We start from the raw sequence: 1,153,433 nt of genomic DNA, 5'->3' as shown, positions 1-1,153,433 counted from the left end.
TAATATTCTGAAGATACCTTACAGATTTATGCAGACAGCATTTGTTTCTCTCTTCCTTCTCATTAGGTTGTAACAGTTAAGACCCTGAGGTTTGTTGCTTTGTTCTTGTCTCCTTCTATCAGTTAAATCCTTCAGCAAGGTTATCAAGGTATTCGAAAGGGAAAATGTTGTTTAGCTCTCTGCAGTTGAGAGTGCCCGAGTTTAATGCTTGCATCAATAAATAATCACTGCAAGGTTATATTATTCACCTGGATAAATTGAATAAACTGGATACTCGTTTTAATTAAGCTCCAGAGCTCTTCCAGTTAAGACAGCTGTGGAAAGATGTGAAAGGAGAGAAAAATGGAAGTAGGGCATTTGAGTGTCTGAGCAAGGAAAAAAAAAAAAAACTAATGGGGGAACTGAACAATCAATTCTATAGTATATAACAAACTCATTTTGAGATGTGGAATTGCAGGAACTGGTTTTCTCGATTTTCTGTATGGCATCTAGCGCAGTCTATACTTTAATGATCTGAGTCTTCTTGTGCCCAGAAACTGAGATAGGAAGGAATAAGAGCTGCTCAGTAAGCTTGCTGTGCAGATCCATGAAAATGTTAGGGATAGAAATTCAAATGATGGGCAGAATGCAGTGGTGAGTCAGTGAGGGATTTAAAAGTGATGAATAATGTGTGATCATTTCATTTGAGGTTTAAACTGATTGAAGTCGGGGTAATTAATAATACCTCAAGAAAAGATTTAGAAATATCATGATTTTGTCTCCCACAGATATAAGAAATTATAATATTAAATATTCAGATCAACCACATATCAAGTTCCTGCTATAATATGTCTGTTGTTCAACAATAACCTTTCTATATTTTGTCTCTGAGCTTCCCATAACTCTATGAGATTCACTGTGGTATTTTATTACCATTTCAAAATTAGGAAATTAGTAACTGCCCTCATGTTATATGCACATTAGATGTCCGAGCTAGAATTTGAACCTAGGACAACTGCACACCCCCAGGCAATTTCCTACTCACTTAGCACATATTATTTGTTTATTCTTAGCAAAAATCTTGTTGAGGCAGAGTCATTACCCTCGTTTTGCAGATAAATTTGAAACCTCTGTGTGTGTATGTGTGTGTGTGTGTGTGTGTGTGTGTGTGTGTGTGTGTGTGTGACTCAGTTGTGTCCGACTCTTTGCAACCCCATGAACTATTTAGTCCGTCAGCCTCCTCTATCCATGGGATTCTCCAGGCAAGAATACTGGAATGGGTTTTCCTGCCCTTCTCCAGGGAATCTTCTGACCAGGGATTGAACCCGAGTTTCCTGCATTGCAGGCAAATTCTTTACTGTCTGAGCCATGAGGGAAGACCTCAATTTGAAACACAGAAGAGTTCAGTAACTCACATACAGCTGTATCCCCTGTCCAGGGTGGAGCTCAGGTATGAACCCAGCCGGTTCTGTTTGTTTGTTTTTTAATCCTGTGTGCAATCTTTTTTCTACTAGATTAGCTTCAGTATGATAATCCTGTGCCATACCCTAGTGACTCTGTGGTGAGAAAGCAAAGGATCATTCTATCTTTACATCAGTTCAGTTCAGTTCAGTCGCTCAGTTGTGTCCAACTCTTTGCGACCCCATGAATCTCAGCACGCCAGGCCTCCCTGTCCATCACCAGCTCCCAGAGTTGACTCAGACTCGTGCCCATCAAGTTGGTGATGCCATCCAGCCATCTCATCCTCTGTCGTCCCCTCCTCCTTCTGCCCTCAATCCCTCCCAGCATCAGGGTCTTTTCCAATGAGTCAACTCTTCACATCAGGTGGCCAAAGTACCAGAGTTTCAGCTTCAGCATCAGTCCTTCCAATGAACACCCAGGACTGATCTCCTTCAGGATGGACTGGTTGGATCTCCTTGCAGTCCAAGGGACTCTCAAGAGTCTTCTCCAATACCACAGTTCAAAAGCATCAATTTTTTGGTGCTCAGCTTTCTTCACAGTCCAAATCTCACATCCATACAAGACCACTGGAAAAACCAGAGCCTTGACTAGACAGACCTTTGTTGGCAAAGTATTGTCTCTTCTTTTTAATATGCTGTCTAGGTTGGTCATAACTTTCCTTCCAAGGAGTAAGTGTCTTTTAATTTCATGGCTGCAATCACCGTCTGCAGTGATTTTGGAGCCCAAAAAAATAAAGTCTGACACTGTTTCCACTGTCTCCCCATCTATTTCCCATGAGGTGATGGGACCAGATGCCATGATCTTAGTTTTCTGAATGTTAAGCTTTAAGCCACCTTTTTCACTCTCTATTTTTACATAGGAGAGTTAATTTCAAAGGGTAACTAAACAGATCCTTGGGAATTGTGGCTCCATATAATAAGTGTTTCTTAAAATCAAGGTCAATCACACAGACTTAAATTTCAATATGATTTGCTCTTTCCAAATTATTTCAATTTATGAAATAATGTTTTTAATAAATAAATTTGAAATAAATATTTCAAATTACTTTAGTCTATGCATAGGGGATAAGTTGGTGCCAAGAACTATTGAATCAAGTTGCTGAAATTCAGAATTGATTTATTGAATGATTAATTTACTGTAGCAAAATCTAGCCTATCCTGACTTAAAAAACAAACAAACAAAAAAACTGCCTTCTTCACAATTCTGCCTCTCTCTTGCCAGGTAACAATGGGAAAGTCCTTTCATTTTTCTATATTTCAGTATCCTTATCTGCAGAAAGGAGATAATGCTAATGCCAATCTTACAGAATTGTGGGGTTAAACTAACTAATACATTTACAATGTCAGTACAAAGTACAAAGTAAAATCTCTTCTTTGGCTTCAGTCACCCATTATTTCAGATGCTTAGAGATAAAAAAAAGATGAACCATTTTGTAAGTCTTAAGAAGTTAACCAGGCTCTTCAGAGCAGTCATTTCAAAGCCTCTACTGAATTTTTGGACATGTAAAGGGGAGCCCTGACCTGCGTTGACAGCAGGGGCAATGGAGAGCTCAATTGCTGTGCATTAGGAAATGGAACTTGGTGTCATTATTTATGGGTTTATGACTGTATGTTTTTGCTCTTGTCCTGAAAGAGATAAGAGGAATGGGTTACATGGAATCACTAAATCTCATAGTGACCCAAGGACAAGCAATAATAATAAATTTAAAGATGTTTTTGTCCTTCTGATGTAAAAACCTTAGTCATCTCCTCCAGACTTACAGTTCTATAGACACCTTAGTAAATATCCTTTCATTGTTGTAGTGTTTGCCTTTGATTTTTATTTTATGGTTGCAGTTGTTTTTTAAAGTCAAAGAATGGAGTGGAGGACAGTGCTGTAGCAAAGATAAAGGAACATAAATGGTAGTCAGAGATAAAAATGCTGTAGAATATCGTCTGTAGCCTAACTCTGACGTAGTCACAGTTGACTCTAATGTCATCCACTAACAGCCTGTGGTATCCTTATCAGAAACTGTTAAAGTTTTTTTATTGGATGAGAGATGAGTGGCGTTATATACCCAGACTCCCTATTCTTCCGTCTTTCATCTAAGGGTAGAAGACTCTCGTGAATCTGTATGCTTCTCCCATCAATGGATGACGCTTCTAGACCATGGCTCAGTCTTGGATGTTTGTGGTCTTTATCCTCAGGAGGCAGTAGACCCTCTGTGGATCATAAGAGTGGAATGAGTATACGGTCAGCCCAAGCAACTCCTGTCTGATTGTTCACAGAATTTTCATTGATTCCCCTTCCCACCTTCAACCCAAAACCTCCTCTCCCTCCTTCCTTCAGAAGGTAATGAATTTCTCTTAGGCTGTTTCTTGAAAAGAAAAGATGAATGTCTCCCATTGGTTTATGTTCTTGGTTCGCACAGAGGAGAGGGGGCCTGATAGCTATTAATTCAACATTTTTTACTTTTTACATAAGGGAGTACATTTATTGAAGTAAAATATGTCCAGTTTAAATATATGGTACACAGTAAAATATGTATCTGATCATAAGTATAATTTTTTAATTTATAAAATATTTGCTACAAATAATAGAGCATATTAACATGCCATTTACTTATTCCAAAGGGGGAAAAGTCACCTGCAGAAGAAATTTTACATGCTTTGGGTTAAACTTGCTTCACTCTTTTTAGGGGAATATTAGATAATAAAAAGCATGACTTCAATAACTGTCTTCTCTAGTGACATGAACTATTACTCTCATATCCCTTTTCCTTCTTCCTGTCCGCCAAATTTGCTACATGTATTGATGAAGGTCTTGTATTGTTCACAGTACATAGCCTGGGGACTCTAGAAAATTTTATCTAACTTTCAATGGGCAATTGATAAGTTTATAAATAATGCATTGTTTCATTTAATCTTTTTAAGGCCTTGTAGAGATAATGAAAGCGAGGCTTGTATAGGTAATGAAAGTGAGGTTTGGATATTTCTCTGAAATCACAAGTCAGTGAGGGCAGAACTAGGATCTCAATCCAGGTCTATATCCATATGAATGTTATAATGATGCCTACAATAATAGCTTCTCATGAACTTAGCACCGATTATATAGTTGTTAGGGGCTTCCCTGGTGGCTCACCAGTAAAGAATCTGCCTGGGTCAACTGACTCCAGTATTCTTGCCTGGGAGAAATCCCATGGACAGAAGAGCCGGGCGAGCCACAGCCCATGGGGTCGCAAAAGAGTTGAACATGACTGAGCAAGTAAACAATACAGTATAATTACTATAATTATCTAATTTGACCTTCAGAATGACCTTTGGAATAGGAATCATTCCTCCCATTTTAGTACAATAGGTACTTATCTTATTTGGTTTCGGCCAAAGCCAGTAAGTGGTAAAGCTATGAATTTAATCTGTATTCTTTAGTTTTCAAAGTTTTTCTTCAACTGCAATTTGCATCTTTGTGCCTACCTCCAATTCTTATTCTTTAACTCCTAAAATCCTCCTCGGGAGCTATCGGTACCCTCTTCTGTTCCTGCTTCTCCCTTCTTCTCTGTTCTTGACACCATCTTCAATGTCCTTGTTTCACTAGTGCTGCTCAAGTATTAGAAAAATGATTCCATTCATTAATTTCAGTTTATCAAACTATTATAAAGCCTTTATTTGTTTGTCTCTGTTTTGAGCCTCTGCAAATCAGTATTTATTATCTCTTGTAGAAGAAACTAGATCATTTCATTGTAGGTAAAGTGGAAAGAATTTAAAGTCAAACAACTCACAGGGGAACACAGATTATTCCTGGCCTACCAGTGTTTTCCAAGACTCATTCTCTGAGATTATGAGGTGTTATTTCATTTCTCAAGAATCTCTCTCCTCAAAAGTGAAATGTCGATTATACTTTTTTTTTTTTTCATAAATCTTGATGCTGCTAAGATCCTAAAAGAGCTAATGTGGACATCTTCTTGCTTCATGACTATACTTTTGCTGCTTGAGGTGATGTAAAGTTCCAATTTAAATAGGAAGGAGGGGAAGAAAAGTAATTTTACCCACACATAAAATTTATATTTAATCAGGAAATACTAAGAATCCACTGTGTAAGGATGAAACGATTCCCCTCTCATAAAGGAGTTTTCATTACTGTAGGTGAGATAGGTGCACAAAATAATGATAAAATTTATTTTTGTATGTTGATAAGATAATGCTGATGAGTATAATTTAGAAGTTTTAAAAAGTGTTATTGGAATACAGAGAAGGATTGCTGACTTCTAAAAGGGAGCAATGTGATGGAGAGTAGGAAAACCTTCTCGGAAGGAGATAGTGTTTCAGCTGGTTCCATAGGTTTTGAATTAATAATGGTAGATCTTCAGGAAGGCCATTACTAGCACAAGACAGAAGCAGATCATAGAAGCAATAAATCAAAGGATCCAGAGCAATATTTTGCTGTAACTGAGAACTGAGGTGCATAAAAGGAAGTAATGGGAATAAAATTGGAAAAACATAGTCTGGGAAATGTTGAGTACCAAACAAAGGCATTTAGGTTTGTTTAGTATTCAACAGAGAGCTGTTGGAAATTTTGACTGAAAGACATATGGTCAGAATTGAGCTTCAGTAATATTACTTTGCCAATAAAATCTAGCATAGATTGGAATGGGGAGATTCCAAATGAAGCAAGTTGGGAAACCAGGAGAGCATTTGGGGGAATGGTAAAGAGAATCTAAATAAGTGCAAGGTATGAGAAGTAAAAGAGCCTCAGAATCAGATCAAGTAGGACTTGGTCACTAATTAGAAATTGAAGGCAAAGAGAGAAAGGAGTCAAAGATGGCTGAATTCTAGAATCAATACTAGAATTAAGGAAGTCAGATAAACAGAACTGGGGAAAGGGAATTGAGCTTGGTGTATGCTGAATCTGAGGCTTAAGTAGGATATCCAAGTGTAGAAAAAAAAAATCTAAGAAAAATTGGAAATATAGTCTGGACTATGAATTTCTTTGAGGAAGAAAGACGAATATCCTCCTTTTAGTTTTAAAACTTATTTTTAGATAAGCCTGCAGTTGCAGTTCAACATAAGCCAATGTTTAGGAAAGGGAAGGAACAGAATAGTTTTGAAATTATTAGCTAGCTGATAGGTTCCATTTGAAAATACTTTAGAGATGTTTACAGTGTGTGTTTTCTATTTCTATGTCAGAGACATCTACTCTCTTAAATATCTCTTGGGAAAGAATTTCAATTCATGTTTAAAATTGGAATGGTCAAGAAATGACCATTATAACTCTTATAATCTAAATCTCATCTGTTGTAATTTAAGACTGTTTACACTCATTTTTAGAGAAATTTTCTATTGTTAAATTCCACCTTTTATTCAAATCTTTTCATTATTTTCTATAATTCTATACCCATTTTTTGCATTAATCAGCTTCATATTTATATTTTACTCTTGATTTCGAATTTACTGAAAAGTATTGCCAGAAATTTCCCATTATTCCTTGACATGTTTAAAAGATTTAAATATTTCTCTGTTTCATTGTATTATAGTATACTTTAACTTGGCATTACCTTGATGTCTGGTTGAAATAAACTGATGTTTCAGAAATTTAATGAAGATATTAATGACAGAACAGAGAACATTTAACTTTTTTGTAATCTCAATCATTTGAAGGCAGAAATTAAGGATTACTTAGGAAAAACTGAAGTATTATTTTGGGAATGTTCTTTTTGTTTACATCTGACCTTAGGCATAAGTAAATCTTAAATCTTTAGTATACCAGGTTCCTCCTACTCTGCATGTAGTTTTATGGTATAAGTATTTTTCTGCATTAGGAAAGAAATGTGGAAATTTTATCTGGAAATTAACCATAAAATATATCTATGTATAAAGGAAATCTAATCCCTTCAAAGTATGTTAATAATTCACTTTCCTTTGGTCATAATATAGATGCCTATCTGTAGCATGTGTGCAAATGTAAAATTTATCATAGATCATACTGTTTTGACATCATTTGTAATAATGCTGTTGTTTATCCTTTCCCTTTTTTTATAGACTTTTTTTTCCACTTAGCTTCAGTGACATTGAATACTGATAATTTTGTGCATGGCATGCCGAAGAAGCTGGTGAACATCTAGTTGACCTCTTTTCACTTTGCATAGCACTCAAAGCAAGTAGATCAATTCTCATGGCTTCATCCACTCTTTGATAGTGACTCCCTAATTTTCTGTTTTATAGAAAGTACTTAGCCATCTCTGACTCTTTTATATTGACATATTCTGTCCATCCTATATCACGGATACTCTCTGTGCACGCCTCACTGACCCCATTGCTGCTACTCTTACAGGCTGCGCTGTTAGCATCACTCTATGGATTGTTGAAGTCAGCTCCTAACTGATCCTGTGACTCTGTCTCTCATTATCTACCTTGCTCTGCAAGAATTGAAGACATAATGCCTTTAGCATGTAGCCTCTGAACACCTTGTCACAAACTTTTTCCAGAGCAGACTAAAATCCTCTCCCTGCCTATCAGTGTTACTCTTGATGAAGAGAGTGTAACTTGGGTCTCTTGTCTCTATTCCTTTTCTGATGATCTTCCACATCCCTAAGGCATGCCCTCACTCCCTTCTCTGCTTTGTAATTCCTTACCCATTTAGCACAAATATCACCTCCTCTAGTTTTCTTTGGTTCTTCTGTCAGAATAACCTTTTCTCTTCATCTGAGTTTCCATAGACCTATGTGTCAATCTCCTGTTATGGAATCCAGCATGTTGTGCTGCAGGGGGTTAGTTTTCATACCTGGCTGATTACAGAATACCAAGAGTGTCATGCAGATGAGTGAAAAAGTGAAGGTTTAATCTCGCAGTTGTGTCCAGCTCTTTGAAACCTATGGACTGTAGCCCACCAGGCTCCTCTGTCCATGGAATTCTCCAAGCAAGAATACTGGAGTGAGTAGCCAATCCCCTCTTCAGGGATCTTCCTGACTCAAGGATTGAACCCAGGTCTCCTGCGTCACAGGCACATTCTTTACCATCTGAGCCACCAGGGAAGCTGCTTCATGCAAGGTAGAGGTGCCTTATTTCCCTAGTCCTCAGTGCAAAGTACAGCTTCAGAAATTAGTAGGTTCTCAATCATTGTTTGAATCCCTATCTCATTATATTGAGAGGTGTAGAGGAAACAGCTGTCTCAAAGGAAGAGTGGAGAAACAGACCCAAGAGGGTTAAAAGCTGTAGAAGTTGAATTTTTTCACAGAAATATTACTATGATTAAGACAGGTGTCATTAATGGGTATGGAGAGGGAAGCGACAGCCCTTTGGAGTGCAAGCTGAACTTGGGGAGGTGGTCCAGGAGCTGTGTGGTGGAGGAAACGGGTTTGGTGAACAGCTAGTCAGACTGGACCAGTGAGAGGAGGAGGGAGAGGGCACACGAGTGTGCCAGGCTTCTCTGACCACGGGACTTCCCAGGCAGGAACACTGGAGTGGGTTGCCATCTCCTTCTCCAGGGGATCGTCCCATCCTGTGGAGAGAATCTGCATCTCCTGTATTGCAGGTGAAGTCTTTACCGTGAGTCACTGGGGCAGCCCCATTGCTAATTAATTTCCTCATAACTGCTAAACCTCAGCCCAGGGCAGTTAACAGACTGTGGTTGGATGAATCAGTGTCCCAGTTGGCAGATGATGAAACACAGGCCCAAAATTATTTTTCTTCAGATTAAATAGTGACAAATAGCACTGTAGATTTAAAAACAAATTGTTTTTTTAGCATGACCTCAGCGTTAATTTCATTGTAAGGTACTTCTCCACACATCATGTATACTTACACGTGGTATTATAGAATTCCATCTTTGTTGCATCTTCACAGTAGATCAGCAGTATGATTGAGGGTTCACATGTGGAGCAGGGTCCTGTGAAATCAAGAAATGAAATGAAAGATGCTGTCCCTCTAAGTGGACTTCTTTATACCTTTACTGTTTGTGCTTCTCTGCCTGCAGTATGTCAACTTCAAGTTAAATTGTACAACCAAGTATCACAGTAATTGCATTTGATGCCTGGAGGGGTGAACATCAATTAGTTACAAGTGTTCAAAAGGTATCTGACTGGCGGGTTACATTATTCTTGTATGAGGATTTCAGATTGCTTTGAAGGCATTTTCAATAATGTCAACAGGTGGCAAAACTTTTAAAGGATTTTGCCACTTATCTTTGCCACCATTCCGTTAGAGCCATAGGTTGATCTATAGTGTCTAATAAAGCCTGCTATTGGCCTCTGTGGAGTCAAAACTTTATTCCTTTCTTTTCCCACTATTTCAGTTTTTGTTGAAATTAATAATATAACCAAGTGGAGGAAAGAACTTTAATCACTTACAAGGAAGGGCTCAAAAAGTCAAAGTGATTTACGGCAGCTTCTCAAATTTTCATGTACAAACAAATCACCTTGGGATTTTGTAAAAATATACATTATGGTTCAGTAGGTCTGGGAATCACCTAATATATTCCCAGGTAATGTTCATGTTGCAGATCTATGGATCAGAGTAGGAGTGACAAGAAATTGTATCAGTGGTCTGCAAGACTAAAGGTTAGCCACAGGCTAAGACAGATCCACAAATTTAGGTCTCTCACTTTCTGATCAGTAGAATGATGTCTGATGTATTGTTTAAAATATAAATGTTGTTAGATATCTCTGGGTTCGCTAGTAGCTACTCCTAATTGCTTAACCTTAAGCCTTGACAATGAACAAATTCTATTGGGAAGAGCCAGCAGTCCTGGGAATCTGGCCTGAGGAGCCTTGCTCTTAAGGAGCAAGTAAGAAATCTGGCATAATAATTTATTTCATAGTTGTCTTATTGCAGAGCTTCAGAGAAATGTGGCTCTAAGAACATTCCTGGCATATAACAGAATGTCTGCCACTTATTTATCAGCAAATATTGAATGAATAAAAGAATGAAATCATCTCTAATTGTTAACAGATATTGGTAACCGGTGTCCTACATAGGTTTCAATAGGTTCATCTTCCTGGTAGATGTAGTTTCCTCTGTATGTTTGTTGAAAGACTCTTACTAAACAAGTATATTAGAAATGTCAAGAAGAATTCATCAAACTGAAGATAGAATAGCTCAACTAGTAATAAGAAGTAATCAAATGGGAAAAGGTAACATACAGAATGAGGCAATAAGAAGAAATTCCAGCTAATTAGAAAAATAGATAAAAAGCATTGTATCTAGCACCAGTCATACATGGAATGTATTAAAGAGTGAATGAATGAAAAAACAGTTAAAATTTTTCCCTCTATCTCTAAATTGAATGCATGTTTTTAGGGAAGAAATGCTTTTTTTCTACAATAGAGAAAGCAAAAAATTTTGACTCTGGAAATAATGTATGTGGTGTCGTGTCTGTTCTCTTTGCTGATAATTAGAAATTATACAGCCACAGGTAGCTTAAAAGGGAAACTTCCACTTATAGTAGCATTTTTCTACGGCTGTCCAAACTGAGTATTGTGTTTGATCATTACAGGTTCAGATCACCTGGATCTGATAAAGGGCAGTGAATTTTGAGAGACTCTGAGATACCAGATTTTTACTTTAATCAAATGAAGACTTTCCTGAGCAATGAACAATGGAAACTTTTTTTTTTAATTGATTTTTTTTAGCACCAACAGTATTTTGTATTGGGGTGTAGCCAGTTAACAACGTTGTGAGAGTCTCAGGTGAACAGTGAAGTGGTTCAGTCATGCATACACATTCATCCATTCTCCCCCAAATTAATCGTGTTCAGACCTATGAGCTCATTTGGGTCATGACTGAAGTACAGTTCTTAGTTAGCATGACCACCATGAACTCACTCTTTCTCACACTTAACTCCCCCTGAAATGTTAACAACCTATTGCAACAGATGTGTTTACTCTCCCGAAATTCACATGCTTAAATCCTAATCACTTATGTGATATGGTCAAAGGAAATGAGACCTTGGATAGGTACTTAGGTCACGAGGGCAGAGCTTTCATGAACGGAATTAGTGCTCTTACAAGAGAGACCACTGGTGAATCCCTGACCCCTTCCACCATGTGAGAGGCTGGGGATCTGCAACCAGAAGCAGGCTCTCCCCAGAGCTTGGCCATGCTGGCAATTCTGCTCTTGGACTTCCTAGCCTCTAAAACTGTGAGGAGCCAATGTCTTGTGTGTATAAAGTCACGGAGTCGATGGTGTTCTAACAGGCCAAACAAAGACACTAGTTAGTTTTAAAGCTCTGATGGCCTTTGAGTTATTCTTTACCAGTCACTCAATTGACCTATTTCCAGGAGGTTGTATATTCATTAAGGAGGAAAACATGTTTCAAGTATCAATTAAGTTGACAGTAGTCAGATAGTCCGCTTCTATCCCTGACACAAGATGAATGATACCATTAGGACAAACTAGGAGATATTTTAGGGGTTTTAAAAATGTAAACTCAACTTGAATGGCAAGAATGCACAAAGATTGTTTCCTCATTTGCTTCCAGTTAAACTATGAACTCTGGTAGGAAGAGGGCATGGGAAATAAAGAGCAAACAGCATGCATGGTGCAGATAGCATGATTACATATTCTGGGTATGATGGGTTTTGTTTTATCTATGCCATACATATGAAACTGTTTCCAGATAAAACTGAAATGTCATGTATCATGGGAGATGTTAGATTAGATATATCCATCTATCCATGCATCCATCTATTCATTCAACAAATGCTTATGACTACCTACTGGTTGTCAAGCAGAATTCTATGTCCTGAGGAAATAGCAGTAAACAAAAGTGAAAATCCTTGCCTTCTGTGTTTGTGTGTATAACTAGATATTTATAAAAATAAGTAAACTGTAGTATATTATAGTGAATATGTATACAGTGGATATATATATATGGTGAATATATATATATACACACACACACACATATATAGTGATTATGTACAGTGAATATAGTTTATTAAGAAAATATAATCAGAAAAGGAGGATGAGGCGTGCTGGGAATGTGGGTTGGGGAGAGTTGTACTGATGAATGGAGGGGTCAGAGAAGGTCTGGCTGAGAAGGTATCACTGAGGAAGGTGAGGCAGTGAGACATAGGTAAATCCAAGATCAGATGTCCGGGGGGGAGCTGCAAAGGTGTATGCCGTGTGAACGCGCCTGCGGAGTTGAGGACAGGGCAGCGTGGCTGTAGCACAGTGAACTGAAGAAGGGGAGGTGAGGTCAGAGAGGGGAGGTTAGAGGGTGAGGAGCAGATCCTGAGGAAAAACAAGCAGAGAAGGCGTATGGGAGTGCTTTAGGTATGTGGGTGTATGACGGTGCAGTTATAAATCAGGTGGTGACAATCTGGAATTTAAAATGTTTTGGCTTTAATTTGAGTAAAGTGGGGATATTTGGAAGGGTTTTGAGCAGAGGAAAGACATGACCTCATGTTATCACAGAATAAATTTGATCATTGTGTTATGAATAAATTGAAGTGGAATGATTGTAGAAATAGAGACCAGACTATTTTTAAAACTTTAGGTAAGAGAATACTGTGAGTTAACTAAGGGGATAGCAGAGGAGATAGTGAGAAGCAGTTGGATTTTGGCTATATTTTGAAGAAAGAAATGGAAATATTTTGATGGATCTGATGTGGGACATGAAAAAATAAAAGAAATTAATTATAACTCTTAATCTTTGGAGACTTACAAAGTGGAAGGCCAGGACAGAGGTATAAAGTCAGAGGTCATCAGCTTACAGAGACAGGGTTTAAAGCCAGGAGACTAGATAAAAATAATCATGATATAAACAGGAAGAACTCAAATTCTGAGTTCTTTGGGGCTTCAGGGTCAACAGGTTGGGGAAATGAGCAGGAACCAGCAAAGAAACCTAGGAGAGGAGCTGTTAGTAAGACAAAAGAACAAGGAATCACCGTAATAGTCTCGGTGATAAATTACTCCCAGTCACATACAGAAGAAACCTCCAGTAATTTAAAAGTGAAAATAATGATTTCAGAATTCTATGTGTCAATATATAAGTGGAAAATAAAGATAGAAAGAAATCTTTTCACAGCTCTCTGTATCAATATTCACAATATAAAGAGGAATAATTAGAAACGTGATGAGATACCAACATCATCATTATTATTGACAGTGAAAATGACAAAACAAATGCCATTTAAGTTATATACTTTATTTAGTCTTCACAAAAATAGTACTTTAATCATTGACCCCTTTTAATGGAAAATGAAGATGAGAAAGGCAAGTTACATTGTCAAGGTTTTTCAGGTGCAAAGGACTCAAAAAGAGATAGGAGTTATAACTGAAATTCAGAGAAGTAGAAGGGTTATAACTTTAAACTTAGAACATGCATTTTAATTTACAACTGTTAGAATAGCATACATTCAGCAGAGTGTTGAATATAAGTACAATTTAAAGAATGGTTATAAAATGGATATTAGTATAGCCACTACAAAAGGCATAAAATTGAATGTTGTCAAAATTCTAGGAAGTTTTCAAATGCTCATTCCAGGTCAACACCTTGCTACTCATCTCAGAGGTAACCATCACCCTGGTTCTTGACTGTTCTAACTAATTCTTTGTTGTTCTAAGTAATTCTGTGACCTATGCATGAACCCTTAAACTGTATAGTTATCTTGCTTACTTCTGAACATTATATAAACAGTGTCATACTCTTTCTAGTATTTTGGGTTGGGAATTGCAACCAACTGCATCAAACATAACCATTAGGGCTAAAAACTAAGTGTTGTCAACCTGACTCAGTTATTTGTTCCAAGAAATCTTTGCTCAGGTAAGATAAACTATGAACCAGTGAATACCACTACTGCTTGCTTAAGAAAATGTGTATAAGAATATGAGACAACTGCTTCAGGACAATTCAAGATGATCACTTGGCTAGGTTTACTACGAAGTCTGGAAGTTTGATGTCAGAGACTTTGCAAAATCCAGTCAGTTTCCTGCGGGGAGTGTCTCACTTTAAACCACTTGTGCCACGACCCCAGATCCTACAAATACCCCTTTTCTGACTCCCACCTTCTGAATCGCTGCCAAAGCATTGCTGAGATAATGTTTTCCCTTACTTCAGTGGCTGTGGTAACTTTAGCTTTTCTTTATGAACAGGTTGTCTGATGCTGTTAGGGAGGTCAGCAAATTTGGGGAACTTTAGGGGAGTCCTGTTGAGGTCAATTCAAGATTTCTTCCTTGCCTTGGTCTAAGAGGCTTGACTCTGAAATAGTGTGCTCCTCCGAGGACCTTTGAGCCTCCCACCCAGAAATCTGTGGAGTTAATCTCACAGAGGATCTCAGCATTCACTTCTTTTCTTTGAGCTTCAAGTGTTAGGTTTATTTTGCATCTCAGAAAGGAGGATCTTTTAGGGGAGGCTTTTGGTTTCCTGATCAGATATGAAATCTCTTTCTTTTGGTGGAAACTTTATCTTGTGACTGTAAACACTACGGTTCATTTTGTCTGTCCTTCCCAGTTTAGATTGTAAATCTGTAAGACACATACCATAGGGAAAACATAAGTGAAAGTCGCTCAGTTGTGTCCAGTGCTTTGCTACTCCATAGACTATAGCCTGCCAGCCTCCTCTGCCCATGGAATTCTCCAAGCAAGAATATTGGAGTGGGTAGTTGTTCCTTTCTTCAGGGGATCTTCCCAACCCAGGGACTGAACCCAGTTCTCGCTCATTGCAGGTGGATTCTTTACCATCTGAGCCACTAGCGAAGCCCATAGGGAGAATATGGGTATAAGCTAAATAAGTCTGTCCTCAAATTCTGAACAGCTCTTCAGGATTCCCTTGGGCACACTTTGCCTTGGGTCAGGTTTTCAACACCTTATAAGGACAATGCTCAATTGTTCTTATAACTAACCTGTTTAGTTCTATCTCTTTGGATCTGAAAAGTTTATAGAGCTCATGATGGGTGATAGACAGTCTGTTGACTGATTTCTTTCTTTATGGGCACCACTCAAAGACTGTTGCAATTCTCATGGGTTATTCTTATTTAGGTCTTAATTCACAAGGAACTGGTTTTTCTGTAATGTGTGAAATAAATATTTAATTTCATTCCTCCATATGTATGCATAATTTCCTGGGACATTTATAGAAAAGTCTGCCTTTTTGCACTGATCTGCAATGACATTTCTGTCTTATATTGTGTCTCTGTATGTGTGGGTCAGTTTCTTGACTTCCCATCACATTCCTTTTGTCTATTTGTCTAGCGTGGAGGTATCAACACACTATTCTAAATATTATATATTTAGAATAAGTCTTGATATATGTTAGTGCAGTTCATCTCAATTGGTTCTCTTTTGTGAATGCCTTGGCTATTTAAATCTATTTCACTATTTTATATAAAAAAAGAATAATCCTTACAAATTGTAGGAGACAGGAAGAATAAATGAAAAGCAGGCCCTGGCAAGGGCTGCAAAAGAAATTTATAATTATTGATAAACTGGATGCTATAAGGCATGAGACTCTTGGAACAAGTCCAGAGGGAACAGTTCATAATCTTGAAAACAAGATATGATCCTGGGGTCAGAAAACCGACCCCAGACTGTTTCTCAACTGGCGTCTCAGAGTCACATGTTTTACGTTATCTGGTGGAAAGTCTATAGATAAGAATATTAGTCTTAGTTACTGATTTGTTATTGATTACTGTTTCCTAATTACTCAATGGTTAATGACCATTGTGTTCTTTGGCCCTGAAGGCCACATGAGTTATAGGTTAATGCCCCGCATATTCTTTCCTTCATGGCTGAGAGTATAATAAAGCTGGTTTGGATTCAGTTTTGGCACCTTCACCTGGGAGCGGTGTTGGTCCCCTGATCCTCGCCTTTCACTGAATTCTTGTGTCTCCTTTCTCATTCTTTCGCCGTATCATGCTTTCAGAAACCCTGTTTGTCGAGCTGGTCTCGACAACAAATCACAAGTTGAGAAAAATCCTTACAAAAATGTAATTTGTTTGAGAAGACATTTAATCCATAAAATAACATGAGAGAAGTGACATTTTTTTTAGTATTGGGTATTCCTGTCATGAATATGGTATTTAGGTCTTTTGTTAATATTTCTCAATTAAATTTTATAATTTTATTTACCAATGTCTTATATACATCTCTATGTATATATATAGTCACAGGTATTTTCATTTCTGATTACAAGTGGTATCTTGAAAAATTTCATATTTTAACTACTTGATAGTTTATAGAAAAGCAATAGGTATTTATATTGCTATTTTTTTCCTGTCAACCTAATTTTTATTAATTCTAACAATTTATTTATAAATTGTTTTGGTAATATAGATTACAATCACAAAATACAGATACCGTCACTAAACAATGAGAATTTTGTCTTTTCCTTTCCAACCTTGAGTTTATTTGTTTATCCTTTCTGCCCAAAAGTAGTGAGGACCTCTTAGGTAAATGCTAAATAAAAATGTTGCTGATAGAATTAATTTCTAGTCCACATATGAAGGGAAAGCTCTCAATATTTCACTGTTAAGTATAATATTTCCTCTAATTATAACGGAAATGCTGTTTAACAGGTTAAGGGATGCTCTTTTCCTTCAAGTTTGCTAAGAGCATCATTTTAAAAGTCATGATGATAAACATTTGTTAACAGATTTTCGATTCGTAATTATACACACACACACACACACGCACATACCTTTGTACCATCCTCCCTGCTTTTTTTCTGATTTCTACGATCTATTGGTCTCTACCTTCAAAATGTCCAGAATTTGACTACTTATCATTTCCAGGGCCACTACCTTTATTGAAGCCGTTATCATCTATCACCTGGTTATTTTATTTATTTATTTATCTTTTCACCTGGTTATTTTAAAAGTCTCCATGCTAACTAGACTCTTTGCCTCTATCCTTGTGCAGTCAGGGTAAAACTTTTAATATATGTATGAATCAGACCACATGACTTTGACTCAAAACCTTCCAATTGCTGTTCTGCTCACTCAGGGTAAGAGCCAGAGTCCTAACTAGGACTATCAGTGCTCTTCAGATCTCGTTCAACCCCTGGCCCAGGTATAATCTCTCATATTCATTCTCTATCCTCTTCCCTAGTTCTCTAGCCTCGAGCACAATGGATTCCATGGGTATCCCAGGGTTTCTGTTATGTCAGCACTTCGCACTCATTGGTCTACTACTCAGGGTGCTCTTTAATCTATCTTCATGGCTGATGTCCCCATTTCACTAGAAGTCTTAATTTATGCTGCATTTTTATTGATGACTTTTCTAATCACTGTAACTTAAAATTATACATGTGGTCCATTTATACCCTCTCCCATTATTTTTTCCCTTAGCACTTATCAACACGTATCATATCAGTTCAGTTCAGTTCAGTTCAGTTCAGTTCAGTTCAGTCACTCAGTCATGTCCGACTCTGCGACCCCATGAATCACAGCACGCCAGGCCACCCTGTCCATCACCAACTCCCAGAGTTTACTCAAACTCATTTCCATCGAGTCAGTGATGCCATCCAGCCATCTCATCCTCCGTCATCCCCTTCTCCTCCTGCCCCCAATCCCTCCCAGCATCAGGGTCTTTTCCAATGAGCCAACTCTTCACATCAGGTGGCCAAAGTGTTGGAGTTTCAGCCTCAGCATCAGTCCTTCCAATGAACACCCAGGACTGATCTGCTTTAGGATGGACTGGTTGGATCTCCTTGCAGTCCAAGGGACTCTCAAGAGTCTTCTCCAACACCACAGTTCAAAAGCATCAATTCTTTGGCGCTCAGCTTTCTTCACAGTCCAACTCTCACATCCATACAAGACCACTGGAAAAACCAGAGCCTTGACTAGATGGACCTTTGTTGGCAAAGTAATGTCTCTGCTTTTTAATATGCTGTCTAGGTTGGTCATAACTTCCCTTCCAAGGAGTAAGCATCCTTTAATTTCAGGGCTGCAGTCACCAACTGAAGTGATTTTGGAGCCTCAAAAAATAAAGTCTGACACTTTTTCCACTGTCTCCCCATCTATTTCCCATGAGGTGGTGGGACCAGATGCCATGATGTTAGTTTTCTGAATGTTGAGCTTTAAGCCAACTTTTTCACTCTCCTCTTTTACTTTCGAAGAGGCTTTTTAGTTCCTCTTCACTTCCTGCCATAAGGGTGGTGTCATATGCATATCTGATGTTATTGATATTTCTCCCAGAAATCTTGATTCCAGCTTATGCTTCTTCCAGCCCAGCATTTCTCATGATGTACTCCGCATAGAAGATAAATAAGCAGGGTGACAGTATACAGCCTTGACATACTCCTTTCCCAATTTGGAACCAGTCTGTTGTTCCACGTCCAGTTCTAACTGTTGCTTCCTGACCTGCATACAGGTTTCGCAGGAGGCAGGTCAGGTGGTCTGGTATCCCCATCCCTTGAAGAATTTTCCACAGTTTGTTGTGATCCACACAGTCAAAGGCTTTGGCACAGTCAATAAAGCAAAAGTAGATGTTTTTCTGGAACTCTGTTGCTTTTTTGATGATCCAACGATGTTGGCCACTTGATCTCTGCTTCCCCTGCCTTTTCTAAATCCAGCTTGAACATCTGGAAGTACATGGTTCACGTATTGCTGAAGCCTGGCTTGGAGAATTTTGAGCATTACTTTACTAGCGTGTGAGGTGAGTGCAATTGTGTGGTAGTTTGAGCATTCTTTGGGATTGCCTTTCTTAGGGATTGGAATGAAAGCTGACCTTTTCCAGACCTGTGGCCACTGCTGAGTTTTCCAAATTTGCTGGCATATTGAGTGCAACACTTTCACAGCATCATCTTTCAGGATTTGAAATAGCTCAACTGGAATTCCATCACCTCCACTAGCTTTGTTCAGTCATGCTTCCTAAGGCCCACTTGTCTTTGCATTCCAGGGTGTCTGGCTCTGGATGAGTGATCACATCATCGTGATTATCTGAGTTGTGAAGATCTGTTTTTGTATAGTTCTTCTGTGTATTCTTGCCATCTCTTCCTAATATCCTCTGCTTCTGTTAGGTGCATACCATTTCTGTCCTTTATTGAGTCCATCTTTGCATGAAATGTTCCCTTGATATCTCTAAATTCCTTGGAGAGAAGCCTAGTCTTTCCCATTCTATTGTTTTCCTCTATTTCTTTGCACTGATCAGTGAGAAAGGCTTTCTTATCTCTCCTAACTATTCTTTGAAACTCTGCATTCAAATGAGTATGTCTTTCCTTTTCTCCTTTGCTTTTCTTTTTACATCTATTTGTAAGGCCTCCTCAGACAGCCATTTTGCTTTTTTGCATTTCTTTTTCTTGGGGATGGTCTTGATTCCTGTCTCCTGTACATGTCACAAACCTCCATCCATAGTTCTTCAGGCACTATGTCTATCAGATCTAGTCCCTTAAGTCTATTTCTCACTTCCACTGTATAATCATAAGGTATTTGATTTATTTAGGTCACACCTGAATTGTCTAGTGGTTTTCCCTACTTTCTCAGTTTAAATCTGAACTTGGCAATAAGGAGATCATGATCTGAGCCATGGTCAAATCCCGGTCTTGTTTTTGCTGACTGTATAGAACTTCTCCATCTTTGGCTGCAAAGAATATAATCAATCTGATTTCAGTAATGACCATCTGCTGATGTCAAAGTGTAGAGTGTTCTCTTATGTTTGGAAGAGGGTGTTTGCTGTGACCAGTACATTCTCTTGGCAAAACTCTATTAGCCTTTGCCCTGCTTCATTCTGTACTCCAAGGCCAAATTTGCCTCTTACTCCATGTGTTTCTTGAATTCCTACTTTTGCATTCCATTCCCTATAATGAAAAGGGCATCTTTCTTGGGTGTTAGTTCTAGAAGGCCTTTTAGGTCTTCATAGAACCATTCAACTCCAGCTTTCTCAGCATTACTGGTTGGAGCATAGCCTTGGATTACTGTGATACTGAATGGTTTGCCTTGGAAACAAACAGAGATCATTCTGTCATTTTTGAGATTGCATCCAAGTACTGCATTTCAGACTCTTTTGTTGACTTTGATGAGATCCCATCTCTTCTAAGGGATTCTTTTCCCCCAGGAGTAGATATAATCGTCATGTGATTTAAATTCACCCATTCCAGGCCATTTTAGTTTGTTGATTCCTAAAATGTCAATGTTAACTCTGACCATCTCTTGTTTGACCGCTTCCAATTTGCCTTGATTCATGGAGCTAACATTCCAGGTTCCTATGCAATATTGCTCCTTACAGCATCAGACTTTACTTCCATCGCCAGTCACATCCACAACTGGGTGTTATTTCTGCTTTAGTTCCTTCTCTTCATTCTTTCTGGAGTTATTTCTCCACTGATCTCCTGTAGCATATCGAGCACCTACCAATCTGGGGAATTCATCTTACAGTGTCCTATTTTTTGCCTTTTCATACTGTTCATGGGGTTCTCAAGGCAAGAACACTGAAGTGGTTTACCATTCTCTTCTCCAGTGGACCATGGTTTGTCAGAAATCTCCACCATGACCCGTCTGTCTTGGGTGGCCCTACAAGGCATGGCTCATAGTTGCTATGAGTTAGACAAGGCTGTGGTCCATGTGATCAGATTGCTTAGTTTTCTCTGATTGTGGTTTTCATTGCCTGCCCTCTGATGGAGAAGGATAACAGGCTTATGGAAGCTTCCTGATGGGAGAGACTGACTGAGGGGGAAACTGGGGCTTGTTCTGATGGAAGGGGCCATGCTCAGTAAATCCTTAATCCAGTTTTCTGTTGATGGGTGGAGGTATGTTCCCTCCCTGTTATTTACCTGGGGCCAAACTATGGTGGAGGTAATAAGATAATGGTGACCTCCTTCAGAAGGTTCCATGCATGCACTGCTAGACTCAGTGCCCACAAGCCTTCAGCAGGCCACCATCGACCCACACCTTCACTGGAGACTCCTGAGTACTCACGGGAATTCTGGGTCAGTCTCTTGTGCGGTCACTGCTCCTTTCTCCTGGGTCCTGGTGTATACGAGGTGCTGTTTGTGCCTCCAAGAGTCTATTTCCCAGTCCTGTGTAAGGCATGTCTACTAAGGTTATAGACATGTAAAGTTCCAGTCTTCTCTTCTGTTGAACCTCCAGGCTTGGCCAGTGATTGTGTTTGGTTTTGGTCCTTATTCTCCAGCTGGCCATCATAAGGAAAACTCAGTTTTGCTAGTTCAGTGAATGCTCTCAAAGCAAGTGCAGTTTCACTGATATTCTTACCTTCTTTTTGATTTACTATCTTGTCACATATTTGAAAGTTTAAAAACGATTTTTAAAACAATGTTAAAAGCTCTAATTGTTTTCAGCAGAAGGGATAGTCCAGATAACTTAGTTCATCATGTTATTGCAAATAGGATTTACATATTTGTTTTTAATCATTTTATAAAAATAGCATAAAAATATTATGAAAGATTTAGAAATTTAAGGAAACAAATCACCTAACAATGTACCATGGTAAATTGTATTGGCATTTTGATTCATATTATGTAATTTTATTTCATAGTATAAAATATGGTTGTTGACCTTTATGCATGATTTTGCATTATTTTAATCATTTAACATCTTATCAGAAGTAGCAAATCTTGTGGCAGCCTGAATAACTAGTTTTTGTTTTATAGTATCAATTAAATACTCAAAGCTTGGAGTCAGATTACTTGTTTTTACTTTTCCACTTTTACTGTGATCTAGAGGAAACCATTTTACTGTTTCTGTTTTCTTATCTCAAATTTAGTTATCCTTCCAGAATTTCTATGAGGGAATTAAGTGGAATGAGTGATACTTTAAATACACAGAACAATATTTTTGTCACACAGTAGCACCTTAGTAATGTTTACTTTTGTAATCAATTCTTATATTTTAATAGCTATATTTAATCTAATTATCTTTTTAATTTTTTGAGGTTTTGTTGATTTACAGTGTTGTGTTAATTTCTGCTGTTCTGCAGAGTGATTTAGTTAGACCAAAATATACATTCTTTGCCATATTCTTTTCCATTATGGTTTATCACAAGATGTTGAATATAGTTCCCTTTGGTGTACAGTAGGACCTTGTTGTTTATCCATTCTGTATATAATAGGTTGCATCTACTAGTCCCAGACTCCCAGTCCATCCCTTCCTCTCCCCACCTTGGCAACCAAAGTCTGTCTCTGTCTATGAGTCTGTTTCTGTTTCATAGATGGGTTCATTTATGTCATATTTTAGATTCTACTTATAAGGGATATCATGTGGTGTTTGTCTATTTTTTGACTTATTTCACCTAGTGTGATAATTACTAGGGCCATCCATCTTGCTGAAAATGGCATTATTTCACTCTTTCTGTGGCTGAGTAGTCGTCCACTGTGTATATTTACCACTTCTTCTTACTCATTCATCTGTTGATGCACATTTAGGTTGTTGCCACGTCTGGCCCATTGTAAATAGTGCTGTGATGAATATAGGGGTGCATGGGATTTTTTGAGTTATAGTTTTGTCTGACTATATGCCCAGGAGTGGGATTGCTGGATCATATGGCAACTCTTCTTTTTAATTTTTTGAGGAGTCTCTATACTGTTTTCCATAGTGGGTGCACCAGTTTATATTCCTGCCAATAGTGTAAAAGGTTCCCATTTCTCCACACCCACTCCACCAGTTGTTATTTGTAGATCTTTAAATGATTGCCATTCTGACCGGTATAGGGCAATGCTCATTGCAGTTTTGATTTGCATTTCTCTAATAATTAGTGATGTTGAGCATCTTTTCCTGTATCTGTTGGTCACCTGTGTGCCTTCTTGGGAGAAATGTCTATTTTGATACTTTGCCCATTTTTTGATTGGGTTGTTTATTGTTATTTTTTTAATGGGCTGTATGAGATACTTGTACATTTTGGAAATTAAACCCTTGTTGGTTGCATCATTTGCAAACATTTTCTCCCAGTCTGTGAGTTATCTTTTTGTTTATGCTTTCTTTGCTGTAAAAAGCTTACATGTTTGATTAGGTCCCATTTATTTTTGTTTTTATTTCTATTGCCTTGGAATACTGACCTAAGAAAACATTAATATGGTTTATTTCAAAGAACGTCTTGCCTATATTCCTCTCTAGGGGTTTTATATAGAAGCATGTCTTATATATAAGTCTTTAGGCCATTTTGAATTTATTTTTGTGCATTCTAAGGGTGTGCTGTAACCTCATTGATTTACATACAGGTGTTGTACTTTCCCAGTACCACTTGCTGAAGAGATTATCTTTTCTCCACTGGATATTTTTGCCTCCTTTCTTGAAAATTGACAGTGGGTGTGTGGATTTATTCTTAGGCTCTCTATTCTCTTCCACTGAACCATATGTCTGTGCCAATATCATGCCATCTTGATTCCTGTAGCTTTGTAGTATTATCTGAAGTCTTTGTTCTTTTTCCTCAGGATTGTTTTCACGATTCTAGGTCTTTCATACTGTGTTTTGTTGTTCTGTTGCTAAGTCATGTCCAACTTTTTACAACCCCATCCTCAGTCCTCACTGACTCCTGGATTTGCTCAAATTTATATCCATTGAGTCGGTGATGCCATCCAACCATCTCATCCTCTGCTGCCCCTTCCCCCTCCTGCCCTCAGTCTTTCCCAACATCAGGGTCTTTTCCAATGAGTCAGCTCTTCCCATCAGGTGACCAAAGTATTGCAGCTTCAGCTTCAGCATCAGTCCTTCCAATGAATATCCAGGTTTGATTTCCTTTAGGATTGACTTGTTTGATCTCCTTGCTGTCCAAGGGACTCTCAAGAGTCTTCTCCAACACCACAGTTCAAAAGCATCAATTCTTTGGCTCTCAGCCTTCTTTATGGCCCATCTCTCACATCTGTACATGACTACTAGAAAAGTGATAACTTTGACTATACAGATCTTTGTTGGCAAAGTGATGTCTCTGTTTTTTAATATGATGTCTAGGTTTGTCATAGTTTTCCTTCCAAGGAGCAAGTGTCTTTTAATTGCATAGATACAGTCACAATCCACAGAGATTGTGGCGCCCAAGAAAAGAAAATCTGTCACTGCTTCCACTTTTTCCCCTTTTATTTGCCATAAAGTAATGGAACCAGATGCCAGGATCTCAGCTTTATTAATGTCTTTTATGGTTCCATATAAATTTTAGAATTACTTGTACTAGTTCTTTGAAAAATGTCATGGATAAGTTGATAAGGATCATATTAAATCTGTAGATTGCTCTGGGTATTATGGCCATTTTAACAATATTAATTATCTCAATCTATGAGCATAGTTGTCTTTCCATTTCTATGAATCATCTTCAGTTTCCCTTATTAAAGTTTTATGCTTTTCACATATAAATTTTTCACCTCCTTGGTCAGGTTTATTCCTAAGTATTTTATTTTTTTGATTCAATTTTAAAATGGATTGTTTTTAAAATCCCTTTCCTCATATTTTATTGTCAGTGTAAATAAATGTAACAACTTTCTGTAAGTTAGTGTTGTATCCTGCTATCTTGCTAAATTTGTCAGTTCTAACAGTTTTCATGTGGCATCTTTAGGGGTTTCTATATGTAGTATCATATCATATAATTGTATTTTGCTTATTTATTCAGGATTACTTTAAACTGGTTTAATATCAGTAATAGTCTGATGTGCATCATTGGATATCACTTTTATTCATATTTAAATTATTTTCTTGGGAAAATCTCACAAGAGAGTTATTTTGCTGCTGCATGCATCTATTTATTGTACATAATACCAAATACAAATTCAAAAAGATTGCACTAAGGTGCAATAAGAGCTTTGCCAAGTTTAAGTTTTATATTGTTCAATTATTGCTAACAAATTTTTTATTATTATTTTAATTTGTATTTGATTACTTATATGAATGAAAATTTCCCCAAATATTTGTTAATTAATTATTCTACTTTTGGAAAGTATCTATTGGTTTATCTCTTTGTCTTTAAGTTTTTCTTCCTATTTATTTTATAAGCTTTTTTAGATAATGAAGAGATTAACCTTTGGTCTGTTATATTTGTTGCCACTCTGTTTCCTATGTTGTTTTGGCTTTTAATTCTAGTTTTTCTTTTTCATGCTTTAATCTACAACTATACTTTGAATATATTTGAATTCATACACACTTTCTTTTGGAATTTCTCCTCTTGCTTCCAGATCAGAAATGTTTTACTTTTAAGATGTTTAATTGTTGTTGTATGATTGTTAAGTTGTGTCCAACCATTTTTTGACCCCAGGATTATAGCCCATCAGGCTTCTCTGTCCATGGATTTCCCAGGCAAGAACACTGGAGTGGGTTGCCATGCCCTCCTCCAGGAGATCTTCCCGACCCAGGGATGATATCCATGTCTCCCGCCCTGGCAGGGGGATCCCTTACCACTGAACAGTCAGGAAACCCCAAAGATATCTAATGGACAATGTATTTTCTAGTCTGGGTGAAGTTTGTAGTTTACATTTAGCTATTTGGTTAAAAGTAATTTTTTTTTTTGGTATCTGATACTGTATAGAGAACTGTTAGGTAGTTAGAATAGGGAAAAGGAGTCCAAGATGGCGGTGACTAAAAGACAAGGAAGGGAAAAGCCCGCGAAAATAGAACAGAGGAAGGTCAGAGGAAGATCCGAGGACCGGAGTGAGGACTTCAGGTAGAACAGTACTCCTGCCTAAGCCCAATTTGCATAGGACAGGCCCAGGGGGAAGAAAAAAATATATAAAAAGAGGAGCCAAAGGGCTCGCGCTCTCTCTCTCTCTCTCCCGCACGATGGGGCCCTCTTCTCTTCACGTCTTTGGATCAACTTGCTCTCATGCCTCGAAGATGGATTTTCCTGCTATCTTCTAAATAAAATAGAGCTGTAACACTGATTTCTCTAAGAGCTATAACACGGTCCGTTCCAGACCTGAGAGCTATAACATGGTCTGTCCAAGACCCGAGAGCTGTGACCCGCTGAGGGGGCTTTAGTGTCCGTCACTCCAAATCTTTGTTGTGACGAGACAAAGAACCAAGGAGCATACACTCGCCTGACAGAACCAAACTAAAACTTTTTTAGAATGCTAATTTTTCATACATTTATTAAATAATTCTATCTCCATTGATTTGGGATGCCCCTTTTATATTTATTCAGTTATTAGCTGTAATAAAATTTTAAATGTGATTTCTTTTTCTTCAGTGCAAACTAACATGTTTATAACCTCTGGATTACCCTTATAATAGGTACACTGTAGTTTGAGATAGAGAGGGAGTCTTAATTAAATTACAAATTCACAATAGACAGATTTCTAGATTATCAACTATGTGCATTTGTGCTGAAGGACAGGTTTTCTCATTCATTAACAGCTGCTGAATGAAAAAGGGATCCGTTCAGTTCAGTTCAGTTACTCACTTCTGTCCAACTCTTTGCGACCCATGGACTGCAGCATGCCAGTCCTCCCTGTCCATCACCAACTCCTGGAGTTGACTCAAACTCATGTCCACTGAGTTGGTGAAGCCATCCAACCGTCTCATCCTCTGTTGACCCCTTCAAATAGCTTAACTTACTAAGTTTCTTGGATTCAGGGATATAGGAATTTCATGGCTGAGCCATGAAAGGGACAAAATAACTTAACTTTAAAATTACAGTTAAGTTGGATTAGCTGTAATTTAAAGAAAATCTCTTTCACAACTAGAACTTTTCAAATGTAATTGACCACTTCAGGAAACAATGAGATCCCATTGCTGACTGTGGTTAAAGAAGATAATTAAATAAGAGCTCTAGCTTTTAACAAACGAAAGATTTTCATAAAGACTCTTTGTTATCTTATAATGGAGAACTCCAAGTTCCATTTTAGCTTTAACATTCCATGTGTCTTTAATCTACTCATGAATATATATATTTCACAGTGTATGATTTAGAGGATAGGATTATTTCAGTTGACTTTTGAGTAGCTTCAGTACCACAAAAAAAATCAGTTGTTTCAATTAATTCTATTTGAATGATCAAATTTGCATACATTCTCATCAAGTTTAATGTCTATCCTTACTCTTTTTTTTCTCAGTAGTAGACAACAAACTCCCAGGGGATAGATCCATGTCTATTTAGAAGTTTCCATAGGTAGTTTTAGAAGTTAAATAAAATAATTAACTGGATTTACACAACAGATAGTCCCAACAGGGACTTCGTGTCAGTACTGAAACAGGAGATAGCTGTTACCTGACTTAAAGAAGAATAATGATGAAAATCCATAAAACCATACATAAGTTTCATTAAAAGCAGAGTTATGTTTCATCTACTTAGCTAATTGAGGAAAAAACTTTAATTCTGAATTATAGTATAGTTTAAATAAAAATTTGAGGCAATAAATGAAAAATTTAATAATATATAGTCTTAATAGGAGAAAAAGTATATTCTATAAAATAAGTTGATTCAACAAATAGATGAGTGTAAATTATAGTTATTATAGGTATTATATTTAATATAGATACTGCAGTTAAGATTAAAAGTTTTGATTTCGCTCATAGTTTGAGAAATATTGATGGAATTGTAACATATTAATATGCTCATTAATCTTTTTTGTCTTTTTCAGACAAAACATTATAATATAATGAACCATATATAATAAAAAATTTGAGCAGGCGGTTCGCATTGATGAAATTGTAGTACACTGACATGTGTCTTTTAAAGCACAGAGAACGCCTTAGAAATGTGCCTCACAGAAGAGGCAAGAGCTGGTGGCTTTTAAAGTGATTCTCAGGAGAGGCTCAGTCATGAAATTCCTATATCCCTGACTACAGGAATCTTTGTAAGAGGATCACAACGAATGACATGTTTTGATACCTTCTTTTTGGCTGTATGTCTGCAGATGCAACTTAAACTACTTACAAGGTTTACAGGTCCTAAGAAACACAGAGGAATTTGTAATGTATGATCATCATTTCAAAAATTTTGCATCTCTCATTTGGAGGAATCGTTTTGTATAATGTGACTACCAAAGATAATTTTTATTGTAAAAGGTAACACCCATTCACAAATGCAAAGTGGTTTTATATTTTTCAGAAAGAGCATCCTTATTTTCAAATAAGTTGGCATAGAAATGTAGGTTAAAAATGACAGAAATAGTGTTTTGAGATGATTATTTTCTAAGGAACAAGAGGGAGATTTTTTTGTTTCTCAGTTGACTAAACTCTTCAAATGAGAATGATGGCATTACCCACTTCACTGGGTATTGAACAGATTAATAAGTATAAAGCACAAGGTCTTTGTGAAATGCAAAGCATATATTTATTATTCTTCCTTGGAGTTTAATTAAGTGAGATACATATGTCTTGAATCTGATGTACATTTATGAACTTGTACTAGGCTCAGTAGAGAGGACAGGGGGGAAGAGATTGTGCCCATGGAAGAGACAGGCATGAGGTGAACCAGTAATAATGTAAGATGGGTCTTGATGATAATGCTCCATCCTAGACCTGGGGGCATGGTTGAAGAAGATGAACTAAGGGGACAGGTTTAAGCAGTTATCCCTGTTGTCGATTTCCCTAGGCCAAAAACATCCATATACGCATAATCCAAACTTCCCCTTTGTACTTTCTTAAGTAGCCCAATACTCTACCAGCAGAAACGTCCTTGGTCAGATTCAGAATCATTTAAAATTTTCCAGCTCTTTCTCAAATATGTTGTGTCCTTTCATGTCTCTAGGCCTTTGAATAGGCAGTTCTCCTTGCCTAGAATGCATATTTTCTCTGCCGTCTTGCCCACTACAGATTTTATCTGAAAAATTTGCACTCCCCCCCAAAAAATACTTAGCTTCAAGTCACTTCCTCTATGTAAAATTCTTAGAAGAGAACATAGGCATAATATTCTGATATAAATTATACCAATATTTTTTGGACATGTCTCTTAAGGCAAAAGAAGCGATAACAAAAAGAAACATACAGTGACCTAACTACAACTTTTGCTTAGTGAAAGAAACCGTTAAGAATACGAAAACACAACCTACTGAATGGAAGAAAATATTTGCAAGTGACATGATCAATAAGGAGTTAATACCCAACATATATAAACAGTTCATACAACTCAGTATCAAAAAGCAATTTTTCAATTCAAAAATGGGTGGGAGACCTGAATAAATATTTTTCCAAAGACAATATACAGATGGCTAACAGGCACATAAAAGACGCTCAACATTGTAAATAATCAAAGAAATGCAAATCAAAACCACAATGAGATATTACCTCATACCTGTCAAAATCAGTTCAGTTCAGTTTAGTTGTTCAGTTGTGTCTGACTTTGTGACCCCAATGACTGCAGCACACCAGGCTTCCCTATCCATCACCAACTCCCAGAGTTTACCCAAACTCATCTCCATTGAGTCACTGATGCCATTCAACCATCTCATCCTCTGTCGTCCCCTCTCCTCCTGCCGTCAATCTTTCTCAGCATCAGGATCTTTTCAAATCAGTCAGTTCTTCACATCAGGTGACCAAAGTATTGGAGTTTCAGCTTCAACATCCTCTCCTTCCAGTGAATATTCAAGATTGATTTCCTATAGGGTGGACTGGTTGGATCTCCTTGCTATCCAAGGGACACTCAAGAATCTTCTCCAACAAAACAGTTCAAAAGCATCAATTACTTGGCGCTCAGCTTTCTTTATAGTCCAACTCTCACATCCATACATGACCACTGGAAAAATTATAGCTTTGATGAGATGGTAGGCACTGGAGCGGTGGCTGTGCAGTGCTGAAGCATCCTACTTTGAGGAGACACCCCATTTCCAAGGTCAAAGAAGCCCCAGAAAGATGGTAGGATGGGTGAAATTGCATTTAGAATCAAACTCCATACCACCAGAGACACTCAGAGGGCTCAAATAAACCTTGTGCACAACAGGACCCAGAGACCCACCCCGAGACTGAGCCAGAACTGTGTTTGAGTGTGTCCTGTGGAGGTACACGTCAGCAGTGGACTGCTGCAGGACCAGGGGCTTTGGGTGCAGTAGACCTGGGTATGGCATAAGCCCTCTTGGAGGAGGTCACCGTTAACCCCTCCATAGAGCTCCCAGGACTTACACAGGACTGGGAAACAGAGGGCACAAACATTGTGCACAGCAGGACCCAGAAGAAGGAGCAGTGACCCCACAAGAGACTGACCCAGACTTGCCCATGAGTGTCTAGGGGTCTCCGGTGGAGGTGTGGGTCAGCGGTGGCCTGCTGCAGGTTTGGGAGCACTGAGCGTAGCAGTGCATGCATAGGACCTTCTGAGGGAGGTCGCCATTATCTTCACTACCTCCACCATAGTTTGGCCCCAGGTAAATAACAGAGAGGGAAGACAGCCCTGCCCATCAACAGAAAAATAAACTCAAAATGGATTAAAGATCTAAATGTAAGACCAGAAACTATAAAACTCCTAGAGGAGAACGTAGGCAAAACACTCTCCGACATAAATCACAGCAAGATCCTCTATGACCCACCTCCCAGAATATTGGAAATAAAAGCAAAACTAAACAAATGGGACCTAATGAAACTTAAAAGCTTTTGCACTACAAAGGAAACTATAAGCAAGGTGAAAAGACAGCCCTCAGATTGGGAGAAAATAATAGCAAATGAAGAAACAGACAAAGGATTAATCTCAAAAATATACAAGCAACTCCTGCAGCTCAATTCCAGAAAAATAAATGACCCAATCAAAAAATGGGCCAAAGAACTAAACAGACATTTCTCCAAAGAAGACATACAGATGGCTAACAAACACATGAAAAGATGCTCAACATCACTCATTATCAGAGAAATGCAAATCAAAACCACAATGAGGTACCATTACACGCCAGTCAGGATGGCTGCTATCCAAAAGTCTACAAGCAATAAATGCTGGAGAGGGTGTGGAGAAAAGGGAACCCTCTTACACTGTTGGTGGGAATGCAAACTAGTACAGCCACTATGGAAAACAGTGTGGAGATTTCCTAAAAAACTGGAAATAGAACTGCCATATGACCCAGCAATCCCACTTCTGGGCATACACACTGAGGAAACCAGATCTGAAAGAGACACGTGCACCCCAATGTTCATCGCAGCACTGTTTATAATAGCCAGGACATGGAAGCAACCTAGATGCCCATCAGCAGATGAATGGATAAGGAAGCTGTGGTACATATACACCATGGAATATTACTCAGCCCTTAAAAAGAATTCATTTGAATCAGTTCTAATGAGATGGATGAAACTGGAGCCCATTATACAGAGTGAAGTAAGCCAGAAAGATAAAGAACATTACAGCATACTAACACATATATATGGAATTTAGAAAGATGGTAATGATAACCCTATATGCAAAACAGAAAAAGAGACACAGAAATACAGAACAGACTTTTGAACTCTGTGGGAGAAGGTGAGGGTGGGATGTTTCAAAAGAACAGCATGTATACTATCTATGGTGAAACAGATCACCAGCCCAGGTGGGATGCATGAGACAAGTGCTCGGGCCTGGTGCACTGGGAAGACCAGAGGAATCGGGTGGAGAGGGAGGTGGGAGGGGGATCGGGATGGGAATACATGTAAATCCATGGCTGATTCATATCAATGTATGACAAAACCCACTGAAATTTGTGAAGTAATTAGCCTCCAACTAATAAAAAAAAAAAAAAACAAAAACAAGATGTGGTACAAAAAAAAACCCAGAAAATTGGATTAAAGATTTACTGAGCATGGCCCCGCCCATCAGAGCAAGACCAGTTTCCCCTTCAGTCTCTCCCATCAGGAAGCTTCCATAAGCCTCTTATCCTTCTCCATCAGAGGGAAGACAGACTGAAAACCACAATCACAGAAAACTAACCAATATAATCACATGGACCACAGGCTTGTCTAACTCATAGAAACTATGAGCCATGCTGTGTAGGGCCACCCGAGACAGATGAGTCCTGGTGGAGAATTCTGACAAAACGTGGTCTCTGGAGAAGGGAATGGTAAACCACTTCAGTATTCTTGCCTTGAGAACCCCATGAACAGTATTAAAGGCAAAAAAATAGGACACTGAAAGATGAACTCCCCAGATCGGTAGGTGCCCAATATGCTACCGGAGATCAGTGGAGAAATAACTCCAGAAAGAATGAAGAGGCGGAACCAAAGCAGAAACAACACCCAGTTGTGGATGTGACTGGTGATGGAAGTAAAGTCTGATGCTGTAAGGAGCAATATTGCATAGGAACCTGGAATGTTAGCTCCATGAATCAAGGCAAATTGGAAGCGGTCAAACAAGAGATGGTCAGAGTGAAAATCGACATTTTAGGAATCAACAAACTAAAATGGCCTGGAATGGGTGAATTTAACTCACATGACCATTATATCTACTCCTTTGGGAAAGAATCCCTTAGAAGAGATGGAGTAGCCACCATAGTCAACAAGTGAGTCCAAAATGCAATCTCAAAAAAAAAAAAAAAAAAACTAAAATGATCTCTATTCATTCCAAGGCAAACCATTCAATATCGTGGTAATCCAAGTCTATGCTCCAACCAGTAATGCCTAGGAAGCTGACATTGAATGGTTCTGTGAAGACCTACAAGACCTTCTGGAACTAACACCCAAGAAAGATGCCCTTTTCATTATAGGGGCCTAGAATGCAAAAGTAGGAAGTCAAGAAACACCTAGAGCAAGAGGCAAATTTGGCCTTGGAGTACAGAATGAAGCAGGGCAAAGGCTAATTGAGTTTTGCCAAGAGAACGCACCGATCATAGCAAACACCCTCTTCCAACAACACAAGAGAATAATCTACACATCGACATCAGCAGATGGTCAATACTGAAATCAGATTGATTATGTTCTTTGCAGCCAAAGATGGAGAAGTTCTATACAGTCAGCAAAAACAAGACTAGGAGTTGACTGTGGCTCAGATCATGATCTCCTTATTGCCAAGTTCAGACTTAAATTGAGAAAGTAGGGAAAACCACTAGACAATTCAGGTGTGACCTAAATAAATCAAATACCTTACGATTATACAGTGGAAGTGAGAAATAGATTTAATGGATTAGATCTGATGACAGAGTGCCTGAAGAATTATGGATGGCGGTTTGTGACATTGTACAGGAGGCAGTGATCAAGACCATCCCGAAGAAAAAGAAATGCAAAAACGGCAAAATGGCTGGATGAAGAGGCTTTACAAATAGCTGTGAAAAGAAGAGAAGAGGAAGGCAGATGCGTAAAGGAAAGATATACCCATTTGAATGCAGAGTTCCAAAGGACAGCAAGGAGAGATAAGAAAGCCTTTCTCACTGATCAGTGCAAAGAAATAGAGGAAAACAATAGAATGGGAAAGACTAGGCTTCTCTCCAAGGAATTTAGAGATATCAAGGGAACATTTCATGCAAAGATGGACTCAATAAAGGACAGAAATGGTATGCACCTAACAGAAGCAGAGGATATTAGGAAGAGATGGCAAGAATACACAGAAGAACTATACAAAAACAGATCTTCACAACTCAGATAATCACGATGATGTGATCACTCATCCAGAGCCAGACACCCTGGAATGCAAAGACAAGTGGGCCTTAGGAAGCATGACTGAACAAAGCTAGTGGAGGTGATGGAATTCCAGTTGAGCTATTTCAAATGCTGAAAGATGATGCTGTGAAAGTGTTGCACTCAATATGCCAGCAAATTTGGAAAACTCAGCAGTGGCCACAGGTCTGGAAAAGGTCAGCTTTCATTCCAATCCCTAAGAAAGGCAATCCCAAAGAATGCTCAAACTACCACACAATTGCACTCACCTCACACGCTAGTAAAGTAATGCTCAAAATTCTCCAAGCCAGGCTTCAGCAATACGTGAACCATGTACTTCCAGATGTTCAAGCTGGATTTAGAAAAGGCAGGGGAAGCAGAGATCAAGTGGCCAACATCGTTGGATCATCAAAAAAGCAACAGAGTTCCAGAAAAACATCTACTTTTGCTTTATTGACTGTGCCAAAGCCTTTGACTGTGTGGATCACAACAAACTGTGGAAAATTCTTCAAGGGATGGGGATACCAGACCACCTGACCTGCCTCCTGCGAAATCTGTATGCAGGTCAGGAAGCAACAGTTAGAACTGGACGTGGAACAACAGACTGGTTCCAAATTGGGAAAGGAGTATGTCAAGGCTGTATACTGTCACCCTGCTTATTTATCTTCTATGCAGAGTACATCATGAGAAACACTGGTCTGATGAAGCACAAGGTGGAATCAAGATTTCTGGGAGAAATATCAATAACATCAGATATGCATATGACACCACCCTTATGGCAGAAAGTGAAGAACTAAAGAGCCTCTTGATGAAAGTGAAATAGGAGATGAAAAAATTGGCTTAAAAGTCAACATTTAGAAAACGAAGATCATGGCATCTGGCCCCATAATTCATGGCAAATAGATGGGAAGCAATGGAAACAACAAGAGACACTCTTTTGGGGGGCTCCAAAATCACTTCAGTTGGTGACTGCAGCCCTGAAATTAAAGGATGCTTACTCCTTGGAAGAAAAGTTATGACCAGCCTTGACAGCATATTAAAAAGAAGAGACATTACTTTGCCAACAAAGGTCCATCTAGTCAAGACTATGGTTTTTCCAGTAGTCATGTATATATGTGAGTGTTGGACTATAAAGAAAGCTAAGCGCCAAAGAATTGATGCCTTTGAACTGTGGTGTTGGAGAAGACTGTTGAGAATCCCTTGGATTGCAAGGAGATCTAACCAGTCCATCCTAAAGGAAATCAGTGCTGAATATCCATTGCAAGGACTGATGCTGAAGTTGAAACTCCAATACTTTGGCCACCTGATGCAAAGAACTTATTCATTTAAAAAGACCCTGATGCTGGGAAAGATTGAAGGTAGGAGAAGAAGGGGACAACAGAGGATCAGATGGTTGGATGGCATCACCAACTTAATGGATATGAGTTTGAGTAAGCTCTGGGTGTTGGTGATGGACAGGGAGGCCTGGCATAGTGCAGTCCATGGAGTACCAAAGAGTTAGACACAACTGAGAGACTGAAATGAACTGAACTGAGCTGACTAGATGGAACTTTGTTGGGAAAGGACTATCTCTGCTTTTTAATATGCTGTCTAATTTGGTCATAACTTTTCATCTGATGAATAAGTTTCTTTTAATTTCATGGCTGCAATCACCATCTGCAGTGATTTTGGAGTCCAAAAAAATAAAGTCTGCCACTATTTCCACTGTTTCCCCATCTATTTTCCATGAATTACAGGACCAGATACCATGTTCTTAGTTTGCTGAATGTTGAGTTTCAAGCCAACTTTTTCACTCTCCTCTTTGACTTTCATCAAGAGATTCTTTAATTCTTCTTTGTTCTGCCATAAGTGTGGTGTCATCTGCATATCAGAGATTATTGATATTTCTCCCGGCAATCTTGATTCCAGCTTGTGCTTCATCCAGACCAGTGTTTCTCATGATATACTCTGCATATAAGTTAAACAATCAGGGTGACAGTATACAGCCTTGATGTACTACTCCTTTCCCTATTTGGAACCAGTCTGTTGTTACATGCCCAGTTCTAGCTGTTTCTTCTTGGCCTGCATACAGGTTTCTCAGGAGGCAGGACAGGTGGTTTGGCATTCCCATCTCTTTAAGAATTTTCCACAGTTGGTTGTGATCCACAGAGTCAATAAAGCAGAAATAGATGTTTTTCTGGAACTCTCTCACTTTTTCAGTGTTCCAGCAGATGTTGGGATTTGATCTCTGGTTCTTCTGCCTTTTCGATAACCATTTTGAACATCTCGAAGTTCATGGTTCATGTACTGTTGAAACCTGGCTTGGAGAATTTTGTGCATTACTTTGCTGGCGTGTGAGATGAGTGCAGTCGTGCGTTCGTTTGAGCATTCTTTGGCATTGCATTTCTTTGCGATTGGAATGAAACCTGACCTTTTCCAGTCCTGTGGCCATAGTTGTGTGTTCCAAATTTACTGTCATGTTGAGCGGAGCACTTTCATAGTATCATCTTTTAGGTTGTGAAATAGCCCAACTGGAATTCCATCACCTGCACTAGCTTTGTACAAAGTGATGCTTCTTAAGGCCCGCTTGACTTCACATTCCTGTCAAAATGGGTTTGATCAAAAATTCTACAAATGACAGGTTTTGGTGAGGATGTAGAGAAAAGGGAACCCTCTTAAACTGTTGGAAAAAAGTGAAAGTGAAGTTGCTCAGTTGTGTCCAACTCTTTGCCACCCCATGCACTGTAGTCTATCAGGGTCCTCTGTCCATGAATTTTCCCAGCAAGAGTATTGGAGTGGGTTTCCATTTCCTTTTCCAGGGTATCTTCCCAACCCAGGGATTGAACCCAGGTCTCCCACATTTGAAGCAGATGCTTTACTCTCTGAGCCACCAGGGAAGTCCTGGTGGTTTATTTCCAAGCTGTTGGTAGAAAATGTAGCCACTGTGGAAAATAGTATGGAGGTTTCTGAAAAAACTAAAACTGGGACTTCCATATGACTGAACATTTCCACTCCTAAATATATATCCCAAGGAAACAACACAAATTCAAATGAAACACGTGCCCTGATATTTATGGTAGCTTTATTTGCAGTAGACAAGATATAGAAGCAACTTAAGCGTCCATCAGCAGTTAAATGGGTAAATACGAAGTTGTATATACATACAGTGGAATATTGCTCAACCATAAAAGATGAAATTCTGCCATTTGGAGCAATGTAGGTGGACCTAGGTGGTATTCTTGCTTAGTGACATAAGTCAGGTAGAGAAATCCAAATACTGTATGTTATCATTTAAACTTATACGTGGAATCCAAAAAATTGAACAAATAATTATAACAAAGCAGAAACAGACATATAGATGTAGAGAACAAACTAGTGGTTACCAGTGGGGAGAGGGAAGGGGGGAAGGGACATGATAGGGGTAGGAAATTAAGAGATACCAACTAGTATGTGTAAAATGAATAAACAACAAGGATATATTTACACAGCAGAGGAAAATATAGCCATTATTTTGTAGCAACTTAAAATGGAGTATAAGCTATAAAATATTAGATCACTGTGTTGTATATCTTAAGGTAATTGTAATATTGCAAGTCAGTTATACTTCAGTTAAGAAAATTTAATTCCTCTATGGTGCCTTCCTTAAACTCCCCAGTATTGTGAACTTCCCTTTCTGTGCAATTCTCACAACACTTTGCTGTGTGTCCTGTAAGGTATTTATCAGTCCATATATCATAATTTGTCTAAAACAATCTAAAACAGTGTTGAACTATACCCCCAAATAAGGACAGTATCTTACCTATATTGGATTTCCCCTAAAGTCTATCATGTACTGTGTTTCTAACAGATGTTTTTGCTTGAGTTGATGGTTATAGTAGTTTCTGTATCATAACTTGCCAAAAATATCATAGAAACAGAATCATAACTGAGGAGGTAAGAGGGGCAGTCAGAGATAATGACAAATCTCTAGGAATGCCAACTCTAGGAAGACATCTGGAAGCAAGACTCCAGTAACCTCTACGTGAGAGGAAGGGTTTCCAGGTGTTGGAAATAGCTGCAAAGTTTTAGACAAAATTACAAAACAAAATGTATGCTTCTCAACTGTCCAGGGAAAGCTCTGAGAAGAAGGTTCTCAAATTTAAATTGCTATTCCTTGAATTATACTCTCTCCAAAAAAGTCAAGAACACATTGTAGTAGATGTTATTGAATTTTATTATTTCCGTCTCTTTTATTCTTTTTACTCTCCAGGAGTCTAATTAATGTGCTAAGTTCAAGTTTTACGTATTCATGCTTCTTACAGTGCTTTTTCCCTTTTGGGTGAAATTTTGCAAGAAAAAGTCTTTACAAATTTTAAAGTAAAAAGCTTACTTTTCTCACTACTAGTTAAAAAGCAATATATTTTTATGAAACCCGAATTTTTTATCAGATCAGTACTAAGCTAAGCCTGACTGTGAAGGGAGAAGAATCATACAGAGATGTCAAAACATGGTCTCTGCTTCCAAGGAGCTCTCAAGGTCATAGGATAGTAATATGTTTTCATATTTTATAGATAAAAAATACTTTCATTTATTAAGTCTCATTTCACTTTTTTCCTTCAACTGATTTCTTATCATGATCATTTACTTTATAACAGGTGAGGAAATGAAACATAAAAGATTAAATGGTGATTGAGGTCACAACTATTAAGGGGAAGAACATGGACTTGAAAATAGGTGTTCTGACTTCAGATGACATCCTCCTTTGAAGAGCATCCTACTTTGTTCTTTTGCAAGACTCATAATCAAATTGATTAAACTGGATCTCAGGAAATAGTTTAACACTGGAGACAGATACATTTCCACTGTTATTATAGAACTCTTTATACATATAAAAGACCCAGAAGGGATGATACACAATAATATTTGGAATTGAGATGAAAAGGAAATTTCCTGGAGTTGATGTTTAAGCTGAATTTTGAAAAACAACCAGTGCTAATTTGAAAAAGTTCGAGCAGATTGCCTCCATACATCGAGGGCTGAGTGTATGTGTGTACAGAGGTAGGAAGAGATAGAATACATGTGGGGAATGAAGGTACTGCAGAGAGGTTGAAATAAAGAAGAAGTGGTAGGTAATGAGCGAGGAGGCAGGCAGGTGTTAGCTTTTAAAGAGGTTGACAGACTGAAAAATAATCAGGATTTTGTTTATGAAGTGGGAACCCCACAAAAGCGTGACATACCAGATCAATATTTTGCGAAGGTTGTTCAGCACAGTAGATGATTGTTTGGAGACACGACAAGGATTATTCGGAGGCCCAGACCCAAGGAAGGCATCACAATCATTCAGCGGAGGAAGAAAGAAAGTTTAAAACACAAGAAAGGCCATATGAATGGAAAGGAAAGGGCATGGACATTCAAACAGCCAAATATGTGGAGAATTGATAAGTGATTTTATGGTTGAGGTGGGAAAGAAAACAGGACAGCTTTTGTTATTGTTGTTGTTCAGTCCCTAAGTCATCTCTGACTCTTTGTGAACCCATGGACTGTAGCACGCCAGGCTCCTCTACCCTCCACTATCTCCCAAAGTTTGCTCAGATTCATGCCCATTGAGTTGGTGATCCTACCTAACCATCTCATCCTCTGCCATCCCCGTTTGCTTTTGCCTTCAGTCTTCCCCAGCAGCAGGGTCTTTTCCAGTGAGTTGGCTCTTCACATCATGTGGCCAGAGTATTGGAGCTTCAACTTCAGCATCAGCTCTTCCAATGAATATTCAGGGTTGATTTCCTTTAGGATGACTGATACAATCTCCTTATAGTCCAAAGGACTCACAGGAGTCTTCTCCAGCACCACAGTTGGAAGCATCAATTCTTTGGTGCTCAACCTTCTTTTTGGTGCAACTCCTACATGGATATTGGAAAAACCATAGCTCTGACTATATGCATCTCTGTTGGCAAAGTGGCATCTCTGCTTTTTAATATGATTCTAGGTTTGTCATAGCTTTCCTTCTAAGGAGCATATGTCTTTTAATTTCATGGCTGTAGTCACTGTCCATAGTGATTTTGGAATCCAAGAAAATAAAATCTGTCACTGCTTCTACTTTTTCCCCCTTCTAATTGCATGAAGCAATGGGACTGGATGCCATGATCATAGTATTTTGAATGCTGAATTTCAAGCCAGCTTTTTCACTCTCCTCTTTCACCCCCATCAAGAACCTTTTTAACTCCTCTTCACTTTCTACATTAGGGTGGTATCATCTGTATATCTGAGGTTGTTGATATTTCTCCTGGCAATCTTGATTCTAGCTTGTCATTCATCCAGTCCAGCATTTTGCGTGATGTACTCTGCACAGAAGATAAATAAATAGAGTGACAATATGCAGTTTTGTTGTACTCCTTTCCCAATCTTGAACCAGTCTGTTGTTCCATGGCTGGTTCTCACTGTTATTCCTTGACCCACATACAAATTTTTCAGGAGACAGGTTAGGTGATCTGGCACTCCCATCTCTTTAAGAATTTTCCAGTTTGTTGTGATCCACACGGTCAGTAACTTTAGCATAGTCAATAAAGGAGAAATAGATGTTTCTCTGGAACTCCCTTGCTTTCTCTATCATTCAGCAAGTGTTGGCAATTTGATATCTAGTTCCTCTGTCTTTTCTAAACCCAGCTTGTACATCTCTAAGTTCTCAGTTCACATACTGTTGAAGCCTAACTTGAAGGATTTTTGAGCATTACCTTACCAGCATCTGAAATGAGCACAGTTGTTTGGTAGTTTGGGCATGCTTTGGCATTGCCCTTCTTTAGGACTGGAATGAAAACTGACCTTTTCCAGTCCTGTGGCCACTGCTGGGTTTTCCAAATTTGCTGAGATAATGAGTGCAGCACTTTCACAGTATCATCTTTTAGGAATTGAAATAGCTCAGTTGGAATTCCATCACCTCCACTCGCTTTGCTTGTAGTAGTGCTTAGTATTTCTGATCATTAATATTCTTAATATCAGAGCTGCTTCCTTGAGACACCGCTTCATCTTTCAACATCAGGTTCAGCATGGTGAATTCTCTCGTGGTGTGCATTAAACAGTCAAGGGTAAGTCCCACATGCAAAGTGGTGATCCTCCTTAAGGCGGCCTACTGCCTACCTGACTTTTGAGTTTCTGGGTACCACCAGCAACATTCAAGAGTGACCTTGGCTTTAATGGAAGCATTTTGAGCACAGACCGGAGAAGCTGCTCCTTCCATGCATTGCTCTTTATAGCAAGCTGTAGATGTTCCCTCTATCTGGATCCATCTCACAATGAACCTCTATGCTGCTGTTATTAAAACACAAGACAACTGTGACATCGTTAGATGGGAAAGTCTAATTTGTTTCATACTATTCTGGATTTAAGTTTCTAATTAAACTCAGAGAGGTGACAACACTGTGGGTGTGTGAAGTTGTCTTCCTGCCAGCTGAGTGTTTTTTCCTTTTTGCTTGTGCAGCCGAGAAGGTTGTACTGTGATTTGTGAACATGCATGACAGTTGCTTTCCCAAGCTTTCTGTCAACAGCTGGCCATTTGGGGTACACGCAACTGTTCTTCAGTCAGATGACAGAAATGTCTCGGGGTAGTTCTTCAATCACAATCAAATAGTTTATTTCTGTATGTCTAAATGATAATAATCATTTCCCAAGCTTCTATTACATTGAAGAACATAAAGAAGACAAAGAGGGTAAGAATGCATATCTGTTAAGGAGTTGCTTGTTGTAATCTAAGTTAAAAATGATAGTAGTGGCCAGGATTAAGATGAGGACAGTGGGATGAGAGGGAAATAAAGGGATTTAAATTTAGAAGAAGCTGTGAATTTTATGACTTGGTGCTAGATTGGGGGATAATAAGCTAAAGGGAGAATCAGTGATGACCCACTGGTACCCTCAATTGTTTTAAGCACCCCATGTACATGCTGTGTATACTTTTCTTTTTTATGAGAGTCCTAAAACACTGTTATTTCTTGTTAAGTTTTATTCTTCACTGTTGGATTGAACCTGAAGGAGGGTTGGGGCCATGTTCAAAACAAACTCATCACCAAATGTTCTGTGCCTGCAGCTGGAGAAACTGATTCAGAGACTAATGAAGTCCATATCAAAGGGCTAACAAAGCATGAAACGAGACTCCAAGCAGTGAGTTGTTAACAAAAATCTCTGAAGAGCAATAATCTTTGCCTTGATATCTATCAGGTATGCCCATTGGATGAGAATTAAGTCATCTTTTGATGCCAGCAAAGGGCTTTGTTCCCACATTGCTGTCAGGGAGCATCAACCCCTCTTAGCTTCCTGGAATATTACTAATTTGGGTCCTGGCTGCCATCATGGCAGATAGAGCCTGAATTATTTACAGGACTTCAGTTATTGTGGGCATACATGAGTAAGAAGTTATCTGGTTGCTAATGTTGTAAATTTAATTTTCTTTCCAAACACCTGCCAGAGGACTAACTAAATCATTTGCCTGTGTGAAATAGATCACACTCAGAGTTGGTGGTGGCTGTATTTATGCTCTTTGAAGCCATATTTCCCAAGAAGTCTGCCTCAGTCTGTACAGCCAGAGTGAATTTCTTGAAGAAGGTTTTTTAACAGTTGAATCTTTCCAAGCTAAAGAGAACTGTTGAGTTTTTACAGGTTACACATACTAGTCAGAGTATTGATTAAAATGTAGAAAGACTTTAGATTGCTTTTTCATGGTACATTTGTCTCACATTTTAAGTTTCTCAGTTGTAAAACCATCATATGCAATCATTCCACTTTTACTCAAAGATGTCCTGATTGCATTCTCACTAACAGCCTCTACAAATAAGTCTAATAATTAATAGGTAGGAAGACCAAACTGTCCTCCTACTGTAAAAGGTAGGACATAATTAGGGCAGGCATAATTTGGGGAAGAATTTAGAAGCTTTACCTTGCTTTTTGAAGGGAAAATGAAGTTTCTATAATACTTTGCATTTTCTTGATAGTTTCTTAAAATAAAACTTAGCTATTGAGGTTAAAGTTAGAGAAATAAATTATTAGTATGTATATTAATTAATACTTGCATTAGTTCTGCAAATCTCCTTGAGCTTCAGAAGAGAATAAAGTTAGTTTTGTATCTCTGGTATCCTTATACTATTAAGGATGAACTTCCTAAATGAATTTAGGAAAAAATGCTTTAAATATGGCTTGGAACACCCTATGATCCATAAACATTTAAAAAAAAAAAAGTGATGATAATGGATATAAATCTAAGATGGTATTGTCAATGTAGTTTAGCATACTTATTTACTTTGGGGTATATATGCCAATAAAATTATATGCTTTGGGAAGAGAAGAAAATATATTTCTAAATTGAAAATGATCTTTAAAGTAATCATTTTGGGAATTACAGACATTTGGTGAATTCCTTTTTGAGAATGCCTTCAGAATCAGACCCACGCATGGATTGCAGGTTTTATTTTATAGCAATATATTTGGGACCCTAAACGGTATTACCAAAATGTCACATATGTTATTTGTAAAATATGTCCAAATACTTTTTATTGATTTAACCAAATCTGTCATACTCCTGAAGTACCATATCTTATATGGTCTAAATGTATAATACAAAAGATCCTTGTGTCCCGGCCCTGCAACTCCTTGCTATAACAGAAACAGACTCACACACTTAGACAATGAGTTTATGGTTGCCAGAGCTGGGAAGGATGGGGGGAAGAGATAGTTAGGGAGTTTGACATTGACAAGTACACTCTACTGTATTTAAAAATGGATAACCATCAAGGACCTACTGTATAGCACAGGGAATGCTGCTCAATATTGTGTGATAACCTAGATAGAAGGAGTCTGGGGGAGAACGGATACATGTATATGTATGACTGAATCCCTTTGCCATCCACCTGAAACTATCACAACGTTGTTAATTGGCTATACCCAAAAAAAAAAAAAAACCCAACTAAACTCCAAAGTATGAAAGCCAGATAAGTCAAACCTAACTCAGACAGATCAGAGTCATTGTCAGTTTTCAAGCAGTCTAATGTAAGTCAGTGGGGCATGCAAGAACAGGACTTCTGTATGGCAGACTGTCTCAAATTCCATCTGCAGAACTGGAACCCCTCTGGAGGTCTACCTGCCGTGATGCTAGAGGAGCTGGAAGCAGTGAAAGTGTTGGCAAGAACATTGTTCTGGTCCTTAGAGGGGAATGCGATGGAGCTCTTACGCTATTAGTTTGGATCCTCGATATTCACAAACTAAGAACAGATTCCATTATTATCACCTGTAGGTAGACAAAGCTGGTGCAGACAGGGACGCACAGAGGGGATGAAATGGGCCTTGTAATAGTTTAAAATAATGTGCTTTAGAAGGTAAGGATAACTTTGAAAGATAGCTATGATGACTGAATTCAAACAGAATTATTTGAATTGAAATCAGTCTTCAGACTTGTAAGTTTGCTACTTTGAGGTGCCTTGTTAACTATCTGGGTGTGTTAACTTCCAGTATGTTGTTTAAATAGTACTAAATAATACCGCCCCTTTTTAAAGGTCATACTGCACATATTTTTCTGTTTCTCCTGTTTGGATTCTAAATTCTCTGCGGATTCAAGTTTGAAATTTGCTCACAGGGTGATAGGTGTCCTGTGACCCCCAGATGCATATCGGCTTTTTAGGGTTTCTTCTGCTATTGGGATAAACTGTAAGAGCATCCCCTCCATCTCCTCTGCTTCCTTCACAGTAACGATTTCTAATGTTTGAGACAACAAGGTTTTATGTATTACGTTAAAAATATTCTTCCCCCTATAATCTTTCAATAGGCCAACTGCGATTAATTTAACCTTCCATAATTTCTCCTTTACGACCTTTATTCACTCCTATTCAGTTCAGTTCAGTCACCCAGTCATATCTGACTCTGAAGCCTCATGGACTGCCCCACGCCAGGCTTCTCTGTCCATCACCAACTCCTGGAACTTACTCAAACTTAGGTCCATTGAGTCAGCGATGCCATCCACCCGTCTCATCCTCTGTCATCCCCTTCTTCTCCCACCTTCAGTCTTTCCCAGCATCAGGGTCTTTTCAGATGAGTCAGTTCTTCGCATCAGTTGGCCAAAGTATTGGAGTTTCAACTTCAGCATCAGTCTTTCTAATGAATATTCCTTTCCTTTACTCCTATTAATTATGTGCATATCTGCCTTCACAACTGATTTTAAGCTCCTTTAAGGGTATGGACCATATCTCATGGAAACTTATATCCTCCATATAGTCTAGGGGAGTATTTGTCATTTTATGATTTTTATTTTTAAAATCTTTAGGGCATATAAGAATTCATATGAATCTAAGGGAAAAGTACAAAAAAAGAGAGAGAGAGAAACGTGGGCAGTTTGGGTCATCCATTATAGTTCCACACAGGCTGCTTTCCTAGGCAACCCACATAAGCAACAGTTATTTTCCCGAGAGAGCTATGCTACTTATAGCTGCTACTTTGAGTTTATCAGGGAGAGGGAGCTCTTAGAGGATGCTCTAAAATTATTGCAGTGAAAAAGCAGAAAGCTACCTTATAAGGTCTGTTTGCTATAGCTGAGGCAGGTAAGACCTGTAGTAAACTGGGCAACAACCAAATTGAATTATTGTTAAATTGAAGATCAGTAGAAGTTGCTGAGCTGAGAACGTATGTGCCAGATGAACAGGACAGAGGGGCTGCTGATGTACACACCACTGGAGAAAGTTAGGAGTAGTACTACATTAGGTTAGAGCTTTTCATACCATGAAGGTTGTAGCAAGATGGAGGTGACAGCACAAATTCCACTCACATGAAAAAAAAAATCACATTTTAAATGAAAATTGTGCTAAGATGGAGGTGAGGACAGGTATTACTTATGTTTTAAGTATCTTCAAGTAGAAAGCTGAGAATATTTTAAATGTTGATGCAGAGTAAGAAATAGAAAGACTAGAAATGACCAAGTGGCATTGATACTGGAATATGACCAGGTCTTCGGTTTCAGAGGGAGAAAAAGAGGGAACTGCTTGAGGAAAATACTTGAAGTAAAGGAAAAATGGAAACACAGCTCTCTTTTAGAAATATTTGCTAGTGAAGTTCTTCAACTTTTGTCTTTACAGTTAGCCACCTAATTCCTTAATGGAATTAGAGTACTTTGTGGGTTTCACTCTTTACATTTTAATTGTACTTACTTGCCAGGCCTGCCGGCAAAACGAACAGGTCGAGGACGCAATCACCAGAGCACCTGAGAAATGAAAGACTAGGAAAGATGGGATTGAGAGGGACGGAGTCAGCTTGTGACTGATTCCGACGACTTTATTGAGGGGTAACATACATATGTATACTAACAGGATTCACCAAATTTTAGATCAAAGACTTGCATACGTGCAGAACTGCAGACACTAGTTTTAGCTCAGGAGTTTTATCTTAACTCCAGCAGAGCATGGCACCAGCGTCTTACAATCAGGTAAAGACTACCTAGACATAAGCCATTCACAGGAGCCCGATAATCTTATCAGAGTCAGGAAAATGGGCAAATGGTGGCTGCAGCGATTTCCTTGAGGGAGGTGAGAAAGGCCAATTTGCACTTTAACAAATCAGGGGTGGCGGGACAGAGAGGGACCTCTTGATCTCTCTCAGGGCCGAGAAGGGGCCTGAGCAGTCAGGCCGGCTCCCCGCACTTACTTCTAATTTTCCTTAATTTTAATTTCAATCTCTCTTTTATTTTCAAAGCCACTAAACTTATCTTTTTAAAGAAAACAGAAATAGTTGGGCTTGTATTAATTTTCTTAACTCTGTTAAAAGAAGATTGAAAATGGATTATGAAGTTGTTTACTCATGAACAACCAAAAATTGCTTTCTTTGCTGAAATTACATCTTTGGTTAATTAGTTGTGTTACAGGCATTTACTCTACTTCTGTGGGCAGGGCACCATAACACAAATTGCTCATACGAGAAGCTTCAAGAATGTTCTACTGAATACTTGCATATTATAAGGATTTAAGCTAGTATAAAAATGTGGGGTTTTTTTTTTTTGTTTGCTTTGTTTTGTTTTTAATTAACTATCCATCCCCTCCTCTTCCTTTTGCTTGCTTCTCTGGAATCTTTGCTTATGTAAACCTAAATGTCCACTTGTTCTCACCAAAAATATTGAATAAATAGTTCTCTCTTAAAATGTCATTGCTTCCGAAGCCTTCAAATTCCAGTGTATCCCTGCATTCTTCACCCTCTACCCTTGAAACGTTCTCTCACTTTCGGTTTGTGTCAACAGCTCACCCTGCCTAATCAGTCTCTCTTGTCTCTTTCACTGCAGAAACTGCCATGGTTGAAGTGGTAGATATAAGATTTGAGCTTTAATTTCCGATTTCGTATGCTCTTTGACCGTGTTCTAAAGAAGCTGTGAGATTTCAGTCTCCCATTTTTTTAGCAAGCATTTGTTGTAAATAAGTCTGGCAGATGGCCACAACACCTGGGACAATTAAGCCCCAGGGATGGATGAGTAGTTTCCTAAGGTGAGTAGAATTTTCCATCTGTTCAAATGGAACTTTAGGGGTTTAAGCCAGCCCATATTGGCTGCCTGGGGTGTGTGCCTTACACAAGCCTACATTTTGGTCTCCCATATACTTCCTGGCTGTCCTGCTAAAAAGTGGAAAAAGCAGGAAAATAAGTATTCACTCTTTTTACAACTGTGTGGCTGTTGTGAATGGATGACTTAGGCTCCTTTGGGGTTTGAGAAGTGAGATCAAACAGTTTTCATGAAATTCCACTCACATTTTCAGTGCCTGACTTATTTTGGTTTATTCTGATGTGGAATAGTCCAAGGCTAGAATTAAATGCTAAAGAATAAATTATCCCATTTAAAAGATATGGATGTACTGTGTAACAGATTGTGGCTACCAACATTCTGAGTCAGGCCTTCCCCTCCAAATGCCCCGTCATCCCTACACCCATGCAGCCTGTTGATTAATGTGTGATGGAGTCATGCCAAATCAGTATTAAGGATATGTTGTTTGGAGCCTAGGCTATTATTTTGAAGGTCTGTTGCTTGGGATAAAGCAACAGAAAATCGTTAGTGATTTAGGCGGAATTTCTGTTTGTTTGTTTTCTGTTTGAGAATGTACAATAAGTTGGCTAGTACAAGGAAGCACTTACATCCTTGCAAACTTCAGTCATATTGCCATGTAAAGTCATTGCCAAGTTTTCAAAAATGAGTCTGGACTGCTATTCCGATTCACCACTGTTCCGCCTCCGTGGCAGATGGTGTTCGCTTATGCAGGGGGCATAGCTGAAACTGCGGTGGAGGTGTCATTCCACTGCTAAGATTTTGGATTTTGTTGCTCTGAAAAATCTGTATGTCAAAGAGTAGCAGCTTCTTAGTCTTCGTCTTTCCCCATCAGCAGCTAGTGTCCACCTTTCTCCCTAATTCCTCCAGACCATCTACTCCCCGGCATCATTTTGGACTACAACTCTGCCTTTCTTTTTTGAACTTCATTTTTTTCTGTTTGTTAAGCATTTTGACTTATATGATTTGTTGATAATTCCTGAATATGCATTTGCAGCCCTGAATCTCAGTGCTTTTCTGGCTTAAATATTTGGGCAATCTTATAACACTAGTTGGAGAACCCTCTAAATGCTGAGAACCGGCCTGTCAAACCGTGGAAGTAGCATGAAGAGTGAGAAGAGGACGGCTCTTGGATTTAGACAGACTAGATTTGAACTTGGCTGTGCCATTTGCTATCACTGTAGCTTTAGAGCACATATTTGACCTATGCTATTTATAAAACAGAAATAATCATTCTTTAGAAACCTCACAGGGTTAGGAGGATTACATGAAATTTAATCTTTGTGTTTGATATAGTAAATGATAACCAATTGTATTCTTCTCATTGATAATTGCTAATCATTGTAAAATTACAACATTGAAATTATACATAATTTTCACTCTTGTATCTTCTAGATCAAATTCATCACTGTGTTCTATTAGTTAGGCTTCCCCCCTTTCTCTGTGTCCATGGCTATATTTCTTATTGGTTCAGACCATCATTGCAAACCAGATATACTGCTGTATTTTATATCAAAGTTTCTTTACCTTTTCTTTTTTTGTATCCCATTTAATAAAATTGAATTTTCTTTCAATTTAACAAAATGACTTTGAACCTACTATGGGCCATAAAGGTTGCTAGCCCTCATCATAAATTGCATTAATAGATACCCTTGGAAGGCATTACTAGTTAAACTTGGGCTTTGGAGCCAGATTGTTTGGGTTAAAGTACGTGCTCAACAATTTATTAGCTATGTAACTTCAGACAAGTTAGTTAATATTTCTTCTTTTCGGCTTCCTTGTCTCTAACAAGGATATAGGTAATAATAATACCACATGTCATAATGGTTATCATAAGAAATAGAGGAGATGGTGCATATAAACAGGCCTACTATGCAGAAAGCACTCACAATTGTTAACTTTTCTTTTGTTGTTGTTCAGTTGCTAAGTTGTGTCGGCTCTTTGCAGCCACATGAACTGCGCCATGCCGAGCTTCCCTGTCCTTCACTAAGTCCCAGAGTTTGCTCAGATTTCATGTTCATTGGGTCAGTGACGCCAACCAACCATCTCATCCTCTGCTGCCCCCTCTTCCTCCTGCCCTCAATCTTTCCCAGCATCAGGGTCTTTTCCAGTGAGTTGGCTTTGCGCATCAGGTGGCCAAAGTATCAGAGCTTCAGCTTCAGCATCAGTCTTTCCAAAGAATATTTAGGATTGATTTCCTTTAGAATTAACTGGCTTGGTGCTCCTTGCAGTCGAAGAGATACTCAAGAGTCTTTTACAACACCACAATTTGAAAGCATCAATTCTTCGGCACTCAGCCTTCTTTATGGTCGTGCTCTCACATCTGTACCCAACTACTGGAAAAACCTCAGCTTTGACTATGTGCACCTTTATTGGCAGAGTGATGTCTCTACTTTTTAATATGCTAAGTTTGTCACAGCTTTCCTTCCAAGGAGCAAGCATTTTTTAATTTTGTGGCTGCAGTCACCATCAGCAGTTATCTTGGAAACCAAGAAAATAAAATGTGTCATTATTTCCACTTTTTCCCCATCTATTTGCCATGAAGTGATGGAACCAGATGCCATGATGTTAGTTTTTTGAATGCTGAGTTTTAAGCAGCTTTTTCATCCTCCTCTTTTCACCCTCATCAAGAGGCTCTTTAGTCCTCTTCACTTTCTGCTGTTGGGATTCGCTGATGGCTCAGATGGTAGAGTCTGCCTGTATTGTCGGAGACCTGAGTTTGATCCCTGGGTCAGGAAGCTCCACCAGAGAAGGAAATGGCAACCCACTCCAGTATTCTTGCCTGAAAAATCCCATGGATGGAGGAGCCTAGGGGGCTGCAGTACACAGGTTTGCAGAGTTGAACACAACTGAGTGACTTCACTTTCGCTCTTGTTTCTGCCATTAGGGTGGTATCATCTTCATATCTGAGGTTGCTGATATTTCTCCCACCAATCTTTTCTTAATTATCTTCAAATATTTCTTGTAGCATCGACCACCCATTTTAAATATTAATGATGATCACTTCTTCAATATAAGTAAAACTGTAGCCTCTGTTTTTGTTTTTCATTAACTTCCTTTTAACCAACTCTCAACAAACTCTTTGACAGCTGCCTAGGCACAGACCAGCTTGCGTACACACCCACTGATTCCTCTTGTCCGTCATCCCTAGACTTTCGGTCACCAGCAGGATTTCTCTACAGTATGGGTTCTCTGTCTTAGTCAAGCCAATGTACTTACTCAGGTTTCTTCATTTTCATCTGTTCTACTTCCAGATTCAATGCATTTATCCAAGACGTTCCTGCTTTTCTCTTGTTTATTCTTTGCTAATTTCAAGCATTCTACTTAGAACTGTTGCTTATAACACAGGGAGCTCAAACCAGTGCTCTGTAACAACCTAGAGGGACAGGATGGGGTGTATGGTGGGAGGGAGGTTCAAGAGGGAGGGAATGTTTGTATACTTACAGCTGATTCATGTTGTTGTATGGCTGAAACCTGCACAACATTGTAAAGCAATTACCACCCAATTAAAAAGTCGTTTAAAGTACTTTAAAAATGTAGAAGAAAGACTATTTCCCTTGCTGAGTGCTCCTGAACATAACACTTCTTGTTTTCCCTCAGTCTTTAGAACTATTTTGTTCTTTTTTTACTGTGTTGAATCTCTTACTCCATAAGCCCTTTTAAATCTTTCTGCTCCCGTCCTATTAGTCTCTTGCTATCCCTGAAACATATCAAGTGTTCATCTCATCTTATGGCCATTGCACTTGCTTTTCTCTTTAACTGAAGATACTGTTTCTGTCCCAACATGTATTGTTTATTGTCTTACTTCATTCAGGAATCTCCTCAAATATCACCACCACTGAGAGTCACCCCATCATCCCTACTTGGTTTCATTTTTCTTTGCAGCATTTGATACAGGGAGATCTGATACTTATCCATTGTCATTTTTCCTCAGGGCAGGAAGAGCCATTGTCTTGTTTGGTTCTCTGTTCCATCCGCAGCTTCTGGCACAGTACCCTTTATATAGGAGACTCAATTAACACGCCCTGGTCGCATGAATGAATGAATTGTAACCTGGCATCCCTCACCATGGCTTCCCAGGTGGCTCAGTGGTAAAGATCCACCTGCCAGTTCTCCACCAAAAGTAATTCCAAGTGCTTAAAATACAAGGGCAATATATCTGGTTTTATAACATACCACTCGCACTGTTTATTGTGATATTGACAAAAACATGCTGGTTTTAGGCCAAAACTGACTCAGTTTTCCAGTCTCTCAATTATTATCTGAGTGAATCCTGGTACATATTTCTCTGAACCTCAGCACCTCATGTATAAAATGTAATAATATCACTGTTATGATTAATTTTATGTCAGCTTGCCTGGGGTATAGTGTCTAGTTATTTGATCAAATACTAGTCAAGATGCTGCTGTGAACACATGTTTTAGATGTGATTAATATTTAAACAAGTAGACTTTGAGTAAAACAGATTACTTTCCATGATGTGGGTGGGCCTCATTCAATCAGTCAAAGGTCTTAAGAGGAATATATGAGGTTTCCAAAAGGAGAAACACTTTTCCCTCAAGACTGTAGCATAAAAACCCTGCCAGGATTTCCAGCCTGATGGCCTGCTCTAAAGATTTTGGACTTACCAGTTCCTTAAAATCTCATATATTCTCATTCTCTCTCTCTAATTCATATATATCCTCTCTCCATATGTCTGTGCTTATATACATACATGCACACCTATATTGGTTCTTTTCTTGGAAGAACCCTGACTGATAAATGTACCTTGCTTGATTGAAGTTGGGATTGAATGAGGCAGATTATTTAAAACTTTCAGTAAATAGTAGTGATTATTATTTCATAGTTAGTAGACTTGTTAGGCAAGTCATTGTGCCTGCTAGGTGCTCAAAAAGAATATGAGGAAAGAATAAATAAATAAATGCCAGAAATAAATATTTTCTGGAACAAATATCATCCTGGAAGACTGTAAAAGCTCATTTGATTTGGTCACCATTAATCATTTCTGAATAGTCTGTTTGGCTGAGTGTACAGCACATTGCATTCCGTGTAAAGGGCTAAGGAAGCCTATTCATATGCAGCATGATCATTTACTGAAAATAAGTCAGTATTTCTTTTATGATGACAAAAGTACTATTTGAGAATGAAAGGAAGTCAGGTGCCAAATCACTCCATGAATCTGCTAGCAGTTTTTAGATAAATCTCATTTTTTACATCTGAAAACACTTTGAGATAAACTCATTTTCTACATTTGAAATCACTAAGGGTATTTTGAACACTAGTTAGTTAATTGGGTCAATGCTCTTTAAAAAAACATATATACATATACATACATATTATACAACGTTAAGAGTTTTAGTTCAGGTGGAAATAGGAAGTGATAAGGTGTCTTTTATATGTTTCAGCATCTGGAAATTAAGCACAGACATTTTAAGAACATGCAAATTCAGAGGGGGTCCTAGTGAGAATGTATTGTTTCAAAGAGCCGAGAAGACTGAAATAGTCTCTGTTGAAACTGAACAGGCTTCAGGTAAAGGCACGTTGCAGTGTAGACTTGGAACTTACCAGATGCCATCTTATTTGGGATTTTCCTCAAGGTATCAACTAGAAGGTTTAAGAGGTATACGCAGGTGGCAGGAATGGCAGAACAAATCCCAGGGTGACGAGGAGAGCCTTTAGTGCCGACCAAGCACACTCACCAAAGCGTGGGCTTTTAGAGAGACAGTTTGGGAGAAGATGAGAGGAGGAGGGAATGAGCAAAAGATCCCACGTGAGATGCTGGAATCAAATTGTCTGCTGTCGGTTTTGCCCAGCTGCCTAAGCCAGAGTCTTCTAAAAGGAAGTGGTTGTTTTTAACTCCATTCACTTCTTGTGCTTCGTTGCTCAGTCGTGTCTGACTCTTTGCAACCCCGTGGACTGTAGCCCGCCAGGCTCCTCTTGTCCATGGGGATTCTCCAGGCAAGAATACTGGAGTGGGTTGCCATGCCCTCCTCCAGGGGATCTTCCCAACCCAGGGATTGAACCCAGGTCTCCTGCATTGCTGGCGGATTCTATTGACATTTGTACTGTGGTGAAAATATCCTGAAATTCAGAAGAAATTTTAATTTCTACATTGTTAGGCCTTAATGTAGGACAAGTTTCTAATCCTGCTGCCTCTTGTCTTCTAATGCCCCCTGATTTGAGAGTTCTAGATAAATGTAAATGAGAATGTTTTTGTTAACTAGGATAGGAAAATTTCCTAAAAATATAAAAATATCTCTGCCACTTTTAAATATGTTTGCATTACAAACCTACTCAGCTGGAATAACCAGCTCCACAGCATCATTAACTACTTATTTAAAAATTCATTTTTGACATTTTTCTATTATATTAAGTTTTATTTCAACAGATGCTGAAATAAGCCTATCAGTTCCATGGGAATTTTAGTGACAAGATGGGGAAATGTCTAGATTTCAGTTCTTTTCTCAGTACTTGAATTCAGGCCAGCTACAGGGTATCAGCCTCTAGATGTATTTAAGCTGTCAAATTTTTTTTTAAATGAAAGTTATATAGATTGGAACATCAATGCATTGGAGATATACGAGGGAAAGAAAGAGGACAATAAAGGAATCAAAGTGAGTTCATGGACATCCCCCTAGAATCCTTGATTCCCTAAATGACATAAAATGTCATTAGGCTATGTGTGGCTAGGTGGTGAGATTTTGGACATAAATTGAATTCCTGGCTTGAAAGAAGATTTGCTCTAGAGCAATAAAATTTGCAAAAATGAAATTCTGTACTTGCAAAAATGAAATAGTATAAGCTGAACTTAAAATTCACACAATACATATATATGTGTGTGTGTGTGTTCTCCAGGTGGCTCAGTGGTAAAGAATCCACCTCCAATGCTGGAGGCACAGGAGATGCAGTTATGATCCCTGGGTTGGGGAGATCCCCTGGAGAATTCCTATGGACAGAGGAGCCTCACAGGCTACAGTCTATAGGGTCGCAAAGAGTTGGACACAACTAAGCAATTGAGCATGCACGCATGAATTCATATACACAGACACACACTCATATATATGTATGTATATATGTATTGTGTGAATTCCTATACACTTGAAACTAATACAGCATTATGAATTAACTTCAATAAAAAGTAAAAGGGATGAAAGAGAAAAAAAATTCACACTACACATTTGTGCTGTAACCATTCAGGGCTTGCCACCATATTGTCTCATAGTCAGTGCTCATCTGACTTGTAGTGGGCACGTGGCTGGGAGGCATCAGAGACGTCCCCGGAGCACGTACCACCTGGAAAGCCAGCAGAGGTGGCAGCAGCAGGGGAACAACCAAGGTGCCCTTGACGGGGAGGAGCCTCAGTGGGGGCTGAGTTTGTTTTTCATAGCGAGTCCCTGAGATTTAGTGCAGCCTGAGAAGGAAGTGAGGGACTGGCAGAGTAACTTAGGAAGGACTACCCAGGGATCTTTCCTAACTCAAGTGATCTGCAACCAGCGGATCCAGTCTCTGAATCCTCACCCAGCCCTTAGCGTCCTTTTCCACGAAATGACATGGACTTTCCTATGAATGACTTCTGTTGATGCACACAGGTCTAAAGTGTTTTCAGTCTGATAACACTGTTCAGTAAGCTGTGAGACACCACTCAGCATGTATAATTTTTAATAGAAATTAAAATAGTTGTCACTAAAGATTTCAACAGAGGGAAAGAAATTTCCCTGCACCCCTCTCTCTTTAGTTTATACGTCCAAGTTCCATTGTTCTCTGCATAACTCTCTTGGGACTTTTCAGAAAGCCTTATCACCAAAGTTAAAAATACCTGCCAAATTGGATTTTAAGAACAACGCACATCTTTACTGACTTTTTACTCGTTTGTTTTCAATTTTTCTAAATTGCAGATATGTCTTTCTCTGTACAGCTGAGCTCTTTCAAATATTTTTTCCTTCTCAGAAATTAAAAAAATACATACATATTTGCCAAAGTATCTTTCACCAAAACACAGCCCCTAAAATAATTTAATTAATTCTTTTTATGTGTCATGGAGACAGATCTACCTTCAGAAACCAGTCACTAAATGGCTAGATATCCTAGTATTACTTCAGACAGGCAGCCAACATGTTGGCTACAGATTTATTGTCCAGATCTTTTCAGTGAAACCCCACAGCAACAGTGGTCAATACACAATAAGGCTACAGATATTGTCAGAGTAGCTAGAGACCATAAAATCTGCATGCTGATATATAAATTTGCATATAAATTAAATAAGTTCTCCCTTCGTGAATTTAATAAGCCTTTATGTTTGATCTCAGTGGTCATGTTGGACATCTGAAATTTACAATTGGTTGTGTCATGATGCTTGGGAAGAGTCAGGTAGAAGTGAGCATATCTTAATAATTAGCAGGAGACCAAGCTTCAAACAATACACAGAAGCACAAATGGGCAGAAAAGGCCTCTGCTATTCTGTTTGCAGAAAAGGCCTCTGCTATTCTGTTTGTCTCCTTTTCCGCAAGTACATGAAGCTAGCAATTTATTTTATATTTTAATTAATCCGGTAGACACAGTTCAACACTAACTAATGGTAGAGATATAATTGGACAGATCTTTCTGAGTTTTACTATTTTGATACTTCTATTCTCTGGTGGCTCTGATGGTTTAAAGAAAAAAAAAAAACCACCTGCAGTGCAGGAGAACCGGGTCTGATCTCTGGCTCAGAAAGATCCCCTGGAGAAGGGACTGGCTACCCACTCCAGTATTCTTGCCTGGAGAATTCCATGGACAGAAGAGCCTGGTGGACTACAGTCCATGGGGTCACAAAGAGTTGTACACAACTGAGTGACTGACACTTTTCTATCATGGTGTCTTAATATGGTAAACCATAAATACAACAAAGCAAAGAATTTGGAAACAATCCATATTCATTTTACAAGTACTTAGGAAACTTCTACTTCTCTGACTCCACAAGAACTACCTGAGAGATGTTCACGGATACTGAAAATAGCCAATAATTTGTTAATCATAGAATTCCGTTTCTGAGAAAAATACATTAGGAAAAGATGTGCTCTGGATTTTCCAACGTGCAAACTCCATCAAACCAGTCCAACATGTGAAAACAATATAATAAAACACCAAAAGACTTATTTTCCCTGGCATCAAGGTCATATTTATGTGGAATTGAGGAACTGAAGGTTTTTCAACACTGCTATTGGTTTTCAGTTGTTTTTAACTTAGACCAAGTAATATTGAAATACACCAGTTACAACTCTTAATCATTGGGATGATTAGAAATAACATAACTTTTCTAAGTAGTGCTTTTCTTCCCTTTTAATTTTACAATCATGAAGTTTTCATTTATTAATTTAACACATACTTATTAAAAATAAACTATGCTCCAGGCATTGTGAAAAGTTTTGAGAATATAAATAGCACAATCCCTTCCCCAAGTTGTTAAAAATTCTTAGTGTTTTAAAATGAATTTCATAGAGCTTTTAATCCATTCTTTCACAATATCCTTCATAGATGCTGTCACATATTTCATGGGAAGGCTGGTAGCAAGAGCCTTGATGGGGAGAATCAGAGGTCCTGAATTTGAACCCTGGCATTGTCTTTTGCTTGCTGAGTAACCTTGGGAAAGTCAGTGAAGAGTGAAACAAATAAGTTTGTTTCCTCATTTATAAAACAGGGACCAGGGATGTAATAATACCTACCACTTAGGGTTACTATAAGAATTAAATGGACTGATACCACATCAAGTACCTAACAGTGGCTTGTATGAAGTCAGCATCATGAATAGTAGTTATTTTCAAGAAGTTAACAGCCAAATTAGACAGTTCATTCTGTTTTTCAACAGTTCTAATTGTCACAAAGTTCTGAAATCTGCCTCCCTGCAAATTCCGACCACTGGAACTCATTATGCTCACTGGAGCAGATAACTTTAATTCTTTCTTCCACATGAACACCCTTAAGATATTGGAACAGTTTCCACCCTTCTTCATTTTTTCGCTGTTGTGCATCTGTAGTGAATTTTATTGTTACTTAACTATTTTTTTCTTAAGTGTAATGAATATATTAAAACCTTCAAAACCATTTACGCTAGAGTGAGAATTGGTATAGGATAGAACATTTTGTACCGGATTTAAATCTGTTTAGTAATTGAAATCAGAAAATAACCTCTCTTCCAAATATTACTTAGAAGATAAACCTCACAAACTTTCACCAAGGCAGTAGTCTCCTAGTTTATTTCCAGCCTGCTTACTGAGTCATACTCTAAATACAAATCTATTTTTCTACTCATTGCCTTAAATAAAACTGCACAGCTTACTTAGTACACTGATTCCAAACTTTTTGATCTCCTGACCTCTTTATGCCCTTAAAATTTATTGATGATATCCAAAAGCTTTTGTCTATGTAGGTCAAACCTTTGTGTATTTACTGTGATAAAAACTGAAACTGAGGCAATTATTTAGTAATTCATTTTAAATACTATATATCTATTATATATTAACACAAATAATGTATTTTTATGAAAAAGTGATATATTTTCCCAGACAAAAAAGAAATGGTGAGCAGAGTGGCATTGTGTATTTTTGTAAATCAGTGTTTAATGCTTAGCTTAGTAAAAGTCAACTGTCTGCTTCTGCATTCAGCCTATTGTGATGTGTTGTTCTGGCTGAAGTATGTGACAAAAATCATACCTCACAGAAATATGTAGCTGGAAATGAAGGAATATTTCAATAGTCTTTTTCAGAAAATTGTGAATATTCTTCTTTGATTTTATACCAGATCTCAAAAAATGGTAGTTTCTTACAAGTATTTGAAATGTATGATCTTAAATGGTATCCATGACTTTTTTTTTGACTCTTAAATTAAAGTCTGTTGGTCTAACTTGCACTTTAAAAGGGCTTCCCTGGTTTCTCAGCACTTTAAAAGGAACTTTTACTCAAGTGTGATCTTATAATACCATGTTTTGGTTATATGAAAAATATTGATTCACTAAGTAGTTATTCCAAAGGCTGATGCATTTCCCTGTAGAATATCAAGAAATCACATTCATTGATACTATCCGAAATCTCATTAAAAAATGTTATATACTAGGAAGCTGGCAGATACAAGTTTCCTAAAATCCTAATTTTCTCTAAAATTTGAATTTTGTCATTGACAACAAATACTGGTAGTTGTTACCTCACAATGGCAGATTCACTTTGTTCATTTGCAAGAAAATATCTTCCAAACAAAACTTGTTTTGACATTATGAAACACCCTGAAAGAGTCTTGGGGACCCCAGAGGTCCATAGACCATACTTTGAGAACTGCTGTCTTGACTTTTAATAAAACCCCTGATGAGTTGCAGCCTACCTTCCTACCCTACCATGCCTCCAATCTGCTCCTAATCTAACCTACCATACCTCGCATCAGCTCTGTTCATTTTTTGGCCAAGATCTGTGAAATGTTCCCTGATTTTATTTTATATTTTTAATTTTTTTTATTATTAAAATTTTATTAAGATAATGCCTTCCTCCTTGAGTTTTTACCATGTGTGCTTTGTACTTTTAGCACTGACCTAACATGATTTCATTTATTTAGATACCAGTCTCTTCCTTTTAGAAAGTTAGTTACTCAAACACTCGGACTCAGGCTTGTTAGTATCTACATCAGAAAAGAATTGCTATATATACCAATTATTAGCTTGAACAAGTTTTTTTTTTTTTTTAAACCACTCTGTGTCTGATTTATCATCTGTAAAAAGGAGTACCATTACTCACTCCAGAGAAATATTGTGAGGATTGAAAGAAAATGCAGATGCCATCTCAAAATGCTATTAAATATGATCATTATTACTAAACAGTCTTGTGAGGTTACCCCATTGATATTTTCTACTTTAATATCAAAAGAATTAGTTAAAATTGAGTCTATCACATTGTCTGAGTTTACAAGAATTTCTTGTATTTTTTATTTAGAGCCTAAATTCTAAATGGTAATATATTTGGGTAATTTTTTATCTATTGTGAATTCTTTTAGGTAAGCAGACGTTTTCAGGTAAGATGCTTTGATCACTGTGTTTATTCTGTGAAGCCCCATGTTTTAAGCACATATTTGTGGTTCAGGCTCACACGGATGCAGTCACTGTAGACCTTGTCCTGTCCCTGATCAAGAAATCTCTCACATTATTCCTCAACTCTCACCCTTTCTGTTACCATTTCAGGGTCAATCCTTATCCTTTCTCCTCTGGGCTTTTCCAAATAGTCTCTGGTCTCTCTCACCTACAGGGTAACCTCCATTCTGACTCAGGAGGGTGCAAATTCTTCATTAAATGCTAATATGACTTGCTGTGTGTGACATGCAAGATGGAGTCCTAACTCTTTGGAGTGGATCTTAAGGCTCTTTATACTCTCACCTCTTTATTTCTTGCTAAATTGACTTCTCATTTATTCTCTCAGCCTCACTCCAGCCCTTATGCACCTGCTGTGTTGAGCAACTTGCAGTTAGTTCCTAGACTATGATATATCTATATTTAATGGCTCCATTTTTCCTGTTTCCGGGCTATCTTTCTGAAAATTACCAATAATCCTTCCAGACTCACCTCTCTTCTCTGTGATGTTATTCTGCTATGACTTGCTCTTCTCCTAAGTTTATTTAGGCTCTTTTCCTGTGTCATAGCCCACATAGAACTTTGATACCTCTATTTGTGGTTATATGTGTCTTTTTCTCATAAGGTAAGACATATTCACAGAACCTGCCAGTCATATATTCTTCCAAGAGAAACTATTCCCCCTGAATCCCTGCTGTGTAAAAATCTGTGACTTGGACCACTAATTCTGTTCTCCTGGTGAGGTCTTCAGACCAAGAATGTTCAGCTGACAGGAAGGCAGCTAATCCAAAAGATGCTCTGTGATCTATGGCTTAGGACGAGCGGCATAACCAAGTAGGAACATTCGAGCTAGGCTGATGAGATTCTCTGGCCAAATTGAATTAGAAAGAACTGAATCATACCCTGAAGTTGAAAGGATTTCTAGGAGTATTTTACAAAAAGTCCCTATCTCCATGTCTACTCATCTGCTTCCATCTGTGCCCATAGACCCTGCCTCCCTACCTTTACCACAGGTGTACTAACTGACCATGCTTACTGAAGGGCCACCTCTTCACCGGTGCCCTCAATCCCAGCCTCTCATTCATTCAAGAGCACTAGTCTAGCAGTTTGCTCCTTTTTCTCCTACAGTATCTTTTTGCCCTTCTGATAAATCATTGTCTTAAACATACAAATATATGTCTGAATCTACATCTCCCTTTAGCTATTGTCTTATTTCTCATCTTCCATTTATGGAAAAAATTTCCAGAATAAAATAGTCTCTAACAGATAGAGACTCTACTTTCATAGAGTTCTCTACTTTCCTTAACTGCTGTAATCAAGCTTTTACTCCACCACTGCAGACGTGAAATTTTTGTCACCATTTTCCTTGACTATTCAGAGGTGTTATACCTCTGAGTATAAAGGTGGTCAAGTATTCTACCTTCAAATACTTTCTTCCCCTGCCCTTAGAAAATCACAGTCACCAGGTTGCCTTCTACCTCTCTCATCCTCCTTTGGAGCTTCTGTTTTCTCCTCATTATCATCCATCAAGGTAATTCTTTCTTTTGTTTATACTGGCTCTGTTAGTATACTCATCCACTCAGGTGATCCTATAATACATTAATACACTGATGAGGCACACATTTTCATCTCCCATTCATACCACTGCCCTCAAATCCAGATTCCAAATGTCTCCTCGAAAAAGTTAACAGAATGTCTCCTCTGCATTTCTCTGTCACAACAAAACTTGTGTTAATGCAGCAGCCAGAGTAGTCATTTTATAAAGTTAGTCAAAGGCTATTATTACCCTTCCTTTGTAGTCCTCTCATGCAAAATGAAAATTAAAGTCCCTGCTGGGATCTCAAGGTCTGTTGTGTTTCCTCTCCGTTATCTCCCAGATTTCATCTCTTCTACCTTCCTCCTGAGTCTCAGGACTCCCATCAAGTATGCTTCTGACTCAGGGATTTTTATGCTTGTTCTCACCTCTGCCTGGAATTCTCTCCCTTAAATATTTCCTAGGTTAATCATATTCCCTTCAGAACTTTGCTCAAAATGAAGGTTTCTTTATTAGTGACAAAGTCTGTGAATCCCTACTTCAGATGGAACTACCCCTTACCCAGTGTGATCCATGCTTTTCTCCCTGCTTTAGAACCATAGAACATAATCAGACATACACTTTTATTGATTTACTTAAACTTTATTTATCTGTTATTATTATAGGCTCCTAAAATATAAGCTTCATGAGGGCTGGAATTTTGCCTAAGGTTTTTGCCTGCTGTATCTCTGACTAATGCATTCGTAAATGTTTCTCTCAGTGAGACTAAATTTTAGGCAAGCTTATTCCTGACTAGAGGACGCAGACCTCCCTTTTCTTAGAGCTTTGACTTTAGAAAACTTGAAACTGTAAATTCTTTGAGATGTAAATTTTCTCTCAGGCTATTAGCAGTTTTACAACCAGGGATAACTTCCTCAAGGACCTGGGAGCCACCCCTTTGAAATATAGTCACCAAGAAAACTCGGACTACTATCTCCTCGTCTTCTGTGGGAGGGTAGGAGCATGACTTCTTTCAACAAGCAAACACAGACAGCCTAATCATGTTGACCAACTTCCCCTTAGCTTCATCTAGTATTTTCAACTAGCTCTCCCCAGTGCTTAAAAACTGTCCTGCCTTTTGGTAATGGAGTTGAGTTCGGTTCTGTACTGAAGTCCTTCCCCTACGTCAGCAGCTCAAATAATACTTGTTATCATTTTTTTAATGAATCCAATGCAATTTCTGTTTTATAGGCCTATAATTTATTTTCAATGTTTCATGCACTGTGCCTGCACATATTATGTATTTAGGAAATGTCTATTGTGTGAGTTAATGGATTCAAAGCTTCATAGAAGCTAAAAATTTGATAGGATATGGAAGAAGCATGGAAGATAAAGACTTTAGTAGACAGAGGAAGAATGGAAGAATATATGCTTAGAGAGTAGACGGAGAGAAGGAAGTGGAGAAGGAGAGAGCAAAGCAGAGATGAGCTGTAGGCTGCCTCTTCAATTCCTATTTTCACATATTAATATATAGCTTTATGTACATGTGTATAAAGGAAATGGTAACCCACTCCAGTACTCTTGCCTGGGGAATCCCATGGACAGAGGAGCCTGGTGGGCTAGAGTCCATGGGGTCGCTAAGAGTCGGACTCGACTGAGCGACTTCACTTTCACTTTCATGCACTGGAGAAGGAAATGGCAACCCACTCCAGTATTCTTGCCTGGAGAATCCCAGGGATAGGGGAGCCTGGTGGGCTGCCGTCTATGGGGTCGCACAGAGTCAGACATGACTGACGTAACTTAGCAGCAGCAGCAGCAGCAGTGCATATATATATAGAGAGAGAATGTATAATAAAGATATATATTATATATAATTAGCATATAGCAATAAATATATCCTTACAGTACACGTGTTTCTTCTTAAATTTAGTTGAGTGAATTTTCTGCATCACTAATCCTAGCTACTAAATGAGACCAATTAGAATTCTCCATTACTGTGATCTCTTACACAAGACCCCATCTTTGAATCTGAGGTGCCTGGCATTGTACCTATTTTGTATCAAGCATTCACTGACCAATTTTCAAATAAAACTATAAATGTCAGGCGAGTGTATGCTCCTCAGTTCTGTCTCGTCACAACAAACATTTGGAGCGACGGACATTAAAGTGCCCCTCGGCGGGTCACAACTCTTCAGGTCTTGGACAGACCGTGTTATAGCTCTCAGGTCTCCAACGGACTGTGTTATAGCTCTCAAGAGAAATCAGTGTTACAGCTCTATTTTATTTAGATAATAGCAGGAAAATCCATCTTGAAGGCGTGAGGGCATGTCACGTGAAGAGAAGAGCGCCCCAGCACGCGGGAGAGAGAGAGAGAGAGAGAGAGAGAAAGCATGCATGCACATGTTGGGGAGAGAGAGGAGAGCCCTTTGGCTCCTTTTTTGTATGTTTTTTCTTCCCCCTGGGCCTGCCCTATGCAGTTGGGCTTAGGCAGGAGTGCTGTTCTACCTGAAGGCCTCACTCCGGCCTTCCGGCCTTCCTCTGACCTTCCTCTGTTCTATTTCGTGGGCTTTTCCCTTTTCTGTCTTTTAGCCACCACCATTTTGGACTCCTGTTTTCTATTCTAACTACCTAACAATAAATATATCAATATCTTCTTCTTCTACTATCCTCATAAGTAGGTCTTGTGTTTATGAGGAGATTATGAACAAAATATATTCTATATAGTTAAGATTGGAAGGAGAGTTATTTAATTGTCCTGCCTTGGGATAGTAATAGTAGCTTCAAATACCAACAAAAACAAATCAAGTTCTCATGGAGTTACAGCTGTTAACTGAGGCCCCCACCAATTTCTGGTTGCTAGAAATCAGACTTAAGGCAACTCAATAAACCTCTAGACTTAATAACAAAGAAAAATACATTTAGATTTCAATTTACAATTTATTTGTTACTTCTTGACATTTTGCCAACATACAGTGCCTGTTTTGTGGGAAAATCCAGTCAAATCTCTCACAGGAAATAGCCAATCAATATGTAATATAGAGATGCAGTTCCCTTTTGCTTGAATGACCCCTCTACCTCTGGCTTTTTCCAATTCCAATCTCCCAACCAAATACTTTCATACAGCTGGTGAACTGTCCTATTGAAATTACCATTGAACTTGTTGAATTTACCATTGTCCTTATTTATTCCCTTCTCTTATATATTTTCAATCTAGGGGGCAGAAAGTTGTTCTGCAGAGCTTTACATGCAACCTTTTGCTAGCTAACTTTGATGAATTATGTGTCAATTGACCACAAAATAAGACTGCCTCCGCCCCTGGAATAGCAAATCTTTCACATACTTCTCTTTTGACCTCTAAAACAAAACTGTATGCATCTAAAGTATTCTTATGTCCCCCATGTTAATTATTGTTAGCTGTTTGGTTGAACAGAAAGATAGATTTTATGCTCCTATTTTATCGATCTCTTTCAACTGAACAACTTCTTGTGTGAAATAATTCTTTTTTTAAGCAGTCAAGTGAGATGTGAGGGAAGCATCTGTCTTTGACTTTGATTCAAGGCTTCTTTAGGACCAGCTCCAAAGGGATACATATCGAATGATAAGACTAAAGATGTGGAATTTACTTCTTTTTCTAAGGTCTGAATGTCAAAGCCAAATCGAGATTCTTAAGGCAGTCTTCAGCCAAAGAGCTCTAAAAAGCAATGTTCTCAGCCAGCTTGACCTAGCTAAATGCTAAATGCAAGCCAACTACAGGTTACGTGAAGAGAAGACCAAGGGGATGTGTTCTGCAAAGGGGTCAAATACAGCAGTTCAAATCAGTCTCAAAGTGTCCTGATTTCTTAGAAAAGTGTAGTATAGTGGGTGTTATGGATGGTCCGGTGGGACTACAATGTGTTTTGTTCTGCCTCTATTATGTAAAAGGATTCAGGGAAGGTTGGAAACAAAATACAAATAAACCACCCACTTGGGTGCATGCATACGCATGCATTTAATCATCTAATGATCTGTTTTCATTTGACAAAAGCCAAACTATTCAGTGTTAAAGATTGAATGACCTCTCCAGGGACAAGGTTTGGAGCATCATTTATTAATGTTACAGTGAGATGCTTAAGAATTTCATGTTTTCATGCTCTATGGGAAATGTGACCACATAGCAGCAATTGAAAATGGGATTCCTGATCCTCACTCCAAGGTCTTATTTTTCTTGTCTCACTTTAGCTTTTAATTATATTTAGCACTTATTATTACATATTCAAAATTAGGTACAGCCTATAACCTGCTGATACATGTTCCATCTGTCCTTTCCTAGGAGAATTTCTTCTGACATTTCAAGTAAACTATTTAGATGTCTTTTCTACTTTTCAGTCTGGGGAAAAATTATGGGAAATTTGTGGTTTGATTGAAGATTTGGATAAACACAAAATCTCCCAGAAAATATGGCTTGCTTAAAAGTTTAAAATGTCTCTTTCATTGCAATTACTGTTAGGAGAAGTTGAATTGAACAGTGATAACTGTGATAACTGCTATTTAATAAGTATTACTCTAATTTGTGCTACTCAGGAAAATGTGGTAATCAGGCCTAGAATATAATCTGTGGCCCTGGTTAGCATTTCAGAAATTACTAAGGTGCCTTGAGCAAGGAGTGGGGTTATAGAGAGAGGCTAATATGTATATGTATCTAAGGACCACATATCTGGTAGATAAAAATATGGTCAATACTTTAAATACTTCCACAGCACACATCATATGTAAGTATATTGATATCTCTGTTTTATACATTGAAAGAGTATAATATTGGTGCAGAAAATGAAAAGTCTGCTAAATTCTCTACTGAAGACAAGTTTATCTCCACAATAGACCAGTGAATGGTAGAGATAACAGTACTTTTTCTTCTGGTTCATTCAATCTCTGTTAGTCATTTATGACAGCTTAAAGAAGCTCATCCCACTTAAGGAAAGTGGGATGGATATGTTCTGGAAGTTATACAACTGTGTTATTTGTACTAAAGTAAGCAAACAATATGGCCAGAGATATTAGAACTCTCTCAGAAATGTTGAAGGGCTTTCTGTTGCATTTAAAATAGCTGAACTCCCTTAACATGGTCTTTATCTCGCAAATCACTTCCAATACTTTTCTTATTGATTACTTTGCTCCAACTGCATGGGTTTTTAAGGTTTTTGATCATTTCAAGACTTTCCTTAACTTCGGACTCTTGTCTGGGCTCCTCTCTCTGCCTGGGCTGCTCTTGTCATGCTGTCTGCACGGCTCTCTCCTCTCATCCTCAGCCTTGGTATAAATGTTGTAGCCACGTTGTGGTTTACCCTGACCTCTTATCTAAGCAGGCTCCCTTCTCAGTTTCTACTTTGTTTATTTATTAGCTTCCTTAGCACAATTTATAATCATGTACTTATTTACTTATATGTAAGTATGTTCTTTTTCCCATTCTAAATAGTAAGCTTGTTGAGAACCACTATATTAAAAGTTCTAGCATGTAGTAGGGGTTCAATAAATAGTTTAAGGCTAAACTGTGAAAAAAGGAAGTGATAAGAGGGTTACAGGCCAATATCACTGATAAACATAGAGGCAAAAATCCTCAACAAAATATTAGCAAACTGAATTCAATAATGCATTAAAAGGAATCACATGCCATGATCAAATGGGATTTATCTCAGGGGTGTCAGGATGGTTTATTATCCAAAAATCAAACAATGTGATACACCACATTAACAAATTGAAGAATAAAATCACATGATCATCTCAATAGATGCAGAAAAAGCTTTTGACAAAATTCAGCATCCATCTATGATTAAAAAAAAGTTAATAAGCAACTCTCAACAAGTCAGTATAGAAAGAACATATCTCTACTGAATAAAGGCTATATATGGAAAGCCCATAACTTACATTGTATTCAGTAGAGAAAAGCTAAAAGCATTTCTTCTAGTGAGAGAGTCAATTCCTTGCCAGGTTGATAAGTCCGGGGTCTCAGAGGAGGAGAAAGGGGTCTGGGACTCTCAAGGAGGAGATAGGGGTCTGAAGGAAGAGGAAAGGACAAAGGTTTTTTTTTCCTACGTTCCTTAGTAAAGATTATATAACAACAGTGTATTCTGCTTGAGGACAGTTTCTCCTTCTTGGAAACCTTCTGACTAATCCTGTTAACTTAAAATGTAAATTATGGGAGTGGGTCTGGTAGATCTTTCTATTGTTAAATTGTAATCTTGTTATCTTAAAATGTAAATTGTGGGATTGGGTCTAGTAAGATCTTTACAACCTTGAGACATTCTTTTGATTTATTGTCCAGGCCAGAATACTGGAGTGGGTAGCCTTTCCCTTCTCCAGGGGATCTTCCCAACCCAGGGATCTAACCCAGGTTTCCCACATTGCAGGTGAATTCTTTACCAGCTGAGCCACAAGGAAAGCCCAAGAATACTGGAGTGGGTAGCCTATCCCTTCTCCAGCAGATCTTCCTGACCCAGAAATTGAACCCGTGTCTCCTGCATTGCAGGCAGATTCTTTACCAACTGAGCTATCAGGGAAGCCCTGATTTATTGTAATAACCAATTAAAAAGTATATAGCTCCCTTGCTTAGACTAGTGAGAGGGGTACTCTGTGTCCCCCTTCTGATGTCTGTGTCAGAAGCTTTCTCGGTCCCTTTTTATACTTTAGTAAAACTCTGCTACACAAAAGTTCTTGAGTGATCAAGCATGGTCCCTAGTCCCAAAGTTAAGTCTTCTTCTTCTTCCAAGATCAGGAATCTGACATCGTTCACCTTAAGCGATCACTGAGATAAGCAAAATGACAAGGATAACCAGTCTTACCACTTTTATTCAACAAGGTTTTGAAAGTTGTAGCTACAGCAATTAGACCAAAAAGTTAAATAAAAGGAAATCTAAAATGGAATGGAGAAAGTAGAACTATCATTGTTTGTCAATGATGTTTGCCTAAAGACGCCACCCCCAAACCACTAGAACTCATCAATAAATTCAGAAAAGTTACAGGATACGAGATGCATAAATCTATTGTATTTCTATACATTAATAATAAACTATCAGAAAGAAAAAAGAAACAGTCCCAATTACAATTGCCTGAAAGGGAATTAAATGCCTAGTAATAAATCTAACTAAAGAGGTTAAAAGGTCTGTACTTGGAAAACTGTAAGACATTGATTAAACAAATTGAAGATGACACAAATAGATGGAAAAATGTATCTTGCTCATCATTTGGGAGGATTGCTATTATTAAAATGGCTACACTACCCAAGACAATCTACAGATTCATTGCAATCCCTGTCAAAGTGTCAGTGGCATTTTTCACAGAACTAGAACAAATAATTCTACCATCTGTTGTTGTTGTTCAGTCACTCATTCATGTCTGACTCTTTGCAAATCCATGGACTGCAGGCTTCCCTGTCCTTAACTATCTCCTGGAGCTTGCTCAAACCTCTGTCCATTGAGTCAGTGATGCCATCCAACCATCTCATCCTCTGTCGTCCCTTTCTCCTCTTGCCTTCAATCTTTCCCAGTATCAGGGTGTTTTCTAATGAGTTGGCTCTTCTCAGCAGGTAGCCAAAGCATTGGAGCTTCAACTTCAGCATCACTCCTGCCAATGAATATTCAGGACTGAATTCCTTTACAATGGACTGGTTTGATCTCCTTGCAGTCCAAGGGACTCTCAAGAATCTTCTCCAACATCACAGTTCAAAAGCATCAGTTCTTTGGCGCTCAGCCTTCTTTATCGTCCAACTCTCACATCCATACACAATTACTGGAAAAACCATAGCTTTAACTATACAGACCTTTGTTGGCAAAGTAATGTCTCTGCTTTTAAATATGCTATCTAGGTTGGTCATAGCTTCAAGTGTCTTTTAATTTCATGGTTTCAGTCACCACCTGCAGTGATTTTGGAGCCCAAGAAAATAAGTCTGTCACTGTTTCCATTGTTTTCCCATCTATTTGCCATGAAGTGATGGGACCAGACGCCATGACCTTAGTGTTTTGAATGCTGAGTTTTAAATCAGCTTTTTCCTTAATGAAGCTTTCACCTTCATTAAGATGCTCTTTAGTTCCTGTTTGCTTTCTGCCAGAAGGGTGGTGTCATATGTGTATCTGAGGTTATTGTTATTTCTCCCTCCATCTTGATTCCAACTTGTGCTTCATCCAGCCTGGCATTTCACATGATGTCCTCTGAATATAAGTTAAATAAGCAGAGTGACAGCATACAGTCTTGATGTACTCCTTTCCCAATTTTGAACCAGTCTGTCGTTCCATATCTGGTTCTAACTGTTGCTTCCTGACCTGAATACAGATTTCTCAGGAGGCAGGCAAGGTGGTCAGGTATTCCCATCTCTTTAAGAATTTCCCACAGTTGGTTGTGATCCATACCATCATAGGCTTTAGCATAGTCAATGAAGCAGAAATAGTTGTTTTTCTGGAATTCTCTTGTTTTTTCTATGATCCAACGGATGTTGGTAATTTGATCTCTGGTTCCTTTGCCTTTCCTAAATCCATCTTGATCATCTGGAAGTTCTCAGTTCAGGAAAACACAAAAATCCACAAATAGCTAAAATAATCTTGAGACAGAAGAACAAAATGGAGGTATCATGCTCCCTGATTTCAGACTATACAGCAAAGATACAATAATCAAACAACATGGTACTGGCTCAATAAAAACACACAGATCAATGGAGCAGAATAGAGAGACCAGAAATGAGTCCATGATCATTTAGGCAATTAATCTGTTACATAGGAGGCAATAATATACAACAGGGAAAGACAGCTTTTTCAATAAATGGTACTGGGAAAACTAGACTGCAACATGCAAAAGCTGAACTACTTTCTCATATCACGAGCAAAAATAATTCAAAATGCATTAAATACTTAGTGTAAGATCTGAGACCATAAAAGTTCTGGAAGAAAAGATGGGCAGTATGCTCTTTGGCATCAGTCTTAGTTACATATATTTTTTGAATATGTCTTCTCAGGCAAAGGAAACATAAGCAAAAATAAACAAGTGGGACTACAACAAACTAAATAACTTCTCCACAGTGAGGCAAAATATCCACAAAGGAGAAGATATTTGCAAGCAATATTATCTGATAAAGAATTAATATACAAAAGAACTCATATTAACATAAAAAATATTTTAAAATCGGTGGAGGGTCAGAATAGACATTTTTCCAATGAAGGCATACAGATGGCCAATAGGGACATAAAAGATGTTCGGTATCATTACTCACGAGGGAAATGCAAATCAAAGCCATGGTGAGATATCATCTCTCACCTATCATAATGGTTACTATCCAGAAGACAAATACTGAGTGTTGGTGAGGATATGGAGAAAGGGAAATCCTCATGCAACATTGGTGGGTTGTACATTGGTGCAGCCACTGTGGAAAACAATATGGAGATTCCTCAAAAAATTAAAAACCGAAATACCATTTAATCCAGCAGTTTTACACCCAAGTATACATCCAAAGAAAACAAAAACAGTAATTAGAAAAGATATATGCACCCCCATGTTTACTGCAGCAGTATTCACAGTAGCCAAGACATGGAAGCAGTCTAAATGCCCACCTACAGACAAACGGAAAAAGAAGAGGTGATGTGGCTCAGTTGATAAAGAATCCTCTGGTAATGAAGGAGACCTCCTACAATGCAGGATACCCAGGTTTGATTCCTGGGTTAGGAAGAGCCCCTGGAGATGAAAATGACAACCTACTGCAGTGATTTTGCCAGGGAAATCCCATGGACAGAAGAGCCTGGCACACTGCAGTCCATGGGGCGGCTCTGACATGACTGAAGCCACTGAGCAGTCATGCATGCAACATACATACATGCAGTGAAATGTTATTTGCCCAGAAACCAGTACCGTTGAGCCATTTGTGACAACATGGACGAAACTAGAGGGTATTATGCTAAGGGAAACAAGCTAAGAGAAAGACACTGTATGGTTTTACTTGTATGTAGAATGTGAAAAACAACAAATGAACAAACATAACAAACCAGAAACAAAATTGTAGATGCAGAGAACTGGTGATTGTCAGAGGAGATGGGTGTGGGGGAGGAAATAAGTAGGTGAGGATAATAAGAAGTAAAAACCTTCAGTTGCAAAATAAATGAATAACAGGTGTGAAATGTACACTGTGGAAAATATAGTCCCTAAGTATATCATATCTTAGTACAGTTAGATTGTAACTGGATTTAAATCCAGTTAGATTGTAACTGGATTTAAATCCAGTTAGATTGTAACTGGATTTAAATCCAGTTAGATTGTAACTGGATTTAAATATGGTGATCATTTTGAAATGTATAGAAATATCAAATCACATAGTGCTTTAGGTCAATTATACTTCAAAAACAAACAAATGAAAATAACAGACTCATAGAAAAACATCAGAATTGTGGTTACTGGAGGTGGAGAGTGCGGGGTGGGGGGGGGGTGGCAGTATAAAGGTAGTCCAAAAGTACAAACTTCCAGCTATAAGGATAAGTAAATACTAAGGGTTAATATACAACATGATAAATATAACTTACACTGCTAAATTTTATATATGATACTTGTTAAGAGTAAATTCTAAGAGTTCTCATCACAAGGGAAAATACCTTTTTTCTAGTTCTTTAATTTTTTATCAATCAGTTCAGTTCAGTTCAGTCACTCAGTCGTGTCCGATTCTGCGACCCCATGAACCACAGCACGCCAGGCCTCCCTGTCCATCACCAACTCCCAGCGTCCACCCAAACCCACGTCCATTGAGTCGGTGAGGCCATCCAACCATCTTGTCCTCTGTTGTCCCCTTCTCCTCCCACCTTCAATCTTTCCCAGCATCAGGGTCTTTTCAAATGAGTCAGCTCTCTGCATCAGGTGGCCAAAGTATTGGAGTTTCAGCTTCAACATCAGTCCTTACAATGAACACCCAGGACTGATCTCCTTTAGGATAGACTGGTTGGATCTCCTTGCAGTCCAAGGGACTCTCAAGAGTCTTCCCCAACACCACAGTTCAAAAGCATCAATTCTTCCACACTCAGCTTTCTTTATAGTTCTAACTCTCATATCCATACATGACCACTGGAAAAACCATAGCCTTGTAGATGGATCTTTATTGGCAATGTAATGTCTCTGCTTTTTAATATGCTGTCTAGGTTGGTCATAACTTTCTTTCCAAGAAGCAAGCATCTTTTAATTTCATGGCTGCAGCCACCATCTGCAGTGACTTTGGAGCCCAGAAAAATAAAGTCTGACACTGCTTCCACTGTTTGCCCATCTATTTCCCATGAGGTGATGGGACCAGATGCCATGATCTTAGATTTCTGAATGTTGAGCTTTAAGCCAACTTTTTCACTCTCCTCTTTCACTTTCATCTAGAGAATCTTTAGTTCTTCTTCACTTTCTGCCATAAGGGTGGTGTCATCTGCATATCTGAGGTTATTGATATTTCTCCTGGCAATCTTGATTCCAGCCTGTGCTTCCTCCAGCCCAGCATTTCTCATGATGTACTTTGCATATAGGTTAAATAAGCAGGGTGACAATACACAGCCTTGACGTACCCTTTTCCTATTTGGAACCCATCTGTTGTTCCATGTCCAGTTCTAACTGACCCGTATACAGGTTTCTCATCAATATAAGATGATAAATGTTTACGGAACTTGTGATAAACATTTCATGATGTTTGTAAGTCAAATCATCATGCTGTACACCTTAAATTTTACAGTCCTATATGTCAATTATATTTCAGCAATACTGGAAGAAAAAAAAGGCAGTGATCACAGGAATTTTCACAGATACAATAACATTTTTCTCTTTTATTAATCTCAACCCTGTGATTTTTGATAGGTTATTTTTTACTTTATGAAGAAAACTCTTTAGTCAAAATGAAGGGCGCTAGTATCAGGGTTAGCACTAAAACACTAGGAAAGCTCTCGATACAATAGACTGATCTTTCTTAATTCATGTCTCTCCCTACTCCCCCACACAATCCCCCACCCCCTGCCCTGCTTATCTCCATTAGCAGTACACTTGTAAGGATATTGAATTATAATCATGTCTTTCTAATCATTATTGAACCACAAGTATTTGTGAAATGATTCCCTGCCACAGGGAAGGGAAGAAAGAAAAATGATTAGAATTTGCCAGTTCAGTCCCTTTGAGATAATGGGAAAGAAGAAAGGGACCACTTCTACCTGATTATTATTTACGTTGTAATCCTTTTCCTTTTGAAACTTTCACTCCCAGCAACTCTACTGTGTCCCAGTATAGGAAATGTGATCCATTAAATTTGAGTTTCTTTTAGCGTGAAGCAAGGAAAGGAAGAAGTGATGAGAAACCATATTCTTTCTAGAGCATGTTCAACTACACTTTTGCACTTGATATGCAAATGGAAAGTGAGTTGTGCTAAACCATGTCTGTCTTCAAACCCACTTTCCTTCTACCAGCACAACCATGTCTGGTATTGCTATAGAAAATCTTGGTTTGACATAAGTATATACAAAAATTTCCAAAGTAAAAATAACCTATAATTGAAATGAAAATTTCATTAGGAAGAGGGTAAGTTAGTTATTGAAAGGATTTTTCATTATACAGTAGAATAGAAGTAGAAGGTATACAGTAGAAGGTATAAAATGCATTGATTTCTCCAAGGTCCTTGCTGATTAATATTTGAGGATTTGACAGGTAAGGAAGGTCATGTCTTAGACTAGACAAAAATAAACACTGTGTGCCAAACTACACTGATTTCTGTTGTGACCCCTGACCTTATAAGGCAGGAAATTTCCACACACAGATCCTCCATACCTGAAGATAATTGGAAACTTCAGATTCCTTGGCATTGTGCATAAAAACATCAAGAATATTGATTTGAATAAAATCTAGATATTTAGATAGCATGCAGTATAAATATCTACTCAAAGTTGACCGAAATTGTGTCTTTCTGATGAAATAGATACTTATAAATTCACAATACATCTCTCTCTTTTAAAAGTTGTTTGAAAGTTTAGAAAACATTCAAACTGTAAAGCTACACATTCTAGTTATACTAGGCATACTCTTGGCATTGTTTTGTATATAAGTTTAGTTTATTACTTCACTGTCCTTTATATAAGCCTAAATTACAGTTTCCTTGTGCTCCTATTTTTTTTCTCTTTTATGGTAAATGGCTTCATAGTTCTCTGTGAAAATCCAATCATCTCTCTTGTCCATATAAACTATTTTCTCAGAAGAGGCTATTTGCTCTGAGAGGTCACATCATTCTTGAAGAATTCTGCTTGTCTCTCCTTTGTGGGTAAAGATAAACTGTTGTACTTTTTGGAAAACAAAACTACTGAAATCCTAGCTCGTAAGTCAAATAGTAGGACACAAAGACTCTGCAATGCGAAAGGTCATTTCGTCACAGCTGACTAGATAGGATATGTATTATCTGGATAAATGAAATAAAATCCTAAAAAATAAGCTGGTTGAATTCCAGTGAAATTTTGGAGAAAGTTGTATAAGTTGTCTGATATGAAACAAATTAAATTCTATCTCTAAGTGGCCTGTGCTTATGTCACCATAGCAGATTGCATAAGGTTATTTATCAGACTAAAACCCCAAAATATGTCACAGTGCTCGTTTTAAAAGTCCTCATGTTATTGTAATATGAAGACAGTTGTATAATTTCCAGAACTCACAAGTTATTTGTTTCTAGTAATCAAAGGGACCCCTGCACTGCCTTTCCTGGAAGCAAAAAGTGAAAGTGTTTAGGAGTATCTTTTCCCCTTTTGTTTAAAAACTTGATGCTATTTTATAAATACATTTATTGTTGCTCAAAAAAGGTTAAAAAAAAAAAGGAGAAAGAGATTATGTTAGAGAAGTATAGGTTGGATTATACTGAGATTTTCAGGCCTAAAATGGGGAGGGAGATAAAGCGCACAGTGCAGATTATCTGTTGAAAATGAGAAACCTGGTATCTAGGATTTTACTTTAAGTGGTTGGTTGCCATGGCAGCAAGAAGTATAATAACTGTAGATATTAGTGGAAAGCAAAATACCATGTAGTGGTATCAGATAGGATCAGAGTAGCAAGAGAGAGTTTTATTTTCCTTCTAATATGGAAGGAAAAAGAAAGGGGGAGAGAAGAGTGAGGTTGGTTGGGACAGATCATAACGCAACTGAAACAAGTCCAGAGTAGTCGGTTGAGAGTCAGAGCCAGGCCTGGGTGAGAGACTCATGCATCAGTCTACTAGGAATGGACCACTGCAGAGCCACCGCATAGAGGTGAGGGAGAGACAGGGCTGAACTGCTGGGTCCCAGGCTTGCTGTGCCTTTGGATTTAATACAGGTGAAGTGATTTCATCTGTGAGTTTTGTATACATACGTTTCTGTAGTTTTAATTTTTTTCCAAAGTAGTTATGCTCTGAAATTTTAGGACACCAGTGGATGAAAGATACATCAAAGTAATACCTTTTTTGAGAAAAAATATTTTACTTTTAGTAAATATTAGTTGTGCATTCAACTTTAAGAAACAACAAAATGTGAAAAATCTAGGATTGATTTTATGTTATGACACTACTATACATATGCGCCCAATACCATCTAATGTAAAATATAAATTGCAATCTGGATTAGCATCAACAAATGTCACATAGTATGTTTTTCTTTTGCTCTTCAGATTCCACAAATTGTCATCCAGCTGGAAATCTTACCACTCTGCTCCCTCTCAGAATCCTGCCCCCACGGCTATTCCCTCTTGTCCTTCACTTTCTTCCTCACCTCCCTCACCCAGCCCTGCTCTTCTTCAAGAAACCCTGGTCCCTCCCACCTTCTGACATTAGAAAGTGTAGTATTTTCTGGGGCAGTTTGCACTTCCTAAAACACCTTCCCCCATGAGCAACCTGTCCGCCTTTGGCCCAAAGTCCTGGGCTCAAATGACAAAGAATAACAATGCTTTTGTTTGCACATGGGCATATAAGTGGAGAGGCAATGACTAATGCAAAGGTTTTGCTTTGGCCCATTTTGTCTCACAGTGCCATGAAGGACACAGGACACCTTTCAAATATCTCTGTGTTTCTGAAATTCTTGCCTTGTTCAGAGACACTTGGTCATTAGGTGAGCATATAAAGAATTCTGGTGTGTGATTTGCTTGGTAAACATGAATGCTCTCTTAGGGATTTGTCATCCAAGAGGCAGTCCCTTTTTGAAATTTGTGCAAAAATACCACCAGATCTTGTTAGGGTTTACTTGGTGAGCACTGGTCATAGCAGGGTGCTTCTCCTCATAGTTGGAGGTAAGAATAGAATAGACAGGGGCTTCCAAGGTGGCCCTAGTGATAAAGAACCTGCTTGCCAATGCAGTAGATATAAGAGATGAGTTCGATCCCTGAGTCAGGAAGATCCCCTGGAGGAGGGCATGGCAACCCACTCCTGTATTTCTTGCCTGGAGAATCCCATGGACAGAGGAGCTCGGCAGGCTACAGTCCATAGAGTTGCAAAGAGTTGGGTATGACTGAAGTGACTTAGCATGCATGCACAAGAATAGACAAACCTGGATGTGGATGTCATTGTATCTTGACAGCCTCTTGGAATTTGGGTATTTTCTCTTGTTGTTGTGCTTCGTGCTCAGTCGTGTCTGACTCTTTGCGACCCCGTGGATTGTAGCCCACCAGGCTCCTCTATCCATGGTAGTTACCAGGTAAGCATACTGGAGTGGGTTGCCATTTCCTACTTTAGTAGCAGTAAAAACAATAAAGTGATAATCATATATTGATATAATTCATTTAGCATTTACTACATACCTTCCTCTGTGCTTTATCTGAATGATCTCAAGATCGCGTTTAATTCTCAGAATAAACCTGGGAGACCTGGGGTTTGATGACTCCGTGGTTTGCTCTTCTGTCCTTTCCACCTTAGTTGTCAAAGTTACTGGTATAGAGTTGATGAAAATATTTTCCTTTTATAACCTTTTAATGACTGTAAGATTTGTAAGGATAGCCCCCCTTTCATTTCTAGTGTTATAGTTTATAACTTTTCCTTTTTAAAAATTAGTGTGGCTAGAGGTATATTAATTTTATGGCTCTTTCAAAGAAACATGTTCTGGATTATTTTTTAATCTTTTGTTTTATTACTTCTTCTTGCTTTAAGTTTAATTTGCTTTTCTTTTTCTAGATTGTAAATATGAGAAGTTAGACTAGAAATCTTAGACCTTTCCTATTTTCTGATACAAATGCTTATATAAGTTTTTCTGTAGGTGCTATCTTAGCTGAATTAAATATATATTGATATTTGTGTTCTAATTCACTCAATCTAAAATATTTTTTGAAGCCCAGGTTCAAAGCTAGGAATTCTCTTTTTTCTCTTCTTTTATCTAATAGCCAAGTAGTTTTCAAATCTTATCAGTACTGCCTTTGAAATACTTACTAGTCATAGTGTCTTCCCGTTGCCAACATCACTGCACTAGTCAAGGCCCGTTTATGTTCACCATCAGTCTCTTGCAACCCCTTTAAATAATTTTTATGGTTACCTGTTTTTTTCCCCATTCACTTCATCTTGTCCATTGATAAAAGATGTCTAAAAATGAAAACAGTAGGCAACTGGTTTTGCAGGACTATACTTAGATACTGCAGAATTAAGGCAAATGGACCACAGACCCTATCTTTTCAGAAATCTGATCATGTTCATCCCCTTTCCCACAAATATTAAAGACTTAGTGACTTCTCCCTCTGTATCTCCACAATTCTTTCCACTTACATTTAAGATCCCTTCATGCAGCTGTGGAGCCTTTTTTATCCCTCTTAAATGAACTTGAGGGACAGTGGTTCAACATAGACACCAAAGCTTTCAACAAAATCTAAGCTTGTAAAATATTTCCATTGATATATATCTACCTAGCATTTGAAGATTAAAATGAAATATAGTGTTTTTTTTTTTTTTTTCTGTAACATAAAAGAGAAGTATTTATATAGGACGTGATTAAGTCACTTAGAAAACCTAAGCTGAAATGACTACTGTGACCTTGGTAGCTTACACGGAAAAGAATCTGCCTACGAGGCAGGAGACCTGAGTTCGATTCTTGGGTCAGGAAAAAGCCTTTGGAAAAAGGCATGGCAACCCACTCCAGTATTCTCGCCTGGAAAATCCCATGGACAGAGGAGCCTGGCAGGCTAACGGTCCATGGGGTCGGTCACAAAGAGTTGGACACGACTGAGCAACTAACAGTTTCATTGTGCTCAGTGCTACCAAATCATGAAAATGTGCACCAGACCAGGAACAAAAATAGAGGGAAATATGGTAGAAGCCTTGTAACATAGGACATTGCAACGTACTTAAAGTGTGATCACATACTATGGGAGGCCCCACAAGCCGCTGCTAACATCTTAAGAGTCATAAATACACAGACAAATAAGTGAGTAAAATATAAAATTTGATATGGCAACTAAACACATGCTGAAAATAAAGTGGAAGTAACATTGACTTTGAGGTTGCAGTGGGTTCCTTTGAGAGACAGCCGTGTTAAAATATAATTGTGCACTGAATGATTTGTGTGTGTGTGTGTGTCCAATTGTTCCACTTGTTGGCAATGATATCCCTTTATTTTTGTTAATTGATTCCCTCCCATAGAACCCAGCAAAGTTATCAATAAAGGTTTGTGAACAAATGAAAATAAAAGAAAATATGTGTAGGGAAATCCAATTAAGGTCTTTTTCATCTCCATGCACAAGAAAGAATTTTGACACTTTTTTGAAATAATCACATTTGAGAAATGCTAATCTAAGAATTAAAAAATATATATAGAAAGGAAGAATGATCCGTTTATTTTCCAGTATATGGCATGGATAGATGGATGAATAGATAAGTAGATAGATGCATGGATGGGTAGATATTATCTTTTAATTTTTGTTATTAAAGTAATACTGTAAGAAAGGTGTTATTTTCCCTATTTTTACATTTGAAGAAAGGCTCAAAAGAGCTTAAGTAAATTATCCTTGTCAGTGTTTCAAGCTTTGATTTTATTCCATCTGCCTGAATGAAACTTTGCTTCTCTATTTTACATAAGCACACACCTCTTTGGGTGTAGCTCCTTATAATCCCTTAAAAGGGATTTAAATTGTTATAACATTGCATATACACATGTGACACAGAAGTTCTTCTTGAAGGGAGACACTTTTCTTTATTCATTATTGTTTGGCCCACTCTCTTTTTTAGTTCTAGTTCCACTTATGGTATCTAGAAATATTCAGAATATATTTGTTAAATGAATGATTGGAAGTTTAGCAGTATTCTTATGTCTGTTCTGCAATAACTACTTCATGAAAGTATTATTCTCTATTTACTATTTGTAGATATATGAAGCAGACTCATATACCTTACTTCATTTTACTCTCACAACTGGTAGAGTTGATTCATCTTATAGATGGAGGACAGATACTCTGCTTAAATTTATTCAAATAGTCAGTGGCAGAGACAGAATTGTAGAATCAGATAACTCCTTTGTAATGCCTGACATGCATACTTTTAATTCTGTATACCATGAACAATTCCCTTTGAAATTTTAATAAATCGTGAATATATAATTTTATATCAAACTTGTGACTTTAGCAATTAATAAAACAATTAAAATCCTATTAACTCAATTTCCTCCATTAATGTGATGGCAGTAGTTTAAAGTTAAATGCAAATGAGCCAAGAATCTAACATGAAGAGAAGAGGAATTTCAGAAAGGACTTCCTGGCACCTTGAGATGCCAGACTTCAAACATTTAAATTGCTCCTGGAACTTTCTGAAATGTATGCTAAGAACATAACTTTTTTTTTTTTTTCCATTTCACATCAATGTTATTTTGAATTGAGTCACAAAATTTTTGAGATGAAATTTGATTGCAGTCAACTCAAACTTATCTGCATGTTTTATTTACTTTTAAAATTGCATACTTTCCCTTTACACTCACTCCCAGGCTGAGTCCAGGCCTGGCAACAGAAGGTTCTTCTTAGAGATCAGTACAAAGGAAAGAAGTGTTCAAACATGAGAACCTGAGCAAACGCTTTACTAAATCAGTATCTCAAAATCTTTTAAAAATTAAAATGCTATTATAATTTCATAAAGTTAGAATCATGCAATTTGGGTGAAACATATAATGGTACATTTACAACATAGAATGTGATGGAGCCATTTAACTCAGATAACCTGGAGTGATTTGCAATTTTCACGTTATCGACGAGTGAAAAAGCACACAGAGAGGCGTGAGTTATTTTGAATATACCCTTATAAATAACGTAAAATATCCCATGCAAGTTTACCTATGAGTATATGTCGCTTATACCATGGAAAATAGAGATTTTTTTATACCCGGATGATTTCAACACATTACCTAGGACTTGGGTTAGGACCGTGGTGAAGGTGCGATATAGAGGGAGGAAACAGAAGCAATAAAGAAGATGAGGCAACTATGTAAAAGAAAATAGCATAAACATTGTGTAAAAGATCACAATTTATATAAAATTTTATGTGTGTTTCATTTAGTAGTGTCTGACTCTTTACAACCCCATGTTGCCTGCCAGGCTTCTCCGTCCATGGGTATCCCCAGGCAAAAACACTGGAGTGGGTTGCCTTTTTTTCTCCAGGAGAAGCCCAGCTCTATGTGTACTGACTAGTAAAAAAAAGAGGTGTGAGAATCTTAGTGTATGAGAATATTTAACAATGACAGTCTCATAGTTCTATGGGAATGGAAATAAGGGCTGTGTATGTGGAATGATATTTATCTTTGCCCTTATATAATTTCGAATGTATTGCTAAATCAAGAAATTTAAATATATTCTTATATTCATACCTACCTCATTCATAGAGTCCAAAGAGCAGCTGGAAATAATTATTTTTTCTAAGCATTTTTTTCATACATAGGGAATATAAATTTGAGATGGGTGACATCTTGGTATAATAAGATTTTTGAAACCAAGAGACATTTTACTTGTTCCTTATGACTAAGGAACACCTCTTATACATGAAAATATTATATATCACCTACAATTTTTTCAGTTGTTTGACAGTTTCTTTTTCAGTTGAATGTAATTTAGAAAGCAACTAATTGGTGACATATCCTTTACTAAGCTTTGAAACAATCATCAAATGGAAGAACATGAATACAAGTCATAAAATATTAGTTTTATATTATTGAATGCTCTCTAATTATCTCTGTGTTCGCTTCTTTGCTGGAAGCATGTTTTTCTCCTTACACAGTCATTGATTTTCACAAGTATGAATTTAAACCATCTCAAAATTATTTTCTTATGGTGTGTTACACTCCCCATCAGCAGGATTGCCTAATTCAATGATGGTGGTGGAAAAAAGCTGAATTAATTAGTTTTGGATAAATACAGTAACAATATACTTAATTTAGAGAGGAATAAATAAACCTCAAATATCTATAGTGAGAATGAAAAAATATAAAATATATACTATATATATTTTCTCCAATATTTGCACTTAGTTACTGACGGTCTGCCCTGCTATTAGATTATAAGCATTTAGAGAGCAAAGACAAAAATAAAATAGGTGAAGTCAGTCTTATGTGATAATGTGTCATTGCTATTTTTTAGTCAGTCATGTCCGACTCTGCGACCCCATGGACTGCAGCATGCCAGGCTTCCTTTTCCTTCACTATCTCCTGGAATTTGCTCAAACTCATGCCCATGAGTCAGTAATACCATCCAACCATCTCATCCTCTGTCATCCCCTTCTCCTCCTGCTCTCAAATTTTCCCAGCATCAGGGTGTTTTCCAATGAACCTCCTCACAACAGGTGTCCAAAGTATTGGAACTTCAACTTCAGCATCAGTCCTTCCAATAAATATTCAAGGTTGATTTCCTAAAGGATTGACTAGTTTGATCTCGTTGCTGTCCAAGGTTTTCCTAAGAATCCTTTCCAGCACCACAGTTTGAAAACATCAATTTTTTAGCTCTCAGTGTTCTCATTCGTCCAACTCTCACATCCATAACATGACTACTGGAAAAACCAAAGCTTTGACTCTAAGGACCGTTGGTGGCAAAGTGATGTTTCTTCTTAATAATATGCTATCTAGGTTTGTAATAGCTTTTCTTCCAAGGAACAAATGTTTACTGCTTTTAGCAACTGTACACATTGATTAGAAATATCAGTCAGTCAGTTCAGTCATTCAGTCGTGTCCAACTCTTTTCAACCCCATGGACTGTGGCACACCAGACCTCCCTATCTATCACTAACTCCCCCAGTTTACTCTGACTCATGTCCATTGAGTCGGTGATGCCATCCAACCATCTCATCCTCTGTGGTCCCCTTCGCCTCCTGCCCTCAATCTTTCCCAGCATCAGAGTCTGTTCATATGAGTTAGTTCTTCACATCAGGTGGACAAAGTATTGAAGTTTCAGACTCAACATCAGTCCTTCCAATGAATATTCAGGACTTATCTCCTTTAGGATGGACTGGTTGGATCTCCTTGCAGTCAAAGGGATTCTTAAGAGTCTTCTCCAACACCACAGATCAAAAGCATCAATTCTTCAGTGCTCAGCTTTCTTTATAGTCCAACTCTCACATCCATACATGACAACTGGAAAAAGCATAGCCTGACTAGATGGACGTTTGTTGGCAAAGTAATGTCTCTGTTTTTTAATATGCTGTCTAGGTTGGTCATAACTTTCCTTCCAAGGAGTAAACATCTTTTAATTTCATGGCTGCAATCAAAATCTGCAACAATTTTGGAGCCCAGAAAAATACAGTCTGTCACTGTTTCCACTGTTTCCCCATCTATCTGCCATGAATTACGGGACCAGATGCCATGATCTTAGTTTTCTGAATGTTGAGTTTTAAGCCAATTTTTTCACTCTCCTCTGTCACTTGGATCAAGAGGCACTTTGTTCGTGTTCACTTTCTGCCATAAGGGTGGTGTCATCTGCATATCTGAGGTTATTGATATTTCTCCTCACAATCTTGATTCAAGCTTATGCTTTGTCCAGCCCCGCATTTCTCATGGTGTACTCTGCATATAAGTTAAATAAGCAGGGTGACAATATACAGCCTTGATATACTCCTTTCCCTATTTGGAACCAGTCTGTTGTTCCATGTCCAGTTCTAACTGTTGCTACCTGACCTGCGTAGATTTCCTAAGGGGCAGGCCAGGTGGTCTGGTATTCCCATCTCTTTCAGAATTTCCCACAGTATGTTGTGATCCACATAGTCAAAGGCTTTGGCATAATCAATAAAGCAGAAATAGATATTTTTCTGGAATTCTCTTGCTTTTCTGATGATCCAGCCGCTGTTGGCAATTTGATCTCTGGTTCCTCTGCCTTTTCTAAATCCAGCTTCAACATCTGGAAGTTTATGGTTCACGTACTGTTGAAGCCTGGCTTGGAGATTTTCTGAGCATTTCTTTACTAGCGTGTGAGATGAGTGCAATTGTGCAGTAGTTTGACAATCTTTGGGATTGCCTTTCTTTAGGATAGGAATGAAAGCTGAGCTTTTCCAGTCCTGTGGCCCCTGCTGAGTTTTCCAAATTTGCTGGCATATTGAGTGCAACACTTTCACAGCATCATCTTGTAGGATTTGAAATAGCTCAACTGGAATTCCATCACTTCCACTAGCTTTGTTCATAGTGACACTTCCTAAGGCCCACTTGACTTCACATTCCAGTATGTCTGGCTCTAGATGAGTGATCACACCATCGTGATTATTTTTGTCATGAAGATCTTTTTTATACAGTTCTTCTGTGTATTCTTGCCACCTCTTCTTAATATCTTCTGCTTCTATTAGGTCCCTACCATTTCTGTCCTTTATTGAGCCCATCTTTGCATGAAATGTTCCCTTGGTATCTCTAATTTCTTGAAGCGATCTCTAATCTTTCCCATTCTATTGTCTTCCTCTATTTCTTTGAATTGATCACTGAGGAAGGCTTTTTTTAATCTCTCCTTGCTGTTCTTTGGAACTCTGCATTCATTGGGTATATCTTTCCTTTTCTCCTTTGCTTTTCACTTTTCTTTTCACAGCTATTTGTAAGGCCTCCTCAGACAGCCATTTTATTTTTTGTCTTTTTTTTTTTCCCTTGGGGATGGTCTTGATCCCTGTCTTCTGTACAATGTCACGAACCTCTGTCCATAGTTCTTCAGGCACTCTGTCTATCAGATCAAATCCCTTGAACTTATTTCTCACTTCCACTGTATGAGTGGAAGTGAGAAATAGATTCAAGTTTTCATTCCAATCCCAAAGAATGCTCAAACTACCGCACAGTTGCACTCATCTCACATGCTAGTAAAGTAATGCTCAAAATTCTCCAAACCAGGCTTCAGCAATACGTGAACTGTGAACTTCCAGATGTTCAAGCTGGATTTAGAAAAGGCAGAGGAACCAGAGATCAAATTGCCAACATTCGCTGGATCATCAAAAAAGCAAGAGAGTTCCAGAAAAAGGTATATTTCTGCTTTATTGACTAGGCCAAAGCCTTTGACTGTGTGGATCACAATAAACTGTGGAAAATTCTGAAAGAGATGGGCATACCAGACCATCTGACCTGCCTCTTGAGAAACCTATATGCAGGTCAGGAAGCAACAGTTAGAACTGGACATGGAACAACAGACTGGTTCCAAATAGGGAAAGGAGTATATCAAGGCTGTGTATTGTCACCCTGCTTATTTAACTTCTATGAAAAGTACATCAGGAGAAATGCTGGGCTAGATTAAGCACAAGCTGGAATCAAGATTGCTGGAAGAAATATCAATAACCTCAGATATGCAGATGACACCACCTTTATGGCAGAAAGTGAAGAGGAACTAAAAAGCCTATTCATGAAAGTGAAAGAGGAGAGTGAAAAAATTGGCTTAAAGCTCAACATTCAGAAAACTAAGATCATGGTATCTGGTCCCATAATTCATGGCAAATAGATGGGGAAACAGTAGAAACAGTGTCAGACTTTATTTTTTGAGGCTCCAAAATCACTGCAGATGGTGATTGCAGCCGTGAAATTAAAAAACGCTTACTCCTTGGAAGGAAAGTTATGACCAACCTAGACAGCATATTAAAAAGCAGAGACGTTACTTTGCCAACAAAGGTCCGTCTACTCAAGGCTATGATTTTTTCAGTTGTCATGTATGGATGTGAGAGTTGGACTGTGAAGAAAGCTGAGCACTGAAGAATTGATGCTTTTGAACTGTGGTGTTGGAGAAGCCTCTTGAGAGTCCCTTGGACTGTAAGTAGATCCAACCAGTCCATCCTAAAGCAGATCAGTCCTGGGTGTTCATTGGAAGGACTGATGCTGAAGCTAAAACTCCAACACTTTTGCCGCCTCCTGCAAAGAGCTGACTCATTGGAAAAGACCCTGATGCTGGGAGGGATTGGGGGCAGGAGGGGAAGGGGACAACAGAGGATGAGATGGCTGGATGGCATCACTGCTTCGATGAACGTGTGTTTGAGTAAACTCCGGGAGTTTGTGATGGACAGGGAGGCCTGGCGTGCTGCAATTCATGGGGTCACAAAGAGTCAGACATGACTGAGCGACTGAACTGAACTGAACTGAACTGAATGGTCTAGTGGTTTTCTGCACTTTCTTCAACTTAAGTCTGAATTTGGAATAAGGAATTCATAATATGAGCCACAGTCAGCTACTAGTCTTGTTTTTGCTGAATGTATAAAGCTTCTCCCTCTTTGGCTGCAAAGAATATAATCAATCTGATTTCAGCATTGACTATCTGGTCATGTCCTTGCGTAGAGTTTTCTCTTGTGTTGTTGGAAGAGGGTGTTTGCTATGACCAGTGCATTCTCTTGGCAAAACTCTATTAGCCTTTGCCCAGCTTCATTCAGTATTCCAAGGCCAAATTTGCCTCTTACTCTAGTTGTTTCTTAACTTTCTACTTTTGCATTCCATTCTTCTATAATGAAAAGGACATCTTTTTTGGATGTTAATTCTAAAAGGTCTTGTAGGTCTTCATAGAACCGTTCAACTTTAGCTTCTTCAGCATTACTGATTGGAGCATAGACTTGGATTACTGTGATATTGAATGGTTTGCCTTGGAAATGAACAGGTATCATTCTGTCATTTTTGACATTGCCTCCAAGTACTGGGTTTCAGACTCTTCTGTTGACTATGTGGGCTATTCCATTTCTTCTAAGGGATTTTTACCCACAATAGTAGGTAAAATGGTCATCTGTGTTAAATCCACCTGTTCCAGTCTATTTTAGGTCGCTGATTCCTAAAATGTCAGTGGTCACTCTGTCATCTCCTGTTGTCTCATCAAGGCTATGGTTTTTCCAGTGGTCATGTATGGATGCGAGAGTTGGACTATAAAGAAAGCTGAGTGCAGAAGAATTGATGGTTTTGAACTGCGGTGTTGAAGACTCTTGAGAGTCCCGTGGACTGCAAGGAGATCCAACCAGTCCATCCTAAAGGAGATCAGTCCTAGGTGTTCATTGGAAAGACTGATGTTGAAACTGAAACTCCAATACTTTGGCCACTTGATGCAAAAAGCTGACTCATTTGAAAAGACCATGATGCTGGGAAAGATTGAAGGCAGGAGGAGAAGGGGACGACAGAAGACGAGATGGTTGGATGGCATCACCAACTCAATGGAGATGAGTTTGGGTAAATTCTGGGCGTTGGTGATGGGCAGGGAGGCCTGGTGTGCTGTGGTCCATGCGGTAATGACGAGTTGGACACGACTCAGCAGTTGAACTGAACTGTTGGACCTAACATTCCAGGTTCCTATGCAACATTGCTCTTTAAGGCATCGGACTTTGCTTCTTTCAGCAGTCACATCAACAACTGGGTGTTGTTTTTGCTTTGGTTCCATCTCTTCATTCTTTCTGAGGTTATTTCTCCACTGATCTCCCGTAGTATATTGGGCACCTACCGACCTGGGGACTTCATGCACAATTGTGCAGCGCTGGAGCAGCTGTGAGAAGATACCCCACGTCCAAGGGCAGAGAAGCCCCAGCAAGACGTAGGCACTGGAATGGCTGCTGCGAGGTGCTGGAGCGATTTTGCAGAGATACCCCACATCCAAGGGCAAAGGAGAAGCCCCAACGAGACGAGGGGTGAATTCACGTTTAGAATCCAGCCCCACCCCTGCCAGAGATGCTCAGCTTGCTCAGACAAACCTTGTGTGCCCCAGGACCCAGAGACCCCACAGAGACTGAGATAGAACTGTATCTTAGTATCTCCCGTGGAGGTACAGGTCAGCAGTGGACTGACACAGGGGATGGGGCTCTGGGTGCCACAGACCTGGGTGTGGCATAAGCCCTCTTGGAGGAGGTCACCATTAACCCCATCATAGAGCCACCAGAACATACACAGGACTGGGAAACAGACTCTTGGAGGCACAAACAGAATCTTGTGCACAGGAGGACCCAAGAGAAAGGAGCAGTGACCCCACAGGAGACTGACCTGGACTTGCCTGGGAGTGTCCAGGAGTCTTAGGCAGAAGTGTGGGTCAGCGGTGGCCTGCTGCAGTGTTGGGGCCACTGAGTGTAGCAGTGCATGCCTGGGACCTATTGAAGGAGGTCGCCATTATCTTCATCACCTCCACCAAAGTTTCACCCCAGGTAAATAGCAGGCAGGGAACACAGCCCCACCCATCAACAGAAAATTGGATTAAAGATTTACTGAGCATGGCCCCACCCATCAGAACAAGACCCAGTTTCCCCCTCAGTCAGTCTCTCCCATCAGGAAGCTTCCATAAGCCTCTTATTCTTCTCCATCAGAGGGCAGACAGAATGAAAACCACAACCACAGACAACTAACCCATCTAATCACATGGACCACAGGCTTGTCTAACTCATAGAAACTATGAGCCATGCCATGTAGGGCCACCCAAGACAGACGGGTCATGGTGGAGAGTTCTGACAAAACGTGGTCCGCTGGAGAAGGGAATGGCAAACCACTTTAGCATTCTTGTCTTGAGAACCCCAGGAACCATATGAACAGTATGAGTGAAATATAGTAACTAAGAAATGCTATGAATTTAAACAAAGTATAATCAAATAAAACTTAAAGCAGGCTTAGAGGAAGAAATGTGTGAACTTCCTTCAAAGTCTGTGTTATATTGCTGCTTTCTGAAAACTAAACCTTTTTGACAAGGAAACAGTGCTGGTTACGACAGAATTTTTACAGTTATATTGCTCTGAGTGACAATGGCAGTGCCTGACAAACATATTCATATATTTGTCGACTGTTTCTTGTTCACTGTTGCATCACTTGAAGCTCTTTATCACACAATATGTACTGACTTCAATATCTTGGATGAATGCAAGAGGTAAAGTCTGAGTTACAGGCTTCCTGTTATTCCTTATATTTTCTTGGAAAGCCAGAACAGAAAACTTACCTGGCAGAAGATTAGCTATAACACAACATTCTGGAATATAGAGTGATAAAATTGCTGTTTTCAGAATGGGACAGGAAGAAAAGATCCACCGTATTTTCTTCCTTCTCACTGTAACCACAGCAACTTCAGTGGTGACTTTGTGTCAGAAGCCTTTCATAAATCACTAAAGCTTTGCAAGGGGGAAGAGAGAAGGGAAAAAGTAAACACGGCAACACCTTCTCTCCTCATCTCAACACCTAGCCTCTCAGTTCTGTATTTACTGCCTCAGTTTTGTACTCATATTTACAGGGTTACTGCCACTGTCTTCTCACTGTTTTTCCTGATTCCAGACTTAGTCCTTCCCATTTTCTTGGATGCTGTCAGAGTGATTTTCGTAAAACAATCACATGTTTGTTTTTCTCTATTTTAAGTCTTTAAATGTGTCCTACACATATAATCAGTGTAGAACACAGGCCTTCCCAGAGCCTACTTCCCCAGTCTGAAGGTGATGACACTGGTGAAGATGATAGTAACATCATAAATGGAACATCTTATTTACCTCCTGTGAAAATAGTTTAGATGGCTCTTTTGTTTCATCTTCCCCAGAAGATCACACAGAAATTACTATTCCTTTCTTCTAACAAATAAAACTCAGCTAAGTTCTTTAATATGTTCTGAAACAACCAGGTACTGTGTGGTGGGTCAGTGTTGTGAGCTTGTCTTACATCAAAGTTCATGTTCTCTCCTCTATTGTCTCACTTTACAGCTTAGCCCATGGAGCTACTTGGAATTCAGCAGGTGCTTCTCGAGGTATATATACCCTTCTGCCTTTGTGCAGTTTGCTTTTACTGTCTAAAATAGTTTTTCCCCTTATCACTTGAAAAGTCATTATTCATCCATCAAACAACTAACACCTCCTTCTTCTCTGAAGCCCTCCCTACTGTCTTTCCTGCTTAGAAGCATTTAGGCAATCAACTCACTCCACAGCCTTCAGTAAATCCTGTATGTAACTCTGTTACAAAACCTAAATTATCACATTAATGATTAAGGTCTGCATATCTGACTCAGTTTTTGGACTATGATTTCCCTTAAGGGAAGTATCATGAATTATTCTTTATACATTTTCTGCATTCTTTAAAAGTGATCTTAAGAAATTCCAAAACATTATCATCAGGGTATAAGAAATATACTTTGGAAGCAATTTTATTTTGCATGTTTTGTGCATTGCACCACCTACTGTTGAGAGATATTTATCTCTGTTTAGTCATGGAAAACCCTGCTTATTATTATTATTTTTTTAATCTGCTTGCTTGGCATCTCTGAATTGAATTCTTTGAGGATCCATTCCCCTGCTGTTCTGCACTAATCAAGGTGTTTCCCTTGTGCTGTTATGTGGACCTACTTTGGCTTGTGTGACTGTTGACAGGCCTGAGATGTTGCTGGTCTTTCTTTGGGAGCCGAGGCTCACATGTAAGTCTGGATTTACGGGGGAAACAAAAATGATGGTACCATTTTAGTTAGCATAGAAATTTGCATACAAACTAAGAGATGAACAGCCGTTACTGAAGATAGCACATTGTTCATGTGAATGCTGTGTTTCACATAGTTAAGGTAGAAATGAAATGTCGAATACCTCTGCTCAGCTATATTCAGTTGTCTACTCTTGGCATAAGGGATAGTGATGACCTCCTTGGCTTTCTTTAGTCTAGCTTGTGTATTTCAATTGTACCTTTCTGATCAAAAGGCATCTTCAGGTCCCTAATATCTGAGAAGAGAACAGATTTTTCTGCATCTGTAATTTGAACCAGGAATGAACGGATGGTGTTAAAAGGAAGACCATCCTCTATGATTAGCAAACTTAGACTATGATTTCTCTCTTTTGTACCCCAAATTTAAAATTTACTTTGCAGATACTGAATAAAAGATGAAATATTTAAAGAAGGAAATGAGAAGTACATTCTAGCTGTTACTATAAAAAAGGATCAAAGAAAAAAAAACTGGAATTTTAGGCTAAACAGTTTATGAAACTATTTGAGATTTACATAAGTATTTATAGTTTTGGATGCACCTGAATCCAAGAAATAATTTATAATAGCTTGTGAGTACTTACTATGAGTCTGACATCATGGTAGGTGTTTTAATTACTGGAAAAAATAAGAATAATTTCTTCTCTTAACATTCTTTGGATTCTAGTTGATAAAACTGATATATACAAAGATAATTATAACATAATGTAGAGACAGTTGAAGTATACTATCTTATTATAAAACAGATCAATGGTCCCAGAATAATCTTATAAAGATAAAACATGTTACAATCTAGTTTCAAACTCTTAAGTATTTTTCTATTGTCCAATGAGTAAAAATGGAATGTATTTTGAGGTTTACTGTGATCTAAACCTTGAATACTTTTTAAATTTTTTTAATTTGAATTATTTATTTATTTAACTTTACAACATTGTATTGATTTGGCCATACATTGACTTGAATCTGCCATGGGTGTACATGTGTTCCCCATCCTGAACCCCCCTCCCAACTCCCTCCCCATCCCACCCCTCTGGGTCATCCCAGTGCACCAGTGCCGAGCAGCCTGTCTCATGCATCGATCCTGGACTGGCGATTCGTTTCACATATGATAATTTACATGTTTCAATGCCATTCTCCCAAATCATCCCACTCTCGCCCTCTCGCACAGAGTCCAAGAGACTGTTAAATACATTCGTGTCTCTCTTGCTGTCTTGCATACAGGGTTATCATTACCATCTTTCTAAATTACATATATATGTGTTAGTATACTGTATTGGTGTTTTTCTTTCTGGCTTACTTCACTCTGTATAATAGGCTCCAGTTTCATCCATCTCATTAGAACTGATTCAAAGGTATTCTTTTTAATGGCTGAGTAATATTCCATTGTGTATATGTACCACAGCTTCCTTATCCATTCATCTGCTGATGGACATCTAGGTTGCTTCCATGTCCTGGCTATTATAAACAGTGCTGCGATGAACACTGGGGTACACATGTCTCTTTCAGATCTGGTTTCCTCAGTGTGTATGCCCAGAAGTGGGATTGCTGGGTCATATGACAGTTCTATTTCCAGTTTTTTAAGGAATCTCCACACTGTTTTCCATAGTGGCTGTACTAGTTTGCATTCCCACCAACAGTGTAAGAGGGTTCCCTTTTCTCCACACCCTCTCCAGCATTTATTGCTTGTAGACTTTTGGATAGTAGCCATTCTGACTGGTGTGTAATGGTATCTTGTTGTGGTTTTGATTTGCATGTCTCTAATAATGAGTGATGTTGAGCATCTTTTCATGTATTTGTTAGCCATCTGTATGTCTTCTTTCAAGAAATGTCTACTTAGATCTTTGGCCCATTTTTTGATTGAGCCGTTTAATTTTCTGGAACTGAGCTGCAGGAGTTGCTTGTATATTTTTGAGATGAATTCTTTGTCTGTTGCTTCATTTGCTACTATTTTCTCCCATTCTGAAAGTTGTCTTTTCACATTGCTTATAGTTTCCTTTGTTGTGCACAAGCTTTTAATTTTAAATAGGTCCCATTTGTTTAGTTTTGCTTTTATTTCCAATATTGTGAGAGGTGGCTCATAGAGGATCCTGCTGTGGTTTATGTCAGAGAGTGTCTTGCCTATGTTCTCCTCTAGGAGTTTTATAGTTTCTGGTCTTATGTTTAGATCTTTAATCCACTTTGAGTTTATTTTTGTATATGGTGTTAGAAAGTGTTCTATTTTCATTCTTTTACAAATGGTTGACCAGTTTTCCCAGCACCACTTGTTAAAGAGATTGTCTTTTCTCCATTGTATATTCTTGCCTCCTTTGTCAAAGATAAGGTGTCCATAGGTGCATGGATTTATCTCTGGGCTTTCTATTTTGTTCCATTGATCTATATTTCTGTCTTTGTGCCAGTACCACACTGTCTTGATGACTGTGGCTTTATAGTAGAGACTGAAGTCGGGCAGGTTGATTCCTCCAGTTCCATTCTTTGTTCTCAAGATTGCTTTGGCTATTGGAAGTTTTTTTGTATTTCCACACAAATTGTGAAATTATTTGTTCTAGTTCTGTGAATAATACCATTGGTAACTTGATAGGGATTGCGTTGAATCTATAGATTGCTTTGGGTAGTATAGTCATTTTCAGTATATTGATGCTTCCAATCCATGAGCATGGTATGTTTCTCCATCTATTTATGTCCTCTTTGGTTTCTTTCATCAGTGTTTTATAGTTTTCTATATATAGGTCTTTTGTTTCTTTAGGTAGATTTATTCCTAAGTATTTTATTCTTTTCGTTGCAATGGTGAATGGTATTGTTTCCTTAATTTGTCTTTCTGTTTTCTGATTGTTAGTGTATAGGAATGCAAGGGATTTCTGTGTGTTAATTTTATATCCTACAACTTTACTATATTCATTGATTAGCTCTATTAATTTTCTGGTGGAGTCTTTAGGGTTTTCTATGTAGAGGATCATGTCATCTGCAAACAGTGAGAGTTTTACTTCTTCTTTTCCAATCTTGATTCCTTTTATTTCTTTTTGTGCTCTGATTGCTGTGGCCAAAACGTCCAAAACTATGTTGAATAGTAGTGGTGAGAGTAGGCACCCTTGTCTTGTTCCTGACTTTAGGGAAAATGCTTTCAATTTTTCACCATTGAGGATAATATTTTCTGAGGGTTTGTCTTATATAGCTTTTATTGTGTTGAGGTATGGTCCTTCTATTCCTGCTTTCTGGAGGGTTTTTATCATAAATGGATGTTAAATTTTGTCAAAGGCTTTTCTGCATCTGTTGAGATAATCATATGGTTTTATTTTTCAATTTGTTAATGTGGTGTATTACACTGATTGATTTGTTGATATTGAAGAATCCTTGCATTCCTGGGATAGTCCACTTGGTCATGATGTATGATCTTTTTAATGTTGTTGGATTCTGTTTGATAGAATTTTGATAAGGATTTGTGCATCTATGTTCATCAGTGATATTGGCCTATAGTTTTCTTTTTTTGTGGCATCTTTGTCAGGTTTTGGTATTAAGGTGATGGTGGCCTCATGTAATGAGTTTGGAAGTTTACCTTCCTCTGCAATTTTCTGGAAGAGTTTGAGTAGGATAGGTGTTAGTTCTTTAAATTTTTGGTAGAATTCAGCTGTGAAGTCATCTGGTCCTGGGCTTTTGTTTATTGGAAGATTTCTGGTTACAGTTTCAATTTCCCTGCTTGTGATGGGCCTGTTGAGATTTTCTATTGCTTCCTGGTTCAATTTTGGAAAGTTGTACTTTTGTAAGAATTTGTCCATTTCTTCCAAGTTGTCCATTTTATTTGCATATAGATACTGATAATAGTCTCTTATGATCCTTTGTATTTCTGTGTTGTCTGTTGTGATCTCTCTATTTTATTTCTAATTTTGTTGATTTGATTTTTCTCCCTTTGTTTTTTGATGAGTCTGGCTAATGGTTTGTCATTTTTATTTACCTCTCAAAGAACCAGCTTTTGGTTTTGTTAACTTTTGCTATGGTCTCCTTTGTTTAGTTTGCATTTATTTCTGCCCTAATTTTTAAGATTTCTTTCCTTCTACTAACCCTGGGGTTCATAATTTCTTCCTTCTCTAGTTGCTTTAGGTGTAGAGTTAGGTTATTTATTTGGCTTTTTTCTTGTTTCTTGAGGTAAGCCTGTATTGCTATGAACCTTCCCCTTAGCACTGCTTTTACAGTGTTCCATAGGTTTTGGGTTGTTGTGTTTTCATTTTCATTCGTTTCTATGCATATTTTAATTTCTTTTTTGATTTCTTCTGTGATTTGTTGGTTGTTCAACCTCCATATGTTGGAATTTTTAATAGTTTTTCTCCTGTAATTGACATCTAATCTTAGTGGATTGTGGTCAGAAAAGATGAATGGAATGATTTCAATTTTTTTTGATTTACCAAGGCTAGATTCATGGCCCAGGATGTGATCTATCCTGGAGAAGGTTCTGTGTGCACTTGAGAAAAAGGTGAAATTCATTGTTTTGGGGTGAAATGTCCTAATAGATATCAATTAGGTCTAACTGGTCATTTGTATCATTTAAAGTTTGTGTTTCCTTGTTAATTTTCTGTTTAGTTGATCTATCCATAGGTGTGAGTGGAATACTAAAGTCTCTTACTATTATTGTGTTATTGTTAATTTCCCCTTTCATACTTGTTAGCATTTGTCTTACATATTGTGGTGCTCCTATGTTGGGTGCATATATATTTATGACTGTTATATCTTCGTGTTGGATTGATCCTTTGATCAATATGTAGTGCCCATCTTTATCTCTTTTCACAGCCTTTGTTTTAAAGTCTATTTTATCTGATATGAGTATTGCTACTCCTGCTTTCTTTTGGTCTCTATTTGCATGGAATATCTTTTTCCAGCCCTTCACTTTCAGTCTGTATGTGTCCCTTGTTTTGAGGTGGGTTTCTTGTAGACAACATATATAGGGGTCTTGTTTTTGTATCCATTCAGCCAGTCTTTGTCTTTTGGTTGGGGGCATTCAACCCATTTACATTTAAGGTAATTATTGATAAGTATGATCCCGTTGCCATCTACTTTATTGTTTTGGGTTCGAGTTTATATATCCTTTCTGTTTCCTGTCTAGAGAAGACCCTTTAGCATTTGTTGGAGAGTTGGTTTAGTGGTGCTGAATTCTCTCAGCTTTTGCTTGTCTGTAAAACTTTTGATTTCTCCTTCATATCTGAATGAGATCCTTGCTGGGTATAGTAATCTGGGCTGTAGGTTTTTTTCTTTCATCACTTTAAGTATGTCCTGCCATTCCCTTCTGGCCTGAAGGGTTTCTATTGAAAGATCAGCTGTTATCCTTATGGGAATCCCCTTGTGTATTGTTTGTTGTTTTTCCCTTGCTGCTTTTAATATTTGTTCTTTGTGTTTGATCTTTCTTAATTTGATTAATATGTTTCTTGGGGTGTTTCACCTTGGGTTTATCCTGTTTGGGACTCTCTGGGTTTCTTGGACTTGGGTGATTATTTCTTTCCCCATTTTAGGGAAGTTTTCAACTATTATCTCCTCAAGTATTTTCTCATGGTCTTTCTTTTTGTCCTCTTCTTCTAGGACTCCTATGATTCAGATGTTGGGGTGTTTAACATTGTCCCAGATGTCTCTGAGATTATCCTCATTTCTTTTAATTCTTTTTTCTTTTTTCCTCTCTGTTTTATTTATTTCTACCATTCTATCTTCTACCTCACTTATCCTATCTTCTGCCTCCATTATTCTATGTTGGTTCCCTGCAGTGTTTTTGATCTCATTTATTGCATTATTTATATGTATTCACTCTTTCTGGTTTTATCTAGGTCTTTGTTAAACCTTTCTTGCATCTTCTCGATCCTTGTCTCCAGGCTCTTTATCTGTAACTCCATTTTGTTTTCAAAATTTTGGATCATTTTCACTATCATTATTCTGAATTCTTTCTCAGGTAGACTCCCTATGTCCTCCTCTTCTGTTTGGTTTGGTGGGCATTTATCCTGTTCTCTACCTGCTGGGTATTTCTCTGCCTTTTCATCTTGTTTAGATTGCTGTATTTGGAGTGGCCTTTCTCTATTTTGGCAATTGGTGTTTCCTCTTTATTGTTGAGGTTCTTCGCTGTGGGTGGGGTTGGACAGGTGGCTTGTCAAGGTTTCCTAGTTAGGGAAGCTTGTGTCAGTGTTCTCGTGGGTGGAGCTGGATCTCTTCTCTCTGAAGTGCAGTTAAGTGTCCAGTAATGAGTTTTGAGATGTCAGTGGGTTTCGTGTAAGTTTGGGCAGCATGTATATTCAGGCTCAGGGCTATGTTCCTGTGTTGCTGGAGAATTTGCGTGGTATGTCTTGCTCTGGAACTTGTTGGCCCTTAGGTGGTGCTTGTTTTCAGTGTACATATGGAGACATTTGATGAGCTCCTATCGTTTAATGTTCCCTGGAGTCAGGAGTTCTCTGGTGTTCTCAGGATTTGGACTTAAGCCTCCTGCCTCTGGTTTTCAGTCTTATTCTTACAGTAGCTTCAAGACTTCTCCATCTATACAGCACCGATGATCAAACATCTAGGTTAATATGAAAAGCTTCTCCACAGTGAGGGACACCCGGAGAGGTACACACAGTTACATGGAGAAGAGAAGAGGGAGGAGGGAGATAGAGGTGACCAGGAGGAGAAAAGGGGGAATTAAAAGGGGAGAGAGCAAGCTAGCCAGTAATCACTTCCCTATGTGCTCTCCACAGTCTGGATCCCTCAGAGATGTTCATGGAGTTACACAGAGAAGAGAAGAGGGAGGAAGGAGACAGAGGTGGCCAGGAGGATAAAAGGGGAAATCAAAAGGAGAGAGACAGATCCAGCAAGTAATCAGTTCCCTAAGTGTTGTCCACAGCCCGGAAGACACAAAGAGATTCACAGAGTTGGCTAGAGAAGAAAAGGGGGGGAGGGGAGATAGAGGCGACCTGGTGGAGAAAAAGGAGAGTCAAAAGGGGGAGAGAGCAATCAGGCCAATGATCCTGCTCCCAAGTAGAAGTGAGTACTGAAGACTGGGTTCTTAAAGGTACAAAGTTGATAACAAATACCAAAAAGCAAAGATTAAAAATCTTGAGTAGAGGTTAAATTCCCCAAAATACAATATTTAAAAAAATAGAAAAAGTAACAAAAAAAAGAAAAAAAAAACACGAAAAAATCAAACCGACAAAACAACAACAAAAAAAACAAAGTCACAGAAATTATAAAATTTGTATATATGAAGTTTGTTTTAAAAATAGCATCTTTTTTTTTTTTGCAGGGTAATAGTAGGTTATAAAAATGAAAATTAAAGGAGTAATGGGGACTTAAGAAATAAAAAATAAAATAGAAAAATAAAAAATAAAACAAAGTAAAAATAATTTTTTTTTTTAAATTTAAAAAATAATAGTAGTAAAAATATATCTGAGATTTTCTCTGGAGCTGTTGCGGACAGTGTGGGGTCAGTTAATCTTCAGATAGTTCCTTGGTCCGGCTTGTACTTCTCAAGGTCTATAGGCCCCTTCCTATGTAGTCCGTGCTAACTCCAGGGTTTTAATCTATTGCACCTGCCACTTCCAAAATGGTTCCCTCTGTTTATTTTAGCTTCTGTTTGCTGGTCTCTTCAGTGTCTAATTTCCACCCTGCCGCAAGGGGCGTGGTGGTGTTCGCTTTTTTTTTTAAGGCTCACTTGTTCAGTTGTGCTGTGGAGAGGGAGGAGCACGCGAACAAATATCACTGGCGTGTGCTCACAGTGTCTCGGCCACACTGGGTTTGCCCCGGCTCAGGCGTGTGTGTTTTCCCAGTCTGCACTGCTCAGACTCTAGGTTGCTCTGCCGGGAACTGTCTGAGGCGGGCCCTGGGTTGTGTGCACTTCCCAGGCCTGAGTCGCTCAGGTTCAGGTTCTCGGGTACTCCACAAAGGCGCAGACTTGGTTGGGCCTGCGTTTTGTGCCCGTCCCAGGCCCGAGCAGCTCTGGTGACCAGGTGCTTGGCGCGCGGATTCGCCCCCAGTTGGAGGCTGCGGCTTACCCCCTCCCCCGTCCCAGCCGCTCGGTTTTCTGGGTGTGCAAGGAGCATGCCTTCTCAAATGTGCCGTGTGTCTATTCTGGGGAGCTGGTCTCTGGCTGCGACCCTCCCGGCGGATGTCAATCCTCCAGAATCCCAAGAAGTCGTGGGTAGCAGAGAAGCCAGCTTGCAGTTTGGTATGGGATGCCTCTCTGGGGCCGAATGCCTGCTTCCGGCTCTGGCTGCCCTCGCCTGCCTGTCTCTGGTGGGGGATGGGCTGGTCCACAGCCAGCTAGCTCTGCTCAGTCCTTTGTTCTGTGAGCAGGCCTGGCGGGGTCTTAGGTTAGGGCTTTTCACGTGATCACAGGATAGCTATCCCACAGTCTGGGCTGCTATCTCAGGCTAGTTCCCTCAGATTGCCCTCAGGGCATTCAGGCCTGGCCCTTACCCTAGGCAATGCAGCCCGCGCCTCCCTGTCCTTCCCCTGCTTGCTAGTGGGGGATGCCAGCGTCTGGGCTGCTGCTCCGCTGGGGGTTGCTGTTAGGCAGGTAATCTGTGGGGTTTATTTATTTATTTATTTTTCCTCCTAGTTATTTTGCCCTCTGAGATGCCAAGGCTTGTCACAGATCGCCCCCCCCCCCCTCCCGGAGAGAGTTTCCTGGTGTTTGGAAACTTCTCTTTTCTCTCTTTTTCAAGACTCCCTTCCATCCAGACTGTCTTTGTCTCTTTGTCTCTTTGACCGTCTCTTTTGTCTCTCTTTTTATCTTTTATATTTTGTCCTACCTCCTTTCGAAGACAATGGACTGCCTTTCTGGGTGCCTGATGTCCTCTGCCAGCAATCAGAAGTTGTTCTGTGCAATTTGCTCTGCGTTCAAATGTTCTTTTGATGAATTTGTGGGGGAGAAAGTGGTCTCCCCGTCCTATTCTTCTGCCATCTTAGGACCCCACCTTGAATACTTTTTAAAATTTATTCTGAAAGAGCCATTTTAACAACTCCCTGCTTCAGCCATATCAAGATACTCTGATTACAGTAATCTTCTCTTCCTCTGACATTTTATGTACAAAATTATTTGATGTAATCAAGATATATATATATATTTTTTTTTTACATACCTATGTGTATGTGTGTAAATATATATGATGTTTGCACACATATACACAACTCCCCAACTCAATTTTATTTTATTTTATTTTTTAAACATTTATTTATTTATTTGGCTGAATCAGGTCTTTGGCGGCATGCGAACTCTTAGTTGCGGCATATGGGATCTAGTTCCCTGACCAGGGATCAAACCCAGGCCCCCTGCATTGGGAACACACAGTCTTATCCACTGGACCACCAGGGAAGTCCCCCCAACTCAATTTTAAATGCTCAGAAAAATAAAACCTATGACTTAGATTTATTCTAGATTTACTCTTTTTCCTGATTCAACAGATAACACATATAAAGTTGTGCTGTACAATATTTAGAGTGAAGAACAGAAAGGGAACAAAGAGAAAAGAAGGGGAAGTTAATGTAGAACAAAGATAAGAGGGAGAGAGAAAATAGTGTTTGGCTCCAAAGACTGAGATTCTCATTAACTACATCTGCTTCCCACTGCAGATGTCACTTAGTCATGTGACTACTTAAATATAAATTAATTAAATAAAATTCAACTACTCAGCCACACTAGCCACATTCTATGTCCTAGCTCTCTAGAAAATGCAAAGCATTTCCATCACTGGAAAAAGTTCTGTTGGATACCACTGATACACAGCATATGATCAGTGCTGTTTTTATATGCTGATATCTTCCTAGACTTTCAGAAACCTTCAGATATTTTAAAAGTAAATGACATTTGTGTTTCAAGTAGTGTTCTAAAGGAACTGCGTACAGAAGAGAAGCTTGGTGTGTTAAATTAACCCTATTTTGATAAGAATTACTGAAAACTTGAATCTTAGTAAATGTTCAAATATCCCCAAGGGTTTCTCATCTTACTGGAGAAAATAAGGTTTGAATATATGTTTATACAGTTCATAATCAGGTCATTAGATGTTAGAAGCACTTCTTTGCAGGAAGTTATTGTAGATCAAGTTAAAGCAATATGTGTCCCATGTTATTTAGATGAATATCATTTCAAGAATCACAAGTAGAGAAGTGATAACATAGTTGAGTATCCTTTTCTTGTAATAAAAAGAAGATAAATTAAAATAATGTACTTTGATGGTTTGAAACTGGATTTTAAGAATATAGTCCTATTTACTCTGAGAATTTTGAAATCTGAAGTAGCTGATAATCCCATTATCCTAAGTCAAGTACAGTTTTTAATGCTGAATACAGCTTTTGTAATTTGTATGCATTATATTTCACTTCAGAAAAACATGAAGTGTAAATTTGTATGTATTTTAAGCATCCAGGTTGACTATCTAGAATATTTTAGGTGACTTTTATTTTGTATTAAAATTTTATGAGCTTTTTGTTTTTATTCAAAGAAAATGTATTCCAAAGTAATGTTTAAGAAAATCATGATGGGTATTCTTTATGCTTTTGTATAGGTTTTATCCTGATTTTATTGTTTTTTTCATTTATTTTTATTAGTTGGAGGCTAATTACTTTACAATATTGTAGTGGTTTTTGCCATACATTGACATGAATCAGCCATGGATTTACATGTGTTCCCCTTCCTGGTCCCCCTTCCCGCCTCCCTCCCCATTTTATCCTGATTTTAAAGCATTCACAATAATCTAGCTTTCTGTAGTTATTCCCTAGCTCTGAAAAGTGGTGGACCTACTTTTTTTCCCTTCCTCCCCCCTCTCTTCCTTATTCTATTCTTTTTGTGAAGATTCAATCAACATCTATTCTGTGTCTCAAACTGTATTAGTTTAGCATCATTGGCAGTACACCAAAGAGAAATGTTTTTTACCTTTGTGGAACTTACAGTATGGAACAGAGGAATTTAAAATTTATGCTGAGGTGCCAACATAATTTTCACATCATATTATATTGTAGAGGCAAATTAATATCACAGTTAATAAAAGTTTCAGCTGCCAGAGGAATCCACCAACACTCTCTAAATTGGATTCTTCACTATATCACTTAGTCTGATATATGTGCAGCCAAGACAAAATTCAAGTCACTTCACTTAAAAAAAAAAAAAAAGAGAGAGAGTGAGAGACTTAAATTATATCCAAAAAAGGCCAAAGAGAGGGCGTGGTTCCATCAAGACTTTCACTTCTGCTTCATCATCTGCTGGCATCTGCTCTTGGCCTCAGAATAGTACACCATACAACCAAAGAAGAGAGAGAATTTTTCAGGATCTCTTATAATATATTATATTATAATTCTCAGCAATATAGATTAGGTCAAATACTCACGAATTATTCTGTCAATCCCAATAAAATGCAGGGCACAAATTCAAAGAGGGGAAGTCCTTAAATGTTCAGAGGGCTACTCTTGGCAAAAAAAGGAGAAAATGAAATTTGGGGATGCAATCAATATTCGTTCTTTCCAGTGTAACTTGCATTATACTGAACATCCAATAAGAAAAGATGCTTGTACTCTGAAAGTGGGGAAGTAAAGGGCAGTCCTTTTTTAAAAGGCTTAGTTTTGTGGTCTTTCTTTTATAAGAAAAGGAGACGTATAAAATGTTATAGTACATGCTATTCAAAATATTGTTTATCACTTATTTTTGCTTTCTAATTCCTGGGTGGCTTTGCTTATAGAAAAACTCTGGCATTAAATATTAGATGATTTATCAAATTCAAAACCAGCTGGTCCTACTACCTTTAATGATTGTGTGTGCTGCAGTATGTGGTTCAAAATCTCATTGCCACATCTTGATCCAGATCTGGAATGGGGATTTACCGCCAGTGCTTTACATATGGTAAGCAAACATTATATATTGGTCGCTAATGACGTTACTGTTACTGTCCTTGTTTTGTCATTCTGTAAATTGCTTGGCTTTCACTACTTTACTTCATGACTATGTAGCACACTTTCTTGAGCTCAGAAAAATTATGCTATTGAGACTCTATTGTGTAACTAAAAACATTTCCTCAGGCACAAATCAAGATGATGTATATAAAGTCACATGGACAAACAATACACAAATATAAACTAGTCATATTGTCTTCTGATTAATAATACAGAGCTCTAAATCTTGGTTAGCAAACATTTGAAAATACATTTTGCATATATCTGTCTACCAAGATGCACAACATGAGAGCTGCAAACTAAGTTTTGTTTGGGGCAAAATGAGGATTGCAGATCGGGAGGCAGCGCCTCAGCTTGCTCTGTGAAACTGCTCCAAAGAGGCAGTGGAGGGGAGTTCAGTATATTTGTGATTTTGGTGAAGGGAGAATACGTGTAATCCAGCACAATTTTTCCAGAAGGTTTCTGCTAGTCATGAGGAACAGTCATCACCATGAAGAATTTTAGTGCTTTTGTGAATATGAGGCAATATAAGAATTCGGGCTCATAAAAGTGGCTCTTGAAAAGTACCTGTCTGTAAGCCTGTCCTGCCAGTCTCCCTCACCCCCTGCCCCGGCACAGAGTGCCTCATTTCTGCTCTTCAGCCCCATCTCTTTCCAGGCGATATTAAAAACCAGCAGCTGCAGCGACGCATGATGTAATCCTTGCACAGGTGGAAGGCGAGTGCCAGTTTGTAGTTGAATTGTCAAAGATTATATATTATAAGAGAAGAGGTGGTCAAAGTGTTAACAAATCATTGCCTCAAATATCCCCTTTGTCTGGGAGCTGTCCATTCCCCTCATTCTGACTCTACAAGTATTCTCTTGGTACCTCTAGATGATTAAGGTTGAGTGAAATTGAGTATAATTTCAGTGCCAAATATTCTACTCGAGGTGCACAGAACCACCCCTTACCTATACACTAACCAGAGTCACAGGGGATCTGAGCTCAGTGATGGAGAGGGTTGGGGAGATTTATTTCCCTCCAGACCTTCTTCCTAGGTTAGATGACTGTGGGCCTAACAATTGAAAAATTTTTTTCCACTCAGCTTTTTCTTTTCTAGCACTAAAGTGCTATATTCATTTCCCTAAAGATGCAGCAGAGAAATGAACTGCAACAAATAACTGTTTATTTCTGGAATGAACACCCTCAAGTCCTAGAGAATGACCTGGGATTAGAGAAATCACTGATATTCTTAAAAGAACACATCTCTCCGCTGAACAAAGGAGCAGCAATCACGATAGCTATTGTAAACAACAGTTATGATTTTAATATAAAATTGCCCTATTGAAGTGCTTTGAGTTCTTTGCAGAGATAACACAGAAGTTTTAACTAAATAAATCCATAGAAATAGAGGTAGTTCTACAAAATATTAAATGAAGAACCTAAGAAAAGGCTAATTTCATGTTCCTTAGATGATAGTTTAGATCAGATGATTAATGTTTTTAATTGATCTTTGATGAGAACCCTGAGGCATAAATCCAATTAAGATATACATGGATGTGTGTATAAAAATGAAATAAATTTACTTGACATTTCATTAAAATGAGAAGTCCTTCTGGAATTTAAAAATGTGGATGTACAGAAATGAACCTCTTTAGATAACCCAATTATGAATTGCTTGAAATAATTTTGTAATAATACCATTGCTTGTCACATATATAGAATGCTAGTGCATCTGTGAGTAGCTCAGTTATAATTAAAAGTATTCTAGTAAAAATTTATCATGAAGATTTATCCAAATGAGTACCCCTTCCCTTGCTTTTTTTCCTTGGCAGTTGAATTCTTTTCTTTCTCTCAGGTATGAATATAATACCATTAATTTATTTTTAGGGAAATTGCTTCTTTAATAGAAAGATGAAGGAATTTAAGACTTGAAGTACCTGGCCTAATTCAATCAGCTAGTAAATATCACAACCAGGACCAGATATTCAAACCCCTAGTTTTCCATTCTCTTCTCTGCCATATGTTACCATGGATAGAATGAGCCTAGAAATAATTTAAGCCAAACTTCCACTCAGCGTATGAATGCAGATCACTAAAGTGTGAAAAATAAAAAAAGAGTCCATTCTTTCTCTGATTAAACAGAGATTGTCATACTATCATCTATTTGATTTTTAGATATTTCTAACTTGTTAAGTTCTTTCTTAGTATTAAATTGACAGTTGCCATTGGACAGCTTTCATTCATTGCTTCTGCATTTAGGATCTAGTACAAAAGAGAACACATACTTCTTTCAGAAAGTGAAAGTCAGTTCATAGAACACTTCCACCACCCCCACCTCACCCCCACAATTAGGTATCTCATTTTTCAAGTCAAAACAGTTCCGTCAGCCATACTTTATGCCTTGAATGCAGTGAGCCCGCAAGGATAACCTGTTGAAACTAATTTGAACAAATTGGGTTACTTACGGAGTTTTCACTTAAGTATGAATCTTTAATTGCCCACCTGAAATTTTGCACTTGCAACAACAGCAGTCCAAAAAATAAATAAAGAAACTTACCCAAAAAATCAAGCAGACAAACATAATTCTAATACAGTCTCACTGGATTTTAAATGAACATTTAAAATAACATTTCTTGGTTTTGTAGCAAGGTGTGTAACTGCTGTTCTTACTGGATACTTTTGTGACTTGTTAATGTACATTCATCAGATGGCTTGTGTTCACAGGAATAATGAACACAGGTCTTTTGGCATAGAGCAAAGGGGTTCCAGCTATGAAATGACCATAGGAATAAGACTTCCTTAGACAAATTAGCTATATTACATTCAATACCCCTTAATGTGTACTGTATCAAACCCTACAGTTAAAGAGTGCATGTCCCAAAGAGGTTTGCCTGTCTTTTTGTAAACCCCATTTATTTTGTCTCACTTGAACTAATATTAGAATCTAGCCAGCTTGCTTGCCTCCAGTTTTCCCCCAATTCATTCTCCATATTGATAATAAGGTTATTTTTAGAAAATATAAGACATCTTATATCTTATATCTTTGCTATTATTTAGTTCAACTTAAAAAATATAAATAAAATTGAGGGATTATGTAGGGCATTGAATGTCAAAGACTGGGAGAAATCATACAGGTAATGGAAAGTCATTTAAAGTTTTAAAACAGGATAAAAAATGTGACCTCCAGAAGGTATTCTGCCAGTGCCTGACAGAAAAAAAATCTACAAAAGGTAAACTGGAAGTGAGTCAAATGGACAGTTTTCCCTTTGTTCTCTGCTCTATTACTGACAAACTGGGGCAAATAATATATTTTAAAAGTTATCGTCTATTTCCTAGCCCATAAAACAATGGTGATACCACTATTTTACAAAAAGCAAATATGTACATTTATTTAATGTTTCAAAATAAATCTGTTATCACTTCAAAGAAAAGGTAACAAAAATTTTGGTGAAAGTATAGTAAGCTACTCTAATTCTCAATATCTTTATATAAATATAAACATTTCAACTCTATAGCTTCTCAAGTATTTTTTAGAATTAAAAATAATGAAAACATAAAAATGATGTCTACATTAGTACGTTAATTAAGATATGTGAGGATTAACAGGCATAACCTATTGCTTTGTTGATGATAATAGGCAGATGGGAAGTTATAGAGTCTGTATGTGAGCATAATAGATAGAAAATAACCAAGATAATGAAATATCAGCTGTACAGCTTTTATAATTGCCATTCAGTTATTAATCCCATCAGTTTAATTTAAAGCAATATATAACACAGTGACAAAACCAATTCCTGGTTACCATGGTAAATTCAAATACATAGAGAAAGTCAACTGTGAGTCATCATTTCAAATATTCAATTATTAACTCAATCAGCTTCGGTTAAAGGACCAACTACTGTATTACACAGGCAATTAATAACTACCGCAGAATAACCAAGTGTTTTGCACACGTTCTCATTATTATGTGTCAGGAAATACTTGGACAGTATTATCCACATAACATCATCAACCACAGGGTCACCAGAACTGAAAGCTCTTATTCTAGGCTAATGAAATATTTGAATTTATAATGTAAATAAAAGATACAAGTATTAACCTATTAGGTTTTAAATGTATGAGGATTATAGCAATTGACAAAAAATGACTGTTCGCTTACCTTTCTTAGTCACAGTGAATACTCTTATGCATAAAGAAACCCATTACTAAAGTTGAACAGCAACAGTACTTCAAATTTCATGGCTAGTTAAAAAAATCATAAACTTTTATCAACCAATATAAATTTATTGATTTCCTTAATTTCAGGGTGCCAATATCGGTATCATCCACAGCTCTGTCAACACCCCACCCAGTATGTATGTGTACATGTATGTGTCTGTATGTTTAATGAGGACTCAGGGAGCAGAAGAGATGAGGCAGATATTAAGCATTGTTAGCAGATAATCATCCAGAAACCAAGAATTTCTGTCCCTTTTGATCACTATTTTAACCCCACTGAGACACACAGTACATTAATACTGGATATCTGTTCCATGAATTGGGTTTCCCAGGTGGTGCTAGTGATAAAGAACCCACTTGCCAGTGCCGGAGATATAAGAGACATGAGTTCAGTTCCTGGGTCAGGAAGATCCCCTGTAGAAGGGCATGGCAACCTGCTCCAGTTCCATGAATGAAAAGAAAATGGTGTTTAGTTAAATAAATGTATTCCTGGAATACATAATAATGCTAGTTCCTTTTGGGTTGGGATCTGACCAGGAGAGTTTTAAAAGGGCAATTCCATAGTTGTTTTAAGCAAATTAATCTGGTTACATATTTTGCCAGATTAATATCACTTGAATATGTACACTCTCTAAAGTGCATTCTGTAAAAACTCACTTCACGTTTGCATTCACATAGTTCATCTTTAGAGTCCATAGTTTTAAAATAATTTTTCAAATCCCCTATAGAAGGAAAGGGCTCCCCTGGTTGCTCAGAGAGTAAAGAATCCGCCTATGATGTGGGAGACCTGGGCTGGGGAGATCCCCTAGAGGAAGGCATGTCAACCCACTCCAGTATTCTTGCCTGAGAATTCCCATGGACAGAGGAGCCTGGCGGGCTCCAGTCCATGGGGTTGCAAAGAGTCAGACATGTTTGTGTGACTAAGCACAGCACAGAAAGAAACAGAAGTGATCTGGCAGCAAACAATAAGCTAATCAATAGTCTAAGTGTCCATATCTGATCCTTCTGGTTCCTTTGGTTCCTTTGTACATAAATCATTGAGAAAAAGAATGTATTCCTAAAATCAGACTTCTGTGTCGAGGTCAAGGTTTTGTTTAGGAAAGGCCGATTCTCTTTCAGAATACTTTTAGAGTAAAAACTTTTGGGTTAATTTATCAATTTTCTTTTATTAATGTATGAGCAAATGAACACTACTCAAATTTTTCTCATTTTTGGTTGATTCACTATGGGTTTTTCTATCTTTTCTAACAATTTTGGAAGTCCTCCATTCATTTTTAATTTAAGAAGAAAGTATAGACCACCTCACTATAGCTAGATGTCATTACTCAGCTAAATGATATATATTCAGGACAAATAAGATTTCACGATCCAGTCAGAGTAGGTAAGCAATTAAATGGTACAGAGGTCAATTTAGAGATAGTTGTGGCCTAAGAAAGAACAGTGTGAAAAGTGTTTGGTGAGGGCCTGTAAGAGTTGAAGTTGTGAAGTTAGCCAGGCATAGGTCATTTTAAAACCTACCTTATTTAGACATTCTCATGAGGCAATGGGGTGCAGAAAACGGCATGATGACTGGTTTGGTGAATGAAAGGTTGGCAACGCTGTAGGTGATAAGTGCAAGAAAAAAGACACTAGAGACAATCTGACAAGTTAGAAGCATAATTTGATAGATAAGCCCCAAATGATGAAAACCTTATTTCAGCAGAAGCGGTAGAAAAACTGGAAAGAAGATAACCACAGGAGATGATAAGCTGATATAATTGACAGTACTTGGTCATTCTTGGAGGTTGGTGACAAGGAAGCGTCTGGAAAGACTATAGAATAACTTGAGATATTGAATGAATAACAGTAGCACTAACTGAGAAAGGGATAACAGAAGAGAGATTAAGTTTTGGAGAAAAAAAATGAGAATCAACTTTGGGCACTAGATTTAAATTGTCAAATTGTAAGTAAAAATTTTCAGGAGGCAGATAAATGTATAGTGTTGGAATTCAAAAGAAGTCTGGAGAGGGATAACATTTGAAAATGATCAGTGTAAATAATAACTAAGTCTGTGGGAGAGATGAGGTTATACTGGAAGAGTGATGAAATGCTATTCATTTGTTTTTGTTTTTTTTGTGAAAAAAGTCAGGAAAAAAGTTATGTAGAAATGCCATTCATTTATTTATTTTTATGGGGAAAGTCATGTAGAAAACTTAAGAAAGTTATGAAGAAAGTTATGTGCCTCACATTTTAGGACTCCTCAAGCAAATGACTTTTAAGATATCTGTATGAACAGTAAATAATTATGGGATACAGAGAAATTCTTAGGATATTTTTTCACAAATTGCACACAATTGACTCATCCCTCTCTTCAGATTTCCTCCTCACTACAGTATAACTGTCAAGAGAAACAGGATATCTTTCACTTATTCTCTGACTGCAAATTGGAAATGGACTTAAAATTGAAATTCTTTAAAATGATTATTGAACCCATTGCTTAAAAATGAGATTCTCCATTCTGTACCCTGCTGCAACAAATTAAAAAACAAATCAAAGTAGTTTAAACAATGAAGAAATTTATTAACTTATATGCAGAGTACATTATACAAAATGACAGGCTGGATGAAGCTCAAGCTGGAATCAAGATTGCTGAGAGAAATATCAATAACCTTAAATATGCAGATGACACCACCCTAATGGCAGAAAGCACAGAGGCTCTAAAGAGCCTCTTGATGAAGGCAAAAGAGGAGAGTGAAAAGCTGGCTTAAAACAACATTAAAAAAATGAAGATCATAGCATCCAGTCCCATCACTTCATGGCAGATAGATGGGGAAATAAATGGAAATAGTGACAGACTATTTTCTTGGACTCCAAAAACACTGTGGATGGTGACTGTAGCCATGAAATTAAAAGGCACTTGCTCCTTGGAAGAAAAGTTATGACAAACCTAAACAGTGTATTAAAAAGCAGAGACATTACTTTGCTGACAAAGGTTCGTCTAGTCAAGACTATGGTTTTTCCAGTGGTCCTGTATGGATGTGAGAGTTGGACCATAAAGAAAGCCAAGCACTGATGAAATGATGCTTTCAAATTGTGGTTCTGGAGAAGACTCTTGAGAGTCCCCTAGACTGCAAGGAGATCAAAACAGTCCATCCTAAAGAAAATCACCTGAGTAGTCATTGGAAGGACTGATGCTGAAGCTGAAACTTCAATACTTTGGCCACCTGATATGAAGAGCTGACTCATTGGAAAAGACCCTGATGCTTGAAAAACTGAGGGCAGAAGGAAAAAGGGCAACAGAGGATGAGGTGGTTGGATGGCATCATCGATTCAATGGACATGAGTTTGAGCAAATTTCATGAGATAGTGAAAGAGAGGGAAGCCTGGCATGCTGCAGCCCATGGAGTCACCAAGAGTCATACATGACTGAGCAACTGAGCAACATTACCAGAAGACTAGTGGTGTGTGTGGGGGTGGGTGCTTACTGATCCAGTGATGTAATGATGTCATCAAGAACAACATGTTGCCCTGTCTGTGTGCTTTGACCTTGGCTTCATCCTGAGGTTGGCTCCCTGGATGATCCTCATGGTGGTAGTATGACTACCAGTACAGCACACAAGCTTACATGCTTCTATGCTCATATCACAGGTATAGAAAGAGAGGCTTTCTGCAGCTCTCTCTTATGAGCATGAACAGTCAGCCTCTAGAGCTTCTGATTAACCTCTGAGGAGAATTAGTATCATTAGCCAGCATTTGACTGCTTGATGGGAATTATTCTTACACAAATCAGACCCACTGCTAGAGTTGAGGGGTGAAGTTAGGTTTACTCAGCCATATGGATATAGTGGGAGAGGGTAGAAATATATACAAATTCAGGATCTAAGACAACATAAAGTGGAGTGATTTTTTAGGTGGTCAACATCTGCTGCAAGAATCTTCTATTTTAAATGATAAATATTCACAATGCTAATGTTGTGTACAAGAGACTCCTGGAATCTACACTGCTTTCTGAGCATGTGACTTCATGCGCCTGGACCTCTAGGATGGAAAGTCACAATAAGAAAAAAGAGATTTCTAATATGAGTGATGTTTCTCAAACACCTGACAACAATTTAGAGAAAGTACCAAGACAAGTGCTAGGCACATTGTATCAATTATCACATTTAATTGTCCTAACTGTATTTAGGTAACATGATTATATCCATTTTGCAATTGAAGAAATGGAAGTTTGTAGAGATTATGTCATTGTAGTCCAACAAATGCAGGTCTCGATTCCAGTTTTGTTTATCTCCCAAGCTATTTGCTATGACATTTCATTCAAGTGCAAGAAAAACTCTTTTTATCTTCTGCTTCATTTCCCTTTTGTTAATAAAGATATTGTTTCTTTCCAAACAATTGCCCAAGGCCTACTATATGACCTTAAATCTTCAGGTGTTTGAGAAACATCACTCATATTAGAAATCTCTTTTTTCTTATTGTGACTTTCCATCCTAGAGGTCCAGGCGCATGAAGTCACATGCTCAGAAAGCAGTGTAGATTCCAGGAGTCTCTTGTACACAACAGGATATATGCAGCAGTTGTACTGAGAAGCAGGCACAAAAATAATTCTCTCACAGCTCCTGCTTTATTAGAGGTGCTCACAAAGAGGGAGAAGCCTGAAGCTTCCTGCTGGAAATATATTTGTTTCACAAGATAGAACCAGGAAGGTGGATCAGAATTTAAACACAGGCTGCTGCATGACAGCTAGTCTTCTAGTTTAGCAATCCTGCTTAGGGAGCCCAGCCTTTTAAAGGCATTAAATAGAAAGAGAATGTTCTTTTTCTTCACTGGCTATACATTAGGCAAAGTGAAGAAGATATCTTTTATATTTGACTTGGAAAATGAGGGTGGAGAGTTTCTTTTGTGAAACATTTCTTTATTAAAAACTTCTCATACTAGATGAGAGAGATCTGAAAAGTGAGCAAAAATACTATCAAAACCTTCAATTTCAAGATGCTTGCTGTGTTCTCATCTAATGAATGGTTAATTTAATTCCTTATATTACTTGATCAAAAGTTCATATATCAAGCATTTGCATTAAGAAAGCCTTGGTTTTGATCATTTTAATGGAGTTTTTTGGATAATTTAGGAAGTGGTTGAAAATTTCCATCACTAAGCACAATTCCTAGCTGGAAAGGAGGTAAAATGCAAGAAAGTCAGTGTTAGAGAGGAAGAGGATTATTTTCTTTTTCAATAAACTATTTAAATATAATTTATTTTCTAATGGAAACTATGTTTATTTATGTTAAAAGCAAATTTAGTACATCCAAGGAGTTATATCCATAGAATGAAATGTGAATCTTCCCATGAAGTAGATGGTAGTTGAATAGGGAAATACGATTTGTATTTAAATAACTAAAATACACTTTAAAATTATAATTGCCAGATAAAAAGTGCCATCAAAAGTGTGGTATTGCCAAGTATTATATTCAATTGAGTAATCAGAGAAGATTTAGTGGGCAAGTAGACCTTGAGCTCAATTTGAGGATTTGGACTTGCAGATAAGAAAGGAAGCTTCTCTGCAGGGAGTGACGATATCACCAGGCAAAATAGGACAGCAGGGAGTATGAATAGCTGCAAGCTGGTAGACCAGTCTGACTGGAGGAGGATTCTGTAGGACAGTGTCTGGATCCTTGTTTCTTCTTGAGTGAAGAGCTTGACCTTATCTAAAATTAAAAAATTTCTCATTTGAACTTTAAGAGGTGGTGAATATGTTCCCAGTCTTTAAGTTTTTCTCTCCGTCAGACACATGAACAAAACCAAACCAGACTTTTGTTCTGGGGTGTTGAGAGAGGCAGTGAAGCTGAGCTGGGCTGAGCTGACTCTGGTCAAGAGAGGTAGAAGGGAGAGAGTTTGGTGGGAGGGGTGAGGAATTCTGGCAGTAGTGCCTCTGAAAGCCTGTTTATCTTTGTAGTGGACATGATTTGCTCTGTCTACCTAGTACTTTCAAATGTTAAATTTGAAAATAAAGGTTATTTTAGAGAAAAAAACCTCCATAGCTGCATGGTGAGGACTTCAATATTTAAGAATTGGAGCACTTAGGGAGAAATCAATAAGTCTTAATATTTGGGGAAAATGGAATGAACATGATCAGATTTCTGAAAAGGTAGGGTCTGTGATTCATTTGCCTTTAATTCCTCAGTATCTAAATATAATCTTGCAAAAACCAGGTGCTTACTGAGTGTTTTCGCTTTTACTTGTTAGACACTTAAGATCAATGAAGTGAATAGCAATAAATGGGTGACTGGAAAACTGATTCAGATGGGTTTCAAGAGACTGGTGGTGAATGTAGTTGGAACTTGGCTAAGGCAGTGACGTTAGCAATGGGGAGAGGCTATGACTAATAAATATTTCAAAGGTGGAACTGGTAGGATTTGAAAGCTGTTCAGCTATTAGAGTCAAGGAAGAGATCAAAGAGAATTCCTAGTCTTGAACCTGGTATGTTTGAGGACTTGATGGTGTAAAGACCATACCTGTATAAGGAAAGCAACAGGAATATTGTGAAGAAAGGTGAAAAGTTCAGTTTTGAATATGTTTTAAGGTGACAGAGATACATTTCAGATGTGTACTAATAAATAGTTGGACAGGCAAGCCTGATTTTCACAGGAAATAAGGGCTAGAGATGAGTCCTATGGAGGTGTTTAAATCATGGTGATTGAGAAAGGAGAAACTAAATATAATTGAGAGCCAAGGGTATATTTTGAGGAAATCTTTATTTGGGGCATCTGAAGAAAATATAAAAAAGTTTTTATAGACGTGATGTCAGTAAGCGATTTTGTTTTTGACAGTATTAGGAAACCGATAAGACAGTAGAAAGTAGAAGTTAGGGCTCTACTTGAACTCTTTTCAGAAAAGAGAAATACAAATTCAAGCATAAGCATGAGGATGCAAATCCACAGAGGAGCCATTTTCAACATTTTTTTTTATCATTCTCTATTCATTTTCTTATACTCAGAAGTTCCTGAATAAGTATATACATATAAAGATATTTTAATTAAATGAACCAAATGAATCAAGATTGCTAGGAGGAATATCAATAACCTCAGATATGCAGATGTCACCACCCTTATGGCAGAAAGTGAATAAGAACTAAAGAGCCTCTTGAAAGTAAAAGAGGAGAAAGAAAAAGTTGGTTTAAAAATCAACATTCAGAAAACTAAGATCATGGCATCTGGTCCCATAATTCATGGCAAATAGATGGGGAAGTAATGGAAACAGTGACAGACTTAATTTTTTTAGGTTCCAAAATCACTGCAGATGGTGATTGCAGCCATGAAATTAAAAGATGCTTGCTCCTTGGAAGAAAAGTTATGACCAAACTAGATAGCATATTAAAAAGCAGACATTACTTTGCTAACAAAGGTCTGTCTAGTCAAAGCTATGGTTTTTTCCAGTAGTCAAGTATGGATGTGAGAGTTGAACTATAAAGAAAGCTGAACACCAAAGAGTTGATGCTTCTGAACTGTGGTGTTGGAGAAGACTCTTGAGAGTCCCTTGGACTGCAAGGAGATCCAACCAGTCCATCCTTAAGGAAATCAGTCCTGAATATTCATTGGAAGGACTGATGTTAACGCTGAAACTCCAATACTTTGGCCACCTGATGTGAAGAACTGACTCATTTGAAGACTCTGATGCTGGGAAAGGTTGAAGGCAGGAGGAAAAGGGGACGACAGGGGATGAGATGGTTGGATGGCATCACCAACTCAATGGTCATGAGTTTGAGTAAGCTCCAGGAGTTGGTGATGGACAGGGAGGCCTGGTGTGCTGCAGTCCATGGGGTCACGAAGAGTTGGACATGACTGAGCGACTGAAGTGAACTGAACTGAATCAAATAGGTTTGACAGAGGAGTGTGTAATTTCCTCAGTTCTGTCCTGCCACAGCAAAAATTTGAAGCGGTGGACCAGTGTTACAGCTCTGTTACAGCTCAGTTTTATTTGGCAAGCAAAGGAAAATACATCGTTGAGTTGTGAGGGTGGGCTGACCCAAAAGATGCAAAGAGAAGAGGCTCAATTTTGGCTCCTCTTTTTACATGTTTTTCTCCTTCCCTGAGCCTGCCCTGTGTAAACTGGGCTAGCCAGGAGGGCTGTTTGTTTTGCCTGAGGTTCTCACTCTGGCCTTTGGACCTTCCTTTCTTCTATTTTCAGGGGCTTTTTCCTTTCTTTGTCTTTTAGCCACTGCTATGTCAGACTCCTTTTTTCCTATACCAACTGCCTAACAGATTGAAAGTCAATAATTTATTGTGAAGTAATTATTTCTGTTTTTTTGTGTTTCATGTTTTTTATTTTATTGAAGTGTATTGACTTACCTTGTTTTTTATTTTATTGAAGTGTATTGACTTACCTTGTTGTATTTAATTTCTGCTGTACAACAAAGTGACTAAGTTATACATACATATTCTTTTCCATTATTGTTTATCACAGGATGTTAAATATAGTTCCCTGTGACCTTGTTGCTTATCCATCCCATAAATAATACTTTGCATCTGCTAATCCCAAACTCCTGATCCTTCCCTCCCCATCTTCTCTTCCCTTAGGGAACCATAAATCTGTTTTCTATGTCTGAGAATCCATTTCTCCTTCATTGATAGGTATGATCATCTTAGTTGCATCCATGATGCTGCAAATGACATATTTCATGCTTTTTTTGATGGTTAGTGTTCTATTCTGTGTGTTCCACATCTTATTTATTGATGAACATAGAGGTCATTTCTATGTCTCGCCTATTGTAGATAGTGCTGCTAAGAACACAGCAGTGCATGTATCTTTTCCAATCATAGTTTTAATCTGGGTATATGTGTGGGAGTGGGATTTCTGGATCCTGTGGCAATTCTATTTTTTTTTTTTTCAGGAAACTGTGTAATTTTCCGTAGTGCCTCACCAATTTGCATTCCCACTAACAGTGTAAGAGGGTTCCCCTTTCTACACACCCTCTCTAGCATTTATTACTTATAGACTTTTTAATGATGGCCATTATAACTGGGGGCTTCCCTGGTGGCTCAGATGGTAAAGAATCCACCTGCAATGTGGGAGACCTGGGTTCATCCCCTGGGTTGGAAAGATCCCCTGGAAGAGGGCATGGCAACCCACTCCAGTATTCTTGCCTGGAGAATCCTAGTGAAGCCTGGGAGGCTGCAGTCCATGGGGTTGCAAAGAGTTGGACACAACTGAGTGACTAACCGTGCATGCATTATAACTGGTGTGAGGTTGTACCTCATTGTAGTCTTGATTTGCATTTCTCTAATAATTAGTAATGATGAGTTTCTTTTCATGTCCCTATTGGCTATCTGTATGTCTTCTTTGGAGAAATGTCTAAGTATTCCTTTTTGACTGGGTTGTTTGGTTTTTTTGATATTGAATTGTAGGAGTTGTTTGTATATATTTGACATTAAGCCCCTGTTGTTCACATCATTTGCAAATATTTTCTCCCAGTTCATAGTTTTTGTTTGTTTGTTTTGTTTTCTTTGTGATTTCTTTTGCTCTGTAAAAACCTTATGAATTTAATTAGGTCTCATTTATTTATTTTTGCTTTTAATTATATTGCCTTGTGAGACTGACCTAAGAAAACATTGATACTATTTATGTCAGAGAATATTTTGCCTATGTTCTCTTCTAGGAGTAAGAGTTTTATGGTGCCATGTCTCATGCCTTAGTATTCAAGCCATTTTGAGAGGGTTTTTTTTGTTGTTGTATATTTTGTAAGAGTGTGTTCTAACTTCATTGATTTACATGTAGCTGTCCAAATTTCCCAACACCACCTGCTGAGGAGACTGTCTTTTTCCCATTGTATGTTCTCGTTTCCGTTGTCAAAGGTTAATTGTCCATAGATACATGTGTTTATTTCTGGCTCTCTTTTCTGTTCCACTGAATTGTGTGTATGTTTTTGTGCAATGCCATGCTGTTTGGGGGCTTCCCAGGTGGTACTATTGGTAAAGAAGCTGCCTATCAATGCGGGAACTGAAAGAGATGTGAATTTGATCCCTGGGTCAGGAGGATCCCCCGGAGGTAGAAATGGCAACCCACTTCAGTATTCTTGCCTGGAGAATCCCATGGACAGAGGAGCCTGGTGGGCTATGGTCCATAGGGTTGTATGCAACTGTACTTTTTAGTATTTAGTGCTGCTGATACATTGCTCATTATTATACGAATATCTTTGTGTACAAGTGTGAATAATTTTGTGAGATAGATTCCTGTTAATCAAAGAATAGCCAGGAGAGATAAGAAAGCCTTCCTCAGCGATCAGTGCAAAGAAATAGAAGAAAACAACAAAATGGGAAAGAGTAGAGATCTCTTCAAGAAAATTAGAGATATCAAGGGAACATTTCAGGCAAAGATGGGTTCGATAAAGGACAGAAATGGTATGGACCTAACAGAAGCAGAAGATATTAAGAAGAGGTGGCAAGAATACACAGAAGAACTGTACAAAAAAGATCTTCATGACCCAGATAATCACAATGTGTGATCACTGACCTAGAGCCAGACATCCTGGAATGTGAAGTCAAGTGGGCCTTAGAAAGCATCACTACGAACAAAGCTAGTGGAGGTGATGGAATTCCAGTTGAGCTATTTCAAATCCTGAAAGATGATGCTGTGAAAGTGCTGCACTCCATATGCCAGCAAATTTGGAAAACTCAGCAGGAAAACTCCAGGAAGGAGATCATAGACGATGACATTAGAAAATGTATGTGCCTACACCTGAATATGGTATACATCACTTTTATTTGTAACAATCCACTGACCTCAGAAGTTCATCATGTAGCCTCACCTAAAAGTTCAAGAACATTTAGAAATATAGTTTTAATGTATCCCAAGCAAGAAGCTAGAACATAGTTCAGAATTTGTCCTCACAGTCTCTGCCACACATAACTAACAAATGTTTCTCAAATATCTGTTTCAGTATGCTTTAATTTCAACCACCACTAACAAAGATTTAAAAAATTATATTGAGAAAGAAGAAAGGGCTCTACCCCAAAATATACAGCTATTTTTCTATATCCATTGTGAAATAACTGCTAGATTCTCTAAATATGAAAAGCAACTTCCGTTGTATATTTTGTTCATTAAACTAAAATGTATAAGATAAAATATTAAGTAAAATATTTTTAAATAACTAGGAATATATAAATTATAATTTATATGTGTGGTAATATATTATGCAAGATGTTTAGAAAAATAATTAATGAGATGGGTAAATTCACCTGATATATTTTTAACAGCTTTATTGAGATATAACTGATATACAGCATACCACATATACTAAAGTGTATAGATTGATAAATTTTTATATTGGTGTGGATCCATAAAACTACCATTACAATTAACACACAGACAAATCAGTCACTCAAAAAATTTTCTCTTGATCAGTTGTAATTCTTGCCCGCTAGTGCCCAACTCAGAGTAACCACTTATCTGCCTTCTGTTGGGGTCCTTTAATGGACCAGAACCTGGTGGTCCAGAGTCAATGATGAGAAAGTGAAAGAAGGAAAGAGGCTAATAGTCCCTGGGTTACACCTCCGGCCTTCATGCTCCAGGGAATCAGCCAGAAATAGAGAGATAGAAAGAGAGGAAGAAAGACATGGGGACCCAAGCTCTGATGGAACAAGGGTACTTTATTGAATTCTGTAAGAGTATATATACCAGGGATTGGGGGCAGGAGGAGAAGGAGACGACAGAGGATGAGATGGCTGGATGGCATCACCGACTTGATGGACATGAGTTTGAGTAAACTCCGGGAGTTGGTGATGGACAGGGAGGCCTGGCGTGCTGCGATCCATGGGGTCGCCGAGTCAGACACAACTGAGCGACTGAACTGAACTGAACTGATATATACCAGTAGCTTCTTCAGATAAAGATCAAAAGACCAGGCTTTACAAGTTACCAAGGAAGCAAGGAGCAATAAAGACCATAAGGCCAAAAGGTGATCCATATCAAAAGAAGGTCGTAAATAACCCCTTTCACCAAACAGAAAAGCTAATGAAGGAAATCCTATGCAAGCATCCCATCTCTTTGATCTCCGTCCTGGGAGAGGCTTGCCTGCTCCTCTCGCAGCTGACAGGAACTGATAAAGAACAGAGGGCTCAAGAGAGATAGGAAACAGCACACAGGAAACCTTCTGTTAAACATTCCCTGACAATTCCCCCTATTTTATTATGTTTGTAAAAAAGGTCCTGACCAAATGAGTTTGTTTAGTTTTAACAATTTTTGCAGAAAGGCAATGGTAAACAACAAATATAATTGCCAAGACAATTGCCAGAGTTACAGTTCCAAACCCAATGTTGTGGGTGATGTTTTGAAACCCTCTTTGTGGGTCTGGCCCAAATAATTGATCAGCGAGTTGTTCAACTAAAGTTTCCAAATTAATGGAAGAGGGCAGATGTTTAGAAAAAGTTTCAAAGATTTCCTTTTGCAGTAATTGTACATTCATAGAGGCATTATCATGTAAATGAAATTTGATTTGTTCCCAGTTGTAGGCACTATGATTGAAATGAACAGGAGTAACACAAAATTGGCAATTAATACAAGTTACAGAATGTAAAGTCTTATTAAATTGTAAATTTCCTATGCTATAACAAGAGGAAGTGGGACACAGGCCTGTATAAAATATGACTGATTATAGCGAAAGAAATAGTTACTATGACCACGACTGGTCCCTGTGAAATGTTCGGTCCAAGTCCCAAGTTCTTCAGTGCTGGCAGCAAGTTTCCAGACGTCCCATTGTTTAGGCCCACTCTGTTTATCGAGGATGATTCTAGGACAAGGGGATGTCATTCCACCGTCAAGCCAGCCAAGAAGTCCTTTGTCATGGTAATGTTTTATCTTAGTGTTAGCAACATTTTAAGCCACTTAAATAGCATAATGCATAGTGTTTTTTGTTCTTTCCCTAACTCTTTCCCCAAAATTTCAGTAGTGTAAACATGGTTCACAGTAAATAACCCAAGCAATGTGTGAAAGCCTTCTTTTGGAGGCAGGATGAAAACCCAAGTTTGTCGGCTGACGTTTATGCATAATTTCCCTGAGCCCAGGCACAATGGAAGGACATTATAGCCTAAAGAAACGTTGATTAGTTTTCCCTCCTCCCCAGGGCGTGAGGATCCCAGGGAGGGGGCATATGGGTGGAGTCATTAGTTGATACAATCGGTCTTTTCTCCATCCATTTCATGACCTGTAGTAAAGGGGGGTCGGGTAAGTAAGCCCAGGTAAATCTGATTTGTTAATCCGGGGGTCGACAGAGAGGTCAACAGAGCGAGCATAGTGATAAGATTTTCAGGACTCTGAGGCATTTCCTATTGAGAAATCAGATTTTTAGCTTGATTAGTAAGGGTTTTTATTTGTCCCCAAGTGGGGAGATCATAAGGCTGATGCCACCGAGGGCAGTGCTTCCTGGAGATCTTTAGAGCCGCCAGGGCCCGCACTGGAATTTCTTCCTCCTGTGGTTCTTGTTGTTTCATCTTCATTTTATATGCTGGGGGGCCCTCTTGGGTTGAATTTTCCTAGGAGAAAGCCATGTGAGTTTGTTGGATCCACCTGGGGAAATACAAGCATATCTCTTTGCTGTAAGATTAATTTTCCAGATTTCCATTGTTTATTGAACCCGTCTTGGTACCAAATGGGCAGAGGAAGAGAAGTGTCCTTCAATTCCTCGAAATGCCTTTCTGCCCTTGTTAAAATATTTCCCTGTGGTAAGTTTAAAAAATTTAAAACAAATAAAGCTCTATTAACAACCGTTATGGGTTTAGAAAATATCTTATGTTGGAATCTAGTAAAGTCTGCTTTAGATAAGGAAGACAGTAATATTCCTGTGTATTCCCCCTTCTTTAATTTTTTTAATTGCAACTTTAGTGTGTGATGTGCTTGTATATGTGTAATATAAATGGGAGAAGTGTGGTTTTTAATAACAGATTGTAGTTTAAAAAGAGTTGTTGAGTAATAGGTTGAATGGCACTTATGGTGGGGGGTTTTATATTTTTTTAATACAAAAACTGAATATATAGAGTCAGAGACTATTTTAATGGGGTAAGGATGTAGGAAAATAACTTGAATAAGAGCATATAATTCATTTTGTTGAGCAGAATGAAATTTAGTATTAAAGACTTTATATTCTTTAAGAGACCAGAATGAAGTTTTGGCATTTTTAATCCCATCTATATAAAAAACCTCAGCTTGTGATATAGACTGTGAACTGATAATGTGGGGAATAATAAATTCAGTATTTTTGAAGAAATTTCACAGCTTACCAGAAGGATAATGAAATGAAATTTCTCCAAAATATTTTAGAAAAGCTATTTGGAAATCGGTAGATGTTTGTAATGTGTTCTCAAATTGAGATTCATTTGTAATGAAGTTTTATTAAAGTATAAAGGAGATAGAGAAAGCTTCTGACATAGGCATCAGAAGGAGGCAGAAAGAGTACCGCCCTGCTAGTCTTCAGCTGGATGTTATATAGTCACTAGCAGTCTGTTAATAAAAGAAAGGAATGTCTTAAAACTCAGAATGGCACCAGGCCCCCCATCCGTAATGCAATTTGGGATAATCTTGGCACCAGATGATTCATCTCACGCCATAAAACGATTGACTTGAATCTTGTAGAAGGGCAGATTACCATACAAGTAGTTTCATTTACATAGATTAGGGGAACAATATCTGAGTATAACATACTGGTTTGTCAAGTAAGTTCTGAGCCATTAGGCGGAATCGACTTGAAGACAGAGTCTGGGGTAAATGTATAGCACATTAACATAGCTTAAGACAAACATTTCCATAAGAAAGATGCATTGGTTAACTCAGAGTTTGAGAATAGTTAACTTAAAGTGAAACCAGGTGTTATTATGGCAACACAGTATTTTAAGAGAAACCTCCTTTTAAGTTTGTATAGAGAAAGAAAAAAATATCGCTAGTTTGTTTTTTCCTGCCGCTTGAGAGAGATAAAAATGTCTGACACATGCAGCCTATTTTCTCCATTTGGATACCCCTGGCCTTCCTGCCTGTTAAGTCAGACTAGATCGGCCAAATAAAAGACTGAAGGTTTGAGGGGGCAGGGGCCCAAAAAGTCCAGTAGGTATTCTAGAGGGGACTGCTTCAGGGTAAAGAAGAAAGTCATTTAGGACTGGTATATTGATGGCAGCACTGCCGGATGTTGAGGGTTTGAGGGAAAAGATGGAATTCACTCCAGGTTTTTGTTGAAGGGGACCTGGGGGCTCCCCTGCTTGGAGTTTCCTGGAGTAGGTTTCCCTTCAATGTTAAATTTAGATTTACAATCTTTGGCCCAATGCATTTCTCTATGGCAGCGGGGGCAGACTTTCGGAGGCACTTATCTCCACATGTAAAGCATCCTTTATTTTGCTTTCTTAAGGCAGCAACCATTGTTTCAGCTAGCATTTGCATCTTTTGAGTTTCTGATCTTAGATTGCGACAAGCCTTTAAATAATCAATGATAGTCTCTGTCTCATGAATTGGGGCTACAGCCTTTTGACATTCCTGATTTGCATTTTCATTAGCAAGTAATTTTTTTAGTTGCCTTTTAGCTTTTTCTCCAATTACAGTACGGGAAATAGCAGTTTTTAATCTAGTTAAAAAATCAGCATAATTTTCACTAGGTCCTTGCAATATTTTGGTGTAGCTACCTGTAGGTTTGTTTTTTGGTTTTTGTTTTTTTTCCTGAGGAGTAATTTTATCTCAAGCTTTAAGGGCCACTGTTTTTAATTGTCCATGCAACAAAGGAGGGCATTGTGTTTGAGCTTTTATAGTGTCAAATTGTCCAGTGTCATTTAACGTTTCAAAAGTAATTTAGTTTTGGGGAGCGCCAGCTCAAGCGTTTTTGTTAGTATGATCTCTGGCTCTTTATCTTGAAACCACATTGTCCGTTGAAGATACTTTCCTGGTTTAAGGAGAACTTTTATTAAAATTCTATTCGCTGGTGTGAAACTGAAAGTCCCTGAGCTTTAAATAAGCAATGAAGTAAAGTAGAAAAGTGAGGGGGCTTTCCAGCCAATTGACCCATGTCTTAGTACTTACCAGCCTCAATAGGCCCTGAGGTCACTCCATCTGAATCTGCCACGTGTACCAGGCCCTGTTGTGGGCGCCACCTGTTGGGGTCCTTTAATGGACTGGAACTGGTGGTCCAGAGTCCACGATGAGAAAGTGAAAGAAGGAAAGAGGCTAATAGTCCCTAGGTTATGCAGCTGGCCTTCATGCTCCAGGGAATCAGCCAGAAATAGAGAGAGAGAGAGAGAGAGAAAGACATGGGGACCCAAGCTCTGATGGAACAAGGGTGCTTTATTGAATTCTGTCAGATAAAGATCAAGAGACAGGACTTTCCAAATTACTAAGGAAGCAAGGAGCAATAAAGACCATAAGGCCAAAAGGCGATCCATATCATAAGAAGGTCATAAATAACTCCTTTTACCAAATGAAAAAGCTAATGAAGGAAATCCTAGGCAAGCATCCCATCTGTTTGATCTCCGTCCTGGGAGAGGCTTGCCTGCTCCTCTTGCCCCTGGCAGGGACTGATAAGGAACAGAGGGCTTAAGAGAGATAGGAAACAGCACACAGGAATCCTACTGTTAAACATTCCCTGACAGCCTTCTGGCAGTGTAGTTCCCATTTTATATGGTTGGTATAAATGGAATTCTGGAGAGATGTATTCTTTGCTTGCTTTCACTTAGCTTAGCTATTTTAAGATTAGGGCATGTCTGAGTGTGTATCATATGTAGTTCATTCTTTTTTACTGCTGAGAGACATTCCATTATATGGACATACCCGTTTATCTATTATTCATCTATTGATGACATCAGAATTGTTTCCAGTTGGAGACTATGAATATTCATGTACAAATCCTTGTATGGACTTAGGCTTTTTTTTCCTCTCTTGGATAAACACCTAGGAATGGAAGGGCTGGACCTTATGGTAGGTGTTATGTGTAACTTTTTAAATGAAATTTGCCAAATGACTTTTCAAAATGATTGTAGCATTTGATATTCCCATGAGCAGTTTATGAATTTCCAGTTCATTCATGTCCTCATTAACTTTGGGTTTAATCAACCTTTGTAGTTTTAGCCACACTATTAAGTTTGGCTTGGTAAATCCCAGTGTGATTTTGGGGTCACAAAAGTGCCAGGCATGACTTAGCAACTAAACAACAAAAGACTAATAATGTTGAGTATCTTCCGTGTTTACACACGCTATCCACATGTCTTCTTAGGTAGTATCCCTATTCAAATATCATGGCTACTTTTCAGTTGAGATTTGAGAGGTGGCCCCTTCCTCTGATCCCTCAGTAGCAGCTCTGTTCTCTCAGCACCCAGGGCCTGTGCTCTCTGGTGCCGTGTTGGCGGCAGCAGCCCTGCATACCTCTGAGCTCTGTTTAGCATTGTCCTTTTGTTTTCTTGAAGGTTAGCAGGTGTTCACAGCTGAGTGGCTCTCTTGGCCCATATCCTGCCTGTAAAGTTCTAGAATCCCAAAACCCCTTTTCATATCATCTCATCTGTGCCCCTCTTTAATCCAGGCCAACAGTGTTTCTGCTTCAGTGGTTGATTGGTTGCATGAGTTGCATGTCTAATCTCTCCAGCAAACTTTGTGTAGTCAGACTTTGGCCCTGTTTCAGAACTTAAAACAGGAATTTAGCAGTTCCTTTTAAACTTTTTCTATTCTTTCCCATATTAGCTAAATGCAGCAAGGAGAAACCTGCTGTGTCTTCAACAGTTTGCTTCAACACTTAGCTGATTATCCAAGGTCATCATTTAAAGTTTCACTTTCTGCTCAACAGCAGAAAATAATGCAGCTCAGATTTTTGATACTTTACAAAGTAATAAATATCTTGATGTGTGGACAAAATGATGAAGTAGAAAAACTCTGAGCTTACCTCCTCCCATGACTTCACAATGGAATATTACTCAGCTGTTAAAAAAAAACCCAAAGTATGTGACAATAGATGGATCTAGAGGGTTTTTATGCTAAGTGGATTAAGTCAGACAGAGAAAGAAATACCACATGGTCCCACTTATATGTAGAATCTAAAAAACAGAACAAACAAAACAAAACAAAAGTGAACTCAAAGATACAGAGAACAAATGGATGGTTATTGAAAGGGAGGGAGATAAGTTTGTATCAGGGGATTACGAGGTGCAAACCTTCAGTATGTGATAATTAAGTCACAGAGGTATAATGTATAGCATAAGTAATATGGTCAGTTGTATTGTAATATTGTGGAGAAGGAAATGGAAACCCACTCCAGTATTCTTGCCTAGAGAATCCCATGGACAGAGGAGCCTGGTGGGCTACAGTCTTGGCGTCACACAGTGTCAGACACGACTGAGCGACTAAACAACCACAGCTGTAATAATGACACATGGTTTACTAGACTTGTGACCATTTCATGATGTTTGTCAGTTTCACATCATTATGTAGTACACCTGAAACTAACATAATGTTATACATCAACTGTATTTTACTTTTTAAATTAATATTCTATTATATATATATATATATTTATCATAAAATTAATGTTTCAATTAATATATCTTTCTATATATTTAGGCTTTCCTGGTAGTTCAGCTACTAAAGAATCTGCCTGCAATGTAGGAGACTCTGGTTCGATTCCTGGGTTGGGAAGATGTCCTGAATAATGGATAGGCTACCTACGCCAGTATTTTGGCCTGGAGAATCCCATGGACAGAGGAGCCTGGCAGGCTGGCAGGCTACAGTCCATGGTGTTGCAGAATCAGACATGACTGAGTGGCTTTCATTTCATTTCACTTCTATATATTTAAATATACATATTTAATACATAGACATCATCATACTGTATATAAATTTCTTTTTTGTTGTTAATACATTTCAGACAGCCTATTTTAATACACATATACATGCACATAATTCTTTTTAATATCAAATTTTATTTTTTAACATACTGTAAGTATATTATATTTTATAATATTTAGTTTCTCATTCTTCTCCATCCTCTAATAGTTGTATAATCTTAGGGCCAGTTACTTAATTTTTCTGTACCCCAGTTTCCCTATTCATAAAACAAAAAAAAACAAAAAACTGACAGTGATAAAATATCTCCCTCATAGGTTGTTTATAAGAATTGAGTTATAACCCATATGAAGCCATTGGAGCAATATATGGCATAGAGTAAGCATTAAATAGTTATTGCCTATTAGTATTACTTCCAAGATTCCATGCCAGTTCTTATGCCTGTGATCAGAACTCCTGGTCAGGAACCATTCTTTTGGCATTGTTAGGAGTGAGGTATTCCTTCTATATAGAGTCTTTCTGCTCTTGTTAAGTCCTCATTTATCCAGCACTTTAGCCCATCACTCAGGTAATCATAAAATTTGCCACTGACAATGTGGAGGAGCAATTTTGGATTATATGGCTGTCAGTTTTCACTGTCCTAGCATTTTTCTCTTCAACTGCTGACTGCCAGACCCTACTCTCCATGGCACCCTCTGAAATTGACAGTCTGACGCATTGCCCAGAAATATCCTGTTGTAAAGTAGCTATGCCACTTTGCAGTGGCCCTGATAGTCAACCCTGAAATATGCCATCCTAAAAGGTCTCCATCTTCAAAGTAGCAAAAATAAATTTTAGTTTAAAAAAAAGTTTTTAATTCATGTTCTTTTTTTTTTTAAGAGAAGGAGTAAATGATTGACATGAGATCAAAGAGTGTCAGATCAGTAAATTCCCAGAAGGTAGTAAACCATTGCTTTGAAGTACAGGATAGGATAAAATGTATTCTCATTTAAAATGTATTAATGAAAAATTGATTAATCATTAAATTCATCAATTTGATTCATCAATTTTCAACCAAATAAGCTGTTGGTGAAATAGAACTCTATACTTTTAAGCATAATGTGATAACTTCATCAGTAATCTAGATGTGAATTTCTTAAATCATCTCCAGTTCAAATTCTCTAGTAAGATCCATTTGGACAGGCATAGAAAATAATTCGATATTTGTTATTTTTTAGTCTCCATTTATAAAATGGTGTTTAAGTCTGTGACAACATAAATTTTGAGAAAACTGAATTCAAGGAATCCTCTCTCCATTGTATTTGGTGTGCTTATGCAACTGGCATCTGATTTTAAGAATTAAAATTAGAATTTATTTTTAAAACTGGATAGAGGTCGATTCAAGGTTAAAGATACAGCACACTCCTTGGCTTTTTGGACTATTTTTTTTTAGAGAGAAGTTTGTTTTTGAGAAGGTGGATGCATGAATATGTCTCCCTTCGCCCCACAGCAGCAGTTAAAAATCCATTCAGAGGTTTTAAGCAAAGTTCACTTGATTGTAGGTCAGTACCCAGTGGATAAATCACAAAATTGCTTCAAATAATGTACGTGATTTGCTTTCTCCCTGCTGAGGAGAAGCTCTGAGCTGAGAAAGCATGAAGTAAGAATTGTTTCCTCACCCCTAAGGTTAATGCCCCTGTCACAGCTGAAGTCACCACCAAGGAAACACACAGAAGTAGCTTAAAATGCAACTGCTTTCATCAATCTGCCACAGGCAGCAGAAAACAAACGATTGTGGATCCTATCTTTGTCAGCGGCAGGGCATTTGTTAAAGTAAAAAGATAAGAGCAAAGAAAGAGACAAGAAGTCCCTTGGCAAAGAACATAAGCGAAATATGCCACCAAACGTGCAGGGCCTTCGAAAACAGTCTCTTATAATCACTGAGGTCCGTGAGGCTGGCAGAGCGTAATGTTTTGGTGAATGTGGTAGGTGTAAATGTTCCCCTTTAGAGTTTTAGGCTATTGACCCCCTGCTGCAGGAATAATCTTTCTCAAGCACCATTTTCATCATGTCATTCCTACTCAAGGACCCTTAGGGCAGAGCACCCTGGTGCCTACCATATTAAATCCAAACTCTTCAGCCTGGTAACCTCAGTGGTCCTCTCCAACTGATCTTTGCGTCTGTTGCACCAGCAAACAGACACTCTTCAGTCCATTCAAGCAGATTGGCTTGCTTTCCTCTGTGTAACTTTTTTTGTTTTTAATGAAACCAGCTTTAAGTATCTGCTCCTCCTTCTCCTCCAGTCTTGGATATTCTCCTTATTTCCAAAAGTACACACTCCCACATAGAATTCTTTTCCATGCCTGCCAAAGTCTCTGCAGTTAGCTTTGAAACTGGTTTCCCTCAGGAAGTCTTCCCTGAGTAACCATAGTCCTATTCTGTTCATTTTGATTCTCTCTCCCTCTGCTCAGTTCATACTATTGTTTCCATATATGTTATTTTGTACTATGAATTTCACTTTTATAAGCTTGATGCTCCAAGCTAGAGTCAAAATATAACAATGGTAGCATGTTTTATGTTTGTTTTCTGAATGACTTAATTATCATTCATTCATTTTATTTACTCAATAAATATGCCTTATTTAACTGCTGTTAGAAATATTGCTGAAGTTTGAGTCCAGGGAATTCCCTGGTGGCCCAGTGGTTAGGACTCTGAGCTTTTACTGACGAGGGCCTGGGTTTCATTCCTGGTTGGAGAGTTGAGATTCTGCAAGGAATGATAAAGGGAAAAAAGACATTATATTGTCATGTAGGTAAGGAATGAAGGAAGAGTATTGTACTTTGGAGCAAGAGAGAGTTTAATGAAGAAGAAATGATTAATAGTCAGGAATGTTGCTGAAAGGTTGAAGATAAAAAGAAAAGGTCACTGAGTTGGTGATTATATGTCTAAATTTTATGACCCATGAAGGGTTATAACATTAATTTTTGAGACCACCAGGTCAATTCTAAATAATTGAAGCCATGTGGTAAGGCCAAAACAAACAAACAAACAAAATACCCACTACTTCTCATTGTCAATATTAAAAAACAAATGTGAGTTCAAAAATAGACAAGAAACTGTTCCAGTTTGGGGGAATAATTAAATTCTAGTTGATTCAAGACCAAAGTGTTCTGTGGGTGCAGAAGTTCAGATAAAGTTTTCTGAAAGAAGCAGCATCATCTTTATATTTATTACATTCAAGATAAATCAGGAATTTCTTGGAAAGAAGAAACAAGATGGAGAATCTCTTTAATATGAAGTAATAAATGCATTTGTAGAAATGTGGAATATAAATGTGGTTCTTAAAAACCTCAATCTTAGCTTGATGTTAGCACAAATATTTTTCTGTCATGGGAAGGCTTGGCTTGCTGAATGCACAAATATTTTTCTGTCATGGGAAGGCTTGCTGAATGCAAGTTTATTTCAGAAATTTGATTTCTGTAAATAAAGGCCATGCTAGGTATTGCATATTCTAGAATTATTTAGAATTGACCTGGTGGTCTCAAAAATTAATGTTATAACCCTTCATGGGTCATAAAATTTGGACATATAATCACCAACTCAGTGACCCTTTTTTATTATCTTCAATATCTTTCAGCAATATTCCTGACTATTAATCATTTCTTCTTCATTAAACTCTCTCTTGCTCCAAGGTATGGTACTCTTCCTTCATTCCTTACCTCCATGACAACATAATGTCTTTTTTCCCCTTATCATTCCTTGTGAATATAAGGGATTTTCATGTTTTAATAATTGCTTCCTGCTTTCTTCTCTATATTCTAACTCATGTACGTTCTGTAGAAGAGAGGAGTACTTTTTCCTTTTCTGGCTCATCCTCAAGAGAGGAAAAATTTTATAGTATAACTGATGAGGATTTGAGATATTGCTCAAGTCACATTTACTGTAGGGTGAGGCTACCCCAGGCAGCTTCCCCTTTTGTGCTTCCCACTAGCAGCCTTCTGGGGGTGAGGGGCACTGAGAAAATCCTAGACCTTTAGAACAGATTTCACTGTTGCACATTTTTACTTCTACCTCTTCTGAAAATGGAAAGGAATTGATATGATTATGAACATCCAATCTTCAATCCAGTCATCTTGCTTCCCAATGTATCTATGACTCTGTCTTCATTAGCTGAACTCCTGCTGATGCTGTGGTTGGAGGGCTATGGCTGTTCTGTCTTCTCTTCTCGTCTCTCTTTTTAATTCTTCTGCATGGCAGACCCTTTGGGCCATCTGAACACTAGATTCTTAATCCAGGTAATAATGTGTAATATGATATAGAACTGAAGCTAATACTATTATTATGTCATTGAGAAATAAATTATTTTATTGAGAAATAAATTATTTTAGGACAAGATAAAGATGGCATTAAAACCAGAGTTTCAGCATAGAGACCTTTAATCTGTGTGGTTGAATAGATTTATCTTCATTATTAACATGGTTTGATTCTTTTACTTTCCCCCTTAATTTATTTTGTCATTTGCAGGTCATTCAAAAGTACTTAAGTCTCATGTGAGCCACAGAGCATAAATATATGAAATTTTTGTGTTAAATGTTAATTCTAGATACTTAAGCTGTTTTCATTTTGGAAGCTATATTGCTCATTTTATATATGTCTTTTATATATGTATACACACATACATTTTATATATACACATATTTATTTTTACACACAGAGAGAAATTGATTTTAAGTTATTGGCTCATGTGATTATGGCAGCTGTTGTGTGTGTGTTGTGTGTTAGTTACTCAGTCGTGTCTGACTCTTTGCAACCTCATGGGCTGTAAGCTGTCAGACTCCTCTGTCCATGGAATTCTCTAGGCAAGAATACTGGAGTGGGTAGATGGGGATCTTCCCAACCCAGGTATTGAACCCAGGTCTCCTGCATTGCACTCAGCTTCTTTACCCTCTGAGCTACCAGGGAAGCACCTGGCAAGCCCCAAATCTACCGAGTGGTCCAGCAGGCTGGAGACCCAGTGCAGAATCATTGTGAAGTTCAAGTCCAAAGGCAGTCTGCTGGTAAAACTCCCTCTTGGTGGGAGAGATGTCTTTATTGTATTACAGTCTTTAACTGATTGGCTGAATCATACCCACATGATGGAGGGTAGTCTGCTGTACTCAAAAATCCATGAGTTTAAATGTTAATCTCATCTAAAAAAAATTCTCACATAAACATCCAGAATAATGTTGAATAAATATCTGGGCACTGTGACCTAGCTAAGTTGACACATAAAATTAGGCATCACAGAAGTCAGAAGTTTTCTTCTCTTTCTTATTTTAGGCCTTATTAAAAGTTATAGAAGGAACTGTGTTCAAGGCTTATCTTTGGAATCCATATGACTTGACATAAACTCATGTATCACAGTCTCCATCACTGTCACATCATCACAACTATGACATACTGTTAACATTGTCTCTGTATTATCCACAGAAGTATTTTTAATTAACTGGCTAATTAACCAATAAAACAACCTAAGCATCCATCAGTGGAGGGATGGATAAGGAAAATGTGCACATATAAGATGGAAAATTAGTCAACCACTAAAAAGAAAGTTACCTTATCATTTTTTACAAAATGGATGGATGGTGAGGCTAAGTAAAATAAATCTCAAGTGAAATAAGTCAGACAAAGACAATTACAATAGGATCTCATTTATATGTGGAATCGAAAAACAAACCCCCAGGACTGAACTCCTAGATACAAAGAACAGATTTGTGGTTGCCAGAGGGAGGGGTGGGAGGTGGGTAAAGTGAGTTGAAGGTGATCAGAAGGTACAAATTTCCAATAATAAAAATAAATAAGCCCTATGGATGTAATTTACTTCATGAGGACTATGGTTAATAATACCGCATTGTATATTCAAGCATTGCTAAACGAGTTAATCTTAAAAGTTTTTATCACAAGAAAAAGAATTTTAACTGAGTAGTGATAGTTGTTAATGAAACTATGGTAATCACTTGGCAATATATACATGTATCAAACCATTATGTTGTGTACCTAAAACTAATATAATGTCATATGTTAGTCATATCTCAGTAAAAAACACCAATGACACATACATATTGAGCACTTGTTAAATTCTATGCTCTAGTCCAGGTCCTGTCCCTAGCAGCCTGTTCTTGTGAAGCTTACATTCTATTGAGAACCTCAGGCAACATTAAATAAGTATGCATAAGATAAAATAGTAATAACTACTCTGTGGAAAAACCAAACAGAGTGTCAGAATAGTAGGGGGAACTATTTTAGACAGCATGGTCAGGGAAGTCTCTCTGTGAAGGTGATGCTTCCATTTTGACAGGAACCTAGAAGTGTTGGGAGAAACTAGGCTAACATCTGGGAGAAATATGGTCTATTCAGAGTCACTAGCAACTGAGACATCCTGAGATGGTTCTGACTTGCTGTGTTCGGGAATAGCAGAGACCAGGTTGGCCATTACAGTGAAAGATACAGAAGAGGTATGAAATGAGGGCAAAGGTAGCCAGGAGCAGGTTGTAGATGGGGACTTCAGGCACACTTTTAAGCTGTATCAGTTCAGTTCAGTCACTCAGTCATGTCTGATTCTTTGCAACCCCATGGACTGCAGCACACCAGGCCTCCCTGTCCATCACTAACTCCTGGAGTTTACTCAAACTCATCTCCATTGAGTCGGTGATGCCAGCCAACCATCTCATCCTTGGTTGTCCCCTTCTCCTCCCTCCGTCAATCTTTCCCAGCATCAGGATCTTTTCCAATGAGTCAGCTCGTTGCATCAGGTGGCCAAAGTATTGGAGTCACAGCTTCAACATCAGTCCTTCCAATGAACACTCAGGATTGATCTCCTTTAGGATGGACTGGTTGGATCTCCTTGCAGTCCAAGGGACTCTCAAGAGTCTTCTCCAACACCACAGTTCAAAAGCATCAATTCTTCGCTGCTCAGCTTTCTTTATAGTCCAACTCTCACATCCATACATGACTCCTGGAAAAACCATAGCCTTGACTAGACAGACCTTTGTTGGCTAAGTGATGTGTCTGCTTTTTAATATGCTGTCTAGGTTGGTCATAGCTTTTCTTCCAAGGAGCAAACATCTTTTAACTTCACAGCTGCAATCACCATCTACAGTGATTTTGGAGGCCAGAAAAATAGTCTGCCACTGTTTCCCCTGTTTCCCCATCTATTTCCCATGAAGTGATGGGACCAGATGCTATGATCTTAGTTTTCTGAATGTTGAGTTTTAAGCCAAATTTTCACTCTTCTCTTTCACTTTCATCAAGAGGCTCTTTAGTTCTTTTCTTTCTGCCATAAGGGTGGTGTCATCTGCATATCTGAGGTTATTGATATTTCTCCTGGCAATCTTGATTCCAGCTTGGGCTTCATCCAGCCCAGCATTTCTCATGATGTACTCTGCATATAAGTTAAATAAGCAGGGTGACAATATACAGCCTTGACGTACTCCTTTTCCTATTTGGAAGCAGCCTGTTGTTCCATGTCCAATTCTAACTGTTGCTTCCTGACCTGCATACACATTTCTCAAGAGACAGGTCTGGTGGTCTGGTATTCCCATCTCTTTAAGAATTTTCCATAGTTTGTTGTGATCCACACAGTCAAAGGCTTTGGCATAGTCAATAAAGCGGAAATAGATGTTTTTCTGGTACTCTCTGGCTTTTTTGATGATCCAGCGGATGTTGGCTATTTGATCTCCAGTTCCTCTGCCTTTTTAAAAACCCGATTGAGCCTCTGGAAGTTCATGGTTCATGTATTGTTGAAGCCTGGCTTTGAGAATTTTGTGCATTACTTTACTAGCGTGTGAGATGAGTGCAATTGTGCAGTAGTTTGAGCATTCTTTAGCATTACCTTTCTTAGGGATTGGAATGAAAACTGACCTTTTCCAGTCCTGTGGCCACTGCTGAGTTTTTCAAATTTGCTGGCATATTGAGTGCAGCACTTTCACAGCATCATCTTTAAGGATTTGAAACAGCTCAACTGGAATTTAAGCTGTATAATCAAGTACAATGCTATGGTGATTTTATTAGTGAACAGACAGAAAGGGAATTTTGGATCTTGTTGGAAAATGTAATAAAGACAGTTTTCAAGTGTAAATATATATCTAAGCTGGCTAGATAAGACCATGTGTGAGGCTTGTTGGTGAAAACTAATGACCTAGAGAGTAAAGGTCTTGTCAAAGGGAGTTTCTTATGCCAAGTTCTAGTGAGTTATCATCATGTGGGTAGTTCAGCAGATAAACTTTAAATTTGAGACTTCTGATACAGTAGTTTGGCATATTAATTATGTGCATTAAGGGAAAGAAAAGTAAAAGTGAAATCACTCAGTTGTGTCTGACTCTTTCCAACCCCATGGATTGCAGCCCAAGAGGCTCCTCTGTCCATGGGATTTTTCCAGGCAAGAATCCTGGAGTGGCTTGCCATTTCCTTCTCCAGGAGATCTTCCCGACCCAGGGATCGAAGCCGGGTCTCCTGCATTGTAGGCTTTACCGTCTGAGCCAACAGGGAAGTCAGGGGAAAGAAACATGCATTCATTTTATCTCCTCTCTGTGCCAGGCATTGTAAAAGTAACTATCATACATGTTGTCTCATTCAATCTTCACAATTGTATCAGAGATACTTTTCAAAGAACAGAGCTATGCCAGAAGGCAGTTTCTAATTTGAAAAATCATCAACTGTGGCAATAAGTTGGAGATCTGGACTGACACATGCCCTGTTGCACAGTTAGGTCAGTCAGTAAAATGGTCTGTGTAAATGAGATTCATCCAATTTTGTCTGAGCCACCATGAGTTGATGGCTGTCAGGTACCAGAGACTTGTATGTAAATTTCAAAATTGTTTTCTGAGAATTACTGAAATACTCTTAACTTGTCACATGTATCAAAGTTATAAAATAATTGAGAGTGAGAGTTATTTTTGGAAGAATTTCTGTCTCATAAGCTATGCTAGGAACCCCACTCTCAGAAAGAGAAGGGATAGGACTATTGATCCATCACCAAAGCCCAGGAAAAAAGAATGGCTTCCATAGGATTAATTTAGAAAACATTTATCTCCCAAATCCCCTTTGGAAAATCTCAAGAACAAGAAATGACTAAGTAATATTCTATTGTTTGCTGGTACCATGTCTTAAACACATTATTTGTCGGTGGGCATTTGGGTTGTTTGTCTTAGCTAATGTTACCGTGAATATTGGGGTGCATGTGTCTCTCCAAATTAGAATTTTCATCTTTTCCAGATATATACCCAGGGGTGGGATTATTGGATTGTATGTTAGCTCTATTTTTAGATTTTTAAGCACCTTCATACTGTTCTGTATAGTAGCTGTGCCAATTTACATTCTCACCAACATTGTAGAAGGGTTCCTTTTTTCTCCACACCCTTTCTGGTATTTGATATTTATAGACTTTTTGAGAATAGCCAATCTGGCAGGTGTGAGATGGTCCCCTATAGGGTTTTGATTTCCATTTCTCTAATAATTAGCATTGCTAAGCACTTTTTCATATGCCTGTTAGCCATCTGTATGTCTTCTTTGGTGAAATTAATCTATTTAGGTCTTCTGCCCTTTTTTTGGTTGTTTGCTTTCTGATATTGAGGTGTACAAGCTATCTGTATATTTTGGATATTAACCCCTTGCCAGTCGCATCATTTGCAAATATTTTTCTCCCATTCCATAGATTGTCTTTTCATTTCGTTGGTTTCCTTTTCTATCTAAAGCTTTTAAGTTTAATTAGGTCCCATTTGTTTAATTTTGATTTTGTTTTGCATTGGGAGACTGATCTAAGACAGTATTGCTGCAACTTATATCTGAGAATGTTTGTCTATATTCTCTTCTAGGAGATTTATGGTGCCATGTTTTATACTTAGGTCTTTGAACCATTTTGAGTTTATTCTTGTATATGGTGTGAGGGAGCATCCCAAGTTCATTGATTTACATGAGAATGTCCAGCTTTTCAGACTCGATTTGCTGAAGAGACTGTTTTTTTCTCCATTGTATATTTTTGCCTCCTTTGTTATAGATTAATTGACTGTAGGTGGGTGAGTTTACTTGTGAGCTGTCTATTCTGTCCCATTTTTGTGCCAATACCATGCTTTTTTGATTACTGTAATCGATACTGTAGTATTGACTGAAGTCTGGGAGAATTATGCTTGCAGCTTTGTTCTTTTTCCTCATGATTGCTTTAAAAAAGAATGAAATATTACATTTTCAGAAACATGGATGGACCTAGAGAATACCATATTAAGTGTGGTAAGTCAGACAGAGACAGATAAGCATTATATGATATCAGGTGTACCTGGCATCTAAAAAATAAAACAAATGGATTTATGTACAAAACATAAAACAGATTCACATAGAAAACAAACTTAATGGGGAAAGAGAGGATGGAAGGGGTAAATTAGGAGTATGGTATTAACAGATACAAACTAGTATATCTAAAATAGATAATCAACAAGGATTTACTATATAACAGGCAACAATATTTAATATCTTGTGATAACTTATAATAGAAAATAACCTTGAATATGCACATATGAATCACTTTGCTATACAGCTGAAATTAACAAAGTATTATAAATAAACTATACTTCAATTAAAAACAAAATGGAGAAATGATACTTTAAAAAAGCCAGGGATGGCTTATTTGATGGAAGAAGCTAAAGAGAACTACTGCTGCATTATTACCAGGTTGTGGAAAATAATATATAGACCAACTGTGTTAATAGTTGTAAGTGAGCACAACAGCATGGGTTTATATCTGATACTGTACAAAGAGGAAGAAATCTAACTGGCATTGCTAGATATCTACCAATTATAGAAACACTAAAAAAAATGAGCTGATAGTACATCACTTGAAAATCAAGGGAAATGCAGATAATAGCCCCAGCAATGGGGGATTTCTGAAGAATGTACAAAAATGTTTCAAATGAGAGAGTAGTTTTAAATATTGGACAAGCTCATAGAATCTGAAACCAGCTCATGAAATCAGCAGTCAAGTAAGAACTTCACCACTTACAATTCTATCCTTTCTATTTGCCCAACCTGGGAAAGCACAAACTTCCCTCATGACAATGATGCTAATATGTAAAACAAATATTGATACTGTTATTGATAATAATTTCAGTAAATGTTAATTGGCATCTTACCATCTCTGGATGAACTTTTCCTGCAAAGGGCTAAATAGTAAGGCTAAAGAATAACTATACTTTGTAAGTTAAGTGGTCTGTCCTAACTTTTCAGCTTGGCTATTTTTAGCATGAATGCCTCAAAGACAATATGTACGTGAGTGGCTCTGTTTCAACAAACCTTTATTTATGAAGATAGGCAACAGGTTGGATTTTTTCCCTTCAGCCGTAGTTTACCAGTTTACCAGAACTACAAAAGGAGTTCTGGATATGTTTTTGATCAATAAGGAAATTTAGTCAGGTTAGTCAGTAGCTATAAAGTTACCCATCAGATACTATGCATGTTAAACTACTAAGCCTGTATTATTTAACAAATGAATTCAAACCAATGTCCATAGTACAGAGATCTAATAGTATAGATTAGATAAAGAGAAGTAATATTCACAAATTCTTCTGATGAGATCAATATGATCTTGATGACAAGACAGAAGGTAAGAGAGAAGGTTATAATATAATTTGTAAAAGCATACAAAAATTTGAAATAATTATTATTCAATTGATTTTGACTATGTGTAAAAGAGATTAATGTATCACACACAGGTGGGTTTATCCCCCAAATGCAAAAATGTTAGAAAGTCTATCAGTGTAATTCTGCACATTGATGTTGAAACAGATAACAATATGACCATCTCAACAGACTGATGAAAAACATTTGATACAATTTAGCACTCACTAGTATTAAACATTAATGATAAAATAATATTCCATTAAACTTGGAAGAGATTTACAATTTATTACTCTGATAAAGGAAAACTACTTAAAATTAAAGAGTATCACCAACAAAATTTATTAAGTATTTCCTTTAAAGTTAAGAGCAGGGCAATGAGGTCTGTTTTCTCCATATTAATTCTATCTGTGATGGAAACTACTGGTGAGCACATAAATGAAGGTGAAGTAGAGAAGGAGAATAAAAATTACAAATGAAGAAAAATTACAATCATCCACAGATAGTTGTTATCACATAAAAGTCTCAAAACTATCTAAACAGTATTGAATATAGAAATAAAGCAGTTTGGCTATTTATAAAGTTGACATAGATGAATCAATGGCTTTTCTATATAACTTTTAGAAATTATAATTTGTAAAGGTCACTTACTCTAGGAACAAAAATATGAAATACTTAGATATAAATGCAAGTGATGGTTGTGATCTGTATGAAAAAAATAAAGTCATTAAAAATAACTTTTAAAATAATAGAGATATAAAGCACATTAGTGGGTAGCAGAACTCAATCCTAAACATAACGATTATTTTTTCAGTGCAGTATAAGACAAGAGTACTGGAGAGAGTTGCCATTTTCTACTCCAGGAGATCTTCCAGACCCAGGGATCAAACACATGTCCCTTGCATCTCCTTCATTGGCAAGCAGCTTCTTTACCATCTGCGCCACCTGGGAAGCCACACATATATATAATGGTGCAGACGGTAAAGACTGTTTCTGCCAATGCAGGAGATGCAAGATTTATGGGTTCGATCTCTGGGTCTGGAAGATCTCTTGGAGAAGGGAATGGCCACCCACTGCAGTATTTTTGGAGAATTCCATGGACAGAAGAACCTGGCAGGCAACAGTCCATGGGGTCCCAAAAAGTTGGAGAGAACTGAGCAAGTAACACTTTCACTTATATATTCTCCAGGCTTTTTTCCCACATAGATTATTACAGAATACTGAATGTATTTCCCTGTGCTATACTGTGGGTCCTTGTTGATTATCATTTTATATGTAGTGGTATGTATATGTTAATTCCAAGCTCCTAGTTAATCCCTGTTTTATCCTAAACCATCCCTAATGCTTACCTTTCCCACTTGGTAACCGTAAGTTTGTTTTGAAGTCTGAGTCTGTTTCTTTTTTGTAAATGATTTCATTTGTATCATTTTTTAAAAAATTCACATCTAAGTGATAATATATGATATTTGTCTTTCTCTGTGTGAATTACTTTGCTTAGTATGACAATTTCTATGTCCATTCATGCTGCAGTAAGTAGCATTATTTTGTTCTTTTTGTGGCTAATATTCCGTTGTTTGTATGTACCACTCTTTATTCATAGGTTGCTTCCATGTCTTATGTTTTGTTGTAAATACTGCTGCTATGAACATTGGGACACACTTATCTTTTTGAATTATGGTTTTCTCTGAATACATACTTAGGAGCGGGATTACTCGATCATAGGGTTGTTCTACTTTTAGTTTTTAAAGGACTCTCTGTACTGTTCTCCATAGTGGTTGTACCAATTTACATTTCTACCAGTCGTGTAAAGAGGGTTCCCTTTTCTCCACACCCTCTCCAACGTTTATTGTTTGCATATTTTTTTCATGATTCTCATTCTGAACAAGTGTGAGGTGATACCCATTGATTTGCATTTCTCTAATGATTTATGATGTTCATTGCCTTTTAATGGGCTTTTTGGCCATCTGTAGACCTTCTTTGGAAAAATGTTTACTTAGATCTTCTGCCCATTTTTTAATTCGGTTGTTTCTTTTTTTGACATTGAGGTGCATGATTCATTTGTATATTTTGAAGATTAATCCCTTGTTGGTCACTCTGTTTGCAAATATTTTCTCCCATTTTGTAGGTTGTCTTTTCATTTTGTTTATGGCTTCCTTTCATATGCAAAATTTATTAAATTTTAATTAGGTCCCATTTGTTTATTTTTATTTTCATTACAACAGCAACTCTAGAGGTGGACCCAAAAAGATATTGTTGCGACTTATGTCATCAAGTGTCCTGCTTATGTTTTCCTCTAAAAGTTTTATAGTATCTGATCTTACATTTAGTTCTTTAATATGTTTTGACTTTGTGGAAGAAGCACAAGCTGGAATCAAGATTGCCAGGAGAAGTATCAATAACCTCAGATACGCAGATGACACCACCCTTATGGCAGGAAGTGAAGAGGAACTAAAAAGCCTCTTGATGAAAGTGAAGGAGGAGAGTCAAAAAGTTGGCTTAAAGCTCAAAATTCAGAAAACTAAGATCATGGCATCTGGTCCCATCACTTCATGGCAAATAGATGGGGAAATAGTGGAAACAGTGGCAGACTTTAGTTTCTTGGGCTCCAAAATCACTGCAGATGGTGACTGCAGCCATGAAATTAAAAGACGCTTACTCCTTGGAAAGACAGTTATGACCAACCTAGACAGCATATTAAAAAGCAGAGACATTACTTTGCCAACAAAGGTCCATCTAGTCAAGGCTATGGTTTTTCCAGTGGTCATGTATGGCTATGAGAGTTGAACTGTGAAGAAAGCTGAGCGCCAAAGAATTGATGCTTTTGAACTGTGGTGTTGGAGAAGACTCTTGAGAGTCCCTTGGACTGCAGGGAAGTCCAATCAGTCCATCCTAAAGCAGATCAGTCCTGGGTGTTCATTGGCAGGACTGATGCTGAAACTGAAACTCCAGTACTTTGGTCACCTGATGTGAAGAGCTGACTCATTGGAAAAACCCCTAATGCTGGGAAGGATTGGCTGCAGGAGGAGAAGGGGATGACAGAGGATGAAATGGCTGGATGGCATCACTGACTCGATGGACATGGGTTTGTGTAGACTCTGGGAGTTGGTGATGGACAGGGAGGCCTGGTGTGCTGAGATTTATGGGGTCGCAAAGAGTCAGACACGACTGAGCGACTGAACTGACTGACTGAACTGATGGTGTTAGAGAATATTCTAGTTTGTTCTATATGTAGCTAGTGTTTTGTTGAGAATGTTGGCATCTATGTTTATCAGTGATATTGGCCTATAATTTTATTTTTTTATGATATCTTTGGTTTTGGTATCAGGGTGATGGTGGCCTCACATTAATAGAATGAGTTTGGGAATATCAATCTTGTAAAAGAATAAAAGGTAATGAGAGTATTCAGTTACTAGATTTATTCTAATATACCTATTATAAGATATCATCCCCAGAAACCCTATAGATTAAGAAGAAAGAACAGACTGTTTAGTAAAAATTGTCTGTTAGTCAATTGGTTAATCATATGGAAAAGAAAACCTAGTTAGAACCCCACATTCAAGACACACACAAATTGCAGATTGATTAAAAATAAAGGCATGGCACCAAAAATTTGTAGAAAATTACTACAGTAGCTTTGTTAGGAAAGGATATGTAAGATACAAAAAGCAGTAACCATGAAAGAAAAGATAGTTCAATTTTCTGCATTAACATTAAAAACTTCTTCATGAAATGTGACATGTAGATACAGGAAAAAATGTTGCAATGCATGTAACTTACAAAGGATTAGTGCATAGATTATATGAAATGCATGTCCAAATTTATAACAAAAAATGTCTTCTGGAAATGTGGGCAAAAGATACATTTTGTTGGAAGAGAGAGCCCCAAACCCACAAATATTATGAAAAGAGTATCAGTTGCATTAATACAATGGGAATCTGAATTGAAACTACATTCATATCTAGTTTTACACCAAACTGGCCAAAATAAATACTCTAGTGATTCAAAAAGGTGGATGAAGGAAAACTGCACTATGACCCACATCTGTGTGGTATAGCTTCCTTTGAGAGAAAGTTGACTATACACTATCTAGTAAATAAAAACTGAGTTTAGCCTATGAAATTCCATTTCTAATTATATACTTTAGGAAGCTGTTTGCACAAGGAGACAGATATACATGTATAATATTACATGTACCAATATTACAGTAGCAATGTTATAATAGTCACAAATAAATGTAGTATAATATATAGTGTAATACTATGTAGCAGTACAAATAAATATCTTAGAGCCACATATTAACATTGATGTATTTCACAAACTATATTGAATAAAGACTTTTTTAGGAATAGTAAAAGAATAAAATGTGTCTGAGAATTACAGATAAAGAATTTAGTTAGATGTTTTTTCTTTGAAGGGAATTACATGCAGTACTTAAATTAGCTGGTATGTTCATGATATTGTTTATATATTTTCTCTTGCCTGAAAAATTTCAGAATAGAATGTATAATAGAAGGAGGAAAAAGCTGCTTAAAATGTTTTATCTTTTTCCTTTATTATCTTATGGTCTTCCACTCTATGCCACCACTTTGAAATTTTCATCCACAGAAAAATCTTGGTGGAATTCCTTTTGGATTACTCACTCTGCTACATGGATGTTTATTTTATATTTGGGGCTTCCTTGGTGGCTCAGTGGTAAAGAATCTGCCTGCAATGCAGGACACCTGGGTTTGATCCGTGGGTTGGGAAGATCCCCTGGAGAAGGGAATGACTACCCACTCCAGTATTCCTGCTTGGAGAATTTCATGGACAGAGGAGACTGGTGGGCTACAGTCCATGGGGCTGCAAAGAGTCAGACACGACTGAGCGACTAACCTACTACTACTACTACTTAGCTTATATATCTCTATTCTTACTTCCTAATTCTTGTATCTAGATTCACTGTGCTTCTTGAGAAGATAGTTTAAAAGAGAAAGCGTAATATTTGCTTTACAATAAAAGTAAAGAACCCTATTAAAATCTTTCAGTTATATCCATGAGTTTTATAGGCTCTTATCAAGAATAGGTCTGAGTTCTGGAAGCAGTTTGGCTTTTTAGAGAAATACTCTAATGCCTAAAAACTCTTCCAAGAAAACAGAATTCATAATATTAAGTGAATTAGAGTGTGTGTGTACAGCCCATCTTGTCCTATTTAATTAAGGGTAATATATATATTCAGTGATGGAAGCAAGAAACAAAAGTTGATTTGTTCAGGGATGTGATATGATATTTTAAAAAATATATATGTAAAAAATTCAAGTAACCTCAAAGCATGAAATTAAAGATGAAACATACATAGGCTGAAGAGAATAATTTGGCATTTATATTCTTAGTAGTAATCTTAAAAGTCACCAAGTGTTGCTATGTAGGGTAATTGATTAATTGTTACAAAAAACTGGAAAGAATAAAACATACACAAGCATCATTGACAGAGCAGGGACGCCAAACTACAGATGTAATGAGGAAGAGATTATCCATAATCTCTTAGATTATCCATGACTCTTAGAAGATGTTGAGAAAGCTTTTCCTTTGAAGTATGACATCCAAAGAAATTATAAGTCTTGTGTATGATACAATGGTAGTATAGGACCCAACATGGCTTTAAAAATACAGTCAGTGTGTTACCACTGAACTTGTGTAATCACAAGTACTTGTGCAATTCAACTGTGTAGCATGTGTTCAGGGGTTAGATTGTAAAAAGAAAAGAATTGTCAAACAGCTGTGATATGTCAGGAAATGATACAGCTTGCTACTTGGGAAGCAGAAGCAAAAGAGAATAAAGCCTGCTCTGGCACCAGGTAGCATGGTGTGACACAGCTGTAGAGCAACTAGTAGGAGCAAATTAAACCAGTTTGCTTCTAGCAATACAAAATGAAGGAGATCACCCTGTGGGCAAAGAGGCAAAGAATCAAGTAGTGGTAAGTGCCATACACCAGATCCAACTGTGTCCCAAAAGGCACTCTCAGTGATAGAACTTGGAGAAGGAATAATCCTTACATATGTTAAATTGTGGTACAGAGATAATTTTTCATTTCTGAGGTGTGCATATAAATACGTGTGTATTTTTTAAAAACCCAGATTCAAAACTGTAAGCAAAAATTTTAAATAATTATAATTGAATTTAAGAAGTAGTTATAAGTAAGCATTATTCATGGTGGTAGATACCTTACAGAGTAGAAGAGAAATATTTTCCTTGTAATTCTCAAAAATTGATTCATCTGTGATGTTTAAAAATACAGTGTGAAGGCAAAACATTTGTAGAGTCACCCTAAAACATTGCTAGAGAAAACATTTAAAGAAGTGTCTCATTAAAGAATGAAGGCAAAGCATATAACAGATCAGAGAAGATTTCATGGAGTTTAAGTTACTTGAGATTGTCTGTGAATGTTTGGCAGGGTTTGGATGAGTGAATTTGAATGGAAAATGTCTTTTGTGCGTTTGTAATGTTCCATGTAAAAGAATACTGTGACAGCGTCGAGGGGTGGGATGGGGTGGGAGGTGGGAGGGCAGTTTAAGAGGGAGGAGACATATGTAAGCCTATGGCTGATTCATGTTGATGTATGGCAGAAACTAACACAGTATTGTAAGGCAGTTATAATCCAATTAAAAATTAAAAAGAAAAAAATAATGTCCCTAGAGTTAGCAGGCAACCCTCAAGAAAGAAGCTTGACTGAGAAAAGTAGATTGAAATCTTAGGAAATGACGTTAGATAGCTGTAGAGGAACAACACTTCTGAGAGCTTTATAATTTATAGTTTAAGCTTTAATAATTAATGGATGAGTAATTTCAGTTTTATTTCACATGAGGGGAGACCTTCAATTCTATAAACTGTCTTGATCTCAGTGAGGGTTTCATAAGATATATTTCTCTTCAGTGTGTAGAGACTATTTGAAACGGGAGGTTAGAATCTCAAGAGAAATAGGAGATATTTACATTAACCCACTTTTGTGATTGGGACTTAGGCTACTGATGGGGCCAGTGGTAACAGGAAATGATCAAGTCTGTTTATGTGCACAGTTATTCTTAAATTTAATCACTCTTTTTCCTTTGGTTCATATGTATTGAGTGCTTTCTATGGGCCAAGTTCTGTTCTAGGTACCAGAGACACAGGAATAGCAAAGTAAGGCAATGTCCCCAGTGTCAAAAAATACATACCCAAAGACCATGGAAAAGCAAAGCACAAATAGCTTTAATAGTTTGGTAAAATTGTGCAAAAAATAAAGTGGAACAGTGGAAAGTAGTGGGAGAGTTACTGGTTGAGACTGGGTGTGTGGTCAGGAGCTGGGTCCTGAATGAAGGGAAGGATGGATGCTGAGTGATTTGAACATCCCAGGTGCAGAAGAGATAGAACAGACACCCTGAGCAGGAAGCATCCCTGGTAGGGAGACTCATTACGCACAGTATGGTCCTCTCAACAAGTCCGGCTTTAAAGACTCTTAAAAAAGTTGTTAGCATTTCTTCAATTTGTTTGATTCCAAACTGTCTTTGAAATTGTTGAGGCTATTTTTCCTTAAACAGCTATTGGTTTATTATTGTGCTAGACATTTCATGTCAAAGTCCCAGTCATTTAGCAAGTTCTATCATTTGTGTAAGATAAAACATATGAATGTGAGTATAAGTGTCACTGCTTAGCATATTCTATGGCTCATAGTATTGTATTTGCATTAAGCCAATGGGAATGCCAAATGTTTCTATGATGCTTGCCCTAGTCTAGCTCAGTGACACACCTCTTCAGTTTCACTGGCATTGCCAACACACTGTTTCTCTCTCTCTCCACCCACTGTGGAACCACCACCCCTGTCAGCTTCAGTGTTATTCTCCAGGCCAGAATACTGGAGTGGGTAGCCTTTCCCTTCTCCAGGGGATTGTCCCAACCCAGGGATCAAATCCAGGTCTCCTGTATTGCAGGCAGTTCATTTACCAGCTGAACCACAAGGGAAGCCCCTATATAAGTCATCAATTTTCTCATACAGTTGTTCTTATTATATCATTAGTCAAGATTCAACTTCTTCCATAATTTTCTATTCTCCTCTATTATTTCACACATACTTTATAAAATGTGTCCTGTATGTATAATTTTCTCTGTCTCTAACTATACATATGCATTTGCACATATATATACACATAACCACATTATCACCTACTATGTATACAGATTCCCTCTCTATATAACATATATCAGATATGAATTAGATATAACTCAGTGTTGGTTTGACAACATGATATCACATTTACTAATGCTGCTTAGGTTATCATTGACTTTTATTTTTGAGAATTAAATAGACCAAGATTGGCAATTCTGACCCATTACCTGTTTTTGTAAATAAAGTTTTATTGGAACATAGCCATGCCCATTTATTTGCGTATTGTCTATATTTGCTTTCCCCGCAAAAGGAAACATTGAATAGTTGCACCATAAAGCCCATGGCACACAAAGTCTGAGATATTTGCTATAGCCCTTTACAGAAAAGGTTTGCTGACACCTGGAACAAAACAAGAAGAAATGTACTGCTTTTCATTTGCATAGTTCTTAAGATGCAGGTGTCATAGATAGATTGATGTTCTCCTGTTCAACTTCCCTATTTATTCAATTGTAATAAAAGTCTGACACCAGATGCATTTACCCAAAGGGGCATTATTTGCAAATCATCCTCTTGTTGAAGGCATTCAGTCTGAGTTATACTGGTTTTGGAAAATGTGGAAAATGTTATAAGGAGATCTCAGAAGGTGTAGAAGTTGAGCTTAATCCAGAATTATTTTCTTCTAAAGTTCTTCTGATTATGGAAGGCCTAATTAGCAAGCTAAATCATAGCACGAAGAATGTGTTTGCTTTGCAAAATCAAATCAGTTACACAATTTATGTTCCCTGCAGCTGCTACTTCCCATTTTTATAGAAGCAGCTCCATTCCAGCTGTGGATGTGAGCAGTTCTGTCTCCTGCTCATTCAGAGTGGAGATGTTTCATACCCAACTATACGGATACCAACAACCAAAGCTTGTAAGCAAATTTCTTTAAAAAAAGATGCCAGTAAATTGGAACTGAAGAAAATGAAAATGTAGTATAGTGTGGGTTTTTTAAAGCCTAAGAAAATATAGTAATACACATTAATAAGTATAAACATATCAATTTCAAGGTTTATTCTATTAACTTGGGATTTGAATTATTTTTATATTTTTCTGCATCTTAATGTGATACATTAAATTACTAATTTATAACAAATTTCAAAAATATAAACATTGAAGAATAATATTTTTCTTCTTTATAGCATAATCTTAGGCAATTAAAGAGAAGATACATCTCATTTTATTTATTTTTTTAAATTAATTTATTTTAATTAAAGGCTAATTACTTTGCAATATTGTAGTGGCTTTTGCCATACATTGACATGAATCAGCCATGGGTGTACATGTGTTCCCCATCCTGGACCCCCTTCCCACAGCCCTCCCCATCCCATCGTTCAGGATCATCCCAGTGCACCAGCCCTGAGCACCCTGTCTCATGCATCGAACCTGGACTGGCGATCTGTTTCACATATTGTAATATACATTTTTCAATGCTATTCTCTCAAATCGTCCCACCCTGACCTCCCACAGAGTCCAAAAGACTGTTCTAACATGTGTGTCTCTTTTGCTGTCTTGCATATAGGGTCGTCGTTACCATCTTTCTAAATTCCATATATATGCATTAGTATACTGTATTGGTGTTTCTCTTTCTGACTTACTTCACTCTGTATAATAGTCTCCAGTTTCATCCTCCTCATTAGAACTGATGCAAATGCATTATTTTTAATGGCTGAGTAATATTCCATTGTGTATATGCACCACTGCTTGCTTATCCATTTGTCTGCTGATGGACATCTAGGTTGCTTCCATGTCCTGACTATTGTAAACTGTGCTGCAGTGAACACTGGGGTACATGTGTCTCTTTCAATTCAGGTTTCCTGGTGTGTATGGCCACCAGTGGGATTGCTGGGTCAGATGGCAGTTCTATTTCCAGGTTTTTAAGGAATCTCCACACTGTTTTCCATACTGGCTGTACTAGTTTGCATTCCCACCAACAGTGTAAGAGTGTTCCCTTTTCTCCACACCCTCTCCAGCATTTATTGCTTGTAGACTTTTTGGATATCAGCCATTCTGACTGGCATGAGATGATACCTCATTGTGATTTTGATTTGCATTTCTCTGATAATGAGTGATGTGGAGCATCTTTTCATGTATTAGTTAGCCATCTGTATGTCTTCTTTGGAGAAATGTCTGTTTACTTCTTTGGCCCATTTTTTGATTGGGTCATTTAATTTTCTGGAACTGAGCTGAAGGAGTTGCTTGTATATTTTTGAGATTAATTCTTTGTCAGTTACTTCGTTTGCTATTATTTTCTCCCATTCTGAAGGCTATCATTTCACCTTGCTTATAGGTTCCTTCGTTGTGTAAAAGTTTTTAAATTTAATTAGGTCCCATTTGTTTATTTTTGCTTTTATTTCCATTTAGCTCAGAGGTGGGTCATAGAGAATCCTGCTGTGATTTATGTCAGAGAGTGTTTTGCCTATGTTCTCCTCCAGGAGTTTTATAGTTTCTGGTCTTACATTTAGATCTTTAATCCATTTTGAGTTTATTTTTATGTATGGTGTTAGAAAGTGTTCTAGTTTTGTTCTTTTACAAGTGGTTGACCAGTTTTCCCAGCACCACTTGTTAAAGAGATTGTCTTTTCTCCATTGTATATTCTTGCCTCCCTTGTCAAAGATAAGGTGTCCGTAGGGCTATGGATTTGTCTCTGGGCTTTCTATTCTGTTCCATTGGTCTATATTTCTGTCTTTATGCCAGTACCATACTGTCTTGATGAATGTAGCTTTGTAGAATAGTCTGAAGTCAAGCAGGTTGATTCCTCCAGTTACATTCTCCTTTTTCAAGATTGTTTTGGCTATTTGAAGTTTTTTGTATTTCCATACAAATTGTGAAATTATTTGTTCTAGTTCTCTGAAAAATACCATTGGTAGCTTGATAGGGATTGCATTGAATCTATAGGTTCCTTTGGGTAGTATACTCATTTTCACTATATTGATTCTTCCGATCTGTGAACATGGTATATTTCTCATCTATTTGTGTCATCTCTGATTTCTTTCATCAGTGTTTTATAGTTTTCTATGTATAGGTCTTTTGTTTCTTTAGGTAGATATACTCCTTAGTATTTTATTCTTTTTGTTGCAATGGTGAATGGTATTGTTTCCTTAATTTGTCTTTCTGTTTTCTGATTGTTAGTGTATAGGAATGCAAGGGATTTCTGTGTGTTAACTTTATATCCTGCAACTTTACTATATTCATTGATTAGCTCTAGTAATTTCCTGGTGGAGTCTTCAGGGTTTTCTATGTAGAGGATCATGTCATCTGCAAACAGTGAGAGTTTTACTTCTTCTTTTCCAATCTGGATTCCTTTGATTTCTTTTTCTTCTCTGATTGCTGTGGCTAAAACTTCCAAAACTGTGTTGAATAGTAGTGGTGAGAGTGGGCACCCTTGTCTTGTTCCTGACTTTAAGGGAAATGCTTACAATTTTTCACCATTGAGGATAATGATTGCTGTGGGTTTATCATATATGGCTTTTTATCACGTTGAGATATGTTCCTTTTATGCCTTCTTTCTGGAGAGTTTTTATCATAAATGGATGTTGGATTTTGTTGTTGGTTTTCTCTGCAGCTTCCCTGGTGGCTCAGAGAATAGAGAATCTGCCTGCAATGCAGGAGACCCAGGTTCTATCCCTGGGTCGGGAAGATCCCCTGGAAAAGGAAATGACAATGCACTCCAGTACTCTTGCCTGGAAAAATCCATGGACAGAGGAGCCTGGTAGGCTGCAGTCCATTGGGTTGCAGAGAGTCAGACACGACTGAGCGACTTCATACACTGAGATAATCATATGGTTTTTATCCTTCAATTTGTTAATGTGGTGTATTACATTGATAGATTTGTGGATATTGAAGAAACCTTGGGTCCCTGGAATAAAGTCCACTTGGTCATGATGTGTGATCTTTTTAATATGTTGTTGGATCCTGTTTGCTAGAATTTGGTTAAGGATTTTTTGCATCATGTTCATCAGTGATATTGGCCTGTAGTTTTCTTTTTTTTTCCCTTGGTAGTTTTCTTTTGTATTGTGGCATCTTTGTCGGGTTTTGGTAATAGGGTGATGGTGGCCTCATAGAATGAGTTTGGGAAGTTTTCCTTTCTCTGCGAGTTTCTGGAAGAGTTTGAGTAGGATAGGTGTTAGCTCTTCTCTAAATTTTTGGTAGAATTCAGCTGTGAAGCCATTTGGTCCTGCGCTTTTGTTTGCTGGAAGATTTCTGATTACAGTTTCAATTTCCGTGCTTGGCACTGGTCTGTTAAGATTTTCTATCTCTTTCTGGTTCAGTTTTGGAAAGTTATACTTATTCTAAGAATTTGTCCATTTCTTCCAAGTTGCTCACTTTATTGGCATATAGTTGCTGATAGTAGTCTCTTATGATCCTTTGTATTTCTGTGTTGTCTGTTGTGATCTCTCCATTTTCATTTCTAATTTTGTTGATTTGATTCTTCTCCCTTTTTTTCTTGATGAGTCTGTCTAGTGGTTTGTCAGTTTTATTTATCTTCTCAAAGAACCAGCTTTTAGTGTTGTTGATTTTTGCTATGGTCTTATTTGTTTATTTTTCATTTATTTCTGCCCTAATCTTTGATTTCTTTCCTTCTACTAACCCTGGGGTTCTTCATTTCTTCTTTTTCTAGTTGCTTTAGATGTAGAGTTAGGTTATTTATTTGAGTTTTCTCCTGCTTCTTGAGGTAAGCTTGCATTGCTATGAACCTTCCCCTTATCACTGCTTTTCCTGAGTCCCATAAGGTTTTGGGTTGTTCTGTTTTCATTTTCATTCATTTCTATGCATATTTTTATTTCTTTTTTTATTTCTTCTGTGATTTGTTGGTTATTCAGAAGTGTGTTGTTCAGCCTCCATATGTTTGTATTTTTAATAGTTTTTTACCCTGTAGTTGACATCTAATCTTACCACATTGTGATCAGAAAAGATGCTTGGAATGATTTCAGTTTTTTAAAATTTACCAAGGCTAAGATTTATGGCCCAGGAGAAGGTCTGTCCTGGAGAAGGTTCCATGTGCACTTGAGAAAAAGGTGAAATTCATTGTTTTGGGATGAAATGTCCTATAGATATCAATTAGGTCTAACTGGTCCATTGTATCATTTAAAGTTTATGTTTCCTTGCTAATAATCTGTTTAGTTGATGTATCCATAGGTGTGAGTGGGGTATTAAAGTCTCCCACTCTTTTTGTGTTACTGTTAATTTCCCATTTCTTACCTGTTCTCATTTGCCTTACATATTGTGGTGCTCCCATGTTGGGTGCACATATATTTATAATTGTTTTATCTTCTTCTTGGATTGATCCTTTGATCATTATGTAGTGTCCTTCTTGTCTCTTTTCACAGCCTTTATTTCAAAGTCTATTTTATCTGATATAAGTATTGCTACTCCTGATTTCTTTTGGTCTCCATTTGCATGAGATATCTTTTTTTCCAGCCCTTCACTTTCAGTCTGAATGTGTCCCTTGTTTTGAGGTGGGTCTCTTGTAGACAGGATATATAGGGGTCCTGTTTTTGTATTCATTCAGCCAGGCTTTGTTGTTTGGTTGGGGCATTCAATCCATTTACATTTAAGGTAATTATTGGTAAGTATGACCCCATTGCCATTTACTTTGTTGTTCTGGGTTCGTGTTTATACACCCTTTCTGTGTTTCCTGTCTAGAGAAGTTCCTTTAGCATTTGTTGCAGAGCTGGTTTGGTGGTTCTGAATTCTCTCAGCTTTTGCTTGTCTGTAAAGCTTTTGATTTCTCCTTCATATTTGAATGAGATTCTTGCTGGGTACAGTAATCTGGGTTGTAGGTTTTTCTCTTTCATCACTCTAAGTATGTTCTGCCATTCCTTTCTGGCCTGAAGAGTTTCTATTGAAAGATCAGCTCTTATCCATATGGGAATCCCCTTGTATGTTATTTGTTGTTTTTCCCTTGCTGCTTTTAATATTTGTTCTTTGTGTTTGATCTTCGTTAGTTTGATTAATATGTGTCTTGGGGTATTTCACCTTGGGTTTATCCTGTTTGGGACTCTGAGTTTCTTGGACTTGGGTGGCTATTTCCTTCCCCATTTTAGGAAACTTTTCAACTATTATCTCCTCAAGTATTTTCTCCTGGCCCTTTTTTTTTTTTGTCTTCTTCTGGGACTCCTATGATTTGAATGTTGGGACGTTTGACATTGTCCCAGAAGTCTCTGAGGTTGTCCTCATTTCTTTTAATTCTTTTTTTTTTTCTCTGCTTCATTTATTTCCACCATTCTATCTTCCACCTCACTTATCCTATCTTCTGTCTCAGTTATTCTACTGTTGGTTCTCTCCAGAGTGTTTTTTATCTGTTATTGTATTATTCATTATTGATTAACTCTTTTTTATTTCCTCTAGGTCCTTGTTAAACATTTCTTGCATCTTCTCAATCCTTGTCTCCAGATTATTTATCTGTAACTCCACTTTGTTTTCAAGATTTTGGATCATTTTCACTATCATTATTTGGAATTCTTTATCAGGTAGATTCCCTATCTCTTCCTCTTTTGTTTGGTTTGGTGGACATTTATCCTGTTCCTTTGCCTGCTGGGTATTTCTCTCCCTTTCATCTTGTTTATGTTGCTGTGTTTGGGGTGGCCTTTCTGTATGCTGGAAGTTTGTGGTTTCTCTTTATTGTGGAGGTTCCTCCCTGTGGGTGGGGTTGGATGAGTGGCTTGTCAATGTTTCCTGGTTAGGGAAGCTTGCGTCAGTGTTCTGGTGGGTGGAGCTGGATCTCTTCTCTCTGAAGTGCAATGAAGTGTCCAGTAGTGAGTTTTGTGGTCTCAGTGGGTTTGGTGTGACATGGGCAGCCTGTATATTAATGCTCAGGGCTATTTTCCTGTGTTGGTGGAGGATTAGCGTGGTATGTCTTGCTCTGAAGTTTGTTGGCTCTTGGGTGGAGTTTGGTTTCAGTGGAGGTATGGAGGCTTTTGGATAAGCTCTTGTCAATTAATGTTTCCTGGAGTGAGGAGTTTTCTGGTGTTCCTAGGTTTTGGATTTAAGCCTCCTGCCTCTGGTTTTCAGTCTGATTCTTACAGTAACCTCAAGACTTCTCCATCCATACAGCACCAATGATAAAACATCTAGGTTAATGGAGAAACGATTCTCTACAGTGAGGGACACCCAGAGAGGTTTGCAGAGTTCCATGGAGAAGAGAAGAGGAAGGAGGGAGATAGAGGTGAGCAGGAGGAGAAGAGGGGGAATCAAAAGTGGAAAGAGCAGTCTAGCCAGTAATCAAATCCCTATGTGCTCTCCACAGTCTGGAACACCCAGAGAGGTTCATGGAGTTACACAGAGAAGAGAAGAGGGAGGAAGGAGATAGAGGTGACCAGAAGGAGAGGAGGGGGAGTCAAAAGGAGAGAGACAGATCTAGCCAGTAATCTGTTCCCTAAGTGTTCTCCACAGCCCGGAATACCCTAAGAGATTCAAAGTTGGGTAGAGAAGAGAAGAGGGAGGGAGGAGATAGAGGTGACCTGGGGCAAAAAAAGGAGTCAAAAGGGGGAGAGGACAAAGCCGGTAATCACACTCCTAAGTAAAAATGGATACTGAAGGTTGGATTCTTAAAGGTACAAAATTGATAACACATACCAAAAAGCAAAGATTAAAAATCTAGAGTAGAGGTTAGACTCTCAAAAATACAAATTAAAAAAATAAAACAAAATCACAAAAAATTATTTAAAAAAATATATGAAATTTGTTTTAAAAATAGGGTCTTTTTTTTGCAACGTGACAGTAATTATAAAAATGAAAACTAAAGGAGTAATAAAGGATTTAAAAATTTTTTAAATGATAATATTAAGATAGATCTAGGAGTTTCTCTGGAGCTGTTGAGGGCAGTGTGGGGTCAGTTCAGTTTCAGATAGTTCCATGTTCCAGCTTATACTTCTCTCAAGGTCTATGGGCCCCTTCCAATGCTTAGTCAATGCTAACTCCAGGGTTTTAATCTCTTGCACCTGTCACTTCCAAAGCAGTTCCCTCTCCTTTATTTTGGCTTCCTATGTTTACTGGTCTCTTCAGTGTCTAATTTCCGCCCTGACACAAGGGGCAAAGGTGGTCACTTGTCTAGGCTCACTTGTTCAGTCGTGCCGTGGGGAGGGAGGAGCTCTGCAAACAAACATCACTGGCGTGTGTGGGGAGTGCACGCGGTGTCTGGGCCGCACTGGGTTTGCCCCGCTCACAGCGTGTGTGCTTTCCCCGTCTACACTGCTCAGGCCCCAGGTTGCTCTGCAGGGAAACTGTCTAAAGCAGGCCCTGGGTTGTCTGCACTTCCCCAGGTCTAAGCCACTCAGGCTCAGGTTCTCGGGGACTCCGCAAAGGCACAGACTGGGCTGGGCATGCGTTTTGTGCCCTTCCCAGGTCTGCGCAGCTCAGGCGACCAGGTGCTTGGCGTGCGCACTGTCCCAGGTGGGCAGTGCGTCTTATCTCCTCCCCTGTCCCAGCCGCTCGGTTCCTTGGATGCACAGCGGGAGCGCCATCTCTGGTGTGCCGTGTGTCTCCTCTGGGGATCTCATCTCTGGTTGTGACCCTCCTGGCGGGTGTCAACTGTCCAGGATCCCAGGAAGACATGGTTAGCAACTGGGAGCCTACTTGCAGTTTGGTAGCGGTTGCTGTCTCTGGGGCTGAGATTGCCCCTCTCCCTCCAGCTCTGGCTGTCGCCTGTCTTCCTGTCTGCCTCTAGCAGGGGGATGGGCTGGTCCGCAGCTGGCTAGCTCTCCTCTGGTATTCACTCACTCCTTTGTTCTTTGAGCGGGCTGCAGTGCCTTAGAGTTTTTCGTGGGAAAGTTCTCTCTCTTTCTTTTTCCCCTCTCTCTCTGGCTATCCTACAGTTTGGGTTGCTATCTCTTGTTAGTTCCCCCAGATTGTCCTCAGGGCATTCAGGCTCAATCCTTACCCTAAGCAATGCAGCCCGCGCCTCCCTGTTCAGCCCCCACTTGCTGGTGGCGGACACGAGCGTCTGGGCTACTTCTCTGCTGGGAGTTGTGGTTAGGCACGTCATCTGTGGGTTTTATTTATTTATTTATTTTCCTCCCAGTTATGTTGCCCTCTGAGATTCCCAAACTCCCCTAAGACCCGCCAGTGAGAGGGTTTCCTGGTGTTTGGAAACTTCTCCTCTTTCTTGACTCCCTCCCCTGGATGGGTCTCCGTCTTTAACTCTTTTGTCTCTGTTTTTATCTTTTATGTTTTGTCCTATCTCCTTTCAAAGACAATGGGCTGCATTTCTGGGTTCCTGGTGTCCTCCACCAGTTTTCAGAAGTTCTTTTGTGGAATATGCTCAGTGTTCAAAAGATCTTTCAATGAATTTGTGGGGGAGAAAGTGCTCTTCTTGTCCTATTCCTCTTCAACCTTAGGACCGCCCCTCATTTTAAAGAGACAACCAGCATCTTGTTAATAAGTTAGCTAATAACCTCAGTTGACATTTTTTCAATAAATTTCATTGATTATCACACTGAAGCATGTATCTATACAATATCTAAGGAATGAATTTTGGTTCAATCTTTTTTACTTAGTGAAATATTAATGTTTTGCTAAAAATAGCTGGCTTAATAAATCTCTAGCAATTGGTCATGTTTCTATTTTCTAGTTTATCAACCATTTTATTGTATTAGCATGCCATTTATTCTGATATATAGCACAGTGATATTAAACAGTCCCAGAATTGTAAGAATATAAATTCTTGCTGTGTAAAAGTAAGACAAAAGAACTGCACATAGTGAAAAGTAAGTACAATTACATAGTAGCTTGGATAATAAAGGTAAATATTTATTGTTTACATTTATTGTTCATAGAGCAAAACTCTGAAATCACTTTCATTAACTTTTTCTATGTGTTGAGAAGTTTGATGAGAGCTTTTAGCCAAAATTATTTTTCATGCATTAGCACAAGTACATTTCACATTTTTTGTTGTTATACATTTATTAATCTGCATCTCATATTTCTAAATTTCTACTTTTACTGTGGTAAGAATATATATTTTAGGATATCACAGATTGATTCTGAAAAGGACAAAGATATAAAAGGGGAACCTATAATCACATAATATTATTTGAAAATCTAATGAATTTGGAATTTGGACATTAGCATAAAAATTTTTGCATGTGACAATTACCTTTGAACTGATATGTTCATTTAAAACTTAATTACAGAAAGTACTCATGTGGCCTGTCTTAGAACGCCATCAGCACCAGTTCCTGGTCTTCCCTCCATATCTGAGTTACACAGGAAGTGGTACATATACAAATAGGAAAAATATTTGAGAAGAATACCTAGCAGTAGAAAAATTTTAGTGGTATTGATTCATATTTCATAAATGTGTATTCTGACAATTATATCACAAAAGTTAAAAATATTACATTTCCTTGGTTCAATGATTGTTTAAAAACATTCCATATTATTTCCCCTGAAAATTCAGGGTTTATTTGGGTATTAGAGGCTGTGGAAAATCCTAATTTAAGATTCTATGTTTGTTTTTGTTTTGTTTTGCTTTGTTTTAATTTACCCTTCATTCTCCAAATTCACTTAATCATGAAGTCTTTTTGTAAATGACAGCTCTTGACATACTCTGAAACAAATGTTCCAAAAACACATTGGGAAACATGGAAATATGTCTTTGAAAAAACAGTTGAAAACACACATGGAAGTTTGCAAAGATTGTGGGGTGCTGGCCAGTCTTTCCCAAATTCATTTATCATTTCAGTTCAGTTCAGTTCAGTCGCTCAGTCCTGTGCGACTCTTTGCGACCCCATGAATCTCAGCACGCCAGGCCTCCCTGTCCATCACCAGCTCCTGGAGTTTACTCAGACTCATGCCCATCGAGTCAGTGATGCCATCCAGCCATCTCATCCTCTGTCGTCCCCTTCTCCTCCTGCTCTCAATCCCTCCCATCATCAGGGTCTTTTCCAACAAGTCAACTCTTCGCATGAGGTGGCCAAAATATTGGAGTTTCAGCTTCAGCATCAGTCCTTCCAATGAACACCCAGGACTGATCTCCTTTAGGATGGACTGGTTGGATCTCCTTGCAGTCCAAGGAACTCTCAAGAGTCTTCTCCAACACCACAGTTCAAAAAGCATCAATTTTTTGGCGCTCAGCTTTCTTCACAGTCCAACTCTCACATCCATACATGACCATGGGAAAAACCATAGCCTTGACCAGATGGACCTTTGTTGGCAAAGTAATGTCTCTGCTTTTTAATATGCTATCTAGGTTGGTCATAACTTTCCTTCCAAGGAGTAAGCGTCTTTTAATTTCATGGCTGCAGTCACCATCCACAGTGATTCTGGAGCCCAAAAAAATAAAGTCTGACACTGTTTCCACTGTCTCCCCAACTATTTCCCATGAGGTGATGGGACCAGATGCCATGATCTTAACATGATCTGAATGTTAAGCTTTAAGCAAACTTTTTCACTCTCCTCTTTCACTTTCATCAAGAGGCTTTTTAGTTCCTCTTCACTTTCTGCCATAAGGGTGGTGTCATCTGCGTATCTGAGGTTATTGATATTTCTTCCAGCAATCTTGATTCCACCTTGTGCTTCTTCCAGCCCAGCGTTTCTCATGATGTACTCTGCATATAAGTTAAATAAGCAGGGTGACAATATACAGCCTTGACATACTCCTTTTCCTATTTGGAACCAGTCTGTTGTTCCATGCCCAGTTCTAACTGTTGCTTCCTGACCTGCATACAGGTTTCTCAAGAGGCAGGTCAGGTGGTCTGGTATTCCCATCTCTTTCAGAATTTTCCACAGTTCATTGTGATCCACACAGTCGAAGGCTTTGGAGTAGTCACTAAAGCAGAAATAGATGTTTTTCTGGAACTCTCTTCCTTTTTCGATGATCCAGCAGTGTCAATTCTTTTTTTGACTCAGGTGCCCTCTGGTTAAGAGGTAACCATGCAGAAGAAAATGTTCAGAGGTAGCTGGGAGCATAACAGTGACTCTCAACTTCTTAGACAGTTACTTTACAACTGGCAGATACATTTCAAGGAATGCCCTATTGTCCTGTATGAGGAATTTCTAACTGCTAAGAACCATGTGCCTCTTAAAGACTATATCTCTTGTTACACCTAAAGCCAGGGCTCTCCATTACACTATTTAACAGTAAAAAGATAAAACACACTTCTTCCCAAACCTGGAGGCTTTAGCTCATTAGTAATTAAATTAAAAAAATAAAAACAATATGGAGATGATTAACACATGCGTCCAACCCTGTTTTAAAGCTGGAGATTGAAAAAAAAAATGATAAAAACCTCAAAAGAGTAACAGATTAATGTAAGATGTGGTCATAGGAACAAGCAACCACAATACAATCTGATAAATGCTGTACTACTGAAATAATTAAAGTGTCCTAGGAAAACAGGCATGAGGGAGAGAATACATTCCATGTACGGAAAACAGAGGGAGAAGGTGGCTAAGATTTCACAAAGTAGGAGACATTTCAAATGAAGTAACGTGAAGAATAAAATAATTTAATGGAAATTATTTAATAATAAAATAAACTCACTCTATGAAACAGAAAAATGGACTCAGAAAGCCAGATCTTTAAGATGTGTCACAGACTACCAGGAAAAATTCTCTGAGATCATGGTGCCATCTATGTCTATCTGTGACCTTGAGCACTAATTGCTACTGATGTATTCACTCAGCAAATGTTTTTAAGAATTTATAACGTGAAGGGCATACTTATTAAGTATAAGGCATGTATTTGTAAACACACAAACCTCAAGCTTAAGATTCTAAAAGTATAATGCAAAAAATACAAATAGGCAATTAAACTAAGTATTTTTTAAATGTTTGCAAAATGCTGCCTGACTTGTTAAGTCAGATCATTGTGTTTATGAAAAGTTTGCCATGTGGAGCTAGTTCAGTTCAGTTCAGTTCAGTTCAGTCGCTCAGTCGTGTCCAACTCTTTTCGCAACCCCATGAACCGCAGCATGCCAGGCCTCCCTGTCCATCACCAACTCCCGGAGTCCACCCAAACCCATGTCCATCCTCAGTGATGCCATCCAACCATCTCACCCTCTGTTGTTCCCTTCTCCTCCTGCCCTCAATCTTTCCCGGCATCAGGGTCTTTTCCAATGAGCCAACTCTTCACATTAGGTATTGGAGTTTCAGCTTCAACATCAGTCCTTCCAATGAAAACCCAGTACTGATCTCCTTTAGAATGGACTGGTTGGATCTCCCTATAGTCCAAGGGACTCTCAAGAGTCTTCTCCAACACCACAGTTCAAAAGCATCAATTCTTCAGCACTCAGCTTGCTTTATAGTTCAACTCTCACATCCATACATGACCATAGAGTGGAGATAGAGTGGGGAACAAAACATCAAAACATTCAGATCATTGTCCCTGGTAGTTTACAGTCGTAGATAGACTTTGTCAAGGTTCTAATTCCAGCTGAGGATGTATGTGTATATATGTATGTGTAAGTGTGCATTATATAGTATGTTATGCACGGAGTCCATACACTTATGCATCACAGATTAATACCTCTAGTTTCTTCACTGTTGGAGAGTGTTTCTCAATGTGCCATTTATGTTTTGGGTATTTTCTAACATTACTAGATGTCTTTAGGAAGAGGTAGGGATAAAATGGTTTGGCAAAGAGAGTTTTTGTATTCTGTTGTCTTTTTTCTTCAATTTTTGCACATAGGTTTTGGGATGTCACCTTTAATAATACATTTCATTCTCTATTTCTTTCATAAGTATATTATGGATACATGTCATGGAGTAAATGCAGCCTAGGCTGGTAAGCTGTATAGGTAAGATAACATTTTAAATTGAGTATATATATAAATTCTGGAAAAATTAAATACACACACACACACATAAACACACAACTTTTCTTCAGATGAATACTTTCTTTTCCCAGGAAGCAAAACAGTTCAAAATAAGTTTGCTAAGTTTGAGTTAATCTTTTTGCAAATTCAATTTACAAAAGATGGCTCACTCCTTAATTTCTAATGTGATAAAACTTCTCTGAAAGTTTTATTTCTGCTGTGTAATTAAGACATTGTATCTATGATGTTGAGATCTTACTCTTAGAGGTTACAGGGACATTTTGCAGTGGGTCACACTGTCTGCTGTCAGGTAGCAGAAGAGCCCATGTAGATGTTAATAATACAAAAAATGCAAATAGGCAATTAAACCAAGTATTTTTTAAATGTATGCAAAATGCTGCCTGACTTGGTAAGTCAGGTCATTGTGTTTATGAAGAGTTTGCCATGTGGAGATAGAGTGGGGAACAAAACATCAGAACATTCAGATCATTGCCCCGGGTAGTCTACAGTCGTAGATAGACTCTGATGAGGCTCAAAGGCTCAACTGTGGGAGATCATATGTCATCCTACCCCAGGTTTTTAGCATAGCTTTGTCTACCTTCCAGGATGGTTAGTCTGCCCTCCTCCACACACATGCACACACTTCTTTTCATCCAGACATCAGAGATGATTTTTGAACTTTTCTTACTTTCTTGTATTTCTTTAAAAAGTCCTCAATTTCTTAATAAACATCTACTAATAAATAAAGAAGGCAGATGTACCAGTGACGTTAAAAAATGACTGATTCCACTAAAATGAGAGTGTCTGATACATCATGATTTATTTTGATTATAAATTTGCAAAAGACAATGGAAACAATGAAGGCAGCTTCTACATTGAATTCAAGTTGGAAAACAGATGAAATGATAATTTATCACCAGATGGAATTGTTAAAAATACAGACTGGAAAGTTGTTAAAAATCTGCCTTGCATTACATATTGACAAGCATTTCTAGGTCTCAATACTCTGTATTTTCCACATTGTACACGTTTGCTCCAATGTTACTGTTAATTACTGAAATGTTAAAGTGATCATATCTGAGGAGTTCAAAGCAGCATTGACAGCATTGGAAAATTTATCTTTTCAAAAAGTCTCCTTCCTTATAAGTTATCCTTCTTACCTCCTTCCTGTGATTTTTTTCTACATTGATTTACTCTTGATTTACAAAGGTGTGACTACCTTCTCCAGCACCTTTCATCACATTCTTTCAGACAGTATTCTTATAAGATGCAGGGATTCATTCTGAACACCTGAGACATAGTTCCAGAGCAGCTGTTGCTAGTTAACTGTCATTTTGTTTTCTGATTATTAAATTTCAAAGTTAAAGGTAGGCTGTTGCATCTCTAAACAATCTTCTACTAATGCATTCAGGAACACATACACAGGATTATAGATTTCTATTCCCATCAGGCTTCTAATGCTCTATTTTTGTACTCACTGTGGTCTTAGCCAGGGTCACTATGGAATGGTCCATACTTACTTACCGATATAGTATTGGGTCCTTTAGCAGGAAAGGACTATATCATTGTGAAATTCATAACAGCAAAGAAAGGTAGTTAGAAATATGCCTTGGACTTCAGCAATAAAATATTTTAATAAAAAGTATCATAATCCTTCTGCCTCAGTAATCTTAAAATAAATACAGTTCAAGAATATCAGATGATCAAATATGAAATTTTGACTCTACAAGTACAAACAGTTCCAATTAGTAAGACCTGAAGTGTTATACAAGTAAACTAAGATGAAATTTACAAGTAAATTATGATTTTCAAATAAATAAATACAGATATACCTCAGGAATATTGCAGGTTCAGTTCCAGGCTGCCATAATAAAGTGAGTCACAAGAATATTTTTTTGTTTCCCAATGCATATAGAAATTGTGTTTACCTTACGCTATTATCTATCAAGTGTGCAATAGCTTTATGCCTTAAAAGAATTTATGCCTTTTTAGGCTTTATGCCTGAAAGAAAAAATACATGCCCTAATTAAAAATATTTTGATTCCCAAAATTCTAACCCTCATCTGAGCCTTCAGCAAGTCATAATCCTTTTGCTGCTAGCAGATCTTGCCTCCATGTTGGTGGCTGCTAATTGTTTAGGCCAGTGGTTGCTGAGGTAGGGGTAGCAATTTCTTAAAAGAAGACAATAATGTTTGCCACTTTGATTTGACTCCATTGTAGCATGAAATGCTGTTTGATAGCATTTTACCCACAGTAGAACATCTTTCCAAATTGAAGTCAATCCTCTCAAACCCTACTGCTGTTTTATCAACTCAGTTTATGTAATATTCTAAATCCTCTGTTGTCATTTCAGTAATCTTCACAGCCTCTTCACCAGGTAGATTTCATTTCAAGAAACCACTTCCTTTGTTCAGCCATAAGGAAGCAGCTCAGTTCTTTACTGTGAGATTACATAACTCAGTCACATCCTCAGGTTCCACTTCTAACTCTAGTTCTCTTGCTAGTTCTGCCACATCTTTAGTTATTTCCTCCACTGAAATCTTGAACTTCCTGAAGTCATCCACGGGGATTGGAATCAACTACTTCTAAACTCTTGTTAATGTTGGTATTTTGATGACCCATGAATGTGTTGATTGGCATCTAGAATGGTGAATCCTTCCCAAAAAGGCTCAGTGGACTTTGCCCAGATCCATCAGAGGAATCCCAAGCTATGGCAGCCTCACAAAATGTGTTTCTTAAATAATAAGACTTGAAAGCCAAAATTACTCCTTGATCCATGGGCTGCAGAATAGATGTTATCTTCACAGCATGAAAACAATATTAATCTTACTTACATTGCCACCAGAGCTCTTAAGTGACCATGCACATTGTCAATGAGCAGTTATAGTTTTAAAAGAGTCTTCTGTTTTTTCTGACCAGTGGGTCTCAATAGTGGGCTTAAAATATTCAGTTAACAATGTTGTCAACAGATATACATCATCTGAGCTTTGTTGTTCCATTTGTAGAAAACAGGCAGAGTAGATTTAGCTTAATTCTGATGGGCCCTAGGATTTTTGGAATGGTAAACAAGCATTGGCTTCAACTTCAAGTCATCAGGTGCATTAGTCCCTAACAAGAGAGGCAACCTGTCTTTTGATGCTTTGAAATTAGCCATTGACTTTTCCTCTCTACTTTTGCGAGTCGAGATGGCATCGTCTTTCAACATAAGGATATTTCTTCTACATGGAAATCTGTTGTCCAGAGTAACCACCTTCATTCATGATGTTAGCTAGACCTGGATAACTTGCTGCAGCTTCTACATTGGCACTTGCTGCTTCACCTTGCACTTTGATGTTATGGAGATGGCTTCTTTCCTTAAACCTCATGAACCCTCCTCTGCTGGCTTCAAGCTTTTCTTTCACAGCTTCCTCACCTCTCAGCCTTCGTAGAATTGAAGAAAGTTAAGACCTTTCTCTGAATTTGGCTTTGGCCTAAGGGAATGTTGTGGCTGGTTTGATCTCTCCAGATGACTGAAACTTTCTCCATGTCAGCAAGAAGGATGTTTCCTTTTCTTATCATTTGTGCGTTCACTGAAATAGTAATTTCTTTGAAGAACATTACCTTTGCATTCACAGTTTGGCTAACTTGACACAAGAGGCCTAGCTTTCAGCCTATCTCAGCTTTCAACATGCCTTCCTCACTAAGACTAATCATTTCTAACTTTTGATTCAAAGTGAGAGATATGCAAGTCTTCACTCACTTGAACACTAAGAGGCCATTGTAGGATTGTTAATTGACCTAATTTCAATATTTTTGTGACCCAGAGAGTAGGGAGTTCCAAGGAGAGGGAGAGAGATTGGGTCAGTGGAGCAGTCAGAACACACACACTTAAAGATTGTTTGTCTTTTTATATTGGTGCCATTCATGGTACCCCAAAACAATTGCAACAGTGACTTCTAAGATCACTGATCACAGATTACCATAATCATAATAAGGAGAAAGTTTGAAATATTGTAAGAATTACTAAAATGTTACACACAGATGTGAACTAGTGTTAGAAAATTGACACTGATGGGCTTGCTCAATGCAAGGTTGTCATCAACCTTGAATTTGTAAAAATCACAATGTCTATGAAGCACAATAAAATTGATGTATACCTATGCAAACAAGTTAATATATATAGAATAATGGCTAAGACATGCAATGGTTAAATCTTTGTAGTTAGAGATGAAATTCTTCTCTCACACTATCTCTGTGAGTTCAAGCATATTATGTAAGCATCTAAGCAACTGTTTTTTCATCTTTAAATGGGAATAACAAAATTATAATTCCAAAGGTTTTGGTGATTAAATAATATAATATTTATAAGGCAATTTATTTCAATGCTTGGTTAATAATATATACTTTATATATTCAATATATATATGTTGTTGTTCAGTCACGAAGTTGTGTCCAACTCTTCGCAACCTGTGGACTGCAGCAAACCAGGCTTCCCTGTCCTTCACTATCTCCTGGAGCTTGCTCAAACTCATGTCCATAGAGTCATTGATGCCATCCAACCACCTCATCCTCTGCTGCCCTCTTCTCCTTTTGCCATCAATCTTTCCCAGCATCAGGGCCTTTTCTAATAGTCAGTTCTTATATATGTACTCGATACTTTTGGTCAAATAGAAGGAGAAGGGTCACCTAAAAAGAGAACAATAAAAATTAACATGAATAAAATCAGGAAAATTGAAGTATCAAAAATGGTGGAACTTAGAAAATATTATGAAATATAAGACCCACTGCCTGACATCATACAGGTTATTATTCAAGTCTCACTTTCCTCAGGAGGCCTCTCTCCCCATCGAATTTAAGATTTTGACTTCCCACACCCATCCTAACCTTCCCTATTCCACTTCCCTTTGTAATTTTTTCCATCAGTCAGCTAAACCAATACCTGCGCTATAGCAGGGGCTAATATTTGTTGAATTAATGAATGAAGGAATAAATGAATTACAGATCAAGTAGAACAAATATGGAATAAACTTGTTGCTTGGGGAAAGTGATATAATGTTAAATGGCGACAGAAAGCTATTCATCTTTACATTCATCTTCTTGCATAATAAAATTGGAAATATGGGAGTTGTCCTCCATTCACTCCTCTGTTTCACCTTCTGGATTTAATCAGTCACTCTGTCATGTCCTTTTGCTATATTTCCTGTCTCCTGCTCTCCATGCTTTATTTTCTTTTTTATTATTAAAAAATCTCTTAAGTAGGTTTGTTCCTTCCAATGCCAACTCTCTCCAATTTAACATCCACACTATTGGGGATGATATTTTTAAACCACATTATGTGATTAGATTAGTCCCTTGTTTTAAGTCCTTCATTTGCTCTCTCTCTTTTTGTAGAGTAAATTCTAAATTCCTTAGAAGGGGTGCAAATTAGGGCAAAGTGCAGTATTATTCACATAGTAGATCAAATGGTTCCAAAATAAATTTGTCCTTTTGCTTTGACCAACAGTTCTAAAATAATAAAGTAGGTTATACTAGAATAGAAATATCTACATAAATCACACTTAGTAAGAATAATTATAATTTTGTGAAATTGAAATTCACACACATACAGTAATTTATGACATGAAACACATTTCATGCTGCGGATTGAGGTTAACAAAATTACTTTAAGAGGCACTAGAATAGTGGTTAGAAGCATGGGCTCTGGAACAAGGTGACCGGAGCAGTGAATTCAGTTGTGCAATTTACTAATTGTGTAACTTTGAGTCAATTACTTAATATCTTTGTGCGCCAATTCCCTCATTTGTAATGAGGCAAAGTATAGCATCTACCTTTGTGATTATTTTGAAAATAAATTAGTTTATGTATATAAACTGTACAGAGAAGTACCTGACTCAGAGTGTATATTCAATCAGCTATTTTACTTTGAGGATTTTTTCCAGTATATATTCCTCTCACTTACCCTTCCCTATCTCCCATGCTTTACTGCAGCCTGTTTGAATTACTTGACATTCTTTGAATGTGCCATCAAGTTTAGCACCTCATAACTCAAGAAACTGGGGCAGGGAGAAGTAACTGATTTTGCCCAGGTTCACAGAGCCAGTTACTCTGATGTGCTGAAGGCCAAAGTTCATGCTCGAAGCACCACACCAGAGTGCTTTTATTTATTGTCTTTGCTATATCCACCATCACAAACATCTAAACTTCTACCATTCTCGCTTGTCTCTGAAATTTCCAAGTACTTCATTATATATCTGTCTTTCATATTAGATTGTCTTTCCTGTACTTGAAGTGCTCTTTTCTCAAAAGTTTCCCTGGAAAATTCCTATGCCTCATTCTAGATTCTGCTCACAAGAATCCCTCTCTAAATGCAACTCTTGGCAGACACAATTAGTCACTACTTCCTTGTACTCCAAAAGTGCTTTGTGATTTCCTCTAATAGTATCTCTCAGTTTGTATTATCAGGCATAAATCACATCACATATGAAATGCCAAAAAACCAGATCATTGGTCAAACTTAGGGACTGCTACGAATATGCCTTCTGTTACTTAGGAAAGTCACAAAAAGGTTGTGTGTGTGTGTTTATGAAAATATATATATTTTAAAGGCTCAGCGAAAACCTGAAGGGAAGATGGCAATTTTTCTTTTGTATTCCAGATTTTAAAAATAAACATTGAGCTATTGTTTTGGTGTAATACTTACTATTAACGAACATCTTTTGAAAATGCTGCACTGTTAGTATTTATTTTCCTAAATTGGGATTCTTTTGCATGTCTGTATCTTTTTCTTGGGTAATTGTAGTGTATATTTGTTGGCTTGGCTATCCAGTATTGGAATACCCTTCCTGTTTTGGCATAACACTTATATATTTTGGAAATGACCTCGACCTCACTTGTTTCCATGAAAGCAGAAGGAGCTATATTACCTTTTGATATAGAATTACCCAATTTTGTCTGGAAAGTTAATACTTAAGGGGAAAATCAGAAAAGTAGAGGGATATTTATTGCTATTTTAACAGCATCTGTGGCCATCAGTGACCAGTAGTATTGGGGCTATTGTTTTCCTGTATTGTTCAGCTTATACTGCACAATAAACTATGACAGAAATCTCAATGGCATACAACAAAAGCATTTGCTTCTCACTCATGCATTGCATGTTAACTGGGGCTCAGCTGATCTTGACTGCGCGTGGCTGAACTTGGCTCCAGGCCATGCCTAGCATCTAGGATTTCTCCATATGGCTCATGTTTTCTGTGATAGCAGCATACCTGGTGCATGCACATTCCAAGCACATTGCAAGCCTTGGCTCTCTCATGCCCACTAATATCTGATTGGACACAGCAAGTCACATGGCCAAGCCTGAAGTCAGGAGGCTAGGAAATACACTTTTTCTACCAAGAGACCATGGCAAGGGTGTGAATGTATAATGTTATTATAAGGGAATGGAGAATTGAGAGCATAATATGATCTGCCACACATCCTAAGCGTATGTGTCCATGGTTGAATCTTCATTGAACCTTAATTCTCTCTGTTTCTTTGGGGAGTTTTTCTAGTTTTCCTGCTGATTCAGTGAGCTACTTTCAGTGAGCTGATTCAGCAAACAGTGACATTTCAAAAACTAAGACATCATGTGGGCATGTGGGAAGAGTCTTTGGGTTCAAAGGTAGATCCTCCAAAGGCATCAGGAGACCATGGCCTACCCTGTATCTTAGTAAATCCAAACTCTGGTTCCTGAGTCTTCTCTATGATACATAGACTTTTCTATCAGATATTTTGTTAGAGATAATATTGATCATTATATAGGGTTGATCATATATATATGTGTGTGTGTGTGTGTGTATATATATATATATATATATATATGATTTTTAGGAATGTAATTTAAAAACAATAAATATCTTTATTAGGATATAACTATTCTTTTTTATTCCAAATTTCCAGTTTGCAGTGTCTTGTAAACCAAGATTTTCACTAAAACACTCACTTTCATAAATATGAATTGGAAGTGATGGTGTGTATGATTTTTAGTTGCTTCTTTTTCTGTTAAAAACCAAATTTGATGGGGGTCAGGTGGGATGGTCTCCAAATTCTTACACTGGTAAGTATGAAGTAATTGAGTTGAGTTTCAAACAGTCAGCAGTAACTGGGTTTTGTAAATTAATATTAGTTAATATCAATAGGCTTAATATTTAAAAGAGCACTTCTTCACTTGAGGGCAGAAACATAGAAAGAAAGTTAGTTAACCAGAAAATATGAAACCAAGATATGTGATGAAGAAAATTTCATATATATATATATATATATGTATATATACATATATATATATATATGGGAAAAACACATAAGCCTGATGATCAATCCACGTGAATTATTCTCAGTGCTCTGCCTTATGGTTGGAAATTTGAGCATGCAGCGTAATGCACCTGCACATCTGTGACTGCTAGAGGGAATTGAGTGAAAGCACTACCGTCTATCCAAAAAGAAAATAGCATTTTAAAATACCTTGTAATGCACGATAATGAGTTGATATGATTACAAGCTAATAGGCTCCATTAGAGTATACAGTGCCCCTCGGGGGTCCGTCTGATCGTCCTCTTCTTTCCCTCCAGATTCACTCTGCTACTATTGTGTCCCTCTCTTTTTACTGTCAGTGTGTAGATCTACAGCTCCTTTGTGTGTTTAATTTTGTCTTTAAAAAAACACAAAAAACAAAACAAAACAAAAACACCTGGTGAATTCTGATCTAGGTTGATGTTAGGTATTTGAGAAGTAAGTGTAAAATCAATGCTTTGTAAGCTCTGAGAAGGAATATTGACTAACTGTTGAGGAACTGCATCACTGAGAGTCCTATTCAGTGGCCCAAGCTCATGTCACCATCTGCCACAAAACAGTACTGTTTCTTCAAAAGGCAATTCTTTTTCCTTAAATCAGTAATTCTTTGTGGCAGGTTAGATGATGGAAGCTTTGTTACTGAAGGTTTAAGCTTAGCTGAATATAACAGAAAACTTAAATACAGTCAATTAAACAAGGTGCCTCAGCCATAAGATTAAAAGACACTTGCACCTAAGAAGAAAAGCCATGACAAACTTAGCATGTTAAAAAGCAGAAATATAATTTTGCCAACAAAGATTCATATAGTCAAAGCCATGGTTTTTCCAGTAGTCATGTATGGATTCTTTATGGACCATAAAGAATTAATATTTTTGAATTGTGATTCTGGAGAAGACTCTTGAGAGTCCCTTGGACAGCAAAGAGCTCAAACCAGTCAATCGTAAAGGAAATAAACCCTGAATATTCACTGGAAGGACTGATGCTGAAGTTTCAATACTTTGGTCATCTGATGCAAAGAAATGACTCATTGGAAAAGACCCTGAAGTTGGGAAAGACTGAGGGCAGAAAGAGAAGGGGGTGACAGAGGATGAGGTGGTTGGATGGCATCACCGACTGGATGGACATGAGTTTGAGCAAACTGCGGGATCCTTCTCCAGGGGATCTTCCTGACCCAGGGATTGAACCTTCAATTCCTGTGCCTCCTGCATTGGCAGGCAGGTTCTTTACACTAGCACCACCTGGGAATCTCATATGTAACTATATATGTTACTATATAACTACACACACATATATAAGGAGTGGGCTTCCCTCTTGGCTCAGATGATAAAGAATCTGCCTGCAGTGTGGGAGATCTGAGTTCAGTCCCTGGATTGGGAAGATCACCCGGAGAAGGGAATGGCTACTCACTCCAGTATAATTGCCTGGAGAACTCCATGGACAGAGAGCCTTGCAGGCTGCAGTTCATGATGTCCCAAAGAGTCAGACACGACTGAGCAACTCACACACACACACACACCCACACACACATACACACACATTTAGGAGTAGACCCTCCTAACTTCTACTTACATCACATTGTCTGAAATTTAGTCCTCTGGCCAATGCTGCCTGCGAGGCACTATCTTTAAATTGGATATACTGACACTCAACTAAATAGTAAGAAATAAAAGACCAATGGAGATAGTAGGTAATTAGCACATTAGTCTCACATCAGTCCAACAACAGTAGTCCTGGAAACTAATGGTAAGAGAATACCTTGCATGAAGAAATACAAATGCAGCCAGCGATTGGAATGTAATCTCATTTAATAAGAATCATAGATTACTCCAGGTGACTGTGGATCAGAGTACTTTGAACTGTCAAAGAATAATTATACCATACAGAGTTAAGCAGACAAGGAAGACTTTATTCATGGTAATTACAGTAAAGGAGGGAGCTTGAGCTAAACCCCACTGAAACAAAAGATGGGAGATGTTTAAACACTGTGTGAGCTAATGGAAAAATACTGAAAGGGATTGAATTAAGGGGAGCTTGGGCAATGTGATTAGTCTATTTGTGTGTGCTAATTGGTTCCTATCAAAGTTAGATTCCTACCATCCCACAGAGACTAGGAGATAGGAGTGCTATCTTTCTTGATGATTACATTTCAAAGAGATGAGTCCCAGGTTCTTGAGACATTTCTAGGTTGTAAAAATGGCAAGAGGCTGGGAGAAAATTTTCATCAAAGGGGAGGTACGTGCAGCTCAGGAGCTTAATATGGTCAGAAAGAAACTTGTCTAAGGTTTAATCAAGCCGAGGGAAATGTTAAGGACCTCTTGGTCATTCTCATTGATATTGTTTGGAAATGCTAGACGATGGCAATGACAAAAAATGCAGAATAAACTGAAGTCATTAAAAATTTTTTTTTTTAATTTTCCCATCCAAGTACTAACCAGGCCCGACCCTGCTTAGCTTCCGAGATCAGACGAGATCGGGCGCGTTCAGGGTGGTATGGCCATAGACTTTTTTTAATTTTCAAGAGTCAGTATACCCCCTTGTTGCCTGTAACATAGATACTGCCACTGCCCCTTCCCAACACTCCCTCTTTGGTATGTCACTGCAGGTGAGATTAATGTTGTGGACTAGTCAATGAAAATTTTAAGCATGTATGTTTAATATTCTGAAAGACACATATGAAGTCATGGTACTTGAACCATCATTAAAATGAATAAGAAATTACAAAACAAAAGTAGGCAGAAAGGAAATGAGATTAAGTGTATATGAAGGAAAAGCAGTTAGACGTAAGGAAAATTATATTCACTGAAATAAATATCCCATCTGGCTTAATCCTGGAGAATTAGCCTATGGTACCAGATATTCAGCACAGAGAGACAGAAGACTTAGATGATTTGAAAGATAACTTGAAAAGCTCCACCAAAAATCTAACAGGAATTCCTGAATAAAAGAGTAGAAGAAATAGTAAAAAAGCAATATTTAAGTAGCTAAATATTGCAAAATTCCCCAAATTAAAGACTCAGATTCCCAGATTAAAAATTCACCTATGTAAGGACCAGGAAGGATAAAGTCATGCCTAAACATGTGGTATTGGTAGCTGAGAACATCAAAGATACAGAGACAAATCTTGGAAAGGTAACAGAGTAAAGTCAAGTTACCAACAAATGAAATATTAGAAAACCAACAGATATAAGAAGAAAAGGCAAGAAGTATTCTCTCAAAAGGATGAGAGACAATAATTGTGAAACTAAATTATTATAACTTGATAAACTACAAATTATGAGCACAGGCAAATATATTTTCAGTCTTAACAAGCTTAAGTTCACTCAGAAAAAAGTATTAAAGGATTTTTTAAATAAAAAAAGTCAAACCAGCAAATAGAAAAAAATGTTGAACATATGACAAATTATTTCATAAATGAATTATAAAATAGTGATAATTTTGTATTTTAAAAAGTATAGCTAAAATTTTCAACTATGTTTAATAATTTTGTTTCTTACATTGTAAAAATGTAATAGAACTTTAAATGCATTAACATTTATAATTTATAATTAAGTAGGAATGTTTTAAAGAATAACAAAAATTAGAAATAGAATCTGTAGCTCTCCGAGCAGCAGGTGAAAGCAGAATGGTGGGAGGGAGGTGACAAAATTTTATCAAGCAACCAGAAGGCATAAGAAGTAAACATGTAATTAATCATAATGTAAGTAAGCATTAAACTCATCATTTAAAATATTGGTACAAATGATTATGTTAAGAATTCAACTGCATTTTAGTTGTGTTCATAGAAAATCCAGGGGAACTTATATGAACTATTATAATTATAGAAAAAAATTCAGCAAGAACTTTTTATAGATCAAAACATTATATCAAAATGTAAAAATTAATAATTTTTCTATACAGGAATAAGAATCAAACTAGAAAAAATAATTGAAAGACTATTATTCACAGATATTTTTGTGCTTTCTTTTTTTAATCTTTTTAAGTTATGAAAGTATTTACACATTTACAGGAGACTTGGTAGATAGAGATGAAAGTGTATTCCACTATATATTACCACTATTTTTTTAAGTAGATAAATTAAGATTTCTAGCTGAAGTATCAAACTCTCAAAAATTAGTAAAGTGAATGTAGAGAAAAGTAAAAGGATACAGTCGACCTGGAAAACACCATAAACCAATTCAACATAATGAAGATTTATACAATTTTCACACAACAGTAGGATACAAATTCTATTCAAGTTCCCATAAACTAGGAGACACTGGAACATACCCAGGGACATAAAACAAGGCATAAAAATTTCATGGTATTGAAATCATATAGAGTCTAATCTCTTACCACTGTGAAATTATGTTAGAAATCAATATCAAAAGATATTTGAAAATAGCCCACATATTTTCAAGTGCAATGTGACCTTTACCAAGAGAGATATTTGACTTAGCCATTGGAAGCCTCAATAAAGTTCAGTTCAGTTCAGTCGCTCAGTCGTGTCTGACTCTGCAACTCCATAGACTGCAGCATGCCAGGCCTCCCTGTCCATCACCAACTCCCAGAGTTTACTCAAACTCATATCCATTGAGTTGGTAATGCCATCCAACCATCTCATCCTCTGTCATCCCCTTCTCCTCCCGCGTTCAATCTTTCCCAGCATCAGGGTCTTTTCAAATGAGTCAGTTCTTTGCATCAGACACAGAGGGTGATTGCAGAGAGGAAAGCTTTTAAATGAGAAATTAATATCAAAATGAGAAATTAATAATAAAGATACTTTAAAAACCCCATGTATTTTGAGATTAGATATCCACTTTTAAGTGTATGTATCTAAGAAGCCATAACAAGGAAAATAAGAAAATATTTGTAACAGAATAAAAATGAAAAGAGAATATATCAGAATTTGTTGTATGCAGCTGAAGTTTCTCAATGCAACTAAATGTGGAATCTTGAATAAGATATGAAAACAAATAATGGACACTAGCATAAAATTTTGTGAAATTTGAACAAAATATGTATTTTAGTTAGTAATATTGTATCACATGTTAATTTCCTATTTTGTTTTGTGTTTTTTACAATATAGTATTTCTTCATATACTCAGAATTGGATTAGAAGTTTCAAGCCTCATTCAGTTCTTTTGTCTTTGAATCATTAAGATAATAAACTTTTTAGACTTTAAGCAATTTACTGCATGCCAAAATATGTGGAACTATATCAAAGTTTTTAGTGAATATAAATTAGAAATCTAGCATTCTCTCATACTAAATCAAACAGGTGGAATCAAAATATAAATTTTTTAGCTAGGCAAAAATTCATGTTTCCTAAAATATATGTATATATTATATATACTATTTATATACATGTATGCAAAAGCTTTTCTACTGTGCATGATAAAGGCTTGAGAAAGAACAAGCACACACAAAAAAAGATGGAGAAATTGGAAAACAAACTAAATGAAATGGGAGCACTGAATATGAAATAGCAAAGGTGAAACAAACTAAAAGTAAAACATTATCATATAGTCTTGTTGTTTTTAAACATGGCTGGTCATTAGAAACATATCTGAAGCTTTGGAGAATATCAACACCTAAGCATTTGTATTTTTCAAAAAATTCCAAGATAATTCTGATATATGTTTGAATTTTAAAGAGTGATTGTAAGATTTTTCTATTAAATGGTAGTTTTAGTGAACAGTTCAGTTCAGTCGCTCAGTCTTATCAGACTCTTTGCAACCCCTTATACTGCAGCACGCCAGGCTTCGCTGCGAATTCTGTTATTTTCTGTTGACCAGTCATGGTACAATGGTATTAAGCAGATAATAGTTACATAATCACAATAGTAAAAAATGTTTATCAGTTTTCATAATCAATAGCCAGACAAAAAATAAAAGATCATTACAGTTGCAAGCCTTAATGGAAACATGATTAACCTAACAGTATAAAATAATTACATACAATTTTGGGAGTTAAACAGAGTGATGTGGTAAGTGGAAGTACATACATGTACATACTTTGATCTTCCCAACAAGTCTATGTCTTTTTGCTAGTGCATTTAATCCATTTATATTTAAGGTGATTATCAATATATTACCATTTTCTTAATTGTTTTGGGTTTGTTTACTTCTCTTGTGTTTCCTGCCTGGAGAAGGAAGAGCCTTAAGCAAGACTCTCCTTCAGATTTGACATGAAAGTCAAAAGCTTTCCAGATAAGGAAAAGTTAAGAGAATTCATCACCACCAAACCAGCTTTACAACAAGTGCTAAAGGAACTTCTCTAGGCAGGAAACACAAGAGAAAGAAAAGACCTACCCAAAATATTCACAGAATCTTGTTGCATAGAAATTAATCTGACAATATACTCAAGAATATGTGGGGAAAGTTTTAAAACATTGAGGAGTGTAAAATAACACCCAAGTAAATGGAAATTATAAAATGTAATGGTTAGAAAATCTCAGTAACTTGGTTAGGTCAAGTCATCCTCAAATAATCAAAAAGCCAATACTTTCCAATCAACATTCCAGCAAGTTTTCAGGAGGAGCAAGCTGACTCGAGAAAGCATATACACTTACAAAAGACCAGGGGCAGCTCAGGTAATTTTGAAAAACAACAAAATATGATTTTTTTCCTGCAAATAGCAAAATTTACTGTTAAAATGCCCTAGTGTTTAAAACAAGTTGTCTTAAACATTAAGACAACAAATACAGCAAAGAACCAGAATAGTGAGCCTGGAGATGGATCCTCATTCATTTAGAAAGTTCAAGTATGAATAAGATAACATTACCAATCAGTGTGGAAAGAATGGACCACTCAAAAAATACTGTCAAGATCGTTGCTTATCCAAATGTGAAATTCATTAAAATGGATTCTGACCTGTAGCAAATATTTGTGTGCACTCATGTTGTGTTTACACATGCACGCGCACATATACACACAAAACTTCTAATTGGATTTAAAACCTTGAAAAAACTTGAAACTCAGTATTAAAAAGGACACAGTTTCTACAGAAGGTTTTTTCTTTTAGAAAATGCCCCAAATAATACAAATTATTTTAAAGTTTTATATTGTCTAATTAAAATGAAAGGTTTTTGTACCACATACCCACAGGGAAAAGAAAAAAAAAAGCAAAACAACAACCCCCATGAATGGTTAAGAAAAGGCATTAATGGAGAGAAGATTTGTTAAATATGCAATGATCCAGAATGAATATGGAACACTCTCAAATTATAAACACATGCATCCCAAATAATAACATTGGGAAAATGTTAATAAAATGTTAATCAGAACTGTGAAATGATAAATTTCTATTCTTTAATCAGCTGGTTTGGGGTACCTTGGTAGGCAGTTGTAGCAAACTAATAAGTCATTTTTTATTTCTTAAAAATTATCTTCAGCAAGTATTGCCAAGATAAAATAATTGACATAACTAAATACTAATTATGTGTAGGCATGCCATGTTATTCTCTATGCTTTTTTCCCCTGAACTTGAAAATGTCATGATTTAAAAAATAGATGTAAATTGCAATCTTCAAATACATAATTAATAAAATGGAAAAGCTATTCAGCTAAGGAAGCTAGAATGTGAATATTAGAAACTCAGTTTCATGTGGTAAAATGAAAGTCCGAAACAGTAGTATCAATAAACCCTAAATTAGTACACTGAAAATGAGTACAATTAAGAAAATTATCAAGCAAAACTCTGAAAAATCCAATTAATAAAAAAGATTTATAATATAAGCAGAAAATATGTGGAGACAGATTATGTAAAGATATACTGATATAATTTTTAAATGAATAATGATGCAATTAGCTAAGTTTTATATTAACACATTTAAATATGTTGAGAAGGAGAATAATTTTTCAAAAAGTATGAATCACCTGATGTAAATCCAAGAGAAAAGTCCCACTCTTGTACATTTATGATTTGAAAAGTATATGTCATATAATTTATAAAAGTGGAATACACAATTTAAAAATGATCAAAATTGTATGTCACATTAGTACAAATTAAAATAATGTAATATATTATCACCTACCACTCTTTGCTTCAAATGAATCCAAACATATTCAGGCATATAAAGTTTCAGTGCTACAGTTAGATAGACCACTACAAGGAAATGGGAAATGATGGAGAATTTGGACATATCAAAAGTAGAAGCATCACTCTGTAAAAGTCCACAGTGCCTTTTTTTTTTTTTATGTCCCTTAACCTGTCTCTCACAATAGACTGAGAGCATAATGAAAGCAAGCAAGGATTTTGGGGTTTTTTGCTTTTATAGTCCTTAGCACTTAGTGAAAAAATATGAAAATACATAATTCTGGCAAGGTTGTAGGTAAAAATTAAATCAATTACTTGGTTGGGAGGAATGGACATTGGAAAAGCTCCAAGGAAACCAATTTTGCAATATTTATCAAAACCCTTCAAAACATTCTTTCTCTTTTCTGTAGTAAATCCATTTCTTAATATCCAATCTAAAGAAATAATCAGAAATTCAAGCAAAAGTTTTGTCAAATATGGTCATCTCCTACAATAGTAAAAAACTAAAGCCATCTAAATGTCAACAACTGAGAAAATACTGGTAAATTATAGTATGTCATATTATGTGATCTTCTAAATAAGCATGATCAAGAGCTTTTAACGATGTAGAAAAATTGCTTATGATACAGCATGATTTAGTTTTTCCAGTTAAATAGAAAATAATATCGACTATGTGACTAGTAATCAGAGAAGAGGAACTAACCAAAATGCATGTCTTAAAGAGGCAGACCAAAGATTCATTTTTATTTTCTTATTGGTACTAGTAGGCCTTTTTCATGGTTTTTGGGAGAGCATGCATTATGTTATGTGTTATGGTAATGAAAGACACTTAATTTTTTTAAGATTTTTTTTTTACATGAACCATTTTTAAAATCTTTATTGAATTTGTTAAAACATTACTTCTGTTTTATGTTTTGGCTGCAAGGCATGTGGGAGCTTAGCTCCCTGACCGGGGATCAGACCCACAACCCTTGCACTGGAAGGTGAAACCTTAACCACTGGACTGACAAGGAAGTTCCATGAAATACACTTTTCAAAAGATAATTTTTATTCTATTTTTTCATCAGTGTCAACCTTTGTTTTGTTACAAAATGCTTTGAGTCATCAAATATTACTATGTTATCTACACTGCACTAGTCAAAAAGTCACTGGGGAAAGCAGTGTGACAGGAAACCATGAAATCACATGTTTGCAGTCTCTTTAACATAAAGACCAAAAAGCATGGAAAGTCATGTTAAGGGCTGATCATCTCTTGTGTGGACTGTTAAAACAAACTCTTACTGCATCTGTTATCTCCTACTATACACCCTTCAGTTTATTTTTTGCACTGTCGTCAGAATGCTTTGCCTAAGCACAAATTTGGTCATGCCTTCTGTTTCCTAGACTTACCTGTTTGCCCTTTGCCTGCAGCACTGATTCTCAACCATGAATGCGCGTCAGAATCACTCTGGTGAATTTTTTTTTAAAATCCAATGCCCTGTCTTTTCTCCTCACTGAGCCCCTCTCCCCTGGCCCCGCCAAGCTCCTGATGTACGCGTTCGTGACTGGGGCGAAGATACCAATTTCTTAAAGCTACCCAGAACAATGATGTGATTATGCTTCCAGTGCCATTTCTTACCACTTCCCCTAAGCAGATTCTGGATTTCATGTCTTTTTATCTCATAGCTGTGTTTACCTATGATTCTGTTTCTCCCTGAAATGCACTTTCATCCCTTGTTATCTTGAGTTCTTCTAGTCATCTTTTTAAATTTTGTTTAAATAATCCCCCACAAAGTAAACCCTCTCTGATACCTTAAGGCAGAGTTGGGTACCCCTACCTAATTTTCTCCAAAGAATCCCCAACATAACCATGCCTAGAAGGTTAAGTTCTGTAGAGGGTGAACCAGTAAGGAGATAGGAGGTGACAGAGGCTTTTGACATTTCAAGGTAGGACCATCACTCTAATGGAATCCTCAATATGCTGGTAAATGCCGCTTTAGCTGTCTTCCTCTCACACTAGACTGGGAGCATCTTGAAGGCAAGGGTTTTGTCATGTTGTATTTCTTAGCACTTGGTCCAATGTCAAGAAGTTTGCAGGTATTCAAGCAATTATTTTCTGAATAAACATAAGAAATAATCATTAATCCAGTGCATGATAAATGCCAAATATATGGCACAGAAGAAAATGGCACAAGAAGAAATGAAAGAGAGCAAGTTTGCTAGGTGACGTTTTCATCTCATCACGGTATAATGGGAAACTTTGGGTTCACACAGACTATTGGGGATGAGTTGCTAGCTGTGTGATCAAGTTATCTAGTCTTTCTAAACTTCCACTTCTCCTAGTGTAAGGGTAAAAAACTTGATTTCACAGGGTTGTCTAGAACCCAGAATGTGCCTAGCAGATACAGGTGGTCCCTGAATGTTGGTTGCTGTCTCTCTTCTTTTTTTTTTTTTTTAATTTTTTTTTTTTTATTAGTTGGAGGCTAATTACCTCACAACATTTCAGTGGGTTTTGTCATACATTGACATGAATCAGCCATAGATTTACACGTGTTCCCCATCCCGATCCCCCCTCCCACCTCCCTCTCCACCTGACTCCTCTGGGTCTTCCCAGTGCACCAGGCCCGAGCACTTGTCTCATGCATCCAACCTGGGCTGATGATCTGTTTCACCCTTGATAATATACATGTTTGATGCTGTTCTCTCGAAACATCCCACTCTCGCCTTCTCCCACAGAGTCCAAAAGTCTGTTCTGTATATCTGTGTCTCTTTTTCTGTTTTGCATATAGGGTTATCGTTACCATCTTTCTAAATTCCATATATATTTGTTAGTATGCTGTAATGTTCTTTATCTTTCTGGCTTACTTCACTCTGTATAAGGGGCTCCAGTTTCATCCATCTCATTAGGACTGATTCAAATGAATTCTTTTTAATGGCTGAGTAATATTCCATGGTGTATATGTACCACAGCTTCCTTATCCATTCATCTGCTGATGGGCATCTAGGTTGCTTCCATGTCCTGGCGATTATAAACAGTGCTGCGATGAACATTGGGGTGCACGTGTCTCTTTCAGATCTGGTTTCCTCAGTGTGTATGCCCAGACGTGGGATTGCTGGGTCATATGGCAGTTCTATTTCCAGTTTTTTAAGAAATCTCCACACTGTTTTCCATAGTGGCTGTACTAGTTTGCATTCCCACCAACAGTGTAAGAGGGTTCCCTTTTCTCCACACCCTCTCCAGCATTTCTCTCTTCTTCACTGTTTACACTACCACAGTTAATTCTTTCTTGACAAGCTACATGCTTCTTAGAGGCAGAGACAGTATCTTACTCTTTGGTACTATTTCCTAGTGTAGAACAATGAATTACACAAACCATGTGATCAATAAATAGTTTTGATTAAAGAAAAAACTGCATAAGGTAGAAGGTTGGTTTGCATTTGAATATATATGAGGATGTAGCATGATGTTAAGAGGAAGTAATGTTGAGAATGAAAAAAGGTGAAGAATAAACAAAATGTGGAAACTATAACAATCTAGGCACAGGCCCTAGGAGAGAAGTCAACTCAGTAAACTAGATGATTCAAAAAAGAGATTCAACAGAAGATCTTGTGTAGTTGATGTCATACCAATGAAATCACTATCTGATTATGAAGTTCTGAAGTTTTGCACTTCATAAAAAGTTATGAAGATTTACTGCCACATGTTGAAGTTATGAAGATTTATACCCAAGTTTTCATCTAAGAGTTTCCAGTTTTGGTTCTCACATGTAGACAGTTGATGGGAACTCAGTATTCTGTGTGTAAATATTCATTTAATTCACTTGTTGTTAGTATAGTATGTCTACCTTTAACTGTGCCTAACTTTCCCTGGTCTGAAGAGTGTCTGTTTAACTGTTTTCAGAGAACGAATTTTCTCTTTTAGAGGAGGGAAGCAGTAAAAACATCCCCCTGCACCAAGTGGAGAACGGGATAAGGGCAGAAAAACTGCTATGTCAGAGCGCCAGGTGCCGCCAATATTTAAGATTATCTGTAGGATAAATTGGCCTGTTTCTCAGCCTTCCCTGCAGTTGCTTTGAGAGTCAGCATGCTGGAGCCTAATGAGTAAGCTGACTCTTTTCTCTTGACATTATATTTTTAAAAATTGTGTTGTGGTTTGTCTTCTCCTCTTCCTTTTGGTTTTAAGTCTTAAAGTCCATCCTGTAGTTTCAGTAAGAATTCATGAGGGAGCAAAAGTAAATATCTGTTTTTATTATGCCATTTTTATCTAGCAATCAGAATAAATATATTTTATTAAATTATCTATTGTCAGAGAAAAATCCGGAGATAGCAAAATTTAAACTACCACATCAATAAATAGTATGAAATAAGAATTTATGGTACATATAAGAATAGTTAGTAAACTGGGAGCCTCCACAAACATGAAAACTATGTAAACCTTGGGGGCATGAAGTTACAGGATGGATTATAAAGTGAAAATGTGGTAGTTGTTGGATATTTATAATGACTGGTTGTTACAATTGGGGCTTTCTAGACAGTAAGGGATTAGTTCACAGTGATTATCTCATATCATTTTGTGGGAAGATGACTTCAATTTCTTTTATGATTTTCAGGGGCATTTATAAGAAATAACCTAAATTAAGTTTTTCTTATGTTCATGATGGAGAAGACAATGGCACCCCACACCAGTACTCTTGCCTGGAAAATCTCATGGATGGAGGAGCCTGGTAGGCTGCAGTCCCTGGGGTCGCTAAGAGTCAGACACGACTAAGAGATTTAACTTTCACTTTTCACTTTCATGCGTTGGAGAAGGAAATGGCAATCCACTCCAGTGTTCTTGCCTGGAGAATCCCAGGGGATTCTCAAGAATCCCCAAGGGGAGCCTGGTGGGCTGACGTCTATGGGGTCACACAGAGTCAGACACGACTGAAGTGACTTAGCAGTAGTATGTTCATGAAATAAGCTAGATTTTCATTTTTCTTATGTGACTTACATGGTTCTCTCTGTTCATGGCATTCACAAGTTTGATCTCCATTTTATCTTTAATTTTAACTCTTGGAGTAAAGTTGAGCTGTGCTCTGTGAGTTTTCCCTGCTGTGGTTCAATTTAATTAATAATTTGTGTTAATTCCTCTTACATTCTGCTGTTTTCTGACAGTCTGGGTTTACAAAGTTGTGAATTTTTTTTTTTTTTTTTAAACTGACTTTATGGATAGCTTAGTGATCGACAGAGAGTTTTAGAATTTTCTTCTCAGAGATCATTCTGAACTGGAAACTGTTAATTTTGTTTAGAAAACTCTGTAATGTAATTGGATGAAAAACTAGAGCTGGGGATGCTGGCCTTGGATATTATATTCCTTAAGAGAAAAAGCTTTTTGCCACATTTCAAATAATGGCTTTTCCCATCACCTGATACCTATATGAGTTGGTACAGGTCATCACACATCACAGGTGTTCTATGAATGTGCGTAGGCAGCTACTTTTCTGAAAGCTTTTCTTATAGCAAAAGTCCTTAAAAGCGATGTCTGTACATACTTTATCATGCTCACTCCCTGGGTGATAACATTTACTCCATGACTCTAAAATGTTATCAAAAAGAAAATGGGTCCAAAACTTATAACTTTGTCTCTGACCTGTTCTTTAAGCTTGGACTCATTTACCTACCACTTTTGATGTCTAGCAGGCATCTCAAAAAAGAAGTCTTAGTCACATCCTACCTGTTCCTTTCCAGGTTGCTCCTGTCTCAGTAAATGACTCTACATTTACTCTGCGTTGCTCAGGCCCAGCTTTTTTATGTTGAGTTATAATTGACATAATGCTGTATTAGTCTCTTGTGTGCAACTATAATGATTATATATTGTGAAGTGATTGTGAAGCAGTCACCACAAGTCTAGTAAACGTCCATCACCATGCATAACAAATGAGCCTCTTTCTCATAAAATCTGGGCCCTCTTCAAACAGCATCATCTGTCCTGGGCCCTAGGGCCAGTGAGGTCCCTGTGCACGCCCTTTACAAATTGTTTCTCGTTCACCACAGCCCTGTTGGGGCATGAGCCCCGTTGGTTTACAAGCTAGATATTTTGGGGGTTCATCTCTCAGGGAAAGTTCATAAAAGTCAAGGTGCTTAATGTGTGGGATGAACTCTTTTGTCCTCAGGTAGAAGCTTCAGGTTCAAGTTCCTTCCTGACTGTGCCTGGCAATGCTGGGGGATGGGGCTTTTGGTGAGATTAAGGTCTCAGCATTTTCTAACTACTTCCACGTATTTGAGCTTTTTTCTCTTTGGCCAGATATGGATTTGCTTTGTGAATTCCTTAGATTTTCTCCCTGTCCCATAGGATAATTTTCCATATGTAACTGTAGGTTTTATGACCATGGGAAGAGGTCAGTTTGAGATCTCTTTACCTCATCATCTTGAGCCAGAACCTAAGGTAATCATTATAGAAAGATAGTTTGATAATGGTTTTCTGTCATATGTGTTTGCTGCTTGAGTGTGGGACTCTGCCATGATTATAAAACCATATACTGATTTTTGTGTATTCATATTGTTAGGGGAAGCACAGTGATTGAAACCGCCCACCCTGGCCAGGCACCGTAGTAACCATTTGCATGAGTTGTTTTATGACAGGAGATTCTGGTAAGGAATACTGAACTAATAAGCCACCACCAACCAGGAGAGTTTGGGAAAGGTTGAAAGGAGACACCGCGTGTCCGTCCACTTCCCAGAATCCCTCTCGCTAGCATCCATCTTGGCTGAGTGATGCGTGCGCCACCAGGAAAGACTCTGAACTAGAATGATTGGCCAGAAACCACCTGGAAACTAATCCCGTCACCATAAAACCCAAGACTGTGAGCCACGCGGCAGAGCAGTTCTCCTGGGTTCCCTTACCTACTGCTCTCCACCCGGGTGCCCTTTCCCAATAAAATCTCTTGCTTTGTCAGCATGTGTCTCCTTGGACAATTCATTTCCAAGTGTTAGACAAGAGCCCAATTTCGGGCCCTGGAAAGGATCCCCCTTCCTACCACAGTATGGTAAAAGTTAAAATGATGTTTCTTAATTTCTTCTCTTGTAAAAGATTATAATTTTATATAAATTTTACCAAATAATTTATAGATATGTTAAATTTGTGTATAGGTGAAATTAAATGGCAATATTTTAATCTGAATAATTCTGATTATTTAAAAGTATTACTCTGCATTCATCCATCTGTGCCTTCGATCTGGATGAAACATTGAGTGTCCTACCTTTTGCAAATTAATCTCCAATTAAAGCTGCTCCTGGGAAGGTAGGTGGATGCTGATAATTTTAACCAGGAACCATGAAATAGCTGATTTCATTTAGTACTTGAATGTGGTTGAATGCCATAGACTTTCCAGTATAAGGTTTTTTGCAGTAAAATTCAAAAAGTAACCAAGAACTGGATATATTACTTTTAAGGTAACTCAAACAGAAGTATATTTTTTGTGTACTTTTTAATGCCAGCCCTGAAAATTAAATGCCCAGAACTTTCCTAGTGAAATAGATGCTAGTCTATTGTTTCTCTTGTTTTGTTCGAGTACTGTATCCTTTTAAAAAACACTATAATATTGGAGTGTTAAAAAAACAAAAAACAGAAAGGCAGTGGAAAATTTCAAGCCTGCAAACATAGACCACACAACTCAGAATCAAAGTCGCTTGAATAAGAAAATGAAAAGCGAAGTTTCTTTCCGAATTGTACAGTGTGTGCATCCCAGCCACATGGCAAGTTGTCCCAGACTAGAAGCTACTTTTGACAGATATCAAGACTTCTGCTTAAATGCCAAAAGTTTCTTCCAGTCTCCCCCCATTAGTGTGGTTGGCTGAAAGACAAATAATAAAATTCTCTCATTTTGTGACTTCCCATTGATATGCTTCATAAACACCTTTCTTCCTAAAACAAAAGAGTAAGAAGAACCTGAAAGATGACTTTACAATTCATCTGGGATGATGCTGTCAGTCCTAATCCAAGATCCTTGATTCAGCTTGATTCAGCTCCTGTCCTTCAGCTTTCAAACTATACAATGCATAGTTTAATCAAAGGACTTGCTTCTGCAGATGCAAGTCACTGGTGAATCAGTGAACTAGATCATTGTCTATATTTTGAAAGAAATTATAGAAACATGAACCCAGGATTTCTGTAGACAGATCTCGTTTCAGAAAATGTTTGAGAAGTAAGGCAAAATAATTTTCTTTAATGATTTTAATTAAATCTTTAACCATTTTTACCCATTGTTATTAGTTGAACACATAGCTGCCTGGAGGCCAAAATTGTTCCGTATGTTTCTTTTAAATTGAGGCATAATGGACATAGAATATTATAGTAGTTTCAGGTGTGTAGTATAATAATTTAGTGTTTATATGATTGCAAAATGATCACAAGTCTGGTTAACACCTGTCACCCTACAAAGTTACAAAATTTATTTTTCTTAAAACTTTTAAGATTTACTCTTCAGTCAGTCAGTTCAATCGCTCAGTCATGTCCGACTCTTTGCGACCCCATGAATCGCAGCACGCCAGGCCTCCCTGTCCATCACAAACTCCCGGAGTTTACTCAAACTCATTTCCATCGAGTCAGTGATGCCATCTAGCCATCTCATCCTCCGTCGTCCCCTCCTCCTCCTGCCCCCAATCCCTCCCAGCATCAGGGTCTTTTCCAGTCAACTCTTCACATCAGGTGGCCAAAGTACTGGAGTTTCAGCTTCAACGTCAGTCCTTCCAATGAACACCCAGGACTGATCTCCTTTCAGATGGACTGCTTGGATCTCCTTGCAGTCCAAGGAACTCTCAAGAGTCTTCTCCAACACCACAGTTCAAAAGCATCAATATTTCGGCACTCAGCTTTCTTCACAGTCCAACTCTCACATCCATACATGACCACTGGGAAAACCATAGCCTTGACCAGACGGACCTTTGTTGGCAAAGTAATGTCTCTGCTTTTTAATATGCTATCTAGGTTGGTCATAACTTTCCTTCCAAGGAGTAAGCGTCTTTTAATTTCATGGCTGCAGTCACCATCTGCAGTGATTTTGGAGCCCAAAAAAATTAAGTCTGACACTGTTTCCACTGTCTCCCCATCTATTTCCCATGAGGTGATGGGACCAGAGGCCATGATCTTAGTTTTCTGAATGTTGAGCTTTAAGCCAACTTTTTCACTCTCCTCTTTCACTTTCATCAAGAGGCTTTTTAGTTCCTCTTCACTTTCTGCCATAAGGGTGGTGTCATCTGCGTATCTGAGGTTATTGATATTTCTCCCGGCAGTCTTGATTCCTGCTTGTGCTTCCTCCAGCCCAGCGTTTCTCATGATGTACTCTGCATACAAGTTAAATAAGCAGGGTGACAATATACAGCCTTGACGTACTCCTTTTCCTATTTGGAACCAGTCTGTTGTTCCATGTCCAGTTCTAACTGTTACTTCCTGACCTGCATACAGGTTTCTCAAGAGGCATATCAGGTGGTCTGGTATTCCCATCTCCTTCAGAATTTTCCACAGTTTATGTGATCCACACAGTCAAAGGCTTTGGCGTAGTCTTATCAACTTCCAAATATACAATATAATAATTTTAATCACATCCTGTACATTATATTCCCATTACTGATGCATTTTATAACTGGACTCCTATCTTCTAATCCCCTTACTCATTTTGTCTACTCACCTCCCACCTTCTACTGCTGGCAACCACTAATCTGTACTTTGTATCCATGAATTTATTTTATTTTATTTTTTTAAAGAATCTATATATAAGTGGGATGATATAGTACTTGTCTTTCTCTGACTTATTTCACTTAGCATAATTCCTTCAGGATTCATCCAGATTGTTGAAAATGGGAAGATTTCATTTTTTTTTTCTGAATAAGGTATACAATGTCTTTATCCATTTATTTATTGACAGACATTAAGATTGTTTTCATATCTTGGCTACTGTAAATAATAGTGCAGTAAACATAGGGGTGCAAATATCTTTTCAAATCACTGTTTGCATTTTCTTCAGATAAATACACCAAAGTGAAATTGCTGGATCACCTGGTAATTCTTTTATTTTTCTGAGGAACCTCCTCTGTTCTGTAGTAGTTGGACAAATTTACATTCCCACAAATGGTGTACAAGGGTTGCATTTTCTTTGTTGTTGTTGTTCAGTCACTAAGTTGTATCCAACTCTGCGACCCCGAGGACTGCAGCACACCAAGCCTCCCTACCCCTCACCATCTCCCAGAGTTTGCCCAAGTTCATGTCCATTGAGTCAGTGATGCCATCCAACCATCTCATCCTCTGTCACCCTACATTCTCACAAACACTTGTTATTTCTTGATTCTTTAGAATCTACCTGCCAATGCAGGAGACAAGGGAGATGCAGGTTCAATTCCTGGGTTGGGAAGATCCCCTGGAGAAGGAAATGGCAACACACTCCAGTATTATTGCCTGGAAAATTCCAGGGACTGAGGAGCCTGGTGGGCTATAGTTCATGGGGTTGCAAAGAGTCAGACATGACTGAGCACACACACAGTTATCCTGACAGGTGTCAGATTATCATGTTATGGTTTTAAATTTGTATTTCCTTGATTAGTGATATTGAGCATCTTTTCATGTACCTCTCAGCCATCTGTTTGACTTCTTTGGAAAAATGTCTGTTCAGATCTTGTCATTTTTTAAATTGACTTGTATTTTTTCTATTGAGCTGTATGCATTCTTTATATATCAGAAACACTTCTTGTAAGTACTGTGACTATGAGATTTCTCAGGAAGGCCCGTGAGCCACACTTGTTCCTGGTACTTTCCAGTTCCCATCACAGATGGTTCTCAACACGCCCAGCTTACCCAGTGTTCTGTGGGCCTCTGCTTTGAATGGGGTGTCCCAGGAGAGCCTGTCGCAGGCACTCTCTTCTTCCCACCTTACCTGGAGCAGGTAATGTGTTACGATGAATTCTACTGTTAGCCAGTTGTAAAGCAAAAATGATTTTCTCATCCTTAAGAAGGAAGCCATCTGGATGGAGAATGAAGGGAAGGGCTCCCTTGCTCATGGAGTTTGGAACCCACCGCACTGAGGCCTGTAAGAAAAGCCCTGACGTGTCACTCACCTCCCACACATCCCCAAATGGTTTTCTTAAATTTGCAAAGCAGACATCTTTCATTTTCTTTTCCAAGAAATGAAGTTTTAAAGGTCAACAATATTGGAGAGAATTTAAGGGTTCTTGAGTAGCTGCTTCTTGAAAGAAGAAAAGCAGTCTTATATTTTTGTCTTTGGAAATACATTTCTTCTCTTATGTCTTCTGTATCTCAGATGCTTGACTTCTGAGCAAACCTAAGGCTAATGGGGGCCAAGTTAGTTCAACATTAGAGTGTGTGGAAATACTTCTATATTTCTTATAGTACTGATATTTCTCAGCAAGTGCTGTAAATTTCTAATAGAGAAGAAAAAAGCAACAGGAGAAAGACTACCTAGTAAAACTTCAATTAACTGTATAAAATTCCTTTTTGGTAAAAGACTTGCTGGTATAATTACTGTTTGACAAAGTCAGGAAGAGGATCAGAATCGAAAACAAAAATAAACAAAATATGTCAGTAGAGTCAGAGGTAACTAATCTGTATTCCTTAGCTCTGTGAAGCCAGATTAAAGCAAAGCCTGGAGTTGACATAATTGATCCGTATCTTTGAGACACCACTGTCGAATATTGATCACATTTTTCCAGAAAAATTCAGATTGTCTCATCACCAAGAATACTAGAATGACAAGCTAGCAGTAATGCAAAGTCCAGACTACTTTCTCCCCTTACCTCCTCAAATCTTAAATAAATGCTGCTCTCACTGCAGTCACTCTCTGCTTAGCCTCACACTCGCCTTGGAACTTTGTGACTTGAACTCTGACTCAGTCACTGTGAAGGACACAGATTTAGACACATGGCTAATGCCTTCCTAAATTGCCCATCAAGAGTCTACCCTAGAAAAACCAGAACTTCGAGGATGAGAGAACTGAAGCCTCGCCTCCCCCCGCCCCCGCCCGGTAAAGGAAGGGGGAAGCAGAGAATCTAAGTTCAATGAGGCAAGTTGAGAGGAGCAGCCCTTCCTATCATATCCCTTGCCCACAACCCCAAGAAAGGCAGTCAGTGCTGTGAACCAAACTCTTGAAATTTTATTGGCCACTGTGGTAGTTGGTTGAACTTTGCAAATAAAGGGGTAAAAAATTCAGTGTATGTGAGGGCGGTCTCTCTTCTCTCTTTTTTTAATGCAATTGCTAGAAGAATAATGAGAAAAAAAAAAGGATAGAGGGAGTTGTTTTTCCCTTGAGTAGCCGAGCTATTCTGTTGTGTATCTTTCTTTCCCCCCTTTTCTCTCCTCCCCACCCTCCCCTACACTCTGACTCCCATACTGCCTCCAGAATAGAATGGCTCTCGGAGGTTTACTCTTGACTTGGGGCAGGAATGCTCTGTCTCGTTTGCGTTCCCTCCCTGTTTGTCTGTTTTTATTTCAAGAAGGCTAACAAGTTAACCTGGGCCAATCTGTTTCACTAGGGAATTGCTTTGAGATTTTAAGATGGAGTGCCAGCTTGGAATAAAAACATTCTGTGGATACTTCTCCCCATGGTTACTTTTCTCTTGAGAACCTCATGTAGAAGAGTTAGTTGATCTAGAACAAGTCTAAATAGTATAACAGTTTTAATTTTAGCTTTCACATAATTATATTTATATATGACTCTTGTTTGAACTATCTTCAATTTGCTATTGTTCATAAATATTATTCCAGTGTACCAATATCATTTGACTCTCTCATATGAACAAAACACTGAATTAGGTTTGAGAGACTATGAAATAATCCTGTGTCTAATGAAATGATAACCTAGTTTGGAAGATTAAACACATAGATCAGTAAATAAGACAAAATAGTAATCATCACCACCACGAGGGTAGAAAACAAAATCTGAAAATATTAGTCATCTGAGGAAGAGATTTTCTTCCATGTAGGATTATAAAGGAAGTTTTCATAAACAGAGTGGCCTTTGAGCAGAATCTTGATGATCTAATGAAATGCCAGTAGCAAAGTTTATACCAATGGATAGTCCTGATGATGAGAATGACAGAAACGGCAGGAGAAATTGGAAAACAATACATACGTTCAAACTTAAATCTGTCAATACTACCTCTGGAGTATTCTCAGCATAACATATAATGGACTGTGCCCTGTCCAAACCCTTCAGTGGCTCCTTGATGCTTATGGGATAAAGGGAACGTGATTTCATGTGACTCCCCAGACCCCTCATGCCTGGGAGTCGGCCTCTGCCCAGAGTAGTGTTTTGTCATCAATGGCAACCCACTCCAGTACTGTTGCCTGGAGAAGTCCATGGACAGAGGAGCCTGGCAGGCTACAGTCCTTGGGGGTTGCAAGAGTTGGACACGACTTAGTAACTAAAGAGAGAGAGACTTGAAGAGTAAGTGATGTTATTGGATGAGAAGCTGAAGAAAATTTTAAAATGTGAAAACTGATGTAAGTAACTGTAATACACAGAAGGGGAATTGCACTTGACTCTACCCTGAGTGACACCCAGAAAATGGTGGTAGTCATTTAAAAAGCAAACTAGAAGAAAGACAGCTGAATCAGGAAAAAGAATAATTTTGCATTTCTATTTGAGGAACTTACAAAATTACCAGGTAAAAACTTCCCTCATGTGGTTGATAGTTGGGGCCCAGAACTCTACAGAGTAAAAGTAGATTTTAAAATTGAATTTTGATAACGTTAAGCATAATGGTGAAAGAGGAAGCCACACAAATTATTAAAATTGACAAAATTATGGAGAAAGTGGTGCCAGAGATCCTTTGGACATTTTATAATGTACAGAGTTGGTAGGTGGGTGTAAGAGGCAGCCAGAAAGAGGCTCCTTACCAGAGATTATGGCTCTAACAAGCCTCCTTAAACTAGAATTGTGTATACACACACATGCTGCTACATGCGTTCTTATTATACACCACACCTATTCCACTTTCCATTTCCCTATCCTGCTTGATTCTTCATAGCACTTTCCACCATCAGTTATTTATTCTTAATGTTTATGATAAATATCCCCCCCTCATGAGAACAGAGACTTTATTTCAATTCTGCTGTATTTCTGCTCCACATGGAAGGATTTAAATAGGGCTTGTTAAAATAGCTGAATATAAAATAAAGGTATAAACTCACACGGTGTTTAGACATTTTATTACAATAGTGAGCATTTAATATTTGGAAATGGAGAAAAATGATGCACTTTGGATTCTGGAAGGAGGAATTCTTAGGAGTTTTCAGACCCATTGCTAAAAGGATGGGTCTAAAAAACCCAATTAAGCTAAGAGGCAATAGTCTCGATTACAGTCTCAGAGAAAAAGGAGAGTGAGAGATCTGAGGATGCAGGGAAAGGAGACAACTGGTGTTTTGCAAGCATGAAATGGGAAAGGAATCATGATGGAGATTGCAGTTAGGGACAAGGAATTTTAAATTCTAGGTCCTGTCTTAGTTCCTTTTTCCTCTTTCCTTCAGTGATTTATTTTCTATCTACCCCTGTGACTTCAGTTGTCATCCAAATGAAATATATTGAGTGCCTAGCTCTAAAGAATTCAATGAAATTTAGCTATCACCTTTTCAGTATTATGATTTGTTTTATATGCAAAGGCCTCCCACGCAAGTTTTCTGACGTCCTTAGATAGCTCTGGATTTATCATTCCAGTGCTGACCTCAGGCATCTCAGACTTAACTTGTTCAAAACAGAATTTATCAGTCCTTTTTCAAGGAAAAACTTTTGTCCTTTTCCTTTGCTGCAGTAAAGTGTATTGTAAATGCAGTCTTACATGTTAAAACAGAGTCATCAATTACCATTTCCTTTTGGTCACGGTCCCATCCAGTCACCATGCCCTGCTAATTCCCATTCAGAAATATCTTTAAAAGCTGATGTCCATTCATCCATTCTGCTCCCTCTTTATCTTTAGCAGAGGTAAAGAGGTAGCAGTTATTCTCTTAACCTATTAGAGCACCCCTCTGTTCTACTCCTCAGCTGTTTATGCATCTAGACTGTTGTCTACACTGTTGCCATTACTGTTTTTTCTAAAACTACAATCACGTCACCAACATTGGACATATCTGTTGGTTCCTAATTCACCTCAGGATCAAACCGTCCATTCTTTGACTATGTACTATACATCGTGCTGGAGCCTGAGTTACCGTGCTGGGTCAGGCAGTTGAAATCGACCGTTCTCTCCTGGCTCCCATCGCTTCGTGACCATCTGTAAGCACTTCATACCATGTTCCTTTTCCTTCCATATTGGGTTGTTACCATCTAGGAGTATTCCAGGCTTTTTCACAGTTTCCTGTTTCTGTCCATACTGATCCCATAATCTAGGAAATAATACCTACCAACCCGCAAATGAGAAACCTCCCAAATGCCTTTCCTTCTCTGAAACATGTGTATGTCCATGGTCAAGATATTCCCTCTTACCTGTCCCAGGACTCTGCTTACATTTCCATCATGGTATTTATGCTTATTTTCCCCTTTTCCCTTTCTTGTGACTTCCTATAAAAATCTGAAGCATAATACAATGCTTGGCGCTTTGTATACATGGAATGAGTGTGAAGCAGTTGTGCCAGGCATTTGAGTATTATGGAGACGGGATGAAGTACAAGCACAGATTTTGGAGGGAAACAAACTTAACTAGAATTCTTAAGTCAAAAATTTTTGTTGTAGAATGTGAGCAGTCATTTAATATCCTTTATAAAAGAAACTTACTATAATGGAAAACTTCAAGCAATACCCGGAATCAAAGAGAATAGTGAACCTCCCATTCCCATATGTCTAATCTTGTCATCTATACCCTGTCTGTTTTCCTCCTCTCCTTATGAACTATTCTGATGCAAATCGTAAACTTCATCAAGTTTAATCCATTAATAACTTATCATGTATCACTGAAAGATAAATGTTTATTTTTATAAGATCTTACAATGTCTCAGATTTCTTATTGTCATCATTCAGTTCAAATTTTCCCAATTATTTCTAAATGAGCAAGAGCTTTTTAAACAGCTAGCTTGTATGAACTATATTCATAAGAGCAGATATTAATGTGCCTATGAATAACATGAGAATCATGTTAAAATGCAGATTCTGAGTCAGTAGGTCTGGGTCGAGGCCTGAGAGTCTATCTTTCTAACAAGCTTCCTCCTCCCTAGTGCCAGAGCTGTGCAGGCCACACTTAGAAACGTGATTGTTGAGCATCTTACATTTAGGATTTTTCTAATTTCATCTCATGATGTCATTTGCCATGTTCCTCTGTACTTCGTGATATCATGTAAACTCACAGTTAAATCTAGAATTATAGTTCTCAACCTTGGTTACACAACAGCATCGCCAAGGAACTTAACAAAATCTTCATGTCCAAGTCATCTCCAGACAAGATACTCGGAATAAAAGTCTTCGATTCTTTTATTGACCAGTTTTTAGAATAGTGAGTTATCTCCCTATCATCTTCCAAAAGATTTTATTTGAATATACTTTAAATATATTAATATAGCTGTATCTATACATTTAGATGTGCATATAAAACCCGAATTCTTAAAAGAGGAAGTATATATTCTGTAATATATATTGTGTATTGATGTATTGATGAATCATTTACATGTAAAATAGGTTGCTTGTGGTGGTGGTTTTTCCTTTTTTTTTTTGTTCTGTGTCCTTTTAGGAACTGTAATAGCATGGGAGTCTTGGTGAAAATGCACCATCAGTAGCAGAAAGTACGTTTTGACACCTGGCCCTGACCTCCCTGCCAAGGTCTGACTTCCCGAGCCTGGGCTCCGGCCTCTCCAGCTGCGAGCGCCTGCGCACTGCGGCGCAGGCGTCCTCTCCACTGTGGCCGGCAGGGTAAGGAAGTTATTTTCCGTGTGCCCGAAGCGCTCCTCGCCCCTCTCCCCTGTTAGGCTAAGTACACGCTTCTATCAGAGACGGAAAATTTTTCTTCTAAAACGATGCTGCCCTCAGTTCTGTAAAATTCTCTGAGGCAAGAAAATAGAGGGACTTGATCGCTGGCAGGAAATAGAGGAATTGGAAAATGTGGAGAACAAAATTAACTACGTTTTCTTCTGTTATTTATTGCCGTTGATGAGTCTTGTTTACTTTCTCGCTTTCTTAATAAAGCTATAAAAAAGTATTTACATTAAAACCCAGCATTAAGCTTGACCTTGTAGAAAAACAACTAGAAATTTTCTGGTTGTGGATGGCTAAACATATGTGTAAACCACTGAAGATTTACAATTAATCTGAAAACTTAGAGATATTTTCTTATGTGCATTTGTCCTTAGAATGGTTAAAAATTTTAATCTACAATCTGTCTAGTAGTCAGAGGTAGTATTTAAGCAACATGCTTCAAATGAAAATCATCCTCTTGAATATAACAACTGACTTCAAGTGGGTTTTTTGTAACTGTTATTCTACAGATTGGAATTTTAAGGATAAAACCTATTCAAGATCAGGGTACTTTAGAAATTTCATGTAAACTAGCTCTGATTTTTCAAACTCAGAAGCTTAAAATACAATGAAAACTAAAAATATCGCCAGAGAATGAAATACAGTATATGGTTGTCTGGAGGCTAAATTTTATTTTCAACTGCTCTGGTTGATTTATATCTATTATACTCTCACCATGATGTCATGAAATACATTGTAAGGAGTGGGTACTTTAATAGAAGTTTAAGTGGTTTTATAATTATGATGATTAAACTAACACTTCATAAATTACAAAATATATTGAAAGTATATATGCTTATACACCAACTCAAAAACTCATTCATTCCTTATAATACCCCTGGGAGACAAGTGCTATTATTATGATGCTTTTTTGAGATAGAAACTGAGGCTCAGAAGAATAAAGGCTCATGGCTGGAAGTAAATCTTTTGGAAACTAGAGCTCAGGTTTTCTGATTGCAGCTTTTGTATGCTTTTTTTCATGCATAGACTAGATCCAGATGAGATCTGACTGAGAGGCATAACTAGATTTAGGACTAGTCATGTACTGACTGAATAATCAAAAGTGATTTGCTAATGATGTATAATATACATAATGTACATTTAAGATCATGACATTTAACAAATTAAAGTATCTTTACTTCTTTGATCTTATTTTAGCCTTCCAAGAAATCTGAGTTAATAACTTTAACACCCAACTGACTGATGAATAAACAGAGGTCTAATGAAGTTATGGAACTCATTCAAAACTATTAATTTACATCGTGACAAAGCCAGAAAAAGACTCATTCTTTCTGAGGTTTCAAAGGAACTCTTTCCACTGGAACCTCTTCATTTGCAAATACTTATCTAGCCTAAAATTTACCAACAAGTTCTGAGCTAGTGACCTGCAATTATCTTTGGACTACAGAGCTGTTTAAACTTCTATGGGGGAAAAATGCGTTTAAAAAAAAGTAAAATTTTCTTCTAAAAAGGAAAAAACCCAAAATCTTACATATATTTGTAATTTGTAATAATACAAATTTGCCACACTGTTTTATGTGTACTGCTACCCTATTCGTTGATTTAATACTAGGCCCAATATTTAGCCATAAAGCAAATGATGAAATAAACATTTGGTGCAAATGAGAATTGACATCATTTGTTTCCAAAGGTAAGGATGTTGACCTGCTTACAAATTACCCTCTGAGAAACATCTTACGTCATTAAGACTTGTTATACTTCCAGAATTTTCTCTCAGATGGATTTTGCACAGAGAAATTGAGCATACTGTGCAGTTGAGTCCCCAGGGCCTCATGAGCCACACAGCTGTGAAAAGCTCTTCTCTTGAAGTGAATTGGGCTGAAGTAGAAAGGTTTATTTAGGCTCTTCTATGAGATGATTCAGGAGGGAAGTAGTTTTCAGCCCAATTATTACCAGCTGAGTTCAGAAATCTGTCTTGATACCTCCATGCAAGGGGAGACTATTTGGATATCTGATGCTTAATGGAAATTGGGGAGGAGCGCTTTGGTATTTAAAAAGAAAAATATTCAGCTAGGTCTCACACTAAGCTTTTACACACTTTTGTTCTGATAAAAGGAAGTAACTCCATTGCTCAGAGTGACACCGAAGATTTAGTGTGAATCAAATGTGTTTTGATGATTCTGAAAGTCTGCTGGAAGCTTTAGACAGTCCATCAGCAAGCTAGCCATGTGACCAACCAGAGGTGACTTCAGAACTGCCAGTTTCCCAAACAGGGAAACCTTCCAAAGAGCCATATGCCAGTAGAAACGTCTGTCACAATTTAGCATTTGAATGTAATGCTTGCTTTCCAGCTTAAGGAAATGGCAAAATGCTTTTGCTTCCTACTGGAATTCTCTCTGCATTCAATTAAATTATGTTATTTAGTGGCCAGTGGGTACAATGACTAGTTATATATATATATAATGATAAGTCACTAGGAAACAAGGTCCTAAACTTCAGCACATAACTTTGTTGAAACATAGCAGTGTTATGGTATTTAACTGCTCTAAACCTTCCCAGTCCCCTCAAGGTCTTAATTCTTAAACAATGAAACCTAGGCATAAAAAGATAGTAAAATATCATGCATATAGGTACAAAATAAATATCTCTGTGCTTCCAGGGCTGTTTGCATGTTAACAGAGACCAAGAAACGGTAAGTGAAAATAATGACACTCTAGGGAATTACCTTCAGGCACCAGTGAGCAGGAGGGAGAAGTGTATTTCAGGGCCCCTGGGCCCCGTCCATCCCAGAAATCGTACCACCAACAGATGACTTAATCCAGCTCTCTGTAAGTCCGGTTCCTAGATTGGAACTACTAGGTCTGAATGTCTATAAAGAAATAATAATAATAATATGATAGAAAAAGAGTCAGGAGATATAGATTACTTTCTGATAAATGACAAGCCATATGAATTAAAATGAACTTCTTGGCTGACAAAGCTGAGCACTCGTTGGTTACAGTAGTCTATCCCAGAAATATGTGTGTCTGTCACAAAAGGAATTTTTTTTTTTCTGAATAGAAAGTGAAAATATTAACTATTGCTACAGTGCTATGAGCATGAAATGTAGGGTAAAAGTACAAAGAACAAAAAATAATAAAATGTAATGAATTAATATAACTAAAAGAAATAATGAAAGGAAAAATTAAAGGAAGTAATTTTTAAAAGTTCCCAGCTATTCTAATGCATGTTTGTATTGTTAGGAAAGTGGAGAAAGTTGTTTGTGATCTTCATATTTAAAGATGTTTCCTGACCCAGTCTCAGTGAGATATAGATGTTACATAGTGAAAATTATCCCCCCCCCCCAAAAAAAACTGAACAAACCTCACATTATTAACCAAAATATCTTATCATCTGCTGCCAAATAGTGACAGAGATAGACAGAGACACCCACAAAGCAATTTCTCCATGCATAAGTAAAGTTTTTGCTTAAGGATCAAGCCTGTTGATTGAATTCCATTTCATAATACACTCAATTGACTACCATTGAGATATATTCACCATGCAAATAAAACTGGGGGAAAAGAGGAATTTTCAGGCTAGCTAGAAAAAGTACTTGGGAGCAAGGATTAGGAATAGAATTTCACTGGACAGAGTAAATAAAGAGTTGGAGTACTCAGAGGTTTTTCGATACTATGTGATATTTTTCTTCCTAACTAGTTCTCTACCATATACCTATGTGCATAGGGTAAATAGTTAACCATATTTGTAAATGTAAAAGGTTACTAAATTAAGTCATATATTAAGCCTTGATAGTACAGTATTAATGTTGTGGAGGAGAGATTCCACTCCATTTTTCCAATGTGCTTTTAGGAAAGCTCAAATGTATAGCATTATTAGGAATCATGGCAATTTACTTCATGCAGATTGAACAAAATGTATCTGAACATGAGGAAAAAGATACATTGGGAAGCTGCATCACATTAGCTAAGATGAAATGCTCCAATTTTTACCTCCATACGTATCTAAAATTTGGGGTAAACTTTAGGCCTGCATTAAATAACCTAATTGGTTAACAGAATTACAGACATAGCTCATGTTCTGTTGCTCATGCCAGACTCTTAAGGGAGTAATAAAATTAGTTTAAGACAGAGGGATAAAAGGCATTCTGAAGGTTAATGAAGCTAAGGGTAGCAAAAAAGGAAGATGTCAGTTCTGGCACACCAGCTGTGTATTTCAAGTACATGAGCAGCTGCCTCCTGTCTGTGGGCCTATGACTATTAAATTTGTCAAAGCAACAGCACCTAATGGAGCTTTAGTTTTTTTTCTCCAATAGAAGGACCATTTCTTTGAAAAAGTTGAAAGAGGATTCTTAAGTTCATGGAAAACTCATGCTTTAAAAACCTAGTTTCCTTTATACATCCTACATTTAGACCCTCTGTTTATTGCCATCATCAAGTCTGATTATAAAGTCCTGAACAGATCTGAGTATAGATGTTTAGGGAAAACCCATTTACAGTAGCAACTATAAGGGACTACTCAAGTACAGAAGATGTAAAAGCCCAGCATGAAAGCGTATGAGATCCCTGAGGGCTGAGAGAGACAGCATAGCCAGGAGACTCTCAACCCAAGTCAGTGAGTAAACCAGATACAGCCACAGAGGAAGAGCTGGGGGTTGGGAGCCAGGTGCCTGAGCTCCCCTCACCAAACAGGAACAAGCCCCACTGACACTGGCTCGTGATCCTCTTCCCTTCAACACTGGTAATAGTGTGCTAGGACAGACTGGCTGTCTTTGCGATTACTACCCTCTATTGCTGACTTGCTGATAAAAATTCCAATATGGATTTTATACAGTTGGATATAAACTCCAGCTTCCCTGGTGGCTCAGTCAGTAAAGAGTGCCTGAAGTGTAGGAGGCCTGAGTTCAATCCCTGGGTTGGGAAGGTCCCCTGGAGAAGGAAACGGTGACCCACTCCAGTATTCTTGCCTGGGAAATCCCATGGACAGAGGAACCTGGTGGGCTACAGTCCATGGGGTCACACAGGTCAGGCATGACTGAGCAACTATACCCAAACCTACTGTTTAAAGTAAGCAGTATCTTTGTAATAGAGAAATTCTGAGATACTAGCAGCTTAGGCTAATGGCAACAGTGGGATTAGCTATCTGTCCAGCAAAAATGTTGATTCTCTTTTGCTGGAGTAGAGTTTTTGCTGAAAGCAACTGTCCAGGTGAGAGCTTGACTTTACAGCTGCACAGAATTGAGGGAAGAGGCGTCTGACTGGGTGCAGACCAAGGCTGCTGGAAGGGTCTCATCCCACTTCTGGACGCATCCCCTAGATAGGGGACCACCTCCCATATGCAGTGTACTTCCTCTCTTCCCTTCTCAGCAACTTGTCAAGATCCAGGGAAAATGGGAACTATGTATAGAAGATGGCAAACTTTTTTCAGCTGAATTTCTAATTTGAGTAGCCACCTGCAACATTCAAGATGTCCTGAATTTGCAAACTGACCAGTGCTTGATCTCTTTCAGTCTAATGCTTGCTAAAGTGTCTCTCCTATTTTCATCGTTTCTCCTGAGAGCTATGGCAAGGGGTTGGTTGTATCGTTTCCAAATTATTACGTGTGACCGTTTAATATAACATTTTGTCCCTGTAACATGGAGTGTTACAGCTTTCCCACTATGCAACTACTATGCCAGTGCCACTTTAGTTTTGTGCCTTTTGTCTTTTAAATGATAGTACATCATTTCTTTTTGGGGGGTGCTAGTTCTAGAAGGTCTTCTAGATTTTCATAGAACTGTTCAACTTCAGCTTCTTCAGCATTGGTGGTTGAGGCATAGACTTGGATTACTGTGATAATGAGTATTTTGCCTTGGAAATGTATAGAGATCATTCTGTTGTTTTTGGATTGCATCCAAGTACTGCATTTCAGACTCTTTTGTTGACTATGAGGGCTACTCCATTTCTCCTAAGGGATTCTTGCCCACAGGGGTAGGTATAATGGTCATATGAGTTAAATTCACCCATTCCAGTTCATTTTAGTCCACTAATTCCTAAAATGTCGATGTTCACTCTTGCCATCTCCTGTTTGACCACTTCCAATTTACCTCAATTCATGGACCTAACATTCCAGGTTCCTAGGCAGTATTGCTCTTTACAGCATCGGACTTTACTTCCATCACCAGACACATCCACAACTGGGTGTTGTTTTTGCTTTGGCTTCGTCTCTTCATTCTTTCTGGACTTATTTCTCCACACTTTTCCAGTAGCATATTGGGCACCTACTGACCTGGGGAGTTCATCTTTCAGTGTCCTATCTTTTTGCCTTTTCATACTGTTCATGGGGTTCTCAAGTCAAGAATACTAAAGTGGTTTGCCATTCGCTTCTCCAGTGGACCATGTTTTCTCAGAACTCTCCACCATGATCTGTCCATCTTGGGTGGCCATACACAGCATGGCTCATAGTTTCACTGAGCAGTTTGATTAGTTTTCTGTGATTGTGTTTTTCATTCTGTCTGACCTCTGATGGATAAAAATAAGAGGCTTATGGAAGCTCCCTGATGGGAGAGATTGACTGTGGGGGAAACTTTATTTTGGTGGGCTCCAAAATCACTGCAGATGGTGACTGCAGCCATGAAATTAAAAGACACTTGCTCCTTGGAAGAAAACTATGACAGATCTAGACAGTGTATTAAAAAGCAGAGACATCACTTTGCCAAGAAAGTCTATCTAGTCAAAGCTATGGTTTCTCCAGTGGTCATGTATGGATGTGAGAGTTGGACTGTAAACAAAGCTGAGAGCCAAAGAATTGATGCTTTTGAACTGTGGTGTTGGAGAAGATTCTTGAGAGTCCCTTGGACTGCAAAGAGATCCAACCAGTCCATCCTAAAGGAAATCAGTCCTGAATATTCATTGGAAGGACTGATGCTGAAGCTGAAACTCAATACTTCAGCCTTGATGTGAAGCACTGACTCCTTAGAAAAAACCCTGATGCTGAGAAAGACTGAAGGCAGGAGGAGGAAGGGACAACAGAGGATGAGATGGATGGATGGCATCACTGATGAGATGACCATGACTTTGAGCAAGCTCTGGCAGTTGGTCTAGGGCAGGGAAGCCTGGTGTCCTGCAGTCCATGGACGTGCAAAGAGTCGGACATGGCTGAGTGGCTGAATGGAACACCATTTCTAATACCAATTTCTTCATAGGTATGAATAAACCTTAAAAGTGTAACAGATAAATCCTGCAGTTTAGGGTTATCACAGTGTCTCACTCAAATAAATGGCAACTGAAATCAGAGAAAGAAAGAGTTCTACTTGATGTAGTCATTCAGGGACCCAGGCTGACAAAGGTTTTGCTATATCCTTGTGGGGTTTCCAGTTTACTTTGTGAATCAACATTAAAGCCCAGACATAGCAAGTGGTAAGAGAGTGCACAGGGACCATTTTTAAGGTCTTTATTGAATTTGTTACAATATTGCTTCTGTTATGTTCTGGGGTTTTTTGGCCTTGGGGGATGTGGGGTCTTACCTTTCCCACCAGAGTTGGAGCCCTCACCCCCTTCATTGGAAGCTGAAGTCTTAATGACTGGACCACCAGAGAAGTCACTAGTAACCACTTGCTGAAATTCTACCGCCCAGTCTCTTATGCAGGTCTATTTTAATCCTCACATTTATCTTTTAACATAGCTAATGTTAGCCCTATTTTGTCAACAGATGAACAAACCATGTAACTCAAGGTGTTTTGCACTTTGGCCAAGCTTCTATTTGATATGATCACACTCACATTTTCAACTCAGGTTTTCTTGAGCCAGAATGTGATCTTTGGGCACAGTTTGTGCCAAAAGCCCATTTGTACCTCTAGCAATAATTTGGAAGCTCTGGTCAATAGCATGGTCAGAACTGAAAATAGAAACAATAAGTATAATTCTTAGAAATGGCGAGAGTGTTTTATTTTTTCATGTAATGTATATAAGCCTAAAGCATTTTATAGAAAATGGAATAAAAATTCAATAGTTTTCCTACATATTATTAGAAAAAAATGCTTTCTAGTATTTTACTGATTAGAATTTAAATATAAATATTATGGAAGGCAGTTCTTTTGACCTATTTTTACAGAGTTCTTCTAAGCCAAAAAAAATAAGTATAGAAAGGAATTAAGTACATGTGTTCCAGTGTTATTTATACAAATGAAAGATTGGAGGCAACATAAAAATATTTAGTAATACCAAGTGGATAAACATCCTCTTAATGTAATCTCATACAACTCTAAAAATTGATGTTCATATTCATTTAAAATACTGTAATATATAAAATGCTTATGACAATTTTTAAAAGTATACTGAATTCTTCATATAGTAGGAATATAGCTCATTAATCAAAAACAAAGCACGACATAGAGAAAACCAGAATGCACAACAGACATTGTGGCTGTTTTTATGTGAAGCAAGATTCATTGCTTTTGTCTTTATTTCTTTAATTGGGTATATTTTTCTTCACCAATTTCTTGCATGGGTGAATTTTATAGTAGAAAATATCTGACCTTTTATTTCAATGAGTGTGGCAGGGAATTATATTTGTAAAAGTAAGAGTGATTAATGTAATTATCATCTGCAATCAGCACTCTGGGTATAACACCTTCTATGACCTACTCAATAGATGCATAATCACAAATGTCTGATACACTAAGTAGCTCCTTAAACCCTATCAAAGTATCTAGCTTTAAACATTTCACTTTAAACTAGTTCTGTCACTTTCTTCTAATGTTGAAAATTAAACTTTTGAACGCTTAAAATATTATAGCTGTACATCAGTAAAATCATTATTATCACTGTCAACATTGCAATATGGATATTTAGCATAAGTACTCAAAAGATCTATGTATGTTGTTTCAGACTAGCCTCCTAGCAAATCCAAAGACTTCTAATATACATTTATGTTTAAACTACTGTAAATTATTGTGCTTAGCAGCCTCATCTAAATCTTCTTTGGCCAGTTTATTCTAAAAGGAAGGCAAAATAGTGTGTTTTTATAGCAAAATATACCTAATTGAAGTACTCAGTTCAGTTCAGTCGCTCAGTCGTGTCTGACTCCTTGAGATCCGATGGACTGCAGCACACCAGGCCTCCCTGTAAATCGCCAGATCCTGGAATCTACTCAGACTCATGTCCATTGAGTCGGCAATGCCATCCAACCATTTCATCCTCTGTCGTCCTTCTCCTCCCGCCTTCAATGTTTCTCAGCATCAGGGTCTTTTCAAATGAGTCAGGTCTTCACATCAGATGGCCAAAGAATTGGAGTTTCAGCTTCAGCATCAGTCCTTCCAATGAATATTCAGGTCTGATTTCCTTTAGGATGGACTGGTTGAATCTCCTTGAAATCCAACGGACTCTCAAGTCTTCTCTAACACCACAGTTCAAAAGCACCAATTCTTCGGTGCTCAGTTTTTACAGTCCAACTCCCCCATCCATCCATGACCACTGGAAAAACCAAAGCTCTGACTAGATGGACTTTTGTTGGCAAAGTAATGTCTCTGCTTTTTAATATGCTGTATAGGTTGGTCATAACTTTTCTTCCAAGTAGCAAGTGTCTTTAATTTCATGGCTGCAATCAACATCTGCAGTGATTTTGAAGCCCCAGAAAATAAAGTCTGTCACTGTTTCCAGTGTTTCCCCATCTATTTCCCATGAAGTGATGGGACCAGATGATAGGATCTTAGTTTTCTGAATGTTGAGTTTTAAGCAAACTCTTTCCTTCTCCTCTCTCACTTTCTTCAAGAGGCTCATTAGCTCTTCTTCACTTTCTGCCATAAGGGTGGTGTCATCTGCATATCTGAGGTTATTGATATTTCTCCTGGCAATCTTGATTCCAGCTTGTGCTTCATCCAGCCAAGCATTTCTCATAATGTACTCTGCATATAAGTTAAATAAGCAGGGTGACAATATACAGCCTTGACGTACTCCTTTTCCTATTTGGAACCAGTCTGTTGTTCCATGTCCAGTTCTAACTGTTGCTTCCCGACTAGCATACAGATTTGTCAAGAAGCAGGTCAGGTAGTCTGGTATTCCCATCACTTTAAGAGTTTTCCAGTGTTTGTTGTGATCCACACAGTCAAAGACTTTAACATAGTCAATAAAGTAGAAGTAGGTGTTTTTCTGAAACTCTCTTGCTTTTTTGATGATCCAACAGATGTTGGCAATTTGATCTCTTGTTCCTCTGCCTTTTCTAAATCCAGCTGGAATATCTGGAAGTTCATGGATCACATACTGTTGAAACCTGGCTTGGAGAACTTTGAGCATTAGTTTACTAGCCTGTGAGATGGGTGCAAATGTGCAGTAGTTTCCGCATTCTTTGGCATTGCCTTTCTTTGGAACTGGAATGAAAACTGACCTTTTCCAGTCCTGTGGCCACTGCTGAATTTTCCAAATTTGCTGGCATATTATGTGCAGCACTTTCACAGCATCATCTTTTAGGATTTGAAATAGCTCTACAGGAATTCCATCACCTCCACTAGCTTTGTTTGTAGTGATGCTTCCTAAGGCCCACTTGACTTCTCATCCCAGGATGTCTGGCTCTAGGTGAGTGATTACACCATTGTGGTTATCTGGGTTTTGAAGATCTTTTTTGTACAGTTCTTCTGTATATGCTTGCTGCCTCTTCTTAATATCTTCTGTTTCTGTTAGGGTCATACCATTTCTGTTCTTTATTGTGCCCATCTTTGCATGGAATGTTCCCTTGGTATCTCTCATTTTCTTGAGAGCTCTAGTCTTTCCCATTCTATTGTTTTCCTCTATTTCTTTGCACTGATCACTGAGGAAGGCTTTCTTATCTCTCCTTGCTGTTCTCTGGGTCTTTCCATTCAAATGGGTATATCTTTCCTTTTCTCCCTTGCCTTTCACTTCTCTTCACAGCTATTTGTGAGGCCTCCTCAGACAGCCATTTTGCCTTTTTGCATTTCTTTTCCTTGGGGATGGTCTTCCCTGCCTCCTGTACAATGTCATGAAGCTCCATCCATAGTTCTTCAGGCACTCTGTCAGATCTAATCCCTGAATCTATTTGTCACTTCCACTGTATAGTCATAAGGGATTTGGTTTAGGTCATACCTGAATGGTCTAGTGGTTTGCCCTACTTTCTTCAGTTTAAGTCTGAATTTGGCAATAAGGAGTTCATGGTCTGAGGCACAGTCAGCTCCCAGTCTTGCTTTTGCTGACTGTATAGAGCTTCTCCATCTTTTGCTGCAAAGAATGTAATCCATCTGATTTTGGTATTGACCATCTGGTGATGTCCATGTGTAGAGTCTTCTTGAAGACTGCAACACGATTACTCATTTTAAGTATCCTTATCCCATAACCACTATGCATTTATATCTGATTTTGAAACTTTATAACTACTAACTACCCCCTCCATACTGGAGAAGAAGAACTAATTTCAAAGCACTATGGAATTATGACAATTTCCCCCCAGTATTTTCCATTTCTACCATCTCTTTAAATAATTATAGATCAAGTTCCTAATTAACACCAAGTTTTAGTCAAACTTTTAAAATCCTGATATCATCATCAAAAGAATGTCAGATCCTCTTTAGCAAAGGAATTATATTGTTATTTGGCATGTTAAAAATTGAACCATGAGCCTCCCTATTTCCAGTGTACAATGGTTCAGTTCACTCCTCTATTAAAAAATTCATATTTATTTGTGTTTTTTTCTCAAACCAAAAACATCTCACGTGCCACCCTCTTTTGGAAGTCTTCCCTGACCTTGCACGCTGGATCAGCTGCCCCTCTCAGGGTCCTAGTGACCTCCATGCTTCTGACAATAGTGGGGAAGTTCCACTACTTTAAATAAATGGTAAATTAACATATGACTAAAATTCAGGCAACTCAACATGGAGTCTACCTAAACCATTATTGACTTAGCTGTAAGTCACACATTAAGGAAAATGAACATTACACTGGACTCATGAAAAATCTCAGCATCTAAGATCATATCTATGTATATGATCCTCTGAAAAGTATTACTGTGACTAAGACCACATAGTCAATTTGTTGTGACTGTTCTTATTGAAAAAGCAATCAATCTCGAGGCCTCTAAGCTTGAAAATCTGGTACCCAATAGCACACTCCCATTATTTCCTCATCAAGCTTGTCCAACATGACTAATCACCTCTATGCACAAAGTTGTATTGTCCTAACCTCAGGCCATCTGAATTATACTTGTAAAACAGACAAACTTTAGAGTTGTGAAACATGAGACCACTGCCACATCTGGAATGAGGGTGGTTAAGACTGAAAGGCAAACTTGATTGGTCCTTTTGTTCTCTGTTGACTTGAATCATCTTGAGGTCTCTAGTTTCCTTTCCTTTTTGAGGAGAGGAGATGGAGAGGAACAGGGGGAAGGGCCCTCAAATTAGGCTAAATGCTGGCTTCAGGTCCATGAATGACAGACACTCCACAAGAGCAATGGCCAGTGAGAAGAGGTTGGATAAGATTCATCTAACTAGATCCTTGGGTTCTTTGAAAAGGGTTAACAATGTAATGTCGACAGTCAAAGGGTGTATTCTCTTGCCTTGTTTACCAAAATTATCAATGAACAAACCCTGGAAATATACTATTTGGGCACAAAAAAGGGTGCAGTTCCTTTAACATGAAGTAGATTGGAGAAGTCAGGACCCACTGAGTCATCCAGACATTCTGAGGAGCCTTTCAATGCACCCGAATGCTTCTTCCTCTGGCAGCCAGCCAGAGCACTGCATTTTCTGTCAGAATCTCTAACCCACTTAGCACTCTGTTTCTGGGCCTGGCCTTTTGTTTGTTTGTCTTAAGCCTGGACTTGATTTAGTTAGACAACCAGCCCCAGCCAGATTCTTGTCATTCAGTATCACTTCCTGACTCTTTTTATTTTATTAATGTCATTAATCTGTTCCTGACACCCTGGAGTTTGTCAATTATCATCTTCTGCATACATAAACAGTTAAAGTCTCAAGATAAATTTAAATAAACCCCTTCAGGTTGGATTTCACAATATTTAAATGTATTAAAAGCTCACATGACAAGCTTGCAATTTCAAAGAAATGTATGGAGAATTATTTTCTAAGGTAAAGAAGCCTGAAAGAAAACTAGGAGGCTTGTGTATTTGACTAAGGTTTGCACTGAAAGTTAGAGTCAGATCTGGGTCCCGGCTCTCACAAAAGCCTGTTGTGTCATTTCAAGCAAATTAAATCCTCTAACCTTTCAACTTGGATTTCTTGTCTTTCCAACTGTAATGTTGAACCTAATCATCTCCATGTTCTGATCAGCTTTAAAATTTTACCAAGTTAGGTTATACCACCACCAGCATTATGAACACCCTACCTCTACATAACTTAAAAACACAAATGACCTGTAACTACAGAAGATTCCAGTTCTACCCATGAACTACACCTCTCACCACACATGCCATCCACACAAAAGTTGTAGGCTCTTGCTCTGAACAGAGACAATTGTAACTCACATGAAATGAGACACTGGTTAATTTTCCAATCTGCTTTACAAACACTAATTCTGCACTTTTAAAGGTTGAATACGCATTCCTTTTTTTTTTTTTTGGTAACAGAGTTGTTACAAAGATTCAATAAGACAATGCCTATTTGGTGCTGGTATATCTGGAGACAGAAGAGAATGAGTTTGATTTTCAATGTCTAAATGGAATTACAATAGCCTGTAGGCCATTGGCTATTCTGCTCCAAAATCATGTGAGACATTGAATTAGATGTGAAGTTGCTATTCATCAAATAATCTGTATATCTTCTTCATCCCCACCACCACCACCATTCCCCACCATCCCTAGCAAGGCTATAAATTGATATGTAGCAGATCTCATGCTCATAATTGAATTCACAGTAGTACATTGTAGAGCTCCATGCTTGATGGCAGTCACGGAGTTTGGTAATACCCAAGAAGGAATGGGTTAAGAAGAGAAATTCTGGAGGCCGGTTAAAAGGATATTATTACAGTAATATAATAGAAATGCTTATGACTTAGAAAATATTATTAGCAGTGAGGCTAGAATGAGGTGGATGCACTTGAGAGACATTTATATGGGAGAATCATCAATAGTAAGTGATTAAGTGGATGTGAGTGGAAGAGAGGGAGAACAGTCTGCCAGGTTTTTAGCTTGAATTGGGTAGAAAATAGTGTCATTTACAGGGTGAGTAGAGGTTTTGTACATATTAAATCTGAGATGACTGTGAGCTATCCAAATGTCAAACAGATGGCTGGATATGAGAATCTTGAAATCAGAAGCAATGTGAGAGCTCTAGAAATACAGCTCTCAGATTATAAGTGAAGTCACGGAGGTGCATGTCATTCCATAGATGAAAAGGGATAGAATAAGAAGAGAATCTAGAAGAGGCTCTTGATATTTTCAAGCATTTGATAGTAGAGTTCAATAGGAAGCACTGAGAGGGAGACGAAGGAATAGATGACAGGGGCATTGGAACAGAATCTGGAGAGGTGGGATCACGAAAGCAAGGGCAGAAAGTATGACTAATAAACAGGAGTCATCAGCTGTTTCAAGTGCAACTGAGTGTTGAAATCAGAACTTTGGAGACATCCAAACTGAGTAACATGGAGCCCATTGGTGAACTCGGTCAGAGCAGTTCCAGTGGACCGGAAAGAGGGGAGGCTGAACTGAAAGCTACTAAGAAGTAAACAAGAGATGAAGATGCTGAGATATTGAGCATTAGCAACTTTTTGGTCATTGTTAAGTTTGACTGTTAATGGAAAAAAAATGAGAGCAGTGAGGAGAGAAGACCATGGTGTGATAAATGAGGCAAGGGTTTTTGTCTGTTTTTTAATATAGATAAAATATAATCATGTTAAAATGCTAATTGGAAGGAGCTGATAGAAAGGTCATATTTGAAAAAGAGTAAGTAGTAAGTGAAACAGCAAGTATTTGAGAGGACAAACAGATGGGATTATAAACACAGGTAGAGAAGTTATTTATTCCATTATAACAAGAAAGAGAGAAAAAGTTAAAGATAAAAAAGGCTGGGTTAGTAACTACAAATCATAGTGGTACCCAATCAGTGGCATCAGCTGAGCAAGAGAAGGAGAATTCAGGGATCTGAGGAGAGTAGAGAAGAACAGAATGAGAATATTACAAAAGAAGAAGAAAATTCAAAGGCATTCCACAAAGTAAAAGGAAAAATAGAAAAAGCTGGAGTGGAAAGGAGGGAGAGGAATCATTAAATATAATAGACACCGTCTGGGGTCAAAGTCACTGCGTCTCTCTCCATTTCCCCATGTGTGGCCTCATTAACAGCTCATTCATCCCAGTATGTTTCTCAAACTTCCCACCACCCCATCTCTTCTAACTTCTCCAGTTAGCTCCGAAAGATACTTTACTGTTTCTTTTCAGCTTAGATGGTTTCTCCTTTCTTTGTTCCATTCATAAGCTTAAGTTTTATTATAGTTTGTAAACTGTAGTGTCAGGCTAGTAAAAAATAGCTGCTTCAGGGAATGGGGCAATCATAATGTGAAATGAAATAGGAATAATAATTCATGGCTGGCCACAATTCCAAGAAAATTATAGACTCAATTCCCTCATCCAGTTCATTAGCTTCTTTAACTTGATTGTATTGATAATTTAGTTCTCCAATGAGTCAAAATTTAAAAACATCTCCAATGCTTGGATCATTTTCTTATGTGTTTGAAGATTAACTCTCTCGTCAGATTTATAGTTCATAAATATTTTCTCTCATTCTGTACATATTAGCATTCTCAGGTTCATTGTAACAATATTCACAATAGTCAAGATCTAACAACATCCTAAATGGTCATTGAGAGAAGAATGAATAAAGGAAATGTGGTATATACATATAGTGGAATACTATCCAGTCTTGAAAAAGAGTGAAATTTTGCAATATGCAACAACATGAGTGCATCTTGAGGACATTAGGCTAAGGAAAATAAGCCAGTCACAGTAAGACAAATACTAAATGAGGTATATAAAATAGTCCAATTAATAGAAAAAAAGACAAGAATGGTGATTGCCAGAAACTAGAGGTAGGGTGAAATGAAGAGTTAACAATTAAAGGGCACATGGTTTCAGTTAAGCAAAATGAGTAAGCTCTAGAGATCTGCTGTACAATATTGTACCTGTAATCAATAATAACACATCCTACACTTAAGACTTTGTTGAGGTTAGATCTCATGTTAAATATTCTTATCAGGAATAACTTCTAACAATACAATACAACTCTAAAATATTTATACTATCTTCATACTAACAGTGTCATATGATATTTGATAATATAGAAAAACAAAAAGAAAAAATAAAAATCATAATGCCACCACTCTGTGCTTGTGCTCAGTCATGTTCGACTCATTGCAACCCCGTGGTCTGTGCCCACCAGGCTCCTCTGTCCATGGGGATTCTCCAGGCAAGGATTCTGGAGTGGATTGCCATGCCCTCCTCCAGGGGATCTTCCCAACCCAGGGATCGAACCCAGGTCTCTCTCATTGTGGGCAGATTCTTCACCATCTGAGCCACCAGGGAAGCTGAAATCACTCTGAGATAATCCCAAATAACTTGATAATTAACCTAGTAGTTCTTTTTGGCACATACATCCCTGGTAATTTAATATCACAATCCTGGCAATATGCTTTTATTTTTCATAAAAATAACACGATACCATAGCTATATTTGGCATAAAATTAATCATTGTAAGTATGTTACAATGCTTTAGGTACTGTTTAGGCACTGTTTTAGCTACTTTTGTTGCAAAGGTTATCAAGACACAAACACCAATAATGTCTAAATTGACATGGTATGAGTAAAATTAATAAAAAGATATAAATAAAATAATTTAAAAGCAAATGATTAGCTAAAAAATATCACAGTGGAAGAAGTACCCTTCTAAGATCTTCATGAGAATTAACACTCCCATGAGAGAAGCCTAACGATTTCCTTAATTTTGTAGATAAGAAAATTGAGATGCATGCTTTAAATAAAATCACACAGCTAATATGTGATGTGGCCAGCATTTGTACCCTGGTGGTGTAATAGCACAGCCCATGTTCTTTCAGTTATCAGGTGATGCTTTTCTTTTCACCAGCAGGACTTTATTTAGCAGAAGCTATGTACAAAGGAATTGAGGAAAACATGGCAACCCACTCCAGTATTCTTCCCTGGAGAATCCCCATGCACAGAGGCGCCTGGCAGGCAGCAGTCCATGGAGTTGAAAGAGTCGGACAAGACTGAGCGACTAGGGATAGCACAGCATACATAAAGCTGGGACAATAAAGGTACATGATCTGCTCCAGGAGGGGCAACATGCTTTCTCTAGTTGTAGTAGATGGCCAGAGTACGTTCAGTTCAGTTCAGTCACACAGTCGTGTCCGACTCTCTGCGACCTCATGGACTGCAGCTCGCCAGGCCTTTCTGTCCATCACCAACTCTCGGAGTTTACTCAAATTCATGTCCGTTGAGTTGGTGATGCCATCTACCATCTCATCCTCTGTCATCCCCGTCTCCTCCCACCTTCAATCTTTCCCAGCATCACAGTCTTTTCAAATGAGTCAGTTCTTTGCATCAGGTGGCCAAAGTATTGGAGTTTCAGGATCAGTCTTTCCAATGAATATTCAGTACTGGTTTCCTTTAGGATGGGTGGGTTGGATCTCCTTTCAGTCCAAGGTACTCTAAAATGTATCCTCCAACACCACAGTTCAAAACCATCAATTCTTCAAAGTTCAGCCTTCTTTATAGTCCACCTCTCACATCCATACATGACCACTGGAAAAACCACAGCTTTGACTAGACAGACCTTTGTTGGCAAAGTAATATCTCTGCTTTTTAATATGCTGTCTAGGTTGGTCATAACTTTTCTTCCAAGCAGCAAGCATCTTTTATTTCATGGCCACAGTTACCATCTGCAGTGATTTTGGAGACCAAAAAAAGAGTCTGTCACTGTTTCCACTGTTTCCCCATCTATTTGCCATGAAGTGATGGGACCAAATGCCATGATCTTAGTTTCTGAATGTTGAAATTTAATCCACCTTTTCCCCCTCTCCTCTTTCACTTTCACAAGAGGCTCTTTAGTCTTCTTCACTTTCTGCCATAAGGGTTGGTGTCATCTGCATATCTGAGGTTATTGATATTTCTCTGAACAATCTTGATTCCAGATTGTGCTTTATCCAGCCCAGCATTTCTCATGATGTACTCTGCATATAAGTAGATAAGCAGGGTGATAATATACAGGCCTTGACATACTTCTTTCCCAATTTGGAACCAGTCTGTTGTTCCAAGTCCAGTTTTAACTGTTGCTTCCTGACCTGCTTACAGATTTCTCAGGAGGCAGGTCAGGTGGCCTGATATCCACATCTCTTGAAGAATTTTTCTGAGTTTGTTGTGATCCACACAGTCAAAGCCTTTAGCATAGTCAATAAATCAGAAGTAGGTGTTTTTCTGGAACTCTCTTGCTTTTTTGATGATCCAATGGATGTTGGCAATTTGATCTCTGGTTCCTCTGCCTTTTCTAAATCCAGCTTGAATATCTGGAAGTTCACGGATCATGTACTGTCGAAGCCTGGCTTGGAGAATTTTGAGCATTATGTTGCTAGCATGTGAGATGAGTGCAATTGTGTGGTAGTCTGAGCATTCTTTGGCATTGCCTTTCTTTGGGACTGGAATGAATATTGACCTTTTCCAGTCCTGTGGCCACTGCTGAGTTTTCCAAATCTGCTGGCATATTGAGCGCAGCACTTTCATAGCATCATTTTTCAGGATTTGAAATAGCTCAGCTGGAATTCCATCACCCCCACTAGCTTTGCTTGTAGTGATGCTTCTTAAGGCCCACTTGACTTCACATTCCAGGATGTCTGGCTCTAGGTAAGTGATCATACCATCGTGATTATCTGGATTGTGAAGAACTTTTTTTATATAGTTCTTCTGTGTATTCCTGCCACCTCTTCTTAATATCTTCAGCTTCTGTTAGTTCCATACCATTTCTGTTCTTTATTGAGCCCATCTTTGCATGAAATGTTCCCTTTGTATCTCTCATTTTCTTGAAGAGAGCTCTAGTCTTTCCCATTCTATTGTTTTCCTCTATTTCTTTGCACTGATCACTGAGGAAGACTTTCTTGTCTCTCCTTGCTATTTTTTGGAACTCAGCATTCAAGTGGGTATATCTTTCCTTTTCTCCTTTGCCTTATGCTTTTCTTCTTTTCACAGCTATTTGTAAGGCCTCCTCAGACAGCCATTTTGCCTTTTTGCTTTTCTTTTTCTTGGGGATGGTCTTGATCCCTGCCTTCTGTACAATATCACGAACCTCTGTCCATAGTTCTTCAGGCACTCTGTCTATCAGATCTAATCCCTTGAATCTATTTGTCACTTCCACTGTATAGTCATAAGGGATTTGGTTTAGGTCTTACCTGATGGTCTAGTGGTTTTCCCTACTTTCTTCAACTTAAGTCTGAATTTGGCAATAAGGAGTTCATAATCTGAGCCACAGTCAGCTCCCGGTCTTGTTTTTGCTGACTGTATAGAGCTTCTCCATCTTTGGCTGCAAAGAATATAATCCATCTGATTTTGGTATTGACCATCTGGTGATGTCCATGTGTAGAGTCTTCTCTTGTGTTGTTGGAAGAGGGTGTTTGCTATGGCCAGTGTGTTCTTTTGGCAAAACTCTATTAGCCTTTGCCCTACTTCATTCTGTAATCCAAGGCCAAATTTGCCTGTTACTCCAGGTATTTCTTGACTTCCTACTTTTGCATTCCAGTCCCATATAATGAAATGGACATCTTTTTTGGTGTTAGTTCTAGAAGGTCTTGTAGGTCTTCACAGAACCATTCAGCTTCAGCTTCTTCAGCCCTCACTGGTCAGGGCATAGTCTTGGATTATTGTGATATTGAATGGTTTGCCTTGAAAACGACCAGAGATCATTCTGTCGTTTTTGAGATTGCATCCAAGTACTGCATTTTGGACTCTTTTGTTGACTATGAGGGCTACTTCATTTCTTCTAAGGGATTCTTGCCCTTCGAATCCCTTGTAAGGGATTCTAGATATAATGATCATCTGAGTTAAATTCACCCATTCCAGTCCATTTTAGTTCCTGATTCCTAGAATGTCGACGTTCACTCTTGCCATCTCCTGTTTGACCACTTCCAATTTGCCTTGATTCATGGACCTAACATTCCAGGTTCCTATGCAATATTGCTGTTTACAGCACTTCCGTCACCAGTCACATCCATAACTGGGTGTTGTTTTTGCTTTGGCTCCTTCTCTTCATTCTTTCTGGAGTTATTTCTCCGCTGATCTCCCATAGCATATTGGGCACCTACCGACCTGGGGCATTCACCTTTCAGTGTCCTATCTTTTTGACTTTTCATACTGTTTTGGGGGTTCTCAGGGCAAGAATACTAAAGTGATTTGCCATTCCCTTCTCCAATGGACCACATTTTGTCAGAACTCTCCACCATGACCCGTCCATCTTGGGTGGCCCTACACAGCATGGCTCATACTTTAATTGAGTTAGACAAGGCTGTGGTCCATGTGATCAGATTGCTTAGTTTTCTGTGACTGTGGTTTTCTTTCTGTCTGCTTTCTGATGGAGAAGGATAAGAGGCTTATGGAAGCTTCCTGATGGGAGAGACTGACTGAGGGGGAAACTGGGTCTTGTTCTATTGGGTGGGGCCATGCTCAGTAAATGTTTAATCCAATTTTCTGTTTGATGGGTGGGGCTGTGTTCCCTCCCAGTTATTTGACCTGAGACCAAACTTTGGTGGAGGTGATGGAGACAATGGGGAGCTCCTTCAGAAGGTCCCGCGCAGGCACTGCTACACTCAGTGCCCCCAGCCCTGCAGCAGGCCACCGCCGACCCACGCCTCTGCGGGAGACTCCTGGACACTCATGGGCACGTCTGGGTCAGTCTCTTGTGGGGCCACTGCTCCTTCTCCTGTGCCCTGGTGTGCACAAGGTTTTGTTTGTGCCCTCCAAGCATCTGTTTCCTCAGTCCTGTGTAAGTTCTGGCCACTCTGTGATGGGGTTAATGGGGACCTGCTCCGAGAGGGCTTATGCCAGGTCTACTACACCCAAAGCCTCTGCCCCTGCGGCAGTCCACTGCTGACCCGTACCTCCTCGGGAGACACTCAAACGCAGTTCTGGCTCAGTCTCTGCGGGGTCTCTGGGTCCTGCTGCGCACAAGGTATGTTTGAGCCCTCTGAGCATGTCTGGCGGGTGTGGGGTTTGATTCCAAATGCAATTTCACCCCTCCTACCATGTTGCTGGGGCTTCCCTGGTGGCTCAGAGGGTAAAGCATCTGTCTGCAATGCAGGAGACCTGGGTTCGATCCCTGGGTTGGGAAGATCCCCTGGAGAAGGAAAAGGCAGCCCACTCCAGTATTCTTGCCTGGAAAATCCCATGGATGGCGCAGCCTGGTAGGCTACCGTCCTTGGGGTCGCAAAGAGTCAGACATGACTGAGTGACTTCACCATCTTGCTGGGGCTTCTCCTTTGCCCTTGGACATGGGGTATCTCGTCAACTTTGCTCCAGTTCCACGCAGCCACCACTCCAGGAAGAGCCAAATGCTTTCTCTAGTAGTAGCTGATGGTCAGAGTAAGGTGATGGAAGGGATGAGACTAGGAAAGGTGGTTGCAGATAGATTATAAAAAGCGTTAAATAGCATGCTAAGGAATTTGGACTTTATCCTATAAGCAATATGGGAGCCACTGGAGGATTTTAAGCAGAGAAAGACATGTTTCTGTTTGGACTTCTAATTCATAATGGTGGTATTGTTAAAGTTAGACATCACTTTTTAATTGTTTTCTTTGTATCATTATATTTTAACTTTGTTCATCTGAGTTACTGACAAGAACATTAACAGTAATAATAGCTTAGCTAGAGCAAGAAAATCAGAACATAGCTCCGTAGGGAAGTTGGGAAAATGTTAAGATAGGTACGGCACATTTTTGTCCAGATGTAAATGGCTTCAGAGCTTTTGCCACCAATGGAAGGGCCATCTTCTTCCTGTTTCTTGTGTTGCCCATGCAGCCTTGGTCTTACTGTAGAAGCTGAAGAAGGTACAGGCCAATGAGCCATTAGCTTTAAAGATTAAGTGGATACAGCCAATTAAGTAAACGAGTGTGCCTTTACTTTTGGAGAAAATAGCTCTGATGAAGGAATATCTTCTGCTTACTTTGCCATAGTCAGTTTTGCTGCTTAATGAAATGCATTCTTTAACTTCATCCTCACTCCTTGAAGAATAACAATGATTTTCCTAGAAAACACAATAAAATTTTGAATCAAGGATATAATTTAAGATGTCATTTCCCAAACTTGAAAAACTTTCTTACCCACTTGGAAATCTGTCTTTTGGATTTTTATGATATTAGATACACAGCAGAAACATTTTGAAGATTTAACAGTCTTATTTTAAATCAACATTTGCAGTTTGTACCTAGCAAAACATAACAAACAAAAGGAAAAAAAAAAAACACTTTTCCTAGAGCTGTTAATTTTTAAGAAGATTTGGTTGAATTTTCTGATCTTGATTCTTTTTTTCCTTTCCTCTTTCCAAGTAGGAGTGGCAGAGAAAACCAAAATGACAAAAAGATGTTAAAAAAGGCATAAAGGATACAGCTGAATCATTTTCAGAACACTGATAATAGGATTTGTTCATGCTCTATTTTGGCAGATACACATTTGAAGGCACAGATCATGTTTTCTTATTTGGCAAATTGGACCATTTCCTTTCTTAGTTAACTATAAACAACCAGTCAGACTTTATGGGCTTCCTTTGATTTTGCAGCTGAAGTCTATAGATCTATGGACACTGTTATTCTGCTTCCTAGAGACCGAAGGTAATTGGTCATGGTTTGCCAAAAATCCAATCTCAGAAGCGGAATATTAAATTAAGGTGAATATGTTTGCCCCCACACTTAGGAAACTTAAGTAGTATAGCAAATAAAAAGGGACAGAAGTTTTGCTCTTTTGGCTAGATTAACAGCTAAAATGGAAACTTGCATTTTGGGGCTGAGTTTTGCCACCCTCTTCTTATCTGTTTATGAGAAACTGTTTAAGCAGGAAAGCTCTAGGCAAACATCTCACCTTCATCTCTTCATTTTTGTCCCTCTGTTCTACACATCACTGGCTAGCTTCAATACCAGCTGCCTCTTTTTTTTTTTTTTTAATCTAATTCACACAAAGTTAAAAGTGAGTTGATATTGGTGGATGAAGTTTGGAACAAGCAAAACTTATCCCAAAGGAACAAAGCTCTGATGAACTTCAGGCAAAGCAACGTCTGGATACTGTTCTGAGGCAGATGAGTCCAGGCGGTTCTCCCGGGTCTCCCTGAGTGCTCATTCCACAGCATGACTTCACTCTTTTGAGTACAGTCACATTCTAGACTGCCTGGATTGGAATCCCAGGTTTGCCGCCTACGTGCACTCAATCGCAGCGATGGAAACGTGCTTGGGCACAGCACTTCCGGTTTTGGTGCCTCCTCTCTATGGCTGAAAAAGTAATAATACGCATCTTGTAGCACTGTTGGAGGATTAAAGGAGTTCACAGCATATAAAGTGATTAAAACTATTTTGGCCACAGCTCAAGTACTTGGTAATTGTGAGCTGTGTTTACTTATACATTTTCTCAGATTTTCTAAAGGAAAGACAAAGATGATTGGCATCAATTTTGGTATCCGCGCCCAAGGTTCATTATTATTATGAAGAAATAATACATGATAATGTTTTGACTTGCAATTTGTAGGTTCCAGTATTTGCAATTCCCTCTGCCAAACTTACTGTTTTTTACCGAGCTCCTCTTCTTTAAAAAAAGAAAAAGAAAACAGTGGTGGTAGAGGTAATAGAGATGCTGTGTCATAATATAGCAGAAAAAGGCTTGGACTTAGACTTATTTAAAATCTGTACTGTCATTTAAAACTAGGTAGTTTATTAAATTTCTCTAAGTTCATTGTAAAATGGAGGTAGCAGTTGCCCTGTGTGTTGGGTCACAGTGGCACATTGAAGATAACTTATCCATATAACCAAATGGGATATTAAAGAAAGAGCCTTGTGGATTTAGGTTCAACCATGGTAAGAATTCCATATCTCTGTTTCTCCTTTATACTAGATAACATTTCCTACCAAGTGATCTGTTAAGTGTGATCTGGGCTGAATGGATCTGCCTTCGTAATGTCCCTTGGAAAGACGAATCAGCCAATGTGCAGCACTGGGTAACTTTCTCTGTGTGTTTCTCCTTTGAGTTTTGTAGCAATATTTCTGATCTTCCTCCTACTTTTGTTGGTTGCTCTTTCTAGGATGTTTATTGTGGGCTTATCTCTTTTTAATCATTTAAAAGTCCAAGTTATTTAGTATGGTTTCCTTGTCCCACTGCTGTTCATTCAGTATCCCTCTGAGATGGCCTGAGCAGCTTCAACTGCCATTTACAAGCAGGTTATTCCAACAGACCAATATCCAGGTCAGCTTCCTCTGCTATACTTTGAACCAACCAGCTACTTGATATAAACCTCCATGGGATATCCCACAGTCATTGGAAACTCAATAGTCCAGCACTGAACTGAACGCCTACCCTAGATAGATAATGTTTTTCTTTTTTTATATTCTGTCATAGGAAAGGATACTATGCTCCACTCAATCATTCAAGCCAGAAGCCTAAGAAACATCCTAGAAAATTGCTTTGTCTGTAACTTCAATTATCACTTCTTACATGTTTTTCTTCCTTAATAACATTTTTCATAGCACCAGTTAATAGGAGAATGCATTCATTATCTTGGGGTAGCAAAGATTTCTTAGAACTAAAGAGGCAATAAACATGAAATGATAAATTGGACAAAATTGTAAATGTCTACTCTTTAAAAGACAATATTAAAATAATAAAAGACAATATTAAAAATAAGCCACAGGTTCAAATTTACATATTTACATGTTTATTATACATAATTATGTATACTTTTATAGAATTGTTTCACATCTCAATAAATTTGCAAACAACACAAAAAGTAGACAAAAGGTTTGAATGGACACTTCATAAAAGAAGTTGTGTAATACAATAAGCATATAAAGAGATGCTTATCATCACTAGTAATCAGTGGAATCAAATTAAAACCAAAAATTAAGACTCACTAGGATGGCTAAAATTATAAACAATTCCAAGTGTTATTGAGATGTACAATTGGAACTCTCCTATTAATTTTGAAATTTTGTGTATATATATATAAGATAGGAGCTAGGGGTCATTATTTTTCATGTGGATATAAGTTGTTGCAGATAATTTTTTGAAAAATTTCCTTTTCCCATTGAATTGCTTGGCCACTTTGTGAAAAATCCTTTGATCATATCTGTTTGTCTATTTCTGGATTCTCTATTATGTTCTACTGATCTATTTATCAATCTTTATACTGTACCATACCATTTTGACTGTCACTATTCAAGACTAAGTTGTAAAGTTAAGTAGTGTAACTCTGTCCTTTCATAACTGTTTCAGGTATTTGATGTCCTTTGCATTTAATAATTTCATACATATTTTAGAATTAGCTTGTTTTTATTTCTACCTAAGGTAGGCAGGGAGAGATGAGGAAAGGAGGGAGGGTACTTACTGGGGTTTTGATTGACATATTAATGCTGTTGAGTCATCCAATTAGTTATTAGTTCTCAATTTATTTTTTCCTTAGTTTCCTTCATCAGTGTTTCATAGTTTTTCAGTGTAGAGATATAAAATATTCTTACTAAATTTATCTACTCTTTCTGATATTAAGGATGATCATTTATTTCTGTTTCATTATCCAACTGTCCATAGTTTATAGCAATGCAATTAATTTTTGTATATTGTCTTGATGGTGGTAGTGGTTTAGTGGCTAAGTCTCGTCCAACTCTTGTGACCCCATGGACTGTAGCCTGCCATGCTCCTCTGTCTTATGAACTGCTGAGTTGCTTAGTAGCTATAGCATTGAATAGAGTTTTAAAAATTTACTATGAAGTTATGTTGTCTTTGAAAGCTACATTTCAATTTTCCTTTTTAATCTTAACTATACACACACACACACATGTGTGTGTGTGTGTGTGTATATATATGTATATGTACACACATATTTTTTTTTTTTTTAGCTTGTCTTATTACACTGAATGGGAACTCCATCACAGTATCTGTAGAACTATTGAGAACAAACAAACTTGCCTGGTTCCCTTAGAAAGAAAAGCACTTAATCATTAACTATGATGTTGACTATAGATTTTTTTTCTCAAGGTGCTGTTTATCAGATTGAAGAATTTCCCTTAGAGTCTCACTTTGCTGAGGATTTTAATCATGAATGGTTATGGAATATGATTAAATGCACCTATTGAAATGACTATATAATTTCTTAAATGTGTTATAGAATTCACAGTAAAGTCATTTGGATCTAAGGTTTTACTCGTGGGACAATTTTAAATTATGAATTCAAGTCATGAAATAGGTGTAAGTCTGTTGGAATAGTTTTGATAATGTATTTATCAAGGAGTCTATCAATTGCGTGTGAATTGTCAACTTTATTGACATAAGATTGTTCATAGTATTTCTTTATTTTTTTTTTAGTGTCTGTAGAATCTATAATAATTCTTTCCTCTATTCCTGATATTGGCAATTTTTTTCTCTTATGAGAACTGATAGATTTATCAATTTTGTTTTTCTCTTCTAAAAATTGGTTTTTAGTGTGACTGATTTTTTTTTCTATTCTATAGTTTTCTGTTTTTTTATTATTTTCTCCCATCTGCTTATTTCGGGTTTCAGTTTCAGTTCAGTTTAGTTGCTCAGTCGTGTCCGACTCTTTGCGACCCCACGGACTGCAGCACGCCAGGACTCCTTGTCCTTCACCAGCTCCCGGAGTCTACCCAAACTCATGTCCATTGAGTCGGTGATGCCATGCAACCAGTTTAGTTTGCTCTTTTTTGTTGTTGTCTAGCTTTTTAAAGTAGAAATTGGATCACAGATTTTAGAGTTCTATTCTCAATGTATACATATTTTCTAGGAACTCTAGAAGATACATCATACTCTGTTCAACTGTGAAGGCTGATTATTCCCTGGAATTCAGTTTATTGAGGTTTCTTTGCAAATGCTTTTTCCTAATTCCACAAAGAACTATGGTTTTTATTTTACCTCGTTTTTTTTTCCTTATTTTTATTGTGGGAGAGAAAAAAGTCTTTCAAATTCTTTGCCACTTACCTTGTAGTAGAAGTCTCCTTACTGGTTCTCTAGAATGGATGTCCTGAATATACTGAGGTTCTGCTCTCTGGTTTAAAAATATTCTTATATTCTTAGTATCTTTACTCATTTTCCTAAATTACTGATAAGTGAAAATCCTGGTATATTCAGTCTGAAAGTCTCAGAAAAAAATTAACCTTAAAAACAAAATGGAAATATGAGAGTTAGCCTTTGCCGTTGATCATTTTATTTCTATCCTCTAAATGAGTTTCTAGTTTGTTAAATTTCAAGAGAAAGTTGTACAGAATCTCTTTCAAATCATTTTATTTCTTTTTAAAAAATTGTTTTAAGTGGTACAGTGTACTATAAAGTGATGAATGTAAACTATTTTTAAAAAGTTGAAGACTGAACTTTATTCTATCATATAATTCATGTATCAGATACTACATCTTTTTAGGTAATCTTGAGAAAGCCTTTTCATAAATGACAGCTGTTACTTCCATTTTAGAACATGTGTGCTTTAGTACTCAGAGGAATTTCCATGGACCTCCAGAGGGAGGTGTATTATTGAAGATTAATCATCTCAGAGTTTCTTGGTGGCACAGATGGTTAAGAATCTGCCTGCAATGCAGGAGACCTGGGTTCAGTCCCTTGGTTGGGAAGATCCCTTGGAAAATGGAATGGCTACCCACTCCTGTATCCTTGCCTGGAGAATTCCATGGGCAGATGAGCCTGGTGGGCTACAGTCCATGGGATCACAAATAGTCAGGCATTACTGAGAGACTTAACACTTTTACTTGACTTTCAGGATTCACGTTTCAGATATTACAGCTTTCTGTTAATCGCTCAGCCCTGTCCAACTCTTTGTGACTCCATAGACTATAGCCGGCCAGGCTCCTCTGTTCATGGAATTCTCCAGACAAGAATCCTAGAGTGGGTAGCCACAGCATTTAGAAAATCTTCTGATGAATGACAGCTATTACTTCCATTTTAGAACATGTGTACTTTAATACTCAGAGGAATTTCCATGGACCCCCCAGAGGAGGTCTGTCATTGAAGATTAATCATGTCAGATCACCCTATTGTGAGAAGCTAAATCCAGACTCGTGTGATTTCATTTCAATAGATTTCATTTTCTTGTTCCGATCGCCACTTTACTCTAGTTTCATTAGAACAAGGCATGGTTAAAGGAATCCTGTTTAGAAGAGAAATCAGGAAAGAGCTTTGCTACAGGGCAAGAGTTAATTCTCTATTCTGTAGGGACTGATAACGCCTCTGCTGCTGCTGCTGCTGCTGCAAGTCACGTCAGTCGTGTCCATCTCTGTGCGACCCCATAGACGGCAGCCCACGAGGCTCCCGTCCCTGGGATTCTCCAGGCAAGAATACTGGAGTGGGCTGCCATTTCCTTCTCCAGTGCATGAAAATGAAAAGTGAAAGTGAAGTCGCTCAGTCGTGTCCGACTCTTAGCGACCCCATGGACTGTAGCCTTCCTATACACTTCAGTAAGAGCTAGTGGCTCAATAGACCTAGTACACCCAGTTAATCTAGGAAGAAGTTGATGCTTGGGAAGTGGGATTCAATTGAGGGTTATGCATAAGTGTTATTACTGCATATAAAAATATACTTACACCTACTTGATATAAAATAAACAGATTTCCAGTCCAGGTTGGATGCACTGGGATGACCCAGAGGGATGGGATGGGGAGGGAGGTGGGAGGGGTCAGGATGGGGAACACATGTAAATCCATGGCTGATTCATGTCAATGTATGGCAAAAACCACTACAATATTGTAAAGTAATTAGCCTCCAACTAATAAAAATAAATGAAAAATAAAAAAATTAAAAAATGAAATATGACTGCTCCTTAAAAAAACCAACCTACTGGTTTTAGCCTCATCAATATTATATAGATATTTGCAAATGTGATACTGTTTGGATGAGGAGCTACTGAATATTAATTTGGGTTTTATAGCAAATGATGGTGACTCAGTGGTAAAGAATCCACCTACAATTCAGGAGACCCTGGTTTGATCCCCGGGTACGGAAGATCCTCTGGAGGAGGAAATGGAAACCCATTCCAGTATTCTTGCTGGAAAAATACCATGGACAGAGGATCTTGGCCGTCTACAGTGCATGGGGTCACAAAAGAGTTAGGCATGACTGAACATGCACATACCAGCAAATGATACCTGCTAATTAGAAAATAAATACATAAATCACTGGCCTGAAAAATCAGCCTAATAGTATTCCCAAGGTCTTCTAAAGAATTAGAAATGTTTAGGTGATGCTATTTTAAAAATAATTCAGTGACTGCTGTTTACTGCTTAGAATTCAGGCATCCCAATAAAAGGAAATAAGCTTTCCTAGCAGGTATTTTTGCCAAACATTCATAAGTATAAGAGCAATTTCCTTTTGATATGAGTAGTGTGTTGGCTAAAGGCACTGTCAAGCTATGCATACCAATTTCTACAAGGGGAAAGAATCGTGAGTAGAGAAAGAAAGCAAGTGAGAGAAATAAGCAGCCTAAAATTTGGAGCAAAGTTATTGAATAGGTAAAGAGCAGAATAGTTTTTGTGAGATTCAGTTATGTCAGTTGTGGATAGTAGGTCCCAGTGTGATTACCGAGTGATCAGTGCCAAAAAAGATACCCAAAATAACTTCTCTTCAGTTAATTAATTACATGCGTTTTCTTTAGATGGTTCATTTTAGTTAGGTAAAACTGAAATCATAGAGATCATAATGGTAAATTGCTTACATGCATGGAGATATAGAAGTTTAAAAATTATTTTTATTTATCAAATACTCTTAATATAAAAGTCATAGGCTACCCTTTTATTTGGGATGATGATCTTCATGTAAAGGCAGAAAGTTAATTTGTGAAAGTGATGTACTGTTCTTGTGATGTTAAATGCAGCTGTGTTTATGCATAGACACATCAGGTTTTATGTAAAACACATGTGTTCGAGATATATTTATTCAGTTATCCTATTCACAAATGTTTGAGTATCCTCTAGTGTTTGAGTACTATTGTATATGTCGAATTTTTAAGCCTACTCATGCTTAAACCATTTTAGTTTTGGTCTAAGCAAGTAGAAAGTTTGCTTCTCTGAGTTATTTCTTCTTAATGAAATAGGATTTAGATTAAACCCTCAAAGTTACTTATTAAGCATGCATTATGAAACATCTACTGAAACTTCAATTTGCTCATCAGAGAAATGAGTGTGACCTATATGAACTCTCTTCCTCTGATAGTTTTAATATTCTGATTGTGTGATTGTACTAGTTGCTCATCACAAAGGGAAGAAAAAGGAATAATTTTATTATAAGGAAGTCCTATTCAAGTCTCAGATTTCATCTGGTTTTATATCCAGGCAGTTGTGACCTTTGAGAGACTTGAGAGTATCAGGAAGAAGCAATGGCCTTTAATTTTTGAAGGTTAAAATGCAATGCTCCCTTCCTTTTAAAGAATGAGTTTTGGTCATCAGAAAAGGGGATATAAAACTAGGGGGCTTTGAAAATGGTAGCCGTTTTGCTTAGAGACAGGTCTTAGTTGTGAATTCTAGAATAAAACTGAGCAGCTTCACAACAGTAAACATGATCCAATGTCTACTGAACAGTAAATATGTGACCCACATTCTAAATGCTCCCATATATGAAGTTTTGTAATCTTCGCAACAGTTCTCTGAGGCAGGTATTATTATTTTTTTATTTTTATTGAAGTATAGTTGATTTGCAGTGTTCTGTTAATTTCTGCTATGCAGCAAAGTGATTTAATTATAAATATATATTATGCATATTTTTTTCATATTCTTTCCCATTAGCTCTATTATGGGAATGAAATAGTAGTACCTTGTTGTTTATCCATCCTATACATGATAATTTGTGTCTACTAATCCCAAATTCTCAGTCCTTCCCTTCCGCATACTCTCCCCTCTGGCAACAGTAAATCTGTCGTCTAGGTCTGCGAGTCTTTTCCTGTCTTGTAGATGTGTTTTCGTTTATGCCATATTTTAGACTCCCCATGTAAATGGTACCCTGTAGTATTTGCCTTTCTCTTTCTGACTAACCTCACTTAGGATGATACTTTCTAGGTTCGTGCATGTTGCTGTGTGTATATGTATATATAGGCCACATCATTTCTATCCATTCATCTGTTGATGGACATTTAGCTTGTTTCCATGTTTTGGCTATTGTAAGTAGTGCTGCTATGAACACAAGGGTGCACGTATCTTTTTGAATTAAAGTTCTGTCTGGGTATGTACCCAGGAGTGGGATTGCTAGATTCTATGGCCACTCTAGTTTTAGTTTCTGGAGAAACCTCCATACCGTTTTCATAGCAGCTGCACCATTGTGCATACCTATAGGGGTGTTCCCTTTTCTCCATATCCTTTCCAGCATTTATTATTTACAGAATTTTTAATGATGGCCATTCTGACTGGTGTAAGGTGATGCCTCATTGTAGTTTTGACTTGCATTTCTCTAATAATTAGTGATGATGAGCATCCTTTCGTATGCCTATTGGCCATCTGTAAGTCTTCTTTGAAGAATTGTCTATTCAGGTCTTCTATACATTTTTTATTGGATTTTTTGTTGTTATTGAATTATTTGAGCTGTTTGTATATTTGGGAGATTAAGCCCTTGTTGCTGTATCATTTGCCAACATTTTCTTCCAGCCCAGAAGTTGTCTTTTTATTTATGGTTTCATTTGCTGGGCAGCAGCTTTGCAAGTTTGATTAGGTCCCATTTGTTTGTTGTTGTCTTTATTTACATTGTCTTTGGAGACTGACCTGAGAATACATTGGTACAACTTATGTCAGAGGATGTTTTGTGAGGCAGATATTACTTCTCTATCCATTTTGCAAATTACTTACAAGATATTAGGTAACTTGCACAAGTTATTAGTAAGTGGCAAAGCTGAGGATTCAACCCAGGCATTCCAGCTCTGCAACCTGCACTTAAAATCAGTACACTGGAGTATTTCTATGAGATATATGCTACATTGAACACTGTCAATAATATATCTAGATCACTGATTTTATTTTTACCACCAATTTGGATAGCATGGATCATCTTGGTCTGTGGCAGCTGAGTTTTCCTGCCTGGAGAGAAGGTCCCCAGACCTAAGCCATCAGGGTCTTTTCTTTCTAGATCCTGATCTATTCATATACTCATTCAACTCTTAATTATTAGTTATGGGCCACTAATTTAGTGAGCTTGGGCTCCCATAACTAAATACCATAGTCTGTGTGGCTTAAATTACAGATACTTATTTTCTCACAGTTCTGGAAGCTAGAAGTCTGAGATCAGGATAGCAGCATGTTTGTGTCTGACAAGAGCCCTTTTTTCTGATTTTCAGATGACTGCCTTCTTGCTCACATAGCAGAAGAAGCTCCGGGGTGTCTCTTCCCTTCTTATAAGAATACTGATCCTCATCTTGGGTTCCTCTCTCTTGACCTAGTCGAAACCTACTTATATCCTAAAGGTTCCACTTCTGAAAACCACAATATGGATTAGAGATACAACATATGAATTTGGGGGAACATAAACATTCCACTCACAGCAGCCACACTCTGCTCTGAGCCCTGGGGATGTGACATGAACAAGTCAGACAAAGAGCCTTGCCCATGTGGTACTTAGAGTTTCATGGGGAACGTACAAGATGAGCAAGATAAATCAGTAGACTGCAAGTGCCAAGGGAGATGAAAGACAGGAAAGGAGGTCAGACTGTTTAGGGGACTCCTGTGATAGTCTAGTGGTTAAGACTCTGCACTTGCACTCCGGGGGTCTCAGGGTCAGTCTCTGGTCGGGAACTAAGGTCCCACATGCCACGTGGCCAAAAAGTTTAAAAAAAAAAATAAATTGGGCTAAGATATAAAATACATACTGTTAACAAAAAGTCTTCTGAGAAGCTGGCTCTTAGTCTAAAGGGACTAAACTGGGGAAGAGGCAAAGCAAATGGCTTGAGGGGGAAGTACTGGAGGCCTCTATAAGACAGTGATAAAGCAGGCTGTGTCAACTCAAGTGAACTAGGGAGAAAGTGTAGGAAATGAGGTTAGAGACATAAAGGGAACTTGGACCATGAAGGTGCTTATATTTCATAATAGGAACCTTGAGACTTTATCATGAAATAGAAACTACTGGAGGATTTTGAGTGGAGGAGCGACATAATGTGACTTTCATTTTAGCAGAAGAATTTTGGCTGCTCTGCTGAAAATAAGCTGAAGAGGGGAATAAGAGCTGAAGCAGAGAGACTTGTTAGAGGGGTATCACCTGTCAAATTATTAAGAGATTAGGCAAATGGGTGCTAATCATGTCTCATGAATTGATCAAATGTTTTGTTTGCTGCACAGAGCAAATTTGAATGTTATTTTAATGCTAATCTGGGAAGACTTGCAAGAAAGTTGGCAAAGTCTACAATGCATTAATCTCTTTCAAAGAAAAAAAACAGCCTCAAATTGAATGTAAACTGCATATGTATACTGAAACTAAACAGTGGCAGTAAAGTTATACGTCAAATTGCTTAGGTTATCTGCTGTTTACATGCAGTTTAGATGACGTACTCTACACTGCAAGAAGTATTACCTGTAATCCTAAGTATGATAAGGGATTTAGATGGTGGATGGGAACATTCTGAATAATGCCACTAAATGTTCTTGCTTGGAGGTTAATAGAGACTTCCCGGGTGGCTCAGCTGGTGAAGAATCTGCCTGCAGTGCAGGAGACCTGGGTTTGATCCGTGGGTGGGGAAGATCCCCTGGAGAAGGGAAAGGCTACCCTTTCCAGTGTTCAGGCCTGGAGAATTCCATGGACTGTAGAGTTCATGCGGTCACAAAGAGTCAGACATGACTGAGTGACTTTCACTTTTGGAGGTTAATAGTGGGATATATTTGTGGATTCAATCTCATTCTGTAGAATGAGAAGCAGAGTAAGCAAGACATCTTGTGACCACAAAAGTTAACCAGCAATCTCATTTAAAGGAAAAGGAGAGGTTGTAATTATAGTTGAGTCAAAGGAGAAACAAGGGAATGACATTGTGAAGACATTTTGGGTCAACAAAGACATTCTGTTTTAAAGATTCAATAGGAAATTCCATGAGCCATAGAAAATCACATTAGATAGAACTCTTTCCAAGATTGTATTCACTCCTAAAAGCCTAGAAATGAAGATCTCATCCTGACCTACACTTAAATGACCATGATGCCAATGGGAAGTGAAATTCAATAAAACTGAAGGAAAAGTTGAAAGAAGTTAGCTGCCTGGTGCCCTGTCTCCTTCAGTATCCACCCCTCCCAAAAGCTGAATAAGCCTATTATTTGGAGGAAGGAAATAATGCAATGACATTGAAGCCTTTAATTTAAAATATTGAAGTGATACCATGATAAGAGGTAGGAAAGAAAAAAGGGAATCTCTGTACAACATTTAGGGACAATTATGAACCTCAATGGGAATATTTCTAGTAGCAAAATTAAAAGTAAATGCCATGTTAAGTTAATGCAGAAGTTCTTCACCAAAATGAAAGGAGATACCGATGTTTTATGTAAATACATACTGCAATTGTAGGTAAATGCATTTACTTAAACACATTTTAGAATTTTAGGAAAAGAATTGCTTTACCCTTTCAGGTTAAAGACATCAAAGGATAAGATGCAAAATACCAAATTATCAATTGTAAAAGGAGCTAGCAGAATGAATATTTAAATTAAAATCGATAACTTCAAAATCATACTGAAAAGAACAAATGTTTTTTAGTGTTCACTCTAACTTGCCATGCAGACTTGAGGAATATATGTATACACTGAGGGAAAGGGAAAAGAGATAGATATTGGCAATGCAAAAAATGTGTGATACAAAGTTAAATAGGTTAAGAGGACTTTATTCAGTGTGATTGTAATAGGGGGAAAAGACGGAAATGCAGTCTAAGCTGAACTCAGCTGATAGAAGGGGTGAGAGAGTGAGTTTGGAGGACAGACCGTCTTATCATACCATCATCATGAGATAGTCTTATAAGGAGTGAGGCAAGTTAAGCTCCTCCTCTCCCACAGAAACTGAGGCAGAGGGAGGCTGTCTCCCTTGTTTTTTACATTTTGAAGAGATGACTCCCAGGTCTTTGAGAAAGTAGAGTTGTAAAATCAGCAAGAAACTTCTGAAAAGAGTTAAATCACAAAGGAATAGGGAAAAAATTTATAATAAGTTTTCTAAAGGAAATGCTCTCAGTAATTGGAGGAGAGAGGCCTCCGTGGCTAGGCCATCTGGATTTTGTAAGGCAGGTGAGGCAGAGGTCAGAGGCAGGAAGAAGCCAGTCTAAAGTTTAGTCAACCTGGCACAGAGGTTCAGGTTGTCTTGGTCAATATAGATGATGATGTAGTTGATATTTGGGGGACAGGCACATAATGAAGATTACAATCCCCAGATAAGTACAGAAAATACTTTCAAAGAAATGCTTAAAGACTTTCAAAGACATAATAAAAGAATAATTCCTGGAATCAATTAATACCTAGATCAGTACATATTTAGATCGTGTTCTAGGAAGATTTAACACCAAGATTTATCTTGATGAAATAACTAAACTTTGAAGACTTTTTTTTTTTAAATTCCACAGTTCTGGGAGGCAAAAACATAATAAAATTTTAAAGGAGGAGAAATACTTAGCCAGGGCATGTTCAGACCTCAGATCGGCAAGTATTGGCCATTGGCATTAAAATATTTTCAGACTGGTAAGATTGTAGAGAGCAATGAATTCCAAGTTGAGAAATACTATCTTTATTCCCTTCTGTAGTTTAAAAATAGCTTTATTGTGGTGTAATTGATATTTAACAACATGTTCATATTGAAATATGATAAATTTCAACATATTTGAGTGTGTGTGTGTTTGTATAGTGCTTCCCTGGTGGCTCAGATGGTGAAGAATCTGCCTGCAATGTGGGAGACCTGGGCTCCCACTCCAGTATTCTTGCCTGGAGAATTCCATGGACAAAGGAGCCTGGCAACGGGTTGCAGTCATGGGGGTCACAAAGAGTTGGACATGACTGAGGAAATAACACTTTCACTTTTCACACTTTTCACTTTTCACACTTTGCACTCGTGTGTGTGTGTGTGTGTGCATATAAATCATTACCACAGGTAAAATAACAAACACGTCCATAAACTCTTTATGTTCCCTTAGTGCTCTTCTGTAGTCCAACTTTTCCACCACCCTATCCCCAAATAACTGCTGCTCTTCCTTCTGTAATTATATGTTAATTTGTATTTTCTAGAATTTTACTTAAAATAATAAATTATAGACATGATGGTAATTAGTCCCACCACACAATGCCATTATGCAATCATATGATTGTATAATGTATATGGGGGAAAGAAAATGGGGAATTTCTTCCCTGAGCATTTTTGAGAATCTCTCATGTTATGATATGCCATAAAGTAGTTTTATGTTCAATTTTGTAAGACTGTTACCACCAGCAGTCTGAGTGCCAATCGTTCTACATTCTCACAAACACTTGTTTTTGGCCAGTTTTCCTAATTTTAGTGTTTCAAGTGGGAGTTCTGTGGTATCACTTTGTGTTTTTAAATTTGTACTTTACTGATGACTAAGGATCTTGAACATTTCTTCTTGTGTTTACTTGGTATTAGTAAATCTTCTTTCAGGTGGCCATTCAAATATTTGATCTATTTTTATCACTGAGTTGTGGAATATTTTTAGGTACTCTGTATTCAGATTCTTTTCCAGTTGTTTGTAGCTATTGTCTCCTTTGTGGCTTGACTTTTCATTGCCTTAACAACTGGTTTTAAAGAGAAGTTTGTAATTTTGATGAAGTTTCATTTATTAATTGTTATATAGTTCCTTTTTTCCTAGAAAATCTTTATGTCCTAGCTCTTACAAATAGAGATATGATTCATTTCAAGTAAAGTGTCGCATATGATATGAGGTAAGGGTCTAGAGTCATTATTTTGTATTGTTCTGTATGTAGAAAAGCGATTGCTCCAGCATTATTTCTTGAAAAAACTTTTCCCGCCCCATTGAAAATTGCCTTTGTCAAAAAGCAATTGGCAGTACATAGATGACAGTTTTTCTAGACTTTCAATTTTGCCCCAGTGCTACACTGTCTAGATTACTCTAGTTTAGTATTGGGTTGGCCAAGAACTTCATTTGGGTTTTTCACAATATTGTTGTTAAAAACTTGAATGAACTTTATGGCCAACCCAATAGTAAGTCTTGAAATCTGCTAGTATAATTCCTCCAACTTTGTTTTTCTTTTGCAGAATAATTTGTTCTAGGATTTGCATTTACATATAAATTTTAGAATTATCCTGTCAATCTCTACCCAATAAAGTCTGAGATTTTGATTGGGATTGTGTTGAATTGTAAGTCAAATTGTGGAGAATTGACTTTAAGCAATAATGTGTCTTTCAATCTATGATTATGGTATATCTCTGATTTAAAAAAAAGTCCTATTATATTTCTCTCAGCAATGTGTTTTGATTATAAAAATTTTAAATATTTTTCAAATTTTATGACCTAATTCTATTAGTTACAGTTTAACTGTGTTTTGAAATTTAAATAATCACTTCTGAGTAGTACATAGCAGTAAAATGGATATTTTAACAGTAACCTTAAACCTTCCAACTTTGATTTTGTGTGTGTGGATTCTTCACGCATTTCTTTTTTCCCCCAATTTTGAGATACAGTGGCAATTCAAAATTTTTTTAATTTAAGGTTTACAGCTTGATGATTTGGTAACATGTATGCATTGTGAAATCACCACCACACTGTCTTTATTTTATGTCAGCTTTTCCCAGCTGGATGTTCCAAAATCAATGCATCCTACATCCTTTCTCATTCCCACTTTGAAGATTCATTTCATGTATTAGCCTATTAAAATCTCAAGTTCCACACAAACATAGTTTATTAAAACCTTATTTTCCAAATGTATTTGTCAAATTTTTTGAGGAACAACTTTTAATATTGCCCAAACTGTAGTAACATTTTCTAAAATTGCTGCCTTAGGTCATTTGATCAAAAGATTGGCATCAGAAATTGGATGTTTGGGGGAAATTAACACAGTGGCTGTGAACAGAATGGATTGAAGGCAGGAGATTTCACCCAGTAGAAGGCCATTGAGATGGCTATTGCAATAAGCCAGACAGGAGGAAATGAGAGCCCAGAGAGGTATAAAGAAGGAACTGATGAAATGCCTTGCTGATTTCCTTTTGCCTGAAATGCCCTGTTCTGTACTTTCCAACATGGAATTTAAAGAACTTTTTTTGTTTGAATAACTTTAACAGCAAGAACATGGTGGTAGCATCTACTGCTTAACAAAATTATAATTGCCATTTTCCGCCTTGTTTCTGCAGTCCTCTAGCCTTCTTTATTTAAATTGACATGTAGCTTATTACCAACATAATAGTCAATTTAAATGCATGTAATAATTTGTTAATATTAAAAATCAGTGTTGGTAAACTCGGTCTTCACTTACCATTCCTGAAAACTGTCATTTGTTTTTGAGTTCAGTTTGCATCTCTGACAATAATGTCCAGATATGTGTGGGGCTATCTCTGACTTTCCATTTTGTTCCGCTAATCTTTTCTTCTTTCTTTATACCAGTGTCACACGGTCTTGTATGTTGTAGTTTTATAAGTTAGGTAGCATTAGTCCTCCAATTATTTCAAGCTTATTTGCTATTCTAGGTTCTTTGAATTTCTCTATAAGTCCTAGGATTAATTTGCCAATCTCTACAAAATTGCCTCTTCAGTTTTGATTACAATTATGTGAAATTGATAGATCAGTTTGGTAAGAAGTGGCATTTTAAATTACTGAATCTTCCTTCTTCCATAGAATGTATTTCTCTCTATTAGGTCTGTTGCTTCTCAGCAACCTTCAAAAGTTTTCAGATCTTTCATACCTTGTGAGATTTATCCTTAAGTATTCATATTTTGAGGCTATCATAAATGGTATCTCTATTTAAATTTCAGCCATTTTGGAAATTGGTTTGGCAGTTGCTTAAAAATTAAACATTCTCTGACATCTTGTAGGTATTTACCCAAGAGAAATAAAAACATATATCCATAGGAAGACTGCACAGCTTTATTTGTTATAGCCAAAAGCAACTCAAGTATTGATCAAAAGGTGAGTGGATAAACTGAGATATATACATGTAATAAAAAGGAACAAACTATTGATCCAAGGCTAGAACATGAATGAATTTGAAAATAATTATATTGAGTTAAAGAAGTCAAACAGAAAATAAATAATCTGTATGATTTCATTTATATAAAGTTCTGTAACATGCACACAAACTATAGTGACATACCAAAATCAATGGTTGACAGAGAATGGAGTGAGAGGCTGGGATGGGATTACAAAGATGCAAAAGTATGATTTGTGGGGGAGGTACATTATTTCAGTAGGTCTGCCATAATATTAATAAAAAAGCATAGACTGGATGGCTCAAACAACAGAAAATTACTGACTCACAGTTCTGAAGTCAAGGAGTCAAGACGAGGTCTGCCCCAAGGTCTCTCACCTTGGCTTACAGCTGGGTGCCTTCTTGCTGTCCTTGTGTGACCTCTACTCTGGGCCTGTGAGCATCTCTGTTACCTGTCTTCTCATGAGGACACCAGTCTGATTAGGTCCCCACACTTAGGACATCTTTTAATCTTAATTAGCTCCTTAAAGGCCCTATTTCCAAATAAAGTTATGTTGGTAATTAGTTCTTCAACATAACGAATTTTGGGGGGACACAATTAAGTCCATAACATTCTACCCCTTCCCCCTCCCCTATATTTATGGCTTATAGCTATGAGTCTATTTTAGTTAGATTTGTGTGTACATTTACTGCATTAACCTAAACCCTTAAAAACTGTATTTCATGTCTATGGCTAGCTGAATTATTTCTATTTTGTTAGCACAACTGATGGTTTTACACTGTTGTTCAGTCTGTAAGCCATGGCCAACTCTCTGCAGTCTCATGGACTGTTGGTTGCATGACAGGCTCTTCTGTCTTCCACTATCTCCTGGAGTTTGTTCAAATTCATGTCCACTGAGTCAGTCATGGTATCTAACCATTTCATCCTCTGCCACCCACTTCTCCTTTTGCCTTCAATCTTTTCCACCATCAGGGTCTTTTCCAATGAGTTGGCTTTTTGCATCAGGTGGCCAAAGTATTGGAGCTTCAGCAACATACCTTCCAATGTATATTCAGAGTTGATTTTCTTTAAGACTGACTGGTTTGATGATTTTTACAAGCTCTTTAGTAAGATGTAGCAAGATCAATATAGATAGAAACTAGCAACAAAGCACAGATCAAAATGAAGTGCTAAGTAGAATTGTTGAATATCTTTGAGATTTAAGTTGTTAGATTCTGTGCTATTTTAAAATTCACAACTAGCTGTTTTTCCCAAGTTGTTTTACATAGGAGCTCTGCCTGCTGTTTTGTTTATCACTCAGTTTAGCAATACATCTCCCAATTGTTAGTAAGTCTTTGATTTGGTCTGAAGTGGCTGCTTACCTAAATGGCAGGCCTGAATTATATAGTGTAGTAATTACTGAATATACACTAATGTAACCTCAAGGATTCAATTAGTAAATAGAATAAATTTAGGAAAAAAATCATAATTTGGAGAGCTCTCTGCATCTGACACCAAACAATAAACAGGATTTCTTATATAGCTTACTTCTAGCTCTGAGGTATTACTTAAAAATTTGTTAGTGTTTAACAAGGGGAAATGGGGGTAACAGCATTCATAATAAATAGAAGATATCTTTCATATGGAAGAGCAAATAAGCATGTGAATGAGATATGAGGTATTTTAATAATAAATGCAGCACAAAAACCTTTTCTTTTGTAGACACTACATACTTTTCTTCTTAAATATCACCCTTATTTATCAATTGGCATGGTTCTTGACATTTAGGATTATTTTTTCAAATTGTAACTGAACCTTTCACAATAGGAGCTAATTATCAAGGGACTAAATAGTAACCTCATTTTTTTGAAGCAGGAGGTCTCTTAAAGGTGTGAACTATCAGTCATTTGTGATACTCTGTAGCCGAGAACGTTCATCATAATGTAGTTAAACCTCTTAAAGCACTTAGATCTTAGAAGTTTGCATGGAAAGTTCAACTTATTGGACAACTTTTTTGTTTTTCTGTCTTAAGTCATCTATGTACATCATATGGAAAAATTGTTTTGAAAGTTTTCCGCAAAACAGAAAGTCTTACTTGAAGTATTTTATGGAGATAATGATTTCCCTATGAAAAGTACGTTATAACAAATGTTCCATTGTCTATCTTTGATCATTCAAATTAATCTTTTAAAAGCCACATTTCAAAGTATATTAACATCCCTTCCTCCTAGACCTCCCTCCCACCCCACCCCCATCCCGCCCTTCTAGGCCATCATGGAGCACTCAGCTGAGCTTTCTGTGCCTTGGAGCGAGTTCCCACTGGCTGTCTGTTTTACACGTGGTGGTGTACACGTGTCAGTCCTAATGTGCCAGTTAGTCTCCCTCCTCCTTCCCCGCTGTATCCACAGCGTGTCTGTTCTCTGCACCTGCGTCTCTGTTCCTTCTCTGGAAGTAGGATGGAGGTTCTTGTCTCTAGGTCTGAAGCTATTCAAGATACAATTTTAATTAAAGAAGCTTTATAGAATGAATTTGTTTAACTAGGTAATTATATTTTTAATTGTGTTTTTTTTAGATTTTTAAAAATTGAGGTATAGTTGATTTACAGTGTTTTAGGTAGATATACAGCAAATCGATTGTTAGTATATTTATCTATTTCAAATTTCTTTCCATTATAGATTATTATAAGGTATTGAATACAGTTCTCTGTGCCATACAGTAGGTCCTTGTTTATCTTATCTATAGTAATATGTATCTATTAATCTCAAATTCCCAATTTCTTTTTCCCCTGCTTCTGTAACCAGAAGTCTGTTCTCTAGGTCTGTGAGTCTGTTTTTGTTTTGTAAAATAAGTTTATATGTATCATATTTTAGATTTTACATGTAAGTGGTATTATGTGGTATTTGTCTTTATCTTACTTCAATTAGTATGATCTATTGGTCTAGCCATGTTACTGCAAACGGCATTATTTCATTCTTTCTTATGGCTCAATAACATTCCCTTGTATTTAATTGTGTTCTTAATTGCCTGAAGGTTAGGATGGGCTTTCCCCCTTAGTTTTCAAAATGCCAGAGTCAATTTGCCCCTCACAATAAAGTTTGTTGGACTTTCCACAGCACACTATATAGCTATTTTTATTTCTCTAGAAGTATAGTAATTTGTCTATATTTGCAAAATCACTGTAGCAGATCTCTTTCATTCTAAAATTATGATCTTACTTACCTTGCTGAAATTCACAGGGTTGAGGAGTGAGTTGGAGGGTGGGTTTTTCTTCTCTTCTGTGGGTATTTTTAAGAAAGGGAGAGAACCTCATGGAGGCCCAACATAAATTCTCAGCATGTGCACAAAAGTTCAGTTTCATGTGCATCACTGTATTTTATATTTCTTCTAGTTTAGCAATGTCTCTTCATCTTCAGAGCACAGTTTTATTGTTTATTTCAAAATCTCTGGCATATAGGCAATAATTTCTAACTTAGTACTTTACAATAAAGTTTTAGCTGAGAAATAGCTCTGTATGTAGATGGGGGGAGGGGAATAAGTAAATCTACCAATGATAGAAATTACTTTTCCATATAAAATGAAATTGAAGGTGTGATCTTAACATTAGCACACTATGCACTTAATCCTTTTCAGTGTAGTATCACCTAAAGCAAATTCCTTATGTGCTTTTATCCTGGGTCTAAATTTGGTACTTTTTAAATGTTTTTTGAATTATCTCTCTTAAAATTAGGAGAAAATTAAGACATTTTAATGGAAAAGTATGGGCTTAGGAATTAGACAAATAGAACTCAAAACTTGGCTTTTCCATCATTACGTGTACAAACTTAAGAAGTTGATCATGTCCTCCAAGGCTCAGTTGAATCATCAATAAATTAGGACTGATAATACATAGTTTGCAGAAGTATTTGAGATTTATGTCATTGTGTGTGAAAAATACTAGGTGAATTGTTCGCTCTCTTAAATATTTTTTAAAAAACAAGTTTGATAAAAGAATTAAAATTTTTGGCAATCCTTTACATACCCTACATTTTTTCTTGACCCTTGCTGATCAGTCTCTTCATAACCCAAGTTATCTTTAATATAAATAAAGGGATGATATTATTTCACTCAAGTTTTTTAATTCCCTTTGAAATGCTAATATTATCCTTTCTTTCTTTAAGTTTCCATCATAATTTGCTCTTTTCTGATTGAATCTTCCTTTCTGGTGTGTGTGTGTGTGTGTGTGTGTGTGCGTGCATGTGCACATACAAATATTTAGGTAAAAGGCACAGCAAATGAGTTGCTTTCTCAAGAAAATAGCTTAGCAACTGGGTGAAGGGCTGCAGTTACTTTCAGTCAATTCAGTTTAGTCGATCAGTTATGTCTGACTCTTTGCGACCTCATGGACTGCAGCACTCCAGGCCTCCCTGTCCATCACCAGCTCCCGTAATCTACTCAAACTCATGTCCATTGAGTCTGTGATGCCATCCAACTATCTCATCCTCTGTCGTCCCCTTCTCCTCTCACCTTCAATCTTTCCCAGCATCAGGGTCTTCTCAAATGAGTCAGCTCTTCACATCAGGTGGCCAAAATATTGGAGCTTCAGCTTCAGCATCAGTCCTTCCAGTGAACATTCAGGACTGATTTTCTTTAGGAGGGACTGGTTGGATCTCCTTGCAGTCCAAGGGACTCTCAAGAGTCTTCTCCAATACCACAATTCAAAAGCATCAATTCTTCAGCGCTCAGCTTTCTTTATAGTCCAACTCTCACATCCATACATGACCACTGGAAAAACCATAGCTTTGACTAGACGGACCTTAGTTGGCAAAGTAATGTCTCTGCTTTTTAATATGCTGTCTAGGTTGTAGTTATTTTAATTGTACACAATTCTGTGCAGTATGTATCTATATACTAAAATAAAATAATCATGTTTTACTATTAAAATATTTAAGCTAACACAATGCTAGTTTTATTTTTCATTTACTCTTTGACATTGAAAACATTCAATTTTAAATTTCTTTACAATCCCAACTATCTTTAAGTTCATGCAGTGATCTTTTCTCCAAGACCTCACACTATCTATCTGTCTCTTTAATCAGAGGCAAAATCATATTCCTTTATTATTTTATGTTATGATGCCTCTTTATGTCTCGATTGGAATATTAATTTTTAAGCCTCTCACCAGGAAGATTGTTCTTTGAGTATCATGTTTTTTCCTACTCTACAGTACATACTGATGTTTATCATAGTAGTAAGTATTGTACAGCAATGATTGTGTTCATTTAGATTGCATGTGGTCATAAAGAATTGATCCCACACATGCCTACTTATAGTTCCCACGAGGCCAGAGAGGCATTGTAAAGTAGCTGCTGTAGTAAAAAAGATTTCAGATGTAGTGTGTCTCTTATACCATACTGCAGTTTTGTCATCTCCAAGGAGTCTTTAAAAACTAGATTTTCTTTACGACAGGCTTACTTACACAATTCTTTTCTGATTACAGAGGTTTGCTTCTTTCTCTTTTTCAAATCATTCAAAGCACCAATATCTGAGCTTAACAAAAATGTCATTACTTACTCTTTGTTGTGCAATTTTATAAGCAGTAAGCTTTTTATTCTCATAATTTGACTAAACAATACATGTACAAAGCAGATCTGTCAGTTAGCCCATATGCACAATTTTCAGTCAAACCAGATGTTTGAGATACATGAGTATTTCTGAACTGGAAGAAAAACAGCCAAAAACCTGACCCATTTTAGTATCTCCCCCCAACACGTTTGTCCATCCTGTCAAGACTGCAGCAAGATTGAGGGTTCATGAGGAAAACAGTAGGTCCTTAAGGACTCACCTGGTGATTGCTGTCATAATCCTTGTTAAATATTCTAAATATCAAGGGATGTTGATTGGAAGTTAAATATATACTACATATTTTTGTTAGATTTGAATGAAGTATACACAACTTTATGTGAGAAAACCATTGCATCTGAGTCCAAGAAGGTGGGCAATGTCCTTACCACTTTGACCTTTTTAGTTCAGTCTAGTTTGGAGACGTTCTCTGGCAGCTGGAGGTCTTGTTGTCCGTCCGATGATTCCTAGGACACCAAGGCAGGATCTGGAGTCGAGGCTCCCTGGATTCAGGCCTTGATTGTGTTACCCCACTAGCTGTAGGACCCTAGGTCTCTCACTAACCTCTCTGCTGTAAAACAGTAATACTAATCATCGCTGCCTCACAGGACTGTTGTGTAAATCATATGAGATAATAATGTAAAGCACTTATAAAAGTGCACAGCACATCTCATGTTCAGTAAGTATTAATAATCACCGCTGTGATGGTGGTCAGCGTTGTTACTCCTGGGTCATGCCGCCATCACTCGGGCCAGCTTCTCATGATTCATAAAGTTCCACTTAGCAGCTTTAAGAATGTGTAAGTAACTGTTAGACAATCTATTTTGACAGATGGACATCTGAAATAAATGTTATTTTCAGTATACTAAAAAAATCTTTCTGCCAAACATTGCTAATTATCAAATCACCTTTACTTTAATAAAATGTACTAATAGTATAGCTTTGTAATAGTTTAATTACAATCTGGTCTCCATACTTATCTCTTTTCTCTCCTGCTCCTTGAAAAAAAAAAGGAATATATTTGATGAATAGCAATAATTAGAAGAAATACTGTATACTTAATATTTAATAACTTGTTTCTCACAACACTTATAAAAGGATAGCTATCACTAACTCCATTCTATAGATAAGGAAACAGATTATCAGAAGGGCTGATACTTTTCAAGATTGCAGAATTAATAAATTAAATAATTGTATTCCAAAATCTATGCTCAGAGCGCCAAGCATTTGTAAAAATGTTTAATGAATAGCAAACCACTATGATCTTTCCCCAGTAGCCCAGCAGGTAAAGAATCTGCCTGCAATGCGGGAGACAGAGGGGACGTGGGTTTGATTCTTGGGTTGGGAAGAGCTCCTAGAAGAGGAAATAGCAACGTACTCTTGCTTAAAAAATCCCATGAACAGAAGAGCCTGGTGGTCTACAGTCTAAAGGGTTGCAAAGAGTTGAACACAACTGAACTCAAGCCCAAGACAAGACAAGCTGACATTTGAATAGAAAGATCTGAGGCAGCAGTGATTCAGTATATCTTCAAATGAAAGGCTGTGGTTAGGAACAGCGTTCATTAGCCTTGGCATCAAAATTACTTTTCTATTTTTTTGTGATTTGCAGGAAAAATCCTTGCTTCATCTCTGTAAGTTTTGCCTATGGAAACAGTTTTAAAGTAGATTTTTAAAATCACAAGATATTTCTTTTTTATTAAAAGGACCAAAAGTTTTGAGTAGGAACAAAAGGATATTTTAGTTTCAAAATGAAAAAAGTAACCATATCTAGCATAGATAATTTCCTTTTTTTAAATGCATTTAAAGTTGGAGAATACCCACAAATTGAAATAGCTATTTTATATTCCTACTACCTAATAGGATATTTATTTGATATTGAATAACTCATTTATGATTGAGTAAAGATTCACCTTATTCTTACCTGGCATGTAGCTGTCTTAATATCTATAATTTATCTACTTGGTTTTGTTTCATTTCCCATATTCTTTCTTTCCTTACTCATTTCTAGAATTCTCCTTTACCTTTACATTTTTGAGCACCTAATGGTGCTCTGTTTTAGCTAATGCACTATTCTATCTTTGCAGTAATCTTGACAACTCAGGAATTTCTGATGCTGAAAATAATTAATCTCTCTGTGATAAATATATGATTTCATTAGAAGCTAGAGAATAAGTCTAGAGGGAAAAGATTTCAATGTCATGGTGAGAATATTTTTTTTCCTGATTCTAAGACTGTTTGGATTTTTCTTTTGAATAGCAAAGACCACGCAATAAGAGATTCATTGTATTATACAAATGATTCTACCACTTAATTTGATTTTTATTTTGCTTCTTTCACAGTGTTTAAATCAAACCTAAATAATTAAATCAAACCTAAATGCAAAATTTGAGCTGATCCCCTAATGCATATTTTCTACAGTAACTCTCTTCCTTTTATCATGGATGTAAAATTAGATGATTTTTTTCTCTAGCTTAATGTGAATATTTAGTACATCATTTATGAATGATCAGTATTCATGAAAAAAGTCCACCTTGTAAAACTGAGCAGCTTCCCAAGTTGGTACTATTAATTGTTGCTTTAGAACAACTCTTCTCAGGAAAAAAAAAAAAAAAGTTAATCAGTGTGTAGCTGTATAATTTTATCAATGAAATTAGTTGGGACAGCTGCTTAAATTTCTAGAATCTTTGCTTTTTGAAGATAAAACATTTCTCAATTGCCAAAGTTCAGCTTTATGTCAAGACAAGAAAGTGCTAAAATTAAATGCCATTCTCATTTTAAACCATTGAAAGGAAAGGCCAGCTCTTATTGAGTAAATTAAACAAAAGACTTTGACATCAAAAGATCACTTAAGAAAAATGCCCAAACAAAAGCCCCTGCAATGTGAGTCAGTAAATCCTTGCAGTGGTTTAATGTTTTGTGGGATTTGTTGTACCTTACATAAAATGTGTTAAAGAGGGCTCAAGGTATAGATATCTTTATTCAAAAGTATATCTATGAAAACAACCACATCTTTGCAAAACATGCTTTCAAGACTTTCAAGGTTGCACAAATCTGGGATAGTCGAACAGGCTATAACTCACAGAGACCTATGATTTGGCTTGCCTCTGCAGTGTGTGGGCTCAGTCACTCAGTTGTGTCCGACTCTTTGCTACCCCATGGACTATAGCCTGCCAGGCTCCTCTGTCCATGGGATTTCCCAGGCAAGAATACAGAGTGAGTTGCCATTTCCTTCTCCAGGGGACCTTCCTGACCCAAGGCTTGAACCCAGGTTTTCTGCATTGTAGTCAGTCAGTTCAGTCACGCAGTTGTGTCCGACTCTTTGTGACCCCATGGACTGCAGCACACCAGGCCTCCCTGTCCATCACCAACTCCCAGAGTTTACTCAAACCCATGTCCATTGAGTCGGTGATGCCATCAAACCGTCTCATCCTCTGTCATTCCCTTCTCCTCCTGCCTTCAATCTTTCCCAGCGTCAGGGACTTCTCAGATGAGTCAGTTCTTCGCATCAGTTGGCCAAAGTATTAGAGTTTCAACATCAGTCCTTCCAATGAATATTCAGGACTGATTTCCTTTAGGAAGAACTGGTTTGATCTTGCAGTTCAAGGGACTCTCAAGAGTCTTCAACGCCACAGTTCAAAAGTATCAATTCTCCTCCATTGCAGGTGGATTCTTTATTGTCCAAGTGGTTCTGCAGAAAGGAGGAGATACTGCTGGAACATGGTTGCTCATCAACCAGCTTTCTATGCCCAGATTAACAACGCTGTGTCCATGGCAATGCAGTCAGCACAGTGTCCTCTGAGATTAAGGAATGAAGAAGCAGGCTGTGACACTTTAACATTCCTTGCCCTGTGCACTCCCTCTTGGTGAGACTCTCATCACTAAAATTATCAAGTAGTCTAAACTAAGAACTGAATTATCAAGTAGTCTCAAAAAATGTACAATTACACCAAAATCATTAAAAAAAATCCCGATTGTTTAATCTCTGAGTGATACTTAACTCCAAACCAGAAGAATGGAATTTAAGAAACATAGAAAAAGATACACTATCATCTGTTCCATAAATTCTAAAAGTTTGCTCTCATATTAAAATAACTAGGCAATAATTTATTTTTATATTGGTAAGATATAAGAATTGTCCATTATATCAATTATTCATCAGTTGCATCCTTTAACGATTGTCTTGTTCACCTTTGGAGAACATTGGCCATCAATTTGTTCATTGTCCTTAGAGACAGTGGTGCATAGCAGAAATTTCAGGGAAATGCAAAATAAGAAAATCTAGATTCTTATCCTGACTCTCATGCTTACAAGTGGTATAACTATTTACAAGACAATCAATTCCCTTGGACCTCACTTTTCTCATTTGAAGAAGCACGCTGGACTGTGTAGTTTCTACCACCTGCCTGGACCCAAATGTTCATAAATTTCTGATGACATTCCCTCTGATATGGGGCATGCCTGTCATTTCCCTATCATCTCTCAGCTCCACACCTACCACTGTATACCTTTGCTCTATGATACTCCGGCCTGGGACTCTGCAAACCACATTTCTCTTATGCCACCTGGTTTCTAGTTAGATTCTCTCGATAGGAAGCACTGAAGGGAGACAGCAAGGCTCTTTGTTTTTGGGTCCTTGAACAATGTCAAACTGTTGTACATTGCCTAGCAGTTGGTTCTGATCTCTGGCTTCTTTAAAAACTCTCACTTCTTTTACAGCCCTCTAAGTTTACATGTTGTCCTATATTAAATTATTCACTATAGTTTCCGGTTTTTTGTCTGGACCTATACTAATACTTGGAGAAGGCAATGGCACCCCACTCCAGTCCTCTTGCCTGGAAAATCCCATGGACAGAGGAGCCTGGTAGGCTGCAGTCCATGGGGTCGCTAAGAGTTGGACACGACTGAGCGACTTCACTTTCACTTTTCACTTTAACACATTGGAGAAGGAAATGGCAACCCACGTGGGTGTTCTTGCCTAGAGAATCCCAGGGACGGGGGAGCCTGGGGGCTGACGTCTATGGGATCACACGGAGTCGGACACGACTGAAGTGACTTAGCAGCAGCAGCATACTAATACTTGGGCTTCCCCGGTGGCTCAGCAGTACAGAATCCACCTGCAATATAAGAGATGTGGGTTCGATCCCTGGTTCAGGAAGATCCCCCAGAGGAGGAAATGGCAACCCATTTCAGTATTCTTGCCTGGAGAATTCCATGGACAGAGGAGCCTGGCAGGCTACAGTCCATGGGGTCTCAAAAGAGTCGGACACGACTCAGCAACTGAACAACAACAGATGCTAATACTTAGGTTAAGGGGCACTGGATAGAACTATATTTTTCAAAAGGATATGACCCATGTTTATCTTTTTTACCTTGTCCACTGCTGTACTCATGATCTGAAACACACTAAGCTCTCAATACATACTGCCTGAGTCAGCTGGACTTTCATAGATGAGTGACCTTGATTCAAGTCCTAGCCTTATCAGTTAAAAGTTCTGTGATGTTGGGAAATTCTAACATATCTGATCATCAATTATATAATCTAAAAAACAGAAAAATTACAAACTGTTCTTTGTAATTCTTAGTTGTTTGCAAGAAACCTGACTTAACTTAGTTCTTCCTATATACTTTTGTTTCCCCAACATCCAGCAGATTATCTGGCTCATGGTTGGTGTTCAGCAAATTTGTGTTAAATAAATGATGAGTGAAGGCTACAGGTAATAAAAATAATTTTTTATGATTGATCAGAACATGGGGAGTGTTCAAAGTTTTGACTATATCATCTTATTACTTCTGTAAGTTTGAGAATTCCCCAATGCATAGATAGTACGTAAGGACCATGTTTTCTATAGCTCTGTGTTCTCAATATGTAGCATAGCACCCAGGCCTATGGATACTCTTGGATAGTTGAATAAATGATGTTACTAACTATTCTCAACTACAGTAAATACTGTTTCATCTTACTCCTGGTTGCAGTAATATCCTTTATTACTGTAGCTGCATTCTGTGTGGACATGGTAAATTTTACCTTTAAGAACTTAGGGTTCAAAGCATCTCCACATTAATTACTAGCTGTTAACTTCTCTTCTCCACAACTTTCTCATATATAAATGAAGACTATAATAGTACTGTTCTCATAGGGTTCTGCGGATTAAATAAATGACTACATCAAGAGCTCTGGGGGCAATGCTAAATATAGTATTCACTCAATAATACTAGCGACTGTTCTAGAATCATTCATTCAAATCTGCCACAGTCTTATTTCTGAGCTCTTTATTATTGATAAAGCAATACTTACAAATATTTTTGAGCATCCACTTGGTGCCGTTAATTTTTCTGGCAAATGTAAAAATTTGTGTCACAATCTAGTAGAAATCCAAACCAGAAACTTGGCAGCTTTTCTGCCTCTCACTTTATACATCTGCCTGGGCACTAAGGGTCACACCAATGAACCAAAAGATGACCTCTGTGCCTTGAGCCCCACGCTGTTAATTTCTTCACTGCAGGCTGAGACATGTTAGCTCAAAAGCCTGCCACAACCAAACTCATTTTCATAACTCCAGTTATTAAAAAAAAAAAATAGCCCAGCCAAGCAGTCAGTCCCCAAATCTCTTTATTTCTTTTCTTTTATAACCTCTCTAGAAAGAAAGTGAAAGTGAAGTCACTCAGTCATGTCCCACTCTTTGCGACCCCTTGTAGGCGCCTCCGTCCATAGGATTTTCCAGGCAAGAATACTGGAGTGTGGGTTGCCATTTCCTTCTCCAGATCTTCCCGACCCTGGGCTTGAACCCGGTCTCCCACATTGTAGGCAGATGCTTTACCATCTGAGAAACCAGGGAAGTCCTAACCTCTCTAGAATCCACCTTTTATTTTTCACCCTGGCCACAACAGCTGTGGTTCAAGACGCATCATCTTTAACCTTAACTTTTATGCACACTGTGTGTGTATGTTAGTCTCTCAGTGGTGTCCGACTCTTTATGACCCCATGTACTGCAGCCCGCCAGGCTCCTCTGTCCACGGAATTCTCCAGGCAAGGATACTGGAGTGGGTAGCCTTTCCCTTTTCCAGGGGGTCTTCCTGACCCAGGGAATGAACTTAGGTCTCCTGCACTGCAGGAATATTCTCTACCATCTGAGCCACCAGGGGGGCTATTTATGCATGCTAATGTTTATATAAAACAGATAACAAAGAAGGACCTACTATATAGCACAGGGAACTCATCTCAATACTCTGTAATGTCCTATCTGGGAAAATAATCTAGAGCAAGAGTGGATATATGTGCACGTGTAACCAGCTCACTTTGCTGTATAGTGGAGATTAACACAGTGTTTTAAATCAACTCTAGTGTTGGTTGTTCAGTCGTGTCCAACTCTGTGACCCCATGGACTGTAGCCTGCAAGGTCAGAAAATACATAAATACATAAAATAAGCTTGTAATTGGCCTCTCGTCCCCTCCCGTTTTATCATCCATAAAACTCTCAGGCTGATCTTCTCAAGTATAAACTCAATTGTATTACATGCTGCTTAATAGCTTTCATTAGCTGATTATAACACTGCAACTTTGTTGAATTGAAGTAGGTAATATGACTGTCTAGTTCTAAACTTTTAAAGTAATATCTGTATAAAAATATGAAATATAAGTAAAAAATAAAATATAATATTATGAGTTGTAAATGATGTGAAAAAAAGATAGGGCTACCATAAACATAAGGCAAATTCATAATTGCTAGTCTATGGCACATAGAAAGACCACCAAAGAAACCTTCAAAGATACTTTTGAAGCAATATATTGAATTTAAAGTTGTAAGTACATTACAGAGATGCTCAAATAAGTCTGTGTTATTTCCTATTCATAAGAGGTATCATCACTTGTATAAAAGTGTTCAAAAGGCACAGGATTTATAAAGGCAGTAGGAAAGAATAAAAATAGCAGTGCTTTCCAAATGTGCAAATTTACAGGCTTGTTCTAGCAAAACTTGTTTGAATAAGATTGGATTCATTTGTCATTTAAGAATTCATAAATCAGTCTAAAAAAAATAATACAGAAAAGTTCTCATGTGAAATTATCAACCCTTTTTTATCACACAATTTTCAAGTAGCTAGAATGCTTTGTCTTGTAAAGGTTGAATTCCAAAGCTCTCCTCCAATATTTGTTGATTTATTTGACATCTAATTGTTGAGTACATTGCTTGGTTCTGATACTAAGACAAATAGAAAAGACCCTGAGTTATATCAGTTTATATTTACGGGAAAAGTAAAAAAAAAAAACAAAAAAAAAACCACATATAACCAAATAGTCTTCTGACTATGTCTAACAGAGTTTTGTTTATACAAGTATGACTTAAATGGGTCATAATCAACCTCCTTTCGGTGAGTGGAGAGACAGATTACAAAGAGGAAATCTTTGACCTATATCTCCAAGCAAAGCAAAGTTTTTAAAAAAGAGGTTGAGAGGAAGGCCACTGCAAGGTCAGCAGAGCTTAGCCCACTCTAGGGCTCTAATTCCTGGATGACATTTGTATACTATTTGTATATATATACCAGGTTATTTTTAAGCAATAAATTCTATGTAATATTTTTCTGGCATGAACTTCCAAGTATAGGTAAGTCTAACCTTCAAAGTTGAGTGAAGTTTAAAAAAGAAGTGAAATATATCTAGTCATTTTACCTGTACTTTTGTCTTTGAAAAGTGATCTTGAATTATCTCAAGTAGATTTTTACCATTTTACTCTATATAGAATGGTATGTAAAATTCCTATAATTCATTTAAAAGAGAAAAATAGCATGCACTGTAGAGATTAAATATGATAAAAATTCCCAGGTCTCAACTTCTTCATCTGTAAAGTCGGAATGCAGAACCACTTACCACATAGGGTAATAGAAAGGATTGCTACTTATATAAAGTGCTTAGAAGAGTGCCTGTCACACAGTAAACTCTAAGTGTTAATTATTAGAACATTCTGAACATTCATACATATTTTTTCCATGACTCTTGAAAAAAGACAGACTGACAGTATTTTTCATTTTGTTATTTTGATTGTATTTCTTATTATCTTATAGACTTATTCACTTATAGACTTATTCACCATAGAATAGTTTAAAAAATGATTTTATTTGTAACACTGTGCTCAGTCATGTCCAAGTCTTTGTGGCCCCATAGGCTGTAGCTCACAAGGCTCCTCTGCCCATGGAATATTCCAGGCAAGAATGCTGGAGTGGGTTGCCATTTCCTACTCCAGGGAATCTTCCTGACCCAGGGATCCAACCTGCACCTCTTGGGTCTCCTGCACTGGCAGATGGATTCTTTATCACTAGCGCTACCTGGGAAGCCCTTGTAGCGTATTAATTATGAATTAATTAGGGTGATCTGAGATGCTCCATGCTCAACCTATAAGATCCTAAATGAAAGATAGCGTTAGGGTATAAGTGGCTTCTATGACTTCCAGCCCCAGAAGTGTGTGGAGAGTGAGGGAGTAACAGGGTTGGAAAAATACAGAGCCAGTCTGTGAACAATCCTTTGTATCTTATAGCATATACGTGGAAGAGACTTCCATGTATGACACGATATGTTTTCCCAAACATGGCAAATGTTCTCCCAAATTAGACGGTGATTCTTAAAAATCTATGTGATATTGCCAGTGAAAGAAGTGAAAGTGAAGTCGCTCAGTCGTGTCTGACTCTGCGACCTCATGGACTGTAATCTGCCAGGCTTCACCGTCCATGGCAAGGAAGCTGGAGTGGGTTGCCATTTCCTTCTCCAATAGTGCCAGTAATAGGTTATAAATCTAAAACAATCATTTCTAAACTATTAATAAAATTTTCAGTCTACTCTGGTAGGAATACTAAAGTCTTTTTTCAACTCTCTCTATAGAAAATTATTTACAAAGTTGCCTTCATAGAAAGATGGCATCATCAAATCAGTAAGTTTGCAGCCAAATTTTGCAGGCAAAAAGTCTTATAAAGTAGTATTAGTTAACGAATACAGATATTGCTTTATTTCCTCATTTTTCATGATATTTATGGTTTGAATCAGCTTTTAACAAGCTGTACTTTAATTTGGTTTCTTCTCATATTCTCAATTAGTAACAACCTTGCGCCAATTTTTACTCTCAATTTTGTGTGTATCATTTTTTAAGCAGTGTGCCTTAAATTGTGTTAGTTCAGAGCCCCTGTTTCTGAATACCATTATAATGTCTGATTTCTACTAGAGGAAACTACTATAAAATCAGAGAGGCGCAGAACCCACAGTCACATAGCCAGTAAGTGAGAGAGCAGGACTAAATCTGTACATGGCACCTGTGATAAGAAGCGCGAGGTCGACAACTATGGGTAAGGACCCCAGGGAAAACAGATCAAGTGTGCAATGTGATTGAGAAAAATGACGGGAAGAATAAGTTATATGCATTTGCAGCTAAGCGAGACATGTCTGTGTGTACCGAGCAGGTCGGAAGGAGAGTAGACTGGCAAAAGTGTAGAGATGGAGTGAGGAGATGCTCTGAGAACAGGTTGGGAGGAGGTGGGGAAGCAAAGCCAAAAGGGGGGAAGAGAAGAGGGAATGAGAGAAATGAGGATGATGGGAGAGGAATGAGAGAAAAGAAAGCTTCTGGTTTGACTCAACAATCTGTTAGGGTGCTGCCTCCAAAGAATAGACGCCTACTTGCAAGTTTGTTTTTGAGTAATATTGTGTGAGGAGCATATGTGAAGTATCTAGTGGAAATTTATTATTTGGCTCCCTTAATGTGAGCTTACAGTTGAAAAAATAAGAAAAATAAAGAAACTTGAGTATAAGAAGGCTGAAAGAAAAGCAGTAAGTCTAAATAAAACTTGTATATGATTATTTAACACTTCATAATATACAGCATAATTGCATCCTTATAGCCTAAAGGGAGTTTTAAACTAAAGCTCACAACTTCTGAGGAAATTCGGCCTACATTAGGATGAAAAGAAATAAATTTAAATAATGAAAAGTACCCCAATCACTTAATTAACATTGACACATGGAAGCACCAAAACAAAAATAATCTGATGACATGGAATATTTTATACAGGTTATTTAGATGTGTCCAATTGTTTCTCCTGTTTTTCCCCCTAAATTAGTTAGTAAAAGGTATATCTTAGTCAGAAGCTGAGTCATGAACCAGAAAGCTGTTTATAACATTGGCAATCATTCCTTCATTTATCCATTTATTCATTCAAAATATATTCAGTACCAATTGTGCTCCAAGCAGTGTGCTTTGGACAGATGATGGCTGGACAAATAAAAAAGGCTTGTGACAGCAGGCACAAATGGGGGCTCTCAGGGAATTTGCATAGTAACAGAGAGATAGACATTAATGAAATATCTACATAAATGAATATATGAATACACTGTGAGATAAATACTATACAGGGAAGCAACCAAATGGGAAGACACTCCTGAGGATGTGAAGCAAAAATGATGGAGAGACAATACTCCATTTGAAGCAATCAGTCTTGTGGAGGTTATTGTGCCTTAGCCTATGAACAAAATCATTCAATAGTGGACACTGGATTAGGAAAAGTGTGAGTGAAGAGACGGTAGTTAGAGATGACCAGTAGGACAGAAGACAAACAGTGACAGGTTGGGTTAGGTGGGCGTGTTAGAGACACGGAAATAGAAGTATTCAAGAAATATTTAAGATAAAATATAAATGATTTAATGCTAGACTGAATGTAGGAGAGGTGGTGAAAAGGAGGGCAGTGTCAAGAATGACTCAGATTTTCAGTTTGTGCTTAGATAGGTGTTTCCGTTTGCTAAGATGGAAAATACCAGAAAGGTGGGATGCAAGGATGGTGGACACAAAGAAGCCTATATTGCCAAGATCCACTGCTAACACAGAATTACACTAGGACTTCAGGCTCTACACCATGCCACAATCACCTCTAATGATAAATGGCTGTATAGACATAAATCATTTAGTAGTAAGCAGTATTTCATCATCTTCCCAGATAATTCTATAATAGGAGCAAGGGAAGTGTAACAGTGCAGATTAGATGGGTTCTTCTGGCTCATATAATTGTTAATTTGGTGGCAGAATGGAAACAGCATATGTAAACATATGCAAGAACAAAGTTGGCCTTTTAAAAATCTATGCTAAATGTGTTTTTCTTTACATTAGTCCTAAGTAGGCTTCCTGGAAAATGTAGCTGGTTTACTATAATCAGTTTATTGATTTCATCCCTCAATATAATTTAAATCAGAGTAAGACATCTCTCCTTAACAACAAAACAAAAATCTACTTAGTCTTCGTATGAAGACTTTATATAAACTTGAACATTGTTTATATCTAAAAATAACCATGCTAAGAAAATTATCATTATATATCTCAACTACATTTATATATATGTGTGTGTGTATATATGTAAATGTATATACATATGTGTGTGTGTACATATATATATAAGTATTTTTTATGATTACTAGCCTAGAAACCAATTAGGATCGATCTATATTCAATCCCCTGGAGGAGGGAATGGCAATCCACTCCAGTATTCTTGCCTGGAGAATGGACAGAGGAGCCTGATGGGCTACAGTCCTTGAGGTTGCAAAGAGTTGGGCACCGCTGAGCGAAGAAGCAAGCACAGCAACCTGTAATAGATTTCAGCCTCTGCCAGAAGATACATGTGTTAATATGTTCTTCTGAATATAATCTTGACCATTAGAGCCCCATGACTTTCCACAATTATTTCAGTTCTTTAACTGTGGGTTCTAAGAACAGATGTTGAATGTACGTCAGATTTTGATTCAATCAGCTTATTCCCCTAGTGTTAAAAAATCAATAGCTCATGGAATTTTAAAATTCAGAGCTAATTCCAGACGGGAAAATTAGGTCCCAGAGAAATGAAGGCAGCCTTGCACCATCACATGGGAAGCTCCTGGCCAGATCAGAACTTGGGCTGTGGCTGCCTGGGTCCAGGCCTGTGTTTCCTCTGCTGCAACCCACACTGCTTCTCCACTGCCATTGACTTCCGAAGCCATTGTATTTAGCGCTTACTTGATGCTGTATCAACTCCTTGATAGTATCTCTGGTGTTTGCTCTCTTCTTATCCATTTGTACAGATGAGTCTCGGAGGCATAAGTTGATTCATGTTTTATCCTAGTAAAGGGTGGAGCTATTTTTCAACCCGTAAAGCCTGACTTGTGCATAAGTGCAGTTAACCAGTAAACCATGCTGCTAAGTTAAAGTTGCTCAGTTCTGTCTGACTCTTTGCGACCTGTTGGACTGTAGCCTGCCAGGCTCCTCTGTCCATGAAATTCTCCAGGCCAGCATGCTGGAGTGGGTAGCCTATCCCTTCTCCAGGGATCTTCCCAATCCTGGGATCAAACCCAGGTCTTCCACATTGCAGGATTCTTTACTCTCTGAGCCACCAGGGAAGCCCTGCTTTTTAAGAAAAGATCTCAAAAAGCTGAGCCTGGAAACACTGCTCTTCATCTAATAATTTTCTGTTAACTTTATATGAAATATATTTTATGTCATCCATGTGAATAAACATTTTCAAGGATATTTTTCATAGTTAAAATATGGGAAATTCTCATGAAAAATTAGTCGGTGACAGCTCCTAAACTTAACATATTTATCTTCTCATAGATTGAGAGTCTTTATATTCTTCAGAGGAATTCTCATTACTGTGACCATTGAGCCAAGTGTGAAGTCAGCATAAAACTTCCTGATAGCCTTTAGAAATAGAATAATTTAATTCAATAAAGGTTCTAGTCTGGTTAGTTTCCTTCTCTTTCACAGTGAGAAAGTAGTAAACAAAAGTCCGAAACAGTCTCATTGCAAGCTTATCATAATATACTTATTTGAACCACATTCAGTCCTGCTTTTTTCTAAAGTCTTCCATTTAAATCTCATTTTTTATTGCTGCAGAAGTATGCAGAAAAAATATTGCCTGAACTGAACTAAAACCAGCTGATGTTTCACGAGACTTGTGTACCATGATATTCTCTCTCGACATTGAAAATCTGTTAGAACAATGGAGGAATATGAGCAAAGAGGATGAAAATGTTGAACTAGGTGCTAGATATTTTCCTATAAATGATCTCATGTTTATCACAACTCTAGGATATGTGCATGTGCTTCCTTTTTGCATATAATGCAACTAAGGTACAAAGAGGAAAAATACAACCCACAGCCAGTTAGAAACACATTCAGGACCAGGTATAGGAATACCTGTTTGAGAGTTGAAGCTTTCTCCAGTTTTGCGCCAGATAGTCTACAAGCATATGGGTAACTACTAAAATCTTCAAGGAAAAGAGAAATAAGGGGGGGGGGGGGAAATGACTTAAAAAGTCAGGAGCATTAAAGTTATTTTCAAAGCCGAAAGAGGGACACAGATGGAGAGAACAGACGTGTGGAGACCCAGGGGGGAAAGGGTTGGTGGTGGGATGGGTTGGGAGGTTGGGGTTGGCACACATACACTGGAAATGAAAAGTGAAAGCGTTCATCTCTCAGCTGAGTCTGACCGTGACCACCGTGAACTGTAGTCATTGCAGGTGGGTTCCTTACCATCTGAGTCACCAGGGAAGCCCAGATATTCACTACTATGAACGATCCACCTGCCAATGGGTTTGATTCCTGGGTCGGGAAGATCCCCTGGAGAAGAAAATGGCAACTCACTCCAGTATTATTGCTGGGAAATTCTATGGACAGAGGAGCCTGGCAGGCTACAGTCCATGGGGTCACAAAAGAGACACGATTTAGCAACTCAAAAACAATCTTGTATTAATCAGCAGAGTAAATACAATTGCAATGGATCTTAGAATTCCTTCCCTCTCCTAATGTGGGACTACCTACTATATCATTATAAAAAGATGGTCAAACAATCTCAGCCCAGGAAAAATGTGTTCAATTTTTAAGCAGATAATAGCTGTTAGGAACTTACCCCTTTTCAAATGACATAGCCTCCTTCCACTATGACAAAAGTGGCTTAGAAATTTAAAGAGAACTTTGCTGTTTAAAAGAAAAATGTAGAAGGTAAAAACCCTTCTCAAATTGTGGATTGTACATATGGTTGGAAATACTGGGGTCATGAGTCCTCTAAATGCCCATAGTTTACTACTGAATACTTATTTAGTGTCCCAGGAGTAGAGTACACACGGTCTCTCCACCCTCCTTGGAGGATGCCTCAGGGGACTGAGTCAGTTCTTAAAAAAGAAAGTATGTTTTTCGCAAGTGGCTATAGAGAATTGTAGGCGCCCAAGGGGGGCGGGGGAGAAATAATAGTAGAGCCTTTAAATGAGATAGTCAGGAAGTTTATTATATTACTACAATTTAAAAAAATATATCTGTAAAATATTTAACATTTTACTCTATGAACAGAGATTACATGCTCATAGAGCATTGTTTTAAATGTTGATGCACCAATTATAAAACAAAAATCTCATTCCAAGCTAGAGAGAACCGTTTAGAAAATTTCCCAAAGTTGCTAACTAACCACATTCTCTGACCATAGTAACATAACACTAGAACATAAATTTAAATTTAATTAAAAGGAATTACCTAAACTTGAAAATACAATTTTCTTGATTGCAGAAAAAAATAATTTTCAAATTACACAAACCAACTACTCATTTTGTTTTAGAACATTGCATGTGAAAATTTATGAGATGCCATTGAGAGTATTTGGGCAGCAATGGACATCAAGTTTAATAGTAAATTGTTAGTAATACTGTCTAATTTGGGCTTTCCACAATGATGAAAATGTTCTCTTCACTGTTCGATGTGGTAGCCACTGGCTACACATTATTACTGAGCATTTGAAATATGTAACTGAAGAACTGAATTTTATGAGGAAAACACACAGTGAAAATGCTTATTTTATTCAACATGAAATAATAAGCACTCAGCTCCAAAAGTTTTTTTTTTAAGTCATCAACATTTTAAATTAAAAATTACTTAAACTTAGAACTACATTAGAATTTGCAAATAAATCCAAATTCAGGCAGGATATTTAGAAAAAAGACACAGCTGAAATCACACATCAAGAATGAGAATAACTTTAAAATTCAGTGAAGCTTTTTAAAGGATAAAAGGAAAACTTCTTCTAATACACTGGGAATTTTTCAATAAATGTGGCAATTGTCTTTTAGTGCTGTGCCGTGCTAAGATATCTCAGCCGTGTCTGACTCTGTGTGACCCTGTGGACTGTAGCCCGCCAGGCTCCTCTGTCCATGGGATTCTCCAGGCAAGGATGCTGGAGTGGATTGCCATTCCCTTCTCCAGGGGATCTTCCCGACCCAGGGATCAAACCAGCAAGTCTTACGTCTAACCCACATTGGCTGGTAGGTTCTTTACCATTAGCACCACCTGGGAAGCCCAGATGAAGGCAATTGTCTAGGAAAGTATAAATTATGAAAGTTGACTTGAAAATATATTTGTATCAAGTAACCATTTAAAAATGCTAAAATAGGTACCAGACCAAATTTTTTGAATAGGTAGTTTAGGTATGTAGCATGTCCCATAGAATTAACAAAGATTAAATCTTCCTAGAAATAACTTTGAAAGCTAAAAATGGTTTGATATGCACTCTTAACATGCTATACAAAAAATAAACTACTATATTTAATGAAAGGCATAGGGTGGACATTCCTGAAAAAAATCTCAGGATTTCATACAGCAGAATGAAATACCACCAACAATTTGTACTTGTGCTCGGAATGCAAGAATGACTAACATTTTAGAAAAAGTATCTTTATTAAATACATGATACACTGAAGTTTAAGAGAATTTATTTTTTAAAAAGCTGTAATAATCTTAATTGATTTGATGAAATTTAACATCTGTTCCCTGTTCTCAAAGGATTTATTAACGAGTGTTGCCTAAATTATATTTCTTCTAACATGAGTGAAAATTACCAGTTTGGACCAATAGACGTCAATTTTAGTTGTAGAATTCTATGGTGGTGCTTTCCAATGGCTATAACAATGGTAATGATGTTCTCTGCATTGTCAAATAGAGTAAACCCTAGAAAGATGTGGCTATTGACTAGCTGAAATGTAGTTGCAGAAATACATTTTACATTTTATTAATTATTAAACAATTTAAATATAAATTTGAATATAGCACATAGATAGTGGATACTGTACCAAAAAGCTCAACCCCGGGCACAAACTCCCTAAGTTCATGGATATAGTTAGGGAACGCCAGTGAAGTTAAACATGAACTGTGCTGTGTCTTATGGAAATAGGGGTGGTGGGATAGATTGCACTCCTTCAGTCATGACACTAGCATTCAATTTATCTCAATATAAGCAACAGTATTATTAAGAATACACATAGATATCATTTTGCATGTTGACCTTCTGAGAAAATATGTAAAATTTAAAAGTAAAGATAGAAACAGAAATTTATTTCTAATTTTAAATAAGTAAAATTCCACTAGAATGAAAGTTCCTTGAAGTCTGGGTCTTTCTGTTGTTCACTACTCCAGGTTCTTGCTGGTTGCAGTTTAGTCACTCAGTCACGTCCAAATCTTTGAGACCCCATGAACTGTAGCTCAGTTTACTGTAAAGTCAGACTTGCTCTGCTGCTCAATATGAAGCTTTTCCTCAAGCATAAAACTCAAAAAACTTTATTTACATATTTGTTTTTATTGATGAATTTACAGTGTTGTGTTAGTTTCTGGTGGACAGCACAATGATTCAATTTGATATTTTTCTTCATATTTTTTTCTCTTATGTGTTATTTTAAAATGTTGAGTAGAATTCCCTGTGCTATATAGTAGATTCTTGTTATCTATTTTATATGTGTGGGTGTGTAGTCACTAAGTCGTGTCTGACTCTTTCGTGACTCCGTGGACGATAGCCTGCCAGGCTCCTCTGTCCATGGCATTTCCCAGGCAAGAATACTGAAGTGGGTTGCCATTTCATTCTCCAGGAAATCTTTCCCACCCAGGGACTGAACCCATGTCTCCTGCGTTGCAGGCAGATTCTTTACTGCTGCACCATAGGACTTCCCTGAGGACGCGCTGCATCACCAGCTCAATGGAGATGAATTTGAGGAGACTCTGGAGGATATCGCAGGACGGAGGAGCCTGCCAGGATACAGTTCATGGGGTCACAAAGAGTTGGACATGAGTTAGCAACTTAACAACAACAGTAGGTCCTTGCTTAAAATGGGGTATGGAACACAGAGGACATTCATTAACTCTTTGAGAAAGAGAGAGCAAAAAGGAAAGAAAGAAAAAGGAAAGAAAAAAAGGGAGGGACAGAGGCAGAAGGAAGAAAGAGTATTCTTTTTCTATGTTTTTATACTGTTGGATTATGACATTGGTATTAAATTATATAATTATACTGATAAGATAAATAATGAAAGAAAAGATGAAATGAGATTTCCTTACCCTTAAGCTGTGTATAAGGTTATGTCTGTTAGGCCAACACAAGATCGCTCCAAACATTTAATAATAAGGTGTTCTGGAGGTGTTAAATGATCTTTTAACATTTTTACAAAAGCAAATATATTTCAGGACTCCCATTGCTACTAATTACCAATTTTAAGTTTTTCTAGTTGAAGTGATTTGCAAATCAAAGGGAACTATAATGTATTTAATATTATTGCTGTTTTTGAGTCTTACAGTTCAACAGAATTGCCAAATACTGAATTGGGAAAGAAAGAGAATGGAAGGCATAATTAACAAGTCAGTTGGAGAGATTGGTGTTTGTTGGAGACAAGAAAGTAGACACCATGAAGGTCAAAGTGACTGCAAATCCATGATCTGTAAACTATGGTGTAGGGAAAAAGGGTGTGCTTCAGAGTTAGGTTCACTTGGATTCTGATTCTTTCTGTGCCAGGTACTGATTTTGTGATGCCTAGATTCACCATCTGTAAATTTTCATGATGATGATACATACCAGAATGGTATAGCTGTTAAATTAAGTACTGGTTTAAAGCACTGACATTGTCTGATACATAGCACTTAAGAAATACAAATTCCAACATAGATACCATTTTTCCATGTCTGTTACCTCCCTACTCTTTTAGCAAAATGATTTATCCCTTGTTCAGATAACATTTTGAGTGATTGCACCAAGACAGTTTCCTTTCCAAATAAACCCCAAACCAATAGTGCATTGAAACAGCAGTGTTAATTATCTTAGGAATATCGTATGTGCTAACATATTTGACTTTTCATTAGGATGTAATCATTGTTGTAGAAATGTCTTCCTTTTTATTGAAATTCTAGCCAATTACAGTGGGAATCTTTCTTGCCTTTCAAAAGTCACGTGTGGATAAATTACAAACAAGATCATACCAATTTGGTACAGCTTTCCCATGCGACCCACATCCTCTGACTTTCCATTAAATAAGTGAACTATATCAATTCATAAATGTTACTTTTCAGCAAAGTTCTATCTATCCTGAATTCTTTTGAAGAATTTGTATTTTGACCTTGACAGACTCTTGCATTATTCCTCCACAGTTCTTGATTGATCATAGGGAAAAGTAGGTTGGGCTGCAAAAATGAAAGATCGCGTTAGACTAAGGAAACATTCTAACCCAATTTCTATTTACACTCATTTTCTAAAAATGGAATGAAAAATGTAGAATGCCAAGGTTTTATTTTTAAAATAGGTTTTAGTAGAAATAAGGAGAATGTTGTGTGATAACATCTCATTAAAATGTAAAGAGTAAACTTAAATATTAAAAATGATACTGAGTGATCCCATATAAGCTCTTGTATCTCCTTTTCTGGGGATTACAGGAGGAGAAAAATAGAATACATTTCTGTGTTTGATTTTGAGATGCTCTGTTTCATTTCAGTCTAGACCCAGTTTTGTTTTAAATGGACAGTGTAGCCTAGCTGCATAGTGCATTTCTTCCAGAAGCTGCGTACTGAAACAGCATTTGCAGGATTGATTCATTTTACATCGTTGATGGTGTGATTGTATAATTAGAAGAACTGTGAAGAAATCTTTCACACTTCTGCCCCGGTTGAAGAAATAAACAGCTCCATGGGATAAATCTTTAAAACATTAAAAGGTTTTAAAAATAAGTGTTGTGTTGGTGATTCATGCAGCCCATAATAATTTGAGTTACATTTATCATTTAGTTATGCAGATTGATACCTGAGTAAACAATAACTTCCTCAGAGAAAGGCTTAGAAATTTCTTTACTTACTGTTCTCAAAATATAATGTATACTTAAATCACCTGGACAGCTAATAAAAGTCACTTTACAGGCCCCACACCCTGATGTTCAGTTTTAATAGATAAAATATGGGCCTATGCATCGGCATTCTGAATAAACCCATAGGCTTATTGTATCTCCTACTTAGGAGTTAGAAATATCCATTCATTCCCTCATTCAACATTTATTGAGGGTCAACCGTGAGACTATTTCTAGACATTTTCAAGATGAATTAGACATATTTCCTATCCATCAATAGGTCATTGTGATGGGAAAGGAATAAAATTTTTTAAAAAGTGAAATCCATTCTGGCAGAATGTACACAAAGTATTATGGAACTATAGCTCATATCATGTAACCTAGCCTGAAACCCAAGGATGATTCTTATATGCCTTTTCTGAGCTGTAAGATTAAAAGTTTCAGAAGGAAGTTAGGCTTCAGAACCTGAGGACATATACTACAGAGAGAGCATTAGCAGTGAGAAAGGAAGAAAAATGGAATGTTCACGAAGCTGTAGACAGGTTACTGTGGCCCTGACTTTTCAGGGGGAAGACAAAAACCATAGGAGATAAGACTGGAGAAAGAGGAAGAAACAAGCTTGTAGATAAGGCTTAAGCCATATTGTGGAGCTTTGATTTTATGCTAAGGAGATAGCAGATGGATTTTAAGGTGGAAAATGATATGGTTGGATTTAGAGGTAAAGGATATATTTCTCTCCTTGAGAATCGTGTGGCCTCAGAAATCAGCTTTATCTCTATAGGGTGCGTTGCCTTTATCCTTGAGGAAATCCAGAGTTTAGGAATAGAGAAATATATTCTTGGCGTTATACCAATGCCAAGGAGGGATACCAAGGACTCAGGAAAAAAATAAATACAGTGAGAGTTATCTTAGTAATTTTTTTATAAGGAAGTTGGGACTGTGAATTCTGAGTTCCAAGGCTGATCTTTAGAAATATCTATTTTAAGGACTGGAACATTTAAAGAGCAGGTTATCTCTCTCACGGGTTGGCATGTGTAGGAGGAGTGTGTTTTGTATATTCTAGATGATCTGAGCATGATCACTCAAGTCATCACAAGCATAGGATGATCATAATTGAAATTAACCTTTTGGTTTCTTCCTATTAAGGATGTGCCTTTTGGTTGGCATTATAAAATGCTTACCACATGAAAGCACCTTCTTTTGATGTTGCTACAGTGATCACAGAAAAATATAACTTTTCTCTTAGTGAACTAAATCAAGCAAATTACAGTGAGGGCTACAAAGAAGAAAATTACATGTTGTCATCAATTTAGGCAATAGAGTAATAATTTTAATAAAAACTTTCCCTGTTAATTTTGTCAGTCATTCTCTGTGTGTCACCATCAGATGACTAGCCATCCCAATGGACTAGATAGGCTCACATTTAAAAGCTTTATTCTTGGGCAAAAGTTTTCCAAGAGCTATCATAGAATTTATTGTTCTCACTCATTTGCCAAGAACATAATTAAAGTGACACATAATAAACTCAAAGCTGTTGAGAGAGAATTTGAAAAAAATCTGACAGTGCACTGGACCTCAAATTTCACATGCCACGGAATCTCCTGTGAAGGTTGTTTAACATATAAATGCTCAAGTCTCCATCTCTTGCAGTCTCAAGAGGCATCTAAATTTTTAGTGCATTTCTGGTGCACTCCCAAGTTTGAGAATCAGATTCACAAATGACCAAAGCCTTCTAGTATCAATTCAGAGAACTGTTTTAAAATGTTATAGCAAGAATGCCTTTCTGCTGCATGCTTTAATGTGTCAATGTATAAAATGTTAAATTCTCTTTAAACTTTGCAAATCATCTAGAAGATCAGAATTTACAAAGATGAAAAGATAGTAACTAATCTGTTTAAACTCAATATAGTAAAGGATAAGTTAATTTTTAAAAAGTAACTGTGGTCTCTCATATTCATGAGAATATGAAATGCAAATCAAGTTATGCTTGTTGTGTAAGAAATGAGATTATGCCTAGGCAAACTTTGAAAATAGTAGGTTTAGATGGAAAAAAATTAAGCAGATATGTATGTATGTATATTCATCAAGTATGTAAAAGACAAAAAGGTGCTAAAAATTATGCTATGGGGGGTAAAAAAGACAGAAAAGCAGTTGCCTCTAAAACAATTTTGATTCTCTGGACCCATTGGTTTGTTGCTGTTGTTTTAGTTAAACTTGTATTACCTGGAAAAAAAAAAAAAAATTCCGCAAGAACATGGTTAAGTTTTTGAATGTTGGCCCAAAGAAAACTCAGTGTCTGTGTGCAGGGCACACATTTCACATTTTTAAAATATAATTCAGTTTTTGTGGAAAGGGTTCTTTCCCAATACATAAACTTTTCTCAGTATTACGGTGGAATTTCCACCTGTCTCCTCAGAAATAGTTCATTAAACTAAATAAAATAATTCATTTTAAAGAAAGTATGCATTAACCTGTGACAGCTGGTTTATCTAGTGATCCTGTTGTCAGCAATCTGTGTTGTCATCAGCTTAGTCATTGGCCATGGACCAATTACTTGAACCAGATGCGGTTTACATGATCTGAATCGAATCATCAGGGCACTGAAAACAGAAAAGACAAGAGGGGCTAGAAGGTGAAGATTCCACAGTTCTTAATTTTCGCTCAGCTCAGAAAGTCAGTCTCCTGTCAGAATTTCAGAGATTTGTGCCTCCTCAGGGCTACTGCAGACTTTGAGCCTCTGCTCTTTCGATTTCATCCTGCAGCTCTCAAACAAATGCAGAGGATAACTTTCCAAGTGCATTGAAACATGTGGAGTCTGAAACTTTGCTAAAACTTGAAAATGTCAGAATGATTTCCCCCAGGCCTGCAAATGCTCTCTTTCGCTCTGCTGCAGAGAAATGCAGCCAGCTCTACATTTGCCCTGGAGTGACCAGCACGAAAATACACCTGATAGTGCGTTTGAGACTGCTTAGACAAGAGGCATGGTGGACCAAAGCACCAATTTAATGTTAGAATGAGTTCAACTCTGAACGCTGATACTCATATTCTGTGTGACCTGAGCTATGGTCTCTAATCCCTTCTCCTCATCTGAAAATAGTGATGATATATATCTTGATAGATTCTCATGATGACTAAGTCTTGAAATTCATATAAAGCATTTGAAAAAATGTCTAAAAATAGTTATCTATGAGTAAGAAAATACATAGCCAGAATCATTCCAGGTAAGTTTACTGATCACCTTGTTTATGTAATAGAGGTGACAGGTTATATCAAAATTCTCTGTGAGCATCTGTAACATTTTGAGGAACATTTTAGAAGGCCATAGAGAATCTCTAGCTTATATGGAGGTATAATTAAGCCCTGAGGAATAGCAAAGAGAGCCAACTCTGTCATATGCAGAGATTTCCAAGAAGTTTGGGAGGACTATAAATTTACAGTGACAAAAGATGACACAATTAAGTCACTTTCTCTCAACTGTATTGAGAATTGCAGAGAAGATGGAAAAGATAGAATGTTAGAAATATTCAGGATTCGAGCACTGACATTGCTTGTTTTTCCAAATAATTATACAAGATCAAACAAAAGCAACATCATTGATACTGTTGCAAGAGTGTAGCTGAAGCCCCCAAAAAAGGTATTAAGAAAATGGATTATTGAAACTTGCAATTTGGAGGCAGAGCTTTTGAGAAAAATCAGCAGTAACTAATATTTGACCTTGCATGTGGGTGACTTCTGTAAAGAAGAGCTTCAGGCTCTTGAGTTAAGGAGATAAGAAATTCCAAGTCTAGAGTCTGAAGGCAAAGACACACCTGGGTCAGCCCACCACAGCCCTCAACAGCTATAGATTTTATCAGGATGGCAAATAATGATACTAAGGAAAGATAACAAGATTGTGCAGATATATATGAATGGATATCACAAATCTCAAAAGAGAGGGTTCTTAATATCAAGTTATAATTTGACAACAATCACTATCATCATTACTGCCAATACAATTTTTATCAGTGATGGGAGAAACTAAGCTGAATGGAGTTAGCAATATGGGAGTAACTAACAGTCAAGGAAAAATACTGGAGTAAGCAAGCTGTGAGGGAGTTGAGTATGGAGGAAAGTTTGTTGACCATGAAAGGGTCATTCCAGAGGCCAAAGGGAAGAATTAGAAGGAAACATTGAGAAAAATGGAGTAGGGAGAGAATGCACAGAAAAATATGGCAATAAGCTTACAAGAAAAGAAAGGTATCAAGAATAGAGGAATTTAAGGTAGTATCTGAGGATGGGGTATTGACTACTGTAGGATGGCTTGATCTTCAAGATCCTAGAATAAGTCTTTTGTTGTTTTTCAGTCTGTCAGTCATGTCTGACTCTTTGCCATCCCATGGACTGCAGTACACGAGGCTTCCCTGTCCTTCACCATCTCCTGGAGCTTGCTAAAACTCATGTCCATTGAATTAGTGGTGCCAACCATCTCATCCTCTGTCGTCCCCTTCTCCTCCTGTCTTCAATCTTTCCCAGTGTCAGGATCTTTTCTAATGAGTCAACTCTTTGCATCAGGTGATCAAAATACTGGAGTTTCAGTATCAGTCTTTCCAATGAATATTCCGGGTTGATTTCCTTTAGGATGGACTGGTTGGATCTCCTTGCAGTCCAAGGGGCTCTCAAGAGTCTTCCCTAACACCACAGTTCAAAAGCATCAGTTCTTCAGTGCTCAGCCTTCTTTATGGTCCAACTCTCACATCCATACATGACTACTGGTAAAAACCATAGCTTTGACTATATGGACCTTTGTCAACAAAGTAATGGCTCTGCTTTGTTTTTTAATATGCTATCTAGGTTGGTCATAACTTTCCTTCCATGGAGCAAGCGTCTTTTAATTTCATGACTGCAGTCCCCACCTGCAATGATTTGGGAGATGAATAAGAAAGTATGTCACTGGTTCCATTGTTTCCCCGTCTCTTTGCCATGAAGTGATAATTCTGGTTTGATTTTTTTTCAGTGTTTATGCAGTCCAGGTGGTGCAGATGCTTGTTTATTAGTTGGAAGTGTGTTGTGTTATTACTGCATGGATTGTGGAGTCAGATCACCTGGTTACAGGTCTTCCTGCAGTGTTTACTAGCTGTGCAGCTTTGATAAGTTACCTAATTTCCCGGAGTCTTGGTTTCATCATCTATAAGGTGATCAGTATAGTAGGTTCATCATGGAGCTATAGGTTTGAATGTCATTATGTATATTTTATATATATGTGTGCTGTGTATATATATATATATATATATATCATGGCATAAAATTCAGTTCAGTTCAGTCGCTCAGTCATGTCCAACTCTGCGACCCCATGAATCACAGCACACCAGGCCTCCCTGTCCATCACCAACTCCTGGAGTTTACTCAAACTCATTTCCATCGAGTCGGTGATGCCATCCAGCCATCTCATCCTCTGTCGTCCCCTTCTCCTGCCCGCAATCCCTCCCAGCATCAGGGTCTTTTCCAGTGAGTCAACTCTTCACATTAGGTGGCCAAAGTATTGGAGTTTCAGCTTCAGCATCAGTCCTTCCAATGAACACCCAAGACTGATCTCCTTTAGGATGGACTGGTTGGATCTCCTTGCAGTCCAAGGGACTCTTAAGAAAGTCTTCTCCAACACCACAGTTCAAAAACATCAATTTTTCGGCGCTCAGCTTTCTTCACAGTCCAACTCTCACATCCATACATGACCACTGGAAAAACCATAGCCTTGAGTAGACAGACCTTTGCTGGCAAAGTAATGTCTCTGCTTTTTAATATGCTATCTAGGTTGGTCATAGCTTTCCTTCCAAGGAGTAAGAGTCTTTTAATTTCATGGCTTAAATTAGCACTCACTAAAAAATGGGTTTGGCTTTTACTATTGCTATTTTTGTATGTATAAGAAGATGATGGCTTTTATTTAAGATTCAAAACAGAACAGTTAGTAAAAACTATACTGTCTTGCTCATAATCAGCAGAATTGATTTTAGTTTATAGAACACTCACCTCAAAATAGAAAAATGAGGAGACTGTGCAGAGTGACATGATTCAGGTCTATTTTAAAGAGCCCATCTCTGTGAAGCCCAGCCACCTTTGCAGAGGAGACCTCAGTGAGGGTCGGGGAAAGGGGTGCGAAGGACATTTCTTAGTTTCCGAGATTGTTCCCTTTATCTTTTTCTGCAAAACAAACCACGTTGAATCTGATGGTGTTGAAAACAACACTTAAAAAAAAATAGTGTCTCTCATAGTTCTGGGGTTGGTTTTAGTCAAGTTTCTCTCCCTTAGGATCACTCATGTCACAGAAGTCAGACAGCGTCTGGAATTCGAGTCATCTCAAAGGCTTCTTTTTAAAAATCAACTTTTTGTTAAATAACAATTTTATATTTACAAATTTTTTGCAAAGATAGTAAACAGTTCCTGAATACCCCACACCCAGTTTCCATTCCTATTACATCTTACATTAATATAGTACTTTTGTCAAAAGTAATGAATCTATATTGATGTATTAGTATCGACTAAAGTGCATCATGTGTTCAGATCTTCTGTTTTATTCTAATGTCCTTTTTTTCTCTTTCAGCATTTCATTCTAGATAACACATTATATTGCATACATGGCCATGTCTCCTTAAACTCCTCTTGGCCTCAAGAGTTTCTCAGACTTCCTTTACTTTTGATGACTTTGTAATTTTCAAGAATTGTTGCTCAGGTATTTTTGTATAATATGCTTAAGCTGGGATTTGTTTGATGTGTTTCTAATTATTAGACTGGGGTAATATGTTTTGAGGGCAACACCACAGAGATAATGCGCTGTTCTCATTACAAAATGTGAAAGGTGTATATAACCAGTGTGACTTCCCATTGTTGATGTTACCTTTGTTCATTTTCTGGTTTTGCTGTAATGAATTGCCACAAACTTTAGAAGCTTAAGAAACAAGAAAATATTATCTTATGTTTCTATAGTTTACAAATCCAACATTGGTCTTGCTGGGCTAAAATCAAGATGTCACAGGAACTGTATTCTTTTTCATAGGCTCTGGAGTAGCATCTGTTTCCTTGCCATTCCAGCTTCTAGAGGCTTTCCTGATTTCTTGACTCCTAGCTCCTTTCCCCCGCCTTCAAACTCAGGAGTGCTATCCTTCTCAGCGCCTTGCTTTCAGTCACATCTCCTTCTGACTTTCCCTTTCTGTCTCCCTCTTCCATTTTTAAGGACACTTGTGATGAGGTCCATCTGAATAAAACAAGAATACCTCCCTTATCTTAAGGTCAGCTGATTAGAAAACCTAATTCCAACTGCAACCTTAATTTGCCTTTGCAGGTAACATAACATATCCATGTGTTCCAGGGCCTACAACGTATACATCACAGAGGCCAGTATTCTTCCTACCAGTTTAATCTTGATCATCTGCTTGAGGTATGTTTTCCCCTCCATTTCATTATATACCCTCTGAAAGAAAGTCAGTGTGTGGAGTTCACACACTTAAGGACTGGGAAATTATGATTTTATGCCTCCTTAAGGGCAGAGTATCTATATAAGTCACTTGAAAGTTTTCATCTATTTTTCTCTTTCATTTATTACTCAATCCCTAGTTATTTTTACGGACTCATGCATATTTATTTTACACTTTGGATTATAGTATAGTACTGCTTGAATTACTTTGTTTCTCAAGTTTTTCCATTTTGGATATTGAGAACTCTTTGAAATGACTCCTGATTCCCTTGACTTATCCTCATAATTGTGGGATTTTTTTTCTTTTTTTTAGGGCTGTCTTACTTTCTGGAATTATAAGATGCTCTAGTCTTGTTTATATAGTTCCTGTGCCATTGTAAGAACCATCCTTTTCTCTTGTCTCTTTTGTTGAGGTCCAAAGTCTAGGTGCCGGGTATTCCTGTTGCTAGTAGGGCATTATTATTTCTAGGGTCTTTCAGCTGACGCAGCATGGAGGTACATATTTGTGTACTAACCTAGGAATATGCACGTGTTTTTATTTTTAGCTATCTATATCAATACTAAGCTAACTATGAATTGATACTGATGTCTCAAGTCTAATCTAGCTTTCTCTCCCTAATCTATCACTTCCCATTCCAACACTGAGAAAGCTTACACCTGCCATCCCCTAACATTTCCTTAATTGCTTAGCTCCTGCATACAAATAAAGTGGCTTCAGAATTACTAATACATATGCCCATGGGAAACAATTTTATCAGCGAGACTACAGTACTTATGTACAGCTCTTTTTTCCTTTAGTGGAATATACTCCGCTCATTGCCAGCGTTACTTAGCTCAGCAAATGTTTCTTCCATACCATTCAGTGACATGGTTTCATATAGCTGTAATGTAGTTAAATGTTCTGGTCACGTTTAGCATTTCATCCCATGACTCCCCTAAACCCCTGAATAATTTCACAAATATTTGCATACTTTGAAGTTCACCGTCTGTGCTGCAAAGTTCTATGAGTTTTGACCAACGCTTGATGTCCTATACTTACCATTAGAGAGTCTCACAGAACAGTTTAATCACCCCCAGATTTCCTGTACTTAATCTATTGCAACCCCTATTTCTTGAGCTCCTGACAACCCATGATGTATTTTTGCCTTTCCAGAATGTTACATAGTTGGTCTCACAGTTTATGTAGCTTTCTCAGGCTGTTTTTTTTTTAATTAATTAATTTTTTTGATGGATAATTGCTTTAGAGAATTCTGCTGTTTTCTGTCTGCTGCATGGCTCAGACTGGTTTATTTTGCTGTCAATGTGCATTTAAGATTCATTTATGTTCTGTATGGCTTGATAACCCATTCTTTATTGCTAAGTGATATTATATAGATATAGTTTATCTATTCACCTCTTGTAGGACATCTTGGTTGCTTCCAGCTTGGGAAATTATGAAGAAATTTGCCGTAAACATCTGCAGGTTTTTGTATAGGCATAGGTTTTCAAATCCGTTGGATAAATACATCGAAGCACAGCAGTAGGATTATATGGTAAGACTATATTTACTTCTGTAAGAAACTGCCAACCCATCTTCTAAGTCATTATACCATTTTATATCCCCCTCAGTAGTAAATGAGAATTCTTGTTCTCCATTTTAAAAATATTGGTATTGTCATTGTTTTCAGATTTTCGCCATTGTAATAGATGTAGAGAATTATCTCACTGCTGTTTCAATTTGCAGTTCCCTAAAGGCAGGTGATGTGGAACCTTTTTAAGATGCTTACATTACCATTTTTGTATCATCTTTGATGGGATGTCTGTTTATACGTCTTCAGTTCAGTTCATTCGCTCAGTCGTGTTCAATTCTTTGCAGCCTCATGGACTGCAGCACACCAGGTTTCCCTGTCCATCGCCAACTCCCAGAGTTTACTCAGACTCATGCCCATTGAGTCAGTGATGCCATCCAGCCATCTCATCCTCTGTCGTCCCCTTCTACTCCCACCTTCAATCTTTCCCAGCATCAGGGTCTTTTCAAATGAGTCAGTTCTTTGCCTCAGGTGACCAAGGTACTGGAGTTTCAGCTTCAGCATCAGTCCTTCCAATGAATATTCAGGACTGATTTCCTTTAAGATGGACTGGTTGGATCTCCTTGCAGTCCAAGGAACTCTCGAGAGTCTTCTCTAACACCACAGTTCAAAAACATCAATTCTTTGGCACTCAGCTTTCTTTATAGTCCAACTCTCACATCCATACATGACCACTGGAAAAACCATAGCCTTGACTAGATGGGCCTTTGTTGGCAAAGTAATCTCTCTGCTTTTTAATATGCTGTCTAGGTTGGTCATACATAACCTTTCTTCCAAGAAGTAAGCATCTTTTAATTTCATGGCTGCAGTCACCATCTGCAGTGATTTTGGAGCCCAAAAAAATAAAAGCCTGACACTGTTTCCACTGTTTGACATTCTATTTGCCATGAAGTGATAGGACCAGATGCCATGATCTTAGTTTTCTGAATGTTAATTTTTACACCAGCTTTTCACTCTCCTCTTTCACTTGCATCAAGAGGGTCTTTAGTTCTTCGCTTTCTACCATAAGGGTGGTGTCATCCGCATATCTGAGGTTATTGATATTTCTCCCGGCAATCTTGATTCCAGCTTGTGCTTCTTCCAGCCCAGCGTTTCTCATGATGTACTCTGCATATAAGTTAAATAAGCAGGGTGACAATATACAGCCTTGACGTACTCCTTTTCCTATTTGGAACCACTCTGTTGTTCCAAGTCCAGTTCTAACTGTTGCTTCCTGACCTACATACAGATTTCTCAAGAGGCAGGTCAGGTGGTCTGGTATTTCCATCTCTTTAAGAATTTCCCAGAGTTTGTTGTGGTTCACTCATTTTTAAAATTGAGTCATCTGTTTTATAATTACTGAGTGTTCATAGTTCTTGGTATATTTTGAATATAAGGCTTTTATCAAATATGTGTTTTTTAAATATTTTCTCTTAGTGACTTATTTTTTCATTCTCTTAACAATGCCATTTTCAGAAAAGAAATTTTTAATGAAGTACATCTTTATTTCTTTTTAATTTCATGGATCATACTATGGGTATCATAATGGAAAGCTAATTGTTAGTCCAAGGTCATGTAGATACTATTTTACGTTTCCATCAGAAATTTCATTACTTTGAATTTCACATTTAGGCATGTGACCCATTTTGAGTTAATTTTGTGTGAAATGTAAGGTCTGTGTTTAAGCAATTTTTTGCATATTTACTTGGAGTTGCTTTTGTTGAAAAGATGATTATTTCTCTATTGAATGTTATCTGCATCATTATCAAAGATTAGTTAGCTATGTTTATGTGTTTCTGTTTCATTGATTTATGTCTTATTTTTCTTCCAGTGCTTCTATCCTGATTAATATAGCTTTATAATTGGTCTTGAAATCAAGTAGCATGAGATCTTTAACCTTGTTCTTTGGTATTGTTATCTATTCTAGGTCCTTTTTCTTTCCATATAAACTTTAGAATAAGTCTGCTGTTATCTAAGAAATAGCTTGCTGGGAGTTTAACTGGAATGGCATTGAATCTACAGATCAAGTTGTGAATAAGTGATGTTTCAGCAACCTATATTACATAGTAATTCTAGAAATCCAATAGTGAGAGAAAACATTCTTGCATAGTTTCTGATCTAGGGAGGAAAATGTCCAGTTTCTGATCATTAGATATAATGCAATCTGTATGATTTTTGTATAAATTCTTTATGCAAACACATGAAAAGATGTTCAACATCACTCATTATCAGAGAAATGCAAATCAAAACCACAATGAGGTACCATTACACGCCAGTCAGGATGGCTGCTATCCAAAAGTCTACAAGCAATAAATGCTGGAGAGGGTGTGGAGAAAAGGTAACCCTCTTACACTGTTGGTGGGAATGCAAACTAGTACAGCCGCTATGGAGAACAGTGTGGAGATTTCTTAAAAAACTGGAAATAGAACTGCCATATGACCCAGCAATCCCCACTTCTGGGCATACACACTGAGGAAACCAGATCTGAAAGAGACACATGCACCCCAATGTTCATCGCAGCACTGTTTATAATAGCCAGGACATGGAAGCAACCTAGATGCCCATCAGCAGATGAATGGATAAGGAAGCTGTGGTACATATACACCATGGAATATTACTCAGCCGTTAAAAAGAATTCATTTGAATCAGTCCTAATGAGATGGATGAAACTGGAGCCCATTATACAGAGTGAAGTAAGCCAGAAAGATAAAGAACATTACAGCATACTAACACATATATATGGAATTTAGAAAGATGGTAACGATAACCCTATATGCAAAACAGAAAAAGAGACACAGAAATACAGAACAGACTTTTGAACTCTGTGGGAGAATGTGAGGGTGGGATATTTCAAAAGAACAGCATGTATACTATCTATGGTGAAACAGATCACCAGCCTGGGTGGGATGCATGAGACAAGTGCTCGGGCCTGGTGCACTGGGAAGACCCAGAGGAATCGGGTGGAGAGGGAGGTGGGAGGGGGGATCGGGATGGGGAATACGTGTAAATCCATTGCTGATTCATGTCAATGTATGACAAAAGAAATAAATTAATTAATTAAAAAAAAAAGAATATAAAAGAGGCAGTATACTTTTATTCATAGTTTTTTGAAGGATTTTTTTAAATTAAATATCTGCTTCTTGATAATTGTTGATTGGAATCTCAGCCAGTTGCTGTCATAGGGGGACATACATGTAACTTCTCTATGTGGGCCTCTTCATTTCTTGGTAGCTGGTTTTTAAGGATAACCTCTCTAAATGAGAGAACTGGTGTAAGCTGTCTCAGTTTAAATGGTCCTGCTTCAGTAGGCATATGATATTAAGTCCACTTTATTCCATTTATTAGAAACAAGTCACTAAAGTTGACTGACTATAGTCAAAAAAGGGAGGGGATTAGATTTCATTTGTTGATATAACAGTGTCAAAGAATTTGTAAAAGCATTTGAAAAATATTCATTATCACTCACATCTCAAAGGTGGAAGTATTTGCATCAATACTTTCTGTATAATGAAAATACTGACTGCTCTAGAATAGACTAGTTGTGGTCTAATTTTAATTGTGTTTGGAGGCCTCTTAGCACAGGTACCTAGGCTAGTCTCTGTCTATACTTTTCAAATCAGATGAGCTCTGGGCAACAGAGAAAACATAGCCATTAAGCGTTAAGATGCTGGAGAAGAAAGGTCGAGAAAGATAATGGAAGGAAAAGCCAAAGATTAAAGAAGGCTCCTTGGGAGTTTTGAATTCTGGTACTTTCTGTATATTCTGGAGTCTCTTCACCTAAAGAGAAAACTAAGCTATAATGCATAGTAATTCCTTTAATTGGAACTAAATTAGTCTTTCAACTGTGTGACTATTAGACAATGTTGTTTAATTTATATATCTGATTTTATCAGACTGATAATGGATATCTAAAATAACTAAACATTTCACTTCAACTGTATTTTTGTATACTTGGGAGTTCAGTAAAGAGAAGAGAGAGAGATACTGCACAGAAAAAAATAATTCAGGGTGAGGTGAAGAATAAGAAATGACTACTGGGATTGGGGTTTCCTTTTGGAGTGATGAAAATATTCTGGAATTGTAGTGGTGATGGTTTTGCCAACACTGTTGACTAAATGTCACTATGCTAACCATTTATCAAGATGGTGGATAAAAATTATTTTCATTCATAAAATAGAGCACTACTTAATCATAAAAAAATCTGAGCCACATGTACATGCAACAATATACATGCATCTCAAAAACAGTATTTGAGTGAAAGAAACCAGACAAAAATATATGTGCTATATGGTATCCTTTATATGAATTTCAAAGAAGTATTATCAATGGTGGCAAAAATATGAGGAGAGAAATTTACTTGAAGGGTAGTACAAGTAAACCTATTGGGATGATGGAAATATTCTATACTTTCATTGGGATATTTCTTACATGGTTCTATGTACATTCATGAAAATGCATAGGATTAAACTTTGAAGACTTCTATTTTGCAGAGACACAAATTTTGCCACAGAGAAAACAAATGTTTATCTAGAATATGACCCCAGTTTTTTTTTAAAAAAATGGTTTATTTTTATAATTTTCTCTAACAGTAGATATATGTAAGAATTTCATTTTCTGTGTTTCAAATTTCATGATGTTTCTGTTTTGAAGAATACTATTTTAAGTAGAAAATAAGTTACCAATTAAAGCATATCAATTTTAAATCTAGTTGTATCAAACAAGGCTAAGTGGCTATGAAACAGGTATAAATGGATTAAAAAATTAGGAAAAAAATGTTTTTAAATTTTATTATGGTATTGTGGTGATGCTATAGGCAATTTGAATGTTTTCTTCTTTGAAGGGTATCCGATTTTGCTTAGTAAGACCAATTACTATCAGATAATTACTTTTAACTTGTCAGACTGGTGTGTGTGTGTGTGTGTGTGTGTGTGTGTGTATGAATTGTGTTAGTTTTACTCATCTGAACATAGATTCTCCAGCTCTCAGCCAAGGACTTGTGGGTACCTCTATGTAGACTCTGTGCCCATCTCTCTGAGCAGCTTTCTCCTTTTGGTCTCTGCTCAAAATTTTTTTTCAGTAAGTTCTGGCTACTTCAGTGACATCTCTGATATCTGCCCTCTCAACATAGCAAGACTTCTGTGCTTGCTTAAACCCATCTTCTTGTAGCATTATCTAGAAATGAGTACAGACATAAAACGAGCAAATCTGGTGTGGCTCCCTTCTCATGAGAAGGATATATGTAAGCAGTTTTCTCTAGTATTTTGTGCAGTTTTATAGTTGTTTGCAGAAGCAGCAAGTCTAGTATTTGTTATTACATAATGGGTAAGAGAAGTCTTCATTAGGGGCCTCTTATCATTTAGCATTTATACTATATTTGTAAAATGATAATAATTTGTATTTATAAAATATTTTTCTCCATTCTTAAAATATTTTGTTCCAAGGTAATGCATATATGTCCCAGTTTCTAGCTTTGGTGTATGTGTGTGTGTGTGTTTTTTTCGGGCTTCCCTGATAACTGAGCTGTAAAGAATCTGTCTGCAATGCAGGAGAACCCTGGTTTGATTCCTGGGTCAGGAAGGTCCACTGGAGAAGGGATAGTCTACCCACTCCAGTATTCTTGGGCTTCCCTGGTGGCTCAGCTGGTAAAGAATACATCTGCAATGAGGGACCTGGATTCAATCCCTGGGTTGGGAAGATCCCCTCGAGAAGGGAATGGCTACCCACTCCAGTATTCTGGCCTAGAGAATTCCATGGACTGTGTAGTCCATGGGGTTTCAAAGAGTCGAATGTGACTGAGTGACTTTCACTTTTCATAGTATTTTTCATGAAGCATACTGTTGTTGGTTAAAAATGAGTTTACAATTTGGAAACTCCTTGAAGGATAGCAATTATATTCTATAGCAATAAAACAGTAAAGGGAGGTATTAAATATTGGAATGGTAAGTTAAGAGAATGAGGATGATGAAAGAGAAGTAGTGTTACAGGGGGTGATATAAAGAACACCCGTGAAGAGGATATTATGTTTTGGAGGCTACATACCTGTGTGCATACTCCATTGCTCAGTCGTGTTTGACCCTTTGCAGCCCCATGGACTGTAGCTCACCAGGCTCCTCTGCCTGTGATTTTTTAGGCAAGAATACTGGAGCTGGTCGCTATTTCCTCCTCCAGGGGATCTTCCCAACCCAGGGAAGGAACCCAAGTCTCCTGTGTCCCCTGCATCGGCAAGCAGATTCTTTACACTCCACCACTTGCAAAGCCTACATAGGCTACTGCAATTTCTAAATAACATAATGATGTGGAAATAGAGAAAAGTAGAGGGTAAAAGGGATAGGAAGGCTCTGCTGGTTTTATTTATTTATTTGCCACACTTCATTTCAAAACCCTCTTTTTTATAAAGATTGTAGAAATGTGAACATTGGCATAGAGTAAAAATAGATTTTTTCATCAAGGACAAGGAGAAATAAAATTTAGATCAAAGAATTAAAATCTAAAATCATGTTAAAGGAGTCACAAATACATGGCTATGAGATTCCTAGGAAATAAAGAAAAGTGAACACAGTATCTGTAATGCTAAAAAAGATCCTAGATGGAGAACAAACGAGTGAGCAAGTTTTTTCATCCCAACATCAGAGAAAGATTTCTCAACTGGGTTCTTACAGAGGTACCACATTTAGTCATATGCTCTGATAGCACCTCTGTATTAAAGACAGGCACACAGTTTGCTCAAGTAATGTAATTATATCTTACACTCAGGGGTAGTGTTCTTTCCTTTACAATTTATGACGCTCATCCATTCCAACAGAAATATATTGATAAATACTATGTTTTATTAGATAAAGATGGGATGGAATGGTGTCTTTCATCTGCAATATTTTGTCCTTATTATTGTAAATACTCTTTGGCTTTCATTTTTTGCATATTTAGCCATATTCATTCTTCTATGTGTACGCCATGTTGATATGTGACTGGCTGGCTGACGAAATGAGTGACTAGATGGATGAGTTGGGAGGACAAAAAAAATACTAAAATCCTAGTCACTTCCTATGTAGGAAACAAAAATCTCTTCCTTATAATGACAAAAATTCATGTACCAGTATGCCAGTTGGCCAAATGGGAGATTTAGGAGCAGTAATCTTCCAGAAAAATACTGGATCAAGGCTTATAATTGACCTTTTTGATATTTATTGTAGTTCGGTCTTCTCACTTCCTAGCTTTCTCTAAAGTCTGAAATGTTGGGACTATGCTAATCTCAACAGGAACTTTATAGCTTCAGCCTTCCCAGATAGAAGAGCATATTTGCATAGCATGAACTTTATATTGACTGTTATGTTTCCTCAGATAAATGTCTCTGATATATTTGAAAATGAATAAAATCCATCTCACAAAAGTGAGGTGGAAAATTAAAGACAAATTTTTATTTTCATTACTTCTAAATTCCAAATGTACCATCTTGGTAGGGCATGAAAGTTTTAAAGCTTCTGACTCACATTTTTTATTGTAATCCCTCAGTGGGTAATCTTACATTGGGAAGGTAACAATGAATATAGATTTTAATTATTTTATTCATCAGTTCAGTTCAGTCGCTCAGTCGTGTCCAACTCTTTGCAACTCCATAGACTGCAGCACGCCAGGCTTTCCTGTCCATCACTAACTCCCAGAGTTTACTCAAACTTGTGTCCATTAAGTCAGTGATGCCATCCAATCATCTCATCCTCTGTCATCCCCTTCTCCTCCTGCCTTCAATCTTTCAACATGTTCTTTCTGTTACTGTTTATCACACATGAGTGTGTTAGTTTTGTTCATTTAAAAGGAAAAATTTAAATGACCACCCAAGGTAGAAATACCATAAAGAGATCAGGTAAAGGAGAAAGATTTTAAAATGAAAGATTTCAGTAACTAAAAGATTTTTACCAACATTTTCATGTGCAACTCTATTAAAAAATGTACTTCAGATAATCTCATGCTCATAATTATAAAAGCTAGATGAAATGCTTATCAAAGCAAACTACAAAGCCATTTAAGTCATGACAAAGTGACTAGACAAGACTCATGGGAGAGTGTCAGGAATTATAATCTAACATTAGAGTTGATGTTGTTCATGGCTGGATTAAATAAATATGATTACTAAGCCATTTTTTCTCTGAATCATTGATAGAATAATTTATGTGTATGCATTTCATAAAGCGCAAGCAATCTTTAAATGTGTGATAAGTAATCCTACTTTGTCAAGTTTTTTTTTTTTTTTACAATACTGCTGGATATTTTATTTGGTGTTGGATATCTCTAAAGAGATAGATTTTGACATCTTTGATACATTTGTGTATCAGTGGTAAGTAAGATTTATAAAATTAGCCGAGAAACAACCAATATTTTCTATTTCCTGGCATATTTAACGGACTTTTTATCTACAGTGATTGAAAAGGTCATTTATGAAATGGTCTGTGGTCAATGCCTGCTCTGATTGCAATTCTTTAACAAACTTTTTATTTATTCCATTATTATTCATACATTTTGTTCTGTATTCAATTTTGGTCCTTGTATATTTTCCTAGAAAATCACCAATTTAATAAAATCTTAAAATGTATAATAGCATAAAATGGGCTTTTGGAGATACTGGATTCAGGAATTGATAACAGATGTGCCAAGAAACAGGCTTCCCAAGTGGCTCAGTGGTAAAGAATCCACCTGCCAACGCAGGAGCGGTGCGTTGGGTCTCTGGGCCGGGAAGATCCCCTGGAGAAGAAAACGGAAACCCATGCCGGTATTCTCGGGCTTCCCTGGCGGCTCAGACGGTGAAGAGTCTGCCTGCAGTGCAGGAGACCTGGGTTCGACCCCTGGGTTGGGAAGATCCCCTGGAGGAGGACATGGAAACCTACTCCAGTATTCTTGGTGGGAGAATCCCCATGGACAGAGGAGCCTGGCGGGCTACAGTCCATAGGGTCTCAAAGAGTTAGACATGACTGAACATGCATGCACGCAGTGATGAAATGTGCCAAGAAAGAAATATTCCTTAATAAGATAAATGTGTACAGAGTAACAGGGTAATTGGAAATCAGCAGTATGCCATAACTTGTCTGATCTTCTGAAAATTCCTAGTCAAAATATCTCTTTATTTTTGTTTAGTTTGAAAGTTCCTGAACATACTTGAACATGGGTACTTCTACCATCACACAAAAGCATAACTATAAATATACTATAAATCAAGGCTTTGTGGGACAGTGGTTTAGAAGCACTAGCATACAGCAGATATAAAAGCTGATCTCCCATACTCATGTATCTATTTACTGTATTGCTTTTGTAACTGTATGACTACATAATGAATAGGCATCACAAAATATATACCAATATAAATGTGAATAAAGCTAGGGAAAGTTTTTATTTCTCTACTTCCATTTGTGGTTCCTTTTCTAGAATGCTGAATTGAATGATTATTAACATATTTTTCCTTAATTATTAAGTAATATAATACTTTCAGCATTTATGATTAGCTTGTAAGTGTAGATTTTGCTACGTAATTTGTGCTTTTTATTAACAATTTGTTTTTCAAATTCTGTGTTTTTGCTTCTCCTTTGAAACAATAATTGTTTGAGACTTTCTTTTCTTAATTTATAGTGAATGAATGTTTTTTTTTTTGAATTTTTTTTTTATTTAAACTTTTTTCATTGACACCTAGTTTGTTACAGTAATTTGATATTACTAAATCTGACATTTAAGAGCTGATTAAAATAGTCATTAAGTGTGTTCTGTGCTCATTTGCTCAGTCACGTCCAACCCTGTGACCCCGTGGAGTCCACCAGACTCCTCTGACAATGAAATTCTCCAAGCAAGAGTGCTGGAGTGGGTTGTCATTTCCTTCTCCAGGGGATCTTCCAAACCTAGGGATTGAACCTGCATCTCCTGTGTCTCCTACATTGATAGTGGATTCTTTACCACTGAGCAATCTGAGAAGCACCCTTATTAAGCGTAGCCTGGTTTATAGTAAAATATGTAAATATTTGCAAAACTATATATTCTTCCTTTGCAAGGTTAAATTTTTAATTTGAATCAGTCTATATTAATAATTTATTCATTATACAAAGATGACTAAATTCATTCAAAAAATACATGAAAATGTCACAATTGTGATTGTTCCAGGTAAATACATGAAAAAAGGGAACTGTGAAAGAATCAAAGGTATTTGCAAAGTAATATTAATCTTAATTATGATCACATTATTTTAAACTCCCATCAGTGTATCTCTTTTGCCTAGTTGGTCTGCCCATGCTTTGAATGATACTTTCAACAGTGCAACTACCATCACTTTTTTTCAATTTTTATTGAGTTTATAATAAGTGTTTGCTTTTAAGTTGAGTCATTCATTCATTTACCAAATACTTACTAATATCCATCATATCCCAGGCATTTTTCTTTGTGCTGTGGATTGTTGTTGTTGTTGTTTAGTTGCTAAGCCATATTCAACTCTTTTGCAACTCCCTGGACTGTAGCCCACCAGGTTCCTCTGTCCATAGGATTTCCCAGGCAAGAACACTGGAGTGGGTGGCCTTTTCCACTGTGGATATCATAGTTAATTAAAAAGACAAATCCAAAAATTCCTGCTCTTATTGAACTCATTTTCTTATCTCATGGTACCATCTCTGTTGCTTTGATGTTTGACGCTAAAAGATAATGAAAGGTCTGTATTAATTTTGGCTTGCCCTTTTTATTAGTGTACTACTCAGTGTAAGTTGTTGACTTTTAATATTTGTATCCTGTTTCTTCAAGTTTATACTTGCCTAGTAAATTTTTATCTATACTTTGACTTTTTTTTTTACTTCTTTCTTCCAGTTCTTTGTTGATTGTCTCTTTTATACAGAATATACCATTCTTTTATATCCTAGACATTGTTCTATTTTAACTTTTTATTCTGTAAAGTCACTATCTATTGGTACACAGCCTCAAGTAGGCAGCTTTCTAGTCTCTGGGGAGAGAGTGGTGTGAAATATATCCAAGGTTCTTACTTCTCTGGAATTTACCTTCATATGGGAAGAGGCAGATCATATTTTAGATGTTATTAAGCTCTATGAAGATAGTAAAGCAATCAATGAGATAAAGGGAATATGAGATATTCTAAATAAGCGAGCAGGGAAGGTTTCTCTGAGCAATTGATTCTTTCTGAATGAATATCCCGTCACTCCAAGATTTAAGAGAACAGTGTTGTAGGAAGAGGAAAGAGCAGGTACATAAGATTTACTGAAAGAAAGCCACTGTGGCCAAATTGCATGGAGCAGGCGGGAATGAGGTTAGAAGACTCGTGCCAAATACTAGAGGCCTTTGGGTTTGCAGAGTAAGTTAAGTATGTAGGAGAATGTCCAAGGCTGTTTTGTTTTGAAATGTGACCTCCAATCTGAGAACATTCAGCGCAAGGCAACCTGTCATTGTAGGTATAGAACTGTCAGGAAGAACATGCAAGAGAGGTGTCCAAATTGGTTCTGCCACTGTTAATAAATCTCCCACCTCAAATTATGTGAGCAAGAGCTAAGCATTCTTTAGAGAAGATAGTTACTCCGAGGAGGATAAGGAATTCTATGGAGTCTTCCTTTCTTCTGTAGCCACAGATGGTCATTCCCTCCCACTAAGAATGAAAGCTTCCAAGAGCACGTTCAGAAAGACTGACACGTGTCCTGGAGTTGGAAAGGCACTGCAACTGATGCCTTGAGTCACGCCTGGAAAAACGTCACAGAGGGGGGGTGGAGGAGCCTGGAGTGACTAGAGGTAATGGAGACATGCTGGGAACAGACTGAGGTTCAGTTTGGCTGTGAGTTTTCCTGCGGAAACTTCCGAGAAAGGAAGTTAGGTGAGAGTCCTCCTGGACAGGGAACGACCCCAGTGATCAGACACCTGTAGGGAGGTCCTCCTGAGGGCAGGACAGTGGGAAAGCCAAAACCGGTCCCTGGAGGCAGCCCTGCACAGATCAGGATGCTGTGGGGGGACCGTGCAGTGATAGGATCTCCAAGAGCCTACAAAAGCACCCCAGAGGCAGAAAATGCAAATAAAGCCAGATTTACATATCTGACGACAGCATGGTTCTAGGTTGCTGGACTAAAGTAGCAGCTGCCACACAAAGTTGTGGGTCCTGGGAACTTCCCGCTCCTGCTGAGGGCTGGCTTAGCTGGAGGAGGAGGGAGCCACACTGGGCAAGTCATCCCCTTTCCACCTGGTGGGTTGAGAAGGAAAGAAGTGAGGGGAGAAGAAAAGAAGCTTTCGAAGGAGAGAGGAAATCAGCTTTTGCTTTATGTCAAAGCAGACTCTCTAAATTAGAAAATGAGGCTTTTAGTCAATATTGGAGAATGACTGAAAAATCTATGAACTCTAGGTGGTATGTGGGAGCAGGACTATGAAAAAGTCTGTTTCAATCATTGCATTCCTACAGATTTATTTTTTTCAATAAACTGGCAGGACTTTAATAGACTTACCTATATTTTAAAATCTAGATCTATTTATTTTCATAAGTGACAGGACTAGTCTTTCTGCTTATATTTAATTTCTATTTTTGTTGATGTTATCTGGAAAGTACATTATATTCATATTTTTTAATTTATTTACTTTCCTACAAAGAACAATGTTTAATGTTTGCATTAATTTTAGCCACAGGAATTAATTTTTAAACTGAATTTGTTGCTTCTGTGTCTCAACTGAAATCCTTTTAAAATCACAATCTCTTTGTTCTTCCATCCCTCATGTCGTTTATCTCTCAGTCAATTGACGTATCTCTTTGATTAATTTTTTACAGGAAGTATATTGGCCTCCTAATGTCTGAGAATGGCTTGGCTTTATCTTTGAAAAAGAATGACAGTTTGGTTGAATAAATATTTTCTGAAACTGCAATCTTTTTACTTTAAAACTTTTCTTTTTTTTAGGTATTTAGTATTGCACAGATGCCTGCTGAAAATCTGATTTGGGTTGTAAGTGTATTGGTATAGTTTTGTTTTGTTTTGCCTGCATCCTTTTTATTACCAGACTTTGTCTAGGATTTGTGTCTCGTTACTTTAGTTAAAATTGCTTTAGAGAAGCTGAAGGACTTTTTTCAGGTTAGCAGTGTTTTCATTTTACATTTATCTGATCACTGCTTGAAATCCATCTATTGCTTCTCATTCTGAGAGCTGTATTATATGCAAATTTAAACTCCTGTCTTGCATGAGCTGGTCTGAAGAACAAGCGTCCCCTGCTTCAAATCTGCAGTGGTCGGTAATGAAGTTATGAGTGTCTTCCTCATTGCTTCTTCTGCATTTGTGCTTTCATATAAAAAGCTCATTCTGCCTGCATAACTAATATAGATTCACTAAAGCTGCACGAGACTGGCCTTTTTGCTACTATAAAATTTTCCTCCATATTTTTTTTCCTTCTTTTAGGCCATTTCTGTGGAAATCTGGTAGGGAGTTACATCCATCTGTATTCTAATAAAAATATCTTATACAGATCAAAAGCACTTATTTTATGCAATGTTTTAGTTACACCTTTATTGAAATAGCTATATCCGTGTACTGAATGTAATGCCTAAGAAATATATGAATAGAATTATAGGCTCAAAATGATGAACATGAATTTTTTTCATTTTGAGAGTCTAAAAATTGCATCTTAATGTGTGAGTAAATTTGATTTCTCTCCCAGTGAGGTTGAACATTATTTAACTTGGTGTTTATAAATGATCTTTTCAGGTCCTTGATCTTTTTATAAAGTAGGTTCTAATAGGTCACTTATAAATCTGAAAGAGATCTCTGTACAGTAAGAATGCTAATGTCACATTTTATTAGTCACAGTAGGCTTGCCACTGTAACAAAGAGACTCTTAAAATAATTGTCTTCTCTTTTGTAGAAACTTTTACTTTACATACTTCAGACTATTTCATATATGATTTTAACAATGAGCAACAAAGGAATATTTACAGGTTTTCTTGGTCAAGGATTGTCTTTTTAGAGACAGTAATATTTTTTTGTTTCTTTAGTTTATCTTTTTAACTTTAGTACAGTAATTTTTAAAAAGACAGGAAATTTCATGTGACTTGTAAGACTAAGGATGTGGCTCAAAAATCACATTTTCCCTTAGGAAAAATAGAAAGTCAGAACAAATTTCTATCCAACCCACATGAGAAAAACTTGACAAATTGAATGAATTCCCAAAGTCAAGAACCAAACTGTATTAAAACTTTTAAAAAGTTCTTTTATAATACAAGCCTCTTTTTTTTATTGTTATAATTTTTCATGTATATTTCTCTGTAATGCTCCATGAAGACAGGGTCGACTTCCGTTTTGATCATCAGCTAATCCCAATTCTTGGCAAAATATCTGATGCATAGTATCATGTTAAAATATTTGTTAAAAATAACAAGAACAGCTTGAATTTTTAATGTGTGTATGCTGTGTGTTGTTAATAGTATATTAAAAAAAAAAAGGTGGTATGTTTTCTGAACCCTCGTATATCACTGAGAATTTCACTTTCTTCTGGCATGAAAGACTTGGTTGTTTATAAAATTCTTGAATTTTAAACTTATTTGCTCAATATCTTTAATAGTAATTCCAGGGCCTTTTTGACATCTTAAAATTCAAAACTACTTCATTTTTTGTCCATGGTTTATAGGCTTTGAAACGGGCCCATCTTTTTGGAATTTAAAACTTTTGCAGGACATATTTTGTTATGGATCTTACGTAATTTTGATGGGAGCATAGTGGTTCCCATTTATCTGTATACTTAATTCCTATTTTAACTAAAACAATTTTCCTCATTTCTGTTAATATTATTCCTGTTATTTATTCTTCATGCATGTTTATAATTTTTTATTTACTCTCCAATGAGGCATCTCAAACATATGAAGAAATACAAACCTTCTGCTAAAGATGGTTGTAACTAGTAGTCATTTGTAAAGAGATGAAACTGGATTAATATCACACCATACTGCACAAAAAATTTCAAATAGATTAGAGGTGAGAATGTGGAAACTTAAAACTATTGTGTGCTCGAAGAAAGCATGGGCAAATTGTTTTAGAACCAGAGAAAGGGAAACACTTTTAATTATAACTTAAACCATTACTAGATTTGAGTACATTAAAACTTGCTTTCTAGAAAACACTAATAAATAAAACTTATAATTACATACTGAGAAATGTTATTTGAGGCCTACTTGTTGTTCAGTCAGACAACTCACTGCAAAGAGTTGTCCAACTCTTTGCAGCCCCATGGACTGCAGCATGCCAGGCTCCCCCGTCTTTCACTATCTAAACACAGAATGTTAATTGTTCTAATATAAATTATTCAGAGAGGACGAAATGAAAATAACTCTTAAACATGTGAAGAGACAGAAAATCTTATTCATGATAATGCAAATAATCATTAAAATCTTATTTCTAAGCTCTTCAATAAAAACCTACAAATTTGATAATAAACCCTGTTGTGTGGAAACAGGAAGGTCTAGTCATTGCTGATGGGAATGCAAAATGGTTCAACAGTTATGAAGAAGAATGTGGCAAGACATAGAAAAGTTGGTGGGCATTTACCAATTCACTGATAAGTACTTTTCTAGGCATCTATTCCTAAGATGTACCAGTAAAAGCATAAAATTATTTGGGCAAATAGCTATTCACTGTAGTATTATTTATAGTGGAAAAGTATTGGAAATGGCTCATATCCTTCAGTTGGGAACTGATTGGATAGTTATTTTCTGTCTATACTATCAAATATTAATACATTGCAGTTCCAAAATGGAATGAAGAATATCTGGATAAATTGATATGTAGTAATTTCCAGGATATACTGCAGAGTAAAAAAAGGAAGATGCCAAACAATTTACATAGTATGCTATCTTTTGTGCAAGAAATATACTAGTAATGTATTCATATTTTCTTACATTTATTTACAAAACTAATCACTTGATGATTAAATTTTTAAAAACAGATACCTGTAGAACTGTGGCAATTAAATGGTTTGATGAAAAAGTCATAGAATATAATTACTATTCCAATATTTTTGTTAAAAATCTTATCTTTTTGGACTGAACATTAGATCACTTTGGAAAATAAGGGAAAGGCATATCTGCTTTCTTTGAGGTGAAATGTTCACATCTTTTTTAGATCACAGTACCAATTTATTCTTAATTAAAATTTATTGTTTATTCAGTTACTGGAAATTCTTCACCAAATCTGCCAGCAGGTTGACTTTGAGTCTCTTTTACAACATGACAATTTTCTTTTCCTATCTTTTCATGACATCTTAAAGAAAAAAAAAATTGGAGAAGCTATGCATTATACTACTTAAAAATTTACACAATAATTAAATTATAAATTTTTAATTATTTTGTCTTTATATATTTCTGAGATCTGACAAGATAAGTGCTATTCAGTCTCCTTTTTAAAATGGTCTTCTTAATGGCTGAGTAATATTCCATGGTGTATATGTACCACAGCTTCCTTATCCATTCGTCTGCTGATGGGCATCTAGGTTGCTTCCATGTCCTGGCAAAAAAAAAAAAAAAACAGTGCTGCGATGAACATTGGGGTGCACGTGTCTCTTTCGGATCTGGTTTCCTCGGTGTGTATGCCCAGAAGTGGGATTGCTGGGTCATGTGGCAGTTCTACTTCCAGTTTTTTAAGAAATCTCCACACTGTTCTCCATAGCGGCTGTACTAGCTTGCATTCCCACCAACAGTGTAAGAGGGTTCCCTTTTCTCCACACCCTCTCCAGCATTTATTGCTTATAGACTTTTGGATAGCAGCCATCCTGACTGGCGTGTAATGGTACCTCATTGTGGTTTTGATTTGCATTTCTCTGATAATGAGTGATGTTGAGCATCTTTTCATGTGTTTGTTAGCCATCTGTATGTCTTCTTTGGAGAAATGTCTGTTTAGTTCTTTGGCAAGGCGAGGGTGGGATGTTTAGAAAGAACAGCATCGAAACATGTATATTATCTAGGGTGAAACAGATCACCAGCCCAGGTTGGATGCATGAGACAAGTGCTCGGGCCTGGTGCACTGGGAAGACCCAGAGGAATCCGGTGGAGAGGGAGGTGGGAGGGGGGATCGGGATGGGGAATACATGTAAATCCATGTATAGTGTAGACGAAAACCACTAAAATATTGTAAAGTAATTAGCCTCCAACTAATAAAAATAAATGAAAAAAAATAAATAAAATGATCTTCTTAACCAAAATATTGTGAGAATGCTTTTAGAGTTGAGTTTAAATATGATCCTGACTGTCCATCATTGTAAGAGAGAACCAGTCTCTCCTGATGTTTACCACTGGGTACTTTTTGTGATGTCCAATTATGCACACCCACTCTAAAAGTGGGGATTCCAACAGAATTCTTAGAAACACATTTCGGTAACTGATAATCCTTATCATCAGGGAAGATTTTTATATGTCAGTTCAATCCTATTGTTTCAATACAAATGAACTACTTGTGAGACTATCCCTCGTTAATTGAGGTAGTTCAATATTTTGTTGTATCTCTCAAGATTTATTTTTCCGCTTATAAAACTTATTGCTTCTTTTTCAACTATTTCTCTTATATGCTTCAAAAATAATGAAGAGTATGTTCATCTGAACATACATCATTATATATATATATATATTCATGAAATATTTCATGAGATAAATTTAACAGTAAGTTTTTATGGATCTTAGATAACTAATGTTAAGTGATTTAGTCAAAGGAATGTATGAGTACTGGAAAGTATATATGAATTAATATGTTTCTGTTCAGTCACTAAGTAGCATCACCTCTTTGTGACTCCATGGACTGCAGCATGCCAGGCTTCCCTGTCTCAGAATTGCTCAAACTCAGTGTCCATTGAGTCAGTGATACCATCCAACCACCTCATCCTCTGCTGCCGCTTTCTCCTCCTGCCCTGAGTCTTTCCCAGCATCAGGGTCTTTTTCCAGAGTAGGCTCTTTGCATCAGGTAGCCAACGTATTGGAGCTTCAGCTTCAGCATCAGTTCTTCCAATGACTGTTCATGCTTGATATCCTTTAGGATGGACTGGTTTGATCTCCTTGCTCTCCAAGGGACTCTCAAGAGTCTTCTCTTGCACCACGATTGGAAAGCATGAATTCTTCAGCACTCAGCCTTCTTTATGGTCCAACTCTCACATCCATACATCACTACTGGAAAACCTGTAGCTTTGACTATATGGTCCTTTGTTGGCAAAGTGATGTCTCTGCTTTTTAATATGCTATCTAGGTCTGTCATAGCTTTTCTTCCAAGGAGCAAGCATTTTTTTAATGTCATGGTTGCAGTCACCATCAGCAGTAATTTTGGAGCCCAAGAAAATAAAGTCTGTCACTGTTTCCATTGTTTCCTCATGGATTTGCCATCTATTTAATGGGACTGGATGCCATGATCTTAGTTTTTTGAATGTTGATTTTTAAGCCAGCTTTTTCACCCTCTTCTTTCACCTTCACTAAAAGGCTCTTTAGTTTCTCTTCACTTTCTGCCGTTAGAGTGTTATCATCTGCATATCTTAGGTTGTTGATATTTCTCCCAGCAATCTTGACTCCAGCTTTTGATTTATCCAGTCTAGCATTTCACATGATGTACTCTGCATATAAGTTAAATATGCAGGGTGACAATATATAGCCTTGACATACTCCCTTCCCAGTTGAATTAGAATGAATTTTGTTAAATATATAATGTCAGTAGTTAAATGCATAAAAGGCATTACTGATAATGTGAACGTTTTTCTAATGCATATCAAGGTATATGTGGTTTGAAGTTTTGACCTTATATTGCCATAATAAGAGGAAAAGTGTTTTTAAAAATTTTATTTTAAAAGAACATTATTTTGTTTCTAGGCAAAAATTTGATAGCCCAAGAGAAATTAAAAATGAAGTTTCACTGATATCATATATACATACTTGAAACATTGCTTTCAGAATCAGTTATCAAGATTTGAAACAGATACATGCTTTTGCTTGCTTTAATTTATCACTAGTTTTAATGCCATGTAATAGATTCTGAGTTAAAGTGTATTGGATTTAAAAAATGAATTTATTCATTTATTAAAATCAGCAAAATATTTTTGTTATGAAAAGATTCTGAAGCAAGCTGCATCAGTGAAAGATTTAGTTTCATATTAATCTTTCATTTGTTTTAAACTTAATCAATTTGTTCCTTGAACTAGAAATTGCTAATGTCTGGATCACATCTTCTGCCTATAATTTTCAATTCAGTTCAGTGAATATAAAAATGACTTTTTCTCTTGATAATCCTCCATATTGGACTGTAAAGGATTATTTTGCTTCAAGGACTGTTTATCAGTAGAAGTATAAGCAGAATATAAACTTATGTTTTCTACCAGTACAGCTCTTCCTGGGTCTAAATCTGTGAAGGATAACTATTCCTTCTTCACAGATTGCCAGTGACCAAAGGCGGGGAGGGGAAAGGAACACCAGCAATGAAGTAGAAGAATTAGATTTTGAACTAATAAGCATTGAGTCTACTGTGATCACCCATCATGATTAAAATCAGAAATCTCTCAAGTGTCACTAGTTTAAATAGGTCTTTTTGTTTTATAAAATCCAGTGGACCATTCAGAATGACTAGATCAGCTCTTTCACCTTACCACTGCAACAGTGCTCTAATTCAGACATTGTAAATCAGTTCTTCCCATGATCCTACAGCCTAAGCAAAACTTAGTTTAAATATGGGAAAAGTGGATATTGTTAGTAGAAACCAGAAAGAGATATTTTATGCATTACTTTTACTTTTCCTCCTTCTAATTAACTTGGACTTTTCATTGAAAACAGATTGTAGAGATGTTCTTTGTGTGATATGGGGGAATGAAATACAACGGATGGTTGACTCTGAGATTTAAAAGCTTCTTTACAAATATTGTGCCATTTCATTTTTGGAACAAGGTACTGAGAGAGTAAATGTATTTATAGATAATGAAATCTGATTGTCAGAGAAGATAAATTTAACATGGTTCTTCTGATTCCCAAAATTGAGAGCTTTAGTTTCTAAGCCTTCCTTACCTACTTTTCTCAATAAAAGGAAAGAAAGGAGTAGATGGATTTTATCTGGGACATACATACTTTATGTGGGCGCTGTATATTCATTCGTTCAATACAAATTTGTTGAGTTCTTATTACGATATGGTTACAGAAGATAGGCATTTGGAATACAGTGATGAACAATGCAGATAAACTCCTTGCTCCAGAAAATTAAACAAACCTATATGCTAGAAAGAGTGCTATGTAAATATTCTAATTTTTGCTAAGACAGGGTATCTTATAACACACAAATGTTCCACAAGAGAACAAAAAGAGAAGTCTGATTTTTAAAAAATATATTTAAACATTGTAGACACTGAAGAACAACTGAGAATTTTGTTGACATAATCATTAGAAATAAACAATTATGGAGGTTAAACCAACCAACATTTTATAGCTCTTTAATTTTCTCACGATTTTAAATGTGAGGCAGAAGGACAAACACAGAGTAAAGGCCTCTACTATTAGGTAGAGAAGTAGCACAGCTTCAGGCAGCCTTCTGGGAACACAAAGACAAAAATAAAGAAAGCATAAGGGGCCGTATCTCAGTCAGATGGCTGGTACAGAGAACTGATGCCAATACTCATCAGTTTTTATTCCAGATACTTGCCAAATTTCAAAGCTAAATGGGACGAAGGATGAGAAACCAAGAACAAGCTATGAAATTAAAAAAAAAAATAGTCTCTACCTGTTAAGAAAACTAGGATTAGAATTCAGAACTCAGCACTAAACATTCCACATATAACTGGAGGGCTACATGTCAAGGAGTTTTCCACCTATGCTTTGTTCTAGAAGTGTATGGTTTTAAATGTTACATTCAAATCTTTAACCCATTTTAAGTTTGTGTGTATGTGTGTGTATGATGTGAAACAGTGGTTGAGTTTCATTCTCTTGTATGTAGCTGTCCAGTTTCCCCAATATTGTCTCTGAAAAGGTAATTTTTCCTCCATTGTGCTTTCTTTGTTTTCATTTTAATATAAATTGACTGTTTATGCATAGGTTTATTTCTGGGCCCTCTATTCTGTTCCATTGATCTGTGAGTCTTTTTTTATGCCAAGGCCATATTATTTTGATTACTATAGTTTTGTAATATATTTTAAATCAGAGAGCACAGAGTCTCCAGCTTTGTTCTTCTTTCCCAAGTTCCTTAGGCTACTCTTAGTATATTCTAGGTCTTTTGTGGTTCCGTACACATTTCAGGATGGTTTGTTCTAAATCTGTGAAAAACAACACTGGAATTTTGACAGGGATTGCATTGAATCTGTACACTATTTGGGTAGTACAAACATTTTAACAGTATTAATATTTATAACTCATGAACACAGAATATCTTTTATTTGCATTTCCTTCAATTTCTTTTATCAGTGTCTTATAGTTTTAGTGTACAAATCTTTCACCTCCTTGGTTAAATGATTCCTAGGTATTTTATTCTTTTTGAAGCAATTGTAAATGGGGTTGTTTGCTTGATTTCTTTTTCTAGTTTCTTATTCATGTATAGAAACATGACAGATTTCTTTATACTGATGTAAGATCCTGAAATTTTTCTGAATAAATTGATTAGTCTTATGTTCTTTGGTGGACTGTTAGGGTTTTCTATATGTAGTATTATACCCTCTGCAAATAGTGACAGTTTTAATTCTTCCTTTCTGATTTGGATGCCTTTCCTTACCTTTTCTTGCCTAAATGCTCTGGCTGGGACATCCAATACTGTGTGAATAAAAGTGGAAAGAGTGGGCATCCTTGGATTGCCCCTGGTAATAGGGGAAACGTATTCAACTTTTCACCATTGAGTATGGTATTAGTTGTTGGTTTCTTATACATGGCCTTTATCACGTTGTATTTCCCTCTATACCCACTTTGTTGAGAGTTTTTATCATAAATGGATGTTGAATATTTTCACATGCTTTTTCTGCATCTATGGAGATGATTGTATTATTTTTTCTCTTTTGCTAATGTGGTATACCACGTTGACTGATTTTGATCAATCTTTAATTGAACCATCCTTGCATCCATGGAATAAATCTCACTTGATCATGGTACATAATCCTTTTAGTATATTGTTGAAGTCAATTTGCTAATACTTTGAGAATTTTGCACCTGTATTCAACAGTGATATTGCCCTGTAATTTTCTTGTCTTGTGGCATTCTTGTCTGGTTTTGGTATCAGGGTAATTCTGGCTATATGATATGAGTTTGAAAGCATTCCTTCCTCTTCTGTTTTTGGAAGAGTTTGAGAATGGTTGGTATAAATTCTTCTTTGAATGTGTGGTAGAGTTTACCAGAGAAGAAATCCAGTCCTGGGCTTTTGTTTGTTGAAAGGTTTTTGATTACTAATTTAATTTCCTTATTAGTTATTTGTCTGTTCAGACTTTCTATTTCTTCAGGATTCAGTCTTAGTAGGTTGTATGTTTCTTGGAATTCGTCTGTTTCTTCTGTTTTGTCCATTTTGTTGGTATATAATTGTTTGTAGTAGTTTCTTATAATGTTTTGTATACCTGCAGTATCAGTTATAGCATCTCTTTCATTTCTGATTTTATTTATTTAGGTTTCTCTCTATTTCTTGGTGAATCTAGTAAATGGTTTGTCTGTTTTGTTTATCTTTCAAAGAACCAGCACTTACTTCCGATGATTTTTTTTTTTTTTTTGGTGAAGGGGTGAAAATTTAATTATTGCATGAGAATTAGATACTTGAAAGAGGGAAATAAAGGACAGTGAAAACTAATATGGCCAGATAACCAAGGAATTAAATAACTGGTTCAAAGGCATTCATATCCAATACATGCTAAAGACCAGCTGCTACCCTCATTTAATAGAAAACATGTATACCTTTGAGAACCTCATCAAACTCCGGTCAATGACTTAGATCTTTAGAACCAGATTCTACTGGTTTTACACAAACAAAACAATATCGTATTCATTTCATTCAATTGGTTTAGAGCAAATTCATATTCATTTGAACTGAATTGTTGAAATCTTATTCTATCTCAGAAAAACTGCTAAATATTTTATTTTTAATTATTTCATTTAATCTTCATTAAAAATCTTCCTAGAGGTAGCATCAGTTTTGAAATCCAGCTCTGCTTGACTATGGGGCAGACTTTTGTCATATAAAATATTCTGAGGAATAAATGTTATTGGCAGATATGCTGCTAGGAGATTAGGTGAATGCCAATAGGACATGAAGGAATGTTTTGGTTACCTAGGGGAATAGTGGAGAAAACCTTGTTAAATGCCAAACTGTATGCATAAAAAGACCTATAGGCATATTATTCTCATCCTATGTATAAGGAATATGATCCTTAGTTGATCAGTCACAAAGGTAGAACCAAAATTCATACCACAGTTTTCTGTCTCTTAGTTCAGTGTATCACAAAAATTAAATTGCATAGTTAAGTTGGCTATATTGTTAAAAGGCAGGGTTTAATCGAATAGGTCTAAAGTGTGTCTGGGATTTTTCGTTTCTAACAAAGTCCCAAATGATGAAGGTGTTACTGATTGTTTCACACTTTGAGTAGAAAGATCCTAAAGAGAGTTGAACACTGAGATACTGAAAAGATGATAAATGCAAGATTAACTGTTTTGAGTATTTGGAAGCATTACAAAAGGAATAATTGAGTTCTCATCCTTTATCTCTACTAAAAGATGGCAAAGCTCAGTACACAGCAAGTACCTTTATTCTACTTTTATGAATAGAAACAATCAGAAGGTGAACATTAAGTGATAATTAAAACAATAAACTATACCATATCATATTCCACTAAGGCAGTAGGGGTGTTGTGGGAAAATCCTTGAGTCTCAGTAGGTTTCTGCATATGATTTCCATGTCAGTTCAAGTAGGGGTTAGTGATGCTTTTTCTACCATAAAATAAGAAGTAATTTTGGGTACTGAGGAGGAAGAATGGTGTTTGTATTGTTTTTAAATTAAGAGCCTATTAGTTGTTATGATTGAGTTATTCATATGCAACTGAAGAATCCAGATTTATTTTTCTTTACTGTGATTATTATAGTCAAAACCAAGAAACCATTATTTTATTTTTGATTATAGTTTTTCAGTTTTGTGCATTTCATTTTTGGGGGGTGTGGGAGATGGGGGGGAAGCTGATAGAGTTAACTATGAGTTTTCACCCCAGGGTAAGTGTCTCATTTTGTAGAACTTCTGAAAACTGAAGAAACATACGTTTTTCATGAGTGTTTAAAACATTATTTTATTCTGATCTACCATGTGAAAATACTGGAAGTTACTAATAATAATAAGCCCATTTCTATGGAAATGGTCTAGATATTATTTAATCAATCTTGCTAGATGCTGAACAATTCATGAACTTCTTGTTGAAATTCAATAAGCAGTTCATGAATACTTGAAAAGAGAGATTCTGTTTTAAAAAAAATCAGAAACTGGTAAGTTCTCTTGGTAACAAATGCTCTCCCATCAAATTCAAAACTGTTATGAAACATCTCAGTTTTAAAACCCATCCTGAGTGCATTCACAGCAGCAAGAATAGACAAGGTGTGACCACAAGGTAATGAAATTCATTTTCTTAGGTGATTTGTAAAACAGGCTCTCTGAACACAATTCCAGAAGAGAATTCTGGAAAAGATTTCAAGCCAGGGTAGCTTCATTATAATTAACATAGTCTCCCAGAGTGTTTTCATAGAAGGTCAGTACTCATTGTGGTATTTATTAGTAATTGTCTTTGTTATTTTACTGGCACACCTTTTATGTTCAGTATGACACTTTGCAACTAAAAGAATATCTTTCAAAGATCCTTGGAGAGGAGGATGCAAGGAGCCTGGTACACATATGGAATGTAGGAAAAGAAAATAAAATTAAATTCCTTGTACTATCAGTGTACATTCTTATTCTGTCATGGATACATTTTTAATTGCTCTCCTTAAAAGCTAGTTCCAGAAGTCTTAGAAATAAATAGCTGTCTTTCATTATCTTATTACAGGTGAATAGCCTCTGAATCCTGTCCTGTTTTTCAGAAAAGGAAAAAAAAAAAGAGACATTTAGAAATCATGCTAAAATATAGTTTCTACAGATATTTCCTACAGGTAATCTTACAAGCCCGTTAAACATTTGTAATCACACAGAGCCTCAAATATGGAATTGCAAGCATGTTAGCACAGTGTGAAATCTCAGTGCTCAGAAGGTATTCAGCACTCACAGTGAGCTCATTTCCAGAACTGGCGCTGCACCAGCTCTCCAGAGAGCTGAAGCTGCCAGTCCACCCTCCTGTCTCCCTTGGAGGAGAATAGGTGGTAGCAACAATTCATGTGGGTGGAAACTGAAAAATAGAAGGATAAGTCAGAGGAGGAAGGGAAGGTGGCTCATGCCAGGCAGTGATGGAATAAATGACACAGCTTGAATTCAATGGGTTTCTGTTCCTGGTTTTAGACTGATGTGCACAGCTTTCCCCTCCACCCCTCTCCTTTTTAAATTAGCAAAGATAATCCTTACTAAGCACCTGGCTGCCTAGCTCCTATACTGCATCGGTATCTGTCTCCTTTCATCTGTCATTTTAATGCAAAATCCGAATGCAGTTTCACTGCTTTAAGAGATTTGCTGGGAGCCTACTGATATTTTTCCAAGAACAAGAACACTTAAAAATACATCTTTGTATCAGAATTTCAAGCACTGGAATAATAAAAGAATGATGACAAGAATAAGCAAATGGTGTGGGGAAAAATCATACTCTACTTTCTGAAAGTAATGGTTAAGAATCCTATTGCTATAATGAAAGAAAAGTGAATTGGCTCAGTCGTGTCTGACTCTTTGCGATCCCATGGACTATAGCCTACCAGACTCCTCCGTCCATGGGATTTTCCAGGCAAGAATACTGGAATGGGTTTCCTTCTCCAGGAGATCTTCCAGACCCAGGGATTGAACCCAGGTCTCCTGCATTGTAGGCAGACGCTTTACCGTCTGAGCCAATAGGGAAGTCCATGAGTCATGCTTGCTATTATGAGTCATGATTAAATTGGTACATAATTAAAATAAAGACTAGATTAGGATAACTGCCATGTTTTCCGTTTCTCTATTCCCCCAAAGGCATGAAAGTGGTGAAAATACAGGAAGTAGACTGATTTGTTTGGGATGGGATGGATAGTCCAATTACACAAATAAAATTTGGGTTGGTGTGGGGAGAGCGCAAATTAACCAAGATGTCGTGTTCAAGGTCTCTCACCCCACGTTTTGTAAATTGTGTAACAGCCGAGGTGGTTGATAGCACTGCGAATGCGCGTCCCAGAATCCTCACTTGGTCACGGGCTGCTTTGTGGTAAGCCGGTGTGAGCTCCGCCTAAAAACGCAGTGGCATTGCGGTGTCCCGTCGGGTCACCCAAGAGACTGGAGAATATAGCATGTCTGCTGCCAGAAGAGAAGAACCGCATCTGCAGTTCCTCGGGCTCCTTGAGTTTCTCCACTCACACCTTGTCTACCGTGGGTTCAACAAACAGCGCGCACGGTGAGAATCAGCAAGACAGCTGGCGCCGTGAACAGGATCAGCCTTACATTTGGTTTGGGTAAATATTGAACATTGTGTTGTATCGATATAACAACATGCTCTATTCTTCAACAACACAACTTTTAAACCACCTTAGACTGTGCATGTGAATTCAGCTCCCAAGGTAGACTATTTAAAAGACTGCATGGAAAGATGTAGTATTTCTTAGACACAGTCACATATGTTAAGGCATAAATAAGGCCTATGATCTGAATGTGTACAACAGAAATAGTTTCTGTGGCTACAAATTCATAGCATAGTCCACTATTATCAGTCATTATTTTAGTTGGAGCTATACATAAAATATCTATCTGCTTTATTGACTTTGCCAAAGCTTTTGACTTTGTGTCACAACAAACTGTGAAAAATTCTTAAAGAGATGGAAATACCAGACCACCTGACCTGTCTCCTGAGAAGTCTGTGTGCAGGTCAAGAAGCAACAGTTAAAATTGAACATGGAATAACAGACTGGTTCCAAATTGGGAAAGGAGTACATCAAGTATGTCATTGTCACCCTACTTATTTAACTTTTACATGCAGAGTACATCATGAGAAATGCCAGGCTGGATGAAGCACAAGCTGAATCAAGATTGCCAGGAGAAATATTAGATATGCAGATGACACCACTCTTATGCCAGAAAGCAAAGAACTAAAGAGCCTCTTGATGAAATTGAAAGAGGAGACTGAAAAGCTGGCTCAAAACTCAACATTCAAAAAACTAAGATCATGGCATCTAGGCCCATCACTTCATGGCAAATAAATGGGGAAACAATGGAAGCAACGAGAGACTTTATTTTCTTGGGCTCCAAAATCACTGCAGAAGGTGACTGCAGCCATGGAATTAAAAGATGCTTGCTCCTTGGAAGAAAAGCTATGACCAACCTAGACAGCATATTAAAAAATTTGCCAACAAAGGTCCATCTAGCCAAAGCTGTGGTTTTTCCAATAGTCATGCATGGATGTGAGAGCTGGACTATGAAGAAAGCTGAGTGCTGAAGAATTGATGCTTTTGAACTGTGGTGTTGGAGAAGACTCTTGAGAGTCCCTTGGACTGCAAGGGGATCTAACCAGTCCATCCTAAAGGAAATAAGCCCTGAATATTCACTGGAAGGACTGATGCTGAAGCTGAAACTCCGATACTTTGGCTACCTGATGCAAAAAACTCACTCAGTGGAAAAGCCCCTAATGCTGGGAAAGATTGAGGGCAAGAGGAGAAGGGGACGACAGAGGATGAGATGGTTGGATGGCATCACCAATTCGATGGACATGAGTTTGAATAAGCCCCAGGAGTTGATGATGGACAGGGAAGCCTGGTGTGCTGCGGTCCATGGGGTCACAAAGAGTCAGACACGACTGAGCAACTGAACTGATACACAAAACAAGATGGGAAGATGTGCAACCTTAAAGACTCCAGGTCTTTGGAGTTCTGAAGGTGATCACACGCAAGTGGTTGCTCAGTCAGGTCTGTGTCAAAGGCCTACACCATGAATCAGAGCCTCCAGTTATTTGACATGTTCACTTTATTATACATGAAATCTTACATACAAAAAGAGGGGCCGGAACTGTCCAGGAATGGACAGTTAAATATAAACATAGAAAAATAGTTATCAAGTTGAATATACACCTAATTCTTCCAGGAATTTTGGTCAAATCATAGTGTGAAATTTTTGGAATTAAAAAATAATTACGCATGGTAGAAATGTCCAACTAGGCGGACAATTCAGGATGCTTTGAGAATTCTCCATTACAAGTGAAAGTATAGACACCAGCTTATTTCATTTTGATAAGATGGGAAGATTAAAGTGTTTTTACAAGTTCCACATTTCGTGTGTTCTAAAATCTGTGCTACAGAACTGATGTGAAAATAGCCTAATTCTAAAATTATATTCCTTTTGCTCTTACTGCACATATCTACTTTTGAAAATAATTAGGCTGCTTAATATCTTAAAAACTTACATTGAGAAATCCCATGAATAAAATATTCAACAGGATTTCCATTTGACAATGTGTGAAGTAATGGATCTCAGTACTGTATTTTTGTCACAAGATTGTAGTCTCATATTTGATAAAGATTTTTCAAAATACAGACTAAATATCCTTGGTATGTGTTATTAGTTTAGCTGTGTTGAACACTGTCAAATCATCATAGAGTCTGATAAAAATTGATTCAGCTAAAGATCTGGCTCTTATATAAAAGATTATAGTTAAATGTAAACTCTTAAAAACTCTCAATGGATTGCCTCAGATTAGACACAGAAAATATATTTCAGTTTTAGAAAATTTAACTATTTTAAGACAGCCTATCTAAATACTTTCATAGCTTTCAGCATGTACCTGTTTGTGTGTGTGAGGTAGTATGTACTATTGATTAAGATCATGGGACACGGATTCACTCTGTGATCCACCACTTACTTGCTTTTTGGGTCTGGCTTTTTGAATCTCATAAAATCAAAGTCTTTCTTTTCAAATTTATTAAACGGAGATGACAAAAAATTATCTCATAGAAATTTTTGTGGAGATTGAAATAATTTAGGATAGTTTAGGATAAATAATTTAGGATAGTGAACATCAGATTAGATTCAAACTCACTGTAGAAAATCATTGTACTATGTTGGGAAATCTATGTATGCCTCTTAATAGCTGTCCAGACTTTCAGGATTGCAAGGTACCAATAGTAAACCTTGAAAGAACACATTTAGCTGGCAGTTATATGACTTGAACTAAGTGATCTCTAGTATCAACAGATATACATCTGACCTAAAATCAGGAAATTTAATGAGTTCATACTCAAAAAGAAATTGAGGCAATCTAAGATGTAAAGAAAATCAAGCAAGAGAGAAACATAATCTCATTTCCATAAACTTTAAATAAAAGGTGTCAGAAATATGTAAGATGAAATCTTACCCACCATTAACAAGAATAGGAAGCGATGGAGAGAAAAGGAGAGACTCGCTATTTCATGAGTTGGCTATTCATATTGGAAGTTTTTCATCTTCAGGTCAGTAAATCAAATATGATCTCAGACAGTGCAGAGGACTCTAAATATACTGGTTGCTCCTGCTGTGAAAAAGACAAGAGTATAATTAAGCTCTCATCCATCCAGGTCTATACCAGACTCGGCTCACTCTTGGATGAGTCACAGCTCTGATGCATTGATTGCCCTCGGCACAGCCAAAGCAGTGATTAAATGCTCAGAGCTTAGGAGCTGGAGGGAACCTCTGCATTAATTCTCCTTCATGCTTAAACTGAGGCTGGTGGCTGATTCTGGAGGATATCCAGTGATTGCTAGGGATTTGGGATGGTCTTCTGCAAACCATCCACAATAACTGATGCCAACAGGCTCTCCATTGAGCAGATGAAGTGCAGGCTGAGGAGCTCTTGGACAAATTTGTTTTTCACATATAATGAATGTTTTCAAATATAAATTATTAATTGTACTTTAAAAGTTGACTGTTTAAAATGAATTTTCAGTTAACCTATGCCCCAAATGGTCTGCAACATATAAACAACTAAAGATACAAAATACTCAACATATGACAAAAGTTTATTCCTTTGTATAAAGCATTGCTTTTTTCTTTTTTCCTGGATTCTGTATCATAATACTCAAGTCTTATTTTGTAACATGGGAAGACTTTATTGTATGACAAAAATCCTTTTGAAACTGCACAAAATAATTTATTTTAAAGCAACTGGCCCAAAAGAATATAGTGGATACTGATTATTTTTCACTGATGGGGCATGATGATGCCGCTTGGGTCACCAGCTTAAGTTTTGAATATCAAGATTATCTATATATTACCCATGCATTTTTGTGTATCTAGGTTATTTATAAATAGTCATGCATGATGAATACAGCTGTGCATACAGAAAAATTCAATTACAAATTTGTGCACAAATTTTGAGTTGTTATAGCGTTATATAGAGTACCTACAATATTACATATGTGATTGTACTTAACCCATAGCCATTGTTCATTGCTCAAAGTGAATATAGTTCTGGGAGTTTTAAGAACAAAATGCATTTATGTTCAAAATGATACATAGATTTGATCCTGGAGCTGTATATACTTCTGTAATTTTATTTTTTTAAGTTTTTGGCCATGCTGGGTCTTCGTTGTGGCACTGGCTTTTCTCTAGTTGCAGCAAGTGGTGGCTACTCTCTAGTTGCAGCGTGCAGGCTTCTCATTGCGGTGGCTTCTCTTGTTGCAGAGCAGGGACTCTCCAGTGGCTTGTTGCAGAATAGGGAGTCTAGGGCACGCAAGCTTCAGTAATTGTGGCTCATGGGCTCAGTAGCTGTGGCTCCCAGGCTCTAGAGCATAGACTCCATAGTTGAGGCACACAGGAGTTTGTCGTTCCACAGCATGTGGGACCTTCTTGGATCAGGGATCAATCCCATGTCTCCTGCATTGTCAGGTAGAGTCCTTACCACTGAGCCACCAGGGTAGCCCCAGGTTCTATATGCTTTTAACCAAAGGTAGATTGAATGACAGATTGAACGACAGACTTTTTATGCAGTTGTTCTTGTTCGGTCACTAAGTCATGTATAATTCTTTGTGACCCCAAGGACACGCCAGGTTTCTCCATCTTTCACTATCTCCAAGAGTTTGCTCAAATTAATGTCCGTTAAATCCATGATGCTACTTAAACATCTCATCTTCTGCTGCCCCCTTCTCCTTTTGCTTTCAATCTTTCCCAGCATCATGGTCTTTTCCAATGAGTCAGCTCTTTGCATTAGCTAACCAAATTAGCTTCAGCAACAGTCCTCTCAATGAATATTCAGAGTTGATTTTCTTTAGGATTGACTGGTTTGATGTCCTTGCTATCCATAGGAATTTCAAGAGTCTGCTCCAGCACTACAATTTGAAAGCATCAGTTCTTTGGTGCTCAGCCGTCTTTATGATCCAACTCTCACATCTGTACATGACTACTGGAAAAACCATAGCTTTGACTATACAGACCTTTGTTGGCAAAGTGATGTCTCTGTTTTTTAATATGCTGTCTAGGTTTACCATAGCTTTCCTTTCAAAGAGCAAGCATCTTTTAATTTCATAGCCACAGCCACTGTCTGCAGTGATTTTGGAGCCCAAGAAAATAAAAGTTGCCACTGCTTCCAATTTTTCCCTGTCTGTTAGCCAGGAAGTGATGGGGCTGAATGCCATGATCTTAGCTTTCTGACTGCTGAGGTTTAAGTCAGCTTTTTCATTTTCCTCCTTCACTGTTATCAAAAGACTTTTGAGTTCCTCTTCATTTTCTGCCATTAGAGTGGTATCATCTGCATGTCTTAGGTTGTTGATATTTCTCCTGACGATCTTGATTCCAGCTTGTGATTCATCTAGCTCATCATTTTTACATGATGTACTCTGCATGTAAGTTAAATAAGCAGGGTGACAATATAAAGCCTTGACATACTCCTTTCCAAATTTTGAACCAGTCTGTCGTTCCATGTCTGGTTCTAACTGTTGCTTCTTTTTCCAAATAGGGATAATTTTACTTTTTCCTTTCTGATTTGGAAGCCTTTTATTACTTTTTCTTGTGTAATTGCTCTGACTAGGGCTTCCCATACTGTGACAATGAAAACAGCACATGTGGACTTTTTTGTCTTGTTCCTGATCTTAGAGGAAAAGCTTTCAGGTTTTAGCCTTGAGTATGATGTTAGCTGTGGCTTTGTCATATATAACCTGTACTATGTTGAGGTACATTTGCTTCATATCCCCATTTATTGAGAGTATTTATCATAAATGAATGTTGAATTTTGTTAGATGCTTTTTATGCATTTATTGAGATGGTCATGTCATTTTTATTTTTCATTTTGTTAATGTGATGTATCACATTAATTGATCTGTAGATATTGAACTATCTTTGATCCTTAGAATAAACCCTACTTGATCATAGTGTATGATCCTTTTAACGTATTGTTGAATTTAGTTTGCTAAAATTTTGTTGGGGATTTTTGAGTTTGTATTCAACAAAGATACTATCCTATAATTTTTTTTTTCCTGTGGTATCCTCATCTGGTTTTGGTATTGTATTAGAATAATGCTGCCCTTGTAATGTGCATTTGAAAGTATTCCCTTCTATTTTTGGAGGAGTTGAGAAGAATTAATTCTTTTTTGGTATTCTTGCTTGGTATTAATTCTTATTTGAATGTTTGATAGAATACATGAGTGAAACTGTCTGGTTCTGGACTTGTTTTGTTGGGAGTTAGTCTTTTTTTTTTAACTACTAATTCAATCTTCTTGCTAGTAAGCAGTCTGTTCAGATTTTCTTTCTTCATGTTTTAGTTTAAAAGGTTGTAGGTTTCTGGGAGTGTATGCATTTATTTTACAAAGCTCAATTTTGTTATATAAATGTTTATAGTAGTCTCTTATGATCCTTGGTCTGTGATATCTATTGTAATGTCTTCTCTTTTATTTCTGATTTTATTTATTTAGCCCTCTCTCTTTATATTGGTGAATCTAGCTGATAGTTTGTCAATTTTGTTTAATTTTCCAAATACCCAACTCTTGGTTTCATTGATTTTTTTCTATTGACTTTAGTCTCTATTTATTTATTTCTGTTCTGGTGTTTATTTTTTCTTTCCTTTTCCTTTGGGGTTTCATTTCTTTTTCTAGTTTCTTGAAGAGTAAACTTCAGATATTTATTTGAGATTTTTCTTGTTTCCTGAGCTGAACATGTATTGCTAGAAATTTTCCTCTTAGAACTACTTTTGCTGCATTCCCATCAATTTTGTTATATTGTATTTTCATTTTCTTTTTTCTCAAAATTATTTTTATTTCTCTTTTGTTTTCCTCTTTGATTCTTGGTTGGATGAATAACTCAGTTGGATGTTATTTAACCTGTATATATTTGAGAAATTTTCAATTTTCTTCTTGTAATTTATTTTTAGTTTCACACTCCTAAGGTAAGAAAAAATCCTTGATACCATTTCAGCCTTCTTAAAATTATTAAGATTTGTTTTGTGGCCTAGTGTGTGATCCTTCCTGAAGCGGTTCCCTATGTGCTTGAAAATATAAGTATTCTGCTGTTTGGGGAGGAAACATTGTGTGTGTGTGTGTGTGTGTGTGTGTGTGTTTATATATCTATTGAGTCTGTCTGGTCTAATGTGACACTTAAATTGATGTTTCCTTGTTGATTTTATGTGCAGATGATCTGACCATTGGTGTAAGTAGAGTTATATATCCTTTAAAACTACACATTTAAATTTTGAACTTAGTTCTTACATTTGTACTTACCTTAAAAAAGGAGGTATATAGAATTGTCTAAGGTTAAGAGTACAGGATATAATAATAGTAGTAAGAAAGCTGAAAGGAAATGTACTTCAGTGATTAATGGAAATTATGGGTATATTTAATTCATCTGCTTTACATATATATGTGTGTGTGTATATGTATATATATATTTTTTAATACCTTATGATTAGTCTTTGACTTTCTGTGGTCCAATGTATTAACAACCCCCAAAATCTAAAAAATCAAAGCAAACATCTGATGAAATTTCCAGTAAAATATATGAAAAGATTTTATTCTCTCCTCCTTCTCTCATAAGTACCAGATTAATTTCTTCTCTCATATTCTGCTGTATTTCAGTTTGCTTTTAGGTATAAACTTGCATGCTTTACTCAAGGATTGTTTCTGTCCCCTTATGTTATTTAACTGAAAAGGCAATCTTAATTAGCAGAAACTTATTTATTAAAAGCTTATTAATTTTTTCCTTAAAATTTTTACCTTTCAATGAGAGCTACAAAATGAGAAATAACATAGAGTTTTTTTCTATTAATGTCTAATTAGATAGCATAATGTGAAAGTAATTTAATTTGCATGTCACATCTGGAACACAATAAAAATTGCATAACCATATGGAAAATTATCATTTGAATTAAAATGTGCACATAAATCAAAATAGTTAAACTATGCATATATGGCTTAAACTTAACTAAGTTAGCTTGGGACACTAAAAGGATATTTAAAAACTCAATTTTAACTCAATTTAGTAAAATAATGCAACAGGGGTACATTAATTTCTTTAATTTGGGACTTAAATGTATCTCTTTGTAGACATCATTAATTTCTAACTCTTGTTTTCATATCATGTCTTTCTTCTTCATTTTTTCTCTTATTTATCCAGATTTCTAACTCTCAAGTAAAAGTCATATCATCATCAACTGATATTCATGTATAGCTCACTGCATTGTATCTAGTGCAAAAGAGTCATGTTTATTTTAATAAACAGTTAAATAATGCTACATACATAATATGTATGTCACAAACTACTATGTTAATCTTAAAATTCTGTGGAAGAATATTGGATGATAAGGGAAAATATTTTTTAAATCTTCTAAAATAACCAAAAGCAAGACACAGTACTTCCATTATCATAAGTAATTCCAATTTCAAATGTAAATACATACATGAAAATATAAAATGCTGGAAATTAATATACCAAAGTAATATTATATATGCTAAGGGTTTGGGGAGCTAGAAAGTGAGATTAGATATAATATTGCTTTTATTCCTTGTATCTTTCTCTATTTCACAGAATTTCTATAGTGAATGTATATTAAACTTTTATAAATTATATTCATTTAGTCATGTTTTTAAATATATTTTGATTAATGGATTTATTTTTGAAACTAGCAGTATTTAAATTTTTAAAAGTCATTGCCTTACTTCATTCATGTGTTATCTGATACTGTGCCCAGTCTGATATTGCGCCCTCAGACAACTATGTACCTCTTATTACTCTATAGAAATGTGAAGTATAGCAAAATACCTTGTTTACTATTGCAAACTGAGGAAAGTTAATTACTCCATCATCTCTCAGTTATATTCCCAATTGAAAATTGCATATACTGAATACAAAAAGCAATGGTGGAAAAAAACTCTAGCCAGTCACCTTCAGAGTATTTCAATATGAAGACCATGCCAACAAAATTTTAATCTCTGAAGAAGTGCTGGTTTCTAATTTTATAGCCAAAAATAGAAATTTTTAAAACAAGGTTGACAGAGCACAAGATAGAATAATATTTTGATTTTACCTTTTAAACCTTAATGTGGGCTTCAAATCGGTACACAGAATTTTTTTCAATTTATATGTATTTTTTTCCTTTGTGAAAGTAATAAATTTTGAAAGATTCTATAAAGTGTAAGTGTCTTTTGATACACTGATAAAGCAAAGCTACAAAGAGCATACCACATGGACAAGACCCAATTGAGCATGAGTTTTAAGTGTAATCTTAGCTGACATTTATCTCAGATTGTCTCCTACTTTGTCATTACACTATTACAGGTACAAGTCTGAGTGGGCCATAAATCAGAGGTTCTCTAATTCTGTCTGAAAACTCAAGGATGATTTATTTAAATTTATCTGAAATCCCAAGGCCCTTAGAGAATGGATTATAAAATAGAGATGTATAGTTCTCTGAAAGGTAGCCGACATTGCACTATGGTCTATAAAACTTTATACTTGCTCCAGTCTTTTAACTTATTCTCTATTTCAGAATAGAAAGCTATTTAAAAAACAAAATCTCCATTTTATTGAAAAGCTTCAACCCCTCCCGATTTACTCGTACAAAATTTCACTTAAGCTGACTTGAGGAGCCTTCTAAGATAATGCCAACTATTTGCTCAATGAAATAGTCTATTCAAGAATTCTACCTGGGAGGTTTAGAGATGGTTTTATCTTTGCTACATATAATGAGATTCTAGATGGTTAGGTAAATACTCTAGTGTGTTATATGGCTCATGGCCAGATTCCTATTGCCTAGTTTGCCATGCTGGTATTTTCTCATTCACTATTCATGGATTTAGCAGGAAAATGACATGTGTGCACATAGACTGAATTACTGCCATCCTTTGTTATATTTATATCTTTAAGTATTTAATTCTCAAAACAAAGGATTTTGGTCCTTTAAATAGCATCCAAAAGAAACCAAGGATGAAAAATCTCATAAGAAACTATGAACAAATCTGAGATTGTCTATTATATATTTATGCCTGAAATACTCCTATTTGAATCTTTGATCCAAATTTAAAATCTTTTGTTAAATAAATATTTATATAAAAAGTAATACCAATTGTTTTGCAATTCATTCTATGCCTCAGTAAAACAAAATTTATTAACTTCTAAGTCTCCAAAAAAACATTTTTTCTTACCTCTACCTATACTTTTAAAACTTGAGTTAATAATTTACTCTAATAAAGGCAAATATAATTTAAAACTTAATTGCCAAGATTACCTACTAAGGCAAATATGTTAGCCAAATAAGCATCTTTTCCATCTAAAATTATCTGAAAGATGAAAATTTCAGAATTTATAAGGCTTACCTCCATTAAGACTTTCTCTTATTAAAAGAAATCCAAATAAACTGTTCTCATAGAAGTTTCAGAATTATGCTAGTTGCAGGAGCTCTTCACACATGTTACAGGGATTCAGTGTTTTCATCTTGTAAGAGTTTTGTTTTAGTGCTCATATAATACTTCGGCTGATTTCCTCCCATGAGGTCAATGTCGGGTGATAAATAGAAAACACTTATTAATGGAAAACAAAACAAACAAACAAACAAAAACACAGAAAGCTTCTAGTGTTCTGTTTTGAAGTAGTGTGTCTTATCAAGGTTTGGAGGACAAAGCAGGGAGTAGAATTTTGGACTTGGGGCATTGCAATGCTGCAAAAACATAAAGCTGAAAAAAAAAAAAAAGAACAAATGGGGTTATGTTGTTGCTTCTCCTTGCCAATGACTTTGGGCAAATGGTGCCTACCTGACATTGGCAATGACCTAGGGTACTCACGGGGATTTGTCTGGAGTAAAATGGGAAGTCCTGTGTATTTAAGAATGTGACAAAAATAGATTAAAATAACCAAATTTATGCAGTTCTTCCCCACCCATCCCTTTCTTAACTTACTGGACTGATTAAAGCTAAATAAGATTGCCTCCTAAAGTTGTCTTATTGGGAGAAAGGATAAGTGCAAAGTCTTTTCTGATTCTAGTTAGTAAAAAGTGAGTTGCCACTGGTTCTCTGATGACTCTGAGTCTTCAACCTCAAGGTTCATTTGCTCTTTTTCCCTCAGCTGTTTGGAGCTGTCATGGCCTTCCCACATCACTGACAAATAGCTAATATTCTGAAGGCAAATGAGCTCACTGGGTAATATAAAATAAAAAATCAGCCTCTCCCAACACACCATTTGTTAAATGTCCTTTACTCTGGAGGTAATCTCAAACTAATAGATGAAATCACACAAACTCTTTTATCCTCCTTCCATAGAATAATTCATTATTAGTGGTCCAGAAAAATATTACAAGGCTTATCAAGAACAGTTAAAGGAACCAATTATTCATAAATAGCCAATGTGAAAAGAAAAAATAAAGTAAAAATCCAATTTTTTTCAGTTGGAGAAATACCCCAAACCACAAAGCAAATAAAAACTGGTACATAACATCAGTATGAATTAAACCTAATTAAATAATTGTCACAGATAAGGTTTACCACGATAAATCAGAAATTCAAAGCAAAATGGAAAACAAAATATTCATGAAATTAATTGAAGAAAAACAGAAAATCAACTCAAAAATAAATATTGAGATGAAAAAGTATTCACAGGAGAGAAAATATGACTGAATGCACACTAATAGAGAAAAGATTAAATTATGAAAAAAAAAGATACAGGAGTTAGGCACAGGAGATCCAACATACTTACAAACAGAAACAGAAGATCTAGAAATAAAACTGAATAATAGAACTAAATATTAAAAATTCTGACATAAGAGCAGACCTGCTCTTTTTATTAAAAGTGTCTATCTTTGTTCCTAGAAAAATTAATTTGAAAGGGTCAAGTCCAAAATGTATCAAGGTGAAATTAAGTTACTTAGAAAATGAAGAAATTGATATGAATAAAACTTCCGTATGAAGTGTCTGTTCAAAACTTTTCCTGTTGTTTAAGTTGGTTCACTTTTTATTGAGTTATGATTTTATGAGTTCTATATTAAAATATTTTATCAGATTTTTAAAAATTTGTTTATTTTTAATTGAAGGATAATTGATTTACAGTATGGTGTTGGTTTCTACCAAACATCGACATGAATCAGCCGTAGGTTTACCCACATCTCTCCCACCTCCCTCCCCGTCACACCCATCCATGTTGTTACGGAGCCCCAGTTTGATTTCCCTGAGGCATACAGCAATTTCCCTTTGGCTGTCTATTTTCCATATGGTGATGTATGTTCCCATGTTACACTGTCCATACCTCTCCTTCCTCCCCCTGCAGCCATGTCTGTAACTATGTTCACAATGTCTGTGTTTCCATTCCTGTTCTGCAGGTAGGTTCATCAATACCATCTTTCTATATTCCATATATGAGACTTACATGTTAGTATATGACATTTGCTTTTCTCTTTATGACTTACTTCACTCTGTATAATAGGCTCTAGGTTCATCCACCTCATTAGAACTGACTCAAATGCATTCCTTTTTATGGCTGAGTAATAATCCATTGTGTATACATACCACAGTTTCTTTGTCCATTCATCTATTGACGGACATCTAGGTTGCTTCCATGTACTAGCTATTGTAAATAGAGCTGTAGTGAACACTGGAGCACATGTGTCTTTTTCAATTTGGTTACCTCAGGGTATATGCCTAGTAGTGGGATTGTTGGGTCATATGGTGGTTTTATTCCTAGCTTTTTAAGGAATCTCCGTGTTGGTCTCCATCAGTTCACTTCCGTTCAATTCAGTCACTCAGTCGTGTCTGACTCCTTGCAACCCCGTGAACCAAAGCACGCCAGGCCTCCCTGTCCATCACCAACTCCCGGAGTGCACCCAAACTCATGTCCATTGAGTCAGTGATGCTATCCAACCATCTCATCCTCTGTCATCCCCTTCTCCTCCTGCCCTCAATCTTTCCCAGCATCGGGGTCTTTTCAAATGAGTGAGCTCTTTGCATGAGGTGGCCAAAGTATTGGAGTTTCAGCTTCAGCATCAGTCCTTCCAATGAACACCCAGTACTGATCTTTAGGATGGATTGGTTGCATCTCCTTGCAGTCCAAGGACTCTCAAGAGTCTTCTCCAATACCATAGTTCAAAAGCATCAATTCTTCTGCGCTCAACTTTCTTTATAGTCCAGCTCTGACATACATGACTATTGGAAAATCTCCATAGCAGCTGTATCAATGTACATTCCCACCAACAGCGCAAGGGCTTTCCCTCTTCTCCACACTCTCTCCAGCGTTTAGTGTCTATAGATTGTTTTGATGATGGCCATTCTGACTAGAGGTGCTATCTCATTGTAATTTTGATTTTCATTTCTCTAATAATGAGCTATGTCATGCATCTTTTCATGCGTTTGTTAGCCATCTATATGTCTTCTTTGGAGAAATGTCTGTTCAGGTATTTTCTCCACTTTTTGAATCCGTTGTTTGTTTTTCTGGTGTTGAGTTGTATGAACTGCTTGTATATTTTTTAAATTAATCCTTTGTCAGTTGTTACATTTGCTATTATTTTCTCCATTTCTGAGGTTTATCTTTTCACCTTGTTTATAGTTTCCTTTGCTGTGTAAAAGCTTTTAGCTTTAATCAGGTCCCACTTGTTTATTCTTATTTTTATTCCCATTACTCTAGGAGGTGGGTCATAGAGGATCCTGCTGTGACTTATGTCGGAGAGTGTTTTGCTTATGTTTTCCTCTAAGAGTTTTACAGTTTCTGATCTTACATTTAGATCTTTGATCCATTTTGAGTTTATCTTTGTGTATCGTGTTAGGAGTGTTCTAATTTCATTTTTTTACACATAGCTGTCCAGTTTTCCCAGCAGCATTTATTGAAGAGAATGTCTTTGCCCCATTGTGTATTCTTGCCTGCTCTGTCAATAGTAAGGCACCCATAGATGCATGGGTTTATCTCTGGACTTTCCATCCTGTTCCATTGGTCTATGTTTCTATTTTTGTGCCATTACCATTACTGTCTTGATGACTATAGCTTTGTAGTATAGTCTGAAGTCAGGAAGGATGATTTCTCCAGCTCCAGTCTTCTCTCTCAAGATTGCTTTGGCTATTCAGATTCTTTGTGTTTCCATATGAATTGGGAGGTTTTTTGCTCTAGTTCTGTGAAAAAATGCCATTGGTAATTTGATAGGCATTGCATTGAATCTATAGATTACATTTGTTAGTATAGTCATTTTCATAATACTGATTCTTCCGACCTAGGAACATGGAATATTTCTCCATCTGTTTATGTTGTCTTTAATTTCTTTCATCAGTGTCACAGTTTTCTGCATACAGCTCTTTTGTCTCCTTAGGTAGATTTATTCCCAGGTATTTTATTCTTTCTGTTTCAGTGATAAATGGATTGATTCCTTAATTTCTTTCTGAAATTGTTAGTGTGTAGGAATTCTAGGTACTGATTTTGTATCCTGCCACTTTGCTAAATTCACTGATTAGCTCTCATGGTTTTCTGATGATATTTTTAGGGTTTTCTATGTATAGTATCATTCCATCTGTGAACAGCAAGAGTTTTACTTCTTTTCCAATCTAGATTCCTTTTATTTCTTTTTATTCCCTGACTGCCATAACTAGGACTTCCAAATTTATGTTGAATAAATATTTTATCAGATTTTTGTTTTCAAATCTTTTCTCCCAGTTTATAGTTTGCATTTTAGCATGTCACACTTGAAATGTGACAAGTTTGACTAGAAAACTGAATATTTTGATATTTTATTTTTAATATTTCTTTGTTTACTTGAAGTATAGTTCATTTACAATGTTGTGTTAGATTCAGGTGTACATTAAAGTGATTAAGTTATACATGCATATATTCTTTTTCGGATTGTTTACCCTTATATGTATTATAAAATATTGAGTAGAATCACCTGTGTTATACAGTAAGTCCTTGTTAGTTATCTATTCTATATATAGTAGTATGTATATGTTAATCCCAAACTCCTTATTTATCCCTCCTCTCTTTCATCATAACCATGTTTGTGTTCTATGTTTGTTGGTCTATTTCTGAGGAAACGGAATTTAAAAAAATTTTAGTAATATTTTGTTTAAATAAAATAGACAAAAGAAGTTATATGAATGTCCAATCAGTGCATTAAAAGATACTCAACACCATTACTTATTTGGGAAGTACAAATTTAACTGTGTAATGCTATTATAACTACACTACTATCGCTTAAATGAAAGAAATTGGTAACAAGTACCTGTGAGAATGTAGAACTGGAATGCTCAAATATTACTTGTATGGTTTCCACATTAGTATATACTTTGCCAGCTCATTTATATAAAGGTAAACACACACTGAAAACATGTGTGTTTACCAGTAATCCTAGGGTATTCATCTGGGAGAAAGGAGAATGTATGTCCACTCAAAAACTTGTACATGATAGATTGATTAATGGTTGTCTGTGCCGTGTGGCTTGAAATATCTTAGTTCCCCAATCAGGGATCAAACTTGTGCCCACTGCTTTGGGAGCATGGAGTCTTAACCATGGGACCAGCAGGACTGCTATATTTAAAATAAATAGCTATCAAGATTTTCCTTGGTGAGTTTTCTGGTGCTTATTAATTATTAAATTTATTAACATTATTAAAATATACAAAAATAACCAAACAAAAGTGCAGTGAGTACTGACAACAATAAATGTGCTTAATGAACTAGAATTTATTACTCATCTCATTCTTGCTCTTAAGTACAGTGGAGAAAAAGACAGCTCTGGAAAACCTTGATATTTTTATTACAAACTGAAATAACAATAACCGGATATTACTTTATAGATACGTATTTATTTCAAGATGATATCGCCCATTTGAATTTTCTATTTTAATCTTTCCAGATTTTTGAGAATATCTTTTAAAGAAAATGATAAAATTAGTAACTGTGTTACATTTAATTGTTTTATTACTATTTCATTGAATTTTTGAAATTTGAAGTAGAAACAACACGATGTCTGTGTGTGATTACAAATGACTACTGTGAAATATTCTGCCCAGAGAAATTCCCTTGTAGCATGTGTATGTGTGTGTATATATATACACACAAACACATATACATGCATGTGTTTTATTTTGTAAGGTATATTACTACAGTATTTGTGTTAGTTGCTCAGTCATGTCCAACTCTTTGCAACCCCTTGGACTACAGTCCACCAGGCTCCTCTGTCCATGGAATTCTCCAGGCAAGAATACTGGAGTGGATACTCCTTCTCTTCTCCAGGGCATCTTCACAATTCAGGGGCTGAACCCAGGTCTTCTGCATTGCAGGCAGATTCTTTACTGTCTGAGCCAATGTAACACATAAGTGTACATATATATTTTTTACACTTTAATTGCTCATTAAAATAATGGTATATAATTCTTTAAATCTTTCTGATATAAGTACTTACTTATCTCTACCATGGCAGAAAAATGTAGCGTATAAGGAATGAGTACAGTTTATGGAGAAAAATAGACTAAAATATTTTTGAAGTAAAACCACTGGAGAATAAAACCATTGTTTTTTTAGTACATGTGATTATAAAATGAGAAACATAATCTTATTGCATCCTTTATTCGTTGAGAAAGTAATTAAAGCTCCTCTTTATTTCTTGGCAGACACTCACTGACAGTTTCATAACAGTTGACAAGGGACAAATTTAAAAAATAACTTAATAGATTTATACTGACACTTCTTATATGCCTTTAAAACTTCCTTTCTCTCAAATCAGTCATAAAATAGTTACTATGTCTAAATAGAGCTATTTCTATACTTAAAATAACACTTGTATGTTCATTTTATATCAAAATCAGTTTCCCTTTTTCACCTGGACTCTCTGTGCAAACACAGCTGCATGAATTTTCATTATATAGAATTTTTATTCTATACAATGCTTAATATTCAGATTCTTAAATATTCAGATTCCAAGAAGTCGGTAAGAATCCTAAATGACGCGTGACAAAACAACTGCAGAAATAAATCAATTGATCAACAAAATTTTAGTGACAAAGGCTCAAAAGAAATTTATTTCTCGGAGGAAACGGCAACCCACTCCAGTATTCTTGCCTGGAAAAGTCCATAGACAGAGGGGCCTGGCAGGCTGCAGTCCATGGGATTACATGACTGAGCAAGCATGCATGAAGGTGGAGGGAGATGGGTTGGTAGCAATAAACTGGTAGAACTAAAAAAAAAAGAAAAGAAGTGTATTTTGTACTCATTTAGCAGTTCAAGAGGGGTGAGTCCTGAATTCCAGGCAGTTCTTTAAGCACTAATTAGGAGACCCAGAGTTCTTGCATCTGTTCCTTCTATACTGCACTCTCTCATTATCATTTGCAACCAGCCACTGGAGAAAGAAAGTGTGTAAACCTAGCCACCCATCTTCTAAATCCTAGTTCCTGAAATGGCACAGAATATTTCCATTTTAGCCCATTGCTAGAATTCAGAGACATGTTCACACCTAACTGTAAGGAAGGATGAGGCATGTAGTCAATTTACGTGCCTAGGAAGAAGTGCAAGTAGATTTCAGGGAACAGCAGCCTGTGACGTAGAAATTAGTTCTGTGCTGTATTTTAACATCTGAATGATGTTAAGTGAAAAAAACTGAGTTCCTATGGTGGAAAATACCTACATTATGGTGTCATAAGAATAGGATGAATTAAGATCCGTTATATCTGGGCCTTATGTTGTCTCCACCTTTAACATCTGAATAAATAGGCAAATCATTAAATTTTGAAATTCCATTTTGAGTTTTCTGACTGAATTGTCTCTAAGATTAGCGACCCCTCTAAAATGCTATAATTATACTTTTGACAGTTTATGAGGTGCTGAATGAGACATAACTGTACCAACTTCCAGAAAATTAAAAACTGATGAGTATTTTCTGAAATGAATATTAAAGTTCATATGGATAACTTTTACTACATACCAGAGATAAGCTACTCTTTTTCTAGGAATCATAGTTCAAGTAAGTGAGTAAGTATATCACATACCAATTGATTTTGTCACAGTTTTCTTAAAATTCCATTCACCATTGCGTGCTGATACCATTATTTCTGGCACGTTGTAAGTACTCAGTAAATTTGTGCTGAGTGAATAAATGCATGAATAACTATAGATAATGTGAATTAAAATTAAATTCACCTCTTATAGCCTGAATTTGTATCAAAAGTATCACTTATGCTATAGATCATCTCCATGATTAATAAAAAAAAAAAAACAATAAAATACAAACCAGGGAAGAAAATGCTCCAATAAAGCTTTAGAACAGTACTCTCTGACTTTTCTTTAGAGCATCTTGTAAATGAATTCAGATTGGTCTGATAATTAAGCTAACTCTAGCAAAAATCTAAAAAATGTAATTCCACAACTGGGACTGGTAAGTGCACAGATATTATGTAGTTCAAATGAAAAAGACTGCATTTTCCATAACATATTACCTCCCAGAATTGATATTTTTGGAGGAATTTCCTAAGGGAACGACCTAGAGGAGAAATGTAATATGTAAATGTGAAAAGATTTAAATTCTGAAGCTGGCAGAAAGCTTCAAGACACTATGTGATAATTGACACATTTTGTCCTTGCACAATCTTTAATATAGCTATCATCCCACTCCCCCACCAACTTAGAGGAAAGTTTCCCTTCCTCGAATGTTTATGGGAGAGAAAATGTTGCTTATATTGAAGTAGATGCAGGCAAATTTCCCCCACATATTTCTCTAATTCTTACATTTGATCACTTAAAATTTTTTTTATTTTTTTATTTGAGATACAATTGATATGTAACTCTATGTTGGTTTCGTTATATACAGCATATTTATTCAATATTTGTGTATATTGTGAAATGACCACACTAAGTCTACTTAACATCCATCACCATTCATTGTTATAAATATTTTTTCATGTGATGAAAGCTCTTACAGTCTACTCTCTTAGAAACTTTCAAATATAAAATAGAATATTATTAACTATAATCCTCATGTTACATATTACATCCCGTAACATTTATAACTAGAAGTTTGTATCTTTTGACACCTTACTTCACTCATTTCACTTACCCCACCAACATCCCCTTACCTCTGATAGCCACCAATTAATTCTTTGTATCTGTGAGCTAAATTTCTGTTTCCTTTTTTAGATTCCAAATATAAGTGTGGTAATATGGTATTTATCTTTCTCTCTCTGGTTTATTTCAGTCCCCCTTGAAGCCCATCCATGTTGACACAGATGGCAATGTTTCATTCTTTTTTAGGCTGAATAATATTCCATTGTCTGTATAAACCACATCTTTAGTCCATCAACGGACACAGGTTTTATCTTGGTTATTATAAATGATGTTACAGTGGTCATGTGGGTGTCTATATCTTTGAGTTATTTTTAAAGGTGGAATTGCTGAGTTATATGATATTTCTATTTTTAATTTTTTTAGTAACCTCCATGCTGTTTTCTATAGTGGTTGTACCAATCTACATTCCCACCAACAGTGCAGAAGGGTTCCTGTTTCTCCATATCCTCACTCACGCTTGTTACTTCTAATTTTGAGAAGGGCCATTCTAACAGGTGTGAAGTAATATCTTATTGTGGTTTTGATTTGCATTTCCTTCATGACTAGTGATATTGAACATTTTTTCATGTACCCATTGGCCAGCTGTATGTCTTTGGAACAATTTCTGTTCAACCTCTGCCCTTTTTTTTTTTTTTTTAGATATTTGAAATACAACTTTATTCTGATTCTAAACGAAAAGGAATGGGAATGACAGTAACAAACAAGATTCCACCTCTCAATATTGTCATGTGACTATAGCAGTCTTATATTTGAAACTCAAGGAGGAAACAACTGTGTTCCAAAACACCTAAATATGCAGGTCCAAAAAATGAAGGTATTTTTTTTTTTAAACTGCCACATTCACTCCAAAGCCCATCCATCTCCTTCAGCATCCAAAGATTAAGCACATGTTCTGCTTAGCTATATAATAAAGTGGCAAACACGCTGCACCACTGACATCACAGGACAGTTGCCTATAAAACTAGACTTCTGACGCTGGGCCCCAGCTTCACTTTCTCACAGGTCATCATCTTCATCCAGGAGAGCAGTTGTCTGAGCAACCTCTAAATCGTGCTCGTACTGTGCTGCCAAGGCTGGGTCCATGACCACCTCTGGCGGGGCAAGAGCAGGCATGGCGACAAACTCCAAGTTAGGGTCTCCAATCAATTTTCTAGCAAGCCAGAGGAAGGGCTTTTCAAAGTTGTAGTTACTTTTGGCAGAAATGTCATAGTACTGAAGATTCTTCTTTCGGTGGAAGACAATTGACTTTGCCTTAACCTTTCTGTCCTTAATATCCACTTTGTTGCCACACAACACAATTGGGATGTTCTCACACACTCGTACCAGATCTCTATGCCAGTTAGGCACATTCTTGTAAGTAACTCTTGATGTTACGTCAAACATTATAATGGCACACTGAGCTTGTATATAATAGCCATCTCTCAGTCCACCAACTTTCTCCTGACCAGCTGTATCCCATACATTGAACTTAATAGGTCCTCTGTTGGTATGGAACACAAGAGGATGGACCTCAACACCCAAGGTAGCTACATACTTCTTCTCAAATTCACCAGTCAGATGACGCTTCACGAATGTAGTTTTTCCAGTACCACCATCACCAACCAAAACAAGTTTGAACTGAACTTGGGGTTCTCCTTGGGCAGCCATCGCGATGTTACTTCCAGAAGCGTCTCCGCGCCCGTCTGACTGAGGGGTCTGCCCATTTTTAAGGCAGATTATTTGAGTTATTTTTGCTACTGAGTTGTATGAGTTCTTATATAGTTTGAATATTAATCCTTTATCAGATATATTGTTATCCAAATATTTTCTATCATTCAGTAGGTTGCCTTTTTATGTTGGTGATGCTTTCCTTTGCTACACAGAAGCTCTTCAGTCTAAGGTAGTACCACTTGTTTATTTTTGCTTATGTTGCCTTTGCTTTTGGTGTCAAATTAAAAAAATTTTTTTTCATTAAGAGCAATGTCAAAAAGCTTGTTGCCTATGTTTTCTTCTAAGTGTTTTATGGTCTCTCAAATATATTTGTCTTAATTCATTTTAAGTTAATTTTGTGTTTTGAGTAAGATAGTGTTTCAGTTTCATTCTTTTGCATGTGGCTGTTCAGTTTTCCCAGCATTATTTACTGAAGACACTGTCCTTCTGCAATTAAATATGCTTAGATCCTTCCTCAGAAATCAATTGAGCATATATGTGTGAATTTATTTCTGGGTTTTCTGTTGTTTCATTGTGTGAAATCTGTGTGTCTGTTTCTATGACGATATTATATGGTTTTGATCACTGTAGCTTTGTAACATCATGTGAAGTCAAGGACTGTGATGCCTTCAGCTTTCTTCCTCTTTCTCAAGACTGATCTGGCTATTCAGGGCCTTTTATGATTCCAACTCCATATATATACCAAGCATTTTCATGGTGGTAGGTCTGAATACATACTAGTGACATAAAAACACAAAGATCCTGCATGTGTTGTCACCAATAAAAATCCTACATTACAGTATTGCTTTGAGTAAAAAGAGTAAATAACTAAGCATTCACTGATTATAGAAAAGCAAAATATTTAGAAAATTTAAATTAATATAAAGAAGAGATACATTTCATGTAGAAGATTTAAATGAAGCAAGGTAGTGGGAAGTTTAAATCCTCTTTTCTTGCTAGTATCCAAAAGTATGTGTAAATGCTAGAAAAAATTATCATAGATCAAAAAATAGAATCTAAGTTGGAGGGTGGATATTGTGAATTCCATTAATTCATTTAATCATTAGGTGAGTATTGAGAACTTACTATGGACCAAACATACAAAGATTAATAAGATATTATTTAGGAAAATATGATTACAATACAATGTAATAGACTTATAAAAGAAGTACAATACTATAGAGAATTTAGAGTGATCACTTAATATAGGTGAGAGTGCCATAATTTGAGAGAACTTGGATATGTAAGAGACCATTTCCAGGAGAATCGTTTTCTAAAACATACATGGTCCAGAAAAGGGATTACCTTTGGGCTAGAGTCAAATCTGGCAGCTCAGTATGAACTTGAGATACATGACATCAACTCTCTGAGCTTCAATTTCCTCATACATTTCATGGAATTATAACTACTAGAAAGATTGTTGCAAGTATTTGATATATTAATATATAGTCTAATGGCCTAGTATGTAGTAGATTTTCTTTAAATGTGATTAGTGTTAGAGTTATAGCTCAGTTGGTGAAGAATCTGCCTGAAATCAGGAGACCCTGGTTCAATTCCTGGGTCAGGAAGATCTGCTGAAGAAGGGATAGGCTACCCACTCCAGTATTCTTGGGCCTCCCTTGTGGCTCAGCTGGTAAAGAATCCACCTGCAATGCAGGAGACCTGGGTTAGATCCCTGGATTGGGAAGATTCCCTGGAGAAGGGAAAGGCTACCCACTCCAGTATACAGTCCATGGGATCACAAAGAGTTGGACACAACTGAGCAACTTTCACTTTCAAATTCAAGTAAGAGTAGTCAAGGATGTTCCAGATAAAGAAAAGCACAAATGGCATAAACTTGGATAATAGAAAGAGTTTATGTTAGGTCCCTAGGGAACAGTTGACAAGCTGGCAGAAGGTGGACTGAAGAGAGAGGAGAATAACAGAATGAATTCAAAGAGGTAGAGCTCTGGAGTTAGATAGTTAAGGACACCTGTAATATTCTAAGGAGTGATGAAGAATATAATTTCTGTTATAGGAAATTACTCTGGTGGCAGCTGGAAGGTGAATTGAAGATTGAGCAGTGTGGCAGTTAGAGAGATCGTTTGCATCCATTTTTCCTGGGTACTAGGCACAATGATAGGTGATCAGTTCAGTTCAGTCAGTCACGTCCAACTCTGCGACCCCATGGACTGCAGCAGGCCAGGCTTCATTGTCCTTCACCAACTCCCTGAGCTTGCCCAGACTCATGTCCATCGAGTCGGTGGTGCCATCCAACCATCTCATCCTCTGTTGTTCCCTTCTCCTCCTGCCCTCAGTCTTCCCCAGGATCAGGGTCTTTTCCAGTGTCTCAGTTCTTCGCATCAGGTGGCCAAAGTATTGGAGCTTCAGCTTCAGTGTCAGTCCTTTTAATGAATATTCAGTGTTGATTTCCTTTAGAATTGACTGGTTTGATCTCCTTGCAGTCCAAGGGACTCAGTAACACCTACCACCCCTGAGACCCCAACTCAATAACATACCACAAAGGGTGCAGCCAACTAGATATCTGCTATTCAGCTTATGACACTGAACACCTTCCAATTGGAGGACGTGTGGAAGAGACATGTTTTCTCAGAGGTCCCCGGCATTTTGGTGCCAGGCACCCATTTCATGGGAGACAATTTTCCCATGAACCTGGGAGGGGAGGGGAGGGTTTGGGGATGATTCAAGCACATTCCATTTATTGTGTGCTTTATTTCTATTATTATTACAATAGGGCCATCTCAAATTATCAAGCATTAGAGCCCAGAGGTTGGGGACCCCTGCTCTAGATTGAGGTTTGTTTTCTCTGCTCATCATGTTATGCCAGCACAAACATTCATGGGATTGGTAAACGCCTTATCCACTCTCCTGGTATGATATGATTGTTGTAAAGGAATCATGTTGTGGAAAAAGTAAATTTCAAAACTATGTTTTATAAGCCTTTTCTGTTAACTGATCATTGAGAAGTATCATAAAATTTCTATTAAAAATGCATTTCTTCAGCACAAGATGTCAAATCATTTTCAGGCTTGGACAGTATCTCATACTAGAGGACATGCTAAATGGTTTGTATTTTTGTTGTCTTTCTCTAATAACCTGGAGAAGGAAATGGCAACCCACTCCAGTATTCTTGCCTGGAGAATTTCATGGACAGAGGAGCCTGGCAGGCTATCGTCCATAGGTTCACAAAGAGCTGGACCCTGTTGAGCGACTTTCACTTTCTCTAATAACCAGAACTCAAGTGTCAGGCCTCTTGGCATTTAGTTTGACATGGAGCCTGCCCTTAAAAAACTCAATGATCCACTTGTGAGTTTATTGTTTTTCCTTGTGTAACTGAACCAATATCTCCACCAATCAAAAACTGATACTACTACCTGGGCTTTAGGGGTTTCTCATGCCACTTATTGAACAATCCCAAAGAGAAGTTCATATGGTCACCAAGGGCAGCAGATCTGTTTTAAGGAAAATTGGGTTATACTTTCTCCAGTGCAGAAAATCCAACCCTCTTTCTGCTTCTTTACATATTCTCTTTCCTACTTATTACATTCTAATGCTATATAAAATTTACTTAATATTCAGTGTTAATCATATATCACTTTTGTGCTTAAATGTAAATGACTCAAGGACAGAGATCATTGTCTTGTTTTGTCTACTAAAAATTTCCACAGAGTAGAGCTGTGCCTAGAATATATCCGTTATCTATCTATCTACCTATATAAAGAGAGAGAGAGGGTAAATTGAAGCATGAATGGGACCAGAGACTCCCCTAATTTCAACTGTTCTGTGAAGAAGGGAATGGAAGACTATTGTAGTCCATTCCCGTTACCATAAAGCTCACATTCCACAAGAATGTCCTGGGTCATCCTCCCAAGTTGGAGTAAACAAACATGGTCAAAGTTCTGGCTAAAGGCAAAAGTAATAATGAATTGGCAAAAGAGTTAAAAACCATAGATATCAACTGTAGCCCCATTGCAGAACCACGCCTGCAGAAAGAGAGGAGATTGTTTATGCCTGTATTTTTGCTTGTATTTTTCATTCTTTTTCCCTTTCTTTTAGTAGCATTTATAGATCATTTTTTTATTGAGATGGGATATAAATAGACCTGAGGAAATAAAAGGTGCCACCTAAAAATCTCGGGCTTATACACCGAAACTCTTGCAGCTCTCTGAAAAAACTGATGAGATTTTGGATTGTTTGCCTTCCTGGAGGGAACTGGGTTATGTATGTTTGCAGTTTTAAGGCTGGTTATGTTATAGGGGGAATATTGTTTTTTGAAATGTGGTATAAGTAGAGAGATGAATGAGGAAATCGGAGAACCAAGGGAGTAATTTTCTGAACATCTCATGGCATGGGGTACCATCGGCTTTAACCTTTCCTTCTACTGGTAAAAGAGGAGCCAACGTGTATAATACCTGTTTAATTTCTCACTGTGGAGACTGACGGAAATGGCACCTAATGGCAGCAAAGGATACAAAAGTATCTAAAGCTCAGGCTTGGGTATTATATCTGAAATGAATGATGTAAAGGCAATAAAGTGATTAGTATTTGTTAAAAGTTAGCTGTGGCTGTGTCCAGACACAAAAATACCTGGCTATTTATTTTATTTAGCAAATATACATATAGATCTTCCTGTGCATCCAGTTCAGTTTTAAGTATTTTACAAATGTTAACAAGTATTTTACAAATATTAACTCATTTTGCAACTTGTATTCGAAACTCTGCCAAATACGGGCAGTGGCTGAGGGCTGAAGAATCCACCTGTGGTACAGGAGACACAGGAGTTACAGTTTCCATCCCTGGGTCCAGAAGGTCCCCCGGAGGAAGAAAGGGCGACCCACTCCAGTGGGATTCCTGGAGAATCCCACGGACAGAGGAGCTCGGCAGGCTACAGACCGTGGGGCTGCAGAGTCAGACACGACAGAGCATGTGGTACTAGCCTTCCCTTATACCTGTGTGTCTTCCAAGTCTCTCCATTAGCTATCCATTATTAGCATGGGCACGCCAACAGAAAAATCTTTTCTTTCTTAAAATAGAGTGGTTTTGGTACTTATAACTGAGAACCCTAAAAGAAATATGTGTATGCACACATGGTTTTTTACCCTTAAAGCCATAAGTATTCATTGAAGGACTTTAAATTGATGAATTATATGATCCAATTGTGCTATAATAAGCCCAAATAACCTTTAAAAATATACAATTAGAAGTGTATTTTACAAATTAGAAGTCTGTTGAAACAAAGTCATTAAAAATAAAGATATTGATAGAATTTTCTCATTAATTGAGTCATAAATCTGAGAATTGTAAATATTAGAAAATACAATGTAGTGATATTGTGTTCTCATTACAATGCTAACCTTAAATAAATCCCAACTCAGGTCTAATATAGTCTTTCCAATCCTGAGAAACAGTTTCTATAATGGTATGGCTAAGGAAATGTATTCTGAAAGTTCCACAGACCCAATTTTCTATTCCCCATTTGTTTTAAAGTGTTTTCACAGATTCTGGTTATGTTTTGAACTCTATTTTAAAGGTAACAAAAGAAGTTCTGATAAAGTAAGACTGGATTTAACATTTATTAAAACTGCCACTTGCTTTTCAATTTGTTATTTGAAAAATAGATAGTAAATTGAAAGGTTTTATACCTATCATTGAAAAGTGGTATTTGTCTCCAGACTAAGATAGAAATACATGATCACGCAGAAGCCTAAGAAAATTTTGTTTACAGTGACTCAAATCAGTACCTATCTCTTAGAAGTGAGCCGGTGCATCAATACATACTGCCAATTCTGTCTTTGTTTTCACAATTGCAAAGTCTTCTTGTCAGATTTTACATATCTGAAAATAATCAAGCAAAATAATAATACCAATAATTTTACCCATTACACTTGAACATTTCAGCAAGAGTTCCCTGTTATTTGAATATATTGTGCCCTTGCTAGAGAATATAGGTCTAGATGTTATCACATAAAACTGGCAATAATTTTTAGTTTTTAGGCTTCCCAAGATAATAAAAGAAAAAACATAAAATAGAGTACAAGGAGCTAATTCTCTGTTAGGCCATAGAGAAGACAGAAGCTATGCTTATAAAGTTTTTTTCTTCTTTTCTATACAAGAATTAACTATATCCATTTTTATGTATGTATATTTATTGAGTTTTGCTATTATGTTTTTTTTCCCAATCATCCCAATTGCAATAATTTCTCCTTTCTGTGTGCATAGAGAATATTAATAAATCTAGGGCCATTGTTCCTAAGTTTCCCGGAAGGTCAGTGCATTTTTTTCTGTAAAGATACATTTGCATGTTTGCATTAAGGAAGGATGTATTAACATATGCAAATCCTATGACTTTTTTTTTTTTAAGATCTTGCTGCATGACCCAGTTGTCTTAATCTACTTACGAGTGAGATTTGTCCCTTTGTTTAAGGTCTCGTAAGATTGCTAAACAAGGACCTTTATCTAGCAAGTACTGTTGGGAATAAAATTCAGGGATCCTGTGAATAAATTTTGGTCATTAGCATAACCTAGTCATGCTGTAAATTTTTATCGTAACCTCTCTTCAGTGACGGGTGTAATGGTCTGAGATCTGCCTGCTGAGGGAAAACTGGAAGCGAGAGGGTCCCTTGGTTTGCCCCTGCATGCTCAGGCCTGACAGCTCAGATGCCTAGGACCGCTCAGACTCTGAAGGTGTCAACTATCAGAAAGAGGCCTGACGACAGTCATGGAATAACTAAGTATGTGTCTGGATATTACTTTGAGCAGAAAGAAATAGTTTGTAGGCCCCAAAACAAAGAATTTAAAATGTCTTTCTAGAATCCAGTAATAAGCACTTGAAACATGAGCAATTAATGTGAGTTTAGAACTTTTATACTTTATTTCTCCAATAGTGAAGTGAATATGAAAGGACTAAGCTTTTATTGTTTATGTTGGGAATTTTATTGCTCTCTTATTAATCTCATCATCTCTCCACATTTTTTGCTGTGTGATTATTGTATGGATAGGAATGAAACAGTGAAAAGAACAAGCCTTAATGCAAAAAAGATTATCTTTGAAGTCTGTCCACTGTACATTTTCTTAGTCCTCTAATAAGGAGAGAACACAATTCATAATTGTATTGTTTACTTATCTGAAAGAACAGGAAGATCTAAACATATGGTTCAAAATCACAATTAGATGACTTCTTGCAGTGAGCTCAGTAATCCTTGATAATTTGATACAAAATGACATTTGACTAAACCTGTGACAAGGAAAAAAGGAAAGTTTTCTTTGGACATAAGTGAATAATCTCCTTAGATCTAGAAACTGGGGAAAGCAGGAAGTACAGGCTAAAAATTAAGGTTTTCTCTCTGCATATAAACTCATAAATTTCACAGCATGATCCTTCCTCCAGACTTCCAGCAAGGCTACAATCTACAATAGGCCTTAGATCCCATTCACTTTGCCTTAGCACTTGTTTATTTTTCTTGAAAATTCCCCAGTGACTGCAGATATTTTTCTTAACAGGTGATTTTTCAATGAAATGTCATTTTGGCTTTTTGTGAGTATCCTTAGTGGCATGTACCAAATGACTCATTTCATTTGTGACCAGAGCCAAATTCAAATTTAATTTTCCAGAGGGGACAAGTTAATGTATAACCTATTGTGCCACCTGGCATCCTAAATTAAATTTCCTGAACTGTTTTCACTGAGAACAGAATTGGGTATATTGTTTTGTAAAGGCATTTTCAGCTGTCAGCTGTGACTTCAATCACTTTTATAGTTATATAATTAACCCATTTATTATAATTAATAAGTCATAAATACCTGGAATTCTAAATTTTGAAAATGACAATTGGGTTACTTAGCTCTATGGAACCACAGTGGCCTATATTCTGAACATTAGAGAAATATTAAATCCTCTTACCTAAGCTTCCATCATACATCTCTTCTGTGTGTAGTGCCTCATGAATACTATCCTAGAGAAAAATGTTCATTTGAGATTCAAACCCAAGCCATTTAATTCCAAAGGGCTTATATTTTTAAAATATAGATTTAAATATATAAATATATGTATATTTATATTAAATATATATACATTTAAATATATTAAATATACATTTAAATAGAAATTAAAAATAGAAGAGTTTTCAGACCACTTCCAAATGCCATCTACACCCAAGTCCATAAAAGTATTGTACATGTTAAAACAAAAAATTTAAAAAGATGAGACTCAATAAGATTTCTTTACATACAGATTTCTGACTTATTAAGGCCACTTGCTGTTCACAGTAGCCTGGTATGTTATCGGAAGACTATAATTATAACATATGTGTCTTGTAGCTCACCAATTTACATTGTAGCAGCAGCTTGCACATTTATGTCCAAATACTCAAGATTGCTTTGTATGTTTGACTAAATCCCAAATGAGCCATTTCAAGTAGTAAACAACACATTTTACACTGCTTTATTTTGGAAAAAAAAAAAAAAACTAAATAAGAATTTAAGACCTAAATGATATTTTGTTCTTTATTCTTATTTTTAAATCAACTATTTCCTTTCTTACTTTTAAGATCCTGAATTAGACAAGGCTTTAAATTTATAAGCTTCCCTGGTGGCTCACGTGGTAAAGAATCTGCCTGCAATGCGGGAGACCCAGGTTCAATCCTTGGGTCAGGAAGATCTCCTGGAGAAGGAAATGGCAACCCACTCCAGGATTCTTGGCTGGGAAATCCCATGTATGGGGGAGCCTGGTGGGGCTACAGTCTATGGGTTTGCAAAGAGTCAGACATGACTGAAAGACTAACACTTTGACTTTAAATTCCAAGCCCACCATCTCTTAGCTGGATAACTTTGGGAAGTAGTGTAACCTCTCTGGGTTGTATTTATACAATAGGAATAATAGTAGTAGTATTAATAACAATAATAATAATAATTCTGACCTCATTTGGTAATTAGGAGAACTAGGCAATTTTTTGTTTATATAAAGACTTCAAATGATACCTGCACATAATGAGTACTCAAAAGACATCATGGACTATTATTAGTTGTTAAAGTCTTCATATTACAGTGTTTTGGTGTGTTAGCTAATCTGTCAGTCTCTAATAGTCAATTCTCAATCTCTACACTATTTTTTCTTTTTGCTTCCTTTTTGGCTTATTTCTTCTGACTACAGGTGATAAATAATTGCTAAATATTTAGAAATAAAATCCATTATGTCTTCATCCAGAAACATGTTCTAGGAATATTTTGGAGTGTTTCTTCTGTCTTTTTCCCCTCCTGTATAATTTACACTGTGTTGATTATATTGGATATAAAATTCTAGGTCCTGATTTATTCATGTAATGTTATTCCCCCCCCCCCCAAAAAAAACCCAAAAAACCTTCACTACAAAGTAGACATCATATTAATCATTTAAGTTATATATAGAGACTAGGTTATTCAACAATCATTCTTTTGTGACTCATTTAGTTTACTTTTATCTCTTTTTACTTTACTTTCATCTTTTTTTTTCATTATAGCTAGTTCTATGATTTGTTCATTCACCAAGAATCTTTTCTGGCAAGGGGACACAGTTGGGACTAAAGAAGGCAGAATCCCTTCCTTTGTGAAGCCAATGTTATAGCTGGGAAAGGAACAGTAAACAGATAATCATATACACTTTTAAAGGGATCATATGTCTATAAAAACACTAAGGCAAGATATGGGTATAAATGGTAATAGGGAAGTTCTTATTTAGACAAGCTGAATTTGGACTCTGAGGAGGAGATTGAACAGACACCTGAATGAAATAATGATTAAATTATAAAATTCAATGCATAAAGCTTTTTATTGCAAGTCTTTTTGAATATTGTATGCATGCATGAAAATCAGTAAACTAAAACCTAAATAATTTCATGTCACATCCTAGTCACTTCCCAGCAACAATTAGCATAAAGAATTTATAACCTTATACCTTATTAGCAGTAGCAAAACAAGCATATTTGACTTATGGTTGACATATAGAAGCTCAGAGAATTATATGATTACTCAGGCCAGTTTTCTTATATGGTATGTTAGAGATCATGAATCTGAAACCCAACTTTTGTTTTCTATTGGCCAGCAAAATTTTCATAATCTATTGATAAAAGAAAATGAACATCCAAGGGAATGATTCAAACAGGTTCATCTCTTTGAGTTCAAATTGTTGGCAACAGCATACCTATATATTTTTATACTTACAAAACAATTCAATTTTTCCTATGGAATTCCAGTAGACAGAAACCAGTTATATTCAACAATATGTAAACTGCAAAGGATTTCTGACAGTCGGGGTGCATAATGGAGATTGCCTTTGCTTAGATGTTTGCATAATCACTTACAGTCTGTATTCCTGGGAAAGTTCCCATATTTAGCACTACAGCATTTTTATAATAATGCAATAAGACAAATGTCAGGAAATACATTCCTATAAAGTGAAATAAATCTTGTTCTTTAACCCAGAAATGACTATAAACATTACCTTCATGGAAATTTCACTCATCTGCATATTTTCAGCTTGTGTAAGGAGAACAATGAAGGACAATTAGATGGTGGGGTTTTTAACTGAGGACAAGATTAAACCTTACTTATCAGATTGTCACATAGTACAAGCTGATAATTTTGGTCTGCATGCTTTAGTAAAATCATGACATATTGACCTTGAAGTACTTGAGGTCTGTTTAATTTTCTTTCATTGAAAAGAAAAATGAAATAGAATTTGGTAAGTTGTCTTGATGAAAAAAATTCATACAATATTTATGTATGTTTTTGTGTGTAGCGTGTTTTTATATTTTGAGATGAAACAGCTTTTTCCTTTAGTTTTGTTTTTTAATAATACAGAATTATAGGTTTCTATCTCACATAGATGGGAAGTTTCAGAGCTTAAAAAGCCTAAAGAAAGATTTGGGTACAGGTACAAGCCTCAAATTGGAGACACATTAGATTCAAGAATGGACAATGGTGAGTGAGAAAGAAAAAGAAAGCAATGAAATGAGAACAGACCTAGAAATGATAGAGGAGAATTATGTTAAGAATGGGCAGAAACGGGTCAGAAGTACCATTAAGAGGAAAACATAGACTCCTTCATCCATGGGATTTTCCAGGCAAGAGTACTGCAGTGGGTTGTCTTTTCCTTCTCCAGAGGATCTTCCCGACGCTGGGATTGAACCCAGGTCTCCCACATTGTAGGCAGACGCTTTACCATCTGAGTCACCAGGGAAGTCACCAGGGAAGCTGAAACTCCAATAATTTGGGCACCTGTTGCAAAGAACTGACTCTGATCAGCCCCTAATGAAAAGCCCCTGATGTGCAAGATTGAAGGTGGGAGAAGAAGGGGATGACCGAGGATGAGGTGGTTGGATGGCATCATCGACTCGATGGACATGAGTTTGAGTAAGCACCGGGAGTTGTTGATGGACAGGGAGGCCTGGCATGGTGCAGTCCATCAGGTTGCCAAGAGTCAGACACAACTGAGGGACTAAACTGTACTGAACTGAAGGCCCACTTGACTTCGCACACCAGGATATCTGGCCCTAGGTGAGTGTCCACACCATCGTGGTTTTCCGAGTCTTTAAGATCATTGTTGTACAGTTCTTTATATTCTTGCCCCCTCTTCTTAATGTCTCCTGCTTCTGTTAGGTCTGTACTGTTTCTTTTTTGTGTGTATGTGTGCATCTTTCATGAAATGTTCCCTTGGTATCTTAATTTTCTTGAAGAGATCTCTAGTCTTTCCCATTGTATTGTTTTCCTTTATTTCTTTGGAATGGTCACATAGGAAGGCTTTCTTATCTCTCCTTGCTATTTTCTGGAACTCTGCATTCAGATGGGCATATCTTTCCTTTTCTCCTCTGCCATTCACGTCTCTTCTTTCCTCAGTTTTATGTAAGGCATCCTAAGACAACCATTTTGCCTTGTTCCATCTTTTTCTTGGAGATGATTTTGGTCACCACCTCCTATACAATATTACAAACCTTCATCCGTTGCTTTTCATGCACTCTGTCTATCAGATCTAATCCTTTGAATCTATTTGTCACTTCCACTGTATAGTCATAAGGGATTTGATTTAGATCGTACCTGAATGGCCTAGTGCTTTTCTCTACATTTTTTAAGTCTGAATTTTGCAGTAATGCGTTCATGATCTGAGCCACAGCCAGCTCCTTGTCTTGTGTTTGTTGACTGTATAGAGCTTCTCCATCTTCACCTGCAAAGAATATAATCAGCCTAATCTCTTGTGTTGTTGGAAGAGGGTGTTTGCTGTGACCAGTGCATTCTCTGGGCAAAAGTCTGTTAGCTTTTTCCCTGCTTCATTTTGTACCCCGGGCCTAACTTGTATGTTACTGATTTAGTCTATAGTGTTGTTTGTTCTTTCTGTATTGATACTTTGTTCAGTTGTTTTATCCATTATTGAAAGTGTGGTATTCTCCTATTCTAACTGTGTTGCTGCCTATTTGCTACTTTAGTTTAGAAATATTTTCTGTATTTAATGATGTGGACATGTATATAGTTATAACTGTTATATGTTCCTGTTGAATTGACCGTTTTATTGTCATTTAATATACTTATCTCTTGTACAGTTTTTACTTAAAATTATTTTTATGTGATATAAGTGTAGATACTCTTGCTTTCTTTTGGTTTTTATTTGCATGGACTATATTTTTCCATTCTTTTTTCCCCCCAGCCTATGCATGTCCATAAATGTAAAGTGAGTCTCTTGTAGTCAGTGCATGGTTGGATCTTGCTTTTTTCTGTTTTATTTTTGTTTCCTTAATCCACTCAGCCACTTTATGCCTTTTGACTGAAGAGTTTAGTTTATTTACATTTAAAGAAATTAATAATAGGGAAGTAAGTCTATTTAATATTGCTGTTTTGTTAATTGTTTTCTGGTTGCTGTCTATATTCTTCTTCTGGGACTTGCATAATATAGTGTATATTGATCATCTTTTTGGAATCCCATAAAAGCATTCTTCACTCTCTTTGTTTTCTGCTCCTCTGACTGGATAATTTGAAATGACCTGTCTTCAAGTTGCTAATTCTTTCTTCTGCTTGCTCTAGTTTGTTGTTGAACTCCTCTGTTGAGATTTTCAGTTCCATTATTGTATTGTTAAACTCCATATGTAATATTTGGTAATTTTTATAAATTTATGTCTTTATTGAAATCCTCCATTTACCCATGCATTATTGTACTATCAGATAATTCATTTATCTTCACATCATTAAGGCTGGTTTGGGAAATGTTACCTTGCACTGTTTTTCAACTTAGCTCCATATTTCTTCATTTCCTTTAACTTATTGTGATGTTAGCCATACAGGAAAAAAAAAAAAATCCAGCCCTCTGTCTTTAACATTGGCCTTCTGCAAAAGATGATATTGACTAGTCAAGCCAGCTAGAGCTTCCGTTGTCCTTTAAAACATTCTTAGTCCAAACAACCATTTTTGTTCCTGGGTGCCCTTAAACAGAAGAGATGGAAGTCAGTTCCTTTGGTAGTAACTGGAGAGATTGTAAAGCTGAAGGTATGATCCACATCTTTCTTTCCTAGGGAGAATCTAGGAGGTGGGGTGGCAGCTCCCGCCCCCCACATGTTTTGTGTTAAGCTTGAGTAGCTGTGCTGAGTGCATGAATTTTAGTTTAAATCCCTGCCTTTGTTTTCCATGGTCCCAGGGGTCTAGCATATGTTGATCCTCTCAGCGTTCAGAGATAGGTGAGGTAAAATCCAGTCCCTTGGGAAGCACCCAAAAAAGTTGGGATACTATATGTGTTGTCTAATTCTTTCTCTCCTTATGAGTAAGCTGAAAGTTGGGGGTTTCCCCTCAATTTTATGGCACTGTTTCAGAGAAAGGATGATGGCAAGAGGATTTCTCCAACTTTACTGCCAGTTTTGATGTAACTGGCTTTGTACTTGTCCAGACTGCAGGAGCCCCTGAACCAGTTTCTGGATTTCTCACAAAGGGAATTTCCTATTCTGTCTTCTTGTTGATGTCACTTAAGTCTTATTTGTTTTTATGCTAGTCCTCCATAGAATACCAGGCACTTAATAAATGCTATGGATTGATGATAGGCAATTATATACAATATATTGCCTTTATGCTATTGGTTAATTCATTGAATCGTATACTCACTAAAAAAAATAATTGAGTTTCTCCTGATTTGTAATCATCTTTTTCCCAAATATGAAATGGTCACCATAGGAAAGAGGAAGACACACTCAATACATAAAATGTTCTAGTTTAGGTTCCTTGATGAAGCCAAATAGAGTGTCTTCCTTCACTGCCTTGATCCTAGATGAATTGGGAAGCGAGATAAAAGGCCAGTAGAAGAAGAATCAAAGTATCTCCTTTAATGCTGACAAAAGTTAAAAGGAAAGACATAATGGAAGAATCAAAATTGTTTTGCTCACTGAACTCACAGAAATAGACTAATTTACCAACTAGGAAGTTTTGCATTAGGCCAGCCACCCCTACAAAAGAGTCTGCCACCAGAGGAATAAGGAGGAAATGTGATATCTTATGAACACATTCAGAAGGAAGGAAACAGGAATGACTTACCCCTATAGCACTTCAAATTAGTGTATACAGGTCCAAATTACAATATAATGAGTAAAATGCATTAACTAACACTGAGAACAAAATAGCCATGAATTATAAGGAAAAAATGAGAACCGAAAGTTTTACTAAATTTTGTCTTACAGGTTTAATCTCACTCATTAATAGTGTCATTGATTTCTGCTTGTAATTAATGTCATTACAGTTTTTATTTCATATTTTTATTTATTTTATTTTACAGTTTTACTTAATGGCAACAGCTAAGGCTATAATTACTGTCTCCTACATTAATTTAGTGGAAGTTATCCAGTGGCAACCTATTAGATTTTCCCTGTTAAATTAGCATGATGGACTTTTAATGGGTGCTTTAATAAACATGATGATAAGGAATATCGTGAAATCACACTCACTCTCAATGACATTTTTGACTTTGTGTAGTAATAGCTCTCAGTCATTGATTCTGGTCCTCTAAGAAATAACTCAAAATGAATTATTAATATATTTCTTAGTGTTAGTAAGAAAAGTGAAAAAGGGAACATGGACTAAACCAGATTTAACAAGATTTTTTAAAGATAAACTAATTATCTAGCTAATCTAGCTAGATTAAAGTTAGCTAAAGTTTTCATTTTGTGTCATTATGATTATCCAGCTCTATAATATTTCCCAATAAAATACAGTTAGAAGATGTGAGATTTGATTTGGGATTAAAAGAATAATATACATACCATCTATCCATGTTTATAAAATTCATTTCTTAGGGTCATGTATTCAGATTACTCACAAAGACAAATTTTGAGCTTAGTTTAGCATGAAACGGTGTTTCTTCCCTTAAATGGATTCTTAAAAGTTTCCAGTCCCATGAGTGACTATTTCTCTTTGCTTTATGAAGACACATTTAAAGAGAAAGCTGCTAAGTTGCATGCTGAGATTCTCCTAGGACGCACTTTAAAGAAAGTTTGCAGGTGGTTGAGAGTTGTCCTTTAGGCAGCTGTGGTAAGCGAATGAAAATTGCTTACTCTGAGAACACTAACTATATCATCCTTAAATCTTCTGTGTACTACTTAAGTAGTTTACATTGCTGTAAGGATGGAAAGACTCATAGTTGTGTTTCCAACCTGCCAGTGTCATAATCTATAAACACTGGGTACTCAGTACAAGCAAAATAAATTGTGTCATATTTTTATTTTAAATTTTCTTTGTACTTTTATCACTTATGTTAACATTGTCACTAAAGAGAAAATAAAATATACATAGAAGATAAGAAATTTGTCCTGTAACCTAGCATTTAAATATAAAACCTATTAATATTTTAGTTAATAACTGTTCAGATATATTTATATGAATCAGTGTGTTTTTCTTTGTTTTATTTTTCCTCATACACTCATTATTTACCAATACATGAAGAGTATTTTATGTGCATGAATCTTATATTTTCTACTTAAATACAAATATTATAGAAAATTAGAAATGGATGAAAGAAAAAATATAATAAATTGGAATTACTATAAATCCTTGCTCTCAGGTATAGCTACTGGAAATATTTTAAGATGTAGCTATATATTTCATTTTTCCAATTTTTATCCTGAATAATTGGTACAATTAAGCACTATATTAAGGATATATTTCCTGTCAATAAACGTTGGGAGAATTCAGTAGCCTAGTGATCAAGTCATTGTCCCTAGACTCAAATGTCCTAGTTTTCAGATCTATAGCTGCCACTAAGTTATTATAGAACACAAGACAAATTGCACAACTCTCTTGAAATTCATGTCTGTGTTGGAAAATAATAGTAACCACCTTCCTCACATAGCTTTGGTAAGCAGTAATACATACTATTTTAGGTAACATCGTATACCATAAAGTCTTATAATTGTATTTTAAATATTACTGTGCAGTTTGTCATGTGCAATATACCACAGTCTACTTAACCAACTCTATTTTGATAGGTTTTCATAGCACTTCACATTTTTCACTATTAAAAAGAATGTCTGTGATGAAAATTCTTTTACGTGTATCCTTACACATATGTGAAATTATTTTTTTAGACTGCATTGCATGTAAAGTCAAAGATTACTCATTTGAAAGAATTTTTAGTAATTCAGAAATTTTCTACTTAAAAACTTTTTATTATATCTATTTTGAATAAAAGGAAAACTATGAACAAACACAAAAAGTGCTGGGATTCTTATTTTAAACAACAGATGACATTCCTTACACTTGCACAGGAAAGCCAAAGTACTTCAGATTTTTAGCATTTTATTGTTTATAGTAGTCTTCTAACATCCTTGGTATTTCTGTGGCATCAGTTGTAACAGCTCCTCTTTTATTTCTGAATTCTATTTAAGTCTTTTCTCTCTTTTCCTTCTTGGTGAGTCTAGCCAAAGGTTTGTTCATGTTTATTCCTTTTTAAAAAAAAACCAGCTCTTAGTTTCATTGCCTTTTTAGTCTCTATTTCCACTATCATTTCTATTATTTTCTTCCTTCTACTAACTTTGAGCTTAGTCTGTTCTTTTTCTAGTTCCTTGAAGTGTAAAGTTAGGTCATTTTTATGAGATCTTTCTTGTTTCTTCAAGTATGCATTTTTTTTTGTTTGTTTGTTTGCTATGAACTTTCCTCTAAGAACTGCTTTTGTTGTATCCCATAAGTTTTGGTTGTTGTCTTTCGATTTTCATTTGTATCAAGATTTTTTATTAATTTCCTATTTGATTTTTTCTTTGACTCATTGGTCCTTCAGGAGTATGTTGTTTAATCTCACATTTTTTTTTAAAATTTTTCCAGTTTTCTTCTTGTAATTGATTTCTAGTTTTATCCTCTTCTGGTTGAAAAGACACTTGATATGACCTCAGATCTCTTATAGAATTAACATTTCATTTAATGCCTCACTTATTTTTAATTCTAGATAATTTTAGAAAATTATTACTTCTCCACTGTGAATTTTTTTCTAACTTACTTCTTAAAAGAATTATTAAACTCAATAACAAAACTGACAGTAGTCGAGTTCAGAATTATAACCATGAAATTTATTCTCTCATCTTTGTTGATGTTGCTTAAAAACTTTGTTGACATTCTTAATTTTAGTTCCTTGGAGGTCTATCCCAGAGGAATATTCTCCATTATCTACAAGTGAATTCCTTCTCTGACACATGGGGGTGGAGGGAGGGGTCTCCTGATTTCATGAGGCATCATTCTGTTTGATTATTTATATAATTTCTAAATAATAAAAGCTGTCTAAACAACATTGATTAAGCTATTTTAGAGAAAATCACAATGCTGTTAATATATGAGACAAGTTAGTTATTCTTCCAGTTGCTGTATAGAATTATTATTTTCCTGTAAACACCCATTTAATCTTTTATTGAAATGTCTAGAGTGTCATATCACTTTAAAACCTAAAATTACATTATTTATATTTGACTAAAATATTTCTGCCTATTGCTACTCTTCCTGAAAATGTTTTTTTTTAATTTTTACCTTTTAACCTTGCTTCTTTCCTCGTGTTGTGTTGCAACTTAATGTGTATGTCGTTTTTAAAAATTTATAAATAGACTAACATGTGTTTCAAGGGGTTTTTATTGGAATACTTTAGATTTTACCAATATATAAATTACATAAATTTTGTATTATAAGTGAAGTTTTCCAAATTCAAATAAAAGTACCTATTCAAGGATCATGGCTTTGTTATTCTATTTTTAAGTCTTAACTAATTTATAGTATCAATATCTTCCACTTTAGGTTATACCGACATTTTATTAAGTGAAATAAAGTATTAAATGTGCATAGTATCATCACTTAATGATGCTCACTAAATTGTAATTTCTCTATTGCTCTTAGATGATTAAATACTGAATCTGTTTATTTGAGAGGCTAAATATAAAGTACATAGTTTCATAATCACAGGGAATTTTATATTTTATGAAATGAGGTGGAAATGGAAGTTAACCAAATCATTTACATCATTTTAGAATTCTGAAACATATAGGAAATGCATTTATGTGAAATGTGTAGTGGAGAAATGAGAAAGGTTATCAATATTTTTAACAGTAGAAGTTTTTATCTGTACACAAAAAGGGAGAACTTGTTAAAGAATATGCCTGAAAATCTTACCCTAGCAAATGCTTTAATAGTAGTTTTGAATTGGAAAACTTTGTACAACCCATTGGAATGAAAGCAAGAGATGTAAACTCCTGCATTGGTATGTATTTGAGAGCATGAAATCTCTTCAGTACAAACACTCATATGCATTTTAAAAGACTAGAAAAGACATAACTGTCATGCTTTAAAAATGAACCTATAGTTACACAGATACATTGGCATATGTATGTTGCTCCATCTTTACCTGAATCTCATCAAATACAAAATACCACGTCTATATAGTCCTGTAAAGCTAGACCCTACAAATCCAGAAGATGTGTAGTTAAGTTAAAATAACTTTAAAATAGCCCAGAAGTAAATGTGCTAAAGTGACTTGGATTTAGGAGCTATTTAACTGCAGTCAGAGCTTGCACGCTGCTGGACACCACAATTCTGAAAGAAAATTAGAAAATTTAGAGGACTCTGTGAGTAAAGAATTATATGGGGAAGCTAAAGAAATAAAGTTGTAATGTAAAACAAAAAACAGAATAAAAAGACCTCAGCATTCCTCCTCAGACTTAATTTGTTTAATATTGTGGAGAGAGAGGGCATACACTGATATTTTATCGAAGAGGAGCATCTCTACTGAGATTCCCAAAAATGTGTCACATTTAACTTCGGGGTCAAAAAAGTTAGATTCAGTATAAAAATGGATTAGTAAACTTCCTGTATAGATGCGAAACAGCAAAGCAGCTACCTTAAAGAAAAAACTTCAGGCCAGCACCCCATAGATATTCAATTAGAATGCACCCAAAACTATTTCCTTGATCCCTCTTAGCCATACTGCACACATAAATCAAAACTGATATTCTTAACTCGTAAATCATAGTGTCATTCTCTTGTCTCCTTCTCTTCCTCTGGGCACATGGGATCATCAGTATTTTTTTCACTGATTTTAAAAATGTGGCAAAACATAACATATAACATAACATAAACATATAAAATTCACTATCTTAACCGTTTTAAAGTGTACAATTCAGTGGCATTCAGCACTTTCACAATGTTATTCAATTATTTCCACTATCTAGTTCCAGAAAGTTATCATCAATCCAAAAGAAAACCCTAAGAAAATTAACACATCACTGTAATTCAGCTATCTTCAATAACAAAAAAATTAATTAAAACTCAAACAAAAGGAAACCCTATACTTATTAAGCCGTGACTCTCTACCCATCCCTCTCCTCAGACTCTGGGAGTGACTAATGTCCTTTGTGTCTGTACGGATTTAACTCTTCTGGATATGTCATGTAAATGGAATCATAAAATATGTGGTCTTTTCCGTCTGATTCCTTTCATTTAGCATAATGTCTTCAAGTTTTCTTCGTGTTGTAGCATGTATCAGTACTTCAGTAGTTTTCACGGGTGAACAATATTCCATTTTATACACACACCACAATATCCATTCATCTGTTGATGGAAATGTGAGTTGTGTTTTTGCTGTTGTGAATAGTGCTGCTATGAATACTTTGCGCAGGCATTTGTCTGAATATCTGTGTTCCATTCTTTTGGGTCTTTATCTAGGTGTAGAGTTACCGGGTCGTGTGGCAACTCTGACAGACTGGATTCAGAGCAGCTGCACTGTGTGATATTCCCACCAGCCATGTACCGGCTTCCCAGGTGGCGCTTAGTGGTAGAGAACCCACCTGCCAATGCAGAGAGATAAGAAACACGGGCTCCATCCCTGGGTGAACATCCCCTGGAGGAGGAAATGGAAACCCACTTCGGTATTCTTGCCTGGAGAATCCCGTGGACAGAGGAGCCTTGTGGACTGCAGTCCATAGGGGCTCAGAGAGTCAGACACCACTGAGCTGACTCAGCACACATGCACGAGCAGTGTATGAAGGTTAAAATTTCTCCACACTCTTGCCAACATATATTTTCACCTTTTTCCTTTTCTGATGGATATGAGTTGTTGTATCATTGTGGTCCTAAGTTCCTACATGACTGATGATATTCAGCACTTTTGGTAAGTTTTTCAGCAATTTGTGTATCTCCTTTGGAAAAATATGCATTTAATTTTTTGCCCATTTTTAATTGGGTTGCTTGTCTTTTTGTTGGTAAGTTGTAAATATTATTTATATATTTTGGATACTAAAGACCCTGATAAGATATATGAATTGAAAATGTTTTCTACCAATTTCTGGGTTGTCTGAAATCTCCTGATAGTGTCTTTTAATGAACAAAATAAATTTTGATGAAATCTGATTTATCTGTTATCTTTTGTTGCTTATGCTCTTTATGTATATCTAAGAAATCATTGCCAAGTCCAAGATCATGAAGATTTACCTGTTTTCTTCTAAGAGTTTTAGCTCTTAGTTTTAGGACTATGAAGTGTTTTGAGTTTATTTTTATATATGGCATGAGGTAAACATACAACTTCATTCTTCTGCAAATGAACATACAGTAGTCCCAGAACCAATCACTGAAAATACTCTCCCTTTCCTTATTGAATGTTCTTGGCACCCTTGTTGAAATTTAGTTGGCCATAGATATTGGACTTATTTCTGTACTCTCAAGTCTGTCTCATTGGTTTACAAGTTACCCTTATGCCAGTGCCACTTTTTAAAGTTAATTTTTATTGGAGTATACTTGCTTCACACTGTTGTGCTAGCTTCTGCTGTAAGCAGACTGAAACAGCCATATATATCAGTATCTCTCCTCTTTTTTGAATTTCCTTCTCATTTAGGTCACCAGAGGACCTTAATTAAGTAAAGTTCTCTGTGCTAGACAGTAGGTTCTCATTAGTTATCTATTTTATATATATATATATATATATATATATATATATATATATATTATAGCTGTGTATATGTGTCAGCCTCAGGCTCCTAATTCAGCCCGCCCTCCTCCCACTGGTGTCCATGTTTGTTCTCTGTTTCTGCTTTGCAAATAAGTTCATCTGTATCATTTTTCTAGATTGCATATATAAGCAACATTATTTGATATTTGTTTTTCTTTTTCTGTCTTACTTCACTCTATATGACAGTTTCTAGGCCTGTCCACATCTCTGCAAATGGTACAATTTCACCCCTCCGTATAGTTGAGTAATATGTGTATTCAATGGAATATTACTCAGCTGTTAAAAGGAACAAAATTCGAGTGACTGAGCACACACACACATGCCACATCTTCTTTATCCCATCCCTCTTTTGATGGACATTTAGGTTGCTTTTGTAACCTAAATGGCTATTGTAAATATTGCTGCAATGAACGTTGGGGTACATGTATCTTTTTGAATTATCTTTTTCTCTAGGAAAATGCCCAGGACTGGTATTGCTGGGTCATATGGTAGTTCTATTTTTTTTAGTTTTTCAAGGAATCCCCATAGTGTTCTCCATAGTGGCTGGACCAATTTATATTACCATCAACAGTGTAAGTGGATTCTCTTTTCTCCATACCCTCTCCAGCATTTGTTTGCAGATTTTTTGATGATGGCCATTCTGACTGGTGTGAGGCTACAAAACTACAAAGTTCATTGTAGTTTTGATTTGCATTTCTTTGATAATTAGTTATGATAAGCATCATTTCATGTGTTTGTTGGCCATCTGTATGTCTCCTTTGGAGAAATGTCTATTTAGGCCTTCTGTCCATTTTTTGATTAGGTTATTTGTTTGTTTTTTGTGTTTTTGAGCTTCCCTGATGGCTCAGAGGGTAAAACGTCTGCCTGCAATGCAGGAGACTGGGGTTCCATCCCTGGGTCAGGATCAATCCAGAAATGGAAATGGAAATGGAAACCCACTCCAGTATTCTTGCCTGGAAAATTCCATGGACAGAGGAGCCTGGTGGGCTACAGTCCATGGGATCATAAAGAGTTGGACATGACTGAGTGACTTTACTATCACTATATTGAACATGAGCTATTTGTATATTTTGGAGATTAACCCCTTGTTGTTCATTTGCAAATATTTTATCCCATTCTGAGGTTGTCTTTTTGTCTTATTTATGGCTTCCTTTGCTGTGCTTTTAAATTAAATTAGGTCCCATTTGTTGTTTTTTTTTTAGTTTGTTTGTTTTTATTTTCATTACTATAGGAGATGGGTCAAAATATCTTGCTGTGATTTATGCCACAGAGTGTTCTGCCTATGCTTTCCTCTAAGAGTTTTATAGAACTCTTACATTTAGGAGTAGAACAGCCTTACATTTAGCTATTTAATCCATTTTGAGTTTATTTTTGTGTATAGTGTTAGGGAGTGTTCTAATTTCATTCTTTTACATGTACCTGTCCAGTTTTCCCAGCACCACTTATTGAAGAGACTGTCTTTTCTCCATTGTATATTCTTGTCTCCTTTATCAAAGATAAGGTGCCCATAGGCATGTGGGTTTATCTCTTGGCTTGCTATCTTGTTCCATTGATTTATATCTTTGCTTTTGTTTCACTACCATATTGTCTTGGTTACTGTAGCTTTGTAGTATATTCCGAAGTCAGGGAGCTGATTCCTCCAGCTCCATTTTTCTTTCTCAAGATTGCTTTGGCTATTCAGTGTCTTTAGTGTTTCCATACAAACTGTAAAACTTCTTGTTCTAATTCTGTGAAAGATGCCATTGGTAATTTGATAGGGATTGTATTGAATCTGTAGATTGCTTTGGGTAGTATAGTCATTTTTACAATAGTGATTTTTTTCTATCCAGGAACATGGTATATCTTTCCATCTGTTTGTGTCATTTTTTTTTTTTTTAAATTTCTTTCATCAGTATCTTATAGCTTTCTAAACCTGTTAGTAAGTGCAAGCTCAGTCAGCTCACTGCATGGCAGGCAACTTAAGTGAGAGGTGAGATGTTGAGGCAAGGAATACAATGTTATGCAGAGAGCTGGCTGGCTGAGAAGATGGCAGACTAATGTCTCAAAACAAACATATCATAGGGATCTGGATGCCAGATTCTTTCATAAAACAGAGAGGGGGAGGAGTTGAAGGGGTAAAGACCATTATTTTGCAAACATCTTCTGGAATGGCCAACCTCAGGAACAGGATGTGTTACCCCTTCAAGCAGAGAGCCAGCATTCCCTGAGGCAGGCCATTATGTATAATTAAAATAACAAAAGCAATGAGAAACCAAAGTTAAAGTCAATGAAACAGACCCATTATGGAGTCAGAATTGGCTCTTCCCTGCAAGTACAGCTGTCTTACCTCCTTAGGTAGGTTTATTCCTAGGAATAAACTGTCTAGGAATAAATGAAAACTGCCATGGTAAATGGGATTGGTTCCTAATTTCTCTTTCTGATCTTTCATTGTTAGTCTATAGGAATGCAAGATATTTCTGTGCATTAGTTTTGTGTCCTGCGATCTCTAGTGGAAGAGGAAATTGGAGCAGACTGGGATGCACATGCACTCTCCAGGGAAGTTGGCCCTGGACCTACACTTGCTCATAGGGCCCTTAGTGGAAGCAGCAACAACAGTCTACACTGGCCTCTGGGATCCAAGATGATAGTCACAGATCATGACACTGTAGGCAGTGTCCTGCAGCCCATGACCACAACAGAGAAAGAAACTCCTATGGCAAGTCCACCTCTCTCCTCCTACCTTCCTGAACAACGGTCCCTTGCCTCTCTGATAGGCCCAGGCTTCTTCCCAGACTCCCTCATTTGCAGTACACTACACCTAGCACCCGTGGGCTATCTTCACGCAGCCAACCCCAGTCCTCTCCCTGGGTCTGGCCTCCGAAACCAAGCCTAGCCGCCAGCCCCCACCACCCCTCTGGACAAGCGTCGCAGGCACAGGGCCTCCGTGTGAGTCTCTCTCCACGTTGCCTTCTGTTGCGGTGCTCTTCTTCCAGCTCTCCCCTTTTCCAAAGCCCCCTCTCTGACCCCACCAGTGAGGGGGCTTCCCAGCGTATGGAAACCTTTCCTCCGTCACAGCTCCCTCCCAGAGCCACAGGTCCTGTCCTGATTCCTCTCATTGTTCCCCTTCCTTTTTCTTTTGACCTACTCAGTTACTCAGAGATTGTCCTGCCCTTTTGGAAGTCTGAGGTCTTGTGCCGGCATTCAGTAAACGTTTGGTGAGAGTCATTTCATATGTGGATGTATTTTTGATACATATGTGGGAAGAAGGTGAGCTCTATATCCTGCTACTCCACCATCTTGATCCCCTCCTCCAATGCCGTTGTTTTGATTACTATGGCTTTGTAGTTAGTTTTGCAGTCAGGAAGTATGATTGCCTTGACTTTTCAGAGTCCCTTGCAGTCCCATGGTAACTTTATAATCAGGTTTCCCTTTCTGCAATATGGTCATTGGATTTTGATAGAGATTTCATTGATTTTATACATCACTTTGGGGAGTACTGCCATCTTAACAAAATTAAATCTTACAATTCATGAACATGAGAAATCTTTACATTCATTTAAGCTTTTTCTATTTTTACAGCAAGTTTAATTGTTTTTGAAGTGCAAGTTTTCTTTGTTAAAATTATTTCTAAGTATTTTATTCTTTTTGATGCTATTATAAATGGAATTATTTGCTAAATTTTGTTATTGTTCATTGATAATGTATAGGTATACAAATAATATTTGTGTGTTGATATATCCTCTAACTTTCCTGAATTTGCTTATTCCTTTATCAGTTATATTGTGCATTCTTTAAGATTTTACATAAAAAAGATCCTGTTATCTGAGAATATATTTAGTTATTTATTCTATTACCATGTGGATGCCTTTTAGTATTTTTCTGGCCTAATTACTCTAGCTATAACTTCCAGTACAGTGTTCAATAGAAGTGTAAAAGTGAAATCATTTTCTTTTTTCTCATTAAGGGAAAAGCTTTCAATATTTCACCATTGACAGTTATGCTAGATGTGGGTTATTCATAAGTGCCCTTTATCTTGTTGAGTAAGATCCTTCTATTTCTAGACTGCTGAATGGTATCATCATGAAATGGGATTCCTGGGTGGCGCTAGTGGTCAAGAATCCACCTGCCAATGCAGGAGATGCAAGGACGTGGGTTTGATATCTGGGACAGGAGATCCCCTGGAGTAGGAAATAGCACCCTAAGCAAGCATTGGTGACTGGAAAATCAGATGGCTGAGGAACCTGGTGGGCTATAGTCCAAGGGGTTATGAATAGTTGGATGCAGATGAGCACATCATCATCAAATGGACTAGATTTAGTGACGTGTTTTCGTGCTTCAATTGAGATGACCATAGTTTTTTTTTAACTTTCCTTCATAAGGATTATATTATATCGATTTTTCATGTTATGTCCCCTTTACATTCATGGAGTAAATCCCTCTTTGTTATGGTATTTAATCCTTTAATAGATATTAGATTCAGTTTGCTAGTATATTATCCAGGACTTTTGCATCTGTGTTCATTAGAGATATTGGTCAGCACATCAGTTCTTCCAGTCAGGTAGCCAAAGTATTGGAGCTTCAGCATCAGTCCTACCAAAGAATATTCAGGACTGATCTCCTTTAGAATTGACTGGTTGGATTGCCTTACAGTCCTGGGGACTCTCAAGAGTCTTCTCCAACACCACAGTTCAAAGGCATCAATACTTCAGCACTCAGCTTTCTTTATGGTTCAACTCTCACATCCATACATGACTCCTGGAAAAAAACATAGCTTTGACTAGACAGACATTAGTTGGCAATATAATGTCTCTGCTTTTTAATATGCTGTCTAGGTTGGTCATAGCTTTTCTTCCAAGGAGCAAGCATCTTTTAATTTCATGGCTGCAGTCACCATCTGCAGTGATTTTGAAGCCCCCCAAAATAAAGTCTCTAATTGTTTCCCCATCTATTTGCCATGAAGTGATGGGACCAGATGCCATGATCTTCATTTTTTGAATGTTGAGTTTTAAGGCAGCTTTTTCACTCTCTTTCACCTTCATCAAGAGGCTCTTTAGTTTCTCTTTACTTTCTGCCATAAGGGTGGTATCATCTACATATCTGAGGTTATTGATATTTCTCCTGGCAGTCTTGATTCCAGCTCATGCTTTATCCAACCCAGCATTTCGCATGATGTACTCTGCATAGAAGTTAAATAAGCATGGTGACAATATACAACCTTGACGTACTCCTTTCTCCAATTTGGAATCAGTCCACTGTTCCATGTCCAGTTCTAACTGTTGCTTCTTGACCTGCATACAGATTTCTCAAGAGGCAGGTCAGGTGGTCTGGTATTCCCATCTCTTGAAGAATTTTCCACAGTTTGTTGTGATCCACACTGTCAAAGGCTTTGGCATAGTCAATAAAGCAGAAGTAGATGTTTTTCTGGAACTCTCTTACTTTTTTGATGATCCAACAGATGTTGGCAATTTGATCTCTGGTTCCTCTGCCTTTGCTAAATCCAACTTGAATATCTGGAAGTTCACTAGGCTTCTATTAAAAAAAAAAAACAAAAACATACTGTTGAAGCCTGGCTTGGAGAACTTTGAGCATTACTTTGCTAGCATGTGAGATGAGTGCAATTGTGTGGTAGTTTGAACATTCTTTGGCATTGCCTTTCTTTGGGATTGGAATGAAAACTGACATTTTCCAGTCCTGAGACCGCAGCTGAATTTTCCAAATTTGCTGGCATATTGAGTGCAGCACTTTCACAGCATCATCTTTTAGGACTTGAAATAGCTCAACTGGAATTCTGTCACCTCCACTAGCTTTGTTCGTAGTGATGCTTCCTAAGGCCCATTTGACTTCGCATTCCAGGATGTCTGGCTCTAGGTGAGTAATTACACCATCGTGGTTATCTGGGTCATTAAGAATGTATATATATATATATTTACATATATATATGTATACATTTATATATATATATATATATTTTATAGTTCAGTGTATTTTTTCCACCTCTTCTTAATGTCTTCTACTTCTGTTAGATCCATACCATTTCTGTCTTTTATTGTGCCAATCTTTGCATGAAATGTTCCCTTGGTATCTCTAATTTTCTTGAAGAGATCTCTAGTCTTTCCCATTCTATTGTTTTCCTCTATTTCTTTGCATTGATCACTGAGGAAGTCTTTCTTATCTCTCCTTGCTATTCTATGGAACTCTGCATTCAAATGAGTATATCTTTACTTTTCTCCTTTGCCTTTCACTTCTCTTCTTTTCTCAGCTATTTGTAAGCCCTCCTCAGACAGCCATTTTGCCTCTTTGCATTTCTTTTTCTTGGGGATAGTCTTGATCAACACCTCCTGTACAATGTCACAAACCTCCATCCATAGTTCTTCAGGGACTCTGTCTATCAGATCTAATCCCTTAAATCTGTAACTTTCACTGTATAACCTTAGGAGATTTGATTTAGGTCATACCTGAATGGTCTAGTGGTTTTCCCTACTTTGTTCAATTTAAGTCTGAATTTGGCAATAAGGAGTTCATGATCTATCTGAGCCACAGTCAGCTCCTGGTCTTGTTTTTGCTGACTGTGTAGAACTCCTCCATCTTTGGCTGCAGAGAATATAATCAATCTGATTTCAGTATTGACCATCTGGTGATGTCCGTGTGTAGAGTCATCTCTTGTGTTATTGGAAGAGGATGTTTACTATGTATGATCAGTGTGTTCTCTTGGCAAAACTCTGTTAGCCTTTGCCCTGCTTCATTTTGTACTCCCATGCCATCTTGCCTGTTACTCTATGTATCTCTTGACTTCTTACTTTTGTATTCTAGTCCCTTATGTATGGATGTGAGAGTTGGACTGTAAAGAAAGCTGAGTGCCGAAAAATTGATGCTTTTAAACTGTGGTGTTAGAGAAGACTTGAGAGTCCCTTGGACTGCAAGGAGATCCAGCCAGTCCTTCCTAAAGGAGATCAGTTCTGGGTGTTCATTGGAAGGACTGATGTTGAAGCTGAAACTCCAATACTTTGGCCACCTGCTGTGAAGAGCCGACTCATTGGAAAAGACCCTGATGCTGGGAAAGATTGAGGGCAGGAGGAGAAAGGGATGGCAGAGGATGAGATGGTTGGATGGCATCACCAATTCAGTGGACATGAGTTTGAGCAAGCTCCAGGAGATGGTGAAGGAGAGGGAAGCCAGATGTGCTGTAGTCCATGGGGTCACAAAGAGTCAGACCGACTAAGAGACTGAACAACAACAGCAATGCCAAAACACTCAACCTCATTTTGATAAAAAAAAAAAAAAAAACCTAAGAAAGCTGCATCTTGCAGACACATTATTTAAAGTCAAATCATAGAAACATCAATTGTACACACTTCAATTTTTTACTACAGCCCCTCTCTTTGAAAAAATATCTAACTTACTACTTTAGGAATAGACAGGATAAAGTAATTTCCCAAAGTTTAGGTCAATTCAAGCTTGGTTAAATTATCATTATTTACTGGTTCTTTGCTACCTGTTCTCAAAGCAGCCCACAGTCTTTCTCTAGTCAATTTCTAAGTCCTCTGACCTATTTGACATGTACAGAATCTGCTTCCCATCTGTTCATCTTAATACCCCTAATGTTGAATTCTTATTCTTTAACCTAACGCCACCTCAGTTCTTTCATCTCTTGGAAAAAACTTTTTTGATCATTGAATCAAAGTGGCTATTTTCACCTGGTTGCTCCAAGTTTTGTTCATGCTTACTGCCATACCCTGAACCTAACCCTAGATACTCCGTTCTAGATTTGCCTGGCATCAGGATGTCTTCCACTGCTACCAAAGCAGAAAGTAAAGAGGGAGAATGGGTAAAACAAGACACTGCATCGGTAGAACCAGATTACACTCCCTATTACCGTTAATTTCAAGACTCTTAAACAATGTGACCCTCTTTCATCCTCTGTTAAGTGGGAACAATGGGAATGACATCAGAGGACTATGACATTAAGAGGATATGAGCAAAAATACTCTATAAAACCCAACATACTGCCATTATAAAATATGCTAATTTTGAAAATATCTTTTTAATATTCTGAAATATAGCACTGATATCTTTCTCCTTTAGATTTAAAGTGATGGTTAAGAATACTCAGCATGGGGCTATTATCACTAAACTTTGAGTGTGTAATCGATTTTATAGGTTTTGTGAATTCTATAGAGTAGCAGTCCTCAACCTTTGTGGCACCTGGGACTGGTTTCATGGTAGACAATTTTTCCGTGAACTGGAGTCAGGGAGATGGTCTTGATTGGGTCTGCCACTCACCTCCTGCTGTGCATCCTGGTTCCTACCAGGCCACAGACCAGTGTCAGCCCACAGCCCTGGTGTTTGGGACCCCTGTTCTAGGTGTATACCCAAGAGAAACTCATGCACATGTAGAACAAAAGACATGGCTGAAACTGGTCATAGAAATACTGTATGTAATAGCATACAATGCAAATATCTATAGACCAAAGAATGGGTAAAAAAACAATGACATATTCATATAACTGAATACAATATATGAGTTATAGTGAATAAACTTCAGCTACATGGACAAATCTCAACTCAGGCTAAGTGTGTTGAAGGAATATATATTATTGAACAATTGTATTTGTAAAAAATTCAAAAACAGTAAAAACTAAAAATGACAATTTTAACATATATATGTGTGGTAAAACTATAGAGTATCAAGATAATGGTAAACACAAAATATAGGATAGTGGTTACTTTGGTGGTGCAGGTAGGAAAGAGTATCAGATGAGGAAGAGCAAATGAATGGTGGCAAAGGTAAGTTTTAGTTCTTAATTTCTGAAGCTGGATGGTGAATATAATGGTGTCTATTAATAAACTTTCAACTATGCATACTATTTTATAATGAACATTTCTAAGAGTCCTAAAGCCAACAGCTAAAATTCAGTAACCTTATTCATTAAGGAGAGTGGCTGGCAAAATATTCCTGTTCTGGTTTCATGCATTTCTCTTGGTGATGATAAGACAGCTTTATCAATGTTATCTGAGCTATTCCTTAATCCATAAATCTTCCCATTTACTCTATTTTTGGAGCCTATTAAAGAAGGATTGGAGTCCTTGAAATAGTTATTTTGAATACATATTAAATTTCTCTTAATATTGTCATGTCCTGGGGATTGAAATACACTAGGTGATGGACAAATGAACATTTATGTTTCAGTTTTCTCAAATATCTTTTTGATAGTTATATCCCATTGACTTCCTGATGTGCTGTGCTTAGTCGCTCAGTCGTGTCCGACTCTTTGTGACCCCGTGGACTGTCACCCACCAGACTCCTCTGTCCATGGGGATTCTCCCGGGGAGAATACTGGAGTGGGTTGCCATGCCCTCCTCCAGGGGACCTTCCCGACCCAGGGATCAAGCCCAAGTCTCCTGCATTGCAGGCATATTCTTTACTGTCTGAACCACCAGGGAAGCCCAACTTTCTGATAGCCAAGTCTATTCCTCTATTTTTTCTTAAGATAGAAAACATGGGGACACACATACTAGATAACCGTGGTCCAGGAGATGTCATCATCATGGCATCCATAGAATGTTCCTTCCTTGGGGTGGAAGCACACTCACAGACAAGGAAGTCAATCACCATGCCACCTCTGTCAGAAATCGTCAGTATCCAAAAGGGAAGCATGCCCAGCTCCATAGTGAAAATGAAAGTGAGAGTCACTCAGTGGTGTCCAGCCCTTTGCGACCCTACGGACTATACAGTCCATGGGATTCTCCAGGCCAGAATACTGGAGCGGCTAGCCTTTCCCTTCTCCAGGGGATCTTCCCAATCCATGAGAGACTTTTATTCTGGGGCTGGAGGTAGAGAACCTTGTGTTCTTTTTGTCTTTCCTTTTTGTTCAATATCCAGTAAATGGGCTCCTCTGGTTGCTCAGACAGTAAAGAATCCGCCTGCAATATGGGAGACCTGGGTTTGATCCACGGGTCCGGAAGATCCCCTGAAGAAGGGAATGGCTACCCACTCCAGTATTCCTGCCTGGAGAATCCCGTGGACAGAGGAGCCTGGCGGGCTGCAGTCCATGGGGTCACAAAGGGTCAGACATGACTGAGCAACTAGCCCTTTTGTTCAATATCCAATAAATGAACTTTTTCCTTCAAGAGCCTAGTAGTTTCTGATGCTTAATTTAGTATTAGGTGAATTAGAGACAACTTAGAGACAAATGGACCAGGTTGCCTATAAATTATTGAAGCAAACTCATATAATCCGTTCTACCAAAACCCTTCTAGGAGTGTCTTAGAATAAATCAGATGTATTTGTGTTCTCCTGCCCACTCTCAGAACACTAGGCACCATTCCAGAATCAAATTTTGAAGTCCTGGGTGGATGTCCTACTTCTTTCCTAAACATTATTAAAACATTTTAGCTTGTTGAAAACAAAGAATATTACTCTTCCTCCACAGCTTTACCCTACCTTAACTCTCTCTGTAGATTTTAATAAGTAATTAATCTCTGGACACTTTTTTTTTTTTTTTACAAAAATTAAAGACAGTAGTTGAACTATGATACTCTTATGTTTTCAGTTAAATAGAATTCTCCACTTGATTTTAAAAGGACTAATGTCAGATTTAATGTTGCTTTCTTTATTATCAAATTTGTTTTTTGCTATAGTATATTTCTTCTATGATAGGGTATTTGAAAAACATGCTGCTGGTTTTCTTTCTAAAACCTTTGGCTAACATTAGCTCAAACTACTTTTATTTTGCCCTTGAGATAGACTCGCTTAAATATTACTTTTCTTACTAACCTCAACTGCCTGACACAGTATATTACTTTTTGAGTCACTGTCCTCCTTTTCATTTTCAATATTTTCTTAGCCATAACTTTAAGAAAAGGCTTTTGTAAAGCCATATTGAATACTGCTAGCTCTTTATTTTCTTTTCTGTGAAAATTGTAACATATTGTAGTTCAATTATAGGGCTCTTACTCTCTACCCTAGAGACTAAGATTTGACTTGATTCCCATCTGTATTCATTTTCTTTTTTTCCTCTTTCAATTCTAGGTTCTCTTTGTTTAAAACTGTGGGTGCCCAGTTAAAAAAAAAATCCATTGTGGTTAATTTCTTTTTGTCTAATTCCAATACAGCTCTGATATTTTTTCCTTACCTATTGCCTATAACATCATTAGCAATACTGTCAGACCAGAACATCTTGAGAAAAAGGAAACCAAAATGAATGACTCCACTGTCTTTAAGTGTTTTGAAAACATGTGGATGGTTCCACTTGCTTCCTAAAAACCAAAAACATCAGTGATCATATTTTTTGCACAAAAATAGATTTTTCTTAATTTTAAAAAGTGAAAAAAGTGAAAGTGTAGTCGCTCAGTTGTGCTCACTCTTTGTGACCCCATGGACTATATAACCCACCAGGCTCCTCTGTCCATGGAATTCTCTAGGTGAGAATACTGGAGTGGGTTGCCATTCCATTCTCCAGGGGATCTTCCCAACCCAGGGATCAAACCCAGGTCTCCTGCATTGCAGGCAGATTCTTTACCATCTGAGCCACCAAGTAAGCCAGTTTTGAAGAGTAATACAAGTTAAGTGTTAACAACAAAATACATAAGAACACATTCTCTAAAAATTGTTCATCTCCTAGAAACTTATAGTCTAAGATCAACATATGCCAGATAGAAGGCTATTCACATTTCATGTATAAACAAGTTTTTACCACATGTATTAATTTTCTTCTAACTTCAATGCTCACATGTAAAGAGTGTCCATCTCACTGTTGTCTTAAATGGACTTGATCTCCCAATCTCTAGGAGATAGGAAGTCCCATCTCCTAGAAATCTGAGAAATGAAAATGATAGTAAAAGAAATGATAATAATATAATAATAATAGTGGTTAATGTCATTAAGTCCTTGCTATGTGGCTGAAACTAGCACTCTGTGTACATTGCATTACTTTATCCTCACAAAAAGTTCTAAAGATATGTATGTGTCCTTTGTGTTACAGATAAGAAAACTGAGGCTTGGAGGGGTATTTTTGATGATCACTTAAACAATGTTAAAGGTGAAATTCTATCCAGATTTTTGTTCCAGAAAACAAACAATGAATCCTCTCACCTGGAAGGAGGGAGGAAAAAGACTGTATCTTAAAAAAAGGCAATGGCAGAAAATATATAGATATAAAATTAAAAGAATAATAAAATATGAATCTATATAAACAAAATAAATCTATACAGGCAAAATATGGAAAAGTTGGTTATTTTTTCATTTTTCACAACTTAGAAATGATACTTTAGGTATCATTAATTAGTGTGGTTATTAAAGATATAAACTTTAACAGTACATGAGAGTGTTGATTAAATGGAACTCTTCAGTGTAATTGGTACGAGCATATACAAGCTTTTGTAACAACACAGAGAATTTTCTTGGTACCTTTTTCATTTATTCTTTCTATGGTCTACAGAAGACAGCCATGTTCGCACTTAATGAATTTCTAGTTTCTAAAGTCTCTAATTCCCACTCTTGCCATAAGACACACTTTGCTCCTCAGTGCCCCAATCCAATTTAATTTCTATTCTGATCCCATAGCCTAAAATAGATGGCAAAGGGAACATTAAAGTAGTAAATAGATGAGTCCATTGAAAAAGGAATAAAGAAAACGATGACAAGATCTCAGAGCAAAAATGTGAAGCAGAAAAATGATCAAGGATGTTTTTTAAGCAAAGAAAGATGAAGGAGAACATTGAACAAACTAAACACAGTTTTAAAATAGCAAATATACATATGTATATATTTAAATACTGTATGACCAGGGAATGAGTTCAGTCTTAGTAGCATAAGACATAGGCATTCTAGATTTTAAAAGTACCTGAGAAACTGGTTAGAGACAAAAGACAATTGACCTGATCTTTCTTTTAATGGAGGTGAGTCTGCTATAAAGTCAAAGATGATATATACCCTGTGCAACAGAATAGCATGGTATGTGAACCCAGGTGGAGGTCTTTAGCTCCTTCCCAGAGTCTGGGAAAACATAAGAATAAGGGAAAGGATAAAAATCTTAGTTCTGTTTCTGTAAAAATTACAGTGTATTGATATCCAGTATGGAAGTGGAGTCTTCCTAATATTCATGATCAGAAATGCTATTTATTCTGAAGTGAATCACAGTGTACCTGTAAAATCCATGTTTTATGTTAGCCAGCTAACCAGGAAGGTTAGTCCCTTTCTTCTGTAAGGAACTTTGGGATGCAAACATGTAACACCATTCACGTTGTCTAGGATTCTGACCACTGAGAGAGAGTTGATTATTGGATAGGATGTGAAGTAGACAGGAAGAGAAATTGGCTAATATATTAATGATAGAATCAGAGTCTACAACAGATAACTAATATGGAATCATGTTCTACTTACTAATTTCTTCTAAAATAAATTTACTTGTTTCCACATGAAGCTATTGGACATGACATTTAAAAACATGCAACTTTTAATTATTGGAATCTAGAGAGTGTGCCAAGAGTATTTTTTAAAATAGAGATCTTTATTAGGTGGGTAATATGATTATTTTGTATGAGGACATTTATTGGAAAGCAGTGTTAGACTGGTAATTGATTCTTCTTTTTCTCCTTCTCTTCCATCCTCCTCCTCCTCATTCTTTTTCTGCTTCATCAAATTCTTGAGTTGATTTTAAACTAACATCTATTATCTTTCTCTAGCTATGAAATTACTCTTAAGATTTGAGGAATTTTTTAAAAAAACATGAGGTAAATATTTACGTATAGTTACAATTTGGGGGAATACACAAGTATTTGTTATTAAAACGATTAATTTGTATCAAGTTGTCTTCTTTTCCCCTAAACTTAGGATAAGGATCCTAAACATTACATAAATTGCAGAGATTTAATTAAAAACTTGAAGAAATGTGTTACTGTTAATTGAATTCTTGTTACAGTTACCTTTGCAAACCAGTGTTAATGAAACTCCAGTTCAAAGTGGATGGGTTTGGGGAATTAAAATAGCTATTTATTTCCTTAACTGAGATGCCTTGCTAATCTTCTCAGTAAAATAAAGCACCCAATTAGGAGAGTTCTCAATTGGAGCCATTGACAAAGTTTACACAAATTGCAAGCATTTCTAAGCAAAACAAGTCAGGGGCTCAAAGGCCAGTAAACAAGGTCAGTGGGTGAGAGGGAGACGCTTCTCTGCGTTCCAGAAGCCTTGCACCTGTGGAGCAGAGACAGGACCCGGTCCTACCGGAGCCAGGTTCCGCTCCGCCCCTCGCCTCGCTGGCTGTCCCTGCCCCCCGTCGCTGAATCTCCCAGTTTGGCTTCTCCGTATTACCAAGCTATAAATTGCCCTAGAGCTTAGAGGCAATCAGGTCAGCACTGCTCTCACAGGGGAAAAGCTTCTTACTTCCGAGCAGAATCGTTCAGGGGAGAGAGAGGAAGGAGGGGGAGTACCCACGCTTCAGTCGTCACGGCGCTGGCAGGGGGGTGGAGGGATGGGGGTGGGGGGCTGGCAGAAACTGCATCCCCAACATTGTCGCACTTGACCTAAGTCTGCAAACTTACTGGGCGCCGCAGTGGAAACTCCCAGTGCGCTCTCTGCCCGGCAGCCCCTGCTGCAGGGTGGAGTCGCTTCCCGGCCCCACCTATGGGAAGGAGCTTCCCTTGCCGGCATCCCAGCATCTCCCAAGCACCGCACCCTGGATTCAAGAAAAGTCTCCAGGCGTCTAGCAAGGCTCCGATTATTCCTACCGCGCTTCCACCCATGAACCCACACAATGGTATTAACAGCCTCCAGGGGCCCAGAGGGCCAGCTTCCTCTGGCTCAGGGTGAGGACTCTCCGGCGGACTCCTTCCTTATCCCCGCCCTGCCTCGCTTTCACCACTCCTCCGGGTCAAATAGCCAAAGACAAACTTCTGTCTCTTCTTCCCGGCTCCCACATTTTAAGACACCCACAGCCTGCAAACCCACACACATCGGAACTCCTAGGGCGCTGTTGCGGTCTGGGCATGCTCAGTATCAGGGCAGGTTTTGATTGAAAGTTAAAAAAAAAAAAGAAAGAAAGAAAGAAAGAAAAGAGAGAGAGAGAGAGAAAAAAGCTTTTTATTATGCTGTCTCCCTCTCCTGTGCTTACGGCTTGCTGAACAGGTTGCGGGGCATTCCTGTGACTACCCAGAGGGTTTATCGGATGTCCTTGGTTACGTCTCCTTGGGATCGGCCCCCCTCTCAGCTGACCCCCTCCTCAAGCCCCTGTCCGCTGTGGGGATGGAGAGAACAGAGCTGGGATGGGCGCTGTGGGCTGCGCGGGTCCACCTATTATTAGTGCGCCCGGATTGGCTCCCCGGCTCCGCGTACCGGCGGCGGAGCCAATCAGGCGGCCGGGGCTGGGAGCTGACGGGCGGCCGCCTCCTCACTGGAGGGATTCCTGGAGAAGCTGCAGTGTGGGGATGCTCTAGACCGAGTGCTGCCCCCACTGTCCGTCCACCTCCTCCTCCTGCAGCGGCGGCGGCAGCACTTGGCAGCGGCAACTTGAGACTGCACCCGGGCAAGCCCCCAGGGTGGTGCTCCCCGGAGAGCGGGGCTGGGAGCCCCGGAGGGGTGTGTGTAGGGTGGGGGCGGCCAGCTGGGACCAGCTGGTGGCCCTGGAAAACCTCCCACACACCCACACCCACACCCCCCTTTTGTGTTGCAGGCTGCCCCTCCAAGAGCAGAGGCAGCGAAAGGAGTCGTGTGCACCGGTCAGCCCCGGGAAGCTGTAGGGACCGGCGAGCAGGCATCACCTCCTGTTCCCCGCTCCAGGTAAGGCAGCGGGAGTGGCGGCACGGCCACCTCGGCGGTGCCTATTTGCTTGAATCCGTCCAGAAGGTTTTCTTCTCGGCACACTTGGGGTTTGGTGGGGGGAGACAGACCTGGGAAGGGAGCCCCGGGTGGCCTATTGTGAGCAGTGTAATGAGACCACATGTGCATCTCTTGGAGAAGCACTTAGCGCAGCGCCTGTGATTCAGAGCCTGGAGTTGATGTTGGGCATCCCCCATCTTCTTCTTTCCTTCTCTCCTGCCCTCTCCTCCGCCCCCCACCCTCAATTTCTATCCCTCACCACCCCCACCCCCCGAACTCCCTTCTCAATCTCTCCTCTTCTCCCTCCTCCCATCCGAAGCACGCACAGGGCTTTTTTCTCCTCCTGGAGAGGATTGCCTTTTCTTAGAGGAAAGAGGAAGGTAGTGATGAAAGGAGAAAGATTTTTTTTTTTTTTTTCCTGCCCAGGGCAGGGGAGAAGGAGCAGAGATAGAATACAACCTCTGCAAAAAATTAGAGTAGGGAAAGCAATTAAACTGAATAAAGGAAGTAGAGAAGCTGTGCAGAGAGGGGAAGTGTCAAGTTTGACTTGATCTGCTCCTTGCAAGAGGCTGTGTCTCTCACTTGATTCCTTCAAATGGAACAAAAATAAACCACCGTTTCAACCCACTTTCAACAGCTTAATTGCTGTTGCTTTTAAGTGCCCACCATTTGACTCTTCCTGTTTCCATCTGTCCTGTGAGGCTATTTGGTATTGTCCATCAGCGGTAATGTCTGAACTTGGAGAAGCTTTTCCAATAGAGAAAAAAAAAAATTAAAAACAGATTAATTTCCTGAGATTCTTTGGTATGGCCTTTATGTTGAGGAGCAAAATATATGTATATATATACCTATATATGTATATGTATAAAGTTTCAAGACATTTTTAAGTGACACTAGTCCTATCAGGAGGCTTGGGCTTCTGCTTTGAGAAGGCTAATCTAGTTAGCTTTGTGTGTGTGTTGATTTTGACTTTCTTGAAGATTAACCCTTTAAAACAAAGCAAACATTTAACTTTTGTGTTAAAGCTGCATTTGTGTATGAATTGTGATTTCCTTCTATCTTTCTGCTGTTTGCATTTTGTTTCCCAGATATTGAATTCGTGCTTTGCCTTATTTTCTTTCAATAAGTATATTTAATAGATGTAAACTTGATGCTTATACAATTTTAGTACTCCATTTAAAAGGCACATGGAAGCTCAGCTGGCCAAGAATTCTCTTGTACTGGAACAAAGTTTAGAAAGTAATGGTAGGAAGATAGCCTCAAATTTCAAAAATCTTAATGGGGAAAATGTTTTTGTTCTCATCTCTTATTATAATACAGAGAAAGATATCAAAACAACTCTGTGCCCTGGTTGCCTGCCTGATAGGTTAGGTGAACAGGACTTGTTGGACAGAACCTTGATGGTAGCCTCAGAAATTTCTAATTCCATCGTCAGTGGTATAAGCTTTCCTTTCTTGTTATTCATCAGAGACAGATAAGTGATGGCTGTCAGATGGGAGGAGGTAGAAAGAAGTGCTTAGTTGAATGCAATGGGAAAGCATTCCAAGTGGATCCTACATGAGTGCAGAGAAATCAGCAGATGTTGGTGTCCAGATAAATCTTCCCCTTTGATTTATCAGAGGAAATGCCAAGTTTACTTTTTTTTTTTTTTTATGTGTCCACTTGGGATAAGAAAAGGGAGCCGCCTTTCTCAACTCTACTTGACCTTCCACACTAACCTATGTATCCCAGAAAGTATTATTTTCACTACATATCTTAGTGGACAAGTTTATACACTGATCTAGAGAAGAGCTGCGTTTATTTACTATCAATTTAATAGGTGTTATTTTCTGAACTATTTTCCATTTGAGACACTTATCTTTCCTATTTCAGTAGAATTAACCTCAAGTCACAGAAACAAGATCTTTCTAAGGCTTTGACATTTAAATGCCTGTTTTGTTTTGTTTTTTTTTTTCCTTTTTAATGTAGTACCTCTGTTGAAAGCTAACTCTAATTTTTAGAGGTGCCACCTTTCGGTTACAAGGACAAAAGGACAGTCGTTTAATTGCCTCACATGTGTACATCTGAATTAACAAGTTTAGACATGAAGAGAGAAGGAACTTGGAAAGAGAATTGCTTTCCATGTGAGCAAATTAAGATTTTACTTGGTTATTGCTCACTGTGTCTTAGGAAAGTTGCAAGTTTGGGCTTGGTTTGTGACATTTATGTTCGAAACTCTTAACAAATGTTAATTATAGCAGTGACATGTAAAAGACATGCACATGAGTACTGAGGTTTTCACGTGCTTACAAAAAAAATTACGCCTTTATATACCGGAAGTCAGAACTAATTCCAATATGTAGTGAGTGGATTGAAGTAAGACTTTAAATGATACATTGTAGGAAATTATTGCCCTGTCATCTCATAAAATGTTCTAACATAACAGTTTCATACAACCTTCATCTTTTGTCCTTTTAAAAGAATATCTTAGTAAATCTTATTAATGTTTCAGAGAAAATATGGTAATTAGGCTTTAATGTATTTTTATCAGAACTAAAGGTTGCTGCTCTACAGGGGAAATCCTAAAATACTAATTTTATAAAATACCACACAATAGAGAATTGTTGCAGAGTAGTTTTGAACTTCATTTCATAATGAAGAGTATTAGTTATTCTGTCTGGTCAAATCATCAGATAGTTCTAGTCCAGAAATATGAAAATGGTTATGGTATTTATAAGATTTGCATATTAGACTTGGTGCTAACTGCAAATAAAGCTAGAATATAGTAATGTCTCTTAATTGTATTTGCAAAATGAACTAGATGATTAATAAATAAAATGCAGAATATGTTAGATCGGAAAGCTAATTTGAGCTTGCCTAATGATACCATAGATATAACATCAGTTCATCTCCTTTAAGTTCAATATACTAAATCAATTTATATTGAGTTCCCAAATTAGGTTTTTACAGCCATCTAATCTTAAAAATCTCACACTTAACATAGACAATTATGCAAGCCTGAAATACTTTGAGCTCTTAAAAGAGTTCCGGTTTGTGTAATAGCTAGGAAGAGATACCATTAATTCCAAATTGGAACATAATATTTTTTTTCCTAATGGTAGTGATTAAATGATTTGGGGAAGGGAAAGCAAAAGTAAGCAGTGTGATTACATAACAGAGCAAATTTCATCTAATATTACAGACTACCAAGACCAAAGTTAGATTTTCTGGCATAGAATAATGTAGGTGTGGGTTTTACAAGTATTTTGCTAAAAAATAATGCTTACTAAAATTAAATACCTAAAACACTTGTGATTCTAAAAATTTTTCAATGATTTGCTTGTCATAAATACATCTGTATCAAAAGTTTAACGTGTGAGATGCTTTCTAGTTGAAATTATTTGCCATTGAAATTGTTCAAAGCTATTTAAATAGGAATAAAGTATATGGCAGTCCAAATAAATAATTTCAACTAGTATGTAAGAATATATGTATGTACACTTGTGTATATATATATGTATGTGCGTGTGTGTATATATGTATATATTATGTAATATTTTCTGAAAGGATTCAAGACTAATGGGCAATAGCATATAATCTGCTGAAACTAGGGAGTACTTCTGTAAAAAGTACCATTTAATGAAAGATGACAGTGTCTTAGGGATGCTTTTAATATTTATTTGGTTGAAAAGACTAGAAATACCCAGAGGCAAAATTAATGGGGGTATAGATCTTTCCCTTTATACAGCTCTTCTATGGCTTAGGGAAGAAGTGATTTTTATATGAATCATGGATTTGAAAAAAAATAAAATAAAACCTCTCAGTACAAGATACACTTTTATATGCAAGTAACAAACTGAAATCATATTTTCATATGATGTAGACATAACAGGGCATTAAAGTTTCTTCTAAGATTTTGTTTCTTTCAACATTTGCATAAAGGTAAATTTGTTCTTAATCTTTTATATAATCAACATGATTACCATTGCTTTTTCAGGTAAGGGGGTTTAGATCAGTATCTTTAGTAATTTCTTTAAGAATGAGCATTATTTTTTCATAATGTTTTTATAAACTTGATTCAAACCTCTCCATTAAGTGTGGCCATTTTTTAAAAGCATGATTTAATCTTTCTAGTCTGAAGGAAATAGTGTTTTTCTTTTATCTTCTCTGTCATTTTAGGAGTGTTCTTTCTTGAAGAGCCATTTTTATATTGACTATAAGATGAACTGTGATAGTTGGGCGTGTATGAGCATCATTCTACTCATATGTGTTAGTATAAGAAAATAAATGTATATTAAATAATATTGTAAATATAGTCATGTAATCTACTGGAAGTAAGAGAGCACACAGTATTTTCTTTTTGTATATGAATAAAACTTTAACCTTAGATTATTTAAAAAAGGAAAACTTTTAAAGTGTGCAATGAGAAACACTGCTATGTTGTAGGAAGAGTAAGCACTGGGGCTGTTATTTCTATAGTTTTAAATATAATTGCAGAAGTCCTATGTCAAGGAAACCTCTTTTTAAAATATTTGCCTTCCAAATTTAAAAACATTATTTAAGAGAGTTCTAAAACAAATTGGAACCTATGTCAGAATAACAATAGCACATTTAAGATGTGTTAGAAAGAAATTTTGTGACATGTCTTTGGAAAATCCAAAGCAGTTTAAAAAAATTTCTGTAATTCCTATAATTTCTTCTACACTTAGTTAAACCACAACTTCTAATTGTTTAGAACTATTTCTGATTCTTTACAAATACATTCAATGCTTGGAAGGAATGTAGCACATTGGTTTCCGTAACTTACCAGTAATGTAATTGAGAGGAGGTCAGAGTTCATCATTTTGGGTTATGCCGTTGCATAGATAGAAAGAAATCAATCATTCCTGTATTGGTCTCACTAGTAGTATGTTGAGCATATTAGTTATCCACATATGGAGTCATTTTGCTGAAGAGGAGCCCTGGAAGACTGTAAAGCTTATAAAGATAATAAATGCCTTCTATATTTTAACTGTTTGTACAAAATGGGAACTGGAAAATTCCCATGTAGGATGAGAATGGCCTTTCTCAGCAAGTATAAGAATCTGGTGAAATAATTTCGTTTCTGAAATAGTTTGGTTAAAATGCAATCTCCTAGCAGCCCTATCACACAACATTTCATTGCACAGGCTAGATAACAGTCCTGCTGCAGCAACCCCCAGACTATGCCTAAGACATTTAACTAAGTGACTCACTCAGGAATGAATTTTGGTCAAAATATCCAATTAATTCAATCCAGGTATGATACTGAAATTTGGTCTCGCCTCATCCCAATAAACCTGTTGTTTCTCTATTTGTTCGGTATAGCTTTGCTTATAGTTCTAAAGTGCCTAGAGTTCATATAGTGCAGTATTATTTTTGCCAAAGGGTATTATACAACTAAAGAGGGTTATATGTTGTTTCCTGCAATAGGTGTTTTCTTTTTCTTTCTAAATCATTCACCTAGCTAATCAAGGATAAAATGCCCATAGGTATTTAAGCACTAGTAGAATCAGAGAATTATTTAAATACAAAGCCTTCTGATACTCCAGTTTCTTAAATGAGACACGACATCTCCAGTTGGCCTCCCACACCCTCCCAGACTACAACCAACTTCTACGGCATAAGCGAATAAAGAAGAAAGCAGACAAACCCCTCTGGGGACAGTTCCGTGGGTGTGGCCTCCAGGGGACAGCCTTCTGTTTTTATCTGAGGCTCATTTCGCTTCCGGGCCAGTCTCCTTGCATGCCAGCCCAAGCCTCACTCTAGCTGGAGGCAGATAATTGGATTTAGTAATTGCTACTTTCAGATTTATTGGCATATTTTCATCAACGTGAAGGCAAAAACACATGGAAATACTCACACAAAACATGCTCAGCTATAACAAACTTCATGTCGACACTTGCAAAATGCGATGTATAGAAGCTTTACATAATTGACAAAGTAGCTTTTCTTTCATGGAATTTCTTTTGATTACTCACAAGTGACCCAAGCAAAAGGTGAGACTGTTAAAACCATGAATCAGTCTAACTTTTCAACTTATTAGCACTAGTGGATAAAGCTGAAATAATTATTTAAAATATTTTCACATCCTTAGATTGGCTTTAATACTTCCAGAATCCACCTGTGTCTTGCTACAGAGACTCTTAAGCATTCATGTACCTCATCCTGGTCATCACAGATATCTGAGAACTGGTTTGTACTCCTGTAGAATCTCTATTACTGAAACGTCACATAGGGTTGCTTTTAGGATAGATTGTTGTTAGTTTTTTTTTCAGACATAATTTTATGTGAAAGTAACTGTAAGTATAAACAGCAGTACAGCAGCATAGCAGCAGGCTACATGAAAACATCAATTTGGAACTGTTTGCTTTTTCCTTGAGAAGGAGAAAAAGTCAGTTAAGTATATCTTTTTCCAGATGATGTTCTGCGCACACACCCACACCCTGGTATTCTGTGTATTATAAACAGTGGGTTGGTCCTTGTTCGCCACCCTTGAAATATGGAAGCTACTTATTTTTGAGGGAAAAGTCATTAACAAATTTTTTTTTAGACAGATGACTTGATGGCCTTTGAAACAAGGATAAATGATACAACACAGGTTACCAAGGCCTAGCTAAGCTCCTCTAACAGGCAGGCTCTGAATTAGCATGATTATTAAGAGGAAAAGTTGTCACGATTTCTCAGGAGAAAGACAAGGTAGCAAAGCATGGAATCTGTTTCTGGCTTGGAGTGTCTGCCAGATCCTGGTTTACAGGGCTGGCTTTCTGCCTAATCTGTAGCATTTTTATCAGATTTGAGGAATGAATAAAGTGAACTGTTGGGCACTAGAGCATATTTCTAGAGCACTAGTATCTCTTTAGAAATAGAATAACATCACTATCTTATTTTAACCAATGTCCAGAATCCAAGGCCACAAGTTGTATTTTTAAATATCTATAAACCAGACCATTATATGCCTAAAAATGCTTGAATTTTTTGTCTTTGTACAGAATTTCCTGTCCATGAAAGTTTAGTTAACAATGTGACATTGCAGGAAATGTACCTATTTTTGTATTTTTATTCAGTTATATATTAAGTATAAAATGCCAAACAATCATCTTGAGAGTTTGACTTTAATAATTCTAGAAAAGCCACAAAAAACCAACCTATTCCTAAATGGTTTAAAATTGCCTGCTTTAAAATTGTGGGGGGGGGAAATGTACTTAAAATGCAAGGTTCCTGTTTGGTTTTGGATTTTTTTTTTTTCCTGGAGAATCATAGATACTTTCAGAACCATTCCTAGATAACACAGAATGAATATTAATGATAGGAGAGAGTCGACTTCTTCAGGGAAGAGTAGCATAGATGAGTTCTGTTATGCCTTTGAGGATCTGCTTCATCATTTATATATTGAACACATAGCAACAGTTTGATTTCTCTGACTGCTGGACTTTCAGACCCGTATGCATTAAAGCATGTTACTACTCACTGCCGGAGTAGAAAAGATTTGTTCAACTCTCCAGCTAAGAGCGTGATACAGTAATTCTCTTACATTCTCTTCCCTCCCTGCCATTTTTTTCCCCTTATTTATCTCCTGCCTTCCTGCCCTCTTTTTCTTCCTTCCTTCTTTCCTACTCTTTTCTTTATATCTTAATGAATCATCTTACTTTAGAAACTACTGGGAACTTGGTACTCTAGACCCCATACTCATCTCTACCTGCTGAATTTATTTTTTGTCAGTAACCAAGAGATTTCCCTCTCAGTTTGTATACAACTCAGATTAGTTTCATAAAAGGTATGTATAGATAAATAAGGGGGAGTAATTTGTCCATGTATTTGGCACACTTAAATGGAATGTACCATGATTTGAAAGTTTTTGAGAACGTCTGTGTAAAAATTATCCCAGTGGTAATTTTTAGAACAAAATTGATTGACTAGAGGTAAGACAGTAATATTTAAAAGTCCAAACAAATGGCATGTATTTTCAGGCATCTTTTTAAATTTTATTCTTCCAATGATAACATTTGCATCTCTGTTTTCATGACAGTTGTATCTCACTGAATTTAAAAAAAAAATATATGCTTTGCTTTATATGCCTTTGATAGTGAAGAGATTCTCCATTTTACAGATACAATAAAGGACACTCAGAAGTTAGGTTATCTGCCTATAATTACAAACTTAGGAAGCTTTTATTAATTTTCACCTACTGACTCATACAGCTTCAGTGGTTAATAAAGAAAAACTCAAGTAAATTTTTAAATTCTCTCTAGTTTGCTCTTATCAAAAATAAAAACAAAAATTAACATCCTCACTGTGTATTGAATAGTCTTTATTCTTTCCATGGAAAAGACAAGGACAATTTAATATACTGTCATTACTTTTGTGACTCTAACTTTGGAATAAATTTATTTTAAAAATTATTCAAGGGATGATTCTCTAAGAGAAGTCACTGATCCTGAGTCACTTATTCAGTTAGCCTTTAGTCATTGATGTATCATTATGATATTAAATGTTATCTTTATATACATATTTCCTTATTTGTAAAGTACAGAGTCATGAGGCCCCTCCTAGAGGCTACAAAGAGGTGATGGGAAAACGTGTGTTGTAGTTTGCTAGAAGATTTCCAACCTCATCTCACATTATTTTTCTCGTTGGCACTTACACAGCTTCTCACTGTTTTCTGAACATTGATGGAAGTTTTTGAATCTATTGGTTCTTTATTTCAAGATAGAAATGGCTGAGCAGGGAATATACTCAAGCCCTAATTATTATGTCCTCCTAGTGTGAAGTCCATCAATTGACAATTCTTTATGTTAAGAATCAAGCACATTTGGAAATGATTACCAATAGCTATATACATTGCAAAGTGGATTATCATAATTGACTTTCTAGCTGATGTGATAGAAGGAAACAGTAGTTTTAATTGGGAAAGGCTTATAGAAAGAATGCAAGGTTAATTGGACTGTAAGATTGGTCTGAATGGGGGATTTTCGGACAAACACAAAATTTGTCCAAAATTTAATTTGTGATTAAAGGTTAATCATATTCTTGTACTCTTACTATGTCAAGCACTTTTTAATGTACTTTCCACACATCATTCCATTTAACATTCCTAAGAATTTTTTGAGATTGGCACAAATTTATATTTTTTAGATGAGAAAAATGTGGAAAAGAAGTAACTTGCTAAGGTCTCACAGCTGTTATGTAGAAGGAATTGGATTCAAACCCAGAAGTTTATTTCTAGAATGAATACTCAACCATAAGAAATCATAATCATCAGACTCCTCAGTGGTAGAAGATGCAGAACAGATGGAAGCAAGGAGGTAGAAGTGATCAAAAGAAGTTGAAGAGTCATAAGAAACTGTACTTCATGGTTTGAGTCCAGATGACCATCATGGCAACGTGCTAAAAGCATGAAATTTGGAGTCTCATAGATCTGGGTGTGAAGACCTCCTCTGACATGGTGAGCCTCAGTAAGACATTTCATTACTAAAAGCTTCACTCCACCGGAAATGGAAATGTAACGATTTTGCAAATTGTCTGCTGTTGGCAGATCTGATCACTCTTCACCCTTGTTTATTAGTCAAGAACTCTTTCACTTTTTTTAAAGTTAATTTATTTACATACAATATTGTGGTTTTTGCCTTAAATCAGCATGAATCAGCCATGGGTATATACGTGTCTCCCCATCCAGAACCCCCTTCCCACGCCCATCCCTCTGGGTTGTCCCAGAGCACCCGCTTTGAGTGGCTTCATGCATCGACTTGCACTGGTCTTCTATTTCACATATGGTCATATACATGTTTCAATGCTTTTCTCTCAAATCATCCCACCCTTGCCTTCTCCCACAGAGTCCAAAAGTCTGTTTTTTACATCCATGTCTCTTTTGCTGTCTTGCATATAGGGTCATCATTACCGTCCTTCTAAATTCTGTATATATGCGTTAATATACTGTATTGGTGTTTCTCTTTCTGACTTACCTCACTCTGTATAATTGGCTCCAGTTTCATCCATCTCCTTAGAACTGACTCAAATGTGGAGAACTCTTTAACTTTCAAAAAGGCCATCTAACTCAAAATGGTTTAGAGAGAAAGGGATTTTAAAGCTCAAGTTACCATAATATCCAGGAATATTCTGGATTTTGTCAAGCTGAAAATGGGAAATCAAGCTATATGATCAAGATCAGACCTATTGTCCCCCAACCCCAATCCCTCCCTATCTCCTTAGTTCTATGTTTCTCTGCCATTGCTTTATTTATAATCAGGATCTTCCTTTAAAGTGGCAGGAATGTTCTCGGGGGCTACAGACATAAAAGAAATCCCTTTATAAAGGTAACACTTTTTTTTCCCAAAAATGTCTAGGATCATCTCGACTAGAACAACTTGGGTCACTTTCCCCAAGTTCATCACGATGATGAAGGCTATAAAATACGATTTTTTACCTGCGCTGATCCTTGTGTCATCCCTGGATTTGAGAGGTGTACAAAGCATCACTCAACCACATAGAAAGAGAGCTCTGCTGTTAAAAGAAGGGAAATGACTAAATTTAGAGCAGGCAAAACAACAAATGCCTAGCTCATAAGGTTCGGGTGCTGACCTGTCAGAGAGGATGCCTGCTGGCGTTAATGCTGGAGCAGACTGCTGCAGGGCCCTTGGTTTTTCCAGCACTAAACCTTTAGTTGGCCCACTCAGGATAAGATCCAGGGAATTCTAGTGAAAGGTCCATAGTGTTAATAGTTGAGGATGTAGAAAGGAGTGGCACTGGAAAGACTTGATGGTCACTTCTAAACAGGTATGTATGTAGTCAATAATTAAACAACTGGTATGACCATAACAGTGTGAAAGGAATGCATTTCAGAGGCTGAGGGCTAAGTTAAGTGTCATTTAACTCTAGTTGGGTCCTTGCCTTTTGCCTTGCCTTGCTCCTTTTTAATGCAGTGGGGAAAAAACTAATTTGAGGACTCTTCGATTCAGAGCTCAGAGGGCTTATATAATGGCTAAGTCATGTCCAACTCTTTGAGACCCCATGGACTGCAGCACACCAGATTTGCCTGTCCTTTACCGTCTCCCGGAGTTTGCTCAAACTCATGTCCATTGAGTCGGTGATGCCACCCAACAGGCCACCTGTGTGTATGTGTCAGTACCTCAAATTTTTATTTGTTTTGCTTGAGTCCTTGTTTTCAGGAGTTTATATAGAGTTTTACTTTATAATTACTGTAACTACTTTTGTATTGATACAGATGCAATAGAATAAATTTGTATAAAAACACTATTACCTTTTCAAACTGAAAGGAAAGGGAATTATTAGGGAATAATGACCTTCCTTCATAAGCACCAGGACATGCCTGTTCTGTTCATGCCAGGCACTATTCTGGGTGCTGGGAATATACAAGCAAACAGAGTAGGCACGTTCCTTGCATTTAGGGAGCTAGGGGAAAGATACAAACAGCTAAAAACAACAACAAAAGTTCACTAAGGTAGTCTTAAAATAATGAGAGATGCTACTACATAATAAAACAAGCTAATAAAACAAAGTAAAATTTGGGACTCTGGTCAACCAAAAATATATAAGTTGAGGCATGAAAGACCATGTAAACATCAGGAGAAAGAGTATAGTAGATAGAGGAAACTCTAAGTACTGAAGGTATGCAGTGGGGTGGGTTTGTTCTACATACAAAAGAGATAAAAGGCAAATATAGCTGAAATTGTAAAGATACTGGCTTCATGAGTGCAACCCTGCTTTAGTATTTTAACTAAAAACAATCTACACACATCATAAGGAGATTTTCAGAACAAGATGATCATACTTCACCTCAATGTTACTTAAATATATGTAGTATCTTACTTCTGTGTAATACGTTTCCAGTCTATGTAATCTTGTGTACATTTTTGGGGATTATAGTCATGGAATACATACCATTTCCACCCTGACTTTCAAAATGCACTCTCCAGTGACTAACAGGCAAATGTTTTTATCTTCCATTTTCTCTTTAGAAGAGTTACTTCTTTTCTTTTATGACATAGATTCCTTAGACAGTTTCTGTATATCTTTTGTTACATCTTAATAGCCTTTCTCCTTTTGCCCTCATTTCTAAGGGAATTGAACACCAAGCCCACCCTCGATTTTTATGGGTTCTCTAGATTTAAATGAATTCCTTGACTTTTTAATCACACTGTTCTTTTTTCCTCCATGTAGTTCCCTTCTGAGTATATATTTGATTATATCCAACAAAACTCAAATTTTGATTTTGACACGAAAGTAAATAAACAGTGAAAGCAGAAAGAAACAAATCGTTTTGTGTCAATTATCATTTAGACAACACGGGTCTCAGAGCATTACACAGAAATTATTTTTCCTCTATCTGGTCTCATATCTTGGTCTCAAGAACTCACTAACCCAAGTCTGCCCAGGTCACTCTGCAGTAGAAATCTCGGTGTTTACAGAGGCGTGTAAACACAGTCAGTGGAAGTGCAGTGGCATGCCATAGGCTGCAGGAGTCGTGAATTAGTAATTGCAGCGTCAGTCTTAAATGGCCCTCTTTTCCCCCTTAAGACTCCTGTAGACATTATATGCTGATAATAACATATTTCTCAAGAAGTATTCTGTGCTGAATTCACACAAGAGCACCTATATGAGCGGTGGTTTATAGTAAAGTATTATAATGGACCATTCTTGTCAAGTGATATACTCTGTTTTCCTTACCTGTGGGCACGAGGCTCTTTTATATCCTAAATATCTTGTTTTTCCACATCTGTACATTTATACTTGCACGTATAGTATATTTAGATTTTTAATGTATGTGGTCACGTGAAAAAATGCAAGTTTTTCAAGATATATTTTTATCATCTTTTGACTCTGACAAACAGTAGGAAAAGAGCATTCCATAAAATACTTATTGAATAAGTGAATTAGTCCACTAAATCTATATTTTCTAATGTTTTTGAATGATATCCAAACACGGTTTGCTGCCAAACACACAACACATTATATGAACAAAAGTTCTATGAAATATTTCTTACTGGTGTTGTATTGATACCCCCTTTACAATTCTTTTCCTTTTGTCCTTAATTCATTAAAAGAAATACTGGTTGTGACCGGAAGTTAATGTGACAGCATACTAAGCATACCAATCTGCAGTTTTAAATAAAAACAGTTCCCTAAAAAAGGATTATCAATTTCAAAGAAATGTAGTATATTTCAGAGCTCATTAAGCATCTGTAAGTAAAATGTAATGGATATACAGGAACTTGCAGTGGCTTATTTGAAACGTAAAAGTATCATACTGTAAATGAATGAAATTCAGTAGCTTTCCCAGATCAAAATTATAGTGTTCTTAACTGTAGTCACATGTAGTTGATTTCGGGTGAACTTATGTTGTAGTTTTTTAAGCTCACAATGAATCTGGCACCACTTGCTCTTACTGGTCACTCTCAACCAAGTAGATTAATGTTCGTCTGCTATCTTCTGAGGAGTTCAGTTCATTGCTTTTAACTAAATGCTATTAATCTTTTTGTTTGTTGTAATGGTGTGAACACATTTTACTTCTCTTTTGGCTATGGATAAACACTTTTATAGAGTAGAAGAGAATTCAGAAATGTAACGGGAGATTATTTCTTTCTTTAAAGTGGTGAATAGAGAACCAGTCTATGGAGCCAACAGACAGTTAAGACTGAGCATAAATATTTAGAGTTTCGTGTTCAAAAATAAAAACAAGCAAATAATATAAAGTCCTCAATATGTCATTAAGTTTGTGATGGTGGTGATTTTATAATATGATCTTCCCAATAGCTTTCTGTGCTACCAGGAGATGATCTATAGTTGATCATGACATTTCTCTGCAAGGGAATTATATATGCAAGTGACTCAGCACAGAGATGCTTCTTTGGCATCCCTACCGCCCATGTGAGTTTTCTCATGATAGTGGATAAGGTTGGAGATTATGTCCTCAATCTTTTAGTCATTCATCAAGCTGCCCAAAAATATCTGAGAGCACAAACTCTCAGACACTGCCAACCACTTACAGAAGCAAGTAGTCATAATTTATTCATATGCGTGCTGTGAAGTAGTCAGGATTGGTTAGGATATGCTATGGTAACAAACAGTAGGCAAGCCTCAGTGACTTAAACACATACACCTGACTTCTTGTTTGTACAGTGTAAGCGCGGTGGAAAAGTCGGTGTGTATTTGGAGGGGGTGGCAGAAGATCCTCTGATTTGTGTCTTTCAGGAACCCAGAATGTGGAGAGCTTCAATGACTTATAACACTGTCTCTCCAAATAATGACATTAATGATACAATGATATTAAGAATTCATTGCAGTCAGGAGGAAAGCTCTGGATGGTTTCTCACAAGCAGTTAACTACTTTGACCCTGTAAGAGGCATATAGAATTTCTACTTACAGACCATTTGCCAGATCCAGTCAACGCAGCCTACAAATACAAGGGTTCTCTAAGTTTTTTAAGCTCACAATGAATCTGGCACCAGAGCCGTTACTGGTCATTCTCAACCAAGCAGATTCATGTCAGTCTGTTTCCTTCTGTTAATAGCTTTTAGTTAAAAAGCTATTAAGCTTTATGTTGAAATGATGTCAATATATTGTACTTCTTTTTTGGTTATGGCTAAACAGTTTTATAGAATAGAAGAAAATACAGAGATGTGATGGGATAACATTAATAACTATTAATACTAGGGGCTTGAAGGGACAGGATATTGCCAAGTTCTTGAAGCCTCTTTTATTAGCTGCAACAGGAAAGTGAAAACTTTCTGACATCACGTGAGAGTGAGTGATCAATTAGTCAGACAGCTATGGCTTCACAGAGGAGGCGATGCACGCATGAGCTGCACTCTAAGGGACCTTTCTATTATCATAAAAGACACTTAGTTCGTGATTTAATTAAGGCTTCTCTCTTTTTTACCTGAATCTCAAACACCGAATATGTATTTAAGCATGCCAGCACTCCTGTAGGTTTGGTGAGTGAACTAAATCATTTCTGTCTTACTAGAAGTGCTGACATGAAATACAACTGTCAATTTAACAAATTTATTTGGATATCTTCCCTGATAGCTCAGTTAGTAAAGAATCTGCCTGCAATGCAGGAGACCCTGGTTTGATTCCTGGGTCGGGAAGATCCACTGGAGAAGGGATAGGCCACCCACTCTAATATTCTTGGGCTTCCCTTGTGGCTCAGCTGGTAAAGACTCTGCCTGCAATGCAGGAGACCTGGGTTCGATCCCTGGGTTGGGAAGATCCCCTGAAGAAGGCAAAGACTACCCACTCCAGTACTCTGGCCTGGTCGCAAAGAGTCGGACAGGACTGAGCGACTTTCACTTTCACTTTCATTTGGATATCTCGAAGACACCTCAGATTCACCTTGGAAAAACTAAACTTTCAGTTCTCTGATCCTAATAAATGATCCCATTGTCCGTCTAGTTGTGTTATCTAGAAACCTGGAAGTCATCTTTGTTTTCTTGTCTCTCTTGACCTCAGGTCTAAAATATTTGATATCTTTATTATTTTTAGTTTGTAAATATCTTTTAAATCTGTTTACTTTTCTTTATGTCCATTGCCACACCATAATCAAGCCAACCTTGACTTCTCAATTCTCCTATTCTTACTCAGACTTTCAAGTCCATTTATTATCTGGCTCCTCCTGTTCAGTAGAATAATTTCTAGTATTGTTTCTCTCATTCTTGTGTGCAGGCCCCTTTGGCCTTCTGTCAAGTTTTAATGCTCCGGACCTCTTCCTGCTTCAGGGCCCCGGCACATGCTTCTCCCTATGCTTGGGTTACCATGGAACATGTCTACTGTGGACAGATACCAACATTGTAAACTCAGCCATGGAATGTGGCCAGCTTTTTAAAACTAATTTTTATTCTTTAGATCTGAGAGTAAAGGTTCAGTTTTTCCATATTATGAGTTTAAATATATCAGTTTTCAAAATGCTGCAGAGTTGTCAAGATCTGACAATCACTGTGTGGTAGAAAGGGATTTGAACAGTAATTGAAACATTTTTATAGTTTGGAAAACCCTAAGTCGAGTATAAGTTTGAAGATGTTGAATAATTCGTTAGCTGCCGTTAAAGAAGAAATGTATTTATAAATTCATCTCATACAGGTAAGGGTACAGAAGAAACTAAATTCAACTGAAGGAAATCTTTAGTGGGATATAGAACAGTGCTTTAAATATATATTGCTAAAATTTTAACCTTAGGATTTTTTCCAGTTTAGAACATGTTTTCTCAAAGTCATGCCATCATTTTTCCCCCCTTGTTTGTTTCTTTTCTTTGTAAAGGGAACACTCTGATCTTCACATCCTCTGGGTGTGAAAACACATTTTCAGAAAATACTTGAAAAAATGCAGTGAAAAATAAATCTTCTAACTAAAGATAAAATAGCAAGGCTGTAACAGAAATACAAATTGATATGATTTTTTAAAATCTCTGAATACTGAGATTACTGATTACTGAGACTGAAAAATCTGAGACTGTGTTAAAAAATCTCTTAGATTTATGTGTATATTTCTATACTTTTCTTCAAACAATAATTCACTAAATTATAAAATTATAACAATGAAGAATAAATGCTTATATTGTTTCCAATTATATCATCAGTGTCAACTGGTCTACCTTAATTGTTCACCAAGGAGGAACTTAAAACACTTTGTGGAAATTGCTGAATGAATCATCCTGTTGATGTCTTTTTTTATTTGTTTCTCATCTCTACTTTTCTTCAAACTCAATGTTTGGCCTTGGTAATGAATCTTTATGAACTGAAATTAGTTATAGTTGACTTATTTCATCCAAGGTGAGACATGACTTATTTTCTTTAATCAGTCTGTACTTCTCTAGAATAAATCATCCCCCTAGCTCACTACTAAGTTCCAAATGAATGTGTGCTAATTCAAATGTGATAGAAAATTAAGAGTAAAAGCACGTTATCTATTAATTTATTCCAATTCCACTTTAATGGGGACACTACCTTGGATTATTTGGGTCAGTGCTAACTATCTTTGAAACAGATAATCATTCTTTTGCTTTACTTTTCCCCTTTTATCTCCTTTCCACCTTTTCTTCCTTCTCTGTTTTTAATGATTTCTCAATTTTACCAAAAATATCTATTGCACTCAAAGCACAGAAAAAGTTCTATTACTAAGAAAAAAAATTCTTTCTGTCTAGATCTTCAATATATGTTTAATATTCTACATTGGAAACTGGCATTTTTATAGAAAAGTATGGTTTATTGCTACTAAAGAGTAATGTTTTTAAAGAAATATTTTAGCTTGATTTTCTAAAAATGAAATACAGTTGATTTACAAACCTGTGTTAGTACTGGTGTACAGCAAAGTGATTCAGTTACATGTGTATATACACATATTTTTTCATATTCTTTTCCATTATGGTTTATTATAGGATATTGAATATACTTATTTGCCTGTGCTAGACAAGGACCTTATTGTTTATAGTGTTAACTTGATTTTTAAATGAAAAAATATTCCATTAGAATATTTATAATATTAAAATAATCCAAAACTATGTGAATAGAAAGTAATTTCTTTTCTTCCCAAAGTCAACCATTGTTAATAGCCTCTTATATCCCACAGCAAAAATATGTCCATATGCAAACATACATCACATTTAAAATTAATGTTCCATTATATATACAATGCTCTATACATTTTAATTTATTAAATACTGTTATTTATCTTGTATGATATTTCATTTTGTACAAACTATAATTATTTCATAATAAACATCATATATTTTGTATGTTAGAGTCATAGCTAACACTTTTGGTTAATGTAACATGAACTAAATATGTTTTTGTTGTTGTTCAGTAGCTCAGTTGTGTCCAACTTTTTGTGACCCCATAAACTGCAACATGCCAGGCTTCCCTGTCCTTCACTATCTCCAGAAGTTTACTCCAACTCATGTCCATTGAGTCAATGATACCATCCAAACATCTCATCCTCTATTGTCCCCTTCTCCTGCTCTCAATCTTTCCCAACATCAGGGTCTTTTCCAGTGAGTCAGCTCTTCTCATCAGGTGGCCAAAGTATTGGAGCTTTACCTCCAGCATCAGTTCTTCCACTGAATATTCAGGGTTGATTTCCTTTAGGATTGACTGGTTTGATCTCCTTGCAATCCAAGGGATTCTCAAGAGTCTTCTCCAGCACCACAGTTCGAAAGCATCAATTCTTGGGCACTCAGCCTTCTTTACAGTCCAACTGTCACATCTGTACATAACTACTGGAAAAGCCATAGCTTTGACTATACATACCTCTGTTGGCAAAATGATGTCTCTACTATTTAATATGCTGTCTAGGTTTGTCATAACTTTTCTTCCAAAGAGGAAGTATCTTTTAATTTCACCATCTGCAGTGATTTTGGAGACCAAGAAAATAAAGTCTGTCACTGTTTCCATTGTTTCCCCATCTATTTGCCATGAAGTGATAGGACTGGATGCCATGATCTTAGTTTTTTTGAATGTTGAGTTTTAAGCCAGTTTTTTCACTCTCCTCTTTCAATTTCATCAAGAGGCTCTTTAGTTCCTCTTTGCTTTCTGCTGTTAGGGTGGTGTCATCTGCATATCTGAGGGTATTGATATTTCTCCCAGCAATCTTGATTCCAGTTTGTGCTTCATCCAACCCGGCATTTCTCATGATGTACTCTGTATAGAAGTTAAATAAGCAGGGTAACAATATACAGCCTGACGTACTCCTTTCCCAGTTTTGAACTAGTCCATTGTTCTATGTCTGGGTCTGTTGCTTCTTGACCTGCATACAGGTTTCTCAGGAGGCAGGTAAGGTAGTCTCATAGTCCCATCTCTTTCAGAAATTTCCAGTTTGTTGTGATCCACACAATCAAAGGCATAGTCGGTGTTTTTCTGGAATTCCCTTGCTTTTTCCATGATCCAGTGGATGTTGCCAATATGATCTCTGGTTCCGCTGTCTTTTGTAAATCCAGCTTATACATCTGGAAGTTCTCGGTTCATGTAGTGTTGGAGCCTAGCTTGAAGGGTTTTGAGCATTACCTTGCTAGCATGTGAAATGATTCGATTGTGCAGTAGTTTGAACATTCTTTGGCATTGGAATGAAAACTGATGTTTTGCAGTCCTGTGACCACTGCTGAATTTTCCAAATTTGTTTGCATGTTACATTAACATATTTTAATTCTATAAAATATGTTAATTGCAAGTGATTGAGTTTAACTTTAAGCTAAATCAGGTTTATAATTTTAAGTATTTTCTTGTATAATTCATGATGATAGTGATAATTCACATAAGATATATTAAATTATTTTATAGATTTGATCATATTTAAGGATTTTTATAAAGTTTTACTTTTCTCATATTGCAAAGTATCTTTCTATCAGCAGATATAATATCTTGTTTACAATGAATATTTTCACATGTAACTATTATTAGAATTATATTCCTCTATGGTAGTTTTAATGATCAGACACTATTATAAATAAGGTATTATAGTCACATTTACTATGTCTTTGTTTAAGGGTGCAATATGTTAATCTTAAGGATTATAAAGTGTTTCAAGGTGTAAAATAATTAAGAATAATCTTGCCTATTTTGGCTATTACAAGTATTTTACAATAGAAAGAAAGAATGTGGAAAATATTTGAAAGAATATGAAGTTTTTAGGGGTCTTTGCAAACTTTGTTTACGTGTAGAGAGCTTTCATTGCATGCCAATTGCTATACCAAGTATTTTAGTGCATTACTGATTTAATACTATTTCAAACTCTGTATGTGGTGTGTACCATTGTTATGACCATTTAGGAAATGAGAAAGTTTTTTTTCCCCCCGTTTGGGCTTTCCTGGTGGCTCAGACTGTAAAGAATCTGCCTGCAATTCAGGAGACCTGGATTTCACCCCTGGGTTGGGAAGATCCCCTGGAGAAAAATCCTCTCCAGGGAAGATCCCCTGGAGAATACCCACTCCAATATTCTTGCCTGGATAATCTAATGGACAGAGGAGCCTGGCAGGCTACAGTCCATGGGGTCACAGAGTTGGACATGACTAAGGGACTAATTCTTTCACTTTTTTCTTCTCGCTCTTTTTTTTTTCCTTTTAGCATTTTATACATGTCTTCTTTGTCTTGGGGCAAGCAGATATAAGTTGGTCCAACTTCAAGGCATCTGGGAAAGTGGCAGAGAAAATCTTTTTTTTTTTAACTTGAAAGATCAAACATTTAGAAGAAGAGAAGCATTAAGGTTCATGAATATAGAGTAAGTGCAATTGGTTCTAAAAGCCATCTCCCATAAAATACCTGGATTGACACTGCTTTTCAAGTTTAATTTTTTTAGACGAAATGCCTTGCAATATTTTACATTTAATTTCATTTTAAACAAAAATATATCAATATCAACATTTCAAATGATACCCACTCTACTGAAGGTCTATTTTGAGAGCTTTAAGACTTTTTATGTAATTCTCTAAAATTAACCATCATCCAAGTAGTGTTTATCATAGTCAAATTTGCAGCAACATATTCAGAATTGAAAAGTATTTATAACCCTTATAGCTGTGATGATCTGTTTCAGTCAGTATATACTGATGTTTCAGTAAACCATCAAGGAATATTATTTCTTTACTTGCTTACTATGAGATGAACATTCAGCCAGAAATTCTAGAGTTTTTAAAGGCAGCATTTTAAGGAGAAATGATAATTGTATCTATAATTGCTATTATTATTCTTACTAATCTTGTTAGAGTTGTTCACTTTTTGAAATGCTTCAGAGATCACTTTTTCCATTTACCTTTTTTGAACTCTTCTTCACTGAACATTGCTCAGTATACACTCCCTGGTAATGGTTAATATCTTTGGGAGCTTCTGAGTCATGCTTTATCAGGAAACCAAGGGTGTGATTTGCATCCCAGCATATCCTCCTCCTTCCTCCTACTCACTGTCACTTCTATTTTTACTTTGGAGCATAAGGTTCTTTAAGGCATTTTGTATTCTGAGGTTTCCCACATCCACAGATTTTACTACCTGCTCCTCTTTAAGAAATGTGTACTTGGTAACAAATCCTTACTAGGGAAAGACTGCGGTAGCTAGATTAATACCTAAGCTCAACACTTTTCCTTTCTCCTACATCTCCCACTCTTTCCCCTCTTTGGGCTGACTGGTATCAGTTTTCTGCCCCAGTTCTCCCCAAGTGCCTGGCCCAGTTAATTTTGTTAAACCAATAAAAAATGACTTGGTTACCTATAGTTAAATCTGTTAAAAAGCATTTATTGAATTTCTGTTCTATCCAGGGATGTTTGTTAAACACTAATTCGGGATATATTATCCTTGAATCCATATTGCCTCAAGGATTTCAGAATAGTTTCCTTGAAATTGGAGAAGGGAATGGCAACCCAATCCAGTATTCTTGCCTGGAAAATTCCGTGGATGGAGGAGCCTGGTGGGCTACAGTCCACGGGGTCACAAAGAGTCAGACACGACTGAGTGACTTCACTTTTTACTTTTTTTCACTTCCTTGAAATTATGTGGAAAACATGGTGTGTACGTTTGCGGATGCCTTTTTTTGTGTGGAATAAGCTCATATTTTTCATCAGATTGTCAAGGGGTAAAGATGCCAAAAAGATCAAAATGCACCCACAACAGAGGCAAAAATGCATAAAACCCATTCCTCTGGAAGAGGAGCTTACAATACAGGTTAAATTAACAGGTAAATGACATTATAAAAATAAGGGTGAAGTGATATATAGTACAATATGTAAGAAGAGAAAAATCAGTAACAAATTGGTAGGAAGAACTGGAACTTCATCTGGGTTTAGAAATATTATTTATTAAAGTTTTCCGGGACTTCCAACCTGTAGGGAAAAGAGTATGAACAAGTCCTTAGAATTTGTAGTATTGATTAGAGTGTCTGGGAAGATAATGAAGAGCCTACTTGAATTATATTTGTTTATAAATAAAAATGTTGAGTACATGATATATTAATAATTGCCATGGTTTAAAATGTTGAATAGTAAAAATATTCATGGCAGGTATCTTTTAGCTAATCTTTCTTAGATTTAAAAACATTTAGATTCTGAGGACCTTAAGTATTCCTCAAGAATTCTTTTTGGCAAAATAACAATAATCAGCATGATTTGTCATGAAGAAAGACACTATGGTCCATTTCAAAAAGACATGAGGTACGTATCTTCAATAGTAAATTATATTATAGCAGCTTACACTGACCTAGGCTGATTATTTTAGTGTTCTTATATAGATTCAGTGTGTTTTGTTTCTAGGCTTCTGTCTATCCAATTAGAAGAAAAATAAAAGTTCAGATTTCGTAGCTTTTGAGTACAGACATCTATCTGTACTTGAATATCACACTGCTATATTAAACTGGACTGCTCATGACCTTCTTCCTTCAAATCACATTATCTTCATCCTCCTTTTCTTTCCCTTCCCTTCCAAATGTTGCATTGTCTCAATTGTGATCAGTCCTTCATCTTCCAACTCACACATTCTTCCCCGAATTGACCCCTTCCTCCCAGAAAACTTCCTTCACCTTCTCCTTATACCATATTTTACATCTTCATTCTCCATCACTGACATTTCTGTTACCACGGATCTCCAACACAGAGTTAGACTCTCTTTCCATTCCATTGGTGTAAATGTCACCCTATCTTCAAGGCTTAACTGAGAAGCCGTCAGCTAGAATATTTCTAAATAAGAACTATAAACCAGTAATCATGATCCTAACATGAAGACTTCTAGATTTTAAGTATGTAGATAGTGCACTGTTTTATACTATATTTTGCATTTGCATTTATGTGGAATTAATCTTGCTGATTCTTCACATATGTAGATGTTACTTAGCTTTCCACCTTAACCAAAGTCTTTTTGCTAGCTGGATCAAGGGTCCTATTCCTGGTCTTTTTGTTTGTTTGCTTTGTTGTGTTTTTCATCCATCACATCATTAGGCACAAAATGGGCTCGTGATGTGTAGTTATTTTTAAAACTACACATCAAGGCAAGACTTTAGGAGAGAAAGATACATAATCAATACTGACATACTTTGTAATTTACACTGTACATACAAAGCATTTTCACATGCTTTTCTCCATTTACTAACACCATCGTGTATCATCATCTTCCTTTTGAAGATAAGGAAACAGACTTGGTGAGGAATAAAAAATTAGGCAATGCCTGACCTAAGCATTAAACTCAATACTTCTGCTCTGTATCCAGTTTTCCATGTTAAAATAGCTGTCTTCTAGAGCTGCATTTTATAAAAGAAAGTTAAAAGACTGAAGAGTTTCTAATACTCAAAGGGCAATGGGTCTGGACCAAATTTATCAAGATAGCTAAAAAAGTTTTAGATATTACTGAATTGTAAAGTATCCACCATGAAATGACAGTTAATTGGTAATTACTTATATTGGGAAGGAGGCATTTTTGACAGCCTTTTAAGGTATAAAACTTAAAGATGTCTCAGAATATGTAGGATAAAAGGGAACTGATGGTAACGTCCCCAGAAACCTGTGACAATTTGAATTGTGCTCAGGAGGAAGGTTACAGGTCACTTCTTAGTGATATTCATTAAGCAGTCTTTCTCTTTAAAAGCATGGTAGTGGGTACCAAAATAAACCAACCTCAAACTTAGATGCATGTTATCTCATGTGTGTCTTCTTAGATCCATAAAGTCAGTGTTGTTAAGCTCAAGTGGTGAAAATTATTAAGATAAATCTTTCTAGGTATGACAAAGGATCAAAAGATAAAAGATGCAAGAAAACTATGACTAGGTTAATATCTGTATCATAATTTTACAAATTAGCAATTTCCCATTCCATGTAAAGAGCAGTATTGCATAGGAACCTGGATAATAGGTCCATATATCAAGGCAAATTGGAAATGGTCAAACAGGAGATGGCAAGAGTGAACGTCGACATTTTAGGAATCAGTGAAATAAAATGGACTGGAATGGGTGAATTTAACTCAGATGACCATTATATCTACTACTGTGGGCAAGAATCCCTTAGAAGAAATGAAGTAGCCATCATAGTCAACAAAAGAGTCTGAAATGCAGTACTTGGATGCAATCTCAAGAACGACAGAATGATCTCTGTTCGTTTCCAAGACAAACCATTCAATATCACGGTAAACAAAGTCTATGCCCCAACCAGTAGTGCTGAAGAAGCTGAAGTTGAATGGTTCTATGAAGACCTACAATACCTTTTAGAACTAACACCCAAAAAAAGATGTCCTTTTCATTATAGGGGACTGGAATGCAAAAGTAGGAAGTCAAGAAACACCTGGAGTAACAGGCAAATTTGGCCTTGGAGTACAGAATGAAGCAGGGCAAAGGCTAATAGAGTTTTGCCAAGAGAATGCACGGGTCAGAGCAAACACCCTCTTCTGAAAACACAAGAGAAGACTCTACTCATGGACATCACCAGGTGGTCAACACCAAAATCAGATTGATTATATTCTTTGCAGCGAAAGATGGAGAAGCTCTTTACAGTCAGCAAAAACAAGACCGGGAGCTGACTGTGGCTCAGATCATGAACTCCTTCTTGCTAAATTCAGACTTAAATTGAAGAAAGTAGTGAAAAACAGTAGACCATTCAGGTATGAACCTATATCAAATCCCTTATGATTATACAGTGGAAGTCAGAAATAGATTTAAGGGACTAGATCTGATAGACAGAGAGCCTGATGAACTATGGATGAATGTTCAAGACATTGTACAGGAGACAGGGATCAAGACCATCCCCAAGAATAAAAAATGCAAAAAAGCAAAATGGCTGTCTGAGGAGCCCTTACAAATAGCTGTTGTGAATAGAAGTGAAAAGCAAACGGTAAAGGAAAGATGTACCCAATTGAATTCAGAGTTCCAAAGAATAGCAAGGAGAGATAAGAAAGCATTCCTCAGTGATCAGTGCAAAGAAACAGAGGAAAACAATAGAATGGGAAAGACTAGAGATGTCATCAAGGAAATAAAGATACCAAGGGAACATTTCATGCAAAGATGGCTCAATAAAGGACAGAAATGGTATGGACCTAACAGAAGCAGAAGATATTAAGAAGAGGTGGCAAGAATACACAGAACTGTACAAAAAAGATCTTCACGACCCAGATAGTCACTATGGTGTGATCACTCACCTAGAGCCGGACATCCTGGAATGTGAAGTCAAGTTGGCCTTAGGAAGCTTCACTACAAACAAAGCTAGTGGAGGTGGTGGAATTCCAGCTGAGCTATTTCAAATCCTACAAGATGATGCTGTGAAAGTGTTGCACTCAATATGCCAACATATTTGGAAAACTCAGCAGTGGCCACAGGACTGGAAAAGGTCAGTTGTCATTCCAATCCCAGAGAAAGTCAATGCCAAAGAGTGCTCAAACTACCACACAATTGCACTCATCTCACACGCTAGTAAAGTAATGCTCAAAATTCTCCAAGCCAGGCTTCAGCAGTGTGTGAACCATGAACTTCCAGATGTTCAAGCTGGTTTTAGAAAAGGCAGAGGAACCAGAGATCAAATTGCCAACATCCGCTGAATCATCAGAAAAGCAAGAGAGTTCCAGAAAGACATCTATTTATGCTTTATTGACTATGCCAAAGCCTTTGACTGTGTGGTCATAATAAACTGTGGAAAATTCTGAAAGAGAGGGGAATACCAGACCACCTGACCTGCCTCCTGAGAAATCTGTATGCAGGTCAGGAAGCAACAGTTAGTACTGGACATGGAAATATAGACTGGTTCCAAATAGGGAAAGGAGTATATCAAGGCTGTATATTGTTACCCTGCTTATTTAACTTATAATTATGCAGAGTACATCATGAGAAACACTGGGCTGGATGGAGTACAGGCTGGAATCAAGATTGCCAGGAGAAATATCAGTAACCTCAGTTATGCAGATGACAGCACCCTTATGTCAGAAAGTGAAGAAGAACTAAAGAGCCTCTTGATGAAAGTGAAAGAGGAGAGTGAAAAAGTTGGCTTAAAGCTCAACATTTGGAAAACTAAGATCATGGCATCTGGTCCCATCACTACATGGCAAATAGAATGGGAAACAGTGGAAATAGTGGCTGACTTTATTTTGGGGGGCTCCAAAACCACTGCAGATGGTGACTGCAACCATGAAATTAAAAGATGCTTACTCCTTGGAAGGAATTTTATGATCAACCTAGACTGCATATTAAAAAGCAGAGACATTACTTTGCCAACAGAGGTCTGTCTAGTCAAGGCTATGGTTTTTCCAGTAGCCATGTATGGATAGGAGAGTTGGAGTATAAAGAAAACTGAGCACCAAAGAATTTATGCTTTTGAACTGTGGTGTTGGAGAAGACTCTTGAGAGTCCTTTGGACAGCAAGGAGATCCAACCAGTCCATGCTAAAAGAGATCAGTCCTGAGTATTCATTGGAAGGACTGATATTGAAGCTGAAGCTCCAATACTTTGGCCACCTGATGCGAAGAGCTGACTTATGAAAAGATCCTGATGTTGGGAAAGATTGAAGGTAGGAGGAGTAAGGGACGACAGAAGATAGATGGTTGGATGGCATCACCGACTCCATGGACATGAGTTTGGGTAAACTCTAGGAGTTGGTGATGGACAGGGAGGCCTGGTGTGCTGCAGTCCATGGGGTCGCAAAGAGTCGGACACGACTGAGCAACTGAACTGTATTATGACTTTTTGTCTCAGTGCTTATGAATCAAAGATGTTTGGTATTTGTAGGATACAAATACACATTGGATTTAGTAATATATTTTCTTTCCCAAAATCATCTGAAGTTAAAAAGAAATTACAATTAACAATGACAGGGTGGTACTTTTGAAAATCTCAGAATACTTTAAAGATAGCTACGTATAAGTACTATTATGAGAAAAGTCTCTTTCATAGAGAAAAAAGAGACAAACGTAAGTCAAATTGAAAATTGAAAAATAGCCCATATAATGTATTATTGATGTTCCCATTATGATTTGTTTTCTCCAGTAACTAAGTCACCTAACATGGTTAATCTGCTGATGACCTTTGTCACCAAAAGTGGTTACTAAGCTCTGTTAGGACTGTGCAGATAAATGGATGCCCATCATGATTGTAGCCAGTATAACGTGAGCATACAAAGGAATCCATTCCAGATTATTGGGCAGTTGCAACATCAAAAGTCAAATTAATTAATAGTTAACGACAGTTTACTTCTTCCAGTCTACTCGTAATGATTCTTGCCTTAATTTTTTTTTTTTTTACTTTTCTTTTGCTAAATTGTCAAAACAAACAGATTAACACTGATGGTAAAGTTGTTAGCATTGACCAATAACATTATTTCTGAATAGAATACATAAAATTTATTATAGTTTGCAAAATTTGATTTCAATACTAAGTATAATTTTTAAAGCCAGATGATCCGGGTACATACCTTTCTCTTCATTTGTATTGAAGAGAAAATCTAAGTACCAACATTATCAGAACACCTGAATAATAAGCCTAAAAACTTGGATACTCATGAAACCCATGCTAATTGGGGATATTACGTAAAACTTGTGTCAAAAATATTTAGCCTCCTTCCAGAATGCAATTTAATATACTCTAATTTCTGCTAAAACCTGAGCAGTGGATGATAATATGTTACAGAAAAGAAATTTCTCTTAAGTGAAATTAAACCTAATTTTAAAGATACATTAAAGACTGGATTTATCTCCTGTTACATAGATAACCAAAACAGACATTTGGTTTTGGTGCATTAAGTTAATAAATTTGAAATGAGTTTAAATGCATACTGTGTAGATACCCGCGCATGTCATCACCAAGGTAATGATACAAAACATAATAAGATGTCCTCTATGTTTCTCCTTAAGAGTTTAATATTCAGGGCCTCTGATGCACACAGACCCTTCCAAGGTCCTGGGGGAACAGAGAGGCTGGACGTGGATATTTTTTAAGTAAAATATGCAAAAATATGATACGTTAATCATAATTAGTGAGATGACTCTGTCCTTTGCACCTAACTTTGTATTCCTAGAGCTTTTATGGGTTTTTTTTCCTGCAAAGTGCCCTCAGAATTGTACAAGTGTCATAAAACTCAATGCCTGAAACTGCTTCTGTTTGCTTCCCCTCTGCCTAAATCTCTCTCCCCCACATCCCTACTTGTTAAAAGCCTACCTGTCATTCAAAGCCTATTCCAACTGCCTCTTCTATGTAAGTGCTCTGATTTGTTTATTGAACTTTGAGCATATTTATTTTCAGTGTTAGTCTTAATGTATGACTTGAATATGTTTTTTTGTTGCTTTTCACTGCTTGCCTAGTCTAGTAACAATTGGCTCCTGCCTAATAGTTAATCTGATGGAGACTTGCTCCCAAGCCTTATGTCTTCCTAGTTGTGTGACACCAGGCAAGTTCCTCATTCTGTTGCTCCCTCTGGGACCCATTCCCTCACTATCAGATGGATATCAAAATAATAGTATTCTCCTCATAGACTTGTTGTCAGGAGTAAATGAGTTGATTAATTTTAGGTGCTTATTAGAAAGCTTGGACAACAGTAAAAAATCATGAGTTAGTTCTTACAATTATGACTTTTTGAGTCAGAATTTTAGGTTTCCATAGCATCCCATAAAATACTGCAAAAATAAATTTGTACCGACATGTGTGTGCGTGTGTGTGTGTGCGCGCGCGCGTTTGTTAGTTGTTCAGTCATGTCCGACACTCTGTGACCCCATGGACTGTAGCCCACCAGGCTCCTCTGTCCATGGAATTCTCCAGGCAAGGATACTGGAGTGGGTTTCCAGTCCCTTCTCCCAGCAATCTTCCCGACCCAGGGATTGACCGCAGGTCTCCTGCATTAAAGGTAGATTCCTTATCATCAGAGCTTGAATTGAAGACTGACATGAATTATTCATAAAAGATTTGATTATTTCAAGTTACAAGATCATTTTGAAATACAAAATGAGAAAAGGCAAAAAATGTTTCTTCGTAAAACTACTTTATGACATTTAGGATTAGAGGATTAAGTAATCAACATGGTAAATAAAACAATCAAAATTATTTGGTATAATATTTATTCTGCTAAGAACTTAATGTAAAATAATATTTACATTAGCAACTACTAAATAATTGGCATTTGTATTCTTCCCACATAATAAAAAGACTCTAAAAAAGACACAGTTGATGGCTTGAATGATGGCATTTTCATTTGAAAACTAAAATATGTTATCACAGAAGCATTTTCATTTTTCTGTGATTGATTTATTTTAAAAATATTTTTGAAGGTATTCTATAAAAACACTTCTTTTGTTGTTAATCCATGTTTTTGATAAATCCAAAATATTTTAAACGAGGCATGCATTTGAAGTCCAACAATGAATGATTGTGATGTTTGAAAACTATTTGAATAATGAAAGCTAATTCTGGTCTACTGAAGACAAAAAGAAAAAAAAATGCAAGAGTAACAGTACCTGTGTCAAATATTGTCTTAACTTTATATTTGAATCTATGGGCACTACTGCAGTTTATGGCCTTTTTGACTACAGTTCCAAGGTAGAGAAATCAGGCCTCCTGCTATGCTGAGGAACTTGTGAAAAATGTGATGGTATGGGAGAAAGAAAATGGCCAAAAGAAACCTAAGGACAGAAGGCAAGCTCAGCTGTTTAGTTGCCATGCCATGGGCAATTTCCCTACCATGAAGGTTTTTCCCCAAATGTGAAATGGAAACTGTTATACTGACTTCAAAGGTAGATGAACAGGAAGCACCTAGGTCAATTTCTGGAGTATAGTCTGAGACTTTGCAGTATATATAAGTGAAGGAAGGAATCTGTTTTAGAAATTCAACTCTTGAGTATCACAGAAATCCTTTCAGTTCTTTTTTCTTTAGTATTTAGTGTAAAGTTAGAATTGAGTTTATTCTTTTCTAACTTTGCTACGTGTATGCCCTGTTTGCCTAAAGAACTGGCTATTTCAACAGTCTTGCTAACTAGTGAATGTGTAGTGTCGTCTCAGGACTTACAAGATAAATACATTGGAAAGATGTGCTTGAGAGAAAAGAGATGTGAAAACACATGGTAAGCAACTAGGGAAATGCCTCAGGGTAAAGAACAGCATGGTAGTTTCATTTTTTGTTGAACAAATAAGAAAATGTGGTCAATGGAACAAGTATAAATCTCCTGGGAAAAGAGATTTTTCTGAGACAACCTCAGATTTTATCTAAAGTGTATGCTTAATATAGGACATAACACACAGTCTGAAACACAGATGAGGTGAACTTAATTTGAAGTGAAAAGCAACCACTCTCCCCTAGGGACAAATGTCCCCAAACTGTATATACTCATGTAAATGGAGCCTTTACAGTATTTAGGACTCAAGATATTTCTACTAATAATTTATAGTATAGATACTAAAGTCATTAATTCTTTTTTGATTTAAAATAGTGTAAAGTATGAAATAAATACTAAAAATGATTTGAAAAGAGGGTATCAGTTCTCCTTCATTTCTCCTTGATGAATACAAAAAGAAAAAGTAATTTTATATATTTTACAAGGGGTAATAGGAATTTTAAAGTTCAATATAAAACATTTTCTACAAAAAAATTAGCTTAGTTTCAAATATCAGAAACCTATAATTAGAATATTTATCTTCCTTAAATTTTAGAACCTCAGAGTAATGTACTTTAGTCCTTCTGACCTAAATATAATACCTAAATAGATTTGTGACAATACCTATATGTAGTATCTAAGTAGATTTATGATAATATCACCAGTCAATTAAATAACAAGATGTTTACTTTTTTAAAGATTTTTCTTAAATTTGTTACATATAGACTATAAAGTAGCAGACCATGCATTTAAATATGTAGCACCTTCACACTGATCAAGCTAAAATGTATTATAAAATAGCTTTTGTACTTTGTTTCCTTGAAATATCATTTGAAAAATCAGGTTAATTTATTTTCTATCAAATGTCAAATATCAGGGTATTAGTAATGATTTTGGAGCTTAAGAGAAAAGTGACTTTCCTTTTTCTGTAGTTCAATGGTATCAACATAGAAATAGTACCTAATAAACTATCCTTAGAGTACTTTGGGCAAGATGAAATGTTTAATGAGTAGAAGTTAAACTTTTTTTATTAGACAAGGTCCTGGATGCTGTTCAGTCTCAGAGGTGAATCTTTATCACTGCAAAAATTTCATAAGCCTGAAAAAAATGACAGTTCGACTGTTGTGTTGAGGCATATGAAGCAGTTTGTTTTGATCATTTAAAAGAGTAGACAATTGATACTCTAGTACTGATTTAATTAGATCCTATCTACTGATTTGCTTTCTATAACTAATAAGGATCCATATATTTATTGTGCCACAGAGTACACCCTATACTGAAGTTTTTCATCTACCATCACACAAAGATCATACTTACCTATTAATAAGTGTGTACCTCAAAATAAAAATATGGTAGGGGAAGGTTTTTCTCAGATATGGAATAGTGTGTTGACCTGGGTCAGTGTTGATCAGTGATGAGGCTCTGGTATTATTTGTTTATTTTTTTATTGACGTATAGCTGATTTCAGGTGTGCGGCTTACCAGCTCAGTATTTTTATAGGTTACATCCATTTACAGGTAATTGTAAGATGGGTCTAGTTCCCTGTCTTATACGGTAAATCCTTGCCCATCTGTTTCTCACAGTTTGCACCTGTTAACCCCATAGCCCTCATCTGCCCCTCCCTTCTTTCGCCTCCTGTTTCGTAACCCCAAGTTTGTTTCCTATACCTGTGAGTCTGGTTCTGTTTTGTATATATGCTCATTTGGATTATATTTTAAATTCCACATAAAAATGATGATATTTTATCTTATCGAGTTAGTCCACACAACACTTCTGCATGGGCAAAGCTGAAATTCAGTTAGGAAATGAACTAAATATCATATAAAAGCTCATTTGGAACTTGTGCTTAGGTAGCCTTCCTCCTCATCTTTAACTCCCACAGGGGTGGGACATCTCAGACTGAAAAAGCCTACCAGCCGAATTCCTATCTTTAATGACCAAGAATTTACTAAGGCATTCACGAATGCTTGAATGTCAGTGACTGTAGTTTATAAATCTTTACCCTGTCTGTACAGTTGAAAAAGTGTCATATGGACTCAAATTAACCCCGAGTAAATTACTTAGTCTTCCTTCTCATATTTCTTATCTGTAAAATGTGAATAAGAACACAACTACCTGTAGACTTGTTTGGAGTATTTCAGTAACTTAATAAACACCAATATTCTTGGAGAAATGCCTGGCAAAAGATAACAATAACTGCTAATTATCATGATCATATTGTTTTGTTGTTATTTCTTCATATACAGGTGGATCCCATACCATGTCAAGACAGTTCAGTCAACTTGAGGGGGAAATGGTGTTTGTCAAATAATGAGTTGGGGCTGGAACTCATTTTCCTTTCTGTTTGATTGTTTCATCACTGTGTTGAAGAATAGCAAACAACATAATCTCTATTCTCAAACTGCCTCGGCCCTCTGATCTTCCCAGAGTCACAGACAGTAGGATTTGAATGGCTTTCATCTAGTTGGTCTTAGTAATAGACCCGCAGCCCATCAAGAAACAACTGTCATTCTATGGCCCTAGTTAAACAGAATTCATGATTGTTTTTTCCCCTAGGATTGCATTGCAACCATAGATGACGATGGCAGCCTGCCAGTGGGCCCTGCCAGCTGGCTTTCCACTGTATTCTGGGTTTTGGAGAATAGGAGAACAGATTTTTTTTGATTCTGCAGGCCAATTTGAGCACAGTTTACAATAAAGAAGAAAACCTTTAACAACAATTTCACATGCAGTGAAATTATATCTTTAACATTGAAAAAATGCAATTTTTAAATATGTATCTTTTCCAAATGGATACTGGCAAATTATCAGCTAAAACTGGGTATTTATAATATAGGATGTTTTCCAACAGTTAATTGCAGATTCACTAAGAAACAAAATGGTAAAAATTGTTGATACTAAAACGTTTCATTCATTCCTTTCATTCATCTCTTCAATGGGTAGTGCTTACTGTGTGTCCAGCACTTAACATGAGATGAATTCACTTCATTTTTGGTGTCTTTGAATTGGCAACTTCTGATATGTTATTGTCTCTTATACGGGGCTAATTCTAGACAATAATGCTCACTAAATATCTCTATTTTAAAATAAAATTTATTCCATTTCTCATTTACCTCTCTTAAATTTAAGGCTATCAATGAATTCCTCATGAGTGTCTCTAGGGAAGGACTTTGTGTATCCTCCAATGTATTCCTGGAACTAGAACAGTGCCTGGCACAAGTTAAAAAGTGCAATGCAATAAATAATTGAGTGAGTAAATATGAAAATCTAAGTAATCCAGGATGCCAATTAGGGGAACTGAAGTAACGATGAAAAGCTACAAACCCTGGGAAAAGATGTTATAATTTCAAAATATATGTGAAATTCTCCAAATACAATTTTTCTTTATATTTATTGCATACTAAACCACTCTAGTACTCTTGCCTGGAAAATCCCATGGACGGAGGAGCCTGGTAGGTTGCAGTCCATGGGGTCGCAAAGAGTCGGACACAACTGAGTGACTTCACTTTCACACATTGGAGAAGGAAATGGCAACCCACTCCAGTGTTCTTGCCTGGAGAATCCCAGGGATGGGGGAGCCTGGTGGGCTGCTGTCTATGGGGTCGCACAGAGTCGGACACGACTGAAGTGACTTAGCAGCAGCAGCAAACATATATTAATATAGGTAAAATGTATATGTAAGTATAGATGGATACAACTTATATCATTTTATAGTTTCAAAACTATACTTATAAAATATTAACATTTTTCCCCAAAGAAGACTTTTCCTTTTAGGTTTTTTTCTTATCCAAGATGATTTTTCTATTTGCAATTTAATGCAGCTCTTAAAAATGTTCTATTCTCTCTATTCAATCTGCAAACTTAACATGATTGGGTTTTTTTTTTAATCTGGTTTTTAAAACACTACGTGAAAACTTTCTTTTTAATATACTTAGTTCAATATGCTTTATATTTTTTATCAATTCATTTCAATGTAATTAAAAAGTCCAAAATAGTTTTAGACTTAATATTTTTTTATAAGTAAAACAGAATATTCTTTCTATAGGAAGACTTTTTGAAGGAAGTCATTAATTTTGTTACATAATTGAATTTAGCTCCTAGTTTTTATCTCATGCCTTTCAAAACACAGATTATGAAAATTATATGAATAGATAGATTCCTTATCTAAATGAAAAATATCGTTACCTTGTAATTATAGTGTGGTATAACCAAACACAAATGTGAAAAAAACAAGTTAATTGAATAACTGGTCATTGAAAATTGCTAACAGATCCTTTGGTAGTGATTAAGAGAGGCAGTAGATAAGGATAGCTGTATTTTGGTAGTTTTCTGGTAAAATGTTTTGATAGGGAAAATAACTGGAAGGATGTTTATTTACTGAGTTTAATTATTTCATTCAGCAAATGTTAATTGGACATTGTGCCCAGCACCCTTCTATTACCAGGGCTCAACTGGTGAATAAAGTAGACAACATATTGTTCTCTTGAAACTTATGCTCAGGAGGACAAGACAGACACTAATAAGCTCAGTTGTGTCTGACTTTGCGATCCCGTGGCCTGCAGCCCGCCAGGCTCCTCTGTCCATGGGATTCTCCAGGCAAGAGTACTGGAGTGGGTTGCCATTTCCTTCTCCAGGGGCTCTTCCTGACCCAGGGATCAAACCCGGGTCTCCTACTGCAGGCAGATTCTTTACCACTGAGCCACCCGGGAAGCCCATTAATAAGTACATGAGTAAATCAATATGGTGAAGTGTGTTAGATTTCAGTGCAGAGGAAAATAAAACAGTCTAGAGAGAAACTGTGGAGAGATAACAGCTAATTTTGAGTGAATAGTCAAGAAAGTCTTATTTGAACTGAAATGAGAAGATGCCAGCCGTGTGTCAGATGCTCTAGACGGAGGAGCTCAATGCCCCCAAGGGAGTGTTTGAGAGATGGAAAGAAGGCATATTTGACCCAATCATGTTATATTAGGGAAAGGAGAGGAGAGAACGCTACATATTTCTAAGTAACACCTTGTGAAAACCATGACAAGAGTTGGGATGTACTCCAAGCACAGTGGAAAATTGTAAACAGCATAGTGTCAGGCTCTTCTGTATAATTTTAGAAAAAAAAAATTCTTATGTGAAAGAATATTTGTTCTGATCTTTAAAGTTACACACATTTAGATCTCTGTTAGTGATGCATTCTTGTTACTTAAACACTCAACACTGTCAAAGTGCACATAATTTTTAACTTAATGTGGTTAGCCAGAACACTAGAAGGCAATTAAAATCATTTGGCAATGTTATTTTCCTTTTAATACATTTGCACAACTGCATTTTAAGTTCTTTTATAATAAGATATTTCAGTTAAATAAGATCCAGTCCATTTATTTAACTGTACTTTTCTTATACAGAAACTTCACACATTATTTTTAAGGGTATATGCATAAGTATGTCACTCTGACTGACATATTCATTCATTACTTCTCTAACTAGGAAGAATAGTCATGACAGTTTTTTCTGTTCAGTCATTTAGCCATCAATATTTTTTTATGATGATAAAATTATGTGTTTTCTAGCAAAAGAAACTCTGAATTGAATTTGGACTTCTTAAAAGAATTTTTGCCCAATGGCAACTGTCGTCTTCTTTGATTGATAAAGATTAGAGTTGGCTACTGAGTTTTTGAGATTTTATTTTGGTATAGTATTTTTCCTTTTCTTTATTTTCCAGCTATGAATAACTGCCAAGCAAACATTATATTTAACCCCCTGAGAAGTTCAAAAGAGATTGGAGACAGCAAAGGGAGTTCTTTTCTATTTCATTATCCTCTGTAATTAACATTTCTGTCTCAGCGTTAATAAAGCTAAGCCTTTCCCTCCTTTTGAATTTCATTTTAGTGGTTGAGGCCTTTCTTATTTGTGCAAAAAGACAATCTAGCTGTTAAAAGTAGCACAACTACAAATTGGAGGGTAATTGAAGGAGATAATTTACTGTTGTGAAAATATGTCCAAATATTTGTTCATGTTGTTGTCAACAAAACGGTGATCATCAGTCCAAGCTAATCTCCTTCTCAGGCACCAAATGGTTGTTGCTGAGCGTTTGGCCTTCACAGTACTAATGTGATCACATCCCATCATCCATTCCTAAGACCGCATCTTTAAAATAGAAGAAATGTGGGTGCCACTTCTTTATCTCTTTGTCTTAAAGTGTATTTTGCCTTTTAGCTCTATGCTATAACCAATCTTTAACTTTGATCATCTAAGGATACTTGTTCTTAACATTGACTTCACTGGGAAAGAATCTGCCTGCCAATGCAGGAGACCTGGGTTAGATACCCGCATCAAGTAGATCCCCTGGAGAAGGCAATGGCAACCCACTTCAGTATCCTAGTCTGGGGGGAAATCCCACGGAAAGAGGATCCTAGCTGGCTACAATCCATGGGGTCACAAAAGAGTCAGAAATGACTTAACAACTTAACAAAAACTGTTTTAACATTATGTATATAACTAGTTATTTGCTTTTGCTTGATCTTGATCCCTCAGAAAAATAATATTCTGTCCTCTGACAGTCATGGAGTTTGTAGCCTTCTCTGAAAGACTCATGACAAGATGTTGATAACAATTTGAAGTCTCAAAAAAACTTTGGATATGTAAATAGTATAAAACATTTGGTGTTTTTGAAAATAACTGGTGGGATTGTACCATAAAACAGGTACCTTGAAATTCAGATCTTACTATTTAAACCCTAGTAGTGTATGTTACTAGGAGCTGAGATGGGGTTAAAAATACTGTTAGCTATTTATTATAGGCGCAATGTAGAGAATCAGTTTTAAATTCAAAGAACTGATGATAGTCCTTTATTTTTTTCAAGTGTTTTATAGGTTTTATTCCATTTAAAATTATTACAAAATAGTGGCTTTATTTCCTTGTGCTTTACAATATGACCTTGTTACTTATTTTTATACACAGGAGTTTGTATCTCCTAGTTCCATAGCCCTCCCTTGCCCCTATCCCCTTCTCTCTCCCCACTGGAAACTTCTAGTTTGTTCTCTATATCTCTGATTCTGTTTCTGTTTTCTTATATACATTTGTTCATTTTATTTTTTAGATCGCATTAGTGATAACATAGAGTATATGTCCTTTTCTGTCTGATATATTTCACTAAGCATAATACCCTGCACATCCATCTCATTGTTGCAAATGGCAGAATTTCATTCTTTTTTTCTTAAATGCTTGAGTAATATTCTATTGTATACCAGATTTTCTATATTTATCTGTTGATAGACAGATTGCTTCCATTTCTCAGCTATTGTAAAAAAACTGTTATGAATATTGAGGTGCATATATCTTTCTGGATTAGTGTTTCTGTTTTCTTTGGATAGAGTGGAACTGCTGGAAAATAGGGTAGTTCTCTTTTCAGTTTTTTGAGGTACCTCTATGTAGACATTTTCCAAAGAAGACAGACAGATAACCAAAATTAAAGCCACAGTGATAGTAGTCCTTTACATTAGACTTTATATTAATTCAAAGCTGGAAGTAAAATATACAATTTTAAATCTCAAATAAATCTTTAAAGGGAAACATGGCTATATCTTTGGCATTTTATATCAAAAAAGTAGGAAAGCATCTCTAAATATTCAATATTTTATTTGTAATACTTGTGTTATAGGATATTGTGATTTTTTAATACTTTCTGAATTTGTTGCAGTTTTAATTAGTTAAAGGGATACACAAATATAAGAATTTCAAGAATTCCTGAGTGAAGTGATGTTTAGGATACTCTGACCAGCAGGTAAATTTTTACATGTAGATCATGGGTACATATATATATTTACAGTCCTCATAATCTTGTATAATAAAAGCCTATAATTTTATATATTATGAATTTAATGACAGTATATAATGTAAATAGTTATACATATACTTATAATATAAAAATTTCAGGAATTTTTTAGAGTCTCCTAACCACAGGTCCCATTCTTCATGAGAAATAGATGGGGAAACAGTGTCAGACTTTATTTTTTGGGGCTCCAAAATCACTGCAGATGGTGATTGCAGCCATGAAATTAAAAGACACTTACTCCTTGGAAGGAAAGTTATGACCAACCTAGACAGCATATTAAAAAGCAGAGACATTACTTTGCCAACAAAGGTCCATCTGGTCAAGGCTGTGGTTTTTCCCGTGATCATGTATGGATGTGAAAGTTCAACTGTGAAGAAACCTGAGATCCAAAAAATTGATGCTTTTGAACTGTGGTGTTGGAGAAGACTCTTGAGAGTCCCTTGGACTGCAAGGAGATCCAACCAGTCCATCCTAAAGGAGATCAGTCCTGGGTGTTCATTGGAAGGACTGATGCTGAAGCTTAAACTCCAATACTTTGGCCACCTGATGTGAAGAGTTGACTCATTGGTAAAGACCCTGATGCTGGGAGGGATTGGGGGCAGGAGGAGAAGGGGACAACAGAGGATGAGATGGCTGGATGGCATCACTGACTCGATGGGCATGAGTTTGAGTAAACTCCAGGAGTTGGTGATGGACAGGGAGGCCTGGCGTGCTGTGATTCATGGGGTCGCAAAGAGTCGGACATGACTGAGCGACTGAACTGAACCGAACCACAAAAACAATTCCTTGTATTCTGTAAGCTGGGTGGCCATAAAAATACCACTTTATCTTTATTCCTGTTAAAGAATCACAAAATATATCCTCTAAATCTATATGATACAAAACTTGATCTATCTGATTAATTGCACCAATAAATAGTATATTTAGTAAAAAAAAAAATTATCAATAAATAATTATGCATCATAAGAGTGCCAGAATCCTAATTAACTAAAATTGGTATAAATGAATTTATTGACTTTATTTTTCATGTTGCAGTTTGAAAAGCAAATAGGCAATGCTAGTATTACATTTTAATTTATCTTTTCTTAGATAAATTTCTTAGATAGATTTCCCTTTAAGTATTACAAAATATCAAATCAGTCATTATCTGTAGGAGACTACACCCTTAAGTTAATTGTGTGTTAGTTTGCAATGTGATTCATCCATTGCAAAGCTTATGCAAATTAGATGAATTGAAGAGAGTCAACATTACCCCCCAAAAAATATAAAAATTAATTGCTCACTAAGTATTTAATGCCCACCTATTCTGGGAAAATCATTATATTTGACTTGTAGTAAATAAATCAGTGAATCTAAATGTGAACATTGTGCATCTACTTAATAGTATGCATTATTCTAAAAAACTGTAAGTGAAAGTAGTAGGTGTGTGCGGTGCTATGAATCAGGATCTACGAAACTCAATTTTAATTCTCATTTGACAAGCGTACAGAATTCCACAAATATTTAGGGAATGTTGGGAGAAAAGAGAGTTTTAGTTTAAGTGGAACTATATTTTAACTCGGTTTTTGTTTTAACTTTTAAATAATGAGACTGATGAGTATTGCCTGCTCACTGAGCACTTTCCATGAGCAGGTTCTGCTATAAACTCACTGCTGCTCAGAACATTTTATAAGATACACACACACGAGACAAAGAATGCTGAAGTAAAGCTGAACCCTTTTTCAAAATTATGGTAACATTCATACATTGCAATTAATTCAATTTGCATATGTCAGTCTAAGGAAAAATCTATTTCCCCCAAATTGGCTAAATCTTTTATAAACAATTTCTCATTAGACATTTGAAAATTATTTACATTCTTAAATTTGGAATAATTGACAAATCATGTTTCATCTTTCTATACATCTCCTTGAGTTAATAAAATCTTATAAAATACAGTATGTATATTTTTATTAAAGGAAGATTACAGGTTCTTTGGATTTTTTACATTATGAAAATGGAAGAATTAATGGGTCCATTTTTGTTTTTCTTTTTTACCAGAAAGAAACACATAAGATGAGATAATGCAAGTAATGTAGCAAAATAAGGTTAAAAGTCATAGAAAAGATGATAATTGTCTTATTTCTCTACAAATTAAGTACTTTAAGTACCATAACAGAGGAAGCAGTTGCTCTCTACTTTCAATTTAAAAACAGACTACAGTGTTAATTATAAGTAAAATAAATCTACTTTCAATATTTAAAGGTAAAACGTAATGGAGATTTTCAAAGAAATTTATCACTCACTTAATAGTGGTTAGGTTCAGCATGACCTTGGCATTAAATTTATTTAGGCATTAAATTTCTAGTTAGGCATTAAATTTCTTCTCTGTCCTATGAATTTGGGAACAACTTTACTGCATATAAAAAATGAACAATAGTTTCCTCAAAGGTAGTTACTCTTTAAGGATCCCAAAGTTGTTTAGCTTCTTCTGGGAAGTGAGAGTAAACATTCAGAATCCCCAGCTTCTGAGCTTCTGATTCTTTTTTAATTTAAAACAAAAATCTCAAATTTTAGCTGATAAAGATACTTTGTATTAGATACTTTGATAGTATCTCTTTGTATCTCTTTTACAGAGATTTTTTTTTTAAATCTATTTTACTTGCCTTTATAATCAAGATTTTTGAATAATGTCTTCTATACAGAGTAATAAACTAATCCATTTATGCCCCCAAATTTTGTATTTTCATCAATGATGAAATTTAAAGTATAAAAGTATCACTTTTACAGGTTTTTAAGTACTTTTAAAAATATTTAAATGACAAAACAAAAAAACAAATTATACTAAATTCACATTAAGAGATACTTGGTTAGTTTCTTAATTAGAAACATTGTTCATATATGGTGATAAATTCTGTAGCCATTTATAGGGGCTCAAAAAACTGCTCTGTAGATCAGCTTTTAGCATCAAATTCTTTGAAAGTTTGCTTACCTTAAATTATAATTGTCAAAAAGTAAATTAAATTATTTCTGTTGTTAGAATTTGTTGATGAAGAAAACTCAAGAATATTCCATATATTTGCTTAAAAATATGCTTTTTGAGATTTGTAGGATAAAACTGTATGTAAGTAGTTTTTATTGTTGATAGATGCTTGCTTCCACAACAGCTTTATCTAGCAGGACCTAAATGATATCTAAAGTTAACCGGCATGTTAAGTTTTACAAAGCTTACAATTTGGATTTGACCCAGAGATTATTTAATTTAGAAAAACAAAACTTGAGTCACCATTGTGTGGGGGTGGGTGCTTTGCTATAGGAGAAGTGGCTTAAAAATATAAAGTAGAATTAGGAAGGAAAACTTCTCTGAGTAGAAAATTGTTAATGGTGAGGTCCCAAGGTGAAGGAGTTGTGCTCACAGAGAAGTATCTTTCCTTTTAAAGTGAATTAAAGTAAAATTTTAAGACCAAAGGCAACTTTTTCAGTGCAGAGAATTTGGTTAGATTTATGGTACATGGAAATGTTGATTCAGAAACTCCAAAAATTAGGGATCCACCCTAGAACACAAAAGTTGAAAAAAGATATGATGAATATTTAGAAAATGATTAAAAGTATGAAACATAGAGACATTATTCACTCTCATCCCCAAATTGAGAAGAGGGCCTAAAAAAATAACTTTGGATATTTGAAGAAATTGTGTTTGTATGTAGTAATATATATTCAATAAATATGTAAAATTATATTTTACACAAGTAAATAGTTACAGAACTGTGCCAAGAGACAAAATGGCTGAAAATATGCAACAGACTTCAAAGTTTTGTATTTAAGATGGTCTACCAAATTATAGTCTCCATGTTGTACTTTATATCCCCAGAACTTATTTATCTTATAACTGGAATCTGTACCTTTTGACCCCTATCACCCACATAATGATTCCGCCACAAACCCCGCTGCCTCTGGCAACCACCAGTCTTTTTTGTATCCATTAGCTTGCTTTTGTTGTTCCTGTTTTGTTGTTTTGTGTCTGTGTTTGTTAGTCTCCCAGTCATGTCCAACTCTTTGTGACCCCATGAACTGTAGCCCGCCAGGCTCCTCTGTCCATGAAATTCTCCAGGCAAGAATCCTGAAGTGGGTTGCCAGTTCCTGCTCCAGATTTGTTGTTTTAGATTTCCACACATAAGTGAGTTCATATAGTATTTGTCTTTCTCTGACCTATTTTACTTAATATAATACCCCAGAGTCCAACTAGTTTGTCTCCAATGGCAAAATCTTTTGTATAGCTGAATACTATTCCTCTGTATGTGTGTGTATCACATTTTTTATTTTTTTAAATCCAGTCATCCGTTGGTAGACACTTAGGTTTTTTCCATACCTTGGCTGTTGCAAACAATGCTGGGATGAAGATGAGAGTGCATAGATCTTTTGGGCTTAGTGTTTTGGTTTTCTTTGGATAAACACCCATATGTAGCATTGCCAGATAATATGCTAGTTCTATTTTTAATATTTTGAGGAGCCTCCATGCTGTTTTCCAAAGTGCCTGTACCAATTTGCATTCCCACCAACAGTACACAAGTGTTCCCTTTTCTCCACTTCCTTGCTGACACTTTTATTTCTAGTCTTTTTGATAATAGCTATTCTTATAGTGTGAAATGATACCTCATTGTGATTTTGCTCTACATTTCCCTGATTATTAGTGTTGCTAAGCATGTTGCAATGTGCCTGTTGGTGATCTATACGTCTTCCTTGGAAAAATGTCTATTCATATTTTTGCCCACGTCTTAATCACATTATTGGTATGTTTTGCTATTGAGTTGGATGAGTTCTTCATATATTTTAATTATTAACCCTTTATACACACATGATTTGCAAATATTTTCTTCCATTTAGTAGATTGTGTTTTCACTTTGGAGGTGGTTTCCTCTGCTATGCAGTAGCTTTTTAGTTTGATGTAATTCCACTTGTTTGTTTTTGCTTTTGTTGCCTTTGCTTTTGGCATCAAACCCAAAACATCATTGCTAAAACCAGTGTCAAGAAGCTTGAAAATTGTTTATAAAATTTTCTAGGCTTCATATGTTATACTTAAGTGTAAAATGCCTTAAGCCCTATACATATATTTTCTAAGCAAACTGCAAATGGTATTGTCAGTTACTAATTATTGAAACATTTTTAAAGAACAATTTGTGCATTAAAATCTTCAAAGTGGGAACAATTTGAAAAAGGATAAACCACTCATTTTTATATCTCTGACCTTTTAATATATATCACCTACCGTAGATTAGCTTTGCTTTGCTATAATTTCAGTTTCAGCAAAATAAAGATAAATGCATGAATGTAGAAATCCTATTCTTTTTAAGGGAAATGACCTTGGAAAAGTAAAAATTGATTCTCTGACCTATTTAAATGATTTAAAAATTGCAGCAATTGGCAGTGCTATAAAAAGTTGTAAATAACATAAAACCTACTTAAATCTCTAATATAGAAAAAAAATAGTTCTGATTATATGAAATGTTGCATCCAGGAAGTTTTATTTTTCCAGGGAGATTTCTCATAACTTGCAAACACTGATGAGTTTTTCCTTTGCTGAAGTAAGATAAAAATCTTCATAATTTAGGAGTACTCCTCTTCGTAATGTATTTCAAGGAATCTGAAAAACTCTAAGCAGTGTTTTTAGTATACTCTCAATCAAGCCACTGAGTAAAGATATGAATTAAATAAATACATTTGTATATTTAGAAACTGCAACTATAGAAAGTGCTTAATTCTGGCACTTTAATGCTACCTACTGGTATTGACTCTTTGAAATAAATTATTTAAAAGTTAGATTTTTGTGTTTTGATTTGTTCAAGCATATATTTATGGTAAAGTGCTCTCAGCATAGAAATTAAACCTTTTCGTGTTTAGGTTCTGGGGTAGGGGCTTCATAAACTCAAGAATATATTTCCAGAAATTGGATATTATGATTATTTTATAACAGGAAAAAGAAATGGTATCCAAGTTCATGGAGTAGGCAAGAAGCAGAAAAGACAGTCTTCATTTATTCTTTCTGTCAAGACATGATATATTAAAAAGCCACCCCAAGAGATGACAAACCTCTATAGTATATTAAAAAGCAGGTATCACTTTGTTGACAAAAATCCATATAGTTAAAGCTATGGTTTTTCCAGTAGTCATGTTCAGATGTGAGAGTTGGACCATAAAGAAGGTTGAGCACCATAGAATTGATGCTTTTGAACTGTGGTTTAGAGAAGACTCTTGAGAGTCACTTGGACAGCAAGGGGATCAAACCAGTTAATCCTAAAGGAGATCAGTCCTGAATATTCATTGGAAGGACATGCTGAAGCTGGAGCTCTGATACTTTGGCCACCTGATGAGAAGAGCTGACATTGGAAAAGACCCTGATGCTGGGAAAGATTGAAGGCAAAAGGAGAAGGGGGTGGCAGAGGATGAAATGGTTAGATAACATCACTGACTCAATAGACAAGAATTTGAGCAAACCCTGGAAGATCGTGGAGGACACAGGAGCCTGGCGTGCTGCAGTATTTGAGGTCGCGAAGACTCTGACATGACTTAGGGACTGAACAATGAGAGAGATTCACTTAGTAGCTTGATGATATCATAATTGCCTGTATTATATGGAAAACTAATCAAAGTATGTGAGGATGTGTAAAATCAAAAGATAATACTATGTATGTATATTTGGAACAACATTTCTCTGATAAAAGGACCAAGAGATCCTAGCAAAGTGATCAAGTCTAGGTGATAATGCTTAGAGATTTACATCTTCAAAGAAGGCCTCCTTTCTAGAAGTTTCATACTTATTAGAGCATTAACTACTAAATTCTCCTTTTAGGTACTGATGGAAGTCTCAAAAGGCATGTTATTGAAGCCAAAATATAAAATACTGTGTGCGTTAGGTCAGAAACTCTGATCTGCCTCCCAGTTATTACTGTCATGAAGCTACTTTTTATTTGTCAAATGAAATAAAAATGTGAGATTGTGTATGCCTTACAGCCAGAAAAGCAGTATCAAAATCACAAGTTCTTAATGTAATCAAAATGATAAAGATGGCTGCTTACATAAAACAGTGGTCTATTTCTGTGTGTAATGCTTTTAAAGGAAGGAATAATTTGAATTACCTCTCAGCTATAAAGGGAAGAAAGGCATTTCTCCAACCATTTCTTGAAGTCTGACTCCAATATCTGGAATTACTAGGCCAATAGCCACATTTCATAGGAAATATGCAAATTAATTTTACGCCCCAAAGGTGTAAGTAATTGGGTTTATTAGAAGTAGAAATTTTTAGATCACACTAGTTTTATTTTTTTTCTAGTTACTTCATCTCCTTGTTTACGCAAAGATACCAATACTTGTATATAAATCACTCTCTCCTTATATATGCATAAATTCAGTTTGCCCCTGGCAAGTGATAGAAAGCCAGAGTTTTCAAAAACTCAAAGAAGAGAATCTGTCGAATGTTTTTTGGACTTCACAGGCTGGTGGTTCAATCTGGAGTAAATTACTTTACCCTTCTTAACTTTGGTTTTCCTCGTATCCACAATATTGAGAATTCTGTAAAAATTCTATTTACTCATTCAACTAATATTCCTGGAATTTGTAATTTCAAAACCCATGGACTCTGTCTTATTCCATTATTCTGGTTGAAATAGTATATTTAAACTTGGAGAATTTGAAGATAAGTGCTTTTTGTGTTTTGAGTACCAGTTATATAATTTCTAAATATAATGTTGCCTTTAGGGAACCTGGCACAGCTTCAAAGATAACAGAAACTCAGGCCCCCATTTCTGCCAGTTTTAATGATTGCATATTTTAACAATACAGAGCTGAACAGGATTCAACAGTTCATTCTTGGACCAAAACTTGTGTTAATCATTTTGGTCTATTGCCCCTAATGTAAAGCCATGATTTTTCCCCCTAATCTCTAAAACATATTTATGCCATGTTCCAATCATTATTTTTATTTTTATAATGTTTCCAGTTTATCCTGTTTTATTCCTTATTTCTATAAATAAAATAGGCTTAAGAAAATGTTGGGACTATAATGAATTAAGAAGGACTCATGGTTAGGTTGAGGGCAGAGTCTACTATTTCGGCTCTTAGAAGAATCACTACATGTCTGGGTGGGATCTCTTACCTGGCATTTCTAGGCAATCAGTTTTAATACTTCATTAGGATCAATCATTAGGTTTTTCCAGTGGTCATGTATGGATGTAAGAGTTGGACTATAAAGAAAGCTGAGTGCCAAAAAATTGATGCTTTTGAACTTGGCATTGGAGAAATCTCTTGAGAGTCCCTTGGACTGCAAGGAGATCCAACCAGTCCATTCTGAAGGAAATCCGTCCTGAATATTCATTGGAAGGACTGATGCTGAAGCTGAAGCTCCAATACTTTGGTCCCCTGATGTGAAGAACTTACTCATTGGAAAAAGCTTTGATACTGGGAAAGATTGAAGGTGGGAGGAAAAGGGGACAACAGAGGATGAGATGGTTGGATGGCATCACCGACTCAATGGACATGAGTTTGAGTAAGGTCTGGGAGCTGGTCATGGTCAGGGAAGCCTGGCGTGCTGCAGTCCATGGGGTCACAGAGAGTCGGACGTGACTTAGTGACTGAACTGACCTGAGGATCAATCAGTTTCTGGTACACTGAGCAATATTAAATATTTTCACAAATAATTGATTTAAAATCCGAACATGGTTCATTAATGTATAATTAAAGCCATTTCAGTCAACCAAAAATATTCACAATCTCTTCAGGACAGAAAAAACCTGGAAACTGCATTTTATGACAAAGAAATGTTTATTTTACTGGTAGCCTTCAGTGCATACATTATATTTCTCTTCTGTTTTAGCCTCCGTGCAGATTCCATGCCCCCATTCACAATTTCATTAACTTATAAACATTTCCCAAGTGAGTATGTTTATACTTTATATAAACATACGATTGGCTTAGTGGCTTTCTGGAATTAGAATATGCCATTATTTCTTATCAGCCACTCATTTACAAAATGTCTCTCAGAGTGAATTGCTTCTAAACTGTTTGTGCTTCATCTCTTTCCTTGTTTTTCAAGTTTTTCTGATTTTGTCTTCAAATTTTTCCAGAATATATAATTTCTTTCTACTGTTAAGAATCTAAATTCTGACTGCAACAAAAATCATGAATACAAGCTTAGGCTTTACACATGGGAAAAAAAAAATCCAGGCACATATATACACTTTATCCTTGTATCCCCAGAAAATGTTACAAGAATCGTTCTGACCAGATTTATTTGCTGCCATATTTCCTTCTAGTTAAATATCAGTCCTTTTGTAATTTCTGCCAATTAGATATGCAGATATAAGTACACATAGAGATATAATCTTCATTATCCTCACTGAAGAAAATGCAGATAATTATCATCATTAAATAGTATTTATTCTTGAATATTGTCATCATCAAGCTGGTGCTTCGATAACTAACACGTACCTTAATATAATCCAGTTACTTGTGATTCTTCTATAGTCTGATAGTATGTCATTTTAACTTAGTCCTTACAGTGTTAAATACCGCACACATACCTCATACAAGCATTAATCCCTAGATATTTACAGTCCAGTTCAGATCACAAATACTCATTGTTCATTTATTCAGTTGGTGTTTATTGATTTCTTGCTATGTGATAGGCATTTTGGATACAAAGAGAAGTAAAAACAAGCACAGCCTTTGCCTTCATGAAAACTGTAAGCTACGAAAGGAGAAAGAGTAATTATCGTCATCACAGAAAATGTTAAGTTACAACTCTGAAAAATGCTACAAGAGAAAGTAAAATATATAGTGTTCTGAGAGCTTATTATAAGCACATTTTGCCTTTCTGGATAAGCCAGGGTTTCCTGAGTAAGGTACACATGAGCTGATAGCTAGAGGACACAGCTGAAATTAACTTGATGATACATATGGGTGAAAGAATCCTGGCAAATTCTTACAAGAGGGCAAAGGACTGAAAAGGCCATGCTGCTTAAGTAGAGGGACCTAATAATATGCTATAAGAAAAGATTAAAGAAATAGGGACCATGAAGGATTTTAGAACATGTCAAGATTTGTCCAGGAGTGACAGGAGGCCACTGAGAGGGCTGGAACAGGAGAGGGAGGCGATCAGATTTTCGTTTTTAAATGATCATCCAAGCTGCAGTGCTGTGAGGAAACTAAAGCGACACTGAGGTGGATGCGGACAGATTAGTTTGTCATCAAGATGAGTTTTCTGGCTTGTGAAGCTAGATGGATGTGGGTGTTATTCATCGAGATGGAAAATGCACCGAGTGGGTGGGAAGATTGTGAATTTTATTTTGGACGTGAATGTGTGTTTGGAAATAAATCCTAGAAGAGATGTCTTATAGGAAATTGAATATATTGACTTAGAGCTCAGAAGAAATCATTTGTGTTAGGTCATTTTTCAAACTATGGAAGTGAAAGAGAGCATAGAATAAAAAGAAGGGAAGCCTAAATCTGAACTTCGAGGTTCTCCACTGTTTAATGTATGCCAATGAAGGGGATCTGGGTTCAATCCCTGCGTCCAGAAGATCCCCTGGAGAAGGAAATGGCAACCCAGTCCAGTATTCTTGCCTGGAAAATATTAGGAACAGAACAGCCTGGTGGGCTATAGCCCATGGAGTTGCAAAAGAGTCGGACACAACTTAGGGACTCAACTACATATACAAATGAACCTGCAAGTGACAAAGAGGGGGCACAGAGGAAGGAGTATAAGACAATGTGACAGATGACCAGTGAAAAATACGTTTTGAAAGTGGGGGAAGACATTGTCTGTGTCAGAAACTGCTGTTATATCACCTAAAGTCTGAAAAATGTTGATTAGATTTAGTGACAATGGAAATCACTGGGAATCTCAGCAAGGATTGTTTCAATGGACTTAAGAGACCAGAAGTCAGGATGATGGGTGAGGAGTAAGTGAAAGTTAAAATGAACGTAAATGTAGACAGCTTTAACCTCTCTAAGGCTTTGTGATGATGAAGTTGGTGACTTTCTGGGGAAAGTAAGGTGACTTAATTCCCAGTAAACGCCTTTGCCATTGCCTTATTTCTTGTTCCCTCTTTATTCTAAACAAATTAGTGATGGTGGGGTCTTAGAGTGTATCCCCACGTTGTTAAATTATTGAATGTGATGAGTATTTGCCCACTATACTGACTGTATTAATAGAATCACAAAGTCTTCTACAAGACTCAAAATACAGCATAATTGGTGACATCTATGTCTGACTTCCTAATTCCATGTCTTCCTGGGTGAGTTTCTATGATATTTCTATGAGTTTCATGTGTGGAATGTGTGCAAGGGAATTTAGAATTGGGGTACACAAGAAAGGTAATATCGGGGATGGAATATTAGATATGGTCAGCTACAATATCTCAGAAAATGAGAATGGATTTCTTATTATACTTTACTCCATCCCCCCTTCCTCCCTTATTTATTTTCTTCTTTACTTATTTCTTGCCTTTTTAAGAAATGAATACCTAATGTTTGTTCTGTAATACACAAAGCATCGGCTGATAAGTAGTAAAGGTAAATGAAGAGATAATGATAAAAACACTGAAATTGCTAAAACAGAATAGCTATATCAGAATAAACAAAGATAAGATTGAAGAGAATGGGATTAAGAAAATGCGAGTGATAGATACTTTTGAATGCAAGGCTGTGATGTAGTGATGAATAGAACATTATTAGGAAAATAAGCTTAGAGATTATTCTAGAAGTTTTACACACCCTAAAAATAAAAATACATGGGTTATTATAATGATCCTAGACCTTGACTTTGGAAAATAAACATAAATAAGATACATTAGGCCATAGAAGTGTTCTAGTCTCAGTAATCACTGGGGACGTGTTACAGAGAAAGGCAGTCAGATGTGAAGTCAAAAGGAGCTTTACATGCAAAATACTTTGTGAGGGAGATATTTTTAGTAAGTAAAAGTTTAATTTGCAACTTATTAGGTATCAGGTATTGGCAGGACATCCAAGCACATATATACTAAGGCAGAACAAAATGCACACATGTGTAGGATTACTGTGTGGCCATCTAAACAGTTTCCTCCAGCGCTTCCTGGGAAGGCCCACTCAGTAACTGCCATTTTTTAGCATGTGCCTTGAGTTAATAAAGACAAGTGAGACAGTCCATTGGTTGAAAGTATGTTACAAATCTATTTAGGTATATTAACTTACATCAGAATGGAAAGTGAAATTTTACTTTTAATTGTAAGTGAAATCCTCTTATTTATTCTCAGGATGTGTTGTTGTGTCTGTTCTCAGATGACTTAAATAAAATATCTTAACTTTGTCATAAGCAAATCAAAGTACTCTTGATTCTCATAGAAATCTTAAGAGTGATGGCTTCTTTTTCAGGGAACCAAATTCTAAATTTCACTTCTTTATCCTTTAAAGATTTGTTTTATTTATCTATTGTTTTCCTTTTCTTTTTTTCCTACAATTTGTAATCATACTCATTTTAGATCAGTCTCTACTTACTTCGAGATCTAATAGTGACCAAGAATTGTTAGATAATTTTAGACTAGGAAATTCCCTAGTGGTCCAGTGGTTAGACTCCATGCTTCACTACAGGAGTTCAAAGTTTGATCCCTGACTGGGGAACTAAGATAAGGTATGCTGCGTGGTGTGGCCAAAAGAAAAAACTTATCATAAACATATTCTTTTTTTCTCTATTAGCTGAGTAAACATTTGAGAAGAAATTTAAAGTTTGATATTTCTTCAAAAGAGTATCAAATTTCTATTTAACATAATATTGGATATTTTATTGATATGTGAGAAACTTTATGTATTTTCTCTCTAGATCTCATAATAATTTTAAGTGTATGCCTGCTTGCAGAACGCTCTGTTATTCACATTTTCCAGATTTAGTTGAAAAATTTCCTCAGCTGATGGTAGTTATGATTTTTGTTAAACACAGAAGTCTTCCTTCTTTCTTTGTTCCAAACAGATCTTTAAGTAAATTTTACCAGTATGTGAGTTTTAGGGGCTTTTGTTGTTGTCACTGTTTGTTTTTCTGCTTTGATTGAATAATAATCAAATATTTTGCAATATTTATTTGATCCAGTAAAATATGTGATTTACTTGACTCACAATGATATATATAGAAAATGATTAAACTCACAATAATTGAAATTAATTATTAATCAGTGATCTAGGTGATGAATAAATTAGCCTTATGCGTCACTAGTCACGTAAGTGGGGAGATTGAAAGGGTGTAATATATTCCTATTAAAAAATACTAATTGTGTCTCTAAGAGTCCCCTAAAAATTTAAATATCTTTGAGAAAACAGGGTATTTTGGAAAGGGCACTAAACTGGACTTACCTTGGGAATATCAATTCATCTTATTTTAGTTTTTTATATGCAAAATACAGATAATAATCTTTATTTATCATGCATATTGTTCTAACTCTTAAGTAAGACACTTATTGACTTTTTCAACACTGAAAGATGGCACTAATCTTCAATTAATTATTCTTTTGCTCCCCTATAAAATGCATCCCTGAGTAAAATTCTGAGAAAATAGATTTCAAGTCAGTTTTCAAATAGATTTTGGGGAAATGACTGGGGGGCTGAAGAAATGGAGACTTTGGTAAAGTACCCTGAAAAGTATTTCCATGGGTGGGAGGAAAGAGTTGTTTTCATATTGAAGCATGAGGTGCATAACTGGGGACTAAAAACACAAAGAAAAGGATTTTTGTTTCCTGGGTTTATTCCTAGAATCTATGGTGATAATAACCTGGGACCATCTGCAGCAGATGTTTTCATGTGTCTTAGCCACCAAGCAGTTTAACAAGTTAAGCCTACTTTAACAGCAACAAATTACAGAGTAATTTGTTTTCTTTTATTGATGCACATGTTATATATACGTTTCTACTTTAATGTCCTCATTTGCATAAGTTTGAATAGGCATATGAATTATAGCTCTGAGGATGATGTGCAATAGTGTATGGTTCCCTACACCTTGTGATGTCTGTTTAAAGACATATAGAACTCAAACGTTGTCTCAGAGACAGTTCTTATTTTTCTGCTCATAAAGCCTCTGAATTTAACTCTGAGTCAAGAATGCTATTTTGTTTTCTATGTCTTTTCATACGTTATTTCATACAAACAAATATCTACTTTTGTGAATCATTTATGCACAATATATTGTAACTATCATTAATTTACATGTAATCTAATGCAAAAATACAACATGTACAGACATAATACAGAAGTGAAGGTTATAAGTATCCCATGGTTGGTACAGAATGAATGGGGATTCCAAAGAAGTAGTGATAACTTATCATGAGTTGTGAAAGTGGGCATCTCTCAGGAAGTGCCTTTTGAGATGTACCTTGAAAGATAACTGGTAATATCTTGAAAAAGGTAGACTGGATATCAATTACGAGCTATTGAAAGTTTTAGAATCAAAATATACTATCCTTAAAGAGACAGTTTAGGAAGATTGAAGTGGTGTCTCAAACCAGATTGGCTAGAACACAGGCAGTGATTTCTGCAATTAGAAGTAGAGCCAGGGGACTATTTTAATAATAGACCCATGGTTCCCAAGCATCCCTGCTGCAGAAGCATCAGCAGAGAAGTTTTTAAACAGCAAGTTTAATTTCCAGGTCCCTCCTAAGACTCTGATTTCAGTGGGTCTGAGGTAGAACCCTCAAAACAATATTGAAAACCCAAGTGATTCAGATGCATAGCCAAGGTTGAGAACCACAAGTTGCAATGATAAAACTTCTGGCCTTATTAAAGAAACTAGAATTCAGTTTAGTTCAGTCTCTCAGTTGTGTCCAACTCTTTGAGACCCCATGGACTGCAGCATGTCAGGCTTCCCTGTCCATCACCAACTCCTGGAGCTTGCTCAAACTCATGTCCATCAAGTCTGTATTGCCATCCAACCATCTCATCCTCTGTCATCCCCTTCTCCTCCTGCCTTCAATCTTTTCCAGCGTCAGGGTCTTTTCCAATGAGTCAGTTCTTTGCATCAGATGACCGAAGTATTGGAGCTTCAGCATCAGTCCTTCCAATGAACACCCAGGACTGATTTCCTTTAGGATTGACTGGTTGGGTCTCCTTGCAGTCCAAGGGACTCTCAAGACTCTTCTCCAGCACCACAGTTCAAAAGCATCAATTCTTCAGCACTCAATGTCCTTAATAGTGCAACTTTCACATCCAACATGACTACTGGAAAAACCATAGCTTTGACTAGATGGACCTTCGTTGGTAAAATAATGTCTCTGCTTTTTAATATGCTGTCTAGGTTGGTCATAGGTTTTCTTCCAAGGGGAAAGTCTTTAAATTTCAAGGCTGCAGTCACCATCTGCAGTGATTTTGGAGCCCTAGAAAATAAAGTCTGTCTCTGTTTCCACTGTTTCCCCATTTTTTGCCATGAAGTAATGGGACAGGATGCCATGACCTTAGTTTTTTAATGTTGAGTTTTAAGCTAGCTTTTTCACTCTGCTCTTTTACTTTCATCAAGAGACTCTTTAGTTCCTCTTTGCTTTCTGCCATAAAAGTAGTGTCATCTGCATATCTAAGGTTATTGATATTTCTCCGTACAACCTTGATTCCAGCTTATGCTTCATTCAGTCTGGCATTTCACTTGATATAATCTGCATATAGGCAGGGTGACAATACATAGCCTTGACATACTCCTTTCCCAATTTGGAACCACTCTGTTGTTCCATGTCCAGGTCTAACTGTGGCTTCTTGACCTGCATACAGATCTCAGGAGGCAGGTCAGGTGGTCTGGTATTCCCATCTCTTTCAGAATTTTCCACAGTTTGTTGTAATTCATAAAGTCAAAGGCTTGGGCGTAGTCAATGAAGCAGAAGTAGATGGTTTTCTGGAACTATTTTGCTTTTTCTGTGATCCAATGGATGTTGGCAATTTGATCTCTGTTTACACTGCCTTTTCTAAATCCAGCTTGAACATCTGGAAGTTCTCAGTTCATGTACTGTTGAAGCCTCGCTTGAAGAAATTTGAGCATTACTTTGCTAGCATGTGAGATGAGTGCAATTGTGCAGTAGTTTGAACATTCTTTGGCATTGCCTTGCTTAGGGATTGGAATGAAAACTGACCTTTTCCAGTCGTGTGGCCACTGCTGAGTTTTCCAAATTATCTGGCATATTGAGTGCAGCACTTTAACTTTTAGGATCTTTTAGGATCTGAAAGAGCTCAACTGGAATTCCATCACCTCCACTGTCTTTGTTCATAATGATGAGAACCCTGTGAGACAGTATGAAAAGAAACGAATTAGGATAAGCTAACAGTGGAAAAAGGAAACAAAAATTGGATTGCCGTAGAAGGTATTTTAGCTATGATTAATGCCCAACATTCAAAATGATAGCTTTTGCTGTTTGCAGCTTGTGAAATGCACTTGTGCAAATGTTTTTCTCTCTTATTTTGTTACTATATTTATAGAGTATTTTCAATTTATTTTCTTGCCATTTTTCTCTCATTTGACATCACAACAAATACTGTCAAATTAAGTTTCAAAATCGTTTGTTCCTTCTACTCATGCTGACTATAATTCTGAAGTTATTGTTAAGATTTTAAGTCCTTTTGCAATTGCACCGAAGATTTTAAATTGCTATCATAGATACTTTTATAAACAATAGTATCAGCTGATCAAGAAAGAGACCCATTATGTTTTAAACAGGTTTTCAGGCTTTGCTAAACATTTTCCATCTCAAATTCTCTATATTTTTAAAGAGTCCCAAATATATGAAAGAAACTGATTTATTTTTAAGCCTACATTTAGCATTTTTGGTATTTAATTATGCCATGTTTTAGGGATGTTTTATTGTAGAATTTAATCCGATGTCTCTGGGTCTAAATGAAATAGTCTTATTTTTTTTTTATTGGAGTATAGTTGCTTGACAATGGTGTGCTAGTTTCTGCTGTATAGCATGAATCAGCTATATGTGTACATGTTTTCCCACCCTTTTGAGCCTCCATCCCATCTTTTTGGTCATCACAGAGCCCTGAGCTAAGCTCCCTGCGCCATATAGCAGCATTTTAATTTAAATGGCAGACTGTGCCAAAATATGATAGGAAAAGCTAAGGGAAAAGAACCCCAGTGGAAGACTTGGGCTGCAGTTGTTTATTTTTCTAAAAACAACATAAGGTCGCTCAGCTCTCCAAGTGAACCAGCCAGACAAGATCTGAAATCATGTATAGGACTTGTCTGTTGAGTCAGATTCTCTTATTTAGTTTCATTGAAATGTCTCAATAAATTATTTAGCCAACTGTGTGGTTTTCTGTTAAATCATATTGGAATCATGGCCAAACCAAATATCTTATATGAAGTGAGTGATGATACAGGTAATGCAAATAAGATCATTCAAAACTCCTTTTTTAATAAAGAATACTTGAGGAGGGCTGACATTCGATTATTGAAACCAACATTCCTCAGGTGATATATCTCTTTTTCTAATTCCAACTGAATTTCAGTCCAGTTAAATTCATTTATTTCCCTTCTATTTTGTTTTTGTTTATGGGCCAGCAGATATAGTTAGTTTATTGCTTAGTATTGAGCTGTTCCTTTGATCTATACAGTTTTCTTTTCCTATTGATGTACATAGAGAAGGAGCATAGTATTCTTTATCTATAAGTGCCTTGGTTAGTTGTATCCACTGAAACTATGGAAACCCTTTTTAATTACAACTAGAACTCTCTTCCCTGTCCAAGCTTCTGCACTTACTACTTAAGAAACCATTGTGTTTAAGTACTGTTTTGCCACTTCATTTATTTCTAGTAATATAAACTGGAAAACCTCTTCACAGTCTCAGTATAAATTCTCAAAGCAGTTATAACTGACCCCGTGCTTTATTAGAAACTTCTGTCCTTTATTGAGTTGAAATGTTTTCTTATATTTCAACCTATAGCTCAACCCCTTATGGCTAGACAGAACAAATCATATTCCACACAACAGCCTTTCAAGTATTTGAAAATGGTTTTATTCATACTCCTAACACCATTTCTAGCTTCCCTGGTGGCTCAGACGGTAAAAGCATCTGCCTACAATGTGGGAGATCCAGGTTCGATCCCTGGGTCAGGAGGATCCCCTGGAGAAGGAAATGGTAACCCACTCCAGTATTCTTGCCTGGAAGATCCCATGGACAGAGGAGCCTGGGAACTACAGTCCATGAGGTCCCAACGAGACAGGACTGAGCAACTTCCCTTTCAGTTTTCACACCATCTATGGTCCGGGCAGTTTTTCATGAGTTCATGGCTTTGATTTCTTTACCCTCTTATCTTCTGAATATAATTCCAATTAGTTTTTATAGTCAGGACCCTAGCATTAGCCTGAACATCACAGAATGAAGCTGGACCTAGACTTAATAATTAAGTCTAATTAAGTCTAGTTAATACCCCTGGCTACCTAGTCACACATGCACTTGCCCATCTGATCAAATTAGCTTCTCAAATGATTGTTTCATCATGTTGATGCATATTAAATATAAAATAGACTAGAAGGTGGGCTTGAGATAGAATTGAAGCATCAATTGTTGACTAGATCAAAGAAATAATAGTTATATCTTAAGAACTCACGTTAACATTGAACACATCTTTTAGAAATTTTAAAAGCCATACACTGTTAAGAAATTTTTAAGTTCTCTGTAAGGTTTCTAAGTACTCCCATGTCAAATCCCATAAAAAATAATTTATCTCAGAAAATTACAAAAGTATCATTTTTTTTTGGCTTAAATAAGACAGTGATGCCATAGGTGCTCTGAGTGGGCTGGATTCTTCCACAGAAGAGGCTGAGGAAGCCCTGATGTGAGAAGAGTCTGTGTCTGGCTGCCCTCTCCATTCCAGGCTGGGCGCCTGCCAAACCTCATCCCTCCCTACAAAACTGCCAGCCTCACTTCATGCAGCAAGTCTGTGCAATATGCTTTTCTGGGAAGCAATATTAGGGCAGGGCTCAGTTGACTCATTAGAAAAGACCCTGATGCTGGGAGGGATTGGGGGCAGGAGGAGAAGGGGATGACAGAGGATGAGATGATTGGATGGCATCACCGACTCGATGGACATGAGTTTGAGTGAAGTCCGGGAATTGGCGATGGACAGGGAGGCCTGGCGTGCTGCGATTCATGGGGTTGCGAAGAGTCAGACACGACTGAGCGACTGAACTGAACTGAACTAACTGAATGATTGAGAGAATCAGAACCTACAGGCTCTGAGACGAGAGGGCTGTCCTGAGGTCTTATAAGCGGGTTACATTTTGGTCCTTTTTTAAGCTTGGGAGATAAACCTCTTGGTAACATAGAAAAGGCTTGAGTGGCTAAACCGATAGTGCTCTCTTGAACAGTGCAAATGACCCTCATCACAGGTGTGTTATTCATGAAGCATTATTCACCAGAGCACCCCCTAGACAAAAGCAAACAACAAAACAATACATAGAGACATCAGTTGGGGCCAAATTTCATATAAAGGATGTTCCTTACAGAATTATTTATTAATATAATGGGAAGGAAGAAGCATACAGTCTGAATGGCCAAAAATTATACAATTAACTGTAGGACATTCATTTAAGGAAATATTGTGCATCCTGTGTAATGATGCTAAAGAAAAACCTTCAGTTTCTATAAAAGTTGATGAGATACTAGATTAAAATTCAAATTTCAAGGCAATATTATGGTGGCATTTTGTTAAAAAGCATAAATGAGATATTGGGATATAGACAATAATTGAGACTGAGATGTGGAAATAGGAGATAAGGAAATAGGAAGTAGGAGAAAAGGAAATAGGAGATAAAATTTTAGAATATTACTAGACGGTAGAGAGTTACTGATGATGTGATTATTTTAATTTCAGCATTTGTGTTTATATGTGCCATACAAACACCCAGAAAATAAAGTTATTGCTTTTGTAATAGAAGCATGTATAATTTAAAAATCAAAAACCATTGTGACACATAGAAACATAATGTTTCCAGATTACAATCAACAGAAACCCACTCTAGGTAACTTTTTTTTTTAACAAAATGATGTGTTGGAAACTTACCAAAAAACTCCCCAAATATACTGAATTCAAGATTGAGAAAGACGTCAAGAGAAGCTGAATACTGAGCAAGGCCAGGACAGCTGAATAAAGAACTAGACCAGGCAGAATAAGAGAATGGTGTAAGTAGAACTCCACTGGTACCTTTGTCACTGGACTTTGATCTTGACACTTGACACCTCTTTTCCTATGCTCAGAATAATCACTAGCTCTCCTTACAGCTTTCCCTCACTATGTTAAGATACAAGAGTCCAAAGTGGGATGGTATCTATTACTGGCCCATAACCCAACGTATATGTCCACGCCCAAGCTTTCAGGGCTCTGCATGGTGACTGTCTGCTCCCCTTGGCTTCAGGTGGAATTGTTGTTTAGGCGCTAAGTTGTATCCTACTCTTTTGCAACCCTATGGACCCGAGCTCCACCAGGTCCCTCTGTCCATAGAATTTCACAGGCAAGAAGACTGGAGTGGGTTGTCACTTCCTTCTCCAGGGGATCTTCCTGACTCAGGAATCAAGCTTGTGTCTCCTGCTTGGCGGGGGGATTCTTCACCACTGAGCCACCAGGGAACCTCTTTGGGTGGAGACACACCTCTAATTTTGAGATTTCTATCACCTTCTTCCAATAGAAAGCTTCTTGGATGCTAAGTAATGGCACATGTTCTAGACATCAGGTGTTGGAAGAGATAGTAAAAAATTGCGTTAGTATTTCTCTGGTGATGCTTAAAATCTTTGAATAGGTTTCTTAAGATAGATTTTTATCTGTACGAGAAAGTCTGTGTATGCCACAATTCCTGACTCTGGAATATTTCAATAATATGTATTATGTAGCTCAGAATAGAAATGCATTCTTCTGGAGACCAATACGTGAAATAATTTGTATATACATTGCCAGCCTCAGACACTATATATTAGCGTCAATATACTTTAGAGTACTGTCAGGGTGTTTTTTGCTCAAGAGAGCTATGAGATTTAGTCCTTTTGAAATACTAAGGAAGAGGAAGCTACTAAACTAACTATAAAAATCTAAATTTAAAAATACATACAAATATTTTTATTTTTTGAATAATATGTAGGAGCCTGTCTTCTTTGGATTAATAGATTGAAAGGAAAATCCCAGGAAAAGTCATGGTAAATCACAATTGGGTTAACAATGTAGCAACAACTTCTTGCTAGTAGAACAATATTAAGGGTGTTAGCTGCACTTTTATAAGATGGTTTACAAGGTCACAGTTGTAGTAGCTGCCAGAGTTGTTTTATGAGCTAATAGATGACATTTAACAGATGAACATGGAAAGACAGAATAGACATCATAGATAAATATAGGACTATATTATTTACAAATGTGTGCTATGGGAATATTGGAATGGCTTAAACACAATGAGGTTTCTTTAATACAAATTCAAGAAGCAATTGAATTTTCAAAAATTCATGTTTTCCATTTCTTCATTTTATGCAGTCAGATGTAATTTTATAAACTTTGCAGCCTAAAGATCTCTAAATATGCATTTTTAATGATAGGTCCCACATAACCACTTTGAGAATTTTTTTTTATTGAGGAAGAGGGGGAAGAGCCCATTAAATAGTGTTGTTCTTTTGTATGTATAAATGAAGTCTCAGTTGGCAATTCAAAGCCTTCTATGATTTTCTCAGTTGAAATCAATTCTCTTTCTTCTCCACATTTCCCTGAACTTTGCTTTTGCCTGTCTTATCTCATTTAAATTTGCATCATATGATGATGAGAACAATGATGATAATAATGAACCCTTAATGATTAGAAAATCAGAGTTTAAACAGATTAGCTAATTTATCCAAGGTTGTACCACTTATAAATAAAGTACTAAGATTCAATCTTAGCAGTCTCATTTTAGAGTCCATACTTCCAATCCATGCACTATTAATTGAATATATATTTTCTCCTCTTTTTAGAGGGAAAGGCATCCATCTTATTTAGCAATATAACTTTCATAATAGTGAAGACCATGATGACCACAAAATAAATAAGATTAAAAGGAAACTAATCAAAATGTTCATTAGAGTCATTATTATAGTGTGATTGTAAATAATTAATTTCATCCTTTTATTACTTTAATATGTTTTCCTAATATGTTGTAATAAGTGAAAGTCAGTATAAGAGATAGGAATTCTGGCCAGACATACCTGATTTCAGATCGTTTTTCCTTCACTTTATGGCTCTAACAGATTATCTATGACTTCAGTTATCTAATCATAAAATTGGAATATTATCACGGAAACTATATTTAAGACTATTGCAACAAAGATATACTTATTTGAGTATCTGGTAGAAAGCAACAAATAGAAGTTAGCTATTATTTTAATCAAAAATTATTTAAGGAGAGAATACTACCAGTATATCATAAATAAAGAATACTAAAATTTATGGTCATTGAGATTCTTAAAAATGATTCTTTGAATCCTTAAAGTAGATTTTTATCTATTTAAGACATTCTAATTGTGTGCACTAAAATTCCTAAAACTCTGAAGTGTTTCAGTTATGTGTTATATACAGGCCAGGTCAGGTCATGATTCTAATGTTTGGGGTGAATAGAATAAGTAAAAATGCTTACAAGGGTGTATGTACCTGAAAAGATTTCTTCTTGTTGGGTATGCTAACATGATATAGTCATATTTAACAACGAATGGTGTTTGAATCAATTTATAGGTATACAGAGTATATTTACATGGTACTTCTGAGATTATCGCAGTGTTACTGAATTTTATTTGGAATTTCTTCTATGGCTTGAATCACAAAGTGCTGCAGAGACAGGGACAGGGAAAAACAAAAGATGGTGAGAATGAGGTGAAAACTAAACGATACCTGGATTTTATGAATAAGCAAAAGAGCCTCTTTTTCTGAATGTCTCTGTAGTTCATGAAAACTATATAAGAGAAGCTTAGGTCTAAGAGAAGATAAGAGATAATATTTTTTAAATCAACATATCTTTTATGATCACTGCAGAAATTTCAGTATATTTTACCTTGCATCAAAAAGTTACATCTAAATATTTCTTTACAAAAGTTTCCTTAGGGTTACACAAACCCAGAGAGGTACAGAATTATTTGACTTTTCTCTATGCAATTCTAAATCTAATAAAGTTCTCTCATCTATGAGATACTATGATCAGTTTGGAGGTCTTGAAATAGACTGTCACTTATACTGAATATATGAGACAGTTCTCCATATTCATATAATTTTTCCAAGCAGGTACCAGCATGTCCTGTACGTACTATGTGTTCAACAAATGTATAACTAATGGACTTACATGGCTTAAAGAACTTGAAATTATGGGACCTGTCTTCAATAGGACCTTCTATAGCACCTTGCCACTTACTGATTATTTAGTTTTCGGCAAGTAATTTAACTTCTTAGAATGTAAATTTATGTATTTCTAAAATTAAAAAAATAATTTTCTTTGTCTCTATTAAGGGGATATATGTAAATTAGCTTTGAAAATTATAAAAAAAAAAGACAATTAAAAATGCTAACCATTATAAAGCCATTTCTAAGGCAGAATGACAATGGTCTTAATATCATGGAATCATAGAGTCTCTGTATTAAGAGACCTTAAAATTATTAAGTTCAACCACACCACTGGTACTTGATTATCTTTCTAAATAGGGGTGTGATGGATATGACATGCAATTTTATTTTTTACATAAGGGTTTTAGCTCTACCCTTGATGTGACTTAAAACATTCCCTTTGAGTTATAAAGGAGTGTCATTTTCAGTACTTTACTCCACTCTTTTAATCCTCATATGATGAGGTAGACAATGAGAAAGACTTTTATCTCTATTTTAGAGATGAGGAAACATTAAAAAAAAAAAGAAGACCCAGAGGGATCGGGTGGAGAGGGAGGTGGGAGGGGGGATTGGGATGGGAACACATGTGGATCCATGGCTGATTCATGTCAGTGTATGACAAAAACCACTACAATATTGTAAAGTAATTAGCCTCCAACTAATAAAAATAAATGGAAAAAAAAAGTAAAAAATTAAAAAAATTTTAAAAAAGAATTGTAATGTTACTTGCCCAATGACTCAGAGTAAGACTTGAATCTCGACAGTCAGGACGGAGACACTCCTCAGAGTCTATAAACTAACCAGCATGGTGCACCCTCCCCACATGATGCAGAATATGGGCATCTTCTCTGTTCCCTGCATACAACTGTGGAGAGATGTAAGAAGCATCCTTTTGAATTCTGTACCAGTTCAGTGTCTAGACCAGCACAGTTCCATGAAGGAAATATTCTTTATCTTTACAGTCCAGTTTGGTAGCTAGTAGCCACCTTTGGCTTTTTCCACACTCAGAGTGTGGAGTTGACTTACCATTTAATTAGGATATTAATTAAATTGCATCATTGAGCTTTTTTTTTTAACATCCTTGTAGCTTATTTTTTAAATATTTCTTTATTTTGTGTGCTGGGTTTTCATTGCTGCTCGCAGGCTTTCTCTGGTTTCTGGGTGCAGGTTTCCCATTATGGTTGCCTCTCTGGATGTGGAGCACAGGGTCTAAGGTGCATGGGCTTCAGTAGTTGTGGCATGCAGGCTCTAGTTGCAGCACGTGGGCCCGGTACTTGCAGCTCACAGCACCCAGAATGTGGGCTTATTAGTTTTGGTACATGGGCTCAACTGCCCCAAGGTGTGTGGAATCTTCCTGGACCAGGCATCGAACTATTACTTCTTGCATTGCAAGGCAGATTCTTAACCACCAGACCACCAGGGAAGTCCATCATTGAGCTTTTTAAAAATGGTGGTGATTTAGTCGCTAAGGCATGTCCAGCTCTTGCGACCCCATAGGCTGTAGCCCAGCAGGCTCCTCTGTCCATGGGATTTCCCAGGCAAGGATACTGGAGTGGGTTGTCATTTCCTTCTCCAGGGGATCTTCCTGACCCAGGGGTTGAACCTGTGTGTCCTGCATTGTAGGCAGTCTCCTGTATTGCAAGTGGATTCTTTAGCACTGAGCCACCAGAGATCCCCCTTTTTTAAAAAAAATATTTCTTTTGACATAATTTCAGAGTTATAGGAAAAAAATGCAAGAACACTACAAAGAATTACTATGTTCACTTCACTTGGAATCCCCAAAGGTCGTTACTTTGTCTCTCTCTCTCTGTCTCTCTCCCTTCCTCTCTCTCTCTCTTCTTTCTTCCCTCCTCCCCTCTTTTTTTTCCTTTTCTCTCTCTCTCTCTGTGTACGTGATTATTGCCCTGAACCACTCAAGAGTAAGTTGCGGGCATGATTCCTCTTTCCTTTTTCTAAATGCTTGTGTGCATTTCCTAAAAATAAAGACATTATCTTACCTAAATCAGGAAATTAACATTTACTAGTCATAATACTATTATCTAATCTACAGACCTTATTCAGTTTTCAGTAGTTGTCCCAATAATGTCTTTTATCTCCAAAGCAAATACCATCTTATGCTTTGCATTCGATTTTTGTCTCTCTTTAATCTCCTTTACTCTGAGGCAGTTTCTCAATCTTGGTATTGTTCCATGACATTGATATATACATATATATTTAATGATATTGGCCAGTTAGTTTGCAGACTTTTTCTCAATTTAGGTTTGTCCTTTGTTTCCTCCTAATTAGATGTACTTGTGCACTTTGGGTAGTGATCGCAAAGCTATGACATGTCCTTTGCAGTGCATCATATCAGGAGGCACATGACGTCCATTTGCTCCTTTATGTTGGCCCGTTATGGCCACGTTAAGCTAGATCACTTCATCTCTTAGCTAAGGTTCTATCTACCGAGACAATGTTTGCTAGTTAAACTTACAAATCCTTATTTATTTTAATGCTCTGGTTGTTTCATATTTGGGTAGAGAGAGCCCCCCTCAATCTGGCCCTTATATCCTATTGACATGACTCCATCATTATTTGAGTATATCCCTAATTTCTGACATTAGAAGTCACTTCAGACTCACATTTTATTTTCCCCGACTGCCTCCTGAAACTATTAATTTCATCAAAATGCCTTGGTTTATATGAGTGAAAGAAAGGTGTTTTGAAAGCAAGATCTCACAGCCTGGTAATCTTCTTGCTGCTACTGTGGGTGTCATGACTTCTGGGCCTTTCAGCAGAGATGGGTGTATGTACCACCATATATGTATGTGCTGCTGCCGCCAAGACGCTTCAGTCGCATCCGACTCTGTGTGACCCCATAGACGGCAGCCCACCAGGCTCCCCCGTCCCTGGGATTCTCCAGGCAAGAACACTGGAGTGGATATGTATCTGCATACATATCCATATATATTTCTTCCTCCCCTCCTACCTTTCTTGCTTCCTATCTATATCACAAAAGTTGTAAATTCATACTGGTTCAGGTTCAAACAAGTTCAAGTTCATTTCCAACCGACATCATGGAGTTAATTATATCTTTCCTCTTTCCCATATTTGTAGCTCCCATCTCTGACAGTACAAAATCTAGATCTCAGTATCTATAACATATTATTTGTTCAGTTCTAGAACACATAGAAAATAGTTTCAAGATCATTAACCAATAAATCTGAAAACAGATACCTACTGTGTAGAATTTAATAGCTGTTTAGAATTTTCTGTGTCTTCGAATTGAGAATGTACAGTCCAAATAAGCAAAGTCCAAACAGTTTCAAGTTACCTGCATATTTCCCCTCCTTCCCCACACCCAGGGTGGCTGTTATTCATCTGATAGAAACACAGGACTGTCCATATTTCTGTTTTGGGTTTTTAGATTTGAGTCCCTCCCAGCAATGTTGTCTTTTTTTTTTAAATATGTGAAACATTAACCATTTCCAAAAATTAGAATTTTACCAGACAGTCTATTCAGAGAAGGGTTATCCCACCCTCTTCTTCCTTCACAGAACTTTTTTGTTGAATAAATAAGATAATGTTTAGATTGGACCTATTTAGATTACAAAAAGTCCCATCTAGCTATTCATGTAATAATATTGCTTTACCTTTTCAGTTATACACTGCTTAAATATTTCATGCATTTTCTTCCCATCAACAAAACCAAACTGGAATGCAACTGTGCAAATTCTTATCCAGTTTTGATATTTTAAGTCTTACTGGAAACAGACTATTCTGATATCCTTACCACAGTTGATCACAAAACACCATTGTGTTTAGTTTCCCAGTTAATGAATGGCCTATCTTATTACTTTAAAAAGTAGAATATGCTTACTGTCTGTGGACAAGCATAATGTTACAGGAGGAGTTATATAGAAAACATATCAAAGTAAGACCTCATTTCACTGGTGCCTTCCACCAGTGAAAATAGCTGTAATTCTATATGAAGGTTATAATTGTCAGACTGGGTTAAAACAAAGACTCTTTAGGTATGTCTCAAGAAATGAGTGGATTACATGCTTAACTACTTCTGAGAGCTAATGTTTCTAGATGAAGTCATGTACCGCAAAGGATGTTAGGGGAGGAAGCATTACATCATTAGAATCACTTTTATTTTAATGTAATTCTTTTAAGAAAAAGCTTTGTTTCTGGAAGCATCTAATATTGCTGCATTCTTCTCATGGGTTATGTGCTTACTTAGCTTGTGATACTAATATGTATACTGAACTAATGATATTCAATAAATAAGCCAGAGAACAGATTTCTTCTCATTGTTAAAGGTTTGCAATAGTATTTCTGGATCAAAATTAAAGTGTTTCTTTCATTAGGAGAAATATATATATTCTCAATAAAACATCCGTTTATCTCTTTTTATGACTATGTATAAAATTTCATTAAAAATTTAAAATCAAATTTAATTTTACTATGATAGCATAACTAAGAAATGGAAGAAACAAAAAGTATATTTCTAGAGAATTCATAAATAACTATGAATCTTAATCATTTTTGAGAAGCAAATAGAGATAATATGTCAAGAGCAAAAATGTAATAACCATGTAGGTATCAGCAACATGATAATCTCCCTGAGATGTTTACTATTAAATATATTTTCTATATTCTTGACAGAATAGAAATACATTTTCTTATCCATCTGTTAATAGCAATGTGAACTTAGAACTGTTCAATTACAAGTTGCACAAATTAATTTTTTTATTTTTTATTTTTTTCCATTTATTTTTATTAGTTGGAGGCTAATTACTTTACAATATTGTAGTGTGGTTTTTGCCATACATTGACATGAATCAGCCATGGATTTACATGTGTTCCCCATCCCGATCCCCCCTCCCACCTCCCTCCCCACCCCATCCCTCTGGGTCTTCCCAGGGCACCAGGCCCGAACACTTGTCTCATGCATCCAGCCTGGGCTGGTGATCTGTTTCACCCTTGATGATATACATGTTTCGATGCTATTCTCTCAGAACGTCCCACCCTCGCCTTCTCCCATAGAGTCCAAAAGTCTGTTCTGTACATCTGTGTCTCTTTTTCTGTCTTGCATATAGGGTTAGCGTTACCATCTTTCTAAATTCCATGTATATGCATTAGTATACTGTATTGGTCTTTATCTTTCTGGCTTACTTCACTCTGTATAATGGGCTCCAGTTTCATCCATCTCATTAGAACTGATTCAAATGAATTCTTTTTAACGGCTGAGTAATATTCCATGGTGTATATGTACCACAGTTTCCTTATCCATTTGTCTGCTGATGGGCATCTAGGTTGCTTCCATGTCCTGGCTATTATAAACAGAAGTGCACAAATTTAACATGTTAGGTATAATACACTCTTAGTAAATGTTATATCTTCATTCAAATGGAAAGTTTAATATGTGATTCTATAGCACAGATGTGCTAAACACTGATTCATTTGTAGGAAAACATTAATACATCTTTAGTGTCGCAGGAATTTCCCTTTTGATTGGAGGAGGATCGTTTTACAGTGCTGTGCTGGCTTCTGATTTACAGCGCGGTGACTCAGCGGTAAGTATACATATACCCCCTCCCTCCTGAGACTTCCTCTCACCCCCACCCCCCAGCACAGGGATTTTTTTAAGCAATATACAGATGCTTGCTGCTTGTTCATTACCCAAGTTTCATATTTCTGAGTCTCATCTTCTAAATGAGGTCAATATTACAGCAGCCCCTCAGAACCCACGTGTTCTCCATGCCACGGCTAAGGCTCCCAAAGGCTCTCGTTTTTGTCCATCACCACCCATCCAGAAAATTTCTCTCTTTTCTGACCTCTCATGTACTCTTATGTGACCACTTCTGTCCTTACCGCTACTGAGTTGAGTGGAACTTTCTCCTGTCATCACCAGGCTGCTTTTGGGCCCTAACTGTATGCTGAACTCCAGCAATTTCTTGGGATGCTTTAGAAACCCAATTTTCATGCAAGGTTATTTTTATGAGAAACTGGTTTCATTGATCGAAATATGTACAGTTTTATACTGACTTACAGGTACTCATTGATAATTCAGAGAGAGACATATTAGGTATACCTATTTGTAAAAGGAACTAAATCCTATAAAGAAAGCTGATATTGAAAAACTGGAGGCATGGGTGAAAGGAAAAATACAAAGGAAATTTATCAGAAAACATTTTCAAACAAGACCAAATGCTAGCCTGGGAGTAGGGAGGTGAGAAGTTAAAGACAAATTAACATAGAAGACAAAAAAGTCAGGAATTGGGGGAAATAGAGCTAAGGACTAAGAAACTCTTAGAAATTGCACTAAGCTGTGAAGCCTAAAATGGTCTTTAGATTTTGGAAAGGTACTTGAGGTCTCTGTTACTATTATAGGCTCAAAATGGCTAAAGGACAGAATGAAGATATTTTCTAATACTGTGAACTTAGCTTTGCTGTAGAGCTGGCACCTACTTTCTGTCATAGAGGTGGCCCAGTTGATCTGATGTTTATCTCTCTGTAGGAGAGAGAAGAGCTCTTGCGGGGGTGCAGATGGCCTCCCTAATCCAACCATAGAGGACTGAGCAGTCAGGAGATGTAAGTGATACAACCAGCTTTTGACCTATTGAGCTCAGTTTATCTCTTCATTGGCTGAAGGCTAAAGTGATCAACAAGTAAAGCTACAGCGTAAGTCGTAGTGCGAGACAGATTTGAACTAAGATCCCAGTTGGAACTTGCTTCTGCACATGGAACCAAGGACTTCAACCTGTGTCTTGAGAATTCCAGTCAGTGCCATAGAAGTGAGTGCATGAGCATGTGGCCCTTATGGAGGCTTATTTGTTGTTAGTCTTGGGAGTTAATTTCCCAGTTTTGCTTTGAGAATTCTAACAGACTTGTACCAGCTTCACTTGCTCTGTGTCTCTTGTTGGCACCTTCTTTCTGTCAGTAGAGGTGGGCTGATTTATCTCATGCTGCCTTTTACTAGAGAGGAGCTCTGGGGGGCAAAGTGTACCTGCCATGCAGTGGCTGCCCTAATCTAACCAAAAAGAGAACTGAGCTTTCTGGAGAGGTAATGTTGGTAGAAGCAGAGTTTATTTTCTGGAGCCACCTCTCCATTCATGTAGGACTAGCCCTGGAGCCACTTTCCGTAGGAACTCACAAAATCTGACGTGGCTTGACAAAGATGGCTCTATGGACATGTCTGAGTGAGTGTGTTTGTTGTCCTTGTTCAGTCACTCGGTCGTGTCTGATTCTTTGAGGTCCCGTGGGCTGCAGCACGCCAGGCTTCCCTGTCCTTCACTCTCTTGGAGTTTGCTCAAACTCGTGTCCATTGAGTCGGTGATGCCATCCGACCATTTCATCCCCTGTCACCCCCTTCTACTCCTGCCCACAGTCCTTCCCAGCATCAGAGTCTTTTCCAGTGAGTCGGCTCTTTGCATCAAGTGGCCTTAAGTATTTATTGGAGCTTCAGCTTCAGCATCAGTCCTTCCGATGAATATTCAGGGTTGGCTTCCTTTAGGACTGACGAGTTTGATCTCCTTGATGTCCAAGGATTCTGGAGAATCTTCTCCAACACCACAGTTCAAAACCATCAATTCTTCGGCTCTCAGCTTTCTTTATGGTTCAACTCTTATGTCTATTAGTGATTACTTGGAAAGACCATAGCTTTGACTTTATGGACCTTTGTTGGAGTGATGTCTCTGCTTTTTAATATGCTGTCTAGGTTTGTCAAAGCTTTTCTTCTGAGGAGCAAGCATCTCTTAACTTCATGGCTGCAGTCACTGCAGTGATTTTGAAGACCAAGAAAATAAAGTCTGTCACTATTTCCATTTTTCCCCCATCTATTTGCCATGAAGTGATGGGACCAGATGCCTTGATCTTAGTTTTTTGAATGTTGAGTTTTAAGCCAGCTTTTCACTCTCTTCTTTCACCTTTATCAAGAAGCTCTTTAATTCTTCCTTGCTTTCTGCCCTAAGCTTGGTATCTGCATATCTGAAGTTATTGATATTTTTCCAGGCAATCTTCATTCCAGCTTGTGATTCATCTAGCCTGGCGTTTCTCATGATGTACTCTGCCTATAAGTTAAATAATCAGGGTGACAATATACAGCCTTGACGTACTCCTTTCCCAATTTTGAAACAGTCCATTTTCCATGTCCAGTTCTAACTGTTGCTTCTTGACCTGCATACAGGTTTCTCAGAAGGCAGGTAAAGTGTCTGGTGTTCCCATCTCTTTCAGAATTTTACAGTATGTTGTATTCCATAGAGTGAAAGGTTTTAGACTAGTCAATGAAGCAGATGTTTCTTTTTTTTTTCTTTTTACTTAGTGGTATTTTGATTTACGTCCCTGTTTGTGAAATTGGGAGAGGCCGAACTTGATTCTTCTTCCAAATCTATAATATCTTAAGAATTTAATCTGAATATCCAAATTTTAGAGTTGGGTTAGGTTTCCTCTTATATTATTTATTTGTTTATTAGCATAATGCTTCTCCTAATGAGAAAGTAATTGTAGTAGTTGTACATTAGCTTGACAGTGGCAAGTAGAAGAATATATGCCTGCTTTTTTATGCTTCTGTACCTCAGTTTCCTCCCATGTATTCGTGGGAGGTATGTCACTATTTTGTATTTACCTCATAAGATTATATTAAATGTCAGTTGTGTTTGTTTTAAAACACTTGCAAAGCTATTTTTGTCCCCCAAATTGCCTACTCTTACAAACATACTAATTTTAAAAGGATCCCTGTGGTAATGTGATTTATAATTAAGCTGTCAGTTTAAAATATTTTGATTTCAATTTTATTTGAAAAGGAAAATCCACTTCAAGTTAAGTTTACTATGTGAAATTTTGTGTAAATATTAACAGCACATGGAAATCACATTTTGTTCAATTTTATAGCTACCATTTATTTTTTTTTTAATCTGACTGTTTTCTTTTTTTTTTTTCCAGTTGCCATTAGGGAACTGGAAAATGAACAATATGAGAACTCTATTTAGTTGTAATTTAACTTCTATCAATTCTTTTCAATATAAATCAAAGATTATACAAAGTTATACATTTTTTCACTGGCATAAGAGGCAGTTCATTGAATTTTGCTAAAACAGTTTTTATATTAAAGCTGATTCATTTTATTTCCTTACTTCAATTATAGGCTAACAAACTCTTAAAGCCTTCTGAAACACAAAATTGAGAAAGTCTTGCTCATGTAAAAATATATATTTTTTTAAATTCTACGTAAAACAAATGTCTATCTTATCAAGACTTTCATAATTATAAAGGTTATCAGGCATCCCTCTTGGTATCATTGGAAATTGTTTGATTTTTGTGGAAATTCTTTAACCAATCAAGTTCAATAATATTTTTAACTTTTCTCTACATTAAGGATATGCCTATGAAGATACATGTAGGTCATATATAATTTACTCATCTCTCTCTACAATATTATTTTATACTCCAGGGTTGAGTTGTATATAGTTTAAGTGAATCTGTGTGATGAATTTTGGAGCAATCTTGACCCCAGTGTGTCAACTTCTGTGAGTTTGACTGTTCTCAAAAGAATTTGTTGGTTGAGCTATAGAGCCTCAAAGAAACTGTGACTTGAAGAAAGAAGACTAAGGTTTGGGGAGGGAAAGTGAAAAAGGTTGAAAAAAACTACATATAACTTGATAAATAAAAATTTTGTCATATGCGTGAAGAGTAGTTCAAGAAAATTATTCTTATGGCTTCTAAATCCTTGAATCCAGCAATTTAAAAATTACTTTTATTTAAATTTAAATATCCTGTTTCCTGAGGAACCATTTCTTTGCCATATAAACCATTTGTCAAATTCAGACCATGGGAAAGTATATTACAGTTTTTCTAGTACAGATTCCATTTGGGACAGTAGAATGGGTCAAACATTCTCCACCTCATGTTTTGGATCCCCTGGGAGACAATCCATTTTAGGGATAGTTTAATACTTTATAAATACTCTCATAAACTTCTTTCACAGAAATTTTTTAAAATATTTATAAGGCAGGTTTTCTTTTTTAAATGCTTGTTTTGCCTCTTTAAGAGGAAAAAACAAAAGATGAGAAGGGATGGAATTAAGATTTAAAGAAATGTGTCTGATTTGTGTTTGATTCTTTCCAGAAACAGGAAATTTATTAGAAGAAATTGAGGGTAATCAATAAGGGAAACAGTTTATGTGTCTTATTGGCCATGGTTTCTCCAGTGAAAGAAACTTGAATACGTTTTGATTGAGTAAATAGGTTTGAATAAAATTTATAAAATGCTTGCTCTTCAGGACACTCCTTTGGGATGAGAAAAAGCAGTAGTATATCTCTTTCTAGTGTTGTTGCTAACTTGACCGCCTGACCCAAAATCAGTATCAACAGACTTCATTTGTGAAAGTCCTAGAAGTCATCTGAATAAACAGGAATTGAGATATTAAAACCACTGGTTTTATCTCACATCTGGAATTAAAAATCTGTCACCCAGTCAAAACATGGGTTAATTGCTTATGTGGTAAGGAAAAAAAAAAGCTAGATATTGAAGTGAGAAATCTAAAGAGCTAAATATGTTTATAATTAAATATTAATATGACCTGTTTTTCAAAACGGTACACTGAGACTTCCCACGTGGTGCTAGTGGTAAAGAACCTGCCTGCTAATGCAGGAGATACAAGAGATGCAGGTTCAATCCCTGGGTCAGAAAGATCCCCTGGAGAAGGGAATGGCAACCCACTCCATTGTTCTTGCCTGGAGAGTCCCATGGATAGAGCAGCCTGGCGGGCTACAGTCCATGGGGTCGCAAAGAGTCGGACATGACTGAGCATCTGGGCACACACAGTGAAATTTACTGCAGAAAGAATGGAAGCCTTTCTCTGAAGTTGATATACAACTAGAGAATAGTATGAGGGCAAGGAACAGCTGCAGGAAGCCTGCCTTCTTGGAGGGAAAGAGTATCTTGAATCTGTGAATTCTAACAAGTCATATCACATGTTAGTAACCAAGCCATGAAAGACCAAAGGACCATACTCTGGCTTGTATGCCATAGAAATCATGCCTGACTTTTAAATTTAGATTTGGTTCCTTTTCCAGTGAATTAAGGGCAGGGAGAATTAAAAAAAAAACACTAAAATTGAAACTCAGATAAATTTAAAATGTAAGATGTAAAGATGGCACATTCTGGACCTAGATGATTTGAATTCTGTCTCTGAACAGCAGGACAGGAATGGAGGGATTAGGCCTTCCCATGATGACACCAGGAACATCTCATCTCCTGGGCGGCAGTGGTCACATCATTCGTGAAGGTTGCTCTAAAGCCTGTCGGCTGTTCTCTCTTGCCCTCAGTCTTTCCCAGCATCAGGGTCTCTTCCAACTTTCGTGTCTGCTGTGTGTGTGTGTGTTAGTTGCTCAGTCATGTCTCTTTGTGACCCCATGAACTGTAGCCTGCCAGCCTTCTCTGTCCATGGAATTCTGCAGGCAGGAATACTGGAGTTGGTAGCCATTCCCTTCTCCAGGGGATCTTCCCCCTCCAGAGATCAAATCCAGATCTCCAGCATTGTAGGCAGATTCTTTACCATCTGAGCCACCAGGGAAGCCCTTTGTGTTTACTAAGTAATAATAAATGTTAATTCTTTATTAGTGGATGTGAAAAATAATTTTCTCTGAGGGAAACCCAGTCTGGGATCTTTTCATAAGCAAGCCTAATTCAAAGCTATGGCAACAGGAGAGAGAGGCCAGTCTCAATCTGAGCTCTAACCCAAGGAAAACAAAGGGCAGGAGAGTTTTAAAGAGGTGAGGTAGAAGTCTCTCAACCCACCTTTGTTTGAGAATTGGATTTATCCAGGTGGCACCAGTGGTAAAGAACCCACCTGACAATGCAGGAGATGTAAGAGACGCCTGTTCCATCCCTGGGTTGGGAAGATCCCCTGGATGAGGGCATGGCAGCCCGCTCCAGTATTTCTGCCTGGAGAATCCCATGGACAGAGAAGCCTGAGGGGCTACAGTCCATAGGGTCTCAAAGAGTTGGACACAACTGAAGCAACTTAGCGACTTACTTTTCTATAGAAACAGAAAGATACAGTTACTGTCTTCCTACGGTCCATGGGGTGACAAAGAGTCAGACATGACTTAGCACCTGATCAACTGTCTTCCTGGATGTTTAGATTTCAAAGGGTTGACTTTCAGGTCATTTCTGGATTGTAAAACTGGCAAGGACCTTTTAAAGATATTTACGTTTCACAGGAGCAGAGAAAGATTTTACAATGATATATTTTCTAAAAGACTTCCCAGATGGCACCAATGGTAAAAAATAAAATAAAATAAAATAAAAAACCTGCCTGCCTATGCAGGAGACACAAAAGATGGAATTTCGATCTCTGGATCAGGAAAATCCCCTGGAGAAGGAAATGGCAACCCACTCCAGTATTTTTGTCTGGGAAATCCCATGAACAGAAAAGCGTGGCAGGCTCCAGTCCATGGGGTCACAAAGAGTTGGACTGTGTGCACGCTTGGTACAAGTAGTAAAAGAGAGATAAAGGGACAATAACGTTGAGTTACAGCTTCAAAGATAGCTTCGAGTCAGGAAGATAGCTGTATAAAGTTTAGTCAAGCTGAGGGGGACCAACTTGAGTGGTATATTATGTTGTGACTATATTATAGTTTGGACTTCATCTCCAAGAGTCTTTGATTCTGGACCTATGGGTGTGACTCATTTAGACTTTTGGAAAAGGGAAAGAACAATAAGAATGCTTTGATACTCTTCTTTATTCTGTTACCAACTATTTATTTCTTGAGAGGATGCCTTTGGGGCTTTTAAAATATTATAATTTGAGAATAAATGAGATATTTATCCTAGAACAAACAATAATGAAAGAAGTTATTGGAATTACATAGAGGATTATCACAGAAATATAATTAGTAGTAATATTTTTAGTACTTGTTTTGGACGAACCATCATGATGCATGCAAGAGAGTTATAGTTATATTATAAAGACAAGTAAATTAAGGTAAGTTGTGCTGAACAATTACTTGAATAGAATAGCCTTCTTCCTTTATGAGCAGCTTCTTACCTTCAAACTGGAATTAAAAGATAAAGTGTTTTTATGCCATCTTCTAAGGAGTTAGTGATAAATTCTCATCCTCCTTCAGAATCTTTTAAACAAAAAGCCTTATTTTCTGGAAAATTCTGCAGTCCTCTGATGCTGAAACATTATCAGAATAAATCATAAAAATGTTGATAAAAAAGAACTACCCAGCTAATTATTGGTTCTTTGAAAGCTAACGCTCTCTAATACCTATATTTTGAATGCTATTGAGGGTAATTAGATACGATTTTCCAGTTACTGGATGGGACTGGGATTGCTGAGATCATAATTTTATGGTGCTAATGTGACACTGACCATGTGAGGGGATGTGAAGGTGAGGCAGTTGACAGTAGATATAAAGATTTAGAACTGGGAGTCTTTGAACTATAATTGAAAGAATCAGAGCAAGGACTAAAAATCATTTTTGCACCCCTGTCTTTTCTTCTTTCTTTCTGCCATTCTTCCAGCAGATGAACTGTTGGCATCTCTCTCCTCACTCTTCCTTTCCGTCTTTTCCTTCTATTTGTTTCTCCTTTGGCACTGTTGTTTAGGAAAATAGAACAAAACCAACGTATAACATCAGAGCCATCAAGATGCAAGTCCTAGCCATGCTGGTATTCAGCCAGCCATGTCTGAAGACTCAGCCTTCTCTCTGGGATAAAGCTTAACAGAATAAAGCTAACTGTGGAAAAGGAATTGAGAAATGTGGCTCCACTGATAAGGCGGCCTCACCATAAACTAGGAATTAGCCACAGTTCACTAGATTTACTTCTGGAGTGTTCCGTTGCTATTATAATGCCTTTTTTACTCTGTGACTTCTGTGGACATAGCACCTAGGATAATGACCCTCCATCTATTTGCACAGGTGCAAGGAGATTAAAAAAAAAAAAAGGTCCTAAAATGTACACACAGTACACATACACAGAAGCATGCCAGGCGTACTAAATTATAGAAAAGAATATTTCATCAATAAAGTAAATGTTATGAAGTCCTGTGACTCATCATTCATGATTTACTCATAACACAAATTAAAAAATAATTTTGAAAGAAGTTGACAGATTGGACCAGAGGCATAAATCTAAGCTATCCAGACGGTGTAACTCTGCCACAGTAATATTATGGGAACAGATGCTATCTTTGTGTAGCTCATACCTAGGTTGTTTTTGTAGATCTTAATGATGATAAAACAAATTAGTGGATTAGAAATTGCCAAAAATCAAGGATACCTTACTGAAGAATCACTAAAATGAAATAATATTTTGGCTAATGCTATTCTTGGTAGATCTCAGAATCTGTAGGAAAAAAAAAAAGAATGTTTTGTGTGTAAGCATCTGTTGCTTCAGGAGAGTATCCATCATGCAGTTGCTGAATGATGTAGACATCTGTGGGCTTCCCTGGGGGCTCAGTAGATAAAGAATCCGCCTGCCAGTGCAGGAGATGCAGGTTCAATCCCTGGGTCAGGAAGATCTGGAGAAGGAAATGACAACCCACTCCAGTATTCTTGCCTGGAGAATTCCATGGACAGAGGACCTGACAGGCTACAGTCCATGGGGTTGCAAGAGAGTTGGATACGACTGAGCAAGTAAAGAATGACAACAACATATGGAATGCCTTAAGATCTATGATACTGCTGAATTTCTTGCCGTGGCGAGAAACTTCTAACTAGGTTAAAAAAAAAAAAGAGAAAAACCTACTTTATAAAGTTAGCTGTTGAATAGTTTGATGTAAAAGAAAGCATTTCAAAGGATATTTCATTTAAATGTAAATGTGAACTGTGCGTTATTAAAGAGAATGTGGCTTTTCATATTCTTGTTTTTCTAGACACCTGGGATCAAAGTCACCTTTTGAACTTCCACACAGTAAGCTTCTAAACTTAAATCTTACTGTTAGGGATTTAAGTTCTTTATTTTCACTGTTAAAAGACAAATGCTACCTAAAGCTTTATCTGCAGCATTAATTTTCCCGTAAAGACAGGGGAACTGAATTAGCAGGGGAAAGGATAGGACTCTGAAACATTTAGGTAGTAGCTTTGGAATCAGAGCTCTCAGCAGTTTCATGCTTTGTGGATAATTAAAATCGATACAAAATAATTACACAGCTGGAAGGATCTCCAGATACTTAATCCAGTCCCTTTCCTCTAGGAGAAACTAACTCCAGCCTAAACCAACTGCCACACAGGCATTCAGGTTACATGAAAGAAATGGGAACCCTGGATTCACTTTCTGCAGTTACTAAGAATATTGCAAATATGACTTGGTAACAAGTGTTCAGAAAGAGGTTATTATTAATTATTACAAGCATGATATAAGCATCTTACAACAGTCCCCTGCAATCCTGAGATTAATAGTAGAAGGCAATGATGGTCAAAATGACTGTCATTTTCAGTATTTCTTCTGTCGTATCTTAAAAGTCCAGATCAATGTCTACTTCCTTCCTGAAATCTTGCTGTGTGTTTAGTCGCTCAGTCATGTCCGACCCTTTGTGGCCGCATGTACTGTAGCTGGCCAGGCTCCTCTGTCCATGGGGTTTTCCAGGCAAGAATACTTGTGTGGTTGGCCATGTCCTCCTCTGGGGGATCTTCCCAAATCTAGGATCAAACCCAGGTCTCCCGCACTGCAGGCAGATTCTTTACCATCTGAGCCACCAGGGAAGCCCAAGAATAATGGGGTGCTTAGCCTATCCCTTCTCCAGGGCAAATTCCTGACCCAAGAATAGAACAGGGGTCTCCTGCATTGCAGGCGGATTCTTTACCAGCTGAGTTACCAGGGAAACCCTCAAATTTTACTAATCTCAATATCCATAGATTATTTAGCTTTGGCTGCTTTAGTAAGGGAGGACTGATGCTGAAGGTGAAACTCCAATACTTTGGCCACCTGATGCGAAGAACTGACTCATTTGAAAAGACCCTGATGCTGGGAGGGATTGCAATAAGGAGGAGAAGGGGACGACAGAGGATGAGATGGTTGGATGGCATCACTGACTCGATGGACATGAGTTTGAGTAAACTCCGGGAGTTGGTGATGGACAGGGAGGCCTGGCGTGCTGCGATTCATGGGGTCGCAAAGAGTTGGACACGACTGAGTGACTGAACTGAAATGAACTGAGGATATTAACATATATAAATCTATAATATGGATAGAGATAGCTATATTAAGTAGCTTTTGACATCTCTCCACCTTAATGAGAAGTCCTTGAATGCTAGTTGTCAGAGCTTAACACAATGTCTGTACTGTCATTTCTCAGCAAATGCTGGTTTTTAATATTTTTTTTGAAATTTAGTTGAATCTAATTTGCTTTATTATATCTGTCCTCAGTGCAGGTAAGGACAATCATGAGTAATGTTAAGTCTTTTGGCTGATTTCTTTTCTCTGTTCCCACATTGTTTCTCTTTATTTCATTTTCAAGGCTCCTTTTTATTTTATAGAGGTCAAATATCATAAGAACAAAGTAAAACATATTTCCAAGTTTCATTAATGTTCCACTAATGTTCAGGTAAAATTTAATGTGACAAAATTAGTCTACAACAGAAAATTTGGGGATGGTTGCTTGGAGCTCAATTTTATTTTTCAAATGCAGTTTTCCTAAAGAAAAAGGCTGTGGTTCATGAAGCCTTTGGTAAATCAGTAGCATTCAAAAACCTTAATGTGTCAAGTTAGATTAGTGGATTAGTCCAAGGAATCTGCAGAGTTTTAGGGAAGCTTAATATGTTATAGTCACTACTCAAATTCAAAATAAAATTTTCACGGCAATTTCTGTTTCTGTATGCCAAAATCTGGTTATATGTACATGAAGAATAATGAAAAATGACAGCTTCCATCACTTCATTAGTTCATCACCACCACATTAATTCTCCTTTGACAGTTTCTCAGTAAAGCAAGTTAAAAAGATTGCTCAGCCACGGACGTGTGTGAGAGAAAAAGGAATTTGGAAATAGCACAGCAATATAGCTGTTGGATTTGTTTCATAATGTAAAAGACTATTTCATATGATATGCATATATTATCCATATGTGTACATACATATATAGTCTTACATGTCTAACTTGTGTGTTACGTGGTGATCAATTTTTCCTTTTTAGTTGACACAATTTGTGGTTATTGGTGATGTGCTTAGGCAGGTGTTACCCAGCAAGAACCCCCCCGCCCTCTGTTCAGGATATGAGATCAGCAGTGCTTATGTGAAACACACATGAGGACATGTCTTCGGTGATCATCTAGTCATATGAGCATTGTGCTTTGCTAATAATGTGGGTTTGGGCATGAATCTAGTGATATTAATGGCAATCACTTCTGTTTGGAGAGAGAGAGTAAATGATGGGTGATTGTGCCCTGTCCGCCCTCCTCAGTCCTTGGCTCACTCCCCACAGCCGTATCCCACCTGAACTGGATGCAGTCTTCCTTGGCTTTTCTATTTTTCTATTATTTCTTAGCCTTGTGGGAGAAGATAGGAGGAGGAATAGAAGAAATCTAGTTCAACATAGGTGACTTCCTCTTGAATATCACCACTGGGCTTCTTCAAAGAGAAACTCAGAAGCTTTTTCATAGTCATATCCATAAAAAGCTTTTAGGCTATAAGTCAGGTATATCATGTTACAGCAGATTTCCATTTACATATTAGAGAATTCTGTATATTTACATGTTATAGAATTCTAACATAAAAATGTTTCCATGTAATTTTCAGTAAAATGTTCTTTTAAAAATGTTTAAAATCTGAAGAAAAAAAAATTCCCAAAAGATTGTCTCTCTTACAAGGAGGGGACACATTTATTCCTTCTGCAAGAATTTTCTGTGTGTCTTCTATGTGCCAGGTATATCCTCACTGGAGACAAAGTAGGAAAAGGAACGCAAAGTTTCTGTATCTAGTAATACTTAATGGGTAAAAGCTTGTATTTATAAAACTGGTGTGTGTGTGTGTGTGTCTGTGTGTGTGTGTCTGTGTGTGTTTGCATTAATTGCTTAGTCATGTCCAGCTCTTTGCAACACCATGGACTGTAACCCACCAGGTTCCTCTGTCTATGGAATTCTCCAGGCAAGAATGTTGGAGTGGGTAGCCATTCCCTTCTTCAGGGGATTTTCCTGACCCAGGGATCAAACCAAGGTCTCCTGCATTTCAGGCAGATTCTTTACCATCTGAGGACCTACCCTTAAAAACCTTAGACTCAGTAACTCTAATAGTGCCCATAACATCTTACACTAAATATGTAGTAAGTACTTGTTTAATGATACATTTACTCACCAAATTGGAAAGTCATTAAATTCTTAGCTAGAATATCTCTACTTTAGGGTGAACAAACAAAAGCCCTGGCTTTGATCGAAACATAGAAAAGAAATATTTATTTGTTTTGAGTCTGCCTCTTAGTATAAAGGATATAAAAAATTATTTACATCTACTGAAAAAAGAAAACTCTGCAAGTTTTATTTCCAGAATGTTTCACCACACTTACTTATTAGCTATGAATGGTTTAAGGTTTTTTTTTTCCCCATTTATTTTTATTAGTTGGAGGCTAATTACTTTACAATATTGTAGTGGTTTTTGTCATACATTGACATGAATCAGCCATGGATTTTTGTTGTTGCTGTTTTTACTATTTCTGAAAGATTTGCAGCTACTTTTCCCCATCAGCTTGGTTCCTTCCTCTTCTCCCCTGGAGTCCTAGTTTCCTGGCAAACAGCAGGAATGTTATAGGTTTAGGAATTAACCTTCAAGAAGGTGGTTTAGATGAGTATGTCTGTATGTACTGCTCAATTCTTTATCTTCTCTTATGGACACAATTTGGCAAAGTGACAGTATACCAAAAAATGCAGAGAGAAATGTTTGCATTGGAGATTTCTCACTGGCGAAGTCCTTTTCTTGAAGGAGACATCACTCGCATTTAGTCTGGATTATACACTAGGACCTGGCATTGGAAACCTGGTGGCTGATGAATTGAGACTTTTCTGTGAAAAAGCCAAACAATTTTAGTCAGGGTCGTGGACTGTTCACACAGACTATCAAATTCAACCAGATGAAACAGTGTCTGGCATAACTTTGACTGAATCTAAAAAGCAAAATAGAGTCACATACGTGAAAGTAAGAGATTAAAATTTTAAATACGTGCTAAAATTACTATTGCTGAGGCTAATAATTTCTCACTGCTGACAGGCCACAGAAAGGGTTCATATAGATGGTGGGGCTTTAGAGAATGATACCCATTTTGTTTGTTTTTTTTTGTTTCTATGTTTTATTAAAATTATTGGTGTTCTTTATAGAACTGCTTGGGTGATTTTCACTAATGTAGGAAAGCCTGAACTTGTTGCAAGAAATACTGTCTAAAAAGTGATAGCATTAGAGCTATTTTTCTCTTCCTCCTATATGGATAAGTTAACATAGGTGTTTTTTGTATAAACCAATCTTAACAAAGCAGTCTTAATAAGTACTTTATATTTTAATCTTAAAAAGCCCCCATAGTCAAGTAGTGTTTTAAAATATCAGCTAAAATTTTCAAGTTCATTTTTTTCGGAACTCTTAAAGAGCCATAGAAAGCCTGTATATATAAAAATGAATAAATTTAACAGTAGTGATAGAGAAGGATTCAAATATAAAACATGAAAGGTCTTATAGATTATTTTAACCACTTAATTAAGAAATGTGAGAAGAGCACTTCTCAGATAATTTTTTAAGTAAGTATTACCACAACTCACTATACTAAAGGCTCTCAAAATGAGGGAATTAGTCATAGAATAACATTTCCTACAATTAATGACATATTTAATTTTCTAGTTTGGTCATATTGCTTTATTTATTCTTAGTCAAAGTGTAATTTAGAGAATGTATTATTTCATCTAGAAATTAACAGCTGGCTGGTAAGAAAGACTTGTCTGGTTACTTACTGCCTTTTTAAATTTTATAATATACTGTGACAGAAAATTAATGATGCCTGCAGTATTTAGCATAGTTTATAATGCATATTTTAATGAAAATATACTATTATTAATGATAAACATTCCACAGATATAATATACTTGAATTGTAGGCCATTTTATATCTGTTCTGTATAATTCTATGAAATGAAGTTATATTCATTCTGTTTATTAATTTGGGCTTCATGGTGTAAAATTTGCATTCATTATATTCATGTATGTATAAGATTATATGAATTTAATCAACTCAAGGCATGACAAGTAGTGTTGGACTGACAGTTTCTTCAAGATTCTAATCTGGTCAAGGATTTATTTCCCATTCATCTTATCATAGACTTTCATAGACTTATGAACCTTTTAAATTAGACTGAGCACATTAGCATTTTAAGTAGCATACATTCCCTTCATGCTCCTTGTGCCAAAAGCAAGATAGTGTCCACAGACCGACGTAGACTTATACAGTCTCCACAGAGAGGTGCTTCCATAGCATGCACTGATAATAAATGCATGACATCTCCAGTTTGGTGCTTCAAATATATGCTCCTTACCTAGTTTAAATTAGAATCCCTTTTTCCTGGAGTGGATAGCAGGGCCTCTTATAGTGTTTCAGTTGTAAAATTCCAGATTCTCAAATAAGGTCACCTCATTTTTAGTCCCACTGAAGTCAGTCATTTTCTTTATACCAGCAGCTAGTGACTGGCTATGACCTCTCCAAGCCAAGAACTCTGATACTAAGAAAGACATGGTATATCCCTGGGCTAACATGGGAACAGTTATTTTTGGAACCATAGACATAAAAATACTAGAAAGAATGTCTTAATAGTTTTCCTATAGAGGATATGTTTGGAAGTACAGAATACTTGGAGGAATACTGATAAATAGATTGTATGAATAGTCAAGATATCACCATTAATAATGAATGTGAAGCAAAGTTTATTTTCCTAAAATGATACCAAGTCATATTTGCAGAGCTATGATAATGAATTAAATGTATCCATTGGTTTCAAGATAGTTCCAAGAGAGTTTAGAAGGTGTGAGTTGTCACAAAATAATATAGCTGAGTTTTCAAAACCTTAAATAATACCCAGTTTGAGAGACTTCAATCACAATACCATTTCATTTACAATTCATTTTTAAGTGTCTGTATTCCCGCAATTGACTGAAAATGACAGGTGTTTCTGAGTGATTGCTAAAGAAAATATCTAAGATGGATTATAGCAAAAATAAGTATCTCTAAAAGAAGAGAATTTAAAGGAAGCAGGTAGGGAAATTCATTTCTGAGTAAAAATACATCAGGCTTTCAAATCTCCCTTTGAGGCTTATGCCTCCCATCGAAAAGGAAGCATTTGAGAAAAACAGAGGCTCTAGAGACAATAGATAAGAAGTTTCCCTCCCATTAGCCTGAACAGGGCACAGAGGTGAGACTGGGCAACCTAAATTACACTGAATTAGCTGAACTATAAAAACCTTTGGGATATGAATTTGCCTCTACTTGAACAGGAACAGAAAACATGTAAATGAATATTATAATCAGTGTTTGTGCCTAGCAGCAGAATAAGATTATTTTTTTCAAAAGTTACAAATGTGTCAACATTTTTCTGTGAAATCATAACTCTCAGATATTTCAAAAACACAAAGGAAAAAATGTAAAGCCTCTCTGGAATGACATCTGCTAAAAGTAACTAAAATTGTCAGTTTGGTATGAATCCTTTCAAACTTCTCACAATACATAGATACATAAATATACATTTACATTAATGGGTTTTTTATAATATTCTTCAGGTTACCATTTTACCAGTCATATAAGATGTAAATAATGTGTGCATTCATATGAGCCTACTTTATAATTTTGACACTACCGTGTTTCATTAAATGGATGCACCATATTTCAATTAAGCTATGCCCTTCTGAGGTATATTCTTAATGTGATAACATATATAAATATAATATAAATTCTAGTGGAATTTAGGCTCTAACAGTTTCTGATTAGTTCAGTTCAGTCGCTCAGTCGTTTCTGACTCTTTGCGACCCCATGAACAGGCACGGCAGGCCTGCCTGTCCATCACCAACTCCCGGAGTTTACCCAGACTCATGTCTGTTGAGTTGGCGATGCCATCCAATGCCTCTGTCGTCCTCTTCTCCTCTTGCCCTCAATCTTTCCCAGCATCAGGGTCTTTTCCAGTGAGTCAGTTCTTTGCATCAGGTGGCCAAAGTATTGGAGTTTCAGCTTCAGCATCAGTCCTTCCAATGAACACCCAGGACTGATCTCCTTTAGGATGGACTGGTTGGATCTCCTTGCAGTCCAAGGGACTCTCAAGAGTCTTCTCCAACACCACAGTTCAAAAGCATCAATTCTTCGGCCCTTATCCTTCCTGATAGTCCAACTCTCACATCCATACATGACCACTGGAAAAACAATAGCTTTGACTAGATGGACCTTTGTTGGCAAAGTAATGCCTCTGCTTTTTAATATGCTGTCTAGGTTGGTCATAACTTTCCTTCCAAGGAGTAAGCGTCTGTTAATTTCATGGCTGCAGTCACCATCTGCAGTGATTTTGGAGCCCCAAAAAATAAAGTCAGCCAGCTGAGCTATTTCAAATCCTAAAAGATGATGCTATGAAAGTGCTGCACTCAATATGTCAGCAAATTTGGTAAATTCAGCAGTGGCCACAGGACTGGAAAAGGTCGGTTTTCATTCTAATCCCAAAGAAAGGCAATGCCAAAGACTGCTCACACTACCACACAATTGTGCTTATCTCACACGCTAGTAATGTAATGCTCAAAATTCTCCAAGCCAGGCTTCAGCTATACGTGAACCGTGAACTTCCAGATTTTCAAGCTGGTTTTAGAAAAGGCAGAGGAACCAAAGATCAAATTGCCAACATCTGATGGATCATCAAAAAAGCAAGAGAGTTCCAGAAAAACATCTACTTCTGCTTTATTGACTATGCCAAAGCCTTTGACTATGTGGATCACAATAAACTGTGGAAAATTCTAAAAGAGATGGGAATACCAGACCACCTGACCTGCCTCTTTAGAAATGTGTATGCAGGTCAGGAAGCAACAGTTAGAACTGGACATGGAACAATGGACTGGTTCCAAATAGCAAAAGGAGTACGTCAAGGCTGTATATTGTCTCCCTGTTTATCATAACTTATATGCAGAGTACATCATGAGAAATGCTGGGCTTGAAGAAGCACAAGCTGGAATCAAGATTGCCGGGAGAAATATCAATAACCTCAGATATGCAGATGACACCACCCTTATGGCAGAAAGTGAAGAAGAACTAAAGAGCCTCTTGATGAAAGTGAAAGAGGAGAGTGAAAAAGTTGGCTTAAAGCTCAACATTCAGAAAACTAAGATCATGGCATCCGGTCCCATCACTTCATGGCAAATAGATGGGGAGACAGTGGAAACAGTTTCTGATCAGTCCTTGTAATTAATAGAATTATTGAACAAAATGGTGCCATTTTTTTTCCCCTCTAACATATGTAACAGAAAATTTAGATGCTTCAACCAAGATGGGCTTTCTTTGTGGCTCAGCTGGTAAAGAATCTGCCTGCACTGCGGGAGACTTGGGTTCGATCCCTGTGTTGGGAAGGTCCCTGGAGAAGGGGATGTCTACACACTCCAGTATTCTGGCCAGGAGAATTTCATGGACTGTATAGTTCATGGGGTCGCAAAGAGTCAGACATGACTGAGCGACTTTCACTTTCACTTTCAGACCAAGATGGAGCCACTGCACTATCACCAAAGAACCAACCCATAAATAGTGTCATGAGAATTGGTGGGTTTTTGTATCTTTTAATTTTAAATATAAAACAGCATCACTCATGGACATCAAGAGATAAAGTTTTTCATCCAGTACATGTTTTACTTATTTGGAGGTGATTGTTTTTTAATGGAATGTAAGGTTATCCTCTGTGTAAATGGGTAGGGTATTTTTTCCAGAATAATAGTGAAGTCCAGACTGTCAGCCTATGGATTAAGTCTTTGCCCTATAGTGCAGTATAGTCCCATTGTTATCACAGTAAAGCTTCACATCTAATTTTTTCTTTTCTTTTGGATAAAATATTGTCTCCTAATTATCTACATGCCATTCTATTATGGGACCAGAAACTTCATTCATTGGTTTATTAAGCAGTTGTTATTGGATTTGTGCTGAATTCTAGTGATAAAAAAATAACTTAGAAAGCATCTTTGTCTCTATTCCTCCAGGAGCCACCAATGTAGGTGGCAGGTAGAGAAGGGACATGAGCAAGGAATTGATACAAAGTATGATATAAGGTAAAATGACAGCCTGGTGATAATTTGGGGTCCTAATACAGAAAACATATGAGAAGTAATGTTAAATAGGGTTTAGGACAACAGTAATGTCGGTTTTAATAAGATAACGTTTTTAAAGTAATTAGGATACTCCAAGGGAAAGGGGAGATGACTAGTTTAAAATGTATTATTTAATATGTAATGTCAGTCTGTAACTGTTTAAACAAAATGTCTAGTTAACATTAAAACAAGACTTTTTTAGTCTGAGTTGTGACTCAGCACAATGAACAAGTTAGTCAGCCCACTATTTGGCATAATGGTAAAAGACAGATTAAAATGACCAGGTCTTGTGTTCACCGGAGTGGACGTTTTGCCATTGCGCGGTCACAGCCACCGTGTGCCATGTGGTCTGGCTACAAGAGCACTTGCTGGAGCTTCTGTGTCATTCAGAATGTCCCCAGCCTCTACACTCCTGTCTGTTCTAATGACCACACTCAGCAAGCCCCAGCTTCCGAAGGAGACTCTGCTAATTAGCTTCGTCGATGCAGCATCTGGTAACTGGTTGGTGGGATAAACAAAAGAGACTCCTGAAGTGAGGGCAGGAAAAAATGAATTCTCCAGGCCATGAAGACCAAAATGCAATTACAACTCGGCAAGCCAAAGCCATACAAGCGTGATCATGTACATCAGTCCTGTATTTGGCATTGCCTGGCACTCCATCCTGGGCCCAAACACAGATCATCGCAGTTACGCCATGCTCAGCATTTCAGTTTGGCATCAGTTTCATAATATGATAAAACTTGTCATTTTGTAAGCCTGTCTGCTTCTTTTGAAAAAAGCCCGAGAACAATTTGATCTGTCCTGCTACAACAGACACTGATGCAGGTGGTTTAAAAACAAAGCATTTAATCAGGCAGGGTTTTACTTAAACTACTTGATGATTCATCATCCAGCCTCTGGTCATTGTCAGTTGTGCCTCTCTGAGCTATTATTTGTAGAATATTTAAAGAGGCTGGACTACATGTGCCTGCGACTTAGGTTCTATTGTACTATAAATTATAGTTCCAGTTTGTTTCAAATTCAGCATGGATTGTCAGAATGCCATGACTCATGCTTGGTTTAGATGAACACTGTGTAGTAGTTATACCAAAAAGCAATATTGTCATTATTAGTTTACTGGCAATTCTGGAATATTCCTAGACTACAGTTTTTGGTTTGTGTGTTTGTTTTTATACAGGTTTTAGGCCCACAAAATTCTACTCCTACATTTCCTTATATTCATTTTCATCCCAGGGTAAAATTCAATCAATGACATAAAGAAAACTCTGTAGATTCCAGTCCCTTAAAATGGCCACTGCTGTAGGAAATTTCTCAGGAACACTCCTTTCTCCATCAAGAAAAGAGATCAACATTTGTGGTTTTCTCAAAGGAGAGACTATAGATTTATTGAATCACATTATGCATTCTGAGGTAAGTTTTTTCTCTCATAAGCAAACTACTGAAAACAAAGCAAATCAGAATCAGATGAAAGAAAGGAAAAGTTAACTGTAAATAACAAAATCAGGAGGACAGAATTGTTTTTACTTGTCATGCTTAATGCTTAATCATTACAATTAGGTAAATATTAAATTTAATTCACCACCTAGGCTCTCTGAAAGCTGAATAGTCTTCTCTTTTTCATCTCTGCAGCCTTAGCCCTTAACCACATAGTAAGTGCACAATAAAGATGAGTGGCAGGAATAGATGCAGGAATGAATGATTCTGGAAGACAGGTTATGTGGCTAGATCATTGGAAGGTTGGAGAAAATTAGAAAAAATAGTTAAATGTGATAATAGGACTGATTGATCTAGAGAAGAACTGAAAAAGATATGTAATTTTCCAGCCTAAGTTTTCACCTGTCTTAGTCCATTTGGTGGAGAAGGAAATGGCAACCCACTCCAGTACTCTTGCCTAGAAAATTCCACATTTGTGCTGCTACAACAAATCACCAAATGGCAGGCATCTCCCTCTGTCCACACATGGTGGGTGGGGTCAGGGAGTGTCTTTTATAAGGGCACTAATATCATTCAGGTGGGTTCCACCCTCATGACCTAATCACCCAAAGGCCCAAAGGCCAAAGGCCCCATCTCCTAAGTCCATAACATTGGTAGCTAGGGATTTAAAATGTAAATTTGGGATGATAACAGTATTCAATCTATAGCAACCTCAAAATGAACAACTCCCTCCTCAGAGCACATATTGCTCTGTGCTACGGTTGCACCCAACACATTTCATTGTTATGGCTCCTAGGGGTACTTCCATGGAGTGTGTTCAGCTTTTCATTCATAGCATAGAATGTGGCACATCAATGAGTATCAAGATAACATTTATGGATGGGCTGAACCAGCATCATTATCATCAAATTCTAATGTCTTTCCCAGTTTAAAGATAATTGAGGTAATGTACTGAGAATGGTACAATTATACCATGACAAATGGTATAATTCACCAGAAGCAATGTCTCAAAGAATTTAGGCATCCAGCAAGCACAAATTTTGATGAAACTTGAAAATTCAAACCACAGTGTGAAGTTAAAAAGATCCAAATAGGCATTGCCAGAAGAAAAAAAGTTTTTTTTTTAATATTTCATTAAAAATTCAAGAAAATGAGAAAATAAGGAATGCAGAGGGAGAGAAAGAAGTAGGGAATGTGAAGGAGGAAACGGAAAGAGTGAAGACAGTGTATCTGATTTTTCATTAGCCTGGTTTGCTTTGGGTACCTAACCTGGGACTATTTTTACCTATTCAATTTTCAAAAACAATCCTTAGTGATATTTCAAAGCCCAGTAATATTTTAGTTATATTTTGGAGTCAGTGCTGTGCAGGAAAATTATTCATATTTACCTGGTGAGCAAAGGCACTTACTATAAGCCTTGGACTACTTAGAGAATCAGTGTGAGATCTCCTCTAGCTGCTTCATTTGTAGCCTAGGGAAATAATGCATTAATCTGCAATTAGATCATGTCATCATCCAGGGCGTTTAGCTAAGGTGAAACGTGTAATTAGACATTTTAAATTGTGTGTCACCTCCACCCACAGGGTTGACACATGTTGTTTTCTCTTTGGTGCAGTTCTGTGTAAGGATTCACTCGGTATATCCAGAAGTCACCTTGACCATGAAAATGAGACTCCTGCAAATCACAGCTTCAGAATTAAATGTAACAGAAACTTCGATTATTTGTGCACTGCAAGTTGAATGAACATGCATTTGATAAATGAATTTTTCATTTTGCTTACTTATTAACATTAATTTTATATCTGAGGAAAGTTTAATAATTACCAAAATGACTAGCAGATAATGATTAAAAATAATCTCACATGTATTCTCTTCATCTTTTGTTATGGTAAGTATAGACATGGAAAAGATGCTTTAAAAGAGAGAGAGAGAATATATGTAAATATCTTCTTAATATTGAACTCAGTCAGTTTGTTACACATACAATAATTACCCTAGAGCATTTCTTCAGTAATGGCATGTTTGTTATTATAAATAACTTTAGATATGTATTTTTTTTCATTTGGGATTTTATAAAATATTAGCAAGTGAGGGAAAATGAAATATACAACCCATCTCTATGTGTATAATAATGAATGCTTAATGTTAAAAACCTATTTGCTAAAATGCACTTAAATGAGTGCAGTATGGCCTGCATTATATTTATCTACTCTTTTATTGCAATGTTAATCATGAATTTAAATCCTATTTTTAGGCATGGTAACCTAAGTACTATGTGAAAAGAAAGTAATGATGGAATTTTTATTTTAGCATTAAAAACAGTTTTCAAGGGGCCTAATTAAAATCTTTATCTTCACCTTGAAGATGGGAAAGCTGTGTGAATGCAGGCACTGAATTCATATGCCTTTTGAGATTTTCTTTTCAATTGTATAATTTCACATTTCTAGTTTTTAAAAACCCTTTCTCCTATAAAAAGCAGTATTTCTTGTTATCTTTAAATACTGCTTCAACTTAAAATGACAGTTAAATAGTTTCTAAAGTATTTTCAAATACTTTGAGGGAAGAGCACACTTTTCCAAGTGTTTAACAATAATTTGGGAGTGCCAATAATTTTAGGAGTTTCCTAGATGCTCTACAACGTATCATGTTAAGGTAGTGTCTGAGTGATTAGCAGGATCATATTTCACAAGAAGACAAAAGTGTTGCTTATTTAACTTTCCAAGTCCAGCATTTCAGTTTTGTCAGTCTATCTTGAGTGAGGTAGTATTGTTTGGTCCTCAGAGACAAATAAAGGCTTATTGGTTATGTATGCGTTTATTTGTATCATTAGTAGTCTCGTGTCAATGACCTATACCTTTGTAATGGCCAGGAAGAAAATAATCTTCCCTCACCCATTACCTAAAAGCTTTATTGGACCATGCATTTTATTTTCTGCCCCAACATGATGTGTGTGTGTGTGTATAGATAAAGAATGTGGTGGAGCAGGGAGGAGAAACACTGAAATCTTTTTGCTCTGTGGTTATCTAGCAGATCAATCGTGTTTTCTTGTGTCTTTCAAAATTTAAAAGTCCATTTTTCTTTGGCTACAAAATCAGTGAATTGATCAGTGTAGAACAGGGTGGTTTGACAAAGTATTTGAATCAGAAGGGAAACTCATCAATGTGAGAAATTTTGATAAAGTGAAGTTGCTTTAACTGTTTGAACTTAGGTTTTATTTTTTCTGAGTGAGAATATGGTGTATAGTGATTTGGGAGGAAGTGCCTGGGTAACTGTGAAGCACTAACATTGTTAGAGTGACTGGTTTTGTTTGTATGTTTGGGTATGTTTAATAAATGTGAAATAACACTATGAGAAATAGCTGGAACAACTTAATACAAGCATTAATGTAAAGTGCACAGAGATTCTGGAGGCATACCGCTTGGGTTGGATTCCTGGGTCCTCCACCTATTTGTTTCTGTGACAGGCTATTTATTTAATCTACCTGGACCTCAGTTTCCTTATCTGTAAAATGGAGGTAATAGCATCTACATTATTAAATTGCCTTGAGGATTAAGTAAGTTAATATTCTACTTCCTCATTTGCTCAGAAAGGAAAATTTAATTTTTTTGTTTTTAAAGGATACCTGAAACAATGGTGGCAATGATTTAAAATTGAAAATACTCATTAGGAATGGGAGGGAAGAAGTGTTTCCTAGCAAAATTAATCACTGGCAAGGATATTTATGCATAGACTTTGTGTTTTATTGGAAGTTTACTCCAAGATGACTCTTTTATTGAGATTTGACCTCCTATATAGTTGATAAATTAATCAGTAAAGAATAATTATAGAGCTCTAAAGATACAGATTATCATTGGAATGAAAATTTGCCTGGAGAAGGAAATGGCAACCCACTCCAGTATTCTTGCCTGGGATATCCCATGGACAGAGGAGTTTGGCGGGCTACTGTCCTTGGGGTCGCAAAGAGTTGGAGATGACTTAATGACTAAACCACCACTACCACCACCTACCAGTGGTTAGGATTCCTTGTTCTCTCTACCGAGGGTTTGGATTCAGTCCAAGGTGGGAGAACTAAGATCCTACATCCCATAAGCTGCTCTGGCGCAATAAAAAAAAAAAAAAAAAATTTGCCTATTATGGTGAGTTCCCTTTGGACTTTCATGGATAAAATCCTGTCTTAGCATCACAGTTTACAAACTAACTACATTGCAGGGATTTTTGTTTGTTATGGCTCTTAATGACAGACACCTTAAAAGATTTTATTGTTCAGGACATGAAGTCCATTATGGTAAAAGGATAATCACTTCTTGAGTAATTTTTTGTTGTTGTTGTTAAGTTGTAATTATCAGTTTAGTTCACTGACTCCTAGAATGTCAACGTTCACTCTTGCCATCTCCTGTTTGACCACTTCCAATTTGCCTTGATTCATGGACCTAACATTCCAGGTTCCTATGCAATATTGCTCTTTACAGCATCAGACCTTGCTTCTATCACCAGTCACATCCACAACTGGGTATTGTTTTTGCTTTGGCTCCATCCCTTCATTCTCTCTGGAGTGATTTCTCCACTGATCTCCAGTAGCATATTGGGCACCTACTGACCTGGGGACTTCCTCTTTCAGTATCCTATCATTTTGCCTTCTCATACTGTTCATGGGATTCTCAAGGCAAGAATACTGAAGTGGTTTGCCATTCCCTTCTCCAGTGGACCAAATTCTGTCAGACCTCTCCACCATGACCCGTCCGTCTTGGGTGGCCCCACAGGGCATGGCTTAGTTTCATTGAGTTAGACAAGGCTGTGGTCCTGTGATCAGACTGGCTAGTTTTCTGTGATTATGGTTGCAGTGTGTCTGCCCTCTCATGCCCTCTTGCAACACCTACCGTCTTACTTGGGTTTCTCTTACCCTGGACGTGGGGTATCTCTTCACGGCTGCTCCAGCAAAGCGCAGCCACTACTCTTTACCTTGGACCAGGGGTATCTCCTCACGGCCGCCCCTCCTGACCTTGAACGTGGAGTAGCTCCTCTCGGCCCTCCTGTGCCCGCGCAGCCGCCACTCCTTGGACGTGGGGTAGCTCTTGACTGTGCCAAAGCCTTTGACTGTGTGGATCACAATAAACTGTGGAAAATTCTTTAAAAGATGGGAATACCAGACCACCTGACCTGCCTCTTGAGAAACCTGTATGCAGGTCAGGAAGCAACAGTTAGAACTGGACATGGATCAACAGACTGGTTCCAAATATGAAAAGGAACATGTCAAGGCTGTATATTGTCTCCCTGCTTATTTAACTTCTGTGCAGAGTACATTATGAGAAACACTGGGCTGGGGGAAGCACAAGCTGGAATCAAGATTGCCAGGAGAAATATCAATAACCTCAGATAGGCAGTTGACCACCCTTATGGCAGAAAGTGAAGAGGAACTAAAAAGCCTCTTGATGAAAGTGAAACAGGAGAGTGAAAAAGTTGGCTTAAAGCTCAACATTCAGAAAACTAAGATCATGGCATCTGGTCTCATTACTTCATGGGAAATAGATGGGGAGACAGTAGAAATAGTATCAGACTATTTTTGGGGGGCTCCAAAATCACTGCAGATGGTGACTGCAGCCATGAAATTAAAAGACGCTTACTCCTTGGAAGAAAAGTTATTACCAACCTGGACAGTATATTAAAAAGCAGAGACATTACTTTGCCAATAAAGGTCCATCTAGTCAAAGCTATAGTTTTTCCAGTAGTCATGTATGGATGTGAGAGTTGGACTATAAAGAAAGCTGAGCACCAAAGAATTGATGCTTTTGAACTGTGGTGTTGGAGAAGACTCTTGAGAGTCACTTGGACTGCAAGGAGATCCAACTAGTCCATCCTAAAGGAGATCAGTCCTGGGTGTTCATTGGAAGGACTGATGCTGAAGCTTAAATTCCAATACTTTGGCCACCTGACGCGAAGAGTTGACTCATTGGAAAAGACCCTGATGCTGGGATGTGTTGGGGGCAGAAGGAGAAGGGGACGACAGAGGATGAGATGGCTGGATGGCATCACCAACTCGATGGACATGAGTTTGAGTAAACTCCAGGGGTTGGTGATGGACAGGGAGGCCTGGCGTGCTGTGGTTAATGGGGTCGTAAAGAGTCGGACACGACTGAGCAACAGAACTAAATTGAATTATCAGTTTAAGTAAGCTTGATAGCCAGCCGTGATGACCACTGATCACACAACATTTGAAGTAATTGCTCTAGTATTAATAGTAAATCTATTTTGTACTGTGTAACCTCTTATACTTCCTTAAACTGTCCTTGCTCCATGGAGTGTTACTTGCTTGCAGGGCAGCAGATTTCTCTTCATGGCTCCCCCTCATATGTAGCAGGCTTCCCTTATGGCTCAGCTGGTAAAGAATCTGCCTGTAATGCAGAAGACTTGGGTTCAATCCCTGGGTTGGGAAGATCATCTGGAGAAGGGATAGGCTACCCACTCCAGTATTCTGGCCTGGAGAATTCCATGAACTGTATAGTCCATGGCATCCCAAAGAGTCCAACACAAATGAGCAACTTTTCACTTTGATACCTACCACAGTGCCAGGCACAGAGCAGGCTCTAAGTGAATGGTGGTTAGATGAACAAATCATAATGAATGAAAAAGTGTTAGTCTATTTAAATGTATTTCTACTTTACTGTGCTTAATTTTCAGGCCTAATAAAATTGCTGTTAAGACACACATTAAAGACACAGTGGTGGGAATCCTAGGAATCGAGGTACTATCAAAGAGTTATACAGTGATAGACAACACACATCACTTAACACAGCTCAGATTTATGGAAGTTGGAAACACGTATGGAGAGCTGTGTGTTATCAACATTGGCCCACAAGTGGTTAGTATGGTTGTTGAAGCAGTTACTATATTCAAGCACTGAGATTAATACTTCAACTAATAAAAGTCTAGGGGGTTGATCTTATTAATTGTATTTTGCATCTAAATGGACTCAGAAATGTTAAGTCATTTGTTTATGGTTAACAGCCAGTAGGTGGGTAGAGACAAGAATTTGATCCTCTGTTTTTTTGACATGAAAAGCCTATAGTCTTTGCTTTTCTTTGGAAATCAAAATACTCTGACCTTGCCCAAATACACTATATTTTTTCTTTGACTCAATTGAGTCATATATACGTTGAATAAAATAATAAATCACTGAAAATCTTAATCTTGTAGTTTCAAAAAATACTTGCCAAATAATTATGAAAATCTCACAAAATGTGGTAAAGCAGTAACAATTATACCATACTATTTGGTTATGAGATCATTTAAAATTTTAAAGTCAATTTAGTCAACCTGCATTTTTATTTACATTCTAGCATTCAGACAATTTTCAAACAGCAGTAGAAACAATTTAGCAATTTCATTTCACTCAGTTTCCTCTTATCTCCTAAATCCTTACATAGTTTCATTTGAGATCATCAGTTCAGTTCAGTTCAGTTCAGTTTAGTCACTCAGTCGTGTCCGACTCTTTGCAACCCCATGAATTGCAGCATGCCATGCCCCCTTGTCTATCACAAACTCCCGGAGTTTACTCAAACTCATGTCCATCGAGATCATAGCCTCTTCTAATTCTGTTCAAGGTATAATTTTTAAGGAAAAGAAAAGCCATTTTTGAGAGTACTTCTCATCTTTCCTTGTGAGAAAGTTAAAGTTTTATCTCCCTTCTCCCAGTACCCTTTAATAAGTGGATTATGCTTCTGTGGCCCAGATAGTTCCAAACTATAACAAAAACACTGTGTGTAAGAGCTTTTGCTTAGAAACCAAGAAATCAATAGATACTTCAAATTTCTCTATTTAAATTGGTTTCCAAATACAGCAGAAGTTTGTTGATTGCTTTAGGGCTATGTTTTTGTTTGGTTTTGGTTTGTATATTTTGTTGTTTGTTTCTTCATTCCAGTGTTAGAATTCATACCTCGCCCCTACCAGGCGAATTCAGGTACTTACCAAAGATCATTCAAAATAACATATATTATTCTTTCTAGTGATTGAGCTCTATTACTAGCAGCTATAAACTAAGTAAAGGAAAGTGCCCTATGCTTTGATATCCTTTTGCTAGTGTGAAAAACTTTCAAAATCCATTTAATATCAATTGAGAAGAATGTTTATAGGACCAAAGAGTCTATTGTTATATAATATATGTGAAATTATTTTATATGCAAATATTTATTCTTATATTTATTTTATTTTTTAAAAATTTATTCAAATTATTTATTTTACTTTACATCATTGTATTGGTATTGCCATACATTGACTTGAATCCACCATGGGTGTACATGTGTTCCCCATCCTGAACCTCCCTCCCAACTCCCTCCCCATCCCGTCCCATTGGGTCATCCCAGTGCACCAGCCCCAAGCATCCTGTATCATGTATCAAACCTGGACTGGGGATTCATTTCACATATGACAATTTACATGTTTCAGTGCCATTCTCCCATATCATCCTGCCCTTGCTCTTGCCCACAGAGTCCAAAAGACTGTTCAATACATCTGTTTCTCTCTTGCTGTCTCGCATACAGGGTTATCGTTACAATCTTTCTAAATTGCATATATATGTGTTAGTATACTGTATTGGTATTTTCTTTCTGGCTTACTTCACTCTGTATAATAGGCTCCAGTGTCATCCACCTCATTAGAACTGATTCAAATGTATTCTTTTTAATGGCTGAGTAATATTCCATTATGTATATGTACCACGACTTTCTTATCCATTCTTCTGCTGATGGGCATCAGGGTTGCTTCCATGTCCTGGCTATTTTAAATGGTGCTGCAATGAACAATGGGGTACACGTGTCTCTTTCAATTCTGGTTTCCTCATTGTGTATGCCTAGCAGTGGCGTTGCTGGGTCATTTGGCAGTTCTATTTCCAGTTTTTTAAAGACTCTCCACACTCTTCTCCATAGTGGCTGTACTAGTTTGCATTCCCACCAACAGTGTAAGAGGGTTCCCTTTTCTCCACACCTCTCCAGCATTTATTGCTTGTAGACTTTTGGATAGCATCCATTCTGACTGGCGTGTAATGGTACCTCATTGTGGTTTTGATTTGCATTTCTCTGATAATGAGTGATGTTGAGCATCTTTTCATGTGTTTGTTAGCCATCTGTATGTCTTCTTTGGAGAAATGTCTGTTTAGTTCTTTGGCCCACTTTTTGATTGGGTCTTTTATTTTTCTGGAATTGAGCTGCAGGAGTTGCTTTTATATTTTTAAGATTAATTCTTTGTCAGTTGCTTCATTTGCTATTATTCTCTCCCATTCTGAAGGTTGTCTTTCACTTTGCTTATAGTTTCCTTTGTTGTGCAGGAGCTCTTAATTTTAATTAGGTCCCATTTGTTTATTCTTCCTTTTATTTCCAATATTCTGGGAGGTGGGTCATAGAGGATCCTGCTGTGGTTTATGTCAGAGAGTGTTTTGCCTATGTTTTCCTCTAGGAGTTTTATAGTTTCTGGTCTTATGTTTAGATCTTTAATCCATTTTGAGTTTATTTTTGTGTATGGTGTTAGAAAGTGTTCTAGTTTCATTCTTTACAAGTGGTTGACCAGTGTTCCCAGCACCAGTTGTTAAAGAGATTGTCTTTTCTCCATTGTATATTCTTGCCTCTTTTGCAAAGATAAGGTGTCCATAGGTGCGTGGATTTATCTCTGGGTTTCTATTTTGTTCCACTGATCTATATTTCTGTCTTTGTGCCAGCACCACGCTGTCTTGATGACTGTGGCTTTGTAGTAGAGACTGAAGTTGGGCAGGTTGATCCCTCCAGTTCCATTCTTCTTTCTCAAGATTGCTTTGGCTATTCGAGGTTTTTTGTATTTCCATACAAATTGTGAAATTATTTGTTCTAGTTCTCTGAAAAGGTAGCTTGATAGGGATTGCATTGAATCTATAGATTGCTTTGGGTAGTGTACTCATTTTCATGATATTGATTCTTCCAATCCATGGACATATATATTTCTCCATCTATTTGTGTCCTCTTTGATTTCTTTCATCAGTGTTTTATAGTTTTCTATATATAGGTCTTTTGTTTCTTTAGGTAGATTTATTCCTAAGTATTTTAATCTTTGCATTGCAATGGTGAATGGAATTGTTTCCTTAATTTCTCTTTCTGTTTTCTCATTGTTAGTGTATAGGAATGCAAGGGATTTCTGTGTGTTAATTTTATATCCTGCAACTTTATGATATTCATTGATTAGCTCTAGTAATTTCCTGGTGGAATCTTTAGGGTTTTCTATGTAGAGGATCGTGTCATCTGCAAACAGTGAGAGTTTTACTTCTTCTTTTCCAATCTGGATTCCTTTTATTTCTTTTTCTGCTCTGATTGCTGTGGCCAAAACTTCCAAAACTATACTGAATAGTAGTGGTGAGAGTGGGCACCCTTGTCTTGTTCCTGACTTTAGGGGAAATGCTTTCAATTTTTCACCATTGAGGATAATGTTTGCTGAGGGTTTGTCATATATAGCTTTTATTATGTTGAGGTCGGAGAAGGCAATGGCACCCCACTCCAGTACTCTTGCCTGGAAAATCCCATGGACGGAGGAGCCTGATAGGCTTCAGTCCATGGGGTCGCGAAGAGTCAGACATGACTGAGCGACTTCACTTTCACTTTTCACTTTTATGCATTGGAGAAGGAAACTGCAACCCATTCCAGTGTTCTTGCCGGGAGAATTCCAGGGATGGGGTCACACAGCGTCGGACACGACTGAAGTGACTTAGCAGTAGTAGTAGCAGTATAGCGAGGTATGTTCCTTCTATTCCTGCTTTTTGGAGGGTTTTTATCATAAATGGATGTTGAATTTTGTCAAAGGCTTTCTCTGCATCTATTGAGATAATCATATGGTTTTTATTTTTCAATTTGTTAATGTGGTGTATTACATTTATTGATTTGTGGATATTGAAGAATACTTGCATCCCTGGGATAAAGCCCACTTGGTCATGATGTATGATCTTTTTAATATGTTGTTGGATTCTGTTTGCTAGAATTTTGTTAAGGATTTTTGCATCTATGTTCATCAGTGATATTGGCCTGTAGTTTTCTTTTTACAGGGCATCTTTGTCAGGTTTTGGTATTAAGGTGATGGTGGCCTCATAGAATGTGAATATATGTGAAATTATTGTATATGCAAATATTTATTCTTATATTAATTTTAAATATAGTCTCACTTTTCAGCAAATTATTCAATTTATTTATTTTACAAACTGACATAAAATTGTATATATTAACTAGTATAAACTCTATTGTATGGAGCTTCAGTAGTGTTCCAAAACATTGCATCAACTGGAAGAAAGATTTTCTTGTTAAATATATGTTATGGATGTATTTGCAATAAAATTACATAGAACTACAAAAAAAATATTTTAAGATGTCTGCTTAGAATTATGAAAATTATAATCCTATTTAGGAGTAATTACAATCAAAAAGCTTCCTCACATAAAAATACTGATTGTAATATGCTTCAAACATCCTTTAATCCTTCTGTACCCATCTGTTAGTACAAACATGCTGCTTATGCTACCTTAAAATGTAAATGAGAGTATATTCCCTTAGACTTTTCTATGGGAACACAAAAGAGAGGTTAATATACTCAGTAACTCTGATGGATGATTCTTACAAGAGGCCCATAAAAAAGAAACAATCAATCAAACATATAGGTTCTAGTTCTTATTACAGAACAACAGGTGTCAAGGCTTCTTAAGAAAATGTGCACCCATCACAGAATAGTGCTGAGTTCCACCCTTTTGGAAATGAATAAAACTGCAGTCACGATGCCAGCTTTGTAAGCTACAGAGGAACTCAGTGGAAAAGTGAGATACCAGTTTGAAATGCTTTCAAGAACTTTGGAACTGTAAGTGCATTTACCCGTTATGCTGTGAGCAGGGAGGCCACATGAAGTGTTTCTGTTTCTGAAGAAAGCAGTTCTAATGAGTTTGAACTACAGGATTCAAGAAACAAAGAAAAGCTACTGGTGATTTTGAAAAACCATATAAAGCTCAAGTTGAGAAGAACCATTTTCCAGAGGGTTTTTTTTGTTTTTGTTTTTAACATTATTTAAACAAAATGGCACATAATTTCAGAGTAATTTCTATAATTTTTGACTCATATATACTTTATGGCCTAACATCTTAGTAAAGAAACAAGAAAAGGCAACTCTACTACTCTTATGCTTTGTTGAGAGTTTTGCATGTCATGGAAGAAAATAAAAGAAGGTAAAGGAGAAAATCTTAACAGTTTATGTTTTTACCCTGTTTGACTCCAGTCATTGAGAGGTCTCTCTCACCATTAGCATTTCCAGATTTTCTCTTAACAAGCATTTTAAGTAATGGCGTAAATTTTGGGAATTTTCACCTTTTCTGCTCTAATTTAAATATATACAGAATCTGGCAATACTGTGATCTGCTCATTTCTTGAGTGAATAGGTAACTATATGTAACTGGAAAATAGAAACACCTTTCTGACTCAGTTTTTCTCACCTCGTTCTTCATCTCAAAGAAGTTCCTTTAGCAACTAATGGAATCACTTGGTAAAGCAGGTGTAAGGGATGGATGTCTTAATGTACTCCCTGTCTGGGACAGCACGATCTGTTGGAAAAAAAAAAAAAAAAACCAGCAAGTAAAGATGCTGCAGCCAAGCAGTACATTAGTGTCACATTAAGGGAGGTTCATGGAATGTTCTAGGGGACACGAAAGTGATTCTGCATACATCGGGGTGGTGGTAAGGGTGGCTTCTGACAGATGTGAATAGGAGTGAAGATCATTTTTGAAGAATTTCAACAGAAAATGTTAAGGTAGCTGAAAATTTTAAAGGATATGCCATGATTTTCTCTGTAGAACTAAAAACATCAGCTTATACTTGAACTGTAAAACTTGCTTTTAGTTTATGATCTGTGTCTGTATACTGGCAAAGGAGCAGACAGTAGAGAAGAGAGCTCTATAAAACTATTGCAACTCTTTAGTAGCCGGAATGGATCTGTAATCCATTAAGTATATAATTTTCCTCAAAGAAACTTACCTTTTCATTCTACCTCTCCGAAGTGTGTATTTCTATACTCAAAGGTCCATTTTGTGGTCTATTTAGTATTTGTTTTGTTATCTTAAGTTTGCTATTTCAAGCTTTCAGCATTTGTTACTCTCTTAAATTCTAGTGATTCAACATTTCTATGAGCAAGTTCATGTTGACCCAATCGACTGCCTTCATATCTTTCATTGAAGTTGATTATATTCCCTTTGTCTTCTTAAGTGGTGTTATTATCTTTGCAACCCTGTCTCCCGTAGCAGTATGCTTTTTCTCTGAATCACTAGCAGTTTGTCATATAAGAGAAATGAGAAGGTGGTTATAGGCATTACTTGAGTGATGAGCAGTTCTCACACATTACTAATGGCAGCTTGAGAACTACTTGGATAAGAGGACACTTCACACTACATAAAATGATCGTCCTTCCAGAAGATGGAAGCTGTAGAACTGAACTGGAATAACTGTTAAATACTGCATCCCTTTTTTTCTGCTTGATGTTTCATCTTTTGGTAAGTGAACATAATCATTTACTACATACCTGATGGTATACTTTAGCAAATTCATAGTAAAACCTTTCAACTCATAAGTTACTCAGATCTAATCAGAGGCCAAATGTAATATTGTAGTGTTTTTGTAATGTTGCATAATCTCTGATAAGGGCTTCCCTGGGTGGCTCAGTGATAAAGAATTCAGTTCCAAGGCTAGAGAAGTAGGTTTGATCCCTGGGTCAGAAAGATCCCCTGGAGAAGGAAATGACAGCCACTCCAGTATTCTTGCCTGGGAAGGACAAAGCAGCCTGGAGACTTACAGTTCATGGTGTCACAAGATAGTCAGACACAATTTAGCCACTAAACAACGACAATGGCAATCTACTGTAACAGAAGTGTTTTGAGATAAAAAGATTGTGGTTTGGGTTCTTTTATAGGATTTTTCTCCTTTTTTGTTGGTTTTAAAGTTCATTAGTTTGATTTTTGTTTTGCTCACTTCAGACTTTTTAACTGGGATGATATGGATAGTCTATGATAGAAGTTTAAGTCTCTTAGGGTATTATCTCATAGGATTCTTACAAAGTTTAAATTACAAGATACAGTGTTTGGGACACTACCTGGCATACACTAATCACTCCAATAGCACCCTTTTTAGGGTGTTCTAGTTAACTATTATCACACCATAGGTCAGTTACCTTTACTTTTCTCCAAGCAAGTTTATCCTAGGTAGCCTATAAATGTTCAATATAAGCTTAATCACATTACTAAAAATTTAGATCAAAGTTTATGACCTAAATATTATATCAACCAAGTATGTCAGCTTTGTAAGGTGATGGGAAAATGGCATCTGTGAATCTGTTCAGGGTGAGGAAGCAGGGAGATGGCCTTCTGTGTTCTCAGTCCTCATCTATGCAGGATATTCTAAAAATAAGCTGTCATTCAAACATTTTAAGAGAATTGGTTTATAGGGACAGTGAATTTATCAAATAGGTTTTGGGAGTAAATAATTGTGTAACTTAACTCTTCTATTATTGTTTTCCTGAAATCGATTCACCACACCACAGCTGAAGTGGCATTTTGAAAATTCAGCTCTGATTAAGTTACTGCCCCTCCTATCCCACTTAGAGCTCTTTGATGATTTTATAAACTTTAAGGAAACAGTCCAGTGTCCTTGCCATGACATGTAAAGACCTCTGGGGTCTGAATCCTGCTCCTCTTCCCAGTTTCACGGTCCCCCACTCACACATGCTCTCTGTGGCTCAGTGGCTCTGGTCACGTGCTCAGGCACATTAGAAACTCTGCATATGCTGAGCCACCTCCTGGAACCCTCTTCCCGGCAAGCCTTGCTCCACTAAGTTTTAACTACAGTTTTGTTCTCAACACAGTGCCTGGCACATAATAACTGCTCCACAATATATGTAGCATGAATGAAAAAGTGAATGGTTAATGGGATGTTACAGAACTTCTTCTCAGAAGCTCTCTAATAAAAGATAATTTGAAAATGTTTTCATTAGTTTTCCCTTTATGTAATTTTATGTTAGAATAAAGTTCAAACCCAATTTAAAGATTCCCTTCTTTGGATTCACATTCATGTATCTAAATTTTTGAAACATTTCTTATTATGTTAGTAGAGAAAAAAGTCCTTTATCTGCAACTATGTTCTTTTAAGATTTAGGGTTAATACAATAATAAAAGGGGAAGGAGTAATATATTCTCTCTCTAAAGTTTTGGAAGATTTTGAGATAAAGACAAGAAAGTTCACAAAAAAAAAATGGAATAATTGACTTCATGTATTAAATCTGTATTGAATGGTAACAATTGTATTAGTGAGTATGCTGTACATGATATTAAAACTGCTTTACAATTTGTGATCTAAGGAAGATATTGTGAAAGTGTAGCCAGACAGAGATAATAAAGTAAAAAAAAAATCTTAAAAGAAGAAAAAAAGATACATGGACGCTTCACAATATTACTCTCTAATTGCCCAAGTCCCCTCTCACAGCAGCTTTGGTTGGTTAAGATGAGGAACTGTGAGTACAAAGAATTACTTTGAAAGGAAAAGTGTTTTGACCACAGAAGCTGATGAATTTTCTTCCATTCTTAGGGTAGAAAAAATAAATATATAACTTCTGAGCTTTATTCTCTATATAACAATTTTGTTGTGACCAAATGAGTGTGAAGAATTTAGAATCCTGTACAATTCTAAAATATTGATATGAGTAATACTACTTTTCTATTAACTATTGGAATGCCAATAAATTCTGATATGCTATGGAGAAAATTGACCTATTTTATGTGCACTAAATAAAAGAGAGACCCAATTAGAGATGAGAAAATATTCCTAGTCTTACTTCTCAACTTTAAAACATTGTTCATAATTTTAAGTCTCTCAAGATCTCATTATTCATTTTTATTTCTCTCTACTTCTTAGTTTCACATATCTTAAAAAAGAAAGTTTGTTCCCTGAATTACTTCTTGAAAAATAGAAATTAAGTATTGTATGACTATTTTAAGGTCCCTGGTTTGTTTTTTATTCCTTATCTTTGCAAGCTAGAGAGGAAAATTAAGAGTGTAGATTTTTAAAGACAAAATGTTTGGGTATAAATGTCAACTTCACTTACTGGTTAGATGTGCAAATTACTTAGTTTTTGTGTGCCTGAGTTTTTCATATTCCATCATATGGTTGTGATAGTTAACTATAAGAATTCTTTGGAATATAATCTGGTACATAATAAGTGTTCTATTAGATTCATTGTTGTAGCCATTATTACTGATTGAGCAGATAACATGAGCAGGGAGACATACCGCTGAGTAAAGGAAGCAGACCTTGACCTCTGCTGTCCTGGAGTGTATCGTCTATCATCTTCTCTTTTAGCTTCCTACTAGATTTCTGTGTCTGGTTGACCTCCTGGTATTTCAAATACAAGATATTTAAATCCAAAACAAGTACATGCTTTCCCCCCAAGTCTACACGTAGTCCCCATAACACTTAGCGTCTTTAAAAGGGTTATCCGGTAAACTGAACGTTACCTCAGTTACCTTTTATAGAAAACAGCTTCCTGAGTGTTTCGTGGGTGGGACACAGGGGTCAGCCAGCTGATAGGAATCCTGGGCCTGAGTCCTGGGCCTGACAGCTGGACTGAGACTGCTCCTCAGGCACCTTTTCTAAGAGTCGCTGCCGAAGAGACCGTGTTTTCTGGAACCTGGTAGACCATCCAAACATATTCTTTAATAAGTGAATGTAATGAACCCTAGTTTATTAATTCAGAGTTTACATTTCGACTGTGTCTATTTTATGTTCTGTTAGAAGACAGGAAGTGAGAAGGGGCCAATCTTTTCTGAACAGGCAGCATTTAAAAACCTTAATCATTCATTGGTCATTTCTCCTCATTCTATCTCCATAACTCTAAGGCTGGTACTATTATCATGACTTAAAAGAGAAGACTCAAGAGTTTGAATAATTCTCTTAAGATTCCTGAGCTGGTGTGTGTTAAAATCGTAGTTTAATTCCAAGCCTGTCTGATTCTAAGGACTTGCAATCTTTCTACTGCACCATTTTGCCTATTTATTTTGCCTGGCAATCTAGAGTAGTTTCCTCCTACACCACATCTTTAGCTTTTCACAGCATATATGTCAAACATTCTGTCATGTCACTTGCTTCAGATAAGTCAGAACAAAAGCACTGACAAGGTAAGTCATCTGTTTATTTACAGAACCTTAGACAGAATTCAGAGGTATGGTTCAAAAATTGAAGTATATGAGTTAATCCCATATTTTATATTTTGGATAGCATATTGAAGAAAGTACTTACTACTGCTATGTTCTTTTTGTACATATAAAACACTCAAAAAGGTAATATTCATAAAATCCTTGTTTTGCTAATTACTATTGTGAGAAATTTTAGTGAAATAATCATTGACTTCTGATTACATATGACTACTAAGTCAATATATGCTTCTACTGTCTTTAAACTTTCCAGTATATTTTTAAACAATTCCTTGTTCAAAAATTAAATACCAAGGATAGTAAGTAAGATATTAGCTAATATTTGAGCATAAACTATTAGGGATGATGATGTAGTATTTTTTCTTGTGTTAGGGTAAAGAAGGGCATCTTGGATCAGCCTGTCACAGTGATGACATATTTTCTGAATTATTTTTTCTCACATATCTTATGCTCAATTCATCAAATATTTATTAGGTGCATACTGTGGGCAAAGGATCACGATGTGCTCAATCGTGTCTAACTTTACGGCCCCACAGACTATAGCCCCACCAGGCTTCTCTTGGAATGGGTTGCCATTTCCAACTCCAGGAGATCTTCCCAATCCAGGGGTGGAACCTGTGTCTCCTGCATCTCCTGCTTTGACAGGCGGGTTCTTTACCGTTAGTGCCACCAGGGAAGCCCAGAGTGTCACTATGGAGGTATAAGAGAGGTTAGAATATAATTTTTCGCCTTGAGGAATTCATAACCTGATGGCAAAAGCAGACTTGTATGCAATCAACTGAGGTATTTAGAAGAAAAAAGTATGTCTTTTAATAGCAACACAAAGTACTCTAATATTGTAAAAAGAGCAAGGTTAGAGGTCAGGGCACTATGGAGCTTGGAATGAAGTGGCAGGATATTAAAGGGAAGACATCAGTTATGAAGCTAAAGCATATATAGGCAGTAACATGATAAGAGGTGGATTAGTCAGTGGCCTGAAAGAAGAGAAGGGAAAGAATATCAGGGACATTTCAGGGAAAGAACCAATAATCTGTGACATTTAATCAGATATGGGAGTGGAAGTTAAGTTGAGTCAAAGATGAATTTCAGTTTTCTTATCAGATACTAACCCAGGGAACACAAAATAAGAAAAATATGTAAGGGAAATTGCAGTGTTTCATTTGAGGTTTATGGGTTTAAGGTACCAGTAGGATATCTATGAGTAGCTAGCCATCTAGAGGAAATTTGGGTCTAGAATATAGTGAGGAGGAAGCAGAAAAAGAAGCTACAATAAAACACAAAACCACAGAAACCAAAAAGTATGGGCATTGGCACAGCACCACAGTTTGAAATAGTGGAATGGTGCTTAGACCACTGAAGACTGAGAATTAGGTGTTGGGTTTGACATGCATGAGATGCATGATGACTTCGATATAATGAGTGAAGAAGCCAGATTCCTGAAGACTGAATAGATAAGTGGAATTAAATGCAGAAAAGTTCACTATGACTTTTTCACTTGGACTTCTGTGGTGGCTGAGACGGTAAAGTGTTTGCCTACAATGGAGGAGACCCGGGTTCAATCCCTGGGTGGGGAAGGTCTCCTGGAGAAGGAAATGCAACCCACTCCAATACTCTTGCCTGGGAAACCCCATGAACAAACCGAGTAAGCTACTACTGTTCATGGGATTGCAAAGAGTCGGACACGACTGAGCGACTTCACTTCACTTCACTATGAGAGTGATGAAGAGAAAAGTGAGTAAAGGCTAAAAGGATAGTTGATGTGGAATTAATATTTTAGCTTAGTGTGAAGAAAAATGAACTTGTTTATAAACTGGTCAAAAACAAAAATAAAGAAGGAAAGAACAAAGATTCATAGCCCAAGGTCAAAAGAGTAGGAGTCTATTTAGAGCTTCAGGTTGACTTTGAACTCTCAAAAGCATAAACAATACATTGTGTGAATTTTTATATGGAGAGTTATGGATTCTCATAAGGATCTATAATTCTCACTTCTACCTCCCTCCAAATAAATTTTGGAATCTCTGAAATATACAGTGGGAACATTTTATGGCAGTACCCAAGGAAACAGGGTCAGATTAATTCAAGAGGATGTATATGCTATGCCATTTCATTGCAGATTTCATCTGTGAATCTCTAAGTGTTCCGTTTATTTGGAAGAGAATATCTTATATCATCTCTTAATTTACTCTGAATTCAGAAAAGTAAATAGATCGAGAAGGATCTTCACTGTACGTATCACCTAGGAGATAACTGAGTACTTGCCCAATCTGTACCAGGCATAGAGCACAACGGACTCAATTAGACAAGACATCTAACCTAGATTAAGGAAGCCATGCCAACTGGATTGAGTAATATTTTAGCAAACAAAATATCTAAGCTGAAACATGCAGAACCAATTCATTCAACAGATGTTTATTGAGTGCTCATATAGGCCAGATACTCTCCACATGCTGGTACTGTGGGCATGAATAAGACAGAAATGTCTGCCTTCGTGTGTGGTATCAAGAGGGAGACAAAATAAACAAGTGGAAAATAAACCAATGTCTATCATATCAGGTCTTGATAAGTGTTATAAAGAAAGTATACAGGGGGAGTGGGTACAGCGGTAATGGAAGGCTTCCCTGACATTTGATGAAAGACTAGAATAAACTGAGGAAATGTGCCATGCAAATATCTAGGAAAGGTCATCAGTGGTAGAATGCAACAACAAAGGTAGGAACATGCTCTGTTGGGCTGGAGAAGACAGTGATGAGGAAGGAAGATGAGGCCAGCCAAGGCTTTTGTGCCTTAGTCAAGAATTGGAATAGGAATATGTCACCTGAGGATTGGAGGAAGTGTCTTGACTTATTCCAGAATTTTGATTTGACTGTGATGTGAAAACTGCTGAAAGTGTGAAGAAATGAGGTGGGAAATGGTTATAATAGTATAGTATTATCATTTTCATAAGATCAGTCTGTTCAGTCACTCAGTTGTGTCCGACTCTTTGCCACCCCATGAATCGCAGCACACCAGGCCTCCCTGTCCATCACCAAGTCCTGGAGTTTACTCAAACTCATGTCCATTGAATCAGTGATGCCATCCGCCCATTTCATCCTCTGTCGTCCCCTTCTCCTGCCCCCAATCCCTCCCAGCATCAGGGTCTTTTCCAATGAGTCAACTCTTCGCATCAGGTGGCCAAAGTATAGGAGTTTCGGCTTCAACATCAGTCCTTCCAATGAACACCCAGGACTGATCTCCTTTAGGATGGACTGGTTGGATCTCCTTGCAGTCCAAGGGACTCTCAAGAGTCTTCTCCAACACCACAGTTCAAAAGCACCAATTCTTTGGTGCTCAGCTTTCTTTATAGTCCAACTCTCACATCCATACATGACTACTGGAAAAACTATAGCTTTGACTAGATGGACCTTTACTGGCAAAGTAATGTCTCTGCTTTTTAATATACTGTCCAGGTTGGTAATAACTTTTCTTCCAAGGAGTAAGCGTCTTTTAATTTCATGGCTGCAGTCACCATCTGCAGTGATTTTGGAGCCCCCCAAAATAAAGTCTGACACTGTTTCCACTGTTTCCCCATCTATTTCCCATGAAGTGATGGGACCAGATGCCATGATCTTAGTTAGAACTAGACAAATGATATACTTCCACTAGACTTCAACAATACACTAAAAACCCAAGGTTTGCAGACCAATGACATCACTAGATAACTATATTAGCCAGGATTTCTACAAATACTGATTGTGTCTCTTTGTCCAAGACACTATCTTGAGTATACTGCTTTAGATTGAGATAGATATATTCTAATATAGTAGGTTTAGATAATTTTATACATTGTCTTAATTTGCATTAAAGTTCTAAGAGTTTCCAAAGTAAATGTATTTCACTGATTTGTGTGTACATATTTTAAAAAATAAAATAATGAAAGCTTGAATTTTTTGGTTATAACCCTAAAATATCTGTTTATTACAAATAATGGTTCAATCATTAATTAGACTTGATTTAAAATTTATAAAATTTTATAAATTATTTTATTTAACAGTTTAAAGTTGATACCATTTTTATTTACTTATATTATTTTTATTGCCTAAATAATCATAGAAACATGCATTATTTTTTTTAACTTATAGATAATTTATGAAGTTTAGGTTCAAAACTTTGTGATTCCTATTACATGAACAAGCTATTTCAATAGAGCCTTTCTTATTCTATCACATTGTACTTTCTTAAGTCTGGGTTTTCTCATATATGGATTCTTCTGACAGTAACAATGTTATCCAGAAATCTGGGACTAAGTACTTTGCTCAAAATAAACTCATTCTATAAATTACACCTTTTTTTTTTTCAATTTACTTCATTTGTTTATTTATAGACTCTTTTCTCATCATAGTAGAAAGCCTCTTCTGTAAATTATAAAAGTTTTTATTGTGACTCAGCTATAACCTTGTTCACTTAGTTCTTATTTACATGAAAAAGTTTGAACTTGTTTACTTGATAATAATACAGAACCTTCATTATTGTAGTTAATTTTTCATGATTTTTGTTGCATTATAATGAATGTTTGCATCTTTTACAAATTCTTACATTTTAAATAGATTTTCTAAAATGTTTACTATGTATATATTCATGTCTTAAATTTTTTACTTGGGGCTCTAACATTTGTACTGATATATATAGAATTTAGCAAATATAATAGTAACAGTATTAATTGAATTTTACAAGAACCTAGGCAACATGAAGACAGAGAGTTGATCTGTCTTATTTGCTCCTATAAATTCAGACCTACAGAAGTGTCTAGCACAAAGTAGGTGCTCTGTAAACATATTGATATAAAGGAGAGAAGAAAGAAGAGATAGACGACAAGAGAAAAAGAAAAATGAATTAATAAGACGGTTCTTGCCCTGAAGAGACTTAAAGGCCAGATAAGGAAATACATTATATGCATAAAGAAACCATGATTAGCAATCAATACAGTGATGTGCATTCCAATATACCATAATTATATGTGCTTTCAGCATTCAAGAATGGGAACCTTTAGGCTGCAGCGTTTTTAAATTTGGAATTGTGTTAACTTCTTGTTAAAAGGAGTAATAATGGCAGTGATGGTAATATTAACACTAGTCAACCCAACAAGGCTTAATAAGTGCTAACATTTCAAGTAAATTAATTTATCCAGTTCTCACAATAGCAATACTGGAGAATTATTACTTATTGCACATGTTTTTCTTTTAGATAAAGGAATTTAGAATTATAACTAGAAAGTTCTAAAATTAGAACCCAACGTCAACCAAAAAATAAGACTGTGAAAGTTCAATTCAGTTCTTTACTATAAATATCACTCAATGATACCTTTTTTCATTCAGGATTTGTTTTTTTATTTCAATTTTATCATTTTTCCTTAAATTAGATTTATAGTAAAATAGTGAAAGTGTAAGTCTCTCAGTTGTGTTGGGATTTTTGCGACCCCATGGACTATACAGCCCACAGAATTCTCCAGGCCAGAATACTGGAGTGGGTAGCCGTTCCCTTCTCCAAGGGATCTTCCCAACCCAGGGATAGAACCCAGGTCTCCTGCATTGCAGGCGGATTCCTTACCAGCTGAGCTATAAGGGAAGCACAGGAATACTGGAGTAGTAGCCTATTGCTTTCTCCAGGGGATCTTCCCAACCCAGGAATTGAACTGGGGTCTCCTGCACTGGAGGTGGATTCTTAAGCTATCAGGGAAGCCCAAAAATGTGCCTGTCAGAAGTGTGATAAATAAAATAGTCATAAATAATTGTAACAATATAAATAGTATTTCAAACTATTTAAAAGTTCAAACGTGTTTAATAGCACACATTTTTATTATGCTTCTTCAAATATTTTATTCAAAGAGTACCCTTTTGAAACAGGCAACTAAAGATCTAAGAACATATTGGTGTTGTGCTAATTCTAACATTTTGTGTCTCTAGATTTGTAACCTCGCCTATGAATTTTCTTTCTCTTTCTTTCTCATTGTCTTTTCCTACTCTACTCGTACATGGAAGAAAGTCTGCTAGAACTTGAACTATGCAGAGTAAAATGTTAATTTCTTGGCTTATTCAACCAAAGAATGACTGTAATATGCTTAAAGTTATTGTAATAAATTGAGGCTGTGACTGAATCAATGCCATAAAATTAATTACGTGTCTTCAGTCTCATATAATGCATTTATATATATATTTATATTATAAATATATATTCTCTCTATATAAATCTGTTTTCCCAGTAGCTTTTACAAAATGGCATTTCAGATAAAAGTTTGCCTAAATTCCCACAGTGGTCAAGTGTTGCTGGTATTAGCTTGTTGTCTGTAATTAGTATACCACTAACCATGGTCAGTAGTTCATGGCATGAACGTATAGATAATGTGGACTGTGGAAGTTTTAGCAAGTCTCTAGAGTAGATTCTTTTCCTAACTAAATTTATCTTATGAAGAGATCCAAACCTCTTTTCAGTAATTTAAAATCAAACTTGAAAATATATTTACAAAAGAAAAAAAGAAACATATTCATTTGCAAAAGAAAAAAAGAAATATATTTATTTGTCCTCACTAACAAAGGAGTAGAGAAACTGAAGACAATCAGTTGAACAAAAACAGGTTGTTAAAATTCACAGTGTAGTCTGTGTTGAAATTTTCAAAAGAAAAAGATGAAAGCAGATGCATTGTTTTGTGGATTAAATCAAACAAGAGTGCCAGCGATTTCAAACTCCATTATTCTGACCAATTTACACAGAAATATTATATAAAATTCTTTTTAGCTTTTATCCTATATTGATCAACATGGTAAAGAAATTCTCCCTTGGCACTTTTTTTTTTTTGCTTTTAAAAAATCCAAATAAATTTTAATTCTAATAATAAATAAAAAACTTGTTTTTCTAAGTATTTTATGCTATGTTAAAATTCTATATTTAGAAGTAAACTGCTATGTTGGTTTGCTTGGACTATGTCTTATAGCAAGGAAATATGTCAATAATGAAAAAGGCACTTTTATTCACTGGACTGAAAATCGAAAGACACAAGTGACAGCTTCTACTAAGCTACTAATAGGCCATGAGAACTTGGGCAGGTGAATCTCTATTTCTAAATATTTTCTCAACATTTTATCACTGACTCCTTTAGAGAATCTGGTGAAAATGCACAAATACATAAATACCTGTAATTTTTTGTAATATTTTAGGAGTTTACAGTCCAACAGGTGATGAAATCAAGGACTAGATAATCCTTTACGTCCTTTCGCATTCTATGTTTCTAATATAATTCACAACCATTTTGTCTTGTTATTTCTTTAATAGAAAAATTTGGTGCAGTTAAGAGCCTGCCTCTCCCTTCTCCCCTATGTTTTGCCTTTGCACATCGGAAATAAGATTTTTCTCATGCAATTATCTTGCAGGGCATCTTGGCATAAGAACATCAAATGTAATCATTCTTTACATTTTTATGTCTTGGGTAATTCTGCAGTATATTGTCGATGATCTATTTATATACAAAGTAAAAAACTGAAGTAATGCATCATAAACTAGTCATTTATATTTTCTTCACCTAGATCCACTGAGCCGTTTAACTTACACTGACTACTGTAACATTAATTTTCCATATTAAAGCAGTACTCAAATTAACCTTTTTAAATTACACTATAAAAAATCAACATACATAAGTAAAAATTAAGGGGCTCATAACCAAATAACCTTAGGCAGTTTGTCTTGAAAAACATTAGCTTAAGCACATTCCTTTAGATTGTTTAAGCTATTTGGTATATTAAAACAATTTGTATCTAACCCAGTGAAATTTATAGTACATGTGTTCCATAGAAGACAGTAATTGATAAATTAAACATCTCACTCTGTGGGAGAAGTCTATTAAAATTCCTAATTTTTTAGATTTTTTTGTCTATAAGCTTTTATTAATTCACCTGTATCATAAAAATATAACCTTTTAATATTATAAAATTTAAAGTACATATATTTGTTAAATTCCTCTAACATGAAAGTGAAATTCCCTCAGTCGTGTCCGACTATGTGCGACCCCATAGACGGCAGCCCACCAGGTTCCTCCATCCCTGGGATTCTCCAGGCAAGAACACTGGAGTGGGTTGCTGAGCTCTGAGGAAGGTCCAAATAAGTTCCCATCAAATAAATAGCCCCAGAGAGTCTTTTATCTTTATTTATCTCTAAATTGATAATAACTAAAAGGATTTAGAATTTTGTGAAAATATCAAGAGAATTTGCTGAAAAATAATTGTCTAATCTTAAATGATTGAACTGAATGTCTAAAAGAAGTACATTAAGACAAAATGTATTTTGCTTTCAAGTTAACTTTTTTGTTCATTTATTTTGCCAAATTGGTTTACTTATATGTTTTCCATAAGCTACAATTATAAATACTTTTCTTTAAATTGAAATACAGTTGACTTACCATGTTGTGTTAGTTTCTGGTGTATAGCAAGGTGATTCAGTTTGTGTGTATGTGTGTGTGTGTGTGTATACGTACACACACATATTAATGTATTTTTTCATATTCTTTTCCATTATGGTTTATTACGGAATAATGAAAATAGTTCCCTGTGCTATACAGTAGGACCTTGTTGTAATCTGTTTTATATATAGTACTTAGTACCTGCTAATCCAAAACTCTTAATTTATCCCTCCCCACCCTCTTTGGCAACTGTAAATTCATTTTCTGTATCTGAGTCTATTTTTAGTTTTTAAACAAGTTCATTCATATATTTTATGGTTCATATATAAGTGACATTGTATGATATTTGTCTTTCTCTTTTTGTCTTAGTATAGTAATCTCTAGGTCCATCCATGTTGCTGCAAATGGCATAAGTTCCTTATTTTTTACAGCTGTATAGTATTCCATCATGTATCTATATACCACGTCTTTATCCATTCATTTGCTGATGGACCTTTAGGTTGCTTCCTTCTTGCCTTGGCCATTATGAGTAGTGCTCCCACGAACACTGGGGTGCTGGAACATTTTCACATTAGCGCTTTCTCCAGACATATGCCCAGTATGTTGCCAGATCACATGGCAACTCTAGCTTTTTTAAGGAACCTCCATATTGCTTTTTGTATTGGCTGCACCAGTTTATGTTCCTACCAACAATGTAGGAGGAGCCCCTTTTCTACAACTCCTCTCCAGCACTTGTTACTTGTAGACTCTTTGATAATGCTCATGCAGACCGGCTTCAGATGATACCTTATTGTAGTTTTGATTTGCATTTCTCTGATACTTAGCAAAGTTGAGTATCTTTTCATGTGTCTGTTGGTGCATCTTTATATTTTCTTGAGTATTCTGCCCAGTTTTCGATTGGATTGTTTGTTTTGTTACTGAATTGTACGAGCTGTTTTTATATTTACAAATACTGTTTTTAATGATGAATCAACAGGAGCAATGTTTTTTAGTCTAATAAACTCCACTTTACCGTGCAAAGTTGACCTCACAAGAAAGTAACTTCAGGATAAAAATAATAGTAAATGATTGCTAGCATTGGGAGACAGTTTTCTAAATTATCTATTCATTTGTAGATTCAACGTGTATTTGTTGAGCTACTGCTATATACAGTGATACAGTGGTAGCCAAATGATATTCTAGGCAACAGTGAACCAAACTGAAAAAAGAACTAATTCTTACAGATTTTTGAAGAGGTGGTGGTAGTGAGAGGAAGAAGCAGACAAGCATGTATGTAATGATAAGTACTAGGAAGAAAAATACATTAATTAGAAGAGTACAAGTATACCTAGACCTATTAAACATCAGCAAGTCAGAAAATTAATTTTTAAATCAATACAATAAATTTCACTCCTAAGAATAGGTAAAAGAAAAAAAATTTAATAGTAATAAATACCCCCAACTCAGTCTGTTATCCAAAGAGTAGCTAAAGGGGTTTGATGCATCAGTGGCTTCCATGGTTCTTCACATCGTGGGCAGAGACTGCCCCATGCCTGCCTCCAGGCTTGATACCCTGCATGCCTGTCCATACTGACTACATTACAACCGCATTGACCTTTTCTGTTGTCCTTGTTCCTCAAACACATGAAGCTCCTTTCTGCGTCACAACTTGAGCTTATATTGTTCTACCTTGAATCTACCCCTTGACCCCACCCTACCTGCAAATCCAGCTGATTCCTAAATGTGATTTCTGCAGGACGCCAATTCTGGGTGAATCCCCCCTGCTCTCACTTTCCCAGCATCTTTACCTTTTTGAATTTTTTTACATTTAAAGTGTGTATCGTACATACTCTGTATGTATGTTTTTATCATCTCTCTCTTTCATTAACCTGCGAGCTCTGTGGGCTGAGGTGTGGCAGGCACTAGAGGAAGCTGTTTGTCTGCTTGCCAGTGAGCGCTCACTCTTGCACCCTGCCTGACATGAATAAGCGTTTAGAAAATCGCTTCTAAGAGAAAGAATGAATTTCCATCAAAAGTGTCTTAGGTTTACAACACATGGTTTTATGTAACACATTGTAAAGCAGGTTCTGATGGGAGTTGGTAATATCCTTTTAAACTATGTGACTGAGCTAAATGATTCTAGTTGAATCTTTTGTTTTTAAATCTGTGTTACACACTGTTCCTGCCCCAGACTCTGCTGGAAGTCTACTGCCTGCTTGTAGGCTCATAGTCCCAAAGACAGATGTTTTTCAATCTTTGCTATTTGGCTTCCAAAATGGGTATATATTACTAACTCATGTGTTTTCACCAACATTTAGAAAGTGACTCCAGGGACTGTGCTCTGAGAAATCAGATACTTTCTGGGACTTGTAGCCATGGGAGAGAGGGTTTTAATGCTTTCTGTTGAGAAAAGTCATTTTATGCTTGGAATCATTGTTGGAAAGAAGATGCAATTGTGAAAAGCTACAGTTGGGTGAACTAATAAATCATTGCAGAGAGCAATATAGATCTGGACTTTATTATTCCATCCCCTCACCTCACATGAGTGATGGGCACCCTCATCAATGTGCACACAGTAGTTTTTCTACATTTTTCCAAATGAGAACGTAGAATTATCCTTGAGGATGGGAAGAATCATTTATCAATGCCTACCATATCCTAACTCTCCATTATGGCACTTAACCTATTTGTCGTAATAGTTTATATTCTCATCTGTCTCCAGTTCTTTCAGAGGCAAGAAAGTATCTTTTCCCATTTTTTATCCCAAAGAAAGTATCTTTTCCCATTTTTTATCCCGGGACCTACCTGGCCAACAACAACAACAACAACAAATTGTCCACAGTAGACTTTCAATTAATATTTGTTAAATATAACAGGAACAGCCTGAGCTGAAGTCAGCCGTCCATTGTCGGTCTCAGCCAGGCAGTATGGAGCTCAGAAGACACTCAAGGAGTTATGTTCTCTTATGCATCTTCTGTTCCTTGGAACTAACAACTAAGGTTTTCACAAACCCAGGAAACCCCCAAAAGATTTTCCAACATGGATGTAAGACAGAACGATTCTGGTCCATCAGTTGGCAAAGAGGACTCCTTAATAATGGCAGAGGAACTATAAAATGCTATTAAGAATATAAGGAAAGCTGTAGGGAATTGTGTATTCATTTAACTTGTAGTAGGAAAATGTGAATCCTCAAATAACAGGTTGTTTCCATGTTAGCTTTCTCCAGAGAACTGAAACTCTAACTGTAAAGAGAGCAGAAGGGTCTGATAAGTATCAGAGCCGGTAGAATCAGTAGAACCTCCATTCTTAATCGGAGCTTCAAGATGCAGCTGATAACTTAAAGCCTCCCTGTGTGTGTCCACATTTGTGAATGAGTTCTGCTACTTTACTTTTGAGATTTCTTATTCTAAAATAATTATTTAAAAATCTCAAATATAAGATAGGTTTTTCTGTTTCTGAGAATATATAAATGCAATAAAAAGTGTATTAAAGAAACAGTAAAAGGAGAAGTAAAGAATAGAAAAAAAAGGAGAAGAAAGGAGAGGGGAGAAAAGGATAAAAGAAGCAGGGAAGGAAGGGAACTATGAAAATATTTGATAGACCTCCTCCACAACTCAAATGCTTTTGTACGTGCAGGATTTCAGTGTCCTTCCTAAGGTAAATAGTGATGCCTTTCCTTTTTATTAGCATGGTTGCAGCTGCTGTTGCTTACAAAGAGATTCACAAATCAAAATAGACTCGGTTAGCTTTTCAATAATCCTGAAAGGTGGGGGAACACTGCCAGAGAAGAGTAGCACTCCAGTATCCTAACAAGGAGTCTTGTTAGCAAAACAAAGTGTGAATTGCTTAGAGATAATTCCCCGCAGGTGGTAATTCCTCTGGGTGCCTTCTGTGGCAGCACATGCTATTTCTCCTCTACGGAGCAATGCTGTGGAATAGGCTACGATGGAAGAAATAGAGGAAAGTTGCTTTCTTTTCTTTTTTCTTTTCATTGGAGTATAACTTCTTTACAAGTTTGTGTTCGTGAATCAGCTGTGTGTGTGTATATATCCCTTCGCTCCTGATCCTCCCTCCCACCCCCAGCACCACCCCCTACCCGCCCCTCTAGGTTCTCAGAGTAAACCACCCATGCTATTCAGCAGCTTCTCACCAGCCTGATGTTTTACAAACAGTAGTGTATATATACAGGTCAGTGCCCCTCTCTCCATTTGTCTCACCCTCTTCTTTACCCCCCTGTGTCCACAAGGCTCTAGTGTTTTTAAATTTGAAATCGTGTTAACATGATATTAGAATGAATAATGATGTCAGTAATAGTACTCTCTACATCTGCATCTCTCTCCCTGCCCTGGAAGTAGGAACAACTCTTTGACATAAATTGCAGCAAGATCCTTTTTGACTCACCTTCTAGAACAATGAAAAAAGTTGTTTTCTTGAAACATTTCTTCTTCCAGATTTTTCTTTATGTCTGCATGATTCATACTTCTTGGTTCTTAGCCTGGAGCACCTAATGCAACCTGGGATTAAGGAAGCTAGAGCTGGATGTGTATAATGAATGGGTTGCCTCTGCAAAAGTCTATATACACAGTAGCGAAGGCGAGTAGAGAGTTGCAGGCCAGCATTTTTATGAATGTTTTAATTCTTTCTCTCAAGGAAAACCGGGAAAACAAGAACTAACAAGAGCTTGACAAACACCTGGCTTCAGATTGGAAGACCAGTCACCTGTCATTCCTGGACACGGCACTGCAGCTGTCTAAGGTACATGGAAAAAACAAACTTTGATGTATTTTGTTGATTATCTTGTGATAAGTGGAAGAAAAATGCATTTGTATGGAAAGTCATAGGACTGCGTCTCCTACTGCAAATGAATATTGTTTGACAGTAAATGAAATAGTATTATTCATATCTTTTGAAATCACTCCTGGTTTTAATGTCCTTGACTTGCGAGTGTAGTTGATGGGGCCCTGGCCACCTCCATGACATTGTTGCCTGCTCCCATTCTCCTTCTGTACTTCATCAGATCCAAAGTTGTCATGGTTCATTATCTGTAGATGATCTTGAGCAGCCTTGCATTCTGAAAGAATATGCCATAGCATCTGCCTCTGTGCTTCTGTGCCCTGCTATTCAGATGAGATTTTAGCAACAGTATTGGGTAAGGGGAGGGGACGGAGGCAGAATTTGTCTCAGGCTGATGTTTCTTTGTGCCACACTATGTCTTACTCTTTCCTGTAAGCCGAATTCAACAATGAAGAACATATATCATATTGTGACTATTACATATGTTAGAGTACGTAATTGCAGTTGTAAAGTATCTGCTTGAATGTCCTAACTAATGAATTCCATCAAATTCAATTATCATTCTTAGACTCTTCATTAACCAATCAAATTGCTTCTTTGGTCTGTCATGTCTAACACCCTTTCCCTGGTCATAAACAAGATTCTCTGAAGTAAATTGGAGGTGATTAAATTATCTCACTTATTATTACTGGGGATACCATGCTACTGAAGTTTTGGATTTCTAAAGAATCACCTTCCATATGATTCTCATTGTGTACAGGGGAAATAATGTTATAGTATGAGGCTGTGTCTTGGACTTTATTCTTCTATTTGCATCTTAGTTTTTTCATCCTGAGGAAGTTGGCTACAGTAGGTCTCCAATACTAAAACCATACACAAATAAAACAATGATATACGCCTGCAAATTCATCACCTTATTAAATAAATCTGTCCAGTACGCTTGTGTTATAAAACAGTTCTTCACCTTTGGGGAATGAACCATTGCAATACTAGAAGTTTCTCTTATCTCTGATGCAGTATGATTTTATAGGATCACTGTAACTGCTGAAACATTTTTTCCTAATTTTTACAATTTCCCTACATAGATTATTAAAACAAATGAAGTGACTCTGAAGCTGCATATTACCAGGACTCAAAAGTAGTTTCCTAGGTAATAATTGTCACCGTGAATATAGAATGGTTATCTCACTCATTATATAATGAAAGACACTGCTGCTCTTCTGACAGTGTGGTTCTCACCATACAGTTCTTAAAATATTTCCATTTTGTTCCCTTCTACTTTGATGCCTTTAAAAACAGTTTCATCTTCCACTCTGCAAATATTTTGAGAAACATCTCAAAATGTAGCCTGAAGCAAACCTAAGAAAATATCTATTCCTGTGTTCCATATGAATCTTTGGTAATGGGCTCTAGAATCAGCATTTTAAATATGTATATCAGATCATCTCAGAGCCCTGCAACTCTTCAATGTGGCAGCAAGGAGACAGACAAGAGAAAAACATTGTAAAGCTATAGACATGTGATTGACATGAAAATACTGAAAACAAATTAGGATTTTTATTTTTCCTACATATTTTTAATTCCTAGGGCTGTACAAAGGATTTTAGACAGTTTATTCCTTTCATTTGAGTCTTAAACATTTTTAAATTAAAAATTAAATATTAAAAATGTTAAGGAGATAAATGTTTGTCACCAAATAGTAAATGATCTCTGTGATAGTAAAGCATATTAAATTCATATTTGTACAATTATTATTTTCACACTTAAATCTAGTTTTATGAAGTTTTAAAATATCAAGTCATTCTTTCAATATTAGATGTGTCTAACAAGCATCATTTCTTTAAGAATTCCAGTCTGTACTTTTGTTACACTTTCCACTGAGAGTCCTGTGGGTGTCCACTTTCAAAAGATAATTTATTCATACAACTAAGTAAAACCTTTTGGCTCAGGATACCCCATTTATTCATAAGTGAATATTTTTTTTCTATTATCTGATTTTAGTGAGGGAATTTCCTAAGGTCAGACACAGTTTGCCAACTTAAAATGCCCAATTCTGAAGTATATATTGAAGTTAGAAGGGACAAAGGACTATCTCTGAACCATGAAAACAGGAAATGTTGTGATTACCTCTGGCACTGGATGAGTGCAAAAATGCAACATTAGATTTAGCAGAGAAACTGTAGAGACTATTTGACCTATAAAAATAATTCTTGTTTTCCACATTGCAGAATCTACTGAGACACAGGTTAAAAGGGGCAATGATTAAAATCTTTAGGTTTTCAGGTGTACTTACTTTACAAAAGTAAACATGTCCTGAAATAGTTGGAATAATTTGTCTCCCAAATTCATAAGAATCTTTTTATCAATAAAATATTCCTGGTTTTCAGCTGCATTTAAAAATCACATTGACAACACAGGCAGACATTCAATTCAATTGGGTTGTATTTAAAAACTTTAACTTATAAGTTGAATATTTAGAACTCAAAAACATTTTCCATACATATAATGCTATAAATGATGTTGGATGCTCACATTCAATTTTTTTTTAAATCCACAAAATTATAGTCAAATTATGTGATTTGTAAAAGAAACAGCTCTGAAGTGGAAAATAGTAAGAAACAATACTATATGATTCTAAAAAGTAAACCAATTAAACAAAATATTTTTAAATACTTGTTTACTTTGAATATCAACACTAAAGAAAAACATGTTTGATTATAAGTAAATGAGAAAATGAAAGAGAGGGTAGGAGATTTTTGTAAAACACCAAGATAGTAGCTATAACATGAGTAGTATTCTTCTGAACAGAGGAAAAGTAGGGAGAAAAGAGAAGCTAGGAAGAGATAGTGGAGAAGGAAATGGCAACCCACTCCAGTGTTCATGCCTGGAGAATCCCAGGGACGGGGGAGCCTGGTGGGCTGCCGTCTATGGGGTCACACAGAGTCGGACACGACTGAAGTGACTTAGCAGCAGCGACAGTAGGAAGAGACAGAGCTTGAGGAGCAAGTGGTATCAAACACAGGTACCCAAGCAGTATTAAACTTACTGTTAAGTAGAGAAGGTGCTTGTTATGGTCTGTTTATCACTCAAGGAATCAGGTGTGTGTGTGTGTGTGTGCGCGCGCGTGCATGTTTAGTCCCTCAGTTGTGTTAGATTCTTTGCAACCCCGGTGACTGTGGTCTGCCTGGCTCCTCTGTCCGTGAAATTTTTCCAGGCAAGAATACTGGAACAGTTGCCATTTCCTACTCCAAAGGATCTTTCCAACCCAGGGATTGTACATGTGTCTCTCGTGTCTTCTGCATTGGTAGGCAGGTTCTTTTACCACTAGCATCAGATGCATTCAGTTTTTTAAGTGGATCGATCCATATTATAGGTTCACACCCATTTAGAAAGCAGATCAGGAGAAATGTTTAAGCAGAGACAGTGAGCATGAATTAATTCAGTGGACATTAGCAAGTGGTATGGAAAGTGAGAACTGGTGATCTCATAGCCTTATAGCAACAGCTTTTTCTCTCAGTGACTCAAGCTACCACTCAAAGTTTGATTGGACCCCACTGTCTAAGGTACTCTATCCTCTGTGACTTTAAAAAAATGCAGCATCATGTTCAACTGGACCAAAATTTGGACCTATTTGCTGCATTTATCCCTACAGGTTTTTCTTTAATTTGTCAAGTATTTTTTTAATATCTACTGTGTTTTAGGTACCTCACTAAATTTGCTACTTTTAGACCAGACTTTAGACCAAAGAGAATATTTTGCTCTATTTGAATTTTAGTATTTTCTATTTTACTATTTCTCTTTCTTTCCTATTCATTAAATTTGGACAGTTTGAGAAAACAGAGAGCATCTGTACCTGGGATGGTGACAAGGAGTCTAGATAACCTGTGGAATGGGGCCCCAATAAGGGCATCTCTGTCTTATTCCTCCCCTCTTCTCTGGAGGTCAAGGAAGTCTTAGCAACTCTGAGTCCCCTTTATGTTTATTTAACCTAAAGAACAAGTGGTAGAGGTGGAAAGGAAAACAGAACTATATCCTCATGACTAAAATTCTTCCTTCAAAGAAAAACTGATAACTGCAAAATAAATGCCTATAATCGTTAGCATCTCTTGATTTGATCAAGTCTCAATACTAAGCTAATCTGCAGTGTAAGAAGCAAGAAATTAGATATCTTTCCTGGAAAAAGTGTCCCTAACACTTCATTGGTTCTAATTTTTAGTAAAATAAAATGTCTAAAAGTTTCCAAAATCTCTATTACTATTTAGGTTGAGGCACAACCAAAATTATCATGTGAAGAAGAAGAACTATTTAGGTTGAGGCATAACCAAAATTATTGTGTAGTTTCCTAAAATCCCTCTTCACTCCAGAAATTCCACTGGAGGGGGAAAATGGTTCTTTTTCCATTGAAGACAGATTTGAAGAGATTTTTAATGTAAAGCATCCCTCTTTCCCAATCCATTCTCAAGAGTGAAGGATAAAATGGGGTATTGGTAACATTCAAAGGAAAGTCTTAGAACAGGAATGGTCAATGTCTGCATTGAGTTATTTCTGTCTCTGCTTCACAGCTTTCAAAAACCACTATACCTCTGGCTTAATAAGACAACAGTGGTACTATCACTCAACCTTGCGTGAGTTTCCCAAATGCTTTTGTTCCTCCATCCCTTTGAAGTGACACTTGAAATTGCTTGACCAGCCCTATATCACCAGTTATCATCACATATAAGCTTGTTGGATGTTTCATAGGTTTTTAACCAATATAACTTTGTTCTCTACTAGCCCTTGGTGCAATAAACCTTGTCCATCACAAAGCCTGGGATCATATATTCATTGAACCAACAGTGATTTTGTTAACCACCTCCTACGCCAGTCAGTTTTCCAAGCACTAAATCCAGTCTCCTGTTCTCATAGAGGTTTCATGTTAGTGGAGAGGCAGACTATTAACAGGAAACAAACACATACATATTCAGACCCACTAAAATAGTTGTCATCCAATAGTTTTAATCTACATTTTTTTCCTTCAAGTTTTTTCCAATGATCCTACTCTTTTTAATCTCACTGATTCTTACTGTTGTTCATGTGTTAGATCCACTTATTTTAACTCTTTTAAGGCTTTACAATTCTTAAATGCAATGTATAAATTTACATATTAGATAAATCTATATTGCCTGAGAAAACTAATTGTATTGTTGTTGTTCAGTCGATAACTCATGTCCGACTCTTTCTGACCCCACAGACTGCAGCACACCAGGTTTCCCAGCCCCTCACCATCTCCTGGAGCTTGCTCATTCATTGAGCCATTGATGCCATCCATCCATCTCATCCTCTGTTGCTCCCTTCTCCTCCTGCCCTCAGTCTTTCCCAGCATCAGGGTCTTTTCCAATGAGTCAGTTCTTTGCTCAAGTGGCCAAAATATTGGAGCTACAGCATCAGTCCTTCCAATGAATATTCAGGACTGATTTCCTTTAGGATTGACTGGCTTGATCTCCTTGCAGTCCAAGGGACTCTCAAGAGTCTTCTCCAGCACCGCAGTTTGAAGGCATTAGTTCTTCAGTGCTCAGCCTTCTTTTTAGTTCAACTCTCACATCCGTATTCATGACTGCTGGAAAAACCATAACTTTGTCTAAACCATAGCTTTGGACCTTTGTCTACAAATGATGTCTCTGCTTTTTAATACACTATCAAAGTTTGTCATAGGTTTCTTCCAAAGAGCAATCATCTCTTAATTTCATGGCTGCAGTCACCATCTGCAGTGATTTTGGAGCCCAAGAAAATAAAATCTGTCACTGTTTCCACTGTTTCCCCATCGATTTGCCATGAAGTGATGGAACCAGATGCCATGATCTTAGTTTTTTGAATGTTGAGTTTTAAGCCAGCTTTTTCACTCTCCTCTTTCACCTTGATCAAGAGCATCTTTAGTTCCTCTTTGCTTTCTGCCATTAGGGTGGTATCATCTGCATATCTGAGGTTGCTGATATTTCTCCTGGCAGTCTTGATGCCAGCATGGGATTCATCTAGTCAGACATTTCGCATGATGTATTCTGCATACAAGTTAAATGAGCAGGGTCACATTATACAGCCTTGACATACTCCTTTCCCAATTTTGAACCAGTCCATTGTTCATGTCTGGTTCTAACCATTGCTTCTTGACCTGCGTCAGTTTTCTCAGGATGTAGGCAAGGTGGTCTGGTATTCCCATCTCTTTCACAATTTTCCACAGTTTATTGTGATCCACACAGTCAAAGGTTTTAGTATAGTCAATGAAAAAGAATTAGACTTTTTTTTCAAATTCTCTTGCTTTTTTGATGATAACCTGATGTTGGTAATTTGATCTCTGGTTCCTCTGCCTTTGCCTAAATCCAGCTTTTATATCTGGAAGTTCTCAGTTCACAAACTGTTGAAGCCTAGCTTGAAGGATTTTGAGTATTACCTTCCAGTATGTGAGATGAGTGCAGTTGTATGGTAGTTTGAACATTCTTTGGCATTGCCTTTCTTTGGGATTGGAATGAAAACTGACCTTTTCCATTCCTGTGGCCACTGCCTAGTTTTCCAAATTTGCTGGCATATTGAGTCTATCACTTTAACAGAATCTTTTTTTAGGATTTGAAATAGCTCAGCTGGAATTTCATCACCTCCCACTTCTTTTGTAGTAAGGCCTTCCTAAGGCTTCTTAAGGCCAACCTAACTTCGCACTCCAGGATGTCTGGCTCTAGGTGACTGACCATACCATCGTGGTTGTCCAGATCATTAAGACCTTTTTTATACAGTTCTTCGGTGTATTCTTGCCACCTCTTCTTAATCTCTTCTGCTTCTGTTAGCTAGGGCTAAGTAATGTCAGGGTGACTACATTGTGATGATTATGGAGTCAAATACTGCACAACCCAAGGTACTATTAGCATCGTTTCTGACCCTCAAATTTTTCTGTGTTACATTTCCCAATGACTAAGTGTCTGATTCTGAGACAAATCAGAATAAATTTTTTGCTCTGTTGTTCTGTCTGGCAAAGGAACTTCACAATGGATGAAGTCATAGTAGCCATTTTTAAATTTAGTAAGGATTGTGTGTGTCTAGTCAGTATGAAAGAATAGACTTCTGAGAATTCACTTTGGCAATAGGAAGGAAAATTATCTAATTGAAGATAGGTTAGAGATCTGGAACTGGAATTCTCACCTAAACTCAAGACCAGCAAGGAGCTCCTTCCTCTTTGATGAAGCAGCAAGAAAATTGCACCCAATAATCCAGGGAAGTGACTAGAGCTTTTCTGCATAGGAAGCTAGATGAAATTGAGGGGGAAAGTACCTCTCTTGTGACATAACAAAAGACCAGGCTTGGGCATATATCAGTATGGGGCTTGAATTGTATATTATTCACAGTGCCTGAATCCTCCAAATGTAATTTATACAAACTACTGAAAATCTACAATTCTGTATGGAAACATGTCTAAACCAAGGCACATAGGACTCCTGAAGGAAAAAAAAGAACCTGAAAATGAGTTTATAGTTTAATGAATAGTGATAAAGCCCCACATGACAATTATCGACATAAAGAATAAGCAGGCACCGTTAAGGAAGAGCATTTGAATCTGAAAGCTTTGAGATGGCTTAACAATATTAAAAAAACATAAACTCATCATTTAAAAAATTATAGAGATAAAGAAAGAAGAAATAAAAACCAACAATAAGACACTATGAGAACAAATTAGCAGATTTGAAGTATCAAATACTCAAATATAGAAAACTAGTTTTTTTCTTGGTGTATAGTTGCTTTCCAATGTTGTATTAATATCTGCCGTACAGCAAGGTGAGTCAGCCATATATATATATATATATATATCTCCCCTCTTCCTTGGATTTCCTCCCCATTTCGGTCACCACAGAGCACTGAGTAGAGTTCCTTCTGCTTGTCAGTTTTCAAATTAAAAAAACTAATGAAAACTTTTAGGATAAAAAGAGAAATGACCTAAGAGTATATTAATGGACTGTGAATTACGCCTGAAGAATTTTTCTAGAACAAACACAGAATGTTAAGAGATGGAAAACTTAAAAGACATAGACGAATAAAATGAGAAAGCACACTAATGTCTATTAGGAATGCCAGATGATTAATTACAAGATAATAGTTGAAAGTTTTCCATATTTGAAGAAAGACATTCCTGAAACATTCCATAGTCAGAGGAGCCTGGCAGGCTACAGTCCATGGCGTCACAAAAGGTTGGACACAACTGAATGGCTGAGCACACAGCTATGAATACCATATGGAAAGTCACTCCAAGCCTCAAACCAGATAAGGAAAAACAAATTCAAACACATTTTAACAAAGCCGCAGAACTACAAAGATAATGCAAAGATCTTAAAAATCAAGTAGAACAAATAGCATATAAAGAAGCAAGGAAAGAAAGAACAGATATCTCGTCAACTAAAATACAAGATGATGATGCGAAAAATAATTTCATATGTTGAAGGAAAAGAGCAAACTCAAGTTCCACATTTATATAAACTTTTATCAATAATGACAGCAAAATCAATGTACTGGTTCTTTTTCAGGAAATGACTTAAAGAAGTTCACAACTCATAAATAATTTTGAGTAACTATATATATATATATGTGTGTGTGTGTGTGTGTGTGTGTGTGTGTGTGTGTGTGTGTGTGTATATATGGAGAAGGAAATGGCAACCCACTCCAGTATTCTTGCCTGGAGAATCCAATGGACAGAGGAGCCTGGCAGGCTACAGTCCATGGGGTCACAAGAGTCGGACACAACTTAGTGACCAAACCATCACCACCATATGTATATATAGTGATTTTAGTCAAACCCCAGATTTCAGCCTTGAAAACTTGGTTATTCTAGGATTCACTAAACTAAAAAGACATTATCATCAATGGCATATTGTTACAACCAAGTTCATTGTTGACATTCTCTGTGTCAAAAGGTTGAAATGTTAATAGCATCAGAAAAGTGCCCTTTTGATAGGTAGTTAACTGGCCTAAAGTACAGAAGCGTCACTGTCCTCGTCATTTACTTCTTCAGATATCTAATCTGTAACATTGTCATTCTTCTGAACAGAGCTTCAAATGTGTCTTTTAAATCATCGTTATCATTCTTGACCCATCATTAAATGTAGACTTTTGCATTTTTAAATGCACATCCAGACACTGAAATATGTGCATATGTGAATGCCTATCTTTCTCAACTATTCTGTAATAGTGTGAAAGATGAATACTCAGTGTTATTGTTTAGTCGCTAAATTGTGTCTGACTGTCTTACGACCCCATGGACTATAGCTCACCAGGCTCCTTTGTTCATGGGATTTCCCAGGCAAGGATACTGTAGTGGGTAAATAACCATAGTTGAACCTTTAAACCATCTTTGTGTCAAGCACACTTAGTAAAAACAAGCTAGTTGAACTAGGGATACAGAAAAGACTGTTGGGGTAATTGGAGTAAGTTCTTGCCAGACAGCTTATGGTCATTAATAACTTCTTCATGTAATAAAGTGACTCTGTGAAGAAGGGAACTAGAGAATTCTACATAGGAACAGACCTAATAACTGTGAGTGGTTTAGCAAGGGTGTTTTTATCCAGGGCAAAGCTTAAGAACTAGTGACAGATCAACTACTAAGACAAATAAATTTGTATTAGTTACTTATCTACTCCTTAAATTGTAGACAGAACATTCATAAATCAATTATAACCCTTCATATACCTTTGATATTTTCTTATGACCTGCCTGGACAAGATAATTAAAAACTCAGAACTTCCTAGCAATAAAATGGTATATAAACATTATTTCATTCCACTTAATTCTTGAAGCTAATGTGTTTATTTATTATGATGATCAGAAATTAGGAAACATAAAAGATGCATTTAATAGGAAAGAATTAAAACATTAAAATTTATGAAAGAAACATACTATAAAGGTGAATTCAGATTTGCTATCAAATATGTAGTGGATTAAATGGAGTTTTTGGTTCAGAACAGCTGAAGCATTGGCAATTTGCTACTTTTAAAATCAGCATTATTTTAAGACCTTCAAATAGAAACATAAGAGTAATGTGGGTATAATCGCTGTATTAGAGACTCTAGTTCTAATTTAAATTCATAGTTGAAACAGTAGCAAGAAATAACATAACAATTGACATATACACACTACTGTGAATAAGATAACTAATAGCAATGTACTGCACAGCACAGGGAAGGCTACCCAATACTTTGCAATGACTTATATGGGATCTAAAGAAGGGCGGATATAGTTGACTTGCTTTGCCATATACCTGAAACTAACACCATAGTGTAAATCAATTGTGTTCCAATAAAAGTTTAAAAAACAAGAAGTAACATAGGGACCTATATTCATTAACCTATAATAAACTATAATGGCAAAGAATCTGAAGAAGAGTATATGTATGTATAACTAAATCACTTTGCTGTATGGCAGAAATTAATACAACACTGTAAATCAACCATACTCTAGTAGAATAAATTTTAAAATAAAAGAATTCAAAGAAATTTAGAAAGAGCAACAGAACCCAAATTATTTAAGGTTTGAGACATCACTTTGTGAGAAGAGAGCAAAGAAATTTCAAGATATTAAAATGAGAAACGTAGAAGCATGACATATGAATTTAAAATACATGTAGGCCATTATAAGAAATGGTGGTCACTGAAGGCCGTAAAGGGCAAAATGTGTTTACACTGTTCGAAGAAACCGCAGAAGTGAGGACATGATGCTCTACAGAAGAGAGTGCAGAAATCTGTTCTTGAATTTATTGAAAAGATAGAAAATTATCTTTTGTGAAAAAATTTATATAGTTTTTCCTGACAGAAGAGAATGCTGAAATCTGTTCTTGAATTTATTGAAAAGATAGAAAATTATCTTTTGTGAATAAATTTATATAGTTTTTCCTGACAATGATGAAATAAATTTTTAGAATACTTCTCAATTATCAAATATTTATAGATAAGTTTTGACACTGTACTTGGAAGGCTTGGGGTGATAAATCTGAAGATTTTCTGAATTAGAAGTACAACATCTTAATTTTCTAGGTGCCGTTATTTTATAACTTTGTAAAATATAAGCTTTGTATAACTTTATAACTTTTTTATAAATTTGTTACAACACTGAATGAGCAATGGGAGAGTTATATATATAGATAGATAGATAGATCTTTATATCTATATCTATATAGATATAGATATCGTTCAGAAAAAAAAAAAAAATCTGTTTCCAAAATGGCTTCTCTTGATATGGCAGCCAAGTTTGGAGAATGGCCAGATTAGTCATTTGGGTTTAATGGTTGTTTTGATGTTGTATAGAAGGAAAAATGCTCATCCTGTGATATTATTCTAGGAAGTCCTCCTGCAGGAATAGACTCAAGAGTCATCCCACTCAGCACCCCTCACAATCCCAATGGGCACATTCCAGGTGGAGAACAGATAATAAATTCTTTGTCGTTTCAGCAATTTTAATTCTAAAAATATTTGAGGTTTTTAATCTACTGCTTCTTCCTGAGTATAGATGTGAGGAAATTTTTTTATATATAATTTAGACCCTTGAATAAGACTTTGTAAACTGATTTATGGTCATTATGCTTGATTTTGGATGCAAAATGTCCTACACAGTCTGTTGAAATCAACAAAGGAAATAATTTCAAAAAGTATTCACCCAGTAGAAATTCTCTGTGGTTAGGAAAATGTATGTTAATCTATTTTTATTTACCAGCATCCTTGTTCTTTTCATTGTAAAAGCACTTTGAAGGAGGGACAACATTTAAAAGATCACAAAGTGAGGAAAAATTATATAAAGCTTTAAAAATTGTATTGATTCTACCTGCTTTTCAAATGGACTACTGTCTTATGTTTATCTAATCTCTGATTTCATTATGTTGTGAATGGGTAGGGTAATGTTCTCTCACTGGTTTCTTCTGTATATGCAAGAGCTTCCAAACCAAAAACCTAACAGCTTGTATTCTTGCACTGAAAGAAATATTTCTGGGGAATAAGGAAGATAGTTTATATGCATACAAATGACCTTATAAAATATAATCTTTGCATTTGCCATAGAATTGAACTTATATTGCTGTCAAACATTTATTCCAGTTTTTTTGTGTGTATCTCTAATATGCCATTTAGTTTGTAGATCTCTGATACTTTAGAACATATGACAGTTCAAAGAAATCTATGTGTTTTCTCTAAAACTTTTTAAGCTTACAGTTTTTTCTTTTAAAAAAAATGAAACAATTAAATGATTGCCACAATTTTTGCAAAGTTTTAGCTAACACATTTCATAACTAAAAATGGTCTCTGCCTATTATTTATTGTTCAGAAAGTAAAATTTAAGTATATTAATTAACAATTCTATAAAACATAAAAGTTATTAGGTTTCTAATACTTACAGTTCTTTTTTTATGTATGATGAAATTCAGATTTTGTCTAAAAGAAATGAATTACTCTTTCACAGTAAGAAAGGATTTCTGTTCATATCCTGAAACTACATTTTTTTAGCTTGTGGAATATAAATCATCCATTTGCTTGTTATGGATGCTGAAGCTTAGTTCGTGAAACTGAATATATGTTTTTTATATGTCTCTTTATAATAGGATTCTGGACTATGATGAGTGATTTTCCATACACACAGAAAGGATTAGATACATAGCTTTCTTTTTCCCAAAAGTGCCATCAGCATTGTTAGTCTCTGAATATAGGTGGAAAACTGCCTTAGTATTTCTGATATTTCTTTTTTTAAAAAAGACACAATGCAGAATGAATAAATATTAAATTTAATAAAGCATGACCATGAAATAACAAAACTTTTTTTTTTTCAAAAAGCTCATGTACTGAAATTTATATTCAAATGAATGTTGTCCTTCACTGTTGTCACCTTGGATTTCAGAAATGCTGCTGCTGTTCAAAGTATTTTGTTAACACCTTTTGAGGTCTGTCTTTAGAGGCAGTATGTGCCAGGAAGCATTCCTCAAAGAACACTGGAAAGGCATTATGTTATCATGATCAGTGCAAATGTGAAGGCAGACTTTATGAGGTATTTCTTTCTTTTGTAGTTTTTTTAAATTTTGTGAATATATTTATTTAAATTTCAAAAGCACTAAGTCTACAGCCCTAAGATACTCAGAATGACATTCTGTGCTTTCTTTGACCTGAGATTATTTCTTTTAATGGGTCTGTGCCCTCTTCAAGTTAAATAGACATCTATAAAGTATATTTTAATTCTAAATAGTAATCTTTTTATCCTAGATGAAAAATATAAATATCTGCAACATATGAGGAGGGCTCTGAGGCTTGTAGAATCATGAGGTCTCATATTGGTTAAAGGCCTTCATAGGCTATGCTCAAAACATTGGACTCTTTAGATATTAAGAAAACAAGAAACACAGATTCTTAGGCTGGATCAAAGAGTATGGGTTCATTGTTTTACTCACTTCTTCTTATTTAGTTATATCTTAATCCCAGACAAATATATAAGGTTCTTACTAGAATCCATAGGACTGTACATGACCTGCCCCCTGCTACTGCTCTTTAACAGATATAAAACTTTACCAGAGCCTATAGTACTCTGCATAGATATTGTTTGATATTCATATTTGATATTTGCATTGGTCAGTTAAGTCACTCAGTCGTGTCCGACTGCGACCCCATGGACTGCAGCACACCAGGCCTCCCTGTCCATCACCAACTCTCGGAGTTTACTCAAACCCATGTCCATTGAGTCGGTGATGCCATCCAACCATCTTATCCTCTGTCGTCCCCTTCTCCTGCTGCCCTCAATCTTTCCCAGCATCAGGGTCTTTTCCAGTGAGTCAGTTCTTCACATCAGGTGTCCAAAGTATTGGAGTTTCAGCTTCAGCATCAGTCCTTCCAATGAATATTCAGGACTGATTTCCCTTAGGATGGACTGGTGGGAACTCTTTGAAATCCAAGGGACTCTCAAGAGTCTTCTCCAACACTAGGTATAATGGGCCTTCCCTGATGGTGCAGGGGGGTTAAGAACCTCCTGGAAACACAGGAGACACAGGAGACATGGGTTTGATCCCTTGATTGGGAAGATGCCCTGGCGTAGGAAATGGTAACCTATTCTAGTATCCTTGCCTAGAAAATTCTACAGACAGAGGAGTCTGATGGGCTACAGTCCATGAGGTTGCAAAAGGTCAGACATGACTGCGTGATAGAGCACACACATCAAGTATAACGCCTGACACCTCACACATGTTCAAAAAATACTTGTTGGATAAATGAATTAATAAGTGACTGAAAAACTGACATAAAGAATAGACTTATGGATATGCGGAGAGGGTGAGATGTGTGGAGAGAGTAACATGGAAACTTACATTACCATGTGTAAAACAGATAGCCAACGGGAATTTGCTGTGTGTCTCAGGAAACTCAAACAGGGGCTCTGTCTCAACCTAGAGGGGTGGGGTGGGGAGGGAGACGGGAGGGAGGTTCAGAAGGGAGGGGATATATGTATACCTATGGCTGATTGATGTTGAGGTTTGACAGGAAACAGCAAAATTCTTTAAAGCAATTATCCTTCAATAAAAAAATTAAATTAATTTTAAAAAATAAAAAACTTCTGGCAAAAAGTGACTGACTGAATCAGGGCTGGTAACTAGTCTGACTTTTCAGCCATGTAGGATAGTACTCAGAACCATCAATTTTGGTTGAATAAATCCTGAGAGATATTGGTCTCCAGTATTCTTCCTTGTGGTATCTTTCTGTGGGAAGTGGCAGAGAGTTTGGATTTTGTACCAAGTGTAATGGGAAGCCATTATAGAGTGTTCAATGGGAAAATGCCATGAACTGATTGACTACTTTAGAAATTCATTCTAGTTCCTGTGGAGAAGATATATTTAGGTGTCAAAAGAACTGGCAGAGAGACCAGGAAGGAGTTATTGCAGCAATGCAGGCAAAAAGCTATCAGAGGATTAGTAGCTTTGATTAGGCTCACAGCAGTATAAAGGAGAAAAGTAAAACGACGTGAGACATATTTTCAAAGTAGAGCCTATATGGCTTGTTGATCAAATGGTTATGGAGGATAAGGGGAAGAAAATTAAATAATTATACTAGACTTTTGCCCTGAGCAATTTGGCAAAGCCTTTCACCGTGATGGCGATGATTTAAAGCAGAATCAGATGAGAGGGGATAAAGAAAGCTGTATTTTTACATAGTAGGTTTGGGATTCTCGTTGGACTTTCAAGGGATGACGAAATGGCCATTAGATACAAGAGGCTGGGCCCCAGGAGAAATGGCTGAGATGGAAAGATAAAAAGAATATTTGTATTAAGTAGGATGCTCTTGGCAGCAAATAAAAGAACACCTTCCCAGAAGTCGCTTAAAGATCAATACTCCTGACATCTGGGCTGTCACTTAGCCATGTCTATGTATGGAGTTTAACTTCAGAGAGTACTGGGGTTCAGCAGATAAGTGACATACAAATACTGGGTCAGCCTCTGTGAGCGTCTCTTGGACCCCAGGTTTACAGCATCAGTGCTGCCGTCCAAGCATCGTGTCTTCAGGTAGCAGCAGAGAGAGCAGGGTAGATGAAAGAAGATTCTATTGCCCAAAAGGGTAATCTTTTTTTTTTTTTTTCAGTTATCTCTCTCTTCTCAATGGAGAGCAAAATTTTTTCCAGAAAATCACCAGCAGATTTCCCCAATGTCTCTTGTTCAGAGCAGTATCAAATGCCCTTTCCTTAGAGAAGGAAAGAGTACTATCTAAATTGACAAGACAAGCAAGTCATTTCTTATGGTCAAGGCTCCATCATTAATTATTTTCTTAAAAAATATGCCAGAATGTCTAAGGAAGGCAATCATCCATGTCTGCTACAGGAGACATTGGCTTTTAAATCAGGGCAAGATGATGTCACCAAAAATATATCCACTGTACACTGAAAATATTATTTTCACCCTCTCTCTGCAATACCCTTTTTTATATGGCAACTGCAAGAATGAAACTGTATATTCAGCTAACCTAGAGTACCACCTACAAATTCACTGCTTCTAGAAGTGAAAGAATATCATAACCCATGAAACAAATAGGCTATCTTGAAGATTATGTCATCACAAATGAGAATCATACACACACACACGTACACACACACACACACACACACACCATGATTTCCAGTAACTTCATGTTTTCTTATTAGCTTAGGGGAAAACACAGCCTAGAATATCATCATTTTACATATATTTACTATGGACTTAACTTCAGCAGATCAATAATAGCCATGGGCCATAAATGTCTCATCTCTGGGCTTTTGCTCTTGCCCTGCCCCTTCTGCCTGGAAATTACCTCCTTTAGATCTTCCGGAGGCCAATCAGTTTCTCTTGCCTCGACCACTTTACTGAGCATCCGTATCTATACCAAGTCCTTCTATATGTAATACATATTTAAATATTTGGTTTTATTGTGCAGAAGTTATCACTAATGCAACATTGTATATATTTTTGCTCCTGCCTGGGTAATGTTTCCTCCCCACCCTCAATTAGGTCAAGGACGCCTGCTTTCTTCTTGGGCTTCCAGCACCTATCACTCAGTCAGGATTCATTTGTGCTTCTGTAAATGAGGATACTTTGAAAATAACGGGTCTATCATCCTTAAGAATACACAAATTCTGTGATTACTGATAAGATTTTAAGTGACATCTGTTGAATTTTTTTTTCTTTGATTGGGAAAATAAATTATTTTTACATGTAGAAATCATGCTTAATTCATTGTCCTATTAGTGCTCATGACTTAGTTGACCTCTTCCTTTCTTTATAATCTACATTTTCTACTTCAAAATATAGGATGAATGAAAATACAAGACTGTGTTTTCCTAGACATTGCAGTTGATTCAAGGATGGCAGTAAATGTCAGAGGAGCCAGTCATGAAACTTTTTCATATGGTTGTAATGATTTGTATGCATATTCATTTTTATACTTGTTGACTCTTAACCTATGTGCTCTGGGCCTCTTAATATGGAAATGGGATGTCTTAACAGTGGCCTACAATTTCGGACTATGTTTTTATAATTTTGAAATTAATCATCTCCCTATGAACCAAGATATAAATAAAAAATCCTGGGGAAAAATATACCTATATTTCTGGGTTTATAGGTCTAAAAGATACAAATTGGAACATAGGGAGGAAGAATAGTTAATATCACAAGGATTATTTGAATGGCCTTTGCTAAGTGACAGCAAATGAATTTGATATTAGATTTCAGATAAATAAAATGTGATCAATGCATTTGAGTGTTCCTCAGCCTAGTTGGAGACTATAAGTAGTATGTGAGGCGAAATTAACAGGAAGGGGGACATGACTAGGGTAAATGAGACTCAGAGAGAGAAAGATTGCTGGGGAAAAATAACAGAGTTCAGATGTAAACATCTGACTCAGGGACTATGCTGGAAATTAATGAAATCAATAGGCAAAGGAGAGATTAAGTCAGCCTAAGAGAAGGGATAGACAGACTATTGCAGGGTCAGAAGTGGGACAATCAGAAACATTGGAAGGAGAGCTTAGAAAATGTACAAGAGAATTGAAGAAACTGAATTCCAAAAAACAAGTTTCAGGATGCATGCACCTTTGGTAGAGGGTCTTTGCATGGTATTTGAACAGGAGCTTGTGTATGTGAATATGTTAGGTGGCCTCTTGCGATTCAGCGGCCGCCTCTGTGAGTAGGGTTTATCTGTATTAACTGTTCATCCGTTTACTGAGGCTCTCCCATATGCTGAGCACCCTGACAGAGATGAATAAAAGATAGGCCGTTGTTCTCAACAAGGTCATAACCTCTGATGGGGAGGTAAGTAAATAAGCAATGTGATAAAACATATTTGCCACAACTTCCCTATCATTGCAGGGTTTTTTCCCCAAAGTCAAAAACTAATAATCCAAGGAATCCATTGGCATTTAAATCATGACTATTGAGCTTACACTGTCCTTCCATACTGCTACTTGGTTCTTTGTTCGATTACAGAGGAAAACAATGTGAGTTGCTATCTGCATGAATTTTTAAGTACAAATCCTTATCTCTCTCTGCCATATCACATTGTATTGTGAGAAGTCCGAAATTTAGGTTCCTTCTTAAATTTAATTATCTGGTACTTTCCTACAACAGTCTGTCTCTTATTGACATGTCAAATTGCATTTTGTTCGCATATCTTTTGTGTATGTCTCCTTGATATTGAAAACAGTGGCTGGTGTAAGAGCTTATCTGCTTTTGATTCTGCAAATGTAATAAGGAAGGAAAATACAAAGGAACAGCCACATGTACTCACTATTCAAGCATCTGTCCAACTTTTTATCAAAGTAATACTGGGAGAAACGTGGGCTGCGTGCTGCAAGTCAGACTCACTGGTATCAAAGACAAACACCAACGGCAAGGGACAGCATGTCTGGCAAATGAGTGAAGGCATAAATTATTGAAACAAAGCAAGTGAATGGGGTCTCGTGAGAATCTATGTTTTAAGATAAAATAATTTCATGAATGCATCCCTTGTATGACGTTACTTTTTACTGCAGAACAACAGCATTTTTCTTACCTAACAACTTATGAATAACAATGACATAAAAATGAGAAGAGATGTTACTCTTTAGTGCTCCATTTATTCCATTTGAATAGATCTTAAATAATTATCAAATTTTAAATATTTGAGGAAAAACATAATATTAAAAGAAATGCCAGGAGGTTACTTAGTTCTTGCCCGACTCTAGGCAGGTTTTGTTTGCTGGTCCACACCATGCTGCATGGCATGTGGAATTTTACCAGTCAGGGGTCAACCCATGCCTCCTCCAGCGATACCATGGAGTTTTAACCACTGGACCACCAGGGTAGTTCTAGGCAGTTTTGAAATTAGTAAAAGCCTTCTAAAAAAGGGACTCTTACAACATCTTAAAGAAACACTTCCTTCTATCTAACTCAAATGTTTTGTGTTCCATAGTAACCCTGTGTTTTCTTTTTCTTAGAAAATTAGTAGTAGAGTATCATGTCTTCTGGGTCTATTGTGATTATTCAGTCACTAAGTCATGTCTGGGGCTTTGTGACCCCATGGACTGCACTGCACACCAGGCTTCCCTGTCCTTCACCATCTCCTAGAGTTCGCTCAAGCTCATGTCCATTGAGTCGGTAATGCTATCCAACCATCTGATCCCCTGTCACCCGCTTCTCTTCCTGCCCTCAATTTTCCCAGAATAAAGGTCTTTTCTGGGTCTAAAGCTAATGCCAAAAACACTGATTAATTAATATAGATATTTAAAAATTGTGGACCCCTAGATAATTCATTTCATTTCCCTTGGACTTCACAGATGAAAGCAAAACTTAATTTGCAGTTAGAGGAAGGGCAGACTTAGTCCTTTTGAATCATTTATCTGAAAGAAGATTTTTCATCATTCATCTGAAATCATAAACTGACATTTTTATCCAAGAAAATTCTAGAGAAATCATTTTGATTTGCAAATGGATTAGAAAAACTCAGACATTCAGCATTTTCTATGAACTCTCTTAGATTAACAAGTGTTCACAATCTCATCATTTTGGGTGCTATTTATAAAATTGATAGCTATATGTAAGCACTGAATCTTTTTATAGATTCTATAAAATCATGCTGAATTGTTTTGTGGATAAGCAAGTTTTTGTCAAATTGATTGCTGTTTGAGGGAAAGGCTGATGGTTTTGTAGTGAGGGTCATTACATGAAGAGTCATTATTTCCTGGAACCTTAATTTTAGGGCCTCAGAATGCAGAGTAGGAACCGAACTCTTCACCAAGGTCATTGTCCTGCTCTTGCCATTGCCCTTTCCCCAACTAAAAGTCACCCTAGTGGTCAGGAAGATTCATTTATAGGGAAAAGAAAAGAATAGCTCCTCCTTACCTTTGCCCAAGAGCTGCAAACAACAAATATCACCAAAAGATCACAGTGGATGGATGGAATATTCAAAAGTTTTAGAAGTGCTTATGTCTCGACCTGAATTTGATCTCTGCCAGTTCCATGTGACTCTGGGCAAGGTGTTTGACCTTTCTAGCAGAGTGTTCTTTAGATGCAGGAATTGAAAAGGGTCCTCCCGACACCATTCCAAAGACTAGAACTGAAGGATAGATATGGTTTCCCCAACTATTTTGACTTCTCATTTATCAGTGGCGTGAGGTTCCATTAAGATGTAATTTAAAATAGTGCCTGTTAGATGGTGACCTGTTAATGGGCCATGGAATCAAATTAGTTGTTTGTGAACAGTTATTTTAAATGGAATAAAATAGAACAAAATCAAAAGTATAAGCTACATCAGATGCAATAAGGATTAGTATTGCTTTTTGGCAGTTTTGTTTCAGTTATGTGTTTGCCTTGTATGACTGAACTGTGACTGAACACATTTCTTACTAATGTCATTGCATTAAGTGGCTGAGCTGCAGATGTCCATGTGTGATATTTAGAAATTCACAATGTCCATTCCATTGGATGCTTGGAAGAAGAAAGTGAATGGATTAGCATATCCTTATTTGTTTTATTTAAGAACCATTTTTAGACACCTTTCCTCAAAATAATATAATAATAAAAAGTCGCTCCGTCGTGTCTGACTCTTTGTGACCCGTGGTTTATACAGCCCATGGAATTCTCCAGGCCAGAATACTGGAGTGGGTAGCTGTTCCCTTCTCCAGGGGATCTTCCCAACCCGGTGATCGAACTCAGGTCTCCCGCATTGCAGGCCGATTCTTTACCAGCTGAGCCACCAGGGAAGTCCTGGAGTGTTTCCTCAAAACGTATTTTTTCCTCAAAAGTATGTTTCTTCAAGATACTTAGTGCTAAGACTACTGCAGAGAGAATTCTCTGTTTCCTCTTCATGCTTTGATGTTTGTTCTCTGGCATTTTTTTGTGAGCTCCACGATGGCTGCTATAGGCTATTAATCCCTGTGCACCAACCAATAACACTTCTATTCTGATAGCGTCCTAATGACTTAAAGCCTGTGTTAGATTTCTCTGTTCTCTAAAACAGCATATGAAACTGTCAGACCTAAATTATCCTGGACCTCAAACTGTGAAAGAACACATAATCATAGGAAAAATATATTTCTTATCAGAACAAACAGGTGTGCTTGAATATTGACTAAGCTGCTTAATCTTCTTCTTGCAAAGAAGGAGAGTCATATTCAAATATCTGTACTTTTATTTTCTGTCAGTTTGATAGTCTTCCCTTCAGAATAATCAGTTTCCACATTCTTGATGAGATCCGGTTCATGCATCAAATCAGCCATCCTTGAATATTTGAAGCCTTTGACATCAGGTGCTGTAATACTATTTTACATATTGCTTGCTGATGTTGCCTGGTCAGAAATTCAACTATTCCACTGAGATCCCACTTTTGTTTTTCTCGGAGCAGTTATACATTCATAGCATCTGGCTTCTGGAAAGAAAAGCTTTCAAACTAAGTAGACTATGGTCATTTTGGTTACACCAAATTCTTTAAATAGCAAACAAAAGGGGAAAAAAGCATATATGTTGAATCATATGAAGCTGCTATTCAACTTATTTTGACCTATAAAGATGTTAGTTTCATATAGTTCAGTCTATTAATACTTTCAAAAGACCATATTCCTCTATTCAATATATGTACATGCTAAGTCGCTTCAATCATGTTCAACTCTTTGTGACCCCATGGAGTGTAGCCCACCAGGCTCCTCTGTCCTTGGGTTTCTCCTGGCAAGAATACTGGAGTCAGGTGCCATTTCCTCCTCCAGGAGATCTTCCCGACCGAGGAATCAAACCCACGTCTCTTAGGTCTTCTGCATTGGCAGGTGGGTTCTTACCAGTAGTACCACCTGGGAAGCCCATATTCGATATACATTTCCTTTTAAGTAGCCAGACCTTGAGTTCAGCCAAGATGAGATATGGGCTGATGCTGTTCTTCATCCTTGTATTTAATAAATATTTTTCTCAGTTCCAACTATGTTCAGAGCACCAGGCATGTAGTAAAGACAAAGCCAAAAGACCTTTAGGAATCATATAATATTTTTTTCTGATTGCTAGTAGGCTGGTGGCAAAACAGTTTTCACTCATAAACGTGACACAAAACTCAACAGCCGATTAAGATATGTGTTTTTGTTTTCTTTTAAATATGGCCTCAGTTTGATATTTGAATCATCCACCCCCTTCCTGTATTGTTTCTACATTTACTTTCTCCCGAGTGGATTCTCTCTCCAGTCAACCTACCAGGGTCCTTTAGTCTTTTGTAGGTATCCATTCACGATCTATCTTTAATGCTAATGACCTACTGTAAGAATGTAATGGAGAAGGAAATGGCAACCCACTCCAGTATTCTTGCCTGGAAAATTCCACAGACAGAGGAGCCTGGTGGGCTACAGTCCGTGGGGTAACAAAGAGTCAGACACAGCTGAGCACACGTGTGGGAATGTAACCACCTAAAGTCTTTCTACATCTTGAAGCATTAAAGAAGCACTCAGGTGACTCTTTCGTGTTTTAACTGTACCAACCACAATCAATAAGACATTACAGCTGTCCCTGTGTTATTGTTGCTTCACTTTTGAAGAGAGAAGGATGAGCAGATGTCCGTGTAGTTTGCCCTTTTATAAGACAGTCATGGGACAGCCCATCTGTTGCTATTTCTAGCTCTTTTCATGTTTGCTTTTGGAGTTGTGTTATTGGGTTTCATTTTGTTTTGTTTGGAGGGAGTCTTTTGTTCTGTGGTTGATGTTTCTGAAATGATCACTCCCAATCATCGCTGCCCAGGGTGGCAGGGCTTTTGTTTCCATCAGAGACTCCTTGTGTTTTTTCTTCCAATCAACCATCCCACCTGCCACAACCTCACTGAGGTCACCAAATATGGACTGAGTACAGCGAGGCAGTGCAACTATGCAGTGATTCTCAACCTTGGCTACAACTTAGAATCACCTGTGGAGCCTTAAAAATACTGACAGCTGGGTTCTGCTCCTGAGACCCTGAACAAATGAATCCATACTGAGGCCTGGGCATTAATCTTTAAAAAAAAAATTTCCCAGAGGAGGTCTAATGCACAGTGAAGTCCGAGGCCCGCTGACTGACGTGTTAGCAAGAGTTCCTACGTCAAGCTGGCTGTGAGTCTTCGGTCTTGTAGAAACTGGCCCACACTCTGGAATGGGCTAAAATCTGATGTGTATATCTACTTTCAGTAACCCATTCTGATGATTAGCTGGATATCATTTATAAAAGCTTTACCATCTGTCCTACTTTCTTCAGAGAAGAGTTCAGATCTTGACAAGAGTGAGGAATAATATCCATCGTACATAATAGCCCTGAAATCACTTTTTGGGATCCACTGCAAGATTATTTTACTCACCCAATGCTTTGAGCCACTTTCTCCTGAGAGTAATTAGCATCTGTGTGAAGATGTAATCACCTGAAACAGTTGTGTAAGCAATGGCATTCTCAAGAGCTTTTTGTTTCTAGCAGCAAAGACGTTGTATTATAGCAGCACTTTGCCAGCATAGCTTAGGATGTCAGTGTAGCCAGTATTAGAATGAAGCATTGGAAGACTGAAGAACAGAAAGAGATTAATTTCTATTAAATATCTACATTCTATCTATGTTAGTTCCCCCAAGTAGGTTAGACTGGGAAAGCCTACTGGAGGACTTTATCTAATCTCCTTTGACTCAGTACACAATTCCTGCAGTTGCTGCCAAGGTTCTCCAGAAGAAGGATAAAAGGAACACTGAGTAAGAAGTAGCCCCAAGGGGTATCCAATCCCCAAATTAATCCCCATTTGAATGAACTGTGTGCTGTTATTTGGGTTCAGTCTTAATTTACATTGACATTCTTTAGTTGAGAAAGAAAGATTTACTAAGTAATAGTATATACTTTTAGAATCAAAGCTTTGCCTGACGTTTCTGAACTGAACTTACTGTTTTCCATGTGTCAGTTTCCCTAATAATCCAGGTCACTTTCCATCCATTATTATTATTATAGAAAGGTCTACAGATAAAATTATGGGTATGATTTTACTCCTTTCCACCTGCATGTCATTTATTTTAACTGGAGGATCTTTGTCAGCTTTTGCTGTCACTTTTATGTTTCAGTGCGTTTGGTAACTTATGAAAAATGGATACTAATCGTGATTTTCAATGAATATAACTTTCTGTTTCATATCAAAGTCTAGATATCAAAGACTAACTTCTTTCAAGAGAGTTCCTTGATCACCTCTACTGTCATAATTTGGGCTTAGGGAAATGCAACTAAGCATGATCTCTACCTAAGGGAAATGTTGGTTCCAGGCTTTCACTGGGGAACCTTGCAAAAACACATTTCTTTCTGAGTAAAAGCTATAGTATATTGACACTAACTAAGAGGAAAGCGTGAAATGTGAGCCCTACTAGGCTTCTGAAAGTTCTGTTTTACTGGAACTTTGCTAAAGCCGTAGGGAAGAGCTTTAAACTTCCCTTAGTATTTAGTTTTGATGCTAAGTGTAAACGGTGTTACTGAAGAACCTCAAAATTCAGAAAGACCATATTGATGCTCTAGATGGTCAAGAGATTTGTTTCTAAATACTACTTCAAGTAGCATATGTAAGAATAATCCCAAAGCACAGTAGGAGTTGAGGATGCTATGGAGTCATATATCAAATCCTACAATTCCATCTGTCTTCCTTACCCTACCCACCCAAATCCAACCTGGCAAAATTCAGAAAATGGATCAAATAAATGAGAAAGATAAAGAACACAGATAAACTCACACAAGTGACTTTGGAAATGCAATGTTTTAAAGAAACTCAGAGAAACAGGGATTGGACTGTTCACAGGATAAATATAGGTCTGGTCACAGTATTAAGTAAGAATCTTTGAATAGCAAGCTATAGGAACAATTTGAGCTGACATAAATCTCAGTGATATTATCAGAAAGGCACTGTGATATCTACAGAACCCAAGGAAGCAATAAGCTTTCACACCTCAGGGAGAATGAGGTCTGCATCGAGAGAGATCTCAGTGACAAGAATATATTCTCTGGGCTTCTAGAATTCTCCTAGAGGTCCAACAGCTTAGCACCCTGTATCTTGACTTTTCCATTTAGGGTGAAGGGCCTATCCTGTATTAATTATCAGTAGCCAGGAAAGCTGTTCTTGGAACAAAAACATGGCCCATGGGAGTCATCCCTATGGACAGTGTGGTTGTTCTCAACTAGCAAGCCCCAGACAACTCAACAGGATTCTATTATGAATATTTTCTTAGAATTCTGAAAAGAAAAGTAGAGATCATCAAAATACAAGGACATCTGTGGATCATGTTATTCCTGAAGCCTTGGGCCTTTCTATTTTGCCTCAATTGTCGTATATTCATGCTGCTAATATTAATTGTGCTTTGAGCGGAGGTGTTCCTGTTTTGTTTTGTGAAGCACAGGAACATAAACAATCTTGAGAATGTGTAATTGTTCCTTTCCTCTTGAGTTTCTTGAGTGAATGCAATAGGAGTGTGTACAGAGGTGATTTTCTTTCTTCCCAGGGCTGCCTTGTGCCCCAAACCTGTCACTTTCCAATTTCTCTTCCTCTTTCTCGTTCCCTATTTTGGAAAGAGAAATGGAGAAGAAAAGAGTATAGTAAGGTTGAGAGGATGGGTGGGAAGGAAGATGAAGAGGAGACAGAGGAAAGAATGTGGGGAGAAGAGCGTGTGTTTTGCAGAGGACCCCATGTTTGGAGTACTCTCTCACTCAGCAACATAATGAAGACTTCGAGGAGGCAGCTGCTCCAAGGAACAGTTCTAGATGGTTGAGTCTGGTCCCTTCAGTCAACCCTGTCTCTCTTTTCAGTGCTGTGAATACCTAAGATAATTTCACGAAAGTTCAGAGCCTAGGTCCACATTTAACAGGAAAGGGTCAAGTGGATTTAAATCAAAACAGGTTAGGTATTGACTCATATCAAATCTTTGCCCAAAATCAAGGAGAGGAACAGAAGAATTATAACAACCCAAAAGGAAAAGGGGGGGAGAGGACAGGATCCGAGAGCCCTGCACCCTGAAAATCTCTTGCTGTCTCCATAGTTTTCCTGGTGCTGCCCTTGATTAGAAGTCATTTTGTTTGCCTATGAGAAATAAAAATACTGAAATGAAGACCAAGTATAGATATAATTTATGGATATTGACCTTTAAAATAGGTGAAGGGAAGGTTGGGAGGGTAAGAGCACAGAGGTCAGGATTTCATTAAGAAGCAAATTTCATTTGCTGTCCTTGAAAGGTAACCCTGAATGTGTGAATTCAGTGCCATCCTTACTCCTTATCTGAAGTCAGCCCTCTTTGCCAGGGAAAAGTGCCGCTGCCTTTGTCTAGGCCGCTGGATGGTGAGTTCTGTGAGGACAGCCCGCACCTAGTACGCGGCTGCCCATGGAGGCACTGAGTAACACATGCTGAAAAGATGTGAAATCGTGAAGCAGTGTCTAAACAACAACATGACCTCAGGGAAATGTGTGGAGGCAGTGGAATTACCACCGTGTTTAAGAAGAAAACCCCTCAGGTGAGTTAAATGGAGTTGATTCAAACCTTGACGTCCATTTTCTAGCTTTGTGACCGCTGCTGATTTATTGAACCTTACTAAACTTGGTTTCCTTCTCTCCAAAGCTGAGATAATAATCAGGACTTCCTCCTGAGACAGTTCATAAAAATAAATCAGCTAGTGCACAGAAAGCATTTATCCTATCTCCTGCCACACAGCATGGGCTCAGAAATGTTAAGTATAACAAGTTTTTTTGCACAGTTATATGCAAAATCCAATCAAATTTTGTACATCCCTTGAGTTTTGTGTTGGTAGAAAATTTCACTCTGTTACATTATTACTTAGCAAGGGATGGGTGGAATGAAGAGAGATGATAAAAAGGGCCTGCTCAGGGGCAATGACATTGAAGTTCTACAGCAGCAAGGCTCCATGAATAATGTGACAAGACCCAGCTAATATTATGTAGTTCTCCTTTCTTCCACTCACCAATAAATACATTTTAATATATTCTCATAGTGAAGTGTTGACCACCAAGTGAAATTCATATCTGCTGAGTTTTTTTTTTTTTTCTTCCCAACATTGACATGATTCAAAAGCATTAGCATACCCTTGGCTGTGACTGTGAGTGTTTTGGACCTGTAACTCCTCCCGTGGAAGAGCAGCTAGTGATTTGGATGTTATGATGGTATGATTGCTAAAGGGAGATTATTTTGTGTATCTATAGTTTCATTTTCTGGAGCTTATTTTTAAGGAACCTAGATCTTTGACATGTTTTTATATTCTTTGTTCTAAAACTGGGAGACTAATGGTGATGCTCAAAACCAGGATAACCATGGTATAAACTGCTCTAACCCTTCCAAGGACAAGTTCAGTGATGACTTGTACTGCCCTTCCTTTTATAATCCTTTCAGACTGGCAGAAATTGTCTCTCCTGGGCTAAATTTGCATCTATCAGAACATATGTACATAATAGCAACTAGAATTAAAATAATCCCATATTCAGACTCTGAGCTTGTGTGTTTGAAAGAGGAAAGGTGTGTGTCATGCAGAGTCCAGTGCAGTCCTTTGCCACTGTATCAGAGGTTTCTCAGGAATCAGTTACTGTTAGTAGTTAATGTATTCAACATGTTAGTGAAAAGGAGGGAAAGGATCATCACTGAAATGTAGAAGCTGGTGAATATTCCTACTAAGAATTCATTAGCTTCAACAAGATGTGATTTGAGAGAAAAGTCCTAATCACCACGCGTTTTAAATAAGCACTTGCATTTAATAGGTGGCAGGATTTTGATTATACAATTGGGTAGTTCTTACTGAGAAATGCTGACTATTTTAAATATATCAGTGAGGTTTCGTGGAAATATGCAAAATGTTTGAAACATGAAATAAATGCAAACATTACTGATGTGAGATCAGACTATATTAAATTGGATTAGGGTATGTTAAAATATAGGACAGGGTCTATTTCAAAAGTAATACAACATTAATTCACCATTACTAAGCTGTGATTCAATGCAAAGCAAAATGGAAAAGAGAGTGCTGTTTTTCTCCTTCAACTAAAAAGAGGAAATATTAAAAATTGTAAACTTTCCCCTTGGAAACAAAATACCTCTCTTGCTTTCAAAGATAAAATGTTTTTTTTTTTAAAAATCACTATTTAGAACTGCCTTAGCTACTTCTTTATTTTGAAGATATGAAGCTTTCTATCCTTAAAAGAAAATTATATTTCATCTCTACAATGGAAACAATCAAGACTGATGCTGGATTGTCTAATAATCCTTAAAGATGCTATTGTAGAGCCAAAAGGCTCCAATTGGTATTTTGTTTTCCATAGAAAATGTTTTGTTATAATCTTTTCATGAATTCAAAATACTGTTGTTGGACCAAGTGATTTACCCTTTATTTTGATGTCCATTGGTGAAATGTCTATGTACTGAGACACTCTATGAAATGCCAACTTAAATTCCCAAATACATATTTACTTGAAAAAGCAAACTAAAGTTGTCTTAACCAAATTATCTACAGAAATCATTTCAAATAAATTAAGTAATGGAACATTAAAGAATCCCAAAAGTGAAGACTTCCAAAGTATTTGCCCTTAGGATCCTTTTATAGTCAGAATACCACTACTGTCTATATCTGTATTCATTACTATTCTAGTGTAAAAAAAAATTGCTGTAAGTTTAAGGGACAATTCCTATTTAACCTTTAAAATAGCTGAAAGCTGCCAGTATGGTAACCAGTTCCTCTCTTTTACATGTTATATTTGATGGACTAAAATGGTGATATTTTACAATGCCTTTATAAAGTTCACTTTAGTTAGAAAGAAAAGCAAGCCCCCAAAGCTGCTCCCAGAGTGACAGTAAAACACTCTGGAGTTTCATCAGTCATGGATGATTTAAAGGACATCAACTGTAGATCCTATGTCTAACTAGATTTAAAAAAAAATCAATGCTTAGGGATTTTTCTCTTAATTAGCACATATGGTAACTCTAAGCTGTTTTATAAAAAGAAGAAAGTCCAGCCATGCTATTTAAGAAGAGAATGTGATCAGAGTTGAGACTACTAAAGATGTTACACGGCCATCTCTACAATCCATTCTACTGGTTGGAAAGATGGTGTGCTATTAGTGGCTACAGAGAGGCTGCAAAGAAGCCAGCACACCACCATTATGTGACTAATTACTTTGTGAAGTGCTTTCAGAAAAACTGGAACTGAAAGGCACCCTAAACTACCAATTTATGGTCTATTCTTAGTGTCAATGATGCCTGAGAGAACAGCACATTGTAAAGTCTGTTTTTCTGAAGAGAATATTTTTGTCAAAGTGATGTGGATTTTCAAATAGTCAGCCCTCCATATCCAAGGGCCCTGCATACACAGAATTCAATCAAATGTGGATTAAAAATATCCAGAAAAAAAATTTCCAGAAAGTTCCAAAACACAACTCTTGAATTTCCTGCACCCCAGCAACTATTTACATAGTATTTGCATTGTATTTACAACTATTTACATAGTATTTACATAGATCTTTTAAGGAATCTAGAGAGGACTCAATGTTTATGGGCGTATGTGCCATTTTATGCAAATACCATGCCAGTTTATATTAGGGACTTGAGCATCCTTGGTTTTCAGTATCTGCAGGGGTCCTGGAACCAATTCCCTGGGATACTGAGGGACAACTGTATTCCTTACTAAAAGGTGCAGAGTGACCATCTGCTTTTCATCACATGAAATTTATCATGAGTATTCAGTTTCACTGTCTTCATCCGCATCAACGTTCTTTTTTTGGTACTTGCTTCAAAATTAAAAAACATAAACAGTATGTGGATTTATTTCAGTGGTTGGATTAACTGAGAGGTTTAGCTTTTAGTAATTTCAAGGTTTTCTAATTCCATGTTGAGTGTGCTCTGCTTTCATCATCTGCAGAGTAAAATAAAACATTTCAGGAAAAATCTGCTGTTGCAGGATGCATAGAAATGTTTGCAGATCCTTTTTTAAAGAAACAAGATAGACATACACATGCCTTTGTTTCCTCCTTAAACTTTTTGAAAAGTTAAAGCAACGTTACCATCATTTTTATCATAGCCTTTCACTAGTTAAAAAGAATGGCAAAAATTCATGGATGAAGTAAATTTAAGGGTCATGGGGGCGGGGAGCATATTAGTGCAGTGTGCTCCCAGCTGGCAAGAAAAATTATAAATTAAAATTCATCCCAGCATGTGCTTACTGCTTACTTACAATAACTTTCACTTATGAACAACCTGTTTACCTTAAGTTGAAATTTCTTTGGCAGAAAGAATAGCGGTGCACTTGTGACTACAAGGAGAAATATTCCTTGCTTGGCTTTTTCTTACATTGTCATTTTTTTCTTATTATGAGGGGGAATTTTACTTAGAATGCAAGTTGTGTCATCATTTCATAGCTTTACAGATTTTTTCCAATGAATGAAGTTTGGCTTTTGAACCTCAAGTTTAGTACCCAGGTAGTGAGCAAACCACATAGAAAATGTTTTCATGCTGTGTTTACTGAGATGCCCTGATCTCTTGCCCTGATCTTATTTCATTTACATTCCATATCTATTCAAACTGGGAATTTAGTTGAGCATCACTAAGCACATTCCATTTGCTTAATGACCGTGTATTGCTTGAATCTCAAGTTCACTGAGTCATTCCATTGGGATTCTTCTATCGGGAAGTAAGGCAAGATAAGAAGAATGGGATCCAACATTAAACAAAGCTTGAACTCTTATTCTCTTTTTTGGAAAATGATTGTATGGACCCTGTAGTATTGGTCTTAAAAAATACTTATCTATTATATTAAGATCAGTATGTAGCTTTCTTTTAAAATGAGTAGAAGATGCATTTGTGCTGTACCGTTCACCCCCTAAGGAGTGTGTTACAAACTCTGTACTGAGCACAGAAATCACTTTATCCACCACTGGAGTGGAACACAGCAGTTGTTTAACTGAACACAACAATACTGCAAAATCATTTAAGAAAGGAATTGAATGAGAGTACAGCCTCCAAAAGAAACAACAGCAGGGATTTAAGAAAACCTGACTACAGTCTCTCAACTTGGAATGGGGCCAAGGTAGTCAGGCTAAACACTTCACTCCATTCCGATTTTTCCCTGAAATATTATAGTTGCCTTTGACCCAGGGATCAGTGTCTAGACATTTTAGTGTTTACAGCATGTGACATCTCCTGGATCCAGTCCCTTGATGATTACTAGTCCAGAACTGATCCAGAAAAAACAAAATACGTTTAATGACTTTCCAGCGTGCACTCTTCCAGTGCACCTGCATTTCCACCTTCCTGTCTCCTTGCATACATCACCCGTCTTAGTCATGATAATAAGATTGTAATAAATGTGTTATTTAAAACTCAAGGTGGCAAAGTTGTAGATGGTAAAATGGACTTTTCTAATTTCATGTAAATATGAATGGATACAAACTTAAGGCATCACTGCAAAATTAGAAAAAAATTTGAAAGATTCAAGGAAGCCAATTAAATAATAATATAATAAAAACAGACCTAATATGTGTCATTAACAGACTATTGTTTCTATGTTTCTGACTACAAAAAGCTCTATTTTCATTTACATTGTGCTGTAGATCCTTCCAAAGTCCTGAGTGACAATGATCCTTCTACAGGTGAATTTAAAAATACATACATACATTTAATTTTCCATTTTGAAGAAGCATTAGATATTTTCATAACTTGTGACCTATTCATATTTTATCTTTCAATGATGGAATCTATCCTCTCAATTCATCAGTACATTAGACAGTCCCTTTCATAATTCTATAGAAACTCTTCTGCTTTGAAGTCAGATTAGAGCTATTTCTTTTTCTAGCAGGTTTGAATCAGCATTCCCTGTAAAAGGATTAATTCTCTTTTCATCCAGTTTTAAAATAACAATTGCTGCATTTTAAAAAGCATCATTTATGTGAAAAAACTGCCATGGGCAGAAACCATAATAAAACAGTTAACAGTTAACCTTCATCTTTAAAGTAACTATGATGCCACTAAGAATTCAATTTCTATGCTTTCAAATATCTAAGAACCCTGTTTTTTAACCTAGTATTCTAATCAAGAAAAAATAATCACAGGTGGTTTATATATGCAAAACAGTGATGAAGAAAACATACTTCTATTCATTTAATTTCATTTGGTTTATAATTATTCGTGGTAAAAGTTACCAGTTTTCTAAATTTCCCAAGCAATATATTTGGACATTTAAAGGTAACTTACATTCTTTTTGAAAATAAATAAAATATAAAGGTGATGGCAATTGCAGCTTCTCTCTAATAATTATAATATGGTAACTAATTTAGCTAATTCTTACTGACTTCTCTTGTGTGCCTAATAAATTCCATGATTTGGATATAAAGCACTTAGAAAGTGCTGAAAAACACTGAACACTATACAAACTTTATCATTATTATTGTTTAGTTAGTATAAGTAATTGCATTTCAATAAATTTTCAATAATATCTTACGTTTAAGTTATTTTGTTTTGGTGGATTGGAGCTAAAGAGAGGTATTTGACATTGCTATCAGTTTGGTATATTTCAATAGGATAGTAGCACTTATTAATACAGGGTGAAAATCAGAATACAATTTGAATATGGTTGTGAGAATTTTTCAAGTTTTTAATGTGTCCCGTTTCCTTTAAGTACTTTATCTCATTTCACTTCACAATGATATTATGATGAAAAAAGTTATTAGTTACATATTTAGATAAAGAAAATAGGGCAGAAAGGGGTTCAGTAGCTGACTCGAGGTCAAATATTTAAAAATGATAGTTAAAAGTAGCTAACTCCAAAACCCTCCCCACTCCATAGTGATGCTGGTTTGATGCCTAATGTGTTCATATGCTCATTTTAACTTCAGATAAGAACGTAAACACCTGAAGCTTAACTCTGCATGTATAATACTGCCATGAAAAGAAGGGTTTCCTAGAACATAACTTTAAAACCTTGATAGATGGCATCTCATAAAGAGTCTGGCATCCTTACTGTGTGGGCACAACAAAACTTTCTGGTAGCCTTCTGCATTGTAACAAGTAACAAGCCTCCTTGAAAACTATGCTTGCAAAACCCCTTGTTTCAAGGGTCCAAACTAACCTTATGTGTTAGAGGCTAACTGTAGACATTAGAAAGGGAACAGGAATGTAGTCACAAGATGTCAGAAACCATTTAATGTTTCAACTTGACAATACTTTATTCATATTATGTAAACAAATGTTTACATGTTCATAATTAAACAAATGTTTATTAATGGGAAAAAGTACCCTCACAAAGATAAAGAACATGGATTTTTGAAAGTCACAGAAACCTAGATCACAATCCTAGCTTTCTTTTTACTAGTTCTGAAGCTGAGCAAGTCTTTGCAATACACTAATGTGAAGTTTCTGTACAGGAAAAATAAGGCTTATAAAGTCTCTCTCACAGGGCTTTTGTATATTAATGTGTATCAAAAGAGATAACACATGTAAATCACAGTATCTGACCTATAGGAAGTCCTTCAGAAATTATTATTTTTATTCATTCACTAACATTATTATTAATATATGTCAGATAGCCAACATGATCCTTATGAGTGGGTAGACATGGCCCCAGCTTAGACTTAGAGATTATGGACTGAAACAATAGACAGTTAACAAGCATGGCTGTGTGTGTGTTCTTAGTCATTCAGTTGTGTCTGGTTCTTAGCGACCCCTTGGACTGTAGCCTTCCAGGCTCCTCTGTCCATGGGATTCTCCAGGCAAGAATACTGAAATGGGTAGCTGTTTCCTTCTCCAGAAGATCTTCCCAACCCAGGAATTGAACCCAGGTCTCCCTCATTGTAGGCGGATTCTTTAACATCTGAGCCACCAGGAAATCCAGCAGTTTACTTAATAGTATTCTTTTTTTTTTTCCTTCATTTTTTTTTTTTTTAGGTCTTTTTATTTATTTATTTATTTATTTTAGTTTGAGGCTAATTACAATATTGTAGTGGTTTTTGACATACACTGATACGAATCAGCCATGGGTTTACATGTGTTCCCCATCCTGAACCCCCCTCCCACCTCCCCATCCCATCCCTCTGGGTCATCCCAGTGCAACAGCCCTGAGCACCCTGTCTCAAGCATTGAATCTGGACTGGTGATCTGTTTCATAGAAGATAATATATATGTTTCAATGCTGTTCTCTCAGATCATCCCACCCTTGCCTTCTCCCACAGAGTACAAAAGACTGTTCTATACATCTGTGTCTCTTTTGCTGTCTCTCATATAGGGTTATTGTTACCATCTTTCTAAATTCCATATATATGCATTAGTATACTGTATTGGTATTTTTCTTCCTGGCTTACTTCACTCTGTATAATAGGCTCCAGTGTCATCCACCTCATTAGAACTGATTCAAATGTATTCTTTTTAATGGCTAAGTAATAGTCCATTGTGTATATGTACCACAGCTTTCTTATCCATTTGTCTGCTGATGGACATCTAGATTGCTTCCATGTCCTGACTGTTATAAACAGTGCTGAGATGAACTTTGGGGTACACGTGTCTCTTTCAGATCTGGTTTCCTCATTGTGTATGCCCAGCAGTGGGATTGCTGGGTCATATGGCAGTTCTATTTCCAGTTTTTTAAAGAATCTCCACACTGTTCTCCATAGTGGCTGTACTAGTTTGCATTCCCACCAACAGTGTGAGAGGGTTCCCTTTTCTCCACACCCTCTCCAGCATTTATTGTTTATAGACTTTTGGATAGCAGCCATTCTGACCAGTGTGATGTGGTACCACATTGTGGTTTTGATTTGCTTTTCTCTGATAATGAGTGATTTGAGCATCTTTTCATGTGTTTGTTAGCCATCTGTAGGTCTTCTTTGGAGAACTGTCTGTTTAGTTCTTTGGCCCATTTTTTGACTGGGTTATTTATTTTTCTGGAATTGAGCTGCAGGAGTTGCTTTTATAGTTTTGAGATTAATTCTTTGTCAGTTGCTTCATTTGCTATTATTTTCTCCCATTCTGAGGGCTGTCTTTTCACTTTGTTTATAGTTTCCTTCGTTGTGCAACAACTTTTAAGTTTAATTAGGCCCCATTTGTTTATTTTTGCTTTTATTTCCAATATTCTGGGAGGTGGGCCATAGAGGATCCTGCTGTGACTTATGTCGGAGAGTGTTTTGCCTATGTTTTCCTCTAGAAGTTTTATAGTTTCTGGCCTTATATTTAGATCTTTAATCCATTTAGAGTTTATTTTTGTGTATGGTGTTTGAAAGTGTTCTTTCTAAAATCACTGTAGATGGTTATTGCAGCCATGAAATTAAAAGATGCTTACTCTTTGGAAGGAAAGTTATGACCAACCTAGACAGCATATTAAAAGGCAGAGACATTATTTTGTCAACAAAGGCCCATCTAGTCAAGGCTATGGTTTTTCCCGTGGTCATGTATGGATGTGAGTGTTGGACTATAAAGAAAGCTGAGCACAGAAGAATTGATGCTTTTGAACTGTGGTGTTGGAGAAGACGCTTGAGAGTCCCTTGGACTGCAAGGAGATCCAACCAGTCCATCATAAAGGAAATCAGTCCTGGGTGTTCATTGGAAGGACTGATGTTGAAGCTGAAACTCCAATACTTTGGCCACCTGATGTGAAGAGCTGACTCATTGGAAAAGACCCTGATGCTGGGGAAGATTGAGGACAGGAGGAGAAGGGGACGAGAGGGGATGAGATGGTTGGATGGCATCACCGACTCGATGGACATGGGTTTGGGTGGACTCCAGGAGTTGGTGATGGACAGGGAGGCCTGGCGTGCTGTGGTTCATGGAGTCGCAAAGAGTCAGACACAACTGAGTGACTGAACTGAACTTAGAAAGTGTTCTAGTTTCATTCTTTTACACATGGTTGACCAGTTTCCCCACCACCAATTGTTAAAGAGATTGTCTTTTCTCCATTGTATATTATTGCCTCCTTTGTCAAAGATAAGATGTCCATAGGTGCATGGATTTATCTCTGGGCTTTCTATTTGTTCCATTGATCTGTATTTCTGTCTTTGTGCCAGTACCATACTGTCTTGATGACCGTAGCTTTGTAGTAGAGCCTGAAGTCAGGCAGGTTGATTCCTCCTGTTCCATTCTTCTTTCTCAAAGTAGCTTTGGCTATTTGAGGTTTTTTGTATTTCCATACAAATTGTGAAATTATTTGTTCTAGTTCTGTGAAAAACACCGTTGGTAGCTTGATAAGAATTGCATTGAATCTATAGATTGCTTTGGGTAGTGTACTCATTTTCATGATATTGATTCTTCCAATCCATGAACATATATATTTCTCCATCTATTTGTGTCCTCTTTGATTTCTTTCATCAGTGTTTTATAGCTTTCTATATATAGGTCTTTTGTTTCTTTAGGTAGATTTATTGCTAAGTATTTTATTCTTTTCATTGCAGTGGTGAATGGAATTATTTCCTTAATTTCTCTGTTTTCTCATTGTTAGTATATAGGAATGCAAGGGATTTCTGTGTGTTAATTTTATATCCTGTAACTTTACTGTATTCATAGATTAGCTCTAGTAATTTTCTGGTAGAGTCTTTACTGTTTTCTATGTAGAGGATCATGTCATCTGCAAACAGTGAGAGTTTTACTTCTTCTTTTCCAATCTGGATTCCTTTTATTTCTTTTTCTGCTCTGATTACTGTGGCCAAAACTTTCAAAACTATGTTGAATAGTAGTGGTGAGAGTGGGCACCCTTGCCTTATTCCTGACTTTAGCGGAAATGCTTTCAATTTTTCACCATTGAGGATAATGTTTGCTGTGGATTTGTCATATAGCTTTTATTATGTTGAGGTATGTTCCTTCTATTCCTGCTTTCTGGAGAGTTTTGATCATAAATGGATGTTGAATTGTGTCAAAGGCTTTTTCTGCATCTATTGAGATAATCATGGTTTTTATCTTTCAATTTGTTAATGTGGTGTATTACATTGATTGATTTGCGGATATTAAAGAATCCTTGCATTCCTGGGATAAAGCCCACTTGGTCATGATGCATGATCTTTTTAATATGTTGTTGGATTCTGTTTGCTAGAATTTTGTTAAGGATTTTTGCATCTATGTTCATCAGTGATATTGGCCTGTAGTTTTCTTTTTTTGTGGCGTCTATGTCTGGTTTTGGTATTGGGGTGATGGTGGCCTCATAGAATGAGTTTGGAAGTTCACCTTCTTTTGGAATTTTCTGGAAGATTTTGAGTAAGATAGGTGTTAGCTCTTCTCTAAATTTTTGGTAAAATTCAGCTGTGAAGCCATCTGGTCCTGAGCTTTTGTTTGCTGGAAGATTTCTGATTACAGTTTCAATTTCCGTGCTTGTTTTATGGGTCTGTTAAGATCTTCTATTTCTTCCTGGTTCAGTTTTGGAAAGTTATACTTTTCTAAGAATTTGTCCATTTCTTCCAAGTTGTCCATTTTATTGGCATATAGTTGCTGATAGTAGTCTTTTATCATCCTTTGTATTTCTGTGTTGTCTGTTGTGATTTCTCCATTTTCATTTCTAATTTGGTGATTTGATTCTTCTTCCTTTGTTTCTTGATGATTCTGGCTAATGCTTTGTCAATTTTATTTATCTTCTCAAAGAACCAGCTTTTAGCTCTCTTTGATTTTTGCTGTGGTCCCTTTTGCATTTATTTCTGCCCTAATTTTTAAGATTTCTTTCCTTCTACTAACCCTGGGGTTCTTCATTTCTTCCTTTTCTATTTGCTTTAGGTGTAGAGTTAGGTTATTTATTTGACTTTTTTCTTGTTTCTTGAGGTAAGCCTGTATTGCTATGAACCTTCCCCTTAGCACTGCTTTTACAATATCCCATAGGTTTGGGGTTGTTGTGTTTTCATTTCCATCTGTTTCTATGCATATTTTGATTTCTTGTTTTATTTCTTCTATGATTTGTTGGTTATTCAAAAGTGTGTTGTTTAGCCTCCATATATTGGAATTTTAAATAGTTTTTTTTCCTGTAATTGAGATCTAATCTTACTGCATTGTGGTCAGAAAAGATGATTGGAATGATTTCAATTTTTTTCAATTTACCAAGGCTAGATTTATGGCCCAGGATGTGATCTATCCTGGAAAAGTTTCCATGTGCACTTGAGAAAAAGGTAAAATTAATTGTTTTGGGGTGAAATGTCCTATAGATATCAATTAGGTCTAGCTGGTCCATTGTGTCATTTAAATTTTGTGTTTCCTTGTTAATTTTCTGTTTAGTTGATCTATCCATAGGTTGTAGTGGGGTATTAAAGTCTCCCACTATTATTGTGTTATTGTTAATTTCCCCTTTCATACTTGTTAGCATTTTTCTTACATATTGTAGTGCTCCTATGTTGGGTGCATATATATTTATAATTGTTTTATCTTCTTCTTGAATTGATCCTTTGATCATTATGTAGTGTCCTTCTTTGTCTCTTTTCACAGCCTTTATTTTAAAGTCTATTTTATCTGATATGAGTATTGCTACTCCTGCTTTCTTTTAGTCTCCTTTTGCATGAAATATCTTTTTCCAGCCCTTCACTTTCAGTCGGTATGTGTCCCTTGTTTTGAGTACTTATTAGTATTCTGAAAGAAAATTAAACTCATCAAGGGTTCAAAAAGCCTTCACTTAGTTTAAAAAACCATTCCACATTGAGAACTGGTCCCACTGAATGTATATATTTCATGAGAGTCCCAATCCAGTCCTACATCTTGACATAGGTCTTACCACCATGGACACACTTGAGCCCTGATAGTTTAATATCAGACTAGGGTAGTGCTATAGTTTTGAGAAGCACTCTGTTTGCCTACATTTATTTTCTCTAATTGGCTTGCATTGAAGAGTGATGGTATACCTTTCAGAATGTCAAAAGATTAGACAGTTTAGTTCCTATGAAATGGAAAGACTGTGTTTAAAAAAAAAAAAAAGAAACCTGTGTATTTCACCCAAGATCCTTTTCCAGGAAGAACAAACTTTTCCTCTGCCCATGGAATTCTCCAGGCAAGAATGGTGGAGTGGATTGCTATTGCCTTTTCCAGGGGATTTTTCTGACTCAGAGATTGAACCTGGGTCTCCTGCATTGCAGGCAGATTCTCCTGCATGGCAGGCTCAGATCATCTGAGTCACCAGGGAAGACCTGAAATTGACTAGAAATACCAATTTCCATTCTAGCTTGGAGAGGAAGTGATGGCATTCGTTACTTTAGGGTTCCCTATCTCAGACAGGTTTACTTGTGCCTGTATATGAAGATCATTTACAGAAGACATGGGAATCAAGATATTAGATTATGGGTTATCAAGGGAACACTTGGTTAGGACTGGCCAGTGCAACCGTTTCCAACAGCTGACACCTGTTTGGCCGAAGTTGCAAGGCTAAAGGGTGGCTGTTATGCAAGGAGTGGTTTCCATAATAAGTTGTGATTGGAGTGTACTATGAGGGGACAGGGAAGGCAGAAGTGGCAATGACCGTGAATGATGCTCTTTCTGGACAACTAGCCATGCTCTAGGAATGATGACATTGCAGGCTTATATGTTGGGCTTCTCTTGACTGTTGGCAGTCAGTACAGATGAATATTTGGCGCCACCTTCTGAGACTCCCTGAAATGACATCTCTCCCAGCTGTTTTTGTTTGTACTTTTCCCCTTTTGTTTTGTTTTGGGTTATCTGAAATTTACTATATGGTATTATTAGAGATTCACAGAAGATATTCTTAGAAAGTTTCACAGCTTTCTTCGGTAAGTTTGATTCTAGAGCAGGGTAAGTGGTAAGTTCTAACACAGTTCCCACTTTTCCTATGATGAACTATGTCAAACCATATGGTGAAACACATTATTACTGTGATTAATAACTTTGCAGCACAGTTTGGTTGCAAGTAATTAAGATGTTATACAGTGATGATTGACTTCAGTAAATATATAGCTCCTGCTACTTTGTTGCTTTGTACATGTTTAAAGCTGCCAAGAGAAATTTTTTAAAAGTCCATACAAATGTATTCTTAAGGTGCTCTACCCATTAACATTTCAGTTTGTGGATATTTCAGCCTGAAATTATTATTCAGCCTGAAATTATTCACAGTGTGTTTTCAGCCTGAAATTATTCACAGTTACCTTGTTGGCCATTTTTTAGCAAACGGGCTACTGCTGTTGACAGGCATGGGAGCCAGCCAGGAGAAACTGGGCATAGAGGAGATTCAAATTTCCCCTCAGAATTAGGTGAGGGGAAATTATGTGACTAAGTATAGCAGCTATTTAAATCCAGTTGTAATTCAAGGCCCATCTCAAGTCCCCCCCACAACCTCCTCCAAGATGCTTTTTTAATTACTTCAGGCCGCAGTGACCTCCCTGTCCTCTGGGCTGGTATGAAAGTGAAAGTGAAAATGAAGTCGTGTCCGACTCTTTGTGACCCCGTGGACTGTAGCCCACCAGGCTCCTCCCTCCATGGGATTCTCCAGGCAAGAATACTGGAGTGGGTTGCTATTTCCTTCTCCAGGGGATCTTCCTAACCCAGGGATTGAACCCAGGTCTCCCACATTGCAGGCAGATGCTTTAACCTCTGAGCCACCAGGGCTGGTATAGCTCACAATTAATTCCGGTAGTTATGAAATTAAAATGAAGATGTATTTTGAAGGTGTATATGTAAGTTAGTCATTTAGCATATGGAACTATTTTCCTGGAGCGAGGATAAAACATTTTTTATGTGATGTTTCTATTTTTTTTTTCAATCAGTTTTGTTTACCGTTTGTTGATGTTCAGTTGTTCAATTGTGTTTGACTCTTTGCAACCCTGTGGACTGCAGCACACTAGGCTTCCCTGTCCTTCACTATCTCCCAGAGTTTGCTCAAACTCGTGTCCATTGAATCAGTGATGCCATTCGACCATCTCATTCCCTGTTGTCCCCTTCTTCTCCTGCTCTCAATCTTTCCCAGCATCAAGATCTTTTCCAGTGAGTTGGCTCTTCGCATCAGGTGGCCAAAGTATTAGAGCTTCAGCTCCAGTCCTTCCAAGGAATATTCAGAGTTAATTTCCTTTAGGATTGTTTCCCATTATTAGGAGATTTAGAGAAGGCAATGGCAACCCACTCCAGTATTCTTGCCTGGAGAATCCCATGGACAGAGGAGCCTGGTGGGTTACAGTATGTGGGGTCACAAAGAGTCAGACACGACTGGGTGACTAGTACTTACTTGCTTATACAGGCTATTGGGTAGAATATTGGCTATAAGTAAAAAGGGGTGGAGTTAAGAAACTAAAGCATTTATTCAAGGGAAAGGTGAAGAAGGTGTTTTGGTCTATAATTGTGGCTATGAGAATGGGGAGGGGTGGTCAGACCTGGACCGTTTTGTAGAGGTGGAATAGGTAGGTTTTGATAATATAGAGATTAAGGAAAAGAAAGGAATCACCAATGACTCACAGGATCCTGACCTGAGCCTCAGGCTGAATGCATAAAGCATTCCAAATGATGGCTGTGTCATCTTCCACTGTTTTCTCCTGTTTTTTGTTATCCTTATTTCCCCAGCTCATGTCCTCATGAATAAGTGCCCCACTGTATTCAGTGCCCATAGCATCTACCACAACAGAACTTCAGTAAAAACTCTATTGATTTATCTTCTTTACTACTTGAACATGAAAATATTACTCAAGAACAATTTTCTTCCATGGGAAAAGCATTGTAGTGAAACTTTTAGAAACTTTAACATTGCTTTAAATGTATTTATGTTCCCAAGATTACTTATAACATAACTGCTCCTTTTAGATGCCTTACATTAAATTTAACATCTGAATTGCTCACTTAAATTACATGTTCAAATTGCACCAAGAGTACTTTTCTGGTTATCATGTGACAAATTCTGTTAAGACTGTTGTGAAAGGCAAGATAGCGTTTTAAAAGCTTTATAAGTTTTTAGTACTTTGCATGAGAAAACAAATATTTATCAATATATGTATATTGTGCATTCTTAGAACAATATTTAAATCTTAGTGACTTTATCTTTATCATTTACATGAAGATTCTGCTGATTTTTTTAATCTGCTTTGAACTTTCAATAGTTTATGCAAGGCCATCCATCTGTGGATTGTCTAAAACACCAGGCAACTCTATATTTTCCCCTGACACCCAGAATAATCTTTGGTTGTCTGTACACTTCATTATTGATGAGCTTTAGCAAAGACAACAAAGCAAATCATAGTTATTAATACTAAATTACAGGTATAAAGTTATTTTTTTTGTTTGTTTGTTTTTGTACATGTATAAAGTTCTTGCTTGCTTCCTGGCACCATGATAAATAGTTGTATCCTTTATTTCATTTAATCAGTATAAATACCCAATGAAGTAAATAATCTAGTTATTCCCATTTCACTGACAAAGACTGAGAATTTAAAGAGTAAAGTCAGTGCCTAAGATCACTTAGCTGTCAGTCAAAAGAACTGAAATAAATATAAATCCACAACTCAGACTCTTAACTGTAAGGTATATTGCATATTGACAGTAAATCCAGTTGATATTTTGATTATTTTTATAATTTGATTAACTGTAAATGTTTAGACTTCCCAGCATTTTGTGATTCTGTGCTTTAACCTGTGTCCTCCTTCATTTGCCATCATTATCAGCTCTGTTTGCTTCATCCTTTTATTCTGTTAGTGTTAGTTGCTCACTTGTGTCCCACTCTTTGTGACTCCATGGACCCACCAGGCTTCTCTGTCCATAGAGTTCTCCAGGCAAGAACACTGGAGTGGGTAGCCATTCCCTTCTCCAGGGGATCTTCCCCACTCAGGGATCGAACCCAGCTCTCCTGCATTGCAGACAGATTCTTTACCGTCTGAGCCACCAGGGAAGCCCTCCTTTTATTCTACCTTTTTCTCATTATCATCTTTTCTCCCTAGCCCAGATTTGGTGTTTTATTCCATAGGTATTGAACACTCTGCCCAGAGAGGCATTCTTTGTACTTCATGGCTCTTGCTGCCATTGCCGTCACCATGGTCTCTCCTGGATTCACAATCCCGAACTCTGATTATATTTCTAAGATTTCTTAACTTGCTTTTCAGTGTCTCCACGTGGAACACTTCTGTGTGGATTCTGAGGTCTTACTAGAGGCTTTCTGAGTTTCTTTTTATAGCTAAATGGATGCTATGGCATTCCTATTACAGTAGGTTGATGTTTCTTTATCCTGTTCTTTCAATAATTTTCTAGTACTATGAAGAAAGAGGTGGAAAAATCAATAGAATTAGAATTGAAAAGAGCCTGTGACAAGATGAAAATTGGACAGAAACAAATTAGATGATATTTTTTTCCATTCTAAATTGAAGATTAGATTAGCTGTCTCTTACTTCTCTCAGAAAATAAAAGATAGGGAATATCTCTCATGTATCATGTCCTTACTTTAGTTGTCTTCCATGGAATACTTAATTCCATTCTGAACAAACTATCCTCTCAAAATTATGCCCTCTTATATGTTCATAACAGGGACCAAGTTGTCCATAATAACATTTCCCATTGCCCTTTTTCCCATGAAGATCATACCTTTTGCTACTTCTTTTATATGAATGGGGTAGGAAATGGCAACCCACTCCACTATTCTTGCCTGGAGAATCCCACGGACAGAGGAGCTGGGCGGACTACAGTCCATAGGGTTGCAGAGAGTTGGACACGACTAAGCAACTGAGCAGTTGATATAAAAGTGAGGAGGGAAGTCATTCATATTTGAAAACCCCACTTATCAAAGCCTGCTAAATTATTCTTTACTATATTCTTTATGAAATCTGGGTTCTTGATTAACAACCTTTGTGTCTCCTTTAATGCCTCCCAGATACCTAGATCCTGATCACTTTACTCTCAGTTATATGTGCTCTCTTTCTGCAATATAGACTTACAGAGTCTTGCTCTGCAATCAGTTGTTAAGCCATCCCTGTGGATACTCCAGATTCTTTTCAGTACCCCACCCTAACTATTTTATCATTTTTTCTAAATTTTCATTCTCAATCATTGAAAACAATCTTCTTCTAAAGCTAGATCCTCTAAACATACCTTTATTTAATATCTAGTTCTTGACTGCTTCCATGAGGATGCCTTCATTTTCCAAGTCTATCTGATTGTCTATTCAAGGGAAAGAGGCATTTTGGACTAGGACTGTGGCTGCAGAAATGGTGACTTTGTGGCCAGATTGGCGGTATCATGCCAAGCATTATTGATAAGTTTTAGCAGAATTTGATGTTTACTTCTTAACATTATCCTGAAAAGTTGCTTTAGTATCTCATGTGAAACCTTAAATGAAATATCTTTTTACTGGTGAAGAAGAGGTTATGAGAGATCACAGTATTCTAGTAATGGAAACATTTACTTAATATTTACTGCATATATTTTTTAATTAATAAGTTATTAAGGGCCAGGTCCTCTGCTCCATATTACCAGTGCTAATGGGCATAAAGTAGACAATGTTTATTAGTTTACTAGTTATTAGTTTACTAATAACTTAGGAAAAAAACAATCAATTTATTACAAAGAAGTATGATGAGTGACTTGGGAAATTATAGAAGTCTGTGAAACTGTAGCAGGAACATTCCATCTAGTTAAGAAGGCAATGACATTTCATTTGAGGTCCAAACAACAATAAGTGTTAACCCTCTCCTAGTGTTAAAGAGAGATTGTTGAAAAGCATAGCGCCCCTGGCTTCAAAGAGCTTACTGTACAGGGGTCTGTATGCCTTCTGAGAGATCTTACTAAGAAATAGTTCACATAAACTGGGAAAAACTTTTATACCAATAGCCATTTGCACCTGAAGGAAATGAGTTCTGAATATTCATTGGAAAGACTGATACTGAAGCTGAAACTCCAATACTTTGGCCAGTTGGTGCGAAGAACCTGACTCCTTGGAAAAGACCCTGATGCTGGGGAAGATTGAAGGCAAGAGGAGAAGAGGATAACAGAGGATGAGATGATTGGATGGCATCACTGACTCTATGGACATGAATCTGAGTAAGCTCCGGGAGTTGGTGATGGACAGGGAAGCCTGGCGTGCTGTGGTCCATGGGGTCGCAGAGTCAGACACGACTGAGTGACTGAACTGAACTGAACTGAGCTGAAACTCTACATTCAGATGTGATTAGAACTTTTTTCTTTTTTCCCCTGTATCACTTCTTTTTTTTTTAAATTATTTATTTATTTTACTTTACAACATTGTATTGGTATTGCCATACATTAACTTGAATTCTTTTCAAAAAGTTCTAATGATACCATTAGATACCATCTAAATGATACCATTTAGAGTAGTATTTAGAATTCTTCTTCCCTCTAACCATTCTATATCATGCCCATATTTGGTGGAACTATTTCGTTTGTTTGAAAATATATTCAAAAATCTTCATATTGAATTTAAGATTCAAAGCTATAGGTTTACTCTTATATAAGCTTGTACTTCACATACCTGACTCCATTTAAAATGTTTGTAATATTATCCCTTTATTATAAATAACAATGAGTAATCAACTTTACTTTTCCTCTTTTTTAATTGTGCATATCAGTTGCCGCCAGCTATTGTCTTCCTGTCAGGGTCTTTTATTGATTAATATTTTTACTATGTTTATCTGTACTACCTTGCTGATGGTTTAAACTGGAAGAGCCAGAGCCTAAATAGCAAATAGGATCAAAATGTATTGCTAAGACTATTTGTCTTAGCCAATAAAGAGAGTATTTATATTGTTCCAGTTTTAGGCAGCCAGCAGATCTTTGTCCAGTGGACCAAAATAAATATTATACCACCTGTTTAATAAATTCATTGAAAGCACATAGGTTTTGTAAACGCTTGGTTCTACCTAAAGCAACTTGTTCAAAGGCTTGTGTGATACAATCATCTTCTACCGTGTTTATCCTTTGTATCAATAATCTTTCTCACTCATATCTATTGAATTTATAGAGTTAGCATTTATTTTTTTCTAAGCGAGGTAGACTAGAATTGGCTACACTTTACAAACAAAAAGAGGTAAGAAGTTAAATGACTTTGCCAAGGTCGCACAGTGAGTACACAGCAGATCTAAGATGAAAACGACGGGCAATGAGCCATGGTACCTCCCTTCCTGGGAAGTCATTTATCAGGCACTTATCCCAAATCAAGATTAATTGCTTCAGATGGTAGTTCTTCCTCCACCAAAACACATTCAACTAATATAGCTGCTATCTTTTATTTGTGTGTTGCCATTCTAAATGGAGTGTGTAATGAAGAAAAAAAAGTAAAAAAAAAAATGTTGTTTTGCACTAATTACATTGAAGATATATCCTTTCACCATCACAGCATCTGTGTGAGGTAAGGCATTTATAGTGAATTTTCTCACATATTATGTCCAGATAAAAGCTAAAAAGAATAAATCCATGTCTCTTCAATGCTCTAATCTCTTACTTGTTGTTTTTAGAACTAAGGCTGCATTGAGTATGTTTCCATAAGCATTATGTTTTTCTTTGGAGTCACATTGTTCCTATTTAAACAGCTGTCCTCAGTCCTGCTATCATAGTGGTCATAATTATACTTTAGCTGAGAACTATTGCTGCATTTTTATTTATAACTTGGCAAAGGAGAACAACTTCAACTTCATAGAGGTCAGTTTTTCAGAACTGGGATCAATTAAATTATTTACTAAGTGCACCGGTGTCAGAAATATTATCCTGTGGTATATTTATAAATTTAAAGGAGAAAAACTCAATCCCAAAATCCATGTGCATTAAATGGTTAGCAGTGCTTTCTACAACTTCATTTGAAATGGATTTTTAGACAGAGTAAAATTTTTTTCTAACGATGTCATGGAGGAGACAATGCTCAAGTCCCTGTTAATGCTTAGGATTTAAATATCAACATTTGGTCTTCTATTTAGTTTGTGACAGTTAAAAAAATAACTCCCAGCTAGACATAATTTGGGAAAAATTATTGTTTTTAGAAGGATAGAGTAGTATGATAGATAAAGGCCTCCATATATCCAAATTCCACTATATACTAGCTAAAATCAGTTTGGACATTTGAAGTGACAAAGCATCAGTCTCTTTAATTATCTGCTCCCAGATCAGGACAAAGGTTTATTGTATTCATATCAATTCTCTTACTTCCATCGCCCACCTTTTTTTTTTTTTTTTAAGATCTTGGTCTTTTTTTATCAACACTTTTATTCACCCACTTTTGAAGTTACCAGCTGTGAGATTTGTTGACTTATTTGAAATCCCTTACGGGAATGGTAGGGAAGTACAGTGACTCTGTAAGACTTAGCAAGATTTCCAAAGGTGTTAGAAAAGAGAACCTCAGGATAGCTAGCTGAGACCTGAGATCTGTTTTGCTTTCTCATAGTAGATATTTACACTTATGAAAATATGACTTCAGATCAGGAGAAGAGAATATTAGAAATAATCGTTGTTCAATCACTAAGTTGTGTCCGCAACCCCATGAAATGCAGCAGGCCAGGCTTCCCTGTTCTAAACTATCTCCCTGTGTTTGCTCAGATTCATGTCCCTTGAGTCAGTGATACCATCCAACCATCTCATCCTCTGCCACCCCTTCTTCTCTTGCCCTCAATCTTTCCCAACATCAGGGTCTTTTCCAGTGAGTCAGTTCTTTGCATCAGGTGGCCAAAATATTGGAGCTTCAACTTCAGCACTAGTCCTTCCAATGAATATTCAGGACTGATTTCCTTTAGGATTGACTGGTTTGATCTCCTTGCTGTCCCTGGGACTCTCAAGAGTCTTCTCTAGAACCACAGTTCGAAACCATCAATTCTTTGCTGCTCGGCCTTCTTTATGGTCCAACTCTCACATCCATACATGACTACCGGAAAAACCATAGCTTTGACTATGTGGGCCTAGTAGTAGGCACATTTCATTATTTTGTTGTTGTTATTGTTTAGTCACGAAGATATGTGCGTGCATGCTAAGTCACTTCAGTCGTGTCCAACTCTTTGCAATCCTATGGACTGTAGCTGGCCAGGCTCCTCTGTCCATGGAATTCTCCAAGCAATAATACTGGGGTGGTTTCCATGTTCTCTAGCACTAAGGTACATTTCATACTTATTTGAATTAGGCACATATTTTGTGCCAGGCATTGTGCTAAATGTTAACAAGACAGAAATAACTAATCATAGCTCTTACCTTCACTGAGCTTACAAGCTAATAAAATAATTAGGCATGTAAGGAAATAATTATAATGGAGTAAGTAAGTATTAGTCACTCAGTTGTGTCTGACTCTTTGCGACCCCATAGACTGTAGCCCACCATCCTCTTCTGTCCATGGAATTCTCCAGACAAGAATACTGGAGTAGGTAGCCATTCCCTTCTCCAGAGGATCTTCCTGACCTAGGAATCGAACCTAGGAATCTGCAATGCAGGCAGATTCTTTACTATCTGAGTCACCAAGTAAGCCCAGGAGAGTCTATTTGGGACAATACATAACCAAGGAACATCAAGTAGGGTAGTTTGGGAAAAAAAAAAAATAGTGAAGGTTTCACTAAAGAAATAATGGCTTAATAGTTTTTCAAACTATTTTTTTAAATAAGAGAATTTGTAGATAAGCAGGAATTGTGGAAACTGTGTGCAACACTACTTTGAAAAATATGAAAGAGTGTGGCACATTGTAGGTAGGGACTTCAGCAGAGTCAGAACGTGTCATGAGAGCTGGGAGCCAATACAGGGAGAAGAGACAGAAAATATAAAAAAAGAAATTGCTAAAAGCCCTGCATGCTCTGCTAAAGAATCTCAGTTGTTGAAGATGTTTAAGCACAAAATTGACATGATTAGATTGCACTTTGATAAAATAACTGTCAGCAAGGTTATAAATGGATAGAAGGAGTAATATGAGACATTAGTAATTAGGACATATGGACACTGTTATATTTAAAATGGATAACCTTCAAGGACCTACTGTATAGCTCAGGAAACTCTGCTCGATATAATCTGGCAGCCTGGATGGACATAGTTTGGGGGACAATGGATACATGTATGTGTGTGGTGAGTCCCTTTGCTGTTCTCTTGAAACTATCACAACATTTTTAATTGGCTATACTCCAATCCAAAATAAAAAGTTTAATGAAAAAGAAAGTTTAATAAAGTTTAATTTAAAAAAAGAGAAAGTTTAAAAAGTTTAATAAAAAAGAAAGAATGAAACTAGCAGAGAGTCTATAAAGGAAACCATGGAGATGGTCCAGGCAGAAAGTGCAGAGGTCAGTAGAAACAGTTAAAAAAAAAAAAAAAAAGTACTTGATTCAAAAGAAAATTGTTAGTGTTTATTTAGATGGATAGTGTAGTGTGGGTGGCTGTGAATAAAGAGGGAGTGGGGTGAGGTCTAGATTTAAGGAAAAGATATGACTTATCAAAAATTTTTATATTCATTATTTATTTTATATGATAAACATTTTGAGTGAAAACCAAGGGCCAATATAAGTCATATTAAGACCTAGAGAAAGAGTTGCTATCTGGGGGTGGAGAAGTGCCTAGAGCTGGGCAGAAGGGCTTTGCTGGGAGAAAAACTGCTCCTTAGGGATATCATCACTTAACTTCAATAAGCAAGACCCAAGACTGGGTTCATTGATGGTTAAAGCATTTCTTTAGAATAATTTGGAAAAGATACATGTGTTTTGAGATGTATGAGATGGTTGGATGGCATCACTGACTCGATGTACATGAGTTTGAGTAAACTATGGGAGTTGGTGATGGACAGGGAAGCCTGGCCTGCTGCAGTCCATGGGGGTCACAAAGAGTTGGACACAGTTGAGTGACTGAACTGAACAGAACATGTTGTTTATCAGTTCCATGAATTGCTAGGTGCATGACCTTTCCCTGGTAGCTCAGCTGGTAAAGAATCCCCCTATAATTCAGGAGATCCCAGTTTGATTCCTGGGTCAGGAAGAGCCACTGGAGAAGGAATAGGGTACCCACTCCAGTATTCTTGGGCTCCCCTTTGGTTCAGCTGGTGAAGAATCTGCTTGCAGTGTGGGAGACCTGGGTTCAATCCGTGGGTTGGGAAGATGCCCTGGAAAGGCTACTCACTCCAGTGTTCTGGCCTGGGGAATTCCATGGACATCTATGGGGCTGCAGAGTTGGACACAACTGAGCAACTTTCACTTCACTTCACATGACCTTGTGTGAGTTTCTTGGACTCTCTCTGAGACAACTTTATTATCCTTAAAATGAGAGAATACCACCTGCCTCACAGAATTATTTCAAGGATTAAATGAAATAATGTAGATACAATGTTCTCCTTAGTACATAATAAGCACTTTGTAAATGGTAGCTATTTATCAAATTCCTATTGAAAGTAAGACATCTGTCAGTTAAGTTGAGGAACTTTTTTATATCTCAATTTCACAGTCTTGTATATCTTGTTTCTCTCCTTTATTCATTCAGCAAGTAGTTTTTGAGCATTTGTCCTGTATCAAAAACATTTGGGGGGTATAAGATTGCTGGTTATAGTCCAACAGTAGAATGAAGACAGTGTAATATGATCTCATAGTTTATAAATATACAGGCATAATATTTTATTAATGTGTATTCTGCTAACAGGTTTTTTTTTTCAAATAATTTAACATGGGGGTAATTCTGAAAATTTTATTGCAGAAATGTGAAACCTGATTTGAGTTACCTAAAAAGTAACTAGTTTGAATTACCATGAGCAGTGCCAGAATTATATTGTAAAACTTACAGAGGATATAGCCACATAAATAAACTTGTGTAGTGATGACTCATAATAAAGGCAAACATTGTAGCCCATAGTATCTACCTAATACAGTTGCTATCAGTACAGATATAATGATCAATAGTAGCCAACATGAGAGACTTTTTTTTTTTTTGATAAAGCATCTGCCAGTTGGTAGTCCTGTGTTACTTTTAACTTTGCTAGGCAAAATGCCCTTTGGGGTTTGGATATTTTTTTAAGAAGTGGGGAGACAACTTTCAGGATTTGTTTTCCTACCAAACTCCATTCATTTGTTAGAGAAAGAGGAAACTGTTGCCTGGAGAAACCAGAAGCCAAATTTGCAAGTGAAATCAAAATACTAATAAATTCTTGCAATATGTGTTTAAAAGGTTTCATTTTCATAACCTATTTAACAAATAGGTATTTCCTGTGATGCAAAAATACATTGATTTTTTTTCCCCTCCACACCTCTACAAATTGCTTTTGTATAATATACTGCACCATAGGATACTTACCCAGTGAGCTGATGCAAAGCCTCATTTTGAGAAACAAAAGCAGTGTCAATTTATTTGGCAAGAGACTGAATAGAACATTCTAAGTTGATATAGGATCCGACACTTCAAATCTAAAGTAAATTATTTGGAAGCTTCACTATCTTTTTTCCCTGACCTTGGGTATTCACAGTGTTTGTGACCGTGAATGCAAATGAAGTCTAATACTAAGAATGTTCTTCATCAGCTTGAATTAGCAGTTTTTAAATGTATGTTTCTGTGATCATAAGTTTATTTTCCAAAGTGTAAGTTCTGTCTCCCTAAATCAATTTACCCAGCAGCATGTTGCAAATGTGACTCACTTTGTCTGTGCCCACACTTAGCATTATGTTGCTACTACAAGACCACCTGGCAGATTTTTGAGCCTAGGAAGTTGTCCATTCCAATTAACAGGACACCCAGGACATTTCCCTGTCAGGATAATGAAAGTATGCACTAATTTTCCTCCTCTCTGAAAAAGAGGAAAATATGATGTATAGCTAAAATGAAGTCAACTTCCTTTTTTTTCAGAACATAAAATTTTAGCAGGAAATAAATATAAATAATGGAAAATTACATATAAAACATACAATATATTCTATGTTATTTAAGTTCTATATGTTACATATGTACATGTATATTTTACTCCACATTGTAGTATACATGCCAGGCATCCTTTCCTAATTCTTCCACTTCTGTAAAAAAAAAATGGATTATGAACACATTCGTCAATTCACATTGCTGATATGACCTGCTGTTACCTTTCTATAGCAATAGATCTGTGTTTCCTGTGCTTTGGAGAGGAATCACGTTGAGGAAAATGCATCACTCTAATGTTTAAGTATGATTTACTTTATGAACCCTTTGAAGAAACCTGCAGTGTTTAATTCCTCCAAGGCTGGTGCTAAGCAAGGCGACCTAATGGGTGGCAGTGTAGAAACAGTGTGATGAGGATGCCAGATGGTTTCATGAAGAATTGATGCTGTTTTGCAACAATACTTTAATGAGATCAGAAACTCTGACATTGTCTCATCCTCGGTCAACACTGGTGGATACTGCACTTTTAATATAATTGCACATGTAAACCTTAGTCTTTCCAGTCCAATTCAATTTCTCTGTGTTCTGTTCTTGATAGATCTCTTTTTGTTAATAGTTTTTGTAAGCCTACAGCAGAAGGGAAAAAAAAGGAAAACAAACAGAAGCAAAGTGCCTTTCAACTATAAAAACAACCCTGGAAATATATGCAGGCGCTCCTTAGGTATACCATTTTGTATGGTTAAGCTTCACAAACTTTTCATCTCTGCAGCAGGCTGCACATTTAGCTGGGAGACAACTGAGTTATAAAATTGGTTTTGGGCTATTGAGAAAAGAAATGGAGCTAAAGGATAGAAATTCTATCATGAGCCCATAAAATAGGAACTTTTTCTTCTTCTGGTGAATTTCTCTCACTAATACTGGTTTATTTTCCTTTGTATGGAGAATGGTCATTATCAAGACACCTTGTACATTTTCTCCATGTACTGCACAGTGGCCCTCAATTAAAGTTGTGCATACAACAAATATATATGTAGTGATGAGATGAGCCTGATATTTTACAAATACCACTTTTCTTTAAAACATCTGATCATTATTTTACAGAAAAAGGATAATAGCATTATACAATTTGGAAGCTAAAAAGATACACCTAAACCTTCAAAAAATCATTTTAAAGATGAAAACTACTGTCCAAAGAGGTCAATTTGCTCCAAACTGGAAAGTTACCTTGTGATGGGAGAACAGAGAGAATGCTATCACCTGCCCCCAGAAAAGCATTTTTATTCTTCAGTGTGCTTAACAACTTAACAATAGAATGGGTGGTTTAGAAAATGTATAGTTCCCAAACCAAGACTTTTTAAGGAAATAATTAATCATAACTCATTTTTCAAAGAGTTGAATTTGGTCTAGGTAGCAAAGTTATTCCTTAATATTTTTATTCTATTGCCAAATAAGTGCATTTCTTATATTTTAATGTCCCTACTTTTTCAAAACATCTCAAAATCTACCGTTTTCTTTTATCACCATAGCGCTCTAATAAGGTAGGTATTCGTATTTATTTTGTGTCCTTCCCCCACCCCCACTGAGGACGCTGAAAAAGAAGAAGCTAAAATATAACCCTACCAAGTTCACAAACCAGTGTATATAGACAATGAAAATATGACAATGAGTGTCACTGAATTCGTAAAAGGATATATCAGAGGGGAAACTTAGATACCAAATATAGACTGATTCATCTAAACAAGTAAGTGAAGTGAAATGAAATCACTTCAGTCGTGTCCGACTCTTTGCGACCCTATGGACTGTAGCCCACCAAGCTCGTCCGTTCATGGGATTTTCCAGACAAAAATACTGGAGTGGGCTGCCATTTCCTCCTACAGGTGAAGCTCTGTATGTGTTATTTCATTTAACTCTCTATGAAGAAGCATTATCTCAGTTTCCTAAATGATACACTGAGACCAGGTAAATAATTCAACTGAGGCCTTAGAACTATATAGAGGCCCAAACTAAGATTCACGATCAGGATTCGTACTGCAAAAATTAATGTCTTTTAGACTAGGGATTCTCAAAGTACAGTCTGAGGACCCTTGCAAGCCAAAGACCTAGTCTACAAAATCATAGACGATTTTTATACCTTTTGGTCAAAATTATTTTAACCAAAACTATTTTTATACCATTTCAATCTCATGGCTTTATAATGTTTTTCAGAGGTTATGTGATGTTTGTGAAAGTGAAGTTGCTCAGTCGTGTCCGACTCTTTGTGACCCCATGGACTGCAGCCTCCCAGGCTCCTCTGTCCATGGGATTCTCCAGGCAAGAATACTGGAGTGGGTTGCCATTTCCTTCTCCAGGGGATCTTCCCGACTCAGGGTTTGACCCCGGGTCTCCCGCATTGCAGGTGGACGCTTTACCCTCTAAGCCACCAGGGAAGCTAAATTGGCTAAAGCAGCAGACGTGAGGCTTTATAGCTACCTTCTATTAAAAAATAAATCTAAAAAGATTTGCAAACGTGTAAGACAATGTCAGTGTTTTCACTAATTTTTTGTTTTGGAATATCTTTTAAAGCATGTTAATTATGTTAACATATATATTATTATTTTTCTATATATTATATATATTTCTATATATTATTTTGCTGTTTTTTAAAATGAATTAACACAATTTTACATTTCTAACTTTTATATTTTAATAAGTTATATATATGCAGATGTAACACATACACAAGTGCTCTCATGGAATCCTCAATAAATTTTTAGTATAGGAGTTCTGAGAACAAAAGCATTTGAGCCCCTCCATATTAGATGAAGCCTCCTCACTGAACAAAACAGGACCTGTCTTTCAAAAGACAAGAAAACCTATGTGCACATCAGTCTTAGGGCCAGAAATGATCTCTAAGTAAAATCTTGCTGTCATGTTGTTCTTTCACTTAACTTGTCCTAGAAGGAAATCAGTAACTATTGTTCTTTTCTTGGAGGTCTTTTATGAATTGTCTCTATAATCAGGTATTTAAAATCTAACTCTTTTACTTACTTTCAGCAAAGCTCTCAAAGGTCAAGAAGGAAATAAGAGATAAAATCTGCACATCCCAAAGCGAGGGGTGGCAATTGACATAAAACTTTCAAAGATTTTTTAAATTAGTTTGGCAATACGTTTTATTGTTGCTGTTTGGTCGCTAAGTTGTGTCTGACTCTGCAACCCCATCAACTGCAGCATGCCAGGCTTCCTTGTCTTTCACTGTCTCCTGGAGTTTGCTCAAACTCACGTCCTCTTTTACCGGGCTAAAATAAAAGGGTCAAAGTAGGAGAAGCCAGGTTGGTGAAAACTAAACAATTTCTTTAACTATGTTTGTTGGTATGTTCTGAGGCTTTATAGGGGGAAGGAAAAACATAGCTTCCCTCTTGCATGAAACCTAGAGAAAAGGGGCTTTAGAGAGGCCATTGGAAGATTCTCACGTGATGGAGTCTCTGTGGCCCCGCACTTGCTACCTGGCCCATGGTAGGAAAAGCCAGAATTGTGAGTGGCTCAGGTTTCAGATAGAGGAGCTTGAAGAGGCTTCACTGAGAGCAGTCTACACTCAAGGAAGTTGACAGGGCCAAGTGTGTTGAGCATTTCCTCAGGGCCAAGTATTGAAGAAACAGCCTGGAGTTGCTATTTTTAGTACCTTTTAAATGTTTTGTTATTATATATTGTATAATTCATAGTAATACATTTATTATTACATAATTATGTTCATCCCTACAGAAGAGTTACAAGACGGCTACTATGAATTACCATAAACTCTTTGCATATGCTGGGCCATTTGCTTTATCATCTACTTCCATGGGGGCTCAGATGGTGAAGAATCTGCCTTCAATGCAGGAGTTCCATTCCTGGGTTTGGAAGGCCCCCTGGAGAAGGAAATGGCAACCCACTCCAGTATTCTTGCCTGGAGAATCCCATGGACAGAGGAGCCTGGCAGGCTACAGTCCATAGGTTCACAAAGAGTTGGACACTACTGAGCAACTAACACATTCATTTTCCTTGCTTAATCTGCACACACACACACACACTTTTTTCTCTGAACCATTTGCCTGTAGGTTAAAGACACCATGCTTCTTTTTCCCTAAATACTTGAATGTGTACTTCGTAAAAAGAAGCACATTTTCTTATAGAACCACAGTGTAGTTATCAGTATCAGGAAATTCCTCATTGTTATCATAGTATTACCTAATCTATAGCTGAAATTGTTTCAGATTCTCCCCAAGAAGGGCATCCTGATCCCCCTAGGAGTAGAAATGCTGATCTCCCAAAGGCTGAGAGAGGAAGTTTGAAGGGGGAGCAGGTGAAAACACATAGGTCTCTAACCCAGCCTTGCATCACTGACAAGGGTTCTAAGAAATTGGGGTTGGCAATAGAAAGGACTCGTTCACTGAGGAACAACTCAAGGATTTATTTTGTGGAAAATGGAGTTGAAAGAGATACCTGGCCAGCCAATAGTAGGGCAAATTCGAGGGCAGATTGGAATGCACATATAACAGGCTTTCTTCTTAATGTCAGAATCGATAGAGGAACCCAGCGGTGTATTTCTTCAACAGGTAGAGATTGTTCATGCTCAGTGGCCAATATTAACTGCTATATTAATATCCAGTTAATACAGAAGCTAATCTGCTACAATGCAGGAGACCTGAGTTCGATCCCTGGGTCAGGAAAATCCCCTGGAGAAAGGAATGGCTACCCATTCCAGCATTCTTGCCTGGAGAATTCCATAGACAGAGGAGCCTGATGGGCTCTCATGGGGTCACAAGAGTCAGACATGACTGTGACTAACACACATACATTAATATCTAAAGCCAGAATTTTACTTGACAGTATGTTATCTGTAACATATCTTTACCATCTTAGAGCTATAGAGACATTTCTTCATTTAATTATCAAATATTAACTAAAAGTATACTGTTTTCGTATTGTATGTATACCTCATAAAGTCCTAGACTTGGATACATTTCTGCATAGTCTCAACATTCATTCATTCATTCATTCATTTATTCATTCAACACATATTTCCTGAGAAGTATCATGTACCAGACTTTGTAGGTGTTAAGAAAATAGTATTTGACTAAAATGGCCAAGATCCCTGCTCACCAGGAAGTTATTTTCTTTTCTGTTGTCCGTGTTGTGCTTTATTATTATATCTGCAAGGGGGATGGATGCTGCAAAGATATTTTGTTATACGGATGCTATAGTTTTTATGCTATATTGATTAAGAAAGAATTGGGATCAGAGAATGAAGCTCATGGAGAATTTAGTATAAGTTTGTTCCTCTATGATGATGTATTGTCTTCTTGAAGTCCAGCTGCTTGCCACGTATTTTATTCTTTAATAGCTCCAGGATAGTAGCTACTTAATCCTACATTTACTATGACCTTTTGACAGTCAGTTGCAAAGCAGAATTTGTTGTTTTCAGTCACCCAGTTGTGTCCATCTCTTTATGACCTCGTGGACGCAGCATCCCAGGACTCCCTCACATCTCCCAGAGTTTTCCCAAGTTCATGTCCATTGCATTGGTGATTCCAGCCAGCCATCTCATCCTCTGATGCCCTCTTTTCCTTCTGCCCTCAATCTTTCCCAACGTCAGGGACTTTACCAATGAGTCGACTGTTTGCATCAGATGACCAAAATACTGGAGCTTCAGCTTCAGCATCAGTCCTTCCAATGCGTGTTCAGGGTTGGTTTCCCTTAAGAGTGACTAGTTTGATCTCCTTGCTGTCCAGGGGACACTCAGGAGTCTTCTCCAGCACCACGGTTCAAAGGCATCAATTCTTTGGTGTTCTGCCTTCTTTCTGGTCCAGCTCTCACAACCATTCATGACCGACCACTGGGGAGACCATACGCTTACTAAATGGACCTTTGTCGGCAGAGTGATGTCTCTGCTTTTCAACACACTGTCTAGGTTTGTCAAAGCTTTCCTGCCAAGAAGCCATCATCCTCTGATTTCATGGCTGCAGTCACCATCCACAGTGATTTTAGAGCCTAAGAAGAGGAAATCTGTCATTGCTTCTACCTTTTCCCTTTCTATTTGCCATTAGGTAATGGGGCCAGATGTCATGATCTTAGTTTTTTTGTTTTTGTTTTTTTAATATTTAGTTATAATCTGGCTTTTTCACTCTCTTCCTTCACCCTCATCAAGAGGTTCTTTAGTTCCTGTTTGCTTTCTGCCATTAAAGTAGTATCATCTGCACATCTGAGGTTGTTGATGTTTCTCTCACCTATCTTGATTCCAGCTTGTAACTCATCCAGCCTGGCATTTCTCATGATGTGTTCAGCATATAGGTTAAATAAATAGGGTGACAGGAGGTAGCCCTGTTGCACTCCTTTCTCAATCCTAAACCCTGATGTTCCATACAGGGTTCTAACTGTTGCCTCTTGACCGCATACAGGTTTCTTAGGAAACAGATAAGATGGTCTGGTAATCCCATCTCTTTGAGAGCTTTCTACAGTTTGTCATGATACACACAGTCAAAGACTTTGGCATAGTCAATGAAACAGAGGTAGATGTTTTTCTGGAATTCCCTTACTTTCTCTACTATCCAGTGAATGTTGGTATTTGATCTCTGGTTCCTCTGACTTTTCTAAACCCAGCTTGGACATCTGGAAGTTCTTGGCTTGTGTAATGCTTAAGCCTAGCATGCAAGATTTTAAGCATGACCTTACCAGCACCCTTATTTAAAATATGCTCATGAAATGTTTCTTGAGGCACATAGAATTCGTACATTTAGAAGCTAAAGCCCATATGTAAATATACTAATTGAATAACTGTTTATGAATACCGTGTGTGAAGTGTTGTTTTCTTTCCAAAGTTCTATGTGTGGTTTTACCATTTAGGCACCTCTTATTTGTCTCAAAGTGTTTTGACATGATACACAAACTAAACACTCGAGCCTGAATTCAGAGTAATTTTCCCTTGAAATTACTTAGAGGCAAAAAAAAAAAAAAAAACCTGAGACATCATTACTCTTACTTCAGTGTGAATCATGAGCCTCATCAGCATGATTCCATTTCCTCTAAGTTGACTCTAAAAACTCTTCAACTCAAAGCAAAAATATAATGATATTTGCTTGTTAAGCTTTATAGAAGCATTGGGAAGCCTGGAAATGAGGCTTAAATCATATTGAACCTTGGATTTTCTAATGGTCATTTTTAAAATCATTAGAAACTATATAAGTTTAATGACTTGGCTTGGGAAAGTCATTCTAGACTCAAATCTGGAGAAAAATCTGAAGTATATTTCACATATTATTTTACAGTATAAAATAAATGTAATTTGATTTCTTGATCATATGATACACATACACCTAGATATAGACATGCATATACACATACAACATGTATATCATATGTGTATATTTGTGCATCTGTGTTTTTAACCATATATAAATATACATGTATATACTAGCTTTTTTATTCTTCCATGAATGCAATGTATACACATATATATGTTTAAAAATATTTGTGTGTGGAAGAGCTATGAAGTAGTAGAAAGTGATAAAGATTGTCTGACTCTAGCTCTTTTTCTTTCTTATTTTAAATGCCAAACATTGTACCTGTGTAAGTGACCTTTCAAGACGTTGGTAATATTGATGCATATATACATTATTGGAAAGGGTACTGTGATTTTGCTAAAGTAGCTTATATCTGCATACAAGTGTGCAATTATTTCAAAATGAATCTTCCTAGATGTAAGAAACTGAAAGTTGATATTTAAAAAGGCCCTTGAAATATAAATATTGTGGCATAATATTATCATGAAGAATTATATTTTAAATATTTATTTAATTTTTATGTATGCTTTATTTTAGTTTCTCATTTCTTAAGGAAATACTACTATTCAAGCATGTAAAACTAATTGCTCTTCTAATTTTAAGTTAACAGATTGGCTACAGCATTTATTCTTCTGTTTGAACACTTCCAAGAAAGAAGTTGTTAACCCCTTGAGATAAGAATCATATCTATTCTATAAACATATTTCAAGGACGTGGAGTTATTATTGTTTCCTGACCAAGGAGACTTTAGTGTCCTGGTTATAGAAACAAGGAAGTGAACACTCAGGAATAGTTTCATTCTGTGAGTGTTTAATGCATTTGTATATTGATCGCTGGAAAAAAAGATTGCCCATTCTCATCCATTTAACATGTTCTTTCCTGACGAGAAAATGCCATTCTGCAATTAGGAAGAAAACAACAACAAGGCATATTAAATAAATGGACATGAGTTTGAGCAAACTCTGGGAAATAGTAAAGGACCGGGAAACCTGGAGTGCTGCAGTTCATGGGGTCACAGGGTTAGATATGACTTAGCAACTGCACAATAGTATTACATAAAACACCGTGCTTTTATTTTATTGGAATCACTAGAATATTTGCCTGATTAGTTGTTTGTAGCTGTTAGAATGTATTTAAAACTGCTAGTTGTTTGTAGCTGTTAGAATGTATTTAAAACTGCTTGAAAACCCTCACAGCATCGGACACTGATGTGTTCCTTTTATATCCTTTAATAAACCTTGAAATTCTCCACACAATAACCTCACCTCAGTATTTGGAAAATGCTTTACTCTGTTGTATTGGGGGAACTTAAGTTCTTGTTGTTTTGCTGCTTCTTGAGCACAACCAGATTTCCCTGCCTCAGTCATGGTGCTTCCATGTCTGAGAAAAATATATTCTCTCCACCCAGAAAGTTCTTACCTGGGTCCCCACACAACTATCTTCCTTACTTTTGTCTCTGTTCAAATATCTTCTGGAGTGGCTTTCTGGAACTACTGTCTGTAATATAGCCTCTCATGCCTTTCTGCTTAATTCTTTTAAGTCTTACCCACTTACCTATATTTATCTTCATAGCCATTACTATTACCTGGAGTTACAACAGTTCCTTGTATCTATTGGAATTTATTGATTCCATGAAAAGGATGTTGTGTGCTATATTCACCTCTCTCAACAGTGCCTGTCATATTGGAAGTGCTCTAAATATTATGTATTTTGGGTATATATTTAGTTATTTACACATATTTATATATACATCAAACCCTTGCTTAATCAATGAAGAAAGCAAGTTGAAAACCAAAAGGTTTAGACAAGTGACAACCACACGCACATGAAGCCAGTTTATGGTTAAATGATCTCATACCCAAAATATCTGGGGAAAAAAAATGAATTCCTTTTTTTCCCAAGGAATAAGCAAACTAAACATGATATGCTATAGATATTTTAACTTGTAACAGAAGAATTAAATTATTTAAATGCATGAAAAAGAAGTTTTATAAAGATAAATTCTATTTGCAACAATTAATTTAAAGATATAGCATCACACCAATTATTCTGTAATTGTTTTAAATAAATAGAGACCAATTTAGCTATGAGATTCACATCAACCACTGGCTGAGTTAAAACTGGTCAGATTGCCTGTCTGTGGGTGAAGACATCTCCTTATACATCCCCAGGCTATATTCATTTCAGTTTGCCCATTTCTTTGTATAGACATAGGGTGACTTGATAAAGATCTCTGTATTGGATCAGGATAAAGGAGCAAAAGAGGCGTATTGAATATCATCAGATCCTTAAGACAAGGTTACTGCTTGCTTGTTCAAGTAATATTATAGAAATACATTGTCATTTCCATCATCTCAAAGATGTCTCCAGGAAAAGTGTGTTAGAAAACTTTGACAAAATAACCCATTGTTGGTTCACAAACCACTTCAGATTTCCTTTCTGTGAAGTTATGTGTGTTCTATCAGCCCCATCAGACCTTATCAGATATTTCTTTATTCCAATAGAAAAATGTACTTTTAAACATAATCTTGTATTATCATTGTCCTTCTGAAACTCCAAGTGTAAATTCTGTAATATAATACAGATTCCTGGCCACTCTAATGCTTTAGAAATTCAGTTCAAAAACATATAAATAAACTAATATGGATGGGCAGAGCTAAACTAATATGGATTGAGCATGATGATTAGGTAATTCAGTGACAATTTTATGCATTTCCTTAAGTAAAAATTGCACTTTGCTAGTGACCTTGTCTCAAGAGCAACAGAGTAGTTGAGATGAGAATAAGAAATAGAAATTGCAAGTAGGGGTTCCTGTCATTCGGCATGGAATAATAACAGTGATAAATTTTCTAAAAGCATTATTTCAAAGGAGTCTTTTATGTTAACAGTCATCATACGGATATTTTTTTTTTCTCCTATGTTCAGTGGTTGAGCATTATTCTCTTATTCAGGAAGCTGCAAAAGATATATATTTGGCTTTGGGAGTCCTACATGGTGGTAGGATACTTTCTCTTCCCTAGGTAATTTCTACTAATGCAGATATCAATTATGCTTTCAAACGTTTCAATATCTCGCCCTGTGTGTTATGGGTAGTGCAGGTTGGTTTTGTTTTATAGCCTTTGTTAATGCATTTGCAGATTGCGTTGGAAGAGTCTGAGAAAATTACTCCATACATCAGCAGCAACAGTGCCAATTGTGTTGTTGTTTTTTTTTAATCTACATACTGTGCTGGTATCCTATACTGTACAGTCAGTTAAAAACCAAATGACTGAAGTTGGTTCTGGAAAGTTGTATGGCTGGAGCAAATGTAATTTTTGAAAGCTTCTCAAAATTGAGCAACAGAAAGGGAAGTAAACAAAACAGACTATGAAACTAAACATATATGCTGCCTTTTTCCTACCATCCAGATTCCGAAATACTTGTGACTTTGACTTGATGATTAATGTAACATCACTTGTGAAATCAGTGAAACTAAAATGTTTTCCATGTACGTAATGCTTTTCTCTACCTAATGACCTGTAAATGAAGCTTTATTTATATAGATGTGTTAAGTGTGAACAGAGGGGGTTGTTTTGTAATTGTAACTTAATTAATTATTCAGTTCAGTTCAGTTCAGTCACTCAGTCGTGTCGGACTCTTTGTGAATCCATGGACTGCAGCACACCAGGCCTTGTCCTTCACCAACTCCCGGAGTTTCCTCAAACTCATGTCCATCAAGTCGGTGATGCCATCCAACCATTTCATCCTCTTTTGTCCCCTTCTCCTTCCACCTTCAATCTTTCCCAGCATCAGGGTCTTTTCCAATGAGTCAGCTCTTCACATCAGGTGGCCAAAGTATCGGAGTTTCAGCATCAACATCAGTCCTTCCAGTGAACACCCAGGACTGATCTCCTTCAGGATGGACTGGTTGGATCTCCTTGCAGTCCAAGGGACTCTCAAGAGTCTTCTCCAACACCACAGTTCAAAAGCATCAATGCTTTAGCACTTAGCTTTCTTTATAGTCCAGCTCTCACATCCATTTATGACTACTGGAAAAACCATAGCTTTGACTAGATGGACCTTTGTCAGCAAAGTAATGTCTCTGCTTTTTAATATGCTGTCTAGGTTTTTCATAGCTTTTCTTCAAAGGAGCAAGTGTCTTTTAATTCCACGGCTGCAATCACCATCTGCAGTGATTTTGGAGCCCAAGAAAATGAAGTCAGTCACTGTTTCTATTGTTTCCCCATCTCTTTGCCATGAAATGATAACTCATTATAGCCGTAACAAATGTTTCTTTAAGATTCCTATGGTAACATTTTATAAGTAAAGATAATTTTGCAGCCAACTGTATTATCAAAATATTGCTCTTCTTTACCCAGCTGTGTGTAGAAGAGTAACCTTAACTGAATATTACACTGTTTCTAACCTGCATAGTATGAATTCTAATGTATTAATACATTAAACTCATGTTTAATTTTTATATCAAACTTGCTTTACTATCTACATTTACTTTTCTTTTTGCCTCTTCAGTACAGATTGTCTGTGCCACATAGAACAAATTATAGGACATTTTGTTATTCTAAATCAATCTTTCTCTTCCGTGTGTCATGAATTTCAGTGTCAAGAACACTTTCACAGAGGAAACAAAAGCATTATGCACTTTATAATACATTTTCAAAGATTTTCCTTTCAATGCTTTGTTATATTTTATTCCAATATTTTTACAGCACAGAAATGAAGCAGAGCATTACCTAATCAGAGCACTCATACCCAATGGCTTCACTACGTTGATCTTCTGAGAAGATCAATTCATCGCTTGAGAAGCCTGCATTCACTCCTTGTCACTGTCTCTGATCTCATTCTAAGATTGTCCACAGTATGGTCCAAGCTACGCTTCCAGCCTTGTTTTCTCTTAGTTCTCCTGCCACGCCAGCCTGCTGTGCAGAAACCAAACATGCCTCCTGCTTTTCCTCCATCATAGCTTTACTCCTCCAGAACTGGTCCTCTGAGACCTTTTCCCCATCAAAACACACAGATCTTCCACATACTCTAAGCCATTGGAGCTTTCGCTACTTCTGTGGATTTTAGTTTGTATGTAAAGAGGACTCATATTGCTTTGTGTAGGAGTTACGAGTAGGTTTAATGCTCTCCCCTACTCTTATCTTCTAGATGGAAATTTCTTGGAATTTCTCATTTTTTTATTCAGAGCAGTGTTTGGCAGGTGCCTTGCCCAAAGTGTTCTATCAGCAAAATCTATTAAATGAAAATATATCATGAAGGAATCACATCAGATGCTTTGGTGAGGTTTTCACAGAGTAAAAGGAATAAGAATAATTGTTGAAACAATTATTATGTTTAAGTGGAGAGCTTTATGTTTATTATGTTGTCTTAAGTGGAGAGTCTTAAGTGAAAGTCTTATGTTTAAGTGGAGATGCAAAGTGATAGTGTCAGCTTAGATATATACCTTTATTATCATTAAATAGTGACTTGATTTAGCTAAGACAGGTTCAGGTTTCTTGAAGTATGTATTATGTCTCCAATAGTGTTACTTCAGTTCTTACCTCTAATATCTTGGTTACCTGCCAAGATAACCATCTAGACTTTTGAGGCTATTGCTTATATATATATATATATCCACATATATACACACACACACACAAATATATACATATTTATTCATTACAGAAAGAATAAAACATTTGTATTTAATAACAGAATAAATATTTATCTAAATTTTCAGGCTTGATTTACATAAATAACACCTACTAAATAAATCTTCAATAGTATAGACATGAATTAAAATAATATCAATATTATCTGCAATGAATTTAACCATGAATGCTATAATTATTTGATTCCTCTCATATTAAGGATCTATTTTTAAAAGTCTTTGGATTTTCCTGATCTAAACAGCTTATAAATTTTATTATATGCTTCCTGCAAAGATTTCTGCTCATCATTTTAATAATAAGATTAAAAAATTTGACGTTGTGGTAAACTGTACCTGGTGTGTTGATTGGGTCTTCCATAGCTTATCAGAAAACACCAGAAGAATTTTCCATTTTAGGCTTGAATGTCCCTAATTCACCATAGAGTCACCTCTTACTCCTTGTTAAAGTGATGATCCATATTAGTTCCCTATCATGTAGTTTTTGTATTAGACACATCACAGAAATAACCTTACTCTTTCTTGGTTGTTCAGTTGCTCCATCATGTCGGACTTTTGGGGACCCAATGGACTGCAGCAGCATACCAGACTTTGCTGTGCCTCACTATCACACAGAGATTACCCAAGTTCATGTTCACTGAATCGGTGATGCCATCCAACCGTTTCAACCTCTGTCACCCTCTTCTCCTTCTGCCTTCAATCTTTCCCAGCATCAGGGTCTTTTCCAATGAGCCAGCTCTTGACATCAGGTGGCCAAAGTATTGGAGCTTCAGTTTCAGCACCAGTCCTTTCAATGAATATTCAGGGTTGATTTCCTTTAGGACTGACTGGTTTGATCTCCTTGCTATCCAAAGGACTCTCAAGAGTCTTCTCCAGCACCACAGTTCCAAATTATCAATTCTTCAGCACTCAGCATTTTTTATGGTCTAACTCTCACATCCATGCATGACTACTGGAAAAACCACAGCTTTGACTATATGGACCTTTGTTGCCAAAGTGAGGGTTCTGCTTTTTTAATAACCTGTCTAGGTTTATCATTGTTTTTCTTCCAAGGAGTAAGTGTCTTTTAAGTTCATGGTTGCAGTCACCATCCACAGTGATTTTGGAGCCCTAGAATATAAAATCTGTCACTGTTGTTTCCCCATCTCTCTGCCATGAAGTGATAGAACTTGATGCCATGATATTCATTTTTGAATGTTGAGTTTTAAGGCAGCTTTTTCATGCTCCTCTTTCACCTTCATCAAGAGACTCTTGAGTTCCTCTTCTGTTTCTTACTTAAGGGTGGTCTCATCTGCTTATCGGGAGAAGGAAATGGCAACCCACTCCAGTATTCTTGCCTGGAAAAGCCCATGGATGGGGGAGCCTGGTGGGTTGCAGTCCATGGGGTCTCTAAGAGTCAGACATGACTGAGAGACTTCACTTTCCCTTTTCAGTTTCTTGCATTGGAGAAGGAAATGACAACCCACTCCAGTATTCTTGCCTGGAGAATCCCAGGGACAGAGGAGCCTGGTAGGCTGCCGTCTATGGGGTCGCACAGAGTCAGACACGACTGAAGCGACTTAGCAGCAGCAGTATCTGCATATCTGAGGTTGTTGATATTTCTCCTGGCAATCTTGATTCCAGCATGTGCTTCATCCAGCCTGGCGTTTCACATGCTGTATTCTGCATATGAATTAAATAAGCAGGGTGACAATATACATCCTTGACATACTCCTTTCCCAATATGGAACCAGTCCATTTTTTCCATATCCAGTTATAACTGTTGCTTCTTGACCTGCATACAAATTTCACAGGAGGCAGTTAGGTGGTCTGGTATTCCCATCTCTTTAGGAATTTTCCACATTTTGTTGTGATCCACACAGTCAAAGGCTGTAGCATGGTCAATGAAGCAGATATTTGTTTGGAATTCTTTTGCTTTCTCTATGATCCAACAGATGTTGGCAACGGATCTCTGGTTCCTTTGCCTTTTCTAAATCCAGCTTGAACATCTGGAAGTTCTCTGTTCATGTACTGTTGAAGTCTATCTTGGAGCATTTTGAGCATTACTTTGCTAGCATGTGAAATGAGTTCAATTGTGCAATAATTTGAATATTCTTTGGCATTGCCTTTCTTTGGGATTGGAATGAAAACTGACCTTTTCCAGTCCTGGCACTGCTGAATTTCCCAAATTTGCTAGCATATTGAATGCAGCACTTTAACAACACCATCTTTTATGATTTGAATAATCAGCTGGAATTACATCACCTCCACTAGCTTTGCTCATAGTGATGCTTCCTAAGGTCCACTTGACTTCTTATTCCAGGATGTCTGGCTCTAGATGAGTGATCATACCATTGTGGTTATTTGGGTCATTAAGATCTTTTTTGTATAGTTCTGTGTATTCTTGCCACCTCCTCTTAATATCTTCTGCTTCTGTTAGGTCCATACCATTTCTGTCCTTTATTGTGCACATCTTTGCATGAAATGTTCCCTTGGTTTCTCTACTTTCCTTGAAGAGATCTCTAGTCTTTCCCATTCTATTGTCTTCCCCTATTTCTTTGCACTGTTCACTTTAGGAAGGCTTTCTTATTTCTCCTTGCTATTTTCTGGAACTCTGCATTCAGTTCGGTATATCTTTCTTTTAACCTTTGCCTTTTGCTTCTCTTCTTTTCTCAGCTCTTTTTAGGCCTACTCAGACAACCATTTTTCATTTTTTGCATTTGTTTTTCTTGGGGATGCCTCCTGCCTCCTGCACAATGTTACAAACCTCCATCCATAGTTCTTCAGGCACTCTGTCTATCAGATCTATTTCTCACTTCCACTGTATAATCTGAAGGAAATTGATTTAGGTTATACCTGAATGGCCTAGTGGTTTTCCCTACTTTCTTCAATTTAAGTCTGAATTTTGCAATAAGGAGTTCATAATCTGAGCTACAGTCAACTCCCAGTCTTGTTTTTCCTGACTGTATACAGCTTTTCCATCTTTGCCTAAAAAGAATATAATCAATCTGATTTCAGAATCGACCATCTGGTGATGTCCATGTGTAGAGTCTTCTCTTGTGTTGTTGGAAGAGGGTGTTTGCTATGACCAGTGCGTTCTCTTGGCAAAAGTCTGTTAGCCCTTGTCCTGTTTCATTTTGTACTCCAAGGCCAAACTTGCCTGTTACTCCAGGTATGTCTTGACTTCCTCCTTTAGTGTTCCAGTCCCCTACAATGAAAAGGACATCTTTTTTTGATGTTGATTGTAGAAAATCTTGTAGGTCTTCATAGAACTATTCAACTTAAGGTTCTTCAGCATTAGTGGTTAGGGCATAGACTTGGATTACTGTGATATTGAATGATTTGCCTTGGAAACGAGCAGAGATCATTCTGCTCATTTTTGAGATTGTACCCAAACACCGCGTTTCAGAGTCCTTTGATGTCTGAGGGCTGGTCCATTTCTTTTAAGGGATTCTTGACCACAGCAGTTGATATAATGGTCATGTGAATTAAATTCACCCATTCTGGTCCATTTTAGTTTGCTGATTCCTAAAATGTCAACGTTCACTCTTGCCATTTCCTGTTTGACCACTTCCAATTTGCCTTGACTCATGGACCTAACATTCCAGGTTCTTATGCAATATTGTTCTTTACAGCATTGGACTTTACTTCCATCACCAGTCACATCCACAACTTGGCATTGTTTCTGCTTTGGCTCAGCCTTTCATTCCTTCTGGAGATATTTCTCTGCTCTTCTCCAGTAGCATACTGGGCACCTACTGATCTGGGGAGTTCATCTTTCAGTGTCCTATCATTTTGCCTTTTCATACTGTTCGTGGGGTTCTCAAGGCAAGAATACTGAAGTGGTTTGCCATTCCCTTCTCCAGTGGGCCACATTTTATCAGAACTCTCCACCTTGACCTGTCTGTCTAGGGTGGCCCTACGCAGCATGGCTCATGGTTTCATTGAATTAGGCAAGGTTGTAATCCATGTGATCAGTTTGGTTAGTTTTCTGTGATTGTGGTTTTCATCCTCTCTGCCCTCCAATTGATGAGCATAAGAGGCTTGTGCAAGCTTCCTGATGGGAGGGACTGGCTGTGGGGAAAACCGGGTCGTGTTCTGGTGGGCAAGGCCATGCTCAGTAAGTCTTTAATAAAATTTTCTGCTGATGGGTGGGGCTGTCTTCCCTCCCTGTATTTTGACCTGAGGCCAAACTATGATAGGGATGGATGATGGCAGTAACCTCCTTCACATGGACTTCAGCACGCGGGGCCTCCCAGGACTCTTGTAGTCAGTGCCCCTGACCCCTAGGCAGGCCACTGTCGACCCATGCCTCCTCCAAAGATGTCCAAGCACACACAGGCAAGTTTGGCTCAGTCCTGCTGGGGTCACTGCTCCTTTCTCCTGGGCCTTGATGCACACACGGTTTTCCTTGTGCCCTCCAAGACTCTGTTTCCTTAACCCTGTGGGATTTCTGTAATCAACTCCTTCTGACCTTCAAGATCAGATTCTCTGGGGATACTCAGTCCATTTGCTGGATCCCCAGGTTGGGAAGTCTGTTGTGGGGCCTGGGACTTTCACAGCAGGGTGAGAACTTCTTTGGTATAATTGTTCTCCAATTCGTGAGTCACCTGCCTGGCAGCTCTGTAGGGGAGCTAACGATGACCTCCTTCAAGAGGATTTAGACCAGATGCCACACCTCCCAAGATGCTATTGCCAGAGTCTCTGTCTCCATGGCAGGCCACTGCTTAGTACATCATTAACACAATGTGCTCAGTGCTGTGATACAGATATATGGGTTGGGATGCTATGGACAGGGACCTTTCTTCTGCTTCATTTGTCCCACGCAACTCCTAGAATAGTCCTAGAGAAATACAAGGACATTTGCTGAGTTTTGCCTATTAGAGAAATGGAGCTGTGAGTTGACATGGGACCTCCTCCAGTATATTGACAACAAGACTATAATTTGTATTCAGCTCGGAGAAGGTTTGTGCTTCCCCCGAACCTCTGCCAACCAAGTTTACTATTCTTAATATAATTAGCAGTTAAATGATTTCATTGCATTGACATTTTAGTCCATGTTTTGATTGTTAGTAAAATTAGATATCCACATGTGGTAGATGATATTCCATAGACTCCATTGGTCTGTTAAAGTGAATTATTGCATGATTATGTTCTGAGTCTCCCCTATTTCAAAGAGATGGAAATGATAATAATAAAATCATTTTCTTTTCAAAAATGACATGACCTTAAAGATGAAATTCCAGTGCTAGGGGATTCTATGGCAGAAACCACAGTGAGACCACCGAGAAGCCCAGTAAAAATTCACTTATATAATATGTAATTCCAAAAAAATTTTTATTTTAAATTGAAGATGGCTCTCGAGTTTTCTATCAGAAGGCCTAAAACTCAGGCCCTTATAATCCCTGCCTAGAATCCTGCCTGCAAGGGAATTTGCCTGTTCTAAGGAATTAGTTCTCAGGAATTAATCTTGATTGTATTCCTTTTGTCAGTGAAAATTAGTTGCCATTCGCATTAGACACCTAAAAGATCAAAGAGTAGAAGCTGAGAAAACAGCCTCACTTGATCTGCTGTTACTCTATTCATTATATCATTTCATGGGTGAAATGAAATGAAAGTCTCTTTCAAACCCAAGTAAAATAATGACAAATTTTTACATAAAATTTTATTGAAGTCTCCCCCAAACTTCTAATACTAGAAGACTCAACTGCTTTCTCTAGTGAAAAATTTATTATGACTTAACCATATATCCCCCATGTTAACTTATTGGATATTCATTTCTCTCAAATATATTTAGGCTTTTGCAACACCTTTGAGATCTATGTATAAATCATTAGTTTAGAATTGTATAGGATTGCATTTATGGTTATTTTAAGAAAAATGGTTTTATCAGAATGATGATTAGTTCTTACTTATAGTCAGTGTCTTATTTAGTTTCTTCTCCCTTTTGGTCTTTTCTATTTATCAATTTGTTTTCATTCACTGATAGGGGATCTAGAATCTGGTGTTCTGAAACTCTGACTTCATATGCATTTATTTTCAGAAGGGAAATCCCATGCTATGCTTTGAAATTCTTACCATTTCCAATATCCACGCATCTAATTCTAAGAACTAGTTTTTAAAAGGTGCTTTCTCCAAGTAACATTTTTTGGATTTTGTTTTAGTTTTTAATTTCTAAAGCTTTTAGATTAAATAAACATTGTCCAATTAAAGAGTTGAGAGTTTGGCTGTTTAAATTAACATGAACTTTGTGTTGAGTCATCACATAACATCTTTTAGCCATCCCTTTGGCAATTAGTTCTTAACTTTGATATTCACTCAAATTTGGTTGACTCTAGTTAGAAACAGAAAATGTATCTCTGCACAGCCATGACAGTGCATTTTTTACTTCCTGCCTGATTCTGTGTGAGCTATGTAGGTATTTGAAGTTAAAAATAGGAGGATGAATGTTTTATGCATCTCATAAATATATCCTTGAAGGTAGTCCCACAGTAGTAAATCCTTATATGTAGATGAAACGATTCTGTTGATTTAGAAATCTTTTGTTTAATGTAGGAATAATGCTATTCAGGTAGAATTTCCAGGAGTAGTAATGAATTTTACAAAGGTTATGTATTGAACATTCCTTGAAAAGACTTCTACTTTTAAGGCTTTTTTATTCTTTGGAGATTAGACATATTCAATTACTTTTTGAAATTAAAGATACCTCATTAAGTCAAATAACCTAGTGTTTGTCTCCTTAGGGTAGGTATTGTGTTACCCCATCTTACAGATGAAGCCATTAAGATGCAGAAAACATTTGAATTGCTTCAAGTGATACACATCAAATAAGTAGAAGACGAATGTCTAGAAAATAGATTTTCTACATTCTCAAAGTCCATTCCAACATTACAGAGACCTTGTTGCAAAGGAAAAATAGAATTCTGATACAGAGTTGAATGTAGATACTGACTCTACCACCTACTAATTCCAAATAAGTGGTGACCTAAGTTTGCTCATATGCTAATAGAGATTTAACACCTACTTCACCATGTCCTTGTGAAGATGGATGTGATAAATATATGCAGTCTGCTGAGTGCAGCTTATTAAATAGCAGTTATAATTACTTTTTAAAATCATCTGCTTCCCAGCAATGAATCCTTGAGGAGGGCATTTTTCATGTGACTATAAAGAGCCAGGATACCAATGAGCAAATTTGGGTTGTTGTTTGTACCTGTACACCTTTTTTAATGTACCAGCAAGAAAGAGATAACAAAGATGGTGTCTTGGAACTAGTTTAATGTGAGAAATTGCTTATTTTCTGTTTTATCTCTATGCTTGCTCCCCAATTAAATAGAAAGGACTGAAGATCACTTCGTCTCTAGCCCTGAACTTCCAGCTTGGTGTGTTTCCATGGTGCTGACCTGAGCCCATAAACATAGAACTGTAAAATTTTCACGCATACATCCCAACATCATGGTTATTTGGGCTTGAATTTGCAGTAAGTCAAGGTTCAAGTGTCAGTTTCTCTCTTTTGATCTTAAAGCTGTATCCAGAATTGCTGCCCAACTCTTCCCACCCAACCTCAAAAAATTGAGGTTTTCATTTCTTGTGACCTCATCATGTGTTATTAGGGCACGTGTGGTTTTTATAGCTACTTTGGAGCCCTTTGTAAAGCCCTTTGTGGGCTTCTCCTTTTTATAAAGCCAACAATTATGTCACCATCTATGTGATGTGAATATTCTCCACAGTCTCTAATTGTTGGAGCACCAGAATCTGCAGACAAATCAAAACCATCTGAAACTAGTCCGTTTGTTTTGTTTTCTCTTTCCCCCTTTCTCATCTTTTATACCCCTGACCACCCAGAGAGACACTAATTCTGCCATCAGCGACCCTTCAGCTTTCTGAAAGGGGCATCACCATCAGCAGTCTTGATTTGAACATTCAACCGTAAGACACATCCTGCTGTCTCTGACAAAGCTGGGAAAGTGGCCCCTCTCAAGTGGATCAGCCTTAACTGGCAAACTAATATCAAATCATAGCTTCAGGGGCCTTTCAGGATATTTGACTAGGCCTTTCTAGTTAAGAACAGTATACCTTTCATCCTCATGTGATAGATCCTTGATTCTCTTTCCAAAAAATGTGTGGAGGAACAGGTGCTGATAAGGAAACAAGGTCAGGGCTCCACAGCTGTCTCAGGACCGTCAACCGTGCTTGACGGGCACAAAGCCATTTTTTGGTGGCTCCAGACCACCCTACAGCAGAAAGCGAGGAGGAACTGAAGAGTTCTGGATGAAGGTGAAAGAGGAGAGTGAAAAAGTTGGCTTAAAGCTCACCATTCAGAAAACTAAGGTCATGGCATCCAGTCTATTTGCCTATTCATGGCAAATAGGGAAACAGTGGAAACAGACCCTTACTCCTTGGAAGGAAAGTTATGACCAACCTAGACAGCATATTAAAAAGCAGAGACATTACTTTGCCAACAAAGGTCCGTCTAGTCAAGGCTATGGTTTTTCCAGTGGTCATGTATGGATGTGAGAGTTGGACTATAAAGAAAGCTGAGCACTGAAGAATTGATTCTTTTGAACTGTGGTGTTGGAGAAGACTCTTGAGAGTCCCTTGGACTGTAAGGAGATCCAACCAGTCCATCCTAAAGGAAATCAGTCCTGGGTGTTCTTTGGAAGGACTGATGCTGAAGCTGAAACTCTAGACAGGAAGTTCTCATGTGCCCTTTACCTCAATCAACCAAATGTTTATATTTTATCCCATATGTCAGTTTCTCTTTCAGTATCATAAAACATGATATACCTATATATATATATATATATATATATATATTCATCATACTATATACCTATATATACATTCATCATATTATATGTGTGTAATACACAGTTCATATATTTTTCAAACCATTGGAGAACCAGTTGCAGACCGGGTATGATTTATCCTAAATACTTTAGCATATATTTCAATGCATTTCCTGAGTACAGGACATTCTCTTGCGTCATACAAAACAAGAATCAAACACAGGTAATACATCGCTGACATAATACCATTACCTAATTCGTAGTCCATATTCAAATTTCATCCTCTGTCATGATAACGTTCTTAATAGCTAAGTGTTTTGTCCCACTGGCCTAGGATCCAATCTAAAATCGTGTAATCCATTTAGTTGTCATGCTGTGCTTTACTTTTTTGTTTAAAAGCTTATATTCAGTCACTAATGACCTGGACAGTATCTCTTTTTAACGTAATTTCTGCAGGCTGACTACTGTTCCAAGAATAGGAAGTTAAGCCAAAGCTGGCTACCAAAATCCATTAGCAATAGGAAGATCTGTGCTGAGGAGACAGCACATCAGTTGCAAAGTGGTCACCCTGTTGTGACCACTTTGGACCTTAGAGGAAGACAGAACAAGAAAGACAACTCTGAATGTATCACTACTTTGCAGTTTTGAAATTTAAAACTTGGGAGAGAGATACTGTTGCCCTTCTAGTCAAAGAATAGTGTTTACAAGTCGCCACATTGCACAGATTTGCAGTAAGTACTTAAATCCAATCCTAAATAAATATTTAGCTCAGTGCTGTGCTAGTGAAACCTCAGTTAAAATCAATATTTTCATCAGAATGAAATACTGGAGATATTTTTTTAAAGTTTGGATGTAAATATTGTCATTTTTTAATCTAAAAGTCCTCTTTAAAAAAAAAAAAAGCTATGTATTTTCAAATGTCTGGAATTAAAGTGAATGCAATTAGTTCCTTCCCCTCAAAAAAAAAGCAAGTAACACAGACTTGTAGTATTTATGATGCCGAAAGCATGCAGTGTTTTCCTTAGTTCTGTAAATAGAATTATGATGAGGGCTACAGGGTTTCAGCAGTGATTTCTAGTCACCGTTGAACAATAGTAATCCCTAAGTCTCAGAAATTTTTCTTTTTTTTTTTTTTCCATGTCAGGCTTCCTTCTAAAACTAGATAAAAAGAACATGAAAGAGCCTTTGGTTTTTAAGTAAATGAACCTACCTAAACAGATTCATTTTATTTTTTTTTTTAAGTATTGTAATAACACACAAAAGTACCAAGTCTTGATGCCAGAAAACTGAGTTAGACCCACTGATAGCAATTACAGTACTGAAAAACCAGATAGATGACAGGAAGTACAAAATCTTCCCATGTTATTTTCACATTTTCCCTCTAAAAACAAGAGAGATGTCTACACATGCAAAGGACAGAAATTAGCTACCAGAAAAATACTATGCACATCCATATTCAGCACATAAATTAAAAATAAAGCAGTTGTTTGTTCCTTACAGTAGAACAGGCTTACCCATTCATCCTTGTGATAGATATGCATACAAGACCAAAATGAAATCGAATCCCTGCAGATGGCTCATAAGTCACAAAAACTGTTTTAATCTTTTCATGGCATCCCTTTGGGAAGCCTGCCCCTTGGTAAGTAATAACATGCAATATATATAATGTCAAGTATTGTTTAGTTTTTTAGTAGAAAGCCTTCTTTTGCTCTAAAAGATTTTTCCCCATATTTCTTACAAAGAGATTTATGTCACTGTGTTACCTTAATATGTACGTCCACAGCATTCTGTTGTAGCTTTTGTTTTACATAAGAAAAGTGTCAGTATTCAGGAACCATGTATGCAAATCTTATCTGAAATTGACTGTGGCTCAGAGTCATATTTTAAGAGGCAGTCAGGTAAATCTAAATGTAGTTTTACCGTTGCTGTTTCTAATGGATTTTGCTAGAAAACAGTTGAGTTTCAAGCAGAACTAAAATGAAAGGAGACCTTGGAGTCTTAACCATTGAACAGATGCTCTAAATGCAGCTTTGAAAATATAGCTGTCACTTCAGATCTTTTCCACTGAGTTCCTATGTAAGCCAATTGCCAGAGCTGCTGGCATTATAATGGTTTCATAGTTGTATGTAAAATAGACACTGTGAGAACTCATAAAACAGAGTAACTAGCCTATTATCAACCTATTTTTAACTATTCCATTGTCTTGGTTTTCATCCTACTTAAATATTTGGAAGAGCAAAACTAATGAGAACTTATAGTAAAAAGGTACTTGTGTACCACTGTGATATTGTTCATTTGTGAGTTGCTAACTTGTCAAACCAAATCAGAGATTCTTGAATCTTTATTACATTAAAACAATTCCTGATATTGACTCTTGGGAAGGATTTAATTTTCCTCTCTAAACTGAAAATTGTCCTTTCTGTGATGATGTAAGGTTTTTTCCTTATCCCAGCAGTATTTTATATATATGTGTGCATATAGATATAATGTATACAGATACTAGTATGTGTATGTATATATACTCACACTAGGAGATTCTGGAGCTGATTTGCCTCAGAAAATAGGCAAATAGATATAATATATTGAAGTGCTCTTAACTTGACTGAAAATATAAAATCTAAGAACATGAGATGTAGAAGTTTAATTTATAATAATTATATGATACTCAATATAGCGAGAGGTTAATTGACTAATGAATAAAATAATAGAATATTCTCCAACAATGTCTGTCTAAATTAGTAGCATTTCAGGTTTTTTTCAAGCTGAAAAACTATAATGTAGGCAATAGCATAACTTCCACAAAATCAGTGTATAAACTATACACAGAACCTTGGTCTCTAAATCTTCAACTTTAAAATCCCTATCTATCCATCTTATAGTATATCTACTAAAGTATATGCATGGTACTGTATTGTATTTGGATGTATATACTGCAAGGTGTTTAAGTAGAAATGTTAAATAATAAAATGAAGCAATTATAATTCATGACAATATGAAATGACTCTGCACTATGTGTATTCACCTAACCACTGTGCATACTGTTTCCTTTTAGAAAAAACACCAAAGAGAAAGAAAACAAAGAACAAAATACCCCAGAATTCCTAAAGAACAGTAAGTATTTTAATGAGACAATTATTATTCTAGAGCTTCTATAAAATTAGAAGACCTTAATTTTTTTTTTAATAGAAATGTTCACCTTGTTATTTTCTAAGATAAGAAACTAATATACTAAATAAAGTGCAGTCTTCTAAAACTCAATTTCAATTTACTGGAGCGAACTGATAATCATTTATCCTATAATCCTCTTAGATAAGGGGCCAGGGCAATCCTTGTGATACATATATGTGGCAGAAATGTTTATGTTGGTTCCATCATATCTTTTGACTAGCATCGTATCATTTTAAATTCTATAGAAGAAGAAAGTAATAAGTAAAATTTAATCAAAGTACCTCATCTTATCTTTTTGTGATACAAAATTTTTTTACTTCCAACAAAACTTTAAGCAGAATCAATGTGCTTGGCTTGTTTATAGTCATTAAATTAGAATTATTAAAATATAGCAACCATCTGCAGGCTTTAAAACAGAGCTTCATCTCATTAGTGCCTTTCTTTCCAATCTTTCACAGCTTAATTATGACCTGTATTTCCTTATATAGCTAATATTTGAAAGTAATGATTGCTTTTCTAAATATGTTTTTATTAAACAAAATAAGTGCATTTTTGATGACATTCTTTCTAGTAGAACTAGTAATATTATAATGATTTCCTAGATGTAAGCAATTGTAAATTTTAAATATGAGAAGAGCAAAAAAATAAATAAATATAGAAAAGCAGAACCCACTTCGATGAACCATGGTATATCACTGCTTAATACCCTGGTAGTTTTGAAATGAGTTTGCAGATGCATTTAGCTAAAACAGAATCACTGAAGTGAAATGAAGTAACAAGATAATAGGTCTATATCTTGATAAATATCAAAATAGAATAATCCAATGGGAAGGATGCATGATGCAAAAAAAGAAATTCATAAATAATTTTTCTAGGATATATACAAATTATACTTACATAGTAAGATTTTCTAACACCAGAACAACTTTAATGCATGAATTACATCTTAATTTTAAATAATTAAATACAAATAATCATGGTAATAATGATATAAATGTGATTCATCTTGTTTGTTTTTGAAGTGTGAGAGAAACAGGGAAAGAATTTTCTTTTACTTACCTATCCGAATAGTATCCTCTTGCTGCTTCACTCTACACAAAGTAAATAATTTAAAAAGGGTATTTTATCTCTTTATAATTTTATAAAATTGTTATGAAGCAAAATAATATGAATTAAAATGTTTCCCACATATATATTCAGTCAGTCAGTCAGTTCAGTCACTCAGTTATGTTAGACTCTTTGCAACCCCATGGACCACAGCACGCCAGGCCTCCCTGTCCATCACCAACTCCTGGAGTTTATTCAAACTCATGTCTATTGAGTCGGTGATGCCATCCAGCCATCTCATCCTCTGGCGTCCCCTTCTCTTCCTGCCATCGATCTTTCCCAACATTAGGGTCTTTTCCAATGAGTCAGCTCTTGGCATCAGGTGGCCAAAGTATTGGAGTTTCAGCTTCAGCATCAGTCCTTCCAATGAACACCCAGGACTGATCTCCTTTAGGGTGGACTGGTTGGATCTCCTTGCAGTCCAAGGGACACTCAACAGTCTTCTCCAACACCACAGTTCAAAAGCATCAAATCTTTGGTGCTCAGCTTTCTTTATAGTCCAAATACATCCATACATGACCACTGGGAAAACCAGAGCTTTGACTCGATGAAACTTTGTTGGCAAAGTAATGTCTCTGCTTTATAATATGCTGTCTAGGTTGGTCATAGCTTTTATTCCAAGGAGTAAGCGTCTTTTAATTTCATGGCTGCAGTCACCATCTGCAGTGATTTTGGAGCCCAAAAAAATAAAGTCTATCACTATTTCCACTGTTTCCCCATCTATTTCCCATGAAGTGATGGGACCAGACGCCATGATCTTAGTGTTCTGAATGTTGAGTTTTAAGCCAACTTTTTCACTCTCCTCTTTCACTTTCATCAAGAGGCTCTTCAGTTCTTCCCTTTCTGCCATAAGGGTGGTGTCATCTGCATATCTGAGGTTATTGATATTTCTCCCAGCTATCTTGATTCCAGCTTGTGCTCTCTCTGGCCCAGCATTTCTCATGATGTACTCTGCATATAAGTTAAATAAGCAGGGTGACAATATACAGCCTTGACGTACTCCTTTTCCTATTTGAACCAGTCTGTTGTTCCATGTCCAGTTCTAACTTGCTTCCTGACCTGCATACAGGTTTCTCAAGAGGCAGGTCAGGTGGTCTGGTATTCCCATCTCTTTCAGAATTTTCCACAATTTATTGTGATCTACACAGTCAAAGGCTTTGGCATAGTCAATAAAGCAAAACAGATGTTTTTCTGGAACTCTCTTGCTTTTTCGATGATCCAGTGGATGTTGGCAATTTGATCTCTGGTTCTTCTGCCTTTTCTAAATCCAGCTTGAACATCTGGAAATTCATGGTTCACATACTGTTGAAGCCTGACTTGGAGAATTTTGAGCATTACTTTACTAGCGTGTGAGATGAGTACAATTGTGTGGTAGTTTGAGCATTCTTTGGCATTGCCTTTCTTTGGGATTGGAATGAAAACTGACATTTTCCAGTCCTGTGGTCACTACTGAGTTTCCCAAATTTGCTGGCATATTGAGTGCAGCACTTTCACAGCATCATCTTTTAGGATTTGAAATAGCTCAACTGGAATTCCATCACCTCCACTAGCTTTGTTCATAGTGATGCTTCCTAATGCCCAGTTGACTTCACACCCCAGGATATCTGGCTCCAGATAATTGATCATACCAACATGTTTATCTGGATCATGAAGATCTTTTTTGTACAGGGCTTCTGTGTATTCTTGCCACCTCTTCTTAATATCTTCTGCTTCTGTTAGGTCCATACCATTTCTGTCCTTTATTGAGCCCATTTTTGCATGAAATTTTCCCTTGGTATCTCTAATTTTCTTGAAGAGACCTCTAGTCTTTCCTATTCTATTGTTTTCCTCTATTACATTGCATTGATCACTGAGGGAGGCTTTCTTATCTTCCTTGCTATTCTTTGGAACTCTGCATTCAAATAGGTATTCTTTCCTTTTCTCCCTTGCCTTTTGCTTCTCTTCTTTTCATAGCTATTTGTAAGGCCTCCTCAGATAGCCATTTTGCCTTATGTCTTAACCTCCAAAGAGTTCATGAGTAAGGAGTGTCAGTGCATTGAGTAAAGCATGATATAAATCAAAGAGACTGGATGTGACAATAACTATTTTTCTTGTTTTTATCTATAGACTATGTGCTTGTGTTATAAGTCCATGACTAGTAAATGAGCTTTTACAACTTTCATTTGAAACAAACATTACAAAATGGAAAATGTTTATCATAGGAAAGTCATACAGACCACCTGCAATTTTGCTTCAAAACCCATAGCTTAAGAACAATTTGGTAATTGACAAAATATTACTAAAGATTTTTAGAGCACATTGTACTTGTGTTTCACAAACTTCTTGCACTTAAGAAAATAAGGACAGAGGATAATTTTGTATATTGTGTATTAATAATTTTCTTCTAAATTGCTGAATACTCAGTGGTGCTTTTAAGAACTCAATGGGTCAGCTCTTTATAGACTCTAAATACACTGGAAAATAATAATACAAAGAGGATACATTTGAAAAAATCAGATGCTCGGGAAGGTTTCCTAGAAACTATTCACATTATTCTAGATTTGTTAAACCTCCTTAAATACTATTGGGATTGATGGAAGAAACTTATCTGGTCTAACGTTATTTTATAGTCATTGCCTCCTGTAATATCCTCATTTAGAGAGGGGCAGGTAAGACAAGTCATTTATCTATGCTCTTGTATTCTAGTGATGGAATCAAGGAAAATTCTGACTTTATTAACCACCCACTGTTTTTCCTATCTGTCATATTAGCTGAAAGCACTTATAGAAAAACTGAGGGTCTTAAACCAGTTCAAGAATCATCTTCTCAAAATTTAAACTTCTTTCAACCAAAGCTCTAATGAAAATTTATATAAATAACAATGCCTACTCTCTACCTGCCAAAAATTTTGTCATATGGTTCATTAGGATGATGTTTATAGCAGAAAGAATTAGAGTTAGAGAATCTGAGTTTGAATCTAGACTTCATCAACTCCTCCTCTCATAGTGAAAAGTCCTGGGGAAGATGATGACATTCAAGATGACACAGCTAAATTACTACTGGTAAACAATGATACATACACTCACTCTACCTTCAGCAACAGTTAAGCAATTATCTCTTTAAGTCTCTACGCTTGTATCTGGATGATGAAAAATATTTTTCCAATCTACTTCCTGAGACTTTCTGAGAGCTAATTAGATTGCCACAGTGATGCATAATTACAAATTTTGATTATTACATTGTTATGTAAAACCCTACAGTATGTTTCTTTAAAGAGAACAACTTCCTATTGTGTGAAAATTTGCCTTTACTGTTTTGGAAATCCAGTATTTCATTTACAACTGTCGTTGCTGATGAAATCAGTTTTTGATTGACATCTGTTTTAGACAGTAATAGTCATCAAGCAAAAAATTCCCTTTTTCTTGAATTTATAATTTACCCTTAACCTTGATCGGCTTTCTCACACATAGACCTGAGAGACATCTTATTAAAAAAGGAGAGAGTAGGGAAGGAAAAGGAACACTTATTGGGTTTAGTTTGTGTCAGATGCTTTCCTAATTACACAATTAAATTTCACTTGGTATCAAAAGAACTCCTCCTTTGTTGTAATGGTTTTGTAGATGATGAAAGCAAGAATTGAAAGCCTTATAAAGTTAGCCTAACTTAGTAAGCAGCAGAGTTACCATTTGAACTCAGCTCTGTATGATTTACCCCTTTTCAAGTTTTCACTCTCAAGTAAGGCCTTAACAACTGAAAAGGCAAAGCCTGTTTCATTTTCCAGCCATGAGTGATGGCATGGTGGGAGGAGGTAAAGTAAAGAATATATCACTTATTAAAGTGTTAGTTCTCCGTGAAGAATATTTGACGTACATGTAATACTACTTTATCACTTTTTACCGCAAACATTAGACTGCATCATGCCTATTTGTCCCTTATATGATAAAATTAAAGCATGGTAGGATGATTTAATTATTAAAGATGATCTTTAGATAGAAAAAGTAGAACCAAAATTGAAATGAATGACAGCCTTAAGTATAAAAGATCACCTAAAGAAAGAGAACTGTATTTATTCTACATTTTACTTGTAAATTAATTGACAATTAAGTGGATGCTTACAAGATGTGCTTCTTAGATTTTTATACTTATGACATTATCTGGACTTATTTGCTTAAAATGTTTGGTCAAATTTTGGAAGTTGATTCCTTTGTTTATTCATTATTCTTTTTTAGTAGTTGCTAGGGAGTGTCTGTGGTCTACACTGTTCCAGGTGTTAAAATACGGGTGTGATTAAAGAACAGCCTCTGTCATCAAGTAGCTTTTATTTAGAGTAATTACAAATATTGCAATGTCTATTTTATAAAGAGAATAATAGTACTTTGACTTACCGTAATGGAAGATAGTCATCTGATGCACCATGGTCAGAATCACTTTGTCTTACTAAATGACTGAGAATTTTGTCGCTTTATTTAGGACATTGGGTAAGATGGGTTTCCCACAATCATTATTATTCATGATAAAGCAAAATTAAACTCTCTTTCATGATTTGGGGCATTTTCTAGACCACCTAAATAGGAGCCTTCCGTAATCATATTATAGCCTTGTACTGGCTTTGGGAACTCACTGTGTTCAAAACTCAGCTCCATTTTTTGTCAGCAATGGGATTTAGGACAATTTAGTAAAGCCCGTAATTTTAAGTACTGCATTGAATTTAGCTCTTATACTTATTCAACAGAATTCGATAGAAACTTTAAGAAGCTTTAAGTTTTGATTGGATGATTAGTCTTTTGTGTTGTTGTTTGTTCTGAAATTTTTTTCATCTTTCATAACTCTGATATACAAGTTATATAGTTACAATAGAGAAGGGGAATTGCTTTAAAAATCAGCAATGTGGTTTTAAAAATATGTGGAGTCTAAAGTTAGTAAGATTTTAAAACAAATGACTCAGCTATCTGAGTGATTAATGTTAAATCTGATCGGCTCTAACAATGAGATTTATTTACCTATTTGTCTGCGCTGGGGCATTATTTTGGGTTGCATTATTCATTTTGGTAATTAGGAACGTTGGCAGTGGAGGGAGGAGCTGCATTCAGATCCTTTTTCTGCCACTTACTTGCTGAAGGATCTCAGCAACTTCTTTGCTTCAATGTCCTCATATGTTGCAATGGAGATAATAAATCCTACTTTATAGTTTTCATGTGAGAATTCCAGAATTAAATGTTTATTACACAAGTTAATACAATAATACCAGCAAATAGTACTTCTGTGTTATATTGCTATTTAAGATATTTCCTTTGCAATATAAGAGGGGAATTCTTTTAAAATCCTAAAACAAATACAAATCTGCAAGGACTAAAAAGGAAGGGAAGTATGAAGGAAGAGGAGGAATGAAGGCTGGTTAGAAATCCTGAATGCAAGATGAAATTTGGTTTTGATACAGTAGGAGTCTACCATGAGCCATCTCCTAGAAGGCCTCTTTCTCCCTAAAGCAAATGCTACTGAAATGAGACAAGGTCAATAGCACGGCTCCCTCTCAGAGAGGTCAAAAGTAAGACTTGAAACACTTTGACAGTTTTCATGGTTCTTAAATTAAATTGAATCAGGATGCACCCTGATGTGAATGGTACCAAAAACGCTTTCTACCCTGCCATGAAATGTCTTCCTTTCAACTCACAAATGAGGTCATTTTCGTCAGAGAAAATAAATCTAACCAAACTGTGGGCCAAGCAGGTTTCTAGAAATAAATTATACCCAACACGTTATTACATACACCACTGTAAAGTTAAGGGCAGTTTATGCCACTACATGGCAAAAATAAAACACTCTTCTTTTAAAAAGTTAAAGAAAATTTTATATGTGAAAAACTGAAATCACAATGCCCTTTCACCAACGAAACCGCAGACAACAACATTTTGATCTTGCAGATTTTCCCCCATGATAAGGAATCATTTTAGGTTCTCCTCATTTTAGTACCTCAGTGATTTTCTATTAGCAAATTTCATATCTACCATTTTATGTTGCAAATATCATAAAAATATCTATGACACTGACAAGGACTAGCAATAGCAACACCAGTCTCCCATTTTGTGTCAAATTCTCTTCTACCTGTAAAGGTAAATCTATCCCAGTCTTAATAATAACAATTCATTTATCACCAAAATGTAGTTCATAGTATCTTATTTGTCTCTTTCCCTTAAAATTTAATCTTTACATAATCTACAGACAATTTTATTCCATTCCTATTCTGAAATATGAAAAATATGGCTCAGCATATGTTCCATTGTACATTTGAGCAAATTACGTCTCCTGTTCTTACGTAATATGAATTGCTTAACCCTGCTATTGTTTTTATTTTCCACTTTCAAAAGTATCCTGGCAAAGCCTATGTTTATGAATTGGTATAAAATGTTTCAGACTGAGGAAATAAGGTCTCTAAACAAATGCCCAAAATGCATTGGTTTGTATTCTAGAATGCAAGTTTTTTAAAATTTCTCTGAATCATGCCTATTCACATAACTCTAGAAAGGATGGGTCTGCATAACTATAATTATTAATATGTCCATTGTTTTCAACTACAGTAAGATTTGAACAACTGTCAATATATTTTTACAAAAGGCAGAGCCAAATTTGTTGTTGAGACAGTTGAAAAAAAATGGAGAAAATACAGGCTGTCCCCCACCTGTTATGTTTTCTTTCCATCTCATGAGGTAGGTATTTACTCAGTTGTTGCACAAACAAACCTGTGAAAACCCAGTCTCTGCTGAGCCACCGTATTTACAGCATCGAGAATGGGGTTGGGATGCGTGAGGGGAGACAGCAGCAGTTCTCCTGACACTCCATCGACCCTGTCCAAAATTTGAAAAAGAAGTAAAGCCACTTTCCATGCTGCCTTTTCTAACCTTTGCCTTTTTCCTAATGTAATTCTGCTTCCCGTCCTACATTCTCGAGCTGCCTTTTCTTGAACATGGCTTCAGCTTCAGATCTCCTAACCCTGCTTTTCCCTTGGTCAGCATGCCTCATCGCAGCTGGTTTAGGGAAGCTTCTAAGAAGGAAAAAACTGGCTCAGAGTATTCACAGCAACCCTGTATTCTCTCTGTTCCCCCACAAGCCCCTCACACACAATTGTTAAACCAAATGAGCAAATGACATAGGAGATTGTACACAGTGCAAAGTTCTGAAACGATGAGCTTAGGTGTAGGTGGAAATACTTGGGGACAAGAACCACAGGCCCTGTGCAGGGACATAAACTTTCAGGCCATCATAGCCATCTGTACCACCTGTTCTATTAGACAACTCAGACCAAGCAAGTAATGCTAAATTTTAATTTGTACCATAACTCTAGATATAAATATAGTGATTATATTTTCAAGAATAACCCTACTAGTAATGATGAAAAAAATGCTCTTTTCTTTCTGTACTGGTATCAACAGTTATGGAAGTGGCACCAAGGAGGCCAAGCCTGCCATGCCTCTGTCTGAGGACCGACAGCCGTGGTCCCCTTCACTGAACATTGACTTCCTCCAGAGGACTTTACAGGGTTTCCCGGGTGACTCAGAAGGGAAAGAACCTGCCTGCAATATGGGAGACCTGGCTTCCATTCCTGGACTGGGAAGATCCCCTGGAGGAGGGCATAGCAACCCACTCCAGTATTCTTGCCTGGAGAATCCCCATGGACAGAAAAGCCTGGTGGGCACAGTCCATGGGGTCACAAAGAGTCGGACATGACTGAACACCTAAGCGCAGTACAGAGCACTTTACACTTCATCCCCCCTATTTCATAAATAAGTGTACTGTGATTCTGAGAGGCAAACTAACTATCTTAATATAGCATGTCTTTTCATTTTTGAGCCAGATACAGACCCGAGTCTATGTAGTGCTAAAATCCATACCCTTAAACAAATTTCAGACTTACTTGTACCAAAACGATGTTTGAAGAGTTTCTATCCGTGCAAGAGCGTGAACTCACCGAACATGGTAGGCTCACCATCTTTGTATCCCAGACTCAGACTGAGTCGTTGCTCAGAGCTAGTTTAACCAAGCTGATTACTTTTCCCTCAGATCTATCATAGAAGTGGCTTTATTGAAAACTTTATTCTCTCTTATTTTTCCTCAAAGCGGGATTAATCCACATCTCCAAAACACTCCATTACAGTAAGCTTTTCAAGAGTTGTATCTTGAGCCCTGTACAAATTCATTTATTTTGACCTTTTAAAAATTGTGATAAAATATATATAATATAAAAATTGGCTATTCTAAACATTTTTAAATGTGCAGTTCAGTGGCATTATGTTCATTCACACTGATGTCCAGCCAGCTCCTCCAGAACTTTTTCATCTTTCCAAACTGAAACTCCATACCATTCAACAGTAACTCCCCATTCCCTCTCTCCACAGCCCCTAGAAACCACCATTCTACTTTCTCTATCAATTTGACTACTGTAGATATCTCATAAAAGTGGAATCATGCAGTATTTGTATCTGACTTATTTCACTTAGTATAATGTCTTCAAGATCCTTCCATGTGTCAGAGTTTTTATCCTTCTTAAGCCTGAATAATAAGCCATTGTGTGTATTTGCTATGTATTGCTTATCTGTTTATCCTATAACTTACTGAATAACGCCGTTGTCCAATGTGGAATGTTTTTGCTGTTTCCTAACTTAAGATGCAAATATAGAAATGCAACGAGTTTTTGACTTCTAGGACAGCTATCTTTTTATGTCATAAACTCTAAAATTAATCACAGAAAGCTAGTTGAGTAGGCAATCAGCAAAAGAAATAGATTTAACATAATTAGGGTGTATGAGTCATAAATATGCCATGTTTTAACTGCTGTGACTAGAGTTAGCCAGTCTTCATCTGATTATTTGATGTTTTTACCCATCAACTTTTCTTTAGAAAATTTAAGAACCTAGGGGTATTTTTAAATTGCCATAGCTCTGAAACTAAATAGAATGGTAAGAAGAGGAATGTTAATTCAAAATAAAAATGCAAATTTATAGCCTTCAAATTTTTTAACACTACCATTTAACTACTAATCTATGTATTATGAAACACTGCTCAAGAATTACTGGATGAATCTTAATAAGAAATCATCTATTCATCCTTTCATGTTTTCAACAAATGTTTCTTATGTGCTTATAATTTTATGGATAGAATTTACTGAATGCAAGATACACAGACATACATATGTTTATATCTGTGTATATCTTCTAGTAAACAAGCTATATCACCATTTTTACAGATAAGGAAGCTGAGGATCAGAGAGGTTAAGTGATTTTCACAGCTGGTAAGTGACAAGAGTTGGGATTCTAGATGCAAGGCTGTAGCTCTCTGCCACTTCACAAGGCCCCCTCCCACATGCCATGCATGGTGTTATATGCAGGGCTAATTCACATTCTAGTGGAATGGGTGGACAGTCTAAAATTCAATAGAATAGTACAAACAGTACAAAGATAAGAAATACTTGGAATCCAGTTGGATATGGCTTAACATAGCCTGAAAAACTTTACAGAGTAAAAAGGCATCCATCTTGACCTTACACGACTTACTTCCTACTTTGCTTGCTAAAGAATTTACTTAAGCACATGGGATGGTTGGTGACAGTTGAGGTTGAATGAGATCATGAAGGTCAAGTTCAAGTGTTTGAAGTTTAGCCAATGGAAAACCATTGTTTTAATGTTGTTCTTGTTTTTTTCTGCTTAATCTCTCAGTCCATAGAAGCCTTAGTAATCGAGTAATAGTAGTTGTTAAGAAAAGCTTCAGAAAAATAATTTTTGTTAGCTTGTTAATGTTTTCACATTATAGAAATGAGTCAGGATTAAGGGTATGACTTTGCCTTTTGTTCAGAACCATCTCTCAGGGGATCCTCAGTAGTATGATCCATAATGACATTACATTGCTATTTTCTGACCTGTTGGGTCAGAAAGCCTACTTCCCAAGGTATGTGTGGCTTTAAGTTACTGTAGTGAGGAAACTTCCCAGTGCTGTCATGCTTTTGGTTAATACAGTTTTGTGTTTTGTTTGGGAAAGACAATGCTGATAGTGTCCTATTGATTCAGATGTTTTCTGGCGGTAGCTGCCTGCCAGGTTTGCCTTCATTGACTTTTCAGTGTTGTGTTACAAATAACTTGCATGTGCCATTTGACGTTGAAGGGCATGGAAGGCTCCCCACTGCGCGTGAAGTTGGAGCGGTCCTGAACCACAGAGGGGTGAGAGCTTATCATCATTCTGAAATCACCGCTTGTCCTAGGCTGTTATCCTCACAGTTCTGTTTTCTGTCATGTTTTTTCTCCTCTATGTTTTACTCTTTCATACATTCCAATGCACCTCTATTTTAAACTTCATTCTTAGAAATCCCCCATGCTGACTGAAACTTGAAATACCAACAAGTTGTAGATATTTTCTTATTTGGGGGGCACGTAGAATCCACAATAGATAGAAATACATACACCTGTCTTATTAATACCTTTAAAAGTTTTCTTTCCGATTCTTCTAAAATTGTAGATGGTTAGAAATCTGTTATAATCAGAATAAAAAGTAACTATCATTTAATGAATACCCACCATTTGCCAAGCTCTGTGCCTTGCAGTTTTCACATGTTATATGTAATTTTGACAACTCTATAAGGTAAATATCATTACCCCAAATTACAAATGAGGAAACTAAGGCTCAGAAATTTTCACTTGCCCCCCAAGATAATAATAATTACATCTCTCTCTCTAACCATGCTTGAATTTTAGTATCTAAAGTGATGGTAATATTGTTTTACTTGTAGAGCACATCACAGTTTGCACAGCAGTTTCACATGTGGTACCTCTTTTTAACCTCACAGAACTGGTATCAATACCTCCTATTTCATCTTATTCTCTATAAGACCATCCTAAGGCTCTGGATTCAGAAGTGGATTGCATATTTCCCTGTGCTGAAATAGGACCGCTTGTTAAGTGAGCATCGTTTGTCATAATGGCTTCGTTTCTACCACTACTAGTTTATGTTGCTATTTTATCAGGGGTAAAGGCAATTGGAGGACTTGCCTGTTGATGCCCTTAAAGAATTTGGGGGATTATACTTACCTAGGCAATAACTGCCTAAAGCAGAAACATAATAATGTTTTGAGACCAAAACTCTATGCCCAAGAAGTCTGTGTAAAGCTTATATATACAGCTGCTCTTTTTTACTGTCTCCTACCAAAATCCCAGCCCACAGCATCCTGCCGTTTAGAAATATAAAGATATCCTAGTCCATGCAGACTGTTCCCATATCTCCACATGTACCGAAGCACCCTATTCATTCATATACATGAGCAGACACGGGGGAGCGGGGAGGAAATAGACAAACCCAGAGGGAGAAAGGACGCCCTACAGTATGATACAAGGACAGGCTGACAGGAGGATCGATACCACGTACAATTCCATCTCATCACAGGTAGTTCCAGACTCAGTGACTGCAGATTCTCTGACATTAAGTAAGGGATGAAAAGTACCAATTGGGTAATGGGAAGAACAAACAACAAAGTTTAAATAGATTAAATAGGAAAAAAATATATATGTTGTCTCCCATCCCCCTTGGGATCACAAACCACCCTACTCACCATTTCAGAAAGTTCCCTATTCATCCAAACACCAGAGCTTAGGCTGAACAGTGTGACCCCACTTTTCTGGATTTAACTTCCTCCAAGGCTGAGTTTCTACCTTTCATCCACACTCTCAGAGCATCTACCACAGCACGCACCAGATATGCTGGATAAGAGTGGAGTCCGCCATCAGTAGGGTGACCTCGCCATCTCCTCGCCCCTGTCATTCCAGAGAGCGGTCCAGCACTTTGAACACAATGCCAGCAAACAGCAGGGGATTCTACCGCACCAGACGCTCTGCTAATTCTGAGCTCTGTCCTCAAGGAATGGTAGAAGGAAGGAAATTGAGAAAGTAGGGAAGGAAGGAAAGAGAGAAAGAAAGGGAAGAAAGAATGAGAGGCGAAAGGGTAGGAAAGAAAGCCAAGGCTATAAATACCAATGTAATAATTTAATCTAGCACATAGTAGTTCATAGAAAACTTATTTTTTTGAGCAAAGACACTTATTTGAACAAGTAAATATTCCAGAGTGCTTCAGAACTCACACAGAGGGAAATGAATTTTATGAAAGTCAGGTTGTAGATTTGTTTTCCCAGTAATTTAGAAGTTTAATGTTCTTATTACTAAAATATTTCCACTTTTATTATAAGGCAAGGTCTTTGTTCACTCCTTAACAAATTTTAGAAACAGACTTCTTATATGTATTTATAACACACCAAATCAGAAGACAAAATATTTTTATCTCTTTATTATTTTTTTTATATTTTTATTATTATAATTTTATCTCTTTATTATTACTGCACTAAAATATGCCTAAATAATGCAAAATCCACCATATACATGTGTGAGGGTGAGTGTGTTTTCGTTTTTGGTATCTGTGAGACTGATTATGCTAATTGACACCAGTGATCCTAACAGGAACTAACTAGTCTCCAGGGGAACACCATTTACTATTCATTCTCCTGCTCAGGCACACTGAAGCTTTGATTTCTCAGCCCTACCCTCATCGATCCTAAGAAACCTCTGGTTTTTCTATCATCTCTAGAAGGGTTGCATTCCCTCATTATACTCTTCTTCATACTTTCCAATCAGACACTCACAAGTAGACAGTGAGAATCAGAAGATACATTGCTCTGCTTAATGATTGAGACTGGGTTCTAAATCTTGCAATACCTGCAAGCAGACAATGTTTTAAATAAAAAAGTGATGTTTTATTTTTCTTCCTGTCTGCCTGCTACACAAAGATAAATATCCCCAAAGCAATAGTTAGCAGTCATGAAAAGCAAGATTAAACAGGAAAACAAATCTTGAGAAAAAGAAAATCAAGGGTGATTTTTGAAAACTTATAATAGGACCTTGAAATGTGTCATAATCATTTCCTAATTTCTAAATCAGATCTAACCAACATGTGTCCCACTGTCTATTAAAATCTATAGGGCAGTCAAATGTTGCACAAAGAGAAAGGAATATTCATTAGTCTTCGTGCATTTACAGGCATAGAAGATACTGTGTGAACTGGTTTGAATTTTTCTTCCATTCACTATCTTATGGTTCAGCTAGTAATGAGCAGAAAGTCAAAAAAGATGGGAAGAAAGAGGATAGACGAAGAGGAAAATTGAGTGCTCTAGATGAAGGGTTGCAAAACTTACAAAAAAACAAAGTATTGAATAGTTATTCAGAAGATAGAAAGAGAGATATTTAACAAAAATGAGCTGGATCATGGGTTGGAAGGAAAAGACCACATACATACACAGCCATATGCACTCACACATCACCCACACACATGATATACTGACCACGCACAAGGATACGCACACGTGCACAGACTCTGCCCCACATGTATCATCCACACGCAAAAAAGCCCAGATGACACTTGCTGATATGCTGACATACACACAGATGCAGTAAAGCTATGCTCCTGTATCTCATAGTGGCTTCCCTTTATACACTGTTGTACAGTATCGTTCCAGAAAATCTTAAATTTATGCCTTTATGCTTCAGATTAAGGATGTTATATCTTTTGGTTCCCAAAGCAAATTCAGTGACCATCCAGGGTGAGAGAGCAGAGCCAGTGTCCAGGAGTAACAAGCAATATTGCATTCCCTTGCATTAAATGTTGCCAAAGAACATTCAAACCACCGCATGATTGCACACATTTCACCTGCTAGCAAAGTAATGCTCCAAAGTCTCCAAGTTAGGCTTCAACAGTATGTGAACCGAGAATGTCCAGATGTTCAAGCTGGATTTAGAAAAGGCAGAGAAACCAGAGATCAAATTGGGAAAGGAGTACATCAAGGCCGTATATTGTCACCCTGCTTATTTAACTTATATGCAGAGGACATCATGTGAAACACTGGACTGAATGAAGCACAACTGGAATCAAGATTGCTGGGAGAAATATCAACAACCTCAGATATGTAGATTACACCACACTTATGGCAGAAAGTGAAGAGGAACTGAAGAGCCTCTTGATGAAGTTGAACGAGGAGAGTTAAAAAGCTGGATTAAAACAACATTCAAAAAACAAAGATTGTGGCATCCAGTCCCATCATTTCAAGGCAAATAGATGGGGAAACAATGGAAATAGTAAGAGACTTTATTTGCTTGGGCTCCAAAATCACTGCAGATGGTGATTACAGCCATGAAATTAAAAGACTCTTGCTCCTTTGAAGGATAGCTATGAAAAACCTAGACAGCATATTAAAAAGCAGAGACATTACTTTGCCAACAAAGGTCCATCTAGTCAAAGCTCTGGTTTTTCCAAGTCATGTATGGATGTGAGAGCTGGATCATAAAGAAGGCTGAGCACTGAAGAATTGATGCTTTTGAACTGTGGTGTTGGAGAGTCCCTTGGATTGCTAGGAAATCAAACCAGTCAATCCTCAAGGAAATCAACACTGAATATTCATTGGAAGAACTGATGCTGAAGCTGAAACTCCAATACTTTGGCCACCTGATGTGAAGAACTGACTCATTGGAAAAGACCCTGATGCTGGGAAAGATTGAAGGTGGGAGGAGAAGGGAACGACAGAGGATGAGATGGTTGGATGGCATCACCGACTCAATGGACATGAATTTAAGCAAGCTCTGGGAGATGGTAAAGGACAGGGAAGCCTGGCGTGTTGCAATCCATGGGGTGGCAAAGAGTTGGACACGACTGACCCACTGTGCAACAAAATAGCCTAATGCTGAATTCATACAATGGAAATAATAACACTGGCCTAATGAGGAATAGAATGAAATAAGGTTTTAACACACCAGTACAATGCCTGGAGCAAAAAAAAAAAAAAAAAAACAAGAAAGCACTAAATAAAGGAAAGGCATAATTTTACTTCTTTGTTACAAATGATTTTCAGCTGCTCTTGGTGTGGTTGATTTCCCTCATATAATCTACTAGCTTAGATCTTAAATAAAGCAGTTTTATTTTCCAATCTGATGAACTTTTCATGTTCTAAGAAATACTATTAAGGACCACATAGTCCACATTAATCTGTTTCTGAAATCTGAATAAAACCTCAAACTTTCAAAGACAGATCAGAAATACATACTACATAAGTGTTACTTATATATTTCCTCACGGCAGCTAGTTGACTGTAACTTTAGATCATATATCCATACACCAGATAAACCTTTCTGCTAGGACAAGTTAGTTAAGTTCTGAGATTCACCCCAGTTTATAAAGATAAACATGCTTTTTTAAACGAAAACATTTTTTAAAATTCTTTGAAATATTAACAGAATGTTACAGATGTTGGTTAAAGATCGTTGAATGTTATTAAAATAATATACCTCATGCCATCCGTTCATTCAGATGCCCTTCCTGCAAAAATAGAGTTCTTATGTGTATTGAATTCTTATAATTGACTTAAATTTGGCTTCCTGTATTAAGCAGAGAAATAGAGTCATGGAACCATGGAATTAGAATTTGGAGATGCGCACTTCAGTGTCATTTAAATATTAAAAGTATTAGGAAACTATACTGATACACAGGCATTTTTGAGTCAATTCTAAGGTTTTTGTTTTTTTTTTTTACTTCAACCTTTAAGTTTCTTGACTTGGAATCCCTTAGAGAAAAATTTCTTATAAATCTAAGATTGTACAAAAACCATGTTTTTCCAAGCAGTTTTAACTGAACTTTGAAGCAAATAACTAGCAAGATATGAACATGAGCAAGGCCACAGATGATGCTATCTAGCAGTTAGTTTGAAAGGAGATCTTGCAATATAGGGTTTCCAGGTAAAACATCAAATGCCACCTGTAGCAGAGGGAAGCAGTCAGGAGGTGGGTCCTGGACTTTAAAGGTTCACTTAAACTTCCCCAATTCTTCATGAGAGCCTATGTCCCCCTTTCGATCAAACCACCCCAAGCTACAAACAGAGACTCTGAGAATGTATTTGTTCAAGACCGCACACACCAAGTACAAACTGACGTAGCATGTGTGGTGTACCTGCATATTTCAGGATGAAGAGGCGTCATTTGGCATCCTGGCCTCTACACTTTTATCCCCACCACTGCACATCCACGGGGCAGGTCTGAAGGAGGAAGACAGGAGTTCACATCATGCTTAGAGTCCCGGGCAGGTTTTGGGTTTCATTCTTGTTAATTTGGCTTGTAGTTGCAAAAATTCAGGCCAGAAATGACCTTTGATTATTTTCTGAAACCAAAACACACTTGTCAAACCCAACCATGCAGAACAGCACAAATTAAGTCCACTTTCACTCTGGTTTTGTGCCAAATGGAATGAAGCCTCTGGTGGGCTAGACAGCTCTATTTTCTGCTTTCAATTTCAGAGAGTCCAATTAGTAAATCAAACTTTTAAAGCTGTCTAAAATAATTAATTAGGTCATAATTACTCAGAAGCATATTTTATAGTGTAGTCTAATCTCCTATCTGGTCTAAATACTTGAAAGGGGTATCAATTTCATTATTAAAGAATTAATTATAATTGGGCATAATCCTTTGGTGATGGAGGTTGAAAAAAAAAGTACTCTAGGGAGAAATTGCTAGCATATGTGAGGTAGACAAATTCTTCCACAGCTTGAGTGCTAGTTGTGCTCTGGAATTATTTTCTTGTCTTAATATTATTCCTTTTTTCAAATCTCGTAAACATCATCCAACAAACAAATGCCTCATAGGCAAAAGAAGCCCTGTCTCTGAATGTGTTCACTGCATATGGACAAATTGTTTTCCTTTTACTCTTCTAAGTATTTCTAATCATCTGTACGTTGGTACAATAAAGACCAGGAGAATGCACATGTTGTATGAACTTCTATAGTGAGGATTTTCCCATTAGGTCTAGTAATATAATATGATACTATGAGGGATATGTCAGTTTTACAGATTGAGAAGGAGAGATCCAGGAAGACTGAATGATTTTCAAAGTTAATAAGGACAAGATCCAGGAACTGAATTCAGGCCTTTGTAATTCCAAATCTTTCACCCTGCCTCCCCCTTTTGTCATTATTTGTGTTTGTTACATTGGGAATCCTAGGTTAAGTTTTCATAGTTCTTGAGACTTTTTTAAAAATTCTGTCCTTTCATTTCAATAATAATTTAAATATATATATATATTTCACCACTTATGCATATAAAACTGTCGCTTGGCACTGATCAAACAAGAAAAATATTTTAATAGAATAATTTCAGTTGTTAAGTCTGATTTTCAGTTGTTAAGTCTGATTTTCAGTTGTTTGATTTTTCAAACAGAGTATTCAAGCCACCTGAGGCATCCTCAAAGATTATTTATTTTTTCCCCTTAAAGACAGCAGCACGTGACTTGCCCTTATAAAACTGTGCCCTGCACTACCATAGAATATTTAGTATGTACTCCCAAGTATTTTAAATTAATTCTTCAAATTCCAGATTGCAGTTTATTTTCACAGGCACTAATAATATTCAAGACCTACATGTAACCAGATGTGAAAAACAGCTAGTCACAAACTCTTGAGTTTGAATTGTATCATTGTTCATTATGGAAAATTTTATTTGACCAACCATTGGGAGCCAACATAAGCATCGGAAGCAAGAGCATTTATTTGCTCAAATGATTCTTAGCAAAGATAGTTTTTATTCTTTTATGCATTTAATATTCTTAGTACTTAATTTTAGCCAGACCTCTGAGTTCTCTTTTATATATTATTTGTTCCTGGTTTACAGTGTTTTAATGAGTTCCGTGAAGCCTGGTGTCATGTCTTTGTCCCTTTTGGATGCCAGTACAGTATGCTTTTATTTGAAAAATAGCTTTTATCAGCTAACATTTTAATACCACATTCACAAGAGATCAAGCAGAAATGCTAAATACAATTTGGTTTGTCTGTGAGATTGGGTTTTTTAAAGAGCTTTCCATCAGAAAAGCTATATCAAAGAGATACTGTATGAAAGGTGGAAAAATATAATTACCTCACATCCTAATATTTACACAAGACAACATGACTTCTTACCAATTACAAATAGAAAAAAATCATTTTAAAGACAATATTATGTCATCCTCTAAAGACTAATTCTCAATTTTATTAATATTCAACAATAGAAATCCTTTATGCAAATTAACCTAAAATTTCTCATTTAGAGTGACAGCTCTTCTTGCTTGAATCTTGTTCCTAAATATTACTATCTTTAATATAAAGTCTCTTAAGTTATGTGAAGACAAACTTTTCCCCAGTCTTCTCTTTCATGGCAGTGAGTAATGTGAAACTAAAAACACATATACCTGTGTTCTTAACTGTGAACACAAAAACTAATGCACCTGTTAAGAGTTTCACAAATGTTTAAACCACAGCAAGTACAGAAATCTTAGATTCATAAGCAGACAAAGCAATCAAGAACATCTTTTACACAGTTTGCCCTACTGTTTTTTTTAGGTTTTACAAAATATACTACGTACATAAATAAAGCCATAGTACTGACTTAATTTCTTGTTTAAAATTTGTTTGAAAAATTAAGAAATTTTTCCACATTTTCTTTTTTATTTTTGTTACTTTATTTTTTTAATTCCTATTTTTATTATTTGCACATTCCTATTTTTCCAAAATTGTGTTTGTGTTTGACTGTTAAGACTTTTTTTCCTTTTTAGTATTTTATTTATGGACATTATAACATTAGCTTTAGTAACAATTAAAAATTAACTTTAAACTATAAAAAGGAATCTTAAATTTCCTGCTATATAGAATGATGTCTACTAAAGACCATTTGTCCATGACATGCCATTGACAGAAGAATATATAAGTGTGGCTGGTGATGAATACGTGATAAATACAACCTGTGGATATACAGAGATGTTAAAATTATTTTCTGGAACTCAGCCCTCTTGGCAAACAAGTATGGTGTAACTCTTCATGTTTCAATTGGGAAAAAAAGTGCCTGGGTGAAAGGATAATTTTTACTTTTATATTTTCCAAAAATGCATGTGCTGCTATTTGACAAGCAAAATGGAAAACTCAGAAAGAACTGAATTAAATATCACCTTGTCCAACAGACTGAATGCATTATAAATAAGAAAAATAAATACAAAGTAGAAGCTCAAATATAACCTTGGACATAAAGCTTTGAAGAGTGTTAAGAATTTTCAAAATGCCTTCTATTTTCATCCTCTTAAATTTTTCAAAAGCTGCTTAAGGTGTCATAGATAAATAAATAATAATGCTTCCATTTTAACTTTGAAAGCTGCTTATCACCAGTTCCCACTATATTATATAATGGGCCTGCAAACCTACAGAATAAGTGACATCCAGACTGACCAGGACAGACTCAGTAACCTAAGTACACATCAATGCAAGAATAACAATTTGTCTAGTCGTAGGATTTTTGTCTTCAAACTATTTTATAGACCTCAAAAAATTCTAACCATGCCCAAGAGGTAATTTGCTTGTTGACAATCTATGATAAAGAAACTCTTGGCTAGCTAATTTTCCCAAGGCCAACAAAAGTCATATTAAGGTTTTCAGCCTTAATTTTTTAAGTCCAATTGATTATTTGGATTGCACTTTTTTTCTAACTTTTTAAAAAAATTTATTTTAGTAATCTGTCATCATTTGTTACTGCAAACCTGTACTTGTCCTTGAGATTACACTTCTATTTTAAGTCCTATTTTCCTCACTAACAGCTCAAGTTTTGCTCTTTTTTTCTATCCCAAGACTGATTTTCTTCTTCCAGAAAATTTAGCTGAAGAGTTATATTTTAAAAAACTGTTTGGTCGTATTTCAGTTAATCAAAACTTGACATAGATAACAGTTGCAAGTGATAGAAAATTCTTCAAGCTCCATGAATATTACTCAGACATTCATCCCCCTCAGAGCACAGTCTGAACACAGAGAGAGAGTTTTGCCTCTCAAAGGCAAGGACAAAAGGCAACAGGTGACTTGAAATTCCAATCCATTTATCCTAACTAAAGAAACAATGCAAAAATAGAGGGAATTCAATCTTTGTTCACTTTGGGGTTAGTGTTTAAAAGCAGCACACTCTTTAGTACATTATTGGGCTAAAGTGTAAAGAAACCTTTGTAAATAAACACTGCTTATTTAAAAAATAATCTGTTAATTCACAATATTTTATTTACAATCTTTTATGCCAGACACTATTATGAGCACTGGAGTTATGGTAATAAGTGATTTGAACCTGGCCCTGGAAAAGCTCAGCCTAGGAGAAAAGAGAGAGAGAAGAAAAGGGAAAAAAAAAATTAATCTGCATTAAGAGAGTACAAGGGGAAAAGTAATTACTTTTGTGGACAGTAAATATTTTAGATTAGAAAACTGGATTCCATAGGAGAAACATTTATTAAGTGTCTACGTATTTCTCTCCTAGGTCTGCTTTAAATCATCAGAACTTTGGATGGCTTTAAAAAAACAGAAGTTTATTTTCTCAGTGCTCTCGGGGCTAGAAACCTAAAATCAAAGAGTTAGCTGATAACGGAGTCCTACTATATAGCACAGAGAACTGCATTCAGCATCCTGTGATAGAGCATAATGGAAAAGATAGATGATATAAATATACATGTAACTGAGTCACTTTGCTGTGTAGAAGGAATTAACACAATATTATAAATCAACTATACTTCAATTTAAAAACAAAATAGTTGGCTGGGCCCTGCTCCCCCAAAACTTCCTAGGGAAAGAGCCCATCGTGCCTCTTCCAGCTTCTGGTAGCCCTGGGCATTCCCTGCTTTACAGAAGCATAAATCCAGTCTCTGCCTGTGTCTTTATGGGGCTGTCTTCCCTGTGTCTCTGTCTCTTTTCTTCTACTAAGGACACTGATCATATGGACTTAGGGTTCTCCCTACTGCACTATCCTGGAGAAGGGAATGGCTACTCACTCCAATAATCTGGCCTGGAGAATTCCATGGACTATATAGTCCATGGGGTCGCAAAGAGTCAGACACGACTGAGCAACTTTCACTTCACTGCAATGTGACCTCATCTTAATGACATCTGCAAAGTCCTCATCCCCAGATAAGATCACATTTACTAGTGCCAGGACCTCAACATATCTTCTGGGGGGACACCATTGAAAACACAACCCTATGTACTCATTAAAACACTAGATTACTGTTCTCCTTGGTTTAAAAGATAATAATGGTTTAATTAAAAATTCAGACAATAAAATAATTCCTCAGTTTTCTGCAGTTTACAGATCTATAGATGGGCTTATATATTTATAGTTTTCATTTTTTTATTCCTATCTGTAGCATTTATTATTCTGTCTTTAAAGATGAAGAGGATTCTCTGAACAAGGAAAAGGATAAACTAGGTTTAATTAACAACTAAAGATGGGGCTGAAAAAGAACAATGGCTCTAATACAGACTAATTATGGCCATTATGGGACCACTATCACTGGTGATTTGTTGAAATAGGTAAACTAAGGAAATGAGATGATGAAATCTTGCCCAAAGCTGAGGAAGTGTACAAAATGACCTCCCAGAGTAACTCCAATGACAATCATTGGAATACAACAAAATCTGAAAATAGTATGACACATAAGCAGGAATGTTTACATAAGACTGACAAATTTTATTTGTAAAAGGTATTTCTGCGTATAATGCATGTCCAACCTGAAAATACGCTATTTCGTAATATTTGAGTTTCCTACAGTCTCCAGAATTCACAAATGGCACGTTAAAATATTTGCAACTTTTTGTGTACTACAGTTGACTGTTACAAGCTTACTGTACTCAGCAAATTCCAAACTGTATCCTGGACCCTGCAGAGAAACAAGACATCTCCCAGGAGAACAGTATTGCTGTATGATTTATTTATATAAATAAGGGACCTAAGATATTTCAGCAGGATGAGAACTGCAGGATCAAATGGATATTTCAGGAAAATAGAATGATTAATTTATTATTTGGCAATATGTTTTGAGAGCCTGGCGCTGTTCGAGGCACTGGGAATGCAGAAGTAAACAGTGTTCCAAGTTCCTGTCTTCAAGGAGTTTAAATTCTGGGGTGGTGTGCAGGGCGGAGGGCAGAGAGGTGTCCTCAAGAAATACACAGCATGCCCTGTGAAATTTGAATTTCAGATAAACAATGAATACATTTAGTATGTTCAGTGCAGTACTTGGGACGCTTGAATAATTATACTGATACAATGAATGAGTTTTCAGTTTAAGTACTGACAAGTAATAATATTTTAGTACAAGAATGTCTGATACAGAGGGATGGGATGGAGAGGGAGGCAGGAGCGGGGATCGGGATGGGGAACACATGTAAATCCATGGCTGATTCATGTCAATGTATGGCAAAAATCACTACAATATTGTAAAGCAATTAGCCTCCAACTAATAAAAATAAATGGAAAAAAAAAAAGAATGTCTGATACAATATTTAGGACACACCCAAACTAAAAAGTGTTTTGTTTTTAGTTTGAATTTCACCCGAAATTCAAATTTAGCTGGGTGAGCTGTGGCAGTTTGAGTGAGCTCCGGCAGTTGGTGATGGACAGGAAAGCCTGGCGTGCTGCAGTCCATGGGGTCGCAGAGAGTCAGACACGACTGAGGGGGGGAGGGGGACACTCAACACAAAGTAATATCTGCTACAGGAAAAGGAATGAGCAACTTAATTAATCTGGGCCTTATTTACACTTGTGTTGTCAATTTTAATCATTTGCTTATTTAACTAAAATGCTCTGCTTTCATTACAGTCATTAGCTTCCATCTATAAATAATAATGTATTCATATTCCATAAGTATGTTAGAGTTCCACACATTGTGCATTTTGCAGCAGACTCTGAGATGCAGGGAGTATTTTTGTTTAATGAAACCTCTCATCAGACCCTGTGGATTTACTAGCAGTCTGTTAACCTTCAAAACACCACCACATATTAGGACTCTAAAGCGCACAACTGTTGATCTCACTCTTTATTTTGAAAATCAGTATCCATTTGACATTTTGTCACACCGCACACTGCCATCTCTCACCGTGAAGGTGGTCTCCGTCATCTCAAATGGTGGATTCAGCACGGCTCCCCATTTTAAACATCAGGGGTTTAAATAGCTCTTCATGCAAGGGACACTTGGATAGCATTTATGTTCCAGTTCTGCCTCCATTCTTGTACCTTAATCTCTGATTTAGTAATTTCCCAATATTCCAGCCCCTAGAGACCTGGAACTTGACCTTTTTCTTGTTATTAACACTTCTAAAATCTGCTTGTTCTCTCATCTCTGGCCTGGTTGTTGAAATCATTTTGCCTATGATACAGTTTTTTGAGTAAAATGTCAGAGAGTTAGTTAATCATCCTTCATCCCTGAAGTTTGCTTACTCAGAGGCCAAGACATCCCACATCAACTACTCAGACTCCCTTTCTTGGCTTTTCACTTGGACTTGTGCCCTGCTGTTGCCAAGGTTCCTGACACAAGTCATGGTTCGCTTGATAGGCCAGCTCCCTCTGAGCGCCAGCCCGGGGATCCGCTCTCCATGTATACACTCATGCCCAATTCAGAACGTGAGTCCCTGAAAGCCCTCATTGGAAATGGTAGGGCTAGGACACTGGGGTGTAAGCCAAGCCGCTCCCCTGTGCCCAGTAATGAACTGGTTGGGTATGGCTCCTTATTTCTTGCTTTCCAGAGTGAAAATAAGTCCAACATTTCTACTTACTTTACTCTGAACCCTGCAATCAAAAATGTTATAAATATCTCACATCTCAAGGATCACTAATTAGAGGAACCATGTATGTATTGTTATGTGCTTCTAGAACCAGGCATTGGAAGAGTCCTGTATGTGTAGAATTTAAAACTTGAAAACATTTTTAATCATACTCTCACACAGAAGAGATAACATGACTTCCCCCTGTCAATTCATGCCATCTTTTTCTTCCTGGCCAAACTTGTCAAGGTTTATTGAATTTCATAATGAATTTCTCTTTTTGGTCTACAGATCCACTCTACACCTTTGTTACATCTCTTTTGAGTCTTCCCCCCTTACACCACTAGAATGTCTCGTCATTGTGCTAATCCAAACGTGGCTCTGGTAGACACCTGGCTCTTTTGTCCTTTAATGTGTCTGCCTCTGAAGTCTGATGCAAAGCTTAGCCAAAGAACCTTTCCCCTTGTAAGTAACCAGAGCCATGTTTAACTTGGTCTCAAGAGGAAACACATAAATATCCTTTTTGCTATGGGAGAGTGCTTCTGATGCTTTGATATTTATGTTCCAAATCTAAAATGTCTACTATTAGTTCTATGAATCTAATCCCCAAGTCTTAGTTTCCTCATTTAGAAAAGGAGGATACTGGCTATGTGAGCTCCAAGGTCACCTCTGCCTCTGTGGTCAGTGATGCAATTATTCATCACATTTGGCAGTTCCTCTCCTCTTTATAAAACACAAGTCTATGGAATCAGAGACCGAAAACGATCTAAGGCATGATTTTGCTATACCAGGATTTCTATCTTCATAGTCATATATGTCTTTCTCAGAAAGCCATTAAGAAGTAACTATGAAAATTAGAAATAAGTGTATATCTGATGATTATAAATCACAAATTATATCAGCATTGAAAACAGAGAGATTACTAAACTTTCCTAAAAAGAAGGACTGTGACGTCTTATATATTTTTACCTATTTTTTTTCTGTCAGTTCTTTACTGCTTTATTTGGAAGTGAGTTACACAGTTTTAGATATTTCAAGGTTAAACAGATCAGATGAAACATAATTGTGATTCCTAATCCTCTGTTTTTGCTTTCCATACTGGATGTTTCAAATGTAAAACAATCAGTGTAAGTCTATTGATAAGACTATTAAGTGTGAGGAATATCTGTATCATAAAATACACTCCAGAATTACCTATACATTAATAATGTTCAAACTACTGCACAATTGCACTCATCTTACACGCTAGCAAGGTAATGCTCAAAATTCTCCAAGCCAGGCTTCAACAGTACCTGAACTGTGAACTTCCAGATGTTCAAGCTGGATTTAGAAAAGGCAGAGGAACCAGAAATCAAATTGCCAACATCCTCTGGATCATCAAAAAAGCAAGAGAGTTCCAGAAAAACATCTACTTCTGCTTTATTGACTACACCAAAGCCTTTGACTGTGCGGATCACAACAAACTGTGGAACATCCTTCAAGAGACTGAAATACCAGACCACCTGACCTGCCTCTTGAGAAATCTATATGCAGGTCAAGAAGCAACAGTTAGAGCTGGACATGGAACAATAAACTGGTTCCAAATTGGGAAAGGAGTACATCAAGGCTGTATATTGTCACCCTGCTTATTTAACTTATGTGCAGTGTACATCATGAGAAATGCTGGGCTGGATGAAGCACAAGGTGGAATCAAGATTGCCGGGAGAAATACCAATAACCTCAAATATGCAGATGACACCACCCTTATGGCAGAAAGTGAAGAGGAACTAAAAAGCCTCTTGATGAAAGTGAAAGAGGAGAGTGAAAACGTTGGCTTAAAGCTCAGCATTCAGAAAACTAAGATCATGGCATCCAGTCCCATCACTTCATGGCAAATAGGTGGGGAAATGGTGGAGACCGTGGCAAACTTTATTTTGGGGGCTCCAAAATCACTACATATGGTGACTGCAGCCATAAAATTAAAAGACGCTTGCTCCTTGGAAGAAAAGCTATGACCAACCTAGACAGCATATTAAAAAGCAGAGAATTACTTTGCCAACAAAGGTCCATCAAGTCAAAGCTCTGGTTTTTCCAGTAGTCATGTATGTATGTGAGAGTTGGACTATAAAGAAGGCTGAGTGCCAAAGAATTGATGCTTTTGAACTGTGATGTTGGAGAAGACTCTTGAGAATCCTTTGGAGTGCAAGGAGATCTAACCTGTCTCTCCTAAAGATCAATCCTGAGTATTCATTGGAAGAACTGATGCTGAAGCTGAAACTCCAATACTTTGGTCACCTGATACAAAGAACTGACTCATTGGAAAAGACCCTGATGCTGGGAAAGATTGAAGGCAGGAGGAGAAGGGGACAACAGAGGATGAGATGGTTGGATGGCATCACCGACACAATGGACATGAGTTGGAGTAGGCTCCAAGAGTTGGTGATGGACAGGGAGGCCTGGCGGGCTGCAGTCCATGAGGTTGCAGAGATTCATACACAACTGAGTGACTGAACTGAACTGAACTGAATAATGTTTAAAGAGCTTATTTGAGAGTGAAGACTTAGCCAGTCACATTGTCTGTGTGTGTGCTCAGACGCTCAGTGGCATCTGACTCTTTGCAACCCCGTGAATCACAGCCCATCAGGCTCCTCTGTCCAGGGAACTTTCAGGCAAGATATTGGGGTGGGTTACCATTTCTTCCTCCAGGGGACCTTCCCACCCCACGGATTGAAGCTGTATCTCAGGCATCTCCTGCATTGACAGGCAGATTCTTTACCACTGTACCACCTGGGGAGCCCCATCACATCGTCTGGGAGATTCTAAATAATTAGAACTTTTTTTTAAATTTAATTGGAATGATTTTTTAATTTTCTGAACAAATGTGCATAGCTCACCAATGGGTTTATCTTCTCTATTCTCTCACTTGTTAGATCCACCCTATCAATTCCTGAGTCATTCCTGATGAAGTACAAGTGTTTGTCAGCCTCAACCCAGCATAAGGTCTGGAAGGTCTTAGTAAAAATGCCCAGTAAGTTCTAGCCCTGCCTTTGTTGCCCAGCTCCAACCACCACCTGGAGCTACCATTGAGTTTCTGCTTCAAATTCCTGACAGACTTGAGCTCCCATAAACAAGTCCTTTGTCTCCCTGGTGCTTGTCAGTCCCACCTCTAGAGAACAAGAAGCTATTTATTCCCATATTGCCATGGCCTTTCCAGGAATGGGCTCCTCAACCCAAAGGCACAGCACTGTCGTGCCCTGTTTGGGCCTTGAACTGGTTGTTCCACGTCTGGTCCACGCATACATTGGATGCAACGCCCACAGTCATCACAGAGATTTGTCATTTTACACAGGAGAGCCCCATGGATAGGTCTGCTTTCCAGCTTCAAGTTTCATCCCCCTGATCTCTTTCCACTGCCTCTTGTTGATGAAATATCATTCTGACTCATTCTGACATAGGAAACGAAATTACATAATTGTTTGAATCTTTCATAACTTGGGCATTCAATGGAAAGCAATCAAGACTGTTTATGAACATTCCTCTTTTAAAATAAAATAGTATTAAAGTTTTGAGGTGGTCGACCATGTAGTGTTTGCAGAGATAAATAAGAATTATTTAGATAAAGACAGAAACTTCGACAAGAGCATTATGTATTTTCTGCTTTTCAGTCTATTTTTGCTTTTCTTACAGGTTGCTAGCTGAAGGGGACTTTTAAAAAGCTGTTTGAAAATAATGTCACATCAAAATAAGCCTTCTTTGGGCCATTCTTTTTTATCACTTCAATCTTTCTGGCCCTTTTAGAAATAATATGCTCATTTTAAAGCTAATATGCTTTCTTCTGGTAATTACTTGCATTTAAATTTCAAATCATTAAAAAGTATTAAATATTATTCACATTTTTTCTGGCTTGTTTTCTGAAGTCTTTCTATACAAATTGATATGTTAGTAGGAATAGGGCAAATTCTTTTGAAACTAAAATTGAGCATTGTATTTCCGGTTTTTGGAACTGTTACTTCCCATGAAAGAAAATTTTTCTAAGATCTCTATAAGCTCTTCATAGATCCACCAACTAGGGTTACCGTTTTTTATTTCACCTACAGTCACTCTCCAGTTCTAACTTAACTTTCTGACCACCATTCAATGGGCAGAGACATACTGCGGAGAAGCATGCTCACTGCAGAGTCAGCGGAGCTGGCACTGAATTCTGGCTTCTGCACCTCCTTCCATTCCACTCTAAGATTTAACCCCCTCTAGCCCACCAACTATCTCATCGCTGAACAATTAGAATGTTGGTGTCCTTCTTATTTGAGGGTCATTGTGGGGATGAAAATAGAAAATGTATGTAAAGCACTCAGTTCATTGTCTGACACACAGTAGGAGCTTAATTAAAAATTATTAAAAATAACATTAGTTATGTACATCTGGAGTAATTGAGGTAGATGTTATAATGCAATGCTCAAATCTGTTCTAATTATACCCATGGCTTTACTAAAAGCCTTTCATGATTTTATCTAATACTAATAAATTGCCTTTTAAAGGTAGAACCCGTAGCTACTATTTGAAAGACAGAATATTTTGTAAGATTCTATTTTATGCCAGAATTGTTTTTTTAATTATATAATTACATATAAAAACCATTCTAAAATATAATTGTATATTGCATAATTATGTAAATTGTATATAATATAAATACACAATATAATATTACATGCTAGCCACATATATACATACACACATATAGAAACATATATCAGTCAGTTCAGTCGCTCAGTTGTGTTCAGCTCTTTGTGACCCCATGGACTGCAGCATGCCAGGCTTCCCTGTCCATCATCAACTCCCAGAGCTTGTTCAAACTCATGTCCATTGAGTCACTGATGCCATCCAACCATTGCGTCTTCTGTCATCCCCTCTCCTCCTGCCTTGAATCTTTCCCAGCAAACATATATGTGTGTGTATATACACACATATGCATATACAGGGAAAGAGGGGGAGTTATTTCCTGGTTTAGATTTTTATGAAGGTCTTCTGTATACTGGCTTGCCCCTGGATGCTAATGGGTACTTAAACCACATGTTACAACTTCACAGAGAGTCAACCGTACTCAATGGAAAGTGATAAGTAAACTCAACTATGTTAAAGGATTGAATTAAAAGTCACACGACTTAAAAGGCTACCACAAGATCCACCTAAAACTTACTTTCTGATAGGGGACTGATTTAGGCTACATTTCAGAATTCCCAGAACATTGAACATTTCTGATTTAGGGTATTTTGGAATACTCTACAAAATTTGGAGGAAAAAAGATATAATAGAAAATATTTAACATAGAATTACAGTGGGGAAAAAGAAAAAGACTACTATAGAAAGTATTGTTACCAGCTGTAAAGAATGTGAGAAGGATATTCCAATGATTTTAACCTCTCCCTGAAGCAGAGATTAATAGAGTAATAATTTTTATTTTGTTGTATAATCCATATTAAAGACAGTGATTTAAATGGCTCCTGTGATGTATGGAGTATTAGATATATCAAAGGCCCTGAGTCCAGGCTATAAAAATCTTAGAACTTTGTAAGATGATTAGCATATATTTGTGGGATTATTTTTTTAGAACGTAGAACAAGAAATTTTATCTAAAAAAAATTCCCACTAATTCAGATTATTTCATTTAAGTTGAGATCATATGTTATTTAACTATCTAGATATTTTATAGAGAGATAAATCAAATAAAATTAATGTATCAGAATATGATAGTAGAAATGACATTTTCAGATATTTACATTTGTTTGTTTTTAATTATATCAGTAGCTACAGAAACTATAGAATATGTTATGTTATAAACATGAATAACCTTATTCTTTTTAAGGACCACAGTAATTTCAAAGAATTATTTGCCATTGACATGCCCTAAAATGAAATACACTAGTGATAAAACAGACTCTAGGCCTTAAGGTTATAATGACTGTTATTAGCATTGAACACATCCACAGACATGAAAAATGGGCCATCTGTCCTTTTTGCCGACTCAATGAGAATATCTTAAAAACAAGATCGGTACTTGTGGTTAGCTCATTGATATGGATGAAAAGAACCTTAAATTCACAGTACAATATTTTCTATTCCTCATATGTGAGTCATCGTTACAAAAGTAAAACTTTTACTTCAAAAATAAATCCCCTGCTCTTTCAATGATATCAAGCATTTTTAATAATACTCATTTCAAATTTAAGATTATATTCTTGGGTCCTATAGAAAAACAGACTTGAGGGTTTAGTATGTAGACATTTACCCATTTATATATCATGATATTTGAACAACAACAAAAAAAATTCTGCAAATTATTTATTTCTTTTTATATTGTACCAAAATCTTGGGATATTTGAATGTTTGACAACGCTAAACATAATATGATTAACCAAAGCATTTTATTTTTATCTAAGTGATTTGGCACCTAGGAGAAATAGATTTAATTGTTATTAATTAACCTTCAAGTCCAAGGAGAGTTAAAATTTTTCTGTTGTGAAACATAAAGAGAAGCCATTCACTACAATAAAGCCTGTAGCCTAAATCTGTATCTAAAAGAAATCATGATTGATGACAGTAGGTATATATAAATACATTTCTTTGATTTTTAAGACAAAACAAAAATCACAAGAAAGATGGTGGAGTTGAATATATGTAAGATTCATGAGTTAAATTTCACAAGCGAAAAGCTGATGAGAAAGATTTACTGATGTTAAAAACATTGAGATCTTAACACAGCGACTCACGCCTTCTGTGTGGGTGCCACAGCTCCAAAGAGGAAACCTAGCAGCCGTAAGGATGCTGCCAGGCTGGTCAAGTTGGTCATTTCCACTGTCATTATTTTATCAAAATGGTTAGGGGCCAATGGGTCTGGGAATTTAGAAGTCTTGACAATGAACTAAGATAAGAAAGTATCTATGGTTGTTGATACTTCATCTAAAGTTGTAGCTTTATGATAAGATCAGACTGATGAAAGATTGATACAGTCCAATGGGAGATTTGGAATCATGCTGCCAAGCTATTTAGGTGGTAGAGCTATATATCTGGACATTGAGAAATCTGAGTATGGTAGGAATGGAACTGACAAAGACTGGGACTAAAAAGATGAAAAATAAGAGAGGTTGGAAGAGTCCTGTATCATGTCAAGGCAATCATTGTATGCATATATATATTTGTGCAAACCTGTACACATAACCTAGTGCATCCTCCTCCACTCCCTCATTTTGACTCCCTTTCCAGGGAAGACCATACAGATACAATCATTTTAAAATCTGTATATACATGTAAATCCATGGCTGATTCATATCAATGTATGGCAAAAACCACTACAATATTGTAAAGTAATTAGCCTCCAACTAGCATAAATAAATGAAAAAAAGAATTTTAATAATAATAAAAATAAATAAAGTCTGTGTATAAAATCTACCCAAAAAAAGGAAAAAAGTATACTACTACATTTTTTACCTGTATGATGCAATATGGACGTTGTTATGCCTCACAAATTCACTTTTTGTCCAAGTTATATATATGGCCTACTCTCCCATATCTGGTAATAGGTCATGATTTCTCTGTTTATTACACAATGTCTTCTCCCTATCAAATTATAAATTGCCTTCAATAATTTGTTTCTCTGATATAACATATTCTCTGTCAATTCAAGTACTTCTGCCAGCTTTCTTTGGGAGCTTCTAAGACCACAAGTGGCTGCTTTATCGTTTAATTTATCTCACTAAAAAGGAATGTTTGCCATGATAAGCATCTTATTTTTTTACACTGTAACTGACTGTGTGACCTTAAAACTTTGGTTTCTTTGTGTTTCAGTCATCTCTACAAAATAGAAATAGTGTTTACATTGTCATTAAACTTTATCTCACTAAAACTAGTGTGGTCAAGATGAATAGGGTAGTAACCTGGGCCTCAAGCATACTGGAATGCTGGGGGAGATTCAACATAGATTTGGGGAAGGAAACTTGATATTCTGTAGACATTATCTAAGAGTAGAAATCACATGGCCTTTTATCCAGGCATGTGTATTTTTTAGTTTATCAATTTTCACAAGAGCTTATAAACCCATCTTCAGGTCAGTGGTCTGCAAAAAGTAGCCTCAGTTAGCAACAGAGAATAGCAACCTCCCAAATGTAAGGAAATTCAGTCTCTCATTTGTTAATTCATTTCACAGACATTTTTGTTATACTTGTTGTATCCCAGCATAACTTGGTGTAACTGTGAAGGGACATGGTTCGTATCCTCAGGGAACTGACAGAACAGAGAAGTCAGACAAGAGGAAAAATAACATAAACATGCACTGCACAAAAAATACCATTTCTGCAGTGATAAGTGAATAACTGCTAGGGAATTGTGAGGAGAGTAAAATATGTTACACATATAAACACACACCTTCGAATAAGCTCAATGAAGGAAACAAGTTGGCCAGTGGTTGAGGATAACTACTGGATTATTATGGGAAGATGCTAGCTCGAGTATCCCCTATCCCCTTTGCTGCTCCTGTCTCTGACCCATGCAGTTACAGGCTTCTGTGCTGATGGGGCCCTGAAAGAAGGAGCACGTGGGAGAGCTTTACTTCGTGAACCAAGGGAGAGGCAGGGGCCAGCGGGGAAGAGACCTGAAGGCAGACTCCAGTGAGTGTGGTAGGTTCTGGGAAAGTCTGGCTTGACACGTGGATGAACAGAGGCTGCCTGCAAGAGTGGTCCTTGCTGGGTCTACCGATTCCCCAGGCCTTGAGCAGCTTCTTGGTGAAAGAACGATTTTTTTTTTTTAAATCATGAGTCAAAAACCGTAAGAGCAATGATTGTTCAAGATGACCCTACTCGGATTAAAAACTTGTATGATATAAAAGGAACTTTAAAAAGTGAAAGGACAAGCCAAAACAAAGAAAATATATTTCAAAAAAATCAAATTAGCCTAGAAGAAAAGTGGGCAATAGAGTAGGCATTTCATTGAGAAAAAAGTTAGAATGCCAATAAAAGCATCAAAAGATGTTAAAGCTCAGTAAAAACATCTGAAATACCAATTAAGAGATATTGACCCAAATTAATCTTATACCAAGGTAGCAATAAAGTTGTGGAAAGGTAAGACTCATAGACATTCTTGGTTGAAGTAAACTTGGCACCACTACAAAGGAGGGCAGCTTTAAAACACCTGGGAAAACAGCGTGCTCACACGCCTGCCTCACTAGTGTTCCTAGTGAAGTTAGGTGAAATCCATAGTGAATCTGGCACAGTTTCCTTTTAACTTATGTACTCAAATGCTCAGGTCTACTTCCTTTGGAAGAGTGAAGCATAGCAACAACCCAATTATTCTCCACTACGCAAATGGATAAGCTTTGTTCACACAGTTCAACAGTGAACCACAATGAAAACAAATGAACTCTGCCTACAAATACTGACCTGAATAAATTGCAATAGCCAAGGTGATTTTGAAACACCAAGGTAAATTTTTTGAAAGTATGAAATGATTTGAACTCGTCAAAATATAGTCAATGTAAAAAATGCCTTTTAAAAAAATTATATAAAAACTTAAAAAATGCCTATAATATGATATATTGTTTGCAGAGAGATATATTTTATAGAATATTTAAGTTATGTATACATCTACCAATGTCAGGAAAGTGATTACAGCTGAGAAGGAAGGGAGGAGAAAGAAAGAGGGTCGTCTATAGCTACATGTGCTACATTTGATTCTGAACAAGAGACAGCCTTGATGCAGAGATGTCAGCATCTGTTTATTCATGGCAGAGGACATCCTGTGTGATCCTATTTTTATTTGATGAAACCACAGTTCGAGTGGGAAAGTTCACAGACACACCTGTTAACAAGAACAAAAACCACGGTTTGTCAGGGAACGAGATAGAGCAGAAAGGTCAAATGTCACAGAGGTGAAGAGGACAGTGGCTTGGTGCTGTGCTTTGGGATCAAATACAGAAGGATCCAGATGCCACCATTTACTAGACCTGACTCTTTCAGTGAACTATGTAACCTCTTAAAGATGCCAGGTTTTCTGCTATAAACTGAAGATGATAATGGAATCACTTACATGGTGTTATTGTGAAGCAAATTGTACTAACGCAGCATATATAAAACAATTGGCACTGTGCCCAGAATAAATTGTCCATAAATGTCAAAGGACACATAATTCATTCATCAAGATATTAAAATTTCCAGTCTAAGCACGTAATGTCATGAAGATATTGTGATGGAAAATGGAATGATATGGTAATTTAATAACAAGCATTAGTTGAACATCCACTAGGCTCCAGCACTCTCCATAATTTGCTTTTGAAAGTGTTAGCTGCTCAGTCCTATCTGACTCTGTGCCCCCACAGACTTTAGCCTGCCAGCCTCCTCTGTCCACTCTGTCCATGGGACTCTCCAGGCAAGAACACTGGAGTGGGTTGCCACACCTTAACTCCTCCAAACAACCAGGAAACAGCACCTCTCTCATCCCATGTAAGGAGACCCAGGCCCTGCGAGGCTCAGTATTTTGCCTGAAGCTCATGAGAGTTGTGAGGTGCGGATTAAAGCCCATGTCTGATTCCTAAACTTCAAATATGTCCACTTGAGCCTGGAAAAGGGGACATTGAGAACTCTCCCCAAATCCTTAAACATGTCTCCAGGAACACTTTGGAACAATCCAGAGATGTGTCAGAAAAAAAAAAAAAAATACTGGACAAGATGAATTCTAATTTAAGATTAAATTAATTAAGGAGCAATTGAGTGCCCCAAAATATGACCAACACAGTTTGAATCCCAGATCCTCCAATTACTAGCTGTCTGACAATTGAGCAAAGTACCTAACTGATATAAAATTAGTTCCTTATAACCTACCTCAAGAGTGTTCTTGTGAACATTAAATAAGATAATACATGTGACGTACTTAGCAAAGTGCCTTGAACCTAAAAAAATGAGCAATAATCTACTGATCAATCTACCAGTACCACCACCATCATCATTGATGTTGATTTCACTGTTATGAAATTAATCAAATGTATTAAAAAAAAAAAAAACAACTAGCAGTTGCCTGGCACAAGATGTATATTACACCACCATCATTTTTCCTACTTTAATGCCAAAGATATCTGTTCTGTATGGGGCTCAAGAAATACATAGTACTGTTATATGCAAAAGTAATGCGGGTTAAGATAGCAATCTTAAAACACATTGATGAGAAATAGTTTTTTTCTGCAGATTAGATTGAATATTGAGCTAATGGTACTTTTGTTGGAAAATTTCCTCCATTCCCAATAGTTTAGTATCTGCTTCTCTGGATATTTTAGTGGTTGAGACATTCCGGGTTACATGGAAATGTGAAATATTCATTAAAAGAAGCATCCTAGTCACTGCCTTGTAAAGATGATTCTGACAACCCCGTTCTTTATGAACTATTTGTGTGTTGACTTGTCCAGACTTTGGACGAGTTGGCCACTGAAGCAGAAATATCACCACCAGGCTTGTCATATATCATTGATGCAATGTGCCTTTCTATGTGCCTGGCTGAGCAGCTTCCAATGACATTTGACATGGGGTTTTCTCCCAAGGCCATGGCATGCTGTGTGCAGCAAATCTGAGCTGAAAAACTAGTGCATAGCCGGGTATTCTTGGTAGGCCTCCAGGCATTTCGCGTTCATTTATAAAATGCCTTCTTTCTACTTCAAATTAATCTTATGTTCTTTCCAATCACCATTGTAATACTCTTTTGACTTTATATTCTGACAAGCTTGAAATAGCTTGATAGGATTGAACTGAAGTATAAAAAACCAGAGTTACAAAAGTCAGAAATAAATGAAAATCTGAAAACCTGAAAAAAATGAAAAGCAAGTCTGCAAAGTTACCTTCACAGCTGTGGTGCGCAAGTCAGGCCATGTGTAGTTTTAGGCCTCTACATTCTGTCTTTGTTTTGAATTAAGTTGTGGGTATTTTTCCAGAGCAGTTAAGGCTTCTCTAAAATTTGGAACACTCCTGGTTGTTCTCTGACTTTCACTGCAAGTGAAAACTTCAGTGTTGGTTTATGGAAAAGCTACTAAAACAACAAAAGGATGGGTATCACATGTCTCTTTATGGAAAAGCACTAGCTTATGTGGTGGTTAATCTGAATAGGACGTTTATTTCAGTCCATCAATCTAGATTTTTTTTTTCTTCCTGGATATATATTGAGATTCAAATATTATTATATTTCTTTAAATTGTCTGTCATGATATGTGTTATTGGGTTATCCATTCATTTAATAAGCATGTAATTGGCACTTCCTGTGTGCCTGACTTTTGGAATTCAGAGGTGAGTGACACAAAGTGTCTTCAAAGCATTCTTGGTCTGATAAAAGAGAAAAGGAAATGAGGAATGTGTAAGGTACATCAAAGCCCCAAATAGTAGCTATAGGGGCAGCAGAAGAGAATGGGAGTTCAAGGAAGGCTTCCTGGAGAAAGTGATCTCTGAGTCAGACAGAAAGGAGTAAAATAATGGCAGGCAGTATGGGAAGTCAGACTTTGGTCATTTTTAACAAAAGGATCCAAGTGTTGATAGAGTCTAATTGAATTAGGGAAACTGAACAACATGTATGGGGCTCTATGTTTAAATAACACTTTCATATATTCACCCCCTCATTCCTTCCTCTTTTTTATAAAAGTCCCTTGAGGTGTACAAACCAATACCTATCTTATACGTTAGGAAACTGGCTTGCAGAGTTCCCACGCAGTGACTGTTATCTGAATGAGATAACTCAACAAATAGTTATTGAGTATATAACTGCCTCCCTGTCCTTCAACTCCCTATCTATAAAATTAGCATAATGATCATACCTCTCCTAAGATTATTATGAGGCATAATGAAGTAATGTATTCTAGTAACATAAAATAGTCCTTGGTTCAAAATCAGTGTGTGTAAGCTGGTTCTTACTAGCAGTATGAGAATGCCAGGTACTTCTCTGAACACTACTTGTGAGCAAAACAAAAGCTAATCTTCATGGAGTTTACAGTGTAGCTAAGAGCAGACAGAAGGAGAGTCAAAGAAATGAAGTTGAAAGATTTGCTGGGGGAGGAAAAAGCATAGATTGCATAGGAATTTTGTAAACATAAAAAAATAGACTTTTCAGCAAAAAAGAGATCTAACTTATGCTTTGAAAGAGTTGCACACTGAACAGATAGAAGATGAACTAGGGTGGAGAGAGCAGACGGGTTAGAGGAGTGATTGGAAGAGTATTCAGACAGTAGTGGCTTTGGGTCGGGGCGGTGATGAAAGGTGCAGAGCAAAGTGGGCAAAATCCGGATATGCTTTGAGGATTACCAGGCAGAATTCACTGATGGCTTGGATGCATGGCGTTCAAGAAAAGGTTCCAGAATTTTGGCCTAAGGAGGTAAATCAAAGTCGGCATTTCTTGAGATGGAGGAAGATTAATGAGGAAGAAAATTGGCAGCAAAAATAAAGATTTTATTTTCAAGCAAGCTAATATTAAATATATTGATGACTATATGGTATTATAAAAGACCAAGGAATTGACCTGGGTTGGGAAAGATGGATGTGGGGCTTCTCAGGTGGCTCAGTGGTAAGGAATCCACTTGCCAACACAGGAGACATGGGTTCGATCCCTGGGTTGGGAAGATCCCCTGGAGGAGGAAATGGCAACCCACTCCAGTATTCTTGCCTGGAGAATCCCATGGACAAGAGGAGCCTGGCAGGCTACAGTCCAAGGGGTCGCAAAGAGTCAGACAGGACTAAGCATGCATGCTCAGAAAAGAGGGATAGAAATGAAATGAAGAAAGATACTATCATGGCCTGAAGATTCAGAGTGAGAGGTGGGCAAAAATCACACTCATAAAAGAGAAGGACTGTTAGGCTCCGAATGAGAAGCATCAAGTAGAAGGGTAATGAGGATTAAAACTGGAAAGAACGGATCAGTGTATAGACTGCTAGGATGAACAGTTGAAGCTACAATTTACTAGTTGATTGGCAGCAGTTTTTAACTTCAAATTAATCTTATGTTCTTTCCAATCACTGTTGTAATATTCTTTTGACATTTTATTCTGACAAGCTTGAAATAGCCTGATTAGGTTGAACTGAGGTATAAAAACCAGAGTTATAACAGTCAGAAATGAATGAAAAGCTGAAAACCAAGTCTGCAAAGTCTCCTCCACAGCTGTGTTAGTGCAGAGCTCAAGCCATGTCTAGATTTAGGTCTCTGCAGTATGTCTCTGTTCTGAGCTAAGTGGTGAGTCTTTTAGCAGAGCTGTTAATACTACCACAAAATTTGTAATGCTCCTGGTTGTCTTCACGTTTATCATGTAATATTGAGTTAACTGTTTATGTGGTTCGCTCGCCCACTAGATTATATATTCCCTGGTACCTTGTTCACCTTTGTGTTATCACTGGCCAGCACAGAGCTTCGCACGTAGTCTGTACTCAGCCATTGTGGGAGTAAATTGAAAAGAAATGGTTTATACTCATATAGGTACTCTAACTAAGATAGTAAGTTCCCTGAGTCTATTCTGGTGTACATTCAAAACACTCATGCTTTCAGAGTATTTGAAGTTGCTGAGAATGTTCCAGATATCTGACTAACTCCAAAAAGAAAGAGAAGCCCTCACTTCCACAGCCTGCAACAACTCTTAGCATCCTGCTACTTCCTTATTTTGCCTCATATCTGAGCCAAGAGCAACATTTCAATATGTCTCTTGCATTTAATTTACTACACTCCAAGTCACATTGAACTGTGGTCTCCTTGAAGAAAAACACACAGATGTAGTTTCTTTTTGCCTGTTCCCATTCATCTATCTTTAATTTACTCAAAACTCAGAGAAAAACGCATGTGTATCAAAATATTTGTGTGGCATTGATTGGTCCCCATGCGATTACGCCAACAACAACTGTGTAACACTGTGAGGCTGAACATCATCTCTGTAGCTTGGTTTGTGCAAGTATACACCCTAGTGAGGTGGACAAATAGTCTGAAGGGTGTCGCTTCTCTCTGAGACTTGTCTTTTTAGTTAGAGTATATTTATTATACCTCCTGCTTGCTTTTAGCAACTGATAGACTTCTTGAAGATGGAACAAATAGTTTTTCACTTGAAAAAAATTTATTTTTATTGTAGTGAATCTATTTCTTTTTAAAAGGTTTCAAAGATGTCAGAATAGATGTCATTTTAAGTTGGTACAAGCTGTTCAAAATTTTGATAAGAATAAATCTGACTAAAGGTGTAGGAATCTTTTTTTTTTTCCCTCTAGTCCCACTTTCAGTCCAGTGCTCATTATTCCAAACTCTCAGCCTTCATCTTGGTTCTTATTCTTCTTCCAACTGCTATTCTGATCTCCCATAAGACCACATATACTTTCCTATCTTATTTGTCAACCCGGTGCTCCCTCATCACCACTAGAGAACCCTAAGCAGTATTCAGTTCAGTTCAGTCACTCACTTCTGTCTGAGTCTTTGTGACCCCATGGACTGCAGCACCCCAGGCTTCCCTGTCCTTCACCAACTCCCATAACTTGCTCAAACTCATGTCCATCAAGTCAGTGATGCCATCCAATCATCTCATCCTCTGTTGTCCCTTTCTACCACCTTCAATCTTTCCCAGCATAGGGGTCTTTTCCAATAAGTCAGTTCTTCACATCAGGTAGCCAAAGTATTGGAGTCTTAGCTTCAGCATCCATCCTTCAAATGAATTTTCAGAAATCATCTACTATAGGATTGACTAGTTTGATCTCCTTGCAGTCCAAGGGACTCTCAAGAGTCTTCTCCAACACCACAGTTCAAAAGCATCAATTCTTTGGCACTCAGCTTTCTTTATAGTCCAACTCTCACATCCATACATGACCACTGGAAAAACCATAGCCTTGGTTAGATGAATCTTTGTTGGCAAAGTAATGTCTCTGCTTTTTAATATGCTGTCTAGGTTGGTCATAACTTTCCTTCCAAGGAGTAAGCATCTTTTAATTTCATGGCTGCAATCACCATCTGCAGTAATTTTGGAGCCCAGAAAAATAAAGTCAGCCACTGTTTCCCCATCTATTTGCCATAAAGTGATGGGACCAGATGCCATGATCTTAGTTTTCTGAATTTTGAGCTTTAAGCCAACTTCTTCACTCTTCTCTTTCACTTTCATCAAAGACTTTGGCGTAGTCAATAAAGCAGAAGTAGATGTTTTTCTGGAACTCTCTTGCCTTTTTGATGATCCAACGGATGTTGGCAATTTGATCTCTGGTTCCTCTGCCTTTTCTAAATCTAGCTTGAACATCTGGAACTTCATGGTTCATGTACTATTGACATCCGGCTTGGAGAATTCTGAGCATTACTTTGCTAGCATGTGAGATGAATGCAATTGTGCGGCAGTTAGAGCATTCTTTGACATTACCTTTCTTTGGGATTGGAGTGAAAACTGACCTTTTTCAGTGTTGGGGCTCATGAAACTCATGTTTACCAGGCAGATGGTATATCGGTTCACAGGGATCTCCCGAACTCCTGAGAAACAGGACACGTAGACAAGGTCTACTAAGTAAGACTCATTCTCAGTAGATATTATCCAAAGGAGAGGGCTTTGACTCTTTCTGGGTCAATGAAGGAATACAGCAAAGGTAATATTCAGCTGAATCTTAAAGAATAAGTAAGAGTTTGCCAATGAAGGAAGGCATTTTAAGTTTACCAAAAGCAGTAAGATAAAGGGAATAGAGGAAGGTGATGCTGTGACTTATTTGGAGAAAAGAAAGAAGTTAGATGGGACTGGAAAGAAGAGTGGTAAGAGGTGAGGGACCAGATGCTGTCTGGCTGATGTTAAAAGACTGAGAGAAATATGCCATCATCACATCAGAAGCTATATAGATGATGAATTAGCATGGGTACTAAGTTCAGTAAAAGTCTGTTGCCATAGACATAGTGAGGTGGGACAGAATAAGAGGATTAAGAGACTGAGACAGAATCAAGGGATTTACAGGAAATCAGATTCCACATCAGTTAATGACACAGTACGGGAGAAGGCAGAAGTAAAGGGCAATTCCCAGGTTCTATTAACCAAGTAGAGAATAAAAGAGACATTGGCTGGAGTTGAATCAGCATGAGGAAGCTCATATCACTGATTTTGAAAGTGCTGGGTGTAAAGATCCTGTGAGCTAAGCTGACTTACACACTCAGGAGACTTTGCACAGGCAGAAAAGGCATAGTGTGGACACAGTGACTCAAGGTAGAACGTGTAGAGTAAGAACGCGGGATGAAACAAAAATATCTGAGACTGTTCCGAGCACAGATGTGTTCCTTTACCACTGCAGACAACGTCCATGAGCCCCTGGAAGGAGCTGGTTCCTCTAAAGTAGTCTAAGGGATGTCAGCCACACTTCTGAGAGACCTCAAGTATATTTTTCCTGGTTTGAAAACATTCAAGTAAGGTATTCTCATCTTTTAATGATGCATGAGACTGCCAGAGACTCCATTAGCAGAGGCCGTTGACATCATCTAGCCACAAGGCTTAAACCTCCGGGGTCTTAAAAAGCAGTGTTCTGAGGGGCTATAGAAACATAGTTATCCCTTTTCTTCTGAATACCCACAGGAGCTGGTATCACTATAAGATACTGTGCAATCTCAGAAAGTCCCTCTGGAAAATGAAAACACTCATAAAATAAAGCTAAGATCTTGTCAAATAAAACCTTACCCAGCCCTTTTCAAGGAGGAGAGCAGTCCTTTTGACTTCTGAAAAATGGCCTATTTGCCTTCTCCAGGGAATAATTGCAAATATATCACAACTATCACTGTATATTTAGTAATGATGGAAATGTTAACTTTCAAAGATGCTGCTTAGACATTGAAAAGAGCGCTTTCAAAGTTACATTGCTAATTACTAAGTAGAGGAGACCCTTGCTTTCCTCACCTGTATGTGTGTGTGTGTACACACGCACACCTGAAATCCAGTAGATCATCCATGATCTTTTAAAATTTGTTGCCCCCCGCCCCAACAGTTTTGTTGTTACAGTGATGTTTTTACTTAATGTCTATGGACTTAATGTTCCATTTTAACTACCATTTAATAAGTTTCTTGGATGTGCCAAAGCATAGGAGTTTCACATTGTTTATTTCATTTCCTCTTGTGTTACTTATATGAATGAGATTTTAACATGGAGTTGTATACATAAATCTGAATCTGAAAAAAGCTAACCAACTTTAATACATGCAGAGGCATGTGTGTTTGAAACTATCTTTCTGACACAAAAGTCCCCACTGCTTCCAAAACATCATCATCTCAAAATGAGCTGAGTAGAAGGCAGTCCCTGCTAATTATCCGTTACCTTGAACCTGTTAATTCCGTAACAGCATTTAATAGCAAGCTATTTGTATGCTAGTAATAAAACCAGGGATAGGAAATTCCAAAATACTGGCAACAAGAAGGCAATAACAACAAAACACCCAGCAACAAGGACTGAAATAATATTGGCCAGATCTAAGCTTGTCTAAGTCAAACAATGTTATGTACAGTTCAGTTCAGTTCAGTCGCTCAGTCATGTCTGACTCTTTGCAACCCTATGGACTGCAGCATGCCAGGCCTCCCTGTCCATCACCAACTCCGGAGTTTACTCAAACTCATGTCCATCGAGTCGGTGATGCCATCCAACCATCTCATCCTCGGTCATCCCCTTCTCCTCCTGCCATCAATCTTTCCCAGCATCAGAGTCTTTTCCAATGAGTCAGTTCTTCACATCAGGTGGCCAAAGTATTGGAGTTTCAGCTTCAGCATCAGTCCTTCCAATGAACACTCAGGACTGATCTCCTTTAGGATGGACTGGTTGGAACTCCTTGAAGTCCAAAGGGCTCTCAAGAGTTTTCTCCAACATCACAGTTCAAAAGCATCAATTCTTCGGGGCTCAGCTTTCCTCACAGTCCAACTCTCACATCCATACATGACCACTGGAAAAACCATAGCCTTGATTAGACGGACCTTTGTTGGCAAAGTAATGTCTCTGTTTTTTAATATGCTGTCTAGGTTGGTCATAACTTTTCTTCCAAGGAGTAAGTGTTTTTTAATTTCATAGCTGCAGTCAATATCTGCACTGATTTTGGAGCCCAAAAAAATACTGTCACTGTTTCTACTTATTCCCATCTATTTGCCATGAAATAATGGGACCGGATGCCATGCTCTTAGTTTTCTGAATGTTGAGTTTTAAGCCAACTTTTTCACTCTCCTCTTTCACTTTCACCAAGAGGCTTTTTAGTTCCTCTTCACTTTCTGCCATAAGGGTGGTGTCATCTGCCTATCTGAGGTTATTGATATTTCCCCCGGCAATCTTGATTTCAGCTTGTGCTTCATCCAGCCCAGCATTTCTCATGATGTACTCTGCACATAAGTTAAATAAGCAGGGTGACAATAACATACCTTAACATACTCCTTTCCCTATTTGGAACCAGTCTGTTGTTCCATGTCCAGTTCTAACTGTTGCTTCCTGACCCGCATACAGATTTCTCAAGAGGCAGGTCAGGTGGTCTGGTATTCCTATCTCCTTCAGAATTTTCCACAGTTTATTGTGATCCACACAGTCAAAGACTTTGGCATAGTCATTAAAGCAGAAGTAGATGTTTTTCTGGAACTCTCTTGCTTTTTCGATGATCCACTGGATGTTGGCAATTTGATCTCTGGTTCCTCTGCCTTTTCTAAAACCAGCTTGAACATCTGAAAGTTCACAGTTCACGTATTGCTGAAGCCTGGCTTGGAGAATTTTGAGCATTACTTTACTAGTGTGTGAGATGAGTGTGATTGTGCGGTCATTTGAGCATTCTTTGGCATTGCCTTTCTTTGGGATTGGAATGAAAACGGACCTTTTCCAGTCCTGTGGTCACTGCTGAGTTTTCCAAATTTGCTGACATACTGAGTGAAGCACTTTCACAGCATAATTTTTAGGATTTGAAATAGCTCAACTGGAATTCCATCACCTCCACCAACTTTGTTCATAGTGATGCTTCCTAAGGCCCACTTGACTTCACATTCCAGGATGTCTGGCTCTAGGTGAGTGATCACACCATCGTGATTATCTGGGTCATGAAGATCTTTTTTGTACAGTTCTTCTGTGTATTCTTGCCACCTCTTCTTAATATCTTCTGCTTCTGTTAGGTCCATACCATTTCTGTCCTTTATTGAGCCCATTTTTGCATGAAATGTTCCCTTAGTATCTCTAATTTTCTTGAAGAGATCTCTAGTCTTTGCCATTCTGTTGTTTTCCTCTATTTCTTTGCACTGATCACTGATGAAGGCTTTCTTATCTCCTTGCTATTCTTTGGAACTCTGCATTCAAATGGGTATATCTTTCCTTTTCTCCTTTGCTTTTGGCTTGTCTTCTTTTCACAGCTATTTATAAGCCCTCCTCAGACAGCCATTTTGCTTTTTTGCATTTCTTTTTCATGGGGATGGTCTTGATCCCTGTCTCCTGTACAATGTTACGGACCTCCATCCATAGTTCATCAGGCACTCTTGTCTATCATATCTAGTCTCTTAAATCTATTTCTCACTTCCACTGTATAATCATTAGGGATTTGATTTAGGTCATACCTGAGTGATCTAGTGGTTTTCCCTAGTTTCTTCAATTTAAGTCTGAATTTGCCAATAAGGAGTTCATGATCTAAACTACAGTCAGCTCCAGGTCTTGTTTTTGCTGACTGTATAGAGCTTCTCCATCTTTGGCTGCAAAGAATATAATCAATCTGATTTCGGTGTTGACCATCTGGTGATGTCCATGTATAGAGTCTTCTCTTGTGTTGTTGGAAGAGGGTATTTGCTATGACCAGTTCATTCTCTTTGCAGAACTCTATTAGCCTTTGCCCTGCTTTATTCTGTACTCCAAGGTCAGATTTGTCTGTTACTACAGTTGTTTCTTGACTTCCTACTTTTGCATTCCAGTCCCCTATAATGAAAAGAACATCTTTTTTGGGTGTTAGCTCTAGAAAGTCTTGTAGGTCTTCATAGAACCATTCAACTTCAGCTTCTTCAGCATTACTGGTCGGGGCATAGACTTGGATTACTGTCAGATTGAATGGTTTGCCTTGGAAATGAACAGAGATCATTCTGTCATTTTTGCGAGTGCATCCAAGTACTGCATTTCGGACTCTTTTGTTGACTATGATGACTACTCCCTTTCTTCTAAGAGATTCTTGCCCACAGTAGTAGATGTAATGGTCATCTGAGTTTAATTCACCCATTTCAGTCCATCTTAGTTCACTGATTCCTAAAACGTCAATGTTCACTCTTGCCATCTCCTATTTGACCACTTCCAATTTGCCTTGACTCATGGACCTAACATTCCAGGTTCCTATGCAGTATTGCTCTTTACAGCATCGGACCTTGCTTCTATCACCAGTCACATCCACAACTGGGTGTTGTTTTTGCTTTGGCTCCATCTCTCCATTCTTTCTGGTGTTATTTCTCCACTGATCTCCTGTAGCATGTTGGGCATCTACCGACCTGGGGAGTTCATCTTTCAGTGTCATAACATCTTATCATGTTACCCCATCTCAAAGGGTAGACTAGATCTTTAGGTTGTGAAGATGTCATTTCAACTAAATATTTTTAAATAGTCTTCAAAAAGGAATTATTTTTACAGAGGATCCAATTTATGTTGTTCTGTGCTTATGACTCTTTGTGACCCCATGGACTTTATGCCACCAGGCTCCTCTATACAATGGGGATTCTCCAAGGCAAGAATACTGGGGTGGGTTGCCATGCCCTCCTCCAGTGGATCTTCCCAACCCAGGGATGGAACCCAGGACTCCTGCATTGCAGGTGGATTCTTTACCACCTGAGCCAACAGGGGAGTCCAAGAATACTGGAGTGGATAGCCTATCCCTTCTCCAGGGGATCTTCCCGACCCAGGAATCAAACTGGGGTCCCCTGCAATGCAGGTGGACTCTTTACCAGCTGAGATACCAGGGGAGCCCCGAATCCAGTTTATCCCAAGTGGAAACTTTTGAGTTTCTGGCCATGGTGACTCACAATGCTGTTTCCATCCTCGGCTTTTGGCCCACCACCATCTGAGCCAGGTGGTACCCAGTGATGGGGCCACGGGGGAGAACCACACACCAGCACAGGCTCCTGTCAGGCCCTGGTGAGGGGCTGTTGTGAGCTAGTCAGCAGTTCCTATGCCAGATCAGATTTAAGCAGAGTATGATCCCCAAATTGCTACCAGACCTCTGTTATTTCAGAACAGGTGGACAGCCCACTAAATAGATGGGATGAAGAGCAGCTTCAACTGGCCTGATGTATGAGTATTGATTTTTCTGTCCTTCAGAGATTTAGTGTGGCCACTTAAGGACAAATAAGGAAATCATTTCAAAAAGCCAGTCAATGGTAATTTTCTACATTGTGAACACGAGAAAAGAGGAAATAAAAAAAAAATGAATGCTCTACTTGAATGTTATTCTCGGTAGCACCATCCAGTCTTGGCAAAAACAAACTTATATAAACTTTACCAAATAAAGGCCATGCAGCCAGGAGGTGAATTTTTCTACTTGGCTCACAATCCATTGTTACTGACCCTGAGAAAAATGGTAATTTCTCTTTGATGTGATTTAGTCCTTTTCACCAACCAAGAAATACATTAATTCAAAACAAAACAAAACAAAAAAAAACATGTTTTTCCGCAAAAAAGCCCTAGCACAATAATGTTCTTTTTGTCTGACCATTATTTATTCACTGCCACCGGGAGTTCTAAAACAATGCAGTTTGGGATAAACATATGCTTAGTCAATCTTATCCTTTAAGTGAAGAATAAAAATTAATAATTTAAAGCATATAGTTGTTATGCATCTGGTTTGATAGACATGGACTCTTGAGAAAGAGCGAAGAATTATACAAAAGTTAGAAACATTGATGGAATTACAACTTTCTATGGAGTCCTCCATGAATACAAAGTAAAATATCAAAACTTACATAGGTTATTTCTAATAATACAAAGAAAAGTTTTCCATGTCCTGGCTATTATAAACAGTGCTGTGATGAACATTGGGGTGCACGTGTCTCTTTCAGATCTGGTTTCCTCAGTGTGTATGCCCAGGAGTGGGATTGCTGGGTCATATGGCAGTTCTATTTCCAGTTTTTTAAGAAATCTCCACACTGTTCTCCATAGCGGCTGTACTAGTTTGCATTCCCACCAACAGTATAAGAGGGTTCCCTTGCCCATCAGCAGATGAATGGATAAGGAAGCTGTGGTACATATACACCATGGAATATTACTCAGCCATTAAAAAGAATTCATTTGAATCAGTTCTAATGAGATGGATGAAACTGGAGCCCATTATACAGAGTGAAGTAAGCCAGAAAGATAAAGACCAATACAGTATACTAATGCATATATATGGAATTTAGAAAGATGGTAACGACAACCCTATATGCAAAACAGAAAAAGAAACACAAATGTACAGAACAGACTTTTGGACTCTGTGGGAGAAGGCGAGGGTGGGATGATTTGGGAGAATGGCATTGAAACATGTATATTATCATAAACAGATCTCCAGTCCAGGTCCAATGCATGAGACAGGGCATTCAGGGCTGGCGCACTGGGATGACCCAGAGGGATGGGATGGGGAGGGAGGTGGGAGGGGGGTTCAGGATGGGGAACACATGTACACCCATGGCTGATTCATGTCAATGTATGGCAAAAACCACCACAATATTGTAAAGTAACTAGGCTAAATTAAATAAATTAAATTAAAATAAATAAGTTAAAATAATAATAATAATTTAAAAACTCACAGTAATTCATATGATGCCATAGATATTTCCGAAGTATTGTCAAAGTCTTAAGTTCCATAATTTTGCAACTTGATGATATACTATCTATATGTAATATAGAATAGAATTTTAAAATACATTTTATGTTAAGTAATAGTAAGCAACATTTAAGTGCTTATTTCATGCCAGGTAGTGATTTAAGCAATAATGCATTAATGTTAATTTATTGAGTACTCACAGCAACTGTATGAAGTATTAGGTTTATCTCCATTTCCAGGATGAGGAAAAGAGGCACAGAGAGGTTGAATAATTTGCCCAGGGTCACACAGCTAGAAAGGGCCACTGTTAATTTTGACCCCACACAATCTGTCTCCCAAAGCCTCATCTTAACTATCAGGTCATACTTGGTCTTAAATGTTTGTCACTGAAAACTGGACAACTTAAAAAGTTATAATAATAGTAGAAAAAAATGCTCCCAACATATTGTTTTTTGTAGAATGAAAAGAGGATGGTAGGGAGAAGGAAAGAAAGGATCTTACACAGAGCTTCCCTGATGACTCAGATAGTAAAGCTGCCTGCCTTGCAGGAGACCTGGGTTTGATCCCTGGGTCAGGAAGATCCCCTGGAGAAGGAAATGGCTACTGTCTCCAGTATTCTTGCCTGGAGAATTCCATGGACAGAGAAGCCATGGCGGGCTGCAGTCCATAAGGTTGCAAAGAGTCAGACGCGACTGAACAACTAATACTTTCATTTTTTTCATCTTGCAAATACTTGTGAACTTATGCCTACAAAAATAATGAAAAGGTAGAAACCAAAACACTTATTTGATGATGGGTTTGCAGTGCTTATTGTGTTCGCTCCATTTTCTGCATCTCTGTAACAAGATAATGAGTGAGAATGACTCATTCGTGTAATCAGAAAATAAAAACTAAGTCAGTTTATGGAATGACTACATATAGTAATGACTGACCAAATTCATAAAACTATCAGTTGATCTAAATTTTTAGTTTACTCTGTTTATACTTAACTCTTTTGAAACCATAAAGTATATATCTATTAGTAGCTGGGTTTTCTCTCTCATTTGAACGGCTTAATTTTTATACACAAATCCTTTATTTTTATGTTACTTTCGGTTTCTCTGTCAAAAACAAAAATTAAACTACGTTGTAGCATGAAAAATAAATATGCTACTTCTCGACCACTGCCATGGTAAACTTAATCAAATCATATCTTGTTCCCCAATATTCATATGTTCGTGAGGGAATAAATAAGGTTATTTGTCAGTAGGTTTATTGTATTATTGCCAACATGATATATTTTAATGTTAAAATCCAGAAAAATAAATCATACCTTAAAAAGGAAAAGACAGATATATGTGTACCCATTTTCATAGCATTATTTACAATAGCCAAAAGTTAGAAGCAACCTAAATACCAATGAATCAATGAATAAATAAACAAAATATTGTATATACACACAAAGGAATATTTTTCAGCCTTAAGTGTTAACTGCTCAGTCGTGTCTGACTCTTGGCAACCCCATGGGTTGTAGCCTGCCACATTCCTCTGTCCATGGAATTCTCCAGGCAAAAATACTGGAGTCGGTTGCCATTCCCTTTTCCAGGGGATTTTCTGACTCGGGGATCAAACCCGAGTCTCATGCATTGCAAGCGAATTCTTCAGTTTAAAAAGGAAAACAATTCTGACATGTGCTACAACATGGATTAAACTCGAAGACGTTATGCCAAGTGAAATAAACCATCTGCAGTGATTTTGGAGCCCCAAAAAATAAAGTCAGCCACTGTTTCCCCATCTATTTATCATGAAGTGATGGGACCAGATGCCATGATCTTAGTTTCTGGATGTTGAGTTTTAAGCCACCTTTTTCACTCTCCTCTTTCACTTTCATCAAGAGGCTCTTCGCTTTCTGCCATAAGGGTGGTGTCATCTGCATATCTGAGGTTATTGATATTTCTCCCTGAAATCTTGATTCCTGCTTGTGTTTCATCCAGCCCAGCATTTCTCATGATGTACTCTGCATATAAGTTAAATAAGCAGGGTGACAATATACAGCCTTGACGTACTCCTTTCCCTATTTGGAACCAGTCTGTTGTTCCTTGTCCAGTTATAACTGTTGCTTCTTGACCTGCATACAGATTTCAGGAGGCAGGTCAGCTGGTCTGGTATTCCCATCTGTTTAAGAATTTTCCACAGTTTGTTCTGAGGCAAGAGATAGAACAGAATCCCTTTCTAAGGGAAGGGAGGGAGAAGGAGTTAGTGTTTCATGGGTCCAGAGATTCACCTGGGGAAAATGAGAAAGTTCTGGAGATAGATGATGCTAATGATTGAACAACAATGTAAATGTGCTTAGTGCTATAGAACTATGTGCTTTAAAATGGTTAAAATGGGAAATTTCCTATTTATATATAATTTTCCATAATAAAGAAGTGAAAATATGTTAAATATTATTTCTTTCATTTGTTATTGCCTTTAAAAATGAGCACCCTCTGAAAGTCTTGAAGTGACATGTGCATAAAGATTGTGTTCCTGAAGATGCTTCGTCAGACATCAGCATCTTTTTTAAAAGTTTCCTTGACTGTGTCTCCTCTTTGATCATAATACATCTCTCTCTGCTCCTGCACCCTTCTCATGGCTGTCATTCCCATCATGAATAAAATCTAAATTCTATAAAAGATCATCGATAAGTCAGTCTCCACGCTTACAAACACACATGCACGCATGTTTGTTCTTTCCATCTCCCCACCCCACCTCACCCCCACCTTAGCTGTACAAGCTACTTGCTGGTTCTGGCACATAACACCCCTTGAAGATCAAAGAGATGATGCTCACAGCTTTCTCCATTTGGAAAGCTCCCCCTAGACTTCCGTGTACCTCCTCAGTGATGGGCCTAAAGACCCATCGAAAATAGTGTTGCCTGTACGATGTAGTCACTCTCTGTCCATTATGCTTCTGCATCTCTTCCCTAGTATTTACCAAGAACTGAAGGTGTATCATGGTTTACTTCTGTGTTTTTCTTTTTCTTTCCAGACTGGAATGTAAGCCCTAGAGAAGCAAGCATCTTTACTGTTTTGTTGCCATTGAATTTCCAGTGTCTTAACACTTAGAACAGTGCCTGTCACAAAGTAAATACTCTGCAAACGTTCGTTCCATAAGTAACTGCATAAAAATATGCAAAATACCACTTGGGCTGTTATTTTTATTCCTGCTATAGATAAAATAGTATTAAGGCTTGCAATAGTAAAATGAGCCATGTCTGAATCATTTTATGTATTTGAGTTGATGGTCATTATCCTCTGAGATAACATCCTGACTGCAGATAGTAGAAATTGATCAAAGTAACCCACCCTTTGTCTCCACTGAGAAATAATTTGAATGTTGACCTTTGTCATGTATTTTCTAAAATGTCTTACATTGTTTGTAGCATTTCATTCTGAAAAAAAAAAATATAAGGTAAATTTTATTATTATTCTAATTGTATAGATATAAAAACTGAAGATAGCAATTTGTCCAAGGTCAAGCCAGTATCTGAACTGAATTTTAGTATCAGCAATGAATCTAGAGCCAGAGCTTTTAAACAGCTCTAAATATGATTTTTCCTAAACACAGACACCTATTTGTCAAGGCATTTATTTTTATTATTATGTAAAAAAGTATATATTCATTCAAAATTGTAAAGATATGAAAATGTGAGAAAGCACAAATTATCCCTAAACCTCCATCTAGACTACTTTTTAAATGGATTATTCTTATTTTTGCTTTCCACAGACACTTTAAAAGAAATTCAAAAGAATGAAAATAATAAATGTGTAAAAGTCCAGGACAAGAAAACTTTTAAAGGATATGTTTTTTCTTTTGCAAGTTTTTTGTTTGTTTTACCCATCCATTTCTTTTCTTATACTGATAATCTGGAATTAGCAGTGGAAGATTGTTTGTTGAAAATTTTCTTTTAAAATCTTATCTGGTAGACAGAAAGTGTATTTTTTCCTCTAAGTACATAAAAAGAGTTTTTCATAGTCTTTATCAAGCTATATAGCATAATATTTATTTTATCTAAAAACATACTTTAAGTATTAATGTTAGACCCATCATAGCTTCTAGAATCTTCAGAGAAATGAGAAGGATGTGACCTATTAGTGTCCAACTCAACTTCCCTGATTTACTTGTATCTCAGATCAGTGATCAAATTGAGAAAGCATTTGGTCTGTCCAGGCAATTTTTCTGTGTGCTAAATAAATTTATTAAGATCTTCAATAAATAATACCAGAGGATGGAGATCTCTTAAAACAATGTCCTTACCCACACTAGTAGTGCGCTTATATTCTTGGATCTATAAGTTTACTGTTACAGATACTTCAAAAGTATATTTTAAGATCTTGAGACAGCAAATAGAAAAGAATACCAGAATACTTCCAGGGTGAAAAATAAAATGTTTAATAATAGCCTACTCAGGATTTGTTGTTTTGGTGTATTATTCTGGGCTATTGTGACTGGAAAATAGTTTTTGCTTAGCAGTATGTTGCAATGTTATATGATAGGTTATCATCAAAACTATTGTGTCAACATCACTCACTGAAGTCTTTTTTTTTTTTTTTGGTAGTTTGGTCTATCCACTATAAAATATTCATCTCTAAATGTACCTCACACTATGAAGAATTCTTTTTTGAAGTTTAATAGAGATTTATTGAGAAACTATGGAGAGCATATAAATAAGGGAATACGGTGCTTTAAAAACTGAGTAGAGACCATACTTGTCCTCTGGGAATTTACAAAGTAGCAGGGTATAGAATTTTAAAGCCCACAGTATACAGTATATGCAATGTATAAGTAGCATGTTCCTTTTTATAGTTATAAAGTGCTAGGTTATGACCTCCCAAAGAAAAAAGTGATCATGACCAGTATGACTGGGGAATAATGGTGAAGATACAGAATTCATTACTTTTTTTAAGTGGTGGCTTTACTTTGGCTACTGACAGATTAGTCAGCTTTTGATAGATAGAAAGCTCTGTTGATTAAAGTTATTCATTTAACACTGTATTATGTACTTTTCCTAAGGCTTGACAGAATGGTTGAGTAAAGCTGACTAGATCCCAACTGTCATTCATTCTAATAAACAAATTCCAATATCAGTAAATTCTTTACAACAATAAAATAGGATAATATCATAGTGAATGAGTTGGCTAAAAGAGGAGAGAAAAGAACCTTTTTTGTAAGGTCAGACTTTCTGGAAATATATGTCTCAATAAGTGTTCAACAATTTGAATACTAAATTTTAATAAAATATTGAATAAATATTGGTCATGAGCTCAGAAAGGATTCAGACTCAGCCACTGAACACACATGTGCTTTAGAAGCAAATGGCTTGCCTTCAAGCTCCAGCTCTTCTGCTTCCTAACTGTTAGCCAACTTTCTTATTTCATCAAGCTTCACTTTCCACATCTTTATGCAAAAATAACAATGATGCCTACACTACAGTGATATACTCACTACAATTTGCAGTGAGTACTAATAGGTATAATGTATGAAAAGGGCTTAGCCAAATGTTTGGCACTAATAAAAAATGTGAGCATTTGGGGAATATAGTTTAGTCCAGCTTGACTGTACACATAAAGAAGAGTTAAGGGAAGGAAAGTCTAAAAATATAACTGAAACCAGAGTACACAGAATCAACCAGTGCACCACCAGACTGTCCCTTAAGCTGGAAAGAATCATTAAATATTTGTTGAGTGGGGAAGTGTTGTGCTTTGGAAAGATTAATAGATCAGTTTTTTACAGAATATTTTGGACACTCGGACTACAGAAGTAGTTTAATTACTTCTACAATGAAGACCAAAAGGACAGAAAGGATTACAGATGTTATGGAGGTCAAGTTGACAGGACTTTGTGAGTAAGTGAATGAGGACAGGCATCAAGGCCTAAGAGAATAACTGAAGAGATGACAATGAATTGACCCAGTTTGTGTCAGAAGATGACTCAGCTGTGGGCACGCTGGTTTGAGATGGCAAAGGATATCCAGCCAGCAGGAGAAAATGTAGAACAAAAAAGAAAAGAAAAAGGGAAATGCACCAGTTGGAAATGTAGGTTGGAATATCATCAACATTCAGATTGTACCTGAAGCCCTATTGGTGGGATATCTCTGCCCAGAGAGAATGGAGAGAAAAGAAAAGGATGCTAAAGGCATAGTCCCAGTGTCCAAATATATTTCGCTAAAGAAATTAGAAGAATGGGAATGAGACAGGGAAAAGAGGAAGCCATATGAACAGGGACAGCTAGTAGCACATTGAGCAGATGCTACCCATCAATTGATGTATGTAAATGATAGCTAAATAATGAACTTGAACACTTTTATTCAGATATTTAGTTTACAGGATACCAAAACAACTCATTTAAAACTTATTGATGATGTTTCTCACTCTGAAAATGATGTAAAATTCTTGAGCTGTGTCTTTTTTCTTGTGTACATCTAATTTATTTACAAAACTCTCATAAAAAGTTCTTTTTAAAAATTTTTGATTTATAAAGCATAGAATCATTTCTTAAGGAAGTTGTGAAATAGTCAGATCCTGCATAGCTACCTAGAAAATAGGTCCTGTCAGCAGGATGGAAAAACTTTTCTTTTGACATTATGTCAAAATAGCTAAAGGCGATGAAATTATTCCCTCTTTAAATGACTCAGTTCTCAGGGTGGCATTAGGAATGCATAATAGATGAGGTATTATCACAAAACCCATTTTTAATGCTTCATCTTTCCCCTTGCTTTACTTTTAACCATGACAGAAGGGAAGTATAAACAAAATCAGCAAATATAAATAAAAATGATATAGATTGTTTCATACACTAATTGTTCATGCCCATATTTCACATTGTGTTGTATAGAACAAAAGTTAATAGGGGAAAAAAGTTTTTCTTTTACAAATGGGCAGGCTTATTTATATAAATAAAATTATGAATGATATTAAAAAATAGAGAGTCCCTTGGACTGCAAGGAGATCAAACCATTCAGTCCTAAAGGAAATCAACCCAGAATATTCATTAGAAGGACTGATGCTGAAGCTGAAGCTCCAATACTTTGGCCATCTGATTCAAAGAGCGGACTCATTGGAAAAGATCCTGATGATAGCAAAGATTGAAGGCAAAAGGGGAAGAGAGTAGCAGAGAATGAAGTGGTTACATAGCATCACCAATTCAACAGGTGTGAATTTGAGCAAACTCCAGGAGACAGTGAAATACAAGGAAGACAGGCATACTGCAGTCCATGGGGTCGCAAAGAGTGGGACACCGCTGAGCAACTGAACAACAACAACTGATACAAAATATTGAAATACAAGCTATGACCAAGTATATGTTAATAAACCTGAAGATTTCAATTAAAATGTAGAAAATTTAAAATGATCAAAATTAACTCAAGAAATGTAAATAGAGCAGTAAAGCATGATGAAATTACATCATCAAAGAATTCCAGAGCCAGAAAGTTTATCAATTGAATTTTTTAATTCAAGTCATAACATTTTTTCTATAATATAAAAAGAGTAAAATAACTATCATTTGTTATTCTTGATTCAAAATTTGATCAATATGAATAAACATACAACAAAAATGCATGAAACCTCAGTTATTAATAAAGATGGACACAAAAGTATTTAAAATGTACTAACAAAGTAACTCCAAAAGTACATTAAAGGTACAATCCATTATGATGAAGAAAGCTTAATTAAGTCAGTGAATTTGATAAAATTTTACATTATTGTTAGAAGTATTGTTAGAAACATGGCATGCTTATCCCCTTTTATTTTAGAATAAGACAAAGTTATCATTATCTGCAGAGCACATGCTTATCTGCATAGAATAGTCCCTGAAAAGTATCTAAACATCTATTAGCTATTGTTAAAGATTTTAGCTACAAGAATTTAGACACAATATAAATACCTGAAAAATGGCAACTTGTATTTGTATCACCCATGAGTAGTTACAAGACAGAAATAATTACCAACTAAGAAAAAATAAGATATATCCAGAAATAATCCTGAAAAATTTGTGGGAACTATGTCAAAGAAACAATGAAGCTTTATTTAAAAAGAAAAAAATTAAATAGGAAGATGTAGTAGATGGGATACTGGAGGGGAAACTTAAATATTAGAAAAAATAAATTCTTCCCTACTAAATTTAGCAATTTAATGTAATCTTATGTAATATGTCATTGCAGTACTTTGAGAATTTAAATACTTGGTTCCAGCATTCATCTGGAATAATAAAATAGAATGACTACAATTAAATGGCATCATTTTTTGTGTAAGATAAGAATTAATGATTTTCTAAAAAGAGCTAAAGATGAAGATATCCACCAGTTGATAAGAATACTTGAGGTGGGATTAAAAGAGCTTGATAGAGCAGTGAGGTTTTGGGTTTTTTTCCTATTTTTTTTAAGTGGGAATGATTTTTACTTTCTTCTATCATTTTCAGTTTTTAAAAGATACTATTAGAACAATAAAATATGAAAATCTGGGAACTATTTAAGAGAACAAAATGAATGCTTACTATAATATGTAAAGATATATTTCATTTCAATAATAATGCTAAATTTATTCTAGTAGAAACTGTAATATTATTGGTTAACTGGTAAAAAAAAATCTCATTGAAAGTTCACTATCATAAGTAACAAAATAAATTTAAAACAAAATATAGATACAGTACTTACCCTTTTTTGTTTAAAATGTTACTATTTAAGAATGATAAGATAAATGACAGAGGCCCTCCCAGACTCTTCTTATAGAAATGGCTCAGCAAAAATCTTGTCTGTGAGATCACAATGCATTTTGATTTTCCATCTCATATTTTGTGGATTTTAAAAAATTCCTACAATATATACATATTTAAATGTTACCATATTAACAAATTCTGCATGGTTTATATACTACTTTTTATAATCAGAAAAATAAAAAGCATTTTCAAAAATCAGTAAAAGTTGTTTAATGTAAAGTCAGCAGTTAGGAATTTTTTAATATGGTACTTCTTAAATCACTGCTTTTCTTAGTTTACTTGTGAGCATCAAACATTGTTATGACCTCAATTCCTCTCCCATGTCAGTTCACCCATAATATTCTAGTAACTGAGATGAAAATATACAAATTTCTTCTCATAGGGATACTGGGTGAAATAATAATTATAATAATATTAGTAATAGTTAAAATATTTAACATTAACATATTCTGGACACTGTGTTAGGCTCTTCAGAGGAATTAACACAATCATCAAACCCTATATGTTAGTATTATTGTCTTTACTGATTTACAGATAACTTTTCTGACACTGTTTTTTAAGTAAATGTGCAGGACAGCACTGTGACCCCTGAGATGGGAGACCAGGATCGTATCTCTTGCTCTGCTGCTTGCTTGCCATCTTTTTTAAGAGGCTGTGTAACTTACTTGCACCAAAATGTTCTCAACTCAGCTGTAAAATGAAAACAATATCCCTTGGCAGTGTTGTGAAACCCAAATGATGTGCTATATACGAAAGTACTCTGAATAGCAAATTCTGTCAGTTTAAAGCATGGTTGTAGAAAAATGGAGTTTAGGTTAAGTATTTAGGTAAGGGGTTTTTTTCTAAAAAGTATCTTTCTTAGTATCATTTATTTTCCTTGCTCCTTTTAAAAATCTGATCTTTTGTAGGAGAAATTTTTGTTCTTTGTTGAGTTCAGTATCTGAAGCATTGCCCTCTCAGTGTTGCTAGTTACTGCCAATCCTAACCACAGAGTCTTTCTTTGCATATAAGGCTTTAGATGCAGCAAAATAATAATATCTATAGCAACTTTTCCTATATATATCACTACTGCCAAAGGACCCTTGATGAGATGTGAGAGAAAAGAAATTAACCATTTCTTATTAAAAATGTAGTAAATACTTTACAAACAAGTATTTTTTATCACCTTAAATAAATGGTTTGGTTGAATTACATTTTACTTATGATACTTCATTGCCTTAATTTCAGCTGGGTAATATAATTCTTCCTATTGTCTCCTTTTGACTTCTGCTTCATTTTATAAGAAGTGACAAAAATTTTAACCCCCACCCTTTTTTTTTAATTATGAAAACAGATTGAAGGAAGACTGCCAGGAATCCAGAGTCTTACACAAGAAATAGGCGGAGATCTAGGTCAACTTTTCCAATGGGGAAAAAACTGGGCTGATCTCTAATATTAGCTCTTGGTTTTATTCTCTGTGCTAAGATATAGGAAGAACCAAAAATGAATCTGAAAACAAGAACTAGTTTCCCTTAGCTCCATAGCAACCTATGAATAAAGACTTACAGGAATCCATTCTTTTCTAAAATACAGATTTTCATAGGATTTAGATCTTATTTTCTTGTGAGTAGTTGGAGACTCTAATCTTTAAATCATCGGACATCTATGGAAATCCAGAAAACATTTTATTGTGAATTTAGGTATAATATATTTACATTTTAATTCTAAAGCTAATTGTTAACATCAGAAATTTGCTACTTTTCTAAGTCACTGATTAATAAAATGGGTTTTTAATTTTATAAAACTTAAAATCAGTCTGCTTTAACTATATAAATATCAACTAATCAAAAAAAGAACATTAAACATGTATATGATTGAAAAGAAAGCATAAATAGAAGAACACAGAGAAACTTGCTTCTCATTGGCTTTTAGGGAACAAAAGGCAGCAATTGTTGAACCGTTAGCAAGTGTCAGATGTCATACTTAGTTATCACAAGGATTTAGTTATCACAAGCATTTCCTTTAATGCTCTCAATAATTTTTAAATAAATACCATTGTCATTTTAAAGTCAAACGATTAAGCGAAATGCCCAAAGACATGCAACAATAAAGTGTTGAAGCTGGACTATGCTCCCACTGGTCTAACTCTACAAAGAGTATTCCTTACCACTTACCCAAACTATGAAAAGTGAAAGTCGCTCAGTTGGTAGGACTCTGTGACGCCATGGACTGTAGCCCACCAGGCTCCTCTGTTGTGGAGTTTTCCAGGCAAAAATACTGGGGTGGGTAGGCATTCCCTTCTCCAGGGGAGCCTTTCTCTTCTCCAGGAGATCTTCCCAACCCAGGGATCGAACACAGGTCTCCCACATTGCAGACATATCCTTTACCAGCTGAGCTCCACGGGAAGCACCAGGGAAGCCACACTATGGGTGACTGTTAATAACTTACTTGTTGTTTAAATAGTTACTATCTATAGTGTAACAGTCAAATATGAAGAATATTGTGAATTTAAATGCTCCTCACTGAAAATTTAAAAATTCTAGTTTCACTTCAAAGAAAATCCTGAGGTGACTCCTTGGTCTACAGTAGTATTCCTAACAAAATTTGAGACAGGAGGCTGTGGAGCAAAGAAGGAAACACCTTTAGAGGAGTGTGTCAGAATCCAAGAGGGTCGTTGCATGCTCCGCTCACCCACCTCCCAGTGCCAGCGTTTCTCACCATTCTTTCTCAGGCCTTATGTATGTACATACCATCTGAAACACTCTTCCTCTCCCTGGAACACTCTTTCTGCTTCTGTCCTATTTCATGGCTAACGTTCTCCTGCAGGTCTCTATTTCACACATTGTTTTCCCCAGGAAGCCTGCCTATACACACTTCTTTATTAGGTGCCCTTCCTCTTCCAGGCCATGGCACCTCTTTCCCTTCACATGATGCTCCTCTCTCTCACCCTCTTTCCCTCTAACATGCACACATGGTATTTTAATTCTCTATTTATGTGTTAGTCTCTTCTAGACCATCAGATCCTTCCAAAGACAACGAGTTTTTCATTCATCTTACTGTACTAATAAATTTTAAAAAGAAAAGAAAACTATTATTTTTATCTCAAGCACCACAGTGCCTGCCACAGACTCAACACTCAAAAAGTATTTGTTTAATGACCAAATATATTTCAAGTCATCTCACAGTTTTCAATGTTTTTTCTCATGTGTTCAGTCATTTAATTTTCATGTTACACCTCTTTCGTGAGTGTAATTTTTTTATTTTTAAATAATTAGGAAACCAAAATGCATAAATGTTAAGAAACTTGTCCAAAGTCACAAGTGCTGCAACAAAACTGATTACTGATATACACCACTATATATCAAATAGGTAAACACTAAGGATTTGATGTATAGCACAGGAAACTATACTGAATATCTTATAAGAATCTAAATGGAAAAGAATCTAAAAAAGAATATATATATAAGGTGAATCACTCTGCTATGTATTTGAAACTAACAAAACATTGTAAATCAATAAAAAATATTCAATTAAAAATATTTTTGAAAAAAAAAAACAGACTCAAATGCATGTCTTTGGAATCTGTCCATTAGAGTTTTCCTTATAACTAAGATGAGAAATCTTAGTCTCCAAGAGGAGTGAGTATAAGAGGTATTCGATGTCATGCTCTGAAAAAGTTTTACTACATTGAAGTGGTAGCATGATACAGAAAATTTTAACTTTCCATTCCAAGTTTGATGGACAAAATAAGACTTCTTCAATTAATTTAGAAAGTGTTTACTGTAGAGCACAGAAGGAGTAATTAATAGATATAATCTTTGTCCTTCTTGAAACTTAAAGCTCAGTTGAAAGGATTAGAGAAAAAATGCAAATAAATTTAACTCAAGGCAAGAAAGAGAGGCTACAAGAGGATCAGGAGCTCACTGGACAAATTAAATAGCTAATATGTGCCAGGCCTCGTGCAATGGATTAGACATATGAAGATTTAAAAACAGGATAGTGGGTTCCCAAAGGAAAGCAAAATCCAGTGGGTTGAATTATGACTAGACTCATGGAAGCGGTGGAAACCAAGAGGAAACTTAGAGTGCTGTTTGACCTTCAGAAAATTAGAATAAAGGTGGTCCTTCGGGAACATAAAGAGACATTAGCCGAAAGCGACATAATAGAAACTTGTGGGGCATGTTTTAAAGAGAACCAGTTTAATCAGAGAGTTAAAGGGGGGAAATGGATGACCTTATATGCTAGACTAAGGAATTAATTCATAGTTTGATAAATAACAATAGAATGGGAAAGACTAGAGATCTCTTCAAGAAAGTTAGAGATACCAAGGGAACATTTCATGCAAAGATGGGCACAATAAAAGACAGAAACAGTATGGACCTAACAGAAGCAGAAGATATTAAGAATACACAGAAGAACTGTATAAAAAAGATTTTCATGACCCAGATAACCACAATGATGTGATCATTCACTTAGAGCCAAACATCCTGGAGTGCTAAGTCAAATGGGCCTCCCTCACTATGAACAAAGTGAAGCATCGCTATGAACAAAGTTAGTGGAGGTAATGGAATTCCAGCTGAGCTATCTCTTCCTAAAAGATGATGCTGTTAAAGTGCTGCAGTCAGTATGCCAGCAAATTTGAAAAACTCATCAGTGGCCACAGTACTGGAAAAGATCTGTTTTCATTTCAACCCCAAAGAAAAGCAATGCCAAAGGATGTTCAAACTACTGCACCATTGCACTCATTTCACACACTAGCAAAGTAATGCTGAAAATTCTTCAAGCAAGCCTTCAACAGGACGTGAACCATGAACTTCCAGGTGTTCAAGCTGGATTTAGAAAAGGCAGAGGAACCAGAGATCAAATTGCCAACATCTTTTGGCGAGAGAAAAAGCAAGAGAATTCTGGGGAAAACATCTGCCTCACTGAGTACACTAAAGCTTTTGACTGTGTGTATCAAAACAAGCTGTGAAAAATTCTTAAAGAGATTGGAGTACCAGACCACCTTACCTGGCTCCTAAGAAACCTGTATGCAGGTCAAGAGGCAATAGTTAAACCAGACATGGAACAATGAACTGGTTCCAAATTGTGAAAGGCGTACATCAAGGCTGTATATTGTCACTCTGCTTATTTAACTTATATGCAGAGTACATCATGAGAAATCCCAGGCTAGATGAAACACAAGCTGGAATCAAGATTGCTGGGGAAAACATCAATAATCTCAGATATACAGATGACACCACCCTTATGGCAGAAAATGAAGAGGAATTAAAAGAGCCTCTTGATGAAGGTGAAATAGAGTGAAAAAGTTGGCTTAAAACTCAACATTCAAAAAACTAAGATCATGGTCCCATCACTTTATGTCAAATAGATGGGGAAACAATGGAAATAGTGACAGATTTTTTTTTTGGGGAGGGGGGGGCTCCAAAATCACTGCAGATGGTGACTGCAGCCATGAAATTATAAGATGCTTATTCCCTGGAAGAAAAGTTCTGACAAACCTAGACAGCATATTAAAAAGCAGAGACATTACTTTGTCAACAAAGGTCCATCTAGTCAAAACTATGGTTTTTCCAGTAGTCATGTATGGATGTGAGAGTTGGACTATAAAGAAAGCTGAGCGCTGAAGAATTGATGCTTTTGAACTGTGGTGTTGGAGAAGACTCTTGAGAGTCCCTTGGACTGCAAGGAGATCCAACCAGTCCATCCTAAAGGCAATCAATCCTGAATATACATTGGAAGAACTGATGCTGAAGCTGAAACTCCTGTATTTTGGCCACCTGATGCAAAGAACTGACTCACTGGAAAAGACCCTGATGCTGGGAAAGATTGAAGGCGGGAGGAGAAGGGGACGACAGAAGATGAGATGATTGAACGGCATCACGAACTCAATGGACATGAGTTTGAGCAAGCTCCAAGAGATGGTGGAGGACAGGGAAGCCTGGCATGCTGCAGTCCATGTGGTCACAAAGAGTTGACTTGACTGAGTGACTGAACAACAATGGGATCTTATGAGAATTTTAATGAGCATCATGATATTGCTCAAGGTAGGATTTGTACAGATTTATCTACCTTGTATATGTAGGATGCAGTAAGAAACTTAAGTTTCAAACCTAAGGATAATAAGTAGCATCATTTAATTACACCATTATAGTACAGAAAATATTTAGGTGATCTAAAATAAATGCATTCTTTTATTTTTATTATGTTCCCTGAAAATAAATGAAACAAGTATAAGAGAATCTCCACTGATGAGTTTTCATACTAAACAAAATGCCTATCAGGGCGAGAGATTGCAACTCAGTATAGTTAAATTAGATTTGTTATTTCTTGGAACAAAACTCCCTTTGGTAGTTGTAGAGAAGTTCCATTGCACTTTTTAAACGAGGAAGAAGAGCATGAAGCACACAGCAATTTTTCATAGTTATTATAGGTGACATCTAAACTGGCAGGGTGCAGACCAGGAAAAGGCATATAAATTAGACTAATAAAAGGGTTTCTTTAGACTCATCCAGGAATACCAACAGAAGTATATAAAGAGATAATGAACTTGTCTAGGGTAGCTGCTGACGAATGAGGAAGCCCAGATATCCTTCAATTCCTAAATGTGTTTCACAGGAAGGTCAAGCATTTTTGATTACTGTTTTCAAAAGGAGTCATTTTAGGTTATTTGTGTTTCACATATAAGTTAGTCAAAATATTTTATGTACTATGTGTCAACTTTAATTGTATTTATATAAGTATATATTACTAAATATGACTTTAATAACTGATATCCCAACATGCCTTAGGGGATCAACCTCCATAACTTAATGATGCTTTATCAAACAGAATAAGGAGATGCTTGTTCTACTGCTATATTACTGTTAAAGCATGCACTTATGAGCTTTAAATAAATATTTCTTTACTGATAGATATTTTATACTAAAGAGATATGGCTTATGAACAGTATATTATTGGATAACACACAAAAAAATCTGTATTATAAGTTCCATGAGATGATCTACAGAAGAAAATTTCTACTGTCAGCTACATTTGAGGAACTTGTATGTCTTTTTCCTTGGAGATATATACAGCATATCAGCACAGTAAAGTTTGATATATCCTGCCTAAATATAGAACCTATTTAGCTTTATTCAACCCAATGCCTTTCCAAACTTTATATATGACCATATAATCTATTTTCCTTTCACATCTATTCATATTCCATACTGACTTTATGAAATATTTCCAATGACTAAGACAGCATTACATATCAGGGAAATATAAAGTTTTAAGGAAGTATCTGCTTACCACTAACTCTACTTCCTAAAACACTGCTGCTGGAATTCTGGACTGAGTCAACCCATGGAGTCCTCAGATTTATCATAGGAGCTCCTGAGGTGCTTTTAGCCCACAAAACGAGACAGTATCTCTGATGTTTGTGTCTCCCCATCTCTGTTGCCATCATCCACTCTTTTGATCCATGTTTTCCCTGTTCTGACTCCATGACAGGGAGGATGGTATATTCTGGAGATAAATAGCATACAGATCCTATGGTGCTCACCTTAACAAACAAGCAGTGTAGTGAAAGAAAGGGACAAGAAAAGAGTCCGATATGTTTCTGTTAAGGAAAATACCTGCACTGTGGGAACACAGATGAGGAGCATCCATTCTGCTTTGGTGGCTTACGATACTGCTGGGAGTGAACTGAATGCAATAATTCACTCCAACCACTCAGTATGAATCCCAAGGGAAAATCTTTTCCTTCCTATTAGATTTTCCTTCTTAGGATAGTAGGAACTCTATTCCAACATTGGACCTGGAGGATAATCCAAAGGTAAGAGGAGGTGGCGTCATGCCTTTTAGAAGCTTGACCCTCTGTCCCTTGATTAGGTGGAAGCAAGGAGCTAATGGAATTACCCTCCCACCCCCAACCATGATTTAAGTCTGGAGTTACAAAGAGCAACCCAGCTAACCAACAACCCCTCCTACAGTGCTTCATCTCTGGTCTTATCCAACCTTGAAGTTCCGTCAGGCAGCATTTGACTTTTAGCCATGGAGACAACTATACGTCAAGACCAGAGACACTTCTTTGAGACAGAATATAGCTATTGGAAGTATATTTGCTAAATGTGGGATGTATTAGGATACTGCTGGCCAGGTCTGTATGGATGTTCATTTCTTGTCAAAACACTGATTTGTCTTTGAGGGGAAGGCCTACTGGATTGTGAAGTCAATATACATGTCACAAATAAGCAAATGAAAAGTATATCTGAAATTGAAAATGTCAGCGTTATTCACACAAACTAAAAAAACACCAAATTGGCAACACTCTAAGAAAATGAAGATGAAAATCTCTTAAAAATGAAAAACTGGAATGTGTTATTATGTGCATTGATTCTGCATTTTCAAAAGGAAGCAGTCACAGGAGGCTGTGAATCATTTATCATCCTGCCCAGACCTCTTACTCTTTTCTCTCTAAATTTGAAAATGGTGCAATTATTCTGTTATGCTTCATAAAATAGTAAATTATCTCCAATTATTTCAAATTCATAGTAGCAGTAAAATGCTTGTGTAGAACAACACACTCCCTATGGTCATCTTGGAATTTATTACAATATTATAAAATTGCAACTCTGAAAAGGGTTTCAAAAACATGTCTAGCTCATTTTCCTTACTTCTGGGCAGGACTGAGTTGCAAATAATTCCAGAAAAAATAACTATCTAAAGAGAAGGTCCAACAATTATTCTTGTTAGCTACAGGGTTCAATTACACTTATAGAGAGACAGATATTTTTTCCATATGCCACAGTTCTTAAAGTTTCCTTATGTTTGTATTCAGCTAAATTCTCAAAAAATCACATTCTACCTCAACATAAGTGAATGGTCTCTGAACAACAACAAAACCACAAAATTAAATAAAGAAATCTGTCACTGACTTTGCCCCAGAAGCTTTTGAAAACCCTTTCATCTGTTTGCCTTGACATTTCTATTTTTGTCTGAAAGACAGCACTAGATAGACAAATTTTTAACCACCTCTTCAAAGATTTTGAAAATGTCTTAAGAGTGAAACAATAAGCTGACTTCTGCACAGAAACATTTTGTTATTCCCACAGAAACCATGATGTCAGCATAGCTTTTGATCCACTGATGTTGGAGGACATTAGTAATTTTCTTAGATTGTAATTAAAATTTTTTGTTGGGAATCTGGGAGATGCTGAAATCCCCCTAAAGTTTTAACATAGTACACTGTTCTCCTTTTGTCACTCGGCACACCTTCGAGGCTCCCTCTGGAATCTGGCTGTCCACAATTTCGGGCCACTTTGAGAATTTCTAGAACACTTCTGAACCATGTATTTGTCCGTGGAATCTACACTTAGTTCTACAAGGTTTCTTTCTTTGCCATCCTCTGAAAATTACAAGGCACAGAGAGGTAGACTCTAGTGACATGAAAATGGTAGTGTACAATCTCTGAAATGAGAAAGATCTTTCTGATACCTGGTTCTGTCACTAACTAGCTAGCTGACCTTGGAAGTGTCATTTATGCTATCTGAGTCTCAGACCCTTTGGCACTTAAATGGAAATAATAACGTCCACCTCAGAGTAAGATAAGGATTGTGATAATTTATGGAAAACGTGATAGCCAAACAGCCTGGTCTTCAGTCCGTGTCTGCAGTTACTGTTTTCTATAGCTATTGCTGGCGTTCTTGCTGTTGGTAGTATTACCATGTCTATGGGAATGATGTAGCATGAAGGCCAGGAAGCCCAGAAAAATTTAGGGTTGGTATCAGTGTTCCCTCGGAGAAGGGGTTGGGATTTTACCCTGGCAGTGATGTGCACAAGGCTAACAGACTAGTGAGGAAGCGGTGTTTCCTCTGTGTATGACTGAGCTGAGTCGCTCAGTCGTGTCCGACCCTTTGTGACACCGTGGGCTGTAGCCCGCCATGCTCCTCTGTCCATGGGGATTCTCCAGGCAAGAATACCGGACTGGGTTGCCATGCCCTCCCCCAGGGGAACTTCTCAACCCAGGGATCGAACCCAAGTCTCCTGCATTTCAGGCAGATTCTTTACCATCTGAGGTAAACCCCCCCTTTACTAGCAGGGAAGCCCTCATGTATTAAGAGGACACACAAAATCTCTCATAAAATAAAAAAACTCTCATAAGTATCCCACTTTAGATAGAAACACCAGGCTTAGAGTATTAATGTAACAAACCCAACATGATTGAACAAAGATTCAGGCCTCTGTTTTCTGAATCCAAAGTCAGGGTCCAAATCCAAAGTCCAGAATCTGAATCCAAAATCCTGCTTTCAGGATATCAATCCTCCCCATAATATTCTTCCCAAACCAGCCAACCTCTTAGTCATCACCCATTTTTTAATTCTTGTTGTATGTTCTACTCACTTAATTATAGCATAAATATCAGCTCTACTGTCTCTTTCTACTAAATTTTGAGCTCCAGGAGGTCAAAGAGAATTTCTTGTGCATCTCAGTATTTTAAGACCTATACCCGAATCTGAATTCCACCTCTAAAGGCTTGGTGGGCACATCACTTCTTTCCCATTCCAGGGAGGGTGACAACTAGGGCTCCTCTGGGCTTCTTTAGAATCTGGAAGCACCTTTGTGAATGGAGAAACAGGCATGTAGAGACTGGTGAATAATAAAGAGTAATGAAAAAGCTAGGATATAAAATTTAAAGTGTTTTAATTCTGCACTAAGGATAAATTCTTGATCTGGGGAGTAGCTTTTTAAAAGTCCTGTATTAGAAAGATTAATCTAGGAGCAATGTACAAAGACCGAAGAGCAAGGAGATGGAGGTTCCAGTAAACTCATTTATAGACTAATTAAATTCCCTCTTCACACCGTTTTACTGCATTTAAAATACAAAAGGTCTGTTGACATTTTTGATGCCTTGATACGAATGGAGAACCATTATATTCTTAAGTGGGTTTTCCCTTTCCTTTTCTGTGCTGTCGTATAATGCAGTCATTATCCGTGTGGGCCCACACGGATAATGTTAAATTCACCAACTGCTGTTCTGCACATTCCCTCGGCCAATTTATTTCAATTTCAGAAGGCGCAACCAACTCCACAGTGGATGACTGCTGACTGCAGTTCCACACCATCAGTCTTCAGGAGTAAACTCGTATCAAGCAAAAAACTCCCGACGTGTGAGCACGGAAGCGATCGGTCCCCTGCCAGCAGCAGCAGCTGTGGGCCTGGGAGACCCCATTTTCTCCCATGGGGTGCAGAGCTGCAGGCAACTGATCTGCCTCTAGCACCGGACTGGATTTTTATCCTTTTTTAAAAAAGCTGTAGAGAAGATAAGGGAAAATATATAGGTGGCACAGAGAAGACTGTCAAACTGGTCTTTATTCCATGTAAAAGTTAGGTCATGTTTACAGCATAGTTGGAGATAGCCATATATCATAAATGCTTATATTTATTTTTGGAAAAAATTATAGAACTCACAGGGTAACAGCTTAAAACTCCTAATTTTCATGGTTAGGGGACTGGAGCCTTAATGTTTAGGAATTTTCCACAAATGGCTATCATCAACTTAAGATAGCTGTATTTACTAAATGAATTTATATCGAAATGGATACATGCGGTAACCAAGTCTAGAACACAAAGCCAGGAAGGCTTCCTCTTTGTGCATTTGACCTCCCTGCTCTTGCCTCTGACTTTCTTTATCTGCTATTCCAAATAATTGGGTGATCATAGAAATGGGCCTTGACAAGATCCTTTATTTTTGAGCTATATTGTCAATTACCCTATCACCTTGCCCTTGTGAATCGCATGTTGTACATGCGAGCTCAGTTGCTTCAGTCATGTCCAACTCTTGGCAACACTGTGGACTGTAGCCTTGTAGGCTCCTCTGGCTCCTCTATAAAATCATAAAAGTATGATTTTAGTGAAGAAATAAATGTTTCTAGAAATGTATGCACAACAGTCTAATAGAGGTTTTTCAGATTTTGCTTCTACATCACAAGGGCAAGCATTTTCCAAATGCAATATTAAGGGAAATTTTTTTCATTTAACTTGAACTGACAAGTCATTTCATTCTGGTCTACATATAGTTTTCATGGGCAAGTATTGGTGCAGAAACAAATGGCATTCCTTTGTCCATTCTTCTCTTGCTTAAAATACTAATCCAGTTTACCTTCTCTGCTATGTAATAAAGCAAACAGCCCTAGTACTGAAATTAGAAAGAAAAGGGATCATCTAGTGAACCTCAAAGTTGAGTCAAACACTGTACGTGTGTTATCATCTGTAAGTTTCACAACACAAAAATCAAGTGGTTCTTTTTTCCAGGGAGTTAAGTAATTTACCACAGATGCCTTGCTGGTTCCTTAAATGCTTTTACTCCGCAGGCTTCTGTCCTGAGGACCCTGTTGTCCTATGGTACATCATATTCCTGGGTGCTCTCATCCCTTTGCTTTTTACTCTAATTACTCTCAAGTCCATTATTTCCCACTGAAACCTCTGTCTCAAACCTCAGACCTATAGGCCTAACTGCCTAAGATATCTTCCCATCCTTGTTCCCTAGATACCTCCCACTCCAGATATCCACTAGTGATTTCCCTGTTCTGTCTCCTGTATTCCTGTTTGTTGATACCACCACCCAGCCAGGGAGGGGAGAGGACTGGTGTATGCTATTTTTCTCTGTTACCCCAATATCCTTCTATGTATTTTACCTCCTCAGTATCATCCAAGTACAGCTAACGAGAGTCTATGCCTGTCTGTCTACCCTCCCTCACCTCTCTCCACTACATCTATCATCATCTCTTCCCTAGACTCTTGTCAAGGTCTCCTACTTTCAGCCTCACCCCCTCAACACTGCTGGAGAAATCTATATAAACAATATGAATATGCCATTCCCCTTTTGAAAAACCTGGCTGTTTCCTATAGAAAGCAGGCTGAGCTCCTTACCAAGTCCATCTTTGATCTGGTCCACGTTTTCTTCCATAAAGCTTCATCTCTCTCCATCCTTAAGTCTCACTATTTTCTCTAGAAACACCAACTCCTTATACTTTTTTTCATAAACCATAATTTTTCTTCAGTCATAATATTCCTCCAACCTGTTGTTTTTCAGTTGCTAAGTCGTGTCCAACTTTTTTCAACCGCATGGCCTGCAACAGGCCAGGCTTCCCTGTCCTGCACTATCTCCCAGAGTTTGCTCAAATTCGTTTCCATTGAGAGGGTGATGCCATCCAGTCATTCATCCTCTGCCACCCTCTTCTCCTTTTGCCTTCAGTCTTTCCCAGCATCAGGGTCCTTCAGCCTAGAAGGTCCTATATCTACTCCCTCGCTTTTTCTAGCTGTTTCTTCCTCACCCTTTAAGATTCATTAAGTGTCACTACCAAAAGAATCCTTCTCTGGCTCAATCCTACAAAAATTAGAATGGAAGTTGCTATCTACAGGTCTAGAAAATTGACATGACCTCACAGTTTGAGCTTAGGAAGCAGAACTGTATGCTTGCAAATGACCTTGAAAAGCCTAAAAATTGCTGAAACAAAGAGGAACACTTCAAATCCATTGTGGAAGATTCCTTTACTTCCTGAATTAACTTGTACTTTTTTTTCTAAGCTAAATTGCTTAAGTAGCTGTATTCTTCCCTTGTGTATAGACAGAAACTAATCAGGCATCCTCCAAAGCACAGATGGGAAAATATCATCTCCCTTCCTCCTTTCTTAATCCCCAGTATAAGCAGATGTAGTGAAGATCCCAGCTGCATCCTAAAGGACTGCTGTGGAGCAATTGGGTCCAAGAGACTGGGCCAGCCAGCCAAGCTCAACATTTGGTTGCAAAGGCCTCCCTAAAGCAATGAATTCAGCTCCCCACATCCCTACACATTCTTCTACTTATGGGAAATATTAGCACACAAAGAAGCAGCCTATACTTACAGAAGAAAATCATTTATCCAAGTCAGAACATTCTTATGTCTTATGTAGTGATGTGAACCTAGCCAACTCAAGGTCAGTTCAGTTCAGTCACTCAGTCGTGTCTGACTCTTTGCGACCCTATGAATTGCAGCACACCAGGTCTCCCTGTCCATCACCAACTCCCGGAGTTTACTCAAACTCATGTCCATCAAATTGGTGATGCCATCCAGCCATCTCATTCTCTGTCATCCCCTTCTCCTCCTGCCCCCAATCCCTTCCAGCATCAGGGTCTTTTCCAATGAGTCAACTCTTCGCATGAGGTGGCCAAAGTACTGGAGTTTCAGCTTCAACATCAGTCCTTCCAATGAACACCAGGACTGATCTCCTTTATGATGGACTGGTTGGATCTCCTTGCAGTCCACTCAATAGCAGAGTGCAATTAACTTCCATGTAATTTCTTAAATGCAAATTATATCATTTGTGAGGGAACTGCATAGGATAGCTTCCTGGTGTCCATACTTTCTGAATTCAATTGAATAATCAGAGTTTTAGAGTATATAACTTGTCCAAAATAACACATTATCAGTAATGCTGGACTTACATGACATCCACTAAGACATTTGTGTTCCCCACATACATTAGCTGAGTTAAATCAACACATTAAAAAAGGGGGGAGACTCCATATGAAAAATTTATGTTTATCAACAAGTTATGTGATGTTTCATGTGATCAAGTATGTGATTCCAATAAGAAAATTTCCTTAAACATTTCACTCTTCTACTTTGGAAGCCATCCAGGCATCATCTGATCCAGATTCACGCATGATTGCACAATGTCAACCTTGAATCCCAAGTCCCCTGACCTAGGAGAAAGTTCAACTGGACCTTGTAAAGTCCTTTTCTTCAAAAAGTGAAGATTTAGAAATATGAGCCAGTATTTACAGTAGTGAGTTCTCATGTTTCAAATCAGCAGAAATCACCTACGTGTTGTCTCAAATGATCCCTTAAGGGAGAGTGGGTCTTGGTCCATATCGTTAGATTTCTTCCATGTACATTCCAGAGTTGGGGTCAGTGTCTCTTCCCTGCAATGACTCCTAGCCTATATTTTCCTTTTCTTCTCTGGCAAACCCATTTCCCAGTCATGAGGATCCTGATGTTCACATCCACACCACTCATTGTCCTATCTGATTCCCAACATGTGGGGCTTGAGTTTAGAAACCAGGAAATATGCTTCAAGCTACCTTTTTCCCAGGCATTCCTTGACTTGAAGTATGAATGTTTTGAGGCTATTGAAACAGGCAACCTTATATGTTAATTGAAAGTGAAAACTTGCCTTGTCTACGGGGTTTTCTAACATCTTAGAGCAATCTGGAATAAAATGTAGAGTGCACTTTCAAGTGACATCAAATAAATATAAAAAGGAAGGTAGACTGCTATTGAATGTTGCTATAGCCTATAGTTAATTTCAGAAGCAGGGTCTCTGTAATGATGAAGTCAAGTTTACCCTTTTCTCCTCTTTCTACTTGGGACTTTTTAATCCAGGGTCACTCTCTGCCTCCACCATCACCCACAAGCTCTTCTCGTGCCCCTCCCTGGCTATTTATGACATCAGTTCAGTTCAGTCACTCAAGTCGTGTCTGACTCTTTGTGACCCCATGAATCACAGCACGCCAGGCCTCCCTGTCCATCACCAACTCCCAGAGTTTACTCAAACTCATGCCCTTTGAGTCGGTGATGCCATCCTACCATCTCGTCCTCTGTTGTCCCCTTCTCCTCCTGCCCCCAATCCCTCCCAGCATCAGGGTCTTTTCCAATGAGTCAATTCTTCATATGAGGTGGCCAAAGTATTGGAGTTTCAGCTTCAGCATCAGTCCTTCCAATGAACACCCAGGACTTACCTCCTTCAGGATGGACTGGTTGGATCTCCTTGCAGTCCAAGGGACTCTCAAGAGTCTTCTCCAACACCACAGTTCAAAAGCATCAATTTTTTTGGATCTCAGGTTTCTTCACAGTCCAACTCTCACATCCATACGTGATCACTGGAAAAAAACAATAGCCTTGAGACGGACCTTTGTTGGCAAGTAATGTCTCTGCTTTTTAATATGCTATCTAGGTTGGTCATAACTTTCCTTCCAAGGAGTAAGCATCTTTTAATTTCATGGCTGCAGTCACCATCTGCAGTGATTTTGGACCCCCCAAAATAAAAGTCTGACACTGCTTCCACTGTCTCCCCATCTATTTCCATGAGTAGGGACCAGATGCCATGATCTTAGTTTTCTGAATGTGGAGCTTTAAGCCAACTTTTTCACTCTCCTCTTTCACTTTCATCAAGAGGCTTTTTAGTTCCTCTTTGCTTTCTGCCATAAGGGTGGTGTCATCTGCATATCTGAGGTTATTGATATTTCTCCCAGCAATCTTGATTCCAGCTTGTGCTTCTTCCAGCCCAGCATTTCTCATGATGTACTCTGCATATAAGTTAAATAAAGCAGGGTGACAATACACAGCCTTGACGTACTCCTTTTCCTATTTGGAACCAGTCTGTTTTTCCATGTCCAGTTCTAACTGTTGCTTCCTGACCTGCATACAGGTTTCTCAAGAGGCAGGTCAGGTGGTCTGGTATTCCCATCTCTTTCAGAATTTTCCACAGTTTATAGTGATCCACACAGTTGAAGGCATGTTCTTGTTACCTGCTTTCAAAAAATTTCTGGAGCTCATGTAGTGTTTTGTAACATCCCAAAGAGAGACCTTGTAGAGAGAAGTCAAGCCTTATATTTGCTCAGTTATTATAATCTGTTAAAGTATTGAATGATACACAGCAAGGAAAATGCCATGCAAGTCAACTAGTAGTTATTGAGTTCCTAATACTTGATAACCAGACATAAGCAAAAATGAAAAGTCCGCCTGCCTTGGTGAAAGGGAACTTAGAAAAGCTGCATTTTTAGCCATGCATTTTATTTATTTTTTTTTCCATTGTTCACTTTTTCTTTTTCTTTTTTTTTTTTAATTTTTTTATTAGTTGGAGGCTAATTACTTCACAACATTTCAGTGGGTTTTGTCATACATTGATATGAATCAGCCATAGATTTACACTTATTCCCCATCCCGATCCCCCCTCCCACCTCCCTCTCCACCCGATTCCTCTGGGTCTTCCCAGTGTACCAGGCCCGAGCACTTGTCTCATGCATCCTACCTGGGCTGGTGATCTGTTTCACCATAGATAGTGTACATGCTGTTCTTTTGAAACATCCAACCCTCACCTTCTCCCACAGAGTTCAAAAGTCTGTTCTGTACTTCTGTGTCTCTTTTTCTGTTTTGCATATAGGGTTATCGTTACCATCTTATTAAATTCCATATATATGTGTTAGTATGCTGTAATGTTCTTTATCTTTCTGGCTTACTTCACTCTGTATAAGGGGCTCCAGTTTCATCCATCTCATTAGGACTGGTTCAAATGAATTCTTTTTGACGGCTGAGTAATATTCCATGGTGTATATGTACCACAGCTTCCAGCAATACCACTTCTGGGCGTACACACTGAGGAAACCAGATCTGAAAGAGACACGTGCACCCCAATGTTCATCGCAGCACTGTTTATAATAGCCAGGACATGGAAGCAACCTAGATGCCCATCAGCAGATGAATGGATTAGCCATGCATTTTAATGCAACTGTTCCCCTCTGATCATTGCTTTTCAGCACTCTTTGAAGTAGATACCTGTCTATCATGTTTCCTGGCAAGATTTTTAAGATCTTTCAAATTACAGAACTATAGCACATGTCTTAAGCATATTCTTGTTCTTCAAGCTCATCATCACTCATATAATTAGATATAAAAGATGAGAAGTGATATGAAATTTCTTTGAAACAAGGTCAGTAAAAAGATTCACACTCCAAACTAGTTTCCTAAAAATTAATTTGGGGGGAAGTTTTTCCATTGGAAAACTTTCCTATAAATTGGGCTATTTTGAACTTGAATATATCTAATTCAGATTGAAATGTGGTAACTAAAGAAAATTTATCTGGTCATATATATTCATTTTATTGCCTAGAATTAAGGCTGGTAAGTTTGAATGAGAGATATGAAAATATTTGAGTGACATGATATTTAAGGTGATTCTTTATTTCCACCAAATTCTTAGTAAATATTAAATTCTTAATTATTTTGAGAAAGATTGTTTTTATCTCCCCCATATTTCCCTAGCCTTCAAGTAATAATTCTATTAATATAATTTGCTTCATATTTTAAAAATAAATGATAACATCTCCTAAGTAAGGTGATCGTGAACAGCCATCATTTCTATAAGCAATTTGACTAAAAATGAAGGATTATGATAAGAGGAGCCTAGTTTTACAAGAGTATTTCTTCCTTCCATTTGGAGACAAGTTCTGCAGTGTCACCCGATGTGTGTTTAATTCAGTTATGAGGGAGAAACAATGAATATCCTTCAAAGACTTCAAACCAACTTGCCATTTATTCCCCATGTTTCCAATAGGCTCTAGCACTAAGCAAGAGAAGAAATTCTTGGATTCCTACCTTCAGCTTCCATCTATCTAAAAAGGTGTTTGCAATATCAAAAGATATAAGATTTCAAAGAGACCTTAGGCATTATCTAGTCTAATGCCTTTGTTTAAGTGATGAGGACATTGAACTCCAGAGCAATAAAGTGACTTGCTCAAAAATAAATAAATAAATAAAAGTAAATTTAAAATAATAAAAGCTGTCTGATGCTGACTGCCTCAACATTGCAGTTCCCATCATCCAGTTGAAATCTTTGGGCCAGGCCACTGTTCTGAAGGTATTCATCTCAATGGTGGTGTGTGTGTGAGTAGGGAGTAGTTGTGAGAGAGAAAATAGGAAAGAATAAGTTATAGAACTGATTTTCTGATTCCTTAACTGTCACATCAGAAATCACATAGGGGAGAGTATGAAGAATCTTATAGAAAACAAAATAGGTAATTATGTTAAATATAATAACATGTAATGGTTAATTCATCTGATCCTCTAGATACTAACAGCAGCCCCACTCTATAGATAAGGAAACAGAAGCTCATGGGGATTGAATGGCTTATTCCAGCTTGAAATCACAGCACTATATTATGGTATCACAAACATTTTATTCAATTACATTTTAGAAACAGTCACTGCATGTGTGCTCCATCATGTCTGACTCTTTGCAATCCCAGGGACTGCAGCCCTCCAGGCTCCCCTGTCCATGGGCTTCTTCAGGCAGGAATACTGGAGGGGGTTGCCATGTCCTTCTCCAGGGGATCTTCCAGACCCAGGGATTGAACCTGCATCTCCTGTGGCTCCTGCATTGGCAGGTAGATTCTTTACCACTGAACCACCGGGGAAGCCCATTAGAAATACATTGGCTACACAAATCTGGTTCTTTTGTGCATATAATTTTACTATATTTTCCCCACTGGCTAAAATAAAATTGAAGCATTTTACATTTCCTTAAATGACAGCAGGTGTCTAAAGGTTTAGTTTTCCATTTTTGCTGTTAGAACTCACTGAGCTCAAATTAGCAATTCCCCACAAATCTGAAATAAACAAGAATGGTTTTTAAAAGTTAACATATAAAAGTTCTGTATTTTCTTGACCAGCAAATTAATAAAGGAGAAAGAAGTCCAGAATAGCTCTACTCTTCCCCTTAAGTAAAGAGGAGACTAGTCAAGGACTCTTTCAGATGCTAATGGGGGAAATATTAATATCTTTCCCTACTCTGCTTCTTTTTCATTGATGCTCTTGTCATATTTTTAACTAATATTTATCAAGCACATACTATATGCCAGACACTCTAATGAGAACCTACACTGGTATACTCAATGCTTCCCACAACCCCATGGGGTTTTCATGAACTGTATCCCTGTGAAACTTTCAAACAAAACCCTCATATGCTGAAGACCAAGATTTATATTCTCAAAGCTAACCTCAGATTCACACTTCTGACTCTGCCCTAAGCATAGCCAGAAATCTATGGTCTTTCAGATAATGCAGCCTGCCTTAGGGAGGAATTCCCCAGCACCGACGTGATGTAATGGGAATAGCATAGACACCCAGTGTTTGAATATAGTCTGCAGCTTTCTTTTTTTTTTTTTTTTTTAATTTTTTTATTAGTTGGAGGCTAATTACTTCACAACATTTCAGTGGGTTTTGTCATACATTGATATGAATCAGCCATAGATTTACACTTATTCCCCATCCCGATCCCCCCTCCCATCTCCCTCTCCACCCGATTCCTCTGGGTCTTCCCAGTGCACCAGGCTGGAGCACTTGTCTCATGCATCCCACCTGGGCTGGTGATCTGTTTCACCATAGATAGTATACATGCCTGCAGCTTTCTTATTGTATGACCTTTGAGACAAAATCCACCCCTGGTGAAGGACCATACTTCCCCAGGAGGCTGTTGGAATTCTGCTGGCAGTTATCTCTTGTCATTGAATCTATTATCTCACCTAACCTACAATGTAGCCCCAAAGCTTTATATCCTATTCAACCAAATAAAGGCTTAGGAATGATCTAGACCTACCTCCCATTCAAAGTAGTCAAATGACATTTGTTACTTAACCATAATCCCTTAATCCCCCAAAGGTGTTCTTCAGCGTATTCTTCCCAGAGGCAGAAGCAAATTTTGATACAGTTTTCTCCACTTATTACAATTAATAGATTTTTTTTAGTGCCACTTATGCATTGGTTTTCTGGAAGATGTCAGACTAACCTACCCTTATACTGCCTCATTCACCATATTTGACTATAAGTTTCTACAAATTTAGTATTTGAAATGGTGCTAAAAATGCAACATGTTTGGGAATCTCTGGGTTAAATTTTGCAGTTTAGATCAGGAGACTTACTGATAGCTGCATGTTTTTCCACAGTGAGCTATAGGTGGCTATACAATTTACATACAAAAATAGGACACTCTTGAGAGTTAGACACTGTGCTAAAACAAATTAAAAGGTATCACTTGATCTATGCCAGGCTTGCCAAGTGCAACTGGAACAGATATTCGCTCTAGGGATAACTGCCATTACCCAGAAGTCATTTTCATCCCACGCCTTGTATTGTCCATCATCACTAACCCAGTGGAGATGCACCGTTAACTGCTCCAAGTCAGCCTGTGGGTGTCGTGTTTTGGTCCTCTTGAGAGCCTAGGAACCAGCTACCTTGATTCTCAGTCTTTTCGAGAATGTTGTGAGGCAAAGAGCTTTGGCAGGTAGAGATCCAGAGCAAAAGTTAAGCTGGTTTCCTTGCATATCATTGCCAAAGATTCGGGTTTCCTAAGCCTCGGATTCCTCAGCTGTGACACAAATCCCCTATATGCAGCTCACCCACATAATCCTCCTGAGAGCTGGACCATCAGAGGGGATTGAAAAAATAAGCTCATGCTGCTTGCTACGCCATGAACAGAAATCCTTCGTCTTTGGCCCTGGAGTTTCATGTCTTCTGCCAGTATCCATGGATTTGTAAATGGCTACCTTGTTAACTTCCTTAGGGCAAAATCTTAGTTGTTTCCTAGCTCTTAACACACATGGATAGGGCAAGAGCAGAACAAATCACAATTGTGATAATCATATTTAATCTAACTGAGTCCTAGACAGGGCATTGGACAGGGGTCCAGAGATAAATTGTAACCTCACCAGACTGTCACCTTTTTGGGTCAAAGAACAAATTACCCCATTTCACTCTGGCCCCCAGTGTTCTCATCCATAAAATAATCAGAGGATGGAAGTAGCATTTTAAGGTCCTTATGATTTTAAACTCTTTGGATTTGTAATTCTTTCAGTATTTGCATAACTCTCCCTCATTCCCACCATGTGATTTATATATGTATCTTATAAATATATATGGTGTGTGGTATATGGTAACCACATATACCAGAGTCACAGAATATTAGCTTGCAGAAGTTCCTTAGAAACAATCTATTCTAGATATTTCCATAACTATGCTCTAGTAAACTCCAGGATTCTTCAAAGGAGATTTGGAAACTCCAAAATTCTTGATTGTCTTATTTTTCCTGTAGTTTTTAAACTGAAACAAAATCACGTGGACATTGACATGTGTTATAAGCTAAATGCAACCGCAAAGAAGACCAACAATGAAGGGACATAGCCTCATGGACCTTACAAAGTGCAAATGCCATACAATCCAATTTCTAAAATAAACCTACACAGATAAAATTATTTCTTTTGGCTGCTATTTAAATGAGTTAAAAGCAACAAACCACTATGAAATGTTGATTTTATCAATCAGAGACATGAAACATTGATGTATTACAGGACTATTAGATGTCTGATGAAAGGGAGTATAATGAATGGAAGAGAGAGAAGTAAAGAAGGGAAATAGAGGCAGAAAAGCTAACTATATATGGGACTACTATAATTTAGTTGAAATTTATTTTCCTTTTGATTTGAGAATCCTATTGTTTCTTTTGAGGTCAAAGAGTTGAATGCTGCAATAATTTGGAGTGTGGATTTACTGCAGTAGCTTTTGTTTCTACTAGAAAATCATTATTAAAGGTTTCCTTGAACATAAAGCTTTCCTTGAACAAAAAGTTTTCTTTTGTTCTGGCTTGGTGATGCTATGTCCAAAGGTGAAAGGATGGATCTCAACTTCAGAGGAACAAGCCAGAATAGAAAAGAGATGTGTGTAAAAGGCAATATGGACAAAGAATCCAATGGCTGATTCATGTGCAGAAACATCTAAACATTGTTCTTGCATCCAAGTGACTGTGGAAGTGATGCAACTTTGATAGAAGTAGGAAAGTTGAAAAGTAACCAGTTTGGAAAAGAAAGATTATGAGCACAGTTTAAGAAAGTTGGAGTTTGACAAGATAGCAGACCATCTGGTGTAAATCCCTAATGAGCAGACCAGAATCCAGGATAAAGGCCTTGGTAGAAACACAGATTTGGTAGTCATCTGTGTCCAGATTGTAGACTTCAGGTATCAGAAATTACTCATTATTCTTTTATTTATTTATTTATTTATTACTCTTTATTCTTGAATCTGGAAGTTCTGGTCATGCTGGCAAGTTCCTACCACTCTTCCCAATAAAAAGTCCACATTCTGATTTCACTGTGATTCAATAAATTGTCTCAAATCTCAAACACCATTTTCCTTGTTGCAGGGTGTCAAACCCAAATCTACCTTCTCTTTAAGTGTAAAAGTTTTTTAAAAGCAGTGTTGTGCGTATATAAACTGAATAGTTACATCTTCCTTTCCCTGAGCAATATGGAAGTGTGAGAAAATAATAAAAAATCATTTTCACCAATCACTACAAGTAATTCCAGTTTACGAAGGCATGTTTGAATTATTATGAAAGAAAAGGAGACCTGACAATTTCTGTCAGATTGTGGGATGTATAGCACCATCAAAATGACAAGGTAAATGCCGAGCAGCATTTTTCTGAATGTTGGAAGAATTCACTGGGAATTCAGCAGAAGTGAAAGGAAAATGTCAGGGTAACGATGATGATTTTGTACTTTAGCACACAGTGATGACTGGAACTTAGCAAGATTTGATTGTAGCTTCATGAAGGTATGAAATCCAACTTTCAGAGACACTGTCTGTACTAGACTATACTAGAATGCTCCTTTATTTTGAATTCAAGGTTTTGTTTTCTTTTAATATATAGTCTTTTTAGTAATATATTACTTGGTTAATATATCAATATATGCCTCACTCATTAAATTTCATACCTTGAATTTGAACCTATTTTTTCTACCTTTGTGTCTTTGTAAGCATAAAATTATTCTGTGCTTTTCTCAGATACCAATAAATAAGTAACAAGAGTTCAATGTCTGTCAATCATATGTCTAAAAGAAGGCTGAACATTATGGAAGTTTAAGACAGAAGAAATTAAGATCTATTGGGGAGGGCAGATTGATAGAAGTATTCAACTTTCTTTCTGTGATAAGGAAAATTAAGAGTTGGGTGCAAATACCTCCTTGGTTGACATTAGCGTTTGGCTTTTGATCAAAAGAGACTCAGTTTTTTCTAGTCCATGGCTTTACTTTTAGGTCCCCAGGACCTGGGTTGGTGGTATTGAGTGGATGCTCATTCTCTTGGCAGTAGTTGAAGGATGGAGGGCTTCAGGTGTCTTTTGGAGTGGTAGAGTTTCTGAACAAATAAGATCCTAGCAAGAGCAATTAGAATAAGCTGCTAATTAAAAGCTTTTGGTATCTCAGCTGGAGGAAAGCAAATCAACGTGGCAAGATTTGACTCCAAGTCATATCATTGTTCTCAATACCAGAAGGGTAGCCTGAGACAACACTGCCTGGAAATTCCCTTCCAGGAAATTTGCTTGAAGGGACTTGGGTTGAGTTCAGTCTAGACTGGAAAATATGTTTACATTTAAAATAAGTGGGGAATGTTAAAGTTTAGCATTCAGACAAAAAATCACTTAATTTTCCATTATTAAAAAAATTAATGTACCATTCTCATTAGTAGAGTAGACATCATTTCAGCTGCTATCTATTGCACTCTTATAAATAGCCAGACATCTGCTAACTGCATTATTTTGGTTAAACTCACATAATATTATAGATTGGTATTTTATCCCATTTTTACAGAGGAAAAAATAAAACCCCAAAGAAGTTAAGTAACTTGTTCAAGATCCATAAGCCCACAAGAAGTGAGGCTGGGATTAAAACCCAAACCTGCCAACCCCAAAGTCATCTTGTTAACCACTGCCTGATATTACCAAACTTAACCAGCAGTGAATTTCACAAATGAATGTGCTACGTAAGTTAGTTCCCGACCGCATACAGACCTCTACTCTCCAAGTATTTCTTTTATATCACACATTACTGATAAGCTATTTTCCAAAGCTTCTAATAATCACATTATAATAATGACAATTATTATTGAAGATGGCCAGTGTATTTTGGCCATGTAATTTTCATTTTTAACATGTTATCTAACATGGTTTTTCTTAACTAATTCTTCTTAGCCAATTTGCTTCTGTTAGAAAAAAAAATTTGTTCAGTGAGGTTATTACATGTAAATGGTAAATCTCTTCTATTTATAAAAAAAAAATGTTTCTTGTGTTTTTCATTAATTATAATGGCACTGATCAATTTTAAATATGGGTTCCCTCACATATTAAAATTGATTTTTCTCTCAACTTTTATTAGTGCAGATATTATTAATCTGGAAAAAAGAAAACTTATCAATTATTTTCATTATTCCATATATGAAATGTATGACTAGTCATTTTTGTAGATCATATCAAATATTTGTTCCAAAGTATTATGACTTTGCACCCAAAGACATCAATGACAAATTAGATCTCTCATTTATTAAATGACTGATATGTTTCAGGTACTACACTTAGAACTTTTTTTGTACTTGGCACTTTATATCCACTGTATCATTAATATCCATGACTATCCCACAAAATAGCTATCATTTCTCACAATTAAACATGAGCAGTGTGGCTCAGAGATGTTAAATAACTCTACTAACTCATAAATTAGATGTGACAAAAGCTGTTTCCAAAACCAAGGCTATCTACACCCCGACAGTAAACTTTTGTCCTGTCACTGTGCTTCTACCAAGATATCTTTGAAAATATTGAAAATTAGATTATCAGTGTAAAAATAAGATCTTGAGCATGTTTAATTTTTGGTTTTCCATGGGGTGGCAGAATCAGACACAACTGAGTAACTATGCATACATGCACTTCATAAACATTTTAAGACATATTCTTTAATCTTAGGTGACTAAGAATTAAACTTAGTTGTAACTCTATAGTTTATCTCTTTATAGATTCAATATCACATCAACCCTTTGTTAGCATGGCTGACCTTTTCCAGCACTGGTATTTATGTATAGGATCATGTTTTTTAATTGACTATAGATATTTCTTTACCCCTGCACAAATCTCTTTTGTGTCACATTATTAGGAGATGTTTATTCTACTCTGCAAGCAGTGATGCATAAAAATATGATTGTAGATATTCATGTCCTTTGTCAAGCCCAAACACATACTGATTTAACCATCACATTGTTCATTATGACAAGTAGAGCAATGTAAATAATTAATATTGATTTCCCTTATCTTACCTCTAACCATACAGCTTTCACTAGTACTGATTGATTGATAAATACTTTACCTCTGAAGCTCTCTGATGTTTAAATACTTAATTTCCATTTCATAGCTCACTAAAAATATTGCTGATGTGCACACCAAAAAAAAAAAAAAACTACCAAAAAAGCAGCAATTCAAACTAATACTTTGAGAAACCAACTGAAGCCAAAAATATGTGTAAGATTTTAAAAAGATATCACTAGAAACTTACATTTCAGCATCTAATTTATATTTTCAATCTCAATGAAAGAGACATAAACATCATTGCTCTTTAATGAAACCTTGAAAAGTATTTTGTAGTATTTTCTAAATACAATAATACTAAAAGTAGTAGTCTGTTTTTTACAACCTTCCTAATTTACAAACAAATGACTCTCTCTGACTTCTATTCACGTCTTCCTTTTGTTCACAGATCTGCAACTTTGGGCAAGTTACTTAAATTCTCCAAACTATCATTTCCTCATCTTTAACATGTAAAATAAATCCATAGATTAAATGAAAATATGTGTATGTACATTTTATATATATATATAAATTTGTTGAAATAAATACATTAAATGCTATCTATCAGGAAATAGACATTATATGATTTCATATATATATATACATATATGTATATAAAATCTCACAGAAACAATGCCTCCATGCATCCATACATGTCGTGGACTCCCAGTAAGTGTAATTTCCTTCCCATTTTGTTTTCCTTTTCATATATATATTGTACACTAGATGCATATCCATTAACTATATTGTATTTTTTTCACATACTGTAAACTATATGTATAAAGTACAATGTGTAAATATACATTATACTTTACCCTATTCAGTATCACCTCTGTATCACAATCTATATACATATTTGTTAAATACATTATATTTTGCAAGACCTTCTACTCAGGAAGGGACAGAATGAGGTAATTGCTTCATATACAAAATTTAAGATGATACAAAAAAATCCATAATCAAGTAAATATTTTAAAGCAATTTTTAAAAATCAGAATCTATCAAAATTCCACGATAAATACAATAACAAAATTTTAAGGAAAGGCGAAATCAATATTGCTGGCAACCCACTCCAGTATTCTTGCCTGGAGTATCCCATGGACGGAGGAGCCTGGTGGGCTACAGTCCACGGGGTCGCAAAGAGTCGGACACGACTGAGCGACTTCACTTTCCTTCTTTTTCCTTTTCCTTTGCCTTAGGCTCTGTTAGGGCTTAACCCAGCACTGCTGTCACCAGAAGCATCTAGGCGTGTTTCAGAATTCCCAGGCTCTTGCAGGAAAATTATTCAGCATGTCTGTGTTCTTAGTCCCAGGCCTCCTGCATGTGGTAGCTCACAGCCTGATTTTCCCCGTGCTTAAGGCTAAAAGCTTTAAGGTTTGAAATTGGAGATAGCAATAAAGGCTGAAGTAAGAGCTGAGAACTTGAAAAATTAAGAATGGGAGAAGGCAGAGCATCAGAGATCTAGTGACGAGAGAGCTTTTGTTCTAGAATATGCCAGCCTTGAAAAGGCCAAGGACTACTCTCTCTTTGCTCATTCAGCTTTCATCATACAAGAAGGATTTCTGACCATGACATGTTTCTATAATGATCTGGGGAGGCACTGAATACATTTCTGGCGCATAAGCCTGTGAATGTAACAAAGTACTCCTGAATTATTTTCCTTTCTGTTGGAGTAGGGGAGAAAATTTGGAAAACTCACAGGTGGCCACAGGATTGGAAAAGGTCAGTTTTCATTCCAATCCTAAAGAAAGGTAATGTCAAAGAATGTTCAAACTACTATAAAACTGAGCTCATTTCACATGCTAGCAAAGTAATGCTCAACATCCTTCAAGCTAGGCTTCAACAGTATGTGAACTGAGGACTTCCAGATGTTCAAGCTGGATTTAGAAAAGGCAGAGGAACCAGAGATTAAATTGCCAACATCCGATGAAACATAGAGAAAGCAAGGGAATTCCAGAAAAACATCTACTTTTGCATCATTGACTACATTAAAGCCTTTGACTGTATGGATCACAACAAGCTGTGGAAAATTCTTAAAGAAATGGGAATACCAGACATCTTACCTGCCTCCTGAAACCTGTATGCAGGTCAAGAAGCAACAGTTATAACTGGACATGGAATAACAGACTGGTTCAAAATTGGGAAAGGAAGATGTCAAGGCTGTATATTGTCACCCTGCTTATTTAACTTATATGCAGAGTACATTATGTGAAATGCCAGGCTGGATGAAGCACAAGCTGGAATCGAGATTGCTGGGAGAAATACCAACAACCTCAGATATACAGATGATACCACTCTAATGGCAGAAAGTGAAGAGGAACTAAGGAGTGACTTGATGAAGGTGAAAGAGGAGAGTGAAAAAGCTGCCTTCAAACTCAACATTTAAAAACTAAGATTATGGCATCTAGTCCCCCATCACTTCATGGCAAATAGGTGGGGAAAAAAGTGGAAACTGTGACAGATTTTATTTTCTTGGGTTCCAAAGTCACTGCAGGCAGTGACTGCAGCCATGAAATTAAAAGATGCTTGCTCCTTGGAAGAAAAGCTATGACAAACCTAGACAGTGTATTAAAAAGCAGAGAGGTCACTTTGCTGACAAAGGTGTGTATTGTCAAGGCTATAGTGTTTCCAGTAGTCATGTACAGATGTAAGAGTTGGGAAAAAGAAGACTGAGTGCCAAAGAATTGATGCTTTCAAATTGTGGTGCTGGCGAGGACTCTTGAGAGTCCCTTGGACAACAAGGAGATCAAACCAGTCAAACCTAAAGGAAATCAATTCTGAATATTCATTGGAAAGACTGCTGTTAATGCTTTGGTCACTTGATGCAAAGAGCTGACTCTTTGGAAAAGACCCTGATGCTGGAAAAGATTGAAGGCAGGAGGAGAAGGGGATGACAGAGGATGAGATGGTTAGATGGCATCACTAACTCAATGCACATGAGTTGCAGCAAGCTCTGGGAGATAGTGGAGGTCAGGAAAGCCTGGTGTGTTGCACTCCATGGGGTCACAAAAAGTTGGACATGACTTGGCAACTGAACAACAAATGAGAAAAATGCCTGATAATTAACAGTTTTCTAAGTACTCAGTATAGGTTGAGTTGATTTTAATAGTGCTTTTTAAATTTTTTTAATTAATTTTTAGTTGGAGGATAATTATTTTACAATATTGTGTTGCTTTCTGCTATATATCAACATGAATCAGCCATAGGTATATGTATGTTCCCTCCCTCTTGAACTTCCCTCCCACCTTCCACCCTTCTAGGTTATTACAGAGCACCAGATTTGAGCTCCCTGAGTTATACCGTAAATTTCCACTGGCTATCTAGTTTTAATTTTGCTTTTGAAAAAAGAGAATTGGTCCATCCTCTGTCTACAATGTTTTTTGTATTTCATATTGCACCTATTCCTAAATATTTCAATCTGCATCTACTAAAGCCAAATTATAACGAAATTAGTTCTTGCTGTGACTTGTTAGGATTGCTCTTTCCCTGAAACAAGCAACATTGCCCTCTTTGGTTGACTCCAGGGCAGAGAATTATATCACCAGTAGGCAACCCAGTAAACAGATTAACCAAGCCACAGAGTAGAATGAGTAGGTGACAGTATTTCTATGCCTCAGTTACCAAGTTATGCACAAAACACTTGCAGTGAGTGTGCCCGTGTATGCAGCATTTCATGTGAACTATGAATGGCAGGAAAAGACCACAGGAAGCTACAGAAGGTCCCTGATTTATTTTAACAGGTAGGCTGAAATGAGATGGCTCCCCACAGCAGGAGCAGATAGCAGCATATGGCTTTTCTCTTGCCCCTGGCTTCCCTGAGGGGCACGCAGCTGCCAGACTCGCTTCATCTGCTAGCACTGAAAATATAGCCAAGTCCTTACTATGCCACAGTCTCTGAAAACACGGGGTCTATGACTCCAGGGAGACACAGGCTAATAACCCATGCGCTTCCATTAAGGGAGTATTTACAGACTTTATAGACTCTTCAGGTTCTTCTGCAAACTTTCCCCAGGAAGCTCACATTTGCTTCTGATAAGTGGAGTTGGGTTTCCTTCACAGTATATCTGCCTCTAGAATTCTGGGATCTCCAAAAATCATTTTCTAGAACACTCCTTGATTTAGTACACTTTAACTAAGCAGTTTCTATATACAATTTGGTCTGAAGATAACAGCAGGTTAACATCTCTGAAATATATTTATTCTGACCACATGCAAAGTTAAGTGCCTATTGAGTTCTCAGAGCAAATGAATGAGTTTGAACCCAAGCCTACCTGATATAAAGACTGTGTTTCATTGCCATGCATCAGGGTCAACTGAAATGTTTTAAAAATGCAGAATTACTGGACAACTCCCTAGATTTACTCCTGAATCATAATCTACGAGGGTGGGGCTAAAGAGCTATTACTTCTCTGAGCTGCCACTTGACACATGCACCCTAAAGTTTGAGCACCCCGAGCTGCATCCTGGTTCTATTGACTCCTTAAGGATTTGGAGGTCTTGTTATCTTAGGAGGAGAAGTCTGTAGGTTTACATGTCACCAGCACCACTATGAAAACTGTCTTTGCCTCTCTCAAAAAAGAAAAAAACAACCCACGTGGTTGCTTGGTGTCAGAGACTCTAGTCCCTCCCCCAACCAGAGCTCAGCCTGCCTGCATCAGAGTGAACTGGCCATCACAGTCAAGGGAGTCAATTCCCAAGTGTTCCTCTTGAAAAAAAGTAGGCCAGCTTTTTTGCCTTGCCGTCTCTCTTCAGTTTTGTTAAAATGAAGCCTATTCTTATCTGTGGAAGCAAGCATGTTTTGCCATCTGTCTCCTGCAGATATCAAAGTTCCAAAATGTTTTTTCACTCCACAACAAGTATTTATTTAACCCCTCCTTACGAGGTTTATCCATCCTCACCTCCCCTTCCATGCCAGTTTTCTGTGATCAGATTCAATCTATCCCTTGTCACACTAATCGATACTTTATGCTTCATTTTTTCTTAATTTAGGCCTAAGGAATTTTATATTTTAATATTTTGTGGCACCATATGGATTTCATTTTCTTAAAAAATGTACTCCTTTCATAATGTACAAATAACATATACTTGTATCTTTGCTGCTTCTTAAATTTATTATTAAGATGCATGGAATGTTACATGTGACATTAGACAGACATAGTAGAATGGATGGCTAATTAAAATAAGCTATTTTGTTTACTTCCATTAATATTATTGTGGCTATATAGGTTAACACATTTGAAAAACATGAGAAATGCATGCTATTTGAATAATGCAAATTGTTTTGCATTTCATAACACAAAACCAATGTTCTAATATTGTTGATGAAAAATAAATTGTTGAGTAATTGGGTCAAAGAATGAAAATATTTAGGCTAGTAGTGATTTGAATGTAGAAGGCCAGATATTATCTCTTTAAAAAAAACAATACATGTGAACCTCAAACTGCTCTTAAAGTTTAAAAAGATATAAACTATTTAGAAATATTTCATTTAACATAGTTAAGGTGGGCTCAGGAGGTGATATTAATTGCTTATACTGCTTTCGTGCTTTTTTTCATGCTTTTTTGTTCCCATACTTTCTCAGGAGTATCATGGGGCTGTAAGAACACATGGCATTAGGCTGCATAATTCATGAGGTTCAACAGCATGTGTCATTGACTAGGGCTTCTTTCTTGGGGTGCTCCTATGGTACACCAGGACCCAGCTCAGCTAGCAGCAGTTTGAAATAGAGAATCAGCATATAGTTTCTTAGGGGGTGTCCTTGAAGGTGCTTAGGGTTAGCACGGAGCTGTCTTGTATGAGGCCTGAGCAGAATTGCTGAGAGCCAGAGAAGAAGCAGCGTCCAGGCAGTAGTCCTGTGTGGCTGGGTCTAGTCTGGTATCTCGGGAAAGGATCGCTGCTGAGTGATAACACACAGACAGCGCAGGTCAGCGTTGCACCCGAGGGCCCATAGCAAAGCAGCCCCTGTGTTACCAGGTAAGCAGCTCCCCTTCATTTCTACTGGCCTGAAGTACTGAAAAAATCATGGAGAAATTAAGACTCTTCTTAGCTACTACTTGAAAATTTTTCATTATTCATCTTTTTATGAGAGGGCTTACATAGGTACATTTTCCAGAGGAAAGATGGAAATAAATCTATGGCTGGCTGTGTTAAGTATACTGAAAATGTGGCCAAAATAAAGAAAACCAAATCAACCTACAATGTAGACCAACCATGAGAGACTTAGCAATAAGACTTTTTATTAATCTCCCATGCCAGGAAAGAGACACTTACTAAGACAGATGAAATAGAATGTTTCCATTTGGCAAAATGCTTGGAGGTGGAGACAAGTTTAATCAATCAAATATGAACATTAGTAAAATAAGGAGAAATAAGACACTGTAAGCAGATCACAGTATCATATGAACTTTCATTTGTCTCTTGAGCAGAAGAATTAAAATGACTGTCACTGTTTTAATCACTTGAATACCAGAATTCTTTTCAGAGTTTTACCACTTATTGCTGAATGTATCTGTGTTATGGGTCCAGGGTCCAGGGTCTGAATCAGAGAATCACTTATTTGATTTTTGTCAGCCTCAGATTGCTTGAGGAATACCATGTTTCCTTAAAGAAAACTGCAGTAGGCATGGTAGGATATATTCCTATGCTTCGAGTGCGCTTTAAGATAAGAGGTCAAACTCAAGTTGTGCTTGGACAAGTGAGAAGCAGAAATAACAGAACTTCAAGCCTAGATTGTTTCTGTGTAACCTATGGATCTATGATTTTGAGAAAACCTTCTTTTTAAAAAAAATAATGAATGATTAGATCTAGAGAGCAACATATAGATTTCTCTGATGATACTCCAAAATAGATTCCTAAGAGCCGATCTTATTAATATCTTTTCATGTTACTAGAACTGTTACCATAGGAACAATGGTACTAGTAAGCATTACTTACACACACATAACACGCAGACTCAAAAGTAATTTATTAAAATACCTTTAGAATTTTATAGTGCTGCCTTTTGCAGCACTTATCTGGATAGTATAATCTATTAAGCCCCTTTTTTTTTAGGTAAGCATGAGTAAATTTGCCCACTGTCAGCTTTTATTAGTTTAAATTCTCACTCACTTTGTTATATTGAAGTTTTGTCTTTCTTCAGCATATAAGGGGATTAAAACTTCAATATCCTGAACTCAACTGTCATTTTTATTGGGAACATTGAATCACAGCAGCAGTGGGTGCTTAGCCCTGATGGAGTGGTGCCATAATCAAATAGGAAAATCAAATAAGACTGCGCTGCTACAGATTTCAGTCATGCTTTACCCATAACCTAGTAATCTTATCTTGAGTATTATTTTGAAAACAAAATCAGAACAAGTAGTCATTCTCAAATTCCTTAAAATAGGCTTCTGATTTTTTCATTAAAAATTACAAATTCTGATCAAATGGAAGAGAGTTGGGCTCATGCGACTTTGGAAAATACCCCTCTACTTTTTCCCTTAAAAATATAGTTAATAAAACTCCATTACATAGATACTGATTACAGGCCCATAGTTTACTGTTCAAAGAGTAGCTCAGGTTAAAGATCTCCCTAAAATCAAAAGCTTGAAGTCTGAATTCAGGATGTCACTGTTAACATATTGCCAGAAGACAAATTTAGAGAAGCATTTACATGTCATGGTTGGGAAATTGTACACTGCCGTGGATTTCCTGAAATACTGTAAGTTGGGAATTTGGGAGGGGTGTCATGGAAGACAAAATACACCGCATTTGACCATGATATACTTCTGCTCATGTCACACCCATCATCATTTCTTTGACCTATCCTTTCCTCCAAAATTAGCTCCTTTTGCTTACTATAGATCAAATTCCTTCTCAGTTTTTATCAATAAAGTATGCTATCTATTATTGCAACTAGGCGATAGACAGGGCACCCAAGTTATTTCCCCTGAATCCTGAAAGCATACAGGGAAGCAGAGTCAATAATACCTGTTAACAAGCATAATCCATCCAACAGCAGACATAAAATACTAGCTCAGTGATACAGAGAAGAGAGATATGGGGCCCCGACACCAGTCTCTTTGCTAACATTCCTTAATGAGACACTCCCTGTTAGGCAATCTTATCAGTCCACAGTGAGATGAGGGAAGCAGGCTTCTGACTAGTCTCTGTGAGGACACTTCCCCAGACCCCAGACATCCACAGCCCACGTGGCACAATTCCAGTTACAAATGACTGGAGCACTAGAGAGTGATCTTTCCACCAGACCCCTTCACCTGGGAGAGTCATGACAACTGCTCACCCAGCCCTGGGAACACTAGAATACTCCCTCACCCTCTTCACAGCCTGGTTCATTTTGCTTTGAGAATCTTGTCTCCCAAGAAATTATCCATGGGAGAAGCTTCCAATAGGATTTCATTTTAAACAAGGAGAAATTCTGTTTTACCTTGCCAGGATGGAAGTAGCCTTGTGTCTCCCTGCACCACCGAAATGAGAAACACTTCTCTACCCCATTTAGCTGTAGCCTGAAGGCAGTAAATTTTCCAGTCCTGTCAGAGTCCTCCATTGTATTCAGGGCTTGGTACTCTTAGTAATCAAGAGTGTCAGAACCTGACTCTGCCCTGGACGATCTGCTCTCCCTATAGTCATCATAGAAAGAGCAAGAGCCTAGATATCAGCAAATCTCTAAACCTCTGCTTCCATATATAGAACAAAAAGAGCATTATCTTACTCCACCGTATTGGACTATTGGTACTAAATCACTTCAATAGTGTCCGACTCTTCGTGACCCCATGGACTGTAGCCCTCCAGGCTCCTCTGCCCATGGGATTCTCCAGGCAAGAATACTAGAGTGGGTTGCCATGCCCTTTCCAGGGGATCGTCCTGACCCAGGGATCAAACTTAAGTCTCTTAAGTCTCCTGCCTTGGTAGGCAGGTTCTTTACCACTAGCACCACCTGGGAAGCCCCAGGTAGACTATTAATGAGGCCTAAACTAAATAATACATATAAAGGTACGTAGTAAAGTATCTGGAATATGAAAGCTCTTGAAAAGAGGAAAGCCTCTACATTATCTGCAGAACTGGTTCAAAAGGAAATTGGACTAATATCTCTAATTGTAACCAGTTTTACTTGTGCTTATTTTACAACTCATTTCTCTTGTGACTATCATTCATGAGCCTTATATCTGACATCTAAAAAATTAATTCAAGTTCCAGGTGGGGACTTCCCAAACTTGATAAACAGAAATGCCCATGGAAAAGCAAATATATTGTAAAAAATAAATTACTGCTACAAGAGGCAATGAGAACATTGCTGGTCATAACCTAAATGATGCAATGTAGAAAAATCATAAAGTCAGAGAAACCAAAAATTAAAAACCTAACAAGTCATCAAATCTGCTTGCCCACTGCCTACCCCGCACCACTGGTTTTACCCAGTATTCATTTCTAATGTCCCAGTGATGAAGCTCCTTCCATTACCCTTGAAAAACTCTCATAATCAATAACTTTTACTGTCAAAGACCTATCCTGATAGACCAAATTTTATATTTTCATTCATTCCATTCTATTATTTTTAATTATGACCCAGAGTACTTCCAAGCTTTCCAAGCTTTATAATTCTGTCCCTCAGCCTTCCATATATTAATGGCCAACCTAGTCATTTTTTAAAATCTTCATGCTTTCCTAAAGATTTCCTCACTTATTGTTCTTTGATCAAAGCACCAGTACTTATTTTTCTTTTGTAATATAATATTCACATTCCCTATTGCTTATTAGTGTAAGGTTTTACAATTTCTACTTTTAATTAGATTGCCTCAAAAGACAATTGAATTTTATTTCATTGTATGGTCAAGTCCTTCTTTTACTTGTTTTCTATACTTCTCAATCTCACTTGTGTTTTTTCAGATCCTTGTAGCTATGTGCAAAAGAAGGACTCCTGAACACAAATGTACACACACATTGCACACTGTGTCAAAGCTCCTTTGGAGTTGAAACCATGTTGGAGAAGCCTATTTTGTGCCTAAAATCACATAGTGTTTTGTATGGTTGTTGCTCGACAGATATTATATTGCATTCTATTCTCACATAGCAAGTTGAATAAAAGCATTAACTTTCTTAAGCCTCAAAGGTAAACTAGTAAATTTAGTAAAATTTCATTTTAGAGAAGCTGTAAATCAAAACTTATCCTTGCAACAATGAACAGTGGAGATTTAATTAAACTCAGATTCTACATTGCTGTATAAAAGCTAGCCACAAAACGATAAACAATAAAACTACCTAAGTTCCCAAAGAATCACCAGAAGTTCTGTTAACAGCATTGAAGGAAATATTTGTATAAGGCATGCCACCAGGGATATGATTTTATCGGTGTTTATGTCTTCATTTCCATTAGCCTTCCTTTTTCTTACTTTGTTGCTTACCATCTTGGAACCCTTTGTCGTAACCACTCTTTCAAGTGCCCTAGCCCTGACCTGCAGTATAATTCCATATTTCTTTAGCAAACTTCCCATGTCAACTTCCAGATGAGTACTTTAGATTTTTAAAGAAGCCTACTCAATGAGCACGCCTGTAAATTACTTTGCATGGATTTCATCCTTTTAACACTCTGATAAAACCTTTCCTTCAGTAATCCATTACAAAGGTAATTATGTAATTATTTGTGTAATGTCTGAGTTTTCAACTAAATTGTAAGTTCTATGAAGGGAGCATTAAAAGTTGTACATCTTGTTTACTACCCAATCTCTATCTCAACTCACTTACTATGTGTCTAGCATAGTATCTGGCATTTAATAGTTATACAGTAAATACTTATCGAACAAGTGAAGAAATGAATGAAAAGATGGATACAATTTTATTCTGATAAAATGTCCATTAGTGTAAGCAATTGATAATTAATCTCTGTACATCTTCACTTTTAGTATTTCTTGCATGGTTTTGAATAGCCTAGAAATATAAATATGAGCTTACTTTTTAATTCATCTATATCTAAAGAACGGATAGTGATTTTCCAGTACTACTTTTAAAAAAGATATTGGTGGACAAAATGTATTGGATTTCCAGCTGAGTCATTTCTCACCATTGGAACTCCACTCTCTTAATGGAGAAGTACCCAGCAGGGAAATAGAAACTGAAGGAGTGAGTTAAATTATACCCCAAGAAGAAAAAATGACTTGGCATTGAGAAAATAATAGCCAGACTCCTTCTAAAATGATAAACAACAGGTCAATTAACTCAAGTATGCATCATTTTGGCTAAACATCATTGCAACTGTTGATGTCTGGAGACTGAAAAAATGACTAATGTAATTCCTCATACTTAAGTTTCATAGGAGATATCTTTATTATATAAGAAAATTTTAGTCATAATCACTATTCAATACTATGCAACTTACTACATATCTTTGTTTTAATGATAATATCTATATTTAACAAGTTCAATACTACAAGCAACTATGCTATTCTTTCTGTATATTTTCCAGTGCCCAAATTGCTTGTGGCTTCTGTATTGTGGATTTTTGGGGAATTCTTTTCTCAGTATTTGTTTCATCAGTTTATTAATTGACTTTACAGAACAATCTCCACTCTAAAAAAAATCAAGACCTTATCTCCGCATTACCTTAAATGTTTTAGATGGTAACAAATTCACTTAGTATTCTGTAATTTGTACTATACATGCCTAATAATACATTATCCAATTTTCTAAATCTATATGGCTTTTGCTCATCTTCATTAAAAGTCTATTTTTCTAACTTTATTTAGAATATTAACTTTCTTTAAAAATATGATTTTATATATGTTATTTTACACAAAATTTGTGTAAAATACAAAATTTGTGTTTTACACAAATTTTAAAGATTGTAATCACACAGAACTCATCAAAAATATTTAATGCTTCTTTTAATAGGTTCATTTAAATCATTTTGTTTATGGCTAGTACTATTTAGCCACACTGAATGTAAGTGATTTGAGAATTAGTGATAAGTGACAGGCGTGTGTGCTCACAGTGTACAAGATGGCATCATTTTTTATGCTTTTCATGTATTAAACTTTTGGTAAAAATCCAATGAGATTGACATCATTATCAACAGATCTCCTTTGCAGGTGAGTAAAGAGAGGCAGAAAATGTTTAAATAACTTTCCAAACATCACAAAGCTAGTGATTCAGACTTAAACAACTGGACTCCAGAGGCCAAGATTTATATAATTATGCTATCTACACTGCTTCTCTTTATGCATATAGCATTTTAGGTCCTATGGGGAAAGGGAAAAGAAAATCTTAACAGAAATAAACAACCATCACAACAAATAAAAACCACTTCAGACCTTAATGAACTTTTAATCATGAGAGAATTTATAGGCCAATACGTTGACCACCCTCCTAGCCCTCCACAAATTCCCACAGAGAGACTGAGCACACTCTCAGCAAAGACACTTTATACACAGATCCATATACACACTTAGAAGTACAAGGCAAGTTACAGGAGGATGTAAGTTAACCTGTGTATAGGAAACAGTTTGCTAGAATGATCAGAACTAACACACATATAGATTATAAACTTCGTGCCAGACCTTTCCTATATACCATCTCCTGTAATCTTCATCACTTTATAGAAGATAAAACTGAGGCTTAAAGAAGTTTAATAATTTGCTCAGGACCACACAGATGATTATGAAAAAGCTGGAATTTAAATCAGGTCCTGAATCCAAGCCCATGACAGATTGTACCACAGAACCTAGTAGGAGATGTCCTTAATGACAATCAGTGACTCCACTTCAGCAATTCAGGAAATTGATAAACTCCAAAATATGGCCTTATGAAGTCATAAGGTAGAAGAATGATCAGAACCTATTGAAATTCACCAGAAAATATTTTCTGAATGTTATTAGATCTGACCCAGGGCAGAGAGATTGAAAAATTTAATTGTGACGTATGTCCACAAGGTAAAGAAGAGAGAAAAACTAAATAGCATAGTATCTACTTTTTTAAAAATACATAAATCTCCAGAATGTAAATGTAGCTTATAAGAGGCATTTTTACAATCATTACCAAAAATTACTGTTGCCTACTATTTGTTCTCCTCTTGCATATCTAAGCTAATTCTATACTTTTTAACAATTATGTCTTTATTTTCCAAGTACATGCAAAGAAAACACAGGTCTTTAGCAAAGATACTTCAACTGTTCCCCTAATTGTAGATTTCCATGAAAATTAAAAGACAAGGAAAGGAGCTGAAATGTGTATACTTTAAGGTCTATACCTGTTTTACTCTAAATTTAAACTGATTTTTCTTCTATCTTTGTAAGTGCTGAAAAGTGGGGGAAAGGCTTTATTATTATAATGTTGATTGTGATGATTATAACATAGGTTTGGACAATTCTAAGTAGCCTTTGTAAAGTTAAACTACATTAAAAGACCTTAAATTCAACAGTTTGTCAACTATGTTTCTTAGACTTTGTGGCTCAAGGCCATATACTAGTAGCTACAATATCACAAAAATTCAAGAATATCAACTGATAGAAGGGAACTCACATCTAATGAGTTCATGAAAATCTGTGAGATTCTCATGAAATATCAATCCTAGGAATTTTAAAGTTTCAGTATTTTTAAGTCAGGATGACTCAAACTTACAAAGGGATGTAGAAAGGAATCATTATGGTGCAGTTGCGGTGAATTCCAGCACTAACATATAATTGGTTTGAAATAGGAACTTTTGATGCCACATCTGGAGAATAGAATAATATAAGCCACTACAGGTAGTAATTACGGAAGGTAATTGTAATGCAGCTTGAATGGTAAACATTAATGGGGAAAAAAAAAAGACTTCTAAGCAAATAAAAATCTCAAGCATCAAAAGACAGAGTTTGTGATAAATGGTTCATTTAGGCATGCAGTGCTGTGTGGGTAAAATTGGATTGCAATCATAGCCATTTCAAAAATGAAAACATTAGGAGAAAAGAAAATTGAACAGAAATGGCATGGAAATTACAGCCTTTGATCCATTTGAAGAACCGGTGTTTTTTTTGAAGCATCATCATAAGTGGGCAGCAAGTTCCTTCCAATCTCCTGTTACAACCTTTATGAAAGCCTGGAGACCCTGAGAGAGAAATAATCAATTCACGGCAGACAATGGAAATAGTTTTTAATCATAATCTTCTTTTCCATAAAGCTGTGCAAAATTAATTCTACTGTTAAATTGCTACTTGATTATGCAATGGACACTTTTAATTTTAGGAGAAAATGCTTCCCAAATTATCCTTGACCTGTCCAATGAAAGATCAGTTAATAAGCACATGCTTCATGGTAACTAATGAATAGATTACACAATTTCACATAAATAAAGAGTATTTCAATGTTCCTGAGGTGTTATATTGTTGAGAATATCATGAGTCCAAGAATCATTCTGTAATCAAGATCGCACACCTTAGAATGTAAGTGGACATTGTTCTATGGAAGCAGATCTTTGGCTCTTATAAATGATGCACGGTAGTTTCCAAAGACGTGGGGTGCCAGGTCTGTATTTGCAAAAAGTTAAATTAATTCCTACAGCTTTGAAACAATAATGATCATAGATTTGTTTAATCACCACTAAAATATCTGTAATTTGGTTCTAAGACATTAATATTGAAATTGCCCATTGCTTTCTATATTAAATACTTGTAATTATTCATTTCATAAGGTTTTTTTAACCTATTTGTTAAGTATAGGTTTTAAAAATTAGCTTCTTTTTTTTTTAATTTTTTCATTTATTTTTATTAGTTGGAGGCTAATTACTTCACAACATTGCAGTGGTTCTCAATGATCATTTGAATTAGTCCTTACAAATAATTTTAGATTATTATATATGGAAGAAGGCTACATTCCTATGTTAAAAAGGAGAATTATTGATAAATAAGTATAAGAACATGACTACATTTCAGTAAATAGCAGCTTTAATCTTCTGAGAATACTATTTAAATCAGGTTTGCAATGCCTGAAGGAAAAGCTTGGTTTATTTTCTTATTTTGTTTGATTTGACTACATTCTATTTTCATTAACATTTTCTATTTGACCTTTTGAGTTATAGACCCCTTCTAACCTAAAAAGATGTTATTATGAAAGAAGAATGTGTCTGTTTTATATCTTTGAAAGTGAATACTGTTTTATTGTTCTTTGAAAGTATTACTTAAAAGACAATGGTGTGAAATTTCAAGTGAAATGACAAAAACAAATTTGTTTTTTCTGTCAGTGATTTTTAACTCAACTTTGGGTAGTTTCTTACTGAGACTTGTTAGCTGTGTATAATTTCTACAAGCAAAATGACTTGTTTTTATATTATTTTAAGGCTTCCATGATATTTTTTTCTAAATTATATCTATGAAATTTAAGTAGCATAAAATAATTTTTTAAATAGACTTTCTCTTGCATCATTGCACTATACAACACCTTTTTTTTTTAATATGAAAGAGATGAAAAGTCTTGCCTTGGTCCTTGAAGAACCCATAATCTAATGGAAAAGATGGACAAAGGGAAAATTGAAAAATTGTATGATGACTGCTCTGTGGGTGGCACTTAAACACTACTGCCTCTGGGACTAATAAACTCGGTTTATCCCCTTATAAGATACTGCCTTAGCACACTAAATTGCCCCTATTAAAAAGTATTCCACATTCTGTTTGCCAATTACTTTTTCAAATCTATCTTCCTGATAGACCATAAACTCTATAGAGACCTATATATGTTTCTTGTTCACCTTAGTATCATCAATGCCCAATGCATTTCTGACATGTAACGGCTGCTATGTGCATTTATGTTGAATGAATGAATGAGAGTTAATGATGAATGAAAGGTATAAATAGGATGTTCTATTATTTAACCTAGACCAGACCAATTTTAAGTGAGAACTCAACTAAGCTGTTAAAGAAAGTCCAGATAAACATGGACAGGAAAGGCATAGCACATGCAAAGGGGCAGAGGTGACAAGGAGCGCAGAGCTGTTATCTGGAATGGCGAGAATATGCATAGACTTGTGAAATTGCAGTGATGCAGAATATCTGTTTTTTATTTTCATCTTAACCTTTTTCTGCACATCAAGCAAGTAACCTGCTCCTTGCTCCTTGCCTAGACTGTTTCTTTCCAGGGAAGAAAAACAGCCAGAAGTTGGTTGCGCTTGTTGCATTTGGTAAGGCCATAAATGCATTAAAGAAATATGTTAAGTTCCAAGAAAAGTAGCATGAGGGGAGCATGCTTTGAAAGACAAGGAGAGAGTAAGAAGAGAGACTCCTGGAGACAGATAATGAGAGCTGGTTGTCAGTATCTTAGGATGACAGTAATGACTATGCCATGGACCCAGAAGCTGTCAGCTTCACCAAAGATTCCCGTGCCTCAAGTATGGGATGGACAGCAAAGAGCTATTAGGGTGAGAAACCCACCGAGAGACCAGCTGGCTGAGACACTGGGCGTCAGAGGGATGGATGACTAGGAGAAGCAGATGAATCATGGCCAGAGGAACTTCCATGATGTGGGCATTCTGCAGTTCCCTGGAACTTTGGGATAACCTTGAGGTGTTAAAGTCCATATTTGCTAAATGACTTTCCCACTTGCCAGGAAGGACGGAAGCTTAGATAGGTTTAAAGTGCAATTAAGAAAATTAAGAAGTGCAATATCTCTTGTCATTTGAATTTGTAAATTTAGATTCATATGTGCTACTTAATTAACCAAGAGAGTTAGGTTGAAAGGCATCATATAACAAACTAATAAGCTTCAACCGATTCTAAGGAAGTCAGCCACTGATGGTTTTCCATTAGGGAAATTACAGGTTTACATTCAATTTTATAAGTATCACCCTGATGGTAATAGAAGTTTGGATTGGCTAGCAACCAACTAGTGGGAAGTTGCCTAGGTTTGAGCAATGAAGCAGTCGAGCGATGATGAGTTGAACCTAAGATTTTCAGAATAGAAAGGGACTAGTGACAGGAGAGATACTTAGGATATAGAATCATCATGATCAGGTGTGTATGGAATCTCAGGAAACTCCCAGATTTCTTGTTTGTCTGGAGAGTTGAGGCTAGGAGGACAAAATATGATGGTATCATTTGTACAAAAAGAAGATGAGTAGTGTTGTGCTGCCAAGAAAAGGATGAAAATGATCTGAAACTCAGGAGAGAGGAATTTGGGGCTCATCAGTCAAGTTGAAGGTTGAGGCATGTATGTGAGATGTAGCTCAAGAGATGCAGTGAGTCAAAGGGCTGAGAAAGGAGCTCTGCTCATTCAGAAAAAGAACCTTGATAGATGGTTGAGAAGCAGTGAGTGGAATGCTAGAAGAACAGGAGAGAATGCTATCACATATTCTTGGGAATGTTTTACTCCCATGATCGCTTTGTTCTTAAAAAATATAGGAATAACTTCAGGAATCATTTCATGAACAGCTTACTTAACTTCTGGAGGACGTAGCATCACCTGCCTTTTGAATACTCAAGCTGTATTTTCTCAGGCACAGTTTTGCATGAAATTGTTGAACGACAGCTTCCTTATCGAATTTCTGGCATGAAATGGATGTCCCAAATTGACTTACAGGTTGTTTTCTGCTTTTAATTCTTCCAGCGATTATAAAATGCCTTATCCCATCCACAGCCTTTCCTCTAAGTCCTCTTTGGTGTTTCCTGTCTTCTAAACATTCTAAATGGGGGGGGAAGAGAATATTGCCAACATTAGGCAATTAAAAATATCACATTTTATAAATACAAAGTTTAAAAGAGTAACAGTGTGTTTTCCAGTTTGCACTTCACTTTGATTCAAAGAAAAAGCCCAAGATTTTAGGAAACCAAGCAAATTCCAATGATCAAAGCAGGGGAATGCATGGAAATTTTCCATGTAGGTAATAGAAGAATTTCAGTGGATCAATATCATGGCCTGTTAATTACAAAAGGAAATACTATTAATTTTAGTGAATGAAGATACACCCAGCTTCATTCAGCCTTAACACTCTCCTCAGTAATTATATATAAGAAAAATCAAGACTTGAAAGGATTTATTTGGACAATGAACCACAAACACCTATGTCCCAGGTCTTGATCAATGGCCCAACACAAAATATGAATTCTAATAATGCATCAAACTTAAAAGGAAGCTTCACTAGGAGAGGTTGGGGAGGTATGGCTAGATTCCAGGCCAGGGTCTGGGGATTGGCCAAATTATCTAATTTCCCAGGATTTTGTCATCTGGAAAATGGAAGCTTTAAATTAGGTGGTCTTTATGACCCCTACCATCAGAAAGATGCCAATAAGCCCAATTTTCCTGGGCTCAAATTTTTGACAATACATTCATGCCTCTGGATTTCATCAAAATTATGGATGGGAAAACATCCATTGAAAGTGCAGGGAAATTCTATTTTATTATCTAAAAGAAAAATTGAGCTACACTTTTTAATAGACTACCTAATGCATCTATGTTACAGACTGGCTATGATTAAAAACTCAATTTATGAATCATAGGGACACATTAATTATGACTGGAACAATAAACATAGGCATAGAAGAGATAATATGTTTTCTGCACAAATTATCCTGCCATAGGAGAAGGCTGGTTCAAACTTTGTAGCATGGTGAATCCATCCTTTTCTGAAATGGTATGACTTTTTGTTGGGTGGACTTCACAGATGATGTTTGTTTTCTGGCTTTTAAAAATATTCAGTTGTCAGCACAGTTTCTTAGCAACTTTGCAACGATAACCCTATATGCAATTTCAGAGGTTTTTCTTTAGAATGAGTTATCACAATGGTGCTATTTCTCTCTCAATGGTCTACCCATGTATTCAACTAGATATTCAAGGTTCAGAAATGAAGCCAAGTTGAATATTTATCAACTGAACATAAATGATGTACCACCTAAAAATCACTGTTGCTAATGATATAGTCTCGAGTTTACACTAAAGGAAATTGATGTTCAAAAAGTTAAAGAATTTACAAAGCCAAGTCAATTTTAAGTAGCAAATCTGAGATCTGAGCTTCTGACTTTATAAACTTGAAGTCCAGTATATTTTCACTATATCATACGGTCTTCAACTACCCTCTCCTAGTCATTAATATGATTAGGATTTGTGGGCTTATATTAATACTAACCTGATTCATTATTAAATTTCCATGGTATAAGTTAGAGTTAAAATGCTTAAAAGGACACTAAGGAGCCACTAAAAAGTTATGACTTGAGCAATTACTCCCCCAAAAAACTATTGTTTTAGATTATTTCAGTGTTACCTTGAAAGAGTAGTTAACACTTTTTGAGGGCTTGCCACATTTCTCTGAGAACTTCACAGGTAGGATTTATCTAATCCTCAGAAGAACCCTATGTCATAGGTACATTTTCCCCTCCCTTTTTAACAAATGAGGAGTCTGAAGGACAGAAGAATAAAATACCAGCTAAGAGGTCTGCCTCCATGCTCCACATCATTCTCAGGAGGGGAGATGGGGAAAAGGGTCATACAGTTTTATCCAGTTAAGGACTTATATAATGCACTTTGCTGGAACAAAGTAAAAATTCAGTAGAGTGAAGCACTGAGAAATGTTACTGTTGGCGCATCTGATAGCCACGTGGTGACCACACAGGGACAACAGGAAGACAATGTGAAATGTCTAGAAGAATAAGGGACTCCGAAGACAAAAGCTTCATAGCTTCATTTGGGAATTTGTGGAGATCAGTTCATAAGGGAAAGCATATGGATCTGAATCAGCATGGCGACCAAAGTGTGGGCAGAATTGCTGTTTCCGTGTGACTCAAGTTACCCTGTAAGCGTGGAGGTACTCATTGCTGAATCCATGTACCAAGAAACTTATAAAAGAGCCAAGAACTTCCCTCTCTTCCCACATAAAATAGCCATATGGCCATGGCATCACCATTCTGAGCTCTTATGCTCAGGATCTGATGAGCCAGAAAAGGTAAAGATAAATAGTTGATTGCATTTATGAGCCACATTTAGAAATTGAAAGGATACCAACATCAAGTTCATGGAAAAATGAGATTGCTTTTCTTAAAATATGCAATGTCTTGATAAAGGACATAGTTAAAAAAAAAAAAAAAACCACTCTCATTGCCATGGCAGGTCAGACAAATGAAAGAGAGATGAAAATAAAGCAAACTATAATTTTTCAAGGGAAGAATTACCAAAAAGATAATACAATATTAGAATGGGCTGTTTTTTAGCCAAGAGAGGTTGTTTTGCCTCTGTTTCAGAATATCAGAAATGATGTTGTTCATCCTTATTGATTAAAAACTCAGATGTCTAAAGGTAAATATTCTTTAGAATTCCAGTATTTAATAAAAAAAATCCATATTTAGCTATAAACATTGTCTGAGCCAAAGTCCAAACATACTTGAATTTCCTTGGTGACACTGTATTCTTTTAAAATAGAATAAAACTTTCTTTTCATCTAGCCAACAAATTAACTGTACATACTTTGTTTAAAATCTGTGAATTTAGTAGTGTCTTAGATTCACTGGGTGATGCCTCTAAAGGATACAAATCATGTTTTAAATGCAATTTATATATCAGGAAAGAGTCTATCAGAGTTATGATTCCATTAATGGACTCTTTGGAAAAATTAGAAATATTTAATTCAGCTTTAAAAAATAGGCATGAAAATTGAAGAACGTTTTCTCTGGTAAGCTTTTAGTGGTAATTCCATTTCAGCAGGAAAAACAAAACAAAATGGAATTCTTCTACTGCTTTCAGGCCCCTTTTAAGTACTCCCTATTTACAAAGTAGAACTTAATGAGTATTTTTAACACTCTATGGGAAGTTGGTAACAATTATGTAACTTGAGTATATGATCTGCTTGCTAAATCATGTACTGTTATATGGATGGGGAAGATTATGCAGTCCTATGTTCAGTATCTAACCAGTATTTCCAGAGGAACCACGAATTAAAATCCGTGTGAGTCTAACCTTTGGTCATTACATACCGACATCAAGTACTGTTTCACACGTGTGTCACATGTACGACCTCATACTAAGAACAACCTCAGGCAAGATGGGTACCATTATTACTTTTTTACAAATGGCAAAGCCAAGACTCAGTAGGCTTTTACAAAATGAATTAGCAGAATTGCAGAATTTTGAGGCTAATTCAGGTAGGTCTACATAACTGTAAAGCCTGTGATCCATGCAGAAGGTCGCATCAGTTTAGTTCAGTTCAGTTCAGTCTCTCAGTCATGTCCGACTCTTTGCGACCCCATGGACTGCAGCACGCCAGGCCTCCCTGTCCATCACCAACTCCCGGAGTTTGCTCAAACTCATGTCAATTGAGTCGGTGATGCCATCCAACCATCTCATCCTCTGTCATCCCCTTCTCCTCCCGCCTTCAGTCTTTCCCAGCATCAGGGTCTTTTCCAATGAGTCAGTTGGAATTGGGTGGCCTTCGCATCAGGTGGCCAAAGTATTGGAGCTTTAGCTCTAGCATCAATCTTTCCAATGGATATTCAGGACTGATTTCCTTTAGGATGGACTAGTCGGATCTCCTTGCAGTCCAAGGGACTCAAGAGTTTTCTCCAACACCACAGTTCAAAAGCATCAATTCTTCAGAGCTGACCTCTTTATGGCCACAAGGCCTCATATTTATCAGGGAAAGTCACTAGGTACTCATTTGATACGCAGTTTGCTTTTATAGGGTCATTATTTGTGTGTATTCATTGCTTTGAGGTAGTTTGCCTTCAGAGGCCATGCTCACCCCAGACTGCATGAAAAATACAGTCTGGTTTGTTTTTGTTTTTTTTTTTTAATTTGTTCATTTACTTAATAAAAATAGTAAAATTTTAACACATCTTAAAGTTCTGGTAGGATACAATCAGTGACGTCACTCAGAAAAGGGTCCTCCTTGGCAAACATTACAGCCAATTGCATGAACAAGCATTTCCAGGTAGCCATTCCCCTCACCAAGCCAGGCACATGTGATCTTTGAAAGCACAGTGTTCTATAGGCATGACCCTCATTCACCCTTGCACCGACTTGGCTGGTTGGAGTCCTCACACCAGGTATTCTCCCTGGCCAATTAAAAACTGCAGAAGACAGACTGGCACAGAGTGAGGAAGCCAGAATACCCACCTCTGGCACAGCCTCAGTCCCACCACTGTTCCAAGATTTCCTGTTCAAAGGTGACAAGGTATCCCTTACTTAAATGAAACTCTAAGCATATTTCATTCCCTCTGTCCATGAAATACAGCAAAAAAATAACTTACCCAGTTGGCCATGTATGATCAACTTGTGTTTCAATGTTTATCTGATGGCACCACTCATTCAGTTGGTACTTACAGAGTGTGGACATTTATCAGGAACTAGATTGGGGGTTGAAGATGCCAAGAAAAATGGGACATTGTTCCTGTCAGAGCAAGACTTACTCTTGAACTGGGGTGGGGGTGCAAACAATTATAGAACATTATACTAAAAACTGTACCTTGATTATGGCCCTGAAACTCTTAAGCGATTTAAATGTATAGCTCATATAATTCTCCAAACCTTTTGGGTGTGTTTGTCGCTCAGTTGTATCCAACTCTTTGTGATCCCATGGACTGTAGCCTGCCAGGCTCCTCTCTCTATGGAATTCTCCAGACAAGAATACTGGGGTGGGTAGCCTTTCCCTTCTCCTGGAGATCTTTCCAAGCCAGGGATGGAACCTGGGTCTCCTGCATTGCAGGCAGATTCTTTAACACCTGAGCTGCCAGTTGCTATTAACTTTCCCATTTTACTGATAGAGAAAGTGAGATCCAGACAGGTTAATTTATCTCAAGAGCTGAAGTTAGGACTCAAGCTCAGGCTGCCTGGCTCCAGAGTCCGCAATATCAGTCACCCTGCTTTGGAACACTAAAAATAGAGAGTGACTCTCTCCAGGGCATCCAGGAAATACTTTTGAGAGATGATGTTAGAACTGAACTCTAAAAGATAGATTGGATTAGTCAAAGAACAGTCTTTCAAGGCAAAACATATACCACATACTGAGGCATGACAGTTTGTTTAGGGAACACTGATAAAGTCTGTGAAAATGACATTTAAAATGTGTTCAAGAAATGAGACAGGGAGATTCCATTAGGACGAGATGGGGAAGGGTCTTTTATATTATGCTGAAGAAGTTTGAATATTCATCCTACAAACAGCAGAGAGACAGCAGGGATTCCCAAAGCAGGAAAGTAGAAGTAATTGTTAAGCTGAAGTATAGGCTCATGGATTCTGATGAAATAGAGAAAAAAATCCAATGTGGAAATTAGGTACGCTGAGGGATTGTACAGAAATGTCACAGTCAGCATTTTGATTTTAAGACTTGTTCTGGCTACAAACAACAACAAATCAGTTGAAGAGATGAAATAGAGAGAGGCTGGGAAGGTATTCAGAAAACCATTAGCATGTTTCATCAAGGCACCCTTGATTTTAAATTGCATGATTTTAATAAATATAAGAAATACAAATGCTTCCAATTAAACACTATGTATCATAAAAAGCATTCCGATTTCATAGATGTTAAAATGTAGGCATGAGTGCATCTTAGAATCTATGAAAGATGGTAGTAGCTTTAATTACTTATACCAGTTACTGAGTTCATTAGGACCTAAATTCACCAAACAAATGCTTATTGAATATTTTTGTGTAGAAATACAATGGATATGCTGAGAATAAATGGCAGTAGTGATTAAGGGAAAGATGATATGGGATATAAGATCTTTTAGAAGTAGACTATCAGGGTTTTGTTGTCCTACTGAATGCAGAAAAGAAGGAAAGAAGCTTTAAGTATAGCTGTTAAAGGTCTAAGAAGGCTGACCAAAAGCCTTCTTATGAAAATATTGGGCCATGGCATCATGAGTTTTATTTTGGACATGCTGAGGTTGAAATAAAGACAGGTCTTGCATGTGGGAATGTCAGCTGGTATCTAGAATCAGTGCCTGGTTCCTGTTTAAAAACAGAGGACAGGGTTGGACAAATTGATTTAAGAAGCATCCAAGTCATGTGGTCAGTGACACCGTGGAAGTGGATGGAGCCACCTCAAAGTCTTGCCAAGAGGTAATATTGGCTTGAACTAGGGGAAAGCATTGTGAATAAATGAAAGGAGATGGATTCAAGAAATACTATGAAGATTAAGTTTTTCAATCTTGATGATGAAAATGCTTAAGGAGTGGGGAAAAGGTGGTTCTATTGAATGACATGGCAAGTTAAGAAGTGTAACAGTTTGGTTGAGAATGAGGAAAAATTTCAATTCTAGATACCCTGTGTTGGAAGTGCTGTCAGAAAACGCAAGTGAAAATGACCTAAGAGTAGTTTATAGCCTGTGTTTCTGCAGATGGGTCAGATCTAGAGATATACATTTGAGAGTCATCTATTCATAGTGAAAGTTGTTGCTGTGATATAGAAGATTATTGACAGAAAAATAGGGACGGTAGAAACAATTTAATCATAGAACCTGAAAGTAAGTCATATTTAGGTGAAAGAAGTAATTCTATCTGATACTAAATAATATTATTCAATAATAAATGACTTATTTAATGATAAAAAGACTATAATTTATTGAATGCTTGTATGTGTGACCACTTATAATACTTCTAAATAGCTGCATAGTAGATACTCAAACCTCCATCTCATAAATGAAGAAAATCTGAGGTTTAGAACCCTTCCTAGGGTTACACATCTAGGAAGTGGCTGGTGGCTCAGATGATAAAGAATCTACCTGCCAATGTAGGAGACATGGGTTCAATCTCTGGAGTAAGGAAGAGCTCCTGGAGAAGGAAATGGCTACCCACTCCTGTATTTTGGCCCGGAGAATTCCATGAACAGAGGAACCTGGTGGGCTACAGCCCATGGAATCATAAAGAGCTGGGCATGACTGAGCAACTATTTACTTAAATAGTCAAATCTCCTTCTCATAAATGAATAAAATCTGAGGTGTAGTAAGTTTCCAAGGGTTACATCTCTAGGAAGTAGCTTCATGGGGATTTGAACCTAAGGCTCTTGCCTGCAAGCCCGCCTGATTCCTAATGCACTCCAGCCTGCACAAAGCCCACCTTCCTGTCACTGTCCAACATTGCCCCTCTTCTTTACAGAGCTCATGTAACAAATCTAAATGCTTAGAGAGGACACGAGTAAGTACAGTGTTTGAGAGACTTGAGCTGATCTATCCCTAATGGTTTCTCAAATCATCTGCTTCTGACACGGCCACCCTTCTTTCAACTACGAAAAGACATTCTTCACTTCTACAAAAAGCTTTTCTTAGAAAAATACGACCCTCTTACTCTATTTTCACTTTTCCCACTTTTGATTGAAACACAGAAACAAATATTTTTCTGCCATAAGAAAACAGCAATGTAATAAGACCAAAAGGTGCTTGAATTCAAAGACTATTGCTAAGAGTCGGACACGACTGAGCAACTTCATTTTCAGTTTTCACTTTCTTGCATTGGAGAAGGAAATGGCAACCCACTCCAGTATCTTGCCTGGAGAATCCCAGGGACGGGGGAGCCTGGTGGGCTGCCGTCTATGGGGTCGCACAGAGTTGGACACGACTGAAGTGACTTAGCAGCAGCAGCAGCATAGCAAAGTGGAGAGTAGAACCCCCATCTAAGAAGGTGGCAACCCCTCAAAGTCTTGTATTTCCAAATCCTCAGATTTTTTTCAGGGAAGGTGGGAACTCAAAATGCTGGGTGAACTGTCCATTTTAAATAAGATAATTTTATTTTTTTTTAAAGATACATTATTTTAAACACCATTAAAGCTACAGGAAAACTGCCTCTGAGTAGAATTAAACACTAAATGGTGCCTGTTTATGAGAACAATTATGTAATCAAGTCAGATATATTTTGTAGAGTGGATAATTAAGAATTGTTGGTACTTTACTGTCAGTGATGAACCCCTCATATGGCAAGACACTGCAGTGGAGAACCACTTAACTTGGAAGCATTCACAGAGAATTTACAGTGTGCTGTACTTTTTTTCTTCTTTTTTGGCTTTTGAGTGTTCCCCTAACTATTGGTTTATCTAAACTGGGGTGTCCTTTCAGCCCTCATGTTTCTATTCATTTTACAAAAACATCGCAAGAAGTTATGTCAGAGGCATCACTAAATTAAAGTGTATGTATGAATAGATAGTCACAAATTGCTCCCTCACCTCTGGTGTGAGAAGCACAGGAAAGAACCAGGTCTGTTTACCTTTGGCACATGCTCAGTGGTGGTGGTGCTAGTGGTAAAGAACCGGCCTGCCAACGCAGGAGATGTAAGACACGTGAGTCCCTCCCTGGGTGGGGAAGATCTCTTGCAAGAGGGCAGGAGGGCATGGCAACCCACTCCAGTATTCTTGCCTGGAGGATCCCATGGACAGAGGAGCCTGGTGGGCTACAGTCCATCGGGTCATTAAGAGTCGGATGCAGCTGAAGTGATTTAGCTCTTATGCGCGCACAGAGAAACACGATGGAAAGAGAATTCTTTAGGAATGACTGTTTTCAGTGGCAGTAGTCACCAGTGAGCCCCTTGTTTTATCATTGGGAATTTTGTGTAAACCATTTTCTAGTTTGTGAAACTATCAGTTTCTCATGAGAGGGGGCATGTAGTAATAAACATTGTGTTGCAAACTGGATGAATTAGATTTAAATTTAACTTCTACGCAGATCAAGAAATATTCAGTTTTTGTATTTAACAAATGAGAAATGGCACAGAAGGAAATGGTAATCTAGACAGAACTCTGGTAGATACTTAAGTTTATGTTGATGAGATTTACCTTACCCCTTTAATGGCTAAGTGAAGTGAAAGGTGCTCAATCGTGTCCAACTCTTGACCCCATGGAATTCTCCAGGCCAGAATACTGGAGGGGGTAGCTGTTGCCTTCTCCAGGGGATCTTCCCAACCCAGGGATCAAACCCAAGTCTACCGCATTGCGGGGGCGGGTGGGGGGGTGATTCTTTACCAGCTGAGCCACCTGAGAGCCCTTTAATGGCTAAGACTTTGATATAAAATAAAAGGCATGTATTTTAGAAGAGTGACCTGTTGACTGTCATTAGCCTTTGGTAAAGTAGTTGGGCACAAATTTTGATAAGAGGCAGGGACTGAAGAACCTTCAATCTGAATCCCTGTGGAAGTGGCAGAACAATAAGAATAGGCTTTTTGCCGTATTCAAAAAGTTTGTTCATGGAGATCCAATTTGTGTTGAGAAATGTTATTTTTCTTAGGTATCATCTAAGCTCATTCAAGGGACGTGAAAGGGCATGAAATTTTTGCTGCATTTATCTTTAGAAACAATTTTAAACTTTTTATGACATTTATGGTTTAAAAATGTAATTGAACACATAGAAAAGCATCTCTGTTGATTAATAGCTTATGTGGTCTTTAAACAGCCTCATTTATTACATATTTGTATCTTGAGAGGATTTTTCACAAATTAAAGATTTCTATAGATTGGGTGCCAACCCAACTCAGAACAGTGTTGGAAAGGTTTTGTTCACTAAACTTACCCAAATTTTCTAAGGTTCTACATTCTTGAAGGAGGACATAGTTGCTGATTTTATCAGATGGTTGTGCTGTAAAGACTCTTGTATTAAAATGTGCTTCACTGAAAATTTATCCTTTGAACAGACGCCTAAGAAATTTATCTTGATTGCAGTGGAAGATGGCAATTTGGAACAATTATTTATTCTTATAATAACTCAAGAGCTTTTATCATCAAGCACTTGCTATTTGAAGACCTGACTCCCATTCCTAAACAAGTGAATATTAATCTGCTTATTTTTAATCCTTGCAAACACAAAATCTTTTACAAGCCTATTCTATGAACTAATGAGTTTATACAAAAAGGAAACTGAATTGTCCACCTTCTCCATTGTTTTTACAGATATTTATTATACATATGCAATAGGATGAGCACCAAAGCACATTTTCTTTTAAACAATTATAGGAACGTTTCCTTAGCTGCTTCAGGCTAAAATCTAATTATTTACTAAAAGTTCACCCACTGAATTCATTAGTTTTCCTTACCTTTTCTCATTTTGACTACCTAACTTCTTACACAAAATCATTTTACTGTTTACATTTTACAAGAAGTCATTATCCTTTCTTTTCAAAAGAAAATGGTAAACCTAAGACAATGATCAAATTTGGATATTGTGCCAGATTCGTCAACTTGGGGGTTCCAACTGATTATCCAAAACATGAAACTGTACTTACAGAGAAAAAGTTACATTTTTATATTTTCTGAAACTTAAGAGTAGTGAGACCTGTCTGCAAAACATCATTTTGATACAGATAATTTTTTAGAAGGCAACTCAGGATTTTGAAATGTATACCAGTTGTCAGAATCTACAAAAAGCTCTGCTGGTAATTAGTTTCTTTAATACAATTCTGGTCAATACTACCTTATTAATTGCAATAGAATGCATTAATAATGAACATAAAAGTTTAATGCAATACATAGAGTAGAATTCAAAGCTGATTTTAATAGTGGTCACTTCATATTCTATGAAGGGAAAAAATATCATTATATTGATGTATAAACCATGGAGGCTATCTGGGAGACAGAGATGCTATTCTAAATAAGAGTATTTTAGGGAGAAAAACTAGCCATCTAGGCCTAGAGTCTATGACCTAGCATAGCCATCTAGGTCATCTTTTTAGACCAAAATTTCATTAAATTTTATTTTTGTGATGCCCTACTAATGATTCAGTAACATCACAAATAGTCCTAAATCCTGGGTGATAGCATGTTCTTCTTCTAGTTTTAGAAATCCAGTTGAATCAAAACAGGTATAAAAATACCTATCCTCCCTAGATCTTTGGAGGATCAATGAGATAATGTGCATGAAAGCACTACAGATGCTATACAAATGCTAGTTGGATTCTAGGGGAAAACTTTTTAGAGACAGCTTTGGCACAGTAGGACACTCTTACTCAGTATTGGAAACACCTTAGTTTTACTAGCTCTGTTTCCTTCAGCAAATCATTTAAAATTGAGTCTAACTTTTCTATACATAAAACAAGTAATTTCTACCACATTGCTGTTTTGTAAACACCCTCCAACAAAATAAGATCCACAGTAAAAGTGCTTTGTGAACAATGAAGCACTGGTATATTGTTAGAGTGGTTATTTATTAAAATATAGTAAAGGCAAAATAATGGTTATAACAAAGTAAATTGTTTAATGAGAATATCTATTTAGAAAGGTTAGGCAATTGAAGTGAGTTCTTTCTTGGGTACTTATCAAATGACTATCACAGTGTCCCTATGCAGAGGGCAGTGAAATGGTGGACAAGTCCTGGCCTTGAACATCTTTCTATTTCAAGGCATACTTTGAGTCTCTACAAGATATAAAGGAAATTTTTTAAAATGTATTCACATCATAAACCACTTGAATGATTAAATCTGTCACCTAGCATCAGTTATTCTTGTTTATTGAGAGTTAACTGTGTACAAAACATTGTCCTATGCCCTGATTTGTGGGAGTGTATGAGTGTGTGCGGTGGGGAGGGGAGAATGAAGTTGAAATGTATACTACAAAAGTGAAAATTCCTCCCTTCATTCAGCAAACTTATTCGTTTTTGAAACATCAAAATTTTATACCATGAAGAAGCATAATATGAGTATCAAAAGGCTTGTACCACAATGTGTTATCAGGACATATTGCACCTACTGTGTTGAAACAGGTCTTTATTTTCACAAAATATAAATATTAAAGACAAGATTGCCCAATACCAAATATTTAGCTATAAATTTCCCAAATTCCAATATAATTAAAGTAGAGAATTAAGACATTATTTAAGGTCTAACACATATGTGTACACTTAACTTTTTAGCCATCTAGTGATTTGTTTAGACAGGGAACTTAGAACAATCAATGAGATCTGGTGGAAAGCCATATTCAAGTGACTGTTGTCAAACTGTCTCACTGAGCTTCAGTTTCCTCGTCTGTAAATGAGGAAAGGGCTATCTTATTGGATTGTTGTAGAATTCAGCATTATAATGAACAAAAGTGACCCAAGCTGGCCAGACAAGTGCTTGGAGTTCAAGAAGTAATCAACAATGTTCAGCAAATCGGAATCTCCTTTTTTCTTTTAACCTCCTAATCCCATACCCCCATCATGCCCCACTTCTTCGGCCTCTCCTCACTGATGACCACTCGTCTGTTCTCCCTACTTGTGTGGTTTCATTCATTCATTCATTTGCTGTATTTTTTAGATTCCACATATCATGATATCACATAGTACTTTTCTCTCTCTGACATTTCACTTAACCGTAATACCATCCAAATCTATTTATATTATTGCAAATGGCAAAATTCCATTCATTTTTGGCTGAATAGTATCCCATTGTGTGTATATGTGTGTGCGTGTATGTGTGTGTACATTTATACACACACATACACACACACACCATACCTTCTTTATCCATCCATCTATTGGTGGACACTTAAGTTGCTTCCGTTATCTTGGCTACTGTAAATAATGCTGCTCTGAACGTTAGACAGCATGTATCTTTTCAAATTAATTTTTTTTCTCTTCAGATATATACCCAGGAGTGAAACTGCTAGATCGTATGGTAGTTCTACTTTTAGTTTTTTGAAGAGGAATTTTCAACTTTAATAAACCCAAGTAATGTTTCAATCTGGCAAAGATGAGATACCCTTTGCTAAATTTGATTATCCTTTCCCTTTCCCACAGAATACTACTAGTTCTTACTGGTGAATCATTAGTATTTACAGAATAAAGACATCTCTTTTTCACATTTTAAATGCTTTCAGTATAGTCACAAGGAAAACAAATACAGTATTGGTTATGGTTAGAAAATAGCATATAATTTTCTAAATTCTTTTTCGTTGAAAGAAATGTTTCAGTCTAGTGCTTTGTCCTCAGAATATGTGAGCTTGGGTATATTATCATGTTATTTGAAGTTAAAAAGGATGTGATATTTGAGGCCACAACTAGCTATTATTTACGAGATGTGTATAAGATAAAGGAATATGAGAGGCTAATTGTCAATAGATTTGCCTTAATTAGCAAATACCGTTTTCTACTTTAACTTGGCCTCAACAATAATAATCAGCAGTCAAGCTTCTAAACAGCTTTCACATATCCCTTTGGGCCATTAGTTCTTTCATCTTTAAAGTTTTCAATATTCTTTTCAAGACTTCTTGAATACTTGAGCAGCAATTTTCCCTGTTTGCAGCAATCACCAGTTGAATGCTTTTGTGAATGGGAAATTAAATGGATTTTCAACAATGTAGATACTTTTAAATGAGAGTCCCAATGAAATTACGGATGAATCAAGGGACAGCAGGAAGTCTGTGATTTTCTGCATTTGCAAATGTCTTTCTAAAAAATGTCAGCCTTAGCTCCTACAGATATTAACCCATTAATGCCAGTGCCTCAGTATTTCCTAAAGTAATTCTTTTTTAATTCATTATGTTAGTTTCAGATGTACAACATTGATATTTGTGATTTGATATTTTTATAGATGTACTCCCTTTAAAGCTATTATAAAATATTGGCGATATTTCCTGTACTGTACAATATATCCTTGTAGCTTTTTTATCTTATATATAGTACTTTATATCTCTTATTCCTCTACCCCTATCTTGCCCCTCCCCTCCCCACCTCCCTATTGGTAACCATGAGTTTGTTCTCTATATCTGTGAGTCTGTTTCTCTTTGGTTAAATCCATTTCTTTGTTTTATTTTTTATATTCCACATATGAGCAATAATATTTGTGGCTCCAAAATTTCACACAAGAACCCAATAAGTAAAATAGCCAGCTTTATACATATACCATCAAATTATAAATGGCACTAAATATGGTTATTGGAGGACTCCTACAAATTATTTATGTCCAACTTCTGGAAGTTTAAATAAAAATTGTATAAAAAATTGAGGAATCAGGTGGAGAAGGAGGTGGGAGGGGGGATCAGGATGGGGAATACATGTAAATCCATGGCTGATTCATGTCAATGTATGACAAAAACCACTACAATATTAAAAAAAAATTAAAAATAAATAAAAAATAAAGAGAATTATAAGAACTTATTTCAGAGGTAAATAGAAATATATACAATCTTATTTAGCTACCTTCTTATTTTTATCACATGAATCTATGGACAGTAATTTAGAGGTTTCTCAAATGCTGCAAGGTAAACAGAATTCTAAAGGCCTCTCTGGAAGAAGATAGCATCAGTGAAGGCCGAAAGGTGGGGGAAATTCATCTGCCAGGGCTGCAAGCAGATCTGACCTCTCAGCGGTGTGAGATGAAGCAGCTGCCTTTGAAAGCTGCTGTGGGCTTTGCCATCTATGTTTCTCAGAAGGAGTGTGGCAGAAGGATATCAATAATTAACGAAGATGATTCCTGCTGTTACTAAATAACCATAGAAGAGGAAGAGTCATTTGACCTTCATATTATTCACATTGCCATTTACGAAATAGGTCTTTCAAAGTAATTCCCACTCACTGATTTCATATATTCCCTCCAGAATTTAACAATTTGTTCATTAGAGGGTTAATCTGCCAAAACCATTGCACGATTTTCCAGAAGAAGGGTAAGGTAGCAGAACGAGGAGAAATGTGGACTCTGGAGCCTGGACCATGTGGATGTAGATTTTGGCTGTTCTCCTTGCCAGCTGTGTGATTTCAATAAACTATTCAGTCTCTCCTCATCTCAGTCTCAGTCTCCTCATCTATAAGACTGGGGTAACATAATGTCTCCCCTCTTATTTTAATGACGAGACTAAATGATAGAGCTGTCAAGAAAGTACTAACTCAATATTTAGTATTATAACATTCAATAAATGCTAGTTATTAAGGTTTGTAGGATAAAGAGATCACTTGTCTTTAAGGTATATTCATTATTACACCATGTAAATCTGTATATCTTGATTTCTATAATAGAGAATAGTGCTGTCAAAACTGAAAAATTCAAACTGACTTATCTAAGTTCCTAAGTCTTTTCTAAATAGATATATAGACATTTTAAAATTACAACAATGTTTTAATTCAGAGTGGTACAACCATTCAGTGTAAAATGGTTCTCAATGCTTTGAAGTAATTGCTAAAGTTTCATATCCTAAATTTTTTAAAACATAAAATGTGCACACTAGATAATCTAACTTAAAGTATTTTGGAACTTTACTTTTAAATGCTTCATTTTTTAAGTGATAAGACATTTGTTGTGAATAAATAATAAAATCATTGTGAAAATCTATGAAGACAGTATCTGTGGTTAAGACAGTATGAGGTTAAGGTAACTTTACTGTCTATTTAAAAGCAGGTCTTAGTAAATGGAAGAGATTAGTTAGATCTTTTTTCTGGGTTTTTTGCTGTTATTGTTTAATGCATTTTACTTGTTGTGCTTTCTCCTAGAAATTTTTTAAAGAATGGGGTTAGTTACATATTGACAACCTAATATGATATTTAGAATGTCCTGCATTAAATTTCAGAGAAGGCAATGGCACCCCACTCCAGTACTCTTGCCTGGAAAATCCCATGGACGGAGGAGCCTGGTAGGCTGCAGTCCATGGGGTTGCTAACAGTCAGACATGACTGAGTGACTTCACTTTCACTTTTCACTTCCATGCATTGAAGAAGGAAATGGCAACCCACTCCAGTGTTCTTACCTGGAGAATCCCAGGGATTGGGGAGCCTGGTGGGCTGCCATCTATGGGGTCCCACAGAGTCGGACACGACTGAAGCGACTTAGCAGCAGCAGCATTAAATTTATCAGTGAAAAAAGCATTAATATCATTTAGTATGTGTCACTTTTTTAGTGAATTAGAGTTCTCAACTATTAAGAAACTTGGAATCTGGAGTGTCTATGATGTATCCTATATGTCTTTCAGTTATTTTTTAGAGAATAAGACATTTTTTCTTAAGCCTATGGCAGAAATGTCTCTCCTTGGAAATACTATGATCATTTGCCAAGAACACAGAATTTCAAATTCTAGATGCCTATTTTACATGGGCATCACATTTTAGTTCAATGAATATGTGTCAAGATACTACTACATATGTCACAGTTCAGTAAGAATTCTTGCCCTCAAAAAACTTTTGCAACCTGAGATGCTCAAGGAATAAAATGATGAGGCAGCTATCCAAAAGTCTACAAGCAATAAATGCTGGAGAGGCTGTGGAGAAAAGGGAACCCTCTCACACTGTTGGTGGGAATGCAAACTAGTACAGCCACTATGGAGAACAGTGTGGAGATTCCTTAAAAAACTGGAAATAGAACTGCCATACGACCCAGCAATCCCACTTCTGGGCATACACACTGAGGAAACCAGATCTGAAAGAGACACGTGCACCCCAATGTTCATCGCAGCACTGTTTATAATAGCCAGGACATGGAAGCAACCTAGATGCCCATCAGCAGATGAATGGATAAGAAAGCTATGGTACATATACACAATGAAATATTACACAGTCATTAAAAAGAATATATTTGAATCAGTTCTAATGAGATGGATGAAACTGGAGCCCATTATACAGAGTGAAGTAAGCCAGAAAGATAAACACCAAAACAGTATACTAACACATATATATGGAATTTAGAAAGATGGTAACGATAACCCTATATGCAAGACAGAAAAAGAGACACAGATGTATAGAACAGTCTTTTGGGACTCTATGGGAGAAGGCAAGGGTGGGATGATCTGAGAGAATAGCATTGAAACATATATTTTATCAAGTGTGAAACAGATCGCCAGACCAGGTTGGATGCATGAGACAAGTGCTCAGGGCTGGTGCACTGGGAAGATCCAGAGGGATGGGATGGGGAGGGTGGTGGGAGGGGGGTTCAGGATGGGGAACACATGTAAATCCATGGCTGATTCATGTCAATGTATGGCAAAAACCACTACAATATTGTAAAGTAATTAGCCTCCAACTAATAAAAATAAATGAAAAAAAAAAAGAAAGAAAAGAAAAATAAATAAAAGCCTTGAGTGGGAAACCAGAAAAAAAAAAAATGATGAGGCATAAAAGGCATACCAACTCTTAAGACTTAAGGGGATTAATTCATAGCATACCTATCTTCTCCCTCTAGAGTCCAGAAGCACATGAGAGGTAGACTGAGGAATCAAGCTCCTGAAGTTCAAAATAGTAGCTTTGGGGAGCATATTAACTGTATTAGGGGGTTTAAATGTGTGACCTCACTGTAGTTCCTTGAATTGAGCTTACAATTCCTTCTCTCACATTTATCAATAGGGCCAGGCATTCCTCTCTTGGGAAAGATAGACAGAGGGAAGAAGCCCAAAAAGCAGAAACATCACTCCCTTAATCTTTCCTTTAAATGCTACTATGGAAATTCCACCTTCACTTGGTGGGAATATGAGATGTGAAAAATAAGTATTTTTTGTCTTAAAGGAGACAACATGTAAAGGGGTTTAAAGAAGAAGGAGTCTCAGATGGTTGAAAGGAACAGAAAGCAATTTAAAGAGGTAGATAGTATCAGAGATATGTTCTCAAAAAGAGTACAAATTAGATAGGCAAAGTCAATGAACTGAGCTTCCAGTGAGGAGCCTGGCAGTAAGTCCAGAAGAAGTAAGTAGAAGAATTTTCAGGCATCAAAGAGGACCCATCAAAGTTGACACTGAGGTGAATTTTTAATGAACTTAAAATGATTGAGGCTCTATTAATATTCAGGAGGCAAAAAAATAGCCAGTCACGCAGTGTTTAAGATTAGTGAGCAAATGCAGTGTGTATTTAAGAGGTGTGCCAGTCTGTGGAAATAGTATATAATAATAGATATTGTGTGGCTCTGGCTCAGTTGCTGGATGAATGAAACTGCATCTATATCACACACTAGAAGCGGTAGTAAATGAAGAAAATACAATGAACAGTTTTATAAGGAAGAGAAGACAGAAGGCTATCCCGAAAGGAATTTTGGAATATACAACATAGAAAATGGAGTGCTGCCCAGAGATGAAACCCATACTACAATTACAAAAATCATTAAAATTAAAAAAAAGCAATTTTGATGGCCAAATGGCAGAGATATTGAAATCACTAGGAATGCCTCAAAGGATGTGGGCAAAATGCAGTACAGTGGAGGAAGTGGAGGAAGATGGACACCATCCTACAAGTTGATGGTGACAATAATGAAGAAATGAGCAGCACAAGTACAGAAAATGCAAGTGGCTTACGGAAGTGCTATAGTTAATTGTCTGGAAGTAGTATTGAGACATACATACTCTGCTAACTCTTTCTCCTGCCCTTATAGGGAAATAAGAGACTAGGAGACATCAGCAGGAACTTGGGTGTCAGTTAATAGAAGATAGTAAGAGCTTAGAAGAAAATTTTGAGGATTTTTTCAGTTCAGTTGCTCAGTTGTGTTCAACTGTTTGCAACCCCATGGACTGCAGCACACCAGGCCTCCCTGTCCATCACCAACTCCCAGAGCTTACCCAAACTCATGTCAGTCGAGTTGGTGATGCCATCCAAAAATCTCATCCTCTGTCGTCCCCTTCTCCTCCTGCCCTCAATCCCTCCCAGCATCAGGCTCTTTTCCAATGAGTCAACTCTTCGCATGAGGTGGCCAAAGTATTGGAGTTTCAGCTTCAGCATCAGTCTTTCCAATGAACACCCAGGACTGATCTCCTTTAGGATGGACTGGTTGGATCTCCTTACAGTCCAAGGGACTCTCAAGAGTCTTCTCCAACACCACAGTTCAAAAGCATCAATTCTTTGGTGCTCAGCCTTCTTTATTGTCCAACTCTCACATCCATACATGACTACTGGAAAAACCATAGCTCTGACTAGACGGACCTTTGTTAGCAAAGTAACGTCTCTGCTTTTTAATAATCTAAGTTGGTCATAAGTTTCCTTCCAAGGAGTAAGCGTCTTGTAATTTCATGGTTTGCAGTCACCATCTGCAGTGATTTTGCAGCTCTAAAAAATAAGTCAGCCACTGTTTCCCCATCTATTTGCCATGAAGTGATGGAACTGGATGCCATGATCTTTGTTTTCTGAATGTTGAGCTTTAAGCCAACTTTTTCACTCTCCTCTTTCACTTTGATCAAGAGGCTCTGTAGTTCTTCTCTTTCTGCCATAAGGGTGGTGTCATATGCATATCTGAGATTATTGATATTTGTTCTGGCAAACTTGATTCCAGCTTTTGCTTCATCCAGCCCAGCATTTCTCATGATGTACTCTGCATAGAAGTTAAATAAGCAGGGTGACAATATATAATCTTGATGTACTCCTTCCTGATTTGGAAGCAGTCTTGTATCATGTCCAGTTCTAACTGTTGCTTCTTGACCTGAATACAGATTTCTCAGGAGGCAGGTCAGGTGGTCTGGTATTCCCATCTCTTTCAGAATTTTCCACAGTTTGTTGTGATCCACACAGTCAAAGTCTTTGGCATAGCCTAAAGCAGAAATAGATATTTTTCTGGAACTCTTGCTTTTTCAATGATCCAGCAGATGTTGGCAATTTGATCTCTGGTTCCCCAGCCTTTTCTAAATCCAGCTTGAACATCTGGAAGTTCACAGTTCATGTATTGTAGAAGTCTGGCTTAGAGAATTTTGAGCATTACTTTGCTAGCATGTGAGATGAGTGTGATTGTGTGGTAGTTTGAACATTCTTTGGCATTGCCTTTCTTTGGGATTGGAATGAAAACTGACCTTTTCCAGTCCTGTGGTCACCGCTGAGTTTTCCAAGTTTGCTGGCATAGTGAGTGCAGCACTTTCACAGCATCATCTTTTAGGATTTGAAATAGCTCAACTGGAATTCCATCACCTCCCCTAGCTTTGTTCGTAGTGATGCTTCCCAAGGCCCACTTGACTTCACATTCCAGGATGTCTGGCTCTAGGTGAGTGTGAGTGATCACATCATCGTGGTTATCTGGTCGTGAAGATCTTTTTTGTACAGTTCTTCTGTGTATCCTTGCCACCTCTTCTTAAAATCTTCCACTTCTGTTAGGTCCATACCATTTCTGTCCTTTATTTTGCCCATCTTTGCATGAAATGTTCCCTTGGTATCTCTGATTTTCTTGAAGCGATCTCTAGTCTTTCCCATTCTACTGTTTTCCTCTATTTCTTTGCATTCATCACTAAGGAAGGCTTTCTTATCTCTCCTTGCTATGCTTTGGAACTCTGCACTCAAATGGGAATATCTTTTCTTTTCTCCTTTGCCTTTCGCATCTTTTCTTTTCTCAGCTATTTGTAAGGCTTCCTCAGACAGCCATTTTGCCTGTTTGCATTTCTTTTTCTTGAGGATGGTCTTGATCACTGCCTCCTGTACAATGTCACGAACCTCTGTCCATAGTTCTTCAGGCACTCTCTCAGATCCAATCCCTTGAATCTATCACCAGGATTTATTACCAGGTGCAATCAAATGCAGGCAGCCAATAACATACTATGCATGGCTCAGTAAAAAGGGAATGAGTTAAGTCACCTGGGGAAGAGGGAAAATCTAGGTAGGAAAACGGATATGGAACTACCACTAGCAAGGATTAAGGAAATAATCATTTGAGAGAGGAGCTCCAGGGAACTGTTGACAATACAGGAAGTGGCATAATGTAATCATATAAAGTCCTCTGGAACTTGGTATCACCAAGTTACTTTGGGATGTTGAAAAATTACATTCTTTCAACACCTTATAATTAGGAAGAGGAATTGGCATCCATTATACTGGCACTTGCTGCTAACAACCAATGTGGAAATTTTTAGAGACATACATGTGGTCTCACCAACACGTTCCAATGTAGAGACAATGCCACCCAGTGTTAGTTTGGTTACTTTGACAGATACTGTCCATTGCTCTTTAAGAACATAATTTATTTTATAGTGAATATTCATCTACATTTCAGCAGGCTTTTATGAAAAGCATTTTATTGTATCTTCAAAAATTCACAGAGGAGGGATTTGATTTGTCACTCACTTCTAAACTAATGGAGTTACATTCAGCTTGTTTTCTATATGTGTTATGCACTGGGAAACATGATTTAGCCTGTCTTCTATCGAAATTAATGCAATAAGGAACCATGAAATAATGGGCCTTACACTGTATTCAATTTTAGTCCTAATAGAAATACAATGGAAAATAACATCGGCAACATAGGCCTGGTTGATCATAGGGTAGTAATGGACATTTTCTGCTATGATTTTATTGCTGTTCTGGGTTTCATCCTTCAGAGAATACTCAGTACAGTAATAATGTAGTACCTACTTTGACTTGACTTATACATAGTCTGTTTGTCTCTAAGTTTACATGGGCAAATTTATTCAGGAAACTTTCATTTTGCTGTTAACAAGTAGGATAAATCAAGCTGCCATTAGCAGAAGCCCTTCTCAAAACTTTTATAAAAGCACAGCTTTCAAATTCATTGTACATCTCTTTAAAAAATATTTAAAAGCAATTTTTAGAGACATCAGATTTGGGACATGCAAACCTCTAACAAAATTTTCCATTGCCACAGAAATTCATTATTTGAATCTCCATGGTAAATTAGCTTTATGAGGTAACTGCTTTATCTTTTCATGAAACAAAGGCAAGAATAGTGACCGTTTCATCATCTTTATCATTGTTTGCATGAGGAATCACTAAATAGTTCACTGATGGGAATCTATGAAAAGGCCTTTTGGTTTTTCCCTTTATCAGCAGGCATAAACATATCTAAGCCACCCTAGAAAATGTACATTAATATCTGATATTGTTCTTAAGACCTGGAAGGGTATTATCACCCACTACCACATAGTCAACTATGTTAAACTAATGCAATATTTTAAATCATTTCAATTTGAAAGTGATTGGAGCTATTTGTCAATTATTTTCACACTGTTTGTCCTTAGGCTGCTTAAATTCAGTTCAGAAAATAAAGATTGGATTGGGAGAAGAAGGTGGTATTGACATAAAGGATGGAACTGTCTGAAGATTTTCAGGACTGTGTGAGCAAGAGATCTAATGCTCCTGAGACTGAGAGGCAAAGCTGATGACAAGAGTCAATATAGAGAAGTTTTATAGATCATCTGAGTTCCTGCATTTGATCTTAACTTATGTAATCATATAGGCCATACCATTTACCAATATTAATACTAAAAAATTTGTATTAAACTCTACCACTGTACAATCTGCTTCACACAATGAACTTTTGGTTGGTTGGTTTTTGTTATTTTTTAAACTTCACATTTGGAAAAATTTTAAGCTTACCAAAACAGTTGAAAGAATAGTACAGTGAGCACACATATATCTTTTGCTTATGCCAAGTGGTAACTTTTTGCCACACTTGCTTTGTGTATGTGTGTGTATACATATACACACTTTTTGGCTGAGCAGTGTGAAAATAAGCTATAGGTGCTCAGGGGGCACCAGTGGTAAAGAACCCGCCTGCCAGGGCAGGGAGATATAAGGGATGTAGGTTCAATCCCTGGGTCAGGAAGATCCCCTGGGCAAGGGACATGGCAATCCACACCAGGATTCTTGCCTGAAGAATCCTATGGACAGAGGAGCCTGGTGGGCTACAGTCCATGGGGTCACAAAGAGTTGCACATGACTGAAGTGACTTAGCATGCACGCACTTCATCCCTAAGTTACTTCCTTGTGTATGTTAAGAGCAAGAACACTCTCCTACATAATCATAATACCAACATCACACACCTAAAAATTGAACATATGTACAATAATATTATCAAATATAATACCTAAATTTAAATGTCCCCAATTATCCAAAATGTCCTTAATAGCTCCATTGTAAAGGCACACTTCAATCTTTACAATAAACATCCTGAGATACCTTTTACAAAATGGTTTTAACATCTATGGATTCTTGCCTGAATGACTTATTATACTGGCTATTGCAAACAAAGTGATTTTCTAATTTTATCATTACTTCTACATTTTGAGACAGCATTTTACGGTAAAGAAGAAAGTTCTTTTCCTTTTATTTAATAGTATCACCCTGGGTTCATGGACTCCTGTTTTATCATTTATTACTATCATTTTACTTTTCACATTCACATTGTACCAAATTTGGCCAATATGGGCCCCTGAAAACCAGCTGTGTGTCTTTCTGACACATCTCTGTTGATGTGGGGTTATCCTTACATTCTTACAGAAAAAGGTGCTCTAAGCCAACCATATACCTTCCCTGCCCATGACTTAGACACAAGAAGTCCTATTCTGACTTCCCTCTTCCATGGGTAATGGTATTTAGAAACCAAGATATACTCATTTTTACTGAAATATCATCTTCTAGGCTCTTTTGGTAGACAGAGCTTGATTTAAAAAAATAAATTAATAATGCATTCAAACTTACACCTCTAAGTCAAGTTCAACAACACAGGATTCTTCTTCACTTTTTCCCATTCCATATACACACGTTCCTCTGTGAGAACACAAATTTCTAACATCATCTGTGTATTTCTCATTGGCTCTATCCTACAGTACCCAAAAGCTTCAGCTACTATACCAATAACAGTACTGAAAATTCTGCTATGTCAGTCTCGAGATTTTTATTTTTTAATTAATTTATTTTAATTGGAGCATAATTACTTTACAGTATTGTGATGGTTTTTGCCATACATCAACATGAATTGGCCAGAGGTATACATGTGTCCCTCCCCATCCTGAACCCTCTTCCCATCTCCCTTCCCACCCTATCCCTCAAAACTTTTAAACTATTCCTTTATGTCCATAGACTATGTACCACTAAGGTGTATCACTTCACAGTGCCTCTTGAAACTCATACCAGTTCACAGAGATATCTTTATTCATTTTTTGTGGCTTTATAGTACTCCATCTGGGGCTTCCCAGGTGGCTTTGGTGGTAAGGAACCTGCCTGCCAATGCAGGAGACCTAAGAGACCCAGGTTCAATCCCTGGGTCGGGAAGATCCCCTGGAGAAGGGAATGGCTACCCACTCCAGCATTTTTGCCTGGAGAATCCCATGGACAGAGGAGCCTGGTGGGCTGTGGTCCATAGGGTTGCAAAGAATCGGACGTGACTGAAGCAACTTAGCCCACATACACACACAGAGTACTCCATTTTATGGATACAACAGAATTTACTCAACCAATCTATAATTTGACATTTAAGGGTTTTTTCTTCAATACTGGGCCACAGTGACTAACCTTGTTTATATTGTTTTGTATTTTTGAAGGTGTCTTTTCAGAGTAAATTCCTAGAAGGATACCAGGGATACTTTCATCAAATACTGCCAAATTCCCCTTCATACTGCCATTTTTCACTTCTGTCACTGTACTTCTTAAAATAACCAAATTATTCATTCTCCCTGAAAATATTAATAGTGTTAATTGTTTAATATTAGGCAATTAAAAATTTTATAGAGCAAGTTTAGGAATTTCTTACACATCCACTTCTTGATTCCAAACTCAAATTTAAATTATATACATGGCAGATTTATATATTATTACATATTATACAGTATGTGTGTATATTATACAATATAATATTATTTACATTCTACAATATTTATTGTAATTATTGTATATTATATAAATATACAGAAACAGAGCAAACTGCAGTACTAGACAAAACTGGACAAGTAGTTTATTTTGAAATTGTAGTATTTGATTCTTTTTCTCTTGGACTAATTAAAAATGTAAAATAAAGCTAAATAATCCATATAATGGAAATTTAGAGTGAAAATAAATCTCAGAGACTGATCTTTATGAATTAGAAGAAAATGAAGTACTTACAACATAAACATGGGTGGATACACATCACATTGTTACTTCTTAGAGTGTGACTGTATCTATATACTACTTATGGTACTCTCACTCAAAATATAATCTTCTGTCTTAATTTTTCCTCTAGGGCTCTCAGTGTCTGTATCAACTTTATACCTTCCAAGATTTCTAGTATTTTAAAGCTTCCTAAGATCTCGCAATCTGATGCATTAGTTCCCATTCCCAAGCTACTAAAAGTGTGGAAGATCAACTCACGTGACTGAACACTGTCACCAGGTGGCAATGAAACACGGGACTTTCTCTGCCACTCAGCAGTACTTCTGCTCCAGGTTCCAGATGTCTGAAATTCACCCCTGTGTTCCTGTTCTTTTAGCTGATGGCCTCAGCTTTTACTTCACTTGAAAACCAAGGGCATTCAATTTGTGTTTATACCAACTCTACCCTCCCTTCCCTGTAACATTTTTATTTTCACTCTTCCTGTTCTCTCCCTGCAGATGAGCTCTCCTTCTTCCTTCCACACACCCACACTCTTCCTCTGCGGCTATGCTCCATAAATCACCTCCTTTTTAGCTTACAATTGACTCATCTCTGTCTCTTCTGGCAACTGCTCTCTGTCTACACACATGCTTAGGACGCTCACATTCTAAAGGCAGCTTTCTTCACCTTCTTGGAGTTATTGCTTTTTCTTGTCCTTTCAATGGCAAAATTCTGAAAGTCACTGTTTTAAAATCGCACCTTCTGTTTACTCTCTACTCAAGCCCCTGTGATCTGGCTTCCACTTCACAAAATACATTCTTTTAAAAGTTCCAGGTGCCCTCTCATCTCTAATTCCAGAAGTCTCTTACTTCTCAAGCTTACTGCGATGTTTGGCCCTCCTGATTGGGCTCTTCTTTAAACTCCCTCTTAGCTTTTATCAGGACCCTTTGTTGTCACAGTTTTCCTCCTCAACATTTCTTCTCCCTCTTGTTCACTAGTTTGTCCCAACTCCTAAAATTAGAGATTTCCTAAAAGTCTTCCATAAGGTTTATTTGAGTAGTTCATGACGTAAACAGCAAGTTGGAGGACAACACATGAGGATATGTTTCCTGGTTTGTGAAAACAGCAGAATGCACATTGGAGAGCTCATTTCATTTCATGAAGCCTGAGAGTTATGGGTGATCTGAACCTATGTGGATAGGTTCAGATTAAATATATGGTAGTAGATAATAGATAGGTAACAGTTATGTATAGGTTCAGATAATGGGCCACGTAGTTCTAAGTATTTCTTAGGCCAATATGTATCACAATATTTGTGGGCCAGTATTTCTTAGGCAATTACAACAACAGTATCCAACAATAGTTTTTAACTGACTGAAAGCAGAGATCTGAACTATAATTTAAAATATAAAATGTTAACCCTTCTTTTTAACCTTTCTACTGAAAATATTTTCGTTTAATCTAATACCCAAAAGCATCATCATCATATTATTCTATGTCTAAACTGACCTTAGTTAAGTCATCAGTGATCATCCATTACTTGTTAGAAATCAGCTCTATTTCTCGTTCTTAAAGAACTAAAAAAATTTTTACACTATTTTCTACAATAAAAATATTGTTACAGTTTCACCTGACATAGATCAATTTCTGATGTAACCAGTCTTTACAATCATCATTCAGGATAAGAGCCAAACACGTTATATTCCTTTAGCCAGGAATTTAGGCAAGATGTAATCACACATCTGTTGCCTAAGCTACAGCAAATATTTGTTGTGCATCAATCATATGCAAGCCATTGTTGAGCATTAGAGAGTCAAGCTAGACAAAAATCTTTGCCCTAGGAGCACATACCCTTCATCCGAATGAACTAGACTGGCTTAGATGATACGGTATTTGTAGCTTTTACCTTATACCAGTCCTCCCTGCAGTGAGTGAGGCTGTGCAGGGTGTACCAGCTTTCAGCAAACCCACTAAATTGGGCAACTAGGAAGATATTTATCTTCTATACAGAGGAACTGTTCATCGCGGCCAGTGGTTCAAAACCAAGGGTGATCTTGCCCCAGGGAACTTTGGGCAATGTTAGGAAACCATTTTTGTTGACCCAGCTGATGGGGAAGGGTTCCTACAATGCAGAGGACCACCTCCTAATGAATTATTTCATCTGCAAGGTCCACAATGCCAAGGCTGAGAGACCAGGCTCTGGGTAAGAGGGCCCAGGTGGCTTGAGCTCTCTCTCAGATGAGGGACATAAGCCAGGTTATTCCACAGCCTTTCTCCTACTTCTGATCATATAGACTCCCTTCAGGTTTATTTCTCCATTTTTTTTTTTGTTCCACGGGAAAACATATAATATTTGATTGGGATCTGTACCTTCTGTTTTCCTGAGCTGTTCTCAGGGTCAACCAATGCTTACTAAAGTTTTCGAGCAAGCACTAAGGTAAGTTCTGTGCCTGCTGGGCATAATTATAGAAAACAACTTCATTTTCACAATCTCCTAACAAAAAGCACAAGCACAATCTACAAATGACAATTTTTTTCCAGTGTGTTTGTGCCCCCAGCAGCTCACAGCAGGGCCAAATCAGTCTGTACCAGTCACCATTTTTCTAGCCACCTTCCTAAAATATCAGAAGCAACAAACCTCCCAGGGTGAGGAACCATTCTGCAGTTCTTGCCTACATGGATCACTGTTTTTCCCCTACAGTGGTTATACTGCTATAAAATAGCCAAGAAGTTATTATTTAATTCATGAATAGAAGGGCAAGTTAATCGTGTTATTCATTAGCAGTGTTATAATTCATATGGTAGAAAATTCACAGGGGTCTTGGTTGTTAGTCCAAAATTCACTTGTGTTTTCCCTTTCTTTTAGATGCTCTCTAAACTTTATAGATCATAATGTCATCATTTTACCTCTATAACTCTATGGCAAGGTATCAACTAAGTCACATAACAGCTGAACTCCAGGTGGAATTTATACCTTTATGACTTACATAACATTAGATAACTCATTTAACCTTTCAAGGGCTGAATTTTGTGATGCATTAAGTAAATAAGTTGAGCTAGTATCTGGCATGAGAATCCTGGGTTTGAATTTGTTCCCACAGCCAAAACTGGTGATGCCATCAGCAAGTCATCCCACCATTTAGATTAGAGATTATAATGAGATTAATTTGAGTATTACAAAGATTTTTGCCATTGCTGTTGTCACCACCAGATGGTTATCTTGACTGTGTCTTCGACTTCTATAGACACAACTATACACAACTACAGCGTATCTAAGAGATGACATCCAATATTTAGGATGTCTGAATTGGCCAAAATGAGGTAGGTTTTTAAACTTTGCATTTCAGTTTTTTCCTAGTAAAATAATTATACTTTGTAGTCTTAGAAGTATAAGAGTGGAGATGTAATTTTTACCCCAATGGTTCCAAATTTCTTAACATGCACACCTAGTTTAGATTCGCTAGGAACTACTTATACATTATAAACAAAATATTTATTTTTAGTAAAGGTTGACTATTTTCTCTGCAAAGTCTCCCATGTCAGTGTCTTCTTTCTTGTCGTAAAATTGCACGAGCCCTGTTCTTACAGCAAGGACATCTTCACTAGCAAAACAGAAGCATGAAGGGCAAGGTCCCGTCTGCTCTGACCTGGCATTTGGATCTGCAGTTACTGTGCCTCAAGGGTGCTGTAGTTCACCTTTAGAAAACCCCATGATTTCTTGGTCCAGAGCAGGAAAAGGGGCACGTTTGTGTGTGTGTAGCTGGAGTAGAATTCAGACATCATTTCTGGATTCTGTGATTTTTTTCCCCAGTTACCTGTGCTCCCAAGAGGTCACCCATTTGACTGACAAATAGCTAGGTTCTGAGGGAGTATTTAAATGAAATTAAACACTACTTCATTCACACGTCACCCATCCACTTGCATTTCAGTTTCTCTCGGTACTCCTATTGACTCTAGCAACATCTCCACCTCAGGTCCTTTTGAGGTTGAATGCACACTAAATGATCCCCTGTGATATCTCACAGAATCACCATCCTGACCTTCCAGCATCCCCTCTATGTTAGATTCTTCACAATACCCAGATAACAAGTAGTCAGGTTACATCTTATTATCCAGGTTTGCGTTATGGAAGAAATGGTCTGATTCTTCAAGAAGCCAACACCTTCCCTGGAGATAAAAGATAAAAATGTAAAAAATAAATAATCCATTCCAAAAATATTTTGATGGTTTAGAACAAATCAATTTGCTGTAAATATGATTTATTACAAATCATCATAGTACCAGCTATCTTCAAGCAGTATGAACTAAAGATGTAGAAAAGAAGTATATAGAAGAAATGGTTTGAAAATACCTGTGATCATGAACCAGTTCCACCTAACCAAGTAATTTATCACTTTATAGTTATTTTATAGCAAAGTTAACTATACATGCTTTTTCTATGAAGTGTGTCCTGTATTTCTATTCTAAGTGCAACCCTACAGCATGTCAGGAATTGAGATGTTTGTCTAACATTTGAGTCCCCGAAACGAGTCCATATTGCTGTTACAGCATTTTCCATATCATCTGTCCTTGTTCAGCAAGCCCTTTCAAGTCCTCTTTTCCATAAAATTACAAGATTTTCTTGAGGATCAGGGATCCCCACACATCTACATCTGCCTTTCTTTGCCTGTAATTTTCTAGTATTTCCTGGGTTTTACACATCAAGGATAAAATACTTACAAATGACATAACAGGAAATTCAGTTTCTCACTTTATCAGTTGTGCACATTCAAACTTCCTGGTACTGATTTCACCTTACATGCATCATACCTGTAGTTGGTTTGCATTTTATCTATATTGCACATCAACTATTACTTTGTAAAAAGTAGTTTAGCCGTACAGTGGAGAGTGTCTAGGAGACTTTGGTTTTAATCCCACAGAGTCTGGCACTTTCTTTCGTCAAGCATAGAATAGGAATATTGAAATTGATTGTGTTCATTTTCCTGGAACTTATTATGATATGTGTGTTTTTTATTGATACATGCCCTAATTTCTTACCCTCTCAGGTCTAGAAAAGAAATTGAACGTTCAGAATTCTTTCTTTGAGAGAAAGGAAGTAATTTTATTCACAAAGCCCAGTTCAGTTAGTAAAAATATCTCTGAGAGGCTGATTCCTCAGAAATTAAATGTACAATAAGTGGCCAAGTAGAAAATGGACTCTCACATCCCCATGGTTTCGCACACCATAATACATTAGCAGTAGGATATACTTCCTCCCACCAGCTTTCTCCTGCAATTGTGATTTGTCATTTTCTAAGGACTAGGCAATTAAGGTCTGAGATTCATTTTCACTGCAAATGAATAATTAGTGAATGTCAGTTTCATGTTTTCTTAGTCCATGCAAAAGACAAAAGCAGTTACGTTACAATACTTAACAGACTCTCTAGCTGTGATGACACACCAGTTCTTGGAGATGATAAACGCAAATATTATTATTGTTTTCCTCCTTAAAAGACCATCTAATCTGGTCTCATTTAAGAGTTTACTTAACATTTGTCTTCTCTGCATATAACTTTAGGAGTGTTTTGCTAATTAGATACAAGAAATAGTCACCTCTTCTAAACATTATTTTATTTATGCTTGGTTTTAGATTTTTTTGTTTGTTTCTTTGTTTCTCCACCCCCTTACAGCACAAGGTCTCTCAAAGCCCAAGCAGCTGCCATCTGGCTTGTTTTACATAACTCTCTAAGCCCATTCGAGTGGCAATATACCAGGGAAGAATAAAAAAATATGTATTGGATAGAGCCCAGGAACTGTGCCCAAAATAGGTTTTTAAAAGTCATTGAGCATAACAGTGGGGATAATAAGGAGGTCATAGCAGCAGCTGCTCCAGGAGCGCTGGAATAATTCTCCCATCATCATGCTGCAGGTACAGTCCAGAAAGCAACGCTCGAGGCGCCGCCACTTTTTCCTTTAGTGTTCAGGCCTGTCTATCACTCCATCTCAAGAGCTGACAAGCACCTGGGATTCAATTCCTGCAGGATTTCATAAATTCACATTAATTTTGGTAATTTCCCAGTTGTAACAGTGAGAACCTTCCCCCCAAGTTGGGCGAACTGCTTTAAAATTTCATTGCATATTCATGTATCACCCTGTGTTATTTTTAGTCTCTAATGGCGATAGTGGATGAGGCTTCATAAAAGATTAGTAGGAGCCCTACAGATAGCTTTCTCACTTTTCTAGTAGATTGTTTCTTTCTCTCTCACTTCCTGAGAGGGCAGATAAGAATTCCCTTCAAAGACAATGTATTTGGTAATGAACAAAAGGAAAGCTTCAAGCCACCAAGGACCTCCTTCATATGTTCAAATATTTAATTTTGGTTCTCCTGAGACAGCCTGCCACAATGTGTCTGTTTACAAATTGTAAGGCACCAGTTCATCTTTACTTTCTTTTTCCCCCCAAATCTTTCCATTTGTATTATTTAGAGGATATGTCATGTTTCATTATTTCCACATTTCTTTCTGAGAGATAATCAAGATTGCATTGGGAAAGAGCTGTATCTTAAAAAAAAAAAAAAAGTGCATAGACATTATGTTTACTCCTTCTCAATTTCAAATCATTTTTTCACACCATCTTGGTGTCTTGTAACTTTTATATTTACTGTGCTGGGTCTTTTTTTTAATTTTCTATTCCATTTCCCTTATTCATCCAGGGAGGTTTATAAGATTGTATAGCATGTGATATAGTGAAAAGCCCAAAATACCAGAAAATATTTTTAGAATGGAGACATTCACCAATTGACAGATTTTCCCCATTTTAGGCCTTATGAAAAATGGATTTCAAACTCATAAAAAATGTATCTGGAACATCTTAGTACAAGATTTTTTATTGGATTTTAGAACTCAGATCTGTGATTTAAAAGCCATTTCCTTTTTCTAAAAGTAGCCATGCTGAATTGATTTTTAAGGAGAAAGAAGGATGTAATTTGGATTTTGAACCCTTTTCTAAGGGCTTATTTTTTTTTTCACTTATGCTGACTTCCTTTATTCCCATTGCATCCTCATGGAGCAGGAAACTTGTGTATTATCCCAAATCTTTTACAAGGATGAACCTTAGGCAGAGCTGTAAATAAGGCTTCATTTTCCTTCGTTCCCTTTCACCTTCTCAGTTCTCCATCTCCATTATCGACGCACTGTGGCTCTCTAGCTAACACTCTTCTTTACTGTCTTGATGGAAGGGTCTTGTTATCTTATAGTTTTGCCCAGAGAGAGCTTGCTCTTTCCCCCCTCCAGGGAGTAAAAAAAGGAAATAATCAACCCAAATGAGTGGATCACTAATGGTAGAACTCCAGTCATGAATGTGAGATAGTTGTCTAGGAGCTGTAACTGGGAATTTAGCAAGGCTTTGAAAATGTATACAGAAGTAGGGAGAGTCTCATTTTGCTATTCTTATGAAAACCGATAGCTGAGTATTCAGTCACTAACCCAAACTTTGTCATCTTGATTCTTTCAATTTGAAAGCTCTCTCAGTCAGACTTATTCCTTCTATGATGGCTATGATGGCTGCATCAACTTCCATTAATTTTTTTTTTTTATTAGTTGGAGGCTAATTACTTCACAACATTTCAGTGGGTTTTGTCATACATTGATATGAATCAGCCATAGATTTACACATATTCCCCATCCCGATCCCCCTCCCACCTCCCTCTCCACCCGATCCCTCTGGGTCTTCCCAGTGCACCAGGCCCGAGCACTTGTCTCATGCATCCCACCTGGGCTGGTGATCTGTTTCACCATAGATAGTATACATGCTGTTCTAGAAAAAAGCTAACTGAATATAAAGATGACTAGGTTGGAAACCAAAAATCCAAGCCTAGTCTGATTTGCCATTAACTAGCATTCTGACTTCTGGAAGCAACTGTGCCTTTCTGAATGTTATTTTCCTCCTCTAAAATTAGGAGTCTCAATAGTATCATTTTTAATGGTTCTTCAACAGTCTTCTGTCGCAGGATTTAAATGTGGACTCTACCTCTCTGATAGCCATGTAATCTTACGTAATCTACTTAAGCTGTGTATATCTTATTTTTCTCATCTCTCCAATGGAGATGATTGCAGTGCCTACCTTGGAAGGAACTGCATCAAATGGAGTAAGTGCTTAGTGAGCTTCAATTCATTTTTAGCTATTGCTTAACTTTAAGAGTTACAAGTCAAGTCATCACAGATACATGAAACAGCATAACTGAAAAATGTTAATATGATTTTAGATATTTATATTATAGCTGATTTTGTTTATCAAGTGCTTATTATGTGCCAAACATTAAGTCCTTCATCTGTAAATCTCATTTAATCCTCTAAATAACACAGTGTAGAAGATACAATTATCTTTGTTTTACCAATGAGAAAACAAAGGCTTAGATGATCACACAGTCAAATAAAAAATAATGCCAGAAGTGGTGTTTAAGAGTTTATCCCCCAGAGTTCCTTCCTTTAATCACTATGCTATCCTGCCTTCCACTCTAGTCTTCAAGCTTCCATGTAGATTTCTAAACCCTAATTAAATGCAGCACAAGATCTTAGTAAAAATAAACCTCTCATCTCTTGAATCATTTTTATGAACCCTATTTGATTTACATTAATTCTCTTCCAAAATTGCCAGTGGACTTTTTTGAAAATATGAACCCCACAGAGTCAAAGAGTGTTTTTAAACCACGACTCGTTATTCACCTCCCTCCTTTCCTTTCAGAATCACATATTAAGGATCAAGTTTCTTGGGAATCTCAGAGACCTATTAACATCAAGTCTGGAATTCACCTAAAACTAGATGAAACTAATGTTGAAAGGCCTGTAATAGCCTCACAGAAAAAATTATGTCAACATGAGCATACACACACACACACACACACACACACACACACACACATGCCTTCATTTCAAATATCAGAGGTCAGAATTGTAATGCCATTGTTTTCTACAGATGGTGGAAATTAAGACGTATGAAATCACCACATTTCAATCCCCAGGTCCTCATATGCAACACTCCACCAGACTGGGAAAGACCATCTGTCTCATTCTCCAGATTAATTCCTTTCTTTCAGAGAAATGACTTTCAGCTACTTTAGATATATGCCCTTCATTTGAGAAGCAATTTATATTCATTCAGTCACAGCCATCATTCACTAATATCATGGATTGATGGACTTAAAAAGCCTAGCTTTTCATTAGTTCTGTTTGCAAGGCTAATTTTTATACCATTGGATCATTTTACTTCCAGTTGCTCCTTTTTTCGAGGACCTTGTGTCCCACAATCACTTTTGATAGAGTAATCTATTACATGTTTCCATCTAAAAGATGTGTTGATTCCCTTCACAAAGAGAGCAGGTACTTACAAAAACAAAAAGGTGTGTGTTTCTTGTGCTAATTTGCACAGAAAGTTCTGTGATCCCTTTCACTTAGCAATGAAACAACTGAAGTATGAATCTTGGAGCAGAGAGGATCAGGAATTTAGTTGCTTGTGTAACATATTATTGGCTCCTAATTTACACTGAATATATGTAAACTCTTTGCTGCATTTCTCAAGTATCCTATTAATTGTTTACTCTTGGAGCTGTTAATGCTAAATTCAAATTAGTCACAGAGTCTCTCAACACATTACTATTTCTTTAGCAAAAGCCAGTGATGATAGGTATAGATGGATGATTAGATAGATAGGGATCAGTAATACCTATCTAAATATCTATCTATCTAAATCCTCATTAGAATAGATTTTTCACTTGTTAAATTGCACTTATCAGGAACAGGTGTAAAGCAAACCATGTCGCTGTTTAAAAACACAGACATGAAATTTTCTTCTGAAGTATTAGATTCCAGTACATGAGAAGCCTTGGGAACAAAGAAGAGATGATTCCTTTTACTGATGATTCCTACTAATAGAAACATTTCTAATTACAGTGTAACATCCTATATCTTAGTTGCCATGCAATCAACATTTCTCTTTTCTTCTACCTCCCAATATACTTACACATGAGGATATGTGGGTTTCATTATACCAGGGAGATTAGGTGGAGATATTTGGTTGTGATTCTAATGTGAATTTTTACTTCAAAATTGAATGATAAGTGTTGTCTTTCTGCCTGTCAAACTTGTACTGGGCATTGCTCTGTCCCAGGAACTTCACCCATACATAGATTCTCCTCATTTAATCCTCACATCAACCTGTGAGTTACCTGCTGATCTATTAATAGTATGGGGGATGGGAATTATGCCCTGTATCACTACAACTTAAGACATACAATGATGACTGCGAAAAGCCAAATACAGAGACATGTAACAATAACTGTACAGAAGAAAGTCTCCTTATATCTGAGGATACTTTAAAACCTTCTTGCAAAGGTAATATTGCTGTCAGATCTGAGAGGAAGATAAAAGGCATTTCTAATGTTAATTTAAATCCTGTGACTTCCTCTTCCCTTTAGATGTGTATCACTAACACTGTTCTTGTGATAAATAAACACAAGTGAAATAAGACTGCTACCTTGGCAAAATGTGACATGAAGATTAGGGAGCAAGGAAAAAGAGGAAGAGACAGAGGCAGGAGAATGTTGGAAGGACCTCAGAAGGACTATGAGTGGGAAGGAGGAAGAGTTATGTTTTCTTGAGAGATTGTGAAAGATGCAAACAGAAAAAGCCTTATTCCTAATCAGTTACAGATAAGAAGGGGGAGAAGGAAAGTCACGGTTTAATGTTCCTTTGACATAACCACCACTCAACACCGCTAAGGCAGTCTAGTTCATTCATTGCCCAAGTTAACCTAGTGTCAGAGTAGAATCTGTTTTCTGATCTCATGTATAGAACATTCTAAGCTCAGATGCTCATGTCTCAAGAAATGAGGATGAAGTTAGAAATGCTTCAGTTATTGATGGTCTTAAAGTTTCCTAATGTGAATATCTAGAAGAGAGAATACAAAGAAAAAGAGACAGAAAAGAGGACAAAGCACCTCTTTTGATGATGGCAAAGTGGCCTTTCTCCCACAGCTAGGCTGAGTGATCCTGCTTACAGCTGATGGATTCTGTGAAATCATTCTGGCTTGCTCAGGGGCCAGCTGTGTTGACTGTCTCTCATCATTCCTGGAGGGCCAAAGTAACTGCCCCTGCAACATCACCCCCAGGGTGTAAGAACTGATTAAAGTAAATGCATTTACCATTTATCATTTATTCAAATATGAACACTCATTGACCTCTAAGAGAATCAATGTTGGTATTTTTTTGTCCTTCTTTCCTTTCAAATAAGTTGATACCACTAGTTGTGCTTCACATAAATGGATTCTCTAGAACAAATTTCCTTTCAAACTGTGGTCTCCCAAACTAGCAAATCATACCTGACCTTAAAGTCAGTTCTATTCAGGTGAATCTAGATTCCATTCCATTCTACACTGTGTTGTGATCAGTGTATTACTCCAAGGACCCCAAACAATTCTTAGCAGCCTGAAAAGGTTCTTGTAACTTTCCAACAAACTTCAGAAAAAGCATAGGATAATGAAAGAAGCCCAAAAAAAGTTTTTTAAACATCCTTGTTACACCAGGAATTGTTCTAGACCTCAAGAAGATGCAATAATGCCGCTACTGTACACTCAAGGAGTTTACAATCTAGTGTAAGAAGACTACGTGTAAACATATATGTACTAGGCAGTAGAATATATGAGACACATGAGGAAAATTAATGCATTTTGTGTGGGCAGGCTCAGAGAAGAAGGAAACAATTGACTTAGAACTTGAAGCATTAAGGTGATTCAGATAGTAAAGAATTAGATGGGGGCAGAGCTTAGATAGAAAATTTGCTGCAACTGGAGTTAACTGGGTCCCTTACCATTATGGCAAATTACTTAATAGAGCAGAAATTCAGGGGCGTTTCACACCAAGAGTTTATTTTAAATTCTCTTTAAAGTATTTAAATTACTTATGTCTGTATTTTCATTTTTTTACTGTTATTAAGATCCATCAAGATATCATGACCAAAATGTATCTTTGTTTGTTCAATACATGAAAAATGGATGATGCTAACTTTAGATATGTTTCTTATTTCTTTACTTCAAATTTCAGAACATTTTGCTCTTTGTGGATTCATTTTGGTTTTGTTTTATTTTTCTCTGTTTCTTAGGTATTTTTAAATCCCTATATGCTCTGGCAAATCATACAGCATATTGGAATTATCAAATGCCCAGATTAATTTAAAAACTGAAATTTAAGTAAAAATGTAACTGGCTATATAATTCATAGACTCTTATTATGGTAATCATCTGATTTCTGTTGAACCCTAAATTTTTAAGTCTCTGCTGACCACTGAAACTTGTTTAAATTTTTGAGAAGAGTAGTGTTTTATGCAGAGTGAGCATCTGAAGCAAACTTTATCTGTAGTCTAAATGACCTTTGAAAATAAGCCTACCACAAAATTCACTATTCTGACTTTTCCTGTATTTCAGTAAATCTAACGCAACATTGAAAGAGATCACTGTTCTCAGCAAGAGACTGAACTGAAATCACACAAGCGAGCAGGCATGTTATATGAAAAATATAATTGTTGCTTTTTTTTTTTTTCCGAGTGAGTATGCTTGATGTTGCCTCTGTTTAATTAGAATGCTACTGCAGTGGTTCTCATGCAGATACATACCACGCACCAGAATGCCTTAGAGAGTCGTCTGTGAACCAGCCTGCAGAGTTCTGCCCTCAGTAGGTCTGGAGGAAGGCTTCCAAATTCACATTTTCAACAAATTACTAATAAAGCTGATACTGCTGGTTCAGGGAGTGTGTGTGTGTGTGTGTGTGTGCATGTTTGTGCATGTGTGTGTGTGTGTGTGTGTATATGTGTGTGTGTTAAAGACACCCATGTGTGCAGTTGTTTTCAAACATCTATCTGCTGGCAGCCACCAGCTACAACCTTATAGTCTCGAGGTCTTCCCCATGTAGCTATGCAATCATTTTGGACCCCAGTCAATCCTTGCTTAACAAGCACCCTTATTTCTTGTCAGCTCCAATTCTAATTCTTAACAATTTATGCGATGTTGGGTTTTGCCTATATACACCTCCCCCATTGTGTAATCCAACAGAATACAATTCAAGTAATTCTCGAATCTGTGTCTCTGAGGCTCCAGTCCTCAGTTTGACTCAAGTAAAACTCTTTTCCATGCCTTAAAAAAAATGTCCATGTGTGTGCATCATTCAGCCAACCACATCCTTTCATCTATTAATCCTTTCTTTGTTGTTCAGTGGTGAATATAACCACTTCTGCTCTGTAGAGCTGTTTTGATGCAGAGAGCTGGCAAAACCAATTCTCATCTGCTGGGAATGCCTTAAATGCTGAGGTCAAATTGTCAATAGAATCCTGCCTGGGTGAATTTAATGTCAGGAAGATAGATATAAAAGTGGCATTTCAATAAGCTACTTTGCTCAACTTTAATAACACAAATTCTGTTAACCTTGGAGCCCTGATTCAAACACAAGTTACTGAGGAAATCCCTATTGTTAACTAAGCCCATTTTGCATATTTATTGCTACTCCTTTTAATTTGCAAGGGCATGTCAGACTGTAATGAAATCTGTTATCTACGTGCTAGGTCTTTGATTTTCTCTTTTCTCCATGTTACATTAGGTGTGGTTACCTGCTGTGACTTTACTAGCAGCTTATCTACATTTGTAGAAACTATGGAAACATCTGAAAAAATGTTTGCTGTCATTCTTTCATTCACCTCTTAAATTTCTCATTTTTTTCCTATACCTGTCTATAATGTTTTCAGAGTCCAAAATTTTTAACTTGCTTTTTCACTCCACCAAAATGATCATATCTATATTTATTTCACTATGTAAAAAATAAGTGCTGTGTTTCATTGGGTTAAGTAGTACATTTGGCCTTCCAACTTAATTTGGAATTATCCTTTGCACAATCACATACCTAAGAAAACAGAGATAATCCTGAAATAAGAGAAAATAATCCAGATAAACTGGAACCAGGGAACATGAAAATACAGAAACTTGGAAGCATGAGGACTGTTTGACAACTAAAAAGAGTATCACATTGTCATCATCAGGCTTTGGGGCTGATTAAAGGGAAAGAGAAGGATGTCTTAAGTAGGATAAGGCATCTTTACATAGAGTAAATATTCATGTATAACAGATTAAAATGTGACATATTCAGTTTCACACATGACTACCTTGTTTTGTAGTCTAACTTCAGAGGAACTAAGGCAGAAAATATATAAATACATAATTTTAAATATAAAAAATTACTTACTTTTTCCCTTTTATAAGTTCGTGTTATGTCCAATGACAGATGAATGGCTAAAGAAGATGTCGTACATGTATACAATGGAATATTACTCTGTCATAAAAAGGAACAAAACTGGGTCATTTGCAGAGATGTAGATGAACCTAGAGTCTGTCATACAGAGTGAAGTAAGTCAGAAAGAGAAAAATAAGTATCATATATTAACACATGTATGTGGAATCTAGAAAAATTGTATAGAGGATCTTATGTATAAAGCAGAAAGAGAGACAGAGATGTAGAGGATAAACATATGGATACCATGTGGGAAGGGGAATGAATTGGGAGATTAGGACTGACATATATACACTATCATGTGTAAAATAAATAGCTGGGGGGAACCTGCTATGAAACACAGGAAGTTCAGCTGGGTCCTCTGTGATGACCTAGAAGGATGTGATGGGGTGAAAGTTAGGAGGGAGGTTCAAGAGAGAGGGGATATATGTATACATATAGCCGATTCACTTCACTGTACAATGGAAACTAACACAACATTGTTAAGCAATAATACGCCAATAAAAGAAAAAGAGTTCAAACATATCTCACTTGAATTGTCCTGTCTATGGATTCCTTGTAGCGAACTGCCTTCTGTGGCATGAATAATCTAAAACTGCCTGCAGTGTTTATTTTTGAAGACAATAAATTCTACTTACACTTTGTAAGTCCGACTCTTTGTGACCCCATGGACTATACAGTCCATGGAATTCTCCAGGCCAGAATACTGGAGTGGGTAGCCTTTCCCTTCTCCAAGGGATCGAACCCATTCTCCCACATTACAGGCAGAGTCTTTACCAGCTGAGCCACAACAGAAGCCCAAGAATACTAGAGTGGGTAGCCTATCCCTTCTCCAGCGGATCTTCCCCACGCTGGAATTGAACCGGGGTCTCCTGCATTACAGGCAGATTCTTTACCAACTAAGCAATACATTTACTTAACACATATTTATTAAGCAACTTCTATGTGACTCGTGTTCAGTGAAGGAAATACAGTTGTGAACACACATCCCTTGTTTAACCTGGCAATTAAAGCACACCAAGAAATAACTCACAGCGATAACGTGTGCTGGCTGTGAAAACAGACGTTCATGGACCTATGATGCAGCATACTAAGGGATCTGGGTCCTAATCATAATGTCTAGGTGCTCCTGCCAAGCTTAAGGAACCCTAATTGAGAATTAAAGTTTTGTGTGGAAAAACAATCAGCCTAATCTACATTAGCAGCAAATACAGAGAAGATGTGTGTCCCTTTAACCTTTGAGGAGGTTATTTTCCCTTTCAACAGAGGGGAGAAATCTTCCCATCAGAACTAATTGTTCAATGATTGATTAACAGTTTCCCTCCTGTTGCTGCGTGCAGCCGGGATGACATGCATTGTACACACAACAGGAGGTAAGAGAGTTAATCAATTAGGAGAAACAATTAGTTCCAGTTTCCACAATTTATTTGACGCTGTAGGTGAAATTGCCTGAAAATATTAAGAACATTAAAGATCAGTGATGAAACCTAAAGAAATAAATTTATGTTCAAACTTCAGAGGCAGATGCTTAGCTGACACTGCTCTCCTGCAGATAGGCAATGTTAATGCAATAACAATTACAGTTTGGCAGCAATTAATAAATAGACTGTCAAAACTAGTCAAGTTGTGTTCATGGTTTTGGAAACCTGCTGATTTTCACTTTGACGTGATGTGGCTGAAGCATTCTTGAAAAGCTCAACGTTTTTAATTTAAGGATGCAGTTCCGTGACTCCCCTTCTATGAGTCTTAGCTTGGAAATTTCAGGAACAAATCATTCAGTGTGTGTGAATGATGTGTGTGTCTTTTCTTTGGAGTCCATATTTAATTCATATCTGTATTTAGAAAAATGCATTATATAGGAGTATTCTGAGATTTATGAGATTGATGAAAATATACCCAAGAAATACACTTCAAGTCAACTTGAAGTCAATGTAATTTGATGGGGTCACATAGAATTCTAGATTATTTCTTTGTTGCAATATCACCATATAAAAGTCAAGGTAGGGGTAGAAATCAGGTGGGCCAAGGGTGATGGTCTAGCTCTAAGTGAACTTAAAGTCATATCTCAAGCAGAACAATCTGGAAGTCTGAGCCTGGCAAGACACCGGTGTTCCTCTGGTCCAGGGAATGAGAAAACAGGAATAGAAATAGCCAAGAACATTTCATTGAATGTTCACGAACTTTAACACACATTCTTTTTCTTTTAAAGCAAGATATAAGAAGGCGATTCAAAGCCATAATTCTACCAGATTTTAAGCTTCGAGATTTGCCTGTCCTTACTTAATAATGATCAAAGCTACCTCACCCCAGAATCAAATCCCTAATCAGTTTCACATATCTACTAGTTTATCCAGACTTCAATAAAGGAATACATAAATTACTGGTGTTAATGTGTGTGTGTAATAATATTTAAAACACAAACACATTCTGAGAGTAATGCTCTAGAGTTACTCAAATTTAATCCCTCAGAGAAAATACATTTTTAAAAAAGTAGCACCATTACATTGATGAATGAATAAACTCTTGCTTTAAAAAAAAAAACAACAACTCTCTGCTGGATACAAATAGGACAACTAAGAAATAAGGCAGGCAAATAAAGCATCACTATCACCCAGAAAACATGGTAATACTCACAGAGAAAACTAATTCTAAATATTAAATCTATTTCTAGATCAAAACAGGGAAGAATCCATCACATCTCTCATAAGTTTTCCTAATTTTTAAATAAAAATCTTGTAGAAATGTGTTATAAAATTCCATTTTGTAAGTCAATTCTAGAAATTAGCTATAAAGAAAATGAAAACTTATGTTCCTTGTCTCTGATGTTTTAGTACTTATGTCAACTTTTGTGCTGTAATTAATTTTATGAATCCCTCTACTTAATGAGTAAGTAAATCAAGAGCTGGGAGAAAAAAAAATACCAGCTGCAAGAACAGAGGTAGAAAATTGTTAGAGGTGACCCACAGCTACCAAAGTGATCTTGTCACCATTGCTCTACTATCTTTTAAATATTCTGATTTGTTTTATTGTTCTTCATAGAGTAAAAATGTTTCACAGTTGATCTCTACAGTAGTTTGTTTCTAAGCGTACTAAAAAACATGAATTTGGCAATAGCCAAATGTTTGAATATAAATTGATTTTATGCAATACACAGAAAACTAGTATTTTATTGGTATAAATGATTTATTTGTAGAATTACACTAAAAATTATTTTGAAACAGCATGATCCCTCTCTGGATGCTATTAGAATTTCATGCTTAAATCAAGTTGAACATTCATTTATGTGAGCTTTTTGTCATTTGCTGTCGTGTAAATGTCTATGGGTGGAAGGTCAAAGGAGTGACTGTGTAGATAACAGCTTCAGGAAAAAAAGATGTATGTGTGAAAGATGACAGACTGATCATGTGGGAAGAAATTGCTACAGCTCTTCTCTCTTTCATTCCTATTCATAAAGAAAAATACTTAAACTTAAGGACTTCAGTCCTATTCTTCCCATCTGGGCTGATAACAGCTGAAGACTCAGGCCTCAATTATAAATTATATATGCAGTCAAGTAAATGCCCAGACAAGATGGAGACAGACTGCAGTAAGAAACGGGAGGCATGTGTGAATTTTTCAAACTACAAACCTTGGACACTGACATTCTGAAATCAGTTAACATTCTGATACAGATTTCTTGGCTTCTTCACTGGGGCAGTGCTTATCATCTTTAACCAGCAAGGCCAAAGGAGAAGCCTCAAGGGCAGTATTCTCCTGTGGTTGTTGCCTAAGTTGTTGTTGGTTTTTTTTTGAAGTGTAGTTGATTTACAATATTGTGTTAGCTTCAGTTCTCTCTCTATATATAAATATGTATATACACACACACATATATATATACATTCTTTTTCATATTCTTTTCTCTTATAGCTTATTACAAAATATTGACGATAGTCCTGTATGCTATACAATAGGTCCTTGTTGGTTACCCATTTTTTATATAATAGTGTTTACACTAAGAGACAACTCTACACATGGACACCATCCAGACGGTCAATACTGAAATCAGATTGATTATATTCTTTGCAGCCAAAGATGGAAAACAAAACCTAGAGCTGACTGTGGCTCAGATCATGAGCTCCTTTTTCAAATTTCAGGCTTAATTTGAAGAAAGTAGGGTAAACCAATAGGCCGTTAAGGTATGACCTAAATTAAACCCCTTATGATTATACAGTGAAGGTGATGAATAGATGCAAGGGATTAGATCTAGCAGACAGAGTGCCTGAAGAATGGAGGCTCATGACATTGTACAGAAGGCAGTGACCAACACCATCCAAAGAAAAGGATATGCAAGAAGGCAAAATGAGTGTCTGAGGCCTTACAAATAGCTGAGAAAAGAAACAAAGCAAAAGGCAAAGGAGAAAGGGAAAGATACACCCATCTGAATGCAGAGTTCCAGAGGATAGCAAGGAGAAATAAGAAAGCCTTCTTATGTGAACTATGCCAAGAAATAGGGGGAGACAATAGAATGGAAAAGACTAGAGATCACTTCAAGAAAACTGGAGATGCCAAGGGAACATTTCATGCAAAGATAGGCTCAATAAAGGACAGAAATGGCAAGGACCTAACAGAAGCAGAAGATATTAAAAAGAGGTGGCAAGAATACACAGAAGAACTATACAAAAAAGATCTTCATGACCCAGATAACCACGATGGTGTGATCACTCACCTAGGGTCAGACATCCTGGAGTGTGAAGTCAAGTGTCATAGGAAGCATTACTATGAACAAAGCTAGTGGAGGTAGTGGAATTCCAGCTAAGCTATTTCAAATCCTAAAGGATGATGCTGTTAAAGTACTGCAGTCGATATGCCAACAAATTTGGAAAACTCAGCAGTGGCCACGGGACTGGAAAAGTCCCATTTTCATTCCAATCCCAAAGAAAGGCAATGCCAAAGAATGTTCAAACTACCACACAATTGCACTCATTTCACATGCTAGCAAAGTAATTCTCAAAATCCTCCAAGCTAGGCTTCAAACAGTACATGAACCGAGAATTTCCAGATGTACAAGCTGAGTTTAGAAAAATCAGAGAAACCAGAGATCAAACTGCCAACATTCATTGGATCATGGAGGAAGCAAGGGAATTTCTGAAAAAATCTGCTTCATTGACTATGCTAAAGCCTTTGACTGTGTGAATCACAACAAACTGTGGAAAATTCTTCAAGAGATGGGATTATCAGACCACCTTACCTGTCTCATGAGAAACCTTTGTGCACATCAAGAAGCAACAGTTAGAATTGGATGTGGGACAATGGACTGGTTCCAAATTGGGAAGGGATATGTCAAGGCTGTATATTGTCACCCTGCTAATTTAACTTCTATGAAAAGTACATCATGTGAAATACCAGGCTAGATGAATCACAAGATGGAATCAAGACTTCTGGGAGAAATATCAACAACGTTGGATATGCAGATCATACTACTCTAATGGCAGAAGGTGAAGAGGAATTTTGGAGCCTTTTGATAAGGATGAAAGAGGAGAGTGAAAAAACTAGCTTAAAACTCAACACTGAAAAAACTAAGATCATCGCATCTGGTCCCATCACTTCATGGCAAATAGAAGGGGAACAAGTGGAAGCAGTGGCAGATTTTATTTTCTTGGCTCCAAAAATCACTGTTGACAGTGACTGCAGCCATAAAATTAAAAGATGCTTTCCCCTTGGAAGAAAAGCTATGACAAACTTAGACCAGACATTAAAAAAAAAAAAAAGCAGATACTTGACTTTGCTGACAAAGTCTGTATAGTCAAAGTTATGGTTTTCCAGTCGTCATGTATGGATATGAGAGTTGGACCATAAAGAAGACTGAGCACCAAGCAATGGATGCTTTTGTACTGTGGTGGTGAAGACTCTTGAGAATCCCTTGTACAGCAAGGAGATCAAGTCAGTCAGTCCTAAAGGTAATCAGTTCTGAATGTTCATTGGAAGGACTGATGGTGAAGCTGAAGCTCCAATACTTTGGCCACCTGATGGGAAGAGCTGACTCATTTGAAAAGACCCTGATGCTGGGAAAGATTGAGGGCAAGAGGAGAAGGGGATGACAGAGGATAAGACAGTTGGATGGCATCACCTACTTAATGGACATGAGCTTGAGCAGGCTCTGGGAGTTGGTGAGGGACAGGGAAGCCTGGCATGCTGCAGTCCATGGGGTCACAGAGTCAGACACAACTTAGTGACTTAACAACAATAGTGTGTACACGTTAATCCCAAACTCCTAATTATCCCCTTCAATGCCACACCTTTCTTACCTCATCTGGAATGCTGCTTTCTCATTCAGAACCCTATTCAGTCTCTGATGATGGATTTCTACAAAGTGCCATCTGAATCAGCTGATTCCTACTTTTCTTCTAACACCCTTCGCAAGATGCTGGCTGGCTTCTTTACTTGTTATCATGAATAAGAGCATGATTTTGTAGATCTCTCTTTCAACACTGAATGCTCCCTATCCTTCTGCTGTCTACCAGCTGCCTTCTCTCTTCACTGTCAGCATTTTTTGATGAAAAAGATTCAATGACAAACTGTGCCTAATATTGCGTCGGTTTGTATTCACTCAGGATTTGAAACAGGCCCTATTCTCACTGTTCAAATACTATGTCATCTCTGCTAATCCCAATTCTCTTCAAAATTGAGCTTAAGCTGATCTAACATGCAAAGCTCAGAAATGCATCCAGAGCCTACTTGTGACACCTACTCAGGAAAAGTCATGAAGAATCACAGGCAAATTCATCTATTGTATCTGTTTATATGTTTTACTCCCTCATGCCAGGAAAATACAATATCTGCTTCTGCAAATACCATAAGTATATACCCTAAATGCAATCAAATTTCTACCACACTGTAGTAGAGATTGAGATTTGTGTCAAATATCGCAAATACCATCCTATCCCAAAACTCAAGGAGCTTAGACACTGGTGAGGAAAATAAATACATAGGTAGATAATCATGATATAATTCTAGAAATGCAACAAGAATACTTTGAAGTCCTCATTTTTCCCCCGTTTCCAACATAAAGGACAGGAGTCTTTTTATATATCAAAGAAAAAGTGGTCATGTTTTTATCATGTTCCTGGTGGCACATTTACCATACAGAGTGTTTATGCTCCCTTCCGAAAGCTATTCAAATGATAGAAAAGAAAGGGGTGAAGCACATAAAACTGGGCAATGTGAAAGCACCTTAACAAATCAGAAGTTGGGACACTTTCTACAGACAGAAAGCATTTTATAATAATTGATTAAGGCACCAAATCTGAGAAGACTATAATCTGGAAGTACCTGATGAAAATGCATTCCAGAGAGAAGAACCCTTTTCCCTAACTGGCCCCAGCTATTTTAACAAATTGACCAAAGGCTTTTTTGCCTGGAGAGCAATTGCAATAGACTGATTTGTTAATGGAAAATTGGCGACTCACAGCTAGGCCACTGGCTCTAGTTTACACGGGAGCATGCTGACTAATGTGGGGAGGGGTCTGGGGAGGGTTAGCACCAAAGGAGAAGCAGAACAAGGTACTCTGTATCTCAAAGGATGTTACAAAGAACAGGAGTGGGCCCTTTGTCAGAAAAAAAGCAGGGTCCGCTTTCACAGACGTGCCTTCCTCACCTGGATAATGGAGATTATTCCTGGCCTACCTGCCACTACCTGCCCAGGTATCTATAGAAGGCTGCTCATCAGTACCTTCCAACCAGGTACACTGAGCTCCCACTCAACCCCTCCATTCACAGGGGAGTTAACTGGTGAGAGACTTGCCTCATTTAGAAGAAATCCACACCAGTCACTAATATTAATCAGCACAAGGTTCAAGCACAGACATCCTGGCTTCAGAGCCCATGCTGTTACCTAGCACGTATGTATTGGCCCAGCCTACCTAACTTAGTAACAGAACCTGCCCCTCACATCTATGTCATATTTCTACTTACTGAAAAGGATATTTTAATAAGTCAGGCAAGTACTGAGTTGGTGAAACAGCTACCTATACAAGTATTGAAATGGTGAAAAAAAAAAATCAGGGCAGTGAAATATGGAACCAGAGCATTACCACATGGATCAACCATTATTCCATGGGGTCATCCTTAGATCCATTCCTGGCTCTTTCTGATTCTCAGAACTTGTTCATTTCTGAAACAGCAGGTTTCTAGAAGCCTCATGGTTTGGGGGCTAATGGCCTTACAGCTGTATTAGAGTGGCTAGTGCTAGGAAATGTGATTCCCATATAGTTACTATGTGGAAGTTGGCGCTTCTAAATGGATGCCTGCCTCTCAGTTTCCTACAAAATCTTGCCAAGGCCATGGAGAAATTCAGAAATTTCAGCCAGGTTGACACAGAATTCTGAAAAACTCCTTTAGTAGCAGCTGCTCTTTTATTTAATATTTGATAAAATCTGAAATATACATTTAGATCCTACTCCAGAGAAAGGTGAACACCTCCATCAAGAAACAGAAAAAAAAAATTTTTGTTTCATTTCTTTCTGAGTCTAATTGTTACTGTGGGAGCAGAGAGTGGTAAGATAGAGAGGTAGACAGACAAAATGGACCATATTTCAGGATCTGGTCTTCAAAGCGATAGAAAATGATTTTGAAAGTTATCTTTTGATATAATTAACACTAAGCAATTCACAAGAGAGTAATGTATAAGTAGAATGCCAATATTTGTTTAGGGACTAGGCATCTAGGGATCTCTTACTTGTACATTCTTTCCTAGCAGGAAAATCTACGTGCAAATAATACTATGTTAACCTTCATGTATCAGAGCAGGAGACGCTCCTTGCCCTGTGATAGGGATATATTTGCTACAGGGACAACATGATGGTGATGATGATGATGATGATGATGATGATCTTATTGATGATGGTTATCACTATCATCATCATCATTAACATTGCATTAAATCAATTATCAACTATCATTGAGTGCCTGCTATATATTTATTCACATATTATCTAATTTCATAATGACTGTATGAGTTGTATATTATCATACTATTTTTTAACAAGTTAGGAAACACTGGCTTTTTAAATTTTTTAATTAATTTATTAATTTAATTGGAGGCTAATTACTTTACAGTATTGTGGTGGTTTTGCCATACATTGACATGAATCAGCCCCAGGTGTACCTGTGTCCCCCATCCCAAACCCCCCTCCCACCTCTCTCCCCTCCCCATCCCTCTGGGCTCTCCCAGTACACCAGCTTTGAATGCCCTGTTTCAAGCATCAAACTTGGACTGGTGATCTATTTCACATATGGTCAGATTCATGTTTCAATGCTATTCTCTCAAATTATCCCACCTTCGCCTTCTCCCACAGAGTCCAAAAGTCTGTTCTTTATATCTGTGTCTCTTTTGCTGTCTCACATATAAGGTTGTCATTACTATCTTTCTAAATTCTGTACATATGTGTTAATATACTGTATTGGTGTTTTTCTTTCTGACTTGCTTCACTCTGTATAATAGGCTCCAGTTTCATCCACCTCATTAGAACTGATTCAAATGTGTTCTTTTTAATAGCTGAGTAATATTCCATTGTGTATGTGTACCACAACTTTCTTATCCATTCATCTGCTGGTGGGCATCTAGGTTGCTTCCATGTCCTGGCTATTGTAAACAGTGCTGTGATGAACACTGGGGTACATGTGTCTCTTTCAATTTTGGTTTCCTTGATGTGTATGCCCAGCAGTGGGATTGCTGGATTGTATGGCAGTTCTATTTCCAGTTTTTTAAGGAATCTCCACACTGTTCTCCATAGTGGCTGTACTAGTTTGCATTCCCACCAACAGTGTAAGAGGGTTCCCTTTTCTCCACATCCTCTCCAGCATTTATTGCTTGTGGACTTTTTGATAGCAGCCATTCTCACTGGTATGAGATGGTAATTCATTGTGTTTTTGATTTGCATTTCCCTGATAATGAGTGATGTTGAGCATCTTTTCATGTGTTTGTTAGCCATCTGAATGTCTTCTTTGGAGAAATGTCTGTTTAGTTCTTTGGCCCACTTTTTGATTGGGTCGTTTATTTTTCTGGAATTGAGCTGCAGGAGCTGCTTGTATATTTTTGAGATTAATTCTTTGTCAGTTGCTTCATTTGCTATTATTTTCTCCCATTCTGAAGGCTGTCCTTTCACCTTGCATATAGTTTCCTTCATTGTGCAAAAGCTTTTAAGTTTAATTGAGTCCCATTTGTTTATTTTTGCTTTTATTTCCATTACTCTGGGAAGTGGGTCATAGAGGATCTTGCTGTGATTTATACCAGAGTGTTTTGCCTATGTTTTCCTCTAGGAGTTTTCTGGTCTTCCATTTAGATCTTTAATCCATTTTGACTTTATTTTTGTGTATGGTGTTAGCAAGTGTTCTAGTTTCATTCTTTTACAGGTGGTTGACCGGTTTTCTCAGCACCACTTGTTAAAGAGATTGTCTTTTCTCCATTGTATATTCTTGCCTCCTTTGTCAAAGATAAGGTGTCCATAGGTGTGTGGATTTATCTCTGGGCTTTCTATTTTGTCCCATTAATCTATATTTCTGCCTTTGTACCAGTACCATACTGTCTTGTGACTGTAGCTTTGTAGTAGAGCCTGAAGTCAGGCAGGTTGATTCCTCCAGTTCCATTCTTCTTTCTCCAGATTGCTTTGGCTATTCGAGGTTTTTTGTATTTCCATACAAATTGTGAAATTATTTGTTCTAGTTCTGTGAAAAATACTGTTGGTAGCTTGAGAGGGATTGCATTGAATCTATATATTGCTTTGGGTAAGTATACTCATTTTCACTATATTGATTCTTCCAACCCATGATCATGGTATGTTCCATCTATTTGTGTCATCTTTGTGTGTTAATTTTATACCCTACAACTTTACTATATTCATTGATTAGCTCTAGTAATTTTCTGATGGTGTCTTTAGGGTTTTCTATGTAGAGGATCGTGTCATCTGCAAACAGTGGGAGTTTTACTTCTTTTCCAATCTGGATTCCTTTTATTTCTTTTTCTTCTCTGATTTGTGTGGCTAAAACTTCCAAAACAATGTTGACTAGTAGTGGTGAGTGGGCACCCTTGTCTTGTTCCTGACTTTAGGGGAAATGTTTTCAATTTTTCATCATTGAGGATAGTGTTTGCTGTGGGTTTATCATATATGGCTTTTATTATGTTGAGGTATGTTCCTTCTATGCCTGATTTTTGGAGAGTTTTTATCATAAATGGGTGTTGAATTTTGTCAAAGGCTTTCTCTGCATATATTGAGATAATCATATGGTTTTTATCCTTAAGTTTGTTAATGTGGTGTATCACATTGATTGACTTGTGAATATTGAAGAAAGCTTGCATCTCTGGGATAAAGCCCACTTGGTCATGATGTATGATCTTTTTAATACATATTAATATGTTTTTAATATGATCTAATTAATATGTTTTTAATATAAGGATTTTTGTATCTATGTTCATCAGTGATATTGTCTTGTAGTTTTCTTTTTTTGTGGCATCTTTGTCTAGTTTTGGTGAAACACTGGCTTAGAATGCTCTGATTTTTATAGCTAAGACAAGACAAGAGTCAGAACTGAGATTCCTCTCAAGCTGGCCATTCATGAGCTCACGTGTGCTCACATGCTCCTTCTTTAACTACACTACTAACCTTGTAGGCTTCCCTGATGGCTCAGATGGTAAAGAATCTGCCTCTGATGTGGGAGACCTGGGTTCGATTTCCTGGGTCAGGTCTCCTTGCCCCTTATGGATTTTATCATTTTTACACCCTAATCCCTACATTTTGATTTATTTTTCCTTTAGATATGTTATTATTTTCACCTGTGTAACTTGAAGGTTTCTAGTAGAGCTATAGTTTGCCTGTTTTTTATACTTCTAGCCTTGAACATTATGTGATTCAAAGTTGTTGCTATAAAAACCCTTATATTTCAGTTCAATTTTATAATTTTACTCCATTAATTTTAGTGGTGCTTTACTAGTATTTCTTTTTCTTTCTTTGTTTGGCACAAAGCTTTCACACAGTCTTTTGGTTTCAGTTTTGGTGTGTGCTTTTTTTTTTGGTTGCTATTTTTTCTCACTGATTTGGTCTTTGATTTCAAAAGTCCTCGGGTGATGTCCAAAAACAAAATCTCTGGTAAACAAGTGAAATGATATTAAGTCATAGCTCCTATTTGATTCTCTATTTCACCTTCTATAATACAGGGTGACTTTTAGTTGATTGAAATCAGCACTCATATTTTATTCATGATATTAGTATACTACTTGTACCTTGGAAAATGTATTAGTTTATCTGTAATATGACATTCAGTGATGACTGTGTAACAGTGTGCCCTCATTCTGAAATATCTTTTTAGTTGGACATTAATTGAGATTCAGCTATTGCTATTACCCATTTTAAGGAAAAGCAGTTGCATATTAATGGCATGAAATAAAGAAAATGTTTGGCTAAATATCAACATTTTCTCCCAACAAAAGCATCATAGTTTATAACCAGGTTGTTTAAATAAACCTGGGGTTCTAAATATCAATGCTCTTGAGCTACACAATGGGAAAAGTTGTAAATCTTCCCTGCATCTGTTGCTTCGCAGTAAGGTAAAGATAGTTTCTAACTGAGAATATCAGAAAGTTGTTGTAATATGGCATTCTGAGATTAAAAGTCACCCCACAGCTTTCAAAGAGGAAGATGGGCACATTCAGGACAAGTACTTTAGATCACTTTTCAGTTTTCTTCCATCACATCATAATATCAAGTTATTCATATGCTTGGGGAAAAACCTAAAGAGATAAGACTACATACAGAATGACTTTATGTCAAGAAAATTATAGTGTCTATAATTACTAAATCTACAATGAAAAAGCAATTTGACTCTACATATTGCTGTCAGCAAGCCAGCATGCCTGTTTATTACGCAAATGAGAGGATATTTACAGATCGTGTTTCTCAACACCAAACTATTACACTGAATTCTTCCTTTGAAGATCTATGATACAAACTGTGATATATTCATCTGTCCTGTTACTGAACCACTCAAATTGAAATGGCATTGAGTCCAATTGCTGGCTAAATGAAGGTTAAAAAAAAAACTATCAATAGAGATTTTTATCAAAGTCATATTTTTCACAGTGATCCTTAAATGTGAGAGGAGGGGAAGCAAAAGAAAAGGAACCTACTAAGGAACTGGCTGCAGTTCATGGGCTGCAGAGAGTCGGACACGACTTGGCGACTAAACAACAACGAAGAAACGCTTGAAGGGTGTGCCACGTAATAGACACGATAGGGCACCTGCCTTTCAAATATGCTTCCCAAGTGTTTGATTCCCCCCGATTTACTTCTATGATATTCCAAGTGGATCAAGGCGCAGTTGTACAATGTCCCCAAACTCACACATTTTGATTGGTGGTGGACATATTAGAACATAGATCATTCGATTTGAATAAAATGTACAAAATTAGAACCTTACCTAAACCTTTAAAAATCTTCTAAATTAGAACCAATGAAAAAGCCAACATTTTCTGGTATTTCAAATCAATTCAGTTTGTATTTAGCACTTTAGGATGTAGGACTACGATCTTCACCATAATTCATGGCATGTAGAGGAAGAGTCTGTTCTGAACAGGAGAAAATGTAATGAGTGTCTCTTAGGCTAAGAATCAAAAACTAGAGGTCAGATACACACAGAGTAAAGGATATGGGAAAGCAGCCTTAGCATATCATAGTATAAAATAAGCCTATGGAAGATATTTCGTTTTTGTTATTGTGGAGATCATGTTAGAAAGTATTTGTAGTTGCTAGCTTTTGACTCTGAGTGTGCATGCATGTGTGCTCAGCTGTGTCCAACTCTTTGTGATCCCATGGACGATAGCCTGCCAGGCTCCTCTGACCATGGAATTTTCCTGGCAAGAATACTGGAGTGAGTTGCCATTTCGTTCCTGAGGGGATCTTCCCGACCCAGGGATTGAACCTTTGTCTCTTGTGTCTCCTGCTTTGGCAGGTAGATTCTTTACCACTGGTACCACCTAGGACTGTAGGTGGTTACCAAATGCAACACAAAATGTATCAAACCATAAAGAAAATATATTATCTCTCATTGAAAGAAGTTCCAAGCTATGGTGGTTGTAGGTTTACATGAGCATCATGATTCCTCCCAACTTTCAGCTCCTTTACTAGATTCTCTCATGATCACAACATGGTTACAAGCAATTCTACTTGTAACACACACAAATGTAACACACATTTGCCACACACAAATATAACACCAACCAATGAAAGATAAATTACTTCCTGTGTATATATTTTTAGGAGTTAGAAAAACTTTCCCAGACATCACCCAGTAGAATTTCAAGTCCCATTAGACTTCCTCTTATACCACAAAGGCCCAAACTGGATTACTTGCCATTGCACTAACCATCCATTAGGAAGAAGTATGGGATGACCATGACTGACAAGAGACAGTAAGATTTATCCATGACCAGGGGATAAGGGGTAGTAGTTACCTGGAAAAAATAAAAAACATGGCTTATCCAAAATCAGAAGGAAGGAATAACTGTTAGGTAAGCAACTAACCCATGATCTTGTTTATTATTATTTGGTAAATTGTGTGTATTGTTCATTCAAGTCTCAGATCCCCAAATTAATTTATTAGCACACTAATAGAAGGTTGAATTCAGGAAGAATAAGCCAAATCACTTTTTAAGACTTTGTATCCGATATATTTAGTATATGAACTTAGCCTTCAGGACCAACTACACAAATATTTAAATTCCAGTGTGGTTTTCTACCTGGTGTGTCCTCTCAGTTCAGTCTTTCATAATCATTTCTACTAGAGCATATATCACATTGGATTTAAACCATCTATATGCATCCCTGTGCATAGGGGTGCATACAAATGGTGAATGAACTTAAAATATATAGAGCACCCAGGATCATGCCAGACATACTCTAAGTGCATGATTTATTCATTCAACATGTATTTATTTATTAGTGAGGCAAAATTCCATGGGCCCTGGAGCTAACCTGTTTCAATTCAAAGCCTCATTCCACCACTTACTAGCTATGCAAGCTTTGGTAACTTTTCTTGTCTATATAAGACATAATACGCCCTGACTCATGGGGTTTAGTTAGTGAGCATTAAGTGAGCTATGTTTCAAGCTCTTAAAAAAATGTCTGCTAATAGTACAGATTTATTAAGTGTTAGGCATTTTCTTTATTAATATACTGTTTTTAACTGGATACCGCAGCAATTTCCATCATATTTACCACAATCTGAATTGTGGATAGGTGAATTTTAAAGTTTTCCTTCCCTGTGTAACAAAACTATGACAGTTTGCACACTGTTTGATCAAAGAGGGCTTTGAGTCACAAGCTTACATTTTATCTCAAGTGCTGCAGCTCAGAAACAGCAAGAATTCAGAGCAGTATTTCAGCAAGGTGTTGGAGAATAGGAATTCCAAATGATTATTCTGTTACTGCTATAGAAAACATTTTGAGAGTCAGTTGGCTTGATCCAGTTAACCCGTGTCTGTTCCAAAACTGCCGAAAGCATCGAGTTTTATCTTATTGTATAGAGGAGATGGGGTTCCCAGCTGGCTCGGTGGTAAAGAAACTGCCTGCAATGCAGGAGTCAGGGGTTTGTCCCTGAGTCAGGAAGACACCCTGGAGAAGGCAATGGCAACCCACTACATATTTGTAGTGGGTTTTGCCTGAGAAATCCCATGGACAGAGGAGCCTGATGGGCTACAGTCCATGGGGTCACAAAAGAGTCAGACACAACTTAGTGACTAAATAACAACACAAGAGGTAACTTCAATTAATATTGTACACAAAAACATTGTCAATGAAAATTATGCCAAATTAATCCTTGCAAAATTGCCTTTCCATCCCTAGGCTTTCATGTCTTTTTTTTAATCAAAAAATAAAAAAGAGAGACTTTAACTCTCATTCTTAAACACTACAAAATGCACTTGAAGTCTTTATAATGCATTTGAAATAGCTCTTTTGCTGTCTTTTCATGACCCTGTCATTCTTACCAAAATCTTGGGAGGTCTTTTAAAGCTGTAAAAGTTCTCCATTATTGAGTGATGCTTTGAAAATAAATTATTGTTTTTGAAACTGCATTAGTAGAGAAATGGGTGCACATAAGTGGGTTACTAGAAAAAAAAAATGTTAGATTTGTGAATTTATTATTAAGTGCTTTAGAAACATCTCTGATATCCCATTTTCCAAGATTTTTTTCCCTATTATAGGTGGGAAATTTTCAATTTGTATAAAAATTCTTGATTTTCTGTATCATTACCACAATAATTCAGTACTTGGGTTTTGACTTGGATATGTATTGTTTCCATTCTTTTATTCTCTATATTATAGATCTAAGGGGGGAAATAATGTCACAGTGAATATGATTTTCATTTGGCTCAGGGATTCATTTTTATTTAGCTAGTTCTGAAATTTGTGTTGACTATAGTTATTAAATATAATTGTGATTGATCTTCTGGGAATGAGAAACTTGGTTTGTTTAAAATTTTATACAGTTTATTACTTTATAATATATTATTTGTAAACAATGCTCATGCTTTCTCTTATTCTTTAGGAAATGTCTATTTCATGTACTCTAAGAAACCATTAATTATAAGATGCAGCAATATTTCATAGACCAGTAAGAAAAAGTACTACAAACTATGTCAAGAAATGGTTTCATATCACTTGAATTTTTATTTTGTACTTTTTGAATGATCATTGACTTATTTAGACAGATTTTATTTTGTGTCATTTTTGTGTATGCAAATAAGGAAAATAAAAGCAAAAGAGATTGGTTAATAAGTTACAAAGATTTCTAAATCTGTTCTCAGCTCAGAGTTAATGATACCCATCTTTTTCTTACACACCATTTTCCTTTGTGCCATCAAGAGTGTCCAACAAAGCATTTCCTTAACTATTGTTCCATTAGTGCTTCTAAAATCTTCCAAACTGTTTGACACTCATTCTGCTAGTTTTGAGTGTATGAGCTTACAATAGAAAGCTTCAGACCACCGCCAGGATTCAGATCTCTTCCTCAAATGGCCCTTAAATGATTTGTTACTGGAACATCAATGGAAGTAGGAAGACAGTTGGGTGTGCACAGGCCTGGCTGACCGTGATAGTAAGATGCCATCGACTATAAGGCAAATAAATCCTCATTTCACAGATGTAAAAACATGGGGAAAAATGTATTGTGAAAAAAACTGTATTCACAGTTGAATGTTTTAATCACTGCACGACCAATGAGTCTCCATGGCACTTTGATAAACCTGCACAATAGGGGCCCCATATCTCAACCTCGTCAGGTCTTTCACTCCTCCACACACCTCCAGTTATGCATGTAGAGCAGATTGAGTAAAAGAATTCAGCACCTCTGGCTATAAATTCAGATATTCCAGAAACAACTAAGCCTAGTGAACCCACATAGCAGATTTTACTTCTCATTATGCTTTCTTGATTCATAAGGTACAGATACTCAGATTACTATCAATATTAGTTTTTATAAGATATTACGTAGTAAAACTCAGAAAGAACTAAAAAACCAAGCCAAAGCAAGCAGGACGGCCAGAGGGAGGGAGTGCACGGTGGTCATAGACGTGAACCCTGTGATCAGCTGCATTATTAACTCTGTGACGGCGCGCATGCTTCTTCTCTTCTCTATGCTTCACTTTCTTTAGGGTATCTTATAGCTTCAATTCCTAAAGAGAATCTTACTGGCCTCACTCAGCTTTTCACGCTAAAGAGTGTCATTGGCCTCAGGCCAGCATCTAAGTGAGGTGCTCTTGAATTAGATATTCATTCTTCCTTAAACTTGCTGCATCCATGGGATGATGGTGTAATCCACATAGATCCTTTTCCACCATTAGAGTCTGTGAGCATGAAGTTCCAGTGGAAAGGGGCTACAGATGGGCAAGCCCTGGGATTCACATATTAAGGACATCTCACTATTCAGTGTTCTTGCCTGGAGAATCCCAGGGACAGAGGAGCCTGGTGGGCTGCCATCTATGGGGTCGCACAGGGTCGGACACAACTGAAGCGACTTAGCAGCAACAGCAGCAGTATTCATGACTGACATCTGTGGGATTGAGGAGGAATGTTGACTCTTTTTACAGAGTAAAGCTAAGCAGGCCCATTTGTATGCAATTTGCAGACATCTATGAGAGATACTAGCTGAGAACCATACTCTTGAGCAGGATTCTTCCTGCACCTCTTAGGAGACTTTTGTGATGAAACAAATAGGTAAAATCTGGACATACCTGGATATATTTTGAATCAATAATTTGAAGATAGATGGCCCAGGAGCTTGTATGTTTTATGGTTTCATGAAGATAGGCTGCAGGCTATGCTTCCATTTGCTCTAAGTTCTGATAAACAATCTTTTCTCTCTTGCCATTTTATTGCCTTTGTCGCCAGAAGTCACGTTTCTCCTGCCACGACAGGGACCATACACAGTCTCTAGCTGTCCTCTTACTTCCTGCAAGGGAAAGTATACAAAGAGAGAGAAGGTACCCCTGAAGCCTTGCATTCAAACATTTGCACACTTGTAGAGGGTTTTGATCATGCTGTGAGAGTTCACTTACTGCCTAAGGATCCTTGGGTTGGGAAAGAATTTAAATGAAGCTTTTGACAGTGGTTTATTTTTTTTTTTCCCCAAAATCTTTCAGAGTGGGTATCATATGTTGGATTCCTTGGAAAGCTGCTCTGAGTCAGAGGTGGCTTACTGGAGGATGCTTTCCACGTTAAGAGAGTGGCGGAAGCAGGCTTAGGCAAGGAGGGTTGCTGAAACTGATGCAGTTACCACAGTCTTTAGCTGGTCCCAGAGGGCGCTTCAGAGATGAACCAAACTAAGACAGGGGGACAGACCTTTCCACCAGCATCCCAGGCACTTGGTGTGGGCTGTCCCTGGGGAAGTGGGTTTAAGCCTGGGCAAAGCAGTTCCCTTTAGCCAAAGGCATTTCTTTAGGAGAGATTCCTCAGCTGTGAGTTGTCGGCAAGATCCCTCCTTGAAGCTGAAGACCTCATTCTGAAGTGGGGGGAGGGACGCGCAGGGCATCTTCTTAGGATTTTCACCTACACTTAGAGGAGGTCAAAGGAAATTCTGATGGAATAAAATCACTACATGTTGCCCTCCACCTCAAAAATACATACTGATTTATTCTGTGATATCTCCTGGATTCTGTAATAATTTCTGCAAGAATTATTTTCAGTTTGGAGCATTTCTACATTCAAAGTCTTTTCTTAGTAATAATGTATTTTCCAATATTTTTTTACCTTCTTCTCCTGTTTGCTCTTTAATTTTGCATGCTATTATGATAAGGTGCAGTACTTAAATACAGATGGAAATAGTTCTTTCAACAAAAAAATCATTATGTTGATGCAGGTTGGTAGACTAAATCACTGTATAAGCCAAGAAATCCATATGAATTTGTAGACCCAGAGATAGACATAATTAAAGTCCTACTAAGTAGAATAAAGATAAGGAACGGAGGGAAGTTGTCATGGCAACCAAAAATTCTGATTTTCCTCATTTTATACCACAAATGTATGAGCCATCATGATACCTTAAAATTTTTTCTGCATTCTATTTTACCCAGTCACCATTTTGCATATTATATTTGCTAAACATGTAGCTGAATCCTTCTTTCTAGCAGTTTAGCTTTTTATATTACATCGTAAAGCAGTTTTTTGAAAATCTGGTGTTAGGAAATAAATCTCTTTTTGCAAAGTACAGTTTCATTAAGAGCAAAACAGTTTTAAAGCTTTTCTCCCTATGCATAATCTAAAACAGTTTAGGCTTATAATATGTTGACAATGTAAACATACACTTAGAAAAAGTGAATATACTACCACAATGTTGACATTTTTAAGTACATCTTTCCAATCTTTTTTTACAAAATAATCTTATCCAGAGAAATTGGAAATGCTTTATATAATGTTTAGTCATTTGCATTTTCATCTAATACTGTAATATATTTACAGATTTGTAAATATTTACCTTTAATTTTAATAATATTATTTTGTGGATTATCATAATTTTAATCTGTTAGGTAATTTCTGGTCTTAAAATACTACGAATGAGTTACTATAAACATCTTTATATTAATTCTTTATTGTGAATTTCTAGAAAAAAATGAGTGCTTATATAGACTCTGTTCTGTTACTTTGGCCTCTATAAACTATTTTTCTAAACTATGGTCTTTTACCCATTGTCAAGTTTTTTGTATACTCACCTTCACATCCACATTTATCCCCATTTACAAAGACTATGTATTAACTTTCAGTTCTTTGACTATTTGTGAAATTAAGCACTGTTTTTTTCTTCAGGGGCAATATGTATATATTTTAGAATTGCTTGTTTGTCACCTTCAGCTTTCTTCTGGGGGAGAATTTATTTTTCTATTCAATAATATTTCTCTTGGCACACTCCAAGATGTTAAATTCCACTTTAACAAACTCGGTAACTATGCCTCTAAAATTAATCAATCTCTTTTCTATTAGTAAGGTGACTTGTGTTTTCTGTTCACTGGTAAACTTGTGAATAGAAATGCAAATTTTTTTTCAATTCAAAAGAAAATCATAAAATACCTTTCCAGTACTAATTTAATTGCTTAATAACACTTAAATGTTATCATTGAAGAAGATTAATGGAAGGAATCTTGGATCAGGCTAAATCTGTGTAGAACAAGTCACTTAATCTCTTCACAATCCTTTTTTTCCCCTATAAAATAAGACCAAGTTACTTTTCAGAGTTGCAGGGAGAGATTGAGGACACTACACTTAAAAATCAATGCCAGCATCTTGACACATAGTAAATTCTTAATAAATGGCATCTTTAGGTTTTATTAGCCTCGTTTAGTATTATTGTATCTTAACAGGTCTCTTACCATAGTGATTTTCCAAACAGTTATGAAACCAATAGTGGTTTGTGAAGCTAATAAGAATAATTAGAATTTACTAAAATAGAACAGAATAGAATGGAATATATCAGAATATTTCACACATAGCAAGGACAAGTTTCCCAATGTGATATGTGTTCCAAATATAACATATAGTGGAAGAGTGTGAATACGGAAGTACAATATACAACATACTACTTACTAAGGGTTATGGTCCAAAACTCTTTCAAAAAACAACTTTACTAGATTTTATCTCATAGTATACATATCCCTTATACTAGTGGCTAGGACACCTAGGTACAAATCTCAACTCCACTAGTTACTACCATCTAGGAACCAATTGGTCTTAGTCTCCTCACCTGTAAAATGGGTGCTAATTACACTTATCTCATGGGAGTAGTGTGGGAACTCTGATTTCCTATATCTAAACCACTTATCAAATCCTTGGTAATTGTTGGCTTTTTTGTTTTACCAAGAGTTGAGTAGAACATAAATTTTTTTTTTATAAATAAACAATCAAGGCCACATGCACTAAAGTATATAAGAGAATGTATAATCATCATATTAGTCAGGACTGAATAATTGGCTAGTTTTTACATCAGCAAAATGATGCTCCTTCATAAGCATCCTATTTCCATAAATATGCATTTTCAAGAGCAACATAAGTATTCTTAGTTTTGTTCTTTACAGACAATATCTCTCAGAATATAAAAGAATAAAAATAAATTCAGCAATCAATTAGTCTTTGTTAGTATATTAGATCCTTAACTGCCCATTATATCTTTATAACTTCCAAAAGACTTTTTTAATTTCACATGGTATACATTAAGTAAAAAGAAGCATTGCCTGTATATTTCTTACATAATCTTTTCTTGATTTTTTTTTTAAATCAGGAAAAGTTGGGATAATATCATTGGTTAGTAAGTTACAAGTTTATAGATATTACCTTTTTTAATGAAACACCTTCCAGGTACCAGGTATACCTTATGTCTGAAAAGGATCTTTTTTGCAAATTACAGGAACATTCATTTACTTCCTTAGCAACAACAGCAAAAACTACTAAATAAACTTCAAGGTCATTTTCTACATGGTGACTCTCTTTAACATGCATTATTTTTCCTATAGCCTTTTGGACCACTCAACTTACATATAGAAATGTTTTACTTTCCAGGATAAACTGGGGAAATATGAAAATATTTAGCAATCCAAGAGAAAGGACCCAAACATCTGTGTGCACAAAACCTGTAAAAAAGTGTGTAGCCAGTTAGAGCGAACAGCTGAATGTCAGGCTCATCCCAAGAATGACATTCCACTTTCAGAACATGACAGAAATTGAGCTGAAACAGATAATATACCTTTAATTTAATGATGACACTGTTGTACTTTGTTATTTTATTTAGCACAATCATTTCCTTTAAATCCCACAATAAACCATAATTCCTCAAATATCCTCAACTATCCTATGGAGACAAGTAATGATGCATCTCACATCTGGTGATTCTCATAGTAGAGGATCAAATCCATTTTTTAATATATACAAATACTTCATGCATATGTTCACATTTATGTTGTATGTAAGTGAAGTCTTGCTGAGTCACATGAAATGTGAGAGCTAAGGTATCATTAGTATCAATAGTTTCATCTAAGTTGTGCCAACAGTGAAAACAGTACTCTAAATTTCTGCAGGGAGACAAGAGCCAAAGCTAAGCAGAATCAGAAAATCAGGGAAAGCTTCTGAAAAGTGACCTTGAATCAGAAAAAATAAAATTTTTCCACAATCTGGAAAAAATCTGAGCTGCCAAAAACTCTTAGGGAATGGAGAGAGGGATAGATCAATCAACTTATTGATCAGTTAATCAACAGAAGAAACAAATTTATATGCCAGACATTGTGCTTAGTTCTTTGCATAAATTAAAACCTTACATACTTAGTATGATTATTCTCCTTTTACAAATGAAGAAACTCAAGAACAGAGAAGCCCTGAACCCCTGTCTGTCTGATTCTACCCCCTTAGGATTTTATTAGTAGCTACTAGTGAAAAATTCAGAGCTTTGAAAAGAGAATAATTATAAAATTTGATTATTTGCATATATGTATCAAGCTCAGTTGGTAAAGAATCTGCCTGCAATGCAGGAGACCCTGGTTCGACTCCTGGGTCAGGAAGATCCACTGGAGAAGGGATAGCTTACCCACTCCAGTATTCTTGGGCTTCCCTTTTGGCTCAGCCGGTAAAGAATCTATCAGTAATGTGGAAGACCTGGGTTCGATTCCTGGGTTGGGAAGATCCCCTGGAGAAAGGAAAGGCTACCCACTTCAGTATTCTGACCTGGAGGATTCCATGGGCTGTGTAATCCCTGGAATCACAAAGAGTCAGGCATGATGACTAAGCGACCTTCACTTTCTTGTATCAGGCTCATCCATTATTTTCTTTCCGAAGATCCAAAATCTCTGGGTTTTGATTAAGATATTAATAAATCCCATACATTTGAGGTTATTCTACTTTCAATTATATTTTCACTAAATATGAAAGTAGGCATGATTAATTCACAGAGGGTTTGAGTTCTATAAAAATCCTTTATCTGTTTTCTCTTCTTATCCATTTCTTTGCAGCTCAAAAGGGCTTTCTGGGTCCATCAGCTTCCCTGCTGAGACCGTGAAGTAAGACCCAGGCCTATCTGTATCTATCTATTCCTGTCCCAAACAATGTACACTGTCACCAGCACAGCCTGAAATCTTATATCATACAGTAAAAGCGTGAAAGTCCAGAATATGCTTAGCTTGGAGAATATGACCCTGTTAGAAGACCTTCCTTACATTTATATGAGCACTTCTCAAGTACGAAGAGAAATCTAGGCAGGGCAGGTTTCAACTCTTCATATTTCAAAAGATGTATCAATTAAGAAGTTTAATGCTTTGTCAAACTTCATTTAGCTAGTGAAGAAAACTGGAACTGTTTTCTGCATTCAAGCCTAAGAATGTTTCATTGGCTACATTTTCTTGGGCACCACTGTGGGTGGTGACTGCAGCCATGAAATGAAAAGATGCTTGCTGCTTGGAAGGAAAGCTATGACAAACCTAGACAGCATATTAAAAAGCAGAGATATCACATTGCTGACAAAAGTCCATGTAGTCAAAGCTATGATTTTTCCAGTAGTTGTGTATGGATGCGAGAGACCATAACGAAGTCTGAGCACTGAAGAATCGATGCTTTTGAACTGTGGTGTTGGAGAAGACCTTGGAGAGCAAGGAGATCAAACCAATCAATCCTAAAGGAAATCAACCCTGAATATTCATTGGAATGACTGCTATTGAAGCTGAAGTTCCAATACTTTGGCACCTGATGTGAAGAGCCAACTCATTGGAAAACACCCTGATGCTGGGAAAGATTGAGGGGAGGAGGAGTAGGGGGTGACAGAGGATAAGATGCTTGAATGGCTTCATTGACTCAATGAACATGTGTTTGAGCAAACTCTGAGAGCCTGGCATACTGCAGTCAATGGGGTCACAAAGAGTTGGACAAGACTGAGTGACTAAACAATAAACCTTAAGGATTAATTCTTTAATATTTTGGAGACAAACAAGTAATCGAATAAATTTAATAAAACAGTTCAATAATATAATCAAGCTAAATAAACTAAAATAATTAGACAAGTCATGTTTTATCATCAATGCTTTGATATATATAGTTAATCATGTCACATTTACAGTGGTTTCAGAAATTCACCCAGCAAGACAGGTGAATTATTGGTCACAGTATTATCTATGGTAAATGTCAAAAAAAAAACTGGGAGGAAAGCATACTATCAATAAATGAGATTCAAAAATTAATTTCTGTATAACATTCAGGAATCCTGGAGTATGGATATTACAATAGTATTCTTTACAAACATTTTAAAATTGACTAACATTTTGAATATATGCTATCATTCATCAGCAGTTTTAAGATAAATATTTCATCTCATCATTCCTTGTAAAAAACACAAAATGTTTAGAGTACAGAGCATGTATGTTGTCAATAACTGCTTCATGTGCATTTCAGTAGGACATGGGTTAAAGAGTTAAATCTACACAGCAAATAATTGCCTGTATAAGTAACTAAGAGATTTGACAGTTTCATTCTATTGTCAGGAGAGAATGCTTTCAGTAACTACGTATGGCCTTAACTTCTGGGGAAGAACCTTCTCTGTGGTTCCATAAATATTTCATGAGCCAACACAAAGTAATATGCTAATGACATGCTATTTATCCAGTGAGCAGGTGTGCCCCCTCCTGTCTTTTCATCTCCAGAATAGCTCTCACCCGGGGCAGGTAAGCCATTCTGAATTGTGCTTTTTTTGCTTCCCTCCCCTCACAGATTCAGCTGAACCTACGATGGTGAGCGAGAGTCATCACGAGGCGCTGGCAGCCCCGCCAGTCACCACTGTGGCGACTGTCCTGCCACATAATGCCACCGAGCCAGCCAGTCCCGGGGAAGGAAAGGAGGATGCCTTCTCCAAGCTGAAGGAGAAGTTTATGAATGAGTTGCATAAAATTCCATGTGAGTATTACATATTGTTACTCATGTAAAAATATATGGTTGAGAATCAATTTACCTGTTAGAAGCAAAAAGCAGAATTCCTCTTAACATAAGCGTACCTTTGATTTTTTTTTTTTTGAATGGTAGTATTTTTTGTTAGAATGGTAGTATTTCAAAAATAAAATGGTATATTCTTGGAAAGGGAGTATTCTAAAGTATTAAAATATACTTAATAAATGAAAATCCAATTTATAAAGAAAACTATCTTGTATTTAATGTAGGTGGGTTCTTTTTATCTTCTGCAATGTCTCTCTCTCTCTTTCTCTCTCTCTCCAGAGAATATTAATGTTTATGGGTTGTGCTGTCTGTATTTTTTATCTTTATTTATGAAATTATTCCATTTTAAAGATTATTCTTAAACAGTAGCAAAAACATACATTTCCATTATTACAAGTTTGGTTTTCTTTCACTCATTAATTAATACTTCAAAAATGTTTGCCCAATTTTTAACATTTTCTTTGTGGTCATCTGGAAAGAAACCATAAACTGGACCTAAGTTTGAGTGTGTATCGCACTAAGTCCAATCAATGGCATTTAATTTAAATCTTAAATTACAGGTTGGTATTTTCTATTCAAATGTAAACATTTACTATACACTAGACACTTATCTACCCCACTCCAGTACTCTTGCCTGGAAAATCCCATGGACGGAGGAGCCTGGTGGGCTGCAGACAATGGGGTCGCTAAGAGTCGGACACGACTGAGCGACTTCACTTTCACTTTTCACTTTCACGCATTGGAGAAGGAAATGGCAACCCACTCCAGTGTTCTTGCCTGGAGAATCCCAGGGACGGGGGAGCCTGGTGGGCTTCCGTCTATGGGGTCGCACAGAGTCAGACACGACTGAAGCGACTTAGCAGCAGCAGCAGACACTTACCTGGGCTTCCCTGGTGGCCCAGACAGTCAGGACCGCACCTGCAATGCAGGAGACCTGGGTTTGATCCCTGAGTCAGGAAGATCCCCTGGAGAAGGGAATGGCAACCCACTCCAGTATTCTTGCCTGGAGAATCCCACGGACAGAGGAGCCTGGCGGGCTACAGTCCATGAGGTTGCAAAGAGCCAGACATGACTGAGTAGCTAAACACACAGGTACTTATCTAGTATCTAACGGGAAAGTATATTTTGGCCCTCACAAAAGAAATAATATATAAGGAGGCAAATGTATATGGCCCATCATAGAATGATAAATAATATATGGAAAGCAGAGTAAAGTGGGAAAGGGAAAGTGGTAGAGGGTAAAAGATTATTATTTGCTTGGATGATCTGAGCTGCTTCCCTTTGTAAGGAAACCTGGAGGAGAAAGTTCTAAAACCTGTGAAAGACAAGGCCCCTAAGGCAAGAATCCACTGGAACAGCAAGGAACTCTGTGCCTTTGGTGGAATAAAGCAAAGTAGAGAAAGGCAGAAGGCAAACCTCAGGCTCCAAGACGTGGCGCTGTGTGAACTGTTCTAAGGAAACTAGATTTTACTCTGAGTGAAATAAAATGCCTTTGGAACATTTCGAGCAGAGGTATTCCATCATCTGACATAGGCTTTTCTTAAAAGTCAGGCAGCCTGGATGAGAGGGGAGTTTGAAGGAGAATGGATACGTGTATATGTATAGCTGAGTCCCTTTGCTGTCCGCCTGAAACTATTAAAATCACAAAATTGTTAATCAGCTATACTCCAATATAAAATAGAAAGTTTAAAAATAAATACAAATTTAAAACTCACTCTTGCTATCATGTTGAAAATACGCATAGAGGGACAAGGAGAGAAAATAAAGCAGGTTGTTGCAATAATCTAGATGAGCGATTTACAAAATTCGTAAGAGAAAGAGGCCACTGAATTAAACTGCAAGGAATCTTATCCTCCCTGGAACTAACAACTTGTTGATCTGTTTGCCCACTTTTAATGAATTCAGATACATCTGAGAGATACTCTTAGCACAGTTGTCAGTAATTTCCATTCTCAGCATGAAGGCTCATAACCTAGGGAAGGTGGAGACGGTCCAGTAGAGCGAGCCCTAAAGGGGAAACGCAGCCTCTCAGGTTCTCGTTCTTTCTCTGCTGCTGAGCTAATGGACTGATTCAGCTAACTTTTGATATGACTTTGAAGTCATAACCACAGGGCAAAAACTAAATGCATCTATCATGAGGGCAAACACTCACTTGGCTATTTTATAAAAATGCTGCCTTTAAAAGAAATGTCTTAGAGGGAAGCAGAGAAAGCAATGACTAACACCAAATCCAATGTATATTCTGCCTTGCCTTCAGCATCATTTCCTTCTCTGGAGGAGTAAACAATATGAGAGGCAATGGCAGCCTTGACAACAGTGGGATTTCATGTTCCCCAATAAATACCTATTCTCTCACTTTCCTTAGGCTTTCACCCAGTGTCATCTCCTTAATGAGGACTTCTCCAACCATGCTACTCAAAATTATAATCCATTCACCCCATCCCAACTTCATCAGCATTTCCTGTCCTCTCCCCCTTGCTTTATTTCTCACTGTATTACTTAGCACCATCCGAAACGCTATGTATTTTATTATTGGTTTTTAAATTGTTCTGGCTCTCTTCAAAATTATGTAACCTCTATGAAGGGAAAAATCTGGGTCTGTTCTATGCATAGTTTCACCCCTGGTGATCCTTAATATATATAGGGCACTCAATTTCTATTTGTCAAGTGAATGAATGAATGAATCAATGTTGATTTGGCTTATATCCTGAACCTCCAGTCTTAGATTTTGAGGCCTTAAAACATTGAAAATTTAAAGCATGTGAAAAAATTCTAAGGTGAAAAACAAGGTCCTCCTCTATGGCACAGGGAACTATATTCAATACCCTGTTATAAACCATAATGGAAAGGAATATGAAAGAGAGTGTATAAATATGTATTACTGAATCCCTTTGTTGTACTGTAGAAATAAACACATTATAAATCAAGTATAATAAATTTTTAAAATTTGATTTCTAACATCAAGGAAAGCATCATTTCAATGCTTGACAGTGTCATTCACATTGAAAAAACAAGTTGTTTCCATATTTATGGTGATAGCTTTATCTTTTAGCCTTTTCCACTTAGCACCATCTATACTTTATATTCACCTCCTTGTTCATCAACAGGAAAAGAATCAATGGGGAAAATATCTGTGCAACTCTCCCTTTTTCTTTCTCTTAGCTATCTTATCTCATTCCTTCTTCCCAAGCCACTATCCCATTCCTGTATTTCTTTCTTAGGCACTGGAAATCAGGTAATCAGTCTTCCTCTGTGGAGATTAACTTTTACCAGCGACTTCACTTTCACTTTTCACTTTCATGCATTGGAGAAGGAAATGGCAACCCACTCCAGTGTTCTTGCCTGGAGAATCCCAGGGACAGGGGAGCCTGGTGGGCTGCCATCTATGGGGTCTCACAGAGTCGGACACGACTGAAGCGACTTAGCAGCAGCAGCAGCAACCTAAAATAAAATAGTAGAAGGTCAGAGAATCTAGGTAACAACTCTAGAAATATGATGCTGCTAGCTCTCTCCTTGATTTTTTTAATGGGGAAGAAACAACTGAAATACCTAAAATTTTAAATGGTTTGGCAAATAACTTTAGAAAAACTAAATCAAGAATACAGCCACACAGCTTTATGATAAATATGCAACTGCATATTTTACACTTTCATTTTAATCCATCACGATTTTTACTGCCTGTGTAATTGAAATTTCTAATGGGATTTATACACAGGGAGCAACACTCCACAGAAATGAAACACATTCCCTAAATCAAATTCCTTTAGGAGCGTATGTTACATAAAGGTTATCACTTTTGACTTGGCATAATATGGTGTGATGCTAATGACAGGTAACAAATTAGAATATTAATTGATTTCTGTCTCTGAACTAAATCTTGGCTATCTGGCAGATGTGTTTTTTTGCAAAATTGATAGCAAACAGCTTTAGTCTGTCACTTGAAATTCCCACTTGAGAGAAGAGAGGTGTCACAATGGCAAGGAGTGTGCATGTCATTAGTTGGGTAATCTGCAGAGTCCAGCACGGAGCATATTCAAACCAAACTGCTTGATGATATCATTCATAATACCATGGGGTTTCAAATTAAAAAAAGGAAAAGGAAATGGGAAATTCTGAGCATTTTTATCTTTCCATTCATTCTGCACACTGTTATCTAAATGAAGCAGACAAGGTTTTGCAGAATGCTTCTTTATTTTGCAACTTTGATTTTAATATGACTAGGGCCATGGTTGGTTTGTAAAGCATGAACTCGTGTCATCCAAATAGCTGTGATTAAGGTTTTGATATTCATGAGCTTCTTGAAGTCAAGTGCACCTTTCCTGAAGTACAGCAGAAAACCAAATAGCCAAAACTTGATTCTGAGTCTAGAATAAGAGCAAGTGGGCTGGGAGTAGTTATGTAATTCATGTAGAAATACTATTGGGTAGAAGTTTAATACAGGATTTAGAAACACAAGCTCTGGTTACAGACTGCATGGGTTCAGCTCTTAGCTCTGCCATATTCTATGTGACCTGGAGAATGTGACTTCAACTTTCTGTGCTTCAGTTTCTTCTGGTATAAAATGGGGATTAAAAATAATATCTCCATATAGGGTTGTTGGATAGAGGCATCAATGCATATGAAGTGCTTAGCGGAGTGTCTGGCACAGGGTAAGCATCCTATAAGTGTTAGCTATTATTAGAGTCAAACTGTCGTTTTTAACGAGTCTGTTTCTCTTTTGGAAAAGCCCTCCATTCAGGTCAGACAGACACCCAAATTGAGAAAACTTCAGAAACTCTGCAGCCAAATATTCAAGCATTACATTCTTCAAACCCATTCCAAGGATGCCTGTTATAGGAAAGACAAATTCCCTCTTGGTGTTTCCTCTTCACATCATCTCTAATTTTCTTTTCTTTTGTCATTTCATTTTCTGATTCCCTCGTTCCTTTTAGCCTACAGGTATGCTCAAAGTTCACATATTTGCAAGTGAAGTTCTATGCATTATACATGCTTCAGAAATAGTTTTCTTTGTACACACGCTAAGCTTTTCTTCTTCCTTCACCTCCTCTATCACCCACCATTCTCACTTCCTTCTTCGTATCTACTTCAAACTGAGTGGAAAACACAACCTTGACCCTGACATCTATTTCTTCAACTCCCACTAACAACTCAGCTCCTTCCGCTCTGATTTCCATCCATCAAGTACAGGTAAAATGGTCACCAGGTACTTCTTTTTGTACAGTTATGAGGGTGCCTTTCAACCTTCATCACATATTTCTGCATCATTATTATGGTCAGCAGTCATGATCTGAAAAATCTTGATTTCCCAAGAGTCTAATCTCATTTCCTCATCTTCCTTCCTTCCCTCCTTATTCTCTTTCATTGACTGGCCCTCCCTTTTCATTGTCTTTCCTTCCCTTTAGTGGTAGAGGTCACAGTTTACAGGGTTCCATTTATAATCCTCTTCCAGTCTTATTCTACATGCTCCCCTTGGGCCATCTCATTCCCTAGCTATTCAGGTAAGAAATCTCACTATTATCCTTGTCTCCCTGACCTATTGCAACTCCAGTTCCATACCTGCATTCATTTAAGTCCTGTTAAATCTCCTTTAAAAAACTGCTTAAAATCAGTCAGCAATTTGCTTTTCTCTCTTCATGTATTCCCTTTCCCCATTAACCCTGACACATTTTTTAATTACTCAAGAACCTGTTCAAATGCTACCATTTGGACAAGAAGTTCTATCATTTTCAAAACAGAATTGAGTCATCCTACAGGCTTTCAAAGCTCTTCATCTAAAATGCTCAGAGGCAAGTACAATTTCTTACACACATTCGTATCCCCCATACTCTGAAAGTATCTGCCACCATGCTAGAAACAACAGGATAGGTATTACAATATTACAAGACTGTGATTCTCATGCCGTTCACGAGAACATATGATCCAGAAAGCAATCGTTTTCAAACCTTTTTAGCCAAGGATCCCTTTGTTCAGATAAAATACTGTACAGAAACCTATGGACAGCAAGGCAGAGCTGCCTTGGTGAGTTAAAGATATCTTCCTCGCTCACCCTCCCAAGATATACCAGCAACTACAAGGACACCTGAGTGTGTGGAGCACAATTTGAAGACGGTGGCCTGAACAAACAGTGAGTATATCAACGTTATCCCTCACAGCAGTAACCAGTGAAACTCAACAACCAGTAGTGGTGTAATTGGTTAAATATAACACAAGCTGAGGAAAAACGCAGTCCAGTACTTCTTTCCCTCATGGGGCTGCAGAATGAACATAATGTTATTGCCATCTATTAGTGTCAAAAATACAGTGTTAATTCAAGAAGATATTTTCAAGAAACATAAGAGGAGAACCCTTAGTAGCATGGGAAGAACAATAATTATTATAGCAATTGCCGGTGTTCACTGAGCACTTTGCAGGGACGCGTGGGCTGTGCATTCTGTGAAATCGACCTCCATTCTGCCCTATAAAATCTCTACCAGAAGAGAATAATCATTATCCCTCTTTTATGGATACGAAATCTGAAGCCTAGTAAGGTTGTAGATCAGGCTGTGTCAGGAAAACGCTCTGCACTTTTGTGATTATGCCTTCAAAGAATATCACAAAGACTGCAAATCACCTCCACTGTTATTTATCTCAACAGACTAGAAACTCTTAGGACTCTGTGTGCCTATTCAGAGACGCTGGTTGATATCTGATGTTCATCTTTGTTATTCATCTTAATGACTAAATAACTGGAAGACAAGTTTAATACTAATTGAGTTTCTCCTTGGAGAAGGAAATGGCGACCCACTCCAGTATTCTCACCTGGAGAATCTCATAGACAGAGGAGCCTAGCGGGCTACAGTCCATGGGGTCACAAAGAGTCAGACACGACTGAGTGACTAACACCAACACTTGGCTTTAAAGACAACTGTTTATTCACTTTATATTTCTGCATTTCTTTTATTGGACCCCCTCTGATAGACTGTCATGTGAATAATCTATTACTAAGTACTAAGACTTAGAGTCTGTTGCATTGTAGAAATTAATTTCTCAGCTACCGTCCACTGACTCAACGGCAGCTCTCACCTGTTGACTCAGTTCTTCTCACACTTGAGAAAAGGACTGGCTAAGCTGTTAAATGGCATTATTTCTTGTTAGCCTCTATTGAATTGAAATATCTATGAGAAAAAGTCACAGTGCAGATGGGTGTTATTTTCAGTGCTTTGCGATGTTGAGCAACTCCATCAGTGCGTGCTGAAGGAATCTATGTGGGACAAGGACACGTAGAGATAAGGGTGGCATTTCATCACCGCACCGTGTAGTGATTCACGCTTTCATGCGTATTATGCACAGTAAACATTTTGATTGAGTTCTATCATTTCTCAAGTTTAATTCTTATTCAAAACACATGAGGTGAATATGTGTATATGTTTATATAGTGTGAATACAGTGTGTGTGTGTGTGTTAATGGTTACCGTGGACAACAGCTCTAGTCAGTTTGGGTCTTAATAGGTTGACACTGCCCCCTTCAGGCTGTCGTGAATATTTGTTGGGCCCTTTTTAGTGCGCTGAAAAATGGGCAGGAGGAGCAGCTGCTTGCATTTACAGGCCCTGGGCCAAGAACCTAATCATCTTCCAACATGTGAGACAGTCTCACACAATTAAAAACTCTCCCCATTCCGCACATACTTCACAGTCTCCCTGGGATATGCGTAAGAAAGGAAGCCCTGTTTGTAATGATCTGAACCTGGAACAACTTGACATACAACGTGGAAGTGTTTTTGCAAGGCTCTAATATAAGCTGAATATTCTAGCTCTTATTCTGATGTTTGCCTCTGAACTTCCTTTTGCTCCTGACTTTTCGCGAAATTCCTGTCTTATTTCTCCAAATCCAAACATTCCTTTTAGCAGTTGTAAGCATTTGATCACTTCATTGGGACACTAGTAAAGTTTTGAAGTTGTGAAGATTTTTACTATGAAATGTGAATTATATAAATTACTCTATTATTTCTCCTGTATTATAGCTAGCACATTGTATTGATTTGTAAAGTTTATGTAGGTATGTTGTATCATCTATTATTCTATCATTCTATTATCATTATCATTATTATTATTCTATTATCTATTATCATTCTATTATCATCTATTATTGTATCATCTATGAGTAAAAGGATTATTATAAAATAATTAATACTGATTTTAAAGAGCAAGTATGTAATCTGACTATTGACATCCTATATTCAATATAGAAACCTAACAAAATTATATGCTACTGATGCTGTATTTCAGGAAGGTTGTTTAACCTTGAATTTTGTTTCCCTCTTGGAAGCCTATTATGCAGAAAATTCCCCCAAGAAATGCATGCCTTTAAAATGAACTAGCGCTGTGAGATTTTATAAGCTTCCAAAGTAAGGTAATACAGAGTAACACTGAGCACATTAAGCCACCAAGTGAATTAAGATCTCAGCGAAGTTTCTAGACCTGATTTAGCTACATTCCATTAGCCTTTCAAAGAGATTAAGTAAACATACCTAAGAAAAACAAGGGGAGTGAACAATACTTTGGACATATATTAATAATAGCTCAGGAGTCACCTTGCTGAAATACTGTACAAACAGACAAATAAATGTTTAAAATTATTTTTAAATACATTTCTCACCACATGGCAGGTGCATGTCAAAATATAGGCTGTGTTTTCACTCAGGGAAGTCTGACTGCAAATGAAAATCTATAAAGGAAACGGCAAAACCGAAGAAGCCGAGAGACTGCTGTTTTCTCCTCACCCTAATGACTCGGTAGATCTTTAATCACGCTGTTGACCTGTCGTTTGGGCTGGTTTCCACTAAATTAGATAAAGAATTTAGAAGCAGAAACCAGAGGGAAGTTATGTGGTGTGCCATTATCTTTTTAGCACTCAGCTTTATTTTTCTTTGTTTTGATTTTCATTCCTGAGAAAATTATCATAAAAGGTTGGAACTTGTTATTATCTGAGTCCACATGCCTCCCCAGTCTGCCTTTTCAGTGAACTTAGATAACTTAGAAATAAAGATGAAGACAACAGTGGCCCTTTTAAACATTTCCTCACCAAGCAACACTTTCATTGAAACCACTGTCCCAGAGGAGTCTCAAAATCACTTCAACCCTCCACCTTTTCAAGCTTTTTACATACAAACAAGTTTTTTTTTTAAGCCACAGTAAGCTACAAATAATAGAAATATATTTGACTACTAATTATACCATTTATGAAAAGGAATGTGCACCTGTCCAAAGAAACTCAGAAAAGAGCCAGGATCTCAGGGTAATAAGCCTTAATTTATGGAGTAACATGGTTTGATGCCTTGAAAATAAAATTTCATGACAATAATTTTCTTTTATAAGGATTTGGATCAGATTCTTTAAAGTCAGTAAACTACTGCAATAGACTAAAAACACTGCTATTAAATAAATATTACCCCCTAAATACTTCTGTACACTTCAGTAACCTTAAGTTCTAAGGCTTTGACCATAATTCTGAATTAGTCACTCAGAGAGTCTGGCCCAATATTAGTTGTGCTGTTCAGTCACTGAGTTGTGTCCTACTCTTTGTGACCCCCATAGACTAAAGCATGCCAGGCTTCCCTGTCCTTCACTATCTTCCAGAGTTTGCTCAAACTCATATCCATTGAGTCAGTGATGCCATGCAACCATCTCATCCTCTGCCATCCCCTTCTCCTCCTGCCTCAATTTTCCCAGCATCAGGGTCTTTTCCAATGAGTCAGTTCTTCTCATCAGGTGACCAAAGTATTGGAACTTAACCTGCTTTAGTGGAATATTGTTTGCCATAATAAAAGGCCAGAGTGTGAGCTCTGGAGTTGGTCTGCCTGGGGTCAAAGTCCCAATTCTGCTGTTACTACTGTGTAACCTTGAGCAAATCATTTAATCTCTCTGTAAAATGAGGATAATCATAGTACTTACTTCTGGGAAGTTGTCTGGAATATAATATGGGACATATTCAAAATTCATAAACTTCTAATGTTTATTTTATATAACTCCCACTATGTTCTAGGCTGGTATTCCATGCTTAGGAACTAAACTAAAGCACATCATTTTAACTTGTTCTGGGCCTCAACAGCATTACAGACTCAGAATTTTTCTCCCAGTTGTTATTGTTCAGTCACCCAGTCGTGTCCGACTCTTTGCAACCACATGGACTGCAGCACGCCAGGCTTCCCTGTCCATCACCAACTCCTGAAGTTTGCCCAAGTTCATGTCCATTTCATCGGTGATGCCATCCAGCCATCTCATCCTCTGATACTCTCTTCCCCTCTGCCCTCAATCTTTCCCTGCATCAGGGACTTTTCCAATGAGTCAGATGATCAAAATACTGGAGCTTCAGCTTCAGCATAGTTCTTCCAAAGAGTATTCAGGGTTGATTTCTCTTGATATTGACTGATTTTATCTTCTTTTCTACCAGAAGGACTTCTAAATTAAAGTGTCTTAGCAAGACATGGACAGCATTGTAAGATATGATATTGTTTTGCCTCATCTCCACCTGTTCACTCTCACACAGTTTGTTTTGGCAATACAGAGACCCTTAGAGTTACAGAATTTACTATCCACATTGTCGCAAGCTTCTAGGTCTTTGCCCAAACTCACTCCTCTGCCCGAAATGGCTTGGTGGCCCCTGCTGGTCTAGCTGGACTATTTCTAGTTATGCTTTAGAACTCTATTCTTTTTTCTTTTTTTTTTTTTTTTAATAGTTTTATTTTATTTTATTTTTTTTTAATTATTATTACTATTTTTTTTTTTCCAGTGGGTTTGTCATACATTGATATGAATCAGCCATGGATTTACATGTATTCCCAATCCCGATCCCCCCTCCCACCTCCCTCTCCACCCGATTCCTCTGGGTCTTCCCAGTGCACCAGGCCGGAGCACTTGTCTCATGCATCCCACCTGGGCTGGTGATCTGTTTCGCCATAGATAGTATACATGCTGTTCTTTTGAAATATCCCACCCTCACCTTCTCCCACAGAGTTCAAAAGTCTGTTCTGTATTTCTGTGTCTCTTTTCCCGTTTTGCATATAGGGTTATCGTTATCACCTTTCTAAATTCCATATATATGTGTTAGTATGCTGTAATGTAGAACTCTATTCTTTTTTAAAGGTCTTCCTGTCCTCACGCTCCCCACCCCATGACCTACTATTCATCAGCAATTCTTCCTCTGTGATAGGTCTGTGCTTTACATATGTTTATAATTTTTGCTTCCTATTTACTTAACTGTTTTCTTTCCTAAAACCAACCTCTCTCAATATCAACCAATCTACGTGAGATCAAAACACTGTCTTTTCATCTTTTTGCCTAACCCTGGCACAAAACTTGGCTCATAGTAGGTAAAATTATTATTCTCTTTTAGCTCAAAAGATCCAAGGTAATTATATTAACAAGAAAAGGACTTCCAGTCATAGATACAGAGGACAGACTGGCAGAGCCCAGAGGCAGGAAATCAGTCAACCATGACTGACTCATGGGGAAGTAAGTTACAGCATGGTGACTGTAGTTTATAATATTGTATTGCATATTTGAAAGTTGCTAAGAGACTAGACATTAAAAGTTCTCATCACAAGAAAAAAATTGTAACTGCATATATGATGAATGTTAACCAGATTTATTGGGGGTGATCATTTCAGAACATGCACACGTACTGAATCATTATGTGATACACCTGAAACAAATACAGTCTTCTATGTCAAGTATATCTCTATTAAAAACAGAAAAGGACTTCCAAAGGGGCAATTACAGAAAGGTGTAACAATAATAATAACATTCAAGGTTAAATTCAACGTTACATTGAACTAAAGATCCCCGACCCTCCAGAGCTCTTTTACTTTATCCTAAACCACTCAGCTCTTCACAGTCATGTTGTCTCTCCTTTTTCCCTCTCTTTCCTCAGCCTTCGTCATCTTCTGTTTTATTTTTTCCTTGCCTGTGTTGTGTTAAAATGTTAGGAACTAATTAATTCTCTTTGGCCAGTCTGATTCAGCTCTGAGATACAAATAGCTACTCAATTGGTCCTCAGAGTACACAGTTCTCCCTACAAACATTTTTGTTCAAGTGGAGACCTGGGATTTAACACTAGCTTCATCTTTCAGTTTTAAAAATACTGTATTGTATTGCAATGCCCAGGAAAAAAGATGAGCTCACATCTTTTAACAATCGCCAGACTACACAGCCCAGCTTCCAGTGCATTCACTGAGAGCCCAGAGATGCCGGCAAATGTGTTACAGCAGCTTTTCCCGTAGTGGGTACTTCTGTGAGGTTCTCACTGGGGAGTAGCTGTTTATGGGACACTTTATGAGTCTCCCTGTTTCACTGATCAGCCACACAAAGCACAGCCTCTGGTCTTGCGGGGGCTATAGTTGTCAATGACGCCACGCTGTGGATATCATTTGAGGTGCTCCTTCAGAATGGCCTCGCCAACCTTCTCTTGCCCACACTGACTGGAACTGTTCCTGTCACCTCCCCTTTCCACAGCGGCTGTCATCCATCCACCTTTCTTTTCAAGGTCTGCTAATGTGGCTCTAGTGATGTGATGTGCCTGGCTGTCTTCCAGGTCCTCATCAGTAGAGAGTCTGTTTTGCTACTTGGCATTCTGTAGCCTTCAACTCTAACACCGATGCTACTGATTCGAAAGCTCAGGTACTTCCATAAGAGTTCAAGTTTAATGATCTGTCTAAAAGCTGAGCACCAAGTGATTCACCAGTGCTTCAATTATTGGAAAACAGCTTGCCAAAGTCAGTTCTGCTGTTTTTATCCTCCACTGGAGCTCGATGCAGCTTTGCATCTCTCTGGACTTCCTGACGTGGCCATTCATTCAGCCAGGGACAGTGGGCCTTCTGCACAGCCACCCAGGGCCGTGTACCTTCCCCGTTCTCTTCCGTCTTGGTTCCTGAGACTTTCATCATCTTTCTGAGTGTTCTCATTCTCTCTGCCTCCTTCAGTCACTGACAGATGGGTACTTCCCAAGGATCTGCCTTTGGCATTCATCACCTTCTCTGATTTCTTCATAATTTTAGGACTTCCAATACTCTTTATGTAAATCACACTCTAAACTCAATCCCAAGACTTAATGTCTTTCCTGAGCTCCTGCGTTTTGCTAAATTCACTTTACTAAGGAATTGTTTATTTACAATAAGGTTTACCCATTGCATATGTACATTTTGACAAGTATACGAAATGTAACCACCCCTCCAAAAAATGCCTCTAGTCCCTTTCTAGCAATTCCTGCCCTGGTTCTAGGTGATAATTGATCTGCTTTCTGTCACTATAAGTTCATTTTGACTATTCAAGAATTTCATAAAAATGGAACAATGCACTGTGTAGTCTCTTGCATCTAGCTTCTTTACTGAACCCAGTGTTTTGGGGATTCATCCATGTTCTTTTATATGTCAGTAATCCACTCCTTTTTATTGCTCAGCATTCCATTCTATCGTCTACAGTCTGCTTGTCGATTAGTGAAAATATAGGTTGTTTTCAGTTTGGAACTCTTAGGAATAAAGCTGCTGAAAATATTCTTCTGCAAGTCCTTGAGGTGTTGTATGTTTATGTTTTCTCTTGGTGGCTCAGATGGTAAAGAATCTGCCTGCAATACAAGAGACCTGGATTTGATCCTTGGGTTGGGAAAATCCCCTGGAGAAGGGAATAGTTACCCAATCTACTGTTCTTGCTTGGAGAATTCCATGGACAGAGGAGCACCCATGGGGTCTCAAAAAGTTGGATATGACTGAGCAACTAACACTTTGACTTTTTACTTTCAATATATTTCCTTTTGGGGAGTACCTATGTGAGGAACTGCTGATAGTAATGTAATATTTGTTTTTCTTTGTATAAAAAAGATTGTCAAAGTTTTCCTAAAAATGATTGTGGTATTTATATCCTACCAGTGGTGTATAAAAGTTCTAGTTGCTCTGTGCCCTTGCTAACACTTGGAATTGTTGGGCTTTTTAGCCATTTGTAGTACAGGTATTGAGTATGTCATTGTAATTGTAATGTGCATTTCCATGGTAACTCAAAACAGATTGTAGATCTAAATAAAAAATTAAAATTAGAAAACTCCTAGAAGAAAACATTGTGGGTAATTCAATGATCTTGATTTTTCCCACCTTTCAGTTCAGTTCAGTTCAGTCGCTCAGTCATGTCCGACTCTCTGGGACTCCATGAATCGCAGCACATCAGGCCTCCCTGTCCATCACCAACTCCCAGAGTTTACTCAAACTCATGTCCATCTAGTCGGTGATACCATCCAGCCATCTCATCCTCTGTCACCCCCTTCTCCTCCTGCCCCCAATCCCTCCCAGCATCTTTATTGAAATATAATTGATAACATAACATTGTATAAGATTAAACTATACAGGAGACAGGGATCAAGACCATCCCCAAGGAAAAAAATGCAAAATAGCAAAATGTATGTCTTACAAATAGCTGTGAAATTAAAAGAAGCAAAAAACAAAGGAGAAAAGGAAAATATAACCATTTGAATTCAGAGTTCCATATAATAGCAAGGAGAAATAAGAAATCCTTTCCTCAGTGATCAATGCAAAGAAGTAGAGGAAAACAACAAAATGGGAAAGACTAGAGATCTCTTCAAGAAAATTACAGATACTAAGGGAACATTTCATGCAAAGATGGGCACAATAAAGAACAAAAATGGTACGGACCTAACAGAAGCAGAAGATATTAAGAAGAGGTGGCAAGAACACCCAGAAGAACTGTAAAAAAAAGATCTCCATGACCCAGATAATCACGATGGTGTGATCACTCACCTAGAGTCAGACATCCTGAAATATGAAGTCAAGTGGGCCTTAGGATGCATCACTGCGAACAAAGCTAGTGGAGGTGATGGAATTCCACTTAAGCTACTTCAAATCCTAAAAGATGATGCTGTTAAAGTGTTGCACTCAATATGCCAGCAAATTTGGAAAACTCAGCAGTGACCACAGGACTGGAAAAGGTCCGTTTTCATTCCAATCACAAAGAAAGGCAATGCAAGAGAATGTTCAAACTACCGCACAACTGCACTCATCTCACACGCTAGTAAAGTAATGCTCAAAATTCTCCAAGCCAGGCTTCAACAGTACATGAACCGTGAACTTCCAGATGTTCAAGCTGATTTTAGAAAAGGCAGAAGAAACAGAGATCAAATTGCCAACATCCACTGGATCATCAAAGAAGCAAGAGAGTTCCAGAAAAACATCTATTTCTGCTTTATTGACTACATCAAAGCCTTTGACTGTGTGGATCACAACAAACTGTGGAACATTCTTCAAGAGACTGAAATACCAGACCACCTGACCTGCCTCCTGAGAAATCTGTATGCAGATCAGGAAGCAATGGTTAGAATTGGACATGGAACAACTGGTTCCATGGTTCCAACTAGGGAAAGAAGTACGTCAAGGCTGTATATTGTCACCCTGCTTATTAAACCTATATGCAGAATACATCATGAGAAATGCTGGGCTGGATGAAGCACAAGATGGAATCAAGATTGCTGGGAGAAATACCAATAACCTCAGATATGCAGATGACACCACCCTTATGGCAGAAAGGGAAGAACTAAAGAACCTCTTGATGAAAGTGAAAGAGGAGAGTGAAAAAGTTGGCTTAAAGCTCAACATTCAGAAAACAAAGATCATGGCATCTGTTCCCATCATTTCATGGCAAATAGGTGGGGAAACAGTGGCAGACTTTACTTTCTTGGGCTCCAAAATCACTGCAGATGGTGACTGCAGCCATGAAATTAAAAGACGCTTGCTCCTTGGAAGGAAAGTTATGACCAACCTAGACAGCATATTAAAAAGCAGAGACATTACTTTACTAACAAAGGTCCGTCTAGTCAAGGCTATGGTTTTTCCAGTAGTCAGGTACGGATGTGAGAGTTGGACTATAAAGAAAGCTGAGTGCCAAATAATTGATGCTTTTGAACTGTGGTGTTGGAGAAGACTCTTGAGAGTCTCTTGGACTTCAAGGAGATCCAACCAGTCCATCCTAAAGGAAATCTGTCCTGAATACTCATTGGAAAGACTGATGCTGAAACTCCAATACTTTGGCCACCTGATACAAATAACTGACTCACTGGAAAAGACCCTGATTCTGGGAAAGATTGTAGGTGGGAGGAAAAGGGGATGACAGAGGATGAGATGGTTGGATGGTATCACCAACTCAATGGACGTGAGTTTGAGTAAACTCCAGGAGTTGGTGATGGACAGGGAGGCCTGGTGTGCTGCGGTCCATGGGGTCGCAAAGAGTCAGACACAACTGAGCGACTAAACTGACTGACTGATTGACTGAATGTATACAGCATGTTGATTTGATTCAAAATTATTACCAATATAGCTTTAGCTAATACTTCAATCCCATCACGTAATCACCATTTCTTATTTGAGCTGAGAACATTCAAGATCTACTCTTAGCAAATTTCAAGTATAAAATGCAGTATTTTTAGCTGTAATCACCAGGCTGTGCGTTCAATCCTCAGAACTTATTTAACTTATTTACCTCAGAACTTATTTAACTTATTTACCTCAGAACTTATTTAACTGGAAGTTTGTACCCTTTGGTCATTAACTGTCCATTTTGCCTACCCAGCAGGCTTTAAAAGACACCAAAAGCACCAACTATAAAAAGTTGATAAATTAAACTTCTTTCAAAGCAAATACTTCTGCTTTTTAAAGGCACCATTAAGAAAATAAAAAAGCAAGTCATAGACTGAAAGAGTATCTGCAGTATATATATTTGACAAAGATGCTGTTTGTGGAATATATTTATTTAAAAAATTTTTACAAACCAGTACAAAAATGAGCAAGAGATTTGAATAGATACTTAGTGAAAGAAAATACATATGACCAATAAACTCATATCAGGATCAGTTAAGTGATCATTGACATTCAACATTTTTAGCTATTAGAAAAGTGCAAATCAAAACTACAATGAATTCCATTTTTGAAAAGCTCTTTTTAAGATCTATTTATCTGAATATGCCATTTGCAATTGACAGCATATCCCAACTAAACTTGCCTTTCCCCCTCCAACAAAACACACACACACCACTACCCGGAAGCTAAAAACCTGAACATTGTCTTTGAGTCTTCCCATTCTTTGTCTCCATCGTCTAGGTAATCAACAAGTCGTATTGCTGTCTTCTCTCCTCTCCATTCTCACCACTAATGCTCTATTTGGGTCCTCCATCTGTATTGGAATTACTAGAGGCTCCTAAAAGCCTCCCGTAATCATCTTCACCCATTGACCAAACTGAGGGACATAAATCTTACAGATGATTCTTCCTAGAGCACAGCTCTGAACACACCAATCCCTTGCTCAGAAACCTTTAACACTTCCCCCTCATTTTTGAACTCGGTTATTTGTCATCCAAGACCCTCTGTAGTCTAGCCCCAACCTACTTTTCCAACCTCAATCCATCTTCTTTGAACTACACTGTCCACTGTTCCCCAGAGATATGCCTCCATTCCTTGCCTTTGTACCTCAGTCCTTCGGGCTCCTACATCTGAAATGTCATTACCCTCATCTCTGCATATCCAAGCCTCTCTATTCTAAAAGATTAAGGCTCAATTCAAATGCTAGTAATGCTCCTGCTGAATAACCATATTACTCTTTTAATACACTTATCTTCAACTATGTAGTATTATGCTCATATCTTCCTTACTAGATTTTAAGTTCTCAGAAAATAACCTCAGACTTTGATCCATTTTTTCATACTCTAGACTACATACTATGTGCCTAATGAAGGATGAGCAGTAGATAAATATGTATGGCTTGGATGAATTGCTTGGTGGTAGAATACCAAATAGAGTAGTTGTCATTCTTATAATCTAGTAGAAGAGCTAAGGTATGCATAGAGACAATAGCAATGTAAGGCAGTAGAAATGTGTAGAAGGGTCACCAAAGATAAGCCTGGAATTGTAATTTGGAATTATGTTAGAGAGGCCATCGATATCAGGCTAAAGAGTTTAGACTCTATTAAATTGTTAAAGAGGAGCCAGGAACCATTCAAGATATTTAAACATGGAAGTAACATAATTATAGCCTTGTTTTAGGAACATTAATCTGGCAGTAATGTGTAGGTAGGAGGGAATACAAGGGGAGAGCCTGGAGAGAGGGGCCAGGGAGGAAGGAGGCAAGGGAAGGAACCATAAAGATAATGAAAGCATACGCTGATGTGGAACAAAAGACACAGATGTGACAGACTCAGTGGACATGCACTTGATGGGTACAGCAACTGGATCTGAGGGTGTGTAGGGGGAAAAATGAGCATCAGTTCCAGATGACCTGGGTGATCAATTCATGGTGATGCTCTGTGGGGAACAGGGAATGTAAGGGAAAGCTCAGCATTGGAAATTGACGCTTGTGGAGTTGACCACATATAAATTTAGGTTGTGAAAGTAGATAACTGTCCTAAGTAAGAATGTGTGGGATTAGAGCGTGGGGAAGACAGTGATAAATCCTTAAAATGTAAAAGTCTTGGATGAATAGTGAACTTGATGAAGAGGTAAATGACCTGTCAAAGAGTAGTGGGTAAGGCAGAAGTGTAGAGTCTCACAGAGGCTAAGTAAACAGTTACAGAGAAACAGTAACCAGTTTGATTCAGAAGAAATGTACTGAGTGTACTGACTGAAGTTTGAGAAAATAAAAATGATGAAAGCATGCGATCTACCATTACCATGCTTTCAATATAGTGGGGGAGGGGAGCAGATACCATGGTCATCATTATTACCAATATTTTTGAGAGATTAGTACAGGACCTCACCTACTTATTAAATTATTATTTGACCAATTATTCCTCATAACAATCTTGTTGTATTTATGATTTTAATTTTATAAAGGGGTAAAGAATCTCAAATATATTAAGCAAAACATATTCTGGTACAGGGCATAATGAAATAAGTATTAAAGAAAGGTACAAGTGAGCAAAACACAAAGGAAGGAGAAATAGTATGGGAGTAACTGACGGAGTTAGTTAAGAAAGAGGTGTCTTTTCATACAGATGGCTAACAAACACATGAAAAGATGCTCAACATCACTCATTATCAGAGAAATGCAAATCAAAACCACAATGAGGTACCATTACACGCCAGTCAGGATGGCTGCTATCCAAAAGTCTACAAGCAATAAATGCTGGAGAGGGTGTGGAGAAAAGGGAACCCTCTTACACTGTTGGTGGGAATGCAAACTAGTACAGCCGCTATGGAAAACAGTGTGGAGATTTCTTAAAAAAACTGGAAATAGAACTGCCATATGACCCAGCAATCCCACTTCTGGGCATACACACTGAGGAAACCAGATCTGAAAGAGACACGTGCACCCCAATGTTCATCGCAGCACTGTTTATAATAGCCAGGAAATGGAAGCAACCTAGATGCCCATCAGCAGATGAATGGATAAGGAAGCTGTGGTACATATACACCATGGAATATTACTCAGCCGTCAAAAAGAATTCATTTGAACCAGTCCTAATGAGATGGATGAAACTGGAGCCCATTATACAGAGTGAAGTAAGCCAGAAAGATAAAGAACATTACAGCATACTAACACATATATATGGAATTTAGAAAGATGGTAACGACAACCCTTTATGCAAAACAGAAAAAGAGACACAGAAGCACAGAACAGACTTTTGAACTCTGTGGGAGAAGGTGAGGGTGGGATGTTTCAAAAGAACAGCATGTATACTATCTATGGTGAAACAGATCACCAGCCCAGGTGGGATGCATGAGACAAGTGCTCCGGCCTGGTGCACTGGAAAGACCCAGAGGAATCGGGTGGAGAGGGAGGTGGGAGGGGGGATCGGGATTGGGAATACATGTAAATCCATGGCTGATTCATATCAATGTATGACAAAACCCACTGGAAAAAAAAAATAAAAATAAAAATAAAATAAAAAAAAAAGAAAAAGAAAGAGGTGTCTTTTGAATGATGCCTTGAGAGACAGAAGGATTTGCATAACCAAACAACTGGACAGAAAGCCATTCCATACTGAACCACATGAGTTGTATGTGTCAACTCAGAGTTTATAGTTAACAGTTTAGTTTGGTGTGATTGAGTTGCAGGACATATTGAAATGTTGATGAAATCATATGACCTCATTTTGGAGAATATTTAATGCTTGGCTAAGCAGGTCATACTTTATTCTGCCAACCCTAAGCCTTCAGGTCATTATAAAGAACAGAGTATGGGTCCAACTAAAATTCTTTTGTCTTTCATGACCATCAGAAGAAATAATAAGCGATATAAACATCTAGGCATGGCAAATACTGGAAAGAGAACATGAAAGTCTATGCTGAGAAAAGGCCTGTGGATTTAGAGCTCTTTGTTGACCTTGGAAAGCCTCATTTCATTAGAGAGCTGGCATCGGACAGCAGCTTGCAGGGTGTGAGGTGAGGAGTTAAGAAGTGAGAAAACGGAGTAAGAAAGTGAAAGCAGTGTGAACTGTCCTCTCCCACGACAAGCCAAACAGAATGAGAGCTCACGCACTTAACAGGATGAAGTGGAATTGGGCGAATGTTAAGGTAAAGAGCAGAATGAGATGAAAGTACATAGACTGTCAATACCACAGGCTAAGTGAGCTCTTTCATGGCTAATTCTGAATACCATCACATATCCATGCCCCTGGTATTCTCACAAATCCCTATTTTGGCGGGGGTGGGGCTGGGGCAGGCAACAGAAGTAACTTGTGAACCTGGTCCAGTCCACTGAGAGCTTCAACATTAGAAAGTTTAGAAACTCTTTCTGATACATTCAAATGACTGATTCACTTTGACTATAAAGTATTGCTGAGACCACATACCACCATGTTTGTACTATTTTTCCTACTTCCTTGATCAAGAGTCTCCTTTTCCCTGTTCTTTCCATAGGCCTCATGCTCTGGCACTTGCCAGTTTTCTTCTTATGTTAGAGCTATTTCTTTACACTTCCATGTTAGTCTAAAAAATTTTAGGGGGGAGGTGGAGATGGACATTCTTATATATATTGCTCGTATAGTGAAAAAGTGAAAGTGTGAGTCCAACTCAGTCATGTCCAACTCTTTGCAACTCCATGGACTATAACATGCCAAGTTCCTCTGTCCATGGAATTCTCCAGGCAAGAATACTGGAGTGGTTAGCCATTCCCTTCTCCAGGGATCTTCCTGACCCAGGGATTGAACCTGGGTTTCCTGCATTGCTGGCAGACTTTTTACCATCTGATCAAACAGGGAAGCCCATTACTCCTATAAAGTAGATACTAAATACTTACTTACTGAATTAGTTTTGTAGTCTATGTTTCACTGTTAAAAATATATGGAAAAAATGGTTTGCAGAAAGAGATTAGTCTCCTGCTGCATGAAGGCTTGTAACAAACTTAGTAGCTTAAAACAACACACATTTATTATCCCACAGTTTATGTGGGTCAAGAATCCAGGCACATTTTAACTGAGTCCTCCACTCAGGGTCTCACCAAATTGCAATCCATGTGTCCCCTGAATTCTGGAAGAGGGATTCAGGCCCCTCTTCTGAGCTCCTTCAGATCTTTGGCAGGAATCCAGTTCCTTGCAGTGGTAGGACCAAGACCCTCAGTTCCTAGAGGCACCACTTTCACAAACTGTCTGCTTCTTTGAGGCAGCGGAAGAATATCTCTCTCATATCAGGAAGGGCCTAGTCTCTCTTAAAGGACTTTCAACTGATGAAGTCAGGTACACCCAGGATAATGTCCCCCTTTTGATTAATTCAAAATCAGCTAACTTGGGACGTTCGTTGCATTGGCAAAGTCCCTTCACCCTTCCATATAAAGTAACCTATCACATCACAGTCTTGCTCACAATTAAGAAGGTATTCTGTAGGATGTGTGCATGTGGGGTATTAAGAGTGGTAGGGGATGTCTTGGAAGCCACCTCAGAATTCTGCCACACAGATATGGAAAGGGTACTAGAGCATGTGAAAGAGAGCAAAATAATTTTCCTCAGTTAGAAAACAATAGGGATTCCCTTTCCTCTAATATCTATTTCTACTGTGTACATTTTCTTATAACATTAAGAAGATTTGAACTGGAAAGCATCATTCATTCTCATCATGTTCATTTCTTTTTTGGCTGGGGGGTGGGGAACATTCCATCACCGCCACTGACATAGTGTGTTTTCACAGGATTAGCAGCAGCAGAGCTGAAGTGTTGAGATGTTTCAGTGCACATACTTTGGTGTCTGAGAAATGTTAAAGAGAGTGAGAAAGCTGAAGCAGTTTTTGCCCTTCAGAGCTCTCAGTCTAGCAAATTTTTCCAAGGTTATCTCTTGGCAATGATAATGAGTTCATATCAACAGCTTTCATAATGTCGATGAGATAAAGGGTAGGGAGATTTAGCAATCAAGGTCATTCACCTACCAAGGAGCCGCTCAGGATGCAAAACTAATCCCGGCGTGTAACTTGAGCCAAATCCAAATCCATTTAGGTTCTTAACTCTTGCAAGATGCTCTTGCCTCCCAAAACATATTATACATAGTAAGACCTTGTGTTGTATGTAATAAGTAACTTGTACATAAGGGTGCTCACATACATCCTCCTATCATATACATCCTCTTATTGCATCATCCTAGTCCAGCTATTAAAGTGATGCACTCGATATGTCAGCAAATTTGGAGAACCCACCAGTGGCCACAGGACTAGAAAAAGTCAATCTTCATCCCACTTCCCAAGAAGGGCAGTACTAAGGAATATTCAAACTATCAGACAATCATACTCACTTCCCATGCTAGTAAGATTATGCTTAAAATCCTTCAAGCTAGACTTCAGCAGTACTTGAATCAAGAACTTCTAGGTATAAAGGCTGGGTTTAGAAACAGCAGAGGAACCAGAGATCAAATTGCTAACATTCGCTGGATCATAGAGCAAAGGAATTCCAGAAAAATACCTACTTCTGTTTCATTGACTATGCTAAAGCCTTCAACTGTGTGAATTATAACAAAGTGTGGAAAACTCTTAAAGAAATGGGAATACCAGACCATCTTACCTGTCTCCTGAGAAACCTGTATGTGGATCAAGATGCAAGTTAGAATCTTATGTGGAACAACTGACTGGTTTAAAATAGAAAAAGGAATACAACAAGGCTGTATATTGTCACCCTGTTTATTTAACTTATATGCAGAGCATATCATGTGAAATGCCAGGCTGTATCAGTTACAAACTGGAATTAAGATTGCTGGGAGAAATATTAACAACCTCAGATATGCAGATGATACCACTCTAATGGCAGAAAGTAAACAGGAACTAAAGAACCTCTTGTGAGGGTCAAAGAGCTGACTTAAAACTCCACATTCAAAAAAAGAAGATCATAGCATCTGGTCCCATCACTTCATAGCAAATAGAAGGGGAGAAGTGGAAAGAGTGACAGGTTTTGTATTCTTGGGCTCCAAAATCACCTACAGCCACAAAATTAAAAGACACTTGCTTCTTGGAAGAAGAGCTATGACAAACCTAGACAGTGTATTAAAAAGCAGAGACATCACTTTGCCAACAAAGGTCCATATAGTCAAGTCTATGGTCTTTCCAGTAGTCACGTATGGATGTGAGAGTTGGACCATAAAGAAGTCAGAGTGCTGAAGAACTGATGCTTTCAAACTGTTGCTGGGAAAGACTTTCGAGAATCCCGTGGACAGCAAGGAGAACAAACCAGTCAATCCTAAAGGAAACCAACCCTGGATATTCATCGGAAGGACAGATGCTGAAGCTGAAGCTCCAATACTTTGGCTACTTGATGGGAAGAGCCAACTTACTGGGAAAGACCCTGATGCTGGGAAAGATTGAGAGCAGGAGAAGAAGGTGACAGAGGATAGGATAGTTGGACGGCATCACTCTTTCAATGGACATGAACTCGGGCAAACCCTGACAGATGGTGAGGGACAGGGAGGCCTGGTGAGCTGCAGTCCATGGGGTTGCAAAGAGTTGGACACGACTTGGCAACTGAACAACAACAACGTACTTCCTCCTCAAACTCACGTGCTAATATCTAATTCCAGTGTGACAGTATGGGGAAGCGGGCCTTTAGGAGGTAATTCGGTCATGAAGGTGGAGCTTTCATGAGTGAGATCATGCTGTGCTCAATTGCTCAGCATGTCTGGCTCTTTCAACCCCATGGACTGCAGCTCACCAGGCTCCTCTGTCCATGGAGATTCTCCAGGCAAGAACACTAGAGTAGGTTGCCATGCCCTCCTCCAGGAGATCTTCCCAACCCAGGAATCAAACCCAGGTCTCCCACATTGCAGGCAGAGTCTTCACTGACTGAGCCTTAGTGCCCTTATAAAAGAGATCCCGGAGATTTCCCTCGCTCTTTCTGCCATGTGAGAATACAATGAAAAGATAGCTGTTTGTAAGCCAGGAATTGGGCTCTAACCACACACAGAATCTGCTGGTCCCTTGATCTTGCTTCCAGAACTGTGACAAATTTCTGTGGTTTATAAGTGACCTAGTCTATGATAGCTTTGTTATAGCAACCTGAATGGACTAATACAGGTTATTTGCCACTTTACCCCTTAACGTGTCCCCCAAATTTGAAGACAATCATTTTCCTACTTCTTCATTTTTCATGACTTTTTTTTTCTTTAAAGTGTGTTAAATAGAATTTGGAAAACTGCTCAAGTATAATCCCATGCTTTCTCACATTTCAGTATCAAGCACAACATCAGGTGGAGGATTTTTTTTTCCCTCACACTGATGCAATTATTCTGGTAAATTAAAATAAGAAACATGTTAAATCCTTCTGTGTCTCTATTTATTAAACATATTCTAAAACAAAATCAATGCAGCAAAAAGTGCATTGGAGGCCCATACTCAGGAGCAAGGATTGCTGAAGTTGGAGATGCAGGGCAGAAAATCTCATCCCTTTTCCCCATTTCCAAACTCAGCGGTCATGAAGATTTGTGAGCACCAAGAAAGAGGCCTCTGAAGTTAAGCCCATCCCAGAATGGCATGTGTCATTGCTGCTAATGATCGGCTTTACTTTTGTAGTATCAATTATCAGAAACCTATTCTCTACAAGTGCTAAGTATCCTTACCTCAAGAAGGGAAAGCAAAGTTAATGGGGCCAACAAGGAGTAGGAGGAAAGGCAACCTTACATACAGATTTAGTTAACAGAGGAAAGGAAGTGGGGAGGAGAAAATGGAGGTGAGGAGTAAAATTGCACCTAATAAAGCTTAAGAATCTAGTACAGGTTTTATGATGTAGAAGCACGGTACTATACACTCTTATCACAAAGAAAAAAGAATTAGTTATCCATTTTACCCAGTTTCATAGTGGACTCATCCCACATTCTCAAATGTATGAGAACAATTGATCAATTCATTTTCAACACCCTTCACTGCACTTTGAAGTATTGCAGCGGAGGCTACCTTCGCGTACTGTGAATTACCAGTGTTCTCTGCTCTTTCCCAAGCCTAAAATTAAGGTGCGTTTGTTAATATCTTCATCATATCATTGGCTTTACATATTGTTGCACCCTTATTAGCTTTACAATTTGCTCATGTTTGTTCTGTTTGGTAACCTTGATCCTCGGGAAACTTATATCTGATTTCCTTTACACAGCCCTTTAGCATTTTTTTCTCTCTTCATAGAAATTCTCATTTCCTGTATACTAATGCAGAAAACACATACATTTGATCATAAAACTAAAGGTATCTATACTATAATTACCTTTCCCCACAAGTTTTCAAACATTTCATTTTAAATCTTTTTGGGATTCTAATTTCACTTTTGAAAAGATTTTGTTCTAAACTAAGATTTCTCTCTTTAGTTTCTTTTCTTACATGAAAAGACCACTTTAAAAGTTATTCTAAAGTTATTTAAAAGTTATTCTAAGTTATTCTAAAGTTATTTAAAAGTTATTCTAAAACTTAGTCTGTGAAGTAGGTGGCAGTCTTAGCAAGGAAATGAGGTTACTGAAAATTGTTTTTACTGACAGCTGTTGTAACTACAAAATCTAGTGTAAGCAATGAGTTTTTTTTTTCACCAAAGGAATGACTCTGAAATTGTTACATCTCTGTGTATAAGTCATGCTTTAAAAAATGTCACCTCCTCATTACTCGGAAACTCAACTATAAATAACCTTTCACCTTGACGATTTCTCAAGTAAAACATTGTATTTTTTTTTAAACTGTATTTTTGTGCTGAATTTTATAAGCAGAATGTTAAGAAAAATATAGCTGTAAAAAATTATGGTTAAAAAAAGAAAAGAATTCTGAAAATGATAATCTTTTGCAATTTTGTTACTTTTTACCAAGATTTACAAAAACTTTTCTGAGGAATAACTCAGGAGAAAACCTCAAACTAGTCTTTCACTGAAAATGCTCCTTTATAGAAACTGCAAAAACATAGTAGAGGATAAATTCTGAAGGCCAGAAGGCATATTATCAGTCAATCTCAAAAGATAAGGGTCCTGTCGAGCATAGTGGGTACGATAAACGTTTTATTTTAAGCATGGAAAGTGAAAATGGAATGAAAATCAGAGATGATTAAAACTTTAGGCCCAGAGTAAGTTGAGAGAATGGGGGAACTATGATAAACATTGGAAATTTTGAGTATGTATTTCATAATGGGAAATGGAAATAAAACTATAAAAATAAGTAAAGCCCAGTTATCAATGGCCTTAAATGCCAAGTCTCACCAGGGATCACTAAAGTACTCTAAGTAGAGAAGTAACCTAGCCAGAGCTTATGGCATTTCCTCTGGGCTTGTAATTCAGAATGGAGAGGCTGAAGAATGGGAATTAAGAGGTGATCCAAGTATTCCAGGCAGGAGGTAATAAGCGCCTGACTTGAACAGTGGAAATAGAACTTCAAAGAAGGAAATCTGTGTAATAGGGATTGTCCAGTTTTCCAATCAGGGACTTCTTTTTGTCTCCATCCTTTGGTTCACAATGGTGGTCATTCCATCATCAGTTCTAAATATGTGACTGCACATCCTTTATGATACCATCATAATGAGGTCATTCCAATTCTTCTGTACTTTCTCCTATTATTTATCAGAATTTCTTTTTTTAACCTTTACCTCTGAAGCAATTATTATGAATTCTATCTTTCATCATAGTCACCTCTGTTGACCTCTTCTCAACTACTGTGAGTTTCTAGAAGATTGAGATGATGCTTTCATTTCTATCACCCTTATCCAGCCCAGTGACTAGAACGTAAGGGTCCAGTATAAGGCTGAGAGTATTTGCTAGAGGTGTTACATGGATAAAGTGACAGAATTAGCAATATACACTTGATGAAAAGTCAAAGAATAACCACAAGGGTTTCAAAGGAGAGGTTTTTGTGTAATTTAAAATTTTTAAATCCATCTCTAATTCCAGGTGTCATAAAAGATAAGGCAAAGTGAAGTTAATTGAACTTAGTGATTATTTTATCACCTGTGAACCTCCAGAGTATAGTTTTATAGGGAAAATATTAAGACTTCAGGAAAGGTGTTCTGAAGTCAAAGACTAGCAAGTCTGTTTGCACGGCGATAAACCAAACACAATCTAATCTCTTCTGTTTACCAGCACTTCCACTTCACTGTTGTTAAAAAGATATCAAAAGCTGCAAATTAGCAACTTATGCAGTGCAACTTATTCAGTAGAAATGCTTTTCATATAGTTAGCCTATACATATTGTTTTTAAACATTGTTAGCATAAACAGAACATATTGCTGAGATATATAGGGTATAATGAAAAATAGCACAAAAAAATCAATGATTCACAACTCTTTGCTATGAGAGAAACAATTTATAAGGCATTATTAAGGACACTAGGGATATTATTAATAACATCTCACTAGCAAATGGAAAAAATAAGATCATATATTCCCTTCACACAGGGCAGATTGTTTTACAACCACCTACACACTGGGAGCTGATCACTCAGTATTGAATGAGTGCCTGCCATGCGCGTAGTGACCTTGCAGAACGCACAGCAACGGCAGTGGGGGAAGGGACAGCACGATGGACGCACAGAGCACATAGACATGGATGCTCAAAAGGCTCGCGGCCGTATAAGGGGGAAAAGACACCATAAAAGGGTTGGAGGACACTTTCCAGGGCAGGAGATCCAAAAAAGCACAGGAAATTATAGTCACAACTATGAGTTTGCACTGAAAGAGCACACAGCAGAAAAGTAGCAAGAACCATCCTGTAGGCTGAAAATACTCCTCAAGGAAGTACATTTTGAGTTGGGATTTCAGTAAATGAAAGTCAATAAAGATCTTATTGGTCAAAAAATTAGAAAAAGGTAGTCGGACTGGTTGAAGCTAATTTTTAAAGTTCACTGAGGCTGAAGCAAGCCCACTTGACCAGTTAGTAATCAAAGGACACTTTAATCCCATCCAGGATGCCCCCCCCCCCACATTGTAGCAAGTGAATCAGTTACCTAAACAGGATAGGGCATGAATGTCACCTCTGTGAAAATACTCAGATTGCTCCATTGATGGAGAAGAGGATTTTTAATAGTGAGGGGAGGGAGATGAATAAAGAGCACAGCACAGACCGATTTAAAAGTATGTTACGGCAAACAAGGACTCGTAGAGGGAGAAGTTTAGTTGTGCAGCTGATGGAAAGCCTCCATTGCACCTGACATTCTTGGAGGGGAAAGCATATATTCTGGGAAAAGAAAAAGTATTTGAAAAAGAATGTGAAAGCCAGAGACCTCTCTTGTCTTCTTGCTTAGAAATCATCATAGCAATTCAGATATGAAATATTAAAGGCAAAGAGAAGCATGATGTTTCTAAAAATGAAGCAGTCTGGAGTCTCAAAAACGCCATTGAGGGGAATTTGGCAGAAGATAGGATGTAAATGGGTGGCAAAAAAAGATAGAGAAGGCAAAATTAACCCAAGAATAAAACTAGAAGAATGATGAAATGATGATATAGCTAGCAAAATGCAAAAAAAAAAAAAAAAACCTGAGCAGCAGTTCAGGTGGGAAAGAGGCAGGCAAGACAGGCTTAATTCTGGAACATTTATGATTTCAGATTTTGCTAAACACCACAAACATCTTTGGGTCAGAAGGTGAAGTCAGTTGGAGACCCTCGACAGATAGCAAATCATAGTTGGGAGTTAGGCTTGAAAAGAAGCTAGTTAAGGAGACAGATCAAATATAACACAAAAAATGACTGTATTTTAAAAAATCTGAGAACCTAGCAAGAATGCATGAAATCTAATTCTGTTTTCAGAGGTAGAAGATACTTGACAGAAAAACCTTCCTTCACTTTTTGTATGTATTTTATATATTGTCCATCTCTCAAGCATGTTCCCCAGGCTGGGTGACTTTTCACTTTCCCAGACTTACAGGTTTTAAAGGATGACCACCATGCAATGTATCCCTTTTCCTCATATTTTCCCTAAAGCATTCCAGCCAAAGAGTTGGGAGGGTAAATGGTGAGAAGACAAAGTCTTCTAGACCCAGGGGAACATATGCAATTATGAGGGACTTGGTCCTTAATCAGATAGGTGGAGAAAGATCAAAGGTCAATTATTTATGCAAACATCCAGCAAAACATTGAGCACAGTGAAGTCGTGAGTACTTCCAGGGAGAAGGAGGTAATAGCAGGAGCTCGACCAGAGTGATGATCTCACTCTTTTGGGTGGATCAGTAAGAGATTAGGTTCCTCACCTGGTAAAATTGGAGATTAAGACTTTTCATCCCAATAGCTATTTAGAAAAAGAAAACCCCTTATAGGAATTGAACTAGGATGTTAAGTAGAATGTTAAGGTTTTGAAGCCCAGACACCAAAAATGGATCTCCAAATCAGAGTAAGACTAATAGATAGCTAGAAAGCCTTAAAGCCCCCAAACAAGAAACAGGTGGGATTCTGGACCCTCTAATAATAATAATAATAGTTCCTATTTATTTAGTAATAATAATTGTTTTACTCAAATCATATAATCCTCATATAATCCTATAATACATGTATTATTATTTCCATTTTAGAAAAACTAACTTGCTCAAAATTATACAGCTAATATGTAGCCAGGATGATAAAAAAAAAAAACCTCTAAGTGTGTAACAAAAAGATATCACTGTCTGGGCAAAAGGAGGATTACAGACAAGAATGAACTTGTCATAACAACAGTCTCCTAGATGTTCTTCCAGGAAGGAAAAGGCCACCACTAAGTATGTTTGCCTTTCGGGGTGAGTTATCTTCCAGTTTTGATAAAGCTTATAGCTGCTGTTCTCACATACCCTTTATCAATTAATAAAATCCCAGTGTATAAACACAGTCCTACTACTGCCATCAAGGACGTCTCTAGAATACTCAAGGTAAAGCTTTCTTATATATATCAACTCCCTTGAGTCATTTAAAAGATTTTAAATTTGAGAGCAATTCTCATGCACAACTGTGATATGTCTCTGGGGATGGTTTTATTCCTGCAGAATAGGTAGTTTCTAATAAATTATTTATAAATAAAATGTACAAGTCAGTGACTTAGGGTACTACAATTTGTGTTATTCCATCGTAATAGCCCAGAGCTAGAAGGGTCTTCACACATAAAATGGCTGATCAGCATTATTTTGGTGGAACCCAAGTCTAATTTGTATCCATGATGAGTGATTTTTTTGGTTCTGGGAACTAACGAACACCCACCTACCATGGCTTCCACATATCTGAGTGCTAAAGTTCAAATGATGCCATCAAAATTGGGTTTCTCTCTCTCTTTTCAACTTGTAGCATGAACTTCAGTTTTCGCTTCCCTCCTAGGATGGCATTTTCCACGTGGCAGCTGCCCAGCAGCTCAGGTTAACATGCAGTCAGTGGCGCAAACTCTGCATAAATGCCTTTTCCACTCATTCAACACACACACATACTGAATGCTTGCTATGTACCAGCATTGCTCTAAATGTAGAGACACATCATTGAAGAAGACAGTAGGATCTCTGCCTTTGCATTGCCTTTTCTAACTCTACTATTTGTCAGAATAGTTCCAGGCCTAACTAATGCCATGTATCCAGCTGCTCCCCAGTCATCATGCCCTGGGGGAATGGCATTTTCTTGCTCAGACCTACAACTTATACCCATGCTTAAAGAAAAGACGACAGGATAAGTAACACTCAAATCACCTTAACAATGGGAAAGAAGAGTTGGGATACTTTTACCAAACAACAAATTAAGCTTAGGAGGAAAAATTTTCAGTTAAAATTCAAAAATCCAAATTCAGGGAGTTTATATGAAGTAGTCTTTCCTGAAAACAAGTAGAACTTGCTCAAATAAGAGAAAATGATATTTTGAGTCCAGTTGAACTTCCAGAATCACCTGGTCTAGATGCCTCCTCATTTAGTCCATGAACACTAAGAAGAAAATAGTCTTCCAATAGAGTAAATGGGGTATAGACACACTTCCATGGATATGAGCTATCTGCATTCATTGTCTAAGGTTTATTTATATATAGAATTTCAACATCCACCAAGTGAATAGCTCTTGGCTGTGGGTCCTTCCTTCTTACCACAGACGGTGGAAGTTAAATTCAATTTTGTTTCACCCCAGGTGAGGAGAGCTCAAGTTATTAGTGATTGAGGCCTCAGGCTTAGTAATTTGTAAAATTTATTTTGCTCCTCTGTACCATGGAAGAAAAACTGCCCCCACTCCCATGCTTTGGGAAAATTGATTCAGAATTTGTTTGTCCAATATACTGACTCCAGGCAACTAGATAATAACTGATAAAACTTCACTAGAAAATACTTGTTTTTTTCCAACAATAGTGTTATGGTAGCTGTACTTGTTTATTTTTTCTTAACATGCTAGATAATTGTCAGATAATAAGTGTGTATATATTTAAAAAGCAAAGTTATTAGATATTTATGACATGGTAGTTAGGAATGTTGATTTTTACACCTGAATTGCCTAAGTTAACATTATATCAGCATTAAGCTACTAAATGATCTTGAGCAAGAAACTTCTCTGAAAGTTTTTCAGAGAGTAATACTACATTCTAAGATTGTTGTACATATTAAAGATATTAACATACATCAAAACTCAGCATAATGGCTGATATATACTAGCTGTTAACATTCAGAACTTTTAGGCATCATCCACCTTTTCATACTCAGGTTGCTTTTCCCTGCAAGAAACAGGATTCTCATCTTAAGTTGATACAGGGATCATCAGTACTGTTCGAGTATTTCTGGTCGTCCCTCCTTAGGGGGAAGAGACATAGCTGCACTTCCTCACCCTATTGTAGGTCGAGATGTGTCCCTAGTTCTGAGAGGTCAGGCTGTGGGTGAAAGTCCTGTGCATCACTTCTGAGCTACAACATTTGATTCAGATGTGTGAACATTCAGAACTGTCCCTTCTAGAACCAAAACCAGCAATTGTGGAGATGTACTTGCTCCATCAACCCAGATCTTTGGGTGACTACAATAAGCAGAAGCCCCTACTGATGCACAAAGACCTCTAACGTGAACGAGAAATAAGCCCTTGTTGTTTTAAGTCCCTGAGGTTTGAACTGTTTGTTACTGCTACATAATTAAACTTATCCTGACCGATGCAAGTAACTTAAGCAATAAAGCATTTAAGTGTCTCAGATAAGATTAAGTTTTGGGGGGTTTCCCTTGTGGCTTAGACAGTAAAGAATCTGCCTGTAATGCAGGGGACATGGGTTCAATCCCTGGGTCGGGAAGATGGGAATGGCTACCCACTCCAGTGGGGAGAGAATTCTATGGACAGAGGAGCCTGGAGGGCTACATTCCATGGAGTTGCAAAGAGTTGGACAGGACTGAGCAACGTTTTTTTTTCCCCCTTAGGCAGTTCCAGAGCTAGTTGACAGCTGGGAACTCTGAAGTTCCCTTGGCCTTCTCTGCATAATTGAAGCATGCCTATGGCAGCCCTAGACACCACACATACAATCCAGTCGGAAGGGGACAGTGGGGAGAAAGGGCCTTTTCCCCCCAATGATATCTATCAGGCAAAACATTTTTCCCAGTAGTCTCCTGCAGATTTCCCTTATATTTCATACAGTAGGTTGGCCAAAATGTTCATTTGGGTTTTTCCATAGCATCCTAAGAAAAACTCAAATGAACATTTTGGCTAACCCAGCAGTACTGGTTATGTCCAACTCTAGCCCAATGAGTGACCCAAAAACAGGCATTACAAAAACTGACTTAATTCCATTGTAAATCATCCCATAAGTCTGGGGGAGGGGCCTACTATTCTTCCTTTTTAATTTTTATTAGAATACAGCTTATTTACAATGTTGTGTTACTTTCTGCTGTAAAACAAAGTGAATCACTTATACATAAACATATATGCACTCATTTTAAAATTCTTTTCCCATATAAGCCATTACAGAGTATTGAGTAGAGTTCCCTGTGCTATAGAGCTCCTTATTAGTTACCTATTTTATATGTGTTAGTATATAGGGCCTACTATTCTTTAGTATACTAATCCCTGCATGATACCTAAAAAAAAATCAGTGTTGCCTTAGCAGAGTGTGGAAGAAGAATGGTTATTTGTCTAGGCAACCAAGAGTATATTTCCCAAGAGCAATGGCCTTCTACAAGACATCTTGTACAACTGAAAGAGCACTTTTTTAAAATGATGTTCGCTTGTACTTACTGTCTATGCAACTGTCCCAGGAGAGAACTTCAAGTCTACTGAGAAGACTCTGGGGTATACTGGTAAATCTCCCTAGTTACATATTTCAGTGGATAATGTGGATTTCTAAATAGCTTTGCTCAGCAACCTTGTTAGGCAGATACCTAACAATCTGGTGGATGCTGAAGTATGTTAATAGCAAGAATGTGTTATAGAAACTAATTATTTAAATGATGATTATCTCACTTCAAATTTTGAATTAAAATATATACCCAGAATACAAAATAAATAGTGACTTTCTTTGTTGTAAGGTGAGAGATGTAGGAAGAGAAGAGCTTACCAGAGAATGATGATCTACTCTCCAACCCCTTATGGCTTTGAAAATCCCACAGTTTACAGTTTAACAGCATGAATTCAGTTCAAAGTGAAAAGATGGTGACCTCCGTGTCTTTCCATAACACGAGTATGCAGAATGCCAAGAGAAACAGCAAAATAAATTCCTTCTTGTAGCACACATTTTCCTTCCTAATATTTGCAATTCCAATTTCTGATAGCACAGGTGTATTTAATTGCCTCTGAATGTTGGAATGCAAACCATTTAGTGTTGAAAATAGGAGCCCAAAAAAGAATTGCAGGCTTTGTTGACCTGCAGAACCCCATAGCCGCAATCTGGGGAATTTTTTTAATTCTTTGCCATTGTGCTTGCTTTAGAATGGCATTTAAATTATTAAATCATTACCCTGTCAAGCATAAATGCTTTGCCAACACTTGTGATTTCTGAGTTATCTGTGCTAAAACTGCAAGAATTCTACTGAATATTTTGATCAAGTCTGGTGATGGAAATGTGTATTTTTCTCATGCTCCATTTCTAAGATCTTTAAAAGGGGTTGGTCAATAAACCCAAGTCAATTTTTTTGTCCAAAAGATATACACAACTGTTAATAGTAAGTATCCTCTCAGAAGATTCCTAACAATAGGAATCCTTCCAAAAATTTAATGCCAATTTCTTTGCCTGATACAAAAGAAAACTGCTATTCATTAATTGATGTTTCTTATTTATCCTATGTTTGAAATTATCTCTGGGTAGCAACATTAGAAAACTTAAATTTTAGGATACTGTACTCTTTCCCTGTATATATCCATGATTCACCTTTAAATTAACTTTAGGAAATCTCAGGTCTAAGTGTGCTAGTATAACTTTAGTACTCTTTCCACCAGAAACCATTTTACTAACAAAAATAGCTCCCAGCAACTTGTTAGAAGAGCCTCTGTGTGGCCATAGCCAAGATAAATGACCTTGAAGCCAAAATAAATGACTTTGAAGCCAAGATAAATGACCTTGTTGAATTTTACCTTAACAGGTATTTAATAGCATGAGTCAAAATTCAATTTTATCTGAAACAGAAGAAAATGTATTAAAGGTTAGAATAAGACGATAACTCACTTTTAACCTTGTAGACAAAGGTATCTTAATTGACATGTGGAAAAATAGTCAACTTCTATCCTTCTAAAACTGTCAGTCAGCATGTGTGACTTGACTTTGATGATCAGCAGTCATGCATTAAGGTTAAAGTGCGTGTTAGTTTCATGGCTACTACTAACTAAATCTACCATTTTGCCAATGGTTATTGCAACGAGGTCACACTTTTGGTGCAGAACAAACAGAAACAGGAATCTGTCATCATCCCATGGAACATTACTGCTAAATGAACCAGGAAAGAAAGAAAAGCATCTCATTATTAACCTCCAGTACTTTTGCAAACATCCATTTCCTCTCTGATACCTTGGGTTATGACCTTGGAATGAAAATCTCTTGTTTTATACATAGTGGGTCAAAAGAGTAGGAAGGAAACTAACTCAAATGTTCACAATGACATCTGAATTTCCTCTGATGTTTAGCATTTCATTTCCCTAAGGGTGAGACTACTAAAAGGAAAAAAGGATCAATTCTCAGAAGAGAAAGCAAATTAAACAATTAATAGAAAAAGAGATTATCTTGTTTTGCTATGAAAATAAACAAGACACCTCTTTCTCAGAAGATAACCAGCTTAAAGGACACATTTTTCATAACCCTACAAATTGCATGTTTAAGAACACCACAGAATAATGATTCTGATTTATTTGGATTTTGTTAAGGCCATGTTTTAATGCCAAAAAAGATGTCTTTTTCATTATAGGGGACTGGAATGCAAAAGTAGGAAGTCAAGAAACACCTGGAGTAACAGGCAAATTGGGCCTTGGAGTACGGAATGAAGCAGAACAAAGGCTAATAGAGTTTTGCCAAGGGAATGCACTGGTCATAGCAAACACCCCCTTCCAGCAACACAAGAGAAGACTCTACACATGGACATCGCCAGATGGTCACACCGGAATCAGATTGATTGTATTCTTTGCAGCCAAAGATGGAGAAGCTCTATACAGTCAGCAAAAACAAGAGCTGACTGTGGCTCAGATCATGAACTCCTTATTGAAAAATTCAAACTTAAATTGAAGAAAGTAGGGAAAACCACTAGACCATTCAGGTATGACCTAAATAAAATCCCTTATGATTATATAGCAGAAGTGACAAATAGATTTAAGGGACTAGATCTGATAGACAGAGTGACTGATGAACTATGGACAGAGGTTCATGACATTGTACAAGAGATAGGGATCAAGACCATACCCAAGAAAAATAAATTCAAAAAGGCAAAATGATTGTCTGAGGAGGCCTTACAAATAGCTGTGAAAAGAAGAGAAGCAAAAAGCAAAGGAGAAAAGGAAAGATATACCCATTTGAATGCAGAGTCCAAAGAATAGCAAGGAGAAATAAGAAAGCCTTCCTCAGAGATCAGTGCAAAGAAAAAAAGGAAAACAATAGAATGGGAAAGACTAGAGAGCTCTTCAAGAAAATTAGAGATACCAAGGGAACATTTCATGCAAAGATGGGCTCAATAAAGGACAGAAATGGTATGGGCCTAACAGAAGTGGAAGATATTAAAAAGAGGTGGAAAGAATACACAGAAGAACTGTACAAAAATGATCTTCACAACCAGATAATCATGATGATGTGATCACTCACCTAGAGGCAGACATCCTGGAATGTGAAGTCAAGTGGGCCTTAGGAAGCATCACTACGAACAAAGCAAGTGGAGGTGATTGAATTCCACTTTAGCTACTTCAAATCCTAAAAGATGATGCTGCGAAAAGTGCTGTACTCAATATGCCAGCAAATTTGGAAAACTCATCAGTGGCCACAGGACTGGAAAAGGTCAGTTTTCATTCCAATCTCAAAGAAAGGCAATGCCGAAGAATGTTCAAACTACCACACAATTGCACCCATCTCACACACTGGTAAAATAATACTCAAAATTCTCCAAGTCAGTCTTCAAAAATACGTGAACTGTGAACTTCCAGATGTTCAAGCTGGATTTAGAAATGGCAGAGGAACCAGAGATCAAATTGCCAACATCCACTGGATCATCGAAAAAGCAAGAGAGTTTCAGAAAAACATCTATTTCTGCTTTATTGACTATGCCAAAGCCTTCGACTGTGTGGATCACAATAAACTGTGGAAAATTCTGAAAGAGATGGGAATACCAGATCATCTGACCTGCTTCCTGAGAAATCTGTATGCAGGTCAGGAAGCAACAGTTAGAACTGGATATGGAACAACAGACTGGTTCCAAATTGGGAAAGGAGTATGTCAAGACTGTTCTTCTTCAAGGGAAGAAGAACTAAAGAGCCTCTTGATGGAAGTGAAAGAGGAGAGTCAAAAAGTTGGCTTAAAGGTCAACATTCAGAAACCTAAGATCATGGCATCCTGTCTCATCACTTCATGGCAAATAGATGGGGAAACAGTGGAAACTGTGGCTGACTTATTTTGGGGGGCTCCAAAATCACTGCAGATGGTGACTGCAGCCATGAAATTAAAAGATGCTTGCTCTTTGGAAGAAAAGCTATGACCAACCTAGACAGCATATTAAAAAGCAGAGACATTACTTTGCCAACAAAGGTCCATCTAGTCAAGGCTTTTTCCAGTGGTCATGTATGGATGTGAGAGTTGGACTATAAAGAAAGCTGAGCACCGAAGAATTGATGCTCTTGAACTGTGGTGTTGGAGAAGACTTTTGAGAGTCCCTTGGACTGCAAGGAGATCCTACCAGTCCAGCCCAAAGGCGATAAGTACTGAGTGTTCTTTGGAAGGACTGATGCTGAAGCTGAAACTCCAATACTTTGGCCACCTGATGCGAAGACCTGACTCATTGGAAAAGACCCTGATGCTGGGAAATATTGAAGGTGAGAGGAGAAGGGCACGACAGAGGATGAGATGGTTGGATGGCATCACCGACTCAATGGACATGAGTTTGAGTAAACTCCGGGAGTTGGTGATGGACAGGGAGGCCTGGCGTACTGCAGTCCATGGGGTCGCAAAGAGTCAGACACGAATGAATCTGAAGTGAACCTGAACTGAACTGAACTGAAGGCCAATTTGACTGTAACACTGAAAGTTCTATTGCTGTTAAGATTTCATTATAATGTTTACTGCAGTTCTCTTAGGAATCAAAAGTTAAGTCTACAAAGTTCCTAAGAACACTTATGTAAAAGCATAAGGAAATGGGCAAGAATTAAAAAAAACACTTCACTTCATGCAGAGTTTACCTCTTGAGAAGAGAGAGTAAGTGCAATCAGAAGTGATCCCGTGTGGCCTCTGCAGTCATCATCTTATAGTTTTTCTGCTCGGTATGAAGTAAATGGACCTCACACTTTACTCCTTTTTGCTTGACTTAAATTGTGATAATGTTGGAAAGAATTAAAGTCCATGTAGTATCATGTGAAATATTCATAATGAAAAAATCTGAATAAAAATTGCATGTGCTGTCACAGTACAGACAATATTCCCTATATATTGTTTGCTGATGAGGAAAAGGAAAGATATAAAGAATTGACTTCATAAAGTAATAGAATTATGAGCCATTTGTATGGAAATTGATGAGAGAGGTGATTTGAAAGTTCAGTGATCAATAAAGGGAAAACAGAATCTGAAGACAATGGAAACTTATTTCACATAAAATGACGGAAATGTTCAGTATAAATCAGTTTAAGCATTCAGCATATAGCCAATTTGAACCTGGGTTTTTTCTTTCTCCTCTCCCCTGTCTGTATTCATTTGATCATTTTACATTCTTCCAATTAAGAAAAATTCTTCTTTTCATATGAACACCGGGAGTGAAAATTTAAAGTTCTACAAGAACATATAATTCAGACCTCTAAACTTAAAACAAGGTGAAACTATATCCACAGTTTTTATATATTATAAACACAATAACTGGCATTCAATTGAATTTCCTATTTGTTATATATTCTGGATTTTATATATTCTAACACTTGTAGGCTTAAAGCTTAAATGAGGCATGTAAAATAAGATAGCGATTAAATAAAAGGAGAATTTCTCAGTTCTGTCATACTGTGCCATTTAAAAAAGCTCAGCTTTCTTTTCCAAAAGGACTTGATTATATGGAGATAAGGAGGCAAGGAGCAAAAACAACCAAGATTTAGAAATACTTATTTTTCCTACAGGGATTCCCAGCCAGAAAGCAAAACTTGCTGAGTCTAATTGGGAAAAAGATTTTTGTTTTAATGTCACTGTTCCTTATTTCCTATGGCCTTGGATAAATTCAAATGCAGCATTGTTTCGGTAAAATTCGGAGTGGAACTTCTCATTTATCTGCTATAGTTCTGTTGGATTTACTTCATTTTGATCAATTTCAGTCAAGTTCTCTTGGATGCTTTGAAGTTGGCAAGTATTCTAAATGAGTACCTTGTCACAACTAGTTGAAATAAATAAGCAGTCAGAGAAAAAAGCTATTTCATTGAACTGCAAAGAAAAGAAATCTCAGAGACTTTGTTGGTATTCTCCTACTCTTAATAATGCAGTTATAATAGTACAGAAATCTTCTGAGAAGAAATTTTATTGGTGGCTTACTTCACATGCATACACACCAAAATGCCTTCAGAAACTGATGCCCAAGGTGCTCCCTCAGAAAACCACAAATACCATAAAATTCCCTTTGGATGCAATGCTACTTAACAAGAAATTCAGGTTTAATTAGGAGTTTGGAATTAACATATACACACTAGTGTACATAAAATAATCAACAGGGACCTGCTGTATAGAAAAGGGAACCATACTCAGTATTTTGTAATAACTTACAAGGAAAAAGACTTTGAAAGGGAATATATTTATGTATAACTGAATTACTGTGTTGTACGCCTGAAATTAACATGACATTGTACAATCAACTATACTTCAATAAAAAAATAAAATTTAAATTTAGCTTAAAAAATCATATTTATGGAATCAAAATGTAAGAACCATTTTAAAATCAGTCTTGATACCCAGAAAGGGACTGCAACTCTCCAAGGTTCATAAAATGAACTGTGAGAGAAAATTCTGCTTTGTTCTGGTAACCCCATTTTTCTAAATTAAAACTGTGTCTCATGCCTAGGATGGTGCTAGGCCACAAGGGCCTCACCTTTTCAGATTTTAAGTCTCTCATGTGGCTGAGATCCTTCTTGTAAATCCTAAATCCCATTTTATTTTCCTCTCCTCCATACTTCTCAATGATCAAATATTCAAAAGCTGAAATTAAGGACCCTTCATATGTAAATGCTGGATCATTTTCCTAGGGGAAAAATGTAACATTCTGTTTTTATAGAAATATCTTATTTTTCCCCATAGACCTAGGTCTCAAGCCATCCTGTTAAAGGGAAAGAGAAGTAATTTTATTATATTACAATATCTGACCGTATTATGAGGTCAAAGGATAGAGTCTCATCTTGATGATTATCCAGTAATTCCCTCTAGCTGGAGAAACTCTGCATACTGAAATCATCCTGAAGCACTCAGCATGGCCCAGGGGTCACCCCATTGTTAGGGCCTGAGCCCCCGTGGGCAGCCCCTCAAATCCCCTCTCATACCTGTCCCTGCTCTCTGAGGCATCAGTCTTGCGTGCTCAGTAGTCTTCTAGTAATATGCAGTTTTCTCTGGGAGAGGGAGGGAGTGGGAGAATGGGGTTAATAGAGTCAATAGATGAGGTTATAGAGAATGGATAAAAATAAGATCCTACTGTATAGAACAGGAAACCATATATTCAATACCCTATGATAAATCATGAATGGAAAATATGAAAAATATATGTGTGTATGTATGTAACTGAATCACTTGGCTGTACAGAAGAAATTAGCAACATTGCAAACCAACTACAGTTCAAGATGTTTTTTTTTTAAATATGCAGGTTTCTCAAAGAGAAATTAATATACTTTAAGACCACACGCTTAAAACCCAGGGAGACAGTATAAGCGATGCTCAGGCATCACTGCTTGACAGCCTTCGTTGCCTCTAAGATTTCATGATCTGTATCAGATCTACTCTTTTTAAAATTCTTTCAGTCTGTATCGATACTTAAAGCTAAGAGATTTCTACTTCTCTGACCCCATATGTTCAGTCCCCCCTGTTACACTCTGGTTACTTCTGTTCATTCTCCCTTCATGGAAAATAGAAAACAGGTCCTTAACTCTCTCATAAGTCCCACTGACTAAGATTTAAATGTCTTCTTTATTTGATGCTGGGTTAACCCCAAATTATCTATATTCCTTCCAACTTGTAGCAATTACATTGCACCAATTTTCTTTTCCTTTAATTTTTGAGAGGCAAAGAGAACCAGATCTTTAGAGGGAACACAGCAGGTTTCAAATAGTTTTATTGCTTGGGTCTAATCATTTTAAACATGTTACCAAGAAATACTTTCAGAATGAAAAGTATTACATTTTTTTGAGCAAAATTTGATACATATTTCTTTTCATATAAAATGGGAAAGAGAATTAGCATTTATTAAACTTCATCTGTGTGCCAAGTGTCAGATGTGATATCTCATGGAATTTTCTCGATTTTTACTGTGGTGTTATTAGTCCCACTTCTCATGTAGAGAAATAAAAGGCTCAAAGAAGAAAAAGACTAACAGAGCTTTAATCACAGGATTCTCTGACTCTAAACCTCAACTACCTTTTAGTATACCATTATGAGTTGAAGAAATATATAGCATTATAATTGATATTCTGTGATTTTACTGTTTCAGTTATTACATTTCACATTTATTAAAATTCACACAAAAACATTTATCTTAATGAAAAATCAAATTATATTGATATATAAGCAGCCAAAATAACTGCTCTATGAGGAAAATTAATCCAAATCTATTCGCATCTAGAAAGGTAAAACTCTTGTGCGTTGCTTCAGAACAGCAATCAAATACTCAATCATTGTGTTTCAGCCATTTCAGAAACTTATTTTCCATTATTGTATATTAATTGTGATTCTGATCTGTTGTGTTAACAAGACTTTTTCTCATTATACTTTGCATTTTTTCCAAGAAACCTATTTTGTTTTATACCATAGTTGGACTTTTGCCTAGAGAATTACAAAATCCCTCAAAATGAACACTCTCTCATCTTTCTGAAGGCAAACACTTCTGTCTGACGCCAGCCGCATGACTCTTCCCTAATATTTTTTCAGCTGTAGGTGTTAACATCTGCTGTTATAAAATCTTTGGTTTTGGTTGAGGTAGACTGGGGTGAGGACCAGAGCCAAGATCACTTTTTACATTAAATATTATGTAATCATGCCATATGTCCAATAACACAGATGACTGAAACTTTATAAAACAATCTACTTCTTTAAGCTCATCTTAATCATTTTCACATTTGTATTTTTGAGATTTACCTAAGATTCTCACCCAAACAACCCTTAAGTAAAGCTACTGACACCCTTCTCACAATTTAGGAACAAGGAGGTGAAAATGCTCTTGATGCCTCCTTCCTTCCACTGTTGAAGCTGAGATGGCTCTTCAGCTCTTCTCCTGGAAATGCACGCAACGCTTAGACTGCTTACAAGCTCCCCTCCCTGTTTCACTATTTAGATGGCTGCTCAGAGACAATCAGAAACAGTGCCAAAGAACATATCGCCCCAAAATAGCTTCCCCAAACTCTGTACTGTACTCTCCCCTCTCCTGACTCCTCCACATTATCCTAGATGCACAGAGGAGGTGGCATGAATGGAAAAAAAGAAACCAAGGCACAAGGCAGCATCATGTGCTTCAAGAAGGACCAAGGGATCCCTGGGTTAGGATCCCTGGGTTCAATGTTGGGGCTGACCCAAGTTATCATACACGTGGTCACTTACTGCCCCTTTTGAAATGTCCATAAAATGCATTCCTAGTTTTGTTCTAGTTGTCTCAATGCATGATAGAACTTTTTAAGACCACTGATTAAAGAAATGACTTAGTGCAATCAATTGCCACTTTTAAGTCAGTGAGCTATCCTTCTGAGATTAGTGGGATTCTTTTTCAGTAGGAGATAGCACTCTGCATTCTTTTTTTTTTCCCTCAAGATGCATCTTCTGATGATCTGTTTTGTGTTCAGTGCTATATTTTCTTCCTTTCTGTCCATCAATATTTAATTTAAAGTAAACATCTTTTTCAGAGATAATAGTTTGACCTTTAGTCAAAAAGATTTACCCACATCAGTTCACAGATTTCTCCAATTTTTATGATTTCATTTGAAATCATTAAGATGAACTTCAAATATAAAATTTATATTGCTTGAAAGGCATTTGCCTCGATATGTTAAGTAATGGATCTACTATCCTTTTCCAAAGAATCATAAAAGGCCGCTGTCTAGTAAGACAACCTTATTTCTTCCAGGCAGTATCTGGACTTAGGGGCCCTCCAAGGGTACATGTTAACATTGCAACATTTGCACACCAGCTAGGATCTTGACTCTCATGGTCACACAAAACCATAAGCAAAACACTGGGGGAAACACAGCCATGCCTTCCATTAAGTTCCACAGCTTTCAATCTTTAAAGAAAATCCTCTAGCTATTTCACTATTTTACTAAATCATAATGTAAATGTCAGCTAATTTTCAATTCTAGTCAAAATCAAAAGAAAACTATAGGTTCCTAACTTTATTTTCTTGAAAATAATGAGCAAATCCAGAAGAAAATAAAGATTTTCTATAAATGAATATGACATTGGAATGATTTAAATAGTAAAGGACCAAAAATTATGACCCTAGGTAAGTTTAAACCCTAACATCATTGACTGATTTGAAATAAGAATTATCAACAATTGGATTAGTACAAACAGCTCAATGTTCAAAAGACTGAGCTTGAGACTGGGTCATGGTTTTTTCCCAGAATCTTAGGACAGTCATGTTATTTTGGGTACTTCAGATTTACCATCTACGAATGAGGATAATATAGCCTAAATGAAATAATAAACACAACTGTTTTATAAATTATTCAGTGGAAACAAATGGTGTAAGATCAAAGTTTGTTCATGATAAAAATTGATCATTATAATTTAAATACGTATGTAAATAATTACTGAACATAATGCTGAATTCAAGATAGCTTTTCAATCTCTTACAATACTAGGCTAATTTTTAAGGAGAAATAAAAACAGCATTCAGGAGCATGTTGTTATTAATGCACAAGCACTATAGAATGGGGAGTGAGTTCAAGCAAAATCTACCATTCTGCCAGTAGAAAGAGTTAAAAATCCTTCCACTGATTTCTTTACTGCTGTATTAAGGCATTTACCTCAGGAAGTGTTGGCTGGATTGACAAATTATTGAAAATACGAAGTAGTACATGTTTATTTCCATTAATACAAATTTAATACTATCCTAATGCTGCTTGCAATGTTTGAATACCATAACCATTTGTTGGCCACTGAAATTCTGAGGGACTATTATTTATTCTCCCCCAAAGTATGATTTATGCATTCTATTATTTACCCATGAATAGCTTGATCACTACCAAAATGCTTTGCCTTTCAGTTTTTGACAGCAATCTTGATTTTAGAATGTTACCCTGACATTCTAATACAGTGTTAAGGCAGAAAACATTGAGTATACTGGGAGTTGTATAATGCATACCAAATTACTTGTTTTTCATCTTTTATCTAACCTAAATTTTAGAACTTGTTTTTTCAGCCAAGTTTTAAGCATTTATGTTGTGAAATTTAACGGGAATTGCTGGCAAATAATACTAACTGACATTTTAAGCTTTCCTTCATATTATTTACCATTCTAGGTACTCTGCATGTCAAAAATGTACATATCACAAATCAGAGTTTATATTATTTCCTTGCTTCACCCAGCTCCCTTGTTACAGATAGTGAAACAAGTTCAGGAAGTCTAAATTACTTGATGAAATTGATTTGGTAATTTAAGTGGCATGATCTTAGTTATATCTGATGTTGCCCAGTTATTATAATTATTATCAATATCTTTTGACACATGATTTTCATTGATTTGGTATAAACAATTAAAAATTGTTTCAGTTAAAAGAAGCCAGACAGTAACATATAAATATGTTCACAAAACTAAACTCTTCTTAGCAGTTTAGTAAATATTTGCTCATTTTTATACAGAATGCCAGAATAGATGAGAGCATGAAAATTAAATCCCAATGACTTAAGTATTATCCCATTCTAAAAGAAGTCACATAACAGAAACCATAGTTCAAATCCTCCGTGTTCTGATCTATAAAATGGAGATGATCTACTTACAGTATCTACTTTAGCTACTGTACAATTTGGCTTTTAGGGTCAAATCAGTTGAGGTAATGTGAAAGTGTCACAAAATGCAAGAACTTTATAAATGAGAAGTTGAATGAGGAGATACTACAGAGACTGGATATAAGAAAAGGAAAACCATACCAGCATCACTAGTACAATTTTAAGAGAAACTTTGAAGGGAATATACAACATAAAAATTATTTAGAAAAAATAATTGACAGGAAAAAATGAGCCAGTTTGCTGCTTTTTCCATAGTCTACCTAGAGTAAAAAAATAAAGGATGCTTGCACAGATTTTCTAAATAATCTAGAAAAGTTGATACGTCTTTGAAGTCTTATCAGGATTTAATCTGTAATTTTTTTTTTTAAGTGTGCATTTTAGTTTGAACAAGCTATCCCAGGAGCAAGGCCCTCACTATGTGTAAATAGTATTTGAAGAAGGTTGTCTCTGCCTCTGATTATACTTTCATTTATTCAGTAAGCATTTCTTAAGACTTACCATGTACCCAACCCAACTGATACTTCATAGAAGGCAAAGGAAAGGAAGATAATCGTATCCCTCTTCATGTGGCATCTTCATGTTGAAGAGACAAATAACAAAGATACTAGAAAACATGGATCAAGATGTGATAATGCAAGTCAGAAGGCATAAATGAACGTGGATGAGAGACAATGTAAATGCCCCTGCATGGTATTACTCAGGTGGTGGACGTTTGGAGGAAGTCTAATGGTCGTCATTCAGAGGAAGAAATAACTGAGTTTAATGAGGAGCGTGAAGGGAATTCTACATTCTTGGTGGAGATTTGTCAGAAACTACAAAAACCAAGATCTGTGCAGGACTTTGAGGTCACATGCTCACTGTTGCAGCGCTTAAAAGCAAGAGCTCTACACAGAAGAAAAACCATAATTAAAAGGAAAAAAACAAATGTATAAAAAGTCACCATATACACAACTGACCAGCATAGGGAAACCCTGTCAAAAGCCAGAAACAGGAAATCAAGGATCATGGGAGCTGTAAACTAAAAATAGAAGTTCACATCCAAGAACCAGGAAACAAAAAGATAATGCTACAAATTGAGAATTGGACAGATAAAACTGCCATGGGGAGAAATAGATTGAGACAAACAGAGAAAACAACAGTTGGAGAGGAAAATTAATAAGTGTAGTCTGCAGCAGCAGCAGCAGTCCGTTGGATCATCAAGGAAAACATGTCCTGTGGAGAGCTAGACAAGCAAGCGGCTTTGCTTTCACTGTTGTCTACCTGTCACTTTGTATAGTAATGAAATTAATGAACCTGACTCTTTCCTTTCATGACTGGAAAGACTCGAAAGTCCTGCCCTTCTTCACTCATGCATGCCAACCACACAGTTCTCCTGTCAGTACAATCAAATCTCTCCAAGTTACAGGGAATTCGAAAAATGCATTGTTTGCTCCTAGAATAATAAACAGGATGTATGGGGGAGGAGGGGATCCTTCCAAAAAGCACATAATAAAGACAACTGTCCTTTTTGCTTGTTTCTTCTGTTATAAAAGAGCATAGGGAAGCAGGCAACATATCTGCCCATTTAGCTGACATTCTTTTATCATAATTGTATCTCATTCTAATAATATTAAATTGCTGAGTAAAGAAACAAATACACATGAAAAGATGCTCAACATCACTCATTATTAGAGAAATGCAAATCAAAACCACAATGAGGTACCATTACACGCCAGTCAGGATGGCTGCTATCCAAAAGTCTACAAGCAATAATTGCTGGAGAGGGTGTGGAGAAAAGGGAACCCTCTTACACTGTTGGTGGGAATGCAAACTAGTACAGCCGTTATGGAAAACAGTGTGGAGATTTCTTAAAAAACTGGAAATAGAACTGCCATATGACCCAGCAATCCCACTTCTGGGCATACACACCGAGGAAACCAGATCTGAAAGAGACACGTGCACCCCAATGTTCATCGCAGCACTGTTTATAATAGCCAGGACATGGAAGCAACCTAGATGCCCATCAGCAGATGAATGGATAAGGAAGCTGTGGTACATATACACCATGGAATATTACTCAGCCGTTAAAAAGAATTCATTTGAACCAGTCCTAATGAGATGGATGAAACTGGAGCCCCTTATACAGAGTGAAGTAAGCCAGAAAGATAAAGAACATTACAGCATACTAACACATATATATGGAATTTAGAAAGATGGTAACGATAACCCTATATGCAAAACAGAAAAAGAGACACAGAAATACAGATCAGACTTTTGAACTCTGTGGGAGAATGTGAGGGTGGGATATTTCAAAAGAACAGCATGTATACTATCTATGGTGAAACAGATCACCAGCCCAGGTGGGATGCATAAGACAAGTGCTTGGGCCTGGTGCACTGGGAAGACCCAGAGGAATCGGGTGGAGAGGGCGGTGGGAGCGGGGATCGGGATGGGGAATAAGTGTAAATCTATGGCTGATTCATATCAATGTATGACAAAACCCACTGAAATGTTGTGAAGTAATTAGCCTCCAACTAATAAAAAAATAAAAAAAAAAAAGAAGAACACACACAAAATTTTTCAATGCCTATCTGAAGGGATAAATAGTAAATCAAGATTAGATTAAGATATCAATAAATCTGATAAGAATTAATTAAAAAAAAAAAGAAACAAATAGACTCTCAACTATTGAATTATCCCAAAGGTAACAACAGGTGCCATATTCAATTCTTGGAATAGTCTCTTTTTTCTTGGCTATCTTTGCCAAAGACAGAAAATGGATTAAAGACATGGTTGACCTAATTCAAAGCATCAAAATAAAATCAAATACTAATTGGACTGAAATCCAAGAGATGCTTATTTTGAAGCCTTTACATGCCAAAGTCAAGAAGAAAGTTAGCTTCTACTAGGGGAAGAAAAATCTGAGACATAATTCTTTATTAGTTTTGAACTCAGAAATCAAAACTCAAGAAAGACATGCTGCAAATGTTACAGGATAAATGGATTTCCCTTTAACCAGGAAATTGTGTTGTCCACAGCATGACTGAAAACTGTTATGAACTTCCAAGGGCTTCAGCACTGATTAGCCCATGAATTGCTTTCACATCTGCCAACTTACCTGGCAACCCTCCATGCTTACCAACATACTTCCCCCTGGAGCCAGCAGACAGCAAGCTCCTGAGCTGACTCTGGAGCCTTATCTAAATCCCCTGAAAGCTGTGCAGGGGGCTTATCTCTGCCTAAAGACCCAACATCATTTTCCATGTCAAATTTCAGACAGTCCAACATCATGAAGATATGGATGACTTGGCCTTATCATTGATAGCTGACAATTATTGCAGACATTTTATAAAATTAGTTATTTGATTAATATCTGTGCAGATAAAATGGCCTTGAGTCAACTAACTTTTGTTAATGACTGAGCCTTGCTAAAGCAAGAAATATCCAGACCTAAATCAGTTGTCAGCAGGGACTGAATTTGTTCAATAGCACAGTGCATTTTAAATCAGATCAACGAATAGAGGTTCAGGTAAAAAAAAGAAAAATCATCAATGTGTAGGTTGTGGTTTCCTGTCTATCAAAGCAATGTATTTTACTGAAGTCTTATTTTGTGTTAATTTTTTTAAGCACATATAAACAAAGAAACTGATTTCCTGTTTTAAGTTTTAAAGTTTTTAAAAGCAATTTTAAGCTAGTGCTCATTAGACAAGTAGAATAAGATTGCTGTGACCATATAAAATTAGAATCTAACAAAAGGCACCATTTAATTTGGCATTTAACATGCTATCTGATATTGTTCACAATTGCTTTACTTCTATTAATCAAATCTGCCCAACTGGACTGTAAGTTGATTAAGTAAATTATTTCAAACTTCTTCACTGTTCCTCCAATGTGTTGAGAATTACTGCATTGAATAGACATTCAAGTGGATGAATGAATGACTGAATGAGCCTCTCGCCGACGTTATTTTTTACATAATACATCCTCCTCAAAAAGCCACTGTTAGTTGACTCCTAGCTTCCCTGGTGGCTCAGATGATAAAGAATCCACCTGCAAAGTGGGAGACCTCGGTTCAATCCCTGGGTTGGAAAGATCGCCTGGAGGAGGACATGGCAACCCACTCCAGTATTCTTGCCTGGACCATCCCCATGGACTAAGGTGCCTGGCAAGCTACAGTCCATGGGGTCACAAAGAGTCGGTCTCAACTGAGAGACTAATCACATCACAGCTGACTCCAGTCAATGACTTGGATCATTTTTACAGCGTATTTATATAGACACATTTCCCAGTTTGCTTCTGTCAGGGGTTCATACTGAAAAGCTAAACAGAACTATGTTAGAGGAAATGTGAAATGTGTTCTAGCAAAGGCAATTCTGAAGGGTATTTGTGTTTACTTCAGGAAATGTCTTTCCATTTACTATGATTTAAAAAAAATCTAAACATAGATTTATGTCTGGGTTTTATTGAGAGTTTTGTTTACCAAGGTGGTCACTGGGTAATAAGTTTAGTTAAAAAGAGTCTAAAACTCAAAGGAAAGGAAGGAGAAAAGGACAAAGAGAAAGAGGGAGACAGATAGGAGGGGAGGGAGTCAGGAGGGCAAGAGGGAAGGAAAAAACGGGAACTCCCCAGATGCTATTTTCACTGTGTAACATGCAAGGCTTCTGAGCCCACCTCCAGACTCACCTCCCTGATGAAGCTGTCCTTGAACTCTAGGACTTTTATCTCACCCTTCTCTAACCTGCCACCTACAGAGCCCATCTAAAGCAGTGAATTCCTGTGTTTAACTCGGTACTGCCTCCTGTCTCGTATAGTTTTTTCCTGGGAGTTGGTTTTCATAAGCTCCTGGAGAAAGGGGCCCATCTTCTCTGTGTTCTGTTTCCCCCACCACTTCCAGCATTGTATAAGCACACAGCAGGCTGCCAAGAAGAAATAAGTGAAATGTTGTGCTCAGTCGTGTCCAACACTTTGTGACCCCATGGACCGTAGCCCACCAGGCTCCTCTGTGCATGGGACTTCCCAGCCAAGACTACTGGAATAGGCTGCCATTCCCTTCTCCAGAGGATCTTCCCAACTCAGGTATCGAGCCCACATCTACACTGGTCAGTCAGTTTAGTCACTCAGTCATGTCCGACTCTTTGTGACCCCATGGACTGCAGCACGCCAGGCTTCCCTGTCCATCACCAACTCCCGGAGCTTACTTAAAATCATGTCCATCAAGTTGGTGATGCCATCCAACCATTTCATCCTCTGTTGTCCCCTTCTCCTCCTGCCTTCAATCTTTCCCAGCATCAAGGTCTTTTCCAATGAATCAGTTCTTCGCAACAGGTGGCCAAAGTATTGTAGGCATACATTGGTAAGCAGATGGTGGGCATATATTGGTATGCAGATTTGGTAGACAGATTAGTAGGCATACACTGGTAGGCAATATGCCTACATTGTTAGGAAGATTTTTTTTACCACTAGCACCAGAAATAAAAGGTTAAATGACCAAATAAAGAATACATTCTCCCTAACTCACTAATCTTAGGAGTTTTATTCTGATGCTCTAGATAAGGAGTTTTAAATTCAGAGTCCAGTGGTCTTGTTGATCTAGGGAACTGTGATTTCCACAAGGGTACCACATTCTCCCAATTGTGTGGAAATTTTAAAACATACATATACATACTTTCCCATCAAGAATTCAAAGCTTTAGTCATATTCTAAAAGGAGAATAAAACTCAAAGGCGGCTTACAACCACCATTTTAAAGAGTGAAGAAAAATAAGCTTAATACCCAGAAGCCAAAAATGGATGATCTTTGAAGCCATTTCAGGCTATAATGAGAAATTCTTCATTCTGATCTTTGAGTGGTGGGTTTAATCTTAAGTTATATTCTGAATAACTTCATACACTATTTCAAATTTTGCATTTAACATTCTGTCTCCAGAGGTGGTTAATGAGTATATTAAATGACATATTTTCAGAACTTTTCTTCCATTTGCATTCTTTAATTTAGGAAAATCTTTAAAATGCAAGGCTTCTTTTTTTTACCAAGTTTTGAAAAATTATCCTTTTGTTTTTAACAATTATTTATAGTCTAAAAGCAAAGCTTGAAAAATACAGGTTATTTTTCTTGCTGATTAGGAGCACAGCTATTATTTTTCTATGATATTCTGCATCTTGCATCAATATATAATGATATAGAAAGATGGCATGTATGGGGTAAACCTAGAAGTTGGCAAATTCTTCAATAAATGTAAGAATTAAGTTTTATATAAATGATTCATAAAATGAATTACACAGGCCTTAGGGCAGTGGTGAGGCACTCATATGACAAATAGAGATATATGAAAGGTAAAAAATTCTGAAAAATATTGCTGAATTTTCACAGTGGCCATAGCAATGATATCACCTGTGTGTCTTGAGGCTCTTGGCTCAAATACCAAGGACTGATGTAAATGTAAAAGATTACATTTCTCAGAGAGGAAAATGCTGTCCATCTTGTAAAAGAGATAAGTATTTAAGGTTGTTTCTTAATATGATGGATGGAAATGGAATGGAAAGAAAATGCAGAGCAGCCCTAGAAAGTGAAATCAAGGCAGAAAGACAAAACCAGTTCAGTTTTGCCCTTGATTAAAACTTGAACCCTATGAGCCAATCCACCAAAAGTTTGCCAGCCTAGGCGATTGCAGTAGCTAACTAGAAATAAAGGAGAGAATCAGAGCCAAGGGCATGGAATTGAGTAGCTGACCTACAGAAAAAAATGTGGGCATATGGTGGGACTCAGGAACTGTCCAGTTCTCTCCTGCTTGAGCTCAAGAATATAGAGTGTAGTGACCATTTTTTCTAGTTCAAAATGGGGGAAATAATGTATGTAAATATTTATATACTGTAGAGGATTTGTTTCTTTCTTTTTTTTTTTGCTTTTGTTTGCTTTTATAACAGATGGAACAAAAGGCAGTAAAATTTGAGATTAAAAACCTTGGTCTTACACGGAATTATATTCAATATCATGTAATAACCTGTAATGAAAAAGAATTGAAAAAAGATATATATATATACACATATACACACACACACACACATATATATATGTGAATCACTTTGCTGTATACCTGAAACTGACATGATATTGTAAATCAATTATACTTCAATACAGAAAAAATTTTAAGAAAAAGGAGTATAGGGATGTGGGTTTCATTTACGGAGCACCATTAAGCAGAAAGTACTGAGTCAGGTATTTTAGAGAAGGCAAAAAAAATCTTTGGTGGGGAGAACTCAGAATTTAGGAGAGCTTGAGCAGGCCACCTCTCAGCCATAAGGACATTTCATGTAAATTAGAAAAACCCCTTTGCACCAACTGCTCATACTGTAAGTCTGAGACACAGTGAACGTCTGATGAGTAGACTTCAGATCTGGGAGCATGACGTTGACACGCACGGCTGCTATCAGTAATGCTAAAATTTTCTCTTTTATACATGTACTCTGTGCAATACCCTTTTTCATCTTTGATTTTACCATATATTAAGGAAAAGAATATTTCCTGTTCTATTGAAGAAAAGGATATTTGGAGTGTCTACTCTTTTAAAGTATATGTCAGGTTCCTTTAAGTAATAATTTAAGAAATTTATTTAGGGCCAAAACTCTCTGAGGTGGGGGAAATGAGACTTTTCTATTTGAGTGTTACATTTTTATTATAGAAAGAATATTTAATAGTTGAGTTCATCCATAAACGTACCCCTGGAGTTCTAAATTTGTCCACAGGAGTGTGTTAAGCCATACAGTTTCCATCGGAAAATGTACTCTATTATGTTCTGAGGACGGAACTTAGCAACTTTTAACAACTGGGAAGCCAAAAGCAAGCTTCATGATTGCAGAAACCATGTTTACCACTGTGTCCCAGACCTGAGAAAAATGTCTGACACACAGTAGATCCTCTTAAGTGTTTGATTAAATAATTACTTTTTTAAACTGCCAACTTCTCATAAAATAACAGCCTCTCTTGATAAGGGGAAATAGTTGTTTGGGGTTTTTTTCCTCCACCCTAAGACTTGTTAATGAAAATTTATTTCTAATTGGTTCCAAATTATTTTTATTATGTTTGAATTAAATATCAGTGCTTTGTGTCATGAATAATCTACAAAGAGCTAAGCTTTAAGTCAGCAAGAAGTTAATTTCATGTGTAGGAAGGGGTTTTTAAAATACCTTTTACACACTTGACAGGTTTGTCTTTTTATCTTTGCATCATTCATCTTTCTTATGCCAGTCTAACAAACCACCCAGTGTATACCACTGAGTCCCTATTCCCCACTAGGTGAGAGAGGGGAATTTTAGCAAATATATGCAATATTTGTATTTTAAAATCTGTCAACATTCAGTGAGGCTTGTATTGAGCCTTGGGGAAAAAAGTATTATTTAAATGACTAAAGAGGGAAAAGAACAGCCATTTTGAAAAAGAATGAATCTGCTTTAGAAAAACATGGGGGTAAAATTGAGCAAAGCCCAATGAGTTGTCCAGTCTGATGAGACTATAGGTGGGTAGAGAAGAGCCGAGAGAAAGAAAGGTGGACAGATGGGGTGGGCCAAATCACAGAGGACTATAAAAGCTATGCACAAAATAATGGAGAATTATGTATTAGAAAATTTTGTTCACAAATAAGGTCCTACACTATAGCACAGGGAACTATACTCAACACCCTTTGATAAACCATAATGAAACAGAATATGAAGAATATATATTACATATATATATAACTGAGTCACAAACTAATACAACACTGTAAATCAACTATACTTCAATAAAAATTTTATAAAGAAAGCTTTGTTTGATAACAATGAACAGATAAAATGGAGAGAAGCGATAACTGAAGGGAAGGCAGATCAGATGAGAGGTAACGTCAGGCCCAAAACTTCCAGGTCAAAATATATGTAAAAAATAGAATAAAATGCATCAAATTGAAATGACAAGATTCTCCAATTGGTTGCATACGGAAGTTAGAATTTCCACATGGTTCCAATATCCAAGAGGCAGGAAAGTATAGAAGCACTGACAAAAGACACATGGTTTGAGAACTGGTTTGAGAAAATAATAAAAGATTCATAAGGAACATTTTCTAGGCAGTTGGGAGCACAGCTCTAGAATACAGAAGCAAGCTCAGTAACTAACCTAAAGTTCAAGGCATGGGAAAGGACGCCTCAACAACAGCTGATGCTGTAGGACAGAATCCGTTTTGCTGCTTTTTCCAGCTTCTAGAGATCATCTACATTCCTTGGCTCGTGGTCCTTTCCTCCATGTTCAAAGTCAACAGCACAGAATCCTCACATATCTCTGATTCTGAAACTCTTGCCTCCCTTTCCCACTTAGAAGGAGCATAAGTTCATCCAGATAACCCAGGATAATCTCACCATCTCAAGATCACATTTGAAAAGCCCTTTTTTTTTTCTTTTTCTGGTTGAGTAACATATTCAGAGGTTCCAGGGAACAGAATGTGGGCATTGTTGCAGAGTCATTATTCTGTGTACCACAAAGTCTAAACATTAGAAACAGAATTGACTTTGACTAAATTCTTGTGCATCAGTTTACCTTCAGGTTAAATGACATGTGAGATTAATTCATTAACTAGAAGATGAAAATAACAGTTTTTCCATTAGTCTATTATATTCTGCTGAAAGGTCTTTAAGTTAAATGTTAAAATTCATGTTGTAAAATTCCATTTAAAGATCCTTAGGTAGCAATAAAAACAAATTGATAGCTTTCTGCCAGTAGCAATATTTTGATGAGCCTATTTTTGATTGAAACTAGCTTTTATATTAAAGAAATCACTCTTGGCAGCATCTTATGCTGTTATTTATTTTGTCCATTTTTTTCAAAAGTTAAATGTCCTATGAAGTAGGCTTCACAGCAAGACAAGCATTTTTCCTTTGTACACATTTATAACATGTGCATTTTAAATTAATAATGATGTAAAAACATATTTCAATTTCTCCCACTATTACTTTCCTTAATAATGAACAAAACTTCTGTGAAAATTACATAATATATGTAAAGCTGTAGCACAGCTGCTGACCCACAATAAGTAGATTTTCAATAAATTTTTGGTGTAATCCAAAATATATTTCAGATTTGGTCACTAATATTGAAACTTATTTTCATAAATACTACAAAGCAATAATACTGTAGACAGTATTTCTGACTAAACTTACCAAATTATCAAGATTTCATTTCTCTACAAAACAGAAAAAGATTAACATGAAAATTCGATTCCAATAACTTCTTTTAATTTAAAATGGTGTTTTATAATTAACTCTTCAGTCCAGTTTTCACATGGGCACATAAAATGATAGCATTAAGGCTTTCTCTTTAATTCTATCTAAAGGTGCCAATATATTGTGAGGAAATTTTTGCTCATTTCATATGTTCAATATAGCATATTCAGAGTTAAAGTTAAGCTATTCAGAAGATCAGCTAAAAGCAAATCTAGAAGACGGCAGCACTATAAGACACAGAGGTCAAAAACAAAAGTTTTTCAGTGGTTATAATTCACCTTCAAGTTACGCTATATCAAACTTCTTCCTGTAATCCTGTTCCTCTCTAACTCTTTTAAATAATGTTCCTGGGCTTTCACAGGCTGTATTCTTTTTGTGAGGTTGTCAAATGATCTCTGTCTTGCCTTGGGAAATTTAAGAGACTTTTATATAGCTCTCTGAGAGACTATCACACAAGTCCGATTAAGAGGATAATTTACGAGGTTCAAAATGAAGGGTCATTATTAATACTGTCTTGCCTGTAATGAATACATAGGCTCTCTCATTCATGCGTGGCAAGGTTTTAACTAGATCAAAAGATGTACAGGCTTTTAAATAAAGTATTGTGAATGATATCATTGGTTACATAAGCTTGCTTTATGTTTTTTTAAAAATATGATTCCTTAATGAGATTAGAGAACTCTAAGAATATATGTCTTACAACAAACTTTGGAAAATTCTTAGAGAGATAGGAATACCAGACCACCTGACCTGCCTCCTGAGAACCCTGTATGCAGGTCAGGAAGCAACAGTTAGAACTGGACATAGAACAACAGACTGGTTCCAAATAGGGAAAGGAGTACGTCAAGGCTGTATATTGTCACCCTGCTTATTTAACTTATATGCAGAGTACATCATGAGAAACGCTGGGCTGGATAAAGCACAAGCTGGAATCGAGATTGCCAGGAGAAATATCAATAACCTCAGATATGCAGACGACACCACCCTTATGGCAGAAAGGGAAGAGGAACTAAAAAGCCTCTTGATGAAAGTGAAAGAGGAGAGTGAAAAAGCTGTCTTAAAACTCAACATTCAGAAAACTAATATCATGGCATCCGGTCCCATCATTTCATGGCAAATAGATGGGGAAACAGTGACAGACTTTATTTTGGGGGGCTCCAAAATCACTGCAGATGGTGACTGCAGCCATGAAATTAAAAGACGCTTGCTCCTTGGAAGAAAAGTTATGACCGACTTAGACAGCATATTAAAAGCAGAGACGTTACTTTGCCACCAAAGGTCTGTCTAGTCAAAGCTATGGTTTTTCCAGTAGTCATGTATGGATGTGAGAGTTGGACTATAAAGAAAGCTGAGTGCAGAAGAATTGATGCTTTTGAATTGTGGTGTTGGAGATGACTCTTGAGAGTCCCTTGGACTGCAAGGAGATCCAACCAGTCCATCCTAAAGGAAATCAGTCCTGAATATTCATTGGAAGGACTGATGCTGAAGCTGAAACTCCAATACTTTGGCCACCTGATGTGAAGACCTGACTCATTTGAAAAGACCCTGATGCTGAGAAAGATTGAAGGCAGGAGGAAAAGGGGATGACCGAGGATGAGATGGTTGGATGGCATCACTGACTCAATGGACGTGAGTTTGAGTAAACTCCAGGAGTTGGTGATGGACAGGGAGGCCTGGCTTACTACAGTCCATGGGGTCACAAAGAGTTGGACACGACTGAGCAACTGAACTGAACTGAACTGATGGGCTCATCTGTAACTTTCACACAAACCTTTCTTTGGCTGAAAACACAATTTCACCAGTTATGGTTTTAGACATCTGTAGGGTAACATCTAGTCATCTTTCATAAGCTAAAATAATATGCAGAATAAGTCTTCTCCACTATGAAGCTAAATGCAAAAGGAGCCAAGTGAGTGCATTTTCTCAGTTTTGAAGAGAAGTTAATTTTTAAGTGTTTTTACATTATCAAAGTACTCCTGACTTGTATTCAACAATCATTAATACTAATGATGTTTACGTAACTAGAAGAAAATAGCACTTTTCCTTACCATTTCAGTACCCAATGTCTTTTTTTTTATTACAACAGACAAATCTAATTACTACTTCTTCTGATTAATCTCAATGGATAAATAATTACTTTCTAGGCAAACTGAAATCCTCCATGTTTCCATGAGAACTGATTTTTTATAAGCACATGTGTAAGGGATAACAAATGAGAAAATAGAGTTACTTTTAGTAGTTGGGCAACTTGTAATAGAAAAAAATGTTTGAGTATCTTTATTTGTATACGCTTTATTAAATAGATCCTGTCAATCTGAAGTCTATGCTTTTATCTAAAAAATCTCTCTTCCTTCTCTCATTTTCTTATCTAAATCCTGTGTGTCCACCCCCTTTTTCATCTGTGTATGTTTTATGTTCCCACATGTAATCTGAGCTCTGTCACCCACAACACTTAGCCTCAAGCCTTGAATATTTTTAAAAACTAGCTAATATTCATTGAATTTTTGCTATGTGCTGGATGCCATTCTAAGACTATTAGTCTCCTAAGTCAGCGTTGAAAGGAGATGAAATCGGTACCATTATTATCTTCACTTTATAGAGAGGGAAGCAGAAATCCACAACAGTTAGAGAGTCTGGTCAACCCTGAATCTAAATCTGGCTTTATAAACACTGCCCTGCTTCCAGAGACCCTGTGTGGGTAAATCTCCCCATGATCAACTTTCGGAGCACCAAGTCCTTCTTCCTAACCTTTGCTGCTGTTAGGATTTTACATTTGTTTTCTGTTTTTTGCTTTTTTTTTCCCATTAATATCTACATCTCCCACTGTGCCCAGAACATGTTACTAGAACCTGTGGTATTTAATAGATGAGCAACAGCAGCTAATATTTATTAAGTTTTTGCCATCTTATTTTAATCTTCATCTTATTTTAATGCATTTTATTTTAACTGCATCTTATTTTAATCTTCAGAAAGACTACCAGTTGTCTGTTTTATACATGACATCAATCATATACATATGTCGATCCCAATCTTCCAGTTCCTCCCACCTCTCCCCTTTCCCCCTTGGCATGCATACATTTGTTCTCTATATCTGTTTCCCTATTTCTGCTTTCCAAAAAAGAGTGTTTATACCATTTTCTAGATTCCACATATATGCATTAATATACAATATTTGTTTTTCTGTTTTACTTCACTCTGTATGACACTCTCTAGCTCCATCCACATCTCTACAAATGACCCAATTTAATTCCTCTTTATGGCTGAGTAATATTCCACTGTTTATATGCACCAGCTTTAGAGATGAAGACACTGAGACAGACAGAGGTTAGGAACTTGCCCAAGGTCACACACCTGGTAATTGGGGGGCCAGGGTTTAAATTCAAAGGCCAAACTCCAGAGATATGCTCTGAAAAAATGAAGGAATGGATCAATAACAAGTTAGCCTGGAGCGGCAGGGAAAGCCGTAGAGAGGAGATGACATCTGACATGCCTGGAAGGGTGAGAAGGAAAAGACAAATACACTATAGGCAGAGGAAACGACATGGATAAAGCAACGTACGGCAGGGTGCCTGGAGCTCACTAAATACAAATGGGTGAATGGGTAGCTTTACCGCAAATGCATGTAAAGGTTTTGCACATGTAAATGCTTTATTATTAACAGTCTTTGCACATTTTTTTCTTCCAGTGCCACCGTGGGCCTTAATTGCCATAGCCATAGTCGCGGTCCTTTTGGTCCTGACCTGCTGCTTTTGCATCTGTAAGAAATGCTTGTTCAAAAAGAAAAACAAGAAGAAGGGAAAGGAAAAGGGAGGGAAGAATGCCATCAACATGAAAGACGTGAAAGACCTGGGGAAGACCATGAAAGATCAGGTAATGTATTCATTCCATATTTCTTCTTATATTATTTTATTAAAAATTTCAGAATAGACAGTTTATTATTTCATGCCAAATGAAGACATAAACAATATCCAGACACTTGCCAGTGTGGTAGAAATGTTTTGCAAACCTTTCAGTCATTGCTCAACATCCAAAGTACAATGGAAATAAGCGGTAGTTTTAATCTCCTAAGCATATACAGTTCTACCCTACTTGAAAGTAATTTGTTCTTCTCAGTCTGTAGAATTCTCTAGGCAATAATACTGAAGTGGGTAGCTATTCCCTTCTCCAGGGGAATCTTCCTGACCCAGGGACTGAACCTCCATCTCCTGGAATTGAAGGCAGATTTTTTTACCACCTGAGCCACCAGGGAAGTGGGTTCAATCCCTGGGTTGGGAAGATACCCTGGAGGAGGAAATGGCATCCCACTCCAGTATTCTTGCCTGGGAAAATCCCATGAACAGAGGAGCCTGGTGGGCTACAGTCCATGGGGTCGCTAGAGGCAAACATAACTTCGGAACTAAACCATCAAACCCCGGCCACCAGGCGTATAAACCGAGAAAGGGCATCCATGACCATCAGGGCCATCTTGATAGGCCCAGCATACTAAAATGATACCTAAATATTTTTATTACATCTGTTTAACCCATTATAAGTGGGTCTAGATTTCGAGAAACAGAATAAAGAGTATCTGTTCTCTCTCTTGGGTGGGACATCTTTTTAACATTATCACTGCTCATAATCACCATTAAATACTGAATCTTATAGCTGTTTATCACACATGATGAAAGCTACCATCCCGAGGCAGTCATCCAGCTCCGTGATGAGTGCTTTAGAAACAATGAGTTATAGAAGAGAATGATGAGTTGGATCTAAAGAACAGGGTAGAATTTTAAGGCAAAACCCTTATTCTTCCACCTAAGGAGAGTTAGAGCCATAATGCAGGTTATAAAATCCATCTGCCTGAGTTATCTTCCCAAGGCTAAGGACTGCTCCTTGACACCAGCAGTCCCCGACCTTTTTGGCACCAGGGGACAGTTTTGTGGAAGACAATTGTTCTATGGATGGGGATGAGGGGCTGAGGAGGGCTCAGGCCATACCATGAGCGATGTGGAGCAGCAGATGAAGCTTTGCTCAGGAGCCACTCACCTCCTTCTCTGCAGCCCGGTCAGTGGTCCGGGGTTGGGAACCCCTGCTTTACACTGTTGTCTGTTTTTCCTAGACTAGATGATTTGGTTGAGAATAAAGTCTACTACTAATAGTTATAATAATTAAATGCCCCTTCACTTCCTTTTTTGGAATCATATTCATTTTGGAATATTTCTAAAAAACGCTTATTTCATGTAAAAAGTAAATGTAAAGATTTTTCAAAGATAATATTTTGAGTTATCATTGTTCCCCTTCAAATAAATCAAAATTTCTATTTATTCCCTAATAGCAACATATATAGGTAGTTGTATAAATTCTTCTTGTAGTATTACTATTAATCACACTCTTAAATATGTATATCCCCTTAAGAATAATTTAGTTAAGGAGGACCTTTTTAGTACATTTGCATAGTTATCCACACAGTCAGGACACTAATCCCTCTCCCCAGCTTGAGTTTTAAACACTTTTCTCAAAGACACAGTAACGTTTCTTGAAAACGATTTCACAAAGGCTCATTTTCAAACTTTTGCTTGGTTTCAGAGCTATAGAACGAATACAATACTTGCATTCCCATTCAGAGAGCTTCATTCTGAGCTTAGTATCAAAGGTTACATTTTTCTCAAAGTTCCTAACCACAGTCAGAGGAGCCCAGGCACCAATGTTCAACCACAGATGTCTAAGAAGGATTTTTCTTTTTGGCTAATTTGTTACATAGAAACTGTAAGTTTCATAGAAACATAAGTTTCTATGTTGGCACAATTTGTTACATAGAAACATAAGTTTTAAATCATGTCTTGCTTATTTCATCATTTTGTGTAACCAGCAGGACTTGATAGATTTCTTCAGACAACATATTTGGGAGATGAAATGTAGTAAAAATCTTTTAGATGGACGTGGATGGTCTAAATAATTTGTATGTGAATTTCATCTATATCTATGAAACAAACTGGAAATATAATACTATCATTTTCATATCTTCAATAAAATTCAAATGTGGTTTTCATGTATGCTAGAATTAACGGTTAAAAGCACTAAATAATGCTAAATGATTACTACAGCCTTTCTTTCTAGGACAAGAAATTTGTATTTTTCTTTGCGGAATTTGTTCTGTAGGATGTAAGACTGTAATTTATAGCATAGTAGCGGTGTTTATTACCCCTGTTATGACATGGATAAATGACCAAGATCTCAAAACAGTAAATACAGAGAACCGATGGTTGATTTTTCATTGCTCACCAAGTCTTTTGGTTGACAGGGGAAGAGAAATGAGTCAAATAAGAAAATACTAGGAAGTCGTTGATAGTTTATAACAATCTACTATTACAATACAGCATTTAGAATTTCAACAACTCAAAAGGTGTTTTTTTAATCATTTTAAGTAGATCATTTTGTCTACTAGGATTTTATAGGTCTTATTTTAACTTATTACCAATTAAAGTACAGAAGAAAATATAATTTGAGCAAGTGAAAATAGGCCCCATTGATAAACAGTTATATAATAATAGCTTATGCTACTTTATAAGGAATTAAAGTAACCAATCGATTTCTATCACTTTTTTAAAAGAAAGGATAACGCATCAGAACAAAATGTACAGATTTTAATGCCATGTCACATGGTGATCATCTGATCATCCAAGTTCAAAATAGCATAAACAAGGTTAAATTATTCTTTACTTACATTTTCAAGCAAGTTTAGACAAAATACCGACATAAACATGAGGAAAGCAATAGTGATAACCTATGGCTCTTCATATCTAGAAAGTAGACAGGTGTAAGAGGCATTTTAGATATGCTTTCTTAAGATACCTAAGCTCTAGGAGAAATCAGTAAGTTTTTACCATTTCATTCCATGTAAGAACTCATATAAATTCAAAGCTCAATAATCATGACTATGTCTCTATGATAAGATTTTATAACCAGGGAAGAATTTTTAAATATTCTGCAGTGACAACAAAATGGTAATGATAGATAGTATTTTTATACAGCAAAGGATATATATTTAAAGGTTTTTAATGGTTTAAAACTTAAAAGCACTAAAAATAGACAGGGGCAATACCAACTTGCAAAGTCAGAGGTCTGGAGAGGTCATTTCTCCATGGTTTTTACTAATGTGTGTGGATAAATAAATTTTTATTTCTTCCTTCTGTGTCCTCCCTACCTGTGTTGTGTCTCATGACTGTTCGGGACTGTCCCTTGCGGTAGGTTTTCTCTCCTATCAGACACCCCTAAGTCAATGCTCAGATACATTTAGTGGCCTGGCAGCTGGGGCTCCACAGCTGAGGGTGTACCATTCTGACACACATCAAAAGGCTGAACTAAATTGATTTTTTTTTTAAGATAAAGGGTTCTCATTTTAAACATTACTGATTAAAGAGAACAGTATTAGAAAGCTCAAGTTTTCATTGATGGGCACGGAAAGAAAATTCAGTGTCTTGGGCTGCCTTTTTAGTGTGCCTTTTCAATTCCAAGTTCCAGGTTAACTTAGTATGGACAAAGCACCTTCTGGTGGTTTATCCAAGTACAGCTAAGCACCTTTTGAATGTTGAATCAAGCCAGAAGCATATGCACTAAATCTTTGCAATTTAAAACAAAGTCTTTTTCCCAACACAGTTTTTTCTAGTATAGTTTATCAAACTCTGAGAACTTCTGGGCGTACATGCCTTTTCCTCTGCATTTTGTTAGGGGTAGGGGGTAGGAACTATTGCTCTTTAGATATTATAATAACTACTGATTTAATAGGTCTGAATTTAATGTAAAGGTACAGAAAATGTCTTGCTTAAGCTCAGCCTTTGGCATAAGAATAGACTTAATCACATCGGAGATGAACAGTGACACTGAGAAATTATCAAAAATTTAGCCCTATTTCATGCAGAATAATTGCAGAGATGGTCTTGCACCTTTTATTAGCGTAAAAACCACCTAGGGAAAAGGAGGTTTAATATCTCAACTCTTTCAAATTACACTGAGCTGAAATACGATATGTAAATTGTCAGTTCTGAAAGAGAATTTGAAAAAGTATTTTAATCCATGAAAATTTTTATGTTTATGGTGGAATAGTGTGAAGATTTTTTTCAGGCAAAAATGTGCATTAAATGGTTCTCCATTCAAAAAATTAAAATCTTACAGGAAGCAAATTACCTACATTGCCATTTTCTAAACACATCTTTTTCACAGTGTTAAAGACCTACACACAGCTGGTTTTGAAAAGGCAATGTGGGTTCCCTGCCTCAAGTCCTCCAATTAAACTCAGTAGTCTTTTCTTGTCACTTTACTATTATTTTTCTATTAGCAACACCTTCAAGCTAAAAGATTAATTTTTAAATAATTATGTTGGCCTCCTTGGGCTATTGGTAAATCAACATTTTACTATTCAAGGAGACAACCAAGTAGAAACTTCCAAATAAAATGGGGTATGGCTAACCAGTTCTGAAAGGTTTCTGCACAGATGTAATAATGGCAATTTTCCAAAGTCATTGTGGGCTCCTGAAATTTTTCAGGAAGCACAAAATGGGAAGCATCTCTGACTACAGTTCAGCTCTCTGTTTATGCAATCTTCCCACCCAAATGAGTTCTAGTAAGCTGATGCCAAGTCTGATTTTTAGGATCAGATTAGAGTTAGATAAGTAGAGCCAAATTGCACAGTCTTGTCAGTTCAGAGACTGAGGCTGCCATTTTGAGGCATCTCTGCAGGTCTCTGTATAAATGGATAAGTGAAGAGAAACCTTTCTCTGAGCAGAGAAAAAAGACTGTGTATTCTGAGTGGGAGGGGGGAGATGGGGGGTAGACCTGTAGTCTAGTGACTCTGAAGCCTTTCTGAAGCCTGGTTATACCTCTTGCATTTGAGTTCTATAAGAGTTCTCAGATTTAATTTGATCACTGATAAGAGTTTGGCTTTTTTTTTTTTTTACTTTGTCAGAGATATTAAGCAGCCCACCACTCATATGTCTTATCTGCAATTTCATTAGATTCTTCAGTAACACACACATACACACACACACACACACACACACACACACACGGCAATGAAAATGCCATAACCAAAACCTAGGAGAGAATACTTGCTGTATATAACAGCAGAAAGATTGGGTCTCTACAGATATCGAAATGGTGACAACAGAGCAGAAAAATTAGCAAAGGGTATATTATACAGGCAATCCCCAGAGGAAAAATACACATGGTTCATGGAAAGATTTTTAAAGTTTTCAACCTCAATAGTGTTCAGGAAAATGTAACACTGTATCATCTTTCACTTTGCATAATAACTACTCACAGATTTCTAATTATCTTTTCTAATTCTTTAAAGCACACCCCTAGAAACAGAACTTCTAATATTTGTAATCTTTACAGCCTATGACTTTTTGAGTAAAATTTTTATACTTATTGGGAAAATACATTATATACTTTTTTAATAAAGGGAACATATGAATGAATTTTATGAAATTATGAGCTTTCTAGTATTTCCATTTACATTACACTTAAGTTTTAGGTCATAAGGAACATTCAACTGCTCCAAACTGAGTTTTGAGAATTTTATGCCATGATTTTTGCTTGTTACCACAAAACTAATTTTTATACAAAGTTCAGTTTGACAAAATTGCAAACATAATTCTTTTTACCTTTTGGCATCAAACAGACCCATAAATCAATTTAATTCAGCCTAGCTTTCTGTGGAGCTGTTATAAAATAAAACAGTAAACTTAAACTGGAACTGGAGTAGATTTTTCTCTAAACATGCATTTGCTGGCGGCATGTTTCTTTTCTCCTCTTTTTCCATAACCATTGTATATGTATATGTATATGCAAAACACAGGAAATTACGATTTTCTGAGAATCTCTCAGTCAGCTATCTTTTTCATAGGAAGCAAGGCAAGAAAAGGCCACGCATTTCATATAAATTACTCCACTGCATGTAACAAGGGTGTTTTACATGGTGCTTAGCGTAGATCTCTTTAAACTACATGAATGTGAAAACTGGCCTGGTTAATAGCATGTTTATCACACCTCAGAAAGAAGCGATTTTATCAGAGTCAAATATAATACCAAGTTGACATTTTCTTTGCAACAACTCTACATTTTTTGCTTGCAGTATTCTGAGGGGCTTTTTCCATTGCTTCCATGTTGCTTGCTGATTGGGGGGAAAATTCCTTGCACAAATGGAATTTTTAAAAATATGTAAGCAGCAGATGTGAATGTGTGTCAGACAAATGGAGATTCCCAGCATCTCAGTGCTTGCTTCTAACAGCTTGGAAGTATTAACCACAGGCCCAGTGTCATTTTGGTTAGATGAAAATTCACTTAAATTCACATATAATCCCTTTCCCTTGCTTATAGGCCCTGAAGGATGATGATGCTGAAACCGGATTGACTGATGGTGAAGAGAAAGAAGAACCAAAAGAAGAGGAGAAACTGGGAAAACTTCAGTACTCACTGGATTATGATTTCCAGAATAACCAGGTCTGAGGGGGGAAATGTCTTGTAATTCCATTACATTTTCTGAAATACCAGCCAGAAATTGAAACAAGATACTTCTTAAAACATTTCATTTGCTACAAGGGGAGAATGCAATTATCGAAGCTATTGATGAAATAATTTCTAAGTACAGATGGTCCCCCACTTGCTAATTTAACTTCTGGTAATTAGAATCCACAGTGTTCAGCCGATTACATCTACTATGGCACTTTCAGCAGGCAGGCAGAATACAAATTACCTTGAAGCCATCGGTCTGATTCTGAGAGTTCCTAGGCAGAGACCCCTCAGCCTGAGCTACAACCATCTTCTTCGGAATTCATGGATTTAGCTCCAAATAGGGCAAGGAGCCTTCAAGTTAGACCATCAATTAAGCCAAAGTTTTGGGGGAAAAAAATTTAACTGCTTGATAAGGAATCAAGGATTTAAAAATCAGCTTTCCATGAGTTTCATTTCCTTCTATGATACTGGGTAAAATTCCTAGCACAAATGAGTTAACAGTTCTAGAAAAGTAGAAAGACCAGCTAATTGACTTCTAGTGCCTTTGCATGCATCCGGAAAAGTAACCACGAAATAAAAGTGAAGTCGCTCAGTCATGTCCAACTCTTTGCCTCCCCATGGACTGTAGCCTACCAGGTTCCTCCGTCCATGGGATTTTTTTAGGCAAGACTACTGGAGTGGAGTGCCATTACCTTCTCCAGGAGATCCTCCTGACCCAGGGATTAAACCCAGATCTCCCACATTGTAGGCTGACACTTTACCATCTGAGCCACCATAAAAGTTGTATCAAAAACAGACCTCCCGAAAAGTCATGAAGTGCCACCAAGATGAATGATAATATTAGCTAGTTTTTCTTAACTCCCTGTTTTCATGGTACCCCAAAGATAAATGCTTAAAAAGAAAAATCTCTTTACCTAAAAAGACCTTCTAGGATCCATGACTTTGATGATGATATCCCTTTACCTTCTGAACCGTTCAAGAAATCTAAAAACTAGATAAGAATTAGCTGAGTTAGAGATCAGGTTCTTAAGAATCTTTAAGACACAGTTCTTTTTCAACTAGGGTAGCTTTAAATCTCTCCAGTTTGTTTTAAATCTCTGGTTTGATCAGTTCACTGATCTTTCAGGGTGGGAAAGAACTTGATAGATGTAAATACAGTTACTACCTAACTGTATCATGTGTTAATTACATCCAATTTGATGAGAAGTAAATGATAAATAAATCAAACACCAGAAGTCAGCTTTGGTAACTAATGTCCAAAGTCAGTAATTCTGTGAGAGCTAAGCAACGGCAAAAATTCTGGATTTTATTTAGTGCAGATAACATCTTTACTTTTTGAAGTATCCAGAGGATTCCTCACAAATAATGTATTGATATGCATGGTCATATATAAATAATTGCATTTAACTAGCTTCATTACAGTCCCAGCTCATTATTGTATCCTACTTTCCAGAAAGCTGCATGTTGGTTACAGATACAGCCTTGTAAGTATGGATTTATACAGAATTATAGGTATACTATTTCTACTTAAGTAAATAGGGCATTTGAGGTTATTTTTATCACTTATACCATGATTTGATTATCAAGGGTTGGTTAAGAGCAAAACTGCCTATTATTTATAAATTCTAGGGAAGGTCAAGGTCAGCAAATGTTATCTTAACACATAACATCTTTTGCAGAAATATAGACAGCTTCCCTTGTGACTCAGCTGGTAAAGAATCCGCCTGCAATGCGGGAGACCTGGGTTCAATCCCTGGGTTGGGAAGATCCCCTGGAGAAGGAACAGCTACCCACTCCAGTATTCTGGCCTGGAGAATTCCATGGACTGTATAGTCCATGGGGTCACAAAGAGTCAGACACAACTGAGCGACTTTCACTCACTCACTGTCACTCAGACTGCCTTTATATATGTATCCAACATTTCTCTACTAATTAATTCTACTTTCACATTTTTCAATAGAAAGCTAGGGGGATCTCATCCTGCTTAGTCATAATTTTGAACCTCCTACATTGGTTTTGAGTACTATAAGTATCATTTTATAAAGTAGTATTTTTAAGAATATAGCACTGAAAAAAAAAGAATATAGAATTGATTTTTTTTACTCAAACATGATGCAAATGTATTTATTCTTCCCTTTCTAGCAAATGCATTTTGGGAGGTATATCATTCTGAGCATCTATAATATTCTACCTGATAAAATTTAATATTCTGCATTTATTTTTCTGAATGTTCTCAGCTAATCTGATTTATAAAATGATTCCTGTGAGTCATGGAGTATAAAGTCTGAGGATTTTTGTAGATAAGGCTGTAATCAAATATACACACTTGCTTACCAAAACTAAAAGACAATCCTTAAAGTCCCTTAAGAAGCTTTCACGGTGGAGAAAAATGTGATTTTTATCTCTCAAGCAGAAGCCAGAGGGGAGTTGGAAAAAGTAATTCCACCTCTTATCAACAAAATGCCCCCAAACCTTTCAAGTATAGATGATCAAGTTTAAAAGACTTTAGGCTGTATCACTAGTCCTTTCCCTGCCCCAAAGAAAAAGTATTGCCAAAAGAGAGAAGGAGAGAATATAATCTTGCTTATTCACATTGCTAACCAAAAGCAAATTCCAAATACCAACTTGGCAAACCAAGAGACAAACTATTTGCTTTACTAATCATGTCTTTATAAGCTTATGTCTATTTTAGCCATTCTTTGACCATCTGTCTACGTTTCGTACACTTACAATCCAGCATTATTATTACTACTGTTGTATGAAGAAGTCACAAAGATACTGAAACATTAAAATGGAAATGACAATCTTTAAGGGTATTGGTCTAGATTAAACATTGAGCCAACAGGCGAAAGTGCACTTATGCACATAATGGATCAATTTTGTAGAAAGTTGCTGTGACTTTTTTTTAAGAGGTGAATTGCTTTTCCACCCTATTGGTTGAAAAAGGTACAGTCTCAAAATTTCAGACCCCATTTTAAGATGTGAACAGCTATACATTCTGCATTCTCTGAATAGTATATGCCTTGAATAACAATAAGAGTCTACTTTTGTTTCCCATATGAATCTAAAGCAGTCTGTTGACACAGCATGACTGATGGGAGAGCATCAGAACAGCCCGCTCACACCTTCTGCTTCCTTTGCAAAAACATGAACAATGCCAGTCAACACTCACATTCATAATAAGAAATAGGAATGTATCACTGAGAAAAATCAGATGTGAAGAAATGCAGAGATTTCGGCTGTATTTAAATAAAATCAGACAATCACTTAGCATTAAAAGCCATAACTGTAATCTCCCCTTCTTTTAGATGAAGCTGAAATTATTTTTCTTTGACCCTATGTCCTGTATTTAAATACAGAATTTAATATATAATAATTATTTTACTCTAAATTAAAACAAGAAGTAGCTAGCACACAAGTAAAGGTCAAATATGATAGAAACTTGAAGATCTTACTTTTATCTCAAAAAACTACCCAATTTCTAAGAAATTTCTATTTAGCTGGTCTGAAGCTTTGGTTCAAAATAAAATTTTCCTGCTTTATAATTACAGGCTTGTGATTGTTTAACAACTTATTTCCACTTACAAATCACACTCTGGTAAAAAAAAAAAAAAATAATACACAAGGGCTTTTAGCAACTGGGAAGTTATTTGATTGCAACCCTTTTGCAAATATGAATTCCATATTTAAATGTAATCAGCAACCTTTTAAAAGCCTCTTTTGTGTTTAAAACCAGGCTTCCTAGAGCCTGCGTCTGTCATAATTGGGTTTCTGAAGTCTGGGTATATCATTTCATTTGCCTTCTGTGTTCAGCTTCTTAAGAGAATAGAAGTGTATCAAAAGCAAAGAAGAAAAGAGCAATCATAATATGCAGCCTTATGAACAAATCAGTCTTTTCCAACATGTTCACCAATGCTGGTGGTGGCTGTCCTCCGCCTCTCATTTCAGCTGCTGGTAGGAATCATCCAGGCTGCCGAGCTGCCCGCCTTGGACATGGGGGGCACCTCTGATCCCTATGTGAAGGTGTTTCTGCTGCCCGATAAAAAGAAGAAATTTGAGACAAAAGTCCACCGAAAGACCCTTAATCCTGTCTTCAATGAGCAATTTACTTTCAAGGTATTTTTTGTGTGTGTGTTTACTATTGAACTTTTTCTCTGTTGTTTTAGATAACAGACCAGTCTCATCCTGACACATACAGCTACATGCACATGACCACTTTCAGAGACTCACAAGTGATGATTCTACTCAGAATATTTATAATTCTTATTTTCAGTGTAATGAGGACTCTTATTATGGATTTAACTTTGATCCAAATAGGATTCAGCTCAGCTATTTCAGAATAGAATGTGGACTGGCATAGAACAAGGATGTCATTCGTGTCCAAAAAGTGAGTTTAGCTTCCAGTCTGTCCATGGACCTGAACGTTTCCCCCTCTCTAAAATAAAGCCAAAAGATTATAGACTTTTCCCAGGTTTCCAAGTTTTGAAAACCAATCACAACCACAGAATAAAGTAAGCTATCCAACATTATTTCAAATGATACAATAGGTATTACTCTCATTGCAAAATTCTTTGTGTACAAGGCCAATTTGAGTATTTGAAAACATTCTAAAAAGAATAGGAGCCTATAATTTTTTTTTCCATCTCTAGCATTTTTCCTTTCCTCTTGGCTCTTCCCTAGTGTTCTTCACCTTGTTGAAACACCTCAATTAACAAACGATAACAAAGAGGGATTCTGGCCCCAGAATAACTCAACAGGAAAAGGTCCCTGGCGGGCTTCAGGCATCTCCGTATGTACAAGCTCTGTAGTTCTCAACCTGAAGTCATGCATAAAAACAGTCCCTTGGTTGGTATCTTTAACATGTGAAATTTTTTAATGTGTTCCTTAAAACAATACACGTCTGTGAATTTGCCAGCAGGCAGATTCAGAATCACTCATCTACCAGCCAGCCTCAGCGATAGCACACACTGCATGTCAGCAAACATCCTGGTATGAAATAAATGGATGAAACTTCAGGTGTGAGTCATTCTCATGAACCTTGCTTCTAGTTTTCTAAAAGAGTACTGACTTTCTATTCACTCCAAAATTTGAGTTTGTAAGACAAGAAAAATCCCTCATGTATTGTCAGCGATCCTATTTAAAATCTACACTTTTCTAAACCAAGACAGGTAATGTAGAGTAGCTCTAGAAACATTCTGAAACTACTCAGTTTAAGAAAAACTAATCATTGGGATCAATATGCCACAGAACGTACAATGAAAACAAAACAAAAATATTGCAAAAGGTAATCACAATCATTCTACTTGACTCTGTGTGGATTTTAATTTAGGTCAGTAGTTTCTAGCCACCATTTAGCCAGCACACTCTTAAATTATTTGAAATATTGTGGGGCTTCGTTTTGAGTATCTATATGCTATTTCTTTTTTAAATTGTGTACTGCTAATAATTTCTAGCAATGTCTATAACTTCAAGAATTATAATCATTGGAGATTTTGAAATTGCCTATAAAATTTAATCAGGTTCCATTTCATTTTAGGAAAGTTGAGCACATCATAAATCAAGCCAAAGTATAATATATTCTCATACATTTAAAAAATGCACCACTGTTTCTAGAGAACTAGCCAATTTCTCCTTTTAGGCCTTGTAGATTATGCATCTTAAATGGAAGCAAAATAGTTTAAAGGGGGTTGGCTTTAAAATTGAGTTCAAATCCACTGCAAATGAACTTGACATGCCCCAAATGAAATGCTCCTTTTCTCCACAACAAATGCCCACTCGAAAGAGCTACTTATCATTCAAACAATAAATATTTATTAAGTACCTGCTGTGTGCCAGCACTGTACTAAATGCTTTACATGTATTCATTTGGCCTCAACCAGCTCCTGTGAAACAGACACTATCATCATCATTCAAGGTTTATTTACTTGTCCCAGGCCCTTCAGCCGGAAAAGGGGGAAACTCAGGCTTGGACCTGTCTGACCTCCAACTCAGGTTTTTGACTAATGTCATTTCGTACAATCGCCAACAAATCTAGACAGACTTCAGAAATAAGATGCAATTTTCAAGAGCTCATCCCTACTCTAAAATTAATTTCTTTCTTTACAGTCATCTCTTTGCAAGGGTTTACTTTTTAATTCTAAAGTGAAAAATGTGTTATGCCTGGTTTTTAATCATAGTATTTTAACCCAATTCCTAATAGATGACAAATGATAGAAAACAAAAGCTCTTTGGAAAAAAACAAAATTTCTTGTATATATACAGTCAAAAAATTCTTCCTTCTCCTTTCCTTCTTAATATACAGAATTAATTGAGAAATGTTTGCTGGAGCATAAGACAACTATTTACACTGATAAAATAATAACAAGTGTCTGAAAATTGATGAAACCTTCAATACAAGTCTAAACAATTTCTTAATTAGGCATTTCTTCCCAGTTACTGAAGTGTAGCTTACTTGGAATTGCCCTGCTTTCTCTGAATATTAAAAATTTCACTAATAAACATCCCAGCCCATAGCATCTGCCCCAGATATTTTTGAACAGCTGGAGAATTCATCAGTTTTTGGCCTTTTGCCTCTGCTCATCCTAAAGAGTGTCATTCCTAAGAATGAACCTCAAGATCTAGATTATAATGGATCTGATATTCAAAACATCAATTTTCTAGTCAGCTCCTGTCAATCAGTAAATTATTTTAAGGAACAGGGAAGGCACCTTGTGAATTTCATTCCTATCCTTACTCCTAGCATGTCTTCTCATTAAGCATTGCTTCATTAAACTGTGGTGTCCAAATGGCCTCAAAGAGTTAATAGAACTTTTGAAACAACTCCCCCTGAGTAAGTTGTCCCCTGACAATATAACTTAACAATAACAACAAAACATCCTGCAAGAAAAAATTCCTTATATAGTCAAGTGCAATCGGTTTGGTTTATTCCTGTGTTACTCTTGAAGTATTTCTAGCATGACTAATAGCAGGAGTCATTATTAATAACACTAACAGCTTCTAGAACTTTGGGAGAAAGTGATAAATCACTATGGTAAGCCCTCACTTTCACCCAAGTAATTTAAGCCCCAAGTAGTGAGTCACATGATTCAATTTAAGGGGGGAAAAATCGCTACTTTTCTCCCTGTTCTGTTTATCCAACATAAATATTAAAATAAAACACTATGAAAAAGTAGCATATTTTAAGCATTGTTTGACACTAGATATTTTATCCTGCTCTTTGTTATTTAGGTGCCATATTCGGAACTGGGTGGCAAAACTCTGGTGATGGCTGTCTATGATTTCGATCGCTTCTCTAAGCATGACATCATTGGGGAGTTTAAAGTCCCCATGAACACGGTGGATTTCGGTCACGTAACTGAGGAGTGGCGTGATCTGCAAAGCGCAGAGAAGGAAGAGGTAAGAAAAACATTAGCATTTCTAATATGACAAGCTGGACTCGCCAGTTGCTACTCTCAAACTAACCTACTGAGAGATGCTGGGCTGATGTGAGTAATGTGGGCCTCCAGCTGCTGACAGCTGGTGAAATAGGGTCATGGGATTGTATCACCTCGTTAGAAAGTATGCAGGTCTACTGAGTCTTATTTGAAGGAAAATAGAGATTTGTGCAGGTCTTGGATCATTCCCTGGAGCCAGACACACATACACACGCACACGCACTTCTTTAAAAAGACGGTGAAAAAGTCACCTTATCCTTTGTATTTTTCTACAAAGATTTTGTTTTCTACATAGCTTATGTAGCTATTAAATAGAAATGAAATGGCACTTTTTCGTTATTTCTGCATATCACAGACAGGTCATTGTTTCCTGCTAAAAATTTCAGAGCACAATGGGTAAAACATCAAATAAAATTCACAAAGGTAGATAGATATTAAATCCATTTTTTAAATGACTCACATTTTTATAGTATTCTTCACATTTTCCCCCCAGTTTTAATAGGTTTGCCCAGGATTTTTCTGTGATTTAAAAATGGGAAATTCAATATCCTTAGTGCATTTAAACTTCTCTATGACTGTGCTATGTCAGTCTAACACTAGCATTTTCTCTGCTAGTATCTCAACAGGCCAATACCAGGAAAGCAAACAACTCTTAGCTTCCCTTAATTGTTAAAGCAACTCCTTTCCCAACCATTTTTTTGTTCCTAACATAGTCTATAATTACCCGAGGGATTTAAACTGCATTTGTCATTTAGGATCCCTAGACCCCATGGATTTTGTAAGGTTTGGTCACTTTGGGGCCACCAGGGAAATCAGAAAGTAAGCCAAGCCTTCAGAGAAACTCAGCCAAGACCATAACCTGGGAATCCTTTCAATCTAAGGTTTTCTGTGACCATTATTATTACTCAGTGAAGCTTTAGAACAGTTTGTTTACTACTATTCTGAAACTGAATTTTATTAGTGCTCCAAAATTATTTCTTGGTTGTACAAAATAAGTCAAAATTGAGTTAAGTTCTGCTTTTTCTTTGAAAGGAAATATACATAACTTACCCAAATAAGTTAGTCAAAATTAGACTGCTGGACACTGAAATACATTGAGCCCCACTGTGGCTAGAACCACCCAAGGATAACATTGAGTTTTTAAGTTTTATAACTTTTATAAGTTGTTCTTCCAGATGAGTAGACCAATATCTATTTTAATATCCAATATATGTGTGAAAAACATTTACTCACTTGATCATAATATTTCTAATCATTTAACAAAGTAGTGAGCTGTTTCATTGAATTTTTATCTTTTATTGGCTTATTTGACTTCGTGTAAATTCCTTGTTCAATTCAGTCGCTCAGTCGTGTCCGACTCTTTGCAACTCCATAGACTGCAGCAAGCCAGGCCTCCCTGTCCATCACCAACTCCCGGAGTTTACTCAAACTCATGTCCATTGAGTTGGTAATGCCATCCAACCATCTCATCCTCTGTCATCCCCTTCTCCTCCTGTCCTCAATCTTTCCCAGCATCAGAGTTTTCTCCAATGAGTCAGCTCTTCAAATCAGGTGGCCAAAGTATTGGAGTTTCAGCTTCAGCATCAGTCCTTCCAATGAATATTCAGGACTGATTTCCTTTAGGATGGACTGGTTGGATTTCCTTGCAGTCCAAGGGACCCTCAAGAGTCTTCTTCCAACACCACAGTTCAAAAGCATCAATTCTTTGGCGTTCAGCTTTCTTTATAGTCCAACTCTCACATCCATACATGACTACTGGAAAAACCATAGCTTTGACTAGACAGACCTTTGTTGGCAAAGTAATGTCTGCTTTTTAATATGCTGTGTAGGTTGGTCATAACTTTTCTTCCAAGGAGCAAGTGTCTTTTAATTTCATGGCTGCAGTCAACATTTGCAGTGATTTTGGAACCCAAGAAAATAAAGTCTGTCACTGTTCCCACTTTTTCCCCAGTGATTTGCCATGAAGTGAAGGAACCAGATGCCATGATCTTAGTTTTCTGAATGTTGAGCTTTAAGCCAACTTTTTCACTCTCCTCTTTCACTTTCATCAAGAGGCTCCTTAGTTCTTCTTCCCTTTCTGCCATAAGGGTGGTATCATCTGCATATCTGAGGTTATTGATATTTCTCCCGGCAATCTTGATTCCAGCTTGTGCTTCATCCAGCCCAGCGTTTCTCATGATGTACTCTGAATATAAGTTAAATAAGCAGGGTGACAATATACAGCCTTGATGTACTCCTTTTCCTATTTGGAACCAGTCTGTTGTTCCATGTCCAGTTCTAACTGTTGCTTCCTGACCTGCATACAGATTTCTCAAGAGGCAGGTCAGATGGTCTGTTATTCCCATCTCTTGAAGAATTTTCCAGAGTTTGTTGTGGTCCACACAATTAAAGGCTTTGGCATAGTCAATAAAGCAGAAGTAGATATTTTTCTGGAACTCTCTTGCTTTTTTAATGATCCAGCGGATGTTGGCAATTTGACCTCTGGTTCCTCTGCCTTTTCTTAATCCAGCTTGAACATCTGGAAGTTCATGGTTCACATACGGTTCATGTAAATTCCTTGTGGCTGAGGCTAAAATGGGGACCATTAATATTCATTAGCTGATAGGTTTTTGTGAATTGATTATTGGTTGGCTTACTGGCGAGTCCCAGAGCTGACCCACTTGTTCTTCACAAGTCACCTGTCCAGAGTGCGCGGCTCATGTCTCTTCCCTCTACCTGCTCGTGTCAAGTGATATAGGATTCCAAGACCATACCCCACAGGTCTCCGAAAAATTGGTAAATATTTTTGTGTGAATTTGGAAATATAAGGCATTGAACCATTATCTTTTCTTAAATTCTTTGAATATGGGCAGAGTTTGAGACTTGACACTAAGCTGACAGGTTTGACTCTAAAATTTCCAACTTTAGGTAGACTGCCCAAAAAGAATCACATTTTTATTCTCACCCTTGACTTTCCTATTCTCTATTTCTTTCATAACTTTTTCCCTCCATGACTTCTCTCCCTGTAGAAGATGGTTTTGTCATTCAATGTATTCAAAATGACTCATTATGCAGATGTTTATTATGTAATGCTGTATTCATGGGACTATGCCAAGTGTTTAAAAAAAAACAAAAAAACGTGAAAAGGGTAGACACCATTCCTGCTTTCATGGAGTTCAATGTTGTCTCATTTTCCTCTCTCATTTTAATCTTTGCCTTGCTTATTGCTAGCTAGACTGATTTCTGTAAAAGTCTTGCCTTTAAGATCAAACACACCTAGGTTTCAATCCTCATCAATACATTTACTAGCTCCGAGTCCTTAGACAAGTCATTTATGCTCTCTAAACTTCAGTATTTTTTTTTTAATCTAGAAGGTGGTCTAACATTATCTTGTAGAATAAGTAGGATAGAGTATAAAGTGGCTAGCATGGGGCCTGCTATTTGATATGTTCAATAAGCAAGCGATCTCCCATTTTTTCTTCCTACCCTATCTTTTTGGTGCCCTTTCTTTCTTAAGCTTTCATCTCCCTATTTGTTCTCCACTCTTTCCTCTGTATGTATTTCTCTATTCTTTTTCTCACTACCACTGTATTTATTGAATGTCTCTGGAGGTTTTAATGGGAAATTATTCTACAACTGTATTTTTTTTTTTAATTTTTTTTTTCCAGTGGGTTTTGTCATACATTGATATGAATCAGCCATGGATTTACATGTATTCCCAATCCCGATCCCCCCTCCCACCTCCCTCTCCACCCGATTCCTCTGGGTCTTCCCAGTGCACCAGGCCGGAGCACTTGTCTCATGCATCCCACCTGGGCTGGTGATCTGTTTCGCCATAGATAGTATACATGCTGTTCTTTTGAAATATCCCACCCTCACATTCTCCCACAAAGTTCAAAAGTCTGTTCTGTATTTCTGTGTCTCTTTTTCTGTTTTGCATATAGGGTTATCGTTATCACCTTTCTAAATTCCATATATATGTGTTAGTATGCTGTAATGTTCTTTATCTTTCTGGCTTACTTCACTCTGTATAATGGGCTCCAGCTTCATCCTACAACTGTATTTTTAAACTCTGGAGTCTTTCCTCTTTGGGAATAATGATTTTTGGTTTTCAGTTGAGTGACTGTTTCCTTTTATCATGATATAGGAAACCTTATAAAGCAGATGTCTAGTTTACAGAGCAGCTCTGGATGACTAGATTCAGATATAAACTTTCTCTTAATAAATGAAATAAGATTCCAATTACATTTTATGTCTAAAGAATTACTTATTGATATGTGCTCTCTTTTCATGTTACTGTTCATTATTTAGAGAAAAGTATAGTAGGATGAATAAATGGAAGTCTTAGATTAACTTTAGTTCTCATGGTTTCAAACAAATTTTTTTGCATTTTACATGAGAATTTTGTTTAAGATTTTTTGTTTTGCTTTCCTCTTAAGTATTAAATCTTGTTTTTTAATGTCACAATGAGTGAAAGACACCAAAGAGAGACAGAAAAAGGAATTCAAGAAACAGATCTGGGATCTATTGAATAGAAACTGAACTGCTGTTCATAATAGTCTGTTCAAGGAGAGACTTGTATTTAAATAGGTTAATTACAACCCACTAGGATCTAGCCCTGAGATAGAAGGGGGTAGGCTTTGTTGTTGAAAGTAAAAGTCATAAGATGATGAAGCAATTATGTAAGTTAAAGAATTACGTGTTCATTATGTAAGCTAAAAAATTAATGTGTTATTTTAGTGAGCAATTAAATGTGTAAGCAGTTTGGGGGAAAAAATGGAAAGGAGCCTCATCTGAAAGTTACTGAGCATATGTTTGAAACACAGGGGGTGTTGCAAAGGTGAATTATGCCAGAAGAGCCTCAACATGCACACAACTCCCATTGATAAGATTCTAGCCCCTGGAGAAAACCTCTCTGCTAAAGTTTCCATTCCGACCTGATTGCTGCTGCTGCTAAGTCACTTCAGTCATGTCCGACTCTGTGTGACCCCATAGACGGCAGCCCACCAGGCTCCGCCGTCCCTGGGATTCTCCAGGCAAGAACACTGGAGTGGGTTGCCGTTTCCTTCTCCAATGTATGAAAGTGAAAGTGAAGTCGCTCAGTCTTGTCCGACTCTTAGCAACCACATGGACTGCAGCCCACACCAGGCTCCTCCATCCATGGGATTTTCCAGGCAAGAGTACTGGAGTGGGATGCCATTGCCTTCTCCATCCGACCTGATTAACATTTCCCTTATTAACATGATCCAAGTCCCCTTACTAGTAGTTTAGATTCACTTGCCTTTTTTTTTTTTTTGACTGATCACCCACTCTCCCACCTCCCACAGAGGAAAAGGGAATCTGACCTTGCAAGACAGTTAAGCCTTTCTCTTCTTTTTGTCTCTTTAAAACAGAAATCCTTTGAGTTTCAAGAGACACTTACACATAAAACCGTTGTCTTAATTTTCCCCCTTCTCAAGTTAAGGCCTCAAAAATCATCCTTTATAATCAGTATATACAGTTCTTCCATTTGCAAAAGGTTTCTAACATGTATAGCCACTGACTGTCTGAGGAATTTGAAATTTTTTTCATTCTAATCATTCAAGAAATATTTATTTATGCCACCCACAAGTCAAACCTGAAGCCAACCTTACAACATTTGGAATAATCCATTCATTTAGCATTTTCACTTAATTACTTCAAATGTTATGGTCAATAGCTTATGATTCCATTTTCTTTTTTTAATAAATTTTATTCATGATCATTGTAAAAACTGTATCAGTCCTGTACCCCAGCATCAGGTACATCTTCAAGGCCTTTAAACTCTTTATTTTAGCATTTATTCCAGTTTTTTATCCCTTCCACTGCATGTGTGCATGCTGAGTCACTTCAGTCATGTCTGACTCTTTGTGACCCCTGGGCCATAGCCCACCAGGCTCCCTTCATGGGATTCTCCAGGAAAGAATACAGGAGGGGATCCTCCTCCAGGGCATCTGCCCTTCCCAGGGATCGAACCAGAACCTCACATCGGCAGGCAGGTTCTTTACCACTAGTGCCACCTGGGAAGCCCATGCCTTCCACCACTGCTTTTTAACCCTTAAAAACGGCATAAGATACCACCAGAATGCAACTGGATCCCTTTGTTTTTGAAGGAGACTGTCTCATAACTTGACCAGTACAATTTTGTCTCCATTAGAGAATGTTCATCACCTCTGCTTTGTGTAGAATTCATTAAAGAGTGATTTTTAAATGAGATTCTGTAATCTAGTACAAATGGAAAAAAAATTGATTGCTGAATTAAAACAAGTTGGGACATAATTTAATTAGTACCCAAGCAGAGGGAAAGAGAAACTACTTTAATACCTTAATAGAAAATCAATTTTGCAAGAAAATTTCACATTTTTAAGCCTAATTAGAAAAACATTTACTTCACAAAAAAGCATTTCAAGATTACAGATTCAATCAAAAAGCCAAACTTTTTTTAAGCTTATACAAATTACTTGATATTCCTTTGAAATAGGTTCAGGTCATTATTCCTTAAGCACCTCTTTTGCCTAAGGATCATGAACTGATGCTGTTTCTAAGTGTACTTTGCAGTCAGATAGTAACTTATGCCCTCCAAGAATGCCTGCACAACACATCAATGCCCTGAGCAGAAATTCTTATAAAAGATTAATTGTTGGAACTTTAATATGAAAGCCAGGAATAATCTTCCTTGTCACTCACAATCTATCACAGAAATGCCACAAAGATACTCATTTTGACTCATAACATTCCAGGAAGGTATACTTATTTGTATATGTTTATTTATTGATTGTCTGTCTTTCCCCACTGGATTGTAAACAACCATGTCTGTTGTTCCCAACTGTGAAACTAAGTTTGATCACAGAGGCAAGCACACAGTAGGTATAAATTTTAAATGAATGAAGGAGGCAGAGGAGTTTATTATACCATGAGAGATATTTCAGAACTCTCATTTTAAAGTCCATGTTGTAATAATTATCTTATTTTACAGATGAAGTCTAAAGTATTCTGAAAACCTGTCAACAAAATATCTTAGTACCAAACGATGAGAATGATTTAGTATCCTTTTGCTTTTTGGGTCATTTTCTATCAAAGGTAGGCAGTATAGAAACTTAGCAAAATCATTCTTATTGTTTTTGTTGATGGCCATGGAAATAATGGCTTTCTCTCACTAATTTTTGGGGGGAATGGAGGTAAAGTCTTATTCAGGATCTCTTTTCTCTCTATAACTTTTTTTTCCTATAACCTTTTTATCCAGTTTCCATGATGCATGGAGAGCTTGTGGCTTAGCTTAATTTAACTTTTATTTAAGGCTAAGATTTAGTTAAAGCTCTGATTTAAGTCTCTGCTGGCAACATGGAAATTTACCCAGAGGGAATTGGGAAGGAATCAGTTCCAAGGAGAAGTCCAAGAATATGAACAAAATCTATGTTTAGTGTATCTAGACTATTTGTTTCTAGTCAAATTTATAACTTAATATGATATAAAACAATTCAATCTTATTATATTTAGACCATATTTTAGTGTACTTAGTATCTCTATGTCCACTTGTGGTACATACAACATAATACTTTCCCTTTAAACTAACATAGAGGTAGAGTTGCATTTGATCTTTTGAAATGTCTTTGGCCATAGCTATGGTTTACTTGTATCTGAGTTTTCAGTCAGAATTGTAATCACCAATTATAACTCTATTGCTGTGCATAATAATTATTGTGAAGCTTCATGATGTGGTTTCTAAAATCATCATAGGAAAGAGCAAATAACTTGAAATATCCCTCTAGTGTGTAGGACTGTAATTTGATTGCCTTTCTAGTTAAAAAGACTTTTCAGGCACAAAGTGTATGAAACTAAATTCTCACTTCACTGAGATTCCAAATGAAAATCTGATATCATTTGTCAACAGAAATAAAAATGTGAGAACTATGAGTTTCAATTTTATTGGGGGATTTACTGAGGACTATAGCCCCAGAGACAGCCTCTCAGAGAGCTCTGAGGAACTCTGGGGTGGAGACTTAAGGGGAGAGGTTAGTATATATGTGATTTTGGTGAAAGGGGTCTGTACCATTAGATATATCTCTGTAGAAGGTTGCTACTAACCTCAAGGGACAAATATCTTGTTGTTTTTCAGGTACTAAGTCATGTCCAACTCTTCGCAACCCCATGGACTGCAGCATGCCAGGCTTCCCTGTCCTTCACTATCTCCCTGATTGCTCAAATTCAGGTCCCTTGAGTCAGTGATGTCATCCAGCCATCTCATTCTCTGTCACCCACTTCTCCTGCCCTCAGTCTTTCCCAGCATCAGGGTCTTTTCCAATGAATTAGCTCTTCAAATCAGGTGGCCAAAGTACTGGAGCCTCAGCTTCAATAGCAGTCCTTCCAATGAATATTCAGGGTTGATTTCCTTTAGGATTGACTGGTTTGATCTCTTTGCAGTCCAAGGGACTCTCAAGAGTCTTTTCCAGCAGCACAGTTCAAAAGCATCAGCTCTTCAGCACTCAGCCTTCTTTCTGGTCCAGATATCTTCATTCATGGTTTTAATGCTTTAAGTATGGGAAGATGTAAGAATTTGGGTTCATAAGATTTTCTGAAAATATGCTGTGAAGGCCTTGTTCTGCAGTTTCCCCAGAGCACACAGTGCCTCATCCCTGATCTCCCACCTGCCGTTCCTTGCAGGGGGTGTTAAAGGTCAGCAATTACAGAAGCTAATGCCTCAGTCCTTGTAGAACAGATGGCAAGAGACATATGTTAATTGGAACTTTCTTTAAAATTGTGAATTCCCTGGAAAATATAAATTTAGACTCTAAAGAATTAAGTGGAGGAAGAGACCCTGGACATTTTGAAAAATGACCTTCTATCGTTTCCCCGTTGTTACCCCTTAAACTTCTGCATCACCCTCCCCTCAACAATTGTCTAGCCAGAGGGCTGGAGTCCCATCCCAGCTTCCAAGTTTCCAAGAGTCATCTTATTAAAAGCTTACCTATCTTCTCTACCTAAGTTATAAACATCAATATTAATAAAAGCTACTATTTACTGAGAATCTACTGTATGTCCACAAAAAATATTCTTACAGCATTCTTCAAAACTGGCATATTAAATCTGGTTACAAAATGAAGGAAAAACAAAATTGAAGCCTAGGAAAGTCTAAGTAGTTTGTTCAAAGTCATACAACCAATGCCAGAGCTAAAATTCAAACATGGGTCTGAAGCCTACACTCTTTCTACTTCACCGTACCTGTTTCTTTAAACAGTCTCTCTCAGTGTAGCTATAAATTCAATTTAAATGCAAAACAAAAAAAAAACACACACAAACAAAAAAATTAAAACCAAACTGATAAATTAGTTTTCCTAAGCTTTGTCTTGTTTATTTTGGAATTTTAACATTTGGTCAATTTTCTTTCACAACATTTGACTGATTAAAATCTACACATATATGTTCTCTCTCAAATATTATAATACACTGCAAAGGTAACACAGCAAAAGAAAAAAAAACAGTAAATAACTATGGCATTTTTGTTTCTTCATTATATTTTCAAATACTTAACATGAATTCTTACCCAGGATACAAAGCCCTAAAGTTCAAAGGTACTCATTAATACAAAGATGCTATTACTCACTCATGAGTGCTGATGAATTTAATGAAGTCAGAGGAATTTTTCTTTCCATTTAAAAAATTCTTCACTAAACAGCATATAAATTCCCATTCATTTATTCACAATTATATCATCTGTGAAATTACCACTGTAAAGTACATAAAATGGAAGATTAAGATTCACGTATGAGAAATGGTCAAGAATAATAGTAAAATTTCATAATGCAAATGAACAAAAAGAGCTTCACAAAGTGCCAAATTCAAAGCATAAATTCAAATGGACCATGTGCTTTAGGCACAAAGAAAGGCGTGGCCAGAGAGGATCTGTGGAAGAGTTGAAAAGAGTGAGCTGGTCCTTAAAACTGAGTAGCATTTGAGTAGGCAGAAAGAAACGAAGAATGCCTTCAGGAAGGTAAGAGATGACTAAGAGCCGATTGACAGAGCCGAGACCGCCAATGACAGGTCCAGGTGGAATGGAATGAAAGCCTGAACATTCTGAGAAATAAGATCGAACGTAGCAGCTCAGGGTCAGTTTGTCCCTTACAATGTCAGACTGATCAACCTAAAACTCAGGACACTAAGTAAAGCTTGTAAAACTCGTTCTTTCCTAGGATAAGAACTGGAATATGGAAGCCAGGCCCACCTCAGTGCCAAGGCACTCTACTAAGTGCCTTTTTCACATTGTCTCAGCTAATCCTTGATGAGGTCCTGTGGGGTAATTCTTCCTATCCCTATTTCACATATTAGGAAATGTAATGGTCCAGTGCCTCCCAGAATAAGCACCAGAATAGACCCAGTTTCGACTCCCAAACCCATTTTCTCTCTACTCCACCACATTGCTACTAGTTGACTAACACTCAGTGAGTCCAAGGATATTACCAATCTTATCTTCTTATCTCCAGTGCCTGGCACTGTGCCTGAAACATGCAAAGTGCTTAGATAAGTATTTTCAAGTGAATTGGTGGACAAATTAAAATAAAAATTTTCTTTCACAAACATGCATCATGATTCATGCCACCTTTAAGGAAGTCATCTTTGAAGGACATGCAATTATTCCAGTTGTACTGTCTATATGGTACCCCTATACATTTCGAATTCTAGCCCCGCTCTCCAAAAGTCTTTCTCAGTCTTCTCTCTGTCCTCTGGCCTATCTTTAAAAGGTAACTTTGATTGAAATGGCAACCCATTCCAGTACTCTTGCCTGGAAAATCCCAAGGACAGAGGAGCGTGGTAGGCTACAGTCCATGGGGTTGCAAAGAGTCGGACACGACTGATCAGTTTCACTTTCACTTTCACTTTTGATTGAAATGGTCATCAGCTGTTTCCAAGTACAGCTTATAAGGTGACGATCCAATTGAGTAAAACAGTTATAGTTACTGTGGTTAAATAATGAAGTGGATATCCTTGTGAGATTTCTATTCTGTCTCTGACCAAATGTCTTGAGCCACTAATATCATTATTGTTGTTGTTGTTCAGTCACCTAGTTGTGTCCAGCTCTTTGTGACCCCACAGACTGCAACACACCAGGCCTCTGTCCCTCACCATCTCCTGAAGTTTGCCCAAGTTCATGTCCATTATAACATCATTATATACTCCCTCACTATGGGGAAAATCATCAAGAGATAGGAGCTCTGGATACATTTAGTGCCAGGGAAATCTGTTTTAATAGAAACTAGTGTAGGTGTTAGTGTTTTGTTTAGTTTTTTTTTTTTTTAAGAATAAAGAGTGAGAGTTTTGAGTAGAATTTTAAATAAAACCAAGTGGTTCAGAAGTATGGATGTCATGAATATAGATGGGAGGAGCAGAAAGTGAGGAGTGGGAGTTGAAACACGAACAATAGAAAAAAAGAAGAATGAGAAAAATGATACAGACAAGCTCCATCTTGCCAATCTCTGGTTGTTTTATTATTGAAACAGCAGAGGACTTTGAGTGGGATAACAGTGTCATCAATGCAAGAGAATGTCGTCTTCTGTCCTGTCTTCCAATTCCAATTGGATCTTTTACAGTATCGCCTTTTCTAGTGAGTTCATCACATGCTTTGGAACAATTTTTTTTTATTATCTTGTTTGTGACATCTTCAAATTAAATGTTTTCACCTTCTGTTTTACTCCTCCTCCCTTGCTTTCAGCAGGCCAAATGTTTATATTGTGAAATCTTTAATCCATTACAATCTGTTACTCTGCAATTAGATGAAATGTCAGCAGTTTAGCTGTCCCATTTGTACTACAGAATACGGGAGAAGAATGAGGACTTGCTGATAAACAAGAACAAAATAATTAAAGGATGAGCAGGGAGCATGCTGACACACACGCAAATCCCTTTACTTTACATGTGGCTAAAGGTTCTTTCCAATTATGAACAAGAGGAGGCCTTAAATACTGCAAATTACTTTTATTCCTTCATTCTTTCATTTATTCAATATATATTTATTAAGCGTCTTTTGTGAGCCAGGGACAGTACAAGCTTCTAGAAAAATAATGCTAAAGATAAACAGACCCATTAGGCATAGTAGATTCTAATTGAACCATGAGACTGCACCCCAGGTAGATAAAAGCTCTAGCCCTGGATGCAGCCACTGTGTATCCACCCATGACTCCACTGACTCTCTGTGCGTCCTTAGGCTTGTTACTTAACCGTTCTATAAAATGGGATTGATATGACCCACCTCCGTGAGCTGTGATACACCCTAAAGATAACTCATGGAAAGGGACCCCCCTCGTGGTCCAGTGATTAAGACTCTGTGCTTCCAATGCACGGACACAGATCTGATCCCTAGTCAGGGAACTAAGATCCCACATGCTGAGTGGCGTGGCCAAAAATAATAATAATAAATCATATAAAGCACCTAATCAATACTGGGCAGCTAATAAACTCTCAATAAATACTAGGGGTTTTTTAATTATGGTGAACACTGATTAGAGCCCTTATCTCCTTGCCACTGAAAAAGCACTGCTCTGGCCACTAGACATCTATCCTTTCTTTTAGGAGGAGACTGAGGCAGCCTAACAGTTCAGAGAACATTGTCATACAGTTTTGATCAAAGACAAGCTATCCAAGGTTAGCCCCCATGTGGGAGACCTCAGATGTGAGGAGAGATCACAAAGGCCAATTCAAGACAAGGCTTAGCACGTGTGAGCAGAATGTGGCACAAACAGTAAGCAGCCCCAGCGGCAACACACGTGTCTATGCTCTGACACCACAAAACAGAACCCAACGTTCAGGATCTACTAAAAATCAAAAAGACTGCTGGTAACAAGGGTCAGCAAAGATGTGTTGAAACTGAAACCCTCACACATCTTGGAGGAGTTTAGCCACTTTGGGAAACAGTTTAACAGTGTCTCAAAATATTCAATAGAGAGGATTCATATGACCTAGCAATTCTATTCCTAGGTGTATACCTGCCCTGCAAAGTAGAGACACATTTCCACACAAAAAATAATTGTACAAGAGGGTCCGTAGCCGTACTTTCACAAATGCTGGAAAGTGGAAAGAGCTCAAATTTCTTTCCACTGGTGAATAATTAGACAATATATGCTACAGTCATACAATAGAATGTTATTCAGCCATAAAAAGAAATGCAGTACTGATCCATGCTACAACACGGATAAACCAGAATAGGCAAATCCACACAGACAGAAAGCAGATTAATGGTTGCCTAAGGCTCAGAGTTGCAGGTGGAAAGCAGAAAAGGAGGAATGAGGAATGACAGCTAATGGGTAGGAGTTTCTTTGTGGGGTGATGAAAATATTTTTAAATTAGTGGTGATGGTTACACAATTCTGAATGTACTAAAATCCATTCAGTTGTATACTTCAAAAAGGTAAATTTTCTAGTGTATGAATTCTACTTCAATAAAGCTGCTTTAAAAAAAAAAAAAAAAAGTGTTTCAGGTACTGAAACCCTATCCATGGAAGCATGGTATTCTAGGTTAACCTGGGGCCCCATTTGAAACAGAACTGAGGTATGCTGGGAATTTTCTCCCAATACTATTTCCAAAGTTAAGGGATGCTGCTGCTGCTACTGCTAAATCGCTTCAGTTGTGTCCGACTCTGTGCAACCCCACAGATGGCAGCCCACCAGGCTCTCCCGTCCCTGGGATTCTCCAGGCAAAAACACTGCAGTGGGTTGCCATTTCCTTCTCCAATGCATGAAAGTGAAAAGTGAAAGGAAAGTTGCTCAGTCGTGTCCAACTCTTAGCAACCCCATGGACTGCAGCCCACCAGGCTCCTCCATCCATGGGATTCTCCAGGCAAGAGGATTGGAGTGGGTTGCCACTGCCTTCTCCTAGTTAAGGGATATTTCCTCAAAATTTTCCAGTCTCCCTTAAACCAGAACATTCTCCAAGATCCTGCCCTTCAGCACCATACCTCAGTGCAAGGTCAATGCTAAGACGCCTTCGGATAGATGAAGCCAGACTAAGGCCACGTGGCTAGCCAGTGAGACCTCAGGACTCAGACACTTGTTTTTCTGATTCCAAAGCCATTTTCTACTAATCTGCTCTCCTGTAGGGTAAGAAGCTTTAAGCTTCCTTCTCCTGACACAAGAACCGTGTTCCAAGTATGAGGACGACCCAGTCCCTCTTGCGGTCTGTCTTCCTATGCTTGCTTCTCAGAGATCCCTCCAGTCTTTTCTGTGCTCTTTTCTGGGTCTTTTGTAGCAACATCATGCCTTTTTAAAGTGAGGTAGAACTTGACATATAATGAGATGCAGATATTAAGTATACAGTTTAATGTGTCTTCACAACTGTACATACCAGGATAAGCACCTCTCCAGTCAAGTTGCAGAACATTTTTTACCATCTAAAAGTCCCCAAGGTACCTTGGTGCCTATACAGGAATGTACTGTGATGCTTACTATATGGCATTCAATAGTGTTTCCCCTCATCTTCACCAGGTGTCCTGATAACACTCAGCATCACTTTGATCTTTAACACCACAGTGTATTTCTCTGCTGTACCGTATGATTGGCACCTCATTACACACATCCCTGTTCTCTAAGTGTCAGCCACATAGTGCTGTTACTTAAAAAGATGCCTTGCTTACCCATTTTTGTTGTCTATGGGAATATAAGTTCCTTGTAAGTAAGGAACGTATCAACTACTTTTGCACATCACAGTAGTTAGCTCTTCAGTTCAGTTCAGTTCAGTCCCTCAGTCGTGTCCGACTCTTTGCAACCCCATGAATCGCAGCACGCCAGGCCTCCCTGTCCATCACAAACTCCCGGAGTTTACTCAAACCCATGTCCATCGAGTTGGTGATGCCATCCAGCCATCTCATCCTCTGTCATTCCCTTCTCCTCCTGCCCCCAATCCCTCCCAGCATCAGGGTCTTTTCCAATGAGTCAACTCTTCGCATGAGGTGGCCAAAGTACTGGAGTTTCAGCTTCAGCATCAGTCCTTCCAATGAACACCCAGGACTGATCTCCTTTAGGATGGACTGGTTGGATCTCCTTGCAGTCCAAGGGACTCTCAAGAGTCTTCTCCAACACCACAGTTCAAAAGCATCAATTTTTCGGTGCTCAGCTTTCTTCACAGTCCAACTCTCACATCCATACATGATCACTGGAAAACCATAGCCTTGACTAGATGGACCTTTGTTGGCAAAGTAATGTCTCTGCTTTTTAAATATGCTATCTAGGTTGGTCATAACTTTCCTTCCAAGGAGTAAGCGTCTTTTAATTTCATGGCTGCAATCACCATCTGCAGTGATTTTGGAGCCCCCCAAATAAAGTCTGACACTGGTTTCCATTGTTTCCCCATCTATTTCCCATGAAGTGATGGGACCAGATGCCATGATCTTAGTTTTCTGAATGTTGAGCTTTAAGCCAACTTTTTCACTCTCCTCTTTCACTTTCATCAAGAGGCTTTTTAGTTCCTCTTCACTTTTTGCCATAAGGGTGGTATCATCTGCATATCTGAGGTGATTGATATTTCTCCTGGCAATCTTGATTCCAGCTTGTGCTTCTTCCAGCCCAGCGTTTCTCATGATGTACTCTGCATATAAGTTAAATAAGCAGGGTGACAATATACAGCCTTGACATACTCCTTTTCCTATTTGGAACCAGTCTGTTGTTCCGTATCCAGCTCTAACTGTTGCTTCCTGACCTGCATACAGGTTTCTCAAGAGGCAGGTCAGGTGGTCTGGTATTCCCATCTCCTTCAGAATTTACCACAGTTTATTGTGATCCACACAGTCAAAGGCTTTGGCATAGTCAATAAAGCAGAAATAGATGTTTTTTCTGGAACTGTCTTGCTTTTTCAATGATCCAGAGGATGTTGGCAATTTGATCTCTGGTTCTGGTTAGAAGAGCATGTTAGTCATTCAGTCGTGTCCTACTCTTTACTACCCCTATGGGCAGTAGACCTCCAGGCTCCTCTGTCCATGGGATTCTCCAAGCAGGCATACTGGAGTGGGCTGCCATTCCCTTCTCCAAGGGATCGTCCCAACCCAGGGATCAAACCCAGGTCTCCCTCATTACAGGCAGATTCTTTGCCATCTGAGCCACCAGGGAAGCATGGGGTAGGGATCAAATGAGGACAGAAGTTGGGCTCCGAGTCCCATCAACTCTCTGAGCCTTATTTCCTTATATGTAAAATGCAGTTGAAAAATGTGAAATGATAGGTAGTTATGTGTTGGAAATTTATTTTTCTTGGTTTTTTCCAATCATTTTTAGAAAATTTATAGAAATGTCCAACTGTCAGAACCTAATTATAGAACATTTCCATCACCCAGTGCTCATTTGTAATCACTCCCATTCCCCACCCTCATCCGTAGGCCACCATCCATCTACTTTCTGCCTTTACGGGTGCCTATTCTAGACACTGCCTGTCAACATAATCTGGTAATATATGGCCTTGAAAAAGTTATTTTTGAAACCCAGGTCTATCCGATGCCAAATAAATTCCAAAAGTAAATAGATACGTCAAGTAGAAAATCACTTGCTCCATTTTATGGGGGAAAATATTCATTGTTTCCAGTACCATTTAACAGTTTCATGAGTATTTTTCCTCTCTCTGTAGGGCCACTGACAGTCGCAGTCTCTTTCAGCACTCTTGTCTACCCTTTCCAGATTTCAAGTGCCTGAAGATAAAAGGGAATGGCAACCAAGCTTTGGGGAAGAAGGATGGGAGGATTCTGTCAGTCTCCAGCAAACAGAGCTGCGGGCACTTGTTGTCCCCTGCCAGCCTTATCTCCTCTCTCCTGTCTTCAGAAGGAGAACTCAGGGAACATATCAACCATTTAGATTGCTTTTTTGTTCCACATTAAATGTCCCCCAAGTTGCTAATAATATGCAATTATTTTCTCCTTGAGATGGAACACAGCAAGACTGTGAACCAGGCGTGTATGTCAGGGTGCTCCTTGGGCGCTTTCCTGCCCTCCAGGAGCCAGCAAGCATCTGCCTTGGAGAACACAGGAGTGCATCGGGCAGAAGGAGGCCCCAGAGCACAGGGAAGCCAGCCTCGGACAGACAGTCTTAAAACACGTAGAGAAGAAGGTTCTTAGAAATGATGCCCTTCATCTAGAACTAGCCCCTCCTTTCAACATCCTTTCCGAAAGTACCTTCTAAATCAGTATTTTTGGTTCTGTATGGAACACAGTTAGTTTATATGCAAGAACAATTTTCTGAACTTCAGATAACACTGGAGTGTAAAGATGAGGATTTGTGAGTGAAGTCTGAGCCCCTGCAGACAATTCTATTAAAAGGGAAAAAAATTTTTTTGTTTGAAAAATACTTCTGGTCATGTCTTCTTATTTTCTAACCCACAAATACTCTGGAATATGGCAAGAGAGTGTTTAGCAAAAGTTAGCCAACTCCGCTTCAGTGTAAGATGTTGCTTCTACATGTATAAATCAATATTCCGACAAGGTGCTTCCCTAAGTTCTCTCTATTTGCTAGTGTTTAAAGAGGGCAGAGGGTAACTGTCTTTTAGGAACCAGCATTGTATCAGGGATTCTCTATTCTTAATTGTATCTCAGTGTCAGATAGTAAAAATAGAGTGAGATTAGAACAGTTAAATAGGTCTGGAGTCTGGAGTTGTATGTTTTGATTTTGAATATATTTTTGGATAGCCTACATTGCAAAGAAGGAATGTAGACAATAGCCTTTGAAATGCTTGTTTGATTAAAAAAAAAAAAGGTCTTTAAAGATCAACATCAATGTTTAACTAAGAATCTGAGGAGATATGTGTACTTTGAGGTCATTGGCTCTCCAAGCACCATCATACTGATGCTTTGTCTATATTGAGGCTACATTTGAAAATGACATCGAGGCTATGGAACCTGAGTGTCACAGTAGGATTGCCTAATTTTAGGAGAAATTATGATATCTTTTTCTTTTTGGTAGACAGCATTTTCCAAGCTCTGGTACCTGGAAAGATGGGGTAGAACACAAACTTATCTTAACTGTGTTTAAACTCACATCTATCTAGTTGAGTTGAGGCAGACACTGGGTTAAGTGTGTTCACTCATTTATTCCTCACAATGACATGCTAGGATGGTACCCTCTATATCCCCAACTGATAGACAAAGAAGCTGAAACTCAGAGAAACGGAATAGCATGAGGCCGTGCAGCTAATGGGAGGCCTGAACTCCAGACTTGGTCTGACTCCACAGGCTCAAAGTTACAGGGCCTGTACTAAGGAAGATGTTTCAGTCTGCACACACAACCCACTCTGCAGACACTTTGTACTTTCTCTTATTCACATGCTCTCAACTCTGAGGCCACCACTACATGGAGCAAAGAGAAGGCTGCCACCGCCTGCCTAGATTCAACACCCATCCCTATTCCCAACCCTCTTAGCCATCCCCCAGCTTTCTGGGTATCTTTCTGTGACGTCAATTCATCTGGGACACACCCACTTAGGATTCCCATGTTTGTTTCCAAGGCTCTCTACTCCCCCTCTTCCAATCTGTTCCACTCCATCCCATCACAGTTTTCCAGCAGGAGGAAGTAACTGCTTCCATCCCTTTCATCACCTTTCCTGATACCAGGTATAATGATGAGCTTGGATTTGGACATCTGCCTTGTATCTATCCTTAAGACACCAGAGATCAATGAAACATTGTCCAGAGGGTGTTTAATGAGGGATACTTGCATCTTAAAAGAGAAATTTCTTTTGTAAAACAAAGTATCTTTTTCTGCTTTGAGTTTTCTAAGCCTCTGTGTGTTACAAAGCAAGAAAAGCTCCTTATTCTCACCCTAGATGGAAGATTTTGAGCTCTATAGAATTTCTCAATTTTTTTGTCACTCCCAAAATAATTTTTAAAGAGCAATGAATCTTCCAAAAATGGATGATTCCTTTATGAGGCATGGCAAATAACACGGCACTGACCATTCTCCAGGGCTTCCCTGGTGGCTCAGCAGTAAAGAATCTGCCTGCAATGAAGCGGGCACAATCCTTGGGCTGGGAAGAGCCCCTGGCTGAGGAAATGGTTATCCACTCCAGTATTCTTGCTGAGACAATCCCATGGACAGGGGAGCCAAGTGGGCTACAGTCCCTGGGGTAGCAAAAGAGTCAGTCACGACTGAGCACGCAAAGAAAGATGAGGATTTTCCTAGATTTCTATTTCAAAACTCTACCTCTTAGAAAAAATAAGAGGGAGAGAAAATGCATGAGCTACATCTTATAAAACCAGATGATTCCTATGTGCCTGTCTTCCAGTTTTCAATTTCAGTTCAGTTCAGTCACTCAGTTGTGTCCAACTCTTTGCGACCCCATGAATTGCAGCATGCCAGGCCTCCCTGTCCATCACCAACTCCTAGAGTTTACTCAGACTCATGTCCATCAAGTCGGAGATGCCATCCAGCCATCTCATCCTCTGTTGTCCCCTTCTCCTCCTGCCCCCAATCCCTCCCAGCATCAGGGTCTTTTCCAATGAGTCAACTCTTCGCATGAGGTGGCCAAAGTACTGGAGTTTCAGCTTCAGCATCAGTCCTTCCAATGAACACCCAGGACTGATCTCCTTTAGGATGGACTGGTTGGATCTCCTTGCAGTCCAAGGGACTCTCAAGAGTCTTCTCCAACACCACAGTTCAAAAGCAACAATTTTTCGGTGTGCAGCTTTCTTCACAGTCCAACTCTCACATCCATACATGACCACTGGAAAAACCGTAGCCTTGACTAGATGGACCTTTGTTGGCAAAGTAATGTCTCTGCTTTTTAATATGCTATTTAACCTTTTGCAAATCCAAATATTTAATATATTGAAGAAGAAAGTCATAGTATTCCTGCCTGGAAATTTTCACGTCCTCTTTATGTGAATCATCTCAGTCAGTGTCACATACACCTTAGCCCAATTTTTAAACACTTTGTATGTTGCTGTTGTTCAGTCGCTAAGCAGCATCCGACTCTTTGTGACCCAATGGACTGCAGCACGCCAGGCCTTCCTGTCCTTTACTATCTCCTGGAGTCTGCTCAAACTCATGCCCATGGAGTTGGTGATGCCATCCAACCATCTCATCCTCTGTCGTCCCCTTCTCTTCCTGCCTTCAATCTTTCCCAGCATCAGGGTCTTTTCCACTGATTAGGTTTTTCGCATCAGGTGGCATAAATATTGGAGCTTCAGCATCAGTCCTACCAATGAATATCCAGGGTCGATTTCCTATAGGATTGACTGGTTTGACCTCCTTGCTGTCCAAGGGACTCTCAAGGGTCTCCTTCAGCACCACAGTTTGAAAGCATCCATTCTTCAGTGCCTAGCCTTCTTTATGGTCCAACTCTCACATACACACATGACTACTGGAAAAACAATGGCTTTGACTATACAGACCTTTGTTGGCAAAGAGTTGTCTCTGCTTTTTAATACTCTGTCTAGGTTTGTCATAGCTTTTCTTTTAAGAAGCAAGAATCTTTTAATTTTGTGGCTGCAGTCACCATCTGCAGTGATTTTGGAGCCCAAGAAAATAGTCTTTCACTGTTTCCACTTTTCCCCCATCTATTTGCCATGAAGTGATGGGACTGGATGCCATGTTCAGACTAAGGGCTTTTCATTCTCCTCTTTCACCTTCATCAAGAGACTCTTTAGTTCCTCTTTGCTTTTTGCTATTAGAGTGGTCTCATCTGCATATTTGAAGTTGTTGATATTTCTCCTGGCAATCTCGTCTGAATTTGAGCAAGATAACTAGCCTTTAATAACTGAGTAGTAGCAGTTGTCCCCATCAATCATGAATTCCAGAGCCTCATATCAGTCACCTGACCTGGTTTCCTGCATCAGAACATCAGTTGATTTCTAGAGACCTTGACTCTCACCAACACCACCCCACACAAATCCAGCATCTTCCACCTGCTGGTTTATGGTCTCTGTCCGAAAATTCCCTAACTTTGTAATTCTAATTGCTGATCCATTCCCTTGGGAGGTAAAAAGCAATTTACAAATTTAATTTAAAGCTGAAATAATTAAATATATTAGCTCAATGAAATCTCACACACTTGTGTATACATATTAAGCCAAATATGCAAATGGAGAAATCAAAACTCACAGAGGCTTCAGAAACTTGTCTGAAATCACATAATTAGGAAGGACCAGACATTTAAATGGTTTGCCTTAAAAGCCATGTTAATTACTATTTACTCTATTTTTAAATTCTGACGTGAAGTAGGGACTACACAATCAAATTCCTGGGGCTGGGAGTTAAGAATTGTTCAAGCCAAGTATGAAGGGACCCTGGTAATTCACTTAGGGAAGAAATGTAGCATGTGATGGTGGCGACCTTTAAAGAATGGATCAGGGTTTTCCTGAAGTAGCAATCAGGATCAGAAGGGTGCCTGTTTAAATAGCATACATGCGGTCTGAATTCTTTTTCTTCCTTTTTTGGTGTGGTGGCGGAAAGGACATTGTTTATCCCTATGACTGTGACTCCGTATCCCACAGTGCTGAATCTCAAGACAGAAAAGAGATGAGACACAGCTGCATTTTAACAAGGTTGATTTAGGCCGGAGCTGCTGTTTGGGGCCTTTGGTTTGTGTCTGAGATAAGTATTAATATTTACCAGGATGTACTATTGTACAAGTCACCAGGGGATGATTTCTTAGAAAAAGCCAGTACACAATCACAAGGATCAAACCCCCTTTCAAATCCTCAAGTTCAGCACATAATGAATTCAGTGCCCTGGGCTAGAACTTAAGTAACTAGGAGCAAAAACCAGCTCATCATGTGTCATTTCTACAGGGAGATAATGCTTGAGACACTGCGTGATCTCCTGTAACTGGAGCAGGAAGCTGCTTGCCCAGCCATTAGGGTGCCAGTGCAGAAGGCAGAAAGCTGGGGCAGAGAGCCCAACAGGGAGGCTGCAGTGAATTGTTTCTCTCCAGGCCCCCATGTGGTGACCGCCACTGCCCACCTCCCTTCCCATGCTCAGCATGTGCATGCGTGCTAAGTTGATTCAGTCGTGTCTGACTCTTTGCAACCCCCTATGGACTGGACTGTAGCCCACCAGCCTCCTCTGTCCAAGGGATGCTCCAGGCAAGAATACAGGAGTGGGTTGCCATGCCTTCCTCCAGGGGCTCTTCCCAACTCAGGGATCAAACCTGTGTCTCTTGCTTCTCCTGCATTGACAGCCAGGTTCTTTATCACCAGCATCACTGGGGACATGCTCAGCATAACCTCCCACCAATGTTCTCAAAGAAAATGCTTCTGAGTGCCTTCTTTCCACGTAAAATCTCATGCACTTGGCTTCAGAACTGAAAATCCAAATGATTCATTTCCCAAGCTCAACTTCTGGTACATCTAAACAAGGATTTGTACATGGTAAGCTAAAAATCTCCCAGAGTTTCAGACATCAGTTATTCAAACATATTCTCAGACTGCGAAAATTAAGGGTAATCTATCCCCAAATGGAAACTGCTAACTGACATCTTCTATGCTTTTTTTTTCCTTCTACTAAAATAATTCTGAGATTATTTCCTTACTTTTAAAAAAGGCTGCAGTCTGTCTGGATTATCTTTTGTGTCCCATATATTTCAACTTTCATTAAATTCATATGTGTCCCCCAAAATGTAGATTAAATAAGGGATAAGTCTAAGATTTATATTATCTCTGTTTTTACAAGTTTAACAGTAAATATACTTAATACTGGGCTTCCCTGGTGGCTCAGTGGTTTGATCCCTGGGTCGAGAAGATGCCCTAGAGAAGCAAACGGCAATCCACTGCAGTATTTTGCCTGGGAAATCCCATGGACAGAGGAGCCTGGCGAGGCTACAGTCCGTGGAGTCACAAAAGAGTTGGACATGACTTGGTAACTAAACAACAGCAAAACAGTAGTTAGCATTGCTTTGCATTTGTGTGATGCTTCATGTGCTCTAGACGCCACTGGGAAACAGGCCTGTGCTTCCAGACCAATCTTCTCGTCCCTCAAGTCTCAGAGTTGTGGCATCTGTGTTAGTTACCTGTTTGGGGCTCTCATAATAACTGAATAATCAATGTCTATTAATTGGGAGTAAGATATCCATTTGAGGCAGCTTTGAATGACCTTCTGAAGCCACTAAAGTCCAAGTAAAAAGGTGTTTGAATCTGGCATGGAAACCAAAGATGACCCTTCTAGCAGCATGCAGTGTTGAAACACTATCTCAGAGGGCCTACCTCTCTGGAGGGTTTTTAAAAATAAGAATTAGGGCATGGATTTGTAATCCTGCTTCACGGTAAGGGGATAAACAAGGTGATCTCTCATGGGATCTAGCAGCCTGGTGATTCATCATAGAAGGTGTTTAAAAAGCAAAGCCATGAAAGAGAGAGAGTTGTAGCATCAATCTAAATCAAGGCTTACATATACTTTCTCTTTTTTTAACTTCTAATCTCTCCCTGCATTTTCATAGGACCTATCACTGTAGGACGTACCCTCTGCAATTACTTTGACAAACAATGGTATCAGCACTTCGGTTTCTAGTCTCTTTCATCAATTTTTGAAAGTGAAAAATAGCAGAAACTGATTCCTGAAGCTCTGGACTCCAGTGATAGATCTGGAGAATTGATTTAGCAGAGTAGATTTTCATGTATCAGCCCCTGGCCAACTTTGCTTGGGCAAGTGCCCACAGGCAGCATATCTCAGTGGAAACTTAGACAGATGTGATAAAAACAAAAGTCATATCGTGTTGACTTTTCTACCAGGTATATTGTTTTTTTTAAGTACCAAGTTAAAAATCTATTTTTAATGAAGGTTATATACAGCGAAAATTTTTTTCCAGAGATGTGAGCTTTCACACAGTGGAGTTCTTGCAAATGAACAATAACAAGCTGAGTCTCTGGTCATCCTAACTAAACTGCATAGAAATTCATATTCATGGCAGCCAACTTTAACTTATAATTCACACATTATAATGGGCTCAGTGCTCAGAAATAAGGAAATTGCTAATTATACTGCTACTTAATAGAATATTAGCCATTAGACAAAATTATATGGAAAAATGCTTTAGTAAGTGAAGCAGAAAAAGCTAAATATAAAATTTTATATATACATGCATACTCATGTTGTAGGTTTTTCAAGTAATTATATATGGATGAAAATAATTTGGGGATCTATGAAAATGATATTGTTTTAGGATGCTAAAATGGTATTTTGGGTCCCATTTTTAATGTACATGTATAAATATAAATGCACACACTCATGCATATTTGACATAACAAATGATCACCTCTTTTAAACTTCAGTCTAGTATGTCCTATTTCAGCACAGGCTTTTTTTCTTAATGCTCTACCATGATGAGTTACAAAAAAAGAAAATTAAAGTAAACCCATATGATCCCTCCTTCATTCACTTCTCTGCTCTGAAGACCCCCACCAGCTGCAATAACCGCATACTGAAATGGGTTTCCATTTTAACTTATATTCAGCTGATGAGTTTTTTTTTTTTCTTTTCCCTTTTCCAAATGAGTTTGCCCAGAAATTTTTCCCTAGATTATTCCAGAAAAGCATGTAGTATTTGCCCTTAATTAGAAATAGGAAGATTAACATAAAATAAGAGAGAGTAGTCCTGCTGTGCTTCTGTGGCAGCTGAGATGTGCAACATCACATCTTTTGTCCGTGGCAAAGTGATAAATCTGTAAGGAGCTACAAAAAACTGTATGGCATTAATAAAATCTTAACTGGCAAAGAGAAGTTTCTATGGTGAATGTTTCCATGCCCCACAAAGGAATGGGGCAAATAAAAAGATCAAGGCTTATACCTTGGGTTAATGCGACAGAAAATAAACTGTTAAAAATTTTCAGTGCCTTTGAAATACCATCACAGAATCATATTGATTCAAAATGCTTCCTTGAAGCATGAATTTTAAAGCTCTTGCATTTTTCCTGCCAGCTGAGTTCTAGTCTCAGTTCAGTTCAATTGTTCAGTTGTGTCCGACTCTTTGCGACCCCATGAACTGCAGCACGCCAGGCCTCCCTGTCCATCACCAACTCCCGGAGTTTACTCAAACTCATATCCATTGAGTCGGTGGTGCCATCCAGCCATCTCATCTTCTGTCGTCCCCTTCTCCTCCTGCCCCCAATCCCTCCCAGCATCAGGGTCTTTTCCAATGAGTCAACTCTTTGCATGAGGTGGCCAAAGTATTGGAGTTTCAGCTTCAGCATCAGTCCTTCCAATGAACACCCAGGACTGATCTCCTTTAGGATGGACTGGTTGGGATCTCCTTGCAGTCCAAGGGACTCTCAAGAGTCTTCTCCAACCCACAGTTCAAAAGCATCATTTTCGGATCTCAGGTTTCTTCACAGTCGAACTCTCAATCCATACATGATCACGGAAAAACCATAGCCTTGACCAGATGGACCTTTGTTGGCAAAGTAATGTCTCTGCTTTTTAATATGCTGTCTAGGTTGGTCATAACTTTCCTTCCAAGGAGTAAGCGTCTTTTAATTTCATGGCTGCAATCACCATCTGCAGTGATTTTGGAGCCCAGAAAAATAAAGTCAGCCACTGTTTCCCCATCTATTTGCCATGAAGTCATGGGACCAGATGCCATGATCTTAGTTTTCTGAATCTTAAGCTTTAAGGCAACTTTTTCACTCTCCTCTTTCACTTTCATCAAGAGGCTCTTTAGTTCTTCGCTTTCTGCCATGAGGGTGGTGTCATCTGCATATCCGCAGTTATTGATATTTCTCCCGGCAGTCTTAATTCCAGCTTGTGTTTCATCCAGCCCAGCGTTTCTCACGATGTACTCTGCAAATAAGTTAAATAAGCAGGGTGACAATATACAGCCTTTTCCTATTTGGAAGCAGTCTGTTGTTCCATGTCCAGTTCTAACTGTTGCTTCCTGACCTGCATACAGGTTTCTCAAGAGGCAGGTCAGGTGGTCTGGTATTCCCATCTCTTTCAGAATTTTCCACAGTTTATTGTGATCCACACAGTCAAAGGCTTTGGCATAGTTATTAAAGCAGAAATAGATGTTTTTCTGGAATTCTCTTGCTTTTTTGATGATCTAGCAGATGTTGGCAATTTAATCTCTGGTTCCTCTGCCTTTTCTAAAACCAGTTTGAACATCTGGAAGTGCACAGTTCACGTATTGCTGAAGCCTGGCTTGGAGAATTTTGAGCATTACTTTGCTAGCGTGTGAGATGAGGGCAATTGTGCAGTAGTTTGAGCATTCTTTGGCATTGCCTTTCTTTGGGATTGGAATGAAAACTGACCTTTTCCAGTCCTGTGGCCACTGCTGAGTTTTCCAAATATGCAGGCATATTGAGTGCAGCACTTTAACAGCATCATCTTTCAGGATTTGAAATAGCTCAACTGGAATTCCATCACTTCCACTAGCTTTGTTCATAGTGATGCTTCCTAAGGCCCACTTGACTTCACATTCCAGGATGTCTGGCTGTAGCTATCATATTTTCGTTCCCTTCTCCTGTTCACCTCCAGAAACTCTAGTGGTTGGCAGATTTGTTCCACTGCAATGAAGCCTAGCAACCCATGGATATTCCACTGTAGTATCTGAATCCCACTTCAGTATCTTCGCAGGGGAGCCTGAGTCTGGGGGAAACTGAACCATGTGTTTATCTCTACATGACCTTTGGCCTGCTCTGACAGCTAAGGAGATTTGATTTTCTGGCTGGCCTACCAGAAGCTCAGGAAATGAACTTCCTAGTATTGGCTGGGTCATTTTCTAAATCACAGTCTCAGACAGAATATGATATAGTACATTCTTGGTGGGGGAAAATTGTGCTATGGCCTAAAAAAAAAAGCATATTTCCTCATTCTTGGTAGATGCAGAAAAGCAAACCACACTGGGTGCTTAACAAGGAAAAGAAACACAGTTATGCACCTAGTTTCATACCAAAAATATATTGGGTTGGCCAAAAAGTTCATCCAGGTTTTTCCATACCATCATACAGAAAAAGCCAAACGAACTTTTTGGCCAACCCGTTATAACTTTGTTGACCTTATTATTGTCTTTTCCATGCCAAGGTCAGATCTATTTGTAAATGCCAGCTTTGAGTAATTCAAAATGTATGTAAAATCACTACCATGAAAGCTACAGTTCATGGAAAGCAGAGGAAAGGTTGTCCATCTTGTGTGAGGCCTAAGATTTTTTCGTTTCATATTGATTTATACAGTGGCAGGGAAGATCAAGGAGGGTCTTCGGTAGAACTCAGTTCAAACTGCCTCTGCTATTAATGTCCATTCCAACTGGAGAAATCAAACTGGAGAAATCTCTGTGCTTTCATTTCCTTCTGTGTAAGATAGAGAATATAAAACGTAGCACTGGGTCAATTATAGCTCAGTAAGAAAAACACTCATCACAGACTATTGTAACAAGATGCTATATGTCAGAACACCCAGAGCTAGTAATCATGCAATGAACACTAGCTTCCTTTCTAATTTTCATCCTTCTAGACTCTTAAACTATTATAACTTATACAATAACCATTACTTAAATTCCCTACGGCCTCTTTCAAATACAAAGACTATTTATTGATAGAGGGGAAAGATACAGAAAGCCTAAATCACTGTGCCATAAAGTATTTTTATAGGGCAGTCCAACAAAATGGGACCAAAGTTTTCTTGCCATTCAGAGACAGTTAATTCTAGCCTGACTATTGCAAAACTCAACTATTCTGACTTCTTACAATGGCTGGCAATCCAGAAAAGCTTTAGCTCAGATTGCTTTTCCTCTCCACCCTGCCGTTGAACTATATTCAGTCTGAGAGGCCTGTGACAAGCTAGAGTTAATAAGTTTTCCACGGTGTCAAAAGTAATAATATTAACGTGCCATTGTGAGTTAAATTAATTTTGGTTTGTGCACTGGCCTGCAGATAAATGTGAATGACATTTCCAAATATGGTCAGGCAGAAGTTGAGTAAGAGCAAAGTGGTAGGGCAGAATGAGATGCGTTCCCTAGAGCAGGGCTGCCTCTGCAGGCCTGGGGGTGGGCGGTGGGCGGGCACAGGCAGAGAGACAGGATATTACTACGGCAAGCATGGTGCAGGGAGGGAAGAGTTGTTTTAGTTCATCTTGCCCTTTACAGAAAATCCGGAAAAGAGATTGCGTCTTTACAGAAACTAGAGATGTTTGACATTCTGGCTGCCCGTTTGGTAATGAGAGGGCATCTTCCTGCTAATCTCTGATTTCAAGTGTCTTCAGCCCACAGATTTTTTTTTCCCCCTCAGCCTACAAGAGGCAGCTGATTGGTAATAGCTTTTAAATGGATGACCGTCAAGTGGTATTTTAAAGTCCTAACGGTTGTGTTCATTCCAGAGACTTCAGATTCCCACACACATGCCCTGCCACTGGCATAAACAAATATGCTGTCTACAGACAGTTAAAAAAAACACATGCTGAGTCTCGGAGGAAAAGATCTTAGGATGACCAATGTGGCTGGTAGAATATCTTGTCTTTTATCTATTTGAGCTCTAGTGTGTTAACAGCTGCAACCAGAAATTAAATTATGAGAAAAATGAAGATTTCCCTGCTACATAGTTACTACAGATAAGAACCATTTACTAGTCTATATTATGTAATTATATAATTATTATTTTATTAAATTATGTAATTATATAATAGTTTATATTCTATAATTATATAATAGTTTAATATAATATATTGTATAATATATAGTAGTTTGAATACAAAATTAATAGTTTAAGGAGGAACTATATAATAGTTTCTGGAGAAAGAAATGGCAACCCACTCCAGTATTCTTGCCTGGGAAATCTCATGGACAGAGCAGTGTGGTGAGCTACAGTCCATGGGATAGCAAAGAGTTGGACATGACTTAGTGACTAAACAACAAATACAATAATCTAAGAAAGCTGTGTGCCTCCTCTTACTATAAATTTAACAATTCAGTCTACCAACTAGATATTAGCAACCTACAATAATAAGCCTCTATATATCTTCTATGTATCTCTTAACACAATTCTGTTTCCTGTCTGTTTAGGAATACTATTGATATACCACCCAATTTTTAAATTTGTATTACATAAAAGTCTCTATTTCAATAAAATTAATAAAATTATAGCTGTATTCCAGGCTATATATATTGTTTAATAGCCACAGCTGTCCTACACAGTGTTAGAAATATTATCCTCCTTTCCTAAAGGAAAAGTAAAGGGACCCCCTCTCCCATGAAGTCACATGAATATTAAGTTACAGTCTGCATTTCAACTCAGGCCAGTCTAAGCCTATCCTCCTTGTGACACATAACCACAAAGACCCTTGCCCTTTTTTCCAGCCATCAATCCACTGTGTGTATTAAAGGCCTCCTATGTAAGCAACTGTATTCTGTATCTTCTACATTTAACAATCTCAAGTGAAAACACATCAGCAAAGGAAATAGCTCCTTGGAAGAAAATCTTTCATTAATCTGATTCTTCAGTTCAACCAACGTTTCTATTACAGATCATCCTATGCTGGGCCCTGGTGATAAAGATGAATTAGATATCACTACTCAAATAGTTCATAGGCAAAGAGGAAAGTATAATGCTGTCTGGAGTTGGGGAGTTCAGCGGGATAATCAGAATGTGAATTTGAGGTGGGTTATAAAGGATGATTAGGAATTCAACAGGTCAAGAATAAGGATTTGCAATCGGGGAAGAAGGGTGGCATTTGAGACATTTCAAAGAGAAACAACATCTGGCTATGATCTAGTACATGTATGAGGAAAATGATGAAGGCAGGCGCTAAGTCAGAAAAATAAATAAGGGTAATATTTTAGTGCCTTGAATGTGGAAGCTATCATTTTATTCTGATAGCTGGGAGCCAGGAAGGTATTAAAGCTGCCATTGGCCATATTAGCTCTATGGTTGAGGAAGCTAATCATTTGGCAGTATGATTGTTAGTTGAAGGCTCTTGCTTCCATTTAGGAGGCAGAGTCCACAAAACTACATGGCAGTGAAAATAAGAACTTATATTTGGAAAAGTTTTGAAGAAATGATTTATAGTACTTTGTTTTCAATTAGAAAGATGGGTGAAGGTGTGAAAGCCATTGAAAGTGATTCCAGTTCTAGCTTGGTTAACTGAGAAGTGAGCAAACTGGGCAATAAGTGAAATTATAGAAAGATCAACTACCAAAGAAGACATACAGATGGCTAATAAACACATGAAAAGATGCTCAACATCACTCATTATCAGAGAAATGCAAATCAAAACCTCAATGAGATATCATCTCACACCAGTCAGAATGGCTGCCATCAAAAAGTCTACAAACAATAAACGCTGGAGAGGGTGTGGAGAAAAGGGAACCCTCTTACACTGTTGGTGGGAATGCAAACTAGTACAGCCACTATGGAGAACAGTGTGGAGATTCCTTAAAAAACTGGAAATAGAACTGCCGTATGACCCAGCAATCCCGTTGCTGGGCATACACACTGAGGAAACCAGAATTGAAAGAGACACGTGCACCCCAATGTTCATTGCAGCACTGTTTATAATAGCCAGGACATGGAAGCAAACTAGATGCCCATCAGCAGATGAATGGGTAAGGAAGTTGTGGTACATATACACAATGGAATATTATTCAGCTATTTAAAAAAATGAACACATTTGAGTCAGTTCTAATGAGGTGTATGAAACTGGAGCCTATTATACAGAGTGAAGTAAGTCAGAAAGAAAAAAACACCAATACAGTATACTAATGCATATATATGGAATTTAGAAAGATAGCAATGATAACCCTGTATTCAAGGCAGCAAGAGAGACACAGATGTAAAGAACAGAATTTTGGACTATGTGGAAGAAGGTGAGGGTGGGATGATTTGAGAGGATAGCACTGACAATGTATATTACCATATGTAAAATAGATGACCAGTGCAAGGTCAATTCATGAAGCAGGGCACTCAAAGCGGATGCTCTGGGACAACCCAGAGGGATGGGCTGCGGAAGAGGGTTCAGAATGGGGGTACACATGTACACCCATGACTGAATCATGTTGATATATGGAAAAAATACCTATGATTAAAATAAATTAAGTTTTTTAAAAAAGAAAAATGAACTAATTTTAAGGACTAACATTAAGTTCTGTTTTTGGACATGTTGATTAAAACAGAATTCATTTCCATTTAAGATCATTTTAACACCCTCCTTTTCCCCCACCACAAACTTGTTTAATTTAAATGCTTTATATACTGTATTTTATGTTCTCCGAAATAGTACCATACCTACCAGCCTGCATTGCTTCAATTTTCCTGATTCCATCATCTCCTTAAGAATCTAGTACTTTTCTAAATTGCTTATAAATAAAGCCAAAAGTCAGGTCCTTTCTTCAGAAAAGAAATCTCTGATGTAAAAAAAAAAACAGTGTCCTGAGGAAAAGAAAGTGAAGAACGTAGACTTCATCTTTGCCATTAAGCTAGCACATTTCCTGGCTTCCTCAGGAACGTCCTGATTTCCATTTCCAGTCCTCCCAGTTAGCAGCCAAGTGTAATAAACCACTTCAAGCCCCACTCCTTCCTGGACTGACCCAAGCTCAAGGCCACTGACAGGTGAAGTGGGGGACAAAATCCAAACCATGTTTTATCCCAGGGTAGGATTCAGAAGATTTGATGGACATGGGTTTGAGTAGACTCCGGGAGTTGGTGATGGACAGGGAGGCCTAGCGTGCTGCAGTTCATGGGGTCGCAAAGAGTCGGACACGACTGAGCGACTGAACTGACTGAGGATTCAGTGGATTTTAACTCTGAGAGACCCACGGTGTGAGAAGACCCCAAGCCTCCCTGCAGAAGGAGGACCATAGGCGAGGCCCAAGAGCAGCCAGAAAGGCATTTCCGCAGACATCTTACCAGCCCTCATGGCTAGCTGTCCATGTCAATGGCCCTTCTGGGAGTCTAAGAACAAGCTCGTAGAAGGACTGACAAGAGTAGAAGTCCTGCATAGACTTAGCCAGTGGTTAAGACCTAGCCATCCAGTGCCAGGGGCACAGATTTGATCCCTGGTTGGGGAACCAAGACTGCACATGCCAAGTGGTGTGGCCAAATAATAATAATAAATCTATATAAACATTCACATGAAATTATCCTTCTAGTCATTAATACAACAAAAACGTGCGTGTTTCGTGCCAGGCACTGCACCTCACACCAGCTGAGAAAGGAACACACAAAGACGGATACAGTAGTATTTTGTAAAATCTGATTTGTAATTTGTTATGGATAGAAATGTTACTAAGAATAAAATAACGAGCATGCAATGTGCACTTAAACCATCAGTCTAAGCCCTTTGATATATCTCATCTCATTTGATCCTCAGGACTACCAGTTGAGAACAGTACTATCACTATCTCCTTTTATCCAGTAGGAAACTGCAGCTTCGGGAGGTGTAACAACCTGCCCAAAGTCACCCAGCGAGGCAGTGACAAACCAGGGTTTCTAATCTAGGTCTACCTGGCCTGAGACCCCAGCTCTACACCTTGACTTCCTGTTGCCTAACAGAGCCATCCCTCTGCCAGAGCTGGTACCATCCCTGCACCATACCAGCTCTATTCCTCAACTACCTGCTTCAGCCACAGAGCCACCCTTGTACCGTATCTGTTGACCTCTGGCCACGTGAGTCCAGAGAATACAGCCCTTGTCGTGTGTTTAGAGATGGTGGCTTATTTTTGTATTTTTCTAATTCCTTGCTTAAAATAATCCCTTCCCTGTATTTATTTATCTTCCCTTTTGCAGAATGCTTATCCTTTTACCTATTTTTTTCCTTATTTGACCTCAGTGAATCCCTATGAGAAGAGAAGAATACATTTGATTATTATCCCTTCTGATTCAAGGTGATATTACCCATCTCCTTTCAGTTGATATATTTAACTCAGACCACCTCAGGATCAGAAAGGAGAAGTGGGGAGTTTGTTTCAACATGTTTCTGCTCCTCTGAGAAACCCTTTCATTTCAACAGTCTGCAGATATCCATGGAAGACCTTGAGACAGTCATTCAGGAATTGTACCCCGCTGATTCCTGCACACTCAGGAAGACATGAAAGCAATTACAAATTGCTTAACAGATGATGCATAATATTAGAGCTGAAGAGTCTGGCTGTGAACACTTCCACCAGGGACATGCTGCCACGTGAGGTTTTTTTCCGAGTTCAGCACATCATGCTAACAGTATCTTACTGGATTCATCTTAGATATGATTGCATAATGACCCCATATAAAAAGAATATTAAAATTTCACAATATTTGCCACAGAGAGGAAAGAGCAGGGGCTTCAGTGCTTAACAAAACCTGTGTTCTGGGTTCAAAGGAGCATCTTACCTTAACAAAGTTACTCCACAGGGCTAAGCCCCAGTCTGTCCAATTATAAAATGGAGATAATGGTAACCTGTATTTCAGGGCTATGAAGATATGGAATAAATTATATGAAGTATCCAGCTTCCAAATTAGAGAAGCTGACCTATGAATGGCAGTCTGATATCGATCGACAACTAACATTAATTGAGCACTTCCTGTGGCCCAGCTTCTGTTGTATACACATCGCATATATTAACTTTTTCATCCTCACAACAGTCCTTTGGTTTAGTTTAGTATCAGGATGAGATGGTTGGATGGCATCACTGACTCAATGGACATGAGTTTGAGCAAACTCCAGGAGATAGTGAAGGACCGGGAAGCCTGGCGTGCTGCAGTTCATGGGGTCGCAAAGAGTTGGACACAACTTAGTGACTGAAAAACAACAATTCTACTGATAAGGATGCAAAGTCACCCAAAGGTTAAAAATGTTCCCGGATCACACAACCAGTACGTGACATGATATGTCAAGATTTGAACTCCATAGTCTCACTGCAGTGTTAATCATGGCACTGTCTCTAAAAATCAGTTTTGAGAACCTCACACATTTTAGGAATAAAAACTTAACCTCTGATCAATTTTCCTTTCTGTTATACCTTATTTGTAAGCACAGGAAACTCTTACTCAATGGCACCAGGAAAAACTGTCTCTGGTTACCTCTGTAAGCAGTTCAACTTTACCCTCACACGAAAACGGTTATTCTTAATTTATGCTAGACACAACTTCTTTCAGAAAGATTTCCCACCTTACCCTGTACCATTGTAACCAACAAGGGACATCACTGAGTCATTTTGCTGCCTTTAATTCACTCTGGATAAATTTCAAAGTAATCTTTTATATACTATTACATATTTTCTTTACATTTTTGTCTTTTTTCCCATGAGCTTAAACCTGTAAGCCTCTTCTATCTTATCTCAAAAAAGTAGTCATATGATCTATATTCATATATAGATTCTATATATATTCTATCTATATATATAATATATATATTAGATATATACATATTCATATATTCTATATTCATTATATTCAACCAAATCTTTTCAAATATTCAAGGACTCTTGCAGGTAGCACAATTTTATACATGTTTTTCTAGCTTCAAATTCGAAATGATTTCCCTTAGAGTTCACATATTCTTTCTCCCAGTTGAAAGATTCCAGGGGGATAATCTGAAGTTTGTATGGTGATTTTTCTTATGTAATGTTTTTCATTTATTTGTCAAGAATATGCATTTCAAAGCCATGGAAATAAGGTTTACCTCCAGCTCTGCATCTGTCCCTCTGCAGAATTTATTGAACAATCACGGTTACTACTTTTCTGAAATAGATTTCCATGGAAATCTGCAAGCTACTTTAGGGTACAGTGTTGGCAAACTTCTTTTATGAGATTTTCAAATATGAAAAAATCCTCTTAAAATTTTTTTGTATTAACCTCTAGTAGCAGGATATTGCATAGTAAAACCATATATGAAAATCATATATAAAAACTCATCCTAATAAAATGATTAAAAAAAAATCATCTGGTGAAATTGACCAATATTTATCAGTCCATTTTTTCAGTCACATTTTCTAGAAACTAAGTTTCCTTCATTAAAAATATGATGTGCATAAGTTGAAAACCATAATGCTATTATAAATAAAAGAGGGAAAGTACTGTAGTTTAAAATGCCCTAAGTTACAATTGCATAACACATGTTCTAAAATTCTTTTAGTCGTCATTTCTCATAAAAATCTATGATGTCCTTTACATAAAAAACCCTGACATCACAGCAGGGTCACTGCATCTATCAGTCTGAATCCATGCAAAATGAAGCAAATAAGATATACCTATGCGCTTCTTTGTCTGAAGAGGATAGCTTCCATTCAAATTCATATCATACTCATTTGCAGATAAACTGTATTTTTGTACTGTGTAATGTAGTGATATCCACATTTCCATGCAAAGGACCGTTGAATTCCCTAAATGATGCTCTGATTTTCTTAACAATGAACACCAGTGAACTTTCCCCTAGGCAAACCAGATGGAAACAAAATTGCTTCTGCAAAATGAACAATTTGTGAAATCTTGGCAAATTGAATTCCAAATATGCTTAGAGAAAATCTTGACTTCCTTTGTAAGTCTAGCACAACATGCAATGCATTGAAGGCCTACATGAGAAATACACTAATTAGCTGCATAACCTTTAAGGAGAAACGAATGAGAACAGATCACCATTGGAGAGAGAAAAGCCAAAAACTCTAAAAAAGAAGTAATATGCAGATGGGACAGTTTCACCAAGAAACTTATCATCTTTGAGATTGGTGATCTGTTGTGTGAAGGGGATAACTCAAGCTAAGCAAATTTAACATTGCTTCAAGTCAATTACATAGCCAAGATGAAAATCTAAATTCAAATATCTAATCCATATGCCTATAATTTGCTGCTCCATATAGTCTCATCTTTATTTGAAAACTGAATTAACTGGGCTGTGCATGAGAAAGAGTTTGTTTCCATTACCCACAATCTGATCATATTACTATTTCCATAGTGACACTGAAACTGCCAAGTAGATGCAAGATGCTTGTGGCACAGAAGATGGGCTGAACTTTTTCCTTCATTTCAAGGGATCCTGACAGTTCTCCTGGCCATCTATCTATGGAGGGTGATAATGTCCCTGGAAATGGCCATAGTCATAACTGGGATTTATACATATTCAGAAATTCGAATATTCCACCTTAGCTATTATGTCATCAAGTAATGAGGATCCTTTTGCATCTTTATAAGAGCCAGCTGCTCAATGTTTAATAATAAAGAAGTAGTAGACACTTTCAAATGGTTATTCTACTTATATTAAACTAGCAAGAAAAGATATTAATATACTTCAAGTATAGGTTTAATATTTCAAAGCTCTTTTCTTTCATTTTATTCTTACCAGTTCTTACTAGAAAACATAGTTGCACTATTATCTATGAATCTAGTTAGAGTTTCTCGCCAACCAAACTAGCCAGATTCCTCACATATCATTTTTTTTCCATTTATTTTTATTCGTTGGAGGCTAATTACTTTACAGTATTGTAGTGGTTTTTGCCATACATTGACATGAATAAGCCATGGATTTACATGTGTTCCCCATCCCGATCCCCCCTCCCACCTCCCTCCCCATCCCATCCCTCTGGGTCTTCCCAGTGCACCAGCCCCAAGCACTTGTCTCATGCATCCAACCTGGGCTGGATTCACTAATGATATTCACCCTTGATAATATACTTGTTTCAAAGTTGTTCTCTCTGAACATCCCACCCTCACCTTCTCCCACAGAGTCTAAAAGTCTGTTCTGTATATCTGTGTCTCTTTTTCTGTTTTGCATATAGGGTTATTGTTACCACCTTTTTAAATTCCATATATATGCATTAGTATACTGTATTGGTCTTTATCTTTCTGGCTTACTTCACTCTGTATAATGGGCTCCAGTTTCATCCATCTCATTAGAACTGATTCAAATGAATTCTTTTTAATGGCTGAGTAATATTCCATGGTGTATATGTACCACAGCTTCCTTATCCATTCGTCTGCTGATGGGCATCTAGGTTGCTTCCATGTCCTGGCTATTATAAACAGTGCTGCGATGAACATTGGGGTGCATGTGTCTCTTTCAGATCTGGTTTCCTTGGTGTGTATGCCCAGGAGTGGGATTGTTGGGTCATATGGCAGTTCTATTTCTAGTTTTTTAAGGAATCTCCACACTGTTCTCCATAGTGGCTGTACTAGTTTGCATTCCCACCAACAGTGTAAGAGGGTTCCCTTTTCCCCACACCCTCTCCAGCATTTATTGCTTGTAGACTTTTGGATAGCAGACATTTTGACTGGCGTGTAATGGTACCTCGTTGTGGTTTTGATTTGCTTTTCTCTGATAATGAGTGATGTTGAACATCTTTTCATGTGTTTGTTAGCCATCTGTATGTCTTCTTTGGAGAAATGTCTGTTTAGTTCTTTGGCCCATCTTTTGACTGGGTCATTTATTTTTCTGGAATTGAGCTGCAGGAGTTGCTTGTATATTTTTGAGATTAATCCTTTGTCTGTTTCTTCATTTTTAAAACCTGTTCCCAAACAGTACTGTTTTCTCTTTGACTCTGTCATGTTTCTTCCTGTCCAGTTATTCACTCATGATATTTATACATTGCCCTTGGCATGCATACTCTCCCAGAAAGCTTGATTCCCAAGATTCTAATTCCATATTCCCTTTGCCTTTAATAAGAAACTCAAATGATATCTTAAACCTAAAGAAACTTTTTATCAGCTATGTGCTAGAAAGTTCTATTTTTTTTTTAATGTCACTCATACACTTAGCATAGCTCTCCATTTTTTCCCCATCAGTGTGCTGGCCAACTAATTCCAAACTTTTCTTACAATACTACAAAAACTAAAAAAATATCATTTTCTCTATCCTGTCCCTTTCTCACAGTAAAACACAATTATCGTTCTTGACCTCTAAATTTATATCATCTTTTTGCCATTTGGCAGACCCTTTGTTAGTCCAAACTGATGAAAATACAAGCCTTGCTTAATGAAAGAGGCAAACAGGGAATAGACATCTTTAGGAATATCAATATTACAAGTGCTATACTGAGAGTTTGGAAAAGGTGCCATTGAAATGCAAATAGGGAAGAAGAGCCAGTTTCTCTTGAGAATGGCCAGGGAATGACTCAGTAGAGATGACAGCTGAGAACTGAGGAGTCCAGTAGTAAAACAAAGGGAAGGAGGTTATACCAGGCAAAGGAAGCAGGATGTGCAAAGATTTGAAAGCGCAATAGAACATGGTGCAATTAAGAATATGCAATCGCTCTGGTTCTATTTTCTGTAACCAAAAATGACTTTGCTTTCATGTAGTAACATTTCTTTTGTGTAAGTGTGCTATCTCCTGCAATAAATCTTTATATAATACTTCTATCACTTTCCTCTGTATATCCATGGCCTTCATCCTCTAGTGTCATCTTCATAGGCTGCCCTTTGTATGGTCAAAAATCTGTTCAACTGGGACCACCCTTTCCAAGAATCTCTCAAAAGGGCTTTGTTTAACCTAACTCCTCTCTTTTTTGCTGTCTTAATTCTTCTTGCTCATGTGGATCATAAGAGCCAGGAACAGTCACAAACATTAGTCTTTTTTCCCCCTGCTATACATTCACACTCACACATCTAACCTACAGTCCATCCCTTTCCAACAATCCATTCCCCCAACTCCCATGACATTCTTCCCCTATTGGTGGGTATCAAGAAGCCTCAAGCCAGTCCCTTCAGGAATATTCACTTCCCTCTTTATTGTAAAGTACTTGTACTCTACTGTAAGATTTCATTCTGCCTCTAGATTTTGGCACTCTGCCATCTTCTCCTGGAATTTTTACCTTAATTCTTCCCCTTTCTGACTAGCTTATCTAAATTTCTGGTGCATGTTCAAATTCACTTTCAAAGAACCATAAATAATATGTAGCACTGATGCTAATTTCCTCATTTAATCAATAATAATGTTCTCATATCCCCCCGAAGTACCCAACTGCCACCTTCTTGAGGGACCACCTACCCCAAACACTTCACTTTCCTTTCATGCTTAACTCCTCATGTTGCCTTGTGATTTGTTGACACACATTATCAAGGACACTTCTGACTGTTCCAGCAGTATCCAGGATGCATTTCTATTCTGGGTTAAAAGTGGCTGCAAAGTGGAGTGCTCATATTCCTCTCAACAGCTTTCTCTTTCTGCCTGTTCTGCTTCCCTATCCTAATGCTAAATCTCTCTGCTGCTGTTAATGCAGCTTCAACATTTCATAGTATTTTTTTTTTCAATGAAATTGCCATATGACCTATATCCTGTCTCAACCCTGAAGTTGAGAACTAACAGTCTTTGGTTTTCATTTGCTTGGGGGATATCAAGCAGTGCCTCGTGCTTTTCCGTCTGATACAGTCTACAAAATATATCCATTTTCTCTGTCATTTGAGGTTTACATCAAACTCTTTATTTCTGTGGATTTGAATTATGGCAAATACCTCCCCTGGGTTCTTCCTAGTTGAACAAATAATTAGGGTCCCAACACCGAGGCATTCGCTAGGCAACAGCTCATCCCTTATAAGTTGAATCCACACACACACACCTCAAAATCCGCCCACCTCTTTCCTCGCCAGTCCCAAGTTATTTGATTTTCCTTATCTTTCCTCTCCTTCTGCCCTCTTGCTAGTGGAAGATAAAATAAAAAAAACTGGCCTTTTTTCCCCTTTACTGTTTTCCAAGTTTCTTTTCTCTCTTCTATTCCGTTCTCTATTTTTCCCCATTGCTTTGTCTCAATTTATTGATAAAGCTCAATTTATCGGCTTTCTTTCTTGTCTTTTCTCTTTTATTAAGGCTCCTATTTGTTATGGACAGACCCCTTGACAAGCTGAAGCCAGAAGTAGAAAACTGTGTGTGGACCTCTGACCACTGCTTTTGACTGTTTGTTTCTTAAGGGTTTTATTTTGTATTGGGGCATAGCTGATTAACAATGTTGTGATATTTCAGAACAGCGAAGGGACTCAGCCATACATGTACATGTATCCGTTCTCCCCCAAACCCCACTCCTCTCCAGCCTGCCATGTAACATTGAGCAGAGTTCCCCATGCTATACCGTAGGTCCTTGTTAGTTATCCATTGTAAATATATCAGTGTGTACATGTCCATCCCAAACTCCCTAACTATCCCTTCGTAACCTTGCTTTTAAATGGCTTTTCTCCCCTTGCCAGCTTCTGTGTAACTAGCCTAGCTTCTACCTTGCTCTTTCTGTCCCCTTCCTTCTGGTCTTCTCCTCCACGATTGTGAACTCCCCTTGGCTCACAGGTGATTCTCATTCATGTAATCCTCACAGAAAGAAAAAAAAGATAAGAGTCATCTAGTTTAATGGTGCAGGAAGAACTTGCTTGGATCACTGCACCCTCGCCACCCCCCCACCTCCCCGAGGTGGCTGGTGGCAGAACTCAGGTCTGAAGACCTTTTACCCTCTCTTTCACCCAGCCCACCCTGAGAAGGAAAACCTTCCTGGCTGGAAAAATTGATCTTACTTGTTGGCGGATATTAATCTTCAAATAAAGTCTTCCTTCCTTAGTCCTATCACTTGACCCTGGAAAACTGCAACCTTCTCCTCTTTCTGCCAGAGCATTTATGCTCCCTGTTCAGTTCCGCTAACACATGACATTGCTTTTCTGTTAAAATTTGTCTCTCCACTACATCCTGAACTTCTTTAAAGTCATCCTATCCCTCTAGGTATCTATGGAGCGTAGACTAAACTCTGGACAAGTCTTGGTGGAACTCAATCATTGCTTAGTAAGAAATGAATGAATGAGACTGAATATAAAGTTAATCCAAATTAAATAGTATCCTCATAAAATAAATATTAAAAGAATAACATAGTCTCATTCACCTAAACAATTCACTGTCCATTTGCACACTAGGTCAGAGTCAGTCTTTTTAGCCTGGATACATCCACAGCAACATTTCACAGTCACCATCTGGACCATTAGATGTAAATACCGATTTGGCAGGTATCTCAGGGGTAGAAGAGAAGTTATGGGAATTAAATGAATTTGAAAGATATCACCACACAAAGGATATATTTAAAACCACCCTTATGTTATTAAAATTAAAAACCTGACATTGACCTTTCTTATAAATGAATAACATCTTTGTATTTTTACAAATGGAGAACATGCAAAGAGTCTAGATTCATTTTGAGAGAGTGTTGGACTGCCATTTGTCTGTCACCTCTAAATAGATTCTCAACCTCAGAGAAAAACCTTCTATTCAGAGAATTTATCACCAATTTAACACACAGAAAAATCTTAAGATTAATATAAATAGAATATGTCCTTTTAAAATGTCACAGCATTGAGCCAATTCAGGTACCTTTTTAAAACTCATTCAAAAGTACAGTATTTCCAACAAGCATGTGAACTTAGCCTCATTTGCAAAGGTCATTAAAGTGAACACCTCTTCTTACACTTAAAATGACGGATGCTGCTATAAAAGCCACCAAATAAATATTCATTTTAATCAAGCTTTTTATTTACCCAATGGAGATGACCTCTGTTCTAGTATCTATAATGCTTTTCAAAAAGGAAAGATATTACTGTAGTTATCTATATTAAGTCCTTAATTCACGTCTACTCTATTCAGTGGGTGCTTTTAAAATTATCAGAATTATCAAGCTGCTCAGAACAAAGGTGCTTTGTGATTGTCAGCTCCATATTCTAAAAGAGCAGGTTAATTTCTCTGAATCTCACAGTTGGAACTTTCTAACACTAACTGGCAGTTCCACCTAGTGATCAAGGCAATTGACTAAAATAAATTACACATAAAGCTGAGATTCCTAATAGTAATAAGGCCCCTTCATGGGCTAATCACATCAGCAAAAGCACTCATCTGTTGGCTGCAACTCTATGGGGTCTTGAATCTATCGTATAAAAACTACTTTCAGAAATGTTTTCATTTCCAGTTTTATGAAAGGACTAACAGAGCCATGTCTACATCACTAGGAACAAAAAAGGACTTCCAAATATATTCATTAGTGGACTGTTTGGTTAAACTAGAAACTGTTGCTATACTGAGTACTAGTGTCCAAGCTGTTTACAAAATAAGATGGGTAAGGCTCTCCTTTCAATGCAATCAACCAGCAGTTATTTCTAAGTCCCTATGATGTGCCTTATTAGGTAATACCCCTGTTCTTCTGGAGTTTAGGGTGAGGGAAACTCGCATACATGAATAGAGAAAAATATCATCTCTAGGCACCATACTACTGGCTAATGGCTATAAAGCAATTACTAGCAGAAATCCTTGTGTGCTATGGAGATACTGAATTAAAGCTATGGAACTTGGACTAAGGGCTTCATACTTAGGGGTAATTTGATAAGTCTTAAGGGACTAAAGTCATTGTAGATGAATTCCCTAACTAAGCAACAATCTTCTGATGGGGAAGAAGAGTCATAAAGACAGTCATTGCTGTGATGGCTCCTCCACTCACACACGGCGTTGTACCACTCTCATAACAAAGACACTGATTTCACTGACCAAGAGCGTTGATGGCCAATGGCTCATAGCAACTGGGTTCCTCCTTCTCAGCATCTCCATCACAGCTGAGGCGACCCCTGGTCCAAGATGTAGGGAAAGGCCACATCTGAAGACTGGTAGATTTAGGAGCATAAACTCTCATCCCTCTTCAGAATTCAGATCAACTCTGAAGAGTTATCATAGCTCTAGAACTTCCCATAGGGTCAGCTGAGGCCTCTAATATGACTGAACCACAGCCCAACTTCGCCCAAACCATTCTGCTTTCTACACTTTCTCACAGGTGTTGATTCAAAGGACACATCCAAGTCAACCTCCCACAGGCAAATCTGAGTTTGCTTCCCTGGAGAACCCAACATGTGGATACTGAGGACATTGACTATAGCTGACTGTAGGGAATCTGCACTTATTCCATCAACAGGCAGATATGGCTGTACTGTCTGCTGTCACTTGTGGGCCTCCTGTTCTGGTGGGGAAAACCTCAACCAAACAGACCTTCTGGTGATATGTGCCAGGATACAAAAGAAACAGGGCAAGGGGGAGGTGGTGTGAGTGCTGAGGAGTGGGCGGGACTTCTTCAATAGCATGGCCATAGAAAAGCTCTCTAAAGCTGTGTTACGTTAAGCAGAAAGCTGAATAATCTAATGGAGCAACCCATGATGGTATCTAGGGGAAGAAGACTGCATGCAGAAGGAAGGGCATAGCAAAGGCTCTGAGTCCATGTGTGCCTAACAGGTTTGGAGGAGAGAAGGCAAACTTGGGAGAACAGCAGTAGGAGATGGAGGGGTCAGATCATATAAAGCCTCTTAGTATAAGAAATCCAGATTATTTTAAGTGAAATGGGAATACATGGAAGGGCTTTGAGAAGGATGGTCTCATGATCAGGTTCCAATTTAAAATGATCAGTCTGCCTTTTTATGTGAAGAAGAGTCAAGGAAAGAGCAAGAGTTGAAATAGCGTCGTTGTCAGGAGGCTATTACAGAAGCCTAGATCCAGAATCATGATGATTTAGACTGAAGGTCACCAATAGTCATGGTTTGCCTGGGACCAATGTGTCCCAGGATACAGAACTTTTGAGGCTAAAACTAGTCAAGTCTTGAGGAAACCAGGATGATTGGTCACCCTTCTTGGACTAGAATGATGACCCTATAAATGGAAAGTATGGGTCAAATTCAAAATATATTCTGAAAGTTAAGTAGGTAGTGAAACTGAAAAATATTTGGATAGTTGGGGCCAAGTATAGAGCTTCTGGAAAGACAGGAAGATGGGCTTGGGCCTTTCAAAGATAAGCTTGTCATTAGTATGTGATTGACATTGGACTTTGGAGAGATTATGGCAATCTTTGGTCAGACTGTTTCAAATGAGATGACAGAAGCATTTAAGGCATGACCTCACATAGTGGAGATGGCAGTGGTGAAATGGAGGTAGGGGGAATAGAGGTGGTACTGGAGACCATGGTGTGGTATGATGGTAGTGATGGTAGCAAATATAGCAGAGATGCAAGTCATACTGGAAGTGGAAGTGGTGAGGATAGGAGTTATGCAGATGACTGTGGTAGAAAAAAGTGAAAGACAAAATATACTTGAAGACACATTTACCAAAATCAAGCAATGTCAGGTTGAGTGACTAGAAGGCAACAAAAGGGAAGGTGGCCAATGGAAACAGATTAGTTGGTGACCCTGACAGAAAGGGGTATTAGGAAGGAAAACAGCTGAGGGGAATGTTTGCTGATGAACATCCATTTCGTTAGATGACCTTAACATGAAAAGAGAATATCCTAGTGGGTGGTCAGTTAGCAGTATTAGTTTATATTATTCCAGATGGCAGTCTGATAGTATAGAAAACTCGGGATTGAGTCCAAAGCCTTTGTTTCATGCTGACACATCAAGTAATCTAATGTAAACTAAGCTTAAAATATTTAGCATTGAAAAGCAACTTCAGTTGGTTAACATAAAATGCTTGCTTAATTTGACATTTGAGCAAATGAAATCTTACCTCTTGAAGTTCCTAAATTAATGAATTAAATGTATATCTGTAAAAGGTACTAAAATAAGTACTTTTCCTTAATTCCCTTTCTACCAAAACACCCATTTTGAAATGTTATCTTTCAGTCACTCATTCTTCCCCCATCCCATAGCTGTAAAATTACAGGTAAACTCACATAGCTTTTCTACTTGAGGTATGCTTTTTAAAACTACAACTGCTTTCTTCTGAAACTGTGTAAAATCTTAAAGATTCCGTATATGTCTCAAGACTGAAGAATAAAAATATACTAGAAGTTAGGACAACTCTCTGTTTAGAACAACTGAGATGCCTGCAAACTGCAGAATTAGATTTGGGGCCATGAAGAGAGGTATCATTTGAGAGAGAACAGTCATGTCAAAATGCCTCGTTAGAATGATTAGAGTAACCCAGTTCTCCAACAGAGTCCAACGGGGAGGCTATTGCGGCAAATAGACAGAATCCTGCAAAAAAACAACCCTCCTAACAAGCATTTCTGAACAGCAATTTTGTTCGTTTACATTTCTCTTGTCTCCTAAGGTTAAGATGAATTTGTCCATCCTTTGTATTAATTTTTGTGCTATTGAGGCCCATTCTGTATTTTCAGAGGCTATGAAAAGTAATTTATTCTACTAGATTCTCCTGATGTGTAAATTAATTCCTAGGGGTGAGTAGGCACTTCTGGTGAATTTAGCACATTATATGTAACTCTCTATTATCTACACTAATGGAAGGGAGGTATTACCTAGAAAATTAAAAACAGGAAAATGATCTCAAATTTCCATGTATTTCCTTTCTGAAAATTTGTGGAAAGTGATAATTTAGGGAATGATGTTGTCTTCAAGGAATTTATAGTTATGTGGGAAAATTAAGACTTGCACAGGTAAGACCAAATTAAAAACCTCAGTAACATAAGAGATACATAAGTAAGACACTGTGTGAACTCAATGAACGAAAGAACCATGGCTCTACACACACATAGTGATATTTTCAAAAGCATTACATCAGCACCATTTCTGTTTTTCTCTCTCCTTTTCTCTTACACACACACACACACACTGAAAATATTACTTCTCACCTAAAGATAAATCATAGAAATGTTTATCGCAGCACTGTTTATAATAGCCAGGACATGGAAGCAACCTAGATGCCCATCAGCAGATGAATGGATAAGGAAGCTGTGGTACATATACACCATGGAATATTACTCAGCCATTAAAAAGAATTCATTTGAACCAGTCCTAATGAGATGGATGAAGCTGGAGCCCATTATACAGAGTGAAGTAAGCCAGAAAGATAAAGACCATTACAGTATACTAACACATATATATGGAATTTAGAAAGATGGTAACGATAACCCTATATGCAAAACAGAAAAAGAGACACAGAAATACAGAACAGACTTTTGAACTCTGTGGGAGAAGGTGAGGGTGGGATATTTCAAAAGAACAGCATGTATACTATCTATGGTGAAACAGATCACCAGCCCAGGTGGGATGCATGAGACAAGTGCTCCGGCCTGGTGCACTGGGAAGACCCAGAGGAATCGGGTGGAGAGGGAGGTGGGAGGGGGGATCGGGATTGGGAATACATGTAAATCCATGGCTGATTCATATCAATGTATGACAAACCCACTGGAAAAAAATAATAATAATAAAAAAAAATCATAGAACAGATAGATACCCTTTCCTTTTTGACAGATGGATTTAATGAGTACCCAAAAACAGGAATTGCATTTTCCTAAATTGTTGGATTATTTCTAGGCTATTATTTCCACAGTGGAGATTCTGGGTACTTTAGCTAACTTAACATATGTCAAGTTATATAGAAGGCCAAAAGTAGTCGTATTAGGAATACAACAGGAGAAGACCTGAGGATATGCCCTTCTACACCTCATTCCCATGTTAGAGACCTATCTGCAGAGGTCTGACACAACAATTACATTAATTTCTTTGGAATTATTGGCGGGGGGTGGGGGAGTGGAGATACAAAGAATTAAACCTGGATTTGCCATCAGTTCAGTTACTCAGTCAAGTCTGATTCTTTGCAACCCCATGGACTGCAACATGCCAGGCCTCCCTGTCCATCACCAACTCCCAGAGGTTGTTCAAATTCATATCCTTCGAGTCGGTGATGCCATCCAGCCATCTCATCCTCTGCCATTCCCTTCTCCTCCTGCCTTCCATCTTTCCCAACATCAGGGTCTTTTCCAGTGAGTCAGTTCTTTGCAGTAAGTAGCCAAAGTAATGGAGTTTCAGCTTCAGCATCAGTCCTCCCAATGAATATTCAGGGTTGATTTCCCTTAGGATTGACTAGCTTGATCTTGCTGTCCAAGGAACTCTCCAGTATTCTCCAACAGTTCAAAAGCATCAATTCTCTGGCACTCAGCTTTCTTCATAGTCCGACTCTCACATCCATACAAGACTACTGGAAGAATCATAGCTTTGACTAGACAGATCTTTGTCAACAAAATAATGTCTCTGCTTTTTAATATGCTATCTAGGTTGGTCATAGCTTTTCTTCCAAAGAGGAAGCATCTTTTAATTTCATGGCTGCAGTCACCACCTGCAGTGATTTTGGAGCCCAAAAAAATAAAGTCTGTCACTGTTTCCATTGTTTTCCCATTTGCCATGAAGTGATGGGACCAGATGCCATGATCTTAGTTTTTTGAATGTTGAGTTTTAAGCAAACTTTTTCACTCTCCTCTTTCACTTTCATCAAGAGGCCCTTTACATATACTTAATCCCATACATCAGGGAACAGTCTAGTGCCTCCAGCATCTGAGAATACAACAGAATCTACACCCTTGCCCCTCTCTCATGCTTATAAATATGAATGAAAAAAATCTTGTTTGTGTTCAATACTGTCCTTAGTTAGCTCAAAGAGTAAGACATTTAAGACGGTTGAACTTATAGATGTCTTCTGAAAAAGGTAAAAGTTCTACATAGCATCATCACTTTAAGCTCTTCATCAGTTGTTCAGAAATGCTCAAATATAGGATTGGTGAATGTTCTTGGAACTGAAATATGGTACCAGTGAAATAACTCGAGGGCATGTGAGAAATTTTGTATTGCTATGTATTTCACTTTTTAAACCATCGCTTAGATTCTCATAAATTTTAAGATAAGGAAAAAGAAATTTAGACCTCAATGAGTGAAACTAAAAGTGCAAAATCTTATACTTTGTTGCATTTCTGCTATTAGGAATTTACAATTTCTCATCAATAAATAGAGTTTAAAAACACAAAAGCAAGTCCATTTCCTCCAAACGTCTAGATATTACACATAATCCTATTTGAAATGTAAAAAGACAAAAAAAGGAGGTAGGTTGATTCTACCAAAAAAAAAAAAAACCTGTTAGTCTCTTTTCAAAGCTATTTAATCAAGTTATGAATATTTGCCAAGAGTTACAGTACATTCAGAATGTAATCTCTAAAAAAGTCATCTTGATCTCATCTCCTGAACCAGTGAATTATGGATGTATTTTGATGAATGTTAAAGTATAAATGAGCTATTTAAAAACTGAAAGATACAATCACTCTTGATGATACCTTAGTGAATGAAAGACCACTGAGTAAGTGCCAGTGAATGTGAGAGTTTTCCGATTCTAATTGTGATAATCCTCCTTCCTGAGGTGTTTACGATGTGTATGTACAAACTGCATTCGCCTTTATTTGGAAGATTATTTATACTTTCTTATTGGTTTTCATAGCAAGAGAAATTGGGTGATATCTGCTTCTCCCTTCGCTATGTACCTACCGCTGGCAAGCTGACTGTTGTCATTCTGGAGGCAAAGAACCTGAAGAAGATGGATGTGGGTGGCTTGTCTGGTAAGTCTATGATGTTTATTGGGGGGTTTTTTAATGCAATTTCATCATGGACACCAAATGCATAGCACAGATGCCACGATGCCCCACTCCTTCATTGGTGACAGTTCTCTTTTCCCTCGGAGCCTGAAAGCACTCTCAGAATTCATCCCAACACAGAGCCCCAGGAAGTTGCTCTCAATTTATTGGAATTGGCAGAGAAGATGAAACCTATTTTCCTGCTTCATAGCCCAAATATCAATTATCCTATAGCACTGAAAGCCAAAAATGTTTGCTTATCTTCTGAAAGGTGACATCTATGACCAATTACATAATTTCTTTCAGTTTTTTGCTTTTGATATTTGGTCGAAATTCATTTATGATGTGAAAAATAGTTTTTTATCTGAGATGTATCAGATATTATTTAAGTGTTTATATTTATATAAGCAAAGACAAGTATTAGGTAAATTTATCAAATGTAGCCTAATGTAACTTTTAATAATACTATTTTATTAAATATTCAGTATTTCAAATATATGTGAACAGTAAAACCTGAGGGTACATTCTCATGGTAATATATTTATTATCTATAGCTTATGTTGGTAATGGAAAGACTTTGAGATTTAAAATTCTGTACAACCCAATTTTAGTTTTCAAAGAAGTAAACTCTTGCTCAAAAGAAAAGTCAACTCAAGGACTTATCATTTCCACAGCTGAACATCATTGTTTTTATTTTCTTCTCTGTAATTAAATCAATTATATATTTTCTAATAACTTAAAATGTGGAGGAATTTTCTTGATATGGCACAGGGTCATCATAGATAAACTATGGTTGTCACTGTTTGTGGCTATGGAATTAGAACCAACATTACTGGTTATCCAGTGCTTTCTCTAATAAAAATATTGCAAACTTCAAAAGGTCACTCTCATGGAGCATGGTGATTTTATATTCTAAGGCATAACAGCTAAAATACGCTAAAGTGAAGGTTCCATGTACTGAACCACTAATTTGTCAGCCAAATACTCCTGGTGCCTAAATTTACTTCTCTTTATAAATAAGTCACCCAGGAAATCTGCACTACTTCTTTCACATCACTGAGACCCCATTTAAAAACTTACTGCTTTCATTGCTTTAAATTTGCTTTGTTTATACCATTAGGCAATGAGCAGTTTCTTTTAAAAATGTAGAGTATTAATTGTGCCAAAGGTGCAAAATATATGCAGACACATATGTGTGTGTCTATGCACATCCACCTTGTCCTGGTTCTGTCCAGTAAAAAAGGCCTATAAACAGACTGACCCAGTAGCCATGGGCATCCCTAGAACCAGAGATGGTTTGAAATACAATTTCTCACTAGAAGAACATGGAGTTTACTGGCTCTTTGGTAGATTCTAGGTGTGGCACAGAAGGCATTCAAGACAAGCCCAGAACAGTTCATCATAACAGAAAACAAGGAAGCCTCATGTCAATAGGCTTAGGAGTCACCTTGCAGTGACTTCCACTGGCCAAAGATGTGATCATTTGAGCATCAGTAACGCAATAAGTACAGTATATCTGAACCTGAAAACAAAAGAGGGTACTCTTTTGTTTTGAATTTATGTGCAAAGACTTTTAGGCACAAGAATATTTCACTCCCAGAGTTCTACTTAGTATCCTAAAGTCTGACTTTGACACCTTTGACCTCTCCACTTCCTTTGGCTCAATAGCCAAGTATCATCATGTAGTTCGTCTGTATCTTCTCTCACACATTTCTGTTCAGACTCCTGTGCCAACTGCCTCCTCACTCACCTGTATCTCATGCTCCCCTGAACTTCCTCCCAATACACCTTTCACCCTTCAGAGTTCCAGAAGCAGCTCTACCATGAGGCCAAGAAAACTTTAGGGTCCCTTATTGTTGTCCTCTTCTAAGGCCCTAGAAATGAGTTCCCGTGGTCATAGACAGATGCTGATGTAGATAGATGTTACATACTTGTGCATCACAGCTTGTGCCTCTTGACACTCTGACTTCTATCTTCCGTCTCACTTGTTATGTAGCGTCAGAGAGGCCACAGGCACTTTTGAGGTTTAGCTAAGGGAAGCTGGGTCTAGCCGGACGTATTTGTGTGGCTGTTAGTCATACCCATGTGTACTGGGTTACTGCTGGGTGTCGAGGGAAGGAAGGGACCCCAGCATGACTCACACCACCCACACTGCTAACTCAACACTGTGCCATGAGAGGGGCGAGGCCAGAGGTCGTATCTGATTCAGTCTTCCTAACTTGATAAAAAGGAAGAAATAGATTCTTCTTTCAAATGTTGAACTATACTTGCTGAAAACAGTTAACTGAAACCAAAGTGGGCTTTTTTGTCCTGGTTTACGATTATATTAGCTTCACCACCCACTCATCCCAGTTTGATCCCTAAATTTGAATTACCTGAAATGATTTTGTTGAACTGTTAAATATTAAATTAAGGCTATTTAAAGGCTAAATATCCTTTAAGAGTCCTAATCATATGGGCTTCCTGCTGTCTGTAAAATTATCACAGTCACTTAGGTCTGCGTAATAGATACTTCCAGACTATGCCCCACCATATTTTTGTATTTTAACCAAGTTGACCAGCACACTGAACAGGTTATGTAATTTGCTGCCTCCACTCTTTGCTTAAGTCACCTTCACCTGGAATTCTCTTCCATCCACCACAGTCTAGCTAAACCCTAACCATTCTTCAGGCCCAGCTTGAGTCTTATTTCCTCCATCCATTGAATAACTATGTATTGTTTCCCTACTCTATATTAGGTATTGTTCTGAAACTGGGTTTACATCAGTGGCCAAAATAACCAAAGGGCCCTGCCCTCAGGCACCTTATATTGTAATGTGGGGAAACAAACAGGAAGCCAATAAATATGAAAGGCACATGGGACACCGAGAGATGATAAGTTCTATGAAGAAAGCAAAGCAGAGATGTAGGATGACAGATGCTGGGGAGACGTTTTAAAAGGGGTGGTCAGGGAAAGTCCCATGAGTAGCTGAACTTTTGGCAGTGACCTTGGAGAGTTGACAAAGTGAGCCTGAGGGGTGCCTGGGAGAGAGAGCAATTTAGGTGGAGGGATTCCATGAAGCCTTTTTTGATCCATCCTAAAAGAATAAATCTTTCTCTTTCTTAAATGCCAGTACTTTGTTTACTTCCTGCAAACTTCACACTTCTCTCACTAGACTGGGATCTGTATTTATATATCCCACCATGCCTGCACTGACGGTAGCGTCAAGCCAAGCTGCTGAATGAATAATGAATTATTTAGAAAGGAGTTATGGCCTGAAAAAACAAGTCTTGCATTTCAAATTTGTTTAACCTACTTACCATTAAATAACTTTAAGTACTTGGATGGTCTGTCTCAAAGTTCGTTGACCTACTGAGAAGACCAAAATTATATAATGAGGTCATTTCAGGTAATTTGAATGCCAAAACATATTTGTTAGACATGGCTAGTAAATTGGAACCAAAATGGGGTTTTTGCCAGTGTTTAAGTTCCAGTCTCCCACTATTAGCAATTTGACATTGGACAAGTTATTTAGCTTTCTAAGCCTCAGTTGCATTATATGTAAAGTTGGAATAATAAGAGAATCTTGTTTATCAGGTTATTATGAGAAATAAATGAAAGCACAATAAAGTGCTCACTAAATATTATTGTAATTGTTTCTATTGAGAATGTTATAAAATCTTGGGCTAAATACGCAAAATGTGAAAGCAACCAGTGGACAGTTAAATCAATGGCTTGATTCACTGGGGAAAAAAAATGTTTGATGGGATAATTACGTTTTGTGAATACATCAACAGAAAATTGGATTAAAGATTTACTGAGCATGGCCCTGCCCATCAGAACAAGACCCATTTTCCCCCTCATTCAATCTCTCCCATCAGGAGGCTTCCTTAAGCCTCTTATCCTTCTCCATCAGAGGGCAGACAGACTGAAAACCACAATCACAGAAAACTAACGAATCTCATCACATGGACCACAGCTTTGTCTAACTCAGTGAAACCGTGAGCCATGCCTGTAGGGCCACCCAAGACAGACGGATCATGCAGGAGAATTATGAAAAAACCTGGTCCACTGAAGAAGGGAATGGCAAACCACTTCAGTATTCTTGCCTTGAGAACCCCATGAACAGTATGAAAAGACAAAAAGATAGGACACTGAAAGATGAATGCCTCAGGTTAGTAGGTACCCAATATGCTACTGGAGATCAGTGGAGAAATAACTCCAGGAAGAATGAAGAGACAGAGACAAAGCAAAAACAACACCAAGTTGTGGATGTGACTAGTGATGGTAGTAAAGTCCAATGCTGTAAAGAGAAATATTGCATAGGAACCTGGAAAGTTAGGTCCATGAATCAAGGCAAATTGGAAGTGCTCAAACAGGAGATGGCAAGAGTGAACATAGACATTTTAGGTATCAGTGAACTAAAATGGAATGGAATGGGTGAATTTAACTCAGATGACCATTATATCTACTTCTGTGGGCAAGAGCCCCTTAGAAGAAATGGAGTAGCCATCATAGTCAACAGAAGAGTCCAAAATGCAGTACTTGGATGCAATCTCAAAAATGACAGAATGATCTCTGTTCGTTTCCAAGGTAAACCATTCATAGCACAGTAATTCAAGTCTATGCCCCAACCAGTAATGCTGAAGAAGCTGAAGTTGAAGGGTTCTATGAGACCTCCAAGACCTTCTAGAATTAACCTGCAAAGAAGATGTCCTTTTCATTATAGGGGACTGGTATGTAGAAGTAGGAAGTCAAGAGATACCTGGAGTAACTGGCAAATTTGGCCTTGGAGTACAGAATGAAGCAGGGCAAAGGCTAATAGAGTTTTGCCTAGAGAACACACTGGTCATAGCAAACACCCTCTTCCAACAACACAAGAGAAGACTCTACACATGGACATCACCAGATGGTCAACACCGAAATCAGATTGATTAAATCCTTTGCAGCCAAAGATGGAGAAGCTCTATACAGTCAGCAAAAACAAGACCCAGAGCTGACTGTGGCTCAGATCATGAACTCTTTATTGCCAAATTCAGACTGAAATTGAAGAAAGTAGGGAAAATCACCAGACCACTCAGGTATGACCTAAATCAAATCCCTTACAATTATACAGTGGAAGTGACAAATAGATTCAAAGGATTAGATGATAGACAGAGTACCTGAAGAACTATGGACAGAGGTTCATGACATAGTACAGGAGGCAGGGATCAAGACCATCTCGAAGAAAAAGAAATGCACAAAAGCAAGATGGCTGTCCGAGGAGGCCTTACAGATAGCTGTGAAAAGAAGAGATTTGAAAAGCAAAGGGGAAAAGGAAAGATATACCCATTTGAATGCAGAGTTCCAAAGAATAGCAAGGAGAGATAAGAAAGCCTTCCTCGGTGATCAGCGCAAAGAAATAGAGGAAAACAAAAGAATGGGAAAGACTAGAGATCTCTTCAAGAAAATTAGAGATACTAAGGGAACATTTCATGCAAAAATGGGCTCAATAAAGGACAGAAAGGTATGGACCTAACAGAAGCAGAAGATATTAAGACAAGGTGGCAAGAATATACAGAAGAACTATACCAAAAAATCTTCACAATCCAGATAATCACGATAGTGTGATCACTAACCTAGAGCCAGACATCCTGGAGTGTGAAGTCAAGTGAGCCTTAGGAAGCATCACTATGAACAAAGCTAGTGGAAGTGATGGAATTCCAGTTGAGCTAATTCAAATCATAAAAGATGATGCTGTGAAAGTGCTGCACTCAATATGCCAGCAAATTTGGAAAACTCAGCAGTGGCCACAGGACTGGAAAATGTCCGTTTTCATTCCAATCCCAAAGAAAGGCAATGGCAAAGAATGCTGAAACTACCGCACAATTGCACTCATCTCACACGCTAGTAAAGTAATGCTCAAAATTCTCCAAGCCAGGTTTCAACAGTACATGAACCATGAACTTCCAGATGTCCAAGCTGGTTTTTAAAAAGGCAGAGGAACCAGAGATCAAATTGCCAACATCCGTCGGATCATCAAAAAAGCAAGAGAGTTCCAGAAAAATATCTACTTCTGCTATATTACCTATGCCAAAGCCTTTGTCTATGTGGATCACCACAAACTCTGGAAAATTCTTCAAAAGATGGGGATATCAGACTACCTGACCTGCCTCTTGAGAAATCTGTATGCAGGTCAGGAAGCAACAGTTAGAACTGGATATGGAACAACAGACTGGTTCCAAATTGGGAAAGGAGTATGTCAAGGCTGTATACTGTCACCCTGCTTATTTAACTTACATGCAGAGTATATCATGAGAAATGCTGGACTAGATCAATCAAAAGCTGGAATCAAGATTGCTGGGAGAAAAACAATGAATTTCACCTTTTTCTCAAGTGCACATGGAAAATTGTCCAGAATACATCACATCCTGGGCCATAAATCTAGCCTTGATAAGTTCAAAAAAAATTGAAATCATTCCAAGCATCTTTTCTGATCACAATGCACTAAGATTAGATGTCAACTACAGGGAAAAAAAAAAAAACTATTAAAAATTCCAACATGGAGGTTAAACAACACACTTCTGAATAACCAACAAATCACAGAAGAATTCAAAAAAGAAATCAAAATATGCATAGAAACAAATGAAAATAAAAACACAACCCAACACCTTTGGGACTCAGTAAAAGCAGTGCTAAAGGGAAGGTTCATAGCAATACAAGCTTACCTCAAGAAACAAGAAAAAAGTCAAATAAATAACCTAACTCTACACCTAAAGCAATAAGAAAAGGAAGAAATGAAGAACCCCAGGGTTAGTAGAAGGAAAGAAATCACAAAAATTGGGGCAGAAATAAGTTCAAAAGAAACAAGAGAGACCATAGCAAAAATCAACAAAGCTAAAAGCTGGTTCTTTGAGAAGATAAATAGAATAGAAAAATCATTAGCCAGACTCATCAAGAAACAAAGAGAGAAGAATCAACAAAATTAGAAATGAAAATGGAGAAATCACAACAGACAACACAGATATACAAAGAATCATCAGAGACTACCATCAGCAACTATACGCAAATAAAATGGAAAACTTGGAAGAAATGGACAAATTCTTAGAGAAGTGCAGCTTTCCAAAATTGAACCAGGAAGAAACAGAAAATCTTAACAGACCCATTACAAACACAGAAATCGAAACTGTAATCAGAAATCTTCCAGCAAGCAAAAACCCAGGACCAGATGGTTTCACAGTGGAATTCTACCAAAAATTTAGAGAAGAGCTAACACCTATCCTACTCGAACTCTTCCAGAAAATTGCAGAGGAAGGTAAACTTCCAAACTCATTCTATGAGGCCACCATCACCCTAATACCAAAACCTGACAAAGATGCCACAAAAAAAGAATACAGGCCAATATCACTGATGAATATAGATGCAAAAATCCTTAACAAAATTCTAGCAAACAGAATCCAACAACATATTAAAAAGATCATACATCATGACCAAGTGGGCTTTAGCCCAGCAATGCAAGGATTCTTCAACATTCGCAAATCAATCAATGTGACACACCACATTAACAAATTAAAAGATAAAAACCATATGATTATCTCAATAGATGCAGAGAAAGTCTTTGACAAAATTCAACATCCATTTATGATAAAAACCCTCCAGACAGCAGGCCTAGAAGGAACATACCTCAACATAATAAAAGCCATATATGACAAACCCACGGCAAACATTATCCACAATGGTGAAAAATTGAAAGCATTTCCCCAAAAGTCAGGAACAAGACTACGATGCCCACTCTCACCACTACTATTTAACATAGTTTTGGAAGTTTTAACCACACAAATAAGAGAAGAAAAAGAAATAAAAGGAATCCAGATTGGAAAAGAAGAAGTAAAACTCTCACTGTTTGCAGATGACATGATCCTCTACATAGAAAACCCTAAAGACTCCACCAGAAAATTACTAGAGCTAATCAATGAATACAGTAAAGTTGCAGGATATAAAATTAACACACAGAAATCCTTTGCATTCCTATATACTAACATTGAGAAAACACAAAGAGAAATTAAGGAAACAATTCCATTCACCATTGTGATGAAAAGAATAAAATACTTAGGAATAAATCTACCTAAAGAAACAAAAAGCCTATATATAGAAAACTATAAAACACTGATGAAAGAAATCAAAGATGACACAAATAGATGGAGAAATATACCATGTTCATGGATCAGAAGAATCAATGTAGTGAAAACAAATATACTATGCAAAGCAATCTATAGATTCAATGCAATTCCTATTAAGCTACCAATGGTATTTTTCACAGAACTAGAACAAATAATTTAAAATTTTGTATAGAAATACAGAAAACCTCAAATAGCTGAAGCAATCTTGAGAAACAAGAATGGAACTGGAGGAATCAACCTGCCTGACTTCAGACTCTACTACAAAGCAACAGTCATCAAGACAATATGGTACTGGCACAAAGACAGAAATATAGATCAATGGAACAGAATAGAAAGCCCAGAGATAAATCCACATACCTATGGACACCTTATCTTTGACAAAGAAGGCAAGAATATACAATGGAGAAAAGACAATCTCTTTAACAAGTGGTGCTGGGGAAACTGGTCAACCACTTGTAAAAGAATGAAACCAGAACACTTTCTAACACCATACACAAAGATAAACTCAAAATGGATTAAAGATCTAAATGTAAGACCAGAAACTATAAAACTCCTAGAGGAGAACATAGGCAAAACACTCTCTGACATAAATCATAGCAGGATTCTCTATGACCCACCTCCCAGAGCAATGGAAATAAAACCAAAAATAAATAAATGTGACCTAATTAAACTTAAAAGCTTTTGCACAACAAAGGAAACTATAAGCAAGGTGAAAAGACAGCCTTCAGAGTGGGAGAAAATAGCAGCAAATGAAGCAACTGACAAAGAATTAATCTCAAAAATATACAAGCAACTCCTACAGCTCAATTCCAGAAAAATAAACAACCCAATCAAAAAATGGGCCAAAGAACAGACATTTCTCCAAAGAAGACATACAAATGGCTAACAAACACATGAAAAGATGCTCAGCACTACTCATTATCACAGAAATGTTAATCAAAACCAGAATGAGGTGCCATCTCATGCTGGTCAGAATGGCTGCTATCAAAAAGTCTACAAACAATAAATGCTAGAGAAGGTGTGGAGAAAAGGGAATCCTCCTACACTGTTGGTGAGAATGCAAACTGGGACAGCCACTATGGAGAACAGTGTGAAGATTCCTTAAAAAACTGGAAATAGAACTGCCACATGACCCAGCAATCCCACTGCTTCGCATACACATCAAGGAAACCAGAATTGAAAGAGACACATGTACCCCAATGTTCATCACAGCACTGTTTACAATAGCCAGGACATGGAAGCAACCTAGATGTCCATTGGCAGACAAACAGATAAGAAAGGTGTGGTACATATACACAATGGAATATTACTCAGCCATTAAAAAAATGCATTTGAATCAGTTCTAATGAGGTGGATGAAACTGGAGCCTAGTATACAGAGCGAAGTAAGTCAGAAAGAAAAATACCAATACAGTATACTAACACATATATATGGAATTTAGAAAGATGGTAACAGTGACCCTATACAAGACATCAAAAGAGACACAGATGTAAAGAACAGACTGTTGGACTCTGTGGGAGAAGACGAGGGTGGGACAATTTGAGAGAATAGCATTGAAACATGTATATTATCATACGTGAAATAGATCACCAGTCCAGGTTCGATACATGAGACAGGGTGCTCAGGGCTGATGCACTGGGATGACCCTGAGGGATGGGATGGGGAGGGAGGTGAGAGGGAGGGTCAGGATGGGGAACACATGTACACCCATGGCTGATTGACGTCAATGTATGTGAAAAAACACCACAATATTGTAAAGTAATTAGCCTCCAAATAAAGTAAAAAAAAAAAGAAAAGAGAAAAAAAAGGTTGTTGGGAGAAATATCAATAACCTCAGATATGCAGATGACACCACCCTTATGGCAGAAAGAGAAGAACTAAAGAACTTCTTGATAAAAGTGAAAGAGAAGAGTGAAAAAGTTGGCTTAAAACTCAGCATTCAGAAAACTAAGATCATGGCATCTGGTCCCATCACCAGATGGGGAAACAGTGAGAGACTTTATTTCGGGGGGCTCCAAAATCACTGCAGATGGTGACTGCAGCCATGAAACTAAAAGATGCTTGCTTCTCAGAAGAAAAGTTATGACCAGCCTAGACAGTTTATCAAAAAGCAGAGACATTACTTTGCCAACAAAGGTCCATCTAGTCAAAGCTATGGTTTTTGCAGTAATCATGTATGGATGTGAGAGTTGGACTATAAAGAAAGCTGAGCACCGAAGAACTGATGCTTTTGAACTGTGGTGTTGGAGAAGACTCTTGAGAGCCCCTTGGACTGCAAGGAAATCCAACCAGTCCATCCTAAAGGAAATAAGTCCTGAATATTCATTGGAATGACTAATGCTGAAGCTGAAACTCCAATAGTTTGGCCACCTGATGCAAAGAACTGACTCATTGGAAAAGACTCTGATGCTGGGAAAGATTGAAGGTGGGAGGAGAAGGGGACAACAGAGGATGATATGGTTGGATGGCATCACTGACTTGAGAGACATGAGTTTGAGTAAACTCTGGGAGTTGGTAATGGACAGGGAGGCCTGTGCTGCAGTCCATGGGGTTTCAAAGAGTCGGACATGACTGAGTGACTGAACTTAACTGAACTGAAATGGATACATTATTTAATTAGCCATTCCCTTACTGTTTGTTGTTTCTGTTTGTGGCTACTATAAATAAGAATGCAATTAACATCTTTATACTTATAGTTTAAAGTTACTGATGTATAATTGACATATGATGATAAATGACATAGAGTATATTTTTTAAAAGTAATGGGATTGGCTGGTCAGTTCAAACAAAAAGACATCAGTAGACCCATGTTTACCAAGACCCAATATCAGATTGAGGCTAGGTGTGGAATTAAATATTGAAAAAATAAGAAATAGAAACAGTTTAAAAATAATTTCATACTTTCTTCAACATAGTTTCTTTCTCTTTTACTGTGTTCATTCAAAATGCATTTTCAAAGATTCTGCCTCCATCATATACCCAATATAACCAGCAATGCAAATCCCAACTCCTACTTGATAGTCACAAATTTGATTGGACCATTCACATATCTACAGTAGAGGTTGAACCTAAATGCTTCCTATTCCAACTCTCAAGTATTTGTAAGCAACAGCAAGAGTTTCTGAATCTAACTATTTGTATTGAAATATTAAGTCTTTCAGGCTGCAAGGCTGTTCTTCAGGAGCAAACTAGTACAGTAGGAAACGAGTAGCTTTTGTGCCCTGTTCTTGGGAGGGGGGAATAAATCAAGGTTTCTGTTAGTAATCATATCTTAATATACCTCTGCACCCTTCAAACGTTTTCTTTTTGTGAAAATTGAGGTAGGAATATGAAGAGTGCCTGAGTCCATCCAGGCTGCTCTAACAGAATACTATACTATACTATAACATGAGTATCTCTTAAACAGGTATTTCTCACTGTTCTGGAGACTAAGACTTCTAGGATTAAGGTGTCCATAGGTTCTATGTCTGATGAGAACCTCCTTCATGGTTCATACACAGATGTTTTCCGTGTCCTCACAGGTAGAAGGAGTACATCTCTTAAGCCCACTAATCTCATCCATGAGGGCTTGACCCTCAAGACCTAAAATTCACAAACGTCCCGCCTCCAAATACCATTACACTGGGGACTCTGTTCCAATGTATGATTTTTAGGGGGACATTAATAGTCTGTAGCAAAGAGGTCTAAGAAATTGAAAGCATCAGAAAAGTTGAGAATTCTTAAAGGTGTCAGGTCCTATTTCTGCATTTTTTTTCCTAATTTTTATATTCAAATTTCTACCTGTGTAGATTCACAAGTCAGAAATAACTAGATACCTTGCTCCTAATCTTGGCCCTGGTTGTTATTATACAATTACTCTTCCCAGGTTTGGTTGTTTTGATTGTGTGTGTGTGTGTGTGTGTGTGTGTGTTTTCTAGTCATCCCCAAAATGAGAATTCCAAGTACAGCTTTAATGAGGAATATCAAAACTCTAAATTCAGTTTGGGCTTTATATCACAAGTTAAAAAAAATTTTGAAAGTTTTCCAATGAGTACCTAACTGTTTCAAGAAGGAAAGACAAAACTCCTGAATCAGCAAGATGGAAGTGATAAGTTTTTAAGTCTACTATATTAGAGAGAAGTTCTAATTTTTAACTTGAATCTGAAAATTGTCTTCAAGTGTTAAGAACTCATTATCACATAGTTATAGAACACTTTTCTAATTTTGAAAGCCTTTTCTTACTTGGGCTTCCCTGGTGGCTCAGCTGGTAAAGAATCCACCTGCAATGCGGGAGACCTAGGTTTGATCCCTGGGTTGGGAAGATCCCCTGGAGAAGGGAAAGGCTACCCACTCTGGTATTCTGACCTGGAGAATTCCATGGACTGTATAGTCCTTGGGGTTGCAAAGAGTCGGACACGACTGAGTGACTTTCACTTCACTTTTCTTGTTTTTCTCATGTGGTCCTCAAGATAGGCATGCAAGGTTGTTATAAAGGTAATATTCTCAGAAAATTGACGCTTAGAAACACCAGATAATGTACATAAGTCATCTTGCTCCACATCTAGCACACAGGTGGCATTCAATACTGGCCATTGCTTTTGTCAGTATTGACATTCAAAGTCACCCAATTTGTGATGGCAGAGCTAGGACTGAAGTCTAAGTCGTACAATTCCAACATAGAACATCTCAAAGACTGTTCCATTTCCCTCTTCCCCTTAAAATAGGACAGAATTATTCTGAAATTTTTCTAAGTTTTTATACTGCTAGGAACCATGGCAAACAGACCGAGGTAAAAATTTGCAGCCCAGCCCATTCATATGGTTTGTGTTCACTTAAATTGTGAAGAGAACATCAGAAATATGCCAACCATTGGCAGCAAGAGGGTGCAGGGAAAACATATGAAGGACTGAAACCACATGCACCTATTGCAGCACTCTGCTGAAGGTCAGGATGCTGAAGAGGTGATTACAAAGTGTAGTCAGTTCAGAGATAACTTGAGGACTGGTTGGAAAGAGTGTGGTGGAAACTTGTTCTCTTTTTAAAACTTTCTTATTGAAGTGCAGTTTATTTACAGTGTTGTTAACTACAAATGTTGTTAATGTTCATTTCTGCTGTATAGCAAAGTGATTCAGTTGTATCTGTGTGTGTATACACACACACACACACACATTCTTTTTCATATTCCTTTCCATTATGGTTTATCTCTGGATATTGAACATATTATAGTTCCCTGTGCTACACAATAGGACCTCATTGTTTATCCATCCTATATATAATAGCTTACATCTGCTCACCTCAACCTCCCACCCCATCCTTACCCATCCCCTCTCCCCCTTGGCAAACACGAATCCGGTCTCTGTCTATGAGCTTATTTCTATTTTGTAGATAAGTTCATTTGTGCTATATTTGAGATTCCACATATGTGATATCATATGGCATTTGTCTTTCTCTTTCTGACTTACATCATTCAATATGATAATCTCTAGTTGCATCCACGTTGCAGCAAATGGCATTATTTCCTTCTTTTTTATGGCTGAGTAGTATTCCATTATTGGAGAAGGCAATGGCAACCCACCCCAGTACTCTTGCCTGGAAAATCCCATGGATGGAGGAGCCTGGTAGGCTGCAGTCCATGGGGTCGCAAAGAGTTGGACACGACTGAGCAACTTCACTTTCACTTTTCACTTTCATGCATTGGAGACGGAAATGGCAACCCACTCCAGTACTCTTGCCTGGAAAATCCCATGGATGGAGGAGCCTGGTAGGCTGCCGTCTATGGGGTTGCACAGAGTCAGACACGACTGAAGCGACTTAGCAGCAGCAGCAGCATTATTCCATTATAGATGTGTACCACACCTTCATTATCCACTCATCTGTCAGTGGACATTTAGATTGTTTCCATGTCTTGGCGATTGTGAACAGAAACTGTTCCCTCTCACATTTTTTCTCCCTTTCACTTTTCACCACAAGTTCCACCTCCAGTCTTCTTCCTGCCCATCCCCAGAACTGTCTTATCACTAGGGGATGTATACTGTGAAAAGCAAAGAGTAGGACTACAGGAGAGGTCCCCAAAGCATCTTAAGTCCCAAAACAAGGGGCAATGGATTTACCAAACGGCACCAACTATTTGAGGGAGATGATGGGAGAGGAAGAAAAGGAGGTGCATGGTAATAAAGGAGTCACCATCACTTTATGGCAGACTGATGCCTAAACCAGTATGATTTACTCTGCTTCCCAAGCCCTGCCACACACACACACACACACACACACTCCTTTCCTTTCTTCAAAATGTAATTTTTTTTAATTGTCATGGGTTTGTCTTCTCATTTCTACTGTCCTAGAAATACAATAATTTATATTCTTAAAGTTATCTAGGAAAGAGCAACTCACCCACCCTTGGGGAACCAGTAGACTCCATGTAAAAACCATGAAGGAGCACACGCCTGTTATTCTTTCAAGTACTATTCATCAGGATGTGATATTCTACCTACATCAGAATCACCCAAGGTACATGTTAAATTTTAAGATTTCCCGGATGACATCAGACCACACTATAATTGAATATCAATGAGTGGGAATCTGAAAACAGCATTTTAAAATTCCTCCATGTTATTCTTATGCATCTTAATAGGAAAATATACTTTGTAGGGAATGTATAGAGTCAGCTGAAGCTAGGGTGGAAATCATATTGCAATGTATATAAATGTTTGAAATCAACACATTGTACACTTTAAACTTACAATGTTTGTCAATTATATCACAAATCTTTTGTTAAAAAAATAGAAAAATAAAAATGTGTTATAGAGGCTTAGATCTACAACATAATTTCAGCTGAGGTCCAGGTCAGCCAAATTCCAAGTTAGAATTTTCATCAGTTATACAGAATATATCCCTTACCCCATCCACTGGAGTTTAAAAAAAAAAAAACTTCCTAATTTTTTTTAATTAGCTCGGTATCCTCTTCCCTAAAAAATACCTTGACCACATATCTAAGTTATTGTCTTTACTTCAATTTTCTCCAACCAGAAACAAATGCAGTAGGTTGTTCCTTTATACATTCATGACCACCATTCTCATCTGTCTTTCTATTGGTATTGAAAGCATAACAAAGAAAACCACTTCAAATTCAATTGATTTGGACTAAAAGACACTAGTCTGGGAGCTGAGCCAACAAAGTGGCAAAAACTTATTTGAGCCAATTAGATAGGGATATGCAAATTAATTGGCCATGATATCAGGGTCGAGCAATAATATGCATAAACTGGCATCTTATTGAGCTAACGAGATAGGAATGTGCATATTAAGTTGGTCATGATGTCAGAAGGCTTCATCCTAATTTTAGGCTTGAATGCTACAATATAAAATTCTGTGACACTTTGAAAGGCTTAATTACAACATGGATAAAATAGTCTGAATCCCGAAGATGTAAACAAACTGACCTGTGAAAGAAATGACAAATCTTTAAACTGGATCATCCAAAAATGTGAGACCCAGCCACATTTACCACCGAGCACAGAGAGATGCATGCCTGAAGGACTAAGTGGTTTGTAAGAATTGAGAAGAGCAGCTATGAGATGTGGGCTAGATTAGACATCAGAAAATACGAATAACAGGCTGAAAGCATTTGTTCAGAGCAGCACCAAAACTCTTAAATAAGTCCCTTAGCCAGCAGGTACATATCCAGTCTTACAACAAACATCATTTGAACACACAGTCAGGGCCAGGCACCATGCCAGTCCTCGGCTATACACGTGAAAACAGCAGCAGACACACACATAACACAATGTGAGCCAGGTACCCTTCTAAACGCTTTACACGTGTGAGCTGATTTAATTCCCACTTACAACCCTATGATGGGGATACTACTTTTAATGCTGTTTTATTGGTAGAAGTAAAGCACATAGAGGTAACTTTCCCAAGGTCACAGAATCAGTATCTGGCAGATTTAGGATCTCAGCCCACACAGTCTTCAGACTCTATGAATAAAACATGACTTCTCAGGCATTATTCTTTCTCACCAGGTTCAACCTAGGTGACAGATGGTTAACTACCTGTTATAGTTTCAGAGATGGCCAAAAATTCTACCTGATTCCAAAACTTTAGTTTCGCTTTATGCTGAAACTAAAACTAGATCATGGAAGCCATTAATATATAATAAATTTGATTGATTGTTCAACTGGATTTTGGTGACTTAAATAGCAAAGACAGGATCAGTGAGTTCATAAGATCAGACATCAATTATTAGAAGATTTCCAGGCTGAAAGGATTATGTCAGTTTCTCAGTGTACAGATTGGTAGGTTATTATTAATGATTGATTCATTATGCACCAAAGAGGATGAGATACAAAACAGTGAAATTTCAAATGTATCAGAAGAGTAGGGATGTTGCTGAAACAGTAAGAAAGTTCATGTCTAAGGGATCTGAGTGACTGTTAGGTGCTCATGCTGAGTCATGTCTGACTCTTTGCAACCCCAAGGGCTGTAGCCTGCCAGGCTCCTCTGTCCATGGAATTTTCCAGGCAAAAATACTGGAATGGGTTGCCATTTCCCTCTCCAATTAGGTTCTAGAAGAAGACTAAAGAAAAGCTTTACAAGCTACTCAGTATCAATGGCTGATTGAAATCTTGCTCTCCCTATAAAGTGCCATGGGACTCTGTGAGCCAATCTTATGTATTTAAATAATAAAATCAAAAAAATTAGAATTGCAACAGACAACATACCAAGAAAAGAGAGCACCACTGAATAACGTTAAGAAGATCCACTGATGGAGAAGTAGAAATATTTCCAAAGAAGCCTGTGAATTTTTACTGTCATCTTGAAACTTCCATTTTGAAGGTAACATACATGTTTCCAGCCACTGAAATTCCAAGCTCAGTGAATTAAAAAAATCTTTGTTGAGTAGGTTGAGTAATCCAAAGTGTGGTAGATGAGCTTCAGTGTGGGTAAGCTTAGAATATATTGAAAGGAAAAAATGTTAGAGTATAAAAATAATAGGGTCAATTATAAGCCAAGAAAAGTCACCTAGAGTCATCCATTGAAGACATTTATCAAGTGCGCCACTACAACCAAAGAGGCTTAGTGTTGTCATGGAGGATTTTACAAATACAAGAGAGGGAAAATGCCCTACCTTGACCCAGACGAAAGCCCATCCATGTGTGGTGTGCCTGTGGTTATGATCTGAAGGAGAGTAGGGTTAAAGGACCAGCTGCCAGAGAGGCAGCTAAAACAGGGATGAAGGAGCTGTGTGTGAGGACAGGCTTAGAAGACTGGGACTTTGTAGTACAGAAAAAGAAAGTTGAGCAGAGAGATGATTAAAGTCTGAATCATGAAAGGCTGAGCTACAGTGAGACCTACCTGTTTGTCACATCCGACAATACTAGAATTAGGAAAGGACTCTGATGCTTGAAAGAAAATAGATAAAAGGGAGGGCCACTGAGAATCATCTCAAAGGCAACTTTCTACTCAAGTTCTTTGCCAAAATTTCTCTGCTGCTTTATAGTTGAGTAGTAAAACTTGTTGATGTAGGAGAGGGAATGGGTTGAGAACAATGCATGGATCTGTTTTGAGTTATAGGCTTGAAAGGGGACTCTCTAAACCTTTACTGGGCGTTGTCTTGTCGAACCCTGTGCTATTCCATGAGTAACCATAGAAACACACCCCACAGCTGCCCAACTCACTGATTCAACCCAGCATGGCTCTATTTGCATCCCTGAATTTCCATTCGTTCCAACTGTCCTCTGTTTTCCATTCAGGATGCAGAGTGAATAGGGAAAGTCAGATTTAATAGATGATTGCACTGGCAGGATTGAAGTCCCGAATACTTGTTTTTAAAACTGTGTTTGGTGGGTTTTAAGAGATTTTATTATCTATACTATATGTATTTGATAAAACTATTTATTTAAAACAAAAAAATATTTTAGTTTTTAAATAAAACGATTAAAAATATATTGCATTTGTGTCAATGTTATAAATTAACTATGTGTACTCACTCCTGTCCTACTCTCTGGGGCCCCTTGGACTGTAGCCCGCCAGACTCCTCTGTCCAGGAATTTCCCAGGCAAGAACACTGGAGTGGGTGGCCACTTCCTACTTCAGGGAATCTGACCCAGGGACCGAACCTGCATCTCTTGCATCTCCTGCAAGATTCTATACCATTGTGCCCCCTAAATAAACTATACTCAATTTTTTAAAAATAAACTGCAAATGGCTTTGCTATATTTCACTTCCTTTCATGAAACTTCCCATTTCCCATTAGGCCTGGAACAGTTAGGTAACAAAAATGGAAAATATTATTAAGTCTGAAATACCATAATGATGCTCAGAGACATAGAAACATCAAAAACAATCTTTTTTTTTTTAATTGTACTTTATTATAGTCACTTCCACTTTCAAAAGGATATATTGTTTGTGTTTGGTCCCTACATCTCTTATTCCTGATTTGTTATAAATTTATCTCTTTTTTCTTCCTTTTTATGGCCTTGCCACTTGCTTGTCCCATGAGCTACCCTGAGAACAGGGATTGTATGTTTGTCTTCTCAGAGGCCCTGGCACTAACATTAGGGAGAAATACTTCAACCCTCCCTACCTAAACAATCAGTTATGGATTTTAAGACTCTGCCAATCTAACTGGTTATTTTGCCTTTATCTTCCAACTAATCTGCCTTTAATTTTTTTTTTCCATTTAATGAAATTATTTTGGCATCAGAGTAGCAATATTATAACAGAAATAGTGACTAAGAAATAAGATCAGAAACAAAACTGTCTTGAAATTAAATTTAGCTGTCATTTTCAGATATTTTTTTCCTTTATTTCCCCACTCCCTGAGTACTTAAAAAGGAAAAGTGGAACAGACATTCTCCAGGAGGTAAAGGAAAAGAGTACCCCAGAAATGCACACATTTCCATATTTATTCCTCAATGAGGGTCATAAAGACATTTTCCTGTGAAGAAGTAAAGACAAAAATGGTCCCCTAGTCACATCTTTTAGCCCAGCATGAACAGATAAAGCAATGGCTCAGCACCTTACTTTTTCACTCCTTTATAGACTAACTCCTTATAAAAGTCAAGAGACCACAGCAGCTGGTTGCCTTTTTGAATTCCTAATAGCCTAATTTTTGCTATCATTCTCAGTGCTCCCAGGAAAACTAGGAGGTTTCCTATCATTTTTTTCTTCTACCAAAAAAAAAAAAAAAAAATGACTTTTTCCTCACAAAGTTAACTTTTTAACTGGAAACTTTGAGATGAGCACATGATTTGATCTCCTTGGGAAATCTCAAACTGCTTTTAACTCAAAACTAAAGCAATGTGATTGAGACTTACTTAAAACATCCTAGACTTCAAACTACTGATGTCAGCCAACAATATGACAGTGTGATTAATTGCTCCATGGAAACCAAAAAGAGTTAAATGCATATTTTGTGATGGCACACTTGCAGAGCATATGGAACTGTGAGATGTCAGTTTGCTACGGATGTTATAGCTGCCATTTGTTAGCATTATGGACTTTCATATCCTAATTAAGTAAACAAATGCTTTCACACATAGCAGTGTTACAGTATTTTCCTTGATCTTTAGTTTTCAAATTATGGAGAAGCTTCATAAAACTAAGATAACTTACAACTCCACCACTAATTTTCCATGGAAGGTAAAAAATTAAGTCCCCAAACTAGTCCTTCTAATCCCTTTCCATTCACAGATAGTTCAAAGAAACAATTTGAAACTTATTAAAGTTTTTTATTTACATATTTTATATATGTACATGTAATATATGCATTCTATAAGAATGAGATCATAAAAATCAGAATTATTCTAATATTTTTTCACCTAGCAGTAGATAATAGAGACCCAGGCCAGTATGTATAGATGTGCCATTACTTCGTCTTGTTGTATGACATCCTCTTGTTTGGATATACAATAATATATTCAGTAATTCCCTTATAAATATAACTGTAAAGAAAACTAACTTCATCAAAAGACTTAAAGCAAGACCGAAATCGAATAATGTGTTCCTGGATAGGAATATAATCAAGATATCAGTTCCTCCCAAATTAAGTCCCATCAACAGATAGAAAGAGAGCAAAGGCATTAATATCCCTGCAATACAAAGTGTTCCTACATATCAATAAGAGAAAGAAACAAATGGGAAAGCTCCAAATTTTTTAATGTTTCTAAAATTATTGTGCTGCTGCTTCTACTACTGGCTCCTGTTGTTGAAAGGTAAAATATTACATTTACACAGCCTCGTCATGCCTCTAAATAAGAAAGGATTTTAAAGTAAGATGTAATTACCCTAAGTTCAAAACCTAAAAATGCATTGCTTAAAAAGACAACCTGGACTGATTGCAAAGGATATACACACTCACACACAAAATCAGGACATTAGCTTGTAAAGTTTCAAATTTTCATCCTCTATATTTGCAGGTTTCTGAATCCATTAACACACTCAATTCAGCAGCATCATTTTGATAGAAGTTGAATTTATCTGTGACAATCACTAAAAATTAAATGCATACCTTTACCAAAGTCAAAACCAACATGTTTCAGAGAATTTCCTGATTTCTAGATTTTACAAGACTATTTAAACATTTGAAAGCAGCTTATAGTAAAGTTGCCAATTCCAAGGGTACAGTATCTAGAAAATACTCTTGAATTTTCTAGTACCTTTTTACATGCAGTGAGAACATTATAAAGGAAAACAGCCCTGAAAAGCTGTATTACAGGGAAACTTCAGTTTACTATAATTAGAAATCTATTTTAACCTTAACTGGAAGGCGTGCACTTGTTTTATGTAAGAATTTCACTGAAAAATTTTTAAGAAGAGTTTTGTGGCAGAGATTTTAAAAGAGGCAGTGAACACTTATGAATTATGCAAGTCTGAACTTTCATTTTAATAACTTCATTAAAATATAAAAACCTTAAAAGCCTCCCAACAGGAATTTGGCTTTACAGAAAGGCTTTATAGTGCCCTGACCTTGCCAAAAGGCATGCCTTAGGCATAATTTAACAGTTATTACAGGGCAGAACCTAATAATAAAGACCTCTCTGAGAATACCAGTATTTGTCCCTGTCTCCTCGGCCTCCAGTGGAGTTGCAACTCAGCCATAAACAGACCCTCTCCTGAGAGACGGCAGGATGCAGCAGAGAAGGAAGAGCACTGGCATTGGAAAACCTGGGTCTGAAGCCTTTAGCCTTTCCGATGCTGATCACTTATACTGCCGAAGTATTAACAGCAAGGCTGTGGTATTAGCAAAGGAAGGAATGTCAGGTGGAAACCAGTTTGACAGCACTAGGTAAGTGTTGGTTATTCTAAAGCCAAAGACAGTTCTAGGTTAACTGTTTTTCTCACCATATCCTGGTTCCTGGAAAATATAGTCTTCTGGGGCCAATGCACATATGGAAAGAATACACTGCCACTCTGGATGGCAATCACTTGCTTGGGCTCAACCGACTCTAGGAGACCTATGCCAAGGCCAGCAGAGCCTGCTCCCCTCTGCTGTTAGGACTTGACTGCAAAACCTAGCACACTGGATAAGCAGTTAGACCAGCAGTGTATTTCTCAAATATGCATTTCTACCACTTTCAACTCAGTTATTTGAACTTCCTAGGAGTTCTCCTCCAAGCAGTTCTTTATGATCACAGACCCAAGATAAACACAGTTCACTGGGCTAACAAATAGGAATAAAAAATAGAGACCGTCTTCCTAATTATCTAGTTGACTCCTGGTAGCTGCATAAACTCTCTCTAAAACAAAAACACCACAAGATGGAACCTGGTGTTGCTTTGTTCACTTGACTAGGAGGGGCAGGGCCTTGTCCCAGGGCAACTTCCCCTTGTCTTTCCAAATAATGAATACCTTTATTTCCAAGTGCATACAATGAGTCAGCATTTGTTGCCCATTGTTGCTGCATAACTGAGTGGTCAAGATTCCAACTTTCAACTTAGCTCTACAAATTCTCAAATCTCCACACCACCAAAAGAGAAGTACTCATGAAAACTCCCACATCCTTGTAGCCCTTGACTCTCTTTAGCTTGTTCTCCTCTAGCTGAAATCCTCCTTTTCTGTATCAAACATATCCCCAAGGTTGGGGCCATCCTCGCATTTTAAAAAAATGGGGAACACTCTGGTTGGACTATGCTTCTACCCTGCAGCCTTCACCTTAAATCAAATGAATGGTTCTACCTACCAACAGGAAAAGCAGCTCAGATAAAATACTAAGAAACTAGTGAAGAAACGTGAAGAATTGTCCTATAGTAGAGATCATCCTTCTATGTCACTTTGATGTGTTATTTAATTGCTAAATTTGCCTACATCAGTAACACTGAACTGTGCCTCTCTCAAACTAGCTAGCCTGACCTAAGGTTAAACCCATTGCTTAGGAAGCATTTTCTGTGAAGCTAAGAACCTGAAGACTATCTATATTCCAGGGATAAAAAGTGTCAGAGCTTCACAGGATGCCAGAACAGATATAAACATGAGATTAGGAGGTACATTCCAGCTTGATCCTCATGTTTAAAAACTCATCACAAACCTATTTCGATCAGGGCTGCTTTTATTTTTTTTCAATCAAGATCTATTTAATATTCCTGGAATAATATTCAACACAATAGAATTAAAGTATTATGTAAGTTTAGTCCAAAGCTAAAGATGCTATCCTTAAGCCAAATTAGATTTACAGATTTTTATATATAAATAGACACAGCTTTCAAATTAACTTACCCACATAATTATAGCATATAGATTTTGATTCTTAAAATCGCCACTTGAAAATTTTTTAATCAAAACTAGGTTAGCCATCTTTAATGCTATAAGAGAAATGGGTTTTAAAAGCTACTAGAACTTAACATTTGCTTGCAAACAAGATATAAATAAGAATGGGATTTTTTTTTTCATCTTGAGTGGGTCCATGCGCACAAAGATTTTTATGTTTGACCTCTGTTGGTATGGATGGGTCCTGTCATTACCTCCCTAAACATTTAAATTTCCATTTAATTTGAAGTGTAAAAACAGCTATATAATCTTCTTACCAACTGAGATTATACATTTCAAAGATGAGACTCTGGCAGCAGAGCTTATGTACTCTATACTGAGAAATCTGGAATACTGCATTAGTTTCTGGAAACACAGTTAAGAGGAAAGATATTAACTTTCTGAAGCAAATTTGGAGGGAAATCAGAGTCATGCAGAAGGCAGATCCAGTCTTGGTTAAGGAAACATTCAAGGAATTGGAGATGCTAAAGCTACAAAAGAACAGACTCAGAGAGGATAGTATGTTAACTACCTGCAAATACATGGGAAAAGAATTGAACTTACTCTTTTTAACTCTGAAGATCTGAACAGGGATCAATGGGTATATGCAGTGGAGATCCATAGTCAGTTCCATTTCAGCACCTAATCAAAGGCTTAAAGGCAAGCTTAGCAGAACTTTGGGTCAGAAATGGTGCCTGACTCACTGCCAAAGGTCTGGAGGGATTTAACAGGTTGACCCCCCCATCTCCTGAGACTGTCTCATTCTAGGTGATAACTAAAGCTCTAATGATCATGCTCAGCCTATAGCTACTATTAGCACATGAAAGAGTGTATCTATTAAAAACACATTTATCCCCACCAAGCACCAGTATTTTTTTTTTTTTTTCATAAAAAAATGAGAATGGAGGACTCCCACTGAAGATGAGGAGGGTCCTATAATCTGGCCAGTGTTACTTTTGGTCTTGTTTCATCCTAATCCCATGAGGTCAAGAGTCTCCCCATATGCAAGTGAGGAAACAGAAGCTTGTAAAATTAATAGACTTGCTCGAGGTCACAGAGGGAATGAAGTCAGGTTCCAGCTCCTCCCTCCAGCTGCATCTGTTACCTAAGCTTGTCTGCTTACCAACTACATTCCACTGTCTAGACGATGCACACTAATTTCAATTGGCCATAATCCCCAAACCCTGGAAACCTCAACCATAGAAGATAATAAATGCTTTTGAGTTGCAAAATGATCAGTTGACTCACAATTAATACCCTCTATAGATTATTTTGACAAAGTAACGATATCCAACTGTGCCTGCAAATGCCAACACATGCAAATGCCTGCGACTTCATAGATAAACAGTGAATGTCCTCATGAACAGCAAAAAAGAAGCTGCTCTTTATTCTTTTTTTTTCCCTGTGTGTTTCTTACTTCTGCTGGAAAATAACGTCCAGAAGGAATTTATGTTCTTTCCAACTAAAAAAGAAAAAAGAAAGATCCAGGGATGAGGGAAAAGGCTAGTGTTTACAAGTTTACAGAATACAAAAGAGAGCCGGCATGAAAGGGAGCTGTGGCTTCCCGGTGGGAAGGCAGTCACACGCAGCCAGTGAGCTCCTGGGCAGTTTTAATTTCCTTTAATCATTTCAGATGTCGTGCCTCAGAGGTGTGAGCTAAAAAGCTCCCTAACTTCTTGCCTTTCTTTTTCACTCCTCCTTTTTTCAGTTTGGCACAAAGTCGCAAGAAGAACAGAACCACTGAGCCTGGGTGGGGGTAACTTAAGTCTTTGCTTCTCCAGGAAACTTCCCCATTATCCTAGTCCCATCATCGCTGGTCTTTACCTTGTACTGTCCACACATTTCATGGACACAGGCTTGTCTGTCTGAGGGTGTCCCATAAATGCCTTTCCTCATTCACGAGACTGAGTTCTTTAATTGTTAGGGCCGCCAGGCACTCTGTTCCCACGGCACACTAGTTATCCCTTCTCATGATTTATCACACGTCGTAGGTGTCTGTGGCTCTTTCTGAATTCCTTTCACCAGAGACCTGACTAAATTCATTTTTGTGCAGTCATCATCTAGCACTGCCTGAAGTAGGGCCCCATAAGGGTTGAAATGAAATGAAAATGGGAATGTTTCATTGTATCCTTCCATACTGGGCTTATAATATGAACTGAAGTAAGCTAAATCAAAAGTTGAACTGAATATATTGTGTCACAATAAAAGTATCCAGATTACAATTATACATATAGACAAATATTAGCACAGCCCAGCTATGACATTGTGCAATTCTAATGACTGATACTCCTCAGATTACCTGTTACGCTATCACAGAAAGGACAGTATCTGTAGGCATAATACCGTAGTTATTTCCTTCATCTGAGCCCATCCTGGTAGACAGTCTAAAACACTGTAGATGTATAGAATGACTAGGAAATGTAGAACAAACCCCTGGAAGGTTGACAGTATGTCTGAAAAAGCAAATGATGTATAAAATAGCATGAAGTAACATTATACTATTGATTATACAGGAGGATTCCTCCAACAAGATTTTAAATTTCATTTCCCAGGCTAAGTCACTTTCTCAGTCCAAGATGTGCTGTCAGCCAGAGAGAGAGAGAGAAAGTCCAACACCATCAGGTCCTCACTTCTCTCTTCTCTTGTCACTGGTTTTAAAGTCAGAGATAATCAGCAAGTCAATCACCATCTGGGCTAAGCCCTACCCTGAGTACTCAAGATTCAGTCAATAAAATAGACATGGTCCATCCCCATATGGAGCCTACAGTCTTGAAAAGAACGAAGCATAAAAATTCTATTTATTAGAAAAAAAAATCAATAAGGTATGAAAGTAAAGGCTTCCCTCACCCAATGTCTGTAGACTCTGACTTAAGAGTTACAAGCAATCCTTCTCAAAAAAAATTTAAAAAAAAAAAAAATTATTTACAAACCAATTAAATATTTTATGAAGATCAAAGTGAGAACAGGACTGAGGAGGCACTATCCTTTCTTTACAATCAATGTTTAAGCAGCATACAATTGTCTAACAATGAGATAAGTGAAGTGAAGTCGCTCTGTCGTGTCCGACTCTTTGCCACCCCATGGACAGTAGCCTACCAGGCTCTGTGGTCCATGGGATTTTCCAGGCAAGAATACTGGAGTGGGCTGCCATTTCCTTCTCCAGGGGATCTTCCCAACCCAGGGATCAAACCTGGGTCTCCTGCATTGCAGACAGACCCTTTACCGTCTGAGCCACGAGGGAAGCCCAACAATGAGATAAGTGAACATCAATTTTAAGATCTCTAATTAGTAAGACTTGTGGAGCCTATTCTTCTTGCAAGTTTATTGTAGGTTTATAAATTTTATATATTTAATATTATAGTAATATAAAATGGACATTATGAATGTCTTTAAAAATAAAAAAGTAAAACCTATGCAAAAATAAAATACACATTTTACATTTATGAAAGACAAAAACATAATTCTCCCTTTCAATGTTATTACTATAACTATTGTCAGTAAATATGCCTCAATTGAAGATATTGTTTTAACCTGTGACATTGGAATTCACAAGTTTATTTCAGTTAGTTCTAAAAAGAAGTGTCAAATTTGAAAAAATACCTCACAAAGTCACAATATTTACTGTGAATTAAGATTCACAGTAAATATAAATCAGTTTCTGATATTTAAAAAAAAATATTTTTAGCCACTTCTCTAATGTGAAATAGATCATTTTTACCTCTATATCTGACACTGAGCTCACTCTAGAAATCACCAGTTCTGTCACATTCTTATTTTTTACTCAAGTAAAATATATTTGCATTATCAAGTTTAAGCCACCTTCATTTTTCAAGAATCATTTTAAGCAATATGCTCATTTTGTGAGGGTTAGTTTGGCTAAAATTAAATATAACCCATAAATAAGTATAACTTAATTCACATAAACTCCAGTACATAGCAGAACACAGTAAGCAAATACACAAGCCAAGGGTCCCCAGGCACCCCAGTCTCCACCATGGAGCTCCCACGGCCCCTTAGGAGCCCCTGAATACTGCCTGTGAATAATGCCTGAACAAAGGTGCCAAGTGGTTCTGTACCTCAAATCTTTGTACATCTCCAATCTGGTCTTATTCTTAGAAGAAGAAAAAAGATAAAACAAGAAATTCTAATATTTTCTTCCCTATGGAGAACATTTAACTCTACACTGAAGACCACGGAAAACTAAGTTTCCAGTTTACATGCCAAAACTCTGCCAATCATACTACATTTCCTTTTCCTTTCTTTTCTTTTACCACAGACAGAAGATATTATATCATGTTGTTTCATTTTCCTTCCTTAAAAAAAATCAATTATTCATTAACCAGGAGGGCAATGCATTGTAATTTATTGACTAGTGAATGAGATAAGTATTTCAGGCTTTGCAAGCCAACTGGTTTCTTGGAACTATTCAACTCTGCCCCTGTAACACAAACAGCCACAGACAGCATGCTAGGAATAGATGTGGCAATCTTCTAATAAAACTTTATTTAGGGACACTGACATTTGATTTCATATAATTTCACATCTCATGGAATTTTTTTAATTTTTTTTCTAACTTTTAGAAATGTAAAAAACTCTTTAGTTCATGCCCCGCTCCTCCAAAAAAATGCAGCAGCCAGATTTGGTCCATAGGCAATAATTTCAGTAGCCCAAGGCCAGAGGAAGGGAAGATGACCCCTACTGTGTGTGTCATGAAGGCTTCCTGGAAAAGAACTGGGTGAGGGGTTATGCAGCTCAGGAGGACAGGCCTGAGAATAGTGTGAGCAAAGGCACATCTCTGTGAAACCCATGGGCAAGTGCAATGAAAATGCTACAGCAGAGGAGAAATGAATTAGAGAGAGGCAAAGCAGGATCAAGGGACTAGAACTTTATGCTCTCAAGGTGTTAGGGTAACATTGATGGGTCTAAGCAGGGAGTTTGTGTTGGAATAATCAACAGTGGGGAATTCTGGAATGACAGTTCTAGCTCAATGTAGAGTCCACATCCTGCCACTGACCACACATATAACTTCAAACTAGCTTGTCATCTCTTTTTAACTCTGAATCCTCTCGTCCAAAACTCAAAGACACTCTAGGCCCATACATGTTGCTGCAAATGGCATTATTTCATTCATTTTTATGGTTGAGTAATACCCCCACCCCCACACACACATCTTCTTTATCCATTCATCGACAGATGAATCCTTTCTTTATCCATTCTATCTCCATCCATTCTTCTTTATCCATTCATCCATCCATTCATGGACATTTAGGCTGCTATCGTGTCTTGGCTTACCCAGGTGGTGCTAGCAGTAAAGAACCCAATATGAAAGACATAAGACATTTAGGTTCTATCCCTGGGTCAGGAAGATCCCCTGGAGGAGGGCCTAGCAACCCACTCCAATATTCTTGCTCGGATAATCCCCCCTGGACAGAGGAGTCTGATGGGCTACAGTCCACAGGGTCCCAAAGAGTTGGACAGGACTGAAGCAACTGAGCATGCTTGTCTTGGCTATTGTAAACAGTGCTGCTGTGACCACAGGGGTGCTGGTATCATTTCAAATTAGAGTTTTTCTCCAGATATATGCCCAGGAATAGGATTGCTGGATCATATCACAACTCTATTTTTATTTTTTTAAGGAATCTCCATACTATTTCCCATAGTAGTTGTACCAACTTACATTCCTATATGAACAAAAAAAAAAGTTCCCTTTTCTCTTCACCCTCTCCAGCATTTAGTATTTGTAGACTTTTTAATGATGGCCATTCTGACCAGTATGGTTACCAAAGGGGAAAGACAAAAGGAGGGGAAATTAGGGGTTTAGGATTAGTGGATACAAACTTAAAGTGTTAGTCACTCAGTTGCTTTTGACTCTTTGCAAACCCATGGACTGTAGCCCCGACCCAGGCTCATCTGTCCATGGAATTATCCAGGCAAGCATACTGGAGTGGGTAGCTATTCCCTTCTCCAAGGGATCAAACCTGGGTCTCCCACACTGCACCCAGGTTCTTTACCATCTGAGCCACTGCGGAAGCTCCCAGTGGATACAAGCTACTATGTATAAAAAAGATAACCAGGTCCCACTGCATAGCACAGAGAACTATATTCAGAATCTTGTAATAAACTATAATGGAAAAGAAAAACAAAGATAATTCTTCCCCTAGCATTTACTGTTTTTTATTATTTGCTTCCCTTATTGCTCGTGGTTTCATTGATAACATTAGTCATTGCTAACTGATTGTTGGACTGATGACCCTCTGGCTTACAGAAACATGTTATTGCCAATGTACACAAGTGCCTAACATCGTGTTGGACAGAGCAGGTACACAAAAGTAGTTAACGAATAAAGGAAACAATTCCATCAAGGCCAACACTCCCCTACCTTGTCATTCTGTCCGAGTTCATATATGCTTTTTGTTTTGCAAGGGTAAGTATGTTGAAACATGTATTTAAATATTGGAACAAGGGCATTGAGAGAAAAATGATTAATTATCCTCTAAACAAGTATCTTCAATTTCAGTCTGAATTTGGCAATAAGGAGTTCATGATCTGAGCTACAGTAAGCTTCTGGTCTTGGTTTGGCTGACTGTACAGAGTTTCTCCATCTTTGACTGCAAAGAATATAATCAATCTGCTTTCGGTGTTGACCATCTGGTGATGTCCATGTATAGAGTCTTCTCTTGTGTTGTTGGAAGAGGGTGTTTGCTATGACCAGTGCATTCTCTTGGCAAAACTCTATTAGCCTTTACCCTGCTTCATTCTGTACTCCAAGGCCAAATTTGCCTGTCACTCCAGGTGTTTCTTGACTTCCTACTTTTGTATTCCAGTCCCCTGTGATGAAAAGAACATCTTTTTCGGGGTGTTAGTTCTAGAAGGTCTTGTAGGTCTTCATAGAAATGTTCAACTTTAGCTACTTCAGCATTACTGATCAGGGCATAAACGATTACTGTGATATTGAATGGTTTGCCTTGGAAACAAACAGAAGTCATTCTGTCATTTTTGAAGAAAGTAGGGAAAACCACTGGACCATTCAGGTATGACCTAAATCAAATCCCTTATGATTATACAGTAGAAGTGACAAATAGATTTAAGGGACTAGATCTGATAGACAGAGTACCTGATGAACTATGGACAGAGGTTTATGACATTGTACAGGAGACAGGGCTCAAGACCATCCCCAAGAAAAAGAAATGCAAAAAAGCAAAATGGCTGTTTGAGGAAGCCTTACAGATAGCTGTGAAAAGAAGAGATTTGAAAAGCAAAGGAGAAAAGAAAAGATATACCCATTTGAATGCAGAGTTCCAAAGAATAGCAAGGAGAGATAAGAAAGCCTTCTTCAGTGATCAGTGCAAAGAAATAGAGGAAAACAACAGAATGGGAAAGACTAGAGATCACTTCAAGAAAATTAGAGATACCAAGGGAACATTTCATGCAAAGATGGGCTCAATAAAGGACAGAAATGGTAGGGACCTAACAGAAGCAGAATATATTAAGACAAGGTGGCAAGAATACACAGAAGAACTAAACATAAAAGATCTTCATGACCCAGATAATCACGATGGTGTGATCACTCACCTAGAGCCAGACATCCTGGAATGTGAAGTCAAGGGGGCCTTAGGAAGCATCACTACAAACAAAACTAGTGGAGGTGATGGAATTCCAGTAGAGCTAATTCAAATCCTAAAAGGTGATGCTTTAAAGTGCTACACTCAATATGCCAGCAAATTTGGAAAACTCAGCAGTGGCCACAGGACTGGAAAAGGTCAGTTTTCATTCCAGTCCCTAAGAAAGGCAATGCCAAAGAATGCTCAAACTACTGCACAATTGCACTCATCTCACGTGCTTGTAAAGTAATGCTCAAAATTCTCCAAGCCAGGCTTCAACAAGATGTGAACCGAGAACTTCCAGATGTTCAAGCTGGTTTTAGAAAAGGCAGAGGAACCAGAGATCAAATTGCCAACATCCATTGGATCATTGAAAAAGCAAGAGAGTTCCAGAAAAACATCTATTTCTGCTTTACTGACTATGCCAAACCCTTTGATTGTGTGGAAAATTCTGAAGGAGACGGGAATACCAGACCATCTGACCTGCCTCCTGAGAAATCTGTATGCAGGTCAGGAAGAAACAGTTAGAACTGGATGTGGAACAACAGACTAGTTCCAAATAGGAAAAGGAGTACATCAAGGCTGTATATTATCACCCTGCTTATTTAACTTATATGCAGAGTACATCATGAGAAACACTGGGCTGGATGAAGCACAGCTGGAATCAAGATTGCCAGGAGAAATATCAATAACCTCAGATATGCAGATGATACCACACTTATGGCAGAAAGTGAGGAAGAACTAATGGGCCTCTTGATGAAAGTGAAAGAGGAGAGTGAAAAAGTTGGCTTAAAACTCTACCTTCAGAAAACTAAGATCATGGCATCCGGCCCCATCACTTCATGGCAAATAGATGGGGAAACAGTGGTAACAGTGACAGACTTTATTTTCTTGGGCTCCAAAATCACTGCAGATGGTGACTACAGCCATAAAATTAAAAGATGATTGCTCCTTGGAAGGAAAGTTATGACCAACCTAGACAGCATATTAAAAAGCAGAGACATTACTTTGCCAACAAAGGTCCATCTAGTCAAGGCTATGGTTTTTCCAGTGATCACGTATGGATGTGAGAGTTGGACTGTGAAGAAAGTTGAGCACCGAAAAATTGATGCTTTTGAACTGTGGTGTTGGAGAAGATTCCTGAGAGTCCCTTGGACAGCAAGGAGATCCAACCAGTCCATCCTAAAGGAGATCAGTCCTGGGTGTTCACTGGAAGGACTGATGCTGAAGCTGAAACTCCAGTACTTTGGCCACCTGATACGAACAGCTGACTCATCTGAAAAGGCCCTGATGCTGGGAAAGATTGAAGGCAGGAAGAGAAGGGAACAACCGAGGATGAGACGGTTGGATGGCATTACCGACTCAATGGACATGAGTCTGAGTAAACTCTGGGAGTTGGTGATGGACAGGGAAGCCTGGGGTGCTGCAGTCCATGGGGTCACAGAGAGTTGGACACGACTGAGCAACTGAACTGAGCTGAACAACTATCTTGTCCATAACAAGTTTATTTTTCTGAAAGAGTTCTGATTACATTTTGGTACATGACTTTCCCCACTTCTTCCACTGAGATGCATTCCTTCAAGAAGTTTTTTAATCTAAATAGGCAATTTTTTAGCTTATATTGCACTAAACTTGAAATTAAGCAGTATCTTCCTAAAAGCACAATGCATAAAGCTAACTTTTTTACTTAAACTCAGAAATAAGCTGACAAATAGCCCATTTCATGAATGATTCAAATGATGCAGACTTCCTTTGATAAACTGCCAAAAGTCCTTCATATTTCACTACCTGATACCATAACACATTATAAGTTATATATATATATACATATATATATATGATTCATCTAATCACAAGATTTCTAGGACTCCTGTTCCAGGGCAAACCAGAAAGCAATAAAATCCATATTGATTTTTTACACAAATTGTTTTTTTTGTTCAAGCTCATTTATTCATTACATGTCTACTGAGCACCAACCAAGTGCCATGCACTATTAAATCTATCTGTTTAGAGATATTCATAGAACATGTTTGATATTTTTACTTTCTGAAGAGCTGAATTCTTCACCACTTTATTTTTCTTATTATGTGTATGGGTAATAATGGGCTAACTAGAAAAAAGTCTAGGAAATGGCAACCCATTCCAGTATTCTTGCCTGGAGGATTTCATAGACAGAGGCGCCTGGCGGGCTACAGTCCATGGGATCACAAAGAGTCAGACACAACTGAGCAACTAACACTTTCTTATTTACTGACAATTTCTAGGGATAGGATAAAATACAAAAACTCATAGGATTATTTAAGCCATACAGATTTTAAGAAGCATGATCCTCAGTTTCTGTAATCCTTCTATTTTCCAAGAAATCATGACTGCGTCTTGAAATCTAACCTCCTTTACATATGATAGCATTTTTTTCAAGAGCAAACGCCATTTAAATTAAACAAAATATATTTACTGTTCAAAGTCATATACTTCTACAACCAATTGCAAATAATATATAGGAAAATACATTTTAAAAATTCAAAAGCATGCCATAAAATGTTCACTCCACAAATTTTATTCTTTATCATACAAAATGAATCAGTCAACCTTGATTTGATTGCTTATAGTGCTTCATTAACTTTATTAAACTAACCTCTCAATGAATTCTTTAAAAATAATTATTTTCTCTCTAAATACATTTTTGTAAACTAACTTAATGACTACATAAGTCCATCCTCCTTAGTAGGAAGAAGAACCAAAAAAGACTGTTTCTGATAGACTCAACCTTGAGGTAAGATCACATTGATATCTCAATGTGACTTAAAAATACTATTACATGTATTTGGAATTGGTACACAGTGTATATAACTGTATGTTAAACATTGTCTTTGTGATATTTTATTCAACAATAAAACAGATTTTTTTATATGATGGCATTAATTCTGAAAATCCACATTGGCCCATAGTTATTATTTTATAATATAAACAACTTAAGTCCCTCTCTCCTTTTAGTTCTACAGTCCTTTAGGATTAATAAATTGAGAATATCCAGGATGATAAAATGCTATACAATTTATGCAATGCACCAATCTGTTATTTAGAAAACTGCTGTCATTCTCTCAGAGAGCTTATAATTACATTGCAACACCTATTTCATCATCACTCCAGTCTTAACTAAAATTAAACAGAAAATAGTATATATAAGAAGACAATTTCATTCTATTTCTAAAAATGAGTTCTTTCCAAGAAGATTCTGTTCAAATGTGATGAGATCCCTGAGATTTTATAAATTTTCAGTTACTAACTTGTCAACCCAAATAAGTGGGGAGATATATATATTAATTCATTGCTATAAATATATATTCTATAAATCTAAGTATATTATGTATATGTATTCTATGATATATAGTATAGGTTTTATCCAAAATCCTAAGGATAACTTAGCATTTCGATGAGATGTATACTATATACACAAGATTTAAACACTTGAATATTCAAGTAGGCACACAGTAAGTACACAAAAATTTCTGTTGAATCAATTAAATCTAGTGTGTTTTGCCCCTACTTCCATAACAGTTTTATTTGCTCATTGATTATAAAATAAAGCATGCCTACTATATCCTTGGGCTTCCCATGTGGCCCTAGTGGGAAAGAACCCGCCTGCCAATGCAGGTGGACATAAGAGATGCAGGTTTGATCCCTGGGTCAGGAAGACCCCCTGGAGAAGGGCACAGAACCCCACTCCAGTATCCTTGCCTGGAGAATCCCATGGACAGAGGAGCCCAGCAGGCTATGGCCCACAGGGTCACAGAGAGCCAGATTTAGCATGCATACTCTGTCCTAAGCAGTTCTGGAAGCTAAGAATATAGCAGTGAATAAGAGTCAACTCTCCTTCATGAGGCTGATATTCCAGAGAGGGAGAGAAACACTAAACAAGATAAATGAGTAAACTACAAAGTGTATTAGATAATCAGTTTTTAGGAGAAAGATGAAAATGGGACTGTTTAAGTGGTCAGGTTCTGAATATATTTTGAAAGAAGTCCCAACAGGATTTGTGTCTGTGGAAGAGTGAGGAGCCAGAGATGAGGGCATGGATTTTGGCCTGAGAAATGAAGAATGGGGCTGCTGAGCCCTGGGGTGGGAAATCTGCACAGGTCAGGTTCAGGAAGAGTGGACAGCATGGGCTTCCTCTGGAAGATGTTTAATTTATGATATCAATTAGAAGAACAAATGGAGAGATCCAGTATGTCTTTAACCACAGTTATAACTTCATATTTCACTTAACTTTTAAACCTGCCTTTTCTTCATCTCAACCATGACAAATTACTCCTAGGTGTTTATCCCATCAAGAACATTTCAAAGTTATTGGCTTGCGTATCTTTCTCACTCTTCATATCATCTCACTCTGAAAGCCACTAAAAATTATAGAAAACACAGGCCATTAGCCATGGAATTTACTCTCATCCTCACATGTAATCCTCATCCTAGATTTGCATTACTTCTTAGCCACACACCATACTGAAGATATCAATACTTGTCTCTCAGATGATCAAACTCAGATTTCATTTCCCCTATAAATCTTTCCTCACTAACTGGAAGGTGTTCAAGGCTTAATTCCTTTATGAAATCCTTCCAATCCAACCCTAGTTTACTGGCCCATACCTGTCTCCAGGACAGATCCAGCAACCTTCAAAAATATCACAAGAATGACCTAGCTTCAAGAAACTTCTACTGTTTTATAATCTGTGACACAAATAGCAACTCTTAATGCTCCAAGGGAAAGAGTCTTTTGGACGCAATCATTTTGGCTCTTACTACTAAAGAGGAAGGGCTATAGAGTCTATTAAGTAAATTTACAGAAATGTATTTGTAAAGAAATTGTTTTTAAAAGAATTGATGAGAGGTTAGTTTAATAAAGCTTATGAGGTACTGAAAGCAAGTCTAGGTTCTAATTTGGCAGTGATTGTCACACCCTTCTGATCTAAGAGTCACTGGTGAAGGTCAAAAGCACAATTTATTAATCCCATTGGCTATAAAAAAGAAAACATGACCCACAGTTGGGCACATGCTTTTGATGAAAAGCTAGCATTAAATCATGAACTCATGCCAAGAACAAAAGTGTAAAGATTGGAATCCAGATCAGCAGTGATTAACCCAAGGAACATGCTAGAATGCCCACACACACATCCAAACTAAGGACCCCACTTGGGGAAGCACCAAATATCATAACTAAAAATGGTCATTAGATGAACTTACAGCCCACATTGGGAAAGCTCTTACATCAGTTACTTGCATAAAGAGACTAGGAAATTTGTGGAAGTCACGACTGTGGCTTCTGAAGTCAAAACAAAAAGGAGTGTGTGTTTAAAAATAGGGCTTGGGTCAAAATGTTTATTTTCAAAATGGGGGTGGGAATTGAAGATCTGGATATGGAAGGAGTTACCTTCTATATCCTCCCATGGTAATTTCCTCCTGAGAAAAGAAATGAATTTAATTCTAGTGTTCTTGTCATGTTTCTGATAATTTACATCCTCATTTTCAGTTCTGAGATTATGGTTTTGTAAATGGTCCTCGGACCCAATAAGCATATCAGCAGAGAAATTTTTTAGAAAATTAATCAAAATGCAGGCAAGACAATGGGATGATGCTTGAAAATAACAAATCACTTGATTATTTAATTAGGTTAGCAAGACTGCCACAAAATGAAACCCTGCCATTTTTTAAAAACTCAGTTGAAAATATTCTGGATAATGACATGTACATTTTCAAAGAATAAGGAAAATTGGCTCTTTTGAAGGTTACTGACAGGCGTGAGCTGTGTACCATTCTAAGGAGTCCTTAGAGGACTCTGGAAATACTTAAGGGATTGGTTAATTCTCTTAAAATCTCAAAGAGCAGTCTAAACTACACAAAAATACAGTAAAGCCATGTAAAGCCTCCTGATGTTTTATGGAAAGTCCTAGTTAGCCCAAGCTTTTGGATTGGTTGAAATCTTTATTTCCAAACTTAGTATCAAACACCTTGAAACCTGTGATTTCAAATAAATCTCTCCGTTGTGTCTTTTGCTTCTTAATATATTAATCATAGATACATTTGTATACAGAATCATCATCTAGTACAACTCTATCTTTGAAAAACATGTTTACTAAGAGAATACTAAAATTACCCAAAGGAAATATAACAATTTAAAAAAATAGCCATTATTAAAGGTCTAATGTCTTCCACTGGCGGTACTCAATAGTTTACATGCAGTCTGGCATCTTATCACAAGAAACCCGAGACAGGTCTTATTTACCCCATTGACAAGATGGCTTGAGGAAGTTACATACCTGATCAGGTTCACACCAGAGAGTGAAACGACTGACCCAGTCATGCAGACCCCACCTTCTAACTACTTGGGTCATGCTTCATGGTGTATGAATCTAAAACCCCTTTCTGGAATCAATATCACCTCTTTGGAACACTTCAAGTTGGCCTATTTTACTTTAATTTTCATAGCAGATGGAATCTTCTAAAGTAAGATTTTAACTCTAATCTTGGCATTTCTTATAACACTCCTTCAACTCCCCCGAAAATTGAGGATGTAACAGCACCTGTCACTTGGAGCTTTGAGCAGATATTAACAGCAGGAAATAATTAGCATACTCTGAAAGACAGATAGGGCTGGGAGTTTAGAGACACTCTTTGGATGGATACGATTTGAAATGTGCTCCTCAAGCATGTTTATTCACATGGCGCCTTTATTCAATCAGTAAATATCTGTCACTCCTCTCTCTGCACCCGACGTCTAACAAGTGCTTTCCTAAAAGTGAAGAGGGCTTGTTTAGCAGAACTAGAAGCAGCCCAAGTGGAACTTTGCCAGATGTCTCTCCCTCAACCCTATTATCTCCTGGCACCCAAATTCGAAAGCCCAAATTTGCTGGACCTGCTCGAGCAACCCCCATATGTAGAATTTCTAAGATAGAGCAGTGTGTGTCCGCCCCAGAATGCTAAAACCCCGTAAGAGGATTGACGCGTGTGTGACACTGTGGAGTCTGATTGAAATAAGTGGCAGGACTAGTAGTCTGTGCTTACTCTGTGTTCAACACTTGACAATCTTTACCCCATGACTCCAATGACAATTCTAGGAAATATACACTATCATTATCAACATTTTGCAGTTGAGATAACTATGGCTTAGAGACCTAAGTCATCTAAAGCCTATGCCCTTAGCTACCGCACCATACTTTCTCAGGATTTAATAGCTTTCATTTCTTGAAAAATGGAAGATCAATGGCCTGTATTAAGCTATAATACCGTTATTCTGAATTCCCTGATTTCTACTTTAAAACACAACAGCGTTGGTTTTCCTTTGAAGGATTACAGGTGCTTTTCTTTTGCTCTCCCCAAAGTAACCTATCCTTCCTTCAAAGGTAAAACTGTATATTTCAACTTTGTAAAAGCCCGCAGTTGAGACTGTCTCAAATTCTCATAATCAGATATCCCTTATCAGAGCCCCTTGAAGAAGACAGAAGACCAGTGTGATTATAAAACACAGCACAACAGAAGCTGAAGCCCAGGTAACAGGGCCGCATTGAAATGCAGTCGCGTCTGCGTGCTCACTCCCGTCTCAGCACACAGCGTGGCAGGGGCTTCGAATCGGGATTTGATTTCTGAACTTCTGTTAGAATAACATCTGCCAAGAACAAGCCCTGAAGGTACTACTTGTCCCCGTAGAGAAAAATGAGGGGCTTAGCATGCAGGTCTTTGTCAGGATAATACCAACACCTGTTGTCAGGCTAAAGATTTCGATGCTCCTGGATGAAATACCAGCTCTGCTGTCTGCGGTCAAGGGAGCAAGTTAAGCTACAAATTGCTTGGAAGCAAGCTGATTCTAAGTTGCCATGGCAAGGAAGATGAAGACAATGCAAAGCTTTTACATGAAAATTCTCCGTGCCTTGTTATGATAGGAATGTCCAGCTGAGGGGCACTTTATTGGTGCTACCACTGACATGAAAGGATCAAATAATAAACACTAATTACAGAGTATTATAATGATGCCTGGGCTTCACCTCAGAGGGGCATACCTCTAGCTGGGTAATTACTTCTCTGACAGATGGGTTTTTCTGCAAGAATTGAGGATCATGAGTCCAGTTTATTGACCACTGATGAGACCACAGGGGAGGAAGGTCATGAGGCATGCTTATTAAGAACATTTTAGTCAACGTGCTTTTCATTCAAGTTGTCAAGGTACCCACTCCTGGTTAGAGAAATGCTTCCTACGGAAATGACACAGAGATTCTCAGGCATAAGGTCTGTTACTTTAGGGAAGGGCCTAAACAGTCAGAGACTGTTCTCGCTGTGGGGTGGAAGGCATTTTCTGAAAGGCAGGTCTTTGCCTGTCTTGCTCTGTAAGTTTCTTCCTAAAGGAGAAACTTTACTACACTTACATTCCCCAAGAGATTCTTTTCCCCCTAAGAATTTGGATTTAAGGTCCTACACAGTTCTGGATAATGTTTAGAAGGAACTCTGACCTCAGGAAATTTATTTTCAAAAGTATATAAACCCACGTGCTTTGATCCTTTCCACATCCTCTTGAGCAACTCTTTCCCAACACTCTTATTTTACCTGGAAAAGGAGAGGCAGGGGTAATTCTCCTTGCTGTTTACTCATAGATAGTAAAGAATCTATAGAAGAGTAGCAAAAAGAAAATTAGAGACTTCAGAGAAGAAAAGTAAAAGAAATAAAAGAAACATGAAGCTTTATCAAAAATTTGAATATGCACATGTGTGCTGCCCTTCTGGAAATGATTTATCTTAAGATGATTTGGTTCTAATGCTTTTTAGCCCTGTTACAAGGGATTATAAGGATTCAAAGGGGAAAAAAAATGGTTCAACACTATAGCAAATGATTTCTACTCCAAAGACTGAGTAGCGATTCTTGGGTTGTGATGAAGTATAAATGTCAGAGTGCAGTCCCCTCTTGGAATTTCTAAAGAAATTCAGGTATTGTAGAAATGCAAGCTCATCTGGACTGCTTATAACATACGACTTTCTCCCCAGTAGACTGTGTGCTTCTGGGACTATGGATCATCTGGCTCTGTGTCTACTAAGAATGCTCTAAGGGAAATTTATCCACACCTAAACAGTTCTTGCAGTATTTATTCCTAACATAATAAATAGAGGTCCTAATATGCTTTACAGAAAAAACACAAATTTCCATTTCCTCGCTAACTATACTTTATCCTGTTCAATACGGCACAAGAGTACAATACATTCACGTGGTACAGATGGCTATTCAAGATATCCATTTTTTCAACTCAGAAAGAGTTTTTCCTAAAACAAATGGAAAAAACCTCTTTGTGCTTCTCTAATCTTTATGAACATTTTGCTGTCATCCCTCACAGAATTTACAGTTAGACAAAACACACCATCAAATGATCAGAATTTAATTAGGCTTTTTGTTGTTGCAACAAAACAAATATCTTTCATCTTATAAAGGAGTGAATCCTTAGATTACTCAGACATGTGAAAATAAACTATTGCATCTCTCAGTTCATCAACATGGAAAAGCATGTGCGCCTTTCCAAAACATGCAAATTCTTCTTTATCTCTGTTATTTTGATGAGCTAAAAAGAGGAATTCCTCTCCAGAACACTATTCAATTATGATCAATGGCCTTACGAATATAACCTCTTATGGATTATACCTATTATTTGGGAATTCCCTGTGGAAACTAGAATTTAATAGAAGTATTATTTGTGGCATAGTTGTAACAACTAGAGGATTTGCCCTCCTCTGGAAAACTTAACATTGAGGGTAGGCTGAGAGATGGTCATTTTAATATGGAAGATTTTTCATAAATAAAGGGAATTGAGTTTTAGCAGTTTAAGCAAATTGTCCATATGTATCATGTTTTTATCTTTTGCTGAGTGCTGAATTAACACAATTAACACAGCAACTGAAAGTTCCCAGGCTTTGAAAATACCCAGATTTAAGTAACCACCTCTTAAACATATGCTTATTGCAATTGCTCATACATAAGCTTTTATGTAAACATTTTGATAGCACATATTTTATATACAAAATTGAAACCAAATTTTATAGGATTAGATTTGTATGCCAAAAGTCTTTAGACAGCCTCTTGCATGTCTCTAATTCTCTAATGCTGGGATATCAAAAACAAGTCTAATTGAACAGATTAGTATTAAAATAGGCAGACTTTATCAGTCTACAGGGACCCGTAACCAGATTGGCCTGTATCTCGTATAAGTACCAAAAACATTCAGCTTGGCACTGGCATGTACACTTTGAGTTCGGCACAAATTCTTGAGTGGCTTTACGTTGCCTGACCACATGGGCTGTGGACGAAGACGCCGCGGCACTGAGTTGCAGGGTTGTCTGGACAAACATTTGCTACACCATCCTGGGAGCTCTGGAACACCATATACCTAGAGCCATGGTTATTTTAATGTATAGTCTCATCATTTTAAGCTTTGAATAGAAGCGCTATCAGCAAACAAAAGTGAAAGTTGATTCAGTTTTGTGGGCAGATGTGAGAAGACATCATCGCTTATTATATGACAGGTTTAATTGGCTTTCTCCTGAGTTACACAGACATCATGTCCCTAGTCTGTTTATACACAGGTGTTTAATACCGACGTCTTTGAATTGTTGTTTGATTGTTCCCTCTTTTCTGCTAAGAGTTATACTACCAAGCAATGTGTAATGAACATGGGGCAGGGGTGGGTCACCGGGATTCAGTGTGGAACAAGCAGCTGTCCAAAACTCTTTTTCCTCAAATCTCTAAGATAAAAATCAGTTCTATGTAAATCAGTTATTGGAAGTGAATTCCCAGGATTTTTTGTGTACTTTTTGTTGTCTATTTGTGGGTGCTCAATCAAGATTTATGTATATTCATTGATTTTCCAAGTCTGATTAGCCTTGAAAACATAGCTTGAATCTTTATGCTCACCCCTCCAAAAAATGTCACTCACAATTAAAATTAAAGTCATGATACCAAAATTACTGGTGGCAGAATGCCAGGATTTAGAGTTCAAAATGGTGTCATGGCAAAATTATAAGCTAGATTACATATGCAGACTACAATTATGTATTTTAGAATAAATTGATGTACTAGGCTGAGGTTACCAATTCGAGGGGAGCATCAATCAATCGTGGGTATTAATTCAATTACCTGTTTTTTAATTTCAGAAAAAATGTGTTATATATGAGCATACTAAATGAAAGAAAGCCAAGAATAGAATGTGCCATTGGTGTGTTAGGTGAGCGCACACATGATGATTCATACCTCTTCAAAGACCATGCTTTTCCTGCTCTTTTCAATTCATGGATAGACTGGTCTATCTTTAAATGAACAAGCTAGAAAAACCCTGCAGTCAAAAGGAAAACAAAATTTGCTATTGAAACTCAGGCCAGTCCAAGATGAAGACAGTGAGGCAAACATCACTGCCATGGTCTCTGATGTAGTTTTTGTGCTCTCAGGACTGCTACCTCAAATCAGTACTGTTATATCCTGGGCCTTGAGTTAACCCATAAGGGCTTCTAGTCCATCACCCTGCTGTTAGATAACATTGTTCTAAACCACTCCCAAAGAAAGGTACCGCATCCCTCTTTAGAGAAGTATTTGATTCTTGACAAACCAAATATATCTGTAGAGAAATATATAATAAATATATATGTTTATTTAAAAACAATGAATTTCCAACCAGAAAAGTTTCCTAATAAGATTTCTTTGGAAACAGCCACATTTTTCCCCCAAATATGTCTTTTTTTCTTTTTGTTTTCTGTTGCATGGACTATTTTCCTGCCCACTATACTTCTAATTGAAAACATTAATAACTACTCTGCATTCCTGAAATTCCCTAGTGTTTGAGTCTTTAAATAACTATTACCGCCTTAGCCTCTAAAACCTAATAATGTTTGACAAAAATTCTCCGCACCCTTTCCTGAGGCGAGCAGTTCCCAGGCATCTGTGTGCATAGTCTCAAGAACCCTGGTTTTGAGGTGCCCCGCAGCAGTAGCCTCACGCCTGCGTCCACCTCCCCGTCGATTCCTCCCTCTCTTCTCTTGCTGTCTCGTTCACGGTCAATGTCTCTAAGTTCTACCTTCTCATCCTTCTTGACTCCTCTCTCAACATTAACCTCACACGTTAAAAACAGTCTATTGGAAGAATACCCTATTGCAGCATTTTATAAAGTCATTCTGAATGCAATTGACATAGAGATGTCTGCCTGCAGGGGATGAAGGAAGTGAATGTGTGATGGTAGCCGTAGGTGTTAGTACACATGACAACCACGGCAGATATCTGCAACCGAGATGAAGACAGGTTATCGCCACTGTCAGCATTTCTGTGATCTGTACCCCTTTCCCACCTTATAACCTCCAAATGTTTTAGCTAATATCCTTCATAAGAGGAACCTTTTTGCATATTATACCCTTTTGCTTGAAGAGATAGTAATTTTCAGAGACAGCAGTGGCCCAGAGAAGTGGTTGGAGATTAGTGGTAATTCTAAAGTTAACATCTGCCTCTTTTTTCTACCAGCATTCAATGGAGAAACACCACAGTGAGTTCTAGTCATGATTACACTGTGATTTGAACCATGGCTATGGGCAAGTCATATAACTTATCCAGGCATCAATTTCTCAAATGAAAAAAATTTAACTATTTGACATCTAAGCTTTCTTCTATTTTTAAAATCAATGGTTTCATTACTTTTTTAATTAAATAAGGTTTAGAAAACTCACCTATCAAATGAAATTACTGTAAAGAGTAAAAACAAGAGAATTTCAAATATCAACTATGTCAGCTGAGCAGACATTGGGAGGATAATTCTAACCCTCTTCAATCACTTCTGTATTATTCTGTTTTTTTCTATGTGCATTTTGTTAAGAATGATGCACAAAACATTCTATGTGCATTCTATTGGGGATGCCAATTAAGATTTATTTTAAAAGTTGTTTATAATGTCAAGATAGTCTTAAGAAATGCCCAAATAATAGTTGCTAGGAGAGAGGCTAAAATGCGTATTAGATGGTCTTGGAAATTTCTATAATGTCTATAATACCTAATTATGTATAGATCCAGGTTGTTCATACAAGTAACTGCTAGAATTAGAATGGTTTGACTAATACATACTATTAAGTGGACATATTTTAACCCTTTTCTTAGGAAGTTGTTTATAATAAGAGCATTTTTAGGTGATGTATTTAATCCAAAATCTTCAACATCTCACCATTAAGTTCTCATAAACAGTTAACGTCATTTTGTTACATTAGAACAAAAGATCCTCTACATCCAGTATATACTTTTTCTTCTACCATGTTGTGTAAATACTTAAACATGTTTGCACATAGCTATGGGGGAGGTGGGCTATAGATGGAGCTGGGCCTGAAAATACCTGCAATGTACTTGGGACATTTTTCCAGTTCCTTAGTCACCATCTTTCAACACTTTACTTATGTCTTTTTTTTCTCCAATGTATACACATCACTGTCTTCCTTCAAAAAAAAAAAAAAACTACTGATTTCAGGAGAAGAATTGTATGTTTGAAACCATGTAGTGGTATAAATTTCTAAAAAGGGTTTCCATATTCTTTCTATTCACAGAAAACTTAAACAGATACTTCAAATCCCAGTTTCTAGCACTAATCATAAAAATTATACAAAGGACATGATACTCATGATTTTATATACATGATTTCTGTCTCCATTTGCTAAGCCTGTGACATACCTAAGTCTCGCTGTTTAACAAACTCCTAAGGAACTCATTTTTTAATGCTGTTAGGGATGTGTATTCATGCTATCTGAAATCTAGTTATACCATGTTTATAAAAATATACTTAATAAGTCATATTATCCTACTTGTCACATTATTCTCCATGACTGTCTACTTGCAACAGAATTGCGTAATTAGGTTTTTCTTATTCACATTTCACACCCTGACAGGAAATTAAGGTATGGAGATATCAGTCCTGGCTCAAGCCATATTTTCAATAAATTATAGAATATGTTGTAGCAACACATCTTTCAACAATACAATAGTCAACCATAGTTTTGTGTAAAGATGCTGAACTGATACCCCACTGTAAAAAATCTAGTATGAGGTATTTATACTCTTCCAGTAATGTGTCCTCTGATAGATCTAGTAAGTCCTAAATTAAATTAGACAGGAAATGAAGAACACTTTTAGCAAACTTAAATAATGTAAGATACTGCCATTTGCTGAATGCTTGATAAGAATCAGGCACTGTGCTAAGTGTAACACAGAGAATCACTGGTCTAATCACAGCATCCCTGTGGGATAAGTAAGTCCTCTCATCATTTTGCAGATGAGGAAGCCAAACCTTGAGGAACTTAAGTGACTGCTCACTATTACAGAGACAGAGCTAGAAGCCACATCACCTGGCTCCGTAATCATCATTCTGCCCTGCACCCGAGCCTCAAGTGTATATTCAGGTTTCCTTTGCTGTCTCACCATAAAATGCTGCCACCTCGTCTTAATGGTTGAAGAGCTTCAAGGCTCACTTCTAGCACGTATCATAGGACACAATTTTAAACGTAACTCTGGAAGTTTCCAAGGATATTTAGCTTGATTGCCAAATTCTTTAAGTTGAATTCAGTCTTTCATGGGCTTCACTCTAGCCGTCCAGTGCAAATTATGTCACCTGGAGCAAGGCGATAGTCATTACTTTCAAGGTCAGTTCCAGTCACTAGGCGCAGAGGTTAAACAGTTGTATTCTATCAGTAGGGTGTGTTATTATAGAATCTCCAGGGATAGTTGTTAAAAATGCGGGTGTCCAGACTCACCCCAGTGACTCTGACTCTGCATCTCTGGGATAGAGACTCGGGTATCTGCGTATAATAACTCCTGATTATTCTGATGCAAAGTCCTGAAGAATCACCCTTTAAGAAACACCAACTTAACAAGATACAACACAAAACAAAGGACAAAAGTGTTTTTTGGAAACAAACAGTAAAAGTTTTCAGGAGGGGATATATGTATACCTATGGCTGATTCATGTTGAGGTTTGACAGAAAACAGCAAAATTCTGTAAAGCAATTATCCTTCAATAAAAAATAAATTTAAAAAAAATTCCTTCCCAGTTCTGAAATGCATATATCAGGGGACACTGGAATCAGTGCTCAGAAATTTTGAAAAGCCCCCTAAGAATGCAGAAACCTAGTTTAATAGAGAATGACACAGTCCACAGGCCATTAACTCCAAAGCATGTATTAGGATGATGGCCAAGAGCTAACATGGCCCATTTTCATTATTTTCTAAATGTGAGAAAGATGTTGCCAAGAGCAAAGAAAAGATATTATCTTTTATAAGCACTGAAAATAGAATCTTTAGCTGATCCCCCAACAGTTTTAAGTAGATAGTAAGAATTACACATGATTACACCAGTCAGGAAAATGAGAGAAAGAAATAGATGGATTTATTTTTATCTGGGAAGGCTGATTTGTTGTGATAAGAAGTCAAGGAATTTTAAAATACCAAGAAAGCTCAAACCTTCCTGCTAGGTTTAGGAGACAGTGGGCCAAATGCTACATGTCATGACTAAAAATGAGGCCATCACTACAACAATTTTGTAAGCTATGTGGCAAATGTCAATCCACTGCTGAAAGCTCTGCAATTTGTATACACTGTAAATTCTTCTCCAAATGCGCCACATCCACACCACGTGATCAGCATGTGTCACCACAGAAATAATGCTCTTTGAAGAATGAGCCGGGATCAGTAGACATGAGACATAACAATATGCTATTAATCATGTTTGTTTCCCCATAAAAGGAACAGTTTAGATATTGTTTCATGAGACTATCTCCATGGCTGCCACATTTTCAATCTTTTTAAAAACATACATTTGAAATACCCAAAATAGGCAAGTTTCCATGGGGATGCACTTGTGGACAACAATTTGAAAAACTAGTAGTTACAAACCATTTTCTAAAACATCCTTTTGTCTTTCTCACATATCGATAAAAACCACATCACTTTTTGCTATTGTGGGAAAACTACATGCAATAGGGAAATAATGATACATAATGTATAGTAAAGCTATCAGCTGTGCAAAGATTTTAAGAACACAGCAAATAATGCTGACTGTTGATACAGAAGTGAGAACATATTCACAATTTATAGCAAATAAAGATCGGAAAATGGAGGGTAATTCTTTACTCCCCACATGACCCTACCTGTAACATACAATTTACCTGAAGTATAAAGAATAAAGAAAAAGGGTAAAGAAAGAATATCAAGAGAGGCAAACCAGTGTAAGTTATAATGATGTACATAAAATATGTGTGTACATGTTTATCTGATGTACGTAAAATGAAGGAGTCAGTTTAGTCAAGATTAGTCTCTGCAGTTAAACAAATCTGAGGATATCTAGTTTGACCCTGTCCAGAGAGACAATCCTGAAAGCACTTCTTGCGACTTCCGTCAGTCTCCATCGTTCGTCAGTCTCCATCGTTCCCCAGCCCATCCCTCTCTGATCTCCTCTGCCCTTTGGGGAAGGAGCAAAGGCTGAGCACCTTCACCGATACGGGAGTCCTCCTGGCCAGAACACTGGAGTGGGCAGCCTTCTCCAGGGGTCTTCCCAGCCCAGGGATCGAACCCGGGCCTCCTGTACTGCAGGCAGATTCTTTACCGCTGAGCCACAGGGAGCCGCACCGACACTCCCCCTCCGCCGCGCTGTGACCTCTGTGGTCACGTGATGCGTCTGTGTCCGGGCGCTTGACGGGCAGAGACAGCCGCCATGTCAATGCATCCCCGCTTTCTGACTAGACTGAAAGCTCTGGCAGGGGCTGACTGGAGAAGCAATATTACCTGGCCACAGTTCACGCTCAGCATTACATCTGGTCACATGGATTATTTAAAATCAGACAGATACATACACTGTTGACGTAGCCCAGATGGCTGGGGGATAAGCACCTAGTAAATGCTAGGGGTCTATAGGTATTAACGTGAACTGGATGTAATAAAAGAGTCTGCAGCATGATGCAGTATCCAAATATGAACCCATTTAAACTCAAAGATCAATACCTATCAGAAGTTGATGACATATAACTCACCCTTTATTCTAACATCTCCTATCAGAGTTAACATTGTTCACAATTATTACATTTAGAGATGCTTGACTGTTGGGATAGGAATCGATCTGTCTGGTATATGCTAAGGAAAATTTGTTTCAGCCCACATCAATAAACTGTAATACCTAACTAGACTTCATCAAAACAGATTTCTACTGCATCATTTTAAAACAGATGATACATTTTTCCTCTTATTCAAATGCTAAAACACCTGGACCATAAATTTCATCTTGCCAATGACATATCTATGCAATAGAGTTGTTTCACTATTGAGTGTATTTAGTTATTAAATGGATTAGCCTGTCTACATAAAATCACCTCCATAATTATCAGTAGAATTAAGATTCAGTAGATTAATTTCATGATAACGCTAATGTTTAAAAACTATTTACACACCACTCAGTTTTTTATAGCATTTCTTAATGCCAAGATGATTTTAAAAGACCTAATACAAAATAGGCATTAAACACAGTTGTCAAATTGAGAAGACAGGAAAAAGATGTAGAGAAGACCAGTTACAGAAAAGACAGCAATCAATCATGTCTACACTACAAAAGTTCCTCTGAATGGGTTAGTCGTTTAATTAGTGAAGCGGAGAGCTTCACATTTATTATAGACTTCAGAAGTAATCTTTGATTCATGAAGTGAAAGAAATTTCTTCTCCTATGTATAGTATACACTTTACTCAGTATAACGAGAGAAAAGGTACAGGAAACATACCCATGGGGAGGAAAACAATTTAAGTTGATGCATATCATATCGAAAATAAAATAACTTATAGTAAACTTAATTTTTGTTACTATACCACACTTGGTAAAGAAAGCAAGTATCCAGGTTTTCCTAAATACTAGTACTAAATTCAGGGGGACTTTTATAGTCTACCCAGTCAACCATTGATAATCTTTGTTATATTATGGCTGCATAATACTCAATACTTCGTACACTAAATTGGTTACTATATCTAGGAGTATAATTTATAATCATTTCTATACCAAATCTTTTAATATTTTAGAAAGTGAGGCATTTATTATGTCTAACACTTTATAGGAGCTAAAGATTTCCAGGTAACAGTAAAGAATCTTTATAATGATGGCTAGATTACCCTACTAGAGGAAGGTTGGTTGATGTGATTTCTGCCCTAAATTGATACTTGTTGTTTTTACTTAAATACATGCTAGGAGGATATATTTGATAATTTTATAGCATATTTTAAAGTAAAGATTAAATATCTAAATATTAAGCTATTATTCCAGTCTTTCTCAATCCTTTCAGTACATAGCCACCTTAGATTTTTAAAATATAGATAACCAGTCTCACTGGCTAAAGGTCACGGGAAGCAATGACTTTAAGTTTCCCCAGTTGATACTAATCTTATACAAAATGAAATTAAATTCTTTTTCTGATTGAGAATGAGATAGAGCTCAAAGAATAGAAGTTGTATAAATTCATATATATCCAGGGTAAGAGGTATAATCACAGATTGAATGGAGCAAATTGTAGGTCAAATACTTTGTGTGGCTTGATCAAAAAACTAGTATTTTTCAGACAGTCTGTGTCAAATACTTACTATTTATTTAGTGGCAGGCACTATCATATAGATACAGGGAATAGACAAGTTAACATGATCGTTTACCCATAAGGACTTATATTCTAGTAGGGAGAGATAATAAGAATTAAACAAAACCAAAGAAAAGTAAGATAATTTGTGACACCATTAAATGCTAGGGAAACAACCTACAGAATGATTTAGAAGGTGACTGCAGGGGGCTGACTGCTCTGGCGAACAGAGACATTTGAAACTCTGGAAGAAAGTTTTTCAAGCAACAAGGAAAGTGCCAATTTCCCGAGATGGGAAGAAATGCTGTATATCTGAGGACTATCTGGAAGGCTGATGTGGCTTGACCTTGGTACCCCATTGAGTGCATGAAGGGAATTAAGTCTGAGAGGCAGGCAGAAGCCAGTTCCTGCAGGAGCTGTGAAACTTTGGGAAGGTATTTGCTTGCATCCAGTGGCACTGGGGAGCTGGCCATACAAGGGTTCTCAAGGAAAAGATGATGGTGGGGAGACCTGCCTGCATGTTGAACATTGCTCTGCTTGCTGTTGAGGAAAGGGTCTGCACAAAGGGCCCAAAATGGGAGCAGCGTCCTTCCTTCCTCCCTGCAGTAAGATGATAATGGCCTGGTCCTGGGGAGGTTCCAGTTGGTCCTTCAAATGTCTCAAGTAATGGCTTTTCCTCATCATTATTTTAGATCAAATACACCATAGTCTAAGTCTTCAACGTGAGGTAGGGTGGGGGATACGATTCATAGAAAAATATATCAGGATGGTTTCTTTTTATACGTCTATGTGATGTTCTAATCCCAACAGTTTCCAATCTAGGAAAAACTTATACAGTATTTTCCACTAGCAACTGTAAATTCTATATGACTATGTAGAATTGAAATCTCTCAAGTTTTGGGGTCTCAGAAAATCGTGGTGAATTTTTAACCTTATAACTGGATGAGGTCAGGTTATGTTAATGCTGCAAACATCAGATTCTGAGTTGCTGTTTAAAGTTGACCTAATTGATTTCTAAATACAAAGTATCTTTCCTGTTACTATTAATTGTATTCCATTTGTCATTTATTACACCTCAGAAAGCAATCAGTATGCAAGGTCAGTCTGACCTGCAGAACAGGAGAACCTGGGGGCAGGAGGGCCCTTGCTACAACAGAGGCTGAGCTCCTCTGAACTAGCGGGAGAAATCTGTTCAAATGTCATTGAAGGAATTTCACACTTTAGGTGGATAGAATACTAAGAACTATGCTCCAAGTTCACACCAATCATTATCTTGTATTCAATAATTGATGTGGCTTTTCAGCAAGTACTGTCTTTTAAAAAAATCATTTATGTTACTGTGTTCAATTCTTAACTTACCTCTTAACTTATCCTGGCTTTGTATTGTCAGCCAACTTAACAATTTTCCTTGTGACAGGATCAAATCATATAGCACATTTGTCTTAATGCCTTATTTATGGTGCGATGTGATAGGGGACAGTAAATATCCACTGAATAAAACATTTAATGAAATGTGGTCCCTCTACTCCAGAAGCCAAGAATAAACAGATTTTAAAACATGATTGAATCAACATTAATGTATGTTATAAATCAACATGTGTAAACTTTCAGCAATAACAAATTTATCAAAACACAAATAGGATTTATGGATGAGAAAAGTTTTCTCGGAGAACTTATCTAAATTGATATTTTAAAAAAAAGGTATAATTATATGGGATGGGCATGTTTTATAAGCAGTGGAGTTTGAATAGAAGGGATAACTTGATATTGGAAGAGTCAAAAAGACGATTTTTTTATGTTTCACAGCGATTCCCTTCATATTTCTGTCACAGTCCTTCTAGTTGGTCTCTCTCCAGACCTTTAACACAAACCACCATCTAGCTCATCATGTAGATTAAGCCATGTAGTTTCAGGCATCATACTCTGTATTTCTGCCTACCTAGGCAGTGTTGGCCAGAGAAGGCAATGGCACCCCACTCCAGTACTCTTGCCTGGAAAATCCCATGGACGGAGGAGCCTGGTGGGCTGCAGTCCATGGGGTCACTAAGAGTAGGACACGGCTGAGTGACTTCACTTTCACACATTGGAGAAGGAAATGGCAACCCACTCCAGTGTTCTTGCCTGGAGAATCCCAGGGACGGGGGAGCCTGGTGGGCTGCCGTCTATGGGGTCGCACAGAGTTGGACACGACTGAAGCGACTTAGCAGCAGCAGACAGTGTTGGCAACATTAACACACAGTCCAGTACCACCATGATTGATCTCCTTTGAAATCTTGCAAACCCAGAATCTTATCATTTCAAGGATATTTCTTGTCCTAGGGGATTAGGATAGGACAGAAATAGAAGAAATACTGATCCTTTCTTTGATCTTTAAGTTTTAGAAGTATTTTTGATGTTGTTATCTTTAAATGAATTTTGTCATAGGACATTGAAACAAGTGGTCTGTGGTTATCTGAATAATTTTGGGCCTTTTAAAATTTCAGTTATTGTCTTCAGGAGATAATTTCAAAGAAAATAAGATAAAAAAATAAAGAAACACAAAGAGGGTAGGTAGGTGGCTGCTTGCAGGAAGGTCAAGGGCCAGGAATCGGGGCTCTGGAACAGTCAGGCTGTTTTCGTCATCTCTGTACAGCTTGTCTACAGGTAACCAGGCCATCTGACAGGTGGCCGTCTAAGGCCTGAGGCCAAGTCAGAGACCAGAGGCACAGTGTGGAAAGGCAGGCGCGGCTCTGCCCGCCTTCCCTAACGCACTGAGGTCTGGGCCAGCGCCTTGTACCCGTAGGACACCCCAGTGCACTTGGTTTTGGGAATCCCATGCACAAACCTAGAAGAAGCTCTAAGCCAAAAGTAGGACTTCCTTATATGCTCCCTCACCCCTTCAGACAATATCATAATTAATTAGGGGTGCACGCCAACACCCCAGCAAGCCTGAGGAGCACCGTGCCACGTGGGGCCAGCCCTAACAAACAATGTGACCTTCAGTAAACCTCTTCAGTGTCTTGTGTCTGTTTCCACCTCTAGAAGATGGCTCTAACGCCGCCTGGCTCATCTGCTTTTTCTTGTTATTATACTGTATCAAAACGCTTCAAGAAGTCAAACATGGGCAAACGTGACACTGGCGGTTAGCTTGAAAGAACTCTGTTAACTAGCAGTCAATTATCAGTTTCCATGTAGACCACATATCAAGAATCACTATGATAGGCCCATAACACTGTCGCTTGGCATTCATGAAGCTGGTAATAGAAACCTCCTGATGAGAAAGCCTGTGGGAAAAAACCCAGGTTGGCCCGATCTTCCAGGCTGGAATACCTGTCTTTTCTAAGTACCTTTGTTGTCTAGGAGATTCCTGTGAGAAGTATTTTACTCTTCAACTGTATTTTGCTCCTCAGTAGGAGACTACCTCATGGAAGCTAGACATTAAAAATAATTACATCGCAAAAAAAATAATGAAGTCGCAAGCTTTTTAGGAAGAAAGAAAAAGGTGGACTAGTATACACTCACGGCACTGTTTGCAGACGAGTGCTGTGGCACTTTCAGAAGCACCAAGCCCTTCAGAGAACCTTCTGACGCTGACTGACCCTCCAGCTTGGGTCGTTCCAGCCCTGGCGAGCTCAGAGATTAAGCATTCCTCCCTCGGAAAGCGTCCACAACCGCTGCTCACAGCCCCCTGGGACCAGCTCCTGGGCTGCCGCAAGACCGCGCCTCCCGCGAGCTGCAGTACCATACTTGGCCAGTGGGTGCCGCCATCTCAACACGTTGTGAGCTTCCCTTCCAGCCTCAGCCCGAGTTCAGGGTTTCCAGCTTTGGGAGATAAAGGCTGGGTTTCAAGTTTGATGAAGGCTTTTTTCACTGCCGTGATTAGGACTAAGCCATTCTGAAAGCTCTACTTTCTGTTCACGAGGCAAACTTAAAAACAAGCCAGCCCAAGAAACACCCCTCCAGGATGGGCAGCCTCAAAAGGCAGATTTTCACAGGTATCTCCTCTGTGCTGCAAACTTAAATAGCCCCCCTAAGTTCAATCACAGGGAGGCTGGAGGCAGGGGAAAAAAGCACAATAGATGAGGCAAGCAAGCTCAGAAAAGCTTATGGCTCCGCGAGGGCTGTTTTGATGCAGACATCTCTGTGAAAGCTCATTAAATCCTCAGTGTGTGAGGCAGGACTTAGGGAAAAGTCAAAATGAAGGTAATAAGACACCATAGCCACTCATGCTGACACATTTGTAAAGCACTCTGAATACTCCGAGGAAATTCCACGTGACTCCCCTGCATATTAAGGGCCTGAATTAGCCCTTGCAGTTAAACCACAGTCCCAACGAACAGTCAGACTTGGGGGAGCATTTTTAATAACACTGACCACAACAAGACTATTAAAAAGGCACGCAAAGCATGGTCCCCATGGCAGAGAGCCCGTTAGGTTTTCTTCTTTAGCACACAGCAATCCCCATACATCATAAATCTTCAACAGACAATCATAAAAGGCGATAGGGGATAGGTAGACACAGGGGAAGCCAGCAAGCTCATTTCCCCAGTGCTTTATGTGCACCGAAAAATACTCCTAAGAAAAGACTCACCCTCAGACTTCAGGCAGAACTTGAGTGGGAATGAAACCTTGTGTGAAGGTGCTCCAGAACAACGGTCCCCAACCTTTTTGTCACCAGGGACCAGTTTCGCGGAAGACAATTTTTCTAAGGACAGTGGTTGAGAAAGGAGGGGATGGTTCAAGCAGTAATGTGAGTGGTGGAGAGCTTAGTTTGCTCGCTCACTTGCTTGCCCGCTGCTTAACCTCCTGCTGTGTGGCCTGGTTCCTAACAGGCTGGTACCAAAGGTTGCAGACCTCTGCTCCAGAAGAACAGAACCAACAGGATGGATACGTGTGTGTAAAGAGAAAGAAAATTTAAGGAACTGACTCACATGAAATTTTCAAGGTTGTCAGGGTAGGCAGGAAGCTGGAGAACCAGGGCAGAGTTGATGCTGCAGCTCAAAAATCTGAAGGCAGTCTGCGGGCAGAGTTCCCTCCTCCTCGGGAAAGGCTGGGGCTGCCCAGGGGCCTCAGTGGTAAAGAACCCGCCTGCCAGTGCAAGAGACACAGGAGACACGGGGTCAGTCTCTGAGCCTAGAAGATCCCCTGCAGGAGGAAACGGCAAACCCCTCCCCACCCAGTATTCTTGCCTGAGGAAGACCACGGACAGAGGAACCTGGTGGGCTATAGTCCATGGGGTTACGAAGAGTCAGACACGAGCTGAGCACAACGCAGGCGCTCAGCAAAGGTCAGCGTTTCTCTATGATGGCCTTCGATTGGATGAGGCCTGCCTTTATTTTAATCTTAGTTCCCTATTTAAAGACCCCATCACCAAATACAGTCACATTCTGGGGCACTACTGGGGGTTAAGTCTTCAACAATATGAACTGGGGAACATAATTCAGCCCATAACAGGCCCGAATGAGTATCATTATGATCTAGCGATGAAGAAAGAGGTGGGAAGAGGTTGGTGAAAAACATGTGTGAGTCTCAAAGTGTGGTCCCAGGCCTGTCAGCATTGACAACAGGTAGAAGTTGTTAGAAAGGCAAATTCTCAGATCCCACCCAGTACCTACTGCATCTGTGAGTGGGGCTCAGCAGTTCGCTTTTAGTAAGCCCTCCAGAAAGGCTGCCATTTGGGAATAACAATTGTAGAAGTTTCTTGATTACAGGAATGATGCCCACCTGAGAAATTTTCCAACCAGTGTGGCTGAAAATGTTGTTTAATCCATGTATTTTCTTTAAATATATGAAGCTGAGTCATATTTTACAAATGGGCCTCAGAATCCATTTTACTCTTAAAGTTGGAACTAAGCCAGAGCTCCAAGCATAAGCAAGATAACAACACAGCCAAGGGACTTCGCCTCAGCGTACAGATCTCACAGGGTAAAAGCAAAACTGTGGGGACCCAATAAAGCTAATTTATCAAATACAGGAGCAGTCTAATAGCCATCTGTCTGGTTGGAGGCCTCCATTGCCTAAGGAAATTCCCATGAATGGCAAGCTAAATTATAATGGCTGATCTTCATAAAATTCATTCTATTCTCCTTCTTAAAAAATAAAACCCTAGAAATAGGACTGTTAAGTGGTCACTTCTGAGCAAGAATCAAATTTATACTATGCTACGTGCAAACTTGCTAAGTTGCCTCAGTCATGTCCATCTCTTTGACAACCTGGTGGACTGTAGCCCACCAGGCTCTTCTCTCCATGGGATTCTCCAGGCAAGAATACAGGAGTGGGTAAGCCATTCCCTGCTCCAGGAGATCTTCCTGACCCAGGGATCAAACCTATGTCTCCTGGCTCCTTCATTGCAGGCAGATTCTTTATTGCTGAGTCACCAGGGAGCCCATCTTATGCTACACTTGGCCCCAAAACATACTCTATACCCTCATAGCATTAGCCTCTGCAGATACACTGGCCATGCCTCTCACCAGACCCTTTTAAGAATCTACGCTACAGCATCAGGAGCCAAAAGGCTGAATTCAACTGTGAGTTATTTCCAAGCCTCAGTGGGTGGTGAGATATACAACCAGAATTCACATAACCGATTTATCTGGAGAAGTCAGCTTCATCTGAGGCTCCTTTGATGACCGCTCCTGAAATCAGGAGTGGATCCAATTTTCTGCTTTCCCTCACCTCTCTTGCGCATGGCCGGCACAGAGGTTTCTGTTGCAGTGATGGTTCAAGCAAGACGCTCAGAGTAGATGCACCTCGTTGTCTTCCTTACCTCCATCTTTGGCCACATCTCCACCTCACAGACCTCTTCTTCCCGGCTCCCTCTTCCTGCAAACAATAGCTTTCACTCCCTTCATCCTGTTCTCACCACCTTCTAATGCTGGCCACCAGAAGTCACGGCTTCCAGAACAGGTTGAATAGGGAACCTCAAATGCAGGGAGGAGTATTGCTGAGCCTAACCTGGAATCAGAAGGACCTGGGTATGGCACTCGGATTTACAGCAAATGTGTGTTGCTGCTGCTGCTGCGAAGTCGCATCAGTCGTGTCCGACTCTGTGCGACCCCATAGACGGCAGCCTGCCAGGCTCCCCCGTCCCTGGGATTCTCCAGGCAAGATCACTGGAGTGGGTTGCCGTTGCCTTCTCTGCAACATGTGTTAGGGCAGGTCTGGGTGAGCACTCTCAACAGGAGATGGCAGTAGCAGCCAGGGTATCTGGGCATCCTTTCCCAGTCCTCCTAACAAAAGGCATTCCATCCCCATCTCTCACCAACGCCAAGTTGTGGGCTCCCGCAACTATTGAAGAACCACAGATTGCTCAAATGGAAGGCTGGACAACCAACGAACACACTGGGGAGCTGTTACTAAGTCTCTTCTCAAAGGAAAGGAGGAACCCCCAGAAAGCACCAGCAACCTTTTTCAGGTTGGCATTAGTGGGAGTTTGAGGAAGGACTTCAGATCTAGTACACAGTCTTATAGAGAATTTGGGCTAGTTATTTAGCAGAATTGATTCAACCTGTGCCCTCACGTGGCTTAAGGGGTAAGAAGGTCGTCCTTGCAGACTTCACAAAGGGTCAAATGAGACAAGATCCAGGGAAATCTTGTAAACTATGGCATGCTATAATCATACAAGGAAAGCATTTTTGTTGGTTTGTCCCTGTACCTTCAAATGTTCTAGACCACATTTTCCCCCCTTTGTTATTTTTTTTCTCATCCAGGTAATATGACCAGAAGTGATTTGACCATGGGTCTATTATTTCTCTGATAATTATAATTTCCCAGGGAGTTACAGCACACAAATTACATTGTAATAGCTCTGAATTCTTTGCTTCATCCTGAGTCTACAAGTTTGCTCTCACCCAGACTCCTGTTATCTATTGTCTTGATTTATGAAAGCTTCTGTTATCTGATCTCACTTCTTAACACCTGCCTCCTTTAAAACTTCTGAAAGGTGGCCGCAAGGTCAAATTTCTCATTGGACTAGCATTACGTTCTCAGGTGTAATCATTACTATCTTCATAAAGCAGGCAGTTCGTTCCACAGTAGTCTGTTTAATTCACTAGATAATTGCTCAGCCCTCACCATATAATCCCCATCCTGTCCCTCTCTAGGATCCCAGAACCACTGTGTTGTGGCTTGAAGCAGCTCTTAATTTGTCACGTATATTAATTAAAACTTTATTTCCAGTCAAGTATGTGATAGACCAGGTGCTGGGTATAAGTTAGGAAGATACTACTTATCTCAAAACCAGTTTCAACTGGAGTGAAAACAATAGCTGGATCGTTTTCTAGTAACTTCCATATACTGATAGGTGCTTTCCAAAAGTTGTTGAAAGAAAAATACAAAATTTAAAGTATTGCAGAATCAGTTTGGTAGAAGACTTAGGGGGTGTGCAAACCACAACAATTTTTGATGAAGTTAACAAGATAGAGATTTATTATTTCATTTTGCTACACTTGTGACCTAGAGTGTCTTACATCCACAGTAAAATTAGGCAGAACTAGACTCTGGTACTTGACTAGCCAAGAGGTACAGAAGTTTCTAGCACAGCTTTATTAGTGAGTGGGATAGAACAAGACCATAATCTAAAGCCAGTGCTCAGTTTTATTATTTATTTTGCTGCCTTGATCATTTCTCTGCACTCATTTGGCTTGAAGGCACAGACATTCCCTGTTGATTATCTTGACTTGGCAGCAGGGTTCTGCTACACATTTTGATTCCTAATATGGCAGCAGGAGAGGGTTTTGTATGAGTTCCAGCGAGTTTCTCTGGGCTTGTGGAATGCAGTGAGGAAAAATTCCTACAGAGATGAAAACATGAACATTTGCATTGATAAGGAGAAAAATAAAAGAAAGAAAAAGAGGATGTCTCTCTAAAAATTCTTTTTCCTTCTTTTCTACTCAGACCACTTTCATTTCTAACAATGTCTTACAGTTGGAAGATGGAAAGAATTAACTTTGTGTTTCTTAATTGCCTATATTGTCAGGCCATTTTAAAAATCATTTCGAAATGCCTGAGTGTTTTTATAGAAGCAGAACTGACAAAAGAAGCTCTTCATCATCATCAGGGTTTAAATCCTTGAAGCACCCAATCACACTGTTCTCTAAATTGGCCACATGATGATGAAATCTGGGAAAATAAGTTACAAATCCCCAAAAGAGAATAATAGATGACATCTGTTGATGGTAGAAATTATACTGTTCCTCTTAATTTTTGTAGCAATAAGACTTCACGCTAAAGAATCCATGTATTATTTCAGAGGTCAATACAGTTTTTCTCTCAAACTCATAAGTTGCTTCACAGAAATATTAATTTGGCAAAAAATCCTTTATCAATACATCCCAGATGATGAACTTTCCTTTAGTAATTGGCTCTTTTTCCTAAATGCATTTATTAAAAGCTTCTGTACTTTAAAAAGCCACATTTGCACTGGTGTGAAAATGTCATTATTCTCATCATCATTAACATCCATTTAATGTTTAACTCATATAATTAAGAATTAGATTTGGCAGCCATTGCTATTCTAATTGGCTGTATCAACCTTTGAGATCATGTCTAGATAGGCTTATCTGCTGCATCAAAAAAAAAAATCAACTAATGAGAGAGTCATCTAGAAATTCAAGAAAGTCAGCATGCTAGTGTAGGTACATCAAAAGTATGGCTTTAATAATGCTCCATATTTGTTCTTTTTTTAGACAACCAGTTGTAAGAAGCCCTTCAGTAAAGGGTTCTGATCAGTTAGCAACAACCACAAACACAATTAGTCTATATATTAGTTAGGCCCGGGCATGGCAACAAATAACTGAAACCCCCAAATAGCAGAGGTTTAAAGGAAATAGAAATGTATGATTCTATAACATGAAACAGAATGAAAGCCATCAGCCCGGGGTTGACATGATGTCTCCCTGTGTCACAAGGAACCTACAGCTGTCTTTCTCCTCTACCATCCTCTGCGTGTGGCTTCCATGTCATGGACCCCTGTGGCAGCAGCTACGTCCACGTGAGAAGGGAAAGGGGGAAATAAAGCAAACCCAGGCCCTTTAGTGAAAGCTCTTCAAGTCCCACATGGTATTTCCACTTATGTCTCAATGATCAGAATCTAGTCTTGACCACCTTACCTGCAAAGGAAGCTGGGAAAAGTAGTTTTTTATTCTGGCAGTGTGCCCATCTAAAATTTGGGGTGCTAAAACTAAGGACAAGGGGTGAAGTGGATGCTGGAGTAGGCAACACACAGTATCCATCATAGACTCACAAGCTCCTTGACTTGCTATCGTAGTCAGTCATAGAAGACCTAGCTTCTCCGTGAATATTCATATTGATTAATTTAATTAGAAGTAGGTTTTGTTTTTCACTAATGTAAATATAAATTATGAAATTTTTGAAAATGCAGATAATTAGAAAAATTTTTTAACTATCTTGAATTTCACCACTCAGAAATAATGGGGTTAATTTTTTTAGTACATAATTCTAGGCCTATCTTTATGCACATCTGTATACCTATATACTTTCCATTTTAAAGTTGGAATATACAAAACATGCTAATTTTTAATCTACTTTTGTTAACGACATGATGTTGTGAACATTATTCTGCATCAATAATTTTTCAATGTTGTTTTAAATGACTATAGATTATTTCTTTATGTGATTTTACCATAGTTTATTTAACCAACATCCAACTGTTAAATGCTTTAGTCATTTCAAGTTTTTCTGTATTATAAGCCACATTGAAATTAATAGGACTTCCCTCATAGCTCAGATGGTAAAGAGCCCGCCTGCAGTGCAGGAGACCCAAGTTCGATTCCTGGGTCGGGAAGATCCCCTGGAGAAGGAAATGACAGCCCACTCCAGTATCCTTGCCTGGGAAATGCCATGGGACAGAGGAGCCCATGGGGTCGCAAGAATCAGACACAACTTAGTGACTAAACCACCACCACAATTATTATCTTTGTCACTACATCTTTTCTCATATCCTCGAATACATCCAAAATATACCTTAGAAGGTGTCTCTTCCAATCAAAAATATGCATACCTTAAGGCTTTGGCACGCCAAATTCCCCTTCAGAAAGATTATTAATATTTTACATTGTTATTACCCTCCCATCCTAGTAGATGACTGTACACTTTGACCAACAATGAACATTATATAATTTTTTTAAGTCTTTGCCAATCTGATAGAACCAAGTTAGGAGTCTCATTTTTATTTGGATTTCTTTTATTCGGATTACCATTTTATTGGAACATGTCCCCCTGCCTTAGATGTAGCCTTCTTTATTACTGTGAAAAGGTAGGACATGAGAGAAAGAGGTTTGTGAACTCAAATTTGGAAGTATTAACTTTGGTCTGAAAGGAACAAGACCCTAGCTGTTGAGGTGTTGTGTACGCTTAAGAACAGCAACATAAGAGAAGAGGTTTCCTTCCATTTCAGTGGCACTCAATGAAGATGCCACCTGACCACTTCAGGTACGGTACCTCAGTTTGTTTTCCCATTGTTTAAGAAAGAAGCCACCCTGATCTTGGTTCATTTTGCCTTGATCTTGATAGACAATCCTTCCTATGTAACTTGTGAGTTTTCTCCTAGCCGAGTCATTCCCTTGAGTTGACTATCAAGCTCTTGTCTCAGTGGAGAGGCAGGTAAAAATATTCAGAGGGTCTCCAGTTTAATTCAAACAGTTCCGCGAACCACAAGATCTATCTGCTAATTATTCTCATGCCAAATACTTTCCTATCTAAATTTATAACTGAGCTGCCAGTGACTTCATGGCTTTAAGTATCTGATGGTGTGCGGCATTTCACTACCTCAAAAGCCAGGGCGATATAAGTAGCCAGATCACAACATGCCGGTCAAACTGGCATGTTGGTGTCATTTCCTGGTGTTTGCTAAGCAGAGAAGTTCACATATCTTAGACACAAACTCTCTGTGAATGGGATTGAGATTGAGGTACTTTCTTGCTTGTGTGTTATATACATTATTCTGGAACAGTTTATCTCTGCAGCTTTTTAATCCTCTCTTTGTGTCTAGAAGCCAGTTAGTAAATCAAGAGTTAATATAAGAAGTCATTTGAACACCATGGGAGAATTCCCAATTAGACCATAAGGGCAAAACTTCAGACAATTACAAGCCTGTATACTAAGGTGCAACTAAAAATAGGAGGAATAAAAATAAACTCCATCTTCAACCAGCAGAACCAAAAATTAAACATTGAACCACAACTATCTCTATTTCTCTGTGTCCCTAACAATTCTCTTCCATACGTGTAAGGAAAACGAATACTCGTTTTTATTCACAATTCAGGCTAGCTGTTGCACAGTGACTCATACGGAGCACACCACCCCAGTGAAAGTTTAGCAGGCAATAACACGGAACACTACAAACCCACCTGAATGTAAGACACGGTGGCGGTTGCCCATCCTCCCAGCTGTCTCACTGGAGTCTTTCTTTCTCCTTCTATGGAATAAGCTGTTTAGAGTTAAGCATCATTAAGCACAATGCCAAGGAAGGAGAAGATGAATACGGGTTAATTGCATTCTGGACACTATTGAACCAGATAAATTATTATCTGGTATAAAAGCACATTGTGCATTCCAGGAAGACAAATAATTTGGTGAAGCTGGAGTATGGGTATGTAGCAGAAAGTGGCTACAGATGCGGATTCTGAGTGTGTGTGTGTGTGTGTGTGTGCGCGTGCGCACGCTCGTGCATGTGTGTTGACAGGCTAAGAACACATACTCATGCTAAGAGGTCAAGACTTTGTCCTGAATCAGGACTCTCCAAGGACAGCAGTGTCCACCGTGCAGGAATGTCCCACTATATGCAACGTGGCACGTGCTGTGTGATCTTCTCCTGCTGCCACAGAGAAGCCCTCCCTGCAAAACTGGCACAGAGGTGAAACCTCCATTTGCTATCAGCCCGTCTGCAGGGCACCAGGGCACACTATGACGGGAGCAGCTGTCATTACGCTGAAGGCCTCTTCCTGGAAAGAAAAGGAAAGCTGTCAGTATAAATAAAGGGCAGATAGGCACCAACCCTAAAGCAATGAATATGTTGTAATAGGAGTGAAAAGAAGACAGGAGCCAGTGAGGGCTGCAAGAATCACAGGAGACTTCTCGGAAGAAGTGATGTTCGCTACCCCTGCCAGCCTTAAGGCGAAACCTTCAGGGTCCTAAAGAATCAAGTGGCAGTTGGACTGTAGGGGAACCATTTCTTCAGTCGGGATACAGTGATGGGTGACACATCTCTGATGTCTGGACCACCAGAGGAAACACAGGGACCGTGTTTATCTGTGGTGTCTGGTTAGGGTGTCTGCTCTGAGAGGACCTAGATAACTGCCCTTTTCCCATGGCCTTTCCCAGTTTTTCATTTTATGTACTTGTGTATATAGAATTGTTTGTTTAAATTCATTTTTTAATTTATAAAAGTAATGTGTTTATGAAAAAGCAGTAAAAACAGACCAGAAGTGTAAAGTCCCTCTCCAATCCCATAGCCAGCCCTTCTAACCAGAGAGAACCACTGTTTCAAGTAAATCCTTCCAGAAACTTTCCACATGCATATATGTGTAGATTCTATATTATGTGTAAATATCATCATACATTTTTTACTTTTTAAAATGTGATTATGTTTATAGTGATGTCTCTGTAATGTAGATCTAGAAGGAACTTGACAAAGGAAATCTGGCTGACAAAAGGTCTGGAAGCTCTGTTGTAATCCACTTTAGATAAAATGGAACATCAAGAGCCCATGTCTAAGGAAGAGGAGTGCCGTGAAGTGGAGAACGATAAAGCCCCACCAAGAAATTCCTTGGCTTTACCACTTAGGCATCTCTGCGTAAGCACAGAGCAATTGCCTACCATTTTCGTGTGTGAATGGACAGTAATTTTTAAATCATTCTCTAGTAGTAGATACTTAGAGATTGTATGTAGTGCTTTTGCCTTCACAAACAATATTATTTTGAATCTCCTTATACATGTACCTTTGAATACTTGGGCTTCCCAGGTGGTACAGTGGTAAAGAACCCAACTGCCAATGCAGGAGATGCAGGAGCTGCAGGTTCGATCCCCGGGTCAGGAAGATTCCCTGGAGGAGGAAATGGCAAAATACTGAAGCTGTTCCAATATTCTTGCTGGGATAATCCCATGGACAGAGGAGCCGGGAAGCTACAGTCCCTGGGGTTGTGAAGAGTCGGACACGACTGAGCACATATATATAGCTATCTTGGATACTCAGGCCAGAGAATTTACAGCCTGAAAACTTCCAAGCAGAATCCCTGAGTGGAGGGGAATGTGCATGCTGATAAAATGTTGCCAAACTGCCCTCCCCAGATGTTCCAGTTAACAGTCAATGGAAGAGACAATCTGGACATTTTAGGATTTCTTTGTGGAAAGTGCTGAGCTATGCTACCATAGAACTCGTTCTGCAAGCCTCAGCCTATTCGCAATCAGGATCCCAGCGATGCATGCAAATTCAGCTTTCTCTGAACTTTTGAGGTCTCCAGGCAGTTTGCATAAGTAGTGCAGCTACATTGGAATGGTAGGGCCTTGACACTACACATCATTTGTGCTTTAGTTTTCTGGAGTGTAAACAGATATTAAAGGATTTTCATTCCAAACCTAGGGAATATTCTGTTGAAAAAGTAAAGTAGTAAGAAGGAGGGGATTGTGAAGGTTAAGTCTGAGCTGCTGTTGTCAGAAAGACAGACAGAAACAAACAAGGCAGAGAGGCAAGGTCAGGGAACTGAAGAAGTGGTCCCGTGACCACTCTGGGCTCCTGAAAGGAAAGGTTCGCTAGATATTTGCCTGAAACAGGAGACAGCAGAAAGGCTGAGGGCAAAGACAAAAAGTTCAACTCCTTTGCTGTTTTCCTCTCATGTTCAAATACTGGGTTGGCCAAAAAGTTTGTTTGCGTTTTCCCATATCATCATACAGAAAAACTCAAAAAGAAATTTTCAGCCAACCCAATACTGCTCAGAAACATACACAGTCATTGTCATTACCATTTGATGTTTATATATATGAATCCTCTTCTAAGTAGATTTGAGGTGTTACATTCATGCTTTTGTGATAAAATAACAGATAACCACATTTTCAAAGGTATAAAAAATTATAGCATTGGTAATTTAGTTTCATGTTTTGTCAAATATCTCTTTTTTAATGCAGTTAATAATACACTAAGCCTTCTCATATACCATTATTGACTAAAAGGTAAAAATGGAAGTAAAAAGACTGAATTCAATTTTTTTTTTTGCTAAGAGAATGAATAAAAAACAACCAGCCTCATTAATATTTCATATAACAGACAATTGGAAATTTATTTCTGCTCTTATAAGTTTGGGACTAACAAATTCTTTTACAAATGTGCTACTGATAAATGGAGGTAGAAAAGGTATAATATGCTCTAGAAAATAATTACACCTTCAATGAAATGTGAAAAGAATAGCTCTTTTGTGGCCAGTAAGGAAACCATACTTTGTAGTCATAAACAGCAAAAATACAACAAAAATCTGGACATATATGTGTGTGTGCACACATGTGTGCGTGTGTGTGCACGCATGTGTGCATGTGTGTGTGCATATTCTCTGTGCTTTGTTTCCTGCAAAACTTTTAACTTCATCTAAATTATAAAGTGTGCATCAATTATCAGTCATCAAAAGTGTCCATTTAATACAATTTGAGGCAGCACAAGAAAAATGGAACAACAGACATTTTCATTCGGTCTTATCTGCTTCTACGATTCATCATGGATACCTGTGTTTTCCTCCTAATCCTATTTTCTTGAATTTTACTTTGATTTAGGATCAGGTATTTGAAAGTTTTGATATGAGGTTCGTTTATGTATTGGTTTCTCTTCTTCCAGTGACATACAACGTATTTCTAAAAGGCTTTTCAAGGAAATGGGAGTTGTCAGTGGTGATAAGTCCTGTTGCTCAGGCCTCTCAGATAATCCACCGTCTCCACCTCCATCTTTCCACCCGGGGCTGCCTGGGTTCAAGGCTCACCACTTCTCTGTGATGGGAATAGCCTCCCAAACCTGGGGCCCCTGGGCTTCTCCCCTGACCTCCCTTCTATCCTCCCCACTCCTGCCAGTGATGTCTTCTAAACCAAAAATCTCACTGTGCCACTCTCCTGCTGAAAAGCCTTAATTGGCTTTAATTATCCTCTCACCACCTTCAGGATGAAATCCAAATTCCTGAGAAAACTCCACAAGCCCCTTCGTGACCAGGCTCAGGCCTGCCCCTCCGGATGCCAGCACTTGCTCCTCACTCACCGTCTGCCCGGGCTGAGACAGCCCACACCCTCTCACACGCGGGTGAAGCTCTGGGTGGTGGTACTCTCACATGCTCCAGCCTCCAGCCTGGAGAACTGGTATTTCGTCCTCCAAAATGGTGCGTCTCGGGCCTTCGTGCCCACATGAATCTCCTGGGGACCTTGTTAAAATAAGATTCTGCTTCAGGTCTTCTGCAGCAAAGTTCTACGCAAACAGGATGGGGTCTGAAGTTCTGCATTTTTATCAAGTTCTCAGGTCACGCTGAGGCTGCTCAAAGCCCATGCTGACAACAAGGCTCTAAAAACATTAGTCATCCCTCCCTCTGCGGAAAAACTCCTCCCCTCCAGAGCTGGTCTGCGTGGCGCTCCCTCTGACCTCAGTTTAGAACATGTCCTGAGTATAGGACATGTACAACCTTCCACGTCTCATACGATCATAATTACTTGGTTACGTGTCTAGGGGCTGGGCCAGCAGTGACCATCCCGACCACGGTAACCAGTGGCCGTGAAAGTTGCTCAGTGGTCCATGAGGACCACAGACAACGACTGCAGCACAGCAGTGCTCAATGCTGGATGAATGTAAGGATCCTGGGAAGGCGACAGCTATAGGCTGTGAACTCCAAAGGCACCAGCCCAGGCCACCAATTCAGAATCTCTGGGCGTGGGCCCAAGGAATCAGTAGTTTTCCAAACTCTACAGTGATTAAAATGTGAAGCCAGTGTTGACGGCCACTGACAGAGGATGTCACCTCACTGGATGCTTGAAATGCCCTACAGGGGCCTCCAAATGGGGTCTCTAGCCTCACCTTACGCACCCAACTAACTGACCTCTGAGTCTTATCCGTTATAGCCAAATAAAAGCAATCCAGGATGTGTCACCTTCTTCCTCATGCAGCAGGTGCTACAACTAAGGATGTCTTTTTTTCTGCTCACATCACTGGGTGTTCATCAAGTTGAGAGAGAAGGTTTCCTTCAAAAGAAGGAAACTGACGTCATTTGAAACACGCAGTTCCAAATCCCCCGAGTTCCCTTTTTCCTAAGTCTGCACAGCCTGCCTTGCTCTGCTTCTCCTCCACCTGCACCCTCTCTGCAAGAACCCCTCAGTCATGATGGTGAGCTCACGCCATCTGGGGGGGGTCAGACGGGAACTTGATTGATGGCCAAGTCAGGCGGGGTCACATGGGTTGCATCTGAAGGTAACATGGGGCATCTCAAGACGGTGGGATTCAGTTACCTTCGTAAGCACAGGCTGGCTCAGTGCTGGCAGTCACGCTACCAGACGTGAAAGGGCTGTCACGGCAGGGACCTCAGACATCTTAGTTGAATCTGGGTCAGAGCTCCTCGGTTGTTTTCAGTGAAATATTTCAGGCCTCAGAATGTTAAGTGTAACATAATGAATACGTATACACAAGAGAAGCCCAGCTTGCACATCTCGTCACAGCACCTCGGGCATCCTTTCCCACCCTTTTGCTCCCATTCTGTCCTCAGAGGTAACTGCTAATCAAATTTCTTAAATTTGATGTTTGTGATTCTCAGCCTAGTTTCATGTTTTATGTTCATTATTCTTAAGGATGTTTTTATTACACATACAGTTTTGTTTTTGCATGTCTTCAGTTATATAAATGACATCACACTCTTATGTACTTTATGTGTTTTTTTTTTTCTTTATGTGTTTTTAAACTTTATATATATATAAACGGTATCATAGTATGTGGGCTTCCCTGGTAGCTCAGATGGTAAAGAATCTGCCTGCAATGCGGGAGACCGGGGTTGGATCCCCGGGTTGGGAAGATCCCCTGGAGAAGGGAATGGCTACCCACTCCAGTATTGCTGCCTGGAGAATCCCATGGACGAGGAGCGTGGGGGCTGGTCTACAGTCCGTTGGGTCACAAAGAGTCAGACACTTCTGACAGACTAATACACACACACGTCATATTATGTGTCCTTATGCAGGAATGCATCCAAATAATAGTCTTGAGATGAATTCACGTTGATTAATGGAAACCTGCTACCTTTAAATCGCTGTCCACGTCCCGTGGTCGGAGTATACTCCTATTAAGGTTTACATTTTGCTGCTAATGAGCATCTGGCTTGTTTCCGATTTCTTACTGTCACAAACAGGGCAATGGGGAGCACTCCTATACGTGTCTTCTGATACAAAAACGGACGAATATCTCTAGGATGTTTATGTAAGAGTGAGATTTCTGGGATATAGGGAAGGTACATCTTCAACTTTTCTAGACGTTGCCAAATAACACCCCAACCAGAGCAGTTCTGACAACACTGATAGTTTAAAATGTTAATTTTAACTGGTGTGTTATTCCCTAAATGTCCTGCAGGGGGCAGCATATCCTGATGATTCCCGTTGTTTCTGCTGCATTCCAGTTAATGGGTCCCTTTCGTCACTCCTTGAAATCCTTTGACCTTCTCTAAGTTAGTTACTCCTTAACCTGCTCTCTTATCTTCATCAGCTCCCTGGTGCTATCTTACAAGTACAGATATATATAACACTGTCTGAAAGCCGAAAGCTCCCTCCCACCTTTCACTCCACATTCCGGTACCTCTCTCTCTCCTAGTAGGATGGGAGGGAAATACAGACAACTCAGACTTGAATTTAAATACTTGTTCCAGTTCAAAGTGGCATGAGAGAGGATGTGAGTAGACAGCAAAGTCTTCCAACCATTCTCCAGCAGTCGTATATAACCTAATTAGAAGGCATTGCACCCTATCAGAAACTGTTTATGTAAATCGGAAAATTACTGAGAAGTAGGGGAAAGTATTGCAAAGCAGCGGTGGCTTTGTCTTTCTTCTGGAATAGATGTGTACTCCTTTGCCTTCTTAGTCACAACGTTCTTAGTTCCCAAAGGAAGAAAAAGAGTGTTTGGATTCAACACACCTCCCCGAAAGTCTCGTTTGTACTGAACTAGTCCTTCCACGTCCAGAGTTCCATAGTGGGAATGCAGCCTTGGAGATGCATTCCTTTCAACAAAGCAGATGTGAAATTGAGCTGTGCTTAAGGAGTGAAAATGGCTGCTTTAGGAGAGAGTTTATTATTAGTACTTTCAAAGTGGTCCTACTGTCTCCCCTCTGCTGGGAGTACTTTTTTCTTCCTGTACCTGGATTTTTAAATTTCAATACTTTAAAATGAATGATAAAATTGTATTACTGTTCTTAAGGGGGAAAGTAGGTAAATAAATATGATTTGCTTTGGATTGGCTACAGTTTTGAGTTATTAAATCTTTTCCCCCTCCATTATCATAGATCGAAATTTCTCCAAATGGGATCTCTTTCAGCAAGATGTTAATAGGTGTTCTGGGGAGTAAAATTTATGTCAGTGAAACTGTTGGGTTAGAAAAATCAAGTTTCTCTAAGGCAGAAATTTCTTAGAGTCGTTTATTTGCTGATGTGTTCTTTACCATGGGTTTCCCTGGTGGCTCAGATGGTAAAGAACCTGCCTGCAATGTGGGGGAACCTGAGTTGGATCCCTGGGTCGGGAAGATCCCCTAGAGAAAGGAATGGCTACCCACTCCAGTATTCTTGCCTGGAGAATTCCATGGACAGAGGAGCCTGGTGGGCTACAGTCCAAGGAGTTGCAAAGAGGCGGACATGACTGACCAACTAACACTCTCACACTTTATTATAAATCTCTAAGGCAAGACCGACAAAGACTGTGTTTCTAAGTGGTTTGACTTAGACTTACAGTCCCGTTTTTCATGAGACGCCTGACAGGATTAGAATTCAGAAGACATACTTTGGAAGATACAAGGATAGATATTCTAAGGTTGGCTACCCCATCATCCCAAATCACTGAAACCAGAAATTCATGAGACCCAATTTTTATCCTTGACTGACATTCTTTCATGATAGAATATGTCTTGACATGTTGGTTGGCATACACATTGCTTCTGTGTTGAATGTATTGTGGAGATCTTTGAGGGCAGCCTAATTTTTGCTTCCTTGTCTGTGACTTTTTTTTTTTTTTCTGCTTCAATGCCTGAGGAATGTCTGTGCTCTTGAACTTCAATTATTCGTTCAGGGATATGCTTGCAATGTTAAACATTCTGTTATCAATATGTCCGAGAATGTGGTATATTCTTTCAAACTGTGGGCTTGCCTTCAGTGATACTTCCTTGTATGATATTTGCAAATTCTTTTCCTGTTCCATTTATTGGAGGCTCTTTTTCAGGGATCCTCAATTATGTTAAGTGCTTTGGAACTCCGATCTATTACCTTCTAATTCCTTTGCTCCCCTTGTGTTTATTTGTAAGCCTTTCTTCCAGGTCACTAATCTTTTTTGCAGCCATGTTTATCGCATTCCTTGGTATGTCATCTTTACTTATTGTGTATAATACTGTTTCTGTCCTCAACCTTTGTAATTCTGTAGCTTTCCTGTTGCTCTATCATCCCATCTTTGAGCTCATATTTTTCTGAGTGCATGTTCTCATTAACTTGATTCATAGCACAAAGCCCTTCTGAGGAATTATGTTTTGTGCTTTGGATTATGTTTTCTTTAAGAGCAGGGGTTTTATCATTCCTCTGCACGCCAGGTTCCTTTCTCTTAAGGGTTGATTAGTTTTGTTTGTTTTTATTTGGGAGCGTTGCCTTAGCACGTCTGGATATTTACTGCAGTTTTGTTCCCCCTATCTTGTTCTATCCAGACCTTCTCTTTGTTCTGATCTAGAGTACATGACTTCTCCTTGACTCCATTTCCATGGACTCTGGCTCATTTCCCCACTGAGCTGGTGTTGAATGGTGGTGAGTGGTATTGAGAACTGGTGTTGAATACCACTCACTTTCCTGTAGACTTGAGGGAAGGGAGGCCCTGTGAAAGCTCTACGGCCTCTGTGTGAATTAGAACTCCTGGATTCTCCTCTCTCCCCTGGAATTCGATAGGTGTTTTGAACTGTTTGAACCCCTCTCTACAATCAGGACTCATATCCACCCTGAAGGGGAACACTGGGATTTTTTTTTTTTCCCACAATCATTTGACACATTTTGATTATGTCTTCTCTGCCAGACATTATTCTAATCCAGGCACTGGGAACAAGTGAGAGAGAAATTCCCTTTCTCTTGAGTTTCTATTCATTGTGGTATCTTGACTGATACAATTTGCTATCCAAAAGAAATTGCCCACTTCTGCCTAATAGCCATTACCCTACCCATCAGTCAAAAGAGGAGAAAAAATAAGAATAGTAATTCAGCTCGACTTTCTCTAGATTTGAGGGCAATAATGAAGGCTTACGACTCAGCGAATTTGCCAATGAAGCTTCAGAGCGGCAGGGAGGTAGGTCAGGGTTAGGACCTACCCTGCGTTGCTCCGGAATCTTTCTTTTCTTGGCCTGCATTTTGCATGTGTGTGTACACACACATGTTTTGTTTGGTTTTCCGTGTCCATACTATTAGGTGGCACTCCTCTCCCTAATTTGGTAGCTGGTTTATTTTGGGGAGGATGAAACTAGTGTTTCTTAGAGTTGGCACTCACTTTTTAAAAACTATTTATTTACTTTTGGCTGTGTCGGGGCTTAGCTGTGGCTCATGGGCCCAGCCACTCTGCAGCATGTGGGATATTAGTTCCCCAACCAGGGATCGAACCTGCGTTCCCTGCACCAGAAGGCAGATTCTTAACCACTGGACCACCAGAGAAATCCATCCAGCATTCACTTTTTTAGTTGTGAGAGAAAGAAGGGATGATTCTATGCTCTGTTTTCACTCTATTGCATTCAGCTGGAGGCTTCAACTTTTTCTTTTTTTTTATTTTTAACTTTTTCTTTTTTACTCTAATTTAACACTCTACCTGTGATCTGCAAATATAAGATTGCCATGAGTAGCTCCTTCCTCATAATTATTCAAGTATTTTAAGGCTCAGATAAAAACAACATCAAGCTGAAGTGGTTTGGTTGGGTGGTGCGCCAGCTCCTCTTTGCTAAAAAACATTCAAGGACTTGAACTTGAGTACACTTCTAAGAAGATGGTTAGTCTTACTCCTGGACACTAAAAGATGGATTCCTTCATATCTAGGAAACACATTTGTCAGAAGAGTTCTTCAATTTCATGATACCTTATGCTCAAGATTTTTCTTGCACAAAGCCATAAGAATCCAATCTCTCCTCTTAGTATATCAAACGCCTACACAAATAGCAGCAGACAGAGGCAGGAAGTGAGAATAAAGCTGTCTCTAGACTTCTACTAAGATATGGGCTCTGGGTCCGCATGAGAAAACCCAAGTGTCTAAAGCTATCTCTTTGCCAAACCTAAATGAAGAAATAACCAAACACTTATGCCTTTTATTGTATACAGTAAGAGGTTGTGCATTACCTAATAACGTCTCCCAAATAAAACACTTGACTCAGACCAGGAAGAAAATATTTGGTAAATGCTGTACTTATAATGGAATTTGAAAGGCACTAGACTGCATCTTCTTGCGTCACTACCATGCCTCTGATGTAATTTCCCCCAACCAGAAATGTAATTCTCAGCCAGTTGCCTTGAGAGCTGGTTACCTTGGAGATGATTATCAGTACTATGATGACCTATTTAGGGGAATTTCTGCATTGCCAGAAAACAAATAACCATAGAGAGAGCGTTACAAAGGAATGATGCTCTTTTCCTGAAAGTGCCTTCACAAATGTTGTAGATGTGATACAATGTGGGTGTGTGGGTGTGTGCGTGTGTGTAGGGGTGTGTGTGGGTGGGGGGTGTGGGTGTGTGTGGGGGTGTGTGGGGGTGTGGGGGGGGTGTGGGGGGGTGTGTGTGGGTGTGGTGTAGATTTGTCTGTAATAAGGATTTGTGAAGGTGTATGTGGAACAACAGTTGTCCTTAAGCACTTTAAGAGCAAAGAAGGAAGTAAAGCCAACGGCAGGAATAAGCATATAGACATCTCCCCTCTTGCTACAATCTGAAATGCGTGGACATGCGTGTATTGATTTCTCTGCAGTGTTGACATAGCTTCCATTTGCCCGGTTTCTTTTTCTTGCCTGGGCTCTGATTTTTGGGGATTTTCTAGGGGTGCTGGACTGTGGCTGACAGCTGGTTGGTAAGGATCGATTTTTACAAACCAGTTGATTGACCACTAATACTTCCTGAATAAACTTGGTAGCTGTTGTTTTGATTTGCTCAGAAATATGCCACAAAGTCCTCTCTCTAAACTCTATTTGGTTTCCCATTTTTCCATGAAACTAATGTTTGTGATTATAGACTTTTTAAGTTTAAATGTTTTTCATTAATCATTGCACTGTCCATTAATGCTTCACCTGTCCATTAATGCCTTTTTTTTGAGAAATTTTTCATACTACTTTAATATGGACCTTAAAAATTCCAGTGATAAATATTAAACCTTTATTATGATCGAAGATGCAGGGGAAAAAACAACATAATGTAAACAAGCATTATCCAAGATAGGACCGGTAGACCTCAATTTCCAAATTTAATATTTGTTCTTATGTTTTCAAGTGAAAGTTCTCATTCATTGTAACTTCCTCCAAGGTGATAGCAATGTGTCCATATTTCTCACCATCTTTTCAGATCATCTTGCAAAGCACTGAACACATAACAAATGTTCAATAGCCTCACTCATCCTATAATTTGCCCTCTGAGAATGTCCAAAACCTTTTTACATTCCAACTCAGTTTTCATCTGTTCATGTTCCCAATGGCCTTCAGCAAGATTACGTAAGAATCTCACTTTTTTAAAGCAATATGCAGTGAGTCTGTTTTCAGAAAGGATCTTGAGTCAAGGTCATTGACGCATTCAGGCCTTATTTTCAATTTCTGTACGTAGACTCGTCCTCAGCCTGAAGTCACATCACTCTGAATGGAGGGCAAATATTAAATTCATATAAGTTACCTAACTAAATTCTTTGGACTGTTCTGACTGCCCTGTTGAAAATACCAGTGTGGCAACATTTTCTTTCATTTGACTAAATCTAACTCTCTTTCAATATTTTTAAGAGATAAATACACTGATATTTTAATGAATAATTCCTTAGCTAAATTTTAACTCCTAAAGTCTAGCATTATATATTCAAGTTGATCTTGTAAGATGTTGACCTCTCTCCATCTAACAGTTGTTAGGGATGGTTTTACCTAAAAAGCACTAATGTTACTCATTGGCGGATGGCCTTTGGCTCATTTATGCCATGTCCTAAAAGAGGTATCAAAAACAGAGATTTTCCATTTAAATCAGAGCCCATGAATGATCTTAGAACATGATGTCTGCCCTCTTATTCATGTATTCAATAGAGATACTTAACTGTCCCTTAAAATGGTCTTCAGATGAAGTAACAAGTTGGGAGTTGTTGGACGTATCTGCACGCCCTGCGCTGGTGGGTGAGGATTAACCCTTTTGAAACCAGGCTTGTATCCAAATCGTCCAAATATTTTCAAGATTCAAGAGCAGACCTCTCACTCTGCCCAACAATTCCACTAAATTAATTCACTCTGCATTCCCTTGATGCACTTTCAAGGCAAAGCACAAACTTGCTTTAGAATATTTGCTGTCTAATCTTCACTCCTAGAGATGACAGTTCTTAGCATTTAACCCTCACCATCCTTCCCACCCTGACACCAAACTGGGAGGCATGAGAACCACATGTTCTAACCTCATCCATACCACAGGCGGTCATCCAAGGGAAAAAACACATTTCACCGCCTTTTGCTAGATAAACTTGCTTTACAAACAGGGCATAACCTTCTGAAGAATGATATGGGATAGCTTTCTCCAAAAAGGGTTCATGACTTCATTCCCTCTGCTCTAAGAAAGCTCATGCTGGTGATCCAAGGCAAACTGTGAGATTAACTCACTACAGTTATTTCAGCTGGTAAATTGTGAGATTAGCTCACTTCAGTTATTTCAGCTGGTAATTTCTGTCAAATTCTATCCAGTCTGGAGCAGCACCTGCAAGGGTATTTCTGATGAGAATCTCAGGGGAAAGGCTGTGGGATAAATCGACTGTTTTCACCAAGTCTCATATGCCATCCTTTTCATGGATGATAGTCATCCTTGATGAAGATTATAAAAGGAGAATGCTTTGAATGCTTTGAAATGGAGAGTCAAAGAGTTTCTATGAAGAAATGACACAGAGCTGAACTTAAAGAGATATAGGGTAGGGGCATGAAGAGGAAGCATTGTAGGTAGGCATGCGGTCCCCAAAGTGCATGAAACACAGTGTATTCAAGACGCTGAAAGGGCCCGTGTGGCTGGAACAGCAGGTGTCGGGGGTGGTATCCTGGGAGAAGAAAATGGAGAGATAGAGATTAGCCATATCATTCAGGGCCTGTTAGTCTAGTTAAGAAATGTGAACATGTAAGTTACACTATAATTACTGGATTGAAAAGCATATAAGGAGTTACATCATGTTTTAATCGTCCTTCCTTATACAATGCATAGAGTCTAAAATTGATCGAGGTTACAAATGCTAGATTGGGATGAACGTTTAAAGTCACGGGGTTTCTATGATCACTAATATGAACTGTCTGACCATGGTCCCATCACTTAGTTTCAGGTTCCTCGGCTGTAAAACAGAGGCAATGAGACATCTCTCAGGATGGTCACAGAGAATAAATGAGTGTTTTTATATAAAATATAAAGAGTGAATAGTGTAGTACCTAAGAGCCTTTTAAGAATTGGAAAGAATATGCAACACAGACCTTAGATGTGGGCAAGAAGGACCCTTTCCCTGGAACCCAGAGTTCAGAGGACCCACTCTGGTCCTCCGCTCCCTACACTTCCAGGGAATGAGGAGGCCCTAAGGACTTCCCTGGTGGGCCACCTGCCAATGCAGGCGACACGGGTTCAATCCCCGGTTTGGGAAGATCCCGCAAACCATGGGGCAGCTAAGCCCAGGAGCCACAACTCCTGATCCCTGGTTCCTAGAGCCTGTGGGGCGCAGTGAGAGAGGCCACGAACTGCATCGGAGAGGAGCCCCGCCCGCAGACAGCGAGAAAGCACGCAGGGCCTCGGAGACCCAGCGCAGCCCTCAGAAAGGTCCTTAAGACCACAGCGCAGACTCTGCTTAGGGCCGCACCCAGCGCTCCACTCTGCGCCAGGCTCTGGGTACCCGGCGTCCAGTGTTCCCTGACCAAATATCCCAAGTTTATTCACAAAGCCTCTGAAGAGTTTTCCCCCCAAATACGACCACCTGAAGGCAGGTACATACCCCAGGGCTGCGGAGCCGCCTCAGGGGGCTGGTGAGTGACACTGGGACGTGCAGGCTGGGGTGTCCTCTAAGTATTCATGAAACTTCTCAGGGTGTCCGTGGGAGTTTAGTGAGGGGAAGAGGGCTGTTCCCACTGCTGAACCCCAGGGTTCAGAATTCTTTATTTCAAGCTGGATTTCCTGGTTATTATGAATGTTTATGTCAAGATATGAGAATAGAAACTACATATTTGAACGGTTTGCGACTTAGTTGACAACATTTGGGCTTCCCTAGTGACTCAGGTGGTAAGGAATCCACCTGCAAAGCAGGAGACCCAGGTTCAATCCCTGGGTGGGGAAGATCCCCTCGAGAAGGGAATGGCAACCCACTCCAGTATTCTTGCCTGGAGAATCCCACGGACAGAGGAGCCTGGTGGGCTACAATCTATGGCATCGCAAAGAATCAGACATGACTAAGCGACAAACACTTTCACTTCACTTCACAACATTTAATAATTTAGACGTGTGGTACCTGCACTTGCATTTGTAGTTTTAACCTCAACCCCACAAATGTTACAAGCACATATATATGTGTCCTGTTATTTGTAGAATTCTGCATATCATACAAAATTCCATTTCATTTAAACCATCTTAAGATGTACGGATTGCCTGTTTATGAAAATCACATTAGGGTAACCATGAAATTCCATTATGCTCAGAAAGACTAGAAAAGGCCAAGGAAAAAAATAAGTTCAAAGAAAGACAATCCATCTAGTGACCTTTTTTTTTCTTCTCTACACAAGCATAAACACCATCCAAATATCACGGTATTGGTGTTTTGTGAAATTGTACATCTATATGTGGAGGTGGAAGGAAAAGAGGACATAAGAGCTGGTGATTTTTAGGACTAAAGGTGGCTTCTCTCTTTATGACACTTGTTTGGATGCCCTGAGTGAAGAGCTTTGAATTCAAACCAAGCGTTTTCAAACAAGTGAAGGATGTCCGACTGCTCTGAGCTCCTCTCACGGTCATCACCATATGAGTCATTTAGCAAGAAAACGTATACTGTCTTACACTCTCTCTCCTACTACAGAAGACATGAGTTGATTTAAACTCTTCAGGAATTTCTGCCTTGTCTTTCTGACTAACTGTGAGCTCTTTGAAGGACTAACTGGGTTCTCTAGTTTTCTATATGCCCTCACTCTCTTCCCTAAGAGCTGCTCAACAGATATTTATACCTCACTGACTGATGCCATCATTTAGCAAATGTTCCCTGGATTCTTACCATGTACCAGGCTCCATGTCAGGCATGAGAGTACAGGATTGAACAGGACACTGGCTAAAAGATGAGTGCCTGGTACTCTAGTGGAGCTCAGTGAATGAGAACCTGTGCGGGTGAGTGAATAAATGAACAGATAAATGAATAAGTGACTGAATTCTATGCCACAGAGCTAAGGAATAATGTCAAGAAAAAGCAAAATAACCACTTGAGTTACATTAAACCAAAAGTCATCAAAGTGAAAGATGTCAACCTGCAGAGTATCTGTGATTCAAGAAAATGGAAAATGTGGGGAAAACAGGAGTCACCTAACATTTACACCTCTGGGCCATCTCTGTGGCCATTTAGTGTGTGGCTCTGGACTCTTGAAAAGAATTAAACCAACCCACAGAAACCAAATTTTCTGTATAAAGAATCTGACTAACTCAAATGCCCCAACTCTAATTTCTCCAAGATTAGGGATGAAGTATCCTAGATGATGTCAATTCCAAAGAACTCAATGTGTACAATAACATTGTAATGAGTTTTTACTGAGATCTGAAATACTGAGATGCCGTGATTGACTTTAATCACAAATTTGCTTCATAAAAAGCAGTAAAAATCACCACAGAATTATATTACTCCATGTCATTTTCTTATATGCAATATAATATTGAAGTCATAGTTTATTTTTATTTTCTTCCTATAATATTGTAAGAAAACCAGATTACCAACATAGAAGTTGATCTCTCTTGCAAAGCTACTTATCTTCTTGATGTGCAAAGCACCCGCTTATTTCAAACAGTGTCACAGCTTTAGAAAATAGAACCATATTTGGCCATCAATGAACCAAGATGAAATATCTCTCTGGAAAGATAAAGGAAATCAACATTCATATACAGAAACTTAATAACAAGCCAACCAGGATGCTCAAAGTTTTGTGTCTTTTAAAAATAGGGCATGCACTATTCATACAGTAAAATCTCAAAACAGAGGTGGAAAGTATGAGTTATCAACAATATTATGAGTCTTTAAAAACAGTATCTCTTTCTCTAGAAGAGACGAAAAAAAGCCACCTTGTTCATCCAGGCCCACGGGCTTAACAATGTCACTTAAAAGCAGGAGGGAGCAGGAAGGAGAAAGAAACCTTGCCGAGATCATGAATGCTTTTCCTTTTTCAAGCAGAGAAAGAAGCGGTGAGGCAGCTTCCAGTGAAGAAAACACAGGGACCATGGCTCCACTCCCTCGGAGATAGACCCAGGCCCTTGACAGGTTCTGGAAGTGGTTCAAAGTGAGGCCATGGAGAGAAATTCCTCCACTCTCCTTGGGAACATTTCCAAGTCTCTCCCTCCATTATCCCAAGACAGTCTCAACCCATAAACTTTCTAATGTTTGGACAACAGAATGTCTGGAAGACACATAGATATTTTAAGGCAAGTGCATGCAAGGAACGGGGAGTTAATGAGGGTGAAATCCATTCCAACTGAACCATCTGAGAACTGGGTGAGCCTCAAGTGACCCCACCACAGAGCACTAACCCTGCAGTCCTGTTGTGTGTAAGAGCACCTCTGTCCTCACGTTGTTTTATTTTGAACTCAGGCTGAACTGCCTGGAAACCTTCTCTATGTGAATAGGGAGTAGCACCCATTTATTGTCACATCATAATACATGTGCTTAAAAATCTTAGCAATGTTATCCAGTAACAGTGTTACCAATGTTATTTCATCCAGTAGAAATGTCTAATAATTATAAAAAGCAAGGAAGGAAGGGAAAAAAAAAGAAGTATCTTACTAGTGATCTTTCATCTGGCATAAATAAAAGGCTAAGCCCAAATGTCAAAAAAAAAAAAAAAAAAAAAAGGCAAGTCAAATTTGCTGTTTGCAATTTTGTTTGCTTTGCTGAATCCTTTGACTGTTTTTGTTTTTCGAATCAGCTCATGAAGTTTATACTCGGTCATTCCATGAAACTCTCTGTAATCATTCAGAAAGAACTAAACATAATTACTACCATTCCTATTCTCATGTGTTTGCCCTTCCCGAAAGATTTTCCAAAGCTCAGGAAGAAGAGGGTTGAATTATAGATGAAGAATTTTACCTTCAGTGCTGAACGGGAAAGATTTGAGTTTTGCAAACACAGTGGACTCCTTGCTCTACCAAGGGTGGACCTCAAACCCTCACACTGTTCTTTCATGCCCGTAAACATGCCGTGTCCGGGAAATCTTTCTTTCCTACCGTCCTGTTCCATAGTTTTCATACATGCATTCCTACACCTTTAGTCAAGAAGCTGGCAGTCACGTACAGTCCATTTTGGCAATGACAGAAATGATTGTTGGAATTCAGTGGCTTCCTCTTTCACAACCAGAAATGCTTTCCATTTAATTCACAACAATAGCATTTTGCACTTATGTTTTTGTCTCCTCAGAGCACTCTGCCACCTTTAATGAACTAAATCAGCCTTTGCTATTTTATGATGTCTCACTAAAATGAGGTTGCCTTCCTTTGTGGCACTCACTTATGTAACATTGTTTTCTTATAGCAAACACTGCTCTTAACTAATGTAAATTCATTTTTAAATTGTGGGCCCACAAGGAAAATTTTCCCAGAATATATTTTTAATGCTGCATCCTTACTATACCATTACAGGGAGCATTTTAAACGATAAAGGCATCTAAGTTCTTCAGTGTAGTCTTCTCTAAGTACTTGTGAATTATTTATAAAGACCTCCCTCAAGTAAATGTGTTGTAACTGCCAGTGATGGAAATGGAAATTGTCTGTTCTGTGAACCCTATTACTATTTAATTATTTGTATACTGCTTAATGATTGGCTTACTGATAAAATACTCCATCTGTGTACAAGAAAAAGCTGCAGTTGGCAGGGAAACTCTAAATCCTAAATCTGCCATGTTTTAACTCTGCTGTCTCTGATACTGCTGGACTACTTTATTTTTTTTAATACAATGATAATTAGATTTATCTATTGTAAGACACACAAACATATACTTTTCTGCCTTCCTCTAGGGGGAAAAAAATAAGCTTCATGTCATGGACCACTTTATACAAGTGCTTAAGGGCTCATTCCTAGGAATTTGATCTCAGGTGGGAAGGGGTATCTCTCTGAAAATAAGCATATGCACAGTTTCAAGTTTAGACACAGATGGAATCCTCAAGACCCCAGGAAAAATTCGACAAACATTGGTTGGTTGCCTCCAATTTCTATTCTTGTCGTTCTTGGTAAGAGCCTTCTAATTCCTGTTTGAGGATCCATCTATACTTAACAGTGGGCTTAGACTAGAGTTGCACCTATCCCCAACACCGAAGGTGGGATACCTGGACCTCTTGATTGGTTTGGGGATGGACAGATGACTCAGGGCCAACCCAGCCTAGCTCATCACACTGGGATATGTTCACCACGGGGGTTAATATAGGGTCATCTATATTTGTCCAATCAGAGTAAACTTGGAACTTTTCCTGGAAATTCTGATGTAGACTCCCTTCCCCTTGGATGGTATAGTATGGTGATATGAGACTTGAAGCCGGTCCAGTCATTTATACCCTTAAGAGAAGAGCCTAGGGTATCTCGAGGAGGCCGCCATGTGGAATTTTCAGAGGAGTCTGTAGAAAACAGTAGAGACACAAGCAAACCTGGGACCCTGACACTGCTGGATGTCAGGAGCATTAAGTAGGGAGCAGACTGAACTGCTATAACAAAGAGATTCCACAACACAGTGGCTCCAAAAGCTGGAACTGCTCTTTGAAATTCCTCATCACCCTCATGTCCACAGTTGGGTGGGTGGGTGAGATCAGTGGGCAGTTTGGGACTGTGAGGTCACTTAGGGACCCAAGATCTTCCTATCTTGTCCTGTCTTTACACTGGAAGGTAAAAGCTGGTTCACTGCCCTCCTATCACACCCATGTTTCAGTTGCAAGAAAATAAAAAGAAAAGTGGAGGGCATGAAGCTTATTTCAAGGCCTGCCAGGCTCCTCTGTCCATGAATTCTCCAGGCAAGAATACCGGAGTGGGTTGCCTATTCCTTCTCCAGGCGATCTTCCCTCCCACACTGCAGGCAGATTCTTTACCATCTGAGCCACCACGGAAACCCTGCTTTAAGGCAGGGTTTATCAATGTTAGCCCTAATGATATTTAGGAGGTTATGATTCTTTACTGTTAAGAGCTGTTCTGTACATTGTAGGATGTTTAGCAGAATCTCTGGCCTTGACCCACCCACTTGGGGGATGCCTGTATCATCCCCCAAGCTAGAGTCTATAGTGTCTCCATTTTTGCAAAATTTTGTAAATTCATCCTCCAGACATTTTGTAAAATGTCTGGAGGATGAAATAGCTCCCCACTGAGAGCCACTGTTTCAAAGATATGCTATGGAGTTGAGATATATTACTTCCACTCACTTCCAATAGCCAAAAGTTAGTTAGGTGGACCATACTGTGTTGTAAGAGAGTCTGGGAGAAATATTTCTAGCTGGGTGAAATGGTGCCTCAGTAAAATTAAGAGTTTTATTGATGCAAAAGGTGGGGGAGGGAATTCCCTTGAAGTCCAGTGGTTAGGACCACGCTTTCACTGCTATGGGCATGGGTTCAATCCCTGGTTGGGGAACTAACATCCCACAAGCCACACTGCATGACCAAAAATAAATAAATAAACTTCATACATCATTTTTTAAAAATGCAAAGTAAAAAAAAATTAGATGGTGGGACAATGGAGAGAGTAATATGGAGAGAGAGTAAACACATACACTAGCATATGTAAAATAGATTGCCAATGGGAACCTGCTATATGATCAGGGAACTCAAAGCGGGGCTCTGGGACCACCTAGAGGATGGGGTGGGAGGTGGGAGGGAGGTTCTAGAAGGAGGGGACATACAGGTACCTATGGCTAATTCCTGCTGCTCTATGGCAGAAACGAACACAAGATTGTAAAGCAATTGTCCTTCAATTAAAAATAACTTTTTTAATTTAAAAAATTAAAAGAAGGGGGGAAAGGATTTGGAGAACAATTAATCTTTGCCACACAGCCCTACTTTTGGACTTTTCCATCATATAGGTCAATAAGCTACCTTTGCAACTTACACCATTTTGAAATGAGTTTTCAGTCACTTGAAATCTGAGACCTTACGTGATAAATGTGCTACTTTCCTCTTCCAACATTGTGCTTTGAAATTTACTGAGCATTATCCACAGCGGAGGAAAAAGATAAAAGGAATGATACCTAAAGTTACTGAGAAGCTGGGTACTGGCTCTGAAGGGAATGAACAAAACAGCTGAAATGAGGCTATTTCTTATCAAGTTTTTGGTTGAAATGGAAAGGCCACGGTTACAAGGGCCCACAGTCACTGAAGTAGTTAAGAAAGAAGACAGTATAATTATGCAAAATTGTCAAGATGAAAACTGCAGGCATCTTGCATTATTCCACTTTGAACTGCTGCTTTCTAGTCCTCATTGTAAATGCAAAAAGCTTTTAGTGGCTCCTTTGTATCTCACACAAAAGGATCATTGCTTACAGCCAGCTGTTTTCCAATTGTATTTCTATGAAGTTAGCATAATTTGACATTAGAACTGCCTGAGGGAAGAAGGGGGTGACCATGTTCAGGGGCATGAGACTATGGGATAGTAGTGGAAGGAGCCCCCTTGTTACAAGGAGACAGTCTCCTCAAAGTTCATCCTGAAGCCAGTAGCTCTGAATTCAAAACACATTTTCCCACAAGAACATTGTTTTTGTGTTACTGGACTACCACAGAAGCCCTCCAATACCAAAAAGAAAGAGATGCATGCTTTGCAATAGTACAAAAGAAAATGCTGCCAGGCAAAAAAAAAATGGTTCGTCTGAAAGTTCTGACTGAGAAAATCATCAATAAAATCTTCAGGGAAGAGGTGACTTTTAAGTCACATTTACAATGGGAAAAGAAAGAAAGGGCACTCCAGGTTGAAGGACCGGTAGTTCAAAGACAGGGCATTTTCAATTCTCTGTGACAAATAGTGAGTATGGAGCAGCGCAGGGCTTGCGGAAGTCAGGGTGGGGCTGTGAATGCCCAGATAGAGTTTGGAATTCTTTTTACCTTGTTGGGGTTGTTCAGTTGCTCACTCCTGAGTCTTTGTGACCATGTGGACTGTAGCACACCAGGCTTCCCTGTCCTTCACCATCTCCTGGAGCCTGCTCAAACTCACGTCCACTGAGCCGGGTGATGCCATCCAGCCATCTCATCCTCTGTTGTCCCCTTCTCCTCCTGCCTTCTATCTTTCACATGGAAAGATCTTCTGTCTTTAATGACTTTTTTACATTGGCAAGTCATTAAAGGCTTTTAATGAGAAAGCCAGTGGGATCAAATGCTGTTTTAACAGTTATAGGAAGACTGGTTTGACGTTGAAGGTACAGTAGCAAGAGAGATTAGATTTCTGACCTTTAGAGGATGGCAACAAGTCAGAAAGAGAGAACCAACCAGAGTGACCAGGTGAAGGCCGACTGGCAGGACACGGTGGCCCAGTGTTCATGGGAGGTGGAGAAGAAGGATCAAAGATGGCTCCAAATCAGGCTGGACTCCTGACAAAAGAACAGGCCTACGGGGAGGTGATGAGATCAGTAGGTGTCTGTCCCAAGGCTCACGGAGCCGAGGTAGTTATAGTTATGACCTTATAGTACAGTGTGTGCGCTGTCCTCATGTTTTGCAAAGTTCACCCAACCTTGTGTCCCTGTAACTGAAGGAAAACAATTTACTGAATTTTATACTTAGTTTCAAAGTCTTCCTCCAAGGTTACTCTCTGTCCTTTTTTGGGAATGTATCTCCACATGTTGAAACTGTGCCAGGGACACCAGTGTTGGTGAAAACATTGCATTCCAGTGCCAGACTCTGTGTCCAGAAGCTCTGTTTTACTGAGGTAGCAGTAATGTTGAAAGCATAAGGCTGGACTGCAGGGGTCTGAGCAAAGGAGCACAGAGGAAAGGCTATGAAATGTGCGCTAAAATAATATCAAATGTGATTGAACTGAAAAAATTTGTCCTTGAGAACCTTGGGGCAGATGAAGGGAGAGGAGAAAACAAAGAAGGATCAGTAATGCTGCAGAAAAAGAAGAGGGAACCCAGGGAGAGTTTGGTGGGAAGAACGTCATTTATGTTTGGAGAGAGAGAGAGATGATGGATGGATGAATGGATGGATGGATGGATGGATGGATCGATAGGTAAGTAGGTAGGTAGATAGGTAGGTAGGGCTACTGTGACCGAATACTACAGACTTGGTGGCTTAAACCACAGACATTCATTTCCCACAGTCCTAGAGACTGAAAGTCAGAGATCAGCGTGGTCAGGGTCTTAGCAGCTCTCTTCCTGCTTAACAACTGTCTCTTCACTGTATCTTCATGTGGCACAGAGAAAGATCATGACTCTTCTTATAAGGCTCCACCCTCAAGACCTGCCTACTTCCCAAAGACCCCACCTCTTAATACCGTCACACTTAGGGGTTAGGATTTTAACATATAAGTTTGGGGAGCACACACATTTAGTCCACAACCATACCAGCTGAGGTGGTATCAAGAATCACCTGGAAGAGTGAGGACTTCTAGAGTTTCTTTTGATTGCCATACCCAACCTCCCTATTTCCATCCCTTCCATAGACAAAGCCACCAAATCAGCCAAGCCTTTGTAAAGCAAGGTGGGTGGCAGGGAAATCTGGAACAGCAAGGAAACAGGGGCACAGATTGTCATCACTCTTCTCACTCCCTGAGCAGAAGAGGATGGCAGATTCAGTGTGTCCAGGGTGGGTCAGATGGAGATGAGTGGGATGGGAGGCAGAGCCTGAAGGACTATGTGAGGTGATAGCTGACTTCACCTAGAGCTAAATATTGGAGCATCAGGGCCAGATCAGACCACTCGGAATTTGTTGTTGGAATAGACCCTTCAGAAAGGAGACTCCTACCATTTAATGTGAAAAATACATGTGAGAAGTCTTCCACTCAAAATTAACACCTGAATAGGAAGCATGAAAGAAAAAGATTGGCACCAGACCATAGGCTGTCTGCCCCACGAATCATGAGAAGAGGCTTCCCAACTGGCAGAGAATGACCCTTCCACCTTTGGAGTTGCTCATAAGCTGAAGCTGACCAAGTAATCACCTAACCAATCAAAGAAGGTCTTCATCCTCATCCCTGAAAATGGAAATGAGACAAAAGCACCATCTGGTCACCAACCTGGGATCCTCTACACTCCTTTCACCTGGCAAAGTCAGTACTCGCAAGCCTCCACTGTCTGTCTACAAGGTGTGAGATACAATAAGTATCTTAGCAAATCATCTCACTGTAGCTTTAACATGATTTCCTATCCTTTGCTCTAGACTGGAAAGAGTGGAAAAAAGAAAGGAGGAGTTTGGAAGCTAGGTGGAAGCAGAAGAAAGAAATCAGACTATATTTTTTTCTCACGATGAAAAGGAATTCACGAAAAATTATGAGTAGAGGTATAGATACTACCTCTCTGCAACAATGGGTATTACCATATTCCCAACAACAAATCTCAAAGCTGAGGGCCTCCTTTTTTCTGTTTCCTCATTGTGAGCAGCATCAGGAAAGTAGACTCTCCATACATAATATGTCCAAGTACACCCACTGTAGCTGGCCTCAATATCTGGAAAGAAAGGTCCATAAATCATAGTTTTGGCTCACACTATCCTAGAACCTCAGTAATAAGACTGCAGGTGGAACTCTCCGGATTAAGTTCTCAGCTCTGAGTAATTTGATGTCTTGACTTCAGGAACAGGAGGATGCGGAGTACTGGATGTTGAGTTAGTTTCCCATCACACATTTCAAGACCATCTCTGCAGGTAGAAATGAAAGAAACTCTTTCTTTCTCTTTCATCTCATACAGGAGTAAATTCTTCAGTAATGAACCAGTTGCTCAGCGTGGGTGTTCTTTCCAGAAATAAATCTAGCACTTGAGGTAGCTTGGAATGACTTTTCCCCATTTGCTAATGGTGGGCACCAGTTCTACAAAGTGATTTGGAGGAGGGTCTGACACACAGATGCTGACTTAGATGTCAGCCCTTTCACAATGCTATAATAAATAGGAATAAATATGTGCCAAGCACATTCTGAAGCACTTTCAAAAGAGAAACTCAATTTAATCTTCACAATTCTCTAAGCGAGGTATGACCAGTCTCATCACTTTAAGGTGAAGGAACTATGGAATAAAGAGCTTAAATAACTTGCCCAAACTACACCGCTAGTGGCACGGCCAAGATTCAAGTTAGTCTAGCTCCAGAGTCTGTACTTATAAACAGTATGCTAACTTACTTCTCCAACATATCACTCAGAGGAGCAGGTTCAGTGTCTGAAGACCATGGTATACATTCTTGGGGGAAAAAATCAGCCTTTCCAAGCCCCAGTTTTTTCACTGGGACTATTGTAAGGATTAAAGGAGATTATATAATTTATAATATATATGTAATATGTTTTTATATATGTTATATGTGTGTGTTACATGTATGTTATGTATACTGTATGTTTTATATGAAAGTGTTAGTCACTCAGTCGTGTCTAACTCTTTGCAACCCCATGGACTGCAGTCTGCCAGGATCTTCTGTCCATGGAATTCTCTAGGCAAGAAGACTGGGTTGAGTAGCCATTCCCTTTGCAGGAGAACTTCCCAACTCAGGGATCAAACCTGGGTCTCCTGCACTGCAGGCAGATTCTTCACTGTCTGAGCCACCTGGGAAGGCCGTACATATATCACCTTCAAGTACTCTACAAACACAAAGGAACATTATTATATTAAACCTTGCAATGGATCTTACTTTAAAAATTATTCTCAGCTAGCATTTCAATCATTTTCACCAATTTTACCAGGAACCTGAAACAACTGTACATAAATATTATCTTTTGATTTTATGCTATATGTTAACATTTTAATCAAAAAAAGCAAATTTTTGAAGGATTTTGCTTTGAATAACAGTATAATAATTTTTAGGAGATTGGCAAGAATATCAATTTTTTCCAAAATATTGTCTTCTAGATCTATTTAAATTAAACTCTCATCCTCAAACCTTGCTAGATAAACAACAGAATTATCTCTTCCACTTTGGTTGCTGTATTAATTTTCTATTGCTACCATGATAAATAATCACAAAGTTAATTTTAAAAACAAAAAAAACTACATGTTCATATAGTTCTGTAGAAGTCTGACACAGGTCTCACTTGGCTAAAATCAAGGTGTCAGCAGAATTGCGCTCCTTTCAGGCAAGAATCCATTGCCCTTTCCAACTTTTATTTTTTTTAACTTTTTATTTGTATTGGGGAATGACCAGTTAACAATGCTGTGATGCTGTCCGATGACCGGCGAAGGGTCTCAGCCACACATACGAGTGTGCCCACTCCCCCAAACCCCTCCCATCCAGCCTGCCACATAACGCTGAGCAGAGTTCCACGTGTCGTACAGTAGGACCCTGTTGGTTATCCATTGTAAATATACCAGTGTGCACGTGCCCAACTTTTAGAGGCGCCCTACATTCTGTGACTGGGGGCCCCTTTCCCCATCTCCAAAGCCAGCAGTGTAGTTTGCCTCTGCCCCTGTCTTCTACCGTTACGTCTCTTTCTGACCACAACCAGGAACGGTTCTCTGTTTTCTCACGTAATTAGACTGGGTCCTCTCAGATAACCCTCTCATCTCAAGATCCTTAACCTTAATTACATTTGCAAAGTCTCTTCTGCTATATAAGGTGACATATTAACAAATTCCAAGGGTTAGGATGTGGATATCTTTTGAGGGAACTATCTCTCTGCCTTCTATAATTGTTTTTGTTAGGAACAAAAAACCTAAATTTTATACGAAAGAGGACTGTCAACATATAAAAGTTTGAGGGTGATTTTATTACAGTGTCCTAAAATTCCCCCAGGTTACAACAGCTATTATGACAGAAGGAGGCAGAGTTCAGTTAGACGGATTTCAGACAAAAAGCGAGCCTGACAAACGGTGAGTGAAGGCGGCAGCGCCACAGAGACAGCAAGATGACACCTGAAAGCCACCCAGAGTGTGGCGATGAGTCTGCACTCTTTGTGTCTGCAGCTTATCACTGGGAGGGAAGAGCCTTCCTTCTGATGCTAGCTCATCATTCTCTAGCACTGAAAAGTTAGAAACATGTACTATTAGAGCTAGATAGATATCAGAAAAGAGCTCTTCATTTCTGCCACAGTGAGAAAAATAAAAAGATCCCACCCTGTTTTTAGGATAAATTAAACAAATAAAAAGCCAACCGTCCCAAGTCTTGCACCTGTTTCAATAGCAATAGGGATTACCTAAATGGTGTTGAAGGAGGGTTGTCAGTATTTAGATCATGAAGGGTTCCATGAGCACTTGTTCTGGGAACAGAAAATAAGCTGTGGAGTCATAGAGATATGGAGTTCCTGAGGACAGCAGCCCAACTCTGTAGCTTGCCTATTCCCTTGTGGTATTTACAGGTTTACAAAAACCTAATGGATATTTGGATGCCATGCATGCTGTCTAGTAGTTGTACTCAAGAGCAATGGCAACGTTAGGGGGTCTCATTACAGCCTATTTTATCATTTCCATAAAATTATGTCTTGTCATGCAATGACAAGGATTTCTAAGCCATTAAGAAACTAAATTGACAACCAGTACCTAAAACAGACTAAATTTAAGTATACAGAGTTCTACTCTACAGAAGAGGTAATCCTTACTATAAAAAATGTGTGTGTCTTTAAAGCATGGTGTGTCTCATAGTTAGGTGGTTATATTTCCATTAAGAAGTCTCAGCCATACTTAGGGAGACAGGAGCAAGGTTTAGGTTCCCAAAGAAGTTGCTAGTGAACTAATCAAGAGATTAGAGCCATCTCCAAAGGGACCAGAATTCAGGGCAAGACTTCAACCAGAGGACACTTATGAAATCAAGCCAATCAAAGAGTGGATGAAAATGAGAAGAGTAGAAAAAATGGAGAACTAATGTAAAACTTTGGATGGCTAGACAAAGAAGATGCTCAAAGGTACATAACCTGTTGGGTACATAACCTGTTGGGCTTAGACAGTCAAGATTTATCCAAGCGCAAAAGTTGAAAAAGAAGACTTCTGACAACCTATGGAGTGCGATAAAATATTTGCAAACCATATGTCAGATAAGGGGATAATATCTAAAATATATAAGAAACTCATACATCTCAATGGCAACGAATAAAAGTAAAATTTTTTAAATCCAGTTAAAAATGGGCAGAGGTCATAAATGATATTTTCTCAGAGAAGATACACAAATTACCAACAGATCCAGGAAAAGATGCTAATCATCACTAATAATCAGGGAAATAAAAATCAAAGCCATAGTGAGGTATCTCCTCACACCTACTGGAATAGCGAGCATCAGCAAGGCAAGAGAGTGCAAGCCTCGAGATGTGAAGAGAAGGGGACCCTCACGCACTGTTGGTGGGAACATAGGTTTGTGCAGCCACTGTGGAAAACAGTATGGAGTTTACTGAAGATAACTTAAAAGTAGAGATACTGTATGATGCAGCGATTCCACTCCTGGGTATGCAACTGAAGTCAAGGAGATCACTGTCTCAAAAAGATGTCTGCATTCACATCTCCGCTGCAGCGTTAGTCACAACTGCCCGACGTGGAAGCAGCCTATGTGTTTGTCAACTGAGAAATGGATAATCAAAGTGTGATATATATGATAGAGTATTATTCAGCCACACACAAAAAAAGAAGACAACATGGATGGACTTCAAGGGCATTATGCTAAAAGAAATAAGTCAGATAGAGAAAGACAAATGCTGCATTATCTCCCTTTTTGTGCATGTGGAATCTATTTTTTATGTGGATGTGGAATCTATTTTTTAAAAAGAAAGACTCCTAGAAGCAGAAAGTAGAATAGTAATTGCCAGGGACTGAGGAGCAAGGGAAGTGAGAAGTTGTTGATCAAGGGGTACAAACTTCGAGGTATGAGATGGGCAAGTTCTGGGAAATCTAATGGACAGCATGGTGACATTGTTGTGTTCTATACTTGAAAGTTGCTAAGACAGTAGAGCTTAAATGCTCTTACCACACAAAAAAAGTTGTAACTATATGAACTGACAGTTGTGTTAACTAACCTTATTGTGGTAATCACTTCTCATATGTATGTCAAGTCGTCACATTGTACACCTTAAACTTATACAATGTTATATGTCAACTATATCTCAATAAATCTGGGAAGAAAAAAAGAGAAAAAGACCTTTGAATTACGGCTAGTCTTGGTTATGATTAAGCTGGGAATTTTGCCTATAAAGTAAGTGGTTTTGGTGCCTGTATCAGGATGAATCTGCAAAGGCAAAGTCTCCCTCTGCCCATTCATACAGCCCCAAACCTGTTCCTGTCCCAGCACTCTGCAGGGGTCATCAAATTATAGAGTACCTATGAATTGGGGTGGGAACTGGCAGATTCTGCTTTTGACAGTGTTACCGCCCTGACCTCACCACCCGCCTCTCTCCCCCTTGCCTTCATGATTCACAAACAGGAGGAAAGACAAGCGCCTTAGGGCTCAGCATGTAAGGTTCCTTCTGGCTGGTTCACGCTGCCCCCACACCTTCCGATGACTGACTCCTTCCTGTTACTCAGCCCCCTGTTACCTGTTACAGGTAACTTCCTGTTACCCGGCCCCCTCAGTCAGTGAGAACCTAGCTAATCAGTTTTTCTGAGTCACCTTGTTCTCCTGCAGGCATTGGTCACATCAGAGATCATGTTGAAATCTGAAAGGGTCTTGGTTTTTAACTTGCTTGCTCAAATGGCAGAGGCACAAGGAATTTTCTTGTCATTTACTGTGTTAAGAAAATAAACATATAGTCACCATGCTTGTCTTGCAAAACCCCGTGCCTTAGGTTGATGAAGTTTCAACACGTGAACACAGGAGCCGTAAACACTGATTTGGGAGTGTTTAGTACTTCGCTATTTTGTCAGTGCCAAGGAGCACCTGGAGACTTGACCACCTTTATACAGTGTAAGGGGCTGTGATGGAGAAGACAGGGAACTTGGTAGGCAAGGCGGGTCTCTGTACCAAAAATCAGCATTGCCTGAGAACAGCAGGCTTTTCTCATTTTCCTCTTCATTTGCAAGTATTCACAGTGTACTTTTTTAACTGACCAACTATTTAGTTGAAATACTTGGTTTCTCATTTCTTGGTCTGGCTTTTAAAGATATTCTTCATTTTGATTAAAATCTTAATTGCAAACCCCTTGACTGGATGTAACATTAAAAACAAAAACCGCAGACTACACATATTCAAGTAATCTGGGCTTTGGGGTAATGGGAAGGAGACCCAGATTATTAGGCCCTACAGAAGTTCCACTTAGTTATTCAACAAAAATTGAACACTTCTGGGCACTGATTAGTAAATTCAATTAGTGAATATGGCAGACAAATTTTCTGTCCTTCAGAAGTTATGTTCTACTGGAGGATTGGAAGAGGGGTATAAAAACTACCTTCTCTGGTCTGTAGCTGTACTTTCTAAAAGTACGTGGGCATTAGACTAGATTATCTATAAAGTTTCTTACAGCTCTTCATGTTCTGAAAGAAAGGAAAGAAATTTTGGAAGGCATGGCAGGGGAGTAAAATCATGGATGATTTAAAATTTCTTCCTCTTTCTGTTTATCATTGCCCCCTGATATTTTTCTATAATGAACATGCATTACCTATCAGATGGAAAAATGTTTCAGGAAACAGTAGACTTCAAACTTGGGCATTGGTTCTTAATAACCTGTAGGGAGGTCATTCATCTGTTGGTAATGAGAACCATCTTATCCTTCCATTGTCTTACTTAGCAATGAGACTTGGGAAACTGCTAAAGGAATCTTTCCCCTGCTCCTTTTCTCATTACTTTTGGGGGTGCTCCCAGCTTATTCGCTTTTCCTTGAACCTGTAAAGCTCTTTTCTACCTGGAGATGTTCTGGCACAGATCCTGGATATCGCTCTCTCTCACACACACACGCGTACACACTCAGACACATAGCCTCTTCTCACCCGTCAGTATTCACATCTCACTTTCAACGTTCCCTCTGCAGAAAGGGATCTAACTGATCTAACCATATGATTCCACTCCTCCCTTACGCTCACCACACCACCCCGGGAGTCTCTATCATACATCTATCTGCTCCTTTCTTCCAGAGCACTCTTCTCAAGTTATAATTTCATATGGATCTCTTTTCAAGTTCACTGCCTATTTCTCCTACAAGGCTGAAGTTCTATCCTGAAAACAGGGATGGTCTGGTTTGTTCACAGCTATATCCCTAGGGCCTATTATTGTTTGAGCCGATGAATAAGTGAAAGAACAAAACGGCTCCTTTGTCCTCTCTGTCAAGTTTTATTCCCAAGCAGTGGTATACTGCAGACAGTTTCTTGACAGCTTACGAGCTGCCAGCTTGCCAACTGCTAAATTTTCAGGAATTTACTAAGCCAGTTGTTAAACAGTTAGCTTGAAATTGGCCATGCTGAGCATATTTATACCACAGACATTAGCAAATGCTATGTCAAGACTTTTTTTTCCCAAAAAGGAGGTTTACCAGCACACCACTGCTCTCATCTCCTAAATCCAACTATAAACATTGAGATAGCATGACCAAAAAAACATGGCCCATAGGTTACCTAAAATCTTTCAAGAAGAAACACTTGAAATTTTTTAAAATACTAAATATATGCTACACAATTACTTTCCTATATGAAACACTTACTTTTTATAAACTCAATTATAATCTAAAATATGTGTCTCTGATCTAATGTTTTTGTTTCTATTTTTCAGATCCTTATGTGAAGATTCATCTGATGCAGAATGGCAAGAGGCTGAAGAAGAAAAAGACAACAATTAAAAAGAATACACTTAACCCCTACTACAATGAGTCATTCAGCTTTGAAGTACCCTTTGAGCAAATCCAGGTAATGTAAAACATGTTTTGTCTTCCCATTCGATTTCATTTCTTCAGACCACATAAATTAAACACACAGACCTTGTAAACTCTCAGCACACATGTCTCCACTCGGACTGCCATCCTTACTCCACGCACATCTGATGCTCCAGCTACATGGAGAGGGAAATGATAAAATATACAGCATAGGATACGCTGCTTCATCAGCAAAAGCAGCAGGCATTCTGGCAAGCAGAAATAAAGTAGGAAAAAGAACATCAACAGAACAACTCTGCTAATTCAAAAAGTACATCCACAAAAGTTAAGAGGTCAAGAAAGAATGAGCTTTAACTATTGACTCTCAAGCCACAGTATTTCTCATTATCACCTCTTTGTAGCAAAAAAAAAAAAAAAAAAAAATTAAAAAGTGAGAAAAGAAATATCTTGGTTAATGCTAGATATGCAGCATAATTAATCTTTCACCAGTAGAAAAATTAGGCCAAGTTGTATTTTTGATTGTTTAAATTCAGATTCCTGCTTCTGAGTTGGAATGGATGGTTATTTTTATAAAGATGGTACCTTAATTTGCTAGATAATATTTACTATGATTGAAAGTATTCTATTAAAAGACCCTGCAGTTAATAGGTTCAAAATAGGATCTACATGTAGCCACAAAGATAGCACATGACCTCACTACGAGGGCTTCCCTTGTGGCTCAGCTGGTAAAGAATCTGCCTGCAATGCAGGAGACCTGGGTTCGATCCCTGGGTTGAGAAGATCCCCTGGAGAAGGCAAAGGCTACCCACTCCAGTATTCTGGTTTAGAGAATTCCATAGACTGCATAGTCCATGGGGTCACAAAGTGTCAGACACAACTGAGTAACTTTCACTTTCACTTATTACTTAGCAATTCTTAAATATGTTTAGGTTTTCTTATCTCATAGTCCATAGTTAGGCTATTGGACCCAAAGTTCACATCCACTAATTATAGGCTGTTTTTACTAACCTTTAATGGGTAGCAGAGAGTCAAATTGGTTAAAGCAACACTATTTTTAAACTTTATAAAATATTTGATGTGGGTCTATCTTTTCAGTCCTATGGAAATTTGCTCATGACTTGAAGGAAAGATGAAGGGTGGGCATTAAAAACTACAGCATGGAACCTCCTACAGGTTCAGAATCACAAAAGTCAGCCAATAGTCTTCAGTTGCATATTTTTACCTTTAACCCATTCTTAAAATACAGTACTGTAAGAAATGAATCACACTTTTATTCCATGAAGAAAGTTAATAGCTACATTTATTGTATATTTATTTTGTACGTAGGCCCAAGGTACATACTTATGCACTTTACCTGCATAGGCTCATTTAATTCTTATGCTGTGAAAGAGGCATCATTATTACCCCAGTTTTATATACATATAAGGAAACTGGGGACTTCCCTGGTGGCCCAGTGATTAAGAATCCAACTGCCAATGCAGGGGACACAGGTTCGATCCCTGGCCCAGGGTGATTCTGCATGCCACAGGGCAGCTAAGCCCGTGAGCTGCAGCTACGGAAGCCACACTCTTGAGTCCATTCTCCATGACAAGAGACGCCCCTGCAGTAAGCAGCTCTCGCACCACAACTAGAGAGTAGCCCAAGTTTCCAAAACTAGAGAAACCCAGCACGCAGCAGCAAGGACTCAGCACAGCCAATAAAGAAATAATTAAACAAAAAAGGGAAACTGAGGCTCATATGTAAAACAGGAATAACAACAGAACCCACGTCAAAGCGAGATTATGCACGTAAAAGCATCTGGAACAGCGTTAAGCACATACGGACACTCAGGAGATGGTTGCCATCATTGTTATTCACAATAATATTACCTTTTTTTAACATTATCTTTTTTTCCCATCTATTTTTATTAGTTGGACGCTAATTACTTTACAATATTGTAGTGGTTTTTGCCATACATTGACATGAATAAGCCATGGATCTACATGTGTTCCCCATCCCGATCCCACCTCCCACCTCCCTCCCCATCCCATCCCTCTGGGTCTTCCCAGTGCACCAGGCCCGAGCACTTGTCTCATGCATCCAACCTGGGCTGGTGATCTGTTTCACCCTTCATAGTATACTTGTTTCAATGCTATTCTCTCAGATCATCCCACCCTCGCCTTCTCCCACAGAGTCCGAAGGTTTGTTCTGTACATCTGTGTCTCTTTTTCTGTCTTGCAAATAGGGTTATCATTACCATCTTTTTGAATTCCATATATATGCATTAGTATACTGTATTGGTCTTTATCTTTTTTAATATCTATAATATTATCTTTTTTTCAAATTAACATTTTATTAGAAAATGGATCTAACAGTAAGGTTAAAGTACTATGTAAATCAGCGTTGTCCAGCAGAATTCCATAAGGATGGGAATACCCGTGTTGTCCAGGGTGGCAGCCACCTTAACCACTACTGTAACGAGGGACTTCAGTTTTAATTTATTTAAGTTTAAACAGCTACCTGTGGAGAAGGAAACAGCAACCCACCCCAGCATTCTTGCCTGGAGAATCCCATGGACAGAGGAGCCTGGCAGGCCCTGGTCCGTAGGGTCGCAGAGAGTCGGACACACCCGAGGCGACTAAGCGCCTGTGGCTGGTAACTATTGTATAATAGAGGCCACTTTTTTAACTGCCAATAACTCCACCATCCTCACATCAGCTCACAGTTTTTATATAACCTTTCTTATATATATTTTCACAAGTCAGCAGATTGTACACGCTTATTTACTTCCCATAGCTGTTTCACAAGTAAAAGACATCGCAGATGATTCCCTGTCCCCAGTCCCTTGTTTACTAGTCTGAACCAGTGAGTTCACTGCTTTGGACCCACTGGCAAATTCAGACATCCAAAATTTCTCTGACAATTTATTTTGCAGTATTCACTTGATGAACTCTTTTTTTTTTTTTTAGTTCTGAGACTTTAGTCCTGTGGAAATTAACACCTCCTGGCATTTTGGCTTTAATTCCACAAAACTATATAAGGCAGGACATTAAAATAAAAAGTCCTATTGTAAATCTATTCCTTGGAGCTATAATTCTATACATTAAAAAAAATACATGTCCCTTTTCAACTATAAATTTCAGCAAATGCAAACGTATTGAAAAATGAAGCACATTAGAAACAAGATGTGTGCTGGGTTTCTGGGGCAGCCTTTCAGAGAAGATAGCATTTTGTCAGGACAGAGAGAGCCTGATACAGAGTCCATGAGGCATGAAAATAATGAGCACGCCTTTGACTGTTTCCTGTCTTCTCTGTTCTTTGAGTCAATTTGCTCCTTTTTCTCTTTTTTCCCCCAAGAGGCTGCTTACCTAAGCTTTGCATTTCCCTAGAGAAAATGAGCATTTAACATGCTGTGATAGGGACTTGGGTTTCATTTATCCTGAGGTTATAAGAGTGTCTTTCTGCCTCTATCCACATGAAACATGAAAGAAGCAAAATATACTGATTCCCCAAATCACATGAAAACGTAGCAAACCACCCGCCCCCACTCCCAAAAAATGTATATACTACAAACACAGCTGGAAATATTAACACAAGTCCCTCATAAGGGTATTTTGTCCTGGTTGCTACTAATGAATATGTTTCGAGGTGAAACAACCAAAACTCACTCTGACTATTCACTCCAACCTCCAAAACCCTTGTTCCCTTTGCCCACGATGTGCCCAAGTGTCTCTGCCCCCATTTCCTGCAATGAGATGGCATCCAGACAAACTCACTTGGGAAAAGTGCTCAGAACCACCATGATGCTGCTCTTGGTCCCAAATGCCATCCAATAAATAGGTGATGCTCTTGATAATGGAATCAATCCACGGCTGCGCAAAGTGGAAATTAGCTTCCTTTACTGCCCGTGTGGTGCATTCTACATTTTCAATTCCACCTTCAGAAGTGATCTTTTTCTCTGATCGGAAGCTTTGTGTGGGCGCCTCTCTCAGGATGTTCATACAGAATGCAATCCTCAGATGACAGAGCAGTATAGGGCCACAGCCGTGCAGGGTCTTCATCTGGCCCTGGTTTCCATCAGTACATTTTCTGCTTCTGTTGACTCTGGCCACCAAACATTATAAATTCCGCTGTTCTCTAAATTTTTCCTTTATCTTTTCCCTTGGTTTCTAGATTGGAACTGTTGCCTGTTTCGACTAAGCAAATCAGTTACTTAGAAAGAACTAAAATGTAAAGTGTTTCTTTCATGTCAAACTGGTATAGATTTTCTTTCACCAGTTCAAAAAAGTAAGGCACTGCTCTGCCCCCGGTCCACGCCCTCCCCTAGGGATGCTTCCCCCCGGAGAGTTCTCAGGGCAGAGGGACCCCTCTGGAAAACGGAATGCAAGGGATGATCTAATCCAACAAAAGGAGCGCGGTGATGGGGAGAAAGGTCTACCCAAGGCTACAGGGAACCAGACGCCACCTCGGGCAGCTCCCAAACCCCACTTTCACCATCGCTCCTGATGCAGGCATGCGTCCTCAACAGTATTAAATACTTACCCCAAACAAACTTCCACCTTAGTTAGAGATAACAGGTGTGCCACAGAGTAAGACAAAAAGGAATGCATGACTTTCAAAGTGGAAATCTTGCAAAATTACCCACAGTGACTTTACTTTTCATACGAAAAGAGTTTGGCATCACTGCTTCAGGCCATGAACTATTTTTTTCGTCTTCATAATCATCAGATCAGGAATTTAGCTCAATCATTCCAAATGTCACTGATTTCAAGTATCTGCCAATGATGCTAAAGAAAATAATGACTTAATTTCCCAACTAAATTTCAGGCAGTATATTGCAGGTGAAATAACTTTTTGTTCCTCTTGCTTCTATTTACAATTTGCTTTATTACAGTTTTATTTTCAACATCACACCCACATTTCCTGTGCACAAAGCACAGATATGAGAACTGGAAGGAGAAATAAAGCAGCATATAGAAGCTGTATTGATGGGACATTTCTATAAACACTGCTTTAAAATCCAGCTTCATAATAACCTACAATTAATGGTTTATTGCTCCTTTTCAAAGCTTGGCTTCTAGTTAAAATTTTATGGTAGCTAGGCATTTAAGGAAGGGATAACTAACAGAACTTCTCAAGAAATATAAGTCCACTTAGTGAAAATTATAGTTTAATTACTGTATAATTAATGGATATTTTAAAGTTCACCAGGTACATTAAATGAACATGAAAAACCAAAACAACAACAACAACAAAAAAAGTAAGGCATTAAATACGCCATCACAATATTACTCAGCCATTAAAAAGAAGGAAATAATGCCATTTAAAAAGGAGGAAATAATGCCATTTGCAATAACATGGAAGGGCCTAGAGAGTGTCCTGCTGAATAAAGTAAGTCAGACAGAAGAGAAATATCATACGACATCCCTTCCATGTGGAATCTAAAAAGAAATGATACAAATGAACTTGCCAAACAGAAAGAAACTCACAGACTTAGAAAACAAACTTACGGTTTCCAGGGGGAAGGGATAGTTAGGGACTTTGGGAAGGTCATGAACATACAGCCATATTCAAAATGAATAACCAACAAGGGCCTACGGTACAGCAGATGGAACTCTGCTCAATGTCATGTGCCAGCCTGGATGGGAGGGGGGTCCAGAGGAGCATGGATACATGTATATGTGTGGCTGAGTCCCTTTGCTGTTCCCCTGAAACTCAACCACAACATCGGTAATCAGCTACACCCCAGTACAAAATAATAAGTTTAAAGTTTGGAAAAAATAAACTAAACCCTCACAACCTAATGGAATCACTGGAGTAAATCTTGTCAGCCTAAAGGGTTATTTCCACTTGATGTCAATGCTGGATACACAGTTACTTCGTGTTTATTGAGATAATTTATGAATGAGAAAAATTATCTTTAGTTAAGTACTACTTATCGAAGACTTTCACTCTATTGTCACATTTTATACTCACAATAATCACTGATTAGCTGAAATTCTACAGTAGTTTTAAACAAAACTCTGCTGTCTCTTCCCACCTGAAATAGGATTGTAGTATATGATTGCTTTGAAAACGTATCACACACACACATACACAAAGATCTGAGTACTAATGTCAGAAATTTTGTTGATAAAACAATGGAAACAAATGGATTTAACAGTGAACACAAGTTGACATGGGCGGCGTGGCATGGTGTTTTACAACATCAACTCCAGAAACCAAACCACTCATTTCTTATATGCCTTCAGGCAGGTGATTTAACTCCTCTGAGCTTTAGCATCTTATCTGTATGACAGCAGTTAACAGGATCTAATGTTTGGACTTCCCTGGTGGCTCAGACAAAGTGTCTGCCTACAGTGTGGGTTCAATCCCTGGGTCGGGAAGATCCCCTGGAGAAGGAAATGGCAACCCATTCCAGTACTCTTGCCTGGAAAGTCCCATGGATGGAGGAGCCTGGGAGGCCGCAGTCCATGGGGTCACAAAGAGTCAGACACGACTGAGCGACTTTGCTTTCACTTTCACTTTAATGTAACTGAGCAGCTCACATGGAAGTCTTAGAACTGTGCCAAAATGAACATTTATTACGTATTTTGAAGATACTGAAGATGATGATGATGTAACAATGACAAGAGGGACTGGACCTGGGTTATGTTCCAAGTCATTTTCAGCCTTGTCCTGGTACTTGCAGGTTGCTTCTTATCTCCCAATTGCTTAGATCTCAAGGAAGCTTGGTGGTGGGACTTTATCTCTAGGGCTGGATGATTAATGTTTATTTTGTGTCCTCTCTCAGAAAGTGCAAGTGGTGGTAACTGTTTTGGACTATGACAAGATTGGCAAGAACGATGCCATCGGCAAGGTGTTCGTGGGCTACAACAGCACCGGGGCGGAGCTGCGACACTGGTCGGACATGCTGGCCAACCCCCGGCGCCCCATCGCCCAGTGGCACACCCTGCAAGTGGAGGAGGAGGTTGATGCCATGCTGGCAGTCAAGAAGTAAGGGAGAAGAAGCCTTTCTGTGTTTGCCCACATAGTGCTCTTTAGCCAGTATCTGTAAATACCTCAGTAATATGGGTCCTTTCATCTTTCCAGCCATGCGTTCCTAACACAATTCAGTGGTACTTCAAACCCTGTTTTAATTTGCACAGATTTAAACGTAGACAGCCCCAAAGCCCTCCCTCATACCACTGCCCTCCAAATCTACTCTTCTTTTAAGCAATATGATGTGTAGATAGAGCATGACGGAAATTCTTTATTGTATCACACCGTTGTATATACCAGTATGCTAAAGATTTATTTCTAGTTTGTGTATTTGTATGTTGTAAGCGTTTCCTAATCTGTGTATATCTAGATGTTTTTAATAAGATGTTCTATTTTAAACTATGTAAATTGACTGAGATATAGGAGAGCTGATAATATATTATACGGTAAATAGAGTATCATCTGCATTCCAGCAAAAATCTCAACTTGTGAGGCACTAGTACAGTGAAACTGACATCTTAAAGGATAACTTAAACCTGAGCTTTCTATTGAATCATATGAGCACCAAGATACACTTACACCACAAATTCGGTGGGTGAATCCAATTTTGTAGAACTTCTTCACAGGCAAATTAGCATGATCTGAGCAGCATCCAGCGTGACCTCCAGGAGTTACAGCCACAAACAGAATCGCATCCATCTGCGCATATCTACAGGGCTCAAGTCAGAGCTTACTCTGACATTCGAGGAAGCGACTGAGCAGTGGTCAGTGACTCCATGTTACTGCAGAGTAACGCCATGATGGTGTTGCGCGTGTGTGCATGTGTGTGTGTGTACACACCTGCATTTGTCTGGGGGTGGGAGGGATGGGAAGGAAGCAGAGGAGAGGAGAAGTCGGCATTTTGAAATGTTGCCTGACCATTCAAAGAGAAAAGCAGCTCTCCGATCTCACCTTCACAAACAAAGAGCACCCTGTGAATTCTGTTCCAGCTGTCACACCTACAATGATTCCAAAGGTTTGCACATCAGACTTCATCACAAAATATTTTATTATATCGGATTAGAAGGAATGCAGAATATTTTTAACACAGCAATCTGTGCTTATGACACAAAATTACTTTGTGGCAAACAGACAGTATTGTAATCCCATCAAAAGAGGAAGGAAAGAATTAGCCATAGTTCTGAATGCACTTCCATTAAGCCAAAACAGACAGCTAGCTAGTGATCTTTTTATATGCTCTTTTTACGTAAATAAGTTTTAATTTGTCCTTTAAAAAAAAAAAAAAAAGGTGAAACACAACCAAGAACAAGTTCTAGAAAACTGAAGCAACCTCTTATGTATACTAGATGCTTGATTTAGGAGGAGTTTTTAAATGTTTTCACTGTTCTTCTGTAGTGAATGGCACTATTATGAAGCTACTAGTCATTCCATAAGAGTCTTAAAGGACTGCTCTGCGTACACTGTGACTGCTGTGTGTGCTTAGACACCTAACGTAGTTTCCTCAGTGGGTAGCACTCAATCTATTCCTTAGTGATATTGTAACAATACTGCCATCCCCTCCTACTGCACTGCCCAAGGTGTGTGTAGCACAAACAGTTCTCATTACAAAGGACCAACTCAGCACTGAAACGCTATGCATAGGATGAGAGTGATGCGAAGCCTGAGGTGGACCACACAGCGTTTTGTCAAGCACTGTGCAATATACCATAATGATCCCCGCTGCAGTAGACCACCACGTCGCCCAAGGGCAGCCTCTGATCTCACACTGCATCTAGCCTTTTCTCCCACCAACCTCTGTGGTTCCTTCTCCCTCCCAGGCCAGAGAGAGTAGGAATGCTCTGAAGGCAAAGTCTGTCTTCAAAAATCCCAAAACAAAGTGGAAGGAAGCTAAGCATTAGCCTCACGTTCAGGCTTTTGGATTTCGTGCCACGGTTCTTAAAACCTCAAAGAGAATTCAAAAAGGGCTAATGGGAAGCTTCAATCGTAGGGTTGGCTTTTTCCTGAGAAAACTAGAATTCCTGTCTAGTTCTCTCCTCATCAAAGCAGAGGCCAGCCCTTTGGCCTTTCAGCCCAGTCGTAGCAGACGCCTTGGGACTGGGATAGACTTGAAGGACGAGGGGAGAATAACACCTCCCCCTTCCGTGGATGCGCCACAGTTTTTTCAAAAAGTAGACAGTAGAAAATGCACAAGTCCTGATGTGAGATTAAACACCTGCTTTAAAAAGATTCAAATGAGACTCCTTCCGATTTAAAAGATAAGACCCTACCAAAGCGAGGGAGTTGACTGACTTTTTTAAGTTCCTTGAATGTCAGAAATTGACATTTAAGTTCACCATATTCAGCTCTAAGTTGTTCGCACCGAAACAAACATTTTGAAACAAGCAGGTTCGAGCTGCCAAGTACACACCATTTCTTGCGTTAAAGCACGACTAATGCGTTCTCTTGCAACACTGCCAGACATGGGATATTGTCACCATAGAATCAGTTGGTACTACGCCACCCATCACAAGTCAGTGACCGATCCTGCTTCAAGACTGAGACTCATCCTCCAATAAGCCACACGTACCCTTCTGACAAAGCTGTGCAAAGTACTAGAATCTGATGCTCTGGAACGATCCTCGTTGCCTTTGTGTATATTTACTGCCTGCTTGAGTGCTTCTCTGTGTGGATTTTCTCTGTATCTTGTAGAAATGTTGGGGTGTTTTCTTCTGCCATATGGCTCGTGGCCCGCGAGCCAACTACTTTAGCTGTATTTTACCTTCATTTTTGATGAGGTGGTTTAAATTTTGTTTCATTTCGTGTAGTGAATTCCACAGTAGTTTTCTGATTGTTGTTAACAATGACTTAACATATTACATGGATATTCAATAAAAATGTTTTATTTCCTGTTGATGTTGCCGCCTGTCAACTCTTTTTCTTACCTGATCCTGGTGGGGAGTCCATGGCATACTGACTTTGGGGCCAGCTGGAAGCAGAGGCAGCTAAACAAAAGCTTGCCCTGAATGCCAGCCCCTGTGCCCATGAAGACAGAATGGCTGGAGAGGGAAAACTGCCCAGAGGGCATCTGGCCGTTCCCGCCCAGTGCCATTCCCAACACGTGCTTCTCTGCTCCTACGTATCACCAGTTCCCCAGGTACGCCTTCTGGCTCCCTGCTTTGCCCCAAATCTGTCCTCCTTTTATACTCCAGAGCCCAAGTCCCAGAAGCCTCTCCAGAATGGGACGAAATAAAAATACAATATTTTAAAGCCCATTTTCAAAGGAGAGCATGACACATTAAATTCCCTGCCCACTGCAATTACTAGGTAAAACAAGTAAATATCTCTCCTTCACTAAATTCAACAGTTATCAGGGGCCCGCTGTGTACTGTGCTTTTCCTGGGTGATGCAGAGACAACAAATGATGTCAGAAGGTTCACGTGGTCCCAGTGTCAGGCAGACATGTAAATATACCATCCCAAGGGACTTCCCCGGTTGGCCAATGGTTAAGAATCTGGCTTGCAATGCAGGCAACTCAGGTTGAAGGTACCACATGCCTCAGGGTAACCAAGCCTGCGGGCGACAGCTAGAGAACCAGAGCCCTGCATCATGCAACAAAGATCCCTCACGTCTCAACCAAGACACAAGGCAGACAAATAAATATGTTGTTTTTTTTACAAAAATACCCTATCTCAAGACACTGTGACGTGTACTGAGTCCCTGAGAACTCTCCCCAGCTCCATCCTAGTGGACACCGTGGCGGGCCATCGCCACTCCCCTTCAGCCTGTGGAATCTGCTAGAAGCACTGCCTGCTGACAGCTCACAGCCGCGTCCCTCTGCCCTCCATCAGGAAGACTGCCTTACCTGAGGTCACGCATCCTCCCGGGGGCAGCTCACATTCCGTGACCTGGTGACTTAATCAACACAGGTTTCCTTTCTCACAGTTACAGAGGTGGAAGGCTGAGACCAAGGTGCTTCTTCTGAGGTCTCTCTCCTTGGCTTGTAGGCGGCATCCTATCCCTGCATCTTCAATGGACTTCCCTCTGTGTGTGTCTGTGTCCTAACTTCTTATAAGGACATGGGGCACGTTGAATTAGGGTCCACCCTAATGACTTTATACTTCATGACTTCTTCAAGCACCCTATCTCCAGACACAGACACATTCTGAGGTAATGGGGCACTCGGACTTCAATATAGAAATTGGGGGTGGGGCGCAGTAGAGCCCATCACACCACCCCTAAGGCTGCAAACACAAAATGGAGATGTTAACATAGCCCGTAACTATAGAGGAGGGGCCAGGACCTGTGGGAATCACCGTGGAAACACCACAGGGTCAGGTGCCAGGGCTATGACCCACAGAGGCTCTGCAGTGCAAGTCCTAGAGCTGCCAGAAGATGGTGTCCAGTATCGGCTCACTCTTGCTAGAGAAAGCCAACAGAAGATGGAAATAGGAGGAGGATTCCCTCCGCCCCTCTCCTCCCTGCCAGCTCAGCCAGGGGCCCCCACCTGCAGAACCTCATCCCAGCCAGCTGGGCCAGGAGTCCAGGAGACAGCCTGCTGGGTCTTAGCGCCCACCACCTTTGGCACAACCAGCTCAAAAAGGTGGGGATGAGGGTGGAGCAAAAGCGAGCAAAGGACCAACACATCAGGTGTCTCAGTCCAGCGGTCCCCAACCTTTTCGGCACCAGGGGCCAGTTTTGTGGAAGACAATGTTTCCATGGGCCAGGGTGGAGAAGGGAAGGATGGTTTCGGTTTCACCAGCCACGCACAGCCTGCTGTGTGGCCCAGGTCCTAACGGACCACGGACCAGAACCAGTCGGTGGCCCAAAGTCAAGGCACCAACAGGTTCAGTGTCTGGTGAGAGGTGGTCTTCTTACTGAATTCTCCCACAGTGGAAGGGATGAGGGAGCTCTCTGGGGTCCCTTTTATCAGGGCACAATCCTAATCATAAAGGTTCCACCCTAGTAACCTAGTCACCCCAAAGGTCCCCTACCATTTTAATACAATCACTTAAGTATTAGGATTTCAACATAAGAGTTTAGGGGAGACAGAAACATTTGGTCCATAACATTAGGAAACCTTTGAGCAACTGCACAGACTTTCTAAACACTCAAGTTCCCTTCTCCTAAGATTCGGGTGTTCCTGTCTGAGCCACACCTGATGAAACAGAGGCAAGAAATCACACTCTTCCTCCATTTATGCAGAGGTGACTCTTACAGATCTGAAAATTCCAACCCTGTGTGCAGTCACCGGCTCCCTGCAACACTCTATTAATATGCACAGGACTCTTTGATGTTTAGCAATTGATTTAAGCTGCACACAAATCTCTACTGTAAAATAGTTAGATGGTGACTTTGGAATAAGAAGGTAAAAAAAAAACAAAAAACAGGAAAGTAAAAATGAGAAATAGCCTGATACTAACTGTACAAAGAAAATTTCCAAAGCATACGGAATAATAATTATGCGGGAGGAACCATCAAGAGGGAGCAGTAATAAAGGCACCGTGCAAACCTGCTGATGACTTGTGTGATCTGAGTTCTGGGGCTGCCTGTGAGTTACCTGCATTGTAAAGCCTGCATTTCAGCTATACCAATTTCCTCCCTGTCCCCAACCACATGCATCCCCAAAGTTCCCACACTCATCCTTCTTCTTGGACAGTGAGCATCTTGCCAGCAAGGGCTTTTTCCCTGTGCAGAGTGGGCTTGCCCTTGCCAGGACGCACACAAAGGTAAAAAGGATTTCGTACTGTAAAAAGGAAGGGCTCACTGCCTTCTCCCCATCCGCTTTACCTCGGTCACTTCCTGCCTCCTCTGGCAGGGGAGTGCAGCAAAGAGCTGACGACCTTTATAGGCAGGATTGTTTGAGTTGCCTCTGCAAGACACCCAATTTAAGCTGCACTAAGGGAAAAAAAGAGAGCAAGGGAAAGGGATGCAGGGGAGGGAGAGAGAGATAGAGACAATAAGAGAGACGGGAGGAACTATTGGCTCATCTAACCAGGAAGTTCAAGTTATGATCCCATTCAGGAACAGCTGGGTCAAGGGCCACACACAACGTCATCATTCTCTTTCTTCCCCCCCACTCCCATCCAATTCTGTTCCCACTGTTACTTCATTGCCAAGTTCCAGTGTCTCCGCAACGGCCCCTCCCACCTTCAAACGTCTGTTCTTCCAGCTTAGCATTCTTGTAGAGAGTGCCACTTTCACAATTACGCCACTAGAGCTCCCAGACCTGAATCAACCTGCCTGGGGAGAGTGCCCTCCCTCAGATGACCACTGTAGCCACATGAGGCAGTGTTCACTTTGGCCAAGCCTAGGTCATGGCTCAGCCCAACAGCCACAGAGAGGAAGCAGAGATAGGTCCTCAAGAGGAAAATCAAAGGGCTCTCACCAAGGAAGAAAAGTGGGTACGGAGCAGACAAAAACAACGGGCATCTGCCCTTTAGGTCCTGGTTCACCTCTGCCCAAAGAGAAGGGATGCTGAGGACACAAAGTCATGGCCTGGTCATTTTCCCTTTGGACCAAAAGCACCATGAGAAAGGAAATTTCAGAAGTATATGCACGACCTTTCAATGACCTGCAAACAGTCATTCACCTTCCTTCTTAGTACCAGGGAAAACAGTCCTCTGCTCTATATTTTAGGCAGCCTCTTTTGGAGAGCGGTAAGATATTGACACAACTTTAGATTCCTGAATTGGTTAATATTACAGAAACTTAACAGGTTGGTGAGTGAAGTGGAAAGGGAAGGAAGGTTGTAGAGACACTCGGGCAGTTAGGGGAAGGAGAGAGAGGTCACATTTGGTTCCCCAGGCACTGTCTCTGGGAAGTGCAGCAGAGGTTCTCAGGCCTAGCCCTGTGTTCCTCCAGCCACCCATAAGCCCCACTGCCTCTGACCATTAGGCAAACAACAATGCTGTTTAGAGTAACGATGCCTGAAAGACACACCACTTTCCTTGAACATACTGAAGTTTTTTTCTTTTTAATTCAGGGGAAAATGAACACATTTCCGAATATTAAAGCACTGCTTCCTCCAGCAAATGTGAGATAGTCAGATGATTTATAAATCATAAAAAGGAACGGGACAATCGCTCCTTGACTAATTTCCTCTCACTGTCACAGTTGCCTCATTTTCTGACATTTCCCTAAAATCTGTGCTGCTGGCTTCTGAGAGCCAGAACTCAGACTCAGCTGACTCAAATCAGGCAGGCTCGGGACAGTCATTTATAGGTTGAGCGATGCATTAGCTTTGGCTTTGCCTCTAGCCAGGATGATCCCAGCGTGCGTCCCACAGCCAGGAAGAAACCATCTGACCTCTTCTGCCCTCACCCCCAGGACTCATCACCCAAGCCTGCATTTTTCACCCCGAAAAGGTTCTCTTACTTCACCAGGAGTTCTTCAGGAAGAGATAGATCATCTCTACATATTTATTTAATACCTGACCACGGCTGGCTCAGTGGTAAAGAATCCACCCACCAACACAGGAGACATAGGTTCAATCCCTGGTCTGGGAAGATCCCCTGGGAGCCACCACTGAGCCTGCGCTGCAGAACCGGAAGCCACAACTACTGAGCCCTCATGCCGCACCTACTGCGTGCCGCATCCCGAATGCTCCAGAGCATGGGCCCGGCAACAAGAGGACCCCAGGCACCACAACTAGAGAATAGCCCAAGCAGCAGTGAAGACCCAGCACAGCCAAATCAATAAACAAAATCACTTTCCAACAAATTCTTATCCTGAACTGAGTGTAGGCCTTTGGCTGGGAGTCTCAGGCAGACTGAAGTGGGGTCACGTTAGGAAGGAACTGTGTCTCCCTCAAAGTTCACAAGTCGAAACCCCAACTCACAAGGCTGCAGAAGGGGACTCTGCTTGGAGATGGGGCTTTTAAAGAGCCGATCGCATCACCAGGAGCCACTAGTGTGGGCTCTACTCCAATCTGGCTGATGTCCTTCTAAGAAGAGGCGCTTAGGACGCAGAAAAGCCAGGGCTGCACACACACCGAGGGAAGACCACGTGCAGAGGCAGCAGGAGGGCAGTCATCCGCAAGCCAAGGAGAGGGACCTCAGAGGCAGCCAGCCCTGCTAGCACCTCCCATGCAGCCCCCAGCACCATGAGAAAACAAATGTGTCTTGCTTGAGACTCCCCATCTGGGCTGTTTTATTACATCAATCCTGGGAAATGGATGCAGGGTTCATCCACTTGGGCCTTGACAGGACTCAGAATGCTTCAGCCCAAGTGAAACCAGGCTTCCCAGGACAGCACATCAGACCTCTCTGACCCTGTCTTACCTGAAACAGAATAGACTCTCTCTTTCTAAAGTCGGTCCCCACACAGACCAGTCCCCTCGTGCTGCCCGCTTCTTGCCTCCCGGGCGATGCCGCATCTCTCCTCCAGCCCCATCTGCACCCTCCCAGTCCACATCTTTCTTTCCCCAGAGTGACTACTAGCCTATAAGATGCTGGACTCTGGGGACTTCCCTGGTGGTCCAGTGGCTAAGACTCCCTGCTCCCAGTGCAGGGACCCCAGGTCCTATCCCTAGTCTGGGAACTAGAACCCACAGGCTGCCACTAAAGATCCCACAAGCAGAAACGAAGACCCAGTACAGCCAAATAAATAAATAATTAAAAAAAAAAAAAAACCAAACTCTGGATTCTGGACACAGGGACAGGAGGGGGTTTATACACACGTTGTGTCTCCTTTGTCTCAGATGCAAAGTCAGTGTTCTCCAGAGAAACACAGAAGTAACACAATATGTGTGTGTACATATGGATGTACGTATACATGCATATGCACATATATAGGGATAGAGGGGGCTTCCCTGGTAGCTCAGATGGTAGAGAGTCCTCCTGCAATGTGTAAGACACAGGTTCAATCCCTGGGTTGGGAAGATCCCCTGGAGAAGGAAATGGCAACCCACTCCAGTATTCTGGCCTGGAGAAACTCATGGACGGAGGAGCCTGGCGGACTACAGTCCATGTGTGGCAAAGAGCGACTGAGTGACTAGGCAGGCACACACGCATAGAGAGAGACCAAGAGAGGGAGAGATCTTAAGGAATTCACTCACACATTTGTGGAGATTCATGGAAGAACGACAGTTCTTGCTCAGAGAAGATCCAATTTTTCTTCTATTAAGGTCTTCAACTGATTGGGCGAGGCCCACTCACATTATGGAGAGTAATCTGCTTTACTTAAAGTCCACTGATTTAAATGTTAATCTTGTTCCTAAAATATCTTCACAGAAATATCCAGAATAACATTTAATCAAATATCTGAGCATTGTGAACCAGCCAAGTCGGCACACAAATTTAACCATCACATGTGTCTTCCTTGTACTAAGTTGTTTTGCCTCTTCCTTGCTTCACCGGTTACAGGACCCACATACAAATGATAGACACAAGCCACATGTGGCTGCTGAGCATTTGAAATAGGGCTAGTCCAAGCTGAGATGTGCTACACATGTAAAAATACGTGTCAGATATCAAAGACTAGGTATAATTTTTTTAAGTATGTGAAATAGCTTGATAATAATTTTTTTACATTGATTTCACCTAGAAATGATCATGGGGTATATGTTGAATACATTTGCTTCCTGTAGCCACCATACAAATTATTACAAACTTATTGGCCCAAAAGGGCACAAATTTATTATCTTACGTTTCTGTAGTTCAGAAGTCTGAACGGGGTCTCGTTCGGCTGAGGCGGTTGCCCACAGTCCTTGTCTGGTGGCCTCCCGTTTCATGCAGCCCTATCTCCTCTCCGGCCTTTCCTCCTTCTCTCTAGCCACAGACAAAGCTCTCCATTTGGAAGGACTCGTGTGATGAAATTGGGCCCACCTGGATAATTCAACACACTCTCCTCGTGGCAATGTCCTTAACCGTGGGTGCATGCACGCTGTCACTTCAGCTGTGTCCAGCTCTTCGTGAACCTACGGACTGTAGCCTACCAGGCTGCTCTGTCCATGGAATTCTCCAGACAAGACTACTGGAGCGGGTTGCCATACCCTCCGCCAGGGTGTCTTCCCAACCCGGGGATTGAACCCGGGTCTCCTGCATTGCCTGCAGATACTTTACCACTAGCATCACCTGGGAAGCTCATCCTTAACATTGATCATGGCTAAATCCCTTTGCCATGTAAGAAACATACTCACATTTCAGAGATCATGGACATCCTTGGGGTCATCATTCTATCATGTTGTTCTATATAAATATTATTACAATTATAATAATTCATTTTAATAGTAAACATTATTAACTTCACTTTTTAAACTTTTCTCCACATGGCTACTAAAATATTTTAAGTTACCTATGTGGCCCCCTTTTGTAGCTCACATTATATTTTTATTGGACAACATGATATTAGAAGTTGAGAAATACAGAGATCAAGAGACATCAAAAGTTACGAATCAAGTCAATAACAGTGCTAACAACTTTGAAAGTGGCTCAAGTTTAGGGCTCAGACTTCCCTTTCCATTGTCATCCTGCCTAATGACTTTAATGCTGTTTATGTGATGATGACTCCAAACTTTTTATTTCCAGCCCAGACCTCGTCTTTGAATGCTGGTCTCATATATCTGACTGCCTACTCAATATTTCATTTGGATGCCTAATAGCAACTCAAATGTAACATGACTATTTGAACCCTTTTTCTTGCCCAGTACCAAACCCACTCTCTATCCTACCTTGCTGTTGGTATAGTTTTCCCCCATCTCAGTAAGACCCCAAACCTCAAAGGTAACAATGACCACGCTTGTTGTTTCCTGACCCACATGAAATATATCAGCCAGTTCAGTCAGTTCCACCTGTGAATACACCCGATGCCTGCTCCTTCTCAGCACCCTCCCATCTGGTCCAAGTCACCTTTGTCTTTTACATGGTTGACTCAGCCCTGTAACTTGCCCCTATAATTTTATCCTTCTCCCTTTCAGTTTATTTTTAATAGAGCAGCCAAAACTATCATGTTAAGACACATAGGTCATGTCATTCTTCATCCTAAAAGTCTCCAATGATTTTCCACCTCAGTCGAAAGCAAAGCTGAATTCCTTCCCAGGTTTTACAAGACCCTGCGTGATGCAGACCACAGCTACTGCTCTGACCTCGCCACTCAGCATTCTCACAGCATTCTCAGCAGCTCACACCGCTGCTACTCAGACAAGCAAACGAGCTCCCGCCCCAGGGCCTTGGCACCTGCTGCACTTGCTGGTCCCTCCACTTCAGCAGTCATTCTCCAGGCAGCCCGTCACTCATCCCCTCATTTCAAGTCCTCAGTCACACACCGACTTTCACCACCCTCATTCCTTTATCCTCTATCCCCCTACCCGCCTTATTTCTCCCCATGAAACAACACTGCTTGGCATGCTAGATATTTTCTTATTTATCTGTTTATTGGTTGTTTATTTTTTTATATTTATTTATTTATTTGGCTGCAACAGGTCTCAGTTGCAGCACACGGGACCTTCAATCTCTGTTGTAGCATGAAGGATCTTTTTGTTTTTTTTTTTAAGTTTCTTTAGTTGTGGCATTCAAACTCTTAGTTGTGGCGTGTGGATCTAGTTCCCTGCCCAGGGATTGAACCGAGGCCCCCGCCTTTGGAGCGCAGAGTCTTAGACACTGGACCACCAGGCAAGTCCCTACGGGCTGTTTCTCCTCAGAGAAATGTACCCTTAGGGACCGAGCTTTCACCTGCTCTGCTCGGGCCGGGAATGGCGCCTGGCACATAGTGGTAAGTGCTCGGTCGTCCCATCATGTCCAATCTGTGCGATCCTACAGACTGTATCCTGATCGTAGGTACTCAATACATATGGATCAATAACTGCATAAATTAACTGACTCAGAATTAGTCATGTTAGGCCGAATAGTTAAGGATGAGCTAGATAATGGTGCATTCACTATTTTTTTCAGAGCTGTATTATTTCGTTCTAGGAGATCTCTAGAGGCATCTCTTAAGACTTATCAACCACTTCAGCCAGTTTTCAGATGAGAATTTCCTCTTCAAAGAGCTAGTGGTTTCAAATCCTAGTTGCCCTTTTGCCATTCGAAATCAGTTTTTCTCACTTAGATAATTGTTTAAATCTAGTCTTTAGAGATGACAGGGGGAAATGTAGATAATTGCTGCTACAATAAATGGAAAAGCAGCAAAATTACTGATATTTTCAGTTCATTTAATCCCTAATCAACTGTCAAGCAAAACATCCTTCCCTACTGACAGCCGCAGTTAGCAAACTAAGGGGCCTGCTTGTCTCAGGCTCCTGCCACATCAGGAGACTCAGAAAGTGGGCTAATTGCCTATCACTTAAGGAAGATGGGAAAAGGCACGTTATATTTTCTTATTACTGTACAACTTCATTTCTCTATTTGCTAATGTGTTTAGAGATGGTGATGTCAACTTCTGAATTGCATTTTTTTCAATCCATACAGAAAACAGCTGTTCAAAACTTTGAAGTAAATTTTCCCTTTGCTTTATACTCTTCTGAAAATAACATTGCACTGGGACATTGGTGTCTGTATGCAACACTGGCATGTTTTAAAGAAACTTTCAAACTACCAACAAACTTCATGTTCTTTCCCTAAAGCCTTGAGGTAATGGCTACATTTTCTCCCCAATTGTTACCAGTCTCATAACCCTTAAAGACATAAAAAGCAGCAGCTGCTCTGCTAAATCAATTACAAGAAAATTGGATCTAAGAAGAGTATTCCAAGGTTGAAAAGAAATATCATAATTCATCATTTGAGGACAGTAGAAACTCTTGCCCTACCAGACAGTGAAAAGTTAGATGGTCATCATACTACACAGATACAAAAATGGGATGAAATAAAAAGTCCACAAGAAACCAAAATACATGTAAGAATTCAGTATATGAAAAAGTAGCTATTTCAATAGACTTTTTTTTAAAGTAGACGGTCTTATAACTGTTCCATTAGTTGGAAAAGAAAATATTTCATTCTACATCAGGTAGGAATGTCCTGGATTCAAGTAATAAAAACAACAACAGAAACTAATGGAGATTTAAGACACATTAAGGCTTAACACGAAGCCCAAAGGGAGGCAGTCCAAGGATTGATTTAGCACCTTAACAATGTTTTTAAGCACCCAGACTCTTTTCATCTTTCCTCTTCACAATCCTCAGTGGGTTGGCTTTCTGTCCTTGGGTTGGTTGTCTCATCATCCAAAATAGCTGTCATAACTGAAGATATCAAGTGTTCACAAACTGAAGCAAGAGGTAGAGGTAGGTCAGGCCAGTGAGAAAGAACCTTCTCTCAGTGTCTTTCTCCTTTTATCAGAAAGTTAAACTGTCTTTCCAGAAAACCCCGAGAGGAAATCCTCCTCTCATTGACATGGTGAGGTCCAGACCATTCCTTGTTGAAAAGAATGAAGGCTTACTTATTCAAAAGTATATGACTTTTTCATTCTCTGTTGTTGAGAGGTAGAAAACAGAAAAGACATGAAAACATATCCTTAGTCATTCATATCAGACATATGCTTTTGGCCATAATTACAATTATACAGTGAGAGTGACAAATAGATTCAAGGGATTAGATCTGATAGAGTGCCTGAAGAGGCACTGTACAGGGGGTGGTGATCAAAACCATCCCCAAGGAAAAGAAATGCAAAAAGGTAAAATGACTGTCTGAGGCGGCCTTACAAATAGCTGAGAAAAGAAGAGAAGCAAAAGGGAAAGGAGAAAAGGAAAGATATATCCATCTGAGTGTAGAGTTTCAAAGAATAGCAAAGTGATATAAGAAAGCCTTCCTAAGTGAACAATGAAAAGAAATAGAGGAAAATAACAGAATGGGAAAGACTAGAGATCTCTTCAAGAAATTAGAGATACCAAGGGGACATTTCATGCAAAGATGGGCACAATAAGGGACAGAAATGGTATGGACCTAACAGAAGCAGAAGATATTAAGAAGAGGTGGCAAGAATACACAGAAGAACTGTACAAAAAAAGATCTTCATGACCCAAATAACCACAATGATGTGATCACTCACCTAGAGCCAGACATTCTAGAATATGAAGTCAAGTGGGCCTTATGAAGCATCACTATGAACAAAGCTAGTGGAGGTGATGGAATTCCAGTTGAGCTATTTCAAATCCTAAAAAATGATGCTGTGAAAGTGCTGCACTCAATATGCCAGCAAATTTGGAAAACTCAGCAGTGGCCACAGGACCAGAAAACGTCCGTTTTTATTCCAATCCCAAAGAAGGTCAATGCCAGAGAATGTTCAAACTACTATACAGTTGCACTCATCTCACATGCTAGCAAAGTAATGCTCAAAATTCTCCAAGCCAAGCTTCAACAGTACATGAACCAAGAACTTTTTAAATTCTTAAAGGAGATGGGAACACTAGATCACCCTACCTCCCTCCTGAGAAATCATATGCAGATCAAGAAGCAACAGCTAGAACCAGACATGGGACAACCGACTGGTTCCAAATAGGGAAAGGAGTAGGGCAAGGCTGTATATTGTCACTCTACTTATTTAACTTATATGCAGAGTACATCATGTGATGTGCTGGGCTGGATGTAGCAAAAACTGGAATCAAGATTGCTGAGAGAAATATCAATAACCTCAAATATGTAAATGACACCACCCTTATGGCAGAAAAGCAAAGAGGAACTGAAGAGTCTCTTGAAGAAGGTGAAAGAGGAGAGTGAAAAAGTTGTCTTAAAACTCAATATTCAAAAAACGAAGATCATGGCATCTGGCCCCATCACTTCATGACAAACAGATGTGGAAACAATGGAAACAGTGGTAGACTTTTTCTTAGGCTCCAAAATCACTGCAGATGGTGACCGTAGCCATGAAATTAATAGATGCTTGCTCCTTGGAAGAAAAAGCCATGACAAACCTAGATAGTGTATTAAAAAGCAGAGACGTTACTTTGCCGACAAAGGTCTGTACAGTCAAAGCTATGGTTTTTCCAGTAGTAGTGTATGGATGTGAGAGTTGGACCATAAAGAAGGTTGAAAGCTGTGGTATTGGAGAAAACTCTTGAAAGTCCCTTGGATTACAAGGAGATCAAACAAGTCTATCCTAAAGGAAATCAATCGTAAATATTCATTGGAAGGACTGGTGCTGAAGCTGAAAATCCAATACTTAGGCCACTTGATGTGAAGAGCCAACTCAACAGAAAAGATGCTGGGAAAGATTGAAGGTAGGAGGAGAAGAAGATGACAGAGGATGAGATGAGATGGTTGGATGACATCACTCACACAATGGACATGAGTCTGTGCTACAGTCCACTGGATCGGGAAGAGTCAGACACAACTTAGCAACTGAACAACAACAATAAGTGAAAGTAAACGCTAGTGGACTAACCCTCTCCCAATGAACAATTATAAAACTAGAGAAAATATTTGAAGTGACTGTTTTTATAGATTGAAAAACAGGATACACAGGACTGAGCTTGCTGATAAAAAAAAAAAAGAAAGGAGATGAACCACACAACCATCCCAGGTTTCTTTCTGGAGAAACTTTGATACTGAAAGAAGGGTCATATGTGTTAGCTGCTCAGTACTGTCTGACTCTTTGTGACCCCATGGACTGTAGCCCACCAGGCTCTTCTGTCCATGGGATTCTCCAGGCAAGAATACTGGAGTGGGTAGCCATTCCCTTCTCCAGGGGATCTTCCTGACCCAGGAAATGAACCTGGCTCTCCTGCATTGCAGGCAGATTCTTTACCATCTGAGCCACCAGGAAAGACATGGGCACCACACAAATTATGGGGGTCTTGCTGAGCTGAGGAAACAGAGATCACAGCTACTGAGGCAGCTGAAATTTGTAGGGCAGGGTACTAGGGAAAAAGATGTGCAAAGGAGCAGCTCCAGAATTCTGCATAGGCGTCCCCTTGAGTTTGGGGCCAAATGCTAAACTATGTGTGTGCAAGATGACACTCCATGAGGCCAGGCCAAAAAGAATACTCGGGGAAAGAACAGCCACTGGGATGCTGTGAGCTGAACAACAACCAAAGCCCACGTGAGCCTAGGACATATTTGAGCTCCAGCCAGTCAGAGTAAAGAGACCATGATGAACAACCTGGGCATTTTGTAGAAACTCCCAGAAAGGCTGTGTTCAAGAACAGCTGAAGTAGCCATAAAGACAACTGTGTGTGTGAGCTCACTCAGTCATGTCTCTAGACCTAGAGTCTTCTCCAACAGCTCTTGAGCCATGTGCCATTAAAAACTAATAATAACGTCAGACAGGAAGGTAGAAACTGATATGACTGGTTGTTTAAGGAAGAGATTCTGTGTGTGTGTGTGTATGTGTGTGTGTGTGTGGTGTATGTGAAGGAGGCAGAGTGCCAATGAATTTGCTATCAAAACATCTTTAGAATTCCTTCTGGTAAAACTTTTCATTAAAAAATACCCTAAGGATAGGTTTAACTAAAGTTTTTGGATACAATGAAGATAAGAATTTCTTTTGGTCAGTCACAAGATAAAATTCTACTCAGCATTTCTCAAATTGAGAAATGCTAGTCTTAAAAATAAACCAACAAAAGAGTTTGGGGCCAAAAAAGTTTAGGAATTATTTCATCCTATTCTCCACCCTGGAGATTTACAAGCAGATTTCAATTATATTATTGGCTCTTGCTGCTTAATTATGGAGTCCCAAACTAATTTGACTCAGAGGCCTTTTTTTTTTTTTTTTCCGAGGCCTTTTTTTAAAAATGTTTATCAACATTAGAAAAAAATTATTGAGGTATAATTGACATAAAACAAGAAAATTTTATTTTAAAGTAACACATGATTTTCATGTGTAATTTTTTTAGAAAACTTGAACATATATATTTTAGATATACCTCTTTTAAAATCAGTTACTAAAATCAGTTAGTGTAACAAACATTGCAAGTTATATTTTCATATACATTTTTCCCTTCTACCCTTACAAAACAGGATAAATCCCTTTGTCCAATGTGGCAAAGTTCTCAGCTACAAACACACACAGAATCTACATCCCTCTGATATTGTGACCAAGTTTTAGCAAATGAAATCTAAGCAGGAGTAACTAGGTATGGCTTCTAGGCAAGCTATTTCAAACACGAAAACTCTGCTGGTGTGCCCACATAGCCTTTTGCTTCTGTCTCGGTTCCCTGCCTGGAACACAGTCATGACAGTGAGGGGCAGCCGGCATCTCCAGTCTAAGGAGAGGGAAGCAGCAAGAGGGAAGCAGCCTGGTTTGCTGCAGGCATTACGGGGCTGCCCTGGGCTCCAGAACTTCTTTCTATTTCAGAAAAACAAACTTCTTTCTTGTTCAAGCAATTGTCTATCACGTTTCCTTTTATAATCGAGTCACATTTACAATCACATTTCCCATCATTTTTATCTTGCAATGAGTTGACTGTGTTTTAGACTTATTATTCCTATACTTTATTGTATATCACCCCAAACGCTTCTTGGCAATAGGTATATTGTATATTAATCAATAAAAATATATGTATTTATAACCATCACAAGCTCTACACTGCAAATTTCTGTAGGTCAGCAATTAGAAATAAATATATAGGGGGTCTGTAAAAGTTTTTCTAAACCTGAAAATTGATCAAAGAATCCAAAACCATTAGTTTTTACTCTGTAGCAATTGCCTTCTATAAATTCTATTTGTAAATATAGTTCTATTCATAATTTAAATAATGAAAATAGATTTTGTAGTGAGTTTTATTTCATCCTTTGTAAAAAGTGATAAATATCCTTAAGTATTATTATCTTCTGTTGGGATGCCATTATCTAGATACATATCTTTAATTCTACTTTGTTCTTTGGGAATGGAGAAAATAGGACTTCATCTCAGTTCCCAGCACAACTGGCCTTGAAGATGCTGTGGAATGGGTAGGTCTAAAGTACATGGGGAAACGTGGGGAATACAAATTGCTGAGTATTATCATCATCTTGATGGCACTGTAGTCTTTTTTCCCTTCTTTAGACAGTCAGTGGCTGGGAAGGGAGATATGATTGAACTCTGTTAGTCTCTGTAAGAATGGAAGGGCAATAACCCAAGCCACTTTCGAGGTTCTATTGAAGACAGGCTGCTTTGCCATTATGACAAATTGCCCTGCAATTTTCAAAGGTAACTACAGAGACTTGAAAATTTTTACGGGAGGAAAATTGATGAGACAGAATCCAGGCTCCTTTAAGAAGTTTCACCTGATTGAAAAAGGGCCAAGAAAAGCAAGCCCACTTATGGAAACTTCCATGCATATTAGTTCTTCATAGTTACAAGTGGAATTCCATGGAGCGCTGAAGTCCTTTTGTTGTCACATAAGGACTTTCTAAATAAACAGCCATAAAAAGAGGCATATCAGATCCCATTATACAGAGTGAAGTAAGCCAGAAAGATAAAGACCAATACAGTATACTAACGCATATATATGGAATTTAGAAAGATGGTAACGATAACCCTATATGCAAAACAGAAATAGAGACACAGATGTACAGAACAGACTTTTGGACTCTGTGGGAGAAGGCGAGGGTGGGATGTTTCGAGAGAACAGCATCAAAACATGTATATTATCTAGGGTGAAACAGATCACCAGCCAGGCTGGATGCATGAGACAAGTGCTCGGGCCTGGTGCACTGGGAAGACCCAGAGGGATCGGGTAGAGAGGGAGGTGGGAGGGGGGATCGGGATGGGGAACACATGTAAATCCATGGTTGATTCATGTCAATGTATGACAAAAACCACTACAATATTGTAAAGTAATTAGCCTCCAACTAATAAAAATAAATGGGGAAAAAAAAGAGGCATATCAAAGAGGAGTGATAATGTGTGGCAAGAGTTATCAGAGATAAATTACAAAGAAGGTGCCTCTCAGATTTACATGCAAAAAGAATCTCCATTAAGTGATTAACTAACCCCAATGTGATCCTGAACAGTTAATACACTTAACAAACTTCATTGAAGGCCTATCATTTGTTATCACTGAGATCCACACAGAGGATATGAAGAGCAGTTCTATGGCAAAAGTGGGTAACCATAAAAAGTTTACAACCAAATAGGAAATTCAGGATATACATAGGGCAAAATAAATAATTATACATAAATTAAGTATGCTGCACCCAAGCGACACCGCCAAAGGGACAACAGGAGTTCAAAGGAATCAGCAGTGTTCTGTTTAAGGGCTTTGTAAACAGGCAGAATGGGCTTGAGACCCTGTCCCATCTCACCTCACCTTTGCGACTTTAGGCAATTTACCTAACCTGTCTCTACCCCAGTTTCCTCATCTGTAAAATGGGTTTAATAGCTGTAACTACTGCAAAGTTGTTTTAAGAATTAAATATGACTGATGACTGATTTACATTGTTGTATGGCATAAACCAACACAACCCTGCAAAGTAATTATCCTCCAATTAAACATTTTTAAAAATTCACAGAACTCTAAAAAAAGAATTAAATATGATAGCATACATAAAATGCATAGTATGGAGTCTGGTGAGAATAAGTACACAACATATATTCCCATTACAAATACAGCCTTACCTCAGAGATATCATGGGTTCAGTTCCAAAGTACCATAATAAAGTGAATATCACAATAAAGCAAGTCATATGAAAGTTTTGGTTCCCCGGCATATTTAAAGTTATATTTACAACATACCGCAGTCTTTATAGCACCATAGAAGTGTTTATAGCACTATGTCTGAAAAACAATGTACATACCTTAGTATAAAAATACTTTATTGCGGGGGATCGGGATGGGGAACACATGTAAATCCATGGCTGATTCATGTCAATGTATGGCAAAAACCACTATAATATTGTAAAGTAATTAGCCTCCAACTAATAAAAATAAATAAAAAATAAATAAAAATAAAAATACTTTATTGCTAAAAGTGGTAATCATCACTAGGGTCTTAGTGAGTCATAATATTTTTGCTAGAAGAGGGTCTTGCCTCAGTGTTGATGGTTGCTGGCTGACCAGGGTGGTGCTTGCTGAGGGCTGGGGTGGCTTTGGCAATTTTGTGTCAAAATAAGACAACAATAAAAGTTGCTGAATCAAGTGACTTTCATTTCACAAACTATTTCTCTGTAGCATCAATGCTGTTTGATAAGCATTTTACCCCCAGTCGAATTTCTTTCAAAATTGGAGTTAATCCTCTCAAACCCTGCCACTGTTTTATCAACTAAGTTTATGTACTATTCTAAATTCATTGTCTTTTCAACAGTCTTCACAGCATCTTCAACAGGAGTAGATTCCATCTCAAGAAACTACTTTCTTTGCTCACCCATAAGAAGCAACTCCCCATTCATTCAAGTCTTATCATGAAATTGCAGCAACTCAGCCACATCTTCAGGCTTCACCTCTAATTCCAGTTCCCTTGGTGCTTTCACCACACCTGCAGTTACTTTCTCCACTGAAATCTTCCACGGGGGTTGGGGTCAGCTTCTTCCAAACTCCCTGTTGATGTTGATATTTTGACCCCTTCTTGTGAAGCATGAATGTTCTTAATGGCATCTATATAGTGACTTCTTTCCAGAAGGTCTTCAATTTACTTTGCCCAGTCCTGTCAGAGGAATCACTGTCTATGGCCTTACACAATATATTTCTTAAACAATAAAACTTGAAAATTAAAACTATTCCTTGATCCATAGGCTGCAGAATGAATGTTGTGTTCGCAGCATGAAAATAACATGAATCTCATTGTACATCTCCATCAGAGCTCTTGGGTGACCAGGTGCATTGTCAGTAAAAAGTAATATTTTGAAGAGAAGCTCCTTTTCTGAGCAGTAGATCTCAACAGTGGGCTTAAAATATTCCGGAAACCATGCTGTAAATAGGTGTGCTGTCATCCAGGCCTTGTTGTCCCATTTATAGAGCCCAGATAGACTAGGTTTAGCATAATTCTTAGCCTTTGGATTAGGGGAATGGTAAGTGAGCACTGGCTTCAGTTTCAAGGCACCAGCCCCTAACACAAAAATCAGTCTGTCCTTGGATGCTTTGAAACCAGGCATTGACTTCTCTCTAACTATGAAAGTCCTAGATGCCGTCTTCTTCCAATAATGTATCATTTACACTGATGTACCATTAATGTATCATCTACATTTCAATTTATCGTCTACATTGAAAATCTAGTTTAGTGTCACCATAGCCAACTTTGTTAATTATCTCAGCTAGATTTTCTGAGTAACTTGCTGCAGCTTGGATATCAGCACTTGCTGCTTTAGCTTGTACTTCTATGTTGTAGAAATGGCTTCTTTCCTTAAACTTTATGAGCCCACCTCTGCTAGCTTCAAACTTTACTTCCACAGTTTCCTAACTTCTCTCAACTTCCATAAAAGGGGAGAAAGTTGGGACCTTCCTCTGGAGTAGGCTTTGGCATGAGGGAATGTTGTAGCTGGCTTGATCTTCCATTGAGACCACTACAACTTTTTCCGGATCATCAATAAGGCTGTTTCTCTTTCCTATCATCTGTGTGTTCAGTGGGGCAGCAGTTTTAATTTCTTTCAAGAACTTCTCCTTTGCATTCACAACTTGACTAATAGGCACTTCTAACTACCTTTTGTCTTGTCTTGACTTTTGACATGCCTTCCTCGCTAAGCTTCTAGCTTTTGATTTAAAGTGAGAGATATGACTTTAAAGTCATTTAAAAGACTCTTTTAAGTGACTCTGCTTTTCACTTGAACCCCTAGAAGCCCGTGCAGGGTTATTAAGTGGTCTAGTTTCCATACCAATATGTCCCAGGGATCAGGGAGTCCTGAGAAAAGGGAGAGAGATGAAGAACAGCCAGGCAGCAGAATACATACAACATTTATCTACTAAGTTCTCCACCTTACATGGGTGTGACTCCTTGCCCCCCAAAATTATAATAGCAACACCAAAGATCACTGATCACAGATCACCATAACAAATATAATAATACTGGAAAGCTTTGAAATACTGCAAGAGTTGGCAGAATGTGATACAAAGGCACAACGTGAGCAGGTGCTATAGGAAAATGGTGCCAACAGAGTCGCTTGACACAAAGTGCATACAAAACTTTAATTTGTAAAAAACTCAGAATCTGTAAAATGCAATAAAGTGAAGCAAAATAAAATGAGATATGCCTGAAATTATTAGAGGAATGATAACTGAAGACTGGGTCCGTAACTGAACAGGAAGTCTTTCAGATATGCTGCAAAGGGTCCAATTTAAACAAGCAGAGGATAGAGGACAGTGAATAGAACCAACATGAGTAAATAAAGGGAAACAGAAACGCACAGGGCACATTTTAGAATTAACAAATTTGAATGCAGTAGTTCTCAATTCTTAATAATAAATGAATATTGCAATAAAGAAAAACCAAAGGACAGGAGCAGCAAATTCACAAATTAGGAAGTAATCAGGAAACAAACATATGGGAAAATGTTCAGGCTTATAAAGAATCAAAAAATGCAAATTTATACAATGAGAGGAAGATTGACTCAAGATGGCAGATTAAGCACACAAATTTAATTACTTTCTTAACCCCAAATTCCCAAAATGACAGGAATGATATAAAGAAACTAGAACAAAGTGCCATGAGCCAACTAGAAGTGTTGTGAAGTTCTTGAACTATAAAAAGCACAGGCAGTGGGTGGGTGGAGGAGACTCAAAAGAACATGAGAAAAAAGACCAGAGCAAGATACTAGCCATTCTGGAGGTTATCCAAGTTCAAAGGTAATTAAAATATGGAGGAAGTGGAATGATTAATTTGAGTAATTATTGTGTAGCTACTGTAATAGACATGCCCTGAAATCTCACTGATTTAATACAATACAAGTTCATTACCCTTATTTACATCTCATTCCATCAGCAGCAGAGATGCAACTGGGCATATCGGGAAAGGGGGCCCACAGCAATTTTCCCTGGGATAAAAAGTATGTGGATACAGTCACGTCAGTAGACTGGAGGCCAGTGGGGACCCTGTCCTGTATCTTGCCACTCAAGGATCCCTGTGCTCTGAAGCATCTTCCTTGAAATTTTCTCTCTGGTGCCTGGACCTGCCAGAGATAGCAATGTCATACACACAAGGCACTCCAACTCTGGACCTGGTCCAGCATGGGTCTTGGTCACCAAAAGCCCCTCTGATATTGTCCAAAGTCCTTCCAATGACTGGTAATGGCCAGAGCCATCTGAATATTTTTCTCTCTCCTTCCCCTTTATTTCTAGAAGTCCAATTACACAGAGTTTAGGCTGCTTAACACTGTCCCACAGAACATAAGGCTCTCCTCAAGTTTTTTCTTTAGTCTTCTCATTTCCTGTGCTTTCCTGTGGGGTGCTTTCTGTTACTGCCTTAGAGTGTACTGAACAGGTCTTCTCCATTGCCTCATCTGCTGTTGCTCCTACCTGGTCTATTTTTTATCTGAGATACAGTATTTTTTCATCTTCAAAAATTCCTTTTGGAATCCATATCTATATTCCCACTTCTCTCCTCAACACACTCATACTTTCTTCTACCTTTTTTAACATATGGCGTGTATCTATTTAGATGCTTTAGTGTCCTTTTCTGCTGGTTATACCATCTCTGGAGTCTATGTATTCCTTTAAATAAGATTGGATATTTTTCTGACACACAGGTAAGTTATTGGAGTCAGCAGAATACTTTGAAGACCTACTTTTAAGGTTTGTTAGGTTGTATCCAGAGCAGTCATTAGTCAAGAGCTAATTTAGTTCCAGTACCAAGATCATAATCTTTGGAGGTGTCTATCCAACGTGTATATAATGAGATCTTTCCACTATGGCTTGTGGGAACACGAACTATTCCCAGCCTGTTTGAATCCCAGCAGTTGTTATTCCTATTTCATTTTTTTTTAAGATTTATTTATTTATTTGGGCTTCCCTGATAGCTGAGTTGGTAAAGAATCCGCCTGCAGTGCAGGAGCCCCGGGCTTGATCCCTGGGTTGGGAAGATCCCCTGGAAAAGGCAAAGGCTACCCACTCCAGTATTCTGGCCTGGAGAACTCCACGGACTGCACAGTCCACGGGGTCGCCGAGAGTCAGACAGGACTGGGCGACTTTCGCTCGCGCACTGGCTCATTTGTTTATTTGACTGTGGTGGTGCTGGGCCTCCGTGGCTGCCCGTGGCCTTTCCCCGTTGCAGCGGGCAAGGTCTCCCCTGCGGCTGCACGGCCCGGGCGTCTCACCGCAGCGGCCTGGCCTGTTGCAGAGCATGGGCTTCAGTAGCTGCCTTGCGGGGCCCAGCAGCTGTGGCGCTCAGGTTAGTGTGGGATCTCCCCAGAGTGGGGGTTGAGCCCACATCCCCTGCGCTGGCAGGTAGAGCCTTAAACCATCAGCCACCAGGGAAACGCTTTCCTCCTTCCGGTGGTCATTTTTCCTGCTCTCAGAGAGCTCCCCCGTCACACTTAGTACTGGGCCAAACTCTCAGGAGAGCCCCTGCGGCGCCCTCCCTCCCTCTGCTTCTCTGCCTCCCCCTCTCTGCCCCATTCTCTAGGGAACTCCACTCACAGATGGTTGCCATGTCGGCAACAAATGCCTCCGCAAACTCCGATCTCTGTCTCCCCAGTTAACTGTGACTGCCAGGTTCCCCTTCCTGGGCTGTGGCCTAGAAAGTGCCTAGGGAGTAAGCTGGTGCAGTCGCGGCAGTTTTGTGTGTTTATTGTCCTTCGCTCAGGAATATATCTCTCGCTGCCTATGATTCAAGGTCTTAGAATTATTGTTTTGTAGGTTCTGTCCAGCTTTTCAGTTATGGTAACAAGTTAAATCTTGTCCCTTCATTTTTTCTTGACCAGAAATCTCTCAATGTACCTTTAATTTGTACCTTTATCTGATACTAAATTCTTGATCAAAGGGTATGTACATTTCAAAATTTTGAGAGACACTGCTACTTTCTCTCCAAAAAAAGCTGTTATAAATTTATACTCAAGAAAAAAAAAAAAAAAGGCAAGAATAAAAAAAAAAACAGGCAAGAAAAAATAAATAAATAAATTTATACTCCACCAAGAGTTCTGCATTCATGCCGATACTAATGATTGTCAACCTTGAGATACTAGAGATGGATAGACAGTAATAACAGTAGGAAATACAAATGACTTTGAATATATGAACACATGCTCAATCCTGCACAGAATATAGAGACCCAAACCACAAAATTAGGGGAAAGACCTTAGTATAAACAGAGACGACACAAAAAGAGAAAACATATGAACAATTTGTTATTAACCAGATAAGATATTGTGGGCATAAAACAAAAACAGGATGCTATTTTTTAAAAGAGATCTTCAGAGAACAGCATAAAATGCTCTCGTTAAGTTAGAAATGTGATCACCAAAAGTTAAAAAAGATAGAAGGGTTGAGGAAACGTCCTATAGGTAGCACTCTAACTAACACATAAGAAAGACAAAAATCTGGGGAATAAGAGAAAAAGATAAGAAAAATAAGAGAATAAATCCAGGAAATCCAATGCCTAAGTAGTACAAGCTCCAGAAACATAGAAACAAAGAGGAGAAAATCATCCACAAATTAAGGACCATTCCCAAAATTGAGATGCCAACTTGAAAAGGTCCACTGTCTGCCCAGTAGCGGGTGAAAATAAACTAGAATGGGGCACATTATTGTGAACATTTTTGTACACACTCTTTCGAAACAGTGGGGCAAAGAAAAGATTCTATAAGTTTTCAGAGAGCGAGAGAGAGAAAAGGAGAGGACAGGAAAGGAGAAGAAATCCATATCACTCTGGACATTTCAGCAGCTACACTGATAGACGGAAGACATTGGAGAATTGGCTTCAAAGGCCAACCAGACTATCAAACAGGTGAGACGAAGGGATACAGGCATTTTCAGACATCCATGTTCTCAAAAACAAAACAAAACAAAACTCCCACTAACCCATTATTGAGTAAACCTACTAATTAGTTCTACCAAAATGAAGAAGTAAACCAAAAAAGAGAAAAACTTGGGTTTTTTCTTTTTTTTTTCCATTTATTTTTATTAGTTGGAGGCTAATTACTTTACAATATTGTAGTGGTTTTTGTCATACATTGACATGAATCAGCCATGGATTTACATGTATTCCCCGTCCCGATCCCCCCTCCCACATCCCTCTCTACCCGATTCCTCTGGGTCTTCCCAGTGCACCAGGCCCAAGCACTTGTCTCATGCATCTAGCCTGGGCTGGTGATCTATTTCACCCTAGATAATATACATGTTTTGATGCTGTTCTCTCGAAACATCCCACCCTCACCTTCTCCCACAGAGTCTAAAAGTCTGTTCTGTATGTATATCTGTGTCTCTTTTTCTGTTTTGCATATAGGGTTATCGTTACCATCTTTCTAAATTCCATATATATGCGTTAGTATACTGTATTGGTCTTTATCTTTCTGGCTTACTTCACTCTGTATAATGGGCTCCAGTTTTCATCCATCTCAATTAGGCTGATTCAAATGAATTCTTTTTAATGGCTGAGTAATATTCCATGGTGTATATGTACCACAGCTTCCCTTATCCATTCGTCTGCTGGGCATCTAGTTTGCTTCCATGTCTGGCTATTATAAACAGTGCTGCGATGAACATTGGGGTGCACATGTCTCTTTCAGATCTGGTTTCCTCGGTGTGTATGCCCAGAAGTGGGATTGCTGGGTCATATGGCAGTTCTAATTCCAGTTTTTTAAGAAATCTCCACTGTTCTCCATAGTGGCTGTACTAGTTTGCATTCCCACCAACAGTGTAAGAGGGTTCCCTTTTCTCCACACCCTCCTCAGCATTTATTGCTTGTAGACTTTTGGATAGGTGCCATCCTGACTGGCGTGTAATGGTCCCTCATTGTAGTTTTGATTTGCATTTCTCTGATAATGAGTGATGTTGAGCATCTTTTCATGTGTTTGTTAGCCATCTGTATGTCTTCTTTGGAGAAATGTCTGTTTAGTTCTTTGGCCCATTTTTTGATTGGGTCATTTATTTTTCTGGAATTGAGCTGCAGGAGTTGCTTGTATATTTTTGAGATTAATCCTTTGTGTGTTGCTTTGTTAAACTTGGGTTTTGAGAAAATAGGACATCCAAAGTAAAGAAAGAAAAAGGAATTCTCAGGAGAAAAGTGAAAGAAGATCCCAAGAACGTTGTTACAGAAAAAGTATAGAGCAGCAACTAGAACAGCCTTATTCAAAAAACTGACATGTGGAGAGCTACCATTAATTAGCAACATCCTCCTGCCTTTTGTCATCATTTTAGTTTGAGGTTTAAAGCCTCTGCCCATACACACTTGGCTTATTTGAACCATGCATTGGTGACTCTGGGGACTTCCCTGGTGGCTCAGATGGTAAAGCGTCCGCCTACAATGTGGGAGACCTAGGTTGGATCTCTGGGTCGGGAAGAGCCTTTTGAGAAGGCAATGGCAACCCACTCCAGTACTCTTGCCTGGAAAATCCCATGAACGGAGGAGCCTGGTAGGCTACAGTCCATAGGGTCGCAGAGTCGGACACGACTGACCAACTTCACTTTCACTTTGATGATTCTCTTCTCTTCTCTGCACCTTGACGCTTGGATCAGCTTGGAATACTCATTTCTTCCTAGAGAAGTGTTTTGCTTTGATCTCTTCCTGAAAGTCTGAAGTAGGCCATTGTAGCTTAAAAGTGGAGAACACAAAGCATTCTCTCCCCTTCAACCTATTCCTACTAGATATCCAGTACCCGGCCCATCTGAACTCCTGCCAGATGCCCTAACTGTAGTAAGCTCTGCTTCCTAGGATTCACTCGTGACTATGCCCCACGACTTCCCAAAAAGGGGCTCTTAAAAACTGTTAGGAAAGCTGAGACCAGGCTATAACCCAGTGACTCTGAGCAAGTTATATTTTTTATGTTTCATCTAACAGTGGCAATATTGCTTTTTCCTTACACAGCTAGGTTTGTGCTTGTATCGTTAAGCTATAATGAGAAGCACCACGGTGAACACGAAGCTAAGCCAGGGGTTCCTTTAGATTAGAAGGATTACCTTTAACAGAGGGTACAAGGACCTCTCTGGTGGTCCAGTGGTTAAGAATCTGCCTGCCAGTGCAGGGGTCACGGGTTCAGTCCCTGGTCCAGGGAGATCCCACGTGCCTCAGGATACCTAAGCCTTCACGCCACAACTATGAAGCCTGCACGCCTGGACCCTGTGCTCCTCAACAAGACAAGGCACGGCAGTGAGACGCTCAGACACGACAGCAGAGCAGCCCTTGTTCGCTGCAACTCGGGAAAGCATGGGCACAGCCACGAAGACCCAGCACAGCCAAGTATAAATAAAATACATTCTTAAAAAATATTAAAAAGAAGGTACAACCACAGAGGGACACAGAGCCATTACTAAAGTGCTGATAATGTTTTGATCTAGTTTGTGTATTACAACTTTTCATTTTATAATTATTCCTTAAACTATGTTTATGCATTTTATACACTCTTCTATGTATGTGATATACTTCATGATAAAAAGGAAAAATATATAGCAACATAATAATGTCCACAACTGGAAAAGTAGGTCACAGAATGGAATGCATGCTATGATTACAACTCTGTGAATTACACGACTAGGGGAAAGAGTGGAAGGCAGTTATTTGCAAATGAGAACAGTAAATTATAGTTGAAAGATTATGTGTGATTTTCTCACAAACCTAACAGCTTTCAAGCAGCTTCAAATGCACCACCCCATTTAGTCATCACCATTCTGTAGGGCAAAGACTTGTCACAATCCTTATGTTGCCAGTGGAGAAGCAGAGGTCTGCATTATCTAACAAAGCTCATCCATAATCTCACAGTCAAGGAGTAGCATACTTGGGACTCTAAACTCTACATCATACAACCTCTCTGTTCCACTCTTTCTCTTACCTTGGCCCAGTGACCTCACTAAGCCTCAGCTTCTTCACTTGTCAGTTCAGTTCAGTCGCTCAGTCATGTCCAACTCTTGGTGATCCCACGGACTACAGCACACAAGGCTTCCCTGTCCATCACCAACTCCTGGAGCTTGCTCAGACTCTTGTCCATTGGTGACATCATGGGCTAGTCGGTGATGCCATCCAACCATCTCATCCTCTGTTGTCCCCTTCTCCTCCTGCCTTAAATCTTTCCCAGCATCAGGGTCATTTCCAGTGAGTCATTTTTTTTGCATCAGGTGGCCAAAAGTATTGGAGCTTCAGCTTCAGCATTAGTCCTACTAATGAATATTCAGGACTGATTTCCTTTAGGATTGACTGGAATCCTTGCTGTCCTAGGACTCCCAAGAGTCTTCTCCAACACCACAGTTCAAAAGCATCAATTCTTTGGCACTCAGATTTCTTTATGATCCAACTCTCACATCCATACATGACTACTGGAAAAACCATAGCTTTGACTAGACAGACCTTTGTCGGCAAAGTAACGTCTCTGCTTTTTAATACGCTGTCTAGGTTTGTCATAGCTTTTCTTCTAAGGAGCAAGCATCTTTTAATTTCATGGCTGCAGTCACCATCTGCAGTGATTTTGGAGCCCAAGAAAATAAAGTCTGTCGCTGTTTCCACTGTTTCCCCATCGACTTGCCATGAAGTGATGGAACCAGATGCCACGATCTTGGTTTTTTTAATGTTGAATTTTAAGCCAGCTTTTTCACTCTCTTCTTTCACCTTCATCAAGGAGCTGTTTAGTTCCTCTTCATTTTTCTGCTATAAGGGTGGTGTCATCTGCATATCTGAGGTTATTGATATTTCTCCCAGCATTCTTGATTCCAGTTTGTGCTTCATCCAGCCCTGCATTTTGCATGATATACTCTGCATTTGAGTTAAATAAGCAGGGTAATAACATACAGCCTTGACGTACTCCTTTCCCAATTTGGAACCAATCCATTGTTCCATGTTTGGTTCTGTTTCTTCTTGCAGGAGAAGGATTTCTCAGGAGGTAGGTAAGGTGGTCTGGTATTCCCATCTCTTTCAGAATTTTCCACAGTTTGTTGTGACTCACACAGTTAAAGCCTTTGGCATAATCAGTAAAGCAGAAGTAGATGTTTTTCTGGAACTCTCTTGCTTTTTTGATGATCCAAGAGATGTTGGCAATTTGATCTCTGGTTCCTCTGCCTTTTGTAAAGTAATAATAATGATGATGGGGATTTATTCAAAGAGTTATCAGGATTAAATGAAATAAAGCATGCATAGCACTTACCATACAACATAACACATAGTAAGCAATCAATAACTGCTATGTATCAGTAACAGCAATGTTAATATTAAGAATTAGACAGTTCAGTACTATTAAACCAGGCACTAGACATACAAGAATGACTATGAGGACATTGTCCAGGAGGTGGAAGTGTTAATTGCTCAGTTGTGTCCAACTCTTTGCAACCCATGGACTGTAGCCCACCAGGCTTCTCTGTCCATGGAATTCTCCAGGCAAGAATACTGGAGTGGGTAGTCATTTCCTTATGCAGGGCATCTTCCCAACCCAGGAATCGAACCTGGGTCTCCTGCATTGCAGGTGAATTCTTTACCATCTGAGCCATCAGTGAAGCCCATTGTCCACGAGTGACAGACAGTTAAACAAATAACAAATTCAGGAACCTAGAATAGAAATGATGGGAATACATAGGTAGATAGACCAATAGAGATCTCTCTTCAGGGAAGATATATATATATATATATATATTTGTTTGTTTATTTGTTTTTCTCAAGGAACATCTGGATAGGAATGGGACCTGGTGAGGTGGAAGCAGCTGGGGAAGGAAGGCTTCCTTGAGGGACTATTGCAGACTCTGAGATACACAGCTGAACTGGAAGGAGCCTAAGAGACTATCTAGGCTATTCTCTCAGTCCTCACTTGAGAAAAGGGAAAGTGATGACAGTCGGAATTGAGGTAAGGGGATTATTATACCCAGAGTTTAATATTACCACTCTAAAATGGTCTACTATGACTGTTAAATCAAAGGTATGAAAGCAAAAGTTCATTTGTATTGGCAATTAAAAGGTAATTAGTTCAGAAAAACTTAAATATATACCTGGGGGTCAGAAGATATCAAAGAATGGTTCATTTTGTTAAGTGAGATATATGGTAGTTGTATTTTTTTAATACCATTCTGTTAAAGATATAGACATAAAGATATAACATCATTAGTTACTTTACAATGGGAATGGGATAAGTGATGATTATAAAGGGAAGTATCCTAAGAAGGAGATCAAGAGGCATTCAATGAAAATAACCTTATCTCTACTTTTAAGTATGTTTGGCATTATCTATAATAAAAATATTTAAATATAAAATGTTGCTTGTGAACTTGAAGGAAGCCATTTCAGATAAATATTGCAGGGAGAAGATAGATTTAAAAGGGTCAAAGAGTATATGGGTGATGAAATATGAAGACTTGACTCAACAATGTTGGCCATAGCTCTGGGGAGTCTTGAATTGAGAAAATGGAGACAGAGATAGAGATAAATGCATATACTGCAATAAACATGGTTTGGCCAATTATGTGGTGGTAGTTTTGTTGCTAAGTCATGTCCGACTCTTGTGACCCCATGGACTGTATCCCACCAGGCTCCTCTGCCCATGGGATTTTCCAGGCAAGAATACTGTAGTGGGTTGCCATTTCCTTCTCCAGGGGGTCTTCCCAACCCAGGGATTTGTTAGGTAGTTAGAATAGGGAAAAGGAGTCCAAAATGGAGGTGGCTAAAAGACCTGGAAGGGAAAGCCCGAGAAAATAGAACAAAGGAAGGTCCCAGGAAGGAGTGAGAACCTCAGGTAAAACAAACAATGCTCCTGCCTAAGCCCAATTTGCATAGGACAGGCCCAGGGGGAACAAAAAAAACATATAAAAAGAGGAGCCAAAGCCCTCTTCTCTCTCTCTCTCCCACACGATGGGGCACTCTTCTCTTCCTGTCTTTGGATCGAAGTGCCCTCACACCTCAAAGATGGATTTTCCTGCTATCATCTGAATAAATAGAGCTGTAACACTGAGCTGTAACAGTGATTTATTTAAGAGCTATAACACGGTCTGTCCTCCGAGAGCTGTGACCCGCCAAGGGGCTTTAATGTCCGTCACTCCAAATCTTTGTTGTGCCGAGACAAAGAACCGAGGAGCATACACTCGCCTGACATCTATGGTGCCGTGACTCGGATTTAACCTGGCTGAAGCAACCTCCACGCGGAAGAGGCCAAGTGCAGCAGGAGCCCAACTCAGCGAAGCTCCCACAGTAGAAGAGGAACGTGAAGAGAACCCAGCTCAGGGGAAGGCCCGTCGTGCTGGAAACCGGGGCAGCGAGAAATGAACTCAGCAGAAAGCCCACGCGGCTCAGCCTCAGATTCCAGAAGACCTCCGGTTAAGGTAGGAGGTCCTCGCTCCTATGACTGGAAGGACATGCCTAACAATTACAATCTCTCGTTTCTCGTTTCCTTTAACCCCCAGTGAATAGGCAGGCGGCAGTGGGTGCAATTGAGGGACTCTGAGAGGCTACCCTTCGGTATGTCCCAAAGGCACTCTCTGCTGGGCCCCAGTAGCGGTTACCCAAGCCGGTGGGGGTTCTTCTGTCCCTACTCCTCTCTGTTCCAAGAATCAGGCCAATGGAAACTGAGCACCGGTCAGATGTCTAGCAAATCTTCCAGCAGGCTATGAAGGGGATTCCTTGGCACGTTTTCCCACTGCTTTTTCCTCCATTCCTCAGCTCTTTCTCCCGGGACTCGAGCCTGATCAAAACCCAGGATGCCCGGCTCAGGCTCTGAGGTCTTATTGCAAAAATTCAGTGAGAGACAAAGCGATAAGTGGGAGGTGGATTTGTTAGGATTCAGAGAGAAGCTTCAGATGTGGGCCATTGCTGAGGGCAAGGGTTTGGGTCACGAATGCGGCCTAAGTTTTGCCAGCGCGGGGTTAATTCATATGCTAATGAGTGGGAGGATCATCCCAGCCACTGGGGAACCACCCACTCCTCCCTCTGTTGACAGTGCCTTAGAGCTGTTCTGCCACCTCTGGGTGTGTCTTTTGGCTTACAGATTGGGGATTAAGGTTTGCTCGAATTTGACTTGTCCTGTTGGACCCAATTGACTTTAATTGGTTTACGTTATGCCCTGGTGTTATGTCATTCTTCCAAAGGTTGTGCTCTACCCCCCCTTCCTTCCTGTTTCATGCTCCTTTCCTCAGCCCCATCCGGGCCCACAATGTTGCCTCTACAATCTTCTAGAGGGATAACCAAAAGAATAGCTGGCCTTGGGAGGGAAGTACTATATAATATCCAACCCCTTAGTCCTACCTAGCGCTGGTCACACTGGAGACCTTGGGGACGCCCAAACTCCAGTCCGGGGGTCCCAGGAGGTCATCACGCCTTGACCTGCCTAGGGATCTGGTCCTCGAAAGGTTGTCATGCCTCAACCTTTCGGGGATCTGCTAGTCCCAAGGGTCCCAGGAGGTCGTCACGCCTCGACCTGCCCAGGGGCCCAATTCTCGGGAGGCCGTCACGCCTCGACCTGCCCGAGGATTCAGTCTCTAGGAGGCTGTCACGCCTCAGCCTGCCTGGGGATCTGCATCCTGACCTGGGGATGCCTGGCTCTCAGGTTGCGACAGTACTAGGTAGGATGAGCTTACATCATGGCATCTGTTCCCATCCACAGTGGACAAACTAGCAATGAGTTACAATCCCTTAATTCTATCCAGCACTGGTTACGCTGGAGACCTTGGGGACGCCCAAACTCCAGCCCGGGGGTCCCAGGAGGTCATCACACCTTGACCTGCCTAGGGATCTGGTCCTTGAAAGGTTGTCACGCCTCAACCTGCTCGGGGATCCGCCAGTCCCACGGATCCCAGGAGGTCGTCACCCCTCGACCTGCCCAGGGGCCCAATTCTCAGGAGGCTGTCACACCTCGACCTGCCCAGGGATTCGATCTCTAGGAGGCTGTCACGCCTCAGCCTGCCTGGAGATCTGCATCCTGACCCGGGGATGCCTGGCTCTCAGGTTGCCACAGAACTGGATAGGATAAGCTTCAAAAAGCTTATTAGTTTTTTTCTTTTCCTTTTCCTCCCTAACATGACTGTTTTTCAGATGGGAAATAACCAATCCACTTCCCGGCAGATGCCCTTGAGATGCATCCTTGATAACTGGAAGCTGTTTGATCCTCTAACTCTGAGGAGGAGTCGTTTAAAATTGTTTTGTGCCACTGCGTGGCCATGGTATCCACTGGGGGACGAGGAACACTGGCCCGAGGATGGAACTTTAAATTACAATACCATCCTGCAATTAGAATTATTCTGCAAAAGACAAGGGAAATGGACAGAGATCCCCTATGTTCAAATTTTCTTCAGACTGAGAGATATGAAGGAACTCTGTCTTAAGTATGGGATTGTTGTATGCCCTAAAAGTGAGCCTACTAGGCAAACGGTGTTAGGAACGGACAGCCAAGAGAAGGAACCCCCCTGTGAAGGCTCACCTCCCACAGCTCCCGAGTTGCCTGGTGCTTCTTCCTTGTATCCAAGCGTGCCCCCACATCCAGGAGCACCCCCTCCACAAAAGCCAGCTCAAGTATGTCCCTTAGTTGAAACTGGAGGAGAATTCGGACCAACCTGAGTCCATAAACACTTCTCCCTCTTAGAACTAAGACAGATCAAACAAGACCTGGGAAGCTATACAGATGACCCAGGCAAATACATAGATACGTTCCAACATACTACGTTGGCCTTTGACTTGACATGAAAGGACGTCATGGTCATATTTAGTCAAACTTTATCTGACCCTGAACATACTAGGGTCTTAAAGGAAGCCCAGAGGTATGCAACAGGGCTTCACATGTCAAGTGATAGATACCCAGTAGGGGAAACTGCAGCCCCCTCCTCTGATCCTAACCAGAATTATAATGACCCTGAGCACATCTGGGAAAGAGATCATTTTCTAATCTGTATAAAAGCAGGACTGAAAGCAGCCCAGCAAAAAGTAATCAGCTATGCCCGGGTCTCAGCAATAACTCAGGAGTCCAATGAGAACCCCATTGCCTTTCTGGAAAGGCTAAAAGAGGCCCTCCAAAAGTTACCAATTTGGACTTAGACTCTTACGAAGGACAGGTGATTTTAAAGGACAAATTCCTGTCCCAATGTGCATCAGACATCAGGATAAAGTTACAACAGCTACAGCAGCAGGACTCTGCTGCCTCTCTAGGTGAGATGATCCAGACAGCCACCAGTACCTTTTATAACAGAGAACAGGAGAAGGAGGCCAAGGCCCAGGAGAAGGAGAGAAGGAAAGAGACAAGGCCTGCCCAGATGCTGGCCGCCCTCCAGGGCAGCCCTATGGCACACCCCGAGCCCTTGAATGACAAGGCGCGAGGCAAATGCCTAATCTGTAGACAGGCGGGGCATTGGGCCAAAGAGTGTCCTAACACTCTTTGACAAGTCTCCTAGAACAGCTTGCCACAAATGCCATCAACTGGGACATTGGGCGGCACTCTGCCCTCGGGACCCAAGAGCCTCAAAGTGAAGCGCCAAGCCTTCCCTCACGATGGTTCAAGAGGACTGAAGCGGCCCGCTCCAGCCAGCCCGCCTGTCACAGATACCATCACGGGGCTGGAGCCAAGGGTGCAGCTGGATGTGGCAGGTAGGTCCGAGAATTTCTTGGTTGACACAGGGGCTACCTACTCTGTCTTGATCTCCTACTCCGGAGCCTTCTTCTCCCAAATCTGTACCATTTTGGGTGCTACAGGAAAAGCAACTACTAGAAGATTCACCCAAGCCCTTCTTTGTTGCTGGGATGGACAGATATTCTCCCACCAGTTTCTGGTGGTCCCTGAGTGTCCTACTCCCTTAACGGGAAGAGACATACTCACTAAACTGGGGACCACCCTTGTGATGGGAAGCTTTTCAGCCCCTAGGGCCCTACAGCTTCTGGTTACTACTGAGGAACCCATTGCACCTCCAATAGAGAGAGAGCAAAGACTATGGGAGGACAAAATTAACCCCCAGGTGTGGGATCAGGGGATTCCTGGACGAACCCACCAAGCTGAACCGGTCATCATTGTCCTCCGAGATCCCACTCGGTTTCCTAACCGGAAACAATATCCTCTCAAAAGAGAGGCTCGGGAGGGACTACAGCCTTTATTTTTATTTTTTTTTTTTCATTTATTTTTATTAGTTGGAGGCTAATTACTTTACAATATTGTAGTGGGTTTTGTCATACATTGACATGAATCAGCCATGGATTTACATGTATTCACCATCCCGATCCCCCCTCCCACCTCCCTCACTACAGCCTTTAATAAATAAATTCCTTGCTTGTGGGCTATTGGTCCCCACCAGTTCGCCATGTAACACCCCAATCCTCTCAGTAAAGAAAAAGGATGGAACCTGGCGAATGGTTCAAGATCTCCGGATCATAAATGAAGCTGTAGTCCCCCTCCATCCCACAGTACCCAATCCCTATGTAATCTTGGGAGAAATCCCACCCAGTGCCAAGTGGTTTACAGTCTCGGATCTCAAAGATGCGTTTTGTTTGCATACCACTGGCTAAAGAATCCCAATATCTTTTTGCCTTTGAGTGGGAGGCCCCAGGAGAAAAACACCAACAGATGACTTAGACAGTATTACCTCAGGGGTTCAGAGATAGCCCCCACTTGTTTGGACAGGCCCTTAGCCAGGATCTCCTAGATCTGGACCTGGGACCTAATGGGAAAATATTACAATATGTAGATGACCTACTAGTCTGCTCCCCAAATGAGAAAAGTGCCAAACAACATGCAATTCAGGCTCTAAACTTTTTGGCAGAAAGGGGATATAAAGTCTCCCGTGCCAAGGCACAGATGGTCAAGACAAAGGTCACTTACCTGGGAGTTCAGATTACACATGGGTCCAGGAGGCTGTCCTCTGATCAGGTACAAGGAATCCTCCAGTTGCCCTCCCCTACGACTCGAAAACAATTAGCTAGCTTTCCTGGGGCTAACTGGGTATTGTAGAATCTGGATACCCAACTATGGTCTAATTGCCCAGCCCTTATATAAAAGCTTAAAGGGACGAGATGATTCAATCCCACTAATGTGGGGAACTCCTCAAAAAAAGGCAGAGGCTACACTAAAACAGGCCTTAACTCAGGCACCTGCCTTGAGGTTGCCAGATCCAAAAAAAGAATTCCAACTTTATGTCCATGAAAGAAAGGGAATAGCCTTGGGAGTGTTAACTCAAAGGTTGGGATCTGAGCCCCAGCCTGTAGCTTACTTATCCAAGAGACTTGATCTAACCGCCCAAGGCTGGCCCCCCTGCCTTCAAAATCTTGTAGCTATTGCAATCATGATAGAAGATGCTTTAAAACTCTCCTTTGGGGGCAAACTAACTATTTTTACCAGCCACCAAGAAAAACAACTCTTGAATGGGAGAGGCCATTTATGGATGTCTGATCAAAGAATCCTCAGATATCAAGTAATACTGATGGATAATCCAGGCCTCACTATATCCCCTTGTGAGGTTCTTAACCCAGCCACCCTCCTGCCTACCCTCGAGGGCTCTCTCCCCTTTCACTCCTGTCTAGAAACCCTGGACCACTGGACAAAACCCCGAGAGGGATTGTCAGAAGATCCTCTGATCAATCCTGAAGAAATCTGGTACACTGACAGAAGCAGCTTTGTCTTCGATGGAAAAAGAAGAGCTGGATACAGATATGCAATAGTCTCAAATTTTGAGATCATAGAGGCTAAGCCTCTGCCACCAGGTACTTCAGCCCAATTAGCTGAGCTCATATCCCTAACTTGAGCTTTAGAGCTGGGAAAAGGGAAAAAAAAAAAAAGCCATTTATACTGACTCCAAGTATGCCTTTCTGGTGCTACATGCACATGCTGCTATTTGGAAAGAAAGAGGCCACTTGACCACCCGAGGGTCCCCAATAAAATATGATCAAATCCTCAGGCTCTTGGAGGCAGTCCATCTGCCAACTGAGGCTTCAGTCTCCCGCTGTAAAGGACACCAAAAAGGGAGCATGGACGTGGCACGAGGGAACCAAGCAGCTGATCAGGCAGCTAAGAGAGCAGCGTTACAGAACCATGACCTGATAGGGGTCGCCACCTTCGTTCCACAGACTAACTTGCCAGAAACTCCTTCATATACTGAAGGTGAGACTCTTAAAGCTAAGAGTGAGGGCTTTCGAGAAGATCATATGGGGTCGTTCCAAAAGGAGGGACTCCTTTTTCTGCCTGGGAACCTCCAATGGAAGTTGGTTAACTCCTTACATGCCACCACTCATTTAGGAGAAAAGGCCCTCCAAAGATTACTAGAAAGGTCTTTCAGAGGAACAGGCTTCCAAACAGCTATAAGACAAGTGGTCTCCTCTTGTCCCAGTTGCCAATTAAACAACCCCCAAGGAACTCAAAGACCCCAGCTGGCCCAGCCCGTCCAATGACATGGGGCCTATTCAGGAGAGGACTGGCAGATGGACTTCACCCAGATGCCAGTTTCTCAAGGGTAAATACCTATTAGTCATGATAGATACATTCACAGGATGGATTGAAGGCTTTCCCACCCGAACTGAGAAGGCTGAGGTGGTAAAAAAAACTGCTCCATGAAATCATTCCAAGGTTTGGTCTGCCCAGGTCATTACAAAGTGACAATGGGATGTCATTTACTTCTAAGATCACCCAAGGAGTCTCTAAAGCATTGGGCATTACTTATTATCTCCATTGTGCCTGGAGGCCTCAGTCTTCAGGAAAAGTAAAAACAGCCAACCAATTCTTAAAATCAGCAATAAAAAAGATAACCCAAGAGACCTCCCTGGGATGGAAGGAAGCTTTACCAATAGCTCTCCTCCGTACCCGTATTACCCGTAAGGAACAGGTTGGTTTTAGTCCTTATGAGATGCTATATGGGAGACCTTTTGTTTATGTCAATGACCTCTTCCTAGATCCAGAGGGTCAGAGCCTCCAGTCTTATACCATGGCCATTGGGCAATTCCAACAGGATATACACTTGTGGGGTATGAACCAGGACCTAAAAGACTCTAAGGACTCACCACTATATGCTCCAGGGACTCCAGTCCTAATTAAAGTCTGGAAAGATGTGTCCCCAAAGGCTCGGCTCCAGCCCACATGGAAGGGCCCCTACCCTGTAATACTTTCTACTCCCACAGCGGTCAAGGTGCCAGGACATGACTCCTGGACTCACTACTCACGAGTCAAGCCATGGAAGAAAACAGAAGAGGACACTCAACACACCTGTGAGCCCCTGGGAGATCTCAGATACCTATTCAGAACTACAAATGAGTGACTTTCTAATAAACAACCCCCAAATCTGGTCTCTGGGGATAAGATTTCTCAAGACAGCTCTAAAGAGCCAACACAGCTTGGCAAAGATTGTACTCCAAAACAGACAGGAGATAGATCTTCTGATCCCTGAACAAGGAGGGACTTGAGCCATCCTGGCGATGTGAATTTGAAATTGGCTAACGCCCCTACTAGTCCTTGTTACGCCACACTGATGCTGCTAGTGATTGCTCCGTGTACTGTCAACTGTCTAACCTGTCTTGTCTCTGCCCAGGTCAAGCTACGACATGCAGCGCCAGTCCAACAAAGATATAAAACTACAGCCAACCACGGAAAACATCAGTCACCCTTAGATGGACACCGCTATAAGGACTCTGAGGCCTGAGACTAGCAAGAGGGGGAGGCCCAATGCCCCTTGCCGTCCCAGTTCAGCAGGAAGTAGCCAGAGAGACCTCGACGCCCCTATTCCCAAAGAATTGGGCCTCCCATCTCTTGAGGGGGGAATGTTAGGTAGTTAGAAGAGGGAAAAGGAGTCCAAAATGGCGGTGGCTAAAAGACCTGGAAGGGAAAGCCACGAAAATAGAACAAAGGAAGGTCCGAGGACCAGAGTGAGAACCTCAGGTAAAACAAACAATGCTCCTGCCTAAGCCCAATTTGCATAGGACAGGCCCAGGGGGAACAAAAAAAAAAAAAAAACACATAAAAAGAGGAGCCAAAGCCCTCTTCTCTCTCTCTCTCTCTCCCTCTCCCACACGATGGGGAGAGCTCTTCTCTTCCTGTCTTTGGATCGAGGTGCCCTCACACCTCGAAGATGGATTTTCCTGCTATCATCTAAATAAATAGAGCTGTAACACTGAGCTGTAACAGTGATTTATTTAAGAGCTATAACACAGTCTGTCCTCCGAGAGCTGTGACCCGCCAAGGGGCTTTAATGTCCACCACTCCAAATCTTTGTTGTGCCGAGACAAAGAACCGAGGAGCATACACTCGCCTGACAGATTGAACCCAGGTCTCCTGCATTGCAGGCAGACTCTTTACCGACTGAGCTACCTATCTTATGACTTGGCCAATTATAAGGAAATCAAAACACATCTGTGGGTCCTAAAGGAAGAAGCCAGTGGAGGGAGAAAGATTCAAAAAGCAAACCAGAAGAGATACTAGGTTAAAGCTTCCAGTGGGTCCTAACAGGAGAGCTGACTCAGCCATCAGTTAGAGTCAGAGAAGCTACCTGCCCACCACCCATGTCAGGTGAGCAACCTCTCCAGCTCTCCTTCCAGCCCCGCCCCCCCACCCCGTCTCAGGCAGATAGAGCCATCGCCATCGTGGGATGGGGCTCTTCTTGACACTGGAGGGCCCAGGCTACCAACAAAAAGGAGGAAAAGGTGAGTGAAGACACAGACACGAAGAGCAGAGAGACAGCAATTCCAAGTGGTAAATCTACACCGAAGAGAACCTGCCATGGTGTGAACCATAGCATTCACCCTAGCCCTGCTGCTCCACCACTAAGTCCAGTCAGATTCCAGCCAGCAACTCACCCACAGACTGAGGTCTGGAGCTGAGAAAAGGCAAGAGGTTGGCCCAGGTTGAGGTTCGTCATCTAAGCGTTAATACGGGCTCATCCTAAGATGAAGGAGAGGGGCAGGGCAGGGAAGAGCTGTGCCCATTTCAGAATGGTTCCAAGATCCAGATTGAACAGCCCTGAATCTCAAGGGTCAGTTCAAACTTTTTTGGTTTGAAACAGCAGCAGGCTGCTTAAATGGCTGCTTGCTAGAAGAACCCATGTTATTATCTGATTCTGAATTTAATGATGCAGGAATTTTGGCTCACCACTTCTATGTAATTCAGTTTCCACAGTTGCTCTAAGTTGGCCCATGGTGGGAGAAAATTATTCCAAAATAATTACCATAAAGAGAAAGAATGTCAATGAGAGGAATAGAATTATTCCTCTCCTCCGTGCAAACCAAAGAAACATTTTCCACCTTTCCCCTACATCCACCTGAAAAGGTATCTGAATCAATGGTCCTTTGAGAACCAACAATAACCCTCAATAGTTAAGGACCTAGAATTTTGCTAGAACAAATTATTTTCTTAACAATGCCAGCTGAGGAAGTGAGAACTATTTGTTGCACTGTTTAGCTGCCTTAATAGGACATCATTAAAATTCCCTCTTCCATTCACTACTTGAGATGCAAAGCGGGGGGAAATGGTCCGCTAGGTGCAAGCACAGATACTCTAATTAGCGTCATTGTAACCAGGGTTTCTGCCCACCAATATGCTAAATCATGTGAATTGCATGAATAGGGAAATGGAGTGGCAAGTATTCCAGAGCTGCCTTCTGAGCAGAATCCATATTCCGCTTCTAATTAGAGCTACAAAGATTTCCTCTGTAAAACCTCACATTTCTAACTCTCCATCCGTCTGCTATTGACTCTTCCTTGAAGCCACCCCACCCGCAGTTCTCACAGCAATCTTCACTCCTGTGTGTTTTTTCTCCCTGGGACACAATCCATTTCCCCTCACCAGGAATTCTCAGTGACAATACCCAGAGAGCAGAGTTATTCTCAGAGAACAGCTTGCCCAGCGCCGGGCTTCATCTGTCTTTCCCTGTGGGTCATTTATCACAGGGAGCTGGCCTGTTGAGGTAAATTCTAATTGAAAGCCTGTATGATCTCCCGTGTGAAAGCTGTGTGTTCTCCAGCCCTGAGCAAAGGAAATTATTTTGCACACAGATTTCTGGTCCAGAACTGGACAAAGTCCCACCAGCTGGCAGTAAGGCAAGCCCTGTCCCTGTTTTGGAAGGAAGATTCTTCCAGTTCTTGGGGAGAGGAGGAATCATAGAGTGTTGCAGTTTACATATGCAAGCTGAGACTTCCTTCAAGCCAAAGATTTTGTTTCTATAGTAGCTTTAACCACCTTCGTATCAGAACCCCATGTGAGACGGGTGGGTTGCCGAATTTAGGTGTGTTCCTACGTCCCTTTCCTCACCCTTCCCCCACCCTCTCTCCACCCTACTGGACTTGACATTACAGGTAGAATCTATTTGTAAATAACTTGGGCACATTCATTCACTCAGCAAATATAAATGCCTGTTACGCACCCAGCACAGCAGGAGGCTAGGAAGATAGAATTTTGATTTTCAAAGAGAATTAAATATTGCAATATTGCGAACATCAGTTATTGATTTTTGGTCAGTCAATCTACACACAAAACTTGAGGATTTTTTCTTTTAAATATACACAGCAGTGTGTGAACGGTAGCAAATGATGTAAAAGCACAGATGACAAATGCTGGGGAGTGAAAGGGAGGGAAGATTGCTGAGGAGAAAGGTTGGGGAATCCACAGAGGAGCAACTAAAAGTATAAATGCACTAACGCTACCAAGGTCATTAGAGTGGACGTCACTGGTGCCTGACCCATTGCCGCCTCCCCTTCCCCCTGCTGTTTGCTTGTAGCAGAGCCCAGATCATATTCATGTGTCCACATTATTCTTTGGAATCATGTGCTCAGAAAAATCAAGGGTAAATCATGATTGATCTAAATCATGATAACTGCACTCCCCTTGTCAGCCTATAGTGGTGAGTATGTGGTTGGTTTCAGCCAGAGCTACAGGAGAGAAAAATCTGCACTGAGCTTCTGGGAAAGATATTAAGGAGGAAACAGCCTCTCACATTCTTTTGCATGCCTGCTCAGTCATGTCCAACTCTCTGCGACTCCATGGACTCTAGCCTGCCAGGCTCCTCTGTCTATGGAATTTTCCAGGCAAGAATACTGCAGTGGGTTGCCATTTCCTTTTCCAGGGCACCTGCCATATTCTTTTAGACATTATCTAAATTAATTAACCTTATAGGCAGCCTATTTTGGAACATTCTATTGTGGGAAAATACATTTTTCTTACTGCTTCAATACTTGGAATTGATTTTCTCTTTCTAGACATGAAAACAACCTAAATATGACAACCCATTGCAGAATTTTTAAAGGATTATTTAAATGCACTGGGAAGAAGGAAAAAAGAGGAAAGAGGAAAGGTAAGTGAAGTAAATTCTCAAGTATAATTGAGAAGCTATACATATATGTATATAATTGATTTTAACAAAAGAAAGGAACGAGCAGTGTGGGAATTCTGTTTAGAGGGATGGAAGCAGTCATCAGAAGAAGCAGAAGTTAAAAATGCTATCAGAACTGACATGGAAAGGAGTGGGTAAATTATTTTCCATTATAAGTCTTTTTGCATTATTTTATTTTTAAACTATGTGCATGCATTATTTTGATAAAAGCTTTATTTACATAAAGAATAAAATGAATTAAAACTAGAAATTAATTTCCTCTTCTGGAGCCACTAGAGAGAAAAGAGGACTCTTTCTCAGAAACAAATCCACAAAGTCAGTAGAAGCACTTGTAGCCCAGGGAGAGTTCTAAGGGCCCAGAGCGCTTCCTTGTGCTGGCAGCTCACCAGCGCTCTCTGTGTGCAGACGTGGATTAGGGTTTTGGCAGTGAAAGTGTTTGAAATAGAAGATAAGGGAGCTAGCAGGGCAAAGAAACAGGACCCCAGCTACAGTGCAACCAGTTTTCCTCTTGCTCCACACAGTGCAAATGACAGAGGCTCTCAGATCCCCCTCTCCTAAAGTAGGCGGCAGGTATATACGAGCTGGTAACTAAGCATGCTACATTTCTCCCACTAAAGTACAATAAGCTACCAGTTTTCTCCAAGCTGATTTCACTGTTACAAGTACAAGAGAAAATTGCCTTGGTTATCTTGACAGTGTCCTCAGGGATATGAACAAAGTCCACACTCCAAACCGCATCTCCCCTACCTCTTTGACACTGTTGACTGAAAGGTACTAACGATCTAACTGGAGCCAGCAGCATAGCTTTAAAGCATCTAAGAACATTCTTCCTCAGCAAATCCCAAAGTTCCCAGAGCTGTGATTTTGTTCCCAGGGGATCAGAATTACTGAAACAAGTTCTAGGAAGAGGACAATCTTATAACTGCCAGAGAGTTCAAGAGAAATAAACACTTTCAACTTTATTCACTTGGTGTCCCATTTAGCTCACTGGTCAATAGGCCATTTCTTCTAAGCTGTTTTTCAGTAATGCAAGCCATACACATTGGTTTAAAGTCAGTTAAAATAAATCCTAACCAGAAACTAATAATGTCTTCTAAAAGCTAACCTATTACAATATTAAATATGCATTGACGTAGCCATGCATATTTCTAGGACTAAATCCTACAGAAATAAAACTTACACAGTTGTGCATTGCAGGATCATTTGTTACAGCAAAAAAAAAAAAAAAAGCAACAATCTAAAAGTCAAACAGATGGAGATTGATTGAACAAATAATGATATATCCAGACTAGGGAATATTATGCAGCTATTTAAACAAAAATAAAATAAAAACTAGATAGAACCCCATGAGATGTCATAGAAAGATGTCCATGATACATTGCTATGTAAAAAAAATTGCAAAAATACGTGTACAATATAATTCTATTTTTTTTTAAAGTATATGTATATGTGTATGTGTGGGTTTTTTTTTTTTTCATATAACCAGAGAAAAATATGAAAGGGTATACATCAAGCTGTTCATGATGATCACCTTGAGCATAGAATTAGAGGGGGTATAATTTTACTTTATATACTAGTAAATATTTTGAATTATGTCAAGTCCACATTATGTTGCACTGAGGAAATAAAACAAAACAAAGTGTATTTGTTGGGAATGTGCAGAGGGTTTTCAAATTCCCTCTTCCAGGACCACATCTAATATTGCAATTTCATGAAAATCTGTGTAGTTTTTCACTATCTTCAGGAAATAAGGATTTTGCAAACTTCTTCTGTAACTCTGTCATAATAATAGTTTCCATTTTAGTAGAAAAGCTAACATGTACCTGATGTGGGTGCTTCCCATACAGTTACCTACTTCATCTTTCAATTACAGCATAGGCTTCTTTAGGTCAATTGTGCAGATGAGAAAATGAAGTAATGTAAACAAGATCACACACATCCACCAGGCAGCCTTGTCAGGATTCCAAGTGGATGGAGCTAGAAAGCTTGTGCTCTTCCTGGGACTGTAGCGCATCTATTAAGAACATGTTTCTAAGCCGGATCACTCACCTCACTTCAAGTTCAATTAGTTTTGTAATGGAAATGGTACATACTGGGGGAGCCTAAAACCTCCCTTGCAGAGATGTTGAAAAAGAATCACAGGAGACCTGCTTCAACATTGCCTCCCCTTCCACTCATGCTCGCCTCCAAAGAAAACCGTCCTTCACAAGCCATCGTGTCCTCTGTTACTCAAAGCCACACTCTTCCCCACCCTATCTTCTACCCTCAACCTATTTTTCTTTTAATTATCTTGGTGAGGTCTCTTTGAATTCTCTAGGTTTCTCCAGACTTGAAATAAGAACAGATCCCTTCAATACTAAATCTCCCCTCCCAACTTTCAAAAGCTAAGATCTTATTCCTTTATCCCAGTAGCCTGCAGGGATGTTGTGATGTTGTGATGCTGTGTAGATTAACAAAGACAAAAATATTGTGAACTCATGGTCACTTGACTCCAGAATTTTTTTTTTTCTCCCCAGCTCTGCTTGCACACTGGTTTGTCATTTCTGGTCTTGAAACTTGTGAGATTTGTTAGCAAATCTGTGAGAGGGACAGTGGTCGACAGTTTCTGGAGGAAAAAAAAAAAAGTTCATTACAGCCAAAGAGGAAAAGTCAGGAGGGTTTAGATGATGCAAAGCATAGTGAATAAGACCTGGGAAGATACAGTAGATATCGGAGAGGCGGCAGCACTGTCTCCTGTTGTGGTCCCTGAGCTGTGAGTGGATTGTTACAGATGCCATCTCCTCGCACAACCGCAGTGACCAGAAACGCCTTTCATCCCATCTCTGGCGAGTCCGAAGATCATACTCCCCAGGGACCTCGCACTTCATAATAGTGATTCATTATTTATTCCAGCCCCAGGACATTTCAAATGAGTGTTCCAAACCACTGCTGGTTATTATATTGGATTTAACTCGACTGATGTGCTTATTGACGCCATGGGAACCACTGAAATGCAGTGAGCTTCTTTGCTCTTTGAAAGCAGCATCTTTGTGTGTTTTTTTTTTCATGAATCCTGAAATCTAGCATAGTCTTTTCTACAGTAATTAATCAAAATAAATATATTTGCTGAGTGAGTTAATAAATGAATCTTTAAATAAGCTAGCAGAGTAAAGCAGTAATGACTTTAAAGTTTTAAGGGACTCATTTTTTTTTTCTTCGTGAGTGCACCAAACCCTCTCCAAGGCTGTGCCAAAATAACCATGAGGATGAGAGCTGATACGGCATTGCTGGGCGCTGGATGAAGTACTCCACAGATGTCTGCTGAGGAAGTAAATGACGAATTCGATGATCTCAGCAACTCACTCTCATTCATTCCCTGACAATATTACATAAGTACTGTGGAGTGGAAACTGGACATTTATCTCTCTCCTTTTCCATTTCTCTGCCTGGCTACTGGTCCCTGAGTCACGGTACCTGCATTCCCTACAAATAGGAAGATACATAACCCATCAGAGAGAAAATTCACTGGGCTGCTTCTAAGATGTTTCCAGAAAACCAAATCTTCAGGATCAAAAGGAGAAAAGGAAACAAAACAAAACAGAGAATCCCCGAAGTACAGATACAGTTAATTGCAAAGGAGTCAGGAGTCTTTAAGCCATGGGAGGAAACCTCACTTGAACTCTTGCTACAAATCTTGAGTTGTAAAGGTAATAATCTCCACCCAGCTTACTTCCTTTGCTTGACTTCATAAGAAAGGGCTTAGAGGAAAGAAAAGAAAAGATGGGTAAAGTAAAAGTTCAAGCACATTTTTCCTTGGAATATCCTTGAATTGGAAAATTACTCAGGTGATAGCATATAATAAAGCACTTATGAGATTTAAAAGCTACTATATTAACTGGTTTGGCAGTTTTCTTACTCTGATCTAGAAGCATTTACTAAGGGAATTTCCAGAAGGCACACATTTTGTATCTGTCTTTTCTAAGGGTCACAGAATACGCTAATTAAGGGTGGAAAGTGCCAAGCCTGTATACACGTAGTGATCTGGAAGGGAAGGCAAAGGTCTGGGAGCAGGTGAGGGGACACCAACTCATTTACTTTTCATCTTTGTGCTGTTGCTATAGCAATCTTTCTAATCTGCAAAGCTAGATCAAGTCTCTTCCACATGTAGAAGGCTTCAGTGGTTCCCACTGCCTTCAAGACAACTCCTTAATATGCTGTCTACTTGCTCTCAGGATCTGACTCAAAATTCTCCATCTAGGATCCATCAAACTAAACTTGTTGCTATCACTCATTTTAACTATAAAAGCGTTCATAATAATTGATAGTAAGTAACAGTAGACTAAGTCTTTGTACCCACAGAGGGTAAGAGAGTGCTTAGAATACAGTAGATGCTTGTTGACTGACCAAATGACTGAAAAAATGAAAGAAGAAACAGACAGAAGAATGAAACATTGTTCTTACAAGATGCCGTTCAGTTGTTTTGATTCAAAATTGTGGCCGTTCCTGCTGTCTCATATTCACAGGAAGAAGGCAGGGGAGGAGAAGATTGATAGGTAAAGAGAAATGTCATTCTTTCCCTGTGAATCTAGGCATATAATATGAACATATATATTCATAGGAAAAAAGATTATGTATATATGTATGTATCTATCTATCATCTCTGATAGCCCAACAAAATCAGGCATTTTAGATCTAGTTGCTCTTTTCAGTGGGGATTCTTGGCTCCAAGAATGTGAGGAATTTATTTGTATTTATTTTCTTATCCTCAAGGCTAATTTTAATCACTCACTTAACATTCCAAAAGTCCCGGAGCCGATAAGCAAACCAGTTGACTGAAAATAAAATTGTAACCTAGTCCTCTATTGCCTAGAGAATTAATTACAGTTCCAACTCACTTCCTTAGTACCATTTTAGTCTTGGGGGAAAATTTCTAACTAAAGAAATCACGTTACTAATATTAATGCTTCAGCCAGGCCATGTATTATAGATCACGAAGTACTAGGAATCAAACTATCGTGTAAAAGTGCCCCCTATAGGCTAGAAGTATTAATGCAGCTCTCATTACATCAATGGAGTAGCTTGGCACAGGAGAAGGTGATGGCAACCCATTCCAGTGCTCTTGCCTGGAAAATCCCATGGACGGAGGAGGCTGGTAGGCTGCAGTCCATGGGGTCGCGAAGAGTTGGGCATGACTGAGCGACTTCACCTTCACTTCTCACTTTCATGCATTGGAGAAGGAAATGGCAACCCACTCCAGTGTTCTTGCCTGGAGAATCCCAGGGACGGGGGAGCTTGGTGGGCTGCCGTCCCTGGGGTCGCACAGAGTCGGACACGACTGAAGTGACTTAGCAGCAGCAGCAGCAGTAGCTTGGCACAAAATGACTATGTCCTTTACGCAGATCTGAAAAGAACTCTGCAGAGAATTGTTTCTCTGCCAAATCCTCTTCTCTCCCCAAAACTACCAGAAGCTTTAACCAATAGCACCACCACTCACTAGCTGCTCCAGTGAAAAACGTCCTGGTGGTGCTGGTTAGCCCCTTTGTGGCCCCAGGGACGATGGCCTGCCAGGCTCCTCTGTCCATGGGATTCTCCAGGCAAGAATACTGGAGTGGGCTGCCATTTCCCTGATTCTTCTCTCTTATACCCTACAGCCAGTCCATCTACAGTCTGATAGCTCTGACTACAATACGTAAGTATCTCTAACCTGGCCTCTTCCTTCCCCGTCTGCTACCCTCCTATTGTAAGCCCACGAACAGGTCTCCATCTCCACCACACTTGTCCTGTTTGTCCATCCTCTCCACAGCATCCACATTATATATTCCAATTAAGTCAGCCCACATCCCATTCCTGTGCCACTCAGTGACTTCGAATGGCATCATGAAGAAACTCCCAACTGCTCATCATGGCCTCTAAGGCCGTGGGTACCCAGCCCCTGCCTCTCTCTCCCACCTCACCCTGCCTTCTCCCTCCCTCATCACATCCCCACGCAGGGACCTTGTTTGTATCCACACGCTGAGCTCGGCCCCTGCTCCCTCAGAATTGTCAGTTGGTAGGTTTCTTCCCAACATTCAGACCTCAGTTCAGAGGTCTCTCCTCAGAGATCTTTTCTGATCAATCTAGGCCAATCTGTAACATGTGACCCTATTTTATTTCTTGCACGGTTAAACTTTTATTAACTGTCTCCTTCCACTCAAGTGGAAGCTCCTTAAGGTCAGAGACTCACCTGTTCAGTTCTCTGCTGTACCCTCGGGAACACTAAGAACATCTCTTGGCACAAACTGTGCATCAATAAATATTTGCCAGCTTACTGAATAACACACACAAGAAAGGATCTTCTTTTCCACATACCAGATGCTATCGTCCTGCCAGGCTGAGCACACCTGTGAGGTGCTGTCATCTGAAAAACAAACAACTTATCTCTTTGAAAGGAATATTTAAGACCACTGAGGATGAGATTCGTAGCCAGAGTAAAGAAATGACTTGTCATGAGCAGACATGAGAGGTGGTTCATCTTTCATTCTCACTGGATTAAGATCTAAAAGTCTGATTTCCACACCCTGAGATCTTCAAACGAAACCTGATGAGTTATTTCCCCTCGCCTGTCAATTGATAAACAGACACTTGTGGTCGTTCTCATTATCATTTGATCTCTGGAATTTTGCTGGCCTCATCTCGGTGCAGTTACAGCTCCACTCTGTGGAAAAACGGGGAAGGCAGGCAACACAGGAAAGGTGTGTCACCCAGGTGAGTACTGAGAAAGCCGGGAGAGCAGGTGGTGCAAGGGCACAGTCCAGCAGGATAATGAAGCGAAACACGCACAGAACAGCAGAACAGTGAGGCGTGCTGCATGCTCGCGTATATGTGACATACTCTCCAAGCATTTTAAACATGAATCCCATGCTTCTCAGTGACTGGTTAATTTGTTTGCATTCTAGCCCATCTTCCCACCTCTTTTATTTCCATTGCAGGCTTGCAACTGTTCAGCAGTGTTCTCTTCTAAGGGATACATCTCCATAAGTAGACACTGCGACATGTATAAAAACCACAAGTACAGAACACAAAGCTTGTTCTGGTCAGACCCGGAAACGATACAATTAAAGGCAAACGATGTTCAGGCTTCCCTGGTGGCTCGGTAAAGAATCCACCTGCCAGTGCAGGAGATAAGTGTTCCATCTCTGATCCAAGAAGATCCCACGTGTTGAGGGACAACTACGCCCACACGCCACAACTCCTGAGCCCGCCTGCCCTAGAGCCTGCAGTCCCCAACAAGAGAAGCCTCTGCAGTGAGAAGCCCCCGCTCGCTGCCACTACAGAAAAGCCCTCCCAGCAACGGCGACCCATCACAGTCACAACAAACAAATAAAATTACTTAAAAAAAGCAAATGATTCCCTATATCCAGATGCACAGAGATGCAGCCATGGAAACTGGCAGAGGCAGCACTAACTTTTCTTAAAAGAAAAAGAATACTTTTCACAAACTGGTATCCCTCAAGCCTTGCCTAGGGGACAAGATTGTTCATGAAGCTGCCAGTAGTTATGAGAATGTCAAATCAAGACCTAATTAATACCCAGCCAGCCCAGCTTCTGGAGAAAAGGGGCAGAAAGGACTTGGTGATCTCTCTCAGAAAAGTCTAGGAACATGTTAACATTTCTTAAGGATTCAATATGGGGCTTCCCAGGTGGCTCAATATAGAACGCACCTGTCAGTGCAGGAGATGCAGGAGACTTGAGTCCAATCCCCGGGTCAGGAAGATCACCTGGAAGAGGAAATGGCAATCCACTCCAGTATTTTTGCCTGGATAATCCCATGGACAGAGAAGCCCGGCGGGCTACGGTCCCTGGGGTCACAGAGTCAGACACATCTGAACGACAAAGCATGCACACACATACACACACAGGATTTAATATACTGCAACGTGGGGTCTCCAAAGCATCAAAGCTTAGCCTGGTTTCTGGCAACACAGCAACACTCAAAGAGCTTCAAGGCTGCCACCACTTTGGCATCTAAAGATTTTAAAGCCATTTCAGATGAAGTTTTAATCTATGATTGATGGATGTAATACCAATTGCCTCTCTTCCAGCTTCAAGGAGTGGAATTCAGGCTCCACTTTACACTGGGGTTTTCATCAGACTAACTCATTAGAAGGCTTCAACCTTTTGTGAAATTAGAAAGTAGGCAGAGTATATCTCAGGTAACTCAAGATAAACCCTTCATCTCCACCCTCCCCCATGCTCCTGGCCCTGTTTTGCTCTCAATTCTTTCCCTGTCTAACAACCTCTAAAGAAAACATCTGAATTCCTTGGCACTAAAATTAACCTCTACTAGGAGCTTCCCTTCGGAGAAGGCAATGACAACCCACTCCAGGACTCTTGCCTGGAAAATCCCATGGACTGAGGAGCCTGGTAGGCTGCAGTCCATGGGGTTGCTAAAAGTCAGAAATGACTGAGCGACTTCACTTTCACTTTTCACTTTCATGCATTGGAGGAGGAAATGGCAACCCACTCTAGTGTTCTTGCCTGGAGAATCCCAAGGACGGGGGAGCCTGGTGGGCTGCCGTCTATGGGGTCGCACAGAGTCGGACACGACTGAAGTGACTTAGCAGCAGCAGGAGCTTCCCTAGGTGACAACACCCTTATGGCAGAAAGCAAAGAGGAACTAAAGAGCCTCTTGATGAAGGTGCAAGAGCGAGTGAAAAAGCTGGCTTAAAACTCAACATTCAAAAAACTAAGATGATTGCATCTGATCCCATCACTTCATGGCAAATAGATGGGGAAACAATGGAAACAGTGACAGACTTTATTTTCTTGGGCTTCAAAATCACTGCAGACTGCATAAATGTAGCCATGAAATTAAAACATGCTTCTTCCTTGGAAGAAAAGCTATGACAAATCTAGACAGAACATTAAAAGGCAGAGATATCACTTTTCCAACAAAGGTCCATATAGTCAAAGGTATGGTTTTTCCAGTGGTCATTTATGGATGTGAGAGTTGGACCATAAAGAAGGCTAAGCATAGAAGAATTGATGCTTTCGAACTGTGGTGCTAGAGAAGACTCTTGAGAGTCCCTTGGACAACAAGGAGATCAAACCAGTCCATCCTAAAGGAAATCAGTCCTGAATATTCATTGGAAGGACTGATGCTGAAACTGAAGCTCCAATATTTTGGCCACCTGGTGCAAACAGCCAACTCACTGGAAAAGACCCTGATGCTGGGAAAGACTGAGGGCAGGAGGAGAAGCAGACGACAGGATGAGACGGTTGGATGGAATCACCGACTCAATGGACGTGAGGTTGAGCAAACTCTGGGAGACAGAAGGACAGGGAAGGCTGACATGCTGCAGTCCATGGGGTTACAGAGTCAGACACGACTGAGTGACTGAACAACAAAGGAGCTTCCAGGATGACTTTTCTCCAGGAGCTAAGGGAACCAGTAGGAATCAAAGGTTTGAATTATACTATGTTTTCAAAAACAAGAGATCAGATTTGGAACATAGCTATGGACTGAGAATATTAGTGAGGGACATTCACTGTACAGAATATAAGGAATAGTAACACACAGCCTAATCAAAAAGCAATTCACAACATAATGGATGGAGATAGAACATCAGACAGAACATTAAGAGAGTCAAGACTAAGAGGAAGGGAGAATGGATTGTGAACTGACTGTAAAGCCAGCTAGGCATAAAATCAGTCAGCCTAGCTTCCAAATAGGAAGTCACAGTGCGAAGATCATTTAAAAGCCTATTCAAAATAAATAAATAAAAAATAGAAAATAAACTCCTATCCAGTGGTGAGGTCAGCATTGCCAAGTCCTGCCTGAGTTAGAAGGACCAAGTGGGTAGACTCGGCTGCCTTCCACTCCGCCCTCATGTTTCCATTTGCTGAAAAAAAAACCTGAGTCAAAGATCAGGTTCTCCAGGCTCAGGACAGTGACTCGAGGGTTTTAGATTTTCCACAGTTGCTAACTTATCATGGAAGAATTCCTGATAACAGGAGAATTCACCCACAGCTGAAATCATGTGGGAGAGTTCTCAGCAAAAAGGGTAACCACTTCCTCATTTGCTGGAACCACAAAACCCATCTTACTAGAAAAAAAAAAAAAAAATTCATCATCCTGCTGATCCATCAGAATCTTGCCTCTGCTCCTGAGAGCTTCGTGTTCCCGTCATCTAGTCGTCTTGGACACATCAGCTCTCTGACTCCTCTCCCTGACGTGGGGCCGAATGTAAAGACCACTCAGGGTAGGACTCTGGAAATCCCCCAGTCTCGGTGGGGCTTGCCATCTGGCTGCCCACTGCTGTCGTCGGCCACCTTCACCCCCCCAGCAGCATGCAGGCCGCGTGGAGCAGGGAGAGCCTTGCTGCTGCTGCTGCAAATGTTGACAATGGTCCCTCCACCTGTGGCGGGATCAGCCTGCCGTGGTTCTGTGTTGAGTTTGACCCAGGAAGCCTCGAACCCCTGGGGCCAGACATCCAGCTGGCAGGTTTGGACAATTATGAATCAGGTAAATGTTTTCTTGAGGTTGAATGTTTTTAACAGTTTGAGTAAATGCTCTTCAAAGCTTCAAGTACTGGGTCAAATGCACTTTTCTTTAGAGGAAAAGTCTCACCCCTTCTCTTTTTATCTGTGAAAGTGGTGTGGACGCTATTTGAAGTAGCTACTACCTTTTTTTCCTTTTTTGTTTTCTTGAAAGAAAAGTGGGAAGTCATGAAAATGTGGGAAGCGCATGTTCAGAGGGTCTTTTCTCTTGAGAAAGCATCTGCAGTCCAATCACAAGCCTTCAGGTTTCCGCCTATGCAATGACACGAAGTGAAGTGAAGTCGCTCAGTTGTGCCTGACTCTTTTTGACTCCATGGACTGTAGCCCACCAGGCTCCTCCGTCCATGGGATTTCCCAGGCAAGAGTGCTGGAGTGGGTTGCCATTTCCTTCTCCAGGGGATCTTCCCGACCCAGGGATTGAACCTAGGTCTCCCACACTGCAGGCAGATGCTTTACCGTCTGAGCCACCAGCAAAGCCCACATGTAAAATGTAAGATTAGTTCACAAGCAGGGGATAGATGCAACCTCAGTAAACACTGAAATTTTTACTATATGGGAAAACATATAAATGGGTTATCCTCTCGCTTAGAAGAAGCACAGACTCAAAAAGACTTCAGAGATGATCTCATCTAAGCTCTCATTTTATGACTTAGGGAATTCAGTCTCATTCATTCATTCATTCATCCAGTGACTCCCAGAGTGTGATCCACCACAGCATCCAGCTGTGGTCCTGCCAGGACCACCAGCAGCAGCATCACCAGGGACCTTATAAAAATGACAGGTCTGAGCCCTTCCCCACACTACTGCATCAGAAAGTGTGTGGGTAAGTGCCATCAGCAATCTGTATGTTAACAAGTCTTCCAGGCACACAAAAATTTGAGAGTCAGTTCCCTTTATTCTATAAATGGAATGTATTAGTCAGGGCTATTTATTTTAAATGGATTAAAGAAACAAACAAACAAAAAAAGGAAATTTGTTGAACTGTGCAACTAAAAAATTCAAAGAGTAATTTTTCCTCCAGAATAATCTGGGAAAAACATTATATTTAGTTCTTCTTCAACAGCTGCAAACTTCTATCTCCATCAGCTACTTCTCTGTCAGAGTTTTCCCAAGCTCTTTTCCTAACCTGGTTTCTCACTGGTCTCCAAAAGGTACCACAACTAGAGTCCTTACGGTTCCCCACCACCACCCATGTCTTTTTTTTTTTTTAATTGAAGTATACTTAATTTACAATATTGGGTTAATCACAAGTGTATAGCAAACAGATTCACGGTTTATTCTATTTCACACATTCTATTTGAGATTCTTTTCCATTATAGGCTGTTACAAGGTATTGAGTATAGTTCCCTGTGCTATAGAATAGGTCCTTGTTGGTTACTTATTTTATATACAGTAGTGAGTATATGTTAATCCCAAACTCCTACTTTATCTCCTTTTCCTCCCACCAACTGTATTGCCTTTGGTAACCATAGTTTTCTTTGTCTCTATTTCTGTTTTGTAAATAAGTTCATTTGATTCACTTTTTAGTCCCTCACATAAGTCATATCAGATGATATTTGTCTTGCTCTTTCTGAACTTATTTCACGTAGTATGATCATCTCTAGGTCCAGCCATGTTGCTGCAAAGGGCATCATTCTTTTTAATGGCTGAGTAATATGTCTCCCACCACCACCACCAGTGACTTGACAAAACTATATCTATTCCCCTATGCTCATTTCCCCCATGAAATTCCCCATGACTGAAACACTTCCATCCCCTCAACCTAGCAAAATCCTGCCCAGACTTTAAGAACAAGTTCAAGTTTTACCACTTCCATGAAAACCCTTCATGGGCTCCAATACACTCTCACAATCTTTCTTGTAAAAGACACAGCATTCAGTGTCTGACCCACACAAGATGGCTTTTAACAACACTTTTCAGTTACAGACAGTTTTGTTTTAAGAGAAACCATCTGGGTTCATTTAAATAAACAGAGATAGCTGTAAGGATTCAGAGAGATTTCATGTGACCCAACTGTGGGATGACTGGCTAAACCTCAACAGGTGTGAAAGGTCACAAATAGTAGACAGGAACACTTATTCCTCATGATTTAGTAATGGATGGACATATCATGACTTCTCTCCCAAACCCTCAATCAGTCTCAATTATCTGTCTGGTTAATTTGGGAGAAGAAAGTACATGCTTAGTGTAGGCTCTTGTCCTCCTCTTTTTTTTGGGGGGGGGGGTGCGGGGGGAACCTCCTGTAGGAAGCATTCAAGGGCAGGTGCCCAGGGCAAAGAGCTGGACAGTACTGTTTGGACTACGTGGGTAAGTTTATTTTGGGGGTGAAGTGAGTGAACCCTTTGCTACTGCAGGATTGTTGTTCATCAAACAGTTTAATCAGTAATAAAGATGACACTTTAGCTCCATCCGCCTTATGTATCTGTCCCTCAACTAGTTCCAACTCAGAAGAGAGAGGAGTATTATCACTGGTCAGCCTAAAATATAAAAATAAGCAGCTATTCCCTCTCTATCTGGAACGACCTATTTATCATCCACTCAGTTCTTCTCCTTCTGAAAAGGAACTTCTTTTTAACGTGGACTTCTGGCTCCTCATTAACTCAGTCATGTATGTGGAACTGGGTGTCACGATGAGTGATAGATACTGCTAATTTTCCCCCACATTTATCCCCTTCTTCTTCTTTAGTAACAAAACCCCAAATTTTAGCTGAGCACACGGAAATTCAGAACAATACATATCCCAAGTAGACATGGTCATGTGATTAAGTTCTGTCCAAGGGGATTTAAGTGGAAGGGCTGTGTACAACTTCTGGGAGATATCTTAAAGGGAAAGGAGTTTGCTCTTCCTTTTGATTTCTTCTTCCCTACTGGTTGAAATGCAGTAATGGCTGCATTAGAATGGCAGCCATTCTAATGGCTGGAGATCAGGCAGCCATTCTGGACCATGAGGAAGAACCAGCTAGAGCTGGCTCACAGGCTCAGGAGAGCAGACTGTTAAAATTCAAGAATTCTACAAACTAGTGATTAAATCACTGGTAGCTTGAAATTGGCCATAGTGGGAATATTTTCAACATAGGAATCAGGCAAACATTACAAATCAAGACTTTCTACTCCCATGCCCCACTGCACTCCTGAGGATTAATTTACCAGCACACCACAAGATAGAAAGAAGCACATGTTGGGGATGGCAGAGCAGCAGGACAAAGGAAACCTAAGTCCCTGATGGCAATGAGATAGCCTGCCACAGGGGCCCTGAGGAAAGCCGTTCAAATGCCAGTAATGCACTTCCCAACCAGAGCAAGGAAGAGCAGCACGGGAGACCTTCAAGGAAACAGACAATAGTCCATACGACTTGCTCAGAAGTTCTTTGACTTTATGAACATCCACATCAACATTACTGCATCTACGGCGGATTCACCAACCATCACGTGACTATGCAGCTAGCAGAAGATACAGCTGGAGGCACCTCTAGCTGTATTGGAACTTCAGGGGAGCTGAAGAGACTGGAAAAGCTACTGCCAATCTAGCAGGTGGAAATGCATGTCCAATAGTCTTTGCCATAATGGCCGTCTATAATGCTGGTTTCTTTAGGGTACCCCAAGTTGAAGAACAAAACTGTGCCACTATATATCTACTTAAAGTGTCTGTGTGTGCGTATGGTTCATGTGTAGGTGGGTATTATATTTCTAACCAGATTGTAAACTCTAGGAGGATATGAAGAGAAAAAGATCAGTAAGACAAGGTCTAGACCTATTAGGGAAAACAGACAAGTGAAGAGAATACTACAAAATTGTGTGAGAAGTGCTGTAAGAGGCAGAAGCAGAGTGGAGTGCTCTTGGAGCTTGACTCTCCGACGCTGACTCTTCTCCACAGGAACAGACTAATCCACCTACAGGAACCCCATGCCCTTTACCAGTCACTGGTCTAAAATGGACACAAGCCAATCTTGGTTACCAAGACATGGAAAGAAGTGGAACGTTTTCTCATTCCTAAAACAGAGACACAAAAAGAGATGTTCCCGCTCTTCCTCTGGACTTTGGGGTCAATCACCTACGCAGTGGGCTTACAATTTTAGCAGGTGAAAAAGAAGGTCCAGAAAGAAGAAAAAGCTAGGTATCTGAGTAGACGTATGTTAAGTGCCAAAGGAGAAAGTATTTAATGGCAATCATTCTCACAAGCAGGAGCTAAGCCTCTTCAAAGAGGCTACTGTTTGTCCGATAACCATTTTTTTTAAATGGGTGATCTATGATTATTATTTATTTTTAAATTTATTTTTTAATTGAAGGATAATTGCTTTACAGAACTTTGTTGTTTTTATTGCCACACCAATGTGGGATCCTAGTTCCTTTATCAGGGATCGAATCTGCACCCTTTGCATTGGTAGCAAGGGAAGTCCCTGTCTGATAACTATTTGCAAAAATTTCTTCCTACTCCTACTCTCTACTATGTTATAGGGCAAGGACCATGGTAACGCAAGGCCTTGGACACAGTGCCTTGTGTAACCCAGTCAGCGGTGCTCAGAAGCCGTTCAAGAGCAATAAATCTTTTTCAAAGAGTAGGATTGGGTATTTGATGGTAAGAAAAATAAAATGATTAGAAAGAAAGATTTGGGGGGAACTAGTGTTATTCTAGGCCCCCTCCCCCAAATCCTTCACCCCTCAAACCTGCTTTCTGCTAGGAAGCCTGCTTTTTTTCAGTTGCAGCTCAAGAACCACATTATTCCTATACTACCCTCCCTGACTTGAGAATTAATTTTACATGTGGTCCCTTCAGGATCCTGTTTTGGCCTCCACTAGTCATGTCAAGTTTCTAACTCTCATGTAAACCAAAATCACTAGTTTCTTTTTTTTTTTTTTTCTCCTTAGCTATTAAGACTCAGGTCCCACTTCGGACTAATTGAATCTAGTATGAAACCAGAACTAAGAACAAGGGTATCACTGTATAACACACAGTTGTTGCCACTAAAGCTCAAGAACTGTTGAGGAAGGCCTATAGCGACGAACAAAATTCCACCCCACCATGTCCATGTCCTGAGAACTCACAGATATAGGAAACAAAACCCTTTATGCAGGATTGTTGCATTCAGACACTCAGTTATGTCCAACTCCTTGCGACCCCATGGACTGCAGCACACCAGGCTTCCCTGTCCTTCACTATCTCCCAGAGATTGCTCAAACTTATGTCCATTGAGCCAATGATGCCATCCAACCATCTCGTCCTCTATCACGTCATTCTCCTTCTGCTCTCAATCTTTCCCTGAGTTGGATCTTCGCATCAGGTGGCCAAAGTATTGGAGCTTCAACATCAGTCCTTCCAATGAATATTCAGGGTTGATTCCCTTTAGGATGGTCTGGTTTGATGTCCTGCGGTCCAAGGGACTCTCAAGAGTCTTCTCCAGCACAATTCGAAAGCACTGGAGACAGTCAACATGCCAGCAGACCCACTTCTTTGATGAAACAGAATGGGAGAGAGACAGGGGGTACCTCTTGGGAAGAATGCATTCTGCAGAGTGGAACCATCCCTTCCTTTGCCCCTCACTGTTTAGAAACTTAGTATTCAATCTGAGCTCCCCACACAATAAGATTAAGGCTGAAATGTCACTTCCCACCACAACTACTAAATTGAGCACTGGAGAAGGGCTGTGGTCTGACAGTTGGCAAATCATTGGTCTGGCACAACATCTGAGCCTTGCAAGAGTGGAAAAGGGGAGCAGGAGAGACACTGAAGCTGACAGGCAGCGCAAGATGGTGGGCCGAGCTGGGCTCTTTGGAGCAGCAAGAAGACAAGGGTTCCACTTGGCTCTGAGAGACTTCAGAGAAGGTGACTGGGCTTTGGCCATCACGCTTTCCCACGCAGCTTTGTGTACCGTGGTCTAAAAGAGCACACTGCGCCTGAGAGAGACCTCCACCTGGAGCCTGGCCAGGGGAAGCCTGGAGAGCCAGCACTGAGGAGCCAGCACATGCGCCCCCACAGGGAAGCGCCCCCACAGGGAAGCGCACTCTGCCTCCTCCACACAGACCCGAGCAAAGGGCAGGCAGTGCTGGCCGGGAAGGCGCCGCAGTCTACAGCGAGGAGAGCCGCGTCCAGACCTCCTCTCTGGATGCAGACTGCTAAGAGGAGCTATTGCCATCGTCTGTTCCTACATCAGAGGTGGCAAGCAGAGCAAAGAGCACTGGGGTGTGAGCGCACAAAGACCCCCATCCCGCCCCCGTCAGCAGCTAAGGTGACTGGTTTTTCTAGCAATGTGGGCAACAGAAAGAAGACCTTTGAAGAGAAAATTATTTTTAAAGTAAAAATAATTTAGTGTTTAAAATGAACATGACTGAGTCTTAAGATTTCAGTGACACTGTTTCAATAAGCTGGGAGTAACACAAATCATGGAATTGGGCTGAAATACCATTAAAAAGCAATATAATAACATAATATTACAATATATTATAATAGCATATAATATGTATATGTAATATTATAACATATTGTAATAATGTAATTAATGTAATGTATAATATGTAATATATTATTACAATATAATAACATAATATTATATATCAACTATACTTCTATTAGAATTTTTAAATAAATTTTTAGATAAATTTTAATGTTTGCTGAATTGTAAATTAAAAAAAAAAAAGCACTTATAACCCTGAAGAGATACCAATAAAAGTGCTTACAACCCAGAAGAGTTTAACAGAACACAGTAGCAATTATGGGAAAGATAGACTCTTTCATGTTTATTCCCTAGCACAAGGAAAGAGTCTCACAAAACTGGTTACACATGTTCATGTTTGCACTCCTTGAATGTGAGGGGCAATGTTCCTACCCTAAGTAACACATTCATGTTTCCAAGGAGATTTTTTGGGGACAAAGGTGAAGCAGGTCGGTGGGGTGAGGTGGCTGCAGTGTTTGAAGGTAAACTTAAACTCTCAAGAGCAAGACACGCCTTAGGATGATAAACAATTTGAAACAGGAGCCTCACATTAAGCAACCAACCAAATCATGTTCCCCATGTGAGATTCTTCTGATTGTTACAAAAGGGACTGAGTGCACGGTTCGATGGTCATTCTCATAATTATGTGAGTTAAGTGCAAGACATTAAAAAAAAATTACCAAATAAAAAAGTTAGTGTGAATAGAAAGTCAGTGGGGCTCTGGTGAGAGTTCTGAGTCAAGCTCTGGCCATTTTCTCCCTTCTTCCCTGTCATGAATGAAGGCAAGTTCCAGGATGGAGCAAACCCAAGAACAGTCCTTTACAGCTCAAACCAGGGAAGGACTGATGGCTACAACGTTGCCTCACTTTACCAATTATGTTGGATGCAACTAACATATCTATGGCATAGTGCTGGTAGAATGGATCAGCAGGTAAAGAATCCGTCTGCCACGCCAGAGACACAGGAGACCAGGGTTCGATCCCTGGGTCGGGAAGATCCCCTGAAGGAGAAAATGGCAACCCACCCCAGTATGCTTGAATCCCATGGACGGAGGAGCCTGGCGGGCTAGGTCCACAGCGTGGCAGAGTGGGACACGAGTGAGCGAGTGACGGCCGCCGCCGCCGCCACCGTGCCCAGAGGTAACCGTTCCCCGGTCCAGAGAAGGGCTCCCGGAGGAGGCTCTGGTTTCAGAGCCGGTTCCTTAGACTTAGGCCATTTTGATCTTAGGTGGTTTCCAAAGCCCCTCCCCCTCCCTCTGGGCCCAAACTCTCTTTCCCCAGGGCTGAAAAGTAATGCCTGAAATTCTCAGCATTCTTGTCATTCCCCCAGGCCCGAGGCAGCGCTCTATAAACATTCCTGCCCTCAGGCACCTGAGGAATTGGGCCACAGTTCATCTGGAGGAAGGTGGAAGGAAGCACAGGGCAGCCAGAGTATTAGGGAGGACAGCAAGGCCTTACACACACACACGCACACACGGAGCGTGCCACGGAGGGAGTTTGGTCTAGGGGAGCCTTTGGACCACCCGGTTCCCGCTCAGCCTGGTTAGGGAAAGGCACGTGGGCCAGGGGAAGCCTCAGAGGCTGGAGGAGAACCGAGGGCCCTAGCACGAATCTTTAATCAGGATTTCCCCCTAGTATCACATGCTGGAACCGTGGGGAGAATCTCGGGAGCCCAGTCACTACAGCCTCAGAGACAGCTCCGCGGGCAAGAATCCGCGCTTTCCGCCTCTCTCTCCCTCCCCCTTTCCCACACACCCGCCGGGAGTTTCCCGGGGGAAACTTGCCGGGGAAACTGCAGGACTCCCGCGGCTGACTCGCCTAGGCCTCAGACGCACCGCTGGGGGGCAGTGTCGTCACTAATCCGGTAAGCGGCCCGGGTCTCCTCGGGCGGCGGGGTTCGGGCAGGCCGGGCCGCACATCCTGTGACAGGATGTTTCAGAACTTTTCCTTCCACTCATTGTAAATAAACAACCTCGGGGTGGATCCATCCAGATGCACTTCACAGTGCAGCATGAACTGCCCAGGCCAAAGTTTCCGGGCTATCTTGCTGAACCTACAGGTCAGAAGCCGGAGCTTTCAGCTTGCATGTTGGTCCTCCTGAATTTCTGCCTGCATTCCGGAATTCCTCTGCCCTCAGGAGCAAAAGGAATTTTCAAAGGAATGAACGGTTAAACAATTATGCACAGCCTTTTTTGTACAAAACTCTGCTCTCCGTGTTAAGTTGCAAGAGATCAGCTTGCTCCAAAGCGAGGCTGGTCAGAAGCGATTTAGTAGATTAGTCATGTGTGCAAACGAGGGGATGGGGTGGGGGGAGGGACGGACATGTTTCTGCTGGAGACTCTGGGAGTGTGAGTTGGGGCCCAGTAGACTCAGTCCTAGTTGGTGCCAAGAAAAGCAAAGTTGCTGGAAGCTTTGGGCTTCTTTGGCAGAATTTCCCTTCCTGTGAGTTCCACTGGTGCTCTGAGGCCCAGGGGACAGGCTCCTATCTGACTTCTGAGATTAGCATTTGAAGAAGCCATGCAAGCGAACCCACGGATTGAAGGTGGGGGGAGTGACACATCAGGGAGGATTAGAGGAGCCAGGTTAGGGCTGGGACCTGGGCGAGGGTATCACTGTCCCAACACTGGTGCTGCACTTCTGCAAACAGCCAACACCTCCTAACATCCAGCTCATCTTCAGTCTGTCAGCAGAGGCAGATAAGGTGAAGCATTTGCAGCCAGAGGGATAGCTGGAATTTTCCTACAATGCTGAAATACCGTCCAGAGTTCAAGTGGGCCATATTTGGACAGAGGTTGCTGTTTGGTTTCTTTTTTTCTCTTTTGTGTTTTCACTGCCATATAATAACATTAACACTCTTTAAACAAGGTCAGTACTATTTACCTAAGACTTTCCCAAAGGTCTTTCTTCTCCTTTCCCATTCTCTTCCCTCAAAGGATCATGAGTCCATACTGTGCTTTTGAGGAGAAAAATAAAATACAGGAAAAGTTTATTGAAATGAGTCAGGTGGGGATTTGTAATTCTGGGAATCCACATGTACTGATGGGAAGACAGAAGCTGAAAACTACTCCCAAAATTTAAAAGTATTTCAAGAGGAAGCTCCTAGGGTTGGGGCCCCCGTATCACAGCAGGTGAAGAGAGAAAAAAGTACAGAAAAACAAAGAAGAAAATGCTATGCAGGATGACTCCCCATGGAGCAAAACCTGACTAGGCAGAATGTTGACAAAGGGTGGAGACCAGATTCAACAGTTTTGCAGGTGGCACCGGTGGCCCTCACCACCCACTCACCCCAGGAACATTATCAAGAAGGCATCATGGCCATTTCTTTAAAAGGCACTTTCCTTACAGGACATCGCCCGCCCCAGGAAATGAGGGAAGAAGCACCTCTTTGCTTCCAGCTCACCTTTACAAATCCAAGATTTGAGGACATGTTAAAACAGAGAGCTCAGAAAGGATAAACAGTAGATGAGATCCCAGCTGTAACTTGGCTAAATAGAGTGCTTTCAGAACATGACAACCAAGCTGCCATCTGTATTAATTGGAATGTATACTCAATGTGGTCTGTCTGTTTCCAGGAAAGGAACTTTTGTTCTCTTCTTTTTCTTCTCCAGTTTCACTTGCAATGAATGGGTTTCTCTTTAGGCAATGTTCACTTGCCCTCAGAAAATGTGTTTGGAATAGAAAGACTCCCCGGAATCACAGATTAAAATGCCAGCAGAGCTGAGCTGAGCATGTTCTTCCCCATTCTGAGCTGGTGAAATGAGCATTCATGCTGTTCTCCATGTGGGGAGCTTCTCAGGTAAGACTATTAAAGCCATGGAGTCAGCTACTTAGTGAGGTTATCAAAACCCTACAGCACCCTCGTAAGAGTGTGTGCACTTGCAGCCAGCACATCTTTTCCCATTCCAGTGCCTATCTTTCCTGGATTTATAGACACAAAGCAAATAGCTAAGCTTCAGGTCTTCTCACCCATTTTGCAGATATTAATTGGACAACGGCTCAGTGTGTTAGGCACTGGAGTACAATAATGAATAAGATCTAGCCTAGTCTTTGCCTTCATAGAGTTTAGTCATGAGAGAAAAAAGCCAGTTAAAAGTCAATTATAACTTCACACCCACAAAGGTGACTGTAACCTTCTAAAACAAAACACAAGGAAAGAATAAAAAACAAAATAACAAACGATAGTTAAGGATGTGGAGAAATTAGAACGCTCATACATTGCCAGCAGGAATTGTAAAACGGTATTGCTGCTGCAGAAAACAGTTACCATACGGCTTCCCAGGTGGTGCTTCTGGGAAGCACCTGCCTGCCAACGCAGGAGACACAGGAAGAGACATGGGTTAGGTCCCTGCGTCAGGAAGATCCCCTGGAGGAGGGCATGGCAACCCACTTCAGTATTCTTGCCTGGAGAATCCCATGGACAGAGTCTGGGGGACGACAGTCCATGGGGTCGCAAAGAGTCGGACATGACTGACGTGACTGAGCACACACAACATACAATCCAGCAATTTCACTCCTACGCACACATCCAAGAAAATTAGAAACATATCATCAGACAAAAACTTGTACACAGATATGCACAGAAGCATTGTTCATAATGACCAAAAAGAGAGAACAATGCAAACGTTCACTGACTGATGAAGGAATAAACAAAATGTCGCTTTTCCATACAATGGAATAATGTTTGGCCATAGGAAGGAATGCAGTGCTGTTACATGCTACATGGATGAACCTTGAACACATTATGCTGAATGGAAGAAGCCAGACACCAAAGGAGAAATATTATGAGATTTCATTTACATGAAAGGCCTGGAAGAGAAATCCATAGACACAGACATTAAACTAGTACTTGCCAGAGCATGGGGTCAGAGGGGAGTGGGGAAAGGCTTGATGGGTGTGGGGCTTTTTCTAGGGTGATGAAAATTAGATAGTGGTGATGATTGCATCTGAACTGCATCCACTTTAAAAGGGTGAGTTTTATGGGATGTGGATTGTATCTCAATAAGATGAAGTATTTACAAGGCCGTCTGATGAGTGCTTTCTGAAAGAAGGCACTTTTAAGCAGAGACCATAAAAGACAAGTAGGAGGAAGAGGGACAGAGGAGGAAGAATGAGCAACACTCTAGGACCAGGAGGGCAGCCGGATGCTGAGGGGGGAACACTGAATTGTCCCGTGAGCTGAAGCAACGTTTGTGGTGGCCAGCAGAGAGAAGCGAGGTCTGGGGTTGGAGGGGCTAACCGGCCAGGCTGGGGAATCTGGACTTTACCGAGAGTCTAGAGAGGCTGGGAGATTAGTGAGGTGGTTATTTCTCTGAAGTCAGTCAGAACTGACCATAGCGGGAGAACTGGAAGGTACGCTGGGCTGGGCCGGGAAGTGAGAGGCCGTCTCCTGAAGAGGTGGTGCTGAGGTTGCCAGCATGCCTCCTGGTAGGTCCTACCCCGCTTCTTGCCGCTATGCTTTCCCTTTCAGAGCACCAGGACCCTAAGAGCCTGCCTGCTTTGGAAACACAGCCTGCTCTTTATTGGCTATGGAACTGGAGGCAGGGACACTGAGTTCCAATTCCTGCTCTGACATTTTCAAGCTACCTGATCCTTAGTAAGTCATCTCATCTCTGAGCTCAGTTTCCTTAAGTGTGGAAGGAGGAAGAAAGGACGTATCTCACAGTTTTTTTCCCTGGTGGCTCAGAGCTAAAGAATCTGCCTGCCAATGCAGGAGATGTGAGCTCAATCCCTGGGTCAGGATGATCCTCAGAGCAGGAAATGGCAACCCACTCCAGTATTCTTGCCTGGAGAATCCCATGGACAGAGGAGCCTGGTGCTCTACAGTCCATGGGGTTACAAAAGGCCACAACTTAGCCACTAAACAACAACATAAATAACCATATATATTAAAAAAGCCTTGTACCAGGCCTGCTCTGTAATGGATGCTCAATAAACTTGTTTTCTGGACATTTCAAGCCCTCTTAAGATTTTAACTGTGGTTTTAGTCAAAGTCATAATTCTTCAATGCAACCATTGAGTCTAAAGGGTAAATAAAAGTCTGCCTTTGGCCTTCTGCTGTCAATGTATTAGTGAAGGAGGAAACACTTCCAACTATCCTAGAAATAGGTGTTTGCCGAGATGACAAAGATAAGTCATTTGCATCCAGGTTCTTTAAATACCATTTCAAAATCAAATGTATTTAAATTAATTCCTAAAAAGAAAGATCTGAGAGCTCCTCAGACAAGTCATGGAATTGGGCTTGTTTACGCTCTAGCAGGAAGGCCAAAGGTCCAGGTGAGATGCCCGTTTCAGGAGCGCAGCATAACTCCAGGGCAGCAGACCATATAAATAATTGGAGGCACTGAACAAATGGAATGTCGTCTGGAATGATAATGTGAAAAGAGAAAAACAGTCATGTAAACAGGGCAGGCGATTTCATTTAAAGAAGCTCATTTAACAATAAACTAAACTACCTAGAGCTCTGGAGGTACAAGTGAAAGGAACACATCTAAAAAACAGGAGAATAGAAAGTGTCAAAATGTTTTAAAACCTTATTAAGGAGCTTACTGTTATCAACACTGAAACCAAAGTCTTTACTCTTCTCCTTTGCCAGGCTGCAGGTCCTAGTCACAAAATAAAATGTTAATGCTGATGTCACCTAGTAAACAGTCCCCCCAAACTTTAAAAACTCTCTCTCTCACACACACAATGTACCTTTCGTGCATCTGGAATGTTCCCCTCTCATCCTCCTACATGATGAAAATGCATCGCCAAGGAAATGCCCACCTGCCTGAGTTTTTCTTCCTTCTTTGATCACTGTAATGGGTTGCAGAGAGCACAAGGTGGCAGAAGCACGCTACAAATGCAAGGAGAACAAGCTCCTGGGCATCATGGAAACTGCAGCAACAAGCACGTTATTTTCATAAAAATAAAAGAGCCTTTTCATGGTACTGCTGGACCTATCTGCAGGGCAAGATGTAGAGACTGGATCTGTGGCCACAGCAGGGGGAGGAGAGGGTGGGACGAAGAGAGAGTAGCACTGACATATACACATAAAATAGAGAGCTGGTGGGAAGCCGTAACACAGGGAGCTCGGCCTGGTGCTCCCTGACAACCCAGAGGCGGGCGGTGGGGTGGGGAGTGGAGGAAGGCGCAAGAGGGAGGGGATACCTATATATACTTACAGCTGATTCACGCAGTTGTATGGCAGAAACCAATACAACATCATAAAGTAATTATCCTTCAATTAAAAATAAAGATAATAAAAGATTTTTCCATTATAAGAATACGCTCAAAGTTTGGAAAATATTACTATGAAAAAAGAGAATTCTGTCACCCAGAGATAAGGACAAATGTTTAATTCTTCTTCCTGCCATGATGAGTAGTTGTGATTATACTAGATGTGCTCTTTTAAACTTTAGCAAAGTGAGCATTTTAAAATCTTATTTATTCATGCATCCCCTTGTTTCAAAAAAGATTTAAGGCATCTGAATGTAACCCTCCATATTTTTATAAACACTTTAAAGAGATCATTTATTAGAATGCATCCTATTTAATCTAACCATTTCAACAGTTACTTTAAGTGAAATATTATCAGCAGTGCCTGAGCGAATAAGTTTACATTTCTAAGCTGTAAAAACAAAAAAGCTAGTTATCAGGGACTATCAGAACTGAACTAATGAAATGGTAACCATCTCTTCTTTCCTAAAACAGAAAATGAAATCATGGTATCCTTTCTGTCGGAACAGCATTCATGCTAAGACCTTTGTACTCCAGTAAAAAAAGTACAGAAAATATTATTTCTTTGGCTGGCCTGTATGTACTTGGATCTTTGTTTTCTTATTTTAAAACCTGTATCAATAGTGCATAATATGTATTTTACAAGTGTATGTATGAAGGTGAAAATTGCTCAGTCGTGTCCAAATCATTGTGACCCTGTATAGTCCATGGCATTCTCCAGGCCAGGATACTGGAGTGGGTAGCTGTTCCCTTCTCCAGGGGATCTTCCCAACCCAGGGATCGAACCCAGGTCTCACACATTGCAGGTGGATTTTTTGCCAGCTGAGGCATCAGGGAAGCCCATGTATTTTACAACTGAATGTATAATTGTATATATGTGCATAATTTTATATATACACAAAATATTACCTAACAAAATATTTTCTAAAATACTTAAGAGTATTGCTGAAGCAGCCAAAAATCCTTTATACTTTTAGAAGACTGTCACTAACTAGATCTGCTCCTGGAAAACTAACCAAAGCCATAATTCATTCATTTGCTGCTTTGGAATCATTAATCTGAGTTCTTAAAACAACTGCACAAAACCATTTGGTCTAGCTGCCTGCTTTAGACAAAAGAAAAGCCATTATTATTTCCCTCTACTCAGGCAAGTGAAGCCTTCAACAACAGCAGACAGCCAAGTGGGAGACAGGGTACTTAGAATGCTGTAGGAAGCACGGGAAATATTCCACATCATCTCCCCATGTGTCACTAATGTCATCCTTAATTCATCCCTTTGATCCACAGGTAAAAGATGAAAAATTAAATAATGACTCTTTCCCCTTTTTAAGTGAAAACTTAATTTGCTTTATTAAAGGAACAAAATATTGACTTCCATGGGAGGGGAAATTCAATTGTCAAGAACAAATATTACTACATTCCAGAAACTCCAAAGGTAAATCTTCATTCTCTCCTTTGTAAGAACTTACTAGGCAATCACATGAAACTTTCTTCAGGAAACAATCTCATTCAGATTTCCCTGGTGATTCAGTGCTTAAGACTCCACACTCCCAATATAGGGGACCTGGGTTCAATCCTTGGTCAGGGAACTAGATCCCGCATGACACTACTAGGAGTTTACATGCTACAACTAAGAATTCTCATGTCCCAAATAAAGATCCTACATGCCACCACTAAGACCCGGGACAGCCAAATAAATAAGTACTAAAAAACATTTAACAATCCCATTCAGACTCCTGGCCCCAGTCAGAACTCCAGACTAAAGGGTTTCCCACTCTCAGTGGCTTTACTTATTCCTTCCTGCAAAGACCCCTCTTCCCAGGTAGCTTGAAGATGTTTCCCATTTTATTCAAATGCTCTCAGCCAGCCCTGAAAGGGGATTTCCTGAACTCTGAGCACCAAAGTTGTCTTCAGTCATCCAATTTTTTGCAAGCTGGAAATGACTGAAGGGAGGTCAGCTTAAAGAAATTACCAGTGGAAGAATCGAGAGCACTTTCTCAACATTTCTTTGCCTATGGACCGCATCAGAGGCTCAAGACTTGAGTCTGGATGATTTAACTAGATACTTTTTTTGCCTCTCTAGTAGCTGAGGTTTCCCAAAGATTGGGCTTTTCCATTTGTAGAGCCCTGCAGAAGATTAAAAAGCATGAAATATATGAAGTAGCATGCCTTCTGTATGGAGTATCCATATTTTAAAAGCTGAGAGATTCTGGCTTGGGAAAACTAGAAAAGTAAACACCAACTATGAAGACTGGAGAAGTTAGTCTTTCCATTGCTGAATCTTGTCCCCAAACTTTTAATAAAAATAATTTAGGTTTTGACCCTTGGAACTATTCCTTACAGAAACTGCTTATCGTTATACAAGAATAGTTTCCACTATTTTCTGTTTATTTGTTTTTCCTCTATTTCTATTCTTTCCCACATAGATTAAACCAAAATAAGATTAGCCAGACCTAATTTGATTCCAATCCAAGCCACACACCCTATGTATTTCATTCCAAATCAAGTTTAATTTACTAACTTCCTTGGGGCCCAACTGAATGACCTTCTGGAATTCATGAAAGAGGTCACAGAATAGTATTGCAGGCCAAAAAAAAAGGAATGTGAAAAACACAAACAAGCCTAGAAACAGACTGCCCCAAACACATGACTTGGTTAAGATGCTTCTTGTGGAATTTCAATGGTGAAAAGACTGTCTTTCAACAGGAGAAGCAGCCAAGGGAGAAGCAGATGCATTTATGTACATTTACTCATCATTCATTCATTCACTCACTGGACAAATATTTATTGAGCAGCTGTTATACAATTAGACCTCGTACTTTTACTACAGTAAAAGGGATTTTAGGAGACTGTTTGCTTTTCTCGTGTCGAGGTCTACACTAAAGTCCGTCTCCCCTCTGCCTTCGGTATTCCTTGTGTATGTTGTGAAACCTGTGAACATAAGCTTTACATTTTACCTACTTCTATCTTTTGATAATTTAGAAGCTGAATTAAAAACTTCCCTTTTAATTCTGGCAACCAATAACTTTTGGATTCTTTTCATCTCCAGGATTTTAGACCTACTTAAAAAAAAAAATCTTTTGAAGTCAAGATTTACCTCTAACATAAAGTCAATTTCATTTGCTAACAATATTAGAGCTAATAAAACAGCTACATATGTTTTTATACTAGTGATAAATCACTAACATTGTCACAGTTCATGTCACAAACTTCCATTGTATTTTGAATCCTCAAAATCACTTTCATGAAACAGGAAAGATATTATTATGTTGTGGTGTATTTTGTAGATTAAGAAGTGGAGGCTAAAGAAGGGGAAATGACACATCCAAGATCAGTAGGTAGTGCATCCAAATCGTAAGACTCTCAGCAGTGTGCTTTTCTACTTTTCCTCAATCTTAGTTTAAAATGTAAACTTTTGGCTGTTTGTACTTAGGGAGTGGGATTCTGTTATGCTACAAACACATGATTCAGAAGATTCCTGCTTAGTCCTAAATCTTTGGCTTTGGTTAACAACATACCATCCGCCCCACTTGAATTAAAAACAAAAAAATTAAACACATGGTAACAGCCGACCATAGGTGTATCAGACTCCCATAAATGGAACAAAAATGCTCCTATTTAGAGTATGTCATTTTGGTGAACAGGAAATCAGGAAAACTATTTTAGTTTCCATTTCAGCATTATTCAGCTAATTAATCCTCTGAGTCAAGCTCTGTGACAGTTTTACACACTATAAAATGAGTATAAAAAGTGTTCTTTAAATTTTATATGAAGAACAAAATCATTAACTCTAAAATATTTTATATAGTACCTAGTGCTACTGTTATACAAATTCTGAAGAGCGAGAGAAAAAAGCCCATTACCAGTTTCAGCTCAGCAATATCTTAGGAGAGAAGGTACATTTTTTTGAGGTTTCTTATATAGTATCTAGAATATCATAATCACAATCAGTTAATTCTTTAAATTCCTCTTACAGACATCCCTTTGGACCATGAATCCAAAATTATGTAGGCATTTTCCCTATTACACTATTAGACTGATGGGTTTGCACAAGGTACACAGTAACTTAGCAGCAGGATCAAAGGACAAAATCTCTGATCAATATCCTAACTGTGCCAGGATCAACAGGTCACAGTTTGCTAACAAGATAAAACGGTGACACTTTCTTTACTATCAACAGAATGCTCCAAGCCAAGCCTTATTTTAACCATCAGTTTTTTTTTCAGTTCCCATGCTAAATCTTACCAGATCTGCTTCTTTCTGTTTCTCTATTCATGCTTAGCAAAGAAACAGATAAAGCAAAGCTGTAAATGTGGAGCAAAGACTATAAATCCATAAACCAGAAAAACCTGACTGAACAAGAGTTAACAATTTTCTTTTCTACAGTTTAGAAAGTGAGTTTTCTTAAATCATATGACGAGTTCCAGGATTCAGCAGGCTACAATGGAAATCTGTATTAGAATTTTATTTTCATGAAACAAAATTTTAGAGTCACAAAATTAAGGTAAGAAAATGCAAAAGCTGGCCTATAGAAAGAGAAAGAAAAAATACTGGTCAGAACTCGGTCCCAAGACAAAACTGTAAAAAAGTCACAAAAATCTTTCAGAAAGGGTAATCTAGTCACTCAAAGAAACTTATAAACTGACTGAAGAGTTACTGAAAAATATAGACACTGTCCATAACAGATTAGTAAGAAATGTGTGAAGTAGGTAGACAAGGCATATGTGGAAATACTACTAATAGTTCTGCATTTGCCATGTATGAATAACACATATTTGACCTCAGTTTTTTTTTTAAATCTTATTTAATTCCTTAAAAATGCTAGACCCTTAAGAAGTTTCACTAACCCTTCAAAGTAATCCATCTATCTAAATCCATATTACCGTATTATGTGTGCGTGCGTGCGTGCTAAGTCACTTCAGTCATATCTGACTCTTTGCAACCCCCGCTAGGTTCCTCTGTCCATGGGATTCTCCAGGCAAGAATACTGGAGTGGGTTGCCATGCCCCCTCCAGGGGATCTTTCCAACCCAGGGAACTCCTGCCTCTCCTGCACTGCAATCAGATTCTTCCCCGCTGAGCCACCAGGGAAGCCCATTACCTTTCATAACCCCCACCAATTTAAACTGAAGTTCCAAATATCTTTAGTTGAAAAGAGTCTCTCACTTGCTTTAATTTTTCTCATCAGTATCATTCATGGAGAAAGAAAAAAATCCCTACTATTTCTGAACTTAATTAAAATAGAGATTAAACTTTCATTTTTATACTCCACAAATTTCTTATGACAATACACACATTTGAGCTGAGCAGCGTACTTTTCTACTTGAGGGATAATGCACATGTAAGGTGTAAGAATGGTCAAGCGTTAAGATCCAAGATAATATCGGAGGAGAAAACACAACAAAAGGAATTATGCTGTGTGTATGATTTCAAATACATACATAAAACTAGAAAAAACAAAACATCCACATTCCGGTTAAGAGCCTTTTTCTAGGTCATAAGACAAACATTACTTTCAAACTTGTGCAATTCAGGAGGGGGGAAAATGTTCTAGCCCTTTCGGTTGCCACTGTCGTGTTCTGCCTCAGTGACTTAATAAAAAAAAAAGCCCTAGTAGGACACCTGAACTGCCCTCCTCTGCCGCCTTATATTAACAGTACACATATCCAAGTCAACAGAAACTGCTGCTGTTCCACAGGGGCAGGTCAGAGGACAAACAGCCTCTCGCTTTGATGTACTTCCTGTTTTCTGCTATCAGGACACACCAGTCTCTGGTAATCAGGTACACTGAAAAAACAAGAGCAGAAGTAGAGAAAAGAAACTGACTTGTCGCCAGCCTTTCTGAATTCAAGCTGATTCACCGTGTTTGGTTTCCGTATCAGCTAGGGTAATGATACTCCTCTGGAATATATTTGTTCAGGAGTCCAGGCAGAGAGATTTCTTGGTAGAGAAACAGGCCCAGGTTGAGCCTGGGGATTTGAAAGGAAGAGAAAGCTAACTGAGAAATAATAGTCTGAGCTTCTCAAGTAAACTAAATCAAGAAGCTCTTTCTTTCTAAAATATGTTTGCCTCCAAACAAGATTTCCTTCAGTGTTTCGTGCCTAGTCCGTTTTCCAGGGGCTATAAAGATCATGTTACACTTGTCTCAACACAGTGCAACATTCTTTTTTAGGGCAGAGTTCTGACTTGCTTCCATTGGACTTCTGAGTACAGATAGTCTCCCTAGCAAAACAGACATATAAGACCAGATGGCAGTTTTATTACTCATCAGAGCTTCCTGATTACTTTTTGCTTAATTTCAGGGAAGATAATCATTATAATTTCAATTTCTTCATTGGTACAAATCACACTATAAAAGGTACTTCATTTTCATTCTTCTCCCATCATAAACAGACACTGTATCACATTTTCATTTAACCTTCACAATTAGACAGCCAAATTAGGCACTAGTTTGTCCTGGCAGTAGATGAGGAGATTATAAAGAAATGTGTCCGAGGTCACAGAGGGAGTAGCGGTATAGCCAGATTCTGAATTCAAGGAGGTGTTTCTTGAAGTGTGGTAATCCCTCCAACCCTGCCTCAGAATCACCTGGAGTTCATAGGGACACTCACATGAGTCAGACTGTTCTCAAAATGCATACAAATGGCTAAAGAATTAGACAGGAGGTGCACAACTAGGAAGAGATTAATCCCTTAAAGGACTAAAGAGACATCTTTAGGAGCTAGAATATGACGCAGGTTTGAAGGAATTGGGGAGGGAGGGTTGGTGTCAGTCATAGTCAGGGTTATTTAGCAAAATATACTCAACATCTGATGAACCATGGTTTCCCACCCAAGGGTTACAGCTAAGGTCTTCACCACCTAATGAAGTGCTGGCTTCCAAGTTCACGTGTCACATGCTAAGTTGCTTCAGTCATGTCCAACTCTCTGACCCCATGGACTGCTGACTGCCAGGCTCCTCTGTCCACGGGATTTCCTAGGCAAGAATACTGGAGTGAGTTGCCATTTCCTTCTCCAAGGGATCTTCCCCACCCAGGATCCACCCCGTGTGTCTTACCTTTCCTGCATTGGCAGGCAGGTTCTTTACCACCTGGGAAGGTTGGCTTCCAAGTTAGACCTCCTCAAATTCAGAATCTGGCTATACCACAACTACCTGAGTAACCTCGGACACATGAATTGAAATCATGCTCTCAAGAGATAAGGAGAAAAGTTAATTTCCATTCTCCCTCCACTCAAATAATTTTTAAGATTTCCTCTATCTTGTGATTTTATAGTAAGCTTCCCAGGTGGCTCAATGGTACAGAATCTGCCTACCAAGAGGAGGCTGGGATTTGATCCCTGGGTCAGGAAGATCCCCTGGAGAAGGAAATGGCAACTCACCTCCTGTATTCTTGGCCTGAGAAATCCCATGGACAAAGGAGCCTGGTGGGCTGCAGTCCATGAGGTGGCTGAGTCGGACATGACTTAGCCACTAAACAACAACATGGCTTTATAGTGTTATTTAATCTCTGACCTTTCTCTAGACAGACCAGTGTTGCAGAATAATCTTATCGTGGTCACCTCCATTTTCAGGCACTAGAAAGGTATCTGATTCTGCTTATATCACCATGTGATCTCAAGGTAAAACACTCCTCTTAGTCTTATTTCCCCCATCAACATGGAGATATTCACCTTTTCAAAGTTAGGAAGATGTTATAAACCTGTCTCAGACAAAATAAGAGAAACTTCTCAAGTATCCTGGGAAAGGGAAATAACTCTTACCAATTTAAATTATTTTAAGAGTGTTTTTAAAAATATAAGTATAAAAGGGAAAGTGCTATCCTAAGTTTATAAGTGAATCAACGATTTATCCTTGATTTGTCCTTGCAAAACTGGTTCTGCTTCCCCTACATAGGTTCTTCCCAAAAGAAATAAATCTTTAGGCAAATATCACAGGAAAAGGATAAAGTATCCTGACCACTCAATCACAAAAAAGAAAAAAAAAAGTAAATGGATGATGACTTCACCATAGGAGGTTTCTCAAGTAACTAGATACCAAAAGCTTGTAAAGTATACTGTACTTAGCTCCACCTCAATTGCAGAGCTCTGAAGGAAAGAAAAACACATGGAGAAGTAAGTTTTATTTAATCATGGTTGACTTTGGGAATTTTATGAGCTACAGGAATACAGATCCATATTTGGAAACTCATTATAAAATTAAGCACAGAAATGGTAAATAATTACAAATGCTTCAGATGATCAGAATGTACTGGAAAATGTAGAATCTTGACCTCCACTGAGAACTTACTAGCATTGGCCATTAAGGATATGATTTGGAGACAAACTCGTACAACAAATTAAATGAATTTATGAATTTATGCTCAAAATCCCTAATTTCTCAAAATTAGGAGAATAAATTTGTCTTTCCCCAACATTAGACTTATCAGCATGACTTTTATGATGCAAACTATAGCCTGTGATATGTATTAAGGTTACTCTCTGTCAAAAGATAAGTGAATTTCAATTCTCATCTTTTGGAAAGTTCCAAAAGACATTCAGGAAGCATCCACCCTGTGCCGACATTCTCTTGGCGACAACAGAGAAATAAATTGGTGTAGGCTAGGATTTGTCTTTTCCTTCACTGTGATGTACTGAGTGCCCAGAACCAGAGATAGCACAAATATACAAGGAATATTTGTGAACCAATGCAAGATGCAAAATACAAGAATTCTGGAACTTCCCTGGTGGTCCAGTGGTTAAGAGTCTGCCTACCAAAAAAAAAAAAAGAGTCTGCCTACCGATGCAGAGGACATTGGTTCAATCCCTGGTCTGAGAAGATTTCACGTGCTGTGAAGCAACGAAGTCCATGCGCCACACCACTGAGCCTGTGCTCTAAAGCCTGCACTTCTCTGCAACGACAGAAACTCCTGCACTGAGAAGGCCATGCACAAGAGCAGCCCCCACTCCCTGCAACCAGAGAAAGCTCATGTGCAGCCAACGGAGACCGAGCACTCCCATAAAGAAAGAAAGAAATTAATTCTAGGCAACAGCTGGTTTCCGTATTTTGGAAGAAAAGAGAGGGTCCTTCTTTCTGGATGGAGACACTGGCAGGAATAGGTTTTGTCAGTGTTCATTATCAAGTGGTGCCCTAGGTGGCTGCGGCCAGCAGCCAGGCTTTACTCCAAAGAGGAAGGACTCCTGGGGGCTCGGCCACAGGGCAACTTCACCACCTGCGTCCAGTCGTCACCCAACACTCCTCCTCCCCCTCACCATGACTGCCGCGCGGCAACTGCGAAACCCACTCGGCTTGCACTGCAGAACTGAGCCTCGTTCAGATGTGCCCAGTGGGCCAAATTTAAATGGGGGGGGGGGGTCACAATTTGGGTACCATTTTTATTATGATTTTATTAGCATACCTTATTATATAAGCTGATATTTCACATCCAACTCAATGAACACCTATACATGTTGACATTACTTCTGTGCTGCATTCTAATTTGAACACCATTTTAATGGGATTTAACTACCAAAAAAACTTGATTTTTATAGTAGTGTCCTGAGGTTCTTAACAGACATGAATAGATTTAAAATTTTTTTCAAGTCAAGATATCTAAGATCTGCTTACCACTTGCACAGAAAATGAATGAATGAGAAATCGCAAAGAAACAAGGAGCTTTCCATCATTTAAAAATTTTCCAGTAGAAGTGCCAGTTGGAAAATGTTTCAAAGTCCTTACAGCTTTTACAGTTAAGAGCTCTGCAAACGCTCTCTGGTTTTTATTTCATCTGATAATTTAGATGATTATCAAGGCTTTAATTTTAATTTTTAATACAAAAGAGAGGTAGCCTTTAATTCCCGGTCCTAAAAAGGAAATGCACAAGATGACACTAGAACAACTAATGCCAGGAAAAAACAAGGAGGCTATCATGACCAAAAGGACACAGAAGCCAACTTGGAAGGGGCCCCCAGGGGGCCAAATATGAGATAAGCTGGGCATAATAAAAGACTGCAATGAACTAAACACTTTAACTACATAAAACAAATATATGACTTACCTTTGGAGGTTGCTTGGGCTCTGGTCCATTACTGTAAAACTGGTAAATAAAGGAAAAGGATGTGATCTTAGCTTCCTTATATTCTAGGGAAACCAAGTAATTGATGGAAGAGTTTCTTTTTAAAGAATTCTCAGTACTTACGTAAACAGAATGAAAGAATCTGAAAATTATCACTGCAATACCTATCAAAGTTTGCTAAAACCATTACATAAAAGGTTGATATGAAATTTTTAAATAGAGAAATCTAGTAACATCTGAATCTGTTAATCTGTCTTAGCATCATTAAAAATGAGACAACCCAGACATTATGTACCTTCTAATATGATTCAATGGAAGTACACGGTACCTATAAAATTACTGCCCAAAAGGTGTATATATTGAATCTAATAAAGTCCCTACATCTAATTAACAATTTACAGATAACAGAGGGGATAGAGGGACAAGTTTAACAGCATCCTAAAGACAAATCAGTCAAATCCAAAATGTGGGAAATTCTACAAGACAAATGGTCTAATTTTAACATGAAAAATGGTACAAAAGTGGGAGGTGTGTGTAATTTAGAGGTTAAAAAAGACTTAAGAGACATAGCAACCAAATGCAATGAACGACTCTCATTTGGATCTTTATTTGGATAAACAGTAAAAGAACGTTTTTTGAGGTATATGCAGAAATCTGAACATAAAGTATTACAGGCTGCGACAGCCATGAAAACGGGCTTCTCCACTCTCCTACCGTAGGGTGGGTAATGAACTGACAGCGGCTGTGATGGGAATCTGCAGCGGTGTTCAGCTGAGACCCTGCTTCCTCCGGACTACGCCCTAACAACAAAGGAGCACCGCAGGAACGCAAAGGCGAGCCCACTCCTGCGAGACGCAGGACTGCTCTGATGAACGGGCATCTTTGGCAGGAGGCCTTTTTAAGACTTGCTAAAACTTTCTTCAAACTTCACTGTGGATGAAGACTTCCTGCTCAACCATCCTTCTTCCCTCTCTCTTCGCTGCAGTCTGAACTATACCGAGGTTTCCCAACCTTCCCTAGATCCTTCCCCGTGTTTCCTCACAGGTGTTTTCCCCACTAAATATCTTGCAGGCCTTCCAGGAGAATCCAAACTAAACAGATGATGTCAAGAAACGAGCATTAAATGCGTTGGGTATGATCATACTGTGGTTATTTTTTAAGCCCGTATCTATTAGAGACACATACCAGGTATTTACAGGTGAAATTTAACTGTAAAATACCTCAGCAAAAAAAGAAGAAAAAAATGGGGCATAGATAAAATAAGATTGAGTAATTTCTCTTCTTTTGTGTATATCTGAAATGTCCGTAGTAAGATATGAAAAATATCTGACCAGTAATCCTCAGAACTGTTGAGGTCATCAAAACAAGGAAAGTCTAAGAAACTGTCAGAATTTAGGGTGTAAGGAGGAGACATGAGCGCTAAATGTCAAGTGCTATCGTAGAGTGGATCCTGGAAGACAGAAAGGACATTAGGGAAAAAGTGAGACTATTTGAACCAAGTATCAACTTCAGTAAATGATACTGCACCAATATGATTCATTAGTTGTCACAAATGCACCACACTAATGTCAGACATTAATAACAGAGGGAAACGGGTGTGGGGTTATTCGAGTATTCTCTGTACTGTCTTCATAAGAATTCTGTCATCAAAACCTGCTCCAGAGCTTTTAGAAAGTTAAAAAAAAAAGTAATTCTTTAACTACCTCTTAATATAAGAAAACAACGAACCCAAATAGACTTTAATTTTCTTTACTCATTGAGATGCAAGTTTGTGGATTTCCCATCACTGGCCAATTAAGGAGAAAATGCTAACTCAATTTCTGAGTCCACAGAGAGTAAATTGAAAATTCAGTCTCCCCATGGACTACCCCACAGGATCTGTACACGCAAGGAAACAAAAACAAACCCATAACTCTGATGAAACATACATTTATTTGCTCCTATTAAGGTTTAAAGTTTAACAGAAATGCATTTCTGATACCAAAAAGCTTCAGGCAATAAGAGATCGACCTTAACACAGAAAACAAAGATTTCATTTCACAGACTCTTGGACTTAAGAATTCATTTGAGTTCCAGAGATAATACTAAACTAATAGGTTTATGTCAAGCTGCCAGTATCCATGCTGAGGCTTTTCCCGATACAATCTTTTGCAACATAAGCAACACTGAAAAGATCACTTTTTTAAAAAACAAGTTCTTGTTATATTGCTTAGACAATGTCCAAAGACAAAAGACCAACCAAGATCTTTGCTTAAAAATAGAAATGCATAATGCAAATTTGCAAGCTTTGACCTGCATCAGAATCATTTGAAGGGCTTGTTAAAACAGATTGTTGGGCCTCACCTCATTCTGTTGTTGGGCGGGGCCCAAGAATTGTATTTTAACAGGCTTCTAAGTGAAGCCAAGGATACCAGTGTGGGGACCAGACTCTGAGAACCACTGGGAAAATATTTAATAGGACAGTGATTATGTCATAAAAGTATGTCATAGCAAAAGGTATAAAACACTGCTTTGTCACCTTGAGCAAATTAATCTCCCAATCTCTTTCTTGCATAAGTTTAAGGAATCAAATAAATACTTACAGCACTGAACACAATGCCTGTCATATGTGGCTACCGAGTTACTAACTACCGAATGTTTTCATGATATATGAAATTGTTAAGGCACTAGAGGTCGTGACTGACCCTTTTGCCATCCCATGGACTGTAGCCTGCAGGGCTCCTCTGTCCATGGAATTCTCCAGGCAAGAATACTGGAGTGGGTTGCCATTTCCTTTTCCAGGGGATCTTCCTGACCTAAGGATTGAACCCAAGACTCCTGCAATGGCAGGCAGATTCTTTACCACTGAGCCACTCAGGAAGCCCTGTACGAAATTAGAGTTAAAGTTATGTTCAAATTGTTAACTTAGTTACTCTGCTTAATCAAACTAAAGATATACTGCTCTCAAAAGAGTTACAAGAGGTACTCTTAGGCTTCTATTGATCATTAATTAGCATTCTGAAATGTCCATTCATTCAATTACAATTTTCACTGATTAACCAATTTACTTCAAATAATAAATACGGTTAATGTGAAAATTACTGGGATAATTTTACTTCAAGTTAGTGATGTTTACTGTCCTGAACTATTCATACATGAAACTTTCAATCTGCTACAAAAGGCTATAATTTTCCCACTTTTCTGAACACTGTATAAGATGAATGTACTCTTACCAAAAGTGACTTGCAGGTTCTTCAAATGAACTTTCCTATGCCTCTGACTGATATCTTTGTTTATATTTCTGCACTACAAGAATAATAAAAGGAATCAGACACCTTTCTACTATTTTTCTTAAAAATTTGCTTCCAAAAGCTAAAATGTCCATGGATGACATCATTTACCTTTGTTTAATCATAGAAAATAATAATAGTTTACATTTTAAAGAAACACAAATACTTCCCTGGATATGGTCATACAAACACTCTAAATTTCATGTCCCATAGTATATCTAAACATGCACAGCAGCTGATCATATATGGATTGACTATAATTTATAGAGTAATTTTGCATATTTAAACACAGAATACAGTTAACATGAAAATTATTGGCATAATTTTCTTCAGTGATTTAAATCTACCTAACTGGGTCATATTCATTTTTTTTTCATATCGCTCAACTAACTGACACCAAGTAGCTTTCTCAAAGCATCTTTATTCAGTCACAGCAGTTTTTTGAAAGTGATAGTTGAATTGTGCATTTGGTCCGGAATTAAGAGATAAATTTTGCTTTCTTTTTAGCTTTACATGGTTAGACATCCAAAAAAGGGGGAGGGAGATTGTAAAGGGTATTATAACTAGTTCTATTTCTTTAACATAAAGGTCTAATATTACATAATTGTTTCCAAGAAGCTGACCAGGAATAAAATGTGACCTCTTATATAAGTGGGAAGAAAACACTAGAGGAATGAGATTAAAAAATTATGTAGGTAGTTTAAAGCTACTCATAGAATTGTGTGCACCCACTGAGTGAATCTAGGAGAGGGGGGAAAAAAAAAGGGATTTGATGAAGATAAAGGGCTCCAGTTCCAGTGCAGATAGGAGACTTTGCAAAATTCTTTTAATAAACTTGCTAATAGAGTACATTCTTACATAAGGACTTGAGACATTATCTAAACAACCTGACTGAAAGATGCTTGTTCACTTGTTAGACATGTATGACATTACTGAGATTAAACTACAGTTCTAGAAGTAAAGAAGACCGATTAGCCTGGGCAGGTGTATGAAGAATGACACATTAGGCAAAAGGTTCTATAAACCATTTACTAGAAAAAAACAGACTGGATTTTTACATTCCCAGACCTGTACTTATCTTTTCTAACTGTAAGGGACCTGAAATTCTTTGGCCACCATCTGACTTAGTGGATGATAGATCCAAGTTTGGATTAAGAAATTATTTGTGTAGCTTCAAAACACAAAGACAATTATGTGTACACTTCCTATTTCAAAAAGCCCCACCACAAATGTATTCAGATTTATTAATACTGTATTTTTGTTTTTTAAAACACAATTCCTTCTACAATAATATTCTAAAGATTTTAAAGTATTGCATATTGTTTCAGTAAGAGACACAAAAGTTAATTAGAATATTAGCACTGTCCTTTAACTTTGAAAATAAAACTCAAGGTCAGGGTTTTACTGATGGTAGAGGAAGGAAGAAAAAATTAACCAGTGTTAAAAATTAAATGAAAATTTACTTTTTTATTGAATATTTGTTATTTTACATGCAAAGCATATTAGAAGTGAATCTTTATCATGTTGACTACCCCAGTAAAAACCTATGCAATGAGAATTATGAGAGTTGTCTACACAATACTAAAGTGATCAATAAATTATCAGATGTTTCTCTACAAATAATTGGATTACCTGAATTAGCTGATTTTTTCAACAAAACAGTAAATTTTAGCTTTCATATGGTCTTTACTAGTAACAGCAGACATCTTAGACTTAAGAAAAGCATAACATTAAACACCCTGAATAGCATAGTCAAAACTTTCAAGAAACAAGTTCACCAGGAAAAAAAAGAAGTAATATACATCTATCAGGGGAAACAAAACAAGCATGTAATAAATGTCCATCAAGTGATCATCACTAATATTCCATTATTACCAAAGTGACTGCCAATATCTGAACTGTTTATTAGACTTAAATACCTAAAAACAAATCAGTAATCAATAATGTATACAAAAAAACTAACATAAAATCACATCTGAATAGCATCAACAGTTGGGTGTATCTGACATACATTGAATTCTTTTTACTTCATTACTGCTCCAAATGCATTAAAACGTTCTTTACATAATATATAATTATCTGAAAGAAACATGGAAAGATACTTCCCCAGTATGTTCAGGTCTTTCCACCATTCAGTAAATGCTGCAGCAAATTAAACAGTACCTATTATTCAGAACTAAAATACAATGGCTGGATAATTAATATAAAAGGAATACTTTTGAATGAACTATTCAGATTAGACCAGCTTATGCTACTTATATACCATCACAGATTATACACTGCTAGATATAAGTGCTGGTCCAAGTCCATTTTTTGGAAACTTCTGTAATATCTAGGATTGTATACCCAGTTGACTAATAAATACTTGCTAAAAGAGTAAGTATGAAAATTTAACATGCCCCCCAACCATACCTTTTTCACATATTCAAACATAATTATTTGGGGGTGGGGGTGGCGATATGACCTTAATATACTGTGAGATTCTAGCTAAGTAAACTAAAAAAACAACACGGGCTCAGGTTTTCTTGGGCAATGATTCAAGCCTACACTGAGAATCAAATGACCAAGTTGTACACATCAATGAGAAAACCAACAGCATGGGGGGAAGTGCCTTTGTTGATGGATTTGATTAGCAAAATATTTGCTAACTAGTACTATGTCTTCAGTTCATTGAAACAACAAAAGAAAAGTGTCACTAGTTCTCAGATAAGTAATACTAGTTACAATCCTAATCAATGGGAAGTCCTTTATTTATGGGAGCACAGTTCCAGTGCAAAAGAAAGTTTATTGTTACATATTAGGAATGGTTTAGATATAATAACATTTACCACTGACTTTAGCATGTTATCTTAAAGTTCTAATTCCCAAATGCTAGTTCCTCCTCACTTAATAAATTCTCCTCAATGAAAAGCTGGTGTGTTTCTCTTTTTTTGTGCTGCAAGATGAAAACATATGCCTGAATCTTATAACAGGTTATTAACAACATTATGAGTAGTTATTAAATAAGTGCCAATACTGCATGAACTTACTCGGTACTGAGTCAAGATCAAAGAATTACAAAAATATGAAAGAGAGTCATCTTATACATATAAGATGTACATATACATAGTCATCATTATACATATCAATATTGTCTAGGACATCCAATTAACCATCAAACCCAAGGTCCATCCTACTGTGTCTTTCAGCGTTGAACATGTGGACATTCTACTACATTGACTTCCATTGTTTTCCACAAAGTATAAGTGGACTTAAAAATTTGCATCTTAGTTTCTAATTATAAAAATCCAGATTAATCCAGAAAATATAAGCCATGTGTAATTGAGGTAGGATTTTCACCTTTAGGAATACACTGCTTTCTAATGGAATTACAAAGTTATTTTAAAAGATACACTGCTTCAGGTATCTACTGATGCCTAATTTTCTATGTTATAAACTATTTGAGCAAGTATGAGAAGCTAAACTACTTGAGCAGGTTTGACAAGCTATTTACAACATTTAGTAAATTCCCTTAGAAATACACACCAGAAAGCCTTCCTCTTCCTCTCTAAAGGTAACTGTAGTGCAACAAAATCAGTAACAATTTTAGAAAGATGAAACAGATTACTTTACTAATTCCCAAGTTAATATATGCCAGAAATCAAGGAAGCAAATCATATTTATCCTAAAGAAAATAAACTTATTGTTTGGAAAATAATATCATAAACACATGAACTCTGGATATGCTTTATTATGCCACAAATTTTCAGGAAATATAAGAAATATTTCTGAATGGGACTAATAATTTCACAAATACTAACACTTTATTGACAAGTCAAGTATTTTAAGATAGTGTACATTTAAGTAACCTTTTAAAAATCTCAATGCTTTTTATAAAATTTAAAGGAAAACTGTAGCAGATCCTACTTTGCTTTTCAATATTCAGTGTAAAACCTGTATGTGACATAAGTGTACATTTTAAGCATGGAGGGGAGGACGGCACATGAACTGCTTTGCCAAAGTTGTCAGGCTCCGTCCTGCATTTGTACTACATACCACTATGTAAAAGATCATTGTTGGAAATGTTCCTGATAAACTGAAATAAAGGAAAAATGTTAAAACGGTTTTGTCTTTAAAAGCATTAATACCTGGTATAAATTTAAAGAGGGAAATGAGATATTTCTTTACTTCCCAATGGATTAAACAGAAAATTCAAAATACTTCTCTTATTTGGAAAATGAGTACACTAATATATTTTAAGGCTGGATACTGACACCATTTTCACAATATCCAAACTACAGATGGGGAACAAGGCAATACTGATATTTCTGCCATACATTCAAGGGTAAAGAAAGGGGACATGAGGACAGCCAAAGCCAGTGACTGAGCCTGGCATGCCACTTTGACAAGCGGGCAGCAAACCACTACTCCCACGCTGGGAACAGTCTCCAAAAAGGATGCCCTTACGCAGTAATTCTACAACTATATCAAGTTTGGTAATCTATCACTGAACTTTTTGGTAAAAATATATATATATATGGACATATGAGAAGTTTCCCAGAGACCAAGTTAATGATTAAATAAACTAAAGGGTGAAATAATGCTGATAGCTAAAATTATGTTAATTTCAGTTATTCCAATGGAAGATATGGGAGGAAAGAGGCACGAGGTGCTGTTTCCAAATCGAAATTATGATCAGAATCACCACATGCTGAGCTTATTCTATCCAAGGTCTCAACCTAAACCTACCTAGAAGTGGTAACCCAGGAAGTCCTTTTAAGCAACCCAGGTGACTGATGATTACTCAAAACTGAACTTCTGAAGTGGGAGAGTGTGGCAGGTGAGAGGGTGCAATCCAGGCTATTGAAAGAGTTTCAGAATTCAACATCTGATATTTACCATTTACTCTGCAATTTCCCTCCCTATTTTCTAACAGTGAATCATGAAGTGACTTAGCCAGTGAAGAGCCGGTAGGTACCCAAAATGGATTTTACTATGTTCAAGCTATTTACATACATTAACTGGTGTACTATTAGAGATTCAACATCAGACAGACCATTCTTAATGTATCTTAAAGGAGAAAATTTCTTTACTCAACATGAAAATGTAACATAAAACAAGTCTAAATACTATTATTATTTAATGAAAGAGAAAATTTTCATAATTCTTCAAAATAATTGTTTTTAAAAATCCAAAGAGGAAGATTCCTTAAATTTGAGGTAGGGGAATAATTTTCTCACATGAGAACAGCTGTGTCACAGTGTTATCTGCCAAGTCAGAAATTAAGCAAAGTATTTCAGTACTATTTCTGTTTATGCACTGCTTTGTTACTGTAAATATAAAGGTTTTAAATGTGGATAAGTATTTTTGTTTGATTCTAATACATGTAGTTAAAAATATGAATTGTTTTTTTTATACAGTCACTGAGATTATACATACTCTCTAGGCTTGATGAATAAACAATTTTTAAAATACTCCATGTTCACTTATAAACCTTGGAATAATAATAAAAAGAGCAGTACCTACATAAGAAATTATACATTAAAATTACAACTGTATGTTTTTCCAAAGTCAAAGTGATTTAAATTTTTTTCAATATCTGAATACAAAATAGTACATTTTAATTTACTATATATAGCACAATTCAAGTATTCTCATATTTTATATTTAGCCAACTAGTACATGATATTAAGTGACTTTTTTAAGCTTTCCTTTTTAAAGATGACTGTTATAAAAAGTGTGACTATGTTCTTCTAAATTGCTTAGAATAAGCTGAGAAAAAAAATGACAGTAGACAAAGACCTTTATGAAATATCATTAACATATAAAAAGTTGCACACATCAGTAATAAGGCATTTGCAGGTAATTCCCCCAAAAGTATCTGAATTTATGTAAACAAAGATTAAGTATATTCTTTGAGGGAGAAAACATACTATCATACATGCAATATATTCAGATGGTTGTGACTTTAAACCATATATTATTTGAATATCACACAAAACCAAAAGAGGCCTAACCTACCAGTTTAGTAACTAAAAGATGTTACTTATTCACGGAGTAAAAGGTTGATACTTTTTGAAAATGATAATGAAAAAGAAATATTTTGAAAAGAAACACCCACTGTTTTCTAGAAATAAATATACATAGTTAGTTTAATGCATTACAGCATAGGAATATTGTCCTAGCATTAACCATAACATTCAGTAGTTTTAAAATATTTTTCCACACTGAGCCTTGAATCTTCTACCTTGTTAGCTGCCCAACAACCTTCAAAAGAGTTTTATTCTCCTGCTTTAGTTGTTCATTTTCATCTTCTATGTCATCTAGGTCCTTTAGGAAACAAAAAGGAAAATAACATAAAAGCTTTTTAAATGCTTAAAAATATTCTGAAGGTGATTAAAAAAAAAACACTTCAAAATGCACATTCAAAGATAATTCATATAAACAATTAGTTTGGAAACATGGACGATTTCTGAAAACAATTTTGGAAGGAATATGCGCCCCAGGTAAAGGCAGCATGCACTCTTAGACTCCTCACTAGCATCATGATGATGCAGGCCAGCTCTTGTCAGATCTTTCAGGTTTTAAAGAGCAGTCAGAAAGCAGAACTGTTTGTTGTGAACCTTCCAATTTTTAATCATAAATGACAAGTTTTTAGTTAAAACAAATCCCTCCTTCCCCAAACTGAGGGCTAAATACATATTCAGTCAGTAAGAGGTCTGGGGCCTCGGACTGCAAACGTGTGTCACATTAGGCATTAAGAAGGATTCAAGCACAAGTTCTGTATAGACTCCCATCACCTTGGGTGATCTTAACAAGTGTTCATGTTGGGGAGTGAGAATCTGGGGAGGTGACGTAACTGAGGCATAGAAAAGGAGATCTGGGGCTTACCAAGTTGACCTGGTTCAATTTACGTTAGGGTTTCTCTATGATAATTTAAGAGAAAGGTTTTCAAGTTTACAAAAATGCAAAAGCCACTATGTAATTACCCTCCAGCTTTAAAGTTATCAGATTCCAGGTCTATGTTGCCTATGTTAATCCTAGTGCCATAAATACAATCACTCGATAAATACAAAGACAATCCACTGTAATTTTCAGTATGAAGAAACACAATCAAGGCAGACTATTTACTGATGGCTGGAAAAGCAGACATTTATAGATTTACCCTTGCAGTTCAAAATACTAAACTTGGGAGAAATAAATTTGAATTCTAAGTATACTATTAGACAGCAGCATTCTGATACATTTAGTATACTGTCTTTGAATTAAGTTCTAAAAGTACAAACACACAATGTGTATTTACTCACAAACTAAATAAATGATATTAGGAAAGTAATCTGTTGGGACAAAAAAAACACTAATAAAGATATGAGATTCCTAAAAGTACTACAACTGAGACCTATCTAAGATTTATCATTAAATGATAAAATAATATTCATATATCATTATTAGGTTATAAACTCTGTAAAGATAGGTGTTTTATGCTTTTTTAATAAACACAGTGCCTAAGACAGTGCCAATACATCACAGACATCAAACATATTTGCAGATTTTATTAAATCACATTCTATAGCCAATAGAGGAATGCCCATGTTCTGAACCAAGATGAAAGGCAGTCAACAAGAATGAAAGACCTTACTTAAAATTAAGACTACTGAATACTAGAAGGTCAATTACTGGCTCAGCATATAACTATGCAATTCCTACACACGACCTTGAGCAAGTTAAACCCCGAGTTTCAGCGTCCTCCTGCACACCTTACTATTAATGCCCCGGAGCTGTATTAGAATGAGTCTGCACATAATGCAGCTTTCTAGTTTCTCTGCTTCTAGAATTAGAGTTAAGACTGGATTAAGAATGTGTTCCTTTTTCCCCTAAAACATATTTCTTTCCTCCATCTTATGTAAAGCCTTCAAAAAAGGAAAACTATGAAATCGCTTCTCATAACCATTACCTAAGTATGGCCTAGCATTAATACCTACTTCTAAGCAGGAAGTAAATACTAGGGCTGAAAGAGAAAAAGTGTTATGACTGGTAGTAATAGATAACTTGGAGTAAGGTTAAACCTAAAACTGGGGATGAATATGTATAATTGGAGGGGGCAAAAGTGGTCAAAATACCAATACAAAAACAGAGACACACGGAGTTTCTTATGGCAAGAAAGAGCAACTTCAGTTCTTCTTTGAGGCAGCTCTGTGCCAGTACTGTTGTATGCGCTATGTGTGGCGCTGACCAGGCTGCCTCTTACCTCCAGACTCTAACAAAACACAAAATAAATCCATTCCCTGGTTCATCCCCAGAAGAATAACATAAATACAACTGACAATTGGCCAGAGGAAATCAGTTTGTGGAATGAAATGATAGTCCTGACTACCACAAATTACTAAGGCATTAACAAGGAATGAACTATTCCGTTCAATTATTAAATAAAATTACTTCATATTTATGTATTTTCATCCAATTGACAGGAAAAAACAAAACCATTAAAATGAAATATGTGAATACTCACTCTATTTAACAAATCAATTTCTTCTTTGAGTTTTCCGATTATTTCCTCTTTATCTTGCATTAATCTCACAAGTCTTAAGTTTTCTTGCCTCTCTCTTACCACCTCCTGGTACATAAAATTACAAAGTATTAATTGAGAAGTAACAAGTTGTTTCTAATCTTAAATAGTATACATCCACTAAATCTGGTAAAGTATCTTAGATATATGAAGATTTCCAGTGACTTTCTTAAGTCACCTGGGGAGGGAAGGAGGAACCCATCCCACAGAAAGAACCAGGGAATGAGAGGAATACAGGAGTTGTAAAATATATTTCCGATTAAATCAATGTTTACCCAAGTTTTTAACAAATACCAATACTCAAATGGGCTTCCTTGGTGGCTCAGATGGTAAAGAATCTGCCTACAATGAGGAGACCTGGGTTGGGAAGACCCCCTGGATGAGGGCATGGCAACCCACTCCAGTCTTCTTGCCTGGAGAATCTCATGGACGGACGAACCTGGTGGGCTACAGTCCATGGGGTTGCAAATAGTCAGACATGGCTGAGCAACTGAGCACAATGACTATAGCTCTTTAGTTGATCACCACCATTAGTAATAAAATCTCTTAATATTAAATGACTAATACCCTGCTGAAGGAAATTCAAAATTTTTGTTCAAAATACAAAGTTTAAAAAAAGGAGATTGCTCTGTGGAAAACAGAAAAATAATGATCCTCCATTTTACTTTTGGCTCTGCCAGTTAATTGACAAATGGGTAAAATGAAGGAGCTGAAAATGATTATTAGCTTTTAAACTTTTTCTCCACTTAAACAATGCAGCGACTTCCCCAGTCATCCAGTAGTTAAGACTTTAAGGTTCCAACTGCAGGGGCTGTGGGTCTGATCCCTGATTGGGGAAATTAAGATCCACCAAGCCATGCAGTGAGGCCAAAACAAACAAACAAAAAGAAACAATGCAACACCTTTTTCAAAGAAATCTTATTTAGAATCCAGGGCTTTAAGCTAGGTCAGCCATCTTAGAAGCAAAAGTGAAGCTGAACTGGAAAGGTCTCAGCCAGAATTTGGCTTCTCTCTAATGACCTCAGAGGAAAGCAGTCAGACAGTCTCATTGATCAGCTTCTGCCAACAACTCAGTCCAAACTTTTGTGAATTTTAAAAGCCTTTTTTGATGAACCCCCTTGAAAACTATTAAGGCTTCCCAGATGTCTCAGAGGTAAAGAATCTGCCTGCAGTGCAGGAGACACAGGTTCAATCCCTGGGTCAGGAAGATCCCCTGGAGGAGTACATGGCAACCCACTGCAGCGTTCTTGCCTGACAAACCCAAGGATGGAGGAGCCTGGCAGGCCAGAGTTCAAAGAGTTACAAAGAGTCAGACACAGCTGAGCAACTGAGCGTGCACAGACTTGAAGACTATTATACTATATATCCCTTAAAGCTGTTCAATTTATTTATTTTTTTAAGCTCAACTTAAACTCACAGAAACCAGTGTTAAAGTTCAAACGTGAACTAAAAATAATCATAATGTTATAAAAAAGAATAAAATTCAATCTCTACTTAAAACAACTTTTATCTTATAAGGAATTATTTCAATTCAACAAGATATGCTTTCAACAATCAGAAAGTAATTCAGCACCATTATTAATTTTAGGGATTGAATGTCTACAGAACAAACTTGAGAACCCATGGTTAATAAATTAACGGCAATATTCATTTGACATGTTCTCAAGTGTTAGTCGCTCTGTCGTGTCTGACTCTTGACGACTCCATGGACTGTGGCCCGTCAGGCTCCTCTGTCCATGGGATTCTCCAGGCAAGAACACTGGAGTGGGTAGCCATTCCCTTCTCCAGGGTGGACATTCCTGACCCAGGGATGAAACCCACGGTTCTTTCATTGCAGGCCAATTCTTCACTGTCTGAGCCACAAAGATACTCTTAAACAGGTTTACTCTTAAAATTGTTGCAAGCATCACAGCAGCTCTAGGCTCTAACTCAGAACGTAGAGGAAAGTCTACAAACTGTATAGTTTATATAATAATAAACACACAGTAGTACACACTGCTAGAATAGACTTCTAACCATTTTAAAGGCAAAGACTGTTTTCAACATATAATATTAAAGATAACCCTTGGCAGAATGAGAGGAGCCATTAAATACTAAGCAATTCAAGAACTGGCTCCATTTCTAAAAGTTTTAACATCAACAGAACTGAATAGAACAGTACTAAGAAATCAGAAACTGCTCAGCCACTATGCATCTAGGAAATATCTAATTAAGGGTGACTCAAAGCTGCTGTCTGACTACACGTCGAAGTACAATTAACACTAACAGTATCTCCCATTATGCCCCTCATTTTCTTCCCTTTTCTGGTACTGCCTCTTCTTTACAGATTTCAATTTTTCTCTCTCAGCTGCTATGAAAGTGAAAAAGGAATCCTAATGGTTTATTAATTTTATAGGTCTTAAATAATTTGTAATTCATACCTTTTCAAGATCTTCAATTTTCTTTTCCAATGTGCTACTTGAGACCAAATTACCTGAAGCATTTGCATCCCTGTTATACCTGCTGAATCCACTTCTATCTGTTCGGGGAAATCTACTTGAGACATCTTCTTCAGAGGCGGTGGTTGTGCTATGGAAATTAAAAAGATACACATTTTTTTAAAGATACCTCATATTCAGTTTTTCAATATAACAAAAATACAAAAAAAGTAATTCTTTTGACTAATATCTACTGAGAAGCTGCTAAGTACCAGACATTGTTTTGAGTACTGGGGGTGTGACAGGAAACACAGACATGGACTCTGACTTTCATAGAACTTTCAGTGTAACAAGAACATAACCAATGACCATAAAGCAAGACAACCATCAAAATAAGGTTAAGTGTAAGGTACTCTGAGAACTATGACAGGGGACCTAACGTAGACACTAGTAGAAATGTACAAAGTAGTGAAGAACTACTTTTTGTCTCCCTTTATTTTTAAATTCCATTACATCATGGGCCAATATTTTAGTAAGATCAAGTAGAAATGAACTGGAAAGATAAAAGTGAAAAACATCACACAAAACGTAAGCCTAAATGTTGCATTAGATTCAGACCCGTAAAGTTATATTTTAGTAACAGGCTAAACAAGAAAAAGAATTACATGAAAATGAGTCATCATCATTGGAAGTATGCATATAGGCAATTATTGTCAAAAAACAGCTGTCAACTGGCAACTTTTGTCATTTTGTAATTCTTAATTATTTAACCAAAAGTTATCAGTGAAATAGCAATTCTTCATATTAAATACCAATTCACACTGAACTAATAGCATATAAGTCTTTAACAAATAAGCTTGCTTCTTATTTTTTTGCATTAGTTATCTATTACTGCATAAAAAATTATGCCAAAATTTAGTGGCTTAAAACAACACAATTATTTGACAGTTTCTGTTGGTCAGGAATCTGGAAGCAGATTAGCTGTGTGTTTATAATTCAGATTCTCTTATTGGTCAGGACTACAGTCATCTGAAGGCTTGCCTGGACTGGAGGAGAATTTGGCTGTAAGCTCATTCACAGGACTGATGGCAAAATGCCTCAGTTTCAAACCGGCTACTGGTCAAAAGCCTCAGCTACACAGTATGCGGGCTCCTCTACCAGACTGTTCACCACAGACAGAGCTCCCAGGGACAGACTGACACAAAGCCAGGACAGCACCGCAGCCTCTCGCGACCTAACCCCAGAAGTGACACGATCACATCAGCCCTGTGCGGGCTGTGGGGAAGGGCTGCACAAGGTGACAACACCAGGAGGCAGAGCTTCCTGGGCGCACTCTTGGAGACTAGAATCATTCTTGCTAATCAACCTACTCTAGGAGGGACTGATGACAATGCTGATCACAAGGGGTAAAGTATATCTAAACTACCTCTATGATTTAATAGCATTCACAATAGAAAAATTAGTTTCACAGATGTATATTGACCAGAAGAGAAGAGACTTTAAAGCAATTTTAGCAAGCTCAGGATACTCATTTTTAACTTTTACCCAATATGCAGAAAATGACACTTTTCAAAGTTTGTCCTCAATCCTTTACTGGTAGCCAGTTCCAATCATTTATCCATCAAAATTACAGCTAAATCTGAAACAATTTCTGATGAAAGATAATAGAATTTTGATCCATTAACACCCTATGCATGGGTTTTCTTTTGATGGAAAATAAAATTCAAAGTGTATCTTATTCAAATTTGTAAGGTAATGGATTATAACATTTTGCAAATGTGCAATACTAAAATCATCACTTACTTACTGATGTATTGTAGAACAAACCATAACAATTTGAAAAATATTTCCCCTCCAATTTCTAACTTTCTTTTTTTTTGTCTTTATGTAACACTGAAAATATATGACATTTCTTTCTTGCACAAAAGGCTAATTAAGATCATTTTTTTAAAAAAAAGAATGATGCTATCAGACAAATAAGTCTCATACACATATTTAAAAGGCTGGGGATCAAACTAGTTTCTTTTTTAATTGAAATATTTCTAGTTGTTCAGTTGGTCAGTTGTGTCCAACTCTTTGCGATCCCATGGACTGCAGCACACCGGACTTCCCCGTCCTTCTCCAACTCCCAGAGTTTGCTCAAACTCATGTCCATCGAGGCATCACTGACTCGATGCCATCTAACCATCTCGTCCTCTGTCATCTCCTTCTCCTCCTGCCCTCAATCTTTCCCAGCATCAGGGTATTTCTAATGAGTCAGCTCTTCACATCAGGTGGCCAAAGTACTGGAGCTTCAGCTTCAGCATCAGTCTTTCCAATGAATATTCAGGGTTGATTTACTTTAGGATTGTCTGGTTTGATCTCCTTGCAGTCCAAGGGACTCTCAAAGAGTCTTCTCCAGCATCATAGTGCAAAAACATCAATTCTTCGGTGCTCAACCTTCTTTATGGGTCAACTCTCCCATCCATACATGACTACTGGAAAAACCATAGCTTTGACTAGACAGACTTTTGTTGGCAAAGTGATGTCTCTGCTTTTTAATATGCTGTCTAAATTTGTCATAGCTTTTCTTCCAAGGAGCAAGTGTCTTTTTTTTTTTTAATTAATTAATTTATTTTATTTTTTTTTATTAGTTGGAGGCTAATTACTTCACAACATTTCAGTGGGTTTTGTCATACATTGATATGAATCAGCCATAGATTTACACGTATTCCCCATCCCGATCCCCCCTCCCACCTCCCTCTCCACCCGATTCCTCTTGGTCTTCCCAGTGCACCAGGCCGGAGCACTTGTCTCATGCATCCCACCTGGGCTGGTGATCTGTTTCACCATAGATAGTATACATGCTGTTCTTTTGAAACATCCCACCCTCACCTTCTCCCACAGAGTTCAAAAGTCTGTTCTGTATTTCTGTGTCTCTTTTTCTGCTTTGTATATAGGGTTATCGTTACCATCTTTCTATATTCCATATATATGTGTTAGTATGCTGTAATGTTCTTAATCTTTCTGGCTTACTTCACTCTGTATAATGGGCTCCAGTTTCATCCATCTCATTAGGACTGATTCAAATGAATTCTTTTTAACGGCTGAGTAATATTCCATGGTGTATATGTACCACAGCTTCCTTATCCATTCGTCTGCTGATGGGCATCTAGGTTGCTTCCATGTCCTGGCTATTATAAACAGTGCTGCGATGAACATTGGGGTGCACGTGTCTCTTTCAGATCTGGTTTCCTCAGTGTGTATGCCCAGAAGTGGGATTGCTGGGTCATATGGCAGTTCTATTTCCATTTTTTTAAGGAATCTCCACACTGTTCTCCATAGCGGCTGTACTAATGTGCATTCCCACCAAGAGTGTAAGAGGGTTCCCTTTTCTCCACACCCTCTCCAGCATTTATTGCTTGTAGACTTTTGGATAGCAGCCATCCTGACTGGCGTGTAATGGTACCTCATTGTGGTTTTGATTTGCATTTCTCTGATAATGAGTGATGTTGAGCATCTTTTCATGTGTTTGTTAGCCATCTGTATGTCTTCTTTGGAGAAATGTCTGTTTAGTTCTTTGGCCCATTTTTTGATTGGGTCATTTATTTTTCTGGAATTGAGCTGCAGGAGTTGCTTGTATATTTTTGAGATTAATCCTTTGTCTGTTTCTTCATTTGCTATTATTTTCTCCCAATCTGAGGGCTGTCTTTTCACCTTACTTATAGTTTCCTTTGTAGTGCAAAAGCTTTTAAGTTTCATTAGGTCCCATTTGTTTAGTTTTGCTTTTATTTCCAATATCCTGGGAGGTGGGTCATAGAGGATCCTGCTGTGATTTATGTTGGAGAGTGTTTTGCCTATGTTCTCCTCTAGGAGTTTTATAGTTTCTGATCTTACATTTAGATCTTTAATTCATTTTGAGCTTATTTTTGTGTATGGTGTCAGAAAGTGTTCTAGTTTCATTCTTTTACAAGTGGTTGACCGGTTTTCCCAGCACCACTTGTTGAAGAGGTTGTCTTTTTTCCATTGTATATCCTTGCCTCCTTTGTCAAAGATAAGGTGTCCATAGGTTCGTGGATTTATCTCTGGGCTTTCTATTCTGTTCCATTGATCTATATTTCTGTCTTTGTGCCAGTACCATCCTGTCTTGATGACTGTGGCTTTGTAGTAGAGTCTGAAGTCAGGCAGGTTGATTCCTCCAGTTCCATTCTTCTTTCTCAAGATTACTTTGGCGATTCGAGGTTTTTTGCAAGTGTCTTTTAATTTCATGGCTGCAGTCACCATCTGCAGTAATTTTGGAGCCCAAGAAAATAAAAGTCTGTCACTGTTTCCATTGCTTCCCCGTCTATTTGCCATGAACTGATAGGACCTGATGCCATGATCTTTGTTTTTGAAAGTTGAGTTTTAGGCCACCTTTTTCACTCTCCTCTTTCACCTTCATCAAGAAGCTCTTTAGTTCCTCTTCACTTTCTGTCATAAGGATGGCGTCACCTGCGTTTCTGAGGTTATTGATATTTCTCCTATCTATCTTCATTCCAGCTTGTGCTTCATCCAGCCCAGCATTTTGCATGATGTACTCTGCATATAATTTAAATAAGCAGGTGACAATATACAGCCTTGACGTACTCCTTTCCCAATTTGGAACCAGTCCATTGTTCCATGTCTGGTTATATCTGTTGCTTCTTGACCTGCATATATGTTTCTCAGGAGGCAGGTAAGATGGCCTGGTATTCCCAGCTCTTTAAAGAATTTTCCACAGTTTGTTGTGATCCACACAGTCAAAGGCTTTAGCATAGTCAATGAAGCAGAAGTAGATGTTTTTCTGGAATTCTCTTGCTTTTTCTATGATCCAATGGATGTTGGCAATTTGATCTCTGGTTCCTCTGCCTTTTCTAAATCCAGCTTGATCACCTGGAAGTTCTTGGTTCACATACTGTTGAAGCCCAGCTTGGAAAATTTTGAGCATTACTTTGCTAGCATAAGAAATGAGTACAATTGTGCGGTAGTTTGAACATTCTTTGGCATTACCTTTTTTGGGGATTAGAATGAAGATTGAAGTAGAGTTGATTTATAAAACCTGTTTTTCGCTTGTAAAAACATGAAGTGTTCATCCCAAAAGTCAAACATTTTTGTCAGAATGTTTCCCTCTAAAAATTACTGTATATGTCAGCATAAGGTAACAGTTAATATCTTTTAATTTTCTTTAAACCTCAAATTTAATGTATTAGCATTTAAGTAATTCACACTTATAGTGACTGTTAATTTCGTTGATCTAAAGCACACTGTTTAGTTCAGCTGACCTAACAAGACTCTTGTCAATGAAAGAAGCAGACACTGATTTACACTCTGGCACAAGTTTGCAGCACTTCTTCCTTGTCACTGTCTCTATATAATCAGAACATACTCCTGCAAACCTCATCTTTGACCCTTCAAAGTTTTATATACTTCACAGCAAGCTGTGTTTGTCAGCAAAGGAGGTGAAAAGTAACTTCTTTCTTCACATTACTGTTATGTCAGCAAAATCAAGGTACTGATCATATTGTAACAACTGTATCCCTAAACTGTCCCTAAATATAACAAATTATGGGCGTAGCTGGGAAGCATTACATTAACTATCTACTTTGCTACAGACTCATCCAGTACCTTTCGGCAAACATCTCTCACTTGTCATACCTAGTTTTTTAATGTCAGCAACCTGAAGTCAGACTGGAAAAGAAACTCACAAAACACTAACGAAATCCTGATGATCTGCTTCTGTCAGGTTGTTATCAGTGTCAGTCTTTCTTTCAAATAAGCCATTTGTGGTTGTGAATATAACGCCGTGCATATAAATGCCACTTAAATTTGGTGGTTTTATTGTTTTAGCAGCCAGTACATCGCTGCAAATAACCCCACTGTGGTTTTAGCACCTCCCTATCAATAATGGCTAAAAACTGAACTCACTATAGGAGGGATAATACTTCCCAACAAAACAAGTACAAACTCTTTCGGTCTGTATCTCTTTGAAATTACTTTCATCATCATCATAATTTGGTTTACTACTTCTGTCACATTCAAAAAATGATATATCTTTTCTTTTAAAAAGTCTAGTAAAGTTTGTTTTATCATAAGTAAATTAAGATTAAAAATAAAGAATGTAAAATTTACTTCCTAGATTTAGATAATACTAACAAAAGCAAAAGTTGAAAAGAATAAAAAAGATTTTTAGCTTTTACTCGCTTATTTTATGTTTACTTCTTAATTATTTTCTTTATGGAACAAGAATATGTCTGATTAAATTTAACACAAGATTTCTAAGGTAAATATATCTTCACATCTTCTTCAATTCTTACACATTTTGGTTTACAAATGACTAACATAAAACTAACACAGGCATAGCAGAATATACATTCTTTTCTAGCTTGCAAGATGACCAAGATAAGCCAAATTCTGGGTCATAAAACCCACCGTCACAAATTTAAAAGAATAGAAATCATATTGTGCCTGGTCTTAGACCACAATAGAATTAGACTAGACCTAATAACAGAAACGTAACTGGAAAACTCCCGAATAACATGGAGATTAAACAATGCATTTCTAAATAACACATGCGTCAAAGAAGAAATCTCAAGAGAAATTTTAAAATATTTTGAACAAAACAAAAAAAACTTACACTTATCATCTGTGGAATGCAGTGAAAGTAGTGCTTACAGAAATGGGTCCACTGAACGCATGTATTAGAAAAGACAGATCTAAAATCAATACTCTTTTAAGTTCCTACCTTAGGAAACTGGGAAAGAAAGAGCATATTAAATCCAAAATAAGCAGAATAAAAGAATAACAAGAACTAGGGAAGAAATTAATGAAACTGAAAACAAGAAACCAATACAGAATAATCAATGAACCAAAAGCTATTTCTTTAAAAATATCAACAAAACCAATAGGCATCTAGCCAAGCTAAGAAAAAGAGAGGACACAGACTACTAACATCAGAAATGAAAGAGGGCATATCACTGAAGATTGCATGGACATTAAAATAATAATAAAGGAATACTCTGACCATAAATTTGATAACATAGATGAAACAGATCAATTGCTTGGAAGCTACAATCTGCCAAAATTCACACAAGAAACAAATAATCTCAATAGGCTGGTATGTATTAAAGAAATTGAATCAATAATTAATAACTTTGCAAAACAGAAAGAAAGTACCAGGCCATAGTGAACCCATCCAAAATCTAAGGAAGAAATTATATGAATTGGTAAAATCCCTTTCAGAAGTAAAAATAGAAGGAATACATCTTAATTTATAAGGCCAGCATTACTCTAATACCAAAATCAGATAGATATCATAAGAAAACTAAAAACTAAAGATTAAGGTCTCTCATGAACACTGATGCAAAAATCCTCAACAAAATATTCACACATTGAATTTGAGAATATATAGAAAAAATTATACACCAAAAATCAAATGGAATTTATTCAAGGCTGGTTCTGTTTAAAAAAAAAAAACAAAAACACAATTATGTAATCTATTTCAGTAACAGGCTAGAGAAGGATCACATGTAACACAGACACAGAAAAAGTATTTGACAAAATCTAACATCTGTATATGATAAAAAAAAAAAAAAAAAACTGTACAAACTAAGCATAGAATGGAATTTCCTAAACCTGATAAAGAATATCTACCAAAAAAACCACACAAAAAACCTACATCAAACCTAGTGGTGAGACACTCAAAGCTTTCCTGCTAAGATCAAGAACAAGGCAAGAATGTCCCCCTTTCACCAACTCCTTTTCAGTATCTTACTGGAAGTCTAGGTAATACAATAAGACAAGAAAAGGAAATAAAAGGTATACAGACTGGGAAGGAAGAAATAAAACTTTCTTTGTTCACAGATCATCTATGGAGAAAATTTGAAAGGACCAACCAACACAAAAAAATTCCTGAAACTAATAAGTAATCATAGCAAGGCTGCAAGATATAAGCGTAATACACAAAAGTCAATCCCTTTCCTACACAGTAGCAATGAACAAGTGAGATTTGAAATTTAAAACAATACATTTACATTAGCTCTCTACAAAATGAGACACTTATGTACAAATCTAACAAAATGTATAACATATATATGAGGAAAACAACAAAAACGGATGAAAGATACCAAAGAACTAGGTAAATGGAGAAACCAGTTAGTGGACAGGAAGAGTCAATGTTGGTAACATGCCACTTCTTCCCAACTTTGATTTCCCACCGATCTCTCGGCTCAATGCAAGCCCAATCAAAACCCTAACAAGCTATTTTGTGGCTACTGACAAACTAATTCTAAAGTTTACATGGAGAGGCCAGATCCAGAACAGGCAACAATATTAATTAACAAAGTTGGAGGGCTAACACTACCCAACTTCAAGACTTAGTTTAAAGCCACAGTAATCAAGACAGTGCAGTACTGGTAAAAGAACAGACGAAGAGCAATGGAACAGCAACAGAAGCAGAAAGAGACTCACATAAATAACCCACAATAACACAACTCTGACAAGGAGTACAGGCAATATAATGGAGCAAAACTGTCTTTTCAACAAATGGAAAACAACTGGACATGTGCATGCAATGAAAAATGAAACAAAGAACTTACACCCGTAACAAAAGTTAACTCAAAACGGATCAAGACCTAAATGAAAAATGCAAAACTGCTAATACGTAACCTCATAGAAGACAATCAACACAGGAGAAAATGTAGAAGACTCTGGGTATGCTGATGACTTCTTAGGTAAAACATCAAAGGCACAATCCATGAAAAATGGTTGATAGCTGCTGCTGTTTAGTCACTAAGTCCTATCTGACTCTTGCAACCCCTTGGACTGTAGTCCATCAGGCTCCTCCATCCATTGGATTTCCAAGGCAAGTATACTGGAGTGGTTTGCCTCTTCCTTCTCCAGGAGACCTTCCTGACCCAGGGATCAAACCTGCATCTCCTGCACTGCAGGCAGATTCTTTACCACTGAGCCACCTAGGAAGCCATGATTGATAGCTGAACTTCATTAAAATTTTAAAAATCTCTGCTCTGTGAAAGACAATGTTAAAAGAACAAGACAAGCCAGCCTGGAAGAAACTATTTCCAAAAATATATCTGATAAAGAACTATTATCCAAAATATACAGAGAATTCTACAATTTAACAATAACAAACCACAAGACTGAAAAATGAGCCAAAAAACTTAATAGACACCACAGAAAATAAGATATACAGATGGCAAATAAGCATATGAGAAGATGTCCCATATCATCTGTTATCAGGGAAATGCAAATTAAGATCAGATACTGCTCCACCCACATTAAAGTGGCTAAAATCAGGATCAGCACTGGTGAGGACGTAGAGCAACATTAACTCTTATTCACTGCTGGCAGGAATGTAAGCTGGTACAGCCGCTTCTGAGACAGTTTGGTGGTTTCTCATAAAACTAAACATACTCTTACCATGGCTCACGCTCCTTGGTGTTAATCTAAAGGAGCTGAAACATATGTCTACACAAAAACCTACACATGGATGTTTACAGAGCTTTATTCATAACTGCCAAACTTGAGAGCAATCACATCACCCTTTCCTAAGTAAATGGATAAATAAACTGTGGTATATCCAGAAAATAGAATATTATTCAGCACATAAAAAGAAATAAGCTATTAAACCATGAAACGATATGGAGGAAATTTAAATTGTACATTACTAAGTGAAAGAAGCCAAGCTGAGAAGGCTATATACTGTTTAGTTTCAGTTATATCACTCTGTGGCAAAGGCACAACTATGGAGCACAAGAAGATACCATAGTATCATTTTACATAGTGACAGAGACACGTCATTATACATTCGTCCAAATTTACAGAAGGTACAACAGCAAGAGTGAACCACATAAACTAGGGGCTTTGGTTATGATGTGTCAGTGTAAGTTCATCAACTGTAACAAATGTGCCTCCCTGTAAGAACATTAATGAGCGAGGCTATCCATGTGTGAGGATAGGTTTATATGGGAAGTCTGTGTAACTTTTCCTCAATTTTGCTCTAAAAAGTTAGAGCAAAAGTTAAAAAAAAAACACACATATGTACCACAGTACTTGAATTAAGTGGATATCCTGTTCATAAAGGAGTCCACTTATTATGCACTTGGGTGTGATGATGACAATGTAAAAATGAAATTCAGGCTTGTAAATATTTACTTTTATGTTTTATTCTTACTTTGTCATGGGTTAGAAACAAACAGTTCAAGGACCACACTTTGAGCAGCATTAAAAGAATGTTTAAACTCAGACTTAAAAGAGGAATAAGAATGTGCAAATATGAAAGAGTATGTGGTCTACTGAGAAACAGAAAAATCCAATACGGCTAAAGCATGAAATGTAAACATAGGAGTGATAAGATATGACACTGGAAAAGCAAGCAGGAGACTGAAAACTATTTTAAGAAGAATTTCAACTAATGCTTTCTAAATTTATTTACTATGTACACACTGGTATGTGTATTATCTACTATTTTGCAATATGATTTATATTATATGTGATCATATATATTCATATATAATTTATTATACAAATGTATATGTAAATTAAATGCTATGATTTATAATATATTATTAAAATATTATTATCTGTATCACAAAAAATAGAACATAAAGGGATAAAGAGAATTTTAAGTGTACATTTTAACTATGGTTTAAGTTTTCTTTGTTTTCACAAAAATTGACTATAATGTTTATAATGAAAGTATAATTTGAAGATGTGTCTTTACTTCTGAGGAACTTATTTTAACTTATCATGAAATATAAAGATTCAAAGATGCAGTTCTAAGATGAGCATGCATATTTGACTTTTAATGGCTATAACAACAGAAAGAGATGCCTCACAGAGTTTTTAAATTTTTCACTTAAAAATCCAAAGCATCAAAATAATTTTTTCTAATTTGTAAAAACAGATCTGATTTTATGTATCTTGCCAACTAAAAAACCCACATGATCACCTTTGCATTTATATACTTGGTTTGATATTCTCCTTAAGTTTCCCCCCAACCAGACTCACTGATTTTATGAGTATTAAACTACATAATAAATTGTAAATCCATTTAACCATTCAAATTACAGTATTGTATAAGATTTAGAAGGTAATCAAACAAAATACACTTTCTTCAGGACACCTCCAGTACCAAATAATCATCTGATACATAGAACAAATTAGTAACTAGCACATGTGAGTTACCAAGAATCATTGGGTCCTATGAATCTGTGGGTTCTATATCTACAAACTGAACCAATCCACATGGAAAATATTCAGAGTAAGGGAATTCCAGAAATTTCCAAAATGCAAAACTTATATTCATATAGCACTTACATGGTATTAGGTACTATAAGCATTCTAGAGACTTAAAGTATACAGGAAGATGTGCATAGATTATACACAAATACATTATTTTACATAAGGGAATTGAGCATCCACAGATTTTGGTATCCTTGGTAGTCCTGGACCCAATACCCCACATATCAAGAGATGAGTGTAAATGTCTTAGTGTCTTTTAGATTAAAAGGTAAATACAAATAGAAGATCTAATATTTTCCTCCTGCACCCAGCATTATCTTGAGTATCACCTGGCCTTGGAAACTAGCTTAGACTCATGTAAAGGTCACAGGAAGTCATTAAAGCAGGGAAAGTGAGAGAGTCATTTTAACAAAGTGGACTGGAAATAAGCAAAACTGAAGGCAGGAAGACCAGTGTGTAACGTATTGTAATCATCTATGTAAGAGATGATGGTATCCTAGATTGGTGGGTAGGCACTAGAACTATACAGTAAGTAGATTCAACAAGTTTTTGTAAATGATTGAATGTAAGTGAGGTAGTGAGGGGAAAAAGAAAAAAGAAGGGTCAAAAGCAATGTCCAGATTTCTGACTAGAGTAAGAATGGATTTTGATACCAACTACTGAAATCTAAGCTTCACCAAGTTTGCTTCTGAACATGCTGAGTTTAAGATGCTTCTAACAGATCCAACCAGTCCATCCTAAAGGAGATCAGTCCGGGGTGTTCATTGGAAGAACTGATATTGAAGCTGAAACTCCAATACTTTGGCCACCTCCTGCGAAGAGTTGACTCGTTGGAAAAGACCCTGATGCTGGGAGGGATTGGGGGCAGGAGGAGAAGGGGACGACAGAGGATGAGATGGCTGGATGGCATCACTGACTCGATGGACATGGCTTTGGGTGCACTCTGGGAGTTGGTGATGGACAGGGAGGCCTGGCCTGCTGCGATTCATGGGGTCGCAAAGAGTCGTACACAACTGAGCGACTGAACTGAACTGAAGATATCTAAAAATAGATATTTAAAAGTTGTTGATTATATAGGAATGGAGCTAATGATTTGGAATCAGCATAGGTATATACAATAACTGAAGTCATCAGAGTGAAAAAAATTTTCTAGTACAAATAAACAGACAAAAAGAGTAAGACAAAGTGCTGAGTAACACCAACACATAAAGAGTTAAGTACAGGAAAGGAAGAACTACAAATAAAACTGGGAAATACCAGCAGAGGGGTAGAAAGAAAATCAATAGTAAGGTATCACCTAAGTTGCAGCATATATAAAAGAGAACTGGAATCAATTTCAAGTCCTCTTTTCACTTAAAAAAGTCCACTCACCTGCATCAACCACATGATTATTCAAATACAAACCATAATGCTGACAACTACAAATAAAAACCTAAACATGTGGATATACCTTAATATGTTTGTATTTGCTTGATGTACATATAAGCTTAAAATAAGATTTCAAAAAGTTCAACCTATTAATAATTTAAAAAATCCTTCATATTAGGCTTTAGACAAATGATCATATACAAATTCAAAACAAGGAATATTACTGAAAAAAAAATCAGTGATTTATCCCCACTATGTATTATGTTTGTAAAGAATACTTGTCATAATTGTGAATAATTGTGTTACTAGCTCTTATTGCCAAATTTAGCTCTGTTTATTTTAAAAACAGAAATGTTTTGACCAATTTTCAGGGCTAGATATGTACAGTGCACAATACCCAGAATAAAAGGTTGCTTTATTAACTCCAAAAAGATTGCAACGATCTACTCAGGAATGTTAACACAAATCTCTAACTAATACAACTCCAAAAAGAATCCTCCTCTGAGCTCTGACCGCGCGCCCTCCGCATGCAAGAACTACCCTTGGAAGCAAAGTTCCAACCCCACAAGTACCACAACCAAGCTGCCTTTGTGTTCATCCTTAAAAAAAGAAAGATGGCCAAGGAGAGGGGCCTAATAAGCCCCAGTGATTTTGCCCAGCTGCAGAAATACATGGAGTACTCCACCAAAAAGATCAGTGATGTCCTGAAGCTCTTTGAGGATGGTGAAATGGCTGGATATCTCCAAGGAGATGTAAGTGGCCATTGGGAAATCGTCTCCTTCACCAACTCCTCCCACCTTGTTTTTGCTACTCGATTGGGATGCCCAACTTCCAAGGATTATTCTGGCTGAACCCTTGCTATCCTCTCTCCAGATTCTGCCAGCACCCATGGTTACTGCAGCTGCTGCTTTAGGACAAAGCAAGAGATTCTGTGAACTCAAGATTTAGCCCAATAAAGCACACTCCTGCCTTGAAAAAAAAAAAAAAAAGAATCCTCCTCTGCCCTTAGCTACAAAGTTATTAACCAAAATGTTCAGAAAAGGAAAAAGAATAAACAGTATTATCAAGGATAAATACCACCATTTACTGAAAATTTTCCCCCTCTGGGAATTTTCATATCTTCTGTGGGAAGAGTAGAAGGTGTTGTGTTGGGAGATAAAACACTGTTATTCTAAAACTACCACGAGGACAAGACTGGCAGCACCATGAGATTATTTTAAAGTTTTGCAATTAGACGTAATACAAGACTCATGAGTAAAATCCTCCTTTTAGAAAGGATATCAAATATTCAAAAGTACTGGATAAATTGTAAAATTCTTAAATAACCAACAAGTACAAGACTGGTCTTCATATTTTCAATATGTTTCACTAACTTATTGTATTCCACCACTCCAGTCCCCCTATCCTCAACAGCCCCTACCCTCTGTGTAGGTTTTCTCTCTCCCTTTAAATACACACACATAAATAGAGCAACAACTAAATATAAAAATCATTTCTCAGACTCTATTAAAATTATGATACATATTCACTGTGGGAAACAGATAATATGATCAATCTCTCCAGTAACCCCAATAACCCACAGACAACAGATGTTACGCAAGTCAAAGTGAAAGTCGCTCTGTCGTGTCCAACTCTTTGCGACCCCATGAACTACACAGTCCATGAATTCTCCAGGTCAGACTACCAGAGTGGGAGCCTTTCCCTTCTCCAGGGGATCTTTCCAACCCAGGGATCGAACCCAGGTCTCCTGTATTGCAGGTGGATTCTTTACCAGCTGAGCCACAATTCCACAATATATCAATATTAGTAGTTCATAACCTTTTTGGATTGCAGATCCCTTTGAAAATCTGATGAAAAATATAGCTCTTCTCCCAAATAAGCATGATATTCTTTTACATAGAAATTTAGCAGCTTGTCAACAGAGTTCAAGTTTAGAACACTTTATATAAGAGACAGTTTTATTATCATACCCTTTGTTATATGCTCTCCCTCTACTCGTCTAATATAAATAGGTAATAATTTTTCTGTAATTATTAATCCTTACAGGTAATGTTTTCTACATCAGTTTAATGTCCGTATTGTAACTTTACATTAATATATTACAGCATATACGCTATCTCATTGTGATAAATTTAAGTTTTTCCATTAGGGGCTATCATACATGGTCTTTTCTGATATGTTAAATACAGTAAATTATGTTAAAGAGATCACTATAAACTTAACCAAGTAAACATTCTATTACGAAAATTACACACATTGGGGAGGAAAAAACCCCATAAATACATGACCACTGGTCCACACTTCCTAAACCTTAAGTTTTAGAAGCTTTATGACCCCCACCTCCAAATAATTTTCCAAAGTTATTGAAACATAGTTATTTTTTTAAAAAAAATGTTTATTTCTTTGGCTGTGTCGGGTCTTACTTGCAGCACACAGGGATCTTCAATCTCCCCTGTGGCATGCGGAATCTTTAGCTGCAGCATACAAACTCTTAGCAGTGGCATGTGGGATCTAGTTCCCTGATCAGGGATCGAACCTGCACTGGGAGCGCAAAGCCTTAACCACGAGACCACCAGGGAAGCCCCAATTAAACATGTTTTATAAAAAGGAGTTCAGTGAATATTTAAGAGATGTTCTAGGTAAACGAGTTGATTCAATAAAATAGGGCATAACTAGAGTCACTGCTTAACAAATTCAATGCATCCTTGATATTTGTAAGAAAAAATTAATATTTAATTCATAATTTATAAGAACACACCAACTGGTCTTGTGGATGGCTTGTACCCTCTAATGACTTTTTAAGTTTGTCTAGCCATATATGTAAGTTATTTGGTTTACTGAAAATATTTTCTAACATATAATGCCAAATATCTATCCGTTAGCCCATTCCTCCTTTTTTTCATCCCCATTAATCAGCAGACACCCTCTCCAAGAAATATACATTCTCCAGTCTTTGTTGCAACTTGACAGATTAATGAATGTAATGAACTGTTGATATACAACAAATTCCTCTAGATAAGGCACTGTTAAGTTCAGATCTAGATTTTGTTTGTTTATCTTGTGTCTGAGTTGCAATGAGTTTGTGAATAATGATTAGTAACTTTAAAAAATGTTTGTTTTTTTAGTATTAAACATGGCTAAACCTTTGAGAGTTGAAAAGTAACAAACCACATGTTCTAGGCTATGAAAATAAAAGAAGCAACAAGTATACGAACAGGTCACAAGTAAAATAATGGTCTAAAAAGCTTAAAAATAAAAACATACACCATGTGAAATCAATTGTCTTCCTGATTTAACACAATGATAAATGGTAAATAAATGATAAATGGTAAATAAAGCTTTTGATGAAGATTTGTAAGGAAATTATTTCCCTAATGACTCTAACTAAAGAATGCAAATCTGAAAAGTGTCAATTATAATTTAAAGTGTAATACTTAAGAACTAAATGTGTATGAGTGCAACAAATGTGGTAAGTTACTGAAGTTCATATTTATTTCCCAAAACAAAAACTGATAAAAATATTTTGGTTTGAGAACATGGCCTGCAAACAGGCCAAATCAAAGCTTTTTGATTGGCAATGCTTGCTAGCAAACAAAAAAAGATTCTTTCCAGTTTAAACTAGTCATGCTAAGTAAAAGTTACCAAACAACGCTTACATGTTAGAAGTTTAAAGGAGCCACAGGTTTCATTATACTTATATCAAAATTTCTCAGAAATTTAAAAAAAGGCAGCAGCAGTGGCAAATACATCAGATTTACTTACTCAGTCGTTGATTAGCTTAGCCTTCTTAAACACTGTTTTATCACTAAATATTTAAATCTTTTCTATTAAATAACTTAGTAATAAAATTACAGCTCTTCTTAATCAATATTTTACTTATATACACTATAACAATCACAACTTTTAACCATATATTTTAAACTTAACATAAAACAGAGGAAAACAGAGGTTTTACACATATAAATCTAAGTAGATTGTCTTGCACAGGCAGGTGGGCTCTGGAATCAGGTTGCCTGAGTTCAAATCTGGGCTCATACTGACTAGTTTTGTAACCACAGTGAAATGATTCTACCTCTTTATCTCATTTCCCTCACCTACAAAGTAAAAGTAAATATTTTACCAACAGTACCTTCTTTATAAGATAACTGCAAGAATTGAATGAGATCTCCATAAAGCACCCTGGACATTATATATAAGACTTGATAAGATTTACCATTATTCTATAATTATTAGCACAAGCATGATGACCACATCTTTTGCAACTTTATGGCTTCAACAGGGAAGGACGCTACTACTTCAGGCGTCTCTGTTAAACAAGTTCTCGTACTTAATTCTGGTCTTCCTCCTATACATGAGCACATACACTTAAACACAAATTCTGGTAAAAAGCATTATTCAATTGTGAATAGGTGGTGCTATGGACTTGCTGTGGTTTGAATGCTTGTGTCCCTCCAAATTCTTATGCTGAAATCTTAATGTCCAATGTAAGGGTACTAGGCGGTCAGGCTCTGGGAGGGGCCCAGGTCACAAAGTTGGAGTCCTTATGCACTTTTATAAGCACACTAATGCCACAGAGCTCTCTAGCCCCTTCCAGTATGTGAGGACACGGTGACAAGCTGTTATGTGAGTCTGCAACTGGCAAGAGGGCCTTCACCCACAGAATCTGACCAAATTACCCACTCTCTCTCCATCAGTGAGGACACAGTGAGTAGGCAGTTCTCTGAGAGTCAGGAAGAAAACCCTCATCAGAACCAGACCATGCTGGCACTCTGACTGATTCTGGATTTTACAGCCTCCAGAACTGTGAGAAAATAAATTTCTATTTAGCCATCCTGCCAATGGCATTTTGTTATGGCATTTCTTTTCAGGGTTTAAATACACAAATGAAAATGACTCTAAGTTTTCTTTTGCTAAGTTCATCAAACCTTCACAAATCCATGCTGTGTGCGGTTTTCAAAGACTGCGGAGTGTATGAGAATAAGTTGTGGTCTACCTACAATGTCATTTCTTTTTAAGAGGACAATTAAGGTTTCTGACATTACACTTATGTCTACAATATGTTCTTAGTCATAACTTAAGGATTCTTACCTTTTGTATCTGCCTGAAACTGTTCTAGAGGGCTCCTGTAAAATAAAAATAGCAACATATCAGTTTGGGTATGTGTAAAAGCACACACAATTCCACGTTATATAAAACAATTGATAGAGAATGTTGGAACAATTACCATTACTTTTAAAAATTCACATTGCTGATCAAATTAAACAATATTGTACATTTGATTTTTCAGACAAAACCAATCACTGTTTAAAAATTATATCTTTAATTTGGAAGCATTTTAAAAGCTTAGAAAAAAAATTTTAAAGGGTTATCATTCATCAACCAATCTGAACCTTTTTGGAAGTCAAGCATTAAAAAACACAACATATCCCCCTTCGAGTGTTTTCTATGCTCTCCGTTTATTTTTTTCATTTATTTTTTATTAGTTGGAGGCTAATTACTTTACAATATTGTAGTGTTTTTTGCCATACATTGACATGAATCAGCCATGGATGTGCTCTCAGTTAAAAAAAAAAAAAAGGTACAATTCACCACAGACATATAATGATTAATGCTTATTTTTTAAAATAGCTAAAAATAAAAGGTGAGAAAATATTTTTATGCTGATTCTAAGCTAGACCTCCCCCCAAAAAAGATAGTTATAAGTTAATATTAAGCATTGGGGTGAGAAAACTATTGTTGTTGTTGCTATTTAGTCGCTAAGTCATGTCTGACTCTTTCACAACCCCATGGACTGCAGCCCACCAGGCTCCTCTGTCCATGGGATTTCCCAGCCAAGCATACTAGAGTGGGTTGCCATTTCCTTCTCCAAGGAATCACCCCCACCCAGTGATCAAACCTGCATCCCCTGCTTAGCAGGTGGATTCTTTACCACTGAGCCACCAGGGAAATGGGAAAACCATGTTGCCTTGCAACCAACAGGGCAGTCAGTTTCATTTTAATAACATAGTCAAAATTAGGGCTCCCCTGGTGGCTGAGATGGTAAAGAGTCTGCCTGCAATGCAGGAGACCCAGGTTTAATCCCTGGGTCAGGAACATCCCCTGGAGAAGGAAATGGCAAGCCACTCCAGTATTCTTGCCTGGAAAATCCCACTGACGGAGGAGCCTGGCGGACTACAGTGCATGGCGTAGCAAAGAGTTGGACACGACTGAGCAACTAACACAGTCAAAATTAAATGATAAGTCTTAATTAACAGATTACAAATCAACTATACTATAATTTTTTTTTAAAATTTTTAAATAAGTAAGTCTTTGACTCTGCAACCCAATGGACTGCAGCCAGCCAGATTCCTCTGTCCATGGAATTTTCCAGGCAAGAATACTGGAGTGGGCAGGCATTCCCTTCTCCAGGGCATCTTCCAGACACTGGGATCAAACCCAGATCTCCTGCATTGCAGGCAGGTTCTTCACCATTTGAGCCACGAGGGAAGCCCCTCAGATGATCAGGTTCCAGCTTAAAACAGCAAATACTACATGGCACGGTAAAGAATGTGTCAGTGTGGGAAAACAAGACGGAAAACCACCCAGTTACGAGTAAGATTCAGATTCAAGTTCCAACCAGACAGGCCGCCCAGCAGCTGTGAGACTGTGGGTAAGTTACTTAACCTCCATCAGTCTCAGTTTCTTCATCTCTAAAATAGGAATAAAAACAATGTCTACTTTACCAGCTTGTTGTGGGGATTAAATGATGGAAGTGACAAAAACAATTAGCAAAACTCCTTTACAACAGGTTAATAATTTAAAATTGACAGCGAAGGTTTTTTTAAAAAACCTAGAATGTGGAAAAATCTTTACTGAATTTTATGAGCAGAACTTTAATAAATCTGACTTAATTTCTCAAAATCAATAAATTCCCATTACAACAGCCTACAAGGAAATGGGATCCCACTCCAGTACTCTTGCCTGGAAAATTCCACGGACAGAGGAGCCTAGTGGGCTCCAGTCCATGGAGTCACAAAGACTTGGACATGACTTGAGCACACATAGCACACACCACAACAGCCTACATCACTTATTTTAATATGACTTTATCACATTTTTAAGTAATGCAATAAAGGGATAGCAGGGGTCTCTCACCTTTGATTTCCTTTTCCCCAAAAACCTCAGTATAAACAGTATGCAATAAATATATATTGACAACCTATATAACTTTCCTGGTAATCTGCAGTTACAGAAAAAGCATCACCTTGGAATTAAAAAGTTGTCAAAAGTAACCAGGTGATACGATACAAGAAGTGCCCATGTGTGTGGGCCTGGTCCTTTAATAGGATCACCCCTGGAGAAGTCTTGGTCCGACAGCTGGTTCAAAGACATTTTACCCTCTTCTGGGCACCAACTGATCTCACAGCAGGGACAGTAACAAAAGCCTAGCAAGTCAACTTTAAACAGTTCCTTATCTACCTGTCATTAATCTACGAGACCCTAAAGATAAGACGGATGAATCTTTGTACTCTAACACCAAACATGTAAAACAGAGCTCCTGTTTATAAAAATATGATATCTCTAAGTGAATAACAACAAAGAATACACTTTATAGTTTTTTAAAACTATTTTTGAAACCATAGTAACTAGATTAAAATGTTTAATCCTGGCTATTTAGATAAAGCAGAAAGAAATACTAAAGTTATGTGTACACACTCAAAAGTAATGATTTTAAATGCAACTTTTCCCCTTAAGTTTTATAAGCAGTATTCCAACTAATATTTTATCAAGGTTTTCTTTCATACTATTCCTTAATCTTATTATATATGAACTAAAACTTTAGGCACAGACCTTAAAGGATGGCCATCTAAATTAAATATGCATTAGAAAAGATGCTAATGACAAGGTAAGGTCCAAAACATAAACACCTCTCTGCTTTTGGTTATAACTGAAATATTTCAAAAAATGACATCAGCTTGATTATCCAGACTACTTCTTACTGCAATGAAATCAGCATAACTGCTCAACAGTAAGAGCCTCTGCTGCATTTACGGATTTGTGTGTCGTTGATACACTGACTGTAATGGTATGGAAACCTGGCAACAAAAAGTATTTCTGAGGCTTCATGTAGGCATTTCCCCTAACGTGGCAGAACTAGAGACTAATACACATTTAGATTTCAATTTCAATATGTACAGAAATGTGAAATGCAGGATGTTTTCAGCAACACTACACTACAGTGGCATGATACTACTGTTACACTGACCTACCTATAAATGACTTAAACGCAGTATTAGACAAGTTTCCACTGAACTATACTATTAATAATAAGAAGTTGTATGTTACTAATTTTTTACATTTCTTACAGCTTTTTAAAAAACAACTAGTCACTTAAAAGGCGCTTCCCAGGTGGCACAGTGGTAAAGAATCCGCCTGCCAATGCAGGAGATGTGGGTTCAATCCCTGGGTCGGCAAGATCCTCTGGAGTAGGAAATGGCAATCCATTCCATTATTCTTGCCTGGAAAAATTCCATGGGTAGCAGAGCCTGGCGGGCTATAGTCCATGGGATTGCAAAGAGTCAGACATAACTGAGCGACTGAGCACACACAGTCACTTAAAATATATCTCAAGTTTTACAGTATTTTCTGTACAACTCGTCTGGTACAACTGATAAAATTATAAACTCAGACATACCTGGACCAAATTACTCCATGCTCAAGTCCCAGATATGTAAACAATCAGATTTAAGTCTATTTCTACATAACTAATATTTAAGTTAAGATTCTAAAGCAGACCAACACTCTTAAGCTTACTGCTTATTGGCCAGATTTGAAAACTGTTATTATTAGATTGTAGATTTTGTAGCTAAATGTTATTTCACAGTGACTCTGGTAACCAAATTCCATTGCTTAACAACCAAATGTTCCTTAAATCAGAGAGACTACATTAGTGTCAGCAGAGACTGGGAGGGGTGGCAGCCTGCTTCTCACATGTATTCAAAACTGATATTTACAGATGGGTGTTTAAAGCCATCTTTATGCCCTGACAAAAAGACAAAACTGAAATGTTAGATAGAAGGAAAAAACAATCAACACCTATAGTGCAGTGTAACAGTCCCTTACAATTTTGAGGAGGAAAATGCTTGATGCTTCTACATATTAATACACAATTCTGTACAAAATAACTATAAGCCTCTATATTTCAGGACCACAAAGACTTCTGAGCAAACAGTGATAACTTAACAATTACTATAACTGTTAAATAGTTGGCAATTTTAGTCTAAACGTGGGGGCAGGAGAGAAGAAAACATTTTCAGTATCACTGAAACTGCTTATAAAAAATACAAATGTTAAGACTATACTGGTCTTTAAAGTTTCAAAGACGATGTAATTAGACCTTCAATAACTCCAAAGTCTATTATACTACTGATTTAAAATATACTTTTCCTGAAATAATCTTCCTTGCAATGGGATGGTTTATATTACAAAAGGAAGGGAGAAAGATCTATGTAGAGCTTAGAAAATGTTGGCAAAGCAAATTGGTTTATGTAAGTTTAAATTAAACATTCTGCTTCATTCAAGCTTACAATGCTCAGTAAGGAAACCCCACTAACACTGTCTTCACAGCTGCAATGGGAGACCACAGCTTGTAAAGTATGAACAAATATAAAAGCAAATGTGAAATAAAATCAGACAAATACAGGCGCAGTAGAATATAGTAAAATAACACTCAAGTTATTCAAATTTATTTGAGCCTTCAGTAAAACTATGGTATACCACGTTAACTGACTTCCAGGACTAAATTATAATACCTATACTGGTATACACAATGTACTGATACTAAAGATACAAAGTTGAAGATGAATGAAGAATGGAGTATCTGTAAGGTACAACTGATAAAAATAAGTTAAAAATGAAAATAAGAAAACCAAACAGAATGCACACACAGCAGGGGAACGTGGCCTGGCATGAGAGATCAGAGCCTGAGCAGAATGACGGAGGCGGGCCACGCGGAGAGGGCAGTCGGGCTCTCAGGCCTGAGTGGAGGTCAGAAAGGAGCCCCAGGAAGGGACGCTGAGAGCCCCGAACAGTGGGAGGGCGTGATGGTCATCCAGGGAGCAGGGTGGCCCAAAGTGGGGGTTTCGCCCAGATGGGTAAAGAAGGTATTCCCTGGAAGAGGCGGCCTGGCATGGAGAATCCCCAGGCTTGTCGGGTGTGGAGAGGCTCTCTGTAGGGATGCGCTACAGCCCAAATAAACAGGATGAAGAGAGTATCCAGAGTGGTAGCCTGGTGTGGGTGTGTCAAAACCCAATCAGGTTGATAAGGCATCCCCAGGGAGGAGTAATCCAGCATGAGGGCTCAGTCTGCGCAGGGCAAAGAAAGACCCGAGGGAAAAGCAGCCTGTCATGGGCCGGCAGCAGCTAAGTGGGTGAGCAGGGGACCCACAGGGGGAGTGACCTGCTATGAGGAGTCAGAACTCAAGCAGGGTAAAGAGGGTACTCTGCAGCCTCACAAGGGAATGGCCAAGCCTGAAGAAAGTGAAGCGTGTTCATGCACAAGGTAAAGCCAGTGTGTGACGTCGGAACCCACCTGCGGTGAGGAGGGCATCAGTGTGCAGGAGTGACAATGGGAGAGAGGTTACATATGGGGGAATTGAATAAATAAGAAAATATATTAAGAATAATGTGAAACAGGTTACCCAATGTCAGAAAAAGGGGTTACAAATACTAGACTGAGCCTTGCGATATTAGATTATAATTGGCCATATTGGTATAAATTAGTTTCAGTATCTACATAGATGTAGCTAGCTAGATAGGTTAAGTAAGCAGCAAACAGATATGTATACGTATGTATGTGCATATAGACACACAAAGTAGGTCTGTACATAGAGAGGCACTAGGAACGGTGACACCTCAACAACATGAACACAAATACAGCCCAGATCTTGGCTTCGTAATATCATTTTCAATAAAAGGAATGAGGGCTCCTTAGAGACACAGCTGCTTTCAAGGCTGGAGTAAGAAAGCTCCAGATGAGTCTGTAATACATTATTATGCCAGAAAAGAAAGAAGTATTCCAAGAAAGACAGAGATGCACCAAATGATACAAAAGGTTAAAGGGGCTCCCACTGGCCAAATCTGGGATAATGTGAATATTAAAATGAACACTGATGGTGTGGTAGAGCAAACTCAGGGAAATAGTGAGACAGGGAAGCCTGGCATGCTGCAGTTGATGGGGCTGCAAGGAGTCAGATATGACTTAGCAACTGAACAACAAGGTAAAATAATAACGATCCTCAAAGACGTTCACATCTTAATCTCTAAAACCTTCGAACATGTTAGGTTACATAGCAAAGGGAAATTAAATTTGCTAACCAATGACCTTAAATAGGGAGATTATACTGGGTTATCTAATGGGCCCACTGTAATCACAATGGTCACTCAAAGTGGAAGAAAGAGGCAGAAAGTCAGAGGGAGATAGAGCAAAGCAGAAAAGTCACAATTTTGACTTTGAAGAAGGAAGAGGGACAAGGAATTCAGGTAGCTATTACGAGCTGGAAGAGGCAAGGAAATGGATTCTCTCCTATAGCATTCAAAAAGGAATGCAGTCCTGATTTTACCCTTTGATTTCGGTCCACAATTTTACTGGTCCAATGAGACTGCCGACTTAAAAACACTGTAAATTGATAAATTTGTGTTGTTTTAAGATTCCAAATTTGTGGCAATCAAACCAATACAGAGTATAACAAGGTAAAACCCATCAATAAAATAGGTAGTAGTGAACTGATACAGATATATATAGATGACAGACAAATGGGTACAGACAAGAGAGAGTTTGATGGAGACAAAGATATCTACATGTTCAGTGGTTAAGAGAACTTATCCACAAAACACTTATTAAGAAGCAGCAGGGAAGCCTGGCAAACACTACCTTAATCACATGACCAAAGTGATCAGCAGCAGCACTGGAACAAATTAAAATCATGTGTCACCTGACAGGCTACACATTGAGAAGAACACAGCATCAATTCTGTGCTATTCCTGAAGACACACAGCATGAATCTAATCAGAAGTAAATATTAGATAGCCCAAACTGAAGGTCATATGACAAAAATAAATGACCCATAACCTTAAGAAGCACAAGCTGGAATCAAGATTGCTTGGAGAAATATGAATAACCTCAGATAGGCAGTTGACACCACCCTTATGGCAGAAAGTGAAGAGGAACTAAAGTTGGCTTAAAGCTCAACATTCAGAAAACTAAGATCATGACATCTGGTCACATCACTTCATGGGAAATAGATGGGGAAACAGTGTCAGACTTTATTTTTGGGGGCTCCAAAATCACTGCAGATGGTGATTGCAGCCATGAAATTAAAAGATGCTTATTCCTTGGAAGGAAAGTTATGACCAACCTAGATAGCATATTAAAAAGCAGAGACATTACTTTTCCAACAAAGGTCCATCTAGTCAAGGCTATGGTTTTTCCAGTGGTCATGTATGGATGTAAGAGTTGGACTGTGAAGAAAGCTGAGCGCCGAAAAATTGATGCTTTTGAAATGTGTGGTGTTGGAGAAAACTCTTGAGAGTCCCCTGGACTGCAAGGAGCTCCAACCAGTCCATCCTAAAGGAGATCAGTCCTGGGTGTTCACTGGAAGGACTGATGCTGAAGCTGAAACTCCAAAAGTTTGGCCACCTCATGTGAAGAGCTGACTCACTGGAAAAGACCCTGATGCTGGGAGGGATTGGGGGCAGGAGGAGAAGGGGACAATAGAGGATGAGATGGCTGGATGGCATCACCGACTCGATGCACAAGAGTTTGGGAGTTGGTGATGGACAGGGAGGGCTGGCATGCGGCGATTCATGGGGTTGCAAAGAGTTGGACATGACTGAGCAACTGAACTGAACTGAATCTTAAAAGGTGCTAAGATTAAGAAAGCTAAGGAAAGACTGTATCAAACTAAAGGAAACTAAGGAGATACAGCAACTAAACAGAATATGTGATTCTGAACTAGACCCTTTTGCTATAATTTAGGATATGATTGGGACAACTGGTGAAATTTGATGATATCTGAATAAACTAGATGGTAAAAAAATGTGTCAATGTCAATTTTAATTTTCTATTTTGAAGAGCTATGCTGCAGTTACGCAGGAGATCTTCTTTGTAGAAAACACACAGGGAGGTACTGGGGGTAATAAGGCATCAAGTTAGCAACTTACTCTCAAACATTTTAAGGGGAAAAAAAATTCTCTACACAGTACTTGTAACTTTTCAGTTAGGCTGAGAATGTTTTAAAGGGAAATCAATAAATGAATCAAAGAAAGAAGTAAAATAAAATTCATAAATGCCCTCTCACAAAATGCTCTTGATTATATAAACTGATAAACTTTTCTTCATAAGTAATTTAGGCAATATGTTGAGAAATTTTTAGTCTTAAACATGCATTTTATGGGGAATTCCCCGGTGGTCTCTTGTGGCTCAGCTGGTAAAGAATCCACCTGCAATGCAACAGACCTGGGTTTGATCCCTGGGTTGGGAAGATCCCCTGGAGAAGGGAAAGGCTACCCACTCCAGTGTTCTGGCCTGGAGAATTCCACGGACTATAGTCCATGGTGTTGCAGAGTCAGACACGACTGAGCAACTTCCATTTTCACTGGTGGTCCAGCAATTAGGATTTTGTGCTTCTACTGCAGGAAGAACCGGTTCCATCCCTGGTGGGGAACTAAGATCCTGCAAGTCATGAGGGATAGCTAATAAATAATTTTTAATTATTACGACCTTTGACCCAATAAGTTTATCTCTGGTAATCTGGCCAAAGAAAATAATTCAAAACAAGTTTAATTTATATAGATGTTAATTTCAGTAGTACTCATAATAGTAAAAATGTTTAACCACTGAGGAATCCTATTAATGGGAAATTTGTGTCAACTACTACTCACATTAAAAAAGAAAATTCTATGCCAGTGAAAATAATATATAAAGAGATTTGAACAACATGAAAAAAATGTTCATGCTCTAACACTTACAAAGAGAATTTTGGCAATATCATCAAAATTACAAACATGTATTCCTTTTCACTCAGAAATTCCAGTGCTAGGGGGTTTTATCCTACTGATTTATACACACATATAAAAAGACTATAAGTTTCTTATATATTGAAAGGTTTTTTTACCACTACATTGTTTGTAGCATCAAAAACTTACATGTTTCAACTAAATGTCCATCAAGTCAGAAAAATTATCCTACTGATTTATACACACATATACAAAAGACTGTAAGTTTCTTATATATTGAAAGGTTTTTTACCACTACATTGTTTGTAGCATCAAAAACTTAAACATGTTTCAACTAAATGTCCATCAAGTCAGAAAAATTACATCTATAAAACAATATTCTGTGGTTTCAAAAAAGACAATAAGGAAGCTCTTTATGTACTATCGCAGAAGCCTCTCTACAATATTAAATGAAAAGAACAAGCTGCAAGAGTGTGCCTAAAATTAGGAATATATATATTATACACACACACACAGAGAAACGTAAACTTGTTTCTGGACGACCTCGAGAAGAATGTACAGGAAAAGAAAGCACTAGTTGCCTCCAAAGAAGGTGACCACGTAGCTGAGAGAGACTTTTTACTATTTTATCCCTTCCTATGCTTTTTGAATTTTTTAGCATGTGACATTATGTTTCCTTTTAAATTAATTAAGCCTAATGTTGAAAATTTAATAAAGAGTTTACAAAAATATATAAAGAAAGGCACTTTCCTGTCTTTCACATTTTCTTTTTTTCACATTTTCCATTGATCCTGTATTATTTAGTCAGAGATTTAATATATTACTTTAAAAACTGACAGGATTAGGCATGACTACCTAAGGAAAAATGTGGTTAAAATGTGTAACCTCAAAGGTAAAAATGAAAGAAAAAATTTTAAAGGCTCATATTTTATTACTACTACTCCATATTATTTGAAAAAAGCCAAACAGAAACTTAAAATACTCTAACCTTTCATAAAGCATACTGTTACCCCAAATCCATGTTCCCATTTCATTCTTCATTTCAAACAACTTGTTTCACTGAATGGCTAAGATTCACACGTGCCCTGTGTGCTCAGTCGTGTCCGACTCCTGGCAACCCCACGGACTGCAGCCCGCCAGGCTCTTCTGCCCACGGGGTTTCCCAGGTAAGAACACTAGAGTGGGTTGCCATTTCCTCCTCCAGAGGATCTTACTGACCCAGGGATGGAAGCTGTGTCTCTTGTGTCTCCTGCACTGTAGGTGAATTCTTTACCACTGTGCTACCACATAGATAAGGCTAAGAAACAAAGCCTTTCTCTCTGATCTGTTCAAAAACAGAAAGCCTTAAAACAACCAATGAAGACTTCCTTGGTGGTCCAGTGGTTAAGAATCTGCCTGCCAATACAGGGCACATGGGTTCAATCTCTGGTCCAGGACGATTCCACATGCTGCAGGACAACCAAGTCCATTCACAACTACTGACCTGAGCGCCCTGGGCCAGTGCTCTACATCAAGAGAAGCCTCCACAGCGAGAAGCCCGAGCACCGCAGCTCGAGAGGAGCCTCCACCTGCCCCCACTAGAGAAGCCCTCAGGCAGCAATGGAGACCCAGCGCAGCCATAAATACATAATAATTTTTTTTGATTGCCAATATTTTCTTTCTGTTTATTGTTTTTGAAGTTGGAATTATAAATAAAATCTATCCTATCTTAGAGCAACAAAATATATGAGTTTAGGTAGTAACTCAGAGAGAGGCCAACTATGTAGACAGAAGAGTTCTTGTTCCCATTCCAACTTCAATGTGGCAATCTGCAACCCATGGGAGACTCTGCTTCTCTTTCATCCTAAGCACACAGCCTGAAAAACAGATACTTAAAACCAAGATCACCAGTGAGTCACATCCCAACTGCTAATGAAATAAATAAAAATGAGAGAAATGAAGGGGAGATCTAGGAAGAGACTAGTAAAGCTACAGGAAAGAAGTTAAACTGCAAGAGACCAAATCAGTTGACACGTCTCCATATCTGGGTTTAAACCTGAGAATAAGCTAAACACTAAGCCCCCCAGCTCCAAAAGGGTAAGGACTTCATTCAACACAAATAAATCAGCACTCTTTCCAAAAGTTGCTGCCTAATGTTAAGTGACATGACCAAGAACTGAAACCAGGTCCAGATTCTTAATCAAAATGCTATACTGTCTCTATCCTAACAAATTAAGCCTATTTCTTCACCTGGAATATGTACAGGTTTCATTTCAACTTTGTTGTGATACACAAAGGATATAAAGATAGTTTAATGTAATAGGGTACTACTTCTCCTAGTAGTAGCAACTGTGATACGGGGGAACAGACAAACCTGTGTTACTCTATGATTCACCACCTCAATATCTGCCTCAAAGAGAAGAGGAAAGAGAAATTTTGCATTCATATCCAAACCACTTCAAAATATGTTGCCTCTTTCAGCTAAATGCCTTCTATTATAACCCTGCAAGTTAATAGACAAGCTTATATTTCATCTTTTTTCATCAGTAAAACAGGGAGATGTATGTACTGCTTGGAAACCCCTTTTAAAGTGGTATCATAATAAAATGGATTAAAAATATCAAATGCTGAAAAGATAACATGGTAGTTTAACATATCAAAATATCGTCAAATTAATTTAAGATTAAATATATACAGATCATTCCCAAATGACAGTTTGTATGGAATGATTCTGCACAGCAATCTGCTTTAAACTGAGGCACTCCAATGCCAACATCTTCCAATTCTCTGTGCCACAAGAAGCCAAGATAACCGCTAATTTGAAACTGACCTAAATTTTCTTTTGAAAAGTATTTTATAATTACACAGAAACATTGATGTATCTGGCAATTCACAATACTACATATTGCATTTTATTATGTTTAAACATTTCACTTAGTAGAAACTTGTTATTCAACTCTACTTGCTATATAATTCTAAAGTAAATATCAGCTGAGAACAGAACTGTCTGCTAAACCTTACTTCTTTAAGAGCAAAAAAGCTAATTACTTTTCCTGGTTATTTTCACAATGAATACTGTTTAGACCTGCTTGGTTAATCAGTAAATATTCATTGATCAGGATTTAAGGACCAAATACTGCTTACATCAAAAGGTATTTACACATAAGGAAAATACATAGTTAAATTCATTTAAAGTACTTCAGTGGAGCTGATGCAATTAAAATTGGAAAAATTACTGACAGTAACTTAAAAAAACTATTGTTAAAATAGCTAGTGACGTTCTAGAATTTCTAAATACTCACTTGTAGCAGGTAAGCACTTCCTGGGTCTAACAAGCTCACAGCCTCGTTCTGTACTGTGTTCTGCTGTGTGATCGCATCTTCTCGTTTCCGCTCTTTCTGCCCAGCTTCATCATCTTCATACTCATCTAAGCACTGAAAGAAAGAACAGCTTTCATTTTATTGCTATATAATATTAATAAAATGTTTTAATAGTACGTGGAGACAAATTTGATAGCAAGTAGAAATATGGAGCATTCAGAAACTACACAATAAAAGTGTTCCTTTCAACAACAGGTGCATTTAATTCCTATAAGCTAAATTATCTGCTTAAAACCCAAATCTCCACATTCACACCCCTGTCAACATCTTTTCTCGAGGCTCTGACTACTAGTGACAGGGTTTGCTTAAAGCTAGGGTTCATTTTCTCTCTATCACTCTATCTTCAAGTAAATGGACTGTGTACCTTAAAGCACTTTTTGGAGGGTAATAAAGATATACCACATAGACACAGAATGCAGAATCTAATGGAAGATGTGTACGCATGTGTGTGTATGTGCACAGATAACTCAATGATAGTGGCCCTTTTTCTACCTTAGTAGTACCTATGAGTATTTTCACTTTAAGAGTGAGTCTTCAACGAAAGACTCTGTAGAACCTGTAATTTAAAAAATGAGTTTAATTTGGAATTGCAAATACAGGAAAAAGAATTTCAGATGATGGGAAGCGCATACAGAAAAGCTTGCATGAAAAAGCACTGTTTAAAAAATTGAATCAACAGCTGCATTATCTACCTCCAGGCTTCGTCCATGGCGGGGAACAACCCACAAACAAAAAACAAAACGCTATCCGTTACACCCAATGTGAAATGGTGGTCATCTAATCCATGTAACTGAACACATTCTTAACCAATACAGTGCCTTTGTGTGTTCTGTAAGAGACAAAAAAATAAATAATATCTCTGCAGGCACTCTGAGATACACCTATGGCAGGACGGCAGGAAAGACAACAGGATCCACATACTGTACACAGAGAAGAGAAAGACTGAAGCCGCTGTGCAAAGCCAGGATCACTGGCGCTTACGGCACAGGGGGACACGGAAAGTCAGCAGCACGTTCAGACACAGGGGCCACGTGGGGGATGTGGAAGAAGCATCTGTCTGAGACGTAATGGAGAGAAAGCTGGGGGACGGAACGGAAGGGATGAATTAAAGAACAAGTAGGCTGAGACTCCAGAAAACATTCAGGGTCCCTCCTATAATGCAACTGTGTACAGGAGTCGCCTGGCCCTCATCTCCTCACCCTGGGGAAACTAGGGCTTAGGTAACTAGTACAAGAAATGTGATAAGATTGTGGCTGCCGCTATTGCTGCAACAAACTGCTCCTGACTCTGACCCAGGAGACTAGTGTCTTCTACCAGGATCCATGAGCCCACAGGAAGCTAACTAACTTGTTAGCCTGTGAGAGGCTAAGATCTCAGATCCTTTAAAGTTCTTGACAGGGGCGAGTAATGGAAAGGCATATGCTCTGTTCACAAAGAAATACAGATTAAAAAAAAAAAAGAAATACAGATAATAAATAGCCTTAGAAGTCTGCACTTTTGATTACATAACATGGAAAGATGTTCTACTGATACAATTCCCTGGAATATAAATAAAACATGATCAAGACTGATTTGGGGCAGGAACCTGTACCAGCAATTCCGAGTTCTGACTAATAGGGACAGGGACCAAAAGTGGAAAGACTAGTTAAACAACATAGTAGGCAATGTGGTCCTATGAAAAATGATATATTCGGGAATTCCCTGTCGATCCAGTGGTTAAGACAGTGCTTTCACTTCTGGGGCCCACATTCAATCCCTGGTTGGGGAACTAAGATCCCACAAGCCATGCAGCAGGGGCAAAAAAAAAAAAAAAAAAAAGATATATCTGAGGTAGGAAACAGACTCAATAAAAGAAATCTAGTAAAGGGTACCAAAGTTTAAGACATTAGTACTGATGAGAAGAAGAAAAACCTCTCTTAGGACTTTTAAAAAGACTTTTTCAAACCAACAGATAAATGTTTTAGGCCAAAATAACAACAAAATTTAAATGCAAAGCCATACTTAAAAGACACTGATGTCCACTATCAACACAGATGTTAACATCACTCTGGAAGTGCTATCTGATAAAACTAGGGAAGAAGAGTAAGAGATTTCAGCATTAGAAACAAATTTTCATCATTTCAAGTATATGAAAACTTATGATAAAGATGCTAGAAAAGAGAAAGGAGTACAGAAATTCCCCAATAAATAGTACCAAGGGGTCAACAGAGGCTTCCCAGGGGGCGCTAGTGGTAAAGAACCCACCTGCCAATGCAGGCGATGCAAGAAACACAGGTTCAATCCCTGGGTCAGGAAGATCCCTGGAGAAGGAAATGGCAACCCACTCCAGTATTCTTGCCTGGAAAATTCCACGGATAGAAGAGTCTGGCAGGTTACAGTTTATGGGTTCGCAAAGAGTCAGACACACTAAGCAACTAACACTTTCACTTCACAAAGAAAGAAATGCTAGTGGAGGTTTTAAAATGCGTTCTATGTTAGATTTAAAAATTATAAGAATTTGGATTTTGGAATCCAAGAGACAAAGATTCAAATTCCAGGTTGGTCACTTAAAATAGTAATAGCATCTACTAATAACTGAATATCATCTAGGTATGTAGACCACTGTTAAGCACTGGCAGCTAGTATTTCAAACACAGGTAATTTTCACCAAAATCACAGAAGGTGTGTGCTACTTTATATAAGAAGAATGTGAGGATTAGAATTAAGTAAGAAGCTGAAGGACACAAAGTTGTTGAGGGGTGCAGTCAGAACTCCAACCCAAGCAGCTTAAACCACAAACTCAATTTTCCAACTACCACGTATAACCTATTTATCAGACATGAAATCCATTCAGTGCACCATAACCCAGAGTTCAAACGAAGAAAAAGAACAGAAGATATCAGTGAGCACTTTTCAGTGGAACTTTGGTTTCATATTGTTTGTGAGGGTCTTAGGTCAACTTACAGAACAGAGTTACTGGAAGTTACAGGACAAATGGAGTAGCTAAGAGCTAACCATTGCTGTAGCTGGAAAACAGAAATATATTCATCTACTCTGTAGTTCTGCATATGTTAAGATTTCTACCTTTGTTTTTCCATTTTAAAGGGATTTCTAGGAATTCTATCAGGTCTCATTTCCATGTTTATTTCCGTCACTGACAGCAGACCAAACTTCCCCAGGTCTCACCCAACACTAGTACAGACTCTTCTTTCCATACTGCCTGGTACAGTCCTTAATCTGGCCCAATCCTTTGTCCCTCCTCTCCCTTCTAAATCATTCCTTAGTGTCCTCTGGAATTCCTGCTGATTAACATTTTGCTTTCCTCAGCTACAGAATGAAATCTAGTTGGCTCCTTGAAAAAGACCTTTCTCCAGTAAGTTTCACTCACCTTGAACCTATTTGTTTTTGAAGTTCTTTCATACCTTTGGGCCTGGTGAAAGGAATCCCTATTCTTTGACTGTTTCTCTGGCCAATGATTCTTATTCAGTCAATATCACATCCTACGAAGCAGGCAATTTTGTGGAGGAATTTCTGCTCATGTTGATAATTTAAAAAAATTACTTGTTTATGGATCAGAAGCATGAAATGGTATCTTGCATCCGAAAAATTAGTCCCTCTAAGAAAGAACTGACTCACATCCCATCCAAATGTAAACTGTAATACTGAACAGTCATGCAGAAGAAAAATCTATTTACAATTTAGTCAGTTCAGTTCAGTCAACTCAGCCGTATCTGACCCTGTGACCGCATGGACTGCAGCACACCAGACTTCCCTGTCCATCACCAACTCCCGGAGTTTACTCAAACTCATGTCCATTGAGTCGGTGATGCCATCCAGCCATCTCATCCTCTGTCATCATTCTCCTCCTGCCTTCAGTCTTTCCCAGCATCAGGGTCTTTTCCAATGAGTCAGCTCTTCACATCAGGTGGCCAAACTTTTGGAGTTTCAGCTTCAGCATCAGTCCTTCCAATGAATGCTCAGGACTGATTTCCTTTAGGATGGACTGGTTGGATCTCCTTGCAGTCCAGGGGACCCTCAAGAGTCTTCTCTAACACCACAGTTCAAAGGCATCAATTCTTTGCTGCTCAGCTTTCTTTATCGCCCAACTCTCACATTCATACATGACTACTGGAAAAATCGTAGCCTTGACTAGAGGAACCTTTGTTGACAAAGTAATGTCTCTGTTTTTTAATATGCTGTCAAGGTTGGTCATAATTTTTCTTCTAAGGATCGTTTTTTAATTTCATGGCTGCAGTCACCATCTGCAGTGATCATGGAGCCCAAAAATTACCTGAGTCTAAACACATTTTAGAAGCAGCAGCTGTGCGACAGTGCAGGAGCAGCTGAGAGGAGCTACCCCAAGCCCGAGGCAAGGAGCAGCGGCTGCGCTTTGCTGAAGCAGCCATGAAGAGAGGCCCCACGTCCAAGCTAAGAGAAACCCAAGTGAGACGGCACGTGCTGAGAGAGGGCGTCAAAGGGCAGATACACTGAAACCACAATCACAGACAACTAGCCAATCTGATCAGACGGAACACAGCTTGTCTAACTCAATGAAACTAAGCCATGCCGTGTGGGGCCACCCAAGACAACGGGTCATAGTGGAGAGGTCTGACAGAATGTGGTCCACTGGAGAAGGGAATGGCAAACCGCTTCAGTATTCTTGCCTTGAGAACCCCATGAACAGTATGAAAAGGCAAAAAGATAGGACACTGAAAGAGGAACTCCCCAGGTGGGTAGGTGCCCAATATGCTGCTGGAGAGCAGTGGACAAATAAGAATGAAGGGATGGAGCCAAAGCAAAAACACCACCCAGTTGTGGGTGTGACTCGTGATAGAAGAAAGATTCGAAGCTGTAAAGAGTAATATTGCATAGGAACCTGGAATGTTAGGTCCATGAATCAAGGCAAATTGGAAGTGGTCAAACAGGAGATGCAAGAGTAAACGTTGACATTCTAGGAATCAGCGAACTAAGATGGACTGGAATGGGTGAATTTAACTCAGATGACCATTATATCTATTACTGTGGGCAGGAGTTCCTTAGACGAAATGGAGTAGCCCTCATAGTTAACAAAAGAGTCCGAAATGCAGTACATGGATGCGATCTCAAAAATGACAGAATGATCTCTGTTTGTTTCCAAGGCAAACCATTCAGTATCACGGTAATCCAAGTCGATGCCCCGACCAGTAACGCTGAAGAAGCTGAAGTTGAACGGTTCTATGAAAACCTACAAGACGTCTTAGAACTCACACCCAAAAAAGATATCCTTTTCATTATAGGAGGCTGGAGTGCAAAAGTAGGAAGTCAAGAAATACCTGGAGCAAGAGGCAAATTTGGCCTTAAGAGTACAGAATGAAGTAGGCTAATAAGAGTTTTGCCAAGAGAACGCACTGGTCACAGCAAACACCCTCTTCCAACAACACAAGAGAAGACTCTACACATGGACATCACCAGATGGTCAACACCGAAATCAGACTGATTATATTCTTTGCAGCCAAAGATGGAGAAGCTCTATACAGTCAGCAAAAATAAGACTGGGAGCAGACTGTGGCTCAGATCATGAACTCCTTATTGCCAAATTCATACTTAAATTGCAGAAAGTGGGGAAAACCACTAGACCATTCAGGTATGACCTAAATCAAATCCCTTATGATTACACAGTGGAAATGAGAAATAGATTTAACGGACTAGATCTGATAGACAGAGTGCCTGATGAACTATGGTTGGAGGTTCATGACATTGCACAGGAGACAGGGATCAAGACCACCCCCATGGAGTAAGTAAGTAAAGTCGCTCAGTCATGTCCGACTCTTTGCGACCCCATGGACTGTAGCCTAGTAGGCTCCTCTGTCCATGGGATTTTCCAGGTAAGAGTACTGGAGTGGGTTGCCATTTCCTTCTCCAAGGGATCTTCCTGACCCAGAGATCGAAACTGGGTCTCCAGCATTGCAGACAGACGCTTTACCATCTAAGCCACCAGGGAAGCCCAATGGAAAAGAAATGCAAAAAAGCAAAATGGCTGTCTGAGGAGGCCTTACAAATAGCTGTGAAAAGAAGAGAAGAGAAAAGCAAAGGAAAAAAGTAAAGATATACCCATTTGAATGCAGAGTTCCAAAAAACAGCAAGGAGGGATAAGAAAGCCTTCCTCAGTGATCAATGCAAAGCAACAGAGGAAAACAATAGAACAGGAAAGACTAGAAATCTCTTCAAGAAAATTAGATACACCAAGGGAACATTTCATGAAAAGATTGGCTCAATAAAGGACAGAAATGGTATGGACCTAACAGAAGCCAAAGATATTGAGAGAGGTGGCAAGAATACACAGAAGAACTACACAAAAATTATCTTCACGACCCAGATAATCACGATGGTGTGATCACTCACCTAGAGTCAGATTATCCTGGAATGTGAAGTCAAGTGGGCCTTAGGAAGTATCAATACGAACAAAGCTAGTGGGGGTGATGGAACTCCAGCTGAGCTATTTCAAATCCTAAAAGATGATGCTGTGGAAGTGATGCATTCAATATGTCAGCAAATTTGGAAAACTCAGCAGTGGCCACAGGACTGGAAGAGGTCAGTTTTCATTTCAATCCCAAAGAAAGGCATTGCCAAAGAATGCTTAAACTACCACACAATTGCACTCATCTCAAATGCTAGGAAAGTACCTTCACTTTCATGCATTGGAGAAGCAACTGGCAACCCACTCCAGTGTTCTTGCCTGGAGACTCCCACGGACAGCAGAGCCTGGTGGGTGGCCGTCTATGGGGTCGCACAGTCGGACACGATTGAAGCGACTTAGCAGCAGCAGCAGCAGTAGTAAAGTAATGCTCTAGATTCTCCCAGCCAGGCTTCAGCAATACATGAACCGTGAACTTCCAGATGTTCAAGTTGGTTTTAGAAAAGTCAGAGGAACCAGAGATCAAATTGACAACATCTGCTGGATCATCAAAAAAGCAAGAGAGCTCCAGAAAAAACATCTATTTCTGCTTTATTGACTATGCCAAAGCCTTTGACTGTGTGGATCACAAGAAACTGTGGAAAATTCTTAAAAGGAAAAAAAAAAAAAAAATTCTTAAAAGAGATGGGAATACCAGACCACCTGACCTGCCTCCTGGTAAACCTATATGTAGGTCAGGAATCAACAGTTAGAACTGGACATGGAACAGCATACTGGTTCCAAATAGGAAAAGGAGCACGTTAAGGCTGTATATTGTCACCCTGCTTATTTAACTTATATGCAGATACATCATGAGAAACGCTGGGCTGGAAAAAGCACAAGCTGGAATCAAGATTGCCGGGAGAAATATCAATCACCTCAGATATGCAGATGACACCACCCTTATGGGAGAAAGTGAAGAGGAACTAAAGAGCCTCTTGATGAAAGTGAAAGAGGAGAGTGAAAAAGTTGGCTTAAAGCTCCACATTCAGAAAACTAAGATCATGGCATCTGGTCCCATCACTTCATGGCAAATAGATGGGCAAATAGTGGAAACAGTGGATGACTTTATTTTTCTGGGCTCCAAAATCACTGCGATGGTGATTGCAGCCGTGAAATTAAAGGACGCTTACTCCTTGGAAGCAAACTTATGACCAATCTAGACTGCATATTAGAAAGCAGAGACATTACTTTGTCAACAAAGGTCCATCTAGTCAAGGCTATGGTTTCTCCAGTAGTCATGTATGGATGTGAGAGTTGGATTATAATGAAAGCTGAGTGGCAAAGAATTGATGTTTTTGAACTGTGGTGTTGGAGAAGACTCTTGAGAGTCCCTTGGACTGCAAGGAGATCCAACCTGTCCATCTTAAAGGAAATCAGTCCTGGGTTTGTTCATTGGAAGGACTGATGTTGAAGCTGAAGCTCCAATACTTTGACCATCTGATGCAAATAACTGACTCATTTGAAAAGACCCTGATGTTGGGAAAGACTGAAGGCAGGAGGAGAAGGGGATGACAGAGGATGACATGGTTGGATGGCATCACCGACTCAATGGAGATGGGTTTGGGTGGACTCCAGGAGTTGGTGATGGACAGGGAGGCCTGGTGTGCTGCAGTTCATGGGGTCGCAAAGAGTCGGACATGACTGAGCGACTAAACTGACCTGAACTGAAGACACATTTTATGGGGGTGGGAAGAGGGTGTTGGGGGTGGATATTTCAGGATTTTAAAATACATAGGGATTTTTTTTCCAAGAAGATAACTAACCTTTAAAAGCAGAGAATAAGATTTCGTTTTTGTTAATAATATTATTTAAGTTGCTCAACATTTTGGAAAATGTCACTGGCAGCAAAGCTATTTGTGGTATTTGACTCAGTAATAAAGCACACTTTTATCAGTCCAAAAAAAGGTTTTTAAGATATCAAACATTTAGTAAGTTCAAAGACCAAATTAACTAAAGAGGACCCATTTCATGATAGCTTTTCACTACCAATTTTTAAAAGGAGACTCCCACAGAATTCAGGAATCCAGAAAAAAGCAACCAACATATCATATGCCTACTTTAAACACAATATGTATTAACTTATTTTTTCTTTCTTCACAGTATCCTTTTTAAGTGCTTCTAATATACGGAGAGGGGCTTCCCAGGTGACACTAATGGTAAAGAACCTGCTGACCAATGGAGAAGACAGAAGAGATGCAGGTTTGAACCCTGGGTCAGCAGGATCTCCTGGAGGGAATGGCAACCTACTCCAGTATTCTTGCCTGGAGAATCCCAGGGACAGAGGAGCCTAGTGGGTTACAGTCCATTCGGTCGCAAGTGTCTGACATGACTGAAGCGACTCGGCGTGCTTGCATATATGGAGAAGAGATATAGTCAACAGAGCATTTTACTTACATCAGTTAGAATTCTTGGACAGTAAAGGTATACCTACGCACAACAATCATCACTCAGAGCTATTATTTTTCTGAAACTATGCACATTCAACTAAAAAAAGTACAATTTTTAAAAATTTCATATGCATTAAAAATCATTTAAACTAATTTTTAATATAATAAATGCCTAAGCCAGGTTTTGACACTTTCATAATTAGAATAAATTGTGTGGTCTACTATCTAGTTTTTGAAACACCTAGCTAGAGACTGCTTCACATTCCTTTTCCTCATTTGTTCCCTTTCATAAGTGAGGAGTCTTACAAATGAATCAAACAATTCATTCACCTCCAAACATTAGTTCATAAAATCCATTTAAAAATATTAGTTCCCTTAATTTTCAGAATCCCTCCCCCAAAACATAGTATCTTATTTTTCTTTCCAAATGCCTCAGTCTCTGTGACCTATGCACATCTGATCTTAATATAAGGAATCCATACAAATTCTACAGGTGTTTTAGTTTTTCAGAATATTTTTGCACATTATAATTACTTCTCTATAAGATGCTAACACTAGGGAACAGCAGTACATTTTCATCATATGAATCAGAATGAGACACATAATTACAACAGAACTAAATACCCAAGTAAGCTTAATTATATCAATGTACCAATAAATCATACAAATGTGGCTCTAAAAGCATGCTGATGTCCCCTTTGCATTTTAAAGAAAATCAATTAAGCAATCTAAGCAAAGCTTTTAGAAAAAAGAAATAACTATACAGCTCCAGGGGAGGGGGAAAATTCTGTATTTGGGATCACACAATTATAAACCATGAATCTGGTTTATAAGTGCATGTGCTCCCCAAAATGAAAGTTACTATGTCCATGAAAGATATTAGGAGAGTTTAAAGATAGATTCCACTCATTTTCTTCAGAGAGACCATGCCAATCCTATCAGCACCACTGTTGCTTTATCTGCCTCCCTCTTGGTAATGTACTTTTTTCCATCCTTCATTAGTCCTTTATCTAGCATATACTACTCTGTCATCACTCAGCCTCTGCCTAGCTTTTCCTAGCCTTCCCACTCTGCTCCTGAGTCAAGAAATGGTTAAACAAAAGAAACTTAACAGCACAGCAAAAAGAATACTGAAATAAGATCAAATTAATATAAGCATTTTTATGTAAAAACAACTAAGCAAAATAAATGACTGTGGTTCTTACATTAGGTAGCTGAAAAAGGTCCCATGTATCTGTAATACAATGATTTTAAACTTCTACAAATAAGTATGTGCCCACGTAGAGACCAACACACACACAGCCTTAAGCTAGAAAAAGTTTGGGAACTAAGTGGGGTAAATTAAAATGTATGAATTTTCAAGACTAATCATTAAACCTCCTGATTAACGTTGTAAACTAGCAACCAATTTCATCTATCACACTGAATCAGTTACGCTGTCTAACAACTTGGTAACATACAACGTAAGTACTTTGAGTTCATGAATTTAAAAGCTGAATTTGCACCAAGGTTAGACCTTAGACTAAAAACAGCAATCTTAATTATAAAGAACCTGAAAATATAACACTGTAAAAAACAGAAAATGAAAACAGAATTTCATTTTCCACAATTTTAAAGTACCTTCCCCACCCACAAATTCTACACTGATACTATTAGACACGACTCAGCCAAGGACAATTCAACCATACTACCTCCTGCTGGGATCCCATCAGATCTCAGGGCTCAGCAGTGTCAAGGTCTCTGAAGAGCAACAACATTCATGATTAGAGAGGCAGCACTCTCATTTTCAGCAAACTCAACAAATAATCCTAACAGCTTAAAAACTATAGTTACTTTTTAAACAGAAGAGATTTTTTGCCTAATTACAAAATTAATGTACAAGAAAACTTTTTAAATAGAGAAAAGAAGAAATTAAAAATCACCTTTTATTTTAAAATAAACCACCATCATCACTTTGATACAGATCACCCTACTAGAACTTTTCCTTTTTTAAGTCCATATAATTGTAGGCATCTTGTTTTGAGATTTAGTCATATCGATGTCCAACTCTGCAACCCCACAGACCATAGCCTGCCAGGCTCCTCTGTCCAAGGAATTTTCCCAGGAAGAATACTGGAGTGAGCTGCCGTGGCCTCCTCCAAGGGATCTTCCTGACCCGGGGATCGAACCGGCGTCTCCTGAGCTGGCAGCGGGACAGTCACCCCTAGAGCCACCTGGGAAGCCGCCTCTTCATTGTCACAAAAATGTCAGTAGTTGCATAGGATGGTATTAGATTAAGAACACAGCGTGATTTATTTAATCAGATCTATGTTGTGGGAATATATAAGCTAAATAGCCTTTCAAATAAATTTTTGTGCCCATCTCTAACTTTTATAACTCTTTAAACATGCTGCCAAATTTTCCTGCAAGAACGTTAAGGTTGTCTCACTGGCCTTCCCAGGTGGCCCAGTGGTAAAGAATCCCCTGCCAATGCTGCAGATGCTAGAGACAAGGGTTTGATCCCTGGGTCAGGAAGACCCACTGGAGTAGAAAATGGCAACCCACTTCAGTATTCTTGCCTGGAAAATTCCACGGACAGAGGAGCCTGGCAGACTACAGTCCATGGAGTCACAAAGAGTCGGACACAACTGAACACAGTGTTGTTATGACTGTTTTAACTCTCGCCGAATGTATTGGGTAAAACAATGGTTTCACTGAATCCTAGTTAGCAGGATGGACTTCTGTTCTCTTTTTACTGGCTTTATGTAGTTCTTTACATATTTTCACTTTCTTTTTTTTTTTTTACTGATACCCTCTCTCAATTTTTATACTGGTTTATTCATGTCTTTAGTATTTCCAAAAGCTCTTCATATAATAAGATGATAACCCTTGTCTAGCATACTGTCAATTTATTGTTCTAGCTCACCTTTTAATTGTTTAAGCTTTCCTTCTGGGATTTTCTTCCTGTGGTTTTATCTTAATAAAATGTTTTTCCCCACTTTAAAGACCTAATAAACACATATTTTAATTTTTACCATCTCATTTTTTAAACTTTTTCATCTCATATTTAATTTCTTGTATAGTGAGTGAGTCTGGATTCTAATAATTTTTTTTTTTTTAATAAGCAAGTGTTCTAGTCACAGACATGGACAACCCACAGCTGCAGCACTGGCAGGAGGCTGTATGAGTAACAGCTCCAGGTTCACCCTCTGGGGCTCTAAGCAATCCCTAACTCCGCACCGCCAATTCAAAATGGCAACTTTGTATTTTTATATATGGCTATGTTTTAGCTTTCTATTATGTTCTACTGATCTATTTATGTTAATGCCCAAATCACATTATTTTTATCATTAAAAATTAATAGGATTAAGGGTTTCCCTGGTGGCTCAGACAGTAAAGAATCTACAATGCTGGAGACCCAGGTTCGATCCCTGGGTCGGGAAGATCCCCAAGAGAAGGAAATGGCAACCCACTCCAGTATTCTTGCCTGGGAAACCCCATGGACAGGGGAGCCTGGCAGACTACAGTCCCTGGGGTCGCAAAGAGTCGGACAAGACAGAGCAACTAACACACACACACTGTCTCTAGCAGTTTCCCTTCAACAGTATTCATTTTGAAAACTGGCCATTCTCAGACAACAAATTCTCCTGATAGAATAATTATTTCAATACATGTGAATTAAGGTATAAATCATTTGGAGAAAACCAGACAACATTAATTAGCCGTGTGATCTTATAAAATGGGAGCATTACAGGGTTGTGCAATGAGTTAGAATGGAGGAAATGGAAGTAGATAAGAACACTGGACAGACATAGCAAACAGCAGTGGAATCTGAATGAACTGGAACTGAAAAGCAGTGAGCAGCAGCAACAATACAGCTGCTCCTAGATTCCTAGTTCATGGTATCATCCTGGCACACAGATAACCTAGAAAGAGAAGAAATGACGAGAAGTTTGGTGCTGAGCACTTAAAATGTTTGTGGCAAATGTAAGAGGAAAGGAGGGACAAAGGGAGAAGTCAAAGGCCAAACCTTTTCTAGTAAAACTGCAAGGGAGCCTCTCAAGATGGCTCAAATGCAGATAAGTCAGACAATACCGGCAAACAAAAACTGAAACAGTTCCGACAGAGGGTTCTCTAGCTTCTCTGAGAAGTAACTGTGCTTATCTGCTGACAAACATGGGTAAAAGTTTAGGACAAGGTAGGGGGGTATAGGCTTCAAGGTTTAAAATGCGTATTTGTAGGAAATATGAAACTGAGTTAAAAATATGTAAAGGATCTCCAGACAAGTACTGAGGGTCCCGCTCAGAAGGAAAACCCTAAGACGTCAAAAACAGCATCAATCTGTATTATCAGCTGTTACTAGTTTAAAGCTCATCACTGCTGCAAGTCTAATTTTATATAGAAACTTAATTCATAAATACTTTCAGGAAGTTGTCTAATTTTTGGAATGAGTAAGGAGGGTCTCCGCATATCCTTTAACTGTTCAAACAGGTAACTCAGAAGCAAGTCTTATCCAACAGGCTATTATTTGTGCAATTATACTTGAACATAACAACTTTGTTAATATCATCTTTTATCAACATCTGACTTTCTCCCACTGAACTTTTTTTTTAAGTTACCAAACTTAGTAAGAAAGACTCCAGAATCATACTACTTTTAGGTGTAAATTCTTTCCATAATCTTTATACTACACACTTTCTTTTATTATCTACAACCCAAGTCTCAACATAACTGTATTTGTTTTAATGCTTAGTAGTTCCAAGTACTAGGCTTTTGTATTTACAATACAAAAATTCCTCAACATGAGTCACACAAACAATGCTAGGGAAAACAAGCTAGGCACTAGAATAAGGAGAGAGACTATCTTCAAAAGGAACTACAAAAAAAAAAAAAGAGAGACAAATATGTAAAATATATTCTATCTTAAAAGTATCAACGATGGTTCTTAGTAAGTTTAGTGCTGAGGTTGGAAAAACAAACATCACACTCTTAAAGCTCAGTAGTTCAAAAGCTATTGATTATATTCCCAGAGAAGCAATGAGTAATCAAAGAAAACAAACAACCCAAAATACCTATATTTAGCTTTCACTAGATATACACATTGTATAAGATTTTCAGCTTACAACATACTTAGTTTAAATGAAAATAAAAATAGTGAAACCTTTAAACATTTCTTTTTTGTTTTTTTATTTTAGAGATACCTTTGAACATTTAGAGTATCCTGGTGGCTCAGATGGTAAAGAATCTGCCTGCAACGCAGGAGACCCGAGTTCGATCCCTGGGTCGGGAAGATCCCCTAGAGAAGGGGATGGCAACCCACTCCCCTATTCTTGCCTGGAGAATCCCATGGACAGAGGAGCCTGGCGGGCTACAGTCCACGGGGTCCCAAAGAATCAATGACTAAGCGACTAACATTTTCACAGTTTGAACATTTAATTGATGCTTATATTTTAAAAGTAATGTCACTCATGTCAATGCCATAATTTCTCTTTTTTTTTTTTTTTTTTTATTAAAAATCACTTTAATTCTGAAACCCAAGCTAGGCAGTAAATTGGCTGTGTATAAACAAGTTTTAGCAAAGGGTAGAAAGATGGAGATACTCAGTCTAAATGGAATTAGCTAAAGATCCAGGTGGCATATTTATGAACATGGCTTGTTTAACATGGGCTTCCCAGGTGGTGTCAGTGGTAAAGAATCCACCTGCCAATGCAAAAGACATGGGTTCAATCCCTGGAGTAGGAAATGGCAACCTGCTCCAATAGTCTTGCCTGGAAAATTCCGAGGGCAGAGGAGCCTGGGATGCAGTACAATCCATGGGGTTGCAAAGAGCTGGATACGACAGCACACAGCACACCCGTTTAATACACTCTGAAAAATACAGTACAGCTTATTAGAGGTTCCGTATTTCTGTACTGGGATTCCCAGATGGCTCAGTAGTAAAGAATTCACCTGCCAATGCAGAGATGCAACAGACCCGGGCTCGATCCCTAAGTTGGGAAAATACCCTGGAGGACGAAATGGCAAGCCATTCCAGTATTCTTGCTTGGGAAATACCACGGACAGAGGAGTCTGGCGGGCTACAAACGGAGGGGTTGCAAGATGTCGGACACGACTGAGCGACTGAACACATTATCTAGTTTAAGCAATCCAGTATTCACAACCTTTCCTCAGCTACATCCAATGATGCGTGCTAGTCATACGATCATTATTCTTCAACTTCCTAGATTTTTGGGCAATAATATACTTAATTACTCTATGCTTCAGTTTTTTTTAATCTTAAAATGGGGATGACAAGAATTATGTCCCATATATTTTAAGGATTAAAGGAAACAGGTATACAAAAAGCTAAAACCTAGTGATGCACAAAGCAACACTACAACTTAGTAAACGTTTGATTGTCATTACAACAGCTCCCGGCAAAGAGCACGCAGATGCACAAGTGAACAAGCTAACAGTGCCAGCGAGCTTTCATCAGACACTCACAACACGCTAGGCACTGTTTTAACACCTTACTTGGGTTATTGCATTTAATCCTCACAGGTACGTACTAGGACAGACGCCTCTGCTCAATGCTGTTTCAACTGGAATTGCTTTCTCCCTTCTCTTCTGTGTTAATCCAACCACAAGTATGGTAGGTGCTTTGTATTTACCAAATGAAACCTTGTCTAATATTTCAAATGTAAAACATCAGATTATAAATTCTCAATTCTTTAATTTTTAACTCATTCTAGTTCTTGATTATATACACTATATATATACAGCACTGGTGCCTTTTATGTTGCAAATTCTACCTACTTAATTAGGTCTCAAGGTTTCCAAACTGCAGAGACCTCATCCAGGTATTATTTCTGGATCTTTCAGCTTCTTGTCAGTAACACCTATAAAATGGGAACATAATGAATATACTTGCAAATTCCCCAACAATCTTTCCAAAGACTGTCCTATGGCTTCCCTGATGGCCCAGTGGTAAAGAAACTACCTATCAAAGCAGGACATGCGAGTTTGATCCCTGGGTTGGGAAGATCCTCTGGAGAAGGAAATGGCAAACCACACCAGTATTCTTGCCTGCGAAATCCTATGGACAGAGGAGGTGGGCTACAGTCCATAGGGTCACATAAGAGTTGGACTCAACTTAGCTACTAAACAACAAGAAAACTGTCCTATAAAATTTTTCAACAATTTTAAGAGCATATTTATTCACTTTTATTCAAAAACATTCCTTCTGCTTAAAAACACATTTTGAAAATCTGTAATCACATTGAAATAACTTCTGATAATCACAGTCAATTTCATTATAGATTCTAAAGAGAAACAGGATTTTCAAAAACTCGCTGTATACAGAATACCAAAAGAAACACTATGTAAATGCAGTAAAGACTCATTTCTTCAGCAATTTACAAGCAATACTTTCCTCTTAATAATGAATATGGATCATTCTCAGCTTCAAATTCCTCCTCTTGAAGAATGAAAACTAGTGATTAATAAATTCAGAGGATCCAAAACTAAAACACGTCTAAAAGGACTGTAGGCATAAGCCCTGAAACTTTTAAAATAAGTTATCTTACTAGCTTTTGTGAGTATGGGTATTTATAAAAACACCCAGAATCTCCTATAGTCAAGCCACCTGTTGAAGTTTTGGGCGGCAGGGAGAGAAAAGATTATATTTAATAGGACAGAAGGCAATCTAACACATGATATCTCCCCAATGAAATGTGCTTTTATGAGAATTCAGAAATATTTGGGAAAACACAATGAAGAATAATTTGTATACATATTTGAACAAAAAAGAATGATAGCACCAAATCCTCTGAAAATGAGCAGTTATCCTGGAATCCTCTTTTCTGCTTATAGAAACAAAACCACCAAACAGCTTCTCTGCTTCCTTTGGCCAGAATTTTCACCAATGGTCAGTACTAGTAAAAAGTAACTAAATAAGGAAAGGTTATAGGAAAAGGGATCCTAAAGAAGAATATGTGGAGAGGCATAGTTTTGCTACAGGGTCCACATGCACAGCTAAAGCTCTGTACAGGTCCTACAGAGATGACATAGCTTTTTGATGTGGTGTCTATAAAGCTCATTTTCAGTCCTCTCTCTCCTTCAGGAGCATTTGTCTAGCCCCATCAAGAAGCTTTACATTTCTGTTTAAATTTCCTTGTCCCCTACGCATATCCTTTCATCCCCCAAATAGTCAATCTGAAAGCAATCTAATTTTATCATATAAATCATTCATACTAATATACACTTCCATTTTTAAGAACAGTTTCTCTCACAGAAAAATACAAAGTTTTGTCTATGTAAAAAAACTAAAACTGATCTTGACTCTAAGTCAGCACTTAATACAGAGGTTGGCATACTACAGGTACTTGAATACTAATAAATGAATGAGCCACTTCACAAGTAAACTCACTAATCTACTTGAGCGTAGCATGCTCCTCACCCACAAAGGGTCTTTCCTTAGCACTCCCTTGGCCCTAAATCCTTCATGTCTCTCTCATCCCCTGGCCCCAAAACTCAAGGACTCAGTCCTAGCTGCTGTACCGCTCTCCTTTACCCCAGGCTTCCAATCATAATATGAGCCAAGTAAGCAACTCAATCCGTATGACCAGCAGACTCCAACTTCTCAAGCTCTTTTACACTTTGGATACACATATCTTGGGTGTGACGAAGATACAGGAACTAGGAGAGAACTGAGCAGTTGGGAGTATAACAATGCAGCTTACAGAAACTCAAACCTGGAATGGTTCGATGGGAAGGAATCTTGGATGAGAAATTGTGAGTATATGTGTACATGCATCTAAGAGTCTGAAGTTAGGGGAAATAATTCAACTGTATTGGCAGTGGCTAGATAAAGAAAGTATCAATAAAAAGAGAACTAAACACTTAAACTAAATTTTGTCTAACTACCGTATTAGACAAACAGGTTCACTTTGCTTTAATTTTCATTAGGTAACAAACTCTATTTGTGTCCTTAATTCTCAAGTATACTGATTATACAAAGTTAGTTAACTGTTATTTTTTAAAATGTTTTTAGAGAGAACACCATTCGTGTTAACTCAAAAAAAAAATGACAAGAACACTAAATTTATATAGCAACTATATTGCCAGGCGCTGTTCGAAGTATTTTTCAGAGCATAACTCTTTTAATCTACACGACAACCCTATAAGACAGAAACTATTATCATCCTTATTTTACAAATTTGGAAGCAGTTAAGCAACTTGCAGAGGAGCCTGGCAGGCTGCAGTCCAGAGTCACAAAGAATTGGACATGACTGAGCACACATACACTCACAAGCAATTTGCCTCAAGTCACACACCTAACAAGTGAAGGAACTGCTACTTAAACACAGACAACTTGGCTGTAGAACCTAGGTTCTTAATCACTAGGCCATATTTACTATTCTGTGTGACTGAGCTTGTTCTTTACTTTCACTGTTATAAAAAAGCATCTCAAATACAGCAAGTGTTTTATACAATGTATACTAATAGGATTAAGAATGTCTAATGATTTACCAAGGGAATATAAGTAACAACTCTTTCCTGAGCATTTTCAGGAATCATAAACATTCATTTATCTGAGATGCTATCGGGTGAATCTAGGGTGGGGGGTGGGGGGGCAGATGATCAGAAAAACATCTCACTGAAACTAAAGATGCCACTGACTGAAAACACTGCTGCTGCTGTTCAGTCAGTTGTGTTCGACTTTGGGGACCCTACGGGCTGCAGCCCGCCAGGCTCTCCTACTTCCCAGAGCTTGCTCCAACTCACTCCATCGAGTCAGTGATGCCACACCACCACCACATCCTCTGGTGCCAGCTTTGCCTCCTGCCTCAATCTTTCCCAGCAGCAGGGTCTTTTCCAATGAGTTAGCTCTTCACATCAGGTGGCCAAAGTATTGGAGCTTCAGCTTCAGCATCATTTCTTCCAATGAAAATTCAAGACTGATTTCCTTTAGGATAGACTGGTTTGATCTCCTTGCAGGGACTCTCAAGAGTCTTCTCCAACACCACAGTTCAAAAGCATCAATTCTTCAGCACTCGGCCTTCTTTCTGGTCCAACTCTCACATCTATATATGACTACTGGGAAAAACCATAGCTCTGACTATACGGACCTTTGTCAGCAAAGTGACGTCTCTGTTTTTTAATATGCTCTCTAGGTTTGTCATAGCTTTTCTTCCAAGAGCAAGTGTCTTCTAATTTCATGGCTGCGGTCACCATCCACAATGATTTTGGAGCCCAAGAAAATAAAGCCTGTCACTGTTTCCACCGTTTCCCCATTTATTGGCCATGAAGTGATGGGACCAAATCCTGTGATCTTAGTTTTTTGAATGTTGAGTTTTAAGGCAGCTTTTTCTCTCTCTTGTTTCACCTTCATCAAGAGGCTCTTTAGTTCCTCTTCACTTTCTGTCATCAAGTGGTGTCATCTGCATATCTGAGGTTATTGATATTTCTCCCAGCAATCTTGATTCCAGCCTGTACTTCATCCAGTCCGGTATTTCGCCTGAGGTACGCAGCACAGAAGTTAAATAAGGAGGCTGACAATACACAGCCTTGACATGCTCCTTGCTCAATTTTGAACCAGTCTGTTGCTCCATGTCGGTTCTGATCAGTGTGCCCAACTCTTTGTGACCCCATGGACTGCAGCATGCAAGGCTTCCCTGTCCTTTACGAACTCCTGGAGCTTGCTTAAACTCACATCCATTGAGGCAGTGATGCCATCTATTTGCCATTAAGTGACTGCCGGTTCTAATACCATTATTTTTATGTGCCACTGAGAAAGAAAATTTCACCAAACTATAATATACCATTATTTTAAAACATGTGAAAAGAAGCTAGAGCTATGTAATATTTTCAACTGTCTAGGAATATCAGAAAGAAAGCAATATTTAAATGTTTCATTGGGAACTTAACCATATGAGAAATATTGTCAATGCTACTGGACTGACTAACAGATACATAAACTAAGGTGGACCATTTTTGGTCTACTATTTGATTTGTGTCCATGTCTTCTTTATAAATACAGACCATTTAGTATAAAAACAAATATTAAGATAAGAACGCTTAATCTCACATATCTGAATCAATGAACGTTGACAAACAATAGTTACTTATTATTTAGAAAGGAGAGCATTCCTTCAGTACAAATATGATTATGTGGTTTCTTTTCTTTATAACTGAAATTTAAGATTGGTTTAAATTGCCAAAATCCCATATCATTGAGTTTCAGTTTATTTTAAAAGGATCCAAAGTTCTTGAACTCATTATGTCAGAAGAAATGAACCAGACTTTTTTAATGAGACAGAAAACAAAATGTCTATAGTAAATGATAAGTTCATTTTGTCTTAATTCTGACATTTACTGAAAAATGCTCTTGTGTAGCCTGCTTTCAAAGTCTTTTAAGGAATGATAATAATATGCCTTTCCCATTACATAGTTCAGATCAAATTATATGCCTAACAATTACAAGCATGAAGTATTCATTTACATACCTTCCTTCAGTGTTCAGAACGCATTTACTGTTGACCAAATGACTTACATGAAAGATTTAAATAGGACGCGAGGTAACAAAGATTCCATTTCCCCTTGCCTTAGCTGCTTTCCTACTCCCTTTATCAAACAACCAGTATTTCAATATTGCCCTTTTCCAGAAAGTTTAAAAAAACAACTTTTACTTACAACAATGATTAACTTTTAAAGTCTGTGAGCAGAGAGAAAGTTTTGTATATTTGTTACTTTGACTATAAATATATTTTCCCTTTAAAGACTAGAAACCTAAAGTAAAGACAACTTATGTGAAGTCTAAATTGAAACCAGGTTTCAAATTCAAAGTTAGATTTTAAATAAATTTGAGTCTACACATTCTATCTCTAATAATTCTTAAATAAGGATGATGGTCCCCAAACAGCACACTAAGATACAGTAAACCCACAAGCTCCTCCAAGGGAAACAAATTTATTATTTTTTTGCCATCTATGCAACACTGCATGAGCCACTAGCTCAAAGGAGTTCAGTTTCAAATTAGATCCTACTGCATTCCTTTATACATACTCATTATCTTGCAAAACTAAGCCTCTGTAACTAAATAAAAATTTTTTAAAGGGAAAGAAGAAAATAATGGCCAAAACAAAAAATAAGTGTAAAATGAAATGAGAGAAGTTCCCATCTCATTTCATTCTAAGTTTTAAGAAGTTGTCTAGTATTAATATAAGGTGTACACATCCCATTAGAAAAAACTTTTAGCTACTTAAGAATAAAATTACAGTATTTCTTGGGGTAAGTCCTTGGGAGTCCAGTGCTTAGGACTCTGTGCTTCCACTGGAGGGGCCATGGGTTTGATCCCGAGTCAGGGACCTAAGATTCCACATGCAGTGTGGCATGGCTGAAGTGAAAAAAAAAACTTTCTTCAAAGAAGAAAGTAAAGGAATTCATATTCATTATTTAGTCGTTAGAACATAAATACTTAAGCTGTTTAGACCTAACTACTAACTATTAATAAATGGTGTAATTTGGTATTTCTTTGAAGGAATTACTGGCACAGAGGGGCGTGGTGAACTGAGAAAGTTTGGGAACCTTCTTCAGGAAAAATGAAATGCCACCGGGACTGTCACTAAACCTTTTTTTTTTAAACTTGCCTCTTGTTTTATGTATTTGGGAAGAAGAGAGGGAGCAGAGGGTTGTATGGATAAAACCTAGAAATCTCCCTCCTGCCTTATGTTGCTTCTTTCTAACAACCTTAAAACCCTTTAAAAGATTGTGGAATCCTTTCTTTCCTTTAAGTCCCTGCAATTGGGGGTATTTCTTTTTTCCTACAAATCTAAAATAGGGTACATATCATCAATGACACAATCTGCTGCAGACCTCAGTCGGTGCCTCCTTAGATTATCACAGAGAACTAGGTTGTATGTGTAGCCTAAGTATTTCCCCCTAAATAATAATACGTAAACCTAAAAAAGGCCAAAGTTGATGACATTCTCTGTGGGGACTATCAATAAAATTAATGAAACATTAAGTGACTATATTATCCTCAAAAGACCGTATATAAGTGCTACCACGTAGACTCTAAGAACTCTCTCTACAAATGTCTGAAGTAGTCCTCACCTTTTTAAAGAACATTCTCCATCCCTCCCTGTTGCTCAACTGAAGTCCAGTTCTTCTCTAAAGAGTTTAGTCCCTCTGCAGCTATCTCTCGGATAAAATACTGCTAAGTCTTCATTTGGGCTGCCACAAATTCATCTTCTTTTTTCCACAATTGGGAAAACAACTACATAGTGTTCTTATGATAAAGACTCAGTTTCTTCAACAAATTCACATGGGTCGTGGTAACAATAAATATAACATTGACAATGTCAATATTATACAAAAGTTCTCCAAAGTATAATACTTTCAGAACCATATTCTGAATTAACAATATACTCATTATCCCAACAATAGTGTTCCTCTGTACAATTTCAAGGCCCACAAAGCCCAATGTTGATCTGGTTATAGCAATTCAAAAGGCTTTTCAGTTGTACCAAGCTCAGGATCTCAATTAAGAACAAGGGGTAGCAGTCAAGATCTGCTACCACTAACTTTAAGCAAGTTCCACTTCCTCCAGAGTACCAACATTTTCAACCATAAGTAGGGTCATTTGTTTTTATAACCACACTGAAGAATATTCAAATGAAATTATGCTCATTAAGCACTTCATAACATGTTATTTATTATACAAACAAATGGATCCATCATTCTCTCAAACATATACATGCCAATAGCAATGGAGCAAACAAAAACAAGACAAATAATTCTCTCCTCATGGAATTCAGATTCTGTTGATAGTTGGGAAATACATATTTAATCTCAGCTCCCTTCCACTAAAATGACAATGGAGAAATGTTTAAAAACAAATTAGCACCTATCAACAAAAATTGAGACAAGAGAGAGATGACAGCTAAATTTTGGCTTTTAAAAGCAGATGAACTGCTTATTTCACAGCAGAGAAAGCTGAAACCTACATTTCAACCAGAAAAGGGAGGAAAAATTATACCAAGAAATTGGGGAAAAGATTTAGGAACTGGAAGTTCAAACGTCTCTAAAGGCAAGGGAGAGGACTGGTGAAAACCAGGGGGAATGGTGAGAAGTCTGTATAAGAGGGAGTTAGGGCACTCCACTCCCTGTCCTCTTCAGACAACTATCCTATTCCCATGGAAAAGGTTTACTCTACAAACACTCAAAATTCTCCAAGCCAGGCTTCAACAGTATGTGAACCGTGAACTTCCAGATATTCAAGCTGGGTTTAGAAAAGGCAGAGGAACCAGAGATGAAATTGCCAACATCTGCTGGATCATCGCAAAAGCAAGAGAGTCCCAGAAAAATATTTACTTCTGCTTCACTGACTACGCCAAAGCCTTTGACTGTGTGGATCACAGCAAACTGTGGAAAATTCTTAAAAGAGATGGAATACAAGACCACCTGACCTGACTCTTGAGAAACCTGTATGCAGGTCAGGAAGCAACTGGACATGGAACAACAGACTGGTTCCAAATAGGAAAAGAAGCACGTCAAGGCTGTATGTTGTCACCCTGCTTATTTAACTTATATGCAGAAAAACGCTGGGCTGGAGGAAGCACAACCTGGAATCAAGATTGCCGGGAGAAATATTAATAACCTCAGATATGCAGATGACACCACCCTTACAGCAGAAGTGAAGAACTAAAGAGCCTCTTGATGAAAGTGAAAGAGGATAGTGAAAAACTTGGCTTAAAACTCAACATTCAGAAAACTAAGATCATGGCATCTGGTCCCATCACTTCATGGCAAATAGATGGGGAAACAGTGGAAACAGTGATAGACTATTTCTTTGGGCTCCAAAATCACTGCAGATGGTGACTGCAGCCATGAAATTAAAAGATGCTTGCTCCTTGGAAGAAAAGTTATGCCCAATCTAGACCGCATATTAAAAAGCAGAGATATTACTTTGCCAACAAAGGTCCATCTAGTCAAAGCTATGGTTTTTCCAGTAGTCAGGTGAGAGCTGGACTATAAAGAAAGCTAAGCACCAAAGAATTAGCGCTTTTGAACTGTGGTATTGAAGACTCTTGAGAGTCCCTCGGACAGCAAGGAGATCCAACCAGTCCATCCTAAAGGAAATCAGTCCTGAATATTCATTGAAAGGACTACTGCTGAAGCTGAAACTCCAATACTTTGGCCACCTGATGCAAAGAACTGGCTCACTGGAAAAGACCCTAATGTTGGGAAAGATTGAAGGTGGGAGGAGAAGGGGATGACAGAGGATGAGATGGTTGGATGGCATCACCAACACGATGGACGTGAGTCTGAGCAGGCTCCAGGAGTTGCTGATGGACAGTGAAGCCTGGTGTGCTGCAGTCCATGGGGTCGCAAAGAGTTGGACACGACTAAGCAACTGAACTAAACAACACTGAACCAAAGAAGGACCTGACTCTGAAATATTAGTAATAGTCAAGGGTGGAGGTGAGGCAGGGATCCTGCTGAAACCAGTAAAAATCTACATATCAAAGAGCAGTATTTCCCGTCTCCTTCCCCAAGTGGATATCTTAAAATACTGAAGTGGAAAAAGTATATTAAATATTCCCCATACTCTGAGGCTTATCAGACAGCTGTCTGCAGTATTTATAATGGTCCTGTCTTCCTGGTGGCTCAGGAGGTGAAGAACCCGCCTGCAACGCAGCAGACGCAGGTTCCGTCGCTGCCGGGAAGCTCCCCTGGAGAGGGAATGCCAACCCCTCCAGCAGTCGCGCCTGGAGAATCCCACGGGCAGGGGGCCTGGTGGGCCAGGGGGCCGCAGAGAATCAGACACGACCGAGAGACCAACACTGCTCACCAAAAAGCCGTATTTCACTACTAAAAAAAGATTTATGATGTTCAAGTTTACATAGAAAGGGAGAGACACAAGAAAGAAAGGTAATTATATTCAGAGGCTAGATGATCATCTTGTCAGGGAAACTTTAGGCAATTAATAAAAGGTAATTCAATACAATTTTAAACAGTCACAAAATTATAATTATTTTAATATACATTAGAAATAATATAGCTAGTTTACAGAACCTATAGCTTCAAAACTATTGCTGCTCATCTAAGGCTAAGTTTAAAAACTATTAAGTAACTATTAACCACTTCGCAGAAACAGCAGATGTTATGTAAATGTCTAAACTTTGAGGCACACTACCGCAGAGACAATGACTAAACTGAATGGTAAAGTTAAGGCCAGGTAAACGAAAATTACTTCAAACTCCAAAGATTCCATCAATTCTGATTCTAAGAATATTTTTAATAGATACACTTTAGGAAGCAAAGCAAAAGTTTTCTGGAAGTACACTGACATGACATAGGTTAAAAACAAAGTGATGCTTTTTCAGACACATTTTCCCAAGATACAACACTAGATAAAAAGCATTCTTTGAGCTATAGTAGCTTAAAGTTCTAAAAACTGGAAAACAGATTAGATGAATAAGAAAGCACTTCCATAAGGTAGGGGCTTCCGTGGTAGCTCAGATGATAAAGAAGTCTGCCTGCAATGTGGGAGACCTGGGTTCAATCCCTGGATTGGGAAGAACCCCTGGAGAAGGGAACGGCTACCCACTCCAATATTCTGGAGAATTCCAAAGACAGAGCAGCCTGGCAGGGGTCCACGGGGTTACAAAGAGTCGGACATGACTGAGTAACTTTCACACTTTAGATAAGTTAGAAAAGAGGAGAACTATAAATTTAATTAATAGTAACTACCATTTTTAAAAAAATTTTAACTGAAGGATAATTGTTTAACAGTGTTGTGTTGGTTTCTGCCATAAATGTGAATAAGCCATAAGCATACATCTATCTCCTCCCTCTGGAGCCTCCTCCCAATCGCCAATCACACCCATCTAGGAGGTCACAGGGTACCAGGGTGAGCTACCTGTGTTACACGGCAATTCCCCACTAGCTAGCTATTTTACACCTGGCAATGTATATACTTCAATGTTACTCTCTCACTTCATCCCATCCATTCCTTCCCCCACTGAAACTATCATTTATTGAGCTTCTATTACATACTAGGCACTGAGTTAGCCAGGCAACAGGCGAAGTCTTTACACAGCTCCCTTTTACAAATTAAAATTCTAAGACTCAGAAAGTCCTAGTCACTCAGTCCTGTCTACCTCTTTGTGACCCCATGGGCTGTAGTCCAGCAGGCTCCTCTGTCCATGGAATTCTCCAAGCAAGTATACTGGAGTAGGTAGCCTCTCCCTTCTCCAGGGGATCTTCCCGAACCAGGAATCGAACCCACATATCCCGCATTGCAGGCAGACTCAGAAGTAATTTACTTAAGGATCCAGCTGGAGGAAAGAAGGGTAGCTGAATGGGAAAAAGTGTGATATAAGGGGAAAAAATTATTTATTAATCCACTAAGTTTCACAATTACATTCCCAGTACTAAAATTTTCTACATTCCTACACTCCTAACCTTTGGAAATCTGCATAAAAATCCAGAAAGTAAATGACTAAAGACTAGTAGGTAAACAAATGGCCAATAAATTAAATTTACTCCATTTTGTACTCCACAGAGGTACTGTACCTACCCAGATAAAAAACTTTGATTTGATAAAGTATATTCATATGTTATCTTATCATAAGTTTAGTCGCTCAGTCATGTCCAACTCTTTGCGACCCCATGGATTGTAGACTACCAGGCTCCTCCGTCCATGGCATTTTCCAGGCAAGAGCACTGGAGTGGGTTGCCATTTCTTTCTCCAGAGGATCTTCCCGACCCAGGGATTGAACCCAGGTCTCCCATATTGTAGGCAGACACTTTACCATCTGAGCCACCAGGTAAGTTCCCATCTTATTATAGCTGAGGACTTAATTACATTGCTAATTCAGCCAATGAAAAGACATAGCAAAAAACGGCCAAAACTTCTCAAATGGTCACACTTTCAATTAAAAGAAGTCAGAAGTTACTGAGCAGCTCAATCAAACAACAAAAACAACTGACACATACTTTGTAATTCTATGATCTGTGTCTTTAAAGTGTCACAGATAGTTTAGCAGTTAAACTCTCTATGTTTTTAGAAATCCTCTGATATTTGCATTATCATAAAAAAAGGCAGTAATTCTGTAAAACTGAAGGGAGATTCTGCTATTCATGCTTTTAAAATGTGCTTTTAATTCTTCTGACTACTAAAGGCTATAATAATGTCACTTGGATAACAGGAAGCTGAGTGAGCATCTGAGGGTAAAAGGAATGTTTTCACAGGCGCAGTTGGTAAATACCACTGGCTCTAGATGAGCATTCTTCCCTAACTGGAAGCCAATCACAATTTAACTTTTAAAATCTCCTTGTTACATAGAGCAACGGGAGATCATATTATCTGAATTACCCCTTCACATAAAACCCAAAGTTGAACTAATACTTTAAACATAATCAAATTCTGCTCCTTTTTTACTGTGCTTCGAACTAAGTCCACACCCTGAGTCAAGATTTAACTAAACTAGTCAACAGACTTAGATGTTAGTTCTCTGGTTTGGGATTACAAAAAGATGATTTTCATACTCCATGCTTTCCATTTTGATTATGCAAACATTCAACTTGCAAGTTACAATATCTCACCAGTGCTCTCAGAGAAGAATAGCTTGTGAGACCCAAATCAAACTTTAACGTCATAGCACCCCATCACTGTATTACAGGACAGCAGTGTGAATGAGGCTAGTATGGCATGGGAAGAAACAATTCAATACAAATACATTTTATAGCTATGAATCTGCAACCAATAAATCTAGGAAACTTGGATATTAGAGTAAATGATCTTGGACAGAGAAAACCAGATGTCTGAGAAATGAATAAAGCATAATCACAAGAAATAAATACAAATTTTAAAATAAAGCAAATTATTACATTTCTGTAGTTTAAAGTCATTTTCTTTCTTCACACTTAGATTTTTTGCTAAGCAATGAACAGAATATATACCATAAACACGAACAGGCAATTCGGGAAATACAAATAGTAAGTAATTGTAATGTAAACACGTACAATTTCAAAGAAAGGCAAGTGACAACCAAAAGAGAACTGGTGACAGAAATCGTGGCACATATATAATTTGCATTTGCAGCTTTCCCTTCCAGGCCTGAATCCTGGATCCCAGCCCTCAGGCTTTCCTATCTCAGCTCAGTCTTTGAGCACAGTTGTCTCTTATGGTACTGCAGTGTAGATCTGGCTGGATCATCAGACTATTCTCATATCCAGGCTGGACTCAGGAAACAAAGCCTCAAGTGACAAGGAGAAAAATCATGGAAGAGTCAGTCCCGAAGCTTAGATCCCTTGATCCCCTTCTATAGTGGATTTCTGAACCACTTTTGTAAAACACTAGAAGTGACTGATACAATCAGTATCTTGAATTTGTGCTATAATAAATTCAGCACAAAATGAAAGAAAAGGAAGCAATTCAGTGTCATTTGATCCATGAATGGATAAACAAAAAATCGTATACATGTAGAGTGGAATATTATTCACCCTTGATAAGGAAATTCTGACACATGCTACAACACAGATGAAACTTTGAAGACACTATGCTAAATGAAATAAGCCAGTAATGAACAAATATGTAGATATGAATCTACTTCTGTGAGGTACCTCAAGTACTCAAATTCACGGAGAGAAAGAATGGTGGCTGTTAGGAGTAGGAGGCAGCCAGGCAGGAAAAATAAGGAGTTACTGTTTGATGCAGTTTCAGTTTGGGAAGATGAATAAAAAAGTGGTTGTTTGACAATGTAAATATACTTAATGCACTGAACTGCACATTTTAAGATAGTTAACATGGCAAATTTTATGTTACGTATAATGTATTTTACCACCATAAAAAAAGGAAAAGGAAAGATAAAAATAGTTTGCAATAAAGCAATAAAAACACATCTGCAAAGACCCTGAAAAACTCTGAAGAACATTAGTGTTATTTAAGTATTTAATACACCAAGCAACACAGAGATGCTCATTGGCTAAATATACCTTGTAATGCAGACCACAACCTGACAAATACGAGTATTTGAGCTGATTAAAGAAAGGCTTTCAAAAAGAATCACTCTTAATTGTTTATATAAAAAAACTTCAGATTTGTGATTCTGTAGGGAATGTCTTTTCAACAGCCCTTTGGAAAGAGTTCAATCATAAAAAAAGACAAAAATATGGACCATCGTGCACTTACTTCATTTTCCAAGCTCTATGTTAACCTGTCCCTAAAATGTATTTACAAAGAATGCAGCAAATCTTTTCATCAATCACCATGAGAAAACCTTTGGCAGGGACACTGTGCATTCCTGGGAGGATTTAAATTAGTTTGTGAGGGACGGAAACCTGGCTTAAAAGCAAAGAATTGGATTTAGGATTTGACAAAGAGTTTCTTTTCTGAGGAACTGAACAGGTTCTATCGTGAGTTTTCACAATTTATTTTCTCCATCATTAGCAAAGACACAAAATAACAAAGAATTTCAATTAAAATGATCCTTTGATAATTTTCTACACATTATTGTGTTATCTGTCTACAACAACACAGTATTTGAAATCACATTTCTACTTTAAGCAAAAATGGGACTAAATTAAATATTCCAAATGCAGGAAATCCTGTTTCAACTGTACACTTAAAATTCTAAATTGATCTACTTACAAGAGTTCTCTACCACAAAGTAGGATAATTTTTTTAATTGATGCAATTTCAATCTCCTTAAACACTTTTCATGTGAACATATCAGTATTTATTAAAAAAAAAACACCTATATTTCATCAATTTCAAATTCTAGTTTACTTTTTAAACTGCTAGCTTGACAAATTATTTTCATTGTAGACAACAGGCAACTTAATTTAATTCGTAATTTTTAGTTTAGGCCTAAAAACTCAAGTTGTTCCAAAGGATCCTTACACGTAGCATGGCAAATCACAGAAATGCAAGTAAGTCCTCTAGAAGTACTAAGTGAATAGTATGTACTCTTTCCGGAAGCGTCAAATTGTCACGCCAGCTTAGTTTAAGTAGTCAGACGGCAGTGGAAGAGCTGCTGCAAACCTGAGAGAACAAGGTTAGCAGAAATAAACGGACAGTCCTTGAAGAGCAGAGACAGGGAAAACCGAGGAGACGCTTGTGATCACAGTGAAATATTCCAGTACTATGACTCGGGGAAATAATGCCCTTATTGGCGAAAAATAGGGATTAGAATAATGGATGAAAGTCTATCCACAATCGCAGCACCCTCCATTTGTATAAATAATATGTTTAGTTAAATGTGACTACATTTAAATTTTATCTTAATTACAAATACTATTTCACTGAAGTATCAGCAAAGAACGTGTGTGCTTCCCCAAGGGGGAACACTTGGACTAGCCAATCCAAAATAGTTGTACTATGGCCAAAAATAACAAGAATACCAGCAATAAGGTAGTACCTATAATAAATATATTAAAAAGAGAGGCTATGGTCAAATATAACAGACAAAACTTTGCAATAATTCTAAGACAATGGCTCAAAAGATAGCCCTCTTGTTCCTCTGTGTAAAATGTGTTCCTCCTTTCCATAAATCTATCAACCAAGGAAGACTCTTAAGATGGAAAGCTCCTCAAAAAGCCTAATTCTGGTGTTGCTTTACCACCCCTTGGGAGAGGGAATTATCACTTGGGTTCTGGGGACTGCAATATTTAAATGTCCTTTCTTTTCTTCTCAGTAACAGTGGAGGAATCTGCAACAGTTTCAGCGTGTGAAGTATTGCAGTTGCACTGAGCCAGGAAAAAAATCAAGGAAATAAAAGGAAGTACAAGTTTGTTTTTATTAAAATTTCTTAACATCACAGTTAGTTTTCTAATGCATTTACTCTTGCTAAAAAGTACAATCTCAGGCTGCACCCCACCCCACCTCACCCTCCCTTTCAACAAAATCTGCATTTTTACAAAAGTTTCAGGTGATTTGCACGTAAGATTAAATCTGAGGGATCCGGAAAGCCTGACATCCAAAAGCCCTGCACCTCATTTCGTATTACTACTTTCCAAATATTTTAAAACTTCAGAATGGAAGTATGAAAGCAACTCAAAATCTGAACATAGCTCTGATACTGGAGAAAGTGTTGAACTAACTAAAAATTTTGGACTTCCTAATCCTTTTCCAACAGGAAAATTGTATGAATTTATTTGTGTTTTGAAATCTAGCTCTGACAAGATGGAGAATAGACTGGGGCAGATAAATTAATTAGGAGCTACTACCGTGATCCAAGTGAGTGGTATCAGTGGCATGAAACAGTACAGTAGTCCTTAGGATACGAGAGAAGTAGATGAACCTGAGCACCGTCCACGAACTAGAGTTGACAACATGCGGTAAATGAATGGATGTGACATGGAGGTGGGGCACGGAAATATGGAAGATATTCATGTAATTCAGAATATTAGTATCAGTAAACTGGAAAAGCTAGGTAGATGGCTGTACTATTTATTCACAAGTTAAGGAACACAAGAACAACAAGGTTTAGCAGAGAAGACTATGTATTTTTAGGGAAAAAAACGCAGAAATGTTTAGTAGGCAGACTGACACACAAGTATAAAGCTCGAGAGGAAAAGAGGCACTGGATATACAGATTCATCAATTAACAAAAATGACATCCACTCTGGCCAAGTTGGAGAAACAAGGACCAGATTCACCCGCCTGCCTGAGACAACAACATAGATAAAATGCATGAAACAACGGTTTTCAGACAGTAACTACAAGCACACAATAATGCATACTGAGAGAAGGAAAACTAAGGGTGACTCTGTAATTACTTCTTAGAGAGAGTTTCCAGAGTACAGCACAGTGAGAAAGAACCTGGGCAGAGACCCATAATCTCCCTAAACTGAAGAAGTGGATGTGGGAGTCCAGAAAGGCCAAAGTAGCTGGAGTAGGCAGAGCAGAGTTCTGAACAGAAAAGAGCGGCACAAAAATCTCAAGGGACCTGAAAGGGTCTCCTCTCTAGATTTAAGCTAGGCATTGAGGCTTCCCTGGTGCTTCAGTGTAAAGAACCCACCTGCCAATGCAGGAAATTCAGGTTAGAGGCCTGGATTGGGAAGATCCCCTGGAGAAGGAAATGGCAACCCACTCCAGTGTTCTTGTGTGGAGAATCCCATGAACAGAGGAGCCTGGCAGGCTACAGTCCATGAGGTTGCAAAAGAGTCTGCAGACACAATTCAGCAACTAAACAACACTGACCAGTGCACGCACATGAGGATGCACCCCCAAGGCTAATCCATCTGAAAGGATTAGTGGGAAACTAATACAAGCCAAACAACTATGCTAAATGAAGCCAGATCTTTTCTTTAATATTTATTTATTTGGCTGAGCCAGGTCTTAGTTGCAGCATGCAGGATACTCAGTAATGTGAACTCCTAGTTGCAGCATGTAGGGTCTAGCTCCCTGACCAGGATTAGAACCTGAGTCCTTTGTACTGGGAGCACAGAGTCTTTGCCAGCAGACCACCAGGGAAGTCTCAAAGCCAGATTTTAAAGAGTATACCCTGTATGATTACATTTATATAAAATTCTAGAAAATGCCAAGTAATCTATTTTAACAGAAAGCAGATCAGTGGTTTACTTGGATGGGGGAGAAATTACAAAGGATCTTGGGTAAACTTTTGGGGGTGATGGATGTGTTCAATATCTTGGTTGTTATAATGGTTTCATGAGTGTATACATGCCAAAACTTATCAAATGGTACATTTCAAATTTATGCAGTTTATTATATGTCAATCTATCTCCACAAAGAAATTAAATTATCAACATACATACAGAAACTAGAGCTACAGGAGTGGTTGAGATTGCTGAGCAATTAGATACAGATTCAGAAGGCCTAGGAGACCACAAAGAATACCAACATTTAATACGTAATAAAGCAAAGAAATTATGGAGTGTGTTCAAAGAATTAGAGGAGAAATTTGGAGAATGAGTCATAACTGAAGCAAAGAAAAAAGTTTCTCTCAGGGAGTCTTTCAAGGAAAGAGCAATCTATAACATCAAATGTAAGATAAATCCTCAAAAAAGTTCAATGTACAAAAGAGAAGAAGATTATGAGGTAGGCCTGGTGTACCTCACAGGTAGGAGAAAGAACACCAAGGCAGTCATCCTTGATCAAATAATATGCTTCTTTAACTAGAAAGACAGTAAAAAAATGTATTTAAGGTTAATACAGTTAAGAGAAGATTATGAGGTAGGCCTGGTGTACCTCACAGGTAGGAGAAAGAACACCAAGGCAGTCATCCTTGATCAAATAATATGCTTCTTTAACTAGAAAGACAGTAAAAAAATGTATTTAAGGTTAATACAGTTAAGAAAAATCATGAATCTCAGATGCTAGTAGATTATTTTTCATCTGGCCTTGGCACCCTCCTAACTAATATGCTATATTTAACATAAACAACAGTAATTAACTGTCCTTGAGTCTTTAAAGGAAATTAATTCAGATTCAAGCTAAGAGTTATTAATGCATATACTCATTAAGCATGAGAGGAAGTCCAACTTAAAGGTCTATCTTCCCATCTAAATTTAATAGGCAACTAAATACTTGAAATTCTTCCAGTTTTTCTTTTTTGATGAGTAATAGGGTTATTTATGTTCACCCTATAAGTCAACCAAGCAGAGTAAGATTTTTTTGCCTCATGTTAGAATAAAAATTTATGTTTATATACAGATGCACATCAGTACACATAAGAATTTAATTTAGTAAATTAAATTAAATGAACTACCTTCCAAACAAATGCAGATTTATATATCTAACATTAAAATTCCAAGAGACTAAACTAGTCATCCTTCAAAGTAAATAATACCAGTAAGTAGTCATGTTTTAATTGCTTCTTTAAAATGTTTACACAGATAGAATTGTTTAACTGTTTTTGTTTCATTTTGGAATATTTATTAAATTCAATCTGTTAAGTCTCTTGACTATTAACATACTTACAAAAATCTAAGCTCGAGGTAAAAATCTCTAAAACTTTGCAGCAGGAGCATTTTAGATACTCAGTAAAATAGGTCAATGTAGAAGGCCAAATTCTGCTTATTATTCACAAACAGAAGCAAGCTTTATTTGCCTGTTTATTTTTTTATTATTTATTTATTTATTTGGCTGTGCCATGTCTTAGTTGGGGCATGTGGGATCTAGTTCCCTGACTAGGGATCAAACCCGGGCCACCCTGCATTGGGAGATGAAGTCTTAGCCACTGGACCACCAAGGAAGTCCCGCTTTATTTGCTCCTATCATTTCAAACACTGGCCCTGGGACTTCTCTGCTGGCCCAGTGGTTAACACTTCGCCTTCCAATGCAGAGGGTGCAGGTTCGATCCCTGGTTGGGGGGCTAAGATCCCATACGCCCCATGGCCAAGAAACCAGGACATAAACAACAGAAGCAATACTGCAACAAATTCCATAAAGACTTAATTTAAAACAAACAAACAAAAAACACCTGCCTTGCTCTCTACGTCATCTTAGGAGCTTCATCTCCATGTCATAATAGTAATAAATGTCTGGAGAAAGCCCGTGAGCTCACAATATTGTCCAGACCAACTAATTCTAAAAAAAACTAAAATGTTAAAAAATTTCACAGTAAATCTGACTTTAAAAATACGACCATTCTATCTGTAATCATTCATAACATCAATTATATTCTTATATAATTTAAGAGAAAGGAAATAAGCTATAGTAACTTGAGACCAGACATTCATTAAAAACTTGTCAATGATACAGACAAAACATGAGAAGTTCTAAAAAATTATTATCTGTGATTTTTAGTAAGGTGTCAGTGGCTCATCCTATTTTCATTTTTTCCCCCGATATTTAACAAAAGAGAATATTTGAGTTTAAAAGACTACATACTCCCCAGAAGCAGTTTTACAAATTATATGAGAGATGAGAGGTGGAGGTGCGAGGGGTGGGCCTGGAAACAAAAGCTTCACTCTTCTTTTGGCGTGCATGGTGGCGGGAAGGGGGGAGGGACATATTATTATTATTGTGCTTCCCAAGTGGCTCAATGGTAAAGAATCCACCTGCTAATGTGCCAATGCACAAGACATAGGTTCAATGCCTGGGTCAGGAAGGTCCCCTAGAGAAGGGAATGGCTACTCACTCCAGTATTTTCGCCTGGAGAATTCCATGGACAGAGGAGAGACTGGTAGGCTAGAGTCCACAGTCTCAAAGAGTCAGACACAACTGAGCATACACATGTTATTATTAAATACTCATTTATTTCATTTATTTGGCTGCACAAGGTCTTAGTTGTGGCATGTGGGATCTAGTTTCCTGATGGGATCAAACTTGGACCCCCCTACACTGGAAACACCGAGTCTTAGCCAATGGACTACAAAGTCCCAAGATTCACTCCTTCTAGTCAACTATTTTATTAGACATGGATGCAACAAATAAAGTTTAAAAACAAAGCTGAAGACAATATAGTACTCATTATGTTTAGTGCCAGGCCCACGATAACAGTTTAGGAGACATAGCTAGCCATTCGGAGAAGGCAGTGGCAACCCACTCCAGTACTCTTGCCTGGAAAACCCCATGGATGGAGGACTGCCTGGTGGGTTGCCGTCTATGGGGTCGCGCAGAGTCGGACACAACTGACGTGACTTAGCAGCAGCAGCAGCAGCTAGTCATTAAAAGCAAATCTACCACAGACCTGGTGCTAAGTCGCTTCAGTTATGTCCAACTCTTTGTGACCCCATGGACTGTAGCCCACCAGGCTCCTCTGCCCATGGGATTCTCCAGGCAAGAATATTGGAGTGGGTTGCCACTCCCTTCTCCAACAGACAAGGTGGGTTATAAACACAAGTACTCGGAGTTCCGCAGTCAGCTGTGATGAGCAGCCTCTGACTGGTTTACCCTAGTCAGGAGTGTCAGAGGAAATGAATGAAGGAAACAGAAGACAGCACAGATAAAATCTTTTTTCCAAGAGTAAACTTCAGTGTGGCATTGACGGGAATCTGGTTCTTTCCTGATCAACTGACCATGCTAGAAACCAGGAATGAAAGCAGACACGAAAGCACCACAGGACCACTCAAGATAACAGACAAAAACGAGCAGCAGGAGCGCTGGGGCTGAGAAACGCAAAGAAAAGTGAGGGAAGGAAAGCAAACAGAGCTAAAACACTTCATGGGGATAACGTTCATATGCACACACAACAACCACCACCCTCACCACCTCAGAAGATGGGAATGCTCCGCTGTGTCACACAGTTTCCTAACAGCGTGCATCAAAGTCTTTGAGCTCTACCACCCACCAGCATTACCTGGAGAGCTCGCTAAGACAGCAGGTCTGGAGAGAAACCCAAGAATCTGCATTTTTCACAAGATCCCAGGTGATGATAATGTTAGACCCAAAACCACACTTTAAGATGCACTGCCAAAAAAAAAAAAAAGATGCACTGCCTTATTCTTAGCCTTTTGTGACACTCATCCCACTCATGATCACTTAATACTTGTTGCCTGGAAAGCAGGGAAAAACTCTATTAAACCCATCACTGTATCTCTATCACCTAGCACAATACTGAATATATAATAAGTCTCCAAATACTGTTTACTGACTAAAGACCATTGTGAAAAACACAGAATGTAGTGTGAATGGGGTGAGAGGCGATTAAAAGAGAAATACAAGTATAAAGACATAGAAAACAAAAGCACAATATAAATGTACAAGTATTTGCAAAAAGAACTGCCCAAGTCTTAATGAGAACGGCAATAACTGGACATCAATCTAATTTCATAGGGAGAGTACAAGCCATAGAAATTCGACAAATGCAAAAAAGCAAAAAAGTTAGAAGTAAAAGAAGAAAAATCAATGAATATGTTGCATCATTATAAAGATATTTTTAAAGAGCAAGAGTGATAAATTCAAGAGGAGAAGAGAATTCATTATGGATATACTACCATTAGATATCTATGATCTTAATCATCATCACTAAAACTCACTAAGTATCTATGAGTCAGAGAGTAACACTTAAAAGTTACATTTACACAACCACCCCAGATAACTATTTTCCACATTTTAGAGATAACTAGGGACTTCCCAGGTGGCTCAGTAAATAATCTGTCTGCCAATGAAGGAGACAAGGGCTTAATTGCTGGGTCAGGAATATCTTCTGGAGAAGGAGATGACAACTTAGCCCAGTATTCTTCCTGGGAAATCCCATGGAGAGAGAAGCCTGGTAGGCTACAGTTAATGGGGTCACAAAAGAGTAGGACACGACTTACTGACTAAAGAACAACATAACTAAGCTACAAGTAATGAAATCATTTGCCTTTAGAGTCAAATGGATCCCCAGGCTCAAATCTCTGTTTTTCCTACATTATCTCCTAGTAGAATGTGTGCCTGAGTGCTAAGTCGCTGTAGTCGTGTCCGACTCTTTGCACCCCCATGGACTACAGCCTACCAGGCTCCTGTGTCCATGGGATTCTCCAGGCAAGAGTACTGGAGTGTGTTACCATGCTCTTCTCCACCTCTCTTGAGCAAATATTTTGGCCTTTTAACCTCTGGCTTGACTGTCACTCTTTCTATTCAGTCAGTGTTTTTTGTTATAGCCATTTTGTTTTGTGCTTATTTATTAACCTATTGCCATTTAATGAGTACTCTGTATGCTGGAAGGCTACAGTCTTTGGAGTTTCAGAGTGAGAGACAATTTAGTGACCAAACAACAATAGTTAAAGTGAAAGTTGCTCAGTTGCATCCGAGTCTGTGTGACCCCATGGACTATACAGTCCATGGAATTCTCTAGGCCAGAATACTGGGGTGGGTAGCCATTCCCTTCTCCAGGGGATCATCCCAACCCAGGGATTGAACCCAGGTCTCCCACTTTGCAAGCAAATTCTATACCAGCTGAGCCACAAGGGAAACTCAAGAATACTGGAGTGGGGAGCCTATCCATTCTCCATCGGATCTTCCTGATCCAGGAATCGAACCAGGGTCTCCTGCATTGCAGGCAGATTCTTCACCACTTGAGCCACCAGGGAAGCCCATGGGTCTGGTAAGATCTTTCTATTGTTAGTTCTAATCCCATTATCTTAAGACTTACGTTGTGGGAGTGGGTCTGGTAAAAGTGTGTAAGGCCTTGATAAGACTAGTGAGGGGGCACTCTCTGCCCCCTTCTGATGTCTATGTCAGAAGCTTCCTCTGTCCCTTTTCTTACTTTAATAGAACTCTGCTACACAAAAGCTCTTGAGTGACCAAGCCTGGTCCCTGGTCAGGAAGCTAAATCTTCTTCCAAGATCACGAATCTGACACCATTCTGTAAGCTATCAGGAGTATGTCGGGAAGCCCAACAACATCATTAACTGTGTGCTAAATAACATGGTGGTCAAGGGCATTAATGTGTAAATTCAAGGAACACAACAGTGCATGAATCTGAATTTCAAATAAAGCCAATTTCTTCATTTATAAAATAGGAGTAATAATATCAATCACCCAAGGCTTGGAAGAGTGTCTAGTAATAAAACCTAGTAGCTTCTACTGTCATTATCATCAATGCTATTATGACTACTGACCCATATATCAACACCAAGATGAATTAGTCCCATTTTATAAGAGAGCAAATTGAAGTTAAAAGAGATTAAGTCCTCAGATTTGTGATTACTATATCTAGCCAGGTACTTGGTGAATTTGGGTATTTTACCTATACTAAAAGTGTTAACTAAATTTTGTTTTTAAAAATTGCAGTTTATAAACAGAGTATTTAGTCTTCTCATTTTTAGGAAAAAATTTTGTATATGTGATGGGATAGAGGGAGACATTGTGTAACAGAATTAACCTCCAATTAAGAATAGTTCCAATACTGTAAAAAAAAAAAGCAGAGGCATCATCTTCTCCTATATTATATCCAGAACTCATAAAAGAGGTCTTCAAGGAATACTTGATCCGATACAGCTCTACTCTCCTCACAGCTGTACTGCTGACTCTCCATGGACATGCCCGCCATGCACACAGAGGCATGGCGCGTCCGTGACCTACCCCGGAAGGGCTCAGTGCGCTCAGAGACTGGGGCGCACATGGACTCTCCATGGAAATGCCCGCCATGCACACAGAGGCACGGCGCGTACGTGACCTACCCCGGAAGGGCTCGCTGTGCTCAGAGACCGGGCGGGAGGGGCTGAACAGCACATGCACGCCTGCTCACTCCCCCTGTCGCGTCTACCTGTCACCCCACGGACTGCAGCCTGCCAGGCTCCTCTGTCCATGGCATTTTCCTGGCAAGAATACTGGAGTGGGTTACCATTTCCTTCTCGAGGTGATCGTCCCAACCCAAAGATCAAACATGTCATCTCCTGCACTGCCAGGCGGATTCTCTACCAATGAGGCACGGGGGATCCTGCTGAATAGTACAGAAGACCTCAAAGAACTGGGCAACTATACTAGTACAATTCGGACCACCTGGGATATAAACTATGTCCTCTCCTACTCAAGAGTTGCTTCGGACCACCTGGGATATAAACTATGTCCTCTCCTACTCAAACCAGTTTGAGTACCACTGGTTTGTATAATAAACCTATTAGTGGCATTAACATTAAATCTGTTTCTACAATTACCAAAAATGAGGTCAATATGATCAAATCAGATAATATATGTTCATTTTCTTCAAACTGTCAAGCCTTATCTATGTAAATTAGTATAAATGTCTACTTAGTTTTTTAAAAACTATGGCTCACCTCTTTGAGGAAAGGGCACATTAATAAACAGCTGTTTTCTCTCTCCAAAGTCATTTATATAATTAATGCTTATTAAAAAAAGAAAACAAAAAATTTATAGAAGAGTCTCTACCACTACATCTTTTGAATACACATGCTAATTGCTATTGCCAAGCAATTTAAAGATAACAGATATGTGTTCATCTTTTCGTAAAATTCACTATCTAGTTATCGCCTCCTTTCCCTTTCATCCACTGACAAATGCCAAAGTAATAAAAGTTGCATGTTTCCACTGTGTTCCTCCTCTTCCCATATCGATGCTGTCAAATGGAAACAAAATGTAAGACACATGTAGTATTAAATTTTCTAAGTAGCCACATTTAAAAAAGTAAAACAGATAAAATTAATTTTGATATATTTTATTTGACCCAATAGCTCAAAATTATTTCTATAATTCATATAAAGCATTATATATGTTCAATGTTTTAATAATGTTTAATAATTTAATATTAACATTTTTTCAGTCTTCAAAATCCAGTGTGTCTTTTAAACTCTCAGCACATCTCAACTAGTCACATTTCAGGAGCTCAGTAGCCACCTGTGGTAGTGATTCTAGACAGGGAAACAGTGTATGGTGATACCAACAAGAGATTCTCTGACCTGAAGGCTACAAATACCTAACATTCATGTTTACCTATTCTGCTAAAGCTATTAAAAGAGAAGGGCTTTATTTCTTCCCGCTCCTTTTATTCTGTATCAGAGTAAAACTGCAAAACTTAATGCAAAAGGGGGATGAGTAATTCAATAAATCAATACAAAAAGTATAAATCTCTATACTAGCAAAATTAAAATATTCTGTGGTATATCAACAAACCAGAACCAAAAATAGATTATCTGGTGAAAGTTATAATGTATTGAGTACCTATTGTGTCTAACAGTGGCAGACTTTATTTTTGGGGGCTCCAAAATCACTGCAGATGGTGACTGCAGCCATGAAATTAAAAGACGCTTACTCTTAGAAGCAAAGTTTTAACCAACCTAGACAGCATATTAAAAAGCAGAGACATTACTTTGCCAACAAAAGTCCGTCTAGTCAAGGCTACGGTTTTTCCAGTAGTCACGTATGGATGTGAGAGTTGGACTATAAAGAAAGCTAAGCACAGAAGAACTGATGCTTTTGAACTGTGGTGTTGGAGAGGACTCTTGAGAGGCCCTTGGACTGAAAGGAGATCCAACCAGTCCATCCTAAAAGAAAATCAGTCCTGAATATTCACTGGAAGGACTGATGCTGAAGCTGAAACTCCAATACTTTGGCCACCTCATGTGAAGAGTTGACTCACTGGAAAAGAGCCTGATGCTGGGAGGGATTGGGGGCAGGAGGAGAAGGGGACGACAGAAGATGAGATGGTTGGATGGCATCACCAACTCAATGGACATGAGTTTGAGTAAACTCCGGGAGTTGGTGATGGAAAGGGAGGCCTGGCATGCTGCAGTCCATGCGGTCACAAAGAGTCGGACGTGACTGAGTGACTGAACTGAACTGATTGTATCTAACGTTATATTAAAAAAAAGAAAAAATTACAAATACAAGGACCAGTCAATGATTCTCAAACATGGCTTGAATTCAAGCACACGCAAACTGACTTCACAATTAGGAAACTCCGCTAGGCCCTTTGTACTGATACCATGTCCCTTGTCATACATTCAGACAACTTTGCTTTTGTTAACTGCCAAACCTCCCTTGGTCTAGAGGAAATGGTAAACAGTCCCTACTGCAACCCTTTCTTTCTGCCCTCAAGGCAGACATACAGAATCATTCTTTAAAACATCTGATTCTTTTCTTAGGAATTTCTTAAGTACTTTACCATGTCTGTGTGTATTTTGAAACTTTCAAGAGTGATAAAACACAAAAGATCTTCTTCCACATTTACTTGACCACCTGAACTTTCCTCCTTCACCTGGCAGCACCTCACCCTATCTCACCCCACCCCTTGCCTCCATTAATTAAAGGGACTCAGCTCTCAGAACTTCAGCTCTTTTACACCCAAGCTAACTCAATCTGTCTACTTTCACATGGTTTAAACAGAACAGATCACTGATGCTCAAAGTGCAGAATCACAGTAGCATCAGTATCACTTTGGAGCAAGTTAGAAATGCCATTCTGGGACACCAACCCAGACCTGCTGAATTGGACGCTGGGTGGACGCCAGCACTGTGTGTATAACAAGCCCTCCAGGGGATGATGTGTGCTAAAACACAAAAACTACTGCTGTAAACTGACTACCTCCAAACTCTTATCTCTTGGCCAGACCTCTCCCCTAAAATCCAGAACGGTCTTTCTAGCAAGACTGTAAAAAAGCATTTTATTGGATTTTGAAAAAAGATGAAATCATACAAACTGGAGAATACAAATAGTAACTATATTATATACTTAACTAAGGAAAAAATCTGCCCTTAAGAACTTATACTTCAAACTCTTAGCCATAATATATCTAACCTGGAAATTACTAACAAACGATTTCAAATTCATGACAGTGTTCATCATCAGCCTTGAAAGAAAGAATCTTAGGATATCCATACATATTTATTGGCAAAAGTAGACAGTATCTCTGGAAGGCACACAAGAAAGTAATTGGTTGTCTGTACCATTTGAAATTTTATCATGGACATGTAACTTAAAAGTTAATTTATTACATTTAAGGTAATATTTCACTTTTAGTTATAAGAAGATAGCTTTCTTATTTACTCCCCCCAAATTCTTGTAGTAGTAACACCTAAATTTAAAGCCCTATTAGAACTAGGAAACTTGTTAACTACCAAGTTCAATGCCGCATTTGCATCAGGTTACATTAAACCAAAGCTCCCTCCCTTCATCACTTTCCCTTATCTCCATAAAAAGTTATTTCAGTAAGCATCTATGAAAAGCCTATGTGTCTTCAGTAAAAAGATACTACATTCAAAAGGGCCATACCTTTAAGCAGGGCTCAGAGGAGAGAGGATTCAGGGAATTATAGAAGGGTTATAGCCTGGTTAATCATATTTACAAAGTAAAATGGGAAAGCAATAAAAAGTAAAAATAAATAAAAATATCCTAAACGAAAACCCAAATGTTGCCACTTGCAAAAATGCTAGAAAATATTCTCAAACTAAAAAACAACCTTTTCAAAAGAAGCTGAAATGCAGTAAACGTTATCTGAAATACAGAAAAATCTTAGTCAATAAGTACAGTAGAGCTTAAAAGATACAGACATCTGAGACAGGAACAATGATAAAAATCATTTGCAGGGATAATACTTTACATTCGTTTGATTCTCACAATAGTCCTGTAAATAGGCTGTGATATTAGAATAACTACATTAAGATGTATCCTAACAAATCAAAGATCAGGAAAGCTAGGTAAAAGCTACAGAAAAATAAAAAATCTTTCAAGTCTTTAGCCTGTATCTCTCTAATGTGTCTAGCCCTTTCTTCTGCACCTCCATTTGGGTAAATCAAGACAGCGTGGGATCACTAACCTCTTACATTCCTCTTCTGGCCATCACTCATGGACCTACCACATCATCAAAGTGAACTAGAATTCAGTTCAGCTTGCTTCCCTGTATCCTTTCTTCAAGACAAAGGCATCATTCACACATTAAGATCAAAGGGAGAACCCAACTCTTACAGATTCCAGAGTAAGAAATCCACAATGGCTTACACCAAATCATGTAATGTCCATTTATGCATCAGCAAACTTCAACTCATAAAATGGCACTCATTCCCATCAGGTCTATTTCCAGAGGATAGAGGACAGAAGATAAATGCTAAAATGTGGAATCAACACTTAAAATCATAAGAGAGATAGGAAAAATGGGCAGGAAACCAAAAAGAATCTTAGCAGGTCTTTGTATTCCATATGAAAAAAGATGGTAAATTCAGAGTAAGTGACTGGGGTTCCAAGGCAACACCAAGGGAGCAATTTGAGAGGGAACATAAACATTCACATTACCAAATACCTATCTACTCATCATTTTCTCAATATACAAATTTTGTTAATGTAATGATAATTATTAAGAATTATTAATTTTAAATATTTATTCTTCATATTATTCTTAATGAGTACCATTGAATATTGTTAACTATTAACAATGCTAACTATTAAGAAGGATGGATTCCAGGATGAGATAAACATGGATTTCAACCTTGGTTACATCAGTTATTACTTGTGTAAAACTGATCAAGTGCAGATTTCTCATTAGGGAAGTGGAGATTCACTCACCTATCTTTTTAAGGTTAGGGTTAAATAAATTAAATGCACTTACCTAAAATATTTGTCAAGTAAAAACCCTCATATAAGTTGTGGTATTTTTATTTACAATGACAACACAGTATCATTTTCATTATTTCTTTATGATTAGTGATCAGCATTGTTTAAACAGCATTTTCACAAACTTCCTTACTCTACCTTCACAGGCAAAATACCAAATGTTTAATAACTCTAAGCAGTCTTTTAAAAAGTAATTTTTGAAAGCCAAGATAAATAAACTGATTTAAACTGAGTAACATATTTCACGTAACATGAAGTTATTAATAGATTCTGTAAATCAGAATTTTTCAAAGGTACTGTTGATGGTCCACATTCACCAAAATTATCTGGTAGAATCTTTAAAAAATGAAAATTCATGGGTACTATCCTAAACTTACTAAATCTCCCTTAGTGATTATTTGACAACTAAAGTTTTATAAATTTGTTTTAAACAGGCTAGTGTGAACTTCTGACACAGCAACTTATAAATGAAATAAAGTCATACTATATGTAGCAGTTAACTAGGCTATGTGTTTATGGTGTAATAAAATTTTTTAAAAAATTAAAAATAAATCCAACTACAAAGCACATGCAAAATAAACATTCCAGGAGAAGTACTAAGTATTGGCAAATATGAAATTATCAAAGAGAATAACTGTTCATATCTTAGTACCTTTGGGCTGCCATAAACAAAATACCATAGACTAGATGACTTACAGACAGATTTATTTCTCACAGTCTTGCGGCTAGGATCAAGGCCCTGGCAGACTCTTCGGTGGAGAGCCACTTCCTGGTTCACAGATGAAGGTCTCTTTGCTCTTCTTAGTGGTGCAAGGAGCAAGGTAAATCACTAGAACCTCCTTGATAGGGGCCCTAATCCCATTCAGGAGGCCTCCATCTTCATGACCCAATCAACTCCCAAAGACTCCTCCTTCAAATACCAGCACACTGGGGACTAGGCTTCAATATAAAAATTTAGGGGAGAACACGAACATTCAGCAGTAGCAGCTTATAATAAAGAAGTTTATTTTACATCCTAAATAAAAATTTACCTATTAAAAATAACCAGACCTAGTAAGAAATTTAACAGGATTATTTACCTATTTTTTCATAAATGGTTATTTTCAAAAAGCTATACAAAGCTAAAAACAGTCCTTTAAATAGTCAGTCACTAGAGACTACCAATTCAAGGTCTGGGGCTGTAACTAATTCCCAAATGGTTTTCTGAAGTGCGTTTTCATTACTTGAAAGGCTATGTGCATGCTCAGCTGCTCAGGCACGTCTGACTCTTTTGGACCCCATGGACTGCAGCCCTCCAGGCTTCTCTGTCCATGGGATTCTCCAGGCAAGAATACTGGAGCAGGTTGCCATTTCCAACTCCAGGGGATCTGTCCAACTCAAGGATTGAACCCATGTCTCCTCTACCTCCTGGTGCAATTGGCAGGAGAATTCTTTATCATTGTGCCACCTAGGATCCCAGAAGACCAGAATGATCCTTCTTTTTCACTATGTGTTAGGCAGATTCTTTACTGTCTGAGTCACCAGGGAAGTCCCATTCTTTCACTACACCTCTACAAAATCCTCCCTCCATTAAAAAAAAAAATGTGTGTGTGTGTGTGTGTGTGTGTGTGTGTCTAACAAATTAAACCCAAAAAAGTTTCTTTACTGCCTTAAGTCTTCTCTAAATGTTGACCCTTTAGGGTCATGTCATACTTTTATATAATCAGTTACTACAAACTATCATACCATGTTTTTATATTGAATCTGTATTTACTTGAACATGCCCTGAAAGTATATTTTTGTTTATGTTTTTAAATCCATGGAATTAGCTTGTTTTGGGTCATATATTGTTTTTCAGAAAGTTATTTAAAGCTTTTAAATACAGCATTAAGAAGAAAGTCCTAAATGTGATACCAAACCATTTCAAAGTTCTAACTGTGATACTAAAGTATTTCAAAGCCAAAGTAAGCATTTTTTTTTTTTTGGTAAAGTTCCAAAGCTTTTCCTTTATAAAAAAAGAGAAAACAAAACATATATTGATAATTGTGTAACTATAGTAAATATGCATCTATCACTACTTTTATCAAAATTTTTTTTAACTTTGTAGTGAACATCCAGTCACTTCATTCTTTGTTAAAAACTAGAAAATTCTTCAACTTCCAGGAAGGAAGGACAAGTTCACCAAATATTTTTCCAAAATTCAACAACATTTATAAGGTTCAACTATAAAGAGGTTTGATATATTACCCCCAATATATAAAGGGAAAAAAACTATTAAAAGAATGAAAAGATTTAATTTCTTTTCCAAACAGGTATTTTTCCATGGAATGATGGTGGCTACTCAAATGATTCTCCCAAAAAATGTTAACTTCTTTCAATGAATTTCTATAAATAAAAGTATTATTCAATATTTATCAAATAGTATTATTCAAATATTATTCAAAATACATATTTTATTTTTTTTCCTTTATTTTTTATTACTTGGAGGCTAATTACTTTACAATATTGTAGTGGTTTTTGCCATACATTGACATGAATCAGCCATGGATTTACATGTGTTCCTCATCCTTAACCCCCCCTCCCACCTCCCTCCCCATCCCATCCCTCTGGGTCAACCCCGTGCACCAGCCCTGAGCACTTGTCTCGTGCATCCAACCTGGACTGGCGATCAGTTTCACACTTGATAATATACATGTTTTGATGCTATTCTCTCAGAGCATCCCACCCTCGCCTTCTCCCATAAAGTCCAAAAGTCTGTTCTATACATCTGTGTCTCTTTTTCTGTCTTGCATATAGGGTTATCATTACCATCTTTCTAAATTCCATATATATGCGGTAGTATACTATATTGGTGTTTATCTTTCTGGCTTACTTCACTCTGTATAATGGGCTCCAGTTTCATCCATCTCATTAGAACTGATTCAAATGAATTCTTTTTAATGGCTGAGTAATATTCCATGGTGTATATGTACCACAGCTTCCTTATCCATTCGTCTGCTGATGGGCATCTAGGTTGCTTCCATGTCCTGGCTATTATGAACAGTGCTGCGATGAACATTGGGGTGCACATGTCTCTTTCAGTTCTTGTTTCCTTGGCGTGTATGCCAGGAGTGGGATTGCTGGGTCATATGGCAGTTCTATTTCCAGGTTTTTAAGGAATCTCCACACTGTTCTGCATAGTGGCTGTACTAGTTTGCATTCCCACCAAGAGTGTAAGAGGGTTCCCTTTTCTCCACACCCTCCTCAGCATTTATTGCTTGTAGACTTTTGGATAGCTAAGCCGTTCTGACTGGCGTGTAATGCTACCTCGTTGTGGTTTTGATTTGCATTTCTCTGATAATGAGTGATGTTGAGCATCTTTTCATGTGTTTGTTAGCCATCTGTATGTCTTCTTTGGAGAAATGTCTGTTTAGTTCTTTGGCCCATTTTTTTATTTGGTCATTTATTTTTCTGGAATTGAGCTGCAGGAGTTGCTTGTATATTTTTGAGATTAATCCTTTGTCTGTTGCTTCGTTTGCTATTATTTTCTCCCAATCTGAGGGCTGTCTTTTCACCTTGCTTATAGTTTCCTTTGTTGTGCAAAAGCTTTTAAGTTTCATTAGGTCCCATTTGTTTATTTTTGCTTTTATTTCCAATATTCTGGGAGGTGGGTCATAGAGGATCCTGCTGTGATTCATGTCGGAGAGTGTTTTGCCTATGTTCTCCTCTAGGAGTTTTATAGTTTCTGGTCTTACATTTAGATCTTTAATCCATTTTGAGTTTATTTTTGTGTATGGTGTTAGAAAGTGTTCTAGTTTCATTCTTTTACAAGTGGTTGACCAGTTTTCCCAGCACCATTTGTTAAAGAGGTTGTCTTTTTTCCATTGTATATCCTTGCCTCCTTTGTCAAAGATAAGGTGTCCATAGGTACGTGGATTTATCTCTGGGCTTTCTATTCTGTTTCATTGATCTATATCTCTGTCTTTGTGCCAGTACCATCCTGTCTTGATGACTGTGGCTTTGTAGTAGAGCCTGAAGTCAGGCAGGTTGATTCCTCCAGTTCCTTTCTTCTTCCTCAAGATTGCTTTGGCTATTCGAGGTTTTTTGTTTTTCCATACAAACTGTGAAATTATTTGTTCTAGTTCTGTGAAAAACACCGTTGGTAGCTTGATAGGGATTGCATTGAATCTACAGATTGCTTTGGGTAGTATAGTCATCAAAATATATAAATATTTTAAAATTTTTCTTATAGTCTACAAATAAAACTAAAACAGATACCATCTAACCATAACTATGCTATTAAATTCTAATCTCTAAAATAATTTTTACCAGGTCCAAAAACAACAAGAGATTAAGTCTACTAGAAAAGATTTATTTTGATGACAGATTATTCTGTTTGTTTCAACTTATATCCTTCAACTCACGTCGTTCTCACTTCCAGTCCACATTAAATAGCTATTTAAACTGCCAAATATTTTAAGATCTATAGATGGTTGGCTCAATAAACTCATCTCAGCATATTTCTATTGTATCATAAAAATTCCAAAAGTCAACTAAAATAAAAATTGTTAAGTACAGGAAAACTGACTACATTTCATCTCAAGTATACACAAGTAAGAAATTAAGATGACTTTCCCCTTTCATTTGTGGGGAAGATGAATTAAGAAATTAAGTTTTATTATGCCTAATTAATCTATTGCTTATACTGCTCTGACACATATCTTCTCTCTCCAAACTTCATTCCATTCCAAGTTTCAGTTTCTGGATTTTATCATTTATGACAGCTTACAACTCCCAGTGTTGCTTCAAGAGTGCTCAAATTGGGGAAGCAATTCTGGAATTAGATTAGAAAGCTCAGTTTTCTAAAATCAAACTGCAGCAAAACTTAATATCCCATAATAAAGCCTATATTCTTCCTTCTATGGAGTTAACAGTAATATATTTCACAATATACAAGAGCTTTAAACAATTCACAGACATTATCTTGTTAATCTTCACCAATTTCTAAAAGCATCAGATACCCTGGAAGCCTTCAATCCTTTTTAGCTTCTTCTAGTAGTTTCTTAAAAAGATTACAATGTTATATGATGTACTACTAAATAAGAAACCTGTAAGATACAAACTACACCTTAATAATTTAAGAAGGCAACTCAAATGTATTAGCAGAGGGCTACCCTTTCCTTCTAGAAGATTCTAACTGTAAGCAATGGCTTCAATTAGTACAAAGAGGGGCTTCATGGTCCTTTCTCTTACATGGTGAAACAAATGCAATAAAGCTTCCATCTCTCTAAAGGGAAAGAACCACGCATTGAGCCTACCTTATTTGTACAAACCACATCTCAAGGTAATTATTAATAAATAGTTGATAAAAGAAAGGCATTCTTTATAAAACACTCCAACTAATAAATTCCAAGGTAATAAGAATTAGAGTATCACCATTTTGCAACTCCATAATAAAATGAAGATAAATTAGCAGACACCAAAACAAGGTCCAAGGAACCCCTGTGGGTCCCCAAAACCCTTTCAGAGAATCTGCAGAATCAAAAATATTCTACAATAACTGTTGTTGTTGTTCAGTTGTTAAGGTGTGTCCCACTCTTTGTGACCCCATGGACTAGAGCATGCCAGGCTTCCCTGTTTTTCACAATTTCCCAGAGTTGGCTCAAACTCACGTCCACTGAGTCAGTGATGCTCTCTAACCATCTCGTCCTCTGCCGACCTCTTCTCCTTTTGCCTTCAATCTTTGTCAACATCAGAGTCTTTCCAATGAGTCAGCTCTTCACATTAAGTGGCCGAAGTAGTGTAGGTTCAGCATCAGTCCTTCCAATGAATATTCAGTGCTGATCTCCTTTAGGATTGACTGATTTGATCTCATTGCAGACAGAGGCCTCTCCAGTCTTCTCCAGAACCACAATTCGAAAACATTAACTCTTCGGCACTCAGCCTTCTTTATGGTTCAACTCTCACATCCATACATGACTACTAGAAAAATGACAGCTTTAGACTATATTATTACAATGATACTAAGTATTATTACAATGATACTAAGATGTTACTCATCCCCCCCCACACACACACACACACTCTCATGAGTGTACATGAAGTTTCTAGAGATTAAATGATAAGTAATATCATGACAGACTAAAGAATAAAGCAGATATGAGAATCCAGCTGTCTTCTTTTAAGCCAGACAATAAAGAGATTTACAAATATGTAAAATAAGACCATTCTTCTCACTAAGTTTCTGTTTCGGAAAATAGTTTTCAGAAAAATGTTTATTTAAACATACAGTGAGTTTATTATTGTTATTTTTAAAGAAGTAACAGACATTTCTAAATTTTTTTAGCTTTTTTCCTAATAAGGTAAACACCAATAGATATAATAACATTTACAATAAACGAATGTCCTTAGGGTTTTTAATAATTTTTAAGAATATAAAAATTCAGTGAAAAAGCTGGCTTAAAACTTCACATTCCAAAAATGAAGATCATGGCATACAATCCCATCACTTCAAGTCAAATACAAGGGGAAAAAATGGAAACAGTGAGAGACTTTATTTTCTTGGGTTCCAAAATCACTGTGGATGATGACTGCAGCCATGAAATTAAAAGACACTTGCACCTTGGAAAAAAAGCTGTGACAAACCTAGACAGTGTATTAAAAAGCAGAGACATAACTTGCCCACAAAGGTCCGTCTCATCAAAGCTGTGGCTTTTGCAGTAGTCGTGTATGGATGTGAGAGTTGGACTATAAAGAAAGTTGACCATCAAAGAATTGATGCTTTTGAACTGTTGTGTTGGACAAGACTCTTGAAAGCCCCGAGGACATCAAGGAGATCCAACCAGTCAATTCTAAAGGAAACCAACCCTGAATATTGACTGAAAGGATTGATACTAAATCTGAAGCTCCGATAAATACTTTGGCCACCTGAGCAAAGAGTCAACTCACTGGAAAAGACCCTGATGCTGGGAAAGATTGAGGCCAGGAGTACAAAGGGGCAACAGAGGATGATATGGTTGGATGGCATCACTGACTCAATGGACATGAGTTTGAGCAAGCTCCAGGAGACAGTGAAGGACAGGGAAGCCTGGCTGCAGTCCATGGGGTCGCAAAGAGTCGGACACAACTGAATGACTGAACAACAACAAAGAATATAAAGGTATCCTGAAACTAAAAAGCTTGGGGAACAGATGATCTAGGGAATTCATCAATACCTGCTAACATCACAGAAAAAGAGTTGACCAGGGTTTTAATCCTCCTGGGAATACAAAGTACTACCTATTAAGTATTCTTGAGAAAATAATACTGAACATGAATCTGATCAAACATCTAGTTGAAATCAAAATCTACGTGTTTACAGGAAATACAAATTAAGAGGATTGTATTAAACACCACCATGTGGATGCAGTCAGCACAGGACAATCAGCTTTAATCAAACAATAAACTGCAAAAGAATAAAAGAGGAAGAATGTGAAGATTAAAAGAAATTTAAGAGGCACAACAACCAATTGCATTGAACTACAGATCTTATTTGGGAAAAATGTAAAAAACATGCATGAGATAATCATGGAAATCTGAACACTGGATATTTGATACTAAGGAATTATTATTTATACATAATAGTGGTATTGTGGTTATTATTAAAGAACTCTTATCTTTATAAATTTATACTGTTTACAATGAAATGGCATGATTCTACAATTGCCTCAAAATAATGGGAACTGGGGGAAATAGATGAAATAAGATTGCCCAAAGTTGAAAATTATTGACCTGGGTATTATATTTACACACAGGGTACATACTTATAACCAGTATTTCTTCCCATTAAGCTGCCTGTAATCCTGAACATTATGTCTTTGGTTATTCCAGCATCTTATTTCTGAACTCTTCACCTCCAAGAGTATCAAACAAAACGCAAAAACAAAACAACACCTGGTAAGAACGAAGGTTATAGACAGGACAAATGAAAAGAGAAGGATCAGGACAGCACGCAGGGACTTCTCACTAGAAGGATACTGTCTCACAGACAAACACCAACATGCTTACACACACATGTTTCTAATTGTGTGCTATGGCCAAGGCCCTGAAATGAAGAAAAGGTCAAACCGAGCCATAGAATGGAAGGAATGGGCGCACGCTAAAAATTCACTCCTGTCCTTTTCTATTTCAGATATGGACTTTGATGAGTCTCCTTTACATTTTGCTCTCAAAGTCTTCAGTCCTAGAGGTGCTGAAAGACTAGTCCTAAAAGTTATTGGCTTGAGCTATATATAAGATTCCCCATCCAATGGAGGCTACATAAAGATCAAGGATATAAGACCAGTAATATTACACTGAGGGTTTCCTGCACTGATTTTAACAGAATTTTAAGTAACTTGCAGAACAGATTTATGAATCACACAAACCTCAAAACTTTCTCCACATGACAAGAGTAAGCCATACCATAGCCTAGGGTCATGTCTATTCTTCCAGTATCATCCAGGTTTCAAATACTTTGCCTTGTCATCAGGTCATATATCGTTATTATTGGTTTGAGAAATACAGTCATCATAACCATAGAACTAAGGAACATATTTAAATAGCATCTCCCCATCCAATAATCACCCCAAATTAGGCTTCATTTGCAAGCCCTCCAAAAGAAGCAACTCTAACAATTATCTTGATAATCTATTGTTACTTGAACTCTCAAATGCTCTTTAAAAAAAAAAATTAGGTAATAAATGGAAAACTACAATGAAACTGTTGAATAACTTCAGTTCAGGCGCTCAGTCGTGTCCGACTCTTTGTGACGCCATGGGCTGCAGCATGTCAGGCTTTCCTGTCCATCGCCAACTCCCAGAGTTTACTCAAACTCATCTCCATTGAGTCAGTGATGCCATCCAACCACCTCATCCTCTGTTGTCTCTTTCTCCTCCTGCCTTCAATCTTTCCCAGCATCAGGGTCTTTTGAAATGAGTCAGTTCTTCGCATCAGGTGGTCAAAGTATTGGAGTTTCAGCTTCAGCATCAGTCCTTCCAGTGAACACTCAGGACTGATCTCCTTGAAGATGGACTGGTTGATCTCCTTGCAGTCCAAGGGACTCTCAAAAGTCTTCTCCAACACCACAGTTCAAAAGCATCAATTCTGCCATTTTACGTTCGAGCCCAAGGCAATTCTAGAGGTTGTCCAGAATTAACGCTTCTTGTCCTAGTGTAATTATTGAAAGAGCCCCCTTTCAAGGTCAGAAGTGTTCCTGGTGGGGAACAAATCATACATTCTCTCCCTAGTTCTTCTCATTTGGGTTACAGACAGGGATGGGGGAAGGGAGGACGCAAACAGGCAAGGGGCGTTCTCTCTAATGGGTCTCTTGCTCAACTTCCGGTGGCATTTTGAATCTACAGACCCGTGGGGGCACCTACGATTGCATCTTTGCTGTTTTAACAACAACTGTGCTAATCGAAGTGGTTAAAGGCTTGTTTTTGAACTTCTCTCAATAAACTCTGAGAAAGGAACAGTGCTTCCTGAAACCATCAAGAAAGAAAATGTCGGTGACATTGCATACAGATGTAGGTGATATTAAAATAGAAGTCTTCTGTGAAAGGACACCCAAAACATGTGAAAATTTCTTGGCTCTTTGTGCCAGTAATTACTACAATGGCTGCATATTTCATAGAAATATCAAGGGTTTCATGGTTCAAACAGGAGATCCAACAGGTACCGGAAGGGGAGGTAACAGTATCTGGGGCAAGAAGTTTGGAGACGAATATAGTGAATATCTTAAGCACAATGTTAGAGGTGTTGTATCTACGGCTAATAATGGCCCAAATACTAATGGCTCTCAGTTTTTCATCACCTATGGGAAGCAGCCACATCTGGACATGAAATACACAGTATTTGGCAAGGTGATAAATGGTCTGGAGACTCTAGATGAACTGGAGAAATTACCCGTAAATGAGAAGACATATCGACCTCTTAACGATGTACACATTAAGGACGTAACTATTCATGCCAACCCATTTGCTCAGTAGCTATAATAGACCTGGACAAATACTTGGCAAACTATTCAAGGAACACACCTATTATGGTTCACTCAGTTTTAATTATGTCAAAGATTGCAGCTTGTTTACAACTAAGATCTTCTGTGAGGTGCTGGTACCAAGAGGGGCCAAGCAGTGTTTAGTCCTATTTTTAGAGCATATTCTATGACTATTATCTAATGCATTTCTTTAATTAAAAAAAAAAAAAACCTGTTTAAAAAAAAAGCATCAATTCTTCGGTGCTCAGCTTTCTTTATAGTCCAACTCTCACATCCATACATGACCACTGGAAAAACCATAGCCTTGACTAGATGGACCTTTGTTGACAAAGTAATGTCTCTGTTTTTTAATATGCTGTCTAGGTTGGTCTTAACTTTCCTTCCAAGGAGTGAGCATCTTTTAATTTCATTGCTGCAGTCACCATCTGCAGTGACTTGGGAGCTCAAAAAAATAAAGTCAGTCACTGTTTCTCCATCTATTTGCCATGAAGTGATGGGACCAGAAGCCATGATCTTAGTTTTCTGAAGGCTGAGCTTTAAGCCAACTTTTTCACTCTCCTCTTTCACTTTCATCAAGAGGCGCTTTAGTTCTTGTACACTTTCTGCCATAAGAGTGGTGTCATCTGCATATCTGAGGTGATTGATATTTCTCCCAGCAATCTTGATTCCAGCTTGTGCTTCCGCCAGCCCAGCGTTTCTCATCATGTACTCTGCATATAAGTTAAATAAGCAGGGTGACAATATACAGCCTTGATGTACTCCTTTTCCTATTTGGAACCAGTCTGTTGTTCCATGTCCAGTTCTAACTGTTGCTTCCTGACCCGCATACAGGTTTCTCAAGAGGCAGGTCAGGTGGTCTGGTATTCCCATCTCTTTCAGAATTTCCCACCACAGTTTACTGTGATCTACACAGTCAAAGGCTTTGGCATAGTCAATAAAGCAGAAATAGATGTTTTTCTGGAACTCTCTTGCTTTTTCGATGATCCAGCGGATGTTGGCAACTTGATTTCTGGTTCCTCTGCCTTTTCTAAAACCATCTTGAACATCTGGAAGTTCATGGTTCATGTATTGCTGAAGCCTGGCTTGGAGAATTTTGAGCATTACTTTACTAGCGTGTGAGATGAGTGCAATTGTGCGATAGTTTCAGCATTCTTTGGCATTGCCTTTCTTTGGGACTGGAATGAAAACTGACCTTTTCCAGTCCTGTGGTCACTGCTGAGTTTTCCAAATTTGCTGGCATATTGAGTGCAGCACTTTCACAGCATCATCTTTTAGGATTTGGAATAGCTCAACTGGAATTCCATCACATCCACTAGCTTTGTTAGTAGTGATGTTTCCTAAGGCCCACTTGACTTCACATTCCAGGATGTCTGGCTCTAGGTGAGTGATCACACCATCGTGATTATCTGGGTCGTGAAGATCTTTTTTGTACAGTTCTTCTGTATGTTCTTGCCATGCCTTCTTAATACCTTCTGCTTCAGTTAGGTCCATACCATTTTTGTTCTTTATTGAGCCCATCTTTGCATGAAATGTTCCCTTGGTATCTCTAATTTTCTTGAAGAGATCTCTAGTCTTTCCCACTCTATTGTTTTCCTGACCTGCTGTTTTCTTGACTGAAAGAAGGCTTTCTTATCTCTCCTTGCTATTCTTTGGAACTCTGCATTCAAATCGGTATATCTTTCCTTTTCTCCTTTGCTTTTCGCTTCTCTTCTGTTCACAGGTATTTGTAAGGCCTCCTCAGACAGCCATTTTGCCTTTTTGCATTTCTTTTTCTTGGGGATGGCTTGATCCCTGTCTCCTGTACAATGTCTCAAACCTCCGTCCATAGTTTATAAGGCTCTCTATCACATCTAGTCCCTTAAATCTATTTCTCATTTCCACTGTATAATCATTAAGGGATTTTATTTAGGTCATACCTGAATGATCTAGTGCTTTTCCCCACTTTCTTCAATTTAAGTCTGAATTTGGCAATAAGGAGTTCATGATCTGAGTCACAGTCAGCTCCCAGTCTTGTTTTTGCTGACTGTATAGAGCTTCTTCATCTTCGGCTGCAAAGAATATAATCAATCTGATTTCAGTGTTGACCATCTGGTGATGTCCATGTGTAGAGTCTTCTCTTTTGTTGTTGGAAGAGGGTGTTTGCTATGACCAGTGTGTTCTCTTGGCAAAACTATTAGCCTTTGCCCTACTTCTGTACTCCAAGGCCAAATTTTCCTGTTACTCCAGGTGTTTCTTGACTTCCTACTTTTGCATTCCAGTCCCCTCTAATGAAAAGGATATCTTTTTTGGGTGCGAGTTCTAAAAGGTCTTGTAGGTCTTCATAGAACTGTTCAACTTCAGCTTCTTCAGCATTACTGGTAGGGGCACAGACTTGGATTACCATGATATTGAATGGCTTGCCTTGTAAATCAACAGAGATCATTCGGTCATTTTTGAGATTGCATCCAAGTACTGCATTTCAGACTCTTTTGTTGACTATGAGGGCTACTCCATTTCTTCTAAGGGATTCTTGCCCACAGAAGTAGATATAATGGTCATCTGAGTTAAGTTCACCCATTCCAGTCCATTTTAGTTCTTTGATTCCTAAAATGTCAACGTTCACTCTTGCCATCTCCTGTTTGGCCACTTCCAATTTGCCTTGATTCATGGACCTAACATTCCAGGTTCCTATGCAGTATTGCTCTTTACAGCATCAGACCCTGCATTATCACCAGTCACATCCACAACTGGGTGTTGTTTTTGCTTTGGCTCCATCTCTTCATTTTTTTCTAGAATTATTTCTCCACTGACCTCCAGTAGCATATTGGGCATCTACCGACCTGGTGAGTTCATCTTTCAGTGTCCTATCTTTTTGCCTTTTCACACTGTTTATGGGGTTCTCAAGGCAAGAATACTGAAGTGATTTGTCATTCCTTTCTCCAGTGGACTACATTTTGTATAACTTATTCCTTAAATACCAGTTATTCTTTGCTTTTAATGGATTACCTTTCTAAAAAAAGAATGCCAGTATTTTTAACCCACGGATCATAAAAAGCTAAAGATAGGTGTTTGTTTTAAACAAGAAAGAAATAAAAGTTGTTAATCATACTGCTTCATTCTTTGCACTAAAGCAAATTTGTTATTATTTTCCCCTATTTTAACAAAGTAAACAGTTTTAACAACAACTTTTTAAAAGCTTCCATATTTGATAGTATGTAACCAAAGTCTAAAAGAAAGATGCATGGAAACTTAATAAATTACAAAGAGATTTTACTATTTTTAAAACTATTCTCAAAGATTACCAGGCAATCAGGTAATTTAAACTTAAAAAAATGAAACTATCATCCCAGTTAATGTAGTAAGAAAAGGAAGTGAAATGTATACAGATTGGGAAGGAAGAAATAATACTGTTCACAGATGACATGATCACCTATGTATAAAAACTGAAAGATGAAAGAATCGTCAAAAAATCTCTAGAACTAATGATCAATTACAGCAAGGCTGCAGAATATATGCTTATTATTTTCAAAATCAATAATTTTCCTATATACCAGCAATGAACAAGTGGAATTTGAAATTAAAAACAAAATATATTTACATTAGCTCTCCCTAAAATGAAATATTTAGGTAAATTTAATGAAATACGTGCAACAGCTATATGAGGAAAACGATTCTGATGAAACGATACCAGAAGAACTAAATACAGACATTCTGTGTTCACGGTCAGAAAAATCCAACACTGTCAAGATTTCAGTTCTTTCCAACCTGATCTATGGATTCACCGAGAGCACAATCAAAAGGCCAGCAAGTGATTTTCATAGGTATTGACAAACTGATTCTCAAGTTTATATAGAGAGGCCAAAGACCCAGAGTAGTCAACACAATATTGAAGAAGATCAAAGCTGGAGAACTGACACAATACAACTTCAAGACTCAGTATAAAGCGATAATAATCAAGACACTGTGGCACTGGTGAAAGAACAGGCCAACAGGAGAAATGAAACAGAGAGCCCAGAAACAGATCCGCATAAATACAGTTAACTGACAAAGGAGTTAAGATTAAATGGTCTGGAACAACTGGACATCCACGTGCAAAAGAAAGAATCAAGATTCAGACCTATACCATTCATAAAAATTAACTCAAAATGGATCACAAATCTAAACGCAAAGCTTAAAATTATAAAGCACATAGAAGACAACTCACATAGAAGAAAATCTAGATGACCTTGGGTCTGGCAATGATCTGTTTTTTTAATTTAATTTTTAAAATTATTTTTGGCTGCAGTGGATCTTAATTGCAGTGCTTGGGCTTTTTCTCTCTAGTTGCAGTGGGTGGGGCCTTCTCTAGCCGTGGCAACTGGGCTTAGTTGACCACAGGCACATGCGATCTTAGCTTCCCGACCAGGGATCAAACCTGGGTCCCCTGTAGTGGAAGCACAGATTCTTAACCACTGAACCACCAGGAAGTCCCTGGCGATGATGTTTTAGATACAACACCAGAGGTACAATCTATGAAGAGAAATAATTGATGAACTAGACATTAAAATTAAAACTTTCTGCTCTGCAAAAGACACTGTCAAGAGGACAAGAAGACAAATCACAATTTGAGAGAAAACAGTTAGAAAAGACACATCTTAGGACTTCCCTGGCAGTCTAGTGGTTAAGACTTCCATGCTTCCACTGAAGGGAGCACAGGTTCCATCTCTGGTAGGGAACTAAGATCCCGCATGCCTTGCATGCCATGTGGCATGGCCAAAAAAAGACAAGTCTGAAAAAGGACTGTTATCCTAAATATACAAAGAACTCTAAAGCTCAGCAAAATAAACAAGTCAATTTAAAAATGGGCGGAAAAAAAAAAAAAAAAAATGGGCCAAAGACCTGTTAACAGACACTTCATCAGAAAGATACACAGATGGCAAACAAGCATATAAAAAGATGCTCCACATTATGAGTCATCAGGGAAATGTAAATTAAAACAAGGTACCATCACGTATGTATTAGAATGGCCAAAATCAGGAACAGTAACAACCCCAAATGCTGTTGAAGATACAGAGCAACAGAAACTTATTCATTGCTGATGGAAATAATACAGCCACTGTTAAAGATAAACGTTTGACAGTTTCTTAAAAAGCTAAACATAGTCTTACCATATAATTTATCGATCATGCTTCTTGGTATTTATCCAAAGAAGCTGAAAACTATGTCCACACAAAACCCTGTACATGGATGTTTATAACAGCTTTATTCATAACTGCCAAAACGCGGAAGCAACCAAGATATCTTTCAGTAGATGAATGGATAAATAAACCAGACAATGGACTATGATTCAGTGCTAAAAAAGATATAGGCTATCAAGTCATGAAAAGATATGGAAGAAACTTAAATGCATATTACTAAGCAAAAGAAGCCAATATGAAAAGACTACCTACTATATGATGTACTAAAAGGCAAACTATGGAGACAGGAGTAAGATCAGTGTTTGCCAGGGGTTAGGAGCAGATCTGCATAGGCAGAGCACAGATGATTTTTAGGGCAGTGGAACTACTCTGTACAGTACTATGTCGGTAGATATATATCTTTATACACTTGTCCAAACCCACAGAACTTACAACACCAAGAGTGAACCAGGATGTAAACCATGGACTTAGGGTGTCTGTGTAGGTTCATCAGCTCTTACAAATATATTGCTCTGGTAGGGAATGTTGATAATGGGGAAAGCTCTGCACATGGAGGGGGAGGAGATATGTGGGCAATCTCCACAATTCACACTCAAGTTTATTGTGACCCTAAGACCGCTCTTAAAAATAGACTATTGAAAAACAACAACAAATGAAACTATCAAATCTGTCCCTAGATTTGTTTTATTTTGATAAAACTAAATGGGCAAAATATTTTATCATTATCATGCCCATCTTATGTGATACTACTACAATTTTTTTTTTCCTGAACAAAAAATTCCAATCAGTAACAATGAAACTCTTCATAGAAAAATTAGTGGGTTATAAAATGCTAAAAATATCTTTAACGCAGTTTCATTCTAAAAAATTCCACTTGACATTAAAAAAAAAAGGTTTCCTGAGACACAAATGATGCAAAGGGAATAATTTACAAAATTGCAAAATAACAGCAATTACTGTAACTGACTCTTATGCCCACAAATTTCTTGGCAGGTATTTTCTAGTATTTGTTATCCTCAACTATTCACTGGAATGGGTAGCATTACCTACTGTAGTTCACAATAAAAAAGGGCTATCACCAACTGAACTCCAATTTCAAGTCAACTTCAAGATTTTGCGATTTTTAGAGGAAGAATCCAGGAGGAAGTATAATTTATAAATGAAATCATTTATTCAGAAATATCTACCTCATTCTCAATAAAGTCTTAATTATTCATTAGGAAGCAATGAGCTAAGAGTTGAGGACATTAAAATAAATGGCATATCAATGAAAGGTAAGGTTTAAAAAGGAAAACACCACATTCAAATACTTATTTCAGAACCAGGTATAGCTGAAAGCTGCTTTCTTTCTGCTCTGCTATTCTCTTTGCTAACTTGCTGTTGCTGCTGCGGCACTGGGCCCTCACTGCAGTGGCAGGCCCCTCTGTCGCGGTGAAGGGCCCCTCACTGCAGTGGCAGGCCCCTCTGTCCCGGTGAAGGGCCCCTCACTGCAGTGGCAGGCCTCTCTGTCGCGGTGAAGGGCCCCTCACTGCAGCGGCAGGCCCCTCTGTCCCGGTGAAGGGCCCCTCACTGCAGCAGTGCGGCATGTGGGCTCAGCAGCCGTGGTGCACAAGCTTAACCGCTCTATGACACGGAGAACTTTCCCCAACCAGGGATCAGACCCGCGTCCCCTGAACTGGCAGGCAGATTCTTATCCACTGCACCATCAGGGAAGTCCTTTTAATCTTGGATTCAACAAAATGAAAATTTGAGGGATGTAATTAAAGTCCCTTTCTCTAATCATTTTACCACCTAAAATATTCCACCAAACTCAAGACTGAATCTCTTCTCTGGGAGAAGAATGTTGGATACATTTCATAAGCTGGAAACACAGGCCTTGTTGTTCAATCTCTCAGTCGTGTCCGACTCTGCAACCCCATGGACTGCAGCACGCCAGGCCTCCGTGTCCTTCACCGTCTCCCAGAATTTGCTCAAACTCATGTCCATTGAGTTGGTGATGCCATCCAACCATCTCATCCTCTGTTGTTTCCTTCTCCTCTGCCTTCAAGCTTTGCCAGCATTAGAGTCTTTTCAAATGAGTCAGTTCTTTGCATCAGATGGCCAAAGGATTGGAGCTTCAGCTTCACATCAGCCTTTCCAGTGAATATTCACGGTTCATTTCCTTTAGGATTGACTGGTTGGATCTCTTTGCAGTCCAAGAATCTTAAGAGTCTTCTCCAACACCACAGTTCAAAAGCATCAATTCTTCGATGCTCAGCGTTCTTTATGGTCTAACTCTCATATCCACACATGATTACTGGAAAAACCATAGCTTTGACTAGATGGACTTGTGTCGGCAAAGTGATGTCTCTGCTTTTTAATATGCTGTCTAAGTTGGTCAAAGCTTTATCTTCCAAGGAGCAAGTGCCTTTTAATTTCATGGCTGCAGTCACCGTCTGCAGTGATTTTGGAGCCCAATAAATAAAGTCTCTATTTCCATTTTTTCCCCATCTATTTGCCATGAAGTGATGGGACTGGATGCCATGATCTTAGTTTTCTGAATGTTGAGTTTTAAGCCAGCTTTTCACTCTCCTCTTTCACCTTCATCATGAGGTTCTTTAACTCCTCTTCCCTTTCTGCAAGAGTGGTGTTATCTGCATATTTGAGGTTACTGATATCTCTCTCAGCAATCTTGATTCCAACTAGTGCTGGAATTAACTTGGTCTTCAATTCTATATACTGAAGGTGGAAGTAACTTTCTTTTTTTGGAAGTAACTTTCTTAATTCAAATATATTGTCATCTAGAAATCAAGTCAGGCAGAAAGAAGCACTTAAGCTCTAGACTGTTTACCCTTCTGACACTTCATTGAATAAGTAAGAAAAATGAGCATCCCTTTCTGAGGATCTTTGGAAAGTCAAAGATTTCGACAGACTGTGAAAATATAGGTTTAGATATTTGGTGAAAAACCACATAAAAAGTTACAAATGTGGACTAGAAAGCAAAAGCAATGTGATTAATATTTTAACAAACATATTCTAATTGACACGATCAAATAAGCAATAGGAAAAAAAAATAAGCAATAGGACCTTCTCAAGGCTTTATATACAACTTATGAAGTTGCACGCATTTTATGAAAATACCATCATTAACCAAAATATTTTTAGCGCTCCTCTTTTGGAATTCCCACCAGAGCTTTAGCATATTCTTTCTGAAAAACTGTTCGTCTGATTAACATTGATTCATCACTTTGTTTATGCTGTAACTCTGTACTGGTAACAACTGTTTGGCATCTGAGGGTAGATAGACTCTTTGAAGGTTACTATCCCAGATCATCGTGAGGTAACTTAGGCGACTAGGTTCATTAATATAATTATTATGATTTTAAAAAATGAAATGTTAGAACCTTAAATGCATGTTGCTAAAATCAAAGAAGCCAGTCTGAAAAGGCTGCATAACAGGATTCCAATCTTAGGACATTTAGATTAGGCAAAACTATAGGGAAAGTGGGTAGATCAGTGGTTGCCAGGGAAGAGGAGGAGGTGAAGCATAGGGAAGTTTTTTAGGGCAGTAAACTATTCCCCATGATACTGCAATGGTAGATACACGATATTACACATTCAACTATCTATCTATATATATAAAAGCTGCATAACAAAGACTGAACAGTATGGTATGTACATTTTTAAAGATACAATGGTAAGAAACTATAGTATTCCTATAGTGTACTCACAACTTTTACATGCACTAAGAAACCAAAAAATTCATGTGATTTGCTTCACTGCAATGTTTATTATGGTGAACTAGAACAAAATCTGAAGTATGCCTGTAATTTAAAAAGAAGTATTACTATGAACAAACTTCAGTGCCTCAGAGGATCTGCAGAGTAGAGCTGCGAAGGTGACACCCGAGCACCAACTGTAGTATCTGCACCCTTCTGCTGTGTGTCTGAAAGCTGAGACACATTTTCCAACATAAACCCTTTATCCCAGGAATTCCCTGGTAGTCCAATGGTTAGAACTCAGTGCTCTTGCTGCCGGGTCCTGGGTTCTAATGCTGGCTGGAGAACTAAGATACTGCAAGCTGCATGGCATAGCCGATAAACAAACAAACAAAGCCTCTATCCCAAGGGCTGCTAATTCCCACCTTCCTGCCACAGCCCACTCTGACCTCTCTCAGTCTGAAACATGATTCTCCTTTTCATCTGCCCATTTCTAATCAGTCCTTCAAGATCAATGCAAACCTCATACACCCCCGATGAAATTTCCTGGACTATTCAGTCCTCTTTGGGAACTCTCACTTCTCTATACTAACAGGATGGCACAATATTCAACACCTTATTATACACTTTTTAAATGTTTCAAAATTATCTCATATAACCTTATTCCTCCATATTAGATTTCAAATTCTCAAGAAAAAAAACAGAATTAAGAGTTTGTCCAAATCCTAGCAATGCTAAGAACAGAACAGATATAGCAACACAAATGCCCAAAGGCCAAGTTCAGTGTCTAACAATCTGTACTAAGAAGGAAGTGAAATGTGTTGCAGCTTTACTAGAACATTAAATTATGAAATATTCTGCAGCCACTAAGAATCACAACACAGTTACACATTCACTGACATATAAAGATGATCTAAGAGAGGCTTCGGAGCAACTAAGCCCAGTGGACCACAACTACGGAGCCTGTGCTCCAGAGCCCACGTGCCACACCTACTAAAGCCTCGGTGCCCAGAGCCCATGCTCTGCAACAGGAGAAGCAACCGCGGTGAGAAGCCAGCACACCATATGAAGAGTAGCCTGTACTCAACACAACTAGAGAGAAACCTCCACAGCAACAAAGATCCAGCACAGCCAAAAATAAATTAAATTAAAAAGAAGAAAAAATATATTGATAAGAAAAAGGTTATAATATTGTACAATGACTAAATTTCTGGATTTCGATGTCTATTTTAGGTGTATGTCCAAAAATATCCTCAGGAATTGTATATTAAAACTATAAATAGCTATCATTGGATAGTGGAAATTATATTTATAAAACCAAAAAATATGCAGCAGTTAACATCTTTGCTTTCAAAAAAAAGCTTAAAAGGGAATAATAATATTTATGATATCAAGTTTAAAGAACAGTTGTAAAAATGTATATAGTGTATAATCCCAAATAATAAAAATTAAAAAAAATGAAAAAATAAAATAAAATAAAATAAAAATGAAAGAATATATGTCAAATTGATAATAGTAATCTATAGCTGATGCTTTGCACAATCCTGTTTTGGCTGTTTAATTTCAAATTGTATACAATAAAAAGATATTATCTTTAAATTATCAAATATAAATACTCCTAAAATGTGATTTAGAGAAGCACTTCCTCAAAGTAAGAGAAGGCAGAAGGAAAGGAGAAAGGGAACATCTGTAGAGCTGAGAGAATAATAAGCAGTAAAGAGACAAAGTGATACCCATCCTTTAGCACCTGTATTCCAAGCATCTATATCCCAAGATGAACTAAAAAAGAATCTGGGAATGGAAATTAACACCTGCTTTTACAAGAAATGCAAGGAAAAATCTAAACCAAGGGACAGTATTAAGCTATGAACGTCCTATAATTACACTCAGAACAGACTCCGACAATTTAATGTCACCAGAGCATCCATCTTCACTCCATCCTGTTCCCCAAAGGCATCCCCAAATCTATTTTCAGTACAGAATTATTTTTGTAATAAAGAGTCACTTGGTATAACTTTGCTTAGAGCCTATCCTCTCATTTTTTTAAACCCATGTGAAAATATGGATTTAATTATTCTATTATATGCATATTATTTTTATAGGATTTTATATTGTTTACCATGCTTGAATAGGTACCTGTCTCTGAACAAGAAAACTCCCTTAATAACTGCAAATTAGGCAGGCAAAACTTATTCCAGAAGCTGTCAGACTTATTGTATAAATAGATATGGACAAAGGAAGGAAATGCCCAGCCAACAATACTAACAAAGAATAGCAGAATAAAGTCTGAATTCCCTGGCGTGACATTCAGATCTATCACAATTGGTCCATATCATTCTTACTGAGTGTTCTCCATTCACTTCCAACCGTGAATTCGCTGCACATCAAAATCTCCTCAATTAGAACATATCCCTCCCTCTTTCCAGCAATGACAACCAACGCGTGAGCACGGGCACCTAAACCAACGTGGCGTCACATCCAAGTTTGCAGTGTAACCTTTGGGCAAGTCACAACTTCTCTGAGGCTGAACTTCCTCATTTCGTAAAATGAGGAAAAAAAATTTTTTTTCTTTTTAAAAAATCTATGTTGTGAGCCAATGCGAAGATGAGGAAATAATGCATAGAAAGCCCCCAGCACAGTGTTGGGCACACAGTTCGCACACAATATAACGCTATTTTCTCCTGGTTCTGGGCCCTCCTTTATCCAGAATGTTAGTGTGTCCCCTCTGCACTTAGGAAGTCTTTATTAGTTAAGTCACAGGGCTTAATACCATATACCTGGTGGCTCCCTTTTCTGAGCTAGTTCAGTAGTTTGTTGTTTTCTCCATCATAGTTTTTATAACATCAAATTTATAATTATCTGCTACGGACTGAGTGAGTATACTTCCCCAACATCCCTATGTGGGTGGGGATCATCAACTCCAATGTGATTTTAGAAGATGGGGCCTTGGGGAGGAGATTAGGTCACAAGGCTAGAGTCCTCATGGATGGGATTAGTGTTCTGATAAAAGAGACCCCAGAGCTCTCTCATTCCCTTCCACCGTTGAGGACAAGTGAACTAGAAAGCAGGCTCTCACCAAACACAGATTCTACTGCAGTCTTGATTTTGGACTCACAGCCTCCACAACTGTGAGAAGTAATCTTCTGTTGTCTATAAACCACCCAGTCTATGATACTCTTGTGATAGCTGCCTAAACTAAGACAGTATTTTTTTTAATCCCTGAGAGAAGTTCCTTAAAGACAGGTGATAATGGATAACATGACTCACTGTATCAGCTAGCGCTGTGCCTCAGGCACAGAGAAGGCTGGCCAAAGTTTTTAAGTAAACCAACTGAAAAAGAATCTACCAAAAGTGCTGCAGCCCCCAAGGGAAAGGAGTGACAATGGCAAATGCTAAAGAAAGGTCAGGTGCATGAAAATAGAAAAGAAGTGGTCACGTTTCGCAATTATGAGACTACAAGCAAACCTGGCAAAACGGATTTTTAAAAAGTAGTGAGACTGAGCAGTTAAATGGGAGTTGGCAGGTGAAAACAATGCCTTTAAGTTAAGCAATTAAGGAAGGAAAAGTAAGCTGAAGGTGAAGGAGAATTAAGGGAACATTCCTTAATGGCAAGATGAGAGAGAGAGGTTGAGTATTTAAGAAGGAATAAAATCAGCAAGATTCTGAATAGTAATCAGGATAGAGCTGAAGGGCAGGTAGGAGACAGCAACACTCAGCTGGAGTTAAGACTGAGGCTGACAGACAACTTCAGTTTTAGTAGTCTGGGAATACCAATTAATACTTTTTTGTATGGAACAGATGATCTCTAAAGACTTTTCCAGTTCAAAACACCCAGTTATGTAATTTTCAAATGCCAATAAAAAACCTCTAAAATCCATCCACTGTTTTCCTTTTCTACTATCTCTGTCCTAGCAATCAGTATCAGTATAAACTCTTAAACAAGCATTTTCAGTTCTAGATCTTTCTCTACCTCATTACTTGGACTTTACATATTAGATTATCGGATTCATGGTTATGCATAGAAGATACGCACTTCCCAAGTGGTGCAGTGGTAAAGAAACTGCCTGCCAATGCAGGAGATGCAAGAGACATGGGTTTGATCCCTGGGTCAAGAAGATCTCTTGAAGGAGGAAATAGCGATCCACTCCAGTAGTCTTACCTAGAAAGTTCCATGGACAGAGGAGCCTGGCAGGCTACAGTCCATGGGGTTGCAAAGAGTCAGACACTGAGCTCACATACACACACACACACATATAGATATAGACAGACACACAGATGATGTACATTTATGGGCATACACACCCACACACCCACATACTGTGACACTTGCTTAGAAAATTCAATTTGCGCACACACACATCCCACATACTTGCTTAGAAAAATTCAATTTGCTCCTAAGCAACTAATATGTTACGGAGCAAGTTGAGCATAACCCAAATTTCAAATTTGCTTCTGTGCAACTGCAAGAAACACCAGGCAGGCAGAGAAAACACAACTCAGCTGCAAAGAAACTCACAAAATACACACACCACAAACTTTTACCACGCAGCTAAGTTCACTGCATGTGTTATGAGCCACACTCATCCGAATCTGGTGTTACACTTTCAATCCAGCTTCAGATGACCCTTCTTCCATCACTTCACAAATCGCAACCCTTTTGAGACCCACTTCTGTAAGCAAACTTCAGCGTGTTTACAAAGTCGTGTCATATTAATTCAAGTACTTTTATATTTCTTAACCATTTAACATGTATAAAATTGCACTAGTCCTTACAAGGTTTCTGTCTTTTCACATGTCACTGACAGTTTTTGAGTGTTATTCCCCTAAACTCCATCTTTCCATATACCCTGTGGTCTTTAATCATGATTTCTGCATACCATGTTGAATTTTATGAACTTAAAGGCTGAGTTACAGCTTACACGCGCTTGTAATTACTACAGTTCCACTCAATTTCCCACCAAAATCAAAGGCAATAGAGGAGATTAAAAAAAAACCTCTGAGCATCTTTCACAATTATCTAAAGGTGCCCATACCTATAAGATGCTTTGAATGACCCAAACACTTTTCTTGAATGGTTCAGGAGACACAATATATGAAAAGAAATAAATAGCTGTTTAACAGTAGGGTATTTTCCCAATAAAGCAATGCTTAAATATTTTAATATCAAATAACACAAACATATTCATTCCTAAAGGCAGAAGTATATTGGTGGTTGTCTGAGGCTGGAGAGAGGGTAGAATGGAGAGTTATTGTTTAACAAGTATACAATGAATAACTCTTTATACAATGAAAGAGTTACGGGGATAGCTAGTGGTAAATTCTGCACAACAATCTGAATGTATTTAATAGTTAATAGCACTGATTAAAAATGATTTAAGATCTTATGTATGGTTCAGTTCAGTCGCTCAGTCGTGTCTGACTCTTTGCAACTCCATGAATCGCAGCATGCGAGGCCTCCCTGTCCATCACCAACTCCCAGAGTTTACTCAAACTCATGTCCATCGAGTCAGTGATGCCATTCGTCCATCTCATCCTCTGTTGTCCCCTTCTCCTCCTGCCCCCAATCCCTCCCAGCATCAGGGTCTTTTCCAATGAGTCAGCTCTTCCCGCGAGGTGGCCAAAGTACTGGAGTTTCAGCTTCAGCATCAGTCCTTCCAATGAACACCCAGGACTGATCTCCTTTAGAATGGACTGGTTGGATCTCCTTGCAGTCCAAGGGACTCTCAAGAGTCTTCTCCAACATCACAGTTCAAAAGCATCAATTTTTTCGGCACTCAGCTTTCTTCACAGTCCAACTCTCACACCCATACATGACTACTGGAAAAACCATAGCCTTGACCAGGCGGACCTTTGTTGGCAAAGAAATGTCTCTGCTTTTTAATATGCTATCTAGGTTGGTCATAACTTTCCTTCCAAGGAGTAAGTGTCTTTTAATTTCATGGCTGCAATCACCACCTGCAGTGATTTTGGAGCCCAAAAAAATAAAGTGTGACACTGTTTCCCCATCTATTTCCCATGAAGTGATGGGACCAGATGCCATGATCTTAGTTTTCTGAATGTTGAGTTTAAAGCCAACTCTTTCACTCTCCTCTTTCACTTTCATCAAGAGGCTCTTTAGTTCTTCTTCACTCTCTGCCATAAGGGTGGTGTCATCTGCATTATCTGAGGTGATTGATATTTCTCCTGGCAATCTTGATTGCAGCTTGTGCTTCTTCCAGCCCGGTGTTTCTCATGATGTACTCTGCATATAAGTTAAATAAGCAGGGTGACAATATACAGCCTTGACGTACTCCTTTTCCTATTTGGAACCAGTCTGTTGTTCCATGTCCAGTTCTAACTGTTGCTTCCTGACCTACATACAGGTTTCTCAACAGGTGGGTCATTACCACAATTTTTAAAAAAATCCATCCTTATTTTTGAAGAGAAACACCATAAAAATACTCATAATGAAAGACTAAATATAGGGATTGGGGGCAGGAGGAGAAGGGGACAACAGAGGATGAGATGGACGAATGGCATCACTGACTCGATGGACATGAGTTTGAGTAAACTCCGGGAGTCGGTGATGGACAGGGAGGCCTCGAATGCTGCGATTCATGGAGTCGCAAAGACTAAATATACAAAATATACAAAGACTAAATATATACAAATCTGTATAGTGCGGCTCCATTTTTTATGGAGACAAAAGATTAGAAACAATTAATATGTATAAGATAAGAGAAGATAGGTTTCACTATCTTTTTTTGTATTTACACAGGAGAACTACAATGAACACATTACTTTTTTAACACAGTTTTTACCAGCAGGAGAAAAAAAAATAAGTTTATACAAATTTGGTTTGGATCAACTTTTGCTTGCATTACAGAATATCAAGAAGTCTTTCAAGAATTCAAGACTTAATGCAGCTTCTCTATGTCAGCTAAAATATTTTTTAATCATATTCCTCAAGCACCATCTTCTGAATGTTAATTTTGCTCTTCATAACTCAGATTTCCATTCTTTTTAAATACTACTAAAAATATACTGCAAAGAATTCCAAAAGAAATAGAAAAATCATTTCATACTTTATACAACCTGAAAATTTCTCAAATAAATAAGATTAAGTGGTTCACTTATATGCCCACAGATTAGCTGAATATTAAAAGGTATCTTTTAAAGTTAATTTTATTACAAAACTTGTTTTCAACTGTATTTCAAACTGACATTTTATTCTTATTTATCTTATTCAGTCAGTCTCTTACAGTTTAAAAAAAAAGAAGTCTGCAAACACAATTTAGCTGTCACATAACTGTAATCTACAACAGAAGTCCTCTCCTACCTGCTCATTTCAGCAAAACTCTAAAAAATATGTACTTTCAGAATACAACAGCCCTTTTCCTTTAAATTCAACTTATAAAATAAATAAAACTATTATTGAAAAACACTGTAACCTATACAACTCTGGTGAAGGAAATGTCTGAAGACTATCACGGAATAAAAGTTTATTAACCAATTCACATGCTAAGTTTCTAACTCACTAGAGATGTTTTTACCCTTTAAGTAAATAATTTTACTGTTTTCAAAAGCTAAATGTTCTTCTGACTTCATTCTGACCCAGAGCTGGGTATATTTGTGAGCAACCTAGTAGAACGTAACACATGGCTGATGCTCACCTTTAACACCAGTCTGCAAGCAGCTATAAACAAAAACGCACGTGACTTACACTGAAAGCGCCTCAGCAATAAGCGAATATGCTAAGAACCAACTGGCTAGTTACGGATGCCAACAGGTCAAATAAGTACGAGTAGTAAACAAAAGGGAAAGACTTCACTTGAGAATATTTTAATAAGATGGACAAAACCTGTTTCAAGGGTTTGAACTAATTATTAAACATTTACAAACATACACTTTCCCTTAAAGAATATAAAAAAGAAAAATGAGCGAACGTAAAGTTCAAATTACACATTAAGTATTAGAGGTTTTTTCTGTAGGCGAGGCTTCTTCAAGAAGCCAGGCAGACACAACATTTTGTACTAAATATATGATGTAACATAAATGTTTAAGATACTTTGAATTTCCAAGTATCTCAAGTTGCATCTGTTAAAATATCTATAAAGTTCTTAATTAAGTGGAAAAAGTAAGAATGTTTAACATCCCAGTAAGAAATTTCCATTAGACATCAATAACCAGTTATCAATGTATTATACCTATATAATAACTATAATTTATCATTAAATCATTCTTAAACATTTTCAGAATTATCTCACAGGACTACTAAATGAATTAATAAAATAATCACTATCAATTTCATTTCACAGATCAGTAAGCCAGTATAGGGCATTTAAGTCAGTTCTTCTTGAACTTCAGTATGTACAAGAATCACGTGAGCATATGTTAAAATGAAGTCTCAGGTAACTCTTCCCTGAGGTAGATCCCAGAAATCTGCATTTTAAATAAATAACATAGGTGATAATGGTACAGATACTCCCACCCACAGCCACATCTTTTGGGACCCTGACTTAAGTAATAAGTGACTAAGTTTAATCGCCTAAAACTCCATGTTTACTCTGAATCAAAGTTCCCAAATGTTTAGATGGCAGAGCTTTGCAGATCTCCATGAAAGATATGTAAAATTTTAAACAAGTTGAAAATACTACCTTCAGTTAAATTACGTACCTCTTATACTAAATTCTAGTAAAAACAAGTGGTAGTAGAGGTCTAAGTTTTAAGAAACTAAAAACAGAAGATTCTACCATTTCATTTTCTCTGTGAAATACAGGGAAAGCAGATAGTATATTAATTTAATGGCTTCTCCTGGTTTGAATACTGTTGCACTTTACTGAGTAGGGAGCTAAAATTTACCACAAATACCACAGGTTCTATGAACATAATAAAAAAATTAAGATGAAAATGTAAAAGCACTCAGAGCACAACTTTGGGAACACACTAAAACCACTGGTGCACACTTTAAAAAGGTGAATTTTATGATATGTAAATTATACCTCACTTTTTGAAAAGAAAACAAGTGTTGGAAAATTTCAAACTCTTTAATATTTCCAGTAATTTTAAACTTCTAAGATATCAGCATTACTATTAAAGAGCATAATTATTTTCTGACCCATATCACATGCACTGTAAACCAGTGTAGAGATAATGAAGAGCATTTGTAAGGCCACTAGCTTGACAAAAATTTTAAATAAGAATTTTAATGCCACTGTTTATGTATTTATTTGCTCTTGAATTTTTCCAATAAAGTCCCACTTTATATGTCTTTTTTAACATGGTCATTTTCAAATTCTACAGTAATTTATTAGCTTCTTATAAAATAATCTTTGTATTTCTTAAACTGGGTATATACTTATACAACACACTGAAATATAATAAAATGGTTCTTAAGAACCAGGCTTTGAAGACAGATTATCTCTGCTTTTTCCCTCAGGCAAGTAACCGGCCCTTTCTATCCCATTTTCCCATAGGATGTAGTAAGAATTAAAAGCACCAGTATATGTAAGGCACTTATATCAGTGCCTGGGTGCTTAATAAACATACCATATGCATCATCTGCTTTAATTACATAATTATTATTTTTATGGAAAAAGGTCTCTCAGCTTAGAAAACTCACTAAAAATTCTGATAATATTAAAATTTCGATTTATCAATGAGTTCAAACATTTAGAAAGACTTGGACTAAAATCTTATTAAGAAATCTCAGTATTTACGCTGTATCTACTCTATTCACTAGTCCAATTTTCTCCAACTCTGAATCACTATTAGTCCTTTCCCTGACTCATCACATTGAAAGGTAGACAGTCTAGAATATAATGGGCATACCAAAAGGCATTTCTTAAGCTACCTGGATTTACAAGACTTACAAAGTGGAACTTGTCCTATATAATGGTCAATAAATATGCTGAATAATTGCGACTTAAATTGTGTTCACTTAGAAGAGTTTCTATGTATCAAATGTTCCTTCAAACTATGGAGTAGGTATTATAACCCCATCTTGACTGAAAAACAAGGTATTACTTAAGAAAAATCAAAGATCCACACTTTCTGACTGCTAGCCAAAAGCAGACTTGTATTTTGCTGATGATTCAGTGTTCAAAATTTTGCTAAGCAAACTACAGACTACAGGGTTAGAAACAAACTCTTGAGCCTACAAATTTGACCTTAATTTCTTCTCCATTTCATACTTTCATTGTTTTCCCCATTTATGTTTAAATCATTTAAGATCAACCTCTAACAAAAAGTTATTGAAAAAGATCTAAAGAAATAAGCTAAATAATGCAAGATTGATTAACTCTTAAAAACTCCTTTTTCCCTAGACACACACATACACAAAAACTCAAAAACGTTTAAAATACTACTCTACAGTTTATTCACTTCCCATGTGATCTTGAGTCATTTAAACTCTCTAAGCCTCCATTTTCTCCTCTGGAAATGGGGATAAAAACTAACTATAACTACCATTGGGGATTGTTGTGAGCATTAATTAAGACAAAACGTGAAACACTTTAGCCGACCACAATGAAAACAGTTAAGTTTCAATAAATTTTAACTTTTATATTTAAATCCAAACTTTAGTGTCACTTGACCTCTGAGACTTCCCAGGTGGCGGAAGCCGTAAAGAACCTGCGTGCCAATGCAGGAGAGGTAAGAGACTCGGGTTCAATCCCTGCATAGGGAAAATCACCTGGAGAAGGAAATGGCAACCCACTCCAGTATTCTTGCCTGGAGAATCCCATGGACAGGTGAGCCTGGTGGGCTACAGTCCACGGAGTCGCAAAGAGTTTTCACGATTGAAAGCGACTTAGCACTAGATCTCTATCTATTGAAAGATTGTATTTTCTATGAAAACCACCTGTTAATCCATTCATGCACACCTACCCAATGGCAATAACCTCACAAGCACTCTGAAAACGTAGGTATAAATATCGAGGAAGCCTTCCCCAACTAACCCTCTTGAGGTAGGTACCCTTCTCAGGAAAGAATCCGTACTTAACACTGTACTACTTAATACAGTTCCCTGTATTACTTAAGAACCCCTCTGTGGGCAAGGCCTGTGTCCTATTCATTTCTGCATCCCTAGAATGCAACCCAATAATTTTAAATCCTGACTCACATGGGGAGCTTATCAAAATATTAATACCTGGGATCCATCCCAGACCCATTAAATGTAAGAGGTCAAGAAGGGAGAAGTCAAATAATCAGCAAAGGGGAAGCATTTTTTAATTTCCTCACATAGTGTTGATATGATGCCACAGCTAAGAACCACTGCACTTTGACATTTAAACTACTATATAAACAGGTATATATGCATTTTATGTGTGAATACATGTATAAACATCATCTCTTTCCTTTAAACATACAACAATTTTAATTAACAATTAGTTACATGCTGTGTTAAGATGGCTTTTAAACTGTTAACTCAGTACGTACTTAAGTTTCATGTAATTATGCCTTCTTCCTAGATTACAGTTTTGCTACTTGAAAATATACACTGCCTTATTCTTGTTTTCTCCAGAGTGCTTATGATAGTGCCTTGAACAGAGACATGTAATAAACATGTGGCGGATCTAATAAATGTATAAAAAATATCAGCAGGAAGTATGTTACATTCAAGTTATCCAATTCGGGCTAGTACTCAAAAAAAAAAAGAAAAGGTGAAAATTTAGGAAAAAGTTTTTTAAAAAAAAACTCTTACTTAGTAAACAACAGCAACTAAAGTTTATCTCAGGAATGAGCATCTGTATATTTGCATTTATTATAGCCATCGCATGCAGTTATCCCACCACCTACACATTAGGATTCTGAACTGCTTCCTTACTAAAGCTATCCTCCAGTTGCTTGTATCATCTTTATCTGCTGTCAGGTTCTTTTGTGATAATTTTATAGTTACTCTGAAATCAGTAAAATAAGTTAATGAAAGTCACAACAAATGTTTTACACGGATGCTTAATAAATATTTTGAAGAAATTTAATGTTTATCGAACATTAAAACAGACTCTTTGCATACAAGTTACATGCTAAACTACTAATATAAACTTGGTTGGGAATAATGCCTGAAAATAAGAGATTAGTCATGCAACACTATATACATATATATATGTGTGTGTGTGGATATATATATATATATAAGTCTACTTTTGAATATTGACTGATGATCTTTTTATATTTTATAATACTTTTATATTTTATGCCTGAAAATTTCATAAATTATATGACTTTTTAAAATAGTAGTGTTAAACTGTATTATACAAGAAACTCCACAGCAACTGGCATTTACAATGTTGAAACTACTAATAGAAATGAATGGTACATGATTAACATAATCTGAAAGACTTTATTTTTTTAAAAACTGAAAATATGGGGAGGAGGAACTCAAGAAATATGCCTGTTAATTAGATACTGTGGTAAAACATTACCATGTTTTGTTGGGTCCTACAGCATGAAACAGATAAAGCCATAGTTACCACAAAAAGAAAGCAGTACTCAATTCCCTATTCAATAAAAAAGGTTCAAATTCCACAGACAAAAAAATGGTACCCTGGGTTGTTTGTTTTTAAGGAAGATTAAATTTAGGAGTTGCCAACACCCAAACGAAAAACATTCCAGAGTATCAGACTCAATTGTAACGGGGAGTCATCTACATTCTCAGCACTGTGTTCCCTTACCCAAAACACGTCTATTAACATAGGATGTTTCTTAGGACCTCACAAGATACACCATACTTATTTCTCCCAGTAAACATTACCCTTGTTAAAAAAACAAACACAAAAAGGTATTGAGAAAGAACAATTTTAGCACAAGCAGCTGGACAAAAAAATGAAGCTTAACATCTGCCAAGAGATCTCCCAAAATAAGACCCCTGTCAAATGAACAATGAGGAAAAGATTGGAAATGACAAATTATTTTATTTGGACCATCAGCTATATTTAAAAATAACGCTGAGGAATGTAACTTTTCCAAAGCCTTCTCTTCAGTTTCCCCTTAATCTTCATATTTTTAACTTAAAAAAAAAACCCTAGAAATTTGATTACCACTCTCATGAATTCCTTTTAAAGCAATTTAATGAATAACAGATCTTTTGTGCAAGTAGCAAACCACAAAGGACAGTTTTGCTGGCTGATAAAAATCTTCCTGAAACATGCATAAAAATATACCCTTCAAAGACAAACTGATTTTCTAGGTATGGAAATCATATTACGACTCAAAAATTTGGTATGTTTGGTACACACCCTAACTTATTGCAGATGTTTTTATCTGAACCACAATTAAAGTTGGTGAATTCTTACTATTTACTTACTGTGTGTCAAAGTTGAATACATTAGAAGGCCAGGAGGGGGGGAAAAAAAAAAGGTTAAAACCTTATAGCCAATAAGCAAAAGATGCAACTACTTCGGGTGAAACATGATTGTCTTATCACTTCCCCAAGCCGGTGAGTTACTATTAAAGCAACTAAAAACTTGTTGACGATTGTTTTGTTGAGTAGAGAGAAGTGCTGTTATACCATAAGTAAAAAAGTTTCACCAGGCAATCTAATAGGAAGATGCTGCTGCTGCCCACAGAAATGTTTTTGAGACTGCTCAAAAATACCAAAAAAGAGAAAAAATCAACCACTACTCCCCCCCGAAAAAAAATTCCCAAACCTACCACAAATGTTTTCCAGAATACATAGGGTCAAATACTTCAACACAAGGAGAGAGCAAAAGAACTGTGGGTTGCTACAGCGTTCCTATTGTCCAGAATACCACTCAGGAAAAAAGGAGAGAGAGAGAGAGAGAGAGAGAGAGAGAGTGTGTGTGTGTGTCAGCTGGTGTATATATGAAATAGTACATATGCTCGGTTGGATATACTTCTTGGGTTCACTGAAAGATAAAGCTGTCTGGGTAGTGCTAAGGCCAAGTTTTCTTTACAGGTGCTAATAAACACTGCTAAAAGGGAAGAAGAGATAAACGATCCGATAACTTAAGACCACACCTGGGAAACTAGAGTACGTCGTCATCACCATTCACCAATTTTTCTAACTGATCAAGCAGAAACGAGGTAGGCAAGTTCTGAAGCCCCATGGAATCTTTCCACCAGTGAAAAGAAGGCTCTGGTGTCTGAGATCTTAGCCAGGAAGCCTGAAAAGCACGTGTCCGACTCTGGGTTGGGGAACTTCCCAGGAAGCGTTTGTTGAGAGTAAAACTCCATCACCCCCCTGCCTGCCTACTCTGAGAAAGGCTAAGAAGTGCAGGCTCGAGGGGGAAAGCTCTGGGTCCCAGAGAGATGAGACCTGGAGGCGGCAGCCCTCCAGGGTCCGGCCGCGGCCCCGCCCGGCTCACCTCTGCGGCGGGGATGTTGACCACGCCGGTGGATCGCCGCTTCTCCCGCAGCTTCCTCTTCTCGATCTGTCCCTTGCCTTTCCTGGCGCTGGGGCCCGAGCTCTTGCCCTTCTCCGGGGCGCAGTCCCGCTCCTCCTCGCCGCCCCGGGCGGGCGCTGCCCCCGAAGTGGCGGCGGCGCTGGGGGGGGACTCGTCCTCCGGCCGCCGCGGGGCGGGGGCGGCGCGGCTCAGCGGCGCGGGGCCCACGGCGCAGTTCACGCCCCCGGGGCCGGGGGCGGCAGGTGCGGCGGCGGCGGCGCCGCCGCCCGGGAGGTTGTTGTTGAGCTCGTTGGCTGCCGCGGCGGCGGCCGAGGTGCCCAGGGCCCCCGGCGAGAGCTTCCCAGCCGCGTCGCCGGTGCCCCCGGCGGGGGCGGCCGGGCCCGCGGGATTCTGCTTGGCGCGCATCTTCTCGCGCTTCGCCTTCCACTCCTCCAGGAAGTCTGTGGTGCTGCCGCCGCCGCCGCCGGTCCGGTAGCCACCGGTCGCCATATTCCCAGCGGGGCCGGCCAGGCTCTCACCTCAGGCCGCCCGCCCCGACTCCGGCCGCCGCCGCCTCTTCCTTCCCGCCGCCCGGAGGAGGCGAGGGGACGACCCCCGGGGCGCTGGGGCGGCCGCGCCTCCCGCCGGGACCGGCTGGTCTGCAGGGGAAACACAAAAGGGGGCGGGAAAGGGAAGCGTGAGGTCCTCGCCCGGCTCGAGGGTCTGCCCCGGGGCCGCGCCCCTCAGGGCCCTCCTCCCGAGAGCGCCCCTACTCAGCCCCGCAGGCGAGGAGTCGCCGAGTCGCCACCCCGCCGAGTTTCTCCGACGCACCTACACGGCTGGGCCCGCACGGTCGCCGCCCCTGGAGGGGAGGAGAGAGGCAGGGTCCCCGTCCCCGGCGGTCGCGGGGGACCCGAGCCAGACCCGCCACCTGTCGGCCCGTCGCATCTCCAGCCCTCGCTCCGCTCTGGGCTGCCCACCGCCGACACCCTGACCGTCGCGGGGCGAGGCGCCGAGCCCCCTGACCGACTCGCGGAGGAGGCGGGACGGGTCCCGACCCAGCCGTCCAACCGAGTCCAGGGGCACAGGCTGGTGTGGAGAGCGCGCACTGCCCCGGAGGCCCCTTACCTGAGAGGACTTGGGGGGGACGAGGAGCAGGGCTGGGAGCGGGCGCCCAGGTGAGCCGAAGCGGCCGCGCGCGAGAAGCCACGGCCAACTCGCCGTCCGGAGCCCGCGGTTCTCCCGGGCTGGGAGGGAGGGAAGGAGGGAGGGGAGGGAGGGGAAGGAGCGGAGCCGAGCGACGCCGAAGCGCGGGCGGAAAGGACCGAGGCGGCGCGCGAGGGGCGCGGCGCGCGGCGGGGGGCTGTGCCCGCCGACGCCCCGCCCCCCGGCGCTCAGGTGCGCGGCGCCGGGTCCGGCCCGCCGCCGCCAGCCCCGCGGACGCCGCGGCGACCGCGCATTCCTGGGCGCGCAGCCGCGCGGCGTCCGGCCTCCCGGCGCCTCCGACTCTGGAGCGCGAAAGGCCCCGCACGCCCTTCTGCCCGCTCCTCTTGTCCGCCTCTCCTGTCTCCCACCACTCTTCCTTTTAAGTACAAGACATACTCTTCCAGGGAAAAGTCTCCAATGCTGCTGGCTGAAGGGGAAAAGGCAATCAACTGGTGATGATTTAGGGCCTGACTAGCCAGGATGGGAGAAGACTCTCGCTTCTCTTTTCCTCGTCGCTGCGTCCTTTTCAGATGCACTAGGGTGGCAGGAGGAGAGTAGGAAGAACTGAAACCCAGCTCCCCCCTCCTTCTATGTCTGTGGTCTCAGGTGAGAGTGTCGCTGAAAGGAGGGGCTTCAATTGTCAGTGTATTATCAAGGCTTTACTATTATCTTAGGCTTGCAGGAACAAAATGTTAAACTCATTTTAAAATATATTGTATCGGCGATCCCAATCAAATTGGAGTTTCCTCTTAACTCTGCCTCTACACCTCCTCTTCACAGATAGTGAATGTAGCCGCAAAGCTTTCTCCCAAAGTCCTAAAGCTGCTTTGAGGCTGATTTGATATGAGCTGGGGCGGTGATTGTCTCTATTCTTCTTCCATAGGATTAACGTGCCATACGATAAATCTTATCTTCAGGTTCAGATCATCTAAGATTTCGGGATCAAGGTAGGCTGAACTGCCCCCGTCAGGGACCTGAGGAGGCAGACTTCAGGGTATCAGAGTAATGCCAGGGCACATCACTGTCAAGTGTACAAATGCCCGGTCACCATTTTGTAAAAAGTAGGCGAGCACTGAGTCACATTCTTACCTAACGTAAATCTTTCTTCCTACTTAGTACTACCTGTTTTGCCCAGGTGGCACATGGTGGGTGAGCCCTCAGCGTGGGCCTGCCCAGGAATAAGGACAGGACACAGTGATTCACATGCTATTTATTTGTCAGAGGGGAAAGTCACCGAGTTCTCCTCTTTGGTCTGTCTGCTGGGAGTGAACATGTGGATAACCCGGATTGAGTTCTGGAAAACCCTTGAAAAAATTAAAGGCCTTCCTCGGGAATCGGTTTAAAAGGCTGAGCCTGGCTGGTACCAACCTGGGTGCGCCACTTGAAACTCCTCAATTAATGATTCATTGCTCTGTTTTCTGAGTTTTAAGGCCAGGAGGGAGGAGGTTTGGGCATTAAACAGGTTCATGTTAATATGCTTTGTAACTTCCCAGAGGATTTTCTCTTGGAGGGACTGCAGGATATAGTGGAAAGAGGATATAATGTACCTGAATTCAAACATATAAACCGCTGAGCAATCCTGGGCATGTTCTTTAAATTCTCTGAAACTCAGCTTTCTTTACTATAAAGCCAGTAATAACATATAAGTTAAGAATTGAACATTGCTTGGTCAAGGATAACACTCCATAAGTGTAATCTCTTTTATTAATAGGATTTTTTAAAATCTCTTTTATTAATAGGATATTGAATAGAGGCCTGGGTTTCTGAAGGTGAGGGGAGATACAGACCAAAAAGATAAGATACTAAATACACATTATGAACTTGAAAACAATAGATCCTGAATGACCTAGGATAACACTCTGCCACATAATTTATCACTGCATCTCTTAGACCAGTTCTCTTAGTATTAACAAGTGCTGAGTCAGGAATGTTGGTTGCTACTGACGTGTGACTTCGGGAAAGTTGCTTAACTTTTGTACCTCTGTTTACTTACATACAAAATGGGGATAATAATACTTCCTACATTGTGAGTGTGCTGTGAAAGTGCCTGAGATCCTTAGATAAAAGGTAGTATGTGAGTACCAGAGTAGTTATTATTAGCCTATAAAGTGTCCTAGCAATCATGGATGAAAGCAATTATTGAGGTGCAAAGCACTGTGTATTATTATCGTTTATTATATCTTTTGTCTTTACCTTACCATTCTCAATATTCCCAAAGATATATTTCACAGCCAGACTGCTTCCATCATTGCATCCAAATACTTAGCTGAGTCAGTTCTAAATTGCCACGCTTGCATGTCATCAATCTTTCTGTACAAGCGTTCTGATGAAATAATCCCCAAAGACTCCAGGCCTGTTTTCTCAACTGCAGCACTGTGGACATTTGGAACTGGATAATTCTTTGGGGGTGTCGTCCTATCCATTGCAGGATGTTTAGCAGCATCCTTGACTTCTGTCCTCTAGATACCTACCAGGAGTTGCCTCCACCCCCAGCTGTGACTTTGTCAAGTTCAGTTTCTATATGTCAGTCCCAGTTTTCCCCCAAACTTTCTTCCTCTCAATGCAGTTAATCATGTCAGATGATCTGTCGGTTCTCCTTTTCTTGGAGGGATCTCTCCTGGAGCTCTCCACCCCCTACTCTACTCTGGACTGATTTTTAAGGCTCATTGCTCTGTGCTTATCCTGGGATTCTACTTGCCTAACATCCTGGGAATCATTTCCTATACAGACTCCTTGTTTCCTGAATTCCATATTGTCCTCTTTTCCTTTATTTTAGTTGAGTACTCCTTCAGTATACTCTGGAGGTCAGATTGCACATTCTTGGAGACTGTGTATGTTGAAAACTGGTTTTCTTTTGTCTTCACACTTGGTTAATAGTTTGGCGGGGCTTAGAATTCTAGGTTGGAAATCATTTTCCTTTATAATTTTGAGGGCATCACTATATTGTCTTCTAGTTTCCAGAGTTATAGTTGCCAGAAGACCAGTGGCACTCAGATTTCTTTGTCTTTCTCTCTCAAAGTTTTGGAACTTCTAACCCATCTTCTTAATTATCTTAAAGGTTTGCCGTGGTTTACCTTTTTTCATTATATGTTAGGCACTCAGTGGGCCCTCTAAATCTGCCCTCTGGCCTTCAGCTGGGAAATTGTCTTTGGTAATCCTTCACTTCCATTTCCTCTATTCTCTTTCTGGAACCCCTACTAAATAGTTGAATTTCTAAGTGTTCCCTAGTAACTATTTGTCTTTTCTAGTTTCTGTCTGTTTGGCATATTATTCTGTTTTCAGGGATATTTCGTCTCTTATTTGCCAGACTTTCTATCGAATTTTCTGTTTCTGTCACCATTTTTTCTGTGATCTGTTTCTTAGTCTCTCTGTGTTCTTCCATATTTCCCTGTTCTTGTGTCACATTCATTATCTTCTCTTTCTAAGGAAATTCCTTTAACTTTTCTTCTGCTGGTCCTACACTGCGTCTCTTATCTATATGTTCCCTTTCATACTCTTGATTATTTCAGTCTTCATTTTTCATTTTCCTGTTTTTACCTTATCAGTCTGCTATTCATTCATATTTTATTTATTTATTTACTGGCCACTCTGTGTGGCCTGCAAGACCTTAGTTCCCTGACCAGGGATCAAACCTGTGCACCCTGCAGTGGAAGGGCAGAGTCTTAACCACTGGACCGCCAGGAAAGTCCCTGTTCATTCATATTTTAGACTGAAGCATTGAAAAGTTGACTGGATGCTCTTCTCTCAAAAGGCAGAATTTGTTGACTGATGGTCCCAATTTAGGGAGCTGGTATTTGGACCCAGGTGTTTTGTGGAGGCATGTGTCAATTGTCAGCATCTTTGGGGTTTTCTCCTGGCCACATCAGCTTCCCAGAAAGAAACTGTTTCTGTCTGTGATGCTAGTTGTCAACTGTTTCAAGTGCCAAGTAAAGAGAAGGGACTGGGGGAATCTCAAAACTTAATATGCAGATTTCACTCAGTCCCTATGCTTGAATGCCTGTTGTGTTCAAGTTCAGTACATTTGTAATTCCGACAGCTCCAGTGCATGAACTTCCCAATCCTCTACCAATATCAGGAGAGACAGCAATCAGGAGAGACAGCCTCCTTGTTATTAGGCCTTAGAGCGAGGACTCGAGAATCTAATTGTCCTTTATGTAGATTTTTAGCCAATTCCTTTTTTTTTCATTCCCATTCTTTCTTCCCTTTCTGAAGTATATGCTGCTGCCTCTAATTTCTGAGCTTTCTTCTTTAGGACATAAAGGAATCCTTCTTGCTGACTTTGTCTCTTGAAGGTGGTTAGAATTCACCTTTTTCTTCTCTGCTAATGTCTGTTTTTCATCTTCCATCTTCCAAAATTTTGCTCTCATTTCCCATCTTCTTGGTTGTTACTGGTTTATCACTTTACTTTCATTTTAGTGAAGTTACTTGAGGGAGTAGTAGCGATAAGTGTGTTCAGTCTGTTATGTTTAACAGGAGGTCTAATGTATCCATTTTGCAGATTTCTAGATACTTTCACATCTGATCTGTGATCAGGCTAGACAAGTAGAGACCTCTGCCTCTTATTCTCACCCTGATTGAAGTACATCTTAAGTCCCTATTGTGTGACAGTATTGGGAAGAACTCTATGAAATGTACTGTTTTCTGGAGGCTGTTTATGAAAATTACATGACATAATGTTCCCAGGAAAAAATGTCTGACATTAATACTAAGAATAGTTGAATTTTCCTTTGTTACTTTTTTAACCGTAGTAAAACTATGTGTTTTATAGCTAGAAAATATTCCCTTTTTCCATCGACTGCTGTTAAACCTTAGGCAAGATTTGTGGCCTATTTGGGGAAGATTTAGGTTTTGTTGTGTCTGAAGCTTATAAAACTTAGGGCACCTTCTTTAAGAAAAAATAGATTAAAAAAATAAATGTTTAGAATGAACAATTTTTAAAATTATAAATTTTTAACAAATTGAAAAGTGCCATAAACATCACAAAAATCCAGAAAAACAACCTAAATTATTCACTAGTTTACTCTTTGACATATTTCTATAATCCTGTTTATCTGCATTTTTATGATTGATTTTATTATTATGAGTTGATGCATAAAATATCTGGCTTCATACATGTATCCTCTGTTTGTAGTACACAAATACATAGATTTGTGCACCATAAACGCTGGACCTCTGATAAATTCTCTTTGTACTATTTGCATCAAGAAATAAAATAATGTTTCATTTTACACCTTGAATTATGGAATATATAACTGATAGAAGAAAACTTCTGTTTTGACTGGATGTCAGTGAAAGCAGAATCTTCTGCTAATTTTACACTTCTGATGATTAGAGCTATTTCCCACAGACTGAATTTAATGCCATCATACTTGCCGCCTCCTACAAAGAGCAACCTCCTTGCTGCTTTCACCAACCAACTTCCCAGTCACTCTGACTTACTAAGGACCTCTGCTCCTGGCTGACTATCTGTTTCTCCTACTTCTGTCAGCTCTTAGTGATAACGTGTACAGAGATTATCCAGTATCCGGGCCTCTCAGATGCTTGAGCTCCTCACTTCTGATATCACTTTCTCTTTGCCCTTCTGTGGCTAGCCATTCCCACAGTTATGTCATCGCCTCCAAATTGTCAGTTTAAACATCCATTTTTCAACCATTCTTCCTACCCCTTTAGTACACTTACTCGGGTACCCCACTCCAGCCAATTTATAATCTACTGATCCTGCCAGTTTTTCATTATCTGACATGCCTTTTTCTTGTCCTAACTTCCTTACTCAGCTTAGATTTTATTTCTTTTATTTAATTTTATTTTTCAGCTTAGATTTTAAAGCTGGTCATTATTCACCTCTTCTGTGCCTACAGCTGCTCACCCAAAATAAGGTTAATTAAGAATACCGTGGCATCCTTCCTATGCGTGCTGCTCAGTCACTAAGCGGTGTCCGACTCTTTTGCAATCCTGTGGACCATGATCCTCCAGGCTCCTCTGTCCATGGGATTCTCCAGGCAAGAAAACTGGAGTGGGTTGCCATTTCCTACTCCAAGGGATCTTCCCGACCCACGGATCGAATCCACGTCTCCTGCAATGGCAGGTGGATTCTTTACCACTGGGCCACCTGGGAAGCATTGCATGATCGTAGCCTCAACCGGGCGACCAGGCAGCACATATTGTCTGGCAATCCTATAGTCTTGTAAGTTTGTTCTCCTGTGCTGCAGAATGAGAAGTTAACATCAGTCCCTTAAGCCTCCAAAATCTCCTTATCCCACCCTTGGCTCTCCGTTGATGAACTTGCCTTCCCACTCAGTAGGATCTACCTGAGTGTGGCTTCTCATCTTGCTAAGACACCTCTACCCACCATCTGGATCTACTGCGTGCCGCCTTACTTTTAGATGATGTTCTCAGCTCCTTTCAAAGGCAGTCCTGCCATCTGTCTCTTTCCCCTTTGGAGGGCTTCGCTCCTACAATTAAACTCTCCTCTCATGCATAATTTCTTCTTTTAAGTAATTCCCTTCAACATACAGATGCACTCTATATTAATCTCCTCTGTATTTGTTTTCTACTTACTGCTCTAACAAGCCTCCTCAGACTTGACATCTTCAACAGCATGATTTTACCATCTTACAGTTCTGTGGATGTCTTACAGGGAATGGGTCTTACTGAGTTAAAATGAAGGAACCGGCAGGGCTGCATTCCTTTCTGGACGCTCTCTGGAAGAATCCATTTCCTTGCCCCTTCCAGCCTCTAGAGGCCGCCCACATTCCTTGGCGCTTGGTCGTCTTCAAAGCAAGCAATGACCCTTCTCTCTGTGCGTTGCTTCCATCGTCAAATCTCCCTATGACTCTCTTCTGCCTCCCTCTTCCACCTGTAAGGATCCTTGAGACTATATTGGGACCACCTGGATAATCTATTTTAAAATCAATTGACTAGCAATCTTAACTCCATCTTACATTGAATCTCTTTTTGCCATATAATTTTTTAATATATTCACAAGTTCTGGGGATTAGGGTCTGGAATTCTTGGGGGTCATTGTTTTTCCTACTGTCCCTCTTAAAGAAAAATATTTCAGTGACTCTAGAATCTAATCTGGTCAATGTCCTTTCTCTCTGTCCATGTTCACAGTCAAAAGTCTTGGAAGAGCTATCTTCTTTCCCTGTTGCACTCTTGTGGGACTGAGCCATTAACCCGTGGGTTCTGTGCAAACTGGCCAGTTAGTGTTATACCTGAATTGCAGGGCATCCAGTTGGTGTCCAGAGAGTGGGAGAACTGGTTAGTGTGGGAAACCCCTGCACACATTTGGAGTCAGATGTGTTCAAAGAAAGGAACACAGCGTTTCCTGTCTCACCTGGTCAAGATGAAAATGTGATTTCCTGACAACCTAGCAGTTGCACTGTTAGGAATGTACCCTATAGAAACTAAGACATGAGCAGAGGGACACGTGGACATACGTGTTCACTGCAGCACTAATTAAATAGTGAGAAAATGGAAAAGTTACTTGTAGTTAGCAGGAGAGTGGATATATAAATTATAGTTTAGTAGTACAGTGGAACATTTATATCATTTCAGAAACATCATCTCAAACGAGTTTCAAATGGATATGTAGGGAATTCCCTGGCAGTCCAGTGGGTCCAGTGGTTAGGATTCCACTTTCACTGCCCAGTGCCTGGTCAGGAAACTAAGATCCCCCAAGCAGTGAAGTGCAGAAAAGAAGAAGACGGATACATAAAGCATGACACTAGTCACATAAATTTCCAAAAGGTACAATAGTACAATACTGTTGACAGATGCATACTTTTGTAATATAAATGCAAATATTCAGCTTATTAGTTATTAATACTTCTGACACCGATGGAAGGAAAAGGTATAGGAGCTATAATGTTAGTGTTACTTATGTTTTATTTCTTTAAAAAGGAAACAGATCTAAGAAAAATGTGCATTAACATTTGTTAAATCTCCGTGTAGGGGCTACCTAGATTATTTGTTATATCATTTTCTGGACTTTTGTACATTTGAAATATGCTGGAATTTAAAGTAATTTTTAAAGGAAAAAATGCTTGAATTTGTATAAATAGTTTCATGCAACAAGTTGTGGTTTTAAAAGTCTGAAACTTTAACAAAATTGAACTTGCCTGACATGTCGCCTGACATGTCTTAGGATGAACTTAAAATGTCCCCTTTTTTTGCCAAGCAAAAGAAGACATCAAATTCTAGAAACTTTAATGAAGCCGTGCACCCTAGAAATATTTGAAATGGTCTATGGCTTGAGGCAAAGGAAGAAAACCGAAGTCATGCCAGTGTCAAAAGTCATGTTTCCCTTCAGAATCATGGATCCTTATCTGGAAATAAAGATCTAATAAATCATGGATCTAAATCTGGAAACAGATTCTTCAACTGATTCTTAAACCACTTACCTTCAACAGGCAAACAACCAGATGAAACCACTGATGCCTCTCATTTTAACCAGATCTTCCATTATTGTTCTTTTTTTTCATACACTGGTGCCAGTGAACAAGTATTCCAGTTTTTCTGACCCCCTTTTGGAGACTTGGCAAACCCTTGTCATTTTCCAAATGGTGAAAAAATGTCTTTGTCCTGGAAAACGTTATGTGACTGGAATATTTTGGTTTCTGGGTACAGATGGAGCACCTGAACTCACTGACACTCCTGGTTGGTCTTCTTCGCTAAGGACACTCCATGCACTAGCATGAGTCATTGCTCTCAGCATCAGCAGGAATTGGGCTGTGCCCCCAGTTCCTAAATGAGACTTTGCTGGTCCTGATAGCAGCCTTTTCAAGAAATTTTAACTAGAAAAGAGATCAGAAGAGGAAACTCTTCTCTATTACACTTAGTCCACTGACTTTCCAAAAAACAAATTGTAAAGTATGTGATTGAACTTCATGCATAAGTTGTAGATGTGCTCAATAGAGATAGAGAAGAAGAGAGAAAAACAACTTAACTGAGAGGTGTGCATTCCTAGTTTTGTTATATCATAGGTGTGTTTGACCATGACACTAAATAAATCTTTTGATCCGAGGTCCTACATGGGGCATTATAGATGCTGCTAAAAGAAACCCCATCAGCTTTTACAGCTCAGCTGTCATGTGAGGAAGTGAGGACAGAAAGCAAACAACAGTGTAAACTTTCCATTGAAGAGGAAGGACTTCCTGTGGTTTGAAGCTCAAAGTCTTGTTAGTGTCTCTGCAAGTAGAAATCTTCAATACCCCAAAATACCATAAAATTCTTTTGAACATTACTTGTGCTTAGATCACTTTAAAATTAAAACATGAATTCATCATCCTTTTTGGCTCACAGAAAGCTTCAATAATGTATACCTCACCCAAGATGGTTCCATTGATTCACAGTGGTGACGAGGAGACATGAATTTAAATAGTCTTGGAGTATGTACTTTAACCTATATTAAGCCACTATTTTCAGAGCTTTTTGCCATTAAAAGAAATAGAAATTAAATGGATGACATAGATGACATAACATGACTTCTTATTCAGATCAAAGGAGCCTTTCACTGGAATTTACTATTGAGTAAAGCTAAGATTGCCTTTTATTTTGCAGATGTCTAGGTTTAACTTAAATTAATAAAGATAACATTTTGCATTATAATACTTATAGCAGTTATTTATTGCTTACTACAAGCTAAGCACCAGGCTATTAATTCATATGCAGTGTCTAACCCTTTCAATATTAAATATTACATCCCTTTCACAGATCAGAGAATTGAGGCATCAGAGATTAAGTAACTTACCAGTGCCACACAGCAAATACATAATAAAACCAAATATTCAGCATGGATCTGTCTGATTCCACAGTCCATCCTTATATGTCAAAGGAATTAAATTTCAATAAAATAAACAACTTGACCAGCTTGGTGTCTGGACATTTTCCTATGAAAGATTTCTTTTGATTTTATTAAAATGTGAGGGCTTCATACTCAGTAAATTTTAGGGCTGAGAACAAGTGGACCAGACAAACCACGTAACGTGTGGGGGCCCCTGCACAGCCCCTCTCCTCCCTGTCCTTGCATCCGTGGGCCTGGCAAACAGCGGGTACTCTCTGTACGAATATTTGTCAGACGGCGCACTGGCAGGCTGGCTGTCCTGAGGTTGCCCTGGAAGTCATTTGCCTGTCTCCCAGAGCTATACTTGGGAGGTGGGCACAGTTTGGGGTGGGGACGTATTCCTTGATGTTTGTGCCATAGCCTTTGATCCTCCAGCTTTGCAGATTTAGAACCCTGATTTTGCCAGCATTTAAAGAGCTTATCAATGTCTCAGGGACACACAGTCACATTAACGTAGCTCACTTGCCTGGACTACATTTTCTAAGAGCCAAATAACTCAATTTATAATGAAAAATGTGAAGGTCAGAAATCCAGGAATGTTAAGGTCACTGTGAACAGTGTGTATTCAAGAAGGCAGACCTACATGGGAGTGAAAGCCGGCCTGGAAGCTTACTTGATAAGTATGGAAAAATGAACAGGAGGGGTTAATGAGAGGAATCCGGGTGTTTACTGGCCTCTGCTAAGAGAGCCTGAGACATTTATCTCCACAAATGGGGAGAGTCCTGCCAGACTGAAGACAACAGAATGGCTCTCCACAGGACCTTTGCATTCCTACTCTTGTTTGCTAAGGGGGCTGCTAACCCTGCGTCTGAGGGACACATTCTTCCTTTGCATATGCTAATGACTTTAATCTGGTTACGGTCCTGTTTTATTGGTCAGACCTCTTTCAGGTGAATTTGCATATCATTGCAGAATCCATTTAATGACTTTTTTAAAAAGCTTAATTCCCCTAAGGCAATTTTATTGGTGGGCATTCTACTATAACTTTAGTGTACTCATTGTATTTTCTAAGGCCACTCAACAGATCTTCCAGTAGAAACTGCTCCTCCTAATTTTTTTTTTCCTCCTAATTTTAATGTCAGTATATAAGCTGTATGAAGAAGATTATATTCAGTCATTCACGCAGTGAATATTTGAAGGTTATACCTACTATGCATCAGGCTTGTTCCATACAAGTTACTGTCTAAGTAATAGAGGACACAGGCAAATGACTCCTCCTGCCTTCCAGCAGCCTGCAGGTGTGGAAACACATGTAAACAAAAAGAGATCCCAAAAAAGACCGAATAAAAAAGACTTGTGAACAAAATGATGATGTTTAGTTCTAAATAGAAATAAGAATGGGTTGTTATAAAACTAATAATAACCTACTGGGACTTCCCTGGTGGTCCAGTGGTTAAGACTCTATGTTCCCAATGCAGGAGACCCAGGTTCGATCCCTGGGTCTGGAAGATCCCTTGGAGAAGGGAATGGCTACTTCATTATTCTTGGATGATGAAGAATCGGACATGACTGAGCAACAAACTCTTTCACTTTGAGGGAACTAGATCACACATGCTGCAACTAGGACCTGGTCTAGCCAAATAAACTTAAAAATGAAACAAATGAAACTAATACAGACCTACTGTATACACAGGGAACTCTACTCAATACTCTGTAATAACCTATATTGGTAGTCACTGAGTCCTGTCCGACTCTTTTCGACCCCATGGACTGCAGCCCACTAGGCTCTTCTGTCCATGGGATTCTCCAGGCAAGAATACTGGAGTGGGTAGCCATTCCCTTCTCCAGGGGATCTTCCCGACCCACAGACTGAACCTGGGCCTCCTGCCTTGCAGGCGGATTCTTTACCATCTGAGCCCCCAGGGAAGTCTGTATGAGAAAAGACTCTAGAAGAGTGGATATGTGTCTATGTGTCACTTTGCTCTACAGCAGAAACTAACACAACATTGGAAATCAACTATACTCAGATAAAAATTTTAAAATTAAAAACAGCCAAGTTGTGCAAGCATAGACTGAGGAAAAATGGCTTCAACAAGACTGAATGGGAAATTTTTTAAGTAGACAAGAAAGGAATTGTGCACTCCAGTAGATGGGACCACTATGCAAAGGTACAGAAATGTCAGTGCCTCCAAGGAATGGAGAAGGTGCTGCTCCTGGAAGGTCGGGAGTGGAGACAAATGTGGGCTAGAGGGGACACAGGCCCAGGGCTGGGCTACTTGAATCTGCAGGGCCAGAGGCACAGGAGGCCTTTCCCACTTTCCCTCTGGAATTCTCACCTCTCTCTGTTTGCTTCTTGCGCCTCTGCCTGTTAATTCTGTTACCTTCAGAAGCATCTGCTTTCTCCTCAGGAGGTTCTTTAAATCAGCAATTTTTAAAAATAAACTTTTTTTTTTTTTTTACTACATAATACATGTGTGAGGTAATATCCAAAAACTGTAAAGGCAATGTGTGACAAATCAAGTTCCCTTTGACTTACCATGGCCAGCCACAAAGTTCTGCCTTCTGCTCACAGGGACTACCTCTGGTAACAGCTTCCTGCATCTCCTTCCAGAACATCTCTGCAGAGATGAGTGTATGCACATGTATATACACAAACGGGCTTCCCTAGTGGCTCAGATGGTAAAGAATCCGCCTGCAATGCAGGAGACCCAGGTTCGATCCCTGGGTCTGGAAGACCCTCTAGAGAAGCGAATGGCTACCCACTCCAGTATTCCTGCCTGGAGAATTCCATGAACAGAGGAACCTGACGGGCTACAGTCCATGGGGTTGCAAAAAGTCAGACATGACTGAGTGACTCAGCACACATACACAAATGCGTGTGTGTGTATAAACTAATACTAAAGAATAAACTACTACTGCATCTTGCTTTCTTGGCTTTAAAATAGATTTTGGAGATTTTTCCACTTTTATTTATTCTTTTATTCATTCATTTGACAAGTCTTTATGGAGTACCTACCATAGGCAGTGTGGTCACTGATCACTCTTTGTTTCACGCTTTTTTTGTTACCCCAACACTATTCTAACAATTTTATACATACAGGACTGTATGAAATGAATCTCTTCAAGGATTACAGGCTCTATCCAGAAGCAAAATGTCCTGGAGGAAAATGTAACTGATTGAAGTTTCAGAGTCTTGCTCTGAAATTGCTCACTCTTTAAGGGATATACCAGAAGAGAAAGAAATTGCCAAACAAAAGAATAGGGAGTATGAGATCCAAATAACCTGGTAGTATAGTAACTCATTAACCTCTAATTAGTCAAAACTTGGCCTTAATTTAGAGGCTATTTTTTTCCCCAAATGTACAGAAATTTTGCCCCTGCTTGTCTTATATCAACACTCAACTTTTCCTGTCTAGAAAAACTGCCTTGAGATTGTGCAAAGGCTTTCACCTCTATTTTCTACGATGCCTTAAATACAACAGATGTTTAAAAAGATCTGTTGAATATGTGTTAGTTAGTGCACCTTGTGTGGTTTTAGATTAGCAATATGTTGCAATGTCTATGGAACAAAACAAAGGCTTTAGTTAGCCTAAATATGCATTAGCTTTTCAAAAAGCTAATGATGAATAGTTTCAAAATGTCATGTTACTATAAAACTATATTTATGGATTACTAACAATTGGATTTGTACTGAGTCTTTATCAATTATTATGGCTAAAATTAATTCTATCTTTTGCTATTCTATTTTTCATTTTCCTTTTAAAATACCCAAAAGGCACTGTAACCCTCTAAATCTGTTATTCATTAACAGCATGCATGTTGAGGTAAGGACATTTCTAAAGCCCCAAATTGCTGACTTTAAGAGGTTTTAGTCTCTTTGATTTTTTTCAAGTTTGCAGTGGTGGGAGGAAAGAGTTGAATAATTTAAGCACTGCTCTACATGTGATAAGATGAAACTAGGACAATTTTAATAGCCTGAAAAAGATTTGTCAAAACAACCACTTGGGTTTCATTCTCCAAACTCTCTTTAGAAGGTCTGATTGATTGAATTGTCACAATATAGTATCACTTTCCAGCATGGATTTAGTCTTGCCTCGGGTTCCTCCCTAACCTGTGGATCAGCAGCTTCTAAGCATTTTGACCACAATCTATAGTAATAAATATATTTTACATTGTGAAATTATGCATGCAAGTATATAGCTTTTTTCTGAATAATAGTTTACTATGCATATAACATACCTCAAAAAGAATTCTAATACAATATACTACTCATCAAGCATCACAGTTTCTGCTTTTGCAATTTACACAAATTAGCTGAATTTTAATATTTTAGGGAATGCTTAGAAACAATATATACAACAGATTGTAATATTATGGATCATCCTTAACTTTTGAAAGTTTGACATATCATCTCAAAGGAAAACTAATATTTATAATTTTCATTTTCCCACAGAATTAATTCATAACCCCTTTTAAAATTAATTTTTTAAAAAGAAGCTACCCGGTAAGGCTTTATCAATGGCAAATTGGAATGCAAACACCTGCAGGCTTTGATGAAATAAAAATAAACAGCTTATACGACCAGCACCTCATAAAACCAAAACCTCCTTTTGAAGTACAAAGTTCAATTCTTCTTGCCTTCTTAGTAAATGTTAACCCGAACTCTCCCCATCTAGAAACTGTTTTGGTTTGTTAATGTCACATAGTTTCTTAAGATGACACTTAGTTGATCTAGATGTTTTATACTCTCCTATTTTTTGTTCTTAATCTAACCTGTCCCCCGTCCTTCTGCTCTGGTCATTTAAAATATTGCTAGTTGTAACTTGTAACTCTGCAGTTTGAAAAATAATGCTATAGATCAGTGCCTCTCAGATTTTAATCACTTAGGGATCTTGTTAAAAGTGCAGATTCTAATTGGGTAGGTTGGTCTGAGATCCTGCATTTCTAACAAACTCACAGATGCTGAGTTTGTAGGGCACACTTTGGAGAAGAAAGCCTGAACTTTTTTGATTCTTGAGGCCCAACTTCTGATTTATTCTGCTGAGGCAAGGATCTTAGAATCTGATTAAGTCCTTCTTTTGTTACTTTACAATTTTACTGAGATCAACAATTTAATCTATAATTTCAGGCTGTAGTATTAATAAGTGCAGGCTGAAGGGAAAGATGGGGTCAGCAAAGGCCATTGAATATTTTAGGTCAGGTGTTTAGGCAACACCTAACTGGATCAGTGACAGTTGACAAAGACTTGACTGAGGGGAGAAAACTATGCAATCTGGAGGATGGACAGTCCAGGCAGAGAGAACAAAAAGGACAGGTCCTGAGGTGGGAAAATAATGGATGTTGTTGTAGGGTACAGTGTAAGGGCAGATCTGACTTCAGGCGAGTAAGAGAAGAAAGAGATCAGGTCACTAGCTAAGCAGCCCTGATCAAACAGGACCTGGTAAGCTGAGTTAAAGTCAGATTTTATTCTAAGGGTGATGGGAAATACTGCCGAGTTTTGAGCAGGGAAATGACATGAAATTTCAGTTTTAAATGATCTGTGGATACGTGGCAAATACACTATAGAAGAATTACAGAAGTATGGAGACTGGTTATGACATCATAGAAGCAGATCGTGTTGACTTCTTTCTACAGATAGAATTGTGTCCATCTATTTTCTAGAACAGCTAGAGTTTCCACTTCCCAAGTCTCTTAAATTCTTGCCCTGTTTTCCATTTTAGAAACTTACCTATTCTAGCCTGAATGACTTCCTTAATCATTAAGGTTGAACATAAATTCCGAAATATATATCTGATGATTATACTGTTAGATTAAAATCCTTCATTGTTTTCTAGTTTGCTTCAGGATAAAGTTCAATCTTAGCATAACCTAACACACTATGGAATCTCATCTCTGACTCCTTTTAAAGTAGGTTCAGATACATAAAAACAAAAGGAGCATATAAAAATTTCATTCTCTCCTGTAGTAGCTCCTCTGCTCCCGTTTCTGTCTTGAAAACACCTACTTATTCTTCATAAATTAGTTCAGATGTCACCTCCTCCGACTTGGATGCCCATTCTCAGAGGATCTAGGTGCTTATTCCTCTGTAGCAGTTGGCTCCCAGTCCCTTGCTTTAGCCTTCATCCTATTTTATAATTATTTGTACTTTGGGACTGTGAGCCCCTCAAGGTCAACAACCATATTCCAGTCATTTTACGTCCTCAAAACATAGTACTGGTCCTGGCACACAAGCAGGCTCTTAGCAAATATTTGCCAAATGAATAAGTAAATGATACACAACTGAAAAAGAGCCACCCTTAATAAATAACAAGAGGGCTTGCCTGGTGGCTCAGTGGTAAAGAATCCGCCTGCCACTGCAGGGGATGCAAGAGACATGGGTTCAGTCCCTGGTCCTGGAAGATCTCACATGGAGCAGCTAAGCCTGTGTGCCCCAATTCCGGGAGCCTGTGCTCCTAAGCCTGGGGGCCACAACGACTGAAGCGCGTGAGCCACAGAGCCTGTTCTGCAGCGAGAGAAGCCACTGCAAGGAGAAGCCGCACACCACAACTAGAGGAGAGCCCACACAGCAATGAAGGCCCAGCACAGCCCCAAATAAAATAATCATAAAATTTAAGTAAAAGTAACATGAGATGCGAATGTATGAAACATCCATCACTCTAGCTCAGAAGAGGGGATCAGGTGAAAGGGAAGGCATGGTCCCTCCTCCGCCTGCACTGTGAAGCCCACTGGTATTGTCATGGAACCTTGGGACCGCTTGTGTCTACAGGGTCCCCTGAACCCGTGTTTATGAGGCCAAGTAACCTGGAGGACCACAGAACCTTGTGTGTGTGTGTCTATCTGGCTCCTCAGAAGCCTCACTTCATTTTTCAAACTTTTAAGAACGTTTGTTTATTGAAGGCTGCCCCAGGCCTTCACCTCTGCTCTCGGGCTCCTCTTCTTGCAGAACACGGGCTCTAGACTGTGGGCTCGGTAGCCGTGGCGCCCCAGCTTAGCTTCTCGGCGGCATGTGGGATGTTCCCGGACCAAGGGTTGAACCAATGTCCTGTGCGTTGGTGGGAGGATTGTTAACCGCCTGACGAACCAATCACAGAACTTGAAGTGCCTTATGGACAGCCACCTCCATACTCAAGAAAAGGAATCCAGATTTACAACCAAATTATTTTAACTCTCAACCACAGTTTCACACACACACAAAAATCATCATTGGTAATTTGCAATGTTAGTAGCAATAAAGGAAGAGATCAATTGCTCCTGGCAGATTTTTATGTATATGTAACTCTCACCTAAGCACAGATGTTGGAAACCAGAAAATTCCAAAGAAAACTTGAGAGTTAAATATATAAGCCCTCCTTTACATTCTTGTAGGCCAAGTTGATTATTTTTCCCCCATGTTTTATTTTTTCTACACCCTAGTGCCTCATAGAGTGCCAGCACCTATGTGTACTAAGTGTGGGTACTTAGCTCATGTTGATTGAAAAGTGTTGAAAGGAGACTCTTACTTTGAAATTTTTTCCCAACTTTATTTTTATCTTTCAAACCCAGACAAATAACAAGGAAAAACATGCTCGTTATTTTTTAAACCACTAACAGTACGAGTGGTGCATGTGTGGGTGCTCAGTTGTGTCCAGCTCTTTGCAATCCCATGGACTGGAGCCCAAATCAGCTCCTTTGTCCACGGGATTTTCCAAGAATACTGCAGTCAGGTCCCATTTCCTTCTCCAGTCCTTCTCCAAAACTGATATTAGTTTCTAAACCACTAACATCATGATGGGTATAATATAATTATCACAATAAATGTACAAAGCCGTGTTCAAAAGGTAGAAAGTCAGAAAGAAATAGGCCTGTACCACAGGGAAGCAAGTCCCAAATTTCTTATTCTACTTGTATGGTCTACAGAGTTAAAAGTCTGAATACTAAGACACAGTATAGGCTATCAAGAAGTCAAGGGAGGGGAAAGAGTTATATTGAGAAAGTATGGGATACTTGGCCATTTTGTAAATAGTTGAATATCACCAATTTCATATGGTTCAACCTAACAGCAAAAAGGAAAATTGAGGGCAAGTATTTCTAAAATAAAAGATATGTACATGCCATGTTAATGCTTTGAAGGACTTCACAAAATGAAGATGGCCCTTCTGTATTAGAACCGTCAGGGGCTGAATAGCATATTGTTAAGATACGAGTTTCAAAGTCAGATTTCATTTAATTGAATTCTGTATATGCCACTTACTGTGTGGTCTTGTCTTCTGCCTTAGTTTCTTTGCCTGTAAAAGGGGAAAATAATTATACCTCATTGGTGTTTTGAGTAGATTAAATAAAATAAAAGTGTAATGAGCTTAGAAATGTGCTTTCATGGCAACCAATTTTTTACTACATGCCTGATGTTATTTCTATCAACCAGAAAGGAAACCATAATGTTAGCATTCATTTCTGTGAGAACAAATAAGAATTTGGAGTTCCTAAGTATCTTTGTGTATTTACTAGAGAAGATCAGGCTTTGGGGTCAAACATCTGGATTTGTCTTTGCTGGAATTTATTTAAGTATCATCTTTTTCAACTGAAAAATGAGCAAAAGATGTATCTAATTCATACGGTGGTTGTGAAAAGTAAATGAAATTATTTATGTAAAATCCTCAAAGGAAAACTCATGAAGCACTTAATCAATTTAGCTATTACTATTAATAATTAACTACATTGACCTGAATGTATCACTGACCTGCATGTATTATTACAGTTTCCTAAAATTAACCAATTCAAAAAAAAAGGTTAAAATGTAATTTATTTTACAAAGTTATCCTTGAATATTCTGTAATAGTCATTGGTTAATTTTTTAAAAAGTGAGCTAGAATTTTTAAAAATATAAATTCTGTGGATGCATTCAGTTTCATATAATTTGTATGCGTAAACAATGTTGTAATTTCAAAATGAGTACCACATAGAAACACTAAAAATACTGTTTAATATATCGTAAAAATTACAGTGTCTAGTTATAGAGTTCTATATGACAAAACGTGAAAAAAAATACAATGAAACAAAAATTTTCTCAGGTCTCCCGGTAAACAAAGGCTTGCTGTTGTTGATGTTGCGTAGTCACTCAGTCAGGTTCAGCTTCGACTCTTTGCGACCCCATGGACTGTAGCCTGCCAGGCTCCTCTGTTCATGGGATTTCCCAGGCAAGAATGCTGGAGTAGTTGCTATTTCCTTCTCGAGGGGACCGTCCCAACCCAGGGATGGAACCCACATCTCCTGCATTTGCAGGAGGATTCTTTACCACTGAGCCCCCAGGGAAGCCCAGACAAAGTATATTTGGTTGTTTATTACAATAGAGGAGGCAAGGAAGCAACAACAGGACTGATAGAGCCTAGCGAGAGTGGTGCCATCCATCTGGAGGGACCTTCCTTAAATCTCCATTTAGCTCTGACTAGTGGTGCTGCCATTCATAAGCTTCAATTCTAAGGAAATGTTCTTCCAAACAGAATGTTCCTAAAAGTGATGTAATTTAAAAGGTGGGAAAGAAAAAGCAAGCATATTTGCTAAAATCAACTCAGAAGATTTGGAGACAAGCTGATAGAACATAAATGAGAAAAGATCAGCTCAGACTGAATCTTCAAGTTGTTGTGAGAGGCATTTGTTTAGAAAGACACTAATCAGAATACATCTGTGCAAAGAGAAAAAGAATGGACTGAAAGATGATACCATTGAGATGTATTTGATTAATGTAAAGGACAACACTAACGGTTATAGAAAAAGTACTTTTATAGAACTTGAAAAGATAGAATTGATACACAATTTCGTAAGACTTCATTGGCCAGGAATGTATTTTCCCCTGAGGCTCAAAAGCTTTAAAGCCACATAAAATATTTCATTGTTTTGTGATTCATGATGCTAGGACATCTTACATCACACTCAATTAAAGAACAGGGCCTGTTTTCCCCACATCATCTTTGCACAGAGAAACAGGAACACAAAAGCCAGTGACAGAGTCAGGAGTAAAATCGTCACTTTTATATTAAACATTTCTGTTCATTTCTTGTTTTGTATCTCCACACCTTACTTTGAACTTGGTGCTTCCAATATGACTGTGTACTCATATATTTTTCAATATCTATCAGTCTGCAACAGTTTAGCTTTGGTTTGAACTAGACAGATGGTGCCTGAAGGTCCCTTCTACAGGCATTTGTTTTGACTTTCAAAGGAATGAGTCAGTATGACAGGGTGGTTAAAGTTCAGTATTTGGTTTCAGACAGGCCCAGTTTAAATGCAAGACCTGGCTTATTTACTTCAAGTCTTTAAGTCTCACTTTCCTTAACTGTAAAATAGATAGCTATAATAATTCTTACTGCACTTGATTATTGAGAGTATTAATCGCATATAAGACAACCAACAGAGTGCCTGGCACATGGTAAAAACTAAAGGCACAATAAATCATTTTTGAGCTCTTCATTAGATAATGTTTCAAAAATTGTAGGAATAGCATTTACTTATTAGGATGGGAAGTCAAGTCCTTCTTGATTCATGAGGTATCCTTAAGTTATAACAATCTCTTCTGCATTTGACACTAATTGCACACTTACGATACCTCTATTATTATTTTCCATGGCAGGGTAGAGATTATTGCCTCAAAGCATTAGATAAAAAGATCAGAAGATAGACTTCTACTTCTGGCAAGAGGGAGGAGATATACTTTTCCCTACTTCTCTCACTAAGTATACTTAAACAGTCCACACATTCTCTGTAAAACAAACATAAAGAGACTCTGAAAGGTGGAGAAAAGAAGGCAGGCCAGCTAGGAATTTGGAACCTAAGGAAAGACATGGTGATAAATTCCCTGAGTTTTCTTTCTGCCTCATGCATCCTGGACTGGGGGCCTCCCTCGTGGCTTAGTGGTAAAGAATTTAAAAAAAGAATTTTAAAATTCTTTGATTAAAAAAGACCCATAGCTAAAAACGGAATTCTTAAAAAAATGTTTAAGTAACCCATAGAAAGACAGGAAAGAGAAAATAGAAATTGATGGTGAGTGATAATGCTTTCCTCCTAAGATCAGGAATAAGGAAAGGATGTCTGCTCTCACCACTGTTCTTCAACATAGCTCTAGAAGGTTCTAGCCAGTGCAGTATAGCAAGAAAAGGAAATAAAAGGCATACTGATCAGAAAGGCAGAGATAAAACTGTTTCTATTTGCAAATGACATAATTGTCTATAGGAAATCCTAGAGAATCTACAAAAAACTTAAAATCAGTGAGTTCATCAAGGTCACATAATACAAAGTAAGCATATTAAAGCTGATTCTGTTTCTATATACCAGCAATTAACATGTGGACACTAACATTAAAATATAATATTATGCTACAATAACCCTACAATCACTCCATGGCAAATAGAAGGGGAAAAAACGGAAACAGAAACAGACTTTATTTTCTTGGGCTCCAAAATCACTGTGGGTGGTGACTGCAGCCACAAAATTAAAAGATGCTCACTCCTTGGAAGAAAAGCTGTGACAAACCTAGACAGCATATTAAGAAGCAGACAGCCCTTTGCCAACAAAGATCCATCTAGTCAAAGCTATGGTTTTTCCAGGAGGCATATACAGATGTGAGTTCAATCATAAAGGGGGAGGCTGAGCACTGAAGAATCGATGCTTTTGAACTGTGGTGCTGGAGAAGACTTGAGAGTCCCTTAGACACCAAGGAAATCAAGCCAGTCAATCCTAAAGGAAACCAACCCTGAATATTCATTGGAAGGACTTATGCTGAAGCTGAAGCTCCAATACTTTGACCACCTGATACGAAGAGCTGACTCACTGAAAAAGACCCTAATGCTGGGAAATATTGAGGGCAAGAAGAGAAAGGGGTGACAGAAGATGAGATGGCATCATTGACTCAATGGACATGAGTTTGAGCAAACTCTGGGAGATAGTGAAGGGCAGGGAAGCCTGGTGTGCTGCAGCCCATGGGGTCGCAAAGAATTGCATATGACTTAGCAACTGAACAACAACAATAACTCAAAAAAATGAAATACTTAGGTGTAAATATCACAAAACATGTTAGGTTTTCTATGAACACCAGTGAAAATAGGAATAAAGATCTAAATAAATGGAGAAATATACTGTTTTTGTGGGTTGGAAGAATCAACATGGTAAAGATGACAATACTCCCTGATTTGACATAACAAAGTTAATGTATGGAGAAGGAAATGGCAACCACTCCAGTATCCTTGCCTGGAAAAGCCCATGGACAGAGGAGCCTGGCAGGCTGCAGTCCGTGGGGCTAAATGACTGAGCATGTGTGCACGAGGCTGGAGGGAGATGGGTTGGGAGCAATAAAGTGGTAGAACTAAAAAAAAAAAAAAAACAAAGTTAATGTAACTGTTATCCAAATTCCAGTAAGATTTTTGTAGATATAAACAAAATGACTCTAAAATGCATATAGAAAGACAAAGGAAGTAAAATAGTTAAGACAATTTTGGAAAAGATTGAAGTGAGAGGAATCAATATTTTCAATTTCAAGATTTATCATATAGCTTCTTTAATCAAGACAGTCTGGTATTGATGGAAAGTTAGATACATAGATCAGTGGGATGGATTAGAGAGCCCAGAAAAAGACCCACATAAATACGTACAACAGATTTTTGACAAAGGTACAAGTCTTATTCAATGGAAGAAAGGTAGCCTTTTAAAAAAATGGTGCTAGAGCAACTGGATATTCATTTAAAAAGAATTTCAACCTAATCTCAGATCTTACCCAAAAAGTTAAATCAAACTGGATCATGGACATAAATGTAAAATATTAGGCAAGAAACCAACATAATTCTGTAAAGCAATTATCCTTCAATTAAAAAATAAATAAAAATTTTAGACAAAAACATAAGAGAAAATCTTTGAGATCTAGAAACAAAGCATTCTTAGACTTGACACCAAAACCCTGATCTATCAAAGGAAAAACTGATGAACTTCATCAAAATTTTAAAATTTACTGTACAAAAGATCTTGTTAAGAGGATGGAAAGACAAAGACTAGTGTTTAAAAGACATAAAGAATTCTCAAAACTTAACAGTTAAAAAAAATCCAGTTAGAAAATCAGCAAAAGACATAGCAACATTTCAATGAAAATAATAATAGTAAATAAGCACACGAAAAGATGTTTAACAAAATTAGCACCAGTAGGGAAATATGAATTAAGAATACAGTAATAAATTACTACAATATCTATCAGAAAGGCTGAAATAAAAAGTAGTAGTGAAAATCCTGGTGAGGACAGGGGAAAACTGGATCATTCCTACATTGCTGATAGAAATGTAGAATGGCACATTCTCTGGAAAATAGTTTAGCAATTTCTTTAAAAAATAAACATGCAACTACATAACGGCCCAATAATTGTGCTTTTGGGCATTTATCCCAGAGAAATAAAAACTTATGTTCTCACAAAACCTGTATACAAACGCTCATAGCAGCTTTATTTATAAGAGCCCAGAACTGAAAACCACCTAGATGTCCTTCAGTGGGTCAACAGTTATACGTCGCTGGTACACTCATCATGGAGTACTTACTCTTCAGCAATAAAAACTTATGAACTCTTGATACGTGAACAATCTAGATAAATCTCCAGAGACGTATGAAGAGAGTAAATGTAAGCCATAAAAGTTTATATACTATACGATTCCATCTATATATCATTTTTGAGTTGATAAAATTGTAGTCCCGGGTGCTAAGTAGGGGGTAGGCATAGGAGGGAAGTGTGTGTAGCACAACACAGGGATTCTTTTTTTAATTTTTTTAATTGAAGGATAATTGCTTTTCGGAATTGTGTTAGTTTCTGTTAAACATTAACATCAATCACCCATAGGTATACATATGTCCCTCCCCTCTTGAGCCTCCCTCCCACCTTCCTCCCCATCCCACCCCTCTAGGTTGTTACAGAGCCCCAGTTTGAGTTCCTTGAGTCAGTGGAAAATTTCCAT

General features: G+C 37.9%; 4 protein-coding genes and 1 long non-coding RNA gene across 6 annotated transcripts; 3 read left to right on the top strand and 2 right to left on the bottom strand.

The window, feature by feature from the left end:
- Positions 1–311,403: 311,403 nt before the first annotated feature.
- LOC122427659 (GTP-binding nuclear protein Ran-like) lies at positions 311,404–312,474 on the bottom strand. Its single transcript, XM_043447279.1, has one exon. It carries the CDS (start codon positions 312,427–312,429, stop codon positions 311,779–311,781), a length of 651 nt encoding a protein of 216 aa, XP_043303214.1. The 5' UTR covers positions 312,430–312,474; the 3' UTR covers positions 311,404–311,778.
- A 37,097-nt stretch (positions 312,475–349,571) lies between these two features.
- On the top strand, positions 349,572–932,938 carry SYT1 (synaptotagmin 1). Of its 2 annotated transcripts, none has more exons than XM_043447114.1 (11): positions 349,572–349,685; positions 466,905–467,009; positions 543,462–543,520; positions 708,824–709,006; positions 768,111–768,295; positions 774,791–774,904; positions 778,865–779,032; positions 782,144–782,311; positions 830,378–830,495; positions 922,989–923,122; positions 929,861–932,938. In XM_043447114.1, the coding sequence occupies exons 4-11, from the start codon at positions 708,841–708,843 to the stop codon at positions 930,065–930,067; spliced, it is 1,260 nt and encodes a 419-aa protein (XP_043303049.1). In that variant the 5' UTR covers positions 349,572–349,685; positions 466,905–467,009; positions 543,462–543,520; positions 708,824–708,840; the 3' UTR covers positions 930,068–932,938. The 2 variants fall into 2 exon arrangements, with proteins under 2 accessions (XP_043303049.1, XP_043303048.1); XM_043447113.1 differs by having other exon boundaries at positions 774,782–774,904.
- A 79,178-nt stretch (positions 932,939–1,012,116) lies between these two features.
- On the bottom strand, positions 1,012,117–1,129,138 carry PAWR (pro-apoptotic WT1 regulator). The gene is made up of 6 exons (XM_043446225.1): positions 1,128,471–1,129,138; positions 1,051,531–1,051,662; positions 1,039,344–1,039,378; positions 1,021,635–1,021,782; positions 1,019,158–1,019,262; positions 1,012,117–1,016,978 (listed from the first exon to the last, which is right to left on the bottom strand). The coding sequence occupies exons 1-6, from the start codon at positions 1,128,996–1,128,998 to the stop codon at positions 1,016,892–1,016,894; spliced, it is 1,035 nt and encodes a 344-aa protein (XP_043302160.1). The 5' UTR covers positions 1,128,999–1,129,138; the 3' UTR covers positions 1,012,117–1,016,891.
- On the top strand, positions 1,104,440–1,105,524 carry LOC122427058 (peptidyl-prolyl cis-trans isomerase-like 3). Its single transcript, XM_043446226.1, has 2 exons — positions 1,104,440–1,104,514; positions 1,104,676–1,105,524. The coding sequence occupies exon 2, from the start codon at positions 1,104,817–1,104,819 to the stop codon at positions 1,105,300–1,105,302; it is 486 nt and encodes a 161-aa protein (XP_043302161.1). The 5' UTR covers positions 1,104,440–1,104,514; positions 1,104,676–1,104,816; the 3' UTR covers positions 1,105,303–1,105,524.
- Positions 1,129,139–1,130,035: 897 nt separating the features above from the next.
- LOC122427059 lies at positions 1,130,036–1,139,534 on the top strand. Its single transcript, XR_006265344.1, has 3 exons — positions 1,130,036–1,130,300; positions 1,130,578–1,130,641; positions 1,137,874–1,139,534. It is a non-coding gene; the product is annotated as an uncharacterized LOC122427059 (long non-coding RNA).
- The last annotated feature ends 13,899 nt before the right edge of the window (positions 1,139,535–1,153,433 follow it).

Source organism: Cervus canadensis, chromosome 25 (assembly GCF_019320065.1).
Source record: "Cervus canadensis isolate Bull #8, Minnesota chromosome 25, ASM1932006v1, whole genome shotgun sequence".
In the NCBI taxonomy this organism is placed as follows: Eukaryota; Metazoa; Chordata; class Mammalia; order Artiodactyla; family Cervidae; genus Cervus; species Cervus canadensis.
Note: the sequence above shows the minus strand (reverse complement) of the source record. Positions and strands in the feature narration are given on the sequence as shown.

Excerpts from the sequence above, each read along its gene's own strand:
- LOC122427659 (XM_043447279.1), bottom strand. The coding sequence starts at position 312,429 with ATGGCTGCCCAAGGAGAACCCCAAGTTCAGTTCAAACTTGTTTTGGTT.
- SYT1 (XM_043447113.1), top strand. The coding sequence starts at position 708,841 with ATGGTGAGCGAGAGTCATCACGAGGCGCTGGCAGCCCCGCCAGTCACC. Across the intron at positions 709,007-768,110 it reads TGAGTTGCATAAAATTCCAT|TGCCACCGTGGGCCTTAATT; the intron begins GTGAGTATTACA and ends TTTTTCTTCCAG. Across the intron at positions 782,312-830,377 it reads AAAGCGCAGAGAAGGAAGAG|CAAGAGAAATTGGGTGATAT; the intron begins GTAAGAAAAACA and ends TGGTTTTCATAG.
- LOC122427058 (XM_043446226.1), top strand. The coding sequence starts at position 1,104,817 with ATGTCGGTGACATTGCATACAGATGTAGGTGATATTAAAATAGAAGTC.
- PAWR (XM_043446225.1), bottom strand. The coding sequence starts at position 1,128,998 with ATGGCGACCGGTGGCTACCGGACCGGCGGCGGCGGCGGCAGCACCACA. Across the intron at positions 1,051,663-1,128,470 it reads TCAACATCCCCGCCGCAGAG|TGCTTAGATGAGTATGAAGA; the intron begins GTGAGCCGGGCG and ends TCTTTCTTTCAG. Across the intron at positions 1,039,379-1,051,530 it reads GAAGTGCTTACCTGCTACAA|GAGCCCTCTAGAACAGTTTC; the intron begins GTGAGTATTTAG and ends TTTATTTTACAG.